The 986,664-nt window shown below is 41.1% G+C and overlaps 11 protein-coding genes, 2 long non-coding RNA genes, 1 other non-coding gene and 2 pseudogenes across 53 annotated transcripts; 8 read left to right on the top strand and 8 right to left on the bottom strand.

Annotated features, from left to right (window-relative positions):
• Positions 1 to 4,237: 4,237 nt before the first annotated feature.
• Positions 4,238 to 17,176, top strand: MICAL1 (microtubule associated monooxygenase, calponin and LIM domain containing 1). Of its 11 annotated transcripts, none has more exons than XM_071218626.1 (26): positions 4,238 to 4,332; positions 5,263 to 5,478; positions 7,203 to 7,514; positions 7,608 to 7,815; positions 8,050 to 8,154; positions 8,894 to 8,998; positions 9,105 to 9,260; positions 9,879 to 9,979; positions 10,728 to 10,985; positions 11,250 to 11,365; positions 11,530 to 11,656; positions 11,805 to 11,886; positions 12,374 to 12,521; positions 12,968 to 13,158; positions 13,340 to 13,428; positions 13,572 to 13,613; positions 13,823 to 13,906; positions 14,025 to 14,181; positions 14,496 to 14,587; positions 14,851 to 15,127; positions 15,275 to 15,390; positions 15,676 to 15,789; positions 15,895 to 15,988; positions 16,224 to 16,323; positions 16,427 to 16,500; positions 16,838 to 17,176. In XM_071218626.1, the coding sequence occupies exons 2-26, from the start codon at positions 5,335 to 5,337 to the stop codon at positions 16,984 to 16,986; spliced, it is 3,441 nt and encodes a 1,146-aa protein (XP_071074727.1). In that variant the 5' UTR covers positions 4,238 to 4,332; positions 5,263 to 5,334; the 3' UTR covers positions 16,987 to 17,176. The 11 variants fall into 11 exon arrangements, with proteins under 11 accessions (XP_071074727.1, XP_058163245.1, XP_058163248.1 ...); XM_058307262.2 differs by lacking the exon at positions 4,238 to 4,332 and adding an exon at positions 5,717 to 5,763 and having other exon boundaries at positions 5,322 to 5,478; positions 7,173 to 7,514; positions 14,851 to 15,184; XM_058307260.2 differs by lacking the exons at positions 4,238 to 4,332; positions 5,263 to 5,478 and adding exons at positions 5,560 to 5,763; positions 6,638 to 6,773 and having other exon boundaries at positions 7,173 to 7,514; positions 14,851 to 15,184.
• A 139-nt stretch (positions 17,177 to 17,315) lies between these two features.
• Positions 17,316 to 20,237, bottom strand: LOC131280425 (sphingomyelin phosphodiesterase 2-like). Its single transcript, XM_058307270.2, has 10 exons — positions 20,105 to 20,237; positions 19,822 to 19,896; positions 19,676 to 19,774; positions 19,240 to 19,333; positions 18,998 to 19,087; positions 18,592 to 18,674; positions 18,333 to 18,465; positions 18,143 to 18,247; positions 17,821 to 17,974; positions 17,316 to 17,723 (listed from the first exon to the last, which is right to left on the bottom strand). The coding sequence occupies exons 1-10, from the start codon at positions 20,152 to 20,154 to the stop codon at positions 17,332 to 17,334; spliced, it is 1,275 nt and encodes a 424-aa protein (XP_058163253.1). The 5' UTR covers positions 20,155 to 20,237; the 3' UTR covers positions 17,316 to 17,331.
• Positions 20,238 to 22,513: 2,276 nt separating this feature from the next.
• On the top strand, positions 22,514 to 33,791 carry LOC101446608 (F-actin-monooxygenase MICAL1). Of its 2 annotated transcripts, none has more exons than XM_023591700.3 (25): positions 22,514 to 22,867; positions 23,779 to 24,120; positions 24,214 to 24,421; positions 24,656 to 24,760; positions 25,500 to 25,604; positions 25,711 to 25,866; positions 26,485 to 26,585; positions 27,334 to 27,591; positions 27,856 to 27,971; positions 28,135 to 28,261; positions 28,410 to 28,491; positions 28,980 to 29,127; positions 29,580 to 29,770; positions 29,953 to 30,041; positions 30,185 to 30,226; positions 30,436 to 30,519; positions 30,638 to 30,794; positions 31,109 to 31,185; positions 31,464 to 31,740; positions 31,889 to 32,004; positions 32,290 to 32,403; positions 32,509 to 32,602; positions 32,838 to 32,937; positions 33,041 to 33,114; positions 33,452 to 33,791. In XM_023591700.3, the coding sequence occupies exons 2-25, from the start codon at positions 23,863 to 23,865 to the stop codon at positions 33,598 to 33,600; spliced, it is 3,228 nt and encodes a 1,075-aa protein (XP_023447468.2). In that variant the 5' UTR covers positions 22,514 to 22,867; positions 23,779 to 23,862; the 3' UTR covers positions 33,601 to 33,791. The 2 variants fall into 2 exon arrangements, with proteins under 2 accessions (XP_023447468.2, XP_023447470.2); XM_023591702.3 differs by having other exon boundaries at positions 22,631 to 22,867; positions 31,109 to 31,200.
• Positions 33,792 to 33,930: 139 nt separating this feature from the next.
• LOC101412845 (sphingomyelin phosphodiesterase 2) lies at positions 33,931 to 37,334 on the bottom strand. Its single transcript, XM_004468395.5, has 10 exons — positions 36,773 to 37,334; positions 36,468 to 36,564; positions 36,292 to 36,368; positions 35,854 to 35,947; positions 35,612 to 35,701; positions 35,207 to 35,289; positions 34,948 to 35,080; positions 34,758 to 34,862; positions 34,436 to 34,589; positions 33,931 to 34,338 (listed from the first exon to the last, which is right to left on the bottom strand). The coding sequence occupies exons 1-10, from the start codon at positions 36,820 to 36,822 to the stop codon at positions 33,947 to 33,949; spliced, it is 1,275 nt and encodes a 424-aa protein (XP_004468452.2). The 5' UTR covers positions 36,823 to 37,334; the 3' UTR covers positions 33,931 to 33,946.
• Positions 37,335 to 37,387: 53 nt separating this feature from the next.
• On the top strand, positions 37,388 to 79,002 carry PPIL6 (peptidylprolyl isomerase like 6). Of its 4 annotated transcripts, none has more exons than XM_004468399.3 (8): positions 37,388 to 37,572; positions 40,394 to 40,489; positions 43,160 to 43,348; positions 46,807 to 46,869; positions 46,976 to 47,123; positions 51,318 to 51,374; positions 67,141 to 67,276; positions 75,682 to 79,002. In XM_004468399.3, the coding sequence occupies exons 1-8, from the start codon at positions 37,438 to 37,440 to the stop codon at positions 75,791 to 75,793; spliced, it is 936 nt and encodes a 311-aa protein (XP_004468456.1). In that variant the 5' UTR covers positions 37,388 to 37,437; the 3' UTR covers positions 75,794 to 79,002. The 4 variants fall into 4 exon arrangements, 3 of the variants coding, with proteins under 3 accessions (XP_004468456.1, XP_012384455.1, XP_012384457.1); XR_009188011.2 differs by lacking the exon at positions 75,682 to 79,002 and adding an exon at positions 64,513 to 64,639 and having other exon boundaries at positions 37,399 to 37,572; positions 67,141 to 67,228; XM_012529001.4 differs by lacking the exon at positions 40,394 to 40,489 and having other exon boundaries at positions 37,399 to 37,572.
• Positions 79,003 to 105,007: 26,005 nt separating this feature from the next.
• CD164 (CD164 molecule) lies at positions 105,008 to 116,903 on the top strand. Of its 2 annotated transcripts, none has more exons than XM_058307251.1 (6): positions 105,008 to 105,365; positions 107,721 to 107,807; positions 109,171 to 109,245; positions 110,697 to 110,732; positions 112,741 to 112,800; positions 114,308 to 116,903. In XM_058307251.1, the coding sequence occupies exons 1-6, from the start codon at positions 105,173 to 105,175 to the stop codon at positions 114,472 to 114,474; spliced, it is 618 nt and encodes a 205-aa protein (XP_058163234.1). In that variant the 5' UTR covers positions 105,008 to 105,172; the 3' UTR covers positions 114,475 to 116,903. The 2 variants fall into 2 exon arrangements, with proteins under 2 accessions (XP_058163234.1, XP_071074726.1); XM_071218625.1 differs by having other exon boundaries at positions 105,025 to 105,365; positions 109,174 to 109,245.
• A 10,068-nt stretch (positions 116,904 to 126,971) lies between these two features.
• LOC101426333 (uncharacterized) lies at positions 126,972 to 293,512 on the bottom strand. Of its 4 annotated transcripts, none has more exons than XM_058307234.2 (47): positions 293,303 to 293,512; positions 266,649 to 266,813; positions 262,734 to 262,806; positions 262,125 to 262,235; positions 255,932 to 256,045; positions 255,282 to 255,476; positions 254,181 to 254,334; positions 253,004 to 253,161; positions 250,311 to 250,463; positions 249,051 to 249,152; positions 247,687 to 247,848; positions 239,698 to 239,810; positions 238,737 to 238,875; positions 238,256 to 238,459; positions 217,236 to 217,428; positions 215,064 to 215,191; positions 204,864 to 205,064; positions 203,998 to 204,119; positions 201,591 to 201,819; positions 197,671 to 197,873; positions 195,665 to 195,820; positions 194,009 to 194,102; positions 193,155 to 193,292; positions 184,671 to 184,828; positions 183,455 to 183,566; positions 182,069 to 182,118; positions 181,521 to 181,700; positions 173,766 to 173,883; positions 172,574 to 172,739; positions 167,583 to 167,721; positions 162,097 to 162,250; positions 159,672 to 159,767; positions 157,009 to 157,164; positions 151,889 to 152,118; positions 150,866 to 151,004; positions 149,580 to 149,700; positions 144,904 to 145,013; positions 139,315 to 139,464; positions 138,438 to 138,491; positions 137,046 to 137,213; positions 135,165 to 135,317; positions 134,788 to 134,922; positions 134,038 to 134,190; positions 132,461 to 132,670; positions 130,345 to 130,462; positions 128,300 to 128,427; positions 126,972 to 127,168 (listed from the first exon to the last, which is right to left on the bottom strand). In XM_058307234.2, exons 2-47 carry the CDS (start codon positions 266,783 to 266,785, stop codon positions 127,043 to 127,045), a joined length of 6,603 nt encoding a protein of 2,200 aa, XP_058163217.1. In that variant the 5' UTR covers positions 266,786 to 266,813; positions 293,303 to 293,512; the 3' UTR covers positions 126,972 to 127,042. The 4 variants fall into 4 exon arrangements, with proteins under 4 accessions (XP_058163217.1, XP_012384451.3, XP_058163219.1 ...); XM_012528997.4 differs by having other exon boundaries at positions 134,788 to 134,919; XM_058307236.2 differs by having other exon boundaries at positions 162,097 to 162,247.
• A 417-nt stretch (positions 293,513 to 293,929) lies between these two features.
• CEP57L1 (centrosomal protein 57 like 1) lies at positions 293,930 to 390,208 on the bottom strand. Of its 12 annotated transcripts, none has more exons than XM_071218620.1 (13): positions 389,757 to 390,161; positions 368,594 to 368,632; positions 331,713 to 331,875; positions 330,723 to 330,766; positions 329,583 to 329,762; positions 328,309 to 328,430; positions 312,265 to 312,381; positions 311,099 to 311,176; positions 310,536 to 310,622; positions 309,038 to 309,115; positions 308,676 to 308,923; positions 298,630 to 298,774; positions 293,930 to 296,707 (listed from the first exon to the last, which is right to left on the bottom strand). In XM_071218620.1, the coding sequence occupies exons 4-13, from the start codon at positions 330,733 to 330,735 to the stop codon at positions 296,486 to 296,488; spliced, it is 1,290 nt and encodes a 429-aa protein (XP_071074721.1). In that variant the 5' UTR covers positions 330,736 to 330,766; positions 331,713 to 331,875; positions 368,594 to 368,632; positions 389,757 to 390,161; the 3' UTR covers positions 293,930 to 296,485. The 12 variants fall into 12 exon arrangements, with proteins under 12 accessions (XP_071074721.1, XP_071074724.1, XP_058163228.1 ...); XM_071218623.1 differs by lacking the exon at positions 309,038 to 309,115 and adding an exon at positions 372,745 to 372,823 and having other exon boundaries at positions 389,757 to 389,854; XM_058307245.2 differs by lacking the exon at positions 330,723 to 330,766 and adding an exon at positions 372,745 to 372,823 and having other exon boundaries at positions 389,757 to 389,854.
• LOC131280485 (neuronal vesicle trafficking-associated protein 1 pseudogene) lies at positions 341,251 to 341,771 on the top strand (annotated as a pseudogene).
• A 592-nt stretch (positions 390,209 to 390,800) lies between the features above and the next one.
• Positions 390,801 to 498,883, top strand: SESN1 (sestrin 1). 5 transcript variants are annotated; one of them, XM_058307243.1, is made up of 12 exons: positions 391,389 to 391,517; positions 438,262 to 438,312; positions 439,171 to 439,243; positions 485,765 to 485,830; positions 486,595 to 486,795; positions 487,401 to 487,583; positions 488,405 to 488,647; positions 491,402 to 491,549; positions 493,251 to 493,363; positions 495,457 to 495,647; positions 497,003 to 497,147; positions 497,706 to 498,883. In XM_058307243.1, exons 3-12 carry the CDS (start codon positions 439,199 to 439,201, stop codon positions 497,790 to 497,792), a joined length of 1,422 nt encoding a protein of 473 aa, XP_058163226.1. In that variant the 5' UTR covers positions 391,389 to 391,517; positions 438,262 to 438,312; positions 439,171 to 439,198; the 3' UTR covers positions 497,793 to 498,883. The 5 variants fall into 5 exon arrangements, with proteins under 5 accessions (XP_004468465.2, XP_058163226.1, XP_023447472.1 ...); XM_023591704.2 differs by lacking the exon at positions 438,262 to 438,312 and having other exon boundaries at positions 391,404 to 391,517; XM_004468408.4 differs by lacking the exons at positions 438,262 to 438,312; positions 439,171 to 439,243 and having other exon boundaries at positions 390,801 to 391,517.
• LOC101419134 (mitochondrial nicotinamide adenine dinucleotide transporter SLC25A51-like) lies at positions 421,785 to 422,662 on the bottom strand (annotated as a pseudogene).
• Positions 435,596 to 435,702, top strand: LOC111766549 (U6 spliceosomal RNA). The gene has a single exon (XR_002798571.1). It is a non-coding gene; the product is annotated as a U6 spliceosomal RNA (small nuclear RNA).
• ARMC2 (armadillo repeat containing 2) lies at positions 487,891 to 640,545 on the bottom strand. 5 transcript variants are annotated; one of them, XR_011650110.1, is made up of 21 exons: positions 640,372 to 640,493; positions 637,359 to 637,436; positions 627,206 to 627,466; positions 626,656 to 626,728; positions 612,180 to 612,351; positions 605,107 to 605,314; positions 591,549 to 591,622; positions 586,731 to 586,829; positions 581,952 to 582,127; positions 577,179 to 577,281; positions 575,244 to 575,467; positions 556,749 to 556,894; positions 552,840 to 552,939; positions 529,634 to 529,961; positions 524,104 to 524,226; positions 523,670 to 523,783; positions 523,474 to 523,532; positions 521,861 to 521,993; positions 521,366 to 521,526; positions 511,692 to 511,885; positions 487,891 to 491,498 (listed from the first exon to the last, which is right to left on the bottom strand). XR_011650110.1 is itself a non-coding variant. In XM_058307238.2 (20 exons), exons 3-19 carry the CDS (start codon positions 627,421 to 627,423, stop codon positions 511,722 to 511,724), a joined length of 2,616 nt encoding a protein of 871 aa, XP_058163221.1. In that variant the 5' UTR covers positions 627,424 to 627,466; positions 637,359 to 637,436; positions 640,372 to 640,493; the 3' UTR covers positions 487,891 to 491,498; positions 511,692 to 511,721. The 5 variants fall into 5 exon arrangements, 4 of the variants coding, with proteins under 4 accessions (XP_058163221.1, XP_004468463.2, XP_071074718.1 ...); XM_058307238.2 differs by lacking the exon at positions 523,474 to 523,532; XM_004468406.4 differs by lacking the exons at positions 523,474 to 523,532; positions 637,359 to 637,436.
• Positions 640,546 to 831,688: 191,143 nt separating this feature from the next.
• Positions 831,689 to 950,343, bottom strand: FOXO3 (forkhead box O3). 3 transcript variants are annotated; one of them, XM_058307231.2, is made up of 4 exons: positions 950,292 to 950,343; positions 946,821 to 947,527; positions 850,041 to 851,476; positions 831,689 to 836,392 (listed from the first exon to the last, which is right to left on the bottom strand). In XM_058307231.2, the coding sequence occupies exons 2-3, from the start codon at positions 947,436 to 947,438 to the stop codon at positions 850,076 to 850,078; spliced, it is 2,019 nt and encodes a 672-aa protein (XP_058163214.1). In that variant the 5' UTR covers positions 947,439 to 947,527; positions 950,292 to 950,343; the 3' UTR covers positions 831,689 to 836,392; positions 850,041 to 850,075. The 3 variants fall into 3 exon arrangements, with proteins under 3 accessions (XP_058163214.1, XP_004468468.1, XP_058163216.1); XM_004468411.5 differs by lacking the exon at positions 950,292 to 950,343 and adding an exon at positions 948,628 to 948,957; XM_058307233.2 differs by lacking the exon at positions 950,292 to 950,343 and adding an exon at positions 948,438 to 948,828.
• LOC131280423 (uncharacterized) lies at positions 950,164 to 976,130 on the top strand. The gene is made up of 2 exons (XR_009188009.1): positions 950,164 to 950,234; positions 970,740 to 976,130. It is a non-coding gene; the product is annotated as an uncharacterized lncRNA (long non-coding RNA).
• LOC131280421 (uncharacterized) lies at positions 953,531 to 956,528 on the bottom strand. Its single transcript, XR_009188007.2, has 3 exons — positions 956,447 to 956,528; positions 955,975 to 956,123; positions 953,531 to 954,028 (listed from the first exon to the last, which is right to left on the bottom strand). It is a non-coding gene; the product is annotated as an uncharacterized lncRNA (long non-coding RNA).
• Positions 976,131 to 986,664: the final 10,534 nt, after the last annotated feature.

Below are 986,664 nucleotides of genomic sequence, written 5' to 3'. Positions count from 1 at the left end.
TCATTAGCTTTATATATAAAACAATAATAGTGAGAAGCACCATCTTCTGTAGAAATGCAGGATTGCCATACTGATCATATTCATATTAGTATTTTACTACTACTTATTTAAAGCTTAGTTGAAATTTACCAGTTGAATGAAACAGGTAAGGTGAAAATGTCTTAGCCAACTTAGACCTCAGTGAGTCCTTATTTTGAACTTCTGATAGGGGATATTTTAAATTTATAGTAGATCATTTTATTTTCTCTGTGTTTAATTTATAAGCATCAAGATAAATTTTCATCCTCAATTTCCAAATTTGAACAAGGTCTGAGTTCTTAAGAAGTGAAAGAAACTCTTTGTATTGTTTTTGTAAATAGCAGGAATAGAGGAATGACCCCTAGAAAATCCCTTTGCCTTCGTTTTGTAGATAGCAGGTATTAGTCAGCCAAAGGGGTCTTGATACAAAATACCAGAAATCTGTTAACTTTTATAAAGGGTATTTATTTGGGGTAAAAGCCCACAGTTACCAGGCCATAAAGGGTAAGTTAGTTCCCTCACCCGAGTCTATTGCCACAGGTTGGAGCAAGACGGCTGCCTGTGTTTAGCCTTCCTCTTCCTCTTAGGGCTCCACGGCCCCAACTTCTTCCACTATCAGCTGGAGGTTGGAATAAGTGCCATCTCTCTCCTAGGGCTCATTTCTCTCCAGGGTCAACTGCTCTGTTTCTCCACAAGGTCAGCTGTAGACTGTGAGGCTCTCCAGTCTTTGCCTCTCTCCCGGGGCTTGATTCTCTCCCGGCTCAGCTGCTCTGCTCCCTCCACAAGGCCAGCTGTGAACTACAGCAAACAGCTCATCTCTCTTCCTGGGGCCTCTGCGGTGTCTAAGGAGTCATCTCTATTCCTCTTTGTTCTTCTGTATTTTCACTTCCCGGGGTTCCAGCATCCAAAAACTCCCAACTCTGTCCTTTGCTGTCTTTTATCTGTGAGTCACCACCCACCAAGGGGACTCAACGCCCTACTGATGTGGTGGCCAAATTAAAGCCCTATTCATAATTTAATCAAAAGTGAAACACCAGTTTACAAACAATATCTATTTTTGGAATTCATAAACTATCAAACTGCTACAGCAGGTATCATGGAATGGCCTCTCAAGCTGCAACGCCATAGTGATGCATTCATTTGTTTTCAAATTCTTTACACCTCACTAAGCACCAAAGATATATGACTAATGTATGTGTGTATTTTCTTTTTTTTTTTAAGATTTATTTATTTTATTTCTCTCCCCTGCCCTGCCCCGCCCCAGTTGTCTGTTCTCTGTGTCTATTTGCTACGTGTTCTTCTTTGTCCACTTCTGTTGTCAGCAGCACAGGAATCTGTGTTTCTTTTTGTTGCATCATCCTGTTGTGTCAGCTCTCTATGTGGCGCCATTCCTGGGCAGGCTGCACTTTCTTTCACACTGGGCGGCTCTCCTTAAGGGGCACACTCCTTGCGCATGGGATTCCCCTTCGTGGGGGACACCCCTGCGTGGCACGGCACTCCTTGCGCGCATCAGCACTGCGCATGGGCCAGCTCCACACGGGTCAAGGAGGCCCGGGGTTTGAACTGCGGACCTCCCATGTGGTAGACGGGCACCCTATCCACAGGGCCAAGTCCGCTTCCCTGTGTGTATTTTCGCGTGTATTTTTATTCTCACCTTGAAGCGTGTATCAAATTATGAGTGCTTTTAAACTAAAAATCATTCTATCACATTTTAACATAAAAATTTAGGAACTTGGACACATTTAGGTAACATAAGCAAGGGATCTTATTACCTTTTTTCCAGATGAGTTTGAAAAATGATACTATATCCGAAGCGATATGTAGGGAAAAAAAAGGAAAAGGTTTGAGCAGAAATCAGGACAGGGAACATCCTTGGATTCATTACTTATTTTGAACTCTTAATACCCATAATATCTGATCACTTTAAATAGGGATCTGAAGATGATTTTCCAAAAGAATAGTTTCTTGATTTAGGTCATTCATGTTACTTTTATCCTTGTTAAATGAAAAGTTAGAAGCTTGCTTACTAAATTCGGGTTAAATACAAAACAGTCTACATTTTAAAAAATCCACCTCTCATGGATAGTTCTAGTATGACTAAGTGGCTTCTGGACAAATGTTTCCTATAGTGTTCAAAACACAAATGTGCCCTCATAATAGAAAGATGGCTAAGTATTTAAGCTGGTTCTGAGCCTTGGAGTTTATGAAGTCATTCTGCTTTGACTTCTGGGCAAGGCACTTAAATAAAAAGTAGCAAAAAGAGGGATAAGGTTTCATGGAAGAGCAATAAATAATGAGGGACCCGAATTTGTGATTCACCCACCTTCATCGGCCAGGAGAAAAAGCTGGGTGCCATTTTTCATATGGCCCTCCTCATTCCCTCACATCCAATCTATCACCAAGTCATATGAGTTTCACCTCAAACTACTTCAAATCCACCCACTGGACTCCAGTCATGGCCTGACCGACCCCCATCCCTACCGCCCTCTTTCTTCAGTGATCCATTTGTGCTCACCATTATCGCGTAGTGACCAGCAAAGTGCCTTACTAAACAAATGAGGTAGCTGTACTGATGCAAATCTGTCTCTGTTCTGCTTAAAACCCTGTGGTTTGCCATTGCACTTAGGATAAAATTCTAAATCCGGCCTCTTGGGCTCCACCTGCCCATGCTCACTTCCAAGCTCACTGGCTCCCTGGCTTTATGGGCCTTAGGGTTTGGGGAAGGGCAATTTCTCAGCCTTGAAACGTTGCCACCCCCACCCTCTGACTGCTCATCTGTCAATTATGCTTAAGTGTCCCTTCCTCAGGGAGGTCCTCCCTGGTCCTTTAATCTCAATCAGGCCACCCTGTCATATCCTTTTCACAGCACCCTCTATACCTTCCGCTCAGTTTGCAATTATTTTTACATCAGGAGATATGTCTGGTCATACTGCACCCTTAGCTCCTGGCCCAGGACCCAGGACCATAGGTTAGTTGTTGAATGCACTGACCTGCAGGTGCAAGGCTGCACTACCAGGCGGCTTACACGTTATCACCTGCAGTACTAGGACCTGGTTTCTGGCTTCAGGCCCAGGAGATGAGAGGTAGGGAGGTAGGATGGCATTGCCGGAAGACAACATGGTGTGAGTGGGAAAGGGGATTCTGTCTTAATGGCTCAGATTTTTTTTACCTAGGTCACTGGGCACAAGTACTTGCAAAAAGATTAGAATGTCATCCTTTTAAAAGCTAATTTTTCATGTATCAGGACCTTACTTGACCCAATAGGAATTGGCCAATGTGATGCATACACGTAGAATGTGGCTCATGAGTCAAATAAGATTCTTCCTAAGGAAAGAAATGCTTGACAAATAATGAATGTATTCTTTCAGCTTCAATAGAGGCCATTTGTTTCTCTGAAAAATTCTATAAAAAGATCTTGGTTTGAGTCTTCTGGTCTGTACACTATTTAGGGTTACCAATATTAAATAATAGGATTTTAGAATGGAAATGAGCTGAGGTGGGTGGAGTAATTAAACTGCATCTATTTAGAGATGAGAAGGGAAGCAGTTGTGGCTCAACTGATAGAGCATCCACCTACCATATGGAGGGTCCAGGGTTCGATACCCAGGGCCTCCTGACCCATGTGGTAAGCTGGCCCACACACAGTGGTGATGCGCAAGGAGTGCCGTGCCATGCAGGGGTGCCCCCAGCATAGGGGAGCCCCATGCACAAGAAGTGCACCCCACGAGGAGAGCTGCCCCGTGCAAAGAAAGCACAGCCCACCCAGAAGTGGCACTGCACACATGGAGAGCTGATGCAGCAAGATGACACAACAACAACAACAACAAAAAGCGACAGTTGACCAGTGCCGCATGACAAGAATGCAAGTGGACACAGAAGAACACACAGTGAATGGACACAGAGAGCAGACAAGGTGTGTGTGTGTGGGGGGGAGAAATAAATAAAATAAATCTTAAAAAAGAGAGACAAGAAGACTGAAGAGTGGTGGTCAGTGACTTTTGCAAGGTAAACTAAGCTAGGGTGAAACAAAGCTGGAATCTGACCAAATTCTGGGTTTCAGACTAAGGCATTCCCCACTGCCTTCTGCTCCGCTGTACATCAAAAAGTGAAACTCCAAACCCATAGATTTCATTGCATTGGTGAAGTTATTACTGCTCTGTGATCTTTTTTTAAAGACAAATTTTAGCATTCTTCATTCAGAGAGCTACATAACCATGCTTGGCAGCAACCCCAAGTCATTGAGTTAAGGGCAGACTGTTGGGGCAGCTAGCTGTTTACCATCTGCTAGTGAAAAGGAAGGTGGTGTTCTAAAAGGTTAGTAACCCATTTATAACAGACTTTAGCATGTTTTTACAGTATATATTTAAATATGGGTGTGTCTGATGTTTGGCAAATTCATTTCAAGCCAAGTAACAAGTCACACTCCAGAGCTAAGAAGGACCAAGCTGGGAGTCTGCCCTAGTTTCCTGAGCTTGACCTGGCTGAATTCCCTGCCTTTCCTGGCAGAGAGCAGGCACTTCGCCTTGCCTCCCTCCCCCTGTCGGAGTCTCAGCTCAAACTGAAGGCAGGGAGTGCTGCGGGCTTACTGGGTCTCAGAGGGTTTCCAGACACGAGAATAAGGAGAATGGCAGAGTCATAAGGCACCCAGCTCTCTCTGTCCTTGAATCTCAAGGACAGTTGCGCTCCCACTTATTCTTTGGTTTTGTTCATGTTTCTGTGTCACTTTCTCTAAACAATAAACAGCTTCTTGTCATGTTGAATCAAGCCTGGTGTGGTGGAGCCCAGACAGACTTGGGCCCCAAAGCCAGCTCTGGCACTTGCTGTACGACTTCTATCTATGACGGTCAGCTTCCTTTTCAGTAAAATGGGTCTGCTGATGAGCGTTGTAATTAAGGTCAAACTCATAGTAGACACTCATGCAGGAATTGATGTTTTATTAATATTGAGTTGAATGATCTTGAAGTCACCTTCCATGCTGTTGCCTTATCCAGAATATGAGGAAGTTGATCTCAGAGGCCTCCCAAGCCCTTTTCAGGGCTGGCAGTTCTGTGGTCACACGCTAAGGCATTCTCGAAACTTGGGGATCTAGTTCCCCTCCCATCTCCCCCATCCCATTCCCCCTTTTCGAGTAAGGGTCTGACTCACCTCCCCCCAACACCCCCTTACCCCCTCACTCCTCGTGCCCACGTAGAAGCTGCAGATTCCCCAGTTCCCAAGAACTTAAGCAGTGCTCTTTGCCCTCAGCCTGGGTCTAGGGGCAGACCAGTCGCAGGGGAGGCAAACTCCACGCTGCGGTGCCCAGACCGCGGATCCCGGATGAGTAGAGCGCAGATGTTCCGGCGCCACCGCCGGCATCTCCAAACTTCTTGCCCAGGCCGGGGCGCCCTCTCCGTCCCGCGCTCGGAGAGGGCCGGCGGAGTAGCCACAGCGCGAGGGCCGGGGGTTCCCAGCCAGAGAAAAGTGAGTTACCCAGGCGCGGTGAAGGGGCCCGACGCCGCCGGTGCGTCGCCCGGGTCTCCGGCCGCGGAGCGGAGCCGCGCGTCTGCAGCGCCACGCCCCAGGGTGCTCTACCGGCTTGGGCGGGGCCGGGGCTGTCTGGAGCGGGGGTCCGCGGGGAAATGAGATGCTAATGAGACTCTCCTAAAGCCAACTTCTGCTGCTTTCTCTCCGCCTCCGTCCCCCACCGGCTCTGACTCAGTCGAGCGCGGGGCAGGGAGCGGCCTCTCCCAGTTGCCGCGCGGCCGGGTAAGTTGTCCAGCTGCGCCAGCTGTGCGCCCCACTACGCGCGGGCCCGGGGCGGGGGCCTCCCGGGGAAACGCAGCCCCCCGGGCTCGGGCACCACGCCAGGCCTGTCCCCCCCAACCCCCCGCCTCTCCCTCCCCTCCCCTGCGCCCCGCTCAGCCCCCCTCCGCTCTACAGTTCAGATGGGCTACCCCTCACCCCGCCTCCAGTGGTGCATCTCCCTCTCCATCCTTCCGGTTCCCTCCGCCCGAGCCGCCTCCGGCCCTCGTAGCTCCTTTGTCGGGGAGTCACCAGGACTGGGGACCCCTCCGCTACCCCTTCGCGCAGGACTTCCTCTTTCCACGACTTCCGCCCCCGGGGAGGTCCTTTGCCCCGCCTGGCCTTGCGTCCTCTCTTGTTTTGGTGACGCGCAGCGGGCCACTTCAAGCCCCCTTCTCCTGTATAGCCGAGGCCCGCGGGGCTCCGGGCGGCCAGAGAGGGAGGAGGGTCAGCCCCAGGGGGACCTGCCCCCGTCGCCGCCTCCCACCCTCCCTAACTTCCCCCAGGGGCAACTCCAATCTCCGTACCCTCATCCCCTCCCCGGGCCAGGCGTGCTCGGGCACCCCTCAAGTCGCGTGGGGGTCGGAACGGGGGTGGGGGGACAAAGGGACGCCTTGTCTCAGGAGATTCCAGTGAACGAGCGTGAAGGCGACAGGGAGGGGCGTGGGGGGGGGCGGGGGCGGGGCGGGGCCGGCCCTCGCTGGTCGCTCCCCCGCCCGCCCTCCCGGGGCCCGCTGGAGCAGAGAACTTCTCGGGGAAGTGGCGTGACCACAGTGAGTCAGAAATAGACGCAGGCCTCGCGTCTGTCAGTCGCAACATCCTCTGACTGTTGCGGTAGTTTTGAAGGTGGGAGGTGGAACCTACCTGATTAGAGACTGCGCCGCCGCCCCCCAAACCCCCTCCCCGAAGAGCACGACAGCAGAGGAGGAAAACTTTGTCCCTGGCAGAAAACAACTGCACACTCAGAGTGGCACGTGAGGCGCCTGGCTCCTTAAGGTGTAGGGTGAGAAGGGGCAGTGCAGGCGCCCAGCAGCTGGGGGAGGGGGTATTAGAGCTGCCCCTGTCCCAGCGCAAGGAAAGCCTTCCTCCCGGGCAGCCTGCGCCCCCCACGTCTGAGCATTCCCGCCCCTTGGGCTCCACCGCGCTCAGAGAGCCCTGGCAGGCAAGGCTGAGCAGAAGGCTCGCCGCCTCCCCGTGCCTAGGGCTGCAGTTTTCCTTTCCAAATTCAGCAAATTTCCCTGGGGGTGGAGTAGAATCTTGGCTGGGGAGGGGCAGGGAGGGAGGAGCAGAGCCAATTTGAGGTGAGTGAATCCACAGGGGTCACCAGCTGCTCTCTTCTCTTGCCCTTCCTTTTCCCCTCCTCCCTTCTGCAGACTCCTCCCCCTCTCCCTCTCCCTTTCCAGAAGCCACTCGCCTCTGCCCAGCTGTCCCCCTTCCTGAGAGCCCCGGGGGCCTCCATGTCGTCACCCACACCCACCAACCCAGCGCATGCCCACTTTGAGAGCTTTCTGCAGGCCCAGCTGTGCCAGGATGTGCTGAGCAGCTTCCAGGGGCTGTGCCAGGCTCTGGATGTAGAGCCTGGCGGGGGGCTGTCCCAGTACCACAAGATCAAGGACCAGCTCAACTACTGGAGCGCCAAGTCGCTGTGGGCCAAACTGGACAAGCGCGCCGGCCAGCCTGTCTACCAGCAGGGCCGGGCCTGCACCAGCACCAAGGTGGATACAGGGTGCCCTCGATAGGGCATGGAGAGTAGGGGGCAGTCAGAGGCGGAGGGGACGCCTCACCCACACTGTCTTGTGCGTCTGCAGTGCCTGGTGGTGGGCGCTGGCCCTTGTGGACTGAGGGCTGCTGTGGAGCTGGCACTGCTGGGGGCCCGCGTGGTGCTGGTGGAAAAGCGCACCAAGTTCTCTCGCCACAACGTGCTGCACCTCTGGCCCTTCACCATCCATGACCTGCGGGCACTCGGGGCCAAGAAGTTCTATGGGCGCTTCTGCACAGGCACCCTGGACCACATCAGTGAGCACCACGTGGTGGCTTAGAGGGGCGGGTGAGCCTGGGTCCAGAGGCAGGCCAGAGTGGGGGCCACTGGGTCAGCCAAGAGGCAGAGTGGACAAGAGTCACTTCGGCCAGGTGGCCTTCAGGACCCAGGTCCCTCATATGTCAAATGGGCAGTGAGACTGGGCACACACTGGTGCTTGGGGAGGCTGTGCAGCGTGGGGTGTCTGTTCCTAATGACCTCCTCCCTTCCAGGCATCCGGCAGCTTCAGCTGATCCTGCTGAAGGTGGCATTACTGCTGGGGGTGGAAATTCACTGGGGTGTCACTTTCAGTGGCCTCCAACCCCCTCCCAGAAAGGGTAAGTACTCTGCTCCTGGAAACCCCCACCCACCATGGAGACCTTGTCCTTTGGAGAGAAAAGGGTGGGATTGGGAGTTTGCCGCGTCCCCTCTCTAATTAGTGGGGCTTTGGCAAACCACTCTGCGCCTCAGTTTGAGTACCTGTAAAATGAAAATAACATGTTCTTCCTTACCTACCTGCCATGGCTATTGTGAAGGTGTAATGTTAGACTGTGTGCCATTGCTCTCTTACTGGGAAGTCCTTTACACAGGTATTTTTCCCCAGCTGAGATGGCTTCCTTGTCTGTTTGCTCATTGTTTTTGCTCTTTGTTTGAGCTCATTGTCTGTTCATTGTTTCTGCTTGCTGTGTGCTAGTTGTCTGTTTTTGTGGGGTTTTTTCCTTTAGGAGGCACTGGAAACAACTGGGACGTCCAATGTGGGAAGTGGGCACTCAATTCCTTGAGCCACATCTGCTCCCTGCTCATTTGAGGTGTTTTTTGCTCATTGTCTGCTCCTTTGGTTGGTTGTCCACTTGTTGATTTTGCTCAATGTCTGCTTGTTGTCTGCTCATTGTTTGTCTTCTTTAGGAGGCACTGGGAATGGAATCTGGGACCTCCCATGTGGAAGACAGGCCCTTAACTACTTGAGCCACATCCACTCCTTACACATGTACTTTAATTGTTTGACTTGCTCATCCTGGGAGTGTAAGAGCCCCTTCTGACCTCCACACCTTGTGCCTGTCATGCCTTCTGCCCCAGGGAGTGGCTGGCGTGCCCAGCTCCAGCCCAGCCCCCCAGCCCTACTGGCCAACTATGAATTTGATGTTCTCATCTCTGCAGCTGGAGGTAAATTTGTCCCTGAAGGTGAGTGCCTCAAAGAAGCCAGCATCTTGGGCTCCCCCGGGCCTGTTTAGATTGTTATACTCCTAGTTCTTCTACCACCCAACATCTCCTGATGCCCTCTCCCCAGGCTTCACAGTGCGAGAAATGCGTGGCAAACTGGCCATTGGCATCACAGCCAACTTTGTGAACAAGCGCACCATGGAGGAGACGCAGGTGCCTGAAATCAGCGGTGTGGCCAGGATCTACAACCAGGGCTTCTTCCAGAGCCTGCTCAAGGCTACAGGTCAGGGCCCCTCTCACGGGCTTCCCTTCCCCCTTCCTGGCTGGGGCTGGCCCTCGCCTCTCCCTCCCAGACCTGTCCTCAGTCCAAGGAATCTGATTCCATCTTTGGGGTCTTGGAGGCCAAGGGGAAAGGACCTGAGCCCTGGGAATTTAGCAGGCACAGACTTACTTGACCAGCCAGCTTGACGTGTCTTTGAAATATTTCACACAATGCATGGCAGTTTTGCTTTGTGCTCTAAATGATACGAATTCAAAATGATACTGGTACTTCAGGGAGCTGTCTTATGTGTACTCTGGCATCACACTGCCACACCCCCTGGGGCGTGTAACATCCCACTTCAAGAAGCCGGGGTGTTGTCCGCAAGCATGTGACCATGTGGTGCAGGTCTCCCAGCTGCCACTCTACCCACATTTCTGTTTGCCCAACCCCGCAGGCCTTCTGGGCCTGGGACAGATGGCCCTTGGAGCCACCCAGAACTCGGGGGGGCCCTGTGTATGACCACTCACTACAGCCTAAGCTGTGGTCGTAGCTGTCAGAGGTCAGGTCATGCTGGGGAGTGGGGAGAGGGGATGCCTATCCAGGAGGAGGCGCATTCCTGCCCCTGCCCTGTGCCCCCAGGTATCGATCTGGAGAACATTGTGTACTACAAGGATGACACCCACTACTTTGTGATGACAGCCAAGAAGCAGTGCCTGCTGCGACTGGGGGTGCTGCACCAGGTGGGGCCTGGGCCAGGGTGTGGGGTGTGCGAGGTCAGTGGCCCTGGGAGGTAGAGGCCAGGCCTGGACACAGACAACCCTGAGTGTGGAGGGACCCAGCCTCTCCTGTCTCCATCCTGCCATATCCTCCATCTGCACAAGCTCTTTTTCCTGAGATTGTGATATGGCCCCCAGGAGTCCTATTCTGAGCTAAACACCTTACATCAGCCACAGTACTGCAGACATAAGCTCTAGGAGGGCAGGATTGTTGTCTCTTTGTCTTTTGCTTCCTGCTGAGTCCCAGTGCCTAGAACAGTGCCTGGTGTAGAGTAAGCACTCCATGAATCTCATGCTGGATGAATGAACCAGGCAAGTGCAGACCATGTGGTAGGTACTGTGTTGAGAACTCTAAGTCTGTTTTCTCGTTTAATTCTCAAGAGCACCTTGAGAGTCAGGTACATTATCTGTAAATCACGGGAAAACTGAGGCTCTGAGAGGTTCAGTCACCTGTCCAAAGCCAGCATGTGACAGCAATGCTATTAAGTCCCAGAGGCAGGGTGGGGCCTGGGACCCACAGGGGCAGGATGGGTGCTGGGGAAGGGCTTGGGCCTGGGAGGCAGGACCTTTCAATTCTATCCAGGCCCAGCCTTCAAATGCTGTGTGGTCTGGGGAAGCCCCTTTGCTTCTCAGGGCCTTAGGATGTACACCTTGCATACCCAGTGGGTGGGACTGGCATTGACCCTGCTGGTTCTGATCTGTTGGCCTGTAGGACTGGCCGGACACGGATCGGCTGCTGGGCAATGCCAACGTGGTGCCCGAGGCTCTGCAGCGCTTTGCCCGGGCAGCTGCTGACTTCGCCACTCATGGCAAGCTCGGGAAGCTGGAGTTTGCCCAGGATGCCCACGGGCGGCCCGACATCTCGGCCTTTGACTTCACAAGCATGATGCGGGCGGAGAGCTCTGCTCGTGTCCAAGAGAAGCACGGTGCCCGCCTGCTGCTGGGTCTGGTGGGAGACTGCCTGGTGGAGGTGAGGGGGTACGAGGTTCCTGACTGGCAAAAGGAGGGGCTTTCTGGTATTTGAGAGGCAGAGGTACAAGGGCTCCCTGGCTGGAGTAGGAAGCTTCCTAAACAGAAGAAGGGATGCGAAAGGTTGGCTTGTGGAGGGGTGGAGCTGAGGGCTGCTTGGTGGAGGGGAGAGGCTGCAAGTAACATGACCTTGCGGGACATCTGGGCTGTGGGACTCTCCCCTTGGCCTCTGGCTGAACTGCCTCCTCTCCCTCTGACCCTGCAGCCCTTCTGGCCCCTGGGCACTGGTGTGGCCCGGGGCTTCTTGGCAGCCTTTGATGCAGCCTGGATGGTGAAGCGGTGGGCAGAGGGCACTGGGCCCCTGGAGGTGTTGGCTGAGCGGTGAGGCCTGGGTAGGGATTGGGGGCTGGATATGGGACTAGGGGGTGCTGGGTGAATACGTGGAGGAATGGACGAAGGGAATGAAGAGAAGGCCTGGCAGTTCTTGAAGGGTGGGTATGATGGGTGTCCCCCCCCCACTCATGCCCCTGCCCCACCCTCCCCAGTGAGAGCCTGTACCAGCTCCTGTCACAGACATCCCCAGAAAACATGCACCGCAATGTGGCCCACTATGGGCTGGACCCAGCCACCCGCTACCCCAACCTGAACCTCCGGGCTGTAACCCCCAATCAGGTCAGATCACCCTTCCCCCCCACGTTCCCCAAGTCAGCCCCCAGGGCAGGCTTTCTCCTAGGCCCCTGTCAGTGCTCCCCCAGGGCCCCCCATGGGCTGAGGTGGGAAGTGGTGAGCCTGCCTCGAGACCTGGGAGGGGCTGCCTTAGGTCCGAGACCTGTATGACTTGGTGGCCAAGGACTCTGTGCAGAAGAAGAGTGACAAGACAGATGCGGGAAGGCTAGTCACCGGTGAGCAAGCCCCGCTCCAGGGGAGTCAAACTATCTACCACCCGGTGGGGTACAGGCATGGCCAGTCAGAGCAGCTGCAGCCTCGCGACAGGAGCCGGTGCGGCCAGGCCATCAACCCGGGCGCTGGGCCGCTCCAGCCATGGCAGTGTACACTTTCGGTGTCTGTGCTCTGTTCCCAGCTCTCTGCCTGACCCCTTCCAGCTGAGCAAATCCCAAACACGCCTCTCCTTTCAGTTTCTTGGCCTCCTTTGCCCCTCAGTTCACAGCCTGCTGCCCTCTCTGTGGCTAATAGGGATTTTGCTTTATTCATTCCCCCACTTTATTGCAAAAAGGGGTTTCTTAATGAGGAAATTGGGGTGGAAGAGGTGCTGCCGACAGTGAGCATTAGGCGGGTTCCCCACTCCTCCCATACGGACCCCACAGTCTGCCAACGGGGCTCTCTGTGAGCCTGAGGGGGGTGGGTACACAGCACAGCCTTCTCCCCCAGGGTCGGCAGGCACCCAGGAGGAGCTGATGCGCTGGTGCCAGGAGCAGACGGCAGGGTACCCGGGGGTCCATGTCACCGACCTGGCCTCCTCCTGGGCTGACGGGCTGGCTCTATGTGCCCTGGTGCACCGGCTGCAGCCTGGCCTGCTGTGAGTGGGGAGCGGAGAGGGGGGCCCCCAGAGCACACGCTCTTTCCTACCCCTCCCTGACTCCAGTGTGCCATGGTAGGGAAGTCCCCAAGTAGGTGAGACTGCACCCAGCTGAGCCCCGCTCTACCACTCGCTAACAACCCTGTGCCATCAGTGCCCCTCCCTGGAGGCGGTACTCCTGTCTCTGCCCAGCTGAGAGTCTGTGAGAACCCCACGCACCAAGATAGGGGAGAGCTTTGTGAGTGGTCGAGAGCCCCCAGGGCCGGAGCAGCTCTCACTGGGGATGGGAGGGAGAGGTGGCAGAGAGAAGCACGTCCATGCCTCTCCATCCTTTTGTTCCCAGACCCCTGCCCCTCCCATCCTGCAGGCCCTACTTCTCCTTCCCTCTCCCCACAACGGGGCCAGGCTCTTGTCCCCCACTGACTTCTCTATCCCACATCTCACAGGGAACCCTCAGACGTGCAGGGGGTGGGGGCTCTGGAAGCAACCGCCTGGGCACTGAAGGTGGCAGAGCAGGAGCTGGGCATCACACCGGTATTGTCCGCACAGGCAGTGGTGGCAGGGAGTGACCCACTGGGCCTCATCGCCTACCTCAGCCACTTCCACAGTGCCTTCAAGGACAGGCCCCACAGCCCAGGTGACAGGGAGGGTCAGCTGGTGGGACGTGGGTGTGGGGGGAGGTTGGGTGTGAGTGTGAGAGAGGGGCCAGGGCACCCTCTCAGAGCTAGCATAGGGGAGGTGGGCTGGAGTGGGGCTCTCTGTTCCTGGGATATAGTACAGGACCCCCATCTATGCTGACACCCCACCTCTCTCTGCAGGCCCTGCCAGTCAGGGCTCTCTGGGGACCCCCAGTGCCGTACTCTTCCTTGGCAAACTGCAGAGGACACTGCAACGGACCCGGGCCCAGGTGGGGAGGCTGGGCAGGGCTGGGGCTGGAGGAGTGCCCAGTGGGGGTTCCTGGGGTGAAAGTGGGGAGGACATTTGTAATAGGGGAATAGGGGAGGGCTGCAGGCTCTGAGCCCCATGCTCAGAGTGAAGGCCTTGTTGTAGGAAAATGGAGGAGATGCTGGTGGCAAGAAGCCTCGTGTAGAGGTAAATGCAGGCAGGGCCTGGGTGGTTCTCTGCCTCCCTTCCTCGGGTGCTAGCTCCCCTATGTCCTGTCCCCCTTGTTTTGCTCCCCATCCCAAGTCTGGCTATCCCCCATTCTGCCTCCCTTCTGAGTCTCACTGCCCTTCCACCTCCTGCCCTTTCTATTCATCTGCTCACACCCAGTCCCCAGCTGAGCACTTACCCCCACTTAGGTAGAGGTGGAGAACCCAAATATTGAGGAGTTGCCTGTCCCAGAGCCCGATGTAATCCCGACACCCCCGTCCCATCACCAGGAGGTGAGAGTCAGGGCCCTGATTGCAGGCAGAGGCGGGGGGGAAGGTGTTTCAGGGGAAGGGAAGAACTCTGCAGCCTGCGCGGGCTCCCGCTGACCTTGCGGCCTGGGGGGACATGCAGGCTGGTGCCGACGACCTGTGTGCAATCTGTGGGGAACACCTCTATATCCTGGAACGCCTCTGTGCCGACGGCCATTTCTTCCACCGGAGCTGCTTCCGTTGCCACGTCTGTGAGGCCACACTGTGGCCAAGTGGCTACGGGCAGCACCCAGGAGATGGTAAGTGGACATGGAGTTTCCAGAGGGCCTGGGGCCTGGCCCTGCCTGGCGGGCATAGTAGTTCCAGGATGGAGGGCACTGGATGTTGGGCACGAGGCAGATACGGATTCAAGATGCCACTTTTCCCCGAGTTTGGGTCCTTCCTGTCCCTTCCAAGGATCAGATGTGGGGTTCTAAGGAACCAGGAGACTGTCATAAATTAATCTGCAAACTCAGTCATGTCTGTCCCACCACTCACCACCTCCTGGCCCACTGCCCCCTTCCCTGAGAAACCCTGAGTGCTGGGCACAGAAATGCCCTTTCCACCCTACCAGGGCATTTCTACTGCCTTCAGCACCTGCCACAGCCAGGCCACAAAGAGGATGGCGGTGACCGAGGCCCCGAGAGCCCGGTAAAAGCTGTGACTGTGAGTGTGCTCGTGTGCATGTTGGTGGGGTAGAGAAGAGGAAGGGGGGTCTCCAGCCCAGCCTCCTTTGCCGGGGGTGACTGAATGTCCTCCTGCACTAGAATGTCAGCTCCACGAGGGTGCTTTTTGTCTCACTTATTGATGTATCCTAAATATCTACAACACTGCCTGTCACTTGGGTCAAAGTTCAAGTGAGCTTGTGCCAGAGCGATTCTCAGAAGGGCGGCCTCGCCCACACTGACCCGACCACGCGGCTTTTACAGGAGCTACCCGCACCTAGCAACGATGGCATGCCATCAGCACCCTCGGCTCCCGCAGTCCCCCAGGAGGGCACCAGTCCCATTCCAAGCCCCCCGCAGCCTACCCGACAGCTGATCCGCCTCTCCAGCCCAGAACGCCAGTGGTTGTCTTCCCTTCACCTTACCCCTGAGCCGGAAACGGAGCCCCCACCCAAGCCCCCCCGCAGCTGCTCTGCCCTGGCTCGCCAGGCCCTGGTGGGCAGCTTTGTGGGTTGGGGGGTGCCAGCACAGGGACCTCAAGGTAACTGTTCTCCTCTGCCCACAGATGTGCCGACCCAGGGTGGAGCTGGAGCAGGGGGTAGGTGGCCCTAGGACTCCTATACAGAGGATCCTGGGGATGGAGAGGGAGGACGTGGGGACCAAGTTATGTCTACCTCCCTCTGCTCAGGGATCCGGATCCCTAGCTCAGTTCTTGTGGCCATGGAGGAGGAAGAAGGGAGTGCCCCCTCCAGTGAAGAGGAGGAGGAAGAGGAAGATGTAGCTTTGGACTCAGAAATAGAGCAGGTGAGTGGGAGGGACCCTGACAGTCTGTTTTGCTCAGGCCAGCCTGTGTGCACTAAATCCCCGCCCCCCATAAAGTCTACCCCATGCTCTTTCCGCTGAGCCCCTCGTGGAATGTCTCCTCACCCAGTTTGCCTCTTTCCTGTCCCTAGGCCTCTTATCTTTTCTGCCAGAACTCACCCCAACCCCTTCCAGCCCAGGTTTTTTCCTGCCCCTTCTGAAGTGTTTCCCCAAGCCCCATCCGCCAGGGGGCCTGACCCTACCCCAAATGGCCTGATCCTGCCACAGACCCTGCTGTCCTTGGCCAAGAACTCAGACACCATGAACAAATACCCAACGTGGCGTCGGACTCTGCTGCGCCGTGCCAGGGAGGAGGAGATGAAGAGATTCTGCAAGGCCCAGGTGCGGTCAGGTGTTCCCAGAAGTTCTGAGGTGGGCTCAGAGTCCCCCAACTGCCCATTCTTGAGCAATCCAAAGACTTCTGAGCCTCCTGTCTTGTACCATCAGGCTGCCCAGCGGAGACTAAATGAGATTGAGGCTGCTCTGAAGGAGCTGGAGGCCAAGGGAGTGAAGCTGGAACTGGCCTTGAGAAGCCAGAGCAGTGAGTGACGTAAGGGGAAGGGAGAAACTAGGATGCCTCTCTGCCTCCCAGCACAGTGTTCAGCCCCCAGAAATTCCTCAGCCCATCAGGGTCTGGCCTGTAGCAGGCTCCCCTGGCCGAGCACACACCTGCCATATCCCTTTCCTTGGGCCCTGCTGCCCCTAAGCCCATGATGCTTATAACCCTCACAAGACAGATGCCTCGATTACCCTTCCCTGTTCTTCCTTTTTCTCAGGTTCTCCAGAACAGCAAAAGGCACTGTGGGTAGAACAGTTGCTACAGCTCGTGCAGAAGAAGAACAGCCTGGTGGCTGAGGAGGCTGAGCTCATGATCACGTAAGTGGGGGTGGGGTGGTGACAGTGACCTCTGAACCAGGCCCCAGCAAGGTCCTTGGGGCTCCCTGGGCAGCTGTGCCCCATCTATTTCTGACCTCCACAGGGCGAAGGAGCTGCACCTGGAGGAGAAACAGTGGCAGCTGGACCAGGAACTACGAAGCTACATGAACAGGGAAGGTAAGCCGGGCTCAGCGAGAGGCAGAGGTCACGGGGCTGGTGTTGCACAACCTCGTGACCTCAGACACAGACCAAGCAGCTGAGACAAGTCAAGGGGGGAACCAGAGAATGGGGCTTTACAGCCACCTCTCCCTTCAGCTCATCTAGAGCTACACCACTGAACTTTCACACACATCTCTGAAACAATGCTGCTGCTAAATAATGCCAAAACACTGGTGTTAGGGAACCTCCTTTCTACAGACTAGGCTGTTAAAGTCACATGGGCAGGGATTAGGTTGTGTCTCTCCTACCTCCCTGCCCAGTTCTCTGATCCCTAAGCTTCACCTCCTCCCTTCAGAAACCCTAAAGACAGCCGCTGACCGGCAGGCTGAGGACCAGGTCCTGAGGAAGCTGGTGGACGTGGTAAATGAGCGAGATGCCCTCATCCGCTTCCAGGAGGAATGCAGGCTCAGTGAGCTGGCCTCGGGGAGTGGAGCCCAGGGCTAGAAGAGCGCCTCCTTCCCTGCCTCCCTCCCTAGAGGAAAGATGCCCACTGGACCCCTCATAGATGGAGGGATGCCTCCTGCCCAGTGCCTGATGTCACAACCTTGCCCCGGGACAGCACAACCCACACCCCTGCTTGTCTGGGAGGCCTGGGAGAGGACCTCACTTTTACAATAAAAATATTTCTGCCACACACAGGGCTCAGGCTTCATGCAGGTGGAGGGGGGAGATACACAGGGAGGATAGATGTGTAAGAGCCTTAAGGCCTAGCATTCTGACCCCTGCACTGACTCTTGGCCCCCGTCATGCCTCTACAAAGAAAAAGACAGCCATCAAGAGTGTCAAGCTTTATTGTTGTTCCTCAGCTCTGTCCCCCTCCTGCTGCCCTAGGAGCTCAACTGGCTGAGGCTCTAAGCCCAAATCCTGGGCCTCCCTTGCCCTGCCCAGCACTTGCTGGAGCTCGGCCTGGACCCGACATAAGCCCTTAGCCTCCTGCATGTGGAAAAAATAGACTGCTCCCGCCCCCAGCACCATTCCCACACTGGGGGTGAAGAGCAGCATGACAACTTCCCAGGTCCCTCCTGCAACTGCCAGAGCACACAGCAGCACCAGGAGAAGCAGCCCCAGACCAATCACATAGCCAGCCAATGTGGCCCACCAGTGAGCTTGAGCCAGGCCCAGGCCCAGCTCCGTCCAGGCCTCTCTCAGCACAGTGATCAATGGCGACTGCTCGACTGGTCCTAGAACAAGGCAGTGGGGTGGGAGAGAGATGGTTAGAGTGGAGAGGTGCTGTCTTGAGATAGGGAAGTGCCAGGGGAAAGGATGGGGGTGACTCACCGCGGGTGGGGCTAGGACCGTGCTGTGGTGGGCTGTGCCTCACACACAGAGTAGCCATCAGGGCCTCATGATCAGAGAGGGGCGTGACGCCAGGAGGGTCATGGTCAGTAGTGGTTTTGAGGTTCTTACAGGAGATGTAAAACCCAGAGACTGCCTACGAAGAAAGGGCCAGAAAGCAGCATGTACGTCAGGGTGCCAGCTCCTGGCCATCCCATGCTCCAGGCACCAGGGATCCAAGACTAGATGAGTTGGACAAAGGCCCAGCAAAGGCTGGCAAAACAGGAAGAGGTGCAGTGAGTAGAGGCTAGTGAGGAGGCCTGACCTTGTACAGCACATAGTCGATGCGGATGCCAGAGGGAAAGGGCTCCAATTCCTGCTTGTTGACGTAACAGTTCTGGGGTACCATTGTACAGCCCTCTTCACAGCCCTAGGTGAAGAGGTGCTCATACTAGGATGCGGGAGGAGGAGGAGGAAGAGAAGCTGGGGCCAGAGACGATCAGGCAGGTCCTCACCTTGAAGTCCCGAGTCTCGAGGAAGGCATCACGCAATCCCATCCACTCCTTCAGCAGGCAGCAGCTCAGGTCTTTGGGGTGCGAGTTGAGGTCCCCACACAATAGAACCACGTCTGCCCTTTTGGATGTGTGGCTGGGGGAGCCAGGCAAGTGAGGCAGGCGTTCTTCCCTCACCAGCTCTGCCCTATAAATGGGGCATTGGCCACCCCTCAGCCCCTGGGCCCACCCCACTTCCCCTGTCAAACCCAGGCTCACACACTGGATGAACTGGGCCAGTTCCCAAGCCTGGGCCACGCGATGTGTTAGGTAGACATCCTTCTGTCGACTGTACTCGGCAAGAAGCTAAGCAAGACAGAAGAGATGACAGCAGATAAGATGGAGAAACCCAGGGACAGGAAGTGTATCTAAATTAAACTTGTGTCTGTCACTCGGCATGGTACTTGGTACAAAAAGCTTGAACCTTGGCTACTGCCATTTTAGATTTTTTTTTTTCAGGAGGTATCGGGGATTGAACCTGGGACCTCATACATGGGAAGCAGGGGCTCAAGCCAGGGAGCTACACCCACTCCACCTTAGATTTTGCCCCGCTCCTCATCCCCAAAGAACATAATTAGGGGAGTCCCAGCTCTCCGGTCCCAGTCCTAAGCTCTGCTGGCTTCACTCACATGGGTCACGTAGGCGTTGACCACCAGTCCGCTTAGGTGGAGCACCAGCAGCCCCACGGCCTTCCCGCAGAACCAGTCTCCATGTTGGATCTGCAGCAGGAGTGGCAGGGAGTCAGGCTACTGGGGAGAGGGAGCTGCAGGGCACTGCTACCTTCTTTCTGCCTATTCCTGCAGCCCCACCTTATGTTAATGGGAGGCAGGAGGTGAGGAAAGGAGTGGAGGAGGTCAGAGGGCAGACTTACCATGTAGGGGTAGCCGTTGAGGGTATAAACGTGCTGGGTGAGTTCCTGGATTGGGTGTTTGGAGAAGATGCAGAGGCCACTGCCAATGAGTCCGCTGAAAGCCAAGCCCCGTTTAATAGCCCGAAAGGCAGGAAGAGAAATACCCCATCCCACGTTCCTCCCTCTTCCCCTCCCTTGTCTCCCAGCTCTCACCAGCTACTTTTTTTTTTTTTCCTTGTTGCTGGGTCATGCCCCAGAACAAAGCTCAGCAGCCCTTGTATAGGAGGAGATGGGCTGAAGAGATAGGAGTTTCCTGGTTCCACCCTCTCCTGCTTCACACCCATAGGGAGAGAACACTGGCAAAGAGGGAGGAGGGTGCAGGCAGGCTAGGGAAGGGATGGCAGAGCCCAGAGCCTCCTGGTCTGAGAACAAGCTTCCAGGCCAGTAGGCTTCTCACCTCCTGAAGTAGTGCACAGCTGGGTAGGTGGGCAACAGCTTCTGTCTCAGGGTCTCGAAATCCTGCTCACTCCACACCTTAAGAGTGGTGTGCGAATACCTGATCAGCACTTCCCCCAGCAGTAAAGTCCCCTCCTGCGCCCCAGCCATCTCTCCAAGTTCAGAAAGTCTCCCAGGCGCTTCATGCTGTCTGCCCGGTGCTTGCTCAGGTAGGGAATGTTCCTGAGGAAGAGTGGAGCCAGAGAGGGGATGGCTGGGGTGCTCAGCCTTCCGGGCACTACCAGAGCTGGGCGAGACGTGCGTCTTGGACCCGCGCAGAGGGGCTTCTGCACACAGATCGTAGGCCAGCCTAGGGCCGCGGCTAGGGGTGAGGCGGGCCTTCCTCCGGCTGTGCGTGCAAAGGGAAACGCGGCCAGCAGGCCCCACTCACCAGCAGTTGAGGTTGAAGACCCGCAGTCGCAGCGTGAAGTTGGGCTTCATGGCGTGCGGGTCGCTCCTGGGCCGCGGGACTGCTCGGTTCCCGCGGTGCCGGTCGGACCCGGGGCGGGCGGACGGCGCCTCCTCGCGGCGCGGCGCGCACAGGTGGTTTGGCCGCGGCCCCGACGCCGGCGCGGCTCAGGCTCAGGCCCAGGCCAGGGGCCGCTCTGCCCGGGGGAGGGCGGGGGCGCAGGTCCCGGGACCGACTCCCGCGGTGTCTGGGCAACCGACCCTCCGGGCCTAAACTGGCCGCGGGTCCGGGCCCCCTGTCCACCCGGAAGGGCGAGCTGCTGCGAAGGCCGGGCGCTGGGGGGCGCCGAGGGCCGCTCGCGAGGAGCCCAGGATCCCCAAGGGGGCCCGGGCGGCCGCCTTCCTTCTGTCCCGAGCCCGGGCGCGCGGGGCGCTGGGCCCCCGGTTCCTCGTCCCCGAAGCTCGTCCCTGAGCCTCAGCCGCCCGCGCACCCCGGTGGCTTTTCCCGCCGCCGTCACAGGCAACAGGCGGCAAACTGAGGAACAGCCGGGCGGAGACCTCGAGTCCCACTCCCCGCCCCCCTCCTCCCGGCGCGGGCGGGGGCGGGGCCACGCCGTTGCCCCGGCGACGCGCAGCGTTTGTGCTCCGGGGGAGATTTCTTTGCATTGGTGAAGTTATTACTGCTCTGTGATCTATTTTAAAGACAAATATTATCATTCTTCATTCAGAGAGCTACATAACCATGCTTGGCAGTAACCCCAAGTCATTGAGTTAAGGGCAGACTGTTGGGGCAGCTAGCTGTTTACCATCTGCTAGTGAAAAGGAAGGTGGTGTTCTAAAAGGTTAGTAACCCATTTATAGCAGACTTTAGCATGTTTTTACAGTATATATTTAAATATGGGTGTGTCTGATGTTTGGCAAATTCATTTCAAGCCAAGTAACAAGTCACACTCCAGAGCTAAGAAGGACCAAGCTGGGAGTCTGCCCTAGTTTCCTGAGCTTGACCTGGCTGAATTCCCTGCCTTTCCTGGCAGAGAGCAGGCACTTCGCCTTGCCTCCCTCCCCCTGTCGGAGTCTCAGCTCAAACTGAAGGCAGGGAGTGCTGCGGGCTTACTGGGTCTCAGAGGGTTTCCAGACACGAGAATAAGGAGAATGGCAGAGTCATAAGGCACCCAGCTCTCTCTGTCCTTGAATCTCAAGGACAGTTGCCCTCCCACTTATTCTTTGGTTTTGTTCATGTTTCTGTGTCACTTTCTCTAAACAATAAACAGCTTCTTGTCATGTTGAATCAAGCCTGGTGTGGTGGAGCCCAGACAGACTTGGGCCCCAAAGCCAGCTCTGGCACTTGCTGTACGACTTCTATGACAGTCAGCTTCCTTTTCAGTAAAATGGGTCTGCTGCTGAGCGTTGTAATTAAGGTCAAACTCATAGTAGACACTCATGCAGGAATTGATGTTTTATTAATATTGAGTTGAATGATCTTGGAGTCACCTGCCATGCTGTTGCCTTATCCAGAATATGAGGAAGTTGGTCTCAAAGGTCTCCCAAGCCCTTTTCAGGGCTGGCAGTTCTGTGGTCACACGCTAAGGCATTCTTGAAACTTGGGGATCTAGTGCCCCTCCCATCTCCCCCATCCCATTTTCCCTTTTCGAGTAAGGGTCTGACTCACCTCCCCCCAACACCCCCTTACCCCCTCACTCCTCGTGCCCACGTAGAAGCTGCGGATTCCCCAGTTCCCAAGAACTTAAGCAGTGCTCTTTGCCCTCAGCCTGGGTCTAGGGGCAGACCAGTCGCAGGGGAGGCAAACTCCACGCTGCGGTGCCCAGACCGCGGATCCCGGGTGAGTAGAGTGCAGACGTTCCGGCGCCACCGCCGGCATCTTCAAACTTCTTGCCCAGGCCGGGGCGCCCTCTCCGTCCCGCGCTCAGAGAGGGCCGGAGCCACAGCGCGAGGGCCGGGGGTTCCGAGCCAGAGAAAAGTGAGTTGCCCAGGCGCGGTGAAGGGGCCCGACGCCGCCGGTGCGTCGCCCGGGTCTCCGGCCGCGGAGCGGAGCCGCGCGTCTGCAGCGCCACGCCCCAGGGTGCTCTACCGGCTTGGGCGGGGCCGGGGCTGTCTGGAGCGGGGGTCCGCGGGGAAATGAGATGCTAATGAGACTCTCCTAAAGCCAACTTCTGCTGCTTTCTCTCTGCCTCTGAACTCACCCGCTCTGACTCAGTCGCCCGCGGGGCAGGGAGCGGCCTCTCCCAGTTGCCGCTCGGCGGGTAAGTTGTCCAGCTGCGCCAGCTGTGCGCCCCACTACGCGCGGGCCCGGGGCGGGGGCCTCCCGGGGAAACGCAGCCCCCGGCGCTCGGGCACCACGCCCGGCCTGTCCCCCCCCCAACCCCCCGCCTCTCCCTCCCCTCCCCTGCGCCCCGCTCAGCCCCCCTCCGCTCTACAGTTCAGATGGGCTACCCCTCACCCCGCCTCCAGTGGTGCATCTCCCTCTCCATCCTTCCGGTTCCCTCCGCCCGAGCCGCCTCCGGCCCTCGTAGCTCCTTTGTCCGGGAGTCATCAGTACGGGGGACCCCTCCGCTCCCCCTTCCCGCAGGGCTTCCTCCTTCCACGACTTCCGCCCCCAGGGAGGACCTTTGCCCCGCCTGGCCTTGCGTCCTCTCCTGTTTTGGTGACCCGCAGCGGGCCACTTCAAGCCCCCTTCTCCTGCGTCGCAGAGGCCCGCGGAGCTCCGGGCGGCCAGAAACGGAGGAGGGTCAGCTCCAGGGGGACCTGCCCCCATCGCCGCCTCCCACCCTCCCTAACTTCCCCCAGGGGCAACTCCAATCTCCGTACCCTCATCCCCTCCCCTGGCCAGGCGTGCTCGGGCACCCCTCAAGTCGCGTGGGGGTCGGAACGGGGGTGGGGGGACAAAGGGACGCCTAGTCTCAGGAGATTCCAGTGAGCGAGCGTGAAGGCGACCGGGAGGGGCGTGGGGGGGGCGGGAGCGGGGCGGGGCCGGCCCTCGCTGGTCGCTCCCCCGCCCGCCCTCCCGGGGCCCGCTGGAGCAGAGAACTTCTCAGGACTGTGAGTCAGAAATAGACGCAAGCCTCGCGTCTGTCAGTCGCAACATCCTCTGACTGTTGCGGTAGTTTTGAAGGTGGGAAGTGGAACCTACCTGATTAGAGACTGCGCCGCCGCCCCCCAAACCCCCTCCCCGAGGAGGACGAGAGCAGAGGAGGAAAACCTTGTCCCTGGCAGAAAACAACTGCACACCCAGAGTGGCACGTGAGGCGCCTGGCTCCTTAAGGTGTAGGGTGAGAAGGGGCAGTGCAGGCGCCCAGCAGCTGGGGGAGGGGGTATTAGAGCTGCCCCTGTCCCAGCGCAAGGAAAGCCTTCCTCCCGGGCAGCCTGCGCCCCCCACGTCTGAGCATTCCCGCCCCTTGGGCTCCACCGCGCTCAGAGAGCCCTGGCAGGCAAGGCTGAGCAGAAGGCTCGCCGCCTCCCCGTGCCTAGGGCTGCAGTTTTCCTTTCCAAATTCAGCAAATTTCCCTGGGGGTGGAGTAGATTCTTGGCTGGGGAGGGGCAGGGAGGGAGGAGCAGAGCCAATTTGAGGTGAGTGAATCCACAGGGGTCACCAGCTGCTCTCTTCTCTTGCCCTTCCTTTTCCCCTCCTCCCTTCTGCAGACTCCTCCCCCTCTCCCTCTCCCTTTCCAGAAGCCACTCGCCTCTGCCCAGCTGTCCCCCTTCCTGAGAGCCCCGGGGGCCTCCATGTCGTCACCCACACCCACCAACCCAGCGCATGCCCACTTTGAGAGCTTTCTGCAGGCCCAGCTGTGCCAGGATGTGCTGAGCAGCTTCCAGGGGCTGTGCCAGGCTCTGGATGTGGAGCCTGGCGGGGGGCTGTCCCAGTACCACAAGATCAAGGACCAGCTCAACTACTGGAGCGCCAAGTCGCTGTGGGCCAAACTGGACAAGCGCGCCGGCCAGCCTGTCTACCAGCAGGGCCGGGCCTGCACCAGCACCAAGGTGGATACAGGGTGCCCTCGATAGGGCATGGAGAGTAGGGGGCAGTCAGAGGCGGAGGGGACGCCTCACCCACACTGTCTTGTGCGTCTGCAGTGCCTGGTGGTGGGCGCTGGCCCTTGTGGACTGAGGGCTGCTGTGGAGCTGGCACTGCTGGGGGCCCGCGTGGTGCTGGTGGAAAAGCGCACCAAGTTCTCTCGCCACAACGTGCTGCACCTCTGGCCCTTCACCATCCATGACCTGCGGGCACTCGGGGCCAAGAAGTTCTATGGGCGCTTCTGCACAGGCACCCTGGACCACATCAGTGAGCACCACGTGGTGGCTTAGAGGGGCGGGTGAGCCTGGGTCCAGAGGCAGGCCAGAGTGGGGGCCACTGGGTCAGCCAAGAGGCAGAGTGGACAAGAGTCACTTCGGCCAGGTGGCCTTCAGGACCCAGGTCCCTCATATGTCAAATGGGCAGTGAGACTGGGCACACACTGGTGCTTGGGGAGGCTGTGCAGTGTGGGGTGTCTGTTCCTAATGACCTCCTCCCTTCCAGGCATCCGGCAGCTTCAGCTGATCCTGCTGAAGGTGGCATTACTGCTGGGGGTGGAAATTCACTGGGGTGTCACTTTCAGTGGCCTCCAACCCCCTCCCAGAAAGGGTAAGTACTCTGCTCCTGGAAACCCCCACCCACCATGGAGACCTTGTCCTTTGGAGAGAAAAGGGTGGGATTGGGAGTTTGCCGCGTCCCCTCTCTAATTAGTGGGGCTTTGGCAAACCACTCTGCGCCTCAGTTTGAGTACCTGTAAAATGAAAATAACATGTTCTTCCTTACCTACCTGCCATGGCTATTGTGAAGGTGTAATGTTAGACTGTGTGCCATTGCTCTCTTACTGGGAAGTCCTTTACACAGGTATTTTTCCCCAGCTGAGATGGCTTCCTTGTCTGTTTGCTCATTGTTTTTGCTCTTTGTTTGAGCTCATTGTCTGTTCATTGTTTCTGCTTGCTGTGTGCTAGTTGTCTGTTTTTGTGGGGTTTTTTCCTTTAGGAGGCACTGGAAACAACTGGGACGTCCAATGTGGGAAGTGGGCACTCAATTCCTTGAGCCACATCTGCTCCCTGCTCATTTGAGGTGTTTTTTGCTCATTGTCTGCTCCTTTGGTTGGTTGTCCACTTGTTGATTTTGCTCAATGTCTGCTTGTTGTCTGCTCATTGTTTGTCTTCTTTAGGAGGCACTGGGAATGGAATCTGGGACCTCCCATGTGGAAGACAGGCCCTTAACTACTTGAGCCACATCCACTCCTTACACATGTACTTTAATTGTTTGACTTGCTCATCCTGGGAGTGTAAGAGCCCCTTCTGACCTCCACACCTTGTGCCTGTCATGCCTTCTGCCCCAGGGAGTGGCTGGCGTGCCCAGCTCCAGCCCAGCCCCCCAGCCCTACTGGCCAACTATGAATTTGATGTTCTCATCTCTGCAGCTGGAGGTAAATTTGTCCCTGAAGGTGAGTGCCTCAAAGAAGCCAGCATCTTGGGCTCCCCCGGGCCTGTTTAGATTGTTATACTCCTAGTTCTTCTACCACCCAACATCTCCTGATGCCCTCTCCCCAGGCTTCACAGTGCGAGAAATGCGTGGCAAACTGGCCATTGGCATCACAGCCAACTTTGTGAACAAGCGCACCATGGAGGAGACGCAGGTGCCTGAAATCAGCGGTGTGGCCAGGATCTACAACCAGGGCTTCTTCCAGAGCCTGCTCAAGGCTACAGGTCAGGGCCCCTCTCACGGGCTTCCCTTCCCCCTTCCTGGCTGGGGCTGGCCCTCGCCTCTCCCTCCCAGACCTGTCCTCAGTCCAAGGAATCTGATTCCATCTTTGGGGTCTTGGAGGCCAAGGGGAAAGGACCTGAGCCCTGGGAATTTAGCAGGCACAGACTTACTTGACCAGCCAGCTTGACGTGTCTTTGAAATATTTCACACAATGCATGGCAGTTTTGCTTTGTGCTCTAAATGATACGAATTCAAAATGATGTTGGTACTTCAGGGAGCTGTCTTATGTGTACTCTGGCATCACACTGCCACACCCCCTGGGGCGTGTAACATCCCACTTCAAGAAGCCGGGGTGTTGTCCGCAAGCATGTGACCATGTGGTGCAGGTCTCCCAGCTGCCACTCTACCCACATTTCTGTTTGCCCAACCCCGCAGGCCTTCTGGGCCTGGGACAGATGGCCCTTGGAGCCACCCATAACTTGGGGGGCCCCTGTGTATGACCACTCACTACAGCCTAAGCTGTGGTCGTAGCTGTCAGAGGTCAGGCCATGCTGGGGAGTGGGGAGAGGGGATGCCTATCCAGGAGGAGGCGCATTCCTGCCCCTGCCCTGTGCCCCCAGGTATCGATCTGGAGAACATTGTGTACTACAAGGATGACACCCACTACTTTGTGATGACAGCCAAGAAGCAGTGCCTGCTGCGACTGGGGGTGCTACACCAGGTGGGGCCTGGGCCAGGGCATGGGGTGTGAGAGGTCAGTGGCCCTGGGAGGTAGAGGCCAGGCCTGGACACAGACAACCCTGAGTATGGAGGGTCCCACCCTCTCCTGTCTCCATCCTGCCATATCCTCCAACTGCACAAGCTCTTTTTCCTGAGATTGTGACATAGCCCCCAGGAGTCCTATTCTGAGCTAAACACCTTACATCAGCCACAGTACTACAGACATAAGCTCTAGGAGGGCAGGATTGTTGTCTCTTTGTCTTTTGCTTCCTGCTGAGTCCCAGTGCCTAGAACAGTGCCTGGTGTAGAGTAAGCACTCCATGAATCTCATGCTGGATGAATGAACCAGGCAAGTGCAGACCACGTGGTAGGTACTGTGTTGAGAACTCTTAAGTCTGTTTTCTCGTTTAATTCTCAAGAGCACCTTGAGAGTCAGGTACATTATCTGTAAATCACAGAAAACCGAGGCTCTGAGAGGTTCAGTCACCTGTCCAAAGCCAGCATGTGACAGCAATGCTATTAAGTCCCAGAGGCAGGGTGGGGCCTGGGACCCACAGGGGCAGGATGGGTGCTGGGGAAGGGCTTGGGCCTGGGAGGCAGGACCTTTCAATTCTATCCAGGCCCAGCCTTCAAATGCTGTGTGGTCTGGGGAAGCCCCTTTGCTTCTCAGGGCCTTAGGATGTACACCTTGCATACCCAGTGGGTGGGACTGGCATTGACCCTGCTGGTTCTGATCTGTTGGCCTGTAGGACTGGCCGGACACGGATCGGCTGCTGGGCAATGCCAACGTGGTGCCCGAGGCTCTGCAGCGCTTTGCCCGGGCAGCTGCTGACTTCGCCACTCATGGCAAGCTCGGGAAGCTGGAGTTTGCCCAGGATGCCCACGGGCGGCCCGACATCTCGGCCTTTGACTTCACAAGCATGATGCGGGCGGAGAGCTCTGCTCGTGTCCAAGAGAAGCACGGTGCCCGCCTGCTGCTGGGACTGGTGGGAGACTGCCTGGTGGAGGTGAGGGGGTACGAGGTTCCTGACTGGCAAAAGGAGGGGCTTTCTGGTATTTGAGAGGCAGAGGTACAAGGGCTCCCTGGCTGGAGTAGGAAGCTTCCTAAACAGAAGAAGGGATGCGAAAGGTTGGCTTGTGGAGGGGTGGAGCTGAGGGCTGCTTGGTGGAGGGGAGAGGCTGCAAGTAACATGACCTTGCGGGACATCTGGGCTGTGGGACTCTCCCCTTGGCCTCTGGCTGAACTGCCTCCTCTCCCTCTGACCCTGCAGCCCTTCTGGCCCCTGGGCACTGGTGTGGCCCGGGGCTTCTTGGCAGCCTTTGATGCAGCCTGGATGGTGAAGCGGTGGGCAGAGGGCACTGGGCCCCTGGAGGTGTTGGCTGAGCGGTGAGGCCTGGGTAGGGATTGGGGGCTGGATATGGGACTAGGGGGTGCTGGGTGAATACGTGGAGGAATGGACGAAGGGAATGAAGAGAAGGCCTGGCAGTTCTTGAAGGGTGGGTATGATGGGTGCCCCCCCCCACTCATGCCCCTGCCCCACCCTCCCCAGTGAGAGCCTGTACCAGCTCCTGTCACAGACATCCCCAGAAAACATGCATCGCAAAGTGGCCCAATATGGGCTGGACCCAGCCACCCGCTACCCCAACCTGAACCTCCGGGCTGTAACCCCCAATCAGGTCAGATCACCCTTCCCCCCCACGTTCCCCAAGTCAGCCCCCAGGGCAGGCTTTCTCCTAGGCCCCTGTCAGTGCTCCCCCAGGGCCCCCCATGGGCTGAGGTGGGAAGTGGTGAGCCTGCCTCGAGACCTGGGAGGGGCTGCCTTAGGTCCGAGACCTGTCTGACGTGGTGGCCAAGGACTCTGTGCAGAAGAAGAGTGACAAGACAGATGGGGGATGGCTGGTCACCGGTGAGAAAGCCCCGCTCCAGGGGAGTCAAACTATCTACCACCCGGTGGGGTACAGGCATGGCCAGTCAGAGCAGCTGCAGCCTCGCGGCAGGAGCTGGGTGCGGCCAGGACTTTAGCCCGGGTGCTGGGCCGCTCCAGCCATGGCAGTGTGCACTTTCGGTGTCTGTGCTCTGTTCCCAGCTCTCTGTCTGACCCCTTCCAGCCGAGCAAATCCCAAACGCACCTCTCCTTTCAGTTTCTTGGCCTCCTTTGCCCCTCAGTTCACAGCCTGCTGCCCTCTCTGTGGCTAATAGGGATTTTGCTTTATTCATTCCCCCACTTTATTGCAAAAAGGGGTTTCTTAATGAGAAAATTGGGGTGGAGGAGGTGCTGCCGACAGTGAGCATTAGGCGGGTTCCCCACTCCTCCCATACGGACCCCACAGTCTGCCAACGGGGCTCTCTGTGAGCCTGAGGGGGGTGGGTACACAGCACAGCCTTCTCCCCCAGGGTCGGCAGGCACCCAGGAGGAGCTGCTGCGCTGGTGCCAGGAGCAGACGGCAGGGTACCCGGGGGTCCATGTCACCGACCTGGCCTCCTCCTGGGCTGATGGGCTGGCCCTGTGTGCCCTGGTGCACCGGCTGCAGGCTGGCCTGCTGTGAGTGGGGAGCGGAGAGGGGGGCCCCCAGAGCACACGCTCTTTCCTGTCCCTAACCCTCCCTGACTCCAGTGTGCCATGGTAGGGAAGTCCCCAAGTAGGCGAGTGTGCACCCAGCTGAGCCCCGCTCTACCACTCGCTAACAACCCTGTGCCATCAGTGCCCCTCCCTGGAGGCGGTACTCCTGCCTCTGCCCAGCTGAGAGTCTGTGAGAACCCCATGCACCAAGATAGGGGAGAGCTTTGTGAGTGGTCGAGAGCCCCCAGGGCCGGAGCAGCTCTCACTGGGGATGGGAGGGAGAGGTGGCAGAGAGAAGCACGTCCATGCCTCTCCATCCTTTTGTTCCCAGACCCCTGCCCCTCCCATCCTGCAGGCCCTACTTCTCCTTCCCTCTCCCCACAACGGGGCCAGGCTCTTGTCCCCCACTGACTTCTCTATCCCACATCTCACAGGGAACCCTCAGACGTGCAGGGGGTGGGGGCTCTGGAAGCAACCGCCTGGGCACTGAAGGTGGCAGAGCAGGAGCTGGGCATCACACCGGTATTGTCCGCACAGGCAGTGGTGGCAGGGAGTGACCCACTGGGCCTCATTGCCTACCTCAGCCACTTCCACAGTGCCTTCAAGGACAGGCCCCACAGCCCAGGTGACAGGGAGGGTCAGCTGGTGGGACGTGGGTGTGGGGGGAGGTTGGGTGTGAGTGTGAGAGAGGGGCCAGGGCACCCTCTCAGAGCTAGCATAGGGGAGGTGGGCTGGAGTGGGGCTCTCTGTTCCTGGGATATAGTACAGGACCCCCCATCTATGCTGACACCCCACCTCTCTCTGCAGGCCCTGCCAGTCAGGGCTCTCTGGGGACCCCCAGTGCCGTACTCTTCCTTGGCAAACTGCAGAGGACACTGCAACGGACCCGGGCCCAGGTGGGGAGGCTGGGCAGGGCTGGGGCTGGAGGAGTGCCCAGTGGGGGTTCCTGGGGTGAAAGTGGGGAGGACATTTGTAATAGGGGAATAGGGGAGGGCTGCAGGCTCTGAGCCCCATGCTCAGAGTGAAGGCCTTGTTGTAGGAAAATGGAGGAGATGCTGGTGGCAAGAAGCCTCGTGTAGAGGTAAATGCAGGCAGGGCCTGGGTGGTTCTCTGCCTCCCTTCCTCGGGTGCTAGCTCCCCTATGTCCTGTCCCCCTTGTTTTGCTCCCCATCCCAAGTCTGGCTATCCCCCATTCTGCCTCCCTTCTGAGTCTCACTGCCCTTCCACCTCCTGCCCTTTCTATTCATCTGCTCACACCCAGTCCCCAGCTGAGCACTTACCCCCACTTAGGTAGAGGTGGAGAACCCAAATATTGAGGAGTTGCCTGTCCCAGAGCCCGATGTAATCCCGACACCCCCGTCCCATCACCAGGAGGTGAGAGTCAGGGCCCTGATTGCAGGCAGAGGCGGGGGGGAAGGTGTTTCAGGGGAAGGGAAGAACTCTGCAGCCTGCGCAGGCTCCCGCTGACCTTGCGGCCTGGGGGGACATGCAGGCTGGTGCCGACGACCTGTGTGCAATCTGTGGGGAACACCTCTATATCCTGGAACGCCTCTGCGCCAACGGCCATTTCTTCCACCGGAGCTGCTTCCGTTGCCACGTCTGTGAGGCCACACTGTGGCCCAGTGGCTACGGGCAGCACCCAGGAGATGGTAAGTGGACATGGAGTTTCCAGAGGGCCTGGGGCCTGGCCCTGCCTGGCGGGCATAGGAGTTCCAGGATGGAGGGCACTGGGTGTTGGGCACGAGGCAGATACAGATTCAAGATGCCACTTTTCCCCGAGTTTGGGTCCTTCCTGTCCCTTCCAAGGATCAGATGTGGGGTTCTAAGGAACCAGGAGACTGTCATAAATTAATCTGCAAACTCAATCATATCTGTCCCACCACTCACCACCTCCTGGCCCACTGCCCCCTTCCCTGAGAAACCCTGAGTGCTGGGCACAGAAATGCCCTCTCCACCCTACCAGGGCATTTCTACTGCCTTCAGCACCTGCCACAGCCAGGCCACAAAGAGGATGGCAGTGACCGAAGCCCCAAGAGCCCGGTAAAAGCTGTGACTGTGAGTGTGCTCGTGTGCATGTTGGTGGGGTAGAGAAGAGGAAGGGGGGTCTCCAGCCCAGCCTCCTTTGCCGGGGGTGACTGAATGTCCTCCTGCACTAGAATGTCAGCTCCACGAGGGTGCTTTTTGTCTCACTTATTGATGTATCCTAAGTATCAAGAACACTGCCTGACACTTGTGTCAAAGTTCAAGTGAGCTTGTGCCAGAGCGATTCTCAGAAGGGCGGCCTCGCCCACACTGACCCGACCACGCGGCTTTTACAGGAGCTACCCGCACCTAGCAACGATGGCATGCCATCAGCGCCCTCGGCTCCCGCAGTCCCCCAGGAGGGCACCAGTCCCATTCCAAGCCCCCCCCAGCCTACCCGACAGCTGATCCGCCTCTCCAGCCCAGAACGCCGGTGGTTGTCTTCCCTTCACCTTACTCCTGAGCTGGAAACAGAGCCCCCACCCAAACCCCCCCGCAGCTGCTCCGCCCTGGCTCGCCAGGCCCTGGTGGGCAGCTTTGTGGGTTGGGGGGTGCCAGCACAGGGACCTCAAGGTAACTGTTCTGCCTCTGCCCACAGATGTGCTGACCCAGGGTGGAGCTGGAGCAGGGGGTAGGTGGCCCTAGGACTCCTATACAGAGGATCCTGGGGATGGAGAGGGAGGACGTGGGGACCAAGCTATGTCTACCTCCCTCTGCTCAGGGATCCGGATCCCTAGCTCAGTTCTTGTGGCCATGGAGGAGGAAGAAGGGAGTGCCCCCTCCAGTGAAGAGGAGGAGGAAGAGGAAGATGTAGCTTTGGACTCAGAAATAGAGCAGGTGAGTGGGAGGGACCCTGACAGTCTGTTTTGCTCAGGCCAGCCTGTGTGCACTAAATCCCCGCCCCCCATAAAGTCTACCCCATGCTCTTCCGCTGAGCCCCTCGTGGAATGTCTCCTCACCCAGTTTGCCTCTTTCCTGTCCCTAGGCCTCTTATCTTTTCTGCCAGAACTCACCCCAACCCCTCCCAGCTCAGGTTTTTTCCTGCCCCTTCTGAAGTGTTTCCCCAAGCCCCATCCACCAGGGGGCCCGGCCCTACCCCTAAATGGCCTGATCCTGACACAGACCCTGCTGTCCTTGGCCAAGAACTCAGACACCATGAAGAAGTACCCAAAGTGGCGTCGGATTCTGCTGCGCCGTGCCAGGGAGGAGGAGATGAAGAGATTCTGCAAGGCCCAGGTGAGGTCAGGTGTTCCCAGAAGTTCTGAGGTGGTCTCAGAGTCCCCCAACTGCCCATTCTTGAGCAATCCAAAGACTTCTGAGCCTCCTGTCTTGTACCATCAGGCTGCCCAGCGGAGACTAAATGAGATTGAGGCTGCTCTGAAGGAGCTGGAGGCCAAGGGAGTGAAGCTGGAGCTGGCCTTGAGAAGCCAGAGCAGTGAGTGACGAAAGGGGAAGCGAGAAACTAGGATGCCTCTCTGCCTCCCAGCACAGTGTTCAGCCCCCAGAAATTCCTCAGCCCATCAGGGTCTGGCCTGCAGCAGGCTCCCCTGGCCGTGCACACACCTGCCATATCCCTTTCCTTGGGCCCTGCTGCCCCTAAGCCCATGATGCTTATAACCCTCACTAGACAGATGCCTCGATTACCCTTCCCTGTTCTTCCTTCTTCTTAGGTTCTCCAGAACAGCAAAAGACACCATGGGTAGAACAGTTGCTACAGCTCGTGCAGAAGAAGAACAGCCTGGTAGCTGAGGAGGCTGAGCTCATGATCACGTAAGTGGGGGTGGGGTGGTGACAGTGACCTCTGAACCAGGCCCCAGCAAGGTCCTTGGGGCTCCCTGGGCAGCTGTGCCCCATCTATCTCTGACCTCCACAGGGTGAAGGAGCTGAACCTGGAGGAGAAACAGTGGCAGCTGGTCCAGGAACTACAAAGCTACATGAACAGGGAAGGTAAGCCGGGCTCAGCGAGAGGCAGAGGTCACGGGGCTGGTGTTGCACAACCTCGTGACCTCAGACACAGACCAAGCAGCTGAGACAAGTCAAGGGGGGAGCCAGAGAATGGGGCTTTACAGCCACCTCTCCCTTCAGCTCATCTAGAGCTACACCACTGAACTTTCACACACATCTCTGAAATAATGCTGCTGCTAAATAATGCCAAAACACTGGTGTTAGGGAACCTCCTTTCTACAGACCAGGCTGTTAAAGTCACATAGGCGGGGATTAGGTTGTGTCTCTCCGGCCTCCCTGCCCAGTTCTCTGATCCCTAAGCTTCACCTCCTCCCTTTAGAAACCCTAAAGACAGCTGCTGACCGGCAGGCTGAGGACCAGGTCCTGAGGAAGCTGGAGGACGTGGTAAATGAGCGAGATGCCCTCATCCGCTTCCAGGAGGAATGCAGGCTCAGTGAGCTGGCCTCGGGGAGTGGAGCCCAGAGCTAGAAGAGCGCCTCCTTCCCTGCCTCCCTCCCTAGAGGAAAGATGCCCACTGGACCCCTCATAGATGGAGGGATGACTCCCGCCCAGTGCCTGATGCCACACACCTTGCCCCGGGACAGCACAGCCCACACCCCTGCTTGTCTGGGAGGCCTGGGAGAGGACCTCACTTTTACAATAAAAATATTTCTGCCACACACAGGGCTCAGGCTTCATGCAGGTGGAGGAGGGAGATATACAGGGAGGATAGATGTGTAAGAGCCTTAAGGCCTAGCATTCTGACCCCTGCACTGACTCTTGGCCCCCGTCATGCCTCTACAAAGAAAAAGACAGCCATCAAGAGCGTCAAGCTTTATTGTTGTTCCTCAGCTCTATCCCCCTCCTGCTGCCCTAGGAGCTCAACTGGCTGAGGCTCTAAGCCCAAGTCCTGGGCCTCCCTTGCCCTGCCCAGCACTTGCTGGAGCTCGGCCTGGACCCGACATAAGCCCTTAGCCTCCTGCATGTGGAAAAAATAGACTGCTCCCGCCCCCAGCACCATTCCCACACTGGGGGTGAAGAGCAGCATGACAACTTCCCAGGTCCCTCCTGCAACTGCCAGAGCACACAGCAGCACCAGGAGAAGCAGCCCCAGACCAATCACATAGCCAGCCAATGTGGCCCACCAGTGAGCTTGAGCCAGGCCCAGGCCCAGCTCCGTCCAGGCCTCTCTCAGCACAGTGATCAATGGCGACTGCTCGACTGGTCCTAGAACAAGGCAGTGGGGTGGGAGAGAGACGGTTAGAGTGGAGAGGTGCTGTCTTGAGATAGGGAAGTGCCAGGGGAAAGGATGGGGGTGACTCACTGCGGGTGGGGCTAGGACCGTGCTGTGGTGGGCTGTGCCTCACACACAGAGTAGCCATCAGGGCCTCATGATCAGAGAGGGGCGTGACGCCAGGAGGGTCATGGTCAGTAGTGGTTTTGAGGTTCTTACAGGAGATGTAAAACCCAGAGACTGCCTACGAAGAAAGGGCCAGAAAGCAGCATGTACGTCAGGGTGCCAGCTCCTGGCCATCCCATGCTCCAGGCACCAGGGATCCAAGACTAGATGAGTTGGACAAAGGCCCAGCAAAGGCTGGCAAAACAGGAAGAGGTGCAGTGAGTAGAGGCTAGTGAGGAGGCCTGACCTTGTACAGCACATAGTCGATGCGGATGCCAGAGGGAAAGGGCTCCAATTCCTGCTTGTTGACGTAACAGTTCTGGGGTACCATTGTACAGCCCTCTTCACAGCCCTAGGTGAAGAGGTGCTCATACTAGGATGCGGGAGGAGGAGGAGGAAGAGAAGCTGGGGCCAGAGACGATCAGGCAGGTCCTCACCTTGAAGTCCCGAGTCTCGAGGAAGGCATCACGCAATCCCGTCCACTCCTTCAGCAGGCGGCAGCTCAGGTCTTTGGGGTGCGAGTTGAGGTCCCCACACAATAGAACCACGTCTGCCCTTTTGGATGTGTGGCTGGGGGAGCCAGGCAAGTGAGGCAGGCGTTCTTCCCTCACCAGCTCTGCCCTATAAATGGGGCATTGGCCACCCCTCAGCCCCTGGGCCCACCCCACTTCCCCTGTCAAACCCAGGCTCACACACTGGATGAACTGGGCCAGTTCCCAAGCCTGGGCCACGCGATGTGTTAGGTAGACATCCTTCTGTCGACTGTACTCGGCAAGAAGCTAAGCAAGACAGAAGAGATGACAGCAGATAAGATGGAGAAACCCAGGGACAGGAAGTGTATCTAAATTAAACTTGTGTCTGTCACTCGGCATGGTACTTGGTACAAAAAGCTTGAACCTTGGCTACTGCCATTTTAGATTTTTTTTTTTCAGGAGGTATCGGGGATTGAACCTGGGACCTCATACATGGGAAGCAGGGGCTCAAGCCAGGGAGCTACACCCACTCCACCTTAGATTTTGCCCCGCTCCTCATCCCAAAGAACATAATTAGGGGAGTCCCAGCTCTCCGGTCCCAGTCCTAAGCTCTGCTGGCTTCACTCACATGGGTCACGTAGGCGTTGACCACCAGTCCGCTTAGGTGGAGCACCAGCAGCCCCACGGCCTTCCCGCAGAACCAGTCTCCATGTTGGATCTGCAGCAGGAGGGGCAGGGAGTCAGGCTACTGGGGAGAGGGAGCTGCAGGGCACTGCTACCTTCTTTCTGCCTATCCCTGCAGCCCCACCTTATGTTAATGGGAGGCAGGAGGTGAGGAAAGGAGTGGAGGAGGTCAGAGGGCAGACTTACCATGTAGGGGTAGCCGTTGAGGGTATAAACGTGCTGGGTGAGTTCCTGGATTGGGTGTTTGGAGAAGATGCAGAGGCCACTGCCAATGAGTCCGCTGAAAGCCAAGCCCCGTTTAATAGCCCGAAAGGCAGGAAGAGAAATACCCCATCCCACGTTCCTCCCTCTTTCCCTCCCTTGTCTCCCAGCTCTCACCAGCTACTTTTTTTTTTTTTCTCCTAGTTGCTGGGTCATGCCCCAGAACAAAGCTCAGCAGCCCTTGTATAGGAGGAGATGGGCTGAAGAGATAGGAGTTTCCTGGTTCCACCCTCTCCTGCTTCACACCAATAGGGAGAGAACACTGGCAAAGAGGGAGGAGGGTGCAGGCAGGCTAGGGAAGGGATGGCGGAGCCCAGAGCCTCCTGGTCTAAGAACAAGCTTCCAGGCCAGTAGGCTTCTCACCTCCTGAAGTAGTGCGCAGCTGGGTAGGTGGGCAACAGCTTCTGTCTCAGGGTCTCGAAGTCCTGCTCACTCCACACCTGAAGAGTGGTGCGTGAATACCTGACCAGCCCTTCCCCCAGCAGTAAAGTCCCCTCCTGCGCCCTCCCAGCCTCAGCTCCCTCCAAACACAATCTCACCTCCTGCAACAGCGCCAGGTCGAAGCTCTCCATGTTCAGAAAGTCTCCCAGGCGCTTCATGCGATCTGCCCGGTGCTTGCTCAGGTAGGGAATGTTCCTGAGGAAGAGTGGAGCCAGAGAGGGGATGGCTGGGGTGCTCAGCCTTCCGGGCACTACCAGAGCTGGGCGAGACGTGCGTCTTGGACCCGCGCAGAGGGGCTTCTGCACACAGATCGTAGGCCAGCCTAGGGCCGCGGCTAGGGGTGAGGCGGGCCTTCCTCCGGCTGTGCGTGCAAAGGGAAACGCGGCCAGCAGGCCCCACTCACCAGCAGTTGAGGTTGAAGACCCGCAGTCGCAGCGTGAAGTTGGGCTTCATGGCGTGCGGGTCGCTCCTGGGCCGCGGGACTGCTCGGTTCCCGCGGTGCCGGTCGGACCCGGGGCGGGCGGACGGCGCCTCCTCGCGGCGCGGCGCGCACAGGTGGTTTGGCCGCGGCCCCGACGCCGGCGCGGCTCAGGCTCAGGCCCAGGCCAGGGGCCGCTCTGCCCGGGGGAGGGCGGGGGCGCCGGTCCCGGGACCGACTCCCGCGGTGTCTGGGCAACCGACCCTCCGGGCCTAAACTGGCCGCGGGTCCGGGCCGCTTGTCCACCCGGAAGGGCGAGCTGCTGCGAAGGCCGGGCGCTGGGGGGGCGCCGAGGGCCGCTCGCGAGGAGCCGAGGATCCCCAAGGGGGCCCGGGCGGCCGCCTTCCTTCCGTCCCGAGCCCGGGCGCGCGGGGCGCTGGGCTCCCGGTTCCTCGTCCCCGAAGCTCGCACCCCGGTGGCTTTTCCCGCCGCCGTCACAAGCAACAGGCGGCAAACTGAGGAACAGCCGGGCGGAGACCTCGAGTCCCACTCCCCGCCCCCCTCCTCCCGGCGCGGGCGGGGGCGGGGCCACGCCGTTGCCCCGGCGACGCGCAGTGTTTGTCCTCTGGGGGAGTTCCCGAGCTGCGGCCATGGCGCAGTCCGCGCCGTCCCTGCCCAAACCCGCCGGGTTCCTCCCGCAGTCGCCGCCGGAGCGGCCGCTGCAGGTGAAGGTGGTGGGGCTCTTCAAAAGCTCCAGCTTTCAGATTGCGAAGTCCACAGCTGAGGTAACCGCAAGGAAATCAAAAGTGTTCTCGGAGCCCCAGTCTCCAGGCTGGGAGGGCTCGCTCAGCGTGGGTTGGAGCGCGTAGAGGGCTAGTGCGGGCCCCGCGCTGGCGTTCGGCTTTTTCATCCTTCGGAAATGGGCGACCTTTAAAGGGGGATCCGAGTGAAGGAAGCGTTCAGAATCTTTCTGGTAATTCCTCCCTCTACAAACACCTTTTATTTCACGTTAATTTTTAACTGAATTATAGATTTTTAAAATTCATGACAAATTTGTGTAGATCAAAATATTGCCATGAAACTAGCTGATTTTTACAACCTACCTCCCTAAGTGACTTTTGAAAACTAGTCATTCGGGAACTTTTTTCTGTTGCAGTCACTAAATTCCCATCGAAATAGGTCCTTTATGGATTTCTTAACAAAACGCCCACAAATGCTCCGGAGAATCCAAACATTTCTTTGTAAACACTCAAGGAAAACCAATTTATTTTATTTAAGAAACGGAAAGAATTTGTCCAGGTTGTGCATTGACACACGAATGACCTGAACAAAGGTGAAATGTAGAATTGTTCGAAATGTTAATACCCAGAATTCAGCAGTCTTCAGCGTTAGCTCAAGGATGCTGCTGTGAGATTATGCCAAGTTCATCTCTGTCAAGACCCCAGTAGATCCCATTCCTGATTCATGTCTCTCTCCCAAAGCACCCAGCTGGTCACCACCCAGAATGTTTCTAAAGAGTGAATGAATTAGAAGACCTCTTAAGAAATCCCTCCCTTCTTGCCTACTGCGGTATCCATATAAAGAAAAATTTACAGTTCTGTCAAATCAGGGAATTACCTAATTTGTAAAATAGGGAAAGCTTACATCAAGCTGAAGGAAATAAGTGCTCAGAAGTCTGAAAATGATAGATGGAGCATCAAAAGAAATAGAAATTATATTAGCAAGGCGGATGGAATCAACCAAGTTTTGTGTCAAAAGTTCCTATGTAATGGCTTTGAGGATTTTTCCCTTGTTTTTCTTGGCTTCTCTTTTCAAGACACCTGCTTTCCATGTCTCTTCTGCCCTGCAGAGGAGGTATCAGCAAACTTTCTATAAAGGGCTAAGTAGTAAATATATTAAGCTCTCGAGGCCATAAGGTCTCTGTTACAACTACTCAGCACTGTTATTACAGCATGAAAGCAGCCGTAGACTATATAAGTAAATGATCAGCAATATTCCAATATAACTTTATTATGGACATTGAAATTTGACTTAAATATAATCTTCACATGACACGAAGTACAATTCTTCTTTTTATTTCTTTAAAATTTTTAAAAATGTAAACACTGTTCTTCTCCCAGGTCTTAGAAGAATAGGCAGTGGGCCAGATTAGCCCACTGGTCATAATTTGCCAACACCTGCTTTAGAGGACAGTAAGTCCTCTATAAAAATAATATCTGTATTAATGATGTTAATTTTTCATTTCTTAAGCTTTTGCCTACTAGAGTGCTGTTTGAATATGAAAGTATCAGTGTAAATTCAGTTAATTCTGTCTTAATAAAGGACCCTTGAATGTACTTCCAACGTGGGAATTCGAGAGCAATCCTTATGCCTAAGTTATTGGCAAAGATTTAGGTTTGAAAAGACTAAGTATTACATATATTTTAGTTTGGATTCTAGAACAAACACTGAATTACAAGGACATTGTGCTGTGCTTAATTTGAAAACTGTCGGGCTTATGAGTGATTCCAGATTCCTTCATTTGAAACAGCAGTCATCTGCACAATTGCTGTAGACTGAGCAAAGACACTGAAATTGAGAAAAAGGATATGTCACCTGCTTGTCGGGTACAGTGGTCTAAGAAGGAAAAGGGCCTGTGGCCTTCTTCTTCTATGCCTGGTCCCAGGGCAGGATACACTTACATCCTGGCATCTCCCCCTTGGAATGCTTGCCCCCTCTTGTAGACCAGGACAGGGCCCCAAGCACCATCCTTAGCTCCTTAGTGGAGAAGGTGCTGACAGTAGTGACTTATCAAAGATAAACCCAATGTTACTTTCCTTGTTGGCCCACCTGCTCCTAATACCCACCCAGAAAAGTGAGGCCTGATATTTGTTGTCTCAACTGCCTTTTCTTGCGTTATGAGGCGGCAAAGGTGAATAGATATTAGGAGGAATCAAAACATTCTTGGGGGGAGCAGGGATTGCTAACCAGTAAGAATTTTCTCTGATTTATACCGATGGAGAAATATATGTTAATCCCAAACATTCTCAATATCTAAGCCTAAAAATAATATTTACTTCTCTTTTTCCAAAGGGGTATGACCTTAGCAAGATCCTTTTGGTCCTTCTCTGTACATGAGTGAAATAAAGCAATAGCAGTTATTTAGTTTAGTTACAAGTGTTTTATTTGTAGATCCACTGAAGTTTAGCAAGAGTTTAATTTAGGGAAAAACTGGCCCTAAAATGATATAGCAGGTCAAAAACCTGTTGGCATAAGCTCGTTTGTTTATTCATCTGCTACATTTTGATGGTCCGCTATGTATCATCCACACATACAGGTCGTGCTAGATGGGACTATAGGAAGACTCAGACATAGCCCTTGCCCTCAAAGAGCTTATACTCTGGAGGAGGGAGACAAATAAGCAAGAGCCTCAGTGTGGACTGGAGAGTGCCTTCGTGAAGGCACAGGGGCCTCTGGGAGCAGGCAAGGACGTCTAAGTCAGACTGTGTGTCCTATCAGTATGAGCATTGTGTAAAACTTCCTGTAAGTCCCACAAAAATTGGGGGAAATGATTTCTACTTTAAAAGAGAACTTATTCTAAAACAGTTATTTTATTTTGAAACCTAGAGTCTGAAGAATACACACCCATCCAAATTTGAAGATCCTATACTAGTTCCTCTTCAAGAATTTGCATGGGATCAATACCTACAGGACAAAAAAAGGGTAAAGAGTATTTGGGGCCTGGGGAATATTGTCAAAGATCAAAGTTTTGCTTGAATTATTCATTTTTGCATTGATACGGAAAAGCTGACATGGTCATTTTAGTACAACTAAATTTTCTCTAAATGATAGACTTTTCCTACATTTTTTCAATCATCTTACCAGGCTGGATTTTTTTCTTTAAATCCTGGAAGTCATGTGGTAAAGGTAAGTGTTAGACTCTCAAAGCTGCTATTTCCCTCTTATCCTGCACATCGCTCACACTTTCTGTGCCACCCTGCACCCAGGTTACTGAGGCCTGACACTCTTCCTGGCCATCACCCAGAAGGTGTCGGTGTTGTGTAGCACTGGTGCAGCAGGGGGATTTGCGTGGGGCTCTTGCCTAGGGGAGCTCTGAAGACTGATACCAAGTTCCCTGTCCTGGTTGAAGCTTCCTTCTCTGTATCCCTCCTTCTCACAATACCCTTGGAGAACCCCAGACCCTAGAGTTAGCTGAGCTTAGGTCAGGGATGGCCGGTAGTTTTCCTCTTGGCCACCAAGCCCGATCAGTCAGTAGTGCTGTCTACAGCACACTGTGAGAAGGATTCCAAGGTTGCACCCTGGCTCAGCATTGTGTGTCACGTTGGGGTGAGGGTGGCCTGGGATCTGCCTCCTGCTAACCACCCCTGACCTAGTTCTGTAGAGAGTTCCTGTTCTGGTTTCACTGCATCACTGTATCTCCCCAATGACTGATGAAATCCCAATTTCCCTGACCTGAGCCATTTCTGTTGCTCTTTGCCCATTTGCACAAGGACGTCCTGTGATCCTGTGATTCAGTTTCATGTAGATAACAATACTTTATGAGAATGTTTCACTTTCTGCTCAGTCACGTGAAAGGTGCAAGAGACTGTGTCCAGAATACCAATTATTAAGTCTCATCCCATTTTCATGGCCATAATGTATTTCCATTAGGATACAAATGGAATAAGAGCAAACACTTATTTGGTGTTTATTATGTGCTAGGCACTAGTCTAATCACTTATATATTTTAATTTTAATCTTTACAACCACTAGGGTGACCAGTTGTCCCAGCTGGCCTGGGACTGGGAATTTTACAGGTTACAAGAATTTCAGGGCTAAAACTGAGACAACCTTGGGAAAACTGGGGACAGTTAGTCACCCTAATAATCCTATTGATTTTTAGATTCTATTACATCCTCATTTTACTGGTGAGAAAAGTGAGACAGTTGAAAATAACCAGCCCAAGGTCCAAGGTCAGTAAGTTGTGGAGTCAGGATTTGACCCCAGCTAGTGTTGCTCCAAAGTCTACATATGGTTATATTGCACACTATAACCATATTTTATCTCTAACTTCTAATTGATTATATACCACTTAGATGTTTTCACTTAATTCTTTACAAAAAATTTTTAATAACTTTATTTCAGATTTAAAAAATTATTTCAAATAATTGAATTATTTCAAATTCAATAAGTTATAGATGCATTACTTCTAAAAAGTTCTGGCTAGGCACTTTCATCTTATCTAATCTCAACTTAGTTCTTATCATCAAACTTATTACTGCCTACCTCTGCCTTCTGCCTTCTGCCTATGGGTGAGCCGTGATCTCATGCCCTTGCTTTGTGGTTTGTGCCAGCTGCCCTCTATATTCCCACTGTGAAGACTGGCATGGATTCCATTCTCTGATTCCCTTCCCTTTTCAGCCTGGGTTACTGACCTTGATATATTTTGTGTTCTCTTCCTTCCTTTTTTCTAGTTAATGATTGCTGCTTTTTTCCATCTTTTATATATTCCTTCTCCTTTCTTCCTTCTCTCTCCCACCCTCATTCTCTGGATACTCATCACCTTACCCTTTTCTTCCTTTTCAGGCCAAGTTTTTATCCCTGTTCAATGTAATCACTGTGTCCCATTGTGCTTAGCATGTATGAGGTCTCAGTGACTCAGCTAGTTAGGTTGGGGCTGGCCTTATGCTTCTGCAAAATGTAGAATGGATGGAACACACTTCATCTAGGAGCTTAGCACTATAAAATAGTCGGAAAAGGTGAGTTCTCTTCCTCACTACCCCTGCCTGTGCCCTGGAAATCCCTCTTGTTCCTCAGGAGGATTTCCTTACCTGATCCCCTTCCATCAGAAAACCATTCTCTTTATCCTTTGCTTTAAAAACCATGTCTTACCCAGAATCTGTTACCTTTCCAAGTATGCACACAGCAAAATGTGCTTTAGAAATGAAGCCAGACACGTTTTGCTTTCAAGTTAATATAACAAGTATGCTATGCAATTACTCATCTTCGATTATTAAAAATTTTTTTATTAGGAGGTACCAGGGATTGAACCTGGGACCTTGTAAATGGGAAGCAGGTGCTCAAGGACTGAGCTACACCTGCTTCCAGATTATAACATTTTAATATCACTTTTTTGACAATTCTTTGATTTTAGTGATGTGAGTCTTGAAAATAGTCTTAAATTACTTTTTTAGAATGAAATTCTAAAAGATTGCAAATCAATCTATCTATCTATATCTATTTATCTATCTATCTATGTAAAGATTTCATGCATAAAGACAAGTTAAATCCTAGAGTTGATCCCAAGCTCTGACTTATGGGTGTTTATCAAGTTTTTTTCCCCCTTCATTACATTTTTCTTTTATTTTTCTTTTTTATCCTTTTCCTTTACAGGAACTCAAGGGTGAAACCTGGGAATACTCTTCCTATGTGATGTGTTTTATTAATGATCAGCTCCTGGGTAATGCATTTGACCTGCAGAGATGGGCCAGCAAGAAGTGGGATTTAACTGATTTTAAGCCCCCTGCACTTTATGAAGCTCTTACTGTAGATTATTCCAGCAAATTCTTAAGAGACACCAAGGCAAGTTACACTAATTTTTTTAAGAAAAGTCATGGGATCCTTGATGATTTATATTGATTGAGCATTAATAATTGATATACTATCAAAGGGCATATAAATGGCTAGGAAACTAGGTTTTAAGCCCTCAATGACCTTATAATCTAGTTGCAAAGGATTATAGTATGGCAGAGTAGGGCTTGGTAGGGTGTAAGCAAGCATATTTCACAATGGGAAGGTTGCACAGGGAGAACATCCCTGTTCAAATACTTCTCCTTCCATCGGAGATTTATATTCATTTATTATCACCCATTTTACAACATAATGACTATCCCCTCCAGAGAATATTGAGCCTATCATGCTTTCACCTTTAGTATGAAATATTTTTATTAATTCTTTCTGACCTCTACGTGAGAGTTGTTGCACTAAGAGAATGAGAATTTTTATTGAGATGGAAGGTGCCATTTTAAAGCGTAAGCATGACACATACTTGGAAAGAGCAGGCCTAGACAGGGTGTGGCAATGGGGAGGCTTCTATTGGCAGGGGACAGTCATGAAGCCTGAGGTCCAGGGGGACAAGAGACAGACGTCAAGTTGGGATGGCAGGAGAGGTAAAAGTACTTGTAATTTTGCTCAGAAACCTCCTTGGAGCAGCAGCTACCATATGCTGAAAAGCTTTCCATTCCCTTGGTGATGACCCAGTTCTAGGATCTGAGCTGTGCAAAGGCTGAGACCTTGTCTTGCTCATTCTTGTTTAACCTTTGCCTCAAATACAACCTGAAACCTATTAGGCGCTCAGTGAATGCGTGAATAAACATCACACTTTGGAAATACTTGAAACTCTGGGGTATGGAAGAAATTTGAGGCGGCATTGCAGTGATCCCCCAAAGGAAGAAGGTCTGGGACTCCATGGTGTACTCTGGCAAGGCAGGGGACATCAAGGAGGCCAAAATTGGTGGGAAAAGTGGCTGGGAAATGTCATTCAGGATTTTTGGTGCTGACAATGCCAAGCTACTCTGATTAACTGAAGGAGAAAAGGTATTTATTTGAGAGATAGTTGCTACCTCATAGTTGACAGGGAAGCAAGTAGAGAACCGGCTTCGGAAAACAGGCAGGAACTACAGGAGGCCTGGCAGCAGGAAGACATGGCCAGAGCCAGTTCCCAGGGCTTCCTTCACCTTCATAACTTCTCTGCTCTACTGGTGCTTTTGGGTCACTCCCTGGAGATCCGTGGTCCCAGGCAAGAGCACAGGAAGGGTGCTTATCTCCTCACACTCTGCTGCCCCAGGTTGGGGGCTGGGAGAACCTGGTCCCTTTTGCTTGTATGGGGTGGTTGTAGAGAGGAGTTGCTGTGGGGAATTCCCCAAATAGGAAGGGTATTCAGATGTTAAGTAGGAAAAAAAATCCCAGGCAACAGAAATCCCAAACTACAGAAAGGTTGTAGTCAGATTATGAGTGATTGTCAATTCTGAACCAAGGAGTTGGATTTTATCCAGGAGCAAACTGAGCCAGCAGATTCTTTTGGAAATAATTTTTAGGGCTGTGCAGAAGCAGGCTGGAGTGGGGAGAGACCGGTGGCAGGCATTCATACAGGAAAGCTGCCTTAAGAGCCTGGACTAAAGAAAATGAAAACCTGAACAAATTAGTGGCAGTGAGGATAAAAACCTAGGACCCAGAGAAAGTCCCTAGATGTTCATGCAGAGGGTGGACTCCTTGCTGAGTAAGAGGCTGTCTTTCACTTCTGGGTTGGAGTGATAAGCGAGACAATTATGTTTGCATGTTTGGCTGTAGACAGCTGGAACATTACCTTGTATTGCATTCATTTGATCTCTTTTTACTGAGTTTTCAGAATTACCTGCTTTTGACAATGTATTAATGTACAGGGAAGTTTAATGATGCCCAAATGGATTTACTCATTTAATGAGTTAACCATGCTTTCCAATATATTCTACATTTCTGTTTTTCTAGTCCTATTTTCCCTTCCATGCTCTGTGAAGTTTACTGTATTATTTATGCTTTCCATTCTTTAGTTGCACTGTTCTTTTAAAATTAGCAACTTATAATACAGAAACTGAGAGATACAATAAATTAATTATAAATAGTATGGATGTAATACTTCCTTCCTGGGTGCCAGATAGCAGAATATTATTTCAGTCTTTAAGTTAATAAAAATAGAAAGATTAGAGTGACATGAAATAATGATAGTGAGATATTCAAAAGTAAATCCTTTGTTTCCTAGAATCTTAAGAAATAGGGCAAGACTAAGGTGGCATTTTTGTGTGTGAGAATGGTACCTGAGATCTGAAGTAAACTGTTAGATGCCCTACCTGCTAAATGAATGCTACTATGATGAAGACTAGTGTTTTCATTTTGGATACCTTGTTATAGGACTATACAACATCTTGCAAATGTTTGCTGTCTCTACAAGAAAGGGTGTCAGTTGAAAATAGGAGCAAGGGGCATCTGTGAACAAGAGGGTATCATTGAACATACTCAAAAGCAGAGCATGCTCCTCCTCCCAACCCCTGGTGCTGCACCTCCTGTGGATATAGTGGCATAATTTCCCCATTCAGAAAGGATGTGGCCTGCCTTTGGTTAGCTGATTTCTGCTGTCTCTGAAAATCTAGGGGACACAGTAACCAAATTCATGACATTCACGTTGGATTTTTGCCCAGAACTGCTCAGGAAAGAAAAAGAGAAGTAGAGGAGAGTTCCCAATCTGTTTCTTTTCCCAAGGGGACCGACTAATATTCCTTTCCACACTTAGTTCATCAGGCTACATAGGCCATGTGCTTTAAGCCTTAAGTGATAAGTTAACAATATTTAAAGTGTCACTACTGGGGAAGCAGATTTGGCTCAACGGGTAGAGTATCCACCTACCACATGAGAAGTCCAGGGTTCAAACCCAGGGCCTCCTAATCTGTGTGATGAGCTGGCCCACATGCAGAGCTGTCGCGCACAAGGAGTGCCATGCCACTCAGGGGTGTCCCCTGTGTAGGGGAGCCCCATGCACAAGGAGTGCGCCCTCTAAGGAAAGCTACCCTGAGTGAAAAAAGTGCAGCCTGCCCAGGAGTGGCACTGTATACACAGAGAGCTGATACAGCAAGATGACACAACAAAAACAGACACAGATTCCCGGTGTCACTGACAAGAATATAAGCGGACACAGAAGAACACACAGCAAATGGACACAGAAAGCAGACAACGGTGGCAGGGGGGAGGGGGGGAATAAATTAAAAATAAATAAATCGTTAAAAAAAGTGTCATTGCTGAAGGGTTTTAAAAATTGTGTTATTTAGGCTATAAAGACTTGCCGTAATTAAATGACAGAAACTTTAAGTCATTCATTTTAGTTTTGCTGTTAAGTTATTCACTGTTAATACCAGGAGAATCTTACCACTGAAAATATTTTATCTCTTAACTTTATGGCCATTTACACGCTTTTAACCTGCATTATCTTTTTTACTCCCTAATTTTAACAGCATGATTTTGTGTTCTTGGACATTTGTATTGGTTTACGTCCAATTGGAAGATTGATTTTTGAGGTAAGAGGTTTCTGTTGTTTTTGATTTTTAATAAGTTGGGAGAAAATCTATAACTGGTAAAGTGTTATATATTTAACCTCGGGAACCTTTTTTCTTTATTTTGTAGCTATACTGTGATGCATGCCCCAAAACATGTAAAAATTTTCAGGTCTTATGCACAGGAAAAGCAGGGTTTTCTGAAAGTGGCATAAAGCTACATTATAAAGGTTCACTTTTTCATCGAATAGTACAGAATGGTTGGATACAAGGCGGAGGTGAGTTCAAAATCTTATATACAATGCAATTGCAACATCAAATCAAAAAGTCCAAAATTGTGTTTATCCATCTTTGTGAAATACATATAGAATTAGAATTAATATATTTAAAGGATGTTTCATATGGCCAAATGATGACTCTAGGTATTCATGTTAAAATAAATCTAAAGTATGACTGGGAACATTCTAAAAATAAAAAGTATTACAGGAAGGTAGCATAATGATATTTTATCAAAACTTAATTTAAAATGCTTAATTTAGAGTGCTTAGAAAATATACTGCTGTAAGAAACGTACCAAGGGTAGGAGTTTGTAAAATAGAATACATGGAAAACTATTTCTCACCAAATAAGTTTATGGATAGCCACCATTTTTATAAGTGAAAAATAAGATCTAAAGGATTTTGGTTTCTATTTTTGTTCTTCAGACAAGTCCTTTGACTTTACACAGACTAAGTCCCTTATGACAACAAAAATTAAATTTTGGAGGCCTTTGGGAAATATTCCTTACAGAATAATCAGGCAGCAATTTAAAAATAAATTGGCTCAGTGTAGAAGAAGATGTACTTGAACTTGATGAAACATGCATAGACTTAAATTAATAATGTTTAATTATTTTTGTACAGCCTGGAACATTCTGAGGCTAATGAGGCAGAATATGTAGACTTATTCTGAGTATTTGCATATCTAAGTAAAGCAATTATTTTTCCTTCTGTTTCTCCAATCCGAGGTATCACAAATACCACCATCTAACTTTGTTGTTTTCCCACTTAATAATAGTGTTTATCTTCTCACGCCAATAAACATAAATATACAAAAAGTTTAAAGTATACCTAGTTTTCCCATCATATTGCTACACCAAGTTATTTAATTCCCCATTGGTGAACATTTCAATTGTTTTTAATTTCTTGTTATTAAACAATCCTCATGGGGATTTGCAACTAGTTAAGTGTTGACTCCTGTGCTAAGTTCTCATATTCCATGTGGTTTGGATTTATGTTGTTTTTGGTTTGCTTTTGTTTGATTCCCTTAGAGCAAGATTTGGGAAAAGTAGGCCATTTATATATTTACTTACTTTATTGAGGTATAAAATTTGAATATAGTAAAGTGTACAGATCTTGGGTCATGTTTTTCAATAGTGAGACAGCAATGTTAAGGACAGTTTGGAAGAAAGCTGATTACTAGAGTCAAATCCAAACTCTGATACATACACGTTGTACCTCCTCGGACAAGCCGCTTAGCATCTCCGCATCAGTTTCTCAGTCATAAAATGGAGCTAATTATAACACTATCACAGGGCGTGGTGAGCATTCAGGGGCTTGGTATATCCTGACGTCTCCCTCTCCCTCGCTCTGCTCCAGGTGCACTGACTTCCTTGCAGTTCCTAGAACACATCCAGGCTATATCTGCCTTGAAATCTTCCATTGTCTTCTTTGCTGCCTGGGTCACACTCCTCACCACCACCACCACCCCCGCCCAGCTATTCCTTCACGTATCCCTTTGCTTTACCTCCTTACCCATTTCCCTGAAGTTCATCTCAGCAAGTACTTATTTGACCACGCCATTTAAAACTGCTCCCGCCCTCTCCCCAGCCCTTCCCCGTCTCTACCATTCTCTTATTGCCCTTACCCTGTTTTATTTTTCTTCATACACTTTTCATCATCAGACATACTATTATATATTTCTTAGTTAATTTATTTCTTCACTATAATATAAGCTCCATGAGAACTTCTGTTTTTATCTATTTCGTTCACTGTTGCATCCCCAGGTTCTAGTACCATGCCTGGCATATACTGGGTGTTTAATGAATATTTGTTGAAAGAAAGAAAGAATGAATGAACAAATAGATAGTTAAACAAGAAACATGTATATTCTGTTCGTTTCTTAAGTACAGAGTTAAAGAAGATATCAAGTCGTTAGAGCATTTTGGTTAGATTCTCCTTAGAGCCTCTGCAAAGCCTACTGCCTTCAGAAGTCTTCCTTGATATATAACTTGATATGGTTTAGCAGCAGCAGCAGCCACATATTGAGCATAATTATGATGACACTGATGAGAATGAGAGGATGCATTCCTTAAGCACATGATGCTGCCTGATATTAATGGCCATGAATGAAGGAGCGTGACACTCTGCCAGTCACTGCACTAAGTGCTCTTCATTATTTCATGTCATTTACTCTTCAGAAGTGCCTGTGAGGCAGTTATTATTAGCTCTGTTTATATCAGGGATTCTTAGCCTTTTTTGTTCCACAGACCTCTTTTTCAGTCAGGAGAAAACCACAGACCCCTTATTAAGTCTACACTATACTGTGTATTATTTAATAAATATATCACACCTGCACCAACACGTCCGCACAAGAATAATGTTTTTTGAATTTCAATTCAAGCTCATGGACCCCTTGTTAAAAACCCCTGGTTTATATGAACAAGGAAATAGTCTTGGAACGGGTAAGTAATGTCAAGATTTAAATTGAGGTCATCTGACTTTAAAGTCTGCTTTTAACCACTATTCTGCATTCCTGAGTTTGTCAGCAGAGGTATAGACATAGTATCAGATATACAAGGCTGAATTCAAGGGGCCGGGTTATGGCCACAAAAAAATAACACTAAATAGTGATTGAAATGGTGCAAGAATAAAATGTTCACCTGGGAGATGTGAAGCAGAGAGAAGTAATGTGGGTGGACGTTGGTGGGTGGCAGGGATGGGGCAAGGGAATGTGACCTGGTATTTAGGCAAGTTAGTAGGAAGGGGAACCGCCTGGGACGATCTCCCTGCTGAGCAAAGCAAACTCAACTGCTTTGTTCCCAGATTTTGCTTTCCGCCATTACTGCAAGAGCTGCTGAAGGCTGTGAATTGGGAGGAGGTGGGGGAGAGGGGCAGGGACAGGTGCGAAACAGAGTAGGGTTGGAGACTTAAGGCTCATTAATTAACTTCTGAATCAACGTTATAAATAGTATAATTTAAATGCTCCATGTTCTGCCCTGAACTAATTCTTTCCATGTGCTTGCTGATGCATCAGATTCCTTTAAATTAGCACAAGCACTTTAATTACATTATAAAAGAACTTAATTTCCAAAATAGTGGGTACATAAATGAGTTATCACTATAGGATTCCAGGGAATGAAAATTTGAACCATAATTCTTTTTAGAGAATTTATTTTTATTCATATTCTAAAAAAGAATTTACTTTTCCTATTTCATCCCTTTATTTTAATCTTTTTTTTAAGATTTATTTATCTCTTCCCACCCCCTCCTTGTTGCACTTGCTGTGTCTGTTTGCCCTTGTTGTGTCTACTTGTCTTCTTTGTTTCTTTTAGAAGGCACCAGACCAAATTCAGGACCTCCAATGTGGGAGGGCAGTGCCTAATCACTTAAGCCATCTCTACTCCCTGCTTTGTTGTGTGTTTCATTGTTTTCCCTCTTGTTGTCTCTTTTTGAATCATCTTGTCACATCAGCCTGCCTGTCGTGCCACCTCGCTGCCCTTTTCGTCCTCTTTAGGAGGCACCAGGAACCTCTGCTCCTTGCATCGTTGTCTCTCGTGTTTTTTCTTCTTGTGTCTTTTGTTCCATCATGTTGTTGTGTCAGCTTGCTGCGCCTGCCTGTCACAGCAGCTCACTGCCTTTAGGAGGCACCAGGAACCGAACTGCAGATCTCCCAGGTGGTAGGCAGGAGCCCATCACTTGAGCCACATCCGCTTCCCTAATCTGCGTTTTTTCAAAAAAGCAAGACAAACTGGAATATACTGTGAAATAAGCAGAATGTATATGATCACACTTTCTTTACTTCTTGGCTACAATTATAGGATGGTTTTTTTGTTTTTTGTTTTAAGGAGGTACCAGGGATTGAACCTGAGACCTCATACATGGGAAGCAGGCGTTTAACTACTGAGCTGCACCCACTCCCTACAATTACACTTTAATGTTGCATTGTTTCAAAGGCTTTGTATTATAATTTCACCTACCTCACAGAGTTATTATGAGAAAAAAATGGACCTTGAAAGTAAAGTTCCTTAAAAAATACGAGTGAAAACATTAAAATATTTTCATGGTGTAGATGTTGCACAACTAGGCAACTTACTCCAGTCATTGTTATAGGTGGAATCATGATTTGAAGCATCTTTTTTCCCTCCCATTACTATACTCTGTAACTCTTTTTTGGTCTCTGAATTCTAATTTTTATTTATTGCTCTTTCTCAGATATAGATGCTGGCAAAGGAGATGGTGGAGAGTCAATTTTTGGACCAACATTTGAAGGTATACATCTTTAAATGCTGTCAACATGTATTAGTCAATTATTCAGATTTATCAGAACCGCATGGTATTACAACTTCAAATAACGTAGTGCCTAGAATAATACACATAATAAAAAATGGAAGTTAAAAATGAAAAGAAAAAATAAAAGCAGTCCAGAACAGCCTTATGCACACATTTTTTTCACTTGCCTAATTATTGTTATTTCTTTTGGAAAAATTGATAGAATTAGGTTTGTAAGGTCAAAAGGAATTCATATTTTTAAGGCTTGTAATTTGCCATGCTTATATATAGAATTGGTACTTTGGTAATCATCCTATTAAGACTTCTGTAAGGGATTCTGGAATGATGGTGGTAGTGATAGGATAGTTTTTGATTTTTTCTGAATAGCAACATAAAAACAGACAAAATAATTTTAAAATAATAATAATAAAAATATTTAATATTAAATAAGTAGAAAAATTTAAACCCATGGATAACTTTTACAGCAAAACTAGGTGACAATATATCTACACAATTCTAAGATACAAATGGGCAAAAGGAAAACTACCACAAAACAGCCAATAAATCTGCGTAGTATTAGCATCTTTGTGGGAGAAAGCAGGGCATTTGATGCACCTAAAAATAGGAGAACCCCAAAATAGTCAATAGTGGGTGAGTGCAAGGGGCCTCCAGAAAAATTTGAAGGAGCTGTGAACTCTCAAAACTGACCTAAACAAGGTTCTCTTCCTTGGGACAGTCTTCACATTGAGGAGAAACTGCTGGGAATGGAATACAAATTACACAAGGACAGTAGTGATGAAAGAGAAGGTCTAGATAAAGAAGGAATGGGAACCAAACAGGAAATCTCAGAAAGCAAACTACCATATTTTTGAACACTATGTGAATACAGCATAAGAGGGTGCTTGTGAAGTTAGAGAAGCTATCCTCCTTCTAAAGCCAGTCTCCTGAACATTTAGGAAAACTAATTTTACAGAAAACTGAACAAAAATTTCAAGGTTAACTCTTATACATGATTATGATAAGAAAAAAGAGAATAAAGAGCAGTGAAACATCACTGAAGATAATGAAAGACGTGCTCATAGAACAGATCAAAACTGTAACAGTCTTTCAAAATAAGCTAAAAGACATTAAGAAAACGGTACATGACATGAAAGGACTCATAATTCAGAATTAGAAAAACTTAGACATGAGGTGACAGGACTCTGGAAAGAAATAGCAGTAAATTTCAGAAATGAATAAACTAAAGGGCTACATGAGCAAATATACACAACAAAGATGTGTTTTAAAGGAAGTACTATGTGAGAAGAAATAACTGTTTAAAAACCTTAGAAATGAAGAGATAAAAAGGATTTACGAGAAAGTGACAAATATTAAAGGTAGAAACAGAAGATCCAACATATGAATAATAGGTATGTCTATGGAGTTAAAATTACTCAAGGGAATAGAACAAACACTAACAATTGAAATTGAAGAAAACTTTCCAGAAATAAATAGGATTTGATGTTCTATATCTTGCTTGAGGTGGTGGTTACACAGCTATACGTGATTGTCAACATGCATCAAACTGAATATCTAATATATATTCATTTTATTGTGTTTATACCTCAAAAATATATGTAAAGGTAGCAGATGTGGCTTAAGCAATTGGACACTCACCTCCCACATAGGAGGTCCTGGGTTTGGTTCCTAGTGCCTCCTAAAGAAGATGAGCAGACAATGAGCAGACAGATGAGGGAGCCATCTCGGGGGAAGGGAGGAATAAAAATAATTAACAAAAAAAACCACACACAAAATATATGTAAAAAGAACTATTTGAAAGAGAACACCATGTACCTGGGAATATTGGATCAGAACAACCAACACTACCAAGATATGTTTTAGTTACATCATTAGACTTTAAAGAAAAAGAAAAAATTTTTTGGACAAAAGAGCAAGTGACTTGTAATGGAAAGAAAATTAGATTGTCATCATATTCTCTGACAGGAACACTTTATACCAGAAAATGGAGTAACATATTTAAGACTGATGGGAAGGCAGTAGGAACCAAGGAATTTACATCCAGCCAAACCAACTTTGAATCATAAAGGGCAAAAGAGTTAATGGCATGCAGGAGTTCAGAGAAGTGTGTTGCCATGAATCCTTCCCAAGGAATCTATTATAGGATGAGTTTCAGACAATCAAAATGACAAGAGAGACCTTGATACAATGTCTGGTGCTGAGAATTAATCATGTATTTACTTGAGCTAAAATTCATCGAGGATGTATAAGTCCATATGCTTAGGCATTATAAAGATAGTCTATTTAAAAAATGGAAGAGAATGGGGAGAATATATGCAAAAAAATTTAACTGTTCTCAGTAATTATATTGGTGATGATATTTTTCATATTGTTATTCTGAAACTATTGTATATTTAGTGTAGGATAAAGCAAGCGAATAATTATGGGATATTCTTATTTCATCATCTCCTGTGTCTTTGAGAATCAGGATTCTCCGTGGGAAGAAAGGAGGTACAGATGAAATATAAAAGAGGCTAATGTGTAGAATATTCCACTGTCCTGATACTGGATTGGAAATATCACTTTAAACTAAGAAGTAACATAGCTGTCCATATGCTCTCTCCACTGAAGAGGCTGACAACCAATGACTAGCCTAGTAATTGTGAGCATTCCTAGCATTTAGATTCTTGTCTTGAATTGTCATTTCCCATTTAAAGAAACCAGGGCGTTTGGGAGAAATGGCAGAGTCCAGGTGTGTGGCAGGTATGTACAAAATGACCCCGGAACCTTGTGTCCTATCAGATAGCAGGAACACTATTAAATATTACCAGGGTCATGTCAAAAGGCCCCAGGAGCTCATATGAAGAGCCTCTCAATGACCAAAGATGGGGCATTAGAGCTTCAAAAAGAAGAATAATTGCAATTCATTGAAATCCAAACAATACTTTAAACCTACAAGTTCACAATGATACTACAGTTTTTAAAAAGCCTAACTGGTTACCTTTGAAAGATGATAGGAAACCAGCTCATTATCTTGAAAACTGATAAATTACAGGAAAAGAAACAGGCATTTACCTTACTTTTCTTATTTGAGCTGTACCAAATTGTAAGGGGAAACATCTCTTTAAAAAGATTTCCAATTAAGAAATGAAAAGGAAGTGATATAATTAGAATGTCACCATTTTGCTGCTGCCAATCTGAATAGATCAAGGCGTTATTGAGCATTAGAGGGTCACAAAAGCAGAGACAACCAGCCATTATGAGCCTTCTGTTGAAAGAACACACCACCAAAGGGATAGAATATGAGGTTGGTTAAGCCTCTGGGCCCAGCAGCAAATATAATCAGTTCTGCTAAAATGTGACATGTGTGTTCCTAAAAAATCACTGCACTATGCAAAATCATGCAGTGAAAATTAAAGGACTTACAGCAAAAATGACATTAGAAGTACACCACCTTCTCGGTGACACATTAAAAAACAAATAGCGGGGTTTGAGTTGTCCTGGGTGGTGCTGCAGGGACAGTTACTGGACATTGTATGTCCTCCCATGGCCCACTGGGTGGACTGTGGGAGAGTGTGGGCTATGGTGTGGACCATTGACCATGAGGTGCAGCAGTGCTCAGAGATGTATTCACCAAGTGCAATGAATGTCTCATGATGATGGAGGAGGTGGTTATGGGGGGAGCAGTGGGGTGAGAGGGGTGGGGGTATATGGGGATCTCATATTTTTTAATGTAACATTAAAAAAATAAAGACAAAAAATAAACAATAAAAAATAGTAATCTATTAAAAAGCAATAACACAGTTTTATATAGTTAGATGATTAAGAAATACAAATTATACAACAAATGTTGCATTATATTTTGAAACAGACCTGAGGTTGGCTTGTGAAATTGGGTGTTTTAGTTTGCTAAAGGCTGCCAACGCAATATACCATAAATGGGTTGGCTTTTACTATGGGGATTTGTTACCTTATAGCTTACAGTTTTGAGGCTGAGAAAAATGTCAAGGCTTCAGGCGAAACTGTCTCCCCAAAGATCAGCTGCCAGAGATCCTAGACCCCTGCCACATGACAGGGCACAGTGGCGGCATCTGCCAATCCTGCCTTCTCCTCCAGGCTCTCTTGCTTTCAGCTTCTTGCTCATGGCATTCTCTCTGCTCCTCTGGCTCTCTCTTTCCCAGATTCCATTTATTTCAGCTTCTGGCTTCTGAGACTTTCTCTCTCAGCTTCTGGGAGTTTCTCTCTGTGTCTATGGCCTTTTATCCATCCCATTTATAAAGGACTCCAATAAGAGGACTAAGACCCACCCTGGGCTATGCCTTACTGAAGTAATCTGAGCAAATGGCCCTTAACCAAATCTAATCTAATCATAGGGTCCCACCTGTTAATAGATTCATACCCACAGGAATGAGCCAAATTAAGAACATAATTTTCTCAGGTTAATGAAAAGACTAAAACTACCATGGTGGGCATATAAGGGTTGCTGCTTGCAAGTTTTGAAGTGGTGGAAAGAGGGTTCTCTGATGTTGGATGAAAATTGTAATGCCAGATGTGGATGGGTATGGCTCCTAAGACACTATAAACTGAAGTAGCTGGTAAATGTTTGAGATGTATGTGTTCCTATGCAGTTCCATTCAGCTGGGTGCAGTTTTCTACAATCACGTAGTATTTCACACAGAGGAAATTGTGCATAAGCAAAGGTGAAATTCACTCTGCTCAAGTCCTTCCCTAATATATCAGTCAAGTTGGAACAAATCTGCATTTCCAAAACAAGTGTAGCAGAACTGACAGAGGACAGAGAAACAGGTTGAACTATATCATGTGTGTGCAGTCAGGAAGCTCTAGACTGTAGGAAACTGTAGAAGTTAAATAGGACAGTCCTTTAACAGATAAAGTGTAAGGAAAAGAAAGGAATGGAGGTAGAACCTGCAGATTAAGAGAGACTTAAAAGGCATAGCAAGTTTTAAAAAATGGACAAGATTAAACTATTGTGATTAGTGATGCACATGTGGATGAAAAAAAACTATAAAGAAACATTTATGAAGTGATTATATAACAGGAGAAAGATTACTTTTGAGGGAAGAGAAGGGCTTAAGGACTTCTGGAGAGGCTGGCAAAGTTTTGTTCATTTGCCGGAGGGGTAATTTAAAAGGGTGTTAACTTTATAATAACTTTAAACATACATTAGTTTTCTGTGGCTTTTTTTTTTTGTATCTTTATTTTAATACAATAAAGAGGTTGTTTTTTAAACCAACTTTTTGAACTGATGGTCAGAATGAAAAGGAAAAGTAATAGCTAGATTCCTTCTAAATTCAAGTGGAAATAGCTTTATCAAATGAAAACATACAAGTGACATCATTCATTTATTCATTCGTAAAACATTTATTAGATGCCTAGAAAAGAAAGATGATCTTGTTGTAGAGAAATCAGGTGTGCGCGGTATTGAAGGCCAGGACACAAGAACTCTGAGAAGGAAGTTGATTTATTTCAACTGGCCAGACTTGGGACTCTTGTCCTAATAATAACCGAATAGCCTTTTTCAGACTTTTTTATACAGAGGAAATAGGATTAGGGAGACAAACGGTGATTGTATGCAAACAGACTTTTTGTTAGTTTCTTCAGTGTTTTATCTGAGTATCAGATAGGTTATTTCCTCCAGATGTGTTTGATTTAACACATATTCCCCACATTCCAAGCCAGCTTGGATTTAGCATATCTTCCACATTCCGTCTGGATGCAACCTTGAATACACATTCAGTCTTACATCCTTTCTGAACATTCAAAGACTATAGGGCCTATATTGCTTATTTGGACTTTTAGGGACTCGGTACACTTGGAAACAATTTTGAATTTATGCACAGGCTATATCAATCTGTCCAAGTTTCTACTCTCAAGGATTTTAGTGTTTTCATTCAGACAGATGTTTAAACAGATAAACTACAGGTGCCGTGCCACTCGCTGTTACAGAGGAAGGAATAGAATGCTGTGTGAAAGAAAAACTGCCTGGGGAAGTTGGGGGAGGTAGCACAGAGAAGGTAGCTTTCGAGCTGGGTCTCAGAATAAGACACTGCAGATGGAAAAGGACATTCCTAGAACAAGCTTTCTTGTCTTCCTTAATCCTAATGAGAATCTACCACACCTCTCTCCACCCCATAGTCATTACCAGATTCTCTTTCTGCTTGGAGACACAGTCTTAGAAAGAACTCGGGCCTCTGTCCAGTAGGAAACTGATCTCTTGGCTAATTCCATCCATGGGCAGATCCTCACCTGCCTGTCTGGATACCCCTGTGCCTCCATTTGTAATCTCTTACTCCTAGCCTTGGGCTGCTGAGGGATTAGTCTCCAGATGGAGACCTTGCTGCCCTCTGGTCAGCCTGCACGCTGACTGGTGTCCAGAGGTCCAGTGTATTCAGTGAGACATTCCTTAGTTTGCCTGGCAGCACAGATTTGGAACTTCGGTAACCAATCTAGTGGGAAGGAGGAATGTTCCAAAAGGAAAAATGAGTGACTATTAGAGAGCCTGGCTCATATTCATACTGCCCATACTCATACTGCTAAAGCAAGGGTTTCTCTCCTTCACTGACCCCCCTGTGGAACGTTGCTACATTTGAGGGTCAGACCTTCCTCAGCTTTTGTCTCTTTGGGCTCTGTCTCCATGAGATACAGAATTAAAACCCGAAGCTTCGGCTTGAAAGTAGATGAAATTATTAAGATTGTATGCATGTTTTCAAAATAGAACTATACAACACAAAGAGTGAACCCTAATGTAAACTATGGACTGCAGTTTATGAAATAATTATGAAAATATTCCAGAAAAAAAAAGAATAAAAGAAGTGATGATCATAAAACTCGTTTTTATTGAGCTTAATGGCATGAATTTAAAAGAATGAAAAATGACATAATTTAATTATATGATTGTTTTAAAAATGGATTCATCTTTTCCTTTTTTTTTTTTCTTTTGGGAGGCCAGGAATTGAACCTTGGACCTCGTGCATGTGAACCAGGTGCTCAATGACTGAGCTACACCTGCCCTCCTCCTTTAAAAAAAAAAAAAAAGGGAAAAGTTTTTTTTTTTAAAGATTTATTTATTTCTCTCCCCTTCCCCCTCTCCACCCCGGTTGTCTGTTCTCTGTGTCTATTTGCTGCATTTTCTTTGTTTGCTTCTGTTGTTGTCAGTGGCACGGGAGTTTCTCTTTGTTGCGTCATCTTGTGTCAGCGCTCCATGTGTGCGGCACCATTCCTGGGCAGGCTGAACTTCCTTTCGCGCTAGGCGGCTCTCCTTACGAGGAGTACTCCTTGCGCGTGGGGCTCCCCTACGTGGGGGACACCCTTGTGTGGCAGGGCACACCTTGCGCGCATCAGCACTGTGCATGGGCCAGCTCCACACGGGTCAAGGAGGCCCGGGGTTTGAACCGCGGACCTCCCATGTGGTAGACGGACGCCCCAACCACTGGGCCAAGTCCACCGCCAGAAAAGTTGTTTTGCGTTGTTTTGAATCCACTTTATACCTTCTAAAGCCCTAAGTAAATAGCCTCTCTGCTTGGGCACATTTCATCTTCTGGTTTGTGTGTGGATTATTCCTGAAGGTTCTGCTTGTGCTTTTTCCCTGGGGGAAACGCTCACAAGAGAATGGTCTCCAAATCAAGCCTATTTATCTACCACTTGTCTCACTCCTCCATTTAGGCCTCACCAAAGAGAGAGGGTAAAAATCCCTCTAGTGGATTCTGCTCTGTTTAAATAAACCTCAAGAGAGGCCTAGCCCTTCTATCCGTGCCATTTATGACCATAGGGTAGGTTTTCCTGTCATGAGTGCAAAGCAGCTTGATTTAGTTGGTTTTAAAAATTATACACGAAATGTATCACACTTTACTCTTTATATTAGGAATAGCAGGGCAGTTTACATTAATCAATACTTTTCTAAAAATGTATAGCTTTTGAATTTTAGAACTTCATGGAAGCTTAGAGAGCATTGTAAATAGGCAGAAAGAAGGAGTTGGAAAGATTGAGAAATACAGAGGTGGACAGATGATCAAAGAAAGAGACAGCTGGCAAAAAAGAACATTTATCTATAGTAATATCTCATGTATATAGAGCTAATTAGTGTTAACATAGTTCTTTTTTACATATAATATCATTTGATTCAGATAAAAATCATCTAAGGTGGGCAGGGTTGGGCTGTTACCCTCGTTTTTTACAGAAGGGGAAAAAGAGATTCAGCTCAAATGACTTGTCCAGGATGCTTTTGGACTCATGTCCTCCCCCAAAGACAGACAGAGAGCTCAGAAGGACAGACAGAAAGAAGAAAGACATAGATCTGTAGAGAAAAGGGAAAAGTCAAGGCCCTGATTCACTGGTTTAAAAATAACCACTGTACTTTGTTCTTTTTTTAAAAAAAAGATTTATTTATTTATTTAATTCTTCCCCTCCCCGGTTGTCTGTTCTCTGTGTCTCTTTGCTGCATCTTGTTTCTTTGTCCGCTTCTGTTGTCATCAGTGGCACGGGAAGTGTGTGCGGCGCCATTCCTGGGCAGGCTGCACTTTGTTTTGCGCTGGGCGGCTCTCCTTACGGGGCGCACTCCTTGCGCGTGGAGCTCCCCTACGCGAGGGACACCCTACGTGGCAGGGCACTCCTTGCGCGTATCAGCACTGCGCATGGCCAGCCCCACACGGGTCAAGGAGGCCCGGGGTTTGAACCGCAGACCTCCCGTGTGGTAGATGGACCCTCTAACCACTGGGCCAAGTCCGTTTCCCTCTACTTTGTTCTTAAATAACTGCCACAACCTCTCATAAAGTTGATCAATTCTCAGAGTTTGGAAGTAGACTATTCCTTGAAATTCTCTCTTTTCATTCAATAGAGTAAATCTCTTACTGAAAATTGGGGAATGTGGTCTCTCATTGTACTGCCTGATGGAATAACATCTCCACCCTGTGGCCCATCAGACATTGCTTCTAAACTCAAAGCTGGGTTGTATTCCTGCCCCCATTCCCCCATTAGATCGTTCCCTTGTCTGTCTGCTCATTGTCTTTGCTTGTTGTATCTGCTCATTATGTCTGCTCGTTGACTGCTGGTCTACTTTAGGAGACACTGAGAACCAAACCAGGATTTCCCATGTGGGAGATGGGTGCCCAGCTGTTTGAGTCCCATCCGCTCCCCTAGCTGCGTTGCCTTTTAAGTTCAAGTTCAGGGAAGCAGACCTGGCTCAACTGATAAGAGTGTCCACCTACCATATGGGAGGGTCCAGGGCCTCCTGAACAGTGTGATGAGCTGGCCCACGTGCAAAGCTGAGATGCACAAGGAGTGCCTTGCTGTGCAGGGATGCCCCACATGGAGTGCTCCATGCACAAGGAGTGCGCACTGCAAAGAGAGCCACCCCACGTGAAAAAAAGCATAGCTCACCCAGGAGTGGCGCTGCACACACGGAGAGTTGACTTAGCAAGATGACGTAACAAAAAAGACACGCAGTTTCCTAGTGCCACCGAGGGTGCAAGCGAACACAGAAGAACACATGGGGGGTGGGGGAGGGAGGGAAAGGGGAGAGATAAAATAAATCTTTAAAAAAACAAACTTCAAGTTCAAAACTGAAGGATGAAATTGAGGTTCCTCATTCCTATTATTAGATTATAAACAACATACCTTTTCTTAGGTTTAAGAGGTTACCTAAAATAATACTCATCTATTAATACTTTGTTTTTATAATTAATAGAATTAAACAATTTTAATAACTTAATTTTATACATAAATTTGTGGAAAATGAAGTATACCAGAACATTATTGAAGTTTATCTGCAGGACTTATGTCATGGAATGCTGTTTAGGTGAAAAGCTCTTAAAATGAGTTTCTTTTGGTAACGTGCAACAAAACCCTTTGGAATGGGATCCTGGATGGACTAGGCTTATCCAGAACTGAATAGTTCTTTTCTTTTTTTAAATTTACCTTTCTCAAGCTAACATAGTAAATTAAAAAGAATGAACAAATGATATTTCAAGTAAGTGGATTAATTTATAAATCAGTCAATTTAGAGCTCAGTGTTTTTTAAATGAAGAACTGTCTTGTTTTAATCTGGTTCCCAATAGAAAACAAAAGAGACAAATCAATAACTTTTCCCTCTTCTCAAGCAAATTCCATCTACTAGGTTGTCTATGAGTTGTCCCATTCTAATGAAATAAGGTTTCACAAACAAGACTACAGTTCGTATATACAGAGAAAGACTAACCATTTTTATTCTCTACTGGGTAGTTGGGGAAAACCATTAAAATTGGTCCAATTCAGTTTAAAACATTAACTAATGTAATAATTTAAACTTTATATCAAACTATTTACACTCTTTATTGGTGGCAGCCCAGGAACTGCCTCAAGGGAGTGCTGGCAAAGCTGCAGTATTGAAGTGCTATGGAATTTGTGCCACCTCTTTGTCTTGCCTTGAAGAACAGGATAGGTTAACAGAGGTGTGTGCCCACATCACTCTAGGACAGAGCCCTGTGACACGGTATTAGAGGGGGCTTTTTTTTTTTTATGATTCATGGTAGCACCATTTCTAAAAAATCATTCATGGTAGTGCCATTTTTTTTTATCATTCACAGTGTCTTTTTTTATGATTCATGGTAGTCTAATTTTTTAAATGAATTATGGAGTATTGTTTATGATTCATGGTAATATCTTTTTTTTTTTTAATGATTTACTAGAGGGAGCATTTTTAATGATGGAAGCAGACAAAGCTTGATGAGTGATTCTGTCAGCAGAAATTTGCAGTCATGCAGGGGCCAGGAGGGTTCAGCTGAACTGGGGCCACCGAAGGCCAGGGGCGTTTCAGATGTGCCGGAGGGGAGGGGCTATTGTGACCTGGTAGCAAGTCTTGATCTGAGCATTCTGCTGGAACAGGTTGCCCTTCCTATTGCCTTGACTGCCCGCAGCTCTCGAGGGCCCTGCAGACGGCTCTGAGCCTCTGCCAGTGACCGCTGGACCCTGACCCAGGCCCTGCACCCTGCAGTCACTGTACAGTCACCTGAGCCCTGTGAAGGCCCATGGAAGGCTCTTCTGCTCTCAACTCAATGTCCTTGCCACAAGGAAGGCAGGCTCAGGAGTGCAACTCTCATCACGTCATTCAGCCTTTTTAATGACGTTGGCTGGAGCGCTCCCCTGCAGAGCTGTCTTGTAGGGAACCAGACAAGGACATCTCTCTTCCCTTGTCCCCTCAACTTCCCTCACTCCCTGGGATGTACTTATCTAACCATTTGCTTTACTCTCCTCTCCCTTCTTTTCCCCACAGTCCCTTCAAGGGGAGGACTTTGCTTTTACACCACCTACATTACATCATCCTCCTTCCAGCCCAGGGTGGCAAACGCTTGACTTAGCCATGATAAATGCAAGAAAGTTCATGGGAGGGACTAAGTGAGTCATTCAGAGTTGGCCCTTCCTGGTTAAATGGGAACTAGCGGTGTTTAGAAAATCCTTTCTCTCAACCATGCCTGGTTCTCATACTGTCTTCTTCACAGATCCTATCTGAATGTTAGAAGCTGAATATTAAACCTTTCTTTCTCCATGTAATAATAATCCTAGTCTTCCCCACCAACCAATGTACATAGATGGCTTGGCTGACTAGGGAAAAGGTCATTTATATGAAAAGACAAAAGGAAAAATGCACTAATATATATTTTAAATACTTTGTTATCCTTGTTACATTAAGGAGACCAGTTTCTTAATATTAGCTTGTCCATCTAATGCGCTAATAGCGACAGCACTTGAAATCCATCTGTCCAATTCCTAGAGCACCTTGGCTTTAAGTAAAGGGAGCATAAACAGCACAGAACCCGATGCACTGTCAGTATTCAATAACGAATGACCATTGAAAGTTATACAGAAGTACTTTTTGTTAGAAACAAGAACTGAAGATTATTTAAGGGCTACTCATCTTTTTAAACTGTGAGATATAGCCTACAGATAGACAAGTGCATATGTACATTTACAAAAATTATAAAGTAAATCTCCATATTACCACCACCCTTGTCAAGAAATAAACTTCCACGTGACAGAAGCCAGAAGCTCTCCCACCAATCTGTCCATCCTCAGTTTCAACTCCATCTCCCTCCTAGAGGTAACCACTAGCCTGACTTTTTCCTTGCTCAACCTCATATGCATTCCTAAACAACAGTTAAATTTTGCCTATTTTTGAACTTTATATAAATGGAATCCTACTATTACACCTTGTTTCTTTTGTTCATCACTTCCTGTGATTCATCCATGCTGTGCATATTCTCATTGTAATTTTCTCGTTTTCACTATAGTTTAATATTATGAATATACCACAAGTATGTATCCATTCTACTATTGATGAAAACTTGATTATTCATTCCTAACATCACATGTGCAATCGTGTTTCAAAATTATGTATTTATTAAAGCAGCAGTTTAAAAATGCAAGGCAGCACACTTCATTTACTTTTATGTAACAAATAAATGGTGAATACCTTTCTTCTTAAAAATTATATTAAAATTAAAGCAGTAGTTAAAAAAAATAGATATTGCAGAACTCAGATCAGATCTGACTTTATAAAACTGTCCTGAAATAAAGAAAACAAAAACTGTCCTGAGAAAATTATATGGAAATTTCCCAAGTTGTCTGATTTTTTTTTTTTTTGCGAGAGAGAATCTCAAGGCAGTTTTCCCATACTTGTAGTAATTGCTTCGATTATAAGCATCCAAATCAGCTTTGTTTTAAATAAATGCAGGAAAGTGATTTTAATCAGCATACAAACCCTGCTTTCTGTATTAAGCAAAAAGGTTACATTTCCTCCTCAATGTTGTATGTTATAAATGATGCCAGTTTTAACCACAGAATAGGAACTATTGCTCTGTGTCTTCCTGTAATTGCCATAGCAGGCAGAAACTCATGGGTCACAGGCAATGAAAGGGGAGGATGCTGAATTTCTACCATACCCTGTAGACTTCCTCAGAGTTTTTTACTCTGTTAAAAGTCCATGCTTCAGTTATCATGAACTAAAAATACGATTATTATTAATTATGCTGGTTTAGTCAGTCCTCAAATTTAGATTTTTCTTTTTTCTCAGCTATCAGAAAACCATTTTTGTTTCTCCTTACTTCAAAACATATCTTATAGATTGTCTAAAATTTTCTTTTCCATTCAGAGTTGCTCATAGATTAATCACCAGTAGTTATTATCCCACCCAGACCATTTTAATGGGGAAAAAAGGAAAAATGGCAGTTGATTTAAGGATCAAGGTTTTCCCCCCTGCCTCCAAGAAAATCAATTATGTGAGTAGCCTAAATTTAAATTTTTTCTACAATTCAGAAGTGTTCAGCCCAGTCCTTAGTGCTTAGGAAGTAGTAGGCATTCAGTAAATGTTTGCAGATTGAACAACTGTTGAATGAAACCTAGGAATTTCCATTCTCCATTTTAATACTAGGAATTTCCATTCTCCACTTTAATACTGTTACTTGTGGGCCATTTTTCAGTAAAACCCTCTAAAATAAAATTGTTCTTCTGAACCCCATTGTGCCATTGACTTAGTGAGCAGCAGGCTGCTGCGTGGCTGGCGGCCCACTTTCCTCCCCAGGTGGGCACCTCCCGACCACCCTAGTGCTGGGAAACGGGCTCCAGTGTCCCCGTCCTAATGTGCCTAAAACTACAGGTCATGTCAGGTTTATATGGGAAGGGTCACCACGACTTGTTGTTCTAGCAAAGGCCCCGCCAGTGCCTGTGGAGGGAACAGGAAGGGGAAGGAAGGCTAACCCCGCGAGGGCTGGACGCTCCCCAGGAGCCACTGTGTGGGCTCCCTCAGCCTAGGGCCCCAAGGTCCCCAGAAACATCTGTACTTACAGAATTGATAACAGTCATTCACTTTTCATACACGTTTTCTTCAATTCCATACATTTAAAACGTGCAAGTCAAGGTCAACCTACACATTTTAAAACAACCTTTCAAGCAGTGGTTTTCGGATTGCCCTCTACTTGTCCCATGGGGTCCTGAAGAGCTCTTCAGCAGATGAGAAGGCTCTGGGCCCTTTCAGCTTTTTTGCACATGGGCTTTCACATGGGTTGCCTTTTAAAAATACAGGTATTTATGATGAACTGCTTTAAAAGTTCCCCCATAATCATAGACTTTTGGGTAAAAATGTTTCAACTCTATACATTTTCTTTCCTGCTACTTACAGAATTCAAGAAAAATTACTCATCGTATCCAAAAGCAATGACAAAATACTATTTTCAGATGTTAAAAACTCCCTGAATCTTTGCTTTGGGCCAATTTCCATTCCTCCTGATTTGCTGTGAAATGAATGGATTATTTCTATAGTCCACAGAAAACGAATATGGAGTGTGGATGTAATTATGTAGATACATTTGTACAAAAATGTCTCATTTGCATTTCTTAAGATTTCAAAGGTCTTTATTCAGTTTGCATTTTAACAAGCTAAAAGTAACCACCACAGATATAATTGTGATTTGCTTATGTAACAGGAATAGTCATCAATTGCAGTTTAGTAATCTTATTGACAGTTAGTACTCCTATCTCTCAACTATTCTCAGAATTTTTTTAAGTGATTTAATTTTTCTCCTACCACTTCCTTCTTTGTATTTGAACTTGGAGGCAAATCTTATTTCACGCTGGGAATGGTATTTCTTGAAAATGGTAACCATGATAAGCACTGTTCAATTCTTTTTACTTATTAATTTACATTAAAAAAAAAAGGCATCCCATAAATTCTGGTCAATCCATATAAGGTTTGAGATTAGAACTTATTTAAAGACTGCTAAAAATAAGCATAAATTAATTTCCTTTTATCATCAACATTTAGGGACACACATGTGACAAGTCCAGTGCTTGGAGGCCCTGGGGCAACAGTTACAATGAGACCAGGTCCCTGCCTTCATCTACTAGAGAGGAAACAACAATATAAACAAATAACTACAAGTAATAATTATGTACTTAAGGACTACAATAAGATGTAGAGGAAGGATCAGACTTGAAAGAATTCTCAGAGGCGGTGTTTGAGTCTGCTGCCAAAACAGCATGCGAAAGTTTGCTGACCTCTAAATTATTATTATTTTTTAGGCAAGCAGAGAGTTTATTGAAGGGGGGTGTAAAATAAGAAAACAGAAATACACTTTTAGAGTATAAGGTGGGCATTCTCAAGGGAATGAAATACCAAGTTCTGCCCAGGAGTCCCCTGTTTTAGGGGGGTGCGGTGTACAGGACTCCAGGGTCTGTGCCAGTTGGCATATATGAGACAAATCAGGGAAGCTTTATTAGGTGATTTAATTCTCTTGGAGGATTAGGGTATGCTGTCCATCGTTTTTTGTTTTTTTAATTTTCTGTATCTTTTTTTATTGTTTTTTTAAAATAAATAAATCACACAAAACGTTATCATTAAAAAATGTAAGAGGTTACCATGTACCCCACTCCCCAACCCCCTGCTTCTCCCACATCAACAACCCCTTTATTCTTAAAGACTAAATACTTCCTTTAAAGAGTGAATACTTCCTTTTACTAAATACTTCCTTTTAGCACACTTGTTTTTAGTTATGCTAACTATAAACCAAAGATACGTGTTCAAATGGTTCTAATAAGATTTTACAGCTTATCTTTTTTAACAGCCCCTTAGTGAAAGTAATCTGAAACAGAATATTTACAATTTGGAATGTATCAATAAATAAGATTCAGATTGTTACCAAGGGTTCTATTTGTGCCTTACATGTTATAATCAAACAAAATAATAGAAACAGTTCAATAACCTACTGATTATTGTCTTTCCTAGATGAAAACTTTTCAGTTCCTCATAATAAAAGGGGAATTCTTGGAATGGTCAACAAAGGCCGTCACAGCAATGGGTCACAATTCTATATCACACTACAACCAGCTCCCTACCTAGATAGAAAATACGTGGCTTTTGGGTACGTACATTGTATGCTTGTCTATATAATATTCCTGTGTGTAAAATGTGATTGGAAAGATTTAGGCAAGTATAGTGTGTAGTCTTTGGGTAGCTAAAGATAGGATTTAAAAGCAAAAAGTAAAAAAATAATAAATGAGAGGGAGCCGATATAGTTCAGTGGTTAAGCGCCAGCTTCCCACATAAGAGATAAGAGGTCTCGGGTTCAATTACCAGCCCCAGTACCTCAAAAAAAAAAAAAAAAAAAAAAAAAAAAAAAGATGAGAAACATATTTAGAAATCAGTATTTCACAAGAAACTTGCTTTCTGAAAACAGACCATTTGGGTACAGCCGTTACAATGATCTATCTATCTCTTGATCTATCTATCCATCTGTCCATCTGTCCATCCACCCAACCATCTTTCTGTCTTCAACCTTAAGGATATTATTAATTCTTAATTACTATAAATCATATCATGGTGTTTAATAATGTAGATATATTTAGACGTAGATAGTGAGGAGGTAAAACCTTAGTAATTGTCCTTGAACAACATGGAGAGTGAAATGAAAACTATCCAAATTACAAGTAGCTCTTTTTACTAAACAATTTTAAATATGGAAATATCTCAAACAATAATTGTAAGAATATTCTTAGCATGATATTTATTGACATGTGGACCTAAAATGGATGTTGAACATATTTTTCATATCTCTAATTACTGAAGTGAATATAAGATGAAGCTTAATTTATCCTTCCTGAAATGATATATAAAGTGCTTAGAATTTTGCTGAATAGCTATTAGATTACTCCAGCCAGCCCATAAGCTAGGTATTGACTCTTTAGCCCATGAAGAAATTTCATGTCAGTGTCAATTTTAACCACAAATACTCCTTCTGTGTGATTGTTTCGGTGATATTCCTAGTTTGAGAGAGTTGGAAGCATATTTTCATCCAAAGGGTAATTTTTTTAAGGAGATGATTTTATATTGGTAGATACATATTTTAAACTAATGTGTTATCTTCAGTTTCCCTGGTCCTAAATAAAACTGTATTCTGGTTGTGAAAATGCATACCTGAATTACTTTTAAATCCAAATAACTGTTGCCATTTCTTGGAGCATTTAAAGATCTTCCTATCGTCTTGCCAGTCTTTCCACCCTTTACCAACTGCTTAGTTGATCCTTTCTTTCTCTGCTAAAGGCATCTTTCTCAAACACAAATCTGACTACTTTTAAACTTTTAATGCCTCCATTACCACTTCCATTCACCCCAGAAGCACAGAAACTAAAGTCTAGAGTGGCCTTCCTGGTCCTTCAGTATCTCGCCCCTTCTGTTTTTGGCCTGCACATCTGCCATCCTTCTGACTCATTCTTTCAGCCAGCATTTTACTAAGCGCCTGCTCTGTGCCTATCGTGGTGCCCAGCGCTGGGAAAAAAACAATGAGGCACAATTCCTTCTCTGGCAGCTTTTAGTCTAATAGGAAAGACATGTCAGAAAACTAACAGTACAAGGCAGGGAGCCATGAGCTATGCACGTTCTGTGAAGGGTGCGTTGTCATACAGGAGAGAGGGGAAAGAAAACACCCTCCTTCCTCGCTGGTCAGATTGACCCCAGATTCTTACAGGATGGCAGTGGAGTGGAGGAGTGCTTGGTATGGGTTTGTTTGTTTGTTTGTTTATTTATCTTCCCCTCCCCCTCCCTGCCCTGCTGTTTTTGCTGTCTGTGTCCATTTGCTATGTGATCTCCCGTATCTATTTCTCTTTTTGTCTTCTCATCTTTCTCCTCTAAGATTTTCCATCTGGTTTTGTTTTTTTCTCTCTTCATTTTATTATTTTTTTAATGTTATATTCAAAAAATATAAGAGGTCCCCATATACCCGCCACCCCCCTCACCCCACTCCTCCCACATCAACAACCTCTTTCATCATCATGGCACATCCATTGCATTTGATGAATACATTTTGGAGCACTGCTGCACCACATGGGTAATGGTTTACATTGTAGTTTACACTCTCCCCCAGCCCACTGAGGGGGCCATGGCAGAACATACAATGTCCAGCATCTGTCCCTGCAGCACCACCCAGGACAACTCCAAGTCCTGAAAATGCCCCACATCATATCTCTTCTTCCCTCTCCCTACCCTCAGCAGCTACCATGGCCACTTTCTCCATATCAGTGCTACATTTTTTTTCCATTACTAATCACAGTGGTTCCAGAATAGAATATCAGTAAGTCTACTCTAATCCATACTCTATTCCTCCATCCTGTGGACCCTGGGATGGTGATGTCCACTCCACCTCTATATTGAGAGGGGGTTTAAATTCCACATGGATGATGGATGCAATTCTCCTGCTTGCAGTTGTAGGCACTCTTGGCTCCCTGGTGTGGTGGTTGATCTTCTTCACCTCCCTGTTAGCTGGCCGGGGTAAGTCCAATAAACTAGATGGTAGGAGGTGCAAGTCTCCTGAGGCTCAGGGCCTGGCTGTCACATGGACAGTCCAGAGATTCAGGTTTCCTGAGTATACACCAACCCCAGCTCCAACTGCAGGTCCAGTAAAGGAGACAAAAGAGGCATGTGTATAAAGGTCACATCTGAGTCCAACTCCATCACACTCAGGAACACAAACTCCAAAGTAGGGCCAACTGATATGGCACTGAACTCCAGAGCCATCTGCCATGACCATAGAACCTGTGGGTCTCTGTAGTCCTCAGGAGAACCAATACCTGGAGGTGTATCTACTTTGGTTGGCTCTGGGACCTTGCTGAGGTATGCATAAGTGCGACCCCTCTGATGACCTCCTGACTCTTTTTTGGAGACTCATAGCCATATAACTCATTTGTCCTTTATATTTCCCCCTTTTATTCAAGGTCAAAAAGCAGTTTTTAACATCTGATATTACATGTAGTCTGAGATATTCTGCTGGTCTGAGTTGACCCTTTTAGTCAAGGTCTTTTTCTAGTTACATCATCGTCTGGTGCTTGGTAGTAATCCCTCGGGGCCAGGGAGGCTCATCCCTGGGAGTCATGTTCCATGCTGGGGAGAAGGTAATGTATTTACATGCTGAGTTTGGCTTAGAGAGTGGCCGCATTTGACCAACATGGAGGCTCTCAGGAGGTAACTCTTAGGCACCCTGCATCTCTAGGTCTAGTTCATATTTCAGGCGCACAGGCTCATAAGCATAGTCATCAGTATCAAGAGCTCATTGTTGGACCCTCCTTCCTTATTGGTCTTTGCCGTTGGACTTGGGGGATTGTTGCTGTTCCATTGGGGAATGTGATAGAGCTCCCCTGGCTAGGAACTCAGCATTCCCTCAATTGTTGTTTTTAACTGTAACCACTATGAAGATATCCAAACATTTTTATGTACCCTGTATACATGCCTTGGAGAACTCCCTCCCAACCATGTGCCCCCCATCAATAACACCCCACACCAGTGTTTCTCCTCTGCCATAGTTGAACCTCTCTGTGGTCCAAACTTCTTTAAAAATGAAGCCTAATATTTTGCCAGTTTCCCTTAATAGTAAAATGGATTATAGTGATGGGTTTAAAGGTTAGGTATAAAATACATACTAATTTAGAAAAATTAAATAAAGTAAAAATAAACTGGGGTATCAAAAAATGAAAAAAATGAAAAAGCTTTGTTTTTGACGTTTTGCCTTTCATCACTGCCATAGGTGTTGCCCTGTATGTACAGTGGCAAGGCAATTTTGCAAATCAAAACTACAATAAGATACTGTGCAGTTTTTTTTTGTTTTTTTTTTTTTGCAATTCTTTTTTTTTTTTTTTATTGACTTTGTAATAATATTACATCAAAAATATATATGTGAGGTCCCATTCAACCCCACTCCCCACCCCCCCTCTCCCCCCCAAAACACTCGTTCCCATCATCATGACACATCCATTGGATTTGGTAAGTACATCTTTGGGCACCTCTGCACCTCATAGTCAATGGTCCACATCATGGCCCATACTCTCCTCCATTCCATCCAGTGGGCCCTGTGAGGATTTACAATGTCCGGTGATTGCCTCTGAAGCACCATCCAGGGCAGCTCCATGTCCCAAAGACACCTCCACCTCTCATCTCTTCCTGCCTTTCCCCATACCCATCGTCCACCATGTCCACTTTTCTCAATCCAATACCACCTCTTCTATGTGGACATTGGATTGGTTGTGTCCATTGCACATCTATGTCAAGAGGAGGCTCAAATTCCACATGGATGCTGGATGCAATCCTCCCATTTTCAGTTGTAATCACTCTAGGCTCCATGGTGTGGTGATTGTCCTTCTTCAACTCCATCTTAGCTGAGTGTGGTAAGTCCAATAAATCAGATTGTAGGTGCTGGAGTCTGTTGAGGCTCAGGACCTGGCTATCACATTGTCAGTCCAGAGATTCAAATCCCCTAAATATATCTTAAATCCCAACGTTAACTGCACCTCCAGCACATTAGCATGAAAGTCTTATGAAGGGAGATCCCATCTGAGTCCAGATTCATCACACATAAACACCATTTCCAATGAGGGGCCATCTGCCCTGGTAGTTAACCCCATCGGCCATGGCCATAACTCTCATGGGTCTCTTTAGCCTTCAAAGGAACCAATATCTGGGGGTTGTTTTTGATGACTCCTTTCCTCCAGGATCAGCCTTTCTCTTGGGGAACCTCTCACTAATTTTTGTTGTCACCACTGGGCTGGCCTCCAGGAGGCACTGTGTCCCTTTCATTGTTCCAGTCCATGTACAATGTCAATTTCTCCTTAAGTCACAGCTGAAGCTCAACTGGGAAATTTTAAAAAGACCACACAGAACACTAGGGAAAAAACAGAAAGTTGACAATAATAGGCAACTAGATCATCTGAAAAAAAATGTAACTCCTTCAGGCAAAGCTGAAGGCTGCCCAGGATGCTTTCTCTTCCCTTTCATCTCTGAGCACCCCCAGGTTTATCTGGACTTCTGGAAGCCCAAACATGGTTAGCAAGGCCCAGAGAGAAACAGAAGCTTCCTCTCCTATCTGAGACAGGCCCTCCTGGCAAGCTCTAGTTTCTGGTACAAGAGCCTGTTCTTCCTCAGTTGGATGACCCTGGAGGCCCTTCAAAGGGGGGCTGCATCAGCCCATACAGCACAGCCTTGCTCATGGCCTCAGAGGGAAAGAAGATCAAAATGCAAACCTGCACGATCCCATCTGTGTAAGAAATGCTCACATACTTGCTGAAAAGGTGAGCTGAGTACTGAGCGGCAAGTAGAAGTTAGCCAGATAGAGAAGCTGAAATCAAAGTTAGTAAAATCAGTCTTAGGAAGAGTGTAGAACCCTTAGGAAGAGTGAAGGAGTAAGAGATGTCCACAGGCCATTTGTTGTGGTTGGGGCTTGGTGCTCAGGGCAGATGGGACACTGGAGGCTGGAGATGAGTAGCAATGCCCCGGGTTCCAAGGGCCGAGGGTACCCTGCTGCTAAGCTCGGGCCTCACCCACAAGATGGGGAGCAACGTGTCTGGGTTCTCAATTAAGAACAATCTCCTTGGCAAAGGTGATGAATGAACTGGTGAAGGGTGAAAATGAAGGGAGAGAGGCCAGTTGAGAAGCTACGACAAGGCCATGATAAAACGCTGATCCAAGGTACTGACAGCGTAGATGGAGGGCATGAATGGACAAATTGCAGAGACCTCTAGAAGTTAGAATCAGCAGGACTTGAAGATCACTTAAATGTTGGGGGTGAGGGCATGGGAGGAGCAGTGGCACCCAACAGCTTTCTGTGATGACAGAAAAGCCCTAGAATCTCCTTCCCAATATGATAGCCACTGGCTACATTGGCTATTTTGCATTTGAAATGTGGTTACTGTGACCAAGAAAGGGAGTTTTACATTTGATCTAATTTTAATAAATGCAAATGTAAATAGCCATATGTTTATGTGCCTCGTGGCTACCATATTGGGCAGGGAAGCTAGAATAAATTCTAGGATTTGGAAACTACTGGAAGATTGATGCCACTCACCAAGGTATAGAAGACAAGTAGGAGGATTTCAAGAGATCATAGTTCCAGTTGGGCAAGTGGTGTTTAAGATGAAGATACCTGTAGGGCATTCAGGTGGCAATGTCCCAGGAGATGTGGATTTGGAAGTGGTCAGCATGTCAGTGAGCTTCAGTCAGACCAGAATTTCATCCCTCTTGGAGCAGCTGTACCTTTTACAGCTCAGCTTGCTCCCTCTCCTCAGTCTGCCAAAATCCTGGTCAACGCTAAGGTCAGAAGCCTCCCTGGTTACCAAAGCAAATGTCTCCTTTGGCTTCTCTGGCATATGAACAACTTGAAACAGGGACAGGGTCTCACTCCTCTTGTACTGTAGCAGTTTGATATGGTTATGAATTCCAAAAATAGATATTGGATTATGTTTGTAATCTGGTCTGTACCTGGGTGTGATTAAGTTATGATTATGGCTTTGATTGGGCCACATCAGTAGGGCGTTGAGTCCTCACCCACCAGATAAAAGACATGGCAAAGGACAGAGTTGAGGGTTTTTGATATTGGAGTTTGATGCAGAAGCCTGAAGCTGGAGCCCTGGGATGTAAGCTCACTGAGGAAACAGAAGCAAGCCCCAGAAATAGAGGAACTCTAAGCCCAGGAAGAAGCAAGCCCTAGGAAGAGAGGAATCCTGAATCCAGAGAGAAGCAAGACCCTGAAAGAGAGGAACCCAGGAAGCCTGAACCCTTGCAGGCATTGGCAGCCATCTTGCTCCAATATGTGGAAATAGACTTTGGTGAGGGAAGTAACTTATGCGTTATGGCCTGGTAACTGTAAGCTCCTACCCCAAATAAACACCATTTAAAAAACCAACCAGTTTCTGGTATTTTGCATCAATACCCCTTTGGCTAACTAATACATGTACCCAGACACTTGTCACAGTAGAGAAGTGCACATAGTAGGTGCTCATTCGGTATTTGTGGAAAGAATCTGGAGGATAGGCTTCACACCCGTTTTGGGCAGAGGTGAATCTGTCCATTTACCCCCTGCTCTTCATCCTCAGAACAGACCTTGTGGACTGCCCTGTGTCATGGTTTCTGATGGGATGGCAAAAATAGAACCCAGGAGAGGACAGAGCTGGCTAGAGCAGCATCAGTGTAAGCACTGGCCATACTCCTGTAAAGTCTCAGAGAAGGGATATTGCACATCCCCTTAGCCACTGCCCAACCCAAGTATTGGCAGAGAGGGCAGCAGCCCTATTTGGACCTTCTCTCTGACCCATTCTGCCTTCTTCTAATTGAAGAACCACCAGAAGTCTGGCTGCACTCAAGGAGGTTGAGCTTATTGCCAACAAATGTCTGCAGAAATCCAAACTAGCCTAACTTTGAACTGTTTGGTTTTTTTTTAAGATTTTATTTATTTATTTATTTCTCCCCACCCACTCGTTGTTTGTGCTTGCTGTGTCTGTTCATCTTCCTTATTTCCTTTGGAGGAACCAGGAACCCAACCTGGTACCTCTGATGTGGCATGGAGGCACTCAGTCACTTGAACCATCTCTGCTCCCTGCTTTGTTGTGTCTCTCATTATGTTTTCCTTGTGTCTTGTTGCATCATCTTGTTGATGTCAGCTCGCCATGCTTGCTGTCTTCTTTAGGAAGCACCAGTAACCAAATGAGGGACCTCCCATGTGGTAGGCAGGAGCCCAATCACTTGAGCCACATCCACTTCCCTGAACTGTCTTTTGTTCGAGCTTTCAGCAGATGCTGAAGGTACCTAGTATGGGCCAAGCATTGTGCTAGTCACTGAACAAAAGCAGATGTCATCCCTGCCCTCGTGGGAGAATCGGAAGTCAATCAAAGCAGCATACAAATGTGAAGTTTCAACCATAACAACTGCTATAAGGGAGAGGGGGAAATGGACATAAGCAGGGAGGTCTGATAAACTTCCCCAAGGAAGTGATGACTGAGCTGGGATCTGAAGGAAGACCTGGAAGTGAGCCAGCAAAGAAGTGGAGTGTGGGTAGAAGCAAAAGAAGGGCAGGCAGCTGTGACAGGATGGGGCATGGGGCTCTTGAGGTCCCAGAAGCCAGTCTGGCTTCAAGATGGCCCTGGAGGGCCTGGGGAGCAGACCATGCCAGCCCTGGTGGCCGTGTTAGGGCCTTTGGTCTTTATCATAAGGCTAATGGGAAATCATTAAAGCAATGATAACAGATTGGAGGTGTGCCAGAGCACATGTGGGGAGACCAGCTAGGAGGCTGCGGCAGCAGGCCAGGCTGGAGAGGATGGCAGCTCAGCTTGTGGTGGCTATAGATACAGCAAAGTGGCCACATCTGGAGCTAGCAATTCAGGATATTTATGACTGATGTTGATTTAGCTTGTAGGAAATAGCCTTAATTATATGGCTGGGTGGGACTCAACAGAAGAATATAAGCTAAATGTTAGCATTAATGACTGATTAAATTTTCCATTTTTTCCCATGTAGGCAACTGATTGAAGGAACAGAGGTTCTTAAACAACTGGAATTAGTTCCAACAGAGAATGAAAGACCAATTAGGAATTGTTTCATTATTGACAGTGGAGATCTTTATGCCTGATTTTCATATCGATGTTTTTTTTACTCTAATTCATTACCATGTAGCTGAACAGCTGTTTCTAGATTTAATTAAACAATGCTTGGTAAAATTTAACTCGAAAGCTGTGGCAAACACCGTAGGTTGACTCACCCAACACGCAGTCTATCCTCATTTTCCTTTCCTCCCTCTACAGTGGAGACTGTAAAAGCAAAATACTCAGTTTTCCCAGCCCTTTTCGACGCCAGGAGTGGCCATGGCTACCATTCTGGCCAGTGAGGCAGGGTAGACTGCTGGTGGCCCTGCCGCTTTCCCCTTCATCACGCCTTCAGTGCAGAGAGGCTGGAGTGGCAGCTGTCACCTCCTGGCCATGAGGAACATGCCAGGAGAACTGCAGAGATGGCAGCCCTGACTGCTTGAGCTGTGGAGCCAAAACCAGCAACCATCTACTTCCAGACTTCTTAGTTTGTGAGAAAAATAGGCCCCTATTTTTTTATGTTTCCATAGGTCGAGTATTTTGTTACTTGTACCACAAAACATCCTTAACGTCTCAGAAGGGTACCTATAGCTCTTTGAATCCTAAAATGTTCAACATAAGAGAATTATCTTGTCATTTGTAACTACAATGCTACTGTGAGGAATTTGGTAAGTAAGCAAATAAGATGAAGTGGAAAATTGTACTTCATTAGTATTTCATTGTTTATACACAGCATTGGGGAAAGGATATACATTTTGGATGTTTTAATATGAATGAATGTACTGCTCGTCTCTCTGAGCCATACAACCAATGAAAATCAAGGGCTTGGTGGTTGCCTCCTGTGATGTTACTGGAAATTCAGCTTTATTAGCTGCTGCTTAATCTGAGGTTCCCAAAGCCATGTTACCTGGGGAGGCTTTTAAGCACAGATTGCGAGACCCAGCCCCTTACCTCCTGAATCCAAGTCTCTGGGCGTGGGTCCAGGGATTCTGTGTGTTCATTTAGTTCTCTCCCTAGTGGTTCTTATTTAGCCAGTTGGGCCCTGGTCATTTGGAAATCACTGCAAGACAGAAGGAACTGGTTCTGGCCCCCTTTTTGTAGTCACGAAGTGCTTGACTTTTTTATTGGTCAGTTGGCTGCTACCACCACACCACACCATCTTTGGGCTTCTGCTCTGCCCAGAACCATTGCTTTGCCTGCCCTAAGCACAAAGAGGTTGGTCTTCCAAGAATGACCCCTTTTTAGCCAGCCTTATGGAGACTGGCCTCTAAATGATGTGGGGCTTGTCATTGAAATAATGACTGATTCGTAGAAAGTTGCAAAAATAATCCAGAGCAAACCCATGTGCTCTTCACCCAGTTTCCCCAATGGTTACATCTCACATAACTATAGTACAATATTAAATCCAAGAAACTGACATTTTTTCACTTGTAGATCAGTGTAACCAACACCACCATCACAATACGGCACCATTCCAGCCCCATAGAGCCTCCCTCATACTACCCCTATATGGCCTCTCCAACCTCCAACCTCCACCACTCCTAACTCCTGACAATTGGCATATACGTTTTTTCCCTTTTAAAATTTTTTAACAAATCAATTTTATGGATACATATTAATAAAGCATATGATTCAACCAAAGTGTACAATCACTGGTATTTTGTATAATCACATAGGCATTCATCACTTCAATCATTATTAGAGCGTTTTCATTATTTCAAAAATAATAAACAAAAAACAAACAAGAAAATCTTTCAATCTCTGTTTCTCCTGCTGTACATAGTCACAATTTCTGGCTATTTTTGCACAATATTTGTTAAGCTGTTTTGTTGAGATATACTCATATACCATACAGTCTATCCAAAGTGTATAATCAATGGCTTTAGTATAATCACAATATTGTACATTCATCACCACAAAACATTTTAGAACAATTTCATTACTCCAAAAAGAAAAGCTTCACACCCCTTAGCATTCCTACCCCAGCCCTACATAACCACTAATCTAATTTCATCTTTATAAATTTATTTATATTTACGTTTTATGTAAATGGAATAATACAATATGTAGTACTTTGTGTCTGGTTTCTTTCACTTAGCATAAAGGTTTTTTTGGTTTTATATTAACATTTTGTAGTATTAACATACATTTGTTCAGCTTCAATGAAAAATGGTCAGATATGCAATTTTACTCATATTCATATTTCACATGTGGTTCTACTGTGCTATACAGTTCCACGTTACATTTTTAAATCTTTCCTTTTAGTAATATACATATCCTTAGACTTTCTCTTTAAACCACATAATAGTACTGCTAGTTACAAACATTACATTGGGCTTTTACCTTTTCTGTTCATTTCCAAAGAAAGATTAACATCCTTTTTTACCAATTCTGCCCAGGTTAACCCTCAGCTTTCCATTCTCTAAACTCTATTTTCTGGTGACCCATATTCAAGTTATTACCTCCATGAGATTACACAATATAATTAATTCATAATAGCACAATCATACAATAGTTGTCCTTCTTTGTATGGCTTGCTTCACTCAGTGTCCTCCAGATTCATTCATGTTGTCATGATTCAAGACTTCATTTCTTCTTACAGTGGCATAATATTCCATTGCATGAATACACCATAGTTTGTTTATCCATTCATCAATTGTTTCCAACTTTTGGCAATCATGATAAATGCTGCTATGAACATTGGTGTGCAGATGTGTCACTGCTCTTAGTTCTTCTGGTATATACCCAGCAGTGGTATTGCCAGGTCACATGACAAATCTATATTCATCTTCCTTAGGAACTGCCAAACAGTCCTCCACAGTGGCTGTACCATTCTCCATTCCCACCAACAGTGAAGAAGTGTTCCTATGTCTCCACATCCTCTCCAACACTTGTAGTTCTCTGTCTTTTTAATAGTGGCCATTCTGACAGGTATGAAATGTATCTCATTGTAGTTTTGATTTGCATTTCCCTCATCGCTACCCTTTTATGGTCACACTAACCTCTATCCTCCACCACCCCTAACTCCTGACAACTGGCATATGCTTTTTTTTTTTTTTGTTACCCGGGTGGGGATTGAATTCAGGACCTCCCATGTGGGAAGCAGGTGCTCAATCACTTGAGCCACATCCGCTCCCCGGCATATGCTTTTATACTAAGTTCCAAGGTAGATGAGGAGAAAACCTACTGCCCTGGGTCACATTCTCAACCCACCCAGAGGCAACATAACGTAAGTGCATTCTGCATGATCCAAAAAGTAAAAGCAACCCAAGTCTCCATCCACCAATGAAGGGATAAATAAAACATGGTGTATGTATATACAATGGAACACTATTTGGTATTAAAAAGGATTGACATTTTGAAATATGCTACAACATGGTGGAGTCTTGAAAACACTATGCTAAGTGGAAGAAACCACAAACAAATATTGTAAGATTCTACTTAGGTGAAATACTGAGAATAAGCAAATTTATACAGACAGAAAGTACATTAGAGGTTACCAGGGACAGGCAGGGGGTCAGGTTGAAGGGAAGCAGTGGAATTATTGCTTAATGGGTACAAAATTTCTGTTTGAGGTATTGAAAAAGTTTTGGTGATGGATGGTGGTGATGGCACAATATAGTGAATGTAATTGATCACTGAATTGTACACATATAAGTGGTTAAATGGGAATTTTTGTGTTGTGTATATGTATATTGCCACAATAAATTGAAAAAAAAAAAGAATGTGTGTTCTAGAGTTACTGACATAAAACCCTCAAGGAGTTGCCCAGGATCTTGTACTTTTTAAAGCTCACCAGCAACCCCGATGAACAGCAGGTTTGGGGGACCATTCCTCCTCCTATATTCTTAGGGATCTGAGCAGCCTGAGAACTTCAGGCTATTTGTACGAAGCCTTAGATCCTCACGCTAGGCCATTAGCCAGGTTCTTCCTGTCACAATGGTGACATCTCAAGAAAGGCGAGCTGGACTTGCTACCAGGACTCTCATCAACCAGTGACGCATGGGATGTATGAAAGTGATGCTTTGCAGGTATCCTGGTTAAAACAAAATTACAAGTGTTGGACATGTAATAATAAGCAGCAGAATAATTCTTACTGGTGACAGGACTGTATATTATGGCATTAAGCATTTTAACTGATACAGTGAAAGCATTGGGATATTTGCCTGGGTGTAATTGAGTCCCTTTTATTTGTCAGTCTACTAACACTGTAAAGGTAGAACTCGGCCAGTCTTCTGAAAGATGACAAGTTCATGGTCCCTTTGTTCTCACTTCCACTTTCTGACTGTGTAGAAACTTTAACCACAAATCTGTATAGGCAAGGGTTCTTATCACCATTTAGAGGTACACACAATGGTGTTTCTGCAATGGTATGATCTGTATGTTGAACTTTGTAATTTGGAGAAACTGATTGTTACAAAGGATTCAAAAGCTTGCCCCAATTAATTCCAAATATAGGATGAATTTTACTCTAAATGAAGGACTTTGATTTAATTAAATAGGAGAAACTTTAGATTTTTCTCAATCTACAAATATGAGAGGCATTCTGATGACTTATACATATACAAAATAGTAGTTATATGACTGTACTTTGCCCTAATTCTTGATATAGTAACATACATATGCTGGTTCTTATACTAGCCTATGTTCATGAGGGAGGGTGTTATCTAACCATTTTTTATTTTATTTTCCACTAGCACTTTTATTTTATTTATTTTTTTACACTTTATTTTTGTCTTTTTTTAAAAAGATACATAGATCACAAAAAATGTTACATTAAATATTACATTAAAAAAGAACAGATAGAAATAAATAAGTTCTCTTCTGTCTCTAAAACTTTAAATTTTCTCAGAATAAATTTACAAAATGAGTAATAATACAACTATTTACTTTGGGGCTTCAATTTCTTCATTAGTAAAAATGGGATACATCTATCTTTTTGAGTATTTTGGATTAATTCAGATAATATATGATGACATTTCTAATGATGCTTGGCACTTAGCAGATATTCAATAAAAATGTGTTTCCTTCTGAAATGTCAACTCACAAAAACCAGCCAAGCAATTCCTGATGACAGAAAAATTAACATCATCATCATTTCAAGAAACATCAAGAATGTACTATACTCAGTATTAGCTATTAATTTTCAATTGAATGCACTAGTCCAAAGGTATATCTTCAAAATTAAAATTAGTGTCTACCACAGGTAATGCTATTCTCTCCCTCATGGAAACTCATTTTTAAACTGCAGGACTGGTCATACTATCCCCTGTCCTTCTCAAGGTAGAATCACAACTTAAACTGGCAAATCATATCAAGTAAATGTTATTCATTGCATAAAATACAAACTCAGTGTTAATGTATACAACATAAATCTCAGAGTTTGGGATTTGATAAGGGCTTTGTAAATGTTAATTTGTGATAGGCCATAGGTTATTTTACTTCAATATGCAAAAGAAAAACCTGGAGGGACTGTGAAACCACAGATTGCTGGGCTCTACCCCAGAGTTTCTGATATAGTAGGTCTAGGATAGGGCCTGAGATTATGCATTTTTAACAAGTTTCCAGATGCTGCTGCTACTGCTGGTCTGGGGACCATACTTTATTATTTTTTTTGGAAGTACCAGGGATTGAACCTGGGGCCTGGTACATGGGAAGCAAGTGCTCAAACACTGAGCTATACCTGTGCCCTGGGAACCACACTTTAAGAACTACTAGGATATATTATTCATAGATATATGAATAAAAGAATTGTGACATGCAGGTATGTGGAAGGAAAGGAAAAAGTGTAGTAAAACAAAGTATGACCAACAGAAACACAGGAATGAAGAAAAATGATGAAATGAGATACTTTGATTTCATCAAGGCAGTGGGGGAGAAATGCAAACACTTACCAATCAGAAGGGATGGTGACCAGTGTCCTGGTGCAGGGCCTTCCTGGAGTTGCTGGCTGGGTTGGTGTGAGCTCTCTGGCTGCTGGACAGTGGCAGTGTGGCAATTTGGGGTCCTCAGAGGACATACAGGGACAGATGGGATGCTTAAGGAAGTGCTCTTTACCAATCAGTACAGAAGCAGTGGAATATTTTAATAACCAGTGTGGTCATCTGGATGTGTCAGCATTCCAAGGCCAGGAAGGGAGGAGCACAACGGATGCCTGGGCAGTACCTAATGCAGGAGAATGGAAAGCTGCTTGGGATATAAGTAATTTAGCTTGAGTTTGAGGATTATTGTATTAGTTCTCACCAGGGTTCTCACCACCCCATTCCCAGTACCAAGCTGTATTAGGGTACTTTGGAGAAACAGAACCAACAGGATGTCTGTAAATAGTATGAGAGTATATAAAATTCTCTCGTGTGACTGTGGGGATGCACAAGTCTAAATTCTGCAGGGCAGGTTGCAAACCAGGGGCTCTGATGAAGGTCCTGATGAGTTCCCAGGAGACGCTGTCTGTCTGAAGTAGAGATGGTAATTCTCTCTCGCAATGCTGAAATCACTTCCCCTTTTAAGGCCTTCAACTGATTAGATGATATGTCACTCATTGCTGACAGCTGTTTCCTTAGTTGATTGTAGATGTAATTAGCTATCTATACAATCAACTCATTGATGATTAAAGTCCACAGAATGCCCTAGTATTGCAATTTGTCCAGGATCATGCTGTTGTGGTTGGTGTTGCAGTGAACATGTTCTGACCAGGGTTTGAACCGCGTGGGCTGTTGAAGAGTGCCACCTGCTGGCAGACATGCGAGGAAATTAAAAGTAAATAAGAGAGGCATTTCTGGCCTTTATAGTCTTCTTCCCAAGGCCCTTGGAAGCAAGTCTGAAACCCATTACTGGGTCCATGGTCCAGATTTGAGCAACTAAACAAGGATAATCTTAAAGAGCTAGAACAGGTAAGTGGATGTGGCTCAAAAAATTTGGCTCCTGTCTACCATATAGGAGGTCCAGGGTTCAAAACCCAGGGCCTCCCGGTGAAGGTAAGCTGATCTGTGTGGCGAACTGAGCCATGCAAAGTGCTGGCCTGCATGGAGTGCTTCCCCATGCAGGAGTGCTGGCCCACACGGAAATCTGATGCAGCAAGATGACAACAAAAAGAGACACAGAGGAGAGTCAATAAGAGATGTGGCAGACAAGGAGCTGATGTGGCACAAGAGAAGGAATGCCTCTCTCCCACTCCAGAAAGTCCCAGGATCGGTTCCTACAGCCACCCAATGAGAATACAAACAGACACAGAACACACAGTGAATGGACACAGAAAGCAGACATGGAGGGAGGGGGGAGAAATAAGTAAATCTTAAAAAAAAAAAAAAAAAAGAGCTAGAACAGGTTGAACCAAGAATCAAAGAACAGCAGTAACACAGATATTTCTGCCACTAAATCCCTATACGAGAGAGAAATTGAACATCAGAGTAAACTCACCATTATAATCAGATGCCCAGACATCAGCAAAAAATTACAAGCCATAATAAAAGAAAGGAAGATATGGCCTAAGCAAAGGAATATATCAAAGCCACAGAGGAGATACAGGATTTGAGACAAATAATCAACAAGATTCATATAAATCTCCTAAATCAAATCAACAAGTTGAAAGACAACATGACTGAAGAGATAAAGGATATCAAGAGGACACAGGGCAAGAACAAAGAAGAATTTGAAAGCATGAATAGAAAAATAGCAGAGGTTATGGGAATGAAAGATACAACAGATGAGATAAAAAAAACACATTAGAGTCAAATAACAGCAGACTTGAATTGATAGAAGAAAGAATAAGTGATGCAGAAATTGAAGAGAGAGAACAGAGAAAAAAAGAAAGGAAAAAACTGAGCGGGGCTCAGAGAGTTAGTAATAACACAAAGAACATGTGAGTCATGGGAGGTCCAGAAGGAGAAGAGAAGGGAAAAAGGGCAGAACAAGGACTTGAGGAAATAATGGCTGAATATTTCCCAATTCTCTGAAAGAAATGAATTTATATGTCCAAGAAGCACAGCATACCCCAATCAGAATAAATTCAAATAGACCTACTCCAAGACATATACTACTCAGAATGTCAAATGCCAGCGAGAAAGAGAAAGTCTAAGAGCAGCAAGGGAGACATAAACCATCACATAGAAGGACACCCAGTAAGACTTAATGAAGATTTCTCATCGTAAACCATGGAGGTGAAAAGACAGTGGAATGATATAATTAGGATAATGAAAGAGAAAAATTGCCAGCCAAGAATTCTTTTTTCAGAATAACTGTTCTTCAAATACGAAGGTGAGTTTAAAATAGTCACAAACAAACAGAAACTAAGAGAATTCATAAAAGAGAATCTGGTTTTGCAGGAAGCATTAAAGGGAGCCTTACAATCTGAAAGAAAAAGACATGAGAGAAAGGCTTGGAAGAGAGTGTAAAAGAGAAGACTGTCATAAAAGATAACTAAAAGAGTAAAAAGAGAGATGAAAACCAAAAATAAAATGGTGGAAGTAAATAATGCATTTACAGTAATATCATTGAATGTGAATGGATTAAACTCCCCAATCGAAAAATATAGACTGACAGAATTTAAAAAAACAAACATAAGCCATCCATATGCTGTCTTCAAGAGACTCACCTTAGATCCAGGGATACAAATCAGCTGAAAGTGAAAGGTTGGAAAAAGATATTCTAAGCAAACAGTAATCAAAAAAGAGCAGGAGTAGCTATACTAGTATCAGACCAAACAGACTTTAGATGTGTTATAAGAGATGCAGAGGCCATTATATATTAATAAAAAGGACACTTCACCAAGAAGTAACAGTCATAAATATCTATGTACTTAACCAGGGTGCCTCAAAATACATGAGGCAAACTCTGGCAAATGTGAGGAAGAAATAGATCCCTACAATAATAGCTGGAGACTTCAACATGCCACTCATCATTAGATAGAAAAACTAGTCAGAAGATCAACAAGGAAACAGAGAACCTGAACAATATGATAAACAAGCTAGAACTAACATATACAGAACATTGCATCCCAAATCAGTGGGTTATACATTCTTCTCAAGTGCTCATAGATCTTTCTCCAGGATAGAATACATTTTGGGTCACAAAACAAGTCTCAATATAAAAGTTATATACTTTTGCACCTCAAAGTATTTGTCAAAAGGGTGAAAAGGCAGCCGACCGAATGGGAGAAAATGTTTGGAATTCACATATTTGATAAAGGCTTAATATCCATGACATATAAAGAGATGCTACAACTCAACAATAAAAAGAGAAATGACCCAATTAAAAAATGGGCAAAAGACTTGAACAGACATTTGTCCAAACAAGAAATATATATGGTGAAAAAAACACATGCAAGAATGTTCAATAACACTAGTGATTAGGAAAATGCAAATCAAAGCTGAGATATCATTTCACACTTATTAGAAAAGCCACTATTAAAAAGATGGAAAACTACAAGTGTTGGAGAGGATGTGGAGAGATAGGAACTCTTATTCAGTACTGGTGGGAAGGTAGAATGGTATAACCACTGTGCAGGACTGTTTGTCAATTACTAAGGAAGTTGAATATAGATTTGCCACATGACCCTGCAATACCACTACTAGGTATATACCCAGAAGAACTGAGAGCAGAGACAGAAACAGACATCTGCACACCAATGTTCATAGCAGAGTTACTCACAATTGCCGCAAGTTGGAAACAACCCAGGTGAACATCAACCAATGAATGGATAAACAAATCGTGTTGCATGCGTACAATGGAATATTATGCAGCTATAAGAAGAAATGAAGTTGTGAAGCACATGGCAACATGGATGAACCTGGAGTTCATTAATTGAGTGAAGCAAACCAGACACAAAAGGAAAAATCCTCTTTGATTGCACTATTATAAGCTAAATATATGGTATAATCTCATGGAGTTAATAGCTAGAATATAGGTCACAGAAAATAGAACGAGGTTAGAAAATGGAAAGTTTAGGGTTAATTTGTGCAGAACTGGTAAAAGTCTTGTTTGGAAGTCTTTGGAAATGAAATGGTGAAGGCACATCATGGTGTTTGTAACTGGCAGTGCTAATATATATGGGTATGACTGTGGTTGAAAGGGAAAGTCTAAGGTCATGTATATTACTAGACAGAAAGCTAAAAAATGTCACATGGGACTGTACAGCATGGCAAAACTTCATGTGAAATATGAGTATAGGTAATATTGGACATAAAAGACTGTTTTTCTTTGAAATGGAACAAATATATGTTAATGTTACAAGATGTTACTGTCAGGCAAAAATACAACCAAAGCAAAACTTGGACAGTAGTGTATAGTAGCTGTATTAGTCAGGGTTCTCTAGGGAAACAGAATTAACAAGAGATATCTGTCAATAGTATGCGATTTTATAAGAGCCTCTCATATGACCGTGGGGATGCACAAGTCCAGGTTCTGCAAGCAGGCTGCAACCAGGGGCTCCGATGAAAGTCCAATAAAGGTTCTTTTTTTTTTAAGATTTATTTTTTATTTATTTCTCTCCTCTCCCCATCCCCCCCCCCCCCCCCCCCCCCCAGTTATCTGCTCTCTGTGTCCATTTGCTGTGTGTTCTTCTGTGTCTGCTTGCATTCTTGTCAGCAGCACTGGGAATCTGTGTCTCTTTTTGTTGCGTCATTTTGCTGATTCAGCTCTCTGTGTGTATGACACCATTCCTGGGCAGGCTGTACTTTTCTGTGTGGGGCTCTCCCTTCGGGGTGTACTCCTTGTGCATGGGGCTCCCCTATGTGGGGGACACCCTTGTGTGGCACAGCACTCCTTACACACATCAGCACTGTGCGTAGGCCAGCTCACCACACAGGTCAGGAGGCTCTGGGTTTGAACCCTGGACCTCCCATGTGGTAAGCAGACGCTCTATCAGTTGAGCCAAATCCACTTCTCCAATTAAGGTTCTTGATGAGTTCTGGGAGACATTGGCTGTTCAAAGACAGGCAGGGAAATTCTCACTCAATGCTGAAATTACTTCCCTTTTTAAGGCATTCAACTGACTGGATAAAGCATCACACTTTGCTGATGGCAACCTCCCTGATTGATGTAACTGTAATCAGCCATCTATGATTTACCACTGCAGTAAAGTCAATGGTGACTAAAATTCATAAATGTCCTTGTATTACAGTTAGCCTAGTGCTTGCTTGACCAAACAACTGGGCATAATTACCTGGCCGAGTTGACACAGTAGCCTAACCATCACAGTAGTGTATCAATAACCTTCCATTAATAGTAAAAAATGAAAATATACTAAGTGGGAGAAACTAGACAAAAGTACTACACATTGACGCTATGTGTACAAAATAAAAGTACAAATAAATTAGAAAGATGGAAGCAGAATAGCAACTATGTACAGCAGGGGAAGCAGAGAGAGATTGAGAGGTGATTGTTATGGGGTAGAGCTTTTACTGTTGGTCTGTTTTTTGTTTATTATTATTGAAACAATGAAAATTCTTTAATAGTGATTGATGTGATGAATGCCCAATTCTGTGATTATACCAAATACCATTGATTGTACACTTTGGATGAATTTTATGCTTTATTAATATATAATCTTTGTTTTAATTAAAAAAGGGTGAAGATCCAAAAACAAAAAAAAAAATCATGTGCATGCCTCTAAAACCAACTCAGCAAGGGTTCTGGGTTGTTTATACCTTAACGTTGACATGCATTTGTAAACAAAAAAATAGGTCTGGCTTAATGTAATTTATAGATGATTCAGTATTAAGAACTGATGCAATTTCAGGGGGGTTAGAATAGTTCCAACAGGTTAAAGTATAAAAAAATTTTTTTCAAACTTTAATAGCGTATCTTCTGGGGATCATTAAAAAATATTGATTCTGACTCTGTAGTGGGGTCTGAGGTTTTCACATGTCTAATACATTTCCAGGTGATATGAATGATTCTGGTTCATGGACCACACTTTGAAAACAAGAGTAAATTAATTGCTTTCAACCCAGGCAGCAAAAGAATCACCAGGGGAGCTTTTAAAAATCCTGCCACCCAAAACTTAGCACAGACCAATTCAGTCAGTACCTGGGCAGCAGTGGTTTTCAAAACTCTCCAGCTTGTTTCCAAAGTGCAGCCTGAAAAAAAAAAAAGTGCAGCCTAAGTGGAGAACAACTGCTCTAAAGTGAAGTGCTCCCCACCTAACACCCTGGACAGTTACTACAGGAATATCTGCAGTCAAAGAAGGAAGTTTCCTGAGGAGGGTATCTCTAGTATTTCATCATCAGTCCTGATCACAGAGCAATAGATTCTGAACATACAGTTTTAGCTCATACTATTGATCTCTTTGTTATGATCCTTCTCTCATTTTGTTGAAACTGTTTTAAATATAAAAGAAGTTTAAGACCTATCTTTAAGCTGTATTACAGATACCAATCCTCACCTCTTTCTAAATCAATCTTCCCTGACCACAGCTGAAGAGGGGCTGTGTCCAGACAACTAGCTGTACCCGCTACCTTCCTGCCCTCCTAACCACAGCTTTTTGGACAGGATGAACAACTGACTGAAGTGAACTGATTACTCCTTTATTTTTATTTTTTTATTTTTTTATTTTTTACATTTTTTTAAATTGATTTTGTAATAATATTACATTAAAAATATATATGTGAGGTCCCATTCAACCCCACGCCCCCACCCCACCTCTCCCCCCCCCCCCCCCCAGCAACACTCGTTCCCATCATCATGACACATCCATTGGATTTGGTAAGTACATCTTTGGTCACCTCTGCACCTCATAGTCAATGGTCCACATCATGGCCCATACTCTCCTCCATTCCATCCAGTGGGCCCTGTGAGGATTTACAATGTCCGGTGATTGCCTCTGAAGCACCATCCAGGGCAGCTCCATGTCCCAAAGACGCCTCCACCTCTCATCTCTTCCTGCCTTTCCCCATACCCATCAGCCACCATGTCCACTTTTCCCAATCCAATGCCACCTCTTCTATGTGGACATTGGATTGGTTGTGTCCATTGCACCTCTATGTCAAGAGGGGTTACTCCTTTATTAACCCCTCCCTCCCCCCATTATTATTAAGTATCTCCAAGAGCAGGGCATTGTGATTAGAGGTGAGCACTGTCCACATTCTCAGTTCACAACCGAGTAAGACACAAAATTGCAATGTAATGTGGTGTATGCTTTTGACATGGGCAAGTCCAGAGTACCTGCGGACACAGAGCAGCAACACCTCCTCGGAGTCTTTGGTGGGGCGGGGGCGGGGAGGTTGGGAAGTTAAGGATAACTTTCCAGAGGGAGGGACATCTGAGGGGACTTCTGAAGGGGGAGGAGGAGTTGGCCAGCTTCCAGGAGGGGCTAAGCGTGTTCTAGACAGAAGAAATCACATGTGTGGTCTGGAGGACAAAACAAAATTAAGAGCAGTTAGGTGAATTGAAAGTTCAAAGAGCTCTAGTGTAGATGTAAAAAGGTAGTGGGATGTGATCAGAGGAGAGAGGAGGGTAGGAGGCAGATGGGAAGGCTTTGTAAGTCAATCAGGTTCTCTCTTCCCAGAACTGTCACTGGAATACTAGGCAATTAAGGTGGTTAACTGTGGGGACTAGAGATGGCAAGGTCATGAGGGCTTGGGGCCTAAAACAGTGCCCCAGCAAACCAGGTCCACATGCCAGGGATTCCTCCTTTGGAGGGCCAAGCTTCTTCCCCTCACCCACGTGCTTGGATGCCCACCTGCACAATATAAGATTTATTGCCCTAGTCTTACAGTGAATCCCCCTTTAACGTTAGCTAGTTCAGGAGGGTTTCTGTTTCTTGCTGTAAGTAGCAGAGCCAAACTTCTGGTTCCTAAGGGACCACTATATACTAGCTACACCTACAACTAGAAGGCAGGCTTTTGTCCGGAGTACTCATCGTTTTGGGAAAGGTGTTGGCCGAAGGTCAAAGCAATTTGTTTTTATTTCTTTTTTAATAATAGAGAAAACCTATGGTGCCACTTACACTAGTGGAAGCACTCAGTCATGTTGCTTTCGAGGAATGAAATGATTAGTTAGGAAGGTGGGTCTAACAACCAATCGGATCTGAGGCAGCATAACTTAATTGTGGCAAAGTCTCTTAGGGGAAATGATGAGCACTGGCTGACCTTGCAAACCCAAGTCTCTATGACAGTGGCTCTCAATTAGGAGCAGTCTTAACCCGCAGGGGACTTTAGCAATGTCTGGGGATATTTTTGATTGCCACAACTGAGGGGTGGGGTGCTTCTGGCATATAGTAGGTACAGGCCAGAGATGATGCTAAACATTCTGTCAAGCACAGCATAGCCCTGCCCCCTCCCCCACAAGAATTACCCCGCCCCAAATGTCAATAGTGCTGAGGACAAACAGAATCCTGATCCTTCAGGAACTAAAAATTAAGCCATTTCTCTGAAATGGTAAGAATGACTTTGGAGAAGTCCTCTGATCATATAGAGAGGCCAAGTAAAATAAAATAAGCAGCCACTTCTCAAGTCAAATCAAGAGAGTGAAATGTCCCCTTTTGAGGACTAAGGAAAATCTGAGAACTAGAATTGAACATCCAGATGACAAACTGTAAAAGAACGGCTTCCGCAGAAGGGAATGTCCAACCTTGGCTGTAAACACGAAAATCCACTGGGATATGGGGAGAAAACAGAACTTCTGTTTACGTTTTTAACCTTAAAAACAAAGTTAAAAATAAGAGTTGGCTCTCATGCCATCACTGGGTCTGGGCATCAGATGGTCAAAATGGTGTGAGAAATGTTCTGGGAGAAGAGCAGATGTTTCAATGTTTGAAAGTCCAATGAGACTTTGAAAGAAAAAAGGCTGCCGCCATAGGATGGATCAGTCGAAAATTGTCCATTTCTTGCTTACTTCAGTTTCTTATTTACATCTGAGTAAATGCCCAAATAGTATAAAGTCAATGGAACAAATATCCACAGTCATGAAGGACCCCACTGATTTGATGTTGGGAGGAACAAAATGTTTTAAACTTTAGGCAAGAAAGGTAAAATGCTTATGTAGTCATCTCTTTTGATATTTGTGACACGAATGTCATAGAGACCTCCCAAAAGCAATCATGCTCATGTTATTTTATTAGGGTATATGTGCACAATTAAAATTATATGATGGGTAGTGATATCATCAACATGATGACATAAGACATCCCCTGGAAAAATATCCCCTTAGAATCAACTAATAAAGGGACAAATCCCACTTGCTTAGAACTCTGGAAGATGATAGAGATTGGAGGACTCCACAAACGCTGAACAGAAGGAAAAGATGAATGATCCTAAGATCAGGAGATTTCCATCCTGGACCTGCCCGTCTGGACACCTCCCCCTCACTTGGTCCCACGCAATTTGGGAGATGAACGGGAGGGGGGGATGGTTGGCCAGTCCAGGTCCCTCCTGCCACAGAGGCAGACTACAGAGCTGCTCACAACAGCGAGGAGGAACCCCACATATGTCCAGGCACATGCCCCAAGTCCACAGACAACCGGGCAGAACAAAAGCAGCTGCGGGCCCCCAGGGGGAAATGAGAGAGAGAGAGACTGCAGCAGAACTTTGGGCAAGAGGTGTGCACACTCAACCCAGTGTCTGGGGGACCACCTAAACACAAAATGGACTTTTCTGGATGGACCCACCTTTCTGAATTGATCCTGTCTGGGTCCCTGGGGCAATATATCCTAATGAGGAAGAAACAGAGGCAGAAAAGGCTCACAGAAAAAGAAAAGGTGGCTTACAGTCAGAAACTCCATGACCCTGGCTTCAGTCGCCTCTCACTGTTAAGTTTGTGTGTGTATGTATAAAAAATGCTTTTACCATTTTTAAGTGTTAAATTCAGTGGACTTGATTACATTCACAATGTTGAGATACCATCACCATTCTGCAGTATCAAAATTTTTCATCACCCCAAATAGAAACTCTACACCTATTAAACAATGACTCTTCCATTTCTTCCTCCACCCAACTCCTGCTAACTTCCAATACACTTTTTGTTTCAATGAATTTTCTTATTCCAGATGTTTCATGCAAGTGGAATCATACAATATGTATAGTTGTGCATCTGGCTTATTTCTCTCAGCATAATGATTTTAAGGTTTATCTACTTTGTAGCCTCTGACTGTAGTTTTCAACACGGAGAGTGGAATCCACCTTTAGTGTTGTTGCTGCACATCTCTGCAGTATATGGTTAATTGGGCAGCAACAGCTCCAAGCAGATTGCATAGGATCAGAGTTGCAGCAAGAGTCCTCTTTTGAGAGGTGCCTATCTTCACTTCCCAGCAGTCAACTCTGTATTTCTTTAGCATAAGATCAGAATATGTGAAGGATGGAGGACTAAGTACATCTCTAAGACACTATCTGCTTCATCACCTCACCATCTCTTGCACACTTACCTGCAATGACAAGAATATTTATCTAACAATCATCTACTTTGGTTTATGGTATTTTCATGTTGTGCATCTGTGATCATTCCTGTCACACCTAGCTCTGTGTTTTCAGATGACCAGTGGGAACCAGGTTTCTCTACCTGTATGCGCACAATACTCTGCAGTTCATGTTGACAAAACCTCCCAACTTAGAAAGGGGGCCTCAAATACTGCAAATTTCTTCTAAAAGACTTGTGTGATACCTGGAGCTTTTTGAAGTTTAAATATATAAGATAATGAATGACATACAGGATTGTCTCAAAATTGCTCCTAGTGTGGTCAACTCAGAGTAAAAACCGTTTAGGTACAAAAGTCTCCCCTTGTCTACTGTTCAGTGACCCTCTTTATTATAGTACCCATAATCCATTTATAAGTTAGAAGCAAATAAGATTCTGGGCTTTTCCATGTGGGAGGTGTTCTCTGGGTTATAAACTATACTATGCTTGGTAGATTAATATTAATTATAAATTAAAAATTTTAAAAAGGCTTAATCAATGTACTAATTTCTGAGGGCAATTAGAAAATACAAATTCTTTGAGGGAAAATTGTAACCTAGAGAAATGTCCCTAATAGCAAAGAAGCATTGTGAATTACTGGTTGTATAATGATATTTTGCCTGGCAACATGCCTGAATTTCTTCATAAATCACCTTGAATATTTAATGCTTTGTGAGATATATCTTGAATTAATGCAAGTATATGGGGTCACCATGAGTTAATGTGATTGATGCCTTATTAATTGGATAGACTGTTCATTTTATATACCTTCTAATTGATGAAATATTTAGGGAATTTCAGGTTTTCAAAGGGCAAGCTCTGTTTTTGTGAGAAAAAATAATAAAAGAATACCGATTACCAAGATACTTTAGTGTTCTATATAAAAACATGGCTTGAAAATTTATTTTTAAAAATGTTTGCTTTTCTTTATGGAAATGGAATTCAGACTTTCTTAAATCACGGTCATATTAAATTGAAGGCACTGCTCTGTACATCCTGCCACCTGCTGGCAGAATCTATTCCCCTCAAAGACCTTGCAAAGGATTAAAAAATAGCATTAAAAAATGCAAAGAAAAAAAAAGAGGAAAGAAAAGAAAAGTGAGTGGGGAAGACCAAACTGCTGAGCAGAACTGAGAAGTGGAAGGAAAAGGGGGCACTAGGTGAGGGAGAAAACTTAAATAATAGGATCTGGGAAGAAGATTTCACACAAAAACAAACAGAAAAGAAAAGACCAGGATTCCTGAAGAACAGAGGAAAGGAAACTTTCTCTTGGAGGTGGAACAGTTGCACAAAAAGTACAATATTAAAAACTGTACTGCATATCCAGGACAAGAATCAGATGAAGATGGGCTGAAAGGGGAGAAGATGTGGCTCAGGGGTTGAACACTGGCTTCCCACATACGAGGTTTGCAGCTCAATCTCTAGCCCTGGTACATCAAAAAAAAAAAGAAGGGCTAAGAAAATGTGAACACTTAAACACGGGTTACTTTAAGGCTCAGAATGAATTGAACCAACAGTCAAAGAAGAGCTTTAACAAAGCCAGTCAACAGAACGGAGAAACTGACCTTTAGAGTTAACACATCAAAATTATCAGATGCCTGGACATCAGTGAAAAATTACAAGCTGTGGCAGTTTTATTTTATGAATTCCAAAAAGAGAAAGATTATATGTGTGAGCTAATTATGGTGGTTGTGAGACACTTTCAACTGGACTACTTCAGTGAGGCATGACTCACTACTTTCTTACTGGGCCTGATAAAAATGAAAATTTCCCAACTCTTATGAAAGACATAAATATACATGTCCAAGAAGCACAACATACTCCAAATAGAATAAACCCTGATATACCTAATCTGAGACATATACTAATCAGAATATCAAATGCCAAGGGCAAACAATGAAGAAGAAATTTCCTTTCATCTTAGGAGTTTATTAAAATTCACTGGAGGCGGCAGATTTGGCCCAGTGGTTAGGGCGTCTGTCTACCACATGGGAGGTCTGCAGTTCAAACCCCGGGCCTCCTTGACCCGGGTAGAGCTGGCCCATGTGCAGTGCTGATGCGCGCAAGGAGTGCCGTGCCGCGTAGGGGAGCCCCATGCACAAGGAGTGCGCCCCGTAAGGAGAGCCACCTAGCGTGAAATAAAGTGCAGCCTGCCCAAGAATGGTGCCGCCCACACGGAGAGCTGACACAACAAGATGATGCAACAAAAAGAAACACAGATTCCTGTGCCACTGACAACAGAAGCGGACAAAGAAGACGCAGCAAATAGACACAGAGAACAGACAACCGGGGTGGGCGGGGGACGGGGAGAGAAATAAATAAATAAATCTTTAAAAAAATAAAAAAGAAATAAAAAAATTCATTGGACATTCTGGAATGTATGGAATCAGACAGCAAGATCAAGAAAATTGGTTGAACAACAAAAATTAGAAATAGTCATCATGTTCAGCTTCCCATCTAAGCTGTTGGAGACCTTTGGAGGGGAAGGGAAGAAAGATAAGCTCATCCCACTGCAGCCTATCTGCAGTCCTAAAGAACACCCTACTGAGTAACAGGAACTCCTGGCTTGCCATGGGCTGCAGCTTGTTTCCTATCCGCTATGCAAAATCCCACTGTTTTTTTTCTTCTGTATCATCATTTATTGTCCAATATTAATATTTTACAAATTAAATACCAGAAAGGATAAAAAGCTCTAAAGATTTTCCTCCCTTGAGCAAACTTACTGGTGAATGAATAAACACCAATACTATCAATATCAGAAATAATTAAAATGTCTACTGGGAAGAGGACTTGGCCCAGTGGTTAGGGCGTCCGTCTACCACATGGGAGGTCCGCAGTTCAAACCCCGGGTCTCCTTGACCCATGTGGAGCTGGCCCATGCGCAGTGCTGATGCCCGCAGGGAGTGCCGTGCCACGCAGGGGTGGCCCCCATGAAGGGGAGCCCCACATGCAAGGAGTGCGCCCCATAAGGAGAGCCGCCCAGCGCAAAAGAAAGTGCAGCTTGCCCAGGAATGGCGCGGCACACACTGAGAGCTGATACAAGATGATGCAGCAAAAAGAGACACAGATTCCCATGCCGCTGACAACAACAGAAGTGGACAAAGAAGACGCAGCAAATAGACACAGAGAACAGACACCTGGGGCGGGGGCGGGGGGGAAGAGAAATAAATAAAAATAAATCTAAAAAAAAAAGTCTATGAAGCATATAAAGTTGCTTAGCAAACTCACACTTTATTAAAATAGCCTGCCTCCCTAAAACAAATTATAGTGACATTTAAAAGGCTGTAGTCCTACATGCTGCCCAGCTTGGGAGCTGAGAAACCATTCTTTCCAGGTTATGAGGTGTTATAAAAAGGTCCTCCAAAAATATTTACACTTTCAGATTCTAAGTCAAGGATATTTTGTGAAACCTCAATAAAAAATTCAAGGTACTTACTTATCTTTTTTTAAAATTAGGCAGTTTTATTGAGATATATTCACATACCATACAATCAATACAAAGTGTATGACTTTTAGTATATCACAATGTTGTGCATTCATCACCACAAAACATTTTAGAACCTTTTCAGAACTACAAAAAGAAAAACTCCACACCCCTTAGCATGCCTTCCCCAGCCCTACATTATCACTAATCTAATTCCATCTTTATAAATTGATTTATATTTACATTTTATATAAATGGAATCATATAATACGCTACATAATATATCTAGTACAGAGTAGTGCAATCATACAATATTTATCCATTTGTGTCTAGCTTACTTGCATTATCTTTAACCATGACATTTGTAACAGTGTTATCAAACTTGGATCCATATATTTTCATCTAATAGGTGACCAAACTTAAAAACAAAAACAAAAAACAAACTTATTAGAAAACTTAAAACATGTAGGATAGTTAACTTCTTAAAGTAGTGGGTTAGCCTTAATTCTTCAGCAGATATAAAGAGGCTAGAATCATTGAGATTTCTTTTCTTTTTCTGCCTTCATCCCGAAAAACAGTATAACCTTATTCAGCTGTAAATTCAATGATTTATGGAAAAATGTAAATCTTCCAACATGGTTTTGTTTTTAAAAAATTCTATTTGGCTTAAAGCCCAGAACTGCAGTTATCTTTTAGCCCCATTAGATAGCTGGCATTTAATGACAGAAATATAACTTACTTGTGTTAGTATATAGTATTTTTTTACTTAATATCCTAATAAAACTGTTCAGATGACCAAAGCATCTTCTTGGCTTTCAGATTTGGCCGCTGATCAAGGATTATCCTTAAGTGAAATACCATAGTATCAGGCAAGATAAAAATTCCAACTTCTCATGGACAGGTCTGGGAATATTTAAGGCAAAATGTAAAATCTAATTAAATTAGAGGTGTCATTCTGCGGCATAACTGTGAAAAAACTGCCTGAAGTTATGTTTATCGTGTTATAAATGAAGTTTTGGTTATACTACTCAAAGTCATTCTCTTTGAAAACAAAAAACAAAGCAAAACACTCCCCTAGAAGTTTAAGTTTGACTACATAAACTTTCATAGATAGACAAAATAGTAAAATGTCTATAACAATAATTTTAATTTACACATTTTAAATCAGATTACCTAAAAATATATTAACTTAGAAATATTACTTTTATCCATTCTCACTTTTCCTGAAGTAATTTTATTCATACTCTTTACAAGTTTGACATCAGTGTCTCTGGTACCCCTAAAGCCACTTTTAAAATTTGTTTCAGATCACTTTTTAAATTTGTTTCAGATCTCTCTTATTTTAAAATAACTTTGCTAAGGATGCCATAATTGATCTAACTATAATTCTGTAAGTTTTAGGAGAGTTACAAAGTTGTTCAACCATCACAATTCAACTTTAGAACATTTCCATTACCACAAAAACATCCCTTGTGCCCATCTGCAGTCACACCTGTGCCAAATAACCATTAATCTACTTCATTTTTTATAGAATTGCCTTTTCTGGATATTTCATGTAAAGGGAATCATATAACTTGTGGTCTTTTGCACTGGCCTGTTGTATCGTGTAGCAGTATTTTATTCTTTTTTTACGGCTGAACCACTGTAAAGATTATACCACATTTTGTTTATCCAGTCACCAGTTAATGGATATTTGGTTTGTTTCCCCTTTTTGGCTATTATGAATAATGCTGCTATGAACAATTGTGTACAATTCTTTGGGCATATCAGAGCCACTTTTTTTAAAAGATTTATTTTATTTATTTCCCCCACCCCCTCATTATTTGCCCTTGCTGTGTCTGTTCATCTTCCCTGTCTCTTTAGGAGGCACTGGGAACTGAACCCAGAACCTCTGATATGGGAGGGAAGCACCTAATCGCTTGAGCCACCTCTGTTCCCTGCTTTGGTGTGTCTCTTGTTATGTTTTTCTTCTTGCATCTCTTGTTGCATCAGCTTGCTGTCTGCTTTAGGAGGCACCGGGAATGGAACCAGGGACCTCCCATGTGGTAGGTGGGAGGTCAAGTGCTTGACCCACATCCACCTCCCTGGAGCCACTTTATTTTAATTTATTCCCCTCCCCCTTGCCACTTGCACTTGCTGTCTGCTCTCTGTGTCTATTTGCTGTGCGTTCTTCTGTGTCTGCTTGTCTTTTCATCTCATCTTCTCTTTAGGAGGCACCAGGAACCAATCCCGGGAACTTTCAATGTGGGAGAGAGAGGCACTCAGTCTCTTGAGCCACCTCAGCTCCCTGGTTTGTTGTATCTGTCATTGTCTTTTCCTCTGTCTCTTATTGTTGCATCATCTTGTTGCATCAACTCTCCACATGGGCCAGGTCTCTGTGCGGGCCAGCTTTGCTGCCTGGGCCAGCTGTCCATGTGGGCCAGCTTTGCCATGCCAGGGAGCCACTTTTCATAGTTTTTAGAGCATTTCATCTTCATTTTTATCTAGGTAAAATGTATATTTAAGATCTGTTTATGATAATGTTATTGAATACTTTATTTCCAGCTAAAATATCTATTTGCATAGCATTAGAACAGGATTGTTTGGTTCTCATTCATCCTGTAGGTAATATATCTGTGACCTTATGAGTAAACACTCTCTATACTGCTCTTTAAAAGTTTCCTTAAGGTTTGCTGATGGTAATTTCCAACATTTGTAGATGTAGGGTCATACCCTCTCTCAATATCAATTTATAAATCTGTTCGAAATTTTTAAGAAAGCATGATCCAACTATACGTTGTCTACAAAAGACTCACTTTAGACCTAATCAAACAAATAGATTGGAAGTGCAAGGATGGAGAATGACTTTCCATGCAAATAGTAACTAAAAAAGAGCTGGGCTAGCTATATTAACATGAGACAAAATAGACTTTTAGTCAAAAACTGTTACAAGAGACAAAGAAGGACACTATATATTAATAAAAGGGTCAATCCACCAAGAAGAAATAATAATTCTAAATATTTATGAACCTAACAATGGTGCTCCAAAACACTGGCAAAACCAGAGGGAGGGAAGAAGATGTGGCTCAAGTGATAAGGCCTCTGCCTATCATATGGGATGCCCTGGGTTCAATTCCTGGGGCCTCCTGGTGATAAAGAAGAAGAGAAAGTGCACCTGTGCGGTGAGCCAGTGCCTGCATGGCGAGCTGCGTGTACGTGCAATGAGCCAAGTACCTATGCAGTGAACTGAGTGCCCATGCAAGTACCTTCATGGTGAGTCAGGTGTCAGCGTGGTGAGTCGAGTGCCTGCATGAGTGCCCACGTGGTGAGTCAGTGCCTGCACAAGTGAGTCATGCAGCGAGATGTTGATGAAACAAATGAGAGACAAAGGGGAAAGTCAAGGTGAAACACAGCAGAGACCAGGAACTGAAGTGGCACAACTGACAGGGAACCTCTCTCCACATAAGAGGTCCCTAGGATAGAATCCTGGTGAATCCTAGAGGAGAAAGAGAAGAGAAGACAAAAAGAAAAATGGATACAGAAGATCACACAGTGAATGGACACAGACAGCAAAAACAGCAGGGTGGGTGCAGGGGATGGGGAGGGAAAGAAAAAAATGTTTAAAAAAAAAAAACTGAAGGGAGAAATAGACACCTCTACAATAGTTGGAAACTTTAATACACTACTCTTATCAATACATTAAACATCCAGACAGATCAACAAGGAAACAGAATTTGAATGATATGATAAATGAACTAGACCTAACAGTGATATGTAGAATATTTTATTTATTTCTCGCCTCCCCTCCCGCCAATGTCTGCTCTCTTGTGTCGCTGTGTGTTCTTCTGTGTCCTCCTGCATTCTCCGCGGCAACGGGAATCTGTGTCTCTTTTTGTTGCGTCATCTTGCTGCATCAGTTCTCTGTGTGTGCAGCACCACTCCTGAGTGGGCTGCGCTTTTTTCACGCAGGACAGCTGGATGTAGGGCACGCTCCTTCCACGTGGGGCTCCCCTGTGCGGGGGACACCCGTGTGGCACAGCACTCCTTGCGTGCAGCAGTGCTGCGCATAAGCCAGCTTACCACACGGGTCAGGAGGCCCTGGGTTGGAACCTTGGACCTCCCATATGGCAGACGGACACTATCAGTTGAGCTATGTCCACTTCCCAATACATAGAATATTGCACCCCAAACAGCAGGATGTACATTCTTTTCAAGTGCACACAGATTGTTCTCCAGGATAGGCCACATGTTGGGTCACAAAGGAAGTCTCGATAAATTTAAAAAGATTAAAATTATACAAAGCATCTTCTCTGATCATAAGGGAATAAAGCTGGATATCAATAACAGGCAGAGAACTGGAAAAGCCATAAAAATCTGCAAGTTAAGTAATACACTATCAGTGAGTTAAAGAAAAAATTACAGAGAAAACCAATAAATATCCTGAGATGAATGGAAACAAGAACACAACATATCAAAACTTATGATATGCAGTGAAGGCAGTGCTGAGAGTGAAATGCATAGCCTTAAATATGTACATTAAAAAAGAAGAGTTAAAATGAGATACCTAAGTGCACACTTAGAAGGAAGAAGGAAAACAATAGCAAACTAAACCCAAAGCAATAAGAAGGAAAGAAATAAAGATTAGAGCAAAAGTAAATGAAATAGAAAATAAAAAACAATAGAGAGCATTAACAAAGCCAAAGTTGATTCATCAATAAGATGGACAAACTCTTAGCTAGACTTAAAAAAGAGAGAAGAAACAAATAAAATCAGAGATGAGAGGGGGAACATTACTACTGATCCAACAGAAATAAATAGGATCATAAGAGCCTACTATGAAAAACAGTAGGTCAACAAATTAGACAATCTAGATGATAAGGACAAATTCCTGGAAACACACAAACAATCTATACGGATGCTTTAAGAAAAAGAAGCTCTCACCAGACAATTACAAGTAAAGAGATTAAATCAGCGATCAAAACCTCCCAATGAAGAAAAACCCAGGCTTCACAGGTGAGTTTTACCAAGTGTTCCAAGAAGAATTAATATCAATCTTGTTCAAACTCTTCCAAAAAAATTGAGTGGAGGGAACACTACTTAACTCATTCTATAAGGCCAACATCACCCTAATACCAAAGTCAGATAAAAATACTACAAGAAAAGAAAATTACAGACCAATTTCTCTTATGAATATAGATGCAAAAACTCAACAAAATGCTTGCAAATTGAGACCAACACACATTAAAAGAATTATACACCATGATCAAGTGGGATTTATCCCAGATATGCAAGAGTGGTTCAACATAAGAAAAGCAATTAATGTAATACACCACATTAACAAAATGAAGGGAAAGAACCACATGATCCTCTCCACTGATACAAAAAAAGGCATCTGATGAAATCCAGCATCTTTTCGTTTCTTGATAAAAACACTTAAAAATGTAGGAATAGAAGGAAACTCTCTCAACATGATAAAAGTCATATATACATAAAACCCACTGCTAACATCATACTTAATAGTGAAAGATTGAGAGCTTTTCCCCTAAGAATGGAAACAAGACTAGGATGCCCACTGTCACCACTATTATTCAACCTTGTTCTAAAAGTTCAACCAGAGCAGTTACGCAAGAAAAAGAAATAAAAGGCATCCACATTGAAAAGGAAGAAGTAAAACATCCCCTATATGCAGATGATATGAACCTATATACAGAAAATCCTGAAAAATCCATAACAAAACTCCTAGAGCTAATAAATGGATTCAGCAAAGTGGCAGTGTACAAGATCAACACCCCCAAATCAAAAGTGTTTCTATATACGAGAAATGAACAATTGGAAGGAAAAAATTCAAGAAAAAATTCCAGGTAAGCGGACTTGGCCCAGTGGTTAGGGCGTCCGTCTACCATATGGAAGGTCCGCGGTTCAAACCCCGGGCCTCCTTGATCCGTGTGCAGCTGGCCCGCACAGTGCTGATACGCGCAAGGGGTGCCCTGCCACTCAGGGGTGTCCCCGTCCGTAGGGAAGCCCCACACGCGAGGAGTGCGCCCCATAAGGAGAGCCGCCCAGCGTGAAATAAAGTTCAGCCTGCCCAGGAATGGCGCTGCACACACGGAGAGCTGACGACACACAAGATGACGCAACAGAAAGAAACATAGATTCCCACGCCGCTGACAACAGAAGAGGACAGAGAACAGACAACTGGGGCAAGGGGTGGGGGAGAGGAGTAGGGGAGAGAAATAAAAACACATCTTTAAAAAAGAAAAAAGAAAAAAATTCCACTTACAATCACAGCTAAAAGAATCAAATATCTAGGAATAAATCTAACCAAGAGGTAAAGGACTTGTACACAGAAAACAATAAAACATTGTTAAAAGAAATTAAAGACCTAAACAAATGGAAGGCTACTCTGTGTTCCATAGATGAAAACACTAGATTTTATTAAGATGTCAATAATATCCAGAGCAATTTATAGATTCCATACAATCTCAGTCAAAATTCCAACAACTTTCTTTGCAAAAAAGGAAAAGCCAATCATCAAATTTACGTGGAAGGGTAAGGGGCCCAAAAAGCTAAAGTCATCTTGACAATGAAGAATGAAGTTGGAGGACTCGTACTTCCTGATCTTAAAACTTATTACAAAGGGACAGTAAGCAAATCATGGTACTGGCTAAAGGACACCCCTGTAGACCAATGGAACAGAGTTCAACCCTTACATTTATGGCTAACTGATTTTTAATAATGTGGCAAAGACCACTCAATTGCAAAAGAACAGTCTCTTCAACAAATGGTACTGGGAAAACGTGAATTCTCCATTTGCAAAAAAAAAAGAAGGAAGACCCCTACCTCCCACTATGTACAAAAAAAAACTCAAAATGGATCAAAGACCTTAATATAAGAGGTAGAACTGTCAAACTCCTAGAAGAAAACATAGGGATGCATGTTCAGGACTTTGTGCTAGGCAATGGTTTCTTAGGCTTTTATACCCAAAGCACAAGCAACAAAAGAAAAATATGTAAATGGGACCTCATCAAAATCAGAAACTTTTGTTCTTCAAAGGAATTTATCATGAAAGTTATAAGACAACCTACACAATCGGAGAAAATATTTGGAAATCACACATCTGATAAAGGATTAATATACAGAATATATAAGAAATCCTTCAGCTTAACAAAAAAAATAATCCAAAAAATGGCAAAAGGCTTGAACAGACATCTCTCCAAAGATGTCTGTTCAGACATCTTTGTCTGAATGACCAGAAAGTACATGAAAAGATGCTCAATACCATTAGCCATCAGGAAAATGCAAATTAAAACCCAATAAGAGGGGAGTGTGTGTAGCTCGGTGATCGAGTGCCTGCTTTGCATATACGAGGTCCGGGTTCAATCCCAGGTACCTCCTAAAAATAAAAAAATTAATAAATTAAAAAAAAACCAGTGAGATACCATTGCACACCCATGAGAATGGCTACTTTTATGTAAATGGAAAATTAGTGTTAGAGAGGTTGCGTAGAAATATGAACACTCATTCATTGCTGGTGGCAATGTAAAATGGTGTAGCCATTGTGGAAGACAGTTTGATGGTTCCTCAGAAAGTCAAGTATAGTACCATCTGATTTGGCAATCCCACTACGTATAAAACCAAAAGAGTTGAATGCAGGGACTTAAACAGTTATTTGCACATTGATGTTCACAGTGGCATTATTTACAACTGGCAAAAGATGGAAGGAATTTAAGAATCCATCAACATATGAATGGATAAACAAATTGTGGTATATACATGCAACGGAATATTATTCAGCTGTAAAAGGAATGAGGTCCTGATACATGCAACAACATGGATGAGCCTTGAAGGCATCATGTTAAGTAAAATAAGCCAGACCCCAAAGGACAAATATTATATGAGCTCACTGTTTTTCAACAATTAGAATAAGTAAACTCATAAAGTCAGAATCTAGTGTCTAGGTTATGAGGGAATGTGGTGGCAATAGGGAATGAATAGTTAAGGCTTTAAATGTGCAGGGATTTATTTGGAATGAAGGAAATGTTTTGGTAGTGGATGGTGGTGGTGGTAGCAGACTGTTGTAAGTAACAGTACTGAATTATATATGTAAATGTGGTTGTAAGGGGAAATTTTAGGCTATATATACATTACTAGAATAAAAAAAGATAAAGCAAAGGACTATAACATAGTGAAACATATTATAAATGATGGAGTATAATTACTAGTACAATCATAAAAATGTTCTTTCATGAATTATAACAACTGTACACTAATGCAAAATATTAGGGTGGCATATTGAAGAAAAATACACCCTAATGTAAACTATGCACTATAGTTATAGTACAATTACAATATTTTTTTGTCAGCTGTAACAAAGGTATCAAACTAATGCAAAGTGTTAATAATGGCGGAGGGGAGGGGGTGAGGGTGGGGGTGAAGGTGGGAGTGGTGGTATATGACAACACCGTTAATTTTACGTGATTTTTCTGTATGCCTACACATTTTCTAATTAAAATATTATCGTAAAAATCACATAAAATAACTGGAAACAGACTGCAATTAAATATATTTTTAAAGCCTAAGTTTTACCATTAGATACAAGCAGTATAAGCATGGCTGCGCTTGTAAATATTTTGCTGAGACTGCATCAGATGGCGCTCACCCTAAGTAAAAGCCTGAGCAGTGAGCACTAACAGGCACTTTAAAATCCAGCTCTGAGGCTAAGCAATCGTGCTCATAAGTCAGTTGACTTTTCTGTGTCCTTTTCTTCACCTATAAAATGGGGGTGGCAATGGACTAGAGGACCTTCTAACTCAGACCGCCTGACTCATACATTGGCGAAGACACCGGGGGCTGCTACCGCTAGTTTTTCAGAATCAGTAAGAAAGTGGCAAAAGTCAGTTGGAGAGTGTGCCAGAGGTAGCTAGCATGTAGTTTCGGCTGAGAGGCAGGAGACTGCTTTCTTTTGATGCCTCAGGCACTCATACTACGTGGGCTACGAAGCAGAAACTCCTTAACCTTTCCCCGGGAATCCCATCACAGGTTTACTTTCAGAAAAGTCGATTTTTAAGGTAGAAAGCGCCAGCCCTACTGGGGATACATGGACGCACTTTACTCTCGCACGAGCTTTAAGTACGCCGCACGGAAGCAACTTCCGCGCCTTGGGACCCGAGGATAGGAAGCGCGGCCCGGAGGTCACGTGGGGTCATTGAATCCAGCCTCTCTGGGCGCTCAGGTGGACGCCGTACACCACGTCACGTAGGTTGATCCATGCAAACCGGACGGGGAAACATCCCTCTCGCAGGAGCCAGAAAAGCCTAACTGCGACCTACGTGGTAAGCTAAGAAAAAGAAAAGCCCTTTTCTGCGCAATAATAAGCTGCTTCCCTATTGTAAAGTAGTTTTGTGGGACAGCCTCGCTTCTCTGCTCCCACCTCCCGCGGATTCCCCTTGGTATGCCCCACGCCCCGCCCCCGCCTCGCCCCCGCCCGCCGAGGGTTGCGGGCCCTCACGTGACCCCGCGGCACCCGAGGGTGGCGGGGTGGGGGGGGGGAGCGAAGCGGAGTCTGAGAGGCTGCGCCGCAGGGGACGGAGGAAGTGTTGTTCGCCGCAACTTTCGCCGGAGCACCAGCGCCGAGGACGCGATGTCGGGGCTCTGTGGTCGGCTGCTTTGGGCCGCCACTTCGCTGGCCGCGCTCTGTGTGCTGGCCACGGCTCTGAACACCACCGTCACTCCGGCCACGCTGAAATCCTCTTTACCGCCCCCCACCAGCAAAACCGTGACGTCCGCGACGACCCCCGCTCCGGTCACTACTCCAGCCACCGCTCCAGCCCCAGGTGGGAGCCGGCCCAACGGGTTTTCTGCGCCCGCCAAGCCGTTTCCTATCCCGGCGCGCGCGGGACCAGGGCCCGGGCGGGCCGCGCTCCGGGTGCGGTGGCGACTCCGGCAACATGGCGGCCCGCCTCGCGTGTAGGACGGGGCCGGGCGCGGGGTGGGTGGGAAGAGCCGTGGCGGGGAGGGGCGCGCGCCAGCCGGTGGCAGTTGGGCTGTTTCCGATCCCCAAGGTGTTTCACGCCTAGATGCTTTTAAAAAGTGCATCGTAATCCCCAGCCTCGCCGTAGGCTTGGAAGAAGGGACGTGGTTTGCTTCCGCGGTGGCGGCTGTGGGCTTGAGTGTGGGGCGAGGCGACGCGCCTCGCAAGTTGATGGCGAGACCGAACTCCCTTTCTTGGGCTGCTACCTTAGATTTACTCAGGTCTTCTCTCCCGAGAGCGGCTTCTCCGGAAGTTGGCGAAGGAAAAAACTTAGACCTTTATGCTCGTTCCTGTCTCAGACTTGCATTGGAGAAAAGTCGCCTAGAGTTTAGTTAACTTGGATTTTGCGCATTGGTATGTCTGAGATTTGAGCATTTAATGAAAACTTCACGCTCCATGCTATGTGCAAAGGTTTGCACATGACTTTTTGTTATTTAAGGCAAATCTAGGTGGTAGTTGCTGAAACCTAGGAGGTAGATGAAGAAACCAAGATAAAGTAACTCTCCCAGTGCAGTTTGTTTAGTAGGTGGTGGAGCTGGGGTTGGAATCCAGGTCTATTTTCTCCAGGGAGACACACCTTAATAAAACTGCAGTCCAATGGGGGCTGTTTAAGGCATGCAAATTACTTTAAAGCAGACAGTGCTGAACGCCACTAGATCACACAAGAGGGAAGATAAGTTTGAGGTAATAAAATGTAGAAAGACTAAGTGTTTAAAACTCGGAATATGATATACTTGATCATTCTAGTTAATACCGGGTAAGGAATAACTTGGCCTCTTGACCGAGGGTTTCCTGAAGTGCAAGGATTGGGGGCAGTTTTTTCAGGCTGATCATACTGTTCCACAATGCCGTCCGTAGTTTTTGTTTTTCATATCAGTTTAATACAGTAAAATATGTAAGCCTAATATATAATTTATATTAAAGTCAGATTCGGAATTAAATTTAAAGCCTAAAGGTAGATTCAAGACTATGTGGCTTAAAAACGAGGAGAGAAATTACAGTTTAGTAATGTCAATTTAACTGCACTGTTTTTAAAATGATAGAGGGAAGTATTTTTTGTCTCCTGTTTGTTTGGCAGTTTCCTCCCAGAATTGTAGGGGTGTGTGTATGTGTGTGTGTGCTTAAACAGAACTTGGAAATAACACATTAATTGCCTTTGTGTAATTGAAATCCATATTACGATTCTGGAAGTTGTAGTAGGATAAGCTGTAGTCTGAAAGAGAGCAAGTGCAGTCCTCTGTAAATAATATTCATTCTGCTATCCAGATATTCATTATAAAGCACAAAAGATTTTAAATAGCGTCTTAAAATCTGTATGATAACATCTGAAGAGCTATACCTTATTTCTAATTTCTGCCCTCCTCAAGTGTCCATACAGGTCCCAGCCTCTAGTTACTAATGAAAATACGCAGGGGGAAAGCAAATGGAATTGTCTACAACATCTAGTTTTTAGGGAACTATTTAAAGCTCAATTCCGAATTCCAGTCAGATGTCCAGACATTGAATTTAGATTAGCCATTTTAGAGGTCTTGTTTCTGGACCATTTGGCTTAAATTATTTTTTTACAAGGACCATGTGAATTATGTACACAAATATGGCTCCTCCAGATGCTGTTTTTTTTAATCTTCCTGTTGTGATGGACCCTGTAAGAGTGGATCATTTATGAATTGTGATTCTGTGGGAAACCTAACTCGTTTTCAGAATAGGCATCATTGGAACTTGAGTTCAACTTGTAATACATTTTATATATTACTATTAAGTCTCAGTGTCTAATTTGATGTTTTGGAGGCAGTGATTTCCATATGTGTAGTGGTGGTCTTTTAGGGAAAAATGCTTTTTCCCCAATATTTCTATTTTTTAACGATGGGTTAAAATGCCCCTACAAACCTGAACATTTATGGATGTCTTTCAAGTAGTTATCCTGTGAAAAGGATTGTTTAGGTACCTGCTATCTTGTTTATGTTTGTTTGTTGCAGTACTTTGGCTTCATAGTTTATAATGATTGGAATTTCTTGTTCAGTTTTTATAAAGTTACTTTTTCTCTGAATTAGTAATTTTCATACTGTATATAATGTACTATTGTTTAAAAAAAGATAAATAGAACAGACTTTAAATGAGATACCAGTGAGTTCATTAATTTCATACATTTTCCCCCCAGAAACCTGTGAAAGCTACAACAACTGCTTATCCTGTGTTAATGCTAGTGTTGCTAATACTACTTGCTTCTGGATAGAATGTAAAGAAGGTAAGAGACTTTGGGATTGCTTTAATTTTGAGAATACAAAACGATTTTGTTAAAACATTTAAAAAATACGCTATAGTATCTTTCTGAATATTTGCAAATTATCTAGCACATTTAGGATAGTGTGCACTATTTATTTTGGGAATTAAATGCTTTCCTTTAAAAAACCAGTCACTTAACACCTCCACCCTGTAAATAAATCTCTTTTTGTCTTCCCTCTCCCGTTTTTAATTATTAAATTCAGTAGTTAAGGCTTAATAACTTTTAAAGGAAGACAGATTTTAGACCCTTGGAAAGATTCAGAGTGCTCCTTCACTGAAATGAATTATGACAGAAAGATGTGGTATTTTCCCTTTTTAGACAAAGCCTCTGGGTGATTTGAGACATTATCTGTTGTTGTTTTTCAAGATAAATTAAGAGTCCTTATCAAACTCTTTGGATATTTAACATGTGGGGGAAATGGGTTGGAGAGAGTTGATTTTCTTATGTTTTTGTCAAGTTTTAAAGTAAGTTACCTGTATGTACACTGGATTGAGAGATAAAGAGCTGTGGAAGTTTGCTGAAATGCTCAGTGAAGTTTATGTTAGGACATGGGATTATGGCATAGAATGTAAGGTGGTTGCATTTTTTTTTTCTTAACAGCAAAACAGTATATCAGATTTTTTAAAATAAAAAGCCCAAGCTACATTGTTTCTTTATTCTTAGGTAAAGATTTTAAGAGTTCTTGAAATTATATCATGACATAACAAAGTTCAAAAAACTTTTAAAATTAAAGTGTAAGAGTCATAGTTTTTTAGGTCATAAAATGGAATTTAAGGGTACCCTTCTTAATGTATGGCAGTACATAGGAGTTGGCAAGTTTTAGAGATCAAATTCCCACTCTAGGATATGTTGGGGCAGCACTCTACTCTTTCTCCTGCTCTAAGTCTGCCTATCCATGTGTAGGGAGGCTTTATTTTAGAAACATCTGGAACATAGGTCCACTGCTATTGGGACACCTCCCCTGCTTACTAAGCCTTTATTAGATCCTGGCCACTTCTCCCTGCTGACTCAGCCCTCTTTTGTGGGTTCTGGCAGCCTTGACTATACAGTAGTCATAACACAATTCTGAGATCTAAGTGTTTCAAAGGTATCTGTTTTATGTGATCATGTGGATTTTAGATTTTAAAGGAATAAATTTTAATACTCCTTCTCATAGGCTAAAACAATGGGAGAAGGAGAATAATGGAATATTTGTCAGTCTGTGGACATCTAAACTGTTTATGCTTAGATTTAATTTCTTAGAAGCTATTGTGGAGCTTAGTAGCAAAGTCAAAGAGAATAGGAATGGTACTATTTGTCAATTTGTTTGTTTTGTATTTTGTAGTAGATAAGAGCTACTGTTCACATAATTCAACAGTCAGTGATTGCCATGTGGTGAATGGCACAAAATTCTGTTCTGGTAAGTATTTACTTTTGCTGTTTGGGAAAATGGTCACAGAGGTGAAGAAAATGGTTACCTTGGGATGCCTAGTTTCAATGTTGTATTTGAAGCATTTCCATAATTTTAATCTTGTTAGAAATGGGGGTGCAGATAGCAAAACAAAAAACAAAAAAAACTATCTCAATTGATAAAAGAATGTTTTGAAGTTCAGTGAATTATCTGTACCGTGCAATGCTATAAGTGCAGATGCCTCTTCCCTTTTTTTTTTTTAAGTTCTTCCAGGAATTCACTGCAGTTTATACCTTGTATTTGCATTTTATAGTCCTTGACATCCTGTTCCAACACGTGCTTGGTTACGGAGTTTGGTGGTGGTGATTGTCACAACTAAAGGATAAATGAATTTTCTCTGTATTTATTCATTTCCTTTTAATTTTAGGAACTAGTTAAAATTCCTAGATGAAACCATAGCTAATTTTCCTAATGAGATTTCAGATTGGTGGGAAAGTCAAACTGGTAATTTAGTGCATGTGTATTAACTGAATAGAGCAAAAGATTTTTCTGGAATGTGTCCTTAACCTCAAAAGACTACCTATAACTGTTCAATTCTTAGAGCAGTTTCCCTATCCTTTCTCCCTTCCTGAACTTGAACTTTGTAACTGAGAATTGAATTTTTATTAGATAGATGGATTACCCTCTGTAGGGTGCATAATAATATGGGATGCATTTTAGGTGGTACATGAACAAACATTTTTAATAGTTGTTTTAAAGTGTTAGGAAAAACTAGTAACAGTCCTGTGGTATCATGATACTGCTTAGAGACAAGATAGAGTGAAAAAAAGAATTAAAAGACATGGATTTAAAGAAAAATTGAGTAAATAATAGCCATTACTTATTTGATGATGTGTCGGTTAGAATTTGTTCAGCTGTGAAGTATACAAACCCCCAGATTACCGTGGTTTAAGCAGTTGACAAATTTACTTCTCTGTAAAGAAAGTCTGGGTTAAAGAGCAGTTATAGGACTAGAGTGGTAGCTCAACAATCCTTAGGAATTCAGGCTCCTTTTTGGTTTATACTCTACCATTCTTCAAAAAGGCTTTAGCTTACTGTCCAAGATGGGTGCTTATGTTTCAGCTGTCACATTGTTTTTTCTGCCAGCCGGAAGAGGGAAGGGAAAGAAAAAAGTCCATATCTATCTTCTAGAAGTTGCACATGCCACCTATTTGTAGGGGAGGCTAAGAACCGTCTTTCCTGAGTAGAGGATGTCTGTCACTGAAAATCCATGATTCTGTTTCTGAAGGAGAGAATGATATTGTTTGGGGTAACTGTCAGTCTCTTGCACAGGTGGTTACTTAAGAAATGTAAAAATTGTGATTAAAGTGGTACTCAAATGACTTCAGGATAGGAAATAGGATTATATGGATTGTGATACTTTAGACCACTTAACGTGTTTTGTTGTGTTTTTTTAATAGCTCCTACTTCCCTTCCGCTGCCAACCAATTCTACAGGTAATCCAAAATGATTGACTTTTTTTGTCTTCTCCTTTCGGGATTTTTAAACATGATGGATAACTTTTTAGTGATTAAATACATAGGGGTTGTTGTAAAATTGTAGAAATTAGTAAATATTTCTGTAAAAATTGTTTGGTGAATGGAGAAGTTAGGGGTGACCTGTCTAATCAAGAGCAAGATGGGTACATTTTACAGCAGTGCTTGCAGTAAGAGAGAAAAGGATGCAAATGTGCATGAACACATTGTCAGTATTATTGGTATAATCGCTGTATCATAGTATTAGTATTAGCAATTCCAACAGAAGATATCAGACCAGAGCTTTTAGAAATGAGCATTAAACACCCTATTTATTTGTGGTCCTGTAGAAATTAGAATGTATGTCTCCTAGGATTCTATTCACCTTGGGATATGGGCAGTATACCTATATGAGGATCCCAGTCTTTATAGATTTATTTTGTAGTGATATTCTTGGTCTTAAAGCTGTCAGGTCCATTCTTTTGGAGTGTAATTATTGTTACAGCACAATATTTCCCCTTCTGCGTTAGTGGGATTTAGGAGGATGTTTACTGCTGTTGAGATTTTTGTTTTAGTTTGGTTGTTTTAAAGGCAATATAAGATGAAAGATTGCACTTTAAACAGTTCTTTGACCCTTTTGTCTCTTTTGTGGGTTAAGCATATCACTTTGAAGTAAAATTGATCCAGTATGTACGTTAGTCATACAGATGTAACATTTGTTTCTAAATGCTCTTTAGCTGTCAAATCCTGTTTTTAAACAGCGCAAAAATTAACATTTATAGAGCACCTTACATTTTTCTTAAAAATATAAACCTCATGTAATTAATCTTCTGTCCCCAACCCCTACCCCCCCAAATCCCTACCTGCCCATCAGAGTAAGCACAATTTAATAGTGAAGCACATTCCCCCCGCCATGGAGCCTAACTTAACTTATTTCCTGGGAAATGATCAAAGACCAGTGACTCCTGAAGCCTCTTGCCTACAATATGTGCTCTAACTTTACAAAAATTTGAACCTTAACTTTAAGGATAATCTCTTAGTGAAATCTTTCCCAAATGTTCCAGCAAACTCTGAATTTATTTAGCTCTTAAGTCATTTGATACTTTGAAAATATTAACATGTATAAAGCATATCCAGGACCTTTCTTTCTAGAATGGTGTCTTGTACATAATAGGCATCATCATTTTAAGGCTCCCTTATTAAATAGTGCTCCAGTTCTAAAGAGCTTTTCATTCAAACTAATTCTTACCAGAGTGTACATTTCTTTAGAGGCATTATTAGATATTTTGAACTCATGCAGGTTGGTAGATAAAGCTTACTCTTGGGTTCTTGTTGTCTAAACTGGGATCAGGAACTATGGTTACAGGGTGCCTGTTTTTGTAAATAAAGTTGTATTTGAGCACAGCCATGTCCATACATTTACAAGTTGTCTTTGACTGCTTTTGTGCTACACTGGGCAGAGTTGAGTTGTTTGGGCCGAGGCCACATGGGGCTTACAAAGGCTAAGATACTTATTATCTGCCCCTTTAAGAAAAGTTTGCTGACCCCTGAAATGAAGAAAGTAAAGATGAGGCAAATCTTGATAGCCACAGATGAAGCACTAAGTTGTATTGTTTCTTACCAATATTTTTAAAATTAATAATTCTTAGACAATATTATTCAAAGTGCCTACTGTTCTCTTACTTGAATACTAATGCTTTGCTTTCTCTGAGTCATTTTGTAAACTTTGCCCAGATATATACATAGGTTTTGTACATAGGTATGTACATAGAGCTTAACAGAATTTTATGGTTGCTTAATGTTTTAAAATACACTGAACTGTTAATATTCCTGAAAGTATGAACCATTACCTGAAATTTGGCCTTTATTCTCTAAAAAATAAAAAGCACATTGAAGTTGGTAGCATTATTTTTAAAAGATTGATGCAATGTAACTGGGAAGTTAGAAATTCAGGGGTTTTTTTATTTAATGCATTTTGTTTACTTTCCAGCTAAAATCACAACAACTTTGCCTTCCTCTACTACAGCTTCCCCCACAGTCCCTACATCAGGTAATTGAAGTTTTTTAAACTGGCAGTGATGTATGATGTGTATAGAATGTTGGCTTTTACGGTGTTATAAGTATTTTCCAGTTTTATTCATAGATAGCTATGGACTGAAATTCATCTTACACATTTAGGAACCAAGGTATATGCTCTTAAACAGTGAAAATAGATTTGCTGAAAGTCCTTTCCTAGTTTTTAAATATGTAACCACATTTGGTATGACACAATTTTTATCCAAAATCCTCTCAGAACTTGTAGGTAAAATCTAAAATTTGTTATAACGTTAAAAAATTACATACTATGAACTGGTTGTATCATTTGAGGGAAGATAACGTATCCATCCCTTTTACTGAGAAAGATCTCAAAAGCCAGGTTCGCTATGCATCGCATCATATTTCATTTCATTTCTTAATATCCCCTTAAACTATTGAAAATGCATGTGGAAATATTTGATTTGGTTTGTAAACTAAGTCATATTTAGTATATACCTAGGTATACAAGTTAAGAAGCCATTACCCACATTTAAAGTACACTGTTGTCTTGATATTGATGAGTCTTTACCTGCTTTTTTGATTCCTTTGGCTTCAGTTTTATTCTTTCAATTTCAGTGAAGCTGCTCTGTTTTCACAGGAAAGAGTATAAAACTTTGTAATTAATTTTAAAACTGCCCACTTAATACAGCCACCAGAGCCAGTGTTTATTGGATGTTTATGAAAAAAGTACTTATTTTAAATAAATTGATTTTTATTAAAATGGATGATGTTCTCTTAATCTTTTGGGTTTTTTTTTTTCATTTGAAACATTTTGTACCCTGAAAAAATTCAAATTACTGTGCTCTTTTTCTTACGATTTGGTAATACTTTCTCATAATGTAAAATATTCTGGCAGAATACTATTTAAGATGCCTTTAATGACAAGTTCTGTTTGTTGAAATTATAACTTGCAGATACTTCTTGATTATTTTTGAAACTTGGAAAATTGAGACAATACTTTTCCCTACCTTACATAGTGTCTAGTTAAATTCAAAAGCCATATGAATTTTCAACACAGACGTTAATGTTTACTTTTATTATTACTTTAAGGAATATTTTGCTAATACTAATACTGATGTTTTGATAACTAATATTCCTTCATGTGCTCATTCAAACCTTGTATATTAATTACAAATTAAGAAGGAATAAACTAAAATTAAGTAGTTTGAAGAAATTATTACAAATTCTAACAGTGCCTAATATTTTCCCAGGACATAGTTTATATACCAGGAGAATCTTTCTATTTCTTATTTCAACTAGTATAGCAATGTTGACCATTTGATATCCCTGGACAGAATGAAGAATGGTATTGATAAATTATCTTTCTCACTTAGGGATAAATTCTAGCTATTAAAGATAAGAGGAAATACTTTATAGACTTTAACATGGCAAAAATAGAAGCTCAGATGGGTCTTAAAATTACCATGATAGAATGGACCAGGAGACTTACTAAGGATAGTTATTTTTGTCTTATCTAATAGGTACAACAAATACCACTGTGACTCCAACCTCACAACCTGCACGGAAGTCTACCTTTGATGCAGCCAGTTTCATTGGAGGAATTGTCCTTGTCTTGGGTGTTCAGGCTGTAATTTTCTTTCTTTATAAATTCTGCAAATCTAAAGAACGAAATTACCACACTCTGTAAAACACCATCAAAGTAGCACAGACTGGCAATTCATTCGTGTCATTCACTGAAACCAAAATAATATCTTTCAAGATGTCCCACATGGAAGACGCTATTCCAGGATCTTTAAATTTCCAAAGGATGCATATAGGATAATTTGGAGCATCGTCCTTGAAAAATCAGTTCGTGTTCATTTTGCTCATTGGGAATATTTAATATATTCTGCATGAATCCTATGGCTGTCTTCTTTTATTTTAAATGGCTGCTGCTGTGGGATTATGTTCTCTCTTCTTGACATGCCAAATGTAACTTTTTGTAAGTGATGGAAAATATTGTCTGTTCTGCGCAGACAACCTCATGACTCTTTTGGCAGTTTAAATTTAGTCATTTTAAAGCTTGAATGCTGCATTACTTTGATCCTAACTCAGGATATAGTTTAGAGACCAGAATTTAGAAGTATGTGCCAAATGAGCATCAATCAGGTGGAAATTTGGCTATCATTTAAAAAATGGAATAAATTTAAGAATTCAGTAGCACTAAACTGTATCCTTAGAGAAAACTTTTGTGCTTGATAAGTTATTTTTTCTACATTAGAAATAAGATGCCACACAGGGAATTACATTCCAGATTTAACGAAATGAAGGGATACAAACCATTAATGTATAGCAGGTTATTGTTGATACTTGTAAAGCACCTTATATCATTGAGAAAATAGAGAACAGTGCCTTAAAAGACAGACTAAAAGGTAGGTACACTAACTTAAATTGTTCTTTCACATTAAGGAAGGTTAAAGTTGGTTCTGAGGATGTAACTGTTGAAGTGAACAGTAGTAAACTTGTTTTGATATACTGTACTGTTACTATTTAATTGAAAGCTTGTCTACTTCAGAGCTGAATACCTTAACGCAAAGGATGTTACACAAAGTTGAAGGCATTCGTGTATTACGCCTCCCAACGTTTTTCTTATGGCTGTTAAAAAGTATAATTAGAGATATAATTTGTTTAATTGTATTTTCCTATGTCAAAAAAAGTATATTAACATTGTACCCTGAAAGAATTTCCACCAAGCTTTCTTGAAAATTAACTTTCATGAGGCAAGAAGGTAAACATTTTTAGAAACATTTACTAACTCTTCAAAGAGACAATCATTTCAAGTTTTCTGGCAACAAATGTGACCAGTGAATTTCAGAAAATCTAAGGCATTTTGGTTTATTAATTACTGTAGGCTTTAATATTATTGTTTTATGACTACCCTGTATGAATAGGTTGAGCTTGCTTGCTTTATTCTCTCCTTCCCTTGTTAATTCCAATTCCCATAATGTAATGAGCATGCATACTTCTATAACTTTTATGAAGCACTAGTTTTTTGTTTTTATTTAGAACAAATTTTAAAAGGGTTACTTTTCCCCTGCCTTTGACATATTGGATTAGTTCAGAGGCTTAAGTTAGTTTAAAATGGGCCTTTTGTTTTTCTAGATTATCATTAAAGATTTTTCATTTTAGCTTTAGTCAGTAGTGGCTCAGCTTAGCACTTGGTTTTCAGTATTTTATAGTGGGAAAGACAAATTGCTTTGGTCCATTTCATAAACTGAAAACTCCTTGCATTTATTTAGATAATTATATTAAAGGGTCTTAAAATGAAGATTAGTAAATCTGTTTTTCTGTTTCTTGTTGGTACAGCTAAAGTTTGTTTTACTTGCACACTTGTACATACACCTAATATTTTCAAGTGCCTTACTTGTTTAAAATCTCTGGATTGGGAAAAGGTAGGTTAGTTTACCTCATACTTTTGTGTTTCCATTAGTAATATTCTAGGTACCTCACAAAATTTATTATGTGCCATGGCTGTTAGTTTTATGGTGCCATGGCTGTGAGTGCTATAAGCTATAAAGTGCATTTGGAAATAAACGGAATTTCCATTCCATCCCAAAGTGGCAGAAATAAGATACAATGGTATAATTGTCATTTACCTGGGTAATGAATACCTTGCCATACATTAATGTCAACACAAGTCACAAATGTTATGAAAATGTAGCTTGATTTGACACCTCTCACTTTCTGTGATTTTAAGCACCACTCTGACAACAAAATCATAAGAAAGTTAGATTTAGCACATCCACAGAGGAGCTCTTGCAACAACTCATAGCCTTTTTGGACTAATTTCTGCCCTCTCCCTTCCCCCCCCCTTAGCAATTTAATATCTTGAGCCATTAAAATAATTTTTTGGGTTTTTTTTAATCCAGAAGGTATGTAGAAACCTTTTCAGATTTTTCATCTGATTTGTTAATGCAGGTGTAGTTCTATCAGATACCTTATTTTATCTTTTGGATGTTTGTTGCACAGACAGACACTGCTGTATTTAGAAATTTCTATTTCAGTTCACTCAAAACTGCAAAACCAATCTGTATCATGTACCAAACTGATTTGAAATAAATCTACATGTTCATTGAATGAATCTGCTTTATTTTATTAATTGAAGTGTGTTTTTACATTTTAATTATGAAATAGAACACCAGTGGATTTATACTCAATTTTTATTTGTCCATTTGGGGAGGGATTATCTACTTTTTATTGGTCCCCTAGTCAAGCAGGTATTAACTAAGATGTGTATTTCATCAGTAGGGAACAGAGTCTTAAAAATAATAATTGGGGAGAGGATGTGGTATGCTTCAGGAAGTGCATATATAAACTGATACTCCACATGGCACTAGAAATCACTTCCCTTAATGCCCCCTAGTTTACCAAGCTAAAAGTTTGTTATACTATTTGTTATTGTGTGTCTGAAACCTTAATTATTGGTGACTTTTCTGCCTTTTTAATCCAGGGTGGATATAGAGTAAAATTGAGCTTCTGTTGAGAGTACTTGGTATAAATAGCTAGTACCAACCCACCTGTTGGTATGTGAAATCTGGTTCTATTGGTCTATGGTATAAGCAAAATTATATTCTGTATTTAAGTTTTAGGACTTGGATTAAGAATAGGAGCTACAGTTAAGTACTCCCCTATAATTCTTGAAGCCTTAGAGAGGTGAATTTAACTTTGCTTTAGAAATCGTGAACTTCTGGTTTCAGATTGCCGTATATATGATTAAGTTTGGTAAGTATTAAATAAAACTTGGCCAACTTTAAAGACTGTGAAATGTAGCTTAGACATAAATTTTTGCTTTGAAAAGGAGAGGGCTCAAAATGGAATATTTTTAGATGATCAGAAGTCCTGCATGTTTTCCGATGTAGTTCTCAGTTCGTGTGCTCTATATTACTTTGTGTTAGATACCTGTTACCTCTTGTATTTTCCTTCTGCATGAAGGACTTCTTTTAACCTTTTGTTTAAAGGTTAACATTTCTAATGTGGGTGCTGTTGTTGATGAATTATTTCAATTTTTGTGTAGCTGCCTGTATTTTTGCAAGATACTTTTGCTTGATAGAAAATTCTAGGTTGACGTTTGTTGCCTTCAGTAATTTAAAGATGTTGGTCCACTCATCTCACTTTCATTATATCGTATGTGAAATCTGTCATCTTTGCTCCTCTTTATGTAATTTCTTTTTCCCCTCTGCTTTGAAGATTTTTTTATCACTGATTTTGAGCAATTTGATTATGATATCCCATGATCTGATTTTCTTTGTTTTTTATGCTTGAGACTTGATGAGCTTCTTGGTTTAAGTCTGTTAAAATTTGGGTTTTTTTTTTTTTTTAGGCCTTTTCTGTTTCACTTCAGACTTTTAATTATGTCTGCAAGTTCACTAATATTTTCATTAATTGAGATTGTGGGGTTTTTTTTTCATTTTTCACCTTAGATGTAGTTTTCAGTTCTAGAAGTTTGAGTATGTATTTCTTGTCTCTACATATTCAGTCTTTCCTCTAGTTTTGCAACATTTGGAATAACTTTTAATATCCATGTCAGCTAATTTTAAGTTTCTATTGTTTGATATTTCTCCTCACTGTGAGTCTTATTTTCCTGTTGTTTTGCTTTGCTGGTAGTTTTTTATTGGACGCCCGCTATAATACATTTTATCTTGTTGGGTGTTCCTATAAATATTCTTGAGCTTATTCTGGAATTTAAGTTACTTGAAAACAGTTTGATCCTTTTAGGTCTTGCTTTTTAAGATTTGTTAGGTGAGAGCAGAACAGTATTTAACTCTAGGGCTAATTCCAATATTAAGGCAGGACTTTGAATATTCAGTTACCCCCCTGAATTGTGAGGTTTTCCAGACGGGGCTAGAGGAAATAGGCTCTATCCTTGGCCTTGTGTGAGGTCCAGGTACTGTTTTCCTTTAACCCTTTCTCTAGCTTTGGGTGGCTTTCTCTACATGTATGTGTTGATCAGTATATTGCTGATACTCAGGCACCTAGTGCACGTTTCTCGGGTACTCTCTCTGTACAGCCCTTCTCTCTGGTACTCTGCCCTGGGAACTCCAACTATCTCGATCTCCTTGGACTTAAAACCCTGTGTCCTCAACTCAGGAAGTTCCCCCTGGGCGCGGGGGGGATGATGTCTACCTGGATTGTTCCTATCTGCATTATGGCCAAGCAACTCAAGGCATTAAACTGGTTCAGTAGTTTCCTGTCTTTCAGGGATTACTGTCCTTTGTTTCCTAATATCCAGCCTGTCAAAAGCCATTGTTTCATATATTTGGTCAAGTTCATTTCAGGGTAAATCCAGTTCCTTTTCTTCATCTTGGCCAAAGGAAAAAGTTCAAGATAGGCATTTTTAAATCTTAAATTTTTAAATTTTCAAGTAACACCTAAATACCTTTTCTTTATTACTGATAAAATATTACATATGGGATGCTTTGACCATCCCCACTCTTTCTCATTCACTCTTCCACTTTGCAGAGGTAATGACTCTTATTGGTTTGGTGTTAAACTTTTAAAACTTTATCTCCCAACAATTTACATATACGTGACTATAATTTCAGAGAATATGTAATGTGGATTTTTATTTTAACATCATCTTGCAACTTGTTTTTTTCACTACATCTTGGAGACCTTTCTATGTTAGTGTAGGTACCTATATGAAATTCTTAATTGTTTATATGGTATGCATATTGCAACTTCAGTTTTTGCCAACAATTTCACAGAGAACATCTTTGTACCTGCTACCTTGCTTAAATGAGAATATTTTTCTAGAGTTAAACAGAAGTGGAAAAGCTGCATCTTAGGGTTTTCATACTGAAAATTTTTGAGACTGAGAATGTCCTCTAATTCCTAGCAATTTGTATTTCCTCTGAATTGTCTAGTTTATTGATTTCTAATCAATTTTGTAGACAGTTTTTTTTTCAAACCTTATGATATGCTGGATACCAAACTTACATAGTGAATGGATTGCAAATATTTTTTTCAAGCCTTTGTCTTTGATTATGATGACTATGAACCAGAATAGAGTCAGGAGATGGAAACCATGCAGGAATTTGAACAGGAAAAGTTTGATATAAAGAAGTATTTACTGTAACAGTGACCTTGAATAATGGGCATATTATCTGTAAGAAGAAAAAATGCAGATCAGTAAAAAATTCTCTAAAGATGGAATGGCAGATAACGGGGCTCACTGTATGTTGAAGTTTGTAGAAGTGGCAGTCTATGAAGTCACCCAAGGAGTTGTGGGCTGTGGTAGATTGAATTATGTACCGCCAAAAAAGGTGTTCTTAATCCATTCCTGTGGATGTGAGCCCATTGTAAATAGGACCTTTCAGTGAGATTGTTTTTAGTTAAGTCAGTTGAATCAGGATGGGTCTTAATCCTATTATTTGTAACCCTATAGAGAAGGCCCTAGAGAAAAAGCCATAAAAGAAGCCAGACATCAACAGAACCTAGATGAGAAAGGAGAGGACATCACCATGTGCATTGCCATATGGCACAAAAGACAAGCACCAAGGATTGCCGGCAGCTAGCCTCAGAATGCCACACTCTCCAGGGAGAAAGCATTACTTTGTTGATGCCTTGATTTTAGATTTCTAGCCTCAAAACCCTGAGCCAATAAATTCCTGTTTAAGCCAACCCATTTTGTGGTATTTGTGATCACAACCAGGAAACTAAGACCATTCATGGAAGGTGCTACACCAGTGACACTCCTGCAAAGGTAAATGCTGGAGCCGGGTACTGCAGGAGTCTGCCTAGAGGAGCATACCAGAACCCAGGAAAAATCCTGGTGTCCCACCAATGATAAATTTCACATCACACCACATAGCAAAGGAGGAGTGCTCATATGGTCCAGCTCCATTTTCACAGCAGGCAATGATGGGTGCATTTGGATCTGGGGGGCAATATAAGAGCAGTGGATGTGGCTCAAGTGGTTGAGTGCCTGCTTCCCACATGGGAGATCCTGGGTTTTGTTCCTGCAGAGAACAAACACGCAAACAGACCAAGTGAACAGCTTGGAGGAGCCGATGTGGCTTGGTGGTTGAGCACTAACTTCCCATGTGAGGTCCAGGGTTCAATCCCTGTTCCCAGTAACTCACAAGAAAAAAATGGTTACAGTGCACTCTTGGCTACTCTGCTTCCACATACACCCTTCCTTACACATTGAAACTTCTCAATAGTCAACTGCATTTTCACCCAAGATACAGCTGTCCTTACAAGTAAAGTTTGCTTCTTTTCCCAAAATAAGCAGTTCAACAGTTAATGTATCCATTGTCAATATTAATTACTCAAATTCCATCACTGTCCCACTAAATATTCTGTTACCTAAAAATTGTAAAGTTAACATCCAAGAATTTGCATGTAAAATTAGGATGGAAAGAAGGAAAAAAATAAATATACAAATAAACGTGTAACAGATAAAGGGAAAATACTCAAGGCTGCTACAGCCCTTGTTTTTGTAATTGGTTAGGAGGCCATAGTTGATATTTATGGCTTCTTATTTCTCCTACCAATTTGATATTTCTTGCCCTCAACCAGGACTTGAACTGGTCATGGTTATTTTACCTAGTGGAGTGACCTAAATATTACCAGAGGGTCTGAGTCCGCTGATTTTCCTGTTTTTGGTTGCTGTAGTTTTTCATTAAACTTTACTATTGGGCGTGGAAGTTTTCAGAGGCACCCAGAGATACCCCTGTGCTCCAGATGTAGTGCCTGTCCCTATGGCGTGGCAGCAACACAATTTCCTCTTGATAATCAGAACTGATCACATCTGACAGTATAACCCCTTTTGCTGCCTTCTCATTTTATGACATAAAAAGCCTCAAATGGCAGTCTCATCTTACATAAGTGGAACCATTGTAGGGCCCCTGGTTAAAGCATACCGTGGGAACTATTAGTAAGATCTCCAAATCAGCAGAGCTAGAGGTTGGTAGGATGGAAAGCAAAAACTTACACGGGGTATAATAATGAGACGAGCCACTCCCACTTCCCTTGATTTCTGGGCCATATACTCTGATTCAAAGTATGTGCTACCTCCTCTAAGAATACCATCCTTTCTGGGCTGTTGTCCCTAGCTGTTATAAAAACAGTTATCAGTAAGTGACTCCACCTTTCAATTAGGCCATCCAGCCTGGGGTTTGGGGTAGGTTAAGTTTATGGACATGAGTTCACTGCAGCACTTCCTTTGCTGTGAAATTGACTCCTTGCTTAGAAGCAATGCTATGAGAAATGCCCGTATGATGGTGAGTTCACAAATTAGATGATGGTGCTGGCAGAAGGATTGTAGAGAGGGAAGGCAATCTATATCCAGAATATGTACCTGTTCAGTGAAGATGAATCTCTATCTGCTCTATGATGGAGCCAACCTTTCACCAGGTGGATGGCTGTTCCCTGTGGGATTGATCTCAGCTCTTGTCAGACAAGCACTCAGCAGTAGTGTTAGCCACGTCAGTCATGGAAATGGGGGTGTCCATGTCGTCCAGCCCATGTATAGGCCCTATCCATAGTACCATGGCCACATGGTTTACGAACTTTTTGAGCAAGCACTTGGGTGGCTGGGGAATGAAGCTGACTGACACCATAGAGCACATTATTTTGTCCACACAGAGTTTCTTCTGTGGATGCCTTTGGTGGCCATTCAATTGGGGGTGGGGGGTGGGGGGGGGTAGCACACAAATATATTCACAGATTGTACCCATTCTGAGAGATCCATCATCCACAGGCCTCTTCCCAAATTTCCTTGTCATCAACCTTCCAATCCTATTTCTTCCAAGACCCTGACAATTCAGACAAATCATTAGCAACTGCCCATGAATTAGTGTAGATCTGTACTTCTGGTCATTTCTTAGTTCAGACTTGGTAGACATTCAAATGCATAGCTCGTTCTGCCCACTGAGATTTTCTTTCACCCCTGTCCTCCAGGGTCACCCTTAAGTGACAGTCTCCTGAGTGGGGCTGCAATGCTTGCTGAAGTTATCTACTTTAGGCTGGAACCAGCATATCATGTACACCCATCTGTAAAGCTGGTTTGAGTTATTTTTCAAAATTTCTTGGCCAACTGGTTGTTAGGAATACCCAAGAGACCATAGGTATGGACTTAAGGAAAGGAGGCAATGAAACAGGAGTTGATGTTGAAGGAGCCACTTGTTCATGCTACCTGCTTGTACCTTCCAGGCTTGCTCAGGCTAAGTATATCATTTCCATTTGATAATAGATTGCTGCTGTGCATGCCCAACTTTATGACTAGGTGGGTGCAACAACACCCAAATCATGGTGAGATGCTCAGGCCACGTTGTTACCTGATATCCCATGGTTAGGCATTCAGTAGCAAGCCAAGATAGAGTAGCAAGCCAGAAGGTGTTTCTCAAAAGAACAGTTTTTTCCTTTCTGAGAAGAGGGCATAAATTTGCTCCAAAATCTTATGGGTCTGCACTGTGATTTTCCTACTGGTGCTTGACAGAGATTCCACTAAGTAAGCCCTATATGCCATGACACTTTGAGAATTATCGGATCTGCTGGATAATAAGGACCACATAATACAGCAACTTGTACTATCATCCAAATTTGCCAGAGCCTTCTCTTTCTCATCTTCACTCAAAACCAATAATCCCACTTCAATATGGAATATGTTGCCTTCAAAATGCAAAAGGCCTATTGATCATCATACCCCTATTTGGGAGGTATGTTGTATGAGGTGCAGCAACTTGTCTTTCACCTTGGACGGGATATTTTACCATGCTTCAAAAGATTAAACCCCTCCCCCCCCGAAACTTCACTGAGGTGAAATGCCCCTGAATTTTTGTGGGGTTTATCTTCCACCCTGTAGTTACTCTATATCTTACTAATGCACATAAGGTACTTGTTACTTCCTGCTCATCATAACCGATCACTATAATGTTATCAATGTGGTGGACCAATTTGAATTTTTCATGGAACATCATGATGATCAAGGTCTCTGTAGACTGTATCTTGGCAGAGAGCAGGAGAATTGACAAAGCCTTGGCAAGGCTATGAAAGAATACCGTGGCTCTAGATAAGAGCAAAGTGTTTTCAATGGTCCTTGCAAATTGATAGGAAGAAAAAGCATTAGCTAGGTCAATAACTGCATACCAAATTGGACTCACCACCTGATTAGGTTGTGGACCTGATAGTCTCTAATCACTTTCGAAGATCCATCTGTCTTCTGCACAGGTCAAAGTGGTGATGTGATAGGTATCACCAGCCTTGCTTCTTTCAAGTTTTTGATGGTGGCATTAATTCTTCCTGGATGTGGTATTGCTTATCATTTCCTTTCTTCATAGAAAGGGGAAGTTCCAAAGGCTTCCAGTTATTCCTTCCTACTATAATAGGCCCTGAACTCCTGAGACAGAGAACCTATATGGGAATTCTTCCAGTTGCTAATTATTTCTATTCCAATTATATATTTAAGAATTGGGGAAATTACCACAGAATGGATCTATGGACCAATTAGGTCCATTGTAAGTTGGTCCTAAACTAAGACTCCAACTGTCACCTGACCATTGTAAGCCTTCACTTACAACTGTGATGAGCCACAGTGACATTTTGGGTCCCTAGGAATCAGCATTAATTTAAAGCCAGTGTCTAGTATCACTGAAGGTTCGGATATTTCCTTTTCTCTGAATAACAGTTACTCTAGGATATGACCACAGCTCTTTTAGGGAAAGGCTTGGAGGAAGATTTATGGTATCTCCCTGTGACAATGGTACTTCCTCAAGAGGCCCCAACCTCCCCTTGGTCAAGAGGGCCTCGTCTGGAAACTAAGGGAGGTTGTGACTTATCACTGTGGTGATTCAAGTTAAGCTTGGTTACCAGGTATAGAGTTGTTCTTGTTATATACATCAATCAATATTCTAGTAGAGTGCCCATCAATTTCATACTTGAGGATACACTGACCATCAGATATCTCTGCAGGTCAAGGTATTTTGATTACTGATTCATTCCCACTGCCCTTTATAAGAGATGTGTCCAACTTGTCTTTGGCAGTTAAATCCTACTACTTGGTTTCAGCTATGCTGGGATAACATCATTGCCATTGAAATCAGGGAGTCCATCTCAATGGCAATGAGAAACTTGACAAGACTGTAATTCAGCATTCCACACAATATTTATGCTTGATTTTTAGCAGTATCAGTCTTGTGAATACAAGAAATAAGAGATTCTTGTAAGGCTATCGTGGACACTCTCTGGTTCTCAGACCATGATTTGAGCTACGAGTTAAAGTACCTGAGCTGGTCATTTTCTTCTGTAAATGCTCAAGTGTATTCAGAAAAATCTGTATCTCACACCACAGTCTTTATAGTTATCATACTGCTATAACAGTCAAGTGTAGCCATTTATGCTCCTAAGGCACATGCTTCAGTTTGCACTTCATCACACTCTACCACTGGTGACGGACAGTATGACTGTGTTCCCATTTCATGCAGTGGATGACTAACATTCCATTTTCTATTGGCAAGGAGCTCAGCACTGTGGTCAAGGCCAATAATGCAACACAATGAGTCTCAAAATCTCCTCGCTATGGTTCTATCCCCTGGTACCACCCCCATCTCTTGTACCATCAGGGGTTGGTCAGGAGATAGAAAGAACACAGTATTTGAACAGGGAAAGTTTGATAAAAAGAATATTAATAAAAAGGAATTTGGGTGATGGGGAATTAGCTAGTAAGTGATAAAGGGCACTCTAAAGAATATGGAGATAGCAGCTAAAGGGATCAGCTGCTACCTCCAGGGCTGAGATCCATACGTCTTTGAAGAAGGCATGGCCAAAGCTCACTGAATGGCAGAGGAGTTCACTGAAATTGTGAAAACACCCAAAGGAGTACTGTGGGGGGAGTCACTCACAAGGGGTGCTGTGTTGGTGGCACTTTACCATGAAGCTGTGTGCATTTTGAGAGCTGGTGCTGCAGAATCCATGCACACTGCAGGAGCCTGCCTAGAAGAGCAGGAAGAGAAGGCTCTTCTTCCAGCAACTTCCCTCCAGCATCCTTTGCTGACAAAGCTTAACATTGTGTCATATGGCAAAAAAGAGATATTTACAGGGTCCAGATTCATTCTTGTAGATCAGACAATGAAAGGTGAATTTGATGCTGAGAGGCAATAAGTTGATAACTGGTACGGTATCTTGTCTTATTAAATTTTTAGTTTTGTTATCAACGTTATTATCTTCCTCTTGACTTTTGTGTTTTACTTTCTGTTTCAGAAATATTTGTGCATGTATGTGCGTGCACATGTGTGTGTGCACGTATGCATGTATTCAGATTTTTAATCCATTTGGAATTCATTGTGTATGGTGTAATGTGATGATCTAATTTAGTTTGAATAGATTCACTCTTCATTTGTTTTTTTCTTTATTACTATTTTTAATTTTTACTCAATTTTAATTTGAAAGGCCATATATATCATATACAAATTTATGCATGTAAATGTGCTTTTCTGGTATAGTCTGCTCCATTTATCTATTGGTTTATCCCTTTACCCAAACAGATTTTCTTGTCTGAAGATAAAAGACTTGGTTTTCTTTTTCTTTTGAGGTATCCTGATTGAACCCAGGACCTTACACATGGGAAGCTGGAGCACAGCCGCTGAGCTGCATTGGTTCCCTTGAGTTTTGTTTTGTTTTTTTTTCTTGTTGTTTGCTTTTGTGTTTTGCTTTTTTTTTTTTTTTTTTTTGAGAGGCACCAGAAACTGAACCCAGGATCTCACATGAGGGAAGCAGGTGCTCAAACATTTGAGCCACATCCACTTCCCAGATAAAAGACTTTGAATTGGACTTTACGAAACTCTGAGGTGGGCTTCTGGGAGAATTAAAAGACTGTTAAGAGAGGATGGTATTCTTAGTGGAACAAATGGAGATAAATATTTTGAAGTTTATTTGGATTAATCTGTTATACTATTATGGTTTTCCACCTGACAGTAAAAACTTCTTGGCAGCAATTGGCCTCTATCTCTGGTCATCCCATCTACCCAGTAAGTCTAGAATTCATATTGAGAGGCTGCCGGTTGAGAGGCAAGGGATAGGAGGTATGCAAACCAGCTCTTATGTTTTAAAATCAAAGGTCCCATTTTGCCTGGGACCTTCAAGTTGTAACAATCTCAGTCGTTTAACACTATCTTCATAGTATTGATAATAAAAAGTAGATAAAAGTTTAACAGTTTAGAGTTATTTTTATTCATGCAGATGATTACAGAAATAAAACTTGGAAAAATGAGATATGACTACCAATCAAGTCTGAATGGGATTCTGGAAGGAGCAGTTTGAACTTGAAAAGCTGCCAGTTGAACATTTTCTCCCATGTTGGGTAGGGAAACATCATCACTCCTTTTTTTGTGTTTAATAGGTACCTGTAAAATAAATATTAAGTAGATATTGGTGCTTTTTAAGAAGATGATGAATAATTCTTATTAGAGCCTCATAAAAAGTTGCTGTTACTCATGAGACCAGGGTCATTGGTTCAGTCTGGGTTAGGCCACTTAGCATGCCTTCTTGGACATATTTTGTCACTGGACATAAAGACCCCTGGTCAAGAATGAATCAGTCAACGGGTTGAGTGAATCTTGAAGGCTCTGGGAGTTCTATTAATGCAAAATGAATTTTCCTTTGGAAAAGGCATATGTGGAAACAAATAGACATACACTAAAATTTAATGTTTCGGGGAAAGAGGACCACAGAGCAACTGGTGGGTCAAGCCTGTGGTGAGTCACAGCTGGGTATGTTCCCCCTGTATGTTCCCTCTCTGTCTTTTAACTGTGTGTTTAGAAATACTGCAACAAATATTGGCCCCTTAACTTGACCATCAGCTGCAAGAATTATACCTTTAAAGGAGGCCTTAGAATGAAGAAATGATTAAATCTTTTTCTCCTAATTTTTCTCAAAGTAAGAGGGGAAGAAGTCTGACTGAAATGTGTTGATTGGATATGTAGATCACTAAACGGGATTCTGAAAGATAATGGAGCAAAGAGCATAATATTTATTAAAATCATATAGAGAAGGCAGTGGAAGAGGATATAAAAGCTGTTTTATATAAAAAGCTGTTTTATTAAAAAAGTAATTCCTGAAACCTGTTATACTTTAACTGAATCTGCATTCTGAGAATTTTCTTGGAGAGTAGATTCCTCATTTGTCTTAAAATGACCTTCTAAAATGCTTTATTTCTCCTGTGTCAGGGAGCTTAGAGAAGGGATCTGATGCTAATTAATTATTGTTGATGACACTTTTTTTTAAAGAAGAAATTCAGAGAACATAACAAAATGTTAATAGTGACTTCCACACACACATAATTGACTTGTAATTGTGTGGATACTACTGGGCTTAATTATTTCAACATTGGAATGTTTTTATCTAGACCAAAGCACCTAGAAATGACACTAATATATAATTTTTCTAATGTAAGTTTGAAGTGACCGTAAAGCCATAACTTCAGATTTAAAAATTTTCATCATTTCATACATACTATCAAATTTGTCATTACTTACGCTCTTTGGCCTTTGAATCCTCCTTGTTGTTTTACTGTCTATAAGATTAGTCTTCAAAAAGCATTGCTGGGAGTATCTGGATGATGTGGAAGCAGAACTTAGGGAGTAATGAGCCTGGGATACAAGGCCTATGATGTAAAAATGTTAAATTATAACTCTATTTGCAATGTTGGGCCCAGATTTAATTCATGAAATTTTAGAGCTTAAAATGGGTATTTCAACCAACTTCATCAATTTTTTTTGTCTTTATTCATTTTTTTAATATTCCATTAAAAAAATATGAGGTCCCCATATACCTCCCACCCCCCTCACCTCACTACTCCCCCCATAGCAACATTCTCCTCCATCATCGTGAGACATTCATTGCATTTGGTGAATACATCTCTGAGCACCACTGCACCTCATGTTCAATGGTCCACATCATAGCCCACACTTTCCCACGTTCCATCCAGTGGGCCATGGGAGGACATACAATGTCCAGCAATTGTCCATCCAGCACCACCCAGGACAACTCCAAGTCCCCAAAACGTCTCCACATCTCATCTCTTCCTCCCATTCCCCACACCCAGCAGCCACCATGGCCACTTTCTGCACACCAATGCCACATTTTCTTTGATTACTAATCACAATAGTTCATGAATAGAATATCAGTAAGTCCACTCTAATCCATATTCTATTCCTCCATCCTGTGGACCTTGGATTGGTTGTGTACTTCATCAATTTTGAGTGATGTCAAAACCTGGATGACTTCTCTTGCCTGTGGGTCACATGACCAAGGGAAAATGAAAGAAATGATGGGCGACTTGGACTATGGTGGGTAGAAGTAAACCCAATAGGACTTGGTAATTAGCTGGATTTGTAGGGTGAGGAAGAACGGCTCCCAGATTTCTGACTCAGCAAGTGGATAAATGAGATGAGATGGCATGTCTTCTTCCTCCCAGTGTTCTCAGAGTTCAGAGATGGCGAGAAACCAGTCCTCATGAAACAGTCTGAGCCCTGATCAAGCTAGCTTAAGCCAGTCTACCCCTGAGTGTTTTACAGTTTTGTGAGCCAAGAGAATTCAATTTTTTTCCTTAAGCACTTTGAGAGTAACTGCACCAGAATAAACTGTAGTCTCTCAGGAGTTGCAGGTCCCTAGGGAAATTCATGTTAATGACAAGTAAAGGGAGCTGGCCCCTTAACTCTGTCTCCATTTCTGATGTGGGGACCAGGGATGCTGCTGCCATGGCTCCTGCAGAAAGGAGAGGTCTGGGTCACCTCTAGCTTCCAGCTGGGACAATAGCCAAGGAAGAAGAAATGGCCGACTTTTGCCTTTTGAGTGCTATTGCCGTTTTAGGGAGAGGCTAATTAACCTATCTAAGGTCACACAGCTGGCAGGATTTGAACTCTGGCCATCTCACTCCAAAACCCATACATCCAACCACCAGATACATTGAGGAAAAAGAGGCTAGGCTGAGCTAGGCCAATCATGGTGACTGATTTTTGGTGATATTTTCCAAGAGTCTGATCTAGAAGAGAACTTAGAATTTATTTAGACTTCGTCTTATAGGGGGGAAAGCTGGTTTAGAGATGTCCTGAGGTCTGCCCTGTGTGCCACGTCGCTCGCAGCTACACTGCCCAAAGGGCTATTTTGATGGGCATTTTCATAGGACTTAAGCTCTAGCACCCACAAATTATAATGTGTTTTATGAATAACTTTGGCAAAAATATGTCCTAAGGTATTAAAATGCTTCAAAATCCAACAAAGGGTTATCTTTAAGTGGTATATTACCCATTCCCGGGGCCAGATTTGTTACTGAAACCTTTTGGTATAGGAAACTCTTTAGCATCTTGGTATTCAGTCACTACTCCAAGGTGAACTCAAATAGAGAGCTCTGACCGCACATTCGTTATATACTTGGAATTAAGCTTTATGCATTCTTTCAACAAACAGTATGGAGCACCCCTTCGATAACCACTGGATTGCTATCACTGGTCACTGAGACCTTCCTTCCTTTCAGACCCCGGAGACTGGAGGCTGTCCTAAGGAGGAGGGGCGTCCTTACCGCTTGCTGAGCTCTGGACAGCTGATCTCTCGGCATCACTCAGCTGAGTCCGCAGCTCTTCCAGGCGCTGGAAGGCATCCAGCTTCACGCTGCGCTCCTGGGCAAGCCGGCCTCTCACCTGAGGGGGAGATGCTTGGGAAGCAGAGACGCTCTGTGGGGCACACCCGAGCTCCCCGGAACACAGGGGCTCCCACGGAGGGTGTGGGTCCCAGGCTACCCCAGCAACGCAAGTGTCGATGGAATAATCTTGGTTAGGCTGAACACAGCCTTCTGAGAATCCAGAGCTCCAGGAAGGTAAGAATTTAGCCAATGAGGAACGAAGGCAGGGCTCGGGACCCCTTTTGTACCTTCTAATAGACAAGAGCTTACTTGGAAAATTTCTTTTATGTTTGTTTCACCATAGAGAGGGGTAAGGGGAGTGGGAAGAGGAGGGCCCAGTTCACAAAGGGCCTTCCAGGCCAGGCGAGGACCCACAGGAGCGGCTGATGGTTTCGAGCAGAAGAAAGAGTTGATCTCTGCTAAGCACAGATCTGAGCACAGAGATCATTGCCACCTCTGCTGGCAATGTCCTGAGCTGTCTCCCAAGCCTGAAATAAGGCCATATTGGGTGGCAATCTTTGAATTTACTGTTCTAAGCACTTTGTTTTGAGCTAACTAAATTCATCCTCCCCCAAACCCTCTAAAGTACGCACCATTATTATTTCCATTTTACTGATGAGGAAACTAAGGCACAGAGAGACCATTGACTATGCCCAAAGGCACCACAGTTAATGACCTTTGGAGTACGTGGGCTGGTGAACCAGGCAGTGCGACTCCAAACGACCTCGGCAAGGACACTGATGCTCTCTGAGGCTAGATGGTCACTCCCTACCCACAGAGTCGGCAGGCAGCTGGCCGGGGGCTTTCGCTGGCTAGTAAGTCGGTGGCCTGCTACGTGGGGTGGGTGTGCCCAGGGTTCTGCCCAGGGGTATGTGAACTGCGGGGAGAGCTGCACAGGTATTTTAGGAAGGGCCAACAGCTGCTTTTACATACGTATCTGGAAAATATGTATTTACTGGAAGAAATCTCAAAATATTTCTCTTGACTATCTGTAGAATCTCTGCCATTTACCAAAGAACCAACATCTAATGAGAAAGGACTTTGAGACACTAATCTATGAACCTCCCATTTTTGTGGTGGCTTTTAGAAAAGCATCATTTGTAGGACAAATGTGTTATGTCAATTTTTTCTTACAGATTTAGTCATATATTAGTTTACTTTTCAAGAAATAAATATGACTAGTTTTTCTTTTCTTCTAAAACTACTTATTTTCTTTCTCCATTTCTAGAAAAACTATTTTCTCTAGAGTTTCATAAATTCCATTTTTATCCTTTTTTTTTTTTTTTTGGTCATTTATCTTTGTAGATTTCTCCTCACTGATCCTTACCGATCTCCACCTTAAGCACTTGGAAAACTTGGCCAAGAATTAATTTAATTTTCCAACTCCTCTCTCCTCATATCTTTGGTGAATTAATTGACTTCAATTAATTCAATGAGTATGCATGAATTGCCTGCTCTGAAAAGGGCTGCTTCTTTTTCCTTTTATATTGAATTACATTCTGTGCTCTTTTGTTGGACCTTGCATTAATCTATATTTACATTTTAGTATTTCCTCCTTTTTTTTTTTCTATCGTGGGGTATATTTAACAAGAATGTATTGATTGCAAACCATTTCTGCCTTTCATTTTTGTTTCTGCAGTTTCATAACACTTTTAATAAAATCCTCCTAAAATAGCTTCTGTGATGCTTGCAGCTTTTCCAGATTACCCCTCAGAGTTTTCTCAAGGATCCCTAGTTCAAAAATGAGGACTCTGGGGAAACATGTTTTTCAAGTGGGTTACAAGTGTACCAAGATTTCAGCCTTGGACAGTCAGGCCATCACCTCTTGCTACAAGCAGCCTGAGCAATTGCCTAGCGCGGGTATAAATATTACTATTTTCTCGGAGTGTCTAGATGAGCCAAAGGTTGAGAACCACTGCTGCGGAAAACAAGAGAGGGGCATAGAAGGCAGGAGAAGAATGAAATTGTTCGTGCCTAGTGTGCTTTCAAGCGGGTCCTACTGCTCACTGGGATTTACCTGTTGGATCTCTCTCTTAATTTTCTTTTGCTGAAGCTGGCCCAGTTTAGAAGCCCTCTCAGCCTCTTCTGTAAGGAGCTGCAGTTGCTGCTCCTTTTGCTCCACATCTTCCAAAAGCTTCTCCATGCTGGATGTCTTCATGAAATCCAGCTCCTGCCGGTGGCGAGCCTCCTGGGTCACTCTGTGCTCTAACTCCTTCAGCAGTTGAGCCTGGGGCAGGAAAAGGCCAAAGGAAATGAAGATGGCAAGGGCTGGACTCCTCCAGAGAGGGCAGGGCCTGAAAGGCTGGTCAGCATCTGCCCGCAATGGGGCCTGGGGTAGAATTGAAGGGTGCATTTGTGGGCTCAGGGAGATCCCGCCCAGCTGACTGTCCTCTACACAGGCACAGACCACCGAGATGGAGCTCTGCTGGGCACTTAGATTGTGAGCCCCCAGACAAATTCAGGCAGAAATGTAAAACCCACCATCCCCACCAAAAGCCAGGAAAGTGGTCATGCCATAACACAGCAATACCAGGTCAAATCAAGATCGGATTTCAACGTGTATGCCAAGTAACCAGATGGCTAATCAAATAATCATACCCAGCACAAGCTACACTTGTATTGTCATTGAGCCTACTTGAGATTCAGGCTTAATGCTGGGGGAAGGGTGATGGAATATATGCAGTGGGGTGAGGAAGGGAGGGGCTAATCTTGGCTTTAATTTCCAAAATGACTTTGGGGAAAGCAGGTTCTACTTGGTTAAAAAGGAAAACAGTAGTGATAGTGTGGTTCTGCTCTGAGGTTTTTCTGAGTAATACTGTCAGTACTAGCTGGTCAGTCCTTAATTAGAATGTTAAGAGTTATAATAATTGACATGTGTATGGAGACTTACCAGTTTACCAAGCCCTTTATATAATTAATTCACTGGTGTACAATAATGAAGACCTAGAGCCCAAAATACATAAATAAGTAAATTATATTTCACACTTTAAGTACACCCAGTTTTCCCAGGCTGTTGTTTAGATTCAGTTCTTCTCTCTCTAAACCAAGGTCCCTCTGCTTGATTCATGCTCAGAGGGTTGGCATAGTTACTAAGAGTTTAGACTTAAAACACCTTTATTTTGGTGCCAGCCCCTTATTGGGCAGCAGTAAAATCTGAGAGTGAGACTAAATATGGATCAACAGATAAGGACCTCAGATTCTCTGGAGGACGGGCTGGTGGCTGGACCACTCTCTGTGCAGAGGGTTGCTGTCAATGGGAAGTGGGCTTGGACTATGAAAGGTGTTGTATTCAAGGCAGAGAAAAAGAAGCTCCGTGAAGTGTACACACACACACACACACACACACACACACACAGGGGAACAATCTTGCGTGTGAGCGACGCTTTACCATCTCAGTCAAACACGCATAAGAACGAAGGCCCATTGGCCGCTGCCCTTGGTTTCTGGGCTGGACTAGGAGGGAGAAGGAGGGAAGCTGAGGTCCTGGCCATCTTTTTCAGGCCATAAGATCTGCTCAGCTTCACAGTGCACAGCTCTGTTCAGCTTTGCAAAGCGTGTTCAAAGAGAGGAAGAGATATTCTGAGGCCCAGATACCTGTTCATCTTGCTGCTTCCATATCCTTGCTTTGTCAGCCTGGGCCCTGGCCAGTGCCTGCCTTAGAGCCAGTAACTGTTGACGAAATAATACTGCTTCTCGTTCTGCCATTAGCTTGATGCGGAAACACTCTTTTTTGCTTTGAATAGCTTCCTGAAAACATCCCAAACACAGCAAGATAGGAAATAAATTCCTATGGTTTTGGTTTCACAAGCAGCATAGAAACCGTTTCATCATCCATCATTCTTTTGAAACTTCTGGTATGATGAAGCTCCTGTTTGCCCCTGCTTCCATGATTTTAATTAAGAATAGTGGACCAAATCAGAGTGAATACTTTCAGAAACAGTAACAGCAAAGCTTTCCAAGCTGCTATCAATGTGTTTTGGTTTCAATTTGTTTTAAAGCAGTTTTTCCATTTGTTATTTTGTTATTTCATTTTCCTCAGATGAATCATGTATGAAACTCAAAGATGTGCAATATTTTGACAAAGCAGCCTCAAGCCCTTGGTAAAACATCACGAACTTTTCCCTGCCCCTGTGCTAAACTCTTTGATCCACTCTCCTTCACTACTTTCTTCTGCCTCTTTCCTATTTCTCCCGAGGTTCTGACATTGCCCCAAATGCAAGAAAAATCTCCAACTGTCAGATGCTTCGGCACAGCTGCCAAGGGCCACCAGGGCCACCAGCACACCAGCTGTGGCAGAGGCGGCCAGCCACCCCCGGGCGGGCCGAGTCCCCTGCTGGCACTCACCTCCTCTGCCCTGCTCAGCTGCCTGCGGAAGTGCACCTGCTGTGCCGCCAGCCGCCAGCGGCCCAGGTTCCTTGCTTTGCACACCAGCGCGGCCAGGCTGCAGTTGTCCTCCTCCAAGGCCTGCAGCTGCTCCTGCTGGGAAGGCTCACTCTCAGCAAAGACTGCCCCCAACACTTTTCTTGGGGAGGGCATAAATCCTGTCATCAGAAACAAGCCTTCCAAAAAATGACACAATTGGGCAGCGAGCCCCAGTGCCCTGTTTAAATGCTTGGGGCAGTGCTTTCTCAGGGAGACCTGGCTGCAACGCGAAGGGAGCTAACGGGGGTCAAATGCTAGGAGGAAATGCTGCTATCCCATCGTGCAAGGAAATCACATACTTTGGCTGGGTTTTCTTTCCTTCCTTCACCAGGTCTGGCAGAGCCCCATTTTTTCTTTAGGTTCTTCATATTGTCAATCCCTTCGTGTCTCACCTCGCTGACGAGCTCACACACTTTCTGAATCAAATGAAGCTGATTCTCATCCAGCTTCTCCTGCAAATTGCAGACTGAAGTTAAGGAAGTACTATGGATTTAGGGGCGTGAAGGACAGGGGAGGAAGAGATATTTTGTCAACTTTCAATGATTTCACATTAAAATAGCATTCAACCAGACAGTTATTCCATGGAAGTTACACACATGGCCCCTTTAAAATTTTTCCACCCAGGAGCAAGCCTAGAGTGTCAGACACCAAGGCAAACCGAGCAAGTGGGAGGGTCAGAGACAGAAAGCCTGCTGTCCCGACTGTGCCTGGGGAGGACAACTTGGGAGGTTGAGCCTAGGGTTTTGTAGTATCAGGCTGTCTAGGAGCATTAGGGAACTCCATTAAAAATAAAGTGGAGGAAGGAATCAGGCTGTTTCCCTATTAAGATTCCAGTAGAAATTTTATTCCCCATTCTAAATGGCTCCTGGCAAGGGTGAAAAGACCTAACTGTGGGCCGAGCATCCCTGGGGTGAGCAGGGAGGGGTGTTCTTTCAACTATTTCTCTGGAGAGGAAGGTAGGAGAGTCATGCCAGCTGGGGAGCCACGACAGAAGCCTTCCTGCCCACCTCATGCTGCAGTTTCCCAACTTTCTTGAAACCTGGGGCAGAACCGGGATTCCCTATGCTGGGAGACTTGCTGGAACTGTTTTAGCTTGAAAGAAGTAAATGATCTGCTTTTCGTCTAGGAATCTGGCAGAATCTTAAAAGACTTTAAGAAGTTTCTCGAATCATTTCACCCAGGAAAGGTCTCAGCGAATTCTAGCCTTCAGCGCCTGCTCACCCCTCTCCTCAGCACCAGCCCAGCATTTTGATTTTGATCCTTTAATGTCTGCAAGCATTTGAGGTCCCTTCGCAAGTGAGCAGGAGATCCCCAATGCCCTCTGGAATGACTGGCCCAGGCAGAGACACAGGGGAAGGTCTTGTCACACAACGACCCAGGCACCAGGCTGGAATTCCCAGAGAGAGACAAGCAGCGAGGACCCAAATGTGGCGAGCTCTGCAGTGGCTCCAACAGCAGGAAGGCAGGAGCATTGGAGGAGGCCGTGCTGGACTTGAGGGGTGGGGGGTTGTACTGAACTTCACACCTGCTGGGCTGCTGACCAGGCTCCCTGAGGGCCCGTTTTAGGTGCAGGCCATCCATCTTACGGCTGCTTGGACGCCGGAAGAGAGCGCCCGGCTTCCGCAGTGCTGTGGGCACACGGGAGCCCAGTCCCTTCTCTGCTGGATGGATCTTCACTGACAGCTCAGCAGCTCCTGACACTGGGTGTGTGAGAGAGGCTGGCGGGCATTTTGAGAGCTGGAAAACTCTCTGAAAGCCAATCCAGCTTCTGAATCTGCCCAGGGGGTGCTCAGGGGAGGTTTGCTGCCCCTACCCTGGGGTCTGTCCTGGCCTGGGCACTGTGCTCTCCCATTTGCAGAGCTACCTTCAGCAGACAAACTGCAGGAGACCCCAGCCCCAAAAGCAAGCAGATGGTGACAATGGTAACTGGCAACAGAATGTGAAAAGTAGCAAACATCCAAGTTATCTAAAAGTCAGTGTCTATTGTGATCAATATTGACCACCCAGTGCTGACTTCTCTCTGCAGCAAAAGCTCAGGGTTGGAAGATTCTTGAGATCAAGAGTCTCTCTTTACCACAAAGCCCATCCTGTCACTGATCCCTCTGTGTGTGGCCAACGTGGGAATCAGTTACACCAGGCTCCCCACAGGTCTGTGCAGCCATCCATCACAGGACACTCACTTTTATTTGTAAACAGGTCATGAACAAAGCTTGGACTAATGCTTCATATTCTTCCTGGACTTCTTTTCTAATCTGCTTTCTGAGATTTAGATTCTCCTCTTCCAAATCTGTGAGTCGGGCTCTGAGAGCAGTGATTTCCATGATCAAATCGTGGCTGAGATCTGCAACCTAGCAGCAGAAATCTTTTTAAAAAAAATGGATATACTAAAAGTCATTGATTGTACACTTGGATGGATTGTATGGTATATGGATATATCTCAATAAAGCTACAAAAAATGGAAAATGATTTAGGAATTCCAAACAGCAGCTAGAAAACAGTTCTGTGTGGATCAGTGTTGAATTTGCCCTTCTACTTTGAACCTGATGAAAACAGTGACTGTGCTGTTGTATAAGTGTGTGTGTGTGAGAATCTAAGGTTGGCTCAAAGTTCCCAAAACAGAGCTGCTACATGAAGGACCCCAGAAGAGCAACTACTTTTACACTCTGTGTTCGAGAAAATACTTCAAACTGGCCTGGTCTCTGTGATGGTTGGAGCTGTGCACTCCAGAAAAACACGTTTCTGTGGGTGTGAACCACTGTGAGGAGGATCTTGTGAGGAGGGTTCTTCATTTAAGGTGTGGCCCACCTCAGTCAGGATTGGTCTTAATCCTATTAACAGAGTCCTTTATAAGCAGAATGAAATCCAGACACACAGAGAGAAAGCCACCGAGGGAGTGGCACGAAGCTGAAAGTCAGTGGAACGTGGAAGAGAAGGGAGAGGCCAGGTGAGCCTGCCATGTGTATTGCCATGTGACAGAGGAGCTCAGACCAGGGATTTCCAGCAGCCGCCCCAGACCACCCATCTTCAGGGGGAAAGCATCTCCTTGATGATGCTTTGATATGGACTCCTCCTAGCTTCAAAATCATGATTCAATAAATTCCCATTATTTAATCCAACCTGTTGCATGATACTTGCTTTAGCAACAAGAAAACTAAAACAGACTCCGTCTCCAAACTGGCCTTCCTTTGACACCTCAATCCAAATATCTCATCTTCTTTGGAATATGCTTTAACTGGCTTCAAAAGACAACAGCAAAAAAGAAGAATACACAAAATAACAAACAAACAAAAAAGAGGGGGAAAACCCAAACACTAGAACAACATAACAATAACAAATAACAAAACCAACCTAAAACTCAAGAAAGACATAATCTTTAAGGAGAGTTGCTTACAAAAAGTGGAAACATGTGCCTGTGGGTGTTTCTGTAGGGGTCCTTCATTGACAGGACTTCTATAGCCCACCCCTGAAGATGCACAAGCAAATGATATTAAGAAGTACCACTTCTGGATAACTCTGAGAGGATGGAATTGAGAAATGGAGAAGAGAACACTTTTTGGTAGTAATTGACCTACCTGACTAACATCTTCTTCAGGTAGACTCTGACCTCTTCGTACAATGTCTAATTCCTGAGGAGGAGAAAGCAGTGCACAACCAAATTCAAACCTTTACTCTTCCAATCATGGCCCAATGCAGTACCACTTGTTCTACACACTCCTGTTTGCATGAGTGGAGCCTTATTTGGAGCTCACATGGAGCCAGGACTGTGCTTGTCACCCTTTGGACATTATGATGTCCAACATGGCATCAAAAGACAGTGTCAACTTCCAGGCATCCACATAACACAGGGAACTCAGCTATGGTGATAAGCCAAAATGGGGGTGAACTCAATATTCAGTTTTTGATATTTTAATTTGATAGTTTGGCTAGTCTTTCAGACCTTTCTTAGGTACAATCTAAAATTACATTGAAAGTCTGATGCAATTCTTTTCAAAACTCTGTAGTCTAAGAGTGACTCTTGGACCTCACTGATGGGATCTCATTTTAAGGACATCTCATCAGTGAAGCTGGCCCATGATATTCATCTTGAAGACAGAGTTTGTTCAAGGATCCTGGCTGTTTAGGTAGACCAGGAACAGCTCACAACGCTTTGTGTTTACTGAAGGTGTCAATGTCAGCTCTTCCTCTTCCCCAGGAACCCAGCCCCTTTGGGGCTCATCTCTTAACTTCTCACTAGAAAACTGCAAAGCACACAGCTCAGTGTTGCTGGGACCATCAACTCTGCTGCTGAGAATACCAGAGCCCAGGAGAAGAGTAGTTTGCGGAGTACCATCCACCCTCAATTCTTGCACAAGAAAAAATTTCTCACTTGATTTTACTTTTCTCTTCCCAGTGACTCCCGGGCCTCCCTGCCCACACCCATTCCCCCTTCTCATCTCTCTGGGAACATACTTGTTCCTTCTGGCAGAGCCTCTGCCTTGCATGCTGTAACACATGCTCATAGCACATGGAGTAGGTCTCAAAGTTGCTGCGTTCTCTTGCCATCACGTCACAACCCAGAGAAAGGAGGCAGGACTCGAGGTGGTCTTTCCTGAATGTGATCTGAAAAGGCAGGGGCGTCATCCACAGCAGCTCCAGCAGGACTGCCTCACCAAGCCAGGCAGGCAGGAGAAAGCAGCCACCGCCTCCCCTTCTCCTGTCCCAGGATCCTGGTTCTAACCTTTCATGCCTCTTTTAGAAGTTTGCATGGCCAAGGTCAAGAAAGCAAATAGAGGCCCACATACCACATAGCTAAATACTTTAAATATTTAAAAGTTATAAATCAAACAATTAAAATAAATATCTTAAATTCGCTCCCTCCTCAAAAAATAGATCTTTGAAATGACCAGGTAATCCAGTTCTGAATTTAGAACTCTTGGACGGCTCCAAGTTCTGTGCTGAAATGGGATAACCTGGGGAGAGCTGGTTCCCAGCTCAGAGTTTGCAGTTTTGCCTCTTCCTCGTGCCACAGCCTCGTGGCACACTGTGAGGCCCCCCATGCATGTGGGGCACGCTGTGGCTCCATCCACCTCCCTCCACACAGCTGCCCTATGGAGGCAGTGAGGTCCACTCCTGCTCTGGGGAGGATCATCTGGGAAGAGGCCCATGTGGGCCCTGGGTAGGCATGTCTCCTTGGCCCCAGAGATTTCTCACCTTGTGGGGAAGGGGGTGGCTGGAGAAGGTTGGAGGGTAGCCCTCTGAAGGGTGGGGCATCAGGCTGGACCCCTCTTGCTCCATCTAAGGGCCGTACGGCTCATTCCAGGCTATGCCAGTCCCTCCCTTCTCTAGGAGATTGGCCCTTTTTGAAGAGATGGCCATTAAGCAACAGAGGAAAAGGCCACCCCTCCAAGGCAGCCCTATAGGTTTAGGCTCTGGAGAGAAAAGGGAGAGAAAGAGAGAGAAGGTAGGACAGAGCCCAGAGCCACTGGACTGGGACCCATGTGTCCACGTGAGTGTCACTGTGGGGGCCTCTGTACATCTGTGTGTCTGCGTGTGGTTCTCTGTGTCTTTGTCAGTAAGTGTGTCTGTGTCTGTGCACATCTGTGGGTACGTGTGTCTGTGTCTGTGTGTGGTGTCGTCCCCTGTTTCTCTGTGTGTCTGTACCTGAGTCCTGAGTGCCTGTGTGCCTGTGGGGAGGCCTGTGTGCCTGTACCAGTGCTTTGTGCGTAGGTGGGTCTGGCTGTCCATGAGCCAGCTCTAGACCAGCCTCCACCCCACACAAGCCTTGCCTGGGACACGCCCGGGGTCAGGCATCTCCTGCTCATTGGCAGTCTGCTGCAGAAGCCAAGCTGCCCTTGGAGCCCAGGGTGAGTCCACTGGCTCTGAATTGGTTTTCTGGTAGGCCCAGAGCACTGTCTAATGAGCACAACCTCAATGCCCCCACCATCTTCCAGAGACAGCTCAATGGGCTTCCCCAAGGCACGTTACTGAGGCAAAGTAGCAGAGATGGAAAATAAAGGTAAAGCACTTGATTGAGGAAGGGGCGGGAAAAGTGTCTCCAGTGGGAGGGTGGATTGGTCTGGCAGTTTGGAGGGCAGGCAGGATCTAGGAAAAGATTTTTAAATGATCATGATCTTTGACCCAGTAAGTCCTCTTAGGAATTAAAGCTTCTAACAATGGCAAATGGGTTGAACCCATTCTGGCCTATCTATACAATGACATACTAAACAGCCACCAAAAATTATGCTGTGGCTATGTTTATTGACAAGGACAGACATTTATAACTTAAAGTTAAGTGAAAAAAGGGCACACTACAAAAAAAGGTCACATAGAATAATCTTTTGTACCCAAACAAATGTGCATGAATAGGAAAAGAACTCTATTTATAAGTAAAGTTGGGAAGGAAATATACCAAAATAACCACAGCGATTACAATGAGTGGTAAGATTAGGAGTGCATTTTCTAACACATCCCATTTCTATTTTCTAATACAATATAATCATAAGATATATATATATATATATATATATATATATATATATATATATACACAACTAAGAGATAATAAAGCTTTTTAAAAAGCCATCAACTGTATCAGCTTGGCAGGATGCACTCTACATGTGCACAGTGGAATGAGGAGATGAAAACATCTTGGGCAGGTCCCCCCAGGATTCTGGGTGGTAGCCAGGCAGGTAGAAGTAGGAGCCCTTACCTCATGCTTCCCTCCTAAGCCGCCGCCGCCCGCCTCTCACTCACTGGAGCCCTCCTCAAGGGGCCCTCAGTGGGATGGGGTGAGGACAGTCGGTCCTGCCTCACTTACACTGTTTGTCCCACCCTGCCCCTTGGAAAGCAAGCAGCAGGGGAGCCAGAATTTAGCCGCTGACACTCAGACAAAGGAACTCAAATGTTGATCCCCTGAACCTTGACTCTTTTAGGGTGAAATGGGCCAAGGCTAATAGGGTTTAGTCATGACGAAGGAAACACTTCCTGTCCTGCCACAGTGAAGCTGTGAGATGCCACGAGACCGCATCGGAGGCCAGCACGGTGTGGCCAGTGACCTCACCCAGCTGGGCCAGGCCCAGCGCTCCCAGGCAGCCAGAGCGACTCACCGCGGACTGTTCCAGGACAGCAGAGCCTGTGCATGGGCGTGCCGAAAGGCCTTCACCAGAACTTCAGCAGGGCACACGCTCCTCCAACTAATTCTGCTCTAGCCACCACAGATACAGATCCCAATAGTGGCCCTCGGCCCTACAGCACACACTTCCCTCTTGGCCAAATAATCTTTTACCCAGGGTAGCAGTTTGATATAGTTATGAATTGCAAAAATAGATACTGGAGTATGTTTGTAAATTGGTCTGTCTAAAGTTTCACATTTACTTAATTAAATTATGATTGGGCCACATCAGTAGGGCATTGAGTCCTGACCCCTTGGTGGGTGTGGACTCACAGATAAAAGACATAGCAAAAGAAGAAAGTTGGAGTTTTGATATTGGAATTTTGATGCTGGAGTTTTGAGCTGAAGCCCCAGGAAGTAAGCACACAGAGGAACTCGGCTGTGAGGAAAGGGAAGCAAGCCCTGGGAAGAGACAATCCCAGGAAGCCTGAACCCTGGCAGATGTTGGCAGCCACGTTGCTCCCACATGTGGAAATAGACTTTGGTGAGGGAAGTAACTTATGCTTTATGGCCTGGTATCTGTAAGCTCCTACCCCAAATAAATACCCTTTATAAACACCAACCGGTGGCAGACTTGGCCCAGTGGTTAGGGCGTCCATCTACCACATGGGAGATCTGCGGTTCAAACCCCGGGCCTCCTTGACCCATGTGGAGCTGGCCCATGAGCAGTGCTGATGCATGCAAGGAGTGCCATGCCACGCAGGGATGTCCATGCGCAAGGAGTGCGCCCCGTAAGGAGAGCCGCCCAGTGTGAAAAAAGTGCAGCCTGCCCAAGAATGGTGCTGCATACACAGAGAGCTGACACAACAAGATGCCGCAACAAAAAGAAACACAGATTCCCGTGCCGCTGACAACAACTGAAGCGGCAAAGACACAGCAAATAGACACAGAGAACAGACAACCAGGATGGGGGGGGGAAGGGGAGAGAAATAAATAAATCTTTAAAAATATATACATATAAACACCAACTGATTTCTGGTATTTGCATAAGCACTCCTTTGGTGGACTAATACACCCAGCAAGCATGAAAACACTCTGGTGGGTTTGCAAACACCAGAGAGGTGGGAATAACCAAGATGTCCCCTTGAGCATCTCCAGTGACCAGAGAAGTTTTGTTTCTTCCTGCCCTCCCTGGTCCTGCTGAGGCCTCAGGAGACTGGACTCAAGGTCAGCTCAAGGGAACGGCCCAGAGCAGGAAGTCTGAAGGCAGGGCATCTTCACAGGGGGCATGGAGGGAACTCAGGTCTGAGAGGAATGTCTGAGGAGGGAAGGCAGGAAGATGTGGAGAGGAGGTAAGGGAGAGGGACAGGTGCAGGGGACTCACAGGCCCCAGCTCTCCATTTCTCCGGGTGAATCTGTTCCTGCAGGCTCAGTCTTTCTCAGGCAGCACTGGGAGCCACCTGAGCACTGCAGCTGGCCCACTCCTCCTGTGGTTTCTTGGGCACAGTCCTTCCGTGGGCTCTCAGGGCAGTCTGCTTCCTAAAAGCTGTTCTACAATCCCCTCTCCCCTTCCTCCTGCCCTGCCAGTCTTCCTGGGTCACACTAAATGTCAGCTCGGATGGCATCAAAAGGCACTATGAAGGGGCTTTATCTGCCAACTTCAGCTACAAGGTGGGCCCCTGGTTCACCAGGCACAGACTTCGGAGGGACTCTGCATCCCAATGGCCTGTGATTCTGAGACACTGGCAGGCTGACACCAAACTCACAGTGCGGCCCAGCTTTGGTTGTACCTGGTGAGGGTTTGCCCCACTTACTAATGCCCTCGATGTTGGGAGGAGGCATATAGATGGGGAAGAGCAGATCTTGAGCCCCAAAATTCTTTGATTCAAACATTTTTCTGAGCATGTCCCAACTAATTACCTCCGTACCGAAATCCTGATGATGGAACCACTTCCCTCCCTCAGCAGGGCACACAGCACCGTTTGTTCATAATTGAAAGCTTAAGGCAAATACGTGCCAATCATAGAGTTCTGAGGCAAAAATATCTCCACCCCTCATAATTAAGAACTGGAGTGTTTAGTATAAAATGATGTGGAATAGTTGAAGAGCCTTGAATTTAGGAAAAATATACACTGGGGGGGAAACATTATTTTAAGAAATTGAGGTCATTTTGCTAAGTCAAGTTTTGAAAAATGGTTGAATTTCAAAGGAAACCGGATTCATACCTACCTAATGCATTTATGTTTAATTTATTAATGATCCTAAGAGCTCTGTTACGGCCAAATACTCACACACACTCTTTTATCCTGCCTTTTCAGCTGATTCCTTTGATTTAGCAAGGTACTTCCTGCCAAATTAAACTTTCAAAACTCTAAGCACTATATATATGTGTGTATTAAATATATATTATTGTTATATATATATGTCACATAGAGTTGTTAGGAATTCAAATATTCTTCTGGAAGGTTACACAAAAAACATTGACACTGTCTTCTTTGTGGAGAGGAAATTGGGGATGGTGGGGAAGAGGGGTGAAAATTTTACTTTTCTGAACTACAATTTGTTTTTCATATTGTACACTTAATAATGTTTTCTAGGTATGGTACTATCAGCTATTCTGGTTTTCTTTAAAATTTCTTTATTAAAAAATTAATAAGAAGTGTTGCTAAACATTAACTCATTCCAACTCGAGTTACTTTGAAAATTTTATCAAAATCCAAAATCAACCGGCACGTATGTACATTCCAGTTATTCCCATTTCTATCAGAAATCAGTCTTTTTCTAAAAGGAAAATGGTAGGAAATGGTTCCTATATGGGGTTTAGCCGCCTCAGTATTTATATCATCATTCTAGAGAGTAGGGAAGTATTAGTAGATGTGGAAGGAGAGAGTCTTCCTTATTTGGGTTTATGCTTTCAAAAACTAGAATGACTAATTTTCAGTACATACCTCTAGCCCACCATCTTGATAACTCTCCATTAATCTCTGAATAAATTTTTCAACTATTTGCGGTCTTACAACTGAAAAGTTTTCTTTCATGACTTGGTGTTTCCACAGCTCTAGGGGGAAAAACAAAGGAAAACCAGAATCACGAGACATTGATAACCATGAATGGCTATGAAATGGCAACTTCCTGAGACACAACACATTTTCAAATACACTAATGCGTGGGGCAAGGGAGGTGACGAGATGGCTGAGGATCCCGGACCTCTGAAATTTGGAGATAAGGAAGATCTTTAACAATATTTCCAATTAGAAGATTTGGAAAAGCACTTCTGAAGTCCAGTGAACAAAATCCCATTATATTCCTGGTGCGACAGGGCAAAACTAATGTGAATATAGAGTTTGATTTTTAAAAGGGGAGGAAATCCAATGGAGTCATGGATTCAAATGCTGAGTCCTGACAGACTGTGAATTTTGGCTTCTGCATGGAAGCAGCAACAGTGCTGACACATATGGAATGAGGCTTTTTCAAAGTTATTCAGAGTGGCAGTGTTTATGGCAGCAAAAGACTTGAAAGAGCACAAGTGCCCACCTTTAAGGGTCTAGTCACTTAAACTATGGCACATCCCAACAGTGGAGTTGTATGCAATTGCAAAAAGAGAAAGAGGATGTTCTCTATGTTCTGATAGGAAAAGAACCATAGATGGTTAGAGTGAAAAATGGGAAGTGCAAGACAGTGGATATAAAAGGCTATCTTCTCTCTAAAAAAAAAAACACAAAAAAACAACTATCTAATAAAGATAATAAAGGTGGGGGATTAGCCCCTCAAACCCACTCAAGGTGGGCTCACAAAAATCCTGCTCTTGACCCCATATCCTTGGTCAGCTATTGCTTCCCTTATTTGCTCCCCTTTTGTAGCAAAACAATCAGAAAGAGAGTCTAAACTCACTGTCTGCAATTTCTCTCTAATTCCTCCTTAAACCCAACTCAGTTGGCTTTCACCCCTACTACTCCACTGGAATTGATGCTGTCTTAAACACCAACGACTTCCACGTGACTAAAGTCTGTGGTTAGTTCTCAATCCTAATTTTATCTGGGCTATCAGGGGCACTTGACACAATTCATCACTTCCTCTTGTTTGTGAAATTTCTTTCACTGGGTATTGGGACACCACTGTGTCCTAGTTTTCCTCCCACTTGACTGTTCCTTAAAGGTTTCTTTGGTTGGTTCTCATTTCCCTTTTCACCTCCAGCACTTAATACCAGAGTGTTTTTAGGGCTCAGCCCTTGTCCACCTCCTCTTTTCTATTCACACTCACTCCCCTGGTTATATCGTCTAGTCTCATCTTTATGTTGACAACTCTCAAATTTATATCAACTACCCACATGGATGTCTAAAAGACATTTCAAACTTAACTTGTCCTGATCATCTTTCCTAACTTGCTTCATCTACTGTCCTTTCCATCTCAACTGATGGCAATTCCATTTTCCCAAAAACTCAGGTCAGAACTCTTGGAGTCGTCATTGACTCTTCTCTTTTCCCCACACCCAACAGCCAATCCATTAGATCCTCCTTCAAAATATACCCAGCATCTGACCACTTCCTGCTTTTGCTTCCAACCTTGTCTGAGTCACCAACTCCTCTGGCTTAAATTATTGTAACAGCCCCCAAGCCAGCTTCTCCCTTCTTCCACCCTTGCCTTCTTCACAGTCTACTTTCAGCAGAGCAGTTAGAGAGATTCTATAAAACAAAAGCCAGGTCTTGTCACTTCTCTGCTCTAGTGCACGCTAGAAGACCCATCCAACACAGTCTACTCCAAAATGTAGATAAGACAGAGCAGAAGCCCCTGCTATTTGCCTTCAAAAAAGGTGATATAGGGGAGTGGATGTGGCTCAAGAAGTTGGGCACCCACCTCCCACATGGGAGATCCTGGGTTCAGTCCCCAGTGCCTCCTAAAGAAGACTAGCCAGACAGCAAGCTGATGTGACAGGCTGGCACTGCAAGCTGATGCAACGAGATGATGCAATGAGATGATACAAGGAGGAGACACAATAAGGAGACACAACAAGCAGGGAGTGGATGTGGCTCAAGCAATTGGGTGCTTCCCTCCCACATGGGTGGTCCTGGGTTCAATTCCCAGTGCCTCCTAAAAAAAAGAAGATGAGCAAGACACAGAGAGCACACAATGAACAGACACAGAGAGCAGACAGTGAACATAAACAATGAAGAGGGCAGAGAGAAATAAATAAATCTTAAAAAAAAAAAGAAGGTGAATAACCTTGGGATGCCTACCCAGCTACTGCTATCTCAGCGTCCAGAAATAGCCATAAAGGATGGGGCTTCCAAGCAGGTGCTATGTCTTCATGCAGAGAACACTCTTTGTGGTCAAGGTTAGCTTGGGGCTGGGGTTCTCTGGGTGGTGGGGGGTGGAGTGGAGTCCTGAGAGCCAGAGGCACAGAGAAGGCTCCTGTCTGTTCCCTTGGGGTCTCCTCTTTCCCCATTGGCCAACTCTGGTGTCCACATTCATCGTGCCAGAAAGGGAGCAGGGACTACTTCTCCCCTCCACCTGCCACCCTCCTCTGCACCTCGTCCTGGGGTCTTTCTCTCTATAGACAGCCTCCGAATGTCTACAAGTTCTCAAGAAGACTAAACTGAAGAAACGTACACAAAAGCATTCCTGGTGCCCAGTGGGGCCTCAGTCACTTGCACCGTGGGACTCAGTAGAGGAGACCCAGGCTTCCACATTCGGTCTTGTCTTGTGAGTAAAGAATCCAAACTAGAGTTTAGACTTGGCCAGCGTGCCCCAGCCACAGCAAGGCTTGGTAATACCAACGTTAACCACCATTTAAAAATAAGGTCGTCCCCCGCGCCTGACTCCTACCGGCCCCTTACATAAGGCCGGGAACAAGCTGACAAGCAGCCGCGCTAAGTAGGACAGCCACGAAGCAAAGAGTTTTCCACCTTCCCGCACGTGTCCTAAGAACCACAGTCCCAAAAGGTGCGGATGGCTGCACCTTCCCCAAGCTTGTGGGTTTTTTCAAGGACTCTGAAGGGAGCTGCCTGGATGTGGCAAGCACAGCCCTAACAACAAAGCACTTTGTGTCTTGTTAAATCTTCTGTAACCGGAGCACAGCCACCCTCAGCTCTCCAGGGACCTTCAGCTGGGGGGTGATTTGCCTTTCTCATTGCACAACTTTTCCCCAAAGTCCTGTTTACAGAATTTAGTTACTTGAAGCCCTAATAAAATGACCAAGTCTTAAGTGGGGACGGTGGTTGTTAATCGACATTACTGTGTCTGTGGACCTTGCCTCCAAAGGAAAACCTTGTTCATTTTGCTAGGCAGACAATAACTCCCTAGCACAAAGATTATGAGTTTCCTACAGAATTATTAGGAGACAGTAGAAACTGTTGTTCAGATCGGACCAGCTACACCATTTTCGGAGTCCAGTGCAAAATGAAAATACTCTCTTTTTCAAAGAGCAGGAAAAAAATGCCGCACTGAAATATAAAGCTTTTTCCTTTTTTTTACAATCTCTCTTGACCTGTTGTGGTGCTTTTTATTTGCTGCTTAGTGTTGTACTCCCTCGGCATGGGGATACTTGCAGGGCAAGCACAGAGCCTTGCAGGTACCCAGAGGCCCCGCCCAGCCCCTCCCACTGACCTTCTAGGCTCTGACCAGAAGCGGGGAAGGTCGTCTAGGCATCTCCTCTTCTCATAGCCCCCGGCCCCAACCTGCTGTGATCAGGCAACCCCGAAAGGTATTGCAGCCTCCATGCTGGGATGTGCTGGATCCCTGGATGGGAAGCAGGCAGGAAGTCCACCCCGGCTGAGGCACTGTGGCGCTGCCAGCCTGGGGGCCTGAGCTGCCGCCGGGTGCACATCATGACCCCTCCACCCTGTGCCCAGGGAGGTGGAGAGTGGCAGCGATGCTGAACGGTGCAGGGTGGGGAAGCCAAGCAGTGCCAGGACGCAGAGGGGCAGGTGGCTAAGAACCGTCCCGGGGGCTGGCAGAGCACAGGAGGTGGCTAAAAGCCCCCAAGTCCTGGATGCATGTGCCCTTGACCCATCAGACTTAACTTAGAAAACACAAACTTGAAGTTAAAATTATTAGGAATTTCAAGGCAGTAACCACAGAGCATTAAACCCCAAGCGCCCCTGTGTAACCTGTATAAAATGCACAGGTCTTGGGCCCATGAAACCGGACCACGAAGATGAAGAGATTTTGATCATCACTCCATACCAATTATAGACAAATAAATAAATATATATATATATATATATATAGATAGATAGATAGATAGATAGACAGATAGATAGATGATGGAGAGATCTAGCTATATGTAAGATTTTGAGATATATACATACATATGTATATTTATAAACAAATAGGGAAGATTTTATGTGTTTCCCCCATTTAAACTTTATTTCAGTTATGAGTTAGCCAGCAGAGTTGAGACTGAAGAACATATGTTTTCTATTTAAAAGTCCTTTTGGAAATATGCTGGAAATATACCAATGTATTCATAGTACTTCTCTCTGGGTCAGGGTATAAAAAGGAATTTTTATCTCATTTTCTGGGTCTTGTAGTGTTTCCTAAATGAATATGGACACACAAATTTTTTTTTAATTAAGAAAAACCAATAAATGTTATTTTGTGAAGTAGTAAAATAAATGTACTTTACCTGTAGGGAGCATAGACTCTTCCTTAGACTTTTCTGATATAACCAGTGTCATCTCTCTTTTAACTTTTCTTAATACCTCCTGGATCATTTGAATTTCAAGATTTTCCAGAAGCTTCTGAAGCTAGAATGAGCATAGGTTGAGAGTCACTCTCCACTTGCAGCTTACTCTCTGAGCTCCTGAGTGAGACTCCTGCAGAAGGCTTGGGCTAGGCTCTATCCTTCAGCTACGCGTCCGAGCAAGAAGGAAGGCTCTTTCCTCAGGCTCCCAAGAGTTTCTTGGGGCTAGATACCCTTCTGCAGAGACCAACATCTGTTCTTCCAGGCTCATATCCTGACTGATAATATACAGCCTGGTTTACCAAGTTCTGCCTAATTGCAAAGTGCTTACTGCCTGGGGTAACCTCATGCTTTTTGGGAGGTCTCAAAATGTGGGCAGGCATTTTTGGGGGTTGTCATCACAAGAGAAGTCCTAAGTTCTGAAACTCTGCTTAAGATGCCAAGGAAGATTTCACACAAAGATTTAAATCTCCATACATGATCTGGAGAAAATTCTATGCTAGCAAAAACTGTGAGCTACCTTTTCACTGTGCATTTGGAGACCCCACGTTTCTGAGGGGTCAGATGACCCCATGTGTTAGAGAGAAACCAGGGTTCAGAAAGACAAGCAATGGGCTTGGGACCAGAAGTTGGGGGCTCGCACAAGTTCTTGTTGCTCTGTGGACATGTCATTCCACACTGACAGCCAAACAGCCAGAAGCCACGCAGAGCCTGTGTTCCAGGGCCAAGGTGAGCAAAGACTTGGAGGACAGTTTCTTTACGTTGGTCGTTTGACACACATCAGATGTGCTAGTGCATAAATTGCATTTTCTTATGCTCAGAAAAAAATATGTAAAAAGCTATTTTAAAGATTTTATTTCCATGGGTGGGGTGGGTACATGCACTTGGGGAGGGAGAGAGATTTGTGTGCTGGATTTCATGATTTAGATATTAGTGGTTATTTGTCCAATTGTAGTCTTTCATGTGAAAGTGTACCTTGATTTAAGAAAAATGAGAAAATGAATATCTAGACTTACAAGATGATAAATTAGGGGATGGTTATTATTTGCTTAATCAAAGCCCCAAATGCCTTTAAATACTTAACTCCCCCAGAGTCTATTCAGTGATTTACAAACCTTCAATTTATACTTAAATCTTGGGGAAACATCATTTGAATATATCTGTGGCTTTAAAATGCTAATGCCATAAAGCAATTTTTCAATACCAAATTTAAAAGAGCTACTGCATACCTGCTGAGTTTTTATTTCAATTTCTGGAGCTCCTTTGGGGGGAAGAATAGACTGATTATTTATTCTAAGTTCTTCAAATTCATCTTCTTTCCCCATCCGCCTAGCTATAGCTTTCATGCTGGGATAGAGAATGTCAGTTCTAGTAAGAACGAAAGAAGGAAATTAGCAAACGTTTTTTTCTCATTCATATTCTCTATCATTTTAATTCATTTTCTGTATCCTGTGGCAAGACTTTCAGTCACCATTTTTAAACCTCCCAACCCACTCACAGCTATTCCCATCAACACCGAAATGGTCCATAGTAGCCACTCCCTAAGTCAATATTATAACCCGAGGCCCTTTCCCTTTGGGTACATATAATTTCAGTCCTCATTCTTCAAAATATTGACAAGTCTTCTCATTCCCTAGTTAAATGGAAAGTGACTATAATAACTCCCCAAGGTAGACATTTCTGGTCATGCCAAAAAGAACCTTCATATGCAAGGTGGTGTGTGGGTGCTTAGTAAACGCTTATTTGGTACTGGACACATGGAATAAGCAAACGTGCCTTTCCTGCCAGCTAAGTCATCCCAGCCAGGGCTTGAAGCTGCTGAAATGTCCCACCACCCCAGGGCCTCATGCTGCACCATATTTGTAACTCTGACTGCAACCCATGAAGCTCTCAGAGACTTAGCACTTGTGTCTAATGGGGCAGGGAAAACACAACAGGATCTGCTCCCCACCCAGTGCTCCCTGGAATCCCATGGGTTTAAAAGTTTCAGAGTTAGCACTGTGGGTTTGCTTCCTAAGCACAAGTTCCCAGGAACAGACTCTTAGTAAAAGAGATACGGTGTAGCTTAGTGGAATCCAGCTCTGTCCTGTAATCATTGTTGTAGGGACATGTGGCCCGGATTCCCATGGACTTGGTGGGGCTGGGTGTACCAGGATTCACAGACCAAATCTCAGCCTCAGAACAAGGGCCAAGAATTTGCCAAACCTTGGGTTCTACTAATTGACATGAATCTCTGCCTCAGCAACACTCACTCGTAGAGCTCTGAGAATTGCTTGTAGAGAGAGACCGTGTTGATGTTCTGGCCTCGCAGCTTGAGTTGGCCCCATTGCTCCTTTAGCACTTCTAGCTGCTTCCACAATGTCAGAAACGATCTCAGCAAAGCGAGGGACATCACAGCCTCACGTGGGCTCGCCAGCAGCCTGGGGGCCATTGAGCTGCTTTGGAACTGACTTTGGAATTCCGGCATCTTGGGCAAATCTGGCTGAAAGCATTACAGAAATCTTTCTCTATTAAGCTCATTGACCAGTGCAGGATAATCTTTTACATGCACCCGCTGCAGACAGAAGTCTATAGAGATAAAGCAGTGCAATTCCTTTCCTGGAGGAATGGTTGAGAGGTCTGTATGTAGCATATGTAGATAAGCATCTCTACTGAACAGACAGTGTACAGAAAGGATGGAAATGTCTCACTCTCAGCTTTCTGCTTGGTTCTGGAACCACCTATTTTTAATACTCCCTTATTTGGGTACCAACATTTTATCTGCCTTTGAAAAACTAAGACTTTTCTTCTTGGCCTCCACATTCTGGAAAGTGTTCTTTGACACACTTGAGATAAAAAAAGATTAATTTAATGTATTTATTTCTCCTCACCCCCTCATTGTTTGCACTCTCTGTCTGTTCATTGTGTGCTCATCTTCCTTTTAGAAGGCACAGAGAACCAAACTTGGGGCCTCCCATATGGGAAGGAGGCACTGAACCCCTTGAGCCACTTCCGTTACCTGCTTTGTTTTGTCTCTCATTATGTTTTCCACCTTGTGTCTCTTGTCATATCAGCTCACCATGCCAGCTCACCGCATCAGCTTGCTGTCTTGCTTGTCTTAAAGAAGCATGTCCTAAAGAGGAGGCACCAAGAACTGAAGCCAGGAGCTCCATGTGGTAGGCAGGAGCTCAATTAAGCCTCATCTGCTTCCCTATAATACAGTCTTACACTGGGAATTTCACCCATTTTATGAGTAAGGAAATGGAAACTTAAGTTTATCCTTTATCTCCTGTTCCTTCTCTCATCCTTTAAAGCTTAGAAATGGTTTCTTATTTAAATTTATTATTCAATAGGCAATTTTATTTCAAAATTATAATTTTTTCATTCATTGACTGAGGCCTTCATTAAATAAGTATTTGTTGAGGGGCTGCTACGAGCCCTTGAGCACATGGAGGGAAAAAAGGTACTCAGGCCCCTGCTCTTCTACAGGGGGTGGGAGGCCCAAGGTCAGCCAGAGAGGGATAGACAGAATGGGGACCTGCCCCCAGGCCCTCAGGGGACTGCAGTGTTGCAGTCACAGGAGACAAGCTCTTCTTTGCAGATGAGGATTGCACATCCCAGGATTTTACACAAGGGCCTCAAAGAACATCAGGTCCAGTCAGGTGACAGGTACCTTGGACACTCAAGTTTCCCAGCTACTAACAGGAAGAACTGTAAAATGGATCCTAGATTGGTGCTATTAACATAACTAAAGGAAGTACTGTCTGTGTCTGCCTGAAGGAAGGTTGGTCAGAGATGGCAAGCAAGAACCCGGGAAGAGCAGACAGCTTGTAGCCCGCCTCCTCAGCAGTGGGCTCATCCACGGATTTCCAGAGTTTATTTTAGCTTTGGAAGCCTTTCATCAAGTGAAATCTTAGGCAGGGGCAAAAATATCAGATGATCAAGACCTAGCAGCTCTGAAGGTACAGGGTAGGGGTGGGAACGCAGCCTAGAGGCCATGTACTGGGCCCCCTCCCCTTAGAGAACCCAGAGCTCCTTGACCCACCACTCTAAAGCCTTGAGCTAATCCATCGCCTTCACTCTGAAGTTCTGGAGATTGAGCTCTTGAGAGACTACAGAAGTGGTGTTAGAGCTGGGACAGGAACCCCGGAGTCCTGACCCACAGGCCGGTTTATGCCAGGGTTTCCCACTGTCGGTGAAGGCTTCAATTCTTTTAAATGAAACCACTTAGATAAAGCTAATTCAAATAAACAATCATTTTAATGCAAACTTACTTTCCGTACTTTACCTCATCTTTCCAAGCCTCAGGATTCTTATCTCTAAAATGCAAATGTTCATACTAGGAGATAAAGGATGAGAGAAGGAACAGTTGACAGAATAAGGAAAGAACAAGGTGGGGGCGGGGGGAGAGAGGTATCAGAGAAAGAGGGCAATCCATCAGAAACCAGGCCAAAAAGTGATAACCACAGGGGCCAAGAGGCTCAGCATGCCTTTTGATCCTGGCATTTCTTGGTTCTGGCATAACCTGGTCTATTCCCGCTTTGCAAATGCTTTCTCTCTGAATAAGACATCTAACTCTGTCTGGAATTTAGAGCCCTCCCTTTCCCATGGCTTGGTCTGGAGTGGACATGTGCCTCAGTTCCAGCCAATAAGACACAAGGCAAATCTATTAGGCAGCTTCTGGAAAAGACGTTCCTCTTGATGAAAATATTGAGCCCCTCAAAGAGAAAAATTACTTTTGCTCCTGTTTCTATCCTGCAAGGATGAGGGAGAAATTTTGTACACACCCAGGTGGCAGAGGTTGAGTCCCTCTACACTTCTGCCTCCCTCTACCCTTCTTGGTATGGAAGATTAATAAACAGCCTTAATTTGAGTCACAGTGGGGCAACTTGTTGCTTGCAGCGGGAGCACCGTAACTGGTACAGAGGGACACTGGCTTGAAGGAAAGATCAGGAAAAGATTACTAAAGAGAGTGACTTGGAAATGGAAACCTGAAGGATGAGTAGGAATTAGATGATGATGTAGAGAGTGGGGGAAGAAGGAAATTTTCCACCAGAGGGACCACCTTTGCCAGGTTATAGAGGAGAGAGAGAGAGAGAGAGCACTTAGTACATGTGAGAAAATGAAAGAAGTAAAGTGAAATACTGGCAGGAAACATATCATGAAGTTCTGGTTAAGGCATTTGATCTTTCTTTTCAGGGCATTTTGGGAGCCATTGAACCATTTTTTAGGAGAGTAGTGACATAATCAGATTTGCATTTCAAAAATATTTCCCTGGCAAATGGTTTGGAAGGAGGCAAAAGAGATGGAAGTTATGATCACAGCCCAGCAATAGCACATGGTGATGGCTTGGACTGGTGAGAGGAGAGGAGAGGGGGAGGTTGGATGGAGAAAAGTTGACAAAGTCAAGAGCTATTAAGCATTGGTGTCATTGTAGGGGATAATAAAGAGGAGTCAGGGATGGTACCCACAATTTTTGGCTTGGCAACTGGGCAGATGGTGGTACCTTTCACGGACAGGGATTGGAGGAGAAAGAGCGAGTTTTGCAAGAGAAAATGAGCTCAGTTTGGGATATGCTCTCTGACACGGAATGACCAAGTGGAGATGTCCAATGGGCAGTTGATCAGATGAATCTGATAGGAGAGAGATTCAGGTGGGAGAGGTAGATTTTGGAGTTATCACTTGTAAATGTGGTCAAAGCTGTACAAGCAGATGTGTTTGCCTGGGAAGAGGGTGAGGAGTGGAGCAGCACAGTGGGTAAGAGTATGATGGGCTCCAAGGCCAGACTCTGGGTTGAAATCTGGGTTTCCCTCTGTACTAGCCATGTGACATTCGGATGTTGTTTAGCCTTTTGAAGCCTCTTACTCTAATCTGTAAAATGAGAATAATAAAAATACCTATCTCACGAAGGTATTATGAGGATTAGGTAAAATGATATGTAGAAAACTCTCTGTACAGACCTCAGCTCATGGCCAATAGTAGTCCTGGCAGCAGTCAGGGCTGCCTTATTGATTAGGCACAGTGCTAAGGCCCACAGAAAGTTGAAGAAAAGTCTTTTTAATATTAGCAGTTCACTGATTAATTTATTAATAATGCATTTGTAAACTGTAATTTTATTTTTTTATAGAGAAAGGAACTCATGATGACAAAAGTCCCTAGGGCCCATGAAAGTCAAAACACAATCCTGGTAGTAGGTACAGTGAGACGGAACCTGAAAAACACCAACACTTTAGGGATTGGCAGGGCAAGGGAGTCTGAGAAGCAGCAGCCAGCAATGTTGGAGGAAAACCAGGTGAGAATGGAAGCCATGGGCAGGGAGGTCCTCTAGAGCACTCTGTCAAATGTTGCCAAGGGGTCAGGTAGGAGGGAGACTGAGAAGTGTCCTGTGGATTTAGAAACAAAAACCATGCTGCTCTTGGTGAGAAGAGTCCCAGTGGTGCAATGGGGAAGAAGACAGAGTACAGTGTTTTGAGGAATGAAAGGGAGGTAAGGCAATAGATATAGCTGGTATAGGCATTTTTCAAAAAGTTTAGCTCTTTAAATGGGGCCATCAGCTAGTTTATCCTGTGTTCAAACATGTTCTGGGGAAGTGGATGTGGCTCAAGCAGCTGGGCACCCATCTACTACATGGGAGGTCCCAGGTTCAATTCCCAGTGCCTCCTAAAGAAGATGAGCAAGACAGCAAGCTGATGCAACGGGCTGGCATGACAAGCTGATGCAACGAGATATGCAATGAGATGATGCAATGTAGAGACACAATGAAGAAGCCTAATAAGAGACATGACAAGCAGGGAGTGGATGTGGCTCAAGTGATTGGGCATCTCCTACTACATGGGAGGTCCCAAGTTCAGTCCCCGGTGCCTCCTAAAAAGAAGACGAGCAGAGAGCAAGCACAAACAATGGGGGGGGGGGGGGGGGGGGGAGGGCGGAGAAAAAAATAAGTTAAATAAATCTTTTAAAAAACAAAACAAAACATGTATCTGTCTGGTTCCAGATAAGTCAAAATTGTTTAAAGTGAAAATTACAATACTAGTTGAGCTAGTGGCTCTTGGTAGCTTAGAGCTTCAGATGGACAAGTCTAGAGAAAGTATCCAGTTGGAATGTTCATTTTATTTGGTTTCAGTGGAACTTCCATAACCTTTGTTCTCTTTTCAGAATGAAAAGAAATAGATACACCACTGATCATGGGACTTATTGTGAAAGAAATTGCTTTGGAGTAGCTTTCACAGGGTACCCCTGCTTCATTGCTGCTCAGGTGTGGCATTAGTGCAGGCCTGGAGCCCACTGGGAGAGGCTGTGGACAGATGTGGCTCTCTAGTCAATTCCCCAAATAGAAAGTTCCTTCACTACAACACAGCACTGACCAGTTATGTAGATTATTCACCAAGAATACCTGTTTGTTTTTGTCCAGTGTGGCTTGCCGTCCTGGGGGGTCCTCCATGAGTATATGATAGCTACTCAGAAGTACATCTTCCATTAGCAGTTGCATGCCCACCAGCTCTCCATGAGCTACTTTGCGGTCATGGTCACTCAGTCCACAGAGGCACAGCTAAAAAGGAAAAATCAGACAACCATTTAGAAGACTTCTATGTATCTTTTAAATATAGATTTTTGGGTGGAAAACTAGGAGTAGCGGTGCTTCCAAGCCCTGCCCTGCTGACTCTTAGAAAACCCATGGACAATAGAATGACATTTTTCATTTAAAGTCCTCCTTGTACATGTCAGACTTTTGGCTTTCACCAAGTTTCCCAGCCTGTAGAGCAGTGTCTGTTTGTCATGAACCCAGCAGTGACAGAGGTGAAGGGCATGTGCAGAGTGACATCACTGGGAATGATGTCTGTGATCACTGACCTCTACGCTTGGTTCCTGGCTCTGGGGCAGAGACCCCAGAAGCAAAATCGACCTGGTGCTTGTTTATAGTATCTTGGATCTGGTCCTCAAACACAAACTCAGAAATCCTCAGGGTCAGTCATGCCCCCCACATGTGGCAGAGGCAGGAGCAGAGGTTCTGCTGCTAAACCTGGGCCCTTAACTTCATGAAATTTTCCACCTGCGTGGGGGCATCTATATTCCCTTGGCTGTATCTTCCTAAGAATCCAGAGCATAAGCCAATGCCGAATCATTCTGTAATTTAAATAAAGTTTCTGATGGTTTCATGGTTTTTTAAAAGGGATGATAAATGTATTAGGAAATAATATGGATTCTGGTCCTTGTGAGTGTGATTGTACTACTTTTGTAAATGGCCTAGGTTCATGACGCCAAAATGAAAAAGAGAAAAGAAAAGCCCCCAGGTATGTTCTCTCATTATCTGGCAGTTCTTCTGGAGCGTTTGGGACCACAGGTCTACTAGAGGTGTTGACCCTGGCCTTTCTCCGAGCCTCTGTGTGTGTTAAACTAAAGTCTCCAAGTTCTCTAATCCTAAATCTGTTGCCTAGTGCCTGGGCTTCTGTGGTCTGCCCAGAATCCAAACTGGGCAAACGGGGCAAAATTAGCACATTTTGTAAGTCAAAGCATACCAAATATTGTGTGGTACGCTTAATAAAGGGTACATGTTAACTGCCAAATGCAGACATAAAAGAACCAACTTTACTGGACCCAACATGAAATTGTTGAAACCCATCTGTCAAAAACCTAAGGGAATTTTATAAGCTAGTTAAAAGACTGCTGCATGTCTGCAGAAGCACTCAGATCTTCCTTTTTTTGAGGAAAAAAGTCTGTCTTGTAAAATTTTCTTTTTCTAGAAATATAATTGTTAGCTTGCCCTATGCCATGAAAGTGGTCTTCAACAGTTTTCCTAATAAATTGGCAAGAATTTTAAAAATAATTATACTCAAAGTTGACAAGAATGCCAATATTTGGTGGAATAATAGGTGGGTGTATAAATTGGTATAGCCTTCCAAAAAAGGACAACTTGGCAATAGGTATCATGAATTTTAAAGCACTCATAATATTTCACTCAGCAAATCCATTTCTAGAAATTGAACCTAAAGAAACAATCAGATGCTGAGGCATGAGATGGTTCAGTATAGCATTATTTACAGTAGTTCAGGTGGGAAGCTATCTAAATATCCAACATTAGGGGTATGAGTGTATTATATATTATAATAAATTCCTAAGGTCAAATAGTAGGAAGCCATTACATAATGCATTAGAGAATTCTTGCTATGTCAAATGCATGAAAGAATATACATCTGAATATATAATGTGATATCAATTTTCCTTTAAAGGTAAAGATATAAACACATGCATATGTACAGGGGAAATACTGGAAAAAGTAAACCAAAAAGTTAAATGTAATTGTCTTCAGTGGTGGGACAGTGATTGATTTTTTAACCATTTTTCCATTTTATTAAAACATACTTTTTATTTATGGAGACATTTAAACATATACAAAAGCAAATAGAATAGTTTTATTAACTCTCATGTTCCCATTACCCAGTCCCAATAACTGCCAACCTATGGCCAGTCCTGCCCCACCCCCAATCTACTCCCTTCCTTCAAATTATTTTGAAGCAAATTTATGGTTGATTTTCATGTTGTTCTTAATGTTTTTCTGTTTTTATAATTTTTCAATGAAAATGCAACAAAGCATACTTTAAGTATCAGGGGAAAACATATAATTAATCATTAATAACAATTAAATAATGAGGGGTAAAACACATAACACAGAAAATTCTCCCTATGAGTCCTGCTTAAAATATTTTCTTCCCACTGCTGTTCTGTAGGTGGGTCAAATTCACACAGCTCTGAGCTACCAGCCTGCGAGTTTCCTCAGAGGTCCAGAGAGTGACTGGAAATGGGTGGCTGCTCTCCCAGATCACTGCTGGTCATGGAAATTTGAGCTGTGTCTACAACTAAGGCAGATACTAGCTGAGAGCGTGATTCTGTTCTGTCACAAGAAAACATGACTCACTTCTCAGCCTCAACGGTACAGCTTCGTAATCAAACACCCTGCTTATCTCATAAATTATTCACTAATGGCTAGATTAGGGAGGACACCGCTGCTTTCAGACTGAATTCGTTTCTCTCAGCAACAAATCGGAAGACCCACTGTACCTGCATATTATATTCTAGGGTATCCGGTCTGCTATTCATAACTGGAAATGGTCCTCCATCTTCCATAAATGCTCTCCAAGGGAATAGCACAGATGCCTAAAAGAATCAAATAATCAACATGAGAATGCTGTACGGTATCCACAAGTAATAGACATCTGTATATGAACAAGATGTCTGTGTGTGTACCCTAAAATGCTGTTTTGGGTGATTTATTTATTATTTAGAAATACTTCTTGATAGATGGTCCTTGATGATGTAGATAAAAGAGTCATAATCTTATTGTGACAGTTTGAATTTTGTGAATCCCAGAAATCAAAAGATTACGCTGTAAACTAAGCCATCCCTGTGGGTGTGAGACCCATTTGACTGGATTACGTCAGTGGGGTGTGATTCATGGTGAGTATCCACCCTCTTGTTGGGTCTGATATACAGGGAGACACAGAGAGACAGACAGACACACAAAAAGGGAGCTGCCATGTTTGATTCTGCCATGCGAGAGGACTGCAGAAAAACAGAAGCCCCCAAGAGGCTGAAAGAGCTGAGCCCTGGAAGGAGACAAACCTTCTGCCCATTGCTCATAGCTGAGCTCCAGATTCTGGAGGGGGAGGCTGAGACCTCCACAGAGATCAGTGGCCGTCTTGCTTTACCACGTGGTGACACCAAGGATCTCCAGTAGCTGACTTTGGTGAGAAAACATCTCTGCTAATGCCTTGATTTAGACATTTCATTGCCTCGGAACTTTAAGCTTTTACCCCAAATAAATTCCCATTTATAAAAGCCAACAGATTTCTGCATTGGCAGCCCTTTGGAAGACTAAAGCACTTATTAAGTTTTTTTTTTTAAATTTTGGAATGTGGCTAAACACAGAAGGGTTGCTACGAGTTTGGTGCAACTAGTCAGCCCCAGTATTCAGACATTCCAGAATAGTATAATAACTACAGGGCATATTTATAATCAACAAATGTAAACTTACTCATATCTGAAAAAAATTTTAATACGAAATTTCAATATCAGGAATACTGAAAGTAAGTCCTCCATCACCACTGTGCTCAATTCTAGGTAACAACTTAAGACTGATGATGCGACAGTGTATTACATGTGAGTTTTGTCCCTTCCACATTACTGTCCAACAGCCCAGGCACCCCTTACTCCTTGTGGCACCCATGCACTTGGACATGGTGGGCCATCTGACCCCACTGTACTGCTTCCAGACGTAGTCCTGCCCTCGCATGATTCTTTTAGTCTGCATTGCTCCTGATTCACTTCAGATAACAGAGCCCGGACACCTGCATCCATCTAGGCCCAGGCAATGCCCAAAGGCAACAGGAGCAGACCCTGTGGCAGGGTCCAAGCCTGTCTTCTGGATCTAAATGATGGTTAAGACTTGGGCCGAGAGTCACTGGCTTGTAGCTAGGGTAGAGAGAGTTGTGGGACTTGCTTGGGATTGATGTTGGCCTCACTTAGCCTTGCTTTATAACATCAAAGCATTAAGTCAGAGGTTTTGGAGTCAAAAAACCTGGGCTTCCGAGGTAGTTTTAAAGATAGTTTTAAAAACATGTCCATAAATTCTTTGATACTTCTCCCATCAAAAGGTGGAACTTAATTCCTTTTCCTTTATTGTGGGCTGAACTTAGTGACTCACTTCCAATGAAAAGACTATGGCAGAAGTGATGAAATTCTACTTCTGAGTTAAGGTAATAAAAAGACTGTGACTTCCATCTTGGATTGCTTGCTCTGGAGGAAGCCATCTGACAAGCTGTGAGGCAGCCCTGTGGAGAGGCCCATGTGAATGAGCTTGGAAGTAGATCTTCTGAGGCCAACCAACAGCCATATGAGTTAGCTTGGAAGCAGATTCTCCTCCAGTTGAGCCTTGAGATGACCTTGATCCTGAGCCCGAACTACTCAGCTAAGCTGTTCCCAGATTCGACATCCTCAGAAACTATGTGAATGAATGTTTATTGTCTTTTGCTAAATTTTGGGGTAATTCATTACACAGCAATAGATAATCTATACAGCTTGTGATCTAGTACTGCTATTATTCTCCCGTGGTATGATATGGTCTTCCAGAGCCTTAAACTTTGGTTGTAGAAGGTGAATAATTTTGTTCCTGCCTAAGAGCAATAATAGTTGCCAGGATCGCATGTATAATACACATTATAACCAGGGCTATTGAAAAGTCAGCTGCTGACCTGGTTTATGTGTTTTTGCTATCATTATTAATTAAATGGAAAAGATCATGTATTGGTTTTGCTACCAGTTATGAGCAGATAATTGATGACTTCAAACTGCTGAGCAGTTTAAAGTGCCTCAGTGAAAGAAGCCAATGAAGACAGAAGTACATCAAAGCTTTGAGAGCCCATGCAAAATCTAAACTAAACAGAAACTCAGTGATACCTTTTATGTGTGTAAACACCTATAAACTCACCTGGAGGCTCCGTGGATCCAGTGGCTGGGGAATGCCGAGCTGTGAAGCAAAAATGCTCTTCACAAAAGCGTTGCTCATTGGTGGCAACCCATGGTATATACCATCTGTGACAGACTGGTAGGCAGGCACATTTCCAGCTGCCAGAAATGTTCTTCTAGCCAAAAAGGAAGGGAAATTTCATTCCAAGCATTTACTTATGCTTCTAAAGCACACAACTTTCTTCATATTTACTGTAGCAGGATAATATTTTGAGATATTAACTGTGGTTTCTTTCTCAGCCATCTTATCTCCCAACCCTCTTTCTTAATGCACCATCCTTCACTCCCACAATTCACAATCTTTGTGAAGAAGGGAGATACACTCTACAATACCACTGTCCAGTTGAACTTTGGGACATGATGAAAATGTTCTATGTCTGCACTGTTCAAAATGGTAGCCACCAGTCACATATTGAGCACTTGAAAAGTGGCTAGTGAGATGAGGACCTTAAATTTAAATTGTATTTAATTTTAGTTAATATTAATTTTAATTTAAATTAAATAGCCACGTGTGGCTACTGTATTAGACAGTGCAGCTCTAACTCTAGAACAAAGATATCAATTGTTTGTTGAATTGATTATTTGAAGACCAACAGTTGAGACAATAATTCTTGATATAAAAAAACCGAAATTTTAATTTAAGTTAAACAAAAGCCTGGACTTTGAGAGAGAAAGGTTTTAATTTTTTTTTAATTAAAAGAACAAATCTTGGCTTTTGCATATCAATAACCAAGAACTCTGAAGACTAGTCCATGAAATTTGTACCATAAGTCAAAGAGAAGGAAGTGTACATGGTAAATTAGGCTGATTTTCTAGACCAAATGGAAATGAGTTTAGAAAGCAAGGAAAGACTATTTCTAGAGCTTAGATCTAATGGATGCCTAAGAAAGTGCTGACCTAAGGTAAGTTGGGGGAGGAGGGGATGCCCCAGAACAGAGAGGACCTTTAACCTGCATCCTTCATGGTTGGGGCCCAAGTCTAGGACACAGAAGACATGGAAGAAGATTAGCAATGAGGGAGATGTCAGCACTGACAGGGGATGTCGGCGGATGGAAATGAGGTGGCCTCCCAGAGACTAGCATACCCTCAGTGTATATGTGGGAGACTTGGGAGTACCTAGCCCACACAGTGGGTGCCCAGGAAGGATGCTGAGCAGTCGGCCAGTCAGAAGAGGCCTGAGGTTGGACCAACTGGCCCAAAACAGAGATGGGTGAGATAGACTGCCAGAACGATTCATAGTCTGATTCCATCCCCTCTTCCCCCTGCACCAGGAAGTTAGGTCACCTGTGGGAGGGGGGTGAGGGGAAGAAGGAAGGAAAGGGGGAAGAATTTTTTTTTAGGAGGTACTAAGGATATAACCCCAGGACCATATACATGGGAAGCTGGTGCTCAACCATGGAGCTACGTCTGCTTCTCAATGAGAAGTTGGTTTTTCCATTTGTTTGTGTTTTTAGAAGGTACAAGGGATTGAATCCAGGATCTCATACATGGGAAGCAGGCACTCAACCACTTGAAAAGTGGCTCATGAGCACATGTGAAAACCTATTGAGACCCTCACTTGGCAAACCCTCGTCTAAGCCTTCTGTAGGAGAGGGTCTAATTAGTGCAACTTGCCAGCAGCCAGGTCTTAATCAAGTCAGATCTCCCAGCAGCCCACTAAAATGCCTGAGTAGATGCATTGAGTTCTCTAAAACTCCACCTGCCAAACTGTCAATAAGCAGTCAATGTTCCTAGAATGCTGATGATCTTGTATGTGAGAGATCTACCCACAAACATGATCCTAGGCAAGCTGATTCAAACCACAGGGAGCTGGTGGTTCACAGGGCACCTCCTAGAGCTTTTCTTGGATGCAAGGACATTCTAAAAAACCCTGCAAAATGGTCTTGAGATCATGGTCAATGTTATGGCTCTTTGCTTCTTAATCTCTTAAGAGCCGAGCCATGGTCACTGGAGGCCTTCTGATGTCTCCCAGAAATCCTCAGATAACCCCAGAGCCTATTTTAATATCTGCGTGTTTAGAGACACAAACTAGATGAGCATGAAAATGAAAATAAATTCAAAAAAGAAGAGAAAATCAATAGAGATTCAACGACTGAAAGGCTGATGTTGTTTTCTTTCGTGATCCCTTGTAAACTCCTAATTTGAACTTGCTGCAGGAAGCTATTATATCTTTGGGTATTTCTCCAAGTTTCTCCTTTTTACCTTAATCATTCTGACCAGCAACAATATATTCAGATTAGAGGCAACTTTCGTGCCATATATTTCATTTTGTTTTCTTTAGTGTCTGTGGCAGTTTGATGTTACTTATGAATTACAGAAAGAGATATAGATTATGTTTGAAACTGTTTTGTTCCTCTGGGCATGATACCCTTTGATTGATTTAAATTCAAAGGCTTCATGTTTATTTGATTGAATCAAGATTAGGACTTTGATTTGACTATGTCATTAGGGTGTACAGGGTTGAGTCCCTGCTCCCTTGGTAGGCTACATAAATGGGCACTCACACAGAAAAACACAGAGAAATTGAGAGAGCTCCATAGACACAGAAGAGGAGAGAACTTATCAGTTTTGATTCTGCGACCCCAGAAAGAGAGTTGTCATTCGCCTGAGAGTTTACAGCTGACTTTGTGAAGAGAACAGAGCAGCTGAGCCCAGAAAGAAATGAGCCCAGGGAACAGAGATGAGCTTTATGCCAACCTACAGCTGAGATCAGAAGAAGCTGGGCCCATGGAGCCTTAAGAGGAAAGAGGAAGGCTGAACCCTTGTAGATACTGGCAGCCACCTTGTTTCAACATGTGGCAACAGATATTTGGTGAGAAGGTACCTTGAGTTGGACTATTTAGGACCTCATAACTGTAAGCTTCTGCCCCAAATAAATACCCATTTATAAAAGCCAACAGGTTTCTGGTACTTTGCCTCAGCACCTCTTGACTTACTAATACAGTGTCCCTTTGAGGGGCTTTCCCCGTCCCCCTTTCCTCTATGTATGGCTGAGTTATGAAGGAATTCAGTCCTTTAAAGCAGGGATTGGCCAACTTTTTCTTAAAGGGCCAGAGAGTAAATATATTTGGCTTTATGAACCTTACAGTCTCTGTTACAATTATTCTATTCTACAGTTGTAACTTGAAAGCATCCATGGACAAAACATAAATCTTTGGGCATGATGGGGTTCCAATAAATCCTCAGTTATGGCACTGAAATTTGAATTTCATATAATTTTTATGTGTCATGAAATACTATTCTTTTATTGATGTTTTCCTCAACCATTTAAAATATAAGAGCCATTCAAAATTGGCACACAAGCCATACAAAAACTGGCTGGTGCCAATAGCAATAGTTTGCTAACCTTTGCCTTAAATAAATGAGATTGATTAGAACTGCTTTACCACCCAAGCATTTATCTGCAATGCAAATGATTAGTCCAGCTGGCATTAAAGATAAGCTTAATCCTCAGGCATGTCCTATACTGGCTAATAAATAACTCCTGCAGGTTGGTGGACATGCCCAGAGATGAATGACCAGCCCTGGGCACAACGACTCCAACCCTCTTGAATCAGCACTGATACTATCTGGCCGTTATCGAAGCTTGGCAGAGGCAGGTTGACAGGGGCAGAGTGAAATATTTTGTGTCTAGAATCACGTGTCAGTCCAGTAGGCTGAGCTGACTGAAGCCACAGAGAAGCAGGAACCAGACAGTAAGTGACTCTATTGTACCTTTTTCCAGTTGCCCTTGAGCCACATCACCCATCTCTACCAATCTATGGGTGCATGCTGCTCTCATCCAAGGTAAAAGTTCTGCTCTTTTCTTTTTTTTTTTTTTTTTTGTAACTCTGGAGAAGTCTGCAGTTCTCATAAGCAAAAAGTTCCTTGGGGTAAACAGTCATATTTGCTCAGCCTTGGTGAGCTCCAGGAAGGGTGAGGGAATTTCCCCAAGCTCCCAGTCTCTAAAGATTAGCTAAGAACTTTTCCTTGTTCGCAGGTTCAGCCCTCAGTAAACTGATCAAGAGGAATGCGCTTTATCTTTTTGCTTCTCTTTTTCTCTCCTCCTTCTCATCTTTTCGGAGTGTTCCCTTCTATCCACACTGCTGCCCAGGGTTTGGGGTCAAACCCCTAGACTTTTATTCTAGTCTGCCACTTACCAGCTGTGCAATTCCAAACACAGACAACCTGAAGAGCTGTGAGGGGACAAGTCACGGTTGTACAAGCGGCTGGAGGAGATATGCTGCAGGAAGGTCTCATGGGGGTGGGTCACCCTGGATGACTCCTCTGAAAAATGTACTGAAACCAGATACTGGACATCGTGCCCTCTGTTCCTGAGCCTGAGTATGCCAGGACAAGGAAAGTGTGCCAGGACAGAGGGGCTCCCCTGGGAGGACAGTGCCAAATGAAACCAAATGTAGCTGGAGTCCACCAAGGACTTCTGGGGTACATTCCAATATCTTCCCCCTTCGTACTTTCCTGACAAATTCTGACCTTGGCGTTTCAGAGCCCAGAAGGCTCACAAATGGCCATGCGATGATCAATCAGAGCCTTTATATTCTACCTGCTAGACTATGCTACAGCTCAGAAAGCTGTTTGTCAAGAAAAAGAAAACACTGGTCTTTTGTCCTGCTGGATTTAAATTCTAAATCTAGAGTCCCCTGGTGCTCAGAGTAAAGAAAACACAGAGTAGAAACAGAAAAGTAAAGCTAAGGACAATCCCCGTATTTGCACTCCTCTGTGGACACCCGCGCTGATGGTGGGAAGCAGCAGCTACAACCCATGGGGAAAAGTGCTGCCCACGCCGGCTAAATACCCACAGTGGGGGCTACTCAAAGGAAGTTCATTAATTTGGACAATTTTAAGGATTGGCAGAGACCCTCAGGTCTGGCCCCCTGCCTCCTTTCATACAAAGCTGACGCATGTGAATCTTAAGCCAAACTAATTTTCTCTCCAGTCACAATACATTAACCAAATAAAACATCCTTTTTGTATGCAGAGTGCTTAATGCGGATGGTACCTCTGAGGCCAGAGGTAAATTTATTTATAATTTAACTCAGGAAGTCAATTCTACTGGCTTCAGAAGTGCAGTGAAAATTCTGTCCTTTTGAAAGGTTGAAAAAATAAATGATACACTTAGAAATAATAATCTTGAGAAGCATAACAAATAGTAATCTCCCCCCAAATCTCTGTATATTGAAAGCACCAAGTGATACACAAACTAACAAATGGTCTTGAAATTGTATTTAATAAAATCAAGAATATTGTTATCAGAGCAGAACATGTTCTATTTGGACTCCCTCCACTTGCACAGGACACGTTTGGTCGCCACAGTGTTCTGGATCTGATTGTGCCTGAGTATTTTAAGCTCATTATCTAATCTTGCCACGAGTGGCCTCCGCGGACGGTCACTGAGCAAGCACCTGCCCAGCAGAATCTACTAGACAGGATTAGCACCCCAGGTCTTACCGAATGAGATGCCTTGCTGCAGCGTCAAACTGCAGAAACATAACCTCCCTTCGGAGAAGGAGTGCCTGGGCCACCTGGTTGGGGTCCTGGGGGCTCTGCAGACTGTCAATCATTTTCTGCAGCTCTTGAAGTTCGGACCCTGAGAGGCAGACAGCGTTTCAGGCAGGCAGTATAGAAATGCAGGCTACAACAGCCAACCCGGTGAACCGTCTTTTCACCCTCCAAAGCTAACATTTCACCTAAATGGATTTCCCTCTTTTTGTTTGTGGCTCTGCTAATTATGTTTTGCAAGACCAGCCAAACCTTCTGTTCTAGAAGACTGATTTATCTGACTTGTTTTTCTTTCCTTCCTTCCGTCCTTCCTTCCTTCTTCCCTCCCTATGGAAGATTAAATTTGCTTTGCTTTTGCAGCATAATAAGAACATGCTGTTAACAGTTTTAAAATTTGCAAGGGTACAGTCTCTAAAGAAAAACAGAAACTACAAGTAATGGGAAAGCATAGACCTTGCTACATCCTTAGGAGCTTGAAATTATTACCGATTATAAACCCACAATCATTTCATTGTCACACCAAGCAAATCAGTCCTCCCAGTCATTGCCTTATGGGTTAGAGACTCAAGACCATCCAAGGCGAGCAAACAACAACAACAAAACGCCAAAAAACAAACAAACAAAATCTCTATATGCAAAGGTTATACTTATCCATATCCATATCATTTATTTATCCTTCTAGCTGATTCTAGCCATTTTAGGAGTGGTTGGGGGAATCTTTATTTGGCTTTTTTCTCAGACCCTTACTGTAAGAGGAGCTTGAAGGCTAACTAGTGCTGGGTTAAGGAATCTGTCCCGGGGGCTGGCTGGCTGACCTCTGTTACCAGCACAGGGAAAGATCTGGTCAGAATGGGAGAGCACAGCAAAAAAATGACAAGCCCTCAGGAAGCACTGGTACTTCAATATGTAGCCCAAGGCAGCAGTGAGACGAAAGAGCTACAGGGTATTTCTGGAACTGCTCTACCTCAATAGTCAGCCCCCTGACCTGAGCAAGCAGCATTTTACCCTACCAGGTCTGATACTGGGCCTCCTCCAGCATTTACCAACTTGGAAAGCAGAGGAATTATGGGACTGGGGAAGCTCTCTGTGAGACCCAGGGCTGAGAATGGTCGCTAACTCTTACCACATATTCTCTTGGCAGGCAAAGATAAAACACTTTGGATTTCAAATCCATTTGATGTTTCTCACATAATAGAAAATTCTGTTTGTTTCCAGCCTCAAAATAATTGGATCCAATCATCAAACTTTAAATGACTCCTCCAAAGCTCATGATCATATTGGACTTAAGGAAACTTCCATCAGAAGAGGAGTCATATTAGAGCAAATTGTACAAGAGGGGTGGTCAGTAAGCTCCATTTATTTAATGCTTAGTGGGTTTTTTATTAGGCTAAGCAGCAACCAGGGGAAAATGTATAGTCTTCTTCAATGACAATGAAAAAAGGAGAATAAAAGATTGCATATCCCCAAAGATTAATGCTTTGCAAAATGTAAAATGCTTTGCAAATTGTAAAATATAAATGCTAATGTAAAATGTATTTGGGCAAGGGCTGAAGGGAATAAAGACGAGAGTTCACTTGGTAGAGTGGTTGGATTATAGGGACCTTTTCTTTTTTCATTATTTCATTATTGTTTATATAGTGCTGTTTGTGCAATAAATAACATTTTTAATAGGAAAAAAACATTTTTTTTGCATGATCAAATGACTTCCCAGCAAAATGGTTATGTGCTGATATGTGGCATTATCATTAAAATACAGTTGTTGGATGTGCTCTTCCTTTGTTATTTACAGACTTTAGAATCCTCATCCTGGCTTCCCTTTCTTTGTGTGTCATGCTGTTCGGCAGGAGGAAAGTGGCAGGTGCAGGAGGGGAAGAGAAGGGGAGGGAGCCTGTCTGTGAGGCTGGGACAGATGGTTCTGGCTGGTGGTGGTAGTGGGGGGTGGCCCCTCTGCCAGGAGACAGCAGGAAATGAGCCTTTTCTCATTCCTTGCCCCAGGAGGGTCCTGTTCAGGTAATGAGAGAGAGAGAGGAAGCGCAGCAGGCCAGTCTTGGTGTGAACATTCAGAGCCAGCACGCTCTGTTCTTCGTTTTCTGGAGGGATCCTGAATTTGGAAGCTGGGCCTATCAATTTGGGCTCTTACTGGCTTCCTGGTCCTGCACCAGGAACTCACACTGTAAACTCCCACATTCTGATTCCATCCTGTGCTTCACGCGGACTCCAAAGGGAGTTGCTGGCTTTTAGGATAGCAGAGAATTTGGCAGGATGTGTAGAGTATGCTTAGAGTTAGTGGGCGGACCTGAAATCTTGAGTGTCAGTTTGAAAATTTGTTTAAAGTATGTAAAAGTACAAAAGTCATTTGATCTAACTCCAAGTAGCTCTGAGGTGGTTTAGGTTCTGAGATGGGTTGGTGCATGTATAGACCCTCATTTTATCTTTTCGTCATCATTTTCCTTACCTCTGGAATGAGGCCAGGAATGGAGCAGCTCAAACCTCTTCAAAAGATGATTATTTTAGGGGAAGCAGACTTGGCCAGTGGTTAGGGCGTCCGTCTACCACATGGGAGGTCCGCGGTTCAAACCCAGGGCCTCCTTGACCCGTGTGGAGCTGGCCCATGCGCAGTGCTGATGCGCGCAAGGAGTGCCCTGCCATGCAGGGGTGTCCCTGCATAGGGGAGCCCCACGTGCAAGGAGTGCGTCCCGTAAGGAGAGCCGCCCAGTGCGAAAGGAAGTGCAGCCTGCCCAGGAACGGCACTGCACACACGGAGAGCTGACACAGCAAGATGACGCAACAAAAAGAAACACAGATTCCCATGCCGCTGACAACAACAGAAGCGGACAAAGAGGAGCACGCAGCAAATGGACACAGAGAACAGACAATGGGGGGGGGGAATGGAATTTTTGTTGTTGCTGTTTTTCATTCAATTTGCTCTTTATTTATTTGCAGCAAAGAAGAGTACACAAAACTTTGCGTTCTCCTTGAAGCATAAATGCTTTTATGCCCACATTCCCAATTGCAAACCTTAGAAAGCCTGGGCCCCACTTATCCTAATGGTTTCCCTTTTAATAAGCATATACATAGCAAGAAACCAATTTTCATAATCCTGAATTCTAGATCCTCAATGATCTGGCCTTATTTCTCACTCTTCCTCAGCTCCTTGGGGCCACACTGACCGGTTCCCTGTCCCTGCGCCTTCACCGATACCCTTTTCTTGTCTTGCCAGGATCGTCCCTGGTGCATTTCTCCACTAATTCAAATCCACCCCTACCCACATCGGGAAAGCCCCCCAGATCTCTTTTGCCTGCAGGCTCTGCCCTTGGAAAGCTCCTTCCACTCAGCGGTAGGATTTCCTGGCTAATGACTTCCTTTGGAAATAGCCCGGATCTGTCTATTTCATCTCCATAAAATGCAGGTCTCCTCATCTCCAGGGCGGGAATGCCATTTTTCTGACCTGTCCCTCCTTTCGCCTGCCTCCTGTCTGAAGCTCAGCCCCCACACCATCCCAAAAGCCAACAGCTCCCCTAAAAGCACCTTAGCCTATTTTATAACAGTCCCAACACTGGTAAAAAGAAAATCACCTAAGGCTGCTTTGGAACTTCTCTATTCTTTTGATGCTTATATTGAAGACTTGCTCATAGTTCTGACAGCCCAATAACCTGCAATAATTCTGTCCTTCCTGCTTCTGTGGCACTGACTCCCCCTCCCTCATCCATCAATTTTCCTCCCAGATCACCACTCAGGCCAAAGGTCTCCAGATTCTTTGAGTGTTCACTAGCACAATTTAAATCTAGGTGGGACCAATTCACAGGTCTTCCACGAGCCTATTTCCTTTATGCACCAGCCAGAGGGGAATAGATTCAGATTATATCACACTTGCCTTCAAACCACTTGATTTAAATAGGCATATTTTCCCCACTTCTTTGGCTTTCCTCATCCTTTAAAATTCCTGTTTATTATGTTAGAACACTTTGAGTGATTAATTGATGGATATTTGCATCACTAGTGACATAATTTGGATGGGATTTTTTAAAAAGAGGTTTTCGTTTGAGATACTGGGGCTGGGGATTGAACGTGGGACCTCATATGTGGGAAGCTGAGGCTCAAGTACTGAGCCACATTGGTTCCCCTGAGTTGGTTTTCTCATTTGTTTGCTTGTTGTTTGTTTTTTGTTTGTTTTGATTTTAGGAGGCACCAGGGATGGAACCTAGGACCTCCCATGTGGGAAGCAGGCACTCAACTGCTTGAGCCACATCCAGTCCCTGGGAGTCAAATTATTAAAATAACAAGATCTATTCCCCTGCTTTTGATCAACCCGGCTTACAGATCATTTCAGGGTCTCAGATGTACTTAGTGCTTTTATCTGATAACCTGATGCTGAGTTAGAGGCCTCTGATTAGTACTGAGACTACAAAACGAAAACCTCCCTCATTCTTCCTACAGGATCATCCTCATCGGTGTTAGCCAAGCAGGGGCTGTCTGCCAGCTTCTTGACGGCAAGCAGGCAGAGTGACTTGGCTTTCACTTTGCAATGTTATTTCATGAAGACCAGGAGGGGAAAGGGAATGAAAGAAAACTATTATTTAGTGAGGACAAAGGTGCTTCTAGAATTTTTACAAAGATTTTTATCAACAGAACATTTCTCCAAGATAGGTGTCATCATACCCATTTTATAGATGGACAAATAGAGACCCAGAGAGTAATGTGCACCGGTTCCAGCAACCAAGAGGCAAGACAGGGATAAGCCTAAGTCTCCTCACTCCTGAATAAGATAAATGATGATCTGGTCAGCTAAACATACAGTTTGGAGACAGTTTATGATGGGACTCTTCCTTTGCCCTTCTTATCGTTGTGATTGATGAGAAAATATTTGTTTTATTTTTCCAAGTATTAAGAACTTCACATGATTCCAACTACATACTAAAGGTGATGATTTAATCTCTTACCAATGCCCTCAGTTCCTCCCCAGTTGCCTCTCACAGGGTTTGGACTTAGAGGAAATTCAAAACAGCCTGGACAATTTCCAAGTTTAGCAAAACTGAAAAGGTATGCCACAATGTCATGGAGAGGACTGACGAGCTGCAGAGTTAGCTTTAAGGCTCTGAAAGCTGCCTGTGGGGAAATCAACACCGGGAAGTAATCTTTAGGAAGTTTCTACGAGACATATAAAAATATGGTAGTGTTAATTAGGGATAATGTCTTTAAACAAGCACATCCAGGCAAACATTTCACAGCATATACAGGATAATATCTAAAAGGAGAACCACAGAGCCGTCTATTCATGAACCTGAGTTCTGCCTTTGGACAAGGTCACTTTTATGGGTGATTAAAGCAACATGATTCTCTTTGTTTCAAGCCTTTGATGGCCATAAGCACATCAAAATATGTTTGCATGACCATCAGTGAATTACAAGGGTCACAGATAAATTGATAGGAGGGACCCACATTCGGACAACATTGTCACCTGTAAGCAAAGCATAAATTGCCTCAGACATTTATCAACATAGTTTAAACTAATACACAACTAAAAAGCAGGCACCGAGTCTTAACTAACAACATTTAAGTGAAGGAAAAGTGACAAAGTGTGATCTTACTGCAGCAGGTAGTATTTCTCTATTAAAAAAATAAAAAGGAAAGGGTGAGAAATCTAAGTTGTTAAACAGGTTTTTCACTTACAAAGAAAAACCAGGACATGCCCACATTGCCATTTTCAACTTTATACTTTTATTTATTACATACTTATTTGAGCGCTTTATGTATTTTTATAAACTCTTAAAAAAATGGTTACCAATGTCACCACAAATAATTTACTATCAGTCCAGCTGTGGAACTCAACCTCACATTAGCTTCAGTGCATCAGGTGCTGACTTGAATGGTTTGGGAGGAAATTGAGGATTAATAAGGAATGTCAGCAGTCTGTTGATGTTCATTAATGACAGGGAGAAACAAAACTCATGAAATAATGGGGCCCAGGAAAAGTAATAATAAAACAGGCAAAAATATTAGAAGTGGTGAAAAAATTTCAAAACCTAGATGTCTCTGAAAAGAACAAAAGACATTCTCTGGAAATATTAGGCTTAACTGCAAGACGTAAAAACCAGTCTGTTTTCATTCTGGTGCACATAAAAGAATACAAACCTTTTCTGGCAGAGTTTTGAACATAACCAGCACTTCAGAAGGATGGGGTATGAACCATAAATTGAGGAAAACTTTTCCATCGGCAGACAGCAAACATCGTGGCCTGGGCTGAAAGCTCCTGTGGCATTAGAAGAAAAACACTGGTAGCAGCTGTTCCCGTTAAATAAGGGGCATCTTTGGGTGTGAACTATTTAAGCCACCCCCGCAGGCCACAGCACCCAGAGCCTACAGTTGTGGTTAGGCACCTGCCCACCGTCCAAGCCTGAGCCTTTTCGGACAGCTCCCAAGTGGCCAGAGCTAGAAATAACTCAAAGGGAAGAAGAGCCATTGGGCTGTGCCCAGGCTCAGCTGAGCTGGTGGAGGGAGTGGGTATGGAGGGAGGAAAAGGTGTTCTGCACAAGTACACATTTTATCTTAATTAATTCTTAGGATGGACATAGTTTTGCTCCTGTTTAACAGGTCAGGAATTGAGGTTCTAAGAGGTTACTTAGATCTTGCCTGCCCAGCTCCCAAGAGACAAAGGCGGTGTTTCGTGCGCGCTGCTGCCCGCCTCCACAGACCAGGCTCTATTTTTCTGCTCTCCTGTCAGGTTCTCCAGCCTCTGGCCTTCTTTTCTTTCTTTCTCCTCTCTGCTCTCCTCCTCCCTCAAACACCTTATGATTTCTTAGGTGGTGGTTTAGCTGTCTCTTCATTCCTCTGTTAAAGGAGCCATAACACCCTCTACCCACCTCCCCCACCCCAGACACGGAAGCCGGAAATCAGGGAGTCATTTTCAGACTGTCCCTTCTCCTTTCCTCCCAGGTCCTGTGAAACTTGCTCACATTTGCACACAGTTTTCATTCCCACTTGCATGGTCTAGAGCAACACTGTCAGTGGGAGGCGTTCATGCTGTAAGGGGCATTTGGGAAGCAGTAGGGGTATTTTTTGACTGTCACGAATGTCAATGAGGAATAAAATTATTTCTGGGTCTCTGAAAGAGATTCAAGGGATAAAATTTAACTCATTTTAACTGAGCATTGAATACTTACAATATCAAACATTCTGAATATAAGGTTCTCACATCATTGAAACTCTACCTGAAGTGAATTGTTGGCCTTAAATCTATCTTTCAAGTTTCAAATCTCAGTTAATTCTCAGATCAGGAACAAAGTACAATCTTCCTTTAGAAAACTTTTAACAGCCACAAAGCCAGACTATTCCTGTCCTGCAGATCAAGGCAGCTCAATCCAGCCTTGTCTCCTTTATTCGGTTCAGAGTATTTTGATGGTGCCCCAAAGAAACACTGAATATTAAGAAGGTACAAGTACAGGATTTGTATCTGGGTCCATGGGGTCTGCCGCATGCCCACTGGCAGCTGCCCCCAGCAGCACGGCTGAACCCAGTCCTTGACCTTTGAGAAGTATGGGCATCCTTGGCGTTCTAAGACCCACTATAAAAAAATCATCCTTCACTTCTCATCTTTCATTTTTGTAGCCAGCAGCTATCTACCTAGGAGGGGCAGAGATGGCAGCAGAAAGCTTTCAGTGCTCAATGCTGGGAACACAGTCTGATTCTCAGCCTCCCAAGGAGAATTGTTCCCCCACCTCTCCCTCAACGCCTACTCCCCTTAGAATGGCCCATTGACTATCTGGCCTGAGAGTTCCTTGACCTGCGCAAGGTCATCTCTCCTCTTCTTCATTGCCCTTCAGCCTCCCAGCTCTGCACCACACCCCTGACCTTGTCATTGTCTGGAGCCATATCACCTCCAAAGTCTTAAATTTCAACATCCCACTTTCCCAACTCAACTTCATTCTTCAAGTTTTCTCTCTCATTCCCTCCCACTAAACCTCTTTCATCCCCACAAAATATGCTCACTGACATCATACAGTCAGTCCTCTGTTCCCCTTTCTGATCTCATTTCCTTTCCCACCCAAAATGGATCTCAAGATCAAGCACATGAACTATTCTATCATTGGCACCTTCAGTTCTCTGCTTCTGTGCTTCCAATCCACCTACTTAGCAAACTTCCAACTCTGGATTCCTCCAACAGTTCCACTTTCTGCTTCTATTCCTATGCTACTAAAGCACAGCTGGAGGAAATCATACCACTAATTGTTGGATGCCACAATAAGTAGTTTCTAACCTGAGCTGAGTGTGTCACCCCAGGACAATCCAACCCTCCCCCGCTTTTTTCCTTTGGTTAGCTCTCACACTCATTTCCCTTTTCAATAATCCAAATCTTCCTGTCCTCTTCAAGCCCTATATCAAATTCCTGCCAGACCCTGACCTTAATGGAATTAAAGGCCAATTGGCCAGGACTCCCTCCACTTCCTGCTGGCCCACCCACAAACACACCTACACACCCATCCCTTCAATTAGGACAAAGTCGGAGGTGGGCACTTGGGAGACAAAACGAAGACAACCTCTGCCCTCAAGGACCTTATGATGGAAGCATGATGCAGTGGAAGTCTATAAAAGAGCAGAAGACACAATGAATAAGAAGCACCCGAGACTTGTTGGGAGTACTGGAGAAGACTTCACAACTGAGGCTTCTGAGCCAAGATGGACATTTCCCCCCACAGCTCTTCCTGCTCATGGCACCGCCATCTTTCTGTTCATCCAGGCCAGAAACACTAGTGACATCTTGATTCCTCCTTCTCCCTCCATCCCACATTAAATCCAGCACCTGGCCAAACTGAGTTCACCTCCTAAGCTTCTCTCAATTTTAGTAGCTTCCTAAATGGTGTCACTGGCGATCACCTTGCTCCCCTCCTTCATGTGACCTGAAGGACAAACACCAGACTTCTGGATCTTGCCCCCCTCCCCTGTAATCCTACTTCCCAGTGCCATACCCTGTGTATGAGGCACACAGAGGTCCACACACCGCCTTACCTGTCTGTGCCTTTGCACATGTAGCTCTCCCAACTTCAACTGAATTTCTCTTCTTTGTCCACATGGAACACTAATCACTTTCAAGACCCAGGTTAAGCTTTTCCTCTTCCCGAAGCATTCCATATTCCCCACCCCCATTCCCTAATCCTCTGGATAACACTGCACATTTTCTGGTGGGTGCTTCCATTATACTTTTCTTTTATTCTTTATCACACTGTATTGTAATTACATGCTCTCTGTCCCCTTGCATGGAGGGCAAGGACCATGTCGAACACATTGCTGTACAGGGCTTGGCACCAAATCTGCCATATGTTGTTGTTCAGGTCATGCCCTGAAGCATCAGCAGTGGCTGAAATCCAGCCTGGACTTTACTAGCCAAGCTCTGCACCCTGGAGTGGGGCTGCACCTGCCAGAGGAAGGGGCATCTTCTTCTAATTAGCATAATGTAGCACAGTGGGGTAATGGTAGGTCTGCCTGGCATGTATGATAGCTCTCTCTGTCCCTTCTTCATTTCTCCATTAGTCAATGCCACTGCTCCTGGGAGTGCTGCCAAGTGTAGTCCTAGTGTCCAGACTCCCCTGGAGCCAAAGAAGTTACCCGAAGCGTCGAGGGGCTTCCTTTGGGGAGGACAACTCCCTAGGCTCTTCTTCCACAGAGTCTCAGATTGGGAGGGTGGTCCTCTGCTAAAGCTAAACACAGTACATTATTGCCCTTTAAGGATTTAGAATTCATGGGGCCCTTCTAGTCAAGGAATGGCAAATCATAGCAGAAAGACCATCTTTCTCCTTTCCTTGACCACGGCAGACATTACCAATCAATTCCAACCTGCTCACAAGCTTGGAATGTCTTAGAATCCACTGATAAATTGTTGCAATATAAAATAAAATCCATTTCTTATCCTCAATCTAACCCAACCCCTAATATTATGAATGAGATGAGAATCTCTGTCCCTCCTGACCTCCATTCCTCCACTCTTTCCCCTCCATGGCCTAGGATTCCCATTTATCATTTCATAGCCCCTTTCAAGGAAGTCTTTCTCAGTAGTCCCATTCCTTGGAATCCTGCTGTAGAAAACCTAGCACTAAGAATCCTAACCTATTTAACTCTAGAGAGCAGCTTCAAATTCCTCACTCATTAAAGGAAGAGACTGAGGCCCAGGAATTGAGGTCAAGTAATTTGCCCAAGACTTCAGGGCAGTTTATGACAAAGTTGGGTAAAGTTTATAACTCCCTGGTTGTTGTTCTCCATTACACTGTCCTGTGACTGGTGTCTGATATCTATGAGTAGGTATGCTGAGTATGGAACTACAGACTTTGGAGTTAGAGTCTTACTTTTCCAACCTTCCACATAAAACAGAAGTTCCTTTCTGTGAACAGAAGTTCACATACATTTTCTATGTGAGTGTATAAAAAAGGATGTGTTAAAATGTAGAGTTTAGGAAGCCAGAGATGGGGATAGTGGATAAACACTGACTCAATCAATTACAGCTTATCCACTGCCTGGCTATGGGACCTGGCTATGGGTGAGGTACTCACTTTGTTCATACTTTCTTGGCCCAACACCCAACCTTAAAATTATCACATATTGGGAAACGGATGTGGCTCAAGCAGGTAGGTTCCCATCTACAATATAGGAGGTCCAGGGTTCAATGCCCAGGGCCTCCTAATGAGGGCAAGCTAGCCCATGTGGAGTGCCAGCCCAAGCCAGAATGCCACCCTGTGCAGGAGTCCTGGCCAGTGTGGAGAGTTGGTGCAGCAAGATGATACAACAAGAGACACAGAAGAGAGAAAATTCAGAAGACATAGCAGAACAGGGAGCTGAGGTGGCACAAGAAAGTAACCGACTCTCTCCCACTCCAGAAGGTCCCAGGATCGGTTCCCAGAGCCACCTAATGAGAATACAAGCAGACACAGAGAGCAGACAATTGGGGGGGAGGAATTAATAAATAAAATTCTTAAAAAAAAATTATCACATATTAGCCAGCCAGATAGTGTAGTGCTCTAGGCTCTGCATCCTAAATGACTGTTCATTTTAATCTTTACAAAACCAAAGTTATCTGCAAGAAACAATAATGGAACACATAGAGCAAGACCTGAGAGTTAGAGACATTTTTTTTCCTTTCCACATCCTGACTTCCTTATTATATGGTTGCTGCAAATGAAACAGATTAGAAAAAAAAAATGTACTTCCTGAACACATTTTGTCCTAAAAACAAGTGTAGTTAACTCAGGGTTGGGCTTCTGTGAACCATTTTTAAAGTCTGATCCCAAATGGAGATTGGATTTGTAAGTGGTTGGTTTGGCTTGTGGATGGATGAGTGACAAAAGGTCCCCAGACAATAGAGCTAAGAAGTCTTAGAGGATTATCTTGTGATGTTTAATATTAGAGAAAGATGCACTGCAACTTCATTAGGTAACAGGTATCCAATCAAACCCCTTTAGTAGAGTAGCAGTCTACTGAGTTTCTATACCTGTGACAGCTTTTGTGAGCCCCCGAAAAGATTACGTTCTTGAACTAATGCATTCTTGTGGGTGTGGGGCCCTCTGATTAAATTCAGTTAAGGAAGCCTTGATTAGAACACCTGATTAGCTTGCTTTAGGGCTTTTGATTGGACCACGTCAGTGAGGCATGACCCAGGTTGGGTGTCTGCCCTCTTGCTAGGTCATATATAAACTAAGAACACACGCATGGAAAAAGAAACACAGAGAAAGGAAGCTCTGCCATTTTGATCCTGCCATGTGAGAAAGAGGACTCCAAGTTTGCGTACAATGACAGAGAAGTCATGAAAAGTTCAAGGAGATGATGACCAGGGAGATATGCCTAATTGCCCACAGCTGAGCTCGTGGAGATAGTGAAGAAGGCAGGGACCTCTGCAGAGACCGGCTGCCATCTTGCCATGCCACATGGCAGGATGCTAGGATCACTTTAGCTGACTTTGGTGAGAAAGCATCTCTGATGTTGTCTTGATTTGGACATTCACAGCCTTGGAACTGTAAGTTTTTCCCCTAATAAAATTCCCATTATAGGGAAGCAGACTTGGCTCAATGGATAGAGCGTCTGTCTACCACATGGGAGGTCTGCGGTTCAAACCCAGGACCTCCTTGACCCGTGTGGAGCTGGCCCACGCGCAGTGCTGATGCATGCAAGGAGTGCCATGCCACGCAGGGGTGTCCCCTGCGTAGGGGAGCCCCATGTGCAAGGAGTGAGCCCTGTAAGGAGAGTCGCCCAGCGCAAAAGAAAGTGCAGCCTGCCCAGGAGTGGCGCCGCACACATGGAGAGCTGATGCAGCAAGATGATGCAGCAAAAAGAGACTCAGATTCCCATGCCGCTGACAAGAATAGAAGCGGACACAAAAGAACACACAGTGAATGGACACAGAGAGCAGACGGGAGGGGGGGGAGGGGGGAAGAAGGGAGAGAAATAAATATAAAATAAATAAATATTTTTAAAAACATTCTCATTATAGAAGCCAACCCATTTATGGAATATTGCCTTGACTGCCCTTTAGCAAACCAAGACAACCCCCCACTCCTTTCTCAAATGCATTCTTCCATTAGGTACCTCCTGAAGTATGCCCAAAGTGAATTTAATGCCTGAGCTCATGAAACAAAACACATATCCATAAACTGAGCGCCTTTTAAGTACCAAGGTAGAACTGCCCACTAATTTGGTAGCCAACCATCTATCTGTCAAGGGCTTAAGGATTTCAACTTCTTTCATTCTCTAGCCCATTCTATCATCCCCATTTTCTTGGTGAACTCCAACTTTACCGTCATCTGCTTTTTGAATTCTGCCCTGGAGTAGAGTTGACCACTCCCTCTTTCAGATCACCTGACTTCTCAAACATCTCTAACATTGACTCTCAAACATCTCTAACATGATGTCTTTGAAGTTACTCATTTGTTTATAGAGCTTCCCCCTAGTACACTGAATTTATTATCAGAGATAATAATGACTTTCTACCTTTGCAACTCCAGCACAAAACAAAGAATAAATGATAGTTGAATAATGGATGCACACATGAATGAATGTACAAGTGAGTGAATGAATGCGTGAAAGCATAGTCTGATATCAGTGGTTTTTTCAAGTCCCTCCCATACATCCACTCAATGGTCATATTTATTGAGTATTATTGTTACTCAGCACTAAGTTCCATGTGGTAAGGGAAGAGTAAGGAGTGAGGAAAATTCATCCTATAGGGTGCTTTTGCTCTTCCCTGGAGACTACACAGCTGTATAGTCCTCTCCTCTCCAATCCCTCCCCCCCCCCTTTTTTTTTTAAGGAAATCTGGTCACTGACTGCACAGGTATGCTAATTTCTCCATCCAGTTGGATGAACTCTAGATAGGCTGAGTTAAGACCATTTGTAAAATTGTATAAAGCACAACAAGGAAGTTTGGAATGAGCTCTGCTCTATCACTTAATGTTACTCTGTATCACCTTTTTTCTCTATCAGAGAATTACAGAAAGTCATTGATTTACCTGAGGCACTGTGTTTATCATTGTTTATTTCTGAATATTTTCTATACCATTGAGTATAATATTTGAAGCTAGGACAGCTCCAGATCAAGTTTACTTATTTGTTTGCTTATTTTAGATGCTGGCTTATGTAAAGGGGTGTGACTGATGAAAATCTCTGGGCTCCTCAGGGGAAAACAAAACTGCATAGATTAAAAAGCAGTCAAACAACTCATACACAAAGAACTCCTTCTGGGTTCAGATATTCTGGGAGTGTTACCTTTTTCTTTTGTCCTCTGGACCAGAAGATCAAAATCAAGTGCAGTAAAAGGAGCTAGGATTTCTACACCAAACTTAACAGCCTCTTCTTAACAGGGAGAGGGTAGGTCTGTATGGGGAGGAGCAAGCTCCAAAGGAAATTACACACCTGGGGTCAGCCTTGAGGCCTTCTTTGGAGGTGTCCCTCAGCCCCTTCTTTTCTTGTGGTTGCCCGACCATGAAAAAGGTATCCCTGATGGTAGGGAAGTCTTCCAGCAGGGCTCTCAGGCTATTGCAGTATGCCATGATCTGACCCCGAAGAGCATAGTGAGACATGTGGCGGTTAAACCTGAAAAATTAGAAGAAGAAATGATGTCCTGAAGGTGAATTCAAGTTATGCCATATCTCACAGAAGTTCCAGGATCTATTTCCCTGGAGGACTTTTAAAAGAATCAAGGGGGACGGGTACAAGAAGAAATTTCTTCAGGTTGCTATTGCCTGAAGGCAGAGGTGTGGATGTCTTCAAAAGGCCACTGACTTCTGATGTTCCTCTGCATATCAGAGGAGGACAGTTTAATTTGGTTTTAACCACTAAGCCTATGGTTTATTCAAACACAAACTGCCTGACATTATTTGAATTTCTACATATAATACTGCTGTTTATTGCATTCAGAGTCAGAGAAATTAACATGAGTTGTTCATATATAGTATACTTACTTTTGACAGTATTCAGTTATAACATCTCTCTTGACTTTCTCAATTTCATCCTGTAATAAAGGAGAGTGATAGTTCTTAAATTAGACAAGTGGCATTAAGAATTATCCATCCTAGTATATGTGCCCAAACTTCTGACAATCAAAGTAGGATAAGGCCACCCAATTGACACATTCCTTCTGAAAGTGAACTTGTAGGGAGACACTCATCTATTGCTTTCTCATGCTCCTATACATCTTGCTGATTATGCCAGGAATGCAAGGTCCTGACCTCTCTGTACCTGGGCCATCTCTAAGCAAGCAACCCTGAGGGATGAGGCAATTTCTCCCTTTGGGTTAAATAGCTGGCTTGCTATAAAATAGGTGGATTGCCCAAGTTCAGTGTTTCTCAACTATGACACATACCCATTGCATGTGTCTGGGCCCCTTCATGTAGCCCCAGTGGGACTTGGGAGACAAGGAAAACTGATACTAACATGAAACTCATGTTGTCTGCTCTGCTGGGAGTAGTAAAGTTTTTCATCTTTGACCTAGGAGTCGCCTATCTTCTGTCAGAATCCAAATAAGAGTAACAGGCTAACTTATTAGCTTGTAAGTAAGGTAAAGTCTAAGACCTTGACAAATCTTGGCCTTTCTGATCTGATAGGCCTTAGATAATCCTGAAGGGCAGTTAATGAGCTATTGCATTTTTCACTTGGTCAATATTTTGTAAGAATTATTTATTAGAAGGAGCTCTTTGCCTCCATCATTGTTTGGCAATAATCTGGAAGGTCTGGCCTCGGTCATATCCCATTTGTAAGACTGGATTAGGTAAATTCTGTATCATGGAAGACATGTATTTTTGGCCATAAAGCCTAGATATTGTAATCCTTGTCATTTTTCTCATAAATAAGTATGCATTAGCATAAGGATTAAATTAATGAATAATGAAGTGGCATTCACATAATTTAACCAACAATTTTAACTGATTAAAGGTTTAGTTTTATAGTATTTTTCAAATTTAGTTTAATACAAAGCCCTTAAATAGAAACACAACTGTAGTGTCTGAAAAGCTGAGATAACGGGTAACTGGAAGGTAAAAGCCCTACCCCCTGAAGTCCTCTGGCATCACTCAGGAGTAGTCTAATGTTTCAGGGCAGGTGCTAAAACTAGTGAATTTAGAAAGTGACAGAAGAAAATGGAGCCTTGGGGAAAATGCACACATTTTAAAAACTAGATAACTATTAGTTTGAATTCCTTTTGAATTCCTTTCTTCAGTTCTTTTTCATATATTTTCAATGGTCCTATCCAAACAGGCTGAAAGCAAACCAATTCCAAGTTAAAAACTTTTATTTGTTTAACTGTAAAAGTAGACTGAAGATTTAGGATGCTCCTCCCGCTACACACTCACAGGGCTCCTCGTTCTGTCCGCCATGGCTTGTTTCCTGAGGAGGAAGGTATTCAGCATCATGTCTCGCAGGCCCACTTTTTCTAGCTGAATAGATACGAAGGCCTCCGCAGCCCTGACAATTGAACAGACACATCTGAGCGCAAGGATGGAGGTAAGTGGGCATATACCAAGAAGACAACTCAAGACCTCTTGAAGGGACAAGAACACCTGGGCCAGGTGCTGGGCACTGCAACAGAAGGGCAGGTATCTCTGTCTCCATGGTTCACATCTGCATTCATATGTTGGATTAGTCACTGGGGAAGCTGATGTTGTCACAGACCTCCTTGGGGATCCTCATGTGCCTGAAGTATTCATCAACACTCCCTTATCAGTCCCAAACTTCAAAATATGGCTTAGTGTTTGTACTACCCAGGCCCCTATGTGCCCTTCTGGCATGAACTTCAGGGGAGCCTGAACTAAAGTGGACTCTGAAGGGCTCTCTTGTCTAGACACTTTGATCCTAAGTCTTTCATGGTATTTTGGACATGAGTGCTTAGGGCACTTGACACAATGGCCATGTTTCAGATAAACAGTATCATGAACAGAAAAGTAGCTTTGCCTGTTACTATTTTTCATTCTAAATTTCCCAGAATTAAATCAGAGTGTCACTTGCCAGTCCCAATAAAACAGTCAGAACATTTACAATCAATAAGAATATAAATGTCTCTTTTTTCTCTGTTATGGTGGAGATAGATGAAACATAATGGAGCATCCTTTATTTGTAGACTTATCTCTGTAGAGGCAATGCCTCTTAAGGTCATTATCTCTGACAATTCACCAACCTATTATTCTAAGCAATGGTCAAATTCCAGGCTTCTCAATTGAAGATAGATGTGGAAAATTTGGAGAGACCTATAAGCTTTCTTCCTTGTGTTGTACCCTCTTTGTTGTTTGAAAGCCATTCAGAGAAAGAAGGAGGGAAGGAAGGGAAGAGAGAGAGTAAAAAAAAGTAGAGGGGAAGAGAGGAAAGGAAAGAAGAGGTTGGAATTGGAAATTGTTGATTCTCCTTCATAGACTGGAGTACTTGGAAGGAGTTGAGTCTACTCAATGTTCGTACAAGGTCTTCATACCACGTCTTAAAAACTAAAACATATGCTAGATACTCTGAGAGTTTAGACTTCCTTCAATCCCTTAAATGAGGACATTTTTGTTACTTTAAAGAACTTGTGTGCAGTACCTTTTGGTAGCTTGGAATCGTTCTGAAAGATGAATAAGGGTGTCTGGAACTTTTGGAGTTGTGGATAACAGCAAGCTCTCTATATCATTCCCAGTTCTGGAATTTATTCTTTTGGTTGGACCCATTCTGCCATGATTTCTCAGATCTGAACTTATTTCCTAAAATATTTTAAAACAAAGTGAATTATTTGTTAACTTTATAAATCCTTACTGACTGAAAATTATCTCACAGCCACAACTGACTTCAAACACCTGTAAATGTCTGGATCCATGGGATTCACACAATATAACTATGAAAGGAGAGGTGGAGGGAGGAAGGGGAAAGAGGCAGAAGGGAGAGAGGGAGAAAGAGGGAAGTAGAGAGTAAAGGGAAAGGAAGGGAGGGAAGAGGAAGGAGAGAGGAAAGAGGGATAAGAGGAGAAAAAATAGGAAATCAGTATCTTTCAATATTCCTATGGTTATGGAGCTGCAGAGAACTGACAGATCAAAGTCATTTACATTTTTCCCCAACAGTGTATTCATTTCTCTTGCTTAAATGCCTAGGAGTAGTATGACTGACTCATATGATGGTTGTATATTTAACTTTTTAAGAAACTGCCAAACTTTTCCCAGGTTGTTGTACCATTTTACATTTTCAGCAATGCATGAGAGAGGAGAATTCCAGATCTTCCACATTCTTGCCAACATTCATTTTTGGTCAGTATTTTAAATTTTAACCATTCTAATGGGTATGTAGTGGTTTTAATTTGCATTTCTCTAATGACTAATGGTGTTGAACATCTTTTCATGGCTTATTTGTTATTCCTATATCTTTGGTCACCCATTCCTTCTTGAAACTTCTCTTCCTTCGGCTTTCGGCAGTGCACAAATATGTTTTCTCTCCCCTAACCTCCTTCCTTTCCTTCTTGCCCCTTGTCCCCTTTGACTGTCTCCATCATTTATATCTCTTTATTATGCCATCATCCCTCCTCTTCTCCCATACTTGAGGTAAGACCACATATATATTTTCATAATACAATACTGGGTGAAGTAGTCATGAAATATATTTTAGCCAAGTTAAAAGAGTCATGGAGACTTCCTGGAAGACATGATGACAGCTGAATTTTGATGAGTAGCATCCTCTAGGCAAAAAATATATATAAAAGTGGAGGATGGAATGTGGTAAGATAAAACATTCTAGGATTGCATGAGCAGAAGCATGGGGACATGAAACAATGCAAAATGTTTAGGGAAATTCAAATATAGTGAGTACAGGAGAAGTAGCAGGATAGAGGACTGTTGTCAGGTCACAAAGGTTGTGCATGCCTGAATAAGGAGATTAAGATTTCTTCTTCAGGCTTCAATGAGTCACTGAAGGGTTTTAATCAAGGAGGAATGATTGTGCTGGCCACTGTTTGGAAGATAGATTTGACTGGAGACAGACGTAGTGATGCAGGGCATGGAAATGGATGGATGAGGCCAGTTAGAAGGTCATTACAGCCATACAAGCCAGTGGGGATGGAGAGAAGGCACCATATTCTATAATATTTGAAGGTGATTTTGACAAGAGATAGTGATTGCCTAGTTCAAGGAAGCCAGAGTTGCTGAGGACAATACTCAGGTTTTGGACCTGATGGTGGTGACTTAGCCAAGAATGGAAATACTGAAGAAACAGATAGGAAAAGGATGTTGAGTTGAGGTGCTTGTGGGACATCCAAAAGCTGTGTAGGAGGCTTTTAGATACACTAGTTTGGGGTGTGGTGGAGAGAAGCCATGAAGAGACATAGATTTGAAAGCTGAAAGTATATTAGAAATTTTAAAACTTAAGAATTGATGTACCACCAGGGAAGGATATGTAAGGTGAGAAGAGAGGCGTTCCGGGGAAACATCACCATAGAAGAGGTGGGTGGAGAAGAGAGCATTCACCCCACTCAGGGGAAATTGGGAAGGACTTATCAAAGAGGTAGAGGAGATCAGGAGAAAGTGGAGTGAGAGAAGCCCAGGAAGGAAAAGTTAAAGGATAAGGAAGTTGGTCTACACCATTAAATGGAGGAAAGAAGTCAAGTGAAATAACTGAAAAGCATCCCCTGTATTTAATAAACAGGAGCTCTGGTGAGAGAAATTTTAGGGGAGTGGTGGAGTTAGGAACTATACTAGATTGAACAGGGGGTTAGAAAATGGAGATGGGGAGTGAAAGACTATTCTTTCAATAAGCTTGAATGAAAAATGATTAGGGCTCATAACATTCACTTAACCTACCAGAGAGAATGAAAAATGCTTAGTCTGCCCAAAACTAAGTGGAAAGAGGTATTAGAGGGAAAGATTGGAAGTACAGTAGAGAAAGGAGATAACTGATGAAGCAAGACCCCAGAAAAGATGGGAGGAAAGGGATTGGGAAAGCAGGTGGGGGTTGAACTTTAACAGGAAGAGGAATACTTCACAGTCTGAGGTAGTAGGGAAGGATGGTTGTAGGGATAAGATATGTTTGAAGAGTAAGAAGTGGAGGGCGCCAACCTAATAGGAATCTTCAACTTCGTCCCTTGACTAATTTCTTGGCTTTGTCCCATACCTGTACGGTCCATGCATCCCAGCAATGCTATTCACACCCTCCCTCCAATTAGTCCCCAGTGCTGCCACCATGGCTGAAGCTTTCACCTCTTCTTGCTTGCTGGTCTCCCTAACTTATCTATTTCCCCTTCAATCCATCAAACACAATGAATCTTCCTAATGAGAATTTTGGATCAGTTCCTTCCTCAGCTCAAAATCTTTTCATAGTCTTCTATCCATATCAAGTAATGACAGCTATCACTCAACAAAAATGCTTGCTAAATAAATACCAGACAGACACAAAGGCAAAAAATACAGTGGCTACCCTCACAGGCAATATGTAGAAAACATTACAGCTGAAGTTCAACTGATTCCATACATAGAACATATAGTAACTGAGAAAATTAAGAAATTGGGGAAAGCCTGTCTGGGCTGGATCTTTCAGGGCACCTACATTATGGTCCTAATCCATCTTTCCAGGTTTTTACCCTAATATCTTCCCAGCTCCATCATCCTGTGCTTTACTCTAATGTCTCCCCACCTCCAACTGTGCTCCTGTCTGGTGACTTTCAAAATATTGAACCAGAATAGTCCCACTTATATCTGTTTCATATATTGGTATTCTTCATAAGATTAAATTCCTTGAATAAAAGATTCCAAAAGTCAATTAAACATGAAAACCATGGGTTGTAGTTAAGCTGAATTCCTCATTTTTTTCCTGGTCCCCATCTGTACTTTCTCATTCCCATGCCCAAGTGTCTTATGACTCTTCCCTCTACTCAATATGATCACATGGTCATCTCTGCCCATCAAAAAAATTCACCCTTCAGGTTTTCTCAAATGAGTTCTCTCTGGGCTGCTCTTTCTAGTTCCCCAAACCAGTTATGATCTCTTTTCTCTGACCTTCAACTATTGCTTGTTGAAGTTCTCTTATGCCTTGTATTTGAGCCACTGTGGGCCACTCTGCCTTTCACACTGGCCTATAAGACCCTCAGGAGCTTGAATTGCACTTCAGTATTATCTGATTAGCCTAACTTATGGTCAGCATTGATTCAAGTTTGGAGGGTTGAATTTTAAAAGTCAGCATAACTCACTCTATCACTATTTTTTCTCTGCAGTATTTTATTTTCATGGGAATTAGTAATTGGGAATAGGAATAGGGATTGTGTACTCTTGCCATACCCATAAGTTTGTACTTTCTTATGAAGAAATGGATAAAGAGAAATAGGGAAATGTGATAAGGGGTGAGTATGGTGGGCTGCACAGAATCTATGAGGCAGACAGACTATTTGAGACCATGTGTAAAGCTGATTTCCTAAAACCATGTTTATTTTTACACTTAAGTTATGTTCATCTGATATCTTATGGGCAGATATTCTTTTTTTGGTCATTTTTCCAAGTGATAGTTTCCAAATCCTTCTCTTTACTTCATCCTTGTCCAATTTAACAGTGAAAAAGGTTGATACAGATGGTAACTAGTAAACAGTAAATATGACTCTTAACAATCAGGTGATTTTAAGCTAAAATTTCTGTAATGCTTATTCTAAATGTTTGCCTACTCTACAAAAATGGTAATGGAAATACACATTTATTGATATGAAAACATATAAAAATATCATTAAGTGGAGATGAAAACAGATTTCAGAATAGTGTGTGACTCTTGGCAAGCCTGAAGAGAAACAGGCACTACTTACATTGTTGGTGGGAATGCAAAATTGTATAAACTCTATGGAGGTGAATTTGGTAATATCTAACAAAATTCTATTCTCAAGTACCTTTTGACTCAGCAATCCCACTTCTAGGAATTGACCTTGAATATGAAAACACCTATGTACAAGGTTATTCAGTATAGCATTAATTATAATTGCAAGATACTGGAAACTACCTATATGCTCAATATAGGTGAGTGGCTGAGCAAACTATGATATATACACACAATGGAGAACTATACAGGTATAAAAAATAATGGGGAAGATCTCTATGCACTTATTTAGAGTAATTTCCAGGATATACTGTTAAGTGAATAAAGAAAGTACAAAATAATATATATAGACAAAATCCAAAGGCCTTTCATAATGAAAACACTTAACAAACTAGGAATGAAGGGAACATCCTCAAGCTGGTAAATGGTATAAATGAAAAGGATAATATCACACTTAATGATTAAAAACTAAAAGCTTTCCTCCTACTATTAGGAATCAGACAATAATGTCCACTCTTACCTTTTTTATTCAACATTGTACTAGAGGTTCTTGGCAGCACAATTAGGTAAGAAAAAGAAATAAAAGTCATCTGCATTGGAAAGAAAGAAGTAAAACTTATCTCTATTTGTACATAGCATGATCTTTTTTTTAAGATTTAATTTAATTTATTTATTTCTGCCCCCTTGCTGTTTGTGCTCGCTATTTGCTTTCTGTGTCCTCTCTATGTCTGCTCATCTTCTTTTTAGGAGGCACTGGGAACCAAACCTGGGACCTCCCATGTGGGAGAGAGGTGCTCAATCACTTGAGGCACCTCCAGTCCCTGTTTTGTTGTGTCTTTCCTCTTTGTATCTCCTTGCTGCAACATCTTGTTGTGTCAGCCCACTGTGCCAGCCCATGGCACCAGCTTGCTGTCTTGCTCATCTTCTCCAGGAGGCACTAGGAACCAAACCCAGGACCTCCCATGTAGTAGGCAGGAGCTCAATCACTTGAGCCACATCCACTTCCCAATAGTATGATCTTGTATATAGAAAATCCTAAGATCTACATCCCCCTAAAAAAAGCAAACTTCAAACTATTAGAACTAATAAGAAATTTCCTCAAGTTTGCAGGATACAAGATCAGTATACAAAAAGCAACTGTATTTCTATAAATTAGCAATGAACACCCTGAAAATGTTATTAAGAAAATAATTTCCTTTGACATAGCACCAAAAAGGATACAATAGTTTGGAATTAATTTAACAAAAAGAACTATAAGATTGAAAACGACACTGAAAACAACAAAACATTGTTAAAAGAAATTAAAGGAGACTTAAATTGAATGACATCCCATGTTCATGGATTAGAAGAAAATATTATTAAGATCTGAATACTACCCAAACTATTCTACAAATTCAGTGCAACTCTTATTAAAATCCCAGCTGTGTTTATGTGTGTACAGAAATTGAAGAGATGATCCTAAAATTTATATGGAAATGCAAGGAACACAGAATAGCCACAATCTTGAAAAGGAAGAACAAAGTTAGCTAGAGGACTCACACTTTCTGATTTCAAAACTTATTACAAAAATATAGTAATCAGGGAATGGATGTGGCTCAAGTGGTTAAGAGCCTGCCTCCCACATGGGAGTGCCTGGGTTTGGTTCCTGGTGACTGCTGAAAAGAACAAAAACAAACAACAAGCAAAACTAGTGAACAAAACAAGTCAGGGAAGCTGATGTGCCTCAGTGACTGAGCACTGAGCTTCTCACATATGAAGTTCGGGAAGTTCAATCCCTGGCCCCCATGGTACCTCAAAAAAAAAAAAAAAAAAAGTACTAAAGCCAGCTAGTAAGATAGGGAATTAATAGAAGAGTCTGGAACCTGGCAGAGAGTCCACATGGACATCAATAACCCCCAAGATGGCTACTGGAAGACCCTCCCCAAGATTCTCCCACTCAGAAGAAGACTTCCTCTGGAAGTCAGGAGAAGCCCCGGATATTTCCCAAAGACTTTATCATTGGGCCCTCCTGAAAGACTAATGGGAAAAATAAGCAATTAAAATGGTAAATGGCTGGAACTCCTTCCCTGCCATTAGCAAAGGGGTGGGATAATTAACAGTTCAAAAAGCAGCCCCAGAGTTCTCTCTCTCGTGAACTCCTACCTATGGACCTGTCCTGCCCTCTGCGCACCACTCTCACCATTTTTCCTCTGCCATGTAGCCATGCAAGTAAACCTAGGGAGTTATAGCCTATAATGGGGAATCATAGTCTGTAAACCAGTTCTTTTTATCACTTTTCAACCCCTTCCCCTCTCTCTGGGACCCCTGATCTGTTTTTTTCTCCCATTTCTCTTCCCTTCCTATCTGAATAAATTACTGGACTAACTCACCCAACATGCTCTTGAAATTCATTTCTGCAGCATAGTCAAAGAACCTAGATAAAATCCGGTAACAGTACAGTAATCAAAATGGGGTTCTACTGGCATAAGAATAGCCATATATATCAGTGGGATAGAATTCAAAGTCCAGAAATAAACCCTTACATTTATGGGCAACAGATTGTTGACAAGGGTCAGACAATTGCACTGGGAAACTAGTGTCTTTTTAACCAGTGGTGCTGGAAAAACTGGAAATTCACATTCAAGTAGAATGAAGTTGGACCTCTATCTCACACAATATATGAAAATTAACTCAAATAAGATCATAGACCAAAATGTAAGAGTTAAAACTACAAAATTTTTAGAAGAAAATGTAGGAGAAAATCTTTTTGACTTTGGATTAAGCATTGGTTTCTTAGATATGACAGAAAAAACCCAAGTAATCAAAGAACAAATAGATAAATAGAACTTCAGCAAAATTAAAAACGTTTATGTTTCAAAGGACACTAACAAGAAAGTTTAAAAAAAAACTATGGAATGGGAGAAAATATTTGCAAATCATATATTGACAAAAGACTTGTGTCTGAAATATGTAAATAACTTTTACAACACAAAAAGACAACCCAATTTTAAAATGGGACAAAAGATTTGAACAAATTTCTCTAAAGAAGACATACAAATGGCCAATGAGCACATGAAAAAATTTTCAACAGCATCAGTAATTAGGATAATGCAAATAAAACCCACAATAAGATACCTCTTTGCACCCACTAGGATGGCTAAATAAAAAAGACAGATAGTAACCAGTGATTCTGAGAATATGGAGAAATTGGAACTTCATACACTGTTGGTGAGATTGGAAATGGTGCAGTCACTTTGGAAAAAAAATTAGGCATTTCCTCAAAATTTTAAGCATAAAGTTACCATATGACCCAATTCCAGTCCTAGGTTTATATACAAGAAAATTGAAAACATATATTCACACAAAAACCTGTTCAGGAATGTTCACTACAGCATTATTCATAATAATCAAAGTCTCCACCAACTGTTGAATGGATAAATAAAATGTGGTATATCCATACAATGGGATATTAATCAGCAATAAAGAGGAATAAGTACTGATAATGGTGCAACATGAATGAACCTTGAAAACATTATGCTAAATGAAATAAGCCAGCCTCAAAAGGCCACATAGTATATGATTCCATTCATATGAAATGCTTGGAATAGACAAATCCACAGAGACAGAAAGTAGATTAGTGGTTACCAGCGGCTGGGAGTTGGAGGAAGGAGGGAATGAGGAGTGACTGCTAATGGGTATGAGGTTTCTTTGGTGAGTCATAAAAATATTTTGGAATTAGATAGTAGTGATGGTTGCACAAAATGTGAAATAGCTAAAAACCACCAAATTCACAGAATTGTACACTTCAAATGGAAGGATTTTATTATGCATGAATGATGTTTCCATAACAACAACAAAAGCAGGAAAAAAAAGTATATATAGTGTCTTCTGTGAAAAAAGGGACAAAAGGAAACATAAATACATCTGCTTACTTTTGCAAAAAGAAACCCAGGAAGGATATACCAGAAAACAATGAAATGTTTATAAAGAGTACGGGTGAGGGAACGGGATACTTTTTTGCTGGATTATTCTAGCCAGTCAATATTATAAAGTTACAAACAAATGAAAAATTATTAGTGAATCACTGAAAAATAAAAGAGGCTCAGTAAGGATTTGGTCATGTGTTGATTATCATGAGGAGAGGGATGCGGGAGGGAGAGGAAGGAGGACAAAAAAGAAGATAAGAAGGAAGGACGGAAGTGAGGAGGAAGGGCGGTGGCATCCTGGCATTGACTGGCAGAAGTTATAGCAACCAGCTTCTCTATCACAAAAGCTGACCTTGACAGCAGCAGCACGGCCCCCTCCGGGAATGTGGTAGAAGGACGCCTGTTGGACAGCTACCATCAAAGCATTTTTCTGAGCAACTTGGCATGCAACAATCACTTGCATATTGTCCACTCCTGAATGGGACAAGAGCTATAGGAAGAAAATGTGAAAAGTATTAGGAATTCCTTCCAGAAAGAAAGGGGTGAAATTGAGGGTTGAAATCATCACTTATTCAACATGTGAGTACACGAACCAAACCGCAGGCTGAGCTCCCTCTGAGCTGCTCAGCCGCAAGACCAAGCTTGATCGCTCCTTGAGCAGCATCTCGACCCCTGAAGGCCAGCCTGATTCTTGGTGTATGGACACCATCCCGTTTTTCCTAATCTTCAGGAAGGGGTGGGTGGGCTGAGGCACTAGGAAATGTGTGGAGTGGTGGGCTCTGTGTAAAACTGCCAGGATTAATGTTTAAATAATATACACATAAATACAAACCCGCATGCGCACACACATACATAAAAACTAAGAAATCCATCTGATTGGCAAGGGAAAAAAATGCATCAGGTCTAAAAGATCAAAGCTCCAATAACAAGTGCATGGATTGTAAAAGCCCGATGCAACTAAGGGCTGGTACATGTGCTTCTTTTTAATACCTAGCAGAGATTACGGCAAATGCTGTGCAGACTGTGGTTCAAACCAGGTCAGAGTGCATATCAAATAAGGCAACGACATCGTCAGTATTTATGAAACTTTTCTTACATATGGGGGCCAAATTTATATGAATAAAAATCATGGTTTTTAAAGGAAAACATGAGCAAATTGCTTAATTTACTTAAATTTCTTTATGTAAAAGAGGTAAAATAATTTACCTTGAGGATGCCTTCCTTTGTATAAAAACTAAATTTGCCAACTTGATTATCATCCACCTCAGAGATGGCTAGGACGAGAGTAGTGGGAGAATATCTGCAAAAAGAAACATGTCATTGGCTTGACGTGACAGGCCATTCATCACGAGGCACCACTCTGACAAGACAGGAATGTCAGTGGTAGCCCCAAGCGCTCATTTTATACAAATACTGTCAGGGCTCTGGGGTCTTTTCAACCCTCGTGGGCTGCATCTGTCTGCAGGCTGATTGGGCAACTGCTCTACAGTGTTTGAAATTCTTTTCTCCTGATCACCATTACATTCTTTTCTTCTGCTTTGCCTCTTGGCTTTTGACCAGGTTCCTTCACGGACCCATATTCCATTGTATATCCCTAAATATTGTTCTGTCTCTTCTCACTTTCTCCTGTGGTTCCAACAATCATCTCAATATCCTTTGCAGTCAGGTTTCCACTTTGGGACACCATCCTTTGTCCACGACTATGAGACTCTGCTAATATAATATCTATGCATTTTGGTGTCTTCATCTGTAGATGGGGATAGCACCATCTCTCAGGTTAGGATAAAGATTAAGTGGGATAATATGCATGAATGTGCTTTTTAAACTCTCACTAGGCTCATGTTTGGTAAATACTCCTGTTACAATGACATTCCAAAGTGGCAACTTTAAGACATTAATATACAAAAATAAATACAAACTCAAGACACTTCCTCAACACATTAACCTTCCTCTGGTAATTGAGAAGGCTCAACAGGATCTTGTGGCCTTAAAAAAACTTAAGTGACTTCTTCCTGTTCACAGGGAAAGAACCAAGGAGACTTGGTCCTCTGATCCATTTTTCTTGCTCCCTCAGACCAGGCATCACACTCTTTTTTACGTGGAAGTAACAAGATAGAGCTGGCAGCTGCTCAGGATGCGATTTCATCTTGTTTGAGATCTCTAACCTGGTTCTTCCATTTCTCAATTCCTCAGTGTTTTCAAATCCAATTATCCCCCTGACTGAGATATTTTTTCCCCCCACTGATTACAAAAAAGAAAGAAAAAGAAAAAAAAAAAAGGCACCATGGCAGATATAACATGAGGAAGACAATCTAGAAAAGCAATTACAGGGAAGTGGATGTGACTCACATGATTGGGCTCCTGTTTACCCTATAGGAGGTCCATGGTTCCATTCCTAGGCCTTCCTGGTGAAGGCAAGCTGGCCTGCATGGTGAGCTGGCCTGCGCACAAGTTCTGGCCCGCACGGAGTGAGGGCCCATGTGGAGAGCCGGCATAGCAAGATGACACAACAAAAAGAGACACAGAGGAGAGACAGTAAGAAATGCAGCAGACCAGGGAGCTGAGGAGACACAAGAGATTGAGCACCTCTCTCCCACTCCAGAAGGTCCTAGGATCGGTTCCCAGTGCTGCCTACAGAGAAGATAAGCAGACATAGAAGAGCACACAGTGAGTGGACACAGAAAGCAGACAGTGAGCACAAAATGAGAATGGTGGTGGGTGTGGTGGGGAGAAATAAATAAATAAATAAATCTTTAAAGAAAAGAAATTGCATTTGCATGTCCAGTGGTAAAAGAAATTATTTTATACTCATCATTCATTTTACTATTACATGACTTTGACTTTGACTCTGTCAAGGCTCACCTGTCTACCAGATCACTGTCCTCCAACAGAGAGGTAATAAAAACTGGAATGGGTTGGTCTACCTTCTCCTTGTGTGATGCAAATTCAAAGTGCACAGGCCTCAGATACAAATGGAACTCTTCAAAACCCATCTCCAATGCCAATTCCTTATAGAGCCTAAGAGTGGGGGGAAAAGAGTCAAGAATATTTACCAATGTTTTCCCCCAAAAGAAAGCCAAAATAGCGGAACAAAAAGAAATCCAAAAGCCAAAACAAAAGTTAGCCAAATACTGTGTGAAGTGAATGAATCACACAGGTCTTGTTTCTGCTCTGTTCTCTGAACAGGTACAGGGAATAGTTAAAAGTGGAAGAAATGTGCTTGGACACTTCGACTCTCATTTCCTGTAATCAGACTTCAGTCCTTAGAGCCCTCCAAAATCACCACTATTGTCCTTAACATGAAGTTTACCATCTTCTCTCCCAGCAAAACATGCTGGCCTCTGTGGCAGTCAGCACTGTTAGCTGTCCTCTCCTTGAGGGACATCTTTGTCCTCCTGGATCCCAGATCTCCATTCTCCTGGGTTTGCTCCCACCTCATGACATTCTCTCTATCTTCCCTGACTTCTCCTTTTCTCCTCCTCAAATCCTGGTGCTCCCTGATCTTCCAAAATTGGTCCTGTTCCTATCTTCTACATCTACTCCTTGGGGTCTATCAAATCCCAGACCCTAAAGACCCTGTATAAGAATCTGTGACTCCTGTCTCTGTCCAGACTTGACTCAGCTCCAGTCCCACATCTCCACAGCTTACAGAGTGGTTCCATTCAAATGTCCCTCTGGCATCTTGACCTTACACGTCCAGAATGACCTCCCTCTTCTCTCCACTGTAGACTTTCTTCATCCTGAGAAGTTGGCCCATTATAGCTGATTTCAAAATGCACACCTTCTAAGAATCTTGCCCTGATGCACTTAGTAAGAATGAAACACTCCCATCTCTGTGCTTCCACAGTGTTTTGTTCATTTGACTAGTTGATCATTACTAGGCTGAATTATGAGTACTTTTTATATCATCAGCTCCCTGAGAGAAAGGATAATAAAATATGGAGAGGCAGTGCCAGAGAAGTTAAAAGTATCTTAGCTAATAGTTTGAATTCTACTCCTACAATTTTATAGTTATATGATCATGGGCAAATTACTTAATTCTCTCAGCTTCCACTCTTATTGGTAAAATGTTCATAACCTACCTTATAGGGCCACACTGAGAATTAAATGAAAGAATACATGTAAAGTCCCCAATATAAACCTTGGCTACAGCAGGCCCTCAGTAATGGTAGGTGGTAGATGATTGGACTCTGTTTCTGCAGTGCTCTCATGAGGACCAGAACACAACGGCTCTATATGAGAGTGTTCACAATGAACCCTTTACTTCCATATTTTTACTTGCTTATGGAACATATCCATCACCTCACAATTATACCTAAAACATAACTCATTAATCTTTCTCTCCTCTTACCCACTGTATCTTTCATACCTCCGTCACACCTGGATGCTGTCACTGACTCATCTCTCTCGGTTCTCCAGGCCCTCTACCGTTCCTACTCTGCTATACATCTTCATTACATTCAAGAGTAAATGCCACCCTGGTGTGAGTCAGGTCCCATACGAAGTATTGGCATATCATGGTAAACAATGTGGACAGGGCTTTTGCCTGCAGGGAGCTTACACCAGCTGAAAAGCCTACAAACTAATATTAAGCATATAATTAAAAGGAAGTGTGCTGAGTGGAGAGGAAGCCTAGGTGCTAGAGGACCAAGCCTGGTTGAGGGTCAGGGAGGTGTGTGGGAGGTCTTAGAAGAGAGAAGGAGCAAAGTAGCAAGGTCATCATTTTAGCCTTTTAGAAAGTTCGCTCTGGCTGCTCTGGGGACAGAGAGGGAACAAGGCTTGTAGGCCGAGAGGCCCGAGGTTTGTAATCTCCAACGTTTTGCCACAAAGCTTACATTCTACCTGGTTCCTCGGTTTCCCCCACTGACCGAGCTAAGTGTGCACTCTCCAGACTCATTTCTATCAGTCGATGGCGGAGGGTTAGGAGTTCCAGAAGTTTGGAAAATATCTCCAGGAGCAGCCCATGAGAATCCTGGCCTTCTTTCTGTTCTTTATCTGCTGCAGATTTGAGTGCAAGCATGCCTATCTCCAACACAAGGAAAGGATCTCCCATCACTTTAGCTGAAAACAACTGAAAGAAAACAGAGCACGTTTTAAAACATAGAAGAAGAAATAAAAAATACTGTCATTCATGTGTAAATCATATACGTCAATATTTTTTTTTTATTACTGAAAAAAAAAATTCCTGTCAGTGGCATAAACTCTGGATCTAGATTTCCTGGCCTCAAAGTCTAGTGCTGTGAGATGTTGGGCAATCCACTCAACCTCATTGTGTCTCAGTTTCCTCATCTCTAAAGTGGGGATAATGGGAAGCAGATATGTCTCAACTGATGGAGCATCTGTCTACCATATGGAAGGTCCAGGGTTCCATCCCCAGGGCCTCCTGACCCGTGTTGTAACCTGCTCCACACACAGTGCTGCCGTGCGCAAGGAGTGCTATGCCACGCAGAGGGGCCCCCATGTAGGGGTGCCCCATATGCACGGAGTGAACCCCATAAGGAGAGTTGCCCTGTGTGAAAAAAGTGCAGCCCGCCCAGGAATGGTGCTGCACACATGTAGAGCTGATGCAGCAAGATGATGCAACAAAAAAGAAATGCAGTTTTGCAGTGCTGCCAGATAATGTAAGCCGACACAGAAAAACACACAGCGAAAGGACACAGAGAGCAGACAACAGGGGGGAAGGGAGAGAAATAAATAAAATAAATCTTTAAAAAATAAAAAATAAAAAAATAAAGTGGGGATAAGGATAATAATAGTACCTAACAGTTATTAATAGGTAATAGCTATCTAATGGGGTTAAATGAGTAATATCTGCAAAAGTGCCTGGCACATTGTATTTGCTATTATCATAATAATTATAAAAATGCTGAATTAAAAATAAAGCCAAGAATAGAAATGATAAAGATAACCTGAATGTAAATGACTCCCTGATGTTTTAAAAAGTATTTTGGTGATTAATAAAAAAAATAATTTCTTATAAACTCCTGTAATTACGGTTTAAAATTTTCAAAATATTTTGCCTTATGTTGACTCATTTTTGTCTTCATAAGATCCCCATGAAGTAGGCCTGACAAATACTATCATTCCCCTTTTACTGAAGAAGGATGTGAAGCAACTGAATTTTTCTATAGCAGTACCAAGAGTAAAATCGAGCTCCCTAATTCCAAGACTAGTAGTGTTACAGTATACCGAACTTCCTTTACAGCATTCCTCCACTCAGAGCCAGCCCTGGATAATTTGTGAAGCAATCACATGCCCTCTATTTTTATTTATTTACTTATTTTTAAAGATTTATTTATTTCTCTCCTCTTCCCTCTCCCCCGCCCCCCCCCCCCCCCCCCGCCGAGTTGTCTGTTCTCTGTGTCCTTTCGCTGTGTGTTCCTCTGTGACCGCTTCTATCCTTATCAGCGGCACGGGAATCTGTGTTTCTTTCGCGCTGGGCGGCTCTCCTTACGAGACACACTCCTTCCCTAATCTGCCTTTCCTGGCTTGACCTCCAAGTGTGCACAAGCTCTCTTTTCTATGCACTTATCTACCCAATGATTTGTCTGAAGTCTTCCAAAGTGATGTCAGAGAGATCTACTGAACTAATTCCTACATCTCTTAGAGGTAGACCAATTCTCCTGTGAATTTCAGACCTGGCAATGATAAACATTCAGGTTAATCTTTTGTATTGGTCAGAAAATGGGGGAGTTATTGAATTCCAGCACATTTCAAAAATAATAATTAAGACTATTTAGCATCCCTGAAAGACTAGACAAGGATCCCAGACATGCACTATGGTCTGTAAGAGAATTTGAAATACGTTACAAAAACCTGGTACCATGAAACTACGGGTAAAGAATCCTTAGTAACGGTAGTAGGACAAGTGGCTGGTAATTTGGGAAAAAATTCACCCACTCCTTCCCGGCCCCCAAACCCCAGATAGAAAATAAGAAAGTTAAATTGTTTGTGTGTGTGTGTGTGTGTGTATATATATATATATATATATTTTTTTTAATCAAATTCTTTAAAAATTAGAAAAAAACAAAATATAAACTATCTGGAGGAAGATTCTTATTCTGAACTTAGAAAGACAGAAGAAATTACAAAGGAAAATATCTACAGATTTGACTTATGAAAATATGTTTCTGTAATAAAAAAATAAATGACAAATTAGGGGAAATATTTGCAGGAAATAGGATAGGAAAAAAAGGGTAAATGTTTTTATTTAAGAAGAGCTTTTGTAAGTGATAGGAATGACATTGGTATTCCAACACACAATCAAAGGAAAGAACAGAAATTCACACAAAATACAGCCTGTGACAAAACATTTAGAAGAATATTTAATCTCAATAAAGAGCAAAGAAACGCAAATTAAAACAATAGAGTGATGCTCTTTTATGTAACGTGTATATTTGCATATATGTTTACACCTAATACTGTATGGTGTGATGGAATTGGTACTCATACATTATTGATGTCATTAAAAGTTGGTACATCTCTTTGGGAAAGCAATCTGCCAATAGGTATCCAAAGTACTTAAACTTTGTTTCAGAAATTCCACTTCCAAGAATCCATCAAAAGAAAACCATTCAAAACATGGAAAAATTTGTAAGCATAAAAGTGTATCTTATAGCATTTTTAATAATGAAAAATTGGTATGCAGTCAAAAAGGTGAGCATAAAGAATAGGTAGCAATATAGAAAAATGTCTTTGCTATGTTAACAGAAAAACAGGAGAGAATGTATAAAAGATGATTATAGCTATATAAAACATGCATGTGAAAAATACTGGTATTCAGAAAAATAATAACTGTGAGTGGTTACATTAAGAGTAATTTTTTTCTTTCCTTTTTGTTAAAATTCTCTGTAATTTCTATTATTTAAAAAAATATGTTTGTTTGTTTGTTTACTTATTTATAGGAGGTACCGGGATTGAACATGGGACCTTGTACATGGGAAGCAGGCACTCAACCACTTCACTACAGCCACTCCCTAATTTCTATCATTTTGATCAATTGAAAATAAAATGAAATTTTAGTTTGGGCAGGAGGGAATAGGAGGGTGAGGCAGACCTGCGGAGGAGATACCCTTGGGCAGCTGAGGACCTTGGAAGTTCCTTCGTAGATGTGAGTGCCCATGTAGGGTAAGGTCAGATTGGAAACCCAGGCTTAATCATAATGGCCTTAACAGAAAGAGAAAATAATTCAAATCCAGCTACAAACACTGTATAAATCATAAGGCCACAGTTCAGATCATAGAAATTTAGAGCTAGAAGAGACTTTAGAAATCACTGGCTCATCTCCCCTAAAACATTATTTTAGAAAAAGGAAAGTAAGTTCAAACAGGCTAAGAAACTTGCTCAGAGTCACACAGTGAGTTCATGGCTGGGCTGAACTTGAGTCAAATCCAAGTTCAATACTCCTCACTCAGCATTCTCTTTCTTCCACTGGATCATGACTCAAGACAAAGAGTAAACTTTAACAAGAGTCTTAGTAGAGAAAAGCAAAGCTTTTGATTTAATAATGTATCTTGTCAAACTATAAAGGATAAACCAGAAGACATTTCCCATGCCCCCATGGACACCCCCCTTTCAATTTTAATTATAGTAGCATACTTGTAAACGATAAATTTGGACCCCCGAAATTAAAAATCCCGTAAACATGTTGGCAAGGCCTATAATTACAATCTGTCTCTGCCGAAATAGGGAGAAACAGAGCCAAAGAGAAAAACATAGCTAAATGACATCTGGGAAGAAATGCTCCTTTTGACTAAGGACCCAACTGCCCCCTTGGGAAAGAACCTACGTCTTTTTGGAGCTGTGCACTGTACCAGGCCTCGGGCACGGCTGGGGTGAGCCACAGGTCTAGTGCCAGCCGAAGTACATGCTTCTCCAGCAGGGTGCGGCCGCTGGCTGACGAGGGTCTGTGGGCGTGCAAGTACTCCCCGAGCAGATGCTCAAGGGCTTTGGGGATGAGCGATGCCAGGCCGAGAGAGGGGTGGAACTCCAGCAAATAAATGTTCTTCAAAGCTGGGCTTGAAGAAGAGGAAAATTTAATGACAACTTTACACAAAGAAGAACTTAATCTGTTTCCAAAGATATTTGGATTTTATATTTGTGAAGAGCTCCTATACTCTGGAGCATTGTAAAACCCTGGGAGCTGGAAAGGATCCTGAGAGGCCACTCAGAGAACCCACTTGTGTTACACAATATGCTCTTTGCTTTCATGGAAACCCTTATAAAATTGGAAGGCATGAGTATATTCTAAAAAGCCCATTAAGAATAAAATTCAGGGAAGCAGATATGGCTCCAGGGATTGAGCTCCCGCCTACCACTTGGGAGGTCCCAGGTTCCGTGCCCTGTGCCTCCTAAAGAAGACAAGCAAGACAGAGAGCTGAAGCGAGGGGCAGATGCAAAAAGCTGATGCAACAAGATGATGCAACAAGAGACATGAGGAAAACATAATGAGAGACACAACAAAGCAGGGAGTTGAGGGGGCTCAGGTGATTAGGTACTTCCCTTCCACATTAGAGGTCCTGGGTTCAGTTCCTGGTGTCTCCTGAAAAAGAAGGCTAGCACACAAATAGACAAAGCAAATGCGAACAACGAGGGGGTGGGAATAAATAAATAAATAAAATAAATCTTTAAAAAATGATTCAAATGGTATCCTGCAAACCTGTCAACATTTCAGAAATCAATTTATTTAGTCAAATATTTGAAAACAAAACAACTTAAAATAAAGGTGAATAAATATAAAAACAAGAAATAATTTCCTTGGTAATTAGTTTCTATTTTTAACCTGAATTTTTATCCCTTTCTTCCCCCAAATGTTAATGCACAAAAACAATTTCTCAAATTCTGTGCTCAACTGCTAAAATCATTCATGTGTACCCTGAGGATGTTGCACTTTGTCAATAGCTGAGACCAGAAATTATAAAATGCCCTTTTTTTTTGTTTATTCCTTTGGAAATAAAGGAAATAACACAAGCCAATGGACTTTCTATACCTACATGGAATTGAAGAACATAAATACTATTCTTGAAATTTTGCAAAGAGGATATTTCTTAGTCTTGAATTTTAAAAATACAGCTCCAAGTCTGAGAAGGAATGTCATCAAGCAAACAGCATTTGCTTTTGAGACTATTCTGACAGATTTCAGTGTCCGTATAGCACTAGCCAAAAATCACTTCCTGGACAGCAGATTCTTACCACAGCGAGCCGTGTGCACACAGCTGGTGTACTCAGTGTATTACAGTGAAGAAATCAGAACTGAGAAAGGTCTGTGGGGAAAAGGCAACCTTTTGTGCTTAGAACACCCCGGGCTCTTCCTCAAGAAATGGGTTAGAATCTAGGCTCTGAGCTCCTGGGGGGCCCTGCCCATCTCAAGCACGGCACCATAACACAGGATGGTAATTTCTCATGAGAAGTCTGCCTTTATTACTGGGCTGTCCACTTCGCAGGAGCATAGGGCTGTGCCTCTGCTGTTCACATCTGAGTCCCCAGCTCTTAGCACAGTGCCTGGTACAAGCAGGTGCTCAACAAATATTTGTTGGGTTTTGAAAGAGGCTAGACAATTTCTCCACCTGTTTGGGAGGGATGGAAGGTGGTGACGTTGGACCACATAGGCTGCCCTGGGGCTTGTCATCCAGCTTCCTGGTTCCCTCTACCTTAAGGGCTGGCAGGGATTGGCAGGCAGGTTGTACTACATGTCCAGGGGCTATATGTCCAGGGGGTGACTTAGAATATGTGCACTCTCTGAGTGGTCTCAGGAAACTTAACTCTGCTCTTTAAAGGGGTGGGGCCACCGGAGTTTTCCTGAAGCGGGTCTGCAGAAACCCTTGCCAGACTAAAGAAATTCCTTTTTTTGAGACACTTTTTGAGCACATCCAAGTTTTATATACATGGGCTTGCATGGCACCTTTGACTAAATCTTCTGAGAGCATTTTGAGAACAGCTAATTTTTTTAAGGATTTCTCAAGGCAATGAAGATTCTGCATCCAGGGACGCAGTTGAAATTTTAGCCTTCTGCTCATTATTACTTACAAAACCAATGGATATTGAGTATATGAAGGACTCTCTCTTGGGTGGCTTTTATACCTATTTCTCTCATCTACCCCAAATACCTGTGAGATCCTTTTTTAGAATAGTACTTAGATTTAGCACTGTACCCTTAATTGATCTAAAGGATTGAATGCCTATAAACAACAATTTACCAGCTATTGTTGATGGAAATAAATTGTTGGCAAATTATATTAAGGGGAAGTCCGAATTTATCGCTGTCATCTAGATGATCTTCTTGCCAAAGTCTCTGGACATACTCTCGCTGACACTCTATCTAGAAATGTAGCATAAAAGTCAAAATTAGAAAAGTTAAACTTTCCCACGGACATGAGTTATGAACCCTGGCAAGAGAAGAATGTCATCCCTTTGCTTCTCCTCATTGGTTATCAAATTTTCACCCAGACATTGTTTGGAGGAACCACTCACAATGAGACATGCTGGTCTCTCAGTCTGAACCAAGGGTCAGCCAAGGAAAGCAAAGCCAACAAGCTTCAGACAATCCTAAGCGGCAAGAGTGAACTTCTTTCTGTCAAATAATTGACTGCATGGAAAAAATTCCAACCAGGCTTCAGACAACTGTACAGGAACAATCTTTATCCTTTGTACCCTGCTTACGTCACACCACTAGCTTTTGCCCAGAGGGCACACAACATGGTTATTTCTATCAGTGCGCTAAAAACAGTCACAAAATCTTAAAAAAGAATAAGCAATTTATACATCAATTTCTTGAAAAGGTTTGTCTTTAGTCTTTTCGCTACTGCTAAGCTCTGTGATCTAATGAAAACTGAGATCATGAGGTCATTGTGGACCATTAAATGTATTAGGGTTGGAAACCTCCTTTTAAAGACCGTAGTTATGCTTGGAATTTAAACATGCAAATGAGCTTACAAATTAGCATGCTGCACATGCTGCCCTAGAAAACCCATGTCTTGGACCCGCCATGAGAGGCAAAGACTGTTTTCTGTTCTGGCCCGTGTTTTCCATCCTCTTCTAAATTTTTAAACATGACTGTACTCACATGCTGGTTGAGAATGCCCCTCACCAGCTGCAGGTGAAGCCTCAGACAGGTGCATTCATCTCTGTAGGCCTTAATGAAATAAGGGTGGCTGAGATCAAACCTTGGGCACCGGTGCATGATGTCAGTGATCACTTGTGCTAAGGCAAACCTCTCTTCAGGGTCCAACGCATGCTGGTAGGCTTCGAAGTAGCTATCAAGAAGCTGCAAATAAGGTTGATAGTCAGGGAACAGCAGAGGCAGTCCTAGGGCCCAGCAAACGGAGGTGAGGTCCCTCCCCATGGCCCACCCCTGGGGGCATAAGCAGGAGAGACTCAGCTTTGACTCTCTGGCAGATGCAGCACCAATGCTGCACCAATGCAACAAATGCAAACCCTCAGATGCTTTGGAGCCAGAAGACTTGGATTTGAATCCTAACTCCCAGCCTCCTGCTATGTTCCCTCTTCCCCATACTCTCCACAAATAAGAAAGTGGTCCATATAATTATAAATCATAAATAAAGACTCCAATGAGACAATGCATTCAAAAGCACATCATCAAATAGAGTTGTCTCAAACACCTTTCTCCACAGAGCCATTCTCCCTCCTCCCTTCTTTACTACATCACCGGAGTGAGGAGAGTGGCCTCCTTCCTTTTTCCAAGGTCAGATTGCTGGCCCCTTCCCTGTAATATTTTGCCCAAATTTGGCCCGTATGAAAATGATAGTGGAGTTGGGGGGTAGAGGAGCAGAATGTAAGGCTGAGGGTGACAGTCCCTCCCTAAAATCAAAGTGACTTATCCTAACCTTGACTCCACTAGGCAGGCTCGCACACACAGAACTCTCAAAGGCATGGAGGGAGCACTGTGGGTACAAAACCCCAATGCAGCTTCTGTTTTAGCAGTATTAAGTTTTCCCTGAAAACTGAAGAAAGCTTCCGGACACCAAAAGTTAAAGAAGGTTCCAGAATTTTTTAAAAATGCCAATGTATTTGCTTTTACGTGTGTCAGTGAGCTTAAGGAATTCTGTTTTGTAGTGTAAATTTATTTGTATGTAGTTAGTCATGATGCTAATCAGAAAAAGCTCTTCAGAGATCACTGGGTTGGAATCCCAAATGGACCCTAGGCAAAGCAATTACTGAACAATGCAATTACTGTTTTTGGGTTTAGTTTAAGATATTCATAGTCCGTAGTCACTCTTACTTTGGGGAAACCCATCCCATATCATATTAATTAAAATACACTTATATCCCAGTCAAATACTGTTTTTCTGTAAAACATTGATTTATAATTTTGCTTTTCAAATTATTTGGCTATAGGTACCACATTCAATTAACGATTAGCTATGATTCCTGGGCAGTCTTTCTATAAACTTGGGAGTTCTTATGAAATGAGAAAATCTAACTTATAAATAGTTTTCAAATGTAATGAAATGTTTTTTCAGTGCTCAGTTAACAAAATTTTTATGTTTTATAGACATACAATTAACTATTTTTTAGTATTTATTCTGTATTTTCTTTTCATATTTTGGAGTAATGCACTTTATTTTCCAAATCTCAGTTTTAAAGGCCCTTAGAAAGCTCTTTGGTCCTAAGCACTGAGTCTATACGATCTGATAAATAAATCAGCCCGGACTGGAAGCTTCTGAACTTTTACTTCCACTGGCTCCACAACTAAACAATTTATTTCTTTTCTCTGCTTTTCTAATCCAGCTCATCCTCCTTCGGATTATTTGCCCAAGTTGTCCCTCCCCAAATTGTTTTCTCTGACCAGCTCTCTTATGCGGGTTTAAGTCTTAGTTTGAGCCATGTCAGCTTTTAAGAATAGCCGTATCACCAAACAAACAACCACAGCCGGCAGAACTTGTCCAGCGTGTGACTGCGTTTAATGGGCAACCAAGAGTGACTCTGAGGCTGTGATTTCTACCAATTTGACAGCCGAGCGTACTTTTAGAGGCAGAAATAGTGCATCAGAAAGCATAACAGGGGAAACGGACTTTGGCCCAGTGGTTAGGGCTTCCGTCTACCACATGGGAGGCCCGCGGTTCAAGCCCCGGGCCTCCTTGACCCGCGTGATGAGCTGGCCCATGCGCAGTGCTGATGCGCGCAAGGAGTGCCGCGCCACGCAGGGTGTCCCCCGCGTAGGGGAGCCCCACGCACAAGGAGTGCACCCATAAGGAGAGCCGCCCAGCGCGAAGGAGGGAGCAGCCTGCCCAGGAATGGCGCCGCCCACACTTCCCGTGCCGCTGCCGACAACAGAAGCGGACAAAGAAACAAGAAACAAGACGCAGCAAAAAGACACAGAAAACAGACAACCGGGGGAGGGGAGGGGAAATAAATAAATAAATAAATAAATCTTTAAAAAAAAAAAAAAAGAAAGCATAACAGGAAGAGTACGATTTGTTTCCTGGGGTGCTGGTCTTCCTGGTAGCTCCAGGCCAGGAAGTCAGCCCTCTCCTTAACAAACTAAAGAATTTCCTAAAGGAGCGATATAGCCCCTTGCATTGTGTGAAGGGTCCATGGATAAGAACGCAAAAGCAGGGAGAATCTGGGAGGTGTAAGAACAGCTTGAAATCAGAGAGGAAAGGGGAGTAAGAGGGAGGATGGATGAAGCAGGAAGAGCAGCAGTGGTGGAAGGAAGAAGAGAAAGAAACTAAGGAACTAAGGGTGCAGGCGTCTGCTGTAAGGACCCCGTCTAAAGGAATGCCAGCCTGTGGAAACCTGAGCTGCTTGCTGGCCTGAATCCGGCAGGGCCTGCAGCAGGCAGCACACTATGGCCAGCGCCACCCAAGCCAGCAGTTCCCTACTGAGCTTCTACCAAGGAGTCCCTTGACAGTCTAGTGACACCTCAGGAGTTCTTTCCAGAATAATGTTTTTAAATCCATAAAAGACATAGAGTTATAAAGGAAATGAATTATATTGAAATTAGTTGTCAGAAATGAAAAACCCCAAATTTATAGCATTACATAGGCATTATTAAGGCATTAAATGACAACAAGCAGGGGTGTCTTATAACTACTGATAATTTTGAAGTGACGAGCTCCTATGGTAGAATCTGCAACAACTGTGTGCGACATGAAAACACTGATGATTTCAGATGACAACCAAGTCCAGGTACTGCAAATACTATTGTACTTTACTGCCTACATGCTTATTTGAGGTTACAAAGATTAGAGAAACTAAAGATGTCATCTTTTTTTTCCAGTTCACGGACACCTTAACTTCCAGCCTCAGAAGCAGAAGGGAGGGCACGGTTGAGAAGCCCTGCTCTCCTGTGCAAAGGGTAGATTTAACGTGGTAAATAGCCCTCATCTAACCACTGTGGCTACAGCAGAGCAGGACGACATGGCCCTTCCCTTTGATGATTTACCAGATGATTTTGGTAAAAAAAAAAAAAAAAAATTCATTCTGGATATTGATTCTGTAGCTCTGTCTGGATTTCCCAATCATTGTTCCCAGGATTTCCAAGAGAGCTAAGCACATGAGAATCAAGAGCAGAATAGGAATCAAAACCTGCTCTATTAATAGATGTTCAGGTTCTGAGGGCTCAGTGCTAAGGCTCAAGGATGCAAAGCCTGAGGCACTTTACTTAACATCCAGTTTTGCAAGATGCCATTTGAGAAACCTTTGTCTAAAGGACTTCAGGCTAACTGTAGTATGAAAAGGAAAGCAGCAAAGATTTTAGAGGAAAGGCTCAGGTCACAGAATGCTCTCCACAAGTTGGGAACTCCCGCATCACCAAGTGTGAGGTGAGGGAAGGTGAGAGCCTCCTCCTATTAAGTATGTTAGGAGAAAATGAAACAAGCAAGGGATTACCTTGCTGCATCGATGGAACTCTGCTCTAGAAAAGCATTCAAGGATTAAATAACAGAAGACAAAGGAGTAACTAGATGGGCTGGAAAGGGTGTCACTCAGTAGCCCAGGGGTACGTTAGGAAAGAAACAACTACTTCCCTAATTCATACTGGACTAATCTGAGCTTTTCTGGCTGGACCAGGGCAATCCCAGGAGCTGGTTTATAGTGTTTAGATGGCCCTGACCTGATTTTGTACAAATGGCCGTATTGTTTCATTATTTGGCAGAGGAAGTTGCTGGGGAGTTGGAGAGGAGGCTTGTTGGTGATACCAGGTTACAGAGGCCTGTGTTAAACTTCCAGGCACACTTTTTGATAGGGTTGCTTGATTTAGCAAATGAAAATGCAGGAGGTTCAGTTAAATTTGAATTTTGGATAAAAAACAAATAATTTGTTGGTATGAGAATGTCCCAAATATTGCAATATTTTATCTGGCAACTCTAGCCATTGGGAAGGGAAATGTGTCATTCTTTTAAATTGATGACTTTTTCAAAAGAGACCCTTGCATAATCGCATAATTTCACTATGTATTCTTTCCCAACAGGGGTGGGTCCATGCTCTTTCCATCTCACAGATTCTATTTATTATCTGTTTACTAACTGGACTGTTTCCATTTAACCTCTAGGCTGATATTTATCTAAGGAGTTTTCCCAGCCTGTCAAATGTCACCTGCGTATATCAAGGGCAATTGTTGGCCAAAATGGTATGTGCTACACACTAATAATTGTTACAGAATATTGGAGAAAAAAGACAAAATGAATAATCTTGCACTTTACTGTGTTTATATTATTTTAATCTCAAACTCTTTATTTCTGGGACTTAAAAAAACTTTTAAAACACTATTTTAGGGAAGTGGACTTGGCCCAATGGATAGGGAATCCGCCTACCACATGGGAGGTCCATGGTTCAAACCCCGGGCCTCCTTGACCCGTGTGGAGCTGGCTCCACGCGCAGTGCTAATGCACGCAAGGAGTGCCCTGCCACGCAGGGGTGTCCCCCGCGTAGGGGAGCCCCACGCGCAAGGAGTGCACCCCGTAAGGAGAGCCGCCCAGGGCGAAAGAAAGCGCAGCCTGCCCAAGAAGTGCGCCACACACACGGAGAGCTGACCCAACAAGGTGACGTATCAAAAAGAAACACAGATTCCTGGTGCCACTGATAAGGATAGAAGTGGTCACAGAAGAATACACAGCGAATGGACACAGAGAGCAGACAGCTGGGGGGGGGGAGGGGAAGGGGAGAGAAATAAATTTTAAAAATAAATTTTTAAACAATAAAAATAAAACACTATTTTAGGTCAAATGAAAGTGCGAAACAGAGAATCAGACACAATTTGTCACATAATTTTTTTTTTTTGTCAAAGGAACCAAGCATGAAAAACTTTTTAGTGCTTCAAACATGAATTCAAGGTACCCTGAAAATGTGTGCTTTGGTGGCCATGGAGAGAAGTAATAACTGGTACAAGCATCACTTAATTGCTAGACAACACCCTTGCTTCTCTGAGTCCGTTAATCTACCTAAGTCCACACCAGTTCTAATTTCATGAGTGTTTATACATAATCCGGTTGCTTTAAGGATTCAAAAGAACCCAATATGTTCAAACAATTCTCACCTCTAGTGATACCAACGTATTTAATAATCATAAACAACTGAGGAAACTTGGCATTTGAATCAGTACCAGAAAAAAAATCCCTTTTACTTGAGATATAAATCTGGTTTGTCCATTTAAAAATAGGCTTCAAACTTCAACAGAATTTCTGATTTAGAGGGTCATATTTCAGTTTTTGAACAGATTGCTAATTTTCTAAAGGGAATTATTCACAGGGTAGAAAGGAGGGAGGGATTTTCAAAGATTATTTTAAGTTAAAAGCATTTCATTTACCAGAGAAGAAGATAATGGACCGCGCTGAAAGCTTAAGATGGAAAAAACCCTGGGCTACAGCGCACGGCACTTGGCTTGCTTGTCAATGCCCTCTGTCTCTCTTCTTCTTTGGAGTCTTGCCTGGGGTCTCCACAGGAGGCCCAGAGGCACTCTCAGGGGAGATGGGAGAGATAGTACCGGAAAGAGAGACTCCTTAACTATTACCTAAACCAAAACACTTGTAGATATTAGGGATTCTGTCTCATTTACAATTATTTATTTTTAATTAAAAAAAATTTTTTTGAGGTACCAGGCCAGATCTCATATGTGGGAAGCCAGCACTCAACCACTGAGCCACACTGGTTCCCCCGAGTTGGTTTTTTCATTTGTTTGCTTGTTCGTTTTTTTGTTTTTAGGAGGCACCAGGACTTCCTGCTATGTGAAAAGCAGGTGCTCAACCACTTGAGCCACATCTGCTCCTTTTGCTGCTCGTACACACACACACATATATATATACATATTTTTAAGATTTATTTTGTTTTATTTATTTACTTATACCCCACCCCCGTTGTTTGTTCTGTGTTCATTTGCTGTGTGCTTTCTGTGTCTGCTTGTCTTCTCTTTAGAAGGCACCAGCAACTGATTTTGGGACCTCCCATGTGGGAGGGAGGCACTCAATCACTTGAGCCACCTCAGCTCTTTGCTTTGCTGTGTCTCTCATTGTCTCCTTTGTTGCATTGTCTTGTTGCGTCAGCTTGCCATGCCTGCCCGTTGTGCCATTTCGCTGTCTTGCTCATCTTCTCCAGGAGGCACTGGGAACCAAACCCGGAACCTCCTGTATGGTAGGTGGGAGCTCAATTGCTTGAGCCACATCTGCCTCCCTGCTCATATGTTTTGTTTTCATTTGTTTATTTTGTTTTTAGGAGGTACTGAAGCTGGCTAGTAAGATAGGGAATCAATAGATGGATCTGGAACCTGGCAAGAAGTCCACGTGGACATCAATAACCCCAAGATAGCTGCTGGAAGACTCTGGTGAGAAATCCAATTCAGAACAAAATTTCCTGTGGAAGCCAGGAAAAATCCCAAATATTCTCCAGAGGCCTTATTGGGCCCTCCTAGGGGATTGATAGGTGGGGCAATCAATCAAAACAGCAAACAGCTGGGAATTCTCCCATGCCCATTAGCAAAGGGGCGGAATAATTAACAGTTTCAAAGGCAAGTGGGAAAGTGAACCAGCCCTGTTCTTTTGCCTGTTCCTGCCCTGTTTCTGCCTTCTGCAACCTGCTCTTGCCATTTTCGCCTGCCTTGATGAACATGCAAGTAAAACCTGGGCATTTATAATCTATAATGGGGAATTGTAGTCTGTAAATCAGCCCACTTTATCACTCTTCAGCCCCTTCCTTTCTACCTGAGACACATGATCTGTTATTTTCTCCCTTTTCTCTTCCCTCCCTACCTTAATAAATTACTGACCTGACTAACCCAACGTGCTCCTGAAATTTATTTCTGCAGCCTAGTCAAGAACCCAGACAAAATCTATTACAGAACCTGGGAATATGGGAAACAGGCCCTCGACCACTTGAGTTATATCCGTTCCCATTTTATTTACATTTAGTACCACCTTTCCAATAACTACACTGTGAGCCTAAATCTCTCATTTACAGTTGATCAAAGAAAGTTTCTCGTTGGCCAGATCAAGGTTACAGACTCAAATTCACAGAGACCAGTTATCTTTGAAAAGAGGAACAGGTTTTCAGAGCCAGGACCATACATATTTTAAGCACAGTCAGCTGTTAAAAAAAAAAAAAAAAGGGTGACCTACATCTCTGTAACAGACCAGAGAGTAGATGGAATGGGAAACCATTGCTTCCACCAGTAAAACAATTCAACAAAAACATTTCCATTTCCTCATCTTCTGATCACACAGTAGTGCACCTGGCTTCCAAAGCTGCCCATGACCGCCTGATGGCTGAGCCCGCTGCCTGTGTCATGAGGACTCATTAGTACTGCTTAGTACTCACGTTTCTCAGAGGTTTCACTCTACCCCACACTCGTAACCAGCCTTTCTAATAAAACTCTTTCCTGTTAGCTTTCACAACACCATTCCTTCCTTGTTCTTCTTTAGTCTCTTTGGCTTCTCCTTCTTGTTCCTCTCGTGGCCCACCCCATAAGTGCAGGTATTGCCCAAGGACTCGTTGTTTTAGTTTGCTAAAAGCTGCCGAAATCAATATACCAGAAATGGGTTAGCGTTTACAGTGGGGAATTATTAGGTTGCAAGCTTCCAGTTCTGAGGCCATGAAAGTGTCTAAATCAAGGTGCCATCAGGCAATGCTTCCTCCTGGAAGACTGGCATGTGGAGGCATCTGCTGGTCTCTCCCTTCTCTCCTGGGTTCTGTTGCATCAGCTTCTGGTGTCCTCCTAGGTTCCATCGCTTTCAGCTCCTTGCTCTCCTGACTTTCTCTGCTACTGCTTCTCTGTGCTTCTTTAGAAATCTCTGGCTTTCCCCAGTCATTCTGATTCATTGCTGTAGCTCATATTTCTAGGCATTCAGCTTCTACCTGCTCCTGAGCTTCAAACCTCTGTCTCAAACCAGTGAAACATTCACAGTTTAGTTTTGGCAAATTCCCCTTAAATGCCTTGTGTCCTAGACTCACTATTATCTTCCCCTCTAAAGATGCTCATTCTCTTACACTCTGTTTCAGTTAATAGTCTTCCCACTGACCCCGAGAAAGTCATTTTTTTTAAAAGACTTATTTTATTTATTTCCCTCCCCTTTCCCCTGTTGTCTGCTTTCTGTGTCCATTCGCTGTGTGTTCTTCTGCGTCATTATCAGGCAGCACTAGGAAACTGTGTCTCTTTTTTGTTGCATCATCTTGCTGCGTCAGCTCTCTGTGTGTGCGGCGCCCAGGTCACTCCTGGGTGGGCTGCACTTCTTTTCACGTGAGGCGGCTCTCATCGCGAGGCACACTCCTTGTCTATGGGACACCCCTACATGGGGGCGCCCCTGTGTGGCACGGCATGCAGCAGCACTGTGCATTGGCCAGCTCCACACGGGTCAGGAGGCCCTGGAGATCAGACTCTGGACCCTCCATGTGGTAGGTGGACTATGTCAGTTGAGCCACGGCCACTTCCCAGTGAGGAAGTCACTTTAATTTGACCTTTACTCTCTCGCTTTGATACCATATCCAGTCTTCAAATCTTGTCATTTCCAACTCTGTGCAGTGTTCTCAAGTCTGCTCCTCCTTCCTGTTCTCACTGTGACATCCTTACTTTCAGTCCCCCTCCTAACTCTTTAGGTCACTCTTGCAATGACTATATTTCTTTTCCGCGGGAACTCTCTGTTGCAATCCAATGACACCCAAGATAGCTGTAACAAAGCTCTGATTGTGTTTCTCCTTTCCTGAAACTCACGGATGCCTCTCCCTTGCTTATGAGATAAACTCTAACACAGCATGGGTTGCCAGGTCTTTCGCGGTTTGTACCCAGAACATATGTTTACTCACCCCCCACCATACATTTGCACCCACGCCTTACCAATCTTGCCGTTCTCCAAACTGGCTGTCCCCATTTACACCTCCCTGACATTGCTAATAACTGTTTCCTCTGCTTAAACACCTTTCCTTCTCTGCCAGGAGACCTCTTACTCAACTTGCAGTAACCAGGTTAAATATTTATTCTTCTGGGAAGACTTCTCAGCATTTACTCCACTCTGGACAGCCTTCCTCAGGGCAAATCCCTTGTTCAGTTGGGGTCCCCATTGTTCCTTATATATGCCTCTATTGTAAGCTGCTAGCCACTGCGCTCTGATATTTGCTTAGAGAGTGGATCAAATTTTAAAGACTATAAACTCGCTTAAAGATAGGAATTCGTGTTGTCTTATTTATCTATGAGTCTCTAATATCTGGAATAGTACCTAATACAAAGTAAATACTTAACATTTGATAAATAAACTCTCAACACTTGGCGATTATCAGAAGGGTTAATAATCCCTTGCTAAGAACACAAATAATGACCAGTACACTTTCAGCATTTTATTTATTATTGGGATATGATGATTATTTAGTAACTTGCTGTTTAATTGCTTTAAACTTACCCTAGTAACTTGCTGGACTTGGCACTCCCGCCCGATTGCTCTCACCCACCCATGTGTGGCATACACTTTCAAAGGTGAAGGAAAGGTCAGTCAGACTGTGCTTAGGGAAGGGAGCCTTGTCCCTGTGACTGACAATGAGCCTGAATGTACTCACCATCTGTTCTCACTAAAATACACATAAGATATAGGTCATACAGGTCTCTAATAAATTATTCCTATAAGATAAAGTATCCTTGACATTTTGACCACAGTAAAGAAATACAATTTATTACTCACATCCTAACAATTAGCAGAGATTATTTGAATAAAATAATTATTCACTTTATTAAGATCCAGGGAGTTTAAAAAACCAACCAAACAAAAAATGATTGGGTTTTTTAAGAATGTAACATTTCACAGATGTGTTGTCTTCAGGGCAAAAATACCTGGCGCTTGTTCTCTAGAAAAGCGGCTTCCCAAGTCCACACATCACACAGCACAGCAAATCTGTCCACACCTGCGTGGGCCCAGCCCCAGTCCTGGCCAGTTGAGGACTCGCTGCGCAACTTGTGACCTGGAAGAGAAGGTGGTGGGAATGGCTAGAGGCAGTTCTCCCAAAGAAGCTGTTCCTATTAGCCACACGCTCCCTAGATGGTCAGCTCCATCTCGGCAATGGCAATACCGAGTCAGAATCTGGGGTTAGTAAGAAGTTAAGTTCAGACTCGTTGACTTCTAAGGCAGACATTTTTGTTTTTACTTTCTAATTTTACTTTCATAGATTCTTTTAGGAATAAAACAAAAATTCAGTTTATGCTAAAACATCCTCAAACCTATAATTTAAAGGCAAAACGTACACTTCTCCTTCTCTAAAAATAGGTCCCTGGTGGTTTAACAACAAACCCGGTTTATTTTGAGATTTCAGTTGATGCTAGCCAAGTCAAAATGCTCCAGAGAAGTTCCTAAGGTATTCCTTAATTATGTTGATTACTTACTTAAAGCAATAAAGGTAATCATTGCCATTATTCAGCTGAAATTTTTTCCCACTATGTAAATGTTAATTTTCACTACTAGCATTATTACTGCTTTTTAAACTTTACTTTATTTTACTTTTTAAATTTTAAATTTTTTTAATTTCTCATTTCTTTTTTATTGTGCATTGTAAGGCAAGAAGTACATAGGAAGGCTGGCCCAGTAATTTTTCTGCTGTTCGTTTTTTTTAAATTTTTTGCCTATAGCATTTCTTTCTTTCTTTTTTTTTTACACTTTTTAAAAAATTAAAGTTAATAGATCACAAAAGAACATTACGTTGAAAAACATAAGAGGTTCCCATATAACCCATATAACCCACTCCTCACCCCTATCATTTTTGTAAATTGTATTTTTTTAAAGATATATACATCACAAAAAAGCTTTTTAAACTTTAAATGGTATATTTTAGAGTGAAATAATAGAAAATATTAGAAGGCAAGGATTTTCAGGTGCTGAAGTTTGAGTTTAATAATTATCAAGTATATGAGGGGTACTAAACAAGAGGTAGACTTTGAATAAGTACTTTAGCAGCATTTAGGAAATTGTTTCACAATAGATCACTACAGCCTTACTAGCTCAAATGAAAAGATGCTCACATAGCTAAATAACTACTGACTGAGTGTTTTAATGAAATTAAATTCTTAGGAGCTAGAAACAGTTGTACAGCATTGTAAATTATCATCAACAAAAATCAAGCATTCATATGTAGGATAACCAGTAAAGATAAAAAAAAGCAAGAAGTAAAATTAAATACCCTAGAATGTTGGAAGCCATTTCTGCTCCCCAAGATTCAGACACCAGTGATTTTTGGCAAAGATAGGACAAAGAGTTCAATCTGATATTAAGTATGAAGGTTAACTATCAAATAAACATTCTTTGAGCAGCATTTTATAACAATATGAATAAGAATATTAATTTCAGGTCTACATATATTACAAAATAGTGCAAACCTTTGCATTTATTTCCCATAAGTGCTGCAATCAGTGTGTCAAGAAACTCTAAACTCTTTCCAAATGTAATGCTAAGGTTTTCAAGTTTTTCCAAAAGCAGTAGTATTCCTCACCTATTTCTAAAAAGGAAGAGGGATACAGATTATGAATTACTTGATTGCCCTGAGTAATTATTTCTTTCTCTGGATCTTACCTGACATTTTCCTAGCCAGATATTCTTGCATACTGGTGGTTTCCCATTAGGACTCCAGGAGGTATGCCTCTGCTTCTAAATGTGGTTTCCTCAAGCAACTGTTTTGTCACTTAGGAAAGAAAACCATTAATTTCTCTTTCATACTTTCTAGGGCCCTGCACCACAATCTCTGCACTTAATGGATGGTGCAGAAATGCCACTGGGCAACAGGAAGAGTCTAAACAACAAGAGTACAACCACTCCTGAAGGAGTAGTCATAGTTCCCAACAGAAGAGGGACTGAACTAGGAACAGAACCATATACTTTTTTAAGCATGGGGGGAGAGAAGGTGTCATGTTTGTTGAATTTTCAGATACTATTGAAAATGCTTTTATATGTTGGGGTAGGGGTAAATCAAGCCCTTAGTGGTTTTTGTTTGTTTAGTCTTTAAAATTCCCAGTCCTTACTTTTTTCTTTCTGAATGTAATGGCTAGCCACAAGCAGCCGTTCCATCTCTAGTTCCTCCAGATCCCTCAGGGCTTCCTCATACATCACATACGCTCCTTGCTGGTCCTGGGTGTGGATGTAGCCCGCTTCTGTGCTGTAGTAGTCCTCCTGGTTCTCCACTTCTGAGAACTCCATGAATTGGACACCATGGACCTGAGGAAAGAAAGCCAAACTCAAAAGTTACTGGAAAAGGGAGAGCTATATTTTGCCAGCCCAAATGGACCAAGCAAAGCTGTCACCTGGAACTGGAGACATTCTGAATGTATAAAAATTTGTAGGCAGAAAAAATTTATTCAAAAAGAAAGTTGGGGGAGTGGGGGTTCCCGAGGTAGATAACTAGCTGATTAGTTTGTCAAGCTTCAGCCAGTCCCCAGCCTGCCCCAGGGAGTCCAGACCTCCTCCCAGCCCTGAGGCAGTACCCACCAAACTCCAGTTTACACCGCCTAACCATCACCCTGCCCTGAGGAGTCTGCCATCCAACCCCTGCCTGAAGAGATTAATCATGTCTCATCAGAAGAAAATGCAAAGGAATGCCCTGAGCTTGCAAGACATTTCTAATCCTTCCCTTTATCTACCCCAACCTCCTTCTTCTCTTCCAGACCTATTACTAGACTAAAATCACAACAAGCCCCCAAAGGTGAAGTACAAAGTGTGACCCTTGAGGAAGTATGTATATTCTAAAAGAACTGCATGACTTTTCCAATTTATATAGACAGAAATCAGGGGAATATGTGTAGGAATGGATAGTAAGGGTATGGGATAATGGAAGTAATATAAAGTTGGATCAGGCTGAATTAATTGATATGGGCCCACTAAGTAGAAATACTGGATTCAACGCCACGGCTTGAGAGGTTAGAAAGGGCTCTAACAGTTTGTTCCAGTTGCTGACTGAAGCATGGACCAAAAGATGGCTGACAATGTCTGAGGTCAAGATGAAGCCAGCTAGTAAGATAGGGAATTAAAAGATGGATCTGGAACCTGGCAGAGGGTCCACGTGGACATCAATAACCCCAAGATGGCTGCTGGAAGACCCTCCCCAAGATTCTGCCACTCAGAAGACTTCCTCCAGAAGCCAGGAGAAGTCCCAGATATTCCTCAAGGACTTTATCTTTGGGCCCTCCTGGGAGACTGATGGGAGAAATAAGCAATCAAACGGCGATCAGCTGGAACTTCTCCCCTTCCATTAGCAAAGGGGTGGGATAATTTACAGTTCAAAAAGCAGCGTTAGGCCTGAGTAAGCTCTCTCCCATGACTTCTCACCTGTGGACCCGTCCTGCCCTCTGTGCATTGTACCACTCTCGCTATTTTTCCTCTGCCATGTGGCCATGCAAGTAAACCTGGGGAGTTATAACCTAAAATGGGGAATCGTAGTCTGTAAACCAGCCTGCTTTATCACTTTTCAACCCCTTCCTCTCTCCCTGGGACCCCTGATCTGTTATTTTCTCCCATTTCTCTTCCCTTCCTATCTGAATAAATTACTGACCTAACTCACCTGACATGCTTTTGAAATTCATTTCTGCAGCATAGTCAAAGAACCTAGATAAAATCTGGTAACAAAGACTCCTCATTTACCCAGTATACAGTAGAAGTGGGAATTCAAAATCTTAGAGAGACTGGGATGCTAGAATGGATTTACCATTTAAGACCTGCCCAACCACCCCAGGAATTTCCAGGCGACACACCTTTAACCAGGATTGTGAGGAATAAATTTGTAAGACTAACTCCATCTTCTCTGAAGAGCACTGTGGTTGCTTTTCTCTGTAGTCCAGATACTACTGTGGAAACTGCTGTCATGGAACTAGAACAGTTAAACATTATGGGGATCATGGGATCTCAGGATGGTAGAAGCCAAGTATCAGCAGTTAATCACCAAAGTCAAGGGGGCTTGGCTTCTGCAATGAAAGGCACACTCAAGGCAGCAAAGAAAAGAGTCTGAGTCCCATAGAGCTAATAGATCATGGGGTACCTATAAGTGAAATTCATGGGCAGTCTACTAAATTCCTACTTGATCTGTGTAAGAGAAGAATTCTAGGTCAAGTGAACAAAACCTTAACTTGAACTACAGACACAGAGAATCACATTCCCTTAATCAATTCCCAGACGTGAGACAGTTTACAGACCCAGAGCCCCTTGAATGAGGAGAAGACCAGGTTCCCTTGGGGAAGGATTCTATTACACTGCCAAAAATTTATACTGGTAATCTTCTTTCCAGCTTTCCCTAAAGAGACCTATGGCCTTTTACCAGAGTAACTGTGCACTGAGGAAAATGAAATGATCAGACATTTTGGGGATTATTAGACATTGGCTCAGAAGTGACATTATTTCAGGAGACCCAAAATTTTATTGTCGTCCACCAATTAGAGTAGGGGCTTATGATGGTCAGGTAATTGATGGTGTTTTAGCTCAGGTCCAAATCACAGTGGGTCCGGTGGGTCCCCAGACCCATTTGGTGGTTATTTCCCCAGTTCCAAAATGCATAATTGGAATAGACATACTTAGTAACTGGCAGAATCTCCACATTGGATCTCTGACTTGTATAGTGAGAGCTATTATGGTAGGAAAGACCAAGTGGAAGCCACTGGAACTGCCCCTACCTAGAAAAATAGTAAATCAAAAGCAATATTGGTTTCCTGGAGGGATTGCAGAGGTCAATGCCACCATCAAGGATTTGAAGGATGCAGGGGTGGTGATTCCTACCACATCCCCATTCAACTCTCCTATTTGGCCTGTGAAGAAAACAGGTGGTCATGGAGCCTAGAGTGATTACAACTGAAAATGGGAGGATGGCAGCCAGCATCCATGTGGAATCTGAGCCTCCTCTTGACATAGAGGTGCAATGGACACAACCAATCCAATGTCCACATAGAAGAGGTGGCATTGGATTGGGAAAAGTGGACATGGTGGACGATGGGTATGGGGAAGGGCAGGAAGAGATGAGAGGTGGGGGCGTATTTGGGACATGGAGCTGCCCTGGATGGCGCCTCGGGGGTGATCACCGGACATCGTGGATCCTCACAGGGCCCACTGGATGGAATGGAGGAGAGTATGGGCCATGATGCGGACCATTGTCTATGAGGTGCAGAGGTGCCCAAAGATGTATTTACCAAATCCAATGGATGTGTCATGATGATGGGAACGAGTGTTGTTGGGGGGGGAGAGGGGGGGTGGGGGGGTGGGGTTGAATGGGACCTCACATATATATTTTTAATGTAATATTATTACAAAGTCAATAAAAATAAAAAAATAAAAATAAAAACAAAAAAAAACAAAAACAAACAAACAAACAAAAAAAAAACCAAAAGAAAACAGGTGGATCTTGGAGGATGACCATAGATTCTCATAAACTTAACCAGGTGGTAACTCCAATCACAGCCACTGTCCCAGATGTGGCATCATTGCTTGAGCAAATCAACACATACCCTGGTACCTGGTATGCAGCTATTGATCTGGCAAATGCTTTTTTCTAATTGCCATTTTAAGGATCACCAGAAACAGTTTGCTTTTAGCTGGCAAGTCCAATAACATACCTTCACTGTCTGGCCTCAGGGGCTTATCAATTCTCCAGCCTTATTTCATAATATTGTCTGCAGGGAGCTTGATCATCTCTCCCTCCCATAAGACATCACACTGGTCCAGTTTATTGGTGATACCGTGTTAATTGGACCTAGTGAGCAAGAAGTAGCAATGACTCTAGATTTATTGGTAAGGTATTTACATGAGAGAGGATGGGAGATAAATCCAACAAAAATACAGGGACCTTCCACTTTGGTGAAATTTCTACATGTCCAGTGGTGTGGGGCATGTCAAGATATCCCTTCTAAAGTGAAAGATAAGCTGTTGCATCTGGCCCCTCCTACAACCTAAAAAGAGACACAACACTTAGTTGGACTCTTCAGATTTTGGAGATAACACATTCCTCATTTCGGTATGCTACTCCAGCCCATTTATCAAGTGACCAGAAAGGCTGCTAGTATTGAATGGGGAACAAAAGGAGGCTATGTGACAGGTCCAGGCTGCTGTGCAAGCTGCACTGCCACTTGGGCCTTATGATCCAGCAGATTGAATGGTGCTGAAAATGTCAGTGGGAAATAGAAATGCCATCTGGAGTCTTAGGCAGGCCCCTGTAGGAGAATCACAACACAGACCCTTAGGATTTTGGAGCAAAGCCCTGCCATCCTCTGCAGATAACTACTCTCCTTTTGAGAAACAGCTTTAGGCTTGCTACTGGGCCTTAATAGAGACTGAACACTTACCATGGGTCACCAATTTGCCAGGAGAACTGAGTTGCCTATCAGGAGTGGGTATTGTCTGACTCACCAAACCATAAAGTTGGGCATGCACAGCAGCACTCCATCATAAAGTGGAAGTAGTATATATGAATTGGGCTCAAGTGGGTCCTTAAGTCAAAGTTAGGTACATGAGAAGTGGCCCAAATGCCCATGGTCATCACTCCTGTTACGTTACCTTCTCTTTCCCAACCGACAGCTATGGCCTCTTGGGGAATTTCCTACAATCAGTTGACTGAGAAGGAGAAAACTCAGGCCTGGATTCAGATGGTTCTGCACGATATGCAGGTACCACCTGAAAGTGGACAGCTGCAGCACTGCACCCCCTTTCTGGAATGTCTCTGAAGGACAGTGGTGAGGGCAAATCTTCCCAGGGTACAGAACTTTGAGCAGTGCACATGGTTGTTCATTTTGCTTGGAAGAAGAAATGGCCAGAGGGGCATTTGTACACTGATTGATGGACTGTTGCCAATGGTTTTGCTGGATAGTCAGGAACTTGGAAGAAATATGATTGAAAAATTGGTAACAAAGAGGTCTGGGGAAGAGATATATAAATAGACCTTTCTGAGTGGACAAAAAACATGAAAGTAATTATTTCCCACATGAATGCTCACCAGAGGGTGACTTTAAGAGAGGAAGATTTAAATTATCATGTGAATAAATGATATGACTAGCCCTTAGCCTCTTTGCCCAGCTACTCCTGTCATTGCCCAATAGGCTCATGAACAAAGTGCCCATGGTGGTAGGGATGGAGGTTATGCATGGGCTCAGCAACTTGGACTTCCCCTCACTAAGGCTGACTTGTCTACAGCCACTGCTGAATGCCCAATCTGCCAGCAGCAGAGACCCACACTCAACACCCAATATGACACCATTCCCCAAGGTGTTCAGCCTGCTTCCTAGTGGCAGGTTGATTACATAGGACCACTTCCATCATGGAAAGGTCAGCAATTTGTTCTAATTGGAATAGATAAATACTCCAGATATGGACTTACCTTCCTTGCACTCAATGCTTCTTCCAAAACTACTATCTGTGTGTGGACTTACCAAATGTCTTATCCACAGCCCTGGCATTCCACACAGCATTGCTTCTAATCTAGGACACCACTTCACAGCAAATGACATGTGGCAATGGGCACATGCTCATGGAATGCACTGGTCTTACCATGTTCCCTATCATTCTGAAGCAGCTGGATTGATAGAACCATGGAAAGACCTTTTGAAGACTCAAATACAGCAGCAACTAGGTGGCAATACCTTACAGGGCTGGGGCAATACTCTGCAGGAGGTTGTGTATGCTTTAGATCTGTCTCCATTCTTTGGTGCTGTTTCTCACATAGCCAGGATTCAGGGGTCCAGGAATCAAGGGATGGAAATGGGAGTGGCACCACTCATTATTACCCCCAGTGATCCACTAGGAAAATTTTTGCTTGCTGTCCCTCCAACCTTAAGCTCTGCTGGTCTACAGGCCTTAGTTCCAAAAGGAGTGCTGCCACCAGGGAACCAACAATGATTCCATTGAACTGGAAGTTAAGATTACCACCTGGGCACTTTGGGGTTCTCCTGCTTCTGAATCAACAGGCAAAGAAGGGAATTACTGTACTGACTGGGGTGATTGATCCTGACTATCAAGGGGAAATAGGACTGTAACTACATATTGGAGGTAAAGAAGAATTTGCCTGGAATACAGGAGATCCTCTAGGGCATCCCTTAGTAGTACCATGCCTTGTGATTAAAGTCAATGGAAAATTGCAACTATCTAACCCCAGCAGGACTAACAATGGCCCAGAATGTCCAGAAATGAAAGTTTGGGTCACCCCACCAGGCAAAGAACCACAGCCAGCTGAGGTGCTTGCTGAGGATAAAGAGAACATGGAATAGGGTAGTGGAAGAAGCTAGTGATAAATCCAAACTTCGACCATGTGAACAGTTACAGAAACAAGACTGTAATGGTTTTCCTTGCTTTGTTATGAGTGTGATTGTATATGTACCTAAAAATAATATCTTTGTTTTCTTCACTCTTTCCTTTAGTAAATGACATAAGTTGTATTAGTTTCATGTCACAGTATTTAAGGATGTCAAGTTTAAGAGTTAATATTATCCAAGGACTTGCATCCTATTCTGGAGGGAATTAGTACATTTCCAGTTGTATACAGGACAGTTGAATATTGTTAGGTGGAAAAACACATATGTGTGTGTGCGTATATATATATATATCTATATATTTGTTATTGTTTTTATTTATAAACTAAGAAGTATGGTTTAAGGTAATGTATATGGCTGCCAAGTTGACAAAAGATAGACTGTGATGGTTAGGGTCATGTATCAACTTGGCCAGGTAATGGTGCCCAGTTGTTTGATCAAGCTAGCATAGGGCTACCTTTGATACAAGACATTTAATGGACTTTATTTATTATTATTTTTTAGCATATGGTATTTTGATCCATAGCATTTTTTTTAAAAATTCCTCTCGCCTTCCCCCCCATTGTCTGCTCTGTGTCCATTCACTGTGTGTTCTTCTGCATCCACTTGTATTATCAGGCGGCACTGGGAATCTGCATCTCTTTTTTGTTGTGTCGTCTTGCCATGTCAGCTCTCCATGTGTGCAGCGCCACTCCTGGGTGAGCTGTACTTTTTCCACACGGGGTGGCTCTCCTTAAGGGGTGCACACCTTGTGTGTGGGGCACCCCTGCGCAGGGGCACCCCTGCATAGCATGGCACTCCTTGTGCATGGCCACACTGCGCGGGGGCCAGGTCACCACATGGGTCAGGAGGCTGTGGGGATCGAACCCTGGACCCTCCATATGGTAGATGGATGCTCTATCAGTTGAGCCACATCTGCTTCCATTAATGGACTTTAATCATTAGTTATTTGATTGCCCAGATGACTGATTATATCCACAGTCAACCAATGAGATTGCTGTCAGCAATGAGTGCTGTCTCATCCAATCAGTTGAAGGCCTTAAAAAAGGAAGTGATTTGAGCATTCAGAGAGAATTCCCAGCTCTATTTTGGACAGCCACCACCTCCTGGGAAGTCTTCAAGGACCTTCATCAGAGTCCCTGGTTTGCAGCCTGCCCTGTGAAATTTGGACTTGTGCATCCCCACTGTCGTGTGAGAGAATTTTATAAAATCTCATACTATTTACAGATATCTCTAGTTGGTTTTGTTTCCCTAGAGAACCCTGACTAATACACCACCCTATTATTAACACCTTGCATTAATGTGGTATATATAAATACTTCCTAAGTGCATCAGCACAGCCTCCTGTCCTAATAGAGTATTCCAATTCATAATTTTGTTTTTCTTAGATGGCCAAGGACCTGTTGCTGCCTAAGAATTATTATTCTAATAAGAATTTTCTTAATTTCAATCTTTTCCACTCTCCTCAAGCTCCTGAAGCCACTCCTTTCCCCATCCAGGCTCCCCTCACTCCCAGCAGAATACCTCTAGCTTCTGCCTCTCTGCCTCTTCTCTTCCTGCAAGGTGGAGGATGCTGCTGCTGCTTCCCTCCACTAAAGCCATAGCCTCTCCATGCTTTGGATCTCATTCCCTTTCTCAGAAAGGATCACTTCTCCTCTCAACTGGATACTTCCCAATTAAACTGAAACATGCTCCATGTCCCTCTGGTTTGAAAACATCCTCACACCTTGCCCCAGGTCTCACCCTCTCTCTCTCCTCTTCCATGGTGGAACATCCCAAAGCTATCTATACTCACTGTCTCCATTTCCTCTCTTCCTACTCACTCCTCAACTCATTCCCATCTGGTCCTTGGCTCCACCAAGCCACCAAGACCAATTTTGCTAAGACCACCAAAGGCATTTCCTCTATATCTAACAGACTTTTGTAGTCAACTTACCTAATCTAGCAGTAGTATCTGACCAAGTTTAGTACATCCTGCTTTTTGATTCATAGTCTTCTCAGGATTTCTGGGACTCCACACTCTCCTTGATCCTACCTAACTTTATAGCCAGCCCTTCTCTGATGACTTCAGGTACATTTTTCCCAGTCATTCCATTAAAAGATGACAACACTCAAACCCCAGTCCTAAGACCTCATGTTTTCTTCCTACATTCTTTCCCCAGGAGCTCGCATACACGTTCACAGCTGAGATGACCATCTTTAGGCCACCAGCTCAGACGTGTATCTCCATTCCAGACCTTCTTGACCTCCAGACCCATTTATCCAATGACCTATTTGACATCTCTTCCTGGAGGTCTCAAAGACTCCTCAAGTTTAACATTTTCAAATCATGTGAACTCCCACAAACCTAATCTATCTCCAGCTTCCCAGTTTTAGTAAATAGCACCACCACCTGTCCACTTCCTCTAGCATTAATCATTCTTGACCTTCCCCTTTGTCTCACCCCACATGTCCAATCCATCTCCAAGTCCTATTGAGTTTATTTCCTTTCTCTCAAATCCATCCACTTCTTTCCATCTTCACCACCTACCACCCTAGTGTAAGCTATAATTGTCTTTCATTCGGGCTAGACTGGGAGCTGCAAAACTGGTCTAGTCTCTTAACTGGTCTATCCATGTCCTCTCTGGCTTGGACTTGCCTTTCCCTCCTATTCATTTTCCTCACTGCTGGCAGAGAATCTTTTAGAAATGCAGTTCTGATTTTATAATGCTCCCTTCTCTTAATTCCCTTAAAAGCCTTCCCATTGCTCACAAAATAAAAGCAAAATTCCTTAAAAAGGCCTACATGATCTGGCCCCTGTCTGTCTCTCTAGGGCAGTGATTATCAAAGGAGAGTGATTCCCTCAACCCTGTACCTCCCCCAGAGGACATAATAACTGGCATCTAGTGCGTAGAGACCAGAGATGCTGCTAAACATCCTATAATGTACAAGACAGCCCAGACAACAAAGAGCTCTCAGACTGCAATTGCCAGTAGTGCTGTGATTGAGAAACCCTGGGCTAGTTCCACTTTGCATTACTTTCTGCTTAGATTGCTGTGTTCATGTCTTCTTTTGGTTCCTTGTGGGTTCTATGCTCCCTCTGGCCACAAGTCCTTTGCACACGCTGCTCTCTCTCTGGAATGGTCTCCCTCTCTTTGCCTAGTTAAGGCCTCATCTTCCTATCTCAGCTTAATCATCATGCCTTCCTCTTCACCAATTATCTCTCTTTTGAAGCACTCACTGCAATTGCTGTTTTACATTTATTTGTGTCATTATTGACCAATATTTGTCTCACCACTGGATTGTAAGTACTGTGAGGGTAAAGAGCATATCTATTTTATTCAGCATTGTATACCTTTTGCTTAGCACAGGGTCTAACACATAGTAGGTGCTTAGAATATATCTGTTAAATAAAAGTGAACAAATGGATGAGTGTTTTTTTCGTATATTTTGCTACATAGATTTAAGTCTATGATTTTATAATCCCTATCTGTACTTTTAACATATAATAGTCAGAAATCTTGTGTATTATTTTCCTAAGTTCTGATCTCATGTCACCACAGCCTAATACATGCATTCTCCATAGGGGTGATAATATTCATGGTGGAAAGTGGTTCTTGGATAGCAAAAAAACCACTCTTATTCTTTTTATGTATATACCACAGATATACACAATGTACACAAACAGATATATGGTATATCCTTGGCATTAACATTTCTCTGGAGGAGGGGAAATTGGAAAAAAGTTTTAAAAGACACCTTGTTGGGGGTGGTGATAATGAAAAAAAGGAAAAAAAAGGACACAGATTCCTGGTGCTGCTGACAAGAATGCGAACAGACCCAGAAGAACATACAGTGAATGGACACAGATAGCAGAAAGGATAACCAAAAGAGTTAAAAGACAAAAATAAGATATGACATATGAAAACCAAAGAATAAAATGGAGGAAGTAAATAGTGCATTTACAGTAATATCATTGAATGTGAATGGATTAAACTCCCCAATAAAAAGTTACAGGCTGACAGAATGGATAAAAAAACATGAGCCATCCATATGCTGCTTACAAGAAACTCAACTTAGGCCCAGGGATACAAACCGGCTGAAAGTGAAAGGATGGAAAAAGATACTCTATGTGACTAGTAATCAGAAAAGAGCAGGGGCAACTATACAAATATCAGACAAAACAGACTTTAAATGCAAAACAGTTATAAGAGATACATAAGGCTATTATATATTAATAAAAGGGAAATCCACCAGGAAGACATAACAGTCATAAGTATCTATGCACCTAACCAGGGTGCTCCAAAATACATGAGACAAAATCTGGCAAAACTGAAGGGAGAAATAGACATCTCTACGATAATTGTTGGATAGAACAACTAGACAGAAGATCAACAAGGAAACAGAGAACTTGCACAATATGATAAACGAGTTAGACCTAACAGACATATGTAGAACACTGCATCCAAACTCAGCAGATTATACATTCTTCTCAAGTGCCCATGGATCTTTCTCCAGGATAGACTTCCTGGTTAGACCACATGTTAGGGCACAATGTAGCTCTCAAAAAATATAAAAAGATTGAAATTATACAAAGCACCTTCTCTGATCATAATGGAATGAAAACTGGAAATCAGTAATAGACAGGAAAAAAAGTATATCACTCCTAAATAATCATTGGGTCAAAGAAGAAATTGCAAGTGAAATCAATATATATATTGATAAAAATGAAAACAAGAACACAACTTATCAAAACTTATGGGATTACAGTGAAGGCAGTCTTGAGAGGGAAATTTATAGCCCTAAATACCTAGATTAAAAAAGAAGAAAGAGCTAAACTCAAAGATTTAACAGAACAACTAGAGAAACTATAAAAAGAACAGCAAACCAATCCCAAAGCAAGCAAAAGGAAAGAAATAATAAAGATTAGAGCATAAATAAATGAAACTGAGAACAAAAACAAAAAACAATAGAGAAAATCAACAAAACCAAAACCTTGTTCTTTGAGAAGATTAATAAAATTGACAAATCCCTAGCTAGACTAACAAAGAAAAACCAGAGAAGATGCAAATAAGTAAAATCAGAAATGAAAGGGAGTAAGTTACAACTGACCCCATAGAAATGAAAAGAATCATAAGAGGATATTATGAGAAACTGTATGCCAACAAATTGGACAACCCAGATGAAACAGATAAATTCCTAGAAATGCCCAACCAGCCTACAGTGACGCTACAAGAAATACAATAACTTAACAAACCAATCACATTTAAGGAGATTGAATCCATCATCAAAAGAAATGTCAGCAAAGAAATGTCCAGGACCAGATGATTTCACAGGTGAATTCTACTAAGCATTTTGAAAACAATTAATACCAATCCTGTTTAAACTCTTCCAAAAATGGAAGAGAAGGGAAAATTACCCAAAATAATATATGAAGCCAACATCACCCTAATACCAAAGCCAGATAAAGATCCTATAAGAAAAGAAAATTACAGACCAATGCAAAAATTCTCAACAAAATAGTTGCATATCAAATTCAACAGCATGTCAAAAGACTTATACATAACAACCAAGTGGGATTTATTCCTGGCATGCAAGTCTGGTTCAACATAAGAAAATCAATCAATGTAATACGCCACATTAACAAACTGAAGGAAAAAAAAAACACATGATCACCTCAATCTACGCAGAAAAGGCATTCAACAAAATCCAGCATTCTTTTTCTGATAAAAACACTTCAAAAGATAGGAATAGAAGGGAAAATCCTAAATATGATAAAAAACATATATGAAAAACCCACAGCCAACACATATCCAATGGGGAAAGGTTAAAAGCTTTCCCTCTAAGATCGGGAACAAAACAAGGATGACCACTATCACCATTGTTACTCAATATTGTACTAGAAGTTCTAATTGCTAGGGCAATTAGACAAGAAAAAAAAATTTAAAGGCATCCAAATAGGAAAAGAGGAAATAAAACTCTCACTGTTTGCAGATGACATGATCCTGTACTTAGAAAATTCTGAAGTATCATGACAAAGCTACTTGAGCTAATAAATGAGTTCAGCAAAGCGGCAGGATACAAGATCAACATGCAAAAATCGGTAATGTTTTTGTATACTGGTATTGAACAATCTGAGGGGGAAATCAGGGGAAAAATTCCTTTTTCAATAGCAACAAAAAGACTCAAATACCTAGGAATTAATTTAGCCAAAGAAGTACAGGACCTATATGCAGAAAACTACAAAATAAGACTAAAAGAATTTTTAAAAGACCTAAACAAATGGAAAGACATTCTGTGTTCATGGATTGGAAGAATAAATATTGTGAAGTTGTCAATTTTACCCAACTGATTTATAGATTCAATGCAATACCAAAATCCCAACAGCTTACTTTACAGAATTAGAAAAGGCAATACCAAATTCACTTGGAAGGGAAAGTGCACCCGAATAGCCAAAAGCATTCCAGAAAGGAAGAGCTACATAGGAGGAATTTCACTGCCTGACCTTGAAGCATATTAAAAAGGTACAGTGGTCAAAACAGCATGGTACTGGCATAAAGATAGACACATCAATCAATGGAACAGAATTAGAACCCAGAAATAAACCTTCACCTATACAGTGAGCTGGTTTTTGACAAACCTACCAAATCAATGTTAATGGGACAAAACAGTCTTCAAAAAATGGTGCTGGGACAACTGGATATCTATAAACAAAAGAATGAAAGAGGATGCCTTCCTCACTCCCTATACAAGAATCAACTAAAAATGGATCAAAGACCTAAATATAAAAGTCAGGACCATAAAACTACTAGAAGAAAACGTATGGAAACCTCTTCAAGACCTTGAAGTAGGTGGTGGTTTCTTGGACCTTATACCCAAATCATGCCCAACAAAAGAAGAAATAGATAAATGGGACCTCCTCAAACTTAAACACTTTTGTACCTCCCAGGACTTTGTCAAAAGGGTGAAAAGGCAGCCCACTCAATGGGAGAAAATATTTGGAAATGACATGTTAGATAAGGATTTAATATCCAGGATATATAAAGAGATGTTACAACTCAATAAGAAGACAAACATCCCAATTTAAAAATAGGCAAAAGACTTGAATAGACATTTGTCCAAAGAAGAAATACAAATGGCAAAAAAACACATGAAGAAATGTTCAACACCACTAATGATTAGGGAAATGCAAATCAAAACTACAGTGAGATATCATTTCGCACCTATCAGAATGGCCTCTGTTAAAAACACAGAGAACTGCAAGTGTTGGAGAGGATGTGGATAGGAACACTATTCCCTGTTGGTGGGAATGCAGAATGGTATAGCCATGTGGAGGACTGTTTGGCAGTTCCTAAAGTTGAATATAGATTTGTTACATGACCCTGCAATACCACTACTGGATATATACCCAGAAGAACTGAAAGCAGTGACACAAACAGAAATCTGCACACCGATTTTCATAGTGACATTATTCATGATTGCCAAAAGTTGAAAACAACCCAGATGTCCATCAACAGATGAATGGATAAACAAACTGTGGTATATTCACATGATGGAATATTATGCAGCTGTAAGAGGAAAGGAAGTCATGAAGAATATGACAACATGGATGAACCTGGAGGACATTATGTTGAACAAAGCAAGCCAGACACAAAAGGACAAATACTGTATGACTGTGTTACTATGAACCAAATATATTATGTAACATATTGTATATATGATTTTAAAAAATAATATGTATCCAGTACATTTAAATGAGAAACATATGTTTTTATTCAACTTTGGTTTCTTTTTAGTTTCTCATAGTTTATATTTTCAATTATTAAATGTACAAACTAAAGTTAAAAAAACAAACAAAAAAGAAAATTTAAGTTATCTTTTCCTCCTTACCTGTAGAGTATAATGTTATCATAGCCAATTGTTCTGCATTTAAAAGCATGATATACTTTGCAAAGCACTTTCATGTTTATTTTCTTTTTGTCATCTCATAACCATGTTATAGGCACAGCCTTTCTTTCATCTAATAAGCATTTGTTGAATACCTACAATGCGAAAGATATATTCCCAACTCTCTACTTCTTTTTTCCACTTGAATATCTAGAAGCATCTCAGACTTTCCATGTCTTAAACTCAGATCCTGATCTTCCCAACAAACCTGCTCCATCCATATCTCAGCTGATGACACTCCCAAACTTACAGGTACTCAGGCCAAAACTTTGGAGTCAAGCTTGACTTCTCTCTTTCTCTCACATTCCCCATCCCATTTGTCAGAAAATCATGCTGGTTGTACTAACTATATCAAAAATCTCACCACTTCACTCCATGCTGTCTTCTCAAGCACCTGCTCTCTAGTGCGATCAGTGCGATCGCCTCCTAACTAGTGTCCTTCCTTTCAGCCCTTGAGCACCTTCAGTCTGTTCCCAATTCAGTGGCTTGAGTGTTAAAATTTAAGTCAGATCACATCAGTCTTCAGCTCAAAGCTCATTCAGATTCAAAGCCAAAGTCCTGGCAATGGGCTACAAGATCCTGCATAACCTGCTTTCCATCTTCCTGACCTCGTTTGCTATTGTTTTCTCCCTCGTTCACTCTGTCGCTGCCACATTGAACTCCTAGCTGTTCCTGCAACACTGCTAGGCCTCTGAGCCTTTGCATTGGCTCCCCCTTCTGCCTGGTACTCTTCTCCCATAAAGTCACATGGTTTGCTTTCATATTTCCTTTACTTCTTTACTCAAATATTACCTTCTCAGTAAGGCCTTCCCTGATCACCCTGCTTATAACTGTAACATCCCACACCGCTGCCAGCACTCTCCAGCCCCCTTTCCTACTTCAGTTTTCTCCATAGCACCTGTTACCATCTTTACTAATCCAGAAAGGCTAGGTTATTCTGTGATTAACAATCCCAGATCTCTGGCCTAACATCAAAAGATACTTTGACTTATGCAGAGCCTCCTGCAGAACCAGGACACTGTGTTCCAGTATGACCCAAGGACCTCATCATGTGCCTTCCACTGCTTGCAGCAGGAGAAAGGCTTGGAGCAGATTCTTCCCTAGACTTCAGAGGGAGACTTGAGCTCATACTTCTAGCCTCCATGCGAGACAATGTGTTTTTGTTATTTCGAGGCATCCAGTTTGTAGTACTTTGCTACAGCTGTCCTAAGAGACTAAGACACCTCATTAGACACTTCTCTGATATCGGGTAAACCCAGTGGTCTTGCTCACCGCAGCCTCGGCCCAACAGATTAGCCTCCGGGCCTCCCATCCCCTGCACAGGGAAGAATCACACAGCCAGTCAGGTCTGGCTATTCTGGTGTAAAGGCTGACAAGTCCACACCCATGGTGTACAGCTAAACACAAGGTCTTATAAGGCCTACGAAGGCCATTTCCTTAAGTTTCTCACACCAAAGTAGTAGCGGCTGGTAGCTTCTAAGGGTCCTGATATCCTATCATCTGTGAGAGCACAGGAAAGGAAATAGAGGATTAGCCTTGAGAAACTCCTCATACAATGGAGAGGGACAGGATTTGTCTCCCCTTCCCGCACCCTTTGTTTTCATACTCCCCACCCCACCCCCAGACAAACTGGGAGAGAGGTCTTTGGCAAGGAAGATTTTTAACATTATGTTAGCATAAATAGCACACCACAGCTGTGGCATGATCCAGGATCAATATTAGCAAGAGAAAATATTTGTTTTATAGGTGTATTTGCTTTAGAAGCATCTTAACCTTCTTCTCTAGCTCCACTGAGAGGCAAACTAACTGGACTTGAGGAGGGGCTAGAATCAAGGGAAGAGGGTAGAAGAGAAACAGAAGATCTGCGGAGACAGTGAAATCTGGGTATGGTGAGGGGATATGAGATGGTAATGGGCGCTTGTTAGGGAAGGAGACCAAAAAGGAGAAGGGCCTCCTGGGTACTGAGTGAAGGCTGGACTTCAGGTGACTCAATAGGAAAAACAAGAAAATGGTTTCATTTTAGAGCAATACTGTTCAACATAGTAGCCTTTAGCTACAAGTGGCTATTAAGCACTTGAAATGAGGCTAGTCCAAATTGAGATGTACTATAAGTATAAAAGAGACACCAGATTTTGAACTTAGTATTAAAAAAGTAAAACATCTCATCATTGATTTTTATGAGGATTGTAATTTGACATGATAATTTTTAGATATACTGAGTTGAATATATTATTAAAACTAATTTCACATATTCCTTTTTTAATGTGGCTGGAAGTGATATGGGCTGTGTTTCTTCATTAAATAACCTGGGCTGTGTGTGTAAGCTAAATGTGTTAATTCAAGCTTACCTGGAGACTATGTGTTAATTCAAAACCCATCTAATACTCAGATAAAACTCTTGAAACTCTAAGAAACTTGTTGTACAGGGAAAAAAAATTTTTTTTAAGCAATAACAATTTCAACTTATTTGGCTTAAGTGTTGTCTCTTTGGTTTGTAAAATACCAGGTTAATAGGTTAGCATTGTATGTATTAGATCTTTAAAATAATAAAGGCTGTAAATTCATGTTTAATAAAATTAAGTAAAAAAAGTGTAAACCTGTCCTCTCCTAAATGCATAAATTAAAATCCTTTGGTTGCCAATTATAATCTAAGGCAAATTAACCAGTCTATACAATTGTGTTTAAGTATAAAAAATTTGTAAAAGCATCTTCCAAATTAAAGCATTTAAATGGCTAATTCTAAAAAGTCATTATTAATTAAAAATCTAAATAAGTATTAATAGCAAAAAATAACTTCGTAACAATAAAACCTGTCTAAAAGTCACCTCAATGTGCATATTCAAGTGGTGGTAGTAAAAAGTTACCGTGATTACATGAGAAGTCTTCAGTTTTCATTTTAAAAATAGAAAACAATGATTTTTTTCATCTACTGCTAAAATAAAATACCTGTGTAATTAACATTGTCATGGTAAAAAAATATAAAAATAAAAAGCAAAGTACTAAAAGTTCATTTAATATATAACATATTGCATTAAAAGTGTTTAAATAAATAAATAAATATATATATATATATATATATATATAAAGCAAGAGATAAACTTCAACATTGTCAAAATCTCTTGTGCATTCAAACCAGGTGTCCAATACACTGCAGGGTACTTCTCCATGTTGATTATTGACTAGTTTGGTCACTGACCCCTAAAACAATAGAAGTATCTACTACATCTCTGGTCAGGCTCCTGAAGTGGATGGAAACTACTTTGCAGTTTCAAATTCCTGGAACAGCCAACAGTGGCTAAGTAGAACCAAATGTACAATAGATATCATCTCTGAACTGGCACTGTTTCATAGTGCCAGAGAGTGCTATGCCCCAGGCCAGTAAGATCTACTCCCTGGTTTCTCTCTAGAATCAATAGTGCTGCAGCTTCTATGAAGAACATATGAAGTGGAGCAGTAAATACCAGAATACTGTAATTAGAACTTAAACACAATTGGCACTGTAGCTTGCTCCCATGGAAAAAGAACCTGTATAGTATTGCAAACCTGAAGCTTAAAGCTATTAATTGCAGCTCAAGAAAAACTTATACATTAAGTAATACACTAATTAGTATTAAGTACTGTGCCTATATCCTTTTCTAGATATATGTCTGATAACTATGGTAATGCTTCTAGTAAATCATATACAGAAAAATACTGAGCCTGTTAAAAGTCTTGACCAACTTCATTTTCTGAATAGTTAATAAACACATCTATAAAATAAAAACATGGCCACCTTGCCTGAAAGCAATGGGGTCAAAAACTTTTAATTAAAATGTCACCAAATTAACTTAGGAGCAACCTCTCACATCCTTCTCCCCACACTAGGTGAAGGATGTGCTTGAACCCAGGACCACCAGTGGCTTACAGGTAGTTGGTTAATTAATACCAGGCTCAATTACTAAAAACCCCCAAGGTGCAAATAAGAGTATATCAAACTCTCAACCCAGGTGTCCCTCCTACCCCTTATTCCAGCACCTGTACTAGTACCTAAAGTTCCACAGTGTACCCAGGGTAAACAAACCAGGGAAGCTAGCTTGAGGTTCACTCTAAAAACTAATGGGTAGCTTATTAAAAATGTTCAAATCTACCTGCCAGGAGCAGTGCAATAAAAACTCCTTCCCGAACTTCACCAAGGCTCTCATCTGGGGGAAAATGCCCTAACCAGCTTAACCAAATGTGTTTACAAAAAAACAAAGCCTGTCAACTTTGGAAAAAGTATCCCAGTTGTACCATGTTGAGTTGGCATTGTACAGAAATTAACAGCCATATTGGTCTAGAAACGTTAAATTTAATTTTTTTCCCATTTGTACAGGGGTAACGCACTGTATTAAATATGTAAGGTCTTATCTACATGGGTTTGATTACAGAAACTAATAAAGTATTCTCTAAATTAAAAAAAAAAAAAAACAAAGCCTGGCAAAAACAGTCAAAAAAATGTATCAGGAGTTACTCAATTAAAGCCAAAATATGAAAACTTTACACTGTAGCTATAATCACTCCCACAGCTTTTAAAGCTAAGGAAATGTCCAGCTTTGTGTACTAATCCTGAATGAAGTCAGCTACCCAAGAGTACCAGTTCACCAGAAGCACCTGATGAAACACACAAGTGCTGGTCATTGGACAGCCTGGAATGTGTCTTTAAAAAACAAAGCTAAGTAATGTTTATGTTAAAATCAACTGTTTCCTTTAACTCTAGCCCAAATGCCTATTGCTAGAAAACAACCAGACTTCCCTTTAAAAACCTTGCTTCTTTTGATCTCCTTTGGCTTAATTGAAAAGAGAAATACCTCTTCTCATTTCTGTCCTCTATCATAAAAACTAATATTAACGTTTTATGCCTAGTCCTGTTGTCTATTACAATTTCTCTCTGGGGTTAACCAACAGCATAAAATAACTTAAAAAAAAATATATATATATATATATATATACTGTTCCCCACCAATTTTTAAAAGGTGCCATCTTTGCAGGCACCTAACCTTTTCTACTTCTATGATCTAGTGTCCTCTTAAAGGAACCATATATTTCCAAAATTCTAATTAAATTTGTTTCTTTCAGAATGAGCATCTTGTTAGGCATATGAAAACCTCATCCACCTTCATACAGAATGTCAGATCCATCTTCTTCCAGTAAAAATAAAATAACAGAGTTTTACACCTTGTCAGGTAGGGACTACAGCCCATGGCCAGCAGGAAGTAGCTACAGAAAAAAAGATCATCTCCCTTCAGCACCCCTTTAAGATTAAAGGTGTAAACTCTCTAAAGGGAAAATAAAGCAAGCTAATAAGATAGGAAATTAATAGATGGATCTGGAACCTGACAGAAAGTCCATGTGAACATTAGTAACCCCCAAGATGGCTGCTGGAAAACCCCCACCCCCAAGATTCTGCTATCCAGAACAAACACTTCTTCTGGGAACAAGAAAAAGCCCCGGATATTACCCAAAAACTCTCTTTAGGTCCTCACTGGGAAATTAATAGGTGGGGTAATCAAAACAACAAATAGCCACCCACCTCATAACTCCAACAATAGTGACGCCAAAGCTTAACAAGTTAAGCTGGCATCAAAGGGGGGGATGATACGGGCTGTGTGTTTCTTCATAAATAACCTGGGCTGTGTGTGTAAACTAAATGTGTTAATTAAGCTTACCTGAGAATATGTGTTAATTCAAAACCTATCTAATAATCAGATAAAACACATGAAACTCTAAGAAACTAACAAAAAGTCCTTTTGCATATAAGCACCATTTGACTCTACTCTCCTACATCCTCAGTATAAAAGGAACCCAAAAATCCTATTTGGTGCTTGGTTTTTATTAGGACAGGTGTCCACTGAGTCTAGCCGGTTGTAATAAAACTTCCTTCTCAGATTCTCACATCCTGGTCTTCAATTCCACATACATCCGACTTCTCTCTCTCCACAACAGTAGAAAATTTTAAATTATGTATGTGGCTTTCATGATATTTCTATTGGACAATGCTGCTTTAGACTGTGTATACAGGTGATCAGCTAATAGTAACAACTTATCCTCTTACAAACATGACAGACCAAGTCAGGGATTACACTAGGACAGAATATGAACTGTTTGGTACCTAAAAGATTTTAGCTTTCACATTTTGTCAATCTAGTATCTTTTATAATTCACAGTAAATCTCAACTCCAGGAACAAAGTAAAGATTTCTATAGATTAAGATTAAAATATTGCAAGAATGTATTGTCTACAATATTCCAATAAAACGTAGGCATTTTCAACTTTATTTCCAAAGAAAGAAATTTAATAAGGATTTTTTTTCTTTTTGGGCTTTTGTTAGGCATGGTGGAAATAGACTTTATAGAAAAATGTATTCAGGAGACAGCAAAAGCACCAAGGGGCAAACATGCTTTTGGAGGAATAAAGTATTTTTTCAGTACCTAGCTTTGTTTTTAATTTTTTTTCTTCATTTGGAGCTTGAAAAAACAGGAAAGAGGCAAAAAGTTACCTCTGGCAAGGAGGTCTCAGACTCCAAGGAGGGTCTGATAAGAGCTTATCTGTATAGACAGATGGTTCTCAGGCCAGGATAACACAAAGGACCCCTCAGGTTTATGTTTAAGTCAACAAAGCAGCAGCCGAAATGCCTTCCTTCCTATCGTGGCGCCCAGAGCTGTTTTTCGGGTGCTCTCTGCCTATGCTCTATTTTCAAGTAGACATTGTGTTTTATTGCTAAGAACTCCCTCCTACCCCCATCAGCAAACTGATTCCAGTTTCTAAGAATAAGGTTGCCTGTGAGACAGGGTCATCAAGGAAGAAATAATCATAGCAGAATACTTCACCTTGTGATCAGCCGATGTACAATGGACATAGTAGTGAGCTCCTAGCCCTTGCAAGGTACCCAAACCTCCTTTGGCAGTATTTATCCAAGAGGAATCTTCCATGGTGGAGACCAGGTTTCCTGCAACCGTCATAAGACCTGAAGTGTTGATTGTCAGGGTTCGCTCAACTGATCTGAAATAATTCAGAATTCCTAAGCAGGTGCGCTGAAACAAAGAAGGAACAGGATCAGGACCCTGTGCTTTGCCTGGACCCACTCTACAGAACAAACATTGATGGGGAGAGTGGGGGTGAGGGAGGCTGGTCAACCCTACTGCTGAGAAAGGAACACACCACCCCAGTCAGACGCTATTTTCATGTCAGAATCAGAACAAATGGCCAAAAGTCCAACGTGCTGTTGCTGGAACAGCAGGAAAGCCTCCTCCCTTCTAGACAACTAGACATCTCAGAGGCCTGAAACCAGCATGCGGAGCTTGAGCGTACCTTCAGCTCCCTGATCCGCAGGTGGCGCAAGTACAGAAAGGACAAGTAGGCTCCTCTTGTCAGGACAGGATTTCCATCCCTGGGCTCTGCCCCGCCATCATCTAATCCCAGCAGTTGTAGGGTCATTACATAACTGTACCTTTAACAGGCAAGAGAAATATCATAAATACTTTCACCCTAAAGTGGTTTGGAAAAGTCATGTGCACTAAGTTGAAAAGCCATTTTGTCAAACTTTCAGGAGTTTCATAATGGCTACCCTTAAAAATACACTGAAGGGAAAATAATTACTACATCTGTACAAATACAAAAAGAAAAGAAAGACAGATTTCTTTTACCACACTTGTTGAAATCCCAGCCCTAGAGTGAGACATTAATTTAGCTGTCTGAGCTGCTTTATTGGTCTTGCATCCATTCTACCTTCAAATATTGAGTAAACATGTAAGCAACATATTAGTCATTCCCTTTTCCTCACAATGTTTCTTTTGTTGTTTTTTTTTAAAGGTTTGTTTATTTATTTTCCCCTCTTCCCCTTCTCCCGCCCTGCTGTTTTTGCTCTCTGTGTTGTCTTCTCTTCTTATTTTCTCTCCTCTAGGATTCACCAGGATTCGATCCGGGAGACCTCTGATGGGGAGAGAGGAGGTTCCTTGCCAATTGCGCCACCTCAGTTTCAGGTTTCTGCTGCGCTTCACCTTGACTTTCCCCTTGTCTCTCTTTTGATGAGTCATCATCTTGCTGTGTGACTCACTTGTGTGGGGCACTGGCTCACCACGCGGGCACTCGTGCGGGCACTGACTTGCCGTGTGGGCACACTTTCTCTTCTTTTTCACCAGGAGGCCCCAGGGATTGAACCCAGGTCCTCCCACATGGTAGGTGAAAGCTCTATCACTTGAGCCATATCTGCTTCCCATCACAATGTTATAATCCATTCCCTTGAATTACCAGTAAAATGATTTAATTTTACCCTGTCTCCCTTTTCTGTGTGCAAGGCCCACCAGCAAGTTGACTGAGACTTCTTTGTGCTAGGTCATTTTCATTTCCTTCCCTTGAAAGATCATCTTCCTTCATATTTTCACTCTATTAAAAAAAGTAGCATTAATAGAATGATAAAAAACACTTGCAATATTATTAACAAAATCATAGTTGAGTCATCACAGAATTAAACCTTTTGATCCAGCATACTTAGATGAAAAGGCATATCTTGATTCATTTAAGTTTAACATATAAAAACCTGGATTTCTAAAATAGATTCGGGAGCCATTGTATTTACTAAATAAGTCTTAGTTTTATAAAAGTATTCATAGTTTTTAAAGAGCAGCTCCTCCCCACTCTTGCTGCTTGCCTTTTAGGTGATTTACTTTATAGACAGTTGATACACACATTTTCAAGAACAGATATGCTTGGAACCTTGAACCTCTCTATTCTAGTCTTGTTCCACACTGAGAGAGATCAGTGGTTTAAAACTCTCTTTCTACTTATTAGTATCTGATTTAAACATTTAATGTCTCCAGCCTATTTCCACATTTTCAAAAATGGAATGGCAATGGAAAATGACAATAAGTTGTGGTGAGAGTTCAATGACAGAACAGCTGTAAAGCCTCCAACTCAGTGCCTGCACCTAATAGGTGCTCAGTAGATGCTAGTTCTCTGTCATGAACTGCAGTCATCAGCCAGCATTGCAGGATCTATCACAGAATTTCTGTTCTACACTTATTACCGGAGTCATCTTTCCTGATTTTGAGAGAGATGTGGTCATGCATCCAGGGTCCTGGGAAAACCGTAAAGAAGGTGCTATGCATCTATGGTCCCGCCCTTGGCTCTCTGGGAAGACCCCTTCTCCGTACCTGTCACTACCATCCCTGGGCATACACCCCTCCCCCATAAGGCTGCTCTTTCATAGTGGCACCGACTGCCTCTAAAACACTGAGTGGCAATGGTTTAGGGCAGCATCCCCTCTGTTACACATTCTAAAATCTGGCTCTTGAATTCCAAAAAGTCTTTATGGTAGAAACTGCTTGTGCTTCTCCAATATCTGTTTTCCTCTTACCCACAGCAACTGAATATTAATATTAGCAGATGGACACCCAGAATCAAGATGACATTTCCAAACCTCTCTTGCAGCTAGGTGTGCCGTATCAGTAAGTTCTGACCAGAATAATGGAAAAGTGTCCTGTGGCAGCTTTGGAGAATTTCTCTTAAAAGGCATCTTCTCCACCCCCATTCTCCATCTGCTACTTGGAACATGAATGTGGACTGGAACTCCATCTCAGGCCATGTGCTGATCTCAGGAATGGAGGCCACATTTGGCGGAACCCTGGGGTAGAGGGCGCTAAGGTCCCAAGGGCTCCATGTAGCACAGCCAGCACACAAACTCTGTACTTCCTACCCCTGGATGTTAATATAAGGGAGAGAAATGTTCATCTGGTTTAATCCTCTGTTATTTTGTGTTTTACTTTGGCCAACAGTTAAACCTAATCCAAATGTAACCAAGACCTAATCAAAACTCTCAAGATAGACTTACAGGCTTTATGACAGCCAGTCGGGAAGAAAATTTGGACAGGGTTATAAGGAAGAGTAGGTAAGAAAGACAGTCGTCCAACTGGTTTTCATGACGTGGCTTCCCTCTGTGCCTGTGGAGAGAGTAAGTGTCCCTGTGTTCCGGGTAGGTGTGTGCACTGGTGTATTTCTGTGTCCACGTTCCTCAACACCATGACAAGAAAAGATCCTGACAGATGGCATGGCACACTCCTGTTCCTCAATAAAGTATCACAAGACCATCACCCCAAAGTGAGGAGAAACTATTATTACTTTTTTGTTTGTTTAAAGATTTATTATTTCTTTATTTATCCCTCCACCCCCATTGTTTGAGGTCGCTGTCTGTTCTCTGTGTCAATTTGCTGGTACTTGCCTTCTCTTCAGGAGGTACCAGGAACCGAACCTGGGACCTCCCTTGTGGGAGAGAGGCCTTCAATCCCTTGAGCCACCTCAGCTTCCTGCTTTGGTGTGTTTCTCATTGTCTTTCCTCTTTGTGTCTCCTTGTTACATCATTTTGTTGTGTCAGCCTGCCATACCTACCCATCACGCCAGCTTGCTGTCTTGCTCATCTTCTCCAGGAGGTACTCAGAAATGAACCCAGGACTTCCCATGTGGTAGGTGTGAGTGCAATCACTTGAGCCACATCCATTTCCCTGTTATTATTTTTCAGTTCTGTAGGACAGCAGATACTCCCTGAGAGGAGTTCAACTTTAACGGCTTGTATGAATTTCAGGTGAGAAAAATCTCAGCGGAGCATTTGCTTCCCGGATCTGCAGTGCTCTGGGGTTACAGTTCAGCATTGCCTGGTGTGGTCCCAGAGGGAAGGCTCAAAGCCACATCCTTTCTCTGGTGGAATTGTGACTCTTTTACCAGCTTCTAAAATTATGCAGAGTTACAAAGGAAGGGCAGAAAGGTGACGCTGAGTTACCATGAAAGATGTTTTTAAGGAATGTCTGTCTAAACCACAAAAGCATTGCTGGACAGGAAGAAAGTCAGGGGGTGAGGGGTGGGAGGGGACAGGCAGGCTAGGGTGAGTAAAAGAGAGAGCCCTGCACCCCCCAAGAAAGGGGAACAACCCACAACCCACAAAAGTAAACTGCTTAGGAAATGTTAAAAGTCTGTGAATGTATTCCTCCAAGCAAAGTGGAGATAGTGTGGGCAAGCAGCAGGACTAACCGGAATCTAGAATGTCAACACCATCTGTGTTCATCTTTTTTCCTGGGGAGGTTAAATCCTTTGACATTTACTCCGCCTGTGGCTGGGTATCTGCCAGCACGGCCGAGTTCATGTATTTTGCCGTTTCTGTCAGATTTCCACAGATCACAAATCCATTTTCTCCTCGGAGTTGGCAGAGCCAGCAGAGCAGGAGGTAAGGGTGGGGGAATAATTAGTGGGAAGGTAAGTTTATTACATGTTCCCAGCAGAATATCTTGACATTTTATGTGTGTGTGTGCACATGCGTGCACACACAGAAAAAAAGACTAGAAGGATGCACACCTGTTAACATCTCTGTTGTTATAGTTGGGTGCTCATATTATGAGTGATTTTTATTCTCTTCGTTGTGTTCTATATTTCCCAAACTTTCTACGATAAATTTGGTGAGGACAACTATACAAAAATGTTTTGTTTCTTTGACCTTCTTAAATAGCAGAGCTATGTGTATACAATGCCACTTTTGTGAAAGTACACCGTGTACTCACTTATTGTATTAGCTCTGGAAATGGAGGGAGCAGTGGCATAGGGAAAAATAATGGCTCTTTCCCTTCTTCCCTCCTTGGTGTGGCCACTGGGAACCATTTTAATAACCAGGCACTTCTTAAGAAATGGCACCAGACACAGTAACTTGATAAAACAGAACGACAGGTTTGGATGGCTCTAGGGCTAGCTGGTTGTCTTAGTTTGCCAGGGCTACTATTACAAAGTTCCACAAATGGGGTGGCTTGAACAACAGTAATGTATTGTCTGATAGTCCTAGAGGCTGGAAGGCTGGAATCAAGGTATCAGTAGGGCTGTGCTTCCACTTAGAGAAGAGAATCCATTTCCTATCTCTCTCCTGTCTTCCAGTGGGCGGCCAGCAATCCATGGCATTCCGGGGCTTGTGGCAGCATACCTCAATCTCTGCCCCCATCACATGGCCTTCTTCTTTTTTTTTTTTTAAAGATTTATTTATTTATTTCTCTCCCCTTTCACTCCCCCCCCACCCCCCATACCCCAGTTGTTTGTTCTCTATTTTGCCGCGTGTTCTTCTTTGTCCGCTTCTGTTGTCAGCGGCACGGGAATCTGTGTTTCTTTTTGTTGAGTCATCTTGTTGTGTCAGCTCTCCGTGTGTGCAGCACCATTCCTGGGCAGGCTGCACTTTCTTTCACGCTGGGCGGCTCTCCTTATGGGGCACACTCCTTGAGCATGGGACTCCCCTACATGGGGGACTCCCCTACATGGGGGACACCCCTGCGTGGCAGGGCACTCCTTGCACGCATCAGTACTGTACATGGGACATGGCCTTCTTTTTGTCTGTTTCTCTCTTGTATTGTCTATGTCCAAATTTCCTCTCCTTATAAAGACTCCAGTCCTATTGGATTAAGGGTCCCCCTAATCCAGTTTGGCCTCATCTCAGTTAATAACACCCTCAGAGATCCTACTGCCAAATGGAGTCACATTTACAGGACCCAGAATTAGGACTTAAACATCTCTTTTGGGGGGACACAGTTCAATCCACAATGCTGGTCCATTTCTTTCTCTGATCAGGGCTACGGTTCAATTATTTAAAGAACTTTTTCAAAGGAATAATTTTAAAATGTCACCTGTTTTGACCAGAATTATCCCTTTCTAGTAACACATCATCATCAATGAAAAATTATTATTTTTTCTTTATCCCCCAAACCCAGATCTTTAAGTGAATCTGGAATTAGAATATCATTTAAAGAAATGAGTGGCCAGGTTTCAACACTAACGGAAGGTTAAATCAAGGTTTAGACAAACTTATTCAATATTAAAATGGTTGTGGGAAAACGGGTACTTTCATAAATTGCTGGTGGGAGAGAAATTGGCATAACCATTTCAGGAAGATCTATTAAAAATTTTTATTTTTATTTTTATTTTTATTTTTTATATATCTTTATTTTATTGACTTTGTAATAATATTACATTAAAAATATATATGTGAGGTCCCATTCAACCCCCCCCCACCCCCCCTCTCCCCCCCCCCCCAACAACACTCGTTCCCATCATCATGACACATCCATTGGATTTGGTAAGTACATCTTTGGGCACCTCTGCACCTCATAGACAATGGTCCACATCATGGCCCTATTAAAAATTTTTATTGCGCCTAGTCTGTTACTCACAAAATCAACTTGTAAATATCTACTCTGAAGAAACACACGTGTGCAAGGAGGCATACACAAGAAAGTTCAGTGAGCGCAGCTTTTTTAAAATTTCTCATTTTAGCACAGCTTTTAACAGGGGAAAAGTGACAATAATCATCAACAGGGGAATGGCTGTGGAAACTGCAGCATACAAAGAAATATGATGCAGCCTTTGAAAAGAACAGTAGAGACAGATCTCCAACATACATTGTTGGGTGAAAAAGGCAAGTTGCAGATGATACCCACATAGTGTAATGTATCTTTATATAGAAAACTAAAACAAAACTATGCTATATATTGTGTATGGGGACATATGGATGCATGTAAATGCACTGACAAGGTCAGAAGCGAGAACAGTGTTTACCCTGAGGAGGTGGAATGGAGAACGGCATTAGCAGTACTAACTTTTTTTTCAGTAATGTTTCAACTTTTTACAAGGAGAAACATTACTTTTATTACTTCTTATAAGTAATAAGTAATTTATAACTAATTTTTTAAAAACTCCCTAAAGAGAAAAACGGTAACTATAGAGTGCAGAAACCTGGCAAACCAAGCAATGGGAAGGAATATTGCCAGTGATGTCGTGTTGCTGTCGTGTCTCCTTGATATGGTGGATGAGAAGGACACTTTGCCCCTGTATCCCAAACCCCTGTATCCACGAGGAAAACATCAGATAAACCCAGACGATGGGGTTATTTACAGGTTACCTGGCCATCGCTCCTAAAGACTGTTCAGGGTACGAAGAATAAGGAAAGACTCCAAAACTGTCCCAGGCTAGAGGAGAGTGGGGAGACCTGATAACTACATGTAAATGGTACACTGGATGGGATCCTGGAAGCGGAAAAGGACATGCATGGAAAAACTGGTGAAATCCAAATAAAGTCTAATTTAGTTAACAGTAATGTACCAGTGTTGGTTTCTTAGGTGTGAGAAGTGCACCACAGGAATGTAAGATGTTACTAACAGGAGAAACTGGTACCTGGGAACTATCTTTGTAACTTTTCTATAAACCTAAAACTCAAAATAAGAAACTTTTTAATCACTAAAGAAAGGTTACTGGTGACACTCGGTGAGACTTGATCAGAGGCTGTTCTGAAGTTGTGCTACAATTAGTGATAACATTCTGCCGTCCAATGGAGGTTTGATTTTCTTCAGGCAGAAGGCCATTTTTCATGGAGCATTGGTTGCCACTTGCCAAGTTCAGAATCAGGATGCTGACTAGCACACAAATGTGAAAATTCCTACTTGACTGCGACATGCTTGCAAAATAGTCACATTCCTGTAACTCCTCCCAGCTGCAGAATTTTTACCAACACCTAGCCCCATCTGACTAGCAGTCAACATTGAGAAGGGCACTATGTCATCCTTGTCCTGAGGCAGGACAAAGTGACTCTTGACCTGAGCTCACAAAGAAACGACAAGAGGAAAATCTAAGGAAAGTGGGAAACTTTTGGTTGCTGCCTCAGTGTTTCCTGTCTTAAAACCAACCTTAATACCAGAATCTGTAAAGGAGGATTACATCAGCATCAAGACCGTCTGGGATCCTGGAAGCAGAGACCTTGTTCAGAGACCTGACGCTAACGCTGCCTCTTCCTTTCCCACCTCCTAAGTGTGGTTCCAGAAGCAGGGCAGCCTGATATTTTTAAATGTCAGCTTGTTGGTATAAGATCTTCCTGAATGGTGACATGTACCTCAGTGGGAAATGACAGTGGGAAAGAAAAAATAGGGTTATTTTTTCAGCTCTGGCAGGATGTTTGCTAAGGAGAGAGTATCACTGGAAGTTGCATGCCCTATCAGGGAATTCTGGGGCCAGGGAGAGCCAACCATGTGTCTGCTCCTGATCTTGCGAGCCAACTGGTTTCTCATTAGATTCTTTAGATCTTTCTCTAAATAGATTGAAAATTTGTAACATGTGTGTGTGCCCACGTGTGTTTGCTTCTAGCCAGTCCGTACCTCCACAGGCCCCTTCGGATTTCACTTTCCTCCATACTCGGTCTGGGATGACAAACTATGATTGTGCATCTCTCTCCAATAATCTACTAAATTTCTCTACAACTTCGACTTTATGTACAATTTTCAGTCATTTTACAATTATCTTTGGGGGTGAAAGTAATAAAAATTTTTATGTAAAATGGGCTCACTACAAATTCATGCCCTCCTACTTTTACTGGGGCCTTGTGGCCATGTGGTCCTCCTTAAATTCTTCCCTCCTCCTTAGTCCTGAAGCCTTTCCCACAGGAAGGCATCTCCTCACACACCACTTTCATCTACCCTCTAGAGGAATGCAGACACATCCTTCTCCTCTCTCTCTCCTCAGCCGGGGTCATTCATAAGCGTCCTCACCTCACCTCACCTCACCTCACCTTTTTTTGTACCTGAAATTTCCATGTATATCATTCACCTCAAAGGAAGCAATGTCATTCTCCCTTTCGAGAAACTACCCCATCACCTGGTTTCTTCATCTTATTCCCTACTCTGCCCCTAGCATCATCTGTTTCTCAAATTTCTCTGTTTATATCTTCCATCTCTTCTCCACTGCTCCTTTCTCAGACAATAAACACATTTGGGTCTCCTCAAATAAGGAAATTAACAAAGCTCTTCTTTTAGAGTAGCAAACAAATAATAGGCGATTACAGCTTCAGAAATATTTTGGTTCCATCATAAATACAAATATCCACTTGCTTTGTGTAGAAACTTCCTTTCCCTGCCAAACTTCATGCCTGTCCTATGCAAAAGCTGGAGGAACCTCTTTCCCTCTAAACATTCACTACAGTTAAGAACTGTCCAACTCACTTGAATCTTAGCATTAGGATTGCATTGGTATTTATTCTTTCAGGTTTTTGCCCTGGGACAAATCCCTATTATATTACACCTCCTTTCAGTCCTCCTTTTAATTAGCATTTAGGTTTTTTTGGTAATAAAAATAAACATTTTCATTAATGGAGCTGTCTGGTGTGATTGGGCCCTGAAAAACTACCCAAAGTAAATTTCTAGGGCTACATACAAGTGATGAGTGGACAGAAAAGTGTATGAGTTATTTTTTCCTGTTGTACCTGGTAGGGGTTGATGTTGCTATAAATATTCTGCCAGATTTGGTCATAGTTGCACTGATGCAGCACCTGGGAAGCCATGAAAGACGAATGATGTGGAGCCAGCATGACTGTTTTTGCAGCGTGATCTTGGAGTACTTGCATTACTTGCTCTGGGTTGGAAATCTCAGGTAGAGCAGAAAGGAGAAGCAATGGTTAGGAGACTCATTATTCCCTCTTCTCAGCAAAAATTCAGCCATACACACATCATCAAGACAAATGCCCCAGGTGGAACTTTACTATTCAATTAAAAAATACAATTTTAGGGAGCAGATGTGACTCAAGAGGCTGAGCTCCTGCCTCCCACATGGGAGGTCCAGGGTTCAGTTCCCTGTGCCTCCTGAAAAAACAATCAACAAGCAAAACAAAAGAAAAAAAAACAAACAATAACAATTCAGGGAAGCCGATGTGGCTCAGTGGTTGAGCTCTGGCTTCTTACATATAAGGTCCCAGGTTCAATCCCCGGCCCCTGGTACCTCAAAACAAACAGACAGACAAACAGTTTTGAACTCAAGCATATGATTTCCCCAAATATGTTTACCCATTCAATACTATGCATATTCAAATATACAGAGCATCTTATTTAATATTCTGTGACAACTTCCTAGACACAATAGCAGGAAGCACCCCCACAAGTGTTGCTGCACCAATGAAAAGATAAATATTCATCAACTTTGGGTCCAAATGCTGTCTGCTGTTAGGAAGCTGCAAGGGGACAGGGGAGAAGGTGGCAGGGCAGTGTGAGGACAGCACAGGCTTTGCGAGGACACACCCTAGGCTCATATCCCTACAGGGAATCCTGGCTTTTTCACTCCAAGTGGGATGAATCCATCTAACAAGAATATTAATAGTATCTCTCGCAGGATTGCTGCAAGAATGCCTGGCATATTATAGGTGCTGAATAAATGTCCCTTCTCTTCGGACATAAAGAATCCAACAATGGTCCCAGTGCTGAAGCTCTACTTCAACGATGCACATATTACTACATTTTCACCACTTTACTATTACAGTTGACCTCATAAATCATTTAGTCTAATGCTTTTGCTTCACAGATGAGGAAACTAAGGCTCAAGAAGTTTACATGACTAGATTGATACCACACTGAGGCTTGGTCTAAAAGCAGGACTAAAATCGAGCTCTTTTGACAATTTTTACTCTAGTGAAAGCCAACAAGACTCCTAAGGTTTGGCAATTAGATTAGAAAAATTCCAAATAAAGACTTTATAGTGAATCCATGTCAACATTTTTAAAAAGGGTAAGAAAATTCAATTTTCTGAGAATGATTTTAGCAAGAATCTTATCTACACAGAACATGGGTATTTTCTTACCTTCAAAAACTTTGCTTGCAGATGCATTAATATATCTATTTTTCTCTCTTCTTTTAGTTTGGTCAAAATCTTCTTTTGCCAAGGATCACATTTTGGCTTAATCTAGCAGACAAGTATATTCACACAAAGTTACAATGGTTCTCAGCAAAAGTTGCAAGGAAAGAGATCCAAGGACCTTCTGGAATGGGATCTGGCATGAGTGCTAGAATGTTTGCTAAGGGAGGGTAGGTCTTAGGGTGTACATGGGCTCACAGATCCGTAGAGAGAGATGGAAGCAGCAGCTCCTGTTGGTGCTCTGCACTGGAGATGCAGGAGCTCCAGCTGGGGTCACGGAGCATGATCCTTGAACAGAGGGGACTCTAAACCCTTCAGTCTTGGGCATTGCACTTGGTTTATGGGGCAAAGGAAGTTTTCTCCATCGTCTCCTTGTGACTGCACATTTAAAACATCTTTTACATGAACTGTATTTCAAAAGTTGGTCCTATGACTGGCTGTAAATACCATCAATGTGCTAATGACTCTTCAATTTCTATCTCAGTCCTAAGCTCTAGCCAGTTATATCCAGCCATCTTCCTGATATCTACAGCTGGATGTCAAGCATAACAACCTAAAATAGAAAGCCTGGTTTCCCATATACAGTGACCACCCACGTGCTTGAGCCCCAGACCTAGAGGTCACCTTCGATCCCTCTCCATTCCCTCAGTCCGTCTTTATCACATAAGACTTCTTTCTTCCGTAATACTGACCACTACCTGAAATCATCTTGTCTATCTGCTAACTTGTGCATTGTTTGTGAGTTGTGTATCTCCAGTTTCAAGAGCTGTGCCAGACTTGCAGTCTATATGCAATAAATAGTTTTTGACTAAAAGTTGGATTTATGCAAATCAATTACACTTTGAGGTATTGTTCTTTCTTCTTGCCAAATAGCTGAGATCACTAACAAGTGTCTTTTGACCCAGTAGAGTAGAGAAGTATGGGGAACTTCCAGAGAAGGCAGATCTGCATGGTTAATGTCAACATAGACCTGAGGTAGGCAGATCCAGCAGATGCTGGGGCACAAGACAGGTTCTCTGATTTGCCTGATCTGAGAACAGGCAGCTACCTCCCCTTGGTCCTAGAGGAGAGGTTGCTGAGGGCACTAAGAAGGAGCAATAGGGGCCCGACAGATCTGGTGCTGCCTGGTTGCTTCTCCTATTTGAAGAAGACTTTCTGACACTGGTGACCTCACTGGCAGGTTAACGTCATCAAAGGTCTCCTTACCTTTATAAAGGAAATCCAGTTGGCTCTCTTTCTCAGGGTTATATCAGGTCCTGCCAAACCTAAACTCTCAGTTTGAGCTATCCTAGCATCATAGTCTGGAAATGTCTGCATCCTCTGTTGCTCCTTGAAGATGCTTTGAAATTTCTGAGAAACCTAAACAGGATTAAGAAGGGAAAAGTGGGACTCAGAAAAAAAGTCTCAGATTGTAAGTAATTTTCAAAAGAGCTACTGATTGCCTTTGAGTCAAACTAATTCATAAAATATGACTGTGTGATGGTAATAGGACCTTAAATGTATATACCTGTAGGGCACATGCACTCAATCAGTTCATTATCATAATTGTGTGTGTGTTGTATGTCCTAAATATCTGTTCCAAAGACTGGAAATATATGTAATATGGTTAATTTTATATTATGGGAAATTTGCTTTGATAAAATAAAAACACAAAAAACTTCTTTCAGGTATCTAAACTCACCTCCAGACAGAGGCTACAAGTGCTTCTTGCAAAACAATTTACTACTGTCAAAATGCTGAATATGTCCTCTTTTCTTCTCCAGAGTGGGCTCATGCCTACCGGGCCTACTGAGTCAGTCATTGCATCTTCAACATTGCACTGACCATACTGTATCACAATTGCCTCATTATATGGTGAGCTTCTGAGGGCACAGACTATGATTCTCAAGTACCTTCCGTAATGCTGGCCTAAACAAAGGTTTCTGGAGTGAGTGAGTGGAATTTGTGCAGGTTGGGTTCCTTGACATTTAATGCTGGTATCTCCAGGGCTGTGCTGTCCAATACGGTAGCCCCTACTCACACATGACTGCTTATAATTTAAAGTTGAATTGATTAAAATGAAAATTAAATTTGAAATTTTGTTCCTCAGTTGCACTAGCCACATTTCAAGTGCTCAATAGCCACATGGAACTAGTGGTTACCATATTGGACTGCTCAGATACAGAATATTTCAATCATTGCAGAAAGTTCAATGGAACCACTGCTCTAATGCTGGGTCAGATAGTAAATATTATAGTAAATATTTTAGGTTTTGTAGACCATATGGTCTCTGGTGCAACTACTCACTTCTGCCAAGCAAAAGCAGCCACAGACAATACATAAATGAATGGGTCTCTAAGTAAAACACTTTAATAATAGTAATAATAATAATAATAATAAACAGGTAGCTGGCTGTAGGCTGTAGATTGCTGACCCTACTCTAAAACATTAGATTACTAGGATAAGCAATACTTTTCCTACACACACACACACACACACACACAAATGATTTTAATGTGACTGTTTATGTTGGGAATACAATTAACATTTCACAGAATACTGTTATAAGAAAATAAGAAGTGGAAACTATCACTAAATAAAGGAGACAAGCTGATCACTGCAGTCTGGGAATAAGGCTGCTTTGTCGGCATGCTTGGTCAGTGTCATGTTCTTTGGTTTATAATTGACGATAGTCTACTGTGCTATCATTTATTTTTATTTATTTTGGATCTTTGCAAACACTATCTTCTCCAATTCTGTGTTTTGTCTATTATTTGTAATACTTGGTGAAAACGAGGATAAGGATACTCCCATAGAAGCATTCTGCTGAAGACTCTGCTGCAGGTGAAGTAAGAAGAAAGGCCTTTATTTTTAGGAGAAAGCTAAACACTATCATCTTCAAAGAAACCAGAGGACTTGTGATACCATTGGTTCCAGTGAGCTTAAAAGAGTCTATGTTTTATAGAAATAATCCTGGTAAAACAATGCTGTAACCTATGTAAATGCAAGGGAAGCTTCAAGGTCAAGGAGACAGTGGCTCCCCTTTTTTTTTTTTTAGGTACTGGGGCCTGGGGATTGAACTAAGGACCTTGACTGTGGGAAACTGGTGCCTGCTGAGCCACATCAGCTTCCGAGAGTTGCTTTTTTTTTTTCATTTATTTTACTTGTTGTTTGTTTTTGCTTTTTCAGGAGGCACTGGGAACCAAACCTCAGACTTCCCACGTGGAAGGCAGGCACGGAACCACCTGGGCCATATTTGCTCCCAGTGGCTTCTTCTTACATGAAGATCCTTTAGAAATACTCAGATTTAATTTTTTACTTGTTTAGATCAATTAATTTTTATCTTGCAATGAGAGCTCAAAAAATACCTTTATTGTTGAAACTCTTGTTGATAAAAAACAACTGTTATAAGTCTGTTAACTACCTATTATTCTCTTTTTTCCTTTGAAACAACTTTTTAAAAATAACATGGCTTTTGTTAGTATTAGTTTTTTTAAAAAAAGGAAGTGCAACACTGTATTATAGCAGTGTTGCAGAGAACTGCATGACTTTAAATATCATTACACAATGTACACTCTATTGAATGTAAAGCATTTTGCCAATTAAAAGAGCTATACTGCATTCTGAGAACCTGAGAGCTTTAGACACTTGACTACATTTACATCATCTAATATGGACTGTAACTTACTTGTTCTTTAAATTCTCTAAGAAAATAAATCCTACCATCCCTCTGAGTTCGATATTCCAGGATGCAGTGACTCATATGAAAAGGAAGTTCTTCCTAATTGCTAATCTAAATCCCTTCTATGACTATTGTTTTTTCACTCTAGAAGCAGCTGTTGGCAGCACAAATAGCCAGCGTTGTGGCAAATACTAGTGTTTTCTTTCATGAACATCTATACTTGTATTAAGTACAGTACCAAGGAAAAGAGTTCCATCTCCTTAGCAGAGTCCTTTAGCTCCTCCACGTCATATGGGATGCTGAAATGGGATAGCAGGAACTTGAGCTGAGGTTTTAGTTCCCCTGTTTTTGCTGTGTGTTGGGGCAGGGTGGATGCAGCTTCTGTTCTCATTGGCCCTGAAAAAATGCAAAATCAAATGCCTTAAGACCAATGAAAACCAGTCAGGGAGACAAAACAGAGAGGTCCTTTGAAATAACACATGCAGGACCTCCTCTGCTGATTGGAGAAACATTCTGCTTCTTGCCCAACCTTCTCTGCCACAATTTACTCTGCCTCACACTTGGGCAGGCATATATAAGAAATCCTTGGTAGTATACCAAGTGCTTTCTCTGGCACTACCAATGACCACTCACCTCAGCCTTTAGGAGAAATCCATTAGGCCCTTTGGAGGATGACTTAGTGAAAGCAGAACTACCTATAGTCCTTTGTGGTAAACAAAGAGTATGAATTATAAATTAACCAATAAGTTAGAAGAAAATTAGAACCTTCAGCTACCTTTGCCTGGCTAATCCTACTCCTAGTTTGGACTCCCCACTTCTGAAAAGCCTTCTCAGACGCCCCATAACTGGATTGGCTGTCTTTCCCAGGAGCTCATGACACCCTACACATATGCCCAAGTAAGTATGTCACTCAGAGTCACTTGAGCAGTTTCCTTAGTCATCCGTAACACAAGATAAGGGCAGGAAGACTGTATTAAATTGATTTAGTGAAGAAATTCTTCTACAATCATGAATTATTGAAACAGGAAGGGACCTTAGAGATCACTTAATCCGAAAGGGTTACTTTAGAGATGAGTAAATTGAGATCTGAGGAGATGAAATGACCTAAATATGCAGGTCCACTGTAAGGCCACCAAAGAAACAAGTCTAGAACCCAGTACTCCTGAGTTCAAATCCATTGCCTTTTTCCTTTCTCTTAGTCGGCTAGTTATAAAGATGGAAATAAAAATGCCTAAAAGAAGTGTTTGCTATTTTTTACTTCAGAACATATTAATTTAACACTTGTTTATTGGAAGAATATAACTCATTGTCACAGAAAAATTTCAATCAAGATCATGTAATAAAACGGCATGTGTACAAAATTACAATCGTCTTTTCCTCATATTGCCTTAGGTTAAAAAAGACTAATTTCTTACCTGAAGTGCTTGTATCTGTAGGGTCTGGAGCAGCAGAACTCTGGATGTCAGAGTCAATGTCACTGGCACAGACCATTTCATTTTCCTCACCAACCTCAAGGAGCTTATCAACTACTACATTCAGCATGTTGGAGATGGGCAAATACTGGAGAGCCTACAGAAGGGCATAACCAAAAGACCACATGCCAACTCAATTAACACAGAAGATCTAGACTGAAGTTCAGGAGCAGCACTTCATTTTAATAGAGAGGGAGGTAGGTAGAGGTGGACGTCAGCTACCTGCCCAAACATGAAGGGCTAAATCTGGAGCTGGGAGACAAAGAGCTATCATAAGTTGACCATTATAATACCATGAGACTGGGGAGAGATGTGTCAGAGGTAGACTCCACGGTGACTGACTGCATGTGCAAAAAGGATGAAGTCAAGGATGATGGCCAGCTTTCTGATGAACTCTGTGGATGGTGGTATCACTGCGTTAAGATGGAAAGGAGCAGCAAAATAAGTGGAAAATAAGAATCTTCCTAAAATGCAAATGTGAGCATGTTACTCCTTCTCTGATGCTCCTAGTCTGGGTTAGAGCCATTCCTCTGTGCCTCTCTTTACCCTGTACCTATAGTTATTCTACTTTCTTATCACATGGTATTTCAGTTGACTATTTACTTATCCATCTTCCTATCAACGTGGGACTCAGTTTCTTTCCACCAAAGAACATATCTTTGCTGCATGGCCCTGGACAAGTACCTGGCACATGTTAGACCCTCATTAAATATTGCTGAATAAAAATATTGGAAGTTGGAAAGCATAAATCCTGAACAAGATATTAAAACATGAACTTACATAGTAAATATGAAATAGTCCAAAAGACATCTTTGAGAAAGCTAAATTAATGAAGTGATTTCATTAGAACAAGGTAAAGCTCATCTTAAAAGGTCTCAAAGATAAAGCCAGTGACTTGTTACTGTTCCTAACATTTGTTGGGCAGGTGGAGTCCAGAAACAATGACAATCCAAAACTCCATGACGGTGTGAGAAAGCAGTGTGCTGACTGTTCCTGGGAGGGCACCATGTATTCACTTAAACACTTTTCGCATGCTGTTCCTACCTGTAGGTACTGGTGAATGGTCCTGAGGGAGTGTAGGTGACACACTAACCACTTTGTGTAAATAGTCACATCTTCCAGTGTCACTAAGTTAGGAGGAATGTTTTTTCCCATAAGGAAGTTTTCGCGTGCAACAGACAATCTTTCAGCTCTCTGAACTGCATCGTTGTACTCCTGCATAATATAGCCAACTTGTTTCTGTTTAAGAGAGAGAAACAGACAGAACTTAGTTATTTGCTAGGGTTGTTTTCATATGTCATTTGCTCCCAAGCATTAGGCAATGCTGTTTGAGGGCCAAATAAGGGTCTCTTGGAATCCCAATGTTCTATATTCTGAATTTGACTGATAAGGGCAGAGTCAATTCTTAGGACTTGGAAAGAGAGAGATTCCAGAAAAGAGTCACTATGTAAGGACGCCTGGTAAACGGAATCTGCTTCTGAGCTTTTTAGCTATAGCAGAGGAGGCCAGGTCTATGGAGAAAAATGCATTTCCTATCATACAAAACTTCCTTCACAGCTCATTGAGGCACGCAGGTGCACCCATTAGTTCCTTTCCAATCTTTAGTCATGGACTAAAAAATTGACAAGCTTGTTGACCATTCTGTTTCATGATAAAAAGTAGTCCACAGGTGTTCCTGTTCATGGGTTTCCTACCTTGTAAAGAGGATAAAGCTGCTCCATGATCTTACTGTGCTGGCAAAACCTCTTCCACCTAAGCATGTGTAAATATTTACTCTGGACCAGCTGGGTAATTCTCTCCTTATAATACTTTAATAAAAACAATAAAAATTAACACTTAGCTGAGTACCATTATAGTTGGAAGACCAAATTGTTTTATTAACACCAACAGTAGGTAAATCAGTCTCTGGTTGTTTCAGAAAGATAGATTTTTCTATATAAAAACCATAAGTTTAGAAGTCTGTCACAAGATACCATTCAATTTTAAAGAAAGCATGTTGGCATTTCTAAATCTTCATGCTTCATTGCCAAGTCAACAGACTGCAGGCTAATGTATCAATTACTGAACAATTTTAGCAGTGACATACAATAAAAGTCTTTAAAAGTGTCTAAAGATGAGCTGAAAATTTTGTCTAAAAAAACTGAAGTTATGAGTCTTAAATACAAAGTAAATTATAGATATGCATATAGAGGTTAACCTTAGGCCAGACATTTTATTTATACTTAAAAATATTCAAATAAGCCAATATTTTTAAAATGCTGTCTTTCTGATAATAAAAATAATACTGGTTGTCATGGAATAACTACGGTCATACTTTCCCTTATATTATAAACAATTAGAAAATTGGACTAAATATATAAAGCAATGTTTTCTGCTATTGGACAATAGGCAATGCTGGATTGTGCTCTCTGAGAAAAGGAAAACAGATGAAGTGAGCCCTGTGATAATCCTGGTTTTCATTAATTGAGGGGAGAGAACTTGAAATTTAGGAAGGCTAGATCAACTGGAATTTGCACAGCAGAGTACTGCAGAGGAGGGAGCTAGGCAGAGAAAGGGCTCCAGAAATCTGAAGCAAGTGTTGTCGTTTGAGTGTCTTACTGAATACTAAGCCATGCATGTAAAGGGTAAAATTCCACAAGTCTGTGCAAAGAATAACTTACTAAGAAATTGTAAGCTGAATAGTTCTCAGAGTTTATACAGGCTTAGGACATGTCTGAGTTCCAATTAGCTAGACTGAAGAATACCTAGGGCATTCAGTGGAGACACCAGAGGAGTCACATTTTAGTAGTAAGGATAAACTACCCCTAGTGTACACATTTTTCTAGACTGGCTCAAACAAAGCTTAAAAGAAAGCTTTGGGCCTAGTGAAAATGGACAGACCATAATGCCAGACCCTTGATATTGATGGTTGTACTTAAGAAACTGTACTTGTGAAATTGAAACTTAGCCTTATATATTGCCTAAGAATTGCCTTCTGAAAGCCTCCTTGTTGCTCAAATGTGGCCTCTCTCTAAGTCTAGCTCAGCTTATAAAGGCACTACTTTCCCTGCGTCCCTCCTCAAGGGACATGACTGCCAGAGATGAGCCCCCCTGGCACCAAGGGATTATTACCAAGTGCCAACTAGTGTTCCATTTGGGAAAAAAAAACCTTGACTTAAAGGGGTAAATATTAAATACAGATGAGTTTTTGTGGCAAAGAGATTTCAAAGTGAGTTGGGAGTTCATTCCAGAGATTATGCTCATGCATATCTCAGCAGGATCTCATTGACTGCCACAGTTAACAGTGCCTTAAACAACAGGAGTCCTGAGGGTTCTAGAGATATCTAGACACTATAGGAAAAGCAGAAAATCTTAGGAATTTGGCACACTGTCGGTGTGCCTTACTTTGGAATAATGCTCCCCAATATAAGAGAGTTAGACTTATTTATAATTTCCCTACACATGACTCTTCCTTTCTTTGAACCTATATTTAGCACTATATTCATTAAATATATGTCCCAGAGACTTAAATCTTCAGTCTGTTCCTATGCCTGTTGAGTCCTGAATCTCAGCAGAATTGCAATACCTACTCTCCAGTTCATTGGACTCACCCAGGACAACTAATAAAAGGATGGTGATGGACAACAACCATCCCAAAAAACAGAATATCTGCAATGGCAAGCAAGACAGTTTCATCCATCTACACCATGGGATCTAAGCCCCCTCTCAATCAGAAACAGAGTGGGCATAACCATGCCAAAATCCTTAAGATTGAGGAGTGGACAAACATAAGGGGAGATATAACTATGATCTAAAGTAGATTTATTATTATTTTAGCAATGGAAGAATTTGCAACATTGATATAAAGGCAGTGGTCACCAGAGGTTCTGAAGGGGATGGGGAGAAGAAAGAATTCATGCAACATGAGGCATTTTTGGGATACTGGAATTGTCCTGCATGACATATCAATGATGGACACAGACCTCTATACATTCTGTCAAAATCTATAAAATTGTGTGGTGCAAAGTGTAAATCATAATATAAACTATAGACCATGGTTAGTAACAATGCTTCAATATGTGTTCATTAATTGTTAACAAATGTACCACACTAATGAAAGATGTTATTAAAAGGGAAAAGTGGGGGAAGGGTGGGGTGGGGTATATGGGAATCCCCTATACATATATATGTATTTTTTAAGATTTATTTTAATTTATTTAATCCCCCCTCCCTTGTCACTTGCACTTGGTGTCTGCTCTCTGTGTCCATTCACCTGCATTTTGTGTCTGCTTGTCTTCTTATCTTTTCTTTAGGAGGCACCAGGAACCAATCCTTGGACCTTCTGATATGAGAGAGATGCACTCAATTGCCTGAGCCACCTCAGCTCCCTGGTTTGTGTATTTCATTGTCTTTTCCTCTGTGTCTCTTTTTTGTTTCATCATCTTGTTGCATCAGTTCTCCATGTGGGCCATCTCTCCATGCAGGCCAACTTTGCCACACAAGCCAGCTTGCTGTGTGGGCTAGTTCATCTTCACCAGAAGGCCCCAGGAACTAATCCTAGGACTCTTCATATGGTAGATAGGAGCCCAATTGCTTGAGCCACATCTGCTTCCCTCCCCTATATATTTTTTTTCCTTCCCACCCCCCTCCTGCCCTGCTGTTTTTTGCTGTCTTTGTCTATTTGCTGTGTGATCTTTTGTGTCTATTTCTTTTCATCTTCTCTTCTTGTTTTTCTCCTCTAGGATTCACTGGAATTTGATCCTATCACTTGTACCACCTCAGTTCCTGGTTTCTGTTGTGCCTCACCTTGACTCTCCCCTTCATCCTTCTTTTGTTGTTTCATCATCTTGCTGCATGACTCACTTGCATGGGCACTGGCTCACTGCATGGGCACTTGGCTTATCATGCAGGCACTGGATCACTGTGCAAGCATCCCTTTTTATTTATTTTTTACCAGGAGGCCCCAGGGATCAAACCCAGGTCCTCCCATATGGTAGGCAGAAGCCCAATCACTTGAGCCACATCCACTTCCCACCTCTATATTTTTGATGTTACATTTATGTAATCTAAAGCTTCTTTAAAAAGAAAAAAGAAAAAACAAAAAACCAAGCCTTGAAAGGATCAAGCTGACCTGCAAGTAACTTAACTTCCTGCCTGAATAAAGTCTAATAATCTTTAAAGGAAGAAAAAAATAAAATTTAAAATATCCAGCACTCAATAATGTAACATTCACAATACCCAGCATTAAACAAAAATTAGTAGGGAGGTGGATGAGGTACAAGTGATAGAGCTTCCACCTGCCATATGGGAGGACCTAGATTCGATCCCTGGAGCCTCCTGGTGAAAAAGAAGAGGAGAGGGCATGCCCACCTGGCAAAAAGGTGCCCACATGAGTGCCCATGAGTGCAAGTGCCTGCATGGTGAGCGCAAGTTCCCGTGTGGTGATCCAGGGCCCATGCAAGTGCCTACATGAGTGCCTGGGTGGTGAGTCAGTGCCTGCACAAGTGAGTCCCACAGCAAGATGGTGATGCAACAGAAGAGAGATGGGGGAGAGTCAAGGTGCAGCACAACAGAGACCAGGAACTGAGGTGGCACAATTGGCAGAGAACCTCTCTCCACATCAGGAGACTCCAGGATTGAATTCTGGTGAATCCTAGAGGAGAGAAAATGAGAAGAGAAGACAACACAGTCAGTAAAAACAGCAGGGCAGGAGGAGGGGAAGGGGGAAAATAAATAAATAAATAAATCATTTTAAAAATTACTAGACATGTAAAGAAGTAGAAAAATGTGACCCATTACCAAGAGAAAGATTAGTGAAAAGAAACAGACCCAGAAATAGCAGAGGTCTTGAAGTTAGCAAACAAGGACTTTAAAAGAGTTATTCTAAAGATGATCAGCATGCTCAAAGATTGAAAGAAAAATGTGAACATAATGAAGAGAGAAGTGCAAAATATAAAATAGAATAAAATGGGGGTGGTAGAGCATACGGGAATCCCTTATACTTTCAATGTAACTTTTCTGTAATCTAAAACCTCTTTAAAAATAGTGTTTATTTTATTTAAAAATTCATATACAAAAAAGTGAATGAAACAAACCTTCTAGAAATGGAAAATACAATATCTGAAATGAAAAATTAACTGGATGTGATTACTAGCATATTAGACATTCCAGAAGAAAAGAAAAGAACTTGAAAACAGCAATGAAGACTACACAGAAGGAAGCACCAAGGAAAATAAAAAGTTGAAAAAATTAACAGAGCCTCATTGATCTATGGAAAAATACTAAATGATTAAATTGTATAACTGGAGTCCCAGAAGGAGGGGTTAGTATAGAAAATATATTTGAAAAAATAATGGTTGAAATTTTTCAAAAACTTATGAAAAAGACAAGTCTACAATCCAAGAAGTTCAACCAAACATAAGCGTGATAAACACAAAGAAAACCTCATCAAGGCACATCATAACCAAATTACTAGAACCCATTAAGAGAAAATCTTAAAAGCAGCTAGAGAACAAAGGACATATGATATCTAGAAATGAAAACTATGAAAGTCAGAAGACAATGGCGCAACATCAGCCAAGAACTCTATATTGAACAAAAATATCTTTCTAAAATGAGGATGAAATAAAGACTTCTTTTCCCAGTAAACAAAGACCGAGAGAATTTGTTACTCTCTATAAAAAGTTTGTCACTGTCACAGACCTTCCCTACAAGAAATATTAAAGGAAGTTCTTTAGGCAGAAGGCATTCTCAACCCCAGCACTACTGACATTTGGGACCAGATAATTCTTTATTGTAGGAGGCTGTTCTGTGCTTGTAGGATGTTTTAGTAGCATCCTTGGTCTCTACCCACTAGATATCAGTAGCATCTTCCCTGCTAAATTATAGCAACCAAAAATATCTTCAAACATTACTAAATGGCCCCTGGGGGGTGGAGGGACAAAATGTCCCCTGCCTTCTTATTCCCTTTTTCTCTCTTAAGAACCACTGATACATACAAAAGGATAGTGCCAGAAATTAAAGGAAAAGAGAATACTGGATAAAGAATACTATTTGTCTTGCAAATAGAATCTCAAAACCTTTTGTTTTGTTGTGATTAATATATTATTTCATTGCTAACAGTCACTAACGTATTGGTTTGTATTTATAGGGAGGCTATAACTCATGATAGGAGTAAAGAGGAAAAAATTTAAAAATAAAAATAATACATGCTTATTATAGAAAATTTGGAAAATATATAAAATAGAAAGAGGAGGTTCATTTTCTGAGTATTCAAAGACAGTGATGATTGACATTTTGATACACAACCTTCAAAGGATTTTTCTATATATTATTTGACCATTATTAAGCTATGTGATACACACATACAATATTAGTTTTTAGTAACTAATTCCTTATGCTTAAAAATGTTTAATGGCAGAATAATTTTCTATCAAATACCATATTGTTATTTTTTTTAAAACTCTTCTATTGTTGGATACTTAGGTAATTCAAAAGTCTCACTTTTATTATAATGCCACAATAATCATCTTTATGGAAATTTTTTCTCTCAGGGTGTAAGTTATTTTCCTAATAGAGATTTCCAGAAATGTCTTCCCTAGGTCAGTCAACAGCTTTTTGAGGACTGGGACTATTATAGTCAATGTTATATTGCCCCTTAATACCAGCCAAAGGAGTATTTAGCAGAAACTCAGTCAACTGTTTAGTGACTTTAGCTAAACTGAATTTAACTGTGGCATAGCTATTTAACAAAGCACAGCATTTACACTAACCAAAACCTTATATGTGCAAACTACACATATAGAGAAAATCCTATCCTGGCCGGAGGGTACACCAGAATGCTAGATCGTTCATACATTTCTACTGAATTCCAGAATTTTTTTTTCCAAATTGCAAAATGATTCTTACCTGCAACAGAAGCAAAGGTAAGTTTTCAGGCGTGTACTCCCTTCTTAGGCAACTCTCTAGCTCCCTCTGCATGACATCTGCCTGAACAACCAGGGGCTTTGACTCAGCAACCTAAACCCCACATCGCACAGTAGGCAAACAAAAGGAAATTGGAAAATAAACCATTAGTGTTTATGACAGAAAATGACATACAGTTTCTGGTAGTTTAAAAAAATATATGATGTATATTTGAACTTTATTTTCAATGATCTTACATGGTCATTACAGTAGGACTGGCTGTGCAAGGATGATGATCATCACATTACAGATTAGGAAATCTGGTTAGTTTCACACGATATAATATCTAAGTTTTCAAATAACTAATTTTAACACCTAAAATCAAGGAACTGTAAAATTGCAAAATTTTAAAATCAGATATCTCTAAGTGGCCTTCTCTGAGTCAACATTGAGCTGAGAATCAGGGTTATTTTGTCCTTATAACCACAATTACTAACTCCAGCCATTTGTTTGCAAAGATAGATTTTTTTCTGCCAAAAGTTTTCAACAGGTTATCAAAAACTTTTTTTTCTTTCTAGTATTGAAATATTCATACCCCACTCACCTACCCACCTGTAAGGTTTTCTTTAGTGCCAGTTCCCTTTCTCTTCTAAAGTAAGAAATGTCCCTTGGTATTCGAACAGAGCTGCAGAAAGATTTATGCAAAGGAAGATGTAAAAAACCGTAATAGACCTGGACCATAGATGGGTTCTGGACCATCATGATTAATCTGTGCCTCTTCCCAACTGAATAAGTGTATTATATCATATAGGATTGTTGGGAGTGTGTAAAGATCGTATGTTTCTGTTTGGGTCCGAATCTCTCTTGTGGATACCTCAACGTTTCCTAAACCTTCCTCTCCTCCCCACACATAGTCTTTCCTTCCACCTCTGATTCAGCTCCCAACTTCCTACTCAAGGGTCCAGAGGGGCACATGCTAACGATGCTGAGAGTTTTTATTTCCCCACTGTGTATTCCCTCCAGTAACCTCACCTTTAACAAGTACTGTGCTTATCAAACCTTTTCTCACCCTAGATGCCCCATAAAACCAGTATCATATATTAAATGCTTTTCTTTTTGTGTACTTGCGGAATTACCTGGGGGTGAAAATGACCCTTAAATGTCAAACATGAAATACTCTGGAAATTATTTTAATAAAAGTTCCTGCTTCAGGAAAATTAACTAAACTATTTATCCCTAGGGAAAAACATTCAGAGTAGAAGTACTGTTTAAGCAGACGTATGGGTTCCTGTTCAAGCCTAGTCATGAGGGACTTGTTTTTACCATGGGCTCGGAGATAAGACATGTACAGCATTGCTGGGTGGCCCTGGTGGAAAGGGGCCAGGCCAGAGTTGGGAAGAAAGGTGCTCTCTCCATTTGGTATAAAACGCACCCCGAGGTTTGGCAACTTTGTGAACATCAGGGGACAGCAAGCCTGGCACAGACGTCACTTTCTCAAGATGGAACTTTGCGGACACTGACTAGGGGGCCATATTAGGTAGTTCTGGAACACATGTGAGAGACCACCTAGAGAATTTGAGGCAATTGTAGCCAGTAAAATTTAGTTTAATATTGTTCACATGACCCTATCAGTCCCCATGAATAAGTTCTAAAGGAAGATGAAAATGTACTGTTAGCCCGTGTAGTTGCCAGAAATTCCACGCACTAGTGGAATTTCATCACCCAGACTGATAGCCAGGAGATCCATCAGCCATTTACACTTAAGCAAGTCATTTAACCACTTTGTGTCAAGTTTTCCCATCTGAAGTTAGAGATAACGCCTCTCTTATCTCCTCGCATCTTGGCTTTGACCAAAAATAAAATGAGGCAAGCCCTGAAAGGGCCTTGAGGGGAAAAGTATTAATAAAATATATAATTTCTGGGATTACTGGATACCTGGATCCTGACTGCAGATTCAAGGAAGTAGAGAAGCAGTAACCAGAATGGGGAATAGCTCTTACACTCGCAACTATGGAGCAGAAGTAACCCACACCTCCCCTGCCCTCTTCTATTTCTTTGGCATGCTGGGATATTAGGTCAGGTCATAGGCTTAACTGCCCCAACCCTCTCTCACTCAGATTATGTCATTCCTCTCAGTTAGCCTCAAAGTGTCTATAAACGACCTAAAAGAGGATGTTGGAATAGGATGTATGTACATCAACCCAAAGCAGATTAGTTCATTTGTTCACCAAGTATTATTTATTCAACATACAACTCGTTCTTTTATTCATTCAGCAGGTGTTTATGAAACACTTAACTACTACTAAGTCCTGGGCTTGTGGGATAAAATGAGGGAAAGAATACAAAAAGGAAAAAAGAAAGAAAGATGACTAAGGCACAGCCACCTTCCAGTTTTCAATAGATTTTTTACAGTCTAATGGGGAATGATATTGCTAAAATGATACCAGTGGTGGGCATTTTCCATTTTCTTTTGAACTCCAGAACCTAGCACAGCAAACAGAAGCTCAATAAGTATCTGCTGCATTAATATTTCTATTCTTTCAGGTGCAGTGTTTGGTAGTTTGGCAGAGTAGAGAAATACAGGCATCCAGAGATTTCCCATCACTCTGTTCTAAAACTGAACTCCAGGAAGACTTCCTCATTATAACATCCAGTGGGGAGCCACCTGCCTGAGGTGCTACCATTTAAATAGTAATAATACCAACATCTGATCTCTGCATAATATTTTCAAGTGTTTGAAATACTTTAACATGCATGATCTCATTTGAGCCTTACAACCATATAAAGTAGGCAAGTCACATGTTTTTAACTTTGCGTTCCAAATAAAAGAGACCAAAGTTTAGAGAAATTGAGTTGCACGATTCTGTGATCTTTCCAGTTCCTTACACAATCCTTGATCTGCTTCACGCACACAAGGGCTTTAAATACTGAATTGTAAAGAACAATGTCTTAGTTTCCCACCTGTAAAACAAATAACACACAATGGGTTGGCTTAAACAACAGGAATTTATGGGCTCACAGTTTCAGAGGCTAGAAGGCTTCCTTCCTCCAGAGTCAGTGTCTTCCACCTGGCTGACAATCTTTGGAGTTCCTTGGCTTTTAAATACACATGGTGGCATCTTCTTTCTTTTATGGGTTCTAAGCTTTCACTTCCAGCTTCTGGCTACTCCCAGTAGCTTCTCCTTCCATATCCAATTTCCTTTGCTTGTAAGGACTTAGCCATATTAGATTAAGGCCTACTCTCACTCAGTTTGGGCATACCTTAACTAATAACTCTTCAAAGATCCTGTTCACAAATGGGTTCACACTCACAGGACTATGGTTTGGGAATTGTATGTAAATCATGATTTTTATATATTGTAAATATTATGAGATAAAAAAAATAAAAAAGGAATTGGGTCATGCAACTTGTGGGGATGGGCAAGTTCATATTCTGTAGGGCAGGCTACAAGTTGGGAAGTACAATGAAGGCTTTCAATTAATTCCCCAGAAGAAGCTGGTTGGCCAAAGTAGAGATGGAAATTCTCCCTTCTGACTACTGAAATCATCATTTCTCCTTTAAAGTCCTTCAACTTCTTATCCTCAGTTGATTATAGATGTAATCAATCAAATAGGCAATCAACTTACTGTTGATTTAAATTCATGAAATATCCTCACAGCAACAATCAGGTCAGTGCTTGCTGGACCAAAAACTTGAACTCCATAACCTGAATTTGACACATGAACTTAACTATCACAGGAGATGAACATGCCTTTTGTGGGGGACACGATTCAATCCCAACAACACTAAATTGTGGTTCTTTCAGAATCACTTTTGAAATGAGGCACTAATGCACCTATTACTACTTCTCTACTTTCCTTCTCAACTCTCACCATCCACACTGTTTACTCAACTACTCAACCTAACTAGGCTTTCATATTCCTCTTGATCGATTGTGGCAGTAACAGAAACAGAGTAATAGGAACATTCTGGGTCCATGAGTCTTGTCACTCAGGGGCTGATCTGGCTACCCTGTTTCTCTAAAAGAACTTGATTGTAGTCATTGGCAGGATTTACCTATAGAAGGGCTCCTAACAGAACATCTTTTTGCTAGAATTCGTCACCAAATACCCAGCATTATTTTAGTTTTTAAATTTTCCATCAAAATCAAGGTCATATTCATTTATAATATAGTGGATAAAATGAGATCTCTTTTCATTGAGTATGACTTGTGTAATAACTTCTGGAAGTTCAATATTTTCTTTGGACATTGCTTCTATCTGCCTTGACAATTCTAGAATATAGGAAAACCTTTCTTTGGACATTGCTTCTATTTGCCTTGACAATCCGAGAATATAGATAGGAAAACCTTAGGGACAATAGTCATGTTGGAAAGGAATACTTAAAAATTATATTGTATACCATTTATCTGACCTGGAGATAACATCAGTTGTCCATATAAAAAGAAGAGGGGGCTGGTGGAGATTTTGCAGGGAGGGAGGGGGTTAAAGTCCCTATAACTACAACTTCATACTGCCACTACTTACCTGTAAGCTCCATTAGTCATTCTCTGAAGACCCCCCTGTTTTTCTATTTCAGATTTCAGTTCAGTCAATTGCATAGCCAGTTCTTTCTCCAACAGCTGGATCCTTTCTGTGGAAGCAATCTTATACATTTCATCCATGGTTGGCAATTGCTATTTCTGTGTATTCCTGAAAAAGAAGAGCACAAAACTTATGGCTGTCTCCTTTAGTGAATGTGTGGGATGCTGTCTATCTTTGCCCAGGAAATCATGTAAAATTTGTGGAAATTTAAAGAAACAACCAGACTAGTTGTCATTTATGATTTGATTACCATTTTGTAAACAGCAGAGAAAAAGTAAGTTAGGAACTTCATTGACCTTGCCTTTGTTCAGCCCAGTTCACCTTCAGAAATGTCTCTGCTCCAGCTTTGCCTAAGGGGTTTATTAAGTGAGAATGCATTCTCTTTACCTTGTCTCCCAACCCTTTCTCCATAGGCTCCATAAAGTTTTGTGGGAAACATGCACTGAATGCTGTAAACATTGGTTTTTGCTGACTTCTAACATCACTTCAGCTGAGACAAAGAATGTATACAGGATCTCTCTATGTACCTAGAGTATGTCCCATAAGCTTTTTGAAGTCATGAGCTTGTGGTTAGGGAAAATATACTGAAGGTGGAGATCTATCTACTATGATCCTAATTCATTAATTTTTATGCTTGGAAGAAAATTATACTTTTGGATGTAGTTTTCTTAACTTTGAGTAACTTCATTTGACATATTGAATTTACCAATAAATAGAGTTGATCCACCCCTTACCCTTACCCTTTCTGCCCTACCTGGTTGACAGCCTGTCAAATTCAACATAATTTCTTACAAAGTACCTAAGTATGGATATTCTAATTAACAATGTAGATTAACTACATGACCCAGAAGTCCTGGACACCTTGAATTGCAGGGAATTCAGTAGAGGATGTGTAGTCTCTCCCTAGACAGAGCTCCAACAAGCATGTGTGAGGGCTACTGCTGTCCTCACCTGTCCTGGACAAGTAAGAGAAAGTCACTTTTGGGTTGTGTATCTGTCAAGGTCCACCAGAAAAAGAGACCAACAGGATATGTGCTGTGTATATATATTTGAGATTAATCATAGGAATTGGCCCATGTGATGACCATGGGAATTGGCAAGTCTGAATTCTGAGGGCAGGCAGCAAGTTGGAAACTCCATTGAAGGGGAAGCTGAATTTCCCATGAAAAGGTACCTGGCTGAAATAGACATAGAAATTCATCTTTCTGACTTTGGAAAGCCTCAGTTCTGACTTTTAGGCCTCCAAATGATTGCTGAGGGCAGTCTCCTTTGTTGATTGCAGATGCAATCAGCTGCAGACACAATCAATTGACTATACATGCAGCTCCACCTGTGAAATACCCTAACAGTAACAAACAGGTCAGAGCTTGCTTAACCAAACAACTGAATACCATAACCTAGACAAGTTGACAAATGAACTTAACCATCACAGCTTCATTTAAACCCTTTTTTCCCCTTTGATATTTTTAGATTTTCATTTATCCTTTCAGAGATACTTCATCTTCCTAAGCTTATTTGCTTTAGTTGCAACAAATAATTAAGCAGTAGAGATGTTTTGTGTAAAGATTTCATTTGGGAGCTTTTTATTGTTTTCATAAATATTAAAAATGGAAATGAGCATGTATATTCAGTCTAGGTTGTGAACCTGCTGAGTAATAAATCTGTCATGTTTGGCATACTGTGGGGGCTCAGTAAAATGCACTGTTATTGTTCTTAGCAAAAGCTAAGTGTTGTTATGAAAAATATTTGCTGCTTGGCAGTGTCGCTTCAGTTGGGCAAGCTGTTCAACAGCTGCCTTAACAGCTGCATTCCAGCCAGCAGCCAAGGGCAGCAGAAAGAGAGACTGCATGACTCTTTTCCGAGAGGATGAACATTTCGTTTTTATTTCCTGATCAGTTTCAACACTACACAGCTCAGATATGAGAACATATAATCCTGCACTTAGCTTTCTACAGAGTCAAATACATATTCAGAAATTAACATAAGGAGAGGCCAGCCTTTGACAACTGTTCATGAAATGGATCCAACCCCAAGGAGTCCATGCCTGCTAAACACTCATTTCTAGCTTTAAAGAGACAAGCAACTATTTATTTGGGGATAGGAGTTTCTACTCACTGGACACCAAATGTGAGTCAGGCAGGTGCTGGGCCCTCATTTAAAGTCTCAGAAAAAAAGATACTCAAGAATTGCTTCAAAAGCTTATTGTCAAAACATAAGTACATTTAATGAGCTACTGATTGTGAAAAAACCCTCTTATGTGTTAAAAAAATTATAAAATTTAAACTCTAAGACAAAGGTATTAAGAATAGGTGGGAAAAAAATCTGAAAAAAAAAAGAAGAAATGGAGCAGGCATTGGAGGTATTCAATGGATGGTTAGAGCAGGCATGGACGGGTTTAAAATAGGCATGTTCAGAAAGTAATACTGAATAACTTTAGACTCTTAAGAAAATGTATAATGCATCTTAAGAAGTTCAAGGTGGGGAAGCGGACTTGGCCCAATGGATAGGGCATCTGCCTATCACATGGGAGGTCTGCGGCAAAGCCCAGGCCTCCTTGATCCCTGTGGAGCTGGCCCATGCGCAGTGCTGATGCGCACAAGAAGTGCCATTCCACGCAGAGGTGTCCCCCACGTAGGGGAGCCCCACGCACAAGGAGTGCGCCCGGTAAGGAGAGCCGCCCAGCGCAAAAGGAAGTGCAGCCTGCCCAGGAATGGTGCCGCACACAGAGAGAGCTGACACAACAAAAAGAAACACAGATTCCCAGTGCTGCTGAAAAGGATAGAAGTGGTCACAGAACACACAGTGAATCGACAGAGAGAGCAGACTATGGAGGGGGGCGGGTAAGGGGGAGAAATTAAAAAAAGAAAAAGTTCAAGGTGAATACCTAAAGAATAGAAATGCAATCTAGAGCTTCCCAAACAAATTGGGGTAAGGGATTGAATGGGACTTTTAAAGTACAATAGAAGGCTAGAAAAGAGGGCAAAATGAAACAAGAGTATAGTAGAAATAAGATAAAATATATCAGTAATTATAATAAATCCATATATCAATACACAGCTTCAAGCACTTTAAAAATCCCTAAAACTTAGCAATACAGTGGGGATCAAAATAAAACAATCATTTTTATTCTAGCAAATGTAGGATTTAAACTGATAACCAAGCTGACCCCATATCACTGTGGGGGAAATTCAGTCTTCTTCATGAAGATCTGCACAGACAGATACTCTATAACTTTCCTGGGTAATCATTTTGATACTTGGTCATCTTGATCATCAAAATGTTCTTCCATTTATTCAAATGAAATTTCTATTTTAAATTACATATGATCTTCTGCTTTAGTAGGGATAAGACTAAGCTGTTTTAACAAGAAGGCACAATCATCCGGTAAAGAACAAAGATGTTTATGTCTCTAATGTAACAGTTCTAATTGCTCAGACAAATGCATTAGTATTTTTCTTTCAGTGTGGCTATTGAACATGATTTTTTTAGGTGGGGTTGGGGGTGGGTCTGAATTGAAGGTCTGAATTAAATAAGATGCTCCGTGAAATAATGGACTTATCATTATTAGGACTTTTCAAATAGAGGATATTAGAGAAGTACTATCAGTATTGAATGGAGGTAGTTTAAGATTTCCAAGTTTTTTCCCCCTGACTTTTAGATTCCAAGTCTTTATGATAGAATTCTCAGACTAGGGAGATGGCAGAAAAGATAGCACATGCTAAGAAGAATTACATACTGTGAAGGATTATGGAAGGATTATGTACTGTGAGCATCCTGCAGGTAGCCTAGGTCTAGGCACATAATAAATACTTAATCATGTTTGTGGAAGGGAAGGAGGAAAGATCATTGTTCAAACTCTGTGCATATTACTTGTGGCTTTCAAACTGCATACTGGAGAACACTAGAATTTTGAGGAGGCATCAAGGGCTGATTTGGGGGGTAAGAAAGAGGTTAGAGAATGGGACCCAAGATATTTAGAAATTTCTTGGATTTTAGCTCTTTAAACATCACTTTCTCATTCTTATCCTTCTGGGACTCCAATTGCACATATGTTTGAGTGTTTGACTGTATTCCATATATCTCTTATACCCAGTTTTATTCTTTCCATTCTTTTGGTCTCTGTGTTTTAGTTTTAGGAATTTCTATTGATTTGCCCTCAGGTTCATTAATTCTACTTTTTGCTGAGTCTAAATCATTGTTAAACTTTCCAATGTGCTCTCAATTTCATTTATTATATTTTTTAAGCTAAATAATGCACATTTTTTAATAGTTTCCAATTCTGACAAAATTATCCATAATTTTATGGATTTTGCCCATCTTTTTCTCAGGTTTCTTTATTATATACATGAGAATTATTTTAAAGTCCTTGCCTGATAATTCCAACAGCTGGACCACCTGTGGGTCTGCTTTTACTGTGTTTTATTACTCACATTTTCCTGCCTCTTCCCAAGTCTCATAATTTATTAGATGCTATATTTTGTATATAAAAGAACACAGGTATTGGTAATGATGCTATTTTCCCCCATAAAGTGTTCTCCCTTTTCTGTGTTAAATATGTAATGTGAAGGGCTAATCACTTTAACTGCCAACAGGAATGAACTAGATTGGGGCTGGATTCTGGCCTTAAACTCAGTCCACCTTTTATTTGTCCTTCTTTTTCACGTGTGGCTCTGGCTCATTTAGACTTTTTTTTTAGGAGGTACCAAGCATTGAATCCAGGAACTCATAGTACTCTACCCCTGAGCTACATCTGCTCCCCTATAAGAGTTGGATTTTTCATTTGTTTTTAAGAGGTACCAGGGATTGAGCAGGGGCTCAACCATTTGAGCTACATCCACTTTCCTCACCTAGACTGTTGATTGCTATCGTCCCTTTAGCCCTTAAACACTGTGGGAGATTCAATTTTACCCTTTAGATATTTCACTCTTTAGCATCCTGCCCCATGCGGCTTCACAATCTGGCAAATGTATTGAGAAGTAAATTGGTCAAGTGTTTCATGCTGGCTTCATCCCTCTGGTAGGATTTTTGTCTCTTAAGCATCTTGAGACACATTTAATTCCGTATTTTCAGCCCAGATTTCTTCTTGTGTATGGCCTTTTGGGACTCTTGAGAATTTGTCTTGTCTTGGTCCTCTTATCCCTGAAATTTTGTCAATTGAAGATTTTGAGCTTAACCTCCAACTTCCTGCGTGTTCAAATATGGAAGGATTGTGGGAAGATGGCAGAAAAACTTGAGAAACTTGTTTGTTATATGTTTGATGCAGATGCCTCTCTACAGCAAGACTCTGCATTTCTGGTCGAACCCCACCCTCACCCCAGGGTCCTCCATATCTCAGCATTCAGCAAATACCTAATGCATATATTTCAGACCTCTTTATGTTCAAATCTGTCATGTCAGTACCCATGGCCTTGAAAAGTTCTCCTGCTTTCTCTTTGCCCCTGTAGAGTCCTTATGCCTATGGGAAGGGACTGTGGCCAGAATCAGTAAATGCCTTAAGGAAGAAAATAGCTGAGGATTGTCAACTAACCCAGGAGGGCTCCCCATTTCTGGGATCTTAGTTCTTCTAGTCTTTGTCCCTTCTATAATGTTCCAATGTCAAAAACTAAGACTTTGTTATTTATATATTGTAGTGAGAACATGGACTTCCTACTAAATCCTACCTGAAGTGGAAGTCTCAATATGCAATGAACTCTGGTATTTTCTACTCTGATTTTTAAAAAAAACTAACTTACTTCTGGTCATGACCCAATAAACCAATGTCAGGACCCATTAATGGGTCACAATATAAAATTAGAGAATAACTTGTCTAGAAGGTCTCTGAGGAAAGTCAATGTGTCTGTGTATTTGGAAGAGAAGAATCATCTAAAAGTTATATAGGTTAATGAACATCAATCCTCTCAGTGTTTTCTGAATTCTTGAACTGTAGATTTCTGCCTGAATTTTCTCTTGAAATCTAACAGAGTCAGCTTCTGGATCTACTTCTCACTGAACTGCCTTCACAAATTTAATTTCATTTTATCCCTTATCTCCAGTCCTTTTTTAAGACAAAATTTCCTTTTTAATGATGTTTTTGTTTTATTTTAGGAGATACCAGGGATTGAACCCAGGACCTTGTATATGGGAAGCAGGTGCTCAACCACTGAGCTACATCTGCTCCCCTTACTGATGTTTTAGTCATTAGTATTATAATTACCCATGAATTAAAAGTTTTCTATTATCTTGTCCACAAGGCTATAACAGTCTTCTTCAAAAAAGAAAAGAAAATATCCTTTCTATCCAAAGTATCTCCCTCAAACTTTGGATTTTACTCCCAAATTTTTATCTCTTACCTTAAATAATAGTAAACAGCCTCAATAATGCTCATGGAAGGAATTTTATTTAACTACCAAGGAACAAAAGAAGTATGCATGGAAGCAAAACTAACAGCATGGCCTGCTACCATTATCACAGTCAGAAAATAAAGTATGTATAACATAATAAAAAATTAAAGCATCTTGTACCCAAAGAAAAATAAAATTAAATAGGTAAACAAAACAAGGTCATTCTGTTTTATTTCCCAAGAATAAAGAGTCATTAAGCTTTGTTTATAAGTTACCAACTCCTGAGTATAAGAATTCTATCACCAATTTTTGCAATGCTTATAATTGGAAATCTGTGGTGACCTTTGTGACTATGACAATCTTGTGAGAAAATTGCTGTCTCTTCCATCTCTCACAAGCATACTAACTACAAACTGCATAATTTTGAACTTTCTCCCCTTGTTTTATAGTTTTATAGTTTGTTTTATAGTTTTTTCAAACAGTCCTTTTCAAACTTGCAAATTCCTTGTAAGCTATCTTTTTTTGGTTTAGATTTATTTTTATTTATTCCCCCCACTCCTCCCATTGTCTGCTCTCTGTGTCCATTCGCTGTGTGTTCTTTGTCTGCTTGTATTCTCATTAGGCGGCTCTGGGAAGTGATCCTGGGACCTTCTGGAGTGGGAGAGAGGCGATCACTCTCTTGTTCTACCTCAGCTCCCTGTTCTGCTACATCTTCGTATTTTCTCTCCTGTGTCTCCTGTTGCGTCATCTTGCTGCGGCAGCTCTCCATGTCGGCGGGCACTCTTGCACGGGGCAGCTTTTCCTGCTCGAGGTGGCATTCCCGCTCAGGGTGGCTCTCCTGTGTGGGGCCACTTTCCCACACGCACTGGCACTCTGCAGGGGCCAGCTCGCCACATGGGTCAGCTTGCCCTCGCCAGGAGGCCCTGGGCATCGAACCCTGGACCTCCTATATGGTAGACGGGAACCCAATTGGTTGAGCCACATCTGTTTCCCTGTAAACTTTTATTGAAAGTAAACTTTCCTTTTCTAAAGGCTTTTTTTCTGAGCATCCTTTGTCAATTCTGCAGGTTCCACCAAGGTTTTCTGCATTTATCTACAAGAAGTGTATTCATTCACCAGAGCCAAGTAAATTGCATTGTCCACCAAGGGCAAATCAAGGGCAATTTGAGGTATACATCTTTCCAGTCTTGGGATGAATCTCCTATGGCAATTGAGAGTTAATCTAATTGATTCTGTTTTTTCTGACTCATTATGTTTGTTTATTCTTTATTTCATGGCTAAGTCTAGTTTACATACTGGTTCTGCTTTGAGCATGACCACTTCTTTCTACATTGATAGCAGCAATGTTGGTAATATAGTTCTTAATGTTCTGGGCATCTAGTCTTTGAGAAGTAACAAATGACAGGATACCTGACATTTTATGTTGGTCTTGAGGATTCTGTAATCTCCAGTCATTTGAAATACTTATTTTCCTTTGCCTCTGGGTCTTCAGATTCTAGTCAAATTGATAACAGTTTCACTAGCAGTTGGGAAATAGCTCACATGATGACTTAAACCACTGACTTACTTTTTTGTCTTCTGACCATTGATAGAATCTTCTATGCTGTTTTTCATGTTCGTGTGCCACTATGGGTTCAAAATAATTAAGAAGAAAATATTTTGCACCCAGGAGAATAGAGAGCAGTCTTTTGATACCTGGAGCTGCTTCTATCAACCAGTGAGCTTTATGTACTCTGATTACATTTGCTCCATCTACACTAAAGTTAAAAACTGCGATTGTTAGTTTTCTTTGTGTAGTAAATTTTAAAAAGCTTTTTCCTCTTAATAAAAGGGAATGCATAGCATTTTATAAAGTCCATTTGAAATGACATATATTTCTGAAGCAGATTTTTTCTTTCCTTCTGGAAACTTCTAGAAATTAATCAGTCAAAAAAACTGTCATTTGAATGCACAATATAAATATATCTAATTAAGACAGAATAACCATCCGAGAGAATAAAATATATACAACAAATAAAATTGAATTTATTTTCACATGGTTTTAGAGTAAAGAACAGAATCATTAAAGCAAGTTATGCTTTATTTGTATAACCATTCTCAAATGAGCTTGGATTTGTGATGGAAAGGTCAGGATTGCTTCTGACTTGGTGGAAATTTATGACTGCTGTGAGAGATCTGAAAAATTCTGAGTAGATAACTTTTACTCTCTTCTCTCTCAAAAGAAAATATGAAAGTACAAATACACAAATGAGCCAGGTAAGATGTTAAAAAAGAACCCTTTGTGCAAAATAAGGTGTCATTATGCCTAATGTTGTGCCTGCAGTTCATCCCACAATCTGAAAGTGATTAGACAAAGTTTGGAAACATGATTGTCACAAACTTCATAAAAATTTTTCTAAACTGACTCCCATGAGTTATTGTTTTAAAACAAATATTCCTCACCTTTGAAAATTTTCCTAATATTATTTGGTGCTTAGTTTACTTTAAATATTGTCTGTAATTCCTTAAATTTTAAAAGCCACTTCCTCATATTTTTCTCCTCTGACAACTTTGATATTGCTTTCCCCAAATTCTGAATAATAAAACTATTACTATATCTGTGACACAAAAATTGTCTTTGGGGTTTTCCAGTTTCTAGTCAGCAACAACGATTTGCTCATTTAGCCTACAAAAGGAGGAATACTAAATATAAATGGGCATCCTGTTTATCAAGTCCTTGATATGAAAAGAACTTGCAAATATGTAAGGGAAGTTAAATCTACGTAAATGATATGTAAGTAAAATGTTATTAATAAAAATATAAAATAAAGATATATTAGCAATTGTGAAATTTTCAGGTTGGACAGAAGCATAGTTATGTCCATATGCAAAGATTGGTACAATAATTGCTAGCAAATTGATTCTTTTCTGTTGTTTTTCAAGAATTATTTTGTATCAAGGTGATAATTACAAAACATTTTACGGAATGAATGTTTAAAATGCCCTCTCTGTCCATATGTATTTTTCCTCTCTGGTTAATTATTGACTAAAATCCTTATAAAATGATTATGTGTTATTTTAGAATAAAGGTTTCCACTCTCCTTTATTCTAGTATTGTTGGCTATGACAGATTAACCTGATCCTTTAAGTCTTATTACCCTGTTCAGTTTTTTCCTTACAATTTACTAATGCATCTTGCTATAAGCTAGAGATAAGAAATGGAATATTCTGGGAGAAATGTGAAAAGCTTGAAAACCCCAATAAAGAATTTTATCAGACTCATTACTATTGATTTTACAGGGAGTAGATTTCATGGGAACAGGCTTTTCAGCATAAATTGCTCTCAGCAACTGATACCTGTCAGACTATCACAGCATGGAGTCAGGATTTGTAGCATTCTTTAAATACAGAAGCAGATGACTATGTGAAAACTGTCTGCTTATCCAAGGTCAGCAAAACAAGAATTCCCTATGACTAAATGAATTATGGCTAAATATTCTATTTTGAAAGGACATACAAGAAAAATTTATTTCTTCTTTATCCCAAACTCACAAGCTATACTTGTATAAATGGTATTGAAACACCCTGTAAATTGTATCACGTTTCCAATCCTTTATAAATCAGAAAAAGATTCTTTCAAACATCTTAATACAGTTTATAAGTAATATTCAAGAAATTTGAAAATAATTATTCTGTACAAAGTAGCATATGAAAGTATGCAAAACAATGTCAACAGTGATTAAATATTACAAAAAGTATCTATACTAAGTTCCTTTACTTTTCATACCTATGTCGCTATTTGCTTATTAGGCTCAATAAAAATCTTTTCTCCTTTACTAGGTAATAATTAACAAATTATTTTTGTAACCGTGGCCATGCCATAAATTAGCTAGGCCAACCCATTATTAAGCAACAATATCCAAACAGCTTGGTCAAGGTGAATTGGATGATTCTTGGTTCCTGGTCTCAGTACATAAGGGCAATATTTTACATATAAAAGTAATGGCATAGGAACAGGTGTAGTTCAGTGGTTGGGTGCCTGCTTACTATGTACGAGGTTCCAGGTTCAATCCCTGGTACCTCCTAGGGAAAAAGAAAAGTGGGAAGAGGGTGTGGCTCAAGTGATATGGCCTCCGCCTACTATATGGGAGGACCTGGGTTCGATTCCTGGGGACCCCTAGTAAAAAAGAAGAGAAAGCATGCCTATATGGCGAGTCAGTGCCCGTGTGGTGAGCTGAGTGCCCATGCGGTGAGCCAAATGCCCGTGTTGGTGCCTGCACAACGAGCCGAGTGCCCATGTGAGTGCCCGCATGGTAAGCCAGAGCCAGTGGTGGAGGGGGAAGGGGAGAGGTGAGGGACAGGGGATTGGGAGGGGGATGGGGGGGGAGGGGGAAGAAAAAAAAAGTAATGGCAACCCTAGGGACTTTACAAAGCCTCCAAAATTAACTCCTAAGTCACATGATTCTAGTTTTCTTAACCAGACTATAATAATTAAGCATCACTATTCATCATACTTATATAATAAAACAGACCAAATAAAACAAAATATCAAAGTAATGATACTGAATCAGAAATCACTAAGCAAATTTACATGGTCAAATCCAGCCTTAGGAGGAAACTTGGAGGCAAAATTCACACTTTAACCAGATGCTATAATGGCTAAGCAAATGCACATCACATTTCACAGTCATAAAACAAAACAATACAATACTGTGCAGTAAAGGATTAATCCAGCAGGTCTGGGCTGTTAAACTCTGCACATTCCAAAGAAATATTTGGCCCTTGCCTAGCTCCTAGGAGGTAAACTGTAAGCCCCTGGAATATGCTATCTGATAAGTGCCTTTGCTTACCTGGAGGCCTTAGCCCATGCCAGATAGTCTATACTAACAATGTGATTTATGGTGGGGGCAATGTGGTATCAACTCTGGAGAGGATGGAGCGAAGGTCAGTCATGTGGGCAGCCAGTTATGCCTATGTGACTGACCACTCCCATAAAAATTCTGGACATCAGGGTTTGGGGAAGCCTCCCTAGTTAGCAATCCTCCATGTGTATTACCACACATCGCTTCTGGGAAAATAATGTGCTGTCTGTATGACTCCACAGGGAGAGGACATCTGGAAGCTTGCACCTAGTGTCTACTGAACTTTGCCCTATGTGCCTTTTCTGTTGCTGATTTTAGTCTGTATCCTTTCACTGTAACCATCTGTAACCATGACTACAAGAGCTTTTCTGAGTTCTTTGAGTCCTTTTAGTGAACTACTGAAACTGACACTGGTCTTTTGGATCCCTGAACCTAGTTGGTGAGAGAAGTCGCACTTGCCAGAATGACCCTGGCTCACTGAAACTTGGTGGAAGCATGTTTTGGGAACAGAAAGGATGAGAGCACTGGGTTGACAAATCTTTGATTTCTGTATGGCCACTGGGTCACCCATGGTATGAAATTCAGTTGTCACTGGAGGTAAAAGTTATCAATGCAACTTAGAAATGATAGATCCAACTCCTCAGTAGTTTGCTCAGTGGATATGCAAGAAAATGAAAAGAAATAAGAAGCCAAAACTACAGTCCCTTAGTTATCATTATTTTTTAGCTAAAATAAATGTAAAGGAGAATGTTGGGCACAGATCCGGATTCTGGGCTAAGCTTGGATTTCAGCCAGTCTGAGCTAGACAATAGCCTCAAGATAATTACCAAAGCAAAAAAAAAAATATGCTGAAATAACAGATAGCTAAGAAAATTAGAGTGACTCACAAAAGAATTGGGAAAGTCAAAGGAGAAAGTCACAGAATTCATCCCAACAGGGTAGAAATATTTAAACAATTAAGAAATGGCATGAATAAAGTGAACATTGATAGGGTCAAAACAAAGACTGTAATGTAGCACTATCAGAGTTTAGATGAACTGGTGAAAGCCCCTGCTGGTCCCACGAAATTGATGGGCCTAAACAGATATGCCATCTTTACCCTAGTTTGAAGGAATTAAAAAGGTCAGAAGATAAAGATGACAGTGAGAAACTTGACCTTGAATCACCTGAGGTAAAGATTTGGCAAACTAATTAGGATGAGGATCAAAAAAAGGGCCAGGGTCTTTTGGCCCCAACTGCAACTGGAGACCATATGTACTGGCAAAGAGGTAGAAGAGAGAATTTTCTGGAACTCTCTGACATGGGAGCCCAGTGATTTAAAAAATCTGTTGGTGAAGTCTGTAATGGGGACTACTGTTAGGTTGGGAGGATATGGGGATGCATTGGTTGATGGAATTAAAGTGAAAGGTTGGATGAAAATTGGAATATTTGAACAGACTTTACATGAAGTGGATGTGTCTTCTTTATCTGAATATATTATTGGAATGGATTTTATGTCTGACTGGGGAATACTTCCTCTACTTAGTATTGTAAAACAGAAGGCATATAAGTTCACCCTTCAGTTAGTACTAATTGGACATGCTGAATGGGGACCCACAGAATTTGAAAGTGTAGTATACATGGTGGACAAAAAGAGAATATCCCTTTAAGTAATGGCATGTTAGAAGTTGGGAGTGCTGGTATTGTCCAATTCTCTGTGTGGTCTATAGATTGGGGCTTGTAGCAAAACACTATGAGCTCCACCCAGCACTGACTTCTAGGATTTTGGACCAGAAAATTTCCAGATACAGCATTAAGATATATACCATTTGAGAAACAATTACTAGCTTGCTATTGGACAGTGACTGAAGGACATATAATCTTGAAAACTGAAATACCCATAATGTCTTGGGTAATGTAGGAGAAACACTCAAATAAGGAAGGCAGTGCCCAGAAGAGTTCTATAATATGAAAATGGTTTATACAAGAACATGCTACTGGAAGTATGCAAGGAGGTACCCACCATACTTACCAGCACATAATCTCTTTTCCTGTAGGGCCAAATTTAAGAGTTGGATCCTATCACCACCTGAACAGTGTCCTATGAACAAATCCCTTTGACCAACAGAGATGCTAGGCTTACAGATGGCAGTTCCAAGGTGGATGCACAATATCCTGTTTGGAAGGCCACCGATTGATAGAAAAACTGGTTGAAGAAAGTAGGAACAAATCAGCTCAGTGGACTGTATTGTTTGCTGTTTTCCTTGCAGTGTTGGAAGAACTGAAGAATGATAAAAACCCCTATGTTTATGTTTTCACTGCCTCATGGACAGCAGTCAATGGTTAGGCAGATGGACAGTGGAAAACTGGAAAACTGAAAAACTAATACAAGGATGCCTGGATGGGGATGGCCCAATGAAATCACTGTGGGAATTTAAGGGGCACGTTAAAGTAGGGCATGTTGATGACCATCAGTTTCAGGATCAGGTGATTGGAACTGGCAAGTGCAAATCCTGTATCCTCACTTGAAGTGACCACTTAGGTTCATAAAATAAATGGACATGCTAAACTGCAGTAATATGGAAAGGACCTGAATCATGACATATTTCCCTTAACTGTTTTAGGTACAAAATGCTAAAACAAAACAATATGATTTTTTCTCCCTGCCAGCAAGAGAGACAAAGACTACAGATGGCTATTGGGCAGATCCTCCAGTAAAAACACTCCACTCATGGCTGACAAACTGACATTGGGCTGATAATGATAGATCTGGGAGACTATACATGAAGCCTGACAGGAATAGATACTTACCCTGGACTGGGCTTTGCATACCTGATGGTAGATGCAAATGACCAAAACATTATAAAATTAGACAGAAAATACTGTACCAACTTGGACTACCAATTTGTAATCCAATTTGGATTGGATTACATTTCTTCAGATTAAGGAACACACTTTATGATCCACGGTGTCCAAAAATGAGCAAAGAGATATCATATCAAATGGACATATCACATAGCATATTATTCTCAGAGTAATGGTTTCATAGTGAATTGGAATGGGCAATTGAAACATTGGTTGTCTAAAGGTGGGGGGATAGAAAGGCATGAAGGGCTGCTTTACATGACTTGATGACTGTGTATTTATATTCAGTATAAGGGGAGCTAAAGGAAGGTTGGTTTCCTTGTTAGGTTCTTCCCCTCAATAGGTTCCTCTGCTTTTGAGAAATTTGGGGAGGAGTGTGTCTTACCTTCCAGGCTGCTATGACAAATACCACACAATGGATTGAATTAAACAGTGGGAATTCATTGCCTCATACTTTTGAGGCTAGAAGTCCCAAATCAAGCCATTAGCAAGGTGATGCTTTCACCCCAAAGACTGTGGCTTTCTGGACCTGGCTGCCAGTGATCCTTGGCTTTTCCGTCATATGGCAATGCACATGGCAATATTCTCTCTTTTTTCTTCAGGCTCCATTGACGTCTGTCTCCTCCTGTGGCTTTTTTTCCCCCCCCCCAAATAAGGGCTGCAGTAAGGATTAAGACCCATCCTGATTCAGTTGGCCCCACCTTAACTAAAAATAACATCCTCAAAAGGTTCTATTTACAATGGGTTCATACTCATAGAAATGGGATTAAGAACATCTTTTTTTCTGAGGCACATAACTCAATCTGCCATGGAAGGATTGAGGGAGGATGCTGGTACAACTATACAATTCTTCCACACAGCACCTCAACCTTCTTTTTCCTACCTGATAGAATGAATGGTTCAGGACTAGGGCTGCAAGTGCAGGTGGTGCTGGAAACAGTGATGATGCTTAAGAATTTCTAACTATGTATTGAAACATTTATGGTAGAATTCTAAGGGCCTGTTGAGGTAGACTTTGTCTTCACCACACCTGGTAAAACTGGGATTGACAGCAAGGGTTGCTGTATTGCCTAATGGTTGAGATGGCCAAATAGTTCTGCACCTATGTAACTGTACTCTATATAAATGGGATTGGGTAAGGGTGAGACACTTGCTAGACTAGTATTGCTGCTAATAGTCTAGGCCAGCACAGTGGTTGAACTTAAAATCCCTTCCAAAGGTGGAAAAGTTTGGGTAAATATCTACAACAAATGGAGTGGATAAATAGTAGCTGAGGGTAAAAGAATGAATAAATGTGTTATGCAACAAGTGAAATTCGATGTTACACTGGAACCCTGAGAGAGGATCAGAGAAAGAGATATTGTCTCTCAACTTTACCAGATTTCTAGAAGGGTGTCAATGCCATCTCTGCTCTTAGAATCTAAGTGACATCACTCTGGGAAACATTTTAGTTATAAAATATCATGAACTGGACTAATTTTTAATGCCTGAGAGGAACTATAGCAATATGCCAGTATCTTTTGACTTATTTTTCAGGTTAATCTACAACCATATTGCAATAAGGTATTTGAATTTTGGTAAGATTCAAATACCTTATGTAAACAAGTCATATATTGATGATCAAAGCATAAAGATTTAGTTAAAGCTTTTTCAGAATGTAATACAAATAGGAAATGACTGGCCTGAGGAAGAAATGGATTTATTTAATCATTAGCTAATTTGTATGCTAAATAGTTCTGTACTAGTCTATCATAAGGTACAAATAGTGATAGATTAAAGGGGGAAATAAGTAATTAAATTGGTATGAAAACATGAAAATGTATTTAATGGTTTTATAGGATGGATAATTGTTTCTTTACATCTTTCCTTACCCCACACTAGCTCCTCCAAATGATAGGTATGTTCTTACTTGATACTATTGCTGTTTGTTACAGCAATGCTATACTAAATATAGATGCTTAGACAAATGTGATCATTTTATACTAAGATAACCTAGCCTAAAGGTCTAGGAGGTGACCTATGCAGTAAAAGATTAAGTCAGCCAGTCTAGGTTGTGTAAACTCTGCATATTCCAAAGAATATTTGGCTCCTGTCCAGCTCCTGGGAGGTAAACTCTAAGCCAATTGGAATATACTGCCTGATAAGGGTTTTTGTTTACCTGGCAGCTTTAGGCCATGCCATACAGTCTATGCTAACAATGTGGTTTATGGTGGTGGCCTTGGGCTATGTGGTATCTAGCAGTTTGACCTCTGGAGGGGCTGGAGACTAAGGTCAGCCACATGGGCTGTCAGTTATGCCTACAAGACTGGTCCCTAATAAATATCTTAGGCAGTTAGACCACCTAGAGAGAAGATCAACTAGAAAGTAGAGGACCTGAATAACACTATAAACCAGCTATATCTACCAGACATGTATAGAAGTCTTCACCAAACAACAGCCATACCCATTCTCTTCAAGTGTGCATAGATCATTTTCCAGGATAGTCAAAATGTTAGGGCATAAAAGAAGCCTCAATAAATTTTGAACAATGAAATCATACAAAGTAAATTCTCTGCCCACAATGGAGTAATGCTAGAAATAATAATAGAATCAATTATTAGATTAAAAATCAACTAATAAATAGAAGGAAAACTGGAAACTTTACAAACATGTGGAAAATAAATAGCACACTCTTAAATAACCAACAGGTTAAAGATGAAATAACAAGGGAAATTAAAAATAATCAGAGGTGAATGAAAATGAAGACATAACATGTCAAAAGTTATGGGATGCAGTGAAGGCAGTGCTCAGAGGGAAACTTACAGCTATGAATTTCTATATTAAAAAAAGAAGAAAGATCTCAAATTAATAACCTAACCTCATATCTTGAGAAACTAGACAAAGAGCAAAGTAAACACAAAGTTATCAGAAGGAAGGAAAAAAATTAAGAGTAGAGCAGAGATAAATGAAATAAAGAACAGAAGAATCAACAAGTTTTTTAAAAAAAATCAATAAAATTGACAAACTTTTAACCACACAGACAAAAAGGAGAAAAAAACACAAAAAACCAAAATCAGAAATGAAAATGTGATATTACTACTGATCTTAAATAAAAATAAAAAGTATTATAAGAAATTATTATAAACAACAGTATACCAACAAATTAGATAATCTAGAAAGGCTGGAAAAATTCCTAGAAATACACAAATTATCTAAATTGACTTAGAAAATCTCAACAAACCTAAAGCAAGTACAGAGATTGAATCAATAATCAAAAAACTTCTAATAAAGAAAAGTCTAGGAGCAGATGTCTTGACTGGTAAATTATACCAAACATTTAAAGAATAACATGTACCCTTCTAAAACTTTGCCACAGAATTCAAGAGGAAGGAAACTTTCTAATTCATTCTATGAGACCAGAATTACCCTGATACTAAAGGCTGATAAAGACATCCGAAGAAAACTACAGACCTAGTTTCCCTTATAAATATAAATGCAAAAATCCTTAACAAAACACTAGCAAACCAAATGCAACAGAATATAAAAAAGATTATTCACTATCACCAAGCAGGGCTATAACAGAAAAGCAAGGGTGGCTCAACATATGAAAATCAACCAATATATGTACACTACATAAATAGAACAGGGAAAAAAAGCCCAGATAATTATCTCAAATGAAGCACAAAAGGCATTTGACAAAATCCAGCAACTTTTTTTTAAAAATGAAAACACTCAGAAAATTAGGAATAGAAGGAAACTTATTTAACATGATAAAGGCCATTTATGAAAAATCCATAACTAACATCATACTCAGTGGTGAAAGACTTAGTCTTCCCCTAAGATCAGGAACAAGACAAGGATGCTTGCTTTCATTTTTGCTATTCAAGAATGCCTCGTTTCACCACTGTTATTCAGAAGTTCTAGCAAGAGCAATTAGGCAAGAAAAGAAAAGAAAAGATATACATACTAGAAAGGAAGAAGTAAAATGATCTGTTTGCAGATGACATGATCATATATGTAGAAGATCCAAAGGAATCCACAAGAAAACTACTAGAGTTAATAATTTCAGTAAAGCAGCAGGATGTAAGATCAACACTCAAAAATCAATTGGGTTTCTATACACTAGCAATGACTCCAAAGAGGAAAGCAATTTCATTTATAATAGTATCTAAAAGAATAAAATATCTAAGCATATATGTAATCAAGGATATAAAAGACTTGTACACTGAAAACTAAAAAACATGGATGAAAGCAATTAAAGAAGACCTATATATATGGCAAGACAGCCCATGTTCATGGACTGTAAATTTTAATATTTTTAAGTTGTCATTATTACTAAAAGCTATCTACAAATTCAATACAATCTCCATCAAAATCCCTTTTTTTTTCAGAAATGGAAAAGTTGATTCTTAAATTCATACAGAACTGCAAATAGCAAGAACAATTTTGAAAAAGAACAAAGTTGGGGACTCATACTTACTGATTTCAAATTGTACTACAAAGCTACAGTCATCAAACAGTGTGGTACTAGCATAAAGATAGACATACAGACCAATGGAATGAATTGAAAGTTCAGAAACATACTTACACATTTACAACAAACTACTTTTTTTTATTTTATAAGATTAGTGTTTATTTTTATTTATCCCTTCTCTCCCAGATGGTTCTCTAGTCTGACTGCCCATTGCTTGCTTGCTTTTTCCATGAGGCACCAGGAACTGAATCTGGGACCTCCCACATGACAGGTGAGTGCATAATGGGCTGAGCCACATCCACTCCCTGCTTGCTGCAGTGGGAGGTGGTGTCTGCTTGTCTTTTTTTAGGAAGCACCAGGACCTGAACCTGAGACCTCCCATGTTAGGCAGGTGCCCAACTGGTTGAGCCACATCCACTTCCCACCATCTGCTTTTTGACAAAGGTGCTGAGTACATGTAATGGGGAAAGAATAGTCCCTTCAACAAATGGTTTTGGGAAAAATGGATATCTACATGCATAAGATATTAGACTCTACCTTCCACCATATACAAAAATTAACTCAAAATGGATCAAATATAAGGACCTAAATGTATGAGCTAAAACTATAAAACTCTTAGAATATAACATAGGGTCACATATTCATCATTTGTGATCATTAATGGCTTTTTAGACATGATACCAAAAGTACAAACAACAAAAGAAACAATTAACAAATTGTACTTCATCAAAATTAAATCTCTCTGTCTCAAAGGACATTATCAAGAAAGACAACCTACAGAATGGGAAAAACAGTTGCAAACCATTAACTGGAAAAGTGTTTAATATCCAGAATATAAAAAGAACTTTTACAATGCAACAACAAAAAGGCAAATAACCCAATTAAAAAATATTAAGTCTCAAATAAACATTTTTTCCAAAGAAGATATACAAGTGGTCAATAAGCACATAAAAAGATGCTTAACATTATTAGCCATTAAGGATGCAAATTAAAAACACAATACCATTTCATACCCACAAGGATAGCTATTATTTTAAAAATGGTAAATGACAAGTGTTAGAGAGGATGCAGTTGAAATTGGAACTCTTATCTCATTGTTGGTGGAAATGTAAATTGGTCCAGCCACTGTGTAAAGCAATATAGCAGTTCCTCAAGAAGTCAAATATAGAATGACATATGATCCAGCAATTCCACATCTGGGTATATACCCAAAGAAAGCTGAAAACAGGGTCTCAAACATTGTACATCAATGTTTATAGAAGTATTATTTATAATATCCAAATGAATGGATAAACAAAATGTGGATAAACACACAATGGATTATTGGCCATAAGAAAGAATGAAGTTCTGAGACATGGTGCAACATGGATGAAATCTTAAAAACATTATGCCCAATGAAATAAGCAAGGCATATAAGGACAAATACGTATGATGTCATTTATAAGATGTGACTACAACAGCAAATTTGTAGTGACAAAAAGTGGATTACAGGTTATCAGAGGAGGGAAAAAGGAAATAGATGATTGGTGGATTTGGAGCGTTTGTAAAGAAAATTTTAAAAAATCAAAACACATTTTTAAAAGTATAGTTATTTTTTAGATTAAAGTAGAAACTCTTAACCTAGAAATAATCTCTTCTAATTCTGGCACCAAATTTTCAAGCTCTAAAATTTGTACTTAGTTGAATTTGGGGAAGATAAAGGCAATAGTGCCTTTTGATATTTAAGATCTTAATAGTGCTACTCTCATATGTACATATTTTGGATTTATCTATCTCTAGAAAATATTTCTAAGGTATTATACTTTTTAAAATGAATATATATATGTTTATTTCTCCCTTTCCCCCCAAGATATTATACTTTTTCATTTGATAAATTTATGCTATAAATGTTTCACAGAACTCTCAAGAGTGTTTTAAAATTTAATTCCAAATATTTTCTTTTCTTAAAAAAAAGATTTATTTATCTCCCCTTCCCCCCACCCCACCCCGGTTGTCTGTTCTCTGTGTCTGTTTGCTGCGTCTTCTTCTTTGTCTGCTTCTGTTGTTCTCAGTGGCTTGGGAATCTGTTTCCTTTTGTTGCATCATCTTGTTGTGTCATCTCTCCGTGTGTGCGGCACCATTCCTGGGCAGGCTGCACTTTCTTTCGCACTGGGTGGCTCTCCTTACGGGGTGCACTCCTTGCACGTGGGGGTCCCCTACGCGGGGGATACCACTGGGTGGCACTGCACTCCTTGTGCCCATCAGCACTGTGCATGGGCCAGCTCCACACGGGTCAAGGAGGCCCGGGGTTTGAACTGTGGACCTCCCATGTGGTAGACGGATGCCCTAACCACTGGGCTAAGTCCACCGTCCCAAGTTATTTTCTTGTATATCAATATGGTTTATGTTTTTAGATAACAAATTTGTTAAATTAAAAGGATCTATAGTGATGAAAAGTGAATTATTTTCCAATTTGGCCAGAAGATTCTGGACAACTGCCTTGTAAACAAAAATCCTGTACTTCAAGCAAGAAATTATTCACATTCTGTACTAGTTTAGTAATAGCTTTTTCAAAGAAATACACTACAAATCAATGCATTTATCTTCAAGAAAAACCAACTAAGAAATACCTTCCAAAGATTTTTAGTGCCTATCCCCAAACTTAATCAGGCAAGCAGTCAGGTCAAAAGTACATTACTTTGGAAATGGATGTGACTCAAGCAATTGGGCTCCCATCTACCATATAGGAGATCCGGGGTTCGATACCTAGGACCTCCTTGTAAAGGCAAGCTGGCCCGTGCAACGACTTGGCCCATGTGGAGTGCTGCCCCATGCAGGAGTGCCAGCCAACGTGGAGAGCTGATGCAGCAAGAAGATGCAACAAAGAGAGACACAGAGGAGACATAATAAGAGATGTAGCAGTACAGGGAGCTGAGGTGGTACAAGAGAATGATCACCTCTCTCCCACTCCACAAGGTCCCAGGATTGGTTCCTGGAGCCACCTAATGAGAATACAAGCAGACACAAAAGAACACACAGTGAATGGACACAGAGCAGACAACGGGGGGGGGGGGGGGGGGGAAGGGGGGAGGACGATAAATAAATTTAAAAATATTTTTTTAAAAAAAGTACATTACTTTAATTACAACTGGAAGGTCTGGTTCGCTTTACAATCCTTTTCTCCTAAAGACTAAGATCTCTTTAAATGTTTAAGTAATTTTAGTAAGATATTTTTATACTCTACTCACTAGTCTAAAAATATTCTATCAGGTTAATTGCTCAGTAAAAATGACACGTTTTTAAATAGTGCCATATTGGTGGTATAAACAGGTTTTTAATTTCTATTGTGCTGTTGTTGATGCTCAAATAGGGTTTGCCAAGTGATTGTATCTTTGATCATTTCAGATTGGAGAAATGCAGTTTTTCTCCTCTTGAGTCTCACATATTTATGAGTTGTAAATTGCTCTATTTGGGACTGAATCATGTGCCCCACAAAAAATACCTTAGTTGGTATTTCCGTAGGTGTGAACCCATTTGTAAACTGGACCTTTCAGGTTGTTATTATTAAACTATAGCCAAATTGAACCAGGGTGGGTCTTAATCCATGATAAGAGGATGCGTCTGAATTCAAGAAATTCAGACGCAGTCAATCAATAGGCCTCCTAAGTCAGAAGAAGCCAGAAGTCAGAGGGAGCCATGGAAAGTGTCCGTAAAGATGGAGGACTGCCATCACCAGAATGCTACGACTGCAGGAGAAAGCATGGCCTTGCTGATGTCTTGATTTCAGACTTCTAGCCTTCCAAATTGTGAGACAATAGATTCTTGTTTAAGGAAGAGGACTTGGCCCAGTGGTTAGGGCGTCCGTTTACCACATGGGAGGTCCGTGGTTTAAGCCCCGGGCCTCCTTGACCTGTGTGGAGCTGGCCCATGCGCAGAGCTGATGCGCGCAGGGAGTGCTGTGCCACGCAAGGGTGTCCCCCGTGTAGGGGAGCCCCACGCGCGGGGAGTGTACCCCGTGGGGAGAGCCACCCAGTGCAAAAGAAGGTTCAGCCTGTGTAGGGATGGCACAGCCCATGCAGAGAGCTGACACAGCAAGGTGACGTGACAAAGAGAAACACAGATTCCCGTGCCACTGACAACAACAGAAGTGGACAAGGAAGAGGGTGCAGCAAATGGACACAGAGAGCAGACAACGGGCGGGGGAGGGGGGGCGGTGGGGGAGAGAAATTTTAAAAAATAAAAAATAAAGTGCTATCTTTAAAAAAAAAATTCTTGTTTAAGCCAACCCACTGTGTGGTATTTGTTATAGCAGTTCTGGCAACAGAGACATGCCGAAAACACCTGCAGAACAAATTTCTTTCCTCACAAGACTCATGCATGCTTAATTAGATTCTAGACAGGGCAGTGTTTAAAGGGCAACAATGACTGAGGGATAATCAGGTTCATTTGTTAAAGTGATCATGTTGAATACATTTGTGTCCACATTAGGAAAACAACAAATGTCTAATGTAGGTTGGCTAGTGTTTGAAAATAGTGTTCAATAGAACAGGAAATTTAAAGTTATTGGTTTAAATGGGGCTCCAGCTTATTAAACATACAAAACAGATTCATAATAGTATTTTTTTTGATAAACTGTAGATTACTACAAACCTTAGTAGGGGATTTTGGAATATTCCAATTTTAAACTTACCTTTACTCTCATTTTATTCAATAACATCTATAAAATTCATTCTCATTAAACATTTACTAAAAGCCTACTTTTTCCTCCCCAAACAATAATGACTAACATTTTAAATTACAGTTCCATACTCAAAACGTTTCACAAAACATTATCTACCCTCACCGTATGTTATGCACTGATATTTTCAATCCTATTCTATATTATTTTAAAAATTCTAGTAGTGACCCATTAAATTGATTTCACAATTCACTAACAGGATATGACCCACAGCTTGAAAAACACTGAGGCCCAACCAGTGAGGAAGCGATGTGTGAGGAAATTGGTGGCTTAAATTCATAAGGAAAGTGAGTGGCAATCATTTGCATAATTCTGTGCAAGTCAATAGCTGGGCTCTAGAATATAACTTTTCTGAACATGGATTATTTTTGTTTTAGTCTAAGTTATTATTGCTTGACTTTCTCCCCTTTCCATGCCCTCCCATTTACTTCAGTATTTCATATACAATTTTTTCCCACCTGCCTTTGAATCTGACACTGGATATGTGGACACCATGTATTTGAAATTACTGAGTGAACTGACATCTTCAATTAACAAGCCTAATGAAGATTCAGAATTATAGCCCAATACTGCTGCTGCCAGGAATAAAAGGAAAAAGCTATATAAATCAAGAAAGAAATTGAAGAAATACAAACAGGAGAACTCCCTTAGCACATTATGTATCAGTAGATAAGAACAAACATTATTTGGCAAAAGTTTACTGAGCATCTGTCCTGTGCTGGTCATTATAATTTTTATGTCACCAATCGTTTTCTTCCTTATATTTACGTACATGTCTTATCTTTCCAATTAGATTATAAGCAACTTGAAGACAGAATCTATGCATAATTTGCCTTCAAATCTCCTACAGAAAATAGCACATTATCTGAGATCAATAAATACCTGATTACTAGACATCACTAATATTTGCTGAAAGAAATGCTCTGGCTCTCAAACCTCTTCTTCTTAGCCTCATAATATCAAAGAAGACACCATTCCAAATGCCTGCTGTCTATGGAACTCATCACCTGGCCCCCACCCTGCCTATCAAACAAATAATAGTAGGACATTCTCAACCAGTGGTTATATAAAATTGGTCACGTCTTTGAAAGGTGAAACAGGAGAGCAGCTGAACTGGAACCTGAAATGGCAGCATCCAATCTAGTATTCTAACTTACATAAAACTACCAAATATATAATACATGTAATTATTTATCAAGCAAATATCTCTTGAGAGGCTACTCCTGGACCAGAAATTGTGATAGGTGTTAGAACTATACTGGTGAACCAGAAACAATCTTGCCCTCATGGAGATTTTAGCCGATGGGAAAGACAAACAAATAAACATTAACAAGAAAGTGTGCTAAGTGCAGATAGGAGAAAAACCTAGAAGAGGCTGTTAATCCAGATATGTGAGGAGGCAGGGGCATGAGGAGAGGATCAAAGAGGTCTTCTTAAGAGGAAGTGGTAAACTGAGACCTGAAAAATGAGGGAACACTAGACTAGCAAGACAAAGGATAAGTCTAGGACTTATCCTAAGTCAAGACAAAGGATAAGGGAGTTAGTAATCACATCTTTACTTTAAAAAGATTTTTCTAGAAAGCTGATTATAATTTACAGAACTTTTAATTTGTTTCTCACAGACAACTCATAGTTCCCAACATCGCCACATTCCAATCCCAGGACCCAGACCCAACTCATGAACCAGACTTTTGAACTGGTCATTAACAAATCTTTCGTCGCCACAAAGCTGCCTCAGATCATAAAGTAACAAGAGATCATTTTTCTTCTCTATTATTTTCTACTAAAAGTGTTAAACACATAGGTACACAATGAATCATACATGTACATTAAAAAATTTCTTCACGGGTGAGGTCCTAATTTAGAATTCTAACTACTGACTCTGACATCTAGTAGGATCTTACACCAAATGGAATTCAATTTATCTATATCAATAAAGAGGACTCTTCCAATAAAACCACCAGGAAAAATAAATCACCAGATTCATTAACCCAATAAATAGTTTACTGCTATAATAAACAAACTTTGATCTGGACAATTATTATAATTTTGTTATGACTGAGCCTCCTTACTTAACAACACACATATAAGAAACTAAGAGAGGAAAGTTGCATGAAAGATAAGATCTAGTTCCTTATCAAGAAGTAAATGTATTTTCAGGTGAGCAACAGCCAGTATTATTTTTACTGACTTATCTTCATTTCACTTTTTGTGTTTTTTTTTGAGGTACTGGCGATTGAGCCAGGGACCTTATATGTAGGGAAGCCGGCCATGGGACTGCTTGAGTCATATCTGCTCCCCTAAACTGTGTTTTGAGGTGCTGTGGCTGGGGATTGAACTCCAGACCTTGTATGTGGGAAGCAGGTGCTCAACCACTGAGCCACATTGGCTCCCTCTCATTTCACTTTATTTATTATTTCTCTCCCCTTCTCCCCGCCCAGTTGTCTGCTCTCTGTGTCCATTTGTCTGCTTGTATTCTTGTCAGCAGCACAGGCAATCTGTCTCTTTTTGTTGTATCATCTTGCTGAGTCAGCTCTCCGTGTGTGCGGTGTCACTCCTGGGCAGGCTGCAGTTTTTTTCTCACGGACGGCTCTCCATACAGGGTGTGCTCCTCTTGCATGGGGCTTCCCTACACAGGGGACACCCCTGCGTGGCACGGCACTCCTTGCGCGCATCAGCCCTGCATGTTGGCCAGCTCTCTACACTGGCCAGGAGGCCCTGGGTTTGAACCCTGGACTTCCCATGTGGTAGGCAGACGCTCTATCAGTTGAGCCAGATCCGCTTCCCTCATTTCACTTTAATTAAAAGATGAAATGGCACCAGTAAGAGCTTTTTTTTTTTCTTTTAATCTCAGAGATGCTATTATGCCTTACAAAGGTTTGCCTTGTTATACCTCTGGGAGATGCCTTGTACTTATCTAAATTTCACATACAATTAAATGTTCTCAGTAGGTACAGCTTTATTTACAGTTGAATAGAGTTCCAGGAAACTCCATTAAGAGTTTCACTATTTACTCTACACCAATAGTGGCAGCTGGTGCATTTTTGGCCATGGTTAGCACTCACTGTATATAACCAACCAGTCTTGTCCCCCTTAGTTTGATTTCTCACAATCATAAAAGCCATATTTAAAATTTTAAACATATTTGATCATGTATTAAAATACTACTTTATAGAGTTGTACTTTTAAAATTAAGACATTTACAAAAAAATCTCAAAAATAATTTTCAAGTACATCATCTCAACTAGTACTATACAAAGTACCTCTGTCTTTAATCTTACATTGCTGAAAACAGCATTTCTGTCCAACTTTCCTATCTTTAGCTACAACCTAATAAAAATGACTAAGCTGCCAATGACCCACACAAGTACAGTTAATTAAAGATTCCAACTCCCATTTCCAGATCAGAATATTTACAATACCTGCTGCTTCAAACACTGGAACTTTCTGGTTTCATCAGTTTCATCACCTTCCTTGGCTAGAAAGTTCCAATTTCTTTTTTTTCAATTTCTAGTTAACAAACCAACCAACAAATCTGTTTTTCAATTAAGTGAACAAAATCAGTGAAATCATACTGAATTTCTGCTGGGTAGAGCACAGCTGCGGGGTTGCTACAGCAACTCTTGTACACTGACCATTGAATTGGCCCTGTGCAGGAAGGAAATCTTTTGCTCCACCCCCTGGGGAGTCAAAGGCTCTGGAAAGCAGGCAGTCCGTGAGCAGAGGCATTTTTAACTTCGTAGCTGTGATGGAGCAACAAGATACCATTCTTTGTCTCTCAGTAATAAATGTCACCCCAACAACCAAAACGAATTTCAAACGAAGGAGCAGTGTATGATGGTATATGTCTGTACCATGGCCTCCCACTAGGAACCTGAGCTAGGGAGCAAACCAAAGCAATTTCCTTCCATGCACATAGAAAAAGAAAAAGAAAAAGAAAAAAAAAAAATCAAGTCAATTAGAATGCTCCTGTTTTTATGAATTCCATTTTGGCGTTTGAAGGCTTTAACACAAGCAAACTGAAGTTCTACAATAATATTTTATACCAGTCAGATTCAACAAACTTTTATTGAGTTTTTAACTTAGTCCTTTTGCTGGGTGCACAACAACCCTGTGAGGTAGGTATTCGTATTATCTCCACTTTACAGATGAGGAACTAAAGCTCAGAAAAGTTATCTGATATTTGGTTTGTTCAAACTACTAAATGGCAGGGTCATATTTTAAACCAAATTTTCTAACTCTGAAGCCTTGTTTTTTTTTCTCTCCTACTACACCAAACTGATTTTGCAAGAAAATTCCCAATTCTTAATTGAAATAACAGCATTCCTAAAATGACTTTAAACTTTTTAAAGGTAATTTGTTTCAGCCATAAATTTTCACAAGTAATAAACTTCACAAGTAATTTATATTCACAACTAAACATATTTATCTACCTTTCTAACTGCAAGAAAAACAAAGCCACAGAAAGATGGAGCTACATTATGGTCCTGGTAGATTTTTTTCTAAGTTTAAATTAGAACTCACATTCTTGAGGATGGGAGGCAAAGTAGAAAAGTAGGTAAGGTAATGAAATTGAGTTTAGATGAAGCACTCTGTGGAACATCTCTGGAGCTTGAAGGAACTAAGAGGGGGAGGGAGAGTGAAAACATGTGAAGGACAATGTACTAATAAAACCACAGGTTGAGAAACACTTATCTCTGTCATTCACTCTTTTCAAGTATAATTCCAAGAACAGATTTGAGCATTTTCAATCGCCTTCTACTTCCAGGTATGGAAAGATCTTGACATAGTACCTCATTTCATAATTGAATGAAGTGCAATTTTTCTCCTTTCCCAAAGGTCCACAATTAGCACCATTCTTGTACACATACATTTTGGTATTTTCTAGTAGAACAGAGAGAAAAACTAACTTTTAAACTTTTTGAAAAAAAGATTTTCTCTACTGCCCTGCTGTTTTTGCTGTGTTATTTTCTCTTCTCATTTTCTCTCCTCTAGGATTCACTGGGATTTGATCCTGGAGACCTCTGATGGGGAGAGAGGTTCCCTGTCAATTGTGCCACCTCGGTTCCTCATTTGTTGTGCTTCACCTGACTCTCCCCTTGTCTCTCTTTTGATACGTCATCTTGCTGCATGACTCACATGCACGGGCACTGGCTCACCACAGGGGCACTTGCGCTCACCACATGGGCACTTACATGGACACTGGCTCACCACAGGGGCACTTGCGCTCACCACATGGGCACTTACATGGACACTGGCTCACCACAGGGGCACTTGCGCATCACGTGGGCATGCTTTCTCTTCTTTTTCACCAGGAGGTCCCAGGGATTGAACCCGGGTCCTCCCATATGGTAGGCGGAAGCACTATCACTTGAACCACATCTGCTTCCCCTAACTTTTAAATTTTGCTTTTCCTAGCTCTCTAGGATCCTGACCTAAAAATTCTCTCCTACCAACAGTTTGAACATTTCTCCACCTATGGGTTCAGAGGATTCTGAAAAGATGTACCACCCCAACTCTGTCCCTTTGGAATCTCCGTCTCTTAAACTGCTATCTTATACTTTGAATTACTACCTTCTATTATACCTTTCTGGTCTGTCCACTATTTCTACTTCAGTTGATGACTCAAATTCTTTAGTTGTTTCAGAGGATTTGAGTGAGAAACCGAAAGAGATCAAAATAGTACTTATTCCCATGGGCTTCTGGCAAGCTAGGTGAAATATGAATTTACTGTGAAGCATACATAGGGAAAAAATCTATTCTGATATCACTTTAAAAGTACTCCTTACTGGATGAGGTAATGAAATGTCCAATTTCCTCTTCCTATACTTTATTATTAAAAATATGTCAGTTTTATGGGCCTTGGATGATCACATTCTCAGTTTATACTAATGTTTAATGCACAGAATAAAAGTCAGTAAAAGTTGTAGTTATAAAAGAATAATATAAAATAGATCACTGGTGTTAACAAAACTAGATTTTTAAAAAAGAATGGGAATAAAAGATGAAAGCTTTTGTGGTTGAGTTATAATATTGTCTTCTAAAAATTAAGTAATTAGGGGTTCCTATTGGTAATGATCATATACAAACTTGGGCTGACAGCCTCTTCACAAACCTGCAGAATTAGTAAACATTTCCCTTTTCAAAGGGGGAAAAAAAAACAACTTCACAGCTCTCAAACAAGAGGAAACAATGGGAAAGTTAGAAGACCTTGCCACACCCTGTTCATTTTACCTGGATCCTTAAGGTTACAAGCCTACCAACTGAAAAAGTGGAATGGTACTTGACCTTAAATTTAACTAAAATTTGAATATTGTCAAATCAATATAATTTCTTAGACTTAGCTTAAGATATCTGCAATGTGAACAATGTTTCTAAAACATGATGAGATTAGGCATTTAGATCAATAAATAAAACAAAGAACAATCATTTATTATTTGGGACTCAGGTCATTAGGTATTAATTTTAAAATACTACAACTTCACATTTTATAGAAGCTAGAAACATAATTTAAAATTTCATAAAGATATATTCAATTAAAACCACTTTGGACAATTCAAGATCTCATTGACAAGTTCATTTAAGGTGATAGTTTTGCTATCGTATTACTGTTCCCACATGATATCATCTTTTCTCAATTTCATTACAAGATTATGGACTTGTTTTGGATGAAGGTTGCTGTTTTTCTGTGGAGGGTTAGTCTGATTCAAACATTTTCTGGGGCTATTTTTTATGTTCTTTGCTCTTTTAGGGCTGCTATCTTCTCGCTGAATATCCGAAGCTTCATTCATCCTTAAGTTTTGAACTTTGTCCTGCAGTTTACGGACCTGGAGAGAAAAATATCTAAAATTTTAGTCAGTAACATACTAAAAATATATACTTAATTAGATGGATTGGATTGATGATTTAAAGATTATATGAAACTAAAAAGTTCAATTTATTGAATACCTATTATATACCTAACACTGTAGAAGTACAATGAATTAAACAGTCTCTGCTCTCAAGGAGCTCACTGCTCTTAGTTAAGGAAAAGTGTACACATGACGACTAGAGAATAATTTAAGCCAGGAGAGCTTTGAGTAGGATAAAAGTATATATTTGAGAAGGCCAAAGTAGGACAGAATCAATGGGGGCTGGAGAAGTTGAGGGGAAAGTTGCATGAAGCATATGAAATGGGTAAAATCTGGAGAGCAGAGGGAAGAGAGAAGGACCTTTAAAGCGAGATTAATAGCACAGCAAAGGATCAGTGCTAGGAATGAGGACCAAGTTTATAGGGTTGATTATACATTCATATACACACACATTTATTCAACTTAAAAGTATTCCTAAACTTAAAGTATTATTGAATATCATTGAAAAAGGCACTTGAGGAGCATCTACTAATAAATAGTTAGGTAGATTGAATTAAACAAAACAAAACCCACAAACTCATCAAGCCCATTTCCCCAAAGTCTAACCCATTAACCCATTACTTAATCACTTTGCATAGAGCTCTGGGAAAGGCGTAATGTGTAGAGCTAATGATTTTGGGTGAGTATCTAGTGTTCTATTTATCTAAGAGGAAACTTTTTAGTACAAATATTAAGTTAAGCATGATAAAATGCTTGAAAATTTATTCTGCCATAGTTATTTTTAGCATGCAATGTAAAACACAATCTATGTGCAGACTCAGTTTTAAAAATATGATTATTCTTGTATTCCTTTCAAGTTTCTCCTGTGCAATTCCAAGAAAGTGTAGAAATTATATAATTTTCACCTTAAACCATCTATATAAAAAGAAATTACTTACTATGGTCTTAAAAGCTAGTAAAGTAAAAATATTTGTTTTAAAATGTTTACATGGACTGAAAACTTTATATTTGAGAGTCTCTTTACATATTATTCATAAGAAAAATGAAGGCAGTAAAATTCTGTAATCTTTATTAACTTTCCTATAAGAAAAGGGGAGGCTTATTTGTGAAGTTAATATACCAAGCACTTATATAAATGCTAATTAGAGCCATAGGTGGTTAGCTACATTAAGTGACCAGAGGGTTCCTAGAAGGCTCCCTCTGCCTTCTGCTTCAGCAATATAATAGTGTTAATGACTCAATGACTATAGAGTCATTATCTTTGAATAAAATTTTATAATCCAAGATTCTTCTGTTAAAATACTAAAACTGTTAAGCCATTCCTAGTTAATAAGACTTCACACAAGAATATAAAGTCCCCCTCACTACCACTACCCTATTCACTAAAAGCTAGCTAATTACAGGTTCCCAGGGAATGGAATACAGCACAATTATGATGGCAAAGGGGGAGTAATGGTTTAGGGATTGAGTTACTGCTTGAGGAGCCAAGTTTACGTGCAGTATTGACCTGCTGGCATAAGGGACATGATATTAAAGCATTAAAGGAGGGGAGGATATGGGAAAAATGCTAAAAGGATAACTGGAATGGCTGCAAAGGCAGGTTCACAATTTTCCCAAAGCCATCTCTGAATACATAACTAAGTTTTCTTGCTCCCTTTTTTTCTTTATATTATCTTGAAGAATTATATATGAAGTCCATATTATTCCAACAAGACAGATGGCTCTGTTCTGTAACAGATCTAAGTGACTCCTGTCTATCATCTTTCCACTAAGTCACACATACAGAAGATATGTGTCATACAGAAATCATGTATAAATATATGGAAGGTCATATAGAAATATAACACTGAATTCAGAAATATCATCTTTTATTAAAATCTTTTTAAAGAAAAGCTTACACTGTCTTGATGTTTCTTCAATTTGGAAATTTGTTCTTCTTTAATTTCCATTTTCTTGACTAAACGCTCTAGTTCACATTCTATATCTTCACAGATTGAACGGCTCTCAGTTTCCTTCATTTGATTCAATATTTCTTGATGCTCCCTGTTAACAAAAGCAACATTAAGCATTGTGATAATTTATGGTATATGTCTTTACCATATTAATTTTCTGTTCAAACATAAACTTTAGTCTTTAGTCTGAGTTAAACATTAAGCTTCAAAGGCAGTCTCTTTCTTTAGGGTTGTCTAACTAAATCTATGATAAATATAACCAGGCTCTAGTAATAAGATTAGATACATTCAGAAATATCTTAGAATAAGGTCCTTAAACAATATTTTCTTTAGTTAGAGGCATTAAAGGGTTCTCTTTAATTTTTTAAAATACATTTTATTTTTAGAGATGTTTTAGATTACAGAAAAGTTACATCGAATGTATAGGGGATTTCCGTAACATCCCTATTAATGACATTGTCATTAGTGTGGTACATTTGTTACAATTGATGAAACAATTTTGAAACATTGCTACTAGCCAAGGTCTATAGCTTTCATTATGTATGACACTTTGCACCATACAGTTTTATAGGCAAAAGGTATAATGGCCTGTACCCAACATTGTAAACACCATGCAGAATTATTCCAATGCTCTAAAAATGCCCTATGTTCTACCTATTCTTCCCTCCCTATCCCCTCAGAACCTCTGGTAACCTCTTATCTTTATATCAATGTTGTAAGTTCTTCCATTACTATAACACTACTAAGTCTACTTTGGTCTGTGGTTACAGTCCCCTCATATTTGTTCACTCGTCAATTTTGGGGCTTTTGGGATGATGTTGCCCATTCTGCTTTGGATTGGGACAGGCTTAGATCTAATGACGCAGATGGAACTGTACTGCTTGCAGTTGTAGATCTCTGGGATGGGCATTACCCATCATCATCATTTTGTTGGTTGTCCTGGGCAAGTCTGATGAATTAGAGGTTATGTATTGGCCACAACTCTGCTGATGCAGGGCTCAACTGGCATATGAACAGACCAAAGATTTAACTTTCTGGGACATACATTTAATGGATATAGTGCTAATTACACATTTAAATAAAAGGGGTAGAAGAATCACCAGTAGGGAAATTATAAATGAGTCTATTCTAGGATAAGTCCCATTGATGGGAGCTAATTTCATGAGGCTGTTTCTTGCCTACAGTGTCTGGATGTTTCTAGCACCCTTGTGAGCACCCGTTTGAGGTTTTGTTTTCTGTGGCAGTGAGATCTGCCTGAGATGTGCATAAGCACAACCTCTGAGATGACCTCCCAAGTCACTGTGAAGTCTCTTAGCTGTAAAAACTCTTTTGCATTTAGTTTTCCCCTCTTTCAGTCAGTGTCTTTTTCCAAATGCATCAATGGTTAATGCTTGGTAGTAATCCCATGGGGCCAGGGAGGCTCATCCCTGGAGTCATGTCCCATATCAGGAAGAAGGTAGTATGTTTATTTGCTGAATTTGGGTTGTAGAGGCCACATTTGAATAACAAGGAGGTTTTCAGGAGGTAACTCTTAAGTATTAGTTGTTATTAGATTGCCTCACTTTTATAAGTAAGGCTTGGTATATTGGTTTTTCTTTTATTAGGCACTGTCTATATACTCCAGAGATTTTAGCCACTCTATTTGAAAAAGCAGCAGGACTCCCCAGGATGGGAGTTTAATATTTTGTTGGTTTTTGTCTGAGTCTCTACACACTGAGAAAATGCCCTATGACAACATAAACACATCCATTTTCCATAGTAGCATGCTCCAGGTGCACCCCTCCCCATGCAAACCCTACCACCAATCTCCTGTACCAGTGACACTCTCCTGCCATAGATCCTACAAGAACATTCCCATCATTTTATTCTCACAGTCTTTGATCTCCTCCAAATTCACCAAGCCACACATTTACCTGTTCCTTCATCCAGCCCTCCTTTGAGTTCAGGGATTACCCAACCCTCTCCCCCTCATATCATTGCACCATCTTCACCCCTATCCAGTCCTATACTGCCAACATCCACCTTATCACAGATTAAGCATTGGCCCACCACTCTACTCCCTTTCTATTTCCTAGTAACCTATTTTCTAGATTCTACCTCTTTGGGTCTGGTCAATATCCTTAGTTCATATCAGTGGGATCATGCAATATTTGTCCTTTAGTGACTGGCTTACTTCACTCCAAATAAAGTCTTTGAGAGTCATCCAGGTTGTCCTATGTGTCAATACATTGTTCCTTCTTGTAGCTGAGTAATATTCCATCGTATGTATATACCACATTTTACCTCATTCATCCTTTGTTGGAAAGTTGGATTGCTTCCAACTTTTGGCAACTGTGAATAATGCCATGATGAACATTGGTGTGCATATATATATTTGTGTCCCTGCTTTGAAATCTTCTGGGCATATTCCTAATAGAGGGATTGGTAACTAAGTATGACAATTTTATATTTAGTTACCAGAGGAACTGCCAAACTATCCTTCAAAGTGGCTGTACCATGCTATATTCCCACTAGGAGTAGATGAGTGTTCCTATTCATCCACATCTTCTCCAACAATTGAAAAAAATTTTTTAAATAGCAGCTAATCTAGTAGGTGTTAAGATGATATCTCATTGTAATTTTGATTTGCATTTACCTAATAACTAGTGAGGTTGAGCATCTTTACATGTGTTTTTTAGCCATTTGTATTTCCTCTTTGGGAAAGTGTCTATTCAAATTTCTTGCCCATTTTTTAAAATGGTTGTCTTTTTATTATTGAGATGTAAGATTTCTTTATATATGCTGGACATTGGACCCTGTATTAGTCTGCCAAAAGGCTGCTGAAACAAAGTACCAGAAATCTGTTGGCTTTTATAACGGGTATTTATTTGGGGTAAAAGCTTACAGTTACAAGCCTGCGCAAAGTCCAACTCAAGGTTGCTTTCTGCTTTCTCACCAAAATCAGCTGTCATGGTTTGAAGCAAGATGATTACTGATGGTCTCTGCCTTCCCCTTTGGGCTTCCTCTTCTTCTTGAGCCTTGGCTGTTCTGCTTCTTCCAGATTTCAGCTGAAGGCTGGCACAGGGCTTCTTTTATCAGTCTCTGCTGTTCTTCACAATCTCTATGGTAAGCTATCAGGCAAAATGATTCATCTCTCCCTGGGGCTTCAGCTATTTGAGCCATCTTCTTTCTGTCACATGGCCAGATAAAAAATGACAGAGCTCTCTTTCCTGTGTGTCTGACTTGAAAGTGTTCATTTATATTAGACCCACCAAGGGAGCAGGGACTCAACCTGAGTCAAGCCTTACTGGTCAAATAAAAAAGCCCTGAAAGCAATCTTAACAGGTAATCTAGGGGAGTGACTGTAGCTTGAGCGGTGAGTGCCTGCTTTCCATGTATGAGGTCCCAGGTTCGATTCCCAGTACCTCCTAAAAAAAACAAAAAGCAAAACAAGCAAACAAATGAAAAAATCAACTCTCATTGGGAGTGGATGTAGCTCAGTGGTTGAGCACCTGCTTTCCATATAAAAGGTCCTGGGTTCAATCCCTGGTATCTCCTCAAAACACCAAAAACAAACAAACAAACAAAACCTTCCCCCCAAAACCAGGTAATCTAATCAAAGGCCCTCAACTTAATTTACTGTATCACAGGGTATAACACCCAGAGGAACAGATTAGTTTATAACACAGTCTTTCCCTTTTTGGGATTCTTAATCTCAACCTGCCATAGACCCTTATCAGACAAATGGTTCCCAAATATTTTCTCCCAATGAGCAGGCTGCCTTTTCCCTTTGACAAACTTCTTTGATGCGCAAAAGTTTTTAATTTTGAGGAGTTCCCATTTATAATATCTATTTTTTCTTTCGTTTCTTGTGCTTTCAGTGTAAAGTTTATGAAACCATTTCCTACAATTAGCTCTTACAGACTCTTCCTTAAATTATCTTCTAGGAGCATTATAGTCTTGGCTATTATATGTAGGTCTTTGATCTATCTTGCGATAATTTTTGTATAGGGTGTGAGATGGTGATCCTCCTTCGTTCTTTTGGATATGGATATCCAATTCTCCCAGAACCATTTGTTGAAAAGACTTTTCTATTCTAGTTGACTGGCCTTGGTGACTTTGTTGAGTATCAACTGACTGTACATGCATGGGTCTATATCTGAACTCTCAATTCAGCACCGTTGGTATGTCTATCCTTGTGCCAATACCATGCAGTTTTGACCACTGTAGTTTTATAGTAGTCATTAAAGTCAGGTAGCATGATTCCTCCAATTTTGTTTTTCTATTTCAAGATGTTTCTGACTATTTGGGACCCTTTATCCTTCCAAATAAAATTGATAGTTGTTTTTAAATTTCTGTAAAAAATGCTGTTGCAACTTTTATTGGGATTGTGCGGAATCTGCAAATCAATTTTTAGTAGAATTGGTATCTTAATGATATTTAGTGTTCCAATTAATGAACATGAAATATTCTTCCCTTTATTTAGGTCTTTGATTTCTTTTAGCAATGTTGTGTCATTTTCTGTGTACAAGTCCTTTACATCCTTAGTTTATTCCTAGAAACTTAAAACTTTTAGTTGCTATTATAAATAGATTTCCTCCTCAGATTGCTCATTAATATACAGAAACACTACTGTGTTGTTATCTTATGTGTTGATCATATATCCCACCACTTTACTGAATTCATTTATCAGCTCTAAAAGCTTTATAGATTTTTTGGGACTTTCTACATATAGGATCATATCATCTGCAAATTGTGAAAGTTTTACCTCTACCTTTCCAATTCAGATTCCTTTTATTTCCTTTTCTTGCCTAAGTGCTCGAGCAAGTATTTCTAGTACAATATTAAATAAGAGTAGTAACAGTGGGCATCTTTATCTTGTTCCAGGTCTTAGAGGGACAGACTTTAGTATTTCACCACTGAGTATGATGTAAGCTGTAGCTTTTCATATATGCCCTTTATTGTGTTGAGGAAGTTTCTTTCTCTTCCTATCTTTTGAAGTGTTTTTATCAAGAAAGGATGCTGTATCTTTTCAATGAGTTTTTTATGTAGATAGAGATGATCACGTGATTTTTTCCTTCTATCTGTTAATGTGGTATATTACACTGATTTTCTTACATTGCAGACTTGGGATAAAGCCCACTTGGATCATGGTGTTTAATACATTTGACGTGCTATTGGACTGATAAGCAAGAATTTTGTTGAGGACTTTTTCATCTAAGTTCATCAGGGAGAATGGTCTGTAGTTTTTGTTTTATTTTTCCCTCTGGCATCTTCATGTAGCTTTGATATTAGGGTGATGTAGGTATCAGAATGGGATGGATAACATTCCCTCCACTTCAATTCTTTGGAAAAGTTTGAGCAGGACTGGAATTAGTTATTTCAAGAATGCTTGGCAGAATTCACCTGTAAAGCCTGGGCTTTTCTTGGGATGTTTTTGATGACTAATTAATTCTCACTAATTATAATTGGTCTGTTGAGTTCTATTTTTCCTCTCATCAAAATAGGTTGCTCATGAGTTTCTAGAGATTTGTCCATTTGATTTAAATTGTCTACCTTGTTAGAATACAATTTTTCAAAGTATCCTCTTATGAAACTCTATTTTCTGTGGCATCAGTGGTGATAGCTCCTCTTTCATTTGTGATTTTATTTGCATCTTCTCTTTTTTTTGTTAGTTTAGCTAATCAAGAAAAAAGGGCTTGTTCATTTTATTAATCATCTCAAAGAAGTATCTTTTAGTTTTGTTAAAATTTTTTTAGTGCTTTTTAAATTCTCAATTTCATTTAATTCTGTTCTGATCTGTTATTTCCTTCCTTCTGCTTGCTTTGGGATTAGTTTGTTGTTCTTTTTCTAGTTCCTCCAGGTGTGCATTTAGATCTTTGATTTTAGCTCTTTCTTCTTTTTTAATGTAGGCCTATATATAGGGCTATGTAAATTTCCTCTCACTACTGCTTTAGCTGCATCCCATAAGTTTTGGTGTGTTGTGTTCTCATTTTCATTTGTCTTGAGGTAGTAACAATTTCTCTTGCAATTTCCTCCTTGGCCCATTGACTGTTTAAGAACGCATTGTTTAACTTCCATATATTTGTGCCTATTCTGTTTCTCTACCCCTTATTAATTTCCAGCTTTATTCCATTGTGGTCAGAGAAATTGTTTTGTATAATTTCACTCTTTCTAAATTCACTGAGTCCCAAACCTGGGACTCCCATGTGGGAGGCTGGTGTCCAACTGCTTGAGTGACATCTGCTCCCTGCTTGTTTTTTTGCCCATTGTTTTTCTTGGGCTCAATGTCTGCTTGTTTTTTGTTTTCTTTAGGAGTCACCAGGAACTGAACCCAGGACGTACAATGTGGGAGGTGGGCCTTCAACTGCACATCTGCTCCCCTCACTGAGTCTTGTTTTGTGACCTAGCAAGTGGTCTATCCTGGAGAATGATCTATGAACACTCAAGAAGAATGTATATTTTGCTTATTTGGGTGTATATGTCTCTATATGTCTATAAGGTCTAGTTATTCTAAAGTATTATTCAAGGTCTCTGTTTCTTTACTTACCCTCTGTTTAGATGTTCTAATGGTGATAATGTTGTACTGACATCCCCCACTGTAATGGTAGTAGCATCTATTTCTTCCCTTAGTTTTGCCAGTGTTTGCCTCACGTATTTTGGGACACCCTGGTAAGGTCCATAAATACGTATGATTGTTCTTTCTTCTTGGTATATTACCCCTTTTAAAATATATAGTGTCCTTCTTTGTCTCTTACAATGGGTTTGTATTTAAAATCTATTTTGTCCAATATCAGTATAACTATTCCTGCCCTTCTTTTTGGTTACTGTTTGTGTATAAAATCATTTTCCAACCTTTCATTTGCAACTTATTTGTGCTTCTGGGTCTAAGGTGAGTTTCTTGTAGACAGCATATATATGGGTCATATTTCCTTATCCATTGTCAAACTGTGTCTTTTGATTGTAGTGTTTAATCCATTAACATTCAATGTTATTACTGTAAAGATGGTGCTTAGCCATTTTCCTTTAGGTTTATATATGTCATTAATTATTTCTCTTTATATCCTTTTATTTACTCTTACTTATAATCTTCCTTTCTACACTCTACTCCAACCCTCTCTTGTTGTTTCCTTTAAACTGCAGAATTCCCTTTAGTATATTTTGAAGGGTAGAACTCTTGTTGACAAACACTCTCAACTTCTGTTTATCTGAATATTTTGAACTCTCCCTCATTTTTGAATGCTGATTTTACTGTATACAGAATTCTTGACTACCAGTGTTTTCTTTTAGTAACAAACATGGCATATCACTCCTTCTCGCTGCCACAATCTCTGATGATAAAATCAGCATTTAATTTTATTGAGCTTCCCTTATAGGTGATAGATCTTTTTTCTCTTGCTGCTTTCAGAATTCTCTTTGTCTTGAATGTTTGTCATTCTGATAAGTATATGTCTCAGCATAGGCCCCTAGGATTTATTCTGTTTGGAGTGCACTATGCTTCCTGGTATATCCATGACCCTCATAAGAACTGGGAAATTTTTGGCCATTATTTCCTCAAACATTCCTTTCCCTTCTCTTTCCCCCCTGTGATTCCTATAATGCACATGTTTGTGTATTTCTTGTTGTCATTCAATTCCCTCAGTCTCTGAACTTTTTTCCTTTTTTTTTTTTTTGTCTATCTGTTCTACTATCCATGTGATTTCAGATGTCCTATCTTCAATATCACTAATTCTTTCCTCTGCCTGCTCAAATCTGCTGTTAGTGCTTCTGGTGTATTTTTTCCTACTGTATTTTAAAATTTCTTGTATTGTGCCTTTCCTCACAAATAAGATGTTATATTTTTACGTATGTCTGCAATTTCTTCTGTATGTTTCCCCAGAGTCTTCTTAATATCTTTTATCTCTTCCTTCACTTCATTGAGTTGACTAAGGATATTTGTTTCAACATCCTTGATTAGTTGTTTCACATTCTGTGTCTTCTGCTTTTTAATTTGTTCGATAGACTGGGCCATGTCTTCCTGTTTCTTAATATGGCTTATAATTTATTATAATTATATATAATTATATAATTTATATAATTATTGCTGATGTCTAGGCCATCTCTTTATCTTGATGGGCTTATTCAGTTGGTTAGTATCTCTTTCTAGTCCAGGGTTTTGTTTGTTTGTTTGGTTGGTTTTATGGTAAGGGTCCTCTGTGACACTTACTTCCACTTATTCTATATCTATGTAGTTGCCCATGTTCAACTTCCCACAGCTTCTGGAGGAGTGCAGCCTGTCATTCCCTACTCTGCCATCTTGGATTCCCCCTCTTTAATTCTGAGGGGACTTGCTGACATAGAGAATTTCAATTGTAGATATAGCTGCCTGATAAATTCTGAATTTGGTTTTAGCCTACTCAATGAAATACTGTCAAGAGAACTAGTTATCTCTTCTACAGAGGTTCCTAGTTCAACTAGGTGGCCAAATCACAAATGTTCTAGAATTGCTGTTGAGTTCAAACTTGGGGCATAAAATATGTATCCCATACAGTATTATGCTTACTATGATACTTCAAAACTCATAATGCAGACTAGCAGAGTCTAAAACTTAGAATTGTAATCCTAGTTATCTAATGAAATCATTCATTTAAATAAAAGTTTATTAAAAAACACAAGAGAATTTTTCTTATAAAAACTTCAGTGACTTATAATCTAAGATCCCCAGACCCTATTTGTGAGAATGACAGTAATATCTGTTAGTATGGATCTTGGTAATACAGAACTCTTTAAACTGGAAAAGTAGTGATAACAAAGAGTTGAAATTTAAAATAGTACCAATAAATATAATAAGAAATCACTGACAACAAATCTGCAGATCAACATAAAATAAATCCAGGTAGCTACCACTGGTCTCTAGCCAGTGACACCTCACACTCAAAGCTCCAGCTGAAGGAGAAAGGGTAAGTAAGGAGGTCTCTATACTATGACTTGAACAAAGCAGACTGCCTACAAATTGAATGGCAGTAAATCACACAGGAATCAAGTGGCTACAAAAGCTGTTCACAAGTGTGTGCTACTGGAGGGGTGAAGAAACCTCACTGTTACAGGCCTGGTACTGTGGCACTCTGTGAAATGAGGCATTATCAGAAGTCCACTGAACTGATTTGCAAACTTCCCTTCCAGCAGCCACTGCAAGTAATTGCTCAGTAATTTCAAAACAGATCTGCACCTCCAGAACACAGCTATTGGTGTTTTGCAGGAGGCAAGTAAGGCCTATCTGACTGGCTTTTTTGAAGACACCAACTTGTGAGCTATCCATGACAAACGTATAACAATTATACCAAAAGATATCCAGCTAGCATGCTGTGTATGTGGAGAACGTGCTTAAGGATTGACTGTGATGGGAAACATTTCATTCTCAAAAATAATTTTTTTTTCTCTTCTTCCTGTTATTGATAATTCTGAACTTTAGATATTCTTTCCCATAGGGCCAAAAGGTACCTAAATATATGACTATGAATGGAAAAATAGGGGACAGAAATCAGGTTTTGGCAGTTTTTCCATTTTCATTTTTAATATATGTGTGTATTTTTAATCTAAATGCAGGAACATAAAGCATTAATGCAGTCAAATGTTTCAGTGAACAAGTTTCAAGAGTTCAACTTTAAAACAAATACAAATAAACCTGCTAAAATTTTCTGGACAATGTCAGCATTTGGATTTTTTTAGAACAAGTAAATTTCTTATTGATAGCAATGAAATGGTACAGGTAGCATTTTTATCATACAGTAGATTCCATCTATTCACTATATTTTTCTAACTGACTTGTCCTACATGCAAGTACATGTTTTAATATCTGTCTTCTGTGCTGTTTCTGTAAGTCTGCTATTAAAATAAAACAAAATAATAAAATAAATCCAAATGGCTAAATAAGGCCTTAAGAATAAAAAGGGCACTGATTTTAAGACTAAGCAGTAAACAAAGACCTTTAAATATCCTATTATTTCTCCTTGATAAAGAATAAAAATACTTACATACTCATTTGCTCCAGCTCATCTTGCATTGCCATCAAAAGTTCAGACAAATTATCACAAACAGAAATGGACTTTTCTGAGTCAGGGGGTACAGCCTTACATTGAGAAGGCCCTCTTCTACTAGGCCTGAAGAGACATCTAGGTTCAGTCACTTCAGAATTTTTCTGAAGGATACGTTGGTCACAATGTTGCGTCATCTGCAGGAAGTTTTGCATATTTGCATTCACAGAATGGCTTGCACTGGCCGACTTAAGGGGAAAAGAAAGAGCTGAGAACAACTTCAAAACATTGATGGTATTTCAATAGCACTTACAATACAGCTGGAGTGTTTTTGAACAAGTATCTTCATTTTTCCCTCTCACCTTCCCAGCCACAAAAGGCAGTACTCCAAACTTAGAATAAATTTGCAGAGGTAGTCCTCTCTTTAAACATTTAGTTTTCTAAAGATTGGCAAGGAAAAAGGTAGACAAAAAAATCATTTCAAAAGGCATTTATGAAAGAACTCCCAAAACTCAATAATAAAAAACCAAACAATTTAAGTTAAAAAATAGACAAAAGACATACAGACATTTCCCTGAAGAAGACATACAGATGGCAAATAAACAAATGAAAAGATGTTCTTTTACCTTACTTATCCCTGACCTTCACTATTTTTACAATGAATAGGTAAACTTAAAAAAATTTCCATTAACTCTGCAAACAAAGGATACCACACAACCTAGATATAAAAATTGGCCAATATTTTTTCCACTTGCTGATTACCTATAGTGATTTTCTATTTGGCTTTTGAGCTTCTAATCCCATTGCTCATATAAGACACAAAATTAATATGAAAGGAAGGAAATAAGCAAAAACAACAAACTTTAATTGGCAAAATATTTTTCATTATTGTAATTTGTAAACTCTTTTAAAAAATTATGAAAAATGCAGTCAGAGTAGTGAAACTAATTCTTATCTATGTAATAAAAAAATAAGCCAAAGTTAAATATAATGGTGTCTCCATTATGGTACACACAGCTGGGCCTACGGAGGTGGTCAGAATTCTCAAATAGTATTCCTGGTTCACAAAGTGAGTAGTACACAGAAACATTCACTACATTATTGTGAATAAACAGTGACATTGGTCATTAAACTGTAATTGCAGAATCATACAATTAAAATGGCTTTAAAATTTTCTTCTTAGCATTATATAATTAAGATGGTTTAATATATCTAAAAGGTCAGGTCATTTAAGGAAAATAGTGATCTATCTATAAAAGTAATGACTTCCCCAATTATCCTAATATTTATACAAATCCTGATCTGAGCATAAGAAAAAATAAATAATAATAAAAATAAATTCCTTAAAGGAATGACTGTACAACCTATAATTTAATACCATTTCCTTGTTTTTTATTGTACATGTATTACATAAAACTGTTTAAGTCAGCCAATATCGTGTTGTTTAATGCCTTTTTAATAAAGTAACAAGATAAGTTTCTCTAAGAGTTTAATACTAGGAAAAAGTTTGTCTTTCTAGAAAAATTGGAATGCCTTCTGTTATTTTAGAAAGACAGACAGCCCATTACATGTTCCTTTTTGATTTGCTTGTCAAACAAACTCAGAGCTAGATTTTGTGCTCAATTGCTCTTATTTTCTTTACCATAGGTTTTATGGAATTTTCTGTACCCACACACAAAACCATCATTACTTGACTCATGCTTTTACTCCCATTTAATGGCATTATAGCATGTCTTTTATTATATTATAGATCTCTTCATATCTTTGGTGGACATAAGTAGACACAAACATTAAAAGTGGTGAATAAATATTAGCAAATATGGATTAAGTGTTGTTTGGAGATAAGTTTTATATGCCTACCTTTGAAGATTTTTTCATTTCCTTGGAGTATTTTGGTTTTGAAACGGAAGACATTAAAATTCTATTGATTTCAATTCCAGTTTGAAGCTATAATATTAAAGTAAAAAAATTACAAAATTGATTTGTAATGTGCTCCTCCAAAACATTTATAATGAGATCCAGTCTCATTTTATAAATACAAAAATGCTTTTTCAGCAAGAAAAGAAAGTCCAAATCATTATTTTTTAAATGAATGCCACTAAGTCTATTGCTAATTAACCATTTTGTATTTATAAGAGAATGTATTATTTAGTATATCTACCAATCAAATGGAAAACAATCTATTCCAGTAGTTCTTTCAACATATATATACACATATATGTTAGAATTTCAAAAGACCTTTTGGAAATGCATCCAAATATATTAATACACTGACTGACTGAGAAGTTCATTATTATAGCAAAAAGAGACAAAACTAACATTCTAGGAAACAGAAATTAGAGTCTCCAATACAGGCTTCCATTAATGAAAAGTATAATAAAACATGAGGTTTACTATAATAGATTATGTGCTGCTTTACTTACCTCAGAAGCTTTATCTTGAAATAATTTACGCTGATGTTCTTCTTCCTTTAGTTTTTCCTCTAAATGTTTAATTTTGTCCTACAAAAGAAAAAAAAAACTGGGATTGTTTTATAAAAATAGAGCCTTTGTTCTTTTTTGAAATAAAGACCTCGAGGTCTTAATTCTTATAAGTTTGGCAAGTTAAAGCAGAGAACAAGAAAAAGGAATGGCAAAAAATGCCAAGATTTTCCTTGGCTTTCTTCCTATGTTCTTTGCCTGCTACTACATGTGAGAACAAAGGGAAAGTAAAGAATTTAACACACTAATAGGCTTTATTAACTCCTAGCAACAAAGCCATAATGATGAAACTTAGGGTGGTATTGAAGGTTTAAAACTCAAATATTATAGTTTTTGGTCTCAATGTTTCATTCAAAGCACAGACATATCACAATAGTCAAGCTATCAATCTTCTACTATATGTCTACCATATGAATGTGATAGGAGCATGGTTGGTGGGGGAGTTAGGGAGTAGGAAGATAAATTAGAAATATAAGATACAGTCTTTGTACTTAAGAGCTTATGTTATACTAAGAGAAACAATTAACATATATGAAACAATAAACAAAGTATATGATCTGACCCAGACCATGTATACAGCTTTATACATATAAGTATTATATCTTATATTGGTGGTATGGTTTACAATAGGAGGATAGTACTTGTTCAGAGGGAGAGCTTCCTGAGTGCTGGAGAACTCAAGGAAGGCTTTACAGAGGAATAGAACTTGAAAAAAGGACTCTGAAATGGTTAAGATCTGGGTAGGGGAAAAGAAGAGGACATGTCAGGAGGGTCTCTAGGAAGGGTCAACTTACCTGCAAGTGGTAAAAGTCAAACTTTTCAATATACTTTAGGCAAATTATCTGACAAATGAAAATGTTCTGCCATCTTAAAAGAGGCCAAGTTTACAATTTTACATTCAAAAGGCAAGCTCATTCATGCCATGACTGAACACATTAGCGTCCCATCTCTATAGACAGGAACTCATATCTGAATCACTAAAAGTCATAAATGAAGTTTTATAAATCTAATATAACATTTATTTTACATTCACATACAATGCCAATTATGTTTAACACTAAAGATTTATTCCTGGCATCATCACTTCAAAGAAACAAGTGGAAGCTTACCTCAGCAGTTTTCTGAGTTGTTGTAAGTCTAAAACATTCTTTTTCTAAGACATCAAGCTTTTCAAGTTTTGCATGTAGCATCATATGATCTTGTTCTTTTTCCCTTTGAAGCTGAGCCTAGAAAGGATAAAAGCAAAACCTGAATTTGGCAAGTGATACCAATGGCTCAAGAATAATGCAATTTCTGAGAATTTAAAGCATAATATAAATGTCATAAACATGCATATACATGTACATGTTAGATGCTTACAAGCAAAAAAACAAGAAAATTAAAAACTTTTAAGAATCAAATACAATGTGCAAAAAAAGATGTGCTACATTAACATTAATGGAATAAACTCTTTCATGCTTCTTTAAAAAAAATTTTTTTTTAAAGATTTATTTAATTTATTAATTTCTTCCCCACCATCATTGTTTGTGCTTGCTGTTTGCTCTCTGTGTCTGTTCAGTGTGTGCTCTCTGTGTCTCCTAGTCTTCTTTTTAGGAGGCACTGGGAACCAAATTGGGACCTCCCATATGGGAGAGAGGTGCCTAATTGCTGGAGCCACCTCCACTCCCTGCTTGCTGTGTTTCTCATTGTGTTTCCTTGTTGTATCATCTCGTGGTATCATCTTGTTGCATCAGCTTATGGCTCCAGCCTGTCACATAAGCTCACTGTCTTGTCTGTCTCCTTTAGGAGGCACTGGGAACCAAACCCAGGACCTCCCAGGTGGTAGGCGGGAACCCAATTGCTTGGGTGACATCTCCTTCCCCATGCTTCTTTCCCCATATGTTCCCCATAACATACTAACATGGACAAACATCATCAGTGAAATATGCATTATATAAACTTACTTATAAAGATGATCTAACTTATTCAATGACTTATCTTCTCTATCACAATGACATAGAAAATTAGCTCTCAGAGGAATAATGCATAAAAAGAACATGGAGGAAAGGAAAGCGATTTATAGAAATGACAACATGGGGGCAGGGTTTATTTTCTCATTATAGCAAGTATTTGGAACTTTAAGGTCACTATGTAGTTCTTGGAGATATGAGTGACCCAGTTTCTAGCAGTCCTCCATTAATCTGAGGAAACATCTCTGCTATTGAAATTTGTAGTTCTGAATAGGTACTACATGCACATGTATACAAATAAAATACAAAAGGGTTTATTATAACAAGGAAGTGCTTCTAGTTCTCTTTCCATCCCACAGCCACTCAGTTCACTTTTGCAAAACAACTACTGTCACTAGCACCTTTTGTATTGTTTCAGAAATATTCTATGCACTTATACACATTACATATATCTTTCGTTTTTCAGCCTCTTTATAAATGGTAGCATATCTTACACTCTGTCTGAATCTTACTTTCTTTCAATATATGCTCGAGATCTTTCAATATTGCAGTCTCATTCTTAAAAAAGTAATATAGCTATATAATACAATGAAGTTATAAAGCATATTATTAAAATTTACATCTACAAATTAGCTATTCAATTTAAAAACTGGAACATTAACAATATTATTTAATTTACTGCTGTGTCACTCCCAATTGAAGCCCCTTCTCCCCCTTCCCAGAGATTACCAGAGTCATGAAATTTGTATTCAATACACACTTGCTTTTCTTTATAATATAACGAATATGTATGGGTCCCTACACAAGGTATTGTTTCGATCTGCTCAGGGAGGCTCAACTGATAGTGTCCGCCTACCATATGGAGGGTCCAGGGTTCGATACCCAGGGCCTCCTGACCTGTGCGGTAAGCTGGCTCACGTGCAGCACTGCCACACGCAAGGAGTGCCATGCCACGCAGGGGCGCCCCCATGTAGGGGTGCCCCACCTGCAAGGAGTGTGCCCCGCAAGGTGAGCTGCCCTGTGTGAAAAAGGCGTAGCCCGCCCAGGAGTGGTGCAGCACACATGGACAGCTGATGCAGCAAGATGATGCAACGAAAAAGAGATGCAGTCTCCTGGTGCCACCTGACAATAAAAGCAGACGCAGAAGAACACACAGCGAATGGACACAGAGAGCAGACAATGGGGAGAAAGTGGAGAGAAATAAATAAAAATAAATCTTTAAACAAAAAAAAGGTTAAATCTACTTGTTTTTGAATTTTATAAATTAGTATCAAACTACATGTGGTCCTTGGGCTTCCTTGTTTGATTCAAAAATAAATCCATCTTGTTCCATGTCCCTGTAGTTCATTTGTTTTCATGGCTCTGTAATAGTGCATTTTATGAGTATTCTATTAATATAAAGGATATCTGAATTGATTCCAATATTTTTCTATTATGAACAATACCATGAATATGTTTGTAAATATCTCCTAGAGAAAGTTGGCAAGAATCTCTATAGGTTGGTATTTTATAAACAGAAAGTTGTAACTTATTAGTAGGTCAATATCAACACTAAAAAATTGAACAGAAACACAGTTTCAGAGAGTACAGGTAAGTATTGTTTCATTAAATGATTGTTTCATTCATACATACACAAAAGTCTATATAATGTACATATCTGTATTTGGCTTTGTAATAGTATTTATTACTGTAGTTTTTTATTTAAAAATAAAAGTTTGAAAGACTTCAGCCTCTGGCCCTGATTAACTGGTACAAAATTAGCCTTCTCTCATTAAACAACTATAAACTGGATAAAATTTATGAAGGAATTGTTTCAGATGTTGGACAGCAGCATAAGACTGTGTACCCTAAGAGAAAGGGAACACTTAAGATGAGCCTCACAAATCCCCCAGCTCTCTGCCTGGGGACACTTTCTAGACCATCACACAGGGAGGGTGAGTTCAAGCAAAGCATGGTGACCAGGCTAAGCAGAGGAGGCAGAGATGAGAGTTCATGGCTGTTGGTTGCTGAAATTTGCAGACAGGGTAACGAAGAGGAGGAAGTTATGCAGAGAAGGAGCTCTAGAAATCTATGTAGGGGGTCCCTTTTAATCCTTTTTACCTGAATACTAAGCTGCACAGGAAGCCTACAATGTGATGCCTTGTAGAAAAAAGTGGCTATGGAGCTGTAACTGGAATGGAAATTCCAGAAGTCCCACAGTGCCAGAAGCAGTTAGAAGTTTCAACTAGTCAGAGTTGTGAGACCTCACTGAACACCCTGAATATCACTGGTGGTCCTTTCCCCACAACCAAAAGGTACACCTTATAATTAGGGATACTCTAGTTCTGGAGAAGGGGCTTTTCTGGACCCGACCTAAGAAAGCTTTAAAACAAGTATCAAAAATATCGAGCTGATCTGTCAGTAAACTAACTTAATGATAGAACAAAACTCAACATTTTAAAAAGAAGACAACAAAATCCAGACTCAAGAGAGTCTAACATATAATACAGAATTACTGCAAATACCAAAAGGCAGGAAAATTCACTCCACAACAAAAAACACATCAATTCAAATAGACCAACATATGATTGAGAAATTGAAATTAGCAGATGAGAAACTCAAAATTACTACGATAAATATGATAAAAAATTTAAACTCCAGGGATCAGTCTCTGCACTTAAACAACTATTTATCAGGCAGGAATTGTCTAAATCAACTATTTGGAAACCCTGGAGTCCAGCAGAACACTGTATAGCATCCAGAAAAGAGTGGGACAGGAAGAGTGGTAAATTACAGTAAAGACTAGTCTCTCCACTAGTTACCAGTGCTCATCCCACACTCGTCCATCAGGCATCATCTTGCTAGTGTCAGACAGAGGAATAAAAACCTAGTTCCCCAAGATCTGAGGAGGGGGGAGGCCAAGTCTGATCACTGCTTTTGATTAGCTACTTCAGATTGTCTGGGGCCTGGTTCTGAGAGAAGCCACTGTTCCAACCTGCCCTAGACAAAGGTCCCAGAGGAGACTTAAAAAGAGTATGCTTCCTCAGTGCTGTGGAGGGCAGGTAAAGGACTGCAGCTGCTAGGCAGGTGCAATGTTAGGGAGCTGTAGAAGCAGCTCCTGATACCTGGTCCCTTCTTCATACCCTCCCCAAGTCAGTTTGAAGCTGGCCAGAGCTCCCTTTGTGGGTCCCTGGAATTGTTCTGGCTGGGAAAGAATGATTTGGTAAACTCCTCTCCAGTATGCTCACCCTCCTAGAATTTGCCTTACAGGCAAAAACCAGCTTGAGACAAGGAAAGCAGTATAAGAAACAACTGAGGTGGGCAGCCTGGGCAAAGGCTTTCCTTCTTTAAGTCCTCCAATGGAACACCCAGGAAAGGGAGAAGGTCTATTCCTTTCCTGGGAAGAAGAGGGGACATTCAAACTCCTGTAAACAGGGGGATTTCTAAGGCCACTAGCAAACACAAGACCAGGACAAGAAAAAGGTCTAGAAAAGACAGAAGACTATGCATTTTGCATTTGCTTTCCTCATTGGAAGGTGAACAAAGAGCCAATTTGCAAAGATGGTGAAAAGTGGTTTTTTTTTGCTTGGGTTTGGTTAGTTTTGTTAGTTCCTGACACTCAAGAAAATATCTTTCATATCAGTAGTTGGATACAAACTAAAGAAACAGATATCTAGGGAATAAACCCCAGAGTTAACATTTAAAAAATATTAAAGTGTACAGTGTACAATAAAAGATTCCAAAACAAAGAAACAAGGAATGATGGCCAATACAAAGGAAGAAGATAAAAATCCAGAAAATATCAACCAAGAATACCAGAGCAGGGCATACCACACAAAGACTTGAAAAAAATGCTCTTCAATATTTTCAAGGAGATGAAGGAAAATACAGAGAAAAAAGAACTAAAGGATATCAGGAGAACAATCATGCTCAAGGAGATCAAGGAAAATACAAAGAATAAAAAAGGAAAATAAGGAATGAACAATATGAGAATCTCAATAAAGACAAAGAAATTTTAAAAAGGAATCAGACAGAACTACTGGAGCTGAAGACCACAATAACGGAAATGAAAAATTCCCATGAGGATTTCAATAGCAGATTGGGGCTGGCACAAGAAAGAATAACCGAACTTGAAGATGAGACAACAGAAATGAGTCAGGCTAAGGCTGAGGAGCAAAAGGAAAAAGAATTATAAAAAGGAAAAAGAGCCTAAGAGATTTGATGGATATCATGAAATAAAACATATCAATATACACATTATGGGAGTCCCAAAAAGAGAAGAAAGGTACAGAAGGAATGTTCAAAGAAAAAGAGAAGAAAGGTACAGAAGGAATGTTCAAAGAAATGAGAGACAACTTGCCAAACTTAGAAATTAGATAAAGATGTGAATATGTATATCCAAGAAGCCCAGAGGACACCTGTGTTAGTCAGAGTTCTCTAGGGAAATAGAACTTACTGGAGATATCTCTAAATAGTATGAGATTTTATAAAATTCTCTCATGTGACCTTGGGGGATGTACAAGTCCAGATTCCACAGGACAAGCTGCAAACCAGGGACTCTGATGAACGTCCTTGATTAGTTCCCAGGAGATGCTGGCTGTCTGATGTAGAGCTGGGAATTCTCTCCCTGAATGCTGAAATCACTTCCTCTTTTAAGGTCTTCAACTGATTGGATGAGATGCCACTCATTGCTGTTGGCAATCTCCTTAATTGATTGTAGATGTAATCAGAAATCTGTGCAATCAACTCACTGATGATTAAAGTCCAGGAAATGCCCTTGTATTACAATTAGCCCAGTGCTTGATCAAACAACTGGGCACCATTACATGGCTGAATTGACACATTAGCCTAATCATCACAACACCAAACAGGATAAACTTGATGAGAAGTTTTCCCCCAATACATACTGATCAAACTGCACCAGACAAGGGAAGAGCTCTGAAAGTTGCAAGATAAAGCAGTCAGATAAAGTGCCCACTCTCATCAGAAACCATAGACGCAAGAAGGCAGTGAGTTGAAGTACTTAAAAAAGTGCTCAGAGGAAATAATTGCCAACCAACAATTTCTCACCTGTTGGGAATTTCTTTCAAAAACGAGGGAGAGATTAAGACATTTCATATAAACAAAAGCTGACTGAGTTCATAACCACTAGACTTGCCCTACAAGCAATGCTAAAGGGAATTTCTCAACATGAAAGGAAAAGACACTAGATTGTGGTTTAAAGTGGCAATAAATAAATAAATAAATAAATAAATAAATAAATAAATACCTCCGGTAAAACTAACAATTTGAGTAATTGTAAATGTCAGTATTAATATTAATGCATTGTATTTTTTGGTACATAAATTCATTTCTTACTTTTTACAAGTGCTAAAATGCAAAGGCATGAAAAGTAGCAATAAAACTATGGTTCATAAATAAATAGAAATAAAATGTACAAAGATATAATTTGTAATAAGTATAAAAACGTGGGGAGATGGAGGAGTAGATGAACAGTGTATGTGTATGCTATTGAATTCAAGTTGGTATCAAAATATGATTGTTATAATCTAAGATATTACATTTTTACCATAGTCACCACAAGGAAAATACATAAAAAACATATCCAGAAAGAAAAGAGAAGGGATCCAATGTATTGCAATTTAAAAAATTAAATAAATATGTAAATAGGCATTAACAGAAGAACTGAGGGACAACAAAGGTATAAGATTTACAAAGACTATATAGTAAAATGGCAGAATTAAGTCCTGAATTATCAGAAGTGACTTTAAGTGTAAATGGATTAAATTCCAGTCAAAAGACAGATTGGTAGAGTGGATTTAAAAAGCATGACCCAACTATATGCTGTTTACAAAAAACTCATCTTAAATTTAAGCTATAAGTAGGTTCAAAGTGAAAGGATGGACAAAAACATACCATGCAAATTGTAACCAAAAGAGAGCTGGGGTAGCAATACTAATACCAGATAAAAATAAAAAAAACTGCAATGAGGGAAAAATATGGTTATTATGTACCAATAAAGAGGTCAGTTCAACGAGAAGACATAACAATTATAAATATATATGCACCCAATGGTAGCACACCAAAATCTATGAAGCAAATACTGACAGGTTTGAAAGGAGAAAGAGATGGCTAAAAAGAACATGAAAAGATGCTCAACATCACCAGCTACTAGGGAAATGCAAATCAAAACTACAATGAGGTCTCATCTTAAACCTATTAGACTGGAGGCTATTAAAAAAACAGTAGACTCCACGTGTAGGAGAGGTTGTGTAGAAACAGGAACACTCATTCGCTGCTGGTAGGAATGTAGAATGCAGCCATTGTGAAGAACAGTTGGGTAGTTCCTCAGGAAGTTAACTATAGAACTGCCATATGATCCAGCAATCTCTTCTGGGTATATACCCAGAAGAACTGAAAGCAGGGACACAAAGAGATACATGCACACCAATGTTCATAGTGACATTATTCACTATTGCCAAAAATTAAAAGGAACAAAGTGTCCATCAACAGATGAATGGATAAGCAAATTGTGGTATATACATATAATGGAATATTACTCAGCTGTAAGACAGAATGCAATATTAACATACAGGACAACATGGATGAATCTTAAAGACCTTATGTTGAGTGAAGTAAGCCAGTCACTGAAGGACAAGTATTACATGACATCACTGATACTACTTAAGCAAATTGAGCAGACTCACAGAGCTAGAGTCTGGCAAACAGACTATCAGGAGACGGAAAGGGAGTAGAAGGTAGTGGGTTGATGCGCAATATAGGAAAAATCTATGATAATGTGAAAGGGGGGTAGTTTGGTAGTGGATGTGAGTGATAGTGGTGCAGTGATGTGATTGGGTTTGAGGGTGCAGGAATGTGAGGGGGAGTATAGGGGTGTACCATGGAACTGGAGGGAGGGTTGGAAAAACGAACAGGTGAACTCAGGATTTGCAGGTCTGTGGTTAAAACTACAGTGGTGGGAATGTTCTTTTGGCAAATATGGCAGGGGAGGATTACTGGTGCAGGGTGTTGGGGGTGGGATGATATGCAGGATAGGGTGCACCTGGGGCATGCCTCTATGGAATATGAAAGTGTTCATCTTGTCATGGTGTGTTATCTCAGTGGGTGGAGACCCACACAATAAACAAAAAAAGATTAAACTCCCATCCTGGGGAGAGTACTGCTATGTTCTCAATTAGAGGGAAAAGAATCTCTCAAGAACAAAGGCAGTGCCTAATGAAAGAAAAGAGACCAATATATCAAGCCCTCAATATTATTGCATGTAACTATGAACCTTTAAAATTGAAATTTAATGATTACCATAGGTTCTAAGAGGGAAGAATAGAAGAGATGAAATATAGGGCATTTTCAGGGCTTTGGAATTGTTCTGCATGACCTTGAAATGACAGATACAGGTAATTTTAAATTTTGTTAAAACCTATAGAAGTATATGGGAAAAACGTAAACCATAATGTAAACCACTGACCATGGTTTGTAGCAATGCTTTGATATTTGTACATTACTTTTAACAGATATACATGAAAAATGTCATTAATGGGGGAGAGTGGAAGAGTGGGAGGGGTTTGGGAATATGGAAAACCCTCATATTTACTACGTGACTTTTCCGTAACCTAAAGCTTCTTTGAAGATACAGTGAAAAAAATAAGACACTGGGACATACAGAACATATGGAACATATGGGAGAAACTGTCACTGTACATAAAAGATAATAGATCTTACAGTGATGAAAAGCACAACGAAAGAATTTTTAAAAATTTTATTATTTTATTTTTATTATTATATTCATAATTCTTAATTATTATTTTATTTTCTTACTATTTTTGTTTATTTTTTTGGCTTTGTTTTTGAGGAGGTTTTGGATTGCAGAACTGTCACAACTGTGGCAGTGGAGAATCACTGGTGTGGGGAGGGGTGCACCTGGGGCATGTCTCTATGGCATATGAATACGTTCAAGTGGTCATAGGGCATTGTCTCAGTAGGTGGAGACCCATACAATAACCAAAAGAATACTGACTTCCCATCCTGGTAGGTCCTGCTATAGGACCCAAATAAATAGGCAGTGCCCATGAGAATAGACCATTATGCCAGATCCTTGATATTGATGGTTGTACTTCACTTTTCCAGTGAAATTTAAACTTAGCCCAATATTACATATTGCCTAAGAGTTACCTCCTGAAAATCTTCTTGATGCTCAAACGTGGCCTCTCTCTAAGCAAAATTCAGCATATAAATGTACTATAATATCTTTCACCCAGTGTGAGACATGACTCCCAGGGATGAGTTTCCCTGGCACTGAGGGATTACTACTAAGCACTGAAGAGTGACGAATCTGAAAAAAAGACCTTGACCAAAGGGGAAATAGTAAATACAAATGAGTTTTTATGGCTAAGAGATTTCAAAGTGAATCGGGAGGTTATTCCAGAGGTTACACTTATGCATGTCTCAGCAAGATCTCATTGATTGTCACAGTAAACAGTGCCTCAAGCAGTGGGGCTCTCGAGGGCTCTAGAGACATCTAGACACTATAGATGTGGCAGACAATCTCAGGTATTCGGAACCTTGTCAATGGGCTTACTTTGGAATATACGCTCCCCAATGTAACAGAGTTAGACTCATTTATAATTTCCCTACATATGGCTCTTCTGCCCCTTTTATTTGAACCTAATTTTAACACTACACTTGTTAAATATATGTCCTAGAGACTTAAATCTTTGGTCTGTTCATCTGCTGGTTGAGTCCTGAATCTCAGCAGAGTTCCAACACAGATGCACCAGTTCACCAAACTCACCTAGGACAACTAACAAAAGGATAATGATGAACAGCACCCATTCTAGGAAACAGAGTGTCTGTAACTGCAAGCAATATGGTTCCATCCATCTGCCCAATGGGATTTAAGCCCTCTCTCCATCAGAGACACACACCACTATCCCCAAATCCTCAAGACTGAAGACTGTACAAACATAAGGGAGGAAGCAACTATGGACTAAAGTAGACCTATGATTATTCTAGCAATGGAAGAACTTGCAACATAGATATAAAGGCAGTGGCTATCAGAGGTTCTGAGGAGAGGGAGAGGGAAGAATAGGTACAACATGGGGCATTTTTGGGACATTGGAATTGTCCTGTAGCACTGCAATGATGAATACAGACCATCAAACATTTTGTCAAAACCTATAAAATTGTGCAGGCAGAAGTGTAAACTATAATGTAAACTATAGTCCTTGGTAAGTACAATGCTTCAATATGTGTTGATCAATTGTAATAACTGTACACTGTTATTGTTGTACAATAACAAGAGGTTGTTAATGTGGAAAAGTGTGGGAGGGGAAGGGGTATTTGGGAATCCCCTATATTTGCAATGTAACATTTATGTAATCTAAAGCTTCTTTAAAAATGAAAAAAAAAGTTGTAGGGGACTTTAAGATACTACTTTCAATAATGGCTAGAACATCTAGAGGGAGATCAATAAGGAAAGACTTGAATGATACTCTAAAATGGCTAGACTGAACAGACATATATAGACTACTTCATCCAATAGCAATAGAATACATATTTTTCTCAAATGCACATTGATCACTCCTGGATAGATCATATCTTAGGTCAGAAAACAAGTCTCAATAAACTAAAATATTGTTTTGAAACTATACAATGTATCTTCTATAACTACAATGGAATGAAGCTAGAAATAAACAAAAGAGGGAGAAATGGAAAATTCACAAATATGTGGAAATTAAACAGTATATTCTTAAACAACCAATGGGTGAAAGAGGAAATCACAAAGAGAATTAGGAATTATCTTGAGGCAAATGAAAATGAAAATTCAACTTACTAAAGCTTATAGGATGCAGCAAAGGAAGTGATTAGAGGGGAATGTGTAGCTCTAAATGTTTATATTAAAAAAGAAAGATTTCATATCAGAGACCTAACCTCCAAACTGGAAGAACTAAAAAAAAAAAGGGCAAACTAAACCAAAAGCAAGCAGAAAATAGTAAATAACAAGATTAGAGGGGAGAATCACCGAAACCAAAAGTTGGGTCTTTAAAGGATCAAGAAAATAACGAAACCTTTAGCTAGACTGGAGAATAAAAGAGAGAGGGCACAAATAAATCAAATAAAATGAAAAGGGGAATATTACTAATGACCCTGCAGAAATATAAAAAGGACTATAAAAGGATATTATGAACAACTGTATGCCAACAAATTAGTAAACCTAGAGGAACTGGACAAATTCTCAGAATCATACTACCCAGACTCAAGAAGAAATAGATCTCAACAAGCCAAAAATTAGTAAAGAGACTGAATCAGTAATCATAAACTGCCCTACAAAGATAAACCCAGACAGCTTCATAGGAGAAGTTTACTAAGTATTCCAAACTCTTCCAAAAAAATTAAAGAGGAGGAAACATTACTTAATTCATTCTATGAGGCCATCATCACCTTCATATGAAAGTCAGATAGACACCATAAGAAAAGAAAATTACAGACCAATGTCTTTTATGGAGACTAGCAAACTGAATCCAATACCATATTAAAAAAAATTATATACCATGATCAAGTGGAATTTATGGTAGGTATGCAAGGTTGGTTTTTGTTTTGTTTTGTTTTTTTGAGATTCATTTTATTTATTTCTCTCCCCTTCTCCCCCTCCCCCTCCCCAGTTGACTGTTCTCTGTGTCCATTTTGCTGCGTGTTCTTCTTTTTGTCTGCTTCTGTTGTTGTCAGCGGCATGGGAATCTGTGTTTCTTTTTGTTGCGTTATCTTGCTGAGTCAGCCCTCCGTGTGTGCGGCACCATTCCTGGGCAGGCTGCACTTTCTTTCGTGCTGGGTGGCTCTCCTTACAGGGTGCACTCCTTGCACGCAGGGCTATGCGGGGGGCACCCCTGCGTGGCACGGCACTCCTTGCGTGCATAAGCACTGCGCATGGGCCAGCTCCACATGGGTCAAGGAGGCCCGGGGTTTGAACCACGGACCTCCCATGTGGTACACGGACGCCCTATCCACTGGGCCAAGTCCGCTTTGCAAGGTTGGTTTGAAGGAAGAAAATCTTGATTTTAATACATCACATTAACAGAATGAAGGAAAAAGCCATTGATCAATTCAACCGATACAGAGAAGGCATTTGACAAAATCCAGCACCCCTTCAAGATAAAAACACTTAGAAAACTAGGAATAGAAGGAAACTTCCTTAACATGATAAAGGGCATATATGAAAAGGACACAGCTAACATCATACTTAATGTTGAAAGACTGAAAGCTTTCCCACTAAAATCGGAACAAGGTGCCTACTGTCACAACTATTGTTCAACATTGTACTAGATGTTCTATCCACAGCAATTAGTCAAGAAAAAGAAATAAAAGGCATCCAAATTGAAAAGGAAGAAGTAAAACCTTCTCTATTTGCAGATGACACAATCCTATATGCAGAAAATCTTGAAAAATCTACAAAAAAGCTCTTAGTGCTAATAAATGAACTCAGCAAAGTGGCAGGGTACAAGATCACCATCGAAAATTCAGCAGTGGTTTTATACTCTAGTAATGAACAACTGGGAGATGAAATCAAGGAAAAAAAACCCATTTACAATGACAGCCAAAAGAATCAAATATATCTAGGAATAAATCTAACCAAAGATATAAAGGACTTGTACACAGAAAACTCCAAAGCATTGTTAAAAGAAATCAAAGATGACCTACATAAGTGGATGGACATTCCTTTCATGGATTGGAAGACTAAATATTGTTAAGATGTCAATTTTGGGAAGCAGATTTGGCTCAACTGATAAAGCGTCTGCCTACCACATGGGATATCCAGGGTTCAAACCCAGGGCACCTCCTGGCCCGTGTGGTGAGCTGGCAGATGTGCAGTGCTGATGTGCGCAAGGAATGTCCTGCCACACAGGGGTGTCCCCCACTTAGGGGAGTCCCATGTGCAAGGAGCGTGCCCCTCAAGGAGAGCCGCCCCGTGCCAAAAACACGCAGCCTGCCCAGGAGTGGTGCTGCATACACAGAGAGCTGATGCAGCAAGATGATGCAACAAAAAGAGACACAGATTCCTGGTGCCGCTGACAAGAATGCAAGCAGACAAAGAACAACACACAGTGAATAGACACAGAGAGCAGACAAGGCCGGGGGGGGGGGTTGGGTATAAATAAAAAATAAATCTTAAAAAAAGTCAATTCCACCTAACGCAATTTACACATCCAATGCTATCCAACTGAAAACTCCAACAACCTTTTTTGCTGAAAAGGAAATCTAATCTTCAAATTAATATGGAGGGGTAGGGGGCCCCAAATAGTCAAAGCCATCTTGAAAAAGAAGAATGTAGTTGGAGACCCACACTTCCCAATCTTAAAACTTATTATAGAGCCACAGTAATTGAAAGAACATGGTGTTAGCACAAACACAGATATATAGACTAATGGAATCAAACTGAGAGTTCAGAAATAAACCATGACATTTATGGCCAACTGTTTCTTGACAAGGGGGCCAATACACTTGATTAGGAAAGACTAGCCTCTTCAACAAATGGTTCTGGGAAAACTGGATCTATATATGTAAAAGAATGAAGGTGGACCTCTACCTCACACCATATATAAAATAATAACTCACAATCGTTCAAAGACCTAAATATAGGAGCCAGAGTTATATTACTCCTAGAAGAAGACACAGAGAAGTATCTTTCGGACTTTGTGTTAGGCAATGGTTTCATAAACTTTACACTCAAAGCACAATTAACAAGAGAAAAAGACACCTCACCAAATTTTAAAACCTTTCATTCCTCAAAGGATTTTATCACGAAAGTAAAACAATAACCTACACAATAGGAGAAAATATTTGGAAATTACATATCTGATAAAGTTTAATAGCCAGAATATAAAAAGAAATCCTTCAACTTAATTACAAAAACACAAATAACCCAATTAATATATGCACAAAGGACTTCATTAGATATTTCTCCAGAGAAGATATACAAATGGCCAAAAAGCACATGAAAAGACACTCTACAATATTAGCCATTAGAGAAATGCAAATCAAAACCACAATGAGATAACATTTCACACCCAATAGAAGAGCTACTATTAAAAAAAAACAAAAACAAAAAAACCAGAAAACTACAAGTATTGCAGAGGATGTGGAGAAATAAGAACATTCATTGTTTGGGGGAATGTAAAATGGCATAGCCATTACAGAATTCAGTTTGGCAATTCCTTCGTAAATTAAGTATGGAATTACCATATGACCCGGCAATCCCACTTCTAAGTATACACCCGAAAGAACTGAAAGGAGGGACTTGAACAGGTATTTGCACACCGATGTTCATAGTGGCATTATACACAATTGCCAAAGGATGGAAGCAACCCAAACGTCCACATTATTCAGCTATTAAAAGGAATGACATTTTGATACATATAACAACATGCATGAATCTTGAAGACATCATATTGAATGAAATAAGCCAGATACAAAAGGACAAATATTGTGCAATCTCATTGATACAAATTAATTAGAATAAGCAAACTCCTAGGATCAGAATCTAGAAAACAGATTACCAGGGGATGGTGTGGAGGTAGGAAATTGGATGTTAAGGCTTAAAGCGTCTTCTATTTGAGACAATGAAAACATTTTGGTAATGAATGGTGGTGAGGGTAGTACAACATTGTGAGCATAATTAAGAACACTGAGTTTTATATTAAATGAGGCTAAAAGGGAAATTTTAGATTGTATAAATGTTACTAGAAAAATTAAAAAGAAAAAATCCATGAAACTATACAACACAGTGAACCCTAACTTAAACAATGGACTATAGCTAAAAGTACAATTATAAAAATGCACTTTCATCAACTGTAGCAAATGTACATTAATGCAAGTTGTTAATAATAGGGTGGTATACGGCAACCCTGTATTTTATGCCTGATTCTTTTATAAACTCAGAACCTCTCTAATATGAAGAAAGAGCACCATAATCAACATTCAAAAAATAATACCTGCCCATGATAAAAACTTATCAAACAAAGAATAAAAGGTAATTTCCACAACTAGATGAAGGGCAGCTACCCAAAACTTATAGCTGATATTTGCTGTGATATTTAAATATTGGTTATGGAAAAATTCTCAGCTATTATCTTTTCAAATATTTCTTTTGTCCCATTTTCTCTCCTCATTCCTTCTGGAACTTCAATTACATATAGCTTAAACGTTTATGTTGCTTGCTTTCTTTTCTGAACTTACTGTCATTTTGCCTCCTCATTGATCTGGATTGTTTACTCTTCCAGTTCACTCCATCCTCTAATTTGTGGTCAGATACATGCATTGAGTTCTAAATGTCAGTCACTGCATTTTTTAGTTGTATAATTTCTATTTAGTTCTTTCTTAAATCTGCTCTGGCATTTTATTGATTCCAACACTTTGTTGAAATATTCAATCCTGTCTTTTAACCTTTTGGATATAATAAGCAAAATTATTTTAAAGTCTGTGTCAATGTCAGACCTGGTTGGAGCTAATATGTAGTCTGTTGTATCTGCACTCTCATTTTCATAGTATCTTAACTCTTTCTGCCTTGTTAAGCTTTGAATGAAAGTTGCTTATTAAGTGGAAGAAAGTTTGTAGAAATAATTTGAGGTCCTTGGGAGCCACGGCAATCCAAGATCACTTTAAACCAATTTCAGGGATCAAGGTTTCCTGGGCCACCCTGATAAGTTGGAGTAGAATTGTAATCTGGGTTGTTTTCCTTCTTGTTTACCTTTACAAACACCCAGGACGCAGAATACTTACCAGGGTTCCTACTCTCAGTAAGTCTTAGACTCTAATTTTCATTCCCCTAGCACCATGAGAGGGTGTCAAAAGCATTGTTTAGCCTGTCTTAGAATCAGAAATGTCCCCAGATGGAAGAGACCTGAGATACCAGGTCTACCTCTCAGTCTACACCCAAATTTTAAATTGGTAATTTTCATTACCTTTTTAATTCTCCAAGGCCTTTGTGTAGATTTTTGTTTATTTTTGTTTTTAATATTCTGCCCAGTTTTTCTTGTTTTTCTCTGCAGAAGGTTGGCCCAAATGGCCTAATGCATCATCATTGTATATGGAAATCACCCATATGCAGATGTATATCATACTTAAGGTTGTAACAGAGGAATTTTCCCATGCCACTAAATAGTCTTCAAAAATATATTAAATTATATATTGTTTCCTTATGGAAAATATGTTCACCTGTTGTTCCAGAACCATATTCTTCTCTCGCTCTGCATTAAGTACCATTCTCTTTGTATATTCTAATTGCTTCTCTAGAAGAGTACAGCGAGATTGGGCTGAGCTTAGTTGTATACTTATATCTATGAAAAAGACAAAATAAGAATGATTCAATTAGTTGATTAGCACATAGACCAGAGATTTGGGTATCATGATAAATGCATTATGTGAATTTAATCAAGAGCTAAAAGTCTTAAGTATTGACTTTTCACAGTTATGAACACATTTTGTGAGTATCTCATTCATTATATGTAACTGCTTTAACATTATCTCCCCTTAAAGACCCCAAAGGTCTACTCCTGAAAGGAAAGATGTCAGTGGTTGTGTAGTATGATAAGCATCCTGTTTATTCCTGGAAAATGACACCATCTAGAAAAACAGAGGACCTAAAGTCTTTTTGCCATTAATATATATATATATTTTTTTTTTTTTCAGAAAACTTGAGTATATACATTCTATCACTCCCATTTATATCCTCTGCTCTTTACTACTCACAATACAGCTAATTCTATAAGGGTAAGAAACTTCTTTCTAATCCTTTAACTTTTTACGTTCCTCAGCTCTTTCTTCCACTTTTGTTCATGTACCTCATAACATTTTTTCTCCCTATTTCTTCACTCTATTTGTAAGCCAAAACACAATGTACTTGTTTATGAGAATGACTGTACTGTCATCAGGAAAAAGTTTTGAAGTGAAATTATATACAATAAATTATGCTCTAAATCTCTAAAACTCTGTCCAAATGTCTTTTTTTATAATTTCCACAGAAACCTCACTTACCTTCCCATTCTATCTAGTTAATCTTGTGTTTCATCTCAAGATTCTTTTTTATTCATTTTTATTGTTTTATATTGTTTAATTAGTAGTATTTCATATATTTTCAATTAAAACTAGTTTTTTTTTTTGGAATGTATTTTTTGAAAGCATTTCAGATAGCTGGATTTTTTAGCTATTCTAAAAATATCCTAATTTCTAAATACAACTTGTCTAAGAACTTAATTTTCTTTTAATCTCAAGAATTTATGAGATGTAACAACAATTACTTATAACAGAGGTAATTCCAAAGTTATATTCAATGCCACCAAACAACAACAAAATGTCTGAGAGCAAGTCTTCAACATTTGCATGTATACAAGAACAAAAATATTTGAGTAAATCTGCTTTGGACTGGGATTATTTTCAAATTGTAAACTTTGGTAACTCCTCAATTTCTGAGAATGAATGCATTTTCTTACCTTTCTTTTGCTTAATCAGTTCTTGGTGTGCTAGATTTCTCTCATTTGTTTCATTTTCCAAGGCTTTCTTATACTGTGCAGCTTCTCTGGAAAGAATGTTCAGGTTATCTTCAGCTTGTGTTCTCTCTAACTCTAAACGATGAATCTTGTCCTGAAGAGTTTTTAGGGCTAAAAAAAGAGCTGTTGAAAAATATTTTCTTTTAAGTGAGAGTTTTTTAAACACATAATCAAAGTAACATAAAAATGAGCAATGTGTTTTTATTAGTAAGCCAAAAAAATGTATAGGTAATGTGTATTCCCCATGAAAATGAAAAATAATTCCTAAAACTCGATAGAGGAAAAAATTTTCTGTAACATACTTGCAAAAAGTATATATGACTATTTATTGATTTTCTATGGTTGAGAAAGCTAATAACCACAAATCTTAATTTATTAAAGTAATTAATTTTAAATTAAAGGACTTAAGATAATGTAGAGTCCAGGGGTCATAAAATCTGGATGTGGATAAAAAAAGTTAAATACAGTATTCACTAATGTGGAAATTTAGGTTCAAACTGAAAGGTTTTTCTTATTACTGATGTGTTTAAACCACAGACATTTCTTGTTTTGATGTCCAAGATATAATGTTAACAATCAGGATATATGAGGTAGAACTATTTTTTTTCCATTAGATAAAAAATATTATTTAGTTGTTTATCTGATGTCAGGCTTAAAAGATTCTAAGTAGTAAACATGTACTGCTGTGATTTTTATTCATTTATATTAATATCTTCTTGGTTCAGGTCAGTTCACATAACATTTTCAAATACTATTTTATACTGTGTATTGAATTTTGACTTCAAACTATAAAACTAGACATAAATGGAATATAAATAAATGATATAGATTAACTGTCAAATAATTTATAGCTAATTAGAAAGATGTTTGCAAAAGATTATTATTTAGATTTTACAAATGAGATAAAGAAATTAAATTTATTGTTCTTCATATGATACATGTTAGTTGGCTCATTGATCTGGATAATTATTTTTTCTTGTGGTTGCTTTATTCCACAAAGCAAGTTTACTATTGGTAACTATAATTATAGAGCATTAAATAATAAGATGATAGGGAGCAGATGTGGCTCAAGCTGTTGAGTACCTGCCTCCCACATGGGAGGTCCTAGGTTCAGTTCCCCACGCCTCCTGAGAAAACAAAAACAAACAAGAAAAACAAACAAAAAAACCAAGTCAGGGAAGTTGATGTGGCTCAGTGGTTGAGTGCCAGCCTCCCACATATGAGGTATTGGGTTCAATCCCTGGCCCCCAGTACCTCAAATAAATAAATGATAATCAGTATTTTAGAAAGTAATCCACAAAGCATAGTATATGCTTGGAGTCATAAATACTTTACTAAGTCTTAGTTTTAAGATTCTCCTAAGTTTATATTTTTAAAATTTACAAAATGTATATTTTGTACTTATTCCAATATACAGCCTTCCTAAGGCATTTTTTTTTATTTTAAATTTTTAAGAAATTATTTTAATTATTGCCTTTTTTAAAAAAGATAAATAGATCACACAAAATGTTACACTAAAAAACATAAGAGGTTGCCATATACCCCACTCCCCACCCCACTCCGCTCTTCCCACATCAACATCCCCTTTCATCAGTAGGGCACATTCACTGCATTTGGTGAAAACACCCTGGAACACTGCCACAAGGCATGGACCATAGTTTTACATTATTGTTCACACTCTCCCCTCAGAGGTAATTCTTGTTATATGCAATTTCTGAATCTAACCCTTTAAGAAGGCACAACTTCCCTTAATGTACTAGTATTTTAATCATCTAGTTTAGAATGGTTGCAAATTTAAACTTTTAATCTTCAAAGAGTATTTTCTTGTTATCTAGTGATGGTTTTATGATAAAGCTGAGACATCTTTATTTTACAGCTGAAGAAGCTAAAATAAAAAATATTAAGTGACTTGTTCATAGAAACTTTTACCAACAGAATCAAAATGAGAAGTTTCAGTAAGTTTAGTTAAAATACAATCATACGGATTTATTTTCCACATAAAAATGAACCATTTTACATAACATACTTTGCACCATTTCCCTCATTTTATATAATATTTTATGGAAGCATTACCTTGGCTATTTGGACTATGAGGCATTTTAGGAGAGGTAACTTCTGAGTTCACAGGGTGGCAATTCTGTGATGATTCATATTGAGTGACTGATGAAACAAACATTCTTTCTGGAGGTTTATGATAGCTTCCTACTATACTATTCATTAACTCAAAATCCATTACCTGTAAAGAATAAAGGGATGATAATAGTATTATTACACCTATCTGAATGACAAAACATATTGTAAAAAATCAGATAAAATTTTAACAATTACATGATGATATAATCTGGAGTTGTCTTTATGAATGTAATAATCACAAAGTCAGCTATGATAAGCTCAGCAAAAAAAGAAAGAAAATGACTATTTACTATGTAAATAGTACGGGCAATTCTGCCTGATTTTCAGTGAGCACATGCAATGGTGTAAGCATGACAGGGTCGATGTGAATTTGCTGGATTCTCAGTTGATCGTAAGTGCCATGTACCTCTCACCATCTGAGCACCTCCCCATAAAGTGTGACTCTAGGGTTTAAAGAGAAAGCACATATCCTAAAAGACAATACAACTTTTAAATATAAATAAACCTTATAATCTGATCCTCTAAAAAAATGACTGTTAGATCCCAATGTACTGTCTTCCTAAGGCATTTTCAAGTGTAAATTTGGCTATATGCAATTTCCCAATCTAACCCTTAAATAAGACACAACTCTACTTAATGCATAAGCATTCTAATCATCTAGCTTAAAAGGGTTTCAGACCTGAAGAATCTAAATTAGCCTTTCTTTGTTATTCCTTCTTTTTTTTTTAGTAGAGTTCTCTTAAATATCCTAATAAGTAATTTTTTGTCTGAATTTTCCATATCATTGTTTTCCTTTCTGAATTCAAATTCTTTAGAAATATATTCTAGTTAATATATTCTTGTCCATGTTAAATTAATTTGTAACCACATGGAAGAAATGACAATTGTCCACACACACACAGAAATAATCCACTGTCTAGGGTCCTGTCTGTACTTCAGAATTTCATGGAAAGCACAATTTTAAGCAAGGAAGTTTATTTTAAAAAGTAAATCAAAGTATTTCATTATATAATTAGCTTATTTTGAATTGCAAATTTTCATTGTTTACACTCCTATCCCAATTCACAAAACAGTATTTCTTGAAAGACCAGAGGATATATAGACTTTATTTCCCAGGATTTACTTTAGTCATTGCCATCACTGAACTGTTTTCCAAGACAGTATGAAAGGTCTGAATGATAATCGGAGCCATTATAGGCTATATAGCCTAGGAAGCTAGGAAGCTGAACTCTTGAAGTCCTTTGCTTGTCATCAACACCATCTATCACTTACTAACCATGTTTTTATCCCTCTGGGTTGTTGCTGTTCAAACACTGCTCCTCATGGGAGACTGTCTATCTAAGTTGCCGTTCCCTCAAAAAACAAGAGAGCAAAGTTAGTCACAGTTGCTTCACAGCAAAATATAGGTATGGCCCCTAAAATACATAAGTTCTGAAGATGTAGAGGGTTGAAGCTATCCCAAATACACTGGAATTATTCAAGATATGAATCTGTTTTCAACTCCAGGTAGATTTCTACAATAATGGAAAGAATGACATTTTGGCACTAGCAGATATAGACTGAAATTCTTGGGAGAGTTCTGGTTCCTCTGTTCCAAATATAGTTTTACAAACTGGATTTTGTAGCATTTAAAAAAATGGTTCAAATTTGAGGTTTTAAATATATATAATATAATGACAACTCAGAAGATCCTGGAAAGTTAAAATTTAGATTAAAGTTTATTTAAATTAAATGTGTAAACACATATCAAAGTGGGTATGAGCAGAGTAACAACCCACTGGTAAGATGGAAATAAAGGTAGAAAAAGACAGGAAATAATAAAGAAATGAGAGAAGACAAGGCATGCCATGACATATCGCTTAGGGATTCTCATTGTAATAGGAATACCAGGCTGACCTCTTACAATCTGCCATGTGTAGTAAACTTTGTATAAACTCACTAGAAGATTATTTACATAAGAAAATGAGGTATCCTGGGAGAAAAACTCAGTCTGAAGGAAGATGAAACAAGTATGAACACTTGATCCAGAATCAAAGTCTAACTTGGCAGAGGAGAGGAGTGACTCTGAGTAGTAGATTATGGTGGTGGTCATTCTAATTCATCTCCAACCCACTCCCATGGACTCATGTGGGCCCTGGGAAGAGAGAGGACTATAAGTAAAAACGGAGAAATGTTTCACCAGGAACTCTATAAAAGATTTAGGCATTAGTTGCTCTGCTTTGCATAAGATGTTCTATTCCAAAACAGCCAGAGGGGAGAGTTGCAAACTGTCTCAGTTTGTCAGAGAAGACAATCACAGTTTGGGCCCTTTCAGGGTTCTGAGGCATTGGCAGTATTGTTCAGTGAGAGACAGATGAGAGAATATGAGAGGGAGGGAGAGTAAGCAAGCAAGCAGCTGGAAGGGACATATTCATGGGCATATATGAAAGAAATTTCTGAAAATACAGATAAGTGTACAGGCTCCAATCACTAAGTATTCTGGTAAGTCTGATATGAGGCCTAGCTGTAGGTAACTGAAAACACTTCAAGAATTCAAGAGTAGAATTTTACAGGTATCTCTAAGGAGGGGTTAATGGCTATAAAACGTGGGCCTCATGTGTAAGACCTGCTTAAACCCAGGGAAACTCAGGTTATGCCTGTAACAATTCCTGACAACTTGTGAACAACTAGGGAAATATAAATTATCTCTATGGTCTATAAAATCTTGATTGGGTGCAAATTAATGAGTCACTGCATTAAGAAACTCCTCAAAAGAATGTGCTAGACAAATACTATTATTGCAAAGTATTTTCACTTGTTCTTAAGTGAAATGTTCCAATATGGTCCTTTTTAACAATCAATGTCTATTCCTGGTAGGGGCTGGCTGAATCATCATTTTTTAAAACTTCTTATTTTGAAATACTTTCAAACTTACAGGGAAGTTACTTAAGTAATACAAATCCCATACAGAAAACCCCAACATACATTTATCCCTACAAAAACTCTGATCTACCATTTTTTAACATTTTGCCACATTTACCATATCATTCTATCTACTATCCATCAATCTGTCAAACCATCCACTTTTGGAACACTTGAATGTAGGCTGTATATATCATGCTCCGTGAACACTTAATACTGGCATGTACATTTCTTGAGAACAAGGATATTCAGTTATGTATTACTTTTAGTGCAGATATATAAAGAAATTTAACAATGATATAAAGTTTACAGTCTATATTCCACTTTTTTCATGTCTCAACAATGTATTTTTGATCCTTCTCTCCTCTCTTCTAGGATCCCATCCAAAATTATGTTTTGCCTTTGTCATTGCCTTTTTGTTGCTTTTTCTTTTCTTTTTTTAAAATTGAGAACATATACACAATACAAACATTCCCATCTCAATCACTCTCAAGCATACCATTCAATGGAATTAATCATATCCCCTATGTTCCAGTACCCTCACCACCTTCCAATACTAAAACTTTCCCATCTCCCCAAACAGATACACTACACCCATTTTGCATTAACTCCCCATTCCCCCTGGCTCCCACCCCTTGTCAATCTGTATCCTAATTTCTATCTCTATGAGCTTGCATATTCTGTTTTCTTGGTAGTTACCATGGGGCTTAAATTTAACATATTAAAGTTGTAAAAATCTTGTTTACTTTGATACAAACTTAAAACCAATGGCATGCACCATTATATTTACCTCCTGTTATCCTTACTGGAGATCATTATTTCTTCATAGTTTTAAATTCATTACCACCTTCACCACCCAGAAATGGCTCTCTTGTTTGTCTGCCTGTTTTGTCTTCTTTAGGAGGCACCAGGAACCGAACCTGGGCCCTCCTACGTAGGAGGTGAGTGCCCAACAGCTTGAGCCACTTCCGCTCCCTGCTGGTTGTGGTGTCTGCTGGTTGCACCATCTGCTGGTTGCTGCGTCTTGCTGGTTGCCACGTCTGCTTGTCTTCTTTAGGAGGCACTGGGAATTGAACCTGGGACCTTCCATGTGGGAGTCAGGTGCACAATTGCTTGAGCCACATCCACTCCCATTTTCATGTGGTTTTGATCTGTTGTCTAGTGTTCTCTCTTGTAAGGGATGGCCTAGAGGTGACAAACTTCCTCAGCTTTTGTTGATGAAGTACTAGAAAAACCCAGTATAGCTTAAATATTGAGGTGCTGTACTGAATCTTTGTAACCAAAGGTTAAGAATTATATAGATGTTTTTATATTATAAAAATTTGCAAAAAGGTTAATATCTGAAATTGCTGAAACTGGCTGGAGTTAGCCTAGACCTGCTATTACGATGGTCATTCTAAACAGGTCTCATCCCTGTTATGGTTATGTAAAACTTAGCTTTTCTCTTGTGTATTAATCACTCTACCCTCCTGTTTGATACCAAAATGGAACACCTTGTGACTGAAATTTGCTCTGTACTTTCCTATCTCAGGATCTTGATCTCTGATAATTATTACCTTATAACTCACCCTTGGTTGGTACCACCCCACCATGCCAAACGCATAATGTTTATCAATGAAGGAACCTGTGTCCAGCTTCATCCAAATTATCCACTAGATCCAGATAGTATAAAATATTAGCATTTCTGCAGTTTAGGGTGGCTGATTTGCAATTGTATATCTCTGATCTCCTGCCAGTGAATAAACCCTCTTTTCCTTCCTAGCCTAGGTTCAGTATGTCTGTATATTCTGCTGTGCCGAGTGCATAAACCCAGCCAAGTACTACCCCAGCCTCTCTTCATTGATCTGGAAATGTCTTAATCTCACCCTCATTTTTGAAAGACAGTTTTGTTGGATATAGAATTCTTGGTTGGCAGTTTATGCTTTCAGCACTTAAAAATGTCACTCATTGCTACCTTGCTTCCATAATTTCCAATGAGAAACTGCCATTTCTTCCCTTGTATGTGATATGTTGCTTCTCTTTAGAGGCTTTCTGAATTCTCTATCTTTGGCATTTGAAAGTTTGAATATAATATGTTGTGGTATGGGTTTATTTGAATTTCTCGTTTAGAGATACACTCTGCATGTGTATATTAATTTATGTCTTTTGCTAAATTCGGGAGTTTTTGGTCATTATTTCTTTGAGTATTCTCTCCATCCCTTTCCCTCTTTCTTCTCCTGGAACTCTCATAATGTATATATTGGTATGCTTGATGTTGTCCTGCAGGGTCCTTGGCTCTGCCCATTTTTCTTCATTCTTTCTTATTTTTGCTCCTCAGACTGGATAATTTCAATTGTTTGTTTTCAAGTTCACTGATACTTTCTTCTGCTAGCTCCAATCTGCTGTTGAAACACTCTAGGAAATTTTAAAATTCTGTTACTGTGGTTTTCAGCTCTGTTTGGTTCTTTTTAACAATTCTCAACTCTATTCTTTTTTAGTTCATCTATTGTTTTCCTGATTTCCTTTAGTTCTTGTCCCTGTTCTCCTTTCGCTCTTTGCTGATATTCAGGACCATTTTAAAAAAGCTTTTGTCTGGCATATTCCAGGTTTGGTCCTCCTCATTGATGGTTTCTAATGCTTTAATTTTCTCTTTTGCTTTCATCATCACTTCCTGTTTCTTTGTATATTTTATAATCTTTTGTTGAAACCTGGACATTTTGAGACTATGAGCTATCTGTTCTTAAAGCTTGCATGCAGGTAAGTGTTATAATAGAGTTTTCTTTGAATGTCAGAACTGAAAAAAAAGGAGGAAAAAAAAAGAAGGAAAAAAATAAACTACTTTTTCCAGTCTTCACAGACTGACATGTGCAAGTGGTCTTCTTCGGGGCTTATCCACACAATAAGTTTAGAGAATAGCTCAAGGCCAAAGCATAGGTGCTGCCCTGATCCTTTTTTGTGCAAACATCTTGTCTTGGGTATATACATGTGGCCCTGGGAAATTTCTCATTTACATGGATATGTAAATAGGAAGCGGTTTTCTCATGGTTCTATGCACTGAACTGTATATCTTACAGCTAGAAATCCCTTACCTCGGGTAGTCACTTGACTGCTCCCCCAGTATTCTTTAGGAGCTTAATGAGCTGCCTTCAACACACAGGGCAAGTTCTACTTTCTACACTGGACCAGACAGTGTATGGGCCAGACATACAAGTTCCCAGTATGTACACTTGGGTTACTCTGCTCCCTTTAGTTCTGGGACCAGGGATCTATACTGGATGCACAAGTCTGCTCCATACTGAGCTAGGGACGGGTAGGGGAGGGTCCAGTCAGGGTGCCACAAGATCCAACCACTCTTTGTGTGTGTGTGTTTTAAAAATTATTTGTTTTTGTTTTTTATCCAACCACTCTTAAGTGGTCTTTTTCTTGATTTGGTACTTGCCTGGTTACTGCAGTCCTTTAACTACTTTCTAGAGTGTGGAGAAAGATGCTTCTGCCAGTTCTTGCTGATTGTTCAAAGCTTCAGTGGGGAGACAGAGCCCTGAAATGTCTTACTCTGCCATCTGAATCAAGGCTTTTGCATAATCCCATAGGACTATTAGGGAAAGAGCATTAGGAGGCATTTAGAGATACTACAAAGTGTTCTTAGAATGGGTTCTTTTCTTATACTGCTAATTCTTCTAGGTTTGGGTTTTTCCTTAGAGAAGCTGGAGAAAGAGTAACAGCTGTTTCTTTTTATCTTTTTTCTTTGTGTATGTTTCTCTGCTAATTTACCATAAAAGCAAACACAATAAGAGTTAGGCTAACCCTATTTTATTTTAATATACAGTACTTTGCCTTGTAGATGCCCTACCAGATAGTACAAACTATTATTTAAAATATAAAATAACTAAAATGTTATGATAGTGGTATCAAAAACAAAATGGTTAGCAGAAACTAGTAAATATAAGAACTTAAATAAAAAGGAATTAATGGGAAATATTCAACAAATGATGTTACTTCATTCCATACACATCAATACAAATTTTAGATATATTAGAGTTAAATGAAAAAAAAACACTTAAAGAGTAAATAGTTTAATTTAGAATAGGTAAGATATTTTACGTTTAAAAACCAGGGAATTAGTCATTAGGGATGTGCAAATCAAAACCACATCACACCTACTTCACATCTACTAGATACCAATTCACATGCACTACAATGGCTATGATTAAAAAAAAAAAAGGAAAATAAGTGGAGGAAAGGATGTGGAGAAATTGGAACTCCTGTATATTGCTGATGGGAATGTAAAATGGTGCAGCTGCTGTAGAAAACAGTTCGGCAGTTCTTCAAACAGGTATACATAGAATTACCATATGATTCCAGCAATTATACACCTATGTATATATTCAAAAGAACTGAAAGCAATAACTTGAACAGATAGTTATACATCAATGTTCATAGCACCATTATTCACAATAGCCAAAAAGTGGAAACAACACAAATGTCCATCAACAGATGAATGAGAAAACAAAATGCAGTACATGTATATACCAATGGGACATCATTCAGCCATAAAAATAAATGAAGATCTGATACATGCTACAATATGGTGGATCCTTGAAGATATCACACCGAATGAAATAAGCTAGCCACAAAAGGACAGATATTCTATGATTTCACATAAATGAAATACCTAGAATATGCAAATTCATAGAGACAGAAAGTAGATTACAGGTTGCCAGGGATGCAGGAAATGGGGAGTTAATGCTTGGGTGCAGAGTTTGTATTTGGGGTAATGAAAAGGTTTGGGTAATGGATATGGTGGTGGTGGCAACATTGTTAATGTAATTAATACCACTGAATTATATACTTGAAGTGGTTGAAATGAGTAATTTTCTATTGTATATATAACAATAAAATTTTTTTAAAAAAAACAAGGGGGAAATATAAAGGTATGCAGTTAAGAATTTTGCCTTGCCTAAAGAGGTCTGTCCTTTCTGTCAATTTCTGGGAGATAAACTCTGTGCCCATGTAATGTTATGCCTGACAGGAGTGCCTTTGTTTGTCTGGGAGCTTTATGTCGTATGGGCACAACCATACAGTCTTAGGCTGGGGTCTGGCCACCCCAGAAAGACCCAACAACGTGTCTTAGGGTGCGGTCTTTGGGTCATGTCATGTCAGTTGACCTGGAGACTGAGATCAACCACCTAGAAAATCAATCATGCCTATACACTAAAGCCCCAATAAAAACTGTGAATACTGAGGCTCAGATGAATTTTCTTGGTTGACAATACTCCATGTATGTTGTAACATAAAGATACCAAGAAAGTAATGTGTCCTGACTCCATGGAGAGAGGAAAACGGAAGTTCCATGTTTGGTACTTCTTTTGGGCTCTGCCCTATGCACTTTATCCCTTGGCTGATTTTAATTTGTATCTTTTTCTCTGTACTAAACCACAATTTTGAGTATAACAGGTTTCAATGAGTTCTTTACGTCCTGCTAGTAAATTACCAAACCTAAAAGTGGTTTTAGAAACACCCAGAACTTGGATTTGGTGTCAGAGTGAGGTCAGTGTTGTGGAAGACCATGTGTCTTCTAACTTTGTGGCTCACTTTTTTTTAGAAAGGAAAAGATACAAAGGCTACATTAAAAATAATACTACAACATACAAGAAATTATAAAAAAAGCTGAAAGGCAAAGGAAAAGCAGAAAGAAATATTTCTAATGAAGAGCAAAGGTCTAATATAGAAAGAACTTTTATAAATCAGCCAAAAAATTCTAACTCCTTAATAGGAAAATAGCAAATGATTATAAACCATCAATTAATAGAAGAATGTGGAAAATAAACAGTAGATCTTATTAATAATCAAAGAAAAGTAATCACCCAGACTTAAAAATGAAAGCTTTGGAGTTTAACTGACCTCAGTTCAAATTCTGTCTCTGCCACTTATCTTTCTGACTTTTAGAAAATCATTTTACTTCATTGGAGTTCAGTGTTCTCTTTATAATTGGGGAAATAGTATCATACAGGGGTGCTCTACTTAGATAAATGAGATAATAAATCATTTATTATGATTTATTGCAAAATATGTACTCATAAATGACATCCATACTTATTTAAAAAGTAAACAAGGAAATACCATATTTCACATTTCAAATTGGCAAAGTTTTTTTAAAGTACAATAGTTAATGCTGTAAAAAAATACTCATACATTGCTGGTAGGAATATAATAAAATGATATTTTCTGGAAAGCAACTTGACAGTTTGTATCAAGAACTTTTAAAAGTTCATCTTCTCTGACCAATAATTACTATACGAATCTATAATTAAAAAAGAATCAAAGATGTGCAAAAAGATTAGTATGATCACTTCAGCATTATTCACAATATCAAAAATTTTGCCTTTGACACCATTCTATCACTCACATTCTATACTGAATTTATCAAGAAATATGATAGTTCTACCTTTAAATACATGCAATATCTCAACCCTTGTCCTATGTTACCATCTCTATCCAGTACTACTACAAAACCTTCCTGAAAGAGCTCCGCGGCAGTCCGTGCACAGGGTGCGCATCCTCCAGGCTCGGGCGGTGGCCGCAACAAAAGAAAGACACCATGGGTACGGGGTACGTGCGAAGGGTGCGGCCGGCGGGCTGGTGTGGGCAGGACGCCGTCCCAGTGAAAACAATGCTGCTGCATGGGATTCTGGGTGGAGTGGTTGCGAAAACTAAGACTGAATATTGAGCCTGACCGCAAAAAGGGCAAAGTGCAGCCCCCCAAAATAGCCGAGTTCACTATCAGCATCACCGAGAGCGTCACGGAGAGGGTGAAAGTCTCTGCGCTGGTCTTCTTTGTCCTGGCCTTCACCTGCGTTGTCTTCCTGGTGGTCTACAAGGTGTACAAGTACAACCGCGACACCCCGATGGCTTCATCCTCAAGAACACCCAGTGCATTCCAGAAGGCTTGGAGAGCTACTATGCTGAGCAAGACTCCAGTGCCTGGGAGAAATTCTACATGGTCATTAACTATTATAACCTGGCCAAGCAGGGCATCACCCTGTGTCACCATGGATGTCGGTGCAGTCGGAAGAGAAGCTGTTGGAACAGGAGACTGAGGCCGCAGAGAAATCAGCTTAGCGGGATGGGCAGGCTCCTTACAATTGGTCACTTGAAGGTAATCAAGGGACTTGGAGGGACATCTCATTACATGTAACTACTGATAATTTAGAAGTTACTCATTTACGGTACAATTGTTTCTGTTTGCTGATGCTGCTTTGCAAATAAAACTTGCTGCAGACCACCCATGGGCACAAAAGTCAAGTGCATTATCAGCATTGCTTAAAGAATGCTGACTCCACTTTTCATGTTAAGTCTTAATTTAGCTACTTTACTGGGATTTATTGGATGCTGTCAAAAAATAAATCTAGATATGCCAGAGGTTTGGACTTGAGATAAATAATGCATCTTGTGGAACTGATTTTTGAAACCACCTGGCTGTCTGCAAACTCCATAGCCATTCTAGAGTGGAGTGGTCTTGTGCTCAGTGGAGACCAAGCTGTGCCCACTCTTTCCACCTCCCAACAGGTGGTAACTGACCAAGCGCCAAGTGCTGCAGTGGAGGAAGGGGAGAAACTTAACACTGGGGAGCAGATATGGCCTCCCCTCCCCAGGTGGGCTTATACCTGTGGAGGTGCCCGCAATAGGACATGCTCAGTGGCTTTCCGTCGGCAGAATGTTCTTCAGCCTCCCCTGCCTTTGACGTCTTGATGGAGAGGTACACCAAAACCCACTGGGGGTGCCACTGTGTAGAGGAAGTTGTGTCTACACTGTGCACAGACTGCACAAGCATGTGAGGTGAGGGAGGGCCTCTGGTAAGAGATGGCCCCCGGCCCCCAGACCCAAGAGCCCATCTCCTGGTAGGTGGTCTGTCTGCTCTGTGATGTGCTGAATAGGAAAGAAATCCCACTGGCCCTTTGGTTCACTTCTTTTATGAATAAATTGGCACCAACAGTCCTGTTTGCAAGTTAGGTTTTAAAAAGTTAGCTGGGTGGGAAAAGTGAAAAGTGAAAATAAAAATAAAATTTTTATTTTGGGAAATCAGTGTAAGTACCGTGATGTAAGAAACAGCCAGGAAAGCCTGGTAGAGGGGAGCGTGTGGCTCCGTGCAAACCTGATGATGAAATGTCAATTCACAATCTTTGTAAGAAAATTGTTTCAATGAATCTTGACATTGAAGTGTATATTTATAAAATTTCCAGTTAGATAAATCGTATAAAACAATTAAATAGAAAAAAAGGTATTTGCAGACATTTTCTTCCCTGTTATTTGAATGTGTTGTTTCTGGTGGGCATGTCAAAAATTTCCCTGTTTTCCAGAAGATGAAAAATAAACAACAAATAGTGCCAAAAAAGGGGGGGAGAAGCTTCCCCTCTAGTTTCCCTGTAATCTCTTCCCTTCAGTTGACTACCAGAAAGTCTTCTGACATAGTGTCACATCATGTTATTCATCTGCTCAAAACCCTCGAATGGGAGAGGATGGGTTGAGTGCCTGCTTTCCCTGTGCCTCCTAAAAACGAACAAACGAAACAAACAAAAATAAAAACAAAACAATACAAAAAACAAGCAAACAAATGAAATAACCAACTCAAGGGAGCCAATGTGGCTCAGTGGTTGAGTGCCGGCTTCCCACATATGAGGTCCTGGGTTCAGTCTAAAAACAAGAAGAACAAACAAACAAACAAATAAAACTTCTATCTCAGAGAAAAAGCCAAAATCCCGATAGTGTTTACAATGCCATATGTTATCTGGGTCCCCTACTTCTCACATCTTTGACTCTCCTTCAGTCTCTGGTTCAATCCTTTCTAGCCCCACATTGTCCTCTCCTCTATTTCTGCAATATACTAAGCATGTTCTTGCCTTAGGACTTTTGTACTTTTGGTTCCCACTGCCTGGAACACTTTTTCCCCAGGCCGTGCATGGCTTATTTCCCCACTTCAGATTTCTGCTCAAATATCACCTGTTGAGAGAGGTTTCTGTTAACCATTCTTTATAAAACACCAATCCTATTTCCCTTCCTCAGCATTTTCTATCCCCTTCCCCTGTATGTGTAAAATTCTTTACTGTTTCCCCCCCTAGAATGTAAAGCTCCATGAGGACAGGCACTTTGATCTATTAGCTCCCCACATCATCTCTAATGTCTGAAAGTGTGCCTGGCACAAAGAAAATAGTCAAAATATAGTTGTTGAATAAATAAATTTCCAAAACTAGTAAACAACTCATTAAATGACAATAATATATTGCAATATTATATATCCTTTAAAATTTAAAAGTTAAATAAAATTAAAAGCTGTATTTTAAAAGCCATAGTAAGACAAAATGAAAAAAGTAGAATAGAAAACTATATGAAAGTATAATAATTTTGTAAATAAAACAAAATCAGGGAGCGGATGTAGTTCTGTGGTTGAGTGCCTGCTTCCCATGTATGAGGTCCTGGGTTCAATTTCCAGGACCTTCTCAAAAATAAAAATAAAATAGGAAACTAAAAACCACAATCAACCTGGGGAAAATGGAAAATACATACATTAATGTATTACATTTACAAACAAGAAAGAGTAAGTGTAGCAGTTTGATATTATTTATGAATTCCAAAAAAGATATCTGATTAAATTTGTAAACTGGTCTGTTCCTCTGGGTGTGACACCCTTTGACTGTATTAGATTCAGCTGAGATGTCTGATTAAATTATCTTAATATTAGGGCTTGATTCAATTACATCATCAGAGTGGGACTCAGCATTGAGTCCCAGCCCCTTGGGCTGATTAAAAAGACTCTCACAAAGCAGACACGCAAAGAAGAACAGAGAGAACTTGGTTTTGATGCTGGATCCCTGGGCAGAGAACTGAGCTGTTTGCCTGATAGTTTATAGCTGGCCTTGTGGAGAAAGTAGAGCAGATGAGCCCGGAAAGAGATCAGCCCTGGGAAGAGAGATGAGCCTTATGTCAGCCTACAACTGAGATGAGAAGAACCTGGGACCCCAAAGCCTTAAGAGGAAGAAGAAGGCTCGCAAAGACCGGCAGCCATCTTGCTCCAACACGTGGCAGTAGACTTTGGTGAGGAAAGTAACTTATTCTTAATGGCCCTGTAACTATAACCTTCTACCCCAAATACCCTTTATAAAAGCCAACAGATGTCTGGTACTTTGCATCAGCACCCCTTTGGCAGAATAATACAGTAAGGTTTAGAAAGTTTAAACATAACTTTATTAAAAACAAAGAATTTCATTCTACCTCTAGAATTCAACCTAATAAAATAAAGATATCACAGTGTTTAAAAAACAAACAAGCTTTAGAGCAGACTTCTTTGGTTCAAATTGTAGCTCTGCTGTGTGACCTTGGGTAAAATGTTTAACCTCTCTATGTCTCAATTTCCTCATCTGCACAATGCAGATAAAAATACCACCTTACCATATAAGGTTGCTGTAAGAATCAAATGATAAAATACATGTAAAGTGCTCAGAAAGTTTTGCCTAATAAATAACAAATGCTTAATAAATGTTAGCAATTATTATTAGATTTGGGAGTTAAGGAAAAAAAGGAATTAAAGATAATTCTCAGGTGATCCAACTTGACTACTGGGTAGATAGATGTTAGTGTTATTAATTTACAAGAGATTAGTACACAAACAATAAGAAGAACTACAAATTCAAAAGAAAAGAAAACGCAAGAGAAAAAAAACCATGAGGGTTATGCTTGCTTTGGGCTCTTTATAGTCAATTATCTTTTAATTCTCACATCAGCTTTTTAAGGTGGGTTTACCTTTTAACCCCATCTGACAGAAGGGGAACTCAAAGAGGTCAGGCAAGTTGCCCAAGATCAACAGCCAGTGCATGGCAAGGCCAATATTTAAACCAAGGCCTGACTTCAAAGCCTTATCTCTAACCCAGGGTTTCTCAACCTTGACATTTGGTACTGGATAATTCTGTGTTGCGGGGGACATCACTAGCCACTAACCACTAGGTGCCAGGAGCTCTATGACATCCCCTCCCCAAACTGTAACAACCAGAAATATCACTAGACATTGCCAAATGTCCTCTGGAGTCAAAATCTCTCCCAGTTGAGAATCACAGACCTACCCATTAGCTACCTAGGCTTAACCATTGCAAAAGGAAAGGCCCAGCTGACTAGGCTGCTTCTGCCACAGGGCTTGGAGCTCGGGGGAAGAAAAGCTGAAAGGAACCTTCTGTGATCCCCTCTTAAGAGTCTGAAGGAAGGTGTTTCGGGCTCTCAAACCCTGAAATAGGCCCCTACTCTATAGTTAGGTACTGACTGAGCCCCTCAGCCCACTGAGGTGTGCTCAGGATGGCTGCACAGCCTTTATTCTCGGGACTAACCCAGTGTGCACTCCTCCCGTGCAGGGTCCTACAATCAACACTGTCTCTCCTACCTGGGTCAGAGCTGTGCAGTGGCCAGGAAGAAAGCTACCTGATGCTCCTGAGGGTAATCCACACATTCAGCACCATGTCAACAGGCCTTACTTTGGAATATGTGTTCCCTAATGTAACAGAGTTAGACATTTTTAATTTCCCCACACATGGCTCTTCTGCTCCTTTTATTTGAACCTATAATTAGCACTATACTTGTTAAAGATATGTCCCAGAGACTTAAATCTTCAGACTGTTCATATGCCAGTTGAGCCCTGAATCTCAACAAGGTTGCAACACCTATGCTCCAGTTCACTGGACTTACCCAGGACAACTAACAAAAAGATGATGATGGACAACGCCCATGCCCCAAAATAGAGTATCTACAACTGCAAGCAAGACAGTTCCATCCATCTGTTCCATGGGATCTAAGACCTCTCTTAATCAGAAATACACTAGGCACTACCACCTCCAAATGCTCAAGACAGAAAAATGAACAAACATAAGAGGAGAATACAATTATGGACTAAAGTAGACTTATGATTACTCTAGCAATGGAAGAACTTGTATCACTGATATAAAGGCAGTGGCCACCAGAGGTTCTGAGGGGAGGGAGAGGGAAGAATTGGTGTAACATGGGGGCATACTGGGGACATTGGAATTGTCCTGCATGACATTACAATAATGGATACAGGCCATTATACATTTTGTCAAAACCTATAAAATTGTGTGGGGCAAAGGGTAAACTATAGTGTAAACTATACTCCATGGTTAATAGCAATGCTTCTATATGTGTTCATCAGTTCTAACAAATGTCCCACACTAATGAAAGATGTTAATGGGGGAAAGTGTGGGGGAATGGGGTATACGGGAATCCCCTTTATCAGGGGTTCTTTTTTTTTTTTTTTTAAGATTTATTTATTTATTTATTTCTCTCCCTACCCCCCCAGTTGTTTGTTCTCTGTGTCTATTTGCTGCATCTTCTTTGTCCACTTCTGTTGTTGTCAGTGGCACGGGAATCTGTGTTTCTTTTCGTTGCGTCATCTTGTGTCACTTCTCCGTGTGGGTGGCACCATTCCTGGGCAGGCTGCACGTTCTTACGCGCTGGGCAGCTCTCCTTATGGGGCACACTCCTTGTGTGTGGGGCTCCCCTACGTGGGGGACACCCCTGCGTGGCACGGCACTCCTTGTATGCATCAGCACTGCGCATGGGCCAGCTCCACACGGGTCAAGGAGGCCCAGGGTTCGAACCGTGGACCTCCCATGTGGTAGACGGACGCCCTAACCACTGGGCCAAGTCCGCCACCATATCAGGGGTTCTTAACCTTTTTTGTTCTATGGACCCCTTTTCCAGTCAGGGGAAAATCATGACCCCTTACTAAGTCTACACTATACTTTGTATTATTTAATAAATATATCACACCCAGACCAACACAACCACACAAGAATAATGTTTTTTGAATTTCAATTCAAGCTCACGACCCCTTGTTAAGAATCCCTGTCCTGTATTTTTGATGTAACATTTATGTAATCTAAAGCTTCTTTAAAAGTAAAAGAATTAAAAACTAAAAAAAAAGGAAAGCTGCCTGATGATTATCTCTTGGCTCAAGTTTAGCTAAATTGCTAGTCTTCGAGTCTAAAAGGGACTAATGACCATTTGAGCTTGAGATTCTGCACCAGCTGCCTAGCGCATTCTCTGTGCAAAAGCAGATGGCAGCACCTTACATCCCAGTTTACTGCTTCCCTCTTAACAAATGCCCCACTTCTCCCCACCCCCACCCCAGGCAGGTTGAGAGAACTGGAAATCATTGCAGATGCCTCGTTCTCCTTCTCCATGACTACCTAATTAAAAAATAACAATAGCGAAGTGGATGTGGCTCAACTGATAGAGCATCTGCCTACCATATAGGAGGTGAGGTCCAGGGTTCAACCCAGAGCCTCCTGGCCCATGTGGTGAGCTGGCCCATGCGCAGTGCTGCTGCACACAAGGAGTACCGTGCCACACAGGGGTGTCCCCCATGTGGGGGAGCCCCATGGGTAAGGAATGCGCCCTTCATTGCACCTCCCCACGTGGAAAAAACACAGCCCACGGAGGAGTGGCGCCACACACACGGAGAGCTGACGCAGCAAGATGATGCAACAAAAAGAGATATAGATTCCTGGTGCTGCGGGGAATGCAAGCGGACACAGGAGAACACACAGCGAATGAACACAGAAAGCAGACAATGGGGGGGGAGGGGAGAAAAATAAATAAATCTTTAATAAATAAATAAAAAAAAAAATAAGCACGAGGGGCAATTCATAAAAGAAATATTAATGGCGCATACATATGAAAAGATGCTCAAACATATGAAAAGATGCTCAACCTCAGGAGAAGTTAAATGCAAATTAAAATCTGAAGACAGCATTTCATATCCTTCAGTTAGGCAAAAACTAAAAAGTCTGATAATAGCAAATTTTGAAGAGGATGTAGAAAAAAGGGGATGCTAATAAATGTTAGTGAGCTGGTATAAATTAATTCCAAAACATTTTAATACTACCTAATAAAGTTGAATCCATATATATTTATATACATATACACATATACATACCGATAGAGATAACAATCTAGTGGATATATTGGAGAGAAACTGTTGCATATTGTCACCAGGAAACACTTATCAAGAATTTGGGTGAGGGGCACAATGTAGCAGAACATAGTAGCACTGCTTTTAACAGCGAAACGTGTGAAACAACCCAAATGGATAAATGGATAAATAAATTGTTATATATTCACAATACTACCTGCTATATAGCAAAGAAATGAATGATCTATGGCTACAAATTTCAATAAGGATAAATCTTAGAAACACTGAGTGAAAAAGTTGAAGAAGAAATCATATAATATGATACAACTTTGATAGGTTTTATATTGTTTATAATGTTTATAGATTTTATATTTATATTCTTTAGAGACACATACATATATAGTAAAACCATGACAAAAACAAGAGAATGATTAAACCAAAACTCACAAAGAACTAGAATAGTCAAACAATTGTGAAGAACAATTAAGATAAGGAGATGTGTCCTACCAAGAATCAAGACTTATGAAATCACAATTAAGGAAGGCAGTGATATGGTTAACCAGAATAGACAAAGAGACTAACAGAACACAATAACTCAGAAACAGACCAAATAATATATAAGAACTTGATATATGAAATAAGTGGGATTTCAATCAGTGGAGAGCAGATGATCTACTCAATAAATGCTGAGGGAATAACTGATTCCCTGAATGTTAAAACGATCAAATCCCTATTTCATACCATACTAACAGATTAAATTCATGCAGGTTAAAAACGTAAATGTAAAAAGAGAAATATTTCTGGGTGAAATTACTGAATATATTTAGAAGACTGGGGTTGGGAAGGCTTTTTAAAACATGATTCAAAAAGGTCTAATCATAAATTAGAAGACAATCAAGATAAAAAATATGCATCCTAAGACACCACTAAAAAGACGAAAAGTCACACCCTAGGAGAAGATATCTACAATGCATATAGCTAATACATTAGTATAAAGAAGATATAAAGTCCTACAAATTAAATGTTATAAGTTATACATCACAACAATTTGAAAAAAGGGGCAAAGCCTTGTTCTTAGGGACTGGCTCCAATCTCCCTAACCCCTGAAAGCCTTGCTGTTGGTGGTGGAGGTTTCAGGAAGCAGGACAGGGAGACATACAACCGTGGAGGGAAGAAGAGCCAGAAGCAGTAAAAAAGCAGGGAGTCCCCTGTCCCTGCTTTTTTTTTGGAGATAAAGCAGGAATGGGGCAGTGGCTGGGAGGGGGTTAAGGGAGGCCCAGCAGAGGTAACCAGCCAGGCCCAAATGGCAGGGGAGCCAGTGAGGGAATATATGGGTAGAGTGGGCTTTGGTATCACAACCCCTAAAAAGTCCATTTGAAGGCCCAAGGGGACCCTCCTCCAAGCCCAATAAGAGCTACAAAGGGGCAAGGTCTCTGTTTGGGGTGATGGAAAGTTCTGGTAATGGATGGAGGTGATGGCAACACAACATGGTGAATGTGATTAATCCCACTGAATGGAGGGCTTGGGAGGCATTGGAATGGGAAAGCTTACACAAAGAAAGAGACTAAATGACAATTTAATGCAATACATGATTCTGGACTGATGTAATGATGGAGGAGAAAATGTCCAAAAGGACATCATTGGCACATACAAAAAATGAAATATAGTTGTAAGCTTTATATCAATGTTCAATTTCTTGAGCCAAACTTGCAAAATAAAGATCATGGTCACTGGTGGTGTGCTGCCACTACAGCTTTCTGAATCCTAGCGAAACCAATACATCTGAGAAGTAGCTCAGCAAATCGATGAGATGCACCAGAAACTGCAATTCCTGCAGCCAGGACTGGTCAACAGCACTGGTCTTCTCCACGACAATGCCTGACTGTATGCTTCAAAAGTTGAATGAATTGGGCTACGAAGTTTTGCCTCATCCGCCATATTCACCTGACCTCCCGCCAACCAACTACCACTTCTTCAAGCATCTCGACAACTTTTTTGCAGGGAAAACATTTCCACAACCAGGAGGATGCAGAAAATGGTTTCCAAGAGTTCACTGAATCCCAAAGCATGGATTTTTATGCTATAGGAATAAGCAAACTTATTTCTCATTGGCAAAAATGTGTTGATTATAATGGTTTCTATTTTGATTAATAAAGATGTGTTTGAACTTAATTATAATGATTTAAATATCACGGTCCAAAACCAAAATTCTGTTTGCACCAACCTAATAGAATTATAAGACATTTTAAATTATAGAGACATTCAAAAGAACTAATCTGAAAGTTAAGGTATAATCCAATTCAGGTAACTGTGAAAGACAGTTAAAGACAGCTAAATATAGTTTAGTTAAAAAAAAAAAATCTTGCATCTACTTCCAAAGTATATTAAAAATGAAAACACTATATTTCAAGTCAGGTTAGTTTGCAGCAGTGGTGACTGTGTTAAAAATGTCTGGGAAGTTCACAGTACCATGTATTTGTAGAAGTTATAAATATCTGGGAGTTCTAGAATTGAATAGGAAAACTTCATGTCCATTTAAAATTTATATCAACCACAATCTTCTCATTTCATAAATGTAGAAACTGAAGTCTAGAGATAAGTGATTTGCTTAAACTCACACAGCTTAATTTTCCTGTACTCCAAAATTCATGCAGCTAGAGAAAACTATTCTGTCACAGGGACTCTGCTTGTTTTATATTTACTTGAACAGACACAGAGACTACCCTAATGGAGACAGTTAACAAGGAAAATGCTTCCTGGAGAGAAATGGGATGTGAGAAACAATGAGTCAAACATAGAATCATGCTATCTTAAAGCCTAAAGGAGGTCTTAGAGGCCATCTATTTGAAATCTCTTTTTCAGCACAAACTTTTTTGGGTACTAACCTTAATGAGCTCTGCTTAATATCTTCAGATCAGCAGAGTTGAATACCAGTTAAGGAGATAAACTCTAGCATGAATCTAGTGATAAAGAGCAGCAGACTTCTTCCTTAATACCTTGAAATAGTTGTGTTTTTTTAAAAACGAATTTACTATGTACATAATACATATGTATAGTTTAAGGAATAATAGTTTTAAAATTCTGTGTATCCATACCTATCTTAAGAAATAGGGTGTTGCCTGTACTGCTCAAGCCCTCTGTGTGCCTTTCCCATCTCCTTGAATTTTGTGCTGTTCATTCCAATGTCTTTTCCTCAAAGCTGTTTCATATTTGTGTGTGTTCTAAACAATAAGTTATTTAGTACTGCTGGATTTTAAACTTTTTTTCATACAAAGTATCTTGAGATTTATGTTGGTGCATGAAGCTACACAGCATTCATTTCCCGTTGCGTAGTTTTCGATCATATAAGACACAGACTGTTTAATTTCCAATCACTCCCCTCCTGACTTACAATGCTACGGTTATCTGAGATGTTTAGTTCTATACTGATTTCAATCACACAAATAGACAATATTGGTTTTATCAAGACCATGTTTGTTTGTTTACCTGTAAGTTTTCTTTGCTCACTGTGGTGGATGGCATGATGTACCACCAGAGTCCATCTACGAACGCCTTTTTCCAAAGCTGCTGGGAGTGCTGCTGGAAGATGGCTCTTAGCTGTCAGCTCTCTTCAGGGACTACTTGCCTAAACAACACTGCCTCACGCAAGGTCATACTTCCTTCCAGAGGCAGCCCACATCCAATGAGGATATGAAAACCTGTTCCTCTTGCTCCAACTTAAGCAAATCTGAAGGGTGACTCCAGATCCAGGGCCCCCTGTATGGTTGGTAAAATCTTTGATGAGTCTTCATTGCAGCTCAACTTCTCCTTTTATCTGATACTGCATTATTCCTTTCCCTTCCATAGATGTTGATGCCAAGAACACTCTCTAATAAATGTCCATGCTAATCTCTGTCTTAGAAACTGCTTCCTGGGAAACCTAATCTGCAATACTCCCCATTTCTGTGTGATGGTTAATTTCATGTACCAACTTGACTAAGTTATGGTGTCCAGTTGTTTGATCAAGCAACAATTGGTGAGTTACTTATGAGGGTGTTTTGTAAAAGGAATTAGTGAGTTAACTGCATCTATGGCTGATTACAGCTACAATCAAAAAGGAGACTGTCTCCATCAACAAAAGGAGTCTCCTCATCTAATCAGCTTGATGCCTTAAGGCAAGAACTGAGAATTTTAGCAGTCAAAAAAGAAGAGTTTCTACTTCAGCTAGCTTGCTTCTCCTGAGGAATCCAATGTCACTTTCTTTGGTATTTCCAACTTGTGACTTCTCCTGGGGAATTCAACTTCACCTTCTTCACCAACTTGCAGTATGCCCTATGAAATTTGGATTTGCCAATCCCCATGGTTGTATGAACCAATTCTTAAAATACATCTCTTAATATTCTCTCTCTCTCTCTCTCACACACACACACACACATCCATATACACATGTCAGTTCTATTTCTCTGGTGAACCCTAATATACCTAGTTATTCAGATTTTCCTTCTGTGATCATATTTCTTCTTCCTTAAGTCTATATTTTAGAGGTTCTGTTGGTGAAAAGGAGTGAATTTTCTTAGTTTTGGTTTGCCTTGAGAAGCCTCTCACTCTCTTTCTTGAAAGATAGTTCTGATGGATTTAGAGTTCTGGGTTGACAGTTATTTTCTCTCAGCATTATGAAGGTATTAAGTCTCCTAGCTTCCATTTTTGCCATCTAGAGCTCAGCTTTCAGTACAATTGTCATTCTTCATAGGCAATCTGCTATTTTCCTTTGCTTTTACAATTTCTCTGTCTTTGTATTAATGTAGTTTCACTACAATGTGTTTATATGATCTCTTTTTTATTAATCCTACTTAGAACTCATTTGGATTCCTAAATCTGAAGATCCATCAATGCTGGAAAATTCTTATCTTTTTAAATACTGCTTCTCTACTTTTTCATTCTCTCCTTCAGGAAGTTCAGCTGGACATATGTTGGATATCTAATCTCCATATCTCTTAACCTATTTTTCATATTCTTCATCTCTCCATTTATGTGCTATGTTGTACTCTGGGTAATTTCTTAAGCTCTATCACCTAGTTCACTAACTCCTTCTTCAGTCGTGTCTAAACAGCTTTTAAACCTATCCACTATAATTCAAATTTCAATTCTATTTCTTAAAGATTTATAGGTCCAATTTTTTCCCCAATATCCCTGATCAATTTTGATAGTCTCTTGTTCCATCATCATACTGTCAATTCCCTTTTTTTATTTCTTTAAACATCTTAAACATGCTTAATTTTATTCTGTAGCTGATAATTTTCTAACCAGTCTTGCAGTTTGTGGCTTCTGCTGACTCATAATGGCTGATTTATTCACGCATTTACTGATTTTTTATTTTGAGTTCATATTCCTTAGAACAGTGACTAGTGCACTGCAACTTCTATGTCTATGTTTGCTATAATGATGAGGCCATTATACAATTATCTCTACTTATTAAATGAGGAAGCTATATTTCAGCAAGATTAAGGATTTTGTTCAGGATGATGATGATGCATTCCTTGAAAGTTTTTGGGAATTCTTCAAAGCTAGTATTTAAAGAACCTTTCTTCAGAAAAGATTTCTTTTTGTTTCTGCTAGGTCCCTGGCCATCCAAAACCCAAGGCACCATTAAACTTTTAGGTTAAGATTTTTTGGCAGTGTGAATTCCACCTTCAAACCCAATGAATACAGAACTATGATTAGGATTTCCCAGAAGATATTCTTTTTGTCCACTCCATTCAATGCCAGGGATGAGACAGGCAGTATCATTCTGAAGAGCAGGTTATTTTCCTAAGTCACTCAAAGGAGGCTTCACCCTTTGGGGGTCCCAGCTTTATGTTATCACTCACCATTTCCAGGTTCCAGACATTGTCTCCTGTTCTATGGAAACAGAAACACTTATATAAAGCCCAAGTTCTGGGCCATGAGGGATCAGAAAATGCCTTTAAGGGTAAAAGAGAGTCTAGGGATCATTTAGGTAGGTCCTAGAGAATCGTGCTTTCTTTTTACTTATAGTCTCATATTTCTTCCTTACATAGCTGCCGGATAAGCCAAAGGTGTTTTAAGCATTTTATACAACCTTTTAAAATGTGTTCTTTACCTTGAAAGTTTCTCTGAACATCTAATCTGTTACACTGCCAAAGAGACTGCAAAAGTTTTAGATATATAGATACAAAGTGCTCTAAACAGACAAGTTTTACTGACCTACACATACTCATACAAAGAGAATAAAATTTATGGTTCAAAGGGAAAAAGAGTTTATATCTTTCTATTCCATAACAGTTCTCAAGGATACTCCATATCATACAGTTTGATTTTCTTCAATAACAGTAAGAGAATATTATCATTAAGTGAATGGACAGTTCACTAACAGAATTAGGGTAATAGAATGAATGGTTAAATAATCTGTAGAGTAAGAAAAAGAAAAAGATCTAAACCTAAGTCACATCCTAAAGCACACTATATATTCAACTTTAAAAAACATGCAGTAAATTTATAGGACTACCCATAATGATTACTAAATTATAAGAATTCAGCAGTTTAAATATTATGTTTTAATATCAATCATGCATAATGTATTAAGAGTAGCACCAAATCTTATATATAATATACATATCACCTGGTATTCAAATTAAACTATTTAACAGAGTTTATAATTAACTTAAAAATAGTCCTTGTTGGATTTGAAAAATGATCATTTTTCAGTCATCACAGTGAAAACTGATTCAGGAAAGAAACATCAATGGAGGTTAAATAAGGGCAGCAGGGGGTATATTTTCATAATCTTAAAGTATACCCCTACAGATTGCTTATTAGATGCAAGGAAAAAAATACAGCAACTATACAGTAAGAAACTAAACAACACCCTTAATGGATGATTAATACACCCATAAGTAATGGATATCATCTGCCTCTGAATGGGAGACCCTGGAAGGACACATCACTTATGTCACATTCTGGCCAGGAATACATAACCTCAATCTTACCATGAAGAAAGTTCACATAAGCCCCAATGAGAAACATTCTATTTCAAAAACTAAAGGGGAGGGGGATTATTTTCTTCAAGAATGTCAGTGTCATAAAAGACAATGAAAGTATATCTCAATAAAGCTGTTAAACAAGGAACAATGAAAGCCCAAGGAACTGTTTTGAATTAAAGGAGGCTAAAGAGCTGTGGCAACTAAAAGCAATAACTGTCCCTAAACTAGATACTGGATGGGGAAAATGCTATAAGGAACATTATTAGGTTGATTGACAAAATTGGATTACAGGTGTTCAATTAGATGAAAGTATTTTATCAATGTTAAACTTACTGAAGTTGATGTCCTGTGATTATTTTTAGGAATACACACTAATGTACTGGGTTCATGATATATGCAATTTACTTTTGAATGGCTCAGAAAAAAAACCTGGGGAAGTGGACGTGGCTCAACTATTAGAGTGTCTGTCTACCATATGGAGGGTCCAGGGTTTGATCCCCAGGGGCCTCCTGACCCGTGTGGTAAGTTTGCCCACGTGCAGCGCTGCTGTGTGCAAGGAGTGCTGTGTGCCATGCAGGGGTGCCCCTGCATGGAGTGCCCCATGTGCAAGGTATGCGCCCTGCAAGGAGAGCCGCCCTGAATGAAAAAAAGCACAGCCTGCGCAGGAGTGGTGCCGCACACATGGAGAGCTGATGCAGCAAGATGACACACAAAAAAGAGATGTAGTTTCCCCCCAGTGCTGCCAGATAATGCAAGCAGACACAGAAGAACACACAGCAAATGGACACAGAGAGCAGATAACGGGGGGAGGGGCGTAGGGGAGAGAAATATAAAAAATAAATCTTTAAAAAAAGAAAAAGAAAAAAAAAAAACCCAAACCTGTATGCATGTGTGTACACACATATATATGTATATACACATACATTATTTTAAACATACACATACATGTTCATATACACATATACACATCCCCACACACCAACATATATAGAGGGAGAGAGAGAGAAGATCAAACCCCTGTGGCAGCCGGGAAGGACTCCCTTCCCCAAACAAAAGATATTAAGCTGGCATAAAACCCCTGGCTGGCTTACTGTAGCAGTCTGAGAGGGGAAAAGATGTCTTCCTCCCTGTCAGTTGTTAAAGGGAAAAGGGAGGGGGAGTCAGGGGCTTATCTTCATGAATTCAGCCAGAGAGCTCACTTTGAATCTTGGCTCCTGCTAGACCAAAACACAGGGAAGGAGAGAGTAAAAAACCTCTATGGAAGGTTGTGCCAGTGAGTGTCATCGGCTAGCCAGTCTGGAAACTGCACAGAGCAAAACTGTTTTTAGAGGTCTTGCTTAACCCAGACACATGAGAGAAAATCTGTGCCTCATCAGTGAGTCCCTGGCCCAATTTTGACAACTTGAGCAGGGCAATTTTGAAGACTTACAATAGGTTGAACCAAATATCAAAGAAGCAAAGAAGAGCTGGGGAGGCCAGGGGGGGAGAACAGGCAAGAGAGAGAAATTAGTCATCAGAGTAAATACACCAACATATTCAGATGCCTAGATGTCAGCAAAAAATTACAAGCCATACTAGGAAACAGCAAGAGATGCCCCAACTAAAGGAATAAACCAAATATCGTGAAGAGATACAGGATTTAAGACAATCAATGATAATCACACAACCCTCCTAAATCAATTTAAAGAATTCAAAGAAAACATGACTAAAGAGATAAAGGATATTGAGAAAATGCTGAGTGAGCATAAAGAACAATTTGAAAGCTTGCAAAGAAAAGTAACAGACCATATGGGAATAAAAGACACAATGGATGAGATTAAAAATACATTAGAGGCACATAAGAGCAGATGTGAATTACTCAAAGACAGAATGAGTGATTTCAAAGACAGAACATTTGAACTGGAAAAGACAGGAGAATAAAAACAAGAAAGAAAGGGGAAAATGGAACAGGATCTCAGGAAATTGAATGACAAGTGAAATGCATAAAGATACACATTATCGTTATTCCAGAAGGAGAAAAGAATGGAAAAGGTGCAGAAAAAAATTTGAGGAAATAATGACCAAAAACTTACCAACTCTTAAGAAAGACATAAATATCTATATCCAAGAAGGACACCATACCCCATACAGAATAAATCCATACAGAATAAATCTAAGTAGACGTACCCCAAGACACCTACTATTCAGAATGACAAATATCAGAGATAGAGGATTCTGAAAGCAGCAAGAGAAAAGCAAAGCATCACATACAAGGGAACCTTGATAAGATTAAGTGCTGACCTCTCATCAGAAACCATGGAGGCAAGAAGAACGTGGTATTATATATTTAAGGTACTGAAAGAGAAAAACTGCCAGCCAAGAATTCTGTATTCAGCAAAACTGTCCTTTGAAAATAAGGGTGAGTTCAGAGTCTTCACAGAAAAACAAAAACTGATAGTATATGTTGCCAAAAGACCAGAATTATAAGAGCTACAAAAGGGAGTGCTGCTGCCTCAAAGGAAAAATCAAAGGGCGAGAGACTTGGAGAAGAGTGTAGAAATGAAGATTATTAAAGGGTAAAAAGACAGACAATAGTAAGATATAACAACAGAAAGCCATAGGACAAAATGGATGAAGTAATTTTTGTATGGACATGTGTTTCATTTCTCTTGAGTAAATACCTAGCAGTGAAAGAGTTGGGTCATAAAAAATAGAAAATTAAAAAATTAAAAATAAAATGGATGAAGTAAGTAATGCCTTTACAGTAATAACATTGAATGTTAATGGCTTGAACTTCCCAATCAAAGAAATAGATTGATAGAATGGATAAGAAAATATATAAGCCATCTATACGCTGTCTACAAGACATTCACCTCAGACATAAGGATACAACCAGGTTAAAAGTAAAGACTGAAAAAAGATATTTCATGTGATTAGTAACCAAAAGAAGAGATGGAGTAATGATACTAATATCAGACAAAATAGATTTTAAATAACTGTTATAAAGGATGAAGAAGGTCAGTATATATTAATAAAAGGGGCAATTCACCAAGAAATAACAATAATAAATATTTATGCACCTAACCCGTGTGCCCCAAAATACATGAGGCAAACACTGGAAAAACTGAAGCAAGAAATAGATGGCTCCAAAATAAGAGTTGAAGACTTCAATTCACTACTCTCAGTATTGGACAGAACATCTGGAGGATAAAGAAACAGAGAACTTGAATAATATGATAAATGAATTAGACCTAAGACATCTACAGAGCACTGCACTTCAAAACTGCAGGATATACTTTATTTTCAAGCGCTCATGGATTCTTCTTCAGGATAGACCAAATGCTGGGTCACAAGGAAGGACTCCATAAATTTAAAAAGATTGAAATTATACAAAACACTTTCTCTGATCATAATGGAATAAAGCTGGAAATCAATAATAGATGGAAAAGGGGGAAATTCATAAATATATGGAGATTAAACAACACACTCTTAAATAATCAGTGAGTTAAAGGGAAGTTGCAAGAGATTTCAGCAAATAACTTGAAAATAATGAAAATGAAAACACAACATATCAAAACCTATGGGACAACACATAGGCAATGCTAAGAGGGAAAATTATAGCCCTCAATGCTTTCATATTAAAAGAAGAAAGAGGTAAAACTGAAACTCTAACTGCACACCTGGAAGAACCTAGAAAAAGAAGAGAAAACTAATCCCAAACCAAGCTGAAGGAAAGATATAGTAAAACTCAGAGCAGAAATAAATGAAATCATGAACAACAAAACAACACAGAAAATCAACAAAACCAGAAGTTGGTTCTTTGAAAAGATCAATGAAACCGACAAGACCTCAGAAGACTGACAAAGAAAAAAAGAGAAGAGACACAAATAAATAAAATCAGAAATGAGAAGGGGGACATTACCACTGACCCTGAAGAAATAAGAGAGCTCCTAAGAGGATACTATGAACAGCTATATGCCAAAAAACTAGACAGTGTAGATGAGTTGGACAAATTTCCAGAAGCACAGGAGCCACCTACAATGACCCTAGAAGAAAGAGAAGATCTCAACAAACCAATCACAAGTGAAGAGATTCAAAGAGTCATCAAAGAGTTCCTAAAGATGAAAAGCCCAGGACCAAATGGCTTCACAGGTGAATTCTACCAGTCACTCAAAGACAATCCATACCAATCTTGCTCAAGCTTTTCCAAAAAATTGAACAGGAAAGAATGCTGCCAAACTCATTCTATGAAGCTAACATCACCCTAATACCAAAATGAGATCAATACACTACAAAAAAAAAAAAAAAAGGAAATTACAGACCAATATCTTTAATGAATATATAAATGCAAAAATACTTAACAAAATACTTGCAAACCTAATCCAAAAGCACATTAGAAGAATTGTATTCCATGATCAAGTAGGTTTTATTCCAGGTGTGCAAGAGTGGTTCAATACAAGTGTAATAATGCAAGTGTATTACTAGTGTAATAAACCACATTGATAAATTGAAGAAGAAAAATTACACAATCCTTTAAATTGATGCAGAAAAGGCATTTAACAAAATACAGCACCTTCCCTTGATAGAAATACTCCAAAAGATAGAAATAGTGGGAAGTTTTCTCAATATGGTAAAGTACATACATTAAAAACTGAAAGCTTTCTCACTGAGATCAGGAAGAAGACAAGGATGCCCACTGTCACCACTATTATTTATTAATGTGCTACAAGTTCTAGCTAGAACAATTAGGTTAGAAAAAGAAATAAAAGGCACTCAAATAGGAAAGGAAGAAGTAAAACTTGCACTATTCACTGAACACATACCTAGAAAGTCCTCAAAAATCTACAACAAAACCTCTAGAATAAATGAGTTCAGCAAGTGGCAATATACCAGATTAATATGCAAAAATCTATAGCATTTCTATACACTACTGGTGTGCAATCTGAGGAGGAAATCAGAAATAAAATCATTTATAATAGCGACTAAAGGAATCAAATATTTAGGAATAAACTTAACCAAGGACATAAAGGACCTATTTTCAGAAAGACATACAACATTGCTAAAAGAAACTGAAGATGACTTAAATAAATGGAAGGACACTCCCTGTTCATGAACTGGAAGACTAAATATTGTTAAGATGTCAATCCTACCCAAACTGATTTACAGATTCAACACAATCCCAATCAAAATTCAAACAAACTTTTTTTGCAGAAATGGGAAAGCTAATGATCAAATTTATTTGGAAGGGGCTTGAAATAGCCAAAAATGTCTTAAAAAAGAAAAATGAAGTTGGAGGACTCTCACTTTCTGACTTTAAAGCAATTACTTAGCTACAGATGTAAAAACAGCATTGTACTGGCATAAAGACAGATTGACCAATGGAACCGAATCAAGAACACAAAAACAAACCCTCATTATCTATGTCCAAGTGATTTTTGTGGTTGTTAAGCCCTCCCAGCTGGGGCAGAACAGTCTATTCAACAAATGGTGCTGGGAGAACTAGTAGCCATATCAAAAAGAAAGAGAACCCCTATCTCACACTTCATAAAAAAATTAACTCAAAATGGATCAAGGACCTAAATATAAAAGTGGCAACCATAAAATGTCTAGAAGAAAATGAAAGAAAACATCTTCAAGATCTTGTGGTAGGCAGCAGTTTCTTAAACCTTACACCCATAGCATGAGTAATAGAAGAAAAAAATAGAGAAATGGGACCGCCTCAAAATTCAACACTTTTTGAGGTCAAACGACTTCGCCAAAAGGGTGAAAAGGTAGCCAGCTCAAAGGGAAAATATATTAGGCAATCACGTATCTGATAAGGGTTCACATATCTGATAAGGGTTTAATATCCATGACATATAAAGAGATCACTTAACTCAACACTAAGAAGACAAACCACTCAGTTGAAAAATGGGCAAAAGACTTGAAAAGGCAATTGTTCAAAAAAGAAATACAAATGGCAAGGAAATACATGAAAAAATGTTCAACATCACTAGTGATTAAAGAAATGTAAATCAAAACTACAATGAGATATCATTTCATACATATTAGACTGCCTACTATTAAAAAGTCAGAAATTGTAAATGCTGGAAAGGATGGTAAGAGATAAGAATGCTTATTTTCCATTGATGGGACTGTAGAATGGTATGGCCACTGTGGAGGGCTAACTCCTGAGGAAGCTGAAAAAAGACATGCCATGTGACCTGGCAATACCATTAATAGCTATATACCCAGAACTGAGAGCAATGACCTGAATAGACATCTGCATACTGATGTTTATAGCAGCATTATTCACATTTGTCAAAAGTTGGAAACAACCCAGGTGTCCATCAACTAATGATTAGAAAAACAAATTGTGGTTAAATACACAATGGAATATTATGCAGTAGTAAGAAGAAATGAAGTCGTGAAGCATAAGACAACAAGGATAAACCAGGAAGATATTATGTTGAATGAAGCAAGTCAGACACAAAAAGACAAATATTGTATGACTGTGCTATTATGAACTAAATATATTATGTAAACTCATGGAGTTTATAATAGCTAGAATATATGTCACCAGAAAATAGAATGAGGGTAGAGAATAGAAAGCTGAGAGTTAATCTGTGCAGAATTGGTAGACAGGTTGTCTATACATCTTTGGAAATGAACAGAAATGGTGAAAGCACATAATAGGGTGTAATATTAGTAGAATGAAAGCCAAAAAAATGTAACATGGGACTGTACCATAGTGAAACAGAAATGGTGAAAGCACATCATAGGGTGTATATCTAGCAGAGCTATTACATGGATATGACAGTGATTGAACGGGCAATATTAGTAGAATGAAAGCCAAAAAAAATGTAACAAGGGACTGTATCATAGTGAAACCTCATGTGAAAGAACTATAACTACAAATACGTTAGAAATAAAACAGAATACCACCTATGCACGGCAGAGCGTAGAGAGATTGAAAAGTTTCTTGTTTATTATTTTATTAGAATAATGAAAATTATTCTATATTGCCTAAATGTTCTATAATGAGCATGTATCCCTTTAAAAATTTTAAATTACTAATGCAATTCTACTGTATTAATTATTCAAACTCAAGCTAAATAATCATAAAATTTTAAAGGTAAAATGAAAAAGACATGTACTTTGTGGTACTGTACAAATTATACATGTCTTGGTAATGAAATTAAATTTAAGAATATATATAATTGGGAAAAAAATATAGAATATACCCCTACCAAGGTAAAAGTTCTTTACCTTAACAATAACAATGTGCATACACATAATCACATAGTTCTCATGTTTTCTACTTTTACTTGATATCACCTTTTTCTAGTCTATGGGTTTCTGCACTCATCTCCCTTCAGAAAACTCCATTAACAAATTATTTGTGATATATTTAATTTCCATGCTGCTCAGAATCTTAGAGGGGTAAAAACATTTTTGTTCTTTTCCAAGTCCGAGAGAAAAAGCTGGGTCAGTAAATAAAAGGTTATGAATTTAACCTAAATGAAGTATCTTAAATGATGATGAGAGATGGTAAGAAGGTAGCAGCTAAGGGGGCAGCAAAGTGCTCAATGGTAATAATTCATTTTCCTATAATTGCTGCTATAATGTCTGAAGATTTGAGTATCTTGTCAAATTGCTCCTCAGAATCATCCAATAAACATCTCAATGATTTAAAACACTAAAGTAGAAGTCTAGTCTCATCTGTACTCCAAAAATCTATCACTTGCTAGATTTTAGAACAGTAAATTAAATTCTGAGTACACAGAAATAAATAAGGAAAAAATTACTCTTTCAGTGTATTTCTTTCACTGTGTGATAGGGGAGACAAATAATTTAAAAACAAGACACAATTCAAGGAATTCAGTTTCATAACAGAAACATACAGAACGCCATGCAAGCACAAAGAAGAGATTACCTAATTCTCCCCTCCTGACAGAGAGATATATAAAGTAGAAACAATTTGGAATTATATTTTTTAACAAGGAATTTAGGTAAATATGGCAGTGCAAATATAAACACTGACTTTTGCTCCCTCTTGGAAACTTACTAAAATGACACTAAAACAAATTTTTAAAAAAGATATAAACCTGCAAATACAGGTCAGGAGAGGTGGCAATAACAAACCTATGGAAAATGCTAAACAGATATATGAATAGTCACAGACTACTCAAAGTGCACACGGATCATTCTCCTGGATAGACCAAATGGTGGTCACAAAACAAGATGCAGTCAATTAAAAAATACTGAAATCATACAGTGTATATTCTCTGACCAAAACAGAAATAAGCTAGAAATAAATAAGAGGGAGAAATGGAAAATGCACAAATGCTTAATAATTACACAACATACTCTTAAACAACTAATGGGTTAAAGAGAAAATCAGAAGCAAAATTAGGAAATATCTTGAGATGAGTGAAAATGAAAATACAACATCCCAAAACTTATTGGATACGGTGAAGGCTGTGATGACAGGGAAATTTATAGCTCTAAATGTTTATATTAAAAAAGGAGAAAGACTTTAAATCAGAGACCTACCCTTAAAACTGAAGAACAGAAAAAGAAGAGCAAACTAATCCAATTAAGCAAAAGGAAGGAATTAACACAGATTCGAGTGGAGATAAATGAAACAGGACGGAAAAAAAAGCAAGAGAGATTCACCAAAACCAAAAGTCCATTCTTTAAAAAGATCAACAAAATAGATAAATCTTAAGCTACACTGACAAAGAAAAGAAAAGAGAGGATACAAATAAACGAAAATCAGAAATGAAAATGGGGACATTACTACCAACTCCCTGGTATGTAAGGTTGGTTCAACATAAGCAACAGCAAAGACCAAAAAAGAATGAAGGTCCAACAATGAGCCCCTGATACTAATGGCTACGCTTGTGAGCCTGTGCACCTGAAATAAGAACAAGGCCTAGAGCAGCAGTGTGCCTAAGAGTTACTTCCTGAGAACCTCTGTGTTGCTCAAATGTGGCCAGTCTCTAAGCCAAACTCAGCATGTAAATTTGTTGCCTTCCCCCCAGCGTGGGACATGACTCCCAGGGATGAGCCTCCCTGGTGCAGAGGGATCACTACCAAGTACCAGCTGATGACGTAACTAGAAAATGACCTTGAATGAAAGGTTCAACTCGGACCAGCAGAATATCTCTGTCTACATATAATAACAGGAGTTAAAAATGCTTTTTGACCTAAATCAAGGGGGAAATGAAAAGGACAAATGAGTTTATATGGCTATGAGTTCTCTAAAAAAGAGCCGGGAGGTTATCAGAGGGGTTGCCCTTATGCACACCTGAGCAGAGTCCCAGAGACAGATAAGTAGATACAACCCCAGGTATTGGTTCTTCTGAGGGCTACAGAGACCCACAGGTTTTATGGTCATGGCAGATGGAGTTCACTGCCATGTCAGTAGGCCCTTCTTTGGAGTTGGTGTTACTGTGTGATGGACCTGGACTCAGATGTGATCTCCTTTCACAAGTCTTTCCTGTTACTTTACCAGAATTGTAGTTGGTGCTGGGGTTTAAGATATACCCAGGGGATGTGAATCTCTGGACTGACCATATGATAGCCAGGCTTGGAGCCTCAGCAGACTTCAGCTCCTACACTCTGGTTTTTTGGACTTACCCCACTTAGCTAACAAGGAGTTGAAGAATGTCGACCACCACACCATGGAGCCAAGAGTGCCTACAACTGAAAGCAGGAGGACTGTATCCAACATCCATGTGGAATCTAAGCCCCCTCATGACATAGATGTGGAATGGACACAACCAATCCAAGGTCCACAGGATGAATAGAATATGGATTAGAGTGGACTTACTGATATTCTATTCATGAACTATTGTGGTTAGTAATCAAAGAAAATGTGGCATTGGTGTGGAAAAAGTGGCCATGGTGGCTGCTGGGTGTGGGGAACAGGAGGAAGAGATGAGATGTGGAGGCGTTTTCGGGACTTGGAGTAGTCCTGGGTGGTGCTGCAGGGACAATTACTGGACATTGTAGGTCCTCCCATGGCCCACCGGATGGAACATGGGAGAGTGTGGGCTATGATGTGGACCACTGACCATGAGGTGCAGCGATGCTCAGAGATGTATTCAACAAATGCAATGAATGTTTATGATGAAGCAGGAGAGTGTTGCTGTGGGGAGAGTAGTGGGGTGAGGGGGGTGGGGGGGTACATGGGGACCTCATATCTTTTTAATGTAATATTTTAAAAAAGGGATGAAAAAAAAAAAGAAAGAATTATACACAATAGTCAAGTAGAATTTATCCCTGGTATGTAAGGTTGGTTCAACATAAGAAAATGCAATATGCAATAAAGGCTTAAAGCAATAAAGACTTAATATCCAGCATGTAAAGAAATCCTTCAACTTAACAAAAAGACAATCAACCCAATTTAAAAATGGGCTAAAGACTTGAATAGACATCTCTCCAAGGAAGTCCAATTTTCTCATATGATGCTAGTTACCGCAATGACTTTTTAAAAAATTAATTAATTTAATTTCTCACCCCTTCCCCACCCTGCCCCCTGTTGTCTGCTCTCTGTGTCCATTCACTGTGTGTTCTTCTGTGTCCACTTGCATTCTCAGCAGCACCAGAAATCTGTGTCTCTTTTTGTTGCATTATCTTGCTGTGTCAGCTCTCCATGTGTGGGTTCCACTCCTGGGCAGGCTATGCTTTTTTCATGCTGGGCGCTCTCCTTACGGGGCATACTCCTTGTGTGTGGGCCTCCCCTACGTGGGGAACACCCCTGCATGGCAGGGCACTCCTTGTGCACATCAGTACTGCGTGTGGGCCACCTTGCCACATGGGCCAGAAGGCCATGGGTTTGAACCCTGGACTTTCCATATGGTAGGCGGATGCTCTATCAGTTGAGCCAAATCAACTTCCCACAGAATGTCTTTTTGATAACAATCCTGCACCCAAAAGAATGTTGCACTTTCTATGTGAGAGAGATGTGCATCTCATGGTGGACATCATGGTTTATGCAAATGCTCTGCAGTTGTTGGAGTAGCTGCAGCAACAGCTTCAAGGATTTCCTTCTCTTTTTTCTTGATATGCCTTACGGTTGATTCATTAACACCATAATGATAGCCAACTACAGCAGCCACTTTGCCTGAATGAAGCATTTCTAACAATTCATTATTTTAATAGAATTTATGACATGTAAATGACACAAGCTCAGGCAAACTAGAGATGCAAAGATCACTGTGAGATCACCATAAGATGTCACATGAGAGACTGCCATAAACACACTTGGAATCTCCAAACCAGTGTGTAGAACTGCAGTTCTTTTACTTCCAATTTAATTTTAAGAAAAGAAACTATAAAATATTATGGTTTTAAACAGTAAAATACATACTATACAGGCAATATTATACATAACAGTAGTACATACATTTTATGCATTTGTGAGTTACTAAACTTTTTAAGATCTCTCTGTTTCTAGCCTCTGTGCATCATCTGCTGGCTTTTGCATTCTTTTTGCAAATTTTAACTATTTATTTTAATTTTTAAAATTGTGTATATTTATGGTATTAAAAGATAAAATATGTTGACATTATTCAAGCCTATGCATTTCTGAGTTTCTAAACTTTTTTGTGTTGTCTGCTGGCCTTCGTTTGTCATCTGCAGGTTCCACAAAACTCAGAAAATTCCCATTCAATTTCTTATGCCGACCACAATATAGCGAAACTGTGATGGGGAAAGTTGCAAAGTGGAAGGGATAACTGCACATAAAATGGAATGTTATTCATCCATAAATAGGAATGAAATCCTGATACATGCAACAGGGATAAATCATGTTGAATGAAATAAGCCAGACACAAAGGAAAAATATTATATGAGCTTACTGATTTGAAGGAATTAGAATAAGCAAACTCATAGGGTCAGATTCTAGAATATAAAATACTAGGGACAGTGTGGGGACAGGGAATGGGAAGTTAAGGGTTAAAATGTACAGGGTGCCTACTTGGAATGAAAGATGTGTTTTGGTAATAGATGGTAGTGACGGTAGCACAATATTGTGAACACAATTAAAAGTACTGAAATATATATCCAAATATGATTAAAATAGGAAATGTTATTTATATATATGGTAACAGAATAAAAAATTTTTAAAAATTCATGGAACTACACTACACAGTATACCCTAAGTTAAACTATGGACTTTAATTAATAGTACAATTATAAGAAAAATGCTATCATCAGTTGTAGCAAATGTTCCACACCAATGCAAGGTGTTGGTGGTGGGGAGGTATACGGGAATCCTGTATCTCATGAATGATTGTTCTGTAAACCCACAACTTTTCTAATGGGGGGGCGGGGGAGGAAGGGAGAATACCTTGAGGGTGTTTATTAAAAGTGCACATTCCTGGGCCTCACCTAGGTCCACTTAAACAGAATCTCTGGGGCCAAGGCCCAGAAATTTATAATTTTAATCAACTACTCAAGGAATTTTATACAAACTAAAGTTCGAAGATCACTGGTGAGAAATGAGCAAAGGACTGTGTAACAATGTCACTGAGCTTACTACAAGTGTGTCTATAATAAGTGTTAACAAGTTCTGAAGAAGGATGATAATGGCCTAAGAAATATGGGTCTTTTATCAAATCTAAGCCAGTACCCACACACTTTTGTAGTCTGAATTCGTACTACCAGTGGGACAAAAACAAGAACAAAACTGAAGCAGAAAATTTAATTTAAAATGGTCTCAGGGGAAGCGGATATGATTCAGGCGACTGGGCTCCCACCTACCACCTGGGAGGTTGCTGGTTCAGATCCTGTTACCTCCTAAAGAATACAGCAAGCTGGCATGATGGGCAGTTGTAGCAAGCTGGCACAAAAAGAGACACAAGAAGAAAAAAACATAATGAGAGGCACAACAAAGCAAGGAGGAGTGGTTCCCGGTGCCTCCTAAAGAATACAGCAAGCTGACGCAACAAGAGACACTGGGAGGAAGAACCTAATGAGAGACATAACAAAGCATGGAGCAGAAGAGGTTCAAGCACTTAGGCACCTACCTCTCACATCAGAGGTCCGGGTTCAGCTCCCAGTGCCTCCTAAAGAAACAAGGAAGACAAACAAACACAGCAAGTGAAAAACAAGGCGGTGGAAAGAAATAAATATTTTTAAAAAATGGTCTCAAGTTGGTAGTAGTGAAAAAAATTGGCAGAGGTGAATACAAATTTGCTTTGAAGTAGTCTGCCTTCAATCTAGGACTCTAACAATAACGAGCTGTAGCCCTATTTTAGATATTTTTTTAAAGTGTGAAAAAATAGCATTAGAATCACTGAAAACATTAAATGGAAAGTATTCTGAACTATTCTGAATGCCCAGAAACTTTTTTTTGGTGGGGGTCTGATTCTCAAATATAATCCATATACAATTTCATATAGGTGTTGAATTGTTCTTAAAAGTAAAATCTATAAAAACAAATGATCAAAAATTATAAAAGTCCTTTTCCTTCCCATCATGTTTAGCTATTTTTACAATTCATCTAAATATAAAATGTATTTATAGGTGGCTATAAAAAAAACAACCAAGGAGTGAGATGAGACTACTGCTGAATTGTATAAATACTGCGACACTCTCTGGGACTTTGAGAAATAGACTGCAATGTTACAGGCCCTGGTAACCGTCCAACACAACAGAAGAAGAACAAAACTTGCTTCTGCCAAGTATGATGACTTAGTTTCAGTCCCACACCTGGCATTACTTCTTTTACTCAAAGGCCACAAACACACTAATTTAATATTTTCCTTACATCCAGAGTATTCTGTCTCTTTTAAAGAAAATAAATCCCTTCTCAATAATGACATACTGAGAAACATTCCTTTAGTACTTTTCTAATTTTTCACAAACAAACAAACCCAGTAGCTTCCTAATTGAAACATGCATTTCCCCGTCTTTTCCACTGGTAGTATAAACAATGCACAAATTACACACATAGTTGCTCTGGGATATTATAAAACTGCAAATTTCTTTGTATAGCTAACACATCAGTCCAACAAGTTGCTAGTGGAAGAAAACTGTTTCAGAGTGAAAATAAGTTCCAACTGACCACTATGGGGAGTTTCTTAATTCAAATGTGTGACTTTAAAATCAGTTACACAACCACTGCTCATTTCTAGCTGCTTTTAGTGAGTGAAGGTCCTCAATGGTTCTTTCACAGCACAGTCCTGTCCATTACAATTGATACAATTAATTTTTTTTAAAACTAAAGCTCATATGAATAAAAATAAAAAAACTGAACTCTCAATTCTGAAAAACTTACGTTGTCTCATACAGAGTATTCTTCAGATCTATATTAAGAGTCAAAATCACGGGAGCAGATGTAGCTCAAGTGGTTGAGTGCCTGCTTCCCATGTATGAGGTCCTGAGTTTGATCTCTGGTACCTCCTAAAAAAACAAACAAACCAAACAAACCAAAATACCAACTCTCATTGAGGAGTGGATGAAGCTTAGTGGTTGAGAACCTGCTTCCCAAGTTCGAGGTCCCAGGTTCAATCCCTAGTACCTCCTAAAAACAAAAGTCAAAATCAATTGCATGAATTAACTGAAAATTATTAATATCAATGACTACTAGAAAGCCTTTTCATATCAAATTTTGTCTTAACAACTTTAAAAAGTGGCAATCCTATTATATAGTTATTTTTTAAGATTAATTTATTTATTTTTATTTCTCTCCCCTTCCCTCCCCGCCTCTCCAGTTGTCTGCTCTCTGTGTCCATTCACTGTGTGTTCCCGTGTAACCGCTTCTATTCTTATCAACGGCACCCAGAATCTGTGATTCTTTTTGTTGCATCATCTTGTTGTCAGCTCTCCGTGTGTGTGGCACCATTCTTGGGCGGGCTGCACTTTTTCTCGTGCTGGGCTGCACACTCCTTGCACATGGGGCTCCCCTACGTGGGGGACACTCCTGCATGGCAGAGCACTCCTTACATGCATCAGCACTGCACATGGGCCAGCTCCACACGGGTCAAGGAGGCCTAGGGTTTGAACCGTGGACCTCCCATGTGGTAGACGGATGCCCTATCCATTGCACCAAGTCCGCTTCCCTACATAGTTATTTTTAACACATAAGGAAACTGAGGCAAAAAGATTAAATGACTTGTCTTATATATGCCTAATAAACTGCAAAACCAAAATTCAAACAGGTCTCCAGACTCCAAACGTGGTGCCCTTTCTGCCTCTGCACTACATTCCATAAATCATAATTAACCCATTTTTATTCTATATTTGGCCCCAGATTAAAAAAAAAAAAAAAACCAACATATTTATTTTCTTAAATTATTTAAGCCAAAATTAAAATAAGTTTGGATTCCCTGAATATACACTTATGACTGACAATAGATGGGCCAACTAATACAACCACTGATAGAAGACAGATGCCAGCTGAATGTTAAAAATTTTCCCTTGCATAATCAGCATACAGAGAAGCATATTTGGCTAAGCATAATATAATTTGTAAATTTTCCAAAGAAAACAAATATTGCAATTACCAAAATTGTTTTCCCTTTCAAATAGACTGAGTTTGGAGTTCACAAGTGATAAAAACAAACTACCTTAAAAATTAATAGATTTTCTTGAGGAAAATCTATTCTCTCCTTTAAAAAAAAAACACCATACATTTATATGCCCATCAATAAATATTTCCTTCCATTTCTCCCTACTATATCCTCAGCCCCCAAACTTCCTCTAACAATGAAATAATTAAGAACTAACAAGAGATGGTTTTGGAAATTGCAAATTTATAACTTTTACACACCAATCAATTACCATTAATGTAGTATTATTTTTTAATGTATTTATTACTTATTGTAGTCTTTTTGTTACCATTAACATAATTTTCCTTTTAGCTGCGTCTGCACACTTCTTCCTTAAGTGCAGGAACCACATCATTCATTATTCTATTATCCACTAGATTTACTACTACATAATAGTCACTGAATAAACATTTACTGTATTTAATTCAACTAGCGCAGTAGAAATACATAAAATAACAAAACATCTATTATGGGTTGAATTGTGTCTGCCATAAAGATACGTCTAAAATTCTAACCCTTGGAACCTCCGAATGGGGCCTTATTCAGAAACAGGGTCATTGCATATGTAATTGTTAAGATTAGGTCACAATGGGAGTAGGGTCAGCCCTTAATCCAATATGGCTGGTGTCCTTATAAGGGAAGAAGAGACACACAGAGAGAATGTCATGTAATGACAGAGTCAGAGATTGGAGTTATACCGTTAAAAGCTAAGAACATCTAAGGCCACCAGAAACTGCAAGAGGCAAGAAAAGATCTTTTCCTAGAGTCCCAGGAAGGACCCTTAACTACACCTTGATTTCAGATTGCCTCCAGAACTGTGAGAAAATAAATTTCTGTTAGTTTAAGCCATTCAGTTGGTGGCACATTGTTATGGGAGCCCAAGGGAACTAAGACAACACCTAAGTCTAATAGTTAAGAAACATTTACTACTATATGTAATGTGTACTTTTTTTCACATTTAACATCTCCAAAAGAGAATGAACCTTTAAATTATATTTGGAAATATTCTTTTCTTTCTCTGTGGTACATAAAATAATGTGATTTACAATCTTTGGCATCTTAGGTTTAATAAATAAAGTCTACAAAAATATACATTTTTGAGAACATTTTTCTCATGCTATTAATAGATGCAAAGTGATAATCATGTATCTCTACAATTGCTTAAAGATCTGGGGGTAGATACCTCAGAGAAGAGGCTCCCCTGCCATACCAGAGCAGCATGTTAGGTCCTCAAGAGCTGGAAGTGCATTTTATTTACCTTTTTATTTCCAGTATGTGCTCCCATGGGGCTCAATAAAGATAAGCTGAATGAATAAGTGAATAAAAATGTTTGCCCTGGTGAGGGGGACAGTTGGGGGTAGTGGTAAGGAGGGAATCAATGCCTCAAAAGAAAAGAACCCACAAATTATGATGATAACTTTACTTAAAGAAATAAAAATATACTTATTCTAATATTTAAAGATTACAGATCTATGATACCCTAAAGATTCATACCATTAACAGAATTTACCAAAACGAATCCTACAGAATACTAGTCTTACAAGATGTTAATTGGATTAATAGATTTTCAGACAAATAAACAAATTTGGAGGAAATGAGTAAAACAATTCAACTAGTTTCTTTACCTGCAAATCTTGTCAGTACATTTAATATGCTACTATCATCGTGACTCTCCAAAACAGAGCATGTATTTCCCAAACTCATCTGCAAAAGAAACCTTTTTTGAGGATTTCATTGAGAGATCAGCATTCTGTAGAACAGACTTAAGGTAATTTTCATATACAGAATCTACAAAGCAGCTGTGCATGGAAACAATGATCAAAACATTATGAGATATATAATAGATAAAAAGAAGTGAATGATAACATAAACAACAAAGAGCAATTTGTCTAAAGCATCCATGTTACATACATGGTAAGTCATTTGCAAGACAGTAAGGAAAGAAGGAAAAAGACAGTCGTATCAAAAAAGCATTACAGGGAAGTGAACGTGGCTCAACTGATAGAGCAGCCACCTACCATATGGAGGGGCCAGGGTTCAATCCCCAGGGCCTCTTGACCTGTGTGGTGAGCTGGCCCAAGTACAGTGCTGCCATGCGCAAGGAGTACTGTGCCACACAGGGACGCCCCTGTGTAGGGGAGACCCACGCACAAGGAATGTGCCCCATAAGGAGAGTTGCTCTGAGTGAAAAAGAGCGCAGCCCAACCAGGACTGACGCCACACACACTGAGAGCTGACGCAGCGAGATGACACAACAAGAAAGAGACGCAGTTTCCCGGTGCACCCTGACAATGCAAGTAGACACAGAAGAACACACAGCGAATGGACACAGAGAGCAGACAACAGGGGGGAACGGGAGAGAAATAAATAAAAATAAATATTTTTTAAAAAGAAAAAGCATTACAGATTCTAATGAATATGTGTATAGCCAATACTTATTAGCAAATAACCAATCTGGTATATTTTACTAAATGGTACATAAAACTTGTAAAGTTTTATTTCAAAAGTACCTGACAGAATCATGGTATAACCATACTGGTAGGTGCTGTAACATTTTCTCATAAACATAATTCATGACATAAGAAGTGTTCATAGAAGACATGGTGAAAGTGAGCAACAGAATTTGAACAATTTGCACAAAATTATTTTGGAGCAAAAAATAGATTTTGCTCTTTTGTTCTAAAAGGATGAAGGGTAAAAAAAAGAACATATCACAATACAAAGGTCTCATAGCCATCATCTGTCCCTTTTGAACAGTAAGAAAATGAAATTGGGTCCAAAACAAAATGAAAAAGTATAAAATATTAAATACTTTATTCCTTATAAGTCTTGGTGTTAAGCACTACTACTTATTGATAAAGCATAATATTTGGATTCACTGGTGTAGTGATGATAACATTGGGTTCTACCTAATTCTGTAACCTTGTCCTAATCAGAAGTAATCTCTCCATAACTCTCTCTGTATAAAATAAAAGAATTGAGTTAAGTAATCTTGAAGTTTCTAAAATTCTATAATAAAGATGACCTTTCAAATGTGTTGTTTTTAGTGAAGCTTTTGCCACAATTCTTGAGTTCTAAGCTTTGGGTAATGGTTAAAGTTTTCTCTTTACAGTGGCCAACATTATGAATACCTTTATGATCTTACCAAGATAATGATTAAGTGAAGAATTCAAAGTCTAAAATACATAATTTTCATGTCAATAGGTAGTTATTTATAATCACCTTGTTCTAGAAAGATTTTTAAGCAATTTATAAAATTATACACAATAAAAAAGGTAAAATAAAATAGGAAAAGTCCTCATAAAATGACAAAACGAATATGAAACACAAAGCTCCCCTCTAACTTAAGCACAGAAATACTGGATAATATTTAACATTAAAATATATAGGAGAGAAAACCAGCAAGATGCGACAGAGTAAGGTGTTCCCAGAGTAAGCTCCTGCTATTGGGCAGTTAGTAAACACCGGGAGCTATCTGGAACTAGCTGAAACACCTGTTTGGGGGCTCCAGACCAGAAGAGCATCCTGTAACATCCTTGAAGGAGTGGAAGGAGGAGGCTGCCCATCTGCAAAGAAGACTTGTAAGTAGAGGACTCCGCGCCACAGAGGCAGGTGCCCATCCTCCACTGGAAGCACAAGCCGCCTCTGGAGCTATTTCATGGCCGGAATTGAAAGCTCCACTTCCCAAAAACAGGGGAGGAAGAGATGGTTGGCCACCAACTTCAGCTACTGATGAGTAAATTCAGTGGGCAAAAGTATAATCCTAAGAACAGCTAAAGTTTGAACCTATCTAAGTCAGAAAGGGGGTGGGAGCTGCCATCTTAACTCTGCGCCTGGCATGAGGGAAGCGGGGCAGACTGAAAATCCCAGTGCTGGTGGGAACTGGCTTCCTTCCATCCAGGTGAGACTGCAGGTCTAGCTGAGATCCCAGCCCTATCTCCACCCCTGGCAGGGAGGAAGCTATGGGGACCTGTGCCAGCCTCTCCAGGAAATTACCAGCCAAACCCCAGAGGCCAGTGATTGTCCTACTTTGGCGGTGCAAGCAGCCCCGGGAGCTACTCTATAGCTGGAATTGGAAACTCCATTTCCCAAAAACAGGGGAGACGGAGAGGGTTGGCTGCCAATTCCGGCCACTGATTGGGAGACTGGACTGGCTAAGACATAACCCTGGGAAAAGCTGGGGTGTGAATCTGCGTAAGTTGGAAAGAGGCTGGTAGCTGCCATTTTTGACTCCACTCCCAGCTTCAGGGGAAGCGGGACTGACTGATAATCACAGTGACGGTAGGAACCAATTTCTTTCACCCAGATTGGCCTGCAACCCTAGGCTAGGCTTCAGCCCCACCTCTGGCACGGAGGAGGCTGGTAGGACCTGCACCAGCCTGTCCAATAACTGCAGGTAACTTTGGCTGGCACAGATGGAAAATCAGAAGTCTACTGGGGCAACTGTAGTCATCTTGAACCTGCACTGTGTAGACTGCTGCCCACACCTGCAGCTCCATCCCCACCCTAGGCAGGGGAGAAAGGAGTGTGAAGCTTCATCAGTCTCTCTGGGCAACTACAGTCTAGGCCTGCACGACTTGCATTATTCCACACAGCTGTAACTTTTTCCCTACCCTGGCAAAGGAGAAAGTTGGAAGAAACTTCATTGGTCCCTGGGGCAATGAGGGCAGCTTGACCTTCCATAGCTTACCGCACCAATTACAACCTTGGTGCCTACTGCACAACCAGCAAGGGAAAAAGGGCAGGAAGCCCTAAACTTAAGAGAAAAACTACACCCAGAATAAATACTCTAGTAATCCAGATGTCAAGACACCAACAAAAAATCCACACCAAGAAACAGGAAGCTATGGCCCAGTCAAAGGAAAAAGATAAGCCTCCAGAAGACATAAAGGAGTTAAGACAACTAATCATACATATTCAAACAAACCTCCTTAATAAATTCAATGAGATGGCTAAAGAGATTAAGGATATTAACACAACACTGGATGAGCACAAAGAAGAATTTGAAAGCATACATAGAAAAACAGCAGATCTTATGAGAATGATAGAAGCAATAAATGAAATTTAAAAAAACACTGGAATCATATAATAACAGATTTGAGGAGGCAGAAGAAAGGATTGATTAGTTTGAAGAAATGGCCTTTGAAAGTGATCAAACAAAAGAACAGATGCAGAAAAGAATGAAAAAAATTGAACAAGGTCTCAGGGAACTAAATGACTGCAAAAGGCATGCAAACATACATGTCATGGGTGTCCCAGAAGGAGAAGAGAAGGGTAAAGGGACAAAAGGAATATTTGAAGAAATAATGGTGGAAAACTTCCCAATCCTATTGAAGGACACGGATATCCATGTCCAAGAAGCACAACATACTACCATCTGAAAAAATGCAAATAGACCAACTCCAAGACATACTCATCAGAATGTCAAATGCCAAAGACAAAGAGAGAATTCTGAGAACAGCAAGAGAAAAGCAATGTATAACATATAAGGGATATCCAATAAGATTAAGTGTTGATTTCTCACCAGAAACCATTGAGGCAAGAAGACAGTGGTCTGATATATTTAAGATACTACAAGAGAAAAACTTCCAGCCAAGAATCTTATATCCAGCAAGATTGTTTTTCAAAAATGAAGGCAAGATTAGAATATTCACAGATAAACAGAAACTGAGAATTTCTAAGTAAGAGACCATATTTTCAAGAAATATAAAGGGTGTGCTAGAGCCTAAAAAGAAATGACAGGAGAGAGGGGCCTGGAAGAGAGTCTAGAAATGAAGATTATATCAATAAAAGTAACTGAAAGTGTCAAAAGAATGGTGAAAATAAAATATGTCAGATAAAATTCAAATAGGAAAAAACTTAACCAATGATGGAAATCACTTGCATTCAGAAACCAGCAACTCAATGTTAAAAGAAATCAAAAAAGGCCTATATAACTGGAAGAACAGTCCACACTCATTGATTGGAAGACTAAATATCATTAAGATGTCAATTCTGGGAACAGATTTGGCTCAATTGATAGAGTGTCTGCTGACCACATGAGAAGTCCAGGGTTTGATTCCCAGGGCCTTCTGACCTGTGTGGTGAGCTGGCCTGTGCGCAGTTCTGATGTGCACAAGGAGTGCTGTGCCAAACAGAGGTGTCCCTGCATCAGGGAGCCCCACGTGCAAGGAGTACACCCTGCAAGGAGAATTGCCCTGTGCAAAAATAGTGCAGCCTGCCTACGAGTGGTGCCGCACACATGGAGAGCTGACACAGCAAGATGACGCAACAAAAAGAGACACAGATTTCTGGTGCTGCTGACAAAAATACAAGTGGACACAGAAGAATACACAGCGAATGGACACAGAAAGCAGACAACTGGTGGGGATGGAAGGGGAGAGAAATAAATAAAAATCTTAAAAAAAAAGACGTCAATTCTACTCAAATTGATATACCAATTCAATGCAATCCTGATAAAAATTCCACCAGCATTAAAAAAAAATTGAAAACACAATCATCAAATTTATTTGGAAGGGTAAGGGGTCCTGAACAGCCAGAAACATTATAAAAAGGAAAAGTGAACCTTCGTCTCCGACTTTAAATCACGTTAGCTAGTTATAGTGGTAAAAACAGCATGTTACTGGCATAAAGACAGACACATAGATGAATGGGACCAAATTTAAGGTTCAGAAACAGACCCTCACATGGTGGAAATTATTAAAAGGAATCATACAAACCTGAAGACCAAAGTAATAGAAATTTAAAATTCCCTAGAGGGGATTCAATAGCAGACTGGAGCTAGTAGAAGACAGAATCAGTGAATTGAAGAAAAGATAACTGAAATCATCCTGTAAGAGAAACAGATATAAGGAAGAAGAAAAGTGAACAAGGCATAAGGAATATGTGTGACACCATCAAGTGTACCAACATATGTATTGTGGAAATCCCATAAAGAGAGAAAGGAGGAGAGAAAACAGTCAAAGAAACAATGGCTGAAAACTTGCCAAATTTAACAAAAGACCAAAATGCTCAATGAACTCCAAACAGGAGAAACACAAAGAGACCCATGTGGTGACATATTAAAATCAAATTGTCAAAGGTCAAAAGTAAAGAGACAGTTCTAAAAGCCACGAAAGAAGCAAATGTCACTTACAGGGCAATTTCAATAAGATTAAGTATCAGGGAGTGGATGTTGCTCAAGTGGTTGAGCACCTGCTTCCCACATACGAGGACCTGGGTTCAATCTCCAGTACTTCCTTAAGAAAAATGCTATAGCAAAAAATTGCCAACTAAGAATTCTATATCCAGCAAAACTGTCTCTCAAAGTTGAGGGAGAAATTAAGACATTCCCAGATAAATAAAAGTTGAGGGAGTTCATTACCACTAAACTGCAGCTACAAGAGATGCTAAAGAGAGTTTTGCAGATTGAAAGGAGAGGACACTAGGCAACAGATCAAAGGTATAAGAATAAATAAGGATCTCCAGTAAAGGTAATGAAATAGATAAATATAAATGCCAGTATTATTGTATTTTGGGTTTGTAACTCCACTTTCGACTTCCTGCAGAATCAAAAAAGCAAATGCATAAAGTGTAATGAAAACACAGGGACTGTTACTCAAAAGATATAAAGATGTAATTTGTGATAAGAACTACATAAAGGTGAGCGGATGGAGTGGTAGAATTATATAGTTTGTATATACTATGGAAGTTAACTTGGTATCTAAACAAATGAGAGTGTTATAGATTTAGGATGTTAAATTTAAGCCCCATGGTAACTATAAAGAAAATATCTGAGGAATATGCAAGCTCACAGACACAGAAATTACAGTATAGGTAGTCAGGAGTAAGAGGACAGGGGGAATGAAGAGTGACTGCATTATGGTTGTAGGGTTTCTGTTTGAGGAGATGGGAAAGTTTTAGTAATGGAAGGTGGTAAGGTATGGCAAGGATGTAAATATGAGAAATCACACTGAATGGTATGCTTGAGAATGGATGAGATGGGAAAGTTTATGCTGAATATACATTCCTACCATTTCAAAAAAAAGAATGAGTAACTAAAGAGACATTGACAATTAAATGCAATATGTGTTCCTGGATAGCATCTAATAAGGAGAAAAGTCCCAAAGGAGTATTTCTGGAACATATGAAAAAAAATGGAATATAGACTGTAAGCCTTAGGCCAATGTTAAATTTCTTTAACTTGATAACTGCACTTAAGGCAGTTACATAAGTGAATACCTTTGTTCTTAGGAAATGTGCAAAGCAGTATTAAGTGTTCAAAGAGAATGATGGATACAACCTATACTGGTGTTCAGAAAATGGACTGATGGAGAGACAGATGGACAGATAGATAGACATATGGATTGATAGATTAATGAATAGATAGAATGAGATGGTAAATGTAGCAAAATATTAAAATTGTTAGATCTGGGTATTTGGGGATTTAGAGGTATACTGGAGTTCCCTGTATGGCTTTGTATTAGTTTTTGCAAATACCCTGTAAATTTAAATGTATTTCAAAATTTGAAAAAAAAAAGAATTTAAAAGGAAGAAACAGGGAAGCAGATGTAGCTCAACTGGTTGGGCTCCCGTCTACCATATGGGAAGCTCTGGGTTCACATCTCCAGGCCTCCCTGTGAAGGCAGCCTGCCCCATGCCCATGGACAGCTGACAGTCCACGCTCATGGAAAGCTGGCGCAGCAAGATGACACAACAAATGGAGACAAGCAGACACAGAAGAATGTGCAGCAAATGGACACAGAGCAGACAGTAAGCAAGCAGCAATGGGGGGGGGGTGATAAATAAAATAAATTTTAAAAAAAGGAAGAAAGAGAATTGTTATGGGTAGGCAATACAATTATCTACATAGAAACTCTAAAATAACCTATCTAGAAAATGTAATTTACATATAGTCACACAATATTGCCAGAAAACATAGGAAACTTAAGCGTAATACCAAAACAAAAATTTGTAAAATCTTAGTGAAAACGGGACTGTTCTTCTAATTATTAAGATTTATTACAGAACTTCAGTAACTAAAATAGTGTGGTACTGACACCAAGTGTGACAGAGACTGATGAAACAGAAAGAGTCCAAAAACAGACTCTTATATATATGAGAATGTGATATATGAAAGAGAAGGCATTTTCATGGGAAAAGGACTATTCACAATTCATGCCAGGAAAACATGCTATCCATTTTGTAAAAAAATAAACATATAACTCTATTCCATGCCAAACACAAAAATAAACTCCAGCTGGACTGAACACCTAAATGAAGACAACAAAACATTAACTGTTTTACAAGAAAATATAGAATGTTCTTCAAAATTCAAGAAAAGATTTCGTAAAGAAGACTATTTACAAATCAGAAACAGAAAACTATACTAAATTTTACTATATTAAAATTAAAACTTCTATACAATAGGTACCATCAACAAAGTTAAAAGCCAAGCAATAGCCGGGGAAAGATAACAGCAACATATATAACAGATGAAAAACTAGTACCCAAAATATAGGAATAACTTCTATTCTACAAATCATTAATAAAAAGACAAGCAATTTAATTAATAAAGGGACAAAACATAGTTAAAGGGGTTAACAGAAGAGAAAACATGAAAGCCCCAAAATCAAGGAGATGACCAACATGACTAGTTAATAAGGAAAATCTAAATGAAAAATTACTTCACACTCATTAGATTGATAAAAACATGAAAAAACCTTTGGCAAATCAAGCTTTGGCAAGGATGTAGGGAAATGGAAATTTTCATAAACTGCTGATGGCAATGGAAACCAGTATAAAATTTTGGAGGACAATTTATACTCATACAGTAAAACACCATATAGCAGGCAGAATTTCAAAAACTAGATCTACATTTAGAAACATAGACTCTGGAAACATTGTGAGTGAAAAAGACAAAGAAGCAAAAAAACTAACAAAAAAACAATATACTACTGTGTTACGGGCACTTTTACAACATATATAATATTTCATTAAAAAAATAAAGCAAATAAGGCAAAATATAAATATTTGTTTATTCCAGGGAGTAGGTATAAGGGTATTTATTATATTGCTCTTATTTTTCTTTTTATTCTAAATATTTTTTAAATGATGCAAAATTTTACTATCTTACCTCTATGTTTATATATATTCATGCCAAATAAGTAGATAATGAAAATAAGAGTACAAAAATAAATATGAAGCCAGCAGTAAGACTGGTTTATAAAATTCATGTCATAAATTCTGTATATATGCTAGAGTTGGATGACAAATCTTTCAATAAGGACAAAATGAATACTGATTTAGAAATAATTGTTTTAAAAATCTATCCATTAAAATATGTCAGAAATACTGGAGATTTAGATAGTTAAAGCATACTACAGTAAATCTGGAGATACCATAGAACAAAAAAAAAAAACTGTAGAAAAAAACATTTATTCCTAAAAGATGGAGGCAAAATAACATGAAAAAAGAGACTATTCTGAGAAGAGAATATTTAAGACTTTCAGGAAGTAGGCTTTTAAAAGGCTGAAAAACTAATTCAAATCAATCTTTTAAAAGAAACCTTAAAAATAAAAGTTAAAGATTCAAAATTTTTAAAACTTTATGATTCATGTGGGCAAAACACCAAAAAAGGTACATGCACAGTTAGTTGACAGGCTATTTTCCAACAAGCCAAAATAAGCATTTGGAGGCAAAACCACTATGTTACTAAATGGTAGATAATTAAGATAATTTCATTTAAAAACTTAAATTGAAATCAGTCATTATATAAAGAGATATTTCAGATTCAGATGGCTTTCACATTTCACAGAATAAAATGGTTAAACAACCAGGGAGAAATGACAGGTAGATTTGAAAACCTGTACGATTAGGCTGAAGTAAGTAGCAAAGACACATCAATGTGGACAAATAACAAGATAATTCAATGGGCGAAAAATACTCCTAACTGTAGGAGTCTCCCTGACTAGCAATTTGCACTTATAGCACTCAGTCAACTGCATCTGCTAACTATAGATAACAGTAAAGCAACACTTAAATGGAACTGTTAGTCCAGTCTCCTTATGTGTTCCAGATAAAGCTCTCCCTGGCCCCATCTGGAGGCTGGCTTTGAACTTTTCTTCTAAGGAACAACTTTGAAAAACAATGCTTATATATAATTGTAAGGATTCAGGATACTGGTTTAAACATATATATCAGAATAATTAAGTATTTCAGATCCAGCAGAAATTTTATTAATAAAAATCTAATCCAATTTCCCTCATTTTACCAAAGAAACCCAGAAAGATCAAGAGACTTGCCAAAAGTTATCTAGAAAAAGGAGAGCTCTGGTCATGGCTGAAACCTGTTACCATGGATAAAGTTCAAAATATAAGCTGGCTTTTTTGCAGGAATGGGAAAGCCAATCATCAAATTCGTAAGGAATAGCAAGGAGCACAAAATAGCCAAAACAATTTTGATAAAAACAAACTTGGAGGTCTCACACTTCCCAATTTCAAAACTTACTAGAAATCTACAGTAATCAATACATTGTAGTACTGGCATAGGAAAAGACAAATAAACCAATGGAATAGAATTGAGAGTCCAGAAATAAACTCACACATTCACTGACAGCTGATATTTGACGAGGGTACCAAGGAAATTCAATGGGGAAAAATAGTCTCTTCAGCAAATGGTGCTAGGAATCCCGGATATCCACATGCAAAAAGACTGAAACTGGAACCCTATCCAATACCATATTGAAAATTTAACTAAAAATGGATCAACAACATAAAGTAAATATAAGCTTAAACCACAAAACTCTAGGAAGAAAACACAGGGGAAAATCTTCAGACCTTGTATTTGGCTATGATTTCTTAAATGTGACACTAAAAGCATGAGCAACAAAAGAAAAAATAAACAAAAAACTGGACTTTGTCAAAATTTAAAACTTTTATACACCAAAGGACATTATCTAGTAAAAGGACAACCTACAGAGTGGGAGAAAGTAGCTGCAAATCATATCTCTGGTAAGGGTTTATCTTAAATTTTTTTTTTTTTTTTTTTTGGCAAGGATTTAATATCCAGAATACATAAAGAACTCTTACAACTCAACAACAAAAAGACAAGCTAATTTTCAAAAAATGGGCAAAGGATTTGAATGGACATTTCTCCAAAGGAGATACATAAATGGATAACAAGCACATGAAAAGGTGCTCAATACCACTGGTCAACAGGAAAATGGATGACTATTATTTAAAAAATTGAAAAATAACAAATGTTGCAAAGGATGTGGAGAAAGTGGAACTCTTTGAGGAAAGTGATTTTGAGATGAGTTCAGAACCATGAAGAGGCAGCCATGTGAAAATCTTAGGAAAGAATACTCAGAATAGAAAAAAAAAAAGTATATGCAAAGATACTAAGTTTGGTACATTCAAAGAATAGAAATGGATAATAATGTGTACTGTATTTTATGGATGAAGAAAATGGGGTTTGAGAGAGGTTAGAAATCTGTATAAGGTAAAAGGCAGAGGTATGGATTTGAAGGCCTAACTCCAAAGTCCATGGCGTCTTGGTAATGCTTTGCTACTTCCCCCAAAACAAATCTCTATATCTGTTCTCAATCATCAAACAGTTTTTTTCCTCAAATAGTCTTCTGTGGCAGTTTGATAGTGTTTATGAATTATAAAAATAGATATTAGATTATGTTTGTAAACTGGTCTGTCCCTCTGGGCATATTAGATCATATTGGATTTAGAGGTTTCACTTTTACTTGATTAAATAATGAGTAAGGCTTTGATCTAGCACATCCCTGCCCCTTTGTGGGTGGGGACTCACAAAGAAAAACACGGCAAACAACAGAGTTGGAAGTTTTGATCTTGGAGCCTGGAAAGTAACAAAATAAAGAAGCAGGTAAGTGAGGAAGGAGAGAAGGCCTCACAGCAGGAAGAGAGATGAGCCATTTGTGATAGTCTACAGCTGGCCTTGTGGAGAGAGCAGAAGAGCTGAGCCTAGAGAAAAACGAGCCCCAGGAAGAGAGGAACCCTAGAAGCCTGAACCCTTGCAGTTGTCAGCAGCCATCTTGCTCCAACATGTGGCAACAGCCTTTGGTGAGGGAAGTAACTTATGCTTTATGGCCTGATAACTGTGGGCTTCTACCCCAAATAAATACCTTTCACAAAAGCCAATGGATTTCTGGTATTTTGTATTAGCACCCTCTTTGGTTGACTAATACGTCTTCTAAAATGTACTTCTGAAAATTTGCCTATCCAAGGAAGTTCTTCTGAATTCTCTAATATCCATTTACTTTATTTGTTGTAGCAAAAATAAGGCAGAAGACAAAAACTCTGAATTACAATGTGAAACTCTATCACTTTAAGTAAGAGTTTAAGTAACTGGTAATTGTATTTTCCTAAACTGTAGGTTCTTTAAACTTTTTATATCATAGAGGAATGCTATTGATTAAACATGGTGTTCTTAATAATGTCCTTAACAAAGCTGGATGGAGTCCTTCTTGGGGAATATAATCTCTTATCCTGCTGCTCTTCTACATGAAAATTCTAACTGCTGTATTTTTACTTATTGTAACTTTTCCCGATTAAGAAGCTTAAAAACACTAAATAATATTAATCAAAGCAAAGTTGTAAATTTGAGAAAAAAGAAATATAATTCAAAGATCTCATTATAAAGGCTTAGAGAGTGCCAAAAATAAATGGATTACACAAAATAGCACTTTTCAGGTGACCCATAAAGCATTTTAGAAATATTTCATCACTCTCAATCAAATTGAAGGGCAAATATTATTTTACATAAAGATAATTTAAAATTATATCATTGATGTGGAGAGAGTAGCCACTGGAGGTTCTGAGAACAGGGAGAGGAAAACACAGGTGTAATGAGGGGGCATTTTGGGGACTTGGGAATTGTCCTGATGACAATGCAACGACAGATATAGGCTACTATGTATCTTGCCATAACCTACAGAATTGGGTGGGAGAGAGTGTAAACTACAATGTAAACTCTAATCCATGCTTAGGGGCAATGTCCAAAATGTGTTCATCAACTGCAATGAATGTACCACACTAATGAAGAATGTTATTAATGTGGGAAAATGTGGGAGGTATGGGGAGTGGGGCATATGGGAATTCCCTTTATTTTTTATGTAACATTTATATAACCTAAGTATCTTTTCAAATATATGTATAGATGTAAAAAATAATAATTTTAAAAGGTACTATTTCTTGGATCCAATATTTGCCAGATGTTAATCTAAGAATTTTATACATTACTTCAATTTATCGTCACAACAGTCCTGATAACATAGGTATTAACTCCCTTTTACAGATGAGAAAATTAAGGCACTCTCATCTCCAACACCCAAGGCTTAGTGAGGTTAAATAATTGGCCAAATTCAGACTGCAAGTATGTGGTGGAGTTGGGATTCAAAACCAAAATTCTGTGATTCTAAAGGCTATGTTCTTCTCACTATTTGAGCCTATCACTTACTTCACTGCAACATAATTTCATGTACAGAGGCTGTTCAGAAACACTACTGGGTATCCTTAGGGACCTGAATAACTCATAGGTCCCTAAAAACTAGGCGACTAACATGTCAAACTCAGTGTCTTTCCATCCCAAGACCAGTCTTCCTAGTATTTACCCACTCTGATTAATGGAAGGAATTATTCTTATCTTGGTAATGGACACCCTAGACATCTTCCTTTTTTATTTCCCACATACAGTCACTAAATCCTATTAATTCTATCTCTTAAACATGGTTCTTCCCTCATTATCTCTCACACTGACCTTCAGTCAAGTCACCCCACTCTATCCTTCACTGTTCAGCCAGGCTTCTTAAAGATAGTCTAAATCACAAAAATATGCTTCATAACAACAGAGACCATGTCTACTTCTATGCTGCTGTATCCTTAGGGGTAAGCATAGAGCCTGTCCATAGCAGGTTTCAATAAATAATGAATAAATGAAGCTTCCATCCATCTACTCCCCTGCAATTGCAATGAAAAAGGTCACTGAAGAACTTCTGCTAGGAAAACTGCTGCTTTCCTTAATAAAACCCAGATTCTCTGAGGTTGGCAATAGAAGGAGAATCTCCACATGCATGAATTCCAATTACTGTCCCCAATACTCACTTTCCCCTTGGGAAGTCTCATAATCACTCCCCCTCTTCACTGGCCTCACTGGGAGGTGGGTGCGACTCCCTATCATGCTGTTGCTTAGTTAGACCTACAATTATATGACTCTTACATGTCTTGGTACAGAAAAGTTACAAATTTAAATAAGACTTTACCAAGGCTGGAGGACAATAACAGAAAAAAGCACAGGCACCAATAAAAAATAAGGTATCATATCTTAAAAGTTATGATTTTCTGTTCTAGCTCCTGATCTAATTTCAACTGGTAAGCACTATTTTAGTACCTATAACCCAAGAATCAATGCTTACCATGTCCCTTCCTTAAAGACTAAAACCTAAGAAAAAAGTCTAGAGAGATCCAGAATTTCTTCCTCCACTAACTTGAATCCTATTACCCAAGATGTATTTCCTGATATGGAACCTACTTGCCAGTAGATGCTGAACAAGGGAAATGCCAGCCCTTTAAGAGAGACTCTCCTATCCACAGGGAGTATGGTTTTACCCTACAAGGCTATCCCAGCCCAATTAATCTTTTCTCAATAGAGCACAGGCATTCAATATTAATACAGAAATATATGCCAGATGCATATATTTTACTGTAGCAGGGTGACAAACATCTAGAAATTTTAGCTTTCTTGATATGCTGGTAGCATTTTGCACTACTAACTAGTCAATCCTTACTGAAATTTTTGAATCCTTTGGTTTCCCCCTCCTGGTTATCTTCTTCCTTCTATGCGCTAGCTTCAGACTACTTCTGGCTCTTTTCTTTTTCTGTATCCTCTCCCTAGCCAATTTCATTTTCATCCATGGTTATAATATAGAGCTAACAGTGGTTAAGAGTAGGCTATTGATCAATTCTACCAATTTTAGTGATGTAAGGATAAAATAAAATAATATATGCAAAGCATACAAGAGAAACAATTCCTTAATTGGTAAATATGAAATACCTCTGAAAGTTCTGTGACATTACATTCTTCTTCCATTCATTCATTCGATTATTCCTTTATTCATTCAAAAAACATTTACTGAGTTCATGCTAGGTGCCAGACACTGAACTAAGAGCTGGGGGTATGATGATGAGCAAGAACAGGCATACTGGCTGGCTCTTGTGTGTCTATGCTTTACTGGAGCAGACACACTTTAACCAAATTATAACACAGACAATTTTAAGACTGCATTTGTAACATATTAGCAAATAAAGGTATATGGTACACAATAAGCGTGTATTTATTACAGAGGCATTTACTCAGATCAAGAAGGCTTCTCTGATCTGTTATTTCAGCCAAGATCTGTAGGAAAGGAGTTAATGAGTCAAAAACTGAGGCTAGGATAGTTGGGACAAAGAAAACAGTAACAATGTTGCTGCATCCATACTCACTTCTTGCCCCATTCTCCCTTGAATTATTTGGCTTTTGAATCATTCTTGTATCCTTCATGTCACCAAAACTACTCTCATCAATATCACCAGAGACTTCCACACTGCTAAATATAGTTAATTATCAATCCTTATCTCACTTGACCTAAAGCAGCATTTAACACAAGAAATCACTCCTTTCACTCTTTCCTTCTTAATCACTTTCTTCACTTGGCTTCCAGGATATCATACTTTGCCAAGTTTCTCCCTCTTCATCAGCCAATTCTTTGTAGTCACCTTTGCAGATTACTCCAAATAGACTTAAACTTCACAGTGTCTTCTTCGGTGGTCTTAAGAATTCTCAGGCGTTAACTACTTAATTGAAGTCAAATTGATGAAAGCCAAAATTATTTCTCCACCTCAGTTCTCTCCCCTCAGCTTCAGACTCATTTATCCAACTGCCTACTCCACATTTCTACCTGAATGTCTTATAAGCATCTCCAACTTAACATGGCCAATTTTAAATTCCCAACCCTGCTCCTCCACCCCTCCACATACACTCATGCATATACACAGATCTGCTTCATCTGCAGACTTCTCCAAGATAATTTCATCCTTCTATTTACTTTGGTTAAAAACTTCCTTTTATTCTCACACTTCACATCTAATCTGTTAGCACACTATTAAAATATATCCAGACTCTAGCCTCTTTTCATAGCCTTCACTATTACCACCTGAGTCCACTATGATCTCTCATCTGGATCATTACTTTAACTTCCTAACTAGGCCTTTCTACTTCTACCCTTTCTCTCCAATGGTCTACACTCAAAACAATTTAAAAGATATTTTCCTTTAAAACTGTCAGATCTTGCTTTCATCTGCTTAGAATTCTCCAGTAGCTTCCTATATCAAAAAAAAAAAAAAAGATCCAAAGTCCTTTCAATGACCTACACAGCATCCTACCACTACCTTCTTCCTCTCTGACCAAATGCTGCTTTTTTCCCCTGCACTTGTGAGCCAGCCATAGTAGCCTTCTTTCTAATAGGCAGACATTCTCCTCCCCATAGGCCTTGCACCCGCTGTTGACCTGAATGTTCTTTCCCCAGGAATCTTCCTGGCTTACTGCCCTATCTCCAGATCCCCTCAAATGTCCCTTTCTTGGTAAGGTATTCTCTGGTCACCTTATTTAAGTGAACCCTCCCCTACAACTTGGCACTACCCATTCCCAATCCCGGTTTTTTTTTTTTTCCTTCTCCACTACATCTGTCTTCACTTGATTTATTAAATATTTTATTTATTGCCTATCTCTCCTTAGTAGTATGCAAGCTCTATTACAGTAGGAACTTGTATATATACTCAGTGTTACATCCCGTGTCCTGTTATATACAGTTAGCGCACAACAAATATTTGTTGAATGAATTATTGAGTGAAGAGAAATGTGGTGAGAACCAGTGACTGAAGAAAGGTCTCTCTCCATAGCTGAAACAGAGAGATAGAGTTGAAGAGTGGGATAGAGTTGAAGAGTGGTACTAAGTGAGGCTGGAGAGGTGGACAGGGATCAGGTGATGTCTGGCTTTACAAGGTATGTAAAGAAGTTTTGTCCTTACGAGCAGTGGGATGCACTGTGAAAAGACAATTTTGGCTGCTGTGTGAAGAACTAATGGAGGAGGCCCAGAACGAATAATAACTACTGCAGCCAGCAAGAACGCATATCTAAGAATACTAGGGTTCTTTTTCCTTTAGTCTCATACAAAACGGATTTGACAATTCGCTTTCAACGCCCTGCTTGGGACTTCATTTGGCCAAAAATAAGGCACAGCCTATCCCTTTGCAGAGACAAAGGCGCCGTTGCACTGGGATCCCTAATCCATCCCGCGCGAGTGCACCTGCAAGGGCGGAAACAAGAGGCAGCACCGCGGGCCTGAAGCACCCGTTTCCACAGCGTTCCTCTTGTCTCGCCGCTCCCTTCCACCTTCGGGATCGCGGCCCCCAAATCCCCCGGAGTTTGGGCACCTGGACTAGTACTTCCCATTTCGATGATTGGAAAAAGTCCCTGCACTGAGGGCCACAGCCCTAGATGCCTTCGTTTTCAAAATCACAGAAGAAAAGGAGGGGGAGAAGTCGAGTCAAAGGGAGCCAAGAAGGCAGGTAACCAAGTCCACAGTGCTCACCAAGCCGACGTTCTCAGTCAAACCGCTTCTCCGCTGACCGTTGGCGTGCAGGCCGCCGCAAGCAACGTCGCGGTGGCCCCTGGAGCTTGTAGTTTCTGTCGCAAACAGAACGCTCGGGCGGCATCAAAACCACATTTCCCAGAAGTCAATGCGAGGACGGCTTGCCTACTTAAATCTGGGGCTTGGCGTAATAAAGAGGCCGTCACTAATTTTACATTAGTCTTAAATTTAGCCTCAGGTTTTTGTAGGAGAAACTCCGTGTCTTTTCTTTGCTGTGATCGTCCTCTAATCTTTGACAAGGTTTCAGTGTACTTCTTACTCTTCTTTTTCCTTCGCCACTCCAGGTACTCCAAACGCCTGGATACCGAAAACGCCTCCCATGCCCCGCGCGGGATAAATGCCTCTGAGGGCGCATGCGCCCTCCTCACGGTTGCGCATGCGTAGCAGCCGGCAGCGGTTGGCGGCCGCGCGCGGACTTGGGTCTGGAGGTAGCCTGGCGGGGGGCGGGGCTTTTTCCAATGGCTGTGCCTCTACCGGTCTCGTCGGCCTGGGCGGGGAAGAGGGCGCAGGGGCAGGGGCGGCTCCTGGTTTGTACCGGGCGGAGAAAGGGGAGGGGCTGGGGGGCGAGGACCCCATCTCCCCTCCCTGCTCCCGCCCCTGGGCCGAGCCCCACCGATGGGGCTGGGCAAAGGGGCGGGCTCTGCGCCTCAGGCCCTGCAGCTCCGCCAGCTCCGCCGCCCATCCCGGCGCTCGGGGACTGCCGGGGCCGCCCTGTGCCCGTCTGGCTTGGCGGGCGGTGGGCGAGGACACTGGGACCGGAGAAGCAGCGGCATTCTCCGGGGCGTCCGGATCGGCGGGGCCGTGAGCGCTGTCCTCCAACGCCGCCGCCGCCGCCGCGGAGACAGCGGCTGCCGGAGGTTCCCGCCCCCCCAGGAGCGCCCGGGCTCGCGGCCGCGGCGGCCCGTGGGCCAAGGTTCGGCGAGCGGTCCCCGCCGGCCCCCGGCCGGCCCCGAGGCGCGGGGAGGAGCCGCGGAGGGCGGGGGCGCTCCCGGGAACGCGGCGACTGCTTAGATAAAAACACCGAATGGCTGGGGAGCGTTCACTGTTGCTGGTCTTTTGGGACCCAGCACGGATTTGACAGCTCCACAACGTGAGGATATCCGCTCACCCCGCGAGACGGAGGAGAACACTTCCCCGAGACTCAGTGCCCAGCCAGGCCAGCGCTGTAAGGTTGCAACTTTCCAACTCCCCCACAAACCCCCCCCCCCCCCCCAGTCTCTCACCAGAAGACTGCCCCTTGGTGTAAAAGCAGAGAATTGAAAGCATCAGTGTAAGAGTTCTGGTTCTAAATGTCACTCAGACGTCTTTTTTCATGATGACTCGATTTTTCTGGTTTTATTTTTATATTTCTCATTTTTAAAAAGTGCTTTTGGGGACAGAGCGAAAGGTAATTGAAGATTGGAAAGGAAAAAGTCTCAAGTTGTCATGGCTGAAGGAGAGAATGAAGTGAGATGGGATGGTCTTTGCAGTAGAGATTCAAGTGCTAGAGAGACAGCATTGGAAAACATTAGACAAATCATTTTGAGGAAAACCGAGTATCTTCGTTCGTTGAAAGAGACACCTCGTCCATCAGACGGGCTTTCAAATGCTGTTTCTTTGGATGGATTGAATAAGCTTCTTGCTCATCTGCTCATGCTTTCAGAGAGGTGTCCCTTTAAAGATGTACGAGAGAAAAGTGAATTTATTCTAAAGAGCGTCCAGGTAAGAGTATTACAAGTACAACTATCAAGTACAGTAAAATTTTACTCGCAATTATTCACTTTGCATTTGCTTCCAATAGGTTGTCATATTATAATTTACTGTGTCTTAAATTTAGAGTGATCTGTAAAACCCTGATTTTGAGGTTAAAAGTGGACAAGATGAACTAAAATAAAAACATTTTTCAAATATAAATACACAAGGTATTCTCTTTCTAGAGAGTTTTAGGCAGAAACTGCATTCCTTCTGGAAGAATTAGTGAAAGTAACAGCTTATTGCAAGGAAAGACTTTCTTTTCCTTGTAGTCATTTTTACATGTTGTGAATTGTAGCCAATATGCTTTTCACATTGTTACAAACAGTGTTCTATGTGGAAAGTTTCACGTTTAAAAACCTCTAAAATTATAAAGGATATTAAATGTTTCGTAGTCTGTTTGTTCAAGATAATTGGTGGAACAATTTTTCTCTTGTTCTTAGAAGCAAAGCAGAAGAAAGAAACAAATCAGGGTGTGTTCTCTAAATGTAAACTTTCTTTTTTTTTAAAAAAAGAAAAAGATATGAAATTATAAAAGCCTGTTATAAAAGAGCTGACATCTTCAAGTTAAAAAGTTGGACCCAGGAAGGGTGCAGGGTGGAATCGCTTTGATGGTAAATAACCGTCTTTTCTCTGTGTTTGCTTGAGTTGTTTTTTTCTTTTCTTTTTCACATACACATTTATGAGTGCAGCAGATTAAAAATATTATAGTTTTCCCCTGTTTTGTACATAATCAATTTATCCTGTTTTATTAGGCTTTTTAGAAATTTGTTTTTAGATGAAGGTTGTTTTTCAGTATTAAGAATGTTCAGTAACACTCTATATATGTCAATCTATACATTACTCAATCTACATATGTTGCTCAAAATCATAGTACAAGACATTTTTTAAATGTATAATTTACTTGGGTATATATATAAGCTAAGATTGACAGTTTTTCTGTACTGTCTTTATCTTAGTTTAAAGCAGCAGAAAAATAATTTCAAAAAATGAAGACTATTTAAGATTTTGGGATTTTTTTTCTCAAGAACTTTGAAAACAACCATTGCAATTCATTTATCTGGAGTTACCAGAGAGAAATTAACTTTCTAGATACCTGAGGTTTACCTGCTCAAGCATCAAAAGTTACTTTTCTATCTCTTAGACTGTAGTGACCATAATAACCTTTTTTTCCATAATGGGATCATTATTATGTACATCAAATATTATTGTATAGCACAGGGTGGAATGTATAGGACTATATATTGCTACACTAACTGATACCCCCGATATGTTTTTTTAATTTTTGTATCCAGTTTTCATAGTATTCCTGTCCCTTCCCTTGCTGTCAGTTTACTTCACTTTGGTCTCTTCCTGAACCTTTCATTTTGCTGCTTATTTCTATCACATGACTGGGAAACCAGATAATCAATTTTATTGAGCATTATATTGAAACTGTGATATAGTGGTAAATAATTGGAGTCAGGCAGATCTGGGTTCAAGTTCGACTCTATTAATGTATTCTGTATCCTTGAGGAGGTTGTTTGACCTCTCTTAGCTTGGATTACACATCTATAAAAATAGAGCTGTTGTGAGAATTAAATGAGATGTAAAGTCCCCCAGGAATTAGTAGATGCTTATCTCCTCTTAAGTGAAATACATGAACTATGATATATATTTCAAAACTCATTCATCCTTCTAAAGGATTCTAGAATCTCCTGTACTGTCAAAGTTTCTCATAGATTTATCACTTTTTTTCAACTGTGCACCTATTGCATTTTATTCCTGCCACATTTATAACAGGCATTTACATATTGTGCTATAATCCCTTGCTTATATGTCTGTGTCCCCAGCCAGGTAAGTTGTCAAGAGTATTGGCTGGGACCTGAAAGCTACTAAGTAAATATCTAGTAGATGGACAAATTTGTATTGGGCTTCTCTCTATATCTCATCAGTCTGAATAGATGAAGTTGCCAGATTTGTGAGTTTCCACCCCCACCTCATTTATTCGTTCAACAAGTGTTTATTGAACCTCTAGTGAATGTCATTCTAAGAACTGGGGACCAGTGGTGAAGAGAGACAGATGATAAAGAAGAAAACAAATAAATTAATATTAGATAATGAGAGAAGACTTTTCTGAAGAGACTACTTTTTTTTTTCATAGTCTACTGTGATAGCTTTATTTATCAGTTCTGATTCCTGAAGCCTTCAAAATCATGAAACATTTTGTCACCTATTACATATAAAAAGGAAAGAGAATTTGTGGGAAGCACTTTAAGATTCTTGGAAGAAATTTAGCATACTATCATTCTTATTTCAGGTACTGGGTGGGATTTAAGAATTGCTACTGCCACTTATGCTTTGGATCAAATTAAATCTTGTCAAATATAAATCTCTGTTACTCTGGCATTTTATAAGAAGAAATTTGTTACTCATTACACTTCTTTTTCCTTTGTCTTTTCTTCCCATCACCTGCTCCCCAACCATTACTTTCTAGCTAGTACATGCCCCTTTTCCATGGTTTGCTTATCTGTTATTAAGAAAAAAGATATAAATTTACAGGGAGGATTAAGGTAGATTAAGGTAGATACAGCTGGTGTCAAGAAAAACAGAGGAGTTGACATTTAAGCAGAAACTTCATGAGTGGATAAATATCATCCAGTTCCACACAAACTGAGATTTGTGAGGGGGCATTCTAAATATAGGGAACACTATGCATGAAGCCTCATGGCCAGAGAAAGCTGATGAGTTCTAGGAATTGAAAATAATGCAGTATGGTTGGAGCATACAGTTTGAAGGGAGCTTGAGAGCTTAAGAGCACATGCTCTGGAGTTGGACAGACCTAGATGCGAATCCTGGCTTCAATACATTATTAGCTTTGTGACCTTGGGCAAATTACACAGTCTTCCCTTGGCTTAGTTTCCTCATCTGCAAAATGATTCTAACAGTTCTTGCATCATAATATTGCTATGAGACTAAAATGTGATAATGTTTACAAAGCATAGCATTGTGATTAGAACATAAGAAATCTTCAGTAAGCCTCAGGTATTCTTCCTGTTATTAGGCAGGAGTTAGATCTCAGAGGGTCTGGTTGCCATTTTAGGGGTTTTTAACTGGATTTCAACGATCAGGAGTGAGTGTATAACAAGTTAGGAGGTTGTTCCACTAGTCAAGGTATGAGGAAAATAACATAATCAAGGATGGCTCTCAAGTTTCTAGCTTGAGCTACTTGGTGAATAATGCAATAATTTCCTGAGAAAAAGAATGCCAGGAAATAGATTTAAAGAAAAAATAATGAATTCTGTTTTAGACATGTTGAGTTTAAGGTATCTATGAGGCATCAAATTAGAAACAGCTCCTAAATGGATTTCTTGTCCCTGCTACACCTGTGGTAGTTCTGCCATTCTCTCTTCTCAAGGCTTAACCACCCTACCTTCATATCCATCCTCCACATAGTTGCAGAGCCATTTATCAATAATGAAGATCTGAGCAAGTTACTCTCCTGCTTAAAACCCCTTAGGATAGGCTAGAATCTAAACTTAACAAAGAATGTCACATAATTCTAACATGAGCTGGAATCCACTTATCTCTCCAGCCTCTCTGCCCACCCCTCCCTACCCATAATCTTGCAACAGCCTCACATTCTGAAACCAAATATTAATTCAAATGTAGTGCTTCATAATGCTTTCCATTATTCATAAATAAAGCAGAAAAAAAAAAACAAAACACAAAACTGAGCTGCATGTGCAATTCCTCCAGTGTTTCTGAAGCCACTTAATTGCTATAGTCAGCTCAGTGGACTACAGTCAGGAAGGCAGAGATGGTGGGGGCAGCAGTAGGACAAATTTTACTTCGGATGACTATGCTATCAAAACTTACCACATTGGAAGTAGCATCCTTTGCATATACTCCTGCTTTCAATTGGTTTCACATAACAATATACTTAAATCTGTTCAACAAATTTTTAAGAGCTACACTGTGCCAGTTACTGTGCTTGGGACTCATAGATCAATATGATTCTCTACTTTTGAGGAAGATCTGTCCTCATATAGGAGGCTTTATTTATATTTTTATTTTTACCTTTTCAGTAGAGAAGTTATGGGTTTTCGGAACAATCATGCATAAAACACAGGATTCCTATATATGAGTCTACTATTAACACCTTACCTTGGTGTGGTACATTTGTTATAATTAATGATAGCACATTTTTAGATGTACTGTTTACTATTGTCCATGGTTTACTTTAGGGTTCACTATTTGTGTTGTGCAGTTCCATGAATTTCTTTCTTTTAAGTTTTATTCTAGTACCATATATGCAACCTAACATTTCTTTTCCCTTTTAAACCCCATTCCAAAATAGAATTCAGTGCTGTTAATTACGTTCAAAATGTTGTGCTCCATCACTGCCATCCATTATCAAAACATTTCCATCATCCCAAATAGAAACTTTGTGCATTTTAAACTTTAACTTCCTTTTTCCTACCCATACCCCATTCCCTGGTAACCTATATAATTTATGGTAACAGAGTCTTATTCCATGTGCTTGCTTATTCTAATTATTTCTTATCAATGAGATCATGCAATATTTGTCCTTTTGTGTCTGGCTTATTTTCTCAACATAATTGTCTTCAAGGTTCTTCCACGTTGTTGCATGTATCAGAACTCCATTCCTTTTTATAGCTGAATAATATTCCATTGTGTCTAGATATGACATTCTGTTCTTGCATTCATCTTTAGATGGATACTTGGGTTACTTCCATCTTTTGGTAACTGTGAATAATGCCATTATGAATATCGATATGCAAATATCTGTTCAAGTCCCTACTTTGAATTCTGAGGAACTGCCGAAGTATCTTCTACAGCAGCTGTACCATTTTACATTCCCATCAGGATTGAATGAGTTGAGTGTCCCTGTTGCACCACATCATCTCTAACACTTGTAATTTTCCATTTTTAAATAGTAGCCATTCTAGTGGCTATGAAATCATTTCCATTATGGTTTTTATTGTTGTTGTTGGTGGTGGTTTTTTTTGAGGTACTGGGGCTAGGGATTACACCTGGGACGTCATGTGTGGGAAGCTGGTACTCAACCACTGAGCCACCTTAGCTCCCCTGAGTTGGTTTTTTGTTTGCTTGTTTTTTGTTTTTTTGTTTTTAAAAGGCACCAGGCACCGAACCTGGGACCTCCTATGTGGGAAGCAGGCACTCAACTGCTTGAGCCACATCTACTCCCTTCTCATTATGGTTTTGATTTGTATTTCCCTGATGGCTAATGTTGTTGAGAATCTTTTCATGTGCTTTTTTCCATTTGTATATCTTCCTTGGAGTAAAGTCTATTTAAGTCTTTTATCCATTTTTAAGTTGGGTTGTTTGTCTTTTTCTTGTTGATTGAAGAATTTCTTTATATATTCTGGGTATTATACCCTTCTCTGATATGTGGTTTCCAAAAATTTTCTCCCACTGTGTAGGTTGCCATTTTACTTTCAGGATTAAATCCTTTGAGGTGCAAATGTTTTAATTTTTTATCACATCCCATTTATCTATCTTTTCTTTTGTTATTTGTGCTTTGGGTAAAAAATCTAAGAAACCATTGCCTAATACAGCGTTCTGAAGATGCTTCCCTACATTTTCTTCTATGAATTTTTATAGTTCTGGCTCTTATATTTAGGTCTTTGATCCATTTTGAGTTGATTTTTCATATATCATGTGAGGTTGTGGTCTACCTACATTCTTTGTAAATGTGGACTTTATTTATGCTGCATTTTAAAACTTAAAAAACAGAACAAACAAAACTCATAACACCATTTGAATATGCTTGATTCCCTAAACAAAGGAAAAGAAGTAGTAACACTGGTACAATTTACTAATATTAATATTGTCCATTGGTGAATTATAGTCTTGAAGTTGTATGTAATTAAAGAATATGTAAAATAGTCAGATCCTTCTCCAAGATTGGGCATTTGGTTATTTTTCCATGTGAAAAAGAATTGTTTAAATTTCTTATAAGCTTACCAGCAGTTAACACTGTCTGACAACAATTTTGTTTAAGATAGGAAATTTAGACTAACAAAGGTTTCATCTTTGTTAAGTAGGTGTGTGGAATCTTTCATTTAGTGAAGTGATTCTCCCCTTTCACATTCCCCTCTCCCCAAACCCCCCCAGGTGTGGTGTACATTTATAGTTTTTAGAGTATCCATTTGTATCCAACTGTATCCAACTGGGTAATGTTTAATTTGTAGAGTTAACTTTAAGAGGCTTAATATTTCATATAAGTCTCTGGATACCAGGCAGTCCCCAGCTCAATTCATTGAATGAACTACATTACTTTTCTGCTTTTCATCTTTTTCTTCTGCTATCCTCAACATAGCAAGTGATGTCTCCTTTCATGGTTGCCAGGTTGCTACAGCAGTTCTGGGCAATGTAGTCATGACCGTCTGCAGCTAAGAAGCATTTCTCTTCCCATATATCTGGACTACCAGGGAAGAAACACTTTCCCCAGAAACCCTCTGTCAGACTTGCTCTCAGTTTCCATTGACTCTGATTGGGTCATATGTCCTTTTCTAAGCCAATTGTTGCCAAGGAAATTGAGCATTTCTTTTCTTGGTTTGACAAATCAGCATTTAGCTCCTAAGAGCCAGGACAGTCTTCCCATCACTTAAACAAAGAATTTCTGTTGGCTGGGGAAAAAATAGGTAGTAAGGCTGCCAGGTCTAGTCTGAGGTTGTCATTAAAACTGTACTTGTAGCTAACTAGATAATATATCACTTTGGTCTAGTTATAATTTATATTTCATTAGATTAGAAATATACTTAATTGGTTTATAATGGGGCTATAAAATATAATTTATAGCAGATTAGAGGCATTCTAGAAGCAGATTTGGTCTTCTTTTTAGATGATTGCTTTGGTTTGATTTCTTTTTTTACTGCCATGTCTAGTCGAAGCAACAAAAGATAAATTTAAGGTATCACAACAAATATGTGAGTCCTCTTTCAGTATTTACACTAAGCTTCTCTTTTCCCTATCCACTATTTTCTGGTTTTCCGTAGTTTATTGAATCACTGAGAACTCATCCCTTTCCTTCAGGAAGACTTCTGGTTTACTTCTCTACCCAGTGCTTTCTTCTGTTCCTACCTTTAACCACTTTCTTTCCTTGCCTCTGAGCTGAGAGGAGAATATTACTTCCTCTTAAGGCTTCCCAGAACTCTTCAGGGTAAAGGTGAAGAAATTCAAGGCCAATCTTTGACTTTTTTTTTTCCCTAAAAGGTTTGAAGACAGAAGAAAGAACCAGTTAAAAAAAAAAAAAGAAAAGAAAAGAAAGAACCAACCTTTTTCTTGCCTTCTGGCTAATAAATCTGTACTATCTATCCTCAGTATCTGTCCTCTTTATAATATGTAAATACAACCTGTCCTCTTCCTTTGTTCTGACTCTTAAAAAAGATTGAACTTTACAAGGATTACTCTTTTAAAAATAAAAATTCAGATTTCAGACATTTTATTCCGGTTACAGTGTCACAAATGGTCTCAAGTATGAAAAACAAACTACTTTAAAAAGAATTGTCTTTCATAGTATTGTTTTGTTTATAAATGAGTAGTATTTTGTATGAAGGTAGAATGTTAAACAACTGGCTATTAAATTTCAAATCAAGATCATGAGATGTTTATGATATTGTGGAGAGGACTCCCTCAAACAATAGTTCAATTAGAATTTTTTCTTCTTAAATACTTTGTGCCTTATAGCACTGTACAGATCATTCATGGAATAAAAGAATCAAAATAGGTGTGCTGGTCTCTTCATTTTAGAGTTACATTTATTTTCTTTTGGGGCAATTATTAGAAATTTTCAGGGTAATTTTTAACCATTTGACCAGGTAATAAATGAATAACTCAAACAGCTACCTTAGAATTTCTTGAAACTTTGACCTGACAGAAAATAGCCATGAAATCATTGTTATAATAAAAAATAAAGGATTATTATAATCTAAACGTTTGATAAAATAGGACATTATTTAGTGTTATATCTTAATCATAAAGAATTTTCATATTTAAATAGTCATTGTTCATATGGTGGCAAAGATGATGTTGTAGCCCTTTAAGCTCTTATTAGAAATTATAGATACCCTGCCAAAATAGAAAAGAAGGCTTAATTTTAAAAACTATACACATGTATTGAGAGGAATGATAGACAATAGACATGGGAACATTTTAGAATTTGAAGAGGAATAGGGGAGCTCCTGGTAGAGGGGAGAAAAAGCAGTGCCTAAAAGGCCATAGAAGGCACCTTTTTATTGTTAAATGTCTGGGTGTTACTTGGTTACTGGGTGTCAAAGTGTGTGACTCACTTATTAAGTAAATTGATTAAAAACAAGTTTCTATTCTTTATCTAAGTTCTTTATCTAACTTTATCCAAGTTCTTTATCTATCCTTTAAACCCATCGCTATATGCCATTCCCTAGTAAGGGACCATGACATTATATTGGGCTTCAAATTTCGAGGAGTTCTGGATCACAGAGTGTTTCAACAATGGCAATGGAGGGATACTGGTATGGGATACCAATGACAGGTGATATATGGCTGACAGGGAGCTGTACAGAACATATGTCCAGGGTGCATGGTAATGTTTGGATATACTCATAGTGGCAACAATTAAAAACCACAGCAGGGGGGGGTACTGGGTTCCTGGCCAGTGGTGCTCTGTCGTGGTCCCTAGGGGAGCAGCAACAGTCTCCCAGGTACAGTGGCGGAGACCGGGAGGGAGTGAGGGTTCAACAGTGAGTCCCTGATGCTAATGACTATGCTTGTAAGCTGATAAACCTAAAATAAGAACAAGGCCTAGAGCAACATTGTGCCTGGGAATTTCCTCCTGTCAGCCTTCATGTTACTCAAATGTGGCCAGTCTCGAAGCCAAACTCAGCATGTAAATGCAATGCCTTCCCCCCAGCGTGGGACATGACACCCGGGGATGAGCCTCCCTGGCAACGAGGGACCACTATCAACTACCAACTGATGATGCAACTGGAAAATGACCTTATACGGAAGGTTCAATGCGGATCAGCAGAATATCCACGTCTACATAAAATACCATGACTTTAAAATGCTGTTTGACCTAAAGTAAGGGGGAAATGAAAAGGAGAAATGAGTTTATATGGCTACGAGTTTCTAAAAAAGAGTCTGGAGGCTGGCAGAAGGATTGCCCTCATGCACAACTGAGCAGAGTCAGAGAGACAGATAAAGCAGATACAACCCCCAGATATTGGTTCCTTTGAGGGCTAAAGAGACCCATGGGAGTTATGGTCATGGCCGATGGGGTTAACTACCAGGGCAGATGGCCCCTCTTTGGAAATGGTGTTTATGTGTGATGAATCTGGACTCAGATGGGATCTCCCTTCATAAGACTTTCATGCTAATGTGCTGGAGGTGCAGTTAATGTTGGGGTTTAAGATATATTTAGGGGATTTGAATCTCTGGACTGACAATGTGATAGCCAGGTCCTGAGCCTCAACAGACTCCAGCACCTACAATCTGATCTATTGGACTTACCACACTCAGCTAAGATGGAGTTGAAGAAGGACAACCACCACACCATGGAGCCTAGAGTGATTACAACTGAAAATGGGAGGATTGCATCCAGCATCCATGTGGAATCTGAGCCTCCTCTTGACATAGAGGTGCAATGGACACAACCAATCCAATGTCCACATAGAAGAGCTGGCATTGGATTGGGAAAAGTGGACATGGTGGACGATGGGTATGGGGAAAGGCAGGAAGAGATGAGAGGTGGAGGCGTCTTTGGGACATGGAGCTGCCCTGGATGGTGCTTCAGAGGTAATCACCGGACATTGTAAATCCTCACAGGGCCCACTGGATGGAATGGAGGAGAGTATGGGCCATGATGTGAACCATTGTCTATGAGGTGCAGAGGTGCCCAAAGATGTACTTACCAAATCCAATAGATGTGTCATGATGATGGGAACGAGTGTTGTTGGGGGGGGGAAAGGGGGGGTGGGGGGGTGGGGTTGAATGGGACCTCACATATATATTTTTAATGTAATATTATTACAAAGTCAATAAAAAAAATTTTTGACTCAAAAAAAAATAAAAATAAAAACAAGTTTCTGTTTATAAGGAAAAAAACTCACGTGAAATTTGGTAACACAAGAATTATCTGTCTCCTTATTCTCCATTATCTTTTATATAACTCCTTATTAAAAAATCTGATAGGATTGTGATACAGTGTGGAAGTATCTTAGAAAATGAGATACTTTTAGTTTTATATTTTATTTAAATTGTGTCCAGTTTTTCATTGAAAAAGGGAAAGAAGGTTTTCAAAGACTTATAAATTATTCCTTCTATTATAAAATTACCTTAAAGCAACTTTGACACCTAAGCTTTTAAACCATACTAAAAGGTAAAATTTATGATGCATTATATTGCCCAAATCAATCTAGAATGGACATACACTCATTTTGTGTTTTAACTTAAAACAATTTTAAATTGAGGAAGCTGGTATATTTATGGACTTTTAAAAAGTAACCATTTAACTAGGATAATTTGTCAGTTCTCTGTGTAAGTTACTCCATTAAAAGTGAGCATTTACTGTTTTGATACTTTAGTGTTTGACAAGTATCACACACTAGTCTTTAAATTTTACATGATTTCATTTTCTAGCAAGTTGGCAGGTGTTAGCTGTCTATAATTATAACTGAGTAATTTTTCAAATGCTATTCATAGCCTAAACACATGCAAGAAATTCTTCCGATCATGTGATAAAGACCTAGCTTTGCAAAACAGAGGTGGAATGATATGTTTGATGGTCCTGAAGGACATACTTAACAGAAGCCTTTCAAAAGTAAAAAGCGATTTAAATGATAGGGAATTAGGTTGCTGATAGTGATTGTACCTTACCAAATAAGGTGTGTCTACCTTTTCATTACTGAGTTGACATATATATTGACAGACTTAAACGATCAAATATAATCTAAATTTAGTTTTGTTCATGACAGAATTTCTGAGTATGAGAAATAATTGAAATTTTATTGCAACCAGATATGTTTTACTGTTGAACCTAGTGAATTATTTTTTCTCATTTCATTTATTTGGTGAATGTTTATTGTGACCCTGTTATGTCAAGCTCTGCTTATCTATCTTTTGAAATGGCAGGGAAATGCTATGTTTCACTTAATTTTAATAGTCATTCACCTTAAAAGCAAAAGAAGCAGCACCTTATATTTTTCTTTTTCCTGACTTTCTAAATCATCTCTTCCAAATATCCAGTTTTACTTGGATTAGAAATATTATTTCAGAATGGTTTAAAGATCATGGTGGATTTTCTTTACCAGCCATATGCTTATATATACATTAACCACTGTAGTCTCAGTTTCCTCACCTGTGAATTGACATTTTATTATCTACCTTGTGATATGATGGTGTAAATTAAAGGAGATGATGTTGGTATAGCATTTTGCAAATTTCAGTATCCTGAGTCTCAGTTTACTTCTCTGTAAAATGAAGGTAATACCAACTACATAGGATGGTTTTTGAGATTAAATGAACATGTAAAGCACATAGAAGTGGGCCTGGCGCATAGTTAGTATTCAGTAAGTATTGGCTATTATAATTATTATTATTATTATTATTATTATTATTGACTTGATCTAGGTCTTCCAGTTAATGAGTCAAACTCCAAACTGGCATTACTTTGGGAATGTGGACACCCTAAATTTTCATGTAATTGACTTTCACACATCCCACACTTTGTATCAACTTGTATCAACACCCCAAATTGCCTTTTGTATATTCAGTTCCATTTTCTTACATTAGCTGATTAATGTTGATGTCCAGTTCTGTCATAGTGGTGCTTCTAACTAGCCACTGCCCTGGGTTAAAGGTTAGTTTTGCCCAGAGGTTTGCACCAGGGGTATTGGCAGATCTGTAGTATCCAGCCTTTCCTTGGAGCCCAGCATCATGGTATGGCAGCATGGTGCCATCAGGGAGGGATTGGAGGCATGCAGCTCCGAGGTCAAGTACACACAGAGAGGCCCACGGCCGAGACTGTGCTTAAGTACCTGGATAGTACTACAGGATAATGGTTGAGAACGCGAACTTTGGAGTCAGTCAGACCTGGGTTTAAGTTCTGCTCTGTCACACTCTGTGACCTTGGGCTAGTTACATCATCACCTTTGGTTAGTTCCCTCAGAGTTGTGAGGATCACATGAAGTAACAAGTAGTGCTTAGCCAGTCAGCACTCCATGAAAGTTATCTATTAGTATTCCAGTCTGCCTCCACAGATGGATTGATGGAGAGGGGGTGGGAAGGTGAGCCCTCTGGCACAAGATGCCCTTTAGGGTCCTCCAAGTCTCTGGAAAACTGGGAAAGTATTCACTTCCTTTCCAGGTTCCCTGGTCCTAGGAGAAACAGGCACGGCAGGAACCATAATTAAGAATTCTGTAAATTCTGTTTTAGCTCTCTGGGAACTAAATGTCCCTTTTATGTTAGTCCCTTATTCCACTTAAGAGCATTTGACGTTCAAATACATCTTCAGGTACACACAATATACAAAAGTAAGCAATAGTTTGTATGCCAGTATTTGTCAGTATGCAACTGAATCCTCTGTGCCCGATATATTTGTGTCTACTGCTCTAGGCAGTTTAGTGCAAAGATTGCTTGCCTTGAAGTTCTACTTAGGAGATTAGAACTGCCCAATCAATGTTCCTGCTCTGCTTCCCCCATTGGGAGCCTGACTTATTAAGCAGAAAGTCCCCCAAACCATCCTTGCCAGAAAATTGGCCTGACTCAGATAGCTTGTTATAATTAAAAACAAAATAAGCAAAGGTTATATTGTCAAAAAAAAAATACCAAAGACGAGGTAACAGGACTTGAAGAGATTTTTGTACCCATTTGATTTCTTGAATTTGTTTGATACAATGTGGCAGTCTTCTGCTGAACCCCTCCCCACCTCCCACTTGTTACCACCTATGGCTTGAAGTAGCAGGGGTTTGGGGGCAGCAGACTCTCCCATCTACTTTAGATCTGCCATGGTGTTGGAACCAAGTTATCTTAAGGCATCTTCACGAGTCTGTTAATCTTTCAAGTTTGGGGAAGTGCATGCTTTTTAATATAATAAAGAATAAGAGGCATCCTATATACCAATCCTCATTCTTTGCCCTTTTCATTTATTAAATCATTCAATTTTTATGACACCACTTTGAAGATAGGTGTTATTGTTATCCTCATTTTATGCATCAGAAAAAATGAAGGCACAGACAGGTTAGATACCTTGTCCAAGATATCATAACTAGTAAAAGAAGGAGCCAGGTTTCAGACCCAGGCAGTGAGAATCCAGAGTCCATGCTTTTAATCATTTCATACCACTATCTGAATAAAAATGATTTTTCCTTCAGGATGAAACTTAAACTTTGGTGTTTCTGGGGGAAACCATGGTCTCAGATGATATCCCTGACCCATCTTGAAATTGCATTTCAATGCTACCATTGCATTTCATTGTTGTGTGTAATTTTCATTATGTTGTCATAAATTTCAGCTAATTGCAAGAAGGTGCTAGACTGTGATCCTGAAAATATGTATAAAAGGTATATCTTTACATTAAAAAATTCCCAAGTAAGATGATTTTTTTCAGTGCACTGCCTAAAAGAAAATTTGGTATATTTCCATGAGTAATAGACTTAAGATTAGCTTTGAATGTTAAAAGAGCATTCTCCCAGCTAGTTCATTGTTGCCATGACAGTGCTGGCAATGTGAGTGTTGTAGTAACTCTTCGCAATGATCTTATTTTAGACCCTAATGTTTGCAGTGCTGAACATCCCTTCCCCGCCCCGCAAGTAAATCTAGTGGAAAAGTACTGGTGCTTCTGGCTTTGTAGCTAAAGACTGCACTATTGTGGGCTTAAAAAAAATAGTGTAGGAGTGTTGAGTATTTTTCCCGTGGATTAAGAATGCTTGAAATTTCCCAAAATATGGTTTTGCATCACATGTCATACAGCAAGTTGTTTACAGCTAACAAGCCTCAATTGTCTTTTTAGAAACCAAGCCCAGATTGTATAATTACATTGAGCTCATATAGAAATTATTCTTCCATTTGTATGTCTCCCATGCATACTTTAAAGACTTTGGATTCTTTCGTTCAGTTTTTATGGGAAACCATCATTGGAATCATAAAGGATTGTATTGAAATAGTATAGAAAATTACTTCTTTTCATGTACTTTCCATTGTCCAACATTTATCATATCAAATAGGAACAATTTAATCTTGATTTCTTAAATGGCAAACTCACTGAAGTTGTTAACAATTTTAAGAAATTACCCAATTTCAACTGGGTACAAGAACTAATATAAATGTTGAGGTAGCTTTATTTTTCTTGTATATTATTAATTAGATTTTAAAATATTTCATTGATGTTTTCTAATTTTAAATCCCAATGTAACTGTACTATTAAGCAAAAAATATCTTAAAATTTATAATAATAAGTTTATATACTTTTAAATAACTTTTGTTATATCAGAGTTTTGTTATCTGTTTTAGTTTCCTAGGCTACTTAAAGCAATACTGTGAAATGAATTGGCTTAAACAACAAAAATTTATTCATTTACAGTTGAGGCCAGGAAAATGCCCACATCAAGGCAATGCTTTTTTCCCAAAGACCAGTTGCTGGAGATCCTTGGCTCCTCTGCCATATGGCAGGGCGCATGGTAACATCTGTTGCTCTCTCCCTTCTCTTCAGGTTTCCCTTGCTTTCAGCTTCTTGCTTCCTGGCTTTTCTCTTTGTCTTTCTTCCCTTTTTAAAGGACTCCAGTAATAGATGTAAGCCCACCCTAAATGAGGTAGGGTCACACCTTAACTGAAATAGCCTTATCAAAAGGTCCTACCTACAATGGGTGTATACCCACTGGAATGGATGAGATTTAAGAACATGTTTTTCTGGGGTATATACAGCTTTAAACCACCACAGTATCTATGATATCACCCTAAAAATCTAGGCCAGCATGATGAAATAAAATGACTTTGGCAACTGACCTTGTCAAAGAAGATGGGAAATCTAATTACTGTACTTCTTTCCTCCATTAGTGACAGTTGCTCATAAATGATCACCTTTGCTTTTTTCCTAAATGTTACATTAAAGCCTAGTTCATCTTCCTTAGATGTTTGAAGATTTAAACAAATCATGCACAATTGGGCTGTACTGAGTATTGGAGTATGAATGTCAGAGAAGCCCTTTTGTGTCTTTTCAGTTTCTTATAAAAATAATTTTCTAAACAAAAAAATTGTGTCCTGGCTAGAGTTGTATTTGGCCTTTCCATCAAGCAATATGAATTTATCAGAAGAATCAATTTTATTGTTATTCCCTTATATGTAATATTCAGATTAATAGGTGTCTAATTCCAATCTATACTAGTCTTTGATTGTTCCTAGTTTGAATTTGAAGAGATAAATATTCTGTCATTTACTATATATTTATCTAAAGAAATGTGTCTTATAGGTTGGAATGAAACTAAATAATCATTATTTTTCCTTGGTTTATAATACATAGCAACAGGTTTGTTTTTACTGAACCCCACAGCATCTCTATAGCAGACCTCCCTCTATGACCTAGGGTGAGATGAGTATACTTTTAAAAATGAGTGAATAAGAATTTTAAATCTTCTTTGTTTCTGAATGTTCTGATATTCTAGGAGACAACCACTTAAGAATTTTGCAGTAATTAAAAAAAATTAACAACAAATCAAGACTGTGACTAAAAGATTCTAAATTTTATGGTAGTATGTTGACAGGAATACAGTTGCTAATGGAAGAATGTATCATTTAGTCTTTCTAGAGGCAGTTTGGAATAAAGTTCAAAGGCTTAAAAAATGTGTGCATAGTAATTCCACTTCTAGAGAATCATCTCAAAAAGATTTATGTGTGAGGATAATCTTTATAGTGCTTTTTATGGTGCATATGCATTATCTATATGTATTTTTATTTGCAAATGTGTAATCTAGATATTCAACAATTGGAATTCAATTGTAATGCAACTGTATAAAGGACTATTATATGATTATTGAAAACTTTTAAAATGTATTTACTAATTAAAGAAAAAAATATATTTAGGTGAAAAAACAGCTTTTACCATAGTATGCCAAATATATATTGTTTGTTTGTTTTAGGAAGAGAGGAAAAAAGTCAGGAAACCTGCATACACCGAAATAGTAACTACAATTCTCTATTAAAGGTGGGATTGTTGGTGCTTTTTATTTTTCTTTTTATAGTAATCTTTATGAATTACTTAATTTTACTGAGTGCTGACCATATACCAGGCATTGTGGTAAGCATTTTGTGTATAACATTTGCAGCATTTCAAGTGGGGTATGTATATTTTGAGGGCGAGACCTTCCCTAAACACAGATACAAATATGCATATACCACTCACTGTCAAGTAAGACTAAGTATCGAAATTATTTAACCAAGGAAGCAGGAAATTCTCACAAATGAGGCATCTTCATTGAGAAGAAGCATTTACACCCCACTTCAGTGCTGCTTTCCTTGGCCCTCAGTGTTCCTAAAGGGAGTGCAACTGGGGGTGATACCCAGATCTACAAAATTCAGTTTTTGTCGAACTGTTGCCTTTTTATATTGGAAGTTTACATATGTGTTCTAGAAAAATTTACACGAACTATCTGTGCACTTTCTTTGAAGGCTAATATCCCTGCACATCTAATTTTATTCATGCAAAAATTCTGTGAAGTACATTTTTCATTTTATGAATGAGGAAGCAGACCCAGAAAAGTTAAGAACTTAGCTCAAGTAGAGAATTCTGGAGTCAGGAGGCAAGCCTAACTCCCAAGTCTATATTCTTAACCACAAATCTGTTTTCCTATAGTTTCCAGGTTTGGATTGTTGTTGTTTTTTTTTTAATGGAGCAAATAGATTTAAATGTAATAGTTAATTTTTCTTCTCTGTTCATCTGTTCATTTATACAAGTATACACAGCTTCTATCCCCGACATGCCCAAACGAAACCTCTGATGACTGGCTGGACCTAATTAATGCTCTGTTGTACTTTCTTGCAGATTAGCTTTTGGACTTAGTTTTGTTCCCATTTTGTGGCCGCCTTTTATCTTCCTTGAACCATCTGTCGGTGCATGCATGAGCATGTAACTGTGCCTTTTTCTTGTCGACGTGCTTTCTTACTACAATGTTGGGCATTATAAATAAAACAGTTCCAGCTTTATGGTTTCCATTTAGTAATGCCATTATAATTTAAAGATTGAGATGGCTAAAAAGTTTTTGTAAAACTATATTAATTTAATCTTTCCCTAGAATGTCATTATACTTGGGATTCAAATTCACACACTTATACTAGGATCTTGAATGCTGTCTGATGAATTAATTTTACAGCATAAACTAGGGCTGATGTTCAGCCAGCATGTATTAGCAGAGCAAACTGTGAAAATACTGTAGATACTTTACAGTTGGTAAATAGTAAATAGAAACTACAATAAGTGATAAAACTAATGATGTATAGTTAGGTTGGGTGGTTTATCTTAGAAACCACACATGCATTTAGATTCCATGCTAGGTCTGGTCACTGAAACAGAACTACAGAGTTTGCTCAGATGTCCTGTTATTTATTTCAGATGTTAAGGTATGAGTAAAAACCCTTGTATGGGAGAGAGGGACCAGGGGCTGAAATGAGGAGGATGTAATCTGTAAACCCACAAAAGAAGTATTCAGTTGTGCCAAGGGGAGAAGCACAGTCCAGGCTTAGATGTGACTGGTGAGGCTACCACAAGCCAGGATCAAAGTCCCTCAAGGTGTTGCCCCTCTGGTGGGTTTGAGGAGCTTTGTTTAGCAACTGAATTGATTACCCACTGCTTCATAACAAATTTAATGGTTTAAAACAACACACATTTATTATCTCACAATTCTGTGGGTCAGTCTGGGTACAGCTCACCTGGAACCTCAGCTTCAGGGTCTCTCATGAATCAGCAGTTAAGATGTTTCCAGGGCTGTAGTCTCATCTAAAGTTTCACCTGAAAAGGAGTCACGTCCAAGCTCATCCCCTTGGTTATTGGCAGGATTCATTTCCTCAAGGGCTGTTGGATTGAGGGCCTCAGTTTTTTGCAGGCAGTTGGCAGGAGGCTGCCTTCAGTTCTTTGCCAGATGGGCCTCTCCACTTCTTCAGAAGAAGCATGTGAAAAGAGGCAGAGAGAAAGTACCAGCAAGAGAAAGAGTGCCGGCAAGACAAAAGCCACAGTCTTTTAAAACCTAATCTCAGAAGAGACATCCCATCATTTTTTGCTTTATTCTGTTCATTAGAAGCAAGTCATTAGGCCCAGCCCATATTCAAGGGGAGCAGATTTCACAAGGGAGTGAATACCAGGAGGTGGGGGTCATTGGAGCCATTTTAGAATCAACCTACTGCAACAGCATATCTTCTGGGGGTAGGGAGGAGAGGAATGGGCCTCCTTGAGTACTGTGAAGAAGTCTGTAGTTTAGGGTATATGCTCAGGAACTTAATGAATGTCCAGAAGAGAGTGCCTTCCAGCAAGTGAGAGCATGACACCAAGCTCTGTCCTGTCCCCAGTCACCAGACAGGAACCTCAAGCCAGCCTGGCCAGTGGATCTTTTTCCCCATACTTGACCCCTCTCTAATAGGGGTCTTCCAAACCCCAGTGGGAGAGGCCTGCCTGTCTCTAGCAACTTCATCATCCTCTCTTTCCTCTTCCCCTTTCCCTATCACTGTTCTACTGTCCCCCATTATTCTTGTGCAACCCTAGGAAATTCCCTACTTTCTACTCTTTGCACTAAAAGTAAAACAGCATTTGTCCAAAAGGTAGGACGTGACAGACAGCTTTCCTTTTGTCATTCAACAATGATCATCTAATGAGATGTGAATCAAATCCCAGCTATGTCTGTATTTGAGGAGGTGGGGGGATTGAAAACAAAGCCCAAAACTTTTATGAGCATTCTAAAATGTATAATGGGTGAGAATAAATATTATGCAAACCCAAATTTCTATTCAGATGCCCCAACTCAAATTGGTATAGTTTACTATCAATTTAATGTTATATGACAGGAAACAGGTGAAATAATTTCATCCTTTTTCATCTCATCAATCCCAGTTCTTTATGGATTTTTGCTATTGCAAAACCAGAGGAAAATGATTAAATGATGGTAATTTGTTTTTTAACTTTACCCCATTGAACTCAATGTTAAGTTGAAATTAGGTATTTTTAATTGTATAGAAAGCTTTTAATTTTAGTAAAAATATATAATTATTTTCAATTATTTACTGATTTTATATTTAGGATCTTGACTATAATCAATTTTTTCATGTATATTTTAAATCTAGGAAGGATATATATCCAAATGTTAACAGTGGTTATCTCTGGTTAGTGGTTTATACTTTCCTTAGTTTTTCCAAAATTTCTATAATGGATGCAGTTACTTCTTATAAGACCAAAAACTACATCATTAAAAAGAAAATAAGCTTGATATGCAGCTTTTTATTCATACAAGAATGGCCTTTATGGTAAAAGAACTTCATTATGCCCTCTGAAGAGTTTCCTCTAATATGGTATGTGCTAATTTTGGAAGCTGTGATTCTTTCACTGCCTTTAGAAATACCTTTCTTTCAAATACTTCAGATGTTGATGGAGCAGATTTTTTCCTAATGGATTTTTAGTTCTGTGGTTTTTCTTCCTTGGTCACGTTGGATGAAAATGTATTCTGAATTCTCAGCCCATTACAGCTTTTATGAGCACTAGATGGCACTCTTGCTCAATGGACATTTAGTTAATAGACCATATCCTGGTGCTGGGGAATTTAGGAAAAGACTTGGGCCTGCATTTTAAGAATGCTTATGTTTCCCTTTTTTTTTATTTTTTTATTTTTTTTTTATTTTTAAGAGGAAGGGAGTTTGGGGGAGAAAGGGCAAGATTCCAAGTTTAAATAGCTGAGCTTAACAGGTTGAGTTTTTCTATTGATCCAGAAAAAGTAATAATAATCATTTTTTCCACAAATAATTTATTGAAAACCTCCTATCTTCTAGACACTGTTCTAGGCACCTACATATATCAGTAGGTAAAGAGATTAAAATCACTATCATCAATCACTCATTAAGCTTACATTCTGGTGCTTGGATGCTTTGTTTCAGGACCCTTCTAGAGCTCTGTTCATACATTCGTCTGTTTAGTAAGAGGAAGCTGAGGCACAAAGAGTTTATCTAACTTGTGTCCTGTTTACCTGTCTAGTAGATGGCAGAGCTGGGATTCAAATCCAGGCAGTTGGCCTCCAGAGTTTATTCTACTAATTGCAGCACTATACTGCCTCTCAAAACTAAAGAATATTTTACTGTTGATTCTATTTGAATACAAATTTACCAGTGATTCCATTGAATAAAATTAATAGAAATTTACCTTATTTACTTATAATTGGTCCTAGATCTGTTAATTCAAATATTGCCATATTTTACTGGGAAAATATTGACAATGTTAAATGCCTATATTTTTTAATGATTACATAGTCAACTATCACATTGTCTTAGCTCTATCTTAAGGTAATGTTGATTAAGCCACAAATAAGTACACTGGCCTTAAATATATATTTAAGCATCTTTATAGCCCTATTTATTTTTTAAACTCATTGTATTAGTCAGCCAAAGGGGTGCTGATGCAAAATACCAGAAATCTTTTGGCTTTTATAAAGGGTATTTATTTGGGGTAGAAACTTAACTTACCAGGCCATAAAGCTAAGTCACTTCCCTCACCTAAGTCTATTGCCACATGTTGGAGCAAGATAGCTGCCAATGTTCAACCTTCCTCTGTCTCTCTCCCTGGGGCTTGATTTTCTCTGGGCTCAGCTGCTCTGCTCACTCCACAAGGGTAGCTGTGAACCATCAGGTCAATGGTCCGTCTCTCTTCTCGGGGCCTCTACTGCATCTATGGAGTTGTCTCTATTCCTCTGTGTTCTTCTCCTGTGTGTTTACTTTCCAGGCTCCAGGTTAAAACCTCTCACCTCTGTTCTCTGTGGTGTGGTTTCTCTGTGAGTCCCTGCCCACCAAGGGGGCGGGGATATAACATCCTACTGACATTGCCCAATCAAAGCCTTAATCATTATTTAATCAAGTAAAAGTGAAACCTCTGAATCCAATATAATCTAATATGTCCAGAGGGACATACCAGTTTACAAACATAACCCAATATCTATTTTTGGAATTCATAAACAATATCAAACTGCTTCAACCATGTAATAATTTTTTTTTTAAGGAGGTACTGGGGATTGAACTCGGGACCTTGTACATGTGAAGCATGCACTCAACCACTGAGCTACACATATTCATGCATATAATAATTTGGATATGTTGTATTACGGAGAACTCTACCAGATTCTGATTCAATTTATAATTAAATATTGGCATCAAGTATCAAAAGTTACTCTTTTCTTACCTACTCTTTCCACTGTGTTATTTTACATTTTAGTACTGTGTTTATAAAAATAAAGGGAGGTGGATGTAACTCAAGTGGTTGAGCACCTGTACAAAGTCACAGGTTTGATCCCTGGTACCTCCTAAAAAAAATAGATTCAAGTCAAAAGTACACTATGAAACTGAAAACTGATACAGTGCCCTAAATCATTTCTTACTAGTATAGGGGTAAACTTCATGATGGGGGAGAGGGGACCAAATTTACCTTCCTCTATAAAATATTATATGTGACCTAGTTTATAATATTAAAAAATTGTGCTTGTATTTTCAAGGTCCAATATACTTGTTGTAAGCCACCATTGAATAAAAACATGACTAATTCACACACATGTATTGTTAAGTATAATATGCCTTTCAGGGAACCTGAAATACATAGTTTTCAACAGCTAGCTGTGCCTTTTTTCTCTCTTACTTTTTTGCATAGGACTGTTTAAGATGACAAGACTATGTTTTTGATGTGCTAATAATTAGAGTTAACTATCTTTTAATTAAATGAAATAATTAGTAAAGGGGAATCACTCTTGTTCATCAGGGAGTAGAAGGAACAGACTTACTTTGGAAGATTCTACAATTTAAGGGTATTCAAACTGAGGCCTATGGCTCTAAGTCTTTGTGCCCCTTAAATTACATGGGAACTTGTGTTTGCATTTTTCTTGGGAGAGAGTCCAAGTTTTACCAGATTCTCAGAGAGATTGTGGTTCCCAAGAGATTAAGAATAACTGCTAAAACTGGAGTGGGCTACTTACCGCACATTAAACTTATTTTCCTTAAATTTTAAGGAACAGTTTGATGGAAATTTGGGAATTCTAAACCAACCAAAGGGAAAATTCTGCTGATTAAATGTTAGCTTATGACTCTAGGGATGTTGATCCTCTGCCATGCATCTGACAGTGTTTGTACTTGAGTTTATTCTGATGCTTGTCATGAACTGGCAGGCCTACACGTGGCAGTTTACAGGTTAAAAATTCAAGTCTAGCTTCTAAAATGTGAAGCGGGAGCCCAGCTGAGCATAGATGTGCTGCAGCCCTCATGTAACATGAGCAAGAAATGCATACTTGTAAGCCACTGAGACCTGGGTGTTGTGTTTTTCCTTAGCAAAAGCTGCTTAATACAGAAATTGGCTTGAAATCAGACTGCCAGGGTTCATATCCTGGTTTCATCTAGCTCTCTAATATTTGGAAAGTTACTTAACCTCTCTAAACTTCAGTTTTATGGTCTGCAAAATGGAGATGGCAGTACTTTATATGAATGAAATTAAATCACCTTGATCTTTTCAAGGTAATTAACACTGTGCCTGCCTTAGTCCCTGGTATGACAAAAAGCTTAACAAATCTGTGTACATGCCTTAATTGTCTAAAATAGCACCTCTTCTTACTCTTGAGCTCCTTATCTTGGTTTATTTTTGCTTGTTAGCCCCAAATACTACTTGACATTTTAATTTATTTACTTAATTCTGTTTGTCCCATGAGGTTGCAAGACCCAAGAAGATGGAGACTTTATCTTGCTCATTGCTGGACCCTCTAGGCAGTGCTAGCACAAACAAGCAGTTGTCCAATAAATATCTGTTGAATAAGTAAATGTTAACCATGTTAACTGTTATTATTACTTGGCAATTTCTGACCCTGCCTCCTTCACCTCCTATCTGCCTGAACCAGTTGTAATGTCTCCTTTTCAAATGAGGTGGGTAGGCTAGGAGCAAAGTTTTCCTCCCTATTTGGGGTAACTGAAGTCAGCTTCAAAAGGAATATTAAACTCTTATAGGCCCTTTTACATAAGATACGGCCTGCAGACCAGACCAGCAGTATCCATATCACTGAGGAGGTTGTTAGAAATGCAGAATCTCGGGCCTACTGAATGAGACCTGAATCCTCAGATGACTCTAATGCACATTAAAGTTTAAGACTTACTGTGTCGGCCATTTTAAGGATATTGGATCTTATCCTAAGAGTAATGGTGAGCCACTAAATATTTTAGGTTGTAGAGTAACAGTATCAGATTTGTGGTTTAAATTGATCACTCTTGTATCAGAAACAGTGGTTGTATCTGAAAAGGGAAGCCTTTTGCCTAGGGATATGGATGAGATGGAGGCTTTTCAGTATGTACCTTCTTGTTGGCCCAACTCAGCTTTGGCGGACCCTGGCCAGTGTGTGGCCTGTCCATGTTCTCCTCCTGCCCGGTTCCCCACTTTTGGTCCCATACCATGAAGGATAGACACCCTGCCCTCACATCAGGGCTCTAAGCACAACCCATGTACAGCTGCCCCTTGCCACTCTCTAGGCCTAGAGTATGCCTGTGGCCCCTTTTGGCAGCCAGAGGACAACCCACACCCTGGGAGTGTTCTCTGCCCATTTGGGCAAAGCATGGTCTAGGTGAGCCTGTGCCTGAGGCCTAGTGAACTCCTCACCTGTTGGTGCAAGGGCCTTATTGTCTGGGTCTCAGAAAGATAATGCCTTTTTGCACCTTTGATTTTCGAATCATGTGAGTGTTGTTTTTTTCAGAATGAATATATTACCTATATAATAAAATAGAAACTTCAAATTATAATTAAATAAAATCACATTGGCCTTGTGTGAAGAGTGGATTGGAAGTATGAAGACCAGTTAGAATACTACTGCAGTGCTTCAGAAATAGATGATATATGTAAAATGATTGGACTAGGGTGATAGTAATGAAGATACAGGTTCAAATTTTAGTTTAAACTAGTTTTTCATTTAAGTATTTCATTGTTATGCTGCTTAAGTTGCATAAACTCAGTATTACTAATTTTTTTCATAAAGAATGTGGGAATTAAGCTTTCTGGTTCTAGAATATTTGAAAATGTTTTTATTTTACCCTCATATTTGGTTATAGTTGATTAGAATCACAGATTAAATTCATTTTCTTTCAGAACTGTGAAGGCATTTTTTATTTTAAGCATCTAGTGTTCTTACTGAGAAGACTTTTGCCAATCTGATTCTCATTTTTTTTGTATGGAATCTGCTTTTCTTCTTTTTATTTCATTTTACCCCTCTCTGGGAACCTAGTTTTTCATTTTTCTCCAAATTTTTTATAAACCTCTTAAACTGTTAAAAGGCTAGTACAGTAAATACCCTATATGTATTTTTAACATTTTGTCACATGCTTTCTCTCCGCTTTCTCTCTTTTTGCTGAACCTTTTGAAAATTACAAACATTTCACACCTAAATACTTTATCACATGTCTCCTAAGAATGAGGACATTCTGGGAATTTTTAAGATGTTTTTATTTATTTTGAAATTTCACTAGTGGATGTCAAGTGTATATCTCCTCCTGCTCTCCATCTGTACCTTTTGTTATTAATCTTTTGCACTTGGGTGCTTTCAATATTTCAATCTCAAATTATTCTTATATTATTTCTTTAATTATATCTTCTCCTTCTTTATCTCTGTTATTTTCTTTTTGACCTATTATTAGATAGATGTTTAACCTCCATATTAGCTTTCTCACATATATCCTTTGTTTTTTGTCTTCTAACTCTACATCTGGGAGAGTTCCCTAAACTTATCTTTCAGATAAGAATTTGTATTCTTCACATTACAAATTTGCTCTTCAGTCCATTTCTATTATTTAGTACTTCTATTGACATGTTTATCAAACAATCATGTTTTTAATTTCTAGAACTCTTATTCTCTGATTGTCCCTTTCTCATATTATGAGTATTTTATTCTCTGCCATCTCTGAGGATATCAATTACATATTTGATTAGTCTCTTTTTTTCCTTGCTAAATCACTCAAGACCTTGGTGGAAATAGATGGCACACACTTCAAAGGGGTGATTGAAGAGAGTGTAATGAAGGGACTGTTTACAAAAGTGCAGGCAGAGTTAAGGAAAACAAACAAGAGATGATGAAGCATTTTGAACTAGTAATAGCTGGAAGTCATTGCCACCCCTAAGCCTCAAGGGACAAGAGTTGGGAGTCGTTACTGGAACCCAGTGAGATCTACAGCTAGAGGAGAAGGCTGCCAGCCCAACAGGAACTTTGGCCTGCAGTAGTGAAAGATTGCCATTGCTAACCCTTAGCCTGGCAGGGAAGAAATTTGGGGAATACTCTGACCACCCTCCTCCTTCCTTTCAATCTGCTGGTGCTCCCATTGGAAAAACTTTGTCATAAGTCAGATAGCGTGGAAACAGTCCATACATGTGAGCATTTGAAGCACAAAACGGGGTAGAATAGAGCAGAGAGGCAAATAGAGACTACTCAGCATACCTGTGTTGTGTCCATTCATGCAGATTAGGAGGACATCTTGATATGGATTGGGGCTGTGAAAAGAGTAACATTCTGGGCTGACCTGGTGGGACAAAAGAGCAGCAAAAATAAACCCTCATTTGAGGGTTTTGAGGGGAAATTTTTCTCGAGTTGAGGACTCAGAAACAAGAGAAGACATATAAGAGAAGTCTGGAGAGGTGGACGAGGAGATAGGGATGTAGCCATAGGAATGGGGGTCTACCAATGAAATGGATCCTTTAGAAGGTTTATATTAATTTTTGGTTTTCTTTGATTTTGGAGGACAATTTCCTCTTCCCTATTTAATTCTATCCTTTACCTCCAAAATGTTATTAAAAAAGACTATACTTGGTAGCTTTATATTACTGAAGCTTGGGGGAATGCTGTAAAAAGAGACACTGTGCAGTAGGATGCTATGAGATATCAGGGAAATGGGTTACAATGAGGATGGAACTACTGTGAAGCTGACACAGTTCCTTTGTGTCCAGATAGTCTGTGATGGGGAAGTGAGTTGTGGTGAGTAGGGAGGCATTGAAGTCCAAGAATAATAAGACCTGGAGGACTTTGGGGCAACCAGGCTGCAGACTCTTTAGATTATATAATTTATTCATCAGAAAAGCAACCAAATTTAATGGTATTAGAAGGAGGGCTCTCAAATAATACTTTTTTTTTTTTTTTTTTTTTTGTGAACCTGTCTGTATTAGTCAGCCAAAGGGGTGCTGATGCAAAGTACCAGAAATTGGTTGGTTTTCATAAAGGGTATAAAGGGTATTTGAGGTACAAGCTTACAGTCACAAGGCCTTAAAGAGTCCAACTTAAGGTACCATAAAAGGTACTTTCTTACCCAGAGTCTGTTGCCACCTGTTGACACAAGATGCCATGTGATGTCTACAAGGGTTCAGTCTTCCTCCTTCTTCCAGCTTCTCCCAATCTTAGCTGCAGGCCAGGGCAAGTCTTATCTCTCTCCCGGGGCTCGTTTCTCTCAGCTCAGCTGCTCTGCTCTCTCCACAAGGCCAGCTGTAAACTGTCAGGTGAACGGCTCCTCTCTCTTCCTGAGGCCTCTGCAATGTCTAATGGGGCCTTCTTTGAGTGCTTACTTTCCAGGCTCTGGGATCAAAACTCTAACCTCCCTTCTCTGTGGTGCAGTTTCTCTGAGTCCCCACCTACCAAAGGGGCAGGGAGTCAATGTCCTACTGATGTGGTCCAATCAAAGCCTTAATCATTATTTAATCAAGTAAAAGTGCTGAATCTAATATAATCTAATATGCCTAGAGGAACAGACCAGTTTACAAACATAATCCAGTATTTATTTTCGGAATTCATAAACAATATCAAACAGCCACGCTGTCCAAGGAAACAATTGATTTTGTTATATTGCATCAGATTAACCAGGTTCAAGGAGGTGATAAAATTATGATGGTCTGATATATTTTTTTCCCCTATCTTTCTTTTGTATGCTTGCATATAAGTCTTCATGTTTGCTACACTCTTAAGTCTTTATTGATGCTTGACCCAGGCAAGTCAATTTTTCTCTGTGTGAGCTGTCTAAAACTTTTAAGTTTATTACTGTCTGTCACTATTACAAAATGTTCCTTTTGGGGGCAGTCATTACATCTTGTTTTAACTCTTTAAAAATAGTGTTACTTCATTTATATTTGCTGGTTATTCAAGTGGTTTAGGAGTTTCCCTCATTGTGGATGTCTTCATGGGCCTCTTGCAGTCTCCCAGTTTGGTGGTTTTAATACTTGTTCATTGGACTCAAGTTAACCAATTTAGAGTTGCAGTTTAGAACCAATGCTCTTTATTTTATCATATTAGGTTTTTGGTCTGTTTTTCATTGATTGATACTTTGGTTGTCTCAAGGAATAAGCCTCTAGCTCATTCCATTATCATCCTTGAAATTCTCCTTAGCTATTTTCCCCCTTAAATTAAATAATGCTGATAAATTTCTTGAGTTTCCATACTGCTGCTAAGTTCTTTGAGCACATCATTTTCTTTATTGACTCCTTCAGAGTCTCTTCTAGGATGAGTAACCATCTCTTCACCGCTTTATATCATATATTCCTGAAAATAGATTATTTAGTTTACTTCTTTGGCTTCATCTTACTTTTATTAAAATTTAAATGCTGTAAGATAATCTCAATGCTATGATACTTGTCCAGATCTCAGCTCCCCAAATTGATCAAATTTCCCTAAGCGAAATAGAATAGACACATATGATTCCTACCTACATCCCTTTTTCATTCTATCCCAGAGGGATTCACATGTCTCCCTTACTGTCACTACGGGGGGGGGGGGGGGGGGGGCGGGAATAGTAGACCAAAACAAACAAACAAAAAAAAAACCTTAACACTTAAATCTGCACTCCTTGGCACTTGAATTTTCTTCTCTCTCCATTGGGGAACTACAGCAAAGGCTCCAGGGAGAAAGAGCTTGATAGAATTTATAGGTTTGTATATTTTTATTATTAGTTTATTATTATTTTAAAGGCAAAAATCAAGATATGTGATCTAACAAAGGCTTTTTATTACCTGTCAGTATGAGTATTAGTTGGAGAGAATTAATTTTAATGCAAACCAGGATTTCTAGAATATTTAATTGGTTTCATAATTTTATCTTCCACTGTGTGTATAGTGTTTATCCATCCTAAACTTGCCTCATTTGGGATTTAAGGGGTGACCTCATTCTCATATTCTTTGGTGAGTTAGTTAAACTCTTCTTATCTTATACTAGGCTAAAAGGAGTTCTAATCTTTGTGAAAAGCCTTTGATGTGTTGGTTTTAAACTATAATATAGGTAATATTTTATATTATAATAGAAAAATGTTACTCTATTTTAAAGAAAATAAATTATATTTTTATGTATTATTCATCTGTAATAAATGGTCAGTGTTTTAGGACACCAAGAATATTATCATTCTGTCCTCAAATATCTGAAAGACAAATGTGTGATCCAGAGCCTTTTCTACACCTGAGTACATATGTATTTTATTTTTTTGGCTTGCAGCCTTGTCCCTATTAGACCTAATAATCTTGGTGTGTGTGTGTGTGTGTGTGTTTAATCCTCTAGTCATATTGTTCTACCTCAGAAAGAAGAATGATTCTGCTTCAGAGTTTCCTCTCTATATCTCCACAATTAACTAGAAGAGAATTTGTGAGAGGAACAAATAACAGATTTTTAAAACTAAAAGAGTTTATATTTTAGTTTTTTAGAGCACAACAGATTGCTATTTCTTTTAAATTGAAGAATAAAAAGAAACAGAACTCTGAGCATTGAACCAATATATGAAACAGGAAAGGGAGTATCATAATAATATCAAAATTAGGGGAAAATATTTTTCTAAACCAGCAAGAACAAACATTAACTCTGATGATTCTCAAATATACCTAGCTAAAGAAAATAGAAGTTTATGAAAGTTAAGATAATGGACATGAAAATGAAAAATAATAGGAAAAGGGGATTAAAAGAGTTAATGAGATTAAATTTGGGGACTGAAGGAGAGAGAGAATGAAAAAAAAGTGTAAAATTTTAACTTTGGTGTATCAGTTGGACAGTCTGATAGTAGGTGAAGTGGTTCGAGTAAATGTTGAAAGATGACCCTACCCCAGTTATTTTTTTCTGTCCAATTCAAATAGCTCAATTTCTTATATGACAGGTAACCCATATGTTATTAATAATTGTTTATTTTAAAACTGCCACTGTGTATTTGATAATCTGAAGGTTTGCAAACTGATAGATGGGTGTAGAAAGGATAAAAGAGAAGACTGTTGTAGTTGTTTTTTGCATTTGTTACATGCGTAGAGGTCAGTAAATTGTTATAAGTTTGTCACCACACAGATTTTGCCAATTTTGGAGTATATTGTCAAGTGATGTAGACTTATTTATACTTAATATATTCTCTGTGGTTTTTTGGATTTATTTTCTTATTTTCTCAGAAGTCATTGTTGTAGCAGAAACATCTAGTAATATGACAATAGTATTTCCAAATTTCTGACATATTAACATTTGTTATTAAGTATTCCTGAGACTGAGGGATATGAAAAGTTAAACTGTGTATTTTGCACATAGTTTCTTTATTTTCATCATTTAGTCAACATAGTGCTTTATATAGGTCAATACTTAGGGTTAATAAGAATCATTGGGGAGGCAGATGTGGCTCAGGTGATTGGGCTCCTGTCTACCATATGGGAGGCCCCAGGTTTGATTCCTGGGACCTCCTGGTGAAGGCAAACTGGCCCATGCCATCACGGAGAGCTGATGGCAGATAGCGAGTGCAAAACAACAAGGGGTGGGGGTGGAGAATAATAAATTAAGTAAAATGAATCTTAAAAAAAAAAAAATCATTGCTATTTTTTTTTCCTATTGAAACATTTTTTTCTGTTGTTGTTACATAAAGAAAATAGCTTTGCCCATAGTCCACTTTACCCTGGACTTATAACAACATGGATATGGCCAATTAGGAACCAGGTCAAAAACACTGCATTCTTCTTAGGTCTGTTCATTTAGTTGATAAGTGGCACCTAACTAATGACTTCTTTCATATAACCTTTAGCATGAACTCATAAGTTGCATTGATTATGCCCCAAGATATGAGGGACCGATGGTAATTCAGATGGACATCTCTGAAAATGTTTGTCAGTTTCCTGTCCCGTTCTAGCCAGATTTTTGAGAAAATCTTAGGGAAAGATAGAAATTTCCCATCAATCTGATACTACATGCGAATTTTTACAAATTAAGTTAAAAAATAAGAATTCCAATAGCACCCAATAGCTCTCCACAGGTAAAATCATTGACCAAATGCACACTGTGAGTCTTTGCAGTAGCAGATACTCCTTAATGGGATCTTGAAGGCCAAAAACAAAGGACATTGCTGTATTCATTATGGAAAAGAATGGGCACCAAACCTCTCCAATTCCATGGGATTTCAGTGCCTTGAAAGCCTGATAAGTATTTGTAAATCTGTCATGATGCTTGTGGTCTTGAAACACTTTCTGAACTCTTTCAAATTGAGTGAAAATTGCTGCTGCTGTCCCTGCAAGTTCTGCTGCTACACTCCGAGTTACAAACTCTGGTGTGCTGACATGCTTATGGAGAAGGCAAGTAAAATCCTCACAATACCAAACATAAGTGCCAAAGTTGTTGTCTTTTACATTAATGGGGGAAGGATTCCACGATACAAGTTTTGGAATCCATCCCTCCTCAACTGACGTAATGCATCCCAGGTTCTGATTCCGTATAGCTGTTGCAGAAAGTGGACCTTTTGAATAGAAAAAGTGATTGCTATATTGTTGAAAGCTGCACAGCAGCCACACAAGTAATGCTTCATTTCACAAACATCTGTAAAATGAGGTGATATATCTTGTTTTGAAGATGTTATAATTGGTGACCTGTTTTATGGGCTTCTGAATCCATCATGTTTCTTAAGAACAGAACTTTCTTCTTCATGAAGGATTTTTCCTTCATGGATTTTTCCTTCATGGTAACTTTTTTATATCTTTCCCATTTTCCTCCATTGTTAATGTTTGTTAGGTTATCTTTTCTGGACAGTTGTGGTAACCAAATTTCCCACTGCCTCTGGCATCCTGACCCATGCCAAGTAGCCAGCCACCTGCTGGCAGGTCAGCAAACAAGCCCAAAAGCCACCGCTGCTCAGGCACAGACCTTGCCATTGTTATTTTAAAAATTCAGGTGACGGACTTGACCCAGTGGTTAGGGTATCCGTCTACCACATGGGAGGTCCACAGTTCAAACTCCGGGCCTCCTTGACCCGTGTGGATCTGGTCCATGCGCAGTGCTGATGCGTGCAAGGAGTGCCGTGCCACACAGCATAGTCCCCCGCATAGGGGAGCCCCACGCGAAAGGAGTGCACCCATAAAGGAGAGCCACCCAGCGCGAAACAAAGTGCAGCCTGCCCAGGAATGGTGCCACACACACGGAGAACTGACACAACAAGATGACACAACAAAAGGAAACACAGATTCCTGTGCTGCTGACCAATAACAGAGCGGAGAAAAAAGATGAAGCAAATAGACACAGAGAACAGACAACCAGGGTGGGGCGGGGGGAGGGGAGAGAAATAAATAAATAAATCTTTAAAAAAATAAAATAAAAAATTCAAAACATTACATGTGAGTTGTTTTCTTCTAAAACTATGGCAACTGTTTTTCTTTTTTTTAACTTCTTGTATTAAGTTCACATTTATGTTTTCATTTGCATGAACCTATTCAAATCCTAGATGTGTTCAAACTGTAGTCATGAAGAAATATAAGGTATAGCTACTTTGGAAGAAAAGTAGATGATAGTTTCTAAGAATTTGTTCCTTATATTTTATACTGTAAAATATGATCAATCAATAATGTTTAGAGTTAAGAGCATTCCTATCCATTTAAATTCCTTAGTACTTTAATTCTACAAAAATGCCTTTGGCATTCTCAATAGCATCTAGATTCTAAAGTATAGTGATTTATATAATTTGATACTCCTAACGTTTTGTTTGGCTCTACTCAGTGTATTACATACCTAGAAAACAACACAGGTTATATATTTTCATTAAAAAGAAGCCCTGTGTTTATTACTTGTGTTGTTGCAATAAGAAAGTTATTAAGTAATAAGTATTTAATAGTTTAAATTCTTAAAGTCCTTTTTAGTTCAAGAGAGGACTTTTAAGGAAGAACTTTTTCAGCCTTAGAGAGGCCAGGTGACTGATGAGGCAGAGTCTTATGCACCTGTGCTTTAAGTTGCCTTATTTTTGCACAAGCCAACATTTTTCTAGTGTTTCCCAGCTACTAGGCACAAGGCTTCTTGCTAGAGAGATAAAGAGGAGATAGACAAGGCCCCAGCCCATATGGGACTCACATCCATTTGGAGAGACAGCTATATAAACAAGTTATTATATAAACAGTTACAGTATGTTAAGTGGTATGTGAGAGGCTGTAGTATATACTGTATTATGGACACAAAGTGAAGGAAAGATTAGTTTTGCTTGGGAGAGTTAGGGAAATTTTCACAGAAGAATTACACTAGATCTTGGCCATATTTGAGAAGGACCTTAATGGATATATAAGATTTTTCCAAATGAAAAAGGAAGAACATTCTGGATAAAATAATCAACATGAGTAAAGGTAGTGGTTACAGTGATTGTGGGAGGAGGAAATGGTAGATGGCGAGGCCAGAAAGGTAGGTTGAAGCAAAATTGTGAATGGCTCTGTTAGCCAAGCTAAGATATTTGGCCCTTATAGCTCTTAAGGGATTCATTGGAGGGGAATATGATACTTAATATGATCAGATCCACTTTAAAAAGATAACTCTGAAGTTTGGAGGATAGATTGGAAGAAGGAGCGCCTAGATGAAGGAACACCTTATGAGGTAATATCCCATGGAAGAGAAGAAGGCTAGTTTATTCTTCAGCTCTTCCAGTATAGAAACTCAGTTAAAGTAGCCTCTTCAGAGGTGGCCATCTGAATCAGGGGTCTGATTCACCAAACATCCGTAGAATAATACTTTAATTTATCCATGTTTTGATAGAAATATATCTAAGGTGGTAATCCATTTTGCTTAATTGTTTAGGAAATCAAATCATAGATCAGAAAGTATTTTGAACCTAAAATTAATGGGATGTTGAATTTTTTAAGGAATTTGTTTTCTGTTCCCTGGAGGTATTTCTGTCTATGTAGTCCATATTGAACATCTAGAAATAGAGCAGCCTTTCCTCTTCCATAGTTCTAAATTAACAATAGACTTTCTTATTATCAAATACCTTTTTTAATAGCTACTGAAAGCACCAATCTCATACCTCTTAAATAAGTATAGTTTAATAGGTAACAATTTTCTGTGCATCAGTCATATTTTCCTAAGAACATACCCTGGTTTTATGGTTTGACATGAGTTTCCTAATTCCTTTCTAAAACACATTTATATTCCATCTCTTTAGAATGGGTAAATTTTACCTTATAGCTAAGCTGATTCATTTTAAATTAGTTCTTTTTCAGTGAGAATTAAGTAATTTTAGAGAGGTACCTTTTTCCCTTGTTTCCAACTTCTGGGGATGACCTGTGGTGAGTCTTGTAACTCTCATATCCAAGAGGAGGTTTAAATAGTAAATACAAAGGATGTCACACCCTTCTAAATCTTGATATAGAATATACCATTGTGTTTTAAATGTATGGACTAAAGATGAAATGGGTAGCAATACAGTTAAGAGTTGAACAAAAACTTCCAGAAAACATTCACAAAACCAGATCTTATTCATGGACCCCTCAAGTTTTGTATTACAAACAGGATTCATAGTCTCATAATACCAAGATTCACTATGCGGCTCCTTTCCTTTAACTGTGACCTCTAGAATCCGAAAATTGTAAAAGGAATGGAGAGTAGGCCTAGATAAGATAGAGGATTGATTCAAGTCTAAATTTTATCGTCTTTTTTCTTTTATTAGAGAGGTTGTGGGCTTACAAAACAATCATCCATAAAATAACATGATTCCTTATGAAACTATTATTAACACCTTGCATTGGTGTGGTATATTTGTTACAATTGATGAGAGCACAGTTTTATGATTGTACTATTAACATAGTTCATGGCTTAATTCAGGATTCACCATTTGGGCTGTGCAATTCCATGAGTTTCTTTTTTAAATATTTATTCTAATACCATATACACAGCCTAACATTTCCCCTTTTAACCACATTCAAATATATAATTCAGTGCCATTAATTATGTTCACAATGTTGTGCTATCATCACTACCATCCATTACGAAAACTTTTCTATCATCCCCAATAGAAACTCTGTGCAATTTAAGAATGAACGGCCTGTACCCTATCCCCATGCTCTCTCCTGATAACCTGTCATCTAGATTCTGATTCTGTGAGTTTGCTTATTCTAATTATTTCATATCAGTGAGATCATACAATATTTGTCCTTTTGTTTCTGGCTTATTTCATGCAACATGATGTCTTCCAGGTTTATCCGTATTGTCACATGCATTAGAACTTCATTCTTTTTTGTGGATGAATAATATTCCATTGTGTGTGTATAGGACATTTGTTACCCATTCATCGGTTGATGGACATTTGGTTTGTTTCCATGTTTTGGCAATTGTGAATAATGTCGCTGTGAATACCAGTATGCAAATATCTGTTCAAATACCTGTTTTCAGTTCTTTTGTGTATACACCTAGAAGTGGGATTGCTGGGTCATATGTGAATTCTATACTTAAGTTTCTGAGAAACTGCCCAGCTGTCTTCCATAGTGCCTGTACCATCATACAGTCCACCGGCAATAATTATTTCTATTTCTCCACATCCTCTCCAACATTTGTAATTTTCTGTTTTTATTTTATTTTTTTTTAAATAATAGCGATTCTAGTAGGTATGAAATGGTATCTCACTGTAGTTTTGATTTGCATTTCCCTAGGGCTAATGATGTTGAGAATTTTTTCATGTATTTTTTGACCATTTATTTATCTTCTTTGAAGAAATGTCTCTTCAAGTCTTTTGCCCATTTTTAAATTGGATTGTCTTTTTATTGTTGAGTTGAAGGATTTCTCTATATATTATGGATATTAAACCTTTTTCAGATATGTGATTTCCAAGTATTTTCTCCCTTTGTGTAGGTTGTCATTTCACCTTTATGATAAAATCCTTTGAGGAGCAAAAGTTTTTAATTTTGATGAGGTCCTATTTATCTATTCTTTTCTTTTGTTGCTTGTGCTTTGGGTGTAAAGTTTAAGAAACCATTGCTTAACATAGGTTATGAAGATTCTTCCCTACATTTTCTTGTAGGATTTTGATTGTTCTGGTTCTTATATTTAGGTCTTTGATCCATTTTGAGTTGATTTTTGTATATGGTGTGAGGTAGGAAATTCAAGGCTAATTTGAATCTAATAATCAACCTCTTTAAAAGTTAAAAAAATATTTTTCATATATTTCTCTACTAAAAATATGTGTATCATTTTTATATTTGAAGACATGATGTGAACAAAGTATATAAGGTTGAAAATAGAATATGTGACCATTTAACCACAAATAAATACATATAAAAATATCACTTTTAACTAAAATATATTTTTCTGATTACTAAAATAATGCATGTCCATTGTAGAAAATTTGGGATGTACTGAAATATATAATATAGAAAATTTGAATCTCCTATACATCTATTACTCATCTTTATGAGTATTAGCATTGGTATATCCTATGTCTTCTTTTCTCTGTGTAAAAATATCTCTCTATAAATAACAAATTGTTAAAATCTTAACCACTCTGTACATATTATGTTGTATTCCAAGCTTTAGGCTCAACAATATAACATGTACATAATTTTTAGTGACTCTATAGAATTTCAGAATATGTTGCTACCATTGTTTATTTGATGACTATTATATTGCTTCCTTCCTGTATGCCTTTATTTATTTATTTATTTTCTCTACTGTCATCCTTGTCTACAAATCTTTGGAAACATCTTGGTTTCCTTAAAACAGTCCTAGAAGTGGAATGCTTGAGAAAAGTGTAGGAATATTTTAAAAGTTAAAGGGCATGTTTTTTTTAAGGATTCATTTATTTTATTTATTTCTCTCCCTTTCTCCCCCCACCCCGCCCCTGCCAGTTATCTGCTCTCTGTGTCCATTTGCTGTGTGTTCTTCTGTGTCTGCTTCTATTCTTGTCAGCAGCCCGGGAATCTGTCTCTTTTTGTGTGTCATCTTGCTGCATCAGCTCTCCATGTGTGTGGTGCCACTCCTGGGTAGGCTGGACTTTCTTTCATGCTGGGCAGCTCTCCTTATGGGGCACACTCCTTGCACGTGGGGCTCCCCTACATGGGAGACACCCCTGCGTGGCACGGCATTACTTGCGAACATGAGTACTGCGCGTGGCCAGTTCCACACAGGTCAAGGAGGTCCTGGGTTTGAACCATGAACCTCCCATGTGGTAGGCGGACGCTCTATCTGTTGAGCCAAGTCCGCTTCCCTAAAGGGCACTTTTAATATACATTCATAACCACTCTGCAGAATCACGTGCCATAGACTGCTTTAGACAATGCCTTTGTTCAGCCAGTTACTTCATTTCTGATTATTTTCCTCCAGGATGATTTCTCTGCTACTATACTTCACTAAGAACACCATTGTGTGTATCATCAGTGTGACCTTTTCCTCTTAATTTTTTAGACCATTTTGGTTTCCATTCATAGAATTATAGCTAGTTTTCAACCTCTGCTGCTATCATTCACAGTTGTTACCATATTTTATTTGCCACATACATGATTCAGTGTTTATAGAATGCTGTGATATTAGAAATATATTGGTTTTTCTGTTGTGCTATTAAGAGCTTTGCATGGCTCATAGTTAATCATCCTCTAAGCTGTTAAAATAAACTGATTATGATCCATGTTTTGATTGGTGATTGATGATGACATGTGGCTTTCAGATCTTGTCTTTTGTTCTCAAGTACATACTGTCCTTAAATCATTTTCTATTTTGGTTTCAATTAGTACATGATTGGACAGGGCATTATGTGTGTAACCGCATCCTTGATGCTTTGGGGTAAGCACACTATTTTCCATTACAGCCTGATATGTGGCCTAGGTCATTGTTATGTTCACTGACTCTGAGCTAACTCAGGAGTCATCCATAAGCCTTTATTTATTGTCTTGACATATACTTCAAGAATATAAGGATATGGCTATTCATGGATTTGGAATCCTGTAGGGAAAAAAGTAGTGGATAAGGAAGGATTCTAGAGGTTGGCTAATATCAAGCCAGTCTAGTGACAAGGTTAAATTATAGTACTTCACTGAGAGTCTAAGACTATTTCATGATTATTTCATCATTTCTTGTTGATTTCCATGTCATAAATTTCAGTTCATTCTTTAGATCCAAAGTTATAAACACAACTCAATCTTATTTCTGATTCTTTTAGTCATTTGTCTTGGGTTAAAAATTGCTACCTTCTAGTAACAAATTTTCCAAGGCTTCATGTGATTCCATGACATGATTGGTACTAGTTTCACTTATTCATAATTTAAATGAGATTTAATTTTATTATGTGATTAAAGTAGAATTGATTTTTTGTGATCTATTAACTTTAATAAAAAAAAAGTTTAAAAAAATAAAGTAGACTTGAGCATCCTACAGATGCTACACTAATTATATTCGTTGATGGCCTACTTTTTCTGACCTATAAAGCTAAATAAGGAAGGAATTGTCTTTGCCTTTGAGGGATTTTCCCTCCAAAAGAGATTAGTTCACCGTCATTGCTGTTTATTTTAACATGACACTTTTCTAGAACTTTATAAAACTCTATAGTACTAAAATAATGAGTAGAAAAGTTGAATTAATCTTCTCCCAAAGGAAAAAAAAAGAAAAAAGGCAGATCAACACTCTCTTCCCATTCCAATTAGAAATTAAGTGTTAAGCTTTGTAAACAGGCTCTTTAAACCAAAGATAGAATCTGTGGATCAGGAATACATACATGAAGCAATAATTTGAAAACACTATTAATGATATTTCTTATAATACTTCTCTTAAAGGTCTCCTTTTAAATGTTTTAGAATTTATTCCAGAAAGGGGAAAAAAAAAGAGCTCAACAAATATCCTTTGTTAATGTTTTATTTAGTGGTATGGTTTTTCCCACAGATTAGATGATGTTTACTTCTTAATATAAATGTTGTGTGTATACACACTAACGTGTGTTTATTTTCATTGTTGTCGATTAATGCACAGTGCTTAACAGAGGCCTAGCTTTGATGCTTTCAGGTTGAGAACTAAAGGAGTGAAATGTAGAAAATCAAAGTAGGTCAAAGAGTACTGTAGTGTAGCAAAGGGGAAGTTCCTAAGCTTACTTACATTGTCTTGCCTCTGGTGGAGTTCGCTTTCATTGTTATAGTCTAGGCCTGTCTTCCTGTGAGTGGAAGAAATACACAAATTGTAGAAAAATCTCAGGAATATTATCATTAGGTAACTTTTTAGAACAATAAGTTATTGTCAGTTATTAGGAGGGTCGGTGGGGACAGCAGAGTGGTGAGTAAAAACTAGAATTAGATTTGTTCTTAAAGTAATTCCAAAGAGCAAAGGCAAAATTATACATAAACATGATGGCTTCTATGAATATGATGTAAAGAGTGCTCTGTGGGTCTCTATGGAATGGGAACTGCATTTCAGATTTTGGCTTGACTGTTCTGCTTTTTTATATGGAAATGACCATGTTTTAGGATTAAGAATCTTGATTCCAGGCTTAGCAATCCATGTCATATTAGATCTGAACATCTCCAACTGAATAAACACAAAAAGCATATCTACTGATTGTTAGAATAGCAACTATCACCATTTTTTGTCTACTTGACTATGACTAAGCTCCTATTAGAATATAGGAGTTTACTCCAGCAGGCTTCAAAGATCCTAGAATGTCAAAATGAAATTTTCTTAAAATTAAATGTTAAGAAATGGCTTCTGTAAATTGGTTAACTATTAAGTTATCATCTACACACTTTATTATATAAAATGATATATATGAAGTTACTTATCAAATTTCTTCAAATATAGTATACTAGTATCTCAGATTATGTTTTCTCTTAGAGTAAAGGTTTATTCTCGGGCTTAATTTCCTTTCTTAGGCCTCCCCCAGTTTTGTTGTTGTTTGCTCTCTGTTTTGTTTGTTTGTTTTAAGTGCAAGAGATCCATGAGAACACTAAGCTTTTTAGAGCTCAGAGTTTTGCTGAAGTTATTTTCTATTGTATTTGTCAAGAATTGCTGACATCTTAAAAGCTATCATAGGAGTAAATAGCAGTTGCCTAGATTGTTTGATGATTTTGGACAAGCGTGGATCAGGATTTCCTGTACTTTTTCTTCCTCTTCTGGGTCTGTGTTGCCTCTATCTCTGTGCAGTTGTACACTTGGAAAGAAAAAAACAAAGCAGGGTCACTGGATCTAAATTACTTTTACTTACGTGACAAATGAAATTTTCCTTCTATTATGCATTACAGTTTTGGCATCCTTTGACCTCTAGACAGAGATTTGCAGTTAAGACCCGGAATGTGGGGTTTTTAGGAGAGGAAATTTTTCTGAGCTGAAGCTTCACTTTTCATGTATTTCATTCTAGGCAGAGACAACCAGTCCCTGCTTTTTGGTTCAAAATTATTCCCAAAATCCATATGATAATGTATATTATTGTGAGAAGCCCATTTTCCTGTGGATTATGTGATCTACAGTTTAGACGCTATTCCTGGATTCTCTGTGTTTTGGGATATAGTTGACTGAATTTTTAAAAAGGATATGTCAAAAGGAGAAGTTGTTTAAGAGCTAGGCACTCTGTTAAAAAAAAAAATTGTTATCATATGTCGAATGAAGGGGATAATCATAGTCACTGCCTTTAAATACTAGGAGTGCCTGCAGAAATTCTGAATATTTTCTCTTGATCAGGAAGTGAATGGCTAGGGTCCAGAAGATAAGGAAAGTATGAACTTCTGAGCAGAGGCAGATCCTTGAAGGAGACTTTCTTGAGAAACTGTAATTGGGCTTTGAGAATTGTTGATGGATCAGGATTGTGTTTGAATACAAATAACAGAAAACCCTACTATATGGTTTAAACCAATAGGACTCTCCCTTCATAAGAAATCTCAATTTGGGCAGTCCAGGATGACTTACTGTTTAGCTCAATGAATAATGGCCTTTCACCATCCTTAGGATGTGGCTTTCATTCTCAAGGTCGCCAGATAACTACTGTACCTCTAGGTATCACAATATGTTATCTAATACTGGGTATCAAATTACTCCAAAACACATCATCTTAAAACAGCAAACACTGATCGCAGACACTTTCTGAGCACCAGGAATTCAGGAGTTGCTTGGTTGGCTGATTCTGGCTCAGGGCTCTCATGGGGTTGCTGTGAAGATATTATCTGGGCCTTGTCTGATCTGCAGATCTGTTTCCAAGCTAACTCATGTGGCCAGTGGGAGGAGGCTTCAGGTCCTCACCACATGGACCCCTCTGCTCATAACATGGCACCCGGCTTTCCCCAGAACAAATGATCCGAAAGTGTCTCTTATAGCTGAATCTTGGGCGTGAGATACCCCTTTTATTCTTTTAGTCACACAGACCCACCCTGATACAGCATTGGAGGAGACTATACGAAAGTGTGAATGAATATGAGGAGACTGAGATCATTGAGAGCCATCTCTGAGGCTGCCCAGCCAACCTCACAAGTATGTTACAGGCAGTAAATTGAAAGAAAGGAAAGAGGCAGGCCCAAGCAGACTTCAGTTTCTATCTCAAAGGCCAGAACTGTTTAACATGGCCTCTCAAGGGAGGCTGGGGAATTAAATCTTTAGCTTTTATAGCCTCTGTAATAGAGTCAGGCAGAGGAGAATGGGGGTTGGAAGTGAAGTTTGGGTTAGCCTAATGTTCAGTGTCTACCGCATACACTGGGCATTTGATGACATTGTCTAATCTTAATTTGTCTATATTGCCTGTTGTTAACAACTATATTAGCTTTCTAGAAGGAGATTCAATCAACAGAAGTATAAATGTGAGGAGCCCTGAAAATTAATTTTTTTTAAATGTGACTCTAGGTATTACAGAAATAAAGCCCTCACTGATAGTGAGCTACCAGAAGATACCTAAAGTTTTAAATTTATGAATCATAATTTAGTTTGTATCTGCATAAAAAATTTGGCAATAAAAACTCTGAAATCTGAAACTATACCCAACGTCTATGTTTTCCGTCCTAAATGGGTATTTCCCCTTTCAAGTGTATTTGTGCCTACCATATATCATATATAATTACTATAGCTGCTTATAAAATTTTTGGAAAAGTTGAAATGATCTTTGCCAGGCACTGTTTCACTTGATGTTTTTCTTTGTAATGATTACTAGTTTTTGGAGATGCATATTGTTGATTAGAATAACTGTATTTGTTTCCCTTGAGTAGATAATACTAACTTAAATTTCTGAAAAATGCCATACAATTTGGAAACAGATGTAAACTGAGGATCAAAGAGGGATTAGAGAAGAAAGTGATGGGAGTTGGATGCAAAATAGATTGAAAGGAGGTTAGGGGGGGCAGACTTGGCCCAGTGGTTAGGGCATCTGTCTACCACATGGGAGGTCTGTGGTTCAAACCCCAGGCCTCCTTGACCCACGTGGAGCTGGCCCATGCGCAGTGCTGATGCACGCAAGGAGTGCCCTGCCACGCAGGGGTGGCCCTGTGCAGGGGAGCCCCATGCACAAGGAGAGCTGCCTAGCGTGAAAGAAAGTGCAGCCTGCCCAGGAATACGCACACACGGAGAACTGACACAACAAGATGATGCAACAACAAAAAAGAAACAGATTCCCGTGCCACTGACAACAACAGAAGACAAAGAAGACACAGCAAATAGACACAGAGAACAGACAACGGGGGTGGGGGGGCGGATAAATAAATAAATAAATCTTAAAAAAAGAAGGAAAGGAGGTTAGGACTAGAAGATAAAGCTCAAGAGCAAGGAGAGCCACAAACTCATTGGCAGATAGAAGTGAGGGCCGTAACTAGAGCAACCTGGGCTCCTTCTTCAAAAACATATCCACTGGGAAAGGGGACTTTGTCCATGAAGTACTATAATAACAGTTTGACTTCTTGGGGAAAATAAGGAGTTTGAACATACTTCAAAATGACAATATAACTGATATTTAATTTCATCTTGAAACAGAGAAGTTCTTTTAAAGCATAAACCACAAACTGGAGAAAAAAAAAGTTGAAGTATATAGGGAAAATATTAATATTCTTAATGTATTAAAAACTCCTACAAATCAAAAAGAGCAAAAGACAGAGATAGAAAATAGGTAAATTAGGAACAAATAAAAATTGTCAAAAAATGCAAAAAAGGTTCAATATTACAAAAGTAGAATTTTTTCCCTATTCTTTTTGCAGTTTTTTAAATATACTTTTTTATTTTTTTAAAAAGATACTTAGATTGTATAAATGTTACATAAAAAATATAGGGGATTCCCCTATGCCCAGCTCCCATCCCCTCCCACATTTTCGCATATTAACAACATCCTTCAATAGTGTAGTACATTTGTTACAATTGATGAACACGTTTTGGAACATTTTGCAGAGTTTTTAAAAAGTGATTGCTTCATGTAAATCAGGATGTCGTGGAATGGACTTTCTCATAGCTTTTTATTCAGTAATTTCACTTAGAACTAAAATATTTTTTCACATCTCTAAACAAGTTCTTTAAGTGTATTTTTTTAAGGATGATAAAAAACAGATATTTTAAAACTACATGTTTCAACTTAAAACTGTAACTCTCTTCCGTTAAATTGAGAAAGTCAATGAACCTATTGTTCTTCTCTTCCTCTCATCACCTGTTGTTATTTTTACATTCTTTAGATTTATGACATTTAAATTCTATTCCATAAGCATAATTCCCAGTGTTAGTCTAGCTCTATATTTAAGTGAATTTGTTGTTTATCACTGTTGTAAGTAATCAACAGAAAATTAAATTGACAATAACTTAAAACTATGTTTAGGAAATTTTGCATGCACACACTTGAAAGATGAAAAGAAAGAAGGTAAAAAAAAAGAATAATCTTTCTGGTAATGTTAAAAATGGCAAAATTGACAAGGGGAAATTTGGACAAGAAATTTTGAAAAGAATTCATTGTCATTGGTGTAATTATAATTAATAAAGATGTATTCAGAAATATGGGGTCAAAACATTCTGAACCTATGGGATTCAAAGGGCTGCATGAGTAAATGAATATGGCAACTGAGCTGCATGTTAACAGGAATTCAAAAGATTTATTATCTAAGGGTCAAATCCATTGAATGTTAACACATTAGTTTCTACAAGGCATACAATCTTGTCATATTAAGATTATTGGTATCTAGGGATGATGTTTTAAGGCTGTTATCTTGGAAATATCTTTTATTGCTCTCCTTTTATCTTCACCTCCTACAGCCTGATGAATGGCCCATTCGTTGGTATTCTCAATGATATTCTCAATACCATTCTCTGTTTTCATTTTTACTCTAATACCATCATTCCGGAAATACTACTGTGACTGAAGTCTAATGTCAGTATTTCCTGCTTCTAACCCATCTCTGAGGCCTTCACATGGCTCTGTATTAAAAATTGGCTAATTGACACACACCTGTCACAGCCTAACCCAAAGCTTCTTTCTTGTACTTCTCTCTATAGAACCTTCTTCTGTAGTTAACATAATAGACTGGAAAGATAAATTCAACCTCTTTAAATTCATCTACATTTGAGTTTAGTTTTAAAGGTATTTAAAAGGCATACTTTTATTCCTGAGGTAGTTAGACTTATTGGTATAGAAATGATAGGTCCTAGAAAATATTTTCAAAACCTAGCAGAGTGCTCACTTCGGCAGCACATATACTAAAATTGGAACGATTCAGAGAAGATTAGCATGGCCCCTGCACAAGGATGACATGCAAATTCGTGAAGCATTCATATGTTTTAAAACATTTTTTATGTACTATTTCCTGAAGAGCATTAGCAGAGATCCAACAGCACCCAGAAATCACACTGGTGCAAAATAAACTCAAAAAACATGGTCTCACAGAAAAGAAATACAAACAAAAAAAAAATTGAGCAGATTTTCATCCTTGTTCCTTCCTTCATCAAATTCAACCTTTGTGAATTTTCTTCATTTTAAATATTTGAATTTCAAATAAAAGCGTAAAAGTATCTTGAGACTTTTCATTGTGTTTAGGATTGAAGCCATTATCCTTACTGTGGCCCTGAGGGCTTTGACCGTCTGGGGCCTACCTATTCCTCCAGTCTCCTGCCCATGTCCCCTCATGCTTTCTGTGTTCTGGCTTTGTTTACTGGCTTTGTTATTGCTGTTACCTCTAATTTCTTGCAGGCCTTCCTGTCATAAAGTGTTTCTCATACTTCTCTGTCTACATGTAATGTTCTCCCCATTTCCTTCCTCCCCATGCTTCATTAATGCCTACTTATCCTTCATATCTTAATATAAACATCAATTATGCAAGGAAGTGAGGGATATGTAGCAATATGACTTCAAGCACTGCTACCATATTACCTGGGTTCCCATCCCACCTTGTTATTTACTATTAAGTAAGTTATTTGACTTATCTGAACCTTAGTTTCTTCGTCTGTAAAATGGAGGGGAGTATAATTTTTAACTTATATGATTATTAAGTGAGGAATGAGAAAAGCCTGTAAAATATCCAACACAGAGCCTGACTAGCATTGAATAAAGCACCCAATAAATGTTATATATCATTATTCCCAATCTACCTCCTACCCACAGTTCCCTGCTGCACACACTACACACAAAGACACATACATACAAACCACTAGCAAACAGTCTAATCTTACTCCTTTTACTGTATACTGACATATGGCCATGTACCTCTCTTTTTTAACATTTACAACTTACCTTGGTGATGATTTTAAATTATTTGTGTGATTTTAAGTTCTGTGGGGGTAGCAACTGTGTAGTTTTGCTCACCATGATATCCTTAGTACCTAGCCCATAATAAGCCAACAATAAAAGTTTGTTGAGTGGATAAGCAAATAAATGAACTAGAGATATATCCTGTCTCCTCTCATAATAGTGTACTTGATGGTAACGTTTCTATAGTACAGAAAGTCTTGCCTTTAAAATTATAAATAAAAAATCTAATACCGATGACTAAAGAATTACCTAATAACAGTACTTTATATAAAGTTTGTTTGGGCCTTTTTGAGTGTTTAAACATAACATTTTTAAATTAGTGAATAAGAAGCTCTTCATTTTTTTCAAAACATTGGAAAGGGGTTACACTGAATTTTAATTCTACAATGAGGGCTAGATAAACTATTTTAAGTGATGTTTGATCAACTGTGTAAAATATGCATAAGAAAAACAACTTGGAAAATGTTAGCAGCTTTCTCAGAGCATTAGAGTTATGATCAGTTTTAATCATTTTGTATTTATATTTAAATATTTTCTACTTTCTTAGAGCCAAACTGTTAGCTTTATATTAACAAAAATTGGCCTTCTCAAATATTTCTAGAATTTGTAGGATGATACTTTTCATTCATTCATTTATTCAGTAGCTATTTCTGAGCAGCTAAGTGCCAAGCACAGTTTTAGACAAAGGGAATGAGACTATAATAGGCAGAAATCCTTGTCTTTGTGGAATTCCCATTTTGATATATTTGCAATTAGGTGTGTGACTTTGTTTTGAAACTCCCCTTCAACAGCTTTCCTAAAAATTGATGTCACATTAATGATGTATTATTTTCATCTTGTATTCAGTTATACAAAAAGAGAGAACCAACATTGTGATTCTCAAACTCTTTCCAAGTCTACAACTCTTCTGTGAATGTTTTTCATACCTTAGAACCATATCTTTGAACTAATAGTCAAGTGTAAAGGTGATTAGGGGGATTCAATTTAAACATTCTTTAAAGAGTCAAAGAGTTAGTTCACATAGCATTATTAAAATACAGTGTTGTAGCTTGTTCAACTTGGTTAATGTTAAAATAATCAACTGATATTTTACATTATCACTAAAGTAATAGCATTATAGTCTGACAGTTTAAATAGCCAATAAATAAACAAAATTTTTAAAATCTAAGAAAAGATTTTGATCCCTTGAAATCTCATGGAACCCTAAAGCTTCCTGAAACCAACTTTAAAGCTACTGATCCAAAAGAATTTTTAAACAATTGCAGAACTGGTCTCTGAAATGAGTACCTCTGTTTTCTTAACAAACTTGCCATTTGATCCAGAAATTAGCTTCTAAGTCAGTAGTTTAGGACTGAGATTATATTTTCATATATAAGAAGTATCAATACTTGGTGATAAGCTTCAGAGATCAGCTGACAGAAACTTATTTATCCATTCTTACTTGAAAACTCATGCTACTTGAACATTTTCTGCTGTAACAAACTTCCACTTACAATATTGTTTCTGTGGAAATGTGTTTTTTGAGAATTACATCTCCCCCTACCTGAGTAATAGAACTTATTGTTATTTTTTCCTTCTTGCCTCTCCATTATAGCATGGGATCCAGGGTCTGGAAGAAGGGTAGAGAAAGGAAGGGAGGCTAGTGGTAAGTGATTATTTCTTGGCAACAGTATCTTATTAATTCCTCATGCTTACTAAAAAAAGATAGCTCTCATGGAAAGTTGTTCTTCCTATGATTAGACAGGAAAATAGAGCATTTGTCCTTAGGCCGAGAGACCTTGCTTAAGGGTTATGTAAGGCTGGTTTTACTCTTTGGGGGATGAGAAGGAACTTCTGCTGCTTGCCCATTTGTACACACAGGTTATTTGAAAGTTAAAGACTATTTTAGTGTTTGCCTCTTTTAGGAAGCTAATTTCATCACAATTTCAGACCATTCCAACTATATCCCTCTGTCAATAATTATTATATATTTAAAGTCTATTTTTAATATATAACAACTTGCCATATAGTTTCTTTTTTTTTTTAAGATTCATTTTTTATTTATTTCTCCCCCCTTCCCAGTTGTCTGCTCTCTGTGTCCATTCGCTGTGTGTTCTTCTGTGGGAATCTGTGTCTCTTTTTGTTGCGTCATCTTGCTGTGTCAGCTCTCCGTGTGTGCATGGCACCATTCCTGGGCAGTCTGCACTTTTTTCGCACTGGGCGACTCACCTTACAGAGTGCACTCCTTGCGTGTGGGGATACCCCTGCATGGCATGGCACTCCTTGCGTGAATCAGCACTGCGCATGGGCCAGCTTATCACACGGGTCAGGGGGCCCTGGGTTTGAACCTTGGACCTCCCATGTGGTACATGGACACCCTATCCATTGGACTAAATTCACTTCCCTTGCCATATAGTTTCTATCCTTAGCAAGATAATAAATCTATGACTCACTATAAATGGAAATTACTTTTCTTTAATGATTTTTTTTTTTTAAAAAGGCACATTCTGTGTGTTTTTCCTAGGCTCCCTGAATGTGTTCCCTGCTGCTTGATGGTACTGCTGCACAGATGCTACACTCAGCTGATGACACAATTGGTCAGTCTTTGAGTAGCTCCCACTTGGGCCGGCTATTGCTCTGTTTGGACATGTTTAGGTTTGGAGTCCCTTCCTACCATTGACTGTCTCTACCATATGATTAGCATGAGTGACATACCACAAAACCTGCTGAAAAATAAAAACGTAGTTAAATTAATCTCTTAATAACCAGTTTGTTTTTTTCACTGATTTGGTCAATATTTTCACTTCAGATACATAATCTTAAATATCTGTTGTTTCTGTTCTTACTACCTTTCCTTTGTACTTGTCTTTGCTATCTTTTGTGACAGTCTTTTTAATAAACATTCATCTTAAATTTTCTTTTGAAACTCTTACCAACCAAACCAAAGTTAGACATGTAGTTTTATTTATTTCCTCTTCCCTGGGTATTTATGTTTATTTTGACATTTCATTCTATTGTGCAATTTTTTAGAATTTAAAAAAAAAGGAATTTATTTCAGGTTAACTTCCTTTTGCTTCTATGTTAAGAAAATAGATATTACTATAATATATAATCTGCTGCAGTATGAGGTATGTTATATATCAATAAATATTAATATATATTAATATAAATAAATTTCTACTCTCCTCTTTGATACCAACTTTTTCTGCCCTGTTGTGCCAAGATGTACCCACAGCCTTGCAGAGATTAGGGCTTCCATTGATTTATTCATTCATTCATACATTCTACAGATATTTGTTGAAAGTCAGCTATGTGCCAAGAAGTATGCTTAGCAAAAGGTTTATAGATCTCAAGTTTCAGCCCCTGCCCTCAAGAAACTTGCTCTTTAGTGGAGGAAATAAACAAATAAACTGTTAAAATGTTTTAAGTACTTATCCCCTTACTCTGAACTTCACAAAGTGGAGTATGATTCCAGCCTTGGATGTGGGGCTATATGCCAGGGGATGCAGGATAAATGTGATTTAAAATCAAATGGGATTTAAAATCCTATGGATTGGGGTACAGGGATGAGGAGGAAGTAGGTATTTTGACTGGTAAGTAACTTAAAGCAGTATCTTAGTTTAAAAATAAGCATGACTAAATTAGGGAATAAGATATAAAATTTCACTTAAAGAATTGTCCTACGTTTGCTGATCTACTCTTAGACCATTTACCACTTTATCCCCTATGGAAGGAGCTCACTTTCCTCGGAGGACAGAGGAAAGCCTCTGGAAAATTTTGAGGTGTCCTGCCTATTTGATCTTATAAACTTATCTGTGGTAAAGGCTAGAGAAGGTGCTGCCTTTTCAGAGCACATCCTTATTTCCTAGGTAGTTGCTGTTTTTTAGAAATGCTTCCATTGCTTCTGTTGACCAAACCCAGTGGAGCAATACTAATGGTGCATATCTTAATTCAAAGAAACAAGGTAGGCAGAAGAATATTTTAGAAGTTGGATCTTCAAATCATTCACCTGTGCCAAAATGCCTACGCCACCTACAAGCAGGGCCAGTTAGGGGCAGCTACATGATTATGTAGGTCTTTGTGATCTTAAAAGATAAAAATTGGGGGGGAGAGGTACCATTTGTGAAGGACAGTCTTCTTATTGCTCTGTTTTGTTGAATATTGAGAGCAAAATTATTGTATCAGATTTTTAGGAGCTTATAAATGTAACATTTTTACTTAAGTTCCATAGTATGTTAATGAATTATTGAAGTTTGAGGCATTGGTTTTTATTTTAGATCAAAGGGCAGGAAACACTTTTTTCAATCCATACAGATTCAAAATCAAATTCTTACTTTCAGTCAGAATTCTTCCACATCATGCGTCACATTCATTTGTTTATCTAAGAAACAGTTATTGAATAGCTACCCTGTACAAGGCTCCATGCCAGACACTGGGGAAACAGATAAGGCACAGGCCTCACTCTCAAGTAGCTCAAAGACAGGTGGGTGTGATAGATTGGTAAACAGACAATTATAATATAATGACAAGTGCTCTGAAGAAAATTTGGTACAGGGCTTTAGAAGGTTGAGGGAAGGGACGCAGAGGGGAATGGTTAGTGAAGATTTGCAGAAGATTTAGGAATCTTATCTGGTTCCTAAAGCTAGACTGAGGTTTAGCCAGGTGAAGAAGTGGAAGATAAAGTCCTCTGGCCAGAGAGATTAGCTGGTGCAAAGTACAAAATCATGAGAGTTACTGTGTTTAAGGAACTCTTAGTAAGTTGAATGGAGAATGATTAGAGAAGTAGACAGAGATCCAGAAGGGAATGGTATGCCATAAAAAGAATATGGATTTTATTTTGAAAACAATAGGGACCCTATGAAGAAATATAACATCATGAAGTCTACATTTAGAAAGATTACTTCAGTTTGAAGACTATGCTAGAATCCAGCAAGGACAGTGAGACTAGAAAGGAGGCTGTTGCTATAATCCAGGATGAGACACGGTAAGGGGTTGGGATTGTGGATAAGGGGATATATTTGTCTACTTTTTAGGATGTAGTATATTCAGAACTTGGTAAGAGATTGGCAAGGGAGACAAAGGATCCTAGGCAAGGACTTCCAGGTTTCATCTTTAGACAACTGGATGTATGATGAAGCATTCATGGAGATAGGGAATACAAGAGAAGTTGATGAATCCAGGTTTTAAATGTGTTGGATTTGACATGGCTGTGGAACACCAAGGTGAAATATATTAGGTAGCTAATATATAAATCGATCTCAGGTTCAGGAGAAAGGACTGGAATGTAATTACAGGCTTGGTCAGCATTCATTGTTGAAGTTATGGGAAAATTGAGATCCCCCCAGGGAGAAGAAGTCCAGCAAGAAGGCTAAGGATGAATGCAACCTTGCAGAACATCAGTTTATAAAACAGCAAGGAAGAAGACTCCATAAACGAGATTGATATTGAGTGGCCAGAGAAAAAGGATAGTATCTGAGATATCAAGGGAAGAGATATTTTCAGGAATGGATTGGTCAGCATTGACAATTGCAGAAGAAGTTAAGTAAAACAGGAACTGGAGGCAAAAGAAAGAAGCAATAGGGCAGTGTCTGATGGACCTGAAAAGAGGACCCCCAAAGATAGTTAATAGATATTCAGTGGAAAGCATGGCAGGCCAATTTGCAAACAGTAGTTGAGATTGGGACAGTTTTTGCTCATTCCCGTAGTAGTTGAATGCAAGCAGCTCACTATAAGAACTGAAGGGTTAGTATACCTCCTTTGAAATCTCAAAACTGACTCTATATCTTCCTTTACTGAAAAAAGACTGCTAGGAGTGGAATCAAAATTGAGCAGAATAGGGACAACAAAGAAAGGAAAAGAAGAAAGAAAGTCAGTGGAAGAGGGGAACAGATCCAAAAAGTTACAAAAAACAAGCTGCCATGTTTTTTAACACTACACAAAAACAAAAGAAATGGAAATTCTGGGAAGTTAGAACATTTTACTGACCCTATCTCATTCTAAAAGTTCAAGAAACTGTTAATTACAAGAAAATAAAATTCACATAAAAATGAGCAATATTCAAATTTACAATAAGAAAGAAGAAAATTAGGAGCTAAAATATATCCCTATAGAAAATGAAAGCACCTTCTCTGACCATAATGGAATAAAGCTGGAAATCAATAATAGGTGGTGTATTAGTCAGCCAAAGGGGTGCTAATGCAAAATACCAGAAATTGGTTGGTTTTTACAAAGGGTATTTATTTGGGGTAGGAACTTACAGATACCAGGCCATAAAGCATAAGTTAGGTCTTTCACCGAAGTCTATTTTCACGGGTTGGAGCAAGATGGCTGCCGACATCTGTGAGGGTTCAGGTTTCCTGGGTTTTTTCCTTCCAGGGTTTTGCTTCTCACTAGGATCAGGTCTTCTGGTCTCTCCACAAAGGCAGCTGTAGACTATGAAGCTCTCTAGGCTTTGCCTCTCTCCACAAGATCAGCTGTACACTATCAGGCAAATGGCTCTGTCTCTATCCCTGGGGTTTCTGCCATGTCTAAGGAGCTGTCTCTATTCCTCTGTGTTCTTCTCCTGGCTCTAGCTTATGGCTTCAGCATCAAACTCCAACACCAAAACTACAGCATCAAAAACTCTTGCATCAAAAGTTCCAGCTCTGTCCTTTGCCATGCCTTTTATCTGTGAGTACCCACCTACCGAGGGGTGGGAACTTGATGCCCTAATGATGTGGCCCAGTCAAAGCCCTAATCAAAACTCAGTCATGCCCCATAATAGACCAAATTACAAACATAATCCAGTATCTATTTTTGGAATTCATAACCATATTAAACCACTACAGGTGGGAAAGGGGAAAATTCACAAATATATGGATGCTAAATAACACCCTTCTAAACAATCAGTGGGTCAAAGAAGAAATTGCAAGCAAAATTAGTAGATATCTTGAGACAAATGAAAACAAGAACACAGCTTATCAAAACTTATAGGTGCTGAGAGGGTAATTTATAACTCTAAATTCTTATATTTAAAAAGAAGAAAGAACCAAAATCAAAGATGTAACTGAACCTGGAGAAAAGATAAAAAGAACAGCAAACCAATCTCAAGCAAACAAAAAGAAAGAAATAACAAATTTTAGAGCAGAAATAAATGAAATTGAGCATACCAAAACAACAACAGAGAAAATCACAAAACCAAAAGTTGGTCCTTTAAGATCAATAGAATTGACAAACACTTAGCTAGACTAACAAAGAAAAAAAAAAAGAGAGAAGATGCAAATAAATAAAATCAGGATTGAAAGAAGGGGAGACATTACAACTGATCCCACAGAAATAAAAAGGATCATAAGAGGATATTTTGAAAAACGGTATGCCAACAAATTAGACAACCTAGATGAAATGGACAAATTTCTAGAAGTGCACAAACAACCTACATTGACTCTAAGAAATACAGGAACTCAGCAAATCATTCACAAGTAAAGAGACGGAATCAGTCATCAAAGAAAAGTCCAGGACCAGATGGCTTCAAAGGTGAATTTTGCCAAACATTTCAAGAAGAATTAAAACCAATCCTGTTTAAACTTTTCCCAAAAATTGAAAAGTAGGGAGAATTACCCAACACATTTTATGAAGCCAACATCACCCTAATACCAAAGCCAAAAAAAACCCTACAAGAAGAGAAAATTACACACCAATCTCTCTAGTGAATATAGATGCAAAAATTCTCAACAAAATACTTGCAAATTGAATCCAAGAGCATATTAAAAGAATCATACACCATGATCAAGTGGGTTTTATTGCTGGTATGCAAGAGTCGTTCAACAAAAAATCAATTAACATAATACATTATGTTAACAAATTGAAGGGAAAAAACACATGATCATCTCGATTGATGCAGAAAAGGCATTTGACAAAATCCATCACTATTTCTTGATTAAAAACACTTCAAAAGATAGATATAGAAGGAAAGTTCCTCAACATAATAAAGAGCATATATGAAAATTCCGTAGCCAACATAGTATTCAATGGGGAGAGGTTGAAAGCTTTCCCTCTAAGGTCAGAAACAAAAAAAAGGATGCCTACCATCACCACCATTATTCAACATTGTGCTAGAAGTTCTAGCTAGAGCAATTAGGCAAGAAAAAGAAATAAAAGGCATCCAAATTGTAAAAGAGGAAGTAAAACTCTTTATTTGCAGATGACATGATCCTATATCTAGAAAATCCCAAAATATCGACAATAAAGCTATTGGAGATAATAAAAGAGTTCAGCCAATTGGCAGGATACAAGATCAACATGCAAAAATTACTAGAGTTTCTATACACTAGTAATGAGCAAGCTGAGAAGAAAATCAAGAAAAAAATTCCATTTACAATATCAACAAAAAGACTCAAATATCTGGAAATTAATTTAACCAGGAATGTAAAGGATCTGTATTCAGAAAACTACAAAACACAGCTAAAAGAAATCAAAGGAGACCTAAACAAATGGAAGGACATTCTGTGTTCATGGATTGGAAGACTAAACATTGTGAAGATGTCAATTCTACCCAAACTGATTTATAGATTCAACACAATCCCAATCAAAATTCCAACAGCCTACTTTATACAGAAGTAGAAAAGTCAATTACCAAGTTTATTTGGGAGGGAAAGGGATCCCAAAGAGCCAAAAACATCCTAAAAGAGAACAGTGAAGTTGGAGGATTCATGTTTTCTGACCTTGAAGTGTATTATAAAATTACAGTGTCAAAACAGCAGAATGTTGGCATGAAGATAGACACATTGATCAGTGGAATCAAATTCAGAATTCAGAAATAGACCCACACCTCTATGGTCATCTGATTTTTCATAAGCCTACCAAATCCACTTTTTCTGGGACAGAACAGTCTTCAGCAAATGGTACTAGAAAAACTGGATATCCATGACTTGAAGAATCCTATGTCACTCCCTATATAAGATTCAACTCAAAATGGATCAAAGATCTAAACATAAAAGCCAGGACCATAAAACCCCTAGAAGATAATGTAGGGAAATATCTACAAGACCTTGTAGCAGGTGAGGGTCTCTTAAACCTTATACCCAGAGCATGAACAACAACAACAAAAAATAGGTAAATGGGACCTCTTCAAAATTAAATACTTCTGCCCCTCAAAGGACTTTGTGAAGAGGGTAAAAAGGCAGCCTATTCAATGGGAGAAAATATTTGGAAATCACACATCTGATAAGGGTCTAATAGCCACAATATATAAAGAGATCCTACAACTCAACAATAAAAAAGACCAATGACCCAATTTTAAAATAGGCAAAAGACCTTAACAGACATTTTTCTACAGAAGAAATACAAATAGCCAAAAAACACATGAAAACAAAATGTTCAACATCACTTGCTTTAAGGAAATGCAAGTCAAGGCTACACTGAGATACCATTTCACACCTACTAGAATGGCTGCTATTAAAAAAACAGCTACAAGTGTTGGTGAAGATGTGAAGAGATAGGAATGCTTATTCACTGTTCGTGGGAATGTAGAATGGTACAATCACTGCGGAAGTCTGTTTGGTGGTTCTTAAGGAAGTTAGATATAGATCTGCCATGTGACCCAGCTATACCCCTACTAGGTATATATGCCCAGAAGATCTGAGAGCAGGTACATGAACAGACATATGCACACTGATGTTCATTGTGGTATTTGTCACAATTGCCAAAAGTTGTAAACAAACCAGTTGTCCATTAACTGATGAATGGATAAACAAATTGTAGTATATACACATGATGAAATATTATACAGCTGTAAGAAGAAATGAAGTTATGAAGCATATGACAACATGGATGAGCATGGAGGGCATTATGTTGAATGAAGCAAGCCAGACACAAAAGGACAAATATTGTATGATTTTGCTATTATGAACTAAATATAATGAGCAAACTCATGGCATTTATAATAGCTAGAGAATAGAATTTGGTTAGAGAATTGAAAGCTGAGATCCAATCTGTGCAGAATTGGTAAAAAGCTCTGTGAATGTTTGGAAATGAATAGAAATGAAATGGTAAAAGCACATCATAGGATTTGTAATTAATAACACTAACATGTGGGTATGTAGTAGCTTTTTTTTTCTTTTTTCCTTTTTTTTTTTTTGACTAATGAAAATGCTCTAATATTGATCGAAGTGATAAATGTACAACTCTGTGGTTATACCAAATGCCATTGATTGTACACTTTAGATAATTTGTATGATTTATGAACAAAAAATATAATAGGGAGGGTTGGGGGGGAAAATACACCAAATGTAAGATAGAGACTATAGTTATTGGTAATATTTTGATGATGCTCTTTCATAATTTGTAGCAAATATTTCACAACAATGCAAGGTATTGGTTGTGGGATGATGTTATGGGAGCCCTGTATGATATTATTGTAAGTTCACAACATTTATTATATACTTGTTTATGTTCATGTATGAATGATATACTTCAATAAAATTTTTTTAAATGAAAAATAATGAAACTACATATTGAAAGAGTACAATGCATGCCTGAGAATACTGACCCAGAATGACCATCATCAAGACATATTCATATTAATTTATAAGGAAAAAATTAGATTATCATTAAACTGTTCAATAGGAATTCCAGCATATTTAAAATACTCCAGTTAAGAAAGTGCCAACCAGGGATCTTCTCATTTTCAAGCATAAAGGACTAGCTGTTATCAACATGTAAGAACTCAGAGAATATTTTCCCCATTATTCTTCCTGACTAATTTTCTAGAATATAAATTCCAGACCAAAATATCTAGAGACATCAACTGGGTATGCTCATTGTTTCTGGGATGTCATTTTGCTTTTAGGTCCTCTCCACTGACAGAGAAAAGAAATACATATGTACATGTTAATATATATATTATATATATTATATATAATAGAAATGTTTCTATAAATGTTTCTATGTGTACCCATATGTATCTATCTTAAGCTAGTAAAGTTCATAGTGAATGTCTCCAACTCTATCCATTACTAAATGTATCATACTAGCCTACTCCTGAGTTAACTGTAAAAAATTCTCACTCCAGCTGTGAGATATCTGGCTCTCACATCTGTCATTTTAGCAGTTTGATATTACTGATGAATTCCAAAAAGAAATATTGGATTGTTTGTAAGCTGATCTTTTCCTCTGGGCATATGAGATTATGTTGGATTACTTGATGACTTAATCAAATAAACCTCTTGTGTTAGTAGGGCATTGAGTCCCCACCCTTTGGTGGATGGGGACTCACAGATAAAAGGCATGGCAAAGGACGGAGTTGAGGGCTTTTAATGTTGGAGTTTTGATATTGGAGTTTGATGCTGAAGTCTTAAGCTCAAGCCCCAGGGAGAGACAGCCATTTGCCTGATAGTCTACAGCTGACCTTGTGAAGAAAGCAGAGGAGCTGAGCCCAGAGGAACCCAGGAAGCCTGAATACTCACAGACATCAGCAGCCAACTTGCTCCAACACGTGAAAGTAGACTTTGGTGAGGGAAATAACTTATGCTTTATGGCCTGGTATCTGTAAGCTCCTACCCCAAATAAATATCCTTTATAAAACCAACCAATTTCTGATATTTTGCATCAACACCCCTTTGGCTAATACAGCCATCCTTTTATTAATTGTTCAGTTCCAATATATATACACAGTAATATCAGAATTTTTTAACCCATACCCCTGTGGGAAACCTTATCAACTAGACTACAGTGCATATATGCAGTTCCTTTTTTCTTTTAGTCCTACAGATTACACTCATTTTCAAAGTTACTTAGGTCAGCACGTTTTCTCTTTACCACCTTCAGTGATGTAGATCCATACAGTCTGCATTTATTCCTGGATGCTCTGACCTCCTAAATAATTTTGCATACATTAAAGTTCAACATCTGCAAATAAGGACATCCTTTGTGCTTTTTTCTTAAACCAGTCAATATTATTGGTACATATTAGTAAAGCATACAGTCCATCCAAAGTGTACAAGCAGTGGTATTTGGCATAATCACATAGTTGTGCATTCATCACTTGTTCTTGAAGGATATTTTCACTGGTTAAAGAATTGTATGTTGACAGTTTTTTTCTTTCAGAACTTGAATTTTTTTTTTTTCATGTTCTTTCTGGCCCCCATGGTTTTGGTGAGAAATATGCTGTCATTCAAATTATTTTTTTCCAATAGGTAAGGTATTGTTTCTCTCTTGCCGCTTTCAAGATTTTTTAAAAAATCTTTATTTTCCAAAAGTGACTATGATGTGTCTTGGTGTGGAATTCTTTGGATTTATTTTGTTTGGGGTATACCCAGCTTCTTTAATCAGTAGGTTTATGTCCTTTTACAAATTTGGGAAATTTTAAGTCATTATTTCTTTGAGTACTTTTTCATCCCCACCCTCTTTCTCCTTTCTTTCTGGGACTCCAATCACACAAATGCTAGTGGTTTTTGGGGTTTTTTGTTTTGCTTTGTTTTGTTGTTGTTATAGTCCCTGAGGTCCTGTTCTGTTTCTGTCAGTTTATTTTTTCTCTCTTGTTTAGTGTGGCTAATTTCTATTGTTCTATCTTCCAGTTCACTGATTCTGTCCTCTCTCCCTTCCATTTTCCTATTGAACCCATCCCTTGAATTTTATATTTTGGTTATTATATTTTTCAGTTCTAAACTTTCCATTTGGATCTTCTATTTCTTTGGTGAATCAGTTTCTTTGCTGGGACTTTCTTTTTCTTTTTTTTGTTTGTTTCAAGTGTGCTTTTAATTGTTTGTTGAAGAATTTTTATGATGGCTACTTTAAAATTTTCAGATAATTCTAATATCTCCATCATCTCAGTGTTGGCATCTATTGATTGGCTTTTCTTTTTTTCAGATCTTTTTGGTTCTTAGTATGATGAGTGACTTTTAATTGAAACCTGTGTTTTGGGCATTATGTTTTGAGACTCTGGATCATATTTAAATCTTCTGTTTTAGTTGAATTCATCTGATTCCTCTCTGGTAATGGAAGAAGAGGGCACTGCCTTGTTATTTCAGGCAGAGATAGAAGTCCAGGACCCCTGCTTGACTTCCACTGATGCCCACCAGCAAGCAGAGGGGGTTGTGATTCTTTGTTACTTCTGGGCATGAATGCAAGTTCTAGTTCCCCATTAGGCCTCCAATGATACCACCCTGGGTATATATTACTGCTCTTCATGTAACTTCTACTGACACTGTGAGGTGGGGATGGCCTCATTACCACTGGGCAGTAGTGAAAGTCTTGACCCTCCATTAGGTCTCCTCTGACATCACCCCAGCAAGGGATACTTCTGGGTGTCAGTGAAAGTCCAGACTCTCCATGTGGCCTTCTCCACAGACATTGGGGGTTAAGGGTGGGAACAGGTCATTACTGACCAGTGGAGATGAAAATCTCACCTTTCTACTCATCCTTCTTTGGCACCACCCTATCAGGGACTATGGGACACCTTTTTACAGCTTGGTGAGGATGAAAGTCTTCCAAGCTGTATTAGTCAGGGTTCTCTAGGGAAACAGAATCAACAGGAGAGATCTGTAAATAGTATGAGATTTTATAAAAATCTCACATGATCATGGGGATGCACAAGTCCAGATTCTGCAGGTAGCCTGCAAACCAGGGTCTCAAAAGAAAGTCCAGTGAAGGTCCTTGATGAGTTTCTGGGAGATGTTGGCTGTCCAAAGACAAGCTGTGAAATTCTCTCTGACTGCTGAAATCACTTCCCCTCTTAAGGCATTCAACTGACTGGTTAAAACAGCACTCATTGATGACTACATTCTCCCTGTTTGATTGTAGATGTACTCAGCCATCTATGCAGTAAACTCACTGATGACTGAAGGTCATAAATGTCCTTTTTTTACAATTATTCAAATGCTTGCTTGACCAAACAACTGGATACAATTACCTGGCCAAGTTGACACATTAGCTTAACCATCACACTCCCCCATTCAGTTGTTGTTGGTGTGGGTGGGGCCACAGTTTTTTTTAATACTTTTGCTGTTGGTCTTGTGGTAGTATTTAGCTGCAGTGGAGTAGTTGTTGTCTAAAAGTTTTCTATCTTGGTATGCTGTCACTTTTCTGGTCCTTTGGCTAGAGAAAAAAGTCCTGAGACTTTTTTCATCTGTATCTGTTGGAATTTCTGAGTTGCCTGTTTGTTCAGAACCTAATCTGGGATATAAGGCACAAAGAAAACCTAGGGAAATCACCACTATGTAGTTCCTTGGGTTCCAGTGTCCCTAGCTAGCCTGTCTTCTTCTCTCCACCTTTCAGAGTATTCTTATATTTGTTTTATATATAATGTCCAGCATTTTTAAGTTGTACTTAGCAGGAGGAATAGGGATTAAGTATGTCCACCCCATCTTCCTGGAAGTAGAAGTCTTTTGGTTCATTTTTATATTTCTTTTCTAGAACAATTGATCTAAAACATTGTTAGGGAAAAATTCTTTTCAAATGAATCTTACATGAGTTTCTACTATTTTTTTTTTTTTCAGCTTTTTGTGGTAGGAAGGCCCAGGCATGTTAAATTCAAATACTTGCAAACATTTATCTCATCTGTGGTAGATTTCCTATCTTCTCTGTGTTTATGTGTTTAAAAAAATATATCCTATACACCAGAAATCTTTCCAATTTTCAGGGGTACTTAAACACAAAGTTAGAAATATTTATATATTTACCTAGCTAAGCATTCCTATATTCATCACTGTTATTACAAATGGTTTGAATAAGCTTTTGAGTTTTAAGGGTATTAGATGCTTAGAAAATTTTCTGTTAGACTGTTATAATTTGATTAATTTATACCCCAAGATTTTTGCCTCTTTTTGTACTGTTGTCATTTTAAAAATCTTTTCTCAATACTAATGTTGGAATAATTAGTTAAGAAATTTAAAATATTTAAGGAATTATGACATGGTTTAAGAGAAGAGAAACCCCAGGATTCTTAGTTAAGCAATCAATTTTGAACTGATGATTGCTACATGATTAAAATGTTTTGTATTATTCACAATGCATTCTCTCTGTTTTTCTATGACTTGAGAGAATTTTGTGTTTGACCTTTGACTCCTGATATTCTGGAAACTTCTACCACTTCATTGCCCTCAAATTCCTTCCTTCAGCTCAATGGTTCCTTGTTAATGACACAAGTATTTGTACAGGTGGGTGGAGTGGATTTACTGAGTTGTTCTTGGAGAAGAGAAATAGCAAAAGGTCTGCTATTTTTATGTTCAATTTAAAATGATGTACACTATGCAAACCAAGGGCATTATATTGTTTTAAAATTATACTAGTTTACTACATAGATGGTTAATAATTTGTTTTTAAGACATTAAAATAAAATTAAGGACATGATACCCAAGACTCCTGTTTAATTTAATCATTGTAGCAAAACACCTGATGTATTTGCTGGAGTTACCCCAAGAGACCTTGGACAAGTATTTACATAAAGAATGAGAGTGGAACAACTGATGATAAATTCATAATAATTTTCCTGCATTAACAACTAAGTTGAAAGAGGAATCAAAAGCTGAAGCATTAAAAACAACCCTTTCATCCTTGCTCAATCCCCCATAGTCTCCCAAGAAAATCCCAGTCTAGTCTAACTTGTCCCTAATTAATTCAAAAGAAGTACATTCAAGAAGAATAAAAAGGAATATCATATAAATGAGACCTGCTAAAACTAGATTATTTCTTTTGTGAAAAAAGAGAGAGTTGCTTGTTTTTGTTGTTGTTTTGTTGTTTAAGTAACTTTCACAAGTGCTATTGAGGAAGACCAGCAATTCAAATAATAATCTCGAATTTCATGACTGGGATTCTCATGCTAAAGATAATATTATACTTGGTATCAATAGGCCATGTGTTTCCAGTTAGTTGTTTTCCCATTTGTCGTTCTGAAGTGACCTCAGGCCTCCACAGTCTCTCACAGTCCTACATCTGATTGATGCCACACACACTTTTATGAAAGCCCCAGCCAGAACTGTGGTGCAGTCTGCAGCCATGAAATAAACCCCCTAACCTGTACTTTCTCTCTTTCCCATCCCTCTTTCCTTTTCCGCTTTGAAGCTACAATACTTCACCTGACTAGCTTATTTTCTGCAAGAACAAGGCTCTAGTTAGGGGGGGGGGAAACCCACAAAGTTCTTAAAAAAGTGAATTTGTAGCCAAAAGAACTCTTTTTTTTTTTTTTTTTTAATTTTATTTTATTTTATTATTGACTTTGTAATAATATTACATTAAAAATATATATGTGAGGTCCCATTCATCCCCACCCCCCCTCCCTCTCCCCCCCCAACAACACTCGTTCCCATCATCATGACATATCCATCGGATTTGGTAAGTACATCTTTGGGCACCTCTGCACCTCATAGACAATGGTCCACATCATGGTCCATACTCGCCTCCATTCCATCCAGTGGACCCTGTGAGGATTTACAATGTCCGGTGATTACCTCTGAGGCACCATCCAGGGCAGCTCCATGACCCAAAGACGCCTCCACCTCTCATCTCTTCCTGCCTTTCCCCACACCCATCTTCCACCATGTCCACTTTTCCCAATCCAATGCCACCTCTTCTTTGTGGACATTGGATTGGTAGTGTCCATTGCACCTCTATGTCAAGAGGAGGCTCAGATTCCACATGGATGCTGGATGCAATCCTCCCATTTTCGGTTGTAATCACTTTAGGCTCCATGGTGTGGTGATTGTCCTTCTTCAACTCCATCTTAGCTGAGTGTGATAAGTCCAATAAATCAGATTGTAGGTGCTGGAGTCTGTTGAGGCTCAGGACCTGGTTGTCACATTGTCGGTCCAGAGATTCAAATCCCCTAAATCTATCTTAAACCCCAACGTTAACTGCACCTCTATCACATTAGCATGAAAGCCTTATGAAGGGAGATCCCATCTGAGTCCAGATTCATCACACATAAACACCGTTTCCAAAGAGGGGCCATCTGCCCTGTTAGTCAACCCCATCGGCCATGACCATAACTCTCATGGGTCTCTTTAGCCTTCATAGGAGCCAATATCTGGGGGTTGTATCTGCTTTATCTGTCTCTCTGACTCTGCTCAGTTGTGCATGAGGGCAATCCTTCTGCCAGCCTCCAGACTCTTTTTTAGAAACTCGTAGCCATATAAACTCATTTCTCCTTTCCATTTCCCCCTTACTTTAGGTCAAACAGCATTTTAAAGACATGTTATTTTATGTAGACATGGATATTCTGCTGATCCGCATTGAATCTTCCATATAAGGTCCTTTTCCAGTTGCATCATCAGTTGGTATTTGATAGTGGTCCCTCGTTGCCAGGGAGGCTCATCCCCGGGTGTCATGTCCCACGCTGGAGGGAAGGCATTGCATTTACATGCTGAGTTTGGCTTCGAGACTGGCCACATTTGAGTAACATGAAGGCTGACAGGAGGAAATTCCCAGGCACAATGTTGCTCTATGCCTTGTTCTTATTTTAGGTTTATCAGCTCACAAACATAGTCATTAGCATCAGGGGCTCACTGTTGAACCCTCATTTCCTCCCGGTCCCCTCCGCTGTACCTGGGAGACTGTCGCTGTTCCCCTGGGGACCACGACAGAGCACCACTGGCCAGAAACCCAGTACTCCCCCTGCTGTGGTTTTTAATTGTTGCCGCTATGAGTATATCCAATCATTGCCATGCACCCTGGACATATGTTCTGTACAGCTCCCTGTCAGCCATATATCACTTGTCATTGGTATCCCATACCAGTATCTCTCCATTGCCATTGTTGAAACACTCTGTGATCCAGAACTCCCCGAAATTTGAGGCCCAATATAATGTCGTGGTCCCTTACTAGGGAATGGCATATAGCGATGGGTTTAACGGATAGATAAAGAACTTGGATAAAGTTAGATATAGAACTTAAGGAATGTTGACTTGAAAAAATTCCACATCTTATCCTTTTTCCCCCCCCCCCCTAATTATTCAGCATTTCTTCATAGGAGTCCTAGACCACAGCAATGCATATATATAATATACAGCATTCCCATACATCCACCATATAACCTTTTACCTTCCACATCGATACTCTTACACCCTATTCATATCATATTTACTTAAGGTGATGTACAGAGTCTGAGATATTAGATTTCTAACAAGGTAATATCTGTGCTTACATTATGGTGCATACTTTAGGATACACAATTCTTTACATTTTTAGTTATCCTATGTTTTACAATATGGTTTACATTATCAGTCTGTCATCTCCTATATGTTATGGTGTAATATTACATGTTTTATATCCGTCCTTGTGTACTCTCAAGAAACTCCTCTCTTTCCCCCCATTTACTTTGGTTCCACACATTTAACGTCCATTTTCCCTTCCACCTTGGTGCCCACAGTGACAGCCAAGCTCCGTTTCCTGAGGAGCCACTTCCAGAGATAGATGGAATAGTGTTCAGGGCCTAATTTGCTCAACTGCCCCAACGCCCCGGGAGCCACCCTTTCTCTCGAGGGATAGAGTTCCCTCTACCAAAAGAACTCTTAATGGGAACTTAGCTTGTAAATCCTGAAAACACTTGTACCCATTTCTGGCAATTCATTTTGCTGTTTGGGTGAACAGCTTAGACTAACCTTAAGTATAAATCATCTCTATATAATTTGGGGATTTAGGGTTTTTAAAAACCAATGATAGGACCATGACTCCTCCACTTGAGATTCTTTAGCAGTGCTTATGGAGAGAAAGCTAACCAGAGCTTGCTGGCAGAACTCACTGAGAAAAGTAACAAGACAATTCTGTGATCTGCAGAATTTGATGTTCTCATCTCTAAGCTGCTTTAAGTTGAACCTCATCTTGAACTGAATATAGTAAAAGATAAAGATGACATTTTTATACTTATAGTTACTTTGTAAAAGTGAAGATACAATAAATTCCCAGGTATCTGTCATTGTTGAGAATGTGGGATGTTATGGCTAATAATCTATTGCAATGTTTTATGCAACAGATACAATCTATACTCTAGACAAATTTGTGAAGTAGGCAAATTTTATCTTTGACCATGGCTTTCCTCTAGCCCACAAGGAACCCCTTGTTCTCAGGAATGAAGTCTCTTCTTTTTAACTACTGCTCTAATATGCCATCAAAACCTGCTCTTAGGAAAGGAGCTGATCCATACGATGGAGTTACATCATACATACATTTAAATAATACAAATTTAACTCTTCTTGTTCATCAAAAATTTAAACTGTGGGGCAGAAAATATTTTTTTAATATTTTAAATACAAATATCATAGGTAATTCTGCCTGACCTCCCACTCAGTGTGTATGAAACAGGAAACAGAATTCTGCTGCATTCTCCATTGGTCTGAATTCCTGCTTTCTCCTTATAGAGTGTGCATCTCCCTGTGCTGAGGGTGACTCAGGTATTAAAGACACATGCTTTTTTATACAGCAGGGCTCCTGAACACAAGCCAGTGGTTCCAGCTACTGCCGAACCAAACAAATAGTCATCTGTTCTAATGCTGGAATATAAAATGGCAGCTTTGAACTTACTGAGAAGTGGCTTGTCAGTTTCTAACATGGTACCTTCTAAAGGAATTTTCAAGGATAATTTTGTCTATGTAATTTTTATCTTATGCCTATATAAGGTTTGAATCTATTATATTACTTAATGAGTTTTCTCTCTTATTGGATATTTGCATTTTAACAGAAGCTAATGGGATTAATCTGCTTATAGAATTATAGGCATTATTGAACCTCAACTAAATATATAAAGGAAAGACAACTTATGTCATTTAACCACTTTTATCTCTGAGGAAAAATTTGGGTGACAAGGTTTTTTTGTAATAGCACTTCTAAAATTATACCAAGTAAGCAGCCATTTACTGTAGCAAATTCTAAGGCCAGCCCTGATTTTATACACATATATCCAAATTCCTGAAAACGTTAATACAATAAATATACCAACATTAAAATTATATATTTCACCTCTGGTTTTCAATCGCTTCATCTATATAATGAGTATCCATATTTAAACCTCTTCAAATTCCTTTTGGCTTCACTCAATATATTTTATAATTATTTTAGCTCTGAAATTCTGTGATTTTTCATTGACTAGGGACTTGATGCTAAATTTGATTGCTTTGTTTAATAGGAGATTTTAACATAGTACTTCAAAGTCATCCTCATGAATTAAGGTTGCATAACTATTGCTATGCAAAGACACCCATTGGTAGATATTTATGGTTTCTGGGGACCAACATTGTTGGCTATGTGAAGTAAAAGTAAAGACTATTTTTTTTCTGTGCCTTAAATCCAGTTAAAAAGAACTGAGGAAAAAAACAAGATTTTTAAGACTTTGCTGGACAACATTTGAGCTGAGATTTTAACTGGACTGAAAAAATACATTTTTAGAGAAAATAGTACAATACTGTTGCATCACAGAGTTTTAAATAGCATGGTTCATACATGAGGTAATTTATTGTTTTTCTGGACTTAGGGCCCATTGGGAAGGGAAGAGTTCTCTTACTACTTAGAATATTTTCATGCCTTTTTATGCTGGATCAGGAATATAAGAAGGGTTTTATATATATGTATGTATGTATGTATTTTAAGATATACCTCAGTGGTTTGTGTTGTTTTTTTTTTTTTTTTCTTTTCTTTTTATTAGAGAAGTAGCGAGCTTATAAAACAATCCTGCATAATGTGCAGAATTCAACAAGGGTTATATTTTGGCTGCATATTATGGACATGGGTCCTGTAGAAAAGATAAGGGACCTTGATCTGTAGGAGTTTCCTGGCTCAAGTGCTTAACTAAAGCCAAAGAAAACTTTTCAACATTACCTGTAAACCTTTTTGGTAGTAACAATGAGGCAGGCTTCCTCTATTTCTGTGTCTTGGATTTATAATTATTTTATTGTTTCACTACAGTTGCTTTAAGGACATTTTTATTAGGTTGGGATGAGAATATATGATACTTTACTAAAGGAGAAAAGCTGAGAATAATAGCTCAACTGGAAACAAGAAAGCTAAAATTGTGGTAGCACTTCCTCCAGATATTTAGCTCAAGCTTAAGCAGAGTTGTCTGAAAGTTAACAGGAAAAGAAACTACTTGTGAAGTGTGAAAACCACAATCTAAGAAAAAAATTTTCATAATGTCATATTATGGAGTACTAAGAACTAAATGTCACAGTCAAACTTGTTTAGTAGTATTTAATAAATGCCCTTTCCCTCAAACCTGAGGTCAAAAACAAAAAGCACCAAATCCCAACATTAGTTGTTGGTTTGTGTTTTCATTTTTCTGGATCAATGTGTCCCCACAAGAGTAGTTTCCATCTTTGCATTTTAGGCAAAGAATGATGTTCAGGTTTTCCACATCTTACAAAGGGGCTGCAGTCCAAAGTTAAAATTCTTATTAGTAACTTGGAACTCTGAACTTATTTTCTCATTCTGGCAAGTCCTAAAACCATTCCCCAAAGGCCAATTTTAACTGCAAAGGGCTGCTGAGTGTATAGAACTAGTAGCATAAATTATGTTTAAGTTCTATTTTAGCAGTGTTTCTATGAGAAAATTAAACCTAAATTTTAACTGGAGATTCCAACAATATTGCCTCCATCCGCATTCTACCAAATTGCTTCTTTCCTCAGGAGACTCTAATGGAAGAAGGTTCCAATGAGAGGTAGAAAGAGTGGTGGAAGTCCTGAATGGGGGCCAGAATACTGGGAACCCTTCTGAGGTTTTCCAAAGGTCTTCGCTTTTAACAATGCAAAGAGCAGATATAACAATAAGGAGGGCAATTGCTATGCCCAGGAAGCTCTAGAAGTTTAATAGTAAGCTGTCCTGATTAATGATTAACTGTTAATATTTGAAGGAGTTTGTGATGACATATGAAGCCCTGGAAACTTCCCTTCTCTTCTCCCTCCATCCTTCTTTGCTATAAGGTCTCATCTGTCCCTGAGAGTCCTCCTCTACACCTCCTTGTGACCTGCACTGAGGTCTTCCTACCTCTCAATATGCAAGTTTTCTCCCAATCTTTGACATTCACTTTTCTTTTACTTTATATTCTATAAGGAAATTTGAGTCCACAGAGGTATAGTACACAAATAACAAAACAATTGAATCAACATTTTTAAGTATGTCAGACTTAGCTCTCTGAAGTCAGGACCCATTTTATTTAACATCTAATAGAGTACCTAGTACCTAGGCACTCAATAAAAATTAGTTGAATGAGTTAATGAACTGTTTTTGAGAACAGTTCTTTTTTGGAGTTGAAATTCTAAGATGAAAAACAAAATGGACCCTAGAGTGGGTAGGAATAGAGTAAAGGACAGGTTGGGAATATGATGGGATCTACAGTGGTGGTAAAGCAGCCAAGTGAATTTACTTTCTCCTTCTCTCTCTCTTAATACCATCAAAATGTGTCAAAGGAAAGAGGATTTACAGGGGTACAGGAGTCTGCAGTGGGAATAAAAAGGAAGGAGATTGAAAGAGACCAGGCACATAAATGTTGAGGACAGATCTTATTAAGAAAATAAGTGAACCTGAAATTTGGCTTTCATTTTTTGTCTCTTATTTAGGATTAGATTTCCTAAACAGGAAAAATTATTTCTCTCTCATGTAAATGAAGGCAGTCTGGGTATAGAAACCCCAGAATCATTAGGTGGGCCATTTCCTACCCTTGGAGCTTTCAGACTAGTGAGAGAGACTGACATGCTCACTAGAAATTACAGTGCAGGGAGATAAGTGTTCTAATAGGGGAAGTACACAAAGGAGGACATCTAACCCAGGAGTGTGTTCTCCAAGGCCCTGACTTCTACTTCAGGCTAAATGTGGGAAGTGGGCCAGGAGAAGACAGAAAAGACTTTTAGCTGGAGGGAAGAACGTATGAACATGTCCAAGAATGATCCCTAGGGGTGGAATGTGAAGTTCGGTGGCATTGTGAGGCTAGAGAGGAAGAGGAGTAGTAAGTCTCATCACTTCTTCAAATATGCACAGATTTCCTCCACCCTGAGCTCATCCTGCACACTTGTGAAAGTCACTGCTTTCACCACTTCATGCCCCTGCTCAAATAAATGTCCTTTAGGACTTCTTTATTGCCACTTGTATTCTCCAACCTCTTCCAGTGGCACTTTAGGTTCCCTAATTGACCCTTGCCTTCTTTCCCACTGCTTGTCAACTCAGCCCCTGCCAGAGCCAAGGCAATCCCCTACTGTCTCTTGAGTTCATCTGGTTTATTCCGTCCTCTGTGACCATTCCCCTCAACCCATCCTTCAAGCCTTTACTGTCTCTCTAGTCCTGGATATTTGCAGTCTGTGGCATGTTATTTAACAGAAAATCACACATTTCCTGGTGTGACCCTCCAATTGTTTCTGAGTCTTGTAAGACCCACTGGACTGTAAGCTCCCCGAGGGTTGTTTCTGAGGCTGCATTTTAAACTGTTGAGCAGTAGAAAGAAAGGACACTGGACCTGATGTCAGAGTAAACTTGCATTTGGTCCTAGCTCCACCACTTAGCATTTACCCAACAGGTTTATTCTTGGGTAATACAGGAATAATGAGATCCCTCTCACAAGGTTGTTGTGAGAAATCACACAAGTCACTGAGTGTATGTGAAATTAGTTTCTGGACCATAAAACACTATAAATATACATTCTACATTATGTTCCACAGTTCCTACATAGAGCCATATTAATTAATGTGAGACTTTATGGTTCCTTCCAAGACCTTAGGTTTTTGAGACTTTTAGGCATATTTATTTTCTTTGTGGCATATTTCTCTCTAATCTGATTCCTGGTTATTTTTATTTGTCCCCCATTTCACCTATTCCCACCCCATCCGCAAATAGATGGATGAAATAATTTTAGGCAGCTAAAAAAAGAATATTGTGAGATGTGAAAAAGTTCAGTCGCCTCAGTTATTGATACACTGGAGAAGTCTCCCACAGTCTTTTCCTGTTACTAGCAGTCTGTACCTTTACATAAACGCTCTGGTTCATGCCTCTGGGCGCATTCAGAGTCCTAAGTAGTTTTTCTGATGTCCTTGATTCTCCAAAACACATTTTTCTTATTCTTGACTTCCATACCTCTCCTTAGACCAGAATTTCATGCCAGGGGTTCCTAACAATGACTTTCTTCTCAGGTACTAAAGGTCAGAGCTAGGGAGCTTCGGCATGCTAATGGAAGACCAGAGAGCAGAGAACCAGAGAAAGCAAACATGGGCCTCTAAGACCCAAATGTCTGGCTAAGCTATGGCTCATATTGTATGAACTTTTCCTTGGGCGGTATAGCAGTTTGATATAGTTATGAATTCCAAAAATAGATATTGGATTATGTTTGTAATCTGGTGTATTACCAGGCATGATTGAGTTATGATTAGGGTTTTGATTGGGCCATGTCATTAGGGCATTGAGTGCCCACCACTTGGTGGGTGGGGACTCACAGATAAAAGGCATAGCAAAGGACAGAGTTGGAGCTTTTGATGTGAGGGGTTTTGATGCTGGAGTTATGATGTTGGAGTTTGATGCTGAAGCCTTAAGCTGGGGCCCTGGGAAGTAAGCTCACAGAGGAAACAGAAGCAAGCCCCAGGAAAGAGGAACCCTGAACCCAGAGAGAAGCAAGACCCTAGAAGGGAGGAACTCAGGAAGCCTGAACCCTCGCAGACATCGGCAGCCATGTTGCTCCAACATGTGAAAATAGACTTTGGTGAGGGAGGTACTTATGCTGTATGGCCTGGTATCTGTAAGCTCCTACCCCAAATAAATACCCTTTATAAAAGCCAACCAATTTCTGGTATTTTGCATCAGCACCCCTTTGGCTGACTAATACACAGTGAGGTGGGAATAGGGGTCGTTAACATTTTGAGGATTGGTTACCTTAGTATCTATAAGAGCTTATGTTAGTCTGCCAGTATTTGACTATACCTAAGAACTTTACTGAGGGGTTGAAGAAGCTCCGTAAAATAGAGTTTAATTGGATACGAATTTATATAGGAAAATAACTTAAATGTTACCTTTCCCACCAAGAAAAACATAGAAAGTAGACAACACTGCTTGTTATTGGTGAAAAGGAATGGATGGGTAGGAAAGTGACAACTTTTAAATTCAGTATTCACAGCACCTTAAGCAGTAATTTACTCAAGAAAAAAAATTAATAAAGCAAAAACCATCCCTGCTATTCATAAGAATTGTTCTAAATAGTAAAATTGCCATGAATCAAATACATTTAGTCTGCAGACCACCTTTTTGGTACAATTACTGTGTTTTAAATCGCAGTTGGTATTGTTCCTAAGAGTGTCCTTAATCATCAGTGGCTAGGGAAAAAGTCTTTCTAGGACTTGGGGCACTATAATTTTTAGAAATAGTAGGTCTTTGAAATTCTTTGTAGAATTAGGAACATTCTTGCTACTTTAATTCCCCATTTTCTGCTTACATTATTGCAAATATTTTCTAGTAATTAATTTTCTTCAGCAGCGAGGGTAGAAAAGTCTTTAAACCATCTCAGACACTGAATCTGTTTCAGAGTAAGCATGCAACTGTAAAACTTTGGCTATTATCAAGGGAAACAACTTAGACTTTAAAGCTATATGAGAGAGTTAACATGCATATTTTAAAGTAATCTTCTCAAAGATACCTTCTCCTATCATCACATCCATTGTGCAATTATAGTACTTTTTTTTTTTTTTTTTTTAATTTCCGCAGATGAAGATTTCTTGAAAGGTTTTTGGAGTTATTATTGTTTTCTAATGCAAGAAGCTGTGGTTTAGGAAGTTTTTTAAAAGGGACTCCTTGCACAACGTATTGCTTCCATGGCCCAGTCTTTGTTCTGTGCCAGCTCCTGAAATCAGTTGGGGCAATCATTTTTAAGTAGTGGATCCTCATTGCTACTATGGTGTGTGCTGCCCAGTTTTCTATGTGGCATCAGCAGATATGGCTTTTTGAGAGATGCTTTTTTATGATCCAAGAGTATTAGAAGTAGAACCATGTTGTTTAACCCTGTCTTAATCTAGTATTTGCCTGTGCCAGTCTCTAGAAGAAAGACCACTTTACTTTTTGCTGCAATTAATTTAACTTAATTTAACATGCATACAGAAGACTTTAGGGTCAGATTTGGTCCCTAAGGGGGAAAAAAAGTAACCCTGTTAGAGCTGTACTTCTCTCTTCTCTTCTCTTCCCATCCCAAAACTTACCTGTATTGTGGAATTTGTTATAATTATGGTGGAGAGATAATCAAATATCATAAATATATTTTTAAAAATGAATGCCATTGTAGTAGGTTAAATAGTGGTCCCCCAAAGGATATGTATACCCATAACCTCAGAATGTGACCTTATTTGGATAGAGGATCTTTGTAGATATAACTAAAGTAAGGATCGTGAGGTGAGATCATTCTGGATTAGGGTCCTAAATTGAATGAATACCCTTATGAAAAACAGAAAAGGAGAAGACACATAGATACAGGGAAGAAGGCCAGGTGAAAACTCATGTGAAGATGGGGGCAAAGTATGCTGCCACAACCCAAGGAATACCTGTAAATACCAGAAGCTGGGAGAAGCAAGAAAGGGTGCTCCCCTAGAGTCTTTGGAATGAACATGACCCTGCCAATACCTTGATTTTAGACTTCTGGTCTCCAGAATAGAGAGAGTATAAATTTCTGTTACTTTAAGCCAGCACATTTGTGGTAATTTGTTACACCCAGGAAACTCATACACCCACCCACCCATAATCCCATTCCTTGTGTAGCAATTTTATATTATTTATGAATTCCAAAAAATATATAGATTATGTTTGTAACCTGGTCTGTTCCTCTGAGTGTGGTACCCTTTGATTGTATTAGATTCTGCTGAGATGTCTTTGATTAAATTATATAAGATTAGGGCTTTGATTCAACCATGTCATTAGGGCATGCAGGGTTGGGTCTCCATCCGCTTGGTGGGCTGGTAAAATAGACTCCCTCATGGAAGTAGACACATATAGAAGTAGAACACAGAGGAATATAGCTCATTAGATGTGGCAGAGGCCCTGGGAAGAGAAATGAGCCTGATAGTCTGCAGCTGACCTTGTGAAGAAAAGTGAGCACTGAGCCCAGAAAGAAATAAGCCCTGGGGAGAGAGATGAGCCTTATGCCAGCCTACAGCTGAGACCAGAGGAAGCTGGGACCAAGGACCCTTAAAAGAAAGAAGGAAGGTTGAACCCTCACAGACATCATCTGCCATCTTGCTCAACATGCGGCAATTGACTTAGGGTGAGAAAGTACCTCTTGTGGTTCCTTGAGTTGGACTCTTTAGGGACTTGTGACTGTAAGCTTCTACCCCAAATAAATACCCTTTATAAAAGCCAACAGAGTCCTGGTACTTTGCATCAGCACCCCTTTGGCTGACTAGTACACCTTGGAAAGAACACTTTTACAGTTTAGTTTTCTGATGCAATAAAATGTATATGATCTATTAAATGTAAAACCTAAAGCTATAAAGTTTCTAGAAGAAAATATACAAGAACATTTTTGTGGCCTTGAGGTAGGCAAAGGTCTCTTAGCTAAGACACAGGAAGTATGAAACATTAAAGAAAGAATTGATAAATTGGACTTCATCAAAGTTAAAAAACTTGAAAATATATATCCTTGGAAAAACACCTTTAAGAAAATGAAAAGACAAGCAACAGACTGGAAGAAAATAATTCATAACACATGTATCAAACAAAGGATTTATATCTGGAGTATATAAAGAACACTTATAAGTCAATAAGACAACTAATCTAATAAAATGGACAAAGAGTTGCACAGACACTTACAAGAAGATATATGAATGACCAATAAGCACATGAAAATATGTTCAGTATCATTAGTCATCAGAGAAATGCACATTAAAGTCACAACAAGATATTATTATGCTATACCAATGTTTCTTAACCTCAGTACTTGATATTTTGGATGAGACATTTCTTTATTGTGGGGGCTGTCCTGCTCATTGTAGTTATGTTTAGCAGCATCCTTGACCTCTACCACTACATGCCCATTACCACTACCACCTTCAATTATGGCAACCAAAAATGTATCCAGACATTGCCAAATGTCCCCTGGAGGACAAAATCGTCCACAGTTGAGAACCATTGCACTATACCCATTAGGATTGACTAAAATGTTGGTGAGGATGTGGAGCACCTGGAACTCTCATAAACTGGTGGCAATGTAATATGGTATAACCACTTTGGAAAACGGTTTGGCAGTTTCATATGAAAACACTTATACGATCCAGCCATACCATTACTCAATAGTTACCACAAGAGAAATGAAAGCATATATTCTTACAAAGCCATTCAGAATCCTTAGAAAATATACTGTCTTGGATATGTAAGAATTTAACCCATGAAATGAAAATCTTAATTATAAAGAACCTTTTCTTTGCTGACTATTTTTTAGTATTATTTTCACTTCCTTCTAGGATCATTTTGCTTCTTTCTGAACTGAAAAGTTCCTTCATTGTGCATCTGTTGGTGATAGGTTCTTAGTTAGCTCTTAAAATGTGTTTCTTTAATTCAAGTTCTTCAAAGACAGTTTCATAAATTTTACAATTCAAGAATGAACATTTTCTCTCAGTACTTTGAAGATACTATTCCACAGTCTGATAACTTGCATTGTTGAAAATTATACTTTCAGTTTACCTTTGCCTTTAAGTGTACAAGAACAATTCAATGATCTTAATTACATTTACAGTATTGTGCTACCTTCACCACTATCCATTACCAAAACTTTTTCTAAACCCCAAATAGAAACTCTTATACCTATAGAGCAAAAACAGTCCTTCCCTGCTCCCACCATCCCCTGGTAACCTCTAGTCTACTTTCTGTCTCTATGAATTTGCTTATTCTAGTTATTTCATATAAGTGGAATCATATAACAGTTTTCCTTTTGTGACTCGCTTATTTCACTTAGCATAATGTTTTCATTCATCTTGTAACAATCAGAACTTCATTTACTCTTACAACTGAATAATATCCCATTGTACGTATACATCACATTTTGTTTATCCATTAATTTGCGGATGGATACTTGGGTTGTTTCTGCCTTTTGGCAATTATGAATAATGATGCTATGAACATTGGTGTACAAGTATCTGTTTTGAGTCCCTATTTTAATTCTTTGGAGTATATACCTAGAAGTGGGATTGTCAGGTCATATGGTAATTCTATGTATAACTTTTTGGGGAACCACCAAACTGTTTTCCATAGCAACTGTACTATATTATATTTCTACCAGCAATACTCGAGGGTTCTAATTTCTCTACATCCTTGTCAACACTTGATACTTCCAACGTTTCAAATAATAGTTATCCTAATGGGTATTAAGTGGTATCTCATTGTGGTTTTGATTTTCATTTCTCTAATAACTAATGGTGTTGAGCATTTTTTTCATGTGTTTATTGGTCATTTGTATATTTTCTTTGGAGAAATGTCTATTCAAGTCCTTTGCCCATTTGTAAATTAGACTGTCTCTTTGTTGTTGAGGTATAAGAGGTCTTTCTATATTCTGGTTATTAAACTAAATCCTTATCAAATATATAATTTGCAATTGTTTTGTCCCATTTTATAGATTTCATTTTCTTGATAATGTCGTGTAATGCACAAAAGTTTTTTATTTCGATGAAATCTAATTTTTCTATTTTTTCTTTTGTTGCTCATGCTTTGGGTAACAAACCTAAGAAATCATTGCCAAATCCAAGGTTTGAAGACTTTCTTCTATGTTTTCTTCTAAAAGTTTTATGGCTTTAGTGCTTATGTTTAGGTTGTTGATCCATTTTGAGCTAATTTTTGTTTGTGGTGTGAGGTAGGTGTTTAATTTCATTATTTTCCACATGGATATCCAGTTTTCCCAATACCATTGTGGAAAAGGCTATTCTTCTGCCATTGAATGGACTTGGCACCCTTCTGGGTGTGTGTAAATATGTGGATTTGTTTCTGGACTCTCAATTCTATTCTATTGGTCTTTGTCTGTCCTTATGTCAGTACCACACTATTTTGATTACTGTGGCTTTGTAGTAAGTTTTGAGATTGGGAAATGTGAGACCTCCAACTTTGTTCTTTTTCAAAATTGTTTTGACTATTTGGGGCCTCTGGCAATTCCATATTAACTTCAAGATCAGCTTTTCTATTTCTGCAAAAAGGGTGCAAACTGTTGATAGGGATTGTGTTGAATCTGTAAATTGCTTAGGATAGTATTGGAATCCTAACAATATTAAGTCTTTCAGAACATGAATATGGAATGTCTTGCCATTTATTTTGACCTTTCATTTCTTTCAGCAGTGTTTTGTACTTTTTAGTGTACATCTTTCACTTCCTTGGTTAAATTTATTCCTAGATATTTTATTCTTTTAGATATTATTGTAAATGGAATTGTTTCCTTAATTTCCATTTTGGATTGTTCATTGCTGATTGTAGAAACACAGTTGAGTTTTGTGTGTTAATCTTCTCTGAGGGCTTTTAAGGTTTTCCCTTTATGCAGGCCCCTTTCTGGCTATATGACTGTGGGTCAGGTACTTAACCTCTCTTTGTCACAGTTTACCATATCCAAAATGAAGATAATATCTGCCAATAGGGTTATTGTAAGGGCTAAATAAATTTTTAAATATATAAAATGTTTTAGAACAGTCCATGATACATACCAAGCACAATATGCATTAGCTATTCTATTAATATTATCATACATGAAATACATGAAACCATGAGGTATAACACTCTTATTTTGCCAAATGGCTGCCAATGCAAAGTACCAGAATCAGGTTTACTTTTATAATGGGGATATAGTTGGGGTAAAAACTTACATTTCCAATGAAATGAAATGTCCAAATTAAGTCATCAATAGAGATGCTTTCTCACCAAAGTCAGCTGCCACATGGTAAAGCAAGATGGACACCGATTTCTGCCACGTTCTCTGCCTTCCCCTCCAAAATCTACCTTCTCAAGCCCAGCTTCCGGGGAAGTAGGCTTGGCCCACTGCCACTGGTTAGGGCGTCCGCCTACTACATGGGAGGTCCATGGTTCAAACCCCGGGCTTCCTTAATCCGTGTGGAGCTGGCCCATGTGCAGTGCTGATACGTGCAAGGAGTGCCGTGCCACGCAGGGGTGTCCCCACATAGGGGAGCCCCACGCGCAAGGAGTGTGCCGCATAAGGAGAGCCGCCCAGTGCAAAAGAAAGTACAGCCTGTCCAAGAATGGCACCGCACACATGGAGAGCTGACACAACAAGAAGATGCAACAAAAAGAAACACAGATTCCTGGTGCCACTGATAAGGACAGAAGCGGTCACAGAAGAACACACAGCAAATGGACACAGAGAACAGACGGGGGGGGGGGGGGGGGGGGGCGGAGTGGGAAGGGGAGAGAAATAAATAAATAATGAATCTTAAAAAAAAAAAAAGCCCAGCTTCCAGGGCTCAGCTGAGGGCAGCCAGGCATAGGGCTTGTCTCTTTCTGGGTCCCCTCTATCAGTCTCAGCTGCTCTGCTTCCTGAGTTCAGCTGCAAGCTATCAGGCATATGGCTCATCTCTGTCCCCTCCTCAACTCTTTGAGCCTCTCGGGGGCTTCTCTCCTTGCAGGTCAGCAGTGGATGAAACTGGAGTTCTCTATCTCACATGGCAAGATCTATATGGCGGCTCCCTTTTCCTGTGGTTTTATCACATACATTTTTGTCAGAACAGGCAAGAGGGAGGAGACTCAACCTGAGTCATACCTCACTGACATAGTCCAGTTGAAAGGATCTCACACCCACAGGAATGGATTAGTTCGCAAACATAATCTTTCTCTTTTGGGAATTCATAAAATCATTTCAAACTGCCATGAACACTTACCTACTTCTGAAATCAAATCTGAGACTGAAAGTCTGATTTATTGGTTTTAAAGCCTTCCGTCAACTGGCACTCAATTACCTAACTGCTGCAACAATCAGACCTTCAGCGTGACTGGATACCCTGGTCTTCACGGTCTTTGTACCTGTTTGCCTTCGTCGCCTAAGGCATTCCTCAGTCCAGGTGTCCCTTCAGCAACAAAAAGACTACATTATATCATTATAGGAAACTATGAGAAGAAAGAAGGAAGATATGGGTATTGTTCTGAAAGAATATAGACAAGGAAGAAATACCACCTAGCATGTAGTAGATCTTAATATTGGATTAATTAATGTTGAATAAATAGGACCAATATATCCAGATTTGTGACGTTAACAGAAACCTGCAAAACTAAATTTTTTTTGTATTGATATGTAAGTGTTAAGTAATTGATGTAACTTCCAGGAAAACTTGGATGGACACTTTTAAATTATTAAGCTTTAAGAGCCTAAGGAAAATATGAACTTGATGTAGAATGTCTCTATCTTAAATAGCATATTCTTTTTTCTTGATTCAGCATAGCTTTAGTTATCTGTGACAATTGAGGATAGAGAAGTATGAGGTAAAGATATCATTGATAAATAAAATCTAGAGCTAGTCTCCAAACATTATTTAATCACACACCCCACTCTCCCAGGAGTGTATAGAATACAATGAAATACCGAGAGAAAAACACACATACAAATTTGATAGCATCCTACTGTATTATTAGTAAATCTTCTGTGTTTTAAAGTGCATGGGAGGTTGAAGAGATAATCGATAATAATGGTAAGACAGGTTGATCTACATAAAATGATTCTTGTTGTAGAGAACTAAAAGCCAGCAAATACTTTAAGCAGTATTTGAAGAGAAAACAAAGGTGGTTCTTGAAGATTTCAAGAAAATATTGGAAACTGCTTTAGAATACTTTATAAATTTGGCAAGCCATAAATAAAATGAAGAAAACCATTATTTCTTAGTGCTTTTTGTGTCTACATGATAAGCTAATACTCTTTGTCAATTTGAGCAAATACTGAGGTTTGCTCTAAATATTAGTGATGGTGTCTGTAACTCTTTGAAAATCTTCAAAAACCTTTTTTCTCAAAGAAGAATGTTAGAAATAAACAGCAAAAATCACATAGACTGGGACCATACAATTTGTTGGGTTTCACTGTTTTTTCAAAAAACTTGTATTTGTATGTGGTTGTTTTTATTCATATTTTATATTTTTGAATTTGGACTGTACATTTTATTTTTCTCCCTATGGATTTTGGAAATTGGTTATTAGAAAATTTTAAAAGAGAAGAATCTTTTCTTATAGATATTCTTACCCTCGTCCTCTATCCCCAAACAAGCAAGAAATGTTTCACAGAATTCAGTACTAAAAATGCAGTAATATTTTAAAGGTAACTTTAATGTGTACAGTGAGGTACAATAAAGATGTAAACAAAATTATCACTACATTATTAGAATCTGATATATTTTGTTAAGGTTTGGTGATGAGATTTTATAAGTTGCTTTTAACCCAGGACAGTATATTCTGTTTTATAATTTACTGTGTTCTGCTCTGACACTTTATAATTAAAAAAACATTGAAGGTTGGAACTCATTGGTATCTGGAGTGGTTAAATTCTTACCTGTTTGTCTGCTTTGTGATTGCCTGCTGCTGTGCTTGTTTTTGTTGTTGTTTGGTTTGGGTTTTTTTTGTTTTTGTTTTTTAGGGAGAGTTAAAAGTTGAGTATGACCTGTTTGGACTGCATCTGCTACTTTTGACTCTGCTTTGCTCTTTGTTTGTTTGAAATCTTTTGAAATGTAGATATTTTTAAGCCCATCAATTTATATTTGCAATTTTTTAAGGTTTTAAGTTTTTAATTGTATATTCGTGATGCACAAAGTACTCTGGTTTAATTTTTTTAATCTTGTTAAATACTTGAAAGCTGAACTTACTGACAGAAAAACAAGTTATAATTGTAGAGTGAAAATACATTTTTTTAAAAACTGACTGTTATAAACACTAAAGATTATTTGAATGGCAACAATATCCTTGTTGATAAAAACAAATCCCAAGTACTTAAAATTTTTCAATTGAAATGTAACGTGAAAATAGTTATTAAGTTAAATTTTTATGATTTAGAATAAAAGCTATTATTGACCTTACTGGCATGTGTCACTGAAAGATAAGACTGACTTTATTCGTGTTTTCAAGAGAAGGACCGGAAAAACTAATACTACTTTTAGTTATAGAGCAGATATAGGACAGGCTAAATGAAGGTTGTACTAGAAGGCCAATTTGGTTTCTAATTCAGTAGGACTTTATGAACCACTGAGATTCTAAGAAGAGACTTTATTCTTTAAGGCTCTATTTGGCATTGATGGAATGAGACTTTGAACTAGACCCCTCCAGCGCTCTGCAGGAACCAATAAAAATCCTTGCAGCATTCTTTGAACCTCAAAGCCTGACACTAGCCTTGGGTGAATAATGTAGGGAGCTACAGACTAGCATAGCTCCTCTAAACCTACTGTGAACTCTGGTGCTTGGATCATGAGATGTGTCATATTCAAATATAAAAAAAAAAAAAATTTTTTTTGTCAGCATAGTCTTTTATCAATTTTACCAGTATGCTGACATATACGATTTATAGAACTAGCCTTTTATTAATAAATGCTTTCTTTATTAAGTTCAAATAAAGCTAAATTATTATTAAGTCAATTAGTGAGAATAGTGAGGCTATTTTTATTTTTAATGAGAAAGGGATTATGTGTGATAGCTGCAGTCTTATTTATTTTCTTATATGCATAGTAGCAAGAAAATCTGGATTCACTAAGATAAGTAGTTTTGAATGGAAACAGTTTTTTAATAGCTCACCATTCATGCAGGATACTCTGCTGTTAAACTTGAACAAAAAAGTCAAAAGAATTATTGATCTCAAACAACTGCTTCCATTCTTTATCATAAATGTAAAAATAAGACAAGAAACACCAAAATGTGTAATATGCACTAAAACTAATGAATCCTGTGATATTATTGTGATGGTAAATGCAGTGTGCATTCCTTTACTATTACAAAACAGACTGTTAAATCCTTTCAGGGGTATGTACCAAGCAAATGTGCCTGAAACTTACCTACATTTCTTAAAGCAAAGTACCCATGTGCTGTCATGGTCCACTCACTATATTGTTTTACTAGAGCACATGTATACAGGCATGAATTTTTTTATACCCTTTGTAATCAGTGCCACATTCACTAGAATTTCAAGCATGTGCTCACAGAGATGGTAGAAGAAGTATTATTTAGTTCAGAAACTGAATTATTTGGCAAAGAAATTATTATTTTGATGGTCTCCAAAGTGTTTAATATTGATATACCTTTGCAGGTTGCCTTGAGAAAGAAAGTTCAAATCTAATATTTCTAATATCTCTTAAGTACTTGTAATGAATGGATTCCAAGGAATACAATTTGAAAACCACTGATATTGTACAAAGAAGCCTGGAATAGAGATTCAGGAGGCTAGGTTCTAGTTTAAATTAAGAAAGAAGAGTATTTTCTCTGATTTGTATCATCTGGATCAAACCCTAATTTAGTATTTCTCAATTATTTACCAAAAATAAGAACACAAAAATTAGAAAAGTCAAATTTTCTATTATTACAAATTGAAATAATATTGAATGCTATTCAAATTTGAGCCCTTGTAAAAGAACTAATTTTGAGAATATGTTTTGGCTAAACAGAAAGCTAGTAGTTATAAGCAAAATGTGTGTGTGTATATATATACACACACACATACACACACACACATTTGTTGAACTACATTGCCCTGAGTGGTTCACAAAGGGTAGTGAGAAGTTCAGAGGGCAAGGAGCAGATAGGAAAGTTCAGTGAGTAGCATTTTATTTTCAAGATGTATAATAACATACAAGTAGTCTCCACATATAGCCTTGTCCTTTGTGCCTCGGGTAAGGATCTACAACTTAATACCCTGTTAGAAAACAGGAGACCTCAGAAGGAGGCAAAGAAGGAAGGCGATTTAAAGGATTAAAGGGCCTACAACTAAAGATTACTACAAAGGAACCAAGCGAGAGTTCTGCAAGCTGTGCAAGAAAAAACACTCTTCACCATTTGGTGGTAATGATCAAGATGGGGGATATGCATAGGGAGGGCACAATAGCTGTTATAAACAAAAGATACCTTGATGAAAATGTTTTAGGGTATTGTCATTGGGATTTTATTTCTTTGGCTCAAAATTCTCCTCAGTCTGAGTAAAACATTTAAAATTCGGGCATGATTAAGCTAGTGACTCATTAATATGCATTTGGCCTGGGTAAATTCCATTTTTATAAGGTAGTAGATACCTGAGAGTTCAGTTCCATCAAGTCTAGGGCTCAGAATAAGTTTAACATATTAGGTTAGGCTTTAATCGATTTTGAAAATACTTTTTCATGTTATCCCTGGCTAATATATTTCTTGGATTTAAAATTGCAATTTGCACATTAAAATTAGTTCTTGCATGTGCTTGTAAACAGAAGCATTTTGAGAATTTAAAAATTATATACAAATGAAATCTAGCCCTTCGAAAACTTTAAAATATTATACAATATAGTAACATATACAATCTGAAAAATATTTTATGCTTGAATATGTCATATATTTAGTATCTTCAATTACTGTTGTATTTTTGTTTTTGTTTTTGTTTTTGAGTTTGCATCAGTATTTTCTCCTTCTTTAAAGCCTTCAGTGACTCATAAGGGATGAAGTGCTAACTCTCAGTTCCCCACCACACTCCAGCTAGATGGAACTACTCACCTTTTTCCTGAACCGTATATTATTCCAAATTAAATACATCCTTTCTTATTTAACTCACTGGTGATACTGAAACGTAAAGCTGTAACATTTCTGAATGAATTGTCCAATTTAGTTTTGATATCTTGAAAGACACTTTCTTTCTTATTATTCTACCTTAGATAGGCCTGAGAATGTTGAAAGCCAAATTAGGTTACAAAATATTCCATGAATCTTGTCAAATAATGGTGTGTATTTAGGCAGTGTCTGATGTGTAAGTATCTGCCTGGCTCAATAAGTGATCCATATAAGCTGCTGCCAGAACCTATATAGCTGCTATCTTGGTAGTGTGGGAGAGCAGGCCCAGAAAAATCAAGGAAGCTTGGGAGTATCTTTGCGTTCCCAAAGAGAAGGGCAGAGATTATGGAAAACAGGAGCTGCTTAGCAGAACTGAACCAAGGACAGGCTGATTCCCAAGCAGAGCCATCTGCCTTATATAGTGACCCCCATGCCTCCAGAAATGTTGTCCAGATTGCCTAAATCTTTAAAAACTTAGTATTGACCATGAAATTCATAAGCTTTGAGCTTATGAATTTCAAGTTAAGCGGCTTTTCTTAATGGAAACATTACTGCAGAGTTAATTCAGAAAACACTTTTATTGAGGGTTTACTGGGTTCTGGGCACTAGGGCACTGGAAACACAGCATTGAACAAAAAGATAAACATTCTGATTTCATACAGTTTACATTCTCTTGAGACAGATTAAATAAATATATATACCAGTCAATCATCCAATAGTGTGAACTAGTTTCAGCAGCCTGCTTTCTTCTAGCACTTCATTCTGAAGGGCAGTGGGGGCAATGTAAGGAACATTTTGTAGGGCCTTAGCTAGGTAGTGGAAGAGCTTTGGGTAGCATGAGGGCACCAAAAGCCTGGGAAGAGACAAAGAGTAGTGAAGGGATAGAGAAATGGAGGAGAGAAGCTCTCAAACAAGATCACATTTTCCATGCTTTTGTTGTGGGTTTTGTTCACTTGTTTTTTTGTTGCTGTTGTTTTTTTTTAAACCAGATCTCACCCTTTCTTTCTTCTTGCCCTCTTTTCTTGTCCCCAGCATCAAGAATTTAGACTAATATATAGTTACCAAAATTTATATATATGTAGCAGTTTGATATGGTTCATGAATTCCAAAATTAGATACTGGATTATGTTTGTAAACTGGTCTGTACCTGGGTATGATTAAATTATGATTAGGGCTTTGATTGGGCCATGTCAGTAGGGTGTTGAGTCCTACCTCTTGGTGGATGGGGACTCACAGATAAAAGACATGGCAAAGGACAGAGCTGGAGTTTTGATGTTGGCGTTTTGATACTGAAGTTTTGAGCTGAAGCCCCAGGAAATAAGCACATAGAGAAGCTTGGTTATGAGGACAGAGAAGCAAGCCCCAGGAAGAGAGGAACCCAGGAAGCCTGAATCCTGGCAGAAAGCGGCAGCCATCTTGCTTCAACACATGGCAAAAGACTTTGGTAAGGGAAGTAACTTATGCTTTATGGCCTGGTAACCGTAAGCTTTTATCCCAGATAAATACCCTTTATAAAAACCAACTGCTTTCTGGTATTTTGCCTCACCACCCTTTTGGCTAATATATATATATAGTTAGAATATATATATACATTCATTAAAAGAAGCAGCCCAGCACAGTGACTGCTGCTTTGGATTCAGGCAGGCTGCATATTACTAGTTTTATCACCTTGGACAAGTAACCCATGTTTTATGCATTTCTGCTTTATTCCTATTGTGAAATAGGAATCTCTGTATACGTGAAAAGTGCTTAGTATCTAATACATAGGAGTTGATAAGTGACTGGTTTTATTATCATCAGCATGGAAAATCTGATTACTATTTAACACACTTATTCTTCAGGAGTAAGTGATTTTCTAATTTAAAGCCACTGACACTTTTTGGAAAGGTGATGTTCTATATTTCTAAATTCCTGGACTGTACATTTTGAAAAGAAGAAACCCTAGAGGAGATAACAAAGACTTACCAACATTCTTGCTCCTTTATCAGTATATAATTCTAAAAATTAAATTGAGGAAGTGAAAAAAGTAGAACAAATAAGGGAACAATATAAAATTAAAGTTCAGTGCTAAAAGGATCTAAATGTACCCGAAGCATAATGTTAGAAAAAAAAGTGCTTAGCAGACAAGCTATATATATAAAAACAGGAAGATATGAGCTGGAAGAAAAAAAAAAAAACAAAAAACTTGACCAAATTAGTAAGCAGAAGTAATCTTATAAACCAGCATCCATTCTAAATGAAATGTTTTAAATGACAATAGGGGATTTTCCAAGAATGCTGAAACGACATAAATCTAACAAATCCTACTCCCACTCTTAAAAGAGTTCTTTTGTTTAGTGGCTAAAACCATTGCTGCATGAGTTTTCTAACCATTATTAAATATAATTCTGATTGCCATGAACAGATCTGTAAATTTATAGTACTTTAATATAATCCCTTTGATGAATGAGATAATATGTGGTCCATAAAAACATGATTATGTCTTTTAGCCTGGTTAACATTCTTTCTACTAAAGTATATCTATACTTTTTCAGAAATTGACTATACTTTTCAAAATTCTGATGGGTTCAGGGAAGCGTTTGGTCAGGAAAGCAGATAATTTGAGATTTATCTCCTAAATTCCCCAAACAAGAGTATAAGGCATGATTGCCTCCTGTAAGGAACTTATTTTTTTGTAGAGACAAAATCCACGTTTATTCTTAAACCTTTTGCCATTTCCAATGTTCTTCACACCACTTTTTTGCCTTCCCAAGATTGCCTCAACAGCCTTCGTAATTCATTTCCCTGCCTCCAGTTTTCCCCTGCCAATATATTTTCCAAACATTAGCTGAAATGAAAATCTGATGTCACTCTCCTGCTAAAAACTTCCAATAGTGCCACAAAAAAATTTAGATTCTGTAACAAAGCTAACAAAACAAATAGGGTCCCTCCTTACTGCTTATCTTTTACGCAAGCTCTATTACTCTCTTCTCCAGTCCCAGTGAACTTCCTTTATTCAGCTCCCCCAATGGATCACTCTGACCTCTGAGCCTTTGCACTCCCACGTATCTCTGTCCTCCCATGTCTCACCACCACCTCGACCAATTTTCTTTCCATGGCTTCTCTGCTAATCCTCTAAACTCAGATGTCTCTTACTCAGAAGCCTATCCTTAATCCCCATTCCAAGTTTGAAATTCCCTAATATCTCATGGTTCTCTGCTCAGTTCAAGTCATTTCACACCACCATGCTTTTTCATAGGTATACCAGCTTAATCTAGAGAAAAATAAGAACTAAGACCATAATACTTAAACATTATTACTAAGGACAGATGCAAAGACAATGAATCTCGCTTTGATCAGTTTGATACAGCTAAGTAAGTTTATGAAAACATTTTTAGAGGAAGGGAAATATTCAAAATTACTATTACTGCTTGGCTAGGATGTCAGGTTTCTTCCTAGCAGAAATAAAATGTTGAAATGAAATGTCAAAATAGCAGACTTTGTAAAATAGCTACTGGTTTATAATGATGACCTATGGTAAATATCAAAAGCATAGGCCTTTCTAGTTACTATATGTGATCAGGATGTTCATCTTTTCAGCAGATGTTCATTGCATGTCTATCATAAACCTTGCCCTGAGGGGAGGGGGGTGTGTGTATGATCAAGATATGTACCTTCATGACATCTGGCCTACTTGAGAAGCGAAATCCTTGGAAAACACAAACTTTTTATTGAGTAATTTGGAGCAAAATATTTCCAGAAGCAAAATCTACATAATGATATTTGCAGGTCAATTGTTACGACATTGGTTGGAATTCTTGGTTTACTATAGGTATACTGGGAGGCAACTTTTTAATGTTGGCGAAGAGAGACTAATTCACAGTATACTCTATGGAGAAAGAGCAGAAATTAGTATTCTATGAAGAATTAGGGTAAGTCTTTACAGAGACCATAAAGGAATTTGATGGTTTGAAGGTTTTTGGTAAACCAATGAATTCAATTATATTTAAAATTATTCTCTTTTCATGTAAAAGCTTGTTTATTGGCAGCAACAAAATGAATAATAAGTTGAAACCTTCTTCAAAAATTCCTAATTGGAGCGTTCTATAAAATTTCAGTCCATATTTCTTCAATAAACATTTATCAAATATAAGTATCATACACTACTATATGTATACAGTTTGCAGTTTTATGTATACAGTTTGAGTAAGCTGAATGCATGTCTTCCCCTCACCACTCATTAGAAAATAAAAAGGTGAGCATTCTCTATTTTGCAAATGACATAATTTTAATGTCACAAACAATGTTATTCCCTATTGTGACAACTAGGCTCACTACTTTATTCCTACCAGAACATAAAATCACAGATCAACTATTCTAGAACCAGAGTCATAATTTTTCTTGTACTTCCCTCATTATCAAACTGGCTTTGTAGCACACAACCCATACATCAAGTCCATTTATGTTTGAAAGTTAATCATTTACAACCAGTTTATCTTAGATGATATGTCATATTGCTGCAAATAGGGTGATCTGCTGAGTTTGTTTTTGCTTGTTTATGGCTGAGTGGGCATTTGATTATATTGGGCGGGGAGGGCGGAGAGCTGTGCTAAGTGGAAGAGACTTGGAAGCTTTTGTAACCTTTTCTTCTATATTAACACTGACCCAAAATTGCTTCTCTTGGAATTTATAAAAGCAATTTATGAGAACATATACCATATATCTTATTTATCTGGAGGAGAAAAGTAAAAAGTAACAATTTTAACCTGCCTCTTTAAAATATGACAATTTAAGAGCTAATAGAGTAACTTGGTCTTCTGTGAGACATTGTAACCTCATTCCTAAGAATGAAACTTATTTTCATTTGTGAGTCCTGATTCTGCCTGTCCATATTTAATGATTTTTAACAATGCTTGTTTTCTTCTTTCAGAATATCTCAACTTGAGCATGTAAGTTGTTTTTTGTTTTGTTTTGTTGTTTTTGTTTTGGGAAGGGAAGGGAATAAAGAGTTTATTAAGAAACAAGAAAATGAGGGAAGTACCCAGTCCAGGCAGAGGTATGGACCCTGGGCATACTGCAGGGTGAGTCTCCCAGGACCTAGGTCAGGGTTTTTTAAAGTCTGTTTTGATTGGTTGCCCCACCTGACAACGCGAAGGCAAACGTGGAAGGAAAAAAAAGACGTAGGTTTTAAAAATAATTGTAGTAACATGCAACATAAAGTTTCCCACTTTAACCAATTTCAAGGCTATAATTCAGTGGCATTAATTACATTCACAGTGTTGTGCTGTCACCAACATCCATTACCAAAACTTTTCCATCAAGGAGTTGGTTTTTTGAAAGAATTTAATGGACCCATGTAAGGAAATAGTATTGACACTGAACTTCAGTGATTTGGGTTCTGGATCCAATTGACATAGTTGGATTATATAAGGGCAAATTAGGATGTTTAAGGTCTTCTAATATACTTGGGAAGAAGAGAGACAATTCAGAGACTGTAGGGCTGGCTACCAAGGTTTATTATCTGTTTAGGAAAATGATATTTATAGTTTCTACATAGCTTGCCAAAAATAAATTTTGCATTGAATATAGGCCATGGCCCCGTAATTGTTCCGGCATTCTCTAGTCCATTTAGCGTTCTGCTTGGGCCTTACTGAAAAGGAAGAAGGGACATTCAGTCGTTTATGAATGTAAAGATAAATTTCTCCTCGTCTGTCAGGGTCAGTCTGTTGGGTGCTGTGGGCTTTTAGGTAGATAGCCCGAGCTGCTGGAGGAGCGCGGCTCTCGCTGCTGGGGCTGGGCGGCGCGGGGCAGCGAGTCCTTTCGCTCCAGCCCGAGAGCCGCAGTGCGCGCTCACCCCGGGACCCGCCGAGTGGGCTCGGGACCCGAAACTGCTGTCAGTGCGGGAGCCCCGCCCCTCAGGTTGTTTTCCTCGGCCCCTCCGCGCAGAGGAGGGGCTCGGCCGGCCCCCACCGCCGCGCCGCCGCCAGGGCCGAGGGACGGGCGCGCGGGCGGGGCCGCGCCGCTTGTTTGTTCGCCCCGCCCCGCGTCCGCGTCCGCGGATCGAAGCGCTGCAGCCCCGCCGCCCCGCCGCCCCGCCGCCCCTGCGCTCGCCGCCCGCGCCGCCGCCGTGCCCGCGTCGACATGCGCCTGGCCACCGCCGCCAACGCCGCGTACACAGCCTCGCTGGCCGTCTCGGAGCTGCTGGGCTGCAAGCAGTGCGGCGCGGCCCGCGGCCGGGACGAGGTACGGAGCGAGGGAGCGGGCGGGCTCGGCGAGCCGCTGAGGTGCGCGTCGCCCCCTCAGCGTCGCTCCCCGAGCGTCGGGAACTGCTGCCCCGGGAGGCGGCCCCGGAGCAACCGCCCGGGCGGCCGGCGTCCCAGCCGGGCTTCCCGAGCCCCGCGCCCCTCGGGTGAAGGGGCGGCCTGTGCGGTGGGGAGACGTTTTCAACCGTGATCGTTCCCGGGTATAAAACGCCGAGGCTGGAGAGACAGCTGCCTCGGTCCTTTAAATGGAAGTCTCCAAAACGTAAATAACATTGTCTTGTACAAGTCTCCACAAGTCAGAAACCGAACAAAGCTCTAGTCTTAAAACAGCCTGTTGATTTTTTCCCCCTCAGTGTCTTGTCAAAACAGATTATTCAGCCACCCCCACCCCCTTAACAACAACAACAAAAAAAGGCATTTGAGTCAGTTAAAAGATAATGTTGCCTAGAATAAATATGTGCTGCAAGCTCTATGACGTTATGCACAGCGTTTGGTCCTATTTTTTAAAACCATCCTTTTTGAGTCTGAATTGGTCTTCAGAATAGGCCTTTTAATTGTAATATTTTGGTTTTTTTCATAAGTAGTTGCAAATACGGCACCATTTGGAAGTTACTAATAACCTTAGCTAAAATCTGAAGCTCTTAAAAGGCTTTGATTCAAAATGTGACAAAGGAGAAAGTAGAGAAATACGTATTAAAATTTGGATTGAAATCAGAATGCTGTATTATCACCTTAGTCTAAATTTGAATTAATTTCTCTGCAGCTTTGCCTACTAAAATGAGTTTTAGTAATTTTTTTTTGTTATTGGAGCCTATATTATAATTATACATGTATATTCATATACATGTAAATGAAAACACTTTTTCATAAAGGTTGTAAAACGCAAATAAATACTTTTTCTAGATTCTAACATTGATGGATACATTAGCTCCTTGTTTACAAATAACAGAGCAACCTAATAAGCGTCTTAGACTACTGCTTTAGAAACTTTACTGAAGAGAGAAAATAGCGCGAAAGTGTTGAATTAGCACTTCCAGTTCTGTTTGCAGGCCACACTAGATCTTTTCTCATTTTGAGCAGATAAGAGGTCCAATCACCACGTCCGAATAGATTTATTATTTCTAGTGGTATTTAGTGCAAAATCCTGACTAGTTATTAACCAAATCTAGACTTTCCAAATATAGCCATGTAAACTGGAAGATAAAGACATACATTTTAGCTTGCATTTTGACTACAGTGCCTATGGGATTGTTGTGTAGGAGCTTTGTATAGCTGTATTTCATTTTTAATAAATCCAACATGTGGGGAGACAATTTAGGAAATAGTGCTTTAGAGGAAAACTAAATTTTATAAAAATTAGTAACTGGATTCTTTCAAAGAACAAGCTTCCACAGTGCTTTTAAATTAAACACTTTCCAGGAATGGAACTCCTGAGCTCACAGCTTTACAAATGCACATATGTGAGTCACATAGGGCTCATATATGACCTAAGTCATCTTTACAAATGCAGTATTTTGAGGTCAGTGAGTTTTTATTTTTCTAGAATATGGTTTATAGAAGACCAAGATACTGGGGGAGGGTGTGGGGGAGACAGCTGGACTTTCTAAATTTCCTAGATAACAGTTCTAAATTTCCTCATTTCTATTTAAAAATTTTGAATGTCAAAAGGCTAGCACCCAATTATAAGCAATGATTATTCCAGAGAAAGGAGATTGGGATGGGGACTTTCACTTTTACACAGTATATATTTGCCTTGTTGAAATCTGTTTCAAAAAGCACACCTTTTGTAATTTAAAAAAAAACAAATGAAATTAATATTAATGACATCATCTTCAGTATTATCTTAAGACATCCAAACAGGTTTTTTAAAAAAGCACCAGATGGCAGTAAGAAAATAAAATTATCCAAGTGATTTACTTTTATTTTTTAACTAGTTTTGCAAGTGGATATAAAAAATTCAGCTAACACCTTCATTTTGCATTTGTAGGAAATCAATCATTCTTTTACTTAAGAATATCAATATAGATTTATAAATGTATCTTTAACAAATTTGAAACATTTGATTAGAACAGTGCTTTGAGTACACAAACACTGATTCATGCAGTGATATACAGTCTTTCTGTGGTCCAGTCAGTATTAAGAATTTTCATGCTCTGAAAATTAGTATATTAGTATTATACAGTATTGAGGAAACCAGTATATTAGAAATTTGAAGCAATGTTCTGGTGGAGGCTATTGCTGTCTTTCAAAAATGCTGATTAGAATTGCTGAGAGGAGAGGATTGTTAGTTCCCATGCTAGTTTTTCCAGCTACACCTTCACAGAGAGCTTATGCAGTTCTGTGATTAGCATCTGCATCTGCTTTTCAGCAAAAAAGTATTTGCTGATGGCAGTTCTGCTTCCTAGACTCTGAATTGGCCAAAACTTTGTTCAAAGTCTGTAATTCAGTTTCTTATGGCCATACATGAAGGAATCATTGAAGTAACCTAGATAGAAGTTTTGAAATACATTGTTTGGCTGTAATTGTCCCATTAAAGACCTGCAGTGCCTTTCTTGATCAATGTCTACTAGAAAATAAGTAATAACTAATCTGTTGTGTGATTAGGGAAAGAAGTCTCCCAAAAATAGAATTTTCCAGCAAAGTGAAACAATCTTTTAGAAACCAAGCATTTACAGTCATAAAATAAAATAAAATATAATATAATATAATTAATAAAGGGCTTCTAAGGTATCTAAGACTTTTAAAGAGGCTACAAAGAGTAATAATTAAAGACACCAACTCTAGAACCAGACTTATTCCATTTTTGTGCTATACTTTGGTGCATTTTCCAAGATGAGGAGTCCTTATAAAAGTCCCAATAAGGACAAGTACCATTATCTCCTTTGAAAATAATTGTCACCTGTTTACTTTCCCAGATGTTTATGCTCTGTTAGTGTGCAATAGGAGGCTAGATAGAGTCAGAGATCCACTTCCTGTTGTTTTCTGGACTGGGATAAATTGGGATGCAATCTCATAACTCATCAGGAGCACCCCTGAACAGCCCTTTTTCTTCACGAAGGATCATGTCATGTTTTTGTATCCCTCTCATTTATCCAGTATATTTGCTAAGGAAAAGAGAGAAAACAAGGTACATCTTTTGACAGTAGCTTCCAAACATAGGATTTAAAATTCATGTGATTCTAGAATAGCAATAACTGTTTCCCATTATATCAGTCTTGAGCAATCCTTTCTGTTTGGGAAAGAATTAATAAAAGATCTCTCTCTCTCTCTCTCTCTCTCTCTCTCTCTTTCTCTCTCTCTCTCACACACACACACACACACACACACACACACCATCTTTTCTTCCACTTCCTCTTTTTTTTCCTCCTCTATCATTTTCCTTTCTGGTTTTTCAGAATGGCAGAGACATCTCACAAAAACACATTAGCACTGAAGGATACAGGCCATGGTAATCCAAGTGTGAGCTCAGTAAAATTCTATTTTACCTAGAATTAGCCTTAAGTGAAATAATGAAATGGAGATTCTGAATATCCAGTTCCTCATTCTGGCCCCAGCTTTCTTGCCAGACTGATACTTCATCAAGAAATGAATGGGATCTTAACATTAAACGGTTATTAGGGGGAGCAAAGGTGGCTCCAGCAGTTGGGTGCCTGCTTCCCACATGGAAGGTTCTGGGTTTGGTCCCCAGTGCCTCCTAAAAAGAAATAAACAAAAAACAAGCAATCAAACCAAAAAACCAACTCAGGGGAGCCCATGTGGCTCAGTGGTTGATCACTGGCTTCCCACAAATAAGATCCTGGGTTCAATCCCTGGCCCTGAATCTTCACCAAAAAAAAAAAAAAAGTTATTTGTTTAATGAGTCTCTAATTTATTTCCAAGAATGCTTTTTCTAAGCATTCTATATTTAAGTGCATCATTTTTCACTCTATTCTAAAGGAAATTAGGAAGGAGGATTTGGCAGTTGTTGAAAGCTCAAGGAAGAGGGAAGACAGTGATACCAATATGGCCACTAAATTTGGCTGTAGAGATCAACTTCTGGGGACCACTGGGAAAGACCCTTGCCATACACATGGGTAAATATTCCATTTCTGAAGCATTGAGAGCCACCTTCTTGGAACTGTAAAAAAACTATTGTTTTATAATAGTTTGGTATATAAGCTAAATATTTGATATAGAAACAAAATGAAAATAATATAGGTCAACCTTTTTGTATTGAGGCCCATGTCTTATCAATCTGATCTCTTTTAAGGGAAAAAAAAGCTATCTGCATAGCACTAATGAAAAGGATAAAATCCTGGAAATGGGATTGCTGAGTTTTTTTTCTCTCCTTACAAAAGTAACATAATATGTACACATTATGTACCTTGTTTCCCCCACACCCCCACATCATATATCTTTTAAAGCAACCCATATAAGGCCGCTTCACTCTTTTTATGGGCTGCATGCTATTATACATGGTCATACTAGCATTTAGGTTGTTTTTAATCTTGTACTATTATGTTGCAGTGATTATTCTTTTACATATGATAGTTAACAATGTGAATTTACCTATAAGTTAAGGTTTAGGATGGAATTGTTGTTTCAAAGTAAATGTGCCTTTAAAATTTTGATTAATATTGCAAATTGTCCTTCATAGAGGTTGTAGTCATTTATACTCCTTACATATATTTTTCTTTTTTTGTGTTTGTGTTTTCCTTATATATTTCTTGATCCTTTTCCCTCACATTTCAAAATACTTCTGTCAGTATATGTAAAAATTACTATTTCTTCACCCAGTCACCAATACAGCATGTGATCAAATTTTTTTTGCTTTTAGGCAGTCTTTTAGGTGAAAAATGGTATCTCAATGTATTTAACTCTCATTCATTTTATCGGGAGGATTGAACATCCATCATACCATTTGTATTTTCTTATCCTTGAACTATGCATGTCCTTTGCTCATTTTTCTCTCAGGTTGCTAAGGTTTTTATTGATTTGTTCGATTCTTTATGTATTAAAAGAAACTTAGCTTTGTTATATGAATTGCAAGTATATTTCCTAGTTTCCTGTTTGCTTTTATGTCTTTATTTTTCCCATGTCAAATTATTTTTATGTCATCAAATTCATCAATCTTGGATTTCATAACTTCTGGGTTTTGTGACTTTCTTAGGCCTTCTCCACTCCATGAGTACTTTCTTCTAGTACTATAATTTGTTTTTTTTATATTTTACTCTATTGTAGAATAAAGTATGATAATAGGGTTCCAACTTCAGTTTTTCTATGTGGTTTTCCACTTGTCCCAAGATTAATTGTTAAATAATCCATGTTTCCCCCACTTGAAATGCCACCATTTTATATATTAAAGTCTCAATATACTGCCTCTTAGTGATAAAATTACTAATAAACCCCAGAAGCTGGTGTTTTCCCAATATACATCTTGTTTAAATAACATAGTTTTCAAAGATTAAAGAAATGAGAAGGGATAAATGTTGATTTTAGCCCAATATGTTTTGTTTGAAATATATGTAATTGGGTCAGAAATTCAGCAGAGGCCGATAAAGTCATCATTTTATATAAAGGTTGTATTTGTGCCAAGGTAATGTACTGAATAGCAGGAATATGTTTTCTTTTGCTACTTATGGTAGGATATACTCCTAAAACACAATATAAGCAAGGTTGGTGACACTCTATAAATAAAAAAACTTAAGGCAAATTTGTAAACAAAATGAGTTTCCGTAAACTTATTTTACTTAACCACATAGAAAACATGCCTTGCAGTGCTTTCTCTTTTGTGGATTTAAATTACTTTTTTATTTTTCCTAATATTTCTGCTCTTACTGTGAGGTGTAATTATAGATGTGATAATTGCACTTCTTCAGTGACAAGGTGCACGGTGATTGATATTTTGTTTGGTTGGGTTTTGGACGTACAAACACATTGGTCTTATTTTGTATCACTTACAGTCCACAGGGTTGGCTGCTCTGTGCTGAACTTTCTGTTCTAGACTTTCTGCCAAGTACTTTATGCAAAACTCTGGTTTTACTGAAACAGGTTTTATTGTTTGTAGTCAGTCTTATAAGCTGTTGTTAACTATGTGATGCAAACATAAAAGTTGGTATGTATATATAGCCATGAAAAAAAGAAAACACCAAAACAATCCTAGCCCTGTTTAACTGGATGTTTTCCTTCCCATTCCTGTAGCCTCAGTTCAAGTTGTTTACTGCTGCAGGCCTGAGATGGTGTGATTTTCTTTTCTAGGAACTTGGAATTAGAATTCCTCGACCACTAGGACACGGACCAAGCAGATTCATCCCAGAAAAGGAGGTGTGTTGTTTGTGAAAGTACATAGTGAACTGTATGCTTTTAAGGAAAAGCTTTCATGACCCAGATCTTGGCATCTGAACAACTGTTGGTCAACATGTTTTACGCAGAGCTGATCACAGTTAATCATTGTGCTTTGGCAGTGAATCTTTGGGATTAGAAAGCTGTTGTGGTCATGATGAATTCTAGTATTTCATGACGCTTTTTAAACACCCATATTCAAGGAAAGCCAAGACTTGTTTTTGATTAATGGTACTCCATCCGCTCATATTTAAATGTTGTGCCCATAACCTGAGTTTAGTCCTGACCATCTCCACAGGCTAGTATCAGTGCTAATTGGATCTTTAATTCTAAATATGCATCTATGTTTTTTTCACAAGGAGTGTTTGCTGTCAGTTGATTTTGGTTCTCCTTAAATTGGGTAGCAGTAGGCGTTGTTATAAGGAAAGGCTTTAGTGCATATTTGCAAACTCTGCAAGTTTAATAATCTAAATCTGCTGCTGCTTCTGGATACTGGCCAAGTCTGCAAGCAGCCTATCTAGGTGGCCTTTAGTGTTCAGCTTTTGTTGTTTATCCCCTACTTTATATGTGACTGTTTATTCTTCTATCTTATCAGTTGAATTTACATTTGTGGAAATGTAACCTGTCTCTCTTAAGCCAAATTTAATGTGCTTCTAAATGACACTTAGAATATAGTACATCATATTTTCTTTTTTTAACACCTATTTATAGTTTATGTAACCATGGTTTTTCTCTCATTTATACAGATTCTTCAAGTGGGGAGTGAAGACGCACAGATGCATGCTTTATTTGCAGATTCTTTTGCTGCTTTGGGTCGTTTGGATAACATCACATTAGTGATGGTTTTCCACCCACAATATTTAGAAAGTTTCTTAAAAACTCAACATTATCTACTGCAAATGGATGGGCCATTACCCCTTCATTATCGGCACTACATTGGAATAATGGTTTGTAAAAATTCAGTGAAAAATTCTGTCTGCTCTTATTGATCTCTATAAGCAGTATTTAATGCTTTAAACACAGGGATACTCATATTCTAACTTGTAATAGATTGCAATTAGGTAGTACCTGTTTTTCACCTTTCTAAATAACTATGCTCTCAAGTATAACAGAAAAAAAAAACATGTATTTATATACTATTGAGAACTATCCTCCATGCAATAAGAGAATAAAGTAGAAAGCAAGATCTATTTCATTATTATAAATATTTCACATTGACATAAGTATTTCTAATCCTGCTTAATTTGTAAATATTCCATTATTTATGGTCAACACCTTAATTGAAGTTTTCTTCTCAATTTGAGGTTCTGAAAATTGGTACATAGATGGAATTTCTAAAGTCCAAATACTTATCAGATACTTTGTTCTTGGAATATTTCTGAGATGCCTTCTATACATGTTTACAGGAAAACTTAATTTGTGTAGTTTATGGACATTTTGAAAAACATACTAACCAAAACTTAATTATTTGTTTTGCACATTCTAAAGAAAAAGGATTTGTAGTCATTCAAAATTTTCATTTTTATGATCACAATCTTTGTTTCCTCTTAAGGCTGCAGCAAGACATCAGTGCTCCTACTTAGTGAACCTCCATGTAAATGATTTCCTTCATGTTGGTGGGGACCCCAAGTGGCTCAATGGCTTAGAGAATGCCCCTCAAAAACTACAAAATTTAGGAGAACTCAACAAGGTATTAGCCCATAGGCCTTGGCTTATTACCAAAGAACACATTGAGGTAAGTAGTGAAATAATGTATCTCAGGTGTCTTTTTAAAATACTATGCTAAGCTAGTTCACTCTGGTTCTATTTACTAATAAGGATAATAGTAAAAGTAGATTGACATGCACTACCATGCAGGAGAAATTCTTGAAAACACATATTTTGGGGCTTTTCTGTTTTATAGAATATTTTAGACATTGCTACATAATTGAGGCATCATATTAGCAAGAAGATTTGAATACAATGTCTATTATATCATCAAGTGAGAGAAAAAAACTACCCAAGATTATAAAATAGATAAATGAAGTAAAAGGGACACAAAATTGAATTTGAAGAATTGTAGGCTTTATTACCTTGGGCATAACTTTTTAAATATAATTTGGTGATTTAGGAATATTCAAACCACTATCTTAAAAAGTCCTTGAGGAGGCCTGATAATAAACAAAAAGACATATCTCATACAGTAACTTCCACTTTAAATATAAATTTATTACATTTAATTTGAGACTCTGAATTGACAACACAGTTAATTCATTCATAATTTAGCATCTGAAATACAACAATTAAGTAAAATGCATTCTATTGCATTTTTTACAATAGTATTTCAGCAAATCAAAATTAATAATGAGTGTCATTATCAGATTATTAAGCTTTATTTATGAATACATATTCATGAAAATCAAATTAGCAAATTCTGGGTTTTCTATGTCCCTGGTTGTTTTACATTAAGCTTTGTAAGTGACTAATTCTGTTTTCACTAGATTCATTATTAAGATGCGCTGTATATTTCACCATCACATCCCAGTATAAAAATATGTTCTCATTTTTTTTCCTAAGGGACTTTTAAAAGCTGAAGAGCACAGCTGGTCCCTAGCAGAACTGGTACATGCAGTAGTTCTACTCACACATTATCATTCTCTTGCCTCGTTCACATTCGGCTGTGGAATCAGTCCAGAAATTCATTGTGATGGTGGCCACACATTCAGACCTCCTTCTGTTAGTAACTACTGCATCTGTGACATTACAAATGGCAATCACAGTGTGGATGAGATGCAGGTCACCTCGGCAGGAAATATTTCGGTAAGTATCTATTATATGTTATGGGATTATCATAAGAATAATCACAATAATTGCTGTTATTTGGTTTCTTGGTTTGGTTTCACTTGGCTTCTTAGAAAATCCACCCAGTTAGGTCCATAGAGATATTAGACCCCTATATGTATTCATTTAACAAGTATTTATGACTGCCTCCAAATGCCTAGCCCTAGTGTAGGTGCTAAGAAACATACAAAACTATAAGATTCTGGGATGTTACACTTGCAGGATCAGGAACTACCAGCATGTGTCCTGTCAAGGCCAGTCCAGTATTGAATGGCTACTGCAATGGGATGTGGGGAGGCTGAGACCAGATAGCCTCTTCTCTTTCAAGTTAGTGGCTGGTGCTTGAGACTTCCTGGTGCTGATTGCATCCTCTTCTTCCCTTTTGCATAATCGAAATGAGCTGACATCTAATTGTTCATCTTTTAAAAATTTAATCAGCCCTGATCTGGAAATTTTTCCCTTTAAAATTCTTTTTCATATTTAACTTTGCACAAATTAAAAATATGTCAGGTGAATATAGATTGCTTTATCTTGCTTTAAAGTGCTTTAAGTTGCTATTAAATCCTTTCACTTTTGTTGCTTATCTTCTCTGACTTATATTTTCTCAGTTTTGTTATTCCTTTGAAAGAGATCAAAACAAGCTGAATTTTCTGTAAGTTTTGTAATGATAAGTCAAAAGTCCCTCTGAATTCTTTTACTGTAGTAAAAAAGCAAGGGCTTATTTTATGTTTCAAAAGAGAAATCATAGAAACAACATTGCAACCTCCTGAACACTTTAATACAACTGAGAAAATGTGTGCAATCTGTTGAAACAGATTTGAACAGGTTAAATCGCCTTTAACTTTATATATTTGTTTTTGGGCTAGTTATCTAACCTCTCTTAGCCTCAGTTTTTTCATGTCTAAATAAAGACCAAACTCAAGGTTGTTGTGAGGTTTAAATGTATGTCTCTAAAGAGATAAAAAAGACTTGGCTTTTATCAGGTGCTTATTAAGAGGCAGTATTTACATATGGTGAAATTAGTACATAAAGGAAAATCATTTTTTTCCAAGGCTGATCACAGCTTTGTGCTGGCAAGGGCAAAGACCATCAGTTTCCCCCTCTGCAGAGCTACCTAGATTCATGCTATAGGCCTGCAGTCACTGATTATTTATGAAAATTTGGTGGTTATGAGATGATATAAGAAAGTATATTACTTACTAGGACACTAGGGTTTGGATTCTTGTCCTTCCCTACCAGGCTGAAGAAAAAAGTTCTTGATTTTTCTGATTATCCCTCTATTAAATGAGATAATAGTGAAAAATAGAAATTGTTTATTTCTCCGATAAGACCCTTATTTCCAGGTGTTAAGTTGGATATTTTTAGGTTCACAGCCCTCACTGATGACACTTGACTGAAGTCAAATAACTGTGAACTGAAATAACTTCTTCTTCAGGTACAAATTGGATATCTGACTCAGTTCTTCAAATACAAATGGCCAAAGAAAAACAAAAAAAGAATTCCCTCATACAGAATTAACATTTTAATATTAAGATAAAATGCCTTAAAATTTTTTTTTACCACTGACACCTTTAGCAGATTAGTCAAGGAGTAAAAAACATTTGTTTCTTTTCCCTCCTATTTCAGTGTAATTTATAAAAAATTGTCCTTCCTAAGAATACTGTAAATTTGGGCTCTTTATATTAGAGGAAAATGGGTGAACAAAATAAATTAATGTAATAAGGGATAATGTGAATTGTCAAAGACCTTGATTTTTTTTGTTCTTTAAACGGTGGGTCATTCTATTACGCAACCTAATCCTTTTCAGCCTTTTTTTGTTTGGTTACTGACCATGTCCCATGAATAATTATGTATATATATGCACACAAGAACCTTCAGTACCATCATAGAAACCACTTCCCATCATGTTGTTATTAGAGAAAGTGCTTAGAGTACAGCATATTTTGGTATAACTGTTAGGGTCATATGAAAATATACAGCACAAGTAGTATAGACCATTTCTCCTAATATAGAATTATCCTGACAGACATTCTGCAACAATATTTCTTGAGTTTCTACTATGTGCCAGGCACTATACTATGCTTTGGATATAAACTTAGTTAACTAAACAGATGGATCCCTTATGAAGTCTTGGTCTAGAGACAGACATTAGAAGCAATAAACATGCAGATAGCTATACAATTACAAATTGTGATTGGTGCTCTGAAGCAAAGAGCAGGATGGGGAAAGATTGGTCAGGAGAAACATATAAGCTGACACCTAAGGGACTGATGGATATAAGCCAGATAGAATAAAAGGGTAAGAGGAAGAACATTCCAGGATTGACAAAATGCCCAGTGTACACAATGCAATAATACTCCTGATACTTGTGTATCTTATTTATTTAACTGATTGAGCAAATAGAAGTTAACTTTTAAATATTTGTTTTAAATTTACAAGTAGTACTAAATATTAATTTTTAAGACAATGAAAACAGTTTTACAAAGTAAAAGCATTGGAATGTGTTCTTAAAATAATTTTTCTCTTATTTCATAAAACCTGCATATCTGTATACCTAATAGGCCAAGATAATTCAGTTTTTGGTTTATTTGCTTACATTAAAATTATAATAAGGTCTATTTTCCCATATTCTTTAAAGTTACAAATCCCTATGGGACAGACTTCAAAGAAAATTCATAAATTTCATCCTGTGGCTGACACATGTAACATTAATTAATTGTATTGTCTCTTCAGGTAAGTGATTCCTTCTTTGAGGTCGAAGCCCTCATGGAAAAGATGAAGCAGTTACAGGAATGTCGAGATGAAGAAGAGGCGAGTCAGGAAGAGATGGCTTCACGGTTTGAAATAGAAAAAAGAGAGAGCATGTTTGTTTTCTCTTCAGGTAAGAGCAACCATTACAGAGATTTTAAGTAAAACGTTTAAAAACATTAAATATGTCTTTCCTTTTATATAAGCCATCAGGTAGGTATTCCTACTTAAAAAAAATTTTGAAGCTGCCTGGGGACTAATAGTTGCAAACTCCCCAGGTCTACTCAGCTGTGTGTTTGGGAAGTAGGCTTCCTCTCTAGTTTGTTTCTTGCATTTTAAAGTAGTAGTGGCTCTGGTAATTTTCCGTACACTTCTCTCTTTTCTGCCCATAACAACCTATTCCCATTCAAAAATGAGGAGTATGAGCAAAGTACTAGGAAACAGGGCCCAGAGCTCCAAACAAATGTTACCAGCCATAGACCAGTGAAGAGCCAGTTAAGTGAGTTAATCCCATTATATTCTGGTTTTTCTTTGGACTATGTGCCAAAAAAAATGTAATCATGTTACCTCTTAACTACTATATAAAAATTTATGCTTCTTGGATTTTTAATTTGTTTTTAAGGAATTTATATTCTAAACAAAATCTTTATGGTAAAATATGTGTATTTTCAATATAATATGAAAGTAAAATTAAGTATTGACTAATATTGAAGTGTTGTAATTGGCTAGAGACCTCAGAAAGTAGAATACTGGCCATTATTTTGCCACTGCCGGTGTCAGTGTTTGCCCTTGCTATACCATTACATCATCAGAAAGAAAAGGAAGTAATAGTGAAAATGTTTCTGGTCCTAAAATCACTGCTAATGAACTTGGGTAATTCACTTAACATATGACCCTCTTTTTTCCTCTTCTTTAAAATGAGAAAATGGTGTTCATAAAGCCCAAGATTGCTTCCAGCTTTAAAATTCTATGATTCTATGAAAAGGAGCTATTTATTAAATCACCAATAAAAACCTAAATCCTTTATAAATGTTTAGCCTTTATATGCATATAAACTAGGTAATTTAAAGAAGAAAATGAAGTATCTCAAAATGTATAGAGTCAAACTGTGTGTTAAAAGCATCACATTTCTTAATAGAAAAGAAAAAATCAAATTTGTATAAATGAAGGTTGGGCATTAACTTGTTTTTCCTCTAGAAAAGATTTTGTTTCTAGCTATGACTGAAGATATGGAGTTGTCATATAATACCATATTTACTCGAAACTATAATCTCATCAACTCCTAAACATATGATAATCCAAAAAGGCTTCAGGCAGTTCAAGAAGCTTGTAAAGATGGTGTCTCACAGGACTTTCCTTCATTCACCATTCTAGGACCATTGAACTGTTAGAAAAATCATATTAAAGATTGTGTTACATAAATATTCAAGTGAAAAGAGCTTGGCTGACTTTAATAGCTGTTATTATCACTCTGAAGATTATTCAAAATGATGTATATACTTTGAGCACATACTTTTTAAAGTAGAACCTAATATTCATAAATTAGGGTGGGAATGCAGAGGGAGAAAAGAACTGTAAAAGAAGGAAATGAAAGCATAAAGAATTAAACCATACATGTTATTTATTTTATTACAGAGAATCCACTTCTAGTACATTCCATTTACTAATAACTAAGCTACTTAACTCTAGTTTTAAGACTTTATTTTGGTTTGATATTGGTTATTCAGTATCAGAGAGCGGGTTATCTTATTTTTACTTGTATTAGGTAAAATGAATTTTAACTAGCATCCTGTTTTCTAAAAGCTTTCAAATGGCTTTTCTTAAACAATTTCAGATGATGAAGAAGTTACACCAGCAAGAGATGTATCTCGTCACTTTGAGGATACTAGTTATGGCTATAAGGATTTCTCTAGGCATGGGATGCATGTTCCCACATTTCGAGTCCAGGTAAAACTGCAGTTTTTAGTTTGCACATGATTGATTAGAAATACCTCAGTCTGGCTTAAAATAAGAAAGAGCCACTTGGATTTGAGAACTGTAAATGTTACAGAAAGAACTAACTTTCCTATATATAAGCTATTCTCATATTTTATTGGGCTGTGAAAGTTCATATGTCAGTTCAGAATTCAAAATATACTCACCCATAAAACAAAATTACAATAGCAGTTAAGTTCCCAGGATGGTGCACAAAAACTCATTTAAAGGTTATAATATAGGTAAACAATAAATAATTGTACAAGAACCTAGCCAGTATTTATAACATTGGTTTCCTCTCTGTCTCCTTCTGAAACCCTGTGTTAAAGTGAGACTGTTTCTTGCCCTGATGTGCCCTGGGCCTCCAGTGAGTGCCAGGAGCAATGTCTCAATGTTCGAAGCAGTGGGGGGAGGGGAGGGGTGAGAAAATAAGAAGTGAGGGATTTGTGCTCAAGCTAGGACTTGTAGGAAGAGTAAATTTTTTATTTTCACAGATATCACAGAAAATAAATCATGAAAATTGCAGTATTCTAATTCCCTTTAAAATAATAACTGACAATTTGAAGTGATAAGAATTTTTGAGTTTCCAATTTAAACCTTAGGCGGATTCACACTAATAAATGTTATTCCAAAATTACTTAATACCTGTCTCTTAGAGTAAATAAAGTTAGTGATGTGGGGAGTAGAATTATTATTGGTAGACCCAGTTTCCTTAGCTCCGAACTCATTAACTTTGATATATACCGTAAAACTTTCTCATGCAGTTCTGCACATAAAGAGTACATGAAGACTTAGGGACCTGGTAATCCTCCAGGATACCAGACTCCTTCTCTGTTGTGTTTTTTTGTGTAGATAACAGTTTAGGACCTTGTATATCTGAAGCAAGTGCTCAAGCACTTAGCTCTACCCACGTCTCTCCTCTGTTTTTGCTTGGCAGGAAGCATTGTGCTAAGTGCTTTGCAAGCAGTATCTCAGGAGCAGTAGCTGTAACTTGTAGTTTCAGGCTAAAAGTTGAGAATCATCAACTAATTAGCAAACATTTTTTCTGTGCTCTAGTTTTGTGAGACTGCTTCCAGTCTGTCAGTAGAAGCACACTAGTTTAAATGTATGTCTTAAATCTATTGTGTAAGTATTTGATTCAGAGAGTTGATACTTCTAATTTTCCCAGTTATTGGGAGGGACCAGTGTTATGTAATATTTTACCAGAATTATGAAATATTTGAGAACTGTAAGATTTTGTTCTTTTGCTCAAGAACTAAAACAGATTGTTTAAGGAGACAAAATTTGGCATAAGGAAGTTATAGAATATACTTGATAAATTGTGTCATGAAATATAATAGATTAGAAATTAAAGAGATCATATAAGATGGAAATTTTATGTAGGGAGATGAGGATTTTGAGGAATTTAGATGGTCAAAATAATGGCAACTCTGAGCTTTCTGCATGACTTCTATAAACTACAATTGCTCTGACAAGTTGTGTTTTTGTTTTTGTTTTTTAAAGCATAGGGAACTGTAGACAATAATTGAGCTTAGAGTGAGGACAGAGTGAGGGAACAGATTGTAAAGAGACTAATATGGGCTACTTAGAGCTTCAAGCAAAGTATTCCTACTCCTGATTAGTGGGAAATTAGTTTAAAATTGGCTAGGTGTGCCTTAAATGTCAGACAGAGCAATTTAGAATAGATTAAATAGGGTTTGTAAGTCTTAACCAAAAGGATGGCATACTGTCAAGGAGGTGTTTTAGGTAAATAAAAGTAGGAGCAACATAGAATTAAGGGCTTAAGTTTTGAGGTGAAAAGAAAGGCAGGGAGATTTAATGCAGGAAAGCCAATGAGGAAACTTAGTTAATAGGTCTGAGAGTCAGAAGGAGGGTGGGAGGAAAAGAATAAGTGATGGAGGTATTGAATTGAAAATTCACAGAATTTTAATTTGAACCATTTGAATGGTTGCAGCATGGAAAAGTAGAGAAAACTCCAGAGATGAGTCACCTCTAGTGGTTGAGTTGAGAGACAGAGATAAAGCTACATTTTAGGTATTCACATTCATTCTATTCTCTTTATTTAGGACTATTGCTGGGAAGACCATGGTTATTCTTTGGTAAATCGCCTTTATCCAGATGTGGGGCAGTTGATTGATGAAAAATTTCACATTGCTTACAATCTTACTTATAATACAATGGCAATGCACAAAGATGTTGATACCTCAATGCTTAGACGTGCTATTTGGAACTATATTCACTGCATGTTTGGAATAAGGTTAGTCTGTTTTCTCATGTTTAGAAGGAGATCTTTTTCTTTGGACTAAATTTTTCAGGTGCTTGGAATACACAGACATATCATATATTTACAACCATCCTTCCTTCCCCAATAGCATTTTATTTATTTACTTATTCATTATGCTCCTTGGACCTCAGAGAACCAACCAATTGTATCTTAGTTTGTTTTCTCTCCCCTAGCTAGGCCTAAGGGAGAGTTTGGGACATTAGTAAAATTAAATGACAGCTACCTCCAGGGAGAGGGAACGGAAGAGCTCACAAGCTGGTCCTAGAGAATAGATGAAAAGTGGCAAAGTTTGTCATGAATGTCTCTGGTATCTTTTTTCTCTGTATCATCTTCTACCTCCTGAAACTCTTCTGCCTTCTTGGAACTCAGTACACTTATAATGCCCCTCTGGTTATTTTCAAGCTCCTTCTAAAAAGTAACTATTCCCATAGTACTTCATTAAAACTCTCAAGTCCTTATAGTTAGTTATTCAGCCACAAAATTACATTGTATAGAAAATGCAGTACACCCACTTCTCACACATGCACACAAACTCCATGCTGCAGTACTTTCTGATTAATTTGGCTGTATATAAAGTAGGGATTTCTCTTGCTTTTCATTTTATCAGAGGCCAGACTGTTGACTTTAGTCTCCTGAAAGGTTGTAGCACCAGCTTTTCAGAGGCTTTCTCCTTTTTTCCACTGGAAACTGAATCGGAGACTTTGGTGCTTGGTGTTCTAAAATCCACCACCCAGTGGCGCAGGGGAGATACTGGTGCCTGGTACCATCTTGGCTTACAACAGATCAGCATCTCCTAAATGCAGAGCCTGTGAGGTTCCTTCCAGAACCACCCCTTTTTTTTTTCCTTCATCTGACCCCAGGAACTCCCAGGGTAAATAAGATAATTCTGATTACTTTTATTTACACAAATGGCTTACCATTTATATGTGTTATAGTACCAATAATAAATATTAATGTCTGGTTAATCTGTTGCCAGTTTCTTAATTTCAGCAATACTCATAAGCTGTGTTTTCAGAATGTGTTGTTCACAGTGTGGTTGCTTGTTCATGATTATAAAAACACACTTATTGTTTGCGACCCAATATCGTCAAATTTCAAGAATGATTTTCTCAAGCACTGGCAAATCTTCTGTCCCTGTCCTTAAGCTCTGTATTTCTTATCCCTCTATACTCACTCATCCACCCCCCACTTAAACATTGTAAAGTTTTATTAGCATTTTTTGGGACAGCTGCCTACCCAAGGAGGGAAAAAAATTCAGCATTTACTATACTTTAAAAGATGAAAACAGACTACACTGAAAATATAATTCTTACTTTGTTTTTTAACAGATACGATGACTATGACTATGGTGAAATTAACCAGCTATTGGATCGCAGCTTTAAGGTTTATATCAAAACTGTTGTTTGCACTCCTGAAAAGGTTACCAAAAGAATGTATGATAGCTTCTGGAGGCAATTCAAGCACTCTGAGAAGGTATGTGCCTATTGTGTAACTGTTAGTGATTCTTAGTCCCCTCCACCTAACCTAATAACTCAAACCTTTCCGTCATCCAAAGCACATCATTCCAAACACCTGCCTCCAGATATACTCTAGGAGGGAACTTCATTATGGTGATTAAGTAAGAATAAAGACAGAGAAGAGAGGTAGACTGGCCCATCTTTAGACATGCTTGTGTGGCTATCACCACTTAGGAGAAAGAAGAGAGTTTTGCAAGAGCACTTTTTAATTATGTATAGGTAGAAATGCTTGGTCTCTTTGAAAGTGACAATGTCTAGATATTGATAAAGCAGTAGCTAGATTTTCTGAAGTTTTAACAAATGTAAATGAAAGTCAAAACATCAATTCAAAAAGAACATCAGATAGCATTTGTTTTACTGAGAGATTGGTATACTGTTAAACTCAAGACTTTTGTCTACATTTTTCAGTAGCACATAGAAAATTTACTTATTTTTGGTATTTATTAGATGCTCTGAAAAACTGGTTGTGAATACTTATGACCCTATTTTATATGATCGTGTGTTTTATGTTCAGGTTCATGTTAATCTGCTTCTTATAGAAGCTAGGATGCAAGCAGAACTCCTTTATGCTCTGAGAGCCATTACCCGCTATATGACCTGATGCCTTTCCTCCGTTAAAGATGATGGAATGATCAGCAGATATAGTCTACAAGGGGAAGGTACTAAGCCTCAGGACCAATGGTAGATAAAAGATTTCAGAAATCCATTGTGCCATGATTCCTTTAGTTTCTGCTATTTTACTGTGGAAATATCACTGCTGGCACAAGCAGTGAATGCTTGGCAGCTTCAAGGTTAGAGCTGTGAAGAAGGGCTGCCATTCACAGTATTTTGCTTTTTGACAGTACCAGATGCTGTATAACTGTTTTAATACAGCAAATAGTAACTCTCCAAATACTGTTGCTTTTATGTTAAATAACAAGAATTGGAGCATGCAAAGAATGGGACTTGGACAATGACTTATGCTTTATATATAAAGAATTTTAGAAGATCTTGGTGCTGCTCTTCCTGCTGGTGGAATGAATAGAATGGCTGTTCCAGTTAAGCTATTAGTAATAAAAGTGAATGAACACTGCTACTATCTGAGCCTACATACATAATTTGTGTGGTTTCAAATTTAACTTGCATATGTGTTCATTGTTTTGCATCTAAAATAGCATAGAATTACTACTTGCAGCTCAACAAAGACCATTTTGATGGTTAACAGTTCATTTCTTTCACTATAGTTTTTTTTAAATCCAGAGTTATTGGATGACATTAAATTACAGTAGTGTGCTTAAAGATTTTCTTCCAAAAAAGCAATCTTGAATGAAAGTGTGAAAATTTTCAGAAAAACTGGCTATCTTTTGATATACTGTTTCCCAAGACTCTCTGACACTGGAGGGCAGCTGTCTTGTGAAATATTTTTGTTTTCAGCACCAATGTTGCAGGAAATGTTGCTGTAGACTGCTGCACAGTCCCAGATGCATTATGTCCCTCCACTCCTACCCAACTCCATGGTCGCCACTTTAAATGTTGTGCAGCTCCTTAAATAATAAAGCTGGAAATATTTTTAGTCAGGTTACTCAAGTTTGACTTACAAAAATGCTAACTTTGTTTGAAATGTATTAAGTACTTTGTATTCTGGAAGCGTGAATTGCCTTTGAAGTCTGTCAGTATTATTGGTATTTTTCAATAAAGAAAAACTTTTCTCCATTTTTATTTCTTGTCTCAATCCCTTAGACAGTCTGGACTTCATCTCAGTAACAATATGGAATTTCTATTTACTTTTATAAGCCCAGTAGATGACACCATAATGAGATGAGAGAGACTGCCGTTAAGTGGTGAAACTCCAAATCACTTTAGAGGATGCAAAAGAGGAGTAGACCTTCAAACTATTTTTATCTTAGAAATGACTGGTGTGGTCTCTCCATCTGGTCCCTTTTTCATTGAGATCATTTTAGAGTTCCAATAGAATTACTAAAAACAAGGATTCAGGGGAGCAGGTGCAGCAGGTATATGAGGTCCTGAGTTCAATCCCAGGAACCTCTAAAAAAAACCATAAGGATTCATTATGGAGAAACTACAAAAACTACTAAAAAATAGTTCTGTTGTAATAACTATTACTTATCAAAACATTTATTGAGCTCAATCTAGAGCATACAAATTTCTAATGTGTGTATAAGGTTGGGTGGGGAGGCACAATTTTGAATAGAAGAGGTACCTACTCTCAAGGATAGGTCCTTCTGAAAAGACAAGACTACCACCTTAGATAGAAATAATTTATCTTCAATATATTTTTCACTTAACTAAACGTATATTTTATTAGACAAAAAGTGCTCTTTTCAAATGTTTTCTTTAGACTTTAAGTCCATTTTTAGTTAGCTTACAATATTATATACACAGTTCTACCCACTGAATGTGTAGCATACTTTTGCTGCCCTCTGTCTGCTGAGTATTTTCACCATAGCAATACAGGTGACTCCAACAAGTAAGATTACACTGGCTATATTTAAATTTTTACTCATCCTGCTTTTGCTCTTTGGGCCTTCCCTTCAAAATACAAAATTTCTAGCAGAGGTTTTAATTAGCAGTAGGATATTCACAAAGCTAGATAAACTAGAATGCAAAATCTTACTCTATTGAAACTCATGATTACTTAGAAGTAAGAAGTTGAAGTGAAAATTTTAATGAGTAGAAAAGTGCTTATACCTAAAGTAGTAAAAGGCATGCATTTGATATAAAGTTGATGTTTCACTGCCTCCCATTTAACAGGTGCTTCCTGTTACTCAGTGTTTTCGCAAAACTAAACACAGGGTTTCTAATGTTACTATAATCTTTGAAAATAAGTTTCCAAAATAATTGGAAGAAGTAAAATAGAATATTCTATGAGATAATCAAAAGCCGCCTGCACCAGAGGAAAAATTTCTTTAAAAATAATAATGAAAGACCACTGTGAACAAAGCCTCAAAAAGGGGTGCTCCTGACGGTTCTAGAGCCATCCAGACGCTATAAGCAAGGCAAACAATCCCTTGAAATCAGCACCCTGTTGGTGGGCCTTACCTTGAAACCAGGGTGACAACTTACTTCCCTAATGTAACAAAGTTAGACTCATTTATAATTACCCTATACATGATTCTTCTACCCCTTTTATTTGCACCTATAGTTAGTACTGTACGCATTATATATATATGTCTCAGAGACTTAAATCCTCAGTCTGTTCATATGCCGGTTGAGCCTGGAATCTCAGAAAAGTTGCAGCCAGTACCTATTCTCCAGATCATTAAACTCACCCAGGACAACTAACAAGATGATTATGATGGACAACCCCCATCCCAAAAAACAGAGTATCTACAACTGCAAGCAAAACAGTTCCTTCCATCTGCCCTGTAATATCTAAGCCCCTTCTCCATCTGAGGCAAAGTAGGCATCACCATCCCAACATCCTCAAGGTTGAGGAATGAACAAACCTAAGTGGGGAAGGCAACCATGGACAAAGTAAACTTATTAATATTGTAGTAATGGAAGAACATGTAACATGGTTATAAAGATAGTGGTTACCAGAGGTTCGGAGGGGGAGGGAGAGGGAATAATAGATGGAACATAGTGCATTTTTAGGGAATTGGAATTAAGTGAAACCACAATGTAAACTATAGACCTTGTTAGTAGCAGTGCTTCAGTATTTATTCATCAGTTGTAACAAATGTACCACACTAATGTAAAATGTTAGTAATTGGTGGAAGATATGGGAGGGGTGGAGTATATGGGAATCCCTTATACTTTTGATGTAATTTTTCTGTAATCTAAAACCTCATTAAAAAATAAAGTTTATTTAGGGGAGCAGGTTTAACTCAGTGGTTTGAGTGTCTGTTTCACATGTATGAGGTCCTGGGTTCAATCCCCAGAACTTCCTTAAAAAAAATTTTTTTTTTTTAAATTTTTAAATATAATAATAGGAGGGGCAAGATAGAGGCAAAGTAAGGAACTCCAAGAGTCAGCTCATCCTACAGGGCAAGTTAGTAATCACCCACAGTTATCTAAAACACCTGTTTGGGAGCTCCAGGAGACCAGAAGAGCATCCTGCAACATCCTTGAAAGAATGGAAGGAGGAGATTGCCCATCTCCTGAGAAGATTCGTGGAAAGAGTGCTCCACACTGCAGAGGCTGGTGCCCATGCTCTACCACCTTGGGAGCTATTCCATGGCTGGGGTTGGAAGCTCCATTTCCCAAAAGGGAGCAGGAAAGAATGGTTGGGCACCAGCTTCAGCTACTGATAGTAAATTTGGCTGGTTAAAGTAAAATCCTAAGAACAGCCAAAGTTTGAATCTGTCCATGTCAGAAAGGGCCCATTAGCCACCATTTTAACTCTGCCCCAGCATGAGGGGAAGCCAGGCTCACTGAAAATCACAGTACTGATAGGAACTGACTTCTTTCATCCAGATCTGATTGCAGCTCTAGCCTAAGCCCCAGTCCAACCTCTGGCTGAGAGGAAGCTGGGGGACCTGCACCAGTCTCTCTGGGAAAATATAGGCCACTCCACAGAGGCTGGTGATCATCTACTCTGGTGATACAAACAGCTGCAGGAGCTATTCTGTGGCTGGAGTTGGAAGCTCCATTTCCCAAAAAAGGGAGGAAGGGACAGTCGGGCACCAACTTCAGCTACTGATTAGTAAATTCAGCTGGAAAGAGGCCAGTAGCTGCCATTCTTTACTTCACCCCCAGCATGAGGGGTAGTGGAGCTGATTGAAAATCACAGTGCTGGTAAGGACCAGTTTCTTTCCACCTGTACTGGACTGCAGCCCTAGTGTAGGCTCCAGCCCCACCTCTGGCAGGGAAGAAGCTGGAGAGACCTACACCAGCCTCTCCAGGTAACTGCAGGTGCATTCGACCAGCACAGACTGACTAGCCAAACACCTGGGGCTCCATACGCACACCCCAATAGAATAGGAGAGGATCTTTGTTTCCTCAGCCTCTCTGGGCAACTGCAGGCACTTTCAGCCCACATAAACTGGTTTGCTGAGCACTTTCAATTCCATCTCCGTGCCTCCAACCCAATAGGATAGGAGTGGGCTGGGGTTTCTTCAGCCTCTCTGGGCAATTGCAGGCACTTTCAGCACCCAGACTGGATACTCGGGCACCTGTAGTTCCGTTCCTGCCTCTCAAATAGGATAAGAGGGGAGCTCTGTTTCCTCAGCTTCTTTGGGTGACTGCAGGTGCTTTCGGCCCACACAGAATGAATAGTAGGACACATATAGCTCCATCCCTGACCCCCAGTAAGGTAGACAGGGAGCTGTGTTTCCTCAAGCTTTCCAGGTAAAAGCAGGCACTTTGGGCCTACACAGTCTGGACTGGTGGATATCTGTGGATCCACCCCCAACCCCCAATAGGATAGGAGGGGGCTGGTGTTTCCTCAGTCTGTCCGGGCAACAGCAGGTACTTTTAGCCTACAGGGACTGAACTGTTGGGCACCTGTGGATTCACCCACAGCCTAATAGGATAGGAGGGGGCTGGTGTATCCTCAGCCTTTCTGGACAACAGCAGAGACTCTGGGCCTACAGGGACTGAACTGGTGGGTGTTGGTGGTTCCTACCTCCAAAAAGGCAAAAGAGACAGTACTCCCTCAGCCCCTCAGGATAACTGCAGGCACATTCAACCCACACTAATTAGATTGTTGGACAGTCCAGAGGGTCTGTTCCCACCCCTGGCATGAGGGGAAGGCAGTGCTATGTCAGTCTACCTGGGCAACTGCAGTCATTTTGACCTGAACAGCATAGATTGCTACATACACTTGCAGCTCCATCCCCACCCCAGGCAGGGAAGGAAGGGGCATGAAGTTTCCTCAATCTCTCCAGGTAACTACAGATGGTCTTGGCCTGCAAGACTTGGATTATTACACACAGCAGTGGCTCTCTCCCTGCCCCTGGCAAAGGAGAAAGATGGGAGAAGTTTCACTGGTCCCTGGGGCAATGTGGGCAGCTTCACCCTCCATAGCTTACAATACCAACTACATCCTTGGCTCCTACTATACAACCAGCAAGGGAGAAAGGGCAAGAAAGCTCTAAACTAAAGAGAGAAGCTTCACCCGGAATAAATATATCTAGTAAGTCAGATGTCAGGAAACCAATAAAAAATTACAGTCCTTACCAAGAAACAAGAAGATACGGCCCAGTTAAAGGAACAGGATAAGCCTTCAGATGATATAAAGGAGTTGAGATAACTAACTATAGATGTTCAAACAAATCTTAATAAATTCAATGAGACAGCTAAAGAGATTAAGGATATTAAGAAGACACTGAGTGAACACAAAGAATTTGAAAGCATACATAGAATAAAAGGCACAATAAATGACATTAAAATACACTGGAGGGAAGCGGATTTGGCTCAATGGATAGAGCATCCGCCTACCACATGGGAGGTCCAGGGTTCAAACCCAGGGCCTCCTGACCCATGTGATGAACTGGCCCACAAACAGTGCTGATGCTCCCAAGGAGGACTGTGCAACACAAGGGTGTCCCCTGCATAGGGGAGCCCCACGTGCAAGGAGTGCGCCCTCTAAGGAGAGCGCCCAGCGTGAAGAAAAGTGCAGCCTGCCCAGGAGTGGCACTGCACATACAGAGAGCTGACACAGCAAGATGACACAACAAAAAGACACAGATTCCTGGTGCCGCTGACAAGAAAACAAGTGGACACAAAAGAACACACAGTGAATGGATGCAGAGAGCAGACAATGGGGGGGGCGGGGAAGGGGAGAGAAATTTTTAAAAAATACACTGGAGTGGATGTGGCTCAAGCAGTTGAGCACCCACCCCCCACATGGGAGGTCCCAGGTTTGGTTCCCAGTGCCTCCTAAAGAAGACAAACAACAAGCAGACATCAAGCAAAAACAATGCGCAAGACAATGAGCAAACAACAAGAAGCAAAAACAAAATGAACAGGGAGCAGATGTGGCTCAAGCAGTTGAACACCCATCTCCCTCATGGGGGATCCCGGGTTTGGTTCCCAGTGCCTCCTAAAGAAACAAAAACAAACAAGCAAAACAAATGAAAAAGCCAACTCAGGGAAGCAAACATGACTCAGTGGTTGAGTGCCAGCATCCCACATATGAGGTCCCAGGTTCAATCCCTGGCCCCAGTACCTCAAAACACACACACACACACACACTGGAGTCATATAATAGCAGATTTGAGGAGGCAGAAGAAAGGATCAGTGAGCTTGAAGACATGGCCTCTGAAAGTGAACCTACAAAAACAACAGATGAAGAATGGAAAAAATGTAATAGGGTCTCAGGGAACCAGATGACAGCAAGAAATGTGCAAACATATATGTCCTGGTGTCCCAGAAGGAGAAGAGAAAGGAAAAGGTAAAGAAGGAATATTTGAAGAAATAATGGTAGAAAATTTCCCAACCTATTTTTGGACACAGATATCCATGTCCAAGAAGCACAATGTACTCCCCATCTGAACAAATCCAAACAGATGTGAGACACATACTAATCAGAATGTCAAATGCCAAAGACAAAGAGAGAATTCTGAGAGTAGCAATAGAAAAGCAATGCATAGCATATAAGGATACCCAATAAGATTAAGTACCAATTTCTCATCAGAAACCATGGAGGCGAGAAGACAGTAGTATGTATATTTTTTTTCTTTTTTTTTTAATATTTTTTTAGTTTTATTTTTTACTTTATTTTATCCCTTCCCCCTGCCCCACCCCAGTTGTCTATTCTCTGTGTCTGTTTGCTGTGTGGTCTTTGTCCGCTTCTGTTGTTGTCAGTAGCATGGGAATCTGTGTCTCTTTTAGTTGCGTCATCTTGCTGCATCAGTTCTCCATGTGTACGGCGCCATTCCTGGGCAGGCTGCACTTTCTTTCGCGCTGGGTGGCTCTCCTTACAGGGTGCACTTCTTGCGTGTGGGGCTCCCCTATGTGGGGGACACCCCTGTGTGGCACAGCACTCCTTGCGTGCATCAGCACTGTGCATGGGCCAGCTCCATACAGGTCAAGGAGGCCTGGGGTTTGAACCGCGGACCTCCCATATGGCAGACGGATGCCCTACCACTGGGCCAAGTCCACTTCCCGGTATGTATATTTAAGATATTGCAAAAGAAAAACTGCAAGCCAAGAATCTCATATCTGGCAAGATTGTCTTTCAAAAATGAGGGCGAGTTTAGAATATTCAAAGATAAACAGAAGCAGAGTTTATAACAAAGAGACCCGCTTTGCAGGCAATACTAAAGGGACTGCTACAGCCTGAAAAGAAAAGACAGGAGAGAGCAGCTTGAAAGAGAGTGAAGAAATGAAGATTATATCAGTAAAAGTAGCTGCAAGTGTCAAAAGAGGGGTGAAAATAAAATAAGACAGATAAAACCCAAATATCAAAATGGGTGAAATAAGAACTACCTTTATAGTATAGTAAATAACACTGAATATTAATGGATTAAACTCCCCAATCAAAAGATACAGACAGCAGAATGGATAAGAAAATAAGAGCCATCTACATGCTGTCTACAAGAGACTCACCTTAGACCCAAGGGTACCAATAGATTGAGATATCCACACATGTAGTAATAAAACAAAGAAAAAAAAGCTGGAGTAGTAGCTATACTTATATCAGATGAAATAAGACTTTAAAAGCAAAACTCTTATTAGAGACAAGGAAGGACATTATATTATTAATAAAAGGGGGCAATTGACCAGGAAGAAATAACGATCATAAATGTATGCACCTAACCAGGATGACCCAAGATACATGAGGCAAACACTGGCAGAAATGAAGGGAGAAATAGACATCTCTGCAATAATAGTTGGAGACTTCAATACAGCACTCTCAGCATTGGACAGAACATCTGGGCAGAGGATCAAAAAAGAAACAGAGAGCTTGAATAATATGATAAGTGGACTAAATCTTATAGACATATACAAAACAGCTGAATATATGTTCTTTTCAAGTGCTCATGGATCTTTCTCTAGGATAGAGCATATGTTGGGTCACAAAATAGATATCAATAAATTCAACAAGATTGAATTTATACAAAACACCTTCTCTGATCATAATGGAATAAAGTTGGAAATCAACAAGTGGCAGGAAAAGGGAATATTCACAAATATATGGAGATTAACACAATCAGTAGGTCAAAGAAATTATGAGAGAAATCAATAAATATCTCAAGATAAATGACAATGAGAACGCAACATATCTGAACCTATGGGATGCAGTGAAGGCAATGCTGAGAGGGAAATTTATAGCCCTCAATGCTTTCATTAAAAAAGAACAGGGCGGCGGACTTGGCCCAGTGGTTAGGGCATCCATCTACCACATGGGAGGTCTGCGGTTCAAACCCTGGGCCTCCTTGACCCGTGTGGAGCTGGCCCATGTTCAGTGCTGATGCATGTGCAAGGAGTGCCGTGCCACACAGGGGTGTCCCCGCGTAGGGGAGCCCCACGTACAAGGAGTGTGCCCCTTAAGGAGAGCCACCCAGCGCAAAAGAAAGTGCAGCCTGCCCAGGAATGGTGCCGCACACACGGAGAGCTGACACAACAAGATGACGCAACCAAAAGAAACACAGATTCCTGTGCCACTGACAAGAACAGAAGCAGACAAAGAAGACGCAGCATATAGACACAGAGAACAGACAACTGGGGTGGGGGGGAAGGGGAGAGAAATAAATAAAATAAATGTTTAAAAATATATATATATAAAGACAAGACTTGTAAAAAAATAAAGAAGAAGAAGAACAAACGAAAATCAGTAATCTAACTACACAGCTGGAGGAACTAGAAAAAGAACACCATACAAATCCCAAAGCAAGTAGAAGGAATGAACAAGACAAGGATGCCCACTATCCACCACTGTTGTTCAATAAAGTGCTAGAGCTTCTATCTAGAGCAATCAGGCAAGAAAAAGAAATAAAAGACATCCAAATCAGAAAGGAATAGAATTTTCACTATTTGCAGGTGATATGACCCTATACCTAGAAAGTCTTGAAAAATCTACAACAAACCTGCTAGAGCTAATAAATGATGTCAGTAGAGTGTCAGGATACAAGATCAATACGTGAAAATCAGTGGTATTTCTATACACTAGTAATGTGCAATTGGGGGAGGAAGTCAGGAAAAAATTCTGTTTATAATAGCAACTAAAAGAATAGAATATTTAGGAATAAACTTAACCAAAGATGTAAAGCACTTATATTCAGAAAACTATAATGAATTGTTAAAAGGACATTCATGCTCAGTGATTGGAAGACTAAATATCATTAAGATGACAATTTTACCCAAATTGAAATACAGTTTCAATGCAATCCAGATAAAAATTCCACCAGCATTTTTTAAACAAATGAAAATACAACTATCAAACTTACTTGGAAGGGTAAGGGGTCCTGAATAGCCAGAAACATCTTAAAAAGGAAAAGCAAAGTTGGAGGACACTCACTTCCAAACTTTAAATCATATTACCTAACTACAATGGTTAAAAAAAAAAAACAGCATGGTACTGGCATATAGACAGACACATAGACCAATGGAACCCAACTGATGGCTCAGAAACAGACCCTCACATCTATGGTCAAGTGATTTTTGACAAACCCATCAAACCCACCTATTTTGGGCAGAACAGTCTATTCAACAAATGGTGCTGGGAGAAGTGGATATCCATAGTCAAAAGACAAAAGAGGACCCTTATCTCACACCATATATAAAAATTAATTCAAATGGATCAAAGACCTAAATACAAAAGCTAGAACCATAATGCTCCTAGAAGAAAACATAGGAACACTTCTTCAAGACCTGGTGGTAGGTGGTGCATTCTTAAACCTTCCATCAAAAGCATGAACCACAAAAGAAAACATGGATAAATGGGACCTCCTCAAACTTAAACAGTTTTGTGATTCAAAGGACTTGAATTAAGACAGTAAAAAGGGAGCCCACTCCATGGGAGAAAATATTTGGAAACCACATATCCAATAAGGGTTTGATTTCCATTCAGTCAATGGAAATCATACAACTCAACAATAAAAAAAAAAAAAAAAAAAAAAAAAAAAAAAAGCAAGCAATCCAATTTAAAAATGAACCAAAGATTTAAATAGACATTTCCCTAAAGAGGAAATACAAATGCCCAAAAAGCACATGTAAACATATTCCACATCACTAGCTGTTAGGGCAATGCAAACCAAAACGACAATGAGATATCATCTCACCTCACAGAATTGCCATTATTAAAAACAAAACAAAACAGTAAGTGCTAGAGAGGATGTGCAGAAATAGGAACACTTCTTCAATATTGGTGAGATTGTAAAATGGTGTAGCCTCTGTGGAAGACAGTTTGGCAGTTCCTCAGGAAGCTAAATATAGAACTGCCATGTGATCCAGCAATTCCTCTACTAGGAATATATCCAGAAGAACTGAAAACTGTGACATGAACAGAGATCTGCACACTGAAATTCATAGCGACATTATTCACAATTGCCAAAAGATGGAAACAACTCGTGTCCATCAAACAATAGAGGGATAAGCAAAATGTGATCTATACATATGAATACTATGCTGCAGTAAGAAGTGAAATTGGGATGCATATGATAACATGGATGAATCTTGAAGACATTATGCTAAGTGAGGTAAGCCAGACACACAAGGACAAATATTGCATGGTCTCATTAATATGAGGTTCTGAGGGATGGGTGAGGGAAGAATAGGTGTCATATGGGGGCATTTTTGGGACGTTGGGTTTGTTCTGCAGGACATTGCAGTGACGGATACAGGCCATTGTATATTTTATCATAGCTTACAAAATTGTGCAGGACAGAATATAAAGTATAATGTAAACTGTAGTCCATGGTTAGTAACAGTGCTTCAGAATGTGTTCATCAATTGTAACAAATGTACCACACTAATGAAGGATGTTGTTAATGTGGGAAAGTGTGGGTGGGGGAGGGAGTGGGGTCTATGGGAATCCATTATATTTTTTATGTAGCATTTATGTAATCTAAAGCTTCTTTAAAGATAAAAAAAATTTTTTTTAATAATAATAATAATGAAAGTGTTTCTGGGTGAAGTTTCCAAAATTCAGTTTTTAAAATATGAAGGTTTTTTTGTGTGTGTAGAATTTGGGGAAGTTTTATATTAGGCCAAACTTAATTGAATAGCTCTTACTATAAGAATGAGATTAAATTTCAAACACTTCTGTATTCACCACAATTATTTAGGTTTAACTTCTCCATACAAAAAGCAGTGATACTTTTTAACTTTAATTTAAAAGCCGAGGGGTTTTCACTCTTCTAATAGTTAAGCTATTCCAAATTACATTTGATTCAAACAATTGATAGATAAGTAGATAAATAAAACTTCTTAGATACACGTTTTCCATTATTAAGGTACTCAAAAATTTATTAGAGTATGTGAGTATGCATGACTATCAAGGAATAGCAGAATGCCAGTAGATGGTTCCAAGCTGTCCAGCATGCACATGAGTCCGAGGGAAAGGGGTGTAGTATGGAAGAGAACAGGAATAATGGTATCTTCCTTTGGGTTATATATGTTATAAATTCTGAAAGCACTATTTTCATTTTTTTAAAAAAAGTTTGGTTTTTGCTGTAATAAGGATAAAATACTTACATTCTTAAATATTATGGAGAGATTAGTCTTTTAGACTTTAGCCGAGTTTACTTAGTGGACTACATCTAGTAGCACATATTTACAGATAGACAGACTACAATAAGGTGAGTGTCCCTAGATGATTTTGTTGAGACCTAACCAGGGATGAGTCCTAGACTGGACGAGCCCTTGGAAAGTCTATTTGTTCCTAGAAAAGTTAGGTTTATTCTAATAGGCTTTGAGAGCCAGTCCAGTTTGGCATACCTGCTCTCATCCCATGAGTCTTGGTACTATAGGGTGAGCAATGATTTGTTAATAAAGCTCTTCTCCAAGCAAAGTAATAAATTTGCTTCTATTTCCAGTCTTCTTCATTTGGCTAATATGGAATACAACAATAATCTCAATTTCTTTGATTTCTAATCTTTATTCAAATGCCAAATCTATACTACAAAGAATGGCAAACTGAACTGCCATCATAATGCTAAAACTTATTGAACTCTGTACTGTGAAATTTGCTCATTTAATCATTTATTCTAAACTGCACAATAAGAAAAAAGGTATTGTTTCCATTTTATAGTTGAAGCTCAAGAAATTAAGTAATTTGCCCAAGTCCCACACAGCTGGCAGGGGAGAGCTAGGATTCAAATGAGGTTGGTCATATACCTAAGTCTACACTCTTCTTAGTAGGCATCACCTCCCTAGTCACAGGGTTACAATTAAAATGACTGTCTAGGCCAGTCATTTTATTTCAAATTAAAAGAGGTAAAATATGCCTTTTTTTACATCTATTTTACTTATTATTTAATAAAGAGTAGGTGGCCCAAAGCAGTGTCTCTTACTCTACTTATTCCTTCTCTTAATATTAGAACCAGAAAAATATGGGCACCCAGTCAGAAAGTTTATTATTAGACGTAGTAAGAATTACTACAGATGCTTATACAGTAATGCATTCCATTCATGTTAACCACCCTTCTTTTTATATGTAAATTCCAGTGGTCTGCACTGCACAGTTCATTTATGAATGAACTGACAATTCTTTAAATTCCAGAATTGTTAAATCAGGATTTTAAAACTAAAACCAAAACATTTAACAGAGAAGAAAGTCTTTTGCTCAAAACAAACAAACAAAAAGAACTATGCATATATTCATCTTATATTTCTTATAGTAGAAAGTATAACATATATACTCATTTTTCCATATTACCTACTGTCATGGTTAGGCTAATGTGTCAACTAGGCCTGGTAACTGTGTCCAGTTGTTTGGTCAAGCTAGGCCTGGTAATTGTGTCCAGTTGTTTGGTCAAGCAAGTAGTAAGCTAATTGTAATACAAGGACATTTATGGACTTTAGTTACAAGAGAGTTTACTGCATAGATAGCTTATTACATCTATATCAATCAAGAAGATTGCTGTCAGCAATGAGTGACTATCCAATTAGTTGAATGCCTTAAAAGGGGAAGTGATTTTAGCATTCAGAGAGAATTTCCCAGCTCTTCCTTTGGACAGCCAATGTCTCCCAGAAACTGATCAAGGACATTCATGGGACTTTCATCGGAGACTCTGGTTTGCAGCCTGCCTGTGGAGCCTGGACTTGTGCATTCTCAAGATCACCTAAGAGACTCTTATAAAACCTCATACTATTTACAGATATCTCCTGCTGATTCTGTTTCCCTAGAGAACCATGACCAGTACAGCTTTTTCACAAAAACACACACACACAAACTATGCATATATTTTCATCATACATTTCTTATAGTAGAAAGTATAACATATATATTCATTTTTCCATAATACCTACCAAGAGGAAATGCATATATCTTTTTAAATACTTAGGCTACTCACTAAAATCAGCACCTGAAAAACTTTTCAGTATTTTATAATACTGGAAAAAAAAACTCACTTGTTAACTACTTCTTACGAATAAAGGAGATATGACTTACTGTTTCTTACTGTTAGCATGATAATCTATATCATGCTAAAAAAGAAGGAAGAGGCAGAGGTTCCAGGAAGGTGTGATGACTCTGAATTCTGTTTAGAAGCTGCTGTGCCACAGGCTTGAATTCTGTTTCCCAGTGGAGTTTGTGATAGTTTCTTAGGTCTTGGTCAAAACTGCCCTCCAGTGCTAGTTCTTCATCTGTATTAGAAAAAAAAAAAATTGCAGCAGCAATTATTTGCAAATGTAATCCCATAAAACAAAGCGTTTAATTTTCCATGGCATGAGTTAAACCCATTCTGTGTCATCTTTAATATCACCATGACACAAGATAGGATTTGGGGGTTAAAAATCTTTTATATGGGAAAAGTTCTTTACTCTTTTCTGATCTTTACAAATATTCTATAATCAATATGTTTTAATCTCTTAATAAAAAAGGGCAATAATCTTTGTTTAAAAAAATAAATCCTAGATTGAACTGAGCTCTTATTTCAGTTTTTTTTTTAAACCACCCCCCTTGTTGTTTGCACTTGCTTTCTGCTGTCTGTGTCCATTCACTGAGTTCTTCTGTGATTGCTTGTCTTCTCTGTAGGCAGCACCAGGAACTGATCTTGGACCTTCCAGAGTGGGAGAGAGGCACTCAATTGCTGGTGCCACCTCAGCTCCCTGGTCTGCTATGTCTCTTATTGTCTCTCCTCTGTGTCTCTTTTTGTTGCGTCATCTTGCTGCACCAGCTCTCCGCCTGGGCCAGCACTCCATGTGGGCCAGCACTCCAAGCAGGCTAGCATGCCACATGGACCAGCACTCTGTGTGGGCCAGCTCTCCATAATCAGTCACCGCATGGACCAGTAGGCCCCAGGAATGGAACCCTGGACCTCCCATATGGTAGACGGGAGCCCAATCACTTGAGACACATCCGCTTCCCTCCTTTAGATTTTATATATAAATTCTCATCCAGAAGTCAGGTCATAACTTCCCAGATTAAACAAGGTATTGATTACTTCCTTACCTGCATATTAGAAAAGTTCATTACTTCAAAGGTTGACAGACATAAAAGGAGTCAGGGAATCCTTTTGGGAAAACAGCTTAGCTGAATTTAACACTTCAAACCCTGCTGAAAATCAGACATTTGCTGGCTTCAAAGCAGCCTGGGATATACTTCTTTGAAAAGACAAAAAAACCCTCCCCCCATGCCTTCTCCGATAACAGTGAAAACTGGAGGATTCTGAGAACCGTGGGGAGTACTGAATCCATGGATAATGCAGAAAAAAAATCCACTTATAAAATTAAAATGCAAAATACCAACTTCAATTTGCTTGTTAAGGGCACCCACAATTCTGCAAACATTATGAATATATCCAACCCAAGTAAGAAGGTAAATAGCTACCAAGTTTGTTTGCCTACTTGCCACTGCCTTTTTAATGTTTATATTGGGCCTTACATTCAGTGTGACAGAGTGCAGGAAAGTGTACTGCTGCCACTTAGAAGATAGGTTCTGCCACTTGTATATCTCTGGCTCAGGTTTCTCAAGTGGTAACCATTAAATTCTAAAATGACCACCAACATTGCTACTTAATAATGTGCAAATTCTTTTTCCATGGAGCCAATTAAAACCCTATTATAAAATGCTTTCTTACTCTGGTTATATTAAATTTTCTATACTGAATATTTTTGTGCTGGATGTATACTTTGACACTATTGGTGCTAATGTCACTACCCAGAATAAGATAAGGGAGACTGGAATCCCAACTTACTCTTCACCCTCCTTTCCTCACAACCAAGGGAGGGGACTATGCAGCTCTGAGATAAGTTACAGGCAGACACAAATACTTCAACAAGACTCTCTAGAGTGATCCCTGTAAGCAAATTTGAATCTCTTCCCCACACCCAGGATAAGCACGCCCTTGAGGGGAGGAGAATGTAGATGGTGCTTGATGCCTTCAAAGCCCTTTCCATTCGGCTCCTTTTTTTTTTTAAGTGGCCATAATTTACTTTTCTTTTTTAAAATATATTTTTATTTTTTTAAATCCTTAGATTACATAAAATGTTATATAAAAAATATATATAAGAGATTCCCATATACCCCACTCCCCACACCTCCCACTTTTCCCCCATTAACAACTTCTTTCATCAGTGTGGTACATTAATTGCAATTGATTAACACATTTTAGAGCATTGCCACTAAGCATGGATTATAGTTTACATTGTAGTTTACACTCTCTGGCACTCAATTCTGTAGGTTATGGTCATATATATAATGACATACATCTGTCGCTGAAATGTCACTCAGGACAATTCCAAGTCCTGAAAATGCCCCCCTATTACACCTCTTTGTCCCTCTTCCTGACTTCATCACCTCCAGTGGCCACTGTATCCACATCAATGATATAATTTCTTCCATTGCTAGAATCACAATAAGTCTATAGTAGAATACCAGTAAGTCAACTCTAGTCAATATTTTATTCCCCAGTCCAGAAGATTCTGGGATGGCAATGCCCACTCCACCTCTAATTGAGAGGGGGTTCCAATCCCATATGCCTGATGGATGGGACTCTCTTGCTTGCAGTTCCTTGGTTCCTTGGTTTGGTGGTTTTCCATCCTCATCTCCTTTTTAGTTGTCCTGAGTGAGTCCAGTGAACTGGAGAATAGATGTTGCAGCTCCACTGAGGCTCAGGACCCAGCTGACACATGGACAGTCCAGAGATTCAAGTCTCTTGGACGTCCACCTTCCAACTCCAGCAACAACTATAGGTTCAAATAAAAGGGACAGAGGAGGCATGTGTAGAGAAGTCACATCTGAGTCTAACTTTGTCACATTCGGGAGCTCAAACTCCAAAGCAGGGCCCACTGACAAGGCACCCAACTCCGGAGCCATCTGCACTTGGCTCCTTCTTGACAAGAAGAGCGCTAGACTGAGTGGTTTGAGATTTCTATATCCCCTTTCTGCTCACTCTTTCCCGGCTCTTCTAAGCACCAAACTTTTGTTAAAAAATGAATTCTCTTGCTTTACGCCCTTCTCTCCCAAGCTGCTCAGGGCTGAGCAGTGCAATCCAGCCACGCAGCCTAGGGCTTTGGTTGGACTGGGTTCAGCAAAATCTCTACCTTTTTGGTTTTCAATCTAACATGAAGACTATGTTTCTTCTATTGTGGCCCAGCCTATAATTAATTAATCCATCCTTAGACTATATTAACTCTAAATTGGGTTAGTCAAGATGACAGAAGAGTGGCCAAATAGCTACAGGTGAGAGAAAGGCAGTCTGAATTTTCAAAATAAATACAGCAAATACATTGAAAGTACAATATTATACTGGGCATTAAATATAGGAACTTGTACTGCAAAGAGAGGCAGATGCTGATTCAAAAAAATTTTACGTTTTTGATTTTCAAATGTTTCGACTGACCCATGGTAAGAAAAGATATCTTACATCATGACTCTGTAAAACTACACTTATTTATATACAAATATTAAAAGTTTCACAATCCTTACACCTTACACATACTACATATAATGTACTATGATATTTTCTGTCTTTGCTAGGTCATTTTTCAAAAATGCTGGTCACAACCAAATAGTTGATTTCATTACCAGTGTGAAAAGCACTGATATAGATAGCCAGTCATTCTTAAGCTTTCCTTGTGTACAGCACACAAATATTAGAATTTTTGGCAAGGTAATAGAAAGGGTTAAAATATTCAAAACAATAAATTTTCCAGTGATTATAGTTTAGCCTTAAAATACCCTTGAAATAATCTAGTACATTTTATGTCTATGTTAATAAATTGTACACACTCATCACCACCTGCCACCTCCCTTGAGAAAGGTTCATGGTAGCCACACCACTTAAGAACTTCAAGATAAACCTGCTAATGAGTTTATGAGAAGGGATTGCAGGATACCAGGAAGCTTCAGGCAATATATATATATATTATGCCATTTTCCAGACTGCCACCAGCCCAGCCATGTTGAGGAGTACTTTCTCATCTGCCCCACTACCCCACCCCAGTCACCTACCAGGAGAAAGTTGAGTAACTAATATTACTGTATCAACTGCCTTACCATTATTTCTAAAAGCAGTGCTTGCACTTACTTCATCATGGGCCTTTGTGATTTTACATCTTTATAAAAAAATTCAAATACACTCTTGCCCATTGTATAACATTAGCCAAAGGAGTGCTGATGCAAAGTACTAGAAATCTGTTGGCTTTTATAAAAGGTATTTATTTGGGGTAAAAGCTTAGTTACAAGGCCCTTAAGAGTCCAAGTCAAGGTTACCTTCTCACCCAAGTCAGTTGCAACGTGTTGAAAAAAGATGACAGGCCTGGTCTTGCCTTCTAGCTGCTCAGCTGTTCTGTTCTTTTCAGAGGCAAGCTATGAGGTGAATGGCTCATCTCTCCCCGGGGCCACACAAAGTCCTTTTCTGTGTCTATGGAGTGCTCTTTCTTTTTTCCCATATCTTCTGTGTTCTCCTTGAGTGACTGTCCATTTATACAGCCCAACAAAGGGGCAGGGACTCAATCCTGCATGCCCTAATGATGTGGTTGAATCAAAGCCCTAATCTTAACATAATCAAATAAACATAAAACCTTTGAGTTTAATGCAATCAAAGGGTATCAGGCCCAGAGGAACAGACCAGTTTACAAACGTAATCATTATCTCTTTTTGGAATTCATGAATAATATCAAACTGCCACACCCATGTACCAATTGCACTTACTACTGCCCAGCTGGCCACACAGCCACAGCCCTGTGAGGGGCGGGAGTTCCGTGTGCCCACACCACTGAGAAAACAGCCGGGAAGAAACAGGCCACACGGTCCAGGGGCCCAATCCTCAGGGCTCCCAATGGCAGGGCTCTTGGTCACATGAAAAGTTTGTGAATGTGTTTTACTGGTGACATGGGCTTTCTGATCTGAACTCAGTCCTTTTCCAAGGAGGTGAGATGGATTAAAGTGTCCTGTGTAGTGGAACAGTAGGAAAACACAGGGCTAAGAGTTTACTTTCTGGTGAAAACTCCTGGCTTTGCTACAGTGTTACCTTAGGCAAATAACTTAACCCTCCTAAACCCACTGTCCTCATATGTCTCCTGCTATTAACCTCAAGAGATTTTATGAGGGTAAAATTAACATGCTTTTAAAAGCATAAAGCAATGTGGTAAACCTACAATTGCTCTAATAAAAAGAAATGAGGGAAGCCACTGTTCCCTATCAGGCAAAAGGGTGAGAGGAGCCTTAAAGAGACGGCACTTCCCACCATCCCCCTCTTTTTTTTCCCATTCCCTATTTGGGAGCTAAAATAGTTTGGGATAGTTACAAATTGATGGCTCCATCCTCAACAATTACAACAATAAAAACTAGCAATTCCACAGGAGTAAGGGAACTAGATTTCCAGTTATAACAATATTCAGAATGTCCAGGTCTCAACAAAAAAAATTACAAAAAACCCACAAAGCAACAGTAAAGTATGGCCCACTCACAGGATGAAAAAAAAAATTGCCAGAAACCATCCCTGAGGAAGAGCTTACATTGGAACTATAAGTCAAAAACTTTAAATCAACCATCTTAAATATGTTCAATGAGCTAAAAGATCCATATAGAAAGAACTAAAGGAAATTAGGAAAACATGCCTAACAAAATAAAGAGATAAAAATTATAAAAATGAACCAAACAGAAATCCTCCCCCCATATGACTTAACAGGCATGTGTGTAAAATAATATTTAAAATCGATGTTAATGAACAATGTATAAAGATGTAATCTGAGACAGTAACAATATAGAGAGGGGGTGGAGATATATAGGAGTTACGAGTTTACATACTATGGAAACTAGGTTGGTACTAGTCAACCTAGATTGTTATTAGTTTAAGATGTTAATTACAAAGATAACCACTAAAAAAATAACTAAAAAGTAGAGAAAAGGAAAGAAGAAGGGAATCAAAATGATACCCTATGGAAAAAACAAATAAAAAAATAAAAGGCAGTAATGGAGTAACTGAGGAACAAAAAACATACAACACAAACACAGAACGCAAAAAGCTAAATGGTAGAAGTAAATCCTTCCTTCTCAGTTATTACCTTAAATGCCAGTGGATTAAAAAGCCCTATTAAAAGGCAGAGCTTGGCAAACTGGATGAAAAAAACATCATCCATCTATATGCTTCTAAAAAAGACTCATTTTAGGAACAAAAACACAAAGAGTATGAAAGGTAAAGGGTGGAAATAGATATTCCATACAAACAGTAATCAAAAGAGAGCCAGAGTGGCTATATTATTGTCAGATGAAGTAGATTTTAAGTCAAGAAAGATTATATGAGACAAAGAAGGATATTATATATTGATAATATTTCATCCAGCAAGAAAAGGTAACAATTATTAACATATATGCACCTTACAACAGAGCACCAACATATATGAAGTAAAAATTGGAAGAATTTAAGGAGAAAGAGATAGTTCTACAGTAACAATTGGAAACTTCAATACACCACTTTCAATAATTAAAAGAATATCTATACAGAATCTCAGAAAAGAAACAGAGAACTTGAACAACACTATTAGCTAATCAGACCTAGTAGATATATATAGAACATTCCTCCCAACAATGACAGAACACACATTCTTCTCAAGCATTCATGGAACATTTTCCAGGATAAACCTGTATGTTAGGCGACAATTCAAATCTTAATAAATTTAAAAATACTGAAATAATACAAAGTATCTTATTAGACTACAATGGAATAAAACTAGATAGTAGCAAAGAGCAAACTAAACCCAAAGTTAGAAGAAAGGAAATAGTAAAAGATTAGAGCAGAGATAAATGAAATAGAGAATAGAAAAACAATAGATCATCAGTAAAATCAACAAACATTTAGGCAGACTGAGAAAGAAAAAGAGTACACAAATAACTAAAATCAGGAATGAAAGTGTGGCCATTACTATCAACCTTACAGAAATTTTAAAAAGTATTATAAGAAAATGCTATGAACAATTATAGGCTAACAAATTAGAAAACTTAGATGAAATGGGCAAATTCTTAGAAACATAGTGAATTACCTAACCTGACACAAGAAACACAAGAGCGCAACAGACAAGAAATGAATTGGTAATTAAAGCCTGTGAAATAGAAAAATCCAGGACCAAATGACTTCAATACTGAATTCTAACATTTAAACAAGATTTAACATAAATTCTTCTCAAACTCTTCCAAAAATTAGAAGATGAGGGATTACTTCCTAACTTATTCTAAGACCAGCATTATCTTGATACCAGATAAAGATAGCATGAGAAAAGAAAGTAACAGACCAATATCCCTTATGATGGCAGATTTTAAAATCCTCAACAAAATACTGGTAATCCAAATCCAACAGTATATTAAAAAGGTTATGGGCGAGTGGCTGTAGCACAAGTGGTTGAGCACCTGCCTCCCACACACAAGGTCCTGGGCTTGATCCCTAGTACATCCTAAAAACAAACCAACGAAAAAACCAGCTCTCATTGGGGAGCTCGTGTAGCTCAGTGGTTGAGTGCCTGCTTTCTGTGTATGTGGTTCTGGGATCAACCCCCAGTACCTCCTTTAAAAAAACAAACAGACTATTATGCGGCGTTTGGATAGGCACTTGTAAAGGCACAGAGGTGGGGAAACCCAAGTAGAAGCCCAAGTTGGCCATGAGGGAACGCTGAGGGAGTGGAGCAACAGGTTTACGGCCACTACTATGGAGTGCCTGCCAGGTACCCTACCCCCCTGCTGAAAAGCTGGCATGCCCACACCCCTTCTAAGCTGCCCTTGTTCCACCTGCCCTATTTATGGCTAATAGTCCTAGACATAGGTGCCAGAGGTAGCCACAGAGAGCTGGCCGCAGAGCTGGCTGCAGAGGCAGCTGCTGCCTCAGGCATGGAAGCCCTACACCAACAGGAGAGACACTCACTGAACCAGTCACTGGATAAGACAGAGCAAAGTGTGCAGGCACAGAGGAGGCCCAGAGACACACTCACTGTGTGCAGCAAGCAGCAGTTGAAGCCATGACCAAACAAGCCGAAGCCCAAAGAGGGGAGAGGACCTCCTCCATAACGGCAGGGGCATAAGGGACAAAGACAGGGTGGGGTCCAGGAATGGCAGAACGCAGGAGGCGGAACAGATGGTACCTGCTGCCGAGGGGCTGCCCGAAGACTCTGGGTCCATCTGAAACAACTATCCAGGTCTTGAGTGACTCCACGAGGCCTTGGGCAACACACTTCTTTCCTGACTTCCTTTCCCTGGGTATCCTTCCCTTCAAGTCCTTCATGACTCAAGGCAGAGGTTCTCAATCCTGGCTGCATATCAGACTCACCTGTGGAACTTTACAGATGCCAAGATGCCCACCTCACCCCAGAGCACCTGGTCAGAGTGCTGAGGGCCTTCCCCAGCTGACACCCTGCTCAGGCCCTGATGAGCACCACTGAACCAGGCCAGCTGAGCACCTGTACCTGCTCCCACAACCTGAGAAAGCTTAATATCCACCAAACAGACTGTGATGTCAATTATGCTCATTTTTAAACACACTCAAATATCTACCTGGATAAAGCAAATTTCACATCAATCTAGCAAATGTATTTCTTTCAAATAACTTCTGAGTCTGAGTTCCTGTTTAATAACATATTGTTACAACACAGAGTTCACAAAGGACCTGAACAGGCATTTTTTGAGAATGTGCTGTGTCGGGCACTGTGCAAGGCTTTTTTTTTTTTTTTAAAACATGCCTGCTCATTTAAACATCTAAACCCCACAAGATGGCCACACACTCCCCCCATCTTAGAAATGAGAAAATATAAATTTAGAGAGGTGAAACCCAAGTTGTAAACACTTTTAAGTAACGAAGTCGGAACCATCTGACTGCAAGCCTTCTGCTCAGCAGCCCCAACTTAGACATCAAAAACAGGCGCTCAGAGTCTTCTGTCCAAATCAGCACAAGGGAGAGCCAAGATCTGAATCCACACCTTCTGAGTCATTCACACTGAGCCTTTTCACACTAGCTCATTCGTTCCACGCAGTAGCTGGGCAGAAGGTACATCTCTTCCATTTTGGGAGAAGGATTATTGAAAACACTCATCTTATTTACTGACCCAAATCATTGCTTTTAGACCTCACCCAGGTCAGAAAAATTGTTTCTAAAAATAGAAACTTTTTTAAGTGCAAGAAACTATCCTCTTCCCTTTGTATCACTAAGCCCCCACCTTTTCAAGGATAGAGACTCCACACGAATATTTTCATAGCCACCCTCTCACATGATAATATCACTGCTAATTAAAATGTATAAATTCATTTAAAAACAAGATACTTCAGAGTAGCTTTTAGGCCTATTTTCTCATTCACAACAGCATCCAGGTGCTTTTTTAAAACTTTAGCATTATTTCTACGTTAAGAACTTGTATTTGTGTAATCTATAGAAAATGAAAGAAAAACAACAACACACACACAAAATAATCATAGAAAAGAACCTAATGGTATTCAATGAATTACAAGTCTTTGTATCCCCATTGTCAATAGCAGTAGCAATGCCTCTTTCAGAAGCTTCCAAATTATAATAATCTTTAACATGCTTGTGTTGCCTGTAGAAATATAGCCAATGTATACCAATTTTTATCCATATGGGTCATAGAAAAATGTTTTCCTCACTTTGATAAAATGCACAGACTCATGCTCAGGAGCCTTACCTAAAAACGATGACAACAGGACTAAGAGTGTGTTGGTGTCCTCTTGTCCAAAACAGGATGAAGCATTCATGATATTTTCACTGTAGTTCCATAAAGTTTTGCAAACCAAGCAGGCCAGCTGCCAGTCCGTTGGACCAAAATCTCTTAAACAGTCTACTAGCCTGAGTTAATAAAAGTCAAACCAAGATGTGAGGTCAGAAACTGTAATTTTTTAAATTTTAGCATGATGATTTCCCTTTTGTGATATTCAATATACTTCATATATACTGCAGTGAACAGTAAAATAATTTCATGTCTAAAAATTTAAGGAGCTACAACATAGCAATAATCTGTTTGGGAATTATTTTGAGTCTGCGGTGGCAACTAAATCCCCTCTTCAGCCCCAGCTTGAGGCTTCTAAATGTTGAAATATCCTTGCCCCAGAGAAATGACTGAAGTGGGGGTCCATACTCGCTAGCAAAGTCCTGAGTTTGGACTCCGTGCCTTGAGACTTACTTTTTAATGGCGCCTCCTTCTTTTAGGATGGCACATTTGTCCTTATCCACGGTGAGATTTAGGAGAACACCACAGGCAGAAAAGCAAATATCCTGATGCTTAGCATCCAGCAGTGCTATCATGAACTTGTGTACTGGGAAGGGAGAGGACAAATGCAGACGAGTGAAATCTCAGGGGTCCCAGATGTATTTCATTTTACAAAGGGCAAAGGAAACACGGGGAGTGTCTTGCAAAACTGGGAAACTTGCTGGTGAGCTTAACCCATCCTTCCTAAGGCTCTACCAATTGCATGGCATGGGGTCCCCAACACCCAGCGTTCCCAGAACCCACCCCCGAAGGTCCTCTTTCCCATTTACTTCTCCATCTGCTTCAGGCAGCAGCTCCCTCTCCAGGGCAGTGACAGAGAACCTGCCATGGAAAGGAGGGAGCTGGGAACTTCCACCCATGGAGGTGACATTCATCTCTAACTTCCGGTTGTCCTCAATAGTCCTTTTGACCCTCCAGCAGCAGTTCTCTTTAAATCCCTAGTCCCAAGGGATGTAGACTCCTGTTGGGGACTTCCCAGGCTATGGCTTGCAAGAGAAGACTTGCTCAGACTGCTGGAAATGGACTTGCAGCCCAGCAGGACTTCCAGTACAGGGGGTGTCTCAGGTGTCCGGCTTCCAGCCTCTGGGGAATCATTTCCTTTACTCCTCAGAAGAGGAACTGGGAACTGTGCTTCCTGTCTCTAGTTCCACAGCAGGGGCTAGGCAAAGGGTTGGGGGGAAGTGGGTACGGTATGAACTCAGCTTCGCCCTGTTCTATGACACCTAAATAGAGGTGACCGCCCTGATCTGGCCTTGGCCCCACTGCTACATCGGGCCCTGAGCTTGGCAAAGTCTACATGACACAGTAGGTGTTTTTCAGAGTGTAAAGAATGTATACCAAACTGTTACCAGTTATTTCTGCCATAGTGAGACAGTTTTCTGACTTTTTAAAAATATCTGTATTTAAGTTTTCTATTATGAACATGGATACATTTTATTCCTATACGAACTATTTGGTTAGTATAAACTCTTGTGTACTCACCACCCAATTTAAGAAAGAAAACATTCAAGATCAAATTATACAAGCCATATGTTTCTGTGGACCCCTCCCAGTCCCGTTCTCCTCCCCTCCTCCCCACCCCGGGCCAGGTAACCTGTCTTAAATGTGGAGCTGATCATTTCCAAGCACCGATCATACCTTATACGTATACTATTGCTACATGAGGACATATACATAAACAAGACCCGGAATTGTTTTGCATGTTTTTAAACTTCTATTAATGACATTATTCTGTATATATCCTCCTATCACTTGATTTTTTTGCTTCTATATTATGTTTTGAGGTTTATCCATGCTGACACATGAACAAACCTCTAGTTCTTTTATTTTAAAGGCTGTAGAATATTTCATTACATGAATATACCCTAATGTGTTTATCCTTCTGCCTGTTGATGGACATTTAGGTTTTTGCCAATTTTTGCTATTACAAGCAATGAATGTGAAGGAGAATGTCTCTTGAGTCCATTCCCTTGGGCAGACATGATGAGCCTAGATGACTCTTTTCCCTTAGACATATGTGCACATACCACGTCTGCACTCGGATGGCAAGTCACCAGGGAAAGTAGAACATCAGGAGCCAAGGGCTCTGCAGACAGAACAAAATGTAAAGCCCTATGCGTCTCAAAACAGAAACAAGTATCACAATTTAATGACCTAAGCTCTGAAACCACTTAGCTAACTATTGGCAAGAAGTGCATATTTATGAACGTGTCATTAGCTCACCGTTTTTCTGCACAATAAAATCGCAGATATCATGGTACTGGGAGAGATTTCCAAAAACACGCACAGCCTCCAGGATTCCATCCATGTTGTTACTCATGAGAACCTTTAAGAGCACTGGGTTTGGTTACCAAAGAAATAACATCAGTGAATTTAAAGTTTTCATTTAAGGGCTATTAGAAACCAATATAACATGGAATACTGATGACTTAAAACTTAAAAATGATAATAAGGTACAAATTGGGAGGGACTTCAGCAAGAAAACAAAGAAACTAATATTTCCCCATACAGAGAATTTAGGTTTCTTTCTTAGAATCAAATCCAGCTCTAAAGTAGTTGTTCTGAAAGTCAGAAAAGACTAATGCCTCCAGTTCTGTTTAGTGAAGTGAAAATCTTAAACACGCATTCATTTACCCAAACCCAACTCTGAGCCTTACATTCCGCTATGCATAGCTTTCGGTCTTGAATCATGGAATTCTTCACTCGGTAGTAAGAGAGATTGTTGATTGCTGCTATAGCATTGATCACCAGCTCCTCACAGTCCTCAATGGCCTTGTATTCTGAAACAAAGTGAAGATGAGGGCGTCAAATCTCACTGCAGAGGTAGAACCAAAGACACCACATCTGCAGCAGCAGCAGCAGCAGCAGCAGGCCTGGCGACAAGCCCCTTTCCCAGGCAAGGCTGGGACCCTTCACCACTGTTTTCATGGCTGTCCCGGCAGGAAAAGGCACCAAATGCACTGGGCTGGCTCCTCCCGGGCGGGAAGAACACGCTCAGCTTTTCCAGGAGGTCCATAGTAGAGGCAAGGGGCCAAAACACAAGGGAGCTGAGCCATCTCTGATCCCACCTGGCCTGACCTCGGGCCCTCCAGGGGTCCCACACCCCCAGCTCCCAGCAAATGATCCTGAGGTCAAAACTCTGCCTTCCACACACGCAGAATGAGATCGCTCCTCACCGCCTCCTCTACCACCACCCGAGTCCAGCTCTTACCTCCTAACTGGCTTCTCCGCTTCCACCTTTTTCTCCCTAAGTCTATCCTCAGCACAGTGATCCTTACAACGTAAGCCAGGGAGAGCGGCTGTAGCTCAAGTGGCTGGGCACCTGCTTTCCATGTACGAGGTCCTGGGTTCGATCCCTGGTACCTCTTACAAACAGGCAAACAAACAAACAAAAACAACTCTCATTGGGGAGCGGATGTAACTTGGTGGTTGAGCGCCTGCTTCCATGTACGAGGTCCTGGGTTTGATCCCTGGTACCTCTGGAAAAAAAAAAGTAAGCAAGCCGGGTAAGGTCACTGGTTTCATGACCCTCCTCTGGCTCCCCGCTGTGCCTGGCCCACAGGCCCTCACCTGTCACCAGGCCTGACCTCTCCCAGCTCGTTCGCTGCTCTGTCCTCAGCACCCAACACCAACCACACTGGTCTCTTTGCCTTTTTGAACATGTCAAGCATGACCCTGCTTGGAACCTTTTTACCGCTATTACTTCTGTCTAGAATTTTCTTTTTTCATATATCCATGTGGCTTGCCCCTAACTGCCTCAAGTTATTGCTTCGCCATCACCTTATCAAGATACTCTCCCTCACCACTCTGTAGAGAATAGCTCCTGTTCTCTCTTTCCCTTGCCCCGCTTTAGTTTGCTCCACAGCCCTTATGACCCCCATCCCCAGCAGCCACGTGGGGCCCAGAAGATGGTCAGCCTTCAATAAGCACCTGAAGAAAAGGGGAAGAAATGGGAAATGGGATCCTAATGGCACGCTCTGTTTTAATTTAAATCCGTGGAAAGGGGGAAAAAAAACTGAATTATCTTGGACTGTGTTATGGATTCTACAGCAAGGAAATATCCTAGTGGGCAGGCACGTTTATCCAGTCCTGTCTGACTCCACCATCCTGCTCTTTCCACACGCCCTGCTGAGGCCCAGGCATCCCTGCGTGCCCATTCAGCTTTTTTCTTTTTTTTAGGAGGTACCAGGGATTGAACCCAGGACCTTGTACATGAGAAGCAGGTGCTCAACCCCTGAGCTACATCCACTCCCCAATGACAGTTGGTTTTTTCATGTGTTTGTTTTTAGGAGGTGCCAGGGATCGAACCTGGGACCTCATACATGGGAAGCAGGCACTCAACCACTGAGCTACCTTCACTCTCCACCCCCCCAAAGGGCAGGAGAGAACCACACAACCCTCTGTATCTGACTTGCGGATGTAGAATCTGGAATTGGGAGCCTGCCTTTGAGTCTGGGAGCTTGCCGATAGGGCTGGTTCTTACTAGAAACATTTTTGACTTTTAAAAGACTCTCTGCAACAAGTCTGGCTTCTGGAGGTGAGTCCCGGGGCACAAGCGATTCCTCCGTGAGTGGGACAGGCCTGGGGAAGGTGGAAGGGAGAAAATCCTGAGCCCTTCCCACTTGCCTTGGGGAGGCGGCAGGGCAGCAGGAGCCACCAGACCCGGGGGAGGCGCAGCCTGCAGGATAAAAAGGGAGCAGCTGCTTTGACCACAGGTAATCCACCAGGACCAGCAAGAGGGCCTTTTCTGCAGAGTCACAGACCCGGCACAGGCCTCAGGCTGCCTGGACGTGACTGGGCCTGTTGAGGGAGGAGGGAGCTTTGAAATCTGAGCATCAGTCCCGGTTGATGCAGATAAGCCAGGAAAGAAATCCAGAGCCACCAGTTTAGTAGGGCTCGGTAGGCTGCAGAAAATTCATCGCAGCAGTTACGCTGTGCAGGGAGGAAGGTGAAGGTGGAGGATCCTGCCAAGGTGACCTCTACCTGCCTGTAAGCTTCTTTCATGAGATAAAATCTTTTAGGAGATAGAACAGAATCTAGTCCAAACAATTTCCTGAGGCAGGACAGGCTAGCAGCTGTGGCCACAACCCCCTAGGGTGGTGAGTTCTAAAACTGCAGAGATGCGAGCACTTCTCAAAGGGAGGCCAGGATGGCCAGCAGCAGGCCAGGCCAGCGAGCTTCTGAAAATGCAGATTCCCGGGCCCACGCCTAACTTGATGATTCACAATCTCTGCAGGCAGCACCAGGAATCTGTTTTTAACAACCTCTCTGGGTGATTCTTATCGGCAAGACTTTTGAGAACCTCTGAATTAGGTGTGCATTGGTCACTGGAGAGTGGAGGAAGAAAAATAAGCTCTTCCTGAGTTCTGGAAGAGCTCGCAGGGGAATCTGCCAAATGACCCAAGCAGAACACCCGCCCTCCTGGAGAACCTGGTGATGGAGGCACGGAGAGGACAGGCCCCACAGCCTCCCAAAGGACTCTGGGCAGGGAACTGAGTCAGGCGCCTGGGGCAACCCTTTCATCTCTGGCCATATCTACTTCCCAGCCTCTTTCTCCCACCCCACAGCATCCCCTTCTTGGGAATGAAGAGCAAGTTACTGATTCCACCTTTACTTCATAGGCAGAAGTGTAATTTCCAAGCTCAAAAATATATATAAGACAGAGGACGTTTCAGCTTCACATGGGAATATTAACTGTTAGGGGAAAGTGAATCATGCCCGGCTCTCTCCTCAACTTGGCCATTCACAGTCATGTGTCCCTGGTCCAGGTGTCTCAGGTAGGGCCCTCAGCCCCTTCCCAGGTATGTTTGGACAGGTAAAGGCATCAGCCTGCAACACATGAGAACTCATCCAGCGGGTTTCAGGCTTCAGGTTTCTCACTAGCCAGAGAGGCTGACCCATTCCCTGAAGTCTCAGCATGAGAAACCCCTGGGGACAGGGAGTCAGTGAAAGGCAGATGCCAGCCCTGGGCATCCTGCAGAGCCAGTCTGTGGGCAAGGCCCTGGGAAGATGCTGAGGCCGCGGCTCCCTGGCCCTGGGTAGGAAAGCTCCACCCCGAAAGCTCGCTTCTCAGGGAGGAGAAGAGGCGTTGGAGGACTGGACAGTGCTACAATCCAAAAGCTTCAAGGTTCGGGGTTATTACAGAAATCGAATTTCAAAAATGTCAAGGCCCAATTCTAGTAAATTCTGTTAATCCAGAACGTGGGATCTGCAGCCCTATACATCTTCTCCCCTCCTTCAGGAAGCGCTCTGCTTCCCACTGTCTAAAGAAAAACAACCAGGTGCCTCAACGAGGAACTCAAGGCCTTCCATAAAAGGCCACAACTGCCTTTCTAGCCGTTCTCAGAACCCTCAACTCAGGACTCAGAGACCACTTCCTGCTACTTGAGCACACTGTGCCTCCACCTGGAGTGACAGCTTCTCCCTCCCGGGCTTCCCCCTCACTCCCTGTCCAAGCCCCCACCCCACCCCCACCACAAGTGGCATCTTCCCCATTTGGACTCAGCAGGCATTTTCCTGCTAGGAAATGCTAGGCTCTGTGTAGGGATACAATGATGAATAAAAAACAGTTCCTGCCCTTCAAAGACCTGTAGTATGAGGCTGTTATATGGCCATGAAATAGATACAATCAAAACAGCAAGAAAAACAAAAGAGGCAGTTGCTTCTTGTGAGGGTTATTTGTGGAGAAGGTGGACTTTGAGTCGAGGAGCTGGACCTGATGCTATAGGCCCAGGGGTGCCTCGAGGGCTTTAGAGCAGGGAGGAGACACCCAGAGTCGTGTGTCAAGTGGGGCAGAGGGTAATGGCATGGACTGAAGGTGAACAGAGAGGACACCTGTAAAGAGCGATTCAGAAAGGGGGGAAGCAAGGCATGGAGGGAACTAGGGTAGTGGGACAGCAGGGTGGAAGGAGGGGACAGCGGGATGGGTGACACTCAGGCGCGTTAAACATGCGCAGGGCAGGAGGGCAGGAGAGAAGATGCTCAGGTTTGATGTAAAGCCAGGAGGAGCAAGTTTGTAAGCAGTTACGTTCTCAACATGTTGGGTCTGAATTGTCCAAAGCCCAACCAGACGCAGATTCTCATAAATAGCTTAATATGCAGTTAAGAGAGAGTTTAAGGAGTTGAAGACTAAAAGTATATATTTTTGAGTTGTCATGTGGGGGCAGATCTCAGAATCAAGATTCCTTTCTTGAGACAGGTTAACATGCAGAGTGCAGTAGCGCGTATTTGGGGCTTGGACGCTCTGCTCCCTACTAACTTGTGACCTGTAAAGGTCCCTCCATCCCACTGAGCCTGTTTCCTCGATTGGAAACTGGTGGCTGTTGTGAGGCAATGGGGGCAAAGGCGCTTTGTTAAACTATAAAGCTCCATCATAAAGTATGACATCATTTACTACACCCCCCCACATCCCCTCCCACACCCTAGAGCTGGGCTGGACCTCTTGCCCAGTGGGCAGCACCATGTTTCTAGCCCTTTCCATGAGCTGTATGATCCTTATCTGTGCATAGGACGTCCCTTTCCTCTAACCCTGAGTTCCTTGGAAGCAGATATCACCTTACATTTTTAAAAATCACTTGCAGCACACAGCATAGCGCTGGTTATGCAGTAAGGACTCATTAAAGGCTCTTAAATTGAATAACAACAACAAGTTCACAGTTCATGAAACACCATTTTCTTCTGGCCTTAAAGTTTCTTCCACGGAACCAAATCACTCATGGAGGCTGGCATGTAGTGGCTAAGCTGAACACCCCAAATCGTCATTCCCCTCATATGCTCATAGGCAAAGGAGCTGCTGGGAAATCACAAGGCGTGTAATGCAAACAGGGAGGGAGAAGTGGCTTGGGTGCTGGGGCTGTAATTACAGAGAGTGTGAAAACATGAAGAAAAAGAGAAATAACTTGAATCATGTAGGCTGACCCTGCACAAATTTGGGGTTTAAAACTCTTGGTGGTTATCTTGATCAATCTTTGGTAATCTGACTTTTTAGAAAATTTCACATACTATGAAATTCACCCATTCAAAGTGTGTGATTCAGTGGATCTTAAGTAATGATTTACATTACTTTTTTCTGACTTTGTCTCTTTTTGACAAAGTGTGTCACTTTTGAGACAACGCTGAACAGAAGCGGATTTCCCCCTAGCACAGCCACGAAGGTGGGCCCTTTAAAGGGAGCCCCGGCCGCCTTACCCAGCGTGGTGACAAGCAGGCCCAGCACGTGCGGGTGCGCGGCCAGCGCGGGGCCGGCGGCGGGGTGCATGGCCACGTTGGCCAGCACGCGGGTCAGCTTGATGAGCACGTCCTCCGCCTCGCTCGGCGGCCTCGGTGGCCTCGGCGGCCTGGGGCCCGTGCCGCCGTCGCCCACCCGCATCTCTGAGCTCAGATCCTGTTCGTAGAAGACACGGAACAGGGACAACAGCGTCTGGATGCTCCCTTTCTCCTTGGAAAACTGTTCGCGAGCTCGGTTATTTTTTGCTGTCAGGTTGCCAAGAATAAAAACAATTCGAATGACTAAATCCTGCAATAAATTAAAGACAAAGGGTTATAAGCGCAAAAGGGCTGGAACAAGTTGTTGGAGACAGTGCAGGATTTAATTTATTTCACAGCTTAATTAATAATAAAATAGAACGCGTCTGGCTTCTACTGCCTGGTACAGTATTTGATTCCATTCCCAAGATTGGGCCAAATTGACAGCGGAGATTAAAAGCCCTTGGCAGCAACGACAGAATACAAACTGATTGATGCCATTAGCAAGGCCTATTAACTTCAGATCTTTCATTATTAACTTCAGAGCCTTCATCTGAAACTTTCGCTATCCCTCCCCCTCCCCCCAGAACAATCAATTGTGTGGGTTATTGTTACTAATAATACGTCCCATAAATTGGTACTAAGTTTTGAAATTAGTAGGTTTCCTGAGCATCCAAACCTTTTTTTTAAAGTTACCTGTGGCTGAAGCTTTATGTTTCTAAAAATCAGGTGTTTCCTGCTAATGAGATGGTGTTTCCCCGGGGTTTCCTGACCTCGGCACTAGGTGACATTTGAGCCTGGTCATCCTTGGTTTGAGGAGGTCATTCTGTGCCCTGGGGGATGCGCAGCAGCATCCCTGGCCCCTACCCAGGAGACGCCAGTAACCCTTCCGCAGTCGTGACAACCAAAAATATCTACATGTGCCCTGGGGTCAAAATCGATGTCATACCTATACCATTTTTAAGCAGCGTCTGCCCTTCCAGACCAGGGTGGTAGCATGAGTGACAGCTTTATAACTCTTTGTTAGAGTGTACATAAATATTTTATGTGTTTGTTTTTTTGTGTATATAAGCTGTATTTTGTAATAAAAAGCACTTTAAAAAACCTAAGCTGAGAACATTTTAAAGTCAAACAAGATGCAAACATAATTATGTCTTAGTTTGACACCTACAGACAGACATGTGGGTAAAGTTGGTGACGGAGGTCACATGGGAGGGGGAGACTTTAAAGGAGGGGCTATAACTGGCCTGGGTACATAATATGCACATCTGCAGTCCTTGGGGGAGATAGTAACCATTCAACAAATATCCTCTGGGCCAATGTTTATTGTGCCAGCCCCTGAACCATTTCATGGACAAGGCTTAGAAAAGTAGCCCAGGTCATCTGGCCAAGAAGGGGATGAGTCAGGATTTGAACCCAGAATTAACCAGACCCAAGTCCTTTCCAAGATCTGCCTCCCACGTAGATTGTCTTTCATTCTTCCCCTCCTTTACCTTCTCTCCTCTCTGAACAGTTAGGGAATTATTTCCTGAACGTCTCAAATATGTTACTTGGGAGAGATTACCATAACCCTGACTTTATCAGATCAGCAGGGTCAAGGAAAGGGGACAAAGGACAAAGGGCAGCATGTTTTAATCACCAAAGGGACTCCAGACATTGGAGAGCACCAGGTACTGCTTGCTCGGGAATGCAGGTCCAGCTGGCACCTCGGGGGCCCCGGGTACTGGGTGTGGCCAAGAGACAGTAGAGGATGGACTTTGGGGTTTGCCTAGGGCTCCTCAGACAGCACCAACTTGTTCTGGCTTGTTCATGAAAACAAACAAAGAAAAAAGCCAGAAAACTTTTCCCTGGCAAAGGCGGAGAAGAAGAGAAGTCGCTGCTTTTATGCTTGGAATCATGTGCCAACTGGTCATTGTGAGTTTACTTTTTCCTATTTCTTTGAATTCTCTTTTCCTTATTTTGCCTACCTGTCCCTTTCCCTAATATCCTCCAGTTTTCAAACATCACAAACTGGAGATTCTTAACTATAACAGTGAGACACGGCACCATCAAAATAGCATGCAACACGACATTAAGTAATGACGGCACCTAACTCTGCAGCCAGACCTGGAGCTGGTGCAGGTGCAGGAGTCCACAGTCTGAAAATTGAAATTACAGCCTTCAACCAGTCACAGCAATCATTCCATCAGGTGCCCTGCTCCTGGCTCTACCCGCGGAACAAGAAAGTTGGCCCTTAGATCTTTTTTGAAGGCTGGGGGGCTGGAGGGTACTCACATAAACCAGTATAAGATATGGTTCCTGCTGTTAAGAGTTTATAATCTACTTGAGCAGACAAGGCTAACAAAGGCGGAGGGAAAAGCAAAGACTATAAATGCTTAGCAAGCAGCTGTATGCTGAAGGGGGTTTTCAAGTCCAACTCCAGAGCTTGGCTGCCTGCGTTCATACATGTGACTTCACTTAGCCTCCCTGTGCCTCAATTTCCTTATTTTGTAAAAGAGGAGATATATTGTAGTGTGAGAGCAAATGAGGCAAAACAGGCGAAACAAAGTTTACAGGCATTGTTCTGAATCCTTTTCCTGTATTAACAATAAAATGTAAACGTATAAGCATTAAACTATGTGGAACAGACTGAGCAGCCCTATGAGAGTTTGGATAAGAGATGTTCAGTTAATTGGGGAGGTGGCAATGAAGTTCTAAGGAATGGATTTGAGCTGAGCCTTGAAAATTGCACGGCGATAAGGAGGGGAGGAGTGGGGAGAGGGTCAGGGAGGGTTTGGGAGGAGTGCCTGGGACAATCTCCTCCCTGAGGCCTGGGGTCACCTGGTCTTTGTTTTATCACCAGACTGTTGCCTAAACAGTCGCACACAATTTGATGATAATATTTGCATCCATGTCCCATAAAACTAATGGTTACGTCAAGTGACCCCTGATGGTAAAGGACATTCCCTGGGCTCTGGGGGGATAGTATCAAGTTAGAAACCTCTCCTGCTCCCTGGCGAGACCCAAGAAAAAGCAGGGTGTTTCCCGATCATGACAGTTTATTTTCTAGAATTAAAGCCCCCTAAAGGAAAATACCACTTTATATTTCCTAAACTATGTCCTTTTCTTTTTCTTCCCATAAATGTCAGTGTATGGTTTTTCATTAAAGAGTCTGTATGGAGTTTTATATCTGAAAATTGTAATAATTAATAATACCAGTACTAGTAGTAGCAGCAGCTAGCATTGCCTGATGCTTAGGATGAGCCAGGCACTGTTCCAAGCATTTATATGTATAAATTGATTAATTCACTAAAAATGATAACTTCCATTTCTCTAGATTGAACAAAGCCTATCCACAAAGCTCTTTTACAATCCAGAGAGCAATCTGCCTCATATACTTGATAGTAGTTCTGTTAAAAATTTCTGGACTTACAGTGTTCTCTGGATAATGCTACTCTCCCATTTCCACAAACACACATTTAAGCAAGACAGAAAAGACATTACGATTTTAATGGCTTCTTAAAAATTTTAATAAATAGTTGCATTCTGTTTACTAAATTATCACTAGGACTAATCACTTCCTAAAATGCCACTGCCATATTCAGAAGGATGCTAGGCTATTTTTCCCTCCCTCTTGTAGGTTTTGTTGCTTAGCCTCCATCTATCTAGGTTTTTTTTCTCTCTAGTCTAAATAGGTTTCTCTGGCTCTGGCCATCTCCATGTTAACTGGCCCCTAGTATTTAGACAAGATAACCGGCCATAGGTAAAAGTAGGTTTCCTTAGAGATCATCATTCTTCAAAATTCACATTACCTCTACCCCTGTTACATGGAGTCTCATCAGGGAACACTGGGTGCTGCTTTTCTTCTTCTAAAAATTCTCTCAGGTACTTTCCTCTTAAAATTCTTTGATTCTAATACCTTTGTGGATCCTAAATTGACATAGATGCTTAAGACTGAAGTAGGAAAGAAAATTCCAGGCTTGAGGGTAGAGAGAGTTTAAGTTGCCACAATATCTCCTTCCTTGTCTTCGGGCTGAAAAAGGAGGGGGTGGTTCCTGGCAGCAGCTGGTGCCAACTGAAGGATGGCATGCGAGATCAACAAATGGGGATGGCAGATTGTGCCGGCTTCCAGCACCAAACTTCCAGCAACTGCTGTGTTCACTGTTTCTATCCTCTTTCTTGGGGCTGGCGAAGGCATCATTTTTTCTTCCTTTCACCTCTCTCAAACAGATTCTCCACAGATTTGGGAGCATGGAAGAGGCCAAAATAGGAGTCTCACAGGAGCTTAGCAGAGGCTGTGTTTCCTTATTCCCATGCCAGCACTCCTCCTCCTCTTCTTTTCTTAATTAGAGAAGTTGTGGGCTTACTGAAAAATCATGCATGAAGTACAAGGTTCCCATATACAGATTATTAAAATCTTGCACTAGTGTGGTACATTTTTGACAACTGATGAAAGCATGTTTTTATAATTGTACTATTAACGATAGTCCATGGTTTAACTTTTGTGTTGTAGTTTCTTGTTTGTTAATTTTTATTCCGTTAAGATATATACAACTTAACACCTTTGTAACCATATTCAAATATATAATCCAGTGTTCACAATGTTGTACTATCATCACCACCATTCATTACCAAAATGTTTCCATCATTCCAAATAGAAACCCTGTACATTTTAAGCCTTAACTTCCTATTCCCTGCCTGCCCCTCCCCCACCCCCCACCCCCCATCCCCTGGTAATCTATATGACACATTCTGACTCTGTGAGTTTGCTTATTCTAATTATTTCATATGAGTGAGATCACACAATATTTGGCCTTTTGTGTCTGGCTTATTTCACTCAACATGATGTCTTCCGGATTCATCCATGTAGTTGCATGTTATAGGACTTCATTCCTTTTTACAGCTGAATAACATTCCATCATATGTATATATCACATTTTCTTTTAATCCATTCATCAGCTGATGGACACTTGGGTTGCTCCATCTTTCGGCAATTGTGAATAATGCTGCTATGAACATCAGGGTGCAATTATCTGTTCAAGGCCCTGCTTTCAATTTTTTTGTGTAATTACCTAGAAGTGAGATTGCCAGGTCATTTGGTAAATCTATACTTAACTTTCAGAGGAACTACCAAACTCTTTTCTACGGCAGTTGTACCATTTTACATTCCTACCACCAAGGAATGAGTATTCATATTTCTCAATATCCTCTCCAACACTTGTAATTTTCTGTTTTATTAGTAGTAGCCATTCTAGAGGGTGTGAAATGGTATCTCACTGTGGTTTTGATTTTCATGTCCCTAATGGCTAATGATCTTGAGCACCTTTTCATGTGCTTTTTAGCAATCTGCCTGTCTTCTTTGGAGAAATGTTTTTCAAGACTTTTGCCTGTTTTTAAATTGGGTCGTTTGTCTTTTTGTTGTTGAGTTGGAGGATTTTTTTCTATTTTTTGGATATTAAAGGCTTATCAGATATGTGGTTTCCAAATAATTTTTCCCATTGTGTAGGCTGTTGTTTTGCTTTCATGATAAAGTCCTTTGAGGCACAAAAGGTTTTAAAGTTGATGAGGTCCCATTAATCTATTTTTTCTTTTATTGCTTGTGCTTTGGGTATAAAGTCTAAGAAATCATTGCCTAACACAAGGCCTTGAAGTTGCTTCCCTGTTTTCTTCCAGGAGTTTGATTGTTCTGGCTCCTTTATTTAAGTCTGATGCATTTTGAGTTCATTTTTGTATATGGTGAGAGGTAGGCATCCACCTTCATTCTTTTGCAAATGGAGATCCAGTTTTCCAGCACCATTTGTTGAAAGGATTATTCTTTCCCAACTGAGTGGTTTTTGCCATCTTGTCAAAAATCAGTTAGCCATAAATGTGGGCATTGATTTCTGAACTCTCAATTCTATTTCACTGGTCTATATACACTAATTCTATCCCATTGGTTCTTATGCCAATATCATGCTGTTTTGATTACTGTGGCTTTGTAGTAAGTTTTCAGATCAGGAAATGTGTACCCTCCAACTTTGTTCTACTCTTTAAAGATGGTTTTAGCAATCTGGGGTTCTTACTCATCCATATAGGTTTGATATTGTTTTTTCCATTTCTGCAAAGAAGATTGTCAGAGTTTTCATTGGGATTATGTTGAATCTGTAAATCCTTTCAGGTAGAATTAACATCTTAACAATATTTAGTCTTCCAATTCATGAATACGGCGTGTCCTTCTATTTATTTAGACTTTCTTTGATTTCTTTTAGCAATGTTTTATAATTTTCTGTGTACAAGTCCTTTTCATCCTTGGTTAAATTTATTCCTTGATACTTGATTCTTTTAGCTATTGTAAATGGAAATTTTTCTTGATTTCTTCTCTTGATTGTCCATTACTAATGTAGAGAGACACTACTGATTTTGGGTCTTGCTCTTGTACCCTGCCACTTTGCTGAATTCATTTATTAGCTCTAGGAGCTTTGTTGTAGATTTTTCAGGATTTTCTGTATATAGTATTATATCACCTGCAAATAGGGAATGTTTTATTTCTTCCTTTCCAATTTGGATGTCTTTTATTTCTATTTCCTGCCTAATTTCTCTGGCTAGAACATCCAATACAATGTGGAATAACAGTGGTAACAGTGAGCATCCTTATCTTGTTCCTGATCTTAGAGGGAAAGCTTTCACCATTAAGTATGAAGTTAAATGTGGGTTTTTCATAAATACCCTTCATCATGTTGAGGAAGTTTCCTTCTAGTCCTAGTTTTCTAAGTGCTTTTATCAAAAAAGGAGTACTGCCTCTCTCTGATGCTCAACTTTCATACTACTTCAGGTCCAGTGTTATCAAGCCCGGTCTGTCCTGCCACTTCTCAGTCACGGGCAGGTCAACTCTTCCCACCACCTAAGGACACTGACTAGAGGCTGCCCTAGGGCACTTACTGTAGAAGGAAAGGGGCCTGCAGGCTTAAGTCAAAGAGACCAGCAGGCTGTGACAGAGACCACGTATTTGTAAATAGTGTTTATAATTTAATCTCTGAGTTTAGTTGTCCACTTTCCCCAAATCCTGCAAGGTTTGAAGGGTAAGGTTGGTGTGCCCATTTTACAGATAAAACAACTGAGTAAATTACTTACCTGAAACTTAAAAAAAAGAGTGCTGAATTTTGCCAATTGCCTTTTCTGCATCAATTGAGATGATCATGTGGCTTTTCCCCCCTTCATTCTGTTAATGTGATGTATTACATTAATTGATTTTCTTATGTTAAATAACCCTTGTATATCTGGAATAACTTCCAGTTGATCATAGTATAGAATTCTTTTAATGTGCTGTTGGATTCAGTTTGCTAGTATTTTGTTGAGGATTTTGCATCTATATTCATAAGGGATATTGGTCTGTAATTTTCTTTTCTTGTAGCTTTACCTATCCGGAATTGGTATGAAGGTGATTTTGGCCTCTTACAATGAATTAGGGAGTGCTTCCTCCTCTTCAATTTTTTAGAAGAGTTTAAGCAGGATTGGTATTGATTCTTCTAGGAATGTTTGGTAAAATTCCCCGTGAAGCCATCTGGTCCTAGACTTTTCTTTGTTGGGAGGTGTTTTAATTACTGATTCAATCTCTTTACTAGTCATTGGTTTGTTGAGATCATCTACTGTTCTCTGAGACAGTATAGGTAGTTTGTATGTTTCTAGAAATTTGTCCATTTCATCTAGGTTGTCTAATTTGTTGGCATACAGTTGTTCATAGTACCTTCTTAAAACCCTTTTTATTTTGGTGAGGACAGTAGTAATGTCCCCCTTTTTAGTCATTTGTGTTCTCTCTCTTTTTAATTCATCAGTCTAACTGAGGGTTTGTCAATCTTAATTATCTTTCCAAAGAACTAACTTTTGGTTTTGTTAATTCTATTATTTTTTTTATCCTCTATTTCATTTATCTCTGCTGTCATCTTGATTATTTCCTTCCTTCTGCTTGCTTTGGGTTTAGTTTGCTCTTCTTTTTCTAGTTTTTCCAGTTTTTAGGTTAGGTTTCTTACTTGAAATCTTCCTTCTTTTGTAATATAAGCATTTAGAGCTAAAAATTTCTTTCTCATCACTGCTTTTGCTGCATTTTATAAGTTTTGATATACTGCATTTTTATTTTCATTTGCCTCAAGATATTTCTTAATTTCCCTAGTGATCTCCCTTTTAACCCACTGGTTGTTTAAGAGCATATTGTTTAATTACCATATAATATTGAATTTTCCATTTCTCCCTCTGTTATTGATTTCTAGCTTCATTCCATTGTGGTTGGAGAAGATATACTGCATTATTTCAATGTTTTTGTAATTTACTGAGACTTATTCTGTGGCCTAAGATATGGTCTATCCTGGAGAGTGATCTATATGCGTGTGAGAAGAATGTGTACTCTATTATTGTTGGGTGAAGCTTTCTATATGTGTCTATTTGGTCTAGTTAGTTTAGGGTATTGTTCAGTTCTTCTATTTCCTTATTGATTTTCTGACTAGATGTCCTATCCATTATTGAGAGTGGTATATTAAAGTCTTCTACTATTAATGTAGAACCATTAATTTCTCCCTTCAAATCTATCAATATTTGCTTCATAATTTTGGAGTTATAGGGTTAGGTGCATATATATATATGTAATTGTTAACATCTACTTGTGCAATTGACCCCTTCACCAATAATATAATGAACATCTTTGCCCCTTATAAAAGTGTTTGACTTAAAGTCTATTTTATCAGATATTAGTAGAGTTTGCCCCAGCTCTCTTTGGTTCTTACTTGCATGGTATTTTTTCCCCCATCCCTTCACTTTCAACCTACTTATGTCTTTGAATTTAAGGTGAGTCTCTTATAGACAGTGTAAAGTTGGGTCATGCATTTTTACTCATTCTGCCAACCTCTGTCTTTTGACTGGAGAGTTTATTTCATTTACATTTAAAGTCACTACTGATAATGCATGACTTTCTTCTGCCATTTTGCTATTGAGTCTTTGTAAGCCATACCTTTTTTGTTCCTCATTTCTTTCATTAATGCCTACTTTCACATTTATTTGATTTTCTGCATTGTACTATATTGAGTCCTTTCTTATTTCTATCTGCATATGTTTTTCATATATTTTCCTTGTGGTTAACATCCTAAATATATAACAATCATATCTGACTTGATACCAACTTAACTTCAAGAACATGTATATGCACTGTTCCTATACCCCCTGCATATTTTTGTACTTGTTACAAATTTTATCTCTGTACATTATATATCCAAAACCCACAGATTCATCATTACTTTTTATGCATTTGTATTTTAGCAAGTTTGGAATTTAAAAGTGGAGTTATATATTTAAAAAATACAAGAATATTGGTATTTATCATTATCCAAATGGTTACCTTTATCAGCGGTTGTTGTTTGCATTTGCTGTGTCTGTCTGTTTTGTGTTCATCTTCCTTTTTTAGGAGGCACAGGGAACCAAACCCAGGACCTCCCATGTGGGAGGGAGGCACCTAATTACTTGAGCCACCTCTGCTCCCTGCTTTTTTGGGTCTCTCATTATGCTTTTCCTCCTTGTGTCTCTTGCCACATATTCTTGTTGCATCAGCTCGCCATGCCAGCCTGTCATATCAGCTCTCTCTCTTGCTCGTCTTTAGGAGGCACCAGAAACCAAGCCTGGGATCTCCCATGTGGTAGGCAGGAACTCAATTGCTTGAGCCACATCTGCTTCCCAGGAGGTCTTAATTTCTTTATGCCACTTTGAACTGCTATCTAGTATCCTTTCCTTCCAGTCTGAAGAACTCCCTTTTCAGCACTGCCTGCAGGGCATGTCTAATAGTGATGATCTCCCTCAACTTTTGTTTATCTGGGAATGTCTTGATTTCTCCTACATTTTTGAAGAAAGTCTCACCAGATGTAAAATTCTTGGTTGGTGTTTTTGTTTCCTAAAATCTACTGGGAGCAATATATCAGAAATGGGTTGGCTTTTACCATGGGAATTTATTAGGTTAAAAGCTTACAGCTCTGAGGCTGTGAAAGTGTCCAAATCAAGACATCAGCAGGAGATCTTTTTCCCCAAGCTGCAGCCTTGGGTGATCAGGCACGTGGCAGGTCATAAGGGCAGCACTGTCTTACCTCTTCCCTCTCCTCTGGGTCTCACTGTTTTCAACTTCTGGCTAAAGTATCTTCCTCTCAGCTTCTCGCTCCCAGGGCCTTCTCTCTCAATTTCTGGGTTCCTCTCTGTCTCTGTGTCTGTAGCTCTTCTTATTCCTCCATTTATAAAGGACTCCAGTAAGAGAATTAATATCTACTCTGGGTCACACAGTCTAATCCAAGGTCCTTAACTTAAGTAATTTAATCAAAAGTTTCCACCTACAACAGGTTTACATGCATAGGAAAGGATTAGTTTGAAGAACAGGATTTTCTGGGGTCTGCAAAAGCTTCAAAATGCCACAGTTGGCAATTATTTTCTTCAGCACTTTAAGTATTTCAACCTCCTGCCTTCTTACCTTCATAGTTTCTGATGGGAAACCAGTGCTTAATCTAATAGGGATTCCCTTGTACATAGCAGGTTACTTTTTTCTTGAAACTTTCACAACTCCTTCCTTGTCCTTTGTATTTGAAACTTTGACAAGTATGTGAAAAGGCACGTTTCTCTTCAACTTTATCTGTCCGGTGTTTTCTGAGCTTCTTAGATGTGCATGTTCATGTCTTTTGCTAAATTTGGGAAGTTTCCTGGCATTATTTCTATTGATATTCTTTCTACCCCTTTCTTTCTTCTCTTTCTGGGAATCCCATAATGCATATATTGACTTGCTTGATGGTGTCCCAGAGATCCCTAAGGCTATTTTCACTTTTAATAATTTTTTTCTTTTTTTCTGCTCCTCAGCCTGACTCAATTCTATTGTCTTATCTCCAGATTCACCAATTTTTCATTCTACCAGCTTCAATTTTCTGTTGAAATCCTCCTGGGAATTTTTCATTTTACTTAGTCTGGTCTTCAACTGCAATTCTGTTTGATTCCTTTTTAAAATTTTCTTTTTACTGAGATTCTCATATTGTTCATTCGTTGTTTTCCCGATATCCTTTAGTTCTTTGTTTTCCTTCATCTCCTTGAGCATATTAAAGATCATGTTTTCAAAGTCCTTGTTCAGTATGTCCACAATCTGGTCTTATCTGTTGATATTTCTGGATTTTTATTTCCTCCCTTACTGAAGCAGGTTAGTAAAATAGGAAATCACTACATGGATCTGGAACCTGGCAGAGAGTCCACATGGACATCAATAGCCCCAAGATGGCTGTTGGAAGACCCTCCCCAAGATTCTGCCACTCAGAAGAAGACTTCCTCAGGAAGCCAGGAGAAGCCCCAGATATTCCCCAAGGACTTCATCATTGGGCCCTCTTGGGTGATTGATGGGAGAAATAAGCAATCAAAATGGTAAACAACTGGAACTTCTCCCCTGCCATTAGGAAAGGGGTGGGATATAATTAACAGTTCAAAAAGGCAGGCCCAGGGCCCAAGCTCTCTCTGCACTCTCTCACCCATGGACCCATCCTGCCCGCTGAGCATTGCTCTTGCCATTTTTCCTCTGCCATGTGGCCATGCAAGTAAACCTAGGGATTTATAATCTATAGTGGGAAATTGCAGTCTGTAAAGCAGCCTACTTTATCACTTTTCATCCCCTTCCTCTCAACCTGGGATCCCTGATTTGTTATTTTCTCCCATTTCTCTTCCCTCCCTACCTTAATAAATTACTGGCCTAACTCACCCAACATGCACTTGAAATTCATTTCTGCAGCATAGTCAAGAACCTAGATGAAATCCAGTAACATTAGGCTGGGCCATCATTTCCTGTTTTTCTGTTTGTCTTGTAGTCTTTTGTTGCACTCTGTACATTTTAACAGTTAAAATGTTAACTCTGGGATTTATTCCCTGAAGATGTCTGTTTCTTGAGTTGGTAACCATGTGGTGACATGACAGAGATTTCGTGAGTGTAGAGCTAAAAAACCAAGCCAAACTAAGCAAAAAGCACCTCGCGCCATCTCTGCAAATTGGCTGTTGTATTGGCTGGTGCTCTCCAACAGAGTTCAGCCCTCCTATCAGGAAGATCAGCCCAAGGTGAATGTAAAGTGCAGGGTCCTCTCTTTCTTGGGCCTGTGTCTTTTCCTGGACTCGTATTTGCTCATGGTCTAAGAGTTTCCAGTTTACAGGAGTCTGAATGCCCCCTCTACTTGCCAGGAAACAGAACTTCCTCCTCTTCTGGGTGTTCCACTGGCCTGATAAAGCTGGTAGGGTAAGCCTTTGCCCCAGGCCACCTGCCTCAGTTGTTTCTTATACTGCTTTGGTTGTCTCAAGCTGCTTTAGCCTGGAGGGCAAATTCTGGGGGGAAGTCAGTCTTTCACAGTTGGAACAAGCCCAGGGACCCGCAAGGGAGCACTGGTCAACTCCGAGGTGCCCTGGAGAGGGGCTGAAGGTGCCAGGAAGGATGCCAAGAGCTTCTTCCACAGCTCACCAAGGTTGTGCCTTCTTTACTCGACCCCTCCCTAGTAAATGCAACCCTTCAGCTGTCTTCCACAGCTCCGATCTCCTCCACCACCTTTGTCTGGGGTAGATGGGAACAATGGCTGCCTTCAGAGTCAGGCCCTCACTGATCCAATCACTAAGCAAAAGAAATGATCAACCCTCCCAATCCCCCTGCAAGATCTTGGAGAAATGGATTTTATCCTTCTCTGACACCAGCAAGCTGTGCCAGAGGGCAGTTCCCACCGCCTCCTGATGTGAGTGGGGATGGGCGATGATAAATGTGGATCCTTTTACTGGTATTTACTGTAATTTACAGCCTTTCCTCCCACTCTTCCCTGGATGCTATACAGTATCCTACTTGACTCTGGAGTTGTGAAATAGTTGGTTCAAACAGTTCCTGCCTGCTTAATAGTTATTCTCATAGGGAGACTGATTCCTGGAGCTTCCTACTCCACCATCTTCCCCCAATCCTCTCTCCCAGCACTTGTCTTGACTCATCTGTCATCCTGAAAGAGATGGCTGAGCATGAGGGCTTTGCAGGGCCCCTTCTGTCACCATGGGTGGTTTCTGTTTCCAAATTGTGCACTTTGAAATTCTCCCCCACTAAAAAGAGTACAGCTTTGCGTAGTACTATTGAGAGATAATTTATAGTTCCATTGCCCAGGCTATCTCAAGTCTCTAAAATATCACTTAAGTGATCTCTCTGTAAAGATTTGAAAATTAGACAAAGGCCACTTTTTATAGCAATTCCACAGCAGAAAATGGTTTCATAATATGCCATTCTGGGAAGCGGACTTGGCCCAGTAGTTAGGGCATCCGTCTACTACATGGGAGGTCCGCGGTTCAAACCCCGGGCCTCCTTGACCCATGTGGAGCTGGCCCATGCGCAATGCTGATGCATGCAAGGAGTGCCGTGCCATGCAGGGGTGTCTCCCAAGTAGGGGAGCCCCATGCGCAAGGAGTGCGCCCCATAAGTAGAGCCGCCCAGCGTGAAAGAAAGTGCAGCCTGCCCAGGAATGGCGCTGCACACATGGAGAGCTGACACAGCAAGATGACGCAACAAAAAGAAATACAGATTCCCGTGCCACTGACAACAACAGAAGTGGACAAAGAAAGAACACGCAGCAAAAAGACCCAAAGAACAGACAACTGGGGCGGGGGGGAGAAGGGGAGAGAAATAAATAAATAAATCTTTAAAAAAAAAATGCCATTCTCCCCCTGAGGTATAAATTCTCTCCTTTATTCATATGTACTATGTGAGAACAATCTCTCAACCATGAACTTTTAGAGCATTTTTATTAAATTTAACACATACCACAACTATATGGTATAGCAAAATGAAGATGAATCAAGACAGATAATTTTTTTAAAGAAGGCAGTCTAGTATAACCAGTTCACATCGACTCTCTAATTTTACTTAAAGTAGAATCAGCCTAGGAACAGCTATAGCCATCCAGAGCTTAGAAAAGAAGTACACCTTTTATGTATTCCATTTAGAGCATGGACCCCTTTGCCAGTCAGGTAAAACCACAAACCCCTTACTAAGTCCACACTATACTGTGTATTATTTAATAAATATATCATACCTGTACCAACACATCCCCACAAGAGGAGTGTTTTTTTGAATTTCAATTCAAGCTCACAGACCCCTAAAGAACCCCTGACCTAGAGTATATTGGGTGTTTTCTTTAGTTTAGCATGTGTTGTACTGCTAATGAGCAAGCATATTATGCAATCTGACTGGGCTCCTCAGTCTTTAAATAAAATTACTTCAACTAGAACAAAACAAGAAGCAGGACACAGCTGAACAGAATAGTCTGTGTTGCATTCCAATAACAATAGTAGCAGCTGTTGACTGTTACTCTCCAAGTGAAAGATAGTGACCTAAAGTCAATGAAAGAGGTTTCACCCCTCACAGAGATGTGGAAACTGAATCTTAAAGAGACTCACTCCAAAGTCAAATGCAGGTGAAGAGAAGAGCCAGGATTTGAACAATCACTTCTATACCTACAGATGATTTCCAAAACTCCACCTCCAGCCCAACCCCCCATTTTAATCCCTTATTCCCAATGATCCTCATTTTACCAAGCACCCAGATTGAACCCTGGTGCCATCTTGTTTCCTCCGTATCTCATTCCCCCCACAAGCAGCTACGAAGTCCTCTCGACTCTTTCATACCCCCTTTCCATACCCACCGGTTAACCTATCTGTAGACTACTTTTAGAGACCCTTTCCAGGCTCTGTGATCAGCATTAATACCACTTTTCAAAGCACAGCTCTTACAGCATTCCCTTGCTCAAAAACACCTAAAAACTACCACTGTCTGTTAAATAAATATTAACCCCACCTCTGATGCACCAATTTCCCCAGCACAACCACTGCTGCATTTCCTCACATCACTGCCCCAGAGCCAGCCAAAGTGAGTGCATTCCTCCCTTAAAATAATGGATATGCATAATGTTGACCATGGGGAATTAGCAATATCAAGCTGTCACAGAAAGAATAAACTATGTTCAGCAGACTCCACTTAACTTATTTAAGAGAGGACTAGTTCTACTAAGCGAAGGAAAACATTTTAGAAATATTTTCAAATAGAGGTTGAAACTGAAGGAGTTCTAAACGTGCTTAAAGCAGAACCCCATCTTAACCGGAAAATTAAATTAACCAAGACACCCTGTTTAAAATTTGGTTAGAAATGTCTCATACAATCTAGATCTGAGAGCTGAATGAGGATTTGTAATCTGCAACATTTACCCAACTACCCACCCCCAAACAAGCCCAAACATTAATTGAGCTTATAGATGGCTTGAAGAACAGATACCTTTCACCAGTCTGGAAAACAGGCCCTGCACTACTATTGCAAAACCTCAAATTAGCCCTCGGGTACTGAGAGTGGGTCAACAGTTTATAAAGTGCTTAACTATATAAAATGGAAGAATCTGAACTGTCAGAGATTAATCCAAGAATCTATGTAGAAAATCGCTTAAAAATCAGATGAGATTATACTTGATTCCTCTATCCATCTGTCCATTTCATGAGCTCTTACTGAGCACTAGTATATGCCTCCCAATGTGGCTATCACCCAAAAGCCCCAGGACAATGCTAGAATTTCACTGGGTTCTGTTCTTTTTAAAGTCAGCAGACATAAATCAGGAATTTGGGTTCTGTGCTGAGTGGGGAAAGAGCCAGTTCCACAAAGGCAAAGCAGCGCGAGCTGGAAAGAATGAACAAGCTAAGAGTTTATTGTGCCGTCCGCCCGGTCAGGGGTGCAGATCAAGGCCAAGGCTGAAAAAAGACACGAGCTCAGCCAAATGCTCGCAGCACCCACTGGGAATGTGCCCGCTGAGAGGCTGGGATGAGAGCCACAAGGCATGCTGCTGCCAGAGAGGAGGCACAGGGCCAGCTGGGAGCCATGTCGCCATATAAAGGTGCCAGGGGAAGGGGTGGAGGCACTGTCCTAACCAATCCCCACTGGCCCCAAAGAGGATAAAGGAGAAAGAGAGGTCAAGATATCTCTGGACTGCTGAAGGGCCGTAGCTGCATTAGAGATGAACAATCAGAAAAATGGCACAAGTTTTTGCTTTCGGCTCTGCTCTCCAGATATCCCAGGTCTCATTTTTTACACCACAACACCTCAAGCATTCCAAACCAGACAGTGTGCACTGTGTGGACCTGGCTAAGGACAATGGCTTCCCTGAAAAGAAGTGACACAAGAAAGGTGTGACTTTAAAAGCAGCCCGATCAAGGAAGCGCTTGGCAGTTCCCAGACAGTGCTGTGAGGGCTCTGAGGATGGTCCTGCATCTGGAAATTCTGGTTTTGAAAACACAGGAAATCAGCAATATCTAAAAAGCGGAGAGGGTTAATCAGACAGTTGTTCAACTGTCAAATATGATAGGAATGTAGATAAAGGGCCATGACCTTTGCAAAATAATGGCAGTCCTAGGAAAGTCTTACTTGAGGCCTTTTACTAGACCTCTTACAGTAGAAATGGGGGAAAATCCCTTCATGCTCTTCAAAAAAACAAACCCAAACTTATTTTGCTGCAATGCTAAATGTAGCAACATTGACGTCAGAGCCACCTCCGAAGGCTGGCTCCGCTTGCAAAGGCTGATAGCAGCCCTACTCATTCCAGTGTTATTAAGCCCATCTGCTGGCACATTTGTTTGTACCAAATGCAGTTTACATCATAAAGCATACAATCTGTGCATATTTCTTAAATGAGAGTTGCCACTGAATTGAATTTTGGTCCGTGTTTTTAATAGATTCTTTACATAACGCTAAAGTGCAGCTTTCAGACTGTATCAAGCAGACTGAAGTGCTGTGTTTTGGTCTCTGTTTCTGTGTGTATGGGAATTAGAATTATTTGTTGTACTGTGGATCTTGGACAAATTAACTTCACAGACATGTGCCAAAGAAGTTTCCCTTGTTCTCCATGCAGAAGTCCTTTGCAAGAGCTGGGAGGGGTGGATTCCTTTTCTCTGAGACTTAATAACCCAGAAGCCCCTGGCTGTATATTTCAGCCATGATATACAGACACAGGCCCACTTCACTGAAGGGCTGTGTGCAAGATCTATAAACTGCACTATGTTTTACTTTACATAATTTAGGGAAGGTGGCTATTAAAAGAGTATCATTAACTTCAAAAAGAATTTACCACTAATCACCCACAAATTTATCTTTATCAAACTTCAGTTTAGATAGGAGTATACTGCAATTTCTCGAAGCAGGGCATGTACAAGGCTATTTAGTGATTATTTTAAAAATAAACTTTGGTGGTCATTGCACTAAAAAAGAATCAACAACTTGTGGCTTGTCCAGCTAACTGACTTTGTCATCCCCTCTCTCCAGGAAGGTCGTTTTAAGGGCGCCTCAGGAGAAGGCCAGGTCCTGGACTCAGCCTTCCTCAGTAGCCTTCTCGGACCAGTGTCTGAAGATTATTTTTTTATTATCTTTTTTTCTTTTTAAAGATACATAGATCACACAAAATGTTACATTAAAAAATATAAGAGGTTCCCATATACCCCCACTGCTCACCCCCCCACACACACACCACCACCACTTCCTCATCAAAAACCTCTTTCATCAGTGTGGCACATTCATTGCATTGATGAATACATTTTGGAGCCCTGCTGCACCACATGGATTATAATTTACATTGTAGTTTACACTCTCTCCCAGTCCATTCAGTGGGTTATGACAGGATATATAAGGTCTAGCATCTGTCCCTGCAATATCATTCAGGAGTATGCTCAGGAGTGTCTGAAGATTTATCAACACAACAGCCCATTACCGAATGGGGTCTGGCCCCAGGACAACTGGTTTTGATACAAGTCTGGCAGAGAAAATTCATGGAAGAGCCTGGCTTTACCAACCCATTTTCTCCAGCTGATGAAGTCCCGCTCGGTGACTGGTGAGAAAAGTGAGTGGTTCTCACCACTGATGTGGGGGAAACTACAACCACACCTGGCCAGGTTGGGGACTGGGTTCCTCCTTGTTGGGGGAGATTCACATTCAAGCTCCCTCACTCCCGCCTCCCGTGTAGAGAAAGACTGACCCTGTGTGTCTGATTTGATTAATCATGAAAACCTCTGCAGCTTTTGTAGAAAACCCTCTGATGTCAATACTGGAAAAAAGGAACCACCTTAATAATTTATTACCTCAGGTTCCCAAACTTGCTGCTCATTTGAATCACGTGGGGAGTCTCTTAAAAATAGGTTCTTGGACATTATCCCAGACCTGATTCTGACTCTCCTAGGGTGGGGCCTGGGAAGCTGCAATTTTTAAATCTCCCCAGGTGACTCTGGTAGTAAACCAGGTTTGTGAGCCACTGGTTTAAATTCAAGAATTAGAAATACCACCACCTTAATGCCCTCTACCTATTTTTCTACATTCCTTTTAAAAAATAATATAAATCCATGTTCCTTGTAAAAAAAATTCTCACAACAGTGAAAGCTTTCCCTTACCCATCAAACTATGGACTGACTTGACAGAGATAGGTTAAGTACATTTCATATAGTATGCTGAAATCAGTCTTTACCTTGAGAAGAGAATATGAAGACTATAAAAGGAGCAACATGAAACCTCTGGCATTTTCTCTTATATTTCTGATTTTTTTTCTTTAATGGGAAACAACAGCAGATGGGGGTGGGGGAAGCTCTTCTCCCAACAGCAGTTAGGCCTGCTGGGGCCTGGTTCAAGGAGGGTCTTCCCGGCGGAGGCCTGGAGAGGGACCGGCTCACCCCCTGTGATGCTCCCACGGGGACTTCTCAGGATGGTTTGAAGAGTGTGTGGAGGTGATGTTTATTACTACAGGTTTTCTTTTCTTCCCTCTTTTTGGATATTTCTGCTTGTTTATCCCTGCTCTTTAACAACATGCATTTAATTTAAAAACAACTTCCAGAAAAATGAAATCTATGTTGATTCCAAACAAGTCCTCAGACTTTTAAGACAGAGACAACACTAACCTCTCAGAACCAAGATAATGTGCCCTGACTGTGCAATCACTTGGGAATAACTATGTATATGGAGACTATGAAGCTTCCAAAGTATATTTCTACAACCCAAGTTATTCTATCAGAAACACTTCCTTGAGCTGAAATAAAAATAGCTATACGAAGTAATAATTCCATTTAAGTAAGATGCTGGAAGGCTGATTTACATTTCACAGATCAATTCTAAGCTTCACTGTCCAAGCAAATCTTAGGTGTAGCCACCTCCATAGATTAATACATTCACATCTGGTGCGGGATTTCTGGAAATTACTTTCATTTCTAGGAAAGGAGGAAACGCAAATGGTATTCAAATTGTCACCTGTGTCTGGGGGAACATGAACCTAAGATGCTGTGCTGGTCTGAAATAATTTAAAAGCCATCATTTCTGGTTTGCTGTTGTATGGCAAGCCACCCACCAATGTACAAAGTGTGGGGGGAAATAATATTTCCGTCTTTAAACTAGGAAGAGGAAAATAAATACTTAAGGAAGACGTATTGGAGTACTAAAAAAATATTTTATAACACTACAGATTCCAAAGCATTTCACATACAATTCATTCTTTCAGCACTAATCATGTGTCTGCTATGCTAAGCTTCATCCCAGATTTATCAAGACATGGTCTGTGTCCTTTAGCAACTCCCAGTAGTGGGTGAAGTGGCATTTGTGGAAAACCAGAAAAGAAATATTTACAAAGTGCTAAGAGAGCTTTTGGCTAATACTTTTAGGTAGTAAGTGGTACATAACTGCTTCCCAGTAGCCTAAATACTTCCTCACTCTTCTAAAATATTCTGATTTGGAGGAAAATATAAATTATGTACCTATCTCCCTTACTAGGAAAAAAAAGTAAAAAGATGGCTCAAAACGGGAACATTTCAATCTTAATGTAAAAAAAGACAGTATAGAGTCAAGGTTTAATTTTTTTAAGTTAAAAACATGACTCATACAAATATAAGATTGTCTCGTTAATAAGGAAGCCAATATGATGATAAAGTTGGTTCCAAGAACATTTGAAGAACTGGGCATTTACAAAGCATTTAAAAGAATGTTGGAATAAGATTGATAGGTCAGATACCAAGTTGGCTTTAGGCTATAAGGTAATAAAGTCATAAATTTTGAAGTTATCTTTTCTACCAGACAGAAATCTACAAATTAATGTGTAACCTAATTGTGTCTGGGCGCTAATCAAATAGCAAACAGCAAACTCAAACACAGATACATTCTCCTACAGAATTAAATAATCCCTGGGCAGGCCTGTTAAACAATGCTCCAGCGTGACTTTGTAAGGACATGCCGCTCCCCACCCCAGGGTTGATTTCTAAGTTTGGGGTAATTTTCCTTAGTAATAGCGAAGTAGTTAAGAATATGGACTGTGAAGTCCTTGGGGTTGGGTTCATATCTTAGATCTGGCTGTACCAGCTGGGTGTACTAGCCATGTTAAAGTCATCAATCTAAAACGATGCACATTTTACATGAGGACAATAGGGAAGGTATAGCCAAAGAGCCCAGAACACACTGATAAGGGAGGAACTGGGTCGTCTTGGGAGGCTTCACAGAGAAGGGGACATGAGAGCTCCAACTTGAAATAGGAACTGGCCTCTGACAAGGAGAAATGACAGATTTCATTGAGCCAAAAAAATTTCTTTTTTTTTTTTTAAGGACATATCAGGGATTGAACCCAGAACCTTGTACATGGAAAACAAGAGCTCAACCACTGAGCAACAGCCACTTCCCAATGAGAGTTGGTTTTATCATTTGTTTGTTTTTAGGAGGTACTGGGGATTGAACCTGGGACCTCATGAATCGAAAGCAGGCACTCAACCCTTTGAGCTACATCTGCTGCCTTCATATTAACTTTTATTTAGACATTTTAGGTGTTATTTTTGACAAGATTGGTTATGAGGCTCTTTGGTGCTCAGAAGCAAAAAAGTGCAAAAATTACCAAAAGCAGAAGTAACAACCAATAGAAAGGGACAAGCGAGAAAAACTACAAAGAAAAGACAGGCATCTGAAGAACCTCATCAACAGAACCAGGCTCTTAGCATGGGGCAAACAGCCCCTAGAGCAAAAATTAGTGTTTATAATAATGACCCTTGGCATCAGAAAGGGGGTAAATTATACCTAATATCATGTAAGAAAGTAAGGAATTACGTAATATTTTTGAGTATGATTTTCACCACAGTGATTAATAAGCTTGGTGATCATTTGTTGATGGTTCTGAATATGTAGTTTGCAAGGTGCTTTTGATTCTTCTTCAGACCAAAATAATTTTAATAGGTAAATAAAGTTATATAAGTCAGTAGGAAAAAAACCATCATTTTTTTTTGAATGCCATTTTGCTTTACAGATAACTATCAGTTTAAAGTGAAAAATAGTCCAGTAAAAAGTGTAAAATTTTGTGTCAATTAAACTTTAGGATGTTTAATCCCTCAGACAAGAAAAAACATACCCTTAACTATACTGACACCTCATGTGTCTCATGTTGGCGAGATACCAGGATTTTTGTATGTTTATTAAACATGGCTGCTACCTAAGCTGCTATGAGAGAAACAAAACAGTATCTACTTTTGCCAGAAAGACAATACTGCTATTTAGCAGTACTTAACTGGCAGGTTTCTTTCTTTTCAAAATATTATAGGTTAAGATATGAAACATGAAATCATGCTGTGAAAATGTAAGTGCTTTCTTTCACCCACATTTGAAAATTCTAGTACAAGGCAAAGAGGTCTTTTCCAGTTCCAGTCGTCTAGGATAACTAAGATCTAACACACCCAAGATCCACAACACCAAAGCAAAAAAAGAATAATGATAATAAAATAAAACTACAATAAAACCCATAAAGTAAATATGCAAAGCCCAATAATCTCTTTTTAAAATATAACATCTAATAAGAATTCTTTCAATGCTATAATAAACCATCTTTTCCACCACTTTAAATTTTTCCTTTAAAAAGGCAGGAATAGGAATACTTAAGCTTTTAAACATCACAGTTCTTTGGGTAATTCATGTGTCCAAAATTACAGTTCTGTTAATATATTGTACCAAAATGTAAATCAATATGTGTTTCATGGATATGTAATGAAAAGCAGATTGTGACTACTTTAAGGTAAATTAATCAAATTCATTCTTTGCTTTGGCAAATTCTTGTATATCAAAATCTTTTGGTCGAAAAATGTAACTTACAGTAAATATAATACATAGGGGCAAAGTATTTGTAATCCAAATACCTAGAATCAAAAATTCAAGTGCATATTTATAAATAAGTTTTAAAAAATTAAATAAATAATAAATAATTAACTCCATGTGCATGATACAATCATCTTTATTTTTTTAAATCATTTGTAAAGGTGAATAAAAAGTATAGTCTGGGGGGTGGGTGGTGGGGGGTGGGTTATATGGGAACCTCATGTTTTTTTTAATGTAACATTCTATGTGATCTATTAACTTTAATAAAAATTTAAAAAAAAATAAAGCAATAATAGAGCCCCACAAATTTTTTTTTAAAAAAGGTATACTGCATTTAATGAGTATTCAAAAACTTAAAATAAAAATAGTATTTGTACTATTATAATTTTATTAGAGGGAATCATTTGTGATTTGTCATTTGTGAGTTCTTTTTTTAAACAACTATATACATCTTTGTCCTAATACATAAATATCATTTAAATAATTTACCCAGAAGTTTCATCTTCTAAATACGACAGTGTCAAAGAATTAGCGGATTTCAGGGCAGACCATTCACTAGGGTATACCCAGTGTAGGGGGATCCCAAACTTAAGTTTGCATCAGAAGTCCTTGTGGTCCTTAACATGCAGATATCCAGACCCCATCCCACCCATCTGACTCCATCACCCCAGCTAGGGTGGAGCCTTGAAATCTTACCTTTGTAAGTAGCAGGCCTACCCCCCACCCCCCAAGAAGACTCTGATGTAGATGCTTTACAGATCACGAGCTGGAACAACACTGGTATAGTCCATCCACCTTCATTCCTGAAGTTGGGATCTCCCCAAAACATCTCACTCAAACCACTCCCTTCCCAGCCCCTATTGGAAAGTCACTGCCTCCTTTTCTAAACACTACATCTAAGAGATGTTTCTAAAAGAAACCTGTATGTTCAAACACATAGAGTCATTCAACATGGGCTAACACAAATATACCACTACAAAGACAAAGAATTATGCATGAAGAACTGACCTGCTTCTTCTGGTATTTGTTTATCAGTTTCAAAAACAAGGCATAACATCTGGAATAGTTGGCCAAGGCTGCACAGCAGTCATGGTAAGAAGTAAGTTTGCTGCAAAAGTGCCAAATGGGGAAATAAAAATGAACTTTATTTTTCTATAATTTAAATATCCATAGCATCACTTTAAATGCAGACCTTCAAAGGTTGCTGTTTTCATGAAAATGAATCTAGAAATACTCCACACACTGGTCCAGAGAAACAGGAAGAAAATTTGCTGTCTGTTCTAGACTTGGGGGTGGGGGTGGGGGGGTAGGATAGGTAGAGAGAAGGGAAATTTTAAACAGCTTCTTTGAAAAACAGAATCTTGAAGCCTGTTACATATATATGGGGTATGAATTTATACTACTTACCTGATTCAGAAAACACAAGCTAAGAAATTTACCTAAAATCTGGTTGGATACCAAAGAATTCCTTGGAACCCCAGCAGAAACAAATGTAAAACTGCTCTAATAGACTAGACAAACATTAACTAAAATAATGCTGGTAGAACCTTATTTATAGTAGGCAAAGCAGACTTTAAGGAAAAAGCCTTCAAAGCAGTTTTAAAATATCTAAAGCAAAAACGAAAGAAAATAACCCCACAAAGCAATACTGATAAATCCATATCAAACTGAGAGATTCTTTCTCAGTAACTGACAATGGAATAGGTAAAACATCATTAACATTTTTAAAAATTGACTGTATGGTAGGTCATAAACAATTCTCAACAAATTTCAGAGAACTGGTATTTCATACACCACATTCTCTTGTCAAAGAATCATTAAATTAGAAACCAATTAAAAATATATACTTATAAAAACATACTCTTGGAAATTTAGAAGCATAACTTACAGGTCAAAGAAACATGAAAATGAAAAAATACTTATACTCGAATAACAAAATTACAAATAAAAATTCATGAGATGCAGCTAAAGCAGTATTTAGAAGAAAAATTATAGCCTATGAAGACTGAAAAAGAAAGGAGTTGAGCTTCTAACTAAAAGTTGGAAGAAAAATACAATGTAAGGAAAGAAAGTTTTATAAAAGGATTAATAAAGTTAAGAACAGGAGGAATAAAATAAGAATATATGATATAGTGGATCAAAACCTCTGTTGGTGCTATGTAAAAATTAATAAAATTGGCAAGCATTTGGCAAGACTGATGAAGAAAAAAAGTGAAAAGTTACAAATAGTTAAAATTAGGAATGAAAGGCAATATTAACAATGAAGATTCAGTGTAACATAATGGTTAAAAGTATGAATTCTAGAGCCAGACTATCTAAGTGGTTTTGAATTGCAGCTCCACCCCTTACTATCTGTGAGACCTGGAGAAAACTACTAAACCTCTCTATGTCTACTTCCATATATGCAAAATGAAAATGTTAATAATAGTACCTACCTTAAGAAGCTGTTATAAAGATTAAATGAATTAATATTTGGAAAGTACATAAAATATTGCCTGGCACATAGCACCACGTAAGTATTTGTTAAGTAAGTAAAAATCAATAAAAGATGACATAATTAAAGATGCAACAGAGATTAAAAGGACAAGAAGACAATATTTGGGATGACTTCAGATTGTGTGAAAACTTAGATACAACAGAAAAATTTCCAGGAAAATATAACATTTTGAAACTGATCCAAGAAGAAATAGGAAAACTGACTAAATACCTAATCATTGAAGAAATGAATCAGTAGTCAATAACACACACACACAACACATTAGGGTAAAATAGTTTTTCAGGCAAGTTCTACAAACAGCAAAGAAAACCCAAACATATCTAATTTTCACAAATTCTTACTGAAAAGAGAAAAATTTGGAATACTTCCCAACTCATTCTTATGAGTATAAACTTAGCACTAAAACCAAACAAGGACAATGGGAGAAGAAAATTACAGTCAAATCTAACTCATGACTATAGATAGAAAAATCCCAAACAAAATATTAGTCAGCCAAACCCAGAAATATATAATGGTTCAACATTAGTAAACCTACTAATCTAATTTATGACATTAAGAATTTTTTAAAAAGGAAAATACACATAGTCAAAATAGATTTAGGACAATAAATTGAGAAAACTCAATATCCACTGATAAGAAAAATCGTTCCTTAGCCTTCTAAGGGGTATCTACAAAAACATATGGTATCTACAAAAACATACAACAAATACTTCCAATTGGTGAAATAATAAAAATGTTTTCTTCAAAATCAGGAGAAAGGCAGCAGGCCCAACACTCTCTCAGCTTTGTACTGAAAGCTCCCAAAAATCAGATAAGAGAGACATGGGGTAGGCGAAAAGAGTTAAAATAATCAGAACGGAACAATATCAATCTTATTTGCAGACAGTTTGCATAGAGAACATACAAACTCTTAAACCTAATGTTCATCAAGATTGCTGGACACAAGATCAATAAGAAAATGTCAAGGTTGTTCATATTCAACTGCAAGAACCATTACAAAATAATTTCATTTTAAGATTGCATTCTTAATTGCAGTAAAAAAACCAACAAAATATGAAGAATCGAGGAGAAATCTAGCAAAAGTTATACAAGATCTTTATGAAGAAAATTATATAATTTTATTGAACATAAAAGAGATCTCCTAAATGTTTATGATATTAGAAAGATATTAGAAAGATATTAATTTTCCCCACTCCCATCACAATTAATCTAAATGTTCAGTATGGTTTCATTACAAATCCCAAAGATTCTAACATGGACCATTGTTGATTGCCAAATTCATAAGGAAGAAGAAAGAACAAGAAGTGTTTGGATAATTTTAACAGAGAAAAACAAGTGAGGGATTCATTCAACCTGACAGCAAGACTTACTATAATTCTAAAATAATTAAAGCAGAGTGCTATTGGTCCGAGGACAGACCAAACAGAATGCCCAGAAACAAATATGGGAAACTAGTGTATGACCAACGAGGCATTTAAAATCAGTGAGAAAAAGATGACATGTTAAATATATGGTGCTGGGGCAACTGACTATCCACATGGGGGAAATGTTAAATGGACCCCTACAGGCCACCAGGCACAAAAATAAATTCTTTATAATTGTACAATGCTTCAAAACAAGAGGATTAAGGACCGGGAACAAAGCTCAGGACAAGGTCTGAAAGTGTGGTGGTGAAAGATTCAATCTAGACACAGAGTCTCACACTGGGGTTAATTACCAATTCCGTCTTAGGGGACTTTCATATTTCTCTAAATGACTGCAGTATTATAGGGCATGTAGACCCTGGTCTTTTTGAGAAGGATCATTATGTAAAAATACTGGTAAGGAACAGTGAGGGTGGAAATATAACCATGCGATTTAACAACATCTTGCTTTGAGGCACTTGGATTCAAAAGATCATCACTCTGGGATAAAGCAGTGCAAACACGACTAGTGGAAGTGTGAAATAAACTGAAATAAAATAAACTTTTACTGCATATCAAATTGGATCAGATTTTCTAAGCTTAACACCCCACCCCACCCCTTTTGGGTTAAAATTCTATTGTTTTTAAGTGTACCAGAATGCTTGCCATGTTTTGAAGCATAGTTCTTTTATCTCTGATAAATAAATAAGCTAAGAGGTGGGGTTTTTTGTTTGTTTGGTGTTTTGGAAAAAAACATTAGGATAACTCACAACTCACCAAAGATCTAAAGTGACATGAAATTAATGAGTTTAGAATCACATGGGGGGAAATGGAGTCATTAGTTTAAATTATTTATTTTAAACTTGCACCACTAGATTTACCTTTTCTGCTAGATGAAGTAAAAAGCAAAAACAGGATTCCTTGCTTGTCACACACACAACATTGAATAATAACCTCAAACCGAAGCATAAGCATTTTTTGTTAGGTTGTTTCCTTTTGTTTTCCTAGTCTACCTACCTGAATATTCGGGCGATATTGGTACAGACGTCCTTGTCAGCCATGTACTGTTCCATCACTTCACAGAGCTCAGGAAGGGCACGGATGCTCAGGAACTTTCTTCTAGCCAGCGGTGAATCAACCAAGTTTCTCAATGCAGCAGTCATCTAAGATAAAAGCATGATTAAGTAACTTTTTAAACTGGAAAATATAGCAACACTAAACAGCACAGTACAATTCATCCAATAAATTTCATAACATAGTAGTGAAACCAAGCCCCTGATGCATCTCCCACAAAAGAGCAGGGACAAGTAGCATGAAATGAAAACTTAATATACTTAGAAAGTCTAATTTGGTTCAGTGGTAAAGAATGGGATATTTATGTTAGGCAAATGGTATCCCCAAACCCAGGATTCAACAAATCATTATCTGAGTTTATCAGTGATAAGTTCTTCAATTGACCCTGTGAAATGCCACATCAGTTTCAGAGATTAGAAAGTTCTCCTTCTATATTGTTATAAGAACCCCATCAATACTGATGTGGTCAAGGAATATTTAAGACTTTTAGTTCCATTCTCTTCCAAGAAGCAAGTATTGAGAAACTCGCACATTTGTCTTATTTTGTAAAATGTTTTTATGAAAGCTACCTACTTCAGCCTTTGTCTAAAAGTTGAAAGTAATTTAGTAAATCCATAAAATGAATGTTGCTGTCATTTAATGATTTTAGTATGCAGAATGATCTTTCCTTGTGACAGAGTAAAGGCTGACGGTTAAGAGAGTCAGCTCTGGTATTGGACAGCCTGGTCAAATCTCAAACCTCTAGCTTAGGTTACATGCTTCCAGAGCACGTGCTTCTCATCAGTAAAATGTGAATGATGGTAATCACCCTGGAGTTGAGAGGATTCAATGAGATGAGATGTATAAGTTGCATCATCAGTACCTATAACCTAATGGGTACTCAGAAGTTCTTGCTCCCATCCCACATTTGCTGTGGAACTTCACACCCAAAATGCAGAAGGAGCAAGGACCCTGGTCTTAGAGGCAAATGATGGAGGTTCAAATCCACATCTCTTCCTATTTGTGTGGCCTGGAGCAGTCACTTAGTTCTCAACTTCCCCATTTCCTCATCTGTGAAAAGAGGATCATAATCTCTGCTCACCTCTCTGGGTGGTTATATGTGTCAAATGGAGAACATGTAATGGTTTTTTGCACACTGCATAGCATTAATGTAAATATAAAATATCAGTATAGCCATAGTTAATAACTTTTTTAAACAATTTAAAGAGATCTGTATCTTTGATTAGATTTCCCTTGTAACAAAAACAAAGATTTTTCAATTTAAAATACACCTGATTACCTTGAAAGCAGAGAAAATAAAAATAGTGCTTCAAACAAAGGTGAACAAGTCTTTTGTAGTCAATCAAAATTTTAGAATTCAGTAAATTCTTTCCTGAAAGCTTCAGTATCCCAACTCTTGGAGGGGAAGCAAACTACTCAAGGGTTGCACTTAAGCAGGGATGTAGCCTCTGAGGTTAAAGAATAAGTCTTCTGTGAAGACTAATAAACCATTCTAGACATTCCAGGATACCACTGTCATAAAATGGAAAATTCTCATCATCTGGCCCTGCCTCTACCTGTTCTCCTTCTTCAGAGACAACCCAGGCACTCGAGCACTGGTTTACATCAATCCAAAGGAAGACTCGCAGGCTTCCTTTCAGTAGCCACAGAGCACACAAGCCTGTGTGAATACTGATGTGGGAAACCACAGAAAACCGAACACATCACACACTTGTTAAAGTTCCTTTTCCCTGGTTCCCAATGCTTCAGAGATCGGGTACCCCTGATTCAAACTCATCTTCTTGCTTTCCTATATTTTATCTCTAGCTAAAGATGTTATTAGCAGAAGGGGCCAGAGTTTTCTTATGATATTTCATTTTCTTGGTTTAACCTCAGTTGTTTTTTTCCCCCTTTTTCAAATACTGAAAACTCACTTCATTATAAAAAGTTAAGTTCTTCAGCTCAAGAGTCTTCTGTCCAAATATAACGGCTTTTATAAATGACCCAAATCAAGAGTGGAAGCACACATTTATGTGGACATGTCATCTGATTTAAATCCCTACCCATTTACTGCACATATGACATTGGATGGAGTGTACATAGTTGGGTGAGACATGCTGTGTACAGATGTGGTGCTGGTAGAAATAACATGCATGGAATATTTATCACACACTTAAAAATACACAGAACTACCTCAACACATGATACCACCATCAATCCAGTTGCTCAAGCCAAACCTCAATACATCTCAGAATCTCTCTTTCTGCTTTTTTGTGCTACCATTGCTCCTGAGATAAAATTCTGTTCCCCAGTCCTGGTCTACAAGGCCCTGTGTGATCTGGCTCTTACCTATTCCTCAAACTTCATATCATACCATATACCCCCCACAAACTCTATTTAATATTGACTTTTTGTCTGTCTACCCCTAAAGACTAAAAGTTCCAGTGAGTGCAGATACCTTGCCTGTCTTTTTGCCTTTGCACCCCTGGGTCCAAACCCAGTGCTTGGCACATAGTGGGTCCTCAATAAGCATTTCTTGATTGATTGATCAAATGACTCAATCAATAGAAAGATGAATATCTACAAAGGAAAAAATGAATGTAAGTAGAAGGCTAGAATATCAGAAAACCATGATTAATTAGAAAATAACTGAGGTAGGTGAATTTTAAATGATTTTAAAGGACTAGAGGAATGAAAAAACAAACAAACAAATGAAAGAAAATGAAATCCCTGGACACGTATTAATTTTCTTATGTATTCCCTCTCCTGTCTCTTTCAGGACAGCAACTCCTTCTCGGGGAAGTTCCTAAACCACCCCCTCCTTTTTTGCCGAGCCGATCACCCATTCTACCTCTTCTCTCCATCACTAGTATCTTAGTTCAGTTCAAGCCTGCCTCATGTACCCACATTGCAGCCTCCAGCATAGGTCTTCCAGAGTTCCCCATCAAGCTTGCCTCCCCACAGGGCCACATCACTTGCTGCCAGAGGGGGCATCTAAATCTTCCCCCTTCAAAGACTCTCAAGGCCCAGGGCAAAATCTATGCTCCTAAAGGCTCTTCACTCTCTAAAGCCCACTTTACCCCTCACCTCCTTATGCCTCTATACCTTTCTCTTCCCACCATGTCTTGGCCATCTTTCTAAGCACACAATATCCTTGTCCTTATACAATTTCATGCCTTTGAGTAGACACTTTCTTCCACCCAGAATGTTCTCCTTGGTCACATTCCTCTACCTCTTCTCCAAATGAGCCCCTGCTCATTTTTCAGGACCCACTCTACACTTACTTCTTGACTCTGTGAAGACTTTTTAGCGGTTAATCACTTCCTCTTTTTTGTTAACAAACCATCCTGTTCATGCCTCTGCAACACACACCACAGAATTCTAATCACCCATTTCATGCACATTCCTTCTCATTGTGAGCTCCTCAAAGGTACAGACCAGGCCATTTCTCATTCCTTTCTTTACTGGGAAGGCAATGAATTTCCACATAAGAAGCTCTTAAATGTTCAATCTCTGGTGGGCTGGATGGGAGGATGAAAAACCGAAGAAGAGGGGGAGGAGGAGGTGGAGGGACAAGAAGGAAAGGAGGAGAGGAAAGCAAAGAGGGACGAGGGAGAAGGGAAAGTGAGGTTCCCCCTTCCACTTTAAGAAGCCCCTGGCAAGAAAGTGCAGGGGATTAGCAGAGGTCTGGTGGTAAATCAGAGATTAAAGCCCTAATGGAGAAAGATCAGGAAGAGGTCACCAGATAGATGCAGTTAGGAAGGGTGCCCTCCCCTCCCCAGTTTTAGAGGCTTCTCTGTGAGCCACCAATCACACTGCATGGGGCTGGAGGGGAATGGGGGCGGAGGTGGGGGTTACGGAGGGCACTGAATGTTCAAATGAGTAACTTTTTCTGGGAAAATTTTAAAGAGATCCGTGGGAGGAGAGACTAGCTAAATCCTGCGGAGTTCCAAGTTAGTCCATTTAACTGAACTTTGCTCCAACTTTTGAGCTCATTGTATATAAGTGAAAATTAAAAATCAAATAAGAACTCTTAGTTGAATAGGGATATATTTGTGGAAATGCATTAATGAGTCATGGGCTCTGCAGCAGTCTTTGTTTTCCACCCTCAAGAAAGCCCACCCACTGGGTCTGTCCCCAAGCAGGAGGTAACTAAAGTTTAAGCATTATGCTTACAGAAATTTATCAGTTTCTTTTTTTGTTTGTTTTCTATTCTAATTTATATTTTCCCTAACTTGACTTAGTTACATATTTTTGTATTTTATTGTAGATAATCTTTTAAGCCATCCCAAATGCTTTATGAATAATTTTTAAATAAAGGATAAGTTAATACATAGATACTTGTTTGGCTTCTGAAAGACTTCCTGGAACAACTCCCAGCCTCTTTAATGTCATCAAACATTTCACCAAGAAATAGAAAGTTGAAAAATATGAGTTTCAAGTTTCTATTTCTCCCCATCTCCTAATTTGCAACAGTCAGAAAGTCACCAGTGGGAAGAAGAAAAAGGCAAAGAAATGGAATTGATAATTCACAAAGGAGATTAATAAAAATAATAAGTGTCCTCATTAGCAGTTGTTAGATGATATCAGAGACAAAAGGGGATTTACATTTTTGGTATACATCAAGGAATAAATGTTTCGGTGTTATTCTGGTAATGAATCACATTTCATTGTAATTCTGCTGAAAAAATGACTGAGCTACTCTCTCTGATGCTCACCTTTTCTGAGACAGCTTCTTCTCCCTGTTTTCCCCCAAATGCTTTGATCATAAGAGACAATGGGCCCATTCTTAATCAGAGTTTCTAGGTAAAATTCCTGGGTGAGTTTGGCAAACTTGTCCTATCTCATATTGAATTACATGGACCTCAAAGTTCTCACCATGCAATCAACATTGGGAGAACAATTTTAAAGGAAAACTTTATATTAAGAGATTGGAAATTTTGTAAAGGCTCAAAGAACATTCTGATATAGCAAAATTAGAATTCAAAAGATTTGGCATTAATTTTTCAAATTGACTACAGGTAGCTAATGATCAATTTCCAACTATTCTTTTCAACTACCAATGAATTGAAAAACCTTAGCAAACACAACAAAACATTAACTCTTAAAATCCTGGGCCCTTTTGACTTACATCACTGCATTTAAGAACGACAAAACAGGTCTAGCTGCTGTGGTCCCATTCCAGCAGCCTCCTCCACTGCAGTGGGGTGGGGGCATGGTGGGTCAGTGGTTGGTCAACCTGAGTTTCCATATATAGTTCTTTAATCAGAGTCCTCACCCCAGAGTGAACTCACCAGATTCTGTCCTTGTCAGCATCCAGCCCCCAATCAGAGGGACTGGAAGCTCATAGCCCACCACAGAACTCACATTTAGCTGCAACCTAACTTAAAACAGGCTTTTTGGCTTGTCCAGGAACTTCACTGTCAATCATAACATTGTTCTTTGGAGAAATGTTTTTCCAATTTCAAACAACTGGCTTTCAAAGAAACCTTTGGAACATAATGTAATTGAAAACTAGATCATTAATGGTTTGAAAGTTATGCTTCCTCCAACAAAATTAGCATTGAGATTCAGTTTCATTTATTTTTGCACACTGAATGTTGTTATGCCAAGGAATTCAGCAGCTACTTTATGGTTTATAAAGATTTCTTGTGAGCTTTATCTAGTTTGCTCCCTAAAACAACCTAAAACAACAAGAAAGGTATTATGAGCCCCATTTTTTTTCAGAAGAGGAAACTGAGGCTCAGAAAGGTTCCTAGCTACCAGCTAGGCTGTTATCCTGCACTAGAGGCTTCTTATCTGCTGCCTCCCCACCTCCATTTGACTGTCTCTGAAAGCATTCATTTTCTTTCTCAATCATCTGGGATATCCATAACCAAAAATCCCTTGAGCTTTATCTCACCTTAACTGCCAACTGCAAAATGGTTCACTTCCCACTGATGATGTGAAAGAATAAACACAGCCGCCAGAGACCGCAACAGTGTCAAATGATTTAAGACCAAAGCCACACCATTTTCCAACCTCAGCAAAACCATCTCCCTCTATTAATAAGAGCACATTCATTTTCTGGATTTGTGCCCAATGGAGACCACACATGTGCCAAAACCAAAGCCCAAGTGGTAACTCAAGAAGTTTCATATTGTCTCATATATGTTTAGTACAACTCTGGTTGAGACAAATGAAACCAAAGACAAGATGCTGCAACACACATGAAACCACCAGGACTCAAATTTTCTAAGCATTTTATTGGAGTTTATGAAGATAGATGCATATAAAATTAATAAGGTAATTCAGACTTCTATAACACTTGGGGTCTGGCAGTGGAGGCCTATCTGGCATGTTCCTACCAAGGGACATCAGTTATCCTACTTCAGCAGGAAACTGCTCTCTCCTCCTCAAACCCCCAATGTTCTACCTTAAGAGTCTATTTCACATATGCCTATATTTATTATTATATAATAATAATGGCTTCTATGTCATTTCCCTTGGTAAAATGTGTCGGTAGCTGATTCTTCTAGTCATGGCCATTTTATGCATCAGTATAAGCAGAAATTTTGAATGTCATATAAATTGTACAGAATACCAATGCAGCAAAATAAGGAAACTGAATTCTAAAAAAAGAGAATGCATTAAGAACTGCCTGCAGAGTAACACTGATTTTCACAGATTACATGTAAAACTCAGAGTCATTACTTTATTGCCACAACACATCTAGAGTAAACAGATGAGGCTGAGTAGACATGACAGTAATTGAAAGGCAAATGGTTCTCCTCAGAAACAGTTGGTGTGAATACTTATTTCCCACTCTTAAGGTTCTTTCTTTGTGAGGAGGCATCCATTAGCCTAATATTCCTGGCCTCTCTCCACCCATCACTTCCTGAATGGCAAGTTTGGGATAGGAAAGCAAGCATTCTGCCAGTCCCTTCCTCACCCGGCTCTTGCCTTCCTCTCGTAGAAGGTAGCTGCCCTCAGAGTACCAGCTATTCTCACCTCCTCCAGGGGCCGCTGCTGCCTGGGACTGGGTGGGTAAATCTAATTTAGGGGGTTCAGGGGTTTGTTTAGGTCACAAAAACATGCCTGCCTCAGCTCTAAACCATTTCCTCCAATCCCCCATCTGCCTCTCTCTTATTTCCAAGTTCAAGACCCAAGGTGTTATATATTTGGCATCTATGAGTTGAATTTACTACCCAAATCTTCAGGTCTGCTGTCCCTTGAGGATCAGAGGAGAACCTAACTTACCTGTAAACAGCTCCTTCCCAAGAAAGGGAAGAGAAGGGAAGAGAAGGGCCTGTGATATGAACGTCTACTCTCTTATGTCAATTGGGTGAGTGAGGAGGAGAATCAGTGGTAAGTTACACTACTGGGGGTTCCTTTCAGGAAGGCCACCTCATGAGTAGAAAACAGCTAGCTCCCTCCCATGAAAAAATACATCACTAAAAACTTAGCAATCCTATTAATCAATACCAAAGATTATGACAAAAATACTCCATCTATCTGAAAAATATTGTGCTAAGCAAAATAAGGCAGACATAATACTCTTGTCCATTATATTGTACCCATATCTCCTGGTTTAGAGAATACACTATAATTATGTAAGCTGCCATTATTGGGAGAATTTGGGTGATGGACCTCTCTGTACTATTTTTTTCTTAAGATTTATTTTTAAAATTTATTTCTCCTGCCCCTTCCACTCCCTCATTCTCCCCGTTGTCTGCTCTCTGTGTCCATTTGCTGTGTGTTCTTCTGTGTCTGCTTGTATTCTCATTAGTCGGCTCCGGACACTGATTCTAGGACTGTCCGGAGTGGGAGAAAGGCGATTACTCTCTTGTGCCACCTCGACTCCCTGTTTGCTATGTCTTCTTATTTTCTCTCCTCTGTGTCTCTTGTTGCATCATCTTGCTGCACCAGCTCTCAGCATCAGCTGGCAGTCCTGCACAGGGTGGCTTTTAAGCATGAGGCAACACTCTGCATGGGCCAGCTTGCTACATGGGCCAGCTTGCCCTCCCCAGGAGGCTCTGAGCTTTGAACCCTGGACCTCCTATATGGTAGATGGGAGCCCAACTGGTTGAGCCACATCCATTTCCCATTGGTACTATTTTTGCAACTTCTTGTGAGCCTTAGTTCAAAGTAAAAGTTTTAAAAAAGGGTCAGATACCAAAAAATGCACACTGTTCCATTTATATTAAGTTCTAGAACAGGGAAGTGGACTTGGCCCAATGGATAGGGTGTCTGCCTACCACATGGGAGGTCTGTGGTTCAAACCCCGGGCCTTCTTGACCTATGTGGAGCTGGCCCATGTGCAGTGCTGATGTGCACAAGGAGTGCCCTGCCACGGAGCGGTGTCCCCCACATAGGGGAGCCCCACGCACAAGAAGTGCGCCCCATAAGGCAAGCCACCCACCGCAAAAGAAAGTGCAGCCTGCCCAGGAATGGTGCCACACAAACAGAGAGCTGACACAAAAAGAAATGCAGATTCCCGGTGCTGCTGATAAGGATAGAAGTGGTCACAGAAGAACACACAGCGAATGGACAGAGAGAGCAGACAACTGGGGGCTGGGGCGGGGGGGAAGGGGAGAAAAATTAAAAATCTTTTTTAAAAAAAGTTCTAGAACAGGCAAAACTATTCTGTGCTGAAAGAGATCAGAAAAATGGTTCTCTTTGTGGGGGTTGAGAGGGAATTAACTTGGAAGAAGAAACTGTCTGGAGTGACAGACATCCTGCACCTTTTTTTTTTTTTTTTAATTTATCCCCTTCCCCCACCTTGTGGCTTGCTTGTTGTCTGCTCTCTGTGTCCATTCACTGCGCTCTTCTGTGTTTTTTACTTGTCTCCCTTTTTGTTGCATCACCATGCTGTGTCAGCTCTCTGCGGCACTTGCAGGCAGGGGCTCTCTGTGGCATGCAGGCGAGTTTGTCTTCACAAGGAGGCCCCAGGACGTGAACCCAAGGCCTCCCATATGGTAGATGGGAGCCCAACTGATTGAGCCACAGTCGCTTCCCCTGTATCTTTTAACTTTTTATTTTGAAATAATTTCAATCTTATAGGACATTTGCAAAAATAATACATATGCTATACAGAGAACTCCAACATACTGCCACCTCCCCCCCTACCCAGATTCACCATATTTAACATTTTGCATACCATTCTACTTATCATCTATCAATATACCTAATTCCTAAATATTTGGGAATAGTTTGCATGCATCGTACTCCTGGAATGCATAATACTTCCATGTACACTGCCTAAGAATAAGGATATTCACTTACAGGTGATTATCACCTTAAGTGCAGTTATCAAGTTAAAGAAATTTAATCTTGATATAGAAGGCTTATATTCTATATTCCAACTTTTTCTTATGTCTCAATAATGCCCTTTTGACTCTTCCCATTTTTATCCCATCCTGTATCATTATTGAATGTAACTGCCAATATCTCTTTATTTCTTTCCTTTTTAAATTGTGGAAACATACATACAATATAAATCTTCCTATCCCAACCCATCCCAAGCATACTGTTCAATGGGATTAATCATAACCACAATGTTGCAGACTGTCACTATCATCCATTGCTAGAACTTTCCTTTCATCCCAAACAGATACCCTACACTCACTTTGCATTAACTCTCCCATGGCCACTACTCCCATCCCTGGTAACCTACACTCTACTTTCTGTCTCTAAGAGTTTGCATACTCTCTGACATTCTCTTTGTGGTTAGCATAGGGTTTACATTTAACATTCTAATTCTATAACACTCCTGTTTGCTTTGATACCAACTTAAAAACTTCAATAGCATGAACTATGTTCCTTTACCCCTCCATCCCCCAACTTTATGTAGTTCTTCTCACAAATTATATATTTATACATTAGTGAATCTAACACCATTGATTTATCACTACTTTTTTAATCATTACATTTTATGCATTTGCCTTTTAGGTCCTATATGAAGTCAAAAGGGGACCTACAAACCACAAATACAATAGTACTGGTATTTGTATTTACCCATGTCATTATTTTTACCAGTTCTTTATTTCTTCATGTGACTCCCGTCAATTGTCTAGTGTCCTTTCATTTCAACCTGCAGAACTCCCTTTAGCATTTCTTGAGGGGCTGGTCTAGTGGTGACGAAGTCCCTCAGCTTTTGCTTCTCTGGGAATGTTTTAATTCCTCTCATTTTTTAAACAGTTTTGTCAGATTCACAATTCTTGGTTGGCAAATTTTGCTTTCAGCAGTTTAAATATGTCTTTCCACTGTCTTTTTGGCCCATGGTTTCCAATGAGAAATTGGCATTTAATCTTACTGAAGCTCTGTCATTGCTTCTCTCTTGCAGCTTTCAGAATCCTCTCTTCATCTTTGATATTCTATAGCTGGGTTATAATATTCCATGATTTGTGTCTATTTGGTTAATCCTGTTTGGGCTTCATTGAGCATCTTGGACCTATGTATTCATGGCTTTCATTAAGTTTGGGAAGTTTTCAGCCATTATTTTCTTTGAGTATTCTCTCTTCCCTTTCTCTCTTTCTTATCCCTCTGGGACTCCCACCATGTATTTATTGGTTTGCTTGATGGTACTCCATAGGTTCCTCAGACTCTGCTCAATTTTCTTCATTCCTGCTTTCTGCTCCTCAGACTGGGTAATTTCAATGGTCTTATCTTCAAGGTCACTTACCCTTTCTTCTGCCAGCTCCAATCTGCTATTGAACCCCTCTAAGGAATTTTACATTTCTTTGTAGTCTTCAGCTCTGTTTGGTTTCTTTTCATAATTTCCATCGATATTCTCTTTATGTTCATTTATCATTTTCTTGATTTCCTTTAGTTCTTTGCTCACGTTTTCCTTTCTTTGAGCATATCTATGACCATTTTTTAAAAGTCTTTGTCTTGAATGTCCCAGGTCTGGTCCTCCTTATTGATAGTTTCTAAAGTTTTAATTTTCTCCTTTGCCTAGGCCATCACTTCCTATTTTTTGTATGTGTTATAATCGTTCATTCAAACCTGATATTTTGATAATTTAATGTGCTTTTGCTGGAATTTAGACTTTGAGGTGCCTGTTTCTTAAGCTTGTTTCCAGTGTTAGTGTTGTGACAGAGCTTTCTTTGAATGCCAGCAGCTAACACAAAAAAGAAGGAAAAGGAGGCCTTTGAGTAGGTGGGAGTGCTGCTGCTGCTGCTTTAGCCCTCCGGTGCCCCACTGGCCCCGGGGTCCCAGCTGGAGCCTGGCTGCACCCTTTGCCACCGCCCAGCCTGGCCACCTGGCATGACCATGTCTGCCCTGACCCTCGCCACTTCCTGCACCTGTGCGTGCACCTGGATTGCATGCCCGGCCTCTGGGCACTGCATGACTGGAGTGTCTGGTTCATGTCCTTCAGGCAACCCAGCAGCCACTGCTTCTTCCTGTGTGCCTGCTCAAGGTACCGTCCACCTGCTTGGACTTGACCCAGGTAGTGGGCTGTCAGTGGTCATCTCCATCAGAGGCAAATGAAAATTTCATATCAAAAGAAATTTGGTTAGTGCCCCACAGTTTTATGAAATAAGACAACTCAGAAACTTTGTCTCTCTCTTTGACTTGCACAGATTTGGATCATGCAATAGAAGGGAGGGAAAGATGACTGATGATTACATTATTAATTGTTGATGGGGCACTCCAGCTTTTACCAGGCGATGAGCAGTACTTAGAAGATTTAACTATTTAGAAAAACATTTATCCACTGAAAAAAAGACTGAAGAAATCATGAAAGAAGGCAAGAAATTTCACCTACCGATGCATGATCACCATTGTTATAGTCTTTATGTAACTTTTCAAAGAGTAAACAGATTTATCCTTGGTCATATGTCGTTGGTAAGAGCCATATTTAAAGGGCTGCTTATTTGCAAGTTGGCCTATTTGAAGTAGTCCTGATGAATAAGGAGAATTAACCAGACTTGGTTGAAACTGAAAACTTCATACCTGTAAAAGTTCTAGAACAGCCTTTCTTATTTCAAGTGCCTTATTGAGCTCTCTTGCTTATTTTATTCTTTAAACCTTACAGTATACCACCAATATAAAGTATTAATGCTCTTGTTACCAACATGAGAAAAAAAATTCTCATGGCTTCTCATTTCTATATTACTACCTCCAAAGTTCAAAAAAGATGTCCTATCGTCTTTGTTTCTCTAACAATCCAGCATATTAATACTTTCCTGGTGTGCTTAGTAGGTCGATATATGAATTCCTTAGACTTTCTGCCAGAATAAATTTAACAGTGTCATGATTAGGTGGTAAAAATAAACTTGAGACAACCAAAAAAAAAAGGAAGGAAATAGAGAAAATATCTTTCCCAGTTTTTGAAGATTGATCTGTGAGTTTTCTCCTTCAGGTTTATCCATACAATGACTCTGCAGAATATCTTCAGCCCAAAGTGTAGGGGCCGCCCTGATCCTTTCTATGCATGTGTCTTGTCTTGGGCATACATGTGTGGCCCTAGGTTTCCCCCCATTTACAGGGATATGCATGTCCCCGCTTCCCTAGGACATACTTTCATCACAGTGCTAGGCACAGTGTATGTCCTATAGCCAGCAATCCCTTGCCCCAAGCAGCACAACTTGATTACACTCCCTCTTTCTTCTGTAGGAGATTACTGTGAGCTGCCTTCTACACACAGGACAAGTTCTGGGACAGCGTATCCCTCAGGCCACCTCAGGCAGGTACATGAGGGTCACTCTGCTCCCTCCTGACGTGGGACCAGAAATCTGCACTAGGACCATAAGCTGAGCATAGAGCACCAAAGATCTTCTGCTTTTAAGTGGTCTTTTCCTTGATTCGGTGCTTGCTTTGTCACTGCAACCCTTTAATTATTTTCTGGAACTTCCAGAAAGATGTCTGTGCCATTTCTTGCTGGTCATTCAAAGTTTCTGTGTGGGGATAGAGCTCTGAAGTGTTTCCTCCACCATCTTGATCAGACTCTATATCTTTATACAGTTGCAGGAGAGATGGCTTTAGTCAGACTTCATCAAACATGGAAGAGTTGAATATTTCCCTGTACATTAATTATACCTCAATAAAAACAAGAGGAAAATAACCTCACTGCTGCTTCTTTTCCTTTCTTCAAAAGAAATGGTTTCTAAAAATTTTCTTTTAGTCATCAAATCTCTAATAAAATTGTATGTAAATGAATTTAAGAAATATAATCATGGACTATCTGCTCCCATTTTATAAGTATGCAGTTTATTTCTTCCAATAATAGAGTGAAATTCCATCATGGGGATGCTGCTGCCTCAGTTGCCATTTCATGGTCTGAAGATTTAGGCTTCATAGGCAAGGTAAAGCAAAAGAAAGGAAATCAACATACTTCCTTGCTTATGTATGCATGCTCATAATAACTTAATTATTTAAGCATCTAAACAGAGATTTATAAGTCGCTATGTTTAAAACTATTAAACATAACTAAAGCAAGATTTAAAGGACCACAACTACCTTGATACAATCCTTAGTTACAAACATAATTTAAATCACTGCTTAATTGAACCCCCAGACTTCAGTTAAGGCCTCTCTTAGGTTCCCCAAATCCTTGAAGCAGGAAATAATTGGCTCTGAGAACTTGGGGTCCATTATATACCCAGAATCCCTTGCTGCTGATGTAACACCCCCTCTTCCTGTGTTTTAATTTCTCTTCAGCACTTTTCTCCACACAGCTAGGTAAAGCCAGGGAAAAAAGTTCAAACACTTGAAAGTCACCTCTTACAGTGTCTTGATTTCCTGTGATTATTCTTTTATTCCTCATCAGAAGTAACTGTTTTTTGGAGCTTCAGGTTTGCTAATTCTAGATATTTTAGTTTATAAATTTCTGGTAAGTGTCTGTCATGTGCCATATCCTGTGCTAGACGTTTTAATATATCATCTCACTTAATTTTCCCAACTATACTTTAAAGGTAGATACCTCAGCCCTTTAGAGGTAGGAAAGCAAGCTCCAAGAGGGAAGCCAGCTGCTAGTGCTCGAGCTGAGCTGTCAGCCCAGGCATATGGCTCTGGGGCCTGAGCTCTCATCACTAAGCCACATGGTGATACCAAGCCCTGTCCCATCAAGGGGCACAAAACCCAATGGTCTGTCAGTGTTCTAAGGGGCACTTAGGTTGTGGGCTTTATGTTGCAGGAGAGAAATGAAAGACAGAGGAGCAAGGATCAGCTGCGGGGCAGGGCAGGGCTTACCACAGGCGGTAGAAGTCCAGACAAAAACAGCAAAGCACAACTGTATCAAACATCTTTTAATTTAAAAAATACAGAGATCTAGAGAACATATATAATTTAAAGAGAACAGATGTTTTAGTTTCCTGGGCTGCTCAAGCAAATACCATGAACTGGGCCAGGTTAAGCAATAGGAATATATTTGCTCACAGTTTTGAGCGAAAAGGAAGTCCAAAGCAAGGCATCATCAAAACGATAAACTCTTCTGGAGGAGGGGCGCCCTGGGGATGGCTGCCAGTGGACCTCGTCTTGGCTTTCTGGTCACAGGGCAAAGCACACAGCTGCCTCTCCTGGCCTCTCCCTTGTCCCCAGGTTCCACTTACGTTCAGCTTCTGGCTGCTCCCTCTGTGACTTTCTCTCTCCCTGTCTGAATTTCACTCTTCTTAGTAAGGACTCCAATAATAGGATTAAGACCCATCCTGACTGAGCGGGCCACACCTTAACTGAAGTAGCCTCATCAAGAGGTCCTACTTACAATGCATTAAATTTAAGAACATGTTTTCCTGGGGTACACACAGCTCCAAACTACCACAGCGTGTTAAGGGATGGACCCCTTGCAGCACGACTCCCATAGAGCAGCCACCCCACAAGCATTTGTTAAGAGAATCTCTCTTCATTTCAGGCCTTCAGTGATAAACCTATGTATGCAGATACGTCCTTGCATACATAACCAGAAGAAAGACCACAAAGTAAACTTTCATCATAGCAACATTAGCCCACCTGCTATGAAGGAGCTTTTCCTTTATCTCATTTTTTAAAATCTCATTAAATCAGCCTGACATCTAACTGCAATAGGCCTAATTGGGGCTAACGTGTCTAAGGTCTTAACCTTAGACCAGTCTGTCCTGTCCCACCGACATTCTCGCCCCATCACTTTGTTTTGTCTTTATCAGTTTAATATCTTGTGCACAGTCCTCTTTCTGCTATTTTGATCTCATTCTCCCATTCACTGACCGCCAGTTCTCCCTGTTGCTCTAAGTCTGCACTCCGCAGCCTGGTATTGAAGATGCATGGCCATCTAGCTCCACCATAAATGCTGAATCTCACCTCTCATACCTCTCCAATAGAACCTCTCTGTTCAGGAAAGATCTACCTCATCAGCAAACCACACACACACACCCCACCCGGCAACACACACACACACCTTATTTATTCTCAACCCCAGCACTGACTTCCTCTTCTCTTTCTTCCAGTTTCCCAAATCCTACACAACCTTTAGAATTTGGCTTCAGATGTTTCCCACTAGCTTCATGACCTCCAACAGGGGTGCTTTAGAGAAACACGATGACTCCAGCACTCTGCCAGGGGCTAGAATATATACTTTCCATAATATGAGGGCCCCAGAAATTGTGCTAATGCTACTGAGGTTCTCCTGGTTGAAAGTCATAAACAGGAAATCACAGATGTCCAATGTTACCCACTGTAGCAGTCTGGTATAATTGATGAATTCCAAAAAAGAAATATTGGACTATGCTTGTAATCTGATCTGTACCTGGGCATGATTGTGTTATGATCAGGGCGTGGGGTGGGGACTTACAGACAAAAGGCATGGCAAAGAACAGAGTTGAGGGCTTTTAATGTTGAGTTAGTTTTGATTCTGGAGTTTGATGCTTAAGACTTAAACCGGAGCCCGGGGAAGTCAGCACGCAGAGGAAAGAGAAGCCAGCCCCAGGAAGGAAGGAGCCTTGAAACCAGTGTAAAGCAAGCCCCAGGAACATAGGAACCCAGGAAGCCTGAACCCTCACCGACGTCGGCAGCCATCTTGCTCCAAACAGACTTTGGTGAGGGAAGTAACTTATGCTTTATGGCCTGGTATCTGTAAGCTCCTACCCCAAATAAATACCCTTTATAAAAACCAACCAATTTCTGGTATTTTGCATCAGCACCCCTTTGGCTAATACACCCACTTTCATCTTTTTTGTCCTTGCCATGATCTGTCTAGTCTTGTAGATGTTTCCCAATTATTCTATTATTATCATAGCCACAAGTAATTTATTTATTTTTTCAACTGGACAAAGTTGCTTTAAAAACAAAAAAGCCTCATCAGCTGGAGTTACCAGGTCCTGAAGGCCAGTATAAACAAACAATTCTGCGTGTGGCCAGATCTGTTTGGATAAATTTGCACATGAGCTGAGTAGTGAAGAGCCAGTCTGTCTGTGTTACATGTCCACAATGCTCTTCTAGTGAAGTTGTGTTGCTTGCACGTTATGCTTTATATGCTACAAAACGGCTTTGCTTTGTTTTAATTAAATATGAGAAAACATTCAGTTCAGGGGATTCTGTAAATGAAATAGGCTAAAACCTAATGCCCCTGTCTCCACACAAATCTATAAACACACACACAGTGATAGGAAATTGTTGACAGAAACTGCAGTTGATGACAACAGCAGAAGCCTGTTCTTAGATGACAGCAATAACGGGCTCCAAAATACCATATATATATTTCCCCAGTTGATATGAAGAAGTGTTGAGTATCACTGTGATAAATATATGTTCGTGTGTGCATATAAATGCATGTATATGTACATGTATGTCACACATATGGGTTGGAGCTTTTATTTTTTTAACTGAACAAGAATCCCAGAAGTTGTTGCATAAAAATTAAAAACAGAGTGAATGTCTCAATACGGTTATAGTTGAGTAATTTGAGGTATCTCCAAACCACAGAATAGTGTGCAACCAATAAAAAGTATAAAGTAAATCTATAGAGTTGACTTCAAGCCTGAGGGATTTTTACTATCTATTGTTAAATGAAAAAAGAGAAGTGCATAGAATGTTCCACTTTTTAGAACCTGTGTGTATAAGATAGTATGAACTTGGTAGAAGGCACTGAGCACCTCAGTGTGCACAAGACTGACTGAGAGGGCTGGAAGGAGAAACGGGGAGGGGAGGAGGAGAGGGAAAACCAACAAAAATGACTATTAAAAATAAGAGGCTCCAAGATAAGGAAGAGAATTACATACATGTAAGTAAATATATGCATAAAAAGAGGCATGGAAGAATGATGACCAAATGCTGTGGTGGTGTACTACTTCAGAGTGAAAATAGTTCACTTGATTTTTACACTCTTCCTGATACTTTTCTGCATTCCAACAAGGAAACATAATCAGAAATAACTATTTTCACTGAAGGAAAAGTCTGAATAACATAATAACATTGGTGGCATGAAAACAATGTTTCTTAAGACCTCTGAGCCAAAAGATAGCACCAGTAAAATTTTGCATCATTCATGACTGAAAGAGGTTTTCAGCATCTTCTTCAGGAGACAGACCACAAAGTCCAAAATTAATAATCATCATAAACATTTTAAGTATCTTAAAGGCAGGGCCTAAATCTAATTTTTAACACACTCTCCCAGAGGTTTAGTGTACTCTGAGTGCTCAGTCAATCCTCATTTTAATTGACAAGTACATTTCAAACCTCATGAATAATTACAATAAAGATGCCATTATCTGATATACAAATGATATTAAATCTCATCTGGTAAAGAATATGAGAGCCAAATCAGCTCCACTGAAAATAACTGTGAAATTCAATCTGCAAAAAAAGGTATTAAAACACATAAAGTTTTTCTCCTGCTCTGGTACCCGGTTTTGTTGCATTTGTTCCTGGTAATCTCAGGACTGCATTATCCACACACACACTCAACAACTGACTGTCCATTCAAAATCATTAACTTCTGTTTTCATTGTGGATACAAGATTCACGACAATAGCCAACAATAATCAAGAACAATCTTCAGGCCTGTCTTCACAACTCTAAACTGCTTTTTCTTTTTTTTTTTGAGATACCAAAGCTGGGGATTGAACCCAGGACCTTTAAGTGGGAAGCTGGCACTCAACCACTGAGCCACATCAGCTCCCCTTCCCTGAGTCGGTTTTTCGTTTGTGTGCTTATTGTTTGTCTTTGTTTTTTAAGGCACCGGGAACCAAACCTGGGGCCTCCCATGTGGGAAGCAGGAGCTCAACTGCTTGAGCCACATCTCCCTAAACTGCCTTTTAAAAATCTAGCTGTAACTTGGAATTGTTTTGCAGAAAGGTACTACTTTTTTATTCTTCCAGGCTGCTTTCTCTACAGGGTTGTAGAAACGGATGTCTGCAAACCACCAGAGTGGCTTTGTGAAAGTCATGGAACCAGGAAGGCGGGTATCCCCACTTGGCATAAGGACCATTCTTGTAAATGGTAACTGGTGTTAGGTAACATGAAAACTAATGTAACATATTTAACCTTTTCAAATAAAATACTTACCTGGACTAACAAGTGGCCAGAATTAGGCAAGCATGTTCCACATTTTTTTGTGGTCTCATTGATTTGCTTTATCAAATTCATGAATATTTCTATGGCACCTTTGCTGATCATTTCATTAAGAAATCCTGGATTTCCAGAAATGAATTTTATAGTCCCCATACAGTATAAGAAAGCTTCGGTGTTAGTTTGCAGGTCTTCACTTTTCAGCACTTCCAGTAATGATTCTGTTAAAGAGGTGAATTATTACAAATATATAATAGCCCTAGAGAAATATATTAAGGCACTTGGATGTGAGCATCAAATAGAATTTATAAAATATATTAGTCAACTACATTCAAATACATATGAAGGGTTACTCATATGGTATAAAGAAAAAAGGTTACTCTTAGCTAAGATAAATCTCTATAGTAATAATGAGAGCAAAATGATGGGATCATTAACATATAAATATAAAAGTGTTCTTTTAATTATATGCCATTCCCTGACTTATTAATAGTTACCATCCTTTATTTTCAGTTGTAAAAATCTTGAGTTAGTACAGAATGACTAAAAATTGAAGCAACTGAAGAGTTAAATTTCAACAAACCTGGTGTGACCTACGTACCTTAAAAAAAATAAATAAAGAGGGGAAAAAAAGACCATGAAAATAAGAGAATGCCCATGCAATTAGCCTAGATTTTGCATCTATCAAATTTATTTATATTTCTGAAGATACTAAAATCCCTTTTCTAAAAAGATATAAGCATAGATTTATAACTTTAGAAAGTAACTAAATTTCCATGTTTGTATTAAGAAGCTACTAATTTATACAACTAAATGTTATTCTGAAGACCATATATGTGTTACTTTATATTATTGTTATGATTTTATGTTAAATTATGATATGGTACATTATGCTATATGTTTCCTTTATTTCAGTATGTATGTAAACGATTCTAATACAAAGAAAACCATTTCCATTTCATTTATTCCAAGACAGGAACTTAAAAAGTCTCTATTACCACAGAAAGGGATAATTTGAGTATGACATTCACCATTTCCCAAAACAACCTAAGATTAACCATCCAAATAACATACAACTACTGCCTCTTAGGTCTCACGCCAGGCAGCTACAATAAGATTAACCATGCATATCTCACGTTTAGTTTTATTATGGTCAATGTGACCATGGTCCAAATCTTTCTTTGCTTTCAATCTACTACTCTCAATGAGCTAATCCAATGCTAGACATTTCTTTCCTACTGGTTGCCCTATCCACTAGAATAAAAAACAAAACAAAACAAAAGGCAAAGATATAATTGATCCTGTACGGTAAAACAGAGGATTCAAAGTAGTTTCTATGTTACTGCCATCCCTTATCTCAGCGATATGAATTCATGAGACATCTCCATTTAGGTAACTCTTTAAGCCTCTTAATTATTTAGGGGTATGTCAAGAATTAGGTGTTATTAACTAGGTAGTTAGAATGTAATAAGACTTCTCCATCTACAGATTTAAAACACATTGACATTTTGATATCTAAGTTCTACTACAATTGTAGATATCTTCCAAGTTGTAGTCACACCTAGTATTTCAAAAGACTGAAAATTTCAATTATGTCAAATGCTATTCAATGCATTTCTTTCTAATGGTAAATCCAAGTCCAGGAAATGAATTTTTAAATAGGGAACATTTTGTAAAGTCATGGAACATTACAACAAGCATTAAAAAAAAAAATGCAGGCTACCCTCCTGGGCGCCAAAGAATACAGTAAACATTAAACTCAATGTGGAAAACACAGAGAAGGACAAAGCACAAGTACACACTGCATAATTTCAGGATTTTACTAGAAAATAAAATGTTCCAGCTATTATAAATTATAACTTTACTCTCCAAATACTTCATTCAAATTCAAGCACAATATCTGCCCAATGGTAGACCTGAATAAATACTCACCCAGAATGCTGTCATTTTGAATCAGAGAATCATTCTTCTCACTCCTGCTAATTTTGAATATAAGTTTGCAGACATTAAGAAGATTCTTTCTACTCACTTTAAGCTGCAGAGAAAGTTACATTTCTATTACAGAGGGAAATAAAGATGTGCCATAATTTTAAGATACAAACATCTATTCAAAAAGTGCAGCAAGAGTATTTTTTAAATATAAGAAAAGGTTCTACAACAATCAGTGCCCAAAACTCAGGACACATATTTACCCTCCATCGTATCTAATTGATTCAATTATAGTAAATACAATATAAATGATCATTATGGTAAGCACATTTTTTTAAATCATAAGTATTTATTTCTTACTCCATAAAGGCTCACATTTATATGCGAGCGTATAGGTTACTTTTTAAAAAGTATATGAGGAAGAAGGGGGCGTTGATGTTGATAGATTTAATTAAATGGAGTAATTGTTTAAAAACATAAAAGTTAAAGAAGGATACTAGAATTTCACACTAAGTTCAATTAGAAAATATTATGCAGTGAGGGTGAAAGAAGGAAAAGAAAGGGGAAAAGTATGAACCCTTTCATCATTTATATAAAAGAAAATTAAAAGTAATATTCTTTGATTAGATAACACAAATACATTTTTAAAGGATATTTCTGGAATGTTTGAGATAACCACAAGTAATGTCCAAAGTTTAAAATTACTTTCCAAATCATAAAAAAAGTATCCAAGTAAATTAAGCATGGGGCAATAAGAAAATATAATTTTTAAAAAAGCATAATTTAAAATCAGCAAATGGTCTAAATCAGGTGCATATTTATCTAAAACAGTAAAAAATAAAAACATCCTTAATGTCCAATAGGAATAGTTTAGTAGTTTGTGGAACATCAATATTATTCACCATTAAACCATCACAAAAATGATAACTGTGAATACTATGTATACAAGGAAAGAGAATTATGTACTGTTAAATGAAAATACTATGTCCTCATTGCCACAATGTAAAATTATGTTTGTGGGAATGGGGTCATCTGAACAAATAAATATATCAACATGAAAAGGATGGTATTATGGGTGTTTTCCTTTTTATCATTAAAAACATTTTTAATATTGTTTATTAATGAGTTGCCAGTAAATAATAAATAAATAAAGGAAATAGTCACACATTTTTAAAAGATTCGTTCCACAATCTTTAAAATATTTCCACAATATTTTTCAAATATCTCTTGAGCTCCTACGCTGACCAGGCACTGCCCAGTTCACCGGAGCCTGGAGATCCCCAGATGGGCGTGGCCAGCCCGGGGCGCAAAGGGAGGGTCCAGGAGCCGCTTCTGCGCCACAGTTCCCGTGCTGAGCATGTGACTTCATCTATCCCAGGGCAACCCTGCAGATTAGGTGTTGGCATTCCCAGTCTGCAGATGCAAGAATGGGTTCTGCCTCAGGTGCAGCATATAACTGTGGCAGCCTCACCTGGACATGTACTAGAAATGGAGACTCTCAAATGAAGATGCCTCCTGTTCTCAGAAGAAAAAACAAAAACAAAGATATAGGAGCTTTTCTAAATTTTAATGAGTATGTGTTTTAAAAAAAAATAATGTTAGGGAATAAAGAAAAGAAAAGAACCTGACTTACGGAAATAGATAACAATTTTCTACATAAATGGAAATACGTATTTCCTTAATGTTTGGGAATATATTTTAATCAGTTGACTATCTCCCACTAGACAGTGAGCACTTGAGATCAAAACCATGATTTATTACTCTTTCTATGAGCAAGTCAGAACATGTATTAAGTGCTGGATAAAACATGCTGAATAAACCAACCTAACACTCCCTCCTTTCCAATCTTGCATTTTAGTGAGAAGTGGCGAAGGTTAAAAAAAAAAAGGCCACCCACAATGTCCAGGCCTGCTGTAAGGTGGGTTTACATTTCAAGCTATTGCCTATACCTTCCCCATAATTATAACATTCAGACATGAAATAATGATACAATAATAAATTATATGCAAGGACTATAGACTACCTTATATAAAACAGCACTTTCCCCATCACTCTTCATACCCTTTGATCTGCTCTATTTTCCTCCCCTAGCCCTCATTTTACCCCCTGGCATTTTCTAGATTTATGTGTTTCCTGTCTGTCTCCCCTGCTGCAGCACCAGCCTGGGGAGGGCAAGGGCTTTGCCCATTTCAATCATTTGTCAAGAAGTGTCCCTGGCACAAAGTTGGCTCTCACAGTAAGGTAGTTTTCGTGTATTAAAAATAGTAGTCTAGGGAAACGGCTGTGGCTCAAGGGCTCCTGTCTACCCTATGGGAGGCCCTGGGTTCGAGTCCCAGAGCCTCTTTGTGAAGGCAGGATCATCTGCACACTGCAGAGAGCCGACTCAGCAAGGTGATGAAACAAAAAGGGAGACAAGTAAAAGCACAGAAGAGAGTGCAGCAAGTGGACACAGAAAGCAGACAAAAAGCAAGCCACAAGGGGGTAGGAAAAAATAAGAATAAATATAGACACACAGAGAGAAGACAGCAAGCAAACCACAAGGTGGGGGGGATTAAAAAAAATAATAGTCTATTCTACGGAAAGCAAATTTGAAAAATTAAAGAGAAGTTTAACAATTACCCCTAATACTACCACTATATATACTATCAACATATTGGTGTTTCTTTTCTGTCTCCCCCTACCCTCCCACCCTCTGTGCACAGGATGCTGGACTTTTTTCCTTCCTGGATATAGTTGCACTCATACTGTATATATGTTTGTATATTTAAAAAACAAACCTTAATACAGACTGATACCTTTTTGCAAACTTCTTCAATACAAAAGTTATAATTATAAAAGCTGTCTGGCAGACCCCCACCTAACCCCTAAATAAACCAAAACAACTAACATTATGCTAACTGAATTCTTTTAATTATAAGTAGTTTTAAATGTCTGAGTTATAATTTTAAGCTGGTAGGTAAAATAAATACTGGCAGAAAGAAGATGTTAGAAAAAAACTTCTTAGTCTTATATAGTTTTAGTTTTGGCTGATTTTAATTCTGATTTTCAAATAATATGGTCTTTTAAAAAAATTTACAGAGAACCCCATCACCATAGCCTAAGCTAAACAACATCTTGCCTGGAAGGTTATAAAAGGATTCAGATGGCAGATGGGCACTTTTGAATTGATGGCCTCAAAGGTCCCTTCTGAGTCGTGGGTAATCAGAAGGGACAACTTATCCATCTTTGCACTCTGGAGTTTAGCCTGTCACTCCTGCCCCTGATTTAGCAGGGCAGGCAATGTCAGGCGGAGGGCTTTATCTAACCACATATTTTAGTTCAGAATCTGTTCACTGCCTAGCAGTCCATTAAGCTGTTTTGCCCTAAAATAAGTTAAATTGTGCCATGTATATAATTAAGTTGAATGACACCCCAACAATGAAGATACTTTACTCTGCAAAGTATTAATGAGTTTGTGACATTTTCTCTAACAAAAAGGGTTGTTTTGTCTATTGGCTTGGTGCACTTGGAGGAAAATTTCTAGAATCCAGATGAAAAAAGTAAAGGCAAGCCCTGAGCAGGTGGCAGTCTGGGTCCTGTCCCCAGGTCAGCTGTACTGACAGATTCTTCTAGCCTCACACAGGGCTCTACTGGGCCAAGGAGACACCCCCAACCCAGGACCAGAGAGGGAAGAGGGCAAGCATGGAAATACTTTCATTTTCTCCCCACAGCTTTTGTACTTTAAATTCTCCCTATAGCTTATGTTCTTTTATATTAATTTAAGCTGATTGATCAAATATCATTAAAAGCAGGGGGATTAAAATACCACTAAAACCACCATTTCGAGGAAATGTCATTTTCTGAGTCACCTATTACAATTATAAAAGAGGCTGAGTAGTTTAGGATGGCCGCTAAATAAGAATGGAGCCTTAGCAAAAAATTACACGTGAGACGTAATCAGAATATTCTACTTTATCAAAGACTTCATTGCCGAAATTAGGAACAGTGGGCACCCTTCCTAAACTATTTGTGAGTATGCCAGCACTTGCCTTTACTGTGTGCTTTAAGATTTTAAATGGCCTGATTTATAGGGTGTTGGCATAAAAGCTTTCACTTTTATGAAACCAGGTAAACACAGCTTCATTCCTTTGTTTTAGCAGTGCTCTTAGAATGCTCTATAATAATTGTGTCTTATCTTTTGGTTCCAACTGTTTATGGCTGTGACAACAAGGGGCTTCCCTCAAACACTGATATCATTTTGTTTGAGACTGGGTTTCTGCAGACTTTTATTTGGTGTCTGACCTTTTCTTCTACTTCTGCATGGGAGCCTTCTGTGACCAATGAGGTGTAGCTCCTGTGACGACAAGGATCCGGTTCTCCGTTTAATGCTGGATAAAGCACCTGGCTATTGTGTCCAAGGGGCAAATTAGCTTAAGTTATTTATTAAGTCATGAGTCAAGAACCCAGCAGGAACCACAGGGCAGAAACCATGGCTTCTGCACTGATAGTGATCTCCAGTCAAGTTACTGGAACGACTGTTTTGAATGCATTTGCCTATTATTAGAATTGTTTTTACCTAGTAACAGACCAAATATAAGAGTTTACTTGAGCCTTAGCTCCTTAGATAGTACTTTCTAGTAAAATTCTGGGATGCCAGTTTATTAACTTCATTTTTTTCTTCAAGATTCTAAACAAATGCACTGCATTTGTAACCTTCTTTGTAATATTCACAAATGACGCATTAAATAAGGTTTTTATGTGCTATAGTCTACTAAATCAGAGGAAAGAAAAACTTACTGCTAGGATAATTTTTGCAAGTTTAAGGTTGAGCAAGTCTGAACCAACATCGACTAGCTTATACAGGGTCTTCAGGAGAATACTTCTTCTCTTACATTTATTTCCAAGCATGTTTCCTTCCTCTAAAGTATGATGAAGTTGTGTGCAAGCAGCACAAAGAGTGTCAATGTTTCCTTCTGTCATAAGAGCAAACAGAGTAAAGCAACATTTATTAACTAAGATCAATTTTTCAAGAGTGTCAAACACAGTGTAAGTGAAAAACCAATAATTATTTCCCCAGACATCCTCAGATTTTGGAACCATACTTTTCCCTTCGTCTATCACTTCCATCTACCTGGCTTTTTATTTTTTTCATTTCTTTGATCCATCTCTTACCATGTTGACTTAAGTTAGCTTATCTAGAATACACAGCCTCTCAAAGAATAGCTTAAAGAATGGAAGTCCACCTATTTCAGTTGGCCTCCTTCATTCCAAATGCCTTCCACCTTGACCAGTGCTCTGCTTAGACCAACAGACGCATGCCTCTTGCATCTCCACATTCAATCGTTTGTGTCATGCCTCCAGTGGCCTAGAATGTTCTCCTTCACCTCATTCCTACTGGTTTCGGTCCTTCAAGTTTTTGTTTTGTTCTGGCTCCTCCAGAAAAGATGCACTATTCCACAGTTATAGCCTCTGAACTTGCATTCAACAAACACTGCCTTGTACTGTTACTTATTTTTCATGTATATATGTATATATTATGCTATATGTCTGGTGTTCTCAAATAGCATGTTAAGTGAATAGGAATGATGGCTTACGTATCTCTGTACCAACAGCTTGTAGTACAGTGAGAACACTGTACTGACAACCTGTAACATATTTCAGTGCATGTTCATTTTCTAATATAGCTGTTGATAAAAACATAATCAAACATTTTTCCATGAGAACAATGCTCATCATGTGAGAAAAGAGAGCTCAAACAGAACAATCTCGAAATGTTACCAAATGCACCATTGTTTGGGAGTGGTTATTAGAAAAGAGGAGGATAAAGAAAAGAATGTTTTAGTTAGACAACAGAGAGAACTAGAACATTTTATTTTATAATCAGAATACTGATTGAAGTAATTTTTGAAACTGGTAGCCATACTAAATATGCAGGAATGAAAGTAACACATAACATGAAACCTGTAGGGGAACTATAAGTATCCAAGGTATAAGGTACTCAGTGAAAAAAATTATCTCTGATGGATTCCATCACAAAATGTAAAAGTAGGAAACCAATCTTAAATAAATACCATAATGTGCTCTTAAAAGCCCACATAGAGGAAGTGTGCGCCTGCAGAAGGAAATGACTCAGGCCATTTTTAGCTCTTTTCAACAATAACATCTAAGAAAAATTTTAGACCTCAATAGCTAAGTAACCTTCAGTGCCTTTCAGTTATGCACTTAAATAAATGAATTGATGGGAAATGACTTAGACTAACATTGAATAAAGGGAAAAACCTGAGTCCTATTGTAAGAAAGTCTTGTTTTGTTGTTTTATTCTTTTGTGACTGGTAGTTTCTTCACAAACCCTAAGTCCAGGCTGTGGGCCATGCTGGGAGTGGAGGTCTCAAGGTAGTTTTCTAACACTGCTCTCCACAAACTCTTCAGCCTGGTGAATTCTACTCAAGAGTAGTTACGTTAGCTTAAAAAAAAAATGGTGGTGATGGTAGCACAACATTGTAAATGTGATTACTGTCACTAAACTACACACCTAAGAATGGTTAAAATGGAAAAATGTTATGTTTTATATATGCTGACATAATTTTTTTTTTTAAAGGAAGGCACAAGGGTCAAATTTTAGGCTATTAACCAAAATAACCTTATGTACCAATTGGTTTGTTATAAATACCACAGAGCCTCAAGAGACAACTTGACTTTAAGAGCTACTGACATTCTCAGGGAGTTAAAGCTAGTGAGTAAAAGTTCAATGAGTTTAACTGTAGAATAACATAGTTTCAAAGTACCTTCTCCCCAGAAGATATTTAGTAAATACAAAGGGAAAAATGGTAACTTTATAGTGGATAACCTGGCAGATCCCATCTTAACCAAGTGATCAAAATTAACATTCTCTGTAGTACAACAAGTCAGCATCAGGTGCCTCCTGACAGGCTGCACTGAGGAGGACACAACACACTTTCTGTGATGTACCTGCCAAAAATGCCTAATGTGGAACTAATCTTGAGAAAACATCAGAAAAACTCAGTCTGTGGACCTGTCTATGTAACAGTTAGAGATATTCATTATGTTCGTAAACTGGTCTGTTTCTCTTTTGGTGATACCTTTGATTGTATTAGATTCAGCTGATTTGATTGTATTAGATTCAGATTAAATTATGTTAAGATTAGGGCTTTAATTCTACCATGTCAGTTTGAGTCCCTGCCTCCTTTGTGGGCTATATAAAACTGACACTCAATGAAGGAGACACATAGAAGCAGATAGGCAAGAAAAGAAGAGCTCCACAGATAAGGAAGAGGACTTTGTGCCTGCAGCCATGGAGAGAGATGAGCCATTCACCTGATAGTTTGCAGCTGAAGAGACCAGAGCCTTGAGCAGCTGAACAATCCCAGAAAGAAATGAGCTCTCCAGCCTATAGCTGAGATTGGAAGAGGCTGGGCCCACGGAGCCTTAAGAGGAAAGAGGAAGACTGAACCCTTGCAGATGTTGCCCGCCATCTTGCTTCAACATGTGGCAACAGACTTGGGTAAGGAACTAACCTTGAGTTGAACTCTTCAGGGCCTTGTAACTAAGCTTTTACCCCCAAATAATACCCTTTATAAAAGTCAACAGATTTCTGGTACTTTGCATCAGCACCCCTTTTGGCTGACTAATACAGTCTATAAAATAATTGGTCTGTAGTCTTCAAATATGTCAGGTCCTGAAAAATACGGACAGACTAAGGAACTGTTCCAAATAAAAGGCTACAAAGAAGACAAGACAAATGATTGCAACTAGTGATCCAGGATTTTTTTTTTTGTATAAAGGACATAATGGGGCAATAATTGGCAAAATCTGAATAAGTTTGCATAGCATTGTATCAATGATAATGTCCAGATAAGTAAGAGAATGTTCTTGTTTTTAAACATACACACCAAAAGTACTTGGGGATAGAGGGCATCAAGTTTGCAACTTGTCCTCAAATGGCTGAAAACCAACGATTAGAAACAGAGAGAGAAGGAGAGGGAATGATAAAGCAAATGTTGTAAAATACTCATATTTGGGGAATCTAGATTAAGAAGATATAGGATTTTGGGGGTAATAGTCTATTCCTGCAGTTTTCTACAAGTCTGAAGTTAAATTAAAATAAAAAGTTTAAAAAAGAAAAGAGTCTCAAGGGGTCAAGTAATCCAGCCTCTGCCACCATTTGCTGTTCTCAAAATTGTCTCTGGGGAGAGATGCCATATTTCAGTGTTGAACATTCATTCTGCGAGGTGAGATTCATCCAAAATTCAAATCCCAAATTCATGTTAGATAACCTATCTGGTGCCTGCGGCGGCTAAGCCTGCAGGACCTCCTTAAAATCCTCCTCCAAGAGAGGCCTTTGCACTACTGACTCATTCTCCCGATTTCATGTTTCCTAATCAGTTTTCTTTTTTAACACTTGCCCAGACTGTTCCTCACACTAGGTTTTGTTTTGTTTGTTTTCACATCTCCTAAAATAAAGGGCCAAAGTTAACCTGGTATGCACTAATAGGAGGGGGATAATTAGGAACTATAGAGGGGAAAAGCCAAAATGTCTCACTTTCTTAGGACTTTTGAGCAGGCGAGGAAACTACTGGCCACAGTAATGTCGTGACTTCCCCGCGGTCACATGCCTCCTTATAGCAGTGCCAGGACCAGAAACCCTGTCCAAGGCTCCTGCCACTCAACCACGAGCACAGCCAGGCACCAACAGGGAGCTGTGGTGGGCAGGTCATCTGCACAACTTCCCTGCTTGGATGCTGGCGAGGAGAATTCCTTCGCTCTGCTTTTCCCAGGGCATCTTCTTGTGGCTCCTCTGCCGGTTTGCTTGCCCAACGAGCATCCATTCAACAATTTTGAGTGAGGGGCCGCTGTGTGCTGTGTGTCAGACACTGTGCTGGGCCCGGGGCTACAACTGCAGCTCAGAGGAGTAAGTTTCAAATTTTCAGAAATAGAAGCCCCGAGAAGTTGCAAAGGCAGAGATAAGGGGGATCATACCTCTGACAAGCTTTCCATACCCTTGTAGGGACCTGGAGGCAAGGGGCCTTCATCATGGGGTCCAGATGCGGTAAGTGCTAGACACTTTCCAGGCCACTGCCCACTCTGGGTGGCATCCCTAACAGATGTCCTCAACCTTAGGAAAATAGGACATACACATGTTTGGACCTAGAGAGCCAAGGGCATATCTGTCAAGGACGCCAGATTCTGAAACATAGTCGAAGTTTCAGAGGCCTGAAATCAATTTTCGTCTTTCACTTTCTCGTATGAACAAGAGAGTTCAAACCAGTATTTCTTGAGCAGAATAGGTAGTAAATTATATTTCAAAGGGAATTTTAGAAGGAGGCTCTCTTGGTGCATTTAAAGTAGAATGTTACTTACTAAATATTAGATTTATGGGCAATAATACTTAAAACACATTACTAGGCAGATAGATCACGTCATTTGTTTCTGAACATGTTCACAAAATTAATGTTAGTCAAAGTATACTAAGAATATAAGGGCAATGGGGAACATAAATAACTACAGATACTTTCTATGTAAAACAAAAACTGATTTTTGTGATTTTTTTTTTTTTACCCTTCTCTAATTCATGTAAAATCGGTACAATCCTCGTATTCCAAAAGATTTCATCTGCTTCGATTTCTGTATCCTTTTCTTGCAGGTCGGCTTTTGAGCCTGCAAAAGAAACCAAGGCAGGAGGAAGCCATGAAAAAGAAGATGAAATCAGAGCAGTCACAAATCTTACTAGTCATCATTTAAACTAATAAACCATAGAATTAAATTACACTTTGTCCCCCAAATCCCAATTCAAATTAAAACTACAGGTGGCCTAATCAAACCACCCCAAATTAAGCTCAGATGAGATGGTGGAAAGGTATTAGACCTTTAAAATATGATTGGGGCACTCTATAAAGTAGTAAGCTTTGTAAACAACTGTTGAATTACTGTCAGTAGGGCAAACCATTTTGAGTTTTTACTTAAACTTATTCCTCTGTAATGAAGAATAGATACCTCTATAGAGGTATTCTATAGAGATATAAAGTATAAGAATTTTGAAAACGTTTAATAAAAACATCTCTAAAAGGAAGGCCCGGAAGGACTTTCTTTTCCATGAAAGTAAAATTTCCACACCGTTAATGGGTCAGTGCTATTACACCAAGGAAATTCAAGTAGTAGAGTGGAAAATGCATAGGCTTTGGATGGGCTTGGGGGATGACAAATTTCAGTTCCAGTCCCAGCTCTATTACTGACGGCCTGGGGACTTGGGTCTAGTTCTTTATCCTTTCTGAGCTTCAGTTTCTCCAGCAGTGAAAGAGAGATTAGAATATTTGCCTTTAGGGCTCTGAGAATTGAAAGACATGATATAGGTGAAGCTCTGAGCCCCAGGGCCTGGCATCCAACAATGCTTACTAAATATTAATTCCATTTCCTGATTAAAAAATAACAGGTAGTCACTGAAATGTATGACAGCTATGTCATACTATCAAATCACCACAACTAGAGGTCACATGTGAAGGTAGGCTGTAGAAAAGTAATAGCTGCTATTGATTGTGTACTTTAGATGTAGCAAGCTTGTACTTAAATTTTATAACAACACTATGAAGAGATGTTCCTACTGTCCTCATTTTGCAGGTGAAGAAAGTTGGACCCAGGTGTGTTGTCGGCTGCCCAAGGTCAGAAACTCCACAGCTTTTGTACTTGACCCCTCTGCTAGCCCCTGCAGCAGACCAGCAGACTAAATGGTAATGTCAGGGGGAGATATAATCACGTCAGGCACTGAAATCATGATTACATTTCACACAGGCAACAGCTCAAAATCCCCGACACTGGCTGCAGAGCCGGAGGGGGCACTGCTATGCCAGGGCATCCCCGAGTGGTGCTGGAAATGTGTTCCTCAGTTTCCCTTCTCTGAAGCCCATCCTTCAGGCTCTCACCTGGCACCAGGTCAGTAACAGCTCAGGGAACCCGTGCTCTCTCAGGGTGGCTCTGACACCAATTAAGTTTCCACACAGTGGGTGCCTGGACCCTAAATACATCACAGGTCAGAAATCAGAGGAGCAACTGGAGGGTTCAGCAGAGAGCCAACCATCAAAGGGTGTGCACCTTGGATATTTTCAGACTGCTTTTACTTTAAAAGGGACAAGCTGACTAGGGAGGCAGCACAAGCAAGGCCTGCTGGGAGCACAGGTTTTAGAGTAACCGTCCTAGCTGGGTACTCTGGGCAAGCTGCTTCATTTCTCCTCTGGGCAATGGAGTAATGAGGGTTATCTCTAAGTATTGGATTATAAGTGACTGATTTCTTTCGTGTACTCTTCTATATTTTCTGAAACCTCCACTCCATTTGCATCATTCTTGGCAAAAGAAAAAAAACAGAAACATATATACAAAACATGTATTTGTGCTAGTAAAGATGCCTTATAAATATGTATTTCACATTTTCTTGACACAGTTAAAATGGAATGCTCTGTAACAAGAAATTCAATAAAATCCCTTCTTGAGGGAATTGTATGTGGCTCAAGCAGTTGAGCAACTACTTCCCACATGGGAGGTCCCAGGTTCAGTCCCCAGTGCCTCCTAAAAACAAAAACAAACAAGAAGCAAACAAATGAAGAAACAAGCAAAAAAACTCAGGGAAGCTGATATGGCTCAGTGATTGAGCACCAGCTTCCTGCACACAAGGTCCCAGGTTCAATCCCTGGCCCGGTACCTAAAAATAAAACAAAATAAAATAAAACCCTTCTTGATTAAGGAGAGAAACCCACAGATAAACTACAATATGGTATATATTTAAATTTTCACTTGAATTCAGAGATGTCAGAAATGAATCCTCTAAACCATCAGTGGAGAAATTTTCCCAACCGTACCTTCTACCAAACCTCCCTAATATCAAGAGGCTGGTGCATGCCGGGCTTCAAAGAGCATTCCAGCCAAAAAAGTAAACAGAAAGGAGTTGTCAACAAAGCTGTAAAAAGTTTCCATACTGTCAGTTGTCTTAACAGCAAGGTTTCAGATCATCTATCTAAGTCTTAAGCAAGGATTCACCATAAAACACTAAACTGAGTTGTCTTTAGGACAAAATGTGTCCCTTAGGGACAGGTTCACAATCCCTTATCCCGGACTTTGTTTTGGGATTCAGAATTGTTTGGGTTTTAGAAAGGTAACATGGCACACATAAGTGGCCTGTTCTACTCTACCCCCACGAGGGCTTGAGGGCAGGACCCAGCAGCTAAGCACGAACAGAGACTGGCATTGGCCTCGCATCAACTGAGGTCAGGGAGAGTCACTAACCAGTATTGAAAAATCATTCAGCGTTCACAGCTTTGGGGATTTCAGAATTACAGATAAAGGATTGTAGACCACCATCTCCCTCTTTCAGATCTTTACTTTCATGAGTCTGCCTCCACATTGGTAAATTACAGATGCGGACTCCAAAAAAAGTAAACATGAATATCCAAGCAGTATAAAAACCTTAGTTGTTCAGATCCCCGGATAGCTAACATAAAATCCAAAGTACGTGAATAAAATCTATATATTACCAAGTCAGGTGAAACCCAGAAGACGGTAAGTCAGAAAAATAACAATTCAATTAAATATTTATGGCACTTTTACATTTATTAGAAACACCTCAAGCCCTATAAGTTAAAATCAGCATTTTTACCTTCTATGTAATGTGCTTTTTAAAAATATAATAGCTCTATCAGAAATCAAGGTTATCAACCAGTTTTTCAGGACAAACAAAATAATAACATGTTCACCTTAGGAAAAGTTGAATTACAGTGGTAAGTCAGCAATCACAAAACAGTTTATTTAACCTTCAGAAAGGAAAGGCCCCCATGTGCCCTTCTGAATATTTCCAAGGCTTGTTTTTTTTCCTCAGAACAGAAGTTAGCCAGACTCTGTGGCTTAAGGGTTTGATTTCAACTCTCCCAGGAATAGCCTGTATGCGCAGTTGTCAGGCTACAGACTTTTTACATCTCCACCCATCTCTGCTCTCAACAAAAATTCCCTTTTATACACTAACGCTGAGTTACTCTAGAAACCCTGAGTTGCTCTAGAAACTGAACCATAGAATCATATGATTATTTTTTAAGATCCACAAAAAAAAAAAAGGAGGAAAGCTTGCCTTAGTCTTAAGCAATAATCTAATATTTTGGAAAGCACTTTCATCTAGGTTCAGCATTTGCTAAATACAAAAAAATTATGATTCAACAGGAAATTGGGTAAGTTAAGCATAATATTTCAGCAAGCTTTCACAGATTTTTGCTGTCTCAGTGGTTATAGGTCTTAAACACAGCTTTGAATTCTGGACACAAAAACTTGATTCAATGTTTAACGTTTGTTTTGTTTGTTTTCCAGCATGTAAATGTAAAAGTAAAATCCTTAGCAGCAATGCTGACTCAGAAATCAGTATATCTGAGATTTTCCTGAATACCACAGGAACTCCCATTGGCCACAAAATCAATTTATGATAAGAAATTAGATTTGAAGATGAAATATATATTTTAACTTAATATTAGTTTGGCTTAATATAATTTCCCCCCTTTGTTTGTATTTTGAAATATTTCAAGCCTATAAAAGGGTATGAAGAATGTAAGAAACTCCTCTGTAGCCACCACCAGTTTGGTCCAACATTAACATTTTGGCATATTTTTATCCATCCCACTTATTTTAAAGAAATAAAACTTTACAATAAAGTTGATGCTCTCTGCGTGTCTCCCCTACCACCCATTCCCATGCCCCTTCTCCCTCCAGGAATAACCATCATTCTACATTGGGCAGTTATAATTATCATGCTTGATTTTACAAGTTTACTAGATAGATCTGTACCATAAACAATATGTCATTGTTTTTACAACTTACTTTTTTTCACTCAACTTATGCTCACCCTTATTTCATTCAGTATTATCAATATATACTCCAGTTCACTTTCTCACTGCTATAATCCAATAAAATGTATTGCATGAATACATTTTGTATAATTTCTAACCTGTGGTTTATACCATTATATACTTTCTCATTTAAACCAGTTTAAAGTTCAAACAGACTGTCTTAATATTGTGTAACTAATATCGTTTCATTTAAGTGAGCCAGGAATTTGCATTCATGTCGATGCCAATCTTTGCAACTTTCCAAATGCTTTTACAAAATAATTGCTGTAAAATCACTAACACTTTAACCTATAGACACTGGAGGTATTTCAAACCTGGGGAATGGTAAGAACAGTAAGACTGCTCTGGAAATAATACAAGTTTATAAAAATAAATGTTGATCTGTGACCAAGCTGGGCAACATTCTTGGGTTTTCGAACAGTGAGCCAACATCAGAGTTTCACTACAAAAGTTCTTCCCCATGTAGGCAAGTTGGGGACCTCTGAGACCACTGACACCTCCTTACCTGGAGTCTCCAGTGTGTTAGGCTTGGAGCTGCTGGGGCATGGCAAGGGCAGGGCGGGCCTCTTCCCCTGGTCCCTAAAAGGAAGAAGAAGACACAAGAGACTCAGCACAAAAACCAAAGCTTATCTCTTTCTGCAAATGCAGAGAGTGTGTTGTAGACAGTTTCTGAAGAAACCAGAGAGAATTGTTTATAAAATGGGATTTGGCGCTCTATAGCCTGTTTTAATCAACCTCTGATTTCCAACCAAGTTATTTTTTAAAAACATGTCAGATTTGCTTAACAATAGGATATACAGCTACTAGAAATAACAATAAAAAGAAACCCAAAGTTTACTTTGGAAAAAATAATTTTTTTGATAAGGATCTTATACCACAAGAGGTCACTATTACAATAAGAAAGAACTCTGGTATGCTTGAATCCCAAAAGTCTCACATTTGGGTGCTGAAGAGGCTTCCTCTTTGCAAACTAGGAAACTACCCCAAGTCGGTCAGATGTACCCAAGGTCATACAGCAGGTCAGATCTTAAACCCAGGTCTCTTTTCATTATGCCACAGTGTGTCTTGTTTCCATTCATTTTTCTTCTTTTTTTTCCATTAATTTTTTTAATTGAAAAAAAAATTATTCTCTAAAAATGTTTTAGTCTTAGAAATATTTTATATATTGACAAATTGAAGATAAAGCCAGACAGTTCTAGATGACAAATATTTTGTGTTCCAAATAAAAAAGTGGTGTCTTACAGGGTTATATGCTGGGTTATTTTTAAGTTACGACTAGTGTAGAACCATTGGTGAAGGATACAACTTTTCTTTAGCTACAGTTGATACTTAAATGTGCTCACTTTAATATTTAATAGTTTTAATATTAATAATACAAAATTCCAAAGTGAAAATCAGAGAGAACAAGAGTCCAGGCTTTATTTTAAAATTTTCTTTTTTGCCATCGAGTATGATATTTGCTCCCATGATCACCAAGAACACATCTACATGTGGTAGGGCCACCCGCGCGCATCCGCACGTGGGCCAGCTGTCCTGCTACCCGTTTGGTGGGAGCCCAGGGTGTGTTCAGGGCTATGCCCTGGTCCTTGGCCTTTGCTATTGCCCTAGGATTAGCTTCTCCAAAAACATGTCCTTTTTTTGACACTTAGCACTTCCTTTTATTATTAAATAAACAATCAAGCCAATCTTCCAAAAATGTCTTATTATTCAATGCTCTGAGACAATTGCTTTATTTCTGTACATAGTGAAAAGAGAGCTGGTGGCAAAACATCCCTAGCCAAACAAGGAAAGAATCTGGGGACAGGGTCCTTTCTCAACACTCTCAGTGTTGAGACTCAAATGGAGCAGATCTCAAAGAAGACAGAAATAAAGAAACAAATCCTATAGAATGGTTAAGTGCTAAAAGTTCAGCAGGGCAGGAGGCCTAGGAAGCTCCCATATTTATCACTTCTACAGAATAAAAGAAAGGTTGAGAGCAATAATGGCAAGGCATTCTTTTCAATATAGACACCTGTCCTAAACAACTACTGAAATCAAGGAAGATCCTTTTCAAACAACGACCTTCCATCCAAAGTCACTGATCCACACTCCCTGATCCAATGTCAGTGATGATGTTGCTTCCCTAACACATTTGTGTATCCCCACTTACAGAGAAGAGAGAAAGAAGGAAAAAATAGGAGGATCCTTATCTACAAAGCTCAGTGGCGCTGGGTCCTACCATTTCTCAGAAAGTGCAAAGGATTAGTCTGTTTATCACAGTGCAGTAGCTGGGTATGTAGGCTCTGAACCCAAACTGTCTGGGTTCAAATCCCATTGCCAATGGTTTCCAGCCATGGGACTTTGGGCACATATGTAAACCTCTTGGCCTTGGTCCAGTCATCTTAAATGAGGGCGCTGCCTCCATTTAATACAGGGACTGGAACATTTAAAGAACTCAACAAATGGTCAATATCATGTTTCCCTTTCCTTCCGAGTCAACATATATCTAGCAAGTATCTGTCTGGGGTAGTTCAGTGCTGGATGTTACTGGGATAAAGAATATGTAAGGTGTTGCCCTGAAAAGTTTTAAATCTACTCTGCTTTGAAGAATTAAGGAACATAATTTTTTTAAAACAAAATTCCAAAAGAGTATCTAATCAAGAGCTAGCATGTAAAACTAAGCAAGAATACAAGAACTAGAAGGATGCAGAGAAGGAAGTGATGTGTGAGTGGAAGGAATGGGCCACTAGTGGGCCTTAAAGGAATAAAGAGCTAGACCAGCAAATGACAAGACTGTACTCAGCAGGTGAGGAAAGGAGTACAGGTAAGGAAGGGCCTGAGAAGCCTGAAACTTGGGGCAGGGGATCATTACATGGGGGTGGCAAGATAGGAATGGAAAGTTCCTTCTGGGGAATACTGAGAACGGCTGCCAGAAATACAGGACTGAATAAATGAACTGGACTTGATGGGTGATGAGGAACTGCCATAGGTTCTTATACAAAGAAGTGGTGGGCTTGGGATTATGCAGTGACAAGAGTATTTAGGAGACCTGGAGAAAGGTAATAAAAAAAAAATGAAGCATGTACAAAAGAGATGTGGAAATCAGGAAAAAAACTCAGTTAAAGTTGAAAATTAAACAGAGGCACCAGAAGGCATCTGAAGAGTGGCTCAAAGACCAGAGACTCAGGACAAGGCTTTATCAGGTTCCACGGGTAAAAGATAGAAAGGGAAAAAGGAGGAGTCTGAGGGAAAAAAAGCAGCAGAATGTTCTTTTTTGTCGTCTGAACTGAGGAAGAAGGAGTGGTTACAGGTCAAAGATGAAGCTTGAGGGACAACTGTTGAGGTCCCATAGGAAGAGTCAATGGGGAAGAAACATGTACCAAGAAAAGAAAGTCCCTATAAAAGCATCGTTAAAAAGGAGGGAAAATAGATGGCCTCACACACAATGGAAATCTATCTCTCTGTAACTTCTTCCCACCGGTCTTGGCTCTACCAGTTGGAGCCATATAAAGCAAATCTTTATCTTTCTTCCTCTTGAAAGCATTTCGAAGATTTTAAAATAGCATGCTCACCACTTTAAGTCATCCCCTGTGGTTTAATCTTCATGGCTATACCATTTATTAGTTGGTGACCTTGGGTATGTTTTTTAAACTAAGCTTTGGTTTCCGATTTTGTAGAAGAGGGGGTGATAAACACAAGTACCCCCAACATGAGGCTGTGGGGAGGATTATGTGATGAAATGTGTAATTGCTTAGCGCAGTTCCAAGCACATCAGTACTCAGTCAATATGTACTGTTATTACTGCTGCTGTCACCACTGACGTCATTCACCAACAGTTCCAGGCCCTTCAACTATTCCTCATACGCTATAGTTTCAAACCTCTTCACCAGCCTGCTGGATTACTGTGAGTCAGTTATCAGTTCGTCGGAATCTGTCTTAAAGTCTGGAACCCAGCACTGAACTGAAGGTATGACCTGAGGTGCAAAGAGGAAATGAACAGTTTTGTAACCACCACGATATGAGCAGTTTTGGAGGTTACATCACAGGGTTAGTCAATTCTTGACTTTTCTTACATACGCAGCTCAAGCAGATTCCCCCCACCCATGTTGGAACTTTCCTCACTCTTATCAATTTCACAGTGTTTTATTTGGCAAAAGGCTATCACATGGTTTTCAATCTTGACTCGGTCATCCGGACTAATTGCTCTTCTTCCCAGCCTCCTGCTCCATGGTACTGAAGTCCATATTTAAATTTTTACAGTGATTTTTGATGCACCCAAAATAAAATATCTCCAGAAAGTATTCTTTAAAACTCTTCTGTGAAATTCTTCTTAAAGGCAGAATGATGTCATTTTTATTAGTTAGGATATCTTCAACTTCAAATAACAAAAAACTCAAACTCAAAGATGAATGGAATTTATTGGCTCATATAACCCCAAAATAAGAGCTAGGGTGAGCTTTTAGGTGTGGTGTGATCAGGGCCTTGTCTCATTTTCCTGTGATTTTCTCAGCTCTGCTTTTCTCTTACTCCTATCTGTAACCGAGGTCAAAGTCCTGATGGAAGGAATTGGGTTAGGCTCTCATCTGCAAACCCACGCATTCCAGAGTAAAAACAAGGCCTTCTCTGCCCAGTCATTGACAAAAGTCCCACATTTCACTCTGACTGAACAAGCAGAACCAACTGCTGTAATCAAGACAATGCCATACACAGATGGGTTACCTGCCATCCATGAATCAGTCACACATCAGCAAGGAGATGTCAAGCAACATCTATTTCTGGACCACATTCACCCCAAGGAAATAAAGTATATTTCTTTTAAAATATTCTAAAATTCAGATTTTGCTTTATTCAGATAGGTCTTCCAATTATTTTGACTAGGCTTCTTTAGTCTGGAGTCAACAAACATTTTCTTGAAGGGCCAGTATATAATTTATGCTTTGTCAACCAAGTGGCAAAATTGAGGCTCTTATGGAGGTACTTTTAAAGCCATTTAAAATGTAATGATTTAAAAATGTATAAACCATTCTTAGCTTGCAGGCTATGAAAAACAAGTGGCTGAACAGATCTTGCTTGGGTCAGAGTTTGCCAATTCCTGTCTTAGAGCAATAACTAAAAAATGTATTAAGAAGATTTAAATGGAAAGATTTGGAATTAAGAAAAAAATACACTTATTTCCACTTGAAAAAAGTTATATGAAGGAAATGAAAAGAAAATTTTAAAGGATGCTTAATATAAAAGAAGATTTAGCAAATTCTGAACTAAACTTTTCCTTGTCCTAAGAAAAAATCTCTTCATTTTTAGAATTAAATTCAAATTATATACTTTAATAACATAGCAGTTCCTTGATCCAAGCCACATACTACTAATTACAATCACATCAATAAACTTCTTAACAAATTAACTACCTTGGGGATACAGCTTAATTAAAATACTATCATTCCTTACACAAACATTTCAAACCTGAAAGGAATAAGCAGATTTTTTAGCCAGCATTTTGAAGTATAATTAAATCAGTCAGTATTTCAAATATGTGCTTTAAAAGTTTATATTTTTGAATGACACAAAATCATTATCTACTTGCTTATATATCTATTTATCTAATGATTCCCTTAAGTTTGATCAAATACAAATCAAATATTTCAATGAAATATATATCCTAATACGATTAAAAGGGGAAATGTAACAGAATAAAATTTTTTAAAGATCCAGTCCGTGGAACTTCACTACACAATGAACCCTAAGTTAATCCATGGACTGTAATTAATAGTAGAATTATTTTTAAAGTGCTAGCACCTACATTACTGTTCATAGGACTCACCTAGGACAACTAACAAGGAGATGATGATGGACAATGCCCATCCCAAGGAACAGAGTGTCTGCAACTGTAAGCAAGATAGTTCTATTCATCTGCCCTATGGGATCTAAGCCCCCTCTCAATTAGAGGCAGAGTGAGCATCACCATGCCCAAATCCTCAAGATTGTGGAATAAACAATGGACTAAATTAGACTTATTATTCTACTATCAACTTATTATTATTCTAGCAATGGCCACCAGAGGTTCTGAGGGAATGGAGAGGGATGAATACGTATAACATGGGGGTATTTTCAAGACATTGGAGTTGTCCTGCATGACACTGCAATGACAGATACAGGCCAAAGATGGATATATTTTGTCATAACCTACAAAATTGTATGGTACAGAGTGTAAACTATAATGTAATCTAAATCTTTTGCCCATTTAAAAAACATTAAAATTTTTCTTAAAACATAGGCTTGTATAATGTAAACAGAGAACCCTGATGCTAACTATGAACTATAATTAATAATATAACTATAATACTGTTTCATCAGTCATACCAAATTTACCACACTAACATATAATGTTAATAGGGAAACTGAGTGTGTGAGAGCAATATATGGGAACTCTGTATTTTCTGCCTGATTTTTCTGTAAACATACAGTGTCTCAAATAAATAAATAGATTAACAAAAAAATAATAAAAAATAAAAAGTGCTAATATCAAGTGTAACAAATGTTCCACCCGTTGCAAGGTGTTGGTAGTGGGGTGTTATTTGGGAATCATGTATCTTATGCATGATTTTCCTGTAAATCCACAACTTCTCTAATAAAGAAAAAAAAATCATTTTCTAGTTGACTATCTAGTATTTCCCTTTTATTTGGTCAAATACTAGAGAAAAATCATTGACTCAGACTAACTAAATAGCCAGTACCAATTAGTGAAAAGGTGCAAAATGATTTACTGTCACTTTTTGGTTCTAAGTAAGCAAACAGCACTAAGAAATACTTTATAGCAGGAGTAAGCAAACTTGTGTGTAAAAGGACAAGTAATAATATTTTAGACTTTTCAGGCATGTAGTCTCTGTCGCAACTACTTAATTCTGCCACTGCAGCACAAAAGCAGCCACAGACAATGCATCAACCAACGAGTGGGTCTGTAGGCTGGATTTGGCCTATGGATCTTAGTTTGCTGACCCCCTGTAGATACTCTGACTGCAATTTGGGAATGCCACCACCAGGGGGTGGTGGTCCCTTCCATCTCATCTTCATCACCTGAAGTACAAGCTAGATCATTTCCAGGCAGAATCAGACTCTTTTCTTAATAACTAGCCTTAAATACAGAATTCTATTTAAACAGCTAAACAAAAACAATGAAATTAAAGGACATGATTTCAAAGGGTTGTTCATAAGATCATAATTTTTAAAAAGTCTTCCAAGGCAATTATCACACTGGGTTGGGGTGAAAGAATTAAAAATAAATATAATGTCTAATATCACTGGCTGGTTATTATTCAAGTTTTATATGAATAAAACTCAATTAGCTATTACTTTGTAACTAACCATGCTCCCTTTAACTTAGATTAAAAGCCCACAGTTTCATGCTTACCATGGCATTTAAAGCTCCACCATTTCGAGGCACCCTAAGGGAAAAGCCCTTATAACTTTTCATTGCTGCAGCTATGAGTACCTCAATGTAAGGAATAATCCCTGTGACCGCCCTCTTGCACAGTGTGCCGCTGTGGTTATGATCCCATGTAGGCTTCTAAGCTCTGCTTTCCATCCCTCACGCCCGACCTCACTCCAGTGCACATTACCATCTCCCACCAGAACTGCTGCAGCTGTCTCATCACGGTCTCCTTTGTCCCAGGATCTTCCCTTGTCCAATCTTCCCTCACACTGCTGCTAGAGCTGAAAACCTCTTACTGGCTTCCCCTTATGTAAACACTAAGCCCGCCTTCCTGGGATTGGCACCGAAGGCCATCTACCCTGTGTCCCTGACCTTACCTTCCAGCTGCACTGCTCAGCTCTCGAACCTTAGGACCCCTATGCTCCACCTACACCAGGCCACTGCCTTTTCTTGAACCTGCCACCAGCATGTCAAATCCCAACTCCACATACACTGCCCCTTCAGCCAAGAACACAATTCTCCATGCCTACTGAAAATCAGACTTCGAGGGGCATCTCAAATCCCACCCCCCACCAGGAAGCCTTCCCTGATCCTCAGGGCACAGGTAAGTACTCTGACCTCTAACCTCCCAGTACGCTTTCTTTCAATTCTCCTTTCATTTATCATTGAATAGCGCTTCTCAAACTTCTGTGTGCATTTGAACCACCTGGAGGTCTTTATAAACTGCCGATTCTAATTCAGTAGGTCTGGGTGGGATGTGAGAGTCTGCATTTCTAACAAGTCATCAGGTAATGCTGACGCTGCATCCAGGGGCCACACCTAAGCAACAAGGCGACATCCCTTTGTAAGTTTCTTGTGGACAGGGTACATTTCTGCATCTCCTAATCTCCCTAGCGCAGGGCTTTGCTTACCAACAGAGGCTTATCGAATAGAACCTGTTGAATGAGGGGGGCCTCTAAAAATCATCCTGACCAATACCTGTCTTTTTCACATGGAAATGGTTTCTCAGCCACATAACCCTTAATTTTTAAAAAGAATAATGACTTCATTATTTTTGAAAAAAATGATGCATTTATTATTATTTCTTTAGTGCCAGGCAATAGAAGAAAATACAAAGAAGATTTAAAATAATCATTCCGGATCCCGCCACCCAGAAATAAACATAATTAATATGGGGTAAACATCATGCCAGACATATTTTTGCACATATTCAGATGAAAAGATAGAAGAATGACAAGAACAGAAGAGTGAATGGGAGGAAGGCAGGGAAATGGATACATATAAATGGGTTCATACCATACATGTTATTTTAATTAAAAAGTACTAAATATAAATTTTACTTGAATTTAATGGAAGAACATAAATTGAGGTGAAACTGAAGGAACTGTAGAACTTCAGATGAATGGGTCTTCGCAAGATATATTAGTTTCTAAAAGATTTTTCTGAAGTTAAGAAAAAATAATGAAAAACATTAGGATGCTGAAATTGTTATTTTTAACTCTATGTTTCAATTTTAGATTGTGGCTACTGAAAACATTTACTCCCTATTATGAAAGTGAAGAAATTAGTACTCACACTTCCTCCCAGGTATCAGTTTTAATTTTTTATATTACTATGACATTGCCAAGGTTTCTGTTCTGTAACCATAATTTCCAGAGTTGTTTAGTTTGAATTCAATGTAAAAACAGAGCCTATACTCACCACAAAAATCTTTTTACCATAGCTTCCTCATTTTTCAGGTCTGAATTTTGACTACTTGTTTTGTTGCCTGGATTTTGTTGTCCAGGAGTTTTCTAGAACATGCATGAGTACTATATTCCCCAAATTTACTCACATGAAAATGTTTATCTGCTGCCTTCTTACTGAACAACTTGGCTGGCAATAAAATTCTTGAGTGATCCCTTCCTTATACTTGGAACTTCACAGGCATTACTCCACTCTCTTCTGGCACTGAGTGAAGCTCCCGGCAGTCAGAGGCCAGCTTGCTTTTCCCCCTTATAGGTGACTTGCTTGTTCTGATTGGATGGCCATAGGTTATTTTCTTCCACTTATCCACCCAATTAGCAATTATTAATTGAGTGTGTACTAGGCTCTGAGCAGTGTTCTAGTGCTGAGTACTGTTGGAAATGTCTTCGTGTGGATTAGTCCATACCAGATTTTGTTGGGCCATGATGTCTATTTGAGCTTCAGATTCAAGTCTTTATCTCAGAAAGTTGTCTTCTTTTATATCTTCATATTTATTCTCTCTCCATTTGTTCGGCTCTCTTCCATTCTCAATGGGTTTGTAAGAAAATGAAATGTGTAAGTGCCTGGCATGTAATCAGTGTGAAGTAAGCTACTGCTAGGAGGGGGAATGGCAGAGGAGGGGGTGCTCACCTTCAGGAATACATACATGTTGGTAACTTCCATGTCTACTTCAATCTATGTGATCATTTTTATGCCTTATTCTTACTCATTTCTTTTTGTATGGTTTCCTCTAGCCCGTCCACCCATGTCTCATTGCATTTTCACCTGCTTTATTCTAATTTTTCATTTCTAGTATGGCTTTCCTCTCTCTGTTTACACATGTCTCTCTTTTTTGAGTACTGCAAGTTTGTTTTTCATCTCCTTATATGGTTTATAATCTCTGATCTCTTGGAACCCAAAGAAGACCTCTGTTTACCTTTTGTTTCTTTTGAGAGTGATCACATTATCTGTAATTTCTTTAAGATAATGGAAAATTGTTGTAACTCTTTTCTTGTTTTTGGAAGGTAATTCCTTTTGTGATCCGTTTTCTTCATCTTTTACTTACACATCTTAACATATCTGTGCCCAAATCCTGTGTTAATTCTTGTCCTAATAGTAATATTTAAACAGAGCCTTTATTTGTTGAAGAACCATCCGCAGAGGGAGACAACTAGGCTACTCTGCAGCTTCAACAAATCTGATATTTTTGCTGCCCCAGGAGGATGTGTTCCCTCAGTTGGTGTGCAACAGGCTGCAGAGACTCAGGGAAAAGTTCTTTCACGTGACAGGACCCTTGATTTCTAATCTATGGACACCTTCCCCCATCCCATACACACAAACCAGCTGGCTCACAGGTAATGGGGAGAGTGTCACCCTCAGCTCTAAACACCATCCCTACCCCCAGTCACTGGATGATCTTGACCTTGAAGGGAGTCTTTCTAGGGGCATCCCCCAGTTCTGGTTCTCCATGGCCCACCCAGATCCTTACACCTCATTTCTTTAAAGACTATTGGGTACACCGTGCTAAACTAAGAGACTCACTTCTAATGAAACTTGTTTCCTGCTCAAGGTCTGAAGAGGTATGCATCTACTCTCAAATTAGCCCTTGTTTCCATCCGTATTTTATACAGTCAGCAGGTTACTAGTTTAAGACTCTTGGTTGTGAAGGTTCCAGGTGATACTAATGCAAAGTAGCACAAGCTGCCTCTCAATAAAAGGTGAAAAGGGAAGGGAGGAAGGAGGAGGGGGTCAGAGAGAGGAAAGAGAGAGAGGAGGAAAGGAAGAAATGAAGGAAGGAAGGAGGGAGGTAGGAGGGGGAGAGAGAGGAAAGAAAGAAGGAAAGGAAGGAAGGAAGGAGGGAGAGAGGGAGGGAGGAACAAAGTGGCTCACATAACTGGGCAGTCTACAGTGTGATATGGTGGCTTCAGGTACAGCTGGATTCAGGGATTTATGAGGTCATGGAAACTGTCACTATCTCCACTCCCTCGCTCTGTTGGTTTATCCATTACTTTCCCCTCAGAGTCTCTCACTACAAGGCACAAGGTCGGCTGCAAAAACAACATCATCTTTAGCACTTAAAAACCTGGAGAAAGGGCCTTTTCCCCAAAGGCTCTGGTAAAGTCCCAGGGATGAGAACAGAGCCTAAATCCAGGGAATCCCCCCCCCCCCCCCCATGAAGAGCTTGACTCTCCACAACAATTAACGGCTTTGGGGCTTTCCTCCTAAAGGTTGCATTTCCAAAATCACAACAGTTTATACACCATTTCCACAGAACACTCTAAAAGGTTTTTAAAACAAATACAAAAAGGAATCAGATTGAACCAATGGATGGATGGATGGATGGATGGATGACGGATGGATGAAGACAGACACATAGATAATTTTTTAAAATGGCAGTTTTATTATTTTCAATCCACATGGCAACACAGAGTAAAAGAAAACGGGAGTGCCGCTGGGAGCAAACCTGCCAAATCATAAGTGAATCCTTAAATGGACACACAGAAGTGGACATAATTGGTGTACTATTTGAAGACAATAATTCCATTAGTGTTTAAGAGTGTTATTTTCTTTTGGAAAGTTACATGATCTCCCAAGATCTTGTTTGTAACAATATTTTGCTTAGCAAATGCTTTTTCCTTCATAACCGGCATAAAGATCAACTCCAATGCACCCCACAGCTGAATTATCCCATGTTCTGAATTAAGGGAGTATAAACCAATAGCATAAACTGCTCTTTCCCCCACCTCTACCCCTGCCCAGGAACCAGACTCAACAGGAAGGTGGCTGCTCCACACTACACAGCACGTAAGGACCTGCCTGGCAGCGCGTGCCCCTCTCCTCTGCCCCCTTCCCACGATCTGGCCATGCCCTTTGCACCCTGTGGTCAGTTCAAGCCGCCTCAGTTCCCATTTGAGCATCCCCTTCTTTTGACCAGCCCAGCTCACTGACAAGAGTCTTCATTTCCCACTTAATGGTCTAAAGATGAAAAGATGGTAATTGAGGGTAAAGCTTTAGTATCAAAACTGGGAATCCACCACTGCAAAGCAAAGATCATTTCTTGGAATTACCACTTAAATGTTTATAAGAAACAATTATCAAGTGTCCCAGATTGATTCATGAATGTAATTAATGGAAGAATTGCTAACAGTTTCCACTTCATGGTTTGTTTTACTCCAACTGTATAAACTTTTTTAAAATTTTTGGCTGCACTTCAACAAAATTCCATCTGATGATTAAAGGAGGTAAAGATTTATAAATCAAAAGTCATATTCATAGTTAAACTTGCCAGACCTAATTCAGATACAATCATAATACGATGCAAAAGCCATCCCGACAAAGTAGAAGAAAACTATTCGCGCTGCTGCCAATGCCTCATAATTTTGGATAGCAGGAAAAGGGGCTTCCAGTCCCTAACGCATCTGTCCTTTGCTGTTTGTGGGATCAAATATGTAACTCAAAATGCCTCTGCTGTCCCACGCTGAGGAAGGCATAATGAACTCTGGCTTGCCAGATCATTCTGCAACATCTAAAGGCTTGCAAAAATAAAATAAAATAAAATAGCTCCTGTCTGGCTTTCTCTTGTCAACCTTAATTACTGTAAGGATGGGTGCAGCAGATAAATGTTTCCTTTCTACTTCAGTACTGAAAGAAACACAAGTTTTCCTGCTGCCTTTTAAGTTTAAGCTCTGACGTCCACAGCCTATTCTTAATCACCAACTGGAAAAGATGTGTCTGCAATGGCCAGTTTGATGTTTTGTACTCAGCTCCCAAAGTCCCAATTTGAAGTCGATCTCTTCCACTTAAGGAGACATTTCATTTTTCCTTTAATTTAAAAAAATGTTCTGAATGCTAAGTGACATTACAAGGGCTAGTAGGTTGCCTAATATGAATTCCATGTGTGACACAATTCAGGCTGTGTCAGCAGGCAAGGTCAGTTCAGCCAAACCAACAAGCTGCCAACCAGCCACTCCAGGGAAAAGTTTTAAGCATGCGACATGTGTACAGCCAAAGTCAGACCTGAAATCCAAAGTGAGTGCAGCAAGCACTTGGTCTGAAAATGACCCATGGAATTTAATCTTGTTAAGCAAATTTGGACTGGGCAGCTATCCATAATGACCCAATGGAAAGTCCTAGAAAAAAATATCTTTTACTAGTAACCCTGCCCATTCCAAGACCTTCTGCCAATCTTAGCTTCATTACTGGCTAGGACTGGAGAATAGAATCTACATCCCCCCCATGCTACCCCCCACCCCAGTCCCAACCTTTTAAGGCTTCTTTAGTAAAACACCAGACGGAGAAGTCACACCATCCCAGAGACCATTCCTTCACCCTTCCTCAATATGGTAGGAAAATTATTTGTCAGAGAAGTCCAATCTAGGAACATGATAGTAAATCAAGTCATTCTCAATCATTCTTTTTATGAGAGGTTAGTAGAAGGATAGCATTTAATACTGAAAAACACAGATCTCTCCTGTTATAGTCCACTAGTCTGCAAAATAAATGTATTAGTCCAAATTTCTACTGAAGAATAAAATAAATTAAGTGTCCACTCTTTTGCAGAGTTGACAAAAGTGAACTGTTCCAAAGGGAAGTAAGGGGAGATTCCAGGTATGGCAAGAATCCCAAAAAACACCCAAACAAAAGGATCCATCACCGCCTAAGCGCTGGCGGGAGCAGTTGAACCACAGCAAAGACCTTGTTCTGATGGAACTACCAACGCAGCATTTTGGCAGGTATGAAGATGTGTTTCCCTGAGGCTCAAGTAGAACCATGAGAAGCGCTCTCTCCTACTCACACATCAAATTAGAATTTGTTTGAATAAAAGTGAAAAAGCAAATCTTTCATCTCACAAGATAGAGAGCAAACTGGTAAATTACACAGTTACCCTGACCAGCAAATTAAATACAAAGAAAAAATAAAAAAAGATACTGACCCTCCACTTCTGAGATGAGATTGTAAGGATGCTGTCCCTTTGAACATTTCTTGCTCCTTGGTTTCACTGAAGCTTCCATCGTAAGTTAATTGAAGTGGGTGACTCTTTAAGTGGCCAACAGCATTTGATTCTGTTAAATAAATTCCGTTTATTTTCACCATTGAGTCCCCATTCATAACTGTTTCTTTGGGTTTCACTGTCTTCTTTGCTGTAATAACCAAGGAAAATGTTTTGTCAACGTATTTTTTATTTCAGAAACTACTATCTTTCCATATTGTTTCCAATTTAAGAATGGATTGATTTGAAAACTATATATTACTTACAATAATCAAGTCTGGAATTATATGGCCAAAGCTTCCCTGAACAGCTACAAAAACTCAGTTATTTTAGGCTGGGCACCATCAATTTAGCAGGTAAAAATGAACAGGGAAATGTAGTATCTTATCTTATCTTCAGGGTCTACCTGAAGGCAACACTTGAATTTAGGTTTTTGAACTACCTAGTTTACTGTAAGTACTTCTGGGTTCCCTAAAAATAAATGTTATTCCTGAATTTGATGTTGTTAGTAATTTTTTCATTAAAAAACTATTTATTGAGTGCCTCCTTGATGGTGGGCAGTATCCCCGGCACTTGAGATGGATGTATCCATGTACGAAACCAAGATCCCTGATCTTATAATGCATTGCATTACCTTATAAGGCTTATATCCTACTAGGTGTAAACAGACCTTAAACAATAAACATAATAAATAGGCTATATGTTATAAAAAATAAGTGGAAAAAGGAAAAGTGGAGAGGGCAATGGGAATTGGAAATGGGGGCAGGTAGCAATTTTAAATAGTTGCTCATGGTAGGCCTCCAGGAGGTACAAAGCCTCGATACACATGAGGCATCTGACCACCAGATGACAAGGGACAGTATTTTGAGCAGATGGATCAGCTGGTACAAAGGCTGGGAGGCAGGAGTACAAAGGCCTGGGTGCTCAAGGAAGCCAGGAGCGGAGCATGTGAGGGGAAGAAGGGGATGAGATGCAACCCGAGGGGCAGGGGCAGATCAGGAGGCCTCATAAGCCACCACCCACCATGCCATGGGAAGGCCTGCAACGTTTTAAAAGGCTCCACAGAAGAAGGAACTAGACTGACAAGAACACTTCCAATCTCTGAACTGAAATATCTAATGTGTTTATGAATGCAGATTCTTAAGAGTTGTACTACAACACTTGCTTTATCAGCAAATCCACATTAGGAATAGCCTATCAACTAGGCTGCTACTGCACTGTAGTCCATGATAAAACACTTTGTCAAAGGGGAAGGGAGACTAAACCCCCTGTAGCATGGTGGGGGGGGGGATGAGCTTCTTATAAAATATGTTATTTTGCAAGTTTTCCCAAAATGACCCAAGGTTTCCTTTTCTGCACTTATTTAGAAACCAACAAACCAATAAATAAACAATAGCAAAACTACCTACTCTACCCCTTTGACAAAATAACTGCTTTTAAAACATTGAATTTATTTTGTGATTTATCTTTTTTAAAAAAAAAAAAAAAGACAGTAATAAAAATAAATTAAAAATTCCCTAGAGGAGTTCATCAGCAGATTGAAGCTGTCAGAAGAAATAATCAGAAACTGAGACAACTGAAATGATTCTAAGTAGCAGAAAGAATAAAAAATAATAAATACTGAAAAAAAACCACATTGAATTTAAAACCTTAGAAATTGGCTAGTTTAACCCTCATTTTTCCAATGAGAAAATTGAGAACCCAAAGTGTTAGTGACCTGTCTAAGGTTCCAGAGCCCATTAGGGGGCAGCCCAGGCTGCAGGGGTGGGAAGAGCACAGGTTTGGATTGCGTCAGACTTGGGTTCGAGTAGAGGCTGTCCCACACACCAGCCGGGTGATGGGGGCGGGCCGCTCAACTTTCCTAATGCTCACTTTCCTCAGTGTCCTCACCTCCTGAGGATGTGGCGAGAGTCAAATGATGTGGCCTAGGACACTCAAAACCTAGAAGTTATCATCATTGGTAACACTGGATCTCAGGAATCCTGGCCTCTGGTCCACAGCACCATATTTTCCAATTACAAAGCACCTACTTGTAGATTACAAAGCTATTTCAGTTGAGCCCTGTACTTGAGCCTTCATTCAATTCTTTCACTCATTCCATAAATACTTAGTAAGCACCCGGTACTATGAGCCAGGCACTGTTTCATGCACTGGTGATCCAGGGGTGAACAAGCAGTCCTGCCGTCACAGAGCTTATGTTCCCGAGGGGACCGTGACCGTCCTGTGGGAGGAGCTATATTTCCTATCTTCTCAATTTCCACAAGCAAGGTTTTCAGTTATTACTGCAAGGAAGAGCTGCCCTGATGCTCACTCTTACTCCTGATGGATCGTTAAACTGAGCCTGGGAACGATGCTCTGCCCTTCCCTGGCAAATGTTTACAGCACAGCCCACTAATTTTGTAATGGCTCCTGGGTAAACTTCAAAAGGAAACCCCACCAGTAGCATCACAAGGCAGGAATACTTCAGTCTCACAGATAATTTTTCATGCATATTACGGACCAGACCCTGTCTTGAGCCCTAGGGCTAAAAATACAGAAAGCTGTTTTCCCACTCAAGTTGCTTGGTCTAGTCGGGAAGCCAGATAGACAGGCAGGTGTGTCAAGAGATCAAGCCAGTACAGTGTGGTCCGAGCCAGGTAGCAAGTGAGTATAGGGAGTGGAGGAATTAATTCTGTCTTGAGAGCTTGAGAGTTGGTCAGGGAAAGTTTCATGGAGGAGATGGAGCCTGAGAAGCATTATAAACGATTAAGAGGAAGCAAATGGGAATTCTAAGGAAAGGGAACAAAAGTGCAATCAAACAAGGCCTTGCATTTAGAAGGGTCCTGCCCTTGGCTGAACACTCTGCAGTCACTGCTTGAAATTAATAATTTCTGAACAAGGAGCCCCACGTTTCATTTTGCCCAGTGCCCTGCAAATTATACAGTGGGTCCTGCATGGAGGCCTGAAGCAGCAGGCTGAGTGCAGGGAACCGCAAGGAGTTCCATATTGCTGGCGCACAGACTGTGAAGGGGCAGGGGAAGGAGTGGCCAGAGAAGGGCCTGGAATGTCAGGTTGGGGCCAGACCAAAACAGAGTGGTTATATATGCTAAGCAATTGGGACTCTGTCCCCTACTACGGCCCACCAAATCTGGCCTGCCTCCTGATGTATAACCTGTGAGCTGAGAATGGTTTTTATATTTGAAATGATTGAAAAAAGAATCAAAGTAAGAATAATATTTTGTTGACACGTGAAAATTTTATAAAGTTCCAATTTCAGTGGCCATCAAGAAAGCTGTACTTTATTACTGTATTAGTATTGTATACTGGAACACAGCCAAGTCCATTCAGGTATGCGCAGTTTATGGATGCTTTCACACTGTGGTGATGGCCTGCAAAATCTAAATATTTACACTCTGGGCCTTTATGGAAAAAGCTGGCCAATATATGCATTAGGCCAGTGTTTCCCAAAAGACAGATTCCATTGTCAGGTAGGTGTGGGAAATGCTGAGCTGAGTTAAAATTAAACAAGTGTCTTTACCACATGGCTTTACTAACCCTTTAAGATGCAAATGTGCACTGTCCATCTCCAAGAAAGAAAGGGCAGTATTTTACAGACTTGAGCACCAACCTTTTTACCATGGAAAAGCTATTTTGCCAAAAAATGTTCCCTGGAACTCAGTTTGCCAAACTCTCCTATAAGTATTCAGGGAATAAGAGTGTGTGTGTTTGGGGGGGGGGGGGGTAGTCAGCCAGGGATGAAGCAATCTCATTTTGATTGGCATCATTTCTCAAGGCCCACTGGAATAAATGGTCAAAGCTGCTGCTCACAGCCAGCTCTAGTTAGCTGCTCAGGCTCCCCCAGACTCTGCTGACAGCCCCAAGGCTGAAGGTCATTGTGCCAGCCACCTGCAGTCCTCAAGTGAACCAAGGGTAGATTTAAGAGGTACAAGACAGGAGGGCTGGACGATCAGGGGCAAGGCAAGAGGAGACGAAGCCCTGGACTGTGGCAGCAGTGGGAAAGGAGAATGCAAGCCCAAGAGCCAGAAGAGCCAGAAGCAGGGAGCTCATGGAGGACAGGGTGATGGGGGGCATGGTGGGGTTGGTGAGAAGGTGGACGTGACACCCTCAGGCGGGCTTGGAGAACTGAGAAGTCTTAGCAAAGCTGCCACCTCTAGCCCCAAACTCTTTCTGAACACACAGCAATGAAACCTACTGAGATGACTGATGTCTACACACCTCTTCCCCTTTAACTTTCTTACACCAGGAATTCCAAACCTGCCCCCCCAATCCTGCCTGTGGGGCGGCTTTGGCTCCAAATGACTTCACTGCAAAGGAAGAGACGTGTTGTCTGTCTCCGTGCGCAGATGCCTGTGCAGGCTCGTTACCTAGGCTGCCTTCTCTAGGCAGCAGAGGACTCTGACACAGAACCCAGGGGGCGCCTGCACAAATGACAACGATTTATAAGATACATTTTTTAATTGAGCAGCGTGTGCTTTTAAAATGACAATGACTTCTTGTTGCCATTACTTCTCAAATGCTGACACAGACCTCAGGGATGATGAGAAAATGGTGAAGTGGGGCACCTGCAAAGAGGGTGGATAAAAGAACCTAACGAAGACGCGCCTCCACACAACCTGGAGGCTCGAGGCTGGCCTGGGTGCTGGGAATGACTGCATGGCACCTGTCCCAGCAGTGCAGCTGAGGCACTGTGGCCACACAAGGGGCCAGGTGGCCCAGGGGCAAAGCCAAGCGGGAGCAGAGGACGAGGATGGTGGGAGGGGCAGCTGCCTCTTTTGTCACCTTCACATAAATGTGAACAGCCCGGCAAGCAGCAGGGCTTCCCAAGGTGAACTACCAAGATTTAGAGCCATAAAAAAAATGTACACTGCATTCAAGCTCAGAAGCAAAAAATTACACCTGTTTAGAAACCCTCCCATCAGTTCTGCCATCCCTGTTGATAAAAAGTGACCCTGTTCCTATGCAAGTTCCTATGACACCTGGTCCTTGTGGGCTCCTGATCGCATCCTCGCTCGTCTTGTCAAGGACTCGGTTCCTGAAATTGAAATTCCCTCCTCTCTGATTTAACTGACCTGCCAGAGGATCCCGGCAGTGGAACTTTCGACAAGTTCCCCATGATTCTAATGTGTAGTTTTCACTGAGACCTGCTGCTGAAGAAAAACACAAACATGGAATCATGTCTTTCCTCTGTTTAACCTTGCCCTGGCTTTTCATTGCAATCAGAATAAAGTCCAGCCCATTCCCCAGGGCCTGAGGCCCTGCCTGGCCATCCTACCTCAGCTCCCTCCAACTTTTCCTTGGAAAGGGACTTCCAGCTACACTGGCCCTCAGTTCCCCCACCGGCCAAGCCTGCCCCATCTCGGCCCTTGCATTTTGCTGTTCCTTCAGCATGGGGTACTCTTTCCGTAGATTTTTACACGGCTGCCTCCTTCACATGTCAACTCGCCTCCTCAAAGACACTTCCAGAGCCATGTGAGCTAAAGCAGATTGCCCCTGCCAGTCACTCTTCATCCTATTATCTTCTTTTTCTTCCTTGCAGCAGTTATCAGAACCCAAATTATTTATCTGTGTCCCCATTTATTGTCAATCTCCCCTCATTGGATTGTAAGCTCTCTGAGGGCAGGACCCTGTCTTGCTTATCACCATATATGCTGGCCTAAATGGTTCCTGGCACTTAGTGGAGGCTCAGTAAATACTGAAAGACTGACTGACTAATCAACAAGCAAATTGGGACATCAAGGAACTCTGTTCCGGCATCACGGTATGATATTCACCCCATGTACTTCATCTTTGTCTTTTTCTTTCTCCCTGATTCTACCTCTTCATCTCTTTCAGGGTCATGAACTCCAAAGCCCACAGCGCCCAGACAGGAAAATGAGTGAACTGTGGCTGGGGAGATGCGGTGAGCTGCAGAGCATATCTCTCCCTAAAGGGCTGGGCACAGCTCTGCTCCAATCACTCCCTTTGGAGCTACCAAGAATAGGGATCCAGTGCTATGAGATGTTCTCATTTTGCACAATAAGTCACAAATCTGGATTCTTCCATGAGATCTTCTACTTTTAAAATGCTGGCAACTAAGTAAAAGAAAACACTTGGAGGTCAAACAAGTATGACCCTCAGGCGGTGACTTGTAACCTTGGAGAGCCATCTTTGGATGGTCTTCTTCTCTCTGTGAAAGGAAAACCTCATCCTCATCTTTGTTAATTGAGGCAGAGCCAATTCTGTCAGCTCCTGATAAATCCAACATTTCTGATCCCATAAATTTTATAATGACTCTGAACACATAGACATATGTCACTGAAATAAAGTCTCTTGAGCAATACTTTCCCTTATTGTAGGCCACATACCTTGGTATTTTCCATTATATTCTATTCTGCTTCATTTAAAAAAAAAAATCTTAGTTGTGACTCCACAGATTGATTGCCTTTCCACTAACAGGTCATTTCCTGTAGTTAGATAAACTCTGGCTTAGAATGCCCTGGAGGAGGATGGTGCGGTTTAAGGGTGTTTAAGGGTGGCTCTCCTTAGAAGGAGATGTCTTCAGGGTTTCTGCTCCCAGCCAGCTATTCTGTGGCAGGAGGAAGTCCCATTCAACTCTTGCTTACGTATTCACACAGGATCAGAACCGTATCTTCAAAGACCAAGTGTACACCACAGGAATCTAAGGTATGGCTAATGAAATTAACTTTTTGAATTCTAATCTTAAAACCACTTATTTTCCATACCTGAGAAACCATTCATTAGGAAATACTTATCCTATCCTCTTTCCTTACCAAATCACGTGTTTTTTGTTTTGTTTTTAAAACCGTGATATTTAGGTAAGCCTTACAAGCACCCAGAAAAATATACCGGCAATGTTTCTTAACCAGCTTTTGCACAACATTAACTGAGACACGGTTAATTAATCTAAGGATGAGGAAAAATGTGAGATTAAGGAAAACCACATAGCAATTAACTGTTGAGTGCAAACTCAAGAAGCAGGTCTGCCCCGGGGTTTAAAGGATGTTACGTGGCCTTACGCTTGGCAGGAGGAAGGGTTCTGTCCGGCAGAAGAGCCCCCTGGGAGGCCGCCCTGAATAAGCGCGCCCGGGCACTGCTTATTCTTCTAATCTTCGCGGGGTCCACTGGGGGTTTAGGAAAGGAAAGGCAGGGATCTTCCTCTGGGGTGGGAGATGCTGGAACTTTCGGTTTCTGGAAAGAGATTTTTTAAATGATTGGAATGAGTTTCTGTGTCTCAAATAAGACTCACCAACCTGGAGCTGACCCTTACACTTCCAGAAGAATCCAAGGGTTTTTTGCTTGGCTTCACCCTGGCCCAGTTCTACCGTCTCACAGGTCCATCTCATTTACTGTGTTACATAAATAACACTGAATTTTTTTTTTCCAATTGCATTCTGATTAAATACTCTGCTGCCCTGCTTAGCATATGTTGGGGAAAAAAAGAAAACAACAGGTTACACAAGCTGGAAAACAAAAGCTATCTAGGAAAGAGACTATAAAATTAGGTAGAGTACATTCAACATGCTTTGCAGATTTTTTGCATTCAGTTCAGGTCAAAATATATTTATTGGTAAGCTTAATGGATAAAAGAGCTTCTGTTTGGGGTGATGAAAAGTTCTAGTAATGAATGGTGATGACTGTAAATGTAATTAATGGCACTGAGTTGTACCCTTAAAATGGATAAAATGGCAAATTTTATTATATATATGTATAATAACCACAGTAAAAAAAATAAATCAAAAACCTTTTTTGGCATCTATATGTGCCAAGCACTGAGAGGAATATAAATTCAATCTTAACATATTTTGGACTCTACAAATACATTTTTAAAAAAGGGATATAAAAAAGTAAAAGTAATTTAATTAAAAGGCCACAAATCCTAGGGAAGCATATTTGGCTCAACTGATAAGAGTGTCTGCCTATCACATGGGAGGTCCAGGGTTCTATACCCAGGGCCTCCTGACTTGTGTTGTGAGCTGGCCCATGCACAGTGCTGATGTGTGTAAGGAGTGCCATGCCACACAGGTGTGTCCCCTGCATAGGGGAGCCCCACGCACAATGAGTGTGCTCCATAAGGAGAGCTGCCCCACACCCAGGAGTGGTGCTGCACACACGGAGAGATGACGCAGCAAGATGACGCAACAAAAAGAGACACAGATTCCCAGTGCCACCGAGAATGCAAGCAGACACAGAAAAACACACAGCAAATGGACAGAGAGAGCAGACAATTGGGAGGCGGGGAGGGGAAGGGGAGAGATAAATAAAAAGAAAATAATTTTTTTAAAATAAGGTCACAAACCCTAAAGCAAGAAGTTGTCTTGGACTTATAATACAAAAATGCTTTCTTCTTTACATCTCAAGAATTCTATGCTGATACTCTAGAAATAAAATATTACTGGCAAAATTAAAATTCCTTGCAAGACTTTCAAAAATACCTGCACCAAACACCATGCTCCCCAAATCTGCCTCTAGTTTATCCTCCAGATGGCTCTTACCTCTGACCCAGAGCCAGAACCTCAAGGGGTCTAAACTCACAGATTTTGCTGTTGCTTGGCAGTTCTACTATTCCTGTCTAGGAAAAGACCAATCATACAGTAGCAAATGCTTTTAGCTCTCAAACCCAAATTAATTGAGTTACTGTTCCTAAAATCACTTCCATAATATGTGAAATGAGAAACTCCCTAATGAATCTGTTAATTGACATTTTTCTTTTAAATCCAGTGTGAAATTCAAATAGGATAATTTGGAAAACTGGATGAGGTTATCTATCACGTATGATGCATATTCTCAAACACTCATTTTTTCATATACATTAATAGAACATAGACACTTATATTAGAGTTCTTCAAAGATGTTAGTTACGTCAATAATGATGACATTCTTCAAATTATTTTCATATCCTTCTGTTCATTTGCATCCAGAATCAGTTTATAAAAACCCGACAAGAAAAATTAACTTTATGACTGTGGAAACACATTTTTTAAATGAAAAAGCATAAATAATCAGCATACTATAGAGCAGGGGTTATTAACCAGGAGTCCACAGATCCCCAAGGGATTCATGGAAAGATTTCAGGAGGTCCATGAACTTGAACTGAAAATTTAAAAAAAGCATTATCCTTGTGGGGATGTGTTTATGTGGGTGTGATATATTTATTAAATAATACACAGTATAGTATGGCCTTAGTAAAGGGTCCGTGGTTTTCAACTGTCTGGCAAAGTGGTCCTTGGAACAAAAAAGGTTAAGAACCCCTGCTATAGAGGAAGGAGTACATCAATTTGGGATCAGACAAACCTAGGGCAGAATTCACTTACAAGTTATATGAACGTGGGCAACACATTTACTTCTGTGAACTTCCCAAAATATAAAAGAGACAAAATTTTTAAGTACTAAAAGAAAACAACTGACAACCAAGAATATTATATGTGGCTAGAATATCTTTCAAAATGAGTGAGAAATTAAAGATTCCCAGCTAAAGAAAAGCTGAGAAAGTTTGTCACCATCAGACTTGCCCTATAAGCAATGCTAAAGGAAATTCATTAGACTGAAGGAAAGGACACTGGACAGTGGATCAAAGTGGCATAAAGAAATAAAGACCTCTGGTAGGGAAGCAGACTTGGTCCCAACGGATAGGGCATCCACCTACCACATGGGAGGTCCGCGGTTCAAACCCGGAGCCTCCTTGACCCGTGTGGAGCTGGCCCATGTGCAATGCTGATGCGTGCAAGGAGTGCCGTGCCATGCAGGGGTGTCCCCCGCATAGCAGAGCCCCATGCACAAGGAGTGCACCCCGTAAGGTGAGCCACCCAGCACGAAAGAAAGTGCAGCCTGCCCAAGAATGGCACCGCATACACGGAGACCTGACACAGCAAGATGGCGCAACAAAAAGAAACACAGATTCCCGGTGCCACTGATAAGAATAGAAGCGGTCACAGAAGAACACACAGCGAATGGACACAGAAAGCAGACAACTGGGGGGAGGGAGGGGAAAGGGAGAGAAATAAATCTTAAAAAAAAAAAAAAAGACCTCTGGTAAAGGTAACCATGTTGGTAATTATAAATTCCAGTAGTATTGTATTGTATTTTTGGTATGTAGTTCTTTTTACTTCATACAGGTTCTGAAATACATATGCCTAAAAAGTCATGATAAATCTATTATTTTGGACATACAATAAGATATAATTTGTAACAAGTACAATGAAAAGGTGGGAGATGAAGGACTATAGGAACGGTGTTTATGTATGCAAATGAAGTTGTCAGTATCAAATCGGATATGATTGTTATAAATAAGGAAGACAAATTTAAGCCCCATCGTACCTACAAAGAAAATATATGAAAAATATGTACAGAAAAAATAAGAAGAGACTTAAAATGATACACTAAAAAAAATAAAATAAATTTGAAAATATGTATTAATGGAATAACTGAAGGACAAAAATGGTATAAGACTTACAAAGACCAAATAGCAAAATGGCAGAAGAAGGTTCTGCATTATCATTAGTTACTTTATGTAAATGGATCAAACTCTCCAATCAGAAGGCAGTGATTAGCAGAAAGGATAAAAATGCATGACCTAACTACCTGTTTTATAAAAGAGATTCACTTTAAATTCAAATACACAAGTAGGTTGAAAGTGAAAGGACAGAAAAAATATGCCATGCAAATGGTAACCAAAAGAGAGGTGAGGTAGCTATACTATTATCAAATAAAGTAGAATAAGTAAAAAATTGTTACAAGGGACAAAGAAGGTCACTATATACCGATAAAGGGGTCAATACAATAAGAAGACATAACAATTATAAATACATGTGCATCAAATGGCTGAGCCCCAAAATATTTGAAGCAAATATTGACAGATTTGAAGAGAGAAATAGGAAGTTCTTCTTCTACACGAGGAGACTGCTATACACTACTAGATCAATAAGGAAACAGAAGACTTGAACAAAATTATATAAACCACTAGACCTAACAGATATATATAGAACATTTCACCCAACACCAGCAGAATACACATTCTTCTTTAATGCATATGAATAATTCTCCAGGATATACTGTGTGTTAGGTCACAAAACAAGTCTTGATAAATTCACAAATACTGATATCATACAAAGTATCTTCTCCAACCACAATGGAGTGAAGCTAGATATTAATAACAATGGGAGAACTGGAAAATTCACAAATATATGGAAATTAAACAACACAACCTAAAACAACCAATGGGTCAAAGACAAAATCACAAGGGACATTAAAAAAGTCTTGAGGCAAATGAAAATGAAGGCACAGCATACCAAAACTCAGGAGTACAGCAAAGGTAGTTATGAGAGAAAATGTATAGCTCTAAGCTTTTATTTAAAAAGAGGAAACATCTCAAATCAGAGACAACTGGAGGATCTAGAAAAAGAAGAGTAAACTAAATCCAAAGTGAGCAGAAGGAAGGAAATAACAAAGATTAGAGCATAGATAGATGAAACGGAGAATAAAAAAGCAATAGAATCAGTGAAACCAAAAGTTGGTTCTTGGAAAAGGTCAGTAAAATTAACAAACCTTTAGAGTGACAAAGGAAAAAGAGAGAAGATGCAAATAATAAAAACCAAAAATGAAGGGGGGGACATTACTACTGATCCCACAGAAATAAAAAAGATTATAAGAGGATACTATGGACAACTGTATGCCAACAATAGAAGGCTTAGATGAAATGGACTAATTCCTAGAAACACATAAACTAGTTATACTGACTGGAAAAGAAACAAAGTATCTTAAGAGACCAATAGCAAATAAAGAGCTTGAATCATTAACCCAAAACTTCCTGACAAAGAAAATTCCAGGACCAGATGGCTTCATATTGAATTTTACCAAACATTCCAAGAAGAATTAACATCAGTTGTGCTCATACTCTTCCAAAAAATTGAAAGAAGGAAACACTCCCTAATTCATTCTTTTAAAAAAATATATATATATATATTTTTTTATTTCTCTCACCTTCCCCTCCCCCACCAGTTGTCTGCTCTCTGTGTCCATTCGCTGTGTGTTCTTCTGTGACTGCTTCTATCCTTATCAGTGGCACTGGGAATCTGTGTTTCTTTTTATTGTGCCATCTTGCTGTGTCAGGTCTCCGTGTGTGCGGTGCCATTCTTGGGCAGGCTGCACTTTCTTTCACGCTGGGTGGCTCTCCTTACGGGGCGCACTCCTTGCACATAGGGTTCCCCTATGTGGGGACATCCCTCCATGGGGGACACCCTCCATGGCATGGCACTCCCTGTGTGCATCAGCACTGCACATGGGCCAGCTCCACACGGGTCAAAGAGGCCCAGGGTTTGAGCCGCATACTTCCCATGTGGTAGGCAGATGCCCTATCCATTAGGCCAAGTCTGCTTCCCTTCCTAATTCATTCTTGAAGACAACATCATCTTAATGCCAAAGCCAGATAATGATACCTTAAAAAAAGAAAATTACAGATTGATATCTCTTATGAATATAGATACAAAAATCCTCAAAAAAATACTAACAACTGAATCCAACAGCATATTAAAAGACATACACCATGATCAAGTGGGATTTATCACAGGTGTGTAAGGGTGGTTCAACATAAGAAAATCAATTAATGTAATATAACACATAAACAGAATGAAGGGGGAAAAACCTGCATATTTATCTCACTTGACTCAGAAAAGGCATTTACCAAAATTCAGTACCCCTTCTTGATGAAAATACTTAGAAAATACTTAGAGAAGAAAATTTTCTCAACATGATAAAGTGAATTTATGAAACACCCACATCTAACGCTTACTTAATGTGAAAGACTGAAAGCTTTTCCTCTAAGAACAGGAAGAAGACAAGGGTTCACTATCACCACTGGTATTCAACACTGTACTGGAAGTTCTAGCCAGAGCAATTAGGCAAGAAATAGAAAATAAAGACATATGAATTGGAAAGGAAAGAGTAAAATTTTCCCTACTTGCAGATTACATGCTCCTATATATAGAAAATCCTGGAAAATCCACAATAAAGCTACTAGATCTCATAAATGAATTCAGTAAATTGGCAGGGTATATGAGCAACACACAAAAGTCAGTAGCGCTTCTTCTATACACTAGTAATGAACAATCTGAGGAAGAAATCAAGAAAATATTCCATTTAAAGTAGCAACCAAAAAAATCAATTATCTAGGAATAAATTTCGCCAAGGATGTAAAGGAAAACTAGAAAATATTGCTAAAAAAAAAAAAAATTAAAGACCTAACTAAATGGAAGGACATTCCATGTTCATGGATTGGAAGACTAAATATTGTTAAGATGTCAATTATACCCAATATAATTTACAGATTCAACACAATCCCAATGAAAATTCGAACAGCCTTATCTACAGAAATGGAAATGTCCATCATCAAATTTATGTCGAATGGTAAGGGAACTAATTAGGCAAAAAACATCTTGAAAAAAAGTAAAACAAGGTTGGAGAACTCACACTTCCTCATTTTAAAACTTATTACAAAGTTAAAGTAATCAAAACAGCTTGATATTGACAAAAGGACAGACATATTGACCAATGGAATGAATTTAGAGTTCAGAAATAAACCCTCACATTTATAGGCAATTGATTTTTGACAAGAGTGCCAAGTCCACCTAATTGGGAAAGAATAATCTCTTTAACAAATGGTGCTGGGGGAACTGGATACCTGCAAGCAAAGGGAATGAAGGTAGACCCCTACCTCACACCATATATAAAAATTAATCAAAGACATAAATGTAAGACCTAAAAAGGATCAAAGACCTAAATATAAGAACTCAAACTATAAAACTCATAGAAGAAAACATAAGAAGCATCTTCAGGATCTTGTTTAGGAAATCATTTCTTAGACTTTACACCAAAAGTGCAACCATTAAAAAAACAAGTAAATGGGACTTCATAAAAATGGAAAACTTTGTGCATCAAAGGACTTCATCATGAAAGTAAAACAACAACCTACAGAATGGGAGAAAACATTGGGACCAAATATCCAATAAGGGTTTAATGTCCAGACGATATAAAGAAACCCTACAACTCAACAACAGAAAGGACAAACAACCGAATTAACAAACAGGCAAAAGTTGAGCAGACATTTCACCAAAGAAGAGACACAATATCCAAAAAATAAAACCAAAAAGAAAAAACAACAACAACCCAACACAACTCACATGAAAAGGTGCTCTACAGCATTAGACATTAGGGAAATGCAAACAAAAACCACCGTGAGATACCACTTCATACCCACTATAATTACTACTATTTTAAAAAAAAACAAAACAATACAAAATCCCATACAATAACAATTGTTAGAGAAGACATAGAAAAAGAGAACACTAGTCCATTATTGGTGTAACTATAAAATGGTGCAGCCACTGTGGAAAACAGTTTGGCAGTCCTTCAGAAAGTTTAAGTATTGAATTACCATGATCTGGCAATCCTCCTGCTAAGTATATACCCTCAAAGAATTAAGAGCTAGGACTCAAACAGATATTTGCACATCAATGTTAACAGTGGCAATATTCGTAATTGGCAAAAGATGGAGACGATGTAAGTGTCCATCAACCAATGAATGGATAAACAAAATGTGGTATATACATACAATGGAATATTATTCATCCATTAAAAGTAATGACATTCTGATACATGTGACAACATACATGAACCCTGAAGACATCATGTTGAGTGAAATAAGCCAGATACAAAAGAATAAATATTCCATGATCTCACTGATATTAAATAATTAGAGTAAATAAAAGCACAGAGGCAGCAACTAGAATACAGGTTATCAGAGGCATGGGGGATAGGAAACGTGTACTTAAGGTTTAATTGGCATAGAATTTCTGTTTGGTGTGATAGAAAAATTTTGGTAATGGATGGTAGTGATGGTGGCACAACATTGTGAATGTAATTAACAGCACTGAATTATATATTTTAATGTGGTTAAAAGGGAAATTTTTAAGTTATATTTATGTCACCAAAATTAAAATTAAAACAAACAAACAAACATAGGCCTGTACAATACAAACAGTGAACCCTAATGCAAACTCTGGACTACAGCTAATAGTACAATTATAATAATATTCTTTCACCAATTGTAAAAAAGGTATCACACTAATGCAAGTTATTAATAATGGGGGGCAGGGGAGGATATATGGAATGATTTTCCTGCATGATTTTTCTGTAAACTTACAACTTCTCTAATTTAAAGAAATTATTAATAAAATAAAAGTCAAGGCTCTAGCTTCTGACAACCTTTCAGGAATAAACAATCTTAAAAAAGGGACTGTGAAGGGTCTATTCTGGGTAGAACACTAATTTGTCTATAAATTCTACTGTATTTTTTGAATAGCAGTCCCTTTATTTTTTAGTCTTCCTAATTTGTTGCAAAATAATCATGAAAATATAACTTAGGCTACAAAGCTACTAGTGAAAAAATAAAAGTTCATAGTATAATATAAGAAAATAAGTACTTTAGACATAATTATGAAAGATGAGGTATATAAGGATAATGTTAATATTGAATGCAAATTCAAGGTCATCTTTTCTCAAAGTATCTGTATGCTTCAGGTACCATGAAACTGAAAAAGAGATCTTTTTTAGATGCCTTAACTGTTAAAAAGGTTTTGGGTGCTAAATAAAATATCTTATATAAAAGGAAAATATGGCTTTGCAGATCTCAATTTTACTCGAAAATAAGTAACCAAATCATCTCTAAATGGCAGGATAAAGTCCCCTAACTGCTTCTTGATAAAAGTCATTATTTTCCTGGTGCAAAATTAGTAATTATTTATATAATCAACATTTAGTTCCATTTTACTACTGATCCTTAATAATGTATTTATCCCATTTAAACATTTATTTCAGTGCGCTACTTAAAAACAGAAGGTGTTACAGGTAAAGCATTTTTAATTCTTCAAGAGAAAACTACTAAACAAGACATCAATTTCTTTCATGCTGACTTCTACAAAATGTTTTTCCACTTTACAGAACAAAATGGCTTTTAGGAAGAAAACCAGTAAAAAATTTTCTTTAAAAATGTGCCTTACTTAAGAAGTCAGAGAATGCTACAAGTAAGTTTAAATCCTTCCCTGAGAACTTCATATTTTTTTTATGCCACTAACCAGTGACTTGAGTATAAAATCAAGGACGTTTGGAAAGTCAGATCTTAAGATTTTTTCTGGTTGATAAAACTTTTAGAGCCCACTAAAGAGAGAAAGATTATTTTCATAAAACAACCCAACCAAAGAAGACACAATCCACAGAACACAAAGAATCTGACTGGCCACGACTCTTATGCCAGGACTGTGCCTCCTCCTCCAATTCTGGTCACAGAGCCAGAATTGTCTCCATTTTATAAGATTGGGAAAGGGAGTCAGTGGCTCTATCTCAGAGGGATCTTTGCCATGAGTTAATCTGTAAGTATCAGAACACACACACAGGCTCACAAACCCCACAATAAAAGTTCTTGGAAGTCAGAAAGCAAATATTAAAAACTCTCCCAACCTCTGAGAGTTGGCATTTCCACTCCTATGATTTTCTCCAGGTACTCTGGTTTCTCTGTCACTCATAGCATGTGACTCGCTGCTGCAATGCTACCATTTGTTTCAGAAATAGTGAAAGAATAAAAAACTGCTTTGACATTTTTCTCGCTCTACTTTTCCTTGTCCAGGATCTACTCCATCCCCAAAGTATACAGGGGTTTCTAAGTCACTTTCTTGTTAAGATATATTAAATTGTATTTCACTTGTCAAATGCTTGGAACTGGGTTCAGATAAAATATAAAAAACAGCCCAAGAGAAGCTGACTTGGTCCTATGGATAGGGCGTCCGCCTACCACATGGGAGGTCTGTGGTTCAAACCCCGGGCCTCCTTGACCCCTGTGGAGCAGGCCCATGTGCAGTGCTGATGCGCACAAGGAGTGCCGTGCCACGCAGGGGTTTCCCACATGTAGGGGAGCTCCATGCGCAAGGAGTGCACCCCATAAGGAGAGCTGCCCAGCGCGAAAGAAAGTGCAGCCTGCCCAGGAATGGCGCCGCACACACGGAGAGGTGGCACAGCAAGATGATGCAACAAAAAGAAACACAGATTCCTGGTGCCACTGATAAGGATAGAAGCAGTCACAGAAGAACACACAGCAAATGGACAGAGAGAGCAGACAACTGGCGGGGGGAAGGGAGAGAAATAAATAAAAAATAAATCTTAAAAAAAAAAAACCGCTCAAACTAAGGATAGAAGCAGTCACAGAAGAACACACAGCGAATGGACAGAGAGAGCAGACAACTGGCGGTGGGAAGGGAGAGAAATAAATAAAAAATAAATCTTAAAAAAAAAAAAACCGCTCAAACTAATCTCTGCTGTTAAAAGTCAGGAGAGTAGTGATCTTGAGGAGCCATGGCTGAGAGGTGGTAAGACAGGGGTTCTGGAGTTTGGTAATGATCTGCTTTTTCTTTTTGAACGCTGGTTATGCGACTGTATTTAGTTTGCATAAATTTATCAAGCTGTACTCTTAATGATCTGTGTCTTTTCTTTAGGTCAATAAAAATATGTGGAGCTTAAATAAATGGGCTTAATGATTTCAGGGAACAGAGGAAGAATCCTGCTTTGACAATGACAATGATTAAAGATGAAATTTCATGTTTGGTCACATGGTCGCAGCTTTTTTCCTAATGTATGCAACCCAAAGTGAGAGAGCAGTCGTTCCTGCCTATGTAAATCTGAAAACCAGCTACATGAAGTAGCAAAATGAAAATAGGAATAACTACCACCCAGCAGTCTCAGTTCTGCTGTGGGAACGTGGGAGCTGCTAAGAAAGAAATAAGATGCACCCAGGCATAATTATAAAGCAGGTAGATAAAAGTGCTAAAGGAAGACTGCAAATGACAACACTTCGCCTTGCCTTGCGATTACAGGAGCTAGTGGGAACCCTACTGAGCCGTCAGGCCAGGGGGCAAGGTCTGAGCAATTAAGAACCAGCAGAATCAGCTTTTCCATCATTCTTGGCAGCCCTGGGCATTCCAGAGTGTGGGCAGCCCACCACCTGCTGGCAGGCATGGGGGAGAAACTGAGAGGAGGGTAACAGTACAAAAGCAAAGGCGTTTGGCCCAACCTGTTAATGCAGGAGCTGAAATGCGTTGCTCTCTGAATTCCTTCTTCTCTGCCTTAATGCTGGTTGAAAAACTATTAAAAGGCAAACTAGTACTCTGAAAAAATGTCCCCAATCCAAAATGAACCGAAATATTCACAAATCCTTTTAGCAGGTGTCCCTTAGCTACCCGACTCCCTCCCTCTCTCATTCTCTCTCACCAGTTGCCTTCTTTTATTTATTCTCTCTCCCTCCCCTCCTATTTCCCCTTATCTCCCTTCTTTGTCAATTAAGTGGTTACCAGAGTCAAAAGAATCAAGTGGAAAAGTGCGAAGGAGGAGGAAGGGCAGGGATATTGAAGTAATTTTCAGAATATTTTTACTGGGATCCCCAATGTTAATCATTGTTTTAAAATGTAATAAACTTAAGATACTTCCATAATTTACTACAACAGCAACAACAAAATTCAAAGCAAAAGAGTCATTTGCCTTTAAAATGGGTAATTCTTAGCCTACTTTTATTTTGAACATAGAACCCAATCATTCTGTAATACATACATTTAAGTTAAGGAACTCTAAACAAAGGCAAATGCCAATATTATCTTAGCCTAACACCTAATCCTGCGCTCTAAGAACTGCACCAGTTTGACAACGACCGGGGTAAATCTGGAAATAAGAGATTTGGTGGAAAGAGTAGGACCACTCGAGTGGGTCCCAAGAAAGTACAATACTCAAAGTAATTCCTAAGAATCAAATCACAGAATTCTAGAATAAAGAGCCACTCTACAACACAGTAGACCCATTCAGTTGCCAAACCTGGGACTGCCTCAAAACCCAAGTGGCTTCCAAGGTTAGAAACCTCAAAGGCTCTGTGTCAACAACTGCTAGCAAATTGTTTATTGCATATCAGCTCATACTCATTATCTTAGGATCTTATTTTTGCCATCTACAACAGAACAATTAAAATCTTCCTCACATAATCATTCTGATAAGTACTTTAAAAATAAAAATGTAAGATATACATTGGGACAATTGTTCATTTGTATATGGCCTATATGATAAATAATATTACTGAGCTAATGATAATCTTCTTAGCTATGATAATAGTATTGTGGGTACATAGGAGCATGTCCTTGTTCATATGGGATGCACACTTAAAATTCTTATGGATGAAGTCTCATAATGTCTGCAACTTACTTTCAAATAGTTCTTCAAAAAGAAATATGCACACACACAAACATGCACACATACATACAGTAATAAAATTTGAGAAACTCCTTGAATGCCTAAGGAATTTGCTTACCAGGTACTCTTGGAAGTAGAGGCATAAGAGGAGGGATGACTAAAATAAGGAAGACTGGCTGAGGTTTGTGTCTAAAGCACTACCTTTCTTCATAGATCCAGGTAGGCAGGCTATGGACTCCAGGAAATGGCAAGAAATTTAATTACTAGAAAGGGTAAAACAGTCTCTGAACTGGAATAAACAGGCACAGATGAGCTATTATAAATATGGAAATTAATTGAATATTTTCATACAGAATGATAGCAGCCCCTGCCTTCTTCCCCTACCTGGCACCCAGAAGACAAACAGGACTTTATCCTCTATGCAAGAGCCTGGAAGACACTTCTACAGGGAACCTGACTAGCCTAAGAGGAAAACCCTAAAGGTAGTGCCACTGGGGATTTTACCAACACACAGTCTAACCAGATCTCCTTAAACATAGGTGTGGGTGCAAGTATCCCTTATATGTTGACCAATTCCATCCACATGCCCCCTACTCTTGAACACGAACAGCCAAACAAAGAATATGAAAAAACAGAGACCAAAATAAATGTAAAAAGGCAATAGAGACTCTAAAGGAAGATGGAAATTTAATTTAAAAGGAAAAACCGTCATTAATACGTTCAGATAAGATACTGCAACCATGAAATGAGAAATGGATAATATATTAAAAACAAGATCATTTAGAGAAAGAAAGAGCTTTTGGAAATTAAAAATATGACATATGACATATGAAAGCAGATATGAGAAAAACTCAATGAAGGGATTAGAAGATAAAGTCTCTTCCAAAAAAGGTATGGAAAAAATAAAAGAGAAAATAAAGAAAATTGAAGTAAGGGTCCAGGAGATACTAGATCTGAATATTAACTTTCAGAAAGAAAGAACAGAACCAAAAAGAGGGGAAGACACCATCAAAATAATTCAAGGACACTTGCCAGGGCTGAAGAACATGAGCTTCCCTTCAAATGTCCAGCACAATGGATGAAAATGGACCCATATGAAGGCCTGTTCTCATGAAATTTCAGAACTGGGAACAAAGAGAAAAACCCTACAAAATTCCAGAGAAGAAAACACTTCTACAAAGGAACCAAGGCCTCAAATAATTTGGTGCCCAGGAGCCCTTTCAAGAGGCTATTAGAGGAAGTGCTCCAGCATAACTGGAATAAATCAAGAAAGGAAAGACTTGGGAAACAGGAAACAGGAGCGCTGGAAGGAGAGAGAAAGGAACGGGTCTCCCAGGCGGTGGTGAGGGACACCTATCAGAGGGAAGCTGTGCACTGGCTGCCAAGGACAAGGGGCCCGGCAGCACCAGAGGAAAGTTCTCTGAGGAGAGGAAATCAATAGAATCCCTCACCTGCCTGAACATACAAAAGGAGATTGTGACCACTGGGGGAAGAGTTTTGGATTGAAAAAGTAATAAGTAAATGAAAAAAAATTTTAAAGCATGGCAATTATTAACTCCAGGGAAAACAAAAGTGGTGCAGGAAAGGAGAAGTAACATCGATATGAATACAAGGTTCCTCTGTGAACAAGGTTTCTATAACCATGGTTGGAGGAAATGGATCTAATAAAAATCACCATAGCTCTATATTGGGAATACTAGCAGGGACAGAAACATGAATGTGTGGTGGGAGAGGGAAGATGAACAAGAGCTAAAGTCTTGTTCCCCCTGGTGTTCTCCTTAGTGGAAAGTTATTAGATTATTCATACATTTGGGAGCAGCAAGATCAGGGCTATTTAGAAATTTAGAAGTAAATAGAAATATTTGACTCTTTATAAGCATGTACGTTAATTTATGTACGTGTGTAACTTAAATAATTTATTAAAAATAATTTACATATATGTAACTGCTTTTAAACAAAACAAAACATTATTATGAAACTTTCTCTTTACCAAGTTACTATATATTTTTAAAATTCTATATTATCAAACTAGAGGTGAATTACAGAAGTGTTTCATTACAGACTAAACATTATATTTGAAAAAGTATAAAAGAATCTGCTCTCATATTAAATTATTAGTACAGTTAGGTCTCTTTGATCATGTTCTTAGCATAAAAGGTGCTGATTGCAAGCATTTGGGTCCAATTTTATTTTACAACACTCTTGATAATATAAAGTACTCACAAGCTCCAGTGGACTGAGACGTGCACCAGAGATGGGTCTTGAATCAGGCGATTCAAAACTGGACGCATGGAGGCTAGCATAAGAAACAGTGCAGAACAATTAGTTTGTGAATCATTATTCATTTTATTTCTAGTAAATGGCAGTTAACTCCAGCAGAAAAGCAAATAAGCATTCAATGCATAAACCTCCAGGAAGAAGTAAATTTTAAAATTTTATAGTACTTAAAAATTTTATTAACAAGACTTTTCATTGCTTTTTATAAGGATAAAAAAATATTGAATAATGAAAAGACAAAATGCATATAGTGATTTTTAAAACTTTGTTCAAATCTCTTTATATAGGTGGCATGATAATTGCTATAAACCATTTCACACCAAAGTAACTTCCGAGACCCAAGGTCTTGGGTTATCTTTGGGAATCTTGAACAGATACAGGGGTAAAGTTAGCACAAGTCAAACTTAAAAAACAACTATCCATAACCAGAATCAAGGGGAAATGTCTTTTGGTGGCTTAAACATCTGAAAGTACATGAAAGAGAAACGTCACACACCTGAAGGAGGAAGGCGGTCTGTTTTCTGATGTTCTTGAAGATGCAGGTCCAAATAGTTTTCTCTGGTCTTCTCGTGGTGTAAATGGTCTTTGAGTTCTAACTATTCTCAATGCATTTCGTGCTTCACTTATGATCTCTGCACTTGTCTTCTGCTTGGACACTGATGAGTGATAAAATGGGTCCAGTTTTTCTAACTTTTTATCATTTGGAGACAGCATCTTTCCTTTTAAAGTAAAATGCTCTTCAGGTAAACTGCATACACTGCAAATATATGGTAGAAAATATTGACTCTTTTTATCCATTAACTTAGACAGGAGTGCTCAAACTCACCCATATAACTTTCAACCCTTCCTCTGTATTTGACTTGAAAAAAGGCAGAAGCAATTGTTAAAGTCCACCAGACAATGAGGTCAGGATGGGAGAACAGCTCTAAAAAACATAGGTTGATTTGTACAGTTATACCTATGGGAGTAGTTGAGGGAAAAGTTGTACAGAGGAGGAACCCAGGATGAAAGTGAAACCTTGGAGAGAAAGACAATAAACCATGGAAGAAGACAACAAAGTGATAATCATCTCATATTTTCCAATATACAAGAAGAGCGTTGTGGTTCTGTTAAAATTTTTAACTAGACTTTCCTTTCCTTCCCATTGCCTTCCACACAAAATGCTGATGCAAAGAGAAATTTTAGACAGATAGGGCCTATTTCCAAACTACATTTGCTTTTACAGTAAACCTCAGAGAAAGGTTCAGACCTTATCTGCCTATGATATATGTGAATGCACTGGTTCAAATGACCTTCAGTTCGAGAGAGTATCCTAGATAGATAAATATCAAATATCAATTATCAGTGATCCTTTCCCTGGCCCCCTTCCCACTTAAAGAGTTAAAGTCCTGCACAAAGGTCCTTCTCAAATGTGGGTGAGCTTCCACAAAGGCCTGGGCAGCTGGAGAAGATACCTCTGACAGCTCTAAACTGTAAAACAGTCCAGATTTTAAAAACTTAATTCTATTTAGCTTATGTTATTAGCTGCTCATTTTTTTTTAATCTCTAAAAAAAAAAACAAACCCAAAAAATGTTAAATCTCTATGGAGATAGAGGTCTAGAAATTATTTATATAATTCATATGTATTCATATAATTCAGTTTTGGAATTTTAGAATAACTCCTGCCAAAAAAAATGTTTCATGACATATGCCTAAGGAAATTTTAAAAACTCCATTTCCATAAGTAGAAGATATCAACAGGTGATTCCTTAAACAAATAAGGATGATTTACCATATTATGATTCCATACATTAAGTTGTTACATAACAAGAGACAACAAGAACATCTTTATGTTCTACCCAGGTCCCACCTCAGGAGTTTTTTGAGGAAAAAAAAGTAAGATGAAAACTACAAACAATATGTCATTGTTTTTCATATGGAAAGGCCAGGTGTTGAGACAAAACAGTGAAAAATTACTGGATAAGCAATACTTTGCTAAGAATTTTTGATAGATAATTTTGAATTTGTTAAGCAAAGTCTCTAGAATAATAAACTTTAATACAACTATCAAAAATGATGCGAAGAGTATTCTGAAATGGAAATTAAAAATCAATTCAATTCACAATAGCCCCTAAAAGAATAAAACACTTAGGAATAAATTTAATCAAGGAGGTGAAGGACTGTACACTGAAAGCTACAAAACACTACTGAAATAAATTAAAGAAGACCTAAATAAAGTGGAAGTTATCCATGCTCATGGAGAAGACTTAATATTATTAAGAAGTCAATATAATGGGAAGTGGATTTGGTCCAACAGATAGGGCGTCCGCCTACCACATGGGAGGTCCAAGGTTCAAACCCAGGGCCTCCTGGCCCATGTGATGAGCTGGCCCACGCACAGTGCTGGTGTGTGCAAGGAGTGCCATGCCATGCAGGGGTGTCCCCCGTATAGGGGAAATGCACACGCAAGGAGTGCACCCCATAAGGAGAGCTGCCGAGCATGAAAAAAGTGCAGCCTGCCCAGGAATGGTGCCGCACACACGGAGAGCTGATGCAGCAAGATGGCGCAACAAAACGAGACACAGATTCCGGGTGCCGCTGACACAAGCAGACACAGAAGAACACATAGCAAATAGACAGAGAGCAGGCAACTGGGGGGGGAGAGGGTGGGGAAGGGGAGAGAAATAAATAAAGATAAATAAATAAATTAAATTAAATTAAAACAATAAAGATGAAACTACTGATGGCAGACTTGGAATTCAAATTCAGGTAAAAAAAAAAAAAAAACATGTCAATATTACCCAAAGCAATCTACAGATTCAATGCAATACTTACCAAAATCCCAGCAGCAGCCCCCTCCCCCTTTTATTTTTCAGAAATAGAAAACTCATTCTTCAAATTCATTTGGAATCACAAGGGGCCCTAACGAGCCAAATTAGTATTGCAAAGGGAGAAAAAAGTTGTAAGTCTTACATTTACTGATTTCAAAACTCACTACAAAGCCACAGCAATTGAAACAGTGTGGTACTAGGATAAAGATAAACATATAGAACAATGGACTAGAACTGAGAATCCAGATACCTATGGGCAACTGGTTTTTTATATGGGTGCCAAATACATTAATTAGGGAAAAGAACAATCTTTTCAATAATGCTGGGAAAACAGGATATCCATTGCAAAAGAATGAAGTTGGACCCTTACCTGACACCATATATAAAAATTAACTCTAAATGGATTAAGGACCTAACAGTAAGAGCTAAAACCATAAAACTCCTAAGTGGGGGAGGAGGGGAAACATAGGGGGAACCTTCATAACTTTGGATTTGGTAGTGATTTCTCAGATATGACACCAAAAGCATGGTAACAAAAGAAAAAATAGATAAAAGGGACTTCACCAAAATTTAAAACTTGAGTATGTCAAAGGACACTATCAAGAAAGTGAAAAGACACCCTACGGAATGGAAGAAAATAATTGCTAGCCATATCTGATAAGGGTTTAATATCCAGAATACAGAAGGAACTGCTACAACTCAACAAAAAGATAAGCCAATTTAAAAATGGATAAAGAACTTGAATAGACATTTCTCCAAAGAATATATACAAATGGTGAATAAGCACATGGTAAGATGCTTAACATCATTGGTCATCAGAGAAGTGCAAATCAAAACCATAATGAGATACCACTTCATGCCCACTAGGACGACTACTATTAACAAAATAGAAAATAATAAGTTTTGGTGAGGAGAAATTGGAACCCACATTGATGGTGGCATTGTAAAATGGTGCAACTGTGGGAATCAGTTTGGTGGTTCCTCAGAAAATTGAAAATAGAATTACCATATAGCCTGGCAATCCCATGTCTCAGTATATACCCAAAAGAACTGAAAGCAGAGACTTGAACACATACATGTACACCAATATTTATAGCATGATTATTCATAATAGCCAAAGGTGGAAACAACCCAAATGTCCATGAAGAGCTGAATGGAGAATCAATATACAATGGAATATTATTTAGCTGTAAAAAGGAATAAAGTTCTGATGTATACTGCAACATGGATGAACCTTTAAGACATTACATAGAATGAAATAAGCCAGAAATAAAAAAATATATATAGTATGATCTTACTTACATGAAATAACTAAAAGAAGCAAACTTCATAGAGGCAGATAGACTAGGACACCAGGAGTCACAGGGGAGAAGAAAGACTTACTGCTTAATGGGTGCAGAGTTTCTGTTTGAGGTGATAAAAAAGTTGGAGTATTGTATATTGGTGATATTAGCACACAATATTGTGACTGTAATTAATCCTACTGAATTGTATACTTGATAATAGTTAAAATAGGAAATCTTGAGAAATATATATGTATGTATATATTAGTACTATAAAAGTTAAAAAACAAAAAAACAAGACTATGGCAGGTCCAGCACATTTTACTTCTAACACTTATGAAATGACTGGCTCTTTATTAAAAACATTCAATGTTCAATGTGGGGCGGCGGACTTGGCCCAGTGGTTAGGGCGTCCATCTACCACATGGGAGGTCCGCGGTTCAAACCCCAGGCCTCCTTGACCCATGTGGAGCTGGCCCATGCACAGTGCTAATGTGCACAAGGAGTGCTGTGCCATGCAGGGGTGTCCCCTGTGTAGGAGAGCCCCACGTGCAAGGACTGCGCCCCTTAAGGAGAGCCACCCAGCACGAAAAAAAGTGCAGCCTGCCCAGGAATGGTGCCACACACACAGAGAGCTGACACAAGATGATGCAACAAAAAAAGAAACACAGATTCCCGTGCTGCTGACAACAGAAGCGGACAAAGATGACGCAGCAAATAGACACAGAACAGACAACTGGGGTGGGGGGGGAGGGGAGAAAAATAAATAAATAAATCTTTTAAAAAATATATTCAATGTGAATTATTAAAAATGTATAAAGGATTATATATGTGTGTTAATTTATTTTTACATGCAAAATAATATAAATTGAGGCCGATGACATCTTACTTAAGTAGCCATGACGGGTTGCTTGGTTTGGTTTTAAAATGTCCATCGCAGTAAGAAATCATACCACAGAAGTTTCTGTACAATGAACAGGTTTGAGACCACTCTGATCCCACTAATTCGAAGGTGATTCTGGCAAACCTAATAAACATTAGAGAAAGTGCTTTGGAAGCATAACTGTGGACCATCATTCCTGACTTAAGGTTCTCTCTGGCTGTATTTTAGTTTCCATGGAAAACTATACTTTTTCATAGAGTTCAAAGCAGAACATTTACTCAGGTCAAATTCAGAAGATTCTGCAAATTATGTGGGCATACAGGAATTTAGAATGATCAAATACTGGTGGAAATGATATAGATAATGGACTTAAAAATCTTTTTGCCTCCTCTGCAAATAACACTTTAACCATTGTGCTACAAGAAACTAGTTCAATAATATGCAATTTCCACAATTAATATATTGTATTAATATTAATGCATCACTAAATCAAACATAGAAATGTTTAAAAGTGAACTGATTTATAAGTGGTTTCTTTTAGAGGAAGGATGTTTTTTGTTTATACTTTTAAAATTACAAATTCTTATTGTAGATGGCTTTTACCAAATTGATAATCATTCAGAATTTGAAAGCTTGTATATTTATAGTAACGTATATGTGAATTATAATGCAATAGTACCACAGAAATTTTAACTTTTAGAAATTCTCCTGACAACTGGAGTAAATTCATTCAACTAGTATTTATTAACTGTTTATTATGTGCAGAACCCTCTGCACAGGTCTCTGGAATCCCAGTGAGAAGTAAAATACTATCTTCTGCCTCAGGCAGGAAAGACACTAAAACTAGTTAAACACTTAATTTAGTACGAAGCACTGTCCTAGGTACTCTAGAGCATGTTTATCTCAATCCCCACAACAATTTTGTGAGGTGGAAAGAATCAGTAGCAAAAAAAAAAAAGACTATAATATACACCCAGAGATGCAGTTTACCCATTGATGGGGTGGTAGGAGGTAGGGCACTAGCAAGTTTTGGGGTTAGAGCAATTTACCCACAATACAGACACATGCTAATGTTTTCACAGCTGGAGCAGACTTCTTGGTCCATACCAGCTGAATATCAGCCCTGCCTCTATCCAAAGTAGAAACTGACGGAAGCACAGCTGAAGGTCAACACTTGCATAATTGCTGGGCCCCATTTTCAAATACAGACCAGAGCTAAGAAATTTCCAGGTGAAGGCTGCATTGGTTTCTTTGAGATATTTGCTATAGTGGCTTACGAGAGCATGTTGGAGTTTACTTCAAATGGCACCTGACACTTCATGCCATGTGCTAATAGAAGTTTAAATGTAGCCCCTTTCTCTTCCTTGCCTGTACTTGTAGTTGCCTGGCACAGAATATGCCTTGATAAATGTTGTGAACAGTAAAAAAGGTATTGAAAGCCTGAGATACAGGAGTGAGGGTGAAAAAAGAAGGAAAAAGAGAGATGAGAACAAGTGAGTTACACCAAGAACATAAGAACCAACAGGATCTGGTATCTCAGAGAAGAAGGGGCAGAGTGACATTGGGTATGCAAACCTAGGGAGGCAGGAGAGCAAGAGGGCCTTTTCTAAGAATGGGGAGGGAAGGGAAGGAGTGCCCTGCCACGCAGGGGTGTTCCCCATGTAGGGGAGCCCCACGCACAAGGAGTGCGCCCCGTAAGGAGAGCCGCCCAGCGCGAAAGAAAGTGCAGCATGCCCAGGAATGGTGCCACACACACGGAGAGCTGACACAGCAAGATGACGCAACAAAAAGAAAACACAGATTCTTGGTACCACTGACAAGATGCAAGCGGACAAAGAAGAATACACAGTGAATGGACAAAGAGAGCAGACAACAGGGGAGGAAAGGGGAGAGAAATAAATAAAAAATACATCTTTAAAAAAAAAAAAAGAATGGGGAGGGAAGCAGCAGATTTGAATCGCTCAACTAATAGAGCTTCCACCTACTATATGGGAGGACCTGGTTTTGATCCCTGGGGCCTCCTGGTGAAAAAAAAGAAGAGAAAGCGTGCCCGTGTGGCAAGCTGCGGTCACCTCTCAGGCTGAAGTGTGGTTTGCTGGCCTGGCGGGGGAGCGGCCGTGGCAGGCCAAGCCGCTGCCCCCATAATAGGGTGGCTGGTCGGACTCACCGCCACCCCTGAAGGGAGCTCGGCATGGGCGCAGAGTGCCCTCAGGTCTCCCCTTCTCGGCAGCCATGCTTCCGTGGCCACCCCTCCTCCCGGATGGCGCCACACGATGCCTGTGGGGCGGCACCCTTCTTCTTTCTCCCTGCGCAGGCGCAGGGCGGAAAAATCCAGTCTGCCCTTTTCCCCTCCCCGGACAGCAGCAACAGCCAGGCACAGGGCGGAAAAATCCAGTCTGCCCTTTTCCCCTCCCCCGACAGCAGCAACAGCCAGGCGTGGGCGGAAAAATCCAGTCTGCCCTTTTCCCCTCCCCCGACAGCAGCAACAGCCAGGCGTGGGCGGAAAAATCCAGTCTGCCCTTTTCCCTTCCCCCGACAGCAGCAACAGCCAGGCGTGGGCGGAAAAATCCAGTCTGCCCTCCACCCCAGCAACAGCAGCCACCAATCCCTAAACCCTGCCCCTTCCCCCAGCAACAGCGACAGCCAATCCCTAACCACCACCCCTCCCCCGTCCAGTACCGCCCACTGACCTTCTGCCGGCAACCAATCAGAACAGGGCGTGGCTTCGACCAATCAGCCTTCCCCAGCCCCTATAAAACTGTTGCCTCTCCCTCAGTAAAGTGGACTTGCGTGTTTACCTTGTCTCCGTGGTAGTTTTTCTGCCGTGCGCCCTCCAGTCCTGAGAGCCCCCGACAAGGGCCTGGCCTCCCTTGTCCCCAGTTCGTCACCTGCTTCTCCGGGCGACCCCTTCGTCGCCGGCTTCGCCGGGCGACCCCGTCAGCCAAACCGCGCACCCCTTGTGAGACTGATCCCTCGTCTGCTGCCGGACCGACCCCTCGTCCCAAGCGGGACCAACCCCTCGTCCAGAGCTGGACCGACCCCTCGTCCGCAGCCAGACCCCACCTCTACCGACCGAGCAAGCCGCCGCAGTTGGCGCCCAACGTGGGGCAAAGCAACCCCACCACAGCACAACGTGGGGCAAGGCAACTCTACCACAGCCTCACTCCATTACCTTGTGGCCCGCCCCCCCCCTTCTCACCGCGGGGCTTCTCTCGTGCAACATTGCTGCTACCTGAGCCTTGGCTACCTCATATGATCCACGGCGGTCTGGGAGAATCGCTGGATGGCTTTCTCCTTCCATGTCGGGGGCTTATACCGACCCGCTATGATTAAGAGGAGCCTTGGATTTCTCGGGAGCACGCGCTTGCACGTCTGAAGTAACCCTACCATAGCCCTACGCTCTCCTCTCTTCTCACCCCTATCTTTTCGCTCTGCATTGCTGCTCCTGAACCTTGGTGACCTCATATGATCCACGGCGGTCTGGGAGAATCGCTGGATGGCTTTCTCCTTCCATGTCGGGGGCTTATACCGACCCGCTATGATTAAGAGGCACCAATAAAACTCTCAGGAGCGCGTGCCTGAGCACCTCCACCCCTGCCTTCACCTCTACCTCCTACCCTCCGTGCTCGCTCCCCTTTGCCTTGCTCCACTGCTCGTCGTCCCGCCCTCCCCTCGTCGGGGCCTTCTCTTGGCCCGCGACCACCGTCGGAGCCCCACCGGCTCCAACCCCTCGTCTCACCGCGCACCTCGGCTCCCATCGCCGTGCTCTCAAGGTAAGGGCCCCTTTTCTTATCGGCTCCAAAAGGCCATTAGCAATGGGTAACATCCTATCTGCTAAGCAAGCCCCACAAGTTCGGGCCCTCGTCGGTCTCCTAGACACTCACCGGTGTAAGATCTCTTTGAAACAGCTCCAAGTATATTGGGACCTTCTTCTCCCCTTTAATCCGTGGCTTACCACGTGTCAGCTTTGGGACCCAGACACCTATACTCGCCTTATAGATAGGGTCACTTTTGCTGTGGACCAGGAAGGTAAAAGATTCCCTCCTGGCTTATTACAGGCAACATAAAGTCCAGAAGAAATCTTGAAGGGTATAATCTATGATATGCTATATAAAAAAGGATTTAAAAGCAGCTATACCAAGAAAGTAAGAATTATGAGTCAACTGTAAATAAATTATATATTTCTGTTAATGTGTTGTAATTGTTCTGTGTTTGTCTGTTCGTTCAATGTCAACGTATATTGTGATACCTCCGGATGGTAAATATAAATTACTAGAAATCTTTAAAAGAGCTCTATTCAAATGGCCAAAAATTAAATAAGCGCTTATATTAATATTTAAGTTTATTATATTAATACATAAGTTTAAATGTTAATAAGATATCTACAATTTAAAAAATTGTAAGTCTTAATTAACAAAATTAACTGTACATCTTCATAAAAAGTTGTTCTTGCCTAGATTAAAATGAATAACTTATTTTTCTTCACAGGATAATATAAAGAATGTAAAACTTATATGAATATTAAAAAGGTTAAAAGTTTGTAAAAATGCTAACAGAAATGTAATAAGTTTTGCAAAAAGACGTATTTTGTCCTAAAGTAGGATGGCTAATTTTTCATAAACTCTTGAAACTTAATTTGCATGCGGCAAGTGTAAAAGGTATTGTGATAACTTTACGTAAGGGAATGTGTTCTGTAAAGATAAAATTTATCTTCAATAGTTTACATTAAGGTATTAAATGGCTAATTCCAAAAGGTCATTCTTAAATATATATATATAAAACTAAATTGATGATAATAATAATAAAAGGTAATTTTATAACAGGAAAGATTAACAGCAACCAAGCTCCCCTGCCAACTTGCTTTTAGGAAACGGTTTCTAATATTGCATGCTACTAAGTATTTAAAGAAAAGTTATTCTTAAGGAAACAGAAGATGATTTTGTCTTTGCAGCCATTGTCTATTTAGCAACACCCCTCGCTATCGGCCTAGCCACTGTTGCGCCAGACGATTGGAACCTTAAACAAAGACTCCTCCTCACTGTCATCTTCCTATCTATCGTTACTATATTTACTGCCCTCATTCTCCTTCGTTTATAAAGCAGTCTCCTACAAACCACAAAGCTTCTGTCTTAAACATACCATTCTCAACCCTATCCTCTAAATGATCTTCTCACTTCCCCCACAGCCTTTAATACTTTATTTCTTCCTCATAACCTTTGCTTTCTTGATAATATTTTCCGCCATCTGTCTAGCCGCTACCACCCCAGAAGATTGGAACCTCGGCCAACGAATTCTACTCTCCATCGCCTTTCTGTTTATTATCCTCTTTTATGCTTTACTCCTTATCTTCCTCCCATAATGACTTCACCAAGCCTCCTCTTGTCCAAAACCGTCACCCTTCTTTTCCTCACACTCCCCATTGCACTCACCAACCCCAGCCATCAGCCTTTTAATTGGACAGTAAGCCTCTGGCAGGAAAAAGTAATCCTCTCCTACAATGTCTTCGCTGCCAAGGAGAGATCAACTACCTGCAACGCGCTGTCATCCTGGACTTTTAACAGCAGATGGACCTTATAGCCACCGAGATCAACGAGAATTGGACATTGGCCACCCTTGCTTGCAACAGCAAGATACCGCCCCCCAAATTGTACATTTATCCCCGGCATACTCACCTCCCTCTTCAGCCCCGCTTCCCTCATTGCTTGCTGCCTCTTGGGCCTCGGCTACTTGTTGCTGCTGCCATCCTGGCCCTTATTTGAAAAGAAGGGGGAAATGCGGTCACCGCTCAGGCTGAAGTGTGGTTTGCTGGCCTGGCGGGGGAGCGGCCGTGGCAGGCCAAGCCGCTGCCCCCATAATAGGGTGGCTGGTCGGACTCACCGCCACCCCTGAAGGGAGCTCGGCATGGGCGCAGAGTGCCCTCAGGTCTCCCCTTCTCGGCAGCCATGCTTCCGTGGCCACCCCTCCTCCCGGATGGCGCCACACGATGCCTGTGGGGCGGCACCCTTCTTCTTTCTCCCTGCGCAGGCGCAGGGCGGAAAAATCCAGTCTGCCCTTTTCCCCTCCCCGGACAGCAGCAACAGCCAGGCACAGGGCGGAAAAATCCAGTCTGCCCTTTTCCCCTCCCCCGACAGCAGCAACAGCCAGGCGTGGGCGGAAAAATCCAGTCTGCCCTTTTCCCCTCCCCCGACAGCAGCAACAGCCAGGCGTGGGCGGAAAAATCCAGTCTGCCCTCCACCCCAGCAACAGCAGCCACCAATCCCTAAACCCTGCCCCTTCCCCCAGCAACAGCGACAGCCAATCCCTAACCACCACCCCTCCCCCGTCCAGTACCACCCACTGACCTTTTGCCGGCAACCAATCAGAACAGGGCGTGGCTTTGACCAATCAGCCTTCCCCAGCCCCTATAAAACTGTTGCCTCTCCCTCAGTAAAGTGGACTTGCGTGTTTACCTTGTCTCCGCGGTAGTTTTTTGCCGTGCGCCCTCCAGTCCTGAGAGCCCCCGACAAGGGCCTGGCCTCCCTTGTCCCCAGTTCGTCACCTGCTTCTCCGGGCGACCCCTTCGTCGCCGGCTTCGCCGGGCGACCCCGTCAGCCGAACCGCGCAACCCCTTGTGAGACTGATCCCTCGTCTGCTGCCGGACCAACCCCTCGTCCAGAGCTGGACCGACCCCTCGTCCGCAGCCAGACCCCACCTCTACCGACCGAGCAAGCCGCCGCAGCAAGCCAGTGCCCACACGAGTGCCAGTGTGGTGAGCCAGTGTCCGCACGAGTGCCCACGCAAATCCCTGCGTAGTGAGCCAGTGCCCCGCACAAGTGAGTCATGCAGCAAGGTGATGACACATCAAAAGAGACAAGGGGAGAGTCAAGGTGAAGTGAAGCAGAAACCAAGAACTGAGGTGGCGCATTTGACAGGGACCCTCTCTCCCAATCAGAGGTCTCCAGGATCAAAACTGGTGAATCTTAGAGGAGAGAAAATGAGAAGACAACACAGACAGCTAAAACAGCAGGGCAGGAGTAGGGGAAGGGGGGAAAATAAATAAAAATAAATCTTAAAAAAAAAAAGAAGAAGAATGGGGAAAGAAGAAAGAAGTTGGGTTCTGTCCTACAGCCCACTGTCCTGAGTTCATGGGGTACACAGGATGTCCAAGGATGAAGACTGCAAGCAGTGGGAGATTTGAAACTGGAGAAATTCTATTTAAAATATATATATTTCTTATTGGTTTGGGGAAAACCCCAAAGTCCTAATGTATACAGGTTTACACCTAATTATTTAAAGATCTGTCTTTTAGCTTTGCTGCCAATAATCGCCTGAACCAGAGCCTTACTGCTAAATGCAACACAGCACTATCAGGATGTTTGCAAGAGGGGAAAAGCTGGCCATCTCCATTCTGTCTCTTACCTGCAAATCAACTACTGAGAACCCTTTACATGAATCTGAGTTACTTTCATGTTACTATGAGTATCCAAAAAGGCAGTGGTTAAGTGATTAGATGCTGGAGGAAGGGCTCAAACCCACTCTGACACCACAGCTATGTGACCTTGGACATGTCCTCTAACATTTCTAAACCTCAGTTTCCTCATCTGGAAAAGGTGAATCATAATAGTATGTACTGTGCAGGACTATTTTGAAAATTAAATGAAATAATCTATGAAAAGTGTTTTAGCATGGGTGCTTAAAGGGACGGCCATTAAAAAGCACTAACAATTTCTGCCCAAGTGTTATGTGGTAAAAGAAAACAAAGAAAATTTTCCAACGAATGAAAAAGTGCATTTTAAAAAAGAAATTGGAAGAGGATGAGATTTGTTCAATGTTTTCATATATTTTAGAAGCTTTGAGATTTGAAGGGAAGTAGGCGCTTTTCTTGATGAAAAGCAACAATTTGTATCAAATATTTCATTATCAGCTATGTGGAGTCAAAAACAAATCAGAATATTACAGACTCATATAATAGGACACAAATAAAGAGAGCTGCAGACTTTTGTACCAAGTTAAAATAACTCTCAGTCAGAGAGAGATGGACGACCTGCTGTGGTACTCGTAGGAATGGGTCATAAAAAGCATTATGTACATCCTATGCATTTTTATGTATATCGTTGCACATAAATTTTTATTGTTTTATTGAGGCGCTATCTGTTGCCCCAAGGACGATCAGTTTTTGCTCTGTGTGACCTTGGCCAGGTCACTGTCTAGACAAAGCCCCTTTTATCTACCATCCTTTCATTCAATAAATATTACTGAGCTTCTGTTAAGGAACATGCACTTGGCTAAGTGCCCAGTGTATAGAAACAAGACAGCGAGCTGCGGGTGGACCCCGGAAAGCTTGCAGAGGGCATTCCCATTGCCTCTCTACCCCATCCTGAAACAGAGAGGCGAACAACAGCGGACCGGGTTCCTGGTGAACCGGCCGAGGACGCAGCCCCTCCAGCCCGACAGCGGCTCCCCCACGCACGGCAATGCCAGCTCCTCTCCGGGTCCAGGCCAGCGCCGAGCGCAGCAGCATCCTCACCCCGCCCGCCAGCTCTCTCCTGCAGGCCGCCGTCTCCATGGTAACCGTACACAAACTACCCTCGCCAGCGACCGACAGCCTGCCTGCAGAGCTAGGCCGCTGCCGGGCGGACGGAGGGGGCTGGGGATAGAGTTAGGAGTGGGCGCGGGGAAGGGGACTTCCGGCCTGACCCAAAGCACCTGAAATTGGCGGTGGAGGCAGTAACAGCTGCCGGGGTTCAGCTCATCCCTTTGGCCTTCCGCAGGCAGCAGCCACCGCGGACTCGCAGGCGGGGCAGGGCGGGGGCGGGGCGGGGGCGGGGAGGGGGCGGGGCGGGGGCGGGGCGGTCGGTCCCCCGGCGCCCCGGGGCCTCTGGGCCTGCGCGGTCCCGCCAACGCATGCGTAGAAACACTGAGGCGTGGGCGCTGGCGGGCGGAGGCGTGGAGGAACCTGGGCTAGGGCTGGAGGCGAGGTTGGCGAGCGTGGTTTTTTGAGAAAGAGGGAGACACGTTGTGCAGTTTGCTTTTAAGCTAGCAAATTACCGAACCCCTTTTGTCGAGACGTGTGAGGTCCCAGCTCCTCTATTAAATAGTAATAAAAAGGATGGCAGCTTGGTTTGGGGGAAAAGCCAAGATTTACAAATCCCGGCAACGTTATAACCGTGAATAGTTGCTTAACCTCTCGGTTTCCTCGTCTGTAAAATGGAGGGAATAATACCCACGTAGGCTGATGTGAAGATTGGATGAGAAAATAGACAAAAAGCCCTAAGCACAGGGCAGTCAACGAATGTTTAACTGTTGGCTCTTGCAAAATGCCTTCACGTACGTTATCTCTTTGGGTGTCCCTGCGACTTTTAGGTAGGCAGCTAGCACCCCCATTTCACGGGACAGGAACTAGGGACCGAGTCTGAGACTTCCCTGAGGTCTGGTGAGTGGTAGAGCTAGTTTCAAATCTAAGTCACCCATGAACAATCTTTTTTTCTTACTGCGACATCACAGTAGAAGAGCCTCATTTATATGTTTCTGGTTTTAAATTTTCTTTTTTCCTATTAGACCATTCAGCAACAGTTTACAGTGTTAAATACAAGTGAGACCATAATCACTCTCCATTCAGGTTTGCACCACGTTTTATAAATACAGAGATTTTTTTCAGCTGAAGTGTTGTCAACATTGGAAGAATGCCACATCTTTGGGTACTAAGTATCTTGTAAAGAATAATTAAATAGAAAAAAATTTTTTGAGTGCATACTGTTATATATGTAAGGTATTTGCTACCATTGTAGTTGATAGAAAACTCTGTAGACAAAACGTAGATGAACCTTGAAAACATTATGCTAAGTGAAAGAAGCCACTCATAAAAAGCCATATACTATACGATTCCATTCATATGAAATGTCCAGAATAGAGAAATCTATAGAACTGAAAGTAGATTTGTGGTTGCTTAGGGCTGCCAGGGAAAGAATGGGTGGTTAGAGAGGTGATAGCTAAAAGGTATGGGGTTTCTTTTTGAAGTGATGAAAGTGTTCCAAAATTGACTGTGGTGATGGTTGCACAACCCTGTGACTATACTAAAAACCACTGAATTGCATGCTTTAATGTGTGACTTATAGGTCTGTGAATTATATCTCAATAAAGCTGTTTTTAAAAGTATCTCTTTTAAAGAGACACCGAACACACACAAAGTGTAAAAGCATTCATTCAGTCAATAAATTTTTATGGACCGCCTTCATGCCTGGCAGAGAACTAGATGTTGGAAGAATAGAGATTAAAAGCAAAGTCCATGCCTTCCAGGAGATCTCAGTTTAGCAAGGGATACAACAAACCAACACAACAAATACCTGGTGATACAAATGCTAGGACGTAAGTACACAAGGTTTTAAGGGCTGTGCTGTGCCTTGAGCGATGAGCAGGAGTTAGCTGGGTGAAGTGACTGAAGGATCTTGGCAGAACAGTGACATTGTCATTTTTGGCTTTACAAAAAAAAATCACTTTGGCTTTGCTGTTGCAAGAAATCACATGAATGAGCTGCGGAAAAATCTGACTAGCTACGAGGATTCTACCGTAGTGTTATCCAGGTCAGAAATGATAGGAACCTAAACTAAAGGCATTTAAGTAAGGATGAGGAGGAGAAAACTGACTGGAAAGATAAATGTATTAGGAGGTGAAATTAACCGGCCTTGCCCTCTAGAAAGGAGACAGGGCAAAGTAAAAGTTAAATAACATGCAATTTAACTAACAACACTCACCTAATATGTATTAAGCACCTGCTAGAGGACAGGGCGATACTTAGGCTGTTGGGGTGTATCTAATGCATGCAACTCTTCTCCTTAAGGGGCCCAGTCTGGGACAGATGTTGGAAGACAGTTTGATTGGGTTGGAATCAGGCACCTATTTCCCAATTCTCAAATAATTTGATAGGTTTGAAAGTGTTTTTCAAAATTAATATTTTTGGGGCGGCGGACTTGGCCCAGTGGTTAGGGCGTCCATCTACCACATGGGAGGTCCACGGTTCAAACCCCGGGCCTCCTTGACCCGTGTGGAGCTGGCCCATGCACAGTGCTGATGCGTGCAAGGAGTGCCCTGCCACGCAGGGGTGTCCCCCACGTAGGGGAGTCCCACCCGCAAGGAGTGCGCCCCGTGAGGAAAGTCGCCCAGCGCGAAAGAAAGTGCAGCCTGCCCAGGATGGTGCCGCACACATGGAGAGCTGACACAACAAGATGACAACAAAAAGAGACACAGATTCCCGTGCCGCTGACAACAGCACAAGCGGACAAAGAAGACGCAGCAAATAGACACACAGAACAGACAACCGGGGTGGGGAGGGGAAGGGGAGAGAAATAAATAAATAAATAAATCTTTTTAAAAATTAATATTTTTTTGAAAGATGATATCCTGACCTTACCCATATAACCTCTTTTTTTTTTTTTTAAGATTTATTTCTTTATTTCTCTCCCCTTCCCCCCCACCCCAGTTGTCTGTTCTCTTTGTCTATTTGCTGCGTCCGCTTCTGCTGTTGTCAGTGGCATGGGAATCTGTTCTCTTTTTTTGTTGCATCATCTTGTTGTGTCAGCTCTCCGTGTATGCGGCACCATTCCTGGGCAGGCTGCACTTTCTTTCGCGCTGGGCGGCTCTCCTCACGGGGTGCACTCCTTGCGCGTGGGGCTCCCCTACGCAGGGGCTTCCCTATGCGGAAGGGCACTCCTTGTGCGCATCAGCACTGCGCATGGGCCAGCTCCACACAGTCCAAGGAGGCCCGGGCTTTGAACCGCGGACCTCCCATGTGGTAGGCGGACACCTTAACCACTGGGCCAACTCTGCCGCCCATGTGACCTCTTTTTACCAGACGTAGTCAAAGGCAAAAATCAGTGTCATCCACTTTTTGATAAAATTATTGTGCAAAATGACAGCCTACCCTGCTGACAGAAAGCAGGCTCATCCTGAATTGTCAGAAGGAAATCAGTAACCAAGCAATGAGACCTTACTCTCTAATCTCTTAAACATAGCTGTTTCGTGAAATGTATGTCATTTTTTTTTATTGAAGTTCAACTTTCTATGCTTAAGCATTCTGGGTTGGTTCTGGGTGGATAACAGAGATATTCCCTTCGCAATGATTTAGAAGGAATATCAGCCACCATCATACTTATTAACTACATTACTTTGTGTTGTATACTGAACATAACTCCTCTACCACTAGGTGTCTGACCTTGGCAAAGACAACCTCTCAAAGCCCCAACCTCCTTATTCGTACAGTGGAGATAACAGTAATCTCCTAGGGCCACTTGAACATTAAAATATAATAATTCTTGTAACAGGTTTAACACAGTCGGAGTAAGTGCTAATAGATGGTTGTTAAATGAATGAATCTAGAATAGAATAGAAGAGAACAGAACAGAACAGAATAGATAGTATATTATTTTCTGCACTCTCCTCTAGCTTATCTTTTTTAATGTCTTTATTTATTTATTTTTCTTCCTTTCCCCCACCCCCATCCCCACCCTGCTGTGTGTGTGTGTGTTGTTTTTTTTTTTGCTGTCTGCGTCCATTCGCTGTGTGATCTTCTGTATCATTTCTCTTTTGGTCTTCTCTTCTCCTCTTTCTCCTCTAGGATTCTCCGGGATTTGATCCTGGGGACCTCTGATGTGGAGAGAGTTTCCCTGTCAATTGCACCACTTCAGTTCCTGGTCTCTGCTGCGCTTCACCTTGATTCTCCCCTTTGTCTCTCTTTTGTTGTGTCATCATCTTGCTGCATGATTCACTGACACGGGCACTGGCTCACCGCGCGGGCACTTGGTTTGCCATGCAGGCACTCAGCTCACCACATGGGCACTCAATTCACCACACGGGCACTGACTCACCACGCAGGCATGCTTTCTCTTCTTTTTCACCAGGAGGCCCCAGGGATTGAACCAGGGTCCTCCCATACAGTAGGTGGAGACCTTACCACTTGAGCCACATCCACTTCCCTGGCTTGTCTTTCCAAGACTGTAAGTTTCTTTAGTGCATGGGCCAAATTATTTTAAAAACCATATAAAACTTGGAAATAAGAAAAGGAAGGCAGCCTGTCTTTTCAATGGAATACTGGAGCCCCAAGACTATTTAATTATCTAGGGTAGGGTTTTCGTATATACTGTGAGCTAACACTGGGTTTTGTATTTTTAAATGATTGAAAACATTTTTATAAAATTCACATATCATATATATACATACTATGTGAAATTAAAATTCCAGTGTTCATGAAGTTTTATTAGAAGTCTTCTCCTCCTTTCTCTGCCTCAGGCTTCAGGTCTGTAGTTGGCAGCTACTGCCTACCCTGAAGTGATGCAATTGCTTAAGCTCACCCCTCCCCACTCACTGGAGGTTGTTTAAGACCCGATGTGGGTTGAAGTGGGGAGAGAGTGTAGAGTGAGAAAGGGTGAGGAAAGAAGCAAGGTGATGAAGCACCTCTTCCTGGCATTGAGTGGCTTCGAGCTTGCCATGCCTGCCTGATGGTTAAAGTGACACATGGGTGGGCTTTCCTGCATCCCTCAGAGTTTTCCATTGATGGCAGCGCTCTTCCGAGGACTCTTGTTCTGGGAAGCACTCTTCTAGTGGTTTTCCACTAGAAATCCTTCCCTGCCCCTAGAAATCCAGGAGTTGCATCAGCATCCACTGCCCCTTTAGATGATGTCTTATTTCACCAAGTTGCCATGAAGAATACCACACAATGGGTTGGCTTGAACAACGAGCACATAGTAGTTTACAGTTTGGAAGGCCAGAAGTCCACAATCAAGGTGTCAGTAAGGCTTGCTTTCTCCTCGAAGTCTGTAACATTCCGGTGCTGCTTGCAGCAATCCTTGGGGTTTCTTGGCTTGCATCTGTGCCTCCTGTCAGGTGGGATGACTCCTGGTTTCTACTGAATTCCAGCTTGCAATTCCCCAGTTCCTTCCCTTTATAAGGCCTCCAGCAATGTGGGTTAGGGCCCACCCCACTTCAGTGGCCACACCTTGACTGAAAATAGCATCTTCAAAAGGTTCTATTTACAAATGGTTTCACACCCACAGAAACAATTAAGATTTAAGAACCTGGGGTTGGGGGAAAAACACACCAAATGTAAGATATGGGCTATAGTTAGTAGCAGTGTTTTGACAATGCTCTTTCATAGTTTGTAAAAATGTTTCACAACAATGCAAGGTGATGTAGGTGTGTGGGGGGTAACATATGGGAGCCCTGTATGGTGTTGCCCACGTTTGTTTTATAAGTTCACAACTTTAACTCTACACTTATCGTTTATGTATGCTCATGTATGAATGATAAACTTCAATTTAAAAAGTTTTTAAAAAAGATTTAAGAACATGTGTTTTGAGGGGGCCACATCATTCAGACTACCACAGATGGGTCCCAAGGTAACACTGCACTTGGTGCAAAGAGAACCCCACACATCCCTGGTCCCAGCGACTCTGACAGAGCAGTCCCATCCCAACACGGCCCCCTCCGTGCTGCCCCCAAGGGAACTTTAGCATTACCAGGAGGGAGCTGGGCCCCCGTCCTCTGGGTCACCCACTGCAGGCTCTGGAAGGCCCCCTGGAAATCACCTCTCACTGGTTTGAGCTGAAGGAGGTGACATCCCACATCCCTTTCTCCATAGCAATTTCCTCACGCATCCTCCCTTTCCACTCTCTGTCCCTTCTTTTTAGCCTCAGTCTGACTGAGGGGTCTAGATTTGTGGGAAGGGCGTATGTTTCTTTGTAACCTGCTCATGAAACATCTGCCTCCCCTTCACTTGGGATCTGGTGACTATTAGCACCTTAGTTGAAACTTGAGTATAAAAACCTGTTATCCAACCAGTTACCTAGTACCCTAGGTGGTTGGGTCTAAACCAGGCCTTACAAGGATGCTCCTGGAACCTGAAGCTAACTGGCTCAGTCGTTCAGGAAATATCTGCCTGCCAAGTTAGAACAAGTAAAAGAATGGCAAGGACAGGATTTTAGGAAGCAATTACTCGAAGCAATGAAGCTGCCCAGTGTACCTCACTGAAGGACATTATATGAGAAAATACTCAGGCTGCCATAGCAGTGGGCTATTATAGTGACCTGGCTGTTCCTCTATGGTTGCCTGAGGGCTATTTAAAAGAATTTTCCATAGGTAAGCTTTGTAAATGGAATTATTTGAGAAGTAGAATTGCTGACATGTTTCATATACCTTAGGGAGATTAAAGCAGAAGATGAAAATGTTAATTATAAGTATCAGACATTTATAAAGCACATTATATTTTCCAATTTGCTTTCATATCTATTGTTTTATTTGGAGTTTACAATAAACCTGACAGATAGGTAGTTCAGGGGTAATTATTTCAAATTGAGAGTGGAGAAAACTGAGATTTTGAGAGGTTAAGTCATCAGTCGACAGTCACAGAGCTAGTAAAGGTTACTGAGGCCTGGTGTTCTTGATTGTACTGATATAAACACGACTTTTCAGATCGATACCTGTTGTCCACAGCATGGGAGGTACTTCCTATGCTGCTGACGCTGTTGAGATAGGCTCTTTCTTGCCTCCTCTCACTCATCTCAGAGTATATCCTGTGTGGGTCCAGAGGGATGGAGAGGATCTTAAGAATTTTTACAGTCACTTGAAAATGTGTGCTGAATTTCTGGACATTGAGTTAAGATGAGAAATATACAGGTGGTGGATTGGCTAATCATTTAATCTTATGCAATGTCAGATGCAAAAAGGCAACAAAATCAGGTACACATAGATACTTTAACTCACAGTCTCTACTAGTGGATGTTACAGTTTATATCATGGCTTACATCACAGGCACCTCATTTTTAATAGCTACAGCTTATCTTGATTTATATGAGATATATTCTTGAAAAGACACAGGTTACATAAATACTTCTTTAATGCTCACAATTCCCCCATGATTTTTTATGACTCTAACAGAGACATGATTCACAGGGAAAAAGAATTACTTCTAGCATGGAATAAAAATCAGAAATTTAGAATTCTAATGTTTACTTCAAGATACTTTCTGCCTTTGTCTCTGTGGAATCTTGGTGCTTTAGTTATATTTATCACACCATTCCTGTAAGGAGTTCATCAAATTGATAGTCTATGCAGTCTTTGCATACAAATTTAAAAGCACAAATATGTTAAAATGCAACATGGTGGAAATTTACAATGCAATGAAAATTAGCTTCATGGAACTGGATAGCCACACGGCTGCAGAATTGTCCTGCAATTTACCAGCTGGAAGGGGTATATGATGCAGAGGAAGCAGCCAGCAGAGGTGCCCAGGAGTGAGAGCCACTACGCATGGAGAGCCTGGAAAGAGTCTGGTCAGAAGGTACAGGTATGGAGGGCAGAGGCCAATAGGCAGGAGAAATCAGGGCTTATTTTGTTGTTTTTCTAGCTAAGGTTGAAACTTGCAGCAGATTGTGTTAAAGAAGAAGAAAGAGGAAGAGGAGGAGGGGGAGGAGGAGGAGGAAGGGGAGGGGAGGGGATGGGAGGGGGAAGGAAGAAGAGGAAAAAGAGGAGGAAGAAGGGCTACAACAGTATCTCCCATTCTACATGCTCTTATTACATTGTGACTCCAGCTCTCTTCCCATTGAAATGTGGGGTTTATGCTCCCCAACCTTGAATCTGGATGACCTGCGACTATGGTACAAGCGACACTATGTGGCTTTCAAGGGAAGGTTATGAAAGGCAGTACAAAAAAAACAATCTAGAAAGATACAGAGACAATCTAAGAATGTCTAACTAAACATGTAGGCATGATTTTAAAAAACACTTTATTTCATGAATGTTTTCCCAATGATAAAAGTTCTTGAAACCCTGACTCTTGGAACCAGCCACCATGCCGTGAGGAAGACCAAGCAGCCTGTGAAAATGCCCATTTGGACAGGTCCTGAGGTCCCAGCCCATAACCCCAGCTGAGCTCTGAGCCAACAGCCAACTTGAAGTTGGCAGCCATGAGGGTGAGCAGTCTTGAAAGTTGATCCTGAACCCTCGTTGAACCACTCCAGTTGATACTGCATGCTACCACTAAATCCTGCTCAAATTCCAGATCAGATAAACAACTATTATTGTTTAAAACCACAAAGCTTTGGATTGTTTGTTACGTAGCAAAAAATAAGTGGAACGACAACAAAGAGTTACATGAAAATCCTCTAGTCAGTGGGCCTCAGCTGTTACCTGTGCACCTTAAGTGTTGCTCTGCCTTTCAGCACTGTGGCCTCACCACATGGTCTTCCCTGCCTCAGGCCAGGTGCTACAAGGAGCGGGGAGCCAACAAATTGTTGGCAAGGATGCAAATGCTAATCACTGCGATGCTGATGAATAAAGGTACATCAATTACTGGATGATTAAAGAGTCTCTACCGAGAATTTCATTGGATGGGGTGGGGGGGTGGGGGAGGTGGTTCGTTTTCAACAAGTGAGCCTGTAGGAGTATAACAATGAATTGCTTCATCCTCAATGACAGCAAAGTACCTCCTCTATGTTGAAAGAGATTAACCAAGACAATTAGAAACCCTCTAGTCTTTTTCAAATTTACCTAGGAGGCATTGTTAAGTGAACATGGACATGCCTATATCCTTTGGAAGCTTTGGCTGCAAATAAAGAATACACAATCAAAAGTAGCTGAAATACCAAGGACATTTATTGTTTTATTTAATAGTAAGTCTGCTGACCTCCAGCTCAGCGATGATATCCAGGAACCAGGTTCAGTCACGCCTGCCCAGGCTCACAAGCTGGCTGAGGCAGCTGTGAGTTCTCATATGATAACGTCTAAAAGCAGAGAAGAAAAGTGGGGGACAGCACCCTTTCTAGATAGCTCTATACTAGGAAGGGAAGTTTCCCAGAAGGCCCTCAGCCATCTTCCCCTTGCATCTCCTTAGCCAAACTGTGCCACATGCCCACATGCCAGTCCCTGCCAGAGATAAATGAGATTACTATTGCTATGATTGATGTGGAGCAATCAAGCATCATCCCCTGGATTTGGACGAGGAGCCCTTTCTCTCTGAGCATTTTCTTGCCCCAGTCTGAACCAAACTGAAGTTCCGTTCACCAAGAAGAAGGGGCAGCCACCGTTGGGTTGGATGCCATGAGGTCAACCACAGTGGTCTCAGCAACTAAGAAAGAGCATCTTCTGATATCAAGAGGTTTTGAAGGCTGATTCTTCTGACTAGAACAAGAGAACTGGAAGTGAAATGCCAAGACCACGTGTTCTAGTTTAGTGCTAACTCCGAAGGTGAGGCCCCTGATCCCACTGCTGCTCAATCCTGGTTGCACACAAGAATCACTTGGAGATCTTCTAAAACTCATCTCTGCCCAGCATGCACCCCCAGATACTCTGACTTGGTTGCTGGGGGAAGGGAGAGCAGAGATGAGCATCAGTATTTTTCAGAGCTACCCAGGAGGCTAAAAATGTGGTAGCCAGGGTAGAAAAGCCAAGTCCTAGCTAGGGCAGGAACTTTTTGACTGAAGTCCTCAGCTAGGACCCAAAAGAATGCAGAGATGTAAGAGTCCTTGGCTTTCAGAGCAGAAAGAAAAGAGGGGATTGTAATAATATATGACCCAGAGCTGGAAAAGGATGAAAAAACCTTGTGTCACAGACTCCTTGTGCTATCCTCAATGTCCCTCCCTGCCATTAAAATGCCATCTGGGGAAGCAGATTTGGCTCAACTGATAGAGCATCTGCCTACCACATAGGAGGTCCAAGGAGGTTCAAACCCAGGGCCTCCCGACCCATGTGGTGAGCTGGCCCACATGCAGTGCTGATGCACGCATGGAGTGCCATGCCACGCAAGGGTGTCCCCCCCAAAGGGGAGCCCCATGCACAAGGACTGCGCCCCATAAGGAGAGACGCCCCCCATGAAAAAAGCGCCACACACACAGAGAGCTGACACAGCAAGATGACACAACCAAAAGAGACACAGATTCCCAGTGCCGCTGACAAGAATGCAAGCAGACAAAAAAGAACACACAGCGAACAGACACAGAGAACAGACAACGGGGCAGGGGGAGAGGGAGGAGAGAAATAAATAAATAATAAAATAAAATATAAAAAAAAAACCCCGCCATCTGGGGCATATTTATGTATAGTCTCCAACTGGCCCCTCTGCTCCCATTCCATCTCCTCCCACTCCAAGTCCATCCTATATACAACACCAAAGTGACTGTCATAAACCACAGTCCTGGATCGCTCCCCTCTGCTCATGCTCTCTCAATGCCTGCCCACTGACCACCAAATTAAACCCAGGTCCTCCATGATCTGGCTCTGACCTGTACTTCTACCTTATTATATAGCTATATGTATTTAGGAGTTATATGTAACAGGTCCTATCTAAATGCTTTGCATGCTTGAAATCACTAAATCTTCCCACCCCTAAAGCACTGTTATTAGCCTCATTTTACATGCAAGGAAACTGAGGTTCCCTTTCTTAACTTGCTCAGGAAACATGGATGGTGAAAGTGGTGGGCCTAGGATCCAAGTGCAGCTGGTGGGACACAGAGGCCCCATTCCTGCACACTCAATGCTCTCAGCCAAGCGGGACTGCTTCCATTTCCCTGGACCCTCCCCGTGTCACCCCGCCTCCGCACCTTGACTTTGGATGGTCCCTCTCCCTTACAAAACCAAGCACTCAGCAAGAACGCTTATTTAGCACTTGGCACTTGTCTGGAGAGACTGCAAAGAGGAACTTGCCTTGGAGCAGTCAACAGGAGAGAGAAAGCTGAAATGTTTCTGTCCATTCCTCCACTTCCAGTTTTCCACTCTAAGTTCATGGTGGATCCAGTCACAATTTGGTGGCCTTCAGGTGCCATGTTCCATGGACCAGGAAGAGGAGCGGAACTGGAATGGGTGGGGGTAACTAGGCCTGTGGCAGCCCTGAGGATAAAGCCTGAAGGGGCAGGCTCTGCCCTTGGCTGGATAGGGAAGTAAAGGGAGAGGGTGGTGTGGGTCTCTGAAGTCAGGGACAGGCTGGAGGACAGAGGTCACACAGGGGCAAAATGCAGCAGGTGGTTTGAGGAGGGAAATGAGAAGTGTGCTGTGGTGGAAAGGCCCTGGACTGGAAATCAGGAGACCTTAATTCGAATCCTGGTTCGGTCATCCCTTAGCTGTGTGCGTGTGGGCCTGTCTCTAAACAGCTGCAGTTTTCGCCATAAGATGAGGAAGTTAAACGAAATGGCCCTCAAGATACAGCCAAGCTCTAAAAGTCCACGGGAGGAGAGTGTAAAATCCTTTGTGAGTCAGGGAGAGAGTTTAGGGCTGGACTTTTTGGAGGTGCCTCAGTTGTGAGGACCAGATAATGAAGTCCAGAGTGTGGCCTGGCTGGTCACTGTCCTGGAGAAAGTCAGGGCATTAGGTGTAAGAGAGTCTGAGGAGGCCAGAGGTGGGAGAGGAAAACCTGACCTGTCAGTAGTTTGGACCTTGACTCTCCTGCTTGCTAATCACACCTGTGTACACAACGACTTGTGTGTGCCAACCCTCAGAACCTGGCAGACCCCAAGCAGGAGGAGAGAGGACGCTGCAGCCCCACGGCCTGGAGGCTCGGGAGGAAACATGCCTCCTTGTTCTCTTGGGTGATGACGGCAGCAAGTTGCCCACGGAAGGAAGCCTTAAGAAGCCTGGGAAGGGTTGGAGGAGGTCTCCTCGGAGACTGGCTTTGCCATTCCTTGGGACTTTCAAATTCTGTTGTGTTTTGTTTTTTTTTAAACAGTCTACTTTTGAGTTACTAGCCCAAGTATGAAAAATAGGACAAGGACGTTTTTTTAAGAGAAAAGAAAGATTTCATTTAACTGTGGGAATTCAGACATGTGAGTCCAGCTTTCAGGTTTAACTACTCAGACAGAAGGAATCCTAGCACGTTCCAAATCTAGCTGAGTGTATCTGGGCTTTTAATACCAATATTTTGGTAAACACACAACACTCATCGGGAAGAGAATAGTCATACAATTATTTATGCTTATTAGACATATATATATAGGATATACAATATGATATGCATTTTTATATTAAATAAGATATACAATGCTATCTACCAAGAATGCAAAAAGTAATAGCCACCAAAAAATAAACAAAGAACAAACAGAAAAAAACCTCATGATATTCACTGGGCACTTGCCAAGGAATTTTTTTCACCAGAGCTCAAAAGAGAACTAAACACACACACACAAGCCCATGGAAAACGCAGGGAATCTGAGTAAGGTGATGGACTGTATCACTGTCAGTATCTGGTTGTGGTATTGAACTGAAGTTTTGCAAGATGTTACCATCTGAGGAAATTGTGCAAAGGGTACATGGGACCTCTAGGGTTTCTCTACTAATACAACTACATGCGAATCCACAATGATTGCAAATTTTAAAAGTTTAGTTTAAAACCACTTCACTCTCTCACTTCTTATTCCATCTCTGCAGGGGTCATAAATGAACAGTTGTGATGCAAACACAGAGGAAAGATAAATTCAGAAATAAACAGGATGATTATCCCATGATGCAGTCTGGATAAAACGATTTTTCTCTGAAACTTAAAAACGAATAGTCTGGCCTTAACTGACCAGAGCTGAAAGTCTTTCAGTGAAATTATTCTTTCTGGTTTTTTCCCCCTAAATTCATGCTCAGAGATTGTTAAAACAAGTAGGACATCAGCCATCCTTCTTACAAGGGTGTGGAAAGGAATAGAGGTTTTTCAGCCCTGACATCCTACCCCACCCCCCAATGCCACCACCCTAAGTTGGAGTCAGGGGACGGGTTCTACCTGGTTCTGTGCACACCTTGTCTCGGGGACCCTGAGCCAGGACTGCTTCCACCCCAGAGTCTCCCACAGCTATTCATGAGCACAGCTCCCTCAAGAGGCCTCAAAACCAGCCCACAGGACTGCTAAGGGACAGACACACCTCCAGCCTGCGCATTTTCTTGTCTCTCCATTTCTTCCTCTCAGCATCCACAAAATCCCTCCTTTTTTGGCTTTGGCCAAAATCTCTCCTGCAAATCAACTCCTGCAAATAGACACCTGCGGGAGTCACCCGCCTCCCAGATCTGAGGTCTGTCAGAGCCCCAGTGGCGCTTAGGAAAGTGCCCTGGGCGAAGGGCCTGGTCCTGAAGGCCTCAGCTCTGCTCAGCGCTTTGTAAAGTGGGAGGAATCCCCGGAGCTCCTGGGGCCTCGGTTTCTGGGTCTGTGGGTTCTAGCACTCTATGGCACCGTGAGATGTCTGATGGAGAAGAAACTGAAGACAAGTCCTACAGGAAAGAGCTGGAGGGCTGGAGACATCAACATTCAGCCAGGAAAGACGTTTACGGGAGCGTTACTCTGGGCACTGGGAGGAAACAGCCTACCAGGAGAGAGAAAACGGGTAGCTTGTGTGGCAAGGTCAGAGGTAAAAGAGTAAAAGATGCCTCTTAGGTACCAGGAGCTTCCGCAGGTTGAAGAGCAGATGTGGCTGTCTGTGCAGAATGCAGGATGGCTGGCCAGATTTTAGGGCAAGTGAGGCACTAGGATTTACTTATTTATTTATTCCCGTCCCACCCTCCCCTCCCCCATTGTTCTTATGCTTTCTGTCTGCTCTCCCTCTGTCCATTCACTGTGCGTTCTTCTCTGTCTGCTTGTCTTCTCTTTAGGCGACACCAGGAACTGATCCTGGACCTTCTGAAGTGGGAGAGAGGTGCTCGATCTCTTGCCCCAGCTGCTCCCTGGTCTGCTGAATCTCTTATTGTCTCTCCTCTGTGTCTCTTTTTGTTGCAGCATCTTGCTGCACCAGCTCTCCACTTCAGCCAGCACTCCGTGCGGGCCAGCTCTCCACTCAGGCCAGCTTGCCTTCACCAGAAGGTCCCTGAATCGAACCCTGGACCTCCCATATGGTAGACAGGAGCCCAATTGCTTAAGCCACATTCACTTCCCTCTTCGGTGGATTTTAATGCTATCAGTAAAATGTAGCACCTGTATTTCTGCATTTTTTCAAGTTTTCAACACAGAATTGGGACTTAGCTTCACTTGCATTAGGGGAGAATGAAACTAAGGTTGGAGTAACCACTCAGAGCAGGGTAGATACCCGAGGCAGATTGAAAAGGAATTTTGAGTTCTCTCGCCCTCCCCCCATATGGGTGTATGCCTCTCTTTCCCCAACAAAAAAATTTAACCCAAACCACTGACTAGCATTCTGTTCTAACTGCTCATCCTTAAGTTTCCTTGGTTGCATAAACTCTTTATGTGGGTATATTTGGGTGTTATTTCTTTCATTTTATACCATGAGAGGCTTGGGTGGGTCAAAAGTCACACCTTGCCCCACCCCAAATCCCAGTTACCTGAGGCCCCACTGAGATTCCTGAAAGAAAATCAAAGGTGGACTCTGGGGACTAATGTTCAGGTCCCGGGCCACCAGATACAGATGGGCTTTTCGTGTCTATGTTTGAAGGGCAAGAGAGGAAACTTTTTTGAGGCAACAATGTACAACATTAAATGTTCTTTGACCCAGGGCCAGGGGAAACTGAGGGGAGTTTCTGAGGAAATGGGGCTGTAAGAACCAGAGTGAGCTTCGTCGGGGGCATTGCGCAGCAGGGGCTGTAAAGTTCTGAGGAGACAGCCGCTCCTCCGCCGGCAGAGTAGCTTCGCGGGACACCGGGGGCTGGCGTGAGGGTGGGGTAGCGACCCGGAGAGGTGGCTCTTGGGCAGCATCAAGGTCAAACTATGCCCAACCAGTAGCAATGGCGTCCTGGGACCACCAGGGGGCGAGCAGGGGTGGGCACCAAGGGGGGATAAATTAAGCGACCAACAGGGTGCACGTTTTAGCCAGAAGGGTCTCTGCTAGGGGACAAAAAGGATTTAGAGGTCGTGGCTTTCAGCGTTTTCCATTGGTACGTTTTTGGATCCAAGAACTATTTTGGTTACTTTTTGCTTGCGCTCCCCAGGGATGGCACGGCTTGGAAAAGTAAGAGTTACAATTAATTTCCCTTTTCAAAAACAGTTCTAAATAGAACATTTTGTTTTCCAAGATCCCAGCTTTCTCTGAGAAATTCTATACTAGCATTCAAAATTAAGCCACGTTTGCCAAAATGTAAATTTCTTTCAGTGGCTAATATTTAAAAAGTGACTGCTTATATTTTTAGCAAAGAAAATTAGATTTTTAAAACGGGGGAGTAATTTATTTGAAAAATAGCAATTTTGTTTTTGGGAAGGGATGTCACAGAGCACCCACGTAGTTCTGCAATATTAATCTATTTCAAATTTTTCAAATGTCAATAATACAGTTTACACTTACCGCCACAAATTCAGTGAACAGTCTTCATCATGTACCAAGCAGAAAATTTGAAATTAAATGTTCAGCAACGTTCAAACAAATGAAAAAAACTCCCTTCCCCCAGGCCATTCTTTGACATAACTAGGACAATCCAGTATAATAACCCGCTAAAAGGATTAATTCAGCCTTAATACTAACTCCTGAAGAAAACCACATGGCATTTTTTGAAACATTCTTCATAATGTGCACATCTTTATTACATTTACAATCCATTACTCTGGTGCTGACTGTGTCTTGAAAACTTATGACAATGACAATCCTGGGAGTCTTCCCTATCAGAATCATAGGAAAACCTCAATATTGATTACAGTATTCAAGGTAAAACAATAGCAAGGTTCCATTTTGTTCCTGTTAATTTCATAAGATATTTTAAACACACAGTTGCTGTGTCATGAAACTGGTGTCATGAAACTCGTGCACACGTACTTCACTAATGACAAGGCAAAACGGCAATGCCGGCAAAGCCATCAGGAATATCTATGATTCAGTGATTGCATTTCTGAGAAAACAATCGAAAAAGAGGATATTAGTTTGTGCCTGTTTAACACAGAATTAATATAAAACTTTATAAGTTGGAAGCCTCCTAAATGTTGAGGTGAGGTGAGGATGGTAGTGAGATAAAATATATTATATCCATTTACTAAATATAAAGACAGAGGGAAGCAGACTTGGCCCAATGGATAGGGCACCTGCCTACCATATGGGAGGTCTGTGGTTCAAACCCTGGGCCTCCTTCACCCATGTGGAGCTGGCCCACACTCAGTGCTGATGTGTGCAAGGAGTGCCGTGCCACGCAGGGGTGTCCCCCGTGTAGGGGAGTCCCACGCGCAAGGAGTGCACCCCATAAGGAGAGCCACCCAGCATGAAAGAAAGTGCAGCCTGCCCAAGTATGGTGCCGCACACACAGAGAGCTGACACAACGAGATGATGCAACAACAAAAAAAAGAAACACAGATTCCTGGTGCCGCTGATAAGGATAGAAGCAGTCACAGAAGAACACACGGAGAATGGACACAGAGAGCAGACAACTGGGGGGGATGGGGAGAGAAATAAATAAAAAATAAATCATAAAAAAAAGACAAGATAGAGTCATTGAGATATGCAAATAACACAATGTTAGAGGTACGAGGAGCTCTGTTCAGATGGGGGAGGGGCAGAGCAGAACTGTGTATGCAGTTTTGTCTTATTATTTAGAATGTCATTAATGTTGCCATAATGACTTTTGTTTAATAATATGTTAAATAAATTACAAGACAGAGAAAGTACATTACATTTTAGTTGTTTGGAAGGGGATACAAATTCAAGCATACACATCATTTCAGGGGGCTTTTTTTTCTTTCTTTTATTTATGTTTGACGTGACTTGTTTTGGTTAGACTGGTCTGTGATTTCTTCCACACAGGATCAAGTTACACCTAAACATTAGGCTAGGGGGAAAATATCTCAGGGTACCAAGCTATTCAGTGGAAGTACTTATGGGGAGAGAGAATAAAGATAATAATGCTTGTGCCATCACAAGGCAGATAGATAGTAGAAGAAAGGAAGCTGAGCTAGACAGCATGGGACAATTTCTGGGACATCTTCCACATTTTCTTCCCTGTGAACGCACATTGGAGTGCACCTTGAAGAATCCTATACCACGGGGTTTTGCAAGGCCAAGTACTTACTCATCCCCTACTGTAGGACACAAAGTTCTGCCTACCCAACAGTCATTCTTTGCCTCTTCCTTGCATAGCTCTGTTGTAAAGAAGAACAGAATCCATGTCAGCTACCTTAAGGGAAGTCATTTGTTCAGGGATAAAGGGAGCTCACAAAAACCCCAAGAGGTCTGGAAAATCAGGTCTGGAAACTAGATATCCTGGAATAATATCCAAATTACATCACCAAACTGCTCCAGTGTGCTCCACTGTGGCCAGTGCAGCTAAGCATAGGATATTGCCACTTGCTCCTTGACCATGCTTTCCCTGAAAATTCAACATCTTTCAGCAATGTTCTTCCAACTTCACTGGAAAATGTATGCTGTCTGTCTCCTGCTCCCTCACTTTGTTCAGTTGTACATTCATGTCTTATGTAGGTGTCTCCTATTGGTGGAGTCCAAGCAGCATTCCTGCACCCAAAATGCTGGGAAGGTGAGTTCTGCATCTGTCTTGTGTGGGCAGGACTGATAATACGGGAAATTCCTCAAATATGGGAAACCACAAATACAACAAATGTCCACTATTCACTAACAAAACTCCATGCAAATTTATTTAGCTGTTCGCTTTACTCTTTGTGGTCATGAGCTTCTGGGAAGACTGGCTCTATTCCAAGCTTGATTAAGCCAATCATGGAAATTCGTCCCCCTTGCTGGCAACTGACAAAAGAAACCTGTGACTTAATTCTGACCAATGAGGCATGAAGAATTCTGAGGGAATTCTGGGGAAGGTTTCTTAGCTTTTCAAAACAGGCACAGGGAGACTTCCAGTTGAGCAAGATGGCAGCATAAGATGCTCTAGGGTGCTGTTCCCCCAGAGTCTTTGAACAATTAGCAAAACCAGCAGAGCCATCTTCCTCAAACTTCTGAAAACACTTAAAGGATTGCAGTAACTGGGTGAGTGCCAAATCAAGAAAACACAGTTTTAAAAACAGTAGGAGAAACTTGTGACACCCTTCCTTCCCTCTTCCATCCCTCTCTTCCCTCCCTCCCCCGCGTGGTGTGGAACCAGCTTATGCTCCCAATCTTGGTCTCTGGCACCATACCAGAAGGAGCAGAGTACCCATATGTGCATGCTAGAGTGACTATATTTTGGTGCCAGTCTATCAGGTGGCAGCCTGAAAGACTGAGCCAGGAAACTCATCTGGGCTCATACTCCCAGAACTTGCCCTGCTGGCAGAAGCAGCTTATAGACAACTGAAGCTGTATAAAAAATAATTAAGTCAAAGCAGACTGGGGCAGAGGATTAACACCTTTAGAGCATACAATGGAGCACCCAGGAGGAGAGGAATGTTTATTCACAGAAGTAGAGGAGATATTCAGATTTCTGTAAATGGGAGAATTTTGAAGGCAAGCACAAGCCCAAGACAAGACACAGGCTCAGAAAAGATGGAGAGGACCCTGCATTTCCTGTTGCCTTGGTCTGATCTTCTGATAGGAGAGTTAAACCCTAAAAGAGAGCACCAGTCAAAGAAGAGCTAATTTGCAGGGATGTAGATTGGGCTTTTCACATTTTTTTTTTAAATATAAGGGCTTTTTAAAAAAAGATTTATTTTATTTATTTCCCCCTTCTTTCCCCTCCCCATCCCCCTGCCGTGCTGTTTTTGCTGTCTATGTCCATTTACTGTGTGATCTTCTGTATCTATTTCTCTTTTGGTTTTCTCTTCTCACTTTTTCTCCTCCAAGATTCACTGAGATTTTATCCTGGGGACCTCTGATGTGGAGAGAGGTTCCCTGTCAGCTGCTCCACCACAGTCCCTGGTTTCTGCTGTGCTTCACCTTGACTCTCCCCTTCATCTCTCTTTTGTTGTGCCATCATCTTGCTGTATTAATTCACTTGCTTGGGCACTGGCTCACCACATGGGCTCTTGTGCAGGCACTTGGCTCACTATGTGTGCACTCAGGTGGGCTTGCTATGCAGGCACTTAGCTTACCACGTGGGCACTGACTCACCATACAGTCACACTTTCTCTTCTTCTTTTTCACCAGGAGGCCCCAGGGATCGAACCCAGGTCCTCCCATATGGTAGGCAGAAGTCCTGTCACTCGAGCCACATCCACTTCTGCATTGGTTTGCTTTTGTTAGGTCCTGACACTTAAGGAAATCTTTGTTATTTTACTGCTAGATACAAACATAAGGAAGCAGACAGCTCAGGGACTAAATCCCAAAGTTAAATATTAAACTATTAAAAAGTGTAGTGTGTGGAGTAGATGTGGTGCAAGCAGTCGAGTGCCTGCATATTCCATATGCTCAAGATGATAAAAAAAAAACATATAAAAATTACTAAAGAATGTCAGGCAAATGATGACTGAACAACGAGAGACTCTCATAAACAGATAGAATTTTTTTAAAGGAACCAAACAGAAATACTGGAGTTAAAGACAACAATAATGGAAATTAAAAATTTCTTAGATATTTTCAACAGCAGATTGGAGCTGGCAGAAAAAGAATCAATGAACTTGAAGACAAGACAATTTAAATGATTGAGGCAAAGGAGCAGAAAGAAAAAAGAAGGGAAAAAGATGAACAGACCCTGAGAGACGATGGAACACCATCAAACATACCAATATATGCATAATGGTAGTCATAGAAGAAGAAGAGAGAAGGGGGCAGAAGGAATATTCAAAGAAATAATGGCATGAAACTCCCCAAATGTAATGAAATAAATGAATATGCACATTCAGGAAGCCTAAGAAACCAGAAACAATATACATTTTAAGAAAACCATAACCAACACATAATAGTCAAACAGCCAAACGTCAGGGGCAAGGAGAGAGTTCTGAAAGATGCAAGTGAAAAGTAACATGTTATATATAATGAAGCCCAAAAGATTAAGTGCCAATTTCTCAGCAGAAACCAAGGAAGCAAGGGAAAAAATTTTAAAGTGGTGAAAGAAAATACTTGCCAACCAAGAATTTTACATCTGGTGAGACTGCCTTTCAAAAGTGAGTGAGAGTTTAAGACATTCCCAGATAAACAAAAGCTGAGGAAATGCTTCACTACTAGACCTACCCAAAAGCAATGTTAAAGGAAGTTCTTCATACTGAAGGGTAAGGACACAAGACAGCGGACTGAAGCAGCCCTAAGAAATAAAGGCCTTTGGTAAAGGTAACTATTAAGTAATTACAAATGCCAGTACTATTATATTGTATTTTTGGTAATACATTATACTTTTTACTTCTTACAGGTACTAAATGCAAATGAATAAAGAATAATGATACATCTATGGTTTGGGATATACAATGTATAAAGACATCATTTGTAACAAGTACAACAAAAAGGTGGGTGGACAGAGGGATATAGGTACAGTGTGTATGCTATTGAAGTTAAATTGGTATCAAATCAAACTTGATTGTTGTTGATTTAAAATATTAAATTTACGCCACAGGAAACCACAAAGAAAATGTATACAGAAGGAAACGAGAAGGGCTCAGAATGGTACACTATAAAAAATCAAATAAATATGAAAGTAGACATTAATGGAAGAATTAAGGGACAAAAAAGTTAAATAGAAAATGACAAAAGAAAGTCCTTCATTATAAGTAGTTACTTTAAATGCAAATGGAATAAACCCTTCAGTCAAAAGGCAGAAATTTTAGGAATGGATATGAAAACATGTCCTGACTATATACTATTTGCAAGAGACTCGCTTAATAGTGACACAAAGGTAAGTTGAAAACGAAAGAAAGGAAAAAAAATATGGCATGCAAATAGTAACCAAAAGAGAGCTGGGGTAGCTACACTAACATCAAATAACGGGATGGAGGAATAAAATATGTACTAGAGTGGACTTACTGGTATTCTACTATAGAACAATTGTGACTAGTAATGGAAGAAATTATAGCATTGATGTGGAGAAAGTGGCCACGATAGTTGCTGAGGGCAGGGAGAGGGAAGAAGAGATGTGATGTGGGGTCATTTTTGGGACTTGGAGTTGTCCTAAATGATATTGCAGGGACAGATGCTGGACATTATATATCCTGCCATAACCCATTGAATGTACTGGGGGAGAATGCAAACTACAATATAAACTATTATCCATGCGGTGCAGCAGTGCTCCAAAATGTATTCACCAAATGCAATGAATGTGCCACAATGATGAAAGAGGTTGTTGATGTGGGAGAAGTGGGAGTGGGGTGGGGGTGGGGGGTATATGGGAAACTCTTATTTTGTTAATGTAATATTTTTTATGATCTATGTATCTTCAAAAAATACAATAAATAAATAAATAGAAAAAAATAGACTTTAAATCAAAAGCCATTAAAGGGACAAGAAGGTCACTATGTACTGATAAAGGAGTAAATTCAACAAGAAGCCCTAACAATTATATATGTGTGTGTGTATATATATACCTAGTGGCAGAGCCCCAAAATATATGAAGCAAATATTGAGAGATTTGAAGCCAGAGAAGATGATTCTACACTAATAGTAAGAGACTTCAATACACAATTTTCAATAATGCATAGAACATCTAGACAGAAGAGTAATAAGGAAACAGAAGACTTGAGTGATGCTATTAAACAACTAGACCTAACAGTATATATGGAACACTTCACCCAGTAACAACAGAATACACATTTTTCAGGATTGACATATGATAGGTGAAAAAAAAAAGTCACAATAAATTTGAAAAGTTTGAAATCATACAAAGTATTTTCTCTACAATAGAATGAAGCTACAATCAATAACAAAGGGAGAACTGGGAAATTAACAAATATGTGAAAATGAATTCACTCTCAAACAAAAAATGGATCAAAGTAGAAATCACAGGGAAAATTAGGAAATATCTTCAGGCAAATGAAAATGAAAACACCCCATGCCAAAACTCACAGGATGCCACAAAAGCAGTGCTGAGGGGGAAATTTATACTTTGAAAGGCTTACTTTAAAAAAGAAGGAAGACCTCAAAGCAGAGACCTAACCTCACAAGTGGAGGACCTAAAAAAGAAGAACAAATGAAACCCAAATCAAGCAGATGGAAAAAAATAATAAAGATTAGGACAGAGATAGTTGGTTCTTTGAAAAAAGCAATAAAATCAACAAACTTTTGGCTAGACTGACAAAGAAAAAGAGTTGGAGGATGGAAATAAATAAAATAAGAAATGAGAGGGGGGATATTACTACCAATTCTATAAAAATAAAAAGGATTTTAAGAGAATACCATGTATGCCTATAAATTAGATAACCTAGATGAAATGGACAAATTTCTAGAAATACACAATCTACTTAAACTGACTCAAAAAGTAATAGAAGATCTCAATGATAAATAACATGAAAAGAGGTTAAATCAGTTATCCAAAACCTCCTAATAAAGAAAAGCCAAGGACGAGATAACTTCACTGTGAATTTTACAAAACATTCAAGAAAAATTAACACCAATTCTACTCAAACTCTTCCAAAATATTGAAGAGGAAGGAACCCTTCCCAACTCATTCTATGAGTCCAGCATCATCCTAATACCAAACCCAGATAAAGACATCACAAGAAAAGAAACAAAAAAATCATTATCCCTCCATTGATTGTACACTTTAAATAGTGTATTCTTTAAGAATAAATTTCAATAAAATTGATAAAAATCAATATCTCTTATGAATGTAGATGCAAAAATAATCAACAAAATACTAGCAAAATGAATCCAACAGCATTCTTAAAGAATTATATACCACTATCAATTGAGATTGATTCCAAGTATGCAGTATTTCAATATAAGAAAACCAATTAATGTATTATACCACAGTAGTAGAATAAAGGGAAAAAAACACATGACAATCTCAATTGACACTGAAAAGGCATTTGCCAAAATCCAGCACCCATCTTGAGAAACACATTTGAAAAACTAGAAATGAAAGGAAAGTTCCTCAGACATGATAAAGGGCATGGATGAAACTGCTAACATCACAATCAATCCAAAAGACTTGAAACTTTCCCTCTAAGACCAAGAACTAGACAAGGATGTCCACTTTCACCACTGTTATTCAACATTGTATGGATACTCTTGCCAGAGCAATTAGGCAAGAAAAAAGAAATAAAAGACATCCAAATTGGAAAGGAGAAGTAAAACTTTATTTGCAAATGACATGATTCTATATATAGAAAATCCTGAAAAATCCACAACAATGTCCCTAGAACTAATAAACAAATACAGAAAAGTGGACTGGTATAGTAGTTTGATATTGGTTATGAATTCTAAAAAATAGATATTGGATTATGTTTGTAAACTGGTATGTCCCTATGAGCATATTAGATTATATTGGATTCAGAGGTTTCACTTTTACTTAATTAAATAATGATTGAGGCTTTGATTGGGCCATGTCAGTAGGATGTTGAGCCCCCACCCCCTTGGTGGGTGGAGACTCACAGAGAAACCACACTACAGAGAGAGGAGTTTGAAGTTTTGATCCTGGAGCCTGGGAAGTAAACACACAGAAAAGCAGATATGTAAAGAATGAAAGAAAGCTCAATTGGACACAGCAGAGACCCCAGAAAGACAAGCTGTTTGCCTGATAGTCTACAGCTGGCCTTGTGGAGTGAGCAGAGGACCTGAGCCCAGAGAGAAACAAGTACCAAGAAGAGAGGAACCCAGGAAGCCTGAGCCTTTGCAGACATTGGCAGCCATCTTGCTCCAACACTTGCAATAGACTTTGGTGAGGAAAGTAACTTATGCTTTATGACAATGATAACTGTGAGCCTCTAACCCAAATAAATACCCTTTATAAAAGCCAACATATTTCTGCTATTTTGCATCAGCAACCCTTTGGCTGACACCTGGTATAAGATCAAAATGCTAAAATCAGTAGTGTTTTCTATACACTAGTAAAGAGCACTCTGAAGAAGAAATCAAGAAAAAATTACATTTACAATAGCAACTAAAAAAATAAACTATCTAGGAGTAAATGTCACCATGAAATGATTTATACATGGAAAACTACAAAGCACTGCTAAAGGAAATCAAAGAAGACCTAAATAAATGGGAGGATATTCTATGTTCATGGAGTACGAGACTAAATATTGTTAATGTGTCTATTATACCATTATGAATTACAGATTCAATGCAATCTCAATAAAATCCCAACAGTCTTCTTTGCAGAAATGGCAAAGGCCATCATCAAACTTATATGAAAATGTAAGCAGCCCTGAATAGCCAAAACTACCTTGAAAAAGAAGAACAAGTTTGGAGGACTCATGCTTCCCAATTTTGTAACTTACTATGAAGCCATAGTAACCAAAACAGCATGGTATTGGCACAAAGGTAAATATACAGATCAATGAAATTGAATTGAAGTTCAGAAATGAACCCTCACATCTTTGGCCAACTAATGTCTCAAAGGGGTGCCAAATCCAGTTAGTTGAGAAAGAACAGTCTCTTCAACAAATTTCTGGGAAAACATATCCATATGCAAAATAATGAAAATAGATCCCTAGCTCACACCACATAAACTATTAACTCAAAATGGATCAAACACCTAAATATAAGACCTCAAGTCATAAAACCTCTGGAAGAAAACTTAGGAAAATATTTTTAGGACCTTGTGTTAGGCAATGGTTTCTTAGATTTTATACTGAAATCATAAGCAACAAATGAAAAAATAGTTAAATGGGACTTGATCGAAATTTAAAATGTTTGTGCATCACAGGACTTCATCATGAAGTAAAAACACAACCTACAGAATGGAAGGAAATATTTGGAAACCACACATCCAATAAGAGTTTAATATCCAGAATATATAAACAAAGCCTACAATTCAACAGCAAAAAGACAAGCAGCCCAATTTTTAAAATGGGCAAGAGTGGCATCATCCACATTGCAATGTAAGACAGCCCCTGAAAAATTTTCCTTTCATAATCAACAAATAAAAGGGCATATCCCACTTGCTTGGGTCTCTGGAGTGTGAAAGAGACTGGAGAAGGACTCCACAAAAACTGAATTAAAGAAAAAGGAAAAAAAAAAAACCAACACTAAAATTAAGTAAGAGACTTGCATTCTGGACCTGCCAATCAGGTCCAATCAGGACCAGTCTCTCAGTCCTGCATATCTTGGGAGTCACACGTAGGAGTATGTCCTGGATACTTCCTGCTACAGACCCTAGAGCCACTCACAGCAGCGAGGTAGAATTCCACGTATATCCAGGTACAGGGACCCAAATCTGCAGAGATCCAGAGAGGATCACAGATTGCTGAGGAGTGACACATACGAAAGTGCCCCCAAGGAAAAAAGACCATGGCAGAAATATTGGCAAGAAATGCACACATTCAATCCAGTCTCTGTTTGCTGGACCACCTGAAAGCAAAATGTACCTTTCTGGATTGACTGCATGTATCGGTCAGCAAAGGGGTGCTGATGCAAAATACCAGAAACAGGTTGGTTTTTGTAAAGGGTATTTATTTGGGGCAGGAGCTTACAGATACCAAGCCATAAAGCATAATTTACTTCCCTCACCAAAGTCTATTTTCATGTGTTGGAGCAAGATGGCTGCTGACAGCTCTGGGGGTTCAGGCTTCCTGGGTTCCTCCCTTCCAGGGTCTTGCTTCTCTCTGAGTTCAAGGTTCTTTCCTTCCCAGGGCTTGCTTCTTCCTGGGCTCACAGTTCCTCTCTTCCTGGGGTTAGCGTCTCTTTCCTCTGTGAGCTTATTTCCCGGGGCTCTAGCTTAAGGTTTCAGCATCAAACTCCAACATCAAAACTCCAACATCAAAAACCCTCGCATCGAAAGCTTCAACTCTGTCCTTTGCCATGCCTTTTATCTGTGAGTTCCCATCCTTTGGCAGGTGGGAACTCAATACCCTAATAACATGGCCCAATCAAAGCCCTAATCATAACTCAATCATGCCCACTAATAGGCCAGTTTATAAACATAATCCAATATCTATTTTTGGAATTCATAGCTATATCAAACTGCTACACCAAATCTGGCTTCCCAGGGCAGGATACCCTAATGTGGAAGAAACTAGAGACAGAAAAGCCTCATAGGAAAAAAAAAAAAAATGGGGGGAATTGAACTCCTGTAAGACAGGACATGTCCTAGAACTGAAAAGTGTAAGGGAAAAGGGGGGCACACTGAGTGAAGGAGATAATTTTAAAAATCATAGGAGCTGGGGAGAAAATTCTGCACAAAAACAAACAGAACAGATCAAGATGCCCAGAGAAGTACCAGAGGAAAGGAAGATTTCTCTTGGAGGTGAAACAATTGCATTCAAAAAAGGCAGTCTTAAAATTGTACCACATATGCAGGACAAGAATAAGGTGCAGAAGAGTGAGAAAATCTGAACAGTTAAACATAGGCTATTCTAAATGTCCAAAATAAGTTAGACAAGTATTGAAGAAGAGCCTTAACACAAAGCCAATCAACACTACAACCTTAGGCAAGAGGGAGAAATTTACTTTCAGAGTTAACACATCAAAATAATCAGATGCCCGGATATTAGCAAAAAATTACAAGCCATATTAAGAAACAGGATGATATGGCTCAATCAAGGGAACAAATTAAAACTTCAGAGGAGACACAGAATTTGAAACCACTAATCAAAGAAATCTCCTAAACCAATTCAAGAAGAAGAAGGAAAATATGGATAAAATAAACTAATGGTGGATATAGAGCTAAAGGATATTAAGAAGACAATATTTGATCATGAAGAATAATTTAAGGAGATCCAGCAAGAAGGGCACTCATGAGGTCTCTCACAAAAAACAGTGAGCAGGGGCAAGATCCTGTCTGAAGGAGCGGTTTTGGGAAGCCACAGAGCGGGAGGCTTCAGGGCATCGATCTGGAGGGATCTGGACAAAGAGATAAAAAGTCCAAGGGAAAACCGTGCTGCTGTCTTGTTTCTTGTTTGCTGTGTTTCCCCCTTTCTTTGTTTCCCCTTTTGTTTGTATACCAATTTTGTCTACCTACACTATTTCTTTTCCTTCCTTCATCTTTGTATCTTCTGCTTTCTGTTTTTTTCTTATTCCACCTCTCTTTGTTTAGTCTTCAATTTTTCTTGTTTTTATTTCTATCTCCTCATTCTGTTTTTTTCAACTTTTTAATTCTTTTCTCTTTCCCTCTCTTCTTACCATTCTGTCCTTTTAATTAATTCTAGACATTTTTTTACTATTCAGTTTTTCATTTCATTGTTTGTACACCAGCTTTTTATTCTTACTTCTCTGCATTTCTTATATGAGTTAATTATTCATTTTCCTCAGTCTTATATGGTTCCTCTTCTACCTTTTATTATTATTATTATTACTATTATCCTTTTTCTTCTTACCTCTTGCCCTTTCTCTGGCCCTTTTTATTTCAAGGGAGCATAGACAACAGCAAGGAAATAGAATAAGAGTAACAAAGTGTCAAAGAGAAAATTTACCACACACACAAAAACAGCAACTAAATAAAACCCTAGAGTAGAGAGAGAAACTAATCAACTGAATAAAACCATCAAGATAACCAGATGCCTAAACATCAACAAAAAAGTATAAACCACACTAAGAAACAGGACAACATGGCCCACTCCAATGAACAAAGTAAAAACCAGGAGGGGATGCAGAACATGGAAAAGCTAATAAGAACTGTCCAAACAAATATCATGAACAAACTTAATGAAATGAAAGCAGAGATTAAGGATATTAAGAAGACAGTGGGAGAACATACTGAAGAAATTGTAAACATACATAAAAAGATAACAGATATGATGGGTGATGAAAGGCACAACCCAAGAAATCAAAAATACACTGGAAGCACATAGCAGTAGATTTGAAAAGGCAGAGGAAAGAATTTGCAATGTGAAAGACAGTACATCTGAAATCAAACAGATAGTAGAACAGATAGATAAAAAGACAGAAAAAATCCAGCAGGGGCTTAGGGTTCTGAACAACAACACAAAATGCACAAACATACACATTATAGGCATCCCAAAGGGAGAAAAGAAGGGAAAGGAGACAGAAGGAGCACTGTAGGAAATAATAGCTAAAAACTTCCCAACCCTATTGAGGGAGATGGATGTACATGTCCAGGAAGCGCAGTGCACCATAAACAGTATAAATCCCAACAGGCCTACTCCAAGACATATACTTGTCAAATTGTCCAGTGCTCAAGACAAAGAGAGAATACTGAAAGCAGCAAGAGAAAAGAGAACCATCACATACAAGGGAAGCTCAATAGTATTAAGTGCTGATCTCTTATCTGAAACCATGGAGGCAAGAAGGCAGTCGTATGACATAGTTAAGGTGCTAAAAGAAAAAAAAACTTCCAACCAAGAATTCTCTATCCAGCAAAGCTGGCATTCAAAAATCATGAAGAATTCAAAACAGTCACAGATAAACAGAAATTAAGAGAGTATGCCAATAAGAAAACTGCCTTCAAGAAATACTAAAGGGAGTGCTGCAGGTTGAAAGGAAAAAACAGGAGAGAGAGAGTTGGAGAGTGTAAGAAAAAATTAAAACACACACACACACACAAATAAAAACAACACGTGACATACATAAACCCAAAGAAAATGTGGCTAATGTAAGTAATTCCTTGACAGTAATAACACTGTGAAGAGACACAGATTGGCAGAATGGATCAGGAAATATGACCCATCTATATGCTGTCTACAAGAAACTCACCTTAGACCCAGGGATTCAAGAAGGCTGAAAGTGAATGACTGGAAAACAATTTTATAAGCAAACACAACCAAAAAAGGGCAGGAGTATCTATACTAATCTCAGACAAAATAGACTTTAGATGCAAAACTATTTAAGAGACAAAGATGGACACTATATATTAGTAAAGGGGTAATCTTTCAAAAAGAAAGAACAATCACAAACATTTATGCACCTAACCAGGGCGCCTCAAAAGACATAAGGCTAACATTGGAAAAACTAAGTACAGAAATAGATGCCTCTACAATTATAGTGGGAGACTTTAATACACCACTATCACCATTAGACAGAACATCTCAACAGAGAATCAATAAAGAAACAAAGACTTTGAATAATATGTTAGAGGATCCGGACCTAATAGACATATACAGAACACTACATCCCAATACAGTGGGATATACTTTCTTCTAGAGTGCAACTGGATCATTCTCTAAGATAGGTCACATGCTAGGCCACAGAACAAATCTCAATGAATTCAGAAAGATTGAAATTATACAAAGTAATTTCTCTGATGACAATGGAATGAAGCTGGAAATCTGCAAGGGCCAGAGAATTAGATTAGGCACAAAGATATGGAAGTTAAACAACACACTCTTAGACAAACAGTAGGTCAAGGAGGAAATCTCAAAAGAAATCAGTAACTACCTTGATGCAAATGAAAATGACAATGCAATATATCAAAACCTATGGGATGCAGCAAAAGCTGTACTGAGAGGAAAATTCATAGCCATAAATGCATATATCAAAAAAGAAGAGCTAAAATTGAAGACCTAACTGCACACCTAGCAGAATTTTAAAAAAGAACAACAAATGAACTCCAAGGGAAGTAGAAAGAAAGAAATAGCAAAGATTAGAGAATAACTAAATGAAATAGAAAATTAAAAATCACTAGAAAAAATAAACAAAACCAAAAGCTGGTTCTTCAAGAAGATCAAGGAAATTGACAAACCTTTAGCTAGACTAACAAAGAAAAAAGAGAGAAGATGCAAATACACAAAATAAGAAATGAGGAAGGGATATCTCCACTGACCCCACAGAAATAGAGAGTATCATAAGAGGATAAATTGAAAAATTATATGCCAAAAAGAAGGATAATTAAGAGGAAATGGACAAATTCCTAGAAACACACAAACAGCCTACATTGATGAAAGAAGAAATCAATGAACTCAACAGACCAATCACAAGTAATGAGATTGAGTTAGTCATCAAAAACCTTCCAACTAAGAAGAGCCTAACACCAGATGGCTTCACAGGTGAATTCTACCCAACATTCTGGAAAGAACACCAATCTTACTTAAACTCTTCCAAAAAATAGAAGTAGAAGGAACATTGCCTTATCATTCTATGATGCCAACATTGTCCTAATACCAAAGCCAAACAATGACATCACAAAAAGGAAAATCACAGACTAATCTCTTTAATGAACCTAGATGCTAAAATCCTCAATAAAACACTTGCTAATCATATTCAACAACACATCGAATAAATTAAACACCATGACCAAGTGGGTTTCATTCCTGGTATGCAAGGATGGTTCAACATAAGAAAATCAATCAATGTAAAACACCACATAAACAGATCAAAAGAAAAAATTCACACAATCATCTCTATAGATGCAGAAAAAGCATTTATTTCCTGATTTTTAAAAAAAACTGCAAAGGATAGTAATAACAAGAAACTTCCTCAACATGATAAAGGGTATATATGAAAAACCCACAGCTAACATCATATACAATGGTGAAGTCCTGAAAGCTTTCCCTCTAAGATCAGGAACAAGACAAGGATGCCCACTATCCATGCTCCTATTCAACATTGTGTTAGAAGTACTTTCTCAAGTACTTAGGCAAGAAAAAAATATAAAAGGCATTCAAATAGGAAAGGAAGAAAGCAAAATTTCACTGTTTGCAGAAGACATGATCCTATACATAGAAAGCCCTGAGAAATATACAACAAAGCTTCTAGAGTTTAAAATGAGATCAGTAAAGTCTCAGGTTATAATATCAATGCACAAAAATCAGTAGCATTTCTGTACACTAATAATGAACTATCTGAGGAAGAAATCAAGAAAAAATATCCCATTTACAATAGCAACTAAAAGAATCAAATAAATTTAACTAAAGATGTAAACAACTTATACCCAGAGAACTACACAACACTGTTAATGGAAATCAAAGAAGACTAAATAAATGGAAGAATATTCTCTGTTCATGGGTAGGAAGACTAAACATCATTAAGATGGCTATCCTACCCAAACTGATCTATAGATTTAATGCAATTCCAATGAAAATCAACACAACAATTTTTACTGAATTGGGAAAACTATGAAATTTATTTGGAAGGGCAAGAGGCCCTGAATAGCCAAAGATGTATTGAAAAAGAAAAATGAACTTGGAGGAATCACACTACCTGACTTTAAAACATACTACAAAGCTATAGTGGTCAAAGCTGCATGGTATTGGTACAAGGCTAGACATACCAACCAATGGAAGTGAATTGAGATTTAGGATATAGATCCTCACCTATGCAGTCTTCTGATATTTGACAAGGTCACCAGTCCCACTCAACTGGGAGAGAATGGCCTTTTCAACAAATGGTACTTGGAGAACTGGATATCCATATCCAAAAGAATGAGAGAGGAACACCATCTCACACCTTATACAAAAATCAACTCAAGATGGATCAAAGATCTAAATATAAGAGCCAAGACCAAAAAGGCCTTGGAAGACAAGGTAGGGAAGCATCCACAGGACCTTGTAATAGGAAATGATTTCATGAACTTCACACCCAAAGCACGAGCAGCAAGAGGAAAAATAGATAAATGGGACCTCCTCAAAATAAAAAACTTTTGAACCTCAAAGGAGTTTGTCAAGAAAGTGAAAAGACAGCCTACCCAATGGGAGAAAATATTTGGTATCCGTATATATGATAAGAGCCTAATATCCAGCACATATAAAGAAATTCTGTGTCTCAAAAATGAAAAGACAAAAAACTCATTTTAAAAAATGGGCAAGCGATTTGAACAGACACTTCTCCAAAGAAGAAATGCAAATGGATAAAAAGCACATGAAAAGATGCTTAACATCACTAGCTATCAGGGTAATGCAAATTTAAACTATAATGAGATATTATTTTATACCCATTAGACTGGTGGCCATTAAAAAAACAGAGGACTACAAGTGTTGGAGAGGATGTGGAGGAATGGGAGCCCTCATCCACTGCTGGTAGGAATGTAGAATGGTCCAGCCATTGTGAAGGATGGTTTGGTGAGCCTCAAAAAACTAACTATATATCTGTCATATGGTCCAGCAATTCCACTGTTGGGTATATATCTAGAAGAATTGAAAGCATGGACACAAACAGATACATGCATACCAATGTTCATAGCGGCATTATTCACTCTTGCCCAAAATTGGAATCAACCCAAATGCCCATCAACAGAAGAATGGATAAACAAAATGTGGTGTATACATACAATGGAATATTATTCAGCTGTAAGAAGGAATTCAGTACTAACACATGATATAACATGGATGAATCTTGAGGACCTTATATTGATTGAAGCAAGTCAGGCATTGAAGAACAAATATTACATGACCTGACTGATATGAATTAAGCAAATTGAGCAGACTTAGAGAGCTAGAGTCTGGAAGATAGGTTTATGGGAAATAGAAAGAAAGAAGATGGTTGTTAGCCAACATCTATACGGGTGAAATCTATGATAAGGTGGAAGTGAGTAGTTGTGCAGTGAAGGGATATGACAGGGTATAGTGATACTATTGGGTTGGGTGGTGCAAGTTTGATGGGAAGGGGTAGGTTGGACAGGGTAGGTTGGACAGTCCATGGAATTGGGAGGAGGGTTGGGGGAGGGAACAGGTGAACACTGGGGATTAGCAGGTATGTGGTTGAAACTGGGAAGCTTGAGAAAGCTCTTTTGACAGTAAGACAAGCAAAGGTTACTGGTTTATGGTGTTGGATGGGGGCCATTTGGGACAGGGCACACCTGGGGCACTCTTCTAGAGAATGTGCAGGTGGTCATTTTGTCATAGTGTGTTGTATCAGTGGGTGGAGACCCACATAATGAGTGGGAAGGAATTGGACTCCCATCCTGGGGAGGCCCAATATGTTCTCAAACAGAGGGGTGCGTGTCTCTCGAGAGCATGGGCAGTTCCTTATAGGGGAGGACAGACCAGTGTGTCAAGCCCTCGGTGTTGTTACAAGTAACTATGAATCTTGTCCTTCAAGGAGTGAAGCCTGGTGGTCACTCTGGGCCCTAAGGGGAGGGGGAAGAAGGAACAGAATAGATGGAAGAGGGGATATTTAGGGAGCAATGGAAGTGTTCTGCATTATCTTGCAATGATGGATACAGGCCATGTTAAATTTCATCAAAAATTTAAAAGTGTATGGTCTAAAATGTAAATGATAATGTAAACCATTGACCATGGTTAGTAGCTATGTTTCAATATTTGTACATTAGTTGTAACAAATGTGCCATCCACATATAAAAAGGTTATTAATATGGGAAAGGGGAAAAAGGGGAAAGTTATTGGGTATATGGGAGTCCCCTATATTCTCTATATGACTTTACTGCCACCTAAAACTTCTTTGAAGACAAATGAAAAAAAGTAAGACACTGGGGAAGAAATGGAAGAAAATGTCACTGTACATACAGGACAATACCTATTACAGTGATGAAAGGCAAAATGCAAAAAAAAAATTTTTTTACTATTTTTCATTTTTTTAATATCCCAATTTTTAAATTTGATTTTATTTTTTCTAAATTATGTATTTTATTTCTTATATTTAAACCTACCATTATTATCTCAGTTTCCTATTAATTGTATTTGCCCATATTCTTGATTTCATTGTTGAAGAAGTTTTGGATCACAGAAAGGTTACAACTGTGGCAGGGGAGGATCATTGGTGTGGGGTGCCAGTGATGGGGGATACATGGGAGGAATTTCACCTGTGCATACATATAAGGTATATAAATGTGTTCAAATGTTCATGGGGCATTATCACAGTGGGTAAAGATTCACACAATAACCAAAAGAGTATTGAATTCCCATTCTGGGGAGCTCTGCCACATTCTCTAATGGAATAGCAACAAACCCCCAAGTACAGGGGCAATGACTAATAAAGAAGGATGGTCCATTGATAGGCCCTTGATATTGACGACTATGCTTATGAGCCTTTGATCTTGAAATGGCAACTTAGACTAGTGTTGCAGGGTGCCTAAGAGTTACCTCCTGAGAGCCTCCATGTTGCTCAAATTTGGCTTCTCTCTAAGCCAAACTCAGCATATAAAGGCATTACCTTTCCCCCAGGTAGGTACATGACTACATGGAGATGGGACCTGACTCTCAGGGATGAGCTTCAATGGCACTGAGGGATTACTATCAAGCACCAACAAGCACTGCAACTGGAAAAAGACCTTGAATAAAAGGGGGAAAAGGTAAAGACAAATGAGTTTATATAGCTAAAGAGATTTCAAAGTGAGTCAGGAGGTCATTCCAGAGGTAATGCTTATGTACATCTCAGCAGGATCTCATAGGCTGCCAAAGTAGATACTACCCCAAATAGTGGGGTTCCTGAGGGCTATGGAGACACTCAGGTCCTACAGTCATGGCACGTAACTCCAGAATTTGGTGCCTTGCCAGTGGGCCCTACTTTGGGGTTTGTGCTCTCAAGTGTGACAGAGTTGGACTCAGTTGTGACTGCTCTATACATGCCTCTTCTGTCCATTCTATTTGAACCTCTACTTGTGTGCTGGAGTTGGTAGATATATGTCCAAGAGACTTGAACCTCATGTGCCAGCTGGGCCCTGGGCCTCAGTAGAATTGCCACACCTACTCTCCTGTTCATTGGACTTACCCAGGACAACTAACAAGAAGGGGAAAATGGACAACCACCACACCAAGGAACCGAGAAAGTCTACACTGCAAGCATGAGAGTCCCATCCATCAGTCATATGGGATCAAAGCTCCCTCTCAATTAGAGGTGGAATGGGCATCACCACCCCAGAATCCTCAGGATTGGGGAATAAAATATGGACTAGAGTGGACTTATTGGTATTCTACTATAGACTTATTGTGATTCTAACAATGGAAGAAATTATGTCATTGATATGGAGACGGAGGCCACTGGAGGTGCTGAAGGCAGGGAGAGGGGAAAAGAGGTGTAATATGGGGGCATTTTGGGGACTTGGAATTGTCCTGAATGACATTGCAAAGACAGATACAGGACATTTTATATTCTGCCATAACCTACCGAATGGAGTGGGAGAGAGTGTAAACTACAATGTAAACTATAATCTATCCTGTGTGGCAATGCTCCAAAATGTGTTCATCAATTGCAAGGAATGTACTACACTAATGAAAGAAGTTGTTAACGTGGGGAAAAGTGAGAGGTATGGGGAGTGGGGCATATGGGAATCCGTTATATATTTTTATGTAACATTTTATATAATCTAAATATCTTTTGAAAACAAATAAAAAATATATTTAAAAAATAAAAAAATAATCTTATAAATTCTGAAGTAGAAATATAAAAACAAATAAGATAACTTGCATTTGTCCATTTGATAAATAAAATATGGCTATGATGTTGGATGGATGAAACTCATTTGGCAGTGCTTATTTTCTGGATAATGTATTCTTACAGCATATGTGCCATGTCCAACTTCATAAATAACTACTAGTCAACCCCTGATCTTGAGTGGTTTGTCTGCTTAGTCTTCACTATTTGAATTTCAGTGGATGTTTGTAGCCAATAAAACACATCTTAATAATATTCAACATAACTGACATATGTGTGGAAATGAATCAGTTTTTTTCTTTATGAAACAAAAAGTTTTAGAAACACGTATCTTGACATACAATTAAGATTATTGAATATCTCTCTTGCACTCACATTCAAAATTGTGTGTGTGCATTTGAACTAATAAATGGAAAGTTGGTTACAGAGGTGCACACATAAGTTTACAGACACCCAGACCAGGTAAAATAGAATAAAAACAGAAACTGGTTAAATTAAACAAAGTAAAATAACCAATGTGCCCAAAAATACATAGGCAAACACTAGCAAAACTGAAGAAATAGACACTTCTACAATAATAGTTGGAGACTTCAATATGCCACTCCTATCAATAGATAGGACATCTAGACAGATCAGCAAGGAGACAGATTTTTAATAATGTGATCAGTGAACTAGACCTAACAGATATATACAGAACATTGCTCCCTGTAGCAATTTGATATGGTTATGAATTCCAAAATAGCTATTAGATTATGTTTGTAATCTGGTCTGTATCTGGGTGTGATTAAGTTATGATTAGGGCATTGATTGGGCCACATCATTAGGGCATTGAGTCCCCAACCCTTGGTGGGTAGGGGACTCACAGATAATAGGCACAAGCAAAAAAGACAGAGTTGAGGGTTCTTAATGTTGAAGTTTTGATGTTGGAGTTTGATGCTGGTCTTAAGCTGGAAGCCTGGGGAGAGAGACAGAGCCATTCGCCTAACAGTCAACAGCTGCCCTTGTGGAGAGAGGCAAAGCCTAGAGAGCCTCATAGTCCACAGCTGGCCTTGTGGAGAAAACAGAGGAGCTGAGCCCAGAGGAATCTAGGAAGCCTGAACCCTAGCAGACGTCGGCATCCATCTTGCTCCAACACATGAAAATAGACTTTGGTGAGGGAAGTAACTTATGCTTTATGGCCTGGCATCTGTAAGCTCCTACCCCAAATAAATACCCTATAAAAAACAACCAATTTCTGGTATTTCGCATCAGCACCCCTTTGGCTGACTAATATACTCCCCCAAACTTCAGAACATGTATTCTTCTCAAGTGCACATATATCATTCTTCAGGTTAGACCATGTGTTGAGTCACAAAACAAGTCTCAGTAATTTTTAAAACATTGAAATTTTACAAAGCATCCTCTCTGACCACAATGAAATGAAGCTGGAAATCAATAAATATGTGGAAGTTAAATAATTTGCACTTGAACAATGGGTCAAAGAAGAAATTACAAGGGAGATCATTAAGTATCTTGTGACAAATGAGAATGAGAACACAACATATAGAAATTTATGGGATGTGGTGAAGGCAATGCTGAGAGGGGAATTTTATAGCTTAAATGCTTACATTAGAAAAAAAAGAAAGAACTAAAATAAAAACCTAACTGCATTTCTGGAGAAACTAGAAAAAGAACAGCAAACTAAATGCAAAGAAAGCAGAAGGAAAGAAAAACAAAGATTAGAGTATAAATAAATTAAATAGGAGAATTACAAAACAGTAGAGAGCATTAACAAAACCAAAATTTGGTTCTTTGAAAAGATCAATATAATTGACAAAACTTTAGCTAGACTGACAAAGGAAAAAAGAGAAAAGCCACGAATAAGTAAAATCAGAAATGAGAAGGGGACATTACTATTCATCCCAATGAAATAAAAAGGATTTTAAGAATATACTATGAACAATTACATGCCAACAAGTTAGACAACCTTGAAGAAATGGACAAAGTCATAGAAACACACAAAGCAATCTATTGCTTACTCTAGAAGAAATAGAAAAGTTCAACAGAACAATTGCAAGTAAAGAGATTGAATCAGGGAAACGGACTTTGGCCCAGTGGTTAGGGCGTCCGTCTACCATATGGGAGGTCCGCGGTTCAAACCCCGGGCCTCCTTGACCCGTGTGGAGCTGGCCATGCCCAGTGCTGATGCGCGCAAGGAGTGCCATGCCACGCAAGGGTGTCCCCCGCGTGGGGGAGCCCCACGCACAAGGAGTGCGCCCGTGAGGAAAGCCGCCCAGCGTGAAAAGAAAGTGCAGCCTGCCCAGGAATGGCGCCGCCCACACTTCCCGTGCCGCTGACGACAACAGAAGCGGACAAAGAAACAAGACACAGCAAATAGACACCAAGAACAGACAACCAAGGGAGGGGGGGAAATAAATAAATAAATAACTCTTTAAAAAATAAATAAATAAAGAGATTGAATCAGTCATCAAAAACCTCCCGACAGCGGATGTAGCCCAAGCGGTTGAGTGCCTGTTTCCCACATGGGAGGTCCTGGGTTCAGTTCCCGGTGCCTCCTAAAAACGAAAAAGCAAACAACAAGCAAACAAATGAAAAAAAATCCAACTCAGGAGAGCCAATGTGACTCACTGGTTGAGTGCCAGCTTCCCACCTAAGAGGTCCCGGGTTCAACTGCTTGAACGACATCCACAGTTGGGAGGTTTTCGACAACTGATTCAATCTCTTTGCTTGTAATTTTTCTGTTGCACTTTTCTATTTCTTCTAGAGTCAGCAATAGGTTGTTTTGTGTGTATCTAGGAATTTGTTCATTTCTTCAAGGTTGGCCCCGGAACCTCAAAAATAAATAAATGAATAATAAAAAATTAAATAAAACCTCCCAATAATGAAAAGCCTAGGACCAGAAGACTTCATAGGTGAATTCTACAAGAAGATTTAATACCAATCATTCTCAAATTCTTCAAAAAAATTGAAGAGGAGGGAACACTTCCTAACTCATTCTATGAAGCCAGCATCACCCTAATACCAAAGCTAGATAAAGACACTACAAGAAAAGAAAATTACAGACCAACTTTTCTCATGAATATTGATGCAAAAATCCTCAACAAAATACTAGCAATTGAATCCAACAGTACATTTAAAAAGTTGTTCACGATCAAATGACATTTATTCCAGGTATGCAAGGGTGATTCAATGTAAGAAAATTAATTAATGTAATACACCACATTAACAAAACTAAGGGGAGAATACATGATCATCCCAATTGATACAAAACATTTGAAAAAATCAAGCATGCTTTCTTGATTAAAAAAACACACACACTTAGTAAAATAGGAATAGAAGGAACTTCTTCAACATGATAAAGATCATTTATGAAACACCCACTGCTAACATTATACTCAATGGTGAAAGACTGATAGTTTTCCCTCTAAGATCAGGAACAAGACAAGGATGCCCATTGTCACTACTGTTATTCAACATGGTACTTGAAATTCTTGCCAGAGAAATTAGGCAAGAAAAATAAATGAAAGGCATCCAAATTGGAAAGGAAGAAGTAAAACTTTAACTATTTGCAGATGATATGATACCATAAATAGAAAGTCATGAAAAATCTACAAAAAGCTCTGAGAGCTAATAATGAATTCAGCAAAGTGGTGGGGTACAAGATCAAAATTTAAAAATCAGTAGTGTTTCTACACACTAGTAATGAGCAATGTGAGGAAGAAATCAAGAAAAAAAATTCCATTTACAATAACAAACTAAAAGAATCAAATATCTGGGAATAAATTTAACCAAGGATGTAAAGGGCTTTTATACATGGAAAACTATAAAATTTTGCTAAAAGAATTCAAAGAAGATCTAAATAAATGGAAGGACATTCCATGATCATGGATTGGAAGATTAAATATTGTTAAGATATCAATTCTACCCAAACTGATTTACAGATTCAATGCAATCCCAATCAAAATTGTTAAAATTTGTACTTTTACAAAGCAGAAAATTACAAGTGTTGGAGAGAGTGTGGAGAAATAGGAACACTTGTTCATTTTTGCTGAGATTGTAAAATGGTGCAGATGCTGTGGAAAACATTTTGACGGATTCTTGGAAAGTTAAGTACAGAATATGACCTAGCAATCCCTTTACCAGGCATAAACCCAAAGTAGCCTAAAGCAGGGACTAGAGCAGATATTTGCACACCAATGTTAATAATGGCATTATTCACACTTGCCAAAAGATAGATGTTATCCAAGTGTCCATCAACTGATGACTGGATAAACAAAATGTGGTAAATACATGCAATGGAATATTATTCAGTATTAAAAAGGAATGAAGTTGTGATTCATGCGAAAACATGGATGAACCTTGAAGACATCATGTTGAGTGATATAAGCAAGACACAAAAGGACAAATAATACATGATCTCCCTAATATGAAATAATTAGAATAATCAAACTCATAGAGTTAGAATCTAGACTACAGGTTACCAGGGCCTGGGTTGGGCATAGGGAATGTGTAGTTAAGACTTAATTGGTACAGAATTTCCTTTTGAAGTGATGGAAAGTTTTTGGAAATGGATGATAGTGATGCTAACACAACACTGTGACTGTAATTAACACCACTGAATTATATATTTGAAAGTGGTTAATAAGGCGTATCTTAGGTCGTGTATATGTTAGTAGAATAAATTTTTTTAAAACATAGGCCTGTACAACACAGTGAACCCTGATGTAAATGATGGACTATACAACACAGTGAACCCTGATGTAAATGATGGACTATAATTAATAATATAGGTATAATCATTGTTTCATCAATTGTAACAAAGTTACTACACAATGCAAAGTGTTAATAATTCTGGGAACACTATTTTCTGCATGATTTGTCTGTAAATCTACAACTTCTCTGATTAAAAATTAATTAATTATTAATTTAAAAAGAGTGAGACACTGTGATACATAATTCCTTTATCCTGCCTATGAATAGTGATGTGCAGGATTTGAAGCCTGGAGCTGCTGCAGTCATTCTGTGACTGACATGGAAAATGGCAGAACAGAAAGATCAGTTTTATCTAGGCCCTTGATAGTGTTAATTAGCCACTAAAATGACCCACTCTGCCTCCAGCCTATCTCAGGGTAATTCGTTATGTGTAAGAATACATGTTCTTATTGTTCAAGCCAGTTGGGTTTTCTCTTTCTTGCAGCCCAGAGTGTTTTGCTATACTCACTCCGTGTCTAGTACTGCAATGATGGTTCCGATACACAGGAACAGAAGGTCTAGCTTCCATCCTGGGCTGGAAAGGCCTGAGGATGTGTGTCGGTAAGGTTTGGCCACATTCGGAAAGCACCTTCTGAACAGACTGTTGTGTTCTTCCTCGCATCCATAGCCCTCTCCCCAACAGTGCCCTGTTTCTTTTTGTGGAATTTCCTTTCTTCCATTATATTTGGTAATTAGAGACAACCTGTCCTTTCACTGAGAAGGCTAAGGAGTTCCTGGAGGATCCTTCTGGAGGATATTTCCTTCACCACAAGAGCAGATGACGAAAAGGCTCAAGACCTAAACTCAGTCAATCAGAATCTTTCTTTCAAGACTTTAAATCTCCAAGCAAATGACTCGAGGACAGAAAAAATGGTGGGTATTCATTCATTCCAGAAAACTGCCACTCCATCCCTAGTACCTACGCCGGGTACTGAGTAGTTCCTTCTGCCCAGTTGCCCAAAGCTGCCCTGGAGCAATAGTTGTTTTGTTTCTAAAACCACATATTCCAAGAAAACAGAGATTTCAAAACCACCCCAGTAGTCCAGCCAGAAACATTCCAGTGCAAAAGTTTACACACTGGAAGAAAACTCAAATTAAAACCTTATGAAAATTCTGTTCTACAATTTGATCTCTTTCTCTAAGGATTGCTTCAGTGAATTTAAACTGAATTGTTCTTTTTACATGGCATCCACACTGTTTCTTTCTTTCTTTTCTTTTTTGCCTCCAAATAATTAGGGGCATTAAAATAATGAAATTATGAAAGCTGATATAAACCAAGACACTAAAATTAAACAAAGTCACCAAGAAGTTTACAGACAAATCATCCATTCACGAAACATTTATGTTTATATATTTCAGGAAATATTTGTTTACCAGAGCTTTGTTTGTTGGGGACTTGAGGGCAATTATTTAAAATATTTTTTTATTTAAAGTATTTTATTTCTAGGAACTGTAATGATGAGCATTCTGTGAACTCCCAGGACAAGAGACATGAATATTGAGGATGTGGAGGAAACAGAAAACTATTTCATCCCTTCGTTTGGATTTTTTTTTAAATCAGATAATTTAATGTTTTACATTTATCAAATATATTTTCATACAATTTGCTAATGTGAAGACTGGTGAATTTACAAATAACACCCAAATTCTTTTGTCTGTTCTCTAAGGAAATGTTGGTTCTAAAGTGCACTGAGACCGCATCACGGTGATGAACTTTCTTCTATTTTTGAACATTGAAACAAAATGAAAATGAGCCAAGAAATAAAGAGAAACACATTTGCGGTGTAAACCACTTCATTTCTCATTCCCAACTATATTTTTAATCTCCAGGTAATTAAAAATACTAGATAATGTTCTGTAGATTTTGCAGCAGTCAAAGGAAGTATATCAACTATGGTATTTTTTAAACTTTTATTATGGAAAATTCTCATTGAATACAAAATTGTCAGAATAGTATAATGACTGCCTAGACTTCTAGTTTCAATAATTATCAATATTTGCCTTTCTTTTTGATCTATATCTCTATCACACACACACTCAATAATTTTTTAATTGTTTGTTCCTTTAGGTAAAATTACTATGCATTAAAATGCACACGTATTTTGGTACAATTATGACAAATGACTACTCCTATACATCCCTATCATGATATAGATTGTTTTCATCTCCCAGAAAGTTCTCTCATGTCTCTTCCTAGTCATTCCCTCTCATCAGAAACAGCCACCATTTTGATTTATTTCACCTTTGATTATTTTTGTCTGTTCTAGAGCTTCACATAAATAGAAACATACAGTATGAACTCTTAATTCTACCATCCTTCACCTGTCATGTGAGATTCATCCATGTTGTTCAATGTATCAGTAGTTCCTTCTTTATTATTGCTTAGTATTTCATTGTAAGAATATACTACAATTTGTTTATCCATTTTCTGGTCAATGATCATTAACACTGGATTTCCTTCAGCTTTGACTGTTGTGAAAAAAAAGCTGCTATGAACACTTTGTATAAGCATTTTTCTGGATATATATTTTCATTTTTCTGGATATATATCTTGGATAAATATCTAGAAATAGAATTACTAAGTCAAAAGTGTAGGTATATATTTAATTGTATAAGACACCACCAAGCCATTTCCCAAAGTGGTTGTAACATTTTATACTTCAACATATGCATCCAACATAATACATCAACATGTGAGAATTCCAATTACTCCTCATCCTCACTAACATTTGGCTTTGTTGGTCTTTTATTTATTTATTTATTTAATATATTTTTATTTATTTTTAAAGAATATATAGATTACATAAAGTGTTACATAAAAAAATATAAGGGATTCCCATATGCCCCACTCCCCACACCTCTCACTTTTCCCCACATTAATATCTTCTTTCATTAGTGTGGTACATTCATTGCAATTGCTGAACACATTTTGGAGCATTGCCACACAGGATGGATTATAATTTACATTGTAGTTTACTCTCTCTCCCACTCCATTCGGTAGGTTTTGGCAGGATATATAATGTCCTGTGTCTATCTGTCTTTGCAATGTCATTCAGGACAATTCCAAGTCCCAAAAATGCCCCCATATTACACCTCTTTTCCCCTCTCCCTGCCTTCAGCACCTCCAGTGGCAACTGTCTCCATATCAATGATGTAATTTCTTCCATTATTAGAATCACAATAAGTCTATCTTGGAATACCAGTAAGTCCACTCTAGTACATACTTTATTCCCCCATCCTGAGGATTCTGGGATGGTGATGCCCACTCCACCTTTAATTGAGAGGGGGTTTTGATCCCATATGCCTGATAGATGGGACTCTCTTGCTTGCAGTTCTTTGGTTCCTTGGTATGGTGGTTGTCCATCCTCACCTCCTTGTTAGTTGTCCTGGGTGAGTCCAATGACCTGGAGAATAGGTGTTGGAACTCCGCTGAGGTCCAGGAGCCAGCTAGTCCATGGACAGCTCAGGAATTCAAGTCTCTTGGGCATACACCTACCAACTCCAGTGCTTTGTTGGTCTTTTAAGTTTTGGTCATTAGGGTGGGTGTATAGTGTATTTCACTTTCATTTTTATTTTAATTTCCCTAGTGACTAATGAGGTTAAGTACTTTTTCATATGCTTTTTGTTGTGTATCTTTGTGAAGTGTCTGTTCAAATCTTACACCTCTTTTTAAAAATCAGGTTCTTTTTTCATTGATTTGTAGGAGCTCTTTATATATTTAGATACAAGATCTTTGCCAGATATATGTCTTATGAACATTTTCTTATAGTCTGTGGCTTGTCTATTCATTTCTTTAATGGCATTTTTTGGTAACTAGAGTATTATAATTTTAATGAAGAGTAATAATGTGTTAACTTTTTTCTTTTATGGTTATTACTTTCTGTGTCCTGTCTGATAAATTTTTGACAAATCCAAGATTATGAAGGTATTCTGTGTTTTCTTGAACATGCTTGGTAGTTTTAACTTTTATATTTACATCTCTAATCCATCTCAAAATAATTTGTTAGGTATTGTGTGAGGTAGAAGTCAACATTCGTTTTTAAAATGTGCATATCCATTTGTTCATCACCATTTTTAAAAATACTTTCCTTTTTCCATTGACTTACTTTGGCACTTAATGTGAAAAATTCATGGACTGTGTATGTGGGGCTCTATTTCTGGATTCTGTTATGTTTTGTTGATTGATATGACTATCTCTATATCACTATTACACTGTCTTGATTACTGCAGATTTATAGTATATAGCTTTTATAGTAGTGTTTTAGTTTTCTATTGCTGCTATAACAAATTATCACATGCTTGGTGGTGTAAATCAATACATTTTTATTCTCTTAAATTTCTGCTTGTCAGAAGTCTAAGTGTTAAGGGTCTAAAATCAAGGAGCTGGAAAGCCTGGTTGCTTCTGGGGGCTCCAGGGAGAATTTATTTCTTGTCTCTTCCAGATTATAAAGTTTGCCTGTGTGCCTTGGCTCCTGGTTGCATCGCTCAAATCTCTGCTTCCAATATCACATCACCTTCTCTGCTGCTTCCCTCTTTATCCCTTAAACTTTTTATTTTGAAATAATTTCAAGCTTAAATTAAAGCTGCAAAAATAATACAAAACACATACAGAGAACTCCCATTTATGTCCCCAGATACCCAAATCCACCAATTTTAACATTTTGCCACATTTGCTGTATTATTCTATCTATCCATTCATCTAACAATCTATCATCTATTATCTATTTTCTAAACATTTGCAATTAGGTTATATACATCATGCTCCTTTAACACATAACACTTCCATGCACATTTACTAAAACAAGGATATTCACTTATGTAACCACCTCAAGTTCAAGAACTTTAATGTTGATATGAAGTTTATAGTTTAGATTCCTATTTTTTTATATGTCCCAATGCCTACTTGAATCTTGGCAACAATCTCTCCCTGTCCCTGCTTCACCTCTTAATTACTAACATCCTTCCTCCTGCCTACTACAGCCAAGACAGTTAAAGGTGTCATGGTCGGTTGCTGCCATCTCTTCATCATCCACTTGCTCCTTAACCCCTTGCAACATGGCTCTGAGTCCTGGAGCTCCAGAATTCCCTCCTGGGATCGATTGCTGGCTGCCTCCCTAACCCCCAGGAAGAGTGGGAGAGAAGGGACGGCCCCAGCTAAGACAGAAAGGAGGCATTTATCAGCCAGAGAGGAATGAAGGGGAGGAAATGCTAAAATTTGAATGCTTAAATCCAAAGGTGCTGAATAGTCAAGGATCTCCAGAGAACCAGAACTGAATAGGATATATATATATAAAGAGATTCTTTATAGGAATTGGCTACATGCAACCATGGGTATTTGCAAGTCTGAATTCTGTAGGGTAGGCCGCAAAAAAGGTGATTCTGAAAAAAAAAAAGGTGATTCTGAAATCAGGCGTATCTGAACTCTGTTGGACAGGCTGCAAGCTGGAAACTCTGATGAACGTGAAGTTGAATTCCCAGTGAAGCTGGTTGGTTGAAGAAATTCTTCTTTCTGACTTTTGAAATTCTCAGAAGTCCATCTGGATGAGGAGATTCTCCTCATTGCTGAGGCAAACTCCTTTGCTGATTTTACTTGCCAACAACCATAGACATCATCAACTGACTAACGATGGAAACCCATCTGCGAAATACCTTCACAGTAACAATCAGGCCAGTGCTTCCTTGACCAAACGACTGGACCCCATAACCTAGCCAAGTTGACACACGAAATAAACCATCACAGGTGGTATGTGGTGGGGGGAATGTGATGTGGCAGCCAAAGCCTTTGCTATGGATGGGAGTTGAGGAGCAAAGCAGAGAATGGCTGAAACTCCAGAAGAAGCTGATGAAAGGTACAGGAACCCTGTTAATGTATACAGGGAAGTATCCTCTTTCATCCCTGTGGTTGGCTAAATAATGCCCCCCCCCCCCCCCAAATAATCCAGGTTCCTAAATCCCTGGAACCTGTAAATGTTATTTTTCATTACAAAAAATACTTTGCAAGAGTGACTAAGTAAAAGATTTTGAGATAAGGCAGTCATCTTGGATTACTTGGGTGAACCCTAATTGCAATCACAGAAGTCCTTATTAGAATGAGATAGAGGAAGAACTGATGCTGAAGGCAGAAAGTGAAGTGACAAGGGAAGCAGGGAGAGATCTGAAAATGCTATGCTGTTGGCTTTGAAGATAGAAGAAGGGGCCATGAGTCATGGAATGCAGCTTCAGAAGCCGGAAAAGGCAAGGAAACAGATTCTCCCCTAGAGCTTCTGGAGAGAACATGGTCCTCCTGAAATAGTGGTTTCAGCCCAGTGATTTCAGACTTCTGGCTTCCAGAAATTTAAGAGAATGAATCTGTGTTGTTTTAAGCCACCAGTTCGTGGTGATTTTGTTATAGTAGCCATAGGCAACTATAGCAGATTTTGGCACCTGGAAGTGGGGTGCTACTGTAAAAACGTACCTAAAATTGTACAAATGGCCTTGGAATTAGGCAATGAGCAGAGATTGGGAAAAATTTAAGGTGACCATGATAGACAAAGCCTAGATCGACTTGCATAGGCTGTTGGCAGAAATACGGACATTAAGGGATCTGCCAGCGAGGGCTCAGAAGGAGGTGAGGAACATGTTTTTGGAAAGTGGAAGAAAGGGGAGTCTTGTCTTGCAGTGGCAGAGAGCTTAGTTAACTTGTGCATACCGTACACAACTTGGGTGCTCAGTTGAGGAGGCTTTGAAGCAAAGTGCATTCATTCACAGAGGGTATCGTGGACTGAGCTGTGCACCCCAGTTTAGACATGTTTTTGGTCTCAGTCTGCATTCTGGTGGATGTGGATCCATTGTAGCAAGTTCTTTTGAAGATGTTACTTCAGGTAAGGTGTGCTCCAACTGAATCTGGGTAACTGGAGTCCTTGAGGTCGGGTCCTGGTGGGAGTCACGCCATATTCCCAGTCTCACAAGGCAATGAGATCCTTAATTTACTCTCATCAGAGTAGTCCCTTTTGTCATATAAGGGAACATATTCACAGGTTCTGGGATTTCAGATAAGGACATCTGGGGGAAGGCATTATTAGCTACCATACTAGGGAAAACTTTTGTTCTTCTTATTCAAGAGTGTTTGTGCTCTTTTAGGCCTTTGGCATATTCATTTTAGAATCATTTGTCAATTTTTACAACAAAATCCTTCTGGCATTACAATTGAGACTCACTGGATCTATAGATCAATTTGGGGGAATCAACATCTTAAAAATATTGTCATCCAATATGTTCATATATTAATGTTATCAATAATGCTAAGATTAATTAGGCATATCTTAATTTTCCTCAGCAATGTTTTGTAGTTTTCAGCATAGAGGTTTTGCATGTCTTTTGTTATAAATTTATTCATAACTATTTTATAATTTGGTGCTATTATAAATGAAATTGCTTGGGGTTCTAAGTTTATTTCCTAATATTTTCTGCTAATAGATAAAAACATAAATGACTTTTGCTTATAAACTGTGTATCTTTAGACCTTACTAAACTCAATGATTAGTTTTAGTTTTTCTTGTTGTCATTGCTGATTCTGGTCATTGTAAGTGAACTCTACCATTCAACTCCTCAGCACTGTGCACTCCGGGAGGCTATGGATTTCTGCTGAGCATACACTGAAGAGATTGGGAGTTTCCTAGAGAAAAAAAAACACTAACTAACAAATCTCACTATGGTAGAGTCCTATCAAATTTCTGTAAGCTTTTGCCTTCTAATCATTGTTTTTATAGACAGTGTTTTCCAGATATTGTGGGGGGGGAGGGGTGGTTGTCCAACCAACCTGCTTTGTTCGGCTTTTATTTTTAAATTGGTTCAAAATATTAGAAATTATTCCAGACAAATGCTCATGTCTGGAATATGACAAAAGACAAAGCAAAACTTAATTTATGTATATAGCCACCGGGTGTTTTCCTTGATGGTGGCTGCTGACAATTCTGCTCCTATTGGCTAAGTGATGTAGGACAAAACAATCTAAGGCATGTGGCATGTGCAATAACTCTTGATTGGTGAGCAATGAGTACTCGCATCTAATTCCTTGGCACAGCCAACCTAACAGCAGGCTGATAGCCTTAATTCTTAGCACCAATGGGAAAGATTTGTATGCAAGTTGGACAGTAGCATGGCCTGTGAGCAGATGCTGTGTGCTATCCAGAAACAGAGTGACTGCAGGCAAGTGGGAAGAAAAGTGTTTTTGAGAACTTACAATTTCAAGCATGAAACAAGTGGTTAACCAGGTTTATGCTCGCAAGAAGAAGAGAGAGGGAAGGTTAGTGATAGGAAGAGAGAGAAGAGAAAGTATCTCTATATACCTATGGCTTTTAATATCCAAATTCCCTAAAGTAAGTTCTACTGTTATTCCCCTTTATAAATTAGGATTGAGGCTTAGCAAGGTAACTGGTTTAGATAACACCAATATGTTTCACATACCACAAGGGCAATGGCTATTAGAAGTTAGAGATCAAGTTGCTAAATCCTTTGTCTTTGATGGATGACAAAGTGGTTACTGAAGGCGTGAACGAGATACTGAGAAGATGCCTTAGTTTAAAATCTCGAAATCTGCTCATATTATATACACATAATATATCAATCCATCCACCTTCCAGTCAGTTAATTACAGCTTTCAGTGGGTTAAAAAGCTACTCTCAAAAATAAGATCTATTCCTGAGAGGCTTATATATCAGTCCTGTACATCATTGTATTAATTATTTTACTTATATGGCTTTCTTCCTAAGAGCTTTCTGAGAGTGTCAAGGAAGAGAGACAATTTGGAGCCAGGGGCACTTGGCAAAGACCCTGGGGGAAGCAGACGGGAACTTTGGGCACCAGAGGATATCATGGATTTTGGAAGGCAGAAAGAAGGAAGATGCCAATTTCAAGAAGATATTAAAGGTATGCTTTGCCTCCTTGGAATTTTTCTAGTCTTTGTGGTGGCAACACTCACCATCATGACCACTGCTGAAAATCTTTCATATGCTGCTGCCACAGAGAATGAGTTCTTCTCCACTCATTCTACTTCCCCTCCAAGCTGGCCTCACGAGGTTGACTTGTGAAAAGAATGGGCTTCTTCCTTACCAACATATGGACCACAGGCTTAACCGAGGGTTCTTCTGTTGTCCCATAGTTTCCCACATACATATAGCTCATCCCAGCAGGCGCCAGATTAAGTACCCAAAACAAAGAGAGCCACTGAGAGGCAGGTCCAGTCTCTGGCACACAGGCACTACAGATCTAGGTTTTTATTTTTTTAATTTTAGGAGGCACCAGGGGTTGAACCCAGGTCCTTATACATGGGAAGCAAGTGCCCAACCACTGAGCTACATCTGCTTCCCTAGGTTTTAATCTACTATGAAATTTGAATCATGTTTCCTTTTTAGCTTTGCTCCTCTGGAAACTCATGGCCAAACTCAAAAGTTCAAGAATTGCTGGCAGATATTTCTGCATACTGATTTTACTCTTGTCTTTATCTCACTCTTTCACCCTTATTTTCCCTTTGCCCTATCTCTTTGTCTGTTTGTTTTTAGTTTGATATGTTGTGTGTATTTGTATAAAGACAACTTGAATCCTTTGGGGAGTAATGTGGGAAATAAATAAGGCCTCTTTAGATTGTCTTTTAATAGCCTGAGTCTGCATCTTTATTTGGCAAGAACTGGAACTGTTTGGTATCCTTTGTCAAATGAGTTATGGAGTAGGCTGTGATCCTTGCTTTTAAATAGGAAAACAATTTTTAAATGTACCCCATGATCTCCTCCTCATCTCCAAGCCAAGTCTTCTTTGGTATTTTGGATTCCTTCTATCCTGCCCAAATTCCTCTACTAACCTTTCCTGATTGTAATTTAATATCTCTCTCCAAGTTTATAAAGGGTGTCAACTAGCTTCTCTTTAACTTTATGAAGGTTAAACTTTGAGAAAATAAGTAGAAAGTGCACTAACACTGTGCTTTGATTTGTCAAAACAATGACAGTTTTGTCCTGGAGAGTGATTTCATTGAAAAGTGGGCTTATGTGGTCCATGCCTTGGACCATGTACTTTTCTCATTGCTTAATTAATTCTTTACTCCCTTGCCTAGAAAAATAAAAGGGCGGGGGGGAGCTTACTTTGGTAGGTTGTGGAATACCTAGCCCTGAGGGCTTAAACAATTTGCACAGACAACTTCCAAAATGATGTAGACATAAATCTCTGGCTAATGTCCTTAGAAAAATCATTTTTCTGATCTACCATCAATCAACATATACTTATCAGGTATTAACTGTGTTCAAAGTATTATTCTCATCACTTAGGGGATTTCAAAGATAAGTAACCCCAGTTCTTGCCCTCTAAGAGCCTTCAATGTAATGGGGTTGGGAGGCACTATATGGAGGGAGGTGGACAGAAATTTAAGTCAATACACATATTGCAAGATGAAATATGAGGGACATAAACTATGGGTCTGCAGAAAAGAGGTCTGTCTGGTTTGGGGGTTGAGGTGGGAGCTGGCTTCAGGAAGAGACAGTGTTCAAGAAGTTTGTCATTTTATACAGAGAATAGCTTAAAAGAACCAAGGAGGCCTGTTGCAACCTGCCCGGGAGATCTTTGAATTCAGGGCAGAGGGTTTTGTTCTCAGTTTTGCAGTAAGCGGGAGCCACTAAAGGATTTATAGCTGGAGGGAGGTTATCTTAATCTGACTGCAAAGAAAATTTTATTTCATTGTATTTAGTCATCCATACCTCCAGATTAGGATTTGTGATGGCTTATGATAAACCCACAAAACCATTTTGTAAAAAGGAAGTGAAATGAAAAGTACAAGGCCCAACTTAGACTCCTGCAAACTGATAAGGAACCAGTCTATTCTTGAGCTATCGTGGCCTTGTTTTGATTCTACAAGGTACATAAATAACTTGAGTCATGGAGAGAAGTAACCCAGGAGTCAAACAGCATGTTCAGGAAGGCAGTTCCCCTTAGCTAAGCAGTGTGACTTTTGAACCTCCCTGCTTTCATGTGGAATTGCCTGGGTCTACCTCCAAAAAGAGTGCTGACATTTTAATAGTATTTGTTACACAACATGCTTCCTTTTATTTTACTGAATTTTCTCTCTGACTTGCAGCTTTCCTGACACTACCAAATACCCTTTCAGGAATAGCCCTTAAAGTAAATTGTGCCCTTGACTTCTCCAGTGCCTAAAGTTAAGGAAACAATATGTTTCTAATTTCTTTCTTGGGTTCTTATCCTCAAATCAAATACTTTGCTCTAATTATATTATTGATGCTGCGTTTTATCACCCAAGATGTGTACCACGGCATTGCTATAAAATAACGTTTCCTCTATTAAGAAAGGTGATTTCAATGACACATTTCCTTGGCAGAAATATTATTAGTAGGGGTAAAAAATAATAATATAGGCATGGAAGGGAGAAAAGGCCAGGAGGTTTGGTACAAAAATCATTAAATATGATAGAAAGCACTGTCACTTATATGATAATGTATGTGTTTAGGAGTCCCTGTAAAGACAGGGCAAGGCAGGGACCAATTTAAGGATACAGGAAGGAGGTGTATCTATCTTTAGGTAGGAAAATGACTATGAAAGGCTTGCAAAAATCGGCTTAGGGGATCAGATGTAGCTTAAGCGGTTGAGTACCTGCTTCTCATACATAAGGTACCAAGTTGCATCCCCGGCCCCAGTACCTCAAAAAAAAAAAAAAAATCCACTTCAGTTCCTCCTCCCACTGACTCTTTTGGGACCAGGCCTCCAGCCTGCTGGGCCACCCCTGTCGGAGGAAGGAGGAGGCTGTTTATCTTCTGACTTGCTCCACCAACGTTCCCTAAGGGCCAAAAGATTAGCCATACAAGCCTGCACAATTCCAGGAACGCTAACTGACCCAGGGTCCTTGCCCTGAAAATGGAAAATTTCCACCCCTCCCTACTGAGACCAAAAACTCCTTTAAGGAGAGAAAAACTCGTTCATTCCAGTTAATGATAAAAGGCTTAAAACAAAAGACTGGCTGGGGTCAGGCTTTTTTGTGAGAAAGCTGGTTACCTTATCCTTCCCTGGTTAAAGGGACCTGGAGACTGTCGGGGTGGGAAGGGGCTACTAAATGAGGTAGCAAGGAGGGTTGAGAACGTGAGGAGTCTGTGACAGAGAAGGGTTGAGAAGGCCTCGCAACTTTGGGGAGCACCCAGTTCACCTTTGGGGGACCCAGAGCTGAACAAGCTATGCCCTGGGGCACTTGGGCCTAAGGAAGGCAATTCCAGGTCGCACCGCTCTTTATTTATTTTATTTATTTTTTATTTTTGCATCCTTCATGGTCTTTAATCTGTAAAGTATTAACCTGGGATGATAAATAATGATACAGAAGGAAACAGAGAGTAGATTTTCATAGTGGGTGGGAAACAAGCTGCAGCCCATGGCAGGCCCAGAGTTGCAGTCCTTCAGGAGCCTGTTCTTCGGGACTGCTGATTTGCTGCAGTGTGGGGAGTTCATCTTTCTTCTCCTCCCCTCCCAGGGCCTCAAACAGCTTAGCTAGGAAGCTGAACATGATGACTGGTCCTATTTTTGCTATGCAACCATTTTTCTTGACTTGCTGTCTGATTCCATACATTCCAGACTGTCCAATGGATTTGTAATAAACTTCTAAGATGAAGGGAAATTTCTTGCTCATTGTTCGCCTGAAATCTTGACTTGTGTTCATTTTATTAAACAAAAAATAAGCTCCAAAAATGCCTATAACTTCAGCTACTGAAATTCCTTTAAAGATCTTCTTTGCCAGTGGTTCCATAGTGCGGGCCATCCTGAAGCACCAACACGGGAGGCTGCGCCTGCGCAGGAGTCACGACTCTTTATTTTCATGCCAACCAGCCACTGCATAAATGGACTTCGTCCCAGGAGAGTCTTTAATTGAGGTAACATGAAATTTATTTATTAAAATGACTTATTGATACCAATCAGAGAGTGGTATTTCAATCACTGGGACACAAATAAACAGACTCAGAAAAAGAAAAGCCTGGGCTCCCCGCCCAGCTCAGGCTGCTAGGTAGGGAAATAAAGGAGCAGGACCCAGATGAGACCGTCAGGGGCTCACAAGGACACCGCTCTCCTTTGCTCACCCGTGTTCCTGCCTCAGAGCACTGGGAACTTACCGGATGCCAGGCTAGACGCCTCCTCTACCCGCACTGCCTCGCGCCAGGTGTGTATTATTCTCCTCCTGAGGGAGCGGTCAAGGCCCTTGCCCCAAGCCAACCCACAGCTAAGCACACAGCTGGGCTGGAACCCGCCGCCATCACAGGGGTCAGGACACCGGAGTCCCCCGCTGCCCCAGGGCCGTGCTTGGGAGTCCAGCTGACACTTGCTGCCCTCGAGATGTTCAGGGCGCTGGCAGAGGCCCAGCTACCTGCAGAGTGGGCCTTGGAGATTGAGCGGGATGAAGAGAGGGCCTTCCTGTCCTGCTCTCTGCCCACCCAAGGGCGGCTCTCACAGGAAGAAAACCCTCTTGACCTGGAGTGCCAGCATGGTGACTCTCCTTCCTCTTCTAGGGGCCTGGACGCCACCTCCCAGAGTCTGTCATATTTCTTCTTTCGATATGTGCATCGCAAATGGCTGCCTACAGTTGTCAGCGTGGAATCTTGACACAAATCTCACGGCCCGCGACTAAAGCCGCTTGGTCTCCACTCCGTTTTCTTTAGGGCGACGCTGCTCCACGGCTGGTGTGTGGACCAGCAGCAGCCTCGCCTCGGAGCTTGTTTCAAATGCAGAGTCCCAGGGCCCACCCCAGTCCTCCTCAATCGGAAACGGGAGGTAAGGCCCGGTGATTGTGATGCAGCTCGAGTCAGAGAGCCATTGCTTTCGGAGACTCTTCATGACAGATTAACTACTGTTCTATTTAAATCCTCACCCTGATAGAGTCAGACCCCGTGCCAAAGTCTTCACTATTTTTGCACACTTTTGTGGGTAAATCTAAGGAGCCCTGTGATCTCCTGGACCTGCACTCTCTCCCAACCACCCCTATAGGCTGGAATTTTCCCTTATCAAAATCTTCCTGGCCTATAGTCCTTCGGGCCCTGATTTCTAAGACCAGTGTACTGGTTAAAATTTTGTCCCTCAAGTAACATGCTCTTCAACACTTTTTTTTTAATGAGCTCACAACCTTTTCTCTAGTCTGACAGGAGTGCAGGGGGATTGGGATTACTGAAGAACAAATAGAATAAAAAGAAATGGAAAAACAAAACAAAATTAAAAAAGAACAAATAGATGCAGAAAAAATTTAATATTCAGTTTCGGGTATTCCAAATAGAATTTGCAGCAAAACAACAGACTTGAAAGCCAGGCCTTAAAAAAGAATCCCTCTGGCCCTTTGGAATGGTGGGAGATGGAAGGCGGACTGTCAGCTCTGGGGCCTCCTCCCGGCTCCGGGCTTTGCCCCCAGAGGAGGCGCGTCCGAGGAGTTGAGGGGAAACTGAGAGTGGAAGGACTGTGTTCCCAGTCCACATTCTGGACCCTTGGAGAGAACTGCCAAGCGGGTAAACGGGGACAGCCCTGCATTATTAGGAGGAAGAATGGCCTGGGGGGGGGGTCTAGTTAGCACTCTTGGGCATCCCTTGTCCCCTACCAACCAGGACGTTTGCCAGGGGCCCCAGTGTACCCAAAGGAAAAACTGATTCTGCAGGCAAGGCTGTGGGGCAGGAGCTTAAGGCAGGGCCCAGAGGGAGAGTGTGGCAGGGACTCAGAGGTTCCTGGCCAAGAGGAGGTGAGCGATGACAGAGAGAGGCAAGCAGAGAGGCCAGGTCCACAGAGAGGGGCAAGGGCCCCCCAAATGGGCTAAGAAAGAACACACCAGGAGAACACACAAGCAGTAGGACCAGTAGAACACCAAAACTGCCGCGGTAGATTGAATTGAGAGTCCCCAAAAGATATGCTGCCGTCCTAACCCCAGTGCCTGTCAATGTCGCCGTATTTGAAGTTGATGTCTTTGCAGATGTAATGAGTTAAACTGAGGTCCTTTGGGATTAGCCTGGGCTCTAACCCAATGACCAGAGTCCTGGTAAGGAGAGGGCGGTTTGGAGACATAGAGGCCCAGGCGCGCACGAGTGAGAACGCAGGCGGAGGCTGGAGTGCCGCAGCTCAAGCCAAGAAGGCACGCGGGCAAACACTGGAGCAAGGAAGAGGCAAGAGGCAGGAGCCTGTAGGGGGATCATGGCTTTGCCAGCACTTTGATTTCAAACCACAAGCCTACAGACCTGACAAACACAACATTTCTGTTGCTTTAAGCCCAGTTTGGGCGGTTTGTTATGGCAGCCCACCATAGCTCATAGCTCGGAGGTCAGGGAGAGTGTTCACACACAGACTAGCCTGAGGCCGGGGTGTCCCTCCCATCACCCACCTGCCAGACGTCCTGTAAAGCCTTGTCCCTGCCCACAAGATGCCTTCTGAGAGAGGAGCAGGGACCGGAAGACTGAGTCATTAAACCATGAGCTGAAGGAAGCCGACAGGCACGGGATTGGAATCAGTGCACCTGTTTTAGTCTGGAAAAGGCTGGACCAGCCTCAGTCTAGCTTCCCTTTGCCAGAACCCAGTGGGCAGGGGCCTGAGGAGGACGGCGAGTTCAGTGATAGTATCTTTCTTTGCAAGGTGAGTGCAGCGAGTACATCAGAAGTCCTGCTCGCTCCTGTAATTGCTCCCTGGGCACCCCCCGGGCTAAACTTGGCATCCTTGTCATGTTATTTTCCATGACCTCCATTGCACGCCTCTCTTAAGGGACTCCAGCTGACATCAGTGGCACTGTCCGGGTTGCCAGGCCTTCAGGATCAAACTCTCAGGCTCCTTCGGTTCTTCCCTTACCAGGTTATATTTTCTACATGTGGTCTCACCTTGAGGCACCAAAGCCCGTTCACCCACCACTGACTTTCTGGAGGGCTAGGGTGAGGATGTGAGCAACTCAGGTTGCCAGGCAGCTGTAAGAGGCACAAAAAATCAGGAAGTCCAGACCTGGGGGTTGGGAGTGCAGAGCTCTATAGCTCCCTTGAACAAACCAGGAATAATAGTGAAACCAAGACTTGGGCCCCTGTTTGGGGACTTCTGGTCTTTGGCAGCCCTCCCCTGGGGGACACATTATGGCACAGGAGGAGGGCTGAAGGAAGGCTGCCTCCCAGTGACTGAGCCGACACACCTTTCATTTACCTTCAGGTCAGCCCTGAGAGTGAGGAGCACTTACAGGTCCAGTTTTTTGTTGTTGTTTTTAATTCAAAATTTCAATTTTAAAGTTAATAATTTTCATTACCCTCTTCCACTGTTTAGAATCCTCCTAGTCCCCGTGCTCTGTATTACCCCAACAACAAATCATACTGTTGGCCTATTGATCTGCTGTCTGTCAAACCTTTTGCAGCCTGTTAAATTACGCCAGATGGACTCAGCTGTTTTTACCAAGTCAGCATTTTGGACAAACATTGTTGCTCCTTCTTGTCCACCAACTTCAGAGAGGGGAAATAGTGTTGTGTGTGGAGGTTACCACAGTAATGGTGACCCTGTTAAAGGCTCCAAACTAAATTTAACCCTTCCAACTGGCTGGTATTCCAGCACCTAAGTGTGGGCTTGCCCAGCTGTATTTTAAGCTGAACCCCAAATTTCCCTCTGTGTGGTTTTATTGTGTTTTGCAGGATTTTGGTTTAGCTACCAAAAATATAAAGGGTTTTCTTGTGGGCTTTTAGCTAAGTAAATTCAGTGAGAAAGAGCAGGCACAGGAATTTGTGTTTAGAGGTGCCATATCCAGCTAGTGAGGGACATTTCTCTGGCCACCAAGTTAATTGTCTGAGACCAAAGAAGGAGGATGGCTAGTAACATTAATTTGCACATTCAGAAAGCTTACTGTTAAGAGGCACTTTCAAAATTTTCAAAATCCTGTGCTGATGTACAAAATAGTACACATAGTTTGCTACCATCTGTGTAGAAAAATAGGAAAGATATGCTTGTAAATGTAAGGCATATTTCTGGAAACATAATAAGGAGCTGGTAATGGTGGTTGCCTCTGAAGTTGAAAACTGAGGGACTAGAGGCCAGAGGTGTCATGTTTGAATTTGTACTCTGTGCGGGCAATGCTTTCAGTGTTTATTTTATAAATGTATTATTGGATAGTGCATTCCACAAGTTGACATGTAAAACCATGGCTTCATTATTCCACTATTGCCATGTGGTGCCATTATTGTAATGGAGCACTTCCTAACACCCTCCAACTCAGAAACTCTGGGGAAGAGCAAGCAAAAAGTTACAAATATGTGACTAGGTATATGTGACTTCACAATGCACAGGTACGCTCATACTTCAAAGTTTTGTCAATGCACAGTTGCACAAATGTAGATTTAAAAAATAGGGTACTAAATAAAAAGACTGAAAGAAAATATACCAAAATGTTGATGGTACTTAATGTCCCATGGTGTGAATATGGATAATTGCTATTTTTGTCCCTGTCTTTGTGTGCATTTAAGAAATAGCAACACAGTTTTCTCTTAATGGTAAGTCCTAACCCTGTGTTTTTAAAAAAAGCAATATCTTCTGTACAAAGACTGTAAAGGAATTCACAAAGCAGCAAATCTCCCAGGGCTATTATTCAGTATCTTATAAGAAGCATCTGTATTTTAAAAATTTTTCATTTATTTGACATCATTCAGGAATGACTCATGTTTGCTAATATGTCAGCCTTAGATCAGCTCATTTCAGTTCCACAAATGGTTATTGAACACATATTATGGGCTGGGCAGTGGACTGGGTGCTAGAGCTACCAAGATGAATGAGATAACGTAGTTCTATTTGTGTATTTATCCTTTCTCTAAGAATTTTCTGAAGCAGGAAAATCTTTACATTGACTCTAAGTTTTAATAAAATATTTCTCAGTCATCAGAGATTCATGCAGCCAACACCTCATGTTCTCCTGAAGTCTTCCCACTCAGGCCTATTTTAGGCACTATCCTTACTTGAAGGAAGGAAGCCGGACACGACAGCCTTCAAAGGCCATTACAATTTTCTCTTTTTTTGGCCTAGCTCTAACCAACAGCACCACAGCAAGTCCAGGAGGTTACCGCGGCAGAGAAGAGGCATCAGTTAATCTAGGAAACTGGGATTTAAATTTCTTGACAAACCAATCTTAGCCTCTTCCATTTCCTTTAGCATGTTAACCTCCTCGACCAGTTGTGAACTCGCTGTCAGTGTGTTGACTGTGTCTACAGCTTACTCTAAGCTGTGCCTGGGATGGGGCTAAACACCAAAAGGAGCTTGATAAACACCTAGCTGAAGTAGAGGATGAGGGTGATGAGGATGCAGGAGAGGAATGTCTCCATACTAGAGAAAGGGGTTGGTTAGAGCCATTGGAATCACTGAGAAGTGCGGGGGGCAGGGACCCTCAGGTAGGCATCCTGGCTCCACAGAAAGAGCCTCCATTTTGCAATGTCCCCACTGAGGCCTTCTGGAAGCCCTGTCAGAACAGACCCGCATCACGGCAATTCACTGACCTCCCCAGAGCCAGGCCTACACCAGGACACCCAGACTTACTTTGGACTGGTTGGTGGAATAGGAATATGGAAAGAGGAAGGGGAAAATGACTCCGAGTCACTTGGGTATTTTTCTTACCAGCACTATACAGACTCTTGGCTCTGACCTTTTAACAGAGTTTAAAGGCCAATCCCCCCATCCATTTTGCTATGATTGAAGATAGGATGCCCGCTATTGCTGGCCGAATCACTTAACCATCAATTGGCTCCACGTCAAATCCACACTTTCTAATCTGTGTGGACCCTGACAGCTCTTCAGGAACCTCTTACTTAACTCCTGAACTCCTTCTCTTCTTCATTACCTTTTTTTCTTTTCCTCTTCACATCCTCCATCTCAGTCCTTTCTCTCTCAGATAGGGACCCCATGTCCTCTTTCACTAGGAAAAGGGCCCCCTGCTATATTTCATCTCTCTTAGTTTCTCTTTTTTCTATTCAACACCTGCCATTCATCCATTTCTCCTATTGGCAGACAGATGCTAAGACAGCACCCAATTATCCCTGCCTCCTGGCATTCATGATTGTTTTTTTTTTAGCGTTACCGGGGACTGGAGATTGAAACTGAGACCTCGTATGTGGGAAGTCGGCACTCAATCACTGAGCCACATCAGCTTCCCTAAGTTGGTTTTTTCGCTTGTTCTGTTTGTTGTTTGTTGTTTGCTTTTGTTTTTTTCAGGAAGCACTGGGAACTGAACCCAGAACCTCCCACGTGGAAAGTGGGCGTTCCACCACTTGAGCCACACCTGCTCCCTGTTCATGCTTTTGTGGAATTTCCTTCCTCTGAGTATGGACTTGTGACTTGCTTCTAACCAATACAATATGGCAAAGGTGCCATGACTGTGCTGTGTAAGATTGTAACTTCCGTCTTGCTGGCAGACTCTCTCTGTTGACTTTCTCCCTTGCTGGTTTTGATGGAGGAGCCCACCATATGGAGAGGCCCATGGGTCAGGACCTGAGGCTGGCCTCCAGCTTCCTGTCAGCATACAAACCATTGTGTTTTCTCCCATCTTGAAAGGGGGGGTATGCAAGAGAGGAAGGAAGGAAGGGAGGGAGGGAGGAAGGGAGGGAGAGCCGGCAGGGAGCTGAGGCCCTTAGTCTAACGCTAACAAGGAACTGAATCCTGCCAACAACCTTGTGAGCTTAGAAGAGGATCCTTCCCTAATCAAGTCTCAGATGAGATCCCAGCCCTGGCCAACACCTTGACTGCAGCCTTGTGAGAGACACGGACGCAGAGGACCTGCCAGGCCATGCCCAAAGTCCTGCTCCACAGAAACGGGAATAATAAATGGTGTTGCTTTAAATTGCCAAGTTGGTGGTGATTTGTTACACAGTAATAGAGAATTAATGCACCCCTCATTCCTGCCCTTCTCAAAATAATAAATGCCTCCCGGATTCCTTTCCAATTCCCTAGAGCATTCATGTCTGCTCTTGATCCCATTCCTTCCTCTCTCTCTCAGATTTTTCCTCCAGCTTTTGAGTTATGTAAATCCACCTCTCCACCCATGCTATACCCACGGTGGAGATTAACACAGAGCCTGCTGAACATTTCACTTGACTTCCTGGCCTCAAAGCCTGGACTGATACTTCCAATGTGTTTCCTAATCTATCCACCCTCTCACTCTCCTGAGTCATGAGTTCACACATTCTTCTTTCTCCTCAAACCTTCAACACTCCTTCCCCATCCTCTCTTCTCAGCTGATGACTTCGCTTCCTATTTCACAGAGAAAAGAGAAGCAATCAGAAGAGAACATCTACTTCACAGTCACCCCACCACAGCTGCTAATTTACCTGTACCTGTCCCCACATTCTGCCTCCCTCTTCTGTTTCTCTGGTCTATGTACTCTGACCTTATCTAAGGCCCATCTATCTGTGCAATAGTTCCTACTTCCTTACACTTATCCAAGGTCATACACCAGGAAGTTTTCCTTTATTTCTCCTGCATCATTAATTTGTTCCTCTCTAATGGATTCTTTCCATCAGCATACAAACAACTGTGTTTTCTCCCATCTTGAAAGAAGGAGAGGAAGGAAGGAAGGAAGGAAGGAAGGAAGGAAGGAAGGAAGGAAGGAAGGAAGGAAGGAAGGAAGGAAGGAAGGAAGGCGGGAAGGAGGGAGGGAGGGAGGGAAGAAGGGAGGGAGGGAGGGAGGGAGGGAAGGAAGGAAAAGAAAGAAAGAAAGCCTTCTCAGACTCATCTCTCTCTCTAGTTACCACTCCATTTTCTTACTCTTACAGAAAATTCCTCTAAAGAGTTGTTTAAACTCACTATCCCTGGTTCCTCCCTTGTGATTCTCTGTTGAGCCCCTTCATTCAGGCTTCTCCACATCTTCTGCACCCCTCCACCGAAACTGCTTATGGTAGTTTGAGGCTTTTTATGGATCCCAGAAAATCATGTCCTTGGGCTAATCCATTCCTGTGGGTGTAAACCTCTTATATTAATAAGACCTTTTGATTAGGTTACTTCAGTTAAAGTGTGGCCCAGGGTGGGTCTTAATCCTCTTACTGGAGTTCTTTATAAACAGGATGAATACAGAGAGAGACCCACGGAAGCACAGAGAAAAAAAGCCACAGGAGGAGAGAAAGCCAGAAGCTGAAGGCAACGAAACGTGCAAGAGAAGGGAGAGACTAGCAGACGCCACCATGGGCTTTGCCAAGTGAGAGAGGAGTCCAGGATCGCCGGCAGCCAGTCTTTGGGGAGAAAGCACCACCTGATGATCCCTTGATTTGGACATTTTTCTCACCTTGAAACTGTAAGCTTGTAACCTAATAAAACCCCACTGTAAAAGTTAACCCATTTCTGGTATGTTGTATTTCGGCAGCCTAGCAAACCACAACGCTGCTCTTGGCAGGACACCAGTGACCTCCACCTTACTAAATCCAATGGACAATTCTCAGTTCCTATCTCACTTGACCTATTAGTGGCACTTCCCCTCCTTAGAACACTTTCTTCCCTTGTCTTCAAGACCCTGCTCACCTCTGGTTCTCCTCCTCACCCATGCTCATTCATTCTCCTTTGTGTTGCTCTTTTCCTCTCCAGCCTCCAAATGTTAGAGGCCCCAGGGCTCAGCTTCCAGTTGCCTTTTCCCTTGGCACTTACTCCCTAGTGATCTCATCCATTCTCACAACTTAAATACTGCTTGGGTGCTGAGAACACGCAAATGCATGTATCCAGCCAGATCCCTCCTCTGAAGCCCAGGCTCACTTCTCCAACCACCGACTCAGCATCTCCACTTGGACATCCAGGGGCATCTAAAGAGATTATCCCTAAAATGGAACTCCTAACTTTCTGCCCAAAACTGCTCCTCTTGAAGTCTTTCCCTCTCAACAATTTCATCCTTACAGTGCTAATGCAAAATCCATGGAGTTGTCCTTGATTCCTCTCTTTCTCTTATATACCACATCAAACCCATGAGCAAATTGTCCTGGCTGTGCTCTCAGAGTGCACCCAGGATCCACTCAGTTCATCACCTCTGCAGCTCCCACACCAGCCTAAGCCCCCCATCAGCTAGTCCTGCAATAACTTCCTTGTTGTTTTCCCACTTCTACCCTTGCCCTTGATCAATCTATGTGCAACACAATAACAAGACGGATGATTTAAAAACATAATCAGATTATGTTACTCCTCTAATCAAAAGTCAGGTGCTCCCCATCTCAGTCAGAATAAAATCCAAAGTCCCTTCAATGGCCCGCGGATGAGGCCTTAAATGATTTATAAACCCCTCACTCCTCCTCCCAATACCTCTCTGAAGTCTCCCACCACTGACACACTCACTCTGCTCCAACCGTAATGCCTTCCTTGTCATTCCTCCAAACACCAGCATGTTTGCACCTCAAGGCCTCTGTTCTTTCTGATTCCTCTGCCTAGATTGTCCTCCCCTAGTACTCACAGGTCTCTTGCACCTCTTTAAAGTCTATGCTCAATGTCACGTCCTCAGCAACGCCTACCTTGACACACCCTGTTGAAAATTGCAACCCCTCCCTCCCTCCAGGGGTCCCTTTCCTCTTTCCTCCTTTTATTTTTCTCTTTATCACTACATGATGCCCTATTCATTTTATTTATTTATTCTGTTATTGGTTATTGTCTGCTCCCACTGCAAAACATAACTGCTTAAGGGCAGAGATATTTGATTTTATTGTTTAGGCCTGGCACATGCTAGGTGCTCAATCAATAACTGTGGACTGACTGTTGCTGAAAAATACTTGAACTTCGTCTTACGGAGATGATTGGGGGTGGTGGACCAGGGGGCTCATGTCCCACTCTATACCCACAGATTTGACTAACCATCTCTATTGGATGAGCCCAAAGCTCTGTCTCTGAGCTCCAAATCCATATTTTTAGCTGTCTGATTAACATATCTATAACGTATCATTTTCTGAGTTTATACACCATATACTGCTATCTTGTATTTCTTATCTCAGTAAATGACCTACCATTCAGGCAGTCATCCAGACTAGAAACTTTGATGAATTACATTTTTGTAAATGTGTATGGAGTATCTGTTTCACTACCATCCAGCAGGCCAGACACTAGTAGCACAGGGCGATACATATAGCCCTTTCTGTCAAGTAGGTAAGTTTAGTGTGGTAAGCATTACGATAGAGGAATGTACAAGGTGCTATGTTTTATTTTTCCAAAGTGAAAAATCTATTCTTATGATTTTTTTTTAAAATTATGCTCTTTATAAACAAGCAGAGTAAAGAAATAAATAAAATAGAAAATGAAAGTCACCTGTGATCTCACCTTCACAAGAACACTGTTGTTAATAGGTTGGTCTATATTCCTCCAGACAATTTTCTATGCATATTTAAAGACAGCAAGCACTTACTGAATTCTTATTATAGATTAGATCCCACGCAATGCACTTTAAGATGAACTCATTTTAGCCTCACAGTAATCCTCTGAAGTAGATATTATTATTATCCCTATTTTGTAAACATGAAAACTGTGATTTAAAGAGGTCAAATAAGATTCCCCTGGTTGAAAGGGGTGTATCAGTCAGCCCAGGCAGAGTTATGCTGTAGTGACAAACATCTTCAAAATCTCAGCAACTTACAACAGCAAAGGTTTAGTTCTTGCTCATGCAAAGGAATGACCTGTGGCTCTGATCCATGTTGTCCTTATTCTAGGACCCACACAGGCTTGGAGCAGCCTCTATCTGGGACACAGGGAAAAGAGAACACTGCAGAAGAAAATAATGGCTCTTAAAGCTTCTACTCAGAAGGGGCATATATCACTTCTGCTCATGTGTCATTAACAAAAGCAGGACATATGACCAAGGCTGGTATCCACGGACAGGAAAGAACAATATCTCCCCACCCGACCTCTGCCCCAGTAAATGTTTTCAACATAAATTCAACCCACTGAAAGTAGAGAGCTGGAATTTTAACCCAGACTGTCTTTAGAATGTAAAAAGTTAGCTATTATGCATATGTATTTTTTAACTGTAAAAGGAATTCTACACATGCGACGGCTTGCTCAGTCAGTAGAGGTGGGGTCTGGCTGCGGACGAGGGGTCGGTCCAGCTCTGGACGAGGGGTCGGTCCCACTTGGGACGAGGGGTCGGTCCGGCAGCAGACGAGGGATCGGTCTCACAGGGGTTGCGCGGTTCGGCTGACGGGGTCGCCCGGCGAAGCCGGCGACGAAGGGGTCACCCGGAGAAGCAGGCGACGAAGGGGTCGCCCGGAGAAGCAGGCGACGAACTGGGGACAAGGGAGGCCAGGCCCTTGTCGGGGGCTCTCAGGACTGGAGGGCGCACAGCAGAAGAACTACCACCGAGACAAGGTAAACACGCAAGTCCACTTTATTGAGGGAGAGGCAACAGTTTTATAGGGGCTGGGGAAGGCTGATTGGTCGAAGCCACGCCCTGTTCTGATTGGTTGCCGGCGAAAGGTCAGTGGGCGGTGCTGGACGGGGGAGGGGTGGTGATTAGGGATTGGCTGTCGCTGTTGCTGGGGGAAGGGGCAGGGTTTAGGGATTGGTGGCTGCTGTTGCTGGGGTGGAGGGCAGACTTGAGTTTCCCGCCCACGCCTGGCTGTTGCTGCTGTCGGGGGAAGGGAAAAGGGCAGACTGGAATTTTCCACCCTGCGCCTGAGCAGGGAGAAAGAAGAAGAAGGGTGCCGCCCCACAGGCATCGTGTGGCGCCATCCGGGAGGAGGGGCGGCCGCGGAAGCATGGCTGCCGAGAAGGGGAGACCCGAGGGCACTCTGCGCCCATGCCGAGCTTCCTTCAGGGGTGGTGGTGAGTCCGACCAGCCACCCTATTATGGGGGCAGCGGCTTGGCCTGCCGCAGCTGCTCCCCCGCCGGGCCAGCAAACCACTCTTCAGCCCGAGGGGTGACCGCATACACATAATGCTAATAAGTAACCACATTTTCCATGTACTTTATACGGTACCGGTTGCTCTGTTTGTTCACGTAGCCTTAGAGTATTAAGGCCACAGAGTTTCACCTGGGACACTTGCGCTTCTTGGGCCCCATCCCCCATCAGCCTGTTGAAATCCTTGTCATCCCTCAAGGCCCAATTCAAAGGCTCAGCCACTGGATTGGAAGAGTGCTTCTTTGGTACTCCTGTCACATTTGGTTTACTTCACTTTTGTCACATGCAGACCTTATCTGGGAATTATTTGTGTGTATGTCTGTTTCTTTCACTTGATTTTGAGCACCCTGAAACAGGAATCCTATCTACCTATAGATGAAAGATTCCCCCCTTTCCCCTCTACACCAAGGTTACTCAGTGAGCATCGAGCATCGTTTCTCTTTAAGAACAGAGCTATCAGGACAGGCTGGAGGCTGAAGCATGGAATAATGCTACTCTCAGGTAATTAGCACGAGCTAATTACCTAAGAGAGGTCTTACCAGGGGTACCCCCACCAAAGAACACCCTGAGGATTGAAAAGCTCCCTTTCTTAGCCCAGAATGTTTACTTTTTAAGAGGGGCAAGTAAAAACAGATTCCTCATCTGTATCACAACCGAGGAGCAACATCCTTTGCAAGCCCTTCCCTGACACCAAGGCACAACCACCTGGAAGGAAAGCGGCCCCCTAACGCGGCAGGAGCCAGGTTGCCTCGCACTGGGGCAGGTTTGCCTGGAACCAGGCATGTGCTTTTATTAACTAACTAGCGTATTAACAGTCATCAGTGTTGTCCTCTCGGTCTAATTTTTATTGAGCACCTGCGCGGCACTGCATGGCCTCTCGCCTGAGTGATTCCAAGGACAAATGCTGCATCCTCTTGTCCCCAAGCCAGCTTTGTCTACAGGAGGTGTTTTGGAAAAGTAGTGTGAGCAGGGCCAACAACAACCAAAGCCGACACAGGTTTCAAGAGGCGTGTGTGGTGTGTGTGCAGGTGAGCGGTCAAGACCTCGCTGATAAGAAGGTGCTCCCGGGGCCTCACCCTCCTTCCTCACGGCCCCCCCTCCCTGGCCCCCCGGGAGCACAGCCAGATTTCCGCTCTCCCCCTGCCACCAGGGAGGCGCCTGCGCCTGAGCGCACTAAGCCAGCTCCTGCCGGGGGGATTAAGGCCAGGGTGTGAAACCAGCTCTCTGTGGCCGCCCGGACCGTTATCACCGCTCACCACGCCGCTTCCCTTCACGTATCCTGTGCCAATGCTGTGTCAAGCCCATCTTACATTTTTCAAAGTGTCTTTCACATCATTTCCTGAGCCTGAACATTTGCTCATGCTGCAAAACGGTATCGAAGCTGAGAACTCTTTTTTGCAAGTTTCCTTCAGCCCCGGGGTTATGGGGACCGAGGCGGGAGCAAACCCTCTCTCTTACTGGCTCGAGAGGGACTGCCCAGGTTTTACTAGAAACCCCCGCGATGCGCAAACCAGAGCAGGTTTGTTTTTTATCTAAGTCAAGACCTGCTCTTTCAATAATACTAATTTTTTTTAAAAAATCGTGTAAGAATGAAATGACTTGATTTAGCATCAGATGATTCTCAGCAGCCCTTCCTCCTTACCCCAGGGCAGGAAAGAGCAGCCCCTGGCGCTCTGCTGTGAGCCTGGCTCAGCGCACGGGCAGTGGGAGCACGGCACGGGTCTCGGCTTAGCCCAGCCCGGCTGGCTGTAAATAATGCGGCCTGACAAGATTTCTCCTTTCCTTTTGCCTTTCTCCTAACCCTTTCAGCCACGCTTGCTTACATCATCCTGGCTGGATTTAAATAGCTAACTGAGCCCTGTTCTCCTGGATACAAACCTCCCGATTGGCCACGGCACCAGCTAGCCTCGCTCTACTGAAAGGCAGCAGGGAGGCCTTGGGGGCCAATGGCTGCCCGGGCTCAGCTGTTGCTGGAGACCAATGGGTTTTCTGTCACTAAGGGAGGGAAAACGTAGAGGCACGACAGGTCTGTCATGTGCACGGCAATGCTTGCATGCCTGGGCAAGGAACTGTGCTGTGTTAATCTTACCATGGCCTTCGCATAACTCAGAGGTAAAAGAGCGCAGAGGCTTTGTTCCCTCCTGCAAGTAGATTGCAAAATCAAACTCGGTGGCTAACTGATGGGATAATTTCAGCTCAAATAAAAAGAGAAATAAAAGAATGATAAAAAATCTCTGGAAACAGCAGTCTTTCTTTCCCTTTTCATTTTAAGGGTTGTTAGATAGTTCCATGGGTCAGTGAAATGTTACACACGTTATCATGCTGAGTTCAACTCTGTTGTGTCCACTAACAAAAGCTTTTAATTATTTCCATGGGAATTTTTTTTTAAGAAATGAATTATGAGTTAGGCAATCTGCAAAGCTATGATAGTTTTCAATGGGAAATTTCTTGCCAAGAAAGGGCTATTAGAGAAAACTGATGGAGGAAGGTAAGGGTGAGGGGAATGTAACCCACTGGAACCATATCTGTCCGAAATTTTAATTAAGTAAATTTAAAAGCGCTAGTCACACAAATAATAGCCTGAAAGTTACTAGACTGTTTAATTCTGCAATCATTGTTCAAAGGAACCTGGAAACCTGAAACTGGAAAACCTTAACCCTATATGCAACCTTCAAAGAAAATGAGCATGTTTTCTTTGGGATACAGAGAGCACCCCTGGATTCTGATTCAGGAAATCATTAATTAAAATCCTTACAGGGAAAGTGAATGTGGCTCAAGTGATAAGGCCTCCATCTACCATATGGGAGGACCCGGGTTCGATCTCTGGGACCTCCTGGTAAAAAAGAAGAGAGAGCATGCCTGTGTGGTGAGCCAGTGCCCGGGCAGTGACCCGAGTGCCTGCACGGTGAGCCAGTACCCGCTAGGTGAGCCGAGTGCCCGCACAAGTGCCCACGTGGTGAGCCAAGTGCTCGTATGGTGAGCCAAGTGACCGTGCAAGTGAGTCATGCAGCAAGATGATGACACGACGAAAGAGAGCCTCAGGTGAGAGTCAAGGTGAAGCACAGCAGAGACCAGAAACTGAGATGGCACAATTCACAGGGTCCCCAGGATCAGATCCCAGTGAATCCTAGAAGGGAAAGAGAAGAGAAGACCAAAGGAGAAAGAGATACAGAAAATCACACAGCGAATGGACACAGACAGCAAAAACAGCGGGGCAGGAGAAGGGGAGGGGAAGGGGAAGAAAAAAATTCAGTTAAAAAAAAAAAAAGAATACATTCTAAAAAAAAAAAATCCTTGCAGAAGATATAAGGTATGAATGCATAATGGAAATTATTATAAACATATAGGACACTCATATGCCTTTCCAAAGAGATTAAGTCACAATCAATTTAAAAGATAAGACTGAAAGTTCATTCCATTTTTTAAGGAATAAAGCTAATCCTTGTGAAGTCACTAACTTATAAGGCTGGATACTTGGGGGAGATCATGCAGAATCTGAGTGAACACAGGTCTCTTGCCAGGCCCCACAACCCTCTCAGGCCAGGCCTCGGTCTTCTCATTGACTCTGTGGAATCAATCACACCAAAGTACTGTGATGTACTTTAATGTACATAGAGATGATGGCTTAGAAATGACAATCCACTGTGGAGCTAGCTGACGCCGCTAGCTGGATTATACTTACAATTCTAGCAACACCAGGATGCAGGCTTCCAGGATCTTAAAGTAAAATCAGACAACCTTCTTAGCCCAAATCATTAAAACATTACCTATGAATTAGTTATTTTTCACTTCAGTGCATCTTAAGTGAAAGGTGATTTTCCTTGTTGAGATATATTAATTCTAGAGTTTTGGTTACATTATCCTTTAAACTTTTTGTATATTTAAACTATTTCACAGTTTTTATAACATGTACCCATTTGACCCAATAATTCCACTTAAAGAAACTTATCCTATAGATTTGCTCATACAAAAGCATTGTTTGTAATAATAAAAGATTGCAAATAACCTAAAAGTTCTTTTAAAAGAAATGATACAGTTAACAGTAACACTAATATTTTTCATCAGTTGCAATGAAAGGACTATAATACTTTAATATTCTATCCTCAATTGTAACAAAAGTACCACACTGGTGCCAAGTGTCAACAAAAAAGGGTTATATGAGAATGTTGGATTTCTTGCATGACTTTTCTGTAAACCTACAACTTTTCTAATTAAAAAAAAAAACATGGGACTGTATAACACAGAAATCACTGTGTGGACAATGACTCTAGTTAACAGTACACATTTAAGAATGCCCTTTCATAAACAGAACAATTCTATGTCATATTACAAGGCATTAACAATAGGGTGGTATATGGGGGGAAAATACAACTAATGCAAACTATGGACTGCAGTTAAAAGTAGTATTTTAATATTCTTTCATCATTATAACAAAGTTACCACTCCAATGCTAAATTTCAATAATAGGGGATTCAAAGAGATATGGGGTTTTTGTCTTTGAGCTAGTGACTATGTTCTGAAATAGATTGTGGTGATGAATGCAAAACTTCGATTATAATGAGAACCATTAATTGCACTTTCTGGATGAATTGTATGTTGTATGAATATATTTCAATAAAACTACTTAATAAAAAATTATATAGATAATGTGCTGCATCCATAGAGAGAGAAATTTGCCATCCATCAAAAGAATGAAGCAATAGTGAATATGCTATCATGGAACTGTTATTAAGAGACAAAAGGAAGGAGCAGAACAGTATGTACAAAATACTGCCTTGTGTGTGTCTTTAAAAAGACTATAAATGCATGCATGCAGGGAGTACCTCCCAATTCTCACTCTCCCAAAAAGAGACAATAGTGGTAACCTCCTGGGAGGGATAAGGTGACTTGGGGCCAGGGATGCTAGAGGAATTTGCTTTTAAATGTCATGACCATTTTTTTTCCAATTTAAAATCAATCTCTATCCAATATAGTGTATTTATTTTAAGTATACAGTTTGATGAGTTTTGACAAATGAATGTTATACTCTTTTATATTTGATTTTGTGCAAGTGTTACAAAAAAATAATTTTAAGGGAAAATATCTACCAGAGTTAGATTCTTCTGAATTTCCAAAAAATTAAGTATTTATCTAAGTACCTTCTTTTGTCTATATACTAGTAGTTGGTGGGCACTTTGGGAAATGAATTATTCTGATCTTAAAGGTAAGTGTCCCACATGGCAGGAATCACCTGGGGAAAGTGTGAAGGCCCATCCACGGGGGCTGCTCCTGCTTCTAAAAGCTAAAAGTGCCTCCACTTAATGGATAACACTAGAAATCTCATTTTTTAATACTTATGATATCAAAAGACAAGGTCTTTCTGAAATGTTAGTTAGGGACCAAAGTTTCTATATCCTTCTGAAGATACCTAATAGTGAGTCTGTGTGCTAAAGCCAATTTAATGTTCTGACTGTACCTCTGTCAGCAGGCTAGGTAGAATTTCGCTTCACCGCAAGTGGTTTGAATTTATGATGTCAACGTGGTCAGGAGACTTTGGCCCCTCCTGTATCAAGACGGTCTTATAATGTACAAGCAGCAAAAAGGAACCCAAGAAGTACATGGCAGAATTAAGACAGTGGGCTAGGAAGGCCAGAGGGCAGGGACATGGTGAACAAATTCCACCCGAGAGGAGAGACTAGAGGCAAACCCTGTGTGAGGAAGAGGCTAAAGAAGTTGAGATGGTCCATCCACCCTGAGCTATCTAAGATATGAACTGCCCATGACCAGATACTGTCATGTCATTCTCTAGCTGTTTCACATTCAGGCAATCTGCCTCCTGCCTAGAATGACAGCGTCCCCTTGGCATTCTCCTCAACTTCCTCCTCCTTTTTTTCCTAGAGTACTCAGCAAACCTGAAAGAAAGAGGGAGAAAAAAAGAAAGAAAAGGAGGAGACGGGGGGAGGGAGGGAAGAATGGAGGGAGGGAGGGAGGGAACCATTATGTAAGTAACTGTAAACTTTTAAGGCAAGTATAAAGTAAGTATGCAATTTAAATTAGAAGAGGCTAAATTTTCAGAAATTTCGCCTTTTTGACAGTATCTCTGGAGGAGCCTGGTGGGTGGACTTCCACATGTCAGCTGATCCAGGAATCACTGAACAGCAAGGACTCTTCACATCCAGGTAGTAAGAGGAAGACGACCTTCCTGTTGGTGCCCCCTGCCCAGGTATGGCTCCAGCTCTACCAGTGCCTAACTCTGCAGTCCTGACTAATTGCTTAACTCCTGTGCTTCATCTTCCTTTTCTATAACAACAGTACCTTGCTCACAGGTTATCATGAAGAGTACCTTTAATATACATTATATATTAACATGTGTGTTTTGCATAGTATCAGGGACACAGAGACTATATGATAAATATTAATAATGGAATCACCATTTTGCCAGTGACCCAAACATTCTCTGTGTTCTAGGTAAATGATGACATGTGCAATAGTGAGTTGCAGATGATGGTCTAATTGATGTTGTTCAATGAAGACGGATATTTATTCTACATTCCCAGGGGCTGTACAATCAAAAAGCCCATCCAAAGAAAAGACCTGGGTGCACTGCACATATAGGGATGTTAATCACTAAAATGTTCTTTCAGGAAAAATCCCTTTTAGTGTCACAATTATTACAAGAGAGAATTCATGAGATCAGCCTAGTGAAGGCAATATTTGCCATCACACCCAGAGCATATGGCAGCCTCACCTTTTGTAGACACTCAATGTTCCCATCAAAAGCAGAGTGATCATTATATTCTGTTTTTCCAATGGGCTCATCTATCTAATATGAGTTCAATTTAGAAGACTCTGCCATACAGAATTAAATATATTAGTCTGAAAAATTACAGGGAAAGTGTGTTTACAACAGTTCCATTCTGATTGAATCAATTTACTAAGTGTTTATCTTTTAAGTGTCCTGGAGGTCTTACAGAGTGTACCTCCTAGATAGAATCTGTTACACCAGCTGCTGCAAGAAAAGACCCCAAGTTGTTTTATTTTTCATTTTCAATCGCTGTCTAGGGGGACTGCTGCAGGGGAAAAGTGCACGAAATATCACTTGCCACAGATATTTCTACAAGTAATTATTCCATTCCTTACCTGGATTAATTATTAATCTGTGCATTCTAGGTAGGTCAGGGTCATAGCAAAGGGGTTATGATGGGACATGATTAATGAGAAGATCTCAAATACTAAATGAGGATAATCCACATGATGGCACCAGTTCTGATTAAGATTCTTATGCAAGAAATGATGATAATCATTTATGAAGTACCTGCTGTTGGCCAGGCATTGCAATGAGGCACTTTATATACACTGTCTCATTGGTTCATCATGAAAACCCTGCTGGATTTATTTTATAATTGATGAAATTAAGACTCATAGAGACTTGATGAGGTTAAAATTAGTTGCCCATGTCTCACAACTGGTTGATGGCAAACTTGGCATTTTAACCATATCTGGTTGACTCCAATGCACATACTCTTTTGCATCCTACTGACCTACCAGATTTAACAGTAAATTATAATTGGATAAATCATAAATCCATTCATTTAATAAATATTTTGGTTCTAAAAATCACAGCAGGGAGGAGGGGCGAGTAAGGAGCTCCAAGAGTCAGCTTGTCCTACAGGGCAGTTAGTAATCACCCAGAGCTATATCTAAACTACCTGACTGGGGGACCCAGGAGACCAGAAGAGCATCCTGCAACATCCTTGAAAGAATGGAAGGAGGAGACTGCCCATCTGCAGAGAAGCTGCATGAGAAGAGCACTCCTTGCCATGGAGGCCAGTGCTCATCCTCCACTGGTGGTAGAAGCCACTCAGGAGCTATTCTGTGTTTGGAATTGGAAACTCCATTTCTCAAAAATGCAGGAGGAAGAGCCAGTCAGCCACTGACTTCAGTTACTGGTTAGTAAATTCATCTGGCTGAAGTACAATCCTAAGAACATTTAAAGTTAGAACCTGTCCAAGTCAGAAAGAGGCCAGTAGCTGCCATTTTAACTCCACAGCCAGCATGAGGGGAAGTGGGGCTGATTGAAAATCACAGTGATGGTAGGGACCAGTTTCTTTCCACCTAGATTGGCCTGCAGCCCTAGCTTAGGCTCCAGCCCCACCTCTGGCAGGGAAGAAGCTGGCAGGACTTGCATCAGCCTCTCGAGGTAACTGCAGTTGCTTTCAGCTGGCACAGACTGTTTTGTTGAGCACCTTTGTTTCCATCTCCACTTTGATCCTCACCCCCATAGGACAGGAGGGGGCTGGTCTTTCCTCCACCTATTTGGGCAGCTGCAGGTGCTTTTGGCCTGCACAAACTTGACTGTGGGGCACCTGTGGCTTTATCTCCACATCCATAGGACAAGAGGGGGGCAGTGTTTCCCCAGCCTCTCTGGGTAACTGCAGGTGATTTTGGCCCACACAGACTAATAGTCAGACACCTCTAGCTCCATCCCACCCCCAAGTATGACAGGAAGAGAGCTGTGTTTCCTCAGCCTTTCCAGGCAATGGCAGGCACTTTTGGCCTGAATGGACTGGTCTGGTTGGTACCTGTGGATCCACCCCCACCCCCCAATAGGATAGGAGGGGGCTGACGTTTCCTTAGCCTCTCCAGACAACAGCAGGTACTCTCAGCCTACAGGAACTGAATTGTTAGGCACCTGTGGACCCACCCCCATCCCCTAAGGGCAGAAGGGAAAGTACTCCCTCAACTTCTCAGGGCAACTGCAGGTGTATTCACCCTACACAGATTAGATTGTTGGGCAGTCCAGAGGATTCACACCCTCCCCTTCCAGGGGAGGAGGGGAGCCGGTGCTAAATCAGTCTACCTGGGGCAACTGTGGTCATTTTGGACCTGAGTGGCATAGACTGTTGCCCACACTTGCAGCTCCATCCTCACCTCAGTGGGGGGAGGAAGTGGCATGAAGTTTCATCTGTCTCTCTGGGCAACTACAGACAGTCTTGGCTGGCACTACTTGGATTATTACATATCGTTGTGGCTCCATCCCTATCCCTGGCAGAGGAGAAATGTGAAAGAAGCTTCATTGGCCCTGGGACAATATGGACAGCTTCAGCCTCAGCTTATAGTACCAACTATATCCTCAGCTCCTATTACACAACCTGCAAAGGAGAAAGGGCAAGAAAGCCCTAAACTAAAGAAAGAAACTGCACCCAGAATAAATACATCCAGTAAGCCAGATGCCAAGACACCCACAAAAAAATTACAATCCATAACAAGAACTGTAGATATGGTCCAGACAAATAACAAGATAAGCTTCCAGATGACATAAAGGCATTGAGACAACTAATCAGAGATGTTCAAATGAATCTCCTTAATAAATTCAATGATATGGCTAAAGAGTTTAAGGGTATTGAGAAGACAGTGGAGGAAGTGGACTTGGCTCAACTGATAGAGCGTCTGTCTACCATATGGAGGGTCCAGTGTTAAATCTCCAGGGTTTCCTGACCCATGTGGTAAACTGGCCCACATGCAGTGCTGCTGCATGCAAGCAGGGCCGTGCCATGCAGGGGTGCCCTCATGTAGGGGTGCCCCATGTGCAAGGAGTGCACTCCACAAGGAGAGCTGCCCTATGTGAAAAAAGCGCCGCCCACCCAGGAGTGGCACTGCACACATGGAGAGCTGATGCAGCAAGATGATGCAACAAAAAAGAGACACAGTTTCCCAGTTCTGCTGGATTATGCAAGCAGACGCAGAAGAACACACAGCGAATGGACACAGAGAGCAGACAACAGGGGGGAAGGGGAGAGAAATAAATAAAATAAATCTTTTTTTTAAAAAAAGAAGAAGACACTGGGTAAGCACAAAGAGGAATTTGAAAGCATATTTAGAAAAATAACAGATCTTATGGGAATGAAAGGCACAATACATGAAATTAAAAATATACTGGAGGTATTTAACAGCAGATTTGAGGAAGCAGAAGAAACAGTCAGTGAAACAGTGAACTTGAAGACAAGGCCTCCAAAAGCAAACATATAAAAGAACAGATGTAGAAAAAAATGAAAAAATTGAACATGGTCTGAGGGAAATAAATGACAGCAAGAGAAGTGCCAACATACCTCCTTCTGGGATATATCCCAGAAGGAGAAGAGAAGGAAAGAGGGGCCGAAGGAATATTTGAAGAAACAATGGTAGAAAATTTCCCAACCCTACTGAAGGACATAGATATCCATGTCCAACAAGCACAATGTACTCCAATCTGAATAAGTCTGAATAGACTAACTCCAAGACACATACTAATCAGAATGTCCAATGCCAAAGACAAAGAGAGAATTCTGAGAGTGGCAAGTGAAAAGAGATGCATACTACATACTACATACTAAAGGGAGTGCTACAGCCTGAAATAAAGAGAGGAGAGAGAAGTTTTAAGAGAGTCTAGAAATGAAGATTATATCAGTAAAAGTAACTAAAAGTATAAAAAGATTGGTGAAAATAAAATATGACAGATAAAACCCAAAGGTCAAAATGGGTGAAATAAGAACTGCCTTTGCAGTAATAACATTGAATGTTAATGAATTAAACTTCCCAATCAAAAGACACAGGCTGGCGGAATGGATAAGAAAATATAAGCTATCTATATGCTGTCTGCAAGAAAGTTACCTTAGACCCATGGATACCAATAGACTGAAAGTGAAAGGTAGGAAAAAGATATTCCATGCACGCAATAACCAAAAAAAGCTGGGGTAGATACACTTAGATGATATAGATTTTAAAAGCAAAACTGTTATTAGAGATAAGCAAGGACATTATATAGTAATAAAAGGACAATTCACCAGGAAGAAATAACAAGCATAAATCAGTTAGCCTAATAAACTGTATTAATAAATCAAAGAAGAAAATCACATGATCCTATCAATTGACACAGAAAAGAATTTGACAAAATACAGCATACTTGATAAGAACACTACAAAAGATAGGAATTGAGGGTAACTTTCTCAACATGATAAAAGCCATATATGAAAAATCCAGTTAACATTGTATTCAATGGTGAAAGAATGAGAGCTTTCCCACTGAGATCAAGGACAAGACTAGGATGCCCACTGTCACCACTGTTGTTCAATATAGTGCTAGAGGCTCTAACTAGAGCAAACAGGCAAGAAAAAGAAATAAAAGTCATCCAAATTAGAAAGGAAGATGATATGATCCAAAAAATCTACAATGAAGCTGCAAGAGCTAATAAACAGTTTCAGTAGAGTGTCAGGGTACAAGATTAACAAGCAAAAATCAGTGGTGTTTCTATTGACTAGTAATGTGCAATTGAGGAGGAAGTCAGGAAAAAGTTCCATTTACAATAGCGACTAAAAGAATCAAATATTTAAGAATAAATTCAACCAAGGATGTAAAGCAATTGTATTCAGAAAGCTACAATGCATTGCTGAAAGAAATTTTAAAAGACCTAAATAATTGGAAGAACATTCCATGCTCATGGATTGGAAGACCAAATATCATTAAGATGTCAATTCTACCCAAACTGATACACAGATTCAATGCAATCCCAATAAAAATTCTACCAGCATTTTTTAAACAAATGGAAAACACAATTATCAAATTTATTTGGAAGGGTAAGGGACCCCGAATAGCCAGAAACATCTTAAAAAGGAAAAGTGAAGTTGGAGTGACTTTCACTTACAAACTTTAATTCATATTATCTAGCTACAGTGGTAAAAAAAAAAAAAAAAAGGACAAAAACAGCATGGTACTGGCATAAAGATAGAAATATAGGCCAATAGGCCATGGAACTGAACTGATGGTTCAGAAACAGACCCTTATTCCTATGGTCAAGTCGTTTTTGACAAGGCTGCCAAACCCGCCCACCTGGGTGAGGAACAATCTATTAAACAAATGGTCCTGGGATAACTGGATATCCGTAGCCAAAAGAAAGAAAGAGGATCCTTATCCCACACCCTATAAAAAATTAAAATGGAATAAAGACCTACATATAAAAGCTAGAACCATAAAACTCCTAGAAGAAAATGTAGGAAAACATCTTCAAAAGCTGGTGGTAGGTGGTGCATTCCTAACCCTTACACCGAAAGCACAAGCAAAGAAAGAAAATATGGATAAATGGGACCTCCTCAAACTTAAACACTTTTGTTATTCAAAGGACTTTGACAAGAAGGTGCAAAGGCAGTCCACCCAATGAGAAAAAATATTTAGAAACCACATATCCGATAAGGGTTTGATTTCCATTCTATATAGAGAGCTCATACAACTCAAAAGGAGCAAGTAAACCAGTTTAAAAATGGGCAAAAGACTTAAAATAGACATTTCTCCAAAGGGGAAATACAAATGGCCAAAAAGCACATGAAAACATGCTTGATATCACTAGCTATTAGGGAAATGTAAATCAAAATGACAATGAGCTATCATCTCACACTGCATAAAATGGCCATTATTTAAAAAAAAAAAAAAAAAAAAACAAGTGCTGGAGAGGATATAGAGAAATAGGAACTCTCCTGCATTGTTGGTGGGATTGTAAAAGGGTGCAGCCTCTGTGGCAGATAGTTCCTCAGGAAGCTAAATATAGAACTTCCATATGATCCAGCAATTGAAAATGGTGACACGAACAGACATCTGCACACCAATGTTCATAGCAGTGTTATTCACAATTGCCAAAAGAAGGAAATAACCCAAGTATCCATCAATCAATGAATGGATAAACAAAATATGGTATATACATACGAAGGAATGTTATGCTTCAGTAGGAAGAAATGAAATTGGGACATATAAGATAGTATGGATGAATCTTGAAGACATTATGTTAAGTGAAATAAACCAGACACAAAAGGAAAAATATTGCATGGTCTCACTAATATGAACTAAATATGAAGAATAAGTATGTGGAGTTAAAAACCTAGAGTATAGATTATTAGGAGAGGAGGAGTGTGAAGAAGTACTGATACTTAATATATGTAGAAGCTTTAATTAACTTGACTGAAATGTGTGGAGATGGATAGAGTTGATGGTAACACATCATAGTGAGTAACAGTTGGTTTATAAATGAGATTTTGGTTGAAAACGGTAGTCTAGGGATATAAATGTCAACTGAAAGAAAGCTAGAGCATAATCTAGGGACTGAATAACACAATGATCCCAGAGGTGGATGAAATTGTGATTTATAGTACAAATGCAAGAATGTCATTCTGTGAACTAGAATGGATGTACATCACTATTGTAGGGTGGTGGGAATATGGAGAAGCATGAAAAATAAAATTAATGTAACTTGTAGACTATAGTTAACAACAATACTGTAATATTCTTCCATCAATGACACATATGTACTATATTAATAATAAGGGGACATAGAAAAAATATGCCAAATATACACTATGGATCATAGTTGTTGGTAAGGGTCTGATGATATTATCTCATAAACTGTAATAAATGTTCCACAATGGTGTGGTGTGTTGGTGAAAGGTTGTTGTATGGTAATCCTACACATATGGGTGATCATTTTGTTCATTCACAACTTCTGTAGTAAGAATATATTTTTAAAAAGACAAATAACAGATGTGAAAAAAATCACAGCAGCCTTATGACCATTCTCTATTTATAATTGGAGAAGGTATAGTGTCTTTTTTATGGAAATGTCCCCCTTCTCTACCTTGGATCAAACTCTGGTTTTCTTTTTAAGATTTAATATTTTTTCAAAGAGCATTAACTTCTTTGCTTTGTATAATAGTAAATTAAAATGCACAACAAGGAAAGACATATATCTGAAAAGTATTCAAAATAAAGTTCAGAGAGATGGATATATTTTTAAATAACAGAAAAATAAAGACATGCAGAATAAAATGAGAAGATATAGTAACAGTAGTTCTATAAAGAGAAACTATAAAATATGCAGTATTTAGGTAGTTAATAGCTGGAAATATTCTAGAATTAATAAAGACCATGAATCATCCCACTTAAAAAGCACAACAAATGCTGAATAGAACAAATAAAACAAATTTAGATACACAGAAGTGAAACTGTAGAACCTAAAAAAAAAATTTAAAACAGATGTAATATGGGGACATTTTCAGGACTTGGGAATTTTCCTGAATGACATTGCAATGACAGATACAGCCATTATATATCCTGTCATAACTTACAAAATTGTGCAGGAGACAGTGTAAACTACAATGTAAACTATAATCCACACCTAGTGACTATACTCCAAAATGTGTTCATCAATTTTAACAAATGTACCACACTAATGAAAGATGTTGTTAATGTGGGAAAATGTGGAGTGATTGGGGACAGAGCATATGGAAATCCCCTATTTTTTTTTATGTAGCATTTATGTAATCTAAGTGTCTTTTTTTTAAAAAAAAGTATATTTAAAAAATTTTTTAGAACAACCAGATAAAAGACCTTTTAGTTCCACAAGAACAACAATTAGATTGAGAGTTGACATCTCAGCAGCTTAAATTGAGTCCAAAATCTAATATAAAATTATCCTCAGAACCGCTGACCTCAAATTCTATACACAGTTAAACTATCATTCAAGGTTGTGGTGAAATAAAGAGATTGTCAGTCAGGAACTAAGACAATTTCCATTTGCTGATTCTTTATGAAAGAATTATTTAAAGAAACTGCTCAGGGAGTAGGAAAAATTAACCCATGAGAAAGGATTAAAGAAGCTATAAATAATCAGTGAGTAAACTAAAAATGAAATTAAGAAAATAATTCCATTTATAATAACACAGAAAAGAATAAGCTATTTAGGAATAAATTTAAGCCAAAGAAATCCAAACCTTATACTCTGAAAACTATAAAACACTGTTGAAAGAAATTAAAGAAGACCTAAATAAATGGAAAAATATACCATGCTTATGGATCAAAAGACTTCATATTGTTTAGATTGCAATACAGAGTCTATACAGTCAATGCAATCTCTATCAAAACCAAAGCTGCCTTTCTTTTGCAGAAATTGAGGAATTGGTATTAAAATTCATAAGTAAATGTAAGGGATCCAGAATAGCCATCAAACAATCTTGAAAAAGAACAAAGTTAGAATACTCAAACTTCTCAATTTCAAAATTTACCACAGAGCTGCAGTGACAAAGACAGGATAGACAAATAGAGCAATGAAATAGATTGAGAGTTCAGAAGAAAAACTTTGTGTTTCATGTATGGTTTTTGTTTTTTTTCTACAGGAGTGCAAGACAATTTGATGGGGGAAAGAACAGTCTTCTTTAACTGGTGTTGGAACAATTGGATAGCCACATGCAAAAGAATGAAGTTGTACCCCTCCTCACAACATACACAAAAATTAACTCAAAATGGATCATAGAAGTCTAGTATTATAGGGTGCCTAAGAGCTACCTCCTGAGAGCCTCTTTGTTGCTCAAATGTGGCCTCTCTCTAAGCCAAACTCAGCATATAAATGCGTTACCTTGCCCCCAATGTGGGACATGACTCCCAGGAATAAGCCTCCCTGGCACTGAGGGATTGCTACCAAGCACCAACTAGCAATGCACCTGGAAAATGACCTTGACCAAAAGGGGGAAAGGGCAAAGACAAATGAGTTTATATGGCTAAGAGACTTCAAAGTGAATCAGGAGGTCATTCCAGGGGTTATGCTATGCACCTCTCAGCAGGATCTCATTGACTTCCAAAGTAATTATTACCTCAACTAGTGGGCTCCTGAAGGTTCTGGAGACATCCAGACACTATAGTCAGGGCAGATAGCTCAGGAGTTTGGTGCCCTGCCAGTGGGCCCTACTTTGGAATTTATGCTCCCTAGTGTGACAGAGTTGGACTCAGTTGTGGTTTCCCTACATGTGGCTTTTCTGCCCCTTCTATTTGAACCTATAGTTAGCATGAGAGTTGATAGGTGTATATCCAAGAGGCTTACATCTTAGTTCTATCCATGTGCCAGCTGGGCCCTGAATCTTAACAGTTACAAAATCTATTCTCCAGTTGACTGGACTTACCCAGGACTACTAACAAGGAGATGATGATGGACAATGACCATCCCAAGGAACAGAGAGAGTCTGCAATTGCAAGCAAGATGCTCCCATCCCTCTGCCCCATGGGATGTAAGCTCCCTCTTAATTAGAGGTGGAGTGGGCATCACCATCCCAGAATCCTGAGGACTGGGAATTAAACAATGGACTAGAATAGACTTACTGGTATTCTACTAAAGACATTGTGATTCTAGCAATGGAAGAACTTTTATCATTGATGTGGAGGCAATGGCTACTGGAAGTTCTGAGGGGAGGGAAAGGGAAAAAACAAGTGTAATATGGGGGCATTTTTGGGACTTGAGAATTGTCCTGAATGACATTGCAATAAGAGATACAGGCCATTATCTTGTCATAACTTACAAAAATGTGCAGAAGAGGGTATAAACTACACTGTAAACTATAATCCATGTTTAGTGGTGATGCTCCAAAATGTGATCATCAATTGTAACAAATGTACCACACTAATGAAGGATGTTGTTAATGTGGGAAAATGTGGGAGGGGTTGGGAACAGGCCATACAGGAATCCCCTATATTTTTTATGTAACATTTATGTAATCTAAGTATCTTTTTATTAAAAATTTAAAAATTTAAAAATGAAATTAAAAAGAGACAAAAAAAATGGATCCTAGACCTAAATATAAGAGCTAAATCTATAAAAGGAAATATAGGAGTAAATCTTCAAGACCTCGGGTTAGGCAAACCTTAGTGATGGCACAAAAAGTGCAAGCAACAAAAGAAAAAATAAATTGGACTTCATCAAAATTTTAAAAGTTGTTCTTCAAAGGACACCATCAAGAAAATGAAAAGATACCCTAAAGAGTAGAAGAAAATAATGGCAAATCATATATTTGAGAGAGGCCTTGCATTTAGAATATATAAAGTACTCTTGCAATTCAATAATGAAAAGACAAATAGTCATATTTTTAAGTGGTCAAAGAATCTAGATCTCCAAAGAAGATGTGCAAATGGGCAATAATCATATGGAAAGATATTCAACATCATTAGCCATTAGGGAAATATAAATAAAAATCATGAGATACCATTTCGTACACTCTAGGATGGCTATAATTTAAAAGGTAGAAAATAACAAGAGGTCATGAGGGTGTAGAGAAATTAGAACCTTCATGCATTGGTAGCAGGATTGTAAAATGGTAAAGGCACGTTGGAAAATACTCTGGTTCCAAAGACCTGAACATAGAATTACTATATGACCCAGCAATTACACTCCTAGGTACATACCCTAGAAATGAAAATACATGTTCACACAAAAACTTGTACATGAATGTTTATAATAGCATTATAAATAATAGTGAAAAAGTGGAAACAATCCAAATGTCCATAAATTAATGAACTGTTAACTAAAATGTGGCATATCTGTACAAAGGAATATCATTTGGCCATAAAAATGAATGAAGTATAGATACATGCTTTAACATGGGTGAACCTTGAAAACATTATGCTTAGTCAAAGAAGGTGGGCACAAAACACCACATACTGTATGATCCCATTTCCATAAAATATCTGGAATGGCCAAATCTATTGACTAGGCAAATCTAGGGAGACAGACAGTAGGTTAGTTTTTGACTAGAACTGGGAGGGTTGGGGGAGTTTGGGGAGTTAATGCTAATGGGTAGAAGCTTTCTTTGGCAGGTCATGAAAATGTTCTAAAAATGAATGTGGTAATAGTTGCAAACTCTGAACACACTAAAAACTATTGAAGTTCACACTTTAAAGAGGTGAATTGTATAGTCTGTGAATATATCTCCTTAGAGCTGTGGAAAATAAGCAATGGATAAAACAAATATGAGAACATTCTCTCATGAACTATAACAAGTATATAATACTAATATAGAGTGTCATTAACTGGGTGGGTTGAGGGGAAATACACCAAATGAAAAATATTGGTTATAGTTAGTAGTACTGTTTTGATGATGCTCTTTCGTAATTTGTAACAAATGTTTCACAACAATTCAAGGTGTTGGTGATGGGGTGAAGTATGGGAGTACTATATAATGATATGCATTTTCTTATATAAGATCACAACTTTTTACTACACATTTATTGTTTATGTGTGTTCATGTGTGAATGATATACTTCACGAAAAAATAAGTAATGGATAATAAGGAAATTGATAAACATATAGTCAACTTTTAAACTAGCATTGACTGTATGAAACAATAGTAACAAAATCACTAATTTGGAAGTTAGAGGTAAAAGCTGGAACTAAAATACTAGAAACAATAATATGCGAGCAGAGAGGAAGAATGATTACAAATAAAGTATCAGTAGGCCCTTATTTTGTTTGAAATCAAAGCAGTGGTATTGATTAACCTATGAGATTGTTGACCAGAATGCTTATTAAATTTAAGAGTAAATATTTTAAAAATATAAATAGAATCATTAAGAGAAAAATGAATCAATCCTATAGAAGGCAGACAAGGGGAAAAAAGAAAAATGCATGGTAAACAGAAAGCACAAAATAACATTAAAGAATAAATCCATCACAACATATAATCACAATAATGTAAATGGACAAAGTTCAGAAGTTACAAAGTGGAGACTTTCAGATTTAATGTAAACAAATCCACCTGTACGTTGTGTCTTTTAAAATTGAGTTTTTGAATTTTTTCCTGGTCATTAGAATGTAATTGTATTAGAATACTTTTCCTTGTCTTGATCCTAAACTTCAAAAGGGCATGCTTTTAACATTTCACCATGAAGAATAAGGCTTCCTGTAGGGTTTTAGTTAACACCCTTTTTTCAGATTCTTTAAGCTGAAAATTTTCCTTCTATTCCTAGTTCACTAAGGGAGATTATATTCAGGATGCTGAGGGAAAATCATTGACAACCTAAAATTTGATATCCAGTTAAACTATCATTCAAGGGTGGGGATGAAATAAGAAGATAAATCATTTACAACACTATCAAAAAGTATAAGGTAACCAGAAATAAATCTAACAATAGATATGGGAAACTTTTATAGAGAAAACTATAAAACTTTATTGCAAAACATAAAAGATAACCTGAATAAAGAGGATATATACCATGTTCATGAATGGGAAGACAATAGCTGATCAGTAGCAGTTTTCTTAAATGTACACTGTACATTTAATAAATTCTATTCAAAATCCCTGGAGAATTTATTTCACTGACCTTCACAAGCAGATCAGAAAATTCATACAGAAGAGTAAGGGTAAAAAGTAGTGAAAACCATTTTGAAATAATAAAGAGAAAATATACACCCTAACAGATATCAAGACTTATCAAAAGTTGTAATAATTAAAATATTTTGGTATGATCATTTGGATAAACAATTTAATGGAACAAATTCTGAAAAACCTAGAAACACATATAAATAGGAACTTGTAAGATGACAGAACTGACATTAAAAATTAGCAGGGAAAGGCTGACTATTCTCTAAGTGGCCGTGGGACTATTGGCAGTCATAATTTCAAAGAAAAAGCATGCACAAGAATAAATTTCAGGTGAATTAAAGGAAAGCTGTAAACATTTAGACAAAACTATAGGAGGAGATCTATATGGCATCCAGGGCAGGATTTATTAAACAAGACACAAAAGCAAAAATCATCCTGGAAAAGCAATAAATTTATCTATCTATCTATCTATCTATCTATCTATCTATCTATCTATCTATCTATCTATCTATCTTTCCTAATGACAACTGAACAAAATAAAGAAACAAACCACAGACTTGGAGAAAATATTTGCAACCTACATTTCCAACCAAGGATTTCTTTGCAAAATATAAAGTAAGTTCCTACAAATAAGTAAGGAAAAGAGAAGCAACCAAAAACCAAACAGGCAGAGGATATGAACAAATAATTAACATAAGAGGACATTGAACAATCAATAAACACATGGAAATGTGTTTGACCTCACTAGTAGTCAAGGAGGTGCAAATTAAAACAAAGATATTATTTCAAACCTATTAAATTGGAAATTTAAAAATTTTTAAAAATATCAACAGTTGGTGAGGCTGGAGAAACAGAAACTTTCATCCAGTACTAATGGGAGTGTAAATTGGTATAACCAGTGTAGACAGCAATTTGGCAATACCTGATAAAGTTAATATATAACCAATGACCAACTATTCCACCTCTATTTGTCTAGACGTTCCCTGGAGACATATGGGCACAAGGGGATATGAACAAGAAGGTTCTTTTCAGTACTTTGTATAGGAGCTTTAAAATGGAAACAAAATACCTGGTCCTTGGGAACAAAACAGGTGAATAAAATGTAGACTATTCATACGATACCACATGACACAGCTGTTAAAATAAGTGAACTAGCTCTACGCCATCTACATGGATAAACCTAAAATACATAATGATAATAGAAAAAGATGCAAAATTAATAATATGCAGTATAATTTACATAAAAATAGTATATATTAATCCATTAAAGACATGCAGGTTATAAGCCGCAACTCTGAGAGAGACAGAGAGAGGAGAGTCTCCTGACCCAGGTATCCTAATATTATACATCTAGCAAGGTTCCTGAGCTTATCCTCTATGAAGAGGATAAAGAGGATTTCTTGAGAATGATTGGGTCAGTAATGAAAATATGGCACCACTTGCTATATCGGCTTATGTGCAAAGATCCCTGAAGGACACTCGGTGGCTTCTGGTATTAATTGCTAGTTCCTCTTCACTAAGGGACTGATGATGACAACCCTCAAGAAATGGGGTTAAGAGAATGGTCTGCCCAGCTCCTGATTCTGCAGGTCCCGGGATGCTCTCCCTCCCCCAGCCTGCACTGGGAAATTCCCTTCCTTCAGCAGAACTCACCAAAAGGGTAGGACTGATGCCCCAGGGTTCACCTGTTGATTTCTGTGGAGGGCTTTGCCTCTCAGCAGGCTGCTTTGCCAGTGCTGGGCAACTGACCACCCAACTTGGCCTCTCTGATGGGTGCTTAGACCTGTGCTCGTGCCCACTCAGGGGGTGCTGCTTCCCCGGGCAGCATTAGCTTTCTTCTTGTGCTGCAGTGCTAAGCAGAGAGCCTTTAAACACCCTTTGGCTTGGAAGGATAATACTTCCTGAGTTTCCCCCTTAAACATGTACTTACACATGTACGTGCACAAACTCATATACACAAAGAAACACACCCACACCCACACACAGCCCTCCCTTCCCTACAGTAGAATTTGGGGCTACTTAGTTTCTCAAAATCCAATGTTGTGTGGGTTACTATGGCAGATCTGATTTTATAATGGAAGAAAATGGGAATAATAGGATTTGTTATTCACAAACACATAGATCTCAAATATGATGCCATTGGAACCACTATCACACAACAGGTCTCCCCACCCCACCCCACCCCCCACCCCCCATCTCAAATCCTGTGAGTCTTCTTTTTCACTTTGGGAGTAAAGTTAATCACATCCCTCAGTTCTTATCCCATTGCTGTTATCACATGTGGGACTCCTTTCTCATTTTATTTTACTTTATTTTCCCCTTGGTGCCTGATTCCACACTCACTTCCCAACCCCACCCCTCTCAGGCATCTCTGCAAGTGTTTGATATGTGCCCAATTGGCGATTTATCCTCTTGCTTTTCTACCGGGATGGCACAGCAAGATGATGTTTGCCTCTGAGTCATTACACCGATTCATTTTTATGAAGCCCATAATTTTTAGGAGTTGTGCGGGCTGGCGTCTGCTATGGCACGTAAGCAGCCAAATGATGGGAACGTCTGTTTGATTTTGATGGTGGGTGCAGAGGTGTCTGTTATATTGTTCACTTTGTATAAAAACTTAGCTCACACGCTCAAATTCTTCCAGGATCCAGAAAGAAGATGCTCTTTAAATCGAGAAAATGCTCATTTGTCCTGAATGAGTGAAGCACGTCTGCCGGCAGGCGCGGCTGGGGGTTGGGGGTGACCACTAACTCTTCCAGGGAAACTTCCTTCTACCGGGAGCTGGCGCCTGCCGGGCCGAACCCCACGCGCGGGCTTCCCGGAACCTCGCCCATAGGTGGCAGTCTGCCTTCATCTTCCCGGACCGAGAACCTCAGAAGGGAGGCGTTCTGAAATGCCGGTTTCTTTTGCTCTTTTTTCAGGTTACCTATTATTTAATGCTCCTCCCCTTAACTTCCCTCTTCTCCCCATAGAGAGGGTAGAGACTAGATTACTGGAGTGGAGCAAATGACAAAAGAAACTTCACCTGGGACCAGCCAAAGTTGGGCCTCTCCCCTGGGCGATTATTTGGGAATTTCTTGCAAAATTGCTTTGTAAATGGGAAGGAGTGTCTTTCACTACAAACAGAAAATAAAGCCTTCTCAAATTGTCATGTTTTTTAAAAAGCAGTCGGACTGCTGCAAGTCTTTCTTCTCCTTGTTTTGTCTTGCCTCCCTTCCCTGCCAACACATACCCACAAGAATTTGAGATTAATCTTTGGGACGGGAGTGTAATGAGATATTCTCCCCTAAACACGCCCCACCCTCACGCAGCCCCTCACGCAGCCTATTCAACAAGATACTGAAGAGTCACGCACAGAAATGGGGAGTGTGTGTGTTTGTGTGTTAAGAATCCTGCTGCCCTTCCTCAGCAGAGAGTTCTCGATGGGTATTCCAAAGGAGACCAAGAACTCACGTGAGAAGGACATCGCTGTGTCACCTCACTTTGCTGGACTCACGCACCCCCGAGGAGGAGCGGCTGCTGGAGCACTAGCCCAGCCCACCCGCTGCCCCAGCGGGTCTCTAGGCTGCCAGCACTGCGCCTCTAGCCCCCAGTTTATGGAGCCAATGGGAGTTTAAATCATTAACAAGTGTCAAAACGCCTGAGGATTGTGATTGTTGAGGATGCCAAACAGAGCGGGTCATTAGCATTTGTAAAAACTGCCTCCACAAAGGAGGTTGAACTCAGTGCTGGGGCGGGATTTGTGTATTCCACTTGAATTACCAAAAGGAATACCTATTTAATCTTTCCTGGCAAGGCAAGCTGGTGCCAGAGAACACTGCCTCTCTAGCTGAGCAGCGTCAGGACGTGCCTGGTGGCCACACCTGCGAGGGGGTGGCAGGAGCAATGCCTCCGCATACAAATCCGTGAGGGGACTGTGGTCCCCTCACTTCCAACCCTAGTTATTCTCAAGGTGGGAAGGTCTGGTCACTTAGGAGATAGATTGACCTGGAAGGTTCTTTGTCTTGGTGACCACATTAATTTTTGACAGGAAATCATTCATTGAAACCAATATTGCAATGACACTGTGGATGAGCAGGTTCTTGAGATACAGGCAAAGGAACAGGATTTCAGGTTAATTTTTTCTGACAGACTGTAGTCAGTTATAATTCCACACTTTACCATTCTGCATCTTTCATTGACCTTGGGAGTAGCTGGTGGAGCATTAAAACTTGGGGGATGAATGCAGACGATCTGAGAACATCGAATTTTTTCTCTCCTTAGGTCCTTTCCCTTGCAAAGCTCTGTGAATTCGGATTTTCTTTTCTCATATGAAAAAGCAACTGCTTAAAACCACCACCAAGTCCTTCAAATCTATAAAATAAAGTCTTAGTAGGGTATTTAAATTTGCTGAAGTAATGCCACCAATGACATTTCAACAGTCTAGTCCCAGTTCTCCTTGAGACACCAGGAGTGTTTCCCCACCTCCATGTCCACACCGGCTGGGCATTCAGCCTGGGATGCTCCTCTCCTCCTGATCCACTTGTCAAAATCCTACTCATTCCTCAAGACATGTCCCTCCCAGACCCCTTCGTTCCTGCAGCCTTGTCCCTCTGGGCTACGTCTCCCAGTCCCACTCTGCGCCCTCACGGGCATTTGGACCTCCAGCCCATCCTCAGCGCACAGAGCCTCATGGTTCAGCTGCTGGACACGACCGGCCTTCACGTTAGCTTATAAAAGTAAACACAAATATCAGGGCTGATCCTACCCCATTTGGTGTAAGAGGCACCACTTATTCACTTTTAAGAGAAGACAATTTAGGCATTTAAATATAATAACTGAAAACCAGAAGTGAATTAGCTGGAGAGGGAAAAGAATGGCCAGCTTCTCTAGAATGCAAAGACTTGCTTATGAAATAAGGGAATGCCCGATTTTGTAAATCAAATGAAAATTTAGAAGAAAAATTGCAATGGTCCTTGTTGCCCAAGTGGTGGTGAGACATAAACTCTTATAAAGAACTGCCAGCAATGCAAGTGATTGCATGTTTTCTGAGTTTGTAAAATGTCTCAAGAGCCTTAAAAGTCTTCATCCACTTTGATCCAGCTGCTCCAAGAAGACTCTATCGCAAGATAGCAAGCTGTGACACAAATAAGGAGTCATACTCCTTGTTCAGATCATGGCAGGCAGCATGATTTATAATGCTGAAAAATTGGAAATAACCTAAATATGGGTATGGTTCAATAAATAACAGTGGATCTGTGTGGCAGCATGTCATGCATTAATTTTTTAAAAATATTAAATATCACAGAGAAATGGACATGATATAATATTAACTGAAAAGAAACAGGAGCCCCACGCACAAGGAGTGCACCCCATAAGGAGAGCCACCCAGCGCGAAAGAAAGTGCAGCCTGCCCAAGAATGGTGCTGCACACACGGAGAGCTGACACAGCAAGGTGACACAACAAAAAGAGACACAGATTCCTGTGCCGCTGACAACAACTCAGAAGTGGACAAAGAAGAACACACAGCGAATAGACACAGAGAACAGACAACTGGGGGGGGGGGGAGGAAGAAGGGGAGAGAAATAAAATAAATAAATCAATCTTTAAAAAATAACAGTATACATTAAGATCTCAAATGTGATGCTATTTGTGTGTGTGTGACTATCCTATGCTAATGCGATAGCCATTAGCTACATGTGGCTTTTCAGCTATTGAAATGAGGCTTATCCTAAGGGATATGTCCTGTAAAGGGAAAATAAATATTGGATTTTGAAGCCTTAGTATGAAAAAAAATGTAAAATATTTCAATAACTTTATATTGATTTTATGTGGAATGATAATATTTGAGATATATTGAGTTAAATAAACTGCATTTTTTAAAGTCAATTTCTTTTTACTTTTTTATGTGTTTACTAGAAAATTTTAAATTACACATATGGCTTACATACTATTTCTATTTGACAGTACTTTATTAGACAACTGCATTTTTAAGAAGAGAATTGCTAGTTATCCTTGAGTTTTAGAACTCTGGATGATTTTAGTTTTGCTCTATAAGCTTTCCTTTACTCTCTCTCTTTCTCAACGAGCATATATTCCTGGTGTTTCACTTTCTCTTGGGACGCTTTCCTCAACTTCCTGATAAAATGCATGTATGATTTTCCACACTTTTCCTCTCCAGCACTTATTAGAGTGCAATTACATGCTCTCTGGTCATCTGATTCATGTCTGCCTGCTCAGCAGACCGGAAGGTCCACAAGTCTGAGACCCACATCTGTTTTGCTCACTTTCGTGTCACCAGCACTTAGCTCAGTGCATGGCATGTAGTAAGTATTTGATAAATGCTGGTTGGATGAATGAATGAGCAAATGAATGTGAGAAAAAGGTGAGTTTTCAAAAACAGAAAAGCCAAAGTCACTATAGCTATAAAAGAGAGGCAGATCATCATAAGAGAAAAGGGTTTCCAAACCCCATGTGGGGAGCATAACTGCTTAGGCGCCGCCCCCCCACCCCCTCCCCCGGCTTCTGTGCTCTGAATCCGTCGCCAGTTCCGAGGCTGTGCTTCCCAGTAACTGCTCCCAGCCAGTCACTAAGCGCGGCAGGCACCCTCAGGCAGACCCTGTCCTGCGGCTTGCGGGACTCCTCTGACGGATCATTTTGGCTCAATGGCTCCCATTGGTCTTGTCCAAATTTTCTTTTCCTACCCAATCTTCCTTGCTTCCTCTCTTCTCTTCTTATCCGGGCAGGTCTTCATGGCCATCCAGGGCTCTCCCTGCCTCCTCTGACTCCTTTCCTGTTTTCCCTCACAGGTGTTTACCCCAATAGATAACCTGCACATCTAATCTCCCGACCCAAATAGCACCAAAGGGTAACATTTTTTCCCAAAATTTAAAAATATCCATTATTGACTCTTTTTTTTTTTCGCACACTGTACAAAATTCAAATAGCATAAAATCCAAATTGTGGACATATTATAAAAAGTAAGGGAGAATGGCTGTAGCTTAATGGTTGAGTGCCTGCTCCCCATGTACGAGGTCCTAGGCATTCCCTGGTGCCTCCTAAAAAAAAAAATGTAATTTGCTGTCTCAGCTCTCCAGCCACAGATTACCTTCTACATTCCCATTCCCTTCCCAGGAGTCAGTCTCTATTCTACTCTTCCATACTGTGTACTCTGTTCTGTACATTACTTTTGTTCACTTATGAGTGACAAAAATATCTTGACCATTATTCCCTTCCCCTTTCTCATATATGTATTTACACACACAGAGACATACATGCAGACATTTAGATCTATTTTTTTTAGCTATTGCCTATCTTTCCTCGTGATTTTTACTACTGGGCATTGTCTTTTCATTCATGTGCAAGTATATCTGTGTGATTAATTCCTAGAAGGGGACTCACTTGGTCAAAGAGTAAGAATACATTAAATTTTACTGCCAAAGTGCTCACCACCAACCTAGACTGTTTTACCCACCTGCAGTGAATGCCCTTACACCCTTGCCAATGCCATGCATTGTCAAACTTTTCATCTTTACCAATCTGCCAGATTACAAACGTAGTTTTGTATTTTTTTTCTTATCATGAATTAAGTCAAACTGCTATTCATACTTTTAAGCACCATTTTATTTCTTTTCTGTGAACTGCATGCTCTTTTAAATTGATTTGTAAGAGTTGTTCATACTTTAGGAAATTTGCACTTCGGGAAAGCAGACGTGGCTCAACTGATAGTGTCCACCTACCATATGGAGGGTCCAGGGTTCGATCCCCAGGGCCTCCTGACCTGTGTGGTAAACTGGCCCACATGCAGTGCTGCTGCTCGCAAGGAGTGCCATGCCATGCATGAGTGCTCCCGCATAGGGGTGCCCCCCACACAAGGAGTGCACCCTGCAAAGAGAGCTGCCCCATGTGAAAAAAGTGCAGCCTGCCCAGAAGTGGCACCACACACATGGAGAGCTGATGCAGCAAGATGACACAACAAAAAGAGATGCAGTTTCCCGGTGCCACCTGATAATGCAAGTAGATGCAGAAGAACACATAGCATATGGACACAGAGAGCAGACAACAAGAGGGAAGTGGGGGAAAATAAATAAAATAAATCTTTTTAAAAAAAAATTTGCACTTCGGCTGAGATATCAATGTGCTAGATTTTTCCCAATTAGGATTTGACTTATTTTTGGCTTTATGTAAGGTGCTTTGTTTTGTTTTTGCCAGAAAGAATTTTTTTTTCATTTTGAAATTAATTGAATTTATCCATTATTTTCTTTTACTGCTTTTAAATTTTAAGGCATACTTAGAAAGGTCTTCACTTGGAGGTTATTATTTAAAATTCTCCCATGTTTTCTTCTGGAACATTATTTGTTCATATTTATTTATTAACATTTTAATCTTCATCCTTCTGCAATTTACTTTGGTGTTAGGTGTGAGTTAAGGATCTGTGGCAGAGATTGACCAGTTGGTAAACAAATCCATTTCCCCTTCCTCTTGGGTACACACCTCGACCACATTTCCTAGCTTTCCTCGGAGTTCAATATGGTCACGTATGTGACTGAGTTCTGTCGAGTGGAATTTGAGGGGAAGTAATGTGTGCTAATTTCAGGTTTTGTCCACAGAAATCCTTCCATGTTACCCTCCCACCCTTTCTCTTTCTCTGTCTGCCAGCTGAATAGAGAGGACCATGAGGCTCAAGAGCAGCCTTCTCCAACAGAGATAAATGTGGGCCATAAATGGGAGACATTATGTAATTTTAAATTTTCTAGTAGCCACATTTTAAAAAGTGAAAAAGAAATAGGTGAGATTAATTTTTATATTTATTATTTAATATGATAGATCCAAAATGTCATTTCAACAAGTAATCCATTTTACATTCATTTCTTCACATCTTTGAAATCTGATATGTGTTGAGTACATCTCAAGTGCTCAACAGCCACGGGCAGCTAGTGGCCAATGTATGGGACAGCGTGGCTCTAGAGAATGTCCAGATCAGCAGAGCATGACCATGGGGAAGATTGCATGACCAATAACACCCATTTGCACTTTAGATAGACAAAAAGAAAGGTTTATTGTGTTAAACCACTGAGATTTTGGGGTTTGTTCATTCCAATAGTTAGCATTACTTTACATAACTAATGTAGGCTCTAACTCCACTTTTCCAGATGGCTATCCATTTGTTTCAATATAGAATAAATGATTTGTTTCACCAACAATTTGAAAATTACCTTTCTCATCCATATGCTTTTGAATTTATTTCTGAATTTCAGTCACTGTCATTGGTCTATTTATTCACCAGGATCACACTATTTTAACTACTGCATCTTTCTAGTATATTTTAATATCTAGTAAGGCTGTTACTCCCTGTGGTGGGAAGAAGTCGTCACTCCCATGATTAGGTTATGTTCAGTGGCACAGTTGCTTTTTCTTAAAGGGCGATAATCCTGGGTGGGTATGACTAATCAGATGAGCCCTCAAAAGGGACTGGACTCTTCCTTGCGAAGGAGATTCAAAGCATTGACAGGGATTTGATGAAGGGACATTCTGTATTGCTGGCTTTGAAGATGGAGAGGTCTGTGTGGCATTGTGGAATGTGGACAAGCCTCTAGGAGCTGAGAGAGATCCCAGCTAACAGCCAGCAAGGACACGGGTCTTCACCACCTCTACCTCAAAGAACTGAATTTGGCCAACATCCGGAAGGAATGCGGAAGCTTCCAGGAGCGACTGTAGCCAGCCAGTCCCAGGACCTCAGCCTCATAAGACCCTGAGCAGCAAACTTCGGCAACACTGTGCCTAGACCTTGGACCTACATGCCTGTGACCTAATAAATAGGTATTATTTTAAGCTGTTAAATTTGTGGTAATTTGTTATGGAGCAAATAGAAAACTAATATACTGTCTTGTAACTTTTTTTTAAGGATTTTTTTTTCTAGTTGGTAATTGTAATTGTTTTTTTAATCTAAGCTGTATAATCAGCTTATCTAATTCTAAAAGGATATTCTGAGAGTATGTTATTATCATTGATTTATACTTTTTGGTAACAGATTTATTAGATATAATTCACATATTATTCACTCATTTAAAGGGTACAATTTGATGATTTTAGTATAGTCACAAAGCTGTGCAACCTTCGCCACAGTCAATTTTACATTTTCATCACCTCAGAAAATGGTTATTGGGAAGCGGATGTAGCTCAACTGATAGAGCATCCACCAACCATATAGGAGGTCCAGAGTTCAAACCCAGGGCCTCCTGACCCATATGGTAAGCTGGTCCACGTGCAGTGCTGATGCGCACAAGGAGTGCGTGCCATGCAGGGGCGCCCCCTGCGTAGAGGAGCCCCATGCGTAAGAAGTACGCCCTGCAAGGAAAGCCACCCCGTGCCAAAAAAGTGCAGCCCACCCATGAGTGGGGCCACACACACACGAGCTGACATAGGAAGATGACATGACAAAGAGACACAGATTCCTGGTGCCACTGAGAATGCAAGCGGACACAGAAGAACACACAGCAAATGGACACAAGAGAGCAGACAATGGGGGGCGGGGGAAGGGGAGAGAAATAAATAAAAATAAATCTTAAAGGGAAACGGACTTTGGCCCAGTGGTTAGGGCGTCCGTCTACCACATGGGAGGTCCACGGTTCAAACCCAGGGCCTCCTTGACCCGTGTGGAGCTGGCCATGCGCAGTGCTGATGCGCGCAAGGAGTGCCCTGCCACGCAGGGGTGTCCCCCGCGTGGGGGAGCCCCACGCAAGGAGTGCGCCCGTGAGGGAAGCCGCCCAGCGTGAAAAGAAACGCCCACACTTCCCGTGCCACTGACGACAACAGAAGCGGACAAAGAAACAAGACGCAGCAAATAGACACCAAGAACAGACAACCGGGGGGGGGGGGGGAATTAAATAAATAAATAAATCTTTAAAATAAATAAATAAATAAATAAATCTTAAAAAAAAAAAGTGGTTATTAGCTATCGCTCCCCAACCTCCATCTCCTCTGAGTCCTAGGTGACCACTAATCTTTCTGTCTCTACAGTTTTGCCTGTACTGGACACTTCATAGAAATGGAATCACATAATAAGTGGTCTTTTGTGCCTGGCTTCTTTCATTTAGCATAATGTTTTCAAGGCTCGTCCATATTGTAGCATGTATCAGTGCTTCATTTTGTTTTATGGTCAAATAATATTCCATTGTACGGATGTACCGCACTTTTTAATTCACTCATCAGTTGATGGATATTTGGATTGTTTCTGCTTTTTGACTATTATGGATAATGCTGGTATTATTCATGTACAAGTTTTTGTGTGGCTTATGTTTTTATTTTTCTTGGGTATATAGCTGGGAGTGGGGTCAAATGTGAACTCTGGTTAACTTTTTGAGGAACTCCCAGACTGTTTCCAAAGTGGCTGCATTTTACATTTCATTCTGTATAGAGTTCCAATTCCCCAGATCCTTGCCAACACTTATTATCTGTCTTTTGTATTACAGCCATCCTAGTGTGTCCGAAGTATCTTGTGGTTTTGATTTGCAATTTCTTGATGACTACTGATGTTGAGCATCTTTTCATGTGCTTGGTAGCCATTTGTATATCTTCTTTGGAGGCATGTTTACTCATTATGTTTTGCCCATTCTAAAATTTGGTTGCCTTTTTTATTATTGAATTGTGTAAGTTCTTTATATATTCTAGATACAAGTCCCTTAGCAGATATGTGATTTTCCAATATTTTCTCCTATTCTGTGGATTGTCTTTTCACTTTCTTCATAATGTCCTTAGAAGCACAATTTTTAAAAATTTTGATGAAGTACAGTTTATGTTTTTTCTTTAATAGCTTATGCTTTTGATGTCATATCTAAGAAACTATTGCCAAATCCACGATCATGAAAATTTACCCCTATGTTTTCTTCTAAGAGTTTTATAATTTTAGCCCTCATAATGATGTCTTTAATCCATTTTGAGTTAATTTTTGCATATGGTGTGAGGAGGTAGCATGCTTTACGCTGTTAGATTAATTTAAGGAGAAAGACATCTTTACAGTGTTGAATATTTCTATCCAAGAACATAATAAGTATTTTTTGTTTGTTTTTCTTCATTTGCATTTTGAAGTTTTGTCCACATAGTCCTTGCACAATTTTCTCTTTAAATTTGTTCTGGACAATTTGTCTTTTTTGTTGTTATTGCTGCTATTACAATTAGGGTCTTTTTTTCCCACCACACTTCTAAGTAGTCATTAGACTACTAATTTCCTAATTTTAACTTTGTGCCAAGCTTCCTAAATTATGTTTTTTTAAATTTATAGTATATTTTTAATTGATTCTCTTGGGTTTTTCAGGTAAACAGTGGCATCTGCAACTTTTTCCTCTTTTATATTGTTGGCTAGTGTTTCCACTACATTATTAAATAATGGCAATAATACATGTATTTTATCTTGGTCCTGACTTTAATGGGAATGTTTCCACTTTTTCCTTATTAGGCATGATACATCATTTTATTCAGGGTTTTTACATAAATATTCATAGGGGTCATTAGGCTATGATTATTTTTGCACCATATTTGCTGAGTTTTAGCATCAAATATAATTCATATATCATACAATTCATGAAAAGAATTGTGGGCCTTTAAGTCTTTTCCTATGCTCTAAAACAGTTTAAATAGCATTGAAGTTATCACTTCCTTAAAAATTTCATAGAATTTTTATGAGAAACTATATGAGCTGATTGCTGTTTGGCAGGTAGTCCATTGATAAAATTTTCTAATTCCTTTATGGTAATTGATCTGGTTAGAATTTTTTCTTTTCTGACCAATTTTGGCAATTTATATTTCCTAGAAAGATATCTGTTTAGCTTTCCTTTGCATAGAGTTTAAGAAAGCAGCCATTTATGTTTTCTTCAATTTTATTTTTAAAATTTTGTACATTTGTGTTTTCTCCTTTTTTTCCTTGATCAGATAAGATGATGGTTTATCTATTTTATTGTTTTTCACTTAAAGAACCAGTTTTTGGGTTAATTTGTTATTATTATAATTTTTCTGTTTTCTCATGTAAAAAGGAAAGCTTTTATGATTAGTATTTGTGGCAGTTTGATATTATTTATGAATTCCAAAAAGAGATACTTGAATATCTTTGTTAAGTGGTATGTTCCTCTGGTTATATCCTTTGATTGTATTAGATTCAGCTGAGATGCCTTTGATTATATTATGTTAAAATTAGGGCTTTGATTCAACCATGTCATTAGGGCATGCAGGGTTGAGTCCCTGGCCCCTTGGCTGATAAAACAGACTCCCACATGGAGGTAGATACACAGGAAAAGACATGGCAGAGGAGAGAATTTCGCTTTGATGCTGGAGCCCCGGGGAGAGATGAGACATTCACCTGATGGTTAACAGTTGACCTTGTGACGAGAACAGAGCAGCTGAGAAACCGTGAGGGATGAGCCTTATGCCAGCCTACATCTGAGATGGGAAGAAGTTGGGCCCATTGAGCCTTAAGAGGAAGGAGGAATGTTGAACCCTTACAGATATTGGCAGCCATCTTGTTTCAACACATGGCAACAGACATTTGGTGAGAAAGTATCTCTTATGGTACCTTGAGTTGGAGTCTTTAGACCTTGTAACTGTAAGCTTCTACCCCAAGTAAATGCCCTTTATAAAAGCCAACAATTTCTGGTACTTTGCATCAGTACCCCTTTGGCTGACTAATACAGTATTCTTTCCATCTGCTTACATTAGTTTTATTGTTCCTTTAATAACTTTTTAAAATAGATTTTTTTATTCTTTCTTGTTTATTGATATAAATATTTAGGACTTTGAATTTATTTCTGGGCACTGACTTAGATATATCCCACAGGTTCCAATATGTAATATATTTATTACTATTATACTTTGTAGCTTTTTCTATACTTCGAAATATTCTCTTTTACCAAAGTTAATAGAGAATGTAAATTCTTCAATTGATAAAGTTTTTAGATTTATAATAATTGAAAAACTAATTTCCAGTTTTATTCAAGTGCTGTCACAGTATATACCCTGCCCTAATTTTACTTTTTGCAAGTTAATGAAGTAATCTTTCAGTCTAATATCAAATTTTTGTGACTATGTCATTGTACTTTAAAAAATAGTGTTCTCTGATACTCTATTGAATATATATTAATAATATTTATCTTATTATATTATTTAGGTATTTTATGTTCTTATTTTTGTGTACCTGTTATGGGCTTAGATAAAAGAATTAAACATTTTTTACCATTAATACTTTTCTTTCTATTTCTCTTTGTATTTACTGTAGTGTATGCATTATGAATGTGTTGCTGTATTATTTGCTACATATCTATTTATAACTGCTAGATCTTCACATGGTTTATACCTTAATCATTCTAAACATCATGTTTTATCTTTTTTAATGCTTCTTGCCTTAAATTCAACTTTGATTTTAGTATTACAGTCATACGTCTTAAAATCTCTATTTTTTGGTATTTTTCATTTACTTCGTATGATTTTGCCAATCTTTTTATTTTCAAATTTTCAGAGACACAATCCTTTTGGTGTGTGTCTTGTATATAGGATATAGTGGTATTTTACTTTGTATTCTAGTTTGATTTTTTTTTTTTTTTGTCTAAGCAGAAAGTCTGGCCATTTCCAAACAGACCACTGGTACATTCTCCTCTGCCTTCTGCACTTTACCTCCATCTGCTCTATAGCTATTTCTTTAGTCATTTCTGTTCTGTTATAAGGTAAACTAGCATGTGTCAGCTCCCCCACCACAGACCTCATCATAGACCACAATAAAAAAACCTCTGAATCTAAATTAAAAAGCAGAACACTTACTTGAAAATTGCACATGATTGTGTATGCTCCTACTTCATTCTCACGAGTACTGTTTATATAAACCACACAATATAAAGATACAAATATTTGGCCATTTGAGTGGAGGGTCTGGAGGGGACATTGTATTTGGGGGCCTTTTCATCTGCAGAACCCACTGAAATTGTCATCATTGATATTTACTTTCAGTAAATAAAAACTATTAAAAACTATGTAGACTTGTATTTGAAACCTAAAAACTCATGGTAAGAGACTGTAAAGAGTGTTCTGATGAATGTGCATCTTCACATTAACTATTCAGATTATGTTCACAGATTTTGTGTCAGGAATTTGGAAAAGACTAGGAGGGGACAGCTTGTCTCTGCTGCTTCATGTCTACAATATTGATGGGAAGACTTGAAACCTGGGAGGAACTTGGCAGCTGGAGACAGAATCATCTGGATCCATCTTCACGCCATGTCTGCAGTTGATGCCAGCTATTGGCTGAGACCTCATTTGGGCTCATTAGCCAGTAGATCTACATCAAGGCACTCACTGTGGCATGGCGACCTTGAACTTACATGGCAGCTCAGGAAGCCAAAGACAAGTGTTCAAAGAGAAGCAAGTGTTAGCCACATTGCTTCTTATAACCTAACACTATAACCATAAGCTCTCTTTAGCTGATGCTTCTGTTTCCTGCATCCAAGATCATCCTAGCAGGGAAAAAGCAGCCTTGAGTACAAAGGAAGGAGAAATTCTGAGGGTTCAATATCTTCAAGTGTGGCCCTCCAAGAGATGGGACTCCAGTGTCTTTTCGGGGCAGCTAGAAGTTGGATTCATAGACAGGAAGGGGGAGGGCAATTTGGGCAGTGATCAAAGACTGAGAAAGGTAAGAAGAAAAGCAGATTCTGTTACAAGTTGTGTGAGACTTCACCTGGACCCTTGAGATACTTGCATTCTCTTAAATGGGGAGAGCTGGATGACAGAATGGAAACCACTGTATTGCTAGGGGTCCAAGCCACCTTCTGGGGTATCCTTCTCAAAAGGCCAGGACACAAGAAAGAAAAGGAAATTCCCTACCAGATGAAGTGAGAGATGAGCACCAGAGGTCAAGGATGGGATGTCAAGCTAGCAGGAGATCCAACACAAGGTAGATAGGGACTAGCAACAGCAAACAAGAATATTGAAAATTTGAAACATAATGAAGATCTGGAGAAAATTAATATTGGGGCTCCCCGGGCTAGCGAGGGACACCCCCCCCACCCCACCCCACCCCACCCCAGAGGATAGGTGGTCAGGGAAGAATCAGCAAGATGGGTCAGGTGCCATTAATTGGTCAACCAGAAGGGGAAAATGAAGGAAAGTGAGGGCTGCAGCTGGCGCAGAGGGATGTGAGCCATTCTTCTCTTTAGAGCTCCCAGGGTCACACAGGGGAAGAGGACACTTTTGCCATTTGCTTGGTTGAGGCTTTTGATCCATGGGACATCAAAACACATTATTGAAATGATCCATTTTAAGGAAGATCCTCAAGATGGTGAGGTCTTGAGATTCTCAGGTGATAATATCTATTTGAGAAAATATAAATCTCTGTGAAATTAAGTTAAATGATCAAAGAGTAGAGTATATAAAGACCAATAAAATAAATTTATAAGATAGGCATGGGGGCAATTTGTTCTAAATTTCCCTAATACCTTTTACAGTATCCATGTCCATGTACTTAGATGTTTGAAATCACAACCAATGAGAAGGAGCTTATTGCTCCCGGAGACAGGCTCTTCCTATGGCTTTGACTTTTCTATGTTGGTTTTCTTCTCTGGTTCCTCCTTCTCCCTCATCCCTTAACTGCTGGTATATCTTTATGGCTCTTCTGAAACCCACCTCTCTTCAAGTACTGTTCACACATGAACCGCATTGGCTTCAACTACTACCTGTCAGCTGCTGTCTTTCATCAGGTTTCCTCAAAACAGAGACCGAGGTAAGGATTAAGTGCCAATGCCCTACCCGGGGAAGTGAGGTAAGGAAGGATGGGACGCAAATGCATGATGAAGCATTAGCACAATAGCCGCTGTTTCACAGTGGACTGTGAAGAGACACAACAGGTTACTAACAAGTGTGTCTGGTTGGCCACACTAGATAACTTTGAACAGGCTGCACAGAGACACTACCCTGTATCTGTACATAGGAAGGAGGAGCTCTCTCCAGTCTCCTGTTACTTCTTGGTCAGTTTACCTCATGGTCAAAGTTAGCTCCAAATTGCATCACTTGCCCTGTTTGGTGGCCACTTGGAATGCCAGACCCTGTGTGCTCTGATGGGCTACCTGACTCAAGTCTGAGGTGGTGGAAGGAGCCAGAATCTCCACTATGTTGCCATCTTGCATGACTGGATGGTGGCAACAATGGAGAGGGCAGATTCAGTCAACTTGCCACAACCCCAGAACAAGTGGTTGAGGGAACAACAGGCAGTGGTGCCAAAGGGATCTGAGGAGATGCTTAATATGTGTATCCCGTAACACCTGATAATTCTCAATCTACTTCTGCCTTGATCCCTAAAGCCTATATCTCCACTGGGAGGCCCCACTTGTCCTTAAAACACGATGTGTCCCAAACTGAATTCATCTTACTCCCTCCTCTAAAACGTTTCTTCTAACGTGTTGCTTATACTAGTGAAGAGTGTCACTATCTACCCATTAACCAAGCGATAAATTAGTTATTCTAGACTTCACATTCTCCTTCACTCTTTTTATCCAGTCAATCATAAACTACTATATAGCTTATCTACTTAACAGTTCTCAAATTAACTCAATCCTTTCCATCCTCTTTGCCATCATTGAAAATGATGGCTGACACCCAGAAAGTACTCAATCATAGCTGCTATTATTTCATCTCTCACCATATTACTGAGAGTTCTCTAAGTGGCCTCTCTGTACCCTTGCTCTCTCTAAGCCATTCTTCACACTTAAGAATGATATTTCTAAAAGATAAATCTTACCATGTCAACTCTCCTTGAGTATAACATTTTAGTGGTTCCCCCATGAAGTTCAGGATAGAGCCCAATTCTTTAATGTGGCTTACAACGCTGTTTGTGAGCTGGCCCCCCACCTACCACTCCAGCCTCGCTTTTTCCCCACTTATGGCTTTAGCCAAACTAAATTTTTGAAATTCTTTGAAAGTGCTATGTCCCTTTTCACCTATTCTCGAGCTTCTCCTCCTGCTTGGAGAATCCTATCTCTGCTACTACAACTCCCCCAGATTACACCTATTCATCCTTGCCCGTGGCTTAGACATGAACTCCTAGGGAAGCCTTCCTTGATTATCTGCCTCCATCATCCATATATGTAACTTATGAGTATGTTCATCAGCTGCAAGTAGCAGAAACCTGGCTGACAGCAGCTTAAACAAATTAGGTGGCTTTTTTCTCATGGGGGGTGAGAAGGTAGGCAGTTGCTGGTGTTGGTCAGCTTCTCAGAGACCTGGAATCCTTTTTTCTTTCCATTCTGTCATTTCTGGAGAATAGTGTTCTTCTCCAAACTAGTGGCCTCATGATGTCAAGATGGTCGCCTGAGTACCTGACATTACATCCATGTTCAAGAAGGGAAGATAAGGAGAAAAGCAAAAAACTGCACTAGAAACTCCACAGTAGACTTCTGCTTATACTTCATTGCTCAGGGCTGAGTCACATGATCATCCCCAACTGCAAGGGAAGCAGAGAAGGGGAATATTTAGAATTCCTTAGCCCTCATAGTAGAAGACAGCAAACAATAAGGTTGGCAATTACTGGTGGGTCAGTCATCTACTCCAATCTACCACACACCAGCCCAAGTGAGACTCCTCAAATCTGTGCTCTTCAGGACCCTGATTGAAGCCCTGATGGCACCATATTGTAATTGTCCATTTGTCAGTTTGTCTCCCTGAAAGACTATAAGTTCTTTGAGGAGAATAAACTATTACTTTATCATTTTAATACCCCCAGCACCTAGTACAGTGTCTTGCACACTGTAGGTGTTCAACCAAAAATTGTCTCAGATTGAACTGAATTTTACCTCCTATCAAAAAGCCCATGTTAATTTTCAGTGTGTATTCCCAGCCTGCGTATTTAGAAAATTAGACCCCACTGAACAGTTCTAAGTGTCCCGTTTGTAAGCCTTCTTCAATTGATGTATTTATTTCAATAATGAAAATATAGGTTATTATATAGGTTATATTCAATAAATATTATTGAAGGAAAATATAGGTACAATAAGTGCCCAGAATTTCCACATATGGTGTATGCCCATGTACCTACCATTTAGAATAAGTTAAAGAACACTTTAGCATAACAGAAAGCTTCCTCTGGTCCCTACCCATCAATACTATCCACAAAGGTAACTTCTCTGACTTTTATCACCATCAATTAGTTTTTTGCATGTTTATGAACTTCATATAAATAAAATCATACAATACATACTCTGTTTTATATCTGGCTCATTTCACTCGATACTACATCTATGAGATTTATCCATGCTGTAGTATGTACCAATAGTCCATTCTTTATCATGGTTGAATAGAATTCCATTGAATAAATATACAATTTATTTATCTATTTTTGTTGTTGATGAACATTCAGGTTGCTTCTAATTTTTTGGTTATGACAAATAGGGTTGATATGAGTATTCTCATAGATATCTTTCTATTGAACATGTATCTAGGAGTGGAATTGCTGACCATAGGGAATGTTCAACTTTGGTAAACATTGCCATAGAGTTTTCCAAAAAATTTTTACCCATTTATATCCTATTAGCAGTGTACAGCATTTTAGATGCTCTGAATCCTCCTTAACATTTGGTGTGACATTGCCAGTCATTTAAATTGTAGTCATTCTGGTATTTGTGAAGTGTTATCTCATTATGGTTTTAATTTGCATTTCTTTGAGACTAATGATATCTATTACATTTTCATTTATTTGCTCAACATTTGAATATCCTCTTTGATGAAGGGTTTAAGTCATTGGTCCCTTTTTTAAAAAATTGGGCTGTGTGGTCTGCTTGTGGACATGGAGTTAATTATATAGTCTAGATACAAGTCTATTGTCAGATATGTGCATTGCAAATATTTTCTTCCACTTTGTGGTTTGTCTTTTCATTTGTTTAATGGTAGCTTTAAGTAAATAGAAATTTTATTTATTTGTTTGTTTATTCCTTTATTCCTTTATATATTTATTTTTATTTTTATTTTATTTTGAGCAGGGTTGGGAATTGAACCTGGGACCTTGTATATGGGAAGCTAGCTCTCAACCACTGTGCCACATCTGCTCCCCTAATTTGGCCTTTTTCCCCCCATTTGTTTGCTTGTTGTTTTGTTTTGTTGTTTTTAGGAGACACTGGAGACTGAACCCAGGACCTCCCATGTGGGAAGCAGGCACTCAACTCTTGAGCCACATCTGCTCCCTTATTTTTAATGAAATCCAATTTTTCAATACGTTCTTTTAAGACAATCAGTGCTTTTTCCAAGGTCATGAAGATATTCTCCAACATTGTTTCCTAGAAACTTTACCATTTATCTTTCACATTTAGGTCTATGATCCATCTGAAATTGATTTTGTGAATAGTGTGAGGTTGGGGTCAAGGTTCATTTTTAACCCACTCTAATTGACCCAGAAAATTGCTTACTGAATAGACCTTCTTTTCCCTGCTGTGCTGCCAGGGCACCTTTGCTGAAAATCGAGTGGCTACATTTGTGGACTGTATTTTGTGCCATTGGTCTATTTGTCTGTACTTGAAGCAATACCATTCTGTTTTAATTACTACAGCTTGATCAGTCTTCTTACCTAGTGTGAAGAAAACTTCTTTTTCACTATAATTTTTTCTTTTTTTTTTTTTTTAAAGATTTATTTATTTATTTAATTTCCCCCCCTCCCCTGGTTGTCTGTTCTTGGTGTCTATTTGCTGCGTCTTGTTTCTTTGTCCGCTTCTGTTGTCGTCAGCGGCACGGGAAGTGTGGGCGGCGCCATTCCTGGGCAGGCTGCTCTTTCTTTTCACGCTGGGCGGCTTTCCTCACGGGCGCACTCCTTGCGCGTGGGGCTCCCCCACGCGGGGGACACCCTTGCGTGGCACTGCACTCCCTGCGTGCATCAGCGCTGCTCATGGCCAGCTCCACACGGGTCAAGGAGGCCCGGGGTTTGAACCGCGGGCCTCCCATATGGTAGACGGACGCCCTAACCACTGGGCCAAAGTCCGTTTCCCGACTATAATTTTTTTCTATTCTTGACTTTTTGCATTTCTACATAAATTTTAAAATCAGCTTGTCACTTTGCACAAAAAGTTGAGGTTTTGATTGGAAATATATTTCATTCTCTCAGAGATCTTATCCCCTCCAATCCTTACTGCCTTGACATTCCTCAACACAATCAAAAAGCTGTCTTTCTGACTAACCCTCCTGTTCTTGGCAGGAGGGTTAGTTTGATACAAATTATTCCATTGTAGCCAGAAACAGGAACCCTTTGCAAGTCTTCCTAACACATATCTATAAAAAATAAACTCCATTTTAAGAAATCTACATGACAAATATTAACTCTATAGATTGTTTATGTACTGTTAAAATCTTACTTTATGAAACAAGATTCATTTGACTGTAATTGAAAGAAGCCATGACCCAAATTGGCTTAAATGAAAAACAATTTATTAGCGTATTTAATTGAAAAATCTAGGAAGATCATTGTATATGAGATTTCAAAAGAAGTTTATCTCCACCTCTCTGCTCCCCTGCCCCTTTGTTGAAGACAATCTCCAACACGCTCATGGCCACAAGACAGCTGTCAGGGACTTCCAGAACTACACCCTTCCAGGTTTACTTCCAACAGGAACATTAGTGTCTTTGTCTCAGAACACCTGGGAAAAGTCTCATTAGCTCTAATTGGTTCACTGCCCATTCCTAAGCCAAGGACTTTGCCTAGTGAAATCTGACCCATTGAATTAGCTTAGGCCCAGGCCAGTTCCTAACTCCTGTGCCCAGGAGTAGAGTCATCATTCTCCAGAAATCCATGGACTGAGAATAGGGCTAGTGGTAGCACCAAGCAAGAAGTTGGGATGTGGTTACCAGGAGAAAAGCAAATGGATGCTGGACAACTGAAAGAGTGATGGTCCACCTTGGCCACTAGAGAATAGCCAGTTTCAGTCTCTAAATCTCTATCACCCAGTGGTGCTTGGAAGATCAAGGTCTCGATGCTCTGGTCCTCCAAGACCACGTCTGTGGTCCTGCCTCCAGTACTATATCCCCACCCTCTTCACACTGCCTCATGCTTTACATGCATCCTCTCCAGGACACACATATGGCTCTTCACATCTTAGTGTGTGCTCTCTTCCTCTACTGCCCTCAAGTCTCAGCAACGGTTCAAGTAGGGGTAGTAGGAAAATGAAATGAATTTTATTCCCTTATCACTATTTTCACTTTCTCTCTGCTGAGGTTACTGGTCATGCTTCTGTTAGCGAAATCTCAAAATGTGCCCCCACAAACCTTTTAATGATTGTGAAGTTTAAAGAAATATTCTGAAATTTTGATAGATCATGAAGTTCTAAATAGATATATATGCTGAATTGTATTATGGGCTCCACAGAGAGCCTTTTAAAGCTCTCATTCTAGCCTAAGTGTTGTTTGTGTGTAACACTTATCAAGGGTTTCCCCTCCATGGAAAACAGCACAAAAGTTTCACTGAAGTCCTCTGTCCTAATCCCCTGAAGTGTTGTTGAAGCTCTTCCGAATTGATCCAGAGGTAGTCAAGTACTTCTTAAGACAGAGGCTCTTTCAAAATTTCTTATTGTTCCTAGTCCTGATGAACCCACTCAAGTGTTCCCACCCTGTAGCTGTTGCCCACACAGCTTGGAGCCAGAGATTTTGACCAAGGTCTCAGGGCCAGGAAGTAGCTGGACAGGGATCTTTCCAAAACCCACCCTCCCTCCACGTGCTCAGAAGTTAAGACTGCACTCACATAATGGGTACAGGCTGCAAAGACCTCTGTACTCTGAGCAAAGGTGAGGACAGTATCTGAGCAAGGGTTGTGTGCAAGGAGTGGCAGCTCTGGAAGAGGAGACAGGAGGATCAGCTCTTACACTGGAGCCGGTGCATAACCCAGGATTGAAGCGATAAGACCAAATGCCTAAATGATCTTCGCATATTCAGAGCTTAGCACAGCATCTGATTTAGTGTATGTTCAATTGATTTCATGGTCAGAGTAGAAAGCAACAAATGTAAGGGATGCTCTGGATAGTAGAACGATAAAAGTTATGAGTGTCTGAACACAAAACACGGAGAGTAAAAGAGTCGTGCACGGCTTCTAGTCTGGGGAACTGGTCAACACAAGGAAGTCTGTGGATTAGAAGGAGATGATTTGGGCTGGATGATTACAATCCAGTGTTACGGCTTTAGTTTGAAGTGATGGGAGGTCAGCCTTGGAAATACTTCCAGATATTTTACAAGCTGTTGCTTCTTAATGAAAAAATTACATGAAATTCTACCAGGTGTTGACTATAAAACATCAGGACAACACAAAATTCCTTGCAGAAATTTTCCTTTATGCTTTCAGTACAGATTGCTAGTTGCCCCCTCTTCTTCCTTACTAATGGAACTCTAATCTAGTCAGAGATGACAATTAATTCCACTAATATTTGCATATTCCAGCCTCTCATGCCAGATGACCATGAGATTAAATTCCAGCCAATGGGATGGAAGTAGAAGACATTGGGTGGAACTTATAGGAAAGCTCCTTAAAGAGGGACTCATAACTAGCATGCATATTTTACTCTTGGCCCTTCCCCTTTCTCCACTTGTAAAGTGGGTGTGATAGCTAGAGTCAAGCAGCCGTCTGATGACCACAAAACAGCCTGGAGGAGGGAAACCACATGCTAAGAGTAACAGACAAAAGATGAAAGGGATAATGAAACCTCCATACCAAACCCTGAATGCTGCCCTCAAGATTGCTGTCTAAATAAGCAATAAAGTCCCTAAATTATTTATGTCCCTATTTTTCAGGTCTCTGTTGCTTACAACCAAATGCAATTCCTCGCTGATACAGCATATTCTTTAAAATTTGAAAGAACTTCAATTTCAGAATGAGTATTAGTGTTTTGTCAAAACAATAGTAAGAAAAAGGCATTAGTCCTTGATTCAAAATAATGGTAAGTACCAACCCTTTATGCATGTGTGCCATTTTAAAAATCTGAAAGGAAGCCTTTGGGAGCCCCAGAGATTAGTTGCTAACAAAATCCATGATCTACTTGTACCTCTTTTTAAAAGGGTGATAGAACAGCATGTCTCAAATACTAGACAATTCAAGAGCTTAACCCTTCATGACTATCATTTGAGCTTCAACCCACCTATGTAGTATGTTACAAATGCCAAAGAGTAAAATAAATTCCAAGAGCATCCAACTTTTGTTGTTGTCGAATTCTGTGAAAACAAATTCATTCTTAGAAATCACATCTTAGAGAAATCAGAGTGATGGAGGGGAAGGAGGGAGGTGCCAGGCACTAGGCCCAGATCAAGCTTCCTAATAGCTCCCTTAACTGAATGGGAGGCCTTGCTTTTATGAGCGCACATGTACGAAAACAGCTACATCAACTCTGGCTCTACATCATTCTCAGCTCCAGCCAGCTATTGATCACCCAACTAGACAGTTCTTAACTCCAGTTTGCTGAGAGAGACAGTTTCTGATTGGTCCAGCCCAACCCGGAAATTGCTTCACCCTGGACCAAGCACCTACTTGGTCCAGGGTGGGCAGGGCCTTGTGATGTAAATATGGTTTAGGAGTGCACCCCTGCGGGTTTAGCCAAGGGGCAGTAGCGAATCTTAAAGCAAAGGAGGGACGGCTGCTGGGGGCGGGGAGAGTCCAGTGCAGCCTTGTCTACACCCCTGTCTCCCATGTCTCAGGTAAGTGGATGCCAAAGAGAGGCACTGGCCAGATAAAACCCAATTGTGGTTATAAGGAACAACGGCATAGTTGTGCATTCCACAAAACTTTTCCTCCCAAAGTACAAGCACACTCTTCGGGAAGGTAACCCTGATGGAAGCCTTTCTACCAGGCTACATTCCTGACGCTTTGTGCATCATTTCCATGGTGTTCCCAGCCTAAGGGGTGAGCTGTATTTTGGCGAAAGCTTTTACTGATGCATAGTTCATGACAAAGACACCTAAATAGTCTGGTGGAAGGATAATTTTCTTTTCTTTTGATTAGTTCGGCTGATCTTTAAGGTAACATCAACAACAAAAACTCTTTTAAGAAACCCTCAATCTTTAAGTCTACGTCTCTTTAAAACAAAAAGATATTCCAACCAATACAAGCTCATTTGATTTACTTAGAACACACTCACACTCAAGGGTGACCTCTTTCAGGACCTGTCTCTGAAGGAATCCCCATCTGGAAATCTTTGGTATTTCCAAGTCGTCATTTGGGAAATGGAAATAAAACCTACTCAAAAGACTTAGCAAAAAAGACGGTGTTGGTCTCCAGGCAAATTCAGAGGGATGACCAGACATAAAGATTCACTCTAAACTAGTAAAGAGTGAATGTAGAGCAGGTATTTGTACACTCATAGTGGCATTATGCGCAATAGCCAAAAGGTGGAAGTCACCCAAATGTCCATCAATCGACAAATGAGTAGACAAAATGTAGTCTATACATATAAGGGAATTATTCAGCCAAAGAAAGGAATGAAGTTCTAATACATACAACAACATGGATGCATCTTGAAGACATCATGTTGAGTGAAATAAGCCAGACACAAAGGGACAGATAATGTCTTGTCTCATTTACATGAAATAATTAGAACACGCAAATTCATAATGACAGAAAGTAGATTACAAAGGTACCAAGGGTGAGGGTAAGGAATGGGGAATTAATGCTTAATGGGTACAAACAGAGTTTCTGTTTGGGGTGATGAGAAAGTTTTGGTAATGGATGGTGGTGATGACAGCACAACATTGTGAATGTAATTAACAGCACTGAATTGTATACTTGAAAGTAGGTAAAATGGGAAATGTTATATTGTATATATGTTACCACAGCAAAGAAAAACATTTTAATGTCACCTGCAAAAAAAAAGAGTGTAGGCTGCCCCGTCTCCCCGCCACCTGGGAATGGCTGCAAGCATATGTTGCTGAAGGAATGCTTGGGGCAGCCTCTGGATTTCCTCTCTCAAACAGCACCAACTTCCATTTATACAGCATTTATCGTTTTCAGCATGTTTTTATCATACACATTCTCTCATTTCCTAGATTTGCGGTGTCAGTCAATAGACCTCTCAGAGCTTCAGTCCTACATTTTACAGGGCATTTGTTTTGATTCACATCTTGCTTTCTGTAGGAAGTATTTGAGAAGGCTAAATACACATTTGGGCTGGAGAAGATCCAGGAGTTTTAGTTGACTGGAGACTGGCTATGACTGAGGTTGACCAAGAAGTTAGTTCAACTGTGGGCTCTACCTACAGTGGTATAGGGCCTGGAAGCAGGGCATTCTGGAACCCAGCTGGGGCTTCCATGGATGTCACCAACAGGAGAAATTACCACTAAACCAAAGTAAGAGTCTGTCCACTTATTGTAAAGGTTTCATCCCAATGTTCCGAATCAGCCTCTGGATCTTCTTGAAACCTGATTCTATAGTTTGTCATTATTAGCTATACAATTCCATCTTTGTGGCAGTCACAAACTTGATGAATCTGCTTTTTATTTTTTTATTCCAGCCATTGACATGTTGCAATATAAGTTGTCTGTGTATACAGGAGAGTGAGCAGATATGGTCAAATCTGTCACACACAGGATTTCCCTAAGTCATACTGGTCTCCTGAAGCCCAGGGTGGAGGTGTTCCCACAGTGCCACGGGGCTGCTGCATGGGCAGCTTGCCTCCCCCAAGACCTCTTGCTCTTGAGTGGATTCTCTTCATCTGCTCAGCAGATAGGGTTCCCACCATGTTTATTACCTTCTGCTGGCTGATATGAAGGGCTATAGCTAATAATAAAGTGCTCTCTGCTCATGTTCACTTCTAGACTTCAAGAATCTCCTACCAAACTCAGCTACATCCTTCCCTTCCCTGCACTTCCCTGGCCAGCTCACCACGATAGGATGGGCATGGTCTGGCTTGGGTCCTAGTGCTGGTTCTAGCATGTCATGTTGAATTCTTTGACTTTAACACCAGGCATTTAATTTCCTGAGCTTCCATTTTCTCACCTAAAAATGGGACTACACCACACTACCTTACAGGGTTGATTTGACCATTGAAGGAGAGAATGAATATAAAAATTTTTTTGGAAACTACCTAAAGCTTTGCAAAGGTAAGTATATTGTTATTATCAAACATGTATGGAAAACTCCAAAGTGAGTCAGTACTACTTAAAATTCCTTTTTAAAGTGGTTCATTGTATCCTTACCATTTGTTTCTTTCTCCTGTTTCTCTTTAAATCCCAACAAAAACTGAATATTAAGAATGCACAGGGAAACGGACTTTGGCCCAGTGGTTAGGGCGTCCATCTACCACATGGGAGGTCCGCGGTTCAAGCCCCGGGCCTCCTTGACCCGCGTGGAGCTGGCCCATGCGCAGTGCTGATGCGCGCAAGGAGTGCCCTGCGTACGCGCAAGGAGTGCCTCCCGTAAGGAGAGCCGCCCAGCGCGAAGGAGGGAGCAGCCTGCCGAGGAATGGCGCCGCCCACACTTCCCGTGCCGCTGACGACAACAGAAGCGGACCAAGAAACAAGACGCAGCAAAAAGACACAGAAAACAGACAACCAGGGGAGGGAAGGGGAATTAAATAAATAAAAATAAATCATTAAAAAAAAAAAAAAGAATGCACAGAGGGGGAAGCAGATTTGGCTCAATGGATAGAGCGTCTGCCCACCACATGGGAGATCCAGGGTTCAAACCCAGGGCCTCCTGACCCATGTGACAAGCTGGCCCACGCACAGTGCTAATACGTGTAAAGAGTGCCATGCCATTCAGGGGTGTCCCCTGCATAGGGGAGCCCCATGCGCAAGGAGTGCACCCCGAGGAGAGCCACCCAGTGCAAAAAAAGTGCAGTCTGCCCAGGAGTGGGGCTGCACACACAGAGATGTGACACAGCAAGATGACACAACAAAAAGAGACACAGATTCCCCAGTGCCACTGATAAGAATGTAAATGGACATAGAAGAACACACAGTGAATGGGCACAGAGAGCAGACAACTGGGGGAGAGAGGGGGAGGGGGGTGGGGGGAGGGCAGGGAAGGGGAGAGAAATAAATAAATCTTAAAAAAAAAAAGAATGCACACAGGGAGGGAGAACATTGAATATAAATTAAATATTCAATGTTCTTTAGAACGCTTTGGCAAGGAAGTGATACACCTATTAAAATACCCCAGTCAGAGCTGGCACAGATACAGCTGATAACCCCAGCAGGCAATGACCTTGGCACCATTACAAGGGCAATATTTTCAAATGGATGAACTATTCCTGAACAAAGTGTCCAGTGTTCTAGGAATAAACAAGCTTTTCATCAACCAAGCCTGTGCATTTTCTAATTCCAACAACCTTTCCCAGAGACAGCATCAGAGAACGAGGAGTGCTGGGAAGCAGTACCAGCTCAACAACCTGCCCGATCTTGCTCACTGCTCCTTAAGACTCCTGTGACGAAACAGACCTCTAAATGCCCACCCTTTCTTCTGAAGGTTTCATGATATCTGTGTTCTTTCAAAAGCAGAACCCAATGCTGCCCATTATTATCCTGGCCACATGTCATGATGATCCTGCTGGGACAGCAGTTGTGCTTCAATGTCAGGAGGTGTGTAAAACAGAACCCAGAGCCTCATAAGCAAGAATCTGTGCTAGAGACTCACATGCAATGTCACCAAGTGCCAGCGAGGCCAACTCTTTGAGAAGGTAGACAAGTCACCCAGGACAGTTCACAATAGGGTAGACAAGAAGCTTTGAAGGCAAGATCCTTGGGAGGAAATTTACTGGGAGAGCAAGAAAGAACTCTGGATTCACAAGGAACAAAGCACATGTGCAAAACTCAACTTGCAAAACTCATTTCCTAACCTGCACCAATGAGGCCACAGCTGGTCCGTTTAGCTATTCATTCTTTTGTTCATCCTACAAATGGTTATTGAGCACCTACTACTGTGTACCTGATACTGTGCTATGTTCTGGGGATACCAAATAAAAAGACAAAGTCCCTTCCTCCTTACATTCTAGTGGGAGTAGACAGACAGTAAAATAACACATAAGTCAATATCTAGTGTGCTGGTGATGATAGGTCTAAGAGCCTTAGGGAGCAGAGGTGTGGGTGGGCACCAGTTTATAGCAAGGAAGGACCCTTGATATACAAGGTGAATTTGACCAGAGATCTGAAGCAAGTGAGGGGATAAGCCATGGATAGCTGAGCAAAGTATATTCCAGATAAGAGCACTTTGAAACAGCTAGGAGAATAGTGTTAAATGGATGGAGTGAGCCAAGGAGAAAGTTGAAAGAGAAGGAGCCAGAGAGATAACTGGGAGCGAGATCATGGAAGAGCCATTTAAATTCTGTGTGATCTGGGAAGCTATTGAAGGGAGAGAGAGGTTGTGTTTTGTTTGTTTGTTTGTTTGTTTGTTTTAAGATGGGAGAATTTTCCAATATGTTTGCATACTAGGAAAATAATCCAATAGAGAGGGAAAGTGTGATGCTGCAAGAGAGAGGGGGAAACTGCTGAAGGGATAGCCTTGAATAGGTGAGAGAAAAAGAAATATATGGCGGTGGACTTAGCCCAGTGGTTAGGGCGTCTGTCTACCACATGGGAGGTCCGCGGTTCAAACCCCGGGCCTCCTTGACCCGTATGGAGCTGGCCCATGCGCAGTGCTGATGTGCGCAAGGAGTGCCCTGCCACGCAGGGGTGTCCCCCGCGTAGGGGAGCCCCACACGCAAGGAGCGCACCCCATAAGGAGAGCCGCCCAGCGCGAAAGAAAGTGCAGCCTGCCCAAGAATGGCCCAGGAATGGCGCCGCACACACGGAGAGCTGACACAAGATAATGCAACAAAACGAAACACAGATTGCCGTGCCGCTGACAACAACAGAAGCGGACAAAGAAGACGCAGCAAATAGACACAGAGAACAGACAACCAGGGTGGGAGGGGGGAAGGGGAGAGAAATAAATAAATAAAATAAATCTTAAAAGAAATATAGTACTTTAGCATGCATAAAAATCATTTGGAAAGCCAGTTAAAATACATTGCTGGGGCCTGCCCCCAGAGATTCCAATTCAGCAGGTCTGGAGAGGGGTGGAAGAATTTGCTTTACTTCCAGCCTCCCATGTGGCTGTTGTTGCCACCATTCATCATTCCAGGCCACACAGGGAGTCTCGCTGGTAGGAGCATGGGAAAGCCATTCCTTCTTTGGCAGAGTGGACAGACATGGACGAAGGCGGGAGAAGGAAAATGCTGCTGAGAGCAGATGGGAGTTATCAGCTGACTAATCTAGAGCTCAGCGAGCTAGGAAGCAGGGTCGTCAGCTGAGAGTGAAGATGGGAATGAAGTGTTGAGGGTGAGGAGGAGGTAGAATATGTAAAATAGTTGTCTTGGAGAGTGGGAGAAGAAAAAGTCTAGGAAAATGAAACAAGATTGCCCAACAAGCACCACAGACCCACTTGAAGTTAGTGATAACTTAAAGTAAGACCAGACAGCCACACTTGCCATGCAGATGTGAGTCCAAGAGGACAAAGAGTTGGATTTACCCAGGTTTGTGCTTTTGCCAGGTGGGTACGATGAAGGGAGAGAGGAGTCAAAGGGAATTGATTGTGTATTAATGGGCAGGATGAAAACGATGGACCACAGAATCTGAGGGGGTGAGGAGTGCAGTGAGGACAGTCAGTGGAGGTAGGTGGAGAGGATCAGTGAGAGGTGGTGGGATCCTGGACCACGGATCTCGAAAAGGGAAAGACTCTCTGGAGTTGAGATAGAAGAGTGTGCTGGAAGGAGGGAACTGTGAAAGCAGAGTGGGGCATTTGAAATAGGGATGATGGAGGGAGCACAGGTGTTGGTAATGACAAGGTCAAGGGCATGGCCATGGGTGTGAGAGGCCACTATAAAGGACAGGATCTCTAGAGCAGAACTGGGAGACTGGGTGTTGGAAGCCTCCTGTTCGTGGATATTGAAATCACCAAGGGTTATCAAAAGTACTGTTGGAGAGCGTACTGAGAGCTATGGGCTCCACACCCTCTTTACTGAATCTGGGGAAGAAGTTCCGAATTAAAAATAAATTCTGGGCCCCCGAGCAAAAATTTCCCCATGAGTCTCCTCCTAGTGCTAATTGCAAAATAAACAGTAAATCAGCAGGGGCTGCCTGGAGAGAAGCAGCGCCAGCAGAGAGACGCATCGCTCAAGCTGGCCAGTGTTTGCCTTAGAAGGGCCCGACTTTCCTCAGCTGCTTTCCCAGCTTAATTTGAAGAATGGAGAGTGATAGGGAGTCGCTGAGAAACCGGAGGTGATCGGTCACGGTCACGGGAAGCGAAGGCTCCTTATGCCTGCTCCACGTATTCCATGCACAGTAGTAAGCTCCTGGCTGATGACGTCTCGGGTTTCCTATTTAACTACTGTGTGTGTTCTAGTGCAGAAAAGACTAACTATAGACTTTGAATTTGAAAATACTAACAGGAATACCAAAAGTGGCACCAGCGGCAAACACTGCAGGAGTCGGTGAGTCACTAAAGCGAGTCGTGAGTTGCTTGGACCCTCGGCCAAGGGGTTAGTGTCTCCTGCTGACTCCCCACGGGAGGCTCAGCACCCGGGCCGGGGAAATAGCGGCTTTGCTGAGTGGTTTTAACTAGAGTAAGCATCTTCACTCCTCACACTTGCCTGCCAGAGCTGTGGGTGCCTGCCTCGCTGTGTGGGAGCGCAGGAACTGTGAGCAGAGGCAGACCCAGTCCCAGGGCAGGAAAAGGGCTGGACTCCCCCGGCCCTGGAACCCGCAGACGAAACCGGCCCCTTCCCCTAGGGCAGTCATTGCTGCGAGTCAGGGCCTTGGGGAAGCTCTGGCCACCCAGGAATCCCACGTGGGACCCTCCACCTCTGTGAACCGTTGTGCGTGATGTGAGAAAGGAAGGGCAGGCAGGATTTCCGTTCAAAGTCGGCCACGGTTATCCCTGGAGAATAGAATTATGGGTGACTTTGTTCTCATCTGTATTTTCTAAATTTTCTAAAATGAATGTGTTACTTCTACAGTATGAAAAACTAGTCAGCTTTGTTGTTTACAAAACGCTTAGTTGGATGGGTACCTTGACAGGAAGCACACGAGTCTTACGTGACAAGGCCGTTCCAGGCCAAAAACACACACACAGAGATTTACCTTTCACACAACTGGAACTTAAATTTGCTGCCAAGTCAGCACATGGCATGCAACAGCGTCAAGTTTGAGACAGTGTGATTTGCTAGTAGCATCTCCCTACCCCCTCCTGGGGTCCCAGGACCGAGGGCTAGCAGTAGGTGGAGCCCCCGGGAGGAGAAAAGGCCACGAAGCCTGGGAGGCGTGGTGTTCTGCCGGCCGGAGAGGCCTGCAGCCTGGGGTGAAACTGTGCATTTTGCCTGCCCGTGAACTTCCCGTGGCTGCTGGCCAGTGTCATGAAGGGGACGGAGATTGTATTGCTCCATTCGAGAGCCCTACCCCAAAGGCGGAGTGAGCCCTGGCCTGAGGCTTGAGGTCAGGTTCAAAGACCTCTGGTCAAGGCTAAATATATTTGCCCTCTGATCCAGGGAGGGCCCTCAATCAAATTAGTAACTGAATAAAATGAATCTTTGGTCTCCTCCTTAAAAAGGAAAGAGCGGTTATTTCTTCTCAGGGCACCTCACATCCTAGAGTCCCACATGGCACACAGGTACCCACTGCTGTACTTCTCCATCCCCAGTCCTGGCCTCACAGGTGTCCCTTGCCAAATGGGTTCCTTGATCCAAGGTATTTGTTCTGTGCTGTGGTGAGATTAGCAACCTGGGTTAAACACCTCTTGCCAATGTGAAATTGTGTCCTAACTCGGTCCTCCTCCCAGAAAGACATGATCTTACCCCAATAAATTAAGTGCTAATGATAGAAATTTTAGGTTTACCCATAGGATACAAGTAGGGGAAGATCTGGGGGACAGGCTGAAGGGGCAGAATCTCCCTAAAATAATAACACTTGACTTAAATATGTCTCTGTAAACAGGTGTCTTACAGGAAGATAAATCCTTTATGGAACAACAAGGAATGTTAAATACAGAAAAGAAAAAAAAAGAAAGGAGGGAAGAGAAAATAAGAAAAGAAAAAAGGAAATAAGGAATTAGTAGAATGTGAGACTGATTGTTAAAACATACCCACAGTCTTTTGATTGTTTCTCTCCTTTGTCCGGTGCAAGGGGCAAGATGCTATCTAGCCATGTGACAACATGCTTCAAGTTTTTTAATTTTTAATTTTTAAAGAAGCTTTAGATTACAGAAGTGTTACATTGAAAATATAGGGAGATTACCATTTACTCCACCTCTCCCCTTCCCACACCTTTTTGCATTAACATCTTTAGTGTGGTAAATTTGTTCAACTAATGAACACATATTGAAGCATTGCTACTAACCATGGTCTTTAGTTTACATTATAGTTTACCCTTGGCAAGGCACGATTTTATTTTCTGACCAAAAAAAAATTAAAAATTTTTATTTTTTGACAAAATGTATAACGGCCTGTATCTGTCATTGCAATGTCATTCTGAACAATTCCAATGTCCCCAAAATGCCCCATGTTACACCTATTCTTCCCTCTCCCTCCCCTCAGAAACTCTGGTGGCCACTGCCTTTTTATAAATGTTACAAGTACTTCCATTGCTAGAATAATAAGTCAACTTTAGTCCATAGTTGCCTTCCCCCGTTATGTTTATTCCTTCCTCAATCTTGAGGATTTGGGGACGGTGATGCCCACTCTGTTTCTGATTGAGAAGTGACTTAGATCTCATGGGGCAGATGGATGGGACTGTCTTGCTTGCAGTAGTAGATACTCTCTGTTTTTGGGGACGGGCATTGTCCATCATCATTCTTATGTCAGTTGTCCTGAGTGAGTCAGATGAAGTGGATGGAGAGTTGGTGTTGCGACTCTGCTGAGATTCAGGCCTTAACTGGCATATGAACAGACCAGAAGAGCCACGTGGGTCAGGAAACCCTGAGTGTCCTTAGAACTATTGTGGGAGATCTATAAGGTCAAAACTATTTTCATAATAATATAAGACACTATTTGTCTTTTTCACCTAGTTGCATTTTTCAGAAGCTGCATGATGTGTGACGACCTCCTTGCTCTGATGGCTAATGGCAGGTGTACTTGTGTTATTCTTGTGTTTTCAAAGTGTCTCAGTTTTAATCTGGTATGGTAGATAGCAAGAGATATAACCGTCATAAACAAAGGCTCTTTGGGATTCTCAGTAAGCCAAAAACTTTGAGAACTACTATTCTAGGGCAGTATTCCTCAAAGAATGTTCCTCAGAACACTCACCCCAAAAGACGTTCCAGGAAAAGGGGTTCTATGGTCCAAAAAGATTGGGAAATGCTTTTCGACACCCTTAGAGAACTCATCGTATCCATTAGCATATTAAAGGCTCTGAGAAGTTCTGTAATAAGGAGACCTGTTAAACCTGGCCAAATTCAACATTGCAAATTTATCTGACCCCAGAATTTATTTTTTATTTTGTTTCATATATGTTTTTTGGTTTGTTTGTTCCACATCTGCTACTATTTCACATTGTATGTTTGGGGACGCGCTCCTAAAGAGCAAGATATTAATCCAACAATCCTCTGGCCAAGGGATTTTTCACAGAAAAGGATATTACGCCCTCATCTGGAGCTGAGGTGGATGGCCAAAGAATGAACATTAAGCTCTCATTTGAACAGAGCCAGGTGGCCTGGGTTCAAATCCCAACTCTGCCACTTACTGTGATTTTGGGCAAGCTACTCAACCTCTCTGTGCCTTATACTCCTAGTACATAAAATGGGGCAGCTATTGGCTTTCCTCTACTACTGTGCCAGCCCTGCTGGCCTAGGGTCAGGACTCAAAGATCAGCCACTAAATAGTGCTGTGACCTAGACAGCTCATCTCTCTGTGGTAGACTTCAGTTTACCCATAAGTCGAATGAGAAATGAGATGCTGCAATCTCTGAAACCCTTCTAGTGCTGATATTCTCCTATTCCACACACTCCTTGCAGAAGAGGGCACAGACCTGGGGCAAGACAGAAGGAGGAAGGCAGGGAGGTAGGGGGTTGGCCTGGCAGCCCTGCAGTCCTGGGCAGCATCAACAGGGAAGAGGCTCCGACACTGGGACAGTTGGTCTTGAGGATGAAGGTCATCTGCTCCAGAGTTCCACCTCCCAATGAGCTGGCCTCTCACCCAGCCCGGGTGTGAGAGAGAAAGCAGGAATTTACTACTCTTCCACTGACACCTCACCACCACTTCTGTAGAACCACTATAGCTGAAGCTGGCTGCTGGAGATGAGGGTCCCACCGCAGAGAGGAAGACAGTGTCTTTAAAGGAGCTAACAGGAAATGAACCTTTCAGCTTCAGGGGCAGCTTTTTCTGCTCTCTTTTAAAGACCTTCTCACCCCTATTCCAGCACCTGACAATACTTTTGGACATCTCACCTTGGCAAGACACAAGAGTGGCTGCCTCTATAAAAATTCCTCCAACATGCCTTCAACATGGTTGCGGATGAAGAGAAGGCACAGAATAGGAAGGAAGGAAGGAAGGTAGGAAGGAAGGAAGGAAAAGGAAAATATCTGTATAAGAGAAAGCTTTGAATTGCTGGCAGCTGTGAACCAAGGTAGAGACGCTCAATGTAATGCTTAAGCAGCTAAATTGGGAACATTTGAATACTTGGTTTTACTTGTGCCTCAAAAAGCAAGTAGCAGCTTAGCTGCCAGATGTTGAAGGACTTCGACATGCAGCTCATGGTCATAGATGTTATCATCAACAGTTTTGCAGGTGACCACATGTCAAATGGAGATGATGACTGGCTTTCCTAAACCTGCTTCTAGGAAGGAAGCCCAAGGTCCCTTGCATTTCACTTTCACTTAAGTTAAATTTGGGAACACCATAAAAGATCTCATTTAATCCAAGAAAGATTGGCTCTAGGGCTGGTTAGGGAGGGGAGAATTTCTGAGAAGGTGGTTTCATGAAAGCTCAGTTCCCTAAAATGAAGGCCTATGAGTAATCACTGAACTACCCTCTCTCTAACAGGGTATATCAATTAGAAATTGCTTTCACTTGCCGGAGAACTGGCTACAGTGGCTTAAACACAGAGGAGTTCATTTTACTCATGTCATGAAAAATGCAAATGTGGGTAACTACTGGCACTGGTTCGTGATTCTTCTGGCCTTTTCTCCATGGCCTGATAATAGCTGTTGCATCTCCCGCCGTCACAACCACTTCCCAAGCAGGAAAGAGAAAGAAGAGAATGGCAAAAAGGTCTTTCCCAGAAATCCCATCCAATGATTTCTGCTCTCATCTTCTGCAAGCAAGGCAGGGAAAGGGAAACAGTCTTTTTACTGAATACATGCCACTTAGGAAAACACCGGGGCTCTGTTACTAAGAAATACAGGGAGGGAGGGTGACTGTCAGGTAGAAGACTAGTACTCTGTGCCACTGGCCATTCTAGAGAGGGGTGTTCGGACAAGAAGTTGCACCTGGACAGGTTCTTCTGGGCAAACGTGTTCCATGGAAGGGCAGGCCTCTGGGAGAGCCTCAGTTTAGCCGTGACTCTGACTTCCAGGCCTCGCTTACTTGGAGAGGCGCAGAGCAGGCGTCCACTCTCAGGGTGCCCCTATATCCTAATCAACGTGGTGGTGAAAGGGGAATTCAGAAAACGGGAATTTCTGAAAGGTGGTGGATTCATTCCACGGAGCCCGCGCGGATGAGTGTGCACTTTGACACTGAGTAGGTGCCTGGCCACTACTTGTCGACAGAGCAGAGGGAGGGGTCAAATGAAGACAATTCAGTTCTGTACCCCAGGGTCATAGAGTTTAGGAAAGAGAGACAAAGACTGTCAACCGGCAATTGGAAAGGCTAAGTAGAAGCGGACCTGGCCACAGAGAAGGGAGTGCTCAGCGCCCCAGGATGCCCCTCAGGGCTGGGGGGGGGGGGGGCGGGGGTTGCTGGTTAATGGGAGGGGAGGGGCGCAGAGTGCGTGTTTGGGCACATGCCTAGCCACAAAGCAGGGCTTCCTCAGCTGACAGGAGATGAAGCCCTTGGCCTGAATTCCCAAGGCCCACCATGGAGCCCAAACAAAACCTCATCCCAAGGTTTCCACCTCTCCATCCAGCCGTGTAGAACAAAGAAGGGGAATTTAACAAGATCCCATAAAAACCACAAAAGGGCACAACAGATGAAATTACCCCGGCAGAGAACCAGAATTCTGACCTGCAACAGCGAAGCGAAAACTTAACTGATGGTAGCGAGGGTGAGTTGGAGGAAAGGCGACATCTTGTCCTGGACTTTCTTCCCACTGGGAGTGCAAACCCTTAGCCAGGCACCGCATTCCACAGGCTGTGGGGCAAGGAGGCGGCAGAGTGGGGAGAGTGGAGAGCGTTTTTCCTTCAAGTCTAACCATTCTCAACTGCCTTTCCCTGTTTCTAGCAGTTACCGTATGTTCATAGATTTTAAAGTCACAACATGTCAGGTGAGCTGCTGTGTAGTAGTTCCCATTTTCCCTTCGTTTCTCAGCGCCCCCTTGTCAGATCACATTGCTTGAGTAATGACCCACCCTCCTGCCACCCACGTCAAGGGCGCAGCTCCTCTACATAAATGGCGGCAACTATAAACTCTACCTATTTTACTCTTGGGTTTGAACTCTTCTTTCACTCTCGTAGTTCTAAGCAGAATTGCAAACAGACTCTGCCGAGCTTCAGAGAAGATCACGCGGTATTTAGTCAGTCACACCTGCTTTTCCAATGTCTATACTTTTAAAATATTCCTTCTCCCTAAGTGTATCTTTAAATCGTGGCAAAGATCATAGGCACACTAAAGCAAAGACTGGCTGGCTCCTGCCTCCAGGGTTTTACCTGCATGGGGGGGTGGGGAATTGCATAGTGGCTTTAAAGCTGGGCCCTCTGGGTTCAAATCTCAGCTCTGCCGCTTAGTAGGTGTGTGAGCTTGGGCACATTATTTAACCAGTCTGAGCCTCAATTTTCTCATATATAAAATGGAGCTACTAAAAGTGTCAAGATTAAATCAAGTGACCAATGTAAAGTGATAAGAACAATTCTGGCAATAGATGCCAGCTGTTATTATTAAGTAGCTGGGGAAAAGGACAAATATTGTATGAATTCACTGCTAGAATATGCAAATTCATAGAGATAGAAAGTAGACTAGAAGATGCCAGAGGCTGGGCATGTGAGGAGAACGGGGAGTTATTGTTAATGGTCTCAGTTTCTGCTTGGGGTGATCAAAGGGTTTTGGCAGTGGATGGTGGTGATGGTTGCACAGCATTGTGAAGGTAATTAATGTCACTTGTATACATAAAAATCGTTAAATTGGAAAAAATTTTATATATATTACCATAATAAGTTTAAAAATCAAAGCATAGATAGCTTTAAATATAATTGTATACTTGTTTACCTTTACACGTCTTTTTTTTTTTTTTTAGGAGGTACTGGAAATTGAGCAAAGACTTTGTACCTGGGAAGCAGGCACTCAACCACTTAAGCTATATCCACTCCCCATTTGCAGCTTCTTAAGGGTTAATAATTAAGGGTAAAATTCTGCAAGGATTTGTGCTTTTTGATCTGGTCACATTCTATGTTTTCAGGGGTAAAGGCTGGGACTTTTGTATGTCTTGCTTCACTCTTCACTGATCCTTCAGTCGCCAGCACATTCTATGGCACAGAGAACATCTCCACTGGCCACAGTGAAGTCCTTGGGTCACCTGTGCTCAATTACAGATGAGATGGATTGAAGCTGAAGAGGAAGCAAAGACATGTCCTCGGCTGGGAGCTTTTCTTTTCACTTTTCTGCAAGGCTGGTAGAGTGGCTGCCTGATGCCATAGCTGTCTATCAAGGCCTCCCATTATTCGTACTTCTCTTGAAAAGCAGCCTGCTCTTGAGGGCAGAGATGAGCAGCTCTGGCCCAACCCCTCATGGCATCAAACAGGTTTGCTCTGCTCTCTGGGAGTCCTGCTCGGTGGTCTGGCCTCAGAGATGCTGCCGGCTACCCAGAGAGAGTTGGATCCACTCCACACAACAAGACTGACTCAAAAAGAACAAAGTTGCTCTTGACACCTGCTCATCCTCTCACAGCCATGGAGGCTGGAAGTAGAATGGGTGATTGAAGAGCACAGACAATGAAAGAAAAAGAAGGAAAATCAGCAGCAGCCCTTCGTTCAGCATCTTCTCTACTGCCCTTTCTCGGGAGAAAATCAATGCAAAGCCCCTACTTCCATTTCGGGGTGAAGAGCTGGAACACAGCAGTTTGGCCCACAGGGCAGCAGAAAAGAGAGGCCTGGAAAAGCATCCCAGACCCTGGGACCTTGTGTGGGACTAAAAAGGGAAAAGTCAGATAATTCAAGATGGCATAAAATGGACTTGAAAAAACAACTGCATGAAAATCTCCTTTCTTTGACCTGCCTTGAAATTGGCCTCTATGATTGACTGGTGAGAAATGCAACATGGAACGCTCAGCACCAGAAGAACAACCCGGTAACCATTTCAGGGAAACTGAAATGCCCTTTCCAAGACCCCAAGGCACCCCAACTGGCCCAGCACCATTCAGTGCCTGCACCCTCCACCCCCCCCCCTTTTTTTTTCTCATTAGAGGGTCACCCTAGCCTCACTGCCCAGCAATGGCCAGCTCTCATGACAGAACTCATGGAAAACAGCAGAGATGGGGTTACTGTGAAAGGAAGCTCTCAAAATCGAATATTTCCATTGTCTGTTACAATCATACCACTCGATGTGGACGTGATGTCTGTAGCACGTCTCTCCTAGTACCTCATACCTATGGGGATAGACAAATGGCAGCCAAGTTTGTCCTTTGTGATCTCTGCCCACAGTCATGGCTCATGGGACAAGGACTGCACCCAGGCTGAGCCAATCTCAATTAGGACCCAGAATAAAAATCTGGGCTCCTGGCTTGACTGGAGGAACTGTAATCCCAGGAGCCATGGAGTAGGCGTGTTTGGCCCTGTAAGCTGTGACCATGAAGGTCAGTCTGCAGAGAGAGAATGAAGACAAGGGATAAGCAGAGAGAGAGGTGCCGCAGGGAGCGAGCTGCCTGCAGTCCCACTCTGTAGACCCCTGTTCTGGAGCTGGGGAGGCCCAGCCTCACTTCCTGCCCATGGCTTCTGAGAGGGATCCCAGTATCCTATGTCACAGGTTGAACCACGGGCCACCAAAAGATATGTAGACGCAGAATGCGACGTTAGTTAGAAATAGGGTCATTGCAGATGGAATGAGTTCAATTAAGATGAGGGCAAGTTGGAATAGGGCAGACCCCTAATCCCATGTGAGGCCCTTATAAGAAGTGTCTTCATACTAAGAGTAGAAGCAGACATGAGAATGCCATGTGACCACGGAGGCAGAGTGTGAAGTGCTGCAGCTACAAACCAAGAAACACCAAAGACTGCTGGTAAACACCAGAAGCTAGAAAGGCAAGGAAGGATTCTCCCCGCCAGGCACCTGAGGGAGCACCTGGATTTAAGCTTCCAGCCTCCAGAACAGAGACCATCCGTTTCTGCTGTTTTAAGTCAGTTTGAGATTCTTGGTTCTGGAAGCCCCTGGAAATAGACTTATGGACTCTGTCTGTGCCTTCCTTTTTGCTTACTGGATTGGATCTCCATTATGTGGGTCCAGAAGAGCTCTCTCTAAGACGATGACTTGGTTTACTGGAGGCTTTCACGTGTTATCTTTTGGGATTTCTCGAGAGAAGGCCAGGGATGTAGCACCATCCACAATTTTAAGGCCAAAGGGGCCTGGCAATGACCACTCAAGGTCTCCCAGGCAAGGAGGACAGGTCTCTGACCCTGACCCAGCATCGCCTCCATCATGCCTAGTGTGGTGATGTGCCTCCAGGAAAAGGGACTGTGACCCCAACTTGTCAGCAAAAGAGATGTGCTGCCCTCCTAAGCACAATCATATGTTTAAAGGGAAAATCTGGCAACAGAGCTGGCCGTGCCTCTGACTTGGTGAACAAAGTAGACAGAAAGGAGAACCAGGTATGGACTTTGTGGGAGAGAATCCTCCCTCTTATAAAAAACATGTGAAGCCTGTGATATCCTGATATTATTTTACCATTTATCGTTCTTTCTTTCTCCCATCCTCTGGGACATCTACCAACAATTGGGCAGGGAGGTCACACTTCTCCTCCCTGCCTTTGTCTAGTCTTCACACTGATGTTTCCCACCCAAGGAAGTATTAACTAGGAAACTGGCACTCTCTCCAGCGTGCATGCACATGTGCTCAAATACACAAGTACACACACACACATAAATATATTGCTCATGGATGTCATTTTTGGCTCCCTCTCCCCACCCCCCCCCCTTCTACCCTGCCTCCCTCCCTCCTTTCCTTCCATCCTTTTATTTTTTAGAAATAGATGGGAAGTCCATCTCCTCTCCAGCCCCAGCTTTCCTTGTGCCTATGCATTCAGATCCGACTACTTTACATCCCTCTGCTGAACCAATACAGGCCAAAACTTGAAGGCAAGATTCTGACATGATCATATGTGAATCTCTGCTGGTTCCCAAGTAACTGTGACAAGAGAACATTGTGCTTCTGGGACTTTGCCTGGGCACTAAGCATCCCTGCCCAAAGGAGCACGGCTTGAGAGCAGGACTCTCTATCTTGGTCTGAGCCCCCGTATTCACCAAAGAGGCCCAGAGAACGTACAGAATGACCTTGAGGGACCCTGACTCTCTGCCCTACACTGTCTGCTGGATGCAAACACCTGAAGGGATTTCTCAAAGGATTTCTCCTCAATTGGATGCTAGGTTTTGAATATTTTCAGCCTTCTCTTCATCACCTTTGCTTGCCTCTTGATACGTTTACCTGCCCTAACTGGTGTAAGGAAAAGAACCTTCTAGAAATTCAATCTAGCTGGGTGTTAATGTGGGCTCAGAATTTGCATGCATTTCCTTGCTCCCCTCCCCAACAACCCCCACCCCTGCCCATGGCCGGTAGAGAAAGGATCCCCAACGGGTGTTAAGTGCTGGATCCTTAATTCTGGGTACCTGGGGAGCACCCCCTCCTCATAATCCACTCAGAGGGAAGAGAGGGAGGAGGGCACGTGGCTTCCCTAGACCCTCAGGAGCTTGCCAGATGAGGGGAAAGCACAGAGCTCCAGCAGAGCCTCAGGGTCTCTCTGCCCAGGACTGCTTTATAAACCGTCTGGAAAGCTCCCAATAAGCCACCTCAGCCACCAAAAGCCATCCTTTCGGGATGTCATTACTGTCATTCGCCATGAATATGGACAACCAACAGCCAAGTCTTGTGAGGATCTTTTGTGTAATTAAATACGCCAGCCTGAAACCCCCAACAGAGGGACAAGTCTCTCCTGCAGTCTCTCTACTCCTGAGTGATGGCATGCAGTTGCTAGGTGCCTATTTTTCTGCCTTTCAAATATAAAGTGACTAATGGAGTATATTTCATAACACATCTGCAAGTATGTAGTTATTCTTATACTTCAATACCCTTTAAAATATTACAATCTGCCAACACTTGGACTATGTGCTGGTATGCAAATTAGACATAATAAAGGAAGAAGGGAGAAGTCCTTTGCTCTTGAAAAATCATATTTATAAGGTTAATGAGATTTGTATAGTACATCAGGGAACTGGGGTTAGAATGCAAGACTTTTAAAATGTAGTATTTGGCAACAATAAAGATTCTCTGGTGTTTTTCCCTGCACGAGATCAAAACTTTTCATTTATGCTGAAATTTAATTAGGTGAAAAAGTACCCACAAAATCAAAACACATAGAATCCAACTTCAGGAACAAAGCAAGCATTCTAAATTGAATGTTTCTGATTGGCAGTGCCAAGAACAGAGGCAGTGTTTTAAAAACACAAGGCTTTACATTAAATCAAGTAAATGAACTATTTCAATGAATTATCCATTTAAGCCAGGAAAGTGAGTACTTTTATTTCTTTGGATAAAAGAGAAATAACAGGAAAATTCAATCTAATAAAGAAATATACATAAAAATGGTAGAATTTATAGGCATACACACATATTTAGACACATCCTTTATAAAATTATGAACTACTCTATAAACAAAAAAGAAAATGTTCTGAATCCAACCTGGGCATGTAATGTGATGTTATGGTTTAGAAAATATTTGTGATTATAGGTTACCATCTCTGTCTTAGAGCATATATATTTAGTATTAAAATAGAAGCATAGCTATGTTTGTACTTTCTAAAGAATCAGATATCAGCAAAATATAATCAACAATGAAACAATTCTGATGATTAAATTATCAATGATGCCTCAAAAGGCAATGTAGGATCTTGCAGCTCTGGGAACCATTATTACAAACATGAAGTTATAAATAAATGTCTTTATAGTCATGCACCAATACAGAACAACAGAGTTCCAGTTGTTAGGATGTTGGATTAGTCAAATTTAGATATTTTCAAAAAGCTTCAGGAGGCCAGCAATCAGTGTATTCACCCAGAAGAGAGCAGAGTCATTCCCAATTTTGCTCCTTTTGGGGTACACCTTAGCATTGTCCTGAGCACAAAGAACATGTTGGACAAATATGATAAATATGAATTAATTAATTAGTAAATACATAGCTAATGGAATGTTACATAGAATTTTTTCTCTTGTTTAAGAATTTCTGCTGATACCAAAAACTGAGGTGCATAACAAGTGCTCCCACAGTCTAAGGAGAGATGTGGTTTAACATCCATGCAGGGCTTTTTAAGAGCTGGTCAGGGGAACTGTTGTAGCTCAGTAGCTGAGTGCTCGCTTCCCGTGTCCAAGGTCCTGGGTTTAATCTCTGGTACTTCCTTAAAAAAAAAAAAAAAAGAGGGAGAGTTGATAAAAACCGTAGATAGATGGGTAGAGACAGCAGAAGGACAGACAGATAAGTAGATATATAGATATAGATATGGTTTTGGATTGATCGAAAGGAATATTTTTGAAGAGAGTCTTCGGTCTAGTTAGAAGTGCTTTCCTTTTCCCCCTGTTGGGAGGGGTATTTACAACCACCTCGAGCCAAGTAAAGATGACTTCAAGAGGGCCACTCAGAGAGGAGGGGAGTCTGCCAGGAGCAGAGACTAAAATCTCCCTTTCTAGTGATGCTGTGGGATCTTGTAGCCCTGCCCTGGCTGCTACTATCTCGGGGAGCAAAAAGTGCTGAGGCAAGGCCTGCACTTGCAGAGCTTGCTGGGGCAACCAGGGCAATGTTTCTCTGTGAGCCACGTGGACACTGAAGGTAATAGCTGGGCCAGAGCCCTCTTGATAGCACCCAGCCAAGGGCCACGACTGCCAGGGTGAGGTGAACCTAGTGTTAGATGTCTATAGGCGCATACCATTGGCACCAGAGCTGAAGGAAAGTCAGGAGGGTCAGCCAGAGAGGTTGTTAGTCCAAGGCCAGGTCCTGCAGGGCACAGGACCTGCATGGGGGGTTGGGGGTCCAAGATAACCACGAAAATGCCTTGTAAGAGAAAGAACCAATAACTGAGCATTTTCATTCAGAGGACACCATTGGCCAAATTATAGCAGCCCTAGCTAAGTAAAAAGACATTTCTGCTCCTTTACTTCTGCTCTTTCTTCTCGGCCTTACTGAGGGGAGCTAGAAGGAGCTAGTGAAAGGCAAGAGACAAAGGAATAATAAAAGACAGACTGCGCAGCCATTTTTTGTTGTTGCTGTTTTTGTTTTGGTTTTGAGCTTGGGTCAGGCCTGAGCTCAGGGAAAGAGGAAATAGCTTTGAATTTGATGGGAAAGAGTTTTAAATGTACGTTGGACTGGGTTTTTTAATACTTGAGCATGAGGACAGTTAATACCTGAAAGGGATTGAATTATGGAATTTGCCTGAGATTTCTGGTAGGAGTGAAAGAAGGTCTGATAGAGCAAATTGGAAGGGCAGTGGGGGGCAGGGGGCAAAGGAGCTATTTCCTGGGTATACCCCAGCAAGCCCAGCCCATCCAATATACCACTTATAAGTGAATGAAAGAATGAATGAATGAATGAAATTATTTCTGTATAAATCTGGTCAGCACTTCCGCTGCCCAATCTTAGGTAGGAGTCTTACATGTAACGAGAAACCAAATGACATCTTCTCCTCCGGGACTGAGGACAGGACGAGGCCTCTCCATCACCTTTGTAAATGTGGTCAGGAAAAGTCTCCAAGTTAGTGACAGAGAAGGCTGACAGTGTCCCGCCACCCCTGACTTCTCCCAGGTGTGCTGCGGGTCGATCATTCACCACCACCTTATCAAACATTGTGACTTCGGCCCCAATTAGAAACAACTTTCAGCAAGCAAGTTAGCACACTGCCCTGGTGTGACATCACGCTACGTTTAGTACAGGGATCAGAACATTTGTACTTTGGGCTGCTCAGAATGCTCCCTTGACAATAGGCCCGAGAACACTGTAAGAAGCATAGAAACCTCTGTCCCTGCGGTTCCATGAGTCACAGGGACCAACCCTGTGTGAGAAGTGTGCCTAGTTCCTGCTTTATCCATTTCCCCCTACATGAGCATAGCACAGGTTCTTTGGTAGAGATGTCAGTGAAATGAAGTTGACAGGAAGATACCTTCTAGTCCTATGCAGAAGTGCTAAGCTCAGGATGGGTCCCTTGGCATCATGCCCATTTTTCTTTTGTGACCTCATTGTATTGTCCTAAAACTGACTAATCACTCACCTGCCTCTTCTCTAGGGCAGGAGTGTCATTTTATTCATGATTCTACCCTAAATGCCTGGCACAGAGTGGCCCCTCAGTAGATGCTGGCTAAGTGAATGGGCTTCATCTAGCCCAGTGGGTCAGTTGCACTGGGTCTCAGCACCATTTTTCAGAGTGGGAAGCTAAGGCACAGACAAATGGGGTGGTTTGGTCAAGGTTCCACAGTGACACAGGAGGGCAAGCGAGATTAGAGCAAGGTAGGCCTCAAAAAAATAACTATAAAGTCACATGCTTCTGAAAATACAGGCTTAGCTGCCTGAAGTCCAGGGCACTTACCAAGAGCTCAGCCTCTGAGCACAGAGCTCTGGAAGTCAACACTACCATCTCCATTTCATAGCCATCACCCTGCTTAATATTCACAGTCACCCTGAGGGAAGCAGAAAAAAGCATTATTATCCACATTTCCCAGGGTCCAAGAGGTTAAATAACTTTGCTGAGGAGGCTCTGTTACTATGGGAGGAAGTCCTGATGACCTCCAATCAAGTGATCTCAAATCCATGAGCTTCCCACCTGGCATGGTCAAACCCAACCACATGGAAAACATACATGGAGCATCTTCAGCCCACCTGGCATGGTCAAGTCCAACCACACAGAGCACATACATGCAGCATCTTCAGGACCCAGCCAAATGTCCCTTGTTGTCATGGGTTAATGTCAAGAGAGACATCTTTTAGAGGTTCTTTCAACTCTGCCCCATAGGGGCTCACCCTGGCAAGGCAGGACTCATCCCCAGGAAGAGCGATGATGCTGTCCCTTCTCCCAGTCCCCAGTTGTATCCCAAGAACCTGTTTCCAGAATCCAGTTCCAAGTCGAGCCTTAATAGCTTGTGCTGTGCCTGGGCAGGACAGATTGCTGGGATATGGAAGTGGCTCTGGAGTGAACACACTTGCTGAATGAGAGCAGCAATTGTGCCAACATTGTCATTTTCCACAGCAAAATGTCAGGCAAGAAGTGGCACCCGCAGCATTCTTCCCTCTGTGCCTCAGATGCACATGCTTTTGTTTCTACTGGCAACATCCAATATATTTGCTTCTCTTTGGAGCAGCTTCTCGGCATAAAGATAAAAGAGCTCCTGAAATTTGGCATATTCAGGGGTCTAATTTACAAAGTTGGGACCAGAAGATAGAACAGCTTTCAAGGTTTTGTTCAAATTGTTAAAAGAGATGCCAAAAGATGTCTTTTTTTTTTTTTAATGTTCAGCTGGCTTCATCTTTTAATGTCAATACCAACTTAAAGCTGAAGGTAACAAATTACACGCAAATATCTTGCCCAGTTAATTTTTAAATGAAAATTTAGCAGGAGGGCCTGAAATTACTTTTTTTTAAAAATGACAACACATATTTAGAAAGACTAAATTTGGCAAAATAAATAAGTCAATACAAGCTCAGAGATTTCAACTTACCAAAAACTCATTTTAAAAGCAAGAGGATACATGAAAGGCAAAATTTCCACTTAAGTTCGAATCGTTTCCAAGGAAAATTCCTATAACCTTGAAGAATAATAAAGACTCAAAGATATATTTGGAATTTCTGAATGGTAGGACTGTTTCCCAAGAGCATTTTTTAACATCCCAAGTGAGAAATGAGAACAAGGCCTAAATTGTTTGGTAAAGAGCAAAGAACACTTTGGTTTAAGAAAAAGAGGGGGAGACTGTAAGAGTCAAAATGCTGTGAAGGGTGAGAGTTTTACATGAAATAAGAATAACGGTGCCTTTTTGCCAGAAGATTTTTTTACTCAATGTCACATGCAAGAATGTCTGACAATCATCTTTGTGATTTTTTAAGTACATTGAATGCCATTTCTAATCCTCTGAGTTTCCCTTTGCTTTTTCAACCCTGTTCCAAGTGCCAGGGTCTGGCTATCTGCTGGGTAGGGACAGCCAGGCACACTTGACCAAGCCACTTTTTGTGTGTCCTTGTAGAACTCCAGTGTGTTTGTCATTAATGGTTCATCTCTGCCCAGATCCCTCCATCTTGAGGCAGTTGAGCCTCTTTGCCATGATCAGTTATTTATTCTGAACTTGCAAGCCCCTCGATCCTGGACCCTCAGGTCCAGTACGGTGGCGTAGCCCTCGGATGCCTTATACTCCACTGGAGTAGACACCTATCATCTGACACACATAGAAGGTAAAATAATAGCCAGCCTCCTCGGATGTATAATAAAGCCCAAGCGCTTTGAAAGTGCTCAGAGGAGAACAATTGCTTCCATCGCAAGAACTAGGGAAGAGCTCATTCAAAAAGTAGCCCTATGAGCGGTCCTTGAAGGGTGAATTGGAGTTTGAGAGAGAGAAAAGTAGCAGAAAGACAAAGGCACCTTCAGGGAATAGCAAGCATTCCTTGGGCCTAGCACCAAGCAAGCAGTGAGGCGTGGGTCCGGGAGGGGAGGATGGCCTCACTGCGGGCGGCTTGAACACCATGGAAAGGACTTGCGGCTGATTCTGGAGGTGGGAGGGAGAGAGCCAAAGCTTTGGGAGTAGAAGAAATCTGAAGTTCTCAGGGGTCCCTGGGTGGACGGAGGGGTCCCATGAAGATCCTGAAACTGTACCTATTCCTGAGTCTCGTTTCTCAAAACACCTGCAACCTCAGAGACACTATTCTGGGGCCAGGCTGGAAAAAGGACTCAACACCCGCCTTCTCCCCAGTTCCCCCTCCGCATCCCAGACATTTGGCACGTGAGACTGCTCCAGAGCACCCTTCCCCTGGCCTCGAACCAGCCGTTAACACACAGACCTGGGGGTTCCCACCCAGGCCCTCTGGGACCTCCTGGTGTTATTAGGTTTTCAAAGAACCCAAGGGTGCTGATCTGTACCTTTTAACGTTAAATAAATGAATGGAGGGATGCCAAATAACTTCTGCAACAAGATTCTGATTTCAAATTTCCCCGCTTTGGCAACATCATTTCGATTGTTTAAAACAAAGTGAAAAGAACGACTCTGCCAAAGATATCCTGGCTCCTTGGGGCCATCTTCTGGGCCACCAGCGAGGGCCCTCCCCTCTGCCTAGCCCTCTCCCCCAGGTGCTCTTCCTGCCCCCAGAGCTCTTCTAGCTCTCCCCCAGCCCTGCACTCTGTTGACAAGCAGTAGCAATTGAGTTTGTCTGAAAGCCGGGGCTACCTCGGAGATTAATTTTAGCTGTTTCACGACATTTTCTAACCATTCTTACAAATGGCATCGGGTTGCTAATTAGAAGCCCTCTGCCTCCTGATAAGCCTCCAGAGCTGTGGGCTGCTGAGTACCAAGCCCAGGTGCCACAGGCAGTGCGAGGACCCTGCCGCAGCGTCTGCAGGAGGGCAAGCGGGGCGTTGGTGGGATTCAATTCAAAGCCTCTGCTGCGACAGGAGAGAGAAGCGCCAGGCCAAGCGCGGCTTCCTGGGATGGTTTGGCTAATTTTAGAAGTAGGGAGCCTGGAAAAATGCAACACCACTCAGAAAGGAGTGGTTCTTGGATTTAAAATGTGCAAAATTAACCACCTAGTGTTTACCACTCTGTGCAAGCCCCGGGATGTAGTTTAGCGCCTCAGGAATGGTCACAGTTTCAAGGAGTCTGCGAACTGGGCCACTTGCTGGCTTGCACCACAGTAGGTGCCTTTATCCCCCTCACACGACCGTAGGACCTTGCAAGCACCACGCGCCCAAGTCACCCTTGAACTCTGGCACGCACGCACGCGTACACATGCATGCTTGCACGCACAGCGCTGAGTAGGCATCTTGCCAATGGTAGGTGCCAGTAACTGTAACTATTTGCTCAAATGTTTGTTGAACTCTGATCAGAAACCGGGCACTATATCAAGCCCTGAAGGCAGCCTTAGATAAACAAAGCCCAGCCCTTGCACTCAAGAAGGTTACATAATTATGAGGAGAAGCGCTAACATTTAGGGAAAATGACCTAAGAACTAAACAAAGGAGGAAGTAAACAGAAGAAAAGGCCTGGGTCTGGAAAAGCTTTGCTTTGATTGGCAGGCCAAATCTGCCAGGGCACCTGGGACCGAGGACAGGCTCTTACCCCCTCCCTCCCACCTCCCCCCCCCCCACCCCCGGCCCCCTTTCTGGCCTAGAAAAAGGGAAAGGACAGCCAGCACCCAGCCCCGCTGAGGGAGGGCCTGCCCGAAGCCGCCCGGCCTGGCTCCTCCCCAGCTCTTCACGGTTTGCTCAGGAACACAGAAAGGTTAGGGAGCCCCCGCATCTGGGGAACAGGGGCTCGGGAAGAATCAGACAGGAAGGAGGCTGATTTGCAGAAGTTCAGAGGTAGAAGGGCAGTTTTCAGAGCTTGTCCAAAGTTCAAAAATAACACACTCTATCGATCTACCCAATTTATCTATCATCACCTTTTCCACTTTGGTTTTAGAAGTAAAAATTAAGAAAACAGAGGAAAAGAGTATCTGTGGTGTGGGCGGAATGGGGTGGGGGAACTTCCTGTTGTAATACAACTCTAAGCCAGGATACCAGCTCTCCTCACATCTCCTTCGGAACATAGCCTACCTTTTGCTCTTCCTGTGAAAGTCCCTGAGTTTCATGAGAAAAATGAAACAAAACACATATTACAAAATTTCTACAGTCTCATCTAATTTGAGTTTTTGAACGTCAGTCCTACACCACACGCATAGCAAAAAAAAATTTTTTTTCTAATTTTAGAGCTAAGAGCATGGAACTTGACACTGGACACATTTCCGTTTAGCGTGAAAGGCATGCTTCTCCACAAACAACTGGCGAGCAGGTTTGGAAAACACATTTTAAGACCAGACTTGTAAGAACTTTGGCATGGCAAGTCTCTGGAAATGTCCACCATCCCACCAAGAGCCCGGAAACATTGAGAGTGAATATGTCTTCTGGCTTCTTTCAATCAAAGTGATTTAATTTTAAAAGAGTTTCAGTTCATAAAATAGCTCCAGCTAATAGTCTAAGGCAAATGGGTGTATTTTATTGATCTTCACTCTTCAAAGAATATTTGGACCATGAAAAGAATTTTCATGCATTTCCTTAAAAGGCTTAATTGGTCAATGTTTCTCAGTTATTTTTTGCCATTCTTATGAAAAGAATATAAAATGGCAAATAAATTAATTAACAAGTTTAATAGGAATATAAGCTTTTTGTAACATAGAAAGTAGAGGTCATTTGGCCTCCATGGTATTAACAAATAAAATGGAAGAAAACCCTTCAGAATGTGGTAGCCCTTTTTTATAGTTTTGGAGATTTATAGATTTGGAAGCTGTTTCTACAGAAGGAAAAGCAAAGTCTTCCATTGTGAAGCTGGCATTTTCATACCTACATGGATGTCCTCTTTGCCCAAACTGTAGGCCAGGTCCTTTAATTGCCACACTGTATAATCAAGTTATCAATATTTCCTTGAATCTCCTATCTGATAAGAGGAAAAATCAGAACACATTCTCAATGTGGTTTAAAAAAAAAAATCACACAGGACCCCTGTCTGTATTGTGTCCCATCACCTCCTTCGTCACACGCCCACCCCATCCATCATCTGTGCTTCCAGGTGAGACCACCTGTCCCAGTTCACAGGTCCCAGACTTGCATTCTCTTTTCTTTCCATTCCCACATTGCTACACCTGACAAAGAGTTTCTTCCCCATGACCAGCATCTGGCCAAGGCACTGTCTCACCCGCTCTTCGCGTCCACCTCATTCCCAAAACAAGCAAATAAACAAAAAGTTCCCCTTCAATTTAAAGGATTTACTGCTAATCCCTCTGTGGAAATTGATGGTGGGTGCTAAAAGTAACAGCTATAAAGAAGCTAAAAAACCTCAAGGGATCTCCTCAAGTTCTCCAAGGCATGGTCCCTGATTGCAGCCTGACTTTTTCTTCTTCTGTGGTCTCAAGAAGCTTCAGTTGGTGTTGGATGTTGGGCTTACCTGTAGAGACTAGATGCCAAGTTGAACTTGATCTGCTTCCTTGCTAGAAGAAATGACCTGCAGCATCTTGCCTATTGTCTAGATACACCTACCCAAGGTGCCAGACATTGCTACTCCTCCATCTCAGGCAGCAGCAGACACAGCCAATCACAGAATGCTCCAGAATCCTTCCTTTTTTTTAAGATTTATTCTATTTATTCCTCTCCCCTCCCCACCCCCCATTGTCTGCTCTCTCTGTCCATTTGCTGTATGTTCTTCTGCATCCGCTTGCACCCCCAGTGGCACTGGGAAACTGCATCTCTTTTTTGTTATGTCATCTTGCTGCGTCAGCTCTCCATGTGTGTGGCGCCACTCCCGGGCAGGCTGTACTTTTTTCACACAGGGCGGCTTTCCTTGCAGTGCATTCTCCTTGCACATAGGGCACCCCACATGGGGCGCCCCTGTGTGGCACGGCACTCCTTGTGTGCGGCAGCTCTGCGCATGGGCCAGCTCCCCACACACGTCAGGGGGCTCTAGGTATCAAACCTGGGCTTCCTATATGGTAGGCGGACGCTCTATCAGTTGAGCCATGTCCGCTTCCCCAGATTCCTTCTTAACAAAGTGCTCTAGCACTGCATTTGGCCCGTGAGATGGACTGGTCATTCCTGTCCTACTTCGTCACATATCCTGGGTATTGTGAGACACATTCATCAACCAGGTACAAAGGCTGTATCTCTCTTCCTATAAAGCTTGGCTTCTTTTCCTCTTGTCTTAAGATATGCATTTGGTATACTTGACCCCTGCCAGGGTGCATCAGGCATGAAGTTTTTGAAAATCTGAACATTTACCCAATTAGTGCATTTGAATTAGGGCCCAGCTTCTTAGCTATAAGGAATTTGAGATGTTTTGTCTAAACATGGAATATTGAGTTCACTGATGCAATGGGGCAGTTTACTCAAGTTAATGGAGAAGGTGGGGCACCAACTTTTTATTGGATCCACAACAGAAGATGTGTGAACTTGGCAAGCTGGGCTCTGATGGAAGAAATGAGTAAGGTGGTGAGTTTTCTTCATGTTTCTGCAGCCAGTTTATAGAGCACTTGGAAGAAGTTAAAGCAGGGTATGTGCATTTGGTTTATTTTAATGCAGCCAAATGGTTGGTTGTCGCAGCTTTGAGAGATTTACTAAGCGGCTTCCTCAGATCCAGGTCTTGTTTGAATTAAAGCGCTCTGGTGTGGCTCACAAGATTGTACCTTCTTGCTATTATATGAATCATCTGAATGCATGGATTTGAGGCTGCTGGGGAAGGAGAGCATTTCTCACGTGTATATGGAAGTATAGACATCCAATCCACATGGGTTTAGGATTTGGAAAAGAGACAGGAACAGCCTTTCTTCCCATTGCTGAACTGCCCTGGGTACCACAAAGTCATAACTTTAAAACATTGCAGAACTAGCTGGTGGAAATGAAGTCACAATTTAAGAAGAGTCATAGATTGATGATATGAGTCATGCTTAATTTTCTGTAGCTACCTTTGGAGTGTTAGCCCTGGGGTGTGGCTGAATGATTAAGCATCTGCCCCACGGGGTAACTCAGTTTCATTGGATTGACAACCTAGAAGTATTTCCGGAACTGTTTTAGTTTGCCAAAGGCTGCCAAGGCACTATATTAGAAATGGGTTGGCTTTTACAATGGGAATTTATTAACTTATAAATTTACAGTTCCAAGACTGAGAAGTGTCCAAATCAAGGCTTCATCAGTGATGGCCTCTCTCTGAAGACGGCTGCAGGCAATCCTGGACTCCTTTGCCATGGAGGCATCTGTCAGCCTCTGCCTTCTCCCCTGAGCTCCATTGCTTTCAGCTTTTGGCTGCTCCATCTGTGAACAGCTTCTATGGGTTCTTCTCTGTTTCTGTCTTTTTTCTCTCTGTGTCTCTGTGTGTTGCTTCCATTTACAAAGGACTCCAGGAAGAGGATTAAGACCCATGCTGGGTCATGCCCTACTGATGTAATCTAATCAAAAGTCCTTAAATGAAGTAGTCTAATCACAGGTCCCTCGTACAATAGGTTCACACCCACAGGAATGGATTAATTTAAGAACATAATTTTCTGGGGCCCACAAAAGCCTCAAACTACCACAAGAACCTTGAAGATACATTGCAGAACAATACTGGAATTGTTGGCTAAGAGCTAAATCTATGGGTCACTTATATTCCCTGTCTCACAAGTCAGCTGAAATGACCTAAAGGTCCTCACTAGTGATGTAAACCTACATCCAAATTTGCGATGTTTTTAATTTGGTACCTCCCAGAGTTCTTGAGGATAGTTTCAACTTCTAAATACCAAAATACCTTGACTTGATCACAACTGATCAAACTAATTCTAGGCCTGTAATTATATATATTATTTTCTGATAGATACAGAAATATACTTCGGACTACGTTTGTGTTACTGATAAATATCTACACATTTGAATAGTTAAAACAATTTTACCCTCAAAAAGATCGTGCAGCAGCCTGCACGCAATATGGATTTCTGATGGAATGATTCACAAATGAAAAAAAAATCACATTCCTCTCCTAAGATAATGCCTGGGCCTAGCTTCTCTGGATGCTACATATTCCTGCAATAAAAGCCCTTTAAATTCTCTTTTCTTTTAATTTCCAGCCAAATAATTTTGTTCGATCTCCATATGTCCTCAGGCTTAGATTCCTGATTCCAACATGAAAGGGCCGGCTAGGTTCACTACAATTTGCCAAGCTGAAATGATCGGAGGGCATCGCCTTTCCTGTCTCAGATTTTAGCCCCACCCCACCTCAGGTTCTCTGGAATGACTCACCCCACTCCCCCTCACAGCCCCCTACTCCCTGCAAGTGATCTTTCAGAATTGCCATTTGAATGGTTAAAAATAGATTAAAAAAATAATAATAACTTCTCTACCAAGAGAAGGAGAGCATCTTCTCCTCATGTCCTCAGTAGAAACACCCTAGCCTTCATCTGAAGCTTCTGAGGGCCTTGGCGCCATTCCAGTGGTCCATTCCTTTTACCCTCCGCCATCTTGCCCTCCAGCCCTGGACACTAAGGGAGACCTGTCTGGCGCCTTCCTCCACCCAGCCTGAGCTCTCCAGCTTTTCTGTGTGCTTTACTCTGTCAAATGGGCCTCAGGCCTCCAAAAAATTGAACCCCTTCTTCCATCCTTATGAGGAAAAACGAGACTACATTGAAAAAGATAGTGCATCCCTGGATCTGCCACTAATTCACTCTGTGTCTTTAAGAGGATCACAGCCCTTGTCTCTGGTTTCACTTCCTCATCACCACCAAGGCCTTGCCTATCTAGTCAGATAGGATCCACCTCACACAAGGAGCCTGGGCAGTGGCTTCTGTGGAGGAGTTATCTCTGGAAAATGCTAGCTGAGGCAGTCACTTCTGGTCCCTCACCCTTGGGGACCAAGTGGCCAGTATTGCCCTGTGATTGGGGCCAGAAGGGCAGTGAGAGGAAGGAGAACTGCCAAAGCTGTGGGGCAGCCAGTCAGGGCTTTAAGAAAGGATGGATGAAACAAGAAGAAGGAACATTGGCATGGCACTTCACAGTTCACAACAGCCTTTCCTTTATATTACCTCATTTATAAAGGGGAGAAGCAATTTGAGCATAACCCCCATTTTATAGATAATAAATGGAGGCTCAGAAGCTGAGTGAGCTGTCTAAGGTGACACAACTAGGAAATGGGAGCGCAGACTACAGATCTGTCTTTAATCACACGCCCTTTCCTCTTGCCAGGATGACTTTCTAAGTTCCACATTGACCACCTGGCCGTAAAACCCCTGATTCTGGCTACTCAGGAGACGGGGCTGTGGGTGGGCCTGGCAACAGTACAATTGGTCCTTCCATGCCCCCTCTCAGGCCACAGGGTGCTTCGACCGGACATTTCATCTGGGCATGGTTTTTCACTCTGATTCACTCCCCTGTCTGTCCTTTAGTTCCACTTATCAAAGCTTATCCTCATGTCCATGCAGCTCAATTCTATTTCTGTGAGAAAAGTCATGGTTCTTGGGGGTGGAGGAAGGGGAGGTATCCCACAGTGGGGGGATTTGCCTTCTCAGTCCTTAGGGATTCGAATGCCAGATACGTGAATTCATTAGGACCTTATGGGTAAAGCAGCCTTTCTTAACTTAAGAAGTGAGGCTCTCTGTTTAAAGAACAAATAGTAACAACAAAAACAAACACACAAAACCCTCCAGCCTCAGTATTAATTTAAATCATTTTCACGATGCTTATTTCTTGAATAGGTCCAAACTAAATATAAACTGTCTACGAAATTAAATTTAAAAAGACTCCTTAAGCTAAGGTAAGTGTATGGTTTTGCTGGATTAAATGGCAGCTTTAGCGGGGGTCTGCATTTGTCTTTAATAACACTATTAGCAGGGGATGCCTGTGGGAAACAGCAGGAGTAATTTCAGGGCTTTCTTGCAAGTGCAGGGTCATCAGACCCCTTCGTAACCAAAGCTCTGTCCTGCTGCCCTTACTGAAAGCTTCTCTACCAGTGGCCAACCAAGACGTTTTCCACTTGAAGAGAAACTTTGCATCCTGCTGGACAAGTCTTGCTGCAATTAGACAAAAGCCAGGCAAAATCATGAATGTGCCTGAAATGCCTCACACACACGTGAATGTGGACTTTTGAGGTTGGCAGGCATTTCCTGTCTCATGCTCTGGGGAGGCCCTGGTCTCCTCCCTCACCTGGAGTAAAACCTTTGCATACACAAATACAGGCCCATGCCCCAAAGAGTGAGGCACTTAGGTTTTTGTGGTCCACAGGAAGCTCATACAACTTTTTCGGACTATCACGACAGATGGTACGGACCCCTGGTACTATTATACAGACCTTGTATGTGGCAGAAGATGTCAAATGCCATCTTGTGTTAACTGCTTTTGATAACTTTTGATAACCCACCTTTCTCCATCTAAATAATGGGAATGCTAATAGCACCTGTTCTGCTAACCTTATGAAATTGCCTGCTTTTTGATAACTTTTGATAACCCACCTTTCTCCATCTAAATAATGGGAATGTTAATAGCACCTGTTCTGCTAATCTTATGAAATTGCCACGGTGCAGTGACTCTCAAACTGTGGTCTCAGAACAGCGTCAGCAGTATCGCCTGGGAACCTGTTTAAAAGGCAGATTCTCGGGTCCCACCCCAACTCTACTGAATCAGAAACTCTGGGGTGTGGCTCAGCAATCTGTGCTTCACCAAGCCTTCCAGGGGATTTGGATGCACCCTGACATTTGAGAAGCACTGCCATAAAGCAATGAGATAATGACTGCAAACAGTGTCTCCAAACTGCGATGCCCCCATTTGAGAACCACAGCTCCACATAAATGTCAGTTGCTATTTTGTCACCCCAGATCCCATTAAAACACAAGCACCTCCAGGGTAGGTAACACCTTAGGACTTAATAGGTGTCATTCTCAAAGAGCTTAGCAGGCAGTTAGCAAAGGACAGACCCTTTCTACAGTAGAAAATTAGGAAGGGTAAGAGTCTCAATGGTGGACAAAAGGCTAGGAGGGAGAAGGCAAGGGACTTGGGTTCATTTTCCAGCTATGCAACCTAAGACAAGTTACTTAGAGGATGTCATAATAATGATAATGACCTCCATAGGGTTATTAGGAGGATTAAATGGCACAAGACATGCAAAGCACTTGGCGCAGTCCATGCCCACACAGGCATGCGGTCAGGGATGCCCCTCGTTAGCCACAGGGTGCCCAGGCTAATTGAGATTACCTGGGACTGCTCCTCTCTCCCATGTGGCCCACTGCCCCTCCCTACCGTCCTATGATGCCATTACCATGGTCACCACCAACACTGTGGACCCCACTGCCCCAGAGCTTCCTGCTGCCCCAGTTCTAGAAAGGTTAACTGCCAAGGAAGGAAGGGGAGAGGGAAGTTTTCAGACAGCACAGCCGCCTCCAGGGGTGAGCTGCGTGGATCACGCCCTGACCCCCCAAGGTTGCGCTGCTGCCCATTTCGCAGCCTGGAAGATGGCTGGTAACCAGAGGAGCAGGTCCTTCCTCTATGTCCATCCTCAGACTGACTTAGGGTGGGCCCAAGGAAGGCGCTCAAGCAGAGAAGCAGCTGGAGGCGTGAGGGAGGAGGCTCCTGGAAGTCCAGGCCCGACAGCCCATGCAGGGGGCAGCCTGGCCGTGGCACGAGAGGGCGTTGTCTGTAGGGAGCAGGGAGGGGAGCCCCCCTCTGGGGACAGGTGCTGTGAGCAGGGTGGAAACCTGGGTCCCAGCGAGAAGCTCCTGAGTGTAGGAATTAAACCCCGTAGAAGAGGAGGTAAGGGCAGAAGGCCTTCCTGAGAGGAAGAGGATGGTGGAAGAAGCAGGTTCCCTGGTGAAGACGTGCGGGGAGCTGGTAGGGGAGCCCTGCCCCTGGAGGTATGGCCAGTCCGGCGAGGTGGGCAGAGGGACAGGAGGGGGCCCATGACTTTTGTCCATCATTAACCACACTGGCCCGCCCATGTTTTATCTCCCGGCTGGCCGGGGCACCTGTCTGCCCAGGTTGCGGCCTCTGGGACAGGTCCCACGGGCGTGGCCTTTCTTCCCCGGGATGACTCAGGCCCGGTGGCAGAGTCCCTTCAGCACCCCGCCCCATTATGAGAGGAGACCAGATTCTTTTCGATTTAGTCAGGACACTCTTTGAGGGCTGCCTTTCAGTGTCATCCCCTTTAATGACCAGACAGCCACACCCTGCTGGTCTTTCCAGGGGGCATGTGAGCAGAGCTGGTTTCACCATGGGCAACCCACAGGTGAGCGATAAGGGCAGGTGTGGGAGCGACTCCCAGCCCCTGCGGCAACTCCTCCAGGGCGCCCCTGCCCAAACAGCTGCAGGAGATGCTGCTGCCGTCGTGGGAGGCAGAGGAATGGTGGAGCACTGAGGGCCAAAGGTACTTTACCGGAAACCAAGCGAGGCCCCTGCAGCCACCCGTCCGTCACTCTGCTCAAGAGCCCTGGAGGGGCCCCACATCCTGGCAGTGCCCTACAGCTTACACACATGTTCACACAGTCTCACGCTGACCTTAATTCTACCAAGGGCACGAAATAGGGTTGACCTCATCGGCAGCTCAGGCCTGGGATCCCACAGGTCTGGTCTCCATCCTGTGAGGCCTGACTCCCCAAAACCCATCCATTTTCTATTACACCGCTGGTTTTTAAACTTTTTTTTTTGAACATTTCAAAAAAATATAAAATTATGTGTCTCTCCATACTATCTTTGCAACTTCCAGTGAATATAGAATTATTTTAAAATAAAAAGTTAAAAAATGGGGAGCGGGTGTAGCTCAGTGGTTATGCACCTGCTCCACCTGTATGAGGTCCTGGGTTTGATCCCCGGTGCCTCCTAATTAAAAAATCAAAAGTTAAAAACACAATGCTATGTGGAGTCCCAATGTATAAATTACATCAGAGAAATGTCGTTGGAAGCCAGATTGCTGCTACCTTCCAGGCGAAAAGGAGGGGGAGGTTCTAGGGGCTGCAAAGGTTTCAGGATCTGGGTTGATTAGGTGGGCATGGGCAGTTTGTAAAATCTTATTGAGCTGTGTATTTACGACCAGGACATGTTTACATATAAATGTTAAACTTTAAAAATTAGGAAGTTATCAGCCTGGGTGTATTCTGGTTGAACATGAAGGGGAGAGGAAACTTTGTCGGCGTCTCCTGCCACCCTCCACCCTTTAAGCCTCCCAGGACCCCAGGCTTAGCAACCGTCCTATGATAAGATGAGCAGCTGGGGCGGGGGACCTCGGGTCTCCGGGCCCAGCACTGATTGTTCTATTGCCGTTTCCCACTATTTCATTACAAACCATAGCCCTCGGTTAAAAACCACCGCTCACACACATGTGATGAAAAGCTTCAATCCCAGCTGCTCAGGAGACCACAAAAGAGTGGTGAGTGAGAAAGGACCACAGGCTCTCCATTTCCCATGGAAAAGCTGTAGTCCCCTCTGGGTAGGGCCTTATTCTAAGGAATAAATTTAGGGGGAAGACTCCCCCAAGAAAACTAGGTAAGAAAAGGCTTTTTATTTTTCTGAATTGATTCAGACTTATCACAGGGAACTGGAAATATCGTTCTTTCAAAATATGTTCTGGAAGTAAAAGGCAACTGACGAGGCATGATGATTAGTCCTGTGTCACCTTGGCTAGGCTGGAGTACCCAATTATTTAGTCAAACACCAGTCTTATTGCTGCCAGGGAGGTTTTGGGTAGATGTGGTTACCGTTTACAGTCAGTAGCCTTTAAGTAAAGATTATCCTCAAGAACGTAGTTGAACTTCATCCAATTAGTCGAAGGCCTGAAGAGCCAAAAATGGTTTCCCAGAGAAGAAATTCTGCCTCAAGACTTCAGTACCAAATCCTGCCTGTGTTTCCAGCATGCCAGCCTACCGTATGGATATCAGACATACCAGCCCCCGCAAGTGTGTGAACCGATTCCTTAGAATAAATCTCTTTTTGTATGTATCTCTTCCCACTGGTTCTCTTTCTCTGGAGAACCCAGACTGATGAACTACATAAAGCAAACAAACAAACATCACCTACATTCTAGGTTGGCCGTGTACTTCTTCACTTCTACTTTCTTTGGTTTTTATGAATATTTTGGGGTTGATTTGCACATTTGATCAGCATGTCTTAGTCAAGTTGTTTCCCACCCCCTGCTTGGAAGATCTGGTTAACATTTTTCCCTTTAATCTACCAAGTTCATTTTCACTGTTACCTGCCCACTTCTGTACCTGGAGTCTGCAGTAGCTGCCAACACATAGCTGAGGGCAGAAGTTAGCCCAGTGTGAGGTTAATTGGACCAAATTAAAGTCATTACAGTTTAACAGACTCTCTCAGAGGTCTATCAGAGGAAGGCTAACGTGGGCTGCCCAGGGACTTAGGAAAGTTGTGAAGTTGCTCTTGGAACTTGAAACAGTAGTCACAGTAGCAGGGTCCCCTGTTTCATTTGTCCAACAGCCATTCTACAGACCTCTGTGACTTGACATCATTAGACAGAAGAGAGTCTTTTATAAGATCCTGTTTCTAAAAGAGGTTATTGAGTCAGAAATTTAGGAAATGAGAAAAACAGAGTAACAGAATGAGTAAGACCAATGATCCAACCGAGGAAGGGAAGGGAGGAGGGTTGAGGGATAAGGCATACATGTATTGGGTCTCCTACTTGGTGACCTGGCTTTTCTCTAAGGTTCTTCTAGTTCAGTCACACTCCACTTAATCTCAAGGAAAGCAGAGTTTTGTTTAACTGAATTTTCAGGGTAACTGGAAAACTCCCTTTTGATACATCATGAGTCATTGGAGAGCTTTGTGGTAGGAGTCCCATATTCTCTGAGATGCTCACCCAGGATACTCTCTATCCAGGGCCCCTCCTCTATAGAAGAGAGGCTAGAGGTTCAAGATAATCAAAGTACAAGCTGTCAAAGACATGACCCAACAGTTATTACAAAAGCCAACCCCATTTTAGACAACATTAATTGAATGGTTGAGTCTCACTGAGGAAGGTAAATTGTGATCCCTCTGTGCTTTCAGAATTTTGGGCATGTTGGGTCCAATCATGGGAGGCTTTTAAAATTTTCATTTAATTTTGTGAGCAAGGAGGATGGGATTCTTGCGCTTTCACTATCTTGACTGCTACTTCCTAAATTCTGATGGCTTAGAAAATGTTCTCAGCTTATGTTTTTGCCTCCTCATGCTTTTCTTTTCTTCCAGTTCTACATTCCTCTTTCGCCCCTTGTTTGCCCATCTCTATTTTACTCCTCTCATTCTTTTCACCATGCTGAAAGCACAAAGCAGAGAGGAGAAGTGGGGGTAAGACAATCATTATGAGGGTCTTTTCCCTTATTTGTTTTGGTTCTCAGAAATGCCTCACCATCCTTCCTGATGTAAATGATTTTCTTTTCCAGTTTTAATTCCAAAAATAAAGATTGCCTTTTCCTAGTTCATAGCCCAGTACTAGGTTCTACCTTTTTTCCTATTCAGTGTTTTTTTAAATCTAATTTATACACTGTGTTTTTAAAATTTTAATGGTGACATTGACACACTAGAATTGTTCCAGAAAAGAAAGCAAAGGAGAAAAGTGTAGGAGAGCTGAGTCAGTTGAAGAAAATGGGGATATATATCCCAGAGAAGAGAGGACTTATCTGGGGGTGGGGTAAAGACCTGAGCTTGTCTTCTGCTCCTCCGCTCATTTGGGATGGGCCCTTGAGGAAGAGCTATGACCTCTGGGTGCCAGCTCCAGTGAGAAAGAGTTCATTACCGAACTCCTACATGGGGTTTTACCATGTCCCAGTCACTGATCCAAGCACTACACACACTATGAACTCATTTAATCCTTACAACAATCTATGGACTGCTAATTCTGTTTATTGTCCTTGTCTTGGCAGATGTGGAAACAAACACAGAAAGGTTAAATAACTTGTCCAAAGTCTTATAGCTGTAAATTACAGAGCTGGAATTTGAACTCATCTTTCTAACTAGCCCAGGGTTTCTCAACCTCGGTCCTCCTGACATTTTGTGTCAAATGTGATGGTTTGGAGCTGTGTACCCCAGAAAAAACATGTTCTTCAGCTTAATCCTTTCCTGTGGGTGTGAACCCATTGTGAGTAGGACTCGTTGATGAGGCTACTTCAGTTAAGGTGCGGCCCACCTCAGTAAGGATGGGTCCTAATCCTATTACTGGAGTCACTGGGAAGTATAATGAAATTCAGACAGATAAGAAAGCCACAGAAAACAAGAAGTTAAAATTCAAGGGAATAGCGGAAGAGAATGGAGAGGCAAGGGAGGGCCGCCATGCACATAGCTAAGTGACAGAAAAGCCACGAAAACAAAAATGAGCTGGTAATTCATTGTTGGGGGGGTGGGGGTTGTGCTGTGCCCTATAGAATGTTTAGTAGCATTCTTGGCCTCTGCCCACTAGATGACAGTAGCACTTTCCTAGTGGTAACAATCAAAAATCTCTCTAGACATTGCCAAATGTTCCTTGGAGGGCAAAACTGCTTTGGGTTGAGAACTGCTAAGCTAAAGTCTCCTGGGATGGGACAGCATGTTTCATGCTGGAGAGGGAGCACTGCCTGCTGCCCTCCTCTTCAACCCAGCTCTGGGTGTCAGCGAGGACGTTCACCCCTTCAAGGCCTTAGGATGTTTGTCCTAACTGGATAGTGAGAGTCCCTGGCCCTCACATTTATCTAGAGGTACCCTGGCCCTAGGGGGTGTTTGATTTCATCATTTCCAATGTTTCCTAATTTTATTATTGGTATGGGTTCAATGGCAGCCCCCTCAAAGGATATGTCCACCTGGAACTTATGACTGTGACCTTATTTAGAAAAGGGTCTTTGCAGATGTAAGCTCTTGAGAAAAGATCATCCCAGACTAGGGTGAGCCCTAAATCCAAAGACCAATGTCATTGTAAGAGAAGAGAAAAGGAAATAGACAAGAGGCACAGGGCGGAAGGACATGTGAAGTCAGTCAGAGACTGGAGTGATGCCTCTCCAAGGCAAGGACACCATGGACTGTGGGCAGCCACCAGAAGGTAGGAGGGAGCTAGGGAAGACTGTCCCTCAGAGTCTCCAGGAGGAACCAACCCTGCTGACGCTCTGACGCTTCTTACCTTCAGGACTGTGAGAGAAAAAAATTCTGTTGTTTTAAGCCTTCCAGTTTGTGGTAATTTATTGCAGCAGCCCCAGAAAACTAAACTAATTATCATTTGTTCCTGTGTCCCAAAAGTAATTCGAATTCATTGAGGCAAAGTCTGAGGAAAGGCCTAAAGTTTACCCAGTGCTTTACATACATATTCTATTTAATCCTCACAACAAGCTTACTGAGGTGGATACTTTTATCCCCATTTGGTAGATGGGAAAACAGGCTCAAGAGCTTTAGGAACTTGTCCAAGGTCATAGCTAATAAATAATTGGCCTAGATTTGAACCCAGATCTGTTGACAACAAAACCCACATTCTTTTATGGGGGTATGGGGTGGGGCAGACACTCAGAGATAAGCTCAGACACACACTGCTCACAGTGACCAACGAGGACATGAATGACATGAGCTGGAGGGGTGGGGGCAGGGGACAAGAGGAGAGCTGCTGCCTACACCTCCCTGGGAGCCAGCTTAGCATCCAGGCCTCCATGACAACACCTGAGTCTGGGAATGAGGAGCACTTTGGGGAGGGGGGTTAGTTAGGGTTCTCCAGGGAAACAGAACCAATAGGAGATATATAATGTAAATATTATGTAAATTATTATAGGAATTGGCTCACATGACTGTGGGGATTGGCAAGTCCTGATTCCACAGGGTGGTGTGCAAGCTGGGAACTCCAATAAAGATTTTTGATGAATTCCCCAGGAGAAGCTGGCTGGCTGAAGATGGGAATTCTTCCTTCCGACTGTTGAAATCACCAGTTCTCCCTTTAAGGCCTTCAACTGATTGGATGAAACTTCTCTCATTGCTGAAGGCAATCTCCTTGTTTGATTGTAGATACAAGCAGTCACAGATGCAATCAACTGACTAATTATTTAAGTCCATGAAATCCTCACAGTAACAATCAAGCCTGTGCATGCTTGACCAGACAACTGGATACCATAGCCTAGCCAAGGGAACACATGAACTCAACCATCACAGGTGGCTAAGAATGCACCCCCTGTCCCTTCTCCAGCTCAGGCCCTGGCCTCTTGCTCCTGCGTCACCAGTCGCCTCTGCCTCCACTGTGTCTTCTTCCAGGGCCTAGTACAGTCTATTAAAACCACAAATCTGACCACATCACTCCTGTGCCTTAAATCCTTCTCTCAAAGTTAAAGCCCAAAATAAGCCAAGCCCCAATTCATCACTGACGTCACTGCCTCCATGCCCCTCCACCCATGCCTCCTTGCTGTTCCTGGAAATCCATGGTCTTTGATGCCAAGCTCTTCATGTCAAATCAAGAGTTTGAATGGGCTGTTGGTAAGTATTGCATCCTCGGCTTTCTTTATTCTTTGTGCTCCAGATAGCTGAGTCATCTCCTCTCATGAATTTCTGCCCCTCCCAGCACCAGCATGGTAGAGGACACATTGTGGGACTATAGATGTTTGCTGAATGTGTTTCACAGACCTATAATTTATGTTCTCATCTATGCACTAGTGAAAATGCCAAGCAGAAGGGGGCTGAGGTGGAGGTGGGGGGCCGCAGCAGACAGCACCCTGGGTGATGGCATGTCCTTCTGCAGCGCCATCCGGGCCAAACTCCCATCACCCTCCCCCACATCTTCAGGCAGACTATGCATCTCCATATCCTTGTCTCCTTCACCAGGACACCATGATAACTGTTAAAGGTCTGCTAAAATCCTTCAAATCACATCATCGTGCTCTTTTGCTCTCCCAGCCAATGTCCCTTTATGATAAGAACAAGAGCCTAATCCTGATGGCCCTCCCTGGCTTAGTGGTCCCTGTTCCCCAAGTCCTCAAAAATCTCTCCTTTTACTACTTGATGATCTGTCCCTGAGGAAATGGGAGCAAGCTGTGAACAACTGGGCCAGGACAGGTATAATTATTTCCAAAAACTAACTGACAGTCAATAAACTAAAAGTTTAAAATTAAAAGTGTACAGTTCAATGAGTTTCAGCATATAATTATACTCATGAAACCACCACCACAATCAAGATGATAAACATATCCATAATCCTCAGAGGTTTTCCTGTGTCTCTTTTTCATCTATCCCTTCTCCACCCCCATCTTCAGTCCACCACTGCCCACTTTCTATCACTGTAGATTAATGTACATTTTTAAAATATTTATATAAATGTAATCATATGTATGTTTGTAGGGGAAGGTCCTGGCTTTCTTTCCCTCAGCATAATGATCTAAACATTCATCCATGTTCTTGCATGTAGGGATAGCTTGTTCCTTTTTATTGCTGAGTAACATTCTGTTATATTGATAATCTACCTGTAGATGACATTTGGGTTTTTTACAGTTTGAGTTTATTCAAATAAAGCTGCTATGAACATCTGTGTATAAGCCTTTGTATGGGCATGTTTTCATTTCTCTTGGGTAAATACCTAGGGGTATAATGGCTGGTTAGTTGACAGATTAATTTTTAACTTTTCAAGAAACTGCTGAACTATTTTTCAAAGTAGTTGCATCATTTGACATTCCCACACACAATTTATAATAATTCCATTTGCCCCATATCCTCACCAATACTTGGTCAGTATTTAAAATTTTTACCATTCTAATAAGGTGCAGTGGCATATCCTTGTGGTTTTAATTTGCATTCACTGATGTTTATTGATGTTGAGCATCTTTTCATATGCTTTTTGACTATTCTTGTATCTTTTTTTGTGAAGTGTTCAAATATTTTGCTCATTTTATTAATTGGGTTCTTTATGTTCTTTTATTGAGTTGAAAGAGTTTGTGATATATTCTAAAAACAAGTCCTTTGCTGAGAATAATTTTTTCCAGTTTGTGGCTTGCTTTTTCATTTTCTTACTGTGTCTTTTGTGTTGTTTTTTGTTTGTTTAATTTTTAAATATTTCTTTCTCTCCCCTCCCCCTCCCCCCAGTTGTCTGCTGTGTGCATTTGCTGTGTGTTCTTCTGTGTCTGCTTGTGTCAGTGGCACCCACAATCTGTGTCTCGTTTTGTTGCGTCATCTTGCTGCATCAGCTCTCTGTGTGTGCGGCACCAGTCCTGGGCAGGCTACATTTTTTTCACGTGGGGCAGCTATCCTTACAGGGTGCACTCCTTGTGCATGAGGCTCCCCTACGCGGGGGACACCCCTGCATGGCACGACACTCCTTGCGTGCATCAGCACTGCGCATGGGCCAGCTCACCACACAGGTCAGGAGGCCTTGGGTTTGAACCCTGGACCTCCCATGTGGTAGGCGGATGCTCTATCAGTTGAGTCAAATCTGCTTCCCTGTAATAACATCTTGAAGAGATTTAATTTACAATGGGCTCACACCCACAAGAATGGATTACATTTAAGGACATGTTTTTCTGGGGTACATGGCTCCAAGCCACCACACCACATTTGTTGAAAATCATTTGTTTATATATGTTTGGATACATTTCTGGACCTTATTTATTTCACTGATGTATACATCAGTTTGCCAATACTAAACTATCTTGGTTACTACAGCTTTTAAGCAGTCCTGAGATCAAGTAGGGTTAGCCTTTCAACTTTGTTTTTTTTTAAATTTGACCCATACGCAGTGCTGATGTGCGCAAGGAGTGCTGTGACACGCAGGGGTGTCCCCCGCATAGGGGAGCCCCACGTGCAAGGAGTGCGCCCCGTAGGAGAGCCGCCCAGCACGAAAGAAAGTGCAGCCTGCCCAGGAATGGTGCTGCGCACACAGAGAGCTGACACAGCAAGATGATGCAACAAAAAGAGACACAGATTCCTGTGCCACTGACAACAACAGAAGTGGACAAAGAAGACACAACAAATAGACACAGAGACCAGACAACTGGGGTGAGGGGTGGGGGATAGAAAGAGAAATAAATAAATAAATCTTTTTTAAAAATTTGCTCTGTTTTATCCTATGTCCTTTGCATTTTCATATACATTTTAGAATCAGCTTGTCAATTTTTACAAAAGAACTTTCTGGGTTTTGATTGGGAGTATGCTGAATCTATAGATCAATTTGGTGATAACTGTCATTTTGTCATTTGTCATTGAGTCTTCCAATCAATGAACACAGTATAGCTTTCCATTTAATTATATCTTCTTTAGTTTCTCTCAGCAATGATGTGTAGTTCTCAGTGTAGAAGTCTTGAACACCTTTTATTAGATTTATTTCTATTTTATATTTTGCAGTACTATTATAAATGGAATTGCTTTCATGAAATTTCATTTTCCAATTATTTGTTGTGAATATATAAGAATGCAATTGATTTTCTTATAACCTTATATCCTGTGGCTTTACTAAATTCACTTATTAGTTATAACAGTTTTTTTGTAAATTGCCCATTGCCCAGGATATATTTAAACAATCAGAACTCTGCAAACAGGAATAGTTTTTCTTGTTCTTTCTTGATATTTTTTTTTTTCTTGCCTTATTGACAAGGCAAAGACCTCCAGAACAATGTTGAATAGAAATTAAAGCAGGCACCTTTGCCTTGTGCCTGATCTTAGTGAGAAAGCATTCAATCTTTTACCACTAAGTATGATGTCAGATGTAAGTTCTCTATAGACATCCCTTATAAATTTGAGGAAATTTCTAGTTCTAGTTTGCTGAGAGTTTTTTTTTTTTTTTATCATGACTGGGTGTTGAATTTTGTCAAATACTTTTTCTTTATCAATTGAAATGATCAGATGGTTTTCCTCCTTTACTAAGACTGGTGTGAATATATGGATAAAGGCCTTCTCTCTACTTTCTTCATTCCAAAATAGAGTCCAGACCATCAAGGCTGTGTGTCCTTGATGATCCTGAATGCCAGAATCATCTAAAAGTGACATATTTGGTTAAACCAAATGCTCAGATGCTGGTGTATCCAAATCTACAAGGTATTAGAGTCCATCTTTTGCATGAAATCTATGAATGTAAAAATGATTCAGTCATAAGCAAAAAAATTCCTGATGACTAAATGTGTAGTCACAAAACACTCTCATTTTGGATTGCCAATTCAACTTAAAGTCTATCTTTAAAATTATCACACCAATTGGTGTCATTCAATCCTTGAAATAGCTTATACTGGGACTAGAGTAATTTATTGTATCTCAAAGTACGTTACTTTGAATCAGGGATATTAACAGTATGGTAAGAATAAATGGGTCCCATGGCCACAAAAATGTGCAAAAACAAGGTTAATCATAGCTAAACATTCTTTCAAAGGAGCGGGACTTAGGATACTAATATTTGATATGAATCTCCAAGAAAAACACCTAGGCTGCAGAGTTTCCCAAACATATTTGATTACAGAAATCTTTTTCACAGTTTACTGTCTCTTTGGTCCCTCGAAGGACAAACTTCAGGAAACCCTGATGTAGTACTTATGTCTTAGTGACATCATATTTCAGAAGTTTTAATTTCCAGATCAAACATTTTTTAGAAGAATTCAGGCACTTTCATTCCTTCCATCTTTCCACAGAGCCTGGCCTTTAGTGGACCTTTAATAAAGAGGATTATATTATTGTTAGGAATTATTATTCCCATTTTACAGATATAGAAGAAACCTAGCATTGAATGGTAGTCACTTTACCTATTAATCATTTCAACATCCCAGTAAGGAAGGCACTATTATCTCCATTTGATAGCAGTGGAAGATGATTCAGTCCAGGCTCACGTGGCTAGTGGGAGACCAAGAAAAAAAGCCCAGTCTTCTGGCTCTAGGGCAGAAGTTCACCATTGTTGTCTCCATCTACCCTGGGTGAACTGGTCATTGGGATAAAAATGGACAGAGATGCAGGTGCAAGTTCCTCTTGGAAGACAGCAACGCACAGGTGCAGCTGACTCACCTGTCTAATCTGCCTGACAGGTGGGGACACGGCGGGAGAACTCTGGGTTTCCTGAACAACAGGGCTTTGTTTTTTGGAGACATCAGATATTTTCAGGAGCTAAGAGTCACTGAGAACTGCAATTCTGGGCTCACAAGCATGCTGGCTTTCAGGTTTAAAAGACTTTTTTACCTTTGTTGCCCTTACTGCTTACGTGTAACTAGTTCATTTAGGAAGGAAATGGGCAGAAGGCCTTCCCTCAGCTGTTCACATGGGTTTTCTTCACTACCCCTTGCTCTGCCCAGTTTTAAGCTGAATGAAGAGAAAAAACCCTAAGCTTTGAAAAATAAGGAAATCAGTGGGTGGAGGAGAGTGAAGCAAATGTTAACCTGACATTCAAAATTAAAAGTTGTTGTAAGGTGGTTACTTGATTATATTTATTGGCAAGTAATTGCCAGGGTATGGAGAGGAAAAGAGCTCGTCAGAAGAAGCTAGCTATAGTTTAGTAATGTCACAGAGATACAAAGCAGACATTGTCCTCAGATGTTTGGAAACCAAACTTTAAATGCATTTATGGTGAAGGGGGAAAACACAGGTTAATTTTTACTTTGAGGACACTGAGCCTCACTACACTATCCGCAGGTTTAGATGTTTATGTTTTATGTTGGGGGTGGGGGTGAGGGGACAGGAAAGAGCAGTGAGGTGTTAGCTTCCCGAACAAATGGTGCAGTTTCTGTTTCAGCTGCAAAACCACTTTGGGAAATCATTCAGCAGCTTTCTTGAGTCCTATGGTCTAGATACAAAGGCCACTTAGAGCTAGGGGTTTTTAAAAGCAGACATAAAATTAAAAAGAAAGTGTAGAAAGAGACCCCAAAATAAGTGGCAGCAAAAATCCTGGTCAAGTTTTATTGTCTTTGGGCCCATGGATCCATTTGAGGATCTGATGAGAGCTGAGAAAAACATACATGCCCCTCTGCAGCCTAACCATGGCCCTAGATGAGAAGCCCTCATCTTGGCAGAAAACAGATATAAACTGGCAAGTGGCACTATGACTCTACCCTTTGGTTTTGAGAAAATGAGCCAAGACAACTTTTAGAGCTATCTCTGAGACCACTCCAAGGACTCATTTGGCTTAATCATCTAAGGTAGTCTATTAAATATTGGCTGTTCTGAAAAATTGGCCCACAACCTGCCAATATTGGTGACTTATTAGAATTGATAAAAGACACTCACCTACAGGATAAATTTGGGTCCCATTAACCCCTCCCTGGCTGAGGCACAAATACTGAACACAGTGAGCTGGTTTGAAAAGATGGGGTTTGGAATGGAATTTTCAAACACCAGCAACTATCTATTGATTCCCTAAGACTTGTTTTTGTCTCTGGCAAAAAGCCTTGTCATTGCTGTGCTTTAACTGACAAGGACAGGAAGTAATCAGCAAACAGCTGGGGAAGGTTAGGTAGGGGGAGCAAGTGAGGACCTGGGGTGGGGGGAGTCAAAGAGGATTTCAGGCTCCAGGGGAAAGGTTCAGGAATTCTGCGCCCTAGACTGAATCAGCTCACACCCAGGCCAAGGAGCCTCCCACGGGCCCGCAATGGCCAGCTCCAGAGGTAAAATGTTGTGGCTGCCTTTGGGTTAGCTCAAGGAATAACGGTGAGAAAGAAGACATTGACCAGCCACAGAGTCTCTCTTCCCAACCCCAAGGAAGGTGCTTCCTAAATCCTTCAGATGCTGTAGTTCACTCCAGAACACTGAGCATGTGGGGTGCCTCTACCTCCAGCAGGTTACCTTGACCTGCAAAGACAGTAGGCACCAAAACGGGGGGTGGAAGGCTGCGTGGTAGGAGGCAATAGTGCCCCTGGAGGGTCAGAGAGTTGGACCTGGGTTAGCCTGGGAACCTGCAAGTTACCATACCTGTGCCTCGAATGGGGTCCCTTCCTGGCATTTGGCCTCGCCATGGAATGGACCGGGATCTGACTGGAGCACAAGGCCTGGAGCTCGGCTTGCCTTTGAAGGCAACACATCGCAAGGCTGCTTCTAGGGCAGAATGATTGGGAACCTGTCACTCTGAGGACACCCTTGATGCAGAATCAGGTCCCCTCTCATACTAGAGACTAAAGTCCTCTCCACATACACAGTTTCAGGTGTTTTTTAAGAAAAGTTAAATGAAAAGGTCTTAAAATTGAGAAACATTATACCATTAAACTTATTTCCCACCCCCAACCTATGAATGGAGAAAAGACCCGTGTTCAATTGCCTTGAGAACAAAATCACTCCAATGGAAGAACATTGGCCGGGAGGCCCTGGTTAAGGTTTTAAAAGTGAAAAGAAGGAAAAAGACAGAAGGGGGAGGGGGGAACTCATCTTAGTGGCATTAACTGGATGACCTTATTGTCTGATTATAGCAGGTATTTCCTTTCAGCCTGGCTTGTTGCTTCACAAAAAAATCATAACATCTCACCCAAGCTTTCCATTAAGTGGAAGAATTTAAACTCATTTCTATCATTCTGACATTACAGCCTAGTGTGGACTCAGTGGGAGATCTTTCTATTCAGTTCTCCCGGAAATACTTAAAATGAATACGTGAAAAGAAAAAAAAAAGCATATTCATTCATGACTCCCTAGCAATGAGGAGGTGGCTGCTGGAGTGATTTTAGGAGGCCAGAGATTGTCCTCGCCACAGAACGTTTCCTCACTGACTTCCCATACTGCCTCAAGTGTTCACCAATATCGTCACCAAAGAAGTATTTCCAGAAGACATATTGGAAAGAGAATAGACTTCGGAGTTAAGAAAAGTTAGACTCAAATCCTGGTGGTTCTATGACTTAGCCTGGTAACTTTTGAAACTTGTTTAGCTTCTCTGAAACTGTTTCCTCTCTCTAGAAATAAATGTTCATATGCATAAGTTTTGATATGAGTACTAAAATTGTTGTCGATATGTGTTAACTTCTGTATCAGTCCCGAAAGCAGAAACCTGCCTCTGAGGATATAAAATAAGAATACAGGGAATTGCTTACACAGGTGATGGAAATTCTAGGAAGTCAACCTGGGGACAACCCAGAAATGAATAGCAGGAAGGGAGGAGGCAGGCTCTCCGAGGCCAGGCACCAAGGCCACTAGACGGAAACTGGAGCCACTGCAGGAGCTGGAGTCAAAGAAGAAACACAGCTGCTGCTGGAGATGGCTCCAGAGGAGAAGGAGGGGAAGAAGTGCAGTTCTGCCAGCTGCTCTTCTGGCCCTCACGCTCTGATCTCTTGTCAGCACCTCCCAGTGGCTGCACCCAGTGGGCTGACCTGGAGCCCTGGGAAGTGCAGCCCACAGGGCCAGCTCCCCCCCCCCCCCCCCCCCCCCCCGTACAGAGCAGAGAAGGAGATTGGGGGTAGCTCTGAGAGCAAACTGGCCGGGGACCAGCAGTGGAGACCCGAAGTCCTGAAGCCACTCTACAGCCAGGCTCAGGCCTCACCCTGGCTCTCCTTTTCTCTTTATTTATTTATTTTTTAAAGATTTATTTTTTATTTATTACTCTCCCCTTCCCCCCCCACTGTCTGCTCCCTGTGTCCATTCGCTGTGTGCTCTTCTGCGTCCACTTGCATTATCCAATAGCACTGGGAAACTGCGTCTCTTTTTTGTTGCATCTTCTTGCCACTCCCAGGCAGGTTGCACTTTTTTCACGCAGGGTGAATCTCCTTGCAGGGCGCACTACTTGCGCGTGGGGCTCCCCTACGCAGAGATGTCCCTGCATGCCACGGCACTCCTTGCACGCTGCAGCACTGAGCATGGGCCAGCTCACCACATGGGTCAAACCTTGAACCCTCCATATGGTAGGCGGATGCTCTATCGGTTGAGCCACATCCACTTAAAGCTTCTCTCCTACTAAACTGACCCTGGGGTAAATAGTTCTCCTGCCCTCTTTCTACGCAATGTTCCTAGAAGGGGAGCACACACCCCACTCCAAACCCCTTCAGAGTGGGCAGTGGTCAGGCTGCAGGCTTTGAGGAGCAACAGGAAGGGGGGAAGGAGAGAGAAATGAAACAAATCTTAAAAAATATGTATATATATGAACTTGGCCTTCCAGGGTTTTATGAAGGTATAATTGTCCCTTATGAGGCTAGAACATAGTTTTTTCAGCAGTTGTTAGCTTGATTTGTAACACCTGGACAGGGCTGCCCTCCGGCCTCTGCCCCAGCCCCCATGGGCATTAAGGGTGGTTTTGGGCCAGGGTGGGCCTCTTCTCTAGAAAGCAGAGATTGGGCTCTGAGGGAACAGGGCTCAGGATGCCACAACTGAGGGCCAAGAGGAAGTGGAGGGTCCAGCCCCACAGCTGCTCAAGGGCCAGAGATGCGAGAGGGGTTCTAAGCCCACGCAGGGACAGAGTCCAGGGTTCTTAATCTGCCCTCTGGGTCCCTCTAGAGCAAACTCCTTTAGGCTCTGGGGACAGCAAACCCTCTGATTTTTCAAGTTAATGTTTATTGAATGTGGCAGGCTTTTTCCTAAACACATGTATTGACACATTTAATCCTGCTAGGAGGTGGCTACTCTTACTCTTGCCATTTGATGGATGAAGAAGCAGACAAGGAGATGAAGCAACTTGCCCAAGGCCCCTCGCCTAGGAAGTGGAGGAGCCAGGATTCAGACTCTTGAGTCTGAATCTCCAGCAGGACCCTTAATTCCTGCCCTTTCCTGCCTACCACCCCAAGAAAAATGGTGTGGGGTGTCCAGGGTTTTCACCATATTCTCAGAGGCCCTGACCCCACCCCAGCAGTAAAAGACCACAGGACATTGTCTCAAACATCTGAGTGTACTCTCACATCCTCGCCTAAGGCTTCTCTTTTCCCAGCATTTTCACTTGTCCTTACGTGACAGAGCATCTGGATCCTTTCCCGTCTGGCTTACCCTTCTGTAGAACCATTCCACCATCTCACTGGCTTTTTTGTAGTGTGGGGTCCGGAACTGAAACTGATATTCAAGTTGCCTGACTTGCTGTGTGTGAGAAGAATCAGGAAATCATTTTTGCCTATCATTCCTGTACAAACACAGCCAAAGACAGAATTCATCTTTTGGGCAGCCAGATCCATTGCTCAGCACTCCTTGAGCACATACTATGTGAAGAAATAATCCCTGACCTCAAGGAGTGTTCAGTCCTGTAAGGGAGACAAACGCGGTAATTGGCGACTTCAGCAGGGAGCTCGGAGGAGGCTGTTCTGTGGCAGGGATTGGTCAGGCCCCCCCCCCCCCCGGAAGAGTGGGGAGTTGCTGAGCTGGATCTTAGAGGGTGACTAGGAGTCCTTCAGGCAAGTTGGAGGAGAAGGAAGTGGAAACAGTGTGCGGAGGTGTGGAGGTGGGTGAGGACGTGGCACACTCCAGAACGTGGCGAGCAGTGGCTGGAGCACACCTGGAGGACTTTACTGGTGGCACTAAGGAGGAATCTGGCTTCCTGGAGGCAGGAGCCACAAGTGCCTACCATGGCTTGGTTTCTGTCACCTCTGTCTGCTGTCAGCTAAAACCCTGACATCCTTTTCATTCTGTATCATTGGTTTGTTAAACCAAAGCGCATGGGAAGCAGATTTGGCTCAACTGATAGAGCGTCCGCCTACCACATGGGAGATCCAGGGTTCAAACCCAGGTCCTCCTGACCCATGTGGAACTGGCCCGCGTGCAGTGCTGATGTGCACAAGGAGTGCCGTGCCACGCAGGGGTGTCCCCCGTGTAGGGGAACCCCACGCACAAGGAGTGCACCCCATAAGGAGAGCTGCCCTTCACAAAGAAGTGTAGCACACCCAGGAGTGGCACCGCACACACAGAGAGTTGACGCAGCAAGATGATGCAACTAAAAAGAGAGGCAGTTTCCTGGTGCTGCTGACAAGAATACAAGTGGACACAGAAGGAAACACAGTGAATGGACACAGAGAGCAGGCAATGGGGGGAGGGGGAAGGGGAGAGAAATAAATAAAAATAAAATCTTAAAAAAAAACAAACACCAAAGTGCAGGACTTTCTATTTTATCCCAATTAAATTTTATCTTATTAGATTCTGCCCATTATTTCAGTCTGTCTGGATCCTATTTCTGGCATCCAAAATGTTAATTATGCCTCCCAGTGCTGCGTCATCTGTCCTTTAGGTTGCTGATAAAAATGACCAAAACAACAGGGCTCAGACAGAGCCTTGCTGCCCACCACTAGAGACTTCCTCTAAGTTACCATCAATCAACTTCCCTTAGATTTACATCTTCGACCAGTAATGAGGTCTTCCCACTGAAAGCACATCTAGCTCATAATCTTCCATTTTTGTCTACAAGGAAATCACAAGAGACATTATCAGCCGTCTTGTTGAAATCCAGCTAGACATCCTCAGCCTCTCCCTACTCCACCAGCCCAGCCAGCCCATTAGAAGAAGAAATGAGGTAAGACTGGCATAGCTTGTTTTGAGTGGACCCCTGCAGCTCCTTAGCAACCACGCTTTCCTTTCTAAGGGGCACAGACCATTTGCTTAATAGCATGCACTCCAAGTTTACTGGGGTTTCCTCTCTCACTCATAGATTTATAGTTTGCAGCATCCAAAGCGTTCTCCCTTTTGAAATTGGAACTTTGCCCACTCCATTCTTTGGGGGCTCTCTCTCATGTGCTACGGTTCATGAAAGCTTCAAGCAGCCTCCAGCAGTCTGAGTTTGCACTCTCTGTGAGCCCTGCGCTGAGGCTGGGGGTGCTCACTGGCCAGGGTGGGGGGACCTCGACTCCTTTCGAACCTTGTTGTCCTCCTTGGGCCTCTTCTCACCAATCTCAGGCTCCAATTCCAACTCAGCAGGTTATTTTCCCCCTCCTAGACCTAAGTTCATTCTGGAAAAAGAAAAGAGAAGCGGGAACTTGGCATTTTGTCTTTAGGGCTTTGTATTGCAGCAATGGAACTTGAACTGGATCTTGTAAGTAGAGAAGTCGCTGAAGGTGTTTGAAAGAGGGAGTGACATGACCCCATTTAGGTGGAGTTTTAAGGTTTTGGCTGTTTCACATCGTTAGTACATTGCTCTTCGCATTGATATTTAAGATAAGCAGTTGCCTACAAGCGTGAAGAGATGTGCAAAATATACTAGCTACTAAGGTCAGTTAGTTTATCTCTATTGTGAGGCAGGAAGGAGAAGTGGCTATATGCATAGGATTTGGAGCCATACAAACCTGGATTTAAATACCGGCCCCATCACTCAAAGCCGGGGACCTTACACAAATACCTTACCCGCTCTGGGCTTCAGGTTCCTCATCTGCAAAATGGGAATAGTAACTGTATACATGGATAATGAGTGGGAAATGCTTGGCCCCACAGACAGAAAAGTACCCAATACATGGCCCCTCATCGGAATCCTTCATTGTCAGGCGACATTGTTCCATAGCGGTCAACTGACAGGATTCTCAAACTCCTCAAGACCAGGGCTTGTACTCCTGGAGCAACCTGAGCAGAGTGGGGACCCCCGTCAGATGTGGGCTCCGGGGACACCCGCCTCCCGGGCACGGAGGTGGTGCCTGCCTGGTACACGCTCTGAGCTGGTGCGAATAGTGAGCCGGTCAAGGCCGCAGCCCCCGAGGGACCTTCAGGGGAGGGTGGCAGGAATTCCTAGAGTCGCCATCTCCCTCCAACCTTACTTAGCACCACCTGGGTGTGTTCTGTCAGGTGTTACAGGGTTAATAGCTGGAAGAACCGGTTTTAAAATACACCCTCAGGACTTGGTCCTGGTGATTCTTCTTAGGAGACTGGAGCCTGAATGGGAGGCACCAGAAATGGCAGGTGTCTCAAAGCCCCAACCCACAGCACCTGCTGCTTCCTGTCCGTGAGGCCTGTTACCTCCCACACACCACCTCCCACCCAGCCCTGGCACGCAGAGAAGGAAATGAAATTTGCCTAGGGGAGACAAGGTTAGGGAGGCACCTGCTACCCCTCCAGTGGTCCTACTGGCATTCACCTGCCCTTGGGTTGGCCTTCCAAGGCTGAAGAGGAATGGCTTTGATAATGCACACTGCCACTCTGCCTTCCTGTCCTTGGAAGGGTCTGTTCAGGCCATCAGCTTCCCCTGGTCAGAAGTAGCCACATTTCACTGAAGCGCATTTCCATCCCGATGCCCGGTTCTTTCACTGAAACATGAATCCTACATATACCCTTCGAACCTGTCGGGCATCCCTGAACTTGCTAAACACCCACCCAGCATGTTGGACAATGTTGAGGGCTTCCATGAGGAGGACTCATTGAATCTCACTATGCCTATGGAATGGGTCCCATTACTGCCCCCACTGTACTTTGCCCAAGGGCATATAGCCAAGTAAGTGGGAGAGTAGGGATTTGAATACTTGGACACATGGTCTGCAGTATGTTCTAGTTCCTCTTTTGTGATAGGAAGTTGGGGATTTGGAGACCTAGCAGGATTGACCTCCAGTCCCTGGGTCCCAATTCACTTCCTCTGGGGGCCTCCTCCAACTAAAAGTAACCCCAGACTCTAGTCAGTAGGTCCATTTGGGCTTCCAAACCCTCTGGAGCAGGGTGCAGGCAGAGCAGAGCCCCTGACCCCCCTCACACATACACTATCCTCCTCCTCTTGGGTCCTAGAGAATACCTGAAGGACAGCTATGCTTCAGAAAATCCTTCCAAAGTGAGCAGTGTTTTCAGTGGGTGTTGAGTAGACATTAATGAATCATGGAGTGTAAGCTCCATGAGGGCAGGAGATTTGTCTTGGTCATCTCTGTCTCACCAGTACTTGGCACAGAGTAAGTCCTCAATAAATATTTGTTGAATGACTGAATGAGTGAGGAAATGAATAGCTTTCGAAGCCTGTGGAAAGCAGCCCTCTAAGGTGAAGCAATCCACAGCAGTAGCCATTTGCAGACTGCTGGTCCCTGCATTTGGTGGCTTGCAGTTTTCCGTGAGATCCCCAGCAGCCCCCCTTTTCCTCCCTCCCTGCTAAGGCATATGCATCTGCCTTCCAGCCACAGTCCCATTCTTGTCACTCCTTTCTCTAGAGAATGACTCCAGATTTTGTCATTCTGACTGGGGTGACAGGGAGAGAGTTTAAAAAGTTTGAGCAGTGATGTCTTAGAGGGAGGTTTTGGCAGGTGGTGATAAATTGTCAGCTTCGCTTCAAGAAAAAAAAAAAGGTGTATCTCTCCTTGCTCCTCTTACGGGTGATTTTTAAGGATCTCAGCACTTTTTTTGTGCAAACAGTGAGATCTAGCAGTCCACCAACCCCACCTCCCGACAAAATGACACTTTAGGGAGGAATGAGAATGAGGGGGATTTCAAGCTGATACAGACATAGCAAAACTTGGTTCCCCCATTATCGTATGAGAGACAGCAAGAACTTTGAGAAGAGGCTCTGCCAGTTCCAATGCCACTTTGATGTCACGTCTGAAAAAAAGCCAAGTGGGAAACACTTAGTGTGTGCCCAGCACTATTCTGGGAGCCGTACACATTCTAATTCATTTGGGGCCCCCAACAACCTGGACGAAGCTATAATAATGTCATACCTGTTGTACAGATGGGAAAACCAAGCTGCTGCGAGGCTGTCACCTGCCCGCAGTCACACAAGCTGGCTGGGATCTGTGGCTCCGAGTCTGGGTGCTTAACGGTGAACTACACTCTCTTCGGTCATTTATCAACTTGTTTATGAATGCAACAACCATTTACAGAGAGTATCCTACATGACAGGCACCTCCGGCAGTGAACAAACCACAGGCCTCATCCTCCAAGATCACTCAATCTAGTAAGGGTGTTAATTCCACATATGTATGTTGTCTGCAAAACTAGAGGGCGGAAGGGAGTGGAAATCCAGACCTGTGATGGAAATTCAAACTCAGTGAGCAAGAGATTCCTGACAAACTACTTTTCTAGAGCCAAAATTTAATCTTGTTTGACCAAAATGGCTCTAAATGAAGGTGTGTTTTAATGGAGTCTCTGACCTCTAGAAGAAGGTTCTAGAACATCTGAACCAATATGTAGAGGTGTTGACATCGCTGCAGCGTCCTTCTCTATACTGGCCCTACCTATTGGGTTTCTTGTCCTCTTCTAACCCCCTCACTGCTGACCCTAAGATCAAAAGGGCTTCTGGGGTTGCCCAGGACAAAATAGCACTTTCTTGTTGATTCAAATAAATCTTGAGTTCTGTGTGTTCAAATTTGAAAATCAGAACAGTGAATGACCTGCATCCCACTGACGTGCTGGGGGAGGAATGGAGCATTTCTGTGATTCTCTGCTTGCAGTGAGAGGAGCAGTTCAAAGTACAGGCTTTGGAATGAGACAGACCTGGGTTAAATCCAGGCTCCCTGGCTCATGTGAGCAAAGTGCTTTCCATACTTCAGTCTCCTCATGTATAAATGGGGCTAATAACTAATAATGATGCCATCTGCACCAAGAGCAGCCTGTAAGGACGAAAGGAGAAAATCTTGCAGCGTACTTAGCACCATGCATAGCTAGGGGAATGGGCAGTCAGTGTTAGCCCTTGTTATTTTATGTGGAGGCATTATGCCATCATATAATGTATCATCTGAAAATAACTTCATTGGTTCTAAGATTCACTACATTTAAATAAAAGTTGCTATGAGCCCTTTATGAGTGCATCAGACACATGGTAAGGCTGAGGCCTGTTTCTTTTCTTTTCAGTGAGGGCATCTCAGCTTCCAGTGGAGGTTCTGCCCAGTAGCTCACACTGCCTCCCTTCACCCTGGCCTCGGGCCGGCCAGTCTGTTTCATTCGGTCACCATCGGTGCTTGGCCCACCCCACTCATCATGACTTTCAGCTCTGTCTTGGGTTGGGTCACCCCAACCAGCTACTTTGAAGTGAAGATTTGGATGCAAGTAATTGTTCAAGAAGTGCTTCTGGAGCAAACGGTAAGGGAGTGGGGGGGTGGGCAGGAAGGGAGCAGAACAGGGAAGGGGAGGAAGCCAGGCAAGGGGTGACCTCAGCAGTCACACAGAGGGTAGCTTGAGCCTGACTGACCCTGGGTGTAAGCTACGCCTCAGAGGTGTCCCTGCAGGGGGGAAGGCAACCCGAAATGTGGGCAGGGGAGGGCAGAGCCTGTAGCAGAGCAGTCAATGGGAGTAGAAGTGGACCTGTTCATTGTCCTACTCAGGGATCTACTTGGGGAATTTGTGCTTCCTGTTGCCTCAACATTAGGTCCCGTGGGTCTGGAGATCCTAATTCCCAGAAGGGAGACACTCCCACCAGGGATGTGGGAACAGTGCCAAAAAACCTAAAGCTTTGGCAGCTACTTGGTCATTTGGTGACACTTCATACGGGTGGACCATCAGTCAAAGAAGGGGTTACCATATTGGCAGAGACACTTAATGCCAGTCATTAGGAGGAGGTGCTGTCCCTGCTACAATGGGGCCAGGCAGGAGTATGTGTGGAACTCAGGGCATCTCTCGGCAACACCCAAGCAGGGTCACTGTGGCCAGGCAAGTAGAGCCACTGTGGCCACGATTCCTCAAGGCTCAAGTGCCAGGCAGCCAAAGGGGGTACAGGAGGGTTAAGATGAGGGTTATTCTTGCCTATAGCAGGGTGAGGACTGTAAACCATCTGACAAACGTTCCTCTTATAAGTTTTTCCCCATAATTGTGGCCAATCATCATCATGAAGAACCTGTGACAAGATGGAGTGAATTTAATGGGAGATGGGAGTGGGCAAGGTCAGTGCCCCATCCAGGGCTTCCCACACACCCTGGCTCCAGTGTGCTTTCCTCCCCAGCCCCACTCTTGTTAAAACAGCCACCTGCAGTGAGTGTTGATGGGAGAAGACCCCTTTCCAAGAAGGTCTTGTCCAGAAGACAAAAACAATTGACCTTCAGGGGTTTGGGGAGAAAACAGAACCCACCCTAAAGGGTTGCTGATAAATAACACCTGGTAATAAAACTAGTTTCAGTCCAGTAGAGATAGTTGATCAGAAGGGACAAGCATGCACACTGATTGATGTATATCTGCTCCCCATTTTGTAAGATCCCCCCTGTGTAAAATGGAAACTAAATGTCAGCCCATCAGAACATTGCCTCACCTGCTTCTGTGTTTGCCCCATATGAGCTTCCCCTTCACACCCCTTCAGTGAAGCCCCTTCTCCTTTCAGAATGGGATGCTGCCTGATTCATGAACAACTCGAGAAGCAGTGCGATTCTAAATTGCATGACGTTTTTCTTTTGTTCCTCTGCTTGCCAACCAACTTAGGTCAGTTTTCCCCAAAGCAGACCCTTTAGATGGGTATTTGTGTGCAAGTGATTTAAGGAAACTAGTAAGGGAGCGGAATGTATAGGGGGTACAGGGGAGGACCTCGGGCCAAGGCTGGCAAAGGATGACCTCAGCCTGATCCTGCAGGGGAGCCCAGGGGTGTAAGCCGTGCTCCAGGTTCTCAGTCCATGCAGGCTGAGCAGCTTCAGGGCCCTAGGGTGGTCCACTCCAAAGAGTCACCATGCTGGCTTGGGAAGCAAGAGTGCATCTGAGCCTGAAGTGCCCAAAAGATGGTGAAAAGGGAGGGGAGATGGGTGGGACACTGGACGTTTTCTGCTATGAGCTTTCCTGTCTAAGTGATTTTGGAGTTGATTTGCTCGCAGTAAGAATGACTTAAGGTCAAACGCAGGAACCAAGAGAGGACAGCAGGTCTGTTCGAGCAGGACGGGAAGACCAGGTAACCTGTGCTGAGGGAGCTTGTGCACTGAGAGCCCAGACGGGCCTGTGAGTGTGAGGAGGGCAAGGGAAGAGCTGCCCCATCCTGTACCCCCGATAGCCAGCCCAGCCGGGGAGAGCGAAGGCCCAGCTTCCACAGCCTTTGAAACCACAGCCCAGTGAGCCTCAGGGCAGCCTCCTATCCAGGGCTTCTCCAGAAGCCTGTGCTGGAGACGGGCGAGACTGAACCCAAGAGGTGAAAAAACAAATCAAACTAGACAGAGAAGTAGCATTGACAAGTTCAAGATCCGATTTTCTTCTTCAGATTACACTTCCTTAAGATTTGCTTGGGCCCGGCAGATTTCTAAGGATCAAAAGCTGTTTTGAGAGCAATCACATTCACAGGTTCCTTCATTACTTCTTTCTTTCAATGCATTTTTCTAGGGCAATATTGCTCCATAAACAGTGTTCTGGGCATGGGATTGGGGATCAAAGAGACACTGGGCCTACCCTTAGGGAGTTTATAGTCTAATAAGGAGACAGTCACTAAACAAATTTAAACTGATTTGTCAGGAAAGATCCCTCTGAGGAAGTGACATACAAACTGAGGGCTGAAGGACAAGCAGGAATTAGACAGGGGCTGGTAGGGGTGGGTGAGGAGTGATACCAGGTGGGTTGGCAGAGAGAACTGCCTGTGCTGAGGCCTGGCCTTGGGGAAGATGGGGGTTGACCTGAGAATTAAACCAAACCAGAGCAAACAAGTCAGCAAAAAGTAAAGCACCTCCCACCCACCCCCACCCCAAGGACCCAAGCGAGAGTTTCAGCAAGTTTCTGTATGTGAGCCCTGGGGGGTGGGTTTCAGGAGGAGAAAGAAAATTAGCCCTCACACCTGCCCTGGGGCAAACACTTAAATCAGACTAGAAATAATTAATCTTTTGTTTGGAGATAAGGCAGAGGATTCTTGGGTCCTAGCACTGAGCAATTCCAGGGAGCGCAATGCACCTGCAATCTGTGTGAATCGGGACTCTGGGAGGAGGCAGTGTGCAGCCTGTGTGGAAGGGTAATGTGAGTTTGGAAACAGAAGGGATGGAAAGGAGGCTCTGTGGAGAATTAGAATGGTTTAATCACCGGGAAGAAAGGGGCAGGTTAATTTAGCAGTTGAGTTTTTATTTTCCAAAGAAGCTGGAGACCAGTGAGGTGAAACGGCAGAAATTGAAGTGTGAGATATACTGAGAAGAGTGGATTTTTTCCTACAATAAAAGTTATTTGTGGAAATTCTGCTAGATAGATAATATTGAGTGAAACAGGCAAGGTCTTACCCTCATGGACCTTACAGTCTAGTGGGGGAGAAAGACCTGAATTCAAATACTATAAAAGCAAATGTGTAATAGAAAACTGAGAATGCGTGGTGGAGGGTGTGTGTGTACCAGAGTCCTGGCCAAGCCTTGGGAGTCAGAACAGTTTCCCTGAGGATGGAGATCTAAAGGATGAGCAAAGGTTAACTAGGCAAAGGGGTTAGGAGAGGAAGCAGGGTTAAAACATTCTAGGTATGGTAAGGACATAAGCAAAAGCCCTGTGGTGCAGACATTGGAAAAACTGGAAGAAAATGGGTGCTGGGGCACAGAGAACATAAAAGCAAGAAGAAATTATTAAAAGGTTGAAGGCAGAAATTAGACTTGGATTCTAAAAACTTACCCTACTCATTCATGGAAGATGGACTGTGGGGTCAACACACACAGAGGGTTGGCTTAAACAGTCTGACAGTTTCTGAGGTGGAAGGCTTGTTTCCTCCCAGGGTTGGTAGCTGGCAATCCTTGGGCTCCTTGGCTTTCCCATCAACAGGCCACCTGTTCTCCTTTCTCCCTTGGGTTCCATTGACTTCCCATTTCTGGCTCCTCCCCATGGCTTTCTCTCTTTCTATTTCTGACTTTCTTGTGCTTATAAAGGACTCTAGTAAACCATGTTAAGACTCAACCTCATTCCATAGGACCACCCCTTAACGAAATATACTGTCTTCAAGAGGTCCTATCTATAATGGGCTCACATCCACTGGAATGGGATTAAGAACATATTTTTTTCTGGGGTACATAATTCAACCTACCACACTAGGTAAAAGAAGCTTAAACTATTGGGTTTTTTTTTTTAACTGTAAGACTTCCCAGGGTTAATGAGTGTTTATATTTCTGAGGGGAAGAAGGCACTGGGAATTTCCAAAAGACAATAAGGTATTAAGAGATTCTGAGGATGAAATGGAAGAGAATGCCTTGCCACTGTGCATACAGAGCAACATCTATTAGAGTGATGAAAGGCAAAAATGTCAAAAAAAAATTTATATTTTTCATTTTTTTAATGCCCCAATTTATTTTTTACTTTATTTTAGTTTTTCTAAATTATGTATTCTATTTCTAATCTTTAAACCTATTACTATTTTATTTTCTTATTAATTGAATTTGGCAATATATTAGACTTCATTTTTTAAGGAGTTTTGGATCAGAGAGGGGTTCATCTATGGCAGGAAAGAAGCACTGATGTGGGGTGTCATTGATGGGGGATGCATGGGTGGGAGGGAATCCTCCAGGGCATGCATATAGGATATACAGATATGTTCGGATGTTCATTGTGTATTGACATAGTGGGTAGAGTTGCACACAATACCTGAGGGAGTGCTGAGCTCCCATTCTGGGAAACTCTGTCACAACTCACCAATGGAGCAGCAACAATAATCCCCCAAGTGCAAGGACAAAGACCAGTGAAGAAGGATGGTCCAGTGATGGGACCTTGATACTGATGACTATGCTTATGAGCCTGTGTGCTTAAAATTTCAACTAGGCCTAGAACTGCAGGTTTCCTAACAGTTACCTCCTGAGAACCTCCATGTTCCTCAAATGTGGCCACTCTCTAAGCCAAACTCAGCATGTAAATGCATTACCTTCTCCCCAGCATGGGACATGACTCCCGGGGATGAGCCTCCTTGGTGCCAAGGGATTACTACCAGTCACTAGCTGGTGATGCAACTAGAAAAAGACCTTGAACAGAAGGGGTAAATGGTAAATACAAATTGGTTTATATGGCTAAGAGACTTCAGAATGAGTTGGGAGGTCATCAGAGGGGTCGTGCTTATGCACATTTCAGCAGGATCTCAGAGACAGCCAAAGTGGATACAACCCTAGGTTGTGGTGCTCCTGAGGGCTGCAGAGACACTGAGGTCCTACAGTCATGATAGATGGCTCTGGAGTTCAGTGCCTTGCCAGTGGACCCTACTTTGGAATTTGTGCTCCTGAGTATGATGGAGTTGGACTCAGATGAGACCTCTCTACACATGCTTCTTCTGTCACTTTTACTGAACCTCTGGTTGGTGCTGGGGTCAGTGTATGTTCAGGAGACTTGAATCTCTGGACTGTCTATGTGCCAGCTGGGCCCTGAGCCTCAGCAGAGTTGCAACACCTACTCTCCGGCTCATTGGACTTACACAGGTCAGCTAACAGGGAGGTGAGAATGGTCAACCATCTCACCAAGAGAGAGTCTACAACTGCAAACAGAATTACATCCATCAGCCATGTGGGATCTAAGCCCCCTCTTGATTTAGAGGTAGAGTGGACATCACCATCCCGGGGACCTCAGGATGGAGGAATAAAATATAGATTAGAGTGGATGTGCTGGTATTCAACTATAGAATTATTGTGACTCTAGCAATGGAAGAAATTAGATCATTGAGGTAGAGACAGTGGCCATGGCACTTGCTGAAGGCAGAGAGAGGGAAAAAAAGGTATGATATTGGGGCATTTTTGGAACTTGGAGTTGTCCTCAATGATACTGCAGGAACAGATGCAGGACCTTATATATCCTGCCGTAACCCACTGAGTGGACTGGGAGAGAGTATAAACTACAACATAAACTATAATCCATGCTGTGTAGCAATGCTCAAAATGTACTGATCAAATGCAGTGAATGTACCACACTAATGAAAGAAGTTGTCAATGTAGGAGGAGTAGGGGCTGGAGGAGTGGGGTATATGGGAACCTCTTATATTTTTTAGTGTAATATTTTGTGTGAAAATTTTTAAAAGAAAAAAAGAGATTCTGAAACTTTGCTTGACCTTCTATTACAGGGCTTCTTAGTACACTGGACAAATTTTTCTCACAGTGAAGTGAAATAACAAGAGTACTACATTTTCCCTTTGAGGGTAAAACTAGTAACAGTGTGTTCCTCTGATCAAGTGCTTTCATATCATTTCTCATTCAACTCCCAAAACAGCTCTTGGTATCCCCATTCACCGTCAGGGTTCAGATAATGTTGAGTGGTGTGTCTAATGCCCAGTGTCTCACAGTTGGTGTAGCATATATGACTTCGCAATTTTCCCACAAATACTATAAAAATGCTTTTATAGTATTTGAATTAAGTTCTTTCCCCTTCTAGTCACATCAGCATTTCATTTCTTAATAGTTATACAGCAAGCCTTGAGAAATAACTGTTCGTGAGCTCATAACTAGGTAAATCTTGTGCTTAGACATCTGTCCCAGAAATACTAAGAATGTCTGTTTTGTGAACTGCTTGACCACCCCCATATCAATAGATCCTTTACATAATTACTGTAAAGATGTAACTTCAGTTCTACTGACAAGCATTGTAAATGATGGTTTTACATAGTTACTGTGAAAATGTAGCTTCTGCCTTGTTGGGAAACATTGGGAATGTCCATTCCTTCACTATTTGTCCTGGGCACTGCATTTTTTAAAAAAGATTTATATTTTATTTCTCTCCCCTTCCCTGTCCCCTTCCCCCCAGGTGTCTGCTCTCTGTGTCCATTCGCTGTGTGTTCTTCTGTGATCACTTGTATTCTTGTCAGCGGCACCCGAATCTGTGCCTCGTTTTGTTGCGTCATCTTGCTGCGTCAGCTCTCTGTGTGCGGTGCCATTCCTGGGCAGGCTGCACTTTTTTCACGTGGGGCAGCTCTTCTTACAGGACGCACTCCTTGTACATGGGGCTCCCCTACGCAGGGGACACTCCTGCATGGCAGGGCACTCCTTGCGCACATCAGCACTGTGCGTGGGCCAGCTCCACACTGGTCAGGAGGCCCGGGGTTTGAACCTTAGACCTCCCATGTGGTAGGCAGATGGCCTATCCATTGGGCCAAATCCATTTCCCTGGGCACTGCATTTTAAAAATCATGTTCCCCCTCACATGCCCCCCCCATCTACTCAGAGACATGTACTATAAAAGACCCTTCTTGCTTTGTGGTGAGTGCACATCAAGCCAGCTCCTCCCTCCACTGCCACCATCAGGCTCAGATGCACCACCGTGGAAGAGCTTCCCCACATAAGTCTCCTAATAAACACTCACTTTCTCACCAAGCTGGACTTGTCCAAGCCTTTCTTTGGTCTGACATATCCCTCTCAGTTTGTTGAGGAGCTGTTATTTTACAGGCTCCCTATTACACTCGGAACAGCTGGTAAGGGGCAGATCTGAAACTAAAGGCAGGAACAGCCAGGCCACCAACTCCAAAATCATGCTAAGTTTTCTGACCTTGGCTGCTCCCACACACAGGCACACAGCCTCTAGCCATACTATTAATTTAATAGTAGTGAGGCTGATGCTTGGATCCTTGGAGACTTCATGCTGGCAGCTGAAAGCCAGTGCTTCCAAGCGAACTTGTTGCTGGGCTCCCACATGTATCTGACCTGCTTATACTTTTAAAAAATATATATTTTTATTTATTTTCAAAAGATACTTAGATTACATAAAATGTTACATAAAAAAATATAAGGAATTCCCATATGCCCTACTCCCCACACCTCCCACTTTTCCCCACATTGACAACTTTTCATTAGTGTGATACATTCATTGCAATTGATGAACATATTTTGGAGCATTGCCACTTAACATGGATTATAGTGTACATTGTAGTTTATGCTCTTTCCCACTCAATTCTGTAGGTTATGGCAGGATATATAATATCTTGTATCTGTCATTGCAATATCATTCAGGACAATTCCAAGTCCTGAAAATGCCCCATTACACCTCTTTTTCCCTCTCCCTGACTTCATCACCTCTAGTGGCCACTGTCCCTACATCAATGATATAATTTCTTCCATTGCTAGAATCACAATAAATCTATAATAGAATACCAATAAGTCCACTCTAGTCCATATTTTATTCCCCAATCCTGAGGATTCTGGGTTGGTGATGCCCATTCCACCTAATTGAGAGGAGGTTTCAATCTCATGTGGCTGATGGATGGGACTCTCTTGCTTGCAGTGTAGATTCTGTGGTTCCTTAGTGTGGTAGTTGTCCATCCTCACCTCCTTGATAGTTGTCCTGAGTGAGTCCAATGAACTGGAGAGTAGGTGTTACAGCTCTGCTGAGGCTCAGGGTCCAGCTGGCTCATGGACAGCCCAGAGATTCAAGTCTCTGAACATATACCTACCAACTCCAGCATGAACTATAGGTTCAAATAAAAAGGACAGTAGAGGCATGTGTAGAGAATTCACATCTGAGTCCAGTTCTGTCACACTTGGGTACACAAACTCCAAAGTAGGGTCCACTGGCAAGACACCAAACTCCAGAGCTATCTGCCATGACTGCAGGAACTGGGTGTCTCTGGAGCCCTCAGGAACCCCATATTTGGGAGTAGTATCTACTTTGGCTATCTATGAGATCCTGCTGAGACGTACATAAGCTTTACCTCTCAGATGACCTCCTGACTCACTTTGAAGTCTCTTAGTCATATATACTCATTTGTCTTTACCTTTCCCCCTTTTATTCAAGGTCTTTTTCAAGTTGCATCACCAGCCAGTGTTTGATAGTAATCCCTCATGCCAGGGATGCTCATCCCCAGCTGTCATGTCCCACACTGGAAGGAAGGTAATGCATTTATATGCTGAAGTTTGGCTTAGAGAGAAGCCACATTTAAGCAACATGGAGGCTCTTAGGAGGTAACTCTTAGGCACTCTACCATACTAGGCTAAGTTGCAAATTCAAGTGCAAAAGGCTCATAAGTATATTCATCAATATCCAGGGCCCATCAGTGGACCATTCTTCCTCACTAGTCATTGTCCCTGTACTTGGGGCATGCTTACACTTTAATACCCTGTAGATAGACTCAAAAGTCCACCCAGAGTGGAGGCACATGGTTTTCTTCATGGGGGTCCATTTTAAAGGTTGGAGCCATATCCCCAGCTCACTATTTCCTTCAATAGTCAATTAAGGATCTAATGCCCACAAATTTACCCAAAACTGAAACAAACAAACAAAAAACTGTAGCCGTTTGATATGGTTATGATTTCCAAAAATAGGTATTGGATTATGTTTGTAATCTGGTCTGTACCTAGGCATAGGTAAATTATGATTAGGGCTTTGATTTGACAGGTAAAAGACATGAAAAAGGATAGAGTTTGAGGGTTTTTGATGTTGGAGTTTTGATGTTGGAGTTTGATGCTGAAGCCTTAAGCTGGAGCACTGGGAAGTAAGCTCATGGAGGAAACAGAAGCAAGCCCTGGGAAGAGAGGAACACTGAATCCAGACAGAAGCAAGACCCTGAAATGGAGGAACCCAAGAAGCCTGAACCCTCACAGACATCAGCAGACATCTTGCTCCAACATGTGAAAATAGACCTTGGTGAGGGAAATAAGTTATGCTTTATGGCCTTGTATCTGTAAGCTCCTACTCCAAATAAATACCTTTTATAAATACAAACCAATTTCTGGTATTTTGCATCAGCACCCCTTTAGCTGACTAATACAAAACCCCACTTATTATTTTAATCTTGTATTACCACTTGTGATAATGAGGTTTAGAAGTTAATTATTCCTGCTGTGAAATCTTTTATTAATAAATCTTTTATATGTTGATTGAAATTCAGCCTGTTAGAAGGAATAAATCTCTCAGAAAGGGAGGAGTAGAGATGGGACAAACCAAGAATACCCTCTAACCTGAGCACAAGAGTCCTCTTTTTATTGAATGAAATAAATGCTCCTTTTAGTGATGTTGTTAAATAATATTTTTTTTTAATTTTTTTATTTTTTATTGACTTTGTAATAATATTACATTAAAAATATATATGTGAGGTCCCATTCAACCCCACCCCCCCACCCCCGTTAAATAATATTTTTAAATTACTTTTCTGTGCAGCCATTTTCTCAAATATAGGCATTAAATGCCTCTTGGACAAAATCTGTGCTAGCTTTAGAAGAAATTCTAAGTTTACAGAAAAATCATGCATAAGATACAGAGTTTCCATTTACTACCTTATTAACACCTTGGATTAGTGTGGTACATTTGTTACAATTCATGAAAGAACTACTTACTATTAACTACATTGCTGGTTTACATTAGGGGTCACTGTGTTATAGTCCTATGTGGTTTTTTTTATTTTTAGTTTTATTCTAATAATATACATACAACCTACAATTCCCCCCTTTTAACCACATTTAAATGTATAATTCCATGTTACATTCAAAATGTTGTACTAATGCCACACCACTCATTACCAGGACTTTTCCGTCATCCCAAACAGAAACTGTACCAATTAAGCATTAACTCCCTATTCCCTGCTCCCACCCTGGCCCCTGGTAACTGTATTCTAGTTTCTGACTCTATAAATTTGCTAACTGTGATTAGGTCATATCAGTGAGATCATACAATATTTGTCCTTTCCTGTCTGCCTTATTTCACTCAATATAATGTCTTCAAGGTTCATCCATGTTGTTTTATGTATTCAGAACTTCATTCCTTATTCAGGCCGAATAATATTCTGTTGTATGTATACACCACATATTGTTTATCCATTCATCCACTGATGGACACTTGAGTTACTTCCATTTTTTGGCAGTTGTGAATAATGCTGCTATGAAGATCGGTGTGCAAATACCTGTGTAAGTTCCTGCTTTCAATTCTTTGGGGTATATACCTAGAAATGGGATTACTGGGTCATGTTGGTAATTCTATACTTAACTTTCTGAAGAACTGCTAAACTGTTTTCCACAATCTCTAAGGGTTTTTTGTTTCTACTTTAATTTTACTATGGTCATAAAACCATAAACTCTCCCAGAGCACAGAAAAGGAGAGAGCACTTACAACTCATTTTATGAGACCAACTTAACCTTATACCAAACCCTGAAAAAATATTTGAAAAGGAAAGAAAAGGATGGATTTGATCTTTTGAAATTTGTTTCTACTTCATTTATGGACCAGCACACAATTTTAGTAAATGTATCACATGCACTAAAAATGCATATTGTACCATTGTATACAGTGATCTACATATGACAATTAGGCCACATTGTTAACAGTATTGATCAAATATCTTATATCTCCATTTATTTTTTTTAACTGCTTGCTCTAAATGTTACTGAGGGAAATGAGAGGTGTGTTAAAACTTTCCATTATAATTGGGGATTTATTTTCCTTTTAGTTCTGTCCATTTCTGCTCTATGAAATTTGAAAATATTTATTAGATATAATTTTAAATTGTTTTATCTTCTAGGTGGATTTTTTTAAAAAAAATGTAATGTCCCTTTATTTTTTATAAAGCTTCTTGCTTTAAAGCTTACTTTGTCTGGTATATACACACACATACACCATTGGTTTCAGGGTTGTCCTAACTCTAAAGATTACAACATGCATGCTTCACTTATTAAAGTCCAATATAAATTAGTACTTTTAACACATCCTGGACAGCGTAAGGATATTGGAATACTTAAACTACAATAGCCTCATCTCTTTTGTGAACTGTTGTATATTTTAATTATATATATATTCTCTCGAGATATTTGTTTTATGCAATCACTACAAATTTATATATTTGCCTACATATTTACTCTTTACAGGGCTCTTCCTTCCTCTCTACATCTTCTTGCTTCCATCGGGTAGTCTTTCCTTCTACCTGAAAAACTGTTTATTATTTCCTTTAGTGTCTGTCAGATAGCTATGAATTATCTCATTTTTGTTTAACTGGCAATATCTTTAATTCATTTTCATATTTGAAGGATATTTTCACTGATTATAGAACTTTAGGTTGGCAGTTTCTTTCAACTTTCAATTTTGAAGATATTGTTTCATTGTTTTTGTTTTGTTTCTGCTGAAAATTTGGCTGTCTTATTGCAGTGTCTCAACATAAAGTGTTTTTCCCCCACTGGTTGCTTTTAAAGATCATTTTTCTTTGTTTTGTTTTCAGCTGTTTTACTGCGATGTGCCTAGGTGTGGCTTTCTTTGTACTCACTGGCTTGGGGTTTATAGCACTTTTTGAATTTGTGGCTTGATGTCTTTTGTTAGTTTTTAATTCCTCCATCATTATTCTTTATATATTGTTTATGCTGCATTCTCTCTCTCCTCTCCTCCCAGGACTCTAATTACACAGACGTTTAAACTAGATTCGACTTAGCTCTTAGATTCTTTCCTATATTTCCCAAACTTTTATCTTGCTATACCTGTAGTGAAGTGTCAATAATTTCTTCTGACCTATATTCAAGTTTATTCAATAAACAAGTATATTCAAGAATTCTTTTTGTTTTTAAATCCACTTTTAAACTCTTCTATTGAATTCTTAATTTCAGTCCTAGAATTCCCATTTGATTCTTTAAAAAAAAAAAAAAAAGATTCCACATATCTGATGAAATTACATTTTCCTCCTGGTTTTCAGTTATTTTGTCCTGTCTCTTCTGTCAGAATGGGAGATACTGTATGTGAAAAAGTATAGCAATAATTTGAGGCTCTGGATGATTTTATATTCTTCCAGAGAGGATTTTGTTTCTGACAGGTAGTTGAGTGAGGAAAAATGTCTTCTTAACAAGGTTTGGGTTGGATCAGAAATGAGTTTAGGGCTGTGTTGGTCTATTTTCAGGCTGGCCTTACTACCAGGGTTAGCCCTTCAAAGTTACCCAAATGAAAAGCTGGAACGTTTACTAGGTCCCCTCTCCCTGAATTCCTATTTATGTCTCTTCAGCCCTAGGAACCTGCCAAGAGCTCTGCTCAGCTCCTTAGCTTCTCTGTACTGCTTCAGAATCAGCAAGTGCCTCCAGGGTAAAGTATCTGCAGGTGTTGGGCTGTTCTTCTCTCTGTGCTTCCCTTTTCTCTAGAACCTTGTACCCTGTGTTAGTAGCTCTCCAATGCCTTCAAGAAGACATTTCTGTTTTTCATCTAGGTTTTCTAGTTGCTCTTTTCTGAGGATTAGTCTAATACAAACTATATCATAGCTAGAAGCAAAAGTCTCTGCTTAAGGAGTTTAGAGCTAGTGCTGCTTTATTTTACAAGGCCTTGGTTCCTAACCTTTAGGAAACGTTTGCTTTAAAACTCATTCTCAGCTGCTACAATGAAAAATCTTATATAACAAAAATAATTGATGCCTTGGATATTGTTATTTTTCAGTAACTGTGATTGTTTGGAGCTACATACACCAGAAAACCAGGTTCCCGAACTGAATCCATTCCTGGGGGTAAGAACCCATTGGAAGTACGCTCTTTTTTCTTTTTTCTTTCTTAAGATTTTTATTTTTTATTTATTTCTCTCCCCATTTCCCTGTTGTCTGCTGTGTCCATGTGCCATGCATTCTTCTGCGTCTGCTTGCATTATCCAACGGCACTGGGAAACGGTCTCTTTTTGTTGCATCATCTTGCTGCGTCAGCTCTCCGTGTGTGCAGTGCCACACCTGGGCGGGCTGCGCTTTTTTCACACAGGGCAGCTCTCCTTGTGGGGTGCACTCCTTGCGCATGGGGAATCCCTACATGGGGACACCCCTGCTGGCACAGCACTCCTTGCATGCCACAGCGCTGCGCGAGGGCCAGCTCACCACATGGGTCAAGAGGCCCTGGGGATCGAACCCTGGACCCCCCATATGGTAGACAGATGCTCTATCAGTTGAACAACGTCCGTTTCTCTGAAAGTAGGCTCTTTTGATAAGATTATTTCAGAATGGTATGGCTGAATCAGGATGGGTCTTAATCCTAGTACTAGAGTCCTTTATAAGCAGAATGAAATACAGACAGAGGGAACAGCCAGAAGCTGAACGTCAGTGGAACCCAGAAGAGAAGAGGCCAGGAGAAGTCACCATGTGCACTGTTGTGTGATAGAAGCCAAGGACCAATGTTCTCCAGGAGCCAGACCTAGAATGCCAATTTTTGGGAAGAGAGCATCACCATATTGTCTTGATTTGGACTTTTCCTAGCCTCAAAGCCATGGGCCAACCCATTGCATAGTATTTACTTTAATAATGAGAAAATGAAAACAGTTACTATTTGATATTAATAATGACTGATTGAGGGCTTACTCTGGACCAATGTGCTCTCCCTTTATATGCATTAATTCATTTAATGGGATGCCATGCATATCTAGTGCAGTCTGTATTTCTCGATGACAGAATTCGACCAAGGGGGGTCAAACTTGGTCATGGGAGAAAGCTGGCACAGAATTCAGCAAACAGAATCGAAGCCTAAGAAAAAGGTTTAGATATTATCTAGACTACCAGATGACAGGGAATGCACAGGCAAATGTAATCTACATGCCACAAACTACTTACCAGTAATCTTTTTCCAATGGGAACAACCGGCAAAACTAGTTGATAGCAAAAAATTAAACATGAACCTAACTTCCTTCTACTCATGTGCTTTCTGGTGGAAGTGAAGAATGAAGTGGGAAGCAGGAAAGGAGGAGGAGGGGAGGGGATACAACAGCTTGTATCAACTGTCCCTGGGTATCAGGAATCAGTTTTGCATTCATCAGACACCAATAATTGCAGGTTGGGGCCATGGAAATGAGTTATGTAAAAGAGAGAAGATGAGAATGGAATAGAGGTGGTGTTGTATTAATGGCCCAATGCCCTGCTGAGGAGGAAAAGAAGGGAAGGAGAGATTTAGGATATTTGCCCAGAGAAGCAGAAACACATGCCAAACACCAGGTGTAGGTACAGAATGTGGCAGTCTCACCCCAACTCAGTTCTTAGACACTCTCCTGGGCCTGGCAACACTCACTCTTCTGTCTCCTTATTCTTGCTATTGGAGGAAATTCTATTTCACTCCCTCCATACTCAGAAGAACATTGTTTTCACCAGTGAAAGTAGTATGGAGTAGCTGAGGCATAGACCTTAGAAAAGTCTGCTGTGGTTCAAATCCTACCTCTAATTGCCAATTTAGACAAATTATTTAACCTCTCTGGGCCTCACTCTCCTCATTGTGAAATGTGGATGATGATAATGGTGACCAAGATGACATGAGATAATGCTAGTGAAGTGCTTGGCAAATAATGAAAGCAAAACAAGTGCTGGCTGTGCCTATTATTTAATTCAGGGCCCTGCAGTGTGTCAGAAGGTCTTATGCTAGTCTTACCTTTTGGTTCCCTCATTTGAGTGGCAGCCTCAGGAGTATAGTCAGAGGGGAGGTAAGAGGTGGGAAACATAAGTGGTTCCTTGGTTTCATGGATGCATGGGTGGGCATACATTTAATCCAGTAGTAACAGGGCTCCTAAGGCTGGTATCTAGAACACTGAGGCTGGACAGCCTTACATGACAATGAGACAGACGATGCCCTACAACCCTCATGAGGACAAGTGCTCCTCTGTGGGGCTCAGGGTCCTCCTCCCATCAAAATCTCTTCCTGGTAAAGCAGTAATTAAACACCAATAATTCAGTTCATAGTAAGAACTAAATAAGGGAGCAGATGTAACTCAAGCAGTTGGGCATCCACCTCCCACATGGGAGGTCCTGGGTTCGGTTCCGATGCCTCCTAAAGAAGATGAGCAGATGCCGCAACCAGCAGACACACAGATGTCACAACAAGCAGATGCTGCAGATGTGCATATGCCACAACCAGCAGACACTGCATCTAGCAGGAAGGAGAAGTGATTCGAGTAGTTTGGCACTTGCCTCCCCCATGGAAGGTCCCAGATTCAGTTCCTGGTACCTCCTAAAGAAAATGAGCAGACAGACAAGGGCAGGGGGGAATAAAAAAAAAAGAACTAAATGAATGTGTCATTTTACCCAAGCATGTTTGCATTTATGCCTTACTTTCTCTCTGGAATGAAACGCTTTTGTCTCCATGAAAGCCAAGAAACAGCCAAGCGAAGGCAGAGATCTAGTAGACTGAGTCAGAAGACCCCAGTTCCACTTCTGGTTCTCATTAGCTGTGTAGTTTGAGGTAATTTACTTTCCTTCTGTTGGCCTCAATGTCCTCATTAAAGGGTCTCAAAAGTCCCTTCCAGCTCTAAAAACTATATCTACAAGAGTCGTTTTACCTGGAGGACCTGATGAGGGTCCAGAAATCACCCACAGGCACCTACTGCCAGCAGGCAGCTGACATAACCCAGGAAGCTTTGAGAGCGGGGGTTGCCCCAGACCCCGAGGGCTTCCCCAAACCACACACTTTCAGGGAAGGGCCTAACCTGAGCTGGGCTCTGGGGGGCTGCGGTACCCCAGCTCGCCGTGGGGCCCTCTCCTTTCCCCTCCCAGTCACCATTTCCTGTCTAGCAGATTTACGATGCAGTTCAAAGAAGGAAGGATGATATAACAGCTTTCCTGCTCCCTCCTTCTCCTAACTGATTGGGTCAAACTGGCTCTTGGCCAAGCTGTTTGTTCTCTCCAGTCCCCAAATGTAAAAACGCTCTGGGCTCCAGCCCTCCCTCCTGTAACATGGCAGTCAGCGCCCAAATCCACTGGTCAGGCCTTCACTTGTGGGCGAAACCAAGGCAGCCGAGGGAGGCACTGGAGTCTAATTAAGTGCCTAGGAAACAAACCATGGGCTTTAATTTAAGCTCTGAAAATAGCAAGGGCCCAGGATTCCTCTCTGGCCTGAGCCGTGACAAGATTTGTCCCACCGCATCTCCGTCTGCCTGTGCTGTGGAGTTGGGGGCAAGGGAAGAGTGAAGGGAGGGGGTGAAGGGTGGTGGTGTTAGGTGAGGGTTAGGTGGGGTGTTAGGTGTTGGGGAGGGAGGGTGTTAGGTGGGGAGGAGGGGACAGCAGCTCACGGTTCACAGGGCCAGAGAGGAGGGAACCCGTGGAAGGGGAGGGGGACGCGACCTGGGGTTTGCATCTTGGCCCTGACCCCCCAGCCTGCAGATGGGGGTATCCAGGCATGCAAGAGTTGTGGGTCCCACCTAATGCACATCCGCAGGCCCCATGTGGCTACAAATGCGAAGCTCTGGCCAAAGTTGAGGTAATTCTCTGGGAAGATAATAGAACACTGCACTGCAGCTTCAATGCTCAATTAATCCTCTTGGGCAATGAAGATGGGAGGAAATATCAGCAAACAGATAAGTGGAAATAAAAGCTTTTGCGAGTCAACTTGAATGTCTGCTGAGCACCTTGCGGCCACCCCCCTCCCGGATGGAGAGAAGTCTCAGCCTGCAGAAGGAGAGGGACTAGGAAACAGCTCACCACTGAAATCAAGGCGCAGGAGGGAGGCTGGCTCCGGGGGCGCTTCGCCACTTGGGTAACTCCTCGGCATTTCCCCTCCCAGCCCTTTTCTCACCATGTTGTCTTTAGTGCCCACTTCCCCATTAGACAGTGAGCACCAAGGCCAGGGCTCGGATGATCGCCCCTCCCCCATTACCCCCGCACACATTAGGCACCTGGGCTTAAATGCACCCACCCGCTTTGTAACTGCCATGCTGAATGTGCTTCACGTTGTCCCCAAAAGGGGAGTGAAGCCATGACCAAGAACAAGGGTCCAGTGAACAAGCTCAGCCCCTCCAGCTCCTGCACACCTGGGCCTGCCGGGGAGGCCGGCAGTGGGCGGGTGAGGCCTGAGGCATCGCGGGGGGCTGTGGAGGCAAATGTTATGGGCCCCCAAACGAAGCCAGAGCTCACTGCTTCTGTGCGTGGTTGGAGTGAAAGGGAAGGAGAAACTCAGAAGGAAATCAGCAAACGGCTCTGAGGGCTACTTCCCATCCGGGTAAAGTTGCCAAGGGGGCAGACCCCCAAACAAAAGCCCCTCCCGCGCATTCTTGGAGAGCGCTCAGGATTTCTTTCTCTTCAGATTGGCTCGTCCACTGGCGAGGGTTGCTGAGGTGCAGCGGGGAGGGTGCCAGCCCCACGCGCGTCATCACCGTACGCTGAGGAGCGAGGCAGGGGCAAGGGACCACGGCCGAGGGGGCACAGGGCCGAAGGGCCTCGTGGCCGCCGGGGGCTCTCGAGGGCTTCACGGGGTGCGGGCGCTCGGGTGGGAGGAGGCTTCTGCGGGCCGCAAAGCGCCTCCGCCCCCCCCCCCCCGCCTCCGCCTCCCCTGCACTGTCCCCCCCCTCACCTCCCCCACCTCTGCACCTCCCCCCCCCCGCGCCTCCCCCGCCTCTGCACCTCCCCCCCCCCCGCGCCTCCCCCGCCTCTGCACGTCCTCCCCCCTTCCCCTTCCGTCCTCCTCTCTCCCCCCCCCACTCCCCGCCTCTGCCCTGGAGCCTGCTCAGGACCCGCGGTCCAGCACGTCCCCTACTCCCGAGGGAGCCTGAGGCCAGAGCCCTGAGGGCAGGCGACACTGGGCAAGACTAATAATGCCGCCAAGGGGGTGGGGTGGGGAAGCCACTTTGCCCTCAAGCCCCAGCCTGTGGGTGACTGTCCCAAACCTCGACTGCTTGTTGCCACCGAGCTCTGCGCCGCCAAACCACCACGTGGAAGATCCGTTTTCTCACTGCCTCCACCCCCACCAAGGGCACAGCGTCCCACAAGGAGGGGAGCCACCAGCGCCAGGGCTCGGGCCCCTCGTCCAGACCCTAAGAACTCCCCTCTAGAGTGTAAAACCAAGTTCAGAAGTAAGAAAAACAAAGTTCTCACCCCGAGTTTCCTCCTCGGAGACACCCTCAGCGCCCCTCCTCACAGCTGCCAGGCCTCCCGCCGGCCCCTCATTAGGAACTAATGGTCCCCAGCTGTGCCAGCTTCCGGGCCTCCTCCTTAACCCCTTGGTTTCCTTCGTGCTGCCCGAAAAAAATAAGGGCCCAGAAATCCTTTGCAGTGCTGAGTGGCTGAGAGCGCTCCCACAGAGAGCAGATGGTGCGCTCCTTCTACAGCTTTTTCCAATAAACCAAATTAATAATAATTGCTGCCATTTGTGGAGGGCCTTACCCACATACACCGGCTCTTCTGTCACCTCTCATCTTTGCAACAGGAGGAGGAGGAATTGTTTCCCCCATCTTATAAATGAGGAAATTAGGGCCATGGAGTAGAAGCTCCATGATTTAAGCTTGGCCCTTTTCTCTTTTCACCCATCCTCTTACTTTTTCATCCTTTGAGAAAAATTTGATTTTTACATGTGCAGATTAAATATATAATCACCTCTCGCACTGTAGAAGGATGTAGAAGTTTTAAAACTTTAAAACTAGAAAACACTGGGTTGAGAATTGGAAGAACTGAATTTTCTCCCCAACCAAAGATCCGTGTTGACTTGAGGCAAGAACCAGCCCATCTGAGCTCAGATAATCTTATCTTCAAAATGGTGCAAATGGAAACTCTTTCTTCCCACTTGAGCTTTTGGGAGATCAAATTAATCCAGTTGGGCTAAAGCACCGTAAACTGTAGAGGGTTGTAAAGAAGGTCAGTGATGTTCTCTTGTCAGACACGCCACATTCTAAGACCCAAACTATTTCAGAGTGAGTTTGGGGGCCTGGTGTTATAGGAGCAGCACTCTGTAAGGCTCTGTTAAATGTGAGACTTTAGAAGATGAGAAGGTTCATCATCATGACAAACTCAAGTCCTCTGGGCTGAACTTGGACCATGAAGCTATTGGCATGAACCACGTGAGCCATTTTCTTCACCCCTCCCCCTCACACCCCATCACATTGGTGCTAAATGAGAATTTTTACTCGCCCATGGAAAATAATTTGTTGATTAGATTGGGATCATTGATTTTATCACCAAAACCCAGAAACAGCCCAAATGTCCCTCAGCTAGGGAATGGATAAACAAACTGGTGCATTCATACAATGAGTGTTACTTAGCAGTAAAAAGAAATGAAATAGATGCAAGCAATCACTCAAATGCATTTCGCTAAGTGAAAAAGGCTACATGGTTTATTATTCCATTTATATGATATTCCATAAGAGGCACAACTACAGGGATGGAGAACAATGGTAAGGGTTTGACTATAAGGGAGCAGCACAAAGGAATTTTGTGGGATGATGGAATTCTGTATCTTAGTTGTGGTGGTGGTTATGTAGTACTATGCATTTGTCAAAACTCAGGGAACTGTACAATAAAAGAATGTGAGTTTTACTGTATATAAATTAAAACAAGTATATATTTTAAAACTATTGCAAGAATATTTTTAAATGGATCCCACTCAGAAAGTTGAGCAATTTAGTCCAATAGTAGAGTAAAATGGGTATGGTATAGGATGGTGCAGTGTAGTGTAGGAATTTCACCACTGGTGCTCTAACTTGAGTAGGCAGCAGTCACCTGGAAATGTGTTAACAGTCTGGGGCCCCTTCTCAAGTTAATTTTTTTCCCTGGATCTGGGATAAACCCAGGAGCCTGCATTTTTAAAAGCTTCACAGCTTATTTTGGTTCAAGGGGTAGCCCATATTTTGAGGCACAGTGTTAGAACTTTCTTCATTATATGCGGTAGAAGTGATCCAGCCCTGGGATCTAGTACTTCTGGAATGGGTCCAAGGAATCTGAGAATTTAGCAAGCCTCCCCATGCCTTCCTGATGCAGATGATCCAAGGATCATACTTTGAAAAATCTGCTCTGCCTTGTTTTGGATAAACTGTACTGGCTACACTTTAGGACCCCCTAATTGCAAAATCTAGGATTTATTGAGCAGTTCCAACGTAATAATAAATATAGCTAAGTTCATCAAGTACTGACTACATGCCAGATACCGTTCTCAGTGCTATCCATGGATTATCTCATCTAATCCTTGCAATAACAGTATGAGGGAGGGCCATTATTATCATCTGTTTTGTAGATGAAAAAATGGAAGCTCAGGGGGTTAAGTAACTTGCCTAAGGTCACAGAAGCAAAGCCAGGATGCTCATCCATCTTCTTCCTTTTCTTTTTTCTAAGGCTTGAGCTCTTAGCCACTAGGTGAAGAACTATATGTTGAATTGCTGGGTGAATAAAGAGGTAGCTATCTTCATAAGAATCCTCAACGGAAGTATTACTGTTATCCCCCATGAAACAGACAAGGACACTGAAGCTTGGAGAGGACAAAGCCCCAGAACTGCGACAAACTTCCCACTTCACCCTGGGGCCTCGCAAGCAGCAGTCCACGTGTTCTCACAAAGGATTGTTTTCTCATAGGTGCATTTATTATTAAACAGAACTCTTACTGTTATAAAAGCTAAATTGCTTTGAGTTTTATAGTTAACAAATGGCTTCTATCAAAAAGAACCTAATTGCATAAAAGCAGGCCTGAGTGTGCCTCCACCTTGCAGGGAGGTGGAGCTAGCCTTCTTTTAGCCAAGCCTGAGGGCAAGTGGCCTGAACTTTTATGCTCAGGGAAGTACAAACAGCAATTAAAAGCTTCAAACCACCCTGATAGGTTCTCTTTAATTAAGTTCTTCTTCTAACACTTGGCAGGGACACAGCAGTGCCATTAAACTGCCCTGGGAGGGGAGGCATGTGTTAGAGAAAGGCTGTCTTGCCCCATCCTGGAGACATCAACATCAGAGGGTGGCCTCCCCCCCCAACATCTGCACACACGTCGGGGGACAGTTTCCTCCATTGCACTGGTTCCCAGCGAATCATCCTGGTCTCCTGTCCATGTCTGACAACTTTCCAGCCAGGCTAGGGGTCCCTGTATCTCTTCACTTTTTTAAGCCCGAAACTGGAGAGATTCAGTGTAACTGCAGATGGGTTAGAGGCGTGTGCCATCCTCCTCCGAGATGGACACCATGAACAAGCCAGTCTTTCCGTACCCCCTGCTGTGCCCTTCCTCTGGCTCTGTCTCCTTTATCTTCAGCGCCGGGTTTCTTCCTTTCTCCTTTGTCTTCTCTCCATTTCTCTCTCCATCTCCCTAAGGATGCACCCCTCACCCCAACTCTGTCCCAGGGATCTCGTTGCTTTTAGTGTGTGGCTTTGGAGGCCTGGGGGGAGGGATGGGTTCCAGCAAGAAACAAAGAACCTTAGAGCCCACGTTGGACCCTGCCTCAGTTTCCCTTCTGGAAAATGAATGTGTTCTCATTTGCCAGCTTCCTGACTCAAAATGGGTCTGTACCTGGGGTCCCCAGCCGGCTCTGTGGTTTGGTGTGTGTGCTCCATTTCTCATTCCTCATGACAAGGCACCGAGCATGAATGAAGTGGACCATGTCGAGGGAGAAACTGAGGCCCAGAAAGAGGGAAATGACTCACTCAAGGTCACACGGCATTTGGTGGCAGAGTCAGGACTAGAAAGCACGACTTCCAACACTCTCCTGCCACGATGTTGACGTTGTTTTGATAATAATAATGACCCAGTGGCACATGGCAGTCTGGAAACGGACCCTGAGCGTGGCTGGCTGCTGCTAACAGATCCTAGAAAGTGTCAAAGAAAATCAGAGCAGACAAGCTTTGCCAAGTTGGTTACTTTTTATTCTTTTTTTTTTTTAAAGATTTATTTATTTATTTAATTTCCCCCCCTCCCCTGGTTGTCTGTTCTTGGTGTCTATTTGCTGCGTCTTGTTTCTTTGTCCGCTTCTGTTGTCATCAGCGGCATGGGAAGTGTGGGCGGCGCCATTCCTGGGCAGGCTGCTCTTTCTTTTCACGCTGGGCGACTTTCCTCAAGGGCGCACTCCTTGCGCGTGGGGCTCCCCCACGCGGGGGACACCCTTGCGTGGCAGGGCACTCCTTGCGCGCATCAGCACTGCACATGGGCCAGCTCCACACGGGTCAAGGAGGCCCGGGGTTTGAACCGCGGACCTCCCCTGTGGTAGATGGACGCCCTAACCACTGGGCCAAAGTCCGTTTCCCTACTTTTTATTCTTAATTGCTACACAACCTAATTATACTGGTGGGGTTCATTAATATATGTCTGATTAACTTTGTTTTACATTCTGCTCCGTCCAGTGGAGGGTGGGCTACCGAACAGGACCTGCTCCTGCCTGGCGTGAAGGGGAACCCACAGATATCCCACTCCCAGGTGGTCCTCACAACCCTGCAAGGACAGGCAGCCTTGTTCCCACTCCACGAATGAGAAGAGGAGGCCCAGGGAGGTTGACTCACCGTCATCCAGCCAGCTGGGGTTCACGTTGAGGCCCATCTCATTCCAGAGCTGAGCTTCCTTCCCTAGTGCACGACACAGGCTCCTTCGCAGGGCTGTGAAGGGCTTTTCATTAGCTCAGCATCCTCGTCTGCAGAAGCCTTCCTCCTGGTTTCCGTGCTCACTAGTGAGAGTCCCCTTCTCCCTCAGGGACGTGTGAGAGGCTTTGAGGAGCACCTGACCCTGTGAGGGTGATAGAGCTTTTCCTTCGGAGGAGCAAGTTCCCCCCCACTTGGGAGGAGCAGCTGCCAGACCCTCACAGCCCCTCTTCCCCCACCAGCTGCAGGAGACAATTCGGGAAGCTGGCGGGCTTGCCCAGGGCCTCCGCCCGGGCCTGGCCAGCCCCGTGCGAGCCAGGCTGTGCTCCAGCTGCTTGTGCAGTCTCGCTAGAAATAGGTTGGCATGTGCGGTTTGGGGCGAAAGAGACCGGACTTGTTTTCTATGGGGTGACAGTTCTCCTCTGGAATTCTGGGAGGTGAGGCAGCGCAGCCGGGAGGTCAAGCTGCTGACCCTGAGGCAGGGCAGTCCAAGCTGGTGGCGTGAGGGGAGGAGCCTGCGGCCAGACTGGATGGACAGGTTGTGAGGAACATGATTGTCTTTCGGGTGCGGCAGTCACCTGAGCCAGCACAAGGATAGCCTTTCAAGTTTGAGTGCCTGAGAGCTGCTCTCCCTCCCACTCCGTCCCTCGCAGGCACCAGGTCACTCCGACGCTACCTCCTAAAACTCTCCCACCCTCAGTCCCTCACTTGCACCACTTAAGTCCAGGCCTTCATTACCTTACGTATGAATTAAAAGTTTGGATGGGGAGAAGGAAAAACAGACTTGAAATTTAATTCTCAAAATATTAAAAATATGATGCTTTGGGACTACAGGGATTCTTATGACATTGTTGTGTTATGAATCAGTATACTAGAAGACAACTTGGCAATCTCCATCAAAAAGACAAATGTAAATACCCTCGACCCAACAATTCCACGTTTGACTCCTTTAAAGATCGTTGCACATGTGTGAAATAAAAGATGTATAAGGTTATTGATTGTATTGTTGCTGGTAATAACAAAAGTCTGGAAATAATCCAATATCCTGTGTCTATCAGTAGGGGACTGGCTAAATAAAATATGATACTTTAATGCAATGGAATACTATGCAATTATAAAAAAGAATGAGGAAGGTTTCTATGTACTATATCTTCTCTGAGTGTGAGAAAGTAAGATGCCCGACAATGTGTACAATGTACTTTTTGTGTAATAAAAAAGGGGAAATAAGAATCTGTGTTTTTATTGCTTGTAGGTACATGAAAGGGTCTGGAAGGGTACGTAAGAAATTAAGTAGAGAGGTTACCTTTGGAGTGGAGGGAGCTAGGCAGATACGGGGCACATGGGGGTGGGAAGAAAACATTCCATGTGTATTTTATCCTTTTTTGGCTTTTGAATCATGTGAATGCATAACCATTCAAAATATTAATTTAAAAATACAGTGTAGCCAAATGAAAATAATTTTGACCAAAAAAGTGCATAACCCAATTGCCCTAATACTTTGACATTTGTCAATCAGGGGCACATCTAACATGAGTACCCTCTTCCTACTTGGATGAGTTGCCCATTGGTGGGTGGGAGGGCTCTTTTCCTCTACTGGAGGGGGCCATGTGTTTCCCATCCCTGCCTCCTGCCAGCTGGAGCATGGGCAGTAGGTAGACTGATGCTCAGACTTTGAATTTGGAAGGAGAGATTGAGGAACAGGGTTTTCATGGTCAAGGATGCAAGAATTATTTCAATTTTTGCATTTTACCTTGCAGAACCTCTCCGAGCTATAGCCTACATGGATATGTACCATTTGTACTTTATTTTTCTTATTTTGATATATAATTTTATATATAAGAGCAATAGATAACTACATTTCTAAGAATGTGTTTGCTCTGAGTATTTCCTATGCATAGGAATAGTTTTCCTAATTTTAAAATAGATGAATAATCCTTTGCATTGATTAGCTTATTCCTCTACTGTGATAGTCTAATAAGAGGCAGTTATGGAAGCTTAAAGTTATGAAGTCGAAAATTTGCAATACTATTTATCCATCAGTTTCCTTTTGAACAGTGTAATCTCTCATTCTTTCCATTTCAACTTTTCCATATCTGTTTTCCCACCTTATTCCTTCACGTCTTGGAAGAGGAGGAGTCAAAGTCTGCCTCTGCACCTCTGCTTTTTAGAAAACTATTTATCTTTTTAAGAGTAATGCACTCCCACTTTAGTAAGTTTAAACAGTATACAAGGTGAAGAGTTGGAAGCTGAAGTCCTCGCCTCTCTCCCCGATTAGTAACTCCTACTAAGTTTTCAGTGGTTTCTTCTAGATCAGTGCTTCCCAACTTGGTTGGAACATTACACGAGTGCCAGACTATTGGTCCCTCAGCCCTTGGGGACACCGGTAGGGCCTGTGGCTGTGAGAGCCCCAGGGCCACTTCCCTGAGATCCCAGTGGCCATCTACACATCATTTTCTGTGGGTGCCATACTGTGAGTTGTGAAAACAGCTTTAGGAATGCCAGGGCTTCTGATTTCCTCACCACCTTCCTTGTAAGATCCACCTCCTATGGTGTGCCCACGCACCTTCCTCAAGGTCACCTCTGAACGGGTCACTGCCCTGATGGTTTCCCACCGCTATAGCAACAGGTCCATACTATGGGACAGATACGAGGCTGAACTACACTGTGCACACACTTCTCGTTTTCCTCTGATTCGAAACGTTGCTGCTGTTTTTGCTTTTTTAACTTCCCAATGAGGACGATCCAGGGGGAAGGGAACTTCCTCCTCCAGCTCCGAGTGTGTCTGCCCCTGAGGCCTGTGCCATGGCTTGTTTGATGGAGATGGAAGCAGAGCTAGAGGGAGTTCCCCTTCTGAGTGCTTCTCACTCCATCCCCACCCTTTACCACGGGGCTTTTTCCTTGAGGCAGAGCGGAGTATACCTAGATAGAAACTCATGGATGGCAGGGTCCAGGTCACAGTTGTTGGGGCTCACCACACGGTCTGGCCCAGGGCCACACTTGAGAATGACTAATTACCAATTGCTAAATGAACTTTAATTAGTTTTTCATTGAATTTTTACCTGGTCTGGGAGAACTCTTTACTAAGTGTTGGGATAGCTGGTATAGGATTTCCATCTTTCATCTTTTGGGAGACAGAATCAAAACTGGAAAGGAATCTCAAGTGACATACCTTCTCCCAGTTGCTTTGGTATTAGAAGATGGTGAGGTTTTTACCTTCATAGGAAATTAAAATGATAGGAAAAACTTACAAAAGCATGACTCCCCACCAATACAGAATTTATTCCAAAGCACAAATTTAAAAATCTTTTCCACCTTCTTGATCTGAAATAAGAACCCATTAAGTTGCTTGGGACTTTTACAATTTTTTTAAAGATTTTTTATTCCTCTCCCCTTCCGGCCCCCCGCCCCCCCCCCCCCCCCCAGTTGTCTGCTCTGTGTGTTCTTCTGTGACTGCTTCTATCCTCATCAGCAGCACCGGGAATCTGTTTCTTTTTGTTGTCATCTTGCTATGTCAGCTCTCCGTGTGTGCAGTGCCATTCTTGGGCAGGCTGCACTTTCTTTCGTGCTAGGCGGCTCTCCTTGCGCGTGGGGCTCCTCTACGTGGGGGACACCCCTGCGTGGCAGGGCACTCCTTGAGCACACCAGCACTGCGCATGGGTCAGCTCCACACCGGTCAAGGAGGCCCAGGGTTTGAACCACGGACCTCCCATGTAGTAGGCGGACACCCATCCATTGGGCCAAGTCCGCTTCCCTGCTTGGGACTTTAAACCCATTGGTAGGGGGTTTCTATAAGCTGAGTAATTTTTTTCTTTTTAAGAGGTACCAGGAACTGACCCTGGGACCTTGTACATGTATGCGCTCAACCACTGAGTTATAACCTGCTCCCTAATGTAATTTTTATAACATGCCTATGAAAATGAGTAACAACCTAGGTTACTAGGAATAGTTTTACAACAGGGTGGAGTCCCCCCTAACTTAAGTGAGAGGCCCTAAATGTACAGAGTAAATATTTATGCTGTGGTCACCAGAAGCATGACACATTTGACTTTCAATATACAGGAAGGTACCGTTGATGACAGTTGTTCATTTGCTGGACTCACGTGAGGAGAACCTCATTAGGTCCAAACCTTTGTCAGGTCAAATCCTTCCACATTGAGAGAGGGGAAAAGTCTAAATCCTGTCTCCACACTTAACAGCTCCTCTGGGGCAACATGATTCAGCACATACCAAAAGTGGCTATCAGCCACCATGAACACTGCCATAAAGTTGCTTTTATTAAATTGACTGGTTGTGAGTAGAGGTCAACAGTGGGCTAGAGAAGTTTACTAGGTTCATTTAGTTTCAAGATCTCAGGATAGAGTGACAGCTTTGTGCCTCTCCCAGCTTGTAAGTTCTATAGGAAGATCCTGAGATAAACTCAGCTTTTTCATTCTTGGGTTTAAAGGAAGGGGCAGGGAGAACAAAAAGGCTTCTTGGAGTAAGATAGAGTGTCATTATGCTTTATTTACATGCCTCACCATTTCTTTTACAAACTAGATTACAATTTTAAATGGAATACACAAGGCAATATCTACAAACACCAAGGAAAGTAAGTACGGCATGTCTATTTCATTTGGAAAGGGGAAGATTCCCAAATCAAACTGGTTTTGATTCTTGAAAAGAAAGGTGGTAGAGTTAATTCATGGCAACACATGGTTAGACAAAACCCTCAATAAGAATGCAATATGATAGTGTTCGCTTTTAAAGATGTGGTGCTTCAAATCAAAGTACAAACTGCTCGACTCTTAGGTGTTTGAATATGGCCATGCACCAGTGGTATCAGTTTAATTCTAGTTTTTATGGGGCATGAACAAGAAATTGAAACAGGTAAGACAGTTTTACAGATACTGTATACAGATTTTTCCCCCATTCATGCAACTTTTTTTCTTAAAAAAAAAAGTTAAACATGTGAAGCCAAAATGCACAATGTATTTTTTTTAGTATTCACTAATTTTTCTGGTCCTTCTTCACATGTTTACAGTTCCCGTGTACATAATGTGCTAGGACAAGTATACAAGAGAAGACTGATTGCCAGGCAATGAGATTATTTTAGAGAAATAAGTGACAAGACACAGTTTTTAAAATCAGCCATACAAATATATCTGGAGTGTGGCAGAGGCCTCGTAACCAATCATTCATCAAAGAAAAATGAAAACACATAAATTGAACAAAAGGAAAATATTCCATCATTCAAACTGCATAAATGTTACCACTTAGATTTAGATTAAACGTAACGACATAACACACTCTTTTTAGTTGTTCCGGCATCTGCTTTAAGATCTTATTTGACAGACATGATTTCACAAGAACTTCACTTTCCCCTCCTTGCCACACCCGCCTCCTCCAGTCTTCAGGAGATGCTTACTTTTTTATACTTCTCTGCCAATGACTTCTAAAAAAAAAGAGTGTTTTTCTTAATTTTTAAAACATTATATCTAATCATGTCATGTTCCCCCAAATATGGCAAGAAAAAGAAAGTCAAAGTTCAGAGCTGTTGGGGCTTTGCTTCTAGAGGGAAAGGATAACATTTTTATTTCCCATAGCCAGTCCTTGAAACAATGGACTGGCTGTTTAACTGAAGGTCTTTCCAAAAGGTTCAAATATTTATAATGCTTTAAATTCAGTTGATTAGATAGTGGCAAAATCTGTCCCTATCCTCCTTAAACTGTGTCCAAGTTAGGAAGCCATCTGAAATCATACCCTGAGACTGGGCATACCTGCCAGAGGTAATAAGCTATGATGTCCTCTCCTGAGGATGGGAAAGCAACACTCACGCATGCTAAAAATCAACTCCAAACACAAATACAGAATCCACCTTGTACCACATGTATGTATGTATGATACTTCCATTAATGGGACGGACAAACTTGCAAAATTAAAAAAAAAGTCTTAGCAATCTTTATATTGCAGAGGATGCAATAAAGAAAACCAAACCCAGATGTACTCAACAGTTAATGGTGGACCCTGAACCTGGCAGTCTATTTTCACACCAGGACAGTGAAGGCTTGTTATAAAGCTCTTTTTCTAACTTTGGTAATTGGTATCAGACTGTGGAGCCCTGAAGAGAACAACAGAGTCCCAGAGTTCATGTCATGTTTCCAACATTAGTTACTTTCTAATTCCCCATCAAAAAAATAGAAAGCTCCCTAGGGCAGCTTATTTAGAGGCTGAGGGTGGCCTGGGTCGCTCTCACTGGGGTTCAAACATCAGAGCTGCCAAAGCCCCTGAGGCTACTAAGTATTCTTCTGGGAGGTTCCAGATCAGAAAGCTTACTGTAGAGGACCCATGGCCCTCAGAACTCAACATGGCGGTCAACAGTAGGCCCTTCCTGAAAGCAGGGTCTTGATATAAGAGATGGCAAGCACAGGCTGCACCTCTGCCTGGCTGGACCACCTTAGCGCCTGGCTGGTCTAAGGGAGCTGACCTCTGTGCAGGTGGCAGGCTGAGGAGAGACTGAGGGGAGGCCAAGAGTGAGCGTGGGGCTGCTGTGATCCTGGCAAGGCCTAAATGCTCAATTCTCCTGGACCTCCTCCTGAGGTTGGCAGGTCTCAAGGTGCTGATATCTTTTGCATTGGTCTTAGCTCTCCCCAATACTGGACATGCAGATGCTGTTTTGCGCTATTTAAAAAAAAAAAATTCAAAGCGCCCCTCCATTTTCCTGAACTGTCCCATGGCTGCCCTGCTCTCAAGCCTCCTCTTTCCCTCAATTGCTTTAGATTATGAAACATTTTATTCTGGTCCTAGAACATTTTGTAAGACATTTTGCCTAAAATCCAACAAACATCAGAAAAGCGAATAAAAGAGATGCCACACATCTGAAAGGAATTCAACATCTTTAAGTTGAAACACATTTGAGGGTTGCCTTTCTCACTCCCACAGCAGCTCTCCGGGCCTACAAAACTGCCAAGACTATTAAAAGCTATTTTGTTAGTTTCTTTAAATGCAGGAGAAAAATTCTCAGGGCCCTCATTTTGGAAGCACTCAGGATTCTCCCTTGTATCTGATTCCTACCCCCACGCCACTTCACCCCTAGTGGCTGCCATTGTCTTTGAAGTGCATCCTCATGCAGGCAGCAACGTGTAGGAAGCTAGAGAAGCAACCCTCTTCTCGCTGATACCGGACAGTTCTTGCATGGAGCAGACTACTAAAGAATCAAGGAAGTGGCTAATATTATGACAAAGGAATATAGTAAGCAAGTCTGTCTCACTGACAAGCAGACCACCTGAATAGAATATATACTTAAAAAAATTATATATACTTTAAAAATGAAGACGATAAACTTGTAGCAATTTAGAAAAGGCAATATGCTACTGGGTCTACTATAACCACGACTGCACAACAATTTACAGATTCAGTAAAAGGCAGGGTAAAATCAAAAGGGCCATCACTCAAACATGACACCCAAGTGAGGTGGGAAGAGACCTGTGACAATACCAAATGGAACTTTCATTATGCTAGGAGCTGTTATTGCCACCACTATCACTCCCCTCCCCCACCAGAGGAGTTATAAAGGTGCACAAGGGGGCCCCTGGCAGATGGTGGTGGGTCTGGAGCAGGTCAGAGGCACATCTGCGTTGGTGGGAGTCACTGCCACTGCGAGGTGTGAGCATCAGTGAGAACTCATGCAGGGAAGTCTTGTGTTGAAATACTAGTTTGTATTCCTAACATCCATGCATAATGTTCCATTTTTGTACTGTACATGATAAAATATATTTATACGTTTATATGCCTAATGCTTTTTACGCAAAGAAAAGAGTCTTCATATATCACTTGGGAGAAGTATGCATATGCTGTGCTAATCAGAGCATCCTTACACCAGTTCCTACGTACCAAAGGTGTCCCCAACTGGTCTCTCTACCACAGAGGGTAACAAATATAATCACACTTTCCAGGTTAAACAGAAAGCACCTATACAGCACCATAACTTTCTGAAAACAAAACGAAATGAAATCTGTAGAAACAGGAAGAAAAAAGTTAAAACTGCCCTATCTTGTACTTCCATTGCATCATTGTACAATTACAATCTAAGCTTATATAGAAAAAATCAGCTTGTATGCAATCGCCTCTCACTCAGACACTTCTATTGGATCAGATTATATACAGCACGGCTGAAAATAATCATGGATGCATATTTAAGAAGAAAGTAAAGTCAGAACTTCCTCAGCATTAATGCGGGTTTGTGCTTGACACATTTCTCACTGCAGACTTGATGCTTACCTGTAAGTTTATTTCTTCTGCAGAGCAAAATGGGACTACTTTTTCTCTTTTCTCCTTAAAACTAAACCCTTTAGTGGTGTTTGGCAATGAGTGGACAGCTGGGCTGACTTCTTTCCTGAAGAGAGCCTGGTTTCTAACCAACAAACCAATGATGTTCCCCACATGAGCTGAGGATACTGACAGGAGACCACAGGTCCCACGAACCTGGAAGTGCAGCTCGGGAGCTGGACAACCTTTACTCAGGACTGAAAATACACTGGGTCAGACGCTGCACCTCATTCGTTCTGCCTAGGGAGGGTCCTGGATTGGTGCACACAGCAAACAATTGTGCCATTTTTCCGATTTTTGAAAAGGATAATTTTCTACTAAAAGAAAGAAGAAAAAAATTTCCCTCTAGTTTATGTAATTTGTTAGTTTATGAAGTTCCATGAGCTCAAAAGCTGTGACTCCAAAGCTGGAATGGTAACTGGTACGACATTTTCCTTCTGTTTTTAAATTTGCCAGGGGAAGGATGGTCAACATTTTAAAAGAAAAATATTACAGGTTAATGCATATGAAAAAACTCAGAAAGTCAAAGGAAAACACAAAACACTTAAAACATCCCATAAACCATGCGATACTAAAACACCACAGAAATGCCCCTGGGGGTTCCCGTGTGCTCTGAAGGAAGGTGGGTGGTGCTGGCTGGGCGCTGTCCTCTGCTGGCAGGCAGCTCACCACCCTGTACAAGGAAGATTTTGCATACTTTATAGAGTTCTGTTCCAAGGGTAAGTGCTTCACCCGGGTAAGGGGCCAATAACAGTCTCTGCTGGGTTAGGAAAATGGCGTGGGATTCACAAAGGTGTTAAGCTGTAAACGGTATCACTGTCCACTTGCTGAGAGCAGATTTGGCAAAGGGTTTTCTCTGAAGGTCTTGTGTCAGTTTGAGGGTCTACAGGAGGAGAAAAGAAATCCAGATTACTAAGGACACTCAAATAGCAGTTAAGTGGGCTCTTCTTCACACTCCAGGAGTCTTCTGTCTCTTCATCCTATCTTATAGCCAAGGATACACTGGCAAAAAAGCTCTTTTGCTAAAGCAGCTGGTCTGAAAACCGAAAGACAAAGCCTGGAGACTACTTACCTTATTTCTATGCTTGAGTACAAACCTAGCAGATCAGCTAGATTCCTCTGGTCCTCTGATGGGCTATGTGGACTAAGTGATTTTGCTTCCCACCTTTTCTATTTACCCCAATATCAGAGGAGATGGAAACAGACAGAAGCATAGTAGGTCTGTACTGCTTGCTGTGAGCCATTCTGGCCTCCCCACTATAGGAAGAGTAAGTGGGCAGACTTAGCAATTTAATTTTTATGTTAAACGCCAACAGGGAAATAATTATATGGCCAAAAACAAATACCCCATAAAACATCGCATTAATAATTAACATTATTATCATTTTCCCTCCAATATTCCAATGGAAAGACCCAAAGGAGGTCCTCTCAGAGCCTCCGAATTTATATGTCTTATTAGACTTCATGTGGCCATTCTGCCCAGAAATGTTAGAGGACTAAACAAAACAGAACAACAACCAAAAAGTTTATCTATAAGCAACTGACATGACAAGCCTCAAAACTGAAGACCTTCTCCTTATGGAAAATAGCACTGACTGTTATGGTAGTTTTAAAAAAAAATGGCTCTAAGTCAAGAAATGGGTAGAAAAATGGTAGTGAAGAAACATGAACTCAGCATCTTCTCACTGGATAAGGTGGACAAGTAGTGAAAAATGCATGTCACATACACCTGCCCCTCCCCGCTTCAGAGCAGCTCCAAGTGTATGCTCACTTGGCATTTTCACAAGTCTACCTGTGACCTCAATCTATCTCTTCTGTCACTCTGTACTTGCTTGCAATCTTAACTTATACATGCAAACGTTCAGAAAAAATGCAGAAAGAACTTATGATGCTACATATCTGTGGGCTTTATTTAACCCTCGTTATTGCTCCAAGGAGAAAAATTCAGGTTATTTTATTGGAGGCAGAGGTGATAAAGCAAGAAAAGAAGATAATTTCCTCTTTCCACCCATCCCCAGTATTTAGATTCCCTGACTGGCTTTCGTAGGTATTCTTTGCTTTGTAAAGGTACGAGACAGCATTATTCTGGACTATGAAATATGGCTTATTGATTTCACAGAGAAAAAGCAAAATTACACACCAGATCTCCACGTCTGTGAGAAATTTGGCCAGCGAGAGCCAGTACTAATCTAACTGCCCACCTGGAGACCCCGAAACACAAACGGAGGTTCAGGTATGTTCTCTGGAAGAGGATGTGGTTTTGTTCTTTCACAATAACATTTAATAAACCACAATCTAACATCACTATGCAATTAGTCATCAGGGGATTACGGTCCCCAAGTCCCAGTCCTGACTTACTGTAAGTGCCCAGGGAGACTCTGAGAAGTATTACCTAATTCTGGCCCCCTCCCCTCCAAGTTCCCTTTGGTGTTAATTATTCAGCCATGGAAACCAGTGCATGATGGGAAGGCAACATACCTCATTCCCCAAGTGCAGGGGAAGAGTGTGCAGCCTGTTCTAATGCTGGGGCTGGGCCCGCACAGGGTAAGGGGGCCGAAGGTACCCATGGCCCTGACGGGGCACCGTTCAGGCAGAACAGGGCACCAGCCAGGGGCAGGAGGCCCACAACAGGTAGCCAGAGCAGCAACCAACCACCATCCCCAGGCCAAACACACACTCCGTCATCGAAGGCCCCGAATCTTCGGGGAGCTTCATCATTAAAAAGGAGGTGCGCTAATCATCATTCTTTCCCTGTTTGTGGAACAGGGTTGGGGCCACTTGTGACGCTGCATCCTGGATCTTCCCAAGGTCTCCCCAGCAATGCCCTCCAGGGAGACCTGCTCAGGAGACCGCCCCTGTGCCTGTTCCTCACACGAGTGGAGAGCCCCTGCCACGGTTTGGAGGCAGCTCCCGCAGAACACAAATTTAATACAGAAACTCCCACTCCACAGGACAGAAAGGCAATTTGTTTCTCTGTGATAGAAGGGAAACAGATTGTAAAATACTGCGAAAACAGAAAGGAACCAGATAAGTGTTGAACAGAAACACAATCATCCTTCTAAGAACACCACCAGAATCACACCAGCCACTAGGAAGACCGGAGTAATAAAAATAATCAGGAAAGCAGCTTCTCGCCTGTCTTACATTTTTAATCACTCTTTTGTGGTTCAGTGTTTGCACGTGTTTATCTGACTCAAGCAAGGACGGCAGGAGTAGAGGGAGCACACTAGGCGATGAAACCAGTTACTGAGCTGGGAATTTAATGACACTCCAGGGCTGTGTACAGGTTTCACGGGTTTTAATGACGCTCACATCCTTCCTACATTGCATGAAGTGTGATATTTTAGGTACCTCTGAGGCTTATGCTTATCTGTTCATGTCCTTCCAGTTTGAAAGCATAGCAGATGAGCCAAACTTTTGGAAGGAAAAGGAATCATATAGCTGACGGAGTTTCAGCTCTTACTTCGTGGGCAATATGCCAACTTACAGTATGTATGAAAATGTTGTCCTCTTCTGTCAGTGAATTCCATTAATAGGGAAACGATCTCCCCTGCTCCTCACCCAATAAAAAAGTTTGAAATCAAACTGTTCATGCAAGGAAAATGAAATGGGGAGTCCAAATGATGAGGCCCATTCTAAAAATATCTGTAGATGCTGTCATTTGGTCTCTGATGAGATTAAGTCCCTCTATAATCTTGGTATCTGCAGTGAAGGCAAGTTTCTGCCTAATTATCACTACTAAATCACATGATGTTCCAAGAAAGAAACGCCCCCAGAAACTCTACACAAAACATAACAACCCAATCAACTTTAATCTGAGAATAAAACATAAACGTTGCTACCACTGTCCTCCCACCACTTAATTCCACTGTGAAAAAACTGGATTTGAAAGTAGTATTTTTATCTTCTTGGCAGTGAAGGAAGGCATAGGACCCTAACACCAAATATGACAGAAGGAAAGAGACAGCAAGATGGAACCCTCATCTACCCGAATCCATGAACGTTAGCTACTATTTCCCACATCTAGAGTTAAAAGATGTTTGCAGGAAAGTTAGCCTAAAAAACAAAATGAAAGGGAAGCACACTTTCCTCACGCTCTAAAAATAATGATAATTGAAGCCAAAGTTGCAACCCGGGGGCAAGCAGGGGACTAAATGTGGAACATTTAGGATAGAGAAGTGAATGGATGCTCACTCAGTCTGCAAGAAGTTGCGCATGGTGTTCAGAGAACAGGCGTGGGCTTCAGAGCACGAGTGTCTCCATCCCTGAGGACAGAGCTGAAAAGCGCCAGCCTACTACCATCTCTACGGCAACCCCAGGCGACTTAAGGGACACTTAAAGCACTGTGAATCACAGCTATCTACCAGCACCCACCAAAGGCTTTTTAGTTGGTGTTACCCCAGGAAAAAGAGCATTTTTGCATGTCTTGGATTAGACAGCCATTCTTAGAACACCAACATGGCAGTCGGTCCTGCAGAATTCATCTTCACAGGGAAAACATCAAGGAGCTGAAGAGCAATGTGCTAAAGGGTCCAGGAGTCCGCTTAAATTTGGTACCTTCTCAGTATGTTCTAGGTCATAATGGGGCATCGATGGCAGTAAGAAAGGTTGAGGAGTTAGAGAAGTGCATGAAGACCAACACAATGGTTTCCAACAGGGTGGCCTGGCCACGTTAAAATCCAGTCCACCCCTGTGACGGTTCTGACAGAGCATCCTCCGTGGCAGCCAGAGAAGGGAACCAGGAGATGGAGCACTGTAAAAACATGTTTTGGTGAATGCTGTCAACTTGCCATTTCAGACACTGACTAGTTTTCGAGGAAAACAAAAACAAGTATGGAAGTTTCAGCCAGGCTGGGAGGCCAGGTTTGTATCCAATTGGGGAACCTCCCTAAAGGAAAATAAAATTTCCAGGAAACTCAGCCCATAGGCTTCTGGTGATTTCTAATGGGCAAATAAATACTTATGGAGAAGGTGAGGTTGTTATGGAGAAGCTTAGAATGATAAGCCTTGAGTGGCAAAGGTGACATTGAGGAAGATACTGGAAAGATACTTAGTTACATATACTGTCAAAGAAAAGCTTAGGTTGTGCAAAAGAAAAGTTTGATATGAGTATATATTGCTTTCTGCTCTCTCCCAGCAATTGCCGGGTTTTTGCAAGGTGGCTGGTGAAGGCTGCCTGGGACCTCCAGGACACTTTCTATCAGGAAATCCCACACCTGGACCTGGAAATCTTTAGCACATGGACCTTCACGTGGACTGGCCTTCCAGCCACCCTTTCTGCTGCACCCCACTGATAAAACACATGAGAGGCATGAAGAGAGATGTCCTGCAACTCACAGAGAAGGAGCAGAGAGGCTCCAACTCTTCTGTTGCTTAAACTTTAAGGATTATTGATTGTTAAAACAGGCTTAAGCATGTCCAATTTCTGCCTTTACACTGGGGCAGGGGATTATGCAAACCAATGTTCTTTATGTATCCAGAGTCAAATATGGTGACATGGCAGGAATATGATATAGATTAATTTACTGTCAATAAAGTTGCAGAGATTTAATATTTTTTAAGATTCTTGAATTTTCAAACTGCATAGAAAGAAGAGTATGTGACTTTCTGGATTGCATTCTTTTAAATCCTTTGAGGGGGACATTAGGCCCTACTCTCAATTCTTTTCTTTTCTTTTTTTTAACTTTAATTTTAATATCCAAAGACCTTTGCTGGCAAAGACCCCCTAGGATCAAGCTGTGTTGTCCTTATCCATGCTCTACAACTCCCAGTCCTGCCTGCGTACAGGCCCTCGCCTCCTCAGATGGACCAGGTCCAGTCATACTTAGCCTGGACTGCTATTCTATAACCCAGGTGGGTTACATCCCAGCATCCAGGTGTCCCGTCCAGCCCCACCCTCCTAGGAAGTGGTATTCAACCATCGTCCTCTGCCTAAAAGATTACATGGAATGGGTATTATTTCATGCACACTGTGCTCCCAATATGTTGAGCTCCTTGAAAGCAGAGCAGAGCTGTCAAATCAAATCACTTGGAGAACCTACCATTTTCAATAAGCTTATATTCCAGTCAAGGAAGCAACGTTTTCTTGATGCCCCAGGTAGCCTAGAAAGTTGAAAGCAGAGTAGGTATGCAGTAAATGTTGGCTGAATAAATGAAATAACCATCCTCCTGGAACAGCTCTCTTTTCCTCTCTGCCAATTCAAATACTTAACAACCTTTAAGTGCTGCTGCTTCCATGGGACATTTTAGACCTACTCAGATCTGCCAAGATTTCAGTCTTCTATGATTCCAGGCGGAACCTACTATTTGTGGGACAACACCTAAAATTCATAATGCTTTTTTGGAAGGATGGTTACTGATTATTCCATTTCTAAGACTCACATTTCTTAAAAGATGAAATTTTCTAACGACCAAGTTATACAATGCAAGGCATGGTTTAACATTCAAAGTATTATTCCTGCCTGAAGTTTATACAAGCATTTAATATAAAAAGAATTTCCTTCTTCCTTCATATCCCATCATACACACCCTTTATCATCAGTCTCAAAATTAAGAGTCTTGCTACTCGAAGCTTTAAGTTGCTGTGATTACTAAAGTGATTCACCACTTAAAAACAAAAAAGAATTATAGCCCAGGAGGAAATGCTTGGAGCTATACACAGTGACCTGAATATCACAGTGTTTATGTTCCCTGGGTGTGACCCCATCCTGCGTGCCTCTTCTCTGCATTTGCTAGGGGGAAGCATGAGTGGGAGTGGGCAGTCACCCCTTTCAGGCTGGGATGTCCCAGATCTAAGGTTTGGCTACCAAGTGCAGAAGAAAGGGGTCTCCCAAGTCCTCTTTTTTTTTTTTTTTTTTTAGATAAATGGGGTTTAGAGACCATTTAGTTTTTCCAAAGTGATTCTGAGGTTGAAAACTCAAAATCAGCTATTTTAGTTCAACAAATAGTCCAAACCACTCATCCACCTGTAAGGATGTGACTAGCTCATATAGGCAATACAGATGTGGCCAAGAAACAATGATCACACCAGGGTAACAAAGGAAGGAAACTAAGAAGGACTTGGAAGGAGGGATCTGGGTGGCTCCTAGTATGAGAGAGAGACACAGGATACTCCTGAGGTCACTGATGGCCCTCATCTCACCACTCAGCTCACACCTGCACATAGGTAAGCACCATGGGGTACCCCACCCCAGCCAGCAGGGCGACCTGAGTAGAAGCTAACAGGGTGGCGCTTTGACCTGAGGCAATCAGGACAGCAGGCATCATTTAAATTTAGTTAAGGGCCACCTTCTAATAGGTCCATCAGTCAACACATATTTTCTAATTACTTATAGACATGGTAGGCGGCATTGCTTTCTAATCATCCCTGAACAATCAAAGAAGTGCCAATTAATTACAGTGGCCTATATACAAATGGAAGCTCAGTGGAAATTAATTTAAAATTTCAACCTCAGAACTCTTAGACCTCTGGCCATTAATTTATCCTGAGGAATTAAATCAAACACTCCACATAGGAACAAATACTTAAAAAAAAAAAAGAAGAAGAAGAAGAAGAAAATCTTATGACCCAGACTTCTTTCATGAGAGTGTAAGGGAGGGAGGAGAAAAGGGGAGGAGGAAAAAAACATACTAATTTGCAAACCTTCCATCAAACCAAGGCTGGTGATTAAAGCTTTATCCTTCAGAAACACTGGAACTACCTTCTGAGGCCTTCATGATGAAGTGATTCCCATCCCTTAATAAGCAAGGGATTATTAAAGGGTTATTATTATTATTATTATTAAAGGGTTTTAGCAAAAAAGAAGTTTTTTTTTAAAAAAGAAAAGAAAACCTAGAATTATACAGTAAGGTCCACATCTATTTCTGGGAGAAAAAGAAATAAAACACCTGCAGCCCAGTGCTCAGCAGCTCTATGTGGAACACTGTTATTTTAGTTCCGGGCCTGGCTATTGCTTCTTTTGGAGGAAAGCTCCTGGAGAAGAACAGCACATTTTCTCCAGGTTTTATTCAAAAATTCAGATTTGGAAGGATCTCCAGGGTTTAGTGACCATATTTTCTGAACCCCCAATTGTGTCTATAAGGAGGTAAACAGCCATCTCTTGGGGGATCCAAGCCCAGACCATGGCCAGCATCATGCCATCATGTGGCAGTCTTTCTGCTCTGAAGAAAGCCCCAGGAGGGACTGAGACAGCTCTTTATTTCTGAGTGGCTTGGGATGGCCTGGTAGTGGACGTGTGTGTGTGTGTGGCTTGGGATGGCCTGGTAGTGGACACACGTGTGTGTGTGTGTGTGTGTGTCACAGATGGCTGGGCGCCCTCCCAGCAGCATGAGGCTCCAAGACAGCCGAGAAGGGGCAGGGAGGCTCCTTCCTCAGTCCCACCTGCTTACTAGCCAGCACTATGACCAGACCTGAGGCCAGACAGCCAGGGCTCTGAGGCAATCCTTTGAAGATGCTACTGTATAGGGACCTCCTCGCAGCCTCTTTAATGAGTACTCCCAAAATGGTATGCAGGGATTCTAGGAGGCATTTGCTTGAGGAATTAAAAGATTTCACACAACAGGCAACTACTATACTTTTTTAGTGCAAAGGAATCAGATTGATTTTTAATTTTTTTTGAGGAAAGTTGTTACTCTTTATGCCTACATTATAAGACATTTTGGCTTTCCTGCTCTCTGGGTTTTGTATTACCAACTCATTCACTCTACCCTCCCTAGCTGTAACTTTATTTTAAGTTGCCAAAGGGCATTATTCTTTATCAGAGCTGGTCCTTACAAGAGCTCTATAAAGCAAGTTTTAATTTTAACCCCATTTTACAGATAAGCAAACAGACTGAGAGGAAGAGTGACTTGACTCCACGATGGACAGTCATAAAAATGGAAGCCCTCTGCTACAAATCCTCCTGTTCCTCTGCCATACCACACAGGTAGACCTTATTTAACCTGGACTGAGCTGCAGAGGCTTTCTGAAATCCACAGCTCTCCTCAGAAAGCAGCCCCGGCAGCAGTGTGCTTAAGGGGGCTGGGTGGCTCATATCCGACTGCTGTGAGCCAGCTCTAGAAATCAAACACGAGCTAAAAGCAAGCGTTCTGCGGGGCTTTTAAGAGACACCAGTGTCGGCATTCAGTCTGAACTCTGTCCTATTAGCATGGAGCTTGCGAAGGAACCGGGGCCTATGGTTTTATTCCTCAAACAGAAATATGAGGAACAGATCATCTGATAATGGAAGAGGACACTTGGAAGCAGAATTGTTTCAGAAAACCAGGCGCATGAGGTTGCCACACCACAAAAGATCCTCTGCCCCAGCCCTGCACATAAGGCCATCTTTCACTCTATTACAGATGGTCATCACTACTGCTGCCAAGACCTTCCCAACTAGGCTACGCATGCTTGAGGGACAACCCCTATTTTAGCCACTTTTCTCCCGTGCCCTGTACTGAGTAAGTGAACTTTGCTTAATGGATCCAGATTTTTCTTGAGCATTTCTACCACCATGAAGCCGAACACTTTGCTAGGCAGCATGCTCATCCAAGATTAGAATCTGCTCTGTGGGGTTAAGTGCTTGATATATGATAGGGACATTAAAACAAAAATCAGTAAGAATCAGGAGGGAAAGGGCAAAGAATCCATAGCCCGTCAAGGAGGTTAGGCTCTGGGGAGCTGGCCTTTTTCTGTAACACTCTTGAAGAAAAAGGAAGATCCAGGATACCAAATACATTTAGAAAACACTACATAACATGACGTACCCTTGAAGGTTCAGAATGTATATTAATGTTTAAGACTCTGAGAAGTCCTGCAGGAAATAACCCTATTTTACTTTAACATGGCGTTCCCTAAACTTACCTGATCACAGAATCCACTCTGCACTTAATACCCATGAATATCTTGAGAATCTCGTATTCTGTAGAACACTTTCAGAAACACTGACCCCTGGCAGCACTAAATATGTGAAGTGTCATAAACGTGCAGAACACATTTTGAATTAAACTTGGAATCTGAAACCCTAAACTTCTAAAACAATTTGGAGATTAAGGGAAAACGAATGCTTTGAAATCAAATGAACACATCAACAAAGGTGGAGAGAGCACCATCTTGGAACAAAAAGGCTATGCTAAAATATGAGGAAGCAGTCAGCAAATATCCTCCCACCTGCCCAAAGGCCAGAAGGATCTCTGGCACAAACCTCTCTAGCAACGGCCCAGTAGTGGATGCCACCAAGCCCCTTGCTCCTATCTCCATGCCGAAAGGTGAGCCTGTGAGACACACTGGCAGCACATGGGGGGAACACTCTACCTGAGAAGGTAATGTACAAGATGCTGACTATTGGGCTTTACGACCACTATAAAAGGGAGTGGTACAAAGGTTACAAGTACCTGTAGCAACTCTGGTGGTTTTTCACGCCAGTTATTTATACCCCATATAGGCTAGATGGCCAAGAGACCTTCCAGAAAGTCAGTCATATATGCAACTGACTGCTTGAAGCAGGAGCTCTCCCCAGAGCTTGGGAGGCTGGCTGGCAGAGAACTCAGGTGCATTATAAAAGCAGTAGGCCCAGAAGAACAGCTTTAATGCTGGGAAGTCACTGCTTTCCTGGGAAAAGAATGTATATAAAGAGTGCACAGGCCCTCTGCAAAGAGAGCCCCTTTTCACAGTTGTCTCACTTTTCCATTACTGTTGGCAACACTAAAAAGATCCACTCAGTCATTTTTTCCCATGAACAACTGTTTGGATTTTGGGCTTTTTAAAAGGTAGAATAAAGAGTCCTGCAGAATTTTTCAGGTCAGAGTATTGTAACCAAAGACTACAGTCACAAGTGCAAGTAACAGTGTATTCTCCATGTAATACATAATAGATTCCTAGTTATCATAGGTTCATTCCCTAAAATAGAAATATCTACATCAAGAAAAAGCATGGTTATGTAACAATTTATGTAATGTTCCTTTTTTAAAAAAAATGTAAAAGTATATTAAAAAAAATAAAAAGCATGACATAATCAGCCTATATTGCCTATATCGGGTGAGAATTAGTACTATCCAACACCACCAATATTTAAAGGTATAAGAGAATGATGGCATACAAACATTAGCCAGACAAGCATCAAAGATTCACTGCTCTTGGGAAGAAGCCTGTGTGTATGTTCTAAATGGCCTCCAACACTGAGGGGGCCTGCCATGTTTCCATAGTGGTATACCACGGTTTCTTGATGGTTCCAGGCCATCACAAGTCACCTAAACAGGGCCAATTCATAGACAGAACATTAGGTTTCAGGTTTAAAATTATACACTCTATAGCTTCAAAACTCTGATTCTGTTCTCTCTTGACAGATGAGAAACCTAACAATTGAAGCAATTCATCCATGACAACCCTAAGATCATAGATGTGGCCAGTGGCAGAAACAAGATGAAAACTATACTTTCTCTTTTCCATCTGGGCCTTTTCTGGTTGATATTTCTGAACCCTTATCATACAGTAGTTTAAACCAAAGCTAAAGACCAGGCTGCTCCCTAATGTGGTCTCCAAATGCCAAAAGATGAAGAGGAATTAAAGAGTTTGTGAATTTAGGCATCTTTTGACTGGTTGGATTGGGCTACTGATGCTTTCAGGGAGGAGACATGTCAAACTCAGGAGGGCTTACTGGAAGCTCAGCCTTACAACAATTGCACTGTCTTGCTAATATATGTCTGTCAAGCTTTATGAGTGCCAGAAAGAAGACAATGTCCTGCACAGCCCAGGGGCTGGCATTCATAAAAAGGTATGGTTATTATTTTCTTTTCCATAGAGATCCATAGGTCAAAGGATTTACACATGGCTTAAAATTAATGACATGTGTGAAACACCCAGCCCTCCAGAGAAGCATCTCTCTAGGCAATCGGGCAAGACTGTCAACTGGATACGACTGCTCCATTACCTCCAGACCAAGAAGGGTCACCTGACATGAAGCTAGCAAGCCAGGGGTGAGTCTGGAAAAATACTATGAATACTGGTCAAACAAACAAAAAAGCTAAACTAAAGTTATTACAGAACAAACTCTTGGGAAGTTGAAGTGCTTAATCTGGGAGAAAAATGGGGTTGAGATACTGACCTCTGGCCTGTTTTGTGAATTCAGGAGTCTTCAATAAAGTGATAGCTGTTAAGTTATGTTTAAAAGTAGAGAATATACTTCAGACCACGTGTGCTGTTGAGGGGAGTATACATTCCAAGGCAAACGGAAATCCTAAGTCCAGAAACCAGACCCCCTCAAAGCCCCCCACTGTCCTTAGAGCCTTTCTTCTCTTGCTCTGTGGGCATCGTGAGCTAGTTTACCTTCGGGAAAATATAATGACTTTTCATTGTTAACTGAAGGAATATCTTCTCACAACAACTTTACCTAAAGCATTCTGAGAAAAAAGTGACTACGTGACCCTAAGGTTCCATTAGGGGATAATAACGAAACACATTATCCCAAAATTAGTTAATTATTATCAAAATCATAGTTCATCAAATACATACACGATAAAAAGCCTAGGTATTTAAATCTCCTTTAAAAAACGACTGTAGAATCTTTTAGGATTACATATAAACAAGACAAGTCTACTGTTTAACTAAAAGGGAAACCTACACTTGAAAAAAGACAAAAGATAATAGTACATTTTCTTCTACAGCATTCATTTCAATGAACTATGTTCAATAAACACTTTCAATCAAATTGGCCTCCTTAAAACTTACTCATATCTTTGGAAGTCACAATCACATGTACTTTCTTGAAGGAAGGCAAACCATTTTACTCTTCTAAAGGTCAAACATCAAATTTCTCAAGACAAGTCTCCAGCAGTCGGAGTCCTGGTATAGCACTGAGCTGACTGGCCTGGAAATGCTGTCACCCTATTTAGCGTCCATTACAGTCTTTTTTTACCACCTTAAGAGCTATTAAATGACTGAAAACAGATGTCTATGTTCCATTAGCACTCAGAGGCCTGCTTATGCCTGGGAAAGTTGATAATTTTTAGCATTACAACACTCTAGATTTTCCCCTTTTCTATGCCTACCCATGAACTGGAGTGAACTCACCATAGGAACCCTTGTAATTCCTTTGCCATGACAGAGAAAGTTAAAGAAGGCCCGGGCTTTCATGGCTTTGAATTCCATCTCTTTTACAGCATTTATAGAAGGGTGCATCTTGTTGAAAAAGGAGCTGGGGTGCAGAACTGTGGACCATATTAATCTGGGGGTACAAAGAAGACTCTACTGTTCATCTTTTCACTTGAGGAGAATTTCAGGGCAAGTTTGTCTACATCTGCTACTTCTGGCTCCAGCTGCAGAGTGCGTCTCACTTTTTACCATCTAGAGAAAATTAGGACTATTACAGTTCAAGTCCATTCAAGAAATATGGATTCTGGCCCAGCTGTGTGAACATAAGCCAATGATTTAACCTCTCTGGGCTCCCTGTTGTCAGTCAGTAGGTTTACCTAATTATACCGTACATACTGCAGCCCACTACAGTTTTGCAAACCACTTTCATGTATCTTAGTGTATTTGATTCTTACAATAATCCTAGTTAAGTAACAGGGGCTATTATCCTCATTTATATAGTCAAAAACTGAGGTTCAGAGGTTAAGTGACACACCCGATAGCAATCAGAAACTAGGAGTGATGGGAACTGAGCCCTCAACTCCTGATTCCAATTAATTGTTCTTACCACATTACACTGCCAGATTCTTACACTTCCAAGAGTATTAAAACACAATTTTTATCCGCCACCATTCACAACCCATTTCATCACTGTGTTTAGAACCTGACATCACATATAGGTTGGGGAACAAGGAAAAGTATGTGAGTAAAATGTTCTCTTATATGAAAATGTCTACTTTCAACTTAATTCTTTTGCTCTTGTAATGCTTAGATCCTGAACCCTAACTAATAGAAATGCCTAGTAGTATGGTTAAGAACAAACTAACAGATCGTGCTTCTGGTGGAAACACTTGTGTATGAAAGAGCCCAGAATACATATTCTACAGTTAAATTTGAAGTATCTGTGAATCATTACTTTAATGAAAAAAAAAAAGATAAAGAGACCATAACACCAAAGATTGACCAAAGTGATGTAGGACCTCAGAGCCCTTCTAAGAAAGTCCTTTGGCTGGGGGCCTTACCTAACCTTGGAGTCTGTGAGATCTAAGCTACCCTTTCCTCCCCTTCCTTTCTACCCTCATCCATCCATCAAAAGGAGGGGGACCCGGGTCATAGGTCAGAGAGGATGGCTGGATACAAAGAAGAATGAAATCTCCAAACCTAAGTTTATTCTTTTCACTGGCAGTAAAATTCTTGAGCTGTCAGCAAACTGTGCGGAGGGTGCCTGGCAGACCTATTAGGTTTGTAGGTAAAACTCGGAGATGAACTGGTAGGGAGCCACATTATGGTGCATCACTGCTCCAAGGTTCTCAATTTCTCAATGTGGAGGAAAGTTCTATATAAATAAAAGACTGACCCTCTCCCAATGCTCCCCCCGTCAACCCCACTTTGCTGTTGTTATTATGCCATAGAGTTGGGCACTGACCTGCTTTGCCCACTTCCCCTTTCCTCAGTGATCCTTCAGCCTGGCACCCAGCTCTGAGATGAGGCCTGCTTAGCACCAGTGAAGTTCCCCACGTTCAAACCAACAACATTCTGTGTGGAGATGAGGGAATCAAAGTTAAAATCCAACCCATCAGCATCCATGAGTTCACTACGGATAATGGACTCCATGTCACATTCCAAGCTCCCATTGAACATGTCCAGGTCCAAGTCGCTGGGGAACTTCTCATGGCCCATGACAGGAAGGTTTGCACTAGTTGAGTACAAGGAGGAGCCTGAGAGAGAGTCCGAGAGGGTTTGCATAGACTGGCTGACAGGAGACTGCTGCTGGTGTTTGGTGGACCCAAGGCTGCTGGAGTCGCTCAAGCCCATGTTGCTGACGGAATTCGACAAGGCACGGCTGCCACCGATTGCGTTCTGGGTTTGGTGCTGGTGGTGGAGCAAGTTCTGATTGACCAAACTCCCCTGGTTGGGTTGGGCAGCAAAGGACATCATCGGGTCATTGCGAAGCATCACGTTCCGGCGCGAGTTTTGGGCAGACACAGCAGTGCTGGCCTGAGACATCAAGGGGTCCGACTGGGTCATCATGACATCGCTGTGGCTGAGCGAGTCGGAAGTGAGCAGGTCCTGGAGTGTCTGGTTGCCATAGTGTGACATGGAAGAGAAGGTGGCTGGCTTGTTCTCTTGGATGGTTTGCATGGGAGACTGACGCAGGGAATTCAGAGACGAGGGTCCAAACACCGTGCTGTTAAAGGAGCTGGTGGGAGAGCCCAGGCCAGAGCCCTTGGTGGTGTAAGGGAAGCTGGAGCTGCGCTGCATGAGCCCCCCAGTGGGCGACGGCTGGGACGATGGGAGGGCGATGTTGTCCAGCAGGTCATCCATGAGGTTGTCAGCCAGCCCATCGTTCAGATTCATGGTGCCTGCCATGTCGGTCAGCCGCGGCAGCTCCACGGTGCACGGCTTACTTACAGAGGGTGAGAGGCTGGCTGAACTGCTGTACAGCATGGGGGAGAGCGGTGAGTCATCGTCTTGGACGTCATCCAACTCTGTGCTTGCCAGGATGGGTGACAGGCGGCCGCTGACCGTGCTGGCGTTGGAATTGGTGCGCGAGCGGAAGTCCGTCCATGCATCCAACTCATCGCTGCTGCGGGAGGTGGGGCTGCCAGGCCATTTGGAGAGCTGGGAGGGACTGTCGTCTGCCGACTCAGGGGCTGTCTGCAGGGCTGCCTTCTTCTTGGCTGCACGGCCACGGCTCTTGGTGTACTTGTTGCTGTTGTCCATGGAGACCGCCCGCCGCCGGGGTGCCTTTCCACTCTTCCCCCCATCAGGGTTTATGATCCACCAAGAACTCTTGCCAGTCCCTTCATTCTGAACCCGCATGAACCGGCTGTGCAGGGACAGGTTATGCCGGATGGAGTTCTGCAAAAAGAGAAGGGAAAATGCAGTACGTCAGTCAGGATGCTCCAAAACTAGAAGAGTTAGTTAACCAGACTCCTCATTTTTTAAAGCCTCCTCAATTTCAAAGGCTTAAAAGGAAAAAAACAAAACAAAACAAAAAACCCAAAGACAAACACCTACACCACTCTCCTTGGTTGGGCATTAAATGATAATTTAAACAGCAAGTTTCCTATCTAGGAGGTAGGAAATGGTATCACATCCAGGAAATGCTGGACGTGTATAAGCTCACTGACATTGTTTTTCTTTAATTCCTAAGTTGTGTTGCCCTTTCTGTAATTATATTTCCTATCTTGCAGTTCACACTTGTAATTTATTATCATACCACTTCCTACCCTACACTGTGCACAAGCCTCCCTGACTCTCTAAGGGTAACTAACCACTTGGGAATTGTTTCACTCACTCTCTGTGGTCTCCTCCTCCAACAGTACAGAGGCAGAATCTACCTTTCTTAAACCAGTTCAATGGACTGAGGACTGCTGTGAATTTTTACCTGTCCTTACTATGTCTCCATCACATGGAATTTCACATCCAATTACATAACTTTAGGCAGACATAAAAAAAGAATGGTAGGGCAAGATTTGCTGAGTTGTAAAAAAAAAAAAAAAGTAGGCAGATCTCTTGAATGGAAGAATTCCAAATAATTTTATATAGATACTCCTCTCCTGAGGCAGTGGTGCATACCTCTCTACCTCTCGAGTGTGGGCTTAAATGACCTCCTCCCCAAGAGCACAGTATGAAAGGGGAAAAGAGAGTAAGTTTATAATAGACAAGCCTGACAAATACTACCACAGCCAGGCCAACATCAACAGTGGTAAGTCACCTGGAAACTTTGTATCCGATATAACGTGATGAAATAGCCCCCGCCTCTTCATTCTTCTTTCTAAAACATATAACCCCAGTCTAATCATGAGAAAAACATCAGCTTAATCCCAATTAACGGGTGTCCTACAAAATGCCTGTCCATTACTCCTCAAAACTGTCAAGGTCATCAAAACAAGGAAAGCCTAAGAAACTGTCATAGCCAAGAGGAATCCAAAGAGCCTGGGGAGGTTCCTGGACAGAAAAAAAGACTAGCATGGATTTCAGTTAATAATAAAGTATCAATATTGGCTCATTAGTTGTGATAAATATACCATACTAATGGAAGATGTTAACAACAGGGAAAACTTGGTGTGGGATATATGGGAACACAGTCTACTATCTTTGCAAATTTTCTGTAAATCTAAAACAAAAGGCTTATTTTTTCTTTCAGAAGTAGAATAAAATACCTACAAAACCTTAATGGCTGCACCCACCTTCCTTGGAAGATAAGCTCAGTTGACAGGAATGACCCAGATTCAGTCCTATCTCTGTCACTGACCAAGCATGTGACCTTTAACAAATCATTTAATCTGTCAGCAACAACTTCAGCTTCCCATATTCATTACGGCCATAATTACAGCCATACCATTCCTCCCTGGCAGGGATGACGTAAGGATGACATATGATAATAGACTTCAGAAGCCAGGCACGCCATGAAGTCAGGGTGTTATTACTGCTTTATAAAGCACAGAGTCTGTGGTGGTGAGGGCTCACAGCCTGGTGCAGGCTCATGCTAATTTGCAAAATGCCTTATGTGTAAAAAAAGAATTGATAGCATTCTCCACATCTGGGACAGCATCTGCAGGACAGATGAGTTTTTATCTGTAAGTTAAAGACAAAAGACATTGCCTGATGCTGTATATTAAATATGAACAATCCTAAAGGTTACCATAGTTTTTAAAAAATTTGCAATCACAAACAGTATTTATGTAGAAGATACAAATACATGTGTTCTACCAGAATGTTTTTAAAACACAGAAAGCCAGATGGATTTTATACAAGTAAATATCCAAAATATTCACAATGTTCCCCATGTATATTCTTGTGCAAGAAGGGACTACAGGTCAAGAAGGCTGGACACTGAGCACTAGTAACCATGGATCACAGGCTGGCATCTTGGCACATGTACAATTGCCATAAAGATGCATCTGAGAGAAGAAAACAGGCAACACGTTGAGTATCTGAAGAGAGAATGTTGCCCCGGAGACTATATATCCTGCTTCCCTTTTAATGGTTTTTTAAAAGACTAATGGCATCTCTACTAATGGTTCAGAAATTACATTTCTTTAAAAAGTAAAACACTTTCTCTATGCAAAAGGTATGAAACACTCAAATTCACTCTATGGCCAAGTGCAAGGCGGTTCAACTATGAAGAACTCAGCTGATTTTGCTCTAGATTCTGGAAAGAGTTCACACCAACACCCAGAATTAACCAGAATGGGCAATCAGGAGTATCTACATATCCCCTTTAGAAAGCATTTAGGGAACAATATTTTTCAAAATGAGTATTTAGTTTCACCAATTCCAAACCAACTGAGAAAAATGATGAAACAGTTTATAGAACTCTAAAATGCCCTATATAGGTTTTCTAGAGGCCATCTATTACTATGAAGTAGATGTTAAGTTTCCCTAAGGGCATGTGGTAAAAAGTGGTTAGAAACAGATCTAGGCCCAGAACCCAGAACCCAGGTGTCAGGGCAGGAAAGGACCATGGAGACCACCCTCCAGCAGAGGTTCCCAATGGCAAGTGCAGAAATGAGGGCCTGTCTGATACAGCATGACCAATTACTAGCCAGAAGTTTCAGACTCAGCTCTATAATCCTCACAACAGACCTATAGAGGTGGTCTATCAGTGGCCTCATTTTATATATGAAGGGTCAGGCTGAGAGATACTGAATAATTTATACAAGGTCACAACAGATAAGTGTCTATAAGAACCAAAATTGATTCCAGATTCCCTAAGCCAATGCTTTTCCCACAATCCTTTACAGGTTTTATCACTGAATATCTGTGTTAACATTTAAAGAAAAAATCATTTAAACAAATTAATATTTAACAAAGAAGAGAGATATAAAAAGCACAGTTTTATTACTATAATTTTATGTTTATGAAATAGTAATTTGGAGGGGCCTTCCTAAAATTTGTAAAAGAAATGTCTTTCGGAAGAGCAGACCTGAAAGTATAAGCTCACACAAGCTTGTGTTTCTTTAGTAAGATGGCCAGAATTAGGATTCCAAGGAGAGGACTGTGGTGGGTATATAAACCACTGTTAACTCTACTAGATTCTGAAACAAAATTCAACTTATAAACAGGTGATTAGTTTCAGTGTCCAATATTTGTTCAATCCTCATTTTGGTGATTATCAGTAGCAGAAAACATTCCCTGAGGCATATTACCTACAGAACTTTCAGACTGGTTTTTCCAGTTACATTATTAAGACAACACAAAAACTGTGCTCCACCATCCTCCTAGTCCCCTATCTTAACAGCCTTTCACCCCTACAGGCTGGCCAGTTTTCCACTTAGAGAATCAATCACCTGAAGGTGGGGCACTGACAAAAGCCAATAAAAGTGGCACATCTATCTGTTTCCTTTCCAAGTTCAAATGCCCCCTTACCTTGCCAAGGTCAGATGCTAGGAATGCATTCTGTTGTTTGCAATTATTAGATTCCCTGCCTAAATTTTGGTGAAGCAGGAAAGATAAACTAATGTCAGATAAACTATCCAAATCACAGTGTTTCCCCACACCTTCCCTGAGAAAAGTTCCTGATGACATGATTTCTGGACAGATTTTCAAACTCCCTCTTCCCCACCCCAACCACAGAAACAAAGAAGAGCTCTTTATTTATAAAAATCAGACCATGTCAGTTTGTAGTCTGAATTCTCGAAGCCATTAGGTTTTGCGAATTCGTTTCCAAAGCATGGTGCATATTTTAAACTATAAAACTACTATTAAAAATATATATCTTCTTACCAAATAGTCTAATTTCTAAGACTTTACATTAGTTTAGGAATTAGGGGCTGAAGGTAAAAGGACTGGAATGGATTGATAGGACTTATGTGATTTTTCTTATCGCATCTAAATACATTTTGAAATACCCTGTGAGGCTTGCTGGCCAATGTTAATTGGCTGAAGAACTAGAGATGTGCTTTCATTAAGGACATGGTGATGAGGTAAATATTACCATCCATTCTGTCATCAAGTATACTTAACTAAAGGAGCCAAGAAGCTACTATGATCCCAACCCAAGACCAAATAATAGCTCTGGGTATTTAAATGCACTACTAAGAAATCAAGAGTCTGACAAATTATAAGATAGCAAACATCTTTAGAGAAAGAAACTTTAGCTTTAGGAACAAATATAAGAGTTTTTGCCAAGATTTATTAGGAAATCTTAAAGCAACTCTATCACAATGTATCTGAAGAGAGGGCAGAGAAAAGAATTCTCTTTACCTCATTCTTCTGTCACTCTTCTCTTACAAAATGATTTACACCAAGCAAGCCCTGCATTGGGGCAGAAACCCATTAGGTTTAGTTAATTAGTTAACAGAACTGGCAAACCTGTGTCCTTTGTGACTGCAGCTGCCATTAGTGGGACAGCCCTGCAGCAGGGCATGTGCAGGAGGGGCTGAAGGGAGGCAGCACGATGGAATTCACGTTTCACAGCCATGCCAACTGTATCGTGTGGCCCACACCTTAGAGATCCCAGGGCTTTCTCATCGGATAAATTAGCACAAAAATATCTGTACTCATTAGAATCCTGTAGTTCTTTTTCTTGCTATACTGAAGCAAGAAAACTGAAGACAGTTTTCTACTGTAAGGTAGATTCAATGCTAATACTGAAGTGCCCACATTCCCTGCATATACGTCAACTGACTGTAAAGTCAGGTGGACCCAAAACAGATCAGATAGGGTGTTAGAGAAATGAAAAGAAAAGAGCACACCTACAAATAGTTTACAAGGTGGATAACTCACACGTGCAATTTCAGGAGGCCAATGGAAGGAGGCCGCGTGCTGCTGGAGAGCACTGGCCTTCCTCTCCCTGGCTCTAGGTTGGAACCCTGGCTCTGCCAACTCTTTGCATGACCTTGGGCAAAGTATTTAGCCTTGGGTGCCCCTCTTGTAAAAGGGTGGATAAAAACACCTGCATTGTTTAGGTCTAGGACCTTTGGGAACTGTAAATGAAATTACCCATGCAAAGTACTCAGCAGAGTGCCAAGCACAAAAGCGTTTCTCCACAACTCTCAGATCCCACATATGGAAGTAGTGACATCACAAACGTCCACATACTGTTTTCCGAGCATCACGTACTTAAGGCCAAAAGGTGAGAGGGCAGCTCCTTCCAGGAAAGGATTTCAAACTTTTAAAAGTTTTCCAAAGGTGCTGTGCCAGTCAGGAGTAACTGGTAATTTCTTAACTGCTGCTACCCTGCCTCTGCTTCAGTCCTTTCCAAACCATGTTTACCTTGTGGAGACTGTCCGCTAACCCAGACACCAGCTGCATGTGCTTCCCCTGGAACACAGAGGGGTTTTTGTCTGGAAGCAACATGTGGTATCAATTTATCTTTCTCAGCAACGGCAAGAAGGAATCCACTCACTTTAAAAATAAAAAGGGAGTTGTGCAATTTAACTCTTAAAAGCCCTTGCCCTATTATCTTTTTAAGATAGCTCCACCCCCACCCCCCTTTTTTTGCTGTCTTAAGAACTCATTACGGCTGTCAGCAATCAAGCCAGATCTGGTGCTCGGGAGGAGGCAGGCTGCAGGAGAGTCTCCCTGGTCTTTACAAGGGATTCCAGTGGAGAAGATCTGCAAAGGACTATCCTGAAACACAGCACTCATTCACCTACCTTGCATTGTTCAGGACCACCATTTCAAGTAGGTCTCACTGCTTGACTTGTGGGCACTGACACCCACTCTTAAAGATAAGTGATTCAACTGGTGTGGGATAAAAGTCTGGATTCAGGAACTTCCCCTTTGTCTAAGGTGTAGCCCGGGCTGCACAGAACCACTGAAACATCCACCTTCCATTTCTACTGAGACTCTGATCTCAGCCAAATGATTCCTAGTCTTCCCAGGTCTGATGACACTACACAATGATGTCCTTTAAGTCCAAGTTTCCACCATTTAGAAGAAAAGGATGAGAACTGGAGCCAGAGATGAAGACTGTGATTACACATATGTGCAGAGGATCAGACAACTGGGGCCCAGACCGGCTTTTACTTAAAAAAAAAAAAAAAGACTGGACGGTGGATCCCCCTGATCTTGCGCTGTCTTGTGGGCAGTCATGCCATTTTGCCCTCGGATGCCTTTTCTGCCCAGCATGGAAAAGCGCAGACAGAAAAAGAGGACCCTAGATTTTCACAAAACTAGGAATTGACAGGCTGAAGAAGGGAGGGGCATAACTGATCCCTGTAATCTTCAGTAGCCTCCCTGAATTAGTATGCAATCTCACAACCCTTTTACAGACTCTACTGCAAGCAAAACATCAAAAGGTAGAATGCATAATAAAAAGTGAAAAAGCCCCCATACTCCAACACTGAAGTACTTATTAGCTTCCCGTTTTCAGAACACAGTGAAAGTATTACTTAACCAACTTTCCTGAGAAACAAAGTGCATTTCAGATAGTTCAAGAACATTAACACTGCTTCTTATTCTTGACTGTCCAAAGCACCATATTATTACACTTGGCCAGTCCCTGGGTGGACTCTTCAAAGGGCCAAGTAGTGCTGCCATCAGAGGGAGAATTATAAGGAATGATATGGTCCCTTTTAGATGTTGCTAGAGTCTAGGTTTTAGTTGGCTCTACCCTCTTCCACTAGATTTTATCTACTTTGGATCTAAACTTTTCAAAAGCAAGTACAAAAAGCATGGTAGCATAAAAGAGATCTGAAACCAGAAAAGGTTATTCCTGACTATATAGAATAAAAGCTATAATTGGCAAATAAGCCTTTAAGACTGAAAAGAAAACCTAAATAAACCTTCCTACAAGGGATTACACAATAAAGAATAGTTCCTCTCTTAACTTGTCTAAAATGCTACAAGTTTAAACCATTAAGAGCCTTGTTTTTTAAAACATGATGTCCTAAAAGTAAATATTGTTGGGAACTTGGCTGAAGGATTAAATTTCCAGTTGGGAACAAAGATTTCCCATTAAATTTGCTGACAATAATCCCATACCCACAGAGATCTCCTTTGGAAACTAGTATTTAAGTTTTCATGCAGTAAGCAAGTGACAGGTTCTAGTCCCTCATAATCTGTTGATCAGAATAATGAATCCATTCTCTATCCCAAAGAAATGAGAAACATGAGGCTTTCCTTGGGGAAAAGGGCTGGGCAGACAACTCATCCTATCGCCTAATCCAAAAGGAATTAGATGGTAGGCAAGTTCTCTTCAATAGTATGAGAAAGACGGCTACCTCTATACTGAAGTTTTGTTGGATTTTCCAGTGTGGATTTTATTTCATATTAAAATTTTTTTTTTAAACATTTAGCAATCTTTCCAAGCTCTTCCACAGCTGTTTCTGCTCTTGGAGGGCAAGAGGGAACATTCCATTCCCCACAGCCAAACCTGCACTTCCGGCACACAGAGAACCCTGGCAGCCTCAGCAGCCTCTGCCCACGCCCACACCCTGCAGCACCCCGCCCCTCCCCCAAACCCTCCTATTTCCAACTCCTGGTCCTTCTCCCCACAGACTGAGGAAGTAGCAGCTGAGGGCATGCAGAAGGAGGGTAATAACCTCAGAAATCAGGTTCACAATGCAGCACCTGGCCACCCCTGCTGCTTTCTCCAAGGTTCTCCCCTGGTGTTACTTGAATCTATTTCTCCTTCCCACAAGGGGCTTAGCAAACACATGCTACTTAAATTCCCTTTTAAGACCTTGCACAGCACACCCCAAAAAATGGATGCTTTAAAGGGTTAAAAGCTATGAAGTTACAGAATGCTCTTGAAACTGGCTCTGTACCACAAAGTAGAACAGAAATAGTTTTATTGTTAACAGAATTTTCACAAAGATTTTTTTCTAAAAGCTCTAAATTTTTCCAGTTTGAAAATGTATTGTGGGTGGAATGGCAATGAAAAAGACATTAGAAATACAAATCAGAATTCAGGAACACATCAGAGAGTTTTAGAATCACTTTCATGGATCAGCCAAATGATGAGAGCAGGAAGTTCAGTAAAAGGTAATGCCAGGGAAAATGGGGAAGGCTGTGGAACCCATCGTGTAACAAGCAGCCCTAACTTTAGAGAGAAGGAAACCAAGGACCAAAGAGGTACAGTGCCACAGCCACGTTAAATCACCTAGCAAGTGGTAATAGAGAGGAAACAAGCTCAGGTCTCCTGGGCTCAAGGTCAGTGCCCACACAACCACAGCAGGTACCAGAAATAGAGCCCCGGTGCCTGGATCTTGCACAAGGAGAGAGAATGCCACTCACCCACCGAGTCATTCACTAGCATGGGGCCTGGTATAAAGGAGTACTCAAAAAATATTTGTTTAATCAATTGGTGGGAAGGTCACAAAATAGACCTGAATTGCTACTCTAAAAATAGTATGCAATAAAACATGAGACCAATGAAGAAGCCTCACATATGTGAAAGTGGAAGTAAACTTCTTTTATAAAACCTGAAGTAGCATCTAGGTTGTTTTAAAGTTAACAAGTCTTACCCTTGGGTTTTAACTTTAATTATACAACCCAATTTGAAAAACACGACTACATAGTCTAACAAGTAGACGTAAGGTTCTTTATAGCAAGTGGCAGGGATGGTAAGAAGGGCAAAAGGCAATATGTGTGGGCTGCTCAGTGCGGGGCAAGGGCTTCACAGAAGGCATCTCACAGGCCCATCCGGGATGAAGGCTCCTCCTGAGTGCTTGGGAACAGTTGGGTCAGAGTCCTCAGAGGCACACGCAAAAGCAGTTCACACACCCTGGTTCGCAGTCCCCTCCAAGTAAGCACACAGGTTAAAAAAAAAAGGGTTGGGGTGGAGTCTACTGCACCTTCCCCAAAGGAAGGGAACTAAAGTATTTGGTGACTAGCAGGGTCGATGCTCTATGCTTGATCGCTAATCTCATTTTATTTCACAAGGATCCAGTCTGGAGGAAAACAAGGTGCAGAAAGGTTAAGTAACTTACTGGTAGGTGGTGGGGCTAGAAATCAAGCCTGAGGCTAACTCCAAAAGCACTAAGTGCTTTCTGGAGTCAGCAAACTCCCTGATGAGGAAGACTTCTTTAGCAAGTGACCAAGAGTGAAGCTTTAAAAACTGCTGTACAAAACCTATGTGACTAAATTAAATGTTCCCACCTATACATTTCTATACATGGTCTTTAGGATTAGGAAAGGAAGGGAAAAGGTGAAAAATTGACAAGCCATGAAAGAAGTCCTGCTGGAATTACATCTATTTAAGCTAATATTTCAGAAATAACCCCACCCTTTTTTCTCAGACACACCCAAAAAAGATACTACTGGCATGGCCTACACTGACTGGGGCCACCACTTTTAGGAAATGAAAGACAAGATTAGAGCCATAAACTGCTAAGTATCAAGGCCTTCCCTGGTGGCATGTCTGGTGGCTTCTGTGCTCATGAAGAATTAGCCATGATTCAGTCAAGCCAATACTACCTGGCTGCCCCTGGCAGGCCAATTTAGCTCTCCAAACAGATAGCACCAGGCTACAGACCCCCCCAAGGCAAAGACATCAGGCAAACATCTGCTACTGCCCTGGACTTTGCTATTGCAAGTCTTAATCAGAAACAGGGACTCAGCTCTGTACTATTTAAAACATATAATTAGTTTATTATTGAGCCAGAAAAGATTAGCTTGCCTTAAAACTATGTGAATTTTTAAATATGATGCCTTTTGCCTGCCAAATGACAACACGATCAGAAAGATGCTTCTGTTTAACCTCAATCAAAAACTCTAGGGTTGCATATGCATGCTATTTTATTATTTGTCTTCTAGCACCCAAACCTGCAGAAACAGAAATCACTGACAATGCAAGCATATTAAAGGGATGGATGTGGAGGTGATGAGTGGGTGAGTTAAACAGCTTGAGAGTTTGACATCTGAAATCCAGGCAAACTGCTTTCCCGTTCTTAGTTTACAATCCCTTCCTTCACATGAAATTCACTGGCTGTGGCATCACATATACAAACAAAACGCGTTCCAGCTCTTCGGATGTTATGGCTTAGAAAAAGTTCTTTTCTGTCTTGATATTTCAAGAGCGACCAATTTCTATTTGGTAGAGTTACTTCTCTGAAATATATGCCAATGTGTGGGCACAGTTGCACAGCTACACATAGGCCTACACCCTGGAAAGATTGGGAGGGGCCGAGGCATATTTTTCAGTTAAGTTTTAGGGAAGGAAAATGTTTGGGCTAGTATTTGCAGAGACAAGTGCATATACATTTGGAAGCAGGCAATCTTCCAACTGTCGGCAGTGTTAGTTATTCTAGTCATCACCATAAATCAAGTTGTTACTGATGAAAGAGGCAGAGAAAGAAAGTAAATGCCACAATTACAGAATATCTCATATTGGCTACTGCAAACAAAACTGATAGGCTTTTTATTAGAATGCAGAGTAGAATGTGGTAAATTCTGTAAAATGACTCTAGCCTATAGTATTCTCTTTCCCCTTCACAACCCACTGAAATTCAGCTAATAAGGACCTGGTTTCTTTGCCCTACAACCTCACCTGCATGTGTAGCAATTTGCTGTACTGGTTTTGCAAGATTTTTTCCTTTTTTAAAACCACAGCATGCAAAAGTGGCTGACGACCAGTATAATGATATTGCTAAATACTAAGTGAATCAACCACTTATTCCAGGACATTCCTGGGTGCCAACTACACTACACAGATGAGCACCAGATTACCCAAAAGTCCACATAAAATGATCCAACACGAAAAGGAGAGTACATTCCTACTGACTAGGTCGAGTACTCATTCCATTTTTCTGAAAAGCATCCACTGGGCCATCCAGATAGATACTCATGCATTAACTTAAAATCTAGGATGTTCCCAAATGTGCAGGTTAATATTAGCACTACACTACTCCCTGAACTATGATGAATGAAGGAGGCTGAATGTGAATATGGTGAGTTTTTCTAAAGGCCATGTTAGGAAGACATTATCTTAACCTAGTATGTACTAGGTTCTAAGCTACTCCATTTATACAGCTAGGGAAGCTTGAAAACACTTAAGAAGCTGGAAATATCAGCATCAGTACTGTAATATCTATTGCCCCACAAAAGGCATGTTCAGGTCCCAACCTCTGGACCTATGGGTGTGAACCCAATTGCAAATAGACCTTTGAAGATGTTTTTAATTAAGGTGTCCCCAGAATGAATGAGAGCAGGCCTTAATCCAACATGGCCTAAGACCTTATAAGCAGAGGAAACTGGACACAGGGGAGAAGTCACAGGGAGCAGGCAGAGCTGGAAGTCAACATAACCATGAAGAGAAAGATGATGATGCCACCATGTGCATTGCCATGTGACAGAAAAGACAAGGAACCCCACCAGTTTGCAGGCCAGAAGATACCAATCCTGGGAGAAAGTAAGCCTTCTGGTCTCTGAAACCACGGGCCAATGAATTCCTGTTCCTCAGTCAACCCACTGTATGGTACTTGTTTAAACATCCATGAAACTGTGGCAAGGTAACTTGTTAGCTTGCTAGTAGAGCAAAATCTCAGACCCTGCTTGCAGTTCTTGACAGTCAGTTGCTTTAGCTTATGAACTGCTGATATTTCCTTAACTGCAAAAAAAAGATACCAGGCAATTCATCTCTAGCCAACTTTGCCTACTATGCCCTACATAAATGAGAAGGAATACAAGATAATGGGATGAAGGAGGAAACTGGGGCTCAAGTAAGAGGCAGACATACCCAATTCCGGCACTCTGAATGTTCTGACCTGGCTCTGCTAAGGACCCATAAGGTTTTTTAGATAACAAGTCATTAATAAAAGGGGAGGGGCAGAGAGCGGGGTAAGAAGATGCCAAGATTCAGCCATTTTTAGTGTTTCATCTGCATCACTCACCATCTTGCTCAATGTTGTGGCTTGCTTATGAAGAGCAGAGCTGAGTCAGCGGCAGATTTAAGTTTGTTTTTCCTTACCTTCCTCTTCCATCAGATCCAAGAGCAGACCATGTGATGTACACCCCTCTCCACCTCCCTGACAGCCAGGCTGCCCCATCTTATGGTAGTTCTCACAGTAGTAACACTGTATTTCTGCAGAATCCAGATCTCTGCTATGGAGCTCTAGACAATTCTCAGAAGGAAGAGTTTCTCCTTAGTTACCTAGACTTGTCTTTACAGCCTGCCTTCAGTTTAACCTTGGAGAATATGTCTTTGGCTCTTCCTCCGCACCACAGTGTCTCTGTTGTATCATGTGTCATGTATGTAGAAATCTAGGATTCCTTCCTCCTTCCATTTTAGCTCTCCCACATTTTAGATCTGCAAAAAGGAAAATGGACGAGGACGCTCCCGTGAACCAAGAGCAAATACGTGCACACAGATGCTCTCACACTGGCATATAGACATACTCTCTCCAAGCTTTCCAAAAGAAGAATTTTCTACTTTATTAACTATGAGCCAGGAGACTTTACCATGAAATATAAAAACCTTACATGAATTCATGCATTACACTTTTAACTACTAATTTAAGACAGGCAGGTTCTGGTACAGAGGAAATTGGTATTTTCTTTTCCCTCCCCTTTCTTCTTTGATAACCCATTTCCATTCTTGGCAAAAGTAGTGTATTTACTATAATATTCACATGCATCCACACGTCCAATGCCTCTAGAATGATACTGGAATGCTGCTACATGTCCAAATAATGTGCTCTTTGAGGAATAATTATCAATTAGAATGCTATAAAATGGGCGGGAAGTTCCATTGCTAACACTGTGTGGTATTTTGACCACCAAACACAAGTTTTCTTTGGTGACTCCTCACATGAATCAGAAAATTATGTTACTTTGCTGTGGTGCTATTTGTGGACACATAAAGAAAAGAATCCAGACATCCAGAAGTGAATTAGGGTCAACTCACTCCTCTGTGGCAGCAGGTCACCAGCACAGGCACTCCAGACACAAAATACTACAGGGGCCATCCTGGGCTTGGGTGTCAAGGGCTATAGAAGCAAAGCGCTATTAGCGACAACTTGCAAATCATCGAGGTTTAGTGCTTTCTGTGAGGGTGGCTGCCAAAAGAATCTGGCAAAAGTCATCATTTTAAAAACATTAACCTAAGCTACAGTGAAGTATTTTTACTATAGTAAATAGGTTTTAGTTTGTCTATCTAGAAGTCTCTATATGAGGTCTAAAAATAGAAAGAAAAATAAAGGTTTGAATTTTAGATATTCCTTGGACATTAAAAAAAGTCCTATGGCTTTTCTGTTCTTACTGGCAGTCCTCATTCATGTGGTACTATGTTTGGTGATGATAATTAAAATATTTCTTGGGGAAAAAAAGGTGTGTGAAAATATGGAGACATTCACACAAGTTCATATAAGAAAGTAATTGGGAAGAGTTAATAACAGAAACAAGCACAATCTCTCTCTCTTTATGATTATGATGCCTGGCATTTGGTAGACTCTCAATACCATTTCCTTGAAAGGATAAATGAATTCTTCCTTTATTTTCTCCTTCCAACTAAGATATGCTGATTAAGATTAGCATCTACAATAAAATCCAGGAAGTCCAGCACCAAAGAAGTAGACACTTTCTATTCCCAGATTCACATTTAGCACTGACAATCACAGCAAATAAAGTATCAGATTTAATCAGGCTGACTGCCTTCACCGTCAGAAGCATTCAGAAGTTCAAAATTTGAGTATTATTAGTTCTGTTAGAAGATAAACTCATACTTCTGAGGACTACAAAATTCAAATATAGTAGTTGAGAACATTTTTGTTTTGATTACGAGTCAAGATATTCTTTGGGGTGGCGGACTTGGCCCAGTGGTTAGGGCATCCGTCTACCACATGGGAGGTCTGCAGTTCAGACCCTGGGCCTCCTTGACCCATGTGCAGCTGGCCCATGTGCAGTGAGGACAGCCGCCCAGGGCAAAAGAAAGTGCAGCCTGCCCAGGAATGGCGCCGCATACACGGAGAGCTGACACAAGATGACGCAACAAAAAGAAACACAGATTCCTGTGCCGCTGACAACAACAGAAGCGGACAAAGGCAACGAAGCAGATAAGACACAGGGAACAGACAACCGGGGTAGGGGGTGGGGGAGGGGAGAGAAAGGAATAAATAAATCTTTAAAAAAATATATTCTTTGGTAACAATAGGGAAATAAACATTCCGACTGATGAGAGTCTTAAGTAGGTGCAAACTTTTTTGAGGATTGCTTATCCATATCTACTGTTATTAAAAATGCACATAGCCTTTGACTTAGTAGAACAGACCACTCTACATTCTCTTCTTTCTACTAACAGAATGTTGTTTTTTAGCAGGGCACATGGCTGCCTGGGGAAAAAAAAAGAGAATACATTTCCTAGTTTTTTTTGATGTTAGATGGGACCATGTGATTTAGTTCTGGTCAAAGACATATAAATGCAAGAGTTCAAAGGAACTTTCTGGAAGACTGCCCCTTTTGGCCTACACCTGGATGGACCATGAGGATAAAAGCCACCTGCTGACATGGTGGGGCAGGCAAGTAAGAGAAGACTGATCTTTCCTGACTTGTTAGGCCACATCAGCCCTAGACTTTCTCTTACGTAAGAATAATTCACTGTTAAATTTGGATTTTCTGTTATGCATAGCCAAACCTAATCCTAACTGACAGACCCAGAAGCTCCATTCTTAGGAATTAATCTTATTGATGCAGCCTTCTATATGGTATATTTGTAGGTGTGCATGTACACACACATTTAACTTTTGCATATTCTAAATTTGTAACAAAGAATAGGTAACAAAATTTCAAGTACTGATAATCGTAGAGGCTTCTAATCACACTAAGTCAGATAACAGAAACATCTGTTATCTACTGAGTGATCAGGCTCATTGGAAGCACTTTTCAATGAATGAATGTGTATGTGCTGGACACTGTCATCCTCCGAAGTTACAGGCCAGAAGGGCCAGCAGTAATCCTCCTGGCTCTAAAGGTTTAGAAGTTCTGATGCAGTGGCTACTAAGGATCAAGACTGAGAACATTTGCAAGTGAAGAATATATATTATAATAAGGTTGTTATAGTTTCTTGTTTTGGGTCAATCTGGATTTCAAGGGAAAGAGCAGCTTTGGGAATTAAACTATAAAAATGAATTGTGGGAAAGCTGGCTTGGAGAGACATTGGTCCTAACTTCTACTGGGAATTAATTTTATGGTAATAGAAGATATAAGGCTGTTTCTACCAATCATGGAAATAATGCCAAGGCCACCACCTTGGCAGCAATTTTCAAAGAACTGTCAGAAAAAAAATAACATCAAGAGCCAATGGTCACAAATGCAAAACATGTCATGATGCCATTACCTGAACAAAGCCTTACCCACTTGATTTGAGAGCAATCTGAAATGAGCAGAAGGTAAGGCAGACATAGTGAAGTATCAATTTCCATTCAAACCCAGAACATCGACTCTAAATAATAAAAATGTTATCAAGCAAGAAAACAAGTAGGCTCATGCCTGGACATTGTGGGATGGGATCCAGTAACAGTAATTTTTTTTTTTAAGTTCGATATATTCCCACTGAACCAAAAAACTGGTCAGTTATCCTTCCCTAAAGAGAATTTTCAAAAATCAGGAAATGAGTAAAAGAAATATGTCATAATACCATTCCAATATTCTTTTTTTTTTTTTTTTAAAGATTTATTTATTTATTTAATTTCCCCCCCTCCCCTGGTTGTCTGTTCTTGGTGTCTATTTGCTGCGTCTTGTTTCTTTGTCCGCTTCTGTTGTCGTCAGCGGCACGGAAAGTGTGGGCGGTGCCATTCCTGGGCAGGCTGCTCTTTCTTTTCACGCTGGGCGGCTTTTCCTCACGGGCGCACTCCTTGCGCGTGGGGCTCCCCCAGGCGGGGACACCCTTGCGTGGCACGGCACTCCTTGCGCGCATCAGCACTGCGCATGGCCAGCTCCACACGGGTCAAGGAGGCCCGGGGTTTGAACCGCGGACCTCCCATATGGTAGACGGACGCCCTAACCACTGGGCCAAAGTCCGTTTCCTACCATTCCGATATTCTGAATAACAAATGCTAAAAATAATGAAAACTTTATTGGATTATGATACTACATGGCTGTCAATTTTTCATGTTTAAAAGCTGAATATCAAAAACTGTGTCTCTGAAGGTCTAGTAAGCAGGGCAGTATTACAAATGCTTAACTATGCAGCCTAATTTAGTCAATATGTAAGAAAGAGCATGCTGGGAAATGGCACCAAATGTTCCTAGTTAGGTATGTTCTTGCTGGGCGACAGTCACTGACTGTTAGTGAAGCCAGCACCAATCCCAAGAGAAGAGAAAAGATGAGCAATTTACTCAGAGGAAAGAAAGCTACTTAGACACTGATATTTTATGTACATTTTACTGATGCACACCTCTATCATTACTCCCCTAAGCCTGGGTTTAAGTATCTGTGTGCTATGAAAAATGTTTATTACAGGATTGAAAGTGTTTCTTTCAACATTTTAAAACCCCTTCTTGATATGCTTTTGAGTCCAGTCCTAGCAATTCCTAAATAAACTTGTGGTAAAGTTTAGACTCTCTGAAATGGCCCGTACGGCATTAAACACCAAGTTAGAGGGTAAAGCCCCTGGGACAGGATTGCCAACTTCTTTGGTACCTCCCACTGGGACTCCTAGTACAGGGCTGGACACACCACAGGCACTCTTTTTTCTCATTAAATTATAACCACATTAAAAGAAATTTTAAAAGAAAAGCTCTCCAAAAATCACAAATAGCTGTACCTTTCGTGGTTTTGAAAAGGGATTTCACTTTATTACTGTCCTCAGGTATAAATGTCCTACATCACATCCCATTTTCCTCTTATACACACTAGTTCAAACAGGCATCAAGCATACAAACCCAAGTGACCAGACATAGTGCCTGGTCTCATGGATGCCATGATTTTTGGGGGTGGTGTGGAGGAAGAGAGGACAGACATTAATGAAAACAAATACATATAACTACAAATTGTGCAAAGTGTTCCAGAGTACCATATGAGAAAATAATGGGGTGAACTGGGTGGACCTAAGACTTGGTAGGAGCTACCAACAAGAAGATGAACAAAACAAGCAACGAAAGTCACTGGAGTGGATGAGTTCCCTAGAGAGAAGAAGAGAAATGAGAAAATCTGAGACGTTCTCATTGAAGTCATAAAACATGAGGTCAGGTAGAGAAAAAGGACTACATAAGAGAAAATGAAAGAAGCCACCAGACAATTACGGGTTGTGGTGATCACGGCCAAAAAGAAACATAAGAGCTTTAAGAAGGAGAGGGCAATTACCACTGAAAGAACTAAAAAGGGGAGGAGGCTGAAGAGTATCTGAGCTTTGGTGACCTTGGCAATAGCAGTATCAAGGAACTGCTAGGGGTGGAACCATGTTGGAGTGGGTTGAAGAATACATGAAAAGTGAGGAAGTGGACCAAGTATAAACCATCTATTAAGAAGTCTGGATGGGAAGTAGAGAAATGAGGCATGTGGGGGAAGCTTCCCCTCCCCCTCCCCCAGAACAGAGCTAATAAGAGGCCAAAGATGCCAGCAAGGAAATTAATAATAATAACAAACAGGTACTTGCTAAGTGCTTATTGCATACCAAGCACTGTTCTAAGTATTTTACATAAAATGACTCTTTAAGTCTTCACAAGGGAGTTAATATCATCCCCACTGTGCAAATGACAAAACTGAAGCTTTAAGAAACCTGTCCAAGACCATAAGCTGAGAGTGGTGGATCCAGGATAAGAATTCAAGCTGTCTGGGCCCAGAACCCAAACACTGCAGGGAAGGCCACAAGGGGATGAGCAGGAAAGGGGCCAGGAGTGCTTGCTTTGGGTATCATCTAACCCAGTGGCATTCGAACTGCTTAGTGGAGCTCTACAGGTCCTTTAAGGTCCTACATAAAGGAAGCAGACCAACTCACCAAAATCAGAGAGCAAAATTTATCAAAATTGACTGCTTACAAAAGCATCAGAAATGTTTTAACAGCATCAATAAGAATGTTCATAGCTTTTGCTATTGATAATAAAATATTAAAATTAAATAATTTAAATTAAAAAGCATCCTAAGGAAACTAGAATTAGACACAACAATCCCATCTCACTGAAATACATTTGTTTCTCATCAGTAACAACTTGGAGCTCAATATCTAGAATAGTGCCCAGCATGAAGTAGTGGCTAGATACATATCTGTTAAATAAGCTTAAAATAGGATTCATCAACTTTGCAAAAAAAAAAAAAAAAAAAAAAAAAAAACCAACATGAAAGGATAAAGTCATTCAAAGCAGTAGAAGGGAAGTCAAGATGCCCAGAAGGCATTACTATAATGAGCTGTAGGATTAACAACCCAAATATTGGATACACTCCTTGTACCTATGAAACCGTGAAGCTCGGAAAACCAAACAGATTAAATCTTAAAAATGGCATACAATGGATGCTAAAAAGTTCACACACTGAAAATGACGCATCATAAATATGTTTTTTTTCCTTAGGAAGTACCAGGGATTGAACCCAGGACCTCGTACTTGGAAAGGAGGCGTTCAACCACTTGCTGGTCCTCAAAGACGGTCGGTTTTACTGTTTGTTTTGTTTTTAGGAGGGACAGGGGATCAAACCTGAGACCTTGCACATGGGAAGCAGGTATTCGGTCACTTGAGCTGCATCCATTCCCATATCATAAGCATTTTAAATGTAAGAAAAAATGGAAATATATCCATATGAGATGCTTACATTACTGATTAAACATATCCTTGGGAATTTATTTAGTATGTACTTAAAAGTATAGTTCATTGCCTGTAATCCAAAACTGCTGTTAAGGTATTCAATGACCCATCATAGAGGCCTAAGTGGAGAAGCTCAGCCTATATGTATGTACTGCTGGAAAATTCTCCTGCTCAAGACTGTCGACAACTCTTAATGCCTACTGTGCCACTAGCTAAGGTTCTCAGCAGTTTTGCTTGAGTTTTCAAGGCCTCCACCCCTCTTATTATCACACAGTATCATGCCTACCTATCTTTTACAACAAGAAGGACAACGTGTTTGCTTCCTTCCTTGAGGCTCTCTGGGAATATTGCTTCTTCTTTTTACACCCATCAATTCCTTGGAATTCTGACTTGAAACTCACTGCCTGCAGCTTGATTGGTTCCACCCCATTCAGATCACTTCTATAGGCCTCTGCGTCCAGAAGCAGGGACTCCCTTTTTAAAAACAGAACGAAATGCCTTATACTTGGAGCTCTGTGGTGTTGAACTAATCTCTGTTTCACAGATCCATGGTTTTGTTTGATGCTGCCTCACCAGGTGGACCGTAAACTCCAAGACCAATGAGTAAGCTTTCTATTCTTTCTGCACCTCAGAGTGACACAGCTTGACGCATACTTCATGGTGTTCAATAAATATTTGCAAAGAAAAATCTATAGGTTTATGTTTCAGGACTGAGACCACAATGTACTTATCACCCATGTTTTGTCCCCTTAAAAATGATAGGTACTTTTCAGGGAGAGTTAGTCCACACGTAATTTATCCAAAATAAATACAAAAGTAGTTGCAGCAACTGGATTTTTTTTGGGGGGGGGGGGGGGGGAAGAGTTTAAGTCAACCTAGGAGCAATCACAAACCTGTCTGAAGCAAGGTACAGCTTCACTTGTTCTTTTCTGAAGAGCTCCATCTGTTCCTGTAACCTGGGGACGCTGCACCCATTATTAATCAAAGTTTGTCCCAGAGAACGCTTTCTGAGAGTGGAGTACAATAAGATGGTCTCATCTGGCTTTCTCCCTTCTCAGTGCGACGCACAACTTGTAACCAGCAAACTCAGCTTTTAACTTGATTTACACCACCATATACTTTCGGTACCTGGGATGAAAGTTTTTCCAAAAAGTCAAAAAACTAATGCTTGAGTAGCATGGCAACCAATGGAGTTCTCCATTCCATGCCCAGAACAGTCCTGGTGGAGAGACTATTTTGCATATGAATGGAAGCAGGATTTAGGCCTCCAGCTTGAGAAGCAGCCAGTTAGAGTCAGGGCCTGAAGGGAGGAGCCCTACATCAGGCCACAGGAGCAAACCAGGCCGCTCCAGTGAGGAAGGGGAGATCTTGAGGTTATCTTTCCTCCATTAATGAGAAAGGTCTGCTGTTAAAGCCCTGGATGCCGACTGGGAGCTGGGCCTCCCAGCTAAGGCGGTCGAGACAGTGCCCATGCAGGAGGGGATGAGGACCCTGGGTGGCCTGTGGAAATACCTGGACACGGTAGCCAGGACCTGGTGCCATTTTTCTGGCCCTTTTCCCACTGTAGATTTTATTAACAGAACTTCAGGGACAACTTTTGGATGAGAGAAATTACCACCCACATTTTCTAAAGAGCCTGGCTCTCTAATCTAAAACAATAAGACATCTTTAAAAACAGCAATGCACAAATGCTGTACTGGATCCTACTGCTCCCTGTCACAGCTTCAGACTCTGCGACAGGAGAATAAACGGCAAGTTAAAACACCAAACCGTCCCCCAATGCACTGCAGGTGCCTGGAAAACTACGGGGGCAGTGGGTGGAGGCCAGGAGTCACAGCCCTCTTTCCCTACAGTTACTTATTTTTTGATACTTATTTTTTGATACTCCTTGAATAGAATCCTAAAATGTCAGAGCTGAAGGGGACCTTCAGATACCACCTAGCTCAACGCCCTCATAACTGTGTGAGATCACCTGTCATGGCTAAGGGTGGGGCCAGGACCCACACCTGGGTCTCCTGGCTCTGACTCAGCAGTTCCCTTGTTCTACAGACCAGGGGCTTTCAAACCTGATGTTCGGCAGAGAGTGGAAATGCTCCGGTTAAAGGAGAGGGTGGAAGGTCCAGAACCCTCCAGCCCCACCCCACAGCCACCTTCCTGCAGGGCCTCCTAGGGCTCCATCTTCTCTACCCCACACTTCTCCTCTACACTCCCCTGTCCACTCATGGAAAAATGCCCCAGAGGTGTGTGCAGGACAGGCATAAGCCTACATTCCTGAAAAACCTGAAAACAGGGTTTAAAGTTACTTACATTCTAACTGGCCATAACCATTATTGACATCTTGATATATTTCCTTTTCAATTTTTCTTCTAAGTAGTTTTATTTCACAAAATTGAAAACATAATTTTCTGTCCTGTTTTATAGACTCGACAGTGGACATGTATTTGCTTAACAAGTTAAATTTTTATTAATACTCTTTTGAGGATTTCAGGATGTTCTCTTTGATAAATAGCTCCCTTCTTAAATGTCATAAAACTAGAACATTATAATCATTCAATTGGGGGAGGGGGGAAACTAGGGGAAAAAGACCAAAAACGACTCAAGAGGACAGAAAGGAAGGGGCAAAGACCAGAACAAGAAGGGAACAGGCACACTGCTGACTTGGGAGGAAAATTCAGGGGGGAATGTAAAAGAGACAGTAAGGAAATTCTTGCCTTATGGAATCACAACTGTAGAAAAAAGAACAATTTCTTTCTTCATCAGGAGTCTAAGATGTATAATAAACCATACAGGCTTAACTCATCCAATATTACTTTCATAAATCCATGAAAACATTCAGAGGTTAATTATACCATTCTATTATTGACTGGCTCTGCCATCCAATATTCTGGGGGATAATCAAGGACTGAATTTAGACATTTTAAAACTCATACCAAGTTACAAGTCAAGCAGGACTCTAGGACAAAGTCCTCTGCCTAGTTTCCAGGCTAGTTATGGCTTTCTAATTTTGGGTTCTATATTGTGCCACTGGAACCAGTGCCTCAAGAAGCCACTGATTCACATGGAACTCAATTTTAACATAGTTTTTTCAGTTGGTGCTGAACACTCAAATAATTAAGACAAAAATAACCAACAGAAAAATGACCTCTCAACTATTGTGTTCTTTTAATATCTGTAAATACTACCTTCAATTAATTTGTTTTATTTTTTGCCAGCTTTAGGCAAATTTTTATTAAGAGAAGGCACAGAAGTTGCAAACTAAATTAAAGCACAAAGATCATGTGGCAGAACCCTGCCTGGCACTCAGAAGCCCCCGCACTGAGCAGAAGTCTGTGCTTTCGCAAGTTCATTCCCACATGTCCGAGTGGGGCTTCTTGAGGTAGAGGTGGTTCTTTCAAATGGGACTGCCTAGGAGGAAGGTGAAGAGCTGCCCATTGCACCAGGGCCCTTTTGTCTCTCAGTTTCTTCCAGGAAATGCAAATAAGCCTGGACAAGTACAGAACATGAAGTGGTCCCTCCCGGAGGACAAAGCTCCCATCAGTGGCTGCCACTCTGGGCAGTCTTTGCTGCAAGCAGTTGCTCAGCTGGCCCCAGAAGGAGGTCCGTGAGTGCGATCCACCACTGCTTAATAATGTCCTCTAGGATTTCTCTGGACAGACACTATGAGCACAATCCTCTGCAATCTTCCTCCAAACAAACTTCCATAGCACAACCTAGAGAACTCCATCCCTATCTGAATGAGGGCCATTTCCTAGTCTGATCTAGTTGCCTCCTTCCTTGGATTCTAGGAGACCAGCAACCAAGTGCAAAACGCAGGGTCTGTGGGACACTTAGACTCACACCCCGTGAGCTCGCTTAAGTGTATGAATCAGTGATCTACTGTTGAGAGGTTTAATAGGTAAATGCCAAAGAAGTGAACATCTTACATCTGTATTCCGTGACAGAAGATACTGCTTTGTGTGCATACTGCACAGACTCACTGCCCTAACATCTATTTATCTATCAGTCATGCCTGGAATGGACCTTGGAGAAGCGGGTCATGCTATGGAAGCAGGCGGAGAATCCCAGCCTCAGAACAATCATTCTTCTCATTCCCCAAACAGAGGGCTTGCCTCTCTACTGAGGGGTGACACAGCTTAATTCTGCTTTATGTGGGAAGGCCGACAAGATACCACAAAGCCCGTCAGAAGAAATAATTTTATTTTTTCTGAGCAGTCATCACGGGCACCAACTATTAAGCTATACACAAAAGCTAAGCTTTTAAAATCTTTTTTCTTGTTGTCTGCAAGCACTCACATCACTGTAACTAACTCATCCTCCCTGTCCTAGCCCAAACCCTCTGATGAAGGCAGTGGGTCAGCATGTTCCAGAAAACACTATTTCTGCTGTATTTAACTGCCTTTAACTCTGACCCTTTACCTCCATTGCCCCTAACCCTGAGGGCTTCTCTCTCCTTATGCAAAGTGGCCTCATTTCATCACCCCTCCCTCAAAGTGAAAATGCTAGGGCAGGATGTACAGCTCTATCAGAAAGGGAAGGTGCCTCTCAGCACCTCCTACAGCTCAGCTCCTGACATGTCTAAAACACTTCTAGTTATAGAATTGTAAAATAGAATATTCTTTTTATTGCTAAGTATTTTAAACAGCTTGAAAATTACACAAATTTAACAAACACCCAAGTAGCCACCACTCAACTGTAACAAATTTTAGTATTTTGCCATTTGTTCCAAACATTTTTTAAAAGAAAGAAAACATTACAGGTACAATTGAAAACACGCTGTGCCTCCCCTTGCTCATTCCATTTCCATTACACCTGTCTCACAGGTAACTATATAAATATATCATACTGTCCATATTGTTATGCAGGTTACATTTTTTGCTCGAATTAAAAGAAAATTTTCTCTCTTGGGAAGTTTCAAACATGAAAAAGTACAGTGTTATAATAACTCCCCATGTACCATCATCCAGCCTCCACCCAACTCATGACCAGTCTTATGCCATCTATCTCATACCTACTCCTCTCCTGCATGGCCCCTCAATCACTCTAAAACAAATCCTATACATGCAAAATGTTTAAAGGTTTGGGTTCTATTGGAACTGGCTTTCCTTCTAAAGAAAAGTCACCAGAGAAGGAAAAAAACAAAACCCAAACTCAAGACCTCAACCACCCTGGGAATTACAGTTCAAATCATTAGCAGATAGACTCAACAGCTCAAAAGGGACTGCCTGCTGCAGCTAGGGCTCACAGCCAAAAGCATGAGCATCTCCTCTCCCAGTGGCTTTGAGACAGGGTAGAGGCCATCCCTAAACCTTTCCACTGTCTTCCACCCAAGCTCATTCTTATCTCTGAACACCTGAACTGCCCAAGATAATATCCTGTTGTCACCTAGAGAGAAACTCTATCCTCAGCCTCCTTCATATACTCAATACCTGAAATGCATCTCTAAATAAACTGATACATTCAATACAAGAGCAAGTTGCTAATGATTACCAAGTGCTTTCTTTGTGCCAGGCATTTTACATGCTTCAGGTTGCACTATTAGTTCATTTTACTGGAACACTATGGCACAGAGGAGTTATGGAATTCCTCCAAGGTCAAATGCTAATAAGTGGAGCCACATACTGAACCTGGGTGGACAGGTTTTGGGTGGACAGGCTTCAGGGCCCACATAACAATCCACACCGCCTCACTGGCAAAGGGACCGGTTCCCAACGGAAAGCAAAGAATCCATATACTTGATGGGCTCTTGCAGGCAATCAAAATCCCACTACTGAACATAGGATAAAAGTCTGAGTAACTGAGCCACATTGAAGGCTGCCTGTGGAACTGCTCTGGGCAGTTGGTTCTCAGCTCCATGACATTCAACTTTTCCTTTTAAGACATTGCAATCAAATTGACTTCTGTGTAAGGAAAGTACAAAATAGAACAAAGGTGGACAAAAGCCATTCATTAGTCCAACTTCTCCCCCCTCAACTTCATCTTCAATGGCCACTTAAAACAGGGAACCAAAAAAGAGGAGATCATGCTCTTAATGCCTGAAAACATGTGACCTTCCCTCATCTTGAGAATGTGGTACAGCCACATCAAAGGGCTCATTGTATTGCATACACAAAAGGGTGCAGAATTGTCATGACCTAAGTATTTGACCTTTGTGCAGTAAATGCATCAAAGCTTGTTCCCCTAACAGATTTTGGTCATGGAAATTGGGTTTTTAAGGAAGAAAAGCCATTTTTTATTTTTTAAGAACAAAATACAGAATTTTACACTAAGAAGTTTTTTAGTGTGTATGCACTTTAAATGCTATGTTCTTTATAAGCATATAACCTTTAAAAAGTCAATTAGCAGCTAAGATAAACCCTTCTCTTCTATTTGCCATGCTACACATACACACACATACTTATTTTATAGTGCCTGAGTCAAAGTTCGTTATCAAACCTGGGCTAAGGATTTTTCACTGTGATCATATTTTAAACTGCAATTTCCAAATAGATTAAATACTATTGCCCCCAACATCTCATTTTATTTATACAACCAGTATTTAGACTTGCTGGATGTAGAAAAACAACAGCGAATAAGCTATTCCTCAGAGAGTATTTAAATTGGAGTACATAGGAGCCATCTTTTTTGCTTAAGTTCCCAATTTAGGAACCCTCAATTCAGAGGGCATCTTATTGCTAGAATTTTACTTTCTTACAGGAAAAAAAAAGTTTACCAGGAATGAGGTTTGTGTAGTGAAAAGACAAGTAAAAAGACTGCAGTGTGTTAAAGAATACTATATTTCATAGTTTTTTTTTAAAGTTTTATAAAAAGCACACACACAATTTTAAAGCTTGAGCTTGGTTCTTCATAAAGTATATACCTGTCTAGAATACCTCTCCAAAAGAAGGGGGAAAATACTAAGGTGTTCACTAGTAAGTTTGATTTTCAGTTCTCTATTTTATGTCTAAATTTATATGGGTCAGGAAGGATGAGATGAAGAAACAGAGCTGGGAGAAGTGGTAGATCACCAATTCAAACATGGTGCCAGCTTTCTCTTTTACGTGAACATCACCTGCCTTTCATATGTCTCACTGACCGTGTCTGTTAAATTACTGGGGTTTCTGAAAGCCCTACCCTGACCCTTGTGCACCCAAAGGCATCTAGGGCAAATGTTATGCTGCCTCAAATAATGTGATGTACAGTGGGTTAGGAGACAGAGAAAAATTACTCAAGAAAGAATTATATGGAATAAAAATAGTTGCAGAAAAAGCTATCACTGGGAAACGGACTTGGCCCAGTGGTTAGGGCGTCTGTCTACCACATGGGAGGTCCGCGGTTCAAACCTCGGGCCTCCTTGACCCGTGTGGAGCTGGCCCATGTGCAGTGCTGATGCGCGCAAGGAGTGCCGCCCCACGAAGGGGTGTCCCCCACGTAGGGGAGCCCCACGCGCAAGGAGTGCGCCCGAAAGAGCTGCCCAGCGCGAAAGAGAGTGAAGCCTGCCCAGGAATGGCGCTGCCCACACTTCCTGTGCTGCTGACTACAACAGAAGCGGACAAAGAAACAAGACGCAGCAAACAGACACAGAGAACAGACAAGCGGGGGAGAGGGGTGAATTAAATAAATAAATAAATCTTTAAAAAAAGAAAAAAAAAAGAAAAAGCTACCGCTGATATTATATGGAGAAAATTATAGTTATGTGTTAACTTTCTTAGGGTGCTAAAATTTCAAAGGCGATCTCTCTCAGATATAGCAGTATACCACTGACTAAGCTAACTATTTATTTATTTATTTTGAGGTACTGGCTTGAACTTGGGGCCTCGTATGTGGGAACCTGGTGCGCAACCACTGAGCCACATCGGCTTCCCTGAGTTGTTTGGTTTTTTTTTTTCTTCTATTTCTTCTGCTTGTTTTTATTTTTTCAGGGGGCACCAGGAATCCAACCCAGTACTCCCACGAGGGGGGTGGGAATTCACCCACTTGAGCCACACCCACTCCCTAGGCTAACTCTTGACCTGCAGGCCCCCTGCTACACTATACTTATCCCTCTGTCAAGCTGCTGGTCACGGGCTCCTTCCAAAAAGAATGGGGCAGTTGGGAGTATGCTCTGCTCATCCTTGTAGTCCCCACAGTGTCTAGCACCATGCCTAAAACAAATGTGGTGCTCACTAATAGTTTCAGCTTTGAAAATTACATTAAATTAAGGAAGCTTTCCCTGATGGGATGCAACTTGAAGCACACAGCAGTATCCAACTTAAAAAAAAAAAAAAGGGATGAACCTTAATCTAATCAAGTCTCTAGATGCTAACTTCCACTTTCAGGAAATTCAGGTGATAGAGGAACAAGATAACGTCCACACGAAAACAGATACATCCAGAATGTAGGACATTCTGCAGGACAACTGACCCTGTTTCTGCAACAAATCAATGGTATGTAAAAAGAAAGGGGAAGGGGAGCTGAGAAGTGCTCTTGATTAAGAGAGACATAACATCCAAATGCTACGTGTAGATCTTGTGTAGCTCTTGTGCATATCTTGTACAGATCCTGATTCTAAGAAAATAAGTATAAAGAGGTTTTTTTACACAATTGAAAATTTTTTTCATAAACTGAGTATTTAGATGATGCCAAGAAAATATCATTGAGAGTTAAGTATGATAATGCACTGTAGTTATGTAAGAATATGTCCATGTTTTTCAGAGGTACATATTCAAGTAGGTAGAGGTGAAATAACTGAGGTCTAGGTTTGCTTTAAAATTCCCAGGAAAGAAAAAAATTGAAAAAGAAACAAAAGGATATATTAAGCAAATGTGGAAAAATCTTGATGACCATTGAATTACATGTACTCTAAACTTCAGAATATATTTAAATTTTTTCATGATAATTTTTTAATTAAGGAGGCTCAAAGCAGTAATAAAAAAGTATGCACAAACTAAGCAAATACTTTCCCTTTCTCTGATTCATCAGTGAAGCAGTTTAAACTGGCAAACTGTTCCATAGAGCCTCATATGTGAGATTTAGGGAAAAGAGAAATAAATGATCTGGGAATGGGCAGGAATGCAAAAGTAAGTTCTTTCACCACCAGTGGGAAACACCCCCCAACAGTCCCCAAGCCCTTGAGGGAGGACCTGCTCCTCAACAGCAGCTGGAAATGAGAAACATTCACTTCAGAGACGGTTCATTTGACAACCAGTAAAGAAAGCTTCCTTTTTTGATTACCTCTACTAATAATTTTACAAGGGCAAAACATTTTACGTACTGTCAGATGAGTAATAAATAGTAATCCCACAAGCAGTGCCCGTCCTTAAAGGACCTTCTGCTGTCTCTTCAGCAGACCACTCCACAGGTTTCCTACACCAAGAAGGACAGCAATGATACCAGGGTCTCTTGGGGAGACTGAAGAGACAACCCCTCATAGAACAAGAGAGGGAACTTAAGCAGAACAGGAGGGTGTCAGAAGGTAATTTACTGTAGGCACAGCACCATACTTTTTACTGGTTTATTATCTAAATTCCTATCATAGATGCATAAAGACAAGTGCTACCTTACTCGTAAAAAACCTTGAAATCGATGATGATGGGCATATCCTAACCCCCAAAATAACGAGTATCTATAACTGCAAGCAAAACAATTCCTTCCATATGCCCCATAATATCTTGGTCTCCTCTCTGCCTGGACATCTGAGTGTACATCATCCCAAATCCCTCAAGACTGAACAAACTGAAGGGTGGGGTGTAACTATGGACCAAAATATATTTATTATTATTATAGTTACTACCTTGTGTTAATGGAAAAACTGACATAAAGATAGTGGTGGCCAGAGGTTCAGAAGGGTGGGGGAGGGATGAAAAGGTAGAACACAGGGCATTTTTATGGCAGTGAAAGTGTTCAATACGATACTGCAATGACAGGCACATATTACACATCTGTCAAAGCCTATAAAACTGTACAGCACAAAGTGTGAACCACATTGTAAGCTATGGACTTTTGTTAGCAGCAATGCTTCAGAACTGGTCTGTCGATATACCACATAATATACCACATTAATGGGAGATGTAGTAATAGGGGACACTATGTACGTAGGTGTGTGTGTGTGTGGAGGGGAAGTTACATGAGGATTCCTTATTCTTTTGGTGTAATTTTTCTGTAAATCTAAAACTCTAAAAATAAAACTGATTACCAAAAAAACTGAGAAAACCACATAAAAAGAAATAGATTCCTAATATATTTAATGTCTCCTGTTGGGGGTGGGGGAGGATTGCTTTGTTTTGTTTTAAAGATTATAGAGAGTAGAAAAATCCTGGACCAATACTACCCTGTCTTTATGCGAATCAACACATGTCGCTCTACTCGCCCTCTTCCTCAACACCTGCCCCATCCCTCAAGAAAATAAAACCCAAACTGTATATGGATTGAGGGAGTAGGTATTTGTACACCAGAGGTGAGACCGACCAAATGTATAAGTCAGGTCGAAGAGAGAGTAACACCCCATTTACCTGGAGGCAGCCCAACCATCCCAATCCTTCAGAACACAAGACAGGCGATTTTCACACTGTAAAGTTCAGCTCATCATTTGGAATTTAGACTCAGCTCCAACAGAGCAGAGATGGTGTCTGTCTTGCTTCCACTATATCCCCAGGTGCCTAGCAAGTAACACACGCTCAAATGAAGGTGAATAAGTGTGCCTACAATCCTGCCTATCTTAGTCTTGTCTTTTCAAAACCAGATGATTTTAAAACCTCAAGGTTGCGACATGCGTACAAAGCTATCGCGAAAATACTGATGTCCATCATGATAATCTAAGTTTCACAGGCTTAGTTTGACAAGGCAGTAAGTGAATTAAACTGTTTAGAAAGACTACTATTAAAATTCCAAAAATAAATGCGCTTGGGCTCTGAAGTATGTAAAAAGAAAAAGACTATTCAATAAAAAATAATAAAGGATCCTAAGAGCCCAAGATTATTTTCTGCATTCCAATCAATTAATTGGCAAACCCAGTCTTTTTGTAATGACTCCTTGAGAAAGAATAAGATGACCCTTAGTAGCATGGGGAAAGAAAGGAAAAGATGTAGTGTTTGAGAGGGTCTGGGCATTTTTCTTCCTTTTTTGAAAAATATTTTTTCTCTCTTTTTTTTTAATGTTATATTTTTTAAACATTTAAAAAAGCAAACTGGGTAACACAAAGAGTTCCTTACAGAGAGAAGCAGTAGGACTTAAGCATGAGTCGATCCAATCTAGAGAAAGGAGATGGACATGCAGAACTAGCTGACCAGATAACTAGGCCACAGTCACAAGATCCAAGAAAATTAGCACAAAAGGACAGGCAAAGCTTCCTTCTACTGTTTCCTCCCCACCCCAAAGCACAAAAAATTCAGGTGACACCCCCTTAGACACAAAAATATCCAACTACTACTCCCTTGTTCAATCAGGTTGCAAAAGTCACCCCTGACACCCAATATATTCAATTCCTTTGAAAGCATTGCAATCATAAATGTGTCCCTCAGACACTGTCTCTCCTCCAACCTAATGCATCCCCATTTATCCATCTTTACTCTTTTGCCTCAACCTCATCTCTGGCCATTCCTACCTAATCCTTCTCTGACTCCACAGTTGCTTCTTATTCCCAATTTCTACCATTCTGCTCTCTTCCTCCTTTCCCTTTCTCTTCCAACCTGCTCTTTCATCTTCTTTTTAAGGATTTTTTATTTATCCCCCCACCCCCAGCCTGCCCTGCCTCCTGTGTTCACTGTCTGCTCTCTGTGTCCATTTGCTGTGTGTTTTCCTGTGTCTGCTTGTCTTCTCTTCTTGTCTTTCTCTTTAGGAGGCACTGGGAACTGATCCCAGAACCCCCAATATGGGACAGAGGCATTCAATCGCTTGAGCCACCTCAGCTCCCTGGTCTGCCATGTCTCCCATTGTCTCTCCTCTGTATCTCTTTTTTGTTGTATCATCTGGTTGTGTCAGCTCATGGCACGGGCCAGCTCTCCATGGTGTGGGCCAGCTTGCCCTCACCAGGATACCCCAGAAACCAAACCCAGGACCCCCCATATGGTAGACGGGTGCCCAATCGCTTGAGCCACATCCACGTCCCTTTATTTAATTTTTTAATTTACGCTCTTTCCTCCTGAACCTCTTTTCTGTCTTCCTCGTACCCTCTGCCTTCTACCCTTCTCTCTCTGTTCCAAAATTGTTTCTACTCTTGTATTACTAAAAACATTTTTTATCCACTGTTCTTTTCCCCTTTCCATTTCATTCCTCTACCTTGAAGCCAGTTTCTCTGCAGCCCCTTGTAGACTATGACCAAACCAGAGGAAAGAACCTCAGCTTAGAAAGGGCCAACATGGATTAAGACCAATAGAACAGAAAATGGTCATGTTAAAAAAGATTTTTTTAGGATCTTCAAGAATGACCTGGAAGTAGAAAGGAGGGTCCCAAAGCCTCAGGTAGGCTTTTCCTATTTCAGGGCTGTAAGCACAGAACTATACAACCAGGCAAATGAACCTAAGTCAGTTTCCTGATCTCTATTTCTGATCCTTCTATCAGGGGTTCACCATCAAGATCACAGGGATTTATGGATGAAAAAGACCTTGTTTCACTGGTTTATTATCCAAATTCCTAACAAAGGTGCTTAAAGACAAGTGCTACTTTATTCTTTTTTTTTTAAGCCTGATAAAACCACATAAAAATACCTCACTCATTCAATGTCTCCAGTCTGGAAAAAAAAAATTTTTTTTCAACGACTATAGAATAATACTGCTCAAAGAGAAATTTTTACTATGAAGCAAAAATATTACCCAATTAAAGCTTCTTCCTCCCAACCCTTTCTTACAGAACTGAACTGGAAGACCTCAGAAGGGTCCTTTGCCAATCTACAAGGCAATTTCAATCTCCCACCCTTGAGAATACTGCCTGCTGCCCCTTCTACTGGCCTCCTTGGCACCTGTGATTATTGCTGGTGATTAAAACCACCACTAAAAGTAATGGACAATTTTTCATTTATTCTTGGCTAGTAATTGTGCCGGGCACTTAATATACATAACCTCAATCCATAAACCTCCTCAACTGGGAGTTTACAAGATGAGGAAATAGAGAGGTTATCGAACTTGTTCAAGGCCCTCAGCCAGTAAATCAAAGATTTCACACTGGAACCCAGGGCCATCAGACACTAAAGCTAAAAACTCTTAACCACGGCATGACCTTAGGTAAAAAGGACCTTCTATGCTTCTATTCTAAGTCTAGAAATGCAAAGAAACAAAGTCTACTTACAGGACAAATCCCTTTTGACCTAACCAAGGTCCCTCCCACCGTATGTCTCTGGCTGTTGGGGCCTAGCGGGGTAGGAGGTATACTGCCACCCCCGTCCCAGGGTAGGGTACCGTTCTACTTCTTCCTAATTATAAATGCCTGATAGCGTGGTTTCAAAATCTTTCAATACCATTGAACCTGCTTAGAATTTTGATGGAGCCACCTTCCTCCTACCTGCCCTCTACCTCGTGTCTTGGATGCAACGAATGTATCTAGAGAAGAGTTGTGCACTAATCAACAAAATTCAGTGGCAAAACACCTCCCCCAACACCTTCTGAGGGACAATCCTTTCAAATAACCAGACTGTCCTGCCTGCCCTACTTCTTCTCCTGCGTGGGAGAAAAAGATTTTTAAAATGGGTTACTGTGGATTAGTCATTAGAAAGCCCCTGCTGAGCTCATGCTTTATCTTAGTTAATACTTTAAGATGCACAGCCAGAGATTTCAATCTCATACGGGGCTTTTGGAAGAAGGGAGAAGTTATACTGGGGTATTTTTGTCATTTGGGGGCAGGAGGAGGCATAGGCCTTTTAGATAATGTTTTGTTTTGAAGAGCAGATTCTGAAAGCAAAAGCAAAACAGATACAGATGACTGAAATATAGTATATCTCTCCTTATCTTCGTCGGCAAAGCCCAAGGTACAAGTATCAAATAATAAGAATAGTAACGGCTACAATTGGTTGAGCAATAGGTCTGTGCCAGGTTTTTGCTAGATGCTTTACAAAAGACATTATTTCACTAAACCTTCATAGTTCTATGAAGTTCTTACTATAAAGAGGAAACTGAGGCGTAAGGACTCTATTCCCAAAGTAATAATTACATAGCACTTATATGCGCACCAAGTGCTGTTCTAAGCACTTTAAATACGTTGACTCATTTAACCCTCACAACCGCCCTATGAGGTAGGTGATACTATTAGCAGGTGAGCAAGCTGAGGGAAAGAGGCGTTAAGTCACTTGGCCAAGGCCATCCAGCTGCTAAGTAGAAGAGCAGGATTTAAACCTAGGCACTCTGGCTTCACCATCACGTTCTTACTAGTCACTGAGCTATACTGCAATTATACTGCCGGGTTTTTTGCTTGTTTTTTTGTTTTTCCAATTGTGTGTGTGTGTTATTTGTCCAATGAGACTGCAAACTCTAGGAGGGCAAGGACCCCACTCAGAAATTTGTATTGTGAATCAGCTAGGTTAGCAATAACTGAATAACTGAGCATGGTCCAGTAGACAAGACACTACTGCTGGTAAGAGTCTATACCCAGCTCCACTGCCCTGGTCCCGAACTCCAGCCTCTTCCACCTCAACAGCCCCAACAGCCCCAACAGGCTCCTGAGCAGCGTGTGTGTGTGTGCATTCTGGAGATGTGTGAAGGTAAACTGGGACACACTGAAAATGCCTAACATAAGGATTGTATTCCTTTACTCCCATTTCAATACTAGGGAGAACAAAGTCAGCAACAGCACTGCCACATTCTGCTCCACTACCTGCCTGATGCCCATAAAGATCAAAGCCCTCCCCTCCCGCTAGACCCAGGAGGGACTACAGAAGCCACCATCAATCAGCAGCTGGTCACCATGCCGAGAGGGCATCCACCAACGATCCCCACCCCACAGGATAGAGAACAAACCTTTTGGCTTAGCGCTTTGTGTAAAAACTGTTCCCCTACCTTCCCATGATATGTCCTTACCTGAGGTTCCCACTGCACAGTCATTTATTTATTTGACAGATATCTAGTGAGTAGCCACCACACTCCAGGTCCTCTGTTGGGGGCTGGGAATACAGGGTGAAACTCTCACACATAGTCCCCACCCTCCTGGAGCTCACCCATCCTTTGCTAAAACAACTTCTGTTGTCCTTCAAGGGTCAGTTCACCTGTCACCTCCTATGTGAAACCTTTAGAGATGTCCCTGGGTTTAAGCACCTGATTGATAATGTTTCGTCAGAGTTTACAATATATGCAGAAATTACTTAAAGTCCTAACTGAAATACTGGCATGGATAGCTGTGGATCACAAAATTCTAGATTAGTCATTAACAAGATTACCCTCACAGGACATTTCACTCTAAAACAAGAAGAATGGTAAAGGTTAAAAAAAATTTTTTTTTTTCCAGGAAATGAGAGATTCCTGGGAACAAAGAAATCTGAGCAGCTCTCTGAACCACATAACTTAGCTGATTTTACCTTCCCTCCCTGGCTCTCTAGTTGTTCTTCATCTCAAAAATCAATGGTTTATGTAACACTTATGTAATCTAAAGTTTCTTTAAAATAACTAATTTTTAAAAAAAAATCAAAGGCCTGCCTGTTTATCTCTAGAACATGTGCTCAAATCATTAATGACCTAGGAACAGCAATTAAAATAATGAGGCTTGTCTTAGGTAGTAACAGATTTCAGAAAACTGAGCGCCAGCTAGGACAAGGAAGGGAGTGCTGCTGGTGTCTGGGCTGGCAATGCCATCGACGAGTTCTGACACCTCAGGAACGAAGGCAAGCATCCTCAGACACCACTGTGAACAGTGGCACACAATCTACCAAGGCCAGCTGATACTGTCACCTATCTTGTACCATAAGAAGAAATAAGGGGTTTACACATAAGGGAAAATTTCAAATAACTGACCCTTCTCCACACCAAAACATTAAAATATTAGCCATGTTAAAAGAGCGTACTGGACTTATTCTAACCTTTTTTCTGATGTCCCAGGATCTTTCTAAGGAGGGCTCCTCCATTAAATAGCCCCAGCTACCTCCTCTCTCCAATGCCAGCTTCAAGGGACGCCTCCCTCCGTGGCCTCCTCCCACCCACAATCAGCTGTCTACAGAGAAGAACTGAAAGGAAAAGCAGATAACTAAGCTTATGCAACATGTCAGCTGAATTTAGATACAATTCTAGGTCAAAAGGCAGGAAAGGACCCTTTAATATACTGAGCAGCTGAGGCAAGGGAGACACTGTGCTAGCATTACAGAAGCTCATTCAAACAACTCAGGATGTGGTAATGCTACTTCCATGTCAAAGCTAAGCTACAGGAGTCCTGGCGAGGTGGCTTCCTCCCCCAGGGTCTCACAGGTTGCAAGGTGGGGCTGTATCCCACCCTGTTGATTCCAAGTGACATCATCTTTCTTACACCAAAGTTGAATCACAGGAGAGTAAAGGTCTTGGCAGAGGACCCTGATGCGCAGTAGAGCTTAGAGTAAAACTTTTACCACAGTTCCCCATTTAAGGATTTAATTTTAGAGAAATAATTTCACCATAGTATCTTTAAAATATATATATTTTATTAAAATTTATTGATTAGTGCGAAAGACCATGTGGATAGGTATCACATACCAGATTTGCAAATGCACCATTAACTATGGTCCTGTGATCAACCTAAGATTTTCACTAGTTTTCATCAAAAAACTTAAAGAATGAAATTAAATTGCTATTACTATACAAAAGGGGAGACCACTCACCTAATAACCTAACAAAATTGTTATGACTTCAATCATTATATTAAACAATTGGTCAACTCACAATGTTAAATGTTAAGTAAGTGAACTTTGCAAAAGAAACGAAATAACAATTATTAAAGATAAAACCGTAATTCCAATTATATGCTAGTTCATTAGTTTTTATCAACACTCCTGCTTAAATTATAACAAATACAAGGAAAAAGTTTAATCCTATGGATACAGCCTGTTCAATAAATAAACTTTTTAATCTTTTAAAAAGTCAAAAAATTACAGGAAAAAAAGATTATGAAATGCCAGCACTCATTTTCACTCTGTTGAGGATGCACCTGTAAATTATCTGATCTCCTGGAAGACCTCTGCTTTTATGCATAGAAATAAAATAGAGATCTAAAGCTTTATTAAAATGCAATACTAACTTTTAGTTTTTGTATTTTGATTATTTCCTACAAAGTGAAGTGACAATTTAAATTCTTAACTTCAAATCCATATATAGGGATGTGTCCTCCAACTACAATTAATCTTTCTAAAAATTCTGAGAGAACCATCAGAATTGGGTAGGCTGCTGCGGAAGGCTTGATCCTACGAGACATCCAAGCTGAGGAAGGGAACTGTGCCACAAAATGCGGTGGGCTCACTAGCACCTGCCTGTGCTCAGAATTCCTTGACCCCTTCTGTACCCTCTCCTGCTGTCCTGGAAGTGATTACCTTTTCTGTTCAGAGAATAAGCTGGCCCTTTGCTGCTCCCACTACAGCCCAGGAAGGGGAACACTTTCAACCTTTTCTAAAGGCACTTTTATGGACGATGGAAGATGCTAGAACTCCGAGTGAAGCAAGTTTCTGGAACAACAGCTGAGTGAGACAGCACACAGGAGGCCCCAGCTCTCCACAGACACTGCGCAAAATGAGTCATTTCATGCACGTCTGCAGCTGTTGCTGCTACCACCCTTGCTTGGAGTAAATGAATGAGGCAAACCGATCCACGTGAGATCTGTGGAAAATGGGTGCTTTAGATTATAACAGCAACAGGAAGGGGAGGAGCCCAGGAGAGTTCCTGCTACCTCCCTCAGCCGCTGGCTCCTTCCCTAGAGAGCAGGCAGGCTTTCCTCAGTGCCTGTGTGTAGTGGGGAGGAACGGGAAGAGATGTTAAAAGGTATTAACATATAGATTCATAGAGATAAACCCATCTCAACTCCACAAATCCTCATACTAATTCTCCAACAAACAAGGAATCCTTTCTCTGACTGATGCCAAGGGGAAATTACTTTGGATGAGATCTGTCCTTCTTCCTCTTCCCCATCCTCTGATTCATGTGGACTCCCAGGTACCAAGCAGACCTCTCGACACAGCTTGCACTCTCTCTGGCTCTCTTGAGGCTCTCCAAGACGAAACGAAGGAGAGCTGTCCTAATTACTTCTCCAAGTTTCACACAACTCTGTTTGTTTATTCTCAACTTTCCATCCAAAATTTATGATTTACTCTTTAGTGGCATCAGATGACACTCCTCAGATGGTACTCAAACTATCTCTAATGTCACATGAGCATGAATGCATGAGACCTGAGGGCAACTTCTGGGGAATTCTTGCTAGCTGTACAGGCACCAGGGCACTGCCTACCTGCAGGCACTTAGGGGCCTGACTGCAGGGGAGTTATAGACCTCTCACCACCTATTTTCTCCCCTCACACCTGTCAGGCTTAAGGTTTCTGAGTCCAGGCACTAATGATATTTTGAACCAGGTAATTTTTTGTTGTAAAAGACTAATCCTGTGCGTCCTGTAGGACATATAGAAGCACTCTTCAACCTCTACCCACTAGATGCCAGTAGCACCCTCTCCTCCAGGTATGACAACCAAAAATATCGAAATGTCCTTCCAGGGGCAAAATCACACCTTCCTCCCTCTCTCCATTGAGAGAACCACCTTCCCATATCCTTTTTGTAAATTCCTGTTTCTTGAGAGGGAGAAATAAGACATGAACTGCTACAAGCAGTGTAAGGAATACATAGTCTGATAAAGATATGATTCAACTGGGAGGATTCAGCCTTCTTGGCAGGGCTAAGGAGGGGGATGGGAGTGCCACACAGGGAAACACGGCACATGAAGGTGAGACCCCTGACCCATCACTCGCAGCACAGGATCTGAAGTGCTTTACCCCTTTTTATGAGGGAGTGGGACTTAATTCAAGTCCCTGTCTTATCCAAGAAATACAGAACTGAAACTGTAAAAACCTGAACCCCATTTAGCATCAGTGACCAAAAGGTCAAACTGGACTGGACCAATGAAATGAACCCAAAAATTCCAGCAATTCTGCCTGAGGAATGCCCCAAGGAGCTACCTGACCACCGCCTAGTGCCTCCATTTAGAAAAGCTGGAAGAAGTGAAGCACAAGCCGACGATGTTTCTGAGAGGGTTGATACAAGTGGAGTCTTCCTGGAGCCTGCAGGAACCCCCGTGGCCTGGCAGGGACTCAGGACCATGTTTAAAAAAGCAACCAACAAGTACGATTCTAGATGCTCTGGATGATACAGAAAAGGATAAAACATGGTTCCTGCCTCAGGGTGCTGAGAATCAAGTTGAGGAAAGATTAACCACACATTCACCAACATCTTCATTGTCACCTAACAGCAGAAGCTAAGGTTCACTGGAAGTTTATAATGTGCTAATAAGCTCTAGACTATGTGTTTTACATGCGCTATCTCTTTTTAACACTTGCAACAACCCTATAACACAGGGAAAATACCTCCACTCCGCTGAAAAAAATTGAGGCTCAGAGAGAAGTGACTTGCCCAAGATCATACAGCTGATGCATGGAGGAGCTGGGATTCAAACAGACTTGTTTAATTCCAAACTCATGTTTAAATCTACTAAGCAGGGAAGTGGATGTGGCTCAAGTGATAGAGGTTCCACCTGCCATATGGGAGGACCTGGGTTCGATCCTGGGGGGATCCTGGTGAAAAAGAAGAAGAGAAAGCGTGCCCACACCGCAAGCCAGTGCCTGTGCGAGTGCCCACATGGTGAAGCCAGTGCCCGCACAAGTGAGTCACACAGCAAGATGATGACACATCAAAAGAGAGGCAAGTGGGGAAGAGTCAAGGTGAAGTGCAGCAGAAACCAGGAATTGAGGTGGCACAATTGACAGGGAACCTCTCTCACCATCAGAGGTGTCGAAACCTGGTCAATCCTAGAGGAGAGAAAATGAGAAGAGACGACAACACAGACAGCAAAAACAGCAGGGTGGGAGGAAGGGAAGGGGGAAATAAACAAATAAATCTAAAAACGAAAAATAAAAAAAATAAAACCATGGAGGCTAAACTTTAGCATAAACTTTATGATGTGCTAAAGACCACAAACCTTGCAGGAGTGTAAAAACACCAGAGTGCTGGGTCTCAAAGGAATTCTCAAAGGAAAGCCAAAGATTGGGTGGGCAAAGGAGGAAAAAAAGGGCTTCCAAGGCAAAAAGTTCTTCAAAAATTAGCTCTGTATCTCATAGCAGCTTAATCAGCTATTGTAAACATGACTGCCAACAAGGGAAATCAGTCTTTCCTTAAAAGGATTTAGGGATTGGAGGGAATGGGGTGCTGCAGACAAGCACAAATGAAGGCCAATAAATGCTCCTTTTTCTTCCAGGGCTAAGTACCTTCCCTTCCATTGGATTTTTAAAAATTTGACCTCCTTTTCTCAACCATACCGAGTCACCTCTCTCAAAGGCAGTCGATCTCCATCTTTTGGGATCACGGACTCTTCTGAGAAAGCAGTGAATTCTATGCATTCCCTTCCCAGATAAACACCCACACATGCATGTCATTTTAGGAACACTTAAAATGTTTTTACACTTACAAGGTCAAGAGGATCTGATATCAAATATCCAAGTGTGGCTGTAGGTTTTAGATTTTACTTTTTCCAAGCGTTTTCTAATCATCCACTTACTCCTTCCAAAGAAGTATGTACTGAGCTGAAGAATCATCCCAAATAACTTTTCACTGCAGTAGTGGAGGCACAACATGCTCTATGCATATACTTCTTTCTCCTGGGCACTGCCTTGTTAATTATATTTTGAACCGTGGAGTCCTGCCATGGCTTTGAAATGACCAAGGCTGGCCCTAGATCTGCTTGATGACATCTGATGCCTCTGCAGTCAGCCAGCAAGGTGGTGTTTCAGGCCATAGGAGCAGGGCTCCACACACCGCCCCGATAATGGCAATCTGGGTGAACTGCTGATGCTCATGAGCAACTCCTGGCTTTGCAGAAACAGCAAGGACACAAAGGCTTGATTTCCAAAGTGCTTAATGGTAATTACATTGGTTTGGTGATTCACTAAGCAGCATAGGATGTGCCCAATTATACGCTCTATTTTTTCTGATATTATTTCATAAACTCCAATTTCACAAGAACATAAATTCTCCATCCAAACAAAATTATCCAACTTGGACAATCAAAATACTAAAGATTTTCAAAATTCTACTTGAGAGTGGAAGTATAAATAAGACATGGTTTTAACAGGCATTGAGTATTTTTGTTTCATTCATTCAAACATTTAAGAAGCACCTACATTTCAGATATTGTGAGAGGCCACAAGGTCAGACAGATTCATTTGCTGAATGTCAGTAATAAAATACTATGCAATAAAGACACCAGTATAGTCCTATATCAAGTAAAAACAAAGCAAAAACATTTATAATGTTCATTTTGTATTCCCCTACTCCCACCCCAGATTAGAAAGTACAACTTGAAATCTCAGTCATAAACTGCCAACAACAGCTGCTATTGGCTCGGAGAAAGAAAAATAAAAGAAAATTTTTATAATCATAAGTTTTTACTTCTTTTCAAAATAAATAATAACTTGGTGTTCTCACTTCTCAGAAGCATAGCTTTGTAATACACATGGTCACCAGAAAGTATCATACCTCCAACCTCATTTGCTGTGCCCCTACCATGTATGAAGTCCTATGGAAGAAACGTAAGGGGCTCTGGGTGAAAGAAGTTTTAGAGAAAACTTCTGCATCCCAAAGAAGCTAAACTGAGGCCACTATTTTCCACCATATTTTTTTCTACTAAATATTTCCCTCCTATTTAAGGAAAAGAGAAGACAAAAGTTATGTCCTGTTAAACATTTTAAGGAAAAAATGTTTCACATATAAAAATAAGTCAAAAGGCAACAAAAAGACATGCAAGACCTCAAAGACAGAAATTAGTCAATGATACTGTGTATTTCTAAGCTCTCAATGTTTTTCTGACCCCCAAAATTAATAAAAGGATTTAATTAACTTAAAAATCTAAGAGGACAATGTTAGAACTGGTTTTAGGAAACACACCACACCCTCAGCCAGGGAATAGTATTTTGTTCTGCACTAAGAATGATCCATGGAGATTTCCTATGACTTCATGCAAGCTTGGCTCTACTCTGTAAATTTAACCTTAAGGACACCAGCCGGTTGGAGGGAATGAGGCCCTAAGAAGGCAGTGCCATGTCTTAGCCTGGCATGTATGGAAGACTCATTTATCCTGCCTTGCAACCAAGCCAAGTGAGATTTAGGAGGAAGACACACCAAATTAAAACTCTTAAGGACCATTAATCACACTCTTGTGACTTCAGATACAGCAATACGACATATGCTTATGTAGGTCTGGTCTTCATTTTTAATCAGGAATATTAGCTTCCTACTGCATCAACCTATAGGAAGAATAGTTTCAAAAGTGGGGCAAGCATGGTTCAGCCGATTCATTATTTTAAGTAATTAAAAAATATAAAGATATGGCTATGAAATTTTTGTTTTTCTTGGCCACAAATATACAGATGGTCAGTGAGGAAATCAGATCAGGTGAGAATATCCTATATTCCACTTCCACTTTCTGAATGTCAAACCTTGGGAGATGAATCCAAGAATCCAATTGGTAACAGGAAAATTATTTTTATTTCATTTATTTGGCATACTCCAATGTTACAAAGCAGAGATAAGGAGAAGTAATGCCTAAGGGAGAGCACCAAGTACTCAGTGGCTCTTTAGTAAATGTTACTTGGATAACTAAAAGGGGTAGGAAGGGGTAATTATTCAGATAATGAACAGCATATTGAAAAATCAGGTGTCTCTTCTTCAAATCACAAACGCACTAAGTTACAAAGTAAAGATATCACATCTGTGCTACATAGGTGGCATGCGCTCTGCCTTGGCCCTACAGTTGTATTTTATTTTCCTCCTAAAATAGGCTCTGCTTTAAACAGTTAATACAGTAGCAGATTTTTGTCATTGACATCACATTTATCATAGATTCCAGTTACAGTGGAGTAACAACTAGAAAACTGGACAGTTCTGAAATAACTGTTTTCAGTAATTGGACAAAAGGTAGTAAAGGACTGTTAACTCCAAAGAAAAGAGAGTCAAATAAGGTGAGTCTCTGATTGTTTGAGCTTACTGTCTGGAGACCATTTCCAGGCTAGAGCACAGAGAAGAGGGAACCCAAACAGGGCTGGCAGTCTTCATGAGTGGAGGAGGCAACGCCTGGTAATCAGGGAGACCAAGATGGCTACAAGAGGAGAGGCAGAACCCCCGAGAGGAGAGAGCAACACGGAAGTCCCCTAGAAATGCAGGCTTGCGCTGATCTGTCCACATGTGACAGGAAATAACCTAAAACTGAGGATAAACGACCAGAAAGCAGTCTAAGAAGCTCACAAAGAACTAGGAGTAGTTCGTTTTCACCAGCAACACGGGCACCGACTGGACTCCTCTGAAGGGTACTGCTTTAGTATTGAGGCTAAATCATCCCTAGACTAAAGACTGTTCTGGACTTGCCTTATTTAAGTTTAAAAGCTAGTTTCACAATGATATGACTGATTCCAAGTAACTTAACAGCATGGCAGAAATAAATTCAGAAAAATTTAAAGGAAAACAGCAAAATCAGGCATCTCACAATGAACAATATACAATATTTGGCTTTCAAGCAACAAAAATGATCAGATATGCAAAAGAACAGGAAAATATGATCCACAGCCAGGAGAAAAATCAAAATAATAGAAACACAGCCAGAAATGACAAGAGATGATAGACTGAGTAGACAAGGATATTAACTAAGCTATCAAAATGCTGTAAGCTGCTTTAGAAAAGTGTTTGGCAGTTCCTCAAATGGTTAAAGATAGAGTTACCATTTGACCCAGCAATTCCACTCCTAGGCATTGTGTCCCCCCAAAATGAAAACTTATGTTCATACAAAACCTTATACATGAATGTTCACAGCAGCACTCATTCATAAGAACTGGAAAGTGGACAAACAATATGTCCATCAACAGATAAATGAACTTCAAAAAGTGGTATATCAATATGACGGGTTATTTGCCATAAAAAAAGAATTAAGTACTGATGCATACAAGAACATGGATGATGGATGATCCTTGTATGATTTCATTTACATGAACTGTCCGGAATAGGCAAATCTACAGAAACAAAAAAGTAAATGAGTGGTTGCCCGGGACTGGAGAGAGCTGAGGTGGAATGTGGATGAATTGTTATTGGGTATGGGATTTCTTGGTGGGATGATGAAAATGTTCTAAAATTAGATTATGGTGATGGTTGCACAGCTCTGTGAACATACTAAAAGCTGTTCAGTTATACACTTTAAATGGATGAATTGTATGGCATGTGAATTATGTCTCAATAAAACATAAATATTGTCCATGTGTTCAAGGATGGAGAACAACAGGAAGAAGAGAAACGGCATTTCCAGTGAAGAAAAATAAAATATCTAAATAAAAAATACGATAGAATTAACATCAAATTAGACATTGCAGGGAGCTGATGTGGCTCAAGCAGTTGGGCACCCAGCTCCCACATGAGAGGTCCTGGGTTTGGTTTCTGGTGCCTCCTAAAGAAGACAAGCTGATACAATGAGCAGACACAATGAGCAGGAAGTGGATGTGACTCAAGTGGCTGGGCACCTACTTTCCACATGGGAGGTCCCAGGTTCAGTTCCCGATGCCTCCTAAGGACAAGGAGCGGACACAGCAAGCAGACACAATGAGTACACAGACAAGGGAGCCATCTCGGGGTGGGAGATTTAGACACTGCTGAAGATCAATAAACTTTGAGAGACAACAACAGATACTATCTAAAATAGAGAAAAAGGGTGCCCAAAATTTAAGAGTATCAGTGAGTAATTTGTGGGGACAGTATCAAATAGTCTAAATCATGTGTAACAAGAGTCACAAAAGAAGAGCAGAGGGGAGGGTAGAAAAAATACTTGAGGAAATAATGGCTATATTTTTAAAACTTTGATAAAAACTATAAACTTGCAGATCCACGAAAATGTAACAAACAAAAAAAAAAAAGAAAGAAAGAAAACCACATGAAGAACATGGCACAATCAAAACCAGTGATAAACGAAAAATAAATCTAAGCACATACGGATTTGGAAAAATAAATCTTGAAAGAGCAGCCAAGAGGAAAAGAAGACAATAAGCAAGATAAAGATGAAAATGAGAGCGAGCTGCCTGTCAGAAATTATGCAGGCCAGAAGACAAAGGAGACACATCCTTGAGGGGGAGAGAGCTATCAACCTAGAATTCAATATCTAGCAAAAATAGCTTGCTCCACTACAAGAAATGTTAAGGAAAGTTTGTCAAGCAGAAAGAAAATGATACCACACCGACATATGGATTTAAATGGGCAATGGATTTAAAAATGAATGAAAAGATGGAAATGATCAATACAGGGGTATACATAAAGAATTTTTCCTCATTTTAAATTTCTTTAAAAGATAATGACTGTTTACAGCAAGGATAACAACATATTGTGGAAGTAAAATAGCAATAAGTACAGGAAGAGATTAATAGTAGTATATTGCTTTAAGGTATATTTAGTAATATCCCAATTATATGCTATGTAAAGTGGTATATTATTTGAAGATTGACAGTGATGAGTTAAAGGGGTATGTCATAAACCCTAAAACAACCACTGAAAGGAAAAAAAAGAGGTATATAGCTAATAAGTCAACAGTGGAGATAATATAGATCTTTAAAAAAAATTCATTTAACTCAAAAAGAGGAAGAGGGAAAAAGATGTGAGGACCAGATAGGACAAAAGAAAACTAGCAAAATGATAGATTTAAACCCAAATATATTTAAATTACATTACATGAAATAGTCTTAAAAATAAAAAGAAACTAAAAAAGGGAAGTTGGGTTAAAAAAAAAAAACCAAACCACTTAAGAGCCAACTCCATGCTGTCTATATGAAACCCATTTAATACATTAAGATTCAGACAGGTTAAACTATAAGAAAGGGGGAAAGGTATAGTATATAACACTAATCCAAAGAGAGCAGGAATAGTTTCATTAATATCAACAAAGAATATTACCAGGGATCAGTAAATCAAGAGGATATTACAATTTTTAATGTTTATGTGCCTAATAATAGAGCTTTGAAAGATATGAAGTAAAAACTGATAGAACAGAAAAGAGAAGTAGATAAATTCACAACTACGGCTGGATATTTCAACATTCCTTCCACAATAATTGACAGAATAAGTGGTCAGAAAAAGAACTTGACCTAATTGCTATTTATAGAACACATACCCAAAAACAGAATATATATTCTTTTCAAGTACACACAAAACATTCACCAAGGTAGATCATATTCTAGGCTATAAAACAAGTCTCAATATATTTAAAAGAAATGAAATCATACAAAGTTAAGTTCTCTGACCACAAAAGATTTAAGTTACAAAACAATAAATAGAAAGATACCTAGAAAACCCTCCAAATAACTGAAAATTAAATAATCCACTTCTAAATAAATCATGGATCAAAGAAGAAATCACAAGGTAAATTCAAAAGTATAATAAAAACAAACTAAACTTGTAAAATGCAGCTAAAGCAGTTGTTAGCAGGAAATGTATAGCTTTTAATGTTTATAAAAGAAAGAATGGTCTCAAATAAATGATCTAAGCCTCCACCTTAACATGCCAGGAGGGGGAAAAAAAGTAAATTAAACCCACAGCAAGCAAAAGGAAAGAAACAATAAACCTAAGAACAGAAATCAATGGAATTAAAAACACAAAAATAATAGACAAAATCAATGAAACCAAAATTCATGACTATACAGAGTTTGTCCCAGGAATGCAAGGTTGATTTAACATTGGAAATCAATTAAAATAATTCACCATATTAAAAGACTGAAAAAAAAAAAAAAGCATATGATCATCTCATTAAGATGGAAAAAGCATTTGAAAAAATTCGATACCCATTCATGATTTTAAAAAAACAAACACTCAGCAAACTAAGAATAGAGGGAACTTCCTCAATCTGATAAAGGGCATGCAGGAAAAATATACACCTAACATCATTCTTTCCTCTTAAGAATGGGAACGTGACAAAAAAATCCACTCTCACCACTTCTATTTGATTATGTACTAGAGGTTCTGATCAGTGAAATAAAGCACGAAAAAGAAATACAAGGCACATATATTGGACAGAAGACCATAACTTTTTTTTTTTTTAAGGTTTATTTATTTATTTCTCTCCCCCACCCTCCATCCCCCACCCCGGTTGTCTGTTCTCTGTGTCTATTTGCTGCGTCTTCTTTGTCTGCTTCTGTTGTTGTCGGCATCACGGGAATCTGTTTCTTTTTGTTGTGTCATCTTGCTGTGTCAGCTCTCTGTGTGTGTGGCACCATTCCTGGGCAGGCTGCACTTTCTTTCGCACTGGGCAGCTCTCTTTACAGGGCGCACTCCTTGCACGTGGGGCTCCCTATGCGGGGGATACCCCTGCGTGGCACGGCACTCCTTGCGCACATCAGCACCGTGCATGGGCTAGCTCAACATGGATCAAGGAGGCCCAGGGTTTGAACCGCGCACCTCCCATGTGGTAGACGAACGCCCTAACCACTGGGCCAAGTCCGCCGCGCCATAACACTCTTTAGTCACAGAAATGACTATTAAAGTATAAAATCCTAAGATATCTAAAAGAAAGTCATTAAAACCAATAAATAAATTTTGCAAAGTCAATAAAAAACAATATACAAAAGCCAATTATATTTATATACTAGCAATGAATTGAAAATTGTAATTTTTTAAAAACATCAACAAAATTTGACATGGGATAAATTTCACACAGGATGCAAAGACCTGTACTCTGAAACCTATAAAACACTGCTAAGAAAAAGTGAAGACTAGACTTAGAATAACCCAAATAATTTTGAAAAAGAACTAAGTTGGAAAAATGACAGTACCTACTTTTGAGATGCAATATAAAACTATCAGAATCAAGACAATATGGTATCAGTGTAAGAAAAATCACTTAGATCAATGGAACAGAAGAGTCCAGAAATACACTCATATCAAAGAAATTCAATGGATAAGCAAATAAACTCTTATACAGTTGACTAAAATTCACTCCAAATAGATCAATCCATAGACTGGAAAAAATATTTGCAAAACTTACTTCTGATAAAAGACTTGTATTCAGAATATCATAAATAACTCTTATAACTGAATGATGTGAATACAAATAATCCTGTTGATAAGCACAAGAAAAGATGCTTAACATTGTTAGTCATTAGACAAATGCAAATTAAAACTACAATGAGATATATACCACTAAACACTAACTAAATTCTGGAGGGCTAAAATGAAAAAGACTGACAATTACAAGTGTTGAAGAAGATGTGAACAACTAAAACTCTCAAACATTGCTGGTGGAAATGTAAAATGGTACAACCACTTTTTACAACATACACTTCACATGCACTTCAGATGCTGCTAGGGCCAGGAGTAGAGGCAGGGCACTGATTGAGAAGGGGCAAAATTGTACATTTTGTGGTAATGAAAATGTTTGAAGTGTGGTGTTAGTTATACAACTATACGCACTTAACTCAAATTTTCACTTAAGATTGGTGAATTTTACTGCATTCAAATTATTTAAGTCAATCTGATTAAAATTTTTTACTCAGGTGAATTTCAAAGTACATGACCCTGGAGGGCGGTAAAAAAAGGAAAGGCAATTTTATTTTACCGTAAAATTATTCAAATGCCTCAAACAGGAGGACTAGTCTCTTTGGGACATAAGATGTTGTGGGGGATGTGGGGAGAGAAACAGGAACAAAGTTTAAGTGCTAGAAAAATGTAGGGATTGCTCTTTGAATTGTTATAACTGTACTTAAATGCTTCAGATTTCACCCAACCCCCACTCCTATCAATTATCTACTTGTAGAGGCCCCAGAATGGGAAGTGTTCTTTCTCAAAAACCAAAATACATCACATGCACACACACAAAAATTCCCCAGTCCTTTCTCCATTCTTTTTCCTCTTTGCCTGCAAGCACGAAGGTAAAGAGGCTCAGCCTATTAGGCTGAGAGATCCAGTCTCACGGTTCGCATTTGCACAGACTCTTTAAGAACACTGAATCCTCCCATTTTAATTCCAATGAGAGTTTCCTGTGGTGCAAAGTTCCCTGTAGCTAGTTTACTCTGAGGTCCTGGTCAGGGGTCCACAGTCAGACTCAAGCAGTTTATGTGACTCTCAAATTCAGTCCTTTTATTTTAAGATTGTAACTAAAGAGTAATCTCTTACTGCAGGCAAGTAAATAACACATGCATATACCCTTTGGAACTGCAAGGAACTCAAATTAAAAAACAGTTATGACAGATTTCCCCCAGCTTCCTTTAACATACATACATTTAAAAATAATATAGAGAAAGAGGGATAGCTCAGTGGTTGAGAGTCTGCTTCCATGTACAAGGTCTGGGTTCAATTCCTAGTACCTCCAAAAAGAAAAAAACCCCAAAAACTATGTGTGTGTGTGTGTGTGTGTGTGTGTGTGTGTGTGTATGGCTTCTGGCTTTTTTCTTTAAACATATGCACATTTTTCAAATGTTAAAAAAAAGAGCCTTTTTAACATTAAAAAATTATATATATATAAAAATTAATCTAACATCCTTATCTCCTGAGTTTAATGAAAAGACTCTAGCCTAGGCAAGAATAAGCCCTACTGTCAACAATTACGTCCTCAAGGCCCAATACCAGCATCTACATATGTGTGCTGTCAAGCCCTAAGCTCTAACTGAAGGATCTGTAATGATATGTACCATTAAAGGGATGTGACAATAAGAAGAAACAGACAAGTGAGAACATCAGGCTCTTCCAATTCAGGGGAGGAACTCTGCTGGCCCATGTGGCTGGCCCAGAAACACAAACAACTTAGCCCTAAAGATGTTCCATCTCAATACTGTATTTTCACCACCACCCTGAAAGGTGAGTAGATGGGGCAGATAATACTTTGGGGCTAATGTTTAAGAGATCAAGACTCTCAGAGTTTTAAACCTGGACTAGAATCCCCAGCCAGCTGGTCAGCACCGGGTAGGACAACCTGGCACCTCTTTTTACCCAGTGACCACCACCATTCCTACCCATGGCCATCTCCTAGGAACAACTCATGCCATATGTTTTGTCTCTAAACACTCACTGAAAGAAATCCTTTTGGAAGAGACGTGGTGATTCACCATTCATTTTTGGGATCAGGTTAAAAATAGTAAGGCTTAGAGATAATCCATTTACTCCACTTACAAGTTTTAAACCACTGCTTTACTGAATGTGAATTATAGTGGGCTGATCTTAAAGACATTTAAGAACTAACCTCTAATAACCTCTTCTGCATTATGTCCTCTGCTAACTGTCCATTTGGATTAAGGTAAAACCAACCAAGGATATTCCTAACAGCTTAGGGGCCAGGCTGGCTAACAAATCCTCGCCGTTGGCGGAAGCACTCTGGCTACCTCAGTGTTAACAAAAGGAAACATGCTTTTTGCAACCATCCTGTAAGTTTGAAATTATTTCAAAAGAAAAAGTTTAAAGGGGGGGGGGGGGGGGGAAGGAAGCATGCGCTATAGTATTGAACATTAACTGCTTAAGCAGTTATCCTAAGGTTGAAACACATATGCCCAGGGAATTTAAGGCCACTTTTCTGACCCTCTGGGGGAGGAGGGAAGAAAAACAAAATATTAAGCTTTCTTGCCCCCTCTTAGAATAGCATATTTCTTTTCAAACTTTCTAAAGGATTTACTATTAGAAATGTTAAAAGAAACCCAAAGACAACTAAAAGGGATCCTAAATGGTACACTCTGCTCAGAATGGCGTTGACTAATCGGTAGGATGCTTGGTTTCCTGGTTTCTGTCAGGATATTTCTGTTTCTGGATTTCTTGAAAGAGAAGCTGCAGTAGTATCAGGAAAGGGTTTTTGTTTTTGTTTTGTTTTGTTTTGCTGTTGCTGTTCTTTGTCCACCCCCCTCCTGACCCCAGGTTCTGAGAAGTTCTTTTGAACCCTTCTCATTTTTTTGGGTTGTGTCTCTAATCAAATCCAGGTTCCGTTTTCCCCGGGGGCAAAAGAGAGAATTCCCAGCTATAAGTTAACCTCTTTAGCAGAACTACTTGTAAGATGAGAAAATAGGTCGGTGATAGCCAATTCTCAATCATCTTTAAATGAAGTAGGAGTGTCACTTAATTTACCCAAGTATCAGTTTTCCAAGAGGCTGAACCAGGGAACTCGCTCAACTCAAGTATTCTAAGATGATTCTAAGTGTAAAACAGGCACTTAAGTTTAAAATAGAGAAACTTGAGGTGATCTTAAGGCTGACTGCAAGAATGCCTATGAAGTTCTGCATTACTCCCCTCTTAAACAAGATGAGGGGGCTGGACAACAATTTCCACATATCTTCGGACCCTGACATCTACTACCCCATGGTCCTTGGAAAATGGCAGGAAATAAGACAAAACTGAAGGGAAGCCCTGCCATAAATTCTCCAAATGCCGTTGCTTTGCACCAGGAAACTGGTAGTAGTGCTATTCACTCAAGACTGTTCATTCAGGATAATACACTTTAAAGAATATGCATTTCTACTAGTATGTGCGCTCCTTAAGACAAGAATTTTTGTCTTTTGTTTACTGAAATATTCTGCAAGCCTAGAACCGTGCCTGGCACATAGTAAGCATCAATAAATATTTATTGAGTGAATAATAAATTCCTTTCTTAGCATTTGAACAAGAGATTAAGCATCCAAATAATTCCATCTGTGAGCCCCTAAAGGAAGGGGGATGCTTAGGACTCCTGATATGTGTCAGGATGGCAAAAAAAAAAAAAAAAGAAAAAATATGATACGGGGACTCCCTGGGGCTTTGGAAACTGAGAAGAATTTATTCACAATTATCTGGACATCTGAATAGAACTGACAAACAGGATTAAAAACAAATGCATTTTACAATTTCATTTTCAAGACATGAAAACTTAATCAGGATCAGAAAACACAGTGAAGCAACTTTATGAAGAAGGAGGTACAAGAAAGATTCTTATTCTATATTTCAAAATTTCATCTCCTAAGTATGCTCCTTTTGGTATGAGAAATAAAACACACAAGTTAGTAATGAAAAAGTCCAGTTCTAAATTCCCTAAGTCTGAAAATCAAAGACAGTACCTTGCTCCTAGTCCACTATCCCAGGGTTCACTTGTCTTTAAAATATAGCAAAACAAACAAAAAACCAACATGGCCACATGTTGTTCTGGTTGAACTAACACTGACTTTATCAACTTACCCCTCCTGAGCTCCTTTATGGGATATCACCCCTCTACCTCCAGTTATAACAGGCAACAAAATAAAAATCACACAAAATGGGGTCAAATAACCAGCTTACATGAGACTTTTAATACAATCGTGCAAATTAGTTTGTGCTAAAGGTGGTCAAGATACACATTTCAACAATAAAATGTGCAGATTAATCTACTAAGCCCTTGGTAAAAGTAGGGTAGGCTGGTAAAAGCACTAGAAAAATGTGTTGGCTACTTAGTTTTCTGAAGCCTGCTTGTTTCACAATATCTGCTTCCAGGGAAGGAAAAGAAAAATTTTAAAGGGATTTCCTATAGCCATGCCTTAATCATGGCAGCCAGAACCATGCAAGACACATCAAATCTGAGGTTTTTTTCCTTTTCTCCTTTTGATTTTTTTTCTACCAGTGGCATTGCCACTGTGTGTAAAGAACCCAAAGAGTTTAGGGGGAGAGGGAGAGCTATCACAACTGCAGAGACCTGATTACTATGCAGAAAACACCGCACTACCAGACAGACTTGCCAATGAACCACCCTTAGGAGATGGAGCTGGTACAGTCTGTGGTAATGTACAAAAGGGGTGATGTACTGTAGAATTAGTTTCCAAAAGAATTCCTCATCTCCAAAGTTTCTGGATTTCTAGGCAAGAGCAGCAATTAGACATTAACTGACAAGAACACTTATAACCAAGAAGAGGCTCTGATTGGCCTCACACTCCAAACACTCAATACCAAATTAGATGTTTTTGATCCTGCCCCTCCCCTTTTATAATTGTTCTGTTTCAGACCAAAGTCGCTTTGTGGCACACTGTCTTAATTTACTTGTAATTCTCACATAAAAATAAAACATTGTACAACATGTTTTGTCCATGTTGCAAACAACAATTTGCAAAGCAATCAATTATCAAGTATCACATTTTCATATTACAAGATAAAAACGTTTTGGTCTTATGAGTGATCTGAAAGCACCACATTTTATAAAACAACTGGATCCTGTGACTTGCCCCTTCAACCTAATTTTCATTTAATTTGCTGTCCTAGCTCGGTCTCATGCTACATATCCAAGCTCATCCTTCAGAATTAAATGCTCAGCCACCCTGGCCTGGTCTGTAATTTTATCTAAACAGGTGATGAAAACAGTAAACATCCCAATACTCTTTGTGCTAAAACAAAGCAAAAAAAAAAAATTCTTTTTCTAGGGTAACTACAAGCATCCCTCAACCAGCAATGAAATTTTAAAAATTAGAGCTGAAAATAGAAAACAGGTTACCGGTGGCAGGGGGAAGGGCACAAACCAAACTAAACGAAAAGCAAACAGCAAAGAAAGCAACCCTCAGAATCTTGAGGGGATCTGAAACATCCAAGACCGGCTGTTCTATTTGGCTGTATTCACAAGCTGTTGTTCAACTTTAGTTTCAGCACAAACCCTGAAACTGTAAAATTTAGTTGAGTTGCTTATTACTTCTTCAAGATAGGTACGTTTAAGGTCAAAACTAACATTACATACTAGTAAGTTTAAGAGGCAGCCACATTTTGGAATACACTGTTCACTCACTTCATGCAAAGGTATGTGGCTGTTAAATGTTATCCGAATCCAAAAAGAACCCAAAATATGTCAGAAAGTTCTTCCACACAGTCATCCAAAGGTATAATAATCCACAAAAATGTAACCCACCATTCAAGATGGCAAAGGAACCCAATGACTTTTCCCTCATTTATTCACCCATAAATATACTATGAGTTGATACTCATACTGTCTTCCAGTTTCTCTTTATTACTTATTACATCCACCATAATTCTAGATTTTCATGAGGAAATACTTCCTAAAGTACCTATGTAATAAATCTGGTTTATTTAAAATAAAAGTTTTTTGCTCTTCTAGCATTTTCTGAACTCCCCAATAAACTAACTTTGCATCTTCTCCTAACAACCACTCAGATTAGACTCAAACATCACCATTTTGGTCAAATTAATGTAGACTGAGGGTTTGCTGTTACTGCTGTTTGCAATTGACCATATTCTTTGAGTTACCAATCCTACTAGTCAATTTCATAGTCAAAGATTACATGAGTTCTTGGACCTGTATGTATTTCCATGATCATTAGAAAAATGCTTTTTAAATACACGTAAAAAAAAAAAAAACAACTGGCTACAATATACTATGCAGAGAAATATTTATTTCAAAAATAGAACTAAGCTCTGAGCTTCAAAAAAGTTGACAAACTCCAGGGCCCTCTTCCTGCCATGAAGGAAAGTTATGATACACAGTTTGGGAAAGGTTGTTCAGGCTGAGCCCATAGAAAATAACGTTCTTTGTGATTGCGATCTATTAATTTTAATTTTAGAAAGTGTTCAAAAATAAGTAAATAAATGAAAAAGATTATTTATTTCAGAAAACACAAATACAAGGTTACAATCCAATTCCTGAAGGGCACAAGCCAGTGAGACCATGAGACCAAAGAACGTACCAGGCACTTAAGCATAAGCTTTATTGGGACTTATGGAGTAGAGAGAATCTCTGATGGTGGCAGTTTGGAGAATGAAGATAGCATGCCGCAAAGAGATGAGAAATGAGGGGTGATATATAAGGGGTTTCAGAACAAGTACATTCCATATGGTATGAGAACAGAGTTCCTACTAGGTGTTCACATGGGATGTGGTGATCTTTTCATTAAACTCATAGGAAAGACGTTTACTGCTTTGGGAAGATTACAGTTTACGATGCAATCTATATATTCTCTCCCCTCTGGGGAGGGTTGTTAGCTTTTAACTTATGTCTCGGTCACACAGGTGGCTATATGATAAGGACTTAGGAGGGCCAGGGTCCCCACATATGCTTTCCAGATTTGGGTAGATGTATACTCTTAATCCTCTCACATGCCTTCAAAATATCACTGTGTAGTCAGTCACACAGGAAAAACTCTAAAATCCTAAGAAGGGGGAAGAAAAGCATCTCACCACTTTACCTTCTCTTAGTAGTTCCACTAAAAAGCTACTTAATTTTCAGCTTGAAGAGCTGCAAATGGGCTAGAATACATCTCAAAGAACAAGAAAAATGCATACACATAAAAATATGTGCATTGGTTTATGTTAATCAGCCTTGATAAGCAAAGGTTTTTTTTTTCTTTTTTAAATGCTATCAGTATGCGAGCACGTTCTTGTCCAATTCTTATGAAATCATACTCTTGTCTAGTTCTTCTGATGAATATAAGGTACAAAATATAATATAAGGTACAAAAAAGAGACATCATACAAGAACAAGCAAAGTCAGAGCAATTTCTTATTCTTCACACCCATCCCATACCCTATCTTCCAAAGCTCGACAAAAACACTCCAGCAGAGTCCCAAACTTCATGCAAAAACAATATCTTGGTGATTATCTCTGCTATTCAGATTTTCTTAGGTCAAAGGGGATTGAAAAACTAAGAGTCAAGTTGTGCAAGCAGGCTGCTGGAGGGGTATGGTAGAAATTGAAAAGGATTTTTTAAAGTAATAATGCTCTGTGTTGGCAAGGGTATGAGAAACACTTTCATACATTGCCTGGTAGAAGTTGAAAAGGTTTCTTAGAAAGTAAAGAGAGGAGTTTTTAAAAATGGAAAGCAAAGATTTCAAATTTTGCATACTCTGAGACATCAATCCCATTTCTAGGCATAAAAGCGAATGTACATTAAAATTTACCTAGAAGATTATCATCAGTGATATAAGAGCAAAAAATGGGGCAAGGGGGGAATCTTAACTATCTGTATAGAAGTACGAGATATATAAATGAAATATTTCATAAAATGAAATACAATGCCATACAATAAAATATTATGCCATCATTAAAATTAAGTCACTGGGCTTTTATCCCAGAGAAAGGAAAACTTACATTCAGACAAAATCTGTACACAAATGTTCAAAGCAGCTTTATTCATAATAGTCCCAAACTGGAAACAACCCAATTATCCATCAACTGATGGACAAATAAAATGTGATCTATTTATATAATGGAATACTATTCAGCAATAAATAGGAACAAATGATTGATGCATGTAACAAACAGAAATCAGGCAAAGTTCCAAGAGGTCACATAATGTTTGATTCCATTTATAAAAGATTCTTGAAATGACAAAACTGTAAAATGGACAACAGATTAGTGGTTTCCAGGGGTCAGAGTGGAGGTGGTAGAAAGGAGGTAGGTGTGGCTATAAAAGGGCAACAGGAGGGATCCTTGTGGTTCTGGAAATGTTCTATATCTGGACTGTATCAATGTCAGTATTTTGGTTGTGTGTACTACAGTTTTGCTAGAAATTACCACAGGGGGAAACTAGGTAAGGAGTACATGGGATCTCCCTTATTGTTTCTTACCACTGCATATAAATCTACAATTATCTCAAAATAAAAAGTTGAATTAAAAAATGAAGTCACTGTCAATTATTTAATGACACTGAAGTATCTATAATTGCCCCTCCCTATGAAAAATTAGCCAAGACAACAAGAAAGGCCCCGAGTCTTTAGTGAAAAATTAAGTTTCAAAGCCATATGTATTAATGCATAATCCCAATCAACTAAGCAATCAGGAAAGAAGCACAATAAAATGTTAACAACTAACTACAGAATTGTAGGTGATTTTTATTTTCTTCAATTTATCTATAGCTTCCAAATTTTCAACAATAAACACATACCCTTTAGTAATAAGAGGAAACAAAGTTTTAAAGGCTTATATTTCTGGAACACCAACTTGCATGAAGCTAGTTCTCCCAGGAAACTCAATCAGGTTTTGTCAGTAGTCTCTTAAAGCAAGTGGCTTACCTCACAGAAGTCTCAAAAGATAGGAATGGCTGATGCTAACTGTGAAAGGTGAGAACATAGCTGGACCAGTGGTGCTGGAACAACTCAGTCTTGCCCCAACAGAGGGCTGACACAGATCCAGACAGGACTTAAGTCAGTCACCCAACAGTTTCTTACTGAAATGTGGCTACATTCTAGAAGGAAACCTAGGATGAGACAATCCACATCCATAGTCCAGAGTAAGTGGGATGGAAAGAAGGGATTGGAATTTGCCTGGAGAAATGAGATAGACCTTTATAGAAACCACTATATATGGTAGATGTGGAATGGACTTGCTTCTCAGATACTTATTCCAGAACATTTTTAAATTTGCAAGTCAGATTTTAATGGACAGGATTTTTTAAGGGGGTGGGTAGGGGAAGCATTTTAGAAAATCAGATCCACTGAACTGTAGTCAAAAGTTGGCACACTGAACCCAGGAAAGATTTCTGTGGCTGACTGAGGGAAAACACCAGAAGCATTTGTGGAAACATAACACTCCCATCAAATCTTAAACTATTTCTAGTGCTTCCTACACCAGGTATTGAGCATCATTCAAATAAGTAAAAATAATTATATACAAAATATAAACCCACAAACAAAACAGTTGTGAAAAGGGGACACACACATATTCTAGGTATATCTGAGAGCATATAATAGAGTTAGTATATTTCTAGGTCCTAGAATAAGCAACCAAATTAATGTCTAACAGGAATATATGCTTATTTTAATAAAACTGCACTCTTAAAACATCATTGTAATAAAAAAGGTTATGTTTCTAAAAAACGTTCTCAAATCTGTTTTAATTGAGAAGGGCAGTTTAGTTATTAACTGGAATAACAACGGGTAAAAAGAAAATGGAGGACAGTAATAAAAGTGTGCTCTCTCAAAACTATTCTTACCTACGAATAGCTCTCATCCCATTCTATAATGAGCTATGTTTACATCTCAAGTTTTTTATGCAATAACTCTTTATAACCTATTAACTTCATCTAAAACGAAAAGGGAAAGAGAAAGAATATGCACAGATGAGAATTAGAGACACTGCTTCCTGGCCATCATGAAAAGTCAAGAAGGAAGGAGGTGGAAAGCCATGCGTGGTGAGGGAAGGAGGCTGCCCCAGGCTGCAGTGTTAGGAAGTACTGTTATCAACCATACACATCTTGGTATATAAATCTGGTTGGCATTCTTGGAAGCTATTTGTCTGCCAAACTAATTCCATGAATGGGAGCCTTCCCAGAATATATTTAGAATTCTTTCCCTAAATTTCTGTTTCCGTGATGGTGAATTTCCAGTAAGTCAATCACCATAAAAATGTGTAACACTCCCCATTACCTCTACCACCAAATTTGGACAACCCCAACCCTTTTGGAATTATGCTTCTGATTCACACTGTACTTAACAACTTTGATCAAGAGAAAGCTCTAGATTTTTTTCTCCCTGTTTTCCAGCAGAACCCAGCCCAGTCAGCTGGTTCAGAGCAATGGGTCCATGAACCCAGTGGCTCTTTTTTCTGTATCCTGTTCGTGGTTGCCCCGGTTCAGCTTATCACTCAGCAACTGCTTGGTAATCCCCTGTCATCTACACCCTACAAGTGTCCATATCAGCAAAGCTGGTTAGCAACAAGTCAGCAGAATTCAGCCAATCCATTCCTCCTCTGGGGTTGAGGTGACTTAAAGTGAAGATGAAGAAACTACTGAAGAGCACAATTCTAGGGCAAAAGACTGCTTTAAACTGAGAGAAGCACAGGGAGTTTTCCCTTCCCAAATTGGGGGGGTGAAGGAAGAGCAAATTGGAAGGAAGAATTCAGGGATGAAGATAGAGAGAACCTACAACATTGTATATTACAAATTGCATGGGAACAGTATTCTTAAAAGATAATACATGCCCCCACTAAATAACTGAGAAACTCATAACTCCATCAGAGGAACTGTGCTTTTATTTTTTTATTAAGGTTTTTCTATTTTGGTTGAATGTTCATAAATTCTAGTTTTAGACATGGGTTTGGATGAGATTATTTAACAAGTATGGCTGACTAAGTAGTTTCAGGAAAGGAAGAAAAGTCACTAATCTGAAAAACAACTAAAGCATGAACTCTAATTTTAGTACCCCTTTAGTGCTGTAGTAGGTGGCATGTGACGGACTCTGTGATACATCTCAAGAGCCAGGCAGATCTAAGTGCTTATTAAAAATTAGAAGAAACATGAGATTTGTTCCTGAAATAGCTCTCTGGCTATCTCACATGCTGCAACTGCATTCAGCCGCATCCAGTTCTACAGCATGAGCCACCAAAGCCTATTAATACTACAGAATATCCATGTGGAAAAGTCCTACACACACATTAAAACATAGGTACCTAACCAAGAGTGGCAGGCTCAGGGGATTAACACAATGTGTAGTACAATCAAAGTATCTTTTGCCTTGTATTGCTAGCTTAAATTTAGTTCATGGAGATAATTCCACATAGTCATTATGCAGAATGGATATGTACATCATAAGACAGCAAGGAGATGTCCTTATCCAATCAAAAACAACACCTCATTTTGTTTAATAAGAAAGTAATTTCTCTTAAATGAGCATATTCACAGCTGAAAAAAAAAAAAATGCCTTCCACATTCAGAATCACAAACAATTCCTATGTACCTAAGCCTTCTACGTATCCTGAGCCTGGGTTCTTCTGGATTTCATGGGGACAGGAAAGTTGAAAAGAGTAAAATCTCCAAGGTGGCACTGCTTCTAATGGTTTATCTAGATATTCTTAGGTCTGGCTCTCTTTCTCAGCTGGACATAGTAAGAATTTTTGCCACCTCTGAGCTAATCTGTCTCTCATCATGGGTCCAATGGCATCACCTATATTTTATGGCTTTCCCTTTGGGATAAACTGAGACACAATTTCATGACCTAATCTTTAGCTGATACCCCCTCCAGAGTGAAATTTTCTCTGTAGTTTCTTTGGAATTTTCTCTGCTTCTTGAGATTCAGGTTTCCTTCCCCACCTCAGACTTTAAAAGGTTGAAAGGACTCTAGTCATCTACTCCAGTATTTCATTTCCCAAAGTGTATTCTGCTAGTAAGTGGTTTTCTGAAAAGGAAAAGGAAAGGAAAAGAAAAAAAGAAAAAAGCAGCATTGGCCCTAAAACTGTTTGGGATATGCTTAAACAACATTAAACAGGTACTTCTCTGCAGGTATGCACTGTGAAGCCCCTAAAAAGTAATAACGTATTAAGTATTTCCCAAACTTATTTAACCAAAGATCCCTTTTTCATAAAACGTGTTAGGACTAGTGCCCTAAAATTCCCCAAGTTCCCTATAACTTTGCCTATAGACAGGTCCACATTTCCCCCCTTTTTTTAAGGAGGTATCAGGGACTGAACCCAGGACCTCATAAATGGGAAGCAGGTGCTCAACCACTTGAGCTACATCCATGCCCCTTTAAGTGTCCTTTTTTAGTACACTCATCTCTGATTTCCATTTCCTGCTTCCACTTTCCCACTTCTTCACAAACCAACATTTCCCTTGTTTCCAAAACATACTTGAGGAGATGCCTACTACTCATAAACCTATAACTTTTCAACTAATTTGAACATTTTTTTCCCTATATCACAATTTCAGCAATTTCTTTTTTTAAAAAAATGTAGGTGAGTAACCAAGAGTCCCTGGATGGGGCTTAGAAGTTCCACATGCTTCATAAGCTTCTGAAATCATGTACAGATCACATGCAAAATATCTTAAGTAATCACATTCTTCCGGGGAGAGGCAGTAAAACTTTTTCAAAGGTATCCATTCCTCCTCAAAATCACCAGCAAAGGGGAGCAGATATAGCTTAGTGGTTGTGCACTCCCTTCCCATGTACAAGGTCCTGGGTTCAAGCCCTGGTACCTCCTAAAAAAATAAAAATTTAAAATTAAAAAAAAAAAAAAAAAAACCACCAGCAAATAATAGGAAAAGTGGTATCTTAAAAATGTTGTTTAACTAAGAGATAAGAGAATGGAGAGGGAAAATCTAAAAATAAAACAGTTGACCTTTAAGGTAAAATAATATGTACTCACAGATGATAAATTTGGGGGGCTTTCTTCAAAGTAACAGAATTTAATGGGAAGAAGGATGGCAAACTGAAAGAAAAAAAGACAGGAGGGAGGCAGGATCTGGGCATAGTCTGAAAGAATGAAAGGGAATAGAGCTTCACCATTAAAATATTTCACTAGACTCTCTAAATATCCTATATGTGGCCAGTTAATGCAAAAAAATTTTTTCCAGCAGAATTATGAAGCTCATCACAAGAGAAAATTACAGCATGACACATTAACATCAGTAGTTTCCTTATAATATGTGCACTTACAGAGGTTACTGTGATTTCATGTTCCCTGCAAAATGTTCCCTAAAAAGCATTACTTAAAATAGAAAACCTAGTTTCATCCTAAAGTCTTAGGAATGGGAGGCATAAAAAGACAGATTCTATAGTTTCTGCTTCCTCTGCTCCTTTCTCTTCTGGAGTAAATAATCTATCTTCTGGATCGGTGTTAAAAACTCTCCATCCCTCCAGAAAGACATAGTTCTAAGAGAGAAATAAAAACAATGAAAGTTATAATAACTACAAAAAGTAATTTAAACGCTCTCAGTGAAAGCCCCCTCACCCCCAAATCAGTGGCTTTTGTTGGGCCTTTTAAAAAGAGAAACTTACGTTGTATTTTTTTTTTTAAGATTTATTTTATTTCTCTCCCCTTCCCCTGTGCCCCCCCCGCCGTCTGCTCTCGTGTCCATTTACTGCGTGTTCTTCTGTGTCCGATAGCATTTTCAGCGGCACCAGGAATCTGCCTTTTTTTGTTGCATTATCTTGCTGCGTCAGCTCTCCATGTGTGTGGTGGCACCACTCCTGGGCGGGGGGGGCTGTGCTTTTTTCGCACAGGGTAGCTCTCCTTGCGGGACGCACTCCTTGTGTGTGGGGCTCCCCTACACAGGTGACACTCCTGCATGGCATGGCACTACTTGCATGCGGCAGAACTGCGCGTGGGCCAGCTTACCACATGGGCCAGGAGGTAATGGGTTCAAACCCTGGACGTCCTATATGGTAGGCGGGCGCTCTATCAGTTGAGCCATATCTGCTTCCCTTATGTTGCATTTTTATACAAAACAATGTCTATGCTTGGGAAACAAATTCAATATAAAAAGCACTAAAGCTTTCACATTTCAGTTAAATTTAGCTTAAATTGAAGAGCAGAGAGATGAGTTATAATGAAAAGTATTTTCACCCTACCTCCTTCTTCAGAAATACTTTCAGTATTCCTGAAAACTTAATTTGCATTCCACATCACTACCTAAAAATACTATATACTCACACCTCTCATAAACTCAGCAAAAATAATCAGGAGGCTTTTAGCCTCAACAACTTGTGGCTTGACAAGGGTTTGCAAAACCAAGTTGTTTGGGGGATGGAGAAGGGTGGAAGTCACGCCTCTTAAAAAAAAAAATCTCTGCTTGAGTACAACATTAAAATACCAGGAGGATAAACTGAACTCTTAGTTCTTGCTTGTGTTGTTTGGGGAAACGACAGTGAAGTCACGTCTTCCCTGACACGTACAGACCACTAACACGCGTGTTCTGAAATGGTTTTCATAAGCACATAAAGGAATAGAGAGCTTCTCCATAAAACGCAGGTGAACCCCTTTCTTATCTCAGCACATAGAGGCCGACCAGCACCGTGTTTGGAAAGAGCTGGGGCTCGGCCAGTTTCAACAAGCCAGTTTGGGAATGAGGGGGGCCGTCGGTACTGGCTGTCCTGACCTATGCCAGACTCAGAGGCCTTTGGGGCTTGAGGAGGCACTAGCACCAGGATAATCACCAGCAAGGCAGAGCCTGGACTGGCCATCTTAGAGTTTAGCCATAAAACAAAAACAACATGGCACAAGCCCAAAAGAAAAAGGCAAAGTCAGTGGGAGACAAAGGCAAGGAGTGAAATGTCACTGAATCAAGGAAGGAAGGGAGTGCTGAATGCTTCTGCCTTAGAGAAAACCCCTGGGAAACCTGGATGTGCTACAGTGTTCTATGAGACCAACTCACCAACTTTAGTCTATTAAGAAGAAGCCAAAGCACCAGTAAGCTGGCGGTTTTGTTTCTTTATTTGGCATCTTAACCTTAGGGGTATGAAATAAGCTTTTGACATAACTGCGACTGTCCTGAGAAAGGGAAGGAGGAAAACAAGAAGAGCGCTTTTCCTTCTCAAAAAACTTTACCTGGTTCTTCCTTAAGCGGCCACCATGGTGGGCTAGGAGAATTCGGTGCAGAGGGAGATTCACCAGGACTGGGCAAACCGGGTGTACATCAGGTCATCACCAGCAGCATCAAGAAAATCACGGACTTTGTCAACTCGTTCTGTATGTCTTCTGGTTCAAGACTTGCAACACTAAACGAGAAATTGACTGCCCTTGAACGGCGAATAGAGTACACGGACACTGGGGTGACAAAGGCCAGACCTCACCTAGAGTTATGCTATGCTGCTGCTGCAAAGTTGCTTGACAGAACATGGTCCACGTGGCAAAGGCCAGGTCAGCCTCTCTCCTTACAGAGCAAGAGGGCTTATTCTTGTTTTTCTTTTTTCAAAAATGTGCCCTTTGGGCTTTGCCATGAACATCTGGGGGTATAATGTGGCACGTGGGAAAGAGTCCAGGGGAACTAATGGAAATAACATTATACATTCTGTAGACCTATTTGTCAATGTATTTTAGGCACTCAGAGCCAAAAGCCTGGGACTTTTCGTCCTTCTCACCTTCCTTACAGCTCTCCATTCCTCTGCATCGTTCCTATAAACAGCCTTTGTCTCCTCACCACTTTTGGTGGGGAGTAAGGGACAATCCTGGCTCAGATACTCATGCCTCAGCAAAGTGCCTACCAGAGCATGTTGCTGGTAACCTGGCAGTTTCTTGCCCTTTTGGCAAAGTCAAGGCTGGGCCCTCCCTTGCCATGAAGGGGCATTTTCAGGGTTTTCTTTCTGTCACCTGCGCTGTCTTTGCCACTCGTATTTCCCTAATAAATTCCTCAATTTCACCTGACTGCTGTGATTGTGGTAGAGGAGGAACTAGAGATGGGACTCACCTATTCTACAGAAATCTGATGTGTGGGATTATTATTATGACATAAAACTTTCAGATACAGCTATCTGACTCAAAGCCTTGGTCGCTAACTAGCCCAAGCCCCATGTTTGACCTGGGAATCACCTGGCCATTCAGCAACATTTACCAAGTACTCACTGTATAGACATGTAATATTCCAATAAAAGATAAATGGCGGCAGACTTGGCCCAGTGGTTAGGGCGTCCATCTACCACATGGGAGGTCCACGGTTCAAACCCCGGGCCTCCTTGACCCGTCTGGAGCTGGCCCATGCGCAGTGCTGATGCGCGCAAGGAGTGCCCTGCCATGAAGGGGTGTCCCTGCTACCCGCGTAGCGGAGCCCCACGCGCAAGGAGTGCGCCCCGTAAGGAGAGCTGCCCAGCACAAAAGTTCAGCCTGCCCAGGAATGGTGCCGCACACATGGAGACCTGACACAACAAGATGACGCAACAAAAAGAAACATAGATTCCCATGCCGCTGACAACAACAGAAGCGGACAAAGACGACGCAGCAAAAAGACACAGAGAACAGACAATGGGGGGGGGATAGAAATAAATAAAGAAATCTTAAAAAAAAAAAAGATAGAGTTGTATCATGGGAGGGGGGATCTTTACCCGTTTTCACCTTTTTATAAACATACATATAACTTAAATCAATCTAAACATCATGAGCGGCCCCCTTTTTCCCCCATTTAAAATTAAGTTAATTTTTTTGGGGGGAGGAAAAAACAAGAAACGGGAAAGAATATATCAGTATACAACTTTTGCCATCTCCTCTCTCTGCTTTTAAGAAAAGTCAAAGTTAACAAACACAGCAAAAACTAAAAGATACTCAAATACATAGCACAGGAAAAAAGTATTTACTTTTCCCTCCACGTCAATTAATTTAGCTTTCCTTAATAAGCACAGATAACCTAACAAAACCTTTTCTAACCCTTTCAAGATCATCTATTAAAAAAAATAACAGCTCTAAAATATCTGCACACACAATTTCACAATCAACATCTTTTGATAAACTAGGAAATAAAAGAACATCTTGTTACTACATAATGTGAATCCTCCATTCTAAGAAAAAATACTTGTACCAAATCCAGCTAACAATATCCCTTAAGAACAAGTGAGTTTTTTCTTAGAGGCTAACTTTGTCCATACACAAGGACTTGATCTGTAAAAACACTCAACATTATACCCAAATATCTTAAGGGTGAAATTACCCACTAAATTATACATGACTAAGCATGCATCTAATTCTATCCTCACACTAGAAAAATACCCTTTCTAAATTCTAATGGTATTGAGATTAAGATTAAAGACTGGGGAGTAATGAAATCCCTGAGGATCATCGTCATCCTACCCTTACACTGAATTACTGCTCTCACCAACTATGTTCAGAGCTCTCCCAACAAATGACTTCTCAGAGGCTCAAACCACAACACATGCAAAACCCATGGCCCCAGCTGTGACAGACAAATGCCAGAAGCAAAATTCATGACATTTTTTTTCAGTATTCACACAGAAGCTTGGACAGGTGTGAGGAACTATGGCACAATTATCTGAGGCATATACACCTTTTTCCCTCATAAACATACTCAAGCTTCCACACAATTCCTTTTCAGAAAACCACCAATGTTTGCAGGACCCCCCATTTAAAAAACAATTTGAGATCAATTTAAAATGCATTCTTGTCCACTACTGACAAGGTCTCTGAGTTCCTCAAAGAACTCGAACTGCTCAAATCATGGAAGGATGGGTAAGGCTGACGAGATGAGAAGACTTGAGAAATTATAAATAAAGAAATAACCGAAGAAACGTGAAAGCAACCTATAAGCATAGCTTACAGTGCTGCAAAAACTGGCCTAGATAAACTTTTGTTTTTTTCAAGTTACCAAAGAAATTCCAGTCATAGCCTTTTCTAAACTTTCTCTTTAAATTCACCCTATTGATGTATAATTTATATACCAATAATGCACCCATTTTAAGCATACAGTTGGATAAACTTTAGCACATGCATACCAGTATAACTACCAACATGTGAAGAGATAAAGCATTTCCATCTCCCCAAAAATTCCCTTGTGCCCTTTTATAATCAAGATTCTCCCATGCCCACACTCCCCAGCAATCACTGATCTGGGTTTCTGTCACTACAGATTAATTTTCCTTTTTTTTTTTTTAATTAATTTCACATATATGAAATCAAATAGCATGTACCCTTCTGTGCCTGGTTTTTTTCTCTCAGCATGTTTTTGAGATTCATCTATGTTATGGATTAATGGTTTGCTCCTTTTCTTATTGCTGAGTATTATTCCCTTGGTATCACTATACTGCAATTTTCCAAAATTTCCTTTTACATAAAAAGAAGACAAAATTTAACTTCAAAGCATGTACGTAAGTTTTCAAGAATATCATTATTTCTTTTTTCCACAAGGTAATTAGAAACTAAGTAACTCTAAATAGCGCAGATTCCCTAAATCTTGGCTTCAGGAATACACGATTTTGTTTTGCTTTGTTTTTCCCCCCTATACAACAACTTGTTCAATCAGGTGGTGTTACTAGTCAGCCAAAGGGGTGCTGATGCAAAATACCAGAAGCCTATTGGCTTTTATAAAGGTTATTTATTTGGGGTAGGAGCTTACAGATACCAGGCCATAAAGCATAAGTTACTTTCCTCACTAAAGTCTATTTTCACTTGTTGGAGCAAGATGGCTGCTGACGTCTGTGAGGGTTCAGGCTTCCTGGGTTCCTCCCTTCCAGGGTCTTGCTTCTCTCTGGGTTCAAGGTTCCTTTCTTCCCAGGGCTTGCTTCTCTTTCCTCTGTGTGCTTACTTCCCAGAGCTCCAGCTTAAGACTTAAGAATCAAACTCCAACGTCAAAACTCCAACATTAAGAACCCTCAACTCTGTCCTTTGCCATGACTTTTATCTGTGAGTCCCCTCCCACCAAGGCGTGGGGACTCAACACCCTAATGACATGGCCCAATCAAAGTTCTAATCATAACTCAATCATACCTAGGTTCAGATCAGTTTATAAACGTAATCAAATGTCTATTTTTGGAATTTAAACTAAGTCAAACTGCTACAGATAGAAAGAAAAGCCTGAGATTTTTGTTTAGTGACAGCTCAGGCTGTTATTTCTAGCTTCTGAAGAGCTATGCGGAAACTGTGTCCAAGCAAATTTTCACGTGCTCCTTCCTGACTGGCCTGACCGAAAAGTGAACTTCAAGATTACAATTTGAGTTCTGATCTTTTGCTTCTTCCTGATTTATTCAAAACTTTGGATTTCATGCTGACTCCTGAGTTATCACCAGAAGGATGAAATGAGATTGCCCTGGAGGTGGGATTGCCCTAGGAAGTCCTGTTTAGAAAAGAAAAGAAACCATTTATTTTGTTTAACCTAAACGCCCAAATCATGCAAGACTACTAGTCTTTCTGGGGAATACGATCTGGGAAGCACTGTTCTAAGAGATACATAAAGTATATACCTCATGTATTCCTTGGCTTCAAGATGGTTGCCTATCTATAACAGGTGTTTTCATCCTGCATGCAAATAGATCACCTCCTTTATCCCACGGCTGGTACAAAAATGAAAAGGAGGTTCTGAAAGATCAACTGACAAGGTCACCCACACTGAGTCCCAGCAACACCTGGCTTGTGAAATGAGGAACTTCAATGCTCCCAGATGCAAAAAGAAACCTCTCCACCACCACCCCGCCACATCATCCTACTCCTGTCCCAAACAGGTCTTTACAATAGTCACAAAGGTAGGCAGCAACATCTTCTGAAAGGCAAGGGCCTATAGGGAGAAGACTACTTCCTGACTGCTCTGCCTCCCTAACTAGCCTGGTGCTCTGAGCCCATCACCAAATTCTTGGCTTCCATTTCCTCTTCTATCCAATGAGGAGACTGGGTTAAAATCAGCCCTCAGGTTCCCTTCAGTCTCAAAAGCTGTAATATAAACTTCATAAAAGACTCACAGTTCCAAGACTGAAACGAGGAAAGTTGCAGATATTTTAGCCATAACAGAACTTCTAAGCAAGGCATCCAAAATTCTGAGAAGGAACATCAGTTTCAATTCTCTACTCGTAAATCTTGACCACTATCACCTCTAAATAAGTATTTTTCTTTTGTCTATCCATTACCTCTTTCTTTTCCTCTAATTTGAGTATTATCCCTCAAAATAAGATTTAAATTAAATTCTGTTAATGACTTCTCATCTTCACATTTAACTTTATATATCTTTGTGCCTGTTTTTTTTTCTTTTTTTATCTGAATACTGATGTTGAAGGGTATTTCATTATTATGACTATTGTACAGAATGTCATTCTTTAAGAATAAATCTCAATGGCAAAAGCATTATAGAGGGTGAAAATGTTCCTTGAAAAAAATACCACCTGCTTTTGCAATAGTTCATCCCAGCAACATACTTTTGTTTTAATTATTCATGAAACTGCAAAGGCTTGCTTAAGCTTAACTAATATTCAGCATGAAACAGATTTTTTTTTAACATGCTTGCAATTAGAAGGCTTTGTCTCAGAATCAACACAATGCAAAACTATATAATTCAAAAGCTCCTTAAATTTCCCATAAGCATCTAAAGAAAGCACTGCTTTCCCTTAGCCACAGAAACATGGGCTCAGCCACTGCCTGACTCCTCCTACCCTTAAAGTTAAACTCAGCTAAAGCTGAGGTTCCACCCTTGGGCTGGGCTAAAGGGAAATGGGCCTGCAAGTCTGTACTGGAATCCTGGAAAAGGGTGGATGGCTGGGGAATAAAGGCTGCACTCTAAGAACAAAAGCCTGTCTCACGGATGAAATGCTTTCCAAGATAGTCAGGGAATGGCCAGGCTGAGAGAGAAAGCCAGCAGCAGTGTTTGTGCAACGCAAACTGCCCTCCTTAGCACTGAATGTCCCAGCACTTGGACAGGAAGTAAACACGGATCAGCTTGTGCATGTGTCTCTGAGCCCCGCGTGGTTAAGGCCTAGCCTGGTCAAGACGCCCCACTCCCAGGCAGGAGGTGTTGACGTCACGGAGCTCCAAAGTATGGGCTGCGTGTAACCAGGAAAAATTACAAAGGCCGGTTTAAATACAGCCTAGATTTCTCTCTTCCACTTAAGATTTTTTTTTTCAAAAACAATAATTTTCCAAAGTAAAGCTAGAGCAAGGAAAATAACTGCTTGTGGGACAGTCCACAGGCACCAAGATCCCATCCATATTTTTCCTCACCGGACCAAGCTGCCCCATTGAACAAAAACAGGCTTGCCTATTTTGTCTTAGGAAATGACCTCAGGAGCATCAATTTTTAAATGTTCTACTGCAGAACCTAAAATACTGTTTACTTAATAAATGTCAAGGAACTAAGATGCTATCCTTACTTTTCATCAAAAATTGTAAGCATTCCTTCAAGCAAAACATTTCCAGTCACACCATCACAAACTGTTTTTGTTGTTGATGATGATGATGATGATTTTTGCCTACTTGCATAATATAATTCCAGCACAGCAGGAAGCAGTGCTAAAGCTCTAGCATCCTGCTGAGACTGAGTGTGTGGGCAAGGACCAGTCAAGCTATATCTTCTCTGCTGCTCCAGTCTCCTACACTCTGTGAGGCCCAAGCCAGTGGTTCCCAGCCAGCAGGACACTGCACCTTGACTCACCAGAAAGACAACTGCAGTGTGTCTTGTCTAAGTCAAAGGGAGGAAGGAAGAAAGCGCTGTGTGTCTACGCACAGACATCTCATTTTGATAACAAATACATTCTTGTACAGTTGACAATAACTGAATTTCTGAAACTGATTTTTAAAAAATATATCAGTTCATTAATTAAAGAAATGTAATTGTACAATACTCTCAATTTCTCTTTTTTGGTAGATCTTAATTTTTCATATAGTTTAGCTTTTTAAAAATACTATGTCCAGTCAATGGTTCGTGTATGAATCAGCAAACTAGTAAAAACAATATGCCCAAATACAGAGAAAAACGCGAAGTGAATTCTTCTTAAAAATACAGTGAAGTCCTGGTCTTGTCTCCCCCCCCCCACCTGGATCAACACTCGAGTAATCAATCATGCGAACTTTTAGGTTGTAATGGGGAATTGTAGTCTGTAAATCATCCCTCTTTATCACTTTTCAGCCTCGCACCCTTAATCTGTTATTTTCTCCCATTTCTCATCTCTCCATTCCTTAATAAATTACTGACCTAACTAAAAAGAATACACACACACATACATACACAGAGTAAAGTACAGTCCAAAGGTAAGTCAAGTACTTAAAAGACAACTCATACCTCTCATCTCTACCTTTGTTGAATTTATCAATTTAAAGATAAGAAAATACATTTTAAAGTGAGAACACAAAGCAGTGTTCTTTGTGTGAGAACACAAAGCAGTACCTTCTAAATTGGTTCTTAATATCAATCCCGAAGATAGATTATTTACTCTAGAAAAGAAAGGAGCAGAGGGAGCAGTGTTCTTCATTTTTAAAGGTACTCTTACCCTTCGGCAGGTCCCTTTTCCTTTACTGCAAACGAGGAGTGTTAGAAGAACAGCTAGACCAACAAACAGCTAGAGGGGGAGGGTGGAGAAAAATGGGAGCCCTTTTCCAGCAGGTGTGCAGGTCAATGTTACTAGTTTGGAAATACTGAAATGAGTCATCTAAAAGGGCAGGAATCCTTAGGTTTTCTATAAAATAGTTATGTGTGCCCTATGACGGCCTTATAATACAGGTGAGCAAAAGGAAAGTTCCAGGTTCCAGAACCAATGTACTATCAGGCAAGTGACTGACTAAAGAAATAGAAAATTTTGTCAAGGGTTTCTGATGACAATGCTAAAGCCGAAGAATACACTGTACTTTAAACAATGCCTGTCTGTTTGCAGGAACATGGACTGGTCTAAAATGGAGGGGAGATAAAACAAGGACAATCCCAACTTTCACTTCAAAAGTGAACTGTGGCACACACATGTGTACACAGACACATTTTTGCATTAAATCTGCACATGTACCACAGACAGGCACACAAAGCTTCCAGTGGCTGCCTGACACCCCACACCCATCACTCCTCACTGCTGAAGCTCCTCAAGGGAAGTGCCCCACAGGCCTCAAGGGCTCTGGGACCAAGGCAGTCTCAGGATCCCTTTCTTCATCCAGGAAGCTTGTTCCAGCCGCGAGCTCTTGCTCTCAGCGTCAGGGACCTCCGACCAAGGTAGAGCAGCCAGGGAGTGGAGCAGGCAGAGTGGGTCTTTACTCACACTGTGCCCCTCAGAAGCTGGGTGAGCTTGGTCAACGCTCCCATCAATCATGGGCCAGACCTGCTCTGAGCCTCAGTTTTTTCAGCAAGTAAAAAGGAGTAATACTTACTTTCAGATTTATTTGGAAGACAGCCCTCAGGAATGCTCATTCCATTTCCTCACTGGCCCTACCCCCACCACCCCTGTCCCTTCTCTGAGTCTCATCTCACACCTGCTGAGTCCTGCTGTGCACTACCTACCTATCAGTCCCCAGGTATTCCTCTCAGCCCCACTCTCTACAACTTCTTCTTGGGACAGGTAAACATCCCAAAGGAACAAGGAGGCCATACTGCTTAGTCCTAAGTCCCTGTTACTCTCCAGGTCTCACCTCATTCACCCACAGCAAAACTCCTGGTGTGAGGAAATGATTTACACAGCCAGACAGATTGGCATAAATACACCAGCACTGCGTAAACAGTGCTCAAATAAACAAACTGGCTCCTTATCTTCAAGAACCAAATTTCAAATACAAGAACATCATCTAGTAGATCAGAGTTCACTTTATGATGAAAAAGTTTCTCGCAACAGAAAAGGCTGTGCTTCTGTGAAACTGATCTGTAGCACCTGCCAAGTACTACATTGTCCTTTATCCTTAAGCTTCATCCTTTCATGCTGCAATATATTTTTGCAAGTTGCTGCCATGTACAAGGAGAAGCATAAACAAACTCAATTTGAAAATAACATCTTCAGGGAAAAGATGGTCTTTACTTTTCCATAGGCTTTAAATGCCAGGAATAGGAGGAGTCCCCCTAAGAATAGCAGTGTCATTTAGAATGTCATCATTTAGAGGCAATGATGAAGCAGGGAACCTGCTGAGAAAGTGAGAAGCAGAACTTAAACTGGAGGAAAGCAAGGGGCACAGCTTGCAAAGATGCACAGCTGCCTTGGAAGGAGGGAGGTGGCAGGAGTCCTTCTGCTTGGATTTAGGTTATTCCAGCAGAATTTAAACTCCAGGTGGGAAAGCTCTGCTCCCTAGTAGTTGGGAAAACAACATGTCAAGGACTCTTCATGGCTTGGAGACTCTGGAAACAGCAGTGCTTGATGGCAAAAAAAAAAGACAATGCCATAAATCATGAATTCAACTTCTCATTTCAGAAGGGTCCCTTCTGACCCTGTGCAGGCTACCATGCTTCATTGTCGTCACTATGAAATGGAATAAGATTTCTGTCTTTTTCTTCCCATTACAGAGCTTCTGAAGCTATTCAGGACTCCTTAGGAAAAGCTATGATTATCATCATTATTCTATTAGTCTACAACATCCTAGATTTTAGCCAAATGAAAATCTAAACCATTTAAATACATGTTGGACTCAGTATCATCAAAGTTGGCTCTATTTCCTAGTAAATGCAAGTTTCCAGATGGCAAGATTCTAGGTGAAATCATCAAAATACTACATAAGTGCCACATATTATTATGTGCTTTCCACTCATTAATTCACCCAATACTCTTGTGTATTAGGGATGAGCCAAGTTATCTCCTTTACAAAAAGCAGGCTCAGTATTCTTTCACAGTTACACAAACAAATAGCAAAGCCAAAGGGAGATGAAGAACAACTCCCACCTCCCTGTACTCTGCAAGCTATCAGAAGGAGTCTGTGTTTTATCACTTTTCCTTGAGGGTTGCAAAAGTTCTGCATGGAATTCTTTGATTACTGTAATACTTTTATCAACAAAAGAAAATGAATACCAACAACACATTGCGTTGTCAAAAATTTCATTGTCAGAGGTGAAACATGATGAGTGATGGGCAGAGATGCATACCAAGCTGCACAGTTCAGCAAGACCACAGGGGCCTTCTGAAGGGCAGTCTCCCAAGAAATATCACCATTTTCTGTTTGCATATCCCTATCATTCACTACACTGTGAATTCATCAAAAGCAATATCACTTCTAAGTCCATCTTGATCTTCCATGCATTATCACGTTTGCTAAACAAATGCAAATCAAGTCATGTAAGCCCTGGCCATGTATCTGCTCCCCTGGGTTTAGGCCTGGGCCCTGGTCCGGGCTACAGAGGGCAGCACCACTGCCACTGCAGAGGGACCAGAACTGCCAGACAACTGGGACCAAGACAACTTTGTTCACAGGAGTTGTATTTAATAATTTGCTTATTTTTTAAAATTTCATCTTTAAAACACCCATGGGTTAATTCACTAAAACATTAGAAATCCCATTTGGCATGAACTTTTGAATAATCAGTGTGAAGAATGAAATCCAGTAATGTTAGAAGTGACTAGAAGGGGGAAGCGGCTGTGGCTCAGCTGGGCTCCCGTCTACCACATGGGAGGCCCTGGGTTCACATCCCGGGGCCTCCTTGTGAAGGCAGGCTCGCCCACACGCCACGGAGAGCCGTCGGCCCGCAAGCACCGCAGAGAGCCAACTCAGCAAGGTGACACAACAAAAAGGGAGACAAGCAAAAAAACGCAGAAGAGTGTGCAGCAAATGGGCACAGAGAACAGACAGTAAGCAAGCCACAAGGGGGGGTGGGAATAAATAAATACAGACACAAAAGAATGCACAGCGAATGGACACAGAAAGCAGACAGCAAGCAAGCAAAAAAAAAAAAATCCATAAGGGGGGGAGATTAAAAAAAAAAACAAAACACGACTAGAAGGGGCTCTTTTGCTCCCAATGCCAAAGCCAAAGAAACTGTTCCTTCCCAAAAAAGGCTATCAAACTTCTCCAATGTCTACAAGAGCATAGTGTTATCAATTAGACAATCAGTTATGATGGGCTGCTTCCTTGGGCTTAATTCCCAATAAAAGATACCCAAGTCTACCAAACAATATTTAATGTATGGACTGCTAGCATTAAGGCTGGTGGAAGTGCAAATTTCCCTTCCAGCAAAACCTGCTGCCAATTAAAGCCACTGATCCAGCTAACTGTGGCACAGGATAACTAATTACCCTGGCACAGGTAACTAATTCTTGGAAACATTACATGCAGTGTAATTCTTTCCCAAAGTCACTACCCTCAAAAGTTACAAACTCTTAGAAAACTCAGGCCCCATCACTCCGGATTACAGGGGCTCACACCAGCCAGGGACTCTGAGGTCTGGAGGTTTACGAGGCAGCATTACAGCACAGCCGCCTGAGGAAGTTTCCCACAGGTATGTTTCCCTAGAATGCCTCCACATGGGCCACAGTGAAATAAAAGGCTCTCTTCTTCCCTGGAGAATAATGAAGTGGTGTGTGAAGAGAGGAACATGTCCAGGCATGTGCAGGCATGTTTACAGACTCACATGAGACAGCCGGGGAGATCCTCCTAGGCGAAAGCGGTGGTGACTGGTGACCGCAGAGTCAGTTCTTACTAAGAGTGGCCTTGCTGTGTGGTCTCAGGTAAGCCCCTTTACATCTCTGATCCTTTACTTCCTCATCCGGAAAATAAATGGACAGATCAGATGACATCAAAAGCATTCAGTTCCAGATCTCTAGGGTACTACCATCAAATTAGCGTTGTTTCTCATATTAGTCCTTCCCCTAGAAAATTCCTCAGGAAATGGGGCACAGTTGAGAAGTATGGGGGACAGTTAGGTGTGTGTGGTAGGACTGCCAAGGAAGGTGGGCTAGGTTCTTCAGATTGGGGGTGGGGGCTGTCCTACCTAACACAGGCAGTGAGTAAGAACAGGGAGTGGATGGCCCTACCAGTTTTTTCCTGGGTCTGACCTGGCTTGCCTATCTTTATACACAGCTGTATGTACAAAGGATGAAAACACAAAACACCAAGTCTGCATGCCCTAAAGAATGGGAGTTATTGCTGAATGGATAGAGCGCTTCTGTTTGGGGCGATACAAAAGTTTTGGTAAGAGTAGTAATAGTGGGTCAATATTGTAAATATAATTGATATCACTGAATTGTACGTAAATAAAAAAGCAAAAATTCATGTTGCATGTATGTTACCACAATAAGAAGTTTTTAAAGAGTCTGTCCTGAAAATTGTCTCCTCAAAAAACAAATAACTGGGGGAACCAGTGTAGCTCAGTGGTTGAATGCTGGCTTCCCACACACGAAGCTCCAGGTTGAATTCCTGGCCCTGGTAACCTCAAAAAAAACAAAACTAAACAAAAAAATAACCCCGCTGCTTAACATCATTTCTAGGAGTTATTATCCAGATGGCAAAAATCTACTGAAATGTAGTAAGCTAAATAAAATAAATAAATTTATTATCTATAAATGTCTTAACATATCTCATTTATTTTTTCAGTCTTTTAGAGCATCTCTGCTTACAAAACAGAGGAACACAGAATTTTCTTTTAAAAAAAGACTAAACTTTTTCTAAAATATTATTGGTCTACAACTGAGGAAAGAGCTGTTTCTCAGTTCTTATGACTGGATGTAAAGATTTCCATGTAACTCCTTAGAGATGAAAAACTGTCTCTAGTACTAGAGCACAGGGCTGAGAACCTTGGACTTAGCACAAGCTTCTCTCTTCACTTCTACTCACCATGTATGTGTTCCAGGGACAAGTCACAACCTTGCTGGCCTGCTTCCCACAGCTGGAAAATAAGATGTTTAAGATGACTCCTATATTTAACCTAAAAATGGCTGGCAGACACTTGCTTAAATGGCTTATAAACAAATGGCCTATGCCAAGGAAACAAAAAAAGGTCAATTTCTCCTTTCTCCCGAGGGGGTTAGGAGTACAAGAAAAATATATTGTCCCTAAATGATGGGTAAAACCCTTTTTATAAACTATTCCAAAAATAGCCTACATTGTTTTTAGAGCTTTTTCTTGGAGAGTGTGCAGCCTATATTTTAAAAGTATTGAGAAGCTTTATCTTTATCATTAATCTCAGGAAAAGTGGAGACACTTCTTATTTTTCATACAGATGAGAAACACCAGACAACCAAGTTCTTTTAGCAAAGTCTTGGCAGCAAGCCACAGGTCATTTTTCATGACAGAGTGATAATGGGGGAAAGATGGCACATAAAGTTTCCTATTTCTTTCCTCTCATTCCTTCACTGTTCAAATACTGGGGGTTTTGGGAGATTTAATTTACAGACAGAATGCCTCTCCCATTCCGACAAAAAAGAAGAAATTGATTTATAATTCTGAACTTCATGGGAGATACCACCAAAACAAAGAACCACAAAACAACTTTGGTTTCCTCTTTTTCCTTCCAGTACAGGAAGAAATGCAATGGCTCCTCCGCAAGAGGCTTCAATGGTTTCATGACTGAGATTAAAAGCAAATTCTGTCTGCATTTTTTTTTTTTACTTAAAAAAACAAAACAAAACCAAAACCATACAAAGAATTCCAACATGGCTCTTCCTCACAGCTTCCCAGATAGATCCACTAACTTTTAACTTTTTGTCATATATGCTGCATCATTCTATCTACCCATCTATCAATCCATTTTCTTGAGTGTGAGTTGTATACCTTGAATACTTAATACTGCCATGTATGTTTCCTAAGTGCAAGGATATTCACATAAGTAAACTACCTTAAATGCAGTTATGGAGTTCAAGATATTAAACACTGATATAAAGTTTACAGGCTATATTTCATTATTTTCATATTGTCCTTTGAGCCTTTTTTCTCCCTTGCTAGATCCCATCCAGGATCACATATGCATTTAATTGTCATTGTCTTTTTAGCGGCTCTTTTCTTTTTTCCCCCCATTTGTGGGAACATATATTCAACAAAAACTTTCTCATTTCAACCACTCCCAAGCATAACATTCAACGGGCCTAATCACATTCACAATAATGCAGTACCCTGACTACCTTCCATTATTAAAACTTTTCCATCTCTGCAAAGAAAAACCCTATACCCACATTATGCATTAACTCAGCATTCCCCCTGCCCACCCCCACGCCTTGCCAACTTGTACTCTAACATCTATCTCTATACGCTTCCATACTCTTGGATAATTTCTTTGTATTACCTTGGTGCTTAAATTAAACATCCTAATCCTATAACAATCTTGTTTTGGTACCAATCCTATAACAACCTTGCTTTGGTTACCAATTTTACTTCAATAGTATGGGAAGGAGATGAGGCTCAAGCGACTGGACCCTCATCTATGATATGGGAGGTTCCAGGTTCAGTTCCCAGGGCCTCCTGGTGAAGGCAAGCTGGCAGAGAGCTGAACCCGGAGAGGTGGCCTGCATGGAGAGCTGACGCAACAAGATGACACAACAAAAAAGAGACACAGAGGAAAGACAATTATACACAACAAACCAGGGAGCGGAGGTGGCTCAAGCGATTGAGTTTCTCTCTCCCATATTGGAGGTCCCAGGATCAATTCCCAGTGCCTCCTAAAGGGAAGACGAGAAGACAAGCAGACATAGAAGAAACCACAACAAGTGGACACAGAAAGCAGAGAGCAAGTGCAAACAAAGTGGATAGGCAGATAAATCTTTTTTAAAAAAATTCAATAGTATACAAACTATATTACTATACTTCTCCATCCCCCCTACCTTTATGTAGTTCTTGTCATAGATTACATGTTTATACATTATGAGTTAAAAAACACTGATTTCTCATTACATTTAATCCATCTGCCTTTTAAATTTTGTAGGAAGTGAAAAGTAGAGTTACAAACCAGAAATACAATAGTACTGGCATTTATAGTTACCCATGTCATTACCCTCACCAGAGAGCTTCATTTCTTCATGCTGCTTCGATATATTGTCTAAGTCCTTTCCTTTCAACTTCCAGAACAATCTTTAGCATCTCTTGTAGAGTTGTTCTAGTGTTGATGAACTCTCTCCATCACCTCATCATGTTTATCTGGAAATGTCTTACTTTCTCCCTCATTTTTGAAAGACCATTTTGCCAAATATAGAATTCTTGGTTAATAATATTTTTGCTTTCAGTATTGTATACATGTCATCCACTACCTTTTTGTCCCCATGGTTTCTGATGAGAAATCAGCACTTAATTTTATTGAAGTTCCCTTGTACATGACCTGTTGCTTTTCTCTGTGACTCTTAGGATTTTTCTCTTTATTTTTGGCATTTGACAGTTTAATTATAATATGCTGTAGTGTGAATCTATTTGAGTTATCCTGTTTGGAATTCACATTCTTCATTAAATTTGGAAAGTTTTCAACCATTATTCCTTTGACTATTTTCTCTGCCCCTTTACCCTCTTTCTTCTTCTACTGGGACTTCCTGATTGCTTATACTGGTCCAGCTGATGGCATCCCACAGGCTCCTCAGCTTTTCTTCATTCTTTCTTCTTTTTGCTCCTCAGACCGAATGATTTAAATTGTTTTATACTCATATTCTTTAAATCTTTCTTCTGCCAGTTCTAACCTGCTGTTGAACCTCTCTAGGGAGTGTTAAATTTCTGTAACTATGTTCTTCAATTGTTTCATGTCTTCACAATTTCCATCTTGCTACTGACATTCTCTTGCTGTTCATATACTGTTTCCCTGATTTCCTTTAATTCTTTGTCCATGTTTTCCTTTTGCTCTTCCAGCATATTTAAGACCTTTTTTAAAAAAATTTTTGTCTGGTATGTCCTAGGCCTGGTCCTCCTCATTGATGGTTTCTAATGCTTTTATCTTCTCCTTTGCCTGGGCCATCATTCTCTATTTCTTTGTATGTTTTGTAACCTTTTTGCTGAAACCTGGATATTTTGCTATTTCAGTCTGTTACTGTTGGAATTTAGACCCTGGGGTGTCTGTTCCTTAAGCTTATATCTAGCTATTATTATGATAAGCTTTCTTTCATTGCCAGGAGAGGAAAAGTAGGTAGAGGAGAGGGAGAAAAAATCAAAACAAAAAAACTCACCTTTCCCACTCTTTGCAGATTGACCTATGCAGGTGCTCTCCTTCAGAACTTATCCATACAAGGAATTTAGAAAGTATCTGGTCCTGGGCCCTGCCCTGTTGTCCTATTGCCAGCAATCCCCTGCTCCAGGCAGCACAACTTGACTGTCTCCCCCAGTGTTCTGTAACAGATTTCTGTGAGCAGCCTTCTACACAAAAGGGCAAAACCTGGGATGGCAAGTCCCTCAGGCCACCCCCAGACAGACTGTGCCAGACATACTAGCTCCCTCTGGAACTGGAACTAGGGATCTGCACTGGGAGTGTGGGCCAGCTCTGTGCAGAGCTGGTGAGGAGTGAGGGAAAGGCCAGTCACAGTGTCACCACTTTATATAATCCTACCACTTTAAGTAACCTTTTTCTAGTTTTGGGCTTGCCCAAAGGTGCAGTTGCACCTTCATTAACTGTTCTCTGGAACTTTAAGAAAGATGACTGTGCTAGTTCTTGCTGGTTGCTCAAAGGTTCTTTGGAGGGACAGAGCCTAAAGAATCTCACTCCACTGTCTTAAATGGGGCAGGGCCTGTTTCCTTTTTAATTAAGTATACTAATTAAGGATACCATTTACATATGTGTTGTTCACTAAAGAAATTACATAAAGGCAAAACTCCCGTAAATCCAGCTATTGCCCCTAATACTTCATCACAATCAGACAACTACAACCCTCCAACTTCTGCCAAGGTATTTTTATTGAGCCCTCTCCTGTGTTGCTAGACATCCATCTGACAACCAAGTAATTGCCTGTATTCTCAACTTGGTCTCCTTTTCCTTCTGATTCTCTTGTTCAACATCTGCTCATTGTAGTCACCTTCTTAAACCATCACAAGCTATGTCCTGGGCCTTAAAGTATGAGGCAGATCCAAAGGAAAGGATGAAAACTGGACCTGACTGACCCCGCTGGCTTCTGAAACCAAGCTGAGTTTGATATGACTGTTTACCAAGCAGTGATATACAAGTTGGCCTCTTTCACTGCCACTGGAGAGAGAAGAGAAAGCAGTGACCACAGGGAAGTTTAGCAGTCTAGAGTGAAAGCATCTTTGTGTCTCATTTCTGAATCTGCAAAACATGTTCTGGATCACCCTTCTTGGAATATTGCTTACATCTGCTCTGCAGCCTAGAGAAAATAGGCAGCTTGGAGAGTCCCATCTTTAAGAATAATTATACTTCAGAGGAGTACAATTTGTAAAAACCTTCTGTGTTCAACCTGGTTGCCCATCTACAATCTAACACTCAAGTTTGTTCTTCATATGAGCTCTGAAACGGGCCAGGTGGCAGAAGTCTGTCTCAATTCTAACAAAAGATGGTGTAAATATATGAGATGAGAAATATAGTAGGAAAGAATAGCAGTGAGGTCTTAGGAAGTATTATAAAATAAAAAATCCCTAAAGCTTGGATAAATTCTTCATTTTGGAGTTAGTCACTGAGTCAAAGTAAAGGTATCCCACCTCTCTAACACTTACCAACTCTACTGCCTTGGCCACGCTACTTAACCTTTCTGTACCTCTGTTTCCTTAGCAGTGTCTGGCACATAATAAATGTTCAATTAACAATAGCTTTTAGTTACAGTTAGGAAAACTTGGGGTAGACCTAAGACTGTGGCTACATACATATACAGTTACTCTCACTAACTAAGATTTAAGATTTACATTTTCTTATGTTTTTTTTCTGGACAATTCTCAACTTCAATTACAACTCTTCCTAATACAGCAACATATAGAAGTTGGGGCACAGAAACTATTATCTAAAAACCAAATGACTTTTCTACAGCCTCTTAAAGGGTCTATTCATAGAGGAGTTGAGTGGATGTCGTCACTCATCACTACCTTCAGATCTGGGTTACAGAAGCCAAGGGCCTAGGGTCCTTCTGGGTTGGAAGTCAAGCCTTCTAGCCTGCTGCCAGGCAGGCTTCTTCTAAGGAGTCTTTTTGGTTTTGAAGGCATTTTACACCTCCATATATGCATCTTTCATGCCAGATCCTTTCAAGACAGTCCTGTCAACTTGTCTCCAAAACCTGCAAACAGAGGTTCATCACCTGGAAAATCAAAATGGAGGTGTAATGATACGTTTACATTTTCATCTGGGAGCAGTGGCTGCCTTGAAAAGTGTCCCTTTGTCCCAAGCACTTCAAGTTCCTGCCAGCTTCTGCCAGTGTCTGACCATCTTCTGATTTTTAGACTCTAGTACTCTCCTGGAGTTCCATTCTGAATGCAGCTTATAGTGTTAAAGGCACTCGATTTAGGAAGTCTCCTCCAAACTCTGGCCCTGGACATAAATCTTTCAACACAGCTCTCCCCGCTGCATGGGCTTTCTGATGTTGACTCAACACCTGAACCTAGCTTCCTGACCCTCCCCAAGAATCTTGATGAATTGAGGGGAGTGACTTGACTGTGCCACCCACTCCCCTAAGAAAAAAACCCAGACTGCTGTTCATCTAAAGCTCAGCACTCAAGTCATGCCATCTCAGACACAGCTTCATGTAAGAAAAGTTATACTACTAACAGCAGGTAGAATTTGTAATCCAAACTAATGCTGTTTTTGTCTTTGTTTGTTTGTTTTTAATGTGTCGGATGTAAGAGTATTTATGAACCTCAGGCAACATTCTGAAGCAGCTGCTAAGAGGTCCTGAAATGAACTTCCAGTCCTGGCCAACCCACTATTCTTAACTCTATTTATATACTTAAAGCCATCAGCTATGTTTGATATGGCTGATCATAAGGCCTTGCTTAATGGACAGCAGAATCCAATGATACTCACTAACACCAATAACTTGTTTTGACTTTTACCTACCTTTGCCTTGTGGTGGGGAGGCCATGAGTCTTTTAGCACTGAGCCATCTCCCCACTACTACCTTGCCTCTAACTTCATCATGAAAGCTGTACTTTCCCCTTCACTTCACTAACCCTCTCACACACTGATTACACACAGCACAATTTAATCTTATCTTTCTCCCACATGTCCGTCTGGGGATGAGTCAGTGTGACTACTCTCCCCTGTCTGATGCTGGTCTTAAAACTAGGGACATTCCCAGAAGACCAAAACAAACAAACAAATAAGGGAGATGAGAGAACAAAACAACAAGAATTCAACCTAAGCCTAAGTCCTTGGGACACAACACAGGCACCAGGATGAGCATCTGGTTTCCCCTATACTCCTAAGCCGCTCCTCCAATGTTGTTATCCAAGGTGACTGATACCCTTGCCCAGTACAGAAAGCTACAGAGCAAGAGGAATCTGTGGGAAAACTGGAATGCAGGGCTATGTCTTTGTTTCATTTCAATAGATACAACCGCAAGATGCCTGTTACTTTTGTCAGGATTCTGAAGCCAAGATGGCATGCTAATTTTGATTTCTGCCTCCCAAGTTGTCACCAAAGGAATTCCACAGACTTAGCAAATGTCCTTAAAGCAATGGTTCTCAAACTTCAGGCTTGCAGTGGAATTGTCAGAAGGCTTGTTAAAATACAGATTGCTGGATTCAGAGTTTCTGATTCTGTATGTTTGGGTGGACCCTGAGAATCTGCATTCCCAACAAGTTTCCAGGTGATGTTGCCACTGCTGCTGGTGATCTGGAGACGACCACTTGGAAATACACTAGCTTTAAGTGTCAGAAAATAGCAAAAACCCTGTAGTATATTAAATTAGGTTACATAAAAAGAACAATGGTAAGTTTATGTGTCTCACTTTTCAAGGTTTATGCAATGACTTGAAATGGCACCATCTTTTCTTATTTTGAAAACTGCATAAGTTAACTAGGGTCCAGCAGGGATTAGAAAAATAAGTGGGAGTTAGGAAACTTTAAAGACACGACACACATTTATACAAAAGAAAGTAGAGGAGAGCCTAGTTAAAACTTAGTTTAAATAATGAAGTAATGAAGGCAACTGTCTTAGATTCCAACTCCACCACTCCCCTTTTATATGGAGCTCCTAAGAAGTGAAACAAACTCCATCTTGTAAGCTTCCCATGGAGAAAAAGGTGGGAACAGTTCTAAAAGTCATCTGATAACTTCCACAGCCAAAATCTTTCTCATTTCTCTAAGACAGTGGTTCTCAATCCTGGCTGTACATTATAACCACCTGGGGAGCTTTATAAAATACAGATACCCAGTCTGCAATAGTGGGGATAAAAATCCATATGTATTCCCATTGCATTAAAAGTTAAAATATTCAACCATTTAAATCTGATTAGATCAGAAATATAAGATGTGGATAAAACCTCATCTTAAAAATAAGAATTTGTAAGTTGTGATAAAAACATTAATTTGTTAAATAGTTATTTAAAAAGCATTTTAGAAGACAGATAAGTTTTCACTAGCATAAGCTAGCTTTCCTAATTTAACATTCATTCAGTTAAAGTTCCTAATTTAACTCATTTAGTCCTGGTTGCCCACAAAAGCATTTCCTGATTTTATGAGACTATCAGAACAAATCTCTCCCTTTCTCCCAAAATACACCTACTAAGTGATGCTTACACAGTCAAATGCCAAATTTCACCTTAGCAAGTGACATGAAGGCTAAATGTGATAAAGCCTAAAATATGCCCCAAATCACTTTGAATCAGGGATCTTTCTTGGAAAGGGAGGAGACTAAACAGGGCTGATTTAGACAATTCAGTTCAACAGAGGACATGTATCTATTCAAATGGAGGCTGTAAACTTATCTTTATAGGACAGAGTTGGAAATAGGCCTGATCTCGGACACCAATTTCAAAAAACAGTATACTAGCTCACATAGGAAGTTATCTACCAAGAGCTAAGAGCCCAAGTGTGCTAAAGCAAGCACACTCACAGCTGTATCAGCTCAAATAAAAATCTAACTATCAGTTTCAAAACATTTTCAGAATCTATTCCAGGCTTCTCAGGGTTACACAAATGATGCACCTGATTAAACTAATCAGTATTTTTTTTAAAGAATTTCAGAAATCTGCTTAGATTCAGAACTTCAATTTTTACTTAAAATTTTTTACCTTCTTAGAATTTTATTACTCTATGGGCCACTGTTTATTTGCATGATAGGCACACTCATATATAGTGAATTAATGCTGTTGGTGGAATGATTATACTGAAAAATAACTACTGAATAAAGCTTTTTCCTTTCTCCTCCTACTAAATGAAGGCTCTTCCCCCCCCCCCCCCCCAAAAAAAGTACCAAACAGACTTAGATGTAAATTATAAAGGGTGAGAATAACAAGTCCTTGATTTGGAAATGGATGCTGACAGGAAACCTCAGAACATCTATGTGGAAGGTAAAAACTCCCTCCAGACCTACTGATAACCGAGTTTTAAATTAGGTAGATCTTTTTTTTTTAATTTACCAACCTGAAAAGTTCTAATAGAGAGAGACCTGGAGAAATTGTTTTACTTTCTAAAACCACTACATATATATTTATAAAAAAATTAAACATCAAGTGATTTTTCTTTAAGTAAAAATTTTTTTTAATGTTTAATTATTAAAGAAGTTGTCAGTTTACAAAACAATCATGCATAGCATACAGGATTCCCATGTATCACCCCACCAGAACATTGTTGTGGAACATTTTTTACAAATGATCAAAGAGCGTCACTGAAATATTACTGCTAACTACCCTCCAAAGACAAAGGAAAGGAAGGTGAGCAGGGGGCTTTAAATATCACTCAGCCCAAGCTTAATATGAAAAATGAACCGAGGCAAGTTTCCAGATAATTTATGATGAAAGAAATACCATTTTTAAAATCAATTATTCGGACACTTCAGGGAAAAGGCAGTTTTGAGATATGAATTATCTGAATTAATGGCTTAAGTATCCATTTGATCTTTTTAATGCAGTATCAGTTTTCAAGGTGACATCTAACAAGCTCTCCTGGACCTAATTTTATGCCCTCCTTAAACTTCAGGTTTATACTTTAAAAGCTAACTTTCTACAACAACTGCCTCTAGCCCCACCACCCAACCCTCACGGTTCTGTTCATTTATCAGGCAGAACCCTTATGCTTGCTCCACATTTATCACCAAGTTTCAGTCTGTCCTCTGGACACCATCCCAGATGCTACTTACCCAGCTTTACTATGAAATTTTTCCCAACACACACAGAACAGCACTGGGGTAGTTAATATTCTGCTAGCCACATTTTTATCTTAGGGCACATGGGTACTGCATTCTTGAAACCACCATTTTAGGGCCTACACATAAATATTTTCACATTGAAGAGAAAGCAGCAAGCTTTTTAGTAGAGATAAACACTTTAACCTGGCCAGCAACTTGCATTATGCAACATTTTCTGTTTCTGTTTTGGCAGCCTGCCTGTTAGGCCTGTTAGTAACTGCGTTACAAAGAGGTAACCACCTCACAAAGTATTTTTAATATCTTTAATTATGAGAGCCCATTTGGCAGTCAAACTTCTGCCAGGAAATTCTTGTAAATGTTTTTTCTTTCTTTTTTTCCTGAAATCCATTTTTCTTGGTGTCTCTGTCTCAATTCATCTGCCTAACCCAAAGCCTGAAGCACAGATAGCCTGTTCTCTTAAGGTAGAAATCTCTCAGAGATAACAGCCCAACCCAAAGGATTTCTACATACGATGTATTACTCTATTATTGCCTGTAAATAGTACACTGTGCCTGACCCATGGTAAACCACAGTCAAACAAAGCCATGACCAAACAGCAATGAGAATCCTCCAAACAGGTTTCTCACAGAATTCTCAAGTCATTCCCTCTATAACCCCACTAAATGTCCAGGCTCTGACTGGATTCTTAAAAGGTATTAGTGCATGCAAAAATCAAGGGAAGAAGCCTAAATCACGGGTTCAAGCCCAATCCCCACCAGCAGTACTCAGCCAGCCATGACTCTGAAGACAAACATTCGAGATAATATTCTGACGGTTCAGTGTAAGGACAAGTGGTAACATGGGTAAAGAATGTGGCATATGGCATACTAGAAACTTCACAAATTGAAGCTATTTGATTTTTTTATTGTTGTACCCTCAACCTAGAGCCCCACCCTCACTCCAGGAAGCTGCAGAGCATAAAGGAAAACGCAAAAAAGCTCCAGAGTAAGAGACCTGGGTTTGAATCCCAAACAAGTTAGATGTAAAAATGTGGCTGAGCTTTCGATACATAGTATTTAATAAATTGTGGCTATTATTATTAATTAGGCCAGAGACTGTCTTGTGTAAACTCCTCTTTTTATTGTAAAATCCAAACTGTATCTCTAATTTAACTCTGGCGCCCTTCCCCAAAAATTGAAATGTGGGGGCATAAGCCTGAAGCCCCAAGTGTGTAATACTCAAAAGGTCCTGAATCAAGCAGAGGGCAAGTGTAGGGGGCTCCAGAGAGATGCTGCATTGGTGTCTCTGCCATCATCAAGGACGATGGACCTAGTGTGGCTCCATCTTCTCCAGCCCTATCAGGGAAGAGACGGTTCTTCCTTCATCACCCTTTCTTGTTCTGAGGATCCCTTATGCCTCTCTCCCCTAAAGACTTACGCTGTTGTAGACCAAAATCCTCAACTGGAGTCCACATTCAACAAGCACAGTCCCACTACCAGCTTCACAAAGCAAGTCAAGAAGAAATTCAGTAAGGTAAAGGAAAGGGGAACAAAGCCCAGGAGATACCCTATTAGAAATGGTATAATAATCTAACTAAAAAATCAAGGGATTTCATACCTTCTTTCTGCCCTCACAGAAATGACCAAAAGCAGTCTATAAATGATTATTAGTATTTTAACTCGATTTTTTAAAAAAGATTTTTTATTTTATTTCTCTCCCCTCCCCCCCAGTTGTCTGCTCTCAGTGTCCATTTGCTGTGTGTTCTTCTGTGTCCCCTTGCATTCTTGTCAGCGGCACCAGGAATCTGTGTCTCTTTTTGTTGTGTTATCTTATTGCATCAGCTCTCCGTGTGTGCAGCACCACTCCCGGACAGGCTGCGCTTTTTCACACAGGGCGGCTCTCCTTGCGGGGCGCACTCCTTGTGCATGGGGCTCCCTACGTGGGGGACACCTATGTGGCAGGGCACTCCTTGCACGAATCAGCACTGTGCGTGGACCAGCTCGCCACATGGGTCAGGAGGTCCTGGATTTGAACCCTGGACCTCCCATATATTAGGAAGACGCTCTATCAGTTGAGCCAAATCCGCTTCCCTTAACTTAAAGAAAAGCTTTTTATACTTTTCTTCTACCTGAAACCCTGCCTGTCCCTCTCCCACCCCTATGCTCCATATATAAAAATAAACCACTACCACCAAACTATGGGAGCAAAGTGGAGGAAGAAGACAAATTATAGAGTTCTAGAACTACAAAAAATTTTTTAAAGTTTTAATCTCCACTGGGTCCAAGAGTACTAAACTTAAATTGGAAACAAGGTAGTTGTCATTCTCTCACTCTTGAGAAACTGTGAAGCTTTGGAAAATATCAAAAGTCCTAATCAAAATATCACTAAAACATGGAACATTTCCAAATACTTGACATATTCTTTGTAAAAACTCGGTAGTAGGTAGAGATGGACATTCACAAGTATTATCAGAAGAGTGGCAAAAAGATGAAAGTCCGAGGAGGATACTGGTCAGTTAAAAGTGCTCTCGTTTAACTAGTTAGAGATGGCAAGCAGGCAATGGGCCCTAGAAGGTCGTTTCCTTTTCAAAAGTTACCTTGGAGTTTTAACCCCCCAAAATTATCCTCTTCTAATGAGAAAGAAGCCTACATGAAAGCACTATATATTGAGGTTATCCTTACTCAAAGTATTATTTAGCTATGTGGGAAAGAAAATACTTGAGATTAGCTTAAAGACTTATGTACTCCCTCTACTGGCTCTGAATTTTAAATTCTCAATGGTTTCAGAAACTAAATTATTAATTTCACTAACATCTTAACAAGGAAAAAAAAAAGGATATATATTCTCGCCCCACAAAGGTCTTCAGAGAAATAAAAAAGAAATTCCAAAACGTGTACTGAAAGTTGCTAGAGGCATCTCAGTTGGTTCACTCCACAGGGAAGCTAATACATTTTGTTGTTTGGGGAAGGGGGTCAGATCAGGACCTGCCTGGGTCTTGCCCCTACAAATGTGCCAAATGCTTTCCATGCTCTGGGCTTGCTTCCCCACTGCAGGATTAGGGTGCATCTGGATAGCCAGGCACAGCGAGCCCCCAGGCTTCTTCATCTTCACCTCCTACCCAGTAGCAGAATTACTAGAAGGACCACAGGCCATCAGAGAAGTCAGCTGGTTTCACTTTCTTAATCCAATAATAAGGAACTGATGCCCTGCAGAGAAAAAGTCTCAAAAAGTAAAATCTCAAAAATGCCCAAATGAAAAGTGGAACACACAAACCCTGGAAAAGTCCATCTTGATGCATACTCCAATCATATATTTGTATTTTACCAGGAAGAAGTGATATCTCACAATATCCCTTCTTTTTCCAGTTGGGCAAAATGAGATACTGGGAAATGAAGTTGTTTGGTTAAGAATAAAATGCTTAAAGATGAGGCATGTCTGGGCAGTGTTACAAATCAGAAATGGGGTCCTTCTATCATAATCACTAGCCTAGTACCTAACCAGAAACTTCTAACTCAGGCAGGCTGCAGAGCTGCAGAATGGCCCTGAAATGATCCATCTCAAAGACTACTTGCTATCTCACCTTCCTTCATATTTTCCAATGGTGGATGTGAAAATACATCTGGGACTTACGGCCCAAAGTGCAGAACATGACAAAAAACTTACTTTACTTTTGTACAACAGCTTTGCTCCTGTAAGAAGTGGGTAAGTAAACTTCATGCTGAACAATTCTATAGTGAATCTCTCTCGACCATTAATAAAGTGCATTCAGGACTGCTGAAAGAGAGGTACACATACATAGGGGAAGCTTGATGCCAGCTGTCTATTAAGGAAAGGTCCTTCCCAAGACCAGGCTTCCCTCAGTTTCTGTGGTGGGTAATGAGAGTCATGAATGAAGTTTTCAGGGGACTCCTACATTAGGAAACACCACAAGAAATTGCCATGACAGTAGAGCATGATTATCACATTTACACTGCATCACACCAACACTGATGCTAGGAGCTTAGGGCTTATGTCACCTTCATAGCTACAAGCATCCAAAAAACTGTGCACATGACATCACCTCATTCCTAAGTCACATCATCCCCTTTCATTATCAAGAGTCCCACAATAGGGAAGCGGGCATGGCTCAATTGATAGAGCATCTGCCTACCATATGGGAGGTCCAGGGTTCAAACCCAGGGCCTCCTGGCCGGTGTGGTGAGCTGGCCCATGTGTGGCAGTGCCACGCACAAGGAGTGCTATACCACGCAGGGGTGACATAAATAAAATAAATCTTTAAAAAAGAAAAAACAAAAGAGTTCCAGAACAGGTCACTTTCATGTGCCAAGGACATGATCCAAAAGGCAGCTCCAAGCATCAGGTATGCTCGTTTGTTTAGTAGACACCTCCCCTACTTTCAAGGCTCTTCCCCTGCATGTGTTAATATACAAGAGTCACAAAAAAATGACAAAAGTAACAGCAAGGAGTTATGGGGTGGGTAGGGCAGTACAAGGTTGAGAGAGAAGGCGTGGTTGGCAAGGTGAACTGGGAGCACAGATGGAGAATGCCAAAAGAGAAATTGAGCTACTCTAGTGCAAGAGTCACCCTAGAGGAGGGGGTGGGGCAGAGGAGAGCGGGTGAAGTCAGATCTTACAGAAATTGAGGTGAACAGCTGTGAAACCACAAGGGTTAGCAGCAGACACTGCAAAACACGGGCACCCTGGGCTCATGCAGACACACTTTTAACTCCACACCTCTGTTAACTGCGTGACTCTAAGCCAGTCACTCACATGCCCCTGACTTGTCTCCTTACCTGTGAAAGTAAGTAATTAGACGATCTTTAAGGACTCTTAGTTCTGAATTTCAGGCAAGAAACATTGCAGATGAGTCGGCTATATCAGTGCTCCATACCCACTCCACAGGAAGGCCAGTTCATACCAGGCCCTGGAAGATGGTACCAGGCCTGGAAGTCCAGCAGTCCAGGGTCACAGGTGTGGCTCAATCAAGTCTAAGCCAAGTAGACGTGGGAAAGCCCAAACTTCTCCCAAACTACAGACGCCATGTTACAGTAGCCTTGCATCTCCAAAGCAAACATCGACTCTGCAGAGACTTGAAGGCCAGCTCCATATCAGAGCTCAACACCAACCTTGTCATTTGCCAGTAATTTCTCTGCAGAGAGCTAAAACACTGAGGAAAGCAGAATTACAGATGTGAAAAAGGCAAAGAGAACCATGTGACAGAAGATGGACTCTAACAGTACAAATATGAGCGTGTTCTCTCTAGAACTTAACAAATGTACAATACTAATACATGGTGTTAACAATAGGAGGTATATGGAAAAATATACTAAATTTACACTATGGATCATAGTTAGCATTATTATTTTGATGATGTTTCAAAATCTGTAACAAATGTTTCACAATAATGTAAGATGTTGGTGGAGGAGTGATGTATGGGAATTTTGCACATAATGCAAGATTGTATTTTAAACTTCTCTAATAAAAAATACACATTTTTTTAAAAAGGCAAAGACAATGGACAACAAAGACAAGTTTACAAAGCACAGATCTGCATGTTCATTTTCAGTATTCCCCCATTAGAATGTAAACTCCTGAAAACTGGAAACTTATCTGCCTTGTGCCACCCTGGGGCGTGGCAAAATGCCCTGCACACAGGATACCTTCAATAAATACATTCTGAATGAATAAAATGGCATGTGATGCAAACGGTAAAATGGATTTTCTCTTTCCAATCGTTTATTACTCAGTCACTGTATACCAGCTGTAACTCTCACTGATACTAACCCTCCTTTATATACACGATCCCCAGCTCCTTCTACAGCAGCAAAAAGTAGCTTCAGGCGGCGAACCTGGCCCAGTGGTTAGGGCGTCCGTCTACCACATGGGAGGTCCGCGGTTCAAACCCTGGGCCTCCTTGACCCTTATGGAGCTGGCCCATGCGCAGTGCTGACGCACGCAAGGAGTGCCGTGCCACGCAGGACGCAGGGGTGTCACCCGCGAAGGGGAGCCCCACTCGCAGGGAGTGCGCCCCGTAGGGAGAGCTGCCCAGGGCGAAACAAAGTGCAGCTTGCCCAGGAATGGTGCCGCCCACACGGAGAGCTGACACAACAAGATGATGCAACAAAAAGAAACACAGATTCCCGTGCCACTGACACAACAGAAGCGGACAAAGAAGAAGACACAGCAAATAGACACAGAGAACAGACAACCAGGGTAGGGGGGGAAGGGGAGAGAAATAAATAAATAAATCTTAAAAAAAAAAAAAAGTAGCTTTACATGGCCCCTCAATTAGGGAGGCAGTTAAAGATGAGGAGAGAAATAAGGAGTCAAGAATAGGATCAAGTCTGTTCCCTACAGGCAAGATGAGAGGGCATGAAAACAGAACAAATTCCATATTCTTTCCAGCTCTGGGAATCTGTAAACTGAAGCATCAGCAATGGTATGTACAGGACCCAAGCAGAACGCACAGGCCTGAACAGTCCTATCTTTGTCCATTCATCAAGATCTTTGGATGGATAATGTCCGCTAAACTTTTTCCAGATCAAGTAAACAACTCTGTAGTGGGACAAGGCCGCTTCATTAATTTTCCAAGTAAAAACCCTTGCAGGTTTTAAGAAACACGAGAAGGGTATTAAAAAGTTTAACTACAAGATGTTCTTCTATGGTGCCGCTTTCTTAAAATAGAACCCTCCTAAAATCTCCTAAAAATAAGCCTGCTGTAGTTTCATTTCATTTTCTATGAAGAGACACATCAAATAGCTTCATTTTTAAAGAGTCCCTGAGTTACATGAGGTTCACAGATCAAAGTCTAAAAAGGGACAATTTCTTCATTCCATAGGTCGATGACACAGCTTTGAAAAAGAGGAAAAACAGTCCCCCTAGTGTACTGCTGCCATAAGAAGAGGAAGTATATTAGTTGAGAATCACTGACGAAGACAGTACTGGCAAAGGAAATTACAAAACAGCATTTTGGCAACAGGGGGCTAAGCAGAAGGCAGATTCTTCAGACAAAGCCGTAACTGGACCTTAGTTAAGAATTACTCAAAAGGTGACTGAGGTCATAATTACAAGGCGGCATGGAGTTATGACTGTGACATTTTGAAATCTTAAAAAACTTTGAAAAAATTAAGGCTTCAGTTAAAATAACATTTCCTTAATTAATAAAGTACTTTGAAAAGGAACTAGAGGCATTAATCTAAAGCACTGAAATTGTGAGGACATAAATAAGCACCACGTGGCAGGTCAGCCCTCATCTTTAACCTGGGAAAGAAGCTACAGAGGTATACTTTCTCACATGAAGGAAGACAGTCTCTTAGAGGATTCTCCTCCTCCACAGAAACAAGCAGCAGAAGTCTTGAGGCGGTATCCTACATTTGTGATACTATGGAAACCACCACCCAAACTCACAGCTGCCTAAGGTGATCTGCTGTGAACCGGGGAAAATTCAGGTGTGAGGGTTTGGGGGTGGCGGTGTGGTGTAAGTGGAAGATAGGACAGGTCATACGCAGGTAAACCCTGGAGTCCCAGAAATCGAAGGTACTCCTATGTAAATTGAGGTCTTTCCGAGGCAGGAAGGACTAAGAACTCACCAGTTCAATTACAGGTGTAGTGCAAGGAAGCTTAATCTAAATTAAAGGAAATGGAACCTCTTCCCCCTCTTACCACATCTCATTATTCAATTCTACTTAAATGCCCAAAGTAAAGGAACCTTTGAGATAGTCATCACCGTCACAGCACAGTCTGCGTCTAACAAATGTAAGGGCTTCCTCCTTTTATGAAAATGCCATCTTTCATGTCACTTTTATCACTTCATGGTTCCTAAGCACCCAAGCTGATAGGCACTGGATAACTATGCAAACATGACACTCGGTCTCTGTCAGAATTCATCTGTCAGAATGCATCTACCCTTCTAAGGCTGAAATAATAACCAAGATGTTTTTAGATTGAGATGCAAATGTGCTTTTCAGAGAAGCAACTTCTACTTATGTAAGATTACCCATTACCAAGTAAAAAATATCAATTTAAAGAGGGAAGTAGTGTGAGGAACAAAGACCTCTAGAACCATGAGTCTAATTATCTCTGTACTAACTAGCTGTGTAAAGCTGTTCACCTATAAAATAAAGAGATTGGACTAGATCGTCAAATTCATCCAGGCTATACAATAGAATCATCTGAGAAATGAAAGAAAGAAAAAAACAGCAGTACATACCAAGCCAATCACATCTGATTCTCTGGGTACTGGTATATACATATTTTTTTAAGTTCCCCAGGTGATTTAACATGCAGCCAAGGCTAAAAAGCACAGGTCTACATTCTGATCTTCAGGCCTCCCTTCCTAGCTCTTTTAGTCTACAATGCCAGAGTGATAATTCTGGTTAAAGGATCTCTTAATACAATGGCTCAAATAGCCACAAAGAAGTAAAGCCTAGACCCTACATTCTGTCCAGTCATGCACACAGGACTGGAGAGGCTAACAAGAATTCTAGACATTTTTAGAAGTTGTAAATCCTAATGCATAAATCAGAATGAAAGCAGTATGGTTTAAATGCACATGAATGCTCCCAAAATGACTTATCACCATAGGAATCAACTCCTGAAACTTGGTTTCATGGAAATGGGTCACCATTAGCTCTTGACCTCTCCCTTTCCCTCTTCTTCCACCCCCACTAAACCACAAACACAAAAAGGTTGGTGATTAGTCATAATCCCAAGTATGAAACCAGTCCCAGTTTCAAAGGGCCTTCTCCATCATCAAAGATTTGGAAGTTCCTGCAAGGCTGCACTTTGATGAAGGTAATCTTTAAAAAACTCTTTACTCAAATTATATCCCTACATCACATGACAGAAATGGAACTTGTGTAAAATTTTTTAAAAATCAGAAAATGCATGCCCTATGAAACATGTTAAGTCTGAATATTTCAACTTATAATATTTCATAATGTTTTTGTTAAAGAAAGATAACAGGGAAAGAAAAACGAAACCATGAAACTAAAAATGGTTATGACATAAAACCACAAAGTTTATGACTTGGCCCAAAAGGTCTATTGCCAAGTCCTGCAAGCTATACAAAAATATAACTAGCCATGTTTCAATTCAAGGCTACTTGGTACTACTTTTGGTAATACCACTTTCTCATGCAAATCAATTGTTACTAAACTATCATTTTTAATTATAAATAAATTAACAAGAAATGTTATTTGTGAAATTACTTTTGTGATAGTAATCATAGAAAAGGTGAAAACTGTATTTTAACTTTTTAAAAAATATTTTGTCTTTTTTTTTTTTTAGGAGGAATCAAGACTTGAACCTGGGACCTTATACGTGGGAAGCAGGCACTCGACCACTTCACTACAGCAGCTTCCCCTTATGTTAACTTTCTGACTAAGTTAAAAGTTAACTTTTGGGAAGTGGATGTGGCTCAAGCAATTGAGCTCCCATCTACCATACAGGAGGTCCAGGGTTCAATGCCCAGGGCCTCTTGGTGAAGGCAAGCTGGCATGTGTGGCAAGCTGGCCCACGCGAAGTGCTGGCCAGTGCAGAGTACTGCCCTGCGCAGGAGTGCTGACCCATGTGGAGAGCTGGCGCAGCAAGATGACGCAACAAAAAAAAGAGATAGTAAGAGAAATAAATAATATTTTCCCAACTCCCAAAACCATCTTCTTGGGTCATGTAAATTCACCCTTTTCTGACACTGTCCATTGAGATTAACCCCTATACCAAAGCTCAGTACCAAAAGGAAGTGCTTTGAAATAAATCACTTTCTGTAAACAGCTGCCACTTCACACAAGTGGCATTCCTTTGTAAAGCAGTAAAATCAAATCAAATCAAAGATTCATAATATGCCACCATTTGTTTAAGGAAATGAGACAGATTTATGGAATAGGATTCAAGTGCATGGTTTGCTTTTTTAAGGTATCTGAACTAGGCTCTTCTACTTCTAGCCACTAAAAAGACACTCTGTTTGCAAGCTTTTTATGAAAGTAAACTAAAACATTCAGTACATTGGATTTTTCAGCTTTACATGTAGACTCCTCCTCAGTGCTCAGTTCTTCACCAAGGTTAAACCGTTCTCATTTCCTACACCCACTGGAGGCCAAGAGGACACAAGACTTCCCAAAGATAACAAAGGGAAAGAAGGAGGAAGCAACTACCACTCTAATTTTTAAAAATATTAATAAATTGCCAATAGAAGCAACTGATAAGCAATGTCTACCTCCAACAGGACAGGGCTTTCTTTTACCTGGTACTGACACATTCATATTTTAGGGATAAGGGTGGGGTGCCCAAGGAGAGCAAAGAGGCTGGCTATCAGTAGCCCAGCTGGCGCTGGAGTTAATCTCTTCGGATGCCCAACTGCAGAAGTCATTACATCATAGGCCTTTCCACGCCTCTCTCCCTACCACGTGCAGGTGCCCCAAGAGGCTGGAAAGGAACATTAGAGTCGCTTTAGGTTCATTTGTAGGTAGAGGCCATTACCCTGCCTCTTAAACCTCTCTCCCTCAGGCCTAGGTGAAGCGCGGGCCCCAGTCCCCCACAAGCCCCTCCCTCCCTCCCTTCCTCACCCTCCCAAACAGCGCCAGAATCCAGGCCTTGGCAGGAGCCTCAGGTGCCGCCAATCCGCGCGCAGGAGACCCGGCAGGCCCGTTGCAGGCCTCAGAATATTTTAGGATACTCGCGGGCAGGCTTCCTGTGCGACGTTTCTGAGGAGTAAGGGTGTCAACACAGGTTAAGGAAAAGGCGCCGACCACGGAAAAATCTCCCCACCACTGCGTCTTCTAATGGGTCTCTGTGCCTGTGGGACATAACACCCACAAACCTGAAACTTGGACCCAAGGATCTCATCTAGCCGGTGACGACGCACCAGAGTCCTGAGACCGACTGGACGCCACACATCCAACCCTCTTCCAGGCACGCCGCCCAAACACTCCCCAAGCAGCGTGCTCTCCGTACTCTCTCTACGGTTAAACTCCTTCCCAAAGTCGGTCGCCGACCTATCTCATCGGCGCCGTCTCGGGAATCCAGCAAATTTACTCCTATAAATCCAGCAAATTTACGCCTCGCCAGCGTCTCTGGCCCCTCTCCTCACCTGGCCCGCCCGAGGCTTCCCCAGGGGCCTCCTTCCCTCCCTCCGCGGCCGTCCCCTGGCACCCTCCTCCGGGCGTCACACAGAGCCCTCACAGCCTCACCGCGGAGGCTCCCGCGCCAACCCCGCACCCCGGCGCCCGCAGGCTTGCTCCGACGAATCCAAGGCGCGCGGGGCGCCGCGCACGAGCCCCGGCGGGTCCCGCCACCTGCCCGGGGTGGGTACGCACCTTCCAGCCCGCAGAGCTGTTGCTGTCACCCTTATCCTTGAAGTAGGGCACGCAGCGAACCATCCACTCGTAGATCTGGGACAGAGTGAGCCGTTTGTCCGGGGAGCTCTCGATGGCGCGGGTGATTAGGTCGGCGTAGGACATGTTCCCCCACGCGTTCCGCCGCGACGAGCATTTCCTCGGCTGCCCGGAGCCCCCAGCCGCCCCCGGCTGCGGCAGTGGCAGCGGCTGCTGAGGCTGCAGCGGCGTCGGCGTTCCCCCGCTCAGCGCACCCGCTGCTGGGGCTGGCCCGGACCCGGGGTCCTGCCCGCCGGGAACCAGGAGCCGGGCCGAGTCCTCAAGGAGCAGCCCGGAGCCCAGCGTGCCGCTCCCAACGCCGCCGATCGCCATGGCCGAGCCGGCCCCGCCGCCGCCGTCCTCGTCGTCTTCATCGTCCTCCTCCTCGGGGATCATGGAGTCGGCGGCCACCTCCCCCGAGGGCTTGGCCGGGCTCGCCTGGAGCTCCGGCCTCTGCAAGGGCCATGTACAAGAGCGTGGCCGGCTCTGAGGCTCGAATTCGGGGTCCAGCTCCACTTCGAGCGGAGACAGTGGGGCCGGGGAGGCCGGTGCCTCTGCCATCTTCGCCGCCCGCCCGCGGCTTGGGCTCTCGTACTCTCCTCTCGCCCGGGCGGGGAACGGCTGGCGAGGGACCGGGGCGCCGCCGCCGCCTGGGAAGCACGAGAGAAGAGAGGAGAGTTTGTTATCCCGGGCAGGAGCCGGGCGCTCGGCAAATCCTCGCCTGCCGCGGCCGCCTCCGGACCGCGCCGCGCCCGCCTCCCAGGAACAGGCAGACCTGGAGACGTGCGTCCCGCGAACCTGGCGCAGCAGACACCGCCCCCTGGCCGGGCCGCGGGGGAGACGGGAGCGAATCGACAGCCGCGCACCGGGCAGCCCCCTCCCCTCGCCGCCGCCGCCTGATCCGCAGGTCTCCCCAGGGCTAGGTGGCTGGGTGGGGAGGGCGGGGAGGGGCGGGGGAGGGGCGCGGGCCGCGCCTTTAAAGCCCGCGGCCGCCGGCGAGCTGGCGCAGCCGGGCGGCGGAGGGAGCGGAGGGAGCCGGAGCCGAGCGGGCGTGCGTTTGTTTATGTTTCGCCCGGGCCCGCTCAAGTGCCTCCCGCGGCGCCGCCGCCAGTCTGTGGCGTCATCGGCCCTCCTCCCCTTCCCCAGCCCCGCCGCCTCCGCGACCCCCCTGCTGCCCCCCACCCAGGGGAGAGGCCCGAGCCCGGGGAGGCGCGGGCAGCTGCCGTCCCCTTTTCGCCCATGGGCCGGAAGGGCGAACGTGGGTACAAGCGCAGACCGGCCCTTGTCACTTCCAAAAAAACAGAAAAGACGCAAAGGGGGGCAGAAAGCTCGGCGGTATCCAACAACGGGTCGAGCCGGGCAAAAACGGCCACTTCGGGGTTCGGTGTGGTTTATTTTCTCGTGGACGTGGTGCCCTCCGTCCCGTCCCGTCCCGTCCCCCCCCCCCCCCCCCCGCAAGGAACGGGGGAGGAGGCCAAATCGGAGCATAAATCTTCCAACAGGTCGGGAAGCGCCAAGTCTCCCGGGCTGCGAGAAAACCCGGGCTAGCACGTTCATCACCTCCTTGCTCCCGCCGCTGCCATCTTGACAGTTTTCCCCCTTCACTCAAGTCCTTTAAGAACACTAGCGGGGGTGGGGGGGCCGCACACCGAGTCACGGAGGGGAGGAAAGGGAAGCGCCAGGCCCAGCTCGGAAGCAGATCCGGAGTCACTGGGAAGGCGGCCGCCCGCTGCACAGCTCCGGCGCCTACCTCGGTTCCTTCCCTTCAGGGACGAGGGGGGAGGACGCACAATCCCGCGCGGGCCCGGGGCACGGCGAGGAGGGGGCGCGCAGCCTCGGCGAAGGAGAGACGCTCCGGCCGCCACCGCAGCGCGCCCGAGGAGCCGCCTGTCAGCCCGCGCGCCGCCGCCTTCCACATTCCTCCTCCTCTCCCAGCGAGCAGGGCGGCCGCGGCAGCAGCACAAAGTTATAGACACACGCAGAGAGCCTCAACCTAGGCTGACGGCGGGCGGGTCTCCGCCCAGGGGGAGGGCTGGGGCGGCGGGCCCGAGCGTGCAGGCGTGTGCGCGCGCGCGCGTCTGTGTGTCCGCTCGCGCGCCCGCGCCGCCCGGCCCCGTGGGGCTGTGGGCGTGGGTGTCGGCGCGCGCGTCGTGGGCCGGAGAAACGTGGACTTCCGCAGCCCTCCCCGCGGGACTCTTCCGCCCTCCTCAAAAGCCTCGAAGACAAAGCGCGGGGCTCGCCTCGCGAGGAGGGGGCGGCGGCAGCGCCGGGCCCCAGACGCTCCCGGACCGCAGTCGCGTGGCCGCCCTTCTTCGGGGCAGGACGCCCGGCACTGGGGGTCTCCTGCAGGCGCGCGCAGCCGCCAGGCTCTGGGCCCGCCCTGGTGTCCGGTTCCGCGTTAGAACCGCACACCAGGTAACACCCGAGATAAGATGCTGGCCGCGGATAGCAAGGGTTACCTCGGCGTGGAAACACTGGCAAGCGAGGCTATTAGTTCCTACAGGACCTCGGAAAACCGATGCCCGCAGATTTGTTCAGGCACCGGAAGGTTTTCGCTGAATCTCTTACCTTGGATGCTCGATCACAATCATGTTTAACTTTCAATGGATTTCATGGCAAGAGAGGCAAAAGTATCATTGACTCAAGAAGTGAAATAAATTATTACCCATCCTTAAAAGCAAGAGCAGATTCCGAACAATAGTGAATGGGAAATATCTGAATCTGATTTTTAAATGACGGGAAAACAACTGCCGTGCTTTTTTCATTTTTTAAAAAGAGACATTCCTTTAGGTTCAGAAGATCTTCATAAGTCCCAATCCTACGATCCGTGCCTAAATTCGTGCACTTAGGATGCACTACTTGAAACATGCACACAAAAAGTCTATCCACCGAGGTTCTTAAACATCTTTTTCCCCTGATAAAATCCCTCTAAGTCACTGAAAATAATTTAAGTCGAAAGGCGGGCTCCGCAACAGCGCGATACAAAAAAGTCCTACCAAGATGAACGCACCCGCCCGCCCACCCGGACCGCGCGGGGCTTTGCGCAGGGCCCGTCACTCAAGTGACGCACAGCCCCGCCCCTGCACCAAGCTAGTTCGACGCGTACAAACAGATGATGTCATTGTAGCCACCCGCGCGTGACCCCGGAGCTCGGCGCCGCGCCGCCATTCGCTGTGCCGCTTACCCGTCAAAGCCACGCCGCGCGCTGACTGGCCACGGCCACCAGTCTCCAGGCCGCAGACGCCCCTCTCCGCCCCCCGCCCCCGCCCCCCAGAAAATAATAAACAATCGAGTAAAATTCTAAAGATGGGAGGAAGGGAGAGACCGAGCCAGAAGCAAGTTCTTCCCTTGCCGACGGTGGGTGGGTTAAAAGACCGGACGCGGGAGGACTGCGGGGGAGGGGGGAGAGCAGACCTGGGGCGACAGTTCCCGCTGCGGTGAGGAGGCGTCGGGGGAGGAAAGTTGCTGGAGCGCTCCCACTGTGCACGCCTGCAAATGAGGGGGGCGCTAGGGCCTGGGAGCGGCCGGGAGCGGGGCGGGGCGCGGCCCTCGGCGGGGGAGGAGACCGAGCAGCCCCGGGGCCGCGCGGGCGGAGTCGGCGACACGTGCGGGAGGGGGGTGGGCGCGCGCCGCTCTGCCTCGCCCGGGGCGCGCGGCACCGACACGGTGCGCGCTTGTTTACCAGCGCACGTGGGTGTTATTTTTAAATGGACTGTTGTGCTGGCTGCGCGGCGGACGGGCTGCGCGGCGGACTGGCAGCGCGTGGGGCCGCCGGGCTGGGGCACGCGGTCGGGCCAGCTCTGCGGCCTCTCCTGGCCCTGCTCGCCGCTTGCCGGGCCGCGTGGCCCTCTCCACTGCGCGCTTCCAAGCCTAGCCCGTAGTCCTGGCCAAGGAGCCTGTTGACGAGTTTCGCGCGCAGTCCCAGCCGCTACGGAGACGGAGTGTTCCCGCCGCGGAACGCTACCGCCTTGGCGCCCGGCTCTGCTCCTGCGTTCACATTCCGGGAACAAAGCCGCCTGCCTCCCTTGGCCCTGGACGCCACGCCAGACCCAGCGGTTCTGGAGCAGGTCACACACGCGCACATCCTCACTGGCACGCACACGCCGGCCCCGAGGTGGACTCTCGGCACCCTGCGTGGTTTGGCTCTCGTTCCCTTGCGCCGACCGACCCAGTTCATATGTGACGGTCTCGTGAGCATACGATTCTCTGCCCACGTACAGATGCGCTATTGCCACCTGAGGTTGTCTTTGGAAGGGAAAGTCTCGAGAAGGCGGCCCTGATGGCGCGCGGCTCCCTTCCGTGGGCCTGTTGCGCTGCAAAGCCTGGAGTTGGCATTTGGTTTATGGTGTGGTAGTATGGACAGCAGTGTGAGACCTTAACTTTCAGCCTCTGGTACCCATGCTCTGGAGGATGGGTGGGCTCAATATATTTCCTGGGGTCTGATAACTTAGTTTTGCAGGAAGAACCAGGAGGCTAGATCAGGGATTTGCACCCTGATAACAGCACAAGTTCCAAAGAACTTTCCGTTGCTTGTTTTAAATACTTATTAACACACTGTAAAGAAATCTACCCTTTTTCTTCCATAAAGCTAAGCAAGCCTTTGTCATTAGCATGCAGATCTGCAGAAGTAGGAAAAATGTGTTTACACTGGCTGGGCTCTCGGCCATTAGATTTTCACTATAAACATGTTGAGTGTCCATTTACAGATTGCATATCCCAAGGGCATTCAAAAATGGGAGAGTTAAGGATTCTGTAGATTAATTGAGCATATTTATATATTAATTGAGCATCCTCCCAGTGAGGGATGAGGGCAGTGACATGATAGAGCCATTTTCCTTGAAGAGTTTTTACCTTTTTAGTTGGGAGGATAAGACATTAAAATGTTAAATACTAAGAGTTTAAAAGCAGTACAAGGCAAATACAAGAGGTCACACATTTAGTGTTGGATAAGCGTCGAATGAGTTGAGGATCAAAACTTCAGATGGCAATGCCTGTAAACATTCAGCTTTGTAAATGTGCATTTATTCAAAGAATCTGTTCTTGAAATTTGTCCCAATGGGCAAACCTTTGAGAACTATTTTCTCATGGATTGTTCTTTTAGACTGAAATTGTTTTGACCTTTGCCTTCCTTTATAGGACTCCTTGGGTTGTCTCCATTCTTCTCACCACCCTTTTTTCTTTTTTCCTCAAAAGTTTATAGTATAGGAAAGCAGAGGAAGTATGGTTGTTAATTGAAAAAATAAAAGCAAACACCAGCATTACCTTTGAGGTAGAATTTTTGGTTAAAACATTCCCAATTTCTTCTATGCTATAGCAAGGAATCGAACTACTCAGGTTAGATACATCCTGGGTGAGTTCTGTATCCTGGTACTTTCTCAATGTATTTGGCCTTTGGAGCATTTACTCTCTGATTCTGGGCCAAGATAATGCTGCTGACCAGTCACGGATGATGCAGGAGCAGATGACAGGAGCAGCCATGGCCATGCCTGCGGACACCAACAAGGCTTTCAAGACAGAGTGAGGGAAAGCAGATTTGGCTCAATGGATAGAGCATACACCTACCACATGGGAGGCCCAAGGTTCAAACCTTGACCCACGTGGTAAAGCTGGCCCATGAGCAGTGCTGATGTGCGCAAGGAGTGCCCTGCCATACAGGGGTATCCCCCACATAGGGGAGCCCCAGGCACAAGGAGTGCACCCTGTAAGGAGAGCTACCCCCCCCACCCCCGCGAAAAAAGTGCAGCCTGCCCAGGAGTGGTGCCATACACATGGAGGGCTGATGCAGCAAGATGATGCAACAAAAAGAGACACAGATTTCTGGTACCGCTGACAAGAATACAAGCGGACACAGAAGAACACACAACTGCTCAGAGACAGAGAGCAGACACAGAGAGCAGACAACTGGGGGGGGGGGGGGAGAGGAAGAGAAATAAATAAATAGATCTTAAAAAAAAAAACACAGAGTAGGAAGCTTTGGAACTGATGGACCATCAGTGGGCACTAGATGACGTCTAAGAGGAGCTCATAGCCAAGAACCTCCACTTTGAAGGCATGTTCAAAAAGGAATTACCTCCATTTTTTGAAGACCAAGCAGGGATTGATTAGCTCTATCAGGAAATCAGAGTAGCATTTAACCTAATAATTTTAGTTTGGTCTGGAGCCTCTCAGAGCAAAAAGGAGGATGGATGAGCTGGCAGGCGTGCAGCAAGGATCGTTCTTGTCTGAGCTGGGTTCCCCTTTCATGTTTGAAGCTAGAGGAAATGATGAGTGTGTACTGGGTGACTATAGGGAAAGAGCTATTTAAAAAACATTTTAAAGTTTCCTTCCAATGACCCTAGTAATGAAAGGGAAAGGGGGAAAATTCAAGGTAGTGATATTATATGCAAACTTAGCAAAAATTCAATCTTTGGAAGAAGGATTGTCAAGTCTAATTATTTTGTGCAGTCAGCCTGAATTCTAAGCACAGTAAACTCCTGTTTTCTTGGGAACCAAACACCCTGCATTTTTACCTTTCAATTTTTGTGTGTGTTACTATTTTTATAACTTTCTTCACAGAAGTAATACATTTTCATTACGGAACATTTAGAAACTGTGAGGGAGCAAAATGAGTCTCCCTTTATTGTTCATTTTGAGTTGGCAGAATGACATAGAAGGCAGGAAGGCAAAACTTTATTCAAATAAACTCTTTTCAGAGTCAATGTCCAGGGCCAGGACAGACTTAGCAAACCTTCTATGTATCTTAACACTGTTCAGTGAAAATCAGTGACCCTGAGACCCTGCCAGTGCCTTCGGAATCATCAACAACAGGTTAAATAATGTTAGCTCTTGATCTGGAGTTCAGAATATATCAAATCCATTGAAAAATCAATGGTTCTTTATATGGCGTCTCAGTTGAACTAAAGACCTCATTTCCCAGTTATTCTGGATAAGAGTGTTTGTACATCATTGTAAGATGGGAGAGGACACTTGCTGGTGGACATGTAGATGAGGGTTGTCCAGGAATAATTCTGGGTGGATTAAATGGCCCAGAGAAGTGGCAAGATGCCATTTCTGTACCAAGAGGTGAATGTAATTTGCATGTTGAGTGCTGTAATCAAGAACAAACAACTCTTCACTCTACAAATTAAACCATCTTGTGTTCTCTTCTTTATCTGTGGAAGAAAAAAAAGAAGTTCCCAATTTCTTGACTAATTTTATTCCTTCTTTATTTCAACATATGATTCAAGATGGTAGTTTCCCATTTCATTTCCATATTCAGTCATTTGCAGAACAAAAATTAAAATTTTTTACCCGAATAAGCAGGGTAAATTCACTGTCTCAAACACCTAGATTGAAACACCTGGGTAGAAACACCTCTACCTCTGAAGGGGCCACCACTCAGCACCTTGCCCAGTTCTCCTTGCTGCTAGGGCAGCTGGAGCCTCCTTCTGACTCTAGAGCCCAAAACCTAGGGACTGAACAAACTGTCTCTTGGCATGTTTCATTTTTTCCTCTTGAGCTGACGTCTATATTCACCTCAACAACAAAAACAGGAAACAAAAATATAGTACAAGCATCCTAACATATGCAAGCCTGCTTGAAGGAAGGAGGATTCCCAGTATTCAGGTCTATACACCCTCCCATTCTGTGTCTGACACCCTTATTAGTTTCTTCAGCTGTCTTCCCACTCAGCAAACTACTCACATGGAGAACTTATTTAGCGAACACTGTGTACCAGAGAGCTTTCACTTTTGACTTGTCCATTAGGGCATCATTCCAGACAGGTTTCATCACCACCGTTTCTGAGTATCTGAAGCTCCTGTCCTCTTTTCCCCTCTGCTCCTCCAAGAGTGACATACCTTAGCAAAGCTTCCCCCCAAGTCATACCATGACTGTCCTATGGTTCATTTGTAGGGCAAATGTGTATGTTTTGAGGTGAGAAAAAAAAAAAGTAGCCAATTCAAAAAAGGTGAAGATTTACCTGAGATAGAATTGAACAGACAAGAGAAAGTGAGAATTCTGTTTTGGTGTTATGAGGTAATTGTGGTAGCCAACCTTTATTTGTCCAGTACCTTTATTTGCAGTGATTAATTTAAGCCTCATAATGACCTGTTGAGATGAACATTGTAACCTTGGGATGTTATTTAACCATAGGGCCTCAGTTCCTCATCCATAAAATGAGAAAATACCTTCTGGGATTGTTGAAAACATTGAGCTAAATGAGATTATGAATCTAAAGTATTTAAGATTAGAATACTGGAGATGGGGGGGCACTTTAAAAAATAGTGATGGCTAGGCTTCATCTAGAATCAACTTAATTAGAATCTCTCAGGCTGGTGCCTGGCATTGTTTATTTGGTTTTTGTTTTGTTTTGGGGTTTTTTTTTAGGAGGTGTGGGAGATTGAACCCAGGACCTTGTACATGGGAAGTAGGCACTTAACTACTGAGTTACATCTGCTTCCCTGTTTGTTTTTTAAACTAGGAAAGTTGTAAGTTTACAGAAAAATCATGTTGAAAGTACAATTCCAACATACTCCCACCCCTGCCCGATATACAGTTTTCCTTATTATTAATACTTTGTAGTAGTGTGGTACTTTTGTTAAAATTAATTAAACAATGTTATTATAATTATACCATTAACTATAGTCCATAGTTTACATTTGGGTTCACTGTTTGTGATGTACAGTTTTATGGTTTCTTTAAATATTTTTATTCTTTTACCATGTATACAATCTAACATTCTCCCTTTTAATCATATTGAGATACATATTTTAGTGCTGTTAATTGCATTCACAATGTTGTGCTACCATCACCACCATTTATTACCAAGACTTTTCCATCACCCCAAGCAAAAATTCTGTACCAATTAAGCATCAACTCCCCATTCCCTACCCCTTCCCTGGCGTGGTTATTTTTTTAAAACATTTTCCAGATTAATCTAATGCAGAGGAGGTTGAGAATACTGAGCTAGAAGTTTGCACACTTCTCCCTCCAGTATTGGCCTTCAGTTATAATTAAGTGGCTTCTGCTTCAGAATGATTAACAGACCCACCAACTGCACACAAGGGGACAGCTTCCATACACTTAACCACCTCAGTTAATCTCCAGAACAACCTACCTCTTGTTTTACAGGGACTTGCGCTAGGTCACCCAGGCTCAGGATTTTAACTGAGGTCTTGAATCTGTGGCTCGTGCTCCTTCCACCAACCTGCACTGCCTCTCCAACCATGTTTCTTTAGGTTGGCCATTTGACCTGGAGAAAAGGGACTGGAACAAGACAAACAAACATAACCCAAGCATTTCCCCAACCAGTCCAAAGCCAGTAAGTGGGCATCTGGCCTACTCTACAAAGTTGGGTTTTTGGCTCCCACAAGGGTTTTAAAGTTTTTGAATCTGTTATCGTCATTTAAAAAGGAGGATATTTCACCTAAAAGCCAGATTTCTAGATCTTCTTGAAAAATTAGAAGACCAGGTAACATTGGCACCATTTTCCCATGGCAACAGTTAACTGGCATGTGCTCGCCAGTTTATCTCTTCCTCATCAGGCTATCTCCTGGCTGACGTCTGGGCATTTGACTTAGCCACCCTACCTTGTATCTTCAGTCTCTGCAGTGGCATGCTGGCGCTGGCTCATTCTGGCTCTTGAGAGACAATGGTGACATCTCTTCCCAACTGCGTTCAGCAAAGAAAATTGGTAGCTTGAAATAGACCATTATGCGAATATTTACACCACAGAAAATAGCCAGTGCTAACAATCCAACCTTCTTTTTTTCCCCAGTAGAGCCAGTTTGCCAGTACACCATTGTTACTACTATGCTCAGCCACTGTCTCGAGTTCTGAGACAGAAGAATTGTTCTGAATAAACAGTGAAGGGAATAGAAGTGAAGGGAAAAGAATCTGTTCCTGAACACTGCTTTACCAATTGATTATATCTTATATAACCTTGTGTTTAAAGTACTTCAATTTAATATGGTGGAGGAAATATCCAGAACAATACTCTTGATTTTTGAAAACTAACGCTAGATAAGGACTTTTTTCATTTTTAAAAATGAATCATTGAGAGAAGTAGATGTGGCTCAAGTGATAAGGCCTCTGCCTACTATGTGGGAGGACCTGGGTTGGATCCCTGGGGCTTCCAGGTGTAAAAGAAGAGAAAGCGTGCCTGTGCAGCAAGACAGAGTCCGTGTGGTGAGCTGAGTGCCCACGTGAAAGCCCACGCAGTGAGCCAAGTGCCCATGTGAGTGCCCGCACAACAAGCTGAATGCCCACACAGTGAGCCAAGTGCCCACATGGCAAGCCATGCCCACACAGTGAGCCAGTGCCCATGCAGTGTGCCTGTGCAAGTGAGTCACACAGCAAGATGATGATGCAACAAAAGGGAGATGGAGGAGAGAGTCCAGGTGAAGCACAGCAGAGACCAGGAACTGAGGTGGCACAATTAACAGGGAACCTCTCTCCACATCAGAGGTCCTCAGGATGGAATCCCGGTGAATCCTAGAGAAGAAAGACAAGAAGAGAAGACAAAAAGAGAAATAGATATAGAAGCTCACACAGCAAATGGACACAGACAGCCAAAAACAGCAGGGAGGGGGAGGGGAGGGGGAGAAAAAAATTATTTAAAAAAAATCATTGAGTTGGCAAAAAAATCAAGGAAACTATAGAGACCAAAAACAATTATTAAAATGAGACCCCTGACATGATGATGGAGGAGATAGTTGTTATGGGGGGAGGAGTGGGGTGAGGTGGGTGGGGGGTATATGGGGACCTCATTTTTTTTACTGTAATATTAAATAAATAAAGACAAAAAAATTGAGACCCCTGGGAAGCGGATTTGGCTCAACAGATAGAGCATCTGCCTACCACTTGGGAGGTCCAGGGCTCAAACCCAGGACCTCCCAACCCATGTGATGAGGTGGCCCATGCGTAGTGCTGATGTGCACAAGGAGTGCCATGCCACACAGAGGTTCCCCCTACATAGGGGGGGAGTGGCACCACACACATGGAGAGCTGATGCAGCATGATGGCACAACAGAAAGAGACAGATTCCTGGTGCTGCTGAGAAGAATACAAGCGGACACAGAAGAACACAGTGAATGGACACAGAGAGCAGACAACTGGGGGGGCAGGGAAGGGGAGAGAAATAAATAAAAATCTTTAAATAAAAATAATAATTTTTTAAAAATGAGACCCCTGAGAAGTCTAGAAAAGCAGGCAAAGGACTGTTTGAATTTCCATTTTGACAAATACACAAGATCTGAGAGATAGAAGACAAAGCCTGGGGCCTATCCAAGAGCAGGTACTCTAAACAACTGGCAGAAGCAAACACAAATCCTTTCTGGAGGAATATATTGAGCCTAGGTCCCAAAGAATTTCCACAGATCAAGTTTCAAGGACAGACACACGATCAGAAAACACAAACAAGCAAACCTTCCTAAATAACAGCAGACAGGAACAAAGGACAGCAAAGTCCGACATGCAACTAGGTATTGGAATAAACAAGTAGAGTAGAAAATAAGTGTACTTAACATATTTCAAGAAATAAGAGAGGTTTAAAAATATAAGCAAGGGATAGGAGTCTGCACAAAACATCTGAGTATAGTTTTGAAATTCAGGTACTTGTTCGATTTTAATTTTTTCTCCCCAACTAGGTTTTAGGTCCTTGAAGACAATGGCCATGCTGAACACCTTGTAGGTTTCTGTTTGCCTGATGAAGAAAGTACTCAACTCTTCTTTTGAAAACTGGCATTAAGATTGAGATCTTAGGACTCCATTTTTAAAATCGTGTAGTGAGAACCAACAAATCATGTGTAAGGGGAGCAAAGAAATGAAGGTAGAATTAATGGTAATGCTGCTAGCCAACTGGCCTGCAGCAAAGGGTTTGGGGCCTTGTAAGTGGTTCATCTACCCCATTTCTCATCCTGGGAGAACTTGTGAAATGGGACTCTTGTCTGTCTACTTGTTAGAAAATTTTAAATGCCTAGTAATGGGAATCTTAATCACAAATTACTTTAAAATATTGATGTGGTACTTAAAAGAAATCAAAGCCATATGGAACCAGTCATTACTCTTCACAATGTATTGCATCTCCCTGGTACAATGTGGTCTGTCCACTAATGTATAAAGTTTTCTGAAATAGTCTTACACTAAAGCCCCCACCGGGTATAGAGGGCTTGGGCAATATCGAATCAGATTATTGGCCTTCCCACATCTTCCATGGAAATGCGGCAAACCTGTGAAACAGAAAGACTGCAGAGGAAAGATGAAAACTTAGGCAAATTTGCAAGCCTGATGTAAACATCAGCTTAAACCTCTCAGCTAGCAAGGAAGGAGGCATAGGAGAGCTATGCACAGGTCACAGCAAACCGAGGCGTAAGAGTACCAAGTAAAGTGACAGCAGTTGTTAGGAGGATGGTGTCTTGGAGTTTGAATGTGATTATTTAGCGATGGTTCAAACAAAAGAAAATTTTTCTTTTGTTGGAGAAACTCTCTCAGTTTGGGTCCTGGAAGAGCCCTTCCTGACTGCCTGTCCGGTTAGGAGTCCTGGGGGGTGGGTGGAGGGACAGGTTTTATTTTATTTTATTTTATTTTTTAAAGATTTATTTATTTATTTAATTTCCCCCCCTCCCCTGGTTGTCTGTTCTTGGTGTTTATTTGCTGTGTCTTGTTTCTTTGTCTGCTTCTGTTGTCGTCAGCGGCAGGGGAAGTGTGGGCGGCGCCATTCCTGGGCAGGCTGCTCTTTCTTTTCACGCTGGGCGGCTTTCCTCACGGGAGCACTCCTTGCGCGTGGGGCTCCCCCACGCGGGGGACACCCTTGCGTGGCACGGCACTCCTTGCGCGCATCAGCGCTGCGCATGGCCAGCTCCACACGGGTCAAGGAGGCCCGGGATTTGAACCGCGGACCTCCCATATGGTAGACGGACGCCCTAACCACTGGGCCAAAGTCCGTTTCCCGAGGGACAGGTTTTATGAGCCCTTCTCTGTGTACTCTAAGACTTGGCAGTCAAGGCACGTGGCCTGAGACCACACACAGGGCCATCAGGGTTTTTACTAGAGAAGCAATTCTGCTAGGTGGTGGAGCCACTGTCGTCAGAAAGCAGTTCTTCTACATGCGTAGGAAAGGCTCACATTCACTGCTTTCCCACCATCTGAAAGAGTTTGCCTTCCTTCATTATGACATGCCCATGCCCTTTTAGGGGCTACTTGTGCTGCTTCCTGGAAACACAGCTGATGCCCCCCAAATGGGTGACACAGTCACTGAACCATGTGAGAAGGAAGTGTCCAGGTCTCCAAACATGAGCTATTTTATGAGAGCATAACATCTGAACCTCACACTATTCACAAGCAAAGTCTTTTTTGCCATTTCACTCCTCAAATGTGTAATACGAAGGCTTTTTTCACACTTAAACTTTTAAAAATATAAATCTGTTTTTTGGAAACGTGATGAAGCCAAGTGAATAATCCCCCCAAAATGAACACCATCCCTGGACTTGTCCTGTTTAGGGAACTACCCAAACTCGGTCACTTTTGGTCAGGTGTTCCTACTCTCTATGGAGAGTGAGTGATCCCACAGAGATCCCCAGGGAGTTTATGGGGATTTTGACAACCAGTATGAAGATAAGGTTTGAGGGCCCTTTAAATATTACTTGTGCAATGAAAATAACGTTGAAGGAGTCAGTCGTCATGACAACCCTGAGGACAAGGGTCATGACCTACCTGGAGTGTAGAAACAGAAGAGGCCAAGGGCAGAGGGTTCAGTAGCTATGGGAAAGATCAGCGGCTTCAGAAACCACAGTCAGCAGTCCTCCCAGGCCTGATAACGCTCTGGGCTAAGTGGTAAAATCAAGCTTCTTTGCCTGCTAAATGGAGTTTTAGGCCTGAGCTGGGGAAATTGTAGGCAGGAGAATTCCATGACGCCAAGTTTGAAAGAGGCTACAATTCAAAGCCACTTTTTCCTATAAATTCAGTATTATTAGTAAATTGTTCTTTTCACACTAAATGACCCTCAAGGGAACAAATAAAATTGCATTCCTTTCTCAAAATAAACAAATTTATTTATGTATCTTTTAAGTTAGACCCACTCTGCTTTTTTATAGTTGTACATTGATACTGAAATTAGGCCAGGTCAAAAAGTCATGTGTCACTGTTGCTTAATTACTGGATTCAAGAAATTCTTAGAAGACGAGAATGTTAGATAGCTTGGAAAGTTCCTTCTAGTAAGTCCTTAATGCAGTCCTACCTAAGGCTCCTTCATTCTCTCAGATACAAAACTTTGAATCTTGCTATTTCTCCAATATGAAACAAAGGCACTTAAAATATTGTAAAAGACACACATATTTCACCTGTCCTACATCTATGAGGGGGCATCTCCTCTCTCCTTCTTCCACAAATACTTTCTCTTTTCCACTTTTTATTGAGAAATATAACCCACATGCAGAAAATCACAATATGGATTTATCTAACTGTGCAATTTAATGAATATGATGAGAACACCCATGAAACTACCACCCAGGTCAAGAAACAGAATATTACCAGCACCCTAGAAATCCCTGAGGACCTCTTCCATCCCATCAAAATCCTCCTCTCCCTGCAATAATCACTCTCCTAACATCTGTGGTAATCATTTCTTTACACCTTTCCAATTAATACTATAATTTAGTTTTGCATGTTTTAGACCTTCAGACGTATCATCCTGCAAATGCCCTTCTGCGGCTCGCTTCTTTTACTTCATACTATGCTTGTGGGTGTCCCCTCCCCCTCTTGTTGCTATGTGTTGCTGTATTTCATTTCATTTTCATTGCCATATAGTATTCCATTGTATGACTTGACCACACTTTATCCATTCTAATGTTGATGGCTAATTGGATTGTTTCCAATTTCGAGCAATTAAAAACATTGTTGTTATGAACATTCCTGGACATGTGTGCATGAGTTTACCATATACTTAATAGAGGAATTGATGAATAGGTGCAGTCATCTTCTGCTTCCCTGGATAAGGTCAACTGTTCTCCAAAGTGGCTGTATGCGTTATGCTCACTCCAGCACTGTGAGGGTTCTCCTTGTCCACATACCACTAGTACTCAGAATCAGATCACAACAGCCCTGTAAAAGAGAGAATGTTCTCCCTATTTCATAAGTGAAGAAATTGAAGCCTGACCACAGGCCAGAGGTATCCCAGATGAGGCCCCAACAGAGCAGAGACTTGAACCCAGGCCTGGCTGGCTACAAAGACCACCCTCTGCACTGCTGCTCAGTCTCTTTCCCGCTCTCTGCCCCTCTCATCTTCAGCTGGAAGACCAAGGGCTGGACTGGAGGCTATTGCGCCCCCCCACCACCCCCAGCCCCATTCCAACCCTGCCCCCCGGAGGCCTAGGTCCAGGTCCTGGGTCTCACTTCACACACACCCTGCTTCAGCCAATGGTGTTCACCACCTGGAAGGAATATCACAGAAGGGCCACGTGGCAACCCCCAGCAGAACCAATTACTCTCGTTGTAAAGGATTTCTTTGAAACGCTTCTTTAGTTTATTCTCTTTTATTTAATGCCTAGAAGCCTACTCCTTTCTCTTCAGCCTCCACCTAAGGGGGCTTCTCTAAGCAGCTTGGCCTTGTCTTCTGGGCGTATGTCTTTACAGTAGGATCTTCTCAACCTCTGAGCTGCTTCAGGGCAAAGACTGTATATTAATCCTTTCTTTTTAAATTTTACTTAATAGACTTTATTTTTTAGAACAGTTTTATGTTTGCAGAAAAACTGAGCAGAAATTAGAGAGTTCCCTCACCCCTCTCCCCACCCCACAACAGTTTCTAGTACTAACTCTTGCTTTTAGTGTGGCACGTTACAACTGATGAACCACTATTGATACGCTGTCATTAACTGAAGTCCATAGTTTACATTACAGTTCCCTCTGCTACACAGTTCTATGGGTTTTGACAAATGCATAATGTCATGTGTCCATCATTACAGTATCATACAGAATAGTTTCACTGCCTTTAAAATTGCCCAGGGTCCACCTAAGCATCCCTCCCTCCCCTGGAACTCCTGGCAACTGCAGTCTTTTCACTGCCTCTACAGTTGTGCCTTTTCTTTGGCCTCATATAGTATGCAGCCTTGGCTCCTTTCACTTAGCAGTGTGCATTAAGGTTCCTCCCGGACTTACCATGGCTTGACAGCTCTTTTCCTTTCATCACCAAGTAATGCTCCATTGTATGGAGGTACCACGGTGTCTATCTACTCACCTACTGAAGGAATCTAGATTGCTTCCAATTTTGGCAATTTTGAAAAAGTTGCTGTAAATATTTCTGTGGACATAAGATTTCAACTCATTTGGGTACGTACCGAGAGGCATGATAGGCAGTCCATGTGTTGCATGCTCAGACCAGCAAGCAATGTGGGAGAAAGAGCACAGGGACAATGAGACAGGGCTGCTGTGCTCTGTTCTGTACCTGGCTCACGCAGGCCATGTAACCTGCCCCAGGCTCAATTTCCCTTACTATAAAAACAAAAACTGTGCTAGAGAATCTGAGAGGCACTTTCCTGCACTAACATCTGTGACTGTGTTTATCAATTTGTCCAACAAGCATTTATTAAATATCTTCTGTGTACATCCTTTCGCAGACAAAACTTCTGGCACATATTACATAGTGCGCAGGTAAAATGCCGTAGAGCTATGTTGTTTTCTCTTGTTCACATGTTCGTGAGTGTTCATTATTTCTTCCCAGTTTACCTATTTCTAACCATTCGATTTAGTTCTTGTTTAGCAAGGACCATCTTTGCTATTCCCCCCTGAGACTGGAAGTTCAATGAAGCCAGGAATTGTGTCTTATTTGCCTTTGTGTCTGTACCACATAGCAGGCACTCAATAAATGTAGGAGGTAATGAGGAAGGACTGATTCTTGGAATCTTCCCACATCTGTAATATCAGTGAGCCCAGAGACAGTTGATATTTGAATCACAATCCCTGCCCACAAGAGGGTACCTTTGGTGGTAGGTGCTGACCCTTACTCAATCAGCAAATCATCAGAACTATTGAAAATTGAATTTTTTTAAAATTTATTTTTATTTATTCCTCTCTCCTTCCCACACCCTCCCGCCCCACCCCAGTTGTCTGTGCTCTGTGTCCATTCACTGTGTGTTCTTCTGTGTCCACCTTTATTCTTGTCAGCAGCACCAGGAATCTGTGTCTCTTTTTGTTGCGTCACTTGCTGCGTCAGGATCTCCGTGCGTGCAGCACCATTCCTGGGCAGGCTGCACTTTCTTTCACGCTGGGCGGCTCTCCTTATGGGGAGCACTCCTTGCACATGGGGCTCCCCTATGTGGGGGACACCCCTGCGTGGCACAGCACTCCTTGCACACATCAGCACTGTGCATGGGCCAGCTGCACACGGGTCAAGGAGGCCCAGGGTTTGAACCGGGGACCTCCCATGTGGTAGGTGGATGCTGTAACTGTTGAACCAATTCCACTTCCCTAAATTATTTTTACTGAAGCCTTTTTCAGGTGCCTACTATAATTGTGGACATGATGATGCAAAATAATGCCGAGTGAAAAGGAGGAGAAAAAAAATTATAATAAAGTTACCAAACTCATTTAACTTCTAACCACAGAAAGCCTACTGCTCGCTAAGATCTTTATTTCTGCTGAATTGGCATTGCTGTAAAGGCAACCTGTTACTTTGTTTCTCTAGAGGGTTTTAGAAGTATTCTTTAGGAGGAAGATCTCATTTTCTTTACCTGAGTCCAGCTCTGACCTCTGCTAAACTTCCTGGTGACCTGTGGTTTATTCTAAATATGCCCCAATTACATTTCCTTCCCATAGCTGCCACCATATCCCTCACTCAAGGGTAAAATACAATTTCTTGGTGTGGGTGTGCTCACCTGTGTTCTCCCGTGCTTAGCCAGGGCATGATCCTTGGCAATCCCTTGTACTCTAGACTAAGAAAAGTGTTTGGACTTTCAAGCCTCTTTCTGGGGGAGAAGGTGTGGGAAACACTACCCACCACTCTCCAACTAAATGAAGTCTGGCCACTGGAGATCTTGGAAGATCAGGCTGCTGATTGGTTTCCTCACTTTCCTCTGAGGTATCCAGAGCAAGAAGACTAATCCCTAGGTAGAGAGGTGAAATCTTTTTTTCAAAGTGCTGCAACTCCCCTAAAACAGAGCCAGACTAACCACTTCAGCTGAGTTTCTGACTATGAGGTCTGCCCTTCTCAAGTTGGCTGGGTATTGGACAGCTTCTGAAGGAAGGGCCCAGGTGCTGAACTGCTAGACAGCTATAGACTTCTTGTGAGCAAGGGCTCTGGGGTCCCGGGGTGGCATCTGACCACAGGAGACTTGTCACCCTGTTTTGGCTGGGGAGGTCAGAAAAGAAAATGACCCTCAGTTCTATACCCGGCAATGCCAATATCAGATTGGTGTTGAGGTCCCAAGGTAAAAGAATGGATGAGAGACAGACACTCATCATCTTATTTTTGCCCCTTCTGTCTCCCTTGGGGGTGCTCATCACAACAGGCTGCAGAGCCGATTATGGCAACCACCTGCCCCCCTCTCCCCTTCTCAGTAGTCCCCAGTTTTTCAGCAATGCTTCTGGAAGGGACCCTGTGTGTGGAGGGTGGAGTTTTATGTTAAGTGCCAAGTAACTGCCTGCCTTGTTTCCAAGCTCTCAGTCAGTCAGTATTGGGCTAATGAGAAGGCTGTGAAGTTAAACTCTATATAGGCCAGTTTCTAAAAATCAGACTTCTTAAGTGTAGGGATATATCCCAGCAATTTTCCCTACTGGGTTTACTGGAGCTGTTACAATGGCTCTGACAATATCCTCCAATCATTGCCTGAGACTGTATCTCACACATCCACATGTTACTATTTTTGAAAAGTATTTAGATGCTGTTATGATACTTACTGATAAATTCTTACTGTTGAATTATTATCATTATGAATTTTCTCAATCAATGAATAATAAAGTAAAATCACCATCATGTGAGGGGCCTTGTGACTTTTCAACATTAAAAGGGGACCTTGTATAATGAAAGTTTGGGCAGAAAATATCAATGGATATTCTGCTTACCAATTATCCTCATTCCTAGATCCCAGGTTTCCTCTTCTTTGGAGATGAGACAAAGAAAAGGTGCCAACACTTTCTCATTAGCAAGAGAACTCTGCCTTAGTAGATGATTGGCTGGATGTCTTTGCACTTTTGCCTTGGTTGACCTCTAACTGCTGTAGGAATGATACAGTTTGGGAAAATCTGTCCCTTTTTGAAAAGAGATGAGCTACCTAATAAAGCCCTTAAATTTTTTCTGGGTTTTATAACCACTACCTCCTTCATTCTAATCTTGCATAACTTTTAAAAACTGAATCATTTCTAAAAAGTGAATCATCTTAGGGATGAGACCCAAGGTTGGAGCTTTTTTCTCCAGAAAGGATAATTTTTTCAGAACAACCTGGGGAGGTAAAACTGGGGCTTGCCAGTGGATGCCTCAGTTGGCATTTGTGCCATTGTTTTGCCTGCATGAACCCTGCAATCATCCGGGTGTGTTGGTTTACTTTGTGTCCTGAGTCAAATGCTTTCCTAATATTCCTACAACCACTTGCCACTGCCATCCTTGCTGGAAGTGACTAGTGTGATGCTGTTTTGACACCAGCCTCTCTGTAGAGGGTTGCTGTGGGCTCCCCACTCTAACTATCCCCTGGATCCATGCAAAATGGTCAATGTCAAGGCACTCTTGTGTTCCTCTAGCTACACAAGAGGGCCGCACAGCAGTGAGTCTTCAGCAGTACAGCAAAATGGCCAATGTCAGGGTACCCCTATGCACCTTCAGCTGCACAGCTGGGCTGTGCATTTGACTGCAGCCTTCTTCGTGTTTCCAGAGCATGTCTCCTCCATCTCCACCGAGGACTCCTTTGTACCAAAGTTATTTTGTATCAACGACATGTCCTCAATTTAATTCTCTTTCTCAAGTTCCTTGAACTTGAACCACCAGACTTTCTCCAGGTGCCCATTCCACAAAACACTCCTGCTGAAAAAGGGTTTAGTTTTAGGCCAGGTTTTCTGGTTTGTCTGACAGCTAGTGTTAGGCTCCTCTGTGGCTGCCCCTGGGGAGAACCAGATCTATTGAAACACCTTCCTGCCAAGTCTGAACACTGCCTCCATCTCTAAGGCTTTCATCCTAGTACTTCTAGAGCTTAACAAAGGGTCCACGGGCTTGAACTGAAATTCAAAAAAACATTATTTTTGTGGGAACGTGTTGTTACAGGTGCGATATATTTATTAAATAATACACAGTATAGTGTGGACTTAGTAAGGAGTCCGTGGTTTTCACCTGACTGGCAAAGGAGTCCATGGAACAAAAAAGGTTAAGAACCCCTGCTCTAGAAGCTTCTAGAGTTCAATTTGGTTTCACCTCCCAGGTGCCATTTGTAAGAAATTTGAAGGGGCAGAATGGGAACAGAGAGAACTTCGGTGATGTCTCAAGAAGAATCTCACAGCTTAAGAAGCCAAGAAATAACAATGTTCATGAATAAGATGAGGCTACTCACTAGAAAGAAAAAGAAGACAAAACTGGCTGAGCAGCTGGCCCGAGATTGGTGCCCTCCTGCCACTCTTCTGGTGCAAGGAGGAAGCTCTGGAACACACAGACTCCAAGTATCCCTGGTAGGGACACTCCAACACCCTCAGAAGAGAGTGAAATTCAACACAAAGGACCAGGAAGAGACAAAGGACTTTCCAGGAAGAGGAAAGTTTCCAATTTCCACAGGGATTATATAGAAGTAAATATTAAAAAAAAAAAAAAAAAAGATACTTAAATCCGAATTAATGTTTTTCTTGGCATCAGCAGCCAAGCCTGTGAGACAACTTAGCAGCCAAAGAGTGAGGCCCCTAGGGTCAGACCTGATCAGGAACAAGGCTGCGATCTTAAACCACAGCACCTACCTCCAAAACGGTCATTCCTGGAATTCTGTCGACAAGTTTTTCTGGTGGATGTTTGTAACTCAGTTGGTGTCACGGCCTCACTTGAGGCAGCCTTAACGAGAGAAAAACGTCAGAGCTGGAGGGATGCTTAGAGCTCTCAGCAAGGCCCACAGGCACCACGCAAGGTGCGGCCGCAGGCTCACACGGCGCACGGGGCGAATGCTTCCGAGAAAACCTGCTTTCGCGTGCGGCGCTCGGGTCACCCTGCTCCTCTCTTTCCTGCTCCGTCTCAGTGCGGCAGGTCACAACCCAAACCCCTATTTTGCAGATGGAGAAAGAGGCGGAGCAAGAGGGGAAGAACCAGAAACACAGTACCCCCGTCCCCTGGTTACGTTCACGATCAAACTCTAGAGCATCGAGTTGCTCTTGCCAGCGCCCCTTTATTCTCTTTTACAGTGAACTCAAGGGAAAAGGGAAAAGTGTTTCTCTACGCTCTAACGTACCCGGAAGGACAAAAGCGGGCCAGGTCGGCTCCCGCCGGGCTTTCCTAATCTCCTCCTGCCATCTTGTGGCCTTGAGCCGCGGGTACATGCAGTTTCCAATCCGCCTCCTTCCGGCGTTCCCGAGACTCCCCCCTTGAGCTTTTGCACCTGCAGCTTTCAAGGGCTGTTCTTCCTTAAGTTACTCCCCCTCTCGGTTCACCTACAGATAATCGCCGACGGGAGGCAGAGACCGAGCAGTTCAGTTCCGTCCGCGTTTTACGGAGACGGGGCTAAGGGTTGGCACGTGCCTGCCCAGCGGATGCTCAGGAAGGTCCACCGCCGCTGCCCTAGAGAAATTCCTCAAGGCTGACTTTAAAATGTGCGTTATTCTACGGCTGCCAGGTTTTCGAATACAACCCCATGCCCTTCCTGAAAACCACCGCGCTGCTGCACACCCATCCCTCCCCTTCTCTGTCTATGGGGAGGGTCCAAAGATTTTTTTGCTTTTATTTATCCACATTGTCAAACGAAAAGACCTAAAAACGACAAGGTTAAGAACCCTCTATCACTTTTGTTTCAAATGCCATTTTTTAATTAAACTTTTCACATGTTTTGAGATAATTATAGATTTACGTGCAGTTATAAGAATACAGAGATTCCATGTATACTTTCTATGAACACTGACACAGTCAAGATGCAAAACAATTTCATTAATACAAGGATCTCTCCTGTTGCCCTTTTATAACTGCACCCAATTCCTTTCCACTACATCTGCATCCTCATTATCCCTATGGCAGCCCCTAATCTGTCCTCTATTTCTATAATTTTATCACTTCAAGAATGTTGTATAAATGGAATCATATAGTCTGTCGCTTTGGGGGATTGGCTTTTTCCACTTAGCATAATTTTCTGGAGATTCAGTTAAATTGTTGTGTGTATCAATAGTCTGTTCCTTTTTATTTCTGAATAGTATTACATGGTGTGGATTTAATCTCAGTTTAGCCATTCACGCATTAAAGGACATTTGGGTTGTTTTCAATTTTTTTACTATTATGAACAAAGCTGCTATGAACATCATGTTCGGCTTTTTATGTGAACACAAATTTTCACTTCTCTGGGATAAATACCCAGGAATGCAATTGCTGGGTCATATGGGAGTTGCATGTTTAGTTTTTTAAGAAGTTGCCACTCTCTTTTCTAGAGTGACTATACCATTTTGCATTCCTACCAGCAGTGTGTGATTGATCCAGTTTCTTTGCTTCCTTGCCAGATTTGGTGTTGTCGCTATTTATTTATGTATTTATTTACATTTCATTTTAGCCATACTGATAGTTGTGTAGTGATATCTCATTGGGACCTTTTCCTAATGGCTACCAATATTGAACATCTTTCTATGGGGTTATTTTACATCTGTATATCCTCTTTTGGTGAAATGTCTACTCATGTCTTTTGCCAATTTTCTAATTAGGTTGTTTTTTGTTTTACTGTTTAATTTTGAGAATTCTTTATATATTCTATATACAGGTTGTCACGTGGGGTTTTGCAAATGTTTTCTTTCAGTCTGCAGCTTTTCTTTTCATCCTCTCAATAGTCTTTGACGGAGCCAAAGTTTTAAATTTTGGTGATGTCCAATTTATCCATTTTTCCTTTAGGGATTGAGTTTTTGGTGTCAAGTCTAAGAACTCTGTGCCTAACCCTAGACTCTGAAGATATTCTCCAGTTTTTTTCCTAAAAGTTTTGTCTGTGTCCATTTTGATCTATCTATTTTTGGTCTGTGGCTGTTCAGTTGCTACAGCACATTTGTTGGAAAACCTATTTTTCCTACATTGAATTCTTTTGCAACTTTGTTAAAAAATCAGTTGGACTTATTTATGTGGATTTACTTCTGGGTCCTCTATTCTTTCTCATTAGTCTCTATACCCATTAGTCTCTCTACCTGTAACACACAATCTCGATTACTTCTGATTCCTCTCATTTTATTCTTCTTTTTCAAAATCGTCTTAGCTTTTCTAGTTCCTTTGTCTTTCCATAAAAGTTTTGGAATAATCTCATCTATATCTACAAAATTCTTGCTGGAATTTTTATAGGAATTGCATTAAACGTGTATCAATTTTCAGAGAGTTGACATGCCTCTCATGATGCGTCCTCTAATTCCTGAACACAGTATGTCTCTCCATTTATGTAAATCTTTTATTTCTTTCATCAGTGTTTTGTTATAGATTACTTGGAATGTTATACTTAGAAAAGCATATCCTTTGCAAATAGGGACAATTTCATTTTTTCTTCCTTTCTGATCTTTGTGCCTGTAATTTCCTTTTCTTTCCTTACTTCACTGGCTAGAGCTCTAGTACTGTGTTGAATAAGAGTCATAAGAGTGGCCATTTTGAATTTTATAATGTGGCAACTCTAGAAATCAGATTCTCTCCCCTCTTTGGTTAGTGGTTTTGTTTAGTTAGTGACTTCCTGAACTAATTCTGTCAAATCTGTGTTCTTTGCCCTACAGGCCACTAAAGTCTCTGCTTGGACTCCAGCACCTACAATCTGATTTATTGGACTTACCACACTTAGCTAAGATGGAGTTGAAGAAGGACAACCACCACACCATGGAGCCTAGAGTGATTACAACTGAAAGTGGGAGGATTGCATCCAGCATCCATATGGAATCTGAGCCTCCTCTTGACATAGAGGTGCAATGGACACAACCAATCCAATGTCCACATAGAAAAGGTGGCATTGGATTGGGAAAAGTGGACATGGTGGCTGATGGGTATGGGGAAAGGCAGGAAGAGATGAGAGGTGGAGGCATCTTTGGGACATGGAGCTGCCCTGGATGGTGCTTCAGGGGCAATCACTGGACATTGTAAATCCTCACAGGGCCCACTAGATGGAATGGGGGAGAGTATGGGCCATGATGTGGACCATTGACCATGAGGTGCAGAGGTGCCCAAAGATGTACTTATCAAATGCAATGGATGTGTCATGATGATGGGAATGAGTGTTGCTGGGGGGGGGGGAGGTGGGGGGGGTGTTGGGGTTGAATGGGACCTCATATATATATTTTTTTAATGTAATATTATTACAAAGTCAATTAAAAAAAAAAGTGAAACAGGAAAAAATAAATAAATAAAGTCTCTGCTTGGTTAGTTTAATGGCCAGCTAAGGATTAGAAAGATATTTCCTTAGATGTCTGGAACAAATAAGTCTCCCAGTTTTGCTGAGGAGCTTTGTGGGCTTTTTCAAGCAGGCTTTTCACATTGAAGCCAGGCAGTTTACCACTCTGCCTTAGCCTTCACTTCCTGTTTACACAGAACTACAAGTATAACTAAAGCCTAATATCTATTGCCTCAGAAAGCTGTGATGTTCAACAGTTACCTCTGATAACTTTAGACCAATGTTCCCAGAGAAAAAGCTGTTTGCCCTGGGTGAGTACTGAGTCAAGTCAAATAAAACAGCCTTGTGAGTGGGGTCTTCCAGAGAATCACTAGATAGGTAAATAATGACAGTTCTCTGGGAATGGGGCTTTGAAGGTGCTCCAACCCATTCTGCCCCCTCCAGTGGCCCACAGGCTGCTGGTTTCAATGTGGAGCTGTTGGTTTCAAAGGCTACAGTGGAGCTGAGAAGAGGGAATTGGAAGGGCAAGTGAAAACACCATAAAAGTCACTGTTCTCACTGAGTTTCAGCAGTTTTTCTTGAATATATGTTTCCTGGATTGCTGCAAGGCTTTGATTAATTTCCAGAGGTCTGCAAAAATTGATTCAACAATTTTTTGCCAATGTTCTTGTTTATGTGGAGAGAATTTTTGGAGCCCTTACTCTGCCATTTTCACTGATGTCACCCTCAGTTTTTTCTTAACATCTTCTATTTCTTCACTGAGACTTTCCTTTTTATTTTCTTTTCTTCATTTGTTTCTAACATGCTTGTAATTTCTTGTTGAAGCATTTTTATAATGGTAGCTTTAAAATCCTTGTCAGATAATTCTAACATATCAGTCATCTAGGGTTGGCATCTATTGATCTTTTTCTTTCAATTTGAGATCTTCCTAATTGTTGGTATGACATGTCATTTTGATTGAAACCTGTACATTTTTCATATCATGTTGTTAAAATCTGGGTCTTAATTAAACCTTCTCTTTTAGTTGGCTTCCTCTGGCACCCATCCATCAGCTAACAGAGGGGGCATACCACCTTGTTACTGCCAGGTGAAGGTAGCAGTCCAGGTTCCTTGCTTGGCCTCTGTTGACACCTAATTTGAGGACAGGGGAACTCCTCGTTACTTCTGGGGAGTGGTGCAAGTTCTAGCTCCCCATATGGCTTCCACTGACACCATGGAAAAGGGACATGGTCTTATTAGCTCTTGGTGGTGGTAAAACTCTGTTTCTCATAAATGCCACAAGGAGATGAATGTTCTAGCTCCTTCTCTGATGCTACCCTGGTGGGTGGGTGGGATACCTTGCTACAACCTGATGAGTAAAAGTCTATCTCCCCACTGGCCTTTACTGATGTGGGTATGGGTGGGGGTGTTAGGCTAGAATAAAGCAGTTATTGTCTAAATGTTTTCTGTCTGGCTAGGCTGCTCGTTTCCTAGTTCTTTAGCTGGAGCTAGAAAGAGAAGTCTTTTATTGATGCTTTTTAAAATCCATAGCCATTGGTCTTTCTAGGTACTGGCTTCTCCAGTTCCAAATCTGGATCATATGAGGCAAAAAGAAAACCTGGGAACTTATTGCTGTGTCATTCCTTGAGGCCTGAGGTCTCCAATCAGTCTTCCTTCTTTTTTCTACCTTTCAGAGTCTACTTATGCTTGTTTTATATGTAATATTGAGAGTATTTAGTTGTACTTAGCAGAGTTTAGGGAGAGGCATGTATTTTAGTTTCCCAAAGGGCTGCCAATGCAAAGTTCCAGAAATGGATTTGTTTTTATAAAGTAGATTTATTTGGGGTAAAAGCTTACAGTTCTGAGGCCATGAAATGTCCAAATCAAGGCACCATCAGAGGTGCTTTCTTATCAAAATCAGCTACTACTGATCCTGTTGTCCAGCCACGTGGCAAATCAAGATGGCCACCGACCTCTGCCAAGGTCTGCCCTGGGCTTCTCTGTTTTCCTGCAGTCCTCTCTCTGACATGGCCAAATCAAAAATCGCAGAGCTCTCTTTTCCTATGTGTGTCTCCATTTATATCAGACCCAGCAAGAGGGCAGAGACTCAACCTGAGTCATGTCTCACTGATGCACTCCCATTGAAAGGGTCTCATACCCACATGAATGGATTAGTTCAGAAACATAATCTTTCTCTTTTGGGGAGTCATAAAAGAATTTCAAACTGCCACAGCATGTCTAATCTATCTTCCAGGAGTTGAATATCCTCAGCTCTCATTTTATAACAATTGGAAAGACTTTCACATTCAATATATTCTAACTCAAAGTACATAACATAAAATGATTGGCATGACTGGTGAAATTGCCTGTAAAGCTGTATGAATCTAGTATTCCAGATACTATCCATGGTACATAGATCTGTTTTTCAAATCTAGGGAAGTCTTTTGAAGAATCAGAAGTGATAGGAAATGGTGAGGCCAGCCCAGAGACGGTGCTACTCTTCCCCAACCCAGCCTGCCATGGCCTGAATTTCCACTGCCAAAACCTCACTCCTTTGATTTCATTCTTTGTCCCCCATAGCATTAAAAAGATTCAGTCCACTGGACAGGCCAAATAAGATACTCATCAGCCCACAAGTTTTTCTAAGAGGGTTCCACCCAGCTTTTTAGTGAGGAACAGGCCCTAGGCAGATCTAGAGGCAAGGAGGATCATTTCTTAAACACCTGCCCCTGCTGACGGGTTTAAGCTGGTCAGTTTGGAGGTTAACCAGGCCTGAAAGGCCCCATCCCATTAGGAAAAACAGAGATGAGCAAGGCCAGTATACAGTGCAAAGCTAGGTTTCAGGGTAGAGTGCTAGTCTACTAGAGGGTCAAATGACTTTTATCATGAGTACTGAGAAGTTTCAAAGAGAAACAGACACCATACATGGAGCACACTGACCTTAAGGCAGACTAAGCAGCACCCCCAGGCTAAGAGGAGGTGATCCAGCTCTTTGGATCCCCAACAGCCTTTTGATTCAAGGTTGTAGATACTAATAGCAGTCATGTATTAACTACTTACCCTGAGTCAAACATCATGCTAAAGTCCTTTCCAAAGAGGACCTCATTTAATCTTTTTTTTAAAAGATTTATTTTTTATTTTTTTATTTATTTCTCTTCCCTTACCCTGCCCCAGTTGTCTGTTCTCTGTGTCCATTCACTGTGTGTTCTTCTGTGACCACTTCTATCCTTATCAGCGGCACCGGGAATCTGTGTTTCTTTTTGTTGAGTTATCTTGCTGTGTCAGCTCTCCGTGTGTGCGGCACTGTTCTTGGGCAGGCTGCACTTTCTTTCACGCTGGGCAGCTCTCCTTATGGGGCGCACTCCTTGCGCGTGGGGCTCCCCTACACGGGGGACACCCCTGCGTGGCAGGGCACTCCTTGCGGGCATCAGCACTGCACATGGGCCAGCTCCACACGGGTCAAGGAGGCCCGGAGTTTGAACCACAGACCTCCCATGTGGTAGGTGGACACCCTAACCACTGGGCCAAGTCCACTTCCCTCGTTTAACCTTATGAGGTAGATATTACAATTCCTAACTCACAGAGGTAGGAATGAAAGTATAGAGGGGATACTTAACTTGCTCAAAGTGGCCCTAACTCAAGGCTGGGTCTGCTTGTCTCCTGTGGTTTTAAATACTTGGTTCCTTGTCCTCTCACTGCACCCCTCAACCTCCTCCCCCTACCTGAGGTGGGATGGGTGAGTCTCAGTCCATGGAAACACTCACCCTTGAAGGGAGAATCCTTTGGACCCATCATTCATTTACATTTTAGTATGAAATTGGTAAAAAGATGCTGATTTTTCTGAGGGCATAGAAGAGTTACCAAAAAGAGAAGACATCAAGTGCCAGCTTTTAGTAAATTGAACTTTTGAATTAGGTGGATGAAATGTCCTGAGAGATGGGGCCAGCTTTGTGTGTAAGTACAGAGCTCACTATATTTCAGTTCAGACAGTATGAAAAAGTCTTTCTAATCTAATCAACAAGACAGCTCTCTCCTTACTGTCATTCTATAACATTTCAGCCATGCCTATGATGCCTCTGGTCCACAGTTTGGCCACATTTACTATTTTCTGTTCTAATTGAGACTTTCTATGTTTTGAGTAACATAGAATATCAACAAAATAAAAGGGATTTCTTGATAAGCCCAGGACTCAGTCACGGTTTGAGCCAAAGGTTCAAGTGGCCTTCAGGGCTCTGGGTCCATTTCTTGGTCATTCTCTCTACTTTGCTCCCCGCTTTTGTTGGAATCATTCTGAGGCTGCAAAACTCACTGTCAGTGGCAGGCCAGGCCTCATACCTGCATGCTACACAGTCCAGAGAAAGACAGGAAGTGCCTGCGAATAAGGAAGCTTCTTGGCCAGAAGCCTTCAGTAAATATTTCCCCTTGTCTATGCGAGGCCCAGACTGGACCCTGTGCTCATCCCTGAGCAAATCACATTGTTCAGGGGCTGAGATCCTCTGACTGGCAGAAGCCAAATACGGGTCACTCCTGGTTGGGGTGGGATCAGAATCATACAGCCCAAGTGGGGAGGGGAGCATTCTCCAAAGATAACTGGACCCTGAATTTTGATGAAAGAAAAATAGATGCTGGAGAGGGAACCAATAAAAGTGGACCAATTAGTAATCTTCACATGTTTTTCATCATACATTCTAGTCAATGAACACATGATGCATATTTATATATAAATTATAGATCTATGTACTCCTGTTGCAATATACATGTATATTATAATACACATGAAATATATTTAAAAGGCTGAAATAAAGGTTGACTCTTATGTTATTTTAATTATTATCAGGGTTCAAAAGCTTTTTGCTCTCAAGAATGGGATTGGAAATGTTTTATTCTCTTTGAGAAATGGTAGTTTAATACTTTATGATTCAAAGGTCTGGTTTGAAGTTTAACTTTGTTCCATATTGGGTTTTAATGGCTGTCATATCAGAGAAGTCTTACACTAAGCTATTCCTATGTGGATTCAAATTGGGAAAACTGCATTAATGGCTGCATTTACTAGTTCATAATACTAGTTTGTCAGTTTCATCCACAACTGACAAACTAAACACACACACACAAAAAGTGTGTTTTCCCCATTTTAATGACAACTTAATATTTAAGTTGTGCTTAAGAATTAAACCAAAAAGTATTTTTATATTTTAACAAATTAAACTTTAAGTTGGAAGACTTGAAAACTTCATGATTTTTAAATGTGCAGATGTGCAAATTTTTATAGATAACACTTAACATCAGTTTTCGCCACAAATCACATTACAATGCAACGTTTCCAGACATGTTTTAAATGTTCTCATTATAGTACCCCTTTCAAATGCTGTAAGGCTTCTTTTTTGCCCTTGTCAAAAAATATCACCCATCCCCTGATGGTACTGATTTCAAAAATACTTGTTAGCAGCATACTACGAGACCACTTATCACAGCAAAGGTCAGCAAATTTAAAACAATTAATTTTTTGTGTGTCAAAGAAAAGTATATAACTCATCTTTAAATCCAAGAATTGTTAAGCACTTTGCATAAGCAATCCTCCTTCCCCAAGCCTCAGCCTTATGGACTAGTCACATGACCAAAGCTGGCCCTGTGGGAAGTGTGAAGGGCAAGCCAAATAGTGAAAATGGGAAATGAGTGAAACAGAATTCCTATGATTTCTTCCTATACTCAAAAAGACCATCACATGCTCCTGCAATGTCTTGTCCCTTCTCCCCGCCCCACCCCGCCCCATTACTACTTTCAATATGTTAGTTTTGATGCCTCTAGACCCTGTCTTCCCAATCCCATAGATTTCTAGTCTTCTTAGGAGCACGGGACTATGCGGTGTCCTTCTCTTCCCTCCCAAGGACCTAGCACAGGGACAGCAAAGCTTAGCTGCTCCATGATATTGGGTTAATAGACTGACTCGATCCAGCCAACAAATGAGCCCTATTACGTACAAATTTCTTTGCAGACCCCACTGGGGCAGGGCACAGAGATGAGCAAGACCCAGAGCCCATTGTTGAGGCTTCCTGATGTACAGGGGTGAGGGACGTACAAACAAGGACTACAGACTACCCAGGGTGGAATGAAATAATTGCTGTTAGAGAAATACAGGCTGTGGGAGAACAGAAAAAAGACTCTTGGCTCTGATGCATTCTGGGTGAAAGGATTGAGAAAGGCTTCCCAGAGGAGGTGGCATTCTATTCAGGGGCAGAGGTTTCTATACAGTTGAAGCAAGGGAGAAAGGATTGAGAAAAGATGATGAGGTGGCTTAGGAGAAGTCGTCAAGAAGGGACAACCAGGGGAAAGCACAGACGAAGGAGGAAGGACTCACCATGTTACACTCTCAAGGACAAGCTAGAAAAGTGCACGGGTGATGGCCCGGGACTTTACGCTAGCACGTCCTCCAGCATTCGACATGCACTGGGGCTTTAATAAATACTTTTACCTAATGGGGGCCGTAGTTAGATGCAGACTCTCAGAGCCTTCCTTCCTCCCACGCCCCTAAGGTGGTCCTGCCTTAGGGTCCTTGCACCAGCTTCCCTCTGTCTAAAATGCCCAACCCCAGGGGTGACACGGCTGCCCCCCACACACGCCATTCAGGGCTTCAGTCAGATGCCACCCCTGCAGAGGCCCCCTCTGACCTCCTCCTCGGCGGGAGCTGCAGCGCACTGTCGCATCACCCTGCTTCGTTTCTGTCTCAGCACACATCACACCCTGGCATTGCTTACTTTACGTTGATAACTTCTTTTTTTATAGGATTTATTTATTTATTTCTCTCCGCTCCCTCCTCACCCCTGTTGTCTGTTCTCTGTGTCTATTTGCTGCGTCTTCTTTGTCTGCTTCTGTTGTTGTCAGCAGCACGGGAATCTGTGTTTCTTTTTGTTGCGTCATCTTGCTGCATCAGCTCTCTGTGTGTGCAGCGCCATTCCTGGGCAGGCTGCCCTTTCTTTCGCGCTGGGTGGCTCTCCTTACGGGGCGCACACTTTGCACGTGGGGCTCCCCTACGCGGGGGACACCCCTGCGTGGCAGGGCACTCCTTGCGCGCATCAGCACTGCGCATGGGCCAGCTCCACACGGGTCAAGGAGCTCCACGCGGACCTCCCATGTGGTAGATGGACGCCCTAACCACTGGGCCAAGTCCGCCGCCTATGTTGATACTTTTACCCTCTGTTCACACACACACATACATGCAAAGAATGTAAGCCCTCAAAGAGCAAGGGTCAGGGTTGCGTAATCACTGGCTATAAATACCGATGAGTGGCTGCCCCATATCCTCTTAAATGCTTTTTATAAGGTCAGTTTGGTGAAACAGCTTCACTTGCGGTTACCCAAATCCTTTCAGGAAAAAAAAAAATCAAAACAACAACAACAAAAAATACAAAAAATACAAAAGTAGGAATTACTCCAGCGAAATCTGGTGCAGGAAGTTGCCGGATAGTTTTGGTTTAATCCCTGTTTAAATCTAATTTGCCTCATTTTTCTCACTTTATTGAAAAAAAATCTTACTGTACTTTATGCACTTGGAAAGCTGCCTTAAGAGAGGTGGTAGAGCTAATAAATGTATTTTTAAATACTTTGGGGATATAATTTTATTTATTTCTCCACAGTCTTTAAAAAGATTAAATGCCACCCAGTGTGAAGTCCCTGTTTTCCAATTTTAGCTAATCCTCACATTCACTTATAGCATTTTTTAAAATACAGATTTTTAGGCCCTTCCATTAAAGATTCAGATTCAGTAAGTCTGGGGTGGGTCTCACACAAGCTCCCCAGGAAATTCTGATGGCTCACTAAGTTTGGGAAAAAACGTACTAAATTATCCTTTTCTAAACAACCAGAAAGCAGTATCAATGGCTAATTCTACTGATTGAAAACCCATTAAGTGAGGAAAATAGTATTAAAGAAGAGAAAGATTTTGCTTAAAATTCACTGCTTAAAACATTGACCTATCTGGCCAGACCTTGGGCGTGTCCTCTTTGGGGGGGGCCCTTGGGTCGCTGAGGCCCCTTACCCACCCGGACCCTGCCCGGGAGCGGGGCAGGGCTGTTCCAGAGTGCTTTCCACTTCCTCAGCACACCTGACAGCAGCGCCCTGGCTGGGGACACCTGATTTTGTTACCTTCCAGGGAGCAGGCAAGCACTGTGAGCCGCTCTCCTTGCTGGAAGGGGCTGCTGGGCACTACGTGGCAAGACTGTAACTCAGGATTCTTAACCTGAGGTCCATAGGTCCCTGGAGAATCCATGCAGAGGCCTCAGAGGATCTGGATGCAGAACTTGTTTCCATTCCTCTGAGAAGAGGTTTCAGAGCATTCACCCTCAGCTTCTCTGTGGAATCCACAACCCAGAAAGGTCAAGGCCTTGGCTGAGAGAGTGAAATTGCTTCTACACATCACTGTGGTGCAAATCAGCCTCACTTCTCTGCAGTTCCATCTCACAGGTGAAGACAGTGGAAGTCCGCCTTCCACTCGGCTCCCTCATGCTGATGCTCCAAGAAGCACAGCTATAAACACAAAGGGCAGCGAAGGAGGCCAACTGAGAAAGAGGGACGAGCTGCCCCGGGTCAAGGTTTGGGAGGAGGGGTGGAGGGAAGGAGGGATGGAGGGGTGGAGGGATGGAGGGGTGGAGGGTGGAGGGGTGGAGGGTAGAGGGATGGAGGGGTGGAGGGATGGGGTAAGGAAGTGGAGGGATGGGGGTAAAGAGGTGGAGGGGGTGGAGGGATGGGGGTAAAATGGTGGCGGGGTGGAGGGATGGGGGTAAAATGGTGGCGGGGTGGAGGGATGGCATCCAGTCATCTGTGCCTTTGCATTCATGGGGAACAGTCCCCTCAGGACCACCTCTAAGCCAAACTCAAATGCCAGCCCAAAGAACGAGCTTCCCTGTGACCCAGCATCTTTCTTGGAGCTGGAAGGGAATGTGAAAGTAATCATAGCTAACAATTGCCGCCTAATGAAGACCTACTCTGCACCCAGTGCTGTGTAATTAGCTCTAAAGCCCATAACACCCTGCAAGGTAGGTCATCTTTCCCTCATTTTACAAATGAAGGAAGTTGGAAAGCTTAGAGAACATGCCTCGGTGAAGAGGCTGAGCAGGCATTTAATCCCAGGTCTGCCTGACGCCAAATAGCAAGCTACCTTTACTGGACAGAGGAGAAAACCAAGGCCCAGACGAGCTGGGTTGTGCCCCCTCAGAGCTGGAAGCTGAGCCGATGTCTCCTGGGCCCCACCCAGCCCCTTTCAGGCTCACCGGGACCTTGGAAAGAGCACAGCTGAAAACTGAAAGCAGAGCTGTGCTCAGAGGACTTCAGTGGGGCAAGTGCAGGCTGTGAAGTAGAGGACAGGTTTGAAGACGCTTCCCCAACCCTAGGGCACAATTTCTTCCCTTGAGAGAGGGAACTGGAGGAACACAAGCTAGGGAAGAAGGTGCCTCCTGAGACAGGTGCCCTGGCAGGATCAGGGCAGGCCTGGAGCCCGGCTAGCTGCAGATCCAGTGTGCCTAGAGGCCCCACTGTTGGGGGCTCACCCATACATCAGAAGCCTATTTTGCCCCAAACCTAATGTTTTTTTTATCATGGCTTGAGGACTATTTTTGTGCTGTTAAATCTGATTGTGTCAGTACCACAAAAGTATAAGCAATTATTTTTAATTCTATAGACTATGTTACTCTAATCAACAGAAATCAACTGATACTTCTTTAGCAATTGAATTTAATATTTTGCATGTTACAGAGTTTGGTTAAAAATATGATAGGTTATTAGTGCAAAATAAGGGGCACATTTTGATGATAGCAGCAGTTTTTACACCGTGCACCCTACATTTTGGGTTCTAAAATTAAGTCCGGGGAGACCAAATTGCATTCCATTTCTCTCTGAACATTCAGAAGAATAACGTCCGAGTCGTTATGTCTCTTTCTTCTGAACTTCCTGAGCACTTAGCAATTTCTCATGATACTTACCACACTCTGCCTTGTATTAGAGCTTCCTCTGCCATCATTTAGTTTCCTGGAGAGCAGGGTCTGCATCTTGTCACCCAACACCTCTCCTCCCCGGCACACAGTGTCCCCCATCTGTCTTGTCTCTGCCTTTTATTAAACATCCCATGCTTTTGAATGCCTTCATGCTCTGGGCAGCTGTTGATGGGCCACTTGCCCATTTTTGTCTGTCCACTCTTTAATGCAATTACAAAATGTCAGAGCTCCACAGGAAAAAAAACTTCACAGAGAGACCCAAAGAGGTGATGTGACCTACCCAGGGTTATGTAGACATAGGTCCCCAAAACATACGTGACTCCTAACCAGTGCTCTCTTCTTGTCCCACGCAGCTGCCGCTGGCTGGATTCCTTTAGGGGTCAGTCTAAGCATGTGCTCTGGTATTGCTTGACTCTGTGCCCTGCCTTTTCTTCTTTGGATATTTAATCTCTGAAAATGGGTTTGTCTGGATGCAGATGTTATACTTGGGCAGATGGTTTTGATAACCTGCAGCCACTCAAAGCTTTAAACTACTGATGATTAAGCTCTAAGCAATAAATGATTTGCAGCTGCTTTCTTTGCCATCGGAGAGCCAGGGAGAATGGGTTTAAAGTCAAATGATAACTTTAAACCTCTCTGCCTAATATTTTAACTGTGCCCAGGAACATAGAAACAAAATAGAAAATACTTAAAGATTAAGGAATGCAGTGGGGTCACTGGGGACAGTTATATATACATATGAATGTTGGGGTTTGGGGAGAAATAGAGATGTGCTGATATTGCTAAGCCCTTCCTGGGATCCACCACATGGATCTGGAGGAAAGCAGAAGAGAGAAGCCATTCTTGGTGTCAGTTCTCACACAAGAAACTCAAATGGAAAGGACTGGCCTGAGGGTTGGCTAGAACACAGTCAAGATAGGCTAGATTTTGCTGTAATAATAACAACATAAAAAATTTCCAGAGTTTATTGTGGTAGATTGCATTATGTACCCTGTCAAGAGACATGTTCTTAATCCATTTCCTGTGGGTGTGAACCCATTTAAAAATAGGAGCCTTTACCTTATCAGAAAAGATGTGGACTCATTTGTGAATGGGATCTTCTAAGATCCTATTTAGGTATGGCAAAATTCAATCAGGCTTCATATTTTTTCTGAAGCCGTATAAAGGCCTGAAGTCAGAGAAACACAGGAGGAGATCAGGGACCTTCCCACGTGCTGGGAGGCAGAGATGCAAGACAAGGAACCTAAGGATGGCGGTGAGCGAGCACCGAGATGCTACAGACTTTAGGGAGACTTGGCCTTGCTGACACCTTGATTTTGGACTTCTGGCATCTAAAACTGTGAGCCAATAAATTCTTATTTCAAACAACCCATTGTGTGAGCCTGGGAAACTAAGGCACATATTATAATATACTTTTATTTCTTGCGCATGTGTAATCCACTGTGGGTTTCCAGGCAGCTGTTTTCCATGTGGGGGCTCAGCAATCCAGGATACTTGCACCTTGGGTGCATCAGTCTCAACATGATGTTTCCAGGTTTGCCATGGCAAGAGAAGAGAGAACTAGAAGATCTCAGAGCAGTTTCCTCTTGGAATTGATACATGTCACATAACTTCTGTGCACAACCAGCTACAGAACTAGTCAAATGGCCCCGCCAGGGTGCTGGGAAGTGTGATCCTCCTGTGTGCCTGGAAGAGGAGAGTTGGAGGTGGGCAAGCTTGAATGGTATCTATTGTGGCAGGAGAGGGAGATGCTTTCTGGGCCTTGTTCTTCCCAGGACAGCACTTGGAGGTATCTTCATGTCTGTGAGAGCTTTGCCTTGTGGTAGAGAAAAGGTGTCTCAGAAATGGATGTGTAGCTGGAATAAGGGAGAGTTGCAAGCTGAAGATGCCCAACCTTAAATTTGCCTGAGCGCCTGGGACAATATCATTGCAAGAAGATACTGTGGACATGGAGAAAGTGGGTTAAGATCAGCACCATTTTAGAAACACTGAGTTAAGAAACATTCAAGAGGAGAGATCCAACAGCAGCCAGTAGTACAGAACAGCAGACTGGGGAAGTCAGGAATGGGAATAAGCTTTAGGGAATACTTGGCATTGGATAGTATTTGTAGTTGTGGATATCAAAAGTGTGAAGAAGATGATGTGTGTGAAAGCACTTAGTATAATATTGGGTCTTGTTTTTATGATTACCCAAATGGGTCCAAGAAAGAATTCAGGCAGGTAGGAAAAGGAAAAGGAACCAGAAGCATTCAGAAAAGGAGTTGAGAGGAAGGAGAACCAAGTATGTGTTGGTTCATGGAAGCTAGAGCAGAGTTGTAAGGGTAGGGCTGGGATGGTGAAGTTCTAAATGCTTCAGAGCAGCTGGTGGTCATGAGGACTAAAGCAAGGCTCTGAATTCGGTGATTAGGAGGTCAGGGTTGGCCAGGATGAGAGAGAAAGGTTTCAGTAGGTAGACCAGCCACCATCTTCCCTGCATTCAAATTCACATCTAGGGAAGCAGACTTGGCCCAATGGTTAGGGCGTCTGCCTACCACATGGGAGGTCCGTGGTTCAAACCCCAGGCCTCCTTGACCCGTGTGGAGCTGGCCCATGCGCAGTGCTGATGCGCGCAAGGAGTGCCGTGCCACGCAGGGTGTCCCTGTGCAGGGGAGCCCCACGTGCAAGGAGCGCATTCCATAAGGAGAGCCGCCCAGTTCCAAGGAAAGTGCAGCCTGCCCAGGAATGGCGCCGCCTACACGGAGAGCTGACACAACAAGATGACGCCACAAAAAGAAACACAGATTCCCCTGCCGCTGACAACAACAGAAGTGGACAAAGAAGACGACACAGCAAATAGACACAGAAAACAGATAACCGGGGTGGGGGGTGGGTGGGGTGGGGAAGGGGAGAGAAATAAATTTTTAAAAAATTAATCTTAAAATAAAAAAATTCGCATCCAGCTTGCCCTTGTACCCAGTGAACTCGCCCTCTCCCAGTTGCCCACATGAGAGCTTACCACTGGGCTCCAGCAAGCGCCCAGGAATCCTTACACCATTAGCCATAAACAACCTTGTCATAGTGTGGTCTAAGGACCACTGGAGGGCCTGAGACTCTTTTAGTGGGTTTGTAAGGTCAAAACTATTTGTCATAATAATACTAAGACATTATTTGCCTTTCTCATTCTCATTCTCTCAAAAATAGAGTCGACTTTTCCAGAGGCTATGTTATGTGATATGACCACAGATTGAATGGAGTAGCAGATAGATGGATTCAGTTGTATTCTATTAAACCAGACATTTGCAAAAATCCAAAATAATGCCACTCCTCTTAGTAATTTAAAAAAACACTCAATAGTTTTCTTAATACTGTTTATGTAACATGTAAGAGTTTATTACATTTTTAATATAAATCAATTTATATTAAATTTATAGTTTAATAAATTAAAATTTAAATACATTAAATCAATATTTAACAAGTTCTCAGTTTTCATCAAAACTATAATACACACACACACACACACAGAGCCCACATAAATAAAAGCTCTTAGGGATCAGCAATAATTTGAAGAGTGGAAAGTGGTCCTGAGACTGAAATGAGGTCCTTACTTTCAAATCTCAAAGTCCCCTTCTCTGAGCACCCTGCGGTCATTGCTGCCTCCCCTCTCCCACCCTCTCTTCTGCTCTACACTGATGCCCCAGCCTTTCATAGCTCAACAGCCTCTCACTAGCACTCTAGTTTCCCACCCTGCATAGACTTTCTAAAATAGCTCACTGCCAGTCCCCGAAATGTCGGGTGTCATTGCACCTCCTTGGGGTCCCAAGGAAAGTCTGGTGTTTGCCAACTGCTTCCATTAGCCCTCAGCTGTCCCCTCTGCTGGGCCCTTGGGGTGCCATCCCTTTCCTTCCAGTGCTTTTCTCAATTATTTTCTACTCTTCCCCTTTTTAGGAACTTCTGGTGCATCAGGTTGTGTTGCTCATACTCCTCAGTTTATGACACACAGACATCATTGGTCCCTGAAAGGTCACCTTTTGTTTCTTTTTCATCGCTCACTTGCCCAATCTCATTTCCCTTCCCCCATAAGCATCCTCTCTGGTGTATTTATTTTGTTTCGCTCCAATCTTTCTTCTATAAATATATTTAGATTTTGTGTGCCCTAGAAAAATATTTAGTGTTGTTTTATGTATGGATTTCTAAATTTATATTAATAGTCTTGAGCCTAAGTTTCCTTCTATGTGGCTTTTGAGATTTCTTCATGGTGCCATATGCAAATCTAGCTCATCACTGTGGCTGCTCCTAAGGATTCCAGTGCAGGCAGAATACTCCCGACTTAGACATTCCTCTATAATCGATTCCCAAGAGGTCCTCTAGCTAGCTCATTTCTTTGATGCTCGGTTTTCTCATTAAACAAAAAAGTAGCTCTGGTGGCACTAAGACTTTTCTTTTAGAGAATTATTGTACAGGTAGTATTTCAAAGTTTTGCCAGCCACAGTGATTTCAGTTCTGGTCCCTTATACGTATCCCTACACCCACACCTCTCCTATTCTGCCTTCAAGGCCCACAGTGGATCTGGAAATGGGGGCTATCACTATACTACTGCAGGGAAGGCCACAGAGCACAGGAGCTGGATCTAGAAGCCACAAAGGCCACTCACCAGCCTTTACCTAGGGCAAACTACTTAAATTTCTGATTCCTCTGTTTCTTCATGGGCAACAAGGGTAATCACACCTCTTTCAGACAGTTGCCGTGGATGAAAGGGAAGGGTAGGAGCAAGTAATTTGTAAACTAGGAAACCTTACCCAGTTAGCTATTGCTGTAGTTGTTAGGGTAGAAAAGAAAGGCTGAGGGTCTAAGGCAGCAAGGAAAGAAGCAGGCACTGAGAGGCTCTAGGAAGGACCTAAAATGACCTTGTGTGCTAGTGACCTTGACTCCAGGACCCGTCAGCCTCCCAGCAGCAACCTTTGCTCCACGGAAAGTTCCCAGGGCAGGAGTCAGGAGACCCAGCTCTAGGCCCAACTTTATTTGTTTATTTATTTTTAATTTTTTAATTCATTTTTTAAAAATATTACATTCAAAAAATATGAGGTCCCGTTCAACCCCACCGCCCCCACCCCAACACTCCCCCAACAGCAACACTCTCTCCCATCATCATGACACATCCATTGCATTTGGTAAGTACAACTCTGGGCATCGCTGCACCTCATGGTCAATGGTTCACATCATAGCCCATACTCTCCCACGTTCCATCCAGTGGGCCCTGGGAGGATCTACAATGTCCGGTAATTGTCCCTGAAGCACCACCCAGGACAACTCCAAGTCCCGAAAACGCCTCCACATCTCATCTCTTCCTCCCATTCCCCGCACCCAGCAGCCACCATG

The sequence above is a fragment of the Dasypus novemcinctus genome, chromosome 11, assembly GCF_030445035.2.
Source record: "Dasypus novemcinctus isolate mDasNov1 chromosome 11, mDasNov1.1.hap2, whole genome shotgun sequence".
In the NCBI taxonomy this organism is placed as follows: domain Eukaryota; kingdom Metazoa; phylum Chordata; class Mammalia; order Cingulata; family Dasypodidae; genus Dasypus; species Dasypus novemcinctus.
Note: the sequence above shows the minus strand (reverse complement) of the source record. Positions and strands in the feature narration are given on the sequence as shown.

Excerpts from the sequence above, each read along its gene's own strand:
- CD164 (XM_058307251.1), top strand. The coding sequence starts at position 105,173 with ATGTCGGGGCTCTGTGGTCGGCTGCTTTGGGCCGCCACTTCGCTGGCC. Across the intron at positions 105,366-107,720 it reads AGCCACCGCTCCAGCCCCAG|AAACCTGTGAAAGCTACAAC; the intron begins GTGGGAGCCGGC and ends TTTTCCCCCCAG. Across the intron at positions 107,808-109,170 it reads CTGGATAGAATGTAAAGAAG|TAGATAAGAGCTACTGTTCA; the intron begins GTAAGAGACTTT and ends TGTATTTTGTAG.
- LOC131280425 (XM_058307270.2), bottom strand. The coding sequence starts at position 20,154 with ATGAAGCCCAACTTCACGCTGCGACTGCGGGTCTTCAACCTCAACTGC. Across the intron at positions 18,466-18,591 it reads GAACTGGCCCAGTTCATCCA|CCACACATCCAAAAGGGCAG; the intron begins GTGTGTGAGCCT and ends TGGCTCCCCCAG. Across the intron at positions 17,975-18,142 it reads TCGACTATGTGCTGTACAAG|GCAGTCTCTGGGTTTTACAT; the intron begins GTCAGGCCTCCT and ends CTTTCTTCGTAG.
- SESN1 (XM_004468408.4), top strand. The coding sequence starts at position 391,242 with ATGGCTGAAGGAGAGAATGAAGTGAGATGGGATGGTCTTTGCAGTAGA. Across the intron at positions 485,831-486,594 it reads GATTCATCCCAGAAAAGGAG|ATTCTTCAAGTGGGGAGTGA; the intron begins GTGTGTTGTTTG and ends TCATTTATACAG. Across the intron at positions 486,796-487,400 it reads GGCACTACATTGGAATAATG|GCTGCAGCAAGACATCAGTG; the intron begins GTTTGTAAAAAT and ends TTTCCTCTTAAG.
- FOXO3 (XM_058307231.2), bottom strand. The coding sequence starts at position 947,438 with ATGGCAGAGGCACCGGCCTCCCCGGCCCCACTGTCTCCGCTCGAAGTG. Across the intron at positions 851,477-946,820 it reads ACAGCTCTGCGGGCTGGAAG|AACTCCATCCGGCATAACCT; the intron begins GTGCGTACCCAC and ends CTCTTTTTGCAG.
- LOC101426333 (XM_058307234.2), bottom strand. The coding sequence starts at position 266,785 with ATGGATGAAATGTATAAGATTGCTTCCACAGAAAGGATCCAGCTGTTG. Across the intron at positions 215,192-217,235 it reads TTACATTCAGAAAGAAAAAA|GTCACAAGTTGCGCAGCGAG; the intron begins GTAAGGACTGGG and ends CTTCTCTTCCAG. Across the intron at positions 162,251-167,582 it reads GCAGCAAGGCATCTCATTCG|AAGAACATTTCTGGCAGCTG; the intron begins GTAAGACCTGGG and ends CTTTTTGGCTAG.
- CEP57L1 (XM_004468402.4), bottom strand. Across the intron at positions 328,431-329,582 it reads ACTGATTAAGCAAAAGAAAG|ATATAAGTATACAACTAAGC; the intron begins GTAAGAAAATGC and ends TCTTTTTCATAG. Across the intron at positions 308,924-309,037 it reads TGCCTTTTGTGGCTGGGAAG|TCGGCCAGTGCAAGCCATTC; the intron begins GTGAGAGGGAAA and ends TTTCCCCTTAAG.
- LOC101412845 (XM_004468395.5), bottom strand. The coding sequence starts at position 36,822 with ATGAAGCCCAACTTCACGCTGCGACTGCGGGTCTTCAACCTCAACTGC. Across the intron at positions 35,702-35,853 it reads TCAACGGCTACCCCTACATG|ATCCAACATGGAGACTGGTT; the intron begins GTAAGTCTGCCC and ends CTCCTGCTGCAG. Across the intron at positions 34,863-34,947 it reads TCGAGACTCGGGACTTCAAG|GGCTGTGAAGAGGGCTGTAC; the intron begins GTGAGGACCTGC and ends CTCTTCACCTAG.
- MICAL1 (XM_071218626.1), top strand. The coding sequence starts at position 5,335 with ATGAGTAGAGCGCAGATGTTCCGGCGCCACCGCCGGCATCTCCAAACT. Across the intron at positions 7,515-7,607 it reads GGGCCTGCACCAGCACCAAG|TGCCTGGTGGTGGGCGCTGG; the intron begins GTGGATACAGGG and ends GTGCGTCTGCAG. Across the intron at positions 13,159-13,339 it reads GGACAGGCCCCACAGCCCAG|GCCCTGCCAGTCAGGGCTCT; the intron begins GTGACAGGGAGG and ends CTCTCTCTGCAG.
- LOC101446608 (XM_023591702.3), top strand. The coding sequence starts at position 23,863 with ATGTCGTCACCCACACCCACCAACCCAGCGCATGCCCACTTTGAGAGC. Across the intron at positions 25,605-25,710 it reads AGGTAAATTTGTCCCTGAAG|GCTTCACAGTGCGAGAAATG; the intron begins GTGAGTGCCTCA and ends CCCTCTCCCCAG. Across the intron at positions 31,201-31,463 it reads GCCCGGTAAAAGCTGTGACT|GAGCTACCCGCACCTAGCAA; the intron begins GTGAGTGTGCTC and ends CGGCTTTTACAG.
- ARMC2 (XM_058307238.2), bottom strand. The coding sequence starts at position 627,423 with ATGCTGTCTCCAAATGATAAAAAGTTAGAAAAACTGGACCCATTTTAT. Across the intron at positions 626,729-627,205 it reads AGACCGCCTTCCTCCTTCAG|CCTCCATGCGTCCAGTTTTG; the intron begins GTGTGTGACGTT and ends TTCTTATGCTAG. Across the intron at positions 591,623-605,106 it reads TCTCATCTCAGAAGTGGAGG|GGACCAGGGGAAGAGGCCCG; the intron begins GTCAGTATCTTT and ends TCTTCCTTTTAG.
- PPIL6 (XM_004468399.3), top strand. The coding sequence starts at position 37,438 with ATGGCGCAGTCCGCGCCGTCCCTGCCCAAACCCGCCGGGTTCCTCCCG. Across the intron at positions 46,870-46,975 it reads TTGGAAGATTGATTTTTGAG|CTATACTGTGATGCATGCCC; the intron begins GTAAGAGGTTTC and ends TTTATTTTGTAG. Across the intron at positions 67,277-75,681 it reads AGAAAATACGTGGCTTTTGG|GCAACTGATTGAAGGAACAG; the intron begins GTACGTACATTG and ends TTTCCCATGTAG.